Raw genomic sequence first — 1,059,684 nt, 5'->3', positions numbered from 1 at the left:
ATGGTGAAACCCCATCACTACTAAAAATACAAAAATTAGCTGGGCATGGTGGCATGCGCCTGTAGTCCCAGCTACTAGGGAGGCTGAGGCAGGAGAATCACTTGAACCCGGGAGGCGGAGGTTGCAGTGAGCCGAGATCACGCCACTACACTCCAGCCTGGCAACAGAGAGAGACTCCATCTCAAAAATAAATAAATAAATGAATAAGAATAGCACTGGGATTGATCTCGGTCTGCTTGAGTCCAAAGCCTCCATGTTTAATCACCACCTGTTATTTGGCAAACATTGTCTGTGGAGGGATGTGGCTCACGCCAAATTCCAAAGATTTATAGAGGTCACTGGTGCTCCCCACCTTTCAAGGAATTTGGCTACAAATTTTCAAATTTCATAGTTATATGATCTGGAGGAAAGAATATGAGTTTTGGAGCTAGATAGTCTTGAATTTGAATCCCACATAGTAGCTGTGTGATACAGGGCAAGTTGTTTAACTTCTCTGAGCCTCAGTTTCCTTTCCTATAAAAATGAAGATAATTCCTACCTTGCAGGGTTGTTCTGAGGATTAAATAAGCTAATAATAATATGAGGTATCTGACACTCAGTAGCTATTATTATCACAACTGTTTGCAGTGGTAGCAAAAGCAAGTAAAATACACACACACACACACACACACACACACACACACACACACAACCTCCCAGAGAGAGGAATTTGAGGAGGTGAGTTTAGGATATGTGGTGGTGAGAAATCTGGGCAGAAATCTCCAGTGGTAGACAGACAGAGATAAAAGGCAGGAACTCAGGTGAGAGGTCAGGGCTAGAGATATGGATTTGGGCGTTATCAGCATGGAGGTGAGGGTTGAAGCTGTGACAACTGTTTGGGTAGAACCAGGCAGAAAATAAAGAAATTAATCCAGTGCCTGAGCCTTGGGACGTCCATAATTAAGGCCAGCAGAAGGAATAGAAGGAATAAGAAGCAGTAAAGAGTATAGGGATAAGCATTTGGAGGGGTTGTGATGATATCAGAATAGTATTTAATTTTGAAAGCCAAGGGAGAGAGGATATTTAAGAAATGGATAAGGGACAGAGGAGAAAGTTGAGAAGGTTAGGTTGTAGAAAATTTTGCAATGATGAAAACTGAGAGTAGGCTATTACATTTGGAGGTCAGGAAGTCAACGGTGGCCTGACATGTTGAGCATCTCTCCAACCATCCATTCACTCATTCATCCATTTGTTTTTTCAGCATTCATTGAACATCTGCAGTGCATCTACAGGACGTTGTGCCAGGCTCCTGACAAATATCCAGGTAAGACATAATCCCTTGCTACACTGAGCATGACACAAAATGAAGGAAAGTTCAATGTTTTAAGGCCCCTTTTGTCTATGAATTGAGCCAGGCATGAGAAACTGGGCCCCATGGGACAATTGTGATGGAATGATCGTGCATTAACAAATCCAGGGGAAGCAGAAAGGCTTGTCAAAGGTTGGCTGAAAGAAGGCGGGAATTTATTTATTTATTTATTTTGAGACGGAGTCTTGCTCTGTCGCCCACCCAGGCTGTAGTGCAGTGGTGCTATCTCAGCTCACTGCAACCTCTGCCTCCCAAGTTCAAGCGTTTCTCCTGCCTCAGCCTCCTGAGTACCTGGGATTACAGACGCGCGCCACCACGGGCAGCTAACTTTCATATTTTTAGTAGAGACGGGGTTTCACCACGTTGGTCAGGCTGGTCTTCAACTCCTGACCTCATGATCCGCCTACCTCGGCCTCCCAAAGTGCTGGGATTACAGACGTGAGCCACCACGCCTGGCCGGGAATTTAATTTTAAAAGGAGGATTAAAGAGGAGGAAAAGAGAAGGCAGAAGCATTTCAGTTTACTTATTGGACACAAATGTCATCTGGAAGATTTTCTTTTTCTCATTGGTGTATGGTGGAGATGTCACTACATTGAGTCTACCAATTTTTGACACTTGGGGTGAATTTTTAAAGTTGACACTGCATTTTGATTCCATATATTAATAATTTATCAGCTGGATGCAGTGGCTCACACCTGTAATCCCATCATTTTGGAGGCCGAGGTAGGAGGATTGCTTTGAGTTCAAGACTAACCTGGACAACATAGTGAGACCTCATCCTTTCTAAAAATGAAAATAAAAAAATTAGCCAGGTGTGGTGACTCATGCCTGCAGTCCCAGCTACTTGGGAGGCTGAGGCAGGAGGATCACTTGAGCCCAGGAGCTCAAGGCTGCATTGAGCTATGATCATCCAGCCTGGACAACAGAATGAGATCCTGTTACAAAAAAAAGGAAAGAAAAAGAAAAAGAATTTCCCTTTTCTTCAAGGATCATCAAGGATACAAGTTCTCCTAGAACTTTGAGTAAAATGAATCCTTCAAGAAAATGCAATGTTTATCCTATAGTTCCAGTACCTTTTGACCCATTAGAGAAACTACAGACTCCTCCCCTTTCTTCATCCCCCAGCCTGCAGCCAAGGTACTCCTAGTTGAAGAAGCAAGTTAGAGAATGAGGATTTAGAATACCATGGCTTCACATTTGTAGCCATACTTTCTACTTACCATTAAAACAAATAGATCAAGAATAAAAATAAATTCAGGAGTTATGAATAGGAAATTAAAAATAAGCATAAAAGAAATGGGATTACTAAAATTAAGAAATAAAGCCAGGGCCAGGCGCAGTGGCTCACACCTGTAATCCCAGCACTTTGGGAGGCCGAGGCGGGTGCATCACGAGGTCAGGAGTTCAAGACCAGCCTGGTCAAGATGGTGAAACTCCATCTCTACTAAAAACTACAAAAATTAGCCAGGCGCAGTGGCAGGCGCATGTAATCCCAGCTACTTGGGAGGCTGAGTCAGGAGAATCACTTGAACCTAGAAGGCAGAGGTTGCAGTGAGCCAAGATTGCACCACTGCACTCCAGCCTGGGCAACAGAGTGAGACTCTGTCTCAAAAAAAATAAAAGAAAGAAAAAGAAAGAAAGCCAGAAGCCCAAAATTTAAAGGAGAAACTTATGACACATTAATATTAAAGAATAAAACAAATTAATATTGAAAAGGTTAAATAAAAAATTTAAGAAAGAAACTTTATATATATGTGTATATATATATATATATTTTTTTTTTTTTAGAGACAGGGTCTTGCTATGTTGCCCGGGCTGGTCTCGAACTCCTGGGCTCAACCAATCTTCCTGCCTTGCCCCCAAAGTGCTGGGATTACAGGCATGAGTCACCACAACCAGCCAAGAAAAAACTTTGAAGAAAAAAATATTGAGGCTGGCCCCAGTGGCTCATGCCTGTAATCCCAGCACTTTGGGAGGATGAGGTGGGTAGATCACAAGGTAAGGAGTTCGAGACCAGCCTGACCAACATGGTGAAGCCCTGTCTCTACTAAAAATACAAAAATTAGCTGGGCGTGGTGGCAGGTGCTCGTAATCCCAGCTACTCGGTAGGCTGAGGCAGGAGAATCACTTGAACCCAGGAGGCGGAAGTTTCACTGAGCCGAGATCACACCACTGCACTCCAGCCTGGGTGACAGAGTGAGACTCTGTCTCAAAAAAAATAAAAAAAAAAAAAGATTGAACTAAAACCACAAGAATCAAAAGATCACAAGCTAAAGTAACAATAAAATTTTTAAAACTGGATGCCAAGAAAATGTTAGTAACATTAAGATAAATAAAAAGATACTGTGGCTCATACCTATAATCCCAATGCTTTGGGAGGCCGAGGTGGGTGGGAGGATCACTTGAGGCCAGGAGTTTGAGACCAGCCTGGGCAACACAGTGAGACCCTGTCACTATAAAAAAAACTTTTAAGCCAGGCTCCGTGGCTCATGCCTGTAATCCTAGCACTTTGGGAGGTCGAGGCGGGCAGATCATTTGAGGTCAGGAGTTCGAGACTAGCCTGACCAACATGGGGAAACCCCGTCTCTACTGAAAATACAAAAAAAAAAAAATAGCTGGGTGTGGTGGCACATGCTTTTAATCCCAGCTACTCAGAAGGTTGAGGCAGGAGAATCGCTTGAACCCAGGAGGCAGAGGTTGCAATGAGCTGAGATTGTGCCACTGCGCTCCAGCCTGGGTGACAGTGAGTCTCAAAAATAAATAAATAAAACCTTTTAAAATAAGCTAGACATGGCGATGAGTGCCTGTAGTCCTAGCTGCTCAGGGGGCTGAGGTAGGAGGACTCTGTCTCTAAAAAAAATTAAAAATTTAAAAAAGATAAGTAAAAAGAAAGTAGAAGTAGATTTTAAAAAATCTAATCAAAAGATTAAAGGAATGAAACATGAAACAATAAAATAATAAGATAAAAGTGGAAAATAATAACAGTGCAAATAAATTAAAATAGCTAAGAATAAACCAGATTAAAAACCAAAAACTCAGATGTAAAAGAATAAAATTATATCAAAGCTAAAACAGGTAAAAATTAGTGAAACATTAAGAGAAATACAAATCGATTATAAAGTGCACTATAACACACAAATATAAACATGTTAAAGCTAAAGTGTTAAAAATGAATCTCTAGTACAATTAAACACCTATCTACAGAGACAAATTGACAGGTACTGTCCATTCCTAATGTGATCCTCCAGGTTCAATGAAGCTACACCCACCCAGGTCACCTAGGGGAGGGCAGAGCCAAGGAATCAAGCAGAGTGAGGTTCCTGTCCTCCATCTAGTTGGAAACACCATGCATGCCCAGGATGCCAAGCAAGCCCACCTGTTCCATGGGCAGCTGGGAGATGCCACGCTCCCCAGAGACTCCCTAGGCACGCACCACTGTTTCATTGTTGCTGCACACTGCAGAGCTCTTATAGGTGGTGACGTCATAGGACAACTGGCAGCCTATGAGGATTCTACAACTAGTCATCCTTTTCTCCCATACAAAAGGAGGTGTCCGTGAGGTTAGAGCTAGCTGCAAGTAATAGAGACCCAGAATAACAGCGGCTCAAACAAGCTAGAATGATGTTTATTTCTCATGTAACAATCAAAAAAGTAAGCCCAGACTGAGATGCTAGTCCTACTCTATAAAGTCCTCAGGGTCCCGGGCTCCTTCCAACTTTCTGCTCACCATTCCAAGGACCCTACACTTAGTTAGGCCTTGTTCTCATGGCCCATGATGAAGCGCCCGTCAGCTCTCTCCAGGAGCAAGGAAATAAGAAACTGTGAGGAGCAAACACCAGTTACCTCTTAAGAAAGATTTCCAGAAATGCCATCTGGCATTTCAACTTACATCCCTTTGGCTAGACTAAGTAACATTTAGCTGCAAGGGATGTTGGGAAATGTAGTTTTAATTCTGGGGCCATGTGCATAGCTGCAAATTCTGTTATGGTAGAAAGTGAGAACGGATATTGGGTGTCAGCTACTGGTCTCTGTTTTGGGAGGATGCAACATGAGCACTCTTCTCCCTCCCCCTCCTGGGGAATGCATCTTTATTTCAGGGGAGACCCAACTTTAAAAATCTTTTTCACCTTGGTCTAGGGGAGGAAAGAAAGCTCTAGTAAAACTACATAAAGAAATACTGGCATAAATATGAATGTTTGCACACATTTTGAGAGGGGTCATGATTTGATCAAAGACACCAACATCTCACTCTGGTCTAATGTATCAGGAATCTGTGAAAACTAAAGCAATTACAAAGTTGTGAAGACCCAGGTTTGCCTCTTCATATAAAGAAAGTCATTTGCTTTCTGGTTTGGCTTCTGTCTCCTATTGAGTTCCCTGAATATCTTGCCCACTGAATAATGGGGAGAAAGGTTACCCTATCCAGATACCCAATGGGGAAAAAGGTTACATATCCAGAATGGGGAAAATGGGAAAGGTTAACCTTTCTCCCCATCCTCCCCCATTCTCCCCATTTTCCTCTTTGGAATAGGCCTACTGGACCCAAAGAATTTACAGAGGAATTTAGAGAAATGTACAGGTCCCCATTATGTTTCTAGCAGTTTATTACTCACTAACAAGTATCAAAAAAGGAAAGGCCTTTGGACTAAGTGAAGAAAAGATACATTCATGGGACCTCAGTTTACCTCTGTGTAACAAAAGGACTGAATTAGATTTGATGGTTCTCAAACTATAGTCTGTATAAGCATCACACTAAGTAGCTGGTTAACAAAAATTCAGATTCCTAGTAGATAATATATCAATGTAATAATATAATAATGATATAGGCAATGATATAATCAATTATATGATTTCAGATTTCACATTGTAATTATCCTTTAAGAAATTGCTATTTATATAGTTTTGGTAAAATTGCAAAGAAAAAAATTCACAATGATCTGAAAATGCTATTAAAATACCCCTCTTTTGTTTTCAACTACATATCTATATGAGGTCAGACTTCGACCACACAACATAACAGATGCAATGCAGAAGCAGAAAAGAGCCCAGCTGTCCTCTGTTAATGTTAATATTATAAGATATTAAAGAGATTTGCAAAAATGTAAAGTGATACCACTATATGAAATGATAAAATGATAGCCAAATTGTAAAATAATATCCACTTTTTAAAATGTGGCTGCCAGAAGACTTTAAATTACATTATTTGTTGTTTGGGATGATATAATTTTTTTTTCATATGATATGCAATGTGCATTAACATAATGATTTTATTATTGCTTTTAAAAAATAAATAACTATTTTAAAAATTGTAAAAATGTAGATTCTAAGTTCCCTAAACTGCCACCCCCCCACCACCACCAGCACCAAGAATTCTGGTTCCATAGGAATGGGCTTGGGACTGGAAATGTTCATTTTGTATAATTCCTCCAGGTGATTATGATGCAAGCGGTCCTCAGCCTACCCTTCAGACAGGTGCTCTCTAAGGCCCCTCCCACTCCTAAACTGTAAACAGAAAGAAGGAAGAGAAATATATTATTTTAGGATCAATGGAGAGATTTAAAATGGTGTTTTGGTTTCCTCGGTGTAGATTTCAGGGCCAGTCATGTGACCTCACTGCAAACAAGTTTTTTTGTGTCAATGCCTCAAAGTGTCGTGGCTTCCTCACCTGTCCTTAACCCTGCCCTTCTGGCCAGTGCATTTAGCTATGTTTGAACTCGATGTTTCCTTTGGTAAAGCTTGTCCCCATTATAGTAATTTCTCAAAGAATTTATAACCTTCAAGGTAAAGGTCTCTGAAATAGGACTCTAAGGATGCTCCGCACCATTGACACATTAAGAGCACTTCAAGTACATTAATGTCCTAAGTCCCTGGATTTATTGCAACACAGTAAAGGCTCTTTTCAGAAAGCCTACTCTTAGTTCCATTTATTCAGCAGGCTTTTCCAGAAAGAGATTAGAAGTAAAATGATTTGAGATAGAATCAAAGAATTCCATCTTTTTAATTAGTGTGCTAAACACAGGAACACCTAATACAAATATTTGGCTATGTGGTCCAGCGTGGGCTCTAAGGTCACCGGAGAAAATTTACAGGGAACTCCAAAAGCCCTGCACAATAATTGTCTTGGGTTATGACTTTTCGAATTGCCTTCATTGTCGGTAGCACTACATTTGGAAATAAATAAAATTTGCTGAATTAGGGCACTCTTCGTGTTAAAATGTTTAATCTTCACTTTAATGAGTTTTGGTCATTGAAGCCTCTTTGTTTTGTGAAAGGGAGAACCTTTACACAAGGTTAGCTCTTTTTACACAGCCTAATGACTCACTAATTAAAAATCCTTTTTGGATAGATGCCAGGCTTGTCTGGTCAATGTGAGAGGGAAGGAAGCAGAAATCGATTTCAAAATATTTTAGGTTACTATAATTCTACATTGCATAATTTATTATTAAAGATATTCCATACATGACTTTATGAAATGCTGCAGTAGAGAAGAAGGTGCCAGTTCTGTACTCATATCCTGCTTTGCATGGTAACTTATCTCACAGATGAGATTTGACATTTGAGATTTCATTACATGATGTTTTATACCATGGGCTCTGGACCACCTGCCTCTGATGTGCCACATTTGTTCCTTGCCTGAAATGAGAAGAAGCTATACTGTGAGGTGAGAAGGGGTAAAGGAATCATCCACGGCCAGGACAGGCCATGAGAAACAAGGAGCAGGGTAGAGGGAAAAACCTTAGGAGCAGAGTGTGTGGCAGAGGAGTGTATGTTCCATTTTTGGAATATCTTTAAATGGACTTTTACCTTTTCACTAAGTTTTAACTTAGAGTGGTCTTTTTAATTTAGTTTAATTTGGCTGGGTGCAGTGGCTCACACCTGTAATCCCAGAACTTTCGGAGGCTGAGGAGGGTGGATCACCTGAGCTCAGGAGTTTGAGACCAGCCTGACTAATATGGTGAAACCCCATCTCTACTAAATACAAAAAAAAAAAATTAACTGCGCATGGTGGCACATGCCTGTAATCCCAGTTACCTGGGAGGCTGAGGCAGGCAATTCACTTGAACCCGGGAGGCAGAGGTTGCAGTGAGCCGAGATTGTGCCATTGCACTCCAGCCTGAGCAACAAGAGTGAAACTCTGTCTCAAATAATAATAATATAGTTTAATTTAATTTTTCAGATAGGATCTTGCTCTGTCACTTAGGCTGGAGTGCAGTGACACAATCGTAGGTCACTACAGCCTCAAACTCCTGGGTTCAACCAATACTACTGTCTCAGCCTCCCAAATAGCTGGGACTACAGGTGCATGCCACCACATCTGACCAACTTTTTCTTGTTGTTATTTTTTGTAGAGCTAGGGTCTCTCTATGTTGCCCAGACTGGTCTCAAACTCCTGGCCTCAAGCGATCCTATAGGCTTTTTTTTTCATTGGTTATTGGAGTACAGGTGGTATTTGGTTACATAAGTAAGTTATTTAGTGGTGATTTGTGAGATTTTGGTGCACCCACCACCCAAGCAGTATATACTGCACCCTATTTGTAGTCTTTTATCCCTCAACCCTCTTCCACCTTTCCCTCAAAGTCCCCAAAGTCCATCGTATCATCCTTATGCCTTTGCATTCTCACAGCTTAGCTCCCACATATCAGCGAGAACATATGATGTTTAGTTTTCCATTCCTGAGTTACTTCACTTAGAATAATAGTCTTCACTCTCATCCAGGTTGCTGCAAATTCCTTTTTATGGCTGAGTAGTATTCATATATATATATCAGTTTCTTTATCCACTTGCAGATTGACGGGCATTTGGGTTGGTTCCACAATTTTGCTATTGCGAATTGTGCTGTTATAAACATGCGTGTGCAAGTATCTTTTTCGTATAATGACTTCTTTTTCTATGGATAGATACCCAGTAGTGGAATTGCTGGATCAAATGGTAGTTCTACTTTTAGTTATTTAACGAATCTCCACACTGTTTTCTATAGTGGCTGTAATAGTTTACATTCCCACCAGCAGTGTAGAAGTGTTCCCTAATCACTGCGTTCACACCAATATCTACTGTTTTTTATTTTTTGATTATGGCCATTCTTGCAGAAGTAAGGTAGTATCATATTGTGGTTTTGATGTGCATTTCCCTGACCGTTAGTGATGCTGAGCATTTTTTCATAAGTTTGTTGGCCATTTCTATATCTTCTTTCGAGAATTGTCTATTCATGTCCTTAGCCCAATTCTTGATGGGATTGTGTTTTTTTCTTACTGATTTGTTTGAGTTTGTTGTAGATTCTGGATATTAGTCCTTTGTCAGATGTATAGATTGTGAAGATCTTCTCCGACTCTGTGGGTTGTCTGTTTACTCTGCTGACTGTTCCTTTTGCTGTGCAAAAGCTCTTTAGTTTAATTAAGTCTCAGCTATTTACCTTTGTTTTTACTGCATTTGCTTTTGGGTTCTTGGTCATGAAATCCTTGCCTAAGCCAATGTCTAGAAGGGTTTTTCCAATGTTAACTTCTAAATTTTTATAGTTTCAGGTCTTAGATTAAAGTCCTTAATCCATCTTGAGTTGATCTTTGTGTAAGGTGAGTGATAAGGATCCAGTTTCATTCTCCTACATGTGGCTAGCCAATTATCCCAGCACCATTTGTTGAAAACAGTGTCATTTCCCCCACTTTATGTTTTTGTTTGCTTTATCGAAGATCAGTTGGCTGTAAGTATTTGGGTTTATTTCTGGGTTCTCTATTCTGTTCCATTGGTCTATATGTCTACCTTTATACCAGTACCATGCTGTTTTGATGACTATGGCCTTATAGTATAGTTTGAAATCAGGTAGTGTGATGCCTCCAGATTTGGTCTTTTTGCTTAGTCTTGCTTTGGCTATGTGGGGTCTTTTTTGGTTCCATATGAATTTTAGAATGTTTTTTCTAATTCTGTGAAGAACGATGGTGGTATTTTGATGGGGATTGGGTTGAATTTGTAGATTGCTTTTGACAGTATGGTCATTTTCACAATATTGATTCTACCCATCCATGAGCATGAGATGTGTTTCCATTTGTTTGTGTCATCTATGATTTCTTTCAGCAGTGTTTCATAGTTTTCTTTGTAGAGGTCTTTCACCTCCTTGGTTAGGTATATTCCTAAGTATTTTATTTTTTTGCAGCTATTGTAAAAGGGGTTGAGTTCATTTATTTTGTTTTATTGTATTTTATTGTATTTTATTTTATTTTACTTTATTTTATTTTTTGAGACAGAGTCTTGCTCTGTCACCCAGGCTGGAGTGCAGTGGTGTGATCTCAGCTCACTGCAACCTCCACCTCCCAGGTTCAAGCAATTCTCCTGCCTCAGCCTCCCGAGTAGCTGGGATTACAGGCGCCTGCCACCATGTCTGGCTAATTTTTTGTATTTTAGTAGAGACGGGGTTTCACCGTGTTGCCCAGGCTGGTCTCGAACTCCTGAGCTCAGGCAATCCACCCGCCTTGGCCTCCCAAATTGCTAGGACTACACGTGTGAGCCACTGTGCCTGGCCAGGGGTTGCGTTCTTGATTTGATTCTCCACTTAGGTGCTGTTGGTATATAGAAGAGCTACTGATTTGTGTACATTTATCTTGTATCCAGAAACTTTGCTGAATGCTTTTATCAGTTATACGAGCTTTCTGGAGGAGTCTTTAGGGTTTTCGAGGTAAAAAATCATATCACCAGCAAAGAGTGACAATTTGACTTCCTCTTTACTGATTTGGATGCCCTTTATTTCTTTCTCTTGTCTGATTGCTCTCGCTAGGACTTCCAATACTATGTTGAAGAGAAGTGGTGAGAGTGGGCATTCTTGTCTTGTTCCAGTTCTCAGAGGGAATGCTTTCAACTTTTCCCCCTTCAATATTATGTTGGCTGTGAATTTCTCATAGATGGCTTTTATTACATTGAGGTATGTCCCTTGTATGCCGATTTTGCTGGGAGTTTTAATCATAAAGCGATGCTGGATTTTGTCTAATGCTTTTTCTACATCTATTGAGATGATCTCGCTGCTTGTTATTGGTCAGTTCAGGGTATCTAATTCTTCCTGATTTAAGCTAGGAGGTTGTATTTTCCAGGAATTTATCCATCTCTTCTAGGCTTTCTAGTTTATGTGCATGAAGGTGTTCACAGTAGCCTTGAATGATCTTTTGTATTTTAGTGGTGTCAGTTGTAATATCTCCTGTTTCATTTCTTAATGAGATTCTTTGGATTTTCTCTCTTCTTTTCTTGGTTAATCTTGCTAATGGTCTATCCATTGTATTTATCTTTTCAAAGAACCAGCTTTTTGTTTCACTTATCTTTTATATATTTTTTTTCAATTTCATTTAGTTCTGCTCTGATCTTGGTCCTTTTTTCTTGGACCTTGGACCTTGGACCTTCTTGATTTCTGCTGGGTTTGGTTTGTTCTTTTTTCTCTAGTTCCTTGAGGTGTCACCTTAGAATGTCAGTTTGTGCTCTTTAAATCTTTTTGATGTAGGCATTTAGGGCTATGAACTTTCCTCTTAGCACTACCTTTGCTGTATCCCAGAGGTTTTGATAGGTTGTGTCATTATTGTTCAGCCTGAAGAATTTTTTGATTTCCATTTTGATATTGTTTTTGACCCAATGATCATTTAGGAGCAGGTTATTTAATTTCCATGTATTTGCATAATTTTGAAAGTTCCTTTTGGAGTTGATTTCCAGTTTTATTTCACTGTGGTCTGAGAGAGCGCTTGATATAATTTCAATTTTCTTAAATTTATTGAGGCTCGTTTTGTGGCCTATCATGGAGAAAGTTCTATGTGCTGTTGAATAGAATGTGTATTCTGCAGTTGTTGGTGTTCCGTATATACCTGTTAAGTCCATTTTTTCCAAGGTATATTTTTAATCTATTGTTTCTTTGTTGACTTTCTGTCTTGATGACCTGCGTAGTGCTATCAGTGGAGTATTGAAGTCCACCACTATTATTGTGTTGCTGTCTATCTCATTTCTTAGTTCTATTAGTAATTGTTTTACAAATTTGGGAGCTCCAGTGTTAGGTGTACATATGTTTAGGATTGTGCTATTTTCCTGGTGGACAAGGCCTTTTCCCATTATATAATATCCCTCTTTGTCTCTTTTAACTGCTGTTGCTTTAAAATTTGTTTTGTCTGATATAAGAATAGCTACTCCTGCTCACTTTTGGTGTCCATTTGCATGAAATGCCTTTTTCCACCCCTTTACTTTAAGTTTATGTGAGTCCTTACATGTTAAGTGATAGCCTACAGGATGACCATGTTATTTTTGTATCCAGTGAAACTAAGCATCATATATGAAGGAAAGATAACAGTCTTTTTCAGATAAACAAATGCTGAGAGAATTCACTATTATCAAGCCACCACTATAAGAACTGCTAAAAGGAGCTCTAAATCTTGAAACAAATTCTGGAAACACATCAAAACATAACCTCTTTAAAGCATAAATCACACAGAACCTATAAAAGAAAAATACAACTTAAAAATCAAAAACAAAAAACAAAAAAACCAAGGTACACAAGCAACAAATAGCACAATGAACAGAATGGTACCTCACATCTCAATACTATCATTGAATGTAAATGGCCTAAATGCTCCACTTAAAAGATACATAACTGCAGAATGGATAAGAACTCACCAACCAACTATCTGCTGCCTTCAGGAGACTCACTTAACACACTGTAATCTCAGTGCTTTGGGAGGCCAAGTCAGGAGGATCTCTTGAGCCCAGCAGTTTAAGACCAGCCTGGACAACGTAGGGAGAACCTGGTTCTACAAAAAAATTTTAAATTAGCAGGGCATGGTGACTTGCTCCTGTAATACCAGCTACTTGGGAGGCTGAAGTGAGTAGATTGCTTGAGCCCAGAGGTTGAGGCTGCAGTGAGCCATGATCTCGCCACTGTACTCCAGCCTGGACAACAGAGCAAGACTCTGTCTCAAGTAAATAAATATTTCTTTGGGTAGATCCTGAAATGGTTTCTTTTTACAATATACTCCTCTCATACCACCCCAAAGATGACTGTCACTCCCAGCACGTACCTGAATGTCTTTATTTCCATTTGTAATACCCTCTAGGATACCACTCATAACATCACGGGCTGTCCTGCCTCTTTGCATCCCCAGGGCCTAGCCCGGGGAGATGTTAGATGTCATTAAATATTTGTTGAATGCATGGATAGATGGATATAGAGAATCATTAATTTAACACACAGTGTTCAAAGTACAGTCCTTCCTTATGATGGTTAGAGAAGTATTGATCATTGTCACTAACTTAATCATATTGGTTTCTCCCAGGAAGGATTAAAGTAAAGAGGAATTTTGGAGCATAGGGCACTAGCAGAGAAGAGACAAGGAGCCAGGACTGGGTCAGGACACCAGTGAGCAGCCAGGAAGAAACCTGAAGGATAGGGTGAGGGGATGAAGAGTCCCAGGTAATTTTCCAAACTGGGACCACATTATTCTTCTTGCTGAAGGCTTTCACATTCCTGGGATTGAAAAAAAAAAATTCTTTCTATTTATCCCTGAAAAGCCAAGCTGTCCTCTAACCAGAAAAAAAGGAAAAACAAAAACAAACAAACAAACAAACAAAAACACTTGCAAAGACTTATTTTGAGCATCTCAGGGGGAAATGGTATAGCTCAAAGAGAGGCATCAGCAATGGCCTCAGGCTATACAATTTGAACAATGTATTTATTTATTTATTTTTATTTTTATTTTTTTGAGGCAGAGTCCCACTGCATTGCCCAGGCTGGAGTGCAGTGGTGCAATCTCAGCTCACTGCAACCTCCACCTCCCAGGTTCAAGTGATTCTCCTGCCTCAGCCTCCCAAGAAGCTGGGATTACAGGCTTATGCCACCACGCCAGGCTAATTTTTGTATTTTTAGTTAGCGATGGGCTTTCACTATGTTGTCCAGGCTGGTCTCGAACTCCTGACCTCAAGTAATCCTCCCGCCTCTGCCTCCCAAAGTGCTGGGATTACAGGCGTGAGCTACCCACCTGGCTGAACAACGTATTTAATTTATCAGTCTCTGACGGACTTTCCATTCTCCTCTCTAACAATGTTGCTATTTTCACCATCAAAAACAGGCTGTCTTGTCCATTGCTGTTCTAAAAATAACAACAGTAAATTAGAAATAGCTTACATGTCCATCAACAGGGAAATGGTTAAACTACAGACTACTATGCAACAGTTTAAAAGAATGAGGGTGAAATTTCTACCAACATGAAGAGTTTTCAAAGTCCTATTGTTAAATGAGAAAAGCGAATTGAAAGAAATTATACTATGTCATCAAAAAAATATTTTTTTTGAAACAGGGTCTCACTCTGTCACCCAGCTAGAGTGCAGTGGTAAGGTCATAGCTCACTGCAGCCTTGAGCTCCTGGGCTCAAATGATCCCCCTGACTCAACCTCTCAAGTAGCTGGGACTACAGGCACATGCCACCACACTCAGCTCACCAAGCTTTTTTTTTTAAACACACACATCAGCGGGCCATGGTGGCTCATGCCTGTAATCCCAACACTTTGGGAGGTCAAGGTGGGCAGATCACCTGAGATCAGGAGTTCGAGACCAGCCTGGCCAACATGGTGAAACCCTGTCTCTACTAAAAATACAAAAATTAGCCATAATCCCAACTATTTTGGAGGCTGAGGCAGGAAAACTGCTTGAACCCAGGAGATGGAGGTTGCCATGAGCCGAGATTGCACCGCATCCTCCAGCCTGGGCAACAAGAGTGAAACTCCGTCTCAAAAAAAAAAAAATTAAAATTAAAAAAAAATTAAATGAAATAAAACACACATATCAAAGATATGCTTTACATATATGTAAAATCATACAAAATAGATCTAGAAACACCACACTGCTAACCGTGGCTACTTCTGGAGAGAGAATTAGGACCAGAGGCAAAGGGGTAAAAGGTTACTTTTGCTTTGTCTGTATTGAGAACAACAACAAAAACCCCTCAAATTATGGCCTTTTCTCTGGGAAAACAAAAAGGGAGACGCTCACCATTTATTAACTCACATTCTGGTGGATCTCTCATATTGTTGGCTTATGGGGTCATAACCTCCAAGGGTAGAACCAGTGCCTTTGTACTTTACATAATCTGTGTCTCTGTTGTCCAGTATGATTGCTACATGTGGTTACCGAGCACTTGAAGTGTGGCTAGGCTGAATTGAGATAGACTGTAGGTCTAAAAATACATGCCATAAATCAAAGATTTAACATGGAAAAAAGTAAACTATCTCATTAATAATTTTGTATCACATGTTATTACATGATATTATTATTTGTTGAAATGGCATATTAAATAGAATATACTATTAAAATTAATTTTACTTGTTTATTTTACTTTTTAAAATGTGGCTGCTGGAAGAGTTTAAATTACATATGTATAGGTGGCACACATTACATATTTATTGGACAGTGCTGGTCTAGGTGATAAAAATTTTAAACCTGCTAATTACCTGAATAATTGTATAAATTACTGTATTTGTATCGTAAACAAATTTTTCCATCTAAGAAAAGTTAGATGCATGTTTCCACAACTTTGGATCCGTTTTGGCTGGTTTACATTCAAAACGTACACTGATATTTCCAGGACTTTAAACTGAGCTTCTGTTTTCCCATCTGTAATATTACCCACCTTGTAGTATGTTACAGTGATGTTTACAAGGGATCATCTACTCAAGTTCTTTAGTCTACAATTGTCTAAATGTGAAGTCCTCTTTGGGCTGGAAGCCTAAAGTATATTATGGTTTTACCCCTCCTTGTCCTTCAATGGCCCTACAAAAGCCTAATAAATGTAAGTGTCCTCCTCCTTCCTCTATTCAGTTGTAAGAAAGCACTCATTCACCTATCAATTGTTTCACGTGGATTTTTTTTTTTTTTTTTTTTGAGACAGAGTCTCACTCTGTCGCCCAGGCTGGAGTACAGTAGCACCACTTTGGCTCACTGCAACCTCCACCTCCTGGGTTCAAGCGACTCTCGTGCCTCAGCCTCCCAAGTAGCTGGGATTAAAGGCGCATAGCACCATGACCGGTTTTTTGCTTGTTTGTTTGTTTGTTTTGTATTTTTAGTAGACAGGGGGTTTCACCATGTTGGCCAGGCTGGTCTGGAACTCCCGACCTCAGGTGATCCACCCGCCTTGGCCTCCCAAGGTGCTGGGATTACAGGCGTGAGCCACTGTGCCCGGCCCCACCTGGATTTTTTTAAATGACTTTTTCCAAGTTAACTCCACTTAATATATTATCTCCTTCTGTTCTTTTTTTTGTTTCCTTCTTTTGGATTTGTTCATCATATTCTTATAAAATTAACACTTCATTCTCAAAGCTCCTTGTTCTCTAAGAAACCACCACCAGGTACCCACCTCCTCCCCACTCCCTCCCACTGTGTCCCCTGCAAATACAGACTTCCTAGAAAACCATTTCCTACAGCCTCAGTGATTTGGACATAGCTGTTTGTTTGAAGCAACCATTTCCTTACATGCTCTAATTTCACTTTCAGGTTATACGTCCTTGGTTATTTGGTTCTCTAATTACAGATCCCCTTTTCTAGAAAGGAAGTACAAAATCATTTTACCGTATGTTGTAGCACTGAAATCTGTTTCCCAATCTTTTATTATAAAAGAAGTTGAACTTACACTGTTTAAGATCTATTAACTTTCCTGCAGGCAAACTATTCTTCAATGTTTAAAAAAGTAATTGAGCCAGTCTTTTTCTCTCTCTCTAAAGAAAAAAAATGTTTTGCTCTAGTTCTCAGTTGAAATTTCTAATAAGGGGTCTTAGTAGACAAAAGGGATAACAAAACCTGACATGTGTGAGTGCTTATTATAAATTAAACATTGTATATGTACTTGATAGTTAATATTTCCAACAATGATTCCTAAACACTGCCTAGGGAGAAATTGCTAGGTGCGTTCGTTACCCTGTCTTCTATTTGTCCTTTTTTTGTTGTGTGCTCAGGAAAACCTCAGGGCCCGGGCTTCCCAATACTGGTTTCGAATATTCACACCCGAAGTCACTAATCTTTCTTGTGAACACCTTGTAGTTTGGCCCTTGATTAATTCAATCAGTGATTAGCACTTCTACAACAAGTGTTAATCTCTCTTTTGAAATACCTCTCAAAGCCCAACCCTTTACTGAGGATTTCTGCCCCAGTCAGAGTATACTGGAGAGGATTTCCCTATTGTGAGCAATATCTACAAGGCATTTCCCCTGCACACCACCAGTTTGGGAAAGGCCTGCTTCAAAGTCCTGTTGCACAATTAAAGCACAGAATTATAGGCTCAGGTTTGCACCTACTGCATGCGGTAGACTCCAGCTGAGCATAGCTAGTGATCCTGTTAAAAGCAGGGGCCAGGCTGGGCATGGTGGTTCATGCCTGTAATCCCAGCACTTTGGGAGGCCGGGGTGGGCAGATGGCTTGAGGTTAGGAGTTCAAGACCAGCCTGGCCAACACGGTGAAACCCTGTCTCTACAAAAATGCAAAAATTAGCCGGGCATGGTGGCACACAACTGTAGTCTCAGCTACTCAAGAGGCTGAGGTGGGAGGATCACTTGAGCCCAGGAAGTCAAGGCTGCAGTAAGCCAAGATCGGGCCACTGCACTCCGGCCTGGGTAACCAGAGTGAGACCCTGCCTCAAAAAAAAAGAAAAAGAAAAAATATTTTTTTGTTTTTTAAAGCAGGGGGCAGATTCTTTTGCAAAGCTGGAGGCCTTAATCAATAAGAAATAAAAATAATTTTAAAAAAACAGAAGAAGAAGAAAAGGAGCCAGATTCTTCAACACCAGGAGACCAAAACGAATAAACCTCCAGAGGGCACCCCCAGCAGTTCAGTCTGGGATGAGGGGACTCGAGGCCGGACAGAGCCGAGCTAGGCACCGTTCTTGGGTTTCCAGCCACCCAGATGCTCAGTTGCTCAAGTGTGACAACTAGGGCCTTCTCAGAAGCAGCCGGTACAGCCTCAAACGCTTCAGCTGGCAGGTGTGAAGGCCTCCAGCTCTTCGAGAGCAGTTTTCTTCCTGACAATGGGTGTCTATCAACTAACAAATAAAATTTGAGATGGACCCTGCAATTGTCCTTCCCATTTTACAAGGGAGGATATGGGTTTGCCTTGACCACTGTCTAGGCTCACACTCCGCAAGTGGCAAGCCCTGAGAAGACACCCCACATGAAGAAAGACAAACACAACCAGCTAACTTCTCCTCTTGCATTTGAAAGAGAACAGCTTTGATCTTAGTTTCATGGTAGGTGGTCAGCTTTCATTGATTTCAACTTTTTTTTTTCTAAGTTTCCCATAAAGGAAAATTTCTCCATCCTCCCCACTACTTCCAGAATACTGGGGGATTTCTCTCAACATAAAAGAATGTTGGAGTCTTTTAATTTCTAAGGGATCATGGCAACCAATTTGAATATTTTTCTCTATAGCACAACAGTCATGTCACAATCTTACCTTTAGAATATGTTTTCATTCTTCCCACTCATCAACTCTTTGACATAGGTACAGAAAATATCTTCATCCTATTTTGCAGATCTGAAAGTAGAGGCCCAAAAAGATCCTGTGTCTGACTTAAACCACACAGCCATGTTACTGAGTGGGGCTGAGATTTAAACTCAGGTCCCTCCAACTTCCATGGCCAAGACCGTAACTACCATGCTCTTAGCCACCATAATCAGGAGCCCTGATTGGGCTTCTTCTCAATCAGTGGGATCAAAACTTGGTGTGAACTAATTCTTAGCAGCAGAGCAACGACTAGAAAACAATTGGCAGGCATCCACAGCTGCACCAGGCCAAAGAGAGTATGTATTTGTCCACAGCCAAGCCAAGGGAATGGAAGAGCCCCAGAGCCAGGCATGGTGGTAGCAGCCAGTTGTACAAAGACCCATGGAACTGGGGCCAAAAGGAGTGAGAATTCCAAAGGAAGTCAAGGGCAGCCATGAGTGAACATGTGCTTTCATTACGCTTCCCTTTCATACTCTCCTAGACCAGATGAACCTGGACCAATGAATGGTTCTTGAGCTTTATAGTAAGATCTCTGAGGAAGGGTTGGGGGTGCTTATTAAAACACAGATTTCTAAGTCCACCTTATTCCTATGAATCAAAATCCCCGAAAGTGAGACCCCAGAAGCTTGTGTAAACAAGCTTCCCAGGGATGCCGACCACACCTGGAGAAGCAAGGACCAGATGGCAGAGGCGGGTCTGCAGGTGTGTGTGGCTTCCTGCAGTAAAGACAGCTCTGCCTGCTCCTGCATTTAGTTAACAAAAGCAGATGAGCAGGAGAAAGTTTCTCATGTGCTGAAACAAGAAAAGAGAAAAGAGTTACTAAAAGACGTGTGAAAGCGACAGGAGCAAATGTCCCAACCTATCCCAGAGAGGGCTTCAGCAGCACGGAGGCACAGGTGTGGTGAGGTCAGAGGGAAGACGCCGCCACCTGGGCATTGTCTACCAAAACCAGGCAGTGCAGGTGACAGGTTCCTTGCTGCAACGGGAAGGGGAAGCAGATGAGAGAACAACAGCAAGGAAGAAGCTTGTAATACGTGTTTTACCTCAGCTGTCATTCTAACTGCTGCACACGCAGGCACACAAAACATTTTTTTAAGTTTTTGTTTGTTTGTTTGTTTTTGAGACAGCCTCACTCTGTCGCCCAGGTTGGAGTGCAGTGGTGCAGTCATGGCTCACTGCAGCCTCTATCTCCCAGACTCAAGCAATCCTCCCACCTCAGCCTCCCGAGTAGCTAGGACCACAAGTGCATGCCACCACGCCTGGCTAATTTTTAAATTACTTGCAGAGACAGGGTCTCCCTATGTTGCCCAGGCTGGTCTCAAACTCCTGGGCTTAAGCGATCCTCCCACCTCAGCCTCCCTAGTAGCTAGGACCATAGGTGCACGCCACCAGGCCTGGCTAATTTTAAATTTTTTTGTAGAGACAAGGCTTCCTGTGTTCCCCAAGCTGGTCTCAAACTCCTGGGCTCAAGCTATCCTCCCAACTCAGCCTCCCAAAGTGCTGGGATTACAGGCTTGAGCCTCTGTACCTGGCTTTAAGTTGTTTTAATAGCAGCAGTGGAAGCCTTCACACACTAGGAAAGAATAATCTGTGTTTGCTGAGATGGGTAGGCTATGGCAAGGCTCAGCCTTAGCCACTGAAAGAAGGCATTTTTCAAAGGCTGACTGGGGACATTAGGAATTATTTTGGAGAATTAACAGGAAGACAGGACTGCACTGATACTTTATATGCCCTCTTACTGTTGTCGTTGTTGTTGTTGTTGTTTTTCAGTCTCCCAATAGATAGAAAGTCCTCTTGTTATAGACTGAATTGTGTTCCCTGAAATTCATAGATTGAAGCCTTAACTCCCAATGTGACTGTATTTGGAGATTGGGCCTTTAAGGAGGTGATTAAGGTACATGAGGCTGAAGGGGTGGGGCCCTAATCCAATAGGATTGAAGTCCTTATAAAAAGAAGAAGAAACATCAGAGAACTGTCTCTCTCCATCCTGGCACAGATGAAAAGCCATTTGAGGACACAGCCAGAAGGCAGCTGTCCGCAAGCCAGGAAAAGAGGCCTCATCAGAAGCCAACCCTGGAGGCGCCTTAATCTTGGACCTCCAGCCTCCAGAACTGTGAGAAAAATAAATTCCTGTTGTTAAAGGCACCCAGTTTGTATCATTTCTTACGGCAGCCCTAGCAGAAAAATACACCTCTCTGAGCCTCAGATCCTTCATCTGCAAAATGGGGATAATCACATTACCTTTGCCATCGAGTTACTGAGAGAATTAAGTGAAATAATATGTGTAATAATGTGATATATGTAATAGGTTAACTGGCACACAATAAGTGCTAGTTATTATAGCCCATGTCATAGGATTGTTAATTGGACTAAGTGAGATAATCAATGTGATACTCTTGGTACAACAGCTGCACATAGTAGGTGCTTAATAAATTGTAACTATAAACACTGTTATAAACTTTTATTCATTTATTTATTTATTTATTTTTCAGACAGTCTTGCTTCATCGCCCAGGCTAGTCTTGAACTCCTGGCCTCAGGTGACCCACCCGCTTCGGCCTCCCAAATTGCTGGGATTACAGGTGTGAGCCACCATGGTCAGCCTATAAACTTTTAAATAACTTTAAATGCAATCATGTTGCTAAAACAACTTGCAATCAAATGCAGCCATGGTGCAGTCACAGCTCCCTGCAACCACTATCTCCCAGGCTCAGGTGATCCTCCCACCTTAGGCTCTTGAGCAGCTGGGACCACAGGTGCATGCCACCATACCCAGCTAATTTTTAAATTTTTTTTGTAGAGACAGTGTCTTCCTGTGTTGCCCAGGCAGGTCTCAAACTCCTGGGCTCAAGTAATCGTCCTGCCTCCGACATAAGTAAATGTCATGATTATTATATAACAGCTACCCTTCCAAAATGCTTTCAAATTCATACAAAAGGTTGAAAAAGAGCTACATGTTGACTATGTTATAAAGGAGAAATGAAGAAGACCAGTAAGCTTAATTTTGGTGCCCACGAAAATACAAGGGAAAAAATTAATACAACCAATTTTCAAACACCTCGAGAGATCAGAGTGCACAATACTAATTTTATTAAGAAAAACTCTGGTCAGGCTAAGAAGACGGATTATCCAGAGCAGAGCAGCAGCAGAGCAGAACCGACCTGGCTAACTGTAGTGAGACTTTTGTCCCACATCCTTGGGTTTTCTAAAAGGTCAGGAAACAGAAGTCCAGTGACATTGTTCTTGGCTGGAAAGGCAAAGATTCTCATTAAATCAAGGAACCGAGGAGAGTTTTGAGAGGTCAGTCCTGGGTCCAGTGCTATTTAAAGGGTCCATTAGGGAGGATTCAGGAGGAAAGAAGGGCACTGCCACGGCTGTGGAGAGGTCGGCGGGCAGGGGTTGCACTGACAGGCACCCCACCTTAGCAGGTGCCATCCCACCTCCCTCGGAGCTTCCCGCCAGCTGGGGAAATATTGGTGTGGAATTTCCAAGCTTGTTAAAGCAAGAGCCACAGGAGGCAGAAACAAAGACCAGATTTGTACTTCTTCCCTCGCTTCCTCGTTCACTCTTTCCTTCATCCACACGTTTGCAGAGCATCTCCTAAGTGCGAGGCTCTGTGCTAGGCAGGAAATAAAACCAAATCCTTGCTTTCAATGGAGGGAGAGGCGGACAATAAAATTATAAGTAGAGGCCAGGCATGGTGACTCACACCTGTAATCCCAGCATTTTGGGAAGCCAAGGTGAATGGATCACCTGAAGTCAGGAGTTCGAGACCAGCCTGACAAATAGGGTGAAACCCCGTCTCTACTAAAAATACAAAAATTACCTGGGCATGGTGGCACGTGACTGTAGTCCCAGCTACTTGGGAGGCTGAGGCAGAAGAATTGCTTGAACCTGGGAGGTGGAGGTTGCAGTGAGCTGAGATTGCATCACTGCACTCTAGCCTGGGTGACAGAGAGAGACTCTGTCTCAAAAAAAAATTATAACTAAATGTGTGATAAAATGTCAAGATACAGGCTCGGTGTAGTGGCTCACATAAGTAATCCCAACAACACTTTGTGAGGCCAAGGCAGCAGAATCGCTTGAGCCCAGGAGTTCAAGACCAGCCCGGGCAACATAGCAAAACCCTGTCTCTACACAAAAAAAAACCCACAAAAATTAGTTGGGCATGGTGGTGTGCACCTGTAGTCTCAGCTACTCGGGAGACTGAGGTGGGAGGATTGCTTGAGCCCAGATATAAAGGCTGCAGTGAGCCATAAGGGTGCCACTGCACTCTAGCCTGGATGACAGAGTGAGACCCTGTCTCAAAACAAAACAAAACAAAACAAAACAGTGGGGATATGGAAGGTGCTATGAAGAAAAATAAGACAGGTAAGGGAATAGAGAGGGATGGGGCAATGAGGTGCCATCTTAGATGAGTTGGTCAGAGAAGCCTTCTCTGAGGGAGTGAAGTTTGAGCAGAGACCTGACTGAAAGGACAGAGCAAGCCATGTAGATCTCTGAAGTAAGAGAACCACAGGTAAAGGGACCAGCAAGAGGCAATGCTCAGGAAAGGAAAGGAGTGTAGTACCGGGGAAACAGCGTGGAGGTGGGTATGACCAGAGTAGAAAGAGAGAAGGAGGTGGGTTGGAAGACCTATCTGGGGGCCAGATTATATATGAGAGCCTTTTAAGAGGGGCCTTATTCTACATGTGTTGGAGAGTTACTGGGAAGCAAGTGAAGAGGCTATTGAAGAATCCCAGGGAAAGATGATGAAAACCAAGACCAGGGTGGCAGAGGTCAAGGGAGGAAGAGCAGACTTGGAATATGGCTGTGATTGCCTAGCACATGACACAGACATTCATTTTAGAATAGAAGGATGTCTTTTCCCACAAAGCTATATGGATAATAAGTTAACAAGTTCTCTCTCTCTCTCTCTTCTTTTGAGACAAGGTCTTGCTCTGTCACCCAGGCTGGAGTGCAGTGGTGTGGTCATAGCTCACTGCAGCCTTAAACTCCTGGGCTCAAACTATCCTCCTGCCTTGGCCTTCCAAGTAGCTAGGATTACAGGTGTGTGACACCATGCCAGACTAATTTTCTTTGTTTTATTTGTAAAGATGGGGGTCTTGCTATGTTGTCCATGCTGGTCTCAAACTCCTGGCCTCAAGAGATCCTCCCACCTCAGCCTCCCAAAGTATGAGGATTGCAAGTATGAGCCACTACATCCAGCCACAAGTTCTCTTTTAATTATGTAAATCATTGTTCTAAAATTATTTTGGGAAAGAAAATTAAACTAACTGGCTGGGCATTGTGGCTCACACCTGTAAGTAATCCCAGCATTTTAGGAGGCTGAGGTGGGCAGATCATTTGAGGCCAGGAGTTTGAGACCAGCCTGGCCAACATGGTAAAACACTGTCTATTAAAAATACAAAAATTAGCCAGGTGTGGTGGCATACGCCTGTAGTCCCAGCTACTCAGGAGGCTGAGGCACAAGAATCACTTGAGCTTGGGAGGCAGAGCTTACAGTGAATCGAGATCATACCACTGCACTTCAGCCTGGGCAACAAACAGAGCAAGACTGTCTCAAAAATAAAATAGCCAATTTGTGACGTTCTGGTCAATAATAAATAGCTATCATTTTTTAAGCTGTTTAAAGTATGACAAGACACTGGGTTTAATAGTCTTGTGTATATTAATTATCCTGTTGAATTCTTACAAGAATCCCATGAAATTGACACTATAGTTAGTCTATATTTTACAGATGGGGAAAGTGAGGCTGACTTAAAGAGTTAAATACCTTCATAAAGGTCACACAACAGAGTGGGATTCAAACCCGTGTTTGTCTAACACCAAAACTCACCATCCTTCTACTTGTCATTTCCCTGTCTCCCCTGCCCCAACTTTTTGTTGTCATCTGGGCATCCCATTTCCACTGTTTCAGTGTAGTAATATTTGAGAATACATACATACCACCAGCAATAGCCAGGATGTGCCTATTGATGACATTACTGAATCTATTTCTTTAAAAGAGGGATTTATTTATTTATTTATTTATTTTTATTTATTTATTTATTTATTTATTAGATGAAGTCCAGCTGTGTCACCCAGGCTGGAGTGCAGTGGTATGATCTCGGCTCACTGCAACCTCCGCTTCCTGGATTCAAGCAATTCTCATGCCTCAGCCTCCTGAGTAGCTATGATTACAGGCACATGCCGCCACGCCTGGTTAATTTTTGTATTTTTAGTGAAGTCAGGGTTTCACCAGGTTGCCCAGGCTGGTCTCAAAGTCCTGACCTCAAGTGATCTGCCGGCCTCAGCCTCCCAGTGCTGGGATTACAAGTGTGAGCCACTGCGCCCACCCTAAAAGAAGGATTTTAACCTAGCATCCATGGATCCCTATGTTGGGGATGAGAGTGTCCATGGATTGTTTATCAAAATGTGTGTGAATCCCTAAAACTGTGTGCAAAATTTGGGGGATATAGTGTGCATTTTTGTGGAAAGAGAGTACCTAGCTTTGATTATGTTCTAAAAGTAGAACATGAAGCCAGCACTTAAGAGGTGATGACTTACAAACCACCATTTCCTAGTCTGTACTGTTTGGCTGCTTTTTCATTTCAGATTATTCTAGTTTTCTAGTCACAGGGCATTTTCTCAGAAAGAAGGAAATTTTTTAAATGAGCAAAAAATATTTAAAGGTCTCTTTTTCTCCTCACCATCTTACGAGTTTAAAGGCATTCTTTATTGGTGATAGTGTTGCCGTTCCTTCTTTTCACTTGCTAGAGCTGGAAAGTTAATGCTATTCACTTTGATATTCCTTAAAAGGTGCATCTTCTCCTGGCTTGACTTTTTTATTCTATACCTAAAAGACAGGGCTCCTTTGACATATTCTTTCTTACCTATACAGCCCAATTTCCATTTTGTCAGTGGAATTTTCTCTTATCACTGAAACGGGAAAGGTTCCCTTGTCCCCCAACTGGGTGTGTGGTGGGGGTGGGGGTCGCTTCTTCAGTGCCCTGCTGCTCAAACCTCTAGGGGAGCATACAGATGGGCAGGCTGTGGGGTTCCGACCCCATGGCAGTGTCTAGCGGCGAATGTTTACAGCTCCTTAAGCCCCAGTGGATGTGTGTTACAGGGTACTCTTAGTTTGCCATCTATGGGCGGCTTGTGTTAGCTTAATTAGACCCTCTACCTTGTTGCAAGGACAGAGGGCTTTCTGTACCCCGGGGTTTCTTGCCTTGGTGTACTGGAAGAATTGGACCATACCTAGGCTTGGAGAATGAGTGCAAAGATTTTTTTTTTTTTTTTTTTTTTTTTTTTTTTTTTTGAGATGGAGTCTCGCCCTGTTGCCAAGGCTGGAGGGCAGTGGTGCAATCTCAGCTCACTGCAATCTCCCCCTCCCAGGTTCAAGCGATTATCCTGCCTCAGCCTCCCAAGTAGCTGGGATGCACCACCATGTGCCACCAGGCCTGGCTGATTTTTGTATTTTTAGTAGAGACGGGGTTTCACCATGTTGGCCAGGCTGGTCTCAAACTCCCAACCTCAGGTGATCCTCCCACCTCAGCATCCCAAAGTGCTGGGGTTATAGGCATGAGCCACCGCACCCAGCCTCTTCTTATATGTTTAATAGCTATTTGTATTTCTCCTTCTGCTTATATATTTGCCTATTTTCTACTGGGTTTTTGTCTTTTTCCTATCTTTTTTTGAGACAGAATCTTGTTCTGTCACCTAGGCTGGAGTACAGTGGCATGATCATAGCTCATTGCAGTCTCAAACTTCTGGGCTCTAGCAATTCTCCTGCCTCAGCCTCCAAAGTAGCTGGGACTACAGGTGCATACCACCACACCAAGCTACTTTTTCAATTTTTTGTAGAAATGAGGTCTCACAGTGTTGCCTAGGCTAGGGATGGTCTTGAAATTCCTGGGCTCAAGCAATCCTCATTCCTCAGCCTCCCATAGTGCTGGGATTATAAGCATAAGCCACTATGCCCAGCCTCTTATTTTAGAAGTTCTTTAAGTATTCTAGGTGTCATTAATTTATTATTTATTGCATTGCAAATATCTTCTTCCAGTGTGATTTTTTTTACTTTGTTTTGGTATCTTTGGGCATGCAAAAGTTTTATATTTTAAAATAATCGTATTTGTCCATTGTTTTCCTTTATGGTTGATTTTTTTGAGTTTCACATTTAGATATCTTTAATCCACATGGAACTTATTGTTTGTGGTTATGTGGTAGGAGTCAAAAATGGTTTTTCTGTATTCTGTATGGATAAACAATTGGGTCATCATTTATTGACTGGTTCTTTCTTTTTCCTTACTGATTATAATGTCTCCTCTATCATATATCAGGTTTCTTTTACCTCTTTTTTTCTGGGAGACAGAGTCTAGCTCTGTTGCCTGGGCTGTAATGCAGTGGCACAATCATGGCTGACTGCAGCCTTAAACTCCTGGGCTCAAACGGCCTCCCACCTCAGCTTCCCAAAGTGCTGGGATTACAGCTGTGGGTCACCACACCTGGCCAGTATCTGGGACTACAGGCATGCACCCCTATGCCCAGCTAATTAAAAATTTTTTTTGTAGAGGCAAGGACTCACTATGTTGCCCAGGCTGGTCTAAACTCCTGGCCCCAAATGATTCTTCTACCTCAGCCTCCCAAAGTGCTATTATTACAGGATAGATATCTTTAGATATTTGGCTTTATTTCTGGGTTCTCAATTCCGTTCCATCTGTCTATTTGTCTCTCTCAAGGTAAAAATGATATTGTTTAACTACTGTAGCTTTATAACAAGTTTTCATGTCTAATAGGATGAGTACCACTATGTTATTTTTCAATATTGTCTTGATGAATCTTGGATATTTGCTCTTTCATATGAATTTCTGAGCTCCTCAAGATCTATGAAAAACTGTACAGGAATTTTTATTTTAATTGCATTAAATTTATAGATTAAATTAGAAAAACATGACGTTATTTTCATAATGAGTCTTCCCATTTATGAGTATGGCATATCTCACTTGATTTAGGTCTTCATCTCAGTCCATTTGTGCTTTTATAACAAAATATTTGAGACTGGGTAATTTATTAAAAAAACAGAAATGTATTTCCTCACAATTCTGGAGTCTGGGAAGTTTAAAATGAAGGTACAGGCAAGTTCAGTGTCTGGCGGGGGCTGGGTCTCTGCTTCCAGGATGGCACCTTGAATGCTGCGTCTTCACACGGAGGAAAAGGAGAAGAGATGGAAAGGTAAAAAGGTGCCTAAGCTAGTTTCCTCCGGCTCTTTAATAAGGCACTAATCCATTCATAAGGGCCAAGGCCTCACGATGTAATCACCTCCCAAAAAGACCCCACCTCTTAATACCACCACAATAAGGGTTAAGTTTCAACATGAATTTTGTAGGGGACACACATTCAAACCGTAGTATCTTTTGAGAAGGGTTCATAATTTTTGTCATAAGGGTCTTGCACGTTTTCTGTAAATTTTATTTGTAGATACTCTCTGTATCCTCATAAAGTTTTCTTGCGAAAAAGTAATGAGATATACCATGTAAAAAGAGCCTGGCACATAGTAGATAGTATATAAATATAAATTCCATTCCCTTACTTGCTCATATTTTGTCTTACATTACTAAAATCAAATAGAAAGGTCTAAAATTTGAATAATACCTTCCATAATGAAAATTTAAAGTATGCATGAGAGGAAAGAAAAAGGGAGTTACCCGGCTGTCTTCTAAATATAAAGTGCATCACAATGAGAGTTGGGACATTGGTTAAAGAGATGATATAAAGTGTGTACCCATGAACGGTGGAACTTCAATCCTTACGCCTAGAAATCACACTCTGAGTTTCACCACCCGTGCAATTGTTCATATTCATTTATTCATTCCCCATTAATTGGAGTCCTCCTATGGGCAAAGAACATGTACATGTAGCATACATTATTTTATATCTTCAAGAGCAATTTGATCACTGGTTCCACACGGGAAATTTATATTCCACACAGAACTATATAGCGGCTAGTAAATGGTGTATTTACTAGCCACTATATACACTTAATAAATAACACCTACTATAGAAATTCAAAAAGGTGAGGCAAAGTGTTTTGTTTTTTTTTAATTAACACCTACTAGATGCATGGTGTCAACTCCCACCCCCAGGAATGTAACTTTCATTCTCAGGTTGGAATTTTTGTCAGTTTTATCCACTGCTATATCCCCAGCATATAGAATAGTACTTGACATAAATGTTTGTTGAATGAGTCAATGAATCTTTTACCTCTGTAGAATTTCTATGGTAGGTAGACTTTCTTCCCATTTGAGTCTTCCTATTTCCCTAAACTTGTTGAAATCTGTTCATTGTCTGAGGTTCACATGAGGCTTAAAATTGTGAAATAAAGAGAAGGATGCCAGCTGAGTTTAGTCACCTTAAGACAAATGATAACACACAGAAAATGACGCTCAGGACATTTCAGTCTAGGTCATGTCAAATGGACCTGAACTAAAGTGTAATAATGTGACCAGGCACCATGCTAAGCACATTACATTCATAATCTCATGTACTCCCTCCAATAACCAAAAGAGAAAGGTATTATTACCCCTGTTTTATAGATGAGGAAATTAGGATTTAGAGAAGACAGTTTATCCAAGAATCAGTCACCCAAATAGTGAATAGTAGAGCCAGGATTCAAAATCAAGTCGTCCAACTCCTAAAAAAATGCTCTGAACCACTTTGTCACATTACCTTATCTGAGAGCCAAAGCCCCTGAATACGAAATAGACCAATACAGAGGGGTCTTGAGGTGCAGAACCAACCAAATCACCTAATCCTGGAGTCATCTTGATCCATATGTCAGAGATAGCCAAGGCCCAAAGCTCAGATTATCATTCATAGACATCCAACACCGCTGGTATCCGGCTCTCACCAGGAAAGGAACAGACCTTCCCCACTGACCAGCTATTACCTTTTTTTTTTTTTTTTTTTTTTTTTTTTGAGGCAGAGTCTCACTCTGTTGCCCAGGCTGGAGTGCAGTAGCATGATCTCTGCTCACTGCAACCTTCACCTCCCCAGTTCAAGCGATTCTCCTGCCTCAGCCTCCCAAGTAGCTGGGATTACAGGTGTGTACCACCATGCCTGACTAATTTTTGTTTTGTTTGTTTGTTTGTTTGTTTTTTAGTAGACATGAGGTTTCACCATGTTGGCCAGGCTAGTCTTGAACTCCTGACCTCAAGTGATCTGCCCACCTTGGCCTCCCAAAGTGCTAGGATTACAGGCATGAGCCACTGTGCTCAGCCCAGCTATTACTTATTTTCACTATCACCCCTGTGAATAGCTTCTATTCATGATATCATAGTAGGTCATTGGAGATCAATAATATTTGAAATCATGCTAGCCAGACATATTTTAATTTTTAAAAAGTTTTTATTATAGAAAATGTCAAACATATTGAAAAGGTGAGGGAAATACCTATCCCTCACTTTATGAATTTAGTCCATTCCTTATAATGTTTTCCCTAAGAGAATAAGGAAAACAAGTTTAGATAAGTATATTAGTTTGCTAGGGCTGCCATAACAAAGTACTACAGACTGGGTGGCTTAAACAACAGGAATTTATTTTCTCATAGTTTTGGAGGCTGAAAGTCCAAAATCAATGTGTTGGCAGGGTTGTTTTTTTCTGAGGCCTTTCTCCTTAGCTTCTAAGTGGCTGTCTTTTCCCTAGATCTTCACACTATCTTCCCTCTGTACATAAAGTGTTCAGATTTCCTCTTCTTATAAGGACACCACTCATATTGGATGTGGGTCCACCCTGATGACCTTATTTAACTTAATTACCTTCTTAAAGACTATCTCCAAATATAGTCACATTCTAAGGTTTGGGGTTAGATCTTTATCATATGAATTTGGGGAGGGACACAATTCAACCTCTAACTCTAAGTAATTAACGACAATTGGAAATAATAATAAACACCACTCATACGTAAACTGTAACATAATGGAAGTTCATTGTACTCACTCGAAGAGGAAGAAAAGACTTGATGGGGGTCATAAGGGGTGGAGAGAGGAGATAAGAAGTCTTTTTTATTGGAAGGGGCAGTTTCTGCACCATTTTTCTCCACTATTTTTTCAAACTTCGGGGTCATCTTACACTCAAGCTGCACTTAAAAATTAAGTTATGGCATAGAAAACCATGTTGAAAGCAAAGAAAAAGCAAAAAGCTAAAGCCAGAAAAGAGCACGTGTAAGAAACAGACCTAAGAGTGGTCAGTGGTCCTGCATCTTCACATCTTTCTTGACATCTACATGTAAACCAAAATGGTTTGGGTTCATCCTAAAATGGTAGGCAATGCAAATTTGTTGAGTAAATTGGTGAATGTGTCTTTACCTAAAACCATAATGTTGAAATAGCACTTCTTGTGATGTATTTACTTAGAGTATGATGGGCTGAAAAGTCATTACCAAAAGAAAGTGGGTCATTGCCCAAAAAGAGGTATAACTTTTCAAGAGCTGCTGTGGTAAAAAGTGATTAGTTGAGCAGTCATTATTTAAATCTGTACACTGAGCTCTCATGCTTTAATTCACCCAGCTACAATCATTAACTCATGGCCAATCTTGTCCCATGTACCCCCTCACCCAGATTTCCCTCCCTCAAATTATTTTGAAGCAAGTCTAGATCATATTTTATCTATAAATCAGAATATTTTTAGAAAAGAAAATTGCTAAGCTTTTAATAGATTACATGCAAACCACAGTGCGCTAAAAGTTCTACAAGTGTTGTCCAATATCATGTTAATCTCCTGGTAAAGAATCTTTTTAATGTTTATGATTTAGATATGGTTTCAAAGTTCAACTCTGTCATTTATTTGCTATATGATTTTGGCAAATAATGTAACTTCTCTGAGCCTCAGTTTCCTCATTCAAAAAATGAGGGCTGATAAATGTATTTCATAAAGTTGTATTGAGCAAACTAAATTATATATAATGCACTTACCACTGGCCTGACATCATGTATACATAATAAAGGCAGCTATTTTTTTCTTTCAGTGTCTGGTACAGAGTAGATGCTGAATAAAGTGTTGTTTACCATACAGTTATTCCATCCTTTTGAGAAGCTTCTGTGACATCTGATGAATTTTGCTGGTACAGTTACTGATGCCTGACTCTGCTAAGATTGCATGACTCTAAATCTAGAATCTTCTCCCAGGGTGAATTCTCCCTGGGTACAGCTCAACCGAGCAGTCAATTCCCTTTCCTTTATTCCCTCAAGGTAATTAAAAGTAGGTAGAGCACAAAACCTAGACCTCAAGTTGAAACTTGAAAGAAAGAAAAACAGGCAAAGTAGAAAGAATTCACCAAACTATAGCCTAGCAAATAGAAGGTCTGAAAATAGCTCCTTATATTAAGCATGAGCAAGATTTTCAAAAGCAGTATGGCAGCTATGCAAATATGCTGCAGCAAAGAAAGGAGAAAAAAAGAGTTCGAAGATACTATGATAATAGAATGAGATGAAATGAAATATAGAGGTTAAGGAAACAAATCAAAGGCCAAAGTAATATTACTGAAGAACTATTGAATAAACAGAATCTACTGGGAAAATAATATACATTTGCTTACAATTGAATTGTTATTATTATTATTATTATTATTATTTTGAGACAGAGTCTTGCTCTGTTGCCCTGACTGGAGTGCAGTGCTACAATCTTGGCTCACTGTAACCTCCACCTCCTGGGTTCAAGCAATTCTTGTGCCTTAGCCTTCCAAGAAGCTGGGATTACAGGCATGCACCACCACACTCAGCTAATTTTTGTATTTTTAGTAGAAATGGGGTTTCACCATGTCTGCCAGGCCAGTCTCGAACTGCTGGCCTCAACTGATCCACCCATCTTGGCCTCCCAAAGTGATGGGATTGCAGGCATGAGCCACAGTGCCCAGTCTAAAATGAAATTATTAATGCAAACAATGGGCTTCAGTTTTGCTTTTTAACAAATGCCAGGAAAAATGCAGAGACATTAAAGTAAATATAGAGAAAACAGAAATGGAAGACAGACAAAAACAAGCCAACAAAAGATAACTGATGTATAAGTTGCAAAGGAAAAAATGATATAGCACAAGCAACATTGAGATATATTCTGGTTGTAACTGAACCTTAAATATAAACAGTTCTTCACTAATACAAGCAAGAAAAACAAGCCATTTACAAGGATGTTTTGTTGTTTGTTTGTTTGTTTTAGAGATGAGGTCTTGCTATGTTATTCAGGCTGGACTCAACTCCCAGGCTCAAGTTATCCTCCTGGCTCATCCTCCCAAGCTGCTGTGACTACAGGCATGCATCACACCCAGCTTAGGATTTTTTTTTCTTGGTAGAGACAGTCTTGCTATGTTGCCCAGGCTGGTCTTGAACCCCTGGCCTCAAGCAATCCTCCCACCTAGCCTCCCAAAGTGCTGGGATTGCACACATGAACCACCATGCCCGACCTCAGTTGATTTTTTTTTTCTTTTTGTAAGCCACATTGGCTTCAAGCCCTCCCTGGTCTCATTCCATGTCAGAAGGAGTGGAACATGCTTATAAAGACAAGTTGTCATTCATGAATAAGAGAAACAAGCAAACATCTCAAATATGAAAATAGACAAGCTCAAGTCAAATAGCACACATAAACCCTTTGTGGAAAAAAAAATCCAATGATGACTCAAACTAACAAGAAGGCAGATAAAAAAGCCATGGTAAGAGACAAAGTTCAGCACCTTATGCCAAAAGACAATGGAGAAATAGCTACCAAATTCTGAGAGAAAGAAAGAGTGACTCAAGAATTTTGTATCCAGGCAGGCTACAAAGTAGTAAAGTAACAGAAAGACATTCTCAGGACTCTAAGTATTCAAGGACTACAACTTCTACAAGCTCTTCTTGTGTGTGTATGTTGGAGGTAGGGGAGTGGAGGATAGAAGGGGTAGTACTTGATGAGGAAATTGATACAAACCAGAGAGAAATTAAAGAACTCTAGAATGGAGAAGACATGAAAAGAGGCTGGTATAGAGCACTGAATCCACTTAAATTTAAAACAAAAGCTAACCAACTATGGAATCTATGGTTGCAAGACAGAATGTAAATATTAAAAACCTAACCACATAAAATGAAATGAACCATCTAAAATCAGCAGCAGATAGGGGAGATTGAGAATATTTAGTGTACTAACATCCTCAGCTCTCCTAGGAATGCATCAAAGATGCTCTCTAAAAGTGTAACATGAATGTGGCAAAAAAAACACATAATTCAAAACTCATATTGCTTATTATAATTTTTCTTAACTTTAGAATGTCTTTAAAGAACTAATGTTCCTTGTGATAAATATTTATTTCAAATGCAGTAATTCCTTCAGTTTCACTTTTGATACAGTATAACTTTGGTTTCTTTTTCTTTTGTCAAATTGAAATAAGATTAAGTGTAATATTGTTATTAAAATAGCATATCTGGAATGACCCCATTTCTGTCCAGTAGTCCTTTCTCTGTATGTGCATAAGATGCCTGAGCAATGTTCTCTATGAACAAGGATTAATGGGTAGGATTGGGAGTAATTTTTATAATTTTTTACTTCTTTTCCCCTACCTTTGCTATCTTCTCCTTCTTTTTCTTCCAGTGAACCTGCATTATCTTTATAAAGCAGCAATTGGTATTTTGAAAAATAAAAATGAGCATGGAAGAAAGATGGTCAATGCACAGATTTTTTGTCACAACTTACCTGGTTATAAACACAGAGACATGACCCTAACAATTCTTACTCACATAAGGATCTGTAAATAGAAAACACCAGTTGTACAGAAAATGCCAAGCAAGCTAATGGTAATGAAAATGATAATGGACAAGGAAATGAGAGGACAACCTGAAGAAGTGGTGCAAACTTTGGTTTGGGAGTCAAAAGACCTGAGCCCTTTTTCTGGTTTAGACACTTATTCTTGGTATCACTTTGGATAGATCATCGAATCTTTCTGATCACCAGGCCCAATACTGCAATATTTTCTCACTTTTCATGAAGGTCTGGAAAATATATACATATGTGTGTATATATATATGTGTGTGTGTGTATATATATATATATGTGTGTGTGGTGTGTGTATATATATATATATATTCTAGTCTCATTTTTCATGAAAATCTGGAAATATATATGATATTTAAACTCTGGCAACTAACCCAAAATATTTTAAACATTTATAGCCTGAACAGAGCACATCTGGATCCATATATAGCCTGTGGGCTTACCAGTTGGTGATCTACACGGAAGCTACAACTAATGGAAGCTCTTCAGTAGTCTACTGGAGCCAGCTCATACAGGCTTACAAGAGCCAATTGTATGTATTCTTCCCAGCTCTATGTCTAATGACACCACATTGATAGACTGAAATCAGCCACAATGGTAGTATTTATACCATGGAAATTAGTAAATACTACAAGCCAGTCCCTCACCCCCAACCCTCCATCCCTCCCCAGGCCCTTTTCCCATACAGCTGATTATAAAACATTTACCAGAATGCCACTGTAGCTATCTGTCCCAGCTGATCCTAAAGTCGTGGTACTGTATATCTGAACTAGAAGAGACCTAAGATATTCTGCCAGAAAAGGAAACTCAATTGAACTAGTTGGGGCCAAAAGAGGGGATATAATTGAGAAAGGGGTTGAACTTCCAAACCTTAAGAAAGCCAGGGATATGGTCTCCTGATTAATATAGGAGGAAACATCAGACCCAAATGTCACCCAGAAATCCTTCTCTCTCCATCACTAGTGTTGGCCTCTCTCTAGGTGTTAAAGCTTCATTCTCTCCTTTGGCTCCTCCCCTGTGGCAAGGATCAAGGCTGGGGACAGCAAAGAGAAGCCCTTGCTCCCTTGAGAACATGAGTCTGCTCCTGGCACATACGGCCCCTTCTTCCTCTCCGCTGAGTGTACAGCAGCTTGGTATGGGTCACAGGCTGGGTTTCAGCCCTCATTGACCCCCATGTGGCCTATGTGCCAGGCAGAAGTTGCACAGCCATACACAATGCTCCTATATGAGCACATTCTCCAAAGTGGTGCCTTTTCAATAAGCTTTAGCTGAGATGTTGATGTAATGGTGTTAAGAGTGTGATGAAAGGCAACAGGAAGCCGGGTGATGGCTCACGCCTGTAATCCCAGCAGTTTGGGAGGCCGAGGCGGGCAAATCTCCTGAGTTCAAGAGTTTGAGACCGGCCTGGGTAACATGGTAAAACCCTGTCTCTACTAAAAATACAAAAAAATTAGCCAATGTGGTGGCTCACATCTGTGGTCCCAGCTACTCAGGAGGCTGAGGTGGGAGGATCTGTTAAGCCTGGGACATGGAGGTTGCAGTGAACCAGGATTACACCACTGCACTCCAGCCTGGGTGACACAGCGGGACCCTGTCTCAAAAAAGAAAAGAAAAGAAAAAGAAGGGAGGGAGGAAGGAAGGAAGGAGGAGAGGGAAGGGGAAGGGAGGGGAGGGGAGGGGAGGGGAGGGGAGGGGAGAGGAGAGAAGAGGAGAGGGCAACAGGGAAGCCAGAGTCAGTTACTTCAAAATAGAGCTCAAACATCTGTGATTTAAATTGGAAATTTGAGAGAAGGAGCCTCTACTCCCCATCTGTCGCCCAGGCTGGAGAGCAGTGGTGTGATCTTGACTCACTGCAACCTCCACCTCCCAGGCTAGTTTTTGTATATTTAGTAGAGACGAGGTTTCACAATTTTGGCCAGGCTGGTCTCGAACTCCTGACCCCAGGTGATCCACCTGCCTCAGCCTCCCAAAGTGCTAGGATTACAGGCATGAGCCACTGCGCCTGACCCCATCTCCCTTTTTTAAAAATAAACTTTTTGTTTTAGGATAATTTTAGATTTAAGAAAAATCGCAAAGATAGTTTAGAGGGTTCCCACCCCTAGAAACAGAATGGCTGATGAAATATTTTTGTAACCTTAAAACTTAAAAAAGTATAAACAAATGATTTTACTTTGTATTTAGTTCATTAGTAGAAAAGACGGTGAAAGTCATCTTTAAAGTTTAGAGTCTTGTGCTAAGTTTGTTCAAATCTGTTTTGAAATATTCACCAAATTGATAATTCCCCACACCTACCTTCCTATAGTATCTTGTATTGAAAATAAAACCAAAGGAAGAAAAAGGCTGTTAATAATCATGACAATGGCCCGGCACGGTGGCTCGTGCCTGTAATACCAGCACTCTGGGAGGCCAAGGTGGGTGGATTGCTTGAGCTCAGGAGTTCAAGACCAGCCTGGGCAATATGGCAAGACCCCGTCACTACCAAAAGTACAAAATAATAGCCAAGCCTGGTGGTGTGCGCCTGTGGTCCCAGCTACTTGGGAAGCAGAGGCGGGAGGATTGGCTGAGTCCAGGGGCAGACGGTGCAGTGAGCTGAGATCACACCACTGTACTCCAGCCTGGGTGACAGAGCAAGACCCTGTCTCAAAAAAAAAAACCAAAAAATTATTTTAGAAAACAACAAAAATAAATAAATAAGTAAATAAAATAAAACTAATGGGAACTCATTAAAGGATTTTAAACAAGGGAGTGATTTAATCTTGCACATATATTTAAAGGAATATTCTGGTTGGAATGTAAAGAACTGAATGGGGAGAGAAGTCAAGGACCGGATGTGGTGAGAACAGTTAGAAGACAGCAGTTCAAGTGAGATGGGCTGGGCTTGGACCAGGTGGTTGGATGCTGAAATGCAGAGACATTTTATCATTTGGGATTTGGAGTAGCCATAACTGCAAACTCCAAATTACAGCGGCTTGGACAAATAGATATTTATTCCTCTGTCATATAATTGAAGCCTGTACATAGTCAGCCTAGAATCTGATTGGTGGCTCCACCGTTCTTAGGGACCAGATTCCTTCCATCTTATTTCTCAACATGTGACTTCCACCTCCCAGTCCAAGGTAGTTGCTCTAATTCCAGCCACCTTGTTTACAGTCCAGCCAACATGAATGAGGAAGGGAGGAGAAAAGGTATGTTTCTCTCTTTTTAAAAAAAAATCTTTTTTTTTTTTACTTCTTGCAGTGGTAGCATGACTGATGTCCCTCCCTTTAAGAGCATTTCTATAAATTATATGTGACACTTTTAGTTACAGCTTATCACACAGAACTTAGTCACATGGTGCCATCCAAATGCAAGGAAAGATGGAAAATAAAATGGTTACTCTAGGTTACTGCAGGTCTGGCTGAAAATCAGGAGTTCTACAACTAAGAATGAAAGGAACAACGAACATTGAGGAATGGCCAACATCTTCCGCAATAGAAGTAGACAAAGTTGAGATATGTTTCGCAGGTAAAATTAGCTGGATTTGATAGTTGATTTAATGGATGGGTGGGGGGTGAAGAAAAGAGAAGGAACAAACCTGATTCCTACTTTTCTGACATAATCAACTGAATAAGTGATAGTGCCTTAGGGAAATGGGTAAATAAAAGGAGAGGCAGATGTGAGGCACAGAACAAAAATTAACTGCTGAGAATGTGTCCACTCAGCCCTCAAACTTATAAGGGAAGCAATTTATCAGCTTTTTTGTGTACCCTTCCAGAGATATTCTATGCCCACACAGGCATGTGTTTGTATACATTTGTGTATGATCTATGTGTACATAGACACATTTTTTGCTTTTACAAAAACTGATAGTGTTTAATTACACCATTATACACCTTGACTTTTTCACTTTGTATGCCAACAATATAGATCAATAATTATTTTTTGGCATTTGTCTTTTAAATCATGTAGGAAATAAAAAGTGGAGATACAAACTAAAAATACATTAATACTGACTTTTATATTTACTTGCATACTTACCTTTACCAGAGATCGTTATTTCTATTTCTTAACAATTCTTGGTTCACAGGTATTTTTTTTTCTTTCAGTGCTTTAAATATATCTTCCCACCGCCTTCTGGCGTCCATGGTTTCTGATGAGAAATTGGCTATTAATCTTATTGAGAATCACTTGAATGTTTCTTCCCACTTGCTGCCTTCAGGATTTTCTCTCTCTCTCTCTCTCTCTCTCCCTCCCTGCCTCCCTCTCTCTCATCTCTCAGCAGTTTGATTTTAATATGTCTTGGTGTGGATTTCTTTGAGTTTACCACACTTGGAGTTTGTTGAATTTCTTGAATGTGTAGGTTCATGCTTTTTATCAAATGTGGAAAGTTTTTGGTTATTATTTCTTTAAGTAATCTTTGTATCCCTTTTTCTTTCTCTTCTCTTTGTGAGACTCCCAAAATGCAGATGTTGATCAGGTGGATGGTATCCCACAAGTCCCTTGGGCTCTGTTCACTTTTCTTTTCTTTTTTTTTTTTTCAATTCTACTGATCTGAATGAATCATTTCAGTTGTCTTACCTTCAAGTTCACTGATTCTTTCTTATGCCTGCTCAAATTTGCTATTGAGTTCCCTCTAGTGAATTTTTCACTTCAGTTGTTGTACTTTTCAGTTCTGGAATTTCTATTTGTTTCCTTTTTATAACTTCTCTTTATTGATATTCTTTTCGTATTCATGTATCATTTCCCTGGTTTCTCTAGTTTTTTGTACATGATTTCTTTTAGCTCTATGAGCATATTTAAGACCATCAATTTAAAGGCTTTGGCTACTAATTTTAATGTCTGGTCTTTTTCATGGATGGTTTCTGTCCATTTATTTGTTTCCTTTGAATAGGCCATACTTTCTCATTTTTTGTATGCTTTGTGATTTTTTTGTTGAAAATTGGACATTTGAATATTATAATGTGGTAACTCTAGAAATCAGATTCTCTTCCATCCAAGGGGTTTGCTCCTCTTGATTGTTGAAGGCTACAGTTATCCACTTGTTTAGCGACTTTTCCAAACACGTTTGCAAAAACTGTATTCTTATGTGTGGTCACCAAAATCTCTGCTCCTTTAGCTGTGTTCAGCTAGTGTTTTCAAAGAGATTCCCTTGATGCCAGGAGATTAAAAAACAACAACAACAACAACAAAGAAACACTTTTCCCATTCTTTGCAGGTTGGCCATATTGGGGCTCTCCTTCAACACTTAGCCAGCCTTCTTACAGCTCTGCCTTAGCCTTTATTTGTTGCCTGCGCTAAGTCTAGAAGGTGAAAGCATAGGTGTTTCTCAGGGCTTTTCTGAGCATGCGTCCTATCTTGGGCATGTGTGTGGCTTTCTAAATTCCCCAGTTTACACTGGCTCTTTTGAGCGCCTTAATTTTCTTAAGAAAGTCTCTCCCCAACTTTTCCTCCCAGGCTTGGGGCAGTGTATTGTGTATCTCAACCATAATCTTTTGTCCCAGGTGGCTGCAGGTTTTTTGTCTACCTTATAATGTGAGAGCAGTGCCTACTGCTTTTCTGCCCTAAGTTCTAAGTTCAGTGAAACAGAGACAAGCACCTCGCATCAGACCTTCATTCACATAGCCTCCAGACAGTGTAGAATAGATAGACACAAGAATTTGTGAAGAAGGTTTCTTCCTGCTTCCTCCAGAACCAGGGCCAGGGTCCCACACTGGGAGCTTGGGCTGCTGTCTTCCAAACAGCCATCTCTCCAGGGAGTGGGTGGGGTAAGTGCAAGTAAAAATGCCACAGATATTTCCTTTTTTTTTTTTTTTTTTTTTTTTTTAACAGGGCCTCTCTCTGTCATCCAAGCTAGAGTGCAGTGACAACCTCATAGCTCACTGTAACCTCAAACTCCTGGGCTAAATTGAGCTAGAACTACAGGAGCACCACCACACCCAGCTACTTTTTTTTTACTTTTTGTAGAGATGGGGTCACACTATGTTGCCCAGGCTGGTCTCAAACTCCTGGCCCCAGTCAATCCTCCCGCCTCAAGCTCTGAGATTATAGGCATGAGCCACCGCACGCACTCTTCTTACCATTTTTAAGTTGCCTTTCTCTTCATTCAGCATTCACTTGATTGCTTTGGATTTTTTTTCACTCTTTTCCAGAGTTCTGACAACATTGGTTTTGACAGTGTCTGGTTTTTAAAAAATGTTTCCTGGAGAGAGAGATGTTTGGAACTGCCTATACCATCATATTGATGATGTCACCTTTTTGTAAGCTTTTGAATTTGGATTTTTAAAATAATTTCAGGCTGTTATAAGGTTGGAAAAAACAGTACAAATCACTCCTGTATATGTTTCTGTAGTGTCCTAAATTTTCACATCTTTTTAAAAAATAATCTCAACTTTTATTTCATTTTATTAATTAATGTATTTATCTACTTTTGAGACAGAGTCTCTCTCTGTTGCCCAGGCTGGAGTGCAGTGTCATGATCTAGGCTCACTGCAACCTCTGCCTCCCGAGTTCCAGTGATTCTCCCACCTCAAACCTCACGAGTAGCTGTGACTACAGGCATATGACACCACACCCAGCTAATTATTGTATTTTTAGTAGAGGTGGGGTTTCACCATGTTGGCCAGGCTGGTCTCGAACTCCTGACCTCAGGTGATCCACCTGCCTCGGCCTCCTAAAATGTTGGGATTACAGGTGTGAGCCACGCGCCTGGCCCAAGAGGTCTTAAGATTTGCATTTGGGAAGCTGAAGGCCCAGTAGATCCCATGCTATCGGTTCCAGTCTAAGAACAAGTCTGAAGGCAGGAGAAGACCTATGTTCCAGCTTCAAGACAGTCAGTCAGAGAGAGGAAACTCTCCCTTACTCTGTCTTTTGTTCTATTTAGGCGTTCAACATATCAGATTAAGGTTACATATATTAGGAAGAACAACCTGCTTCACTCAGTCTACCAATTCAAATGTTAATCTCCTCCAGCAATTCCCTCACAGATACACCCAGAATAAGGTTTAATCAAATATCTAAGCACCCCTCGGACTAGTCAAGTTGACACATAAAATTAATCATCACATTTGGATTATCAGTTTTTCTACTAATGTTCTCTTTCTGTTCCAGGGAAGAATCCAGGATACCATATGACATTAGAGGTAGCTCTTCTTTTATGTGATTACTCCCCCACTAACCCATATCACAGGGAATCCCATACTTTTCCTCTCTACACTAGAGCCTCACTAAACTGGTGATATGGTTACCAGTGGCTACCAAGTTTCACTTCTCACATGTTCCCACCATAAGAGAAGAACTGCTCATATTCTCTGTGGTTCAAACTCAAAAATCCTAGAGAAGAGTTTTGATGGACTCGTCTTGTAACAAATGACTTCCACTAGATCAATCAGACATGGCTACTGGGGTGCCACGCTTGTGAAGCAAGCTGTTCCTGCAGAAAGGGGACTCGCTGTAAACTGGGCAGTGACTCCAGCTGAAGTCCACACTACTAGTGACCAGCTAGCCCATTTACCTCATTTCACAGATGAGAAAACTGAAGTCTAAAGAGGTAAGTTACTTCCAAAGACCCAGAACTAGTCTTTAATAAAATGAAGGCTAAATCCAGGCCTAATTCCTAGTCCTAGCACTTTCCTTTATGTCCCCAGCACTACATGATTTGGGTATTAATCCCAAGAATCAAAGAATCTGAAATTAGAAATAACCTCAAGGCTTATCTAGCGCCTACTGGTGCATGAATTTCCCAGTGTATCCAAGCAGATCCCAGAGAAATGGGAGCCTTTCCTGTTTATTTTTCTCCAATATTGGAATTTCAAAGTAACTCACACTCAGCAGGTTAAGATGAAAACTATTTTACTTAGCACAGAATTAGGGGGGAGGAAGAGGATGTCCATCAGTAGGTTTGTTTTTTGCTTGTTTGTTTGTTTCAGACAGGGTCTCACTCTGTTGCCCAAACTGGAGTGCAGTGGAGTGATCTCCACTCACCGCAACATCTGCCTCCCAGGCTGAAGCTATTCTCCTGACTCAGCCTCCCGAGTAGCTGGGATTACAGGCACGTGCCACTACCACCTGGCTAATTTTTGTACTTTTAGTAGAGACGTGGTTTTGCCATGTTGGTCAGGCTGATGTTGAACTCCTGACCTCAAATGATCCACCAGCCTCGGCCTCCCAAAGTTCCGGGATTACAGGCGTGAGCCACAGTGTCCGGCCAAGTAGGTTTATTAAACAACCTAAGGTATAATCATGTAATGAAACATTATACAATCCACTAAAGAGAATGAAGAGATATGTATGTATTGACAGAGGAAGATGTTTCATATATAGCATTAAGGGAAAAAAACAAACTGATGAAAAAGGTGTGAACAGTGTAACCTCTTTATGTGGGAGACAGCAGGAATAGCAACTCACACTACACTGTCAATAGTTGTCATCAGTGGTACGTGGGATTACAGAGTATTTTTCCTTTTCTTCATTATACTTTCCTGTAATGTTTGAATTTTTTAAATAATGAGCATGGACCTTAAAAACATTATGCTAAGAGAAAGAATCCAGACACAAAATGTCACATACTGTATGATTCCATTTATATAAAATATCCAGAATCGGCAAATACCCAGAAAGGGAAAGCAGATTTGGAGTTATCAGGAGCTGGGGGTGAGCGGGAATGGGGAATGACTACTGAATGAGTATAGGGCAATGAAAATGTTTGGGGACTAGATAAAGTTGATGGCTCCACAACACTGCCAACCACTAAATGCCACTGGACTGTACATTTTTAAATGGTTAATTTTATGGTATGTGAATTTCACCTCAATTTTAAAAAATTCTTTCCTGAAGCAAGAAAATCCCAGGACCACATATACTCTTCTGTGGGGTATGGGCAAATTGCTTATCTTTGCTACATCAGTTAGTTCATCTGCAGCTGGTCTCTAAAATACCTTCGGGCTCTGATGCTATGATTCTGGGCACATTCAACTATAATTCTAGACACATTCATCCCTTTGTCATTTAGGCTAAGATCACAGAAGCTTTTTTTTTTTTTTGGCAGATATATCACACTGATGACGTAATATTAAGAGGGAAGAAGAGGTAAACCATCTTTTTCAAAGATCGTAAATGTATGGCCTCATCCAAGCCTAATAATGAATGGCAAGTGACTAGAGAAAGAGAATAGGAGAAAGAAAATCAAAGGCATAAAGGCAATAATAATCAAAAGTAATACGTATTGAGTGACTTCCATGTCTGGAGTGTCTTCCAGACATTATTCTAGATGCCTAATAAATACTTATATTTTTAAAGGCAATCCTTAAAAGAGAAAATTAAAGCTCAAAAAGGGTAAGCAACTTGCCAAAGGACCCACAATCAATAACTAAAAAGCGTAGTGTTAAAATTCGGGCCGGGCACGGTGGCTCACACCTGTAATCCCAGCACTTTGGGAGGCCAAGGCAGGTAGATCACCTGAGGTCAGCAGTTAGAGACCAGCCTGACCGACATGGTGAAACCCTGTCTCTACTAAAAAATATATAAAAAATTAGCCAACCGTGGTGGTGCACGCCTGGTAATCCCAGCTACTCTGGAGGCTGAGGCAGGAGAATCTCTTGAACCCGGGAGGTGGAGGTTGCAGTGAGCCAAGATCACGCCACTGCACTCCAGCCTTGGCAACAGAGTGAGACTCCATCTAAAAAAAAAAAAAGAAGAAAGAAAGGAAAGAAGTTCAGGTATATTTATACTGTAGAGTTCATATTTTTCCACTTATCCATGCTGTTTTCCAAAAAGAAAAAGGAATCAAGGAAAACAACCTGGTGCTGAAGGCAAGGAAATACAAAAACAAACTGTAAAAAAAAAAAGTGAAAAAGGAACAACAAAAATCCAGGATTACCCTGTGCTTATAAGTGGCCCTCCCTGGGCACATTTTCATCCTGACCCTTGGGCATACCTTCTGTCTAGCTATGGTAAACTGTTCTTTCACTATAATCTGCTAAAAACAGTTCCACGGGCTTTAAATAATCTTACACCACTATTTCCATAAAGGAAACTAAGAATTATTACAGAGCTTGGATATTATTTTATCCTTTCATTTTAAAAATGAAAGGAGCTAAACAAAAAAGAAGTAATCTCCAAAGTAGATAAATGGAAAATAAAGAAAAATAATTACAGGACGGGCACCGTGGCTCACGCCTGTAATCCCAGAACTTTGGGAGGCCAAGGTGGGCGGATCACCTGAGGTCAGGAGTTTGAGACCAGCCTAGCCAACACGGCGAAACCCTGTCTCTACTAAAAATACAAAAATTAGCCAGGCCTGGTGGCCGGCACCTCTAATCCCAGCTACTCAAGAAGCTGAGGCAGGAGAATCACTTGAACCCAGGAGGCAGAGGTTGTAGTGAGCCAAGATGGTACCACTGCACTCCAGCATGGGCCACAGAGTAAGACTCCATCTCCCAAAAAAAAAAAAAAAAGAAAAGAAAGAAAAAAGAAAAGAAAAATAATTACAAAGAATAAGTGGTACTTAGAGCATAAAATATTTAAACAATGCAAGTGTACAAGTGGTTAAGATAAAGCAGCAAAGGTACCATCAAGCAATTTGAAGAAGTTGAAGCAGGAAGGGAGCAGTAGAGACCGACCGTGGTTTTTCCCAGCATGAGAAGCTACTTGATAAAGGAAATTTAAAGTTTTGGGCAGTGGGGGCAAAACAAGTCCCAGACCTTCATTTGGCAAGGACACCAGATCACTTGCTGGTGAACAGTTTCTTGGCACAAATCAGGGAACAGCCAGTGGACAGACTGGCTGGTGGATCTGGAGGGAATCATTCCAATGGCTTCATACAGAACCAAAGAAGAAAACGGAAAAGGTGAGGTGGTCAATGGCTTGGGAATGGCAGATTTGTCATTTAGCCAGAAGGAAAATGCCTTAGAAGTTAAGTAGACACTAAAAACTTTCTCTAAGTGAACCTGTTTTCAAATCAAACTCAAGTTAGGAAGGAAAGGCTCAGCTAGGAGGAATAAAAAGCACAAAAAGCATGCACAGAGCCAAAGAGCAAAAAAGACCACTGCTTGCACAAGGATTTCACTGTCTGAAGCAGCCCAGTCAAGGGGGTGAGCATATTCCAAATCGAAACCATGCGGCTACTCATCAAGTTAGCTGCCTGCCGCAGGCATCTTTCCATCCAAATTGGAAAGGAAAAAGTAAAAATGTCTCTGTTCAGAGTATGACTATGTACGCAGAAAAGTCTAAGGAATCTACACACACAAAAAGCTACTAAGACAAACAGCAGGATACAAAGTCAACACACAAAAATCAATTCTATTTCTAGATGCTAGCAACAAGAAATTGGAAAGGAAAAATTTTAAGTCCATATACAATAACACCCAGAAACGAAACAATTAGGAATACATCTGAAAAACAGCCGTCCAGGATTCTCTATTATTACAAATGAAAGCAAATACATTCCTCAGCCTAATAAACACCCAGCTTAGGTATCACTGTAACTGCTGTGTTCATCATGGGATAGGGAATAGGGGAAGGAGGGAAGTAGAGGGGAGTAACATTTACTTGAACTTTCATTTTGGAGTTGTAGAGAAAATAAGACTGGCTCAAGGGGCTGGGCGTGGTGGCTCATGCCTATAATCCCAGCACTTCAGGAGGCCAAGGCGGGTGGATCACCTGAGGTCAGGAATTCGAGACAAGCCTGGCCAACATAGCGAAACCCCGTCTCTACAAAAAATACAAAAATTAGCTGGGTGTGGTGGCAGGCGCCTGTAATCCCAGCTACTTGGGAGGCTGAGGCAGAAGAATTGCTTGAACCTGGGAGGCGGAGGTTGCAGTGAGCCGAGATCATGCCACTGCACTCCAGCCTGGATGACAGAGGAAAACTCCGTCTTAAAAAAAAAAAAAAAAAAAAAAAAAGCTCAAGGGAGAAGGATAAAGATCACCTAAATGATTCTGGAATGGACCTTCATGTCCATAGCCAAAATTGAGTGCCTTGGTACCCAGAAGATGCCAGCAAGACTCTGAAAGCAGAGAATGTGAACCTGAGGAGGTCTCTTAGTCTGATTAAAAGACATTTTGCTAGTTACAAAGGAGTAACTAAGATCCGTTTCTATTTCCTCTGACTGAGATTTGCTGACTCACAAGACATAAACAAAGCAAAAATACACTGTAACTGCCACCTCCCATTCTTACTCTGCCCAGTGAGAGAGAAGGGCACATCCTTGGCCCAGAAGAGATGAAGAGGGTTACAGTTTCTCATGTTTCCAGTCAGAACTCAGCATCTATCAAAAAAGGTAGATATTGTTACAGCCCTTAAGAAAACAATCTCCCTCATCTCATCTGGAGAAGTCTAGAAATTCCACCGGTGGACCCTGGCTGGCCTAACAGTGGCTACAAAGACCAGAGGCAATCCTTCTACCTTTGGCTGCCTGGAAAAGAAGGCCATGGAGCTATCCTACTTTTGGGAGCTGAGTGGTGGCATTATGACTTACTGAGAGTGGCCAGATATTATGGAGCTGGGATGCCCATGTTCAACTCATACATATAGCCTTTAAAGATACATCATTCAAAGCCAACAATCCTTATATTTTATTTTATTTTATTTTTTTGAGATGGAGTCTTGCTTTGTCACCCAGGCTGGAGTACAGTGGCACAATCTTGGCTTCCTGTAACCTCCATCTGCCGGGTTTAAGTGATTCTCCTCCCTCAACCGCCTGAGTAGCTGGGATTACAGACACATGCCATCACAGCTGGCTAATTTTTGTATTTTTATTAGAGATGGGGTTTCACTATGTTGATCAGGCTGGTCTCAAACTCCTGACCTCAAGTGATCCGCCTACCCCGGCCTCCCAGAATGCTGGGATTACAGGCATGAGCCACTGTGCCTGGCCCAATCCTTATATTTTAGGCACAGCATACAGCATTTGCCCCTAAATTCAAATTGTTGCATTACAATCAAAGTGCATGCGCCTGCTTCAACTAATTCAGGAGACGTGATAACTAAAGGGGAAATTTTTATTTAACATAGCAGATGCAGACCCAGGCACGGCGCCTCACACCTGTAATCCCAGCAATTTGAGAGGCCAAGGCAGGTGGATCACTTGAGTCCAGGAGTTCAAGACCAGCCTGGGCAACATAGCAAGACTCCTTCTCTATGAAAAATTAGCTGAGTGTGGTGGTGTGCCCCTGTGGTCCCAGCTACTTGGGAGGCTGAGGTGGGAGGATCACTAGAACCCAGGAGGTGGAAGTTGCAGTGAGCCAAGATCATGACACTGCACTCCAGCTTGGGCAACAGAGCAAGACCTTGTCTTAAAAAAAAAAAAAATAGCAGATGCATGGGCATCTTGGCTTAGAAAGGGACACGTGACCCAATCTTGGCCAATGAGACATGAGGGGCGGGGTGCTGATGTCTGCAAGGAAGCTGCTAGGAAGAATTTTACTCCATGATCAGAAGAGAAGCTTGAGAATTTGGGGGTTGGGGAATGGCTTTTTGGGTTTTGGAGGTGGTTGTTATGTGATGACTGGAACTATGGCAGCTGTCTTGAACCACAAGAGGACAAGTTGAGTAAAACATAGCAGAAAGAGTCTGTGTGCAAAATCAATAAGCCACTTCCCAGCCCTGGAATGCCCTACCTCCATCCAGACACTGTGTTTGGAATATAATAAGCAATAAATATAAGCCACCTTTTAGTAAGGATTCTGTATTTATAGGCCAAAACATCCTAACTGATGCTCAGGTCATTAAAAAGACAATTCAACTTTGTCCAACTTTTGTTCATTTGTCCAACTTTTCAATGGACAAACAATACAAACAGAAAACTCACAGAGGAGGAGATACAGGTAACTAAAACACATCTTTAAAAGATGTTCAGTTTTGTGAATAACAAAGGAAACACAAATGAAAACAAATTTTTTTGCCTATCAGCTCTATAAAATTTGCTAATACTAAGGCTGATACATGTTTGGGGAAACAAGACTTTTCTGACTTTTGGGTAGATTGCAAGCTGTTACACTGGTACTCAATTTAGCAATGCATGTTAAAATTTCAAGGGTATGTACCTTTAACCCAACAATTCTACAGAAATACACATAAGCACAAAAATGTTTGCACAAGGATGTTCAGTAGTACTGTACTGTTTGTTAAACCAAAAAAAAAAAAAAAGGCTGAAATAGTCCAAAGTCTACCAATAAGAAACTGAGTAAATAAATTATAGCACATTATTCTGTGGAATAGCCACAGCCGCTCAAAATAAGAAGGTAAATCTGTATATACTGACATTTAAATCTATACAACATATACTATGAAGGAAATCACGTAAGTTTCAGAAGAGTATGTGTACATCCCATTATCTTTTTCTTTTTTATGATGCTTTTATTGTACTGAAATAAATCTTAGAACAGCATACAACAAACAAATTATCATTAGTAGCCTTAATATGAAGGTCTGAAAATTTAAACTTTATACGTTTCTGTGCATAGGGGTGTGTGTATGTGTATGTGTAAAGAAAACACATTTATTGCTATTATAATTGGAAAAAAAGAAGTTTAATCTCATCAATCTAACAGAAAGTGCTGGTCTTCACTTAGCAGTCACAGTTATCCTAAGAGGGCTGTAGGCAAATGTCCCAATTCTATTCCTAGTCAAGGGGAAGCCCAGGATACCAGAGACACACAGGGAATCTGCGTCCTGCTTAGGATTTGAGGGTGAGGTGAAACTGACCCTGTGGCCATTAAGAGGAGTCTAAGAAACAGATCTGAGTGGCTGTGGCTATTCCACACTATCATGTGCTATTATACTAAGGGCAAAAGCTGAAAAGACAGCCTAAGAGCCCATGCCAGGGACAGAGAGGCAAAATCCAATGGATGGGAACCTGTGGCACCAACCCTAAGCCAGCAGCACTGAATGGAGGTGACTGGTGTCTCCAAAGTGATTCTCTAAACAGCTGAGGCAGAGTGTGGCTCACAGGACACCTGCCACCTCACGGTCTGGATCGGAGGAAGCTATGAAGATAGCAAGCTATCAGTGAATAACTGACGTATAAAGAAGCAATAAAGTCTCTCTGGCCAAGTGAGGCAAAAAAAAAACAGCAACAAACCCTTAGGCTGATTGCAATTTTCTATGCAAAATTGTTTCAGATTTTAAAAAAGAAAAAGAAAAACCATTTACCTTCTTAAAGCATACAATTTTTTAGGTGTAACTTAAATTTCTTTCCGGTCATAGGCCTGTGAAAGTTCGCATACTTCCTGATGCAAATCATTTTTTTAAGAGTGCCTCATTCTATTCCACTGGCTCAAAGAGATTGTACAGAATCAAGCTCTCTCCCTCTTCCTTTAACACCTGCTTTTGGTAAATGAGCATCATATGAGAGACTTGCCACAAAATGATACCCCAAACTCCTGAAGAATTGAGCTGAGAGGGAGAAGTCCGCTCCACCCTTTCTCTCTCCAGAAAACTGTCTGTCCAAAGCCTCTGGGGCAGCCAGCCATATCCTAGTGCAGCAGGGCTGGGTGAGAAGTCCTTTTTAGGCAAGGCATTAAAAAGAGTTGGCTGAGCAGATCTAAAAACCCTTGGTCAACAGGGCGGAGCCAGGCCTGAGGCAGAAGTATTACTTCACAGTTGCATTGGCTTCCTGTGGCCGCCAATAGAGGCAGCATCTGGCAGAAAGCCCACCACAGAGAAGAGGGAACTCCACGGAGAAGAAAATAGTAACGAGGCCCCAAAGGTGGAAGTACAGCCTGAGAAACTTTGCCCAGCCTGGGACTGGCTGCCCTGCCAGCTAGTCTTGCTGCTCTGCAGGGCCTGGGGCGTGGTATCCCCTCAGACTTTAAAATCCTGATATCCCTCCAATGGGGAGCACTTTTTATAAGCGCTCTTCATATATTCTTTAATCTGTGTCATTTATTCCATACCATGAAGCTATGAGGCAGGTGCTATTATTAACTTCATTTTTCAGATGGGAACACTGAAACGCAGAGGTGAAATAATTGCCCCAGGACACAGGGAAGTCAAGGTTTGAAACCCCCACATGGCCAGCCCTGAAGCCCAGACTACTGAGACCGCAGCAACTGAGTTCTCAAGTGAAAATCAAGAAGATGAGGTAAGGGTTAGTGCTACCTCCAACTGACACTGTGGATTGGGGCAATCTTGCCTCCTCCCTCATAGGTAATATTTTGGGTTTTCCTTCCTTGCACATAACCAGGCAAATGACTGCAATTCTAAAAAGATACAAATATAAAAACAAGAAGTGAAACAGTGCAGACACCTGAAACCCAAAACCCAACCATTTCTGAAAGCGCGAGCTAGCGGAGCTGCCGCACAACAGAAATAGTTGTGTCCTGTTTAGATAGGCTTTGTTTTGCTACATGGCTGCGTTTGCAGTGAAGTGATATCAAGTCCTGAGGGCCCACTCCTTTGATGAGTTAAACACACAAAGGCCTACATTTTGATGTAATCTGATAGCATGTAGCTAAGTCCTAGACAAACTGCAACTGTGAGGAAGTGATAAACCCAACTTCCTGCACAAAGCTGCCTGAGATAACACTTTCCATGGACTGGAAGGAAAAAAAAAGAGAGAGAGACATGATTGCTACAGAATTTTAAAGGAACTATTCCATTCTTAATAAATAACCTCTTTTTCATGTGGTCCCAGAAAAACGAAACAAAGCTGATTGTCATCCAATGACTCTGTCGTAATTCCACATATGATTTAATTCCGATTTTACTCAGGCAAAATCGGTCACTTGAGATTCACTTGCTTTTCTCTGTTAAGGATACTACAGTTCTAACTTGAAATCTCAGTTATCTTCTTAGCCAAGAGAATGTCTCTGAAATTTTACAAGAAGTCAGATTGAGAGAACTGAGGTTGCATTAACTGGCTCCTGGGGTTCTCACTGAGCCCCTAAAGAGGCCCATTCAGTTTGAATAAACACACATTGGAATCCTTGCCAACTTATCCAAGGGCCAATAGCTGTTTCTACAATACCAAAACAGGGTCAACGTGGCAATTTCACTAAGTGTTTATGTAGGTTGTGTCATATAGAAACAACCAATAAGAGCAGATTGTGCTGGGAATTTTCTGCGAATGCATTCATTCATTCATTTAGTAAATTTTTTTTTTTGTTTTTGAAATGAGTCTCACTTTATCACCCAGACTGGAGTACAGTGGTGCAGTCTCAGCTCACTGCAGCCTCCGCCTCCTGGGTTCAAGCTATGCTCCTCCATCTGCCTCCCAAGTAGCTGAGATTACAGGCGTCTGCCACCATGCCTGGCTAATTTTTGTATTTTTAGTAGAGACAGGGTTTCACCACGTTGGCCAGGCTGATCTCGAACTCTTGACCTCAAGTGATCTGCCTGCCTGGGCCTCCCAAAGTGCTGGGATTACAGGCGTGAGCCACCGCACCTGGCCAGTAAATATTGAGTGCTTACTACGTGCTAGGAAATGCAGTGGTAAACAAAAAAGAGATAGCCCCTGACCTCATGGACTTCCCAGTCTAGTTAGAGAAGCAGATATTAAACACGCAAATAATGTTAAGTGCTCTGAAGAGAAAGAATAGGGTGGTCCAATTTCCGTTTAGATGAGGTGGTCAGTGGAGGCCCAAATATTAATACCAGTGGAGGCCCAACTGATGATGTGGTATTCAGGCCTGAATCATCCAAACGACCAATGAATGAAGGAAGACAGCTCCAGTAGAGAAAACAGTCTATTCGCAAGTCCTGAGTTAGGAAAGAGTTTTGTGCCTTTGAGGAACTAAAGGAAAGCCTGTGTGTCCAAAATAAATTACATGAAGAGAGAGGATAGGATAGGAGGCTGGAAAGGAAGGCGGATCCAGAAAGTGCAGGGCCTGGTAGGCGTGAAGTGTGGCTTTAGACTGAGTGTGGTGGGGAAACATTGCACTAATACTGCTTGACAGGATGGGTGTGGTGGCTCACGCCTGTAATTCCAGCACTGTGGGAGGCCGAGGTGGGTGGATCATTTGAGATCAGGAGTTCGAGACCAGCCTGGCCAACATGGTGAAACCCTGTCTCTACTAAAAATACAAAAATTAGCCAAGTATGGTGGGACACGCCTGTAATCCCAGCTACTCAGGAGGCTGAGGCAGGAGAATCGCTTGAACCTGGGAGGCAGAGGTTGCAGTGAGCTGAGATCCCACCACTGCACTCCAGCCTGGGCAACAAAAGCAAGACTCTGTCTCAAAAAAAAAAAAAAAATGGCTGGGTGTGGTGGCTTACACCTGTAATCCCAGTACTTTGGGAGGCCGAGATGGGTGAATCATTTGAGGTCAGTAGTTCGAGATCAGCCTGGCCAACATAGAGAAACCCTGCCTCTACTAAAAATATAAAAATTGGCCAGGCGTGGTGGCAGGCCCCAGCTACTCGGGAGGCTGAGGCAGGAGAATTCCTTGAACCCGGGAGGCGGAGGCTGCAGTGAGCTGAGATCGTGCCACTGCACTCCAGCTTGGGCAACAGAGCGAGACTCCATCTTAATAAAAAAAAAAAAATGCTGTTGACCTCTCATCGTGTTCTGCTCCTAGATTGTTTTCTAGGCAAGGATCTCAAAAAGAATGCAGCAGTCCTAAAGGCCTTTGAGAAAAATTGTGAGATGAAATTCCTCCAGGTAATTTGGGACATCAAAGATATTCCCTTAAATTCAGTCAGTTCAGCCAAACCACACACCAGGATGGGGAAAAAAATCAGGACAATAAAAAAAATTAATCACTTGGATCACTTGTCATTTTACCATTTAAATATGATTCTAGAGTCACATGGTTCTTACATAGAGATAGGAAGTTAGCAGTCATGTGGACCAATTCTTTCTCATTTTACAAGGGAAGTAATTGAGGCCCAGAAAGCACATGGCCTTATCTCCTGGCTCCAGGCAATCTCCACCATATAAAGCTGCCTCTGAAGAACAGAAGTCAGGGCTGCCACACTTTCTTTCCCTTTCTCCTTCTCTGAGTGGGACCTAGAATTCAGAATCTGTTTCTAGATTGCTAAGTGATCTGTGGCATGCTACTTACCTCCAAGGCTTACTCTCTCTCTCTGATTCTTTATAATAATAATAATAATTATTATTATTATTATTATTTGTCTGGCGATGGGGGTCTCATTATGTTGACCAGGCTGGTCTCAAACTTCTGGCCTCAAGCAGTCCTCCTGCCTGGTCTGTGTATTGAGCTTCCACACTGGACTTCAGAGATTCCTTTGCTGAAGTTATTGGGATGGGAAAATCAACAGCTCAGTGTTCAGAATTGCACCAGCCAATCACTGAGGACAGAGGGCCTGGAAACCTGGGATTGGAAAGTGCAAAACTAATTTCAGGTTCTCCCCACTTTGAGTCTTCTCAATGTGTTGGTTTCATTCCACAATCAAATGTCCTAAAGGGCTTTAAGGTACAGGTTAATAAAATTTCTGTCCCCGCCTGTCATGTGTATTTCCAAGTCCTAACCCTTGTATCTCTGAGAACCTACTCTATGTAAGCCCCACTCATTACCCGGCCCTCAACTCTGGGGATTTTGAAGTGCTGGGTATGATTAGAAGTTTGCTTTTCATTCTTAAGCTCCTGATAAAAGATCCTACACTCCTTCAAGTGAAGGTGAAGAGCTTGCTGGTCTGAGATTGAATTGAGTCATTTAAAAATGTTGACACCTCCAGAACAAATCAGACTTTGCCTGTGCTATTCTGGTAGCTTTCCTCTTGGGGTTGACTGGACTCCTGCTTTATAGTCGCTGTCTGATCTTGGTAGGATTTCATTTAGTTGACCTCAGGCAAAATCCTTTACCTCTCTAGCCTCCACTCCCCTTTGGATGATGCCTTAGGCCCCGGCATTTCCAACATTCTACATGTTCAAGACAAATCAGGCCAGGCGCGGTGGCTCATGCCTGTAATCCCAGCACTTTGGGAGGCCGAGGCGGGCGGATCACAAGGTCAGGAGATCGAGACCATCCTGGCTAACATGGTGAAACCCCGTCTCTACTAAAAAATGCAAAAAAAAATTAGCCGGGCGTGGTGGCAGGCGCCTGTAGTCCCAGCTACTCGGGAGGCTGAGGCAGGAGAATGGCGTGAACCCGGGAGGCAGAGCTTGCAGTGAGCAGAGATCGCACCACTGTACTCCAGCCTGGGCAACACAGCAAGACTCCGTCTCAAAAAAAAAAAAAAAGACAAATCAAAAGGAGTTTCGAATCACAACAGACAGAGTCCTTAATACCTCACTTCCATTTTTTTTTTTCTTTTGAGATGGAGTCTCACTCTGTCATCCAGGCTGGAGTGCAGTGGCACGATCTGGGCTCACTGCAACCTCCACCTCCCAGGTTCAAGTGATTCTCCTGCCGCCTCAGCCTCCTGAGCAGCTGGGATTACAGGTGTGTGCCACCACACCCAGCTAATTTTTTTTACTATTAGTACAGGCGGGGTTTCATCATATTGGCCAGGCTGGTCTCGAACTCCTGACCTCAGGTGATCTGCCCGCTCCTGGCCTCCCAAAGTGCTGGGATTATCTTTATTTTTCACTTTTTATTTTTTATAGAGATGGGGTCTCGCTCTGTCATCCGGGCTGGAGTGCCATGGGCAATCATAGTTCTCCACAGCCTCGAACTTCCGGGTGATCCTCCTGCCTCAGCCCCCCAAGTAGCTGGGACTATTGGCATGTGCCACCAAGCCTGGCTAATTTTTAAATTTTTTATATAAAAAATTTGCTGTAGGGTCTTGCTATGTTGCCCAGACTGATCTCAAACTCCTGGCCTCAAGCAATCCTCCTACCTCGGCCTCCCAAAGTGTACAGATTACAGGTACTGGAAAATACCTCACTTTCTAGAATGGAAGAAAGAAAGGGAGGGAGACAGAGAGAGGAAAGAAAGTGGGGGAAGCTAGGGAGAGAGGGAGGGAAGGGAAAAAGAAGGAAGAGAGGGAAGAAGTGATCGGTGAACAAACTAAGGGAGGAGAAAGGGGGAGAAATCTGTGCTTTCCAAACCTCTCTGCAGCCTTCATACAAATATATCAGGCTTTTGTTGTGAATAAGTTAATGCTTATTTAGCTTTCAAAATACAGCTCAGTGGAGTATACCTAGGAGCCCTTTGCAGCCTTTGAATCTGGAAGGGAGGAAAGACATGTACGTCAGCAACTTCTGTTTAAGAAAGCAAATGAAACATCCAGAGAAAAATTGTTAGAGAGGACTGACAATGTTTTTATTTTACATTTGAAATACTTTCTATTTCATTGATTTTGTGAACTGTTGAAATTTATGAAAGGCATTTAGCCCAGTGCCTAGTACTTAGCAAGTGCTCAGTAAATGTTGACTATAATTTTTCCTAAAGCGGACTTTTGGTTCAGGCACCAGAAAGTGTGTATTCTAGACCTCTGAATAACCATGTGACCTTAAGTAAGTCTCTCTGCCTCTCTGGGTTTGTTTTCTAATTTGTGAGGCTGAACTGAACTAGAGGGTGAATAAGAGCTTTTTCAGCTGGTATTCCTCAATTCCATTTCTCCTACGTGGTGCCTCCATCGTATAATTCTCACATCGTATAATAAATCACTTACATAACTTGGAAGAACACTTCTTCCTTCTCAAAATTGGTGGGGTTTGGAGCATTAAAATTAGAAAGAAGTAAATGGGATTAACGTTCGCCTAAAGGACCAATTGTGAGGGCAAATTTTGAGCAACTAATTAAAATGTAAATCCTCGTAAATTTCAACATAGCGAGTCTGATTCTAACACTGCATTGTGGTATTTGGAGGACTGTCAGCGTTTCCCCAAGCTCTGCTGGCTCTTAACCCAAATCACATTGTCCACTGAAGACTTAGTACTTCCTATAACTGGGTTTCGAACATCCTTGGGAGAGTGTCATTTCCCTAAGGGCTTTTCTTCCAGTTAAATTGTTTTTGCTTTCCCAAACTGTGTCAACACATCTGTTCTTACCTATCTTAAAATCTTCATCCACCCAACAATTCTCCAAAAGGAAGAGAGAAAAAAAAAAGCTATTGTGCAATGAAAAAAAATTTGGCAAATCTCATGAAAACACATTCTTAAAACATCTCTCATTTCTGAGAAACAAAGTAAAATGTATGAATTTTTGTTGTTGTTGTTGTTTGTTTCATGACTAACAAAATGAATCATTGCTACCAATGTAGTATTCTGACCATATAAAACAAGTATGAAGGAATGTTCAATTCGAAAAATAAAAATAGGCTGGGCATAGTGGCTGACACCTCTCATCCCAGCACTTTGGGAGGCTGAGGCAGGCGGATCACCTGAGGTCAGAAGTTCAAGACCAGCCTGGCCAACATGGTGAAACCCCATCTCTACAAAAATACAAAAATTACCCAGGCATGGTAGTGGGTGCCTGTAATCCCAGCTACTTGGAGGCTGATGTGGGAGAATCACAGAGGTTGCAGTGAGCCTAGATCGCGACATTGCACTCCAGCCTGGACAACAGAGCGAGACTCCATCTCAAAAAAAAAAAAAGAGAAAAAGAGACGTGATGCTATTGAAGGATGTGGTGACTGGAAGGGGTGGGAGTCATAAACTGAAGCAAGCCTCCAGGGTGATCTCCCACCCTGGGGGAGCAAGGTGGGTGATGGGGCCAGTCTCTGAGACCAGAAACTCAGGAGAAGAAACATCTTTAAGGAAAAGATAAATTCAATCTGGAACATTACACAAAGGACTTGGCCAGGCACAGTGCCTCATTCCTATAATCCCAGCACTTTGGAAGGCTGAGGTAGGATGATTGCTTGAGCCCAGGAGATCAAGACTAGCCTGGACCACATAGAGAGACCCCCGTCTCTACAAAAATAAGAAAATCAGCTGGGCATGGTGGCACATGCCTGTAGTCCTAGCTACTTAGGAGGCTGAGGCAGGAGGATGGCTTGAGCTCAGGAATTTGAGGCTGCTGTGAACCATTATCTTACCACTGCACTCCAACCTGGGCAACAGAGTGAGATCCTGACTCAAAAATAAATAAATAAAGGGACCCATAAATACCCAAATATGACTGCTGGGTAATTGGATCTGTCTCTCCAGAACTCAGAGGGAGAGAACTGGGTTTGAGAAACACCCTGGGGTATCATCATTGTAAGGTGGTATGGTCATTAAAGCCATGAGTTTGAATAAAGTTTCTCGGGGGAGGAGGCTAAGAAAGTGGCCAAGGGAAAGCGATGTTTAAAGAGTGCTATAGATTGAATTGTGTTCCCCTAAATGTTATGTGTTGAAGTGCTAACCCCCAGCGCCTCAGAATGGGAGCTTACTTGGACATAGAGTCAATGTAGTTGTAATTAGCTAAGATGAGTGCTATGCTTTAAATGTTGGTCCCGTCCAAAACGCACAGTGAAACTTAATCCCCATGGTGGCAGTATTGAAAGACGAGGGCTTTAAAAGACGATTGGGATTGGGTCATGAGGGCTCTGCCCTCCTGAAGGGACACTCCACGCCCTCACCATGTGATACCCTGCGCTGCCTCAGGACTCTGCAGAGTCCCCACCAGCAAGAAGGACTCATCAGATGTGGCCCCTTGACCCTGCATTTCTCAGCATCTAGAACTGTAGGAAATAAATTCCTTTTCTTTATAAATTACCCAGTTTCGGCCAGGCATAGTGGCTCACACCTACAATCCCAGCACTTTGGGAGACTGAGGCGGGTGGATCACCTGAGGTCAGGAGTTCGACACCAGCCTGACCAACATGGCAAAACCCCATCTCTACTAAAAATACAAAAATTACCCGGGTGTGGTGGTGTGTGCCTGTAATCTCAGCTACTCAGGAGGCTGAGACAGGAGAATTGCTTGAACCTGGGAGGCAGAGGTTGCAGTGAGCCGAGATTGTGTCACTGTACTCAAGCCTGGGCAACAGAGTGAGACTCCTTCTCAAAATAAATAAATAAGTAAATACATTACCCAGTTTCAAGTATTCTGTTATAAGCAACAGAATGAAGTTATGGTAGAGGAGGGGAGCTAATATGATATGACCGGTGTCCTTACAAAAAGGAAAAATTTGAACATAGAGGCATGTAACAGGGAGAACACCATGAGAAGATGAAGGCACAAATCAGGGTGATGCTTTACAAGCCAAGGAACTAGTCCTGCCAACATATTAATCTCCAAATTGCAAGCTCCAGGACTATGAAACAATACATTTTTGTTGCTGAAGACACACAGTTTGTAGTACTTTGTTATAAGGAAAAGCCCACAAAGAATATCAAGATAATCAGGTCCAAGAAAGGAGGAAAGCCAGAAAAGCATGGCATCATCAAGCCGAGAACAGGAAAGAGTCTCAAAGGGAGGTCATAGTCAACAAGATCAAGTGTTCCCAAGAGGTTGAGGAGGACAGAAAAGTCAGCCTTGGTAAAGCAATGGAGAGGTCACTGGTGACCTTGGGAAGGGCAGTTACAGTGAATTAAAGAGGTGGAGGACAGATTGAAGTGAGGAAGAAAAATAAACTTTCCAGACATTTAAGGAAGGAAAGAAGATAGGAAGGAAGTTGAAGAAAGATCATTGGGTCATGTAGTTTTTCCTTTTTTGTTGTTTTTTGTTTGTTTGTTTTGTTTTTTGTTTTTAAGATGGAGTTTCACTCTTGTTGCCCAGGCTGGTGTGCAATGGCACTATCTCAGCTCACTGCAACCTCCGCCTCCCAGGTTCAAGCAATTCTCCTGCCTCAGCCTCCCCAGTCGCTGGGATTACAGGCATGTGTCACCACACCCAGCTAATTTTGTATTTTTAGTAGAGATGGGGTTTCTCCATGTTGGTCAGGCTGGTCTTGAACTCCTGACCTCAGGTGATCCACCTGCCTCAGCCTCCCAAAGTGCTGGAATTACAGGCGTGAGCCACCATGCCTGGCCTATTTCTTCCTTTAATGGGAAAAATTTGGTATAGCTAATGGATGAGGATAACTAGCCAGTGGAGGGAGAAAGTGTGAAGAAGCATAGAGAAAGAAATAGATGGGGGGGAAGGTGAGGAGGCAGAGGGAGAAGAGGGGGAAGGGGAAAGTAGAGGTGGAAAGGGAAGGAGAGGGGAAGCAGAGAAGAGGCTGAGAACCACAGAGAAGCCATTCTGGTGGCTGGGCTGACAGTGGTAGTGGTGACAGCCACACCCGTTTCCAGGCAACAGTGGCAACAAGGCCAAGGGCAGGGTCTGGGTTCTATGAGGGCAAACAGCAGAGGCATCCAGCGATCAATGGTGGCAGCAGCAGGCTGGATTTATGGCAGGATTTTGACTATGGCCCTGGCTACTGCCCTTATTTCTATCTATTCTCTGAGCTGCCTTTCTAGCCTCTTTGGGGATTCTGGAAGCTGCCCACTGGCTTTTTGATCCATTCTTTTTTCTATTTCAATCAACTTGAGTCAGTTTCTGTTGCTTACAGCTGAGAACTTTACCTGATTCAATCACGTACAATGCTGAGCATTTTAGAAGGAGTTTTAAAAATCCTCCCAGCAAATCTAAGAAGTAGACTTATATTATCATCTCCATCTTCCCAATGAGGAAGCTGAGAGATGAAGAGCTTAGGTAATATGTCCAACATCACAAAGCTAGTAGGTAGCACAGCCAGGCTCATACCCAGGCCTATTTGCCTCCAAAGCACTTAACCACCGCAATCTCCTGCCCCTTCCTTGGGCGAGCTCTGTCACCTCCTGCAAATGGCGTTAGCGCACAGTGAAACCGCCTCCCTGTGTCCCAGCACTGGGGAAACACAGTTCTGACTGCTCTGAGGAGCTTGTTTGGTGAGCCCATTGCGCTGTTCCTCTCCGTTCCTGGCGAGCCTTGACACCAGTACCCTCATCTACAATGACACCCAAACTTCCACCTTGGCCTACAGTATCATGTAAGCAATTTGGAAATTCCTTCCAAAATAAGTTTCTAAAGCCAAGATCCCCATCCAGCAGACAAGGTTCTAGTTCTCAAAGCCTGGGCTAGAAGATCTTAAAGACTTGCCCACTAGGTCTTCCGATGGATACTATGACCACATGGCCTCATTCCTCCTGTGTCATTCATGTCCTCCGGAATGCTAAGATAAAGCCAGGAGAGCAAGAGGCTCACTGGGGAGAGGGAGACACCCGTGGAAGATAAAGGAGGAGACAGCAGAACTGGGAAGGGAGAGCCTAGGATCACAAGACAGATGTGACAGAATCTCAGTCAACTCCACAGGGAGACTTGGAGCAAAGATTGCTCATTTGAGAAGTCCCACATTAGACAGAAATAGCTAGGCCTGCACTCACCATGCTCTGTCATTGGCTAGGGGCTGACCAGGAAGAGCACAGCTCCAGCTTGAAAACTATGGTGGATTCCAAAGGTGCTGTAGCCAGGTACAGTGGCACACACCTGTAATCCCAGCTACTTGAGAGGCTGAGGCAGGAGGATCACTTGAGGCTAGGAGTTTGAGGCTGTGGTGTGCTATGATCACGCCTGTGAATAGCCACTGCATTCTAGCCTGGGCAACATAGCAGGACCTCATCTCTAACAACAACAACAAAATGGTGCTGGAGCTCATTACACTCCTCCCCACTGAATGTCAAGTCCATGGCCACAGCACCTAACACCCACCTTCTTTTCTCTTGGAATACTTGGGATGTAAAGAACTGTATTAAAGAACCCCATTCTGCTCCCGCTCCACCATGGTTATATTCCACAGCGCCTGCTCTGACCTGAATCTATTTGATTTTTTTTTTTTTTTTTTTTTTTGAGACTAAATCTTGCTCTGTTGCCCAGGCTGGAGTGCAATGGCATGATGTCGGCTCACTGCAACCTCCAACTCCCGGGTTCAAGCAATTCTCTTGTCTCAGCCTCCCGAGTAGCTGGGATTACAGGCGCATGCCACCACTCCTGGCCAATTTTGTATTTTTAGTAGAGATGGCGTTTCACCATGTTGGCCAGGCTGGTCTCAAACTCCTGATCTCAAGTGATCCGCCTGCCTCAGCCTCCCAAAGTGCTGGGATTACAGGCGTGAGCCACCGCACCTTGCCCCATTTGATCTGATAGACACAAATGATCCCAAGTCTTCAGAGATATATTAAATATAAAAGATTTGTTCCTCAAAATAATAGTATCAATAATTTTGTTAGAAGCCCCTATTATAAATATTTAATAAAAATTCTAATTCGCTAGCAGAACTCAACTCTTACAAACCTCTGAGACCTCCTCTCTCTTCGGCTAGTTGTATGCCAACATCTAAAGGGATCTCAGCAGCCTATATTTGTGTTCTTGGCCTAGCGACTTCCCAAAATGGCCCCACTATTTCCTGATAGAACAACACATGGGAAGACACTCAAGCTGAATGAAGCCTGAAATGGCCATTCCTTGGTGTGACTGCCTGCCTTATAGTGACTGCCATGTTTCAGTGCCAGTGAATCAAGTTTAGGAGAGAGAACAACTGTTCCTTTTGCAAACCATTATTAAGCCCCTGCTATATGTCAGGCACCATAATAGGTGCTAAAGTTACGGTGGCTGTGGTGGTTTTAAAATACATCTGCAGCCAGGCACGGTGGCTCACATCTGTAATCCCAACACTTTGGGAGGCAGAGGCAGGAGGATCACTTGAGCCCAGGAATTCTAGACCAGCCTGGGCAACACAGTAAGACCCTGTCTCTACAAAAAATAAAAAAGTAGCTAGGCATGGTGGCACACACCTGTAGTTCCAGCTACTTGGGAAGCTGAGGTGGGAGGAATCCTTGAGCCTAGGAGGTTGAGGCTCACTGAGCTGTGTTTGCCCCACTGCACTCCAGCCTGGGCAAAACAGTGAAGCCTTGTCTCAAAAAAATAAAAAATACATCTACAAATTATTTTACAAGTTTCCCTTCAACGATGGAGCCTAATTCCTCTTTCCCTTGAGTATGGGACAGACATAATGACTTACTTCTAACAAATAGAATGTGGCAATAGTGATGATGTATGACCTCTGAGACTAGGTTATAAAAGGCGGTGTGTGTCGTCCTCCTTGCTCTCTCTTGGATCAATTGTTCTGGGGGAAACCAACTACCATATCGTGAGGACACTCAAGCAGCCCTATGGAAAGGTCCATGTCATAAGGAACTGAAGCCTCCTGCCAACAGCCATGTGAGTGTGCCATCTTGGAAGTGGATCCTCCAGCTGCATTCAAGCTTTCAGATGACTACAGCCCAACCAACATCTTGATTGCAACTTCATAAGAGACCCCAAACCACAGCCATCCAGACAAGCTACTTCCAAATCCCTAACTCACAGAAACTGTGAGATCATAAATGCCTACTGTTTTAAGCCACCAAGTTTTGGGGTAATTTGTTATACAGCAATAGACACAGCGGGAGACAAGACAAACACAGTTCCTGTCCTCATTCTTGCAGCAGATAATAACCTGTTATTAAACAAATGTGGAAACAATGTGAGTCAAGTTGTGCCCAGCAAATCTGTGCAAGTGCTAGACTTTCCCACCAACAGGAAATGTGATCAGGAGATTTGTTAGATTATTGCATTGATTGTGACTAGAATATCAGTTTGGTGTCACCAAAAGGTACAGCCTGTCTTTATGCTATGATCAGCAGAGAGACTGCAGTAAATGGTGGTGGGGTCTGATATAAGATCCAGTGGATCTGGGTCAGAATGGGTGCCATGGCAACCCAAACCTCCTGAAACCAGGTGAAGGGAAAGCAGCAGCCCAGGCCCTTACAGAGAAAGCTGGTCTGCAAAGAGTACAGGAGAGCTGAGAGAGGCAAATACAAGAGACCATGTGTGTGTCTCCAGGGAAACAGAGACAAACCACTGTCCATTTCCTGTGGGCTGACAGGACTTCCAGGGTTGTATTCTATGAGGTTTCCTAAACATATATATATTTTTTTCAATCAATCCCCTTTTTACTTGAGCTAACCAGCTGGGTTCAGTCATTACAGTAGAACAATCTCTGAGGTGCTCCACTCCAGCCTCGTAATGGGTCTCTCACCTCCAGTATCTGTCCTCTTCAGTGCACCCCACATGGGAATCCAGGAGTCTTCTTCAATCACTGCTTTAGTCAAGGCACCCTCCCCCTACTTCTCCTACAAACCTTAGTTAGGTCCCCACTCCTATAGGTCAAGCACCTCAGCCAGGTATTTACAGCCCTCCTCAACCTGGCTCCAACTCACCTTTTAAATGATTCCCCACGTATACCCTATCTCCAGATAAGCTAAACTCCCTGAAGTTTGCCATGGGTCTTGGTTTTTCAGCCTCATACCCTTCATCAAGTCACTCTTTCCACTTGGAAGCCCATCGCTACCCTCATCCACCTCACTTTATTCTAGCTATACAGCAAAGATCGTCTTAAGGCTGGGTGCAGTTGCTCATGCCTGTAACCCCAGCACTTTGGGAGGCCAAGGCAAGAGGATCACCTGAGTCAGGAGTTCAAGACCCTATCTCTACAATTTTCCCGGTTTGGTGGCACGCACCTGTAGTCCTAGCTACCTGGGAGGCTGAGGCAGGAAGATTTCTTGAGCCTAGGAGCTCAAGATTGCAGTGAGCCATGATCATGCCACTGTACTGCAGCCTGGGCGATAGAGTGAGACCCTGCCCCACCCCCACCAAAAAAAAAGATGGTCTTAAATGTGTCTCCATGAAGTTGTTGCTAATCCCTTCAGCTGGTATAATGTTTTCCTCCTCCGAATGCATCGTTTATGGTATTGGTAGAGTGTAAGTCCTTTTCTGACTATACTGTAATTACATATGTGCATAGCTCATCACCTCTACACAGCCATAAGCTTCTTGAGGGTGAAAACAAGGTTATTCATCTTGGTATCAGCTTGGTCCTAAGCCCGCTTCTCTGTTCACTCTCTTCTCTCCTTAAATGATCTCATGATTTATGACTTCATCCACTCCATCTAAATGCTGATGCTTCCAGCCCAGACCTCTCGGCTAAGCACCAGATCCTACTCACACCACCTACTCCCATAGCCCCGTGGGTGTCTCCAGGCTCCTCGTGCTCGGTGTGTTCAGTGGGAACTCACCGTGATGCCCCCCACCCAACTCAGGCCTCCTCCAGGTTTCCTTTCTTGGTAAATGCCACCCCCATCCCCTACTGGACATCCAGTTTTGCAAGCCAGAATCGAGGAGTCCTCTTGGAACTCCTCCACCCAGCAACATCTATGTCTACTCCATCACCAGGCCCTGTAAGTTTTACATTTTAAATGGTATTCAAATCCCATAACTTTTCTCCACCTCCACTACACCCCTTAATCCAAGCTGTCCTCATCTCTCACCTTGCCCACATCCTCTGCTGGTATCAAAATAGGCTCCCCACGTCACCTGCAGCCTCACATCTCCAGTCCTAGTTCATATGATTTGAATGTCACTTGTTTTGTTAAACTCAAATCTGGCCAAGTCACGCTACAGGTTTAGAATCTTCTGTGACTTCCCATTGATCTAGGATAAAGACCCAAATCCTTAATATAAACTGACCACAGGGCCCAGCATCATCTGGCCCCTGTTTATGTCTCCAGCCTAATTTTGTGCTACTTTCTTTTTTACTCTCAATATTTCAGTCACAGGGCACTACTTTCAGTTCCTCAAAAGCACTGTGCTCTCTACAGCCCTGGGGCCTTCATGCATGCTGCTGCTTCTCACTCTGGCCACCACCTTTGCCTAATAAACTCCTGTTCATCCTTCTAGTCTCAGAACAGATCTCAGCTCCTCAGAGAAGCCTCCCTGACCAGATCTGGTCACTCAATTACATATCCTCATTGTTCTCTGTATTTTCTTTTATTGTATTTAGATTGTTCCATAATTATAGATTTGTGTAATTATTTGAAGGTAGATGTGGCTATTTTGTTTCAGCACATAGATATAGAAAATTATATTAATGACCAGCTACATTTGGCTGCCAATATTGTCAAGATATGTCAAGTTTTTCCGGAGGCTTATAATTTTCACATTTTCCTCTATTTTCTAGTTGCATCAGTAAAAAAAAAAAAAAAAAATTTGAGACAGAGTCTCACTCTGTCTCACCCAGGCTGGAGTGCAGTGGTGCAATGTTGACTCACTGTAGCCTTCACCTCCCGGGTTCAAGCGATTCTCCTGTCTCAGCCCCCTGAGTAGCTGGGATTACAGGCACGTGCCACCATACCCAGCTAATTTCATATTTTTAGTAGAGATAGGGATTGATTCTTTCTTTCTTTCCTTCTTTCTTTCTTTCTCTCTCTTTCTTTCTTTCTTTCTTTTGAGATGGAGTTTCACTCTGTCACCCAGGCTGGAGTGCAGTGGTGCAATCTCGGCTCACTGCAACCTCTGCCTCCTGGGTTCAAGCGATTCTCCTGCCTCAGCCTCCCAAGTAGCTGGGATTACAGGTGCCTGCCACAATGCCAGCTAATTTTTTGTATTTTTAGTAGAGACAGGGTTTCACCATGTTGGCCAGGCTGATCTTGAACTCCTGACCTCAAGTCATCCACCTGCCTCAGCCTCCCAAAATGCTGGGATTACAGGTGTGAGCCACTGCGCCCGGCCTGCATCAGTTAAAATTTTACTTAGCTGCAAGTCACTGAACATAGTGCTTCACCAAATAGGGTTTTTTCTCTTTTTCTCACATTATAGAAGTCTTGAGGTAGGGCTGAGGCAGCTGCTTACAGAAAACAAGGTCCCAGCCTCCTTGTAACTTTTCTCCGCTACTCTTAATGCCTGACTTTCTTCCTCACAATGGAAAGCTGGGCTGCTGCCCCTCCAGCATGGTGTTCATACTCTACACAGAAAGAAGGGGAGGGGTCAAGGGCAAAACATGTGTACTGATTGGACTTGTCCCTTTTTCTCAGGAAAACAATAGGGCTTTCCTGAAAGCCCCACAGAGGAAGCTTCTACGGATATTTTTTGGCCAGACTTGGGTTGTAGACACTTCAGCTTCAAGGGGCTCTGGGGAGGTATGTGATCTTCCATGGGCAACCTGCTGCCCTAAGCCCAGCTGGAGCCCTGTTAGTGAGGAACAAGGAGAGATTGGAGACCTGGAGGCCAACCAGGGTATCTGCCGCTCTACTGCCACAAACAAGTAGATCAGCTGGGTTCCAAGGCTCTGACTCAGTCTCAGAAGCCTATATGAAAGTAATCCAGATGAGTAAACTTTTTGAGTTTGAAATTTTGAGCAGAGAGACTCAAGCTCTTTAAAGAGAGAGAGAGAGAGAGAGGAGAGGAGAGGACAAGACAGAAGAGGAGAGGAGAGAGAGACTGGGCACGGTGGCTCACATCTGTAATCCCAGCATTTTGGGAGGCTGAGGTAGGTGGATCACTTGAGGTCAGAAGTTCAAGACCAGCCTGGCCAACATGGTGAAACCCCGTTTCTACTGAAAAAAAAAAAAAAAGCAGGACATGGTGGTGGGTGCCTGTAATCCCAGCTACTTGGGAGGCTGAGGTAGGAGAATCGCTTGAACCCGCGAGGCGGAGGTTGCAGTGAGCCAAGATCATCCCACTGCACTCCAGCCTGGGCAACAGAGCGAGACTCCATCTAAAAAATAATAATAATAAAATGGTATTCATGCCTGTGGTAAGAAAGAAAGATTGGGCTCTGCATGTATAGTGCTAAGCCATGCAAGTGAAAAGTGAAGAAGTCCAACAAATACATGGTTGATTTATCTATATAATACTAAATAAATCTGCTTAAACCCAATATATGAAAGCATCCTTCCTCCTTGAAATATTCTTCTCACTGTACACTTCATTTTAAAGATCTACTTTTTTTTTTTTTTTGAGACAGAGTCTTGCTTTTTCACCCAGACTGGAGTGCAGTGGCATGATCACAGCTCAATGCAGCCTCAACCTCCCAGGTTCACGTGATCTCCCCACCTCAGCCTCCCGAGTAGCTGGGATTACAGGTGTGCGCCACTATGCCAAGCTAATTTTTTTTGTGTGTGTATTTTTAGTAGAGATGGAGTTGTGCCATGTCACAAGGCTGGTCTCAGATTCCTGGGCTCAAGAGATCCTCCTGCCTCAACCTCCCAAAATGCTGGGATTACGGGCATGAGCCACTGTACCTGGCCTAAAGATCAACTTTCAAGAAGTTAATTCATCATTAAAATTTGAGCCTACAATTAAGGCATGACATTACTAGACATTGCCCCCTCAGTCACACGGCTTCCTCCATACCCTTCATGCAGGCATGTGTTCAGTCTCTAGGAAGAGAGCAAGTGAGATGCTCTATCCATTCATCAAATGAAAAATGAAAAATAAGCACACCGCCAGTTCAGCCATACCTAAGAACAGGAAAGTCAGACGGCGAAGGAAGAATTAAGAATGCAAGGGATTCATAGAGAGATTGAGCCTATATTAGAGAGAGTTTAGAATGAGGGAAGCAAAGTGATTTGTGTGGGGAATGGCGGGGAGAGTTTTCTTCAACAAGGAGATGACAAGCTGGATAACTCAGGGTCAAGGCCACATGACCTATGGAGCACAGGCAACAAGATAGCAAGCAGGACATGCCCACATGGTGAGAATTTCTTTTTCAATTAGTACTACTGCCTTTAGTTAGTTCAAGTCAACAAGCTTTTTGTTTGTTTGTTTTTGTTTTTGTTTTTTGAGACATAGTCTCACTCTGTCTCCCAGGTTGGAGTGCAGCAATCACAGCTCACTGCAGCCTCGACCTCCTGGGCTCAAGCGATGCTCCCACCTGAGCCTCCTGAGCAGCTAGGACCCCAGGTGTGCACCAACATGCCCAGCTAATTTTTTGTTTATTTTTGTAGAGATGGGGTTTGCCATGTTGCCCAGGCTGGTCTCGAACTCCTGGACTCAAGCAACTTGCCTACCTTGACCTCCCAAAGTGCTGGGATTACAGGTTTGCACCACCACACCCAGCCAACAAGCATTTCTCAGCCATCATCTGTGTGCCAGAGGCTGGTACTGTCCTCTCTCTGCCTTGCAAGAAAGGAGAATAAATATTATCACTAGATGGAACTTTGGAGGACTCAACATTCATTTTAGAGATAAGGATATTAAATGACCCCATAGTCACCCCAGTTAATTAACAACAGAAAGCCATGACAAGATCCAGGGTCTTTCAGGCCTTGAATATTCACCCAAACAAAACCCTGAGGACCTGGATGCAGCCCATCTCTTCAACAGGGCAATTCCTCCGTTTCAGAGGAGATGGAGTTTTGCTGTTGCTGCTGTTGCTTTGTTTGTTTTTTTACAACTGACTTACCATGTACAAAGTCATGCCATTCAAAAATTATCCCTGATTCTCAAACTTACCCTGTTATTTTTCTCTGCTGTCATCAAGCATATATCAGCTGAAACCTGGCTGAAAATGCCTCCCATGAAGCCTGGTTCAACCTACCCAATATTCATTACTTCACTCTGCTCCCCAGCCCTTTTTCCCACATACATCATCCTCTGCCTTCCTTCCCCACTCTTGGGCACCTCCATGCACACCCACCAGATTGATCTGCACTTTTTAATTGATTGTTTCAAGGTGTTCTGATGTCATGTCAGAGGCTAGGTCTCCCAACTACCTTTGTAAAGGCAGGAAAACAAAGGCAATACTACACATCGGCTAATGGTTTGGAATGAGAAGACCTGGATTGCAATTTACTGTTTTGTTTTGATTTTTTTTTAAGACGGGGTTGACCAGGCATGGTGGCTCACACCTGTGATCCCAGATGTTAAACAGTAAATGGGCCAGGGGCGGTGGCTCACGCCTATAATCCCAGCACTTTGGGAGGCTGAGGTGGGCGGATCACTTGAGGTCAGGAGTTTGAGACCAATCTGCCAATATGGTGAAACCTCGTCTCTACTGAAAAAAAGACAAAAATTAGCCAGGCATGGTGGTAGGCACCTGTAATCCCAGCTACTCAGGAGGCTGAAGCAGAAGAATTGCTTGAACCTGGGAGGTGGAGGTTGTAGGTTGTAGTAAGCTGAGATCATGCCACTGCACTCCAGTCTGGGTGACAGAGAGAGACTCTGTCTCAAAAAAAAAAAAAAAAAAAAAAAAAAGATGGGATCTCACTCTGTCACCCAGGCTGGAGTACAGTGGTGCAATCTCAGCTCATTGCAACCTCCAGCTTCCAGTCTCAAGCAATCCTCCCACCTCAGCCTCCTGAGTAGCTGGGACTATAGTCATGCACCACCACACCTGGCTAATTTTTGTATTTTTGGTAGATACAGGGTTTCACTATGTTGGCCAGGGTGGTCTCGAACTCCTGAGTTCAAGTGATCCACCCACCGTGGCCTCTCAAAGTGCTGGGATTATAGGCGTGAGCCACCGCCCCGGCCCATTTACTGTTTAACATCATTGAGCCTCAGGTTCCTCACGTGTATAATGAGGATAACAATACCTGCTTTGTAAGGATGATGCAAAGACTCGATGAGGTAATGCTTCACAAGCACTGAGTGGTATAAAGTTTCATACTGGTATAAAGTCAGGGCTCAATATGTTTATTGTCATTATTTTATTTGTTCCCACTCTCCCATCTCTCCAAGGAAAACCTAACCCATGTCATTGGTCAGACCTGAGTTCAAATCCTAGTTCTTCCACTGACCAGCCATATACAATCTCGAGCAATTCCCATGACCTTCCTGAGCCTCCTGGAACAAAGTCTGGCTATGGGCTATACCCAATATTTGTTGACTGAATAAGATACAGTTTCCTTATGGATGAGACAGAGATAATAAATCTCATCTCACCTGATTGTTACAGCAGTTAAGTGAGATCATGTAAGCCAAGTACCTGCTATATTCTCCTTCTTTAACTCAATTGATGAACCAATTGCCAAGGAAGGCAGTGGATTCATTGGATGGGTTTTTTTTGTTGTTGGTTTTTTTTGTTTTTTGTTTTTTTGTTTTGTTTTGTTTTTGTTTTGAGATAGGGTCTTGCTCTGTAGCCCAGGCTGAAGTGCAATGGTGTGATCTTGGCTCACTGCAGCCTCGACATCCCAGGCTCAAGCAAACCTGCCTCCTCAGCCTCTTGAGTAGCTGAGACTACAGGTGCATGCCACATACCCGGCTAATATATTGTGTTTTTTGGTAGAACAGGGTCACTCTATGTTGTGCAGGCTGGTCTTGAACTCCCGGGCTCAAGCCATCTACCCGCCCAACCTCCCAAAGTATTGAGATTACAGGCATGAGCCAGTGTGCCCAGCCAATTCATTGGATGTTAGATCGAGTCTTTAATTCATATGATGTCTTGATACTTAACTACATTTCTTTATTTCTTTGTTTCTTTTTTATTTTTTTTTATTTTAAGACAGAGTCTCGCTCTGTCACCCAGGCTGGAGTGCAGTGACGCAATCTTGGCTCACTGCAACCTCCACCTCCCAGGTTCAAGCAACTCTCTGCCTCAGCCTCCCGAGTAGCTGGGATTACAGGCGCCTATCACCACGCTTGACTAATTTTTGTATTTTTAGTGGAGACGGGGTTTCACCATGTTGGCCAGGCTGGTCTCGAACTTCTGACCTCAGGTGATCCGCCTGCCTCGGCCTCCCAAAGTGCTGGGATTACAGGCGTGAGCCACTGCACCCGACCCACATTTTTTTCTTTATTTTCCACAATAGCTCTTGGGAGAGGGTGCAGTGAGGATACATAACACTCTCTTCTCCATCTGAGTTCTAGATCAACAGAGAAAGAAGACAAGAGAATAATCAAATAGGGGACAAATATCCCCTTTAATAAGCTGATTTGGAAACTGTGGCTTATATAGGGTCAAGGGTCTCCTCACATTAAACTCCAAAGATAGGCAGACTCACATACTCTGGAGCACTAGAACTCTGAAGGCCTCCCCCAACCTCACCCAACTAGGAAGACCTGCCCCTGGAGGAGCAGAACAAGATGTGTAGTTAAAAGACTAGGCCATGCCTGCCCTTTCTTCTCGCACTCAAGCAACTCGCTCATCTCCCCAGAGGGTGAGTAAAGGTGAGACAGAGGCCAGGGGTATTTGGGGGAAACCCCATCTTTGAAACAAAAAATGGACAAGAAGTATTCGCCATCTAACAACCTCTATATGCAGCATGGATTGAATAAGCACCCTGATTTCCCCACAAGAATTTAGAGGGTACATGAAATAGTGGTGACAAGCCCAACCTGGAGGCAGCTGCTCAGTTTTGAACTCAGGCTCTGCCACTTACTAGCTATGTGACCTTGAGCGAGTTATTTCTCCTTCCTGAGCCTCTGTCTTGTTTTTAAATTGTACATATTTAAGATGTGTAACACGTTTTGCTACACTTATCTTGAGGTACATATACATGCCAAGGTGATTACCATAGTCAAGCAAATTAACATGCCCATCACCTCACAGCTACATTTTTTACTTTTCTTTATTTTATTTTATTATTATTATTATTTTTAAGACAGGGTCTCACTCTGTCACCCAGGCTGGAGTGCAGTGGTACCTTGAACTCCTGGGCTCAAGCAATTCTCCCACCTCAGCCTCCCAAGTAGCTGGGAAGCTGGGACTACAGGCGTGTACCACTGCACCCAGATCTCTCTCTCTCTCTCTCTCTCTCTCTCTTTCTCTGTGTGTGTGTGTGTGTGTGTGTGTGTTTGTGTGTGTATTAAGAGTACCCAAAATCTGCCAGGCATGGTGGCTCATGTCTGTAAACCCAGCACTTTAGGAGGTCGAGGTGGGAGGCTCATTTAAGCCCAGGAAGTCTTGGCTGCGGTGAGCTGAGATTTCACCACTGCACTCCAGCCTGAGTGACAGAGGAAGACCCTGTCTAAAAAAAAAAAAAAAAAAAAAAAAAAAGTACCTAAAATCTTCTCTTTTGGCAAACACCAGTATAGAATACGGTATTATTAACTGTAGTTTTCATATTGTACATTAGCTCTCTACACTTGTTCAGCTTACACAGTCACAACTTCATACCCTTTGTGAGACTCCATCTTGTCATCTGTAAAATGCCAATAATGAATATGCCTCCTTCACAAAGTGGTTGTGAGGATTAAATAAAAGAATGTTTATAAACTACTTAAAGCATTATAAGGTAAGTACAAAACAAATGTGAGTTATTATTATCATGAGGTTGGTAACTTTGTCTTACAAAAACTATAAACTCTTCAATTTAAAAGGTGAAAGAAAATACCATGCTAGCCAAGAATTGCGTACCAATTCTCTCACTTGAACCCAAAACAAAAAATAATTATCGTCAACACCTGATCATACCTGTGATCTTAGGACCATAAAAACCATCTCTCAGTGCCAACACCTCCTGCCCCAACTTCCCACGAAAGACATTTTTCATCCTGTTAAACTGAAGTCTCTTTGATCCCCCCAAATCCCATTAATCAAAAAGACACGTCTTTTCGATTACTGTCCTCTCCTATGGACAGCTGTGGGGAGATTGTCAAAGAGAAAAATCCTTATAAGGTTTTTAAAATATTTTCTTATGTCAGTTTTCTGCTGAGCTATTGAGGTTGGCAGAAAAACCCTTACAAAGTTTTTTAATATACTTATAGCAGTGCTTCTACTGAGCCATGAGGTTGGCAGAGGTTAAAGACCTTGGCTGGGGTGTGGCTTGTGACATGAGTGTGAATTGTGATAATACTGAGAAAAAGTGGCCAGTTAGCTGCACTGCCCAAGAAGGATTCCTATTCATCAGTTATGCATGAAGGCAGTGGGTATTCAAGAAAAGAAAGCTAAAAAAGGTCCCAACTTGGAGGAAGTTGGATATGTTTGAACAGAAGTCTGAGATGTGTGTGGTAGGTCCCCCAGGCCAGGATAGAGACCTAACAGAACAGACTGTTCCCCCAAAACAGGCATGCGTGGTGGTTCCAGGTGTGGGTTTTGTTCTTTTTTTCTTTTTTCTTTTTTCTTTTTTTTTTGAGACACAGTCTTGCTCTGACACCCAGACTGGAGTGCAGCAGTGCAATCTTGGCTCACTGAACCTTGGCCTCCTGGGTTCAAGCGATTCTCCTGCCTCAGCCTCCCGAGTAGCTGGGATTACAGGTGCCTGCCACCATGCCCAGCTAATTTTTGTATTTTTAGTACAGATGGGGTTTCACCATGTTGGCCAGGCTGGTCTCGAACTCTTGACCTCAAGTGATCCACCCACCTTGGCCTCCCAAAGTGCTAGGTTACAGATGTGAGCCACTGCGCATGGCCAGGTGTGGGTTTTGAAGTCAAAAGGCAAGGGTTCAAGCCCTGCTGTACCACTTCTTTATTATATGACCTTGAGTAACTCAAATGTCAGTGTCCCCATGCATAAAACATAATCATACCTCCTTTATGGGGATATAAAGAGAATTCAATAAAGCAATGTAGGTGAAATTCTCAGTACAATGTCCTGCACGTATCTGTGCTTACTAAATGAAAGCTATTAATATTGCTATACACAATCAGAAAAACAATGAATGTACTCCCTGTGAAAAACCTCTTGGTTTATGCTGGAGAGGGCTGTGCAGGTGTTAGTATTCTCTTCGTCATTATGATGAGGTGATCTGCTTAGCTCTAGGAATTAAGTCTAGGAAATAAACCACCTGAAAATTGTTACCAATTCTTCCATTCTCTTCTATTGCTTGCTGGCAAGAAGTCTCTCAAGTCACATTATGTACCCTATAAAGTGTATGCTTTTAACCACCATGCCTTTTTCCTGTGTTGAACTGGCATTCTTACTGCCATCAAACCTGAAGGCACTTTGAATTCCATCCACTGAGTCCATGGGCGACATGGAGAGTACAAATGGTGAGTTTCACACATAATCCAAAATTTCAATTTGACCCAGCTGTTTCAATGATCTCCCTTTCCATTCTCTTTCTAGGTTGGCCAAGAGGGCTTCCTCAAGTTCATGGGATGCCTCTGTAGCTCATGGACCCGTGGCTCCTGGTGTCCACCATGGGAATCTTGGTAGGTAGAAAAAGAGGCCCTTCCTCAAGGCTGGTAGAGCCCCAGGTGGGGCCACCCCTTGGCAAATGGGGCACAAGCAGGATTTCAGCTCCAGCCAGCTCTTCAACCAGATGTCTTTGTGCAGTGCACAAATTGCACAACTGTACACAGAAGACCTGTGTAGCTATCAGAGTAATTTTGAATTACACATCTTGTCCCTTCCTTTGTCCAGTCAGAGATGAAAGCGGTACTGCTCCAGGGTAGTCAGGAAACAGAGGGCAAGGAAAAAAGTAGAGGGGAGTGTCAGAGAAGAAACCTCTAAATAGTGGAGGTGACTATTTTGAACCCTCAGCGTCAGCTGCTCCATCTTACTTTGCTCATTGTAAACCTATGGTCTCAGTTGGAAAGCCAAGAGGATGTTTATATAGGGTGGATCCAACCACAAACTATCTGAATTACTGTTGGAGAACCTGACTCTACTGTGCTCCATAAGAGTAGAGACAATATTTATTTCATTCACTGTTGTCTCCCCAGCTCTTAACATGGTGCTTGATAAATAAAAAAGGGTTCAATAAATGTTTATTGCCAAATTGATTTTTTATTAGGAGAATAATAAAGCCAATTGCTGTTCTTTTTTCACAGGCACTAGAGCACTTGCCCTACAGGTTAGGCACAATAAAAATGTTTCAAACATTTAGAAGTCTGTAGGTATGAAGAAGAAAGGGCAGGTGGGAGAGAAATGTGTTTGATTAAATCTATAAAGAGCAATGTTTGATAGTTCAGAACATGAACTTTGGAGTCCCAGATTTCCACCTACTAAAGTGGGAACACTGCATAAAGTGACTTACACTGTATCAGCGTCCACCTTTCTAAAATAGGGTTATAATACCCACAGCAGAGTTGTTGAGAAGATTAAATAACAACATGTGTAAGAAACATTTAGGCCAGGAGTGGTGGCTCATGCCTAGTAATCCCAGCACTTTGGTAGGCCGAGAGGTCAGGAGTTCGAGACCAGCCTGGCCAACATGGCGAAACCCCGTCTCTACTAAAAATACAAAAAAATTAGCCAGGCATGGTGGCAGGCACCTGTAATTCCAGCTACCCAGGAGGCTGAGGCAGGAGAATCACTTGAACCTGGCAGGCAGAGGTTGCAGTGAGCCGAGATCTCGCCACTGCACACCAGCCTGGGTGACAGAGCGAAACTCTGTCTCAAGAAAGAAAGAAGGAAAGAAAGAAAGAGAGAGAGAGAGAGAGAGAGAAAGAAAGAAAGAAAGAGAAAGAAAGAAAGAAAAAGAAAGAAAGAAACATGTAGCACATTTACTGGCACATAGTAAACACAATGAATGGTAGCTAATGTTTCTGTGCCTTTAGAAGGCTAGGGAAAATTTTAAGTTAAAAAAGGGAAAAAATCATGTAAATGTGGCAAAATCTTGACAATTGGTGAATCTAGGTGATGTGTATATAAAAGCTCGTTGTATTATTCTAATTTTATGTACATTTGAAAATTTTCACACATTTTTAAAGTTAAAAGGCAGGAAACACACAACTGCTTCCAAATCAACCAAATATTCAGTCTAGACTTCATGTATTCCCTCAACAAATATTTATAAAACACTGTGTGCCAGGCCATTGTGTGCCATTGCCATATGGAATGCTAAGTCCCTGTTCTCAGGGAACTTATAGTGTAGTTGGGAGACAAACATTAAGTTATGGAAAATTCTCCAAAAGAAGTGCTGAGAAGGCCAGGCATCATGGCTCACGCCTGTAATCCCAGCACTTTGGGAGGCTAAGGCAGGTAGGTCACTTGAGGACGGGAGTTTGAGACCAGCCTGGCCAACATGGTGAAACCCCGTCTCTACAAGAATACAAAAATTAGCTAGGCATGATGGCGTGTGCTACTTGGGAGGCTGAGGCAAAGAATCCCTTGAACCCAGGAGTTGGAGGTTTCAGCGAGCCAAGGTCACACCATTGCACTCCAGCCTGGGCAACAAAGTGAGACTGTGTTCCCTGCCTCCCCCAAAAAAAGAAGTGCTGAGAGAATAGTGAAGAAAGAAATCAGTTTAGAGAAGGAAGTCAGGAAGGCCCTCTGAGGAAGTGATATGTAAACAAAGACCTGAGGAGCTTACCTGGGCAAAGGAGTCAGCACCCATGTAAAGCAACCATCATGTGCAAAGGTCCTGAGGCAGGAATAGTGGAAAGGCCAGTATGGCTGCAACACAGTATGAAGAAAAGGTGGCTCAAGAGGAGGCTAGAGGCCAGGCATGGTGGCTCACGCCTGTAATCCCAGCACTTTGGGAGGCTGAGGCAGGTGAATCACTTGAGGAGAGGAGTTCAAGACCAGCCTGGCCAACATGGCAAAACTCCGTCTCTACTAAGAATACAAAAATTAGCCAGACATGATGGCTGTGCTACTTGGGAGGCTGAGGCAGGAGAATCTCTTGAACCCAGAGGCGGAGGTTGCAGCAGTGAGCCGAGCCACTGCACTCCAGCCTGGCAACAGAGTGAGACTCCATCTCAAAAAAACAAACACAGAAGAAGAAGAAGAAGAAAGAAGAAGAAGAAGAAGAAGAAGAAGAAGAAGAAGAAGAAGAAGAAGAAGAAGAAGAAGAAGAAGAAGAAGGAGGAGGAGGAGGAGGAGGAGGAGGAGGAGGAGGAGGAGGAGGAGGAGGAGGAGGAGGAAGGGAGGGGGAGGGAGAAGGAGAGGAAGAGGGAGAGGGAGAAGGAGAAGGAGAAGAGCAAAGGGAAATCTTTTTCAAATATTTTTCAATGTTTGCCACAATTTTGCCACCAAGAAATTGGAAACTACAACTTTGTGCTTTCGTATGAGAAATACAAAATGAGCAAAAAACGGGGCTTAGGACAGGTAAGGGATAGGTACTGCCAAGGCTTTGGATCTATGTCCACACATGTTTTTCTCCCACAGTCATCAAATGTCAAAGATTTAATTTATTTCGTGATTCTCCAGCCCTATATTCCCCACCCCCACCCCACTCCCCCAGCACCTGCTAGCTGAGGCACCCTCTTGAACCATATTCTTCACTTCAGCTGTCTTTATAAATTAACTTTCTAAACTGGGAAAGCAATACTCCACACCGCTAAGCAGGGCCAGTTTCACTAAGACAGATGGAAACAAAGAAATAGGACCACATTCACTTGCAGATTTGCATAGGTCCAGACACTGAAAGCTGGGGCCTCTAGAATTCAGACAAGTTGTTCTTACAGCTCCTGAAAAGTCATCCTGCCCTTGGTCCTCAGCCTTATTTGGTGACCTTCCACCCCTTTAGGACTTTAACTGTGTGAACAGGGGCTGAGGACCCACCCCAGGATCAAGCTGCCCAGGTTCAAATCCTCACACTGCCAGTTCGACTCTGGGAACTTGCACAAATTACTTCACTTCACTAAAACTCTATTTCCTCCTCTACAAAATGGGGATAATGTGTGAATTAAATGAGATAATGCATGTGGCATATAGTGGATTAAGTGCTTGCAGAGTGTGAGCTATTTTTAATTTCTGTAATTCTGCCACTTCTTCCTGCCACTTCTCACCTCAAATTTAAACTGCCCCCATTTAGACATGTATTTTTTACTTTCTCTCTCCCTCTCTCTCTCTTATTTTTCATAGAGACAGGGTCTCACTACATTGCCCAGGCTGGTCTTGAACTCTGTGTTTCAAGCAATCCTCCCTCCTTGGCCTCCCAATGTGTTGGGATTATAGGCACAAGCCACTGTGCCTGGCCTAAATGTCTGTGTTTTTTTTTTTCTGTTGTTTGTTTGTTTGTTTGTTTTTGAGACTGAGTCTAGCTCTGTTGACCAGGCTGCAGTGCAGTGGCTCTATCTCAGCTCACTGCAAACTCCGCCTCCCGGGTTCAAGCAATTCTCCTGTCTTAGCCTCCTGAGTAGCTGGGACTATAGGCACCCACCACCACACCCAGCTAATTTTTGTATTATTAGTGGAGACGGGGTTTCACCATGTTGGCCAGACTAGTCTCGAACTCTTGACCTCAGGTGATCCAGCCCCTCAGCCTCCCAAGGTGTTGGGATTACAGGCATGAGCCACTGTGCCCGGCCTAGACATCTGTTTTTAATCAGAGAATATTCATTTTATTTTTGGATAATTTGGGAAATTTTGTCTGGGTTGCCTCTGAGATAGATGTCTGTCACAAACATAAAGGAGAAATAATTCCCTGGTTAATTCACAAGTTGATATTGAACAGTTGCTCAGAACAGAGTTCTGTGGATGAAAAAACAAGAAGGGAGAAGAGGAAGAAGAGAAGGAAGGAGAAGATAGTATAGACCCAAGGTCTTAATGTAGGGAGGACAGATGACAAAGAAGTCAGTGAGGATGGGCCCCCTGGAAGAGCTATGTGTTGAATTGTGTCTTAAATGAGGTGATGGAAAAGAGATCAGCAGAGAGTCATAATAGGCTACTTAAGATTTGAATCTGTACATCCAGGACAGTGGTTCTCAACTGGGGGCAATTTTGTGCCCCAGGAGACATTTGGCAATGTCTACAGATCTTTTTGGTTATCACAATTGTGGGGGTGAGGGGTGCTGCTGGCACCTACTGGGAAAAGGCTACACATCCTACAGTGCACAGGACAGGCACCCCACAACAGAGCCTTATCCAGCCCAAAGTGCCAGTATTTCCAAGGTTGAGAAACCTTGATCTAGAACAAGCTTGTCCAACTCGCGGCCCATGTGCCACACGTGGCCCAGGATGGCTTTAAATGCAGCCCAATGCAAATTCATAAACTTTCTTATAACATTATGAGGTTTTTTTGCAATTTTTTTTTTTAGCTCATCACCTATCATTACTGTGAGTGTATTTTATGTGTGGCCCAAGACAATTTTTCTTCCATCATGGCCCAGGGAAGTGAAAAGATTGGACAACCCTAATCTAGAAGACTTCCACTCTTTGAGAGAACTATGTCCTCGCCATCCTTTGCTCTTTTTTAAAAGATGAGTATTCACTGAAGCCATTATTAGTGCTTTCAAATACTTTTACTCCTGGCAATAAAGATAGTGTTTTCAGGCTCAGCTAGTAATAGCATCCTCTTTTCCTGTCACTGCTGCTGGGTCTCATCCTTACTTCCCTAATACCCCCACCCCACAGACATGTCCTTCCTTTCAAGAAGAAAATCAAAATGCAGGAAAACAGTAGCCACATGTGTTAATGATTACATGATAGTACAGTAAAATCCCAGGCCCAGTAGCCTTCTCATCAGTGCTTCTTTAGATAAGTCAAGACATTTCACCTGAATGGGCTGCTGTCCAAGCAGATTAAATTAAAAGAGCTTGTAGCACACTACAAAAAAAACTTATCAACATAATTAATCAAAAAGAGTTTCCCTGGCTGTTTGTTAATGCATTGCCCCAATCGAACAGCTGAGGAATGTGACTGCTGGCTGTTGACCCTGGTAACCCAACACCACTGTGCTGTGTTGAATTGATAAACTAGTTTAAAAGAATGTTTACCTCCCTTTACTGTATGACCCTCTGCTTGGCATCCTTTTATAAGAGGATGAGCCCCGGTCCCAAGAGTCTAGTGTGTAAGGCAAAGACGGGCTGGAGAGGCTTGTACAAAGAAACTGATCTTACCATGGGAACTTAGTGCCTCATACTCAGGAGGAGACTCCAAAGCCTCTTGAGAGCAAATGGCCACAGTCCCTTGTAAAAACTGTCCCTCTACTTACGTCCACTAAGGGAGGATAACAAAAGCTGTCCACGAAGACATGAATCTCTCTGGTGGGAACAGTAGGACATGCTATCCAATCACACTCCCTTGCAGGACTCCTTGACTTCCGTAGCTACTCCAGGTCTGAGATACACCAAGCAAACACACATGGCATTCCAGACAATCAACCATCACTGACCAGGAGTTTGAGTAAACCAACAGCTTATTGGCATTTGTAAGAGCCAGTGAATGTGTGTAGCAAGGGCTAAGAGGTAGTTCAAGAACTGACTGAAAGAAGTTGACACTGGAGTCAGACTGGATGACTCCATGGCTAACAACGTGCTGCCGCTTATTGAGCATGTATTACGGCCATTGTGCAAGGCACTTTCTCTCCATTGGATCATTTAATCCTCGCAACAGTCTGTGAGGCCAGAATGATTAGACTTCGTTGATTTGCAGATGAGGAAATGGAGCCTCTGAGAGGCTAAGTGACACACTGTCAGCCTTCCTTGGAAGTCTTTGAGGCAGGGTTTAGGAAAAATGCTCACAAAATTAGCATCTATGTGGACCTGAATGAGTGGCAAGTGAGGTGAGGTACAAAGGCCTGAAGAGACTTGTAGAAGACGCTGGGAAAGAATGCAAGACTCCAAAGCTAACAAGGGAGTGGGTGGCTTGGGCATTCAAGGTATTAAGGCCAGAATAGAAGCAGGTAGTCTGATTGGAAGACAATTTGCAAGGATCCAGAGCTCCAAAGAGTGGGATGTGGCTACTTTTAGCATAAGGGATCATTGTAGGCATTAAATAACAATTACTTAAAGAGGTTATTAGCTTTTTTGGTTGCTTGGATTAAATGAAGGAGGAAAAATCTGAGTTTGGTGCTATATGTTTTTAAACTTTAACACTTGAGACTCCTTTTTTTTTTTTTTTTTTTTTTCCCGAGACAGAGTTTCACTCTGTCATCCAGGCTGGAGTGCAGTGGCATGATCTCGGCTCACCGCAACCTCTGCCTCCCAGGTTCAAGTGATTCCCCTGCCTCAGCCTCCCGAGTAGCTGAAACTACAGACATGCACCACCACGCTGAGGTAATTTTTGTATTTTTGGTACAGATGGGGTTTTGCCATGTTGGCCAGGCTGGTCTGGAACTCCTGACATCAAGTGATTCGCCCACCTCAGCCTCTCAAAGTGCTGGGATTACAGGCGTGAGCCACTGTGACCGGCCCCCCTTTATTTTTTTATTAACAAAGAGAAAGCAGGTCTTAGATCAAGATTCTTATTAGGGAATCCAGCTAGAATTTAGGAACACTGCTTTTTGTTTTCACTATGTTAATTTTTATGGTTACCCTCTATGTATGGTAATACTGGTTTTCCATTTATGGTAATAATGTTAAGTACTCTTTAAAAATGAATTTCTTTTCTTTTTTTTGTTTGTTTTTCAAGATGGAATTTCGCTCTTGTCACCCAGGCTGGAGTGCAATGGCGCGATCTTGGCTCACTGCAACCTCTCCCTCCTGGGTTCAAGCGATTCTCCTGCCTCAGTCCCCCAAGTAGCTGGGATTACGGGCATGTACCATCATGCCCGGCTAATTTTGTATTTTTAATAGAGATGGGGCTTCACCATGTTGGTCAGTCTGGTCTCAAACTCCTGACTTCAGGTGATCCAACGGCCTCGGCTTCCCAAAGTGCTGGGATTACAGGCGTGAGCCACCGTGCCTGGCAAAAATAAACTTATTTTCTAAGTGATTTTATGTAAAGAAAGCTGGTTCAATGATAGGAAGGGTGGTACATGGATATGGCAAAAACCAGGAGAGCCATATGGGAATGATTGAAGTTTGGGCAGCGCTGCAGGTATCCAAGAGAGAGAGGTGGCTCCTCAGGAGAAAACTAAGACACTAAGGAAATCAAAGCACATCTGGAGGACTGTGAAGGAAGAAGAGAAAGATTTGATATCAGGTTAGGTATTCACACCAGAGAAGGATAGTAACTAAAGGAAAATCTCACCTTGAATGTGTGCTTGTTTGACTGTGTGACATTGTGAAAAGCAACTTAGCAAAAGTTCTCTTTGTCTTTGCAATGATGACTGGTTAAAAAGTGAAAATCCCAGTCAATTAACTGGCTATTTTGTTTACATAAAGGCAACTCATCACTTTTTTTTTCAACCAACAAACTGACAGGTTAAACACACACACACACACACACACACACACACACACACAAGCCTGAATTGAGCAGTTGTTTTGGCACCATTCTGAATTGCTCTGAACAGAAACTGAACATTATAATGTTGAAATGGAGTTGACCTTTCCATGCAAAAAGGGAGCAGCTTTACACCTAGTAGTTTGCGAGGGTAGTGTACAACTTTCACCCTCCATCAAAATGTCCTCATCACTCACAGGCAGGGGTCTGACGTGTATGCCACTTGGTTTATGAGAAAAAGCAGAAATCGAAATTAAGCCACCATCAACTGTTAATACCTCCAATCAAACTAGCTCCAAGATGAGATCAGGAGCTCTGGAAGAACAGGTCCTTGAGGAAGGGAGGTCTTGGGTGGCTGAAGAACTTGGGAGGGACTGACAGGGGTCTCAAAGAGGGGAGTATAGTCACACAGCTGGAGGGTCCTGAAGGCCATTTTGCCTGCTTACCCATTTTGATCAAGGTCACACCAGCTGGGATTAACATGAACCAATCAGCTGGCATTTATGAATATTAGCTTAGTTTATTGTTGCTGTTGTTGTTATGAAATATTTCAAATATCAAGGAAATTGAAGGAATATCTTAATAGCCAGTTAAATACTCATCACCCAGATTGAATAATATTAACATTTTTTAGCCCTACTTTCATGAGTCATCTTTGTAAAATGTGTTACAAGTGCAGTTCCTTGGGGGCTCTGGAGCAAATCATCTAGCAAACAAGACCTTAGATGTTGTCCAGGGCTATCCCACTGTTACGGACTGAACAGAATTCATATGCTGAAATCTTTACCCCCAGTGTGACGGAATTAGGAGGCAGGGGCTTTGGGAGGTGATTAGATCATGAGAGTAGAGCCCTCAGAAATGGGATTCATGCTTTTCTAAGAAGAGACATGAGAGGTTGCTTCTTGTGTCTCTCTGCTCTCTGCCATGTGAGCACTCAGTGAGAAGACAGCCATCTATGAACCAGAAAGTGGGCCCGCTCCAGACACTGGATCTGTCGGTACCTTGACCTTGGACTTCCAGTCTCCAAAACTGTGTGAAAGAAATGCTTGTTGTTTAAGTACCCAGTCTGTTATATTTGTTCTAGCAGCCCAAACTAAGACACCCACCCTACAATAAGGAAGAGAACAACAGCCAGGAATGGCCAAGTGCTTCATTAGTTAATAATGGTTTTTGTTTGGGTTTTTCTTAAGAATTTAAAAATCTTTTCTTTTTAATTTTTTTTTTAAGAGATGAGGTCTCACCCTGTTGCCCAGGCTGGAGTGCAGTGGCACAATCATAGCTCACTGCAACCTCCAACTCCTGAGTTCAAGTGATTCTCTCTCCTCAGCCCCCTGAGTAGCTAGGACTAAAGGCATGCACCACCACACCTGGCTAATTTTTTCAGGTAGGTGTGTGTGTGTGTGTGTGTGTGTGTGTGTGTGTGTGTGTGTGTGTGTGTAGAAAAAGGATCTTGTTATGTTGCCCAGGCTGGTCTCGAACTCCTGGCCTCAAGCAATTCTTGCACCTCAACCTCCCAAAGTGCTGCGATTACAAGTGGGAACCACCGCACCTGGCCCTCCATAATAATGTTAACAACAACAATAATGACAATAACTGACATTTATTCAATGCTCACTCTGTGCCAGGCCCCCTGCTAAGTGCCTTATGGGCATCATCCATTTCACCCTCACATTGATACTATGGGGTTGTCAGTATGATTCCCATTTTAGAAATAAGCATCGAGGCTTTGAGATTTTAAGACACAACCATGGCACAGCTGGAATGAGCTGGGATGCCACATACTACTGACCCCACTGGAGCATGGGTGGAGCTGATGTGCTTCACCAGCCATTCTTCTCTTATCACTTCTATCTCCCCATGACCTAAACCAAAGGGATTCCCAAGCCTCGCTGTGCACGAGAACCACCTGGGGAGTTTGCTAAAAATAAGATGCTCAGGCCATTCACCTACTGAATCAGAGTGTTCTAAGCTACAGCCCACAAATCTGTACTTCAAACTACCTTTCCAAGTGCTGCTGGTGCGCAGCCGGCTTGGGAAACTGTCTAGAGCTATTGACTTTTCCAGCCACCTGGAGCCAAAGAATCTAGGCTTCAAGACCTCCTGCCCTTCTCCTCCCTTCACAGTGGGCTGCTCATGTAGCTTCGCTTTATATATATTCATCATGTCCTTTGATGAGAGCTAGGACACCGTGTCAGCCCAAGGATGCCTGGCTGTTTAAGAAAATTCAGACCTCTGGGCCCTCCTGCCACCCACCTCCTGTTCAAAAATAGAGTTGTTGCATGCAAGCAGAGGCCAGGTGACCAGGACACAGGGGAAGACATAGCCATCAGCAGCTGCCCCACCCCTCCTTTCCCTGTCCGGCAGCTGAGGAGAGGCAGTTCTTCCCTGTGTAGCCATCAACTCTCCTAGTCAGTTGGTGTCCAGCTGGGCCCTGGGTCAGGAAGTTCACAGCAGTTTAGTCAGTATCATTGAACTGACTTTACAGCATCCCCGGGAGGCAGAACCATGGAAGGTTAGCCAGAGGAGGGACTAAGAGGCCACCTGGTCATTTTACAGATGAGAAACTGAGGTCCAAAGAGGGAAAGGAAGGAGAGGTATCCATATTTTGATCCATATTTATCTGTAAGAAGATTCAAGCTCAAAGGGATGTTGAGGGGCTTACCCAAGTCAAATAGTGTTCAATAGGCAGTAGGTTAGTTAGTTGGTTATCCAGAACAAGGAACAGAATGGCCCACTGGAGTTACCAAATTAGCTCTCTGAACTGTGAGCAGATCTCTGTCTGGTACATATTGATTGGATGGGTTTGGAAATTATGACACCTGCATCAGTAGGTACACAATTATTTGGAAACTCATTCTCAGAAAGCAGTACACATATTGCCCAGGGGGCAGGAAAAGAGAAAGAAAGAAAAGAAAGCCATATGCATATTGCCCCAAAACTTTTTTTTTACAAAAAGCTCCTGCCCATATTCAAAACTAGAACTGATTGAACTGTCGACTCCAGACATGTGATGAGTTCAGGGCTTACCAATACCTTGGCCTGGCTCTTGGCCTTCTTAAATCATTTCTTTTTCCATAACCTTTCATGATTGGTCATTATTAAATGGTTCTTGCACGTTGTCAGTTCAGCTATTAATCAAATCAAATATTTCCTTTTTTTTTACGTTTTAAAATGGTAAACAACCAGTGCCACAAAGTTTCTTGCCTATGCTATAAAAATCTCCAAACATTTCTGGAAAATAATAGCCAAGGTTCAGTGAGCATTTTCTATGTACCAGGCACTATTCTAAGCACTATGTGTGCCTTCTCTTATTGGACTTCTGCAACAACCTTTTGCAGTAGATACTATTCCTATCCTTGCTTTATAACGGAAGGAATCTGAAACTCAGAGAAGCTCTGCAACTCTCCTAAGGTCATACAGCTAGGATTCAAACCCCGTCAGGCTTACTGCAAGACCTGCCCCCTTGACTGTACTGTTCTTCATAATTCTGGAAATAGGATATGAGATATTGAGAACCACCTATTTTATAAACATTTCAATGAACAGTTTTTTAACTCTTTTTGGAGACAGGTCTCACTCTGTCGCCCAGGCTGGAGTGCAGTGGTGCAATCATAGCTCACTACAGCCTCAACCTCCTGGACTCAAGCGATCCTCCCACCTCAGCCTCCTGAGTAGCTCAGACTACTGGTGCCCCCCACCACGCCTGGCTAATTTTTTTAAAAAAAGTTTTGGCTGGGTGCAGTGGCTCATGCCTGTAAGCCTAGCACTTTGAGAGGCTGAGGCGGGTGGATCACGAGGTCAGGAGATCGAGACCATCCTGGCCAACATGGTGAAACCCTGTCTCTACTAAAAATAGAAAAATTAGCCGGGCGTGGTGGCACGAGCTTGTAGTCTCAGCTACTTGGGAGGCTGAGGCAGGAGAATCACTTGAACCTGGGAGGCAGAGGTTGCGGTGAGCTGAGATTGCACCACTGCACTCCAGCCTGGCCACAGAGAGACTCTGTCTCAAAAAAAATTTTTTTTTGCAGAGATGAGATCTTGCTATGTTTCACAGGCTGGTCTCAAACTCCTGGCCTCAAGTGATCCTTCCACCTTGGCCACTGTAAGTACTGGGATTAGGAGTGTGAGCCACCATGCCCAGCCTCAATGAACATTTATCGAGTGCCTTTGATAGTGAAAGTCCTGCAGTATATACAAGGTCAATGTAAGAGATAGCCCTTTCTCTTATAAAGAGTCAGATAGGTATTAAATTAATGTACCAAAAGGCAGAATGTCCTAAGGACTACATTGGAAACAGATAAAGTACAATAAAAACACATAAGAAGGATGGTTAATAGTGAGCAATCAGCAATGACTTCCTGGAGGAGGTGGCATGTGTAAGCTCCTTGAATGACAAATAATGCACCACTGGTAGAGATATAGGAAGGGCAGCTCCCAGCTGCCAGACAGTGTGAAATAGTGAGTGGGGTCAAATCCAGGTTTCATCACTTCCTAGCTACACAGCTTCATCTCTAGCCCTCGGTTTCCTCATCTGGCCAAGTAGAGGGCAATTACATGAACCTGTTCAGGCTGTTGTGGGATAACATCTCTGACAGTTTCAAATAGCGCACAGTAGGGCTCCCTGATGCTCTGTTCCCTTTCAGGTTCACTGAGTCATTTCAGAATCCACTGCTCTAGGGCCACTGTCCAAAAAAGCTTCGTCTGTATTCCTCTGGGAAAACACTCTTGTCAAGGCTACACTTCAGTCAAATATTCAACAGCAGGCCACTTAAACTCACAACAGGATTTGTAAAGGAAATGAGCACTGAAGCTTAACTTCAGTAGTGTGACGAGGAGCTACTGTCATAGAACAAATGGGTTGTTTATCAGCTTTCTATCTGTCCCTAACAAAACCATGTGAAATGAGGCATTCAGCCCCTGTTTTTTTAAAAAGATGACAAACACTAGCTAATTTACTGGAGTAGAACATATTGAGCCAAATGTTTAGTTTTGCATTAAATCTATATCTAGCATTTTCATTAAAGGGGGCAAATTGTAGACTTTACTGATGCTTCAGTGCCCATTTCAGATTAATGCTTAACATTTAAAACTGTGCATGAAATTGCAAATGTATTGGCAAACACATAAGAAGGAGCAGACTAAGTGCTATGTGCTTATTCATAGCCAGCCATTTCTGAGGCTGCCAATGTGTTATTAAGGTGGTTATTTCCCTACACTTGCCTAGGCTGTGAATAGTTAGTACCCCTGATTACTTAGTTAAATACGCTTCTAGATGGAGAGAGGGAAGGCATGGAAGAAATGAGTGATTATCTAAATTTTGTGCAATGAACAATTAAGTCATAATATACTTCTTGATTCATGGTTGATATTTCCAGAGTAATTAGGTTAGTATCCTTCAGAAAAAGCTCTTCACTTCCATAATCATCATACATGGCCACATTTTAGCTGATGTAGTTGAGGAATAAAAAGGACTAAGGATCTTAGAGAAAAAATAATTTTTCAAACAGAACCTTAATTTTTTGCCACCATTAAAACTAGTAAGATGATACTTTTCCCTGTTGTGAGATGAGAACTTTGGTTTATTTTCTGTAATTTTAAACCTTGACTCAGATATTGTCTGACATGTGGTTATCCAAATGACTGGAGAGAAACTCTGTAGTGTATTTCACGATCTAGAGTATTAAAAATTAAATGCAATGAAAAGCAATGTAATTTGGTACCAAGAAGCAAGCTAGAGTAATTTTTATGAAAGTGGGTTTTGGAATCAGACCCTTTGGGTTTGAACCCCAGCTTTGGTCCCTACCAGCAATTATGGACGGGCAGACCCACCTGAATATGGGATGGAGGAGAGAGGTGGTGTCCCATGAGCAAAAATAAAAAGGGTGCAAGGAGCTGAAAACAACAGGTGTCTAGGCTACTTCAAGGGATGGTGATGGAACTGAGGGGCACAGAGCAGAGAGACCAAATGCCCACTCTCAAATCCCTGGGGTAGACCAGGGCCCAGAAGCCAAGGAGTTTTAATTTGAGGCTGAGAAATCATTTACAACTAGGATGAAGATCCACAAAACAGGTTGGCATCCAGCCCTACTATATCATAGCAGCTCCATATTCAGGGTCTGCCCCAACCACAGCAGGGTTGGTGAGCACCAGCCATCGGAGCAAGCCATATAAACACAGGGGCCAGGAAGAGATTTCTTATTGGTTTCAGAGAGTGAGATGGGTGTGTCAGAAAGGAGAGTCCATGGAATGATCTAGAGACTTCCAGACATTTTATTTTGACTTTGTGTCTCATTCATCCAGGTATCCTTTCTGAAGTCTTTTGTTGTTTTTGTTTTTGTTTGTGTTTTGAGATAGAATCTCACTCTGTTGTCCAGGCTGGAGTGCAGTGGTGCAATCTCTGCTCACTGCAACTTCTGCCTCCCGGGTTCAAGCAATTCTCCTGCCTCAGCCTCCCAAGTAGCTGGGATTACAGGTGCCTGCCACCACGCCCAGCTAATTTTTGGATTTTTAGTAGAGACGAGGTTTTGCTATGTTGGTCAGGCTGGTCTCAAACTCCTGACCACAAGTGATCCACCCGCCTCGGCCTCCCAAAGCACTGGGATTACAGGAGTGAGTGACCACACCCGGCCATCTCTGAAGTTATAGCATACAAGATGAAACACGGACTACTGACCAAGGCCGTTGCTGAGTGCCTCGGTATCACCCAGAACCTCCACCCAATCTCCAGGATGGCTTTTGGTTCTAGAAATACCCACAACAATTCTGTTACTATCTTTACGGATCCTGGCTTTCTATTTTGGTTCCAGGTTCCCAGACAATAAAACATCAACATCCAGCCTCTATTTTCCGAACGGTGTTCACAGAATATTAATTCTAAGGGAAATAATGAGTGCTACACAAGCAAAGGGTTCTATGATCAAACAAACTTTAGGGACACTTTGTTAAACAAAGTTAAATTTATTTCTCAAGGCCAAGTGTGGTGGCTCATGCCTGCAATCTCAACACTTTGGGTGGCCGAGGCTGGTGGATTGCCTAAGGTCAGGAGTTTGAGACAACCCTGACCAACATGGTGAAACCCCGTCTCTACTAAAACTACAAAATTAGCCAGGTGTGGTGGTGCACGCCTGTAATCTCAGCTACTTGACAGGCTGAGGCAGGAGAATTGCTTGAACCTGGGAGGCGGAGGTTGCAGTGAGCCGAGATTGTGCCATTGCACTCCAGCCTGGGCAACAAGAGCAAGACTCCATCTCAATATATATGTATTTCTCTATTTTGCAGGAATTCTCAGGGTCTTTAAGATATGAATGTGCCATGTAAATATCCAGAAGAGGATAAGACATGACAAATTTCTCAAGTTTATTCGACCCTAGGATCCTTTCTTTCTCATATCCCACACTCTGTGAGGCTGGCATACACAAGAGAAAAATGGATAACCAGCCGGGCGCGGTGGCTCACGCCTGTAATCCCAGCACTTTGAGAGGCCAAAGCGGGCAGATCACCTAAGGTCAGGAGGGAGCTCGAGACCAGCATGGCCAACATGGCAAAACCCCATCTCTACTAAAAATACAAAAATTATCTGGGCATAGTGGCGGGCACCTATAATCACAGCTACTCGGGAGGCTGAGGAAGGAGAATCGCTTGAACCCGGGAGGCAGAGGTTGGTTGCAGTGAGCCAAGATTGTGCCACTGTGCACCAGCCTGGGTAACAGAGTGAGTGAGACTCTGTCTCAAAAACAAAACAAAAAAAAACCCCGCAATGTGTCAAATAAATACATTAAAAAATGGATAACCTATAAGACATACAAAACCATAATTTTGTTTTAGTCCATCAGCGAATTGCGCTGTTATACAAAGCAATCAAGGGAACTGAATTCCTAAGGCTCACAAGTCCTTCCAAAAAGGGACAAGACACACCAGCTGTTTCCTCTTTTGGCAGAGAATGGGAAGAACAGACAATCATCAGAAAACTGGATAAGAAGAAAACAAATTCTTACCGGCAAAGGATAAGCTAGCATGGCAGTTTAGAAGCCCTGAGCACGCTGGACACAGAGAAATCCCCATCTGCTTGCCATCCTTTTCCACTGGCCTCTACTCGGCATGCATGAGAAAGACTGGAAACAGCACAGTAGGCCTGGGAGACCCTTCCCCCTTGGTGGTACAGCCCTACAGCACCTGCCAAGGTTTTAGGGTGGAGCAGGCATACCTAGGGAAGCCCATTCATGCTTTGAGCCTTGTCTGAGGACAAGGTAGTGCCTGTCTGCCCCTGGGGGAGGGGCAAGAAACACACTCTGATATAAATTAGCGGTCTACTATTGCCAGGTGAAGGACAGAAATCTCTCTTGGGCCCCAGACACTCCACCACTACAAAGTCAGAGTTCAGTAGCTACAGGAGAAAGGGGAGGAAACCTGCCTGTGCTCTAGATCCAGAACTCAGCAGGAAGCAGAGGTTATCCCTAGGAGAAGCCCTGAAATGTTAAAAAAAAAAAAAAAAAAAAAAAGTTACCACTCCAAGAAATTATGCATGTCAATGAAAGGGTCAAATCAAGGTAGACAGGGACAGACTGGCTGGTTGGGAGACTGGGGAGAAATACAAGGACAGTATAGTGGGCACTGATGTTAGCAGACCTGGCCCAGGATCCAGGGTCACCCCCTAATAGCTACATGACTTTTGCAATGTTATCCAAAGTCTCCAAGTCTTAGTTTCCTACATGTAAAAAGGGTGAGCCGGCCACGTTGGATCATGCCTGTAATCCCAGCACTTTGGGAGGCCGAGGTCGGCGGTCACTTCAAGTCAGGCGTTCAAGACCAGCCTGGCCAACATGGTGAAACCCTGTCTCTACTAAAAATACAAAAGTTAGCTGGGCATGATGGCAGACGCCTGTAATACCAGCTGCTCAGGAGGCTGAGGCAGGAGAATCGCTTGAACCTGGGAGGTGGAGGTTGCGGTGAGCAGAAATCATGCCACTGCACTCCAGCCTGGGTGACAGAGCGAGACTCCACCTCAAAAAAAAAAAAGAAAAAAAAAAGGTGAGAGTAATGGAATCTTCCCCAGAGGAATGCTGGGGAACTTGGAGCCATGTAAAACACGTGGCATAGTGCCTGGCACATAGAAAACAATCAATTGCTTTGATTCCAGCAGTTGTTGGAAACTGATAAGGAGCGGTTGCAAAAGGCACTTTCCTATTTGTAGAGGAAATTAGTTGTTTTTACCTGACAATCTTTCAGTTCCTCTTCTTCTGTTAACATCTCCCTAGTTTTCTTCCAGGAAGCCCCTTATCCACAATCAATTTACGTGATTCATGTGGCACTGACCCCTCCCCATCCCTACCTTTAGGAGTAGGGATATGACCACATCCTGGCCAACCATCATGTTCCATGTCTGGGCTGTAGCGATAAGTTCAAGGATGAACACGCATGTATGCCAAGGCAGCCCAATGAGAGACAGTCCTGAGACTTCTCATGAAACTATTCTATCTCCTAAAGTTGCTAAGCCTGAAGTTGTGAGGATTGGGAACAACTATAACTCTCAGGCATTGCTAGAGGGAATGCGACATGGTACAGCCACCAGGGTGGGCTGAATAAGTGTTCCCCCCAAAATTCATGTCCATCCTGAACCTAAAAATGTGACCTTACTTGAAAATAGAGTCTTTGCAGATATAATTAGTTAAAGTAAGATCATACTTGATAAGGGTGGGCTCTAAACCTAATGACTAGTGTCCTTAAAGGAAAAAACCGGTCGCTCACGCCTGTAATCCCAGCACTTTGGGAGGCCGAGGCAGGCAAATCACCAAGTCAGGAGATCAAGACCACGGTGAAACCCCGTCTCTACTAAAAATACAAAAAATTAGCCAGGCGCAGTGGCAGGCACCTGTAGTCCCAGCTACTCAGAGGCTGAGGCAGGAGAATGGCGTGAACCCGGGAGGCGGAGCTTGCAGTGAGCCGAGACTGAGCCACTGCACTCCAACCTGGGCGACAGAGCAAGACTCGGTCTCAAAAAAAAAAAAAAAAAAAGGGAAAAACACAGAAAGACACAGGAGAGAAGGCCATGTGCAGATAAAGGCAGAGATTGAGTAACACAGTTACAAACCAAGGAATTCCAAAGTTTGCAGGAGCTACCAGAAGGTGAGAAGAGGAAGGAAGGGTCAGGCTAGTGGCTCATGACTGTCATCCCAATGACGGCAGCTGACCATGGCCACAGACCCAGGCCTCCTGCTCTACTGAGCAGGCAGGGGCCCTGCCCCCCTGGGTGGGGATACGGGCACCCAAACTGCAGCTGTGGACGCAAGCCTCCCCTCACTCTTGAGGGTGGCCAGGAGCAGGCAGGATCTGCCCTCCTGGGTGCAACTGCAGCCCCTGGACCTGCAGCTGTAGACCTGGGCCTCCTGCTCCACAGAGCAGGCAGGAGCCAGGGACAAGCAGAGGAAGAGGCTTCCAAGTTGGAGGGGTGGTAGCTCCCAGAGTGCAGCTGCAGCTGCCCTCCCAGGCACAGGACCCAGGCATCTCTGCAGCCTGCACCCGCGGGGGCCCAAGAAGGCCCCTCCCCAAACATACCTGCAGGCCTGGGGTTGTCTGCTCCCATTGCCTGGCCTCTCCTCTCCCAGTGCCTGCTCCAATCTCCAAGCAGGGTTGGGGCTGAGCCCCGGGGTCATGAATGGCAGCAGAAGGCAGACAGATTCCTGGAGGGAAGGGAGCAGGTTCCAGTAAGGCCACACCTTCAGGCCAGAGAGGGCCTGAAGGCTGGGGGCTGGGCTGCCAGTCCCGCAGACTGGAGTGGGGACTTGTGCCTCCTCCAGGTCACCTATGGCTGCCCATGGACCAATCAACACATACTTCCTCCCCTCTGAGCCCTGGGATCAGCAAGAAGAGGGCAGAGGATGGAGAGACAATGGCAAGACTAGCTGCAGAGAAGAGCTACCCTCTCTGCTGAGAGCAGAGATGCTCTTAACAACCCGCCTGTGGAGAGGAGCTACCCTCTCCAGGGCCTCGTCTCTGCTGAGAGCTGAACACTCCATGGGACAACCTGCCTACAGAGAGGAGCTACCCACTGTGGGTCTCCTCTGAGCTGTGCTAACACTAAATAAAGCTCCCCTTTGACTTCTTCACCTTTCACTTGTCTGTGTACCTCATTCTTCCTGGACACAAGAAGTCAGGCAAAGGTGCCACCGGCCACAAAGGTTTACAGGAAGAAAATCGATACCCCAAAGATCCCAGTACTTTGGGAGGCCAAGGCGGGCAGATCACTTAAGGTCAGGTTAAGGTCAGAAGTTTGAGACCAGCCTGGCCAACACAGTGAAATGCTGTCTCTACTAAAAAGACAAAAATTAGCTGGGCAAGGTGGTGGGCACCTGTAATCCCAGCTACTTGGCAGCCTGGGGCAGGAGTATTGCTGGAACCCAGCAGAAAGAGGCTGCAGTGAGCTGAGATTGCCCCACTGTACTCCAGCCTAGGCAATAGAGCGGGTCTGTCTCAGGAAAAAAAAAAGGAAGGAAGAATTCTCTCCTAGAGCTTTCAGAGGGAGTATGGGCTGGCCAACATTTTGAATTTGGACTTCGAGCCTCACAGAACTATAAGGCAATAAAATTCTATTGTTTTAAGCCACTAAGACCATGGTAATTCATTATGGTGGCTCTACAAAACTGAAAATGTTTGGCGGTTTCTTATTAAATTAAACCTTCATTTATCCTATAATTCAGGAATCCTATTCCTAGATACCGACCCAAGAGAAATGAGAACATATGTTTACACAAATACATTTAAGTGAACTGTTTATAGCTGCTTTATTTGTAATCACCAACTGGAAACAATTCAAATGTTCTTCAAGTAGCAAATAAATAAACAAACTGAGCTACATCCATACTATGGAATACTACTCAGAAACAAAGGGACTATTAATAAGCATATGAACACAGATAAACCTCAAATGCATTGTGCTAAGTGAAAAATTAAAAAAAAAAACCTTCAAAAGGCATGACACCACAAACCTACAGCCATCTAATCTTCAGCAAAGTCAACAAAAATAAGCAATGGGGAAAGGACTCCCCTATTCAATAACTGGTGCTGGGATAGCTGGCTATCCATATGCAGAAGAACGAAACTGGATCCTTCCCTCTTACCATACATAAAAATTAACTCGAGATGGATTAAAAGATTTAAATGTTAGACCTCAAATTATAAAAATCCTAGAAGAAAATCTCGAAAACATCATTCTGAACATTGGCCTTGGGAAAGAATTTATGACTAAGTCCTCAAAAGCAATTGCAACAAAAACAAAAATTGACAAATGGAACCTAATTAAACTAAAGAGCCTGTGCACACAAAAGAAACTATCAACAGAGTAAATAGACAACCTACAGAATGGGAGAGAAAATACTCAGAAACTGCATCAGACAAAGGTCTAATATCCAAAATTATAAGAAACTTAAATAATGCAACAGGCAAAAAACAAATAACCACATTAAAAAGTGGACAAAAGACATAAGCAGACACTTCTCAAAAGAAGACACACAAGCAGGCAACAAATATATGAAAAAATGCTCAACATCACTAGTCATCAGAGAAATGCAAATCAAAACCACAGCGAGATACCATCTCACACTAGTCAGAACAGCTATTATTAAAAAGTCAAAAAACATCAGATGCTGGCGAGGCTGTGGAGAAAAGGGAACGCCTGTATACCACTGGTGGTAATTGAAATTAGTTCAGCCGCTGTGGGAAGCACTTTGGAGAAATCTCAGCTTGAGTTTCCCATCCAGTGTAGGAGACTGACAGGAGGTCACAGTATTGACAATGTGGAGAACTTCAACAGGAACTACTTTTGAGCTATTGTGATAATAAATCAGATTTGTATAGTTTTCTCAAAATAGAAAATAACCTCAAAACATCCATCTGAAGAAATAAGGTCATGAAAAGAGGAAGACAAAGGAGGATGCAAAACTGAGCAGTCACAAACTTGACAAAAATTAAGTACTACATGTGAACAAGAAAAATTGCTTTCAGTATATCTATCAACCTAACTGTGGGTTACCAATTCAGAAATGTTCACTAGTACAAACAGATTTTTAGTCTTTTTGTTTATCTAACCTTTTGTAAACCTAAAGTAAACAATGTATTAAGCACCAATTATCTCTCCTCTTTGACAGAGACAGTATGTAATTCTTAAGAAAATAAGCTCAGGGCCTGGCGCGATGGCTCACGCCTGCAATCCCAGAACTTTGGGAGGCTGAGGCGGGCAGATGACCTGAGGTCAGGAGATCGAGACCATCCTGGCTAACACAGTGAAACCCCGTCTCTACTAAAAAATACAAAATAATTAGTGGGGCATGGTGGCGGGCACCTGTAGTCCCAGCTACTCAGGAGGCTGAGGCAGGAGAATGGCATGAACCCGGGAGGTGGAGCTTGCAGTGAGCCAAGATCGCACCACTGCACTCCAGCCTGGGTGACAGAGCAAGACCCTGTCTCAAAAAAAAAAAAAAAAAACCACAAACACAAAAATTATCTGGGCGTGGTGGCGTGTACCTGTGGTCTCAGCTACTTGGGAAGCTAGGCATGAAAATCCCTTGAAGCCAGGAGGCGGAGGTTGCAGTGAGCTGAGATCACGTCACTGCACTCCAGCCTAGGCAACAGAGTGAGACTCCATTTCAAAAAAAATTAAAATAAAAAAAAAGAAAGTACAGAAATAAACCCATATGTCTATAGTTAATTGATCTTCAGCAGGGTGCTAAAACCATTCAATGGGAAAAGCATAATCTCTATAAGTGGTACTAGGACAATTGGATATCGGCTTGCAAAACAATGAAGCTTTGGGCGGGCATGATGGCTCACGCCTGTAATCCCAGCACTTTGGGAGGCCGAGGTGGGTGGATCACTTGAGGTCAGGAGTTCAAGACCAGCCTGGCCAACATGGTGAAACCTGTGTCTACTAAAAATACAAAAATTTGCCAGGCCTGGTGGCAGATGCCTGTAATCCCAGCTACTTGGGAGGCTGAGGCAGGAGAGTTGCTTGAACCCAGGAGGCCGAGGTTGCAGTGAGCCGAGATCACGCCACTGTACTCTAGCCTGGGCAACAGAGTGAGACTCTGTCTCAAAAAAAAAAAAAAACATTAAAAAAAAAAAGAATGAAGCTGCCTCATACCATATCCAAAAAGTAACTCAAAATGAATCAACAACTCAAATATAAGAGCTAAAATAATAAATCTCTTTGAAGAGATCATAGGATTAAATCTTTATGACCTTGGATTTGACAATTGATTCTTAACTATGACACCAAAAGCTTGAGCAACAAAAGAAAAATTGAGAAATGGAACTTCATCAAAATTAAAAACTTCTATGCAAAAAAGGACATTATCAAAAAAGTGAAAGAATGGTTATCAATAATTTATTGTATATTTCAAAGTAGCTAGAAGATGTGGAATGTTCTCAACAAAAAGAAATGATAAATGTTTGAGGTGATGGATGTTCCAGTTACCCTGATTTGATCATTACACATTGTATGCACATATCAAAATATCATGTGTACCCTCTAAATAAGTACAATTGTTGTGTATCAATTTTTAAAAAGTGAAAAGACAACCTACAGAATGGGAAAAAAATATTTGCAAATCATATATCTGATAATCGTTTAGTATCCAGAATATGTAACAAACTCCTACAACTCAACAACAAAAAAGACAAACAACACAATTTTTAAATGAGTAAAGAATTTGAAAAGACATTTCTCCAAAGAAGGTATACAGGCTGGTCTGAACATAGTGAGTTATCTCAGTTGATTGTTCAGTCAGTTATAGATCGAACTCCTTGTTCTACTCTTTCCCCCTTCTCACTACTGCACTTGACTACTCAAAAATAAAAAATAAAAAAGCAAAGAAGGTATACAAATGCAAATAGGCATATAAAAGGTGCCCAACATCATTAGTCATTAGAGAAATGCAAATCAAAACCACAATGATATACCACTTCATACCCATGAGCTTGCCTATAATTTTTCTATAAAAGGACAAGTATTGGTAAGGACGGAGAAACTGGAATCCTCAAACATTGCTGGTGGGAATGTAAAATGGCACAGTGATGATGGAAAATGGTTTAGAATTTCCTCAAAAAGTTAAATATACAATTGTCATATGGCCCAGCAATTTCACTCCTAGGCATATATCCCAAGTAATTGAAAATAGATACTCAAATAAGTACTTGGACACACATGTTCATAGCAGCACTACTCACAATTGCCAAAAGGTGGAAACAACCCAAATGTCCATCAACTAACAAATGGATAAATAAACTGTGTTTTATTTATACAATGAAATATTGTCCAGCCATAAAAAGGAATGAAGTACTGATACATGCTACAAGGTGGATGAGCCTCAAACACGTTATGCTAATGTTTTATAAATAAGACACGAAAGATCACATATTGTATTATTCCATTTGTGTGAAATATTTAGAATAAGTAAACCCATCCAGAAAGCAGATTGGTGGTTGCCAGAAAATGGGGAGAAGAGAGAATGGGGAGTGACTGCTTAATGGATACAGAGTTTTATTTTGGAAAGATGATAATGTTTTGGAACAGGCCGGGCATGGTGGCTCCCGCCTGTAATCCCTGAACTTTGGGAGGCCGAGGCAGGTAGATCACCTGAGGTCAGGAGTTCGAGACCATCCTGGCCAACATGGTGAAACCCCATCTCTACCAAAAATACAAAACCTTAGCCAGGTGTGGTGGCACTTGCCTGTAATCCCAGCTATTCAGGAGGCTAAGGCAGGAGAATCGCTTGAACCCAGCAGGTGGAGGTTGCAGTGAGCCAAGATCACACCACTGCACTCCAGCCTGAGCAACAAAAGCTAAATCAAAAAAAAAAAAAAAAGGAAAAGAAAAGAAAATCTTTTGGAACAAATAAAGGTGGTGTTTGCACAACATTTTGAATGTACTAAATGCCACTGAATTGTTCACTTTAAAATGGCTAATTTTATGTTATATTTCACCTCAATAAACTTGAAAATTTTTAATGAGTATGTATTAAATAAAGAAAATATTTAACTTTACTGAAGACATTCATAAAGATTTGAAAAAAATGCAAAAAATATAAGTCTCCAGTAAGTGTTAGCTATTTTTTAAATCTAAAGACTTTTTCTTTCTTTCTTTCTTTCTTTTTTTTTCTTTGAGATGGAGTCTCGCTCTGTCACCCAGGCTGGAGTGCAATGGCACGATCTCGGCTCACTGCAACCTCCACCTCGCAGGTTCAAGTGATTCTCCTGCCTCAGCCTCCCGAGTAGCTGGGATTACAGGCATGCGCCACCATGCCCGGCTAATTTTGTATTTTTAGTAGAGACGTGGTTTCTCCGTGTTGGTCAGGCTGGTCTCGAACTCCCTACTTCAGGTGATCTGCCTGCCTTGGCCTCCCAAAGTGCTGGTATTACAGGTATGAGTCACTGTGCCTGGCCATCTAAAGACTTTTTCTAATACACCACTGGAGTGGTACACTATAATTTAAAATAGAAATGGACTAGCAGGCAGGGCACTTGCTCCTCCATGCAGAGGATTCAGCCAATGATGCACATAAAGCTTCCTAAGTTCTGTTTCTTGAGTTTGGTGCTCTGTAGGTTCTGAGAGCACTTTCATCTGCAGTGCAAGAGTCATGAACAGAAGGCCAGGCACGGTGGCTCACGCCTGTAATCCCAGCACTCTAGGAGGCTGAGGCGAGTGGATCACCTGAGGTCAGGAGTTTGAGACCAGCCTGACCAATATGGTGAAACCGCATCTCTACTAAAAATACAAAAATTAGCCGGGCGTGGTGGCAGGCGCCTGTAATCCCAGCTACTCGGTAGGCTGAGACAGGAGAATCACTTGAATCCGGGAGACGGAGGTTGCAGTAAGCCGAGATGACGCCACTGCACTCCAGCCTGGGCAACAAAGAGAGGCTCAGTCTCACAAAAAAAAAAAAAAAAAAAAAAAAAAAAGTCATGCATAGGAAAACCCAGATATGGTAGACTCTGATGAGAAAGCTAGCTGTTGTTTGTTTCAAAAGCCAACTCAACCTTCGAAGAAGGAGAAATCTGATTATATGTAAGAATGAACAGAAGCTCTCATCCTTCTGCTACAGAAAACAAATTCTAGTCCTTAAGCCCAGCCACAGATATACAAAATACAAAAACAAAATTGAAAGAACATTGCAATTAGTCCAGAAACCAAGGTGTTTTTAGACATTTAATCCAGGAAAAGGGCAAAAAGGAATGATTATTGCATGAATGGAACACTTAGTTAGGTATTTAGGGGTAATTTTTTATTTTAGTTCTTCACCTGATATTGTGGAGCAAAATAAATTTCAGGTAGATTAAGCATTAAATGTAAAATAATGAGGGGTGGGGGAGAGATGAAAGAGTTTTAGGGGGAGGGTTTTTGTTTAATGTATGTGGATGTTCATTTGCTTTCTGAATGAGGGAATCTTTCTAAGCTTACGAGAAAAGAAAGAAATCATAAAAGAGATATTGTTACATTTGACTACACAAAAATGTTCCATTTTCCTAAATATCTTTTTAAATAACTGAGAAACATTTTTGCAATAAATAAGGCAAAAAGCTTATATCTTCCAACATAAAGAATTCAAATAAATCAGCTGGGCATGGTGGCTCCCGCCTGTAATCTCAGCACTTTGGGAGGCAGAGGCGGGTGGATCACCTGAGGTCAGGAGTTTGAGACCAGCCTGACCAAAATGGTGAAACCCCATCTCTACTAAAAATACAAAAAATTAGCCGGGCATGGGGGTGTACACCTGTGGTTCCAGCTACTTGGGAGACTGAGGCAGGAGAATCAGTTGAACCCGGGAGGTGGAGGTTGCAGTGAGCCGAGATGGCACCACTGCACTCCAGTCTGGGCAACAGACTGAACTGTCTCAAAAAATAATAAAAATAATAAAAAATAAAAGAATTCAAATAGAAAAAGAAATAAAAGGTTAGCATTTTTTTAAATTTATTTTTGAGACAGAATCTCGTTCTGTTGCCCAGGCTGGAGTGAAGTGGCGTGATCTTGGCTCACTGCAACCTCCACCTCCCGGGTTCAAGTGATTCTCCTCCCTCAGCCTCCGAAGTAGTTGGGACTACAGCCACGTGCCACCACACCTGGCTAATTTTTTGTATTTTTAGTAGAGATAGGGTTTCACTGTGTTAGCCAGGATGGTCTGGATCTCCTGACCTCGTGATCCTCCCGCCTCGGCCTCCCAAAGTGCTGGGATTTCAGGCGTGAGCCACAGCACCTGGCCAGCATATTTTTAAAATTCAACTTTGGGAATAATGAAAGGAATGAAATGTAAAATTAAAATACAGCATACTATTCTTCTCCTAAATAATTAAGAAAGATTAGAAAAACAGCACTTCCATTGGTGAAGATATGGAGAAATGATCCTTGTTCTCCACTGATATAAATTGACAAAACTTTCCCAGGAAGTATTTCACAATATTTATCAAATATTCATCCCTTTGGCTCAATGATTCATTTTCTATGAATATACTCTAGAAGGAATTAAACTGAAATGGAGGCAAAACATTCTCATTTTAGAAATTTTATAACAACAAAACAACATTAACCCAACAAGAGAATTAAGAAATTTTGCCATCTCTACCTAATAATACATTATGTGCCCAAAGGGTAGCTCATGCTTGTAATCCCAAGCATTTTGGGAGGCCAAGGCAGGAGGATTGCTTGAGGACGGGAGTTCGAGACCAGCCTGGACAACATAGAGATCTTACCTCTATAAATTTTTTTTTTTTAATTAGCCAAGTGTGGTAGCATGCACCTATAGTCCCAGCTACTTGTGGGCCTGAGGTGGAAGGATCCCTTGCACCCAAGAGTTGGAGGCTGCAGTGAGCTATGATTATGCCACTGTACTCCAGCCTGGGTGACAGAGCGAGACCTTGCCTCTAAAAATACATATACATATACTTTTATACATGTAAATATAGATATATATATAATGCAGACCTTGCCCAAGGTGGAGTTACCTGGAGAAAACCAGGGGAGATGGGCAGATTCACAGCCTCAATGCCACAGGAAGGAAATGTTGAGGGAGAGATGACAGTCCTGGGTGTGGGATGCCAGGTAATACCATCTGTTGGAGACATTTTATAGTTATTTAAACCACACTGTGTGGGAGGTGAAGTGGGCATTCACCCCAGGATGGAAATGAGGAGAGAAGAGGGCATTTGTGGGGACATGCTCTAAAAGGAGGTCCACTTAGTTTCTTATTTATGACTTTGGAATGCCCATGTGTTATTAAATATTTTGCTATGGGTTGTTTGGCAAAAGCTTTTGCAAGACAAACTCAAGAACTTAAACAGCATGGAATTATTATATAGCAAGCAAAATTATAATTATGCTTAGGGTGAAAATAGGTTCATCCTTGAATGTTGGAAATTAAAAGGATGTTTTCTCTGGTCTTCAAAGTCATCCTACTGAGCCTTATGCAAATTTATATCCCCAGTGCTTCCACGTGCCACATTGTAGGTGCTCAATAAATATTTTCTGAATGAATACTTGAATAATTTGATAGAAAACGTATAATCAACATTCGAGTTTACTTCAATACCCTATTATTTGTTTGAAAATATATGGACAGCTGGAAATATTAGAAATGCTTCCCTAAGAACACTTCCCTAGGGTGAGCTTTTATAGGCTTTGATAGAGACTGAGCCTTGATTTAACCTTAGAACTGAGCTTAAGTATAAGACAAGTCCTGCTCAGGGAGTGAACACCAGAAGACCGGTGAAATAAAAGATTCTTCATTCCTCTCAACACCTAAAACACATAGCCACTGAAGTTTAGGGGTGAATATGTTGCTTAGAAAGATATAGAACAGAAAAACATAGCGTCTTAGTGTTAAGTGCAACATTAAAAATGACCTAGGCTGGGCGCGGTGGCTCACGCCTGTAATCCCAGCACTTGGGAGGCCAAGGCAGGTGGATCATCTGAGGTCAGGAGTTTGAGACCAGCCTGGCCAACATGGTGAAACCTCATCTCTGCTAAAAAATACAAATATTAGCCAGGTGCGGTGGTGCGTGCCTGTAATCCCAGCTACTCCGGAGGCTGAGGCAGGAGAATCTCTTGAACCCGGGAGGTGGAGGTTGCAGTGAGCCGAGATCGCGCCACTACACTCCAGACTGGGTGACAGAGTGAGACTCCATCTCAAATAAAAAAAAATAAAAAAAAAAAAAAATCACCTGGTCCAAGAGCCTCATTTTATGATGAGGAAACAGAGAGGTAATTGATATCTCCAGAGTCACATTGCTACTTAACAGCAAATCTAGACATAAAATCCAGCACATCATCCCATAGCAGCTTTATAATTTTAAACATCAAAGTAACAGGAAAATGAAAGTGGAATAGAATGCAAACTAAATTCCTAAAACTACTGAAATAAAATACTGTAACTACAGGGAGACCTATGTCCAGAATTGAAGTTGTCTTTAGAAATTGTTTTTTTCTTTTTGGAGATGGATTCTTGCTTTGTTGCCCAGGCTGGAGTGCAGTGGCATGATCTCAGTTCACTGCAACCTCTGCCCTCCAGGTTCAAGCAATTCTCCTGCCTCAGCCTCCCGAGTAGCTGGGATTACAGGTACCTGCCACCATGCCTAGCTAATTTTTAGGGGTTTTGTTGTTGTTGTTATTGTTGTTGTTGTTTGGTAGTTTTAGTAGAGATGGGTGTCACCATGTTGGCCAGGCTGGTCTCGAACTCCTGACCTCAAGTGATCCAACTGCTTCAGCCTCCCAAAGTGCTGGGATCACAGGCATAAGCAACCGCACCCGGCCTCGGTGATTTTTTTCATTTAACCCACCTGAGTGGGAAAAATAAGTGAGATATTGGTTACTGATATTCCCAGCCCTTCTGATATGTGAAAGGTTGCAGTGATTTGTTTCTTGACAGCCTGATGCTCCTGCTCTTTCTGCTGTCTTTCTTTCTCTCCACCTAGGAGTCTTGGAGTCCAGTAAAATGTGAGCAGTGTCATTTTCAAATGTAAATTTTATGGCACAGTTTTTATATTTAGATGCATTATTTAAACTAACATGAAAATTCATACAATGGACCACTTTGCAGCACTGAGGATAAACAAACAACATCACACCATAACGTGGATGAATTTACCAGCAAAAAAAACTAAAGGAATGGGCAGCCGGGCACGGTGGCTTACTCCTGTAATCCCAGCACTTTGGGAGGCTGAGGCAGGTAGACCACTTGAGGTCAGGACTTCGAGACCAGCCTGCCCAACATGGTGAAACTCCATCTCTACTAAAAATACAAAAATTTGCCAGGTGTGGTGGCAGACGCCTGTAATCCCAGCTACTCGGGAGGCTGAGACAAGAGAACTGCTTGAACCTGGGAGGCGGAGGTTGCAGTGAGCCCAGATCACGCCACTGCACTCCAGCCTGGGTGACAGAGCAAGACTCCGTCTCCAAAAACAAAACAAAACAAAACAAAACCTGAAAACTAAAGGAATGGAGGAGGAATGGGAGATAAAAGAGAAAATACTGTGGGATTTTACTTTCATAAAGTTCAAAAATTGGCAAATGAATCTATGCCATTTGGAATCAGGTTAGTGGAGTCCCTTGGAGTGGGGTTGGGGATAGTGAACTAGAGGGGGCATAAAGAGAGCTCCTTGGGATCTGGTAATGTTCTATTTCAAGATATGGATTCCAGTTACATAGTGTAGTCATGTTGTAAGCTGTACGCCTATGATTTGTGAGCTTTTAAAATATATATATTATACTTTAATAAGTAGTTTCTTGAAAAAAATTGACAATCCATATCTCTTAACAAATTTTATTTGTAAAAAAAACTATCTTGTAAACATGATGCTTTAAAATACATTTGAAAAGTAAAACAAATATGAAATGTAAATATATACAAAATGTAAATATATTTTAGTGCCCCATGTTTATACAAGGTGGATAATACTGAATAATGGCTAAGATTCAGAATAATATATACTAGAAACTGCATGCATAAATTCCCTGGTCACCATTAACATTGTGTTTTTCTTAATGCCTGAAATAACATCTAAACAAGGGGCAGCTGCCTCAGGCAAATGGTACTTAGGTGATTTTAAAGACCTTAATGAGATCAGGTAATTGCTTGGTGAAGCTAAAAATTTTACCTTCAATTAACTGATCAACAGCACCATACATCATCATAACTTCTCACTCCCTTCCACCTCCGTACCATCAAGTCATTTCCTCTGGACGTCTGAACCTGCACTCAGGGTCCATTTTTTAAACATTTATTGAATTAGTCTGGTCTAATCTACAATTAATGGAAAGTCTGTAGTAATGCAGTTTCCATAAGCAGCTAAGGAAAGTTGAAACTTTGAAAGAGCATGTAAAGTAAACACTTTCTCTTCCTTCTACACTTCTTTGCAATTCATAAAATACTTTCAGAAATCATTTAAAAAATTTGGATTTCCTGCTTCCATTTTCTGAATAGATGATGCTGATAAAAATAGTAGTGATCACAGCCCATCCCAAATAGTGTCATTTTTTTTTTCAGTAAACTGGATATATTTTAAATAAAACTCTTGATTGAAATTGAGAAGTGTGAACTGGAAATTGAATGAAATTGCCAAGTCTGAAAGGGAAAAATGGCCAATAAAACCACAGAAGCACTTCCTCTTCAAATTTATGCTGGTAAAAAGATGGAAGAGAACATTTTCTTTTAGAGCTTTTTTAGGCTTAAACAGACCTAAATATGTCCTCGCCTCACCCGTGGCCCAAGTTGGCACCTGTCAAGTGTCTCTGTAGCACTTACAGCCCCTGCCCACTATGCTTTCTGCTGTGCTGCCAAAGCCATCCAGGCAAGCTATGTTTCTGGTGGCCAAGGAATAGGAAGTATAATGAGGGTGCGGGGCTTGGGGAGGGAGGGAAATGGCTCTCCTCTCCTTCAGGGAGGGCACATGGCTTTCACTTTCATTCTGTAGAACGATATTTATTAAAAGTTTACTGTAGGCCAAACATACTGCTGGATGCTGGGGACACAAATAGTAAGCTATCACACTGCTATGTTCAGAGTCCCTTGTGGAACATGCCTCAATGGGCCAGATGAGAAGCAAACTTTCATGTATATATATATATATATATATATATTTTTTTTTTTTTTTTTTTTTTTTTTCTTTTTTGAGATGGAGTCTCACTCTGTCACCAGGCTGGAGTGCAGTGGCGCCATCTCAGCTTACTGCAACCTCCGCCTCCCAGGTTCAAGCGATTCTCCTGCCTCAGCCTCCCGAGTAGCTGGGATTACAGGAGTACAACACCATGCTCGGCTAATTTTTGTATTTTTAGTGGAGATGAGATTTCACCATGTTGGCCAGGATGGTCTCGATCTCTTGATCTCATGATCTGCCTGCCTCGGCCTCCCAAAGTGCTGGGATTACAGACATGAGCCACCACACCTGGCCAACTTGTTTTTTTTAACGCTTTGAAAGATAGAAAGTGTATCTTATAATGCTCATTTCCCCAGAAAACTGAGAGGGAAATGGTACTTCACTCAGCTTATTAGTTTCCTAATGTAATAGAATAATATGTTACATACACAGAAATTGCTTATCCCTTATACTGTATCATAGTCCCTTCCAGATGTAATGCTAGATTTGAATCAAGGCAAAAGATTAGGTAAGATGAGCAAAAAACCTCAATTCTCTTCTTATAGCTAGAGTTAGACTTGATTTGATACCTTTTCAAGAATGCAACAGATTCAGTGAGGAAGTTCTCATTACAACATTGATCGGTATAGTAATTGAGGTTTTGGGCTTAATTTCTCGGTGACAGTTTCCTTATCTAGAAAATGGGGTTGATAACAGCCTCTACCTCATAGGGTCCTTGATGATTAAATGATATAAAGATATAAAGCAGGTGAAAGACTTACATAATATTTAGCAGCACATAGTACGTGCTCAGTAATTCACTAATTTAACATATGTTTAACAAGCACCTAATAGGTCAGGCTGAAGATACATAACAGTGAACATAACAGACAAAAATCCCTACCCTCATGATGTTCATATGTCAATAAGGAGAGACACATAATAAATAAGGCAGTAAAAATATTATATCCAATTGCATTAAGTGAAATAGAGAAAATTAAATTGTTGTTGGGGATAGGAAGAGGAGGTTGGCATTGTAAAAAGGTGGCAAGGGAAGGCCATGTCTGAAGGAGAGGAGGGAGCAAGCCATGAGGCTATATTTGGGGGAAAGAGAGTTCCAGAGAGAGGAAAGTGCCAATGCAAAAACAAAGAGACCTGTGTGGTGGGTAGAGAGAACACAGGTCCACAATCCCTCACTGAAAATTCTGAAATCCAAAATCTCTGGAGTCCAGTCATGCATACTCCCTGCCCTCTTTCACCTCCAGACCTGTGTACAGGATCATCCTTCTCCGTGGAACAGGCTTCCTTTTCCTTTTCTCTGGTTGGGAGTCCCTGGCAGACTCTGCCACAGCATCTGCTGTCCATCCCTTATTGCAGCATCTCTCTCTGTCAGCTCCATTACACTCCAGTGCTACTGAGCGCCTGGACCCTAGAGACACAGGGATTATTACTCTTCTATTTATGTTATTTTATTTTTTTATTTTTTATTTTTTATTTTTTTTGAGACGGAGTCCCACTTTGTCGCCCAGGCTGGAGTGCAGTGGCTCAAGTGATTCTCCTGCCTCAGCCTCCCGAGTAGCTGGGATTACAGGCGCCTGCCACCACACTCTGCCAGTTTTTGTATTTGTTTTAGCAGAGGCGGGGTTTCACCATTTTGGCCAGGCTGGTCTTGAACTCCTGACCTCAAACCATCTGCCTGCCTCGGCTTCCCAAAGTGCTGCGATTACAGGCATGAGCCACTGTACCTGGACTATGTTATTATTATTGCTTATCTTGGCTTAAAAAAAAAAAAAACTATCCCTGGCGGGATGGGAGCAACGCATTAGGACTCCAGCAACATTTCCCTCAAACAGGATTCTCACCTCAGCTAAAAGTTGAACATTTCTATAAATTTAAAGAAAATCTTGGCCCCAATAGTGACATCTAAAGAGTAGAGATTAGTCATTTTCTATTCTAAATGGGGAAGTAAACTGAATGAAGATGAGGAATCCTAAAAGGGAAAGGGGAAAAAAGAGAAAGGGAATGAATAAGGAAGGAAAAGTGGGGAGCAGAAGAAGGATGGAAGGGCATAAACCATGAAAGAAAAACATAAACAAGATTATGAGCATATCTTACTGCGAGCGTCTGCGAGCAGCAGGGGAGGGACCCTCTGCTGTTAACTGTTTCCCGTACTTGTTCATCTAAGAAGTTGTCTTCAGAGAGAATGAGATTTTTGAATACTTAAGGTTTTTCAAAGATACCAAATTCCCCCTCCAAAATAAAAGGGAGTCTAAGGAATGCTTAGAAAATACGTTTTAAACAAACGTTTTTTAAGTGGGAAGCGGCCTCATTGGCTTTCATGTGGAAAGTCGCCTGATATTGGCAGTGACTTTTTTTTTTTTTTTTTTTTAAAGCAGCGACGCAGGAAAGTGTTCGGCCGCTCGCGGCGACGGCCGGATGCTCCAAAGTCAAGATCCTCCGCAGACAGGAAATGTCTCTGCCAGCTCCAAGGTCCCCTCGCAGCAGCCCTCTGTGTTATCCAGAGAGATTTGTGTACATCCGACTGAAGAGGTTTCCCGCCTGCAACTGCGAACCCAAGAGCTGTCTCAAAAGAAGGGAATCACTCGGGGTGTCTAGCTTTTCTGACTGACACTCGGGGCCCACGGCGTGCCAGGGACGCCGCCTCCTCTCGGGGGAGCCACGCTCCGCTCTAGGAACTGAGGGACCGGAGGCTGAGGATGCGGGTGTCCCCCGGGGCCCCAGCCAGCAAGAGAGGGGTAGAGAGTTCCATCTCCCCTGCTGCTAGCCATGCTTGTATCCACAACGGGGTGATTCTGGTTTTCCTACAGCCACATGTGAAGGGGTAGCTGCTCCTCTGTAGACCTGGGGTCTCAGATCTTTGGGTGAGTGGGAGGAGTCTCCAAAGTGCTTCTTATTTGGAGTTATCAACAATACCAAAAAATACATATCAAGGGACAAAATTAGATTAGACATATACAGAGCCCAACTGGGACTTCCTAAAACCTCTATGGACTGAAAAATAAATGTCAGTACAACCTGATTACTTTGACCACAAAATACTGAACTCCTAATCATTTATTTTTTCTTTTTCTTTTTCTCTTTTTTTTTTTTTTTTTTTTTTTTGAGATGGAGCCTCGCTCTGTCGCCCAGCTGGAGTGCAGTGGTGCAATCTTGGCTCACTGCAAGCTCTGCCTCCCAGGTTCACACCATTCTGCCTCAGCCTCCCGAGTAGCTGGGACTACAGGCGCCCGCCACCATGCCCAGCTAATTTTTTGTATTTTTAGTAGAGACGGGGTTTCACCTTGTTAGCCAGGGTGGTCTTGATCTTCTGACCTCGTGATCCGCCCGGCTCGGCCTCCCAAAGTGCTGGGATTACAGGCATGAGCCACCACGCCCAGCCTTTTTTTCTTTTTTTGAGACACAGTCTCACGCTGTCGCCCAGGCTGGAGTGCAGTGCCATGATCTCCGCTCACTGCAACCTCCGCCTCCTGGGTTCAAGCGATTCTCCTGCCTCAGCCTACTGAGTAGCTGGGATTACGGGTACGTGCCACCACGCCCAGCTAATTTTGTAGTTTTAGTAGAGACAGGGTTTCACCATGTTGGCCAGGCTTGTCCCAAACTCCTGACCTCAGGTGATCTGCCCACCTTGGTCTCCCAAAGTGCCTGGCTTGAACTCCCAATCATTTAGAAGCATCCTGGGTGATTGTTTGGTATTCACATTCTGCCCCATATTGTAAGTAGTCACATAAGTATCTCCAATCACAGATTTAAAGGATCATTGATTATTAGATCTTGAAAAAAAATCAAAATCAGGAGCTTTTGGGTTCATCAGCTTCCACATGCCAATATATCTGGAGTGGGAATTTTAGTAAGTCTCTTCTGTCCCCAGCAAAATGCGTTTTCCCCAAGTCCAAATAAGTTTTCTTGAATCCCTGTCCTGCCCCCATTAACTAAGATGAATATTCACAGTAATGAAAACCACACACACACACAAAAGCTTGTCAGAAAAGTTGAAAGAGAAAAGGTACTTTCACTATCAGAGATGGTTTCCTCTTTTCCCACAAGATGTCTTATCAGCTTTCACCCTGAGAAAACCATAAAAAGTAAGAAAAAGAAATGTTATGCAATAGTTCTCTAAATAAAATACTACACAGTAGGCTAGTCATCTCTAAAAGTGATGTTGTTTAAAGAGTCAAAGTACATCATCCAACAAAATCAATATCATATTAAGTTAGAAAGGGTTCTGAATATCAAAGACCAATGAACTGAATAACTTAAAGTATAAGTACACGACCCAGGGGATTAATCACACACTGTCATGGTGAAATTAGGGCAATTCTTCAAATCATTAACGTTTTGCTTACAAAAATGTGCTTTTCTGTTTGTCTTTCTGCTAAATGATAACCGTTTTCAAGTTGAATCTCCTGATAAAAAGAGTTAAAAACAAGACAGGAGTTGTGCTGTAAAGGTCATACGTGCTGCTTCAACATGAAATAGCCAAAAGACAAACAAATGAAAAATGCCCGGATCGTAGGAGGAATTTCTAAATCTTCATTGGCAATTTGCAATGGGGTACTTCAGAAAAGTGAATGCCTACCTGTGTCCTGAGAATACTGCACCTCCTCCAGTTAACATGCTCTTGATTCTTAAGGACATGTTTAGATTCAGAATGGGAGCAACTTGGTGAGAGTTAGGATAAGCTTGAAATTGGAAAGCAGCCTGGTTTCAGGGAATTGTCAACTTTAAAACTAGATTTTACCCCTCAAGTTTTCTAGTGTGAATCAATACATTAGTCTGTATTTCTCTGCTGAATAGTCATGATACAGTTACTCTCAAGAATAAACATTAACTAGGGTTTATCTCCAGAAGCGAAACACACACACAGGTTTCAGGATTACTTTAATTCAATATTACATCCATAAGCCTCCCATTCTCCAAAAATCTGATATGGACAGTCCCATTTTCAGACGAGATGGATTATGACCTTTGAAACCTTGATGTAATCTTTTAGGCAGGGTCTGGAGCCTACAGCTGATGGGAAGGGAAACTCTCCCACTGGGTGGCCACTTTGGGTGCCAAGGCTGAGGAGACATGGGGAGTAGGGAGAACAATAAGGACGGCATGAACTGAGTTGGGAATTTGAGAGCTGGAAGGGGTTCATATGGTTCAACTAGACCATCTTCGTTCTACAAATGATTTGAGGCCAAGAACTAAAACACCAACCCAAATCTTCAAACTTCCAAGTCTATCCACACCTCTCTGCTTAAGGACTAGTACTGCTTTTCTCAGAAATCTTAATTCCCCTGCAATTCCAGGGGCCTTCTTAGAATCTAAGGAAGCCGGATGTGACAACTCCCTAACAGCAATGACTTTTTCACTGTCTTCATCTGAGTGTCCATATCTGGGGGCGCCACAGCCCTAGAAGCCAGGCCAGGGGTCGGGTCATTCCTTCACAGGTCCTTAGCCAGAAGTACCCAACTCTACAACTAGAGGCCTCCTCCATGGAGGCCAAGGCTAGAGAGAGATTTCCAGGCCTCTCCCCAACAGATCTCTGTCATGGTTTTCCTGGAATGTCAGAGACCTGATGGCTCAGCTAGGCAAGCAGCTGGCACAGACTAGCAATACCCTGAACAATCAGAAACCTGGGCCCCCACACCCACCTAACCTCAGCACCCCATTCTCCCTCCATTTCATGGTGCCCCTTCCTCCACCCTGCGCCCTCTGCTCAGCCATCAAACCTCACTCCCACTAGCCTGGATAAGCCCCTCGTTCCTCTGTTCCCCCTCGCCTTTCCCTCCTCTCAGCCCTCCGCCCCAGCCTCTTGCTGGCCAAAGTTACCCGGGAAAGCAGGTGGGAGGAGGAGTGCCGGTCCCACCTGCTTCTTCCGCACCCCGTGCGCTCACATCAGTGGTTCCCCAGGGGTGGTGTCCGGGCCCGCAGCTTTGGCGTCACCTCAGCTCTTGTTGGAAATACAAATTCCCGGTCCCAGCCCAGTCCAGTCCTAACAGATCAGAACTCCAGGAACAGGGCTGGGTTTCCACAAGCCCTGAAGGAGGTTCTGAAGTTCCCCGGGTTCGAGAACAGTTCTCAGCGCAAACCACCTCCCCGCTCCCCTCGGCCAGGGCCCCCCATCCCCCCACTCGGACTTCCCCACCCCGGGCCCCGCCGCGCGGAGCGGGTTCCCGAGCCCCGGCCGCCGAGGGATGACGCGGTGTTGACTCAGCCGGTCAAGGACGGCGAGGGCCAGCCCGGCTGCCGAGGAGAATCGATGGGGTCCGGACGGCCCCGCGCTTCACGGCGCAGCGGGCCTGGGCCTCGGCTCTTCCCGTCGCCTGGCGTGCCCGGGACTCGAACCCATCAGGCTCAGAATCCGCCGGCAGGAGCAGAGCCCCAAGGCAAACGGCCCGGGAGAGGCCCCAACCCACGTTCCAGGCACCCACCCGCGGTCCTGGGACTCGGAACGAGAGCCCCAGCAAGATCCAGCCCCAGTCACTTCCTGTCCCCAGAGCCCAGCACCGCGCCAAGCACCCAGGAGGTCAAGAAAAGGTGTGCAGACTTTTTAAAATCAAAGAATTAGACTTGCAACGAGGTCAGTCGTCCCACGGACGGCTTTATTTTATAGTCAAGTTACTTATTAAAAAAAAAACACATTTTGGCCATTTTTTTTACAGTGAACAATTCTATATACACATTATAAACATTGTTTGATATAAAACAGTATCTACAATCTACTTACATTTAATTAACCTGTGACTTCTAGTTCATCTGCGATTAACTTTAGTCAGGTCAGTTTCTCTGCTTGAATTGGGAGGTACTATCCCCTTAACACCTTGGTCAAACAGGTACTAAGTGATAGTGCAAAACAAGCATTTAAGATTCTCATCAACCATATCTCTGACAAAAAGAACACACATCTCTGAGACAAGAGCTCTGAAATGTTTTTGGATTTGAGACAGCAGTATAAGAATGTCATATAAAAGTAAAGAATGTTTTCCTTTTAAAATACTCCAAGGCTGCCTGAAATGTAGGCACCTCTGGATTTGGGGTACCCCTTTGCCTTTCCATTAAGTGGGAGATAAACAGATTACAGAAAAGTCGTTCAAGAAGGTCCTATTAAAACCTTTAAAGCTATAACTTAAAAATTTAACAAAAAGTTCAAAATTAATTTTTTATAAATAGTGAAAACCACTAACTGTTTTTTTAAAGGGGGAAGAATTTAATCACTATAATGTCACTTTATCAAAACAACCTAAGAGCAGTACATAAACTATTTGTTAAGTCAAAATTAAGGTCTCCATGTAGGTTTGTTAATTGAGCAGTGCACCAAATATTTTTAGGTTTCCAGAATACCAGAGAATTGATTCCCTTTCTTATATAGCCTTCCAGTTCTTCTATGAAGATTTTCTGTAGCAAAACATTATTCCTAAATCCAGTTTTCTGAACATGCCAATGCCAGTGGTCATCATCCAGCATTAAAATAGCTTTTATCGCCCTCAATGTCCACTTCCTGATCAGAATCCTCTGAAATCTCTGATTCAAGGTCTTCCTGGGAGGCAGGGGAGGGCGAACATTGAGAGCTATCCAAAGAAGCACCTTTATTCTGTTCACTGGGCAAATCTTGCCTCTGATCACAGGAACTGTCCAAACTTTCCAGTTCTTCTTTTTTATTGCTTTGAGGGTTCTCCTGAATAAAGGAAATGAAAATGGAGATTGGAAGGATCATAAAATATGGATAGGTGAGAGGAATAAATCAAAATGTCTCTTCATCCTATTCCATCTTTTAATTTTTAGTTTACTGAGTGTTTTCAGTTTATAATCTTATTCAGGAGATACATACTTGTGCTTTTTGCTCACTTTGGAAGAAAAGTTTCTGTCATATCAAAGATTATATGCTTAAAAGATGAGAACCAGTCATGAACATAAGGGCAGATACATTATACCAATTGAACACAAATTCTGGTTACTTAACACCAGCCCAGACCCATGGTTTCAATATTCTCAAAAGTTTAAGGGGGAAAGAAAATCAGATCACTACAGATACACCTTAACTTCATTCTTTAAATATTTAAACCTTGCCAATTAACAGTCTTTCAGACATTTTAAAAATAAGAATGCTAACTGGTGAATTAAGAATAAAGTTTCAATTATTAGACTGGATCTTTTTTCATTCATTTTCTGGAGTAAATTTATAAACATCTACATGTGTAAATGTTTAACAAGTTACAAAATCATGGCAAAGAAAAAAAATGTGGATCTGGAAGAATGCTGCCAACTGAGAAGGTAGACAATTAGCTACAATTTACTTAAAATCTGGGGCAAATTTCTGGGAAATATCCCCATATTACATAGAAACCACTATTTTTAAGGTCTCTGGTAAACTAGAGTCAAGCCTTTGACCAAGAACTATTAAGTATATAAGCTAGTGAATTTTTAATCCTATACTTGTCTAAAATGCATATAAATACTACATAGAAATATTACAACATCTATTTGTTATATAGTTGCAAGCCTTATAGTCTCAACAAATAGATGCACACGGTCAGAAATTGAGAGTGGATCTGCAAATATTTAAATCACATTACAGTAATGAAGTTATGGGAATTTTATTTTCTATTTCAAAATATTCTTTGGGACACTTTCTTTTTAATGAAAAAGTAATGATCAATAAATTTTAAAATCCACTTTGCTTTAAATTTCTCCACTCATTGTTTCAAAGTATTTATTATAAACCGTATATACAATGACAAGTGAACAATTCAGCAATTATCAGATAACTTTGGAGAGTATATCCAGATTAGGACATCAAAAATGAATGTTTAGCTTTAAGTCAATAGACCTTCTTTTAAAAACTAAATTAGCCTTTACTTTTTATCACATATTGCGAAACAAGGTCACTGGAAGAAAGACTGTCAGAAAGTTTAAGCTACTTTCCAAACAGGCTTGAATATTTTCTTACAAGTTTTATATTTCATTTTAAGAGCTGGCATTAGATAGAAAATAATTTTTAAACTCCCTGACATTTAATTCTTCTAAAAAACAGTGCAAACAAGACTTAAAGGTGTTTGTTTCTTTATATTTACCCTTGAGTTCTGCCTGGTTTTATTATGGCTGTGTAAATAAAAGAAACAATTTTCTCCCAAAGATAACTGCTTAAGTCATTTACTGTCAATTACTTTATCTTTCCTGCGTTAATTAGATAAACAACATATGGGATTTATAAAACAATTAGCTGGGAGTTTTACTAGCCAGTGTGTGAAAACCCAAGCATAATTGATATAGGAACCCCATTAGGTGCTTTTAGCATTACTGCCACCTGAGCAACTCATCCTGAATTTCAGCAGGACTATTTGTCTTTTTAATCAAGGTGAAGAGGTTAAATAGTCTCTTAAATGACTTTTGCATACAACCCATAACAGCCTTGCACTGAGATAACGTGATAAAAATATTTATTTCCATAGAAACAGAACCATGTCCATACCTGTTTTAGTCTCCTCCATTTAGCGCGTCGATTCTGAAACCAGGTTTTGACCTACAGGAAAGAGAGAAAGAAAACTTGCAACGAGCCCGCGTCGGGACGTGCCAGAGGGCAGGGTGGCTCCTCGCCTCTCTCTCGGTGGCCCGGCGACCCCTACCCCAGAAGCCTTCCCTTCCCCGGAGGCGGCCCCAGGCCCCCCGCGAGCTCACCTGTCTCTCGCTGAGCTGCAGCATCTTGGCCAGACGCTTCCTCTCGGGCGGAGAGAGATATTTCTGCGTCTCGAATTTCTTCTCCAGCTCGATGGTCTGGTCGTTGGAGAATCTCACCTGGCCGCCTTTCCTTTTATGCAGAGGCCTCTGCAAGAAGGGGCTCCAGAGTAGAGGTTTGCCTGCGAGCGGGAAGAGCGGCGCTCACCCACTGCCCTGGAGCGGCCTGGCCAGACCCCAGAGCTGTCGGGCCCCAGGGATGACAAAGGTAGGCCAGGAGGCCACCCAACCAGACACATTCACATACACCCACCGGCACGTGGACCTAACACGTTCCCACCGACACACAAACATACCCAAAGTCACACACTGACACCGCAGATGCACACAGCCTTGTACACACACAGACAGACACACAGCCGTCACACCTAGAACTAAATCCAGACATACCTTTAACCCCAAAAAGAATGGGCACTACCGGCTGGGCTTACAATACCACGACCCTCTTTCCCCAGTGGCTCTCGGATTTATACATAACTTTTTGCCCCCTTGGATCTCCCTTGGTGAGCCGCACTTGCGAACACCGGGTGTGTGCGTGTTGGGGAGGAGCGGGGCTGCTGCACCGACAAGGCCTGGCTGCGCGGGAAGCGCTCGGGCCCGGACACCCGCATTAGGTTGCGCGAGGAGCCTCCAATCCTGGCCGGGGGAGCCGCGGCCTCCTCTGATTTCACACCCAGCCCGCGGGGGCGGCCAGTTAAAGCCACCCCATGGGCTATGGCAACATTTCCGTCAATGTGTTTCCTGTTGGTCTAGCTCGAAAAACTCTTTGCTTCCTCCTGCGCGGTCCCAGCAGTAACCCAAGGAAACTCAGGGCGCACTGTGAAAACGTTAGCCCCCAGGCCCGGCCCGGCTGAGGGTCCCGCTCCAGCCCCGACAGGCGACCACAGCCAGGCTCGGGCCGCATCATCAAACCCTCGAGGCTGGAATCAGACAGACAGGATAACAACTCAAAAACATAAAAAGATGAACTAAAAATACAATCCCCCTCCCCTGTTAACGGTGAGAAGGTAAGGTAAAGGGCTGAGCTAGAGCCCGCGCCGTAATAATGGAGACATTAAAATGCTAATTAAGACGTTAATTGTTTTCAGGGTCCCTACTGAAGCTTCCAATAACAGAGTTCATTTAAAACTCTAGAGGCGCCCCGTTTCCTTATTTACCCTAGGGCTCCAGACCTCGAAGGCGCCAAGGGTCACCCACAGCGCGGACCACGGGCGGCTTATTTGTTAGGCCGCACATTGAGGGGACAAGCCCCGAAGTTCTGGAATATATGCCCTATGTGTCCCTGCTTCCCTTCCTAACTGGCGACCAGGAGCTGCTGCTTCCTACTCCCAAAGTAGTGTCGGTCGGTCCGTCCGTCCGTCTGCAGGCCTGCACCTCAACGCTTTGAAAGCTAGCATTGTTTTTTCGAGATTTTGCTTGCGTCAGGCTTCAGACTGGTGCAAAACAGCCTCGAAAAAAAATAGGAAGCAACTGGTTATTTTAGCTGCCATAAAGTCACATCCCACACAGAGGAAATGAACAATATCAGAAAAACGGATCCCGGCTATCAGAAGTCGAGTGTTTCCTGAATTTGTCTGTATTGAGGATGTCGATAAAATAATCAGCAGCGTGCACTACTCCGGGGGAAGGGTCTGCTTCATGCAGCCAGGAAAACACTTAACAGCTTCTGAAACCAGATTTACTCCTATCGAGAACTCAAGATTTCCTGTATGAACGGAAAGGGTCAGGCTCTTTCACTGCACAAGCCTGTTGAACCAGGTCCAGCCCCGTAGCCACCCGGGCCCGGCTGCGATCCCTGCCCCACGGGGGCCGGCCAGGGGCGCCTCGACGCCCCTTTCCCCGTCCCTCCCGCTAAGGGAGCCCCACCCCGGGTAACACGCGCGGTCCACGGCTGCCCTCGCCGCGAGGTCTACCGCCGGCCCGCGCGCCCCGACGCCTGCAAGGTGCAGGAAAACCAATCTGAGTCACGGTGCGGTCAGCCCCGGCCGCGCGCCTCCCGTCCCCGCGCGTGCCCGACAGCTGCTTTTCCATCGCTTTTGCCACAGCCGTCTACCGCCTGCCCCCTTCGCCCCCTCGGCCTCCCGGGCGCTGCCACCTGCCGGGTGGCGCTTCCTCGCCCCCACCCTCGCCCGGCCGCCTTACCCAGGGGGTCGTGGCGGAGCAGGGCGTGCGTGTAGTCGTTCACCGTCCGCGGGAAGGGGTACAGAGGGCCCCCGAAGCCGCCGGGTCCGTAGGCAGCGGCCAGCGCGGCGGCGGAGTGGTGCGAGAAGGCTGGATGGATCGGCGTGGGCTCGTACACCGGGGTCCGGTAGGGGGACACGAGGCTGGTGAAGGAGGAGTTGGGGGACGGCAGCGTGGGGGCGGGCGTGGGCGCGGCGGGCCCGCGGCCCAGGATGTCCTCGATGTAAAAGGGCGTCGGGTGTGCGGGTTGCAGCAGCGGCGTGGGCGCGTACAGCGGCACCCCCACGGCGCCCGCCGCCGGCCCGGGGTGCGGGTACTGCATGGCTCCGCCGCGCTCCGGCCCCTCGCAGAGCTGCTGGCCCGCGCCGCGGCGCTACATTTATCCGCGCTCCGCGCTCCCGGCGATAGGCTCCGCCGGCCGCGGGGTGGGGCCGCGCTCGCTGGCCCCTTCCTGCCGCCGGGCCCTGCGGCCAATGGCGCGGGGCCCCAAGAGCAGCCGCCCGCCCCCACCCCGGCCCGCCCCGCCGGCCAAGCTCCCCGCCCCCGGGACGCGCTTGCTACCAGGCTCCGGGGAACTGGCGCCCTGGTGCCCCGCCGCGGCTGTCGCCCCTGGGGACTCCAGGCACCCCGGCCGAGGACGCCCTCGAGGGAAGCCCTGGGCCGCGTCCGTCGGGGGAGGCGCGAGGAAGACCGCCTTCTGGAGTGCGGGCTCCAGCGGCCCTGTCCGCGGCCCCGAGGCACCTCTGCCGAAATTCGGGGGCGCCGTCCAGGCCTGGGCCCGGGGTGGCAGCAGCTGTTTCCAGGCGGGGAGCAGCGGGACTCGGCGGGAGCAGAGGCCGCTGGCCTAAGACGCCTCCTCGGTGGGTGCGCTCCCTGGATTAACAGTGGCGCTGGCTGTCACACCGGCCGTTTCCCGAGCTCAGAGCGGGACAGTGCCCTGGGTTCCTAGGGCTGCTCGGCGGCCCTTAGCTGCGGCCCGGCGGGATTCGGATGGCTGGAGTTCAGGTGCTGCGGACTCTTGGCCGCTCCACCTGGTTTCATTTGGAGGCCTCGGACTCAAGCCACTTCCGCGAGGATGCTGGCAGAAGCCGCTGCGAGCAGCAATCAAGGGGAGGCCCGGGTCCTACAGCGCCGGGCAGAGGCTGTGCAGTCTTCAATCCAGTGGGGGCCGCTCCGTGTCTTTTCTGCTGGCTCTTGAGGGTCGCAGCTGTGCGCAGTCTGGCTCTCTGGTTTTGCACGTGTTTTCTATTGAAGCAGTCCGTACTGCTGGCCCGTATGGCCTCGGCTCTGTGCGGCTCCACTCGCCTCCGGGGCAAGGGGGCATTTTCTTGATTGACGCCCTCCTGCGGTCGTCACACCTCGCGGTGAGCCGTTTCTGCTAAGGTCCTCCATTAATCATGGAAATGGAAAGACTTCCCTGCTTTTTCTATTGAGACTTCTCAGGTTTTAAAGTTTATAATTTGGAACTATTTGTCCAAACACAGCGGGACCACAGTAGGAAGAGGCGTGGACTGTGAGCCTGACCGCCTGTTCGAGTTTCACTTCGCACATTTTTGTTGAGCAACTACTGTGTGCCAGCAGTGAAAAGGACAGATGTAGTCCCTCTCCTCATGGAGACAGGAAACAAATTTTAATATATGTATGTGCTAGGAAGGAGATGTACATAATGGTCTAAAACCTGTAACAAGGGGACATCACCTATCTGGGGGACATTAAGGAAGGGAAAAGCTTCCCAAGAATTGATGTTTGAAAAGTGAGTGGGTGTCAGCAAGCCCAGGGTGCTTGGACATTCCAAGTCCGGAGAATAGCATGTGAGCGTTGTTAGTTAATGCAACTTCCGTCAAGTCACCATCCCTGAGTTTTTCTCATCTGAAACGTTTGAGACTTGGCCTAAAGGCTCCTGATCTTTTTAGGGTATTGTTAATAGGTATCTTTCAGAATCTAATGACAGACAAGAGCTACAAGCCCAGACAAACTCAGAAGTGTACTACACTATCATTCGAGTTAAAGCATGTTGGGGGTAGGTAAGAATATAATTGCTCTATTATACAGTACATATAAATCATAAATTTTTATATTACTCCATGATATAAACTATCTCTGGAAGGATAACGAACATTGGCTGACTATGAAGAAAGGGGTGGGATTGGAGGGGGCATGTATAGCTGTGAATATCTGGAGACTTGCACTAGATGGATGTATGACCTATTCGTCGTATAAGTAAGTCCTTGAAGAAGTGGCTGATTCTAGATCTAGGGCAAGAAAAGTACAAGGTAAGCTCAAAGACATCTTGTGTCAGAAACCGTGAAAAGAAAATAGGGACCACCTTGGAGTGGTTTCCATCGGCAAAATTTGGGGTGATTTAAGCTTTAAAAATACATTAGGGATTATACCACTTTGAATATAACAATTCGTGAGTCCATAGTGGTACTCAGAGAGAGAAAGGTGCAGTGGATGTGAAAGCTGGAAGAATGTCAGCTAACAGATGTAGAAAAATTGGTACAATCGAAAAACGTAATAATTCAAGAAGAATCATCATCAACTAACACGTGAAATGTTGAGGATGAGGATTTTCACAAGGCCTCATATCATCCCAATTAACTGGATTCTGGATTTTAAAAAACTATAAAGGAGCCGGGCGCGGTGGCTTACGCCTGTAATCCCAGCACTTTCGGAGGCAGAGGCGGACGGATCACGAGGTCAGGAGATCGAGACCATCCTGGCTAACACGGTGAAACCCCGTCTCTACTAAAAATACAAAAAATTAGCCAGGCGTGGTGGTGGGCGCCTGTAGTCTCAGCTACTCAGGAGGCTGAGGCAGGAGAATGGCGTGAACCCGGGAGGCGGAGCTTGCAGTGAGCCGAGATCGCCCCACTGCACTCTAGCCTGGGTGACAGAGCCAGACTCTGTCTCAAAAAAAAAAAAAAAAAAAAAACTATAAAAGACATTGCTTTTTATTGGGGGGGGGGATAATGGGGACAAACTATGAAGTATATGTTAGTTGACATTATTAATCTTTTAGATGTGATTGGTATTGCAGGTTACTTTGGAAAATGCGATCTTGGGAGTTGCAAGCTAAAGTCTTTAGGAGTGATGGGTCATATGTGCAGCTTACTTTTAAATACTTCAGTATATACATATATGTGCATACACATCTACATGTATATTTATACACACATATCTATGTATATGTTCATATATGTATATATAAAGAGGGATATATCACAGGTTCAGTTCTAGACCACTTCAATAAATAAACATAGCAATAAAGCAAGTCACATGAATTATTTGGTTTCCCAGTGCATGTAAAGGAGGTTATCTTTACACTTTACTACATTCAGTGTGCAATGGCATTATGTCTTAAAAAGCAACGTACATACCTTAATTTAAAAATACTTTGTTACTAAAAAATTGCTAACGATTGGCAGGGAGTGGTAGCTCATGCCTGTAATCCTAGCACTTTGGGAGGCCAAGGCTGGCGGATCACTTGAGGTCATGAGTTGAAGACCGGCCTGCCAATATGGTAAAACCCTGTATCTACTAAAAATACAAAAATTAGCTGGAAAGTGCTTGAACCCGGGAGGCAGAGGTTGCAGTGAGCTGAGATCATGCCACTACACTACCAGCCTGGGCAATAGAGTGAGACTCCATCTCAAAAAAAAAAAATTGCTGACAATCATCTGAGCCTTCAGCAAGTCATAATCTTTTTGCTTTTGAGGGGTGTTGCCTTGATGTGGATGAGTGCTAACTGATCAGGGTGGGAGGCACAGAAGGTTGGGGTGGCTGTGGCAATTCCTTAAAGACAACCATGAAGTTTGCCACATCTGTTGACCCCTCCGTTCATAAAAGATTTCTCTGTAGCATGTGGTGATGTTTGATAGCATTTTTATCCACAGTAGAACTTTCAAAATTGGAGTTCATTTTCTCAAACCCTGTGCTGCTCTATCAAGTATGGTTGTGTAATAGTCTCTCTTTTTTGTCCTTTTTTTTTTTTCTTTTTTCCTTTTTGTAGAGAATGGAGTCTCGCTCCATTCATTGCCCAGGCATGTCTCGATCTACCGGGCTCAAGCTATGCTCCTGCCTCTGCCTCCCTAAATGTTGGGATTACAGGCATGAGCCATTACATCCAGCTATGTAATATTCTAAATCCTTTGTTGTCATTTCAATAATGTTCACAGCATATTCACCAGAAGTAGATTCCATCTCAAAAAACCACTTTCTTTGCTCATCCATAAGAAGTAACTCCTCATCCATTCAAGTTGTATCATGAGATTGCAGCAATTCAGTCACATCTTCAGGCTCCACTTCTATTTCTCTTGCTGTTTCCAGCACATATGCAATTACTTTCTCCACTGAAATCTTGAACCCCTCAAAGTCATCTGTGAGGGCTGGAATCAACTTCTTCCAAACTTCTGTTAATGATATTTTTACCTCCTCCCATGAATCATGGCCTCTGGAATGGTGAATCCTTTCTGGAAGGGTTTTACTTGACTTTGCCCACAGAGGAATCACTATCTATGGCAGCTATAGCCTTACAAAATATATTTCTTAAATAATAAGATTTGAAAATCAAAATCACTCTTTGATTCATGGGCTGCAGAATGGATGTTGTGTTAGCAAGCATGAAAACAACATTCATCTCTTTGTATATCTCCATCATAGCTCTTGGGTGACCAGGTGCATTGTCAATGATCAGTAATAATTTGAAAGGCATATTTTTTTCCTGGGCAGTAGATCTCAACAGTAGGCTTAAAGTGTTCAGTAAACCACACAGTAAAATGATGTGCTGCCATCCAGGCTTTGTTATTTTATTTATAGGGCACAGGCAGAGTAGATGTAGCATAGTTCTTAAGGGCCCTAGGATTTTCAGAATGGCCAATAAGCATTGCTTTAAACTTAAATGTCAGCTGCATTAGCACCTAACAAGAGAGTCAGACTGTCCTTTGAAACTCTGAAGCCAGCATTGACTTCTCACTAGCTATGAAAGTCCTAGATGGCATCTTCTTCCAATAGAAGGCTTTTTGGTCTACGTGTAGAATCAGTTTAGTGTAGCTACGTTCATCAATGATCTTAGCTAGATCTTCTGGGTAACTTGCTGCACCTTTTCTATTAACATTTTCTGCTTCACTTTGCACTTATGGTGATGGCCTCCTTCCTTAAACCTCGTGAACCAACCTCATCTAACATCCACCGTTTCTTCTGCAGCTTCCTCACCTTTCTCAGCCTTCATAGAATTGAAGAGAGTTGGGGCCTTGCTCTGGATTAGGCTTTCGTGTAAGGGAATGTTGTGGCTGGTTAGATCTTCTATCCAGACCACTTGCACTTTCTCCAGATCATCAATAAGGCTGTTTCACTTTTTAGCATTCATTTGTTCATTGGAGTACCACCTTAAATTTCCTTCAAGAACTCTTCCTTTGTGTTCACAGCGCTGTCTAACTTTTAGTGGATCTTAACTTTCTACATGGCCTCCTTGCTGAGCTTAATCATTTCTGGCTTTTGATTGAAAGAGACATGCAATTCTTGCTTTTCCTTGAACACTTAGGGGCTGTTGTAGGGTTATTAATTTGCCCAATTTCAATATTGTTGTCTCTCAAGGAATAAGGAGGCCCAAGGAGAGAAGGAAAGAGACTGGGGAACAGCCTGTGAGTAGGACAGTCAGAACACACGACATTTATTAAGTTAGCTGTCTTATATGGGTGCAGTTTGTGGTGCCCCAAAACGATTACAATAGTAACATCAAAGACCACTGATCACAGATCATCATTACAGATATAACAATAAATATTATGAGAATTACCCAAATGTGACACAAAGACATGAAGTGGGCACATGTTCTTGGGAAAATGGTGCCAATAGACTTGCTTGATGCAGGGGCGTCACAAACCTTCAATTTGTAAAAACTGCAATATCTGCAAAGCACAATGAAGTGAAGCACAATAAAATGAGGTATGCCTGTATCGAAAATTATTAATTGGTGAATTTAGGTGAAGAGTATACAGGTGTTTGTTGTACTATAATTTCAGAGTATACAAGTATTTGTTGTACTCTAATTTTAGCTTTTTTATAATTACACATAGCAATTAAATTACCATAATTCCTGTAGATTTGAAAGTTTTCAATATAAAAATGAGAAAAAATGAAAACACTGTTTCTTTTTTTAATCTCAAATTCCTTTTTACCATACTTTTTTTGTGTGTGTGTGTGAGACGGATTCTTGCTCTGTCGCCCAGGCTGGAGTGCAGTGGCATGATCTTGGCTCATTGCAAGCTCCTCCTCCTGGATTCACGCCATTCTCCTGCCTCAGCCTCCCGAGTAGTTGGGACTACAGGCGCCTGCCACCACACCCGGCTAATTTTTTTGTATTTTTAGTAGACAGTGGTTTCACCATATTAGCCAGGATGGTCTCGATCTCCTGACCTTGTGATCTGCCCATCTTGGCCTCCCAAAGTGCTGGGATTACAGGCATGAGCCACCGCGCCCGGCCTACCATCCATTTTTTTTAAAGGCATAATGTTTTGAATGATTTCTGAAGATTGCATACAATTTCAGGTAGTGCCTTGCCCCTGGAAACTATCAGTGAAGGGTTATTTGGGAATCATTGATCCCTCTGTGGGTCAGCTCCAGTGTTGTGCCATCTCCACCGTCATCATTCTCATCCCATGGCCTGATGAATTCAATGTGCTCTTCTGTGTTCCAAGGACAGAGACAAGCTCTGGGGACAAAGAAAGAACAGTTATTATATGAAGTTCAAACCTACCTTCACAAGTTATGTTTGGGTCTTGAAAGATTGGGACCTCAGTAAACTAAGCAGAAAACTGTGCTAATTATTTTTCTCACAAAATGTTTCCCCTTTGTTTTCATTGTGCACCTTTTTCCTGCCCCTTCTACTCTGCGAGTAACAGATGATGACTCCAATTCATTTAGTGCTTTCACAGTAAATCACTAGCCAGCCTTTATTACCCATCTTCAGAAACAGTATTAGTTTATGGTACTGGTTTATTCTGTGCATGATTCAGCCACCAGCCAAAAGATCTAAATCTACAAATATTTTAAATATATATATTAAAATGCTAGGGAAATAATCACTAGCATAGAGTTATTAAATAATCACTAATAAAAGAAGCATCCTCTCTTTCTTTGATTTAGCCACAGATCCTGGGAAGTAGATGGAGATCTTAAAAGGCATTGGTAAAACATTCCAACTCAGCTACATAATCCTCACTGGCAAACTGAAGCACTTAATTCTGTTAAGCTATATAACACTACCTTTTCTACATCCAATCGTCAGATCCATGTTCACTTAGCTAAAGTTAAAAAAAAAAATTACAACCACATTTGTGAATGTCACATTTATTGAACTACATAATTTTTAATATCACTTGTGTACGTTTTATAGTTTGTTTTATTGTTTTAAAAGTCATTTGGGGCCCTAAAAGAACTAGATTTTTCCAAAGTTGTCCTTATGATTTTTTTTCGCACAGTCAGAACTAATAAAACAAAACTGTTGTAGCTATTTAATTCAAAATCTCTCGGAGTTTCAATATTTTTTCTCTGCTGGATACTAAAACCAATAAAGCTCCATGAGATTTTAATTATATTCTGAATTAAACAAGACTTTCTCCAAAAATTTGGCCCCATTTATTTTAGCCATTGCTGTTGTGCAAAAGACCAAATTTGTAAGAAGAGAAGGTAGTTCTCATTTGTAATTTATCTAGAAGGAATTTAGGTAAACTTTTTGCAACTTACTTTTAATAAATGTATGTAGAGGTAAAAATTCAAGTTAGCTATAGCTTGAAAGCATCAATGGATTTTATTATAACAACTTGGTTCTATTTATACTTACACTAAGTTTTATTGTCTTCAACTGTTGGGATGACTAAATCATTTATTAAATTTCATATCAAATCATATATTTTTCAAATATTTGAGAAAATCTAATTAGTGCTTTAGTGGTTTACTAACTTACAAAATACTAATCTGATCAAATAGAGATGCCTCATCCCCATCATAAATGGAATCAGAGCCCAGAAATACATAAGCAGTAGGCATCATGACATTGCTTCAGTGACGTTCTTTTTCCAAATTTTTTTTTTTTTTTTTTGAGATGGAGTCTTGCTGGAGTGCAATGGCGTGATCTCAGCTCACTGAAACCTCCACCTCCTGCATTCAAGCAATTCTCCTGCCTCAGCCTCCCAAGTAGCTGGGATTACAGGTACCTGCCACCACACCTGGCTAATTTTTGTATTTTTAGTAGAGACGGGGTTTCACCATGTTGGCCAGGCTAGTCTTGAACACCTGGCCTCAGGTGATCCACTGGCCTCAGCCTCCCAAAGTGCTGGAATTACCCACATGAGCCACCACACCTGGCCTTTTTCCACATTTTACATACTACAAGGTGCCTCACATACCACTGTCATGTGGGTGAATTTTACTGACCATGGAGCTTTAGGTAGAGCTTTAGGTAACTGCTCAATTTAAAAAGTGATGATGAATTCAATAATAAAAAGAGCACCCAATTCTTTAAATGAGCTAAAGGTCTGAATAGATATTTCTCCAAAGAAGTTATACAAATAGCCAATAAGCACATGAGAAGATGTTCAACATCATTAGTCATCAGGGAAATGCAAATCAAAACCACAATGAGATACCACTTCACACCCACTAGGATAGCTATAATAATTTTAAAAACACAAGTGTTGGTGAGGATGTGGAGATTTAGAACCCCCCCATGCTTTGCTAATCGCAATGTAAAATGAAGCGGCAGCTTTGAAAAGCAGTCTGGCAATGCCTGAAAAGTTTAAACAAAGTTACCACATGACCCAATGATTCTACCCTTGGGTATATTCCCACAAAATGAAAACATATGTCCACACAAAAACTTGTTCACAAATGTTCACAGCAGAATTATTTATGATAGCCAAAAAGTGGAAACAACCCAAATGTCCCTCAGATGATGAAGGGGTATGTTAAAAGTGGTATATCCATACAATGGAATATTATTTGGTAATAAAAAGATACATCTGATACATGGATGAACTTTGAAAACATTTATCTTCAAAAGAAGTCAGACGCAAAAGCCCACAGATTGTATGTATCTTTCAAGCTTGTCCAGCCCATGGCCATGGGTCTCATGTGGCCCAGGATGGCTTTGAATGTAGTCCATCACAGATTCGTAAACTTTCTTAAAACATTATGAGATTTTTTGTGATTTTTTTTTTTTTTAGCTCATTAGCAATCTTTAGTGTTAGTGTATTTTAGTGTGGCCCAAGACAGTTCTTCTTCCAGTGTGGCCCAGGGAAGCCAAAAGATTGGACACCCCTGCTGTATATGAAATGTCCAGAATAGGCAAATCTGTAGAAATGAAAAGTGGAATAGTAGTTGCCAAGGCTGGGGAACTTGGGGATAAATGAAGGGTGACTGCTGGTGGGTACAGGGTTTCTTTCTGGAGTGATGAAAATGTTCTAACAGTTATTGTGGTGGTTGTTACGCAACTTTGTGAATAGCTTTAAAAAAACTTTTTTTTTTTTTTGAGACAAGGCGGAGTTCACTCTATTACCCAGGCTGGAATGCAGTGGTGCGATCTTGGCTCACTGAAACCTCTACCTCCCAGATTCAAGTGATTCTCCTGCCTCAGCCTCCCAAGTAGCTGGGATTACTGGCGTGTGCTACCACACCCAACTAATTTTTATATTTTTAGTAGAGACGGGGTTTCACCATCTTGCCCAGGCTGGTCTCGAACTCCTAACCTCAGGTAATCCACCCACCTCGGCCTCCCAAAGTGCTGGGAGTACAGGTGTGAGCCACCACACCCGGCCAAAAAAAACTTTAAATGGGTAAATTTTATGATATGTGAATTACACCTCAATACAACTGTGTAGGTTTGGTTTTTTGGTTTTTTTTTTTGAGACGGAGTCTCGCTCTGTTGCCCATGCTGGAGTGCAGTGGCACGATCTCGGCTCACTGCAAGCTCCACCTCCCGGGTTCACGCCATTCTCCTGCCTCAGCCTCCCGAGTAGCTAGGACTACAGGCACCCGCCACCATGCCCGGCTAATTTTTTGTATTTTTAGTAGAGACGGAGTTTCACTGTATTAGCCAGGATGGTCTCGATCTCTTGACCTCGTAATCCGCCCGCCTCGGCCTCCCAAAGTGCTGGGATTACAGGCATGAGCCACCGCGCCCAGCCTGTTTTATTTTTTGAGACAGAATCTCTCTCTGTCACCCAGGCTGGAGTGCAGTGGCGTGATCTCAGCTCACTGCAACCTCCGCCTCCCGGGTTCGAGTGATTCTCCTGCCTCAGCCTCCAGAGTAGCTGGGATTACAGGTGCCCACCACCATGCCCGGCTAATTTTTGTATTTTTAGTAGAGATGGGGTTTCACCACATTGGCCAGGCTGGTCTCCAACTCCTGACCTCAGGTGATCCACCAGCCTCAGCCTCCCAAAGTGCTGGGATTACAAGCACAAGCCACCTTGCCCGGCCATTTTTTGTTTTTTGAGACAGGATCTCTCTCTGTTGCCCAGGCTGGAGTGCAGTGGTGTGATCTCGACTCACTGCAACCTCCGCCTCCTGGGTTCAAGCGATTCTCCTGCCTCAGCCTCCTGAGTAGCTGGGATTACAGGCACGTGCCACCACAGCCCGGCTAGTTTTTGTATTTTTAGTAGAGATGCGGTTTCACCATATTGGTCAGGCTGGTCTCGAACTCCCGACCTCAGGTGATCCGCCAGCTTCAGCCTCCCAAAGTGCTGGGATTAGAGGTGTGAGCCACCACACCTGGCCAGTACTATTAATCTCAATGATAAACCAGGACTCATGCTGTCTGGACCACGGACACCTCTATTCAAGAGGAGCAGCCTGTTCCTCTTGATCCTGTGCCTCTTAATTTGCATGTTTTTCACCAACCAGGTGCCCTTCTCATCAGCACCGAGAAAGTAGGGGAAGAGGGACTTACTGCCAGAGAACTCAAAGTCTATTGGAAAACCTGAAAGCCAGTCCAAATTCTGTCCCTGTTTTTAAAATTTTCACAACGTCCTCTCAGATCATATGGCCACAAAATTCCACCATCCTTCACTTTAAGGAGCACTGTAAAGATTCTATTTTGAGAGAAGGAAAAGGCAACAAAATGTTGTGATGCGACATTTTGAAGTCGCAAGACCTGTGTTCTGCAGGGCTGTCAGAGAGAGCTTGGTTCAGACAGAGGTGGAAGGGAAGTAGTGTGGACTTTCTAAGTGTGGGGATCTATGAGAGCTGAGGATGGCCGCCTCCTAGAGAAACAGAAGCTTCATGGTAAAGACATTGTGAATTAACCTACAGGAACTCACTCTCCCGTTCCACAAGGACTTCATCTCAGTTCAAACATAAGCTGGCTTCCTGAGGACACGTTTCCCCCAGACGTGAAATGGGCCTGAAACACTGAATTATTTAAGATTGGCTTATCGCTGGCTGGGCATGGTGGCTCATGCCTGTAATCCCAGCACTTTGGGAGGCTGAGGTGGGTGGATCACGAGGTCAGGAGTTCAGGACCAGCCTGGCCAACATGGTGGAACCCCATCTCTACTCAAAATAAAAAAATTAGCTGGGCATGGTGGCACGCACCTGTAATCCCAGCTACTTGGGAGGCTGAGGCAGGAGAATGTCTTGAAGCCGGGAGGTGGAGGTTGTGGTGAGCCGAGATCGTGCCACTGCACTCCAGCCTGGGTGATAGAGCGAGACTCCATCTCAAAAAAAAAAAAAATGCTTATTGAAGAAGTCTGAGGTCATTCGGAGAGGTGTGAGAGTGGTAGGAGAGATTGCCCACGCCAAGGTTTGACCCAAAAAAGAACTCCCTGACTGAAGTTACAGGCCTCACCAGAAACTGATAACATTGGTTGCTCAAAAGGGGGAAGCTAGTTGGTGGTGTAGACATAGTGGTGGAGAGGGGCAGGGGAGAATGAAATGGGAAGTGGCTTTATGCTGCCATTTTTGTACTTTTTGAATTTTGAACCCGGTTTCTAAAAAGTGTCTGGCATATAGTAGCTGCAATAGATATTTTTGAAAAGCTGAATGAATGGAGTCAAATAAACGTGATTGTTTAAAACTTTTAGTTTCAGAGGTACATGTACAGGTTGGTTCTATAGATAAATCACATGTTGCAGGGGTTTGGTGTACATATTATTTTGTCACCCAAGTAATAAGCATAGAACTCTTTTGGGAGTTTTTCAATCCTCACCCTCCTCCTACCCTCCACCTTCAATTAGGCCCTGGCATCTATTGCTCCCTTCTTTATCTCAATGTTCAGCTCCTACTGATAAGTGAAAACATGTGGTGTTTGCTTTTCTGATCCTGCATTAGTTTGCTTAGGGTAATGGCCTCCATCTCCATCCATGTTGCTGCAAAGAACATAATCTCATTCTTTTTTATGGCTGTGTACTATTCCATGGTGTATATGTACCACATTTTCTTTATCCAGTCTACTTAGGATGGACATTTGGATTGATTCCTTGTCTTTGCTATGGTGAATAGTGCTGCAACAAACATGCAAGTGCATGTGTCTTTATGGTAGAATGAGTTCTATTTATTTGAGTATATACCCAATAATGGGTCAAATGCAAACATGATTTTGAATTCAAGTCCCACCAATTTTACTGTGTGCTTTGATTAGTTTCCTCTTTTTTTTTTTTTTTTTTTGAGATAGAGTCTCACTCTGTCGCCCAGGCTGGAGTGCAGTGGTGTGATCTTGGCTCACTGAAACCTCTGCCTCCCAGGTTCAAGCGATTCTCCTGCCTCAGCCTCCCGAGTAGCTGGGACTACAGGCGTGTGCCAACACGCCCAGCCAATTTTTTGTATTTTTAGTAGAGACGAGGTTTCACCATATTGGTCAGGCTGGTCTTGAACTCCTGACCTTGAGATCTGCCCGCCTCACCCTCCCAAAGTGCTAGGATTACAAGTGTGAGCCACCAAGCCCGGCCTGATTAGTTTCTTAACTTCTTCGAGCCCCAGTGTCCTTTAAGTAGCATAGGGATGGTAATATCTTTCTCATAATAGTATTGTGATGATAAAATGAGTTGTTGCATGTCAATCACTGGCATAGAGTAAGCACTTAATAAATGGTGGTTGCCATGGTAATGATAATAATGATAATACCAATGACAACTACAATAATGATAATGGAGAAAAGTAGCTCAAGGGGCTCTTCTAATTCTTTTATGGTAAACTAGAGCATTTCTCTAGCAAATATTACTTGAAATAAATGTGCCTTGTCTGGATTTTGGAAATCTGTTATTATAGGGAGATTTTCAGTTAGAAATTTATCCAGGGTCTATCATACTAGATATAAATATCTAGTGGAGAATATAAATATTAATAGGACAAGGCTCCTGCCCTCAAAGAGCTTTGTTATAATGGTATTGGTAAATGAATGTCCTGAGAAGCTCCAGACTATCTGATTTTTGTTGTTGTTATTGTAGTGGATTTAATTATAATGAACATATAACATGAAGATTCAAGAGCTGGAAATTCAATGAATCTAATACTCTAGATTCTGTAGTCACTAGTGTGGCAATGCGCCAAATATCACATGGACAATATTCTCATCTTCTTACCTTTGCTTAGTATCTGAATTTTTTGTACAGTGTTTATATATATATTCCTTAGCATCTGAATTTTTTATACAGTGTTTATATATATATTCCTGAATATAGAAGGTAGTGTTACCCAGTAGTTAAAAGTATGGACTTTTCTCTAAACTTCCTAACTCTGTGATGTTGGGCAAGGCATTTACTCTTTCTCAGCATGTGTTGTTTTATTGTTTTGTTTTGAGTTTAGCCTTTTTAAAAAAAGGCCGGCTAATAATCACACTCATATCATATGGTTTTAAAATGTTTAGCACTATGCCTGACCCAGTAAGTTCTCTACTTCCTTCTGTTTGAGGAGAGTAGAATAAATTTTGCCTGGTTGCAGAAAAATAGCTGTAGAAAAAACTAGTTCAGGCCAGGCATGGTGGCTGATGCCTGTAATCCCAGCAATTTGGGAGGCTGAAGCAGGAGGATCTTTGGAGCTCAGAAGTTCAAGACTAGCCTGGGCAACATGGTGAAACCCCATCTCTACAAAAACAAAAACAAACAAAAAAAAACCGAAAACCTTAGTTCAGCCCATCTTTCCTTCTCCCATGTTTAAGGGGGAACAATTTTTTGGTTGATTGATTTTTTAACTTCATAAATTATGCAAATGCTATGAGTTGAATGTATCCCACAAAGTTTTGTGTTGTAAATGTAATCCCTAATGCAACAGTGTTGAGAGATGGGATGTGGGGCTGGAGGAGCGGACGGGCCCCGCGGGGCCCGAGGGCAAGGAGCAGCCGCCTGCCTTGGCCTCCCAAAGTGCCGAGATTGCAGCCTCTGCCCGGCTGCCACCCCGTCTGGGAAGTGAGGAGTGTCTCTGCCTGGCCGCCCATCGTCTGGGATGTGAGGAGCCCCTCTGCCTGGCTGCCCAGTCTGGAAAGTGAGGAGCGTCTCCGCCCGGCCGCCATCCCATCTAGGAAGTGAGGAGCGCCTCTTCCCAGCCGCCATCACATCTAGGAAGTGAGGAGCGTCTCTGCCCGGCCGCCCATCGTCTGAGATGTGGGGAGCGCCTCTGCCCCGCCGCCCCATCTGGGATGTGAGGAGCGCCTCTGCCCGGCCGAGACCCCGTCTGGGAGGTGAGGAGCGTCTCTGCCCGGCCGCCCCGTCTGAGAAGTGAGGAGACCCTCTGCCTGGCAACCGCCCCGTCTGAGAAGTGAGGAGCCTCTCCGCCCGGCAGCCACCCCATCTGGGAAGTGAGGAGCGTCTCCGCCGGGCAGCCACCCCGTCCGGGAGGGAGGTGGGGGGGGTCAGCCCCCCGCCCGGCCAGCCGCCCCATCCGGGAGGGAGGTGGGGGGTCAGCCCCCCCGCCCGGCCAGCCGTGCCGTCCGGGAGGGAGGTGGGGGGGTCAGCCCCCCGCCTGGCCAGCCGTGCCGTCTGGGAGGGAGGTGGGGGGGTCAGCCCCCCGCCCGGCCAGCCGCCCCGTCCGGGAGGTGAGGGGCGCCTCTGCCCGGCCGCCCCTACTGGGAAGTGAGGAGCCCCTCAGCCCGGCCAGCCACCCCGTCTGGGAGGGAGATGGGGGGGTCAGCCCCCCCACCCGGCCAGCCGCCCCGTCCGGGAGGGAGGTAGGGGGGTCAGCCCCCCGCCTGGCCAGCCGCCCCGTCCGGGAGGGAGGTGGGGGGGTCAGCCCTCCGCCCGGCCAGCCGCCCCGTCTGGGAGGTGAGGGGCGCCTCTGCCCAGCCGCCCCTACTGGGAAGTGAGGAGCCCCTCTGCCCGGCCAGCCGCCCCGTCCGGGAGGGAGGTGGGGGGTCAGCCCCCCGCCCGGCCAGCCGCCCTGTCCGGGAGGGAGGTGGGGGGGTCAGCCCTCCGCCCGGCCAGCCGCCCCGTCTGGGAGGTGAGGGGCGCCTCTGCCCGGCCACCCCTACTGGGAAGTGAGGAGCCCCTCTGCCCGGCCAGCTGCCCCGTCCGGGAGGGAGGTGGGGGGGTCGGCCCCCCGCCCGGCCAGCCGCCCCGTCCGGGAGGGAGGTGGGGGGGTCGGCCCCCCGCCCGGCCAGCCGCCCCGTCTGGGAGGGAGGTGGGGGGGTCGGCCCCCCGCCCGGCCAGCCGCCCCGTCCGGGAGGGAGGTGGGGGGGGTCAGCCCCCCGCCCGGCCAGCCGCCCCGTCCGGGAGGGAGGTGGGGGGGTCGGCCCCCCGCCCGGCCAGCCGCCCCGTCCGGGAGGGAGGTGGGGGGGGGGTCAGCCCCCCCGCCCAGCCAGCCGCCCTGTCCGGGAGGTGAGGGGCGCCTCTGCCCGGCCGCCCCTACTGGGAAGTGAGGAGCCCCTCTGCCCGGCCAGCCGCCCCGTCCGGGAGGGAGGTGGGGGGGTCAGCCCCCCGCCCGGCCAGCCGCCCCGTCCGGGAGGGAGGTGGGGGGGGTCGGCCCCCCTGCCTGGCCAGCCGCCCCGTCCGGGAGGTGAGGGGCGCCTCTGCCCGGCCGCCCCTACTGGGAAGTGAGGAGCCCCTCTGCCCGGCCACCACCCCGTCTGGGAGGTGTGCCCAACAGCTCATTGAGAACGGGCCAGGATGACAATGGCGGCTTTGTGGAATAGAAAGGCGGGAAAGGTGGGGAAAAGATTGAGAAATCGGATGGTTGCCGTGTCTGTGTAGAAAGAAGTAGACATGGGAGACTTTTCATTTTGTTCTGCACTAAGAAAAATTCCTCTGCCTTGGGATCCTGTTGATCTGTGACCTTACCCCCAACCCTGTGCTCTCTGAAACATGTGCTGTGTCCACTCAGGGTTAAATGGATTAAGGGCGGTGCAAGATGTGCTTTGTTAAACAGATGCTTGAAGGCAGCATGCTCGTTAAGAGTCATCACCAATCCCTAATCTCAAGTAATCAGGGACACAAACACTGCGGAAGGCCGCAGGGTCCTCTGCCTAGGAAAACCAGAGACCTTTGTTCACTTGTTTATCTGCTGACCTTCCCTCCACTATTGTCCCATGACCCTGCCAAATCCCCCTCTGTGAGAAACACCCAAGAATTATCAATAAAAAAATAAATTTAAAAAAAAATACAAAAAAAAAAAAAAAAAAAGAGAGATGGGATGTGTAAGAGGTGATTAGGTCATGAGTGATCTGCCTTCATGAATGGATTAAGGTTGTTATCACGGGAGTGGGTTCATCGTCAAGATAGTGGGTTTGTTATAAAATCGAGTTCAGCCTTCTCTCATCCTTTCCCACCCTCTCATTTTCCGCCATGGGATGATGTGGCAGGAAAGCCCTCATTAGATGCTGGCACCTTCATATTGGACTTTCCAGGCTCCAGAACTTGAAAGTTTGGGAGCTAAATACATTTTCTTCTTTATAAGTTACCTAGTCTTCAGATATTCTCTTATAGCAGCACAAAATGGACCAAGACAGAAAACTGGTACCAAGAAGCAGGGCTGATGCTATAACAAATGCCTGAAAATGTGGAAGCAACTTTGGAACTGGGTAATGCATAGAGGCTGGAAGAATTTAGAGGAGCGGGCTAGAAAACACCTAGACTGCCATGAATGAAGCACTAAGGGCAATTCTTAAGAAGGCTCAGAAGAAGAGAAAAGCTGTCAGCAAAGTTTGGACCTTCCTAGAGATTACTACAGTGATGTTTAGAATGTTCATAGAAATATGGACAGTAGGCCAGGCGCGGTGGCTCATGCCTGTGATCCCAGCACTTTGGGAGCCCAAGGTGGGTGAATCACCTGAGGTCAGAAGTTCGAGACCAGCCTTACCAATATGGTGAAACCTCGTCTCTACTAAAAATACAAAAATTAGCCGGGCATGGTGGCGCACGCCTGTAATCCCAGCTAATTGGGAGACTGAGGCAGGAAAATCGCTTGAACCCAGAAGGTGGAGCTTGCAGCGAGCCAAGACTGCACCATTGCACTCCAACCTGGGTGACAAGAGTGAAACTCCATCTCAAAAAAATAAACAATAATAAAAAATAAATAGAATATCTAGTGGAAAAAATCTCTAAGATGAAAAATATTGAAGGAGCTTCGTGGCTACTTTTAACTGCATGTAGTAAGATGTGAGAGGATAGAAAGAATTCTTTTACCCCTACCAAAGAACTGATGAGAAATAATTAATTGTATTTCTTTCTTTTTCTTTTTTGAGATGGAGTCTGGCTCTGTCGCTCAGGCTAGAGTGCTATGGCGCCATCTCAGTTCACTGCATGCTCCACCTCCCAGGTTCAAGTGATTCTCCTGCCTCAGCCTCCCTGGTAGCTGGGATTACTGGCGTGCAGCACCACGTCTGGCTGATTTTTGTATTTTTAGTAGAGACAGGGTTTCACCATGTTGGCCAGGATGGTCTCGAACTCCTGGCCTCAAGTGATCCACCTACCTCAGCCTCCCAAAGTGCTGGGATTACAGGCGTGAGCCACCGCACCAGGCCTGATGAGAAATAATTTAAAGATTGAATTTATCACTAAAAGGAAAGCAGAGCAGAAAGATTTAGAAAATTCACAGCCTGGCCTGGTAAAGAGTGAAAAGGCATCTTTAGGAGAGCAAACCAAGGCCATAGCCAAGCAAAAATTTGCTAAAGAGATTGTAGGAATAGAGGAAAGCCAGGTTCCATTTATTAAGGCAATGGAAGGATGATCCCAGAGGCATTTCAGAGCTCTTTAAGACAAGCCAGGGCCTTGAGGGCGAGGTTTCCAGAGAGGCCCCTGTGAAACCTCAACATTTGCTGCTCTGTACTGACTCCTGCCCAGGAGTTCGAGGCTGCAGTGAGCTGTAATCATACCACTGTACTCCAGCCTGGACAACAGAGCAAGATGCTTGTCTCAAAGGAAAAGAAACACCCTCTAGCAACCTAGCCGCCCACCACACTACTGAAAACCAAAGAGAAAGAGAAAATTTTGAAGACGACCAAAAACAGAAGACACATTAAATGCAGAGGAACGAAGATAAGAATTATACCAGGTTTTTCATTAGAAACTGTGCAAACCAGAAGACAATAAAGTGACATTTAAAAAATATTGAAAAAACCCACTTTTAACCAGAGTTCTATACTCAATGAAAATACTTTTCAAAAATGAAGGCAAAATGAATACTTCTTTAGAAAACAAACCTAACAATTTATTACCAACAGTCCTGTACTATAAGCAATATTGGCCAGGCACGGTGGCTCCCGCCTATAATCCCAGCACTTCGGGAGGCCGAGGTGAGCAGATCACCTGAGGTCGGGAGTTCAGGACCAGCCTGACCAACATGGAGAAGCCCCATCTCTACTAAAAATACAAAAATTAGCCAGGCGTGGTGGTACATGCCTATAACCCTAGCTACTCGGGAGGCTGAGGCAGGAGAATCGCTTGAACCCGGGAGGCAGAGGTTGTGGTGAGCCGAAATCACACTACTGCACTCCAGCCTGGGCAACAAGAGTGAAACTCCATCTCAAAAAAAAAAAAAGAAAGAAAGAAAGAAAAGAAATGTTAAAGAGAGTTCTTAGGCCAGGCGCGGTCGTTCACGTCTGTAATCCCAGCACTTTGGGAGGCCAAGGTGGATCACTTGAGCCCAGGAGTTTGAGACCAGCCTGGGCAATATAGTGAGACCTTGTCTCTACAGGAAAAAGAAAAGAATTAGCCAGGCATGGTGGTGCACACCTGTAGTCCCAGCTCCTTGGGAGGCTGGGGTGGGAGGACTGCTTGAGCCCAAGAGGTAGAGGCTGCAGTGAGCTGTGATCATGCCACTATGCTCTAGCCTGGGTGACAAAGCAAGAGCTTGTCTCAAAAAAAAAAAAAAAAAAAGTTCTTTAAGCAAGAGGAATATGATATCACAGAATCTGGTATTATACACAAAGCAAAGAAATCTACACACAAAAAATGAAGATTTCTGGAAATGACTAAAATTAAATATAAAAACTTTTTTACTTTTATTTTTGATCTCTATAAAAATTATTGACTTTCAAAAAGAAATATAGTGGAATGTATTATGGGTTTATTGCACATTTATAAATAAAAACAATCATAGAAAAGATTAAAGAGAAGAATTTAAAGTGTACTGTTACTAGGTTCTTCTTTTTTTTGAGACGAAGTTTCGCTCTTGTTGCCCAGGCTGAAGTGTAATAGGGCAATCTCAGCTCACTGCAACCTCCGCTACCCAGGTTCAAGCGATTCTCCTGCCTCAGCCTCCCGAGTAGCTGGGATTACAAGTGCCTGCCACCATGCCTGGCTAAATTTTTGTATTTTTAGTAGAGATGGGGTTTCACCACGTTGGCCAGGCTGGTCTCAAACTCTCGACCTCAGGTGATTGCCCGCCTTGGCCTCCCAAAGCGCTGGGATTACAGGCATGAGCCACTGCGCCCAGCCAATAGTCTTTTTTTTTTTAATTAAAATTTTTTAAAAAAGAAAATAAGTAAATAGTGTCCTATCATATATTAAAGAGGCATCAATATTGTTCGTAGAATTAATTAGCAGATATGAAAAAGTTCTTAAATGTTACAATTTTAAAAATATTGTGCACCCATAAAATATAGCTGTTTACACTCCTTAAAAAAAGAACCTGGTATACGGGCCGGGCGCAATGGCTCACGCCTGTAATCCCACCACTTTGGGAGGCCGAGGCGGGCGGATCACGAGGTCAGGAAATCGAGACCATCCTGGCTAACACGGCGAAACACTGTCTCTACTAAAAATACAAAAAATTAGCTGGGTGTGGTAGTAGACGCCTCTAGTCCTAGCTACTTTGGAGGCTGAGGCAGGAGAATCGCTTGAACCCAGGAGGCAGAGGTTGCAGTGAGCCGAGATCCTGCCATTGCACTCCAGCCTGGGCGACAGAGCAAGACTCCATATAAAAAAAAAAAAAAACAAAAAAAAAAACCCTGATATACAAGGAGATAGCCCTTGATCCAAAACCAAGAGAAAAGACAGACAATAGAAAGAAAGAAAAACAACAACAACAACAAAGCACCAGTGCGGTGGTGGGAGAGGTACCGGCAGGAGCAGCGCTGCAGCCGGGGTCTGGGGTTGACCCGTCTGACTTCCCGTCCGTGCCAAGCCCACTCAAGCCGCAGCCATGTCTGGGGACGAGATGATTTTTGATCCTACTGTGAGCAAAAAGAAAAAGAAGAAAAAGAAGCCTTTTATGTTAGATGAGGAAGCGGATACCCAAACAGAGATAACCCAGCCTTCAGAAACAAAAGAAGTGGGGCCAGAGCCAACTGAGGACAAAGATTTGGAAGCTGATGAAGAGGACACTAGGAAAAAAGATGCTGCTGGTGATCTAGATGACTTGAACTTCTTTAATCAAAAGAAAAAGAAAAAAAAAACTAAAAAGATATTTGATATTGATGAAGCTGAAGAAGGTGTAAAGGATCTTAAGATTGAAAGTGATGTTCAAGAACCAACTGAACCAGAGAATGACCTTGACATTATGCTTGGCAATAAAAAGAAGAAGAAGAAGGTCAAGTTCCCAGATGAGGATGAAATACTAGAGAAAGATGAAGTTCTAGAAGAGGAAGACAGCAAAAAAGATGATGGTATCTCATTCAGTAATCAGACAGGCCCTGCTTGGGCAGGCTCAGAAAGAGACTACACATATGAGGAGCTACTGAATCGAGTGTTCAACATCATGAGGGAAAAGAATCCAGGTATGGTTGCTGGGGACATAAGGAAATTTGTCATGAAACCTCCACAGGTCGTCCGAGTAGGAACCAAGAAAACGTCTTTTGTCAACTTTACACATATCTGTAAACTATTACATCATCAGCCCAAACATCTCCGTGCATTTTTGTTGGCTGAATTGGGTACAAGTGGTTCTATAGATGGTAATAACCAACTTGTAATCAAAGGAAGATTCCAACAGAAACAGATAGAAAATGTCTTGAGAAGATATATCAAGGAATATGTCACTTGTCACACGTGCCGATTACTGGACACAATCCTGCAGAAGGACATGCGAATCTATTTCCTACAGTGCGAAACTTGTCATTCTAGATGTTCTGTTGCCAGCATCAAAACCAGCTACCAGGCTGTAATGGGCAAGTGAGCACACCACCGTGCCAAAGCTAACTAATTTGCTAATCACTGATTTTGCAAAGCGTGTTGTGGAGATGTGGCTGGACAGGTTTGCCATCAGAGTGGATATACCGTTGTATTAAAAACAAGATAAAAAACCTGCCAAGATTTTTGGCGAGTGGTTGATTGGTCTGAAGTCCTTACAAGACGCTGATGCTCAAGCTGTTGACATACTCATTGCCTACTTTAACACCTGTCAGAGAAACATGATATGAGGTAAGGAGGTGCTTTTTAAAAATTGTTCATAGATTTCTGTAAAATGCAAGATAAATTAAAGTTATTATAACTGTGAAAAAAAAAAGCACCATACAGCTAATGGAGTTGCAAAACAAGATTTTGAGACAGGGTCTTGCTCTGTATCTAGGCTGGAGTGCAGTAGTGTGATTATATCTCACTGCAGCTTCAACTCCTGGGCTCAGGTGATCCTCCCACCTCAGCCTCCCAAGTAGCTAGGACTACAGGTGCATGCCACCATACTGGTGTAATTTTTTAATGTTTTGTAGAGACGGGGTCTCCCTATGTTGCCCAGGCTGGTCCTGAACTCCTGGCCTCAAGCAGTCCTTCCACCTCAGCCTCCCAAAGTGCAGGGATTATAGGCCACAGCCACCAGGCCCAGCCCAAGCAAGATTTTTAAAAATTGAATTTTCAAAAACTTTAAAGACAAGATGGAGTACTTTGGCTGGAAACTATAAAAAGTAATCGGATGGAAATTCTAGAATTGAAAAATGCAAAAAATTACAAACGAGATGGATTTACTTACTGGCTAGTCAGTTAAAAAGAGAAAAAGACTGGGTGATAGTTGTAAGAAAATAGTTACAGTTGACCCTTGAAAAACATGGGCTTGAACCGTGTGGATCCACTTATAGATTTTCTTCCACCTCTGCTGCTCCTGAGACAGCAAGACCAACCCTTCCTCCTCCTCCCCCCCTCTTCTTCCTCTTCCTCCTTTTCCTCCTCCTCAGCATGAAGACCATAAAGACAAATACCTTTATGATGATCCACATCCACTTAATAGTAAATATATTTTCCTTATGACTTTTTAAATAACATCTTATTCCCTGTAGCTTACTTATTGTAAGAATACAGTATATAATACATATACAAAATATGTGTTAATGGACTGTTTATGTTATCAGTAAGGCTTCCAGTCAATAGTAAGCTATTCATAGCTGAGCTCTGGGGGGAGTCAAAAGTTATACACGGCTGGGCACGGTAGCTCACGCCTGTAATCCCAGCTACTCGGGAGGCTGAGGCAGGAGAATCGCTTGAACCCTGAACCCAGGAGGCGGAGGTTGCAGTGAGCCAAGATCATCCCACTGCGCTCCAGCCTGGCAACAGAGCAAGACTCCATCTTAAAAAAAAAAAAAAGTTATATACAAATTTTCGACTGCATGGGGTGGGACAGCACCCTAACCCCTGCATTATTTAAGGGTCATCTGTTACTAAGGCATGGGTAGGCAAAAGGATGAGAAACATAAAGAGGTTATGGTAAAGAAGTCTAACATACATGTAACTGGCATCTCAGAAAAAAAGAATGGGACTGAAGCTCTATGTATTAGTCAGCTCATGCTGCCATAAAATACCATAGAATAGGTGGCTTTTTTTTTAGATGGAGTTGTGCTCAGTCTGGAGCAGAGTGGCGCAACCTCGGCTCACCGCAACCTCCGCCTCCCAGGTTCAAGCCATTCTCGTGCCTCAGCCTCCCTAGTAGCTGAGACTACAGATGCGTGCTATCATGCCTGGCTAATTTTTGTATTTTTAGTAGAGACGTAGTTTCACCATGTTAGCCAGACTGGTCTCGAACTCCTGACCTCAGGTGATCCTTCTGGCTTGGCCTCCCAAAGTTCTGGGATTACAGGTGTGAGCCACCATGCCCAGCCAGAATGGGTGGCTTGAACAGAAATGTTTTCAAATTGTGGAGGCTGGAAGTCTGGGATCAGGGTGCCAGCACAGTTGGGTTCTGGTGAGAGCTCACTTCCTGGGTTGCAGATGGTGCTTTTTCGCTGTGTTCTTACATGGCAGAGTGGGATGCGGGGTAAAGGGCGCTCTCTGGTATTTCTTTACAAGCACACATTCTGTAGTATCAGAACCCCACCCTCAAGACCTCATTAAACCTTAATTCACTCCTTATAGGGCCTATTTCCAAATACATTCACATTGAGAGTTAGGGCTTCAATATGTGGATTGGGGGGTGGGGAGACACAATTAGGTCTATAGCACTGTATAAACCCTAAGCAGGATACATACAAAGTCACACTGAGGTGTATCAGAGAAAAACTGCTAAAAACCAAAGATACAGAAATATCTTAAAACTAACCAAAGAGCAGAGGCAGGTAGATTGCTTTGAGCCCAGGAGTTCAAGACCAGCCTGGGCAATATAGCAAAACCCTGTCTCTACTAAAAATACAAAAACTAACTGGGCATGATGGTGCGTGCCTATATTCTTAGCTACTCAGGAGGCTGAGGTAGGAGGATGGCTTGAGCCTGGGAGATGGAGGTTGGAGTGAGCTGAAATCGTGCCATTGCATTCCAGACTGAGTGACAGAGCCAGACCCTGTCTCAAAGAAAAAAAAAAGTAACCAAGGAGAAAAAGATTATTTTCATAGGAACAATAATTAAACTGACTATGATTTTGCAACAGAAAAAATTGAAGCAGACAATGGCATGATGCCTTCAAATAACTGAATGAGGTGAGGTCAGTAGGAGTGGTGGCATAAGGGCCTCTAAAAACCTATTCCTCCATAAAAGCAATGAGAATATTGAGATAACTTGTAAAATAAAAATGTTCAGAATTCTGAAATTAACCAAAGCTTTGCAACAACCCAAGGAACTTTTTTTTTTAAGGCTGTATCTCAGTAAGAATGGTGAGCTTTGTGGTGTTTTAACTTGCCTTATTCTCAACACTCTCCTCAACTCCTCATTAGTCTTCAAAACCAACAGTTCTACAATCATAGTGAAGACCAGTAGCCTAGCAGCCACTTGCTAGGACCGAATGGGTTTGGAGATCCCCAAAATAGCATTATTTAAGAACTGTCCTTATTTGGCCTGTCTGACAATTGCCTGGAAACCCTCATTCACAAGACTTGCCTTGGCCAGCCACGGTGGCTCAGGCCTATAATCCCATTGCTTTGGGAGGCTGAGGTGGAAGGATTGTGTGAGGCTAGGCGTTCAAGACCAGCCTGGGCAACAGAGTGAGACACTGCCCCTACAACAAATAAAAAAAAATTAGGTGTGGTGGCACACACCTGTAGTCTCAGCGACTCAGGAGGCTGAAGCAGGAGAATTGCTTGAGCCCAGGAGTTCGAGGCTTCAGTGAGCTATGGTCACACCACCGCACTCCAACCTGGGTGATAGAGCAAGACCCTGTCTCGAAAAAAAAAAACAAACAAATGTTTGCCTTTATTTGACCCAACTCAGACCCCACTCGGTGAGAATAGCCTTTCACCTGGGACATTTGTTGAAAATAATCAGTAGCATGGCTAACATGCAGCTAACTAAGGTAGTGGTAACATTTGAGGCAAACAAGCTGCCCCCCAGCCAAAACAAACAAACAAACAAAAAACCATCGAAAGAAGAGCTGGGGAATGAGGTGTCCATAGGAGGCTTTCAAGACTGCTGACATGACTGGGTGCAGTGGCGCACAACTGTAATCCCAGCACTTTGGGAGGCTGAGACAGGCAGATCACCTGAGGTCAGGAGTTCGAGACCAGCCTGGCCAACATGGTGAAACCCCATCTCCACTAAAAATACAAAAATTAGGGGCTGGGTGCAGTGGCTTATGCCTGTAATCCAGCACTTTGGGAGGCCAGGGCTGGCGGATCACCTGAGGTCGGAAGTTCGAGACTAGCCTGACCAACATGGTGAAACCCTATCTCTACTAAAAATACAAAAATTATCCAGGCATGGTGGCGGGCGCCTGTAATCCCAGCTACTCGGGATGCTGAGGCAGGAGAATTGCTTGAACCCAGGAGGCAGAGGTTGCAGTGAGCCGAGATTGCGCCATTGCACTCCAGACAGGGCAACAAAAGCTAAGCTCCATCTCAAAAAAACAAAAAAACTGCTGACATATTCATGGGACTCTAGAAGGCCATGCACATACATGGGCTTATGTGCATGCTCAAATCTGTCCACATGCCAGGAAAGACCTAAGAAGGTCCTAAGTTCTAACACAACATCTGGCTGACCTTGAGGCACTGCAAAAAAATGATGAAAGCTAAGTCAGCATTTTTAAATGCCTGCCTGAGTGTGAAGGGTGCCCCAACACAAACATACACAGAGCCTCTTGGAAATGGCTGGGAGGGGAAATAGATTCAGTCATTTAAGTAACTATCTAATCACTAGCTGACCACTAAGCTAAGTGAGCAGAGAATTCAGTGACAAAGAAGACATACTTCACAGATTCATTTGGAAAAGCCACTAAAAAAAAACCCAACATCAACAACAACAAAAAAACAACATCAACAAGTCCTTAGAAGGGGAAATACTTTGATTTCCAGAGTAGTCACATTGTATTATTAGAAATGTCAGTTTTTGGCCTGGTATGGTAGTTCATGCCTGTAATCCCAGCACTTTGAGAGGCTGAGGCAGGTGGGTCATTTGAGGTCAGGAGGTTGAGACCAGCCTGGCCAACATGGTGAAACCTCATCTCTACTAAAAATACAAAAATTAGCCAGGCGTGGTGGCACATGCCTTTAGTCTCAGCTACTCAGGAAACTGAGGCATGAGAACTGCTTAAGTCCGGGAGGCAGAGGTTGCAGTGAGCTGAGATAGCAACAATGCACTCCAGCCTAGGCAACAGTGAGACTCTATCTCAAAAAACAACAACAAAAAAGAAATGTCAGGTTTCTGTATAAAATTATGAGACAAGCAAAGAAATAAAGTATTGTTCTTACACAGGAAAATAGCAATCTATAGAAACTATACTTGAAGATATTTTAAATGTGTTCAAAGCATTAAAGGAAATCATGTTTTTAACAATGTTAAAAAGTGCAATAGCTGAAATTAAAAATTCACTAGAGGGACTCACAAGCAAATGTGATTAAGTAAAAACCAAGACTCAGCAAAAGTCTTTTTTGATCCATTGGATCTCTAGGAAACACCAGAATTATCAGTGAAGAATATATTAAATGGCTCAAGGCCTACTGTCAGGCATATTTATATGGCTTGACAGTAAAACTCCTAGACCTGGTTCCTGTTTCTGCAACGAGGTGTTCCTTTAGAGTCAACAATAACTCACAAACAAAACCTACAAGTTCATGCAGGAGGCATCTTGAAGTTCTTAAAAAAGTCAGTTGAAGAAAAATTGAAGAAAAGTCAATTGTGATTGTCTAGTCTGAGGAACAGAAAGGAAGAAGGATAAATAAAAATGAATAGAACATCAGAGACCTGTGGGACATTATCAAGTATACCAACATACACATAATGAGAGTCCTAGTAGAAGAGAAAAGGACAGAAATAATATTTGAAGAAACAATTTGCTGAAAAACAAAATAAATTTGCTGAAAAACATTTATCTCCATATCCAAGAAGCTCAATGAACTCCAACTAGGACAAACTTAAAAAGATCCACACCTATACACATCATCATAATCAAACTGTCAAAATCCAAAGAAAAGAGTCTTGAAGAAAGAGAAATGCAATTAATCATTTAGAAGAGCTCCTTCACATGATTAACAGCTGACTTCTTATCAGTAACCATGGAGGCCAGAAAGCCATAGGATGACATTCAAAGTGCTGGAAAAAAGACTGTCAACCAAGAATTTTATGTCCAACAAAACCAACCTTCAAAGATGAAGCAAAATGTAAGTCATTCCCAGATAAACAAAACTGAGACAATTTGTCATTAGCAAACCTGTCACACAAGAAATACTAAAGGGAGTCCATCTTGAAATGAAGGAACACGAGACAGTAATTTGAGACCACATGAAGAAATAAAGAGCACTGGTAAAGGTAACTAAATAGATAAATATAAAAGACCATATGAATATATTTTTGCTTATAATTCTTTTTTTCTTTTAAATGATTTTAAAGACTACTGCATAAAGTTATAATTATAAACCTGTGCTGATGGGCACACAATGTATGAAGATGTAATTATGACAACATTGCAAAGAAGGGGAAAGGGAACAGAGCTACATAGGAGCTAGATTTTGTATACTATTGATATTAAGTTGGTAGTAACCTAAACTAGATTGTTAAATTAAGTTGTTAATTGTAATCTCCAAAACAACAAGGGAAATGACTCAAAAATATACATAGTAAAAAAAAAAAAATGACAAAGGAATTAAAATGGTATATTAGAAAATATCTATTTAATACAAAAGAGGACAATAATGGAAAATAGAAAGGAAAAATGACATAAGACATATAGAGAACATAGCAAAATGGCAGACATAATTCCTTCCTTAATAGTAATGACTTGAAATTGATTAAACACCCTAGTCAAAAGTAAGAGAATGGCAGAATGGATTTAAAAAATGATTCAACTATATGTTGTCTTACAAGTGACACACTAGATTCAAAGACATGAATATGTTGAAAGTAAAAGGTTGGCAGCCAGGCGTGGTGGCTTACGCCTGTAATCCCAGCACTTTGAGAGGCCAAGGCAGGTGGATCACGAGGTCAGGAGTTCGAGACCAGCTTGGCCAACATAGTGAACCCTGTCTCTACTAAAAATACAAAAATCAGCCAGGTATGGTGGCATGAGCCTGTAGTCCCAGCTACTCAGGTGGCTGAGGCAGGAGAATTGCTTGAACCTTGGAGGCGGAGGTTGCAATGAGCCGAGACCATGCCATTGCCCTCCAGCCTGGGTGACAAGTGAGACTCCATCTCAAAAAAAAAAAAAAAGATGGCAAAAGCTATACCATGCATACAGTAACTCAGAGAGAACTGCAGTGGCTATTCTAGTATCCCACAAAATAGATTTTAAGGCAAAAATTGTTACCAGTTATAAAAAGGGATATATTTTAATGATAAAATATCAATTTATTAGCAAGGCATAACTACAAACATATGTAATTAACAACAGAACCCCAAAATACATGAAACAAAAAAATAACAGAATTGAAGAGAGAAACAGACAATTAAAAAATAACAGTTGGAGACTTAAATATGCCACTTTTACTAATAAAACAAATAGGCGGAAGATCAAGAGGGTAATAAAAGACTTGAACAATACTATAATCCAATTAGACCTAACAGATTTTTATAGAACATTCTACCAAACAACAGTATAAGATACATTTTTCTCAAGTGGGAATGGAACATTTCCAGGATAGACCATATGTTAGGCCTATGACATATGAGACAAATCTCAATACATTTAAATTGACTGCAGTAATACCAAGTATTTTTCTCCAACTATAATGGAACAAAATTAGAAATAAACAACAGAAGGACATTTGAGAAGTTCACAGATATGAGGAAATTAGACAACACACTCCTAAATAACCCGTTGGTTAAAGAAAAAGTCACAAGGGATATTATAAAATACTATGAGAGGAATGAAACAAATATACAACACACCAAAATTTATGGGATGTAACTAAAGCAGTGCTGAGGAAGAAATTTATAGTTGTACATACCTATATATATTATATAACTACACCTACATACATATATGTATGTATGTATGCATATGTGTATCAAGTGATCCTCCTGCCTTAGCCTCAGCTGGGACTACAGGTGTGTGTCACCATACTCAGCTAATTTTTTTTTTTTGAAATGGGATCTCACTCCATCACTCAGGCCAAGATGCGGTGGCACAATCTCGGCTCACTGCCACCTCTGCCTCCTGGGCTCAAGCAATCCTCCCACCTCAGCCTCCCCAAGAAGCTGGGAATAGAGACATGCTCCACCACCCCCAGATAATTTTTTCTATTTTTGGTAGAGATGGGGGTCCCACCAGGTTGCCTAGGCTGGTCTTGAACTCCCATGCTCAAGTGATCTGCCTGCCTTTGACTCCCAAAGTGTTGGATGAAAGGCGTGAGCCACTGCACCCAGCCAAATTTTTAATTTTTTTGTTTTCTAGAGATGGGGTCTTGCTATGTTGCCCAGGCTGCTCTCACATTCCTGACCTCAAGTGATCCTCCTGCCTCAGCCTCCAGAGTAGCTGAGATTATAGGCACAAGCCACCGTTTAAATTTTTCTAGTTTTACATGTGATTTCCTCTTTGATGAGTAGGTTTAGAAGTGTGTTGTTTATCGTTTCTCGGCCTTTTGGCTAAGATCAAGTGTAGAAGTGTGTTGTTTAATTTCCAAATATTTGGACATATTTGGGGAATTAGACTTGACTTAAAATTGAGTTAAACTTGAAGTCAATAATACATAGTTGGAAAATCCCCAACTATGTATTATTGACTTCAAGTTGTATGACTTGTATTGACTTCAAGTTGTGTGTATTGTTGACTTCAAGTTGTATGTATTGACTTCATACTTGTATGATTTCAATTCTTTAAAACTTGTGGAGTTGTTTTTTAATGACCCAGAATATAGTTCATATTGTTTGAATGTTTCAAGCACTTCACAAATAATATATTCCCCTATTGTTGGGTATATTGTTCTATAAATATTCATTAGGTCAAGGTGGTTGACAGAGTTGTCAGGTCTTCAATATCTTTATTGATTTTCTTTCTAGTTCTGTTACTTAAAATGCTCAAGTCTCTAGCTATAACTGTGGATTTGTTTATTTCTCCTTTCAGTCCTGTCAGTTTCTAGCACCTCTGTTGTTAGGTACGTACATATGTAGAATTGTTATACCTCTTTGTGAATTAACATCTTTATCATTATGTAATGTTCCTTTTTATCCTTGGTGACATTCCTCATTCTAAAGTCAACTTTGGTAGTAATATAGACACTCTAGCTTTCTTTTGATGAGGGTTTGTGTATCTTTCCCATCCTTTTCTTGTTTATCTGTATATATCTTTTCTATTTGAAGTGGGCTTCTTGTAGATAGATTATAATTACTTTTTATCCAATCTGATGATCTATCTTTTAGTTTATTTAAACCGCTTACATTTAATGTTATTGGGCTTAAATATATCCATTTGCTACTTCTTTTCTGTTTATTTTCTTTGTTCTTTGTCCCCTTTTCCTCATTTTCTGTAATTCTAAAATTAACTGAGTACTTTTATGAATCTGTTTTATATCCATTAAAATTTTTGCCTAGTTATTGCCCAAAGGCTTACAATATACATCATGAATTAACCATGGTCTACTTTCAAAAATTATTATACTGATTCATATATAGTGTAAGAACCCTGGCCAGGTGCAGTGGCTCCTGCCTGTAATCCCAGCATTTTGGGAGGCCGAGGTGGGTGAATCATCTGAGGTCGGGAGTTCGAGACCAGCCTGACCAACATGGAGAAACCCTGTCTCTACTAAAAATACAAAAATCAGCTGAGCATATTGGCAGGCGCCTGTAATCCCAGCTACTCGGGAGGCTGAGGCAGGAGAATCGCTTGAACCTGGGAGGCGGAGGTTGCAGTGAGCCGAGATTGCGCCATTGCACTCCAGCCTGGGCAACAAGAACAAAACTCTGTCTCAAAAACAAACAAGAAAAAGAGTATCACTCTGTCACTCAGGCTGAAGTGCAGTGGTGCAATCTCGGCTCACTGTGACCTCTGCCTCCCAAGTTCAAGCGATTCTCCTGCCTCAGCCTCCCGAGTAGCTGGGATTACAGGCACCCGACACCACACCTGGCTATTTTTTGTATTTTTAGTAGAGACGGGGTTTCACAATGTTGCTCAAGCTGGTCTCAAACTGTTGACCTCAGGTAATCCGCCCTCCTTGGCCTCCCAAAGTGCTGGGATTACAGGCTAGTTCCAACATATTTCCAACACCCCAGAAGAAAATCCCATACCCATTAAGCAGTCACTCTGCATTCCCCTCACACCAGATTTAACCACCACCAGTCTGCTGACTCTATGAATTTACCTATTCTGGATATTTCATAAAACTGGAATCATAGAATATGTGAACTTTTGTGTCTTCTTTCACTTAGCATAATGTTTTTGAGGTTTATCCATATGGTAGCCTGTATCTGTACTTCATCTTTATGGCTGAGTAATGTATCATACGTATATAATCATTTTGTTTATCCATTCATATATTGATGGGTTGTTTACACCATTGGGTCATTGTGAATAGTGCTGCTATAGCATCTGTGTATAAATTTTTGTGGATGCATGTTTTCTTTTCTCTTGGGAAGACAGCTAGGAATGGAATTGCTGGGCTATATGGTAATTCTGTTTATCTTTTCAGGAACCACCAAACTCTTTGTCTACAGTGGCTGAACCATTTTACATTCCCATGAGCAATGTACAAGGTTCCCATTTTCAGGCTGGGCGGGGTGGCTCACGCCTGAAATCTTAGTACTTTGGGAGGCCAAGACAGGTGGATCACTTGAGATCAGGAGCTCAAGACTAACCTGGGCAACATGGCGAAACCCCATTTCTACTAAAAATATAAAAATTAGCCAGAAAAAAAATTAGCTGGGTGTGATGGTAAGCACCTGTAATCCCAGCTACTCCAGAGGCTGAGGCAGGAGAATCACTGGAACCCAAAAGGTGGAGGTTGCAGTGAGCTGAGATAGCACCACTGCACTCCAGCCTGGGTGACAGAACGACACTCCATCTCAGAAAACAAGAAGGCTCCCATTTTCCAGCATCCCCAACACCACTTTTTTTTTTCTGTATTTTTTGTTATAGCCATCCTTCTGGATGTGAAGTGGTATCTCACTGTGATTTGGATTTGCATTTCTCTGATTGCCACTGTCTTTCTGCTTCCAAGATCCTCTTTTCAGTTTTGGACAGTTTATATATGTCTCGACATGGATCTTTCCTGACTTATCCTATTTGGAGTTCTGCAAACTTCTTGGATGGGTACATTCAAGTGTTTTCACAAATTTGAGGTGTTTGGGGCCATTATTTCTTCAAATATTCTTTCTGCCCCTTTCTCTCTCCTCTCCTTCTGAAACTCCTATTTTGCAAAGGTTGGTATGCTTGGTGGTAATCCATAGCTTTCTTAAATTGCTTCTTTCCTTTGTTCTTCTGCTCCTCAGATGGATAATTTCAATTGATCTACCTTCAGCTTCACTGATTCTTTCTACTGTCTGGCCATATCTGCTATTAGAACCATTTTTTCCCCCTTTTTTTTATTGCACTTTTCAGCTAATTTTTATGGTTCCTTTTTATAATTTCTTTGACAATCTCTATGAGACATTGTTTCCCTGTATTCCCTTAGCTCTTTGAGCACTTTTGAGACAGTTGATTTACAAATTTTGTCTTAAAGTCCAATGTCTATGCTTCCTCAGATAGTTTATTCTAATTTTTTCTGAGTGGGCTATACTTTCTTTGCATGCTTCACAGTTTTTTGTTGAAAGCTGAATATTACTTTACTATTAACTCTGGAAACCAGATTCTTCACTCCTCAGGGTTTTTGTTACTTGCTGTGGGTTGTAGTGGTTTGTTTAGTGACTTGTATATATTTAGAGACAAAGTCTCACTCTGTTCCCGAGGCTGGAATGCAGTGGCGCAATCATAGCTGACTGTAGCCTCAAACCCCTGGGCTCAATCAATCCTTCCACCTCAGCCTCCCAAGTGGTTGGGACTATAGGCCTGTGCCACCATGCCCAACTAATTAAAAAAAATTTTTTTTTTATAGAGACGAGTTCTCACTATGTTGCCCGGGCAGGTCTCGAACTCCTGGGTTCAAGTGATCCTCCCACCTTGGCCTCCCAAAATACTGAAATTACAGGCATGAGCCACAGCACCCGGTCCTAGTGACTTTTCTGACCTGTTTTTGTAAAGTTTCTGTTCTTTGACTTACACGGTCTGTAAGGTGTCTTCCTTTTGCTAGCGTTCAGCCAGTGTGATGAGATTTCTTTGAAAACTGGTTGCCCCAAAAATTGACAAGGGAAGAAAAAAACCCTCAGTTTTTGCTGATTGGCTGTGTTGGGACACACCTTCAGTGCCTATCCGGCCCATCTGAAATTGGCCTTAGCCTTTACTTCCTGCTTGCACTGAGCCTACACATCAGCCAGACATGAAATCTTGGGGTCTTCTCAGGTTTGAATGTGCAGACTGACCTGGGACTGTGCATGGCTTTCTAAATCCCCCAATATACATGGGTGCTTTTGAATAACCTAATTTCCCTAAGAAATTCTGCTGCTTTCCTCTCAGGCTTTAGGCACTCCTTTGTTTACCTCAACGGTAACTTTTTGCCTCAGGCGGCAGCAGGTTGTTCATTTGCCTTACAATATTTAGAGACAAACATGCCAATTTCACACCATGACTGAGTTCTGAGTTACACGAAACAAATGCAGGTGCCTTTTGTCAGTCCTTGAGGCTGCCAGACAGGTCAGAACAAACATAATCTTTCAAGAATAAAATCTCTGGGGCTGGATGTGGTGGCTCATGCCTATAATCCAAGCACTTTGGGAGGCCGAAAAGGGTGGATCACCTGAGATCAGGAGTTTGAGACCAGCCTGGCCAACATGGTGAAACCCCGTCTCTACTAAAAATACAAAAATTAGCAGGTGTCGTGGTGTGTGCCTGTGGTCCCAGCTACTTGGGAGGCTGAGGCACAAATTGCTTGAACCCGGGAGGTTGCAGTGAGCCGAGATCATGCCAATGCACTCTGGCCTGGGTGGCAGGGTGAGACTGTCTCCAAAAAAAAAAAAAAAAATCTCTCTTCTCCCTAGAAACCCAAGACCAGGACTCCACGCTGAGAATGTGTTCTGTGTCTTCAAGACTGTTGCAGAGCTGAGAATGGGGAAAGGGCAAGTAAAACACTGCCAAGCTTTCCTTCTTTCTAGGTTGCCTTTTTCTTGATTCAGCAAATGCTTGGTGCTGTAAACTATTTTCCTGGGTTCTGACAAAGTTGTTTCTGAATGTTTTTGCTTGATTTTTCAATGTTTCTGTGGAGGAAAAGGTCCTTGAAGCTACCTACTTGGCCATTTTTGCTGATGCTACTCTTGGTTACATTCTGAGGGCCCGACATTGTGTATGAAAATTGGTAGAGCTAATTTATGGTTCTGGATGTTAAAATTATCTGGAGATTTATTTTTGCTTCTGTGAGGCAGTGAAATTAGTTGCATCAGCATTCTCAGATAACTTAAACAGTCATGGAATGAGATGACTTAAAGCTGGACTTCAGGCTGTGTGAGGGCCTACTTCTCACTAACCTTGCACCTAGGATAGCCCCTTGGAGTGCAACTAAAAGCCTGCAAGTTTACTAGGCTCCTTCTTCTTTGGTGGTACCTGCATAGTTTATTTTGGGAATGTGAATGCAGCTTGCCTAACCCTCTAAATATACCCATTGCCAGATAAGAAATTATGGAGCAAGCAGGTTAATGTAGAAACCACATTTATTAACCATGGATTTACTGAGGGCAGTTTATTAGGTATTATCCATCGCTTATGCTGACATCTGATTTTGCAGAGAAATTATAGCCATTATTTTATTAAGATAATTCTACGAGATCAATTTAGTTTCTTGAAGTAGCATATATTCAATTCTTCAATAGGGTTTGGTTTAATTTAGCTATCAAAGTCAGATGTCTCTAAACTTTACACACTAAACTCATCGTGAGCAGAAAATTTATTCTTTGTACATATTCCTTCTGTTTTGGTTCTTCAAGCTGAAACATCTCAACTTCCAGAAATATGGTTGCCAGATCAAAAATACCAGAGTCCTAAGGGTTAAGATTTGAATCGAGAAAAAGATACATGTACACATTGTATTATATACAAACAAGCAACAACAAAAAGTTTCATCATGTAAACAAAAGAATATAAATTATAGACATAATTGGAAGTTTCAAACAGTCCTTAAATCATTGTGAGCTTCTCTAAAAGGCACAGGTCTTGGAGTGTGGGCACAGAGCCATTAGTCAGATGTCTGGGTGGTCTCCCATAATAGCAATGTATACTCTTAAGTGGGCTTTTTGTGAACTCTGTCAGGGTGAATGAGTTAGGCCTCTTAAAGGAATGAAATGCTTTCACATTTGGGGCAACAAGTGAAAAATACTGAAAGGAGGGATACAACTAGGGTTAGATTTATTGTTGACAGTGATTTTAGAAATAACCACTAAAAAGGTGTTAAAAGATTTCTAGATAAAATTCTGACTACTGAAAATAAGAAAGGATACCTTTTGTAGCTCTACAAATGGTTTGGTGAAAAATAAAAAGGGAGAAAGTGAGCCGAGGAGAAAGCGAAATAGGGAAGTCTAGGGAGGATGCAAGAAAATACACAAGTCATAGCAAGAAAAAAAACATGAGATGGTCCTTTCTAAGGACAGATGTTGGTGATATTTACCTATGTAAGCTCAAGCTGAGAAGAGTACAGTTCTTATATATTCATTACTTAATAATATACAAGAAAAATACTTTTCATTTGTTATAAAAGAACTACTTTATATGAAAACTAGAAATACGTATTTACATTGCAAATCCCAAATGAAACCCAATTTAATACAAAGTGAACTATAGGGATGACAGAAAAATGGGTAGATATCAAAATTCAACTGAATTTACAGTACTGCCTTATATCTTTTTTAAATTTTGTTTTTGAGACCGAGTCTTGCTCTGTTGCCCAGGCTGGAGTGTAGTGGTGTACCTTTGGCTCACTGCAACCCCGCTTCCTGGGTTCAAGTGATTCTCGTGCCTCAGCCTCCCCAGTAGCTGGGATTACAGGAGTGTGCCACCACGCCCGGCTAATTTTTAACAGAGACGAGGTTTTGCCACGTTGGCCAGGCTGGTCTCAAACTCCTGGGCTCAAGCAATCCACCCGCCTCAGCCTCCCAAAGTGCTGGGATTACAGGCATGAGCCACCGCGCCCGGCTGATATATATATTCTTTTAAAATCTATACACAAGGCTCAAGTTCTGGGGTTTCAGGTTTTATTTTTAAGTTTTCTTTAAAAATAAAATTGCCAACCCCCAAGTGAATTAAAGGTTGATCTGGGCTCGCAGAGGTAATCTGCTCTTTGTAACCAAGTGCTCTGTAGTTTCTTCCACTTTAGACCTCTCCAGTGTGTTAATGCCTCTGTTTTCTTTGTCTTTTCCATGTGATTTTTTATGCTGTGGATTTAAGGCGGGAAAATTAAGTCAATACAAAGTAACATTAGATACACATTAACTACACTCTATTTTCAAAGTTCTCTGGGTTATAGGCAAAAAAACTTAAGTGTAGAAAACCAAAAAAGGTTCAGCACAAGTTTGAGCCAACAATTTGGCAAGTAGCGCCAAATGCCTTCTTTATTTGATCACTAATGGAAGGAGTAGAGTGAAAGAAATATTAATTTTCTGTGTTATTTTCTAAGACATAGTTATAGATTTTACTCCAGGGTAGTGGTTCTCATCAGGGAGTGATTCTGCTGCCACAGGGGACATTTGGCAATGCTGAGAGACTTTTTTGGTGTTACAATCAGGGAGTGCTACTGGCTTTGAGTGAGTATTCACATAGTACACTGTTTTTCTTGTGTACCAACATAGTACAGTCCACAGGAAAGCCCATCACAACAAAGAATTATCCAGTTTAAAATGCCAATAGCACTGCTGTCAAGAAACCCTGCTCTAAGGAAACAAAGATTTGCTGTCATGCAGAAAAGCCAATTCTGTTTTAAGCAGAGAAACTGGTATATGGGCCACCTTAAAAACACTTTTACTTGTTTTTTAAAATTGTATTTTATTTTATTTGTAAAACCTATTTCATATTCCTCATTTGGAAGTTCTATTTCATTGGAATCCTACTTACCCATACAGAACATTAATGGACTGGTGACATTCATTGTACACTCAGTCATCAATGCTGAGACAAATTGTAAACCAACTTTTAAAGTTTTAAACGCAGAGAAAATCCCCACATCACACTGCTACTAGGGAAAAGATCATTTCTGGACTTCAGCTGAAGGTCTAAAACCCCATCCCAAACCCTTTCTGGTACTGTAGGGACTTCCTTGCCATAGCTGAATCACTAAGCCTAATTCAAAATGCCACAGATAATAATAATAAAACGATTTCTGACCAGGGATTAAGTAGTCACCAGGTTCTCTTATCCTTCCCCCTTTCCTAACTTTATAAGATAGAAGAAAAGGATGAAAACTGAAAGAAACATATTTATAGTTCTCTAATAGTAAGGAATAAAGCAAAAGGTGGCAAGAATTTGGGAATAAAATTGCCCAGAGGAAGACAGGGAGGAATTTATGAGAATCTGAGTTGGAACTTTGTTAACTGTTGAAAGCAGGGATGGAGAATCTTTAGACCTTAAGGGAAGGAGCTGTAGATCTATTAAAAAACAGTTACAGGCCGAGCGCGGTGGCTCACGCTTGTAATCCCAGCACTTTGGGAGGCCGAGGCGGGCGGATCACCTGAGGTCGGGAGTTCAAGATTAGCCTGACCAACATGGAGAAACCCCTTCTCTACTAAAAATACAATATTAGCCAGGTGTGGTGGTGCATGCCTGTAATCCCAGCTACTCGGGAGGATGAGGCAAGAGAATCGCTAGAACCCGGGAGGCGGAGATTGTGGTGAGCCAAGATCAGGCAATTGCACTCTGGCCTGGGCAACAAGAGCAAAACTCCGTCTCAAAAACAAAAAAACAAAACAAGACATACACACAAAAAAGGTACAAGCAGCCAGGCGCAGTGGTTCATGCCTGTAATCCTAGCATTTTGGGAGGCTGAGGTAGGAGGGCTGCTTGAGGCCAAGAGTTCAAGACCAGTCTGGCCAACATAGCAAGACCCTCTCTCTATATATATTTAAAAAAAAAAAAAAAAAAAAAAGGTACAAGCATATGCATCTCAGAAGTAGAACTTCAACTGTAAATGTAGATACCAATGTCCTACGTAAGGAAATTTTTCCTTCACACACTCTGTCTAGGCTTGTACCCTCAAATTAGAGGAAAAGATACCAGCACTTTATAGAGCCTCACTTGGAAGTTGTATTTCATTGGAATCCTCCTACTTACCCATAGAGAACATTAAGGGACTGGTGACATTGATTGTGTACTCAGTCATCAATGCTGAGATGAATCATAAACCAACTATGTTCTCAACAGTGTTAAAAAGTGGGTAGGAGGGGCCGGGCCGGTGGCTCACACCTGTAATCCCAGCACTACGGGAGGCCGAGGCAGGCAGATCACCTGAAGTTGGGAGTTCGAGACCAGCCTGACCAACACAGAGAAACCCCCTCTACTAAAAAAAAAAAAAAAAAAAAAAAAAAAAAAAAAAAAAAAAACAAAATTAGCCAGGCATGGTGGCACATGCCTGTAATCCTGGCTACTCGGGAGGCTGAGGCAGGAGAATCACTTGAACCCAGGAGGTGGAAGTTGCGGTGAGCCAAGATCGTGCCATTGCACTCCAGCCTGGGAAACAAGAGCGAAGCTCCGTCTCAAAAGAAAAAAAAAAGTGGGTAGAGGGCTGGGCACAGTGGCTCACGCCTGTAATCCCAGCACTTTGGGAGGCCGAGGAGGGTAGATAACTTGAGGTCAGGAGTTTGAGACCAGCCTGGCCCACATAGTGAAACCCTGTCTCTACTAAAAATACAAAAAAATTAGCCAGGTGTGGTGGTGCATGCCTGTAATCCTAGCTACCCGGGAGGCTGAGTCAGGAGAATCACTTGAACTCAGGAGGCGGAGGTTAAGTGAGCCAAGATCGTGCCACTCCACTTCAGCCTGGGTGACTCAGTCTCAAAAAAAAAAGAAGAGTGGGTAGGAGAGGTCACAGGATTTAATTACACTGGATTAGAGCAGGCAAGGTGCTCAGGAAACATGGGGCAACAGTTTACAAGAGAAGAGCCTCAGGCAGGAGAAATCACTAATATAACCTAAGAGGCCTCCAGTCTCTCAATCTTTTCAATCACTTTGCCTTCAAAGTCTGATTATGGGCAGAGATAGGTTCCAAGACTTACATGTCAAAGGTAGAAGGAAGAGAAATGACTGCTCTCAGTGTCTGAGTATATAGCAAGCAGAAAAGGAATAAATACAATAGCTAAAGATTATCAGCTAAGGATGTAGATTAAGTCAAATTCTGCCTTCATTTATTCTACAGAAAACCCCTTATCAATATCAGATTTTTGTAAATAATTCAAATCATAAGCGTTAACAAGCCATCCTAAGGAATAATTGAAAGGTTTTTGTTGTTCTGCTCACCACGAACAATACCTTTATAATGAATAGTAAATGAATGACTTACATCAGATGTGGAAGGGTTATCTGATATGACATACCTGGAAAAATGGAACCCCGCCAATTGATGAACAATCCACACCAGCATCTACAGATGGCTCTTGACTTAGAGGTTCTTCAGTATACTGCCCCAGAACTGCCTCTTCTACATCCACATCCTAAAAGAAGAAACTGGATGAGTGACTAAGTCCAAGGGCTTAAAAGTCATCACAAGAGTAACAGCAGCTTTGAGTATAACACAATGCCCATGGTATAATATAAAAGTTAAACCTCAACAAAATTATTAGAAAGTCTACAAATTAATGAAAATAATTCCTAATATATTTTTATAGAGAGTAGAGGTTCCTATATAACAATGTTACTAAGCACAATATTAAGTATTGGCTATTATTATCTACTAGCATAATTTAAAAACTAGTAAGATTAAAAGAAACAAGCCTAAGGGCTAGGCCTATCATTAATGAGAGGCGGGGTAAGATTGAGGGGTAAACAGTAAAATTCTTCACATGAAGTCAGCCACATCAAGAGTTCATAAAAGAGTTCTATTATAAAATATGATCCTTTAAATTTACCGGAATTGTCTCTTCTTTGTTGTTTTCTGAACAGTTTAGCATCATTAACAGCTCAGGCTGTTTCCTTTTCAGCTGATCAAGGAGATGTTCACGTGGTTCAGTTCTTACCAGTGTTGATGGGTATAAATAACTTTTCCTCTGTGGTGTCGTACCTTTAACGGACATTAGATAAGAGGTAAAAATTAAAGTATGAGATGTAAATATTTTTAAAAAAACCTAAAACTTCCTAATTAATCTTGTCTTCTAAAAATATAAAAATATAATTGCCATATATGAGGATCAGTCTTGCTACCTGTCAGACATTGTTTGCAACTAACAATACTTTCTAATTTGATGACAGACTTTACTGTTTTCAAGATTCATCCTACTCTCTAAAACATGAAGTTTACCATCTCTGAGGATATATAAAAGATGTGTTATAAGCTCTAAAAGGAGTTATAGTGTTCTGAAAAAAATGGCAGCATTATTGGAATGAGTAGATTTCCCAACATGATTACTTTGATAGGAGTAATCATTTCACTATAAATGTGGTGTGGTGGTTAAATATTAACTAGTTATATACATATACTATGTTGCCCAGGCTGGTCTTGAACCCCTGGGCTCAAACGATCCTCCTGCCTTGCCTCCCGAAGTGCTGGGATTATAGGTGTGAGCCACCGCATCAGGCCCCCAGTTATATTTCTCTGTAATAAGCTCATGCTCTCATGATTTACAAAAGTACTTGCCTTTTCACTCAACATTTACATTCCTAACTTCATTGAAAAGTAGACAGTAAATCCTACAGGTCTCTTGGGGAATAAATAAACCAACATTCTATGTAGCACCATCCCCTTTTAACAATTGCTTTTTAAATTAAAAAAAAAAAAGAGTTTTGTGATATAATTTACATACCATAAAACACTCATTTTATGTGTACAATTCAGTGGATTTTAGTGAGTTTACAGGGTGTGCAACCATTACCATAATCCAATGAAGAACCCAATTATTCATGCTGTGTAAAACAGCTTGTTACATCTCTTCCATGAAGACCTCCCTGAATCATTACAGCCTATAATGATCTTTGCCATATGTGATCTCTCAAAATGTTGATTCCTAAATGCTAATGGTCCATGGTGATCCCTGATCTCTTAAAACAGGGATTCCTAAATGGCAATAGTCTATGACAAAATGAGAGGGACACAGAACAAAATGCACAATGTGGTAAACTTTGCATTAAACTAGATTTAGTCAGTTACATCTCTCCCATATTTGTGGTATTAAAATGTCCTTTTACAAACAGTGCTAGGTTTGTATTTGTTTTAAAAAATCCCCTATTAACAAAGTCAACTCCCTGAAAGTATGTGAAATTATACTGAATTGTGATACCACCTGTATCATGACACTTGATTAAAACTATTTTAAGGTTCCAGTTTTCCCATTTTGAGTTGATTACAGTGAGATGTTAAATTTCTGTCAGGCAATGGCAGGACCTAATTTTTCTGAACATCTGACACTACATAGAGTTGAATTCGACTTCAAAAAATTTAACAATTCTATTTCTCTTTTAAAGTACCTGTTGGGATATCCAGTTTCAGATCCTGTTCCAGAAAGCAATTAAGCTTAGTCAAACCAATTTTTATGGTTTCATTAAGTTCTAGATTTTGTGCTATCAATTTATCTTCATCAATAGTCATCTGATCAAGAAAAATGTTATGCTGTTTCTCATGAGCTGCCTTACGTCCATCTGATTTCTCAGTGATGTCTGAACTTGAAGCCTCACAACATTGGCTTACAACCTGTAAATGATGCAAATAAATATTTATTACTAAAATTAAAGTTGCCAGTGTTTTATTCAACATCATATTTTCCCTTACCTTTTCCATAATTTTTTTTTTTTTTGGAGACAAGTCTCACTCTGTTGCCCAGGCTGGAGTGCAGTGGCATGAGTAGTGCTCACTACAGCCTTGACCTCCCAGGCTCAAGCCATCCTCCCACCTCAGCCTCCCAGGTAGCTGGGACTACAGGCATGTACCACCATGCCTGGCTAATTTTTGTATTTTTTGAAGAGATGGCATTTCACCATGTTGCCCAAGCTGGTCTCAAACTCCTGGGCTCAAGCAATCTGCCCACCTTGACCTCCAAAGATTACAGGCATGAGCCACCACACCTGGCCTTCAGTAATAAAAGATTTAAAAACACATACAAAAGTAGAGAGAACAGTATAATTAACTCCCTTGTATTCATTACCCAGCTTCAACATTTACCAACAAGTGGAGTACAGACATTTACCAACAGGACTGGCCACTCAACTCCTCCATAAACCCAGGATTATTTTGAAACAAATCCTGTATCATTTCATCCATTTACTTCAGCATGTATCTCTAAGAGGTAAGAGCACTTTAAGACCACTATCACATCTAAAAAGGTTAACACTGATTCCTTCCTATCAAATGTCTAGTCCATGTTCAAACTTCACCAGTCGTCTCAAATGTGTGTCACAATTGCTTTGTTTGAACCAGAATTCACCACTAGATTTGGTTCATAGGTCTTAAGTCGGTGACTATATAATTTATCATCCAAATTGGGACACCTTTTGGAGTGAAAGGGCCCATTCTTAATAATCATTCTAATACAACAATATCAACAAGGACTGTCTCAGGCAAACTAAGACTTAAGGACCTCTAGTCTTAAGTCTCTTTTGATATACAGGTTATTGTTTCTCATATTTTTTCCCTTGAAAAAAAAAACTTGTTGCTGAAGACATGAGGTCTTTACCCCATTGAACATCTCAAATTCTGGATTTGGTCAACTGCATTTCTATGCTTTATTTTCTACAAACTGGTTAGACCTAAAGGCTTGATTTAATTCAGGTTTAATTTTTTAGCAAGAGTATTTCATAGGTAGTACTGCAAGCACAAAATGCTTTGCTGTGTCTCTCATGTTAAGATTTATCAGTGAGTTCAGGTATGGTTAGCCTATTAATTATAAAGTTCCCCAACAGCTTTTGATCAAATGGTTTAAGCCATCATTAACATCCACAGGGGTTATTTTATTAAGAGTTGCATACTGGTGATATATTAATTCTATCATTTCTTCTCCATTTTATTAGCTTAGAGTCTAATGAAACACTTTTCTTCATTACCCTGCTAAACCAAGATATGGTTCTTTTAGGAAAGACAGATGGATGCTAAATTTTTTCTTCTTCTTTACCCATTTTCAGGACAATGTGTTGCTTCCCTAGCATGATCCAAAGGAGACCTATGAAATTTTTATGAGTTCGTAAGTTTTAATATATTTGATATGTTTTAATCCATTATGGCCATTATTCTTTTTGATGCTCAAATTATGCCACCTTTGAAGATGGGGAGGTTGGCTACTAAGACCTTTTGACAACCTCAGAAATCTTTAACAGCTTCCTTACTCTCTGGTATGACAAGATCTCTAGGCTCATATATTATACATTTCCTATCACAAATCTGAAATTAGCTATTTGTATACAAACTCTAGTTCCTTTTAGTGAAAACAGCTTATATAGATTAAAAATTTTAATTCTTTGTACCTACTTCCTGAGAATGTTAGTAAAATCCTATTAATGCAAAGAAAGAAAAAACCAAGTTACAAAGGGCTCATGCAAGCGTTAAGTTCAAGCAAATCCATAAACCTATCAAGTATCCTTTAGTTACCAGAACAATAACCTAAATACTTAAAATAATAATAGGTTTGAATGTACTTGGAGAAAAGTAAAAAGCAAAGATAGGCCGGGCGCAGTGGCTCATGCCTGTAATCCCAGCACTTTGGGAGGCCGAGGCGGGTGGATCATGAGGTCAGGAGTTTGACACCAGCCTGGCCAATATAGTGAAACCCCATCTCTACTAAAAATACAAAAAAATTAGCCGGGTGTGGTGGCAGGTGCCTATAATCCCAACTACTCGAGAGGCTGAGGCAGGAGAATCGCTTGAACTTGGGAGGCGGAGGTTGCAGTGAGCTGAGATCGTGCCATTGCACTCCAGCCTGGGCAACAGAGTGAGACTCCATCTCAAAAAAAAAAAAAAAAAAAGCATATATAAGTGGAAGGTATTACATATCAAAAGACAGGGTGCCCTTCTTTGAAGAAACTACTAAGTCAGAAACCAAGGATAAATACAGGAAAGAAACTGTACAAATGTTAAATTAATTCCAAGATTGAGAAGACATATAACAAAGCACAAAACGAGATCATCTGTAAGCATACCAAATATTATACTTAAAAGTTTAAGTCATTATAGCTTAAAATATCATTTGTTTTGAAATCTATTCTTAGCCAAGAATATTTAACTTTCTGATTATTATTCTCCCCAAAGTAAGTTCCACTTACAAAGTTATTACCTCCAATAAGTTGTGAAGTTCCTGTTCCCTTTCATTTAAGGAAGATACCCACTGTTCAGAAAAATAAACTGTTCTTGTGTTCAGAGATTCACATCTCTGTTCAGTCTCTTGAGATATTTTTTCCAGGTTGCCATTGAGTTTATCAGAGTGTTTCACAGATTCTTCAACCAATTTTGTACCTTCTTGGTTAAAATTTCTGAGTTCCTGTGAGAAGCCATCAGAATCAGCACAAAATTTTTGACTGTGAAAAGTCATTTTGTTGACTATATCCTTAGATTTCCTATAGGAAAAGAGAATGACACTGTTGAAATGGGGAATTAAGACTCAAAGGATATATAACTTCCCAAGATCACTCAGCTCTTAAGTGGCAGATCTGAACGTGGACAGTCTGGCTCCAGGGCCCGTGATCTTAGTAAATCTTCTGCATTGAGAATGGATGCCTTGGCCACTGTCTTTTCACAGCATTGCCATTAAATGACCTTTGAAAGGATCATCTTTGCTCATGAAACCTTTCACAACCCTCCTCCAGTTATGATGCTTTCAAAATCTGTCTACTTGTTTTATTCCTCTTACTAGGCAATGTTACTTCAGGGCATCTACTACAGCCTCTTGTCTAGTCCCTAAATTGGACAATCAGTCATTTATTCTGTTATTAAGCAGTTTCCCTTGCCTAGTATGTAAAACAAATCATGAACATTACAAATGTTATGTTTAAATTAGCTATAAAGCTTTCTAATAATTAAAATTATATTGGGGTGTGACAAATTATACATATAGAACAATGTAACATAAACTTGATATAATATTAATGTTGGTTAGACATACATTTAAAATTCATTGATAATTTCCATCTCGGTAAGTTGCCCTATAATAGCATTCCAAGTTATCTTACAAGATTTAAACCTTGTGGAATGAAGTGACTCTCTATTACCACTAGATGGTACACCACGTGGGTAAACCAAGTGAGTCAGCAAAGATGTTAAAAACCAAACCTACACGTGAAAGTCACAATGACTGAAAAAAGGGCAAGGCATAGTGGCTCACACCTCTAATCCCAGCACTTTGGGAGGCCGAGGCAGGTGGATCACCTGAGGTCAGGAGTTAGAGACCAGTCCGGCCAATATGGTGAAGCCCTGTCTCTATTAAAAATACAATAAATTAGCCGGGCGTGGTGGTGGGTGCCTGTAATCTCAGCTACTTGGGAGAGAGTGAGGCAGGAGAATTGGTTGACCCTAGGAGGCAGAGGTTGCAGTGAGCTGAGATTGTGTCATTGTACTCCAGCCTGGGCGACAGAGCAAGACTCTGTCTCAAATAAAAAAAACAAAACAAAATCTCACAACTTAATGGGAAGACGAGATTGAGTTAAAAGTACTATAAGCCATGACAATAAATGCCAAACGCAGTTATGTGCAGTGTGTACATAAACATCACCTAGATTCCTGGGTGATGAATACAAAGTCCCTAGACCATACTGGGAAACTCTGGTGTAGACAATAAATGTCAGGAAAGCAGGAAAAATGATTTGCATGGGCCTTAAGAAAGTATATCATACTTCCCTTCCTACTTCAATCCTACTCTAGTATTTCCTCCACGGCTATGGAATGGCCTAGAAATCCATCAGTCTAGATACTAGGAATAAAAAGTAGGACATACTTTTTTGATTCAGCATATAGGAAGAGTTCACAATGGAACATGCTATACTTAACAGGATCAAAAACAGGGTTGAAAAACAAATGACAGAAGTTAGGTAGGGATATATAAATGATAGCTAGAGTTCCAGAACAGCACTGTTCAACAGAAGTATAATAGAAGCCACATATGCAATTAAAAATTTCTGAGGCGGGCAATCACAAGGTCAGGAGTTTGAGACTAGCCTGGCCAATATGGTGAAACCCCCGTCTCTACTAAAAATACAAAAATTAGCCGGGCATGGTGGTAGGTGCCTGTAATCCCAGCTACTTGGGAGGCTGAGGCAGGAGAATTGCTTGAACCTGGGAGGCAGAGGTTGCAGTGAGCCAAGATTGCACCACTGCACTCCAGCCTGGGTGACAGACCAAGACTCCCTCTCAAAAAAAAAAAAAAAAAAATCTAGTAGATACATTAAAAAAGAAAATAGATAAAGCAATTCAAGTAACAATGTATTAGGTGTTTATTGCACATATAAACACCTAAGTAAAACATATGAAAATAATGACAAACGGGAAAGAGGAAACAGGAATATACTATTATAATGTCCTTTCACTACACATGAAACAGCAAATTATTTGATAATGGATTCAAATTATCTTAAAATGTATACAAATTCAAATTATCTTAAAATGTATACTTTAAATCCTAGACATACTACTAAAAAGGGAATATTTAAAAAGTATAAATAAGTCAATGGAAGAGATAAAAACATAAAAAGTGCTCAATTTAAATGAGGAAAGGCAGCTGGGTGCAGTGCCTCACACCTATAATCCCAGCACTTTGGGAGGCCAGGGCAGGTAAATCACTTGAGGTCAGGAGTTCGAAACCAGCCTGGCCAACATGGTGAAACCCCATCTCTAGTAAAAATTTAAAAATTAGCTGGGCATGGTGGTGTGTGCCTGTAGCCCCAGCTACTCAGGAGGCTGAGGCAGGAGAATCACTTGAACCCGGGAGGCAGAGGTTGCAGTGAGCCAAGATTGCACCACTGTACTCCGGCCTGGGCCACAGAGCAAGACTCTGTCTCAAATAAATAAATAAAAATAAAACATCATAGATTATAAATTTGATGAAAAAGCAAGACCCAACTACATGCTGTCTATAAGAAACCCACTTTAAATATAAAGACTTAGACCAAAAGTAAAGAGATGGAGAAGGATACATCATACAAATAGCAATCAAAGGAAAGCTAGAAAACCTGTATTCATTTCAGACAAAACAGACTTCAGAACAAGAGCTTATCAGAAATAAAAGTGGATATTACATAATGATAAAGAGGTCAATTCTCCAAGGAGATATAATAATCCTAAATGTATATGCACCCAACAACAGAGTTTCAGATACACGAGGCAAAAACTGATAGAACTAATAAAAAAAATAGATAAATCTACAATTAGAGATTTCAATACTCCTCTCTAAGTCACTGATAGAACAAATAGGCAGAAACTCAGTAAGGCCGTGGATGACCTGAATAGCACTATCAATCAACTTGATCAAAGTGACACATACAGAACACTTCATGCAACAAAAGCAGAATACAAATTTTTCTCATGTGGGTAGCACACAAACAAAGCATTATCAGAATAACACTGCAAGGGCTCTAAAAACTAAATTGTCAGTGGAACCACAGCCCATAAAAGTGAGCCTGGATCTGTATGCTAAGCCTAAACAGGGTGAATGCCAGCTAAAAAATACTTAAATAGGATCCTGAATCTCCTAACATAATACCCAAAATCTTCAAGGTACAATAGGAAATCACTTATCATATATCAAGAACCACAAAAATCACAAGTTGAATGAGAAAAGACAATCAATAGATGGCAACAACAAGAAAACTCAGATGTTGGAATTGTCTGGCAAGGATTTTAAAGCAGCCATCAAAAAATGCTCCAAAAAGAAATTAAAATACTCCTGGAAAAGAAAAAAATCCTAGCTAAGAAACAAGGTATAAAAAAAGCAAATGAAAATTATAAAACTAAAAATAAAAAAGCAATAACTGAAAAAACACCTCATTGAATGGGTTTAACAGTAGGTTAGAGATGACAGAAGGAGACTCAGTGAATATGAAGACAGATCAATAGAATTTCCCCAATGTGAACAACAAAGAGAATATATGTATCTATAAGAAATATATTCTACATATCTCCTGAGGGACCAAAATAAAAGATCTAACATTTGTGTCATCAAAGTCATAGGGGCAGATGAAAAAGAGTATAGGGCTGAAAAATATTCAAAGAATTAATAGATGAAAATTTCCCAAGTTTTGGTGAAAGGCATAAGCCTACAGATTCAAGAAGCTAAACAAAACCCAAATAGAATAAACTCAACGAAATATAAGTAGACAAAATATAATCAAGTTTCTAAAGACAAAAAAGTTTTGAAAGCAGCTATAGGGAGACTGCCTATAAGGGAACAATTACTTGAATGGCAGTGGATTTCTCATTTCATAGAGGCCAGAAGAAAATGGAAATATTTCAAATGCTGGAAAAAAATAATTGTCAACCCTGAATTCCACAGCCAGTGAAAATACCTTTCAGGAATGAAGGGGAAATCAAGACATTCTTAGACAAAGAAAAACAATTTCTGTCCAGCAGACCCACCCTTAAAGACTACTTCCCACCAAAGAAAGCTTGAAACTTTAGGAAGTTTAATTTCAGAATTAAATGGGGAAAAATAGGGTAAATATAGTATCTTTCTCCTCATGAGTATAGAATACTCAATAGGCAAAAAACTGAAACTTGACAAATCTCCTATGTTTTATAAAAATTTTTAAATGGATCATGAATATAAATGTTAAACCATAAAGTTATAAAATTCCTAAAAGAAAACATAGGTCTGACTGTAGTGTATGTTAAGTATGCGGAACTGGCAAGCAATGAGGCTACAAAGCAACATTAAACTCTAATACAGGCTGGGAGCAGTGACTCACACCTGCAATCCCAGCACTTTGGGAGGCCGAGGTAGGAGGATCAGTTGAGACCAGGAGTTCAAGATCAGCCTGGCCAACGTGGCGAAACCCCATCTCTACTAAAAATACAAAAAATTAGCCAGGCATGGTGGTATGTGCCTGTAATCCCAGCTACTCGGGAGGCTGAGGCAGGAGAATCACTTGAACTCAGGAGGCAGAGGTTGCAGTGAGCCAAGATCACACCACTGCACTCGCGCCACTGTACTTCAGCCTGGGCTACAGAGCAGGCTGTTTGTTTTTGTCTGAAAAAACAAAACAGAGCCGGGCGTGGTGGCTCACGCCTGCAATCCCAGCACTTTGGGAGGCCGAGGCGGGCGGATCACGAGGTCAGGAGATCGAGACCATCCTGGCTAACATGGTGAAACCCCTCTCTACTAAAAATACAAAAAATTAGCCAAGCATGGTGGCGGGCATCTGTAGTCCCAGCTACTCGGGAGGCTGAGGCAGGAGAATGGCGTGAGCCTGGAAGGCGGAGCTTGCAGTGAGCTGAGATCACTCCACTGCACTCCAGCCTGGGTGACAGAGCAAGACTCCGTCGCAAAAACAAAAACAAAAACAAAAAACAAAACCCTAATACAGGAATCAGCAAACTTTTTCTTGAAAAGCCAGATAGCAAATATTTTAGGCTATTGTTCAATGACCTGGATGCAATGACTCAACTTTGCCACTGCAGTGCAAAGGCAGCCAAAGACAACATGTAAACAGTGTCCAATGAAATTATTTGCAATAACAGGCATCCAGCCTGCTAGCCACAGTTTGCCAAACCCTGCTCTAGTTAGTATATTTTTCATCAGTAATATAGGTTAGAAATTGTGAAATTACTTAGTGTGTTTTCTAAGATTGAGGAAATTCGAAAATATATTGTGGGTAACAGCCAGGTTTTTCAATGTCTTAAAAGAGAGCACAAATACGCAATGAAAAGACATTTATATGCATGTATATATATACATACACACATACATAATAAAATATTAACAAAAGAGAAATTTGAAAGTACACAGAGGAATTATTTGTACTATTTAAAGCTTTTTCTTCTTAAATAATTTCAGACTTACAGAAAAGTTTAAGAGAATTTAAAAATAGCTTACTGCTGTATATTTTCCTGGACACTACTAAGTGGTTTCTGTATATTTTCACACTTTTCCTCCAAAGCACAGAATCTCTCTGTCCAAAGATTCATTAACTTGCAAAGTTCCTGTAAGAAAGGTGTGGGAAGTGAAGAGACTTAAAATTATGACACTTGAACATTTTTTATGACTGATAACAAAACAAGAAGTATTGTCCATAGGTGAGAATTATATAAATTCTTGACAAGAGATAAAGTTAACTTTACCTTTCTTCTACAGAGGAAAGCAGTGGAAGTGATATTAAAATGTAGGATTTGTTTTTTTTTTTAGAGACAGGGTCTCACTCTGTTGTCCAAGCTGTAGTGCAGTGGCACAATCAAGGCTCACTGCAGCTTCAACCTCCTGGGCTCAAGGGATCCTCCTTCCTCAGCCTCCAAGTAGTTGGGACTACACAGGCATGAGCCACCATGCCTGGCTAATTTAAACAAATTTTTTTTGTAGAGACGTGATCTCGCTATGTTGACCAGGCTGGTCTTGAACTCCTAGCCTCAAGTGATCACCCTGCCTCAGCCTCTCAAAGTGCTGAGATTACAGACATGAGCCATCACATCCAGCCAGGATTTTTTAAAAAGTAAATAATTAGCAAACTTTACTATTTTAGCTGTAAGTAACAAATTACTTTCAGTGTACCTCAAAACTAATCAAACAACCCATATATCACATTATGTTTAAGACCCACTTTGACAGATATATATAGTTGCTTTTTAACTGATAACACTGCTAGAAGGGAAAATTAATGTGATATACTAACGGGTCAAGCAATCCAAAAATATTATCAATTACTGGAGCTAAAAAATGTTACAGAACCTAGTTGGATCATATTAACAAAATGTAAATAGTCTTATCTTTGCTCATATTTTACATCTTTGAAAACAAGCTCTTATAGGCATATAACATGCTACATTGCAAAATGAAGAAGCCATCCTAATGACCAAAGAAGAGCTGAAAATGCATCCAACATTCTTATTCACTCTTCAGTCTGCTGGTTGGCCAGTATCTCTGAATAACACATCAGTTGACAATACATATCTAACATTCTGATTATGAATAAAGTCTGTCAGTATTTTTACTAGTCTCAAAGGTATTATCAGATTAATAATTTGAATGCTAATGCAGGTATTATATTTATCTATATGTAAATGTGTTCAAAGTTTTACATAATTATTTTAGTAGTGCTCATTTCAAGTTCTGGAAAACCTAAGAAATAGCTCACATACTGAACTTGCTTCCTTAAAGCCAGGAAAGCCAAACCATTCATGCTAAGATACTTTTCAGATCAGATTTTTTTGTATTGTTTTTTTAAAGAGCTGTCTAACAATTTTAAGCATTTCAAAACAGCAAATTTATAAAAAGGGGATCAGCCTTAGAATATACACCTAAAAAGTTCTCAACGGGTTTAAGGGAAATACCCTATGTAGATGTATGAGAAAATGCTGCAGTTTTAAGTTGCCAAAAAACACACAAAAGAGCCACTCAAACATGGATGCTTTTCAGGTAGTATGATCACTACCACCTTCTGCAAGATGATCTACATACTATTAGATGCTCACAGGGTCTCAGTTTCCTCATTAAAAATCTGACTAGTAATAGAATTTATATCTATATTGATGGGAGGAATAAACACAGTGAATTGCTCAATAAATGTTAACTATTATAAGAGTTCTGTCATATTATAATAAGCTCATTTAATAAAACTTTAGACAGTCATTATTAAAGTCTTAAGAATACCAGAAGCTGTTTTTCAGATATCTGATATTTACAGATTATGGTTTGAAGGCTTGGTTTTGGTTTAAAGCCTCATATAATGAGGAACAGTTTACAGGGAAGATAAATCATGAATTACATTTATAATCAATAAGAATTAAAAGTTGTATCGATTTACTATGTTTTAAATGTCTATCAGTGAGACAGAAATAAGAGAAAGTAGGACTTGGTTTATGAAAGACAACTATCCATGCCATCCTAGAAACAACTTAGCAGGTTTTAATGTAGATACATTTTCACTTTAAATGTTATAACCATTCTTCTCTAAAGGTATGTTTTTCCAGATTCATCTTTCATCTTGATGTGAGAAAAGGACTGTTTTGTCATATTGTGGTTCTGCATGGGGTTCTAGATGTAGCAAAACTTCAAATATTAAGAGAAGTATTCTCAATTGTTCTACAATAATTACTGTTATAAGCAACAGTGGCTATGGTATTTTCAGGTTTCAGCTTTTACAGTATTCAGATTGTGTAACATAGATTAATTATCAAGTCATATCAAATCATCCTAAAACTCTCTTTCTGTACTCCCCAAGTCCGCTAAACAACATACCTGGGAATGGGTCTGCTTTATTGTCTTCAGGTCTTCAGTTAGGTTTCCACATTGCTTTTGTGACTCAACCAAGGAACAAATGGTATTTTCTTGTAGTTCATGTAGATTGTTACACAGTATACTGAGAAAGCCATCTAGTTCCTTTTTTTGATCTTCTATCTTTGAAGAAACAAAAATGAGTTTCCTTCTTAAACAACACATCAATTTTGAGATATTAAGAACATAGCATTTGTTACCTTATCGGCCACTGTCAATGAAGTCTTGAAAATATGCTTTAGTTGACTATTGATTTTCAGTATAGACACCACAGTTGGGGATAAAATCATTTCCAGTGAACTTAGAAGATCAGTCTTGAGTACATTCTGGTTTCAGAAATAAACAAATAGGTCTTTAAAAAGAATATTTCCACTTCTGTAAACCTTTCTAAATGATATCTTAAATACTTTGGTAGCTAAACATTCACATTAAAATTTACATTTCCATTCTCCATTCTTTTTTTTTTTTTTTTTTTTTGAGACGGAGTCTCATTCTGTCACCCAGGTTGGAGTACAGTGGCAACATCTTGGCTCACTGCAACCTCTGCCTCCTGGGTTCAAGTGATTCTCCTGCCTCAGCCTCCGGAGTAGCTGGGATTATAGGTGTGAGCCACCACACCCAGCTAATTTTTGTATTTTTAGTAGAGATGGGGTTTCGCCATGTTGGCCAGGCTGGTCTGGAACTCCTGACCTCAGGTGATCCGCCCCCCGTGGCCTCCCAAAGTGCTGAGATTACAGGCGTGAGCCACCGCGCCCGGCCCCATTCTCCATTTTTTATACTCTACATAGATAAATCAATACAATAATACAATAATTTATTATATTACAATAAATATAATAATTTCTCTTTTTTCAAGCCCAGTGAAAACACAGAATTTCTTTTTTTCTTTTTTTGAGATATAGTTTCACTCTCGTGGCCCAGGCTGGAGTGCAATGGCGTGATCTTGGCTCACTGCAACCTCCGCCTCCTGGGTTCAAGCGATTCACCTGCCTCAGCCTCCCAAGTAGCTGGGATTACAGGCACCTGCTACCACGCCTAGCTAATGTTTGTATTTCAGTAAAGACAGGGTTTCACCATGTTGGCCAGGCTGGTCTCGAACTCCTGACCTCAAGTGATCCACCCACCTTGGCCTCCCAAAGTGCTGAGATGAGCCACCGCACCCAGCCAGAACTATTTAATAGTTTAATGAAATAGAAGTCAGAAGAATTCAAAAGAGGAAAATGACAGTTAATAAGATTTCAGCACTCCAAACAAAATAAATTTTTAAAAACCTACAGGTATATTTTAAGAAAATAAATTTCAAACAAGTTTAGGTTACCAGTCAAAAAGGCTGAGACCAAGTAGTCATCAAGATTAGCCCTTGGGCTGGAAGTACTTAACTTTGAAGATCTGAGATGACTTACATCCTATTGTATCAGAAGAACTTGTGAAAGATGTTGTTCTTGTCAAGAAATAGGGAAATTAAGAATGTAGTATAGATTGGAAATATTTATAAAAAGAAAAAAAATCCTGATCTAATCTCCTTTTGGTAGGATAGGGCTGAGGAAGTATAACAGAAATACATTAGTAAATACTTATAGGTCTACTGACATTCTTTTGGAAAGAAGAGCTAGCATACCAATTTCAACTAATTTTGTGAGAGCAACATGCCTCTTTTCTTTTAATTCAAGCAAAAATTGTAACTTGGTAAGTAGAAATGTATCAATTCAGGCATAGCTTATTTTATTGTGCTTCACCTTACTATGTGTCACAGATACCAAATTTTTACAAATTGAAGGTTTGTGGCAACCCTACCTTGAGCACGTCTATCAGTGACTTTTTTCAAATATCATGTGCTCACTTTCTGTCTCTGCATCACATGTTGGTAACTACTACAGTATTTCTAACTTTTTCATTATACACTGTGATCAATGATCTTTGATGTTACTATTGTAATTGTCTTGGGGTACCATAAACTGTACCCCTATAAGACAGCAAATGTAACTGATAAACGTTGTGTTCTGATTGTCCCACCAGGCGTGTGCTGGAATTACAGGTGTGAGCCACTGCGCCTGGTCAACATAACCTTTATATGCACCGGGAAAGCAAAAAATTCATGACTTGCTTTATTGTAATATTCACTTTATTGCAGTGGTCTGGAAGCAAACCTGCAATATCTCTGAAGTATGCCTATATATATACAGACCACCATTTAATGAATGAATCAATATTTGAAAAGTTAGTACTGACAGGATATCTTTTAATTTTGTCAAATTTGGGTGATTGAGAAAACCTATCAAATAATGTCATCTAAGCACTGAATTGAGGCAGAGGGTCAGCTAACATTTGTAGTATTTACTTGGAAAATGTTTAATAAATATTGTTAAGCTGAAAAAGGGAGGCAAAGACTCTGCACAAAGAAAACAAATAAATTATATGGCTAAGAACTTCCTAGACCAACCATACAATTATAAAATAAAGACTATATATAAATCAAGTATGAAGGAGGTAATATTAAGTGCAATTAGATGAGTGACTTCCATAGAACTCTGGAGAAAAGATTTATAGTTATGGCCCAGAAGGGGCCACACAGATCTAACCCTAAGAAGTGATATGTGTCCCCAGAATTCTAAGATATTTTTCTTGCACCATTATTACTATCATATATTACTGTAGTTTTAAAATCAGCTACCCAATATCCCCTTCTGGTTGGGTCCAGGACCCCTGGGGAAAGAGTGACTTGCCAATTTCTGGGCCAACTAACAAGTCCCTTGATATCATGTGGTGCTAAACTTGCCCTTTAGTCATTAGAAGCCTCACTAATAACTGCTACTCCTAATGTTACAAGACATGAGTGAAAAAGGTTTCAAAAGTTAGTTCCATACATTTGAAAATAATCTTTCTGGGAGAGAATAAACAGTGGAGAGATCTGTCTTTAAAAATATAAACGTACTCTCGGCCGGGCACGGTGGCTCACGCCTGTAATCCCAGCGCTTTGGGAGGCCGAGGTGGGTGGATTGCTTGAGGTTAGGAGCTTGAGACCAGCCTGACCAACATGGTAAAACACCATCTCTACTAAAAAAAAATACGAAAATTAGCCAGGCGTGGTGGCACATGCCTATAATTCCATCTACCCGGGAGGCTGAGGCAAGAGAACTGCTTGAACCCAGGAGGCAGAGGTTGCAGTGAGCCGAGAAAAGGAGAGGCTGAAAAAAATAAATAAATACAAATAAAGAAAAGGAGAGGCTGGCTGGGCACGGTGGCTCATGCCTGTAATCCCAGCACTTTGGGAGGCCGAGGCGGGTGGATCACAAGGTCAGGAGATCAAGACCATCCTGGCTAACACGGTGAAACCCCATCTCTACTAAAAATACAAAAAATTAGCCGGGTGTGGTGGTGGGCGCCTGTAGTCCCAGCTACTCGGGAGGCTAAGGCAGGAGAATGGCATGAACCCGGGAGGTAGAGCTTGCAGTGAGCCGAGATCACGCCACTGCACTCCTGGACGACAGAGCGAGACTCCATCTCAAAACAAACAAACAAAACAAAACAAAACAAAATATATATATATGTAGTCTCTCACAGTGACGTGTCTATGACTGTGTCTAGTAAAGCTCAGGAAGAAAGAATAGCAGTTAACATTGTTTATAAAGACTTATCAAATGTAACCCTTCAAAATATTTTATCAAATACTTATCAAATGCAACCCTTCAAAAATATTTTAAAGGATGTACTAACAATCAATTCCTGTAGTACAGTTTTACTTTCTGCTGCTAATGATTGTTCTTTTAGTATCATATTAAAAATCTGAGAAACATGAGTAGACACATTTTCTGGAATAGATGTGAGAGATCCAAGTGCTACTGTAGTAATGGTATCTAATGCAGAGACACTGGAAGACAGCAGATTACCTATAACAAACAAAAACAGAAAGATGTAAACTTTGACATAAATATATTAAATACCGTTCAAACCATTTCAAAGAAGTTGACAAAAGTATACCCTTGTTGTAGAATTTGTAATAACGAGCTTAAAAGAACTGGCTCACTACAAAGCAAGGAAATATTTAAATATACATTACAATTTTCTATAGTGCTCTGTAAGCCCTTAACATATTTGTAAGTGTATCAGACCCATAACTATAATTCATAGTACACAAAGAATTAGAATATTCTACAATTAATCTCTAACTAAAAATAATATACAGAATTATGGTAAGTTTACAGAAGAAAAAAAAAACTGGAAATCAATACCAAAAAGTATAGTGCTTGGCTTAGTGAGACTAGAGTCTAGATGATTTTTTAAATTTTTATATTTCTGAATGTCCAAATTTTCCATAATGAGGATAGTATTTCACACTAAATAAACATACTTTTTTCTAAAGGGAGATAATAGTTAAAAACAATGAGACACAAACATATTCTGACAATATAGCAAACCATCAAGATATATATGCCCCCCCCAAAAAAAGTTGCAGAATGTTTATGCACAAAAAATTTCCAGAAAAAGGCCCAAGAAATTTAACAATAACACCTATGGTCAATGACCCAGGGTCAGGAGCCGGAGTCAGGGAAAAAGAGGACTTCTACTTCTAACGTTTATATACTTAGTTACTTAATAAATGTAACATTTTATAGAAAACAGAAGGGAGGGTGGGGAGGGAAAAAAGATTTGTTTTAATTCAAAGACAATAAAAGCATTAATCTTCACCCTGAACAAATAGTTTGTGCATGGTAGAGAGTATTGGTGACACCGTCATCTATGTTTCACAAAATTATCAGTTTTGAAATCAACATTACACTTAACACATCAAGACTAGAACAGAACAGCCTGAACTTACCAAATAAGGTCTTATGTACTTCTAGCATGGCCTTTTGCTTTGAGCTGCCATCCTTAATTAATTCTTCCATATTATTAAACAGACTATTCAGGTTTTTGCCAAAAATATCCTGAGCTTCTGCATTGTGTTGGTCAACTGCCTTCTTACGATCCAGTTTGGAATGGAGACCAGATACATCTTTTGTAGTTTCTTCAACTGTGTTAAGCAGCTATATTTTTAAAAATAAGTGTTAGACAAAATGGATACGGTGAAAGGAATCTGATGAAAGTATCTACACAAGGATTTATCTTGATAAGAACTAGTAAATTTTCCAGCCTGGCCAACATGGTGAAACCCCGTCTCTACTAAAAATACAAAAATTAGCTGGGTGTGGTGGTACATACTTGTAGTTCCAGCTACTCAAGAGGCTGAGGCAGGAGAATTGCTTGAACCTGGGAGGTGGAGGTTGCAGTGAGCCAGAGATTGTGCCACTGCCACTCCAGCCGGGGTGACAGAGAGAGACTCTGTCTCAAAAAAAAAAAGTCAATTTTAGACATTGTATCAGAAGAAATGCTTTAACTCATGCTAATTTATCCAGATGCCCAGTAATGTTTATTTCCCTTCCTGTAGCCATCTACACAAGCAAGGAAAACTGATTTTTTCAGTTATTGCAATAATTATGCTTCCTCAGAAATTTTTTTCCTTCTATGTTCTACTATTTCCTCAGAAGTACACCTAATGGCCGGACGTGGTGGCTTACACCTGTAATCCCAACGCTCTGGGAGGCCTAGGCAGGTGGATCACCTGAGGTCAGGAGTTTGAGACCAGCCTGGCCAACATGGTGAAACCCAGTCTCTACTAAAAATACAAAATTAGCTGGGTGTGGTGGCAGGCGCTTGTAATCCCAGCTACTTGGGAGGCTGAGGCGGGAGAATCGCTTGAACCCGGGAGGCAAAGGTTACAGTGAACTGAGATGATGCCACTGCACTCCAGCCTGGGCTACAAAGCAAGAGTCTGTCTCAAAAAAAAAAAGTACAACTAATAAAAAATTAAAGGCCGGGCGCGGTGGCTCACGCCTGTAATCCCAGCACTTTGGGAGGCCGAGGTGGGTGGATCATGAGGTCAGGAGATCGAGACCATCCTGGCTAACAAGGTGAAACCCCGTCTCTACTAAAAATACAAAAAATTAGCCGGGCGCGGTGGCGGGCGCCTGTAGTCCCAGCTACTCGGGAGGCTGAGGCAGGAGAATGGCGTGAACCCGGGAAGCGGAGCTTGCAGTGAGCCGAGATTGCGCCACTGCAGTCCGCAGTCCGGCCTGGGCGACAGAGCGAGACTCCGTCTCAAAAAAAAAAAAAAAAAATTAAATACTTTCAACATCTTTCATCATCAGAACATACTAAATTCTTTTTTTTTTTTTTTCTGAAACAGAGTCTTGCTCTGTTACCCAGGCTGGAGTGCAGTGGCATGATCTCGGTTCACTGCAACCTCTGCCTCCTGGGTTCAAGTGATTCTCTTGCCTCAGCCTCCTGAGTAGATGGGATTATAGGCATGTGCCACCACGCCTGGCTAATTTTTGTATTTTTTTTTTTTTAGTAGAGATGGGGTTTTACCATGTTGGTCAGGCTGGTCTCGAACTCCTAACCTCAAGCAATCCACCCACCTCGGCCTCCCAAAGTGCTGGGATTACAGGCGTGAGCCACCATGCCTGGACAGAACATACTAAATTCTTAATGACTAATTAGGTTCAATCATCCCCACAAAGAAAAAGCATCACAGCATCACTATTCTAAATGTCTACAAAATATATTATAAAGTTATGTTCTATTTTCTTTTTTTTTTTTTTTTTTGAGACGGAGTTTCGCTCTTGTTGCCCAGGCTGGAGTGCAATGGTGTGATTTCGGCTCACCGCAACCTCTGCCTCCCGGGTTCAAGTGATTCTTCCACCTCAGCCTTCCCGAGTAGCTGGGATTACAGGCATGCGCCACCACGCCCGGCTAATTTTGTATTTTTAGTAGAGACAGGTTTCTCCATGTTGGTCAGGCTGGTCTCGAACACCTGACCTCAGGTCATCCACCCACCTTGGCCTCCCAAAATGCTGGGATTATAGGCGTGAGCCACCACTCCCAGCTAAGTTATGTTCTATTTTCAAAACTCCAGGAGCAGGAGTAGTTTTTTCATAAGTCGACATCTCCAGTGAGAAAAACATGGATGAAATAGTAAAATAATGTTTTTTAAATGGACAGAAATACCATTTGGGGTGAATAAACAGAATATTTAATGCTTAAGCACAGAAAATTTTTTCTACCCATTCTCTACTTAATATGAGTACAAATCAACACAAGGGACAAACCTTGCTGGCAGCATCATGAAGTTTCTCCTCAGTACTTTCCAAAGCTGATGTGATATATTCTTCTTTAACAAGTTGTAATTTAGTTTCTTGCAAATGTTTTTGAGTGGTTTCAAGTTCTTGTGTTTTATTTTGCAGGTCAGATTTACACTGGTCAAGTTCATTTTTATTATCCATAAACAACTCTGTAACCTAAATATAAGAATTTAAAAAACGCTGAGCTGGCTGGTAGGATATCTAGCTAGTTCATAAGATTAGAAAAATGAAACAAATTATTTCCATGCAAAAGTTGTAAGAAGTTACCCGGTAGGTTAACACAAATATGTCATCCTGTTTCTTTCTGTAATCTTACTCAACACTTTGAGATTAAATAATAGGTCTGGTGTAGTACTATTAATTCTTCAGTTTCCTTCAACATTGTCAATGGATTTGAATATAACAGTGTTAATGTGGCCTGGCAAGGTGGTTCACACCTGTAACCCCAGCACTCTGGGAGGCCAAGGCAGGAGATCACTTGAGCCCCATAGTTTGAGACCAGCCTGGGCAACATAGCGAGACTGACTCCATCTCTACAAAAAAATAAAATAATTAGCCGGGCATGGTAGTGCATGCCTGAAGTCCAGCTACTCAGGAGGCTGAGGCAGGAGAGTTGCTTGAGACCAGAAGTTTGAGGCTGCAGTAAGATATGATTACACCACTGCACTGTAGCCTGGGCATCAAGCAAGACCCTGTCTCTAAAAAATAATTAAAAATAAATAAATAAAGGTATTAATATGAGGGTGGCCCTGAAAGGTCAGGCCTCTTGCCTACCCTAGTTATATTACTTTTATTTAACATCCAGTCTCTCCCAATATCTGTATTCCTTCATCTGATAAACATGTTAACAAAACTGCTTCAGCATTCACTATTTTGTAGTTTCAATAACAAAATCAAACAATTCAGTTAATTTCTTGTAATGTTTTATTAATATAAGCTGTCAGCTTTTTTGATGTGATTAATGATAGTAAAAAATCATGATATAACTTACTTTCAGTATAAGGGTCAGCAAAATAAAATCTTTTTTTTTTTTCCAAAAAAATCTGAAGGAGCTGGGTGCAGTGGCTCACGCCTGTCATCCCAGCATTTTGGGAGGCTGAGATGGGCAGATCATGAGGTCAGGAGTTCAAGACCAGCCTGGCCAGCATGGTGAAACCCTGTCTCTACTAAAAATACAAAAAAAATTAGCCAGGCATGGTGGTGCACACCTGTAATCCCAGCTACTCGGGAGGCTGAGGCAGGAGAATCGCTTGACCCTGGGAGGCAGAGGTTACAGTGAGCCGAGATCACGCTATTGCACTCCAGCCTGGGTGACAGAGCGAGACTCCGTCTAAAAAAAAAAAATCTTGAAGGAAAAAATATTAGATCTTTCATTCTAAAATTTTCTTTCAATATTTGCTTTTCACATAACAGTAAATATCATTTTAAGTGCTTACCCTATTCAGCTCCTCCTCAACAGCACCAATTTTTTCAATCAATTCTACAATCTGCTCTTCTTGAACAGTTAATTTTCCACTCATGACTCTAAAATAAAGTTTAATATGAGTTTAACAGTTAATATTTTTTTCTAACTCCTATAAAATGTATTCTAACACAATTGTGACAGCTACACAAACTCATTTCCAACATTTATCACCATCACTTGATACCCAAGTGTCACTTGATACCTGTGTCAATAAGCAATAAATACAAATTACAAAGAACAAATTATATTCCTTGTCTTTGTTTTATAAATGAAATATTTTTCCCTTGCCCTCAATTCTGAAACTAAGAATCCCTACCTATGAGGGGAAAAGCATGTGTGTTCCAGATTTGAGAAGCTAGAAAGCTAACAGAGGACGGACTATAACTCAAAGTAGAGAGAGGAGGGAATGCAACCTAAGTGTCTATAATCAGGGATACAGAATATAAATATGCCCCACAGAATGCTGGAAAAATGTGGGACTTGAAGGCATCAGGTATCTTAGAAGGAAGGGGTAAGATTAGGGGTTAAAAACTGAGACTTAAAGTATGTATACAGAGCAATTACACCCCCTGCTGCTGCAACACGCACAAACACCACTCTCACCCCACCGCATAACCCTCATGAGAACAAAGGATTACTCTCTAGAGCAGAGTTTCTCAGCCTCAGCACTAGTGGATCAAATAATTCTTCATTGTGGGGATGTCCTGTACATTTTAGGATGTTCAGTACCATCCAAGTCATGATGATAAAAAATGTCACTGGACTCTGCCAAATGTCCTCTGGGGGACAAAACCACCCACCACCACCAGTCCCCCAACACCACTTCCATTGACAGCCACTAGTCTATAGGAATTGCAGCAGAATTTCCAGGTTCACTTTCACTAGACATCATGGACTGTAGAAGGTTTAGGGACTAGAAATGAGCATTTAAGTGTAAATCTACATACAAAATGATGGAATCCTCAGCCCCCTATACCCACTCTAATCAAAAAATAGCAGCAGCTAGAAAAATCTCCAAGCAAACTGGGCAAATCTTCTCAGAAAAGACTGAGGGCTAGAACAAAAGAAAAAAAATCCAACAAAGAATGATATCTGATGGAAGCCCAGACTTAAGACTGAGATCACCACTTTTTCATCTATAGTGAACTTACAGGTCCATAATCCTCACCCATGTACAAAGCTTCTAATCCATCTTAATTGCCAGCCAAAAATCACTAGACATTTGAAGAAAATAAATACAAATGACAGATATCACAACAGGGAAAAAAAAGATCCCAAAGGAAAGAAAAACATAAAAGAAAACTTTAATAACATTAATAATGTTTCTGAGATAAGGAATAGATCTATAAAATAAAAGGATGCTATATTTTTCAAAAGGAGAGACAGGGATGGCAGAAAAGAGTTTTTAGAAACTAAAAATTTCTAAATTCAACAAAAATATCAGAAGATGAAGTCAAAGTCAAAAGAAGTCATAAAAAGTAAAATAGAGAATGCTTTTCTCAAGCGCAAAGCTCACAGGTCTTCCAAACCCACTTTAATGGGTCTCTGATTTCTTGAGTATTAGTCAGTTTCAGAAATGAATGCCTGTATTTGCTCATCTAATTCTTTGATAACAACCAACAATTTTCTATTTCACATTATGCTTAAATGACAAAGATTCTTCCGTGAATACAAATTCCCTTAACGTATTAGCTAGAGATATTGTTGACTAAAGGAAAAGCTAGAAAAGAGCTGTAAGAGAAGAGTTAATTCTAATAGTCTTTTGATGAAATATATTAGCTTTTTATTAAAAATGGATCTTCTACAGCCAGGCGCGGTGGCTCACGCCTGTAATCCTAGCACTTTGGGAGGCCGAGGCGGGAAGATCACGAAGTCAGCAGATCAAGACCATCCTGGCTAACATGGTGAAACCCTGTCTCTACTAAAATACAAAAACAAAATTAGCAGGGCGTGGTGGCGGGCACCTGTAGTCCCAGCTACTCAGGAGGCTGAGGCGAGAGAATGGCGTGAACCCAGGAGGCGGAGCTTGCAGTGAGCCAAGATGGCGCCACTGCACTCCAGCCTGGGTGACAGAGTGAGACTCTGTCTCAAAAATAAAAATAAAAATAAAATAAAATAAATAGAAATAGATCTTTTATGTAAAACGGGATTATTTGAAATGCTTTTTTATAGTGAATGCCAAGGGGTAATACAACATTGTTACTGTATGGATGAGATGATTTTGATATGGTTTTAAAATGTCTATTAAGCTTGGCTTAAATAAAGCATTATCCTGTTTTAAATGTTGGCTGTAGTTTTTGTGATTCTTCTCTGACTGACACTGTACTAATTCCAAAAGCGTTTTCAGACAAAACTATCTCAGATTATGCCTCATGTGTATTAGAGAACAAACACCTAGGTTTTTTACAAGGGTTTTTAGTTTTAGGTTTTACATTTAAGTTTTTAATCCATCTTGAGTTGATTTCTGTATATGGGCGTTAAGGAAGGGGTCCAGTTTCAATATTCTGCACATGGATAGGCAGTTATCCCAGCACCATTTATTGAACAGGCAGTTTTATCCCCATTGCATGTTCTGTCGAAGATCAGATGGCTGTAGGTGTGTGGCTTTATTTCTGGGCTCTCTATTCGGTTCCATTGGTCTGTGTCTGTTTTTGTACCAGTACCATGATGTTTTGGTTACTGTAGCCCTGTAGTATAGTTTGAAGTCAGGTAATGCGATGCCTCCAGCTTTGTTCTTTTTGCTTAGGACTGCTTTGGCTATTTGGGCTCTTTTCCAGTTCCACATGAATTTTACAATAGTTTTTTCTGTGAAGAATGTCATTGGTAGTTTGAGAGGAACAGCATTTAATCTGTAAATAGCTTTGGGTGGTATGGCCATTTTAACAATATTGATTCTTCTTATCCATGAGCATGGAAAGTTTTTCCATTTGTTAGTGTCAACTCTGATTTCTTTCAGCAGTGTTTTATAATTCTTACCGTAGAGATCCTTCACCTCTCTGGTTAGTTGTATTCCTAGGTATTTTACTGTTTTTGTGGCTATTGTGAATGGAATTGCATTCTTGTTTGGCACTCAGCTTGGACATTATTGGTATATAGGAATGCTACTGATTTTAGTACAATGATTGTGTATCCAGAAACTCTGCTTAAATTGTTGATCAGATCTAGGAGCTTATGGACAGAGACTATGGGGTTTTCTAAGTATAAAATCATATACACCCAGCGGGGCACGGTAGCTAACACCTGTAATCCCAGCAGTTTGGGAGGCGGAGGTGGGCAGATCACTTGAGGTCAGGAATTCAAGACCAGCCTGGCCAACATGGTGAAATCCCATCTCTACTAAAAATACAAAAATTAGCCGGGCATGGTGGCAGGCACCTGTAATCCCAGCTACTTCGGAGGCTGAGGCAGGAGAATCGCTTGAACCCAGGAGGTGGAGGTTGAAGTGAGCTGAGATCGTGCCACACTGCACTCCAGCCTGGGCAACAGTGAAACTGTGTCTCAAAAAAAAAAAAAAAAGTGGGCAAATGATGTGGACATTTTTCAAAAGAAGACATATATGTGGCTAAGAAGCATATGAAACTATGTTTAACACCATTAATTGTTAGAGAAATGCAAATCAAAACCACAATGAGAAACCATCTCACCAGTCAGAATGGCTATTATTAAAAAGTCAAAAAATAACACATGGTGATAAAGTTGTGGAGAAAAGGGAACGCTTATATGCTACTAATGAAAATTAGTTCAGCCATTATGGAAAGTAGTTTGGCGACTTCTCAAAGAACTTAAAACAGAAATACCGGCAGGGCATGGTGGCTCACACCTGTAATCCAGCACTTTGGGAGGCCGAGGTGGGCAGATCACTTGAGGTCAGGAGTTCGAGACCAGCCTGGCCAACATGGTGAAACCCCATCTCTACTAAAAATACAAAAATTAGCCAGGTGCGGTGGTGGGTGCCTATAATCCCAGATACTTGGGAGGCGGAGGTAGGAGACTTGCTTGAACCTGGGGGGCAGAGTTTGCAGTGAGCCGAGATTGTGCCACTGCAGTCCACCCTGGACAACAGAGCAAGACTCCATCTCAAAAAAAAAAAAAAACCACACACACACAGAAATACTATTTGAGCCAGCAATCCCATTACTGGGTATATACCCAAAGGAATATAAATTGTTCTACCATAAAGACACATGCACACATATGTTCATCATAGCACTATTCACAGCAGCAAAGACGTGGAATCAACCTAGCTATCCATCCACAGCAGACTGGATAAAGAAAATGTGGTACATATACACCATGGAATACTACACAGGCATAAAAAAGAGCAAGATGGCTGGGTGCAGTGGCACATGCCTGTAATCCCAGTACGCCAGGATACCAAGGTGAGTTGATCACTTGAGGCCAGGAATTCAAGACCAGCCTGGCCAACATGGTGCATGGTGAAACCCCATCTCTACTTAAAAAAAAAAAAATTTGCTGGGCATGGTGGCAGGTGCTTGTAATCCCAGCTACTCGGGCAGCTGGGGTAGGAGAATCACTTGAACCTGGGAGGCAGAGGTTGCAGTGAGCCGAGATCACACCACTATACTCCAGCCTGGGTGACAGAGCAAGACTGTCTCGAAAAAAAAAAAAAAAAAAAAAGAATGAGATCATGTTCTTTGCAGCAACATGGATGGAGCTGGATGCCATTGTCCTAAACAAACTAACATAGGAACAGAAAACCAAACACCAAACGTTCTCACTTATAAGTAGGAGCTAAACCCTGAGCAGACATGGACATGAGGAAGGGAACAATAGTCACCTGGGCCTCTTTGAGGGTGGAGGGTAAGAGGAGAGCAAGGATTGAAAAGCTATCCATCGGGTTCTATGGTTATTATCTGGGTGACAAAATAATATGTACACCAACTCCTGTTACATGCAATATATCTATAGAACAAATCTGCACATGTACTCCTGAAACTAAAATAAAAGTTAAAAAAAAAGAGAGCAAACACCATATTTTCAATCATGGGACTAAACAAATGAAAACCAAAGTTACTTCTTAAGTTCAAAAATAAAATCAGAAAGATGAAAGCCTCCAATAATCAATATCATTTCTAAAGACTACAGGCCAGGATTGAGTGCCTCACCAATTATTTTTTACTTCTAAAGCATCAAAAAAAGAACACCTCCATTAGTGATGGTAAACTGTTCACTAACCCACAATCTTACATTGTTCTGATTCTAGGGCATCTTACACATTCATGGAATACATTATGACAGTTGGAAGTAACACAGAAAAAACTAAGTTTATTAAATGATTTATATACTATTAGAGTGTTAACATCTACAAAAAAGTTCAGTAAAAGATTATACTAAAATGCTTCTGGTTATTATTAGGTCTAATATCTTTTATCACTATTAACTTTTAAAAAATGCTCTGTGAAAGTCTTGCTTCCTAATATCTTCAAGGATAAACACAATCAGGAATTTTCAAGTTATAGTCCTTAGCATCCCACTTGCCTTCTTCCCCTTGTTTTCTCTGTTATTATTGTTGTTTTATACAATGGGCCTCAATAAAAGCTTTCCTTTGAACAAATTACTCCAGGGCTTTAAAAAGTGAACAGATTAGTGGTTGCCAGGGGTTAGGAATCATGGAAAAGATGAGGTGAGTGTGACTACAGTGAATTAGCAAGAAAGATCCTTGTGATGATAGGATAGTTCTGTATCTTGATTGCAGTGGTGGTTACACAAATCTATACAAGTGACAAAATGGCATAGAACTACTATATACACATCTTGATATGGTCTGGTTCTCTGTCCCCACTGAAATCTCATGTTGAATTATAATCCCCACATGTTGGAGGAGGGACCTGATGGGAGATAACCGAGTGATAAAGATGGACTTCCCCCTTGCTGTTCTCATGATAGTGAATGAGTTCTCACAAGATCTGGTTGTTTAAAAGTGTGCAGTGCTTTCCTCTTCACTTTCTCTCTCCTGCCGCCATGTGAATATGTGCTTGCTTCTCCTTAGCTCTTCTACCAGGATTGTAAGTTTCCTGAAGCCTCCCCAGCCATGCCTCCTGTACAGCCTATGGAACTGTGAGCCAATTAAACCTCTTTTCTTTATAAATTACCCAGTCTCAGGTGGTTCTCTATAGTAGTATAAGAACAAACTAATACACATATTGTATCAAGGTCAACTTCCCAGCTTTGATATTGTACTATAATTATTTTTTATTTATTTTATTATTATTTTTTCCTTTTTCTTTTTTGAGATGAAGTCTCGCTCTTGTTCCCCAGGCTGGAGTGCAATGCTGCTATCTCAGCTCACTGCAACCTCTGCCTCCCAGGTTCAAGTGATTCTCCTGCCTCAGCCTCCCGAGTAGCTGGGATTACAAGCACCTGCCACCATGCCTGGCTAATTTTAGTATTTTTAGTAGAGACGGGGTTTCACCATGTTGGCCAGGCTGGTCTCGAACTCCTGACCTCAGGTGATCTGCCTGCCTCAGCCTCCCAAAGTGCTGGGATTACAGGCGTGAGCCACGGCGCCCAGCCTATTTTTTATTTATCGCGCCTATTTTTTATTTATCTATTATTTTATTTACTTATTTTTGAGACAGAGTTTCACTCTTGTTGCCCAGGCTGGAGTGCAATGGCGCGATCTTGGCTCACCACAACCTCCGCCTCCCAGCTTCAAGCAATTCTCCTGCCTCAGCCTCTGGAGTAGCTATGATTACGGGCATGTACCACCACACAGGGTAATTTTGTGTTTTTAGTAGTGATGGGGTTTCTCCATGTTGGTCAGACTAATCTCAAACTCCCAACCTCACGTGATCTGCCTGCCTTGGCCTCCCAAAGTGCTGGGATTCACAGGTGTGAGCCACCACATCCAGCCTTGTACTATAATTATTTAAGAGATAACCACTGAGGAAGACTGGGTGAAGAATACATGAAACCTCTCTTGTACTCTTCTTGAAACTTCACATGAATTAATGATTTAAAAATTAAAAGTTAGTAAAAGATTTTTAAAAAGTGTTTGATAGCTACTTGTTAATGTCAAAACAAAATAGAAGCCTAGGCAGCATGGTGAAACCCTGTCTCTACAAAAAAATGCAAAAATTAGCAGGGTGTGGTGGCTCATGCCTATAATCCCAGCTACTTGGGAGGCTGAGGCAGGAGGATCGCTTGAGCCCAGGAGACTGAGGACGTAGTGAGCCAAGATTGTGCCACTGTGCTCCAGTCTGGGTGACAGTGCGAGACCTTGTCTCAAAAGAAAACACACACACACACAAAATGAAGTATTTATCGGCACTGGATATAAAGATTTTACTTACTGCTACATAAGTTTTACTTCAAATAGCCTGTTATCAGAAATGCTTATTCTTGGAAATTAACTCCATAGCCAAGGGCTTACCTAAAATTTTCTTCAGAAATATACACTCCATTTTTCTCACGGGCTGCAGCAAGATCTCGTTTTAAACGTTCTATCTCCTCCGTATACTCCTACACAAGAGGAATGTTGTAGGTGTCAGTTTAGTACTTTTTTCATTCAGTTTGGGAAGGACATGCAACAAATAAAATGTAAAGTTAGCCTTTTTATGTCTTTTAAAACTTAAAGAAGTATGATAAAAAGTTATAACCATACTTTTTAATCAATATTAATTTGTTTAGAAATAAAGTCTTTCAAAGCTCCTTTTTAAATACACTCATTCTAGAAATATGGACTTCCCAAGAAAAACCACAACCTCCAGTACCCAGGTTGGTAGGAGTAATTCACACTAAAATGAACCAGGATTCCTTATAAAAGCATCTGATTCCAGGACTGAGGCAGAAAATATTCAAGATGAATACGGAACATCTTGTCAAATAAGACAAGGAAATAAGCTAAGCAAAGCCTACTAGGTTAATCAAAAGGACTCAGTAAGCCACTTGAAGATGTAACCCCTTAATATGGTTTGGCTCTGTGTCCCCACCTAAATCTCATCTTGTAGCTCCCATAATTCCCACGCGTTGCGGGAGGGACCTGGTGGGAGATGACTGAATCGTAGGGGCGGATCTTTTCCATGCTGTTCTCATTACAGGGAATGGGTCTCACGAGATCTGATGGTTTTACAAACAGGAGTTTCTCCACACAAGCTCTCTCTCTTTGCCTGCTGCCACCCACGTAAGATGTGACTTGCTCGTCCTTGCCTTCCGCCATGATTATGAGGCCTCCCCAGACATGTGGAACTATAAGTCCAATAAACCTCTTTCTTTTGTAAATTGCCCAGTCTCGGGTATGTCTTTATCAGCAGCATGAAAACAGACTAACATACCCCTGGCCTAAGATGAGCCAATCTGAGCATCGGTGAGGAGAACAACTACAATGGGTTAACACAAATAGTTTAAATCTAGGAGTTTATAATGACACTAAGAAACCTAGGAAACCAACTCATTATTCTCAAAATTGGCAAATAAAGGAAATTAATCAAGCATGTGTCCTGCCTTTCCTATAAGAACTATACCTCTGGCCGGACGCGGTGGCTCACGCCTGTAATCCCAGCACTTTGGGAGGCCGAGGCGGGCGGATCACAAGGTCAGGAGATCAAGACTATCCTGGCTAACATGGTGAAACCCTGTCTCTACTAAAAATACAAAAAATTAGCCGGGCGTGGTGACAGGCGCCTGTAGTCCCAGCTACTCAGGAGGCTAAGGCAGGAGAATGGTGTGAACCCAGGAGGTGAAGCTTGCAGTGAGCCGAGATGGCACCACTGCACTCTAGCCTGGGCAACAGAGCGAGACTCCGTCTCAAAAAAAAAAAAAAAAAAAAGACAAAGAACCAGACATTACATACTTCTAAATGGAAGAAGACACTACTGCTTATGAATTAGTTTTGCCAAAAATAAATAAGACAAAACTTGAATTTAATCAAGCCTCAAGATTCAGCTACCGATTTACAAAGAAAATACAAAGAACAGAGGAACACGTCAAAAGATACTATGGTAAAACTCTACAGGACAAATATACAGATATTTCCCCAAATAAATTATAATGGGAAATAAATATATATATACATGTATATGTTATATATAAATATGCAATATATGTATATGCTATATATACATAAATATATAAACATCAAATAAGCACATTAAAAAGACACTCAACATCATTAGCCTTTAGAAAAATTCAAGTTAAAAACCACAATGAGATATCTATCACCTACCACACCTATCAGAATGACTAAAATAAAAAAGTTACACCACCAAATGCTGGTGAGGATGTGAAGAAATCAGATCACTCATACACTGTAAAATGATACAGCCAATTTGAAAAACAGGCAGTTCCCTAAAATAATAAACATTCAATTATTATACAACCCAGCAATTGCACTCTTGGGCAATTATCCCAGAGAAATAAAAATTTATGTTTACATAAATACCTATAAATGAATGTCAATAGCAGTTTTGTTTGTAATAGCAGAAAAACTGAAATTAGCTCATATGTTATTCAATAAGTGAATGGTTACAAAAACTGTATGTATGGTACATACTCACCATGGACTACTACTTAGTACTAAAAAAGAAAGATCTGCTGGGTGCAGTGGCTCAAGCCTGTAATCCCAGCACTTTGGGAGGCCAAGGTGGGTGGATCACAAGGTCAAGAGTTTGAGACCCAGCCTGGCGAACATGGTGAAACCCCGTCTCTACTAAAAATACAAAAAATTATCTGGACATGGTGGCAAACACCTGTAATCCCAGCTACTTGGGAGAGTGAGGAAGGAGAATCGCTTGAACCCGGGAGGCGGAGGTTGCTGTGAGCTGAGATCGCACCACTGCACTCCAGCCTGGGCAACAGAGTGAGACTCCATCTCAAAATAAATAAATAAATAAATAAATAAGGCAATCTCAAACGTTTACATAATGTATGATTCCAATCAATAACAGTCTTGAAATGATAGAGGACAGGTTACTGGGTACCAGGAAAGGAAGGATATGGTGGGAAGAAAAGTGGTTACAAAAGAGCAATATGAAGGGTCCTCGTGGTGATGGAACTGTTCAGTATCTTGATTGTGGTGGTAAATACATGAACCTATACATGTGACAAAACTGTCTAGAATTAAATACACATACACATGTAAGGAAAATTGGGAAAGATTAGTGGATTGTTATTAATATCAATATCCCCGTGGTAATATTCTATAGTTCAACAAAATGTACAAAGGATTTCTCTGTATTATTACTTTTTTTCTTTTTTTTTTTTTTGAGACAGAGCCTCACTCTGTCTCCCAGGCTGTAGTACAGTGGCTCGATCTCAGCTCACTGCAACCTGTCTCCCGAGTTCAAGCAATTCTCCTGTCTCAGCCTCCTGAGTAACTGGGATTACAGGCACGTGCCACTACGCTCAGCTAATTTTTGTATTTTTAGTAGAGATGAGGGTTTCACTATGTTAGCCAGGCTGGTCTCGAACTCCTGATCTAAAGCAATCCGCCTACCTCGGCCTCCCAAAGTGCTGGGATTACAGGCATGAGCCACCGTGCCTGGCCTGTTTTCTCTGTATTATTTCTTATAACTGCATGTGAATCTATAATCATCTCAATACTAAAAACTTTATTTAAAAAAAAAAAAAACATCAAGGAAAGGAAAAAGTAAAGCCAGACTGGGAGGAAATATTTGCAAATCATATCTCATTAAGGGCTTGTATCTAGACTACATGAACTCCTTACAACTTAATAAGACAAACCAATTAAAATTGGGCAAAGCATTTGAATAGACATTTCACCAAAAAAGATAAACAAATAGATAATAAGCACAAGAAAAGATGTTCAACATCATTAGTCATTAGGGAAATGCTAATTAAAACCATATTGGGGCCAGGCGTATTGGCTCACGCCTGTGATCCCAGCATTTTGGGAGGCTGAGGCGGGCAGATTACGAGGTCAGGAGTTCAAGACCAGCCTGGCCAACATGGTGAAACCCCATCTCTACTAAAAGTACAAAAATTAGCTAGACGTGGTGGTGCACACCTGTAGTCCCAGCTACTCGGGAGACTGAGGTCGAAGAATCACTTGAACCTGGGAGGCGGAGGTTGCACTGAGTCAAGATCGTGCCACTGCACTCCAGCCTGGGTGAAAGAGCGAGACTTCATCTCAAAAAAAAAAACAAAAACAAAAACAAAAAAACCGTACTGAAGTACCATTTTATACTCCTTAGAATGGTTAAAATTAAAAAGACCGACCATAACAAGTGTTAAAGAGGAGGTGGAGAAATTGCAGACCTCATAAACTGCTGTAGGAAATACAAAGTGGTACAGCTACATGGAAAAGTTTCTTAGAGCATAAACTTACTATACAACCCAGAAATTAAATCCCTAGATATCTACCCAAAAGAAATGAAAACACATCAACACAAAGACATGTACAGAAATGTTCACAATGGCATTAGTGGAAATGATCCAAATGTCATATTATCAGCATATAATTGAATACTATTCAGCAATAAAAAGAAATAAACTACTGATACATGTTATAAGTGGAACCCCAAATGGTTATGCTAGGCAAAAGAAACTAGATGCAAAAGACCAAATATTACATGATTCCATTTATAGGAAACGTCCAGAAAAGGCAAATCTGTAGACAGAAAGCAGGTCAGTGGCCACATGATTGTAAAGGAGCAAAGGGAAACTGGATAGTGATAACAAATTTTCTAAAACTAGATCGTGGTTATACTCCACAACTCTGTAAATGCACTATAAATCATTGAATTGTATGCTTACATTAGGTGGATGTTATGGCATGTAAATTATACCTCAAAAATGCAAATAAATAAATTTTGTAAATGTAAATAAATGAAAATTTTGCTAAGAGTACCAACTCAGTTGATAAAGTTGGTAAAGTCAACATACTAGCATTAGAAAAAAATATGTTAACATGTAAGACATTTAGTTTAAATCACTATATAAAAAGCCTTCCATGGGCAATTTAACAAATCTTGTTTAACTATTATCTCCCACTTCAGTTTCTTATTTTCACATTTGTCAAACAAGATTACATTACTCTACAAAAATTCACAGTTACCTTAATAAGAGCTTTTTTGGTGAGTTTCTGATTCACTTCAGGCTTATTCAATATGTTCTTTGCTCTATGAGCATATTCCAATGTACTCAGAGTTTCCTGTCATGGAAAGGAAAGGTCAATTACTGAAGATATTGTGAGAATAATGTAGTTCTGTTATCTAAAATATGTTATATAATAACTTACAAGTAATATTTTATAGTTATATCTAATTTTAAAATCTAGTCATTAAGACCACTATGCCCAACCTTTAAAAAGGAAGTTGTTCAATCCTTTTTTCCCTTCTCTTCAATTTTCAGAGTCTCGACCCTTAGGATAATTTCCTTTAGACTATTCTTAAACTCAATGATGGCTCACATTTGTAATTCCAGCACTTTGGAGGCCAAGGCATGAGGGTCACTTGAGCCCAGGAATTCGAGACCAGCCTTGGCAACATAGGGAGATCCTGTTTCTACAATAAATAAATAAATATTAGCTGGGCATAGTAGTATGTGCCTATAGTCCCACCTACTTGGGAGTCTAAGGTGGGAGGATCACTTAAGGCCAGGAGGTTGAGGTTACAGTGAATGTGCCACTGCACTCCAGCCAACAGAGAGGGACCTTGTCTCAAAAAAAAAAAACAAAAAAACAAAACAAAACAAAAAAACCACAAAGCTCAATCAATCTACCAACTGATGAATAAACAAAATGTCCTATATCAGCCGGGCACAGTGGCTCACACCTGTAATCCCAGCACTTTGGAAGGCCGGGGCGGGTGAATCATGAGGTCAAGAGTTCGAGACCAGCCTGGCCAACATGGTGAAACCCTGTCTCCACCACAAATACAAAAATTAGCCAGGCATGGTGGTGGCGCCTGTAATCCCAGCTACTCAGGAGGCTGAGGCAGGAGAATCACTTGAACCCGGGTGGCGAAGACTGCAGTGAGTCAAAACCACACCATTGCACTCCAGCCTAGGCAACAGAGCGAGACTCCATCTCAAAAAAAAAAAAAAACAAAAAAATCCCATATCCATACTATAGAATAATATTCACCTGTAAAAAGGAATAAAGTATTGCTGGTACAACACAGATGAACCTTGAAAACATTATGCTAAGTGAAAGAAGCCAGTCACAAAAAACTACCTATTACGTAATTCCATTTATATGAAATACCCAGAATAGGCAAATATATAGATGCAAAAAGCAGTAGCGATGGGAGTGGGGCAAATGGAAAAGTAATTTCAATGGGTACAGGCTTTCTTTCTGAGGTTATGAAAATGTTCAAAACTTAGATTTTGGTGATGGTTGGACAACTCTGTAAATATACTAGAATTATTAAATTAATATACTTTAAATCAGTGAATTTTATGGTATGTGAATTAAATCTCAACAAAGATTTTTTTTTAATGAAGGGGCAGTTGGACACCTTAAAAAAGCTTTTTTGTTTTTTTGAGACAGAGTCTCACTCTGTCACCCAGGCTTGAGTGCAATGGCGCAATCTCGGCTCACTACAATCTCCACCTCCTGGGTTCAAGCAACTCTCCCGCCTCAGCCTCCTGAGTAGTTGGGATTACAGGCGCGCACCACCATGCCCAGCTAATTTTTTGTATTTTTTAGTAGAGATGGGGTTTCACCATGTTGCTCAGGCTGGTCTTGAACTCCTGAGCTCAGATGATCCACTCACCTCAGCCTCCCAAAGTGCTGGGATTACAGGCGTAAGCCACCGTGCCTGGCCTAAAAAAGCTTTTTAAAATCCATTTAGGTCAAGTGAGGTGGCTCATGCCTATAATCGCAGCATTTTGGGAGGCTGAGGTAGGAGGATCCCTTGAGCCCAGGAGTTCAAGACCAGCCTGGGCAACATAGTGAGACCTCTGTCTCTATTTAAAACAAAACAAAACAAAACTTAGCCAGGCCTGGTGGCTCACACTTGTAGTACTAGCTACTCAGGAGGAGGCTGTGGTTGGGGGAATCACTTGAGTCCAGGAATTTAAGTTGCAGTGAGCCATGATCATGCTACTGTACTGCGGCCTTGGCAACAGTATGAGACTCTACCTCTAAAAGTAAAAAAATTAATAAATAAATAAAATTTCCACTTAAGGCAGATGATAGCAATAAAATAAGCGTACATTTTACCATCTTTGTTACTTTTCTTGGTTTTCCTCTCTGTTCTCACACATCCAACGCCATCTTCAGTGTTCTCTAAGCAGCCTCTACCACACTAGCGAGCATTCACTTGGCCTGCTTCTAAGTCCTCAATTAAATCTCCATACACCACCCACTGCTAATGACCACAGCAATTTTCTTTGAAGACTGTGTGGAAAAAGCCATTAAGAAACTGGCTTTTTAAGGTTAAAAACTCTGCCAGGAAGGAAAAAGATAACTTCTTCAGGAGTGTCCTCCTGTATATATTCATATGCAATGTCCAGATTCTTTTACATTATAGCATAGAATGAACGAAGCTAGGCTGAGTAGTGGCACACGCGTGTAATCCTAGAACTTTGGGAGACAAAGGCGGGCGGCTCACCTGAGGTCAGGGGTTTGAGACCAGCCTGGCCAACAAGGTGAAACCACGTCTCTACTAAAAATACAAAAATTAGGTGGGCGTGGTGGCAGGTGCCTGTAATCCCAGCTACTTGGGAGGCTGAGGCAGGAGAATCGCTTGAACCTGGGAGGTGGAGGTTGCAGTGAGCCGAGATCGCGTCATCGCACTCCAGTCTGGGGGACAAGAGTGGGATTTGTCTCAAAAAAAAAAAAATGAAGCTACTAAATGAACTTTTTTTCCCTACTATATGTGTGTGTGTGTGTGTGTGTGTGTGTGTGTGTGTGTGTGTGTGTATACACATACTTTTCTTTTTTTTTATACACATACTTTTTTTTTTTTGAGATGGGGTCTCCCTCTGCCACCCAGGCTGGAGTGTAGTTGCATGATCTCAGCTTAATGCAACTTCTGCCTCCCAGGCTTAAGTGATCCTCCCACCTCAGCCCCCCAAGTAGCTGGGACCACAGTTGTACACCACCAAACCCAGCTAATTTTTTGTATTTTTGGTAGAGACAGGGTTTCGGCATGTTGCCCAGGCACTCCTAAGCTCAAGTGATCCGCCCACCTTGGACTTCCAAAGTGCTGGGTTTACAGGTGTGAGTCACTGTGTCCATCCTAGTAAATGAACTTTTAAAATATATAATAGCCAAATAAGAATTACAGCTACTACACTTGCAGCTTCCTTTCAAAGGGCTTACCTCAAGATTGAGAGATGCAGGAGAAATTGTTGCAATTATAGATGTTCTTGTACGCCCTCCAAGAGAATCCTGGAGGATTCTAGTTAGTTTAGATTCTCGATAAGGAACATGAGGTGTTCTTTCTACAAGGGCAGTAATGACCCTTCCCAAAGTCAACAGGGATTGATTTATATTTCCAGCTTCCCGAGCTCTCTTATCAACAGCTCCAGAACGGCCAATGTTTTCACTTCCTGCAAGATCAACCTTTAATTTTAAAAATAAAAATAAAAAGTGAGTCTATTGGATTTGGATTCAAAGACTTTCATTCTCACAGGATACATAATGTATTAAATCGCCAGCAAAATAATTTTTTCTGTAATTAACAAATTTCTTCTCCCACTACAAAGCTAATCACCCAGTGACCACAAAAATTTTGTCTCAAGGACAAAATTTCAAGCTGCTCTATAAGGTGTTTAAGAGTGAAACAGTAGTATTAAGGTGGATGCTTACCAAGTTCAACTTTCCGATTTTAACAAGCTCTTCTCCATCAATCGTAGTTTCTTTCATATGTATTGTAACAGAGAAAACTGAGTGGGAACGACTAGAAAACAATATCAAGTTGCCCAGTCATTATAATGTAAAATAGCATTTGCTGCTTCTGAAATACTGAAAACAGGAAAGAAGATCTAAATCCACATGAGTAGAGAAAGATAACATCAGACAGGAGATATCAAGAATATTTTGGAAGATAGGAGATAGATAGAACAGTGATTAGGATTTTGTTTTCTCATATCTACTGCCTGCAAAAGAGGCATCAATAAGAAGCTCTCTAAAAGACTTAGAATCCTGAGGCACCTCTGAAAGCTGGATGTGGGTGGGGTCGAAACAGTTGCCTGGTATGTCAAGAAGAGATGGCTTGTAATCATCTTCTATTCATAAGAACCATTTGAAATATGTCATTACCATAAATTCAAATGGTACCAGGTAAGGCATTAGTTTACTCTTCCACCTTCCCATCCATGTCAGCTGTTGTGTACATGCACAAGTACACTTCTCTGCTTTGAGACTGTCATCAGAAATAGATGACTCCTATCCCCTAACAGCAGAAATAGTAAACAGCATGATTACTAAAACACTACAAGATAATCACTGCTAGATTATAAAATGTTCAAAAGTCTACCTTATGCTAAATACTGATATTCAGGCCAGGGGTGGTAGCTCATGCCTGTAATCCCAACACTTTGGGAGGCCAAGGTAGGAGGGTCACTTTAACTCAGGAGTTCGAAACCAGCCTGGGCAACATAGTGGGACCATCATCTCTACAAAAAAATTTAAAAATTAGCTGGGCGTGGTGGCACGCTCCTACAGTTCCAGCTACCCTGGAGGCTCAGGTGGGAGGATCACTTTAGCCCAGGAGGTCAAGGCTGCAGTAAGCCATGATTGAGTTACTGCACTCCAGCCTGGGTGACAAAGTGAGACGCTGTCTCAAAAAAAAAAATCACAAAAAAACAAACAAGCAAACAAAAAAACAAAAAACAAAACAAATACTGTGCTTTTTATCTTAGGGGGAAAAAAAATTATACAGATGACCAAAGACATTCTTTCTGTATCCAATGGCATTTGGTGAACATTATTATGTTTGTTAATATCACTGACAATTGACAGAGAATCTGGTAAGTTTCAATTTTCTTCTTTGTACTTTCATGTTACTTAAAAAAAAAATTAAGTATCTTTTTTAATTATTTATTTATTTGAGACTTATTGCCCAGGCTAGAGTGCAATGGCATGATCTCAGCTCACTGAAACTTCTGCCTCCTGGGTTCAAGCAGTTCTCCTGCCTCAGCCTACCGAGTATCTGGGATTACAGGCACACGCCACCACACCAAGCTAATTTTTGTATTTTTAGTAGAGACGGGGTTTCACCACGTTGGCCAGGCTGGTCTTGAACTCCGGACCTCAAGTGATCCACCCACCTTGGCCTCCGAAAGTGCTGGGATTACAAGCGTCAGCCATCGCGCCCAGCCAAGTATCATTTTTATAAAATTATTTAAATTATTTAAAATTACAGAAAAGGAGGAAGACCTAAGGAAAAACATAAATGTAAACTATAGATCTGAATTATAATATTCATCTCCACCGGGCATGGTGCCTCACGCCTGTAATCACTTTGGGAAGCCGAGGTGGACGGATCACGAGGTCAGGAGATCGAGACCAACCTGGCTAACACAGTGAAACCCCGTCTCTACTAAAAATACAAAAAATTAGCCAGGCGTGGTGGTGGGCACCTGTAGTCCCAGCTACTCAGGAGGCTGAGGCAGGAGAATGGCGTGAACCCGGGAGGCAGAGCTTGCAGTGAGCCGAGATCGCATCACTTCACTCCAGCCTGGGGGACAGAGAGAGGCTCTGTCTCAAAAATAATAATAATAATAATAATACTATTCATCTCATGTTTTTCTACCATTATCTACCCATTCCTAATCCAGATTAGGCAATTAATACAAATAAGCATTGAAGTTAGCTCTAATTTGGGAAAACTGAATTAATTAGCTTCTCCTCTTTGTCACATACCTTCATAAAAAGTGACCTTTATACAAGTCTACATACAAGAAAAAAGGAAAAATAGAAATTTTATACTTTAGTGAAATGTACCTAAAGAAATTTTACCTAGTCTTTAGTTCAGTTCTCAAAATTCTACATGAAATTAAGTTATAATCAACCACAGAATAAAATTTCCATTTTATTGGAAAGCCATTAAGTGAAAATTTAATTAAAATTTTGAAATCATCCAAAATTCCATGATCTTAATCACTTTTATGTTATATTTTTCTTCTTTCTTTAAATGCAAACTTTTTTAGAGTTGCAACTGTAATTGTTATGGCATTTTATAGAAATTTTCAACTACAAGCCAGAAAAGAAATAAGACTTCTAATCCTAACAATAATTTTGTAGCTCAGAGAAACTGATAAGCAGATAAATTCACTTATTTACAAAAAGTCACATACTGAATTAACCGCGAAACTGAGACTACACGCAAATATCTAATTGCAATCCATTGCTTTTTCTATTACATTCTGAGGTTTAAAGACCACACACACACACAAAAAAACCACTTCTGTTTTAGTAAACTATATCTGTAGAATTTGGAATTTGTCCTGTACGGGTCTTTACAAGAAAAAAGGAGTTTCTAACTTACGTAAATTTATGACAGGGATTTTATATCTCAATGAATAGAGTGGTAAGAGAGGAAAATAAACAATTTTTTAAAAAGGAATTTTATATTTCGGTAAAAGATATTTAGAGCGAAAAAAATCATCCCTTTCACCCCATGAAAGCCAGTGTTAGTGACCATCTGTCTCCCACACTAAAATAAAGCCATTTTAAAAGACCTAACTTCTAATCCTTATTCAATGCAAGGGTTTTCAAACTATATTCTAATATCAGTAGGGGGCTCCACAAAAGTGCCTCAGGGACCCCTTCATAAGGCTAAGGAGGTAAGCCTCAGAGCGTCCCATTCCAAAATCAACTATAGCAGCCACATTTTATCCTGGGCTTCCATATATCATGTTACTAGAATAAAAGGATTCTTCTACTTTAAAAAAGTTTAGGCCGGGCGCCGTGGCTCACACGTGTAATCTCAGCACTTTGGGAGGCCAAGGCAGGTGGTTCACCTGAGGTCAGGAGTTCGAGACCAGCCTGGCCAACATGGTGAAACCACATCTCTACCAAAAATACAAAAATTAGCTGGGCGTAGTGGCAGACACCTGTAATCCCAGCTACTCAAGAGGCTGAGGCAGGAGAATTGCTTCAACCCGGTGGGCAGAGGTTGCAGTGAGTCAAGATCGCGCCACTGCACTCCAGCCTGGGTAACAAGAGCGAAAATTCGTCTCAAAAAAGAAAAAAAAGTTTAATACTTCAGCTATGGTTCAACTTATCTTTGTTCTCCTTTCAACATTCTTCCAATATTGGTTCCTTCCATATAAATCTCAAGCCAATTACCAATGACCCCTCCTTATAACACAAACTCTAGGTACGTGACCCACATACCCTGACCCACCCCAATTTGACTTTCTCCAAGTTCCTAATTCTTCTTAAAAGAAAATGGGGCTAGGGAAGAGACTATGGCTTTCTTACCTAGAGTATGCATTCATCAGAGTAGCTGCAGTTGTCCTTTTTGCTGCCCCCTTTTCTAAAATTTGATAGACTTCATCCTTGTTGTGTACTGTAATTTCTTCTAAACCTTTAATTATCACTCCTCTCTGACCAAAATACCAAAAGAACATCCATTAGATTGGTTAAAACACACACACACACACACACACACACACACACACACACACTCTCTCTCTCTCTCTCTCTCTCTCTCTCTCTCTCTCTGACTTCTCAAAGCCTCACACATTAAAATTCAGAGACATTTCATTCTCAAAGACTGAATTACCTTGTTACGGGGATCATCAAACATCTGTAGTCTCTCAGAAACATCAGATGATGGATTAAGAAGATCAAAAAGCTCTTCATTATAGATCTCCAACAGAGACACTTTGACTGAAAATTCAGTACCATTATCAGTAAGTTTCTCAAAAATTTGATGAAGGGTACGTGGAATTATACCAGCCAAGGGATCCTGAAATTATAATAAGGACTAATATAAAGGAAGAATGCCATTTACTGTGGCAGTTAAAATACATGGGCCTCCTTTATAATATATTTAAACATAAGTATGGCAAAGCAAGTTAAAACAAAACAAAAAAAGAAACAACTAACCTAATGTTAGAGAAGTCATTTACAACAGTCTGTTCTACAGTAGTCTTCACACCCTCCATAAACCTGTCACACTTCTTAGCCATCTTCATCCCTGAGCATTACATAGAAACCAATGGAACCTATCTACTTAAAAAGCCAAGTTCGGCCAGGCACGGTGGCTCACGCCTATAATCCCAGCACTTTGGGAGGTCAAGGCAGGTGGATCACAAGGTCAGGAGATCAAGACCATCCCGGCCAACACGGTGAAACCCCATCTCTACTAAAAATACAAAAATTAGCCGGACTTGGTGGTATGTACCTGTAGTCCCAGCTACTCAGGAGGCTGAGGCAGGAGAATCACTTGAACCCGGGAGGTGGAGGTTGCAGTGAGCCAAGATCGAGCCACTGTACTCCAGCCTGGGCGACAGAGCGAGACTCCGTCTCAAAAAAAAAACGCCAAGTTCAATAATTCTGCCCAGCGAAACTATGCTTTAAGCCTATTCCATATCTCCTATGGTAACAATTTCATAACTTTATTATCTATATATGTAAAGTAAGTTAATGACTCAATTATGTAACCACTAGAAGAAAGGTTCTACCCAACTGTCAATAATTTGGAAAATTAGCTGGGCAAGGTAGTATGTGCCTCTAATCCCAGCTACTCAGGAGGCTGAAGTGGGAGGACTCCTGAAGCCCAAGAGTTCAAGACTGGCCTGGGGAACACAGTGGGACCCCATCACTTTAAAATTTAAAAAAAAAAAAAAAAATTAAAAAAAATTCTTTTTTTTTTTAAATTAACTAGTTTTTTGGTTTTTTGTTTTTTTGTTTTTTTTTGAGACAGAGTCTCGTTCTCAGGTAGCTGGGATTACACGTATGCACCACCACACCCAGCTAATTTTTGTATTTTTAGTAGAGACCGGGTTTCACCATGTTGGCCAGGCTGGTCTCGAACTGCTGACCTCAGGTGATCTGCCCGCCTCAGCCTCCCAAAGTGCTAGGATTACAGGCATGAGCCACCGTGCCCGACCAATTAACTAGTTATTAAACTCATTTAAATTTAAACACATTACTAAATTTAAAACTAAACTTTTTTTTAAAAGTTTTAACACTTCAGCTCTAGTTCAACTTGTCTTGGTCTTCTTTCAACTTTCTTCCAGTATTGGTTCTCTCTCTTAGTTATTAAACTCACTTAAATTCATGGAAATCTTTGTAAAACATAGTATATGCTTTCTGCAATATTAAACAATACATTCATCTTAATTTCTTGAACACTTAGGATCATCATGAATAAAGTACTATACTTCCCCTGGCCATGCTAACTTTCTGAGACCCATTCCTTCAATACAAAGCCCTCCCTGCCTTCAAGCTTCACTCATATTCCAACTTTTCTACAATATTCTGCTCCAACCATTCTGTCATAAATAGACTCCTCTTTTATCATATAACTGTGCCATATATATTGGTCCTTCCTCTTCCATTGAGGCTGTTTCTTAAACAGGAGTCATACCATGCACTTTAATTTTACTGTAGTAGTGGTTTATCCTAAGTTCATTTTGACATAGGTACTCTGATCTCTATTCCAAGACAGAGGCCCTCAAACAAGTTTTATACAGTTAAATTTCAGTCACATTAGAGATAAAAGTATGTTATAAACAATAAATACCTCTTCCCAGGTATACTCTTCATTAGGTGACCTTTCACCTTCCATTGTAAAAGTTTTTCCAGTGCCAGTTTGGCCATACCTGTAAAGATTAACAAGTGTTAAATCAAAAAGAAACATGCACCCATATGACTCTTAGTGATAGACTAGAAAAACAAAAAACAAGCCAGGCACAGTGGCTCAAGCCTATAATCCCAACACTTTGGGAGGCCGAGGTGGGCGGATCACCTGAGGTCCGGAGTTCGAGACCAGCCTGGCCAACACAGTGAAACCACGTCTCTACTAAAAATACAAAAATTAGCGGGCATGGTGGCAGGCAGCTGTAATCCCAGCTACTTGGGAGGCTGAAACAGGAGAATTGCTTGAACCCAGGAGGCAGAGGCTGCAGTGAGCCGAGATCGCGCCATTGCACTCCAGCCTGGGCAACAAGAGTGAAACTCCGTCTCAAAAAACAAACAAACAACAACAAAAAACACAAGCATTTAAGCTTTTTCATAAATCAGAAAAAACACCCTTTTACTTACGCAAAGATAGTGCAATTATAGCCCATAATAACTTCATCCAGAATTGGACAAACAACACTTCGGTAAACATCAATCTGTTTAGTAGATGCTCCAAACACCTAACGAAAAAAATTAAAAAAAAAAAAATCAACCTCAAAATTACTCATTTTAATAATTTTGTTTTTCGTATGTTAACTAATTCATAATTCAGCCCACTAGAAGCCATCTGACAATTCAGAGACAACTGAAATTTCTAAGTATACACCATTTTCCAGGTAAAATATGTATATTAAAATTATTTTACATTAGTGGATAATAAAGAAATTGCACCATATGTTACCATATCAAAAGTGTATGTTTTCCTTGAGCTCTTGTCAGCCAATCCTCCAGTTCGTACACTAACTTCTTTTCGTACAGGATCACATTCTACTATTGAATGGGCGCTAGCTTTCCGCTCTGCCAAATTAAATGGTCTATAAAAAGAAATACACAAAGTCATTCAAGAGCTCTTAGTTCTCAGGTTATCAATGACATTTTCACTAACTACATTTGTCAAGAAAAATGCGAAATTTTGACCACATTGTTGGTGATGGAGATTAAATCAGGACTAAGTGATATTGCTAAAGCAGACAGTAAAATTATAAGTGTCTCAAGTTTCACAAATATAATTTTTTAAATGTTCAAAGATATGTTAAGACATTACAATTCTGGCAGCTTCTTAGAGCAGATACGAATAGATTTGTTTTGTTTTGATGGTAGAGATGGGGTCTTGCTGTGTTGCACAGGCTGGTCTCAAACTTCCGGGCTCAAGTGATTATCCCACCTCAGCTTCCCAAGGTGCTAGTATTACAGAAGTGAGACACTGTGCCCAGCCACTAACAGGTTTTAACTTGTAAAAATGCCAAACTTATTTTTCAGAATTCCATTTCTCCTATTCTTAAAATCTGATCAAGGCTGGGCGCAGTGGCTCACGCCTGTAATCCCAGCACTTTGGGAGGCCGAGGCAGGCGGATCACCTGAGGTCGGGAGTTCGAGACCAGCCTGACCAACATGCAGAAACTCTGTCTCTATTAAAAATACAAAAGTAGCTGGGCATGGTGGTGCATGCCTGTAATCCCTGCTACTCGGGAGGCTGAGGCAGGAGAATTGCTTGAACCTGGGAGGTGGAGGTTGCGGTGAGCCAAGATCGCGCCATTGCACTCCAGCCTGGGCAACAAGAGCGAAACTCCGTCTCAAAAAAAAAAAAAAAAAAAAATCCGATCAAATTAGGTTATGATGTAGTAGAAAAAAACATGTCAAATTTGTGTTCAAAATACTAATCTGCCAGTAGATACCTGGCACAAAATAAAAAGTACATAAAAATAATGACTAATAAGTTGAGTACTTACTATGTGCCAGGTACTTATTGTTTCAAGTGCTTTGCATTGTGCTCACTCAGTTTGTCCACACAACACTGTGAGGTTGGTAATATTATTAGCCCCATTTTTAAATGAGTGAATAGACACAGAAGGTCTACACTGCCGACTGGATCAAGAGTCCTCATTCTACGGAAATGCCTGAGTAGGTATTTAGTTGAAATGATTATTTCCTCAGGAAGTCCTTTCTATCCTATGTGCCTCCCCCACCTGCTCCAACCAAGACCACATTAAATGTCTGCTATATATTCCTACAGCACCCTTTATACACCTTTTCTAAACATCACCTCTCTTATCTTTTTTTTTTAATGTGTTACCCACTAAACCTCAGATCACTACAGAAAGAAATACTGTCTAGTTTACTGTTTCCCCAGCAACAACTACCATGCTTAGCACACAGTAGGTTCTTAAATATCTGTTAAACTACATTGCCTAATAAATGTCATCCTAAGAGGAATTATGGGAAAACTAATATCACAGTCCACAGAGTAGCATCAATAAGACAATTATATACTCAATACATGTCTGGGCCAAAGGGAGAGACATAATCTTGACCTGAGTTCATTTTTCCCATTGAGTATCATATATTTTGGAGAAAGTGCCAAACAGGAAATTATTTCCCCCTTATCACTAGATAAACCAAGTTGCTACTTATTTAAGAAGGATACCTCAACTTCCCCTGGCACAGCCCACTCTAAGTATACTTCCAAGTGATCAGAAGACCAAATCTGTGATCCTAGGAAACTTAACTCCCAGGTAGTATCTGGTAATGCTTTCATTTGCCAACTATACTAAAACTTACACAATGCATATAACCAACATGAATGTACAGTATTATTAAAACTTCAACAAAACTAAGGTAGAACCAACTTATACTGAGGTAGGCCAAGAGCATCAAGTGGAGTGAATTGCTCTCATGTGGCTAAAGCTTTTCCAATTAGTCTATTATTTTTGGCATCCCCTAAACTAGTATCTTGCCTGGACGTATAAAATTAAGTTACCAAATGAATACCATTCACATTGTCAGGACTAAGTGATAGGAAATTCATACAGATCACACATTCCTCAAAGTTATCAAAATTCTCAGAGAAGCTTTAGGGACTATGTGTACTCTAAGAAAGAGTACTGCCAAGTCATTAGTTTCCTACCCAGACTTCTCTAACTTATTAGAAATTGCAAAGTTTCGGCTGCTCACACTAACAAATCCATCAATTTGTTGGCTTCACCATAGTTATATAAAAATTCAAACAATCAAAATGGTGAGGGAAGGGAGATTGAGGATTAAAAAAACCTAAGTCCTATCCTGTGGAGAAGTGCTAAATTAACTCATTCCACAAATATTCATCAAGTACTTACTATGTGATAGGTAATTTTCTAGACACTGGAGATACAGCAATGAACAATACAAAGTTAAAGGAAAGAAAAAAACACCAAAATCCTGTGCTCAGGGAGCTTTTAACTTAGTTGAAGGAAGAGATGACTATAAAATGAATAAATATATTAGATGCTGATAAATTAGAAATGAAAATAAAGCAGGCCAGGCACAGTGGCTCACGCCTGTAATCTCAGCACTTTGGGAAGCTGAGGTGGGTGAATCACTTGAGGTCAGGAGTTTGAGATCAGCCTGGCCAACATAGTAAAAACCCATCACTATTAAAAATACAAAAATTAGGCCAGGCACAGTGGCTCACACCTGTAATCCTAGCACTTTGGGAGGCCAAGGTGGGCAGATCACTTGAGGTCAGAAGTTCGAAACTAGCCCTGGCCAATATGGTGAAACCTCATCTCTACTAAAAATACAAAAATTAGCCAGAAATCACTTGAACCTGGGAGATGGAGGCTGCAGTGAGCCGAGACTGTGCCACTACACTCCAGCCTGGGTGAAAGAGTGAGACTCCATCTCAAAAAAAAAAAAATTAGCCAGGCATGGTGGCAGCCACCTACAGTCCCAGCTACTTGGGAGGCTGAAGTGGAGGTTGCGGTGAGCCAAGAATGCGCCACTGCACTCCAGGCCTGGGCAACAGAGCGAGACTCTGTCTCAAAAAAAAAAAAAAAAAAAGAAAAGAAAAGAAAGCAGTTTAAGGGGGATAGGAAGTGTTGAGGGTGGAAGATAGTTGGTTGCTATTTTAGGGTAGTTAGGGAATGCTTCTACGCAGGTGATATTTAAGCAGAACCTAAAAAGCAAGGGAGCCAGGCCCTGTAGATATTTTGGTGGAAAAAATTTTCAGGCAGAGAGAACAGAAATTGCAAAGATTCTGAAGTAAAAGCAGGTAGATGTATTTTTTAAATGTGTGTGTGAAATTAGCCAGGCGTGGTGGCAGGCGCCTGTAATCCCAGCTACTCTGGAGGCTGAGACAGGAGAATCGCTTGAACCGGGAGGCAGAGGTTGCAGTGAGCCGAGATCGCGCCATTGCACCCCAGCCTGGGCAACAAGAGCGAAACTCAGTCTCAAAACAAACAAAAAACCACACACACACACACACACACACACACACACGTGTGTGTGTGTGTGTGTTTAAGTAACCAGGGTTCAAAGACATCACAAGGAAAATTAGAAAATTTTAGAGATTAATGAAAATGAAAATACAACATACCAAAACTTACGGGACACAGCAAAAGCAGTGCTAAGGGGGAAATTTATAGCTATGAATGCTTACATTAAAAAGCAAGAAAGATCTCATATCAACACCCTAACTTTACAACTTAAGGAACTGGAAACAAAAGAACTAGTTATTTGTGTCTTCTCTCTTATTGTTGAAAGAGTATTTTCAACAATTGTATGCCAACAAATCGGATAACCCAGCTGAACAAATTCCTAGAAACACAATACTTACAAAGACTAAATCACAAAGAAATGGAAATTCTGAATGGAGCTATAACCAGTAAAGAGATGGACTCACTAACCAAAAATCTCCTGACAAAGAAAAGCCCTAGATCTGATAGTTTCATAGGTGAATTCTATAAAACATTTCAAGAAGATCTAATACCAGTTCTTCTCAATCTTTTCCCAGAAAAAATCTGGCAAAGGAGAGAACACTTCCCAACTCATTTTGTGAGGCAAGCATTACCCTGATACCAAAGCCAGACAAAGGCAACTACAAGAAAACTACAGATCACTATCCCTTATGAACACTGATAAAAAAAAATCCTCAACAAAATACCAACACATTGAACTGAGCAGCACAAGGATTATACACCATGACCAAGTGGGATTTATTCCTGGAATACAGGGATGGTCCAACATGTAAAAATTGATCAATGTAATATACCACATTAACAGAATGAAGGAAACCACAGAATCATGTCAATCGATGCAGGAAAAGCATGTGACAAAATTCAAAACCCATTAGTCATAAAAATGCTCAACAAACTAGGAATAGAGTGAAACTACCTCAACAAAATAAAAGCAACATATGAAAAACCCACAGCAAACATAATTGATGGTCAAAGACTGAAGAATGTTCCTCTAAAAACAAGAACAGGGCCAGCACAGTGGTTCATGCCTGTAATCACAGCACTATGGGAGGGTAAGAGTAGAGGATCACCCGAAGCCAGGAGTTCAGGATCAGCATGGGAAACATAGCGAGACCCCATCTCTAAAAAAAAAAAAAAAATTATTTTTTTAATTAGCTGGGTGTAGTAGTGTGTCTATAGTCCCAGCTACTCAGGAAACTGAGGCAGGAGGATCTCAAACAAACTAACAAATAAAAGAACAGGAGCAAGACAAGGATGCCCAATGCCCACTTTTGCCACTTCCATTCGACATAATACTGTAAGTTCTAGCTAGAGTAATTAGGCAAGAAAGAAAAACAAGGGCCGGGCATGGTGGCTCACGCCTGTAATCCCAGCACTTTGGAAGGCTGAGGCAGGCGGATCGCGAGGTCAGGAGATCGAGACCAGCCTGGCTAAAACGGCGAAACCCCGTCTCTACTAAAAATACGAGAAAAAAAAAAAATTAGCTGTTTATGGTGGCACATGCCTGTAGTACAAGCTACTCGGAAGGCTGAGGCAGGAGAATCGTTTGAACCCAGGAGGCGTAGGTTGCAGTGAGCAGAGATTGCACCACTGCATTCCAGCCTGGGCAACAGAGCGAGACTCCATCTCAAAAAAAAAAGGAAGAAAAATAAAAATAAAAGGCATCCAAATTGAAAAGGAAAAGGTTGAGGGCCAAGAGCGGTGGCTCATGCCTGTAATCCCAGCACTTTGGGAGGCCAAGGCGGATGGATCACGAGGTCAGGAGTTCAAGACCAGCCTAGCCAAGATGATGAACTCCCATCTCTACTAAAAATACAAAAATTAGCTGGGCGTGGTGGCATGTGCATGTAATCCCAGCTACTTGGGAGGCTGAGGCAGAGAACTGCTTGAACCCAGGAGGCAGAGGTAACAGTAAGCAGAGATGGCGCCACCGCGCTCCAGCCTGGGCGACAGAGCGAGACTCCATCTCAAAAAAAGAAAAAAAGAAAGAAAAGGAAAAAGTAAAATTATCTGTCTGCAGATTATATGATCTTTTATATAGAAAATCTGGCCGGGCGTGGTGGCTCACACCTATAATCCCAGTACTTCAGGAACCCCAAGGGGACTTGAGGTCAGGAGTTTGAGACCAGCCTTGCCAACATAGTGAAACCCTGTCTCTACTAAAACTACAAAAACTTAGCTAGGCATGGGCGCATGCCTGTAGTCCCAGCTACTCGGGAGGCTGAGGCAGGAGAATCGCTTGAACCCAGGAGGCAGAGGTTGCAATGAGCCAAGATTGTGCCACTGCACTCCAGCCTGGTGACAGAGCGAGAGTCTGTCTCAAAAGAAAAAAAAATAGAAAAGAAAGAAAACCCTAAAATTCAGTGGGGCAAAAGGAGCTAGAGCATCAAGAAGAATAGCTAGTGGATGCTGGGCTTAATAGCTAGGTGATGGGTTGATCTGTGCAGCAAACTGTGATGGCACAGGTTTACCTATGTGATAAACCTGCACATCATGCACATGTACCCCAGAACTTAAAAGTTGATGAAAAAAATAATAAAAATAAGGCCAAGTGCAGTGGCTCACGCCTGTAATCCCAACACTTTGGGAGGCCGAAGCGGGCGGATCACGAGGTCAGGAGTTCAAGACCAGCCTGACCAACATGATGAAACCCTATCTCTACTAAAAATACAAAAATTGGCCGGGCATGGTGGCGAGCGCCTATAATCCCAGCTACTCCGGAGGCTGAGGCACAGAATTGCTTGAACCCGGGAGGCGGAGGTTGCAGTGAGCCGAGATCACACCACTGCACTCCCGCCTGGGCAACAGACCGAGATTTCATCTCAAAAAATAATAAATAAATAAATAATAATAATAATAATAAACAGAAGTTCAATAGTTAATTAAAAAAAAAAAAAAGCCAGGCACAGTGGCTCACGGCTGTAATCCCAGAACTTTGGGAGGCTGAGGCAGGTGGATCACGAGGTCAAGAGATCGAGACCATCCTGGCCAACATGGTGAAACCCCGTCTCTACTAAAAATACAAAAATTAGCTGGGCGTCGTAGCGTGTGCCTGTAGTCCCAGCTACTCGGGAGGCTGAGGCAGGAGAATTGCTTGAACCTGGGAGGTAGAGGTTGCAGTGAGCCGAGATCGCGCCACTGCACTCCAGCCTGGCAACAAAGCGAGACTCCATCTCAAAAAAAAAAAAAGAAAAGAAAACTCTAAAATTACACACACACAAAAAAAAACTGTTAGAACTAATAAGTGAATTCAGCAAAGTAGCTGGATAGAAAGTCAACAAGCAAAATCCAGCGACGTTTCTTTTTTCTTTTTTTTTTTTTTTGAGACAGAGTCTCACTCTGTTGCCCAGGCTGGAGTACAGTGGCACGATCTTGGCTCACCACAACCTCCACCTTCCAGGTTCAAGCGATTCTCCTGCCTCAGCCTCCTAAGTAGCTGGGACTACAGGCACGCGCCACGATGCATGGCTAATTTTTGTATTTTTAGTAGAGACAGGGTTTCACTATGTTGGCCAGGCTGGCCTTGAACTCCTGATCTCGTGATCAGGAGTTGGGAGGCCCACCTTGCCTCCCAAAGTGCTGGGATAACAGGTGAGAGCCACTGCGTCCAGCCTCCAGTTACATTTTTATACACTAAGAATGAACAATCTAAAAAGGAAATTACAAAAACAACTCAATTTAAAATAGCACCAAAAAGAATAAAATATTAGTAATTAATTTAACCAAGGAGGTGAAAGACTTATAAAATGAAAACTATAAAACACTGCTGAGGCCAGGCGCAGTGGCTCACGCCTATAATCCCAGCACTTTGGGAGGCCAAGGTGGGTGGATCACCTGAGGTCAAGAGTTCGTGACCAGCCTGACCAACATGGTGAAACTTTGTCTCTAGTAAAAATACAAAAATTAGCTGGTCGTGGTGCCACATACCTGTAATCCCAGCTACTCAGGAGGCTGAGGCAGGAGAATCACTTGAACTCGGGAGGTGGAGGTTGCAATGAGCTAAGATTGTGCCACTGCACTCCAGCCTGGACAACAAGAGCGAAACTCCATCTCAAAACAAAAACAAACAAAAAAAAACTGCTGGCAGAAATTAAGGGGCATAAATAAATGGAAACACATCCCTTGTTCATGAACTGAAAGACTTAATATTGTTAAGATGCCAATACTACCCAAAGTGATCTATAGATTCAATGTAATCCCTATTAAAATCCCAATGACGTGTTTTACAAAAATAGAAAAATTCATCCTCAAATTCATATGGAATCCCAAGGGAGTCCAGATAGCCAAAACAATCTTGAAAAAGAACAAAGCTGGAGGACTCACACTTCCTGATTTCAAAACTTACTACAAAGCTGCAATAATCAAAACCATGTGGTACTGACATAAAGACAGACTTATAGACCAATGGAACATAACAGCACTTAGAAATAAGCCCTCTTACATATGAGCAAATGATTTTTAATAAGGTTGCCAAGACCATTCAATCAGAAAAAGACAAGCTTTTCACCAAATGGTGCTGGGAAACTAAATATCCATATGCAAAAGAATGAGGTTGGACCCTTATCTAACACAATATACAAATATTAACTCAAAATGGATCAAAAATGTATGTAAGACCTAAAGCTATAAAACTCTTAGAAGAAAACATAAGGCAAAAGCTTCACAACAATGGATTTGGCAATGATTTCTTGGATATAACACCAAAGATACAGGGAACAAAAACAAAAAGACAAACTGGACTTCATAAAAATTTAAAATGTTTGTGTATCAAAAGACAGCATCCCTGTGATCCCAGCTACCTGGAAGGCTGAGGTAGGAGGACTATTTGAGTCCAGGAGTTCACAACAAGTCTGGGCAATAAAGCAAGATACTATATTTAAAGGGGAGAAAAAAAAAATAGCCCAGGCACGGGCTCACGCCTGTAATCCCAGTACTTTGGGAGGCCAGGGTGGACGGATCACCTGAGATCAGGAGATCAAGACCAGCCTGACCAACATGGTGAAACCCCATCTCTACTAAAAATACAAAATTAGCCAGGCGTGGTGGCGCATGCCTGTAATCCCAGCTACTCTAGAGGCTGAGGCAGGAAAATGGCTTGAACCCAGGAGGCGGAGGTTGCAGTAAGCCAAGATCGTACCAATGCACTCCAGCCTAGGCAACGAGAGCAAAATTCCGTCTCAAAAAACAAACAAACAAACAAACAAACAAACCCAAGGGAAAAAAAAAGACTTTATCTTCCTTTTCTCCATCATAGTGCAAGATCAAGGTAAAAAAAAGAGAACTCTGGCCAGATGAGGGCTCACACTCATAATCCCAGCACTTTGGGAGGCCAAAATGGGTGGATCACTTGAGGCCAGTAGTTCAAGACCAGCCTGGCCAACAAGGCGAAACCCCATCTCTACTAAAAATACAAAAAATTAGCCAGGCATGGTGGTGCACACCTGTAATCCCAGATACTTGGGAGGCTGAAGCATAAGAATTGCTTGAACCTGACAGGCAGAGGTTACAGTGAGCCGAGACTGTGCCACTGCACTCCAGCCTGGGTGACAGAACGATTTTCTGTCTCAACATCTGTATGGAGGAGACTGGAGATGACTGACCCCAGCAGCCAAGGTGTTGGAGCAGCTCATAGGCCAGACCCCTGTGTTCTCCAAAGTCAAATACATTGTCAGATCCTTTGGCATCAGGAGAAGTGAAGATTGCCACCCACTGCACAAAGGGCCAAAGCAGAAGAAACCCTGAAGAAAGGTCTAAAGATGCAGGAGTGTGAATCAAGAAAGAACAACTTCTCAGATACTGGAAACTTTGGTTTGGAGATCCAGGAACACACAGATTTGGGTATCAAATGTGACCCATGCATTGGTATCTACAGCCTGGACTTCTGTATGGTGCTGGGTAGGCCTGGTTTCAGCACTGCAGACACATAGCACAGAACAGGCTGCACTGGGGCCAAACACAGAATCAACAAAGAGGCCATGCACTGGTTCCAAAAAGAAAAAGAAAGGAAAAGACCACACGGTATCAATGAGTAAAAAGGCAAACCACAGTAATGGGGAAAAAATTTTTGCCGTTTATGTATCTGAAAATATCCAAAATATATAGAAAATTCCTAAAACTCAACAACAAAAAAGCAAACCAATTTAAAAATGGGCAAAGGACTTAAACAGACATTTCTCCAAAGATACACAAAATGGCCAGTAAACACATGAAAAGATGCTCAACATCATTAATCATTAGGGAAATACAAATCAAAACTACAATGAGATAGCACCTCACACCCAATGGATGGCTACTTGAAAAAAAAAAAAGAAACAGAAAATAAACGTTGGTGAGGATGTGGAGAAATTGGAACCCTTATGCACTGTTGGTAGGAATGTAAAATGGTCCAGCCACTGTGGAAAATAGTTTGTCGGTTCCTCAAAAACTTTAAAATAGAATTATCATATGATCCAGCAATTACAATTCTGGGTAAATACCCAAAAGAATTGAAAACCCATATTCATAGCAACATTATTCATAATAGCTAAAAGTAAGAAGTAACTCAAGGCCGGGCTCCGTAGCTCACGCCTGTAATCCCGGCTCTTAGGGAGGCCAAGGCGGGCAGATCACAAGGTCAGGAGATGGAGACCATCCTGGCTAATATGGTGAAACCCCGTCTCTACTAAAAATACAAAAAATTAGCCGGGAGAGATGGCAGGCGCCTGTAGTCCCAGCTCCTTGGGAGGCTGAGGCAGGAGAATGGCGTGAACCCGGGAGATGGAGCTTGCAGTGTGAGCCAAGACCGCGCCACTGCACTCCAGCCTGGGCAACAGAGCGAGACTCGGTCTCAAAAACAACAACAACAAAAAAAGAAGTAACTCAAGTATCCATTGACATATGAAGGGACAAGCAAAATGTGGTATATACATATAATAAATACTATGCAGCCTTAAAAAGGAAGAAAACCCTGACATTTGCTACAACATGGTCCAACCTGGAGGACATTATGCCTAAGTGGAATGAGCAAGTCACAAAAGGATAAATACTGTATTATGACTCCACTTTATGAAGTACTTAGAGTAGTCAAAATCATAAGACAGTCGAATGGTAGGTGTCGGGTTGATGGGAGAGGGAAATGGGGAGTTATTGTTTAATGTGTATAGAGTTTCAGTTTTTCATGATGAAAAGAGTTATGGAGATGGATGGTAGTAATTGTTGCAGAATATTATGTATTTAATATCACTGAACTGTACACTTAAAAGTGGTTAAGATGTTAAATTTTATATTATGTGTGTTTGAAAATGACTTTTTAAATTGGGAAAAAAATAGGGGATGGAATAGGAGGGACATAAGAAAGAGAACCAGTAGCGCATTATGTAGGGATCTGTAAACTTTAACCTGTGGGTCAAACCTGGCCCCTGCCCTGACAGATTTAAGAATGATTTTTACAGTTTTAAAGTGTTCTTAAAAAAAAAAAGATCAGAAAATAATGTGACAGAAACCACATGTAAAGGGGTACAGTAGCTCACGCCTATAATCCCAGCACTTTGGGAGGCCAAGGTGGGTGGATTCTCTGAGGTCAGGAGTTCGAGACCAGCCTGGCCAACATGGTGAAACCCCATCTCTACTAAAAATACAAAAATTAGCCAGGCATGGCGGTGTGCGCCTGTAATCCCAGCTACCTGAGAGGCTGAAGTGGGAAAATTGCTTGAATCCGGGAGGCGGAGGTTGCAGTGAGCTGAGATTGCACCACTGCACTACGGCCTAAGAGAGCGAGACTCCGTCTCAAAAAAAACTGATAAACCACATGTGATCTGCAAAGCCTAAAGTATTTAAATAAAATAAATATTTATTTCTCTGGGCCCTTTACAGAAAAGGCTTACCAACCCCTGAGGACCTCGCAACTCATAAGTTGCCTATTTACTAAAGCTTAATGCTTAATGACAGACGCACCAGGAAGGCTATTTGAAAGAAAAAGGCTAATCTGAAAAAAAAAATCTCTTTACACAAAAATTATTGTAAATATTAGACACAAGCAAAGAACTATTCTATTCATTGGTGATAAAGTAAATCTCTTCTAAGACTTGAAATGTATACGGATCATAAACATCAAGTTCAAGATAATGGTTAACAGTGGCTGGAGGAAAAGGGATGGAGAGGGAAAAGGGGGGCTCCAGCAATGATTGTTTTGTTTCTTAATCTGGGTGATGAATATACAAATGTTTATTACATTGTTCTTAATAACTTTTTGTAAGTCTGAAATATTTTGTAACTAACATTAAAAAAGAAATTAAATAAATGCATACGGAAAAGGTAATATTGCCTGGTTTTATTAAACAACCAAAATAATTTTAAAATTTGCACTTGTTATATGCACTGCATTTTTAAATAAAAATCTTCAAACAACTAACTACTAACAGAAGCCCCAGAGTACAACAACTAGTAAGTGTCACTGGCTAGACTTAAGATTGCCACCCAATTTCCTCTCTGACACCTTGTTTAGAAACCTAGTCATCACCTTCGATATCCACAATTCAAGTTACCAGGGCTGAGTAAACAATAGCCTAAGAAAGTTTGTTGATACAAGTTTTTCTAAAAAATAACCTTTTAATTTTAGAATACTTTGGGGTTTACAGAAAAGTTGCAACAGCAACTGTTAACAGCCACAAAAACGGACACACAAAACACACATACTCAGTAAACTGTGGAGAGCCTCTAAAAAGTTGAATAAATCAATTCTAACTAAGCAGCAGTTTCTAGCTTATTTTAAAATTGGGAAGTTATTTGGAAACCAGTCAGGGGAGGGCCGAACACCCCTCCACATCCCTTTATCTCGAAATATCCGTTTAGTTTGGTCTATGAACAAACACGCAGATGAAAGGGAAAACTGCAGCACAATCAGAAATTTACACTAGCTTAACTTGTCTTGATCTTTTAAAAAACATAAACTCACTTTATTAATTTTTAATGTTTAAAGACAGAGATGTTTACTTGTTTAGTAGGGATGCAGAAAATATTGCATCTAGAATAAAGAGAACAGTGATTGATTGCTTTTTAGAGGTAATAATACCAACGTAAGTGCTTAACCATCTGCAAAATAGGTATTCAGTCTTACTTCCAAACTGACAAACTACATGAAGTAGCATATAAAAGTGACACCTACATCTTTATTGACTATAGTTTAAACATAAGAACGCACTTTTCAGTATGGAACAGTGATCAAATCAAACATGTTATTTTCTCCTAAAAACCACATACACACAGCAACCGGGTGTCATTTTTATTGAACAGAACGCGGAGAACCAAGAAACTGGGACCCTCAGGAAATGCAAATAAAATCCCTCTCCCTGGACCGCGCAGTAGGGGGCCCAGCAGCGAAGCCGCAGCGCTCGGAATCCTGTCAGCCCTCTCCCTACCTGCATCTCACCACCACCTGGATGTTCTTCCCCTTCTCCTCTTTCTTCTTCGCAGACGAATTTGGCTGCGACGCCATGACGGTCCCCGCCAAAAAATCAAGGCCCGGCCGCGGACCTGGGCGCTGTGAGGGGCGGAGGGGCTTGGCGGCCGACAGGGGCCGGAGTCTCCCTGGTCCCTCTCGGGCGCTGGCGTGGCCTGGAGGACCGACGCACGCAGGTCGGCGTCCCCGCTCTCTACCCGGTACTCTGGCCGTGGCGTTTGTCCCGCGCCAGTCGGAGCCGCCAAATCACTAATCTCGTCTCCGCCCGAATCCCCAGAAACTAAGCAACGACTCGGCGCCTCAATTTGAAAAAGAGACAGAGTAGCCGGACCAATGGCTGCGCTGGCGCGCAAGGCACCATGGGATGCAGTATCCTCACTGGAGCCCCGCCCCCGGAGCGTGGCCTACGGGAACGTAAAGAGGTGGTCTGTCTGCTTGCTCCGGAACTTGGTAGTCCAGAGCCGAGACGCTAGAATTGAGTGTGGAACTTTTAGCGTAGCGTGGCTCAACTTACATAACGTCCCTAGCCCAAAATTCCCTCAGCTGCAGAGAGGAAATAATAGTAACCATCTCAGAGGGTTAGGGTGAGAATTAATGAGCTTGTGGAAGTAAATAGATTGGAATATATGGTAAGCACTCGCCATGATTATAATTATTAGAGAATTGTAAGAGAGGGCAGTAGAAGCACAGAAGAGAGGTCCAAAGCGAGCCGCCATCCCGGAGGCAGAGACCAGAATAGTCTTTGTGTGTGTGTGTGTGTGTGTGTGTGTGTGAGAGACGGAGTCTTGCTCTTGTCACCCAGGCTGGAGTGCAGTGGCGCGATCTCGGCTCATTGCAACCTCCGCCTCGCAGGTTCAAGCGATTCTGCTGCTTCAGCCCCCGAGTAGCTGGGATTACAGGTGCGTGCCACCACGCCCGGCTAATATTTGTATTTTCAGTAGAGATGTGGTTTCACCATGTTGGCCAGGCTGGTCTCGAACTCCTGACCTCAGATGATCCACCCGCCTCGGCCTCCCAAAGTGCTGGGATTACAGGCGTGAGCCACCGCGCCCGGTCCAGAATAGGCTTGAAGAATAATTAATGTTGGGGCCCGGTGGCTCAGGCCTGTAATCCCAACACTTTAACGGGCCGAGGTAGGACGATAACTTAAGTTCCAGGAGTTTGAGACCAGTCTGGGCGACATAGGGAGACCCCCCTCCCCGCGCCTCCCAACGGGTCTCAACAAAAAATAGAGGGGAAAAAATAGCCTGGTGTGGTGATGCGTGCCTTTTGGTCCCATCTACTCGGGATGCTGAGGAAGAAGGATCGCTGAACACGGGAGATAGAGGCTGCAGTGAGCCGGGATTATGTCGCTGGATTACTCCAGCATAGGCGACAGAGCAATGCCCTTTCTCAAAAAGAAAATAATAATAATAATAATTAGGAAGTGTTAAGCGATAAGGCTACTACAGGTTCCAAATCGTGATGAAATGGACACTGGACGCCATTTGGAGGACTCTGAATTTATCCTTTAGTCATCATCTCTAAGTGACTCCAGGCAAGAAAGCAGGGTCCGCCTCGATTTTAGAACGACTGCACTGACCGAGTGACGCAGGCCGCGGGTGCGCTGCGCTCCCCGTTTCTGCGCGGCGCAGCGGGCGGTGGCATCTCAAGGAAGCTGCGCAAACATCCGCCGCCCCGGCCTACGGATCCCAGCATGCAGCGCTCGCTGGGGCCTGCGCGCCGTCGGTCACCTCCGGCCTGCTGCGGGAGAACTTTTCGGCGTCTTGGCAGTGCCTGGCGTGACTCGACCGCTGTAGGTGTGGTACGCCGCACCAGGAAATACTGAAACAGGAGCCTATTGTTATGAATAACTTTTAAAATCTTAAGGAAATTGAACACTTGAACAAAGGATTTTTAGCAAAGCAATTTTATTTTTGCGCAGAGGGGTGCCTTTTTGGCCAGTCGCCTTGAGAGCACACCTGAACAAAGGGGCAGGAGTCTATTTTTGACGCAAGTCCTGCCCCTGTATCTTTTTCCCATTGGCTGGGGTCGGGTCGTATAATCTAAACTAATCCCGGTTGGCTAAACATTTGATTTTTTTTAGCTAAGGTGGGTACTTAAAAGAAAGCGGACAGGAAAGGGGAAGGGGTGTCTGTAATGAGCTAAAAAGTTAGTCCCTTCAAATAAGGAAAGGAATGTGAGCTGGTATTGATAAGGCCTAGTATTGTGGCGTGCCTGGGCATTTAACAAAAGCAAAAAAGGAGAAAAAGAGAAAAAAGGGAGGGTACTATGAATTAAAGAATAAAAGATTGATCGGGTTATTTGAAGAGAAACATCATATCCCACACTATGTTGTAGTCGGTTCCTGGAACTGCGCTTCTGGCCCACACAACCCATGGGAACCTAAATGTCGTGTTAGTCTATTAAGTAACAACCCGGTGTAGTGGAAAGCTCTGATGTCCTTTTTGTGTTCCTCCACTTGCTAATCCCCTACATGCGCCCCCCCGCACAACCCGCCCCAAGGAAATAACTGCATCTACAGCTCCTTCTGCTGGTCATCTCTATTTTGAGTAGCCAGCTGTCTATTGATATCTCCTCTTAGGTGGCTCGCTGGCATTTCAAAATGGGACCTATCTCCACCCTAATCTTTTCTCATCTGGATACTGGTGCTAACCAGAACCTTTGATTCCTCCACGTGTAGTGGAGTCCTGTTGATTTTATCTCCCCTCCGATGATCACCCTAGTACAAGGCTCTTATCTCTTCCCTGAACAAATGTCATCTACCTCCTTAACAAGTTTCTCTTCTGCCCTTTTCTCCTACCCCCAACTCCTCCACTACATTTACTCAGCAAGGGAAGTGTCTTTTAAGAAATAAGAAAATAAGATTATGCTCTTCATCTGCTTTTTAATCTTACATTACCTTCTCATTTGTATTTGGAATTAAATCCAAACTCATTACCATGCTCTGTAGGGTCCTCATGATCTGGCCCTTGTCCATACCACCAACTAAAGGCACTTTCCAAAAATCTCATTACCATGCTTCAGAGCTCCTAGCTTTTTCCTGTGGCCAGGCCCTTGTACCTGACGTACCCTCTGCCCTGAACTCTGTTTGGCTCTTTGCATGGCTTACCCATCTCATTCTTCAGCTCTCAGTTGAACTTTTTCTTTTAAAAACACCTCTTCTGACCACCCTATCTAAAGCACATTCTTCATAATTTTCTTTTTTTTTTTTTGAGACGGAGTCTTGTCCTGGTCCCCCATGCTGAAGTGCAGTGGCGGGATCTCGGCTCACCGCAACCTCCGCCTCCTGGGTTCAAGCAATTCTTGTGCCTCAGCCTCCTGAATAGGTGGGATTACAAGTGCCCCACCACGCCCGGCTAATTTTTTTTTATATTTTTAATAGAGACTCGGTTTCACCATGTTGGCCAGGCTAGTCTCGAACTCCTGGCCTCAAGTAATCTGCCCTCCTTGGCCTCCCAAAGTGCTGGAATTACAGATGTGAGCCACTGCACCTGGCCTTCCTCTTATAACCTTCTATCTCAGAACCCTGTCTATTTTCTTCATAACACTACAGGCAATATATTGTGTGTATTGACAATATATTATATTGTCAATATATTGTGTGTCTCCCTGGATAGAATGTAAGTTTCATTAGGGACCCTGTCTTTTTGTTCAGTATTATTTTCCCAGTGTCTTGAACAAGCCTTACACCAAAGTAAGGCTTTACTCAATAAATATATATTGAGTACCTGAAGGAAATTACTTCACCTCTATCAGCCTTGGTTTCCTTATCTGTAAAATGGAGATAATAATAATTACTATTATTGTGAGGATTAAAATAACATATAAAGTACCTGGGATACATATAAAGTACACTGGCTGGGCACGGTGGCTCATGCCTTTAATCCCAGCACTTTGGGAGGCCGAGATGGGCAGATCATAAGGTCAGGAATTCAAGACCAGTTTGGCCAATAAATATGGTAAAACCCCGTCTCTACTAAAAATACAAAAAAAATTAGCCAGGTGTGGTGGAGGGCGCCTATAGTCCCAGCTATTCAGGAGGCTGAAGCAGGAGAATCGCTTCAACCCAGGAGGTAGAGGTTGCAGTGAGCCGAGATGGCACCACTGGACTCCAGCCTGGGTGACAGAGCTAGACTCTGTCTCAAAAAAAAAAAAAATCCCCTTTTCTTTCTTTTTTTTTTTTTGAGTCAGGGTCTTGCTCTATCACCAAGGCTGGAGTACAATACACCATCACGGCTCACTGAAGCCTGGACCTCCTGGGCTCAAGGGATCCTCCCATCTCAGCCTCCTGAGTAGCTGGGACTATAGGCACAAGCCACCAGACCTGGCTAATTTTTTTTTCCTTTGGTAGATATGGGGGTCTCCCTATGCTGCCCAGGCTGGTCTTGAACTCCTGGTCTCAAGTAATCCTCCCACCTCAGCCTCCTAAACTGCTGGAATTATAGGCATAAGCTACCCTGCTGGGCCGTCTTTCCTTTCTCTTTAGCAAATATTCAAACAATATATATGTTAACAGTCACATGGGTTGACGCAAGAAATTCAAGAGTCTCCATTTGATAATAGATACAGCTACCATTTACCTAGGGTTTACTGTGAGTCAGACTCCATGCTAAAGGCTTTGTGTGTATCATCTCATTTAATCTTCAGAACAACTTTGTGAAGTAGGAACTATTATTTTCTACTATTTTATCAGTAAACTAGCCAAATAAGTTTGTCTGTAGTCATACAGCATATCACTGTACTTACACTTTAATCATAGTATAAGGTTAACTATTAGGGAAGGAACTTAGAATTCTTTCCCATTCCAACTCCCAGGTTCTTAACTACTGTCTTTCCCATTGAGTTTTTTTCATTTGCTAAGTGCACATGTATTCTTTTTTTTTTTTTTAATTGAGATGGAGTACTGCTGTGTCGCCAGGCTGGAGTACAGTGGCACAATCTTGGCTCACTGCAACCTCTGCCTCCCGGGTTCAAGCAATTCTCATGCCTCAGCCTCTGAATAGCTGGGTTTACAGGCACGCGCTACCACACCCAGCTAATTTTTGTATTTTTAGTAGAGACGAGGTTTCGCCATGTTGGCCAGGATGGTCTCGAACTCCTGACCTCGTGATCCACCCACCTCAGCCTCCCAAAGTGCTGAGATTACAGGCATGAGCCACCATGCCTGGTCACATCCACTTTTCTCATACTCTTCTTGAAATGCTTACTGTGGGCCTGGCAGTGAATATACAGGCTGAATTATTGTACTTGCCCTCAGGGCTAAGTCTAATAGAGATAGTTAGGGTCTAATGGCCCCATGTAAGTGTTTTGTTGCACTAAGCAGTCCCTGAAATGTCATTTTACATTGCCTTTGTTGAGTTCAAACTACTCAGCCTAATAATCAACATTTCTCGGCTGGGCACGGAGGCTTACGCCCGTAATCCCAGCACTTTGGGAGGCCAAGGCAGGTAGATCACCTGAGGTCAGGGGTTCGAGACCATCCTGGCCAACATGGCGAAACCCCATCTCTACTAAAAATACAAAAATTAGCTGGGTGTGATGGCACGTGACTGTAATCCCAGCTACTTGGGAGGCTGAGGCAGGAGAATCGCTTGAACCCTGGAGGTGGAGGTTGCAGTGAGCCAAGATCACACCATTGCACTCCAGCCTGGGCAACAGAGCGAGGTTCCATCTCAAAACAAACAAATTAGCTGGGGCCGGGTGTGGTGGCTCACACCTGTAATCCCAGCACTTTGGAAGGCCAAGATGGGCAGATCACCAGGTCAGGAGTTTGAGACCATCCTAGCCAATATGGTGAAACCTTGTCTCTACTAAAAATACAAAAAAAAAAAAAAAAAAATTTAGCATGGTGGCGTGTGCCAGTGGTCCCAGCTACTCGGGAGACTGAGGCAGGAGAATCACTTGAACTTGGGAGGCAGAGGCTGCAGTGAGCCGAGATCACGCCACTACACACCAGCCTGGCGACACAGCAAGACTCCGTCTCAATAATAATAATAATAATTTAAGTCTAGTTAAACTGAATTCTAACAATGCAACATCGTTGCCCACGTGTTTGCTCTGGCATTTCTCTTTCAGGAGTATATGTACTTCTCGAATAAACTATTTTAAATTGATTTTTATTTTTCTTAAAGAAAAACATGGAGGCTGGGCATGGCAGCTCATACCTGTAATACCAGGCAGGAGAACTGCCTGAACCTGGGAGGCAGAAGTTGCAGTGAGCCAAGAGCATGCCACTGCACTCCAGCCTGGGTGACAGAGTATGACTTTGTCTCAAAAAAAAAAAAAAGAAAGAAAGAAAGAAAGGAAAGAAAGGAAAAGAAAAGAAAAACGTGGAAATGTTTTATAAAGTTAAATAGTTCTAAAAGGCTTGTAACAACAACAACAAAAAAAGTATTTTCTCAGCCTTATTCCACACCAATGCCTCTAGACCTTTACCCCAGAAACAACCAACCACTTTAGTTGTTTTTGCTGGCATTTACACATTTCTATTTTCATAAGGAATTTGTATATACTGTTATTTGTATTTATTTATTTATTTATTATTTTTTTGAGACAGGGTCTCACTCTGTTGCCTAGGCTAGAGTGCAGTGGCTCTATCAGGTATCACTGCAGCCTCAACTGCTCCCATTGAAGCAATCCTATTGCCTCAGCCTCCTGAGTAGCTGGGGCCACAGGCACATGCCACTACACCTGGCAAATTTTTTTCTATTTTTTGTAGAGACAGGGTCTCACTTTGTTGTCCAGGCTGGTCTTGAACTCCTGGGCTCAAGTGATTCCCCCACCTTGGCCTCCCAAAGTGCTGGAATTACAGGCATGAGCCACCGCGCCTGGCCCTTGACCTCCTGGGTTCCAGCAGTCCACTTCCACCTCCTGAATAGCCTCAACTGCATCAGTTGAAGTGATCTTACTGCCTCAGCCTCATGAGTACCTGGGACTACAGGCACACACCACCACACCCAGTAATTTTTAAAGTTGTTCATAGACACAGGGTATTGCTTTGTTACCCAGGCTGGTCTCAAGCTGCTGGACTCAAGCAATCCTCCGCCTCAGCCTTCCAAAGTGCTAGGATTATAGGCATGAGCCACCCCTGTGCCAGACCTATACCGTTATCTTTTGATTAATCCATTTTAGACATTATTTATTGACATCTTATGGTAGGTGAGGTTTAGTTCTCAAACTTTACCATCCTCTCTGCATTTCCTTCTCTAATACCCAATATTACAATTTCTGGTTAAATCAATTATCTGTATTCAGGTCATTATGTCTGTTCATAGCTGAGCATTTCATTCTAGTGACTAGAAATTTTGCAATGAGGCGGGGTGTGGCGGCTCATGTCTGTAATCCCAGCACTTTGGGAGCCCGAGGCAGGTGGATCACCTGAAGTTGGGAGTTTGAGACCAGCCTGGCCAACATGGTGAAACCGTGTCTCTACTAAAAATATAAAAATTAGCTGGGCGTGGTGATGCACGTCTGTAATCCAAGCTACTTGGAGGCTGAGGCATGACAATCGCTTGAACCTGGGAGGTGGAGGTTACAGTGAGCCGAGATTGCACCACTGCACTCCAGCCTGGGTGACAGAGCAAGACTCCGTCTCAAAAAAAAAAAAAAAAAAAAAAAAAAAAAGAAAAGAAAAAAAGAAAGAAATCTTGCAGCTGGGCATGGTGGCTCACGCCTGTAATCCCAGCACTTTGGGAGGCTGAGGTGGGTGGATCACGAGGTCAGGAGTTCGAGACCAGCCTGGCCAATATGGTGAAACCCCATCTCTACTATAAATACAAAAATTAGCCGGGCATGGTGGCGCGTGCCTGTAGTCCCAGCTACTTGGGAGGCTGAGGCAGGAGAATCGCTTGAACCCGGGAGGTGGAGGTTGCAGTGAGCTGAGATCGTGCCACTGTACTCTAGCTGGGGCAACAGAGTGAGATGCTGTCTCAAAAAAAAACAAAAAACAAAAAAAAGAAATCTTGCAATGATGTGCCTTGGTGTGCATCTACTTTCTTTCTTTCTTTTTTTTTTTTTTGACACGGAGTCTCACACTGTCGCCCAGGCTGGGTGCAGTGGCGCAATCTTGGCTCACTGAAAGCTCCGCCTCCTGGGTTCACGCTATTCTCCTGCCTCAGCCTCCGGAGTAGCTGAGACTACAGGCGCCCGCCACCACGCCCGGCTAATTTTTTGTGTTTTTAGTAAAGACGGGGTTTCACCATGTTAACCAGGATGGTCTCGATCTCCTGACCTCATGGTCCGCCCGCCTTGGCCTCCCAAAGTGCTGGGATTACAGGTGTGAGCCACCATGCCCAGCCAATGTGTGCATCTACTTTCATTAATTGGGCTGAGCCACAGTCTGGCAAGTTGTTACCTTCAGTCTGGGAAATGTTTTTGAATTATTCATTGACTATTTCACTTGCCACGTCTGTTGTTTCTTTCTGGAACTCCTGTATAGAGATAGCAGATTTCTACCACCCAGCAATTACTACCATTAATATTTTGATGTATTTCTTTCCAGTTGTCTATTTGTATATTTTCAGTAATTGAGATCATAATTGAATATATAGGGTTTTTTTGGTCTTTCCCCCCCTTTTTATGGAGAACAGAGTCTCACTATGTTGCCCAGGCAGGTCTTGAACTCCTGGACTCAAACTATCGTGGACTCAAACTATCATTCTGCCTCTACCTCCTTAAGTGCTGGGATTACAGGGGTAAGCCACTATGCTCAACCTGGATATAGAATTTTGCATCCTGAATTTTTATTTAACGTAAGAATTCTTCCAAGACTCTCCAGACCTCATCTCTACAAAAAATGAAAATAGTCTCAGCCATGGTGGCACTCACCTGTGGTCCCAACTACTCGGGAGGCTGAGCTGGGAGGATCACTTGAGCCTGGGAGGTGAGGCTGCAGTGAGTCATTATCATACCAGTGCACTCCAGCCTGGGTGACAGAGCAAGATCTTATCTTGAAAAAAAAAATGGGGGCCAGGAGCGGTGGCTCGGGCCTGTAATCCCAGCACTTTGGGAGGCCGAGGCAGGTGGATCACGAGGTCAGGAGATCGAGACCATCCTGGCTAACACGGTGAAACCCCATCTCTACTAAAAGTACAAAAAAAATTAGCTGGGTGTGGTGGCGGGCGCCTGTAGTCCCAGCTACTTGGGAGGCTGAGGCAGGAGAATGGCATGAACCCGGGAGGCGGAGCTTGTAGTGAGCTGAGATTGCACCACTACACTCCAGCCTGGGTGACAGAGCAAGACTCCGTCTCAAAAAAAACAAAAAACAAAAACACCTTTAGCTGGTTTTAATTACTCAACAAATGTTTACTGAGCTTAGGTGCATACCCTGTGATAGTCACAAAAATGAATTTAAAAAGTCCTGCCCTGCCAGGCATGGTGGCTCACAGTTGTAATCCCAGCACTTTGGGAGGCCGAGGCTGGCAGATCGCCTGAGGTCGGGAGTTCAAGACCAGCCTGACCAACATGGAGAAACTCTGTCTCTACTAAAAATACAAAATTAACTGGGCATGGTGGCACATGCCTGTAATCTCAGTTACTTGGAAGGCTGAGGCGGGAGAACTGCTTGAATCTGGGAGGCAGAAGTTGCCGTGAGCCGAGATCATGGCATTGCACTCCAGCCTGGGCAACAAGAGCAAAACTCAGTCTCAGAAAAAACAAAAACAAAACAAACAAACAAAAAAACAGGCAGACAGGGTCTCACTCTGTCACCCAGGCTGGGGTGTAGTGGCATGATCTCGGCTCACTGCAGCCTTTGCCTCCCGGATTCAAGGGAGTCTTCTGCCTCAGTGTCCCAAGTAGCTAGGACTACAGGTGTGCACCACCAAACCCGGCTGCTTTTTGTATTTTTAGTTTTTTTTTTTTTTTTTTTTGAGACAGAGTTTTGCTCTTGTTGCCCAGGCTGGAGTGCAAGGGTGCAATCTCAGCTCACTGCAACCTCCACCTCCCAGGTTTAAGTGATTCTCCTGCCTCAGCCTTCCGAGTAGCTAGGATTACAGGCCTGCACCACCACACCCGGCTAATTTTGTATTTTTAGTAGAGACGGGGGTTTCTCCATGTTGGTCAGGCTGGTCTCGAACTCCTGATCTCAGGTGATCCGCCTGTCTCAGCTTCCCAAAGTGCTGGGATTACAGGTGTGAGCCACCGCGCCCAGCCGCTACTTTTTGTATTTTTAGTAGAGACGGGATTTTGCATTGTTGGCCAGTCTGGTCTCCAACTCCTGGCCTCAAGTGATCCAGCTGCCTCAGCCTCCCAAAGTGCTGGGATTACAGGTGTGAGCCACCACGCCTGGCCTTAACCTTTCATATTCATAATAAACAATAGATTAGGAGTGATGTCTTAGTCATTTTTGTATCCCACCTAGCAGCAAGCACAGTGCTTAGTAAACACTTCTCAAATGCATATTTGCTGAATCTGATCAAATCGGTGGATGTAACTACCATTTACAGGAAATATAAGAAACAAACATGTTAAGTCACATTGTAAGAATACAGTCAGCAGGCTGGGCACGCTGGCTCACGCCTGGAATCCCAGCACTTTGGGAGACTGAGGCGGGTGGATCGCTTGAGGTCAGGAGTTCAAGACCAGCCTGGGCAACGTGGTGAAACCCCGTCTCTACTAAAAAATACAAAAAAATTAGCCGAGCTTGGTGGTGCACGCCTGTAATCCCATCTACTCAGGAGGCTGAGGCAGGAGAATCACTTGAACCCAGGAGGCGGAGGTTATAGTGAGCCGAGGTCACTCCATTGCACTCCTCTTGTTGCTCCTGGGCAGCAAGAGCGAAACTCCATCTCAAAAAAATAAAAATAAAAAGAATACAGTCAGCAAAATTTAGAATGTTGGGAACACTATAGGATAAATGACTCAACTCCTTTGACAAATAAATTGCAAAATAAAAAAGAGGAGGGAGAGGCCAGGTGCAGTGGCTCACGCCTGTAATCCTAGCACTTTGGCAGGCCAAGGCAGATGGATCACCTGTCAGGAGTTTAAGACCAGCTTGACCAACATGGCGAAACCCCATCTCTACTAAAAAAATACAAAAATTGGCCAGGCGTGGTGGGTCATGCCTGTAATCCCAGCACTTTGGGAGGCCGAGCCGGATGGATTGTGTGGTCAGGAGATTGAGACCAGCCTGACCAATATGGTGAAACCCCATCTCTACTAAAAATACAAAAATTAGCCAGGCATAGTGGCATGCACTTGTAATCCCAGCTACTCAGGAGGCTGAGGCAGGAGAATCTCTTGAACACGGGAGGCAGAGGTTGCAGTGAGCCGACATTCTGCCACTGCACTCTAGCCTGGGTGACAGAGCAGGACTCCGTCTCAAACAAACAAACAAAATAAATAAATAAATAAATAAATAAATAAATAAAAGATTTAGAATTGACAAGCTATGGGCCAGGCACGGTGGCTCACGCCTATAATCCCAGCACTTTGGGAGGCCAAGGCAGGTGGATCACCTGAGGTCAGGAGATTGAGACCATCCTGGCTAACACAGTGAAAACCCCGTCTCTACTAAAAATACAAAAAATTAGCTGGGCATTGTGGCGCATGCCTGTAATCCCAGCTACTTGGGAGGTTGAGACAGAATTGCTTAAACCAGGGAATCGGAGGTTGCAGTGAGCCAAGATTGCACCACTGCACTCCAGCCTGCTGACAGAGTGAGACTTCATCTCAAAAAAAAAAGTAAACAAACAGGCCGGCGCGGTGGCTCATGTCTGTAATCCCAGAACTTTGGGAGGCTGAGGCAGGAGGATCATCTGAGGTCAGGAGTTCAAGACCAGCCTGACCAACATTGTGAAACCCGGTCTCTACTAAAAAAAAAAAAAAAAATTAGCAGGGCATGGTGGTGGGCCCCTGTAATCCAAGCTACTTGGGAGGCTGAGGCAGGAGAATCACTTAAACCTGAAAGGCAGAGGTTGCAGTGAGTTGAAATCACGCCACTGCACTCCAGCCTGGGCAACAGAGTGAGACTGTCTCAAAAAAAAAAAAAAAAAAAAAAAGAAAAGAAAGAAAAGAAAAGAAAGTGAACAAACAAAAATTATTCTAAAAAATATGGATAAATCTCACCAGATAGTTAAACAAAGCCAGACCCAAAAGAGTATATACTGTATGAGTGCATTTATATTAAACTGTAATCCAGGCAAAACTAATTTATTGTGTTAGAAGTCAGGTTAGTGTTTACCCTTGGGGTGACAGTGACTGAAACGGAGAATAAGGCAGAGCTTCTGGGTGTGTTTACAGGGATGTGTTCAGTTTTTGAAAATTCACTGAGCTGTACACTTATCACTTGTTTACTTTTCTGTTTGCAATACTTCAATAAACTCTTCAAAAAAGATCATCTTCAAAAGATACAAAACAAAATAAAAAAAGGAAACATATTAATTAAATGAAGTGTTTTGTTCTTGTTTGGATCCTGATTTGAACAAACCCATTGTGAAAAAGAAACATTTGAGGCAATCAGGAAAGTGGGAACACTCAGGAAAGTGGGAACACTGACTACATATTTGATTATATTAAATAATTATCTTAATGTTTTAAGTATGTTAGTGCCTGTGGATTTTCTTTAAGTCCTTTGAGACATATACTGAAATACTGAGATGAAATATTAATAATATGATGCCCGGTATTTGGTTCAGAATAATTTAGTGGAGGTTGAGGGAGTTGGAGGAAAAGATAGAACAATATTGGCCATGAACTGGTAATTATGGAAGCTGAATAATGAATGGATGCCTGGGGTATTTATTTATGGACATTGTTTGGCTGTGGAATTCTAAAATCGTATTTTTCAAAATGTTTTTATCCTAAATCACAAAATCTATGTTGACATTATTGGGCTATAGAATTCTAAAATCATATTTTGCCTGGAATAGTTATACTATTTTCTTTTATTTTGTTTATGTTTGACTACTTGTTCCATAATACAAAGTTTTCTCTTTTTTCTTTTTTTTTTTCTTTTTGAGACAGAGTTTCGCTCTTGTTGCTCAGGCTGGAGTGCAATGGCGCAATCTCAGCTCACTGCACTCTCCACCTCCCAGGTTTAAGCAATTCTCCTGCCTCAGCCTCCTGAGTAGCTGGGATTACAGGCATGCACCACCACACCTGGCTAATTTTGTGTTAATAGAGACGGGGCTTCTCCATGTTGGTCAGGCTGGTCTCCAACTCTCGACCTCAGGTGATCCACCTACCTCGGCCTCCCAAAGTGCTGGGATTACAGGCGTGAGCCACCATGCCCAGCTTTTTTTCTTTTTTTCTTTTTTTTAATGAGACAGAGTTTTGCTCTTGTTGCCCAGGCTGGAGTGCAATGGCATGATCTTGGCTCACTGCAACCTCTGCCTCCTGGGTTCAAGCAATTCTCCTGCCTCAGCCTCCTGGGTAGCTGGGACTACAAACGCCTGCCACTGTACCCGGCTAATTTTTTGTATTTTTAGTAGAGTCAGGGTTTCATCACATTGGCCAGGCTGGTCTCGAACTCCTGACCTTAGGTGAGCCATCCGCCTCAGCCTCCCCAAGTGCTGGGATTACAGGCGTGAGCCACCGTGCCCCTCCCAATAAAAAGTTTTAAAATGTATATTAGTTTTAAGTACAATACTATGGTAATAAAATACCTAAAAGCAACATGAATTTTTAAAAATGTTTTATAGATAAGTGATTAATTATAAATTTGTTTGTTAGGAGTTTTCCTAAATGACTCATCTTTGCTAGTCCTTAAAGGTAAATTTGAGTTACTTTATGGGCAGGATCTATAATTCGTATTTTCCACACACAGTTAAGACAACTCTTGATTTATGCATTCAACAAATATTATGGGCCCAGGGCTTGCTTTCAATGTTGAGGATACACCAGAGAAAAGAGCAACCAGGTTTCTATGCTTGTGGTATTTACATGTTAGTGAGAGAGATAAATGAGAAAATTAAGACACATAAAATAAGGCTGGGTGCGGTGGTTTTCATGCCTGTAATCCCAGCACTTTGGGAGGCCGAGGTGGGCAGATCACCTGAGGTCAGGGGTTCGAGACCAGCTTGGCCAACATGGTGAAACCCAGTCTCAACTAAAAATACAAAAAAATCAGCAGGGCGTGGTGGCTCATGCCTGTAGTCCTAGCTACTTGGGAGGCTGAGGCAGGAGAATCGCTTGAACCCGGGAGGCAGAGGTTGCAGTGAGCTGAGATCACTCCACTGCACTCCAGCCTGGGCCACAGAGGGAGACCCCGTTTTAAAAAGATAAAAAAGGCCGGGTGCAGTGGCTCATGCCTGTAACCCCAGCACTTCGGGAGGCTGCGGTGGGTGGATCACCTGAAGTCAGGAGTTTGAGACCAGCCTGGCCAACATGGTGAAACCCTGTCTCTACTAAAAATACAAAAATTAGCTGAGCGTGGTGGCAGGTGCCTATAATCCTAGCTACTCAGGAGGCTGAGGCAGGAGAATCGCTTGAACCTGGGAGGTAGAGGTTGCAGTGAGCCAAGACCACACCATTGCACTCCAGCCTGGGTGACAGAGTGAGACTCTGTCTCAATTAAAAAAAAAATGTCTTTTGAGACATTTTTCTTTTGAGAAAAAGAAAATTGATGGCTAAAACCAATGTTCCTCAGCTGTTCATTAAAGAATTGGCATTGCTCAAGAGCCTTAAAAAATAATACAAATAAAAATGATGTTTATGAAAAATGTTTAAGGTCTTGTAAGAATTGTTGTTTGAGACAGGGTCTGGCAGTCTTGCCCAGGCTGGAGTGCAGTGGCATGATTTTGGCTCACTGCAACTTCCACCTCCTGGGCTCAAGCCATCCTCACACCTCAACATCCAGAGTAGTTGGGACCGCAGGCATGCACCACCATGCCCGGCTAATTTTTTGTTTTGTTTTGATTTTATCTTTATTTTAAATAGAGATGAGGTCTATGTTGCCCAGGCTGGTCTCGAACTCCTAAGCTCAAGTGATCCTCCTGCTTTGGCCTCCCAAAGTGCTAGCATTACAGGCATGAGCTACTGCACCTGCTGCCTAATTTAGTTTTTATTTTTTTATATAGACAAGGCCTGACTATGTAGCCAAAGCTGGTCTTGAACTCCTGAGCTCAAGCACCCTCTCACCTCTGCCTCCCAAATTGTTGGGATTACAGGCATAAGCCACCGCGTCTGGCCCTAACTTTAAATTTTCCTTTGTTATTAACTACCTAGGTATGCTTTCTCTTTAGCTATTTGTACAAAATTTTGAGTTGGTGGATTCAGAATTCAGATTTTGATTTTGAATATATAACAATAGGCTAGATTAGTTCAAAAGACATTTTTTTTTTTTGAGATGGAGTTTCACTCGTTGTCCAGGCTGGAGTGCAATGGCTTCATCTCGGCTCACCGCAACCTCCGCCTCCCGGGTTCAAGCAATTCTCCCGCCTCAGCCTTCCGAGTGCTGGGATTACAGGCATGCGCCACCATGTCCAGTTAATTTTGTATTTTTAGTAGAGACGGGTTTTCTCCCTGTTGGTCAGGCTGGTCTCGAACTCCCAACCTCAGGTGATCCGCCCACTTTGGCCTCCCAAAGTGCTGGGATTACAGGCGTGAGTCACTGTGCCCAGTCTCAAAAGACATTTTAAGTTTTATTTTCGAGACAGGGTCTCACTCTGTAACCTAGGCCGGAGTGCAGTGGCACGATCTCAGCTCACTGCAACCTCTGCCTCCCAGGTTCAAGCGATTCTTGTGCCTCAGCCTCCCAAGTAGCTGGGACACAGGTGCACACCATCATGCCCAGCTAATTTTTTAATTTTTCTGTAGAGACAGGGTTTCACCATGTTAGCCAGGCTGGTCTCAAACTCCTCACCTCAAGTGATTCACCTGCCTCATCCTCCCAAAGAGCTGGGATTACAGGTGTGAGCCACTGCACCCGGCCTATTTAAAAAAAAAAAAAAAAAAAATTCTTGCCCGGGCGCGGTGGCTCACGCCTGTAATCCCAGCACTTTGGGAGGCCAAGACAGGCGGGTCACCTGAGGTTGGGAGTTGGAGACCAGCCTGATCAACATGGAGAAACCCGTCTCTACTAAAAACACAAAAATTAGCTGGGTGTGGTGGCGCATGCCTGTAATCCCAGCTACTTGGGAGGCTGAGGCAGGAGATTTGCTTGAACCTGGGAGGCGGAGGTTGCGCTGAGCCAAGATCATGCCATTGCACTCCAGCCTGGGTGACAAGAGCAAAACTTCGCCTCAAAAAAAAAAAAAAAATTCCTTTTCTTTCCTCTGCTAAAACATCTGGGGGGACAAAAGATATTATTTTTCTGAACATTACCAATTAGGAAATAAACGCCAATCTGTCACCACTGGGCTTCCTTTTTAAGTTTTTTTCTTTCAATCATTAGGAACTCCTGACTCAGCTCTATGGTGAACTCTATTCTATCTGGGCTAATGGAAGGAACTTACAGCACAGATAAACACTAATATTTGGCTTCCAGTATATCAGAATACTTATATTTGAATATGTGTCTAGTTTTCCTATCTAAGGCAAAGAATGACTTCAGCACATTACTTTTTCTGCTTCTAAAAAAGTTGTAGGCCGGGCATGGAGGCTCACGCCTATAATCCCAGCGCTTTGGGAAGCTGAGGTAGGGGGGATCATGAGGTCAAGAGATCGAGACCATCCTGGCCAGCATGGTGAAATCCCGTCTCTACTAAAAATACAAAAATTAGCTGGGCATGGTGGCGTGCGCCAGTAGTCCCAGCTACTCTGGAGGCTGAGGCAGGAGAATCACATGAATCCGGGAGGTGGAGGTTGCAGTGAGCCGAGATCGCGCCACTGCACTCCAGCCTGGTGACAGAGCGAGACTCCATCAAAAAAAAAAAAAGAAAGAAAAGAAAAAAAAGTTGTCTAGGTGGTTTACACCTTATACTTGTTTGAGTGAGAGTGGGAAAGATTACACCCTAGACCTTCACATTTCCTACTTTTTCTCATCATTCTGGGGTCTGCCTGAATGTCACTTCCTCAAAGAGGCCTTTCCTGACCACCTGTTCCTTCATATCACTTACTCACTTGATTATTATCTGTTTTTCCCACACAGCTAGAAGGTAATCTCCATCAAGACAGAAACTTTTGTCTTTTTTGTCCACTGCTGTATTCCCAGCACCTTTATAATACCTGGTATCTGTAAGGCATTCAACAAATATTTGTCAAGTCATAAATGAGATGAGCAAATCACAGGTTTTGGAATAAGACAGTCCTGGGTTCAAATTACAACTCCACTCTTTTTGTCCAATTGTTGGCAAGTTACTCAACCTCTCTCTGCCACAGCTTCCTCATCTCTGGTAGGTGAGGAAATATCCATTACAGAGGGTGGTCATGATGACTAATGAAGGAGCCATGTACAATGCCAGACACAGAGTAGACTCTCAAAATTGTTACTTTTCTTTCCATCCACCTCCTCTTTATTGAGATGATAGTTATGAGACTATATTAATATTAATCTTTCTTATCCAGGACATCTACTCCAACCAGAGGGAAATTTATCATGAAGCTAATGAAGTTTAAACTTCAGGGCTGCTCACTTGCACAGGCTCCAAACTGGGAGTTGTAGAGGGAAAGCCAGTTGTTGTCTGGAAGCATTTTTTTTTTTTTTGAGACATAGAGTCTCATTTTGTTGCCCAGGCTGGAGTGCAGTGGCGTGATCTTGGCTCACTGCAACCTCCGCCTCCAGGGTTCAAGTGATTCTCCTGCCTCAGCCTCCTCAGTAGCTGGGATTACAGACGCATGCCACCACGCCTGGCTAATTTTTGTATTTTTAGTAGACACGGGGTTTCACCATTTTGGTCAGGCTGGTCTCGAACTCCTGATCTCGTTATCCGCCCGGCTTGGCCTCCCAAAGTGCTGGGATTACAGGCATGAGCCACCACGCCCGGCCATCTGGAAGCATTTTTATGTAAGCATTTCTAATAAGTAGCCTAAAGAGATCTCAGGAAAAAAAAGGGTACTAATCTCCAAGTCTCGAGTATTTGTTGTGATGTATTTTCTCTCTATAGTAATCTTCTGATTGCTAATTTTGTATTTATAATTTGTATTTTATGTCTCAAAGAGGTCCCCCAAATTGTATATGTTTCAAGCCCTCCAAGTCTGAATCTACCCCAGCCCATTTATAGATTCCATTAATGGAGCATAAATGTATTCAGAAAGGCTGCATTAACACTCTCAGAGGAGCTGCTTCAAGGTGATTGACTACTCTGCATTGGGACTGGTAATTTAAAGGTTCTTAAAACCATGCACTTGCAAACACCACTAGGAGGCTTGCCATAATTTTTACCTGTTTTCATCCAAAGGTTTGCCTTTAGGTGAAACCGCACTGTTAAAAAGATCGTGGGTACGTCTTCGATAAAGCATCAACTTGATTAAGGAACCCTCCTACTGAATTCCCATTTAAAGCAATACTTGGACTAAGGACACCGTTTTTGGCTGCAGTCTTGATCGTCTGTCAATCAGAAACCTAAAAGTACTTAAGCTGGCAAGTCACCATCCCTAATAGCATTCTTCCTTAAAGACTCCCATAAGGTATTATGGAAAGTTAGATTCATAACAACTATTAAGTTGTTCGTGGGTGCAAAGCCCCATAAAGCCACTGGGGAGAAAATTCTTTGTTTAAAAAGTAACCACTGAAGCCGACTGACATTAGTAGTATTCCTAGTACGGAGTACTAACAAGAGTAGTAGTTTCTACTCTGGATTTGAAGCCTTGTTTTGCTGCGGCGCCCGTCCCATCCGCACCTTCCTCTTAAGAGAGCTGCTAACTTCCCCAAGGATGGAAACGTCCCCCTGGGTCCTGGCCTCTCTATCGCTGACCCCTGCGTCTGAATTTCCCCCACGCCGCACTCGAGCCTTGTCTCCAGCGCATCTGTGCCTTCGCGGTCCACGTCCCCACCGCGCTCTAGAGGGAGCCCGCGGGCCGCGCGCCGGCCGCGGATTCATTTTACGTGAGGCCGCCGCGACCACGAACCTTGTTCCAACACCTGCAGGGTCCGGCACGCTAGTCAGTGGGGGTGCCTCAGAAAACATAGCCCCGTGTGCCCTCACTGGATTTATGAGCGGCCCCTCGCCCCCTCACAGTCAGACACACGTCGCCACCCTCACAAGTGCGGCCGGTGGGATCTAGCTGGGACCCTCCCCGCCTGGGAAAGTCTGGGTGCTGGCTCCTAAAGCGCCCCGGCCAAACCCCTGTCCCTCCAGTCCGCCTGCTCAGGCCTCGGCTGTCCGCGGTCTTCACCGTCCTCGCCTGCGTCCTGGCCCCATCCGGCTCCAGGCAAAACCCGGAGCAGCTACCTCTCCGCAGCTCCCGGGAGACCGCGCGGCGCCGCGGCTAGAGCATGCGCAGTGCGCAGGGCCGGCTCGAAGCGCAAGCAGGAAGCGTTTGCGGTGATCCCGGCGACTGCGCTGGCTAATGCGGTACCGGCTAGCGTGGCTTCTGCACCCCGCACTGCCCAGCACCTTCCGCTCAGTCCTCGGCGCCCGCCTGCCGCCTCCGGAGCGCCTGTGTGGGTAAGCGGAATGGAGCGCCCGGGCCCTCGGGCCCCGTGGGTCACAGCGGTTTGGCGCTCGGGTTGCAAAGTGGTGATTCAGCACTTAAAGCCGCCACCGCTGCCCCTCACGCCGCCCGTCCCGCCGGCCTGGGGCCCGTACTGCCGCGCTGAGGCCGCCCCAGGGCCCGGAAGAGCGGCTCGCCAGGCGGGAGCCAGAGGCCTGGTCCAGAGTCGGGGACGTCCCTTGGGCTGGTGAGGGGCCGGGGCCGCTACCCGGGGCCACGGGGCGTGTGCCACTAGTGCGGGGGGCGCAGGGGCGGACAGAGTCACCCGGCCTGCACCTGGGAGCCGCGCCGCGTCACTCTCCCGGAGTCCGCCTGTGAGGGGGCCGGGAACCTGAGGCGGACTCGAGCCGTGGGGTAAAGGAATCCGGCGACTTCGGGGGGACCGCTTCTCACCTTGCCCTCAGCCCTGCCCTTTTCTCCGGGCACTGAGTTTCCAGGACCGTGTGGAATGCCCGCGCTGGGAAAAAAGTTTGCCTGCCTCCCGCCTTGGAAGACGAGTGTGGGGTTTCCTATCGGGGGACATTTAGGAGCCAAAAGATACCTCGGGATCCTCTACAGCAGCTCCCTTGTTTTACGTCGGAGACAACCGGAGCTCCGAGAGATGGCTTGATTTCCCAGCAACTGCCGAGATTGTGGCAAAACCAGGATTAGGACACAGGTTTTTTGCCATCCGGCGGCGTGCCCTCTCCACTGCACCGTTGATCTGCGTACGCTAGGCGTTTTCAGGCTTGTAGTGAACGCTGAATACTTTTTACTACGAATGGAAGAAGATAGGCAGTATTATCTTGCCCTCCCTAGAAACGTTATTTGAACCCCTGCTGGTTTTAATCAGTAATAGCCAGCACCTACTAAGTGCAGGGCACTGTGCTGGACCCTCTATGTAAAGTATGTGTCTGCCTTCCAAGGAACTTTGACTTGATTGGAGCGGATTGGGATGCCACGGGAATTGAGATAGCTACAAGGGTGTGTTGATGAGGGTCAGAAGATGGGTAGTATGGGTAGTGTGTGGGGCCAGAGATGGGGGGGTAGGCTGGCTTTGGAAGGAATGGCAGAAAGGTTGGAGTGAGGGCTGGCGTGGGCGTAATCCAGCCTAGATATGCGGGCAGTTTGTGTTGGGGGAGCAGTGAGCCGATTAGTCTGGTTGAAGCTTTATAGAATTTCCTTGGGGTAATTAGAAGGACACAAGTCCTGTATTATAACAGTAGGGTAATGCTGGCCTGGGTCTTGAATTTTAGTTGGGATTTTCCCAATGCGTAGTAGGTAGGGAGCCATTAAAGTTTTTGAGCTGGAAAGTTATCTGATGGAACTGGGGGTTTAGGAAAGTAGTTTGGTGGCTGTGTGCAGGATGTCAGGAAGTGGAGAGAGTCCTAAGGCAGAGAAACCTGTTGGGACTTAGTCTTTACTGCCTGTATTAGGATGGTAGCAGTGGGGCACTAAGATAAGCTAATACAAATGAAGACTCTATGGAACTTGTTCTCCTCTGTTTTCCACTACATCACAAAATCTCCTATAATGTGCAAAAGACCCCTGAACTTAGAGAATCAGGTGGTAAGCACAGGCAGGATGCCTCCTTTTGTCCTCTTTTGTGTCAGTCTGCTTTTGTTCTAAATTCATTACTGATAGGCTAGGCTTAGCTGTCTCCATACTGTCTCCAGCATATAGCATTTGTGATTTTTAAAGAAAGCACCAATTTTAAGTTTTGTATAACTAAGTGGTTTGTATGTTCTAGTTAAAATTACATTTTCTCTGTAGTTATAAAGTCCGGTCGACCATCCAGAGTTTTAAGATATGTTTTTCTCAAAGATGGAAATTTGAGAGATTCAAAGCATAATGAATGAGATGAGCCAGCTAGAAAGCTCTACCCTAAAATCAGTGAGTGAGGCTTTTGAGGAAAATACAGGTCCAACCAAAGGGATTAGGGCATAGTTTTAGGAAGGAAAGCACTAACATCTGAAGCTACCACATATTCTCATCTTAAGGAATGCAATCAGCCCTACTGTACATAGTCGGAAGAATGTCTTAACAGAGATAGCCACACAGCTATTTGCTGGAAGAGCTGGGATTTAACCCATGTCTATCTGGCATCGGAGCCTGAGCTCTTAACTGTTATGTATTTGCAAACACAAGTACTGCCTCTGCTGGTATTTGGGCATTCATTTTCTGGTCTAACCTCTTGAGACAGAGATGGTCTTAAAGCATTTATGTAAGATCAATCCATTTACAGAGTAACCTCCTTGTTCTGTGTTCAGCTGTATTTTATAACTTGGGACTGTGTGGAATTATCTGAACTACTGGGGCACCTGGAGATAATAGCCCATTCCCTGGCAACAACTTGAGCCACCTGGGCATCAGTCATCTCACTTTGCAGGCAGCCCTACTTTGCATTTCCCTGTTCCATAGGCTTAGGAAACAGTGGTATGTCAGTTGGGACTATCAACATTCAAGCTTTTAAACTACTGTCAATCAGAAAAATGCCTTTTAATAGTGTAAAAGAACAGGGTACCCCTGAAGTTTCTTTAACCTAATCCACACATTCTGCCTGTCTTGAAAGTTAGGGTTGAGGCCAGGTGGGGTGGCTCATGCCTGTAATCCCAACACTTTGACAGGGCGAGGTCGGGGGGATCACTTGAGGTCAGGAGTTCAAGACCAGCCTGGGCAACATGGTGAAACCCCATCTCTACTAAAAATACAAAAAAATTAGCCGGGCGTGGTGGTGGGCGCTTGTAATCCCAGCTACTCATGAGGCTGAGGCAGGAGAATCGCTTGAACCCGGGAGGCTGAGGCAGGAGAATCGCTTGAACCCAGGAGGCGGAGGTGCAGTGAGCTGAGATCGTGCCACTGCACTCCAGCCTGGGTGACTGAGCGAGACTGTGTCTTAAAAAAAAAGAAGTTAGGGTTGGGGACAGTCTCCCCAGGGTAGGGGAGAAAAAGTTCAGTATGTTTTCTTTTTTTTAAAGTTCGAGACAGGGTTTCACTCTGTCGCCCAGGCTGGAGTGCAGTGATGTGATCTCAGCTCACTGCAGCCTTCATCTCTTGGGTTCAAGTGATCCTCCCACCTCAGCCTCCTGAGTAGCTGGGACTGCAGGCTCATGCCACCACCCCACAACTAATTTTTGTATTTTTGGTAGAGATGGGGTTTTGTCATGTTGCCCAGGGTGGTCTCAAACTCCTGGGCTGAAGCAATCCCCCTGCCTCCCAAAGTGCTGGGGTTACAGGCATGAGCCACTGTGCCAGGCCCAGTATATGTTTCATAAACACTGGTTTCCTTTCTGTTTTTCTGTTGGTATTTTATATCTCCTAAACATGTAGCCAGAGGATCAGGCTACCTTTTAGCCAGGATGACAAGGCTAGAGCACTTTCCCTCCACAGGGGTAGATCCTCTATAGATATGTTAGGTTCTGGAGCCTTCTCATTTGGCTTGTCTTCAGTCTGTTTTCACTGTTCTGTTAGTTTAGACATTATTTGAATGTCTACTCTGTAGTGATCACACACTGTGTCCAGTACTATGTAAATGCAAAGATAACCATAAATCTTGTCCTCAAGGAGCTTTCAGTAATAAACAGTAAACTGCTTTACCTCTGACCTTTTACTAGACACCTCCACTTTTATGTTTTGTTGTTTCTTTCAATTAATTTTGAAAAACAACTTAGTATTTTATCACCATACTGATTACTTTTTTAAAAAGTGGGACTCACAAAATTATTTTATTCTTCTCAAAGAACTGTTTAGTTTCTTTTTGCCTATTAAAAGTGTAACTTTTTTTTTTTTTGAGACTGAGTCTTGTTCTGTTGCCCAGGCTGGAGAGTGACACGATCTTGGCTCACTGCAACTTCCACCTCCCGGGTTCAAGTGATTCTTCTGCCTCAGCCTCCAGAGTAGCTGGGATTACAGGTGTGTGCCACCACACACAACTAATTTTTGTATTTTTAGTAGAGCTGGGATTTCACCATGATGGCCAGGCTGGTCTTGAACTCCTGACTTCAGGTGATCTGCCCACCTTGGCCTCCCAAAGTGCTCGGATTACAGGCGTGAGCCACTGCGCTCGGAATAACTTTTTAAAGTAGGACTCACAATCTGCTTTCTGAAGGGAAGGCATCACACTCTGCCTGACACATAGTAGGTACTCAGTACATATTTACTGCATAACTTAATTGATTAATGGTCTTTTTTCAAAACAATTTTTTTCTGTAGAGTCCTTAGTTTTGCTATGTTGTTATCATTTTTTCAGTTTAGCTTGAAAATGAGAGTTTTCAGTTTAGCTTGAAAATCTTTGAATCTTTTTCCCTCATTGCCTATTCCCAAGACCCAATCCTCCTGAGTCTTTCATCCTAAAGATTCCTAAAGTTTCTTGGAGTGATCTTGACCCTCATCACCATCCTAGTTCAGGCCATGATCATCTTCGTAACATCTTACATCAGTGAGATTATCTCACCTGAACAGGTTTTAGAACTGACTTTTCCAGCCTTCTGTCTCCCTACTAGTTGATTCTTATCATCACATCAGATTAATAAACCACTTTTCCCAAGCTGTTGTCTCGCCTAAATATCACCAGTGGTTCTGTGCTATTTCAAGATCAAGTTCAAACTTCTTGACCCAGCATGTAAGCATTCTGTTGGCTGGCTTAGCCCAACTTTTCAGCCTAACTCTTCTCCAGTCAGACTTACCAATTTGCTGTCTCCTTTTACATGACCTATTCATTCCCAATTCCGAGATGCCCTTTCTGTCTTTTCTTTATATGACTAAATCCTTTATTCTTTTTAGGCCTTGTTATACAGGTCACACAATTACTCTTCCTTTTTCTCAACTTAATAATTTTTAAAAACATTGTGAAACATCTATTTGATGTTTATATATTGCCTCTTATTTTTTTACTCTCTTATTTAATATTGTACATGCCAGAGTATATAGGACAAAGAAGAAAAAAACACCTGTGTACCATCTACTTTAGGAAACAAACATTTCCAGCAACTTTGAACCTGTCTGTGCTCACCTGTCCAATTATAACTCTGCTCCTCCCCTGTAAAGGTATTGTTATTATTATTATTATTATTTTTTTTTTTGAGAAAGAGTCTGCCCTTGTTGCCCAGGCTAGAGTACAGTGGCGCAATCTCGGCTCACTGCAACCTCCATCTCCCAGCTTCAGGCGATTCTCCTGCCTCAGCCTCCCAAGTAGCTGGGACTACAGGCGCGTGCCACCACGCCCGGCTAATTTTTGTATTTTTAGTAGACATGGGGTTTCACCATGTTGCCCAGGCTGGTCTTAAACCCCTGACCTCAGGTGATCCACCCACCTCAGCCTCCCAAAGTGCTGGGATTACAGGCGTGGGCCACCGTGCCCGGCTGTATTATTCTATATTTGGATAACAATTTCCTTAGTTTTCTTTATAGTTTTATCACATTTGAATACTTCTTAAGCAGTATATTGTTTAGTTTTATTGTTTATTTTAGTTTTATAGCTTTTGACCTTTATTGCAAACTTTTCTGAGTTACTTTTTTTCATTTAACTTTCATTTAACATCATTCATAAAGATGTATGAGTTCACTGCTGAATGGCAGTCATGCAAGTATGCCCTGGTATCATATTGATCATTGCAAAAATTCTGTAAGATAGGCCTAATCTATATTCTGACAACTCCCAAATGTATTTCTCTAGCCAGAACCTCTCCCTCAAATTTCAGGTTTGAGTAATAAACTTCCTACTCAACAATGTGAGTCACACTGGTCTACTTGCTTGACTTGCTCTTACCTCAGATCATTTGCATTGTTTTCCCTCTGCTGAGAACACCCTGCTGCTAGTAAGAATGGCGAGAGCTTTGCAGAGAACATAGGATTTGAACAAGAGTCTTTGAAGGAAATATTGAATTGGATGAACAAAGAAGGAGAGTTGAGAAAATATTTTATTTTTTGGAGACAGGATCTCACTGTCACCCAGGCTGGAGTGCAGTGGCACGATCAAAACTCACTGCAGCCATGAACTCCTGGGCTCAAGTGATCCTCTCACCTCAGCCTCCTGTAGCTAGGACTACAGACTTGTGCCACCATGCCTGGCTAATTTTTAAAATTTTGTAGAGGCAGGATCTTGCTATGTTGTCCATACTGATCTCTAACTCCTGGCTTCAAGCAATCTTCCTGCCTCTGCCTCCCAAAGTGCTGTGATTACAGGCATAAGCCACCACAACCAGAAGAGAAAATATTTTAGATAGAAGGAATGGTATTAGCAAAGGTTCAAAAGTAGGGAAATTCACAATATCAGCAAAGGAAAGTGAAATTTTGTCTTATTGGATATAGAGAACCTCAGATGCTTTTTGAGCAATTCAGTGACATATGAAAGCTGTATTTTTGGCTAATTAATCTGGCTGTTTTTTGTAAGCACTGTTTGAAACGCAGGCAGAGACTGATGAGGGATAAAGAAGGTAGTACAAATGACAAGGAAAGAAGAGTGTCTGCAGAAGACATGTGCAAGAAGGATTCAGCAGAGTTTAGTTATTGATTGATGTAGGGACGATGTGGGAGTCAGAGAAGCCTGAGGTCTTGAGCGTGAGTGACTTTGAGTCTAGAATAGGAGGGGCCACCAGGGTAGGGAAAACTCTTGTCGGGGAGACCCAGCTCTGGGAAGAAGTTCAGCTAGGTGAGATGTTTGTCCTGCCTGGCAGGTGGCAGGTTTTCCAAAGGCATACCAAGAGAACGAACCACTGCTTGGGTACAGCAGTGGGCACAGTCTTGTAGGCACTTTTGGGCTGGCTGTTACCCTCAGGTCCCGTAGGGTAGTGGACAGGACTGAGCGGTCCTTAAATACCCAAGGGAATGAAATCTAGTTTGTAGATTGGTAGCTCAGGGACTAGTTCAATTGAAAGATCAGAACCACATTGATGAATACTGACCTACTACTGGGGTTTCTTATTTGTTTTGCTTAAGGATAGGAAATGGATCCAGAGCCTAGAACAAGTCTGACCTGTGCTGGGGTCTAAGTGGATTCAGCTGTAACGCTCTTGCTGCTGCTGACGATGTTAACCATAAAAGATTTAGTAGCTAATATTTATTGAATGCTTATTGTATGTTATGCTTTTTTGGGTGGGGGGTAGTCATCCCCTCAAGCATTTATTCTTTGTTACAAACAATCCAATTAAACTCTTTTAGTTATTTTGAAATGTGCAATTATTATTGATTATAGTCACCCTGTTGTGCTATCAAATCCTAGGTCTTTTTTTTTTTCTTTGGTACCCATTAACCATCCCCACCTGCCCTCAACCACCCACTACCCTTCCCAGCCTCTAGTAACCATCCTTCTACTCTCTATCTCCATGAATTCAATTGTTTTGATTTTTAGATCCCACAAATAAGTAAGAACATGTGATGTCTGTCATTCTGTGCCTGGCGTATTTCACTTATCATCATAACCTCCAGTTTATGCATTTTATTAGGAGCTTTGCCTATGTTGTGTGTGTGTGTGTGTGTGTGTGTGAGAGAGAGAGAGAGAGAGAGAGAGATAGAGTCTGACTCTGTCACTCCTAGGTGGAGTGCAGTGGCGTGATCAGGGCTCACTGCAGCCTTGACCTCTCTGGGCTCAGGTGATTCTCCTGCCATCTCAGTACTCCCCTGTTTCCTGGGTAGCTGGGGCTAGTAGCTGGAACTTGGCACATACCACCATACCTGGCTAATTTTTTGGAGTTTTTTTTTTTTTTTGTAGAGACAGGATTTCGTCATGTTGCCCAGACTGGTCTTAAACTCCTCGGTTCAAGCAGTCCACCTACCTTGGCCTCCCAAAGTACTGGGATTATAGGCGTGAGCCACTGCACCTGGCTACATATGTTGTCTTGTTTAATGGCCACGGTAATTATGTGGGAGAGTGGTGGTGGTAGTCTTTTTTTTTTTTCTTTCAGATAAGGATATTGAAGCTCAAAGAGGTTAACTTGCTCAAGGATACACAGCTAGTAAGTGGCTTAGCGAGATATGAATTCAACTGGGCTCACTCAAGAACCTCAGGGGTTGGCCATTATATTGTCTTCTTCCTAGAGGTAGCACGATATCTTTAGTAGAGATGGGGACGTTAAAACAGGGAGATTTTTTAGAAAGAATATACATGGTAGTTGATGATATTGAGTCTGAAGTGATTACTGGATAGCCAAGGGGAGATCTGCAGGAAGCATTTGAAATATGACTGGAACTTGGTAAGAAGGCCTGAGCTGATTTCCTAAATCTGAAGATAGAGTTGAAGACACGGACATGGATGGATATAGGAAAAATAATCTATGTTTAGATGCGGTGGGGGAGGGGGCAGCCTTGACAATGCTCACATTTAGGTATAAGAAGGAAACATAGTTGGAGAGGTTGGGAGTTAGAGAGGTGGAAGATGATATCGGAAGTGAAATAGTCTGAAGTTCTAGCCAAAGAGATTTTGGGGAGAATAGGGTCTTGAGAAAAGAACAAATACCATTTCTTTCTTTCTTTTCTTTTTTTTTTTTTTTTGAGATGGAGTCTCGCTGTGTTGCCCAGGCTGGAGTGCAGTGGTGCTCACTGCAACCTCTGTCTCCTGAGTTCAAGCAATTCTCATTCCTTAGCCTCCTGAGTAGCTGCAATTACAGGTGCCCACCACCATGCCCAGCTAATTTTTTCTTTTTTTTTTTTTTTTTCTGAGACAGAGTCTCGCTCTGTCACCCAGGCTGGAGTGCAGTGGCGAGATCTTGACCCACTGCAGCCTCCGCCTCCTGGGTTCAAGCAATTCTGTTTCATCCTCCTGAGTAGCTGGAATTACAGGCGCCCGCTACCACGCCGGCTAATTTTTTTATATTTTTAGTAGAGATGGGGTTTCACCATGTTGGCCAGGCTGGTCTCAAACTCCTGACCTCAGGTGATCAACCCACCTCAGCCTCCCAAAGTGCTGGGATTACAGGCATGAGCCAGCACACCTGGCTACTGTTATTTCTTGATCTCTTAATTTTAGAAATTTTCTGTTGCTTTGTTATGCCCAGCTATTTTATTTTTTTAGAGATGGGGTCTTACTGTGTTGCAGAGGTTGGTCTTGAACTCCTGGCCTCAAGTGATCGTTCTGCTTAGCCTCCCAAGTAGCAAGGATTACAGGTATGAGCCATCACACCCAACTGTTTACATATTTCTGATTCTTCCCACTTGATCTTATGGTCCTATGGACATTTAGTACAGTTTCAGTTTTTTTTTTTTTTTTTTTTTTTTTTTTTTTTTTTTTTTGAGACAGTCTCGCTTTATCGCCCAGGCTGGAATGCAGTGGCGCAGTCTCGGCTTACTGCAACCCCTGTCTCTCGTGTTCAAGCATTCTCCTGCCTCAGCCTCCTGAGTAGCTGGGACTACAGGCGTGTGCCACCATGCCCACTAATTTTTGTGTTTTTTTAGTAGAGAGACAGGGTTTCGTCATGTTGGCCAGGCTGGTCTCCAACTCCTGACCTCAAGTGATCTGCCGGCCTCTGCCTCCTAAAGTGCTGGGATTACAGGTGTAAGTTACCTTGCCCGGCCTAGTACAGTTTCTTATATGATCAAATCTATTAGATGATCTATTGGTTCCATATTTTCTCCTTGGAGACTATCCTTCAGGACACTTTTTCCTTCTTGCTGTAGTTTGAACTAGTTTTCTCCAGGCTTGCTACAGAATGGTTGCCTGGAATTTCCCTTTGCTTCTCTCCTCTAATGGATCTGTTTCCTGGTTCTCAAATTTTTTTCTTTCTTGGCTTGCTCCTTCATTCAAGAGTAGTTGTATATTGGAACAAGCTTTCATGTAAAGACTACATGGGAGATAACTTTTTGTAGATCTTCTGGTGATTTCCAAACAGAAAAGTATAGATCTGGGTCCTAGTGTGAATCTACACCTTTGTAGAATAAGACTACAAAAGTGAGAGAGATGACCTGAATGGCTTCCACTCCCTCCATCTAGCTCTAGAATTCTAGTATTGTAAGTACTTGGGAATTAAGTTATTTTACAGGTTATCTAGCATATGGTTAAAGCAGCAAGCTTTCAGGGATATCCTTTGTGAGACTTTGACAAAAAAGACATATGGCTTCTTTTTTCCCCTCCCTTTAAAATTGAACTTTAAGATTTTTTTAATTGAACTTAAAGATTTGCTTTTCTTTTCTTTTTTTCTTTCTTTTTTTTTTGAGACGGAGTCTTGCTCAGCTGCCCAGCTAGAGTGCAGTGGCGTGATCCCGGCTCACTGCAACCTCTGCCCCCTGCCCCAGGTTGAAGCGATTCTCTGCCTCAGCCTCCCAAGTAGTTGGGACTACAGGCGCGTGCCACCACACCCAGCTAATTTTTATATTTTTAGTAGAGATGGGGTTTCACCATGTTGGCCAGGATGGTCTCAATCTCTTGACCTTGTTATCTGCCCGCCTCAGCCTCCCAAAGTGCTGGAATTACAGGTTTGAGCCACCATGCCCAGCCTTTTTTTTTTTTTCTTTTTGAGACAGAGTCTCACTCTGTAGCCCAGGCTGGAGTGCAATGGTGCAATCTTGGCTCACTGCAAACTCCGCATCCCAGATTCAAGTGATTCTCCTGCTTCAGCCTCCTAAGGAGCTGGAACTACAGGCATGCACCCACACACCCAGCTAATTTTTGTATTTTTAGTAGAGATGGGGGTTTCACCATGGTTTTTTCCCCCCCGAGGTGGAGTTTTGCTCTTGTTGCCCAGGCTGGAGTGCAATGATGTGGTCTTGGCTCACTGCAACCTCCGCGTCCCGGGTTCAAGCAATTCTCCTGTCTCAGCCTCCCAAGTAGCTGGGATTACAGGCGCCTGCCACCACGCCCGGCTAATTTTTGTACTTTTAGTAGAGACGTGGTTTCACCATGTTGGCCAGGCTGGTCTCGAACGCCTGACTTCAGTTGATCTGTCCACCTCGGCCTCCCAAAGTGCTGGGATTACAGGCGTGAGCCACTGTGCCCAGCCAGGGTTTCACCATGTTGACCAGGCTGGTCTTGAACTCCTGACTTCAGATGATCCACCCGCCTTGGCCTCCCAAAGTGCTGGGATTACAGACGTGAGCCACCACACCCAGCCTGCTTTTCTTTTTATGGAGGAAGTAAATTTGAAATTTTGCTTTTAAAACAAGAAATAATGAAAACAAACATTAGTCACCTGATTTTCCTTCTTTTTTTTCTTTCTTGAGTTGGTGAAAGTTTCTCCCTTCCCATTGTTGGGCTACTCTGTGGTTTCTGTATGCTCTGCTGATGGCCAATATAGGCTGGGAGTGTTGGATAACATTTGGTCCAGGGTAAAATATTCTTGAATTCAGCTTCTGTTCCAGGAAGATATCAGTAAGATTGACACCTGTTCTAAGTTTGTACTCCAGACTACTTTAAACTGCCATCCAGTTGAAAAAAATGCCTTATTCTCTCTATAGTCTATCCATTTGGGAGCCAGTGTGATGTAGTGGAAAAGTCACTCTGACTTGACACTTGGTTATTCTTTTTATCTTGAATTGGTTAGTTTGCATGAGTCTTTTTCCTAGCCACCAGACTAAGTAGCTTCAAATATCTTTATTAATCCTACCAAGTTTTGGTTTCTGAACGTTGCCTTCTACAGGTGCATAGTTCTTTTTCCTTTCTTGTGCTTACATATCACTAACTCCTCACTTGATGTTGCTTTTATTTTAGAGAGTATGACCGACTATAAATGAGGTCACTGTAGACCAGTAGGCTGGGATGTGGCATGTGGATATGTTTTGCAGTTGTTATTTTTTAAATGGGAATCAACACTTAGAAATCCTGAGAGTTCAGTTCCTTTTGGGAAAAAGGGATAATCTGGTAACAGTGGGCCCACATTCCTGCCTGGCAGCAATTAGCTTGAGCTAGGGAAGATTTGTCTTTCAGAAGGGGCATGCATTCCTTCTTACAGCCTGCTTTGCTTATTTACATTACTTTTTTGGCCTTGTAAACATTATATTTGTGATCCGTTCTATACAGTGATTGGAGGAAGTTAGTCTTAGTAGTTTTCAGACATACTGGAGGTTTTTGTTAATAATAAAAATGAAACAAAATACACATGTAAATTGCTCCGAAAGTACAGAAATGATTGTGTAATCAGGACTACCCTTTGCCTCATTTAAAGTTTACGAAGATTATCACATCATCTTATTTTATTTTATTTTTTTTTGGTGACGGAGTCTCGCTCTGTCACCCAGGCTGGAGTGCAGTGGCGCGATCTCCGCTCACTGCAAGCTCCGCCTCCCGTGTTCAAGCCATTCTCCTGCCTCAGCCTCCCAAGTAGCTGGGACTACAGGCACCCACCACCACGCCCAGCTAATTTTTTTTTTTTTTTGTATTTTTATTAGAGATGGGGTTTCACCATGTTAGCCAGGATGGTCTTGAACTCCTGACCTCAGGTGATCCGCCCGCCTCGGCCTCCCAAAGGGCTGGGATTACAGGCGTGAGCTGCCACGCCCAGCTTACATCATCTTATTTGATCCTTGCAGGACTACCCTTTGCCTCATTTAAAGTTTACGAAGATTATCACATCATCTTATTTGATCCTTATGGCAACTATAGGAGGTTGACAGAGAAATGAAAAGTCCCACAGCTCTTAGGAAGTCTACTTTAGACAGCTGTGCTACTGCTGAGTTCGCCTTACTTATTTATTTATTTACTTATTTATTTTTTTTTTAGACGGAGTTTCACTCTTGTTGCCCAGGCTGGAGTGCAGTGGTGCCATCTCGGCTTACTGCAACCTCCGCCTCCCAGGTTGAAGTGATTCTCCTGCCTCAGCCTCCTGAATAGCTGGGATTACAGGCGCCCACCACCGTGCCCGCTAATGTTTGTATTTTTTTAGTAGAAAGACAGGGTTTCACCATGTTGGCCAAGCTGGTCTCGAACTCCTGACCTCAGGTGATCCATCCACCTTGGCCTCCCAAAGTTCTGGGATTACAGGTGTGAGCCACCACGCCCAGCCTGAGCCACCACACCCGGCCTGAGTTCGCCTTATTGTCTAGAACCCAGGTGAGGATGGAGTGAAGGTGGTGGGTGTGGAAGAGCATGTTAGCTTTGCTTCTAGGAAAGTAAGTGGAGCTATCAGCCTGAGCTCTGTGAGCATGCATAAAAGGAGTAACAAGTCACTTCTCTCAATCTTTTTTTTTTTTTGAGACGGAGTCTCGCTCTGTCGCCTAGGCTGGAGTGCAGTGGCTCCATCTTGGCTCACTGCAACCTCCGCCTCCTGGGTTCAAGTGATTCTTCTGCCTCAGCCTCCTGAGTAGCTGAGACTACAGGTGCGCACCACCATGCCTGGCTAATTTTTGTATTTTTAGTAGAGACGAGGTTTCCCCTTGTTGAACAGGCTCGTCTTGAACTCCTGTCCTCAGGTGATCCACGTGCTAGGGCCTCCCGAAGTGCTGGGATTACAGGTGTGAGCCACCATGCCCAGCTCACTTCTCTCAACCTTTGAGGCATCTCTTGAGTTGCTCACCAAGAAGAGAGGGAGAAAAGAGAGCAAACAGTGTACAGTAAGTCAAGAAGACGATGAGTGTAATGTAACAAGGTAGGGAAGACCAAGAACCTTTTGGAGCAAGATGGCTACATTAGGATTTCTGGTCAGTCAGGTCACATAAATAAGGCAGATAGGAACGTTGACACTGGGAAGACACCGTTCCCAGAAGCCAAATAGACAAGACTATCTGGCCAGTCAGATACACGGTTAAACTAACAGACTTTTAAGGAAAATGAATATGTTATTTGTACTTACAGTCAACCAGCCAAACTATTATCGATATTATTATATGGCAACAACATAGCATCTTTCTAGAAATATTAATGAACAAATTAGGAATTGTCATAAAACAGCAAAAGGGGCAGAGGAAATCAATGAAGCACACTAGAGTTTAACTCTTTCCCTTAAACAATTGAGTTTTTAAATAAGTAAATCCTGTGACTCCCAGACTGAGGCAGGAGGATTGCTTGAGTCCAAGAGTTGGAAACTAGCCTGTGCAACATAGTGGGACCCTATCTCTACAAAAAATAAAAAATTAGCCGAGTGTGGAGGCACGTGCCAGTAATCTCAACTATTCCAGAGGCTGAGGCGGGAGGATTGCTTGAGCCGGGGAAGTCAAAGCTGCAATGAGCCATGATTACACCATTGCACTCCAGCCTGGGTGACAGTGATACCCTGTCTCAAAAAAAAAAAAAAAAAAAATATACCATTCATGGGTTTTAGTGTATTTGCAGAGTTGTGCAACCATCACCACAATCATTTTAAAACATTTTCGTCACCTCAAAAAGAAACATTATACCCTTTGGCAGTTACACTCTATTCCACTCTTCCCTGAGCCCATGGCAGCCACTCATCTTTCTTTCTATGGATTTGCCTGTTCTGGACCATTCATACAAATGACATCAAACAATATGTGGTCTTTTGTGTCTGGCTTTCACTTAACATAATGTTTTCAAAGTTCATTCATATTGAGGTATGTGTCAGTACTTCATTCCTTTTTAGTACTCATAGTATTGCATTGTATGGATAGACCAGATTGTATTTATCCATTCATTAGTTGATGGACATTTGGATTATTTCCAGTCTTGAGATATAATGAATAATACTGCTTTGGGCATTCGTGTACAAGTTTTCATGTGAACACTTATTTTCGTTTCTCTTGGGGATATGCATAGGAGCGGAATTGCTAGGTCATATGCTAACTCTTGTGTTTAACCTTTTCAGGAACTACCAGGTTGTTTTTCAAAGCAGCGGCACTATTTTGCATTTCCACCAGCAGTGTGTGAAAATTCCAATTTCTCTATATCCTTGACAACACTTGCTATATGTACTTTTGTTATAAGCCATCCTGGTGGGTATGAAGTGGTGTCTCATTGGAATTTTGACTTTCATTTTCCTGATGACCAGTGAGTATATTTTCATATGCTTCTTGGCCATTTATATATCTTCTTTAGAGAAATGTCTACTCAGATCCTTTTTCTATTTGTTAATTGGGTTTTTTTTTTTTTTTATTAAAGTTGTAAGAGTTTTAAAATATATTCTCTAGGCCGGGCGTGTTGGCTCATGCCTGTAATCCCAGCACTTTGGGAGGATGAGGCAGGTGGATCACCTGCAGTCAGGAGTTCAGGACCAGCCTGACCAACAAGGTGAAACCCCATCTCTACTAATAATACAAAAATTAGCCGGGCATGGTGGTACACGCCTGTAACCCCAGCTACTCGGGAGACTGAGGCAGGAGAATCGCTTGAACCCTTGAGGCAGAGGTTGCAGTGAGGCAAGATCGTGCCACTGCACTCCAGCCTGGGTGACGAGAGTGAAACTCCATCTTCAAAAAAATACAAATGAAAAAATATATTCTCTATACAAGTCCCTTATCAGATATATGATTTACAAATATTTTATGCCATTCTATAGGTTGTCTTTTCACTTTCTTGATGGTGTTCTTTGAAGCAGAAAGTGTTAAATTTTGTTGAAGTCTAATTTGTCTTTTTAAAAAACTGGTTGTGCTTTTGATGTCATATCTAAGAAGCCACTGCCCAATCCAAGGTCACAAAGATTTAAGTTTTCTTTTAAGATTTGTATTATTGGCCAGGCATGGTGGCTCACACCTGTAATCCTAGCACTTTGGGAGGCCGAGGTGGGCGGATCACCTGAGGTCAGGAGTTTGAGACCAGCCTGGCTAACATGGTGAAACCCTGTCTGTACTAAAAATACCAAAAATTAGCCTGGCGTAGTGACAGGCACCTGTAATCCCAGCTACTCAGGAGACTGAGACAGGAGAATCGCTTGAACCCGGGAGGTGGACGTTGCGGTGAGCTGAGATCACGCCTTTGCACTCCAGCCTGGGCAACAAGAGCAAAACACTATCTCAAAAAAAAGGTTGTATTGTTTAATTATTTAGCTGTTACATGGAAGTCTTTGATCTATTTTGAATTAGTTTTTATGTATGGTGTGAGGTGAGAGTCCAACTTCATCTTTTTACATGTGGATATCCAGTACCATTTGTTGAAAAGACTAGTCCTTCCTCATTGAATTGTTTTGCATCCTTTTTTTTTTTTTTTTTTTGAGGTGGAATCTTGCTCTGTTGCCCAGGTTGTAGTGCAGTGACTGCAACCTCCGCCTCCCAGGTTTAAACAATTCTTATGCCTCAGCCTCCTGAGTAGCTGGGACTACAGGTGTTGGCCACCATGCCCAGATAATTTTTGTATTTTTAGTAGAAATGGTGTTTCACCATCTTCGCCAGGCTAGTCTCGAACTCCTGGCATCAAGTGATCTGCCTACCTTGGCCTCCCAAAGTGCTGGGATTACAACATGCCCGGCCATCATCCTTTTCAAAAATAAATTGATCAAAAGGTGAGGGTTTAACTCTGAGCTTTCTGTTCTGTTCCATTAATCTGTATGGTTTTTTTTGAGATGGAGTCTTTCTCCCAGGCTGGACTGCAGTGGCACTATCTTGGCTTACTGCAAGCTCCGCCTCTCAGGTTCACACCATTCTCCTGCCTCAGCCTCCTGAGTAGCTGGGACTACAGGCGCCCGCCACCAAGCCTGGCTAATTTTTTGTATTTTTAGTAGAGATGGGGTTGCACCATGTTATCCAGGTTGTTCTCGATCTCCTGACCTCGTGATCCACCCCCCTCGGCCTCCCAAAGTGCTGGGATTACAGGTGTGAGCCGCCGTGCCTGGCCCATTAATCTGTATGTTTATCCTGATGCCAGTACCACACTATTTTGCTTACAATTGTTTTGAAGTCAGGCAGTTTGAGTCTTCCAGCTTTGTTCTTCTTTCTCAAGACTTTTTTGACCATTCTGGGTCCTCTGCATTTCCAAACAAGTTTTAGGATCAATTTGTCAATTTCTGCAAAAAAGGAGGCTTAGGTGGGATTTTAATCTATTTGGGGATTACTGTTATCTTAAAAATACTGTCTTCCCATCCATGAACATGGGAGTCTTTCCATTTAAAGTTTAAGTTTTACATTTCTTTTGTTAAATTTATGCATAAGTTTTTTTTTTTTTTTTTTGAGGCGGAGTCTCACTCTGTAGCCCAGGTGGAGTGCAATGGCAAGATCTTGGCTCACTGCAACCTCCACCTCCCAGGTTCAAGCAATTCTCCTGTCTCAGCCTCCCTAGTAGCTGGGATTACAGGCGCCCACCACCGTGTTCAGCTAATTTTTGTTTTTGTTTTTGAGACAGACTTTCGCTCTGTTGCCCAGGCTGGAGTGCAGTGGCGCGATCTCAGCTCACTGCAACCTCCGCCTCCTGGGTCCAAGCGATTCTCCTGCCTCAGCCTCCCGAGTAGCTGGGATTACAGGTACCCACCACCACGCCCGGCTAATTTTTGTAGTTTTAGTAGAGACAGGGTTTCACCATGTTGGCCAGGCTGGTCTCGAACTCCTGACCTCAGGTGATCACCTGCCTTGGCCTCCCAAAGTGCTGGGATTATAGGGGTGAGCCACTGCACCCAGCCTGATTTTCGTATTTTTTGTAGAGACAGGGTTTCACCATGTTGGTTAGGCTGGTCTCGAACTCCTGACCTCAGGTCATCCACCCGCCTCAGCCTCTCAAAGTGCTAGGATTACAGGCATGAGCCACTGTGCCCACCCAGTATTTTATTTTTTGATGCTATTATTAATTGTTTTCTTATTTTTAGTTTGTTCATTGCTACTGTATGGAAATACAATTGATATTTTTATATTCAAGATCATGTCTTCTGCAAATGGAGCTAATTTTACTTTTTTCTTTCTTTTTTTTTTTTTTTTTTTTTGAGACGGAGTCTCGCTCTGTCACCCAGGCCGGACTGCGGACTGCAGTGGTGCAATCTCGGCTCACTGCAAGCTCTGCTTCCCGGGTTCACGCCATTCTCCTGCCTCAGCCTCCCGAGTAGCTGGGACTACAGGCGCCCGCCACCGCGCCCCGCTAATTTTTTGTATTTTTAGTAGAGACGGGGTTTCACCTTGTTAGCCAGGATGGTCTCGATCTCCTGACCTCGTGATCCACCCGCCTCGGCCTCCCAAAGTGCTGGGATTACAGGCGTGAGCCACCGCGCCCGGCCTACTTTTTTCTTTCTAATTTGTACGCCGTTTATTTCATTTTCTTGCCTAATTGGTCTGTTTAGAACTTCCAGGACAGTGTTGAATAGAAGTGGCAAGAGTGGAAATCCTTGTCATCTTCTTGATCTTAATGGTAAAAACATTATCTGTCACCATTAAGTACGATGCTAGCAGTAGCTTATTCATAGAGTCCCTTTTTCAGGTTGAGGAAATTCTCTTTTATTCCTAGTTTGATCAGCATTTTTGTCATGAAAGAGATATACTGTATTTTTGAAACAATCTCATACTGAAAAGTTTTTATTGTACAATATAGTGCAAATAATTTTTTTCCTGAACCAATTACAGTAATTTGACCATTGGATACTTTAGTGTGATTTTCTTTTTTTTTTTTTTTTTGAGACAAAGTTTTTTTCTTGTTGCCCAGGCTGGAGTGCAATGGCACTATCACGGCTCACCGCAACCTCCGCCTCCTGGGTTCAAGTGATTCTGCTGCCTCAGTTTCCCAAGTAGCTGGGATTACAGGTATGTGCCACCATGCCTGGCTAATTCTGTATTTTTAGTAGAGATGGGATTTCACCATGTTGGTCAGGCTGGTCTTGAACTCCTGGCCTCTGGTGATCCCCCCATCTCAGCTCCCAAAGTGTTGGGATTACAGGCGTGAGCCACTGTGCCCGGCCTCTTTAGTGTGATTTTCTATATCATCACAATACCATCAGAATCAGAAAATTATCATTGATGAATAGAAATGAGAGTGGGCATCCTTGTCATGCTTGTTCCTGATTATAGAGGAAAGGCTTTCAGCTTTTCACTGCTGAATACGTTCATTGTTTGCTTGTCTTCCATGGCTCTTATTGTACTGAAGTACACAATGGAGGTATTCCTTGTATACCTAATTTGTTGAGAGTTTTTACCGTGAAAGGCTGTTGAATTTTGTCAAATTATTTTTCTGCTCTATTTTTCCCCCCTTTTTTCACAGCTCCTGCATGTGGCATCTGAAAGCTATCTGTGAAGAGGTATTTTTCTGTTTGTTTTTTTTTTGAGATGGAATTTTGCTCTTGTTGCTCAGGCTAGAGTGCAAGAGTACAGTGGTGAGATCTTGGCTCACTGCAACCTCTGCCTCCCAGGTTCAAGCAATTCTTCTGCCTCAGCCTCCCGAGTAGCTGGGATTACAGGCATGTGCCACCACGCTTGGCTAATTTTGTATTTTTAGTAGAGACGGGGTTTTCCCATGTTGGTCAGACTGGTCTCGAACTCCTGACTTCAAGTGATCCGCCTGCCTTGGCCTCTCAAAGTGTTGGGATTACAGGCATGAGCCACTGCACCTGGCCATCTTTTTTTTTTTTTTTTTAAGACACTGTTGCATTCTTGTCAGCCTGATTGGAGTGCAGTGGTGCAATCATGGCTCACTGCAGACCTAAACTCTTGGGCTCAAGGGACCTTTCTACCTTAGCATCCCTGAGTACTTGGGAATATAGGCATGTGCCATCATGCCCAGCTGTTTTTGTAGAGACGGTATCTTGCTGTGTTGCCCAGGCTAGTCTTGAGCTCTTGAATTCAAGCCATCCTCCCACCCCAGCCTCCCAAAATGCTGGGATGACAGGCATGAGCCACTATACTTAGCCTTTTTTCTGCATCTATTGAGATGATTGTGTGGGGTTGTTCCCCCTTCATTCTGTTAATGTGGTATATCACATTTATTGATTTGCAATAAGTGTGTTGATGTTGAACCATCCTTGCATTGCCGGGATAAATCTCACTTGATCAAGGTGAATGATCCTTTTAACGTGCTGTTGAATTTGGTTTGCTAGTATTTTGTTGAGGGTATTTGCATCAATATTCATCAGTGATATTGGCCTGTAGTTTTCCTTTTTTGATGTGTCTTTGTGTAGTTTTGGTATCAGGGTAATACTGGCCTCATAGAATGAGTTTGGAGTTATTCCTTCCTTGTCTATTTTTTGGAATAATTTGAGTAGAATTGGTATTAGTTCTTTAAATATTTAGTAGAATTCAGCAGGAAAGCCATGGGTCCTGGGCTTTTCTTTGCTAGGAGACTTTTTATTATGGCTTCAATCTTGTTACTTGTTGGTGTGTTCAGGTTTTGGATTTCTTCATGGTTCAATCTTGGTAGGTTGTATGTGTCTAGGAATTTATCCATTTTTTCTAGATTTTTCAATTTATTGGCATATAGTTGCTCATAATAGCCACTAATGATCTTTTGAATTTTTGCGGTATCAGTTGTAATGTCTCCTTTTTCATCTCTGATTTTGTGTTGTCTCTCTTTTTTTCTTAGTCTGGCTAAATGTTTGTCTATATTCATCAAGGTTATTGGCCTGTAGTTTTCTTTTCTTGTAATGTCCTTGTCTGGCTTTAGTATCAGGGTAATACTGATTTCATAAAATGAGTTTGGAGGTATTCTCTCTTCTTTTTTGGAAGAATTTGAGAAAGATTGGTATTCTTTTTTTTTTTTTTTGAGACAGAGTCTCACTCTGTTGCCCAGGCTGGAGTGCAGTGGCATAGTCTTGGCTCACTGCAACCTCTGCCTCCCAAGTTCAAGCAATTCTCCTGCCTCAGCTTCCTGAGTACCTGGGACTACAGGCGTGTGCCACCACACCTGGCTAATTTTTGTATTTTTAATAGAGACAGGATTTCACCATGTTGGCCAACCTGGTCTAGAACTCCTGACTTCAGGTGATCCGCCTTCCTCAGCCTCCCAAAGTGCTGGGATTACAGGTGTGAGCCACCATGCCCAGCCTGCTTTTTCTTTTTCTTATTTATTTATATTGCTATGAACATACATTTATCTTAACTTACGGCTGAAAATTCAGTACTATCGTTCTTTGTTTTGTTGCTCAAATTATTATGGCTTGGACCCTTAGGAGTTTCTTCATTTTGGCTCCTGTGTATTTTGAATAAGCCCCATCTTTTTTAGAGTATTGTTTTACTTCTGTTCTAGACTCATATTTTTCTTGCCCTAGCCCTTGAATCAATCACTTAGTTCCTTTTATTGGAAAATAATTTTTTTTTTTTTTTTTTTTTGAGACTGAGTCTTACTCTGTCACCCAGGCTGGAGTACAATGGTGTGATCTCGGCTCATTGCAATCTCTGCCTCCCAGGTTCAAGCAATTCTCCTGCCTCAGCCTCCAGGTAGCTGGGATTACAGGCATGTGCCACCATGCCTGGCTAATTTTTGTATTTTTAGTAGAGATGGGAGTTCACCATGTTAGCCACACTGGTCTCAAACTCCTGACCTGAGGTGATCTGCTCGCCTCAGCCTCCCAAAGTCCTGGGATTACAGGCGTGAGCCAACTCACCTGAGCAGAAAATAATCTTCGCAGACCAAGATCTGGGCACTAGATGTGCTCATTGTTGCTGAGGTGTCATTGCTTCTAGTGGCCGGCCAGTCTAGTGCCTCTGGTGGACAGCCACATATACACGTTTTTATATTTCTATGTCTTTTTGTATATAATAAAAATATAAGTTTGTATTGATACCTTTGATTCCAACTTAGTACCACAATTGTAGCCTTCTCCCATTTCTTATTTATAACATCTTTTTCCAACAATGAGAACACTGGATTTCATTTTCTACAATTTACTTTCTTATTTCCTCAATTCTAGTGTACACATAGTTTCATAATTGCTAGCTCACCTGTGAGAAACATTTTTAAAATAGGTCACAATATTTGCATGTAGTTCTTTTTCTCTTAGGCTTTATTGTATCCAGTCAAAATCCAGCTTTCCATAGTTAAGTTCTTTTCTTTTACACTCCTTCAATGTGATTATGTTACTCATTTATAGTTGTTAGGTTAGTTTGTTAGAATATTGATTGTTTCTCACCCCACCCCCCCATCATGGTTGGTTTTATTATTGTGATAAAGAATATGTAACATAAAATTTATCATTTTGACCTTTTTGTGTGTGTGTATAGATGGGGTCTGACTATGTTGCCCAGACTGGTCTCAAACTCCTGGCCTCAAGTGATCTTCCTACCTTGGCTTTCCAAAGTACTGGGGTAACAAGCATGAGCCACTGCACCTGGCCCATTTTGAGCATTTTTAAGTGTATTGTTCGGTGGCAGTAAATACATCCACGTTGTTGTGTAACCATCACCATCATCCATCTCTAGAACTTTTTTCATCTCACCAAACTGAAACTCTGTACCCATCAAATAATAACTCACCATTTCCCCTCCCTTCAGACCCTTGCAACCACCTGTCTGTTTTCTGTCTGTGAATTTGACTACTCTAGGTACCTTATATAAGTGGAGTTGTGTAGTATTTGTCCTTTTGTGATTAGCTGATTTCTTTTCTTTTTTTTTTTTTTTTTTTGAGATGGAGTCTTGCTCTGTCACCAGGCTGGAGTGCAGTGGTGCAGTCTTGCCTAACTGCAACCTCTGCCTCCCGGGTTCAAGCAATTCTCCTGCCTCAGCCTCCTGAGTATCTGGGACTATAGGTGTGCACCACCACTCCCAGCTAATTTTTGTATTTTTAGTAGAGATGGGGTTTCACCGTGTTGGCCAGGATGGTCTCGATCTCTTGACCTCCTGATCCACCTGCCTTAGCCTCCCAAAGTGCTGGGATTGCAGGCATGAGCCACTGCACCCAGCCAGCTTATTTCATTTAGTATGTCTTCTAGGTTCATATGGTAGCATGTGCCAGAATTTTTTTCCTTTTTAAGGCTGAATAAATTTTATTGTATAAACTACGTTTTGTTTACTGATTCATCCATCAGTGGACACTGGCGTGACTTCCACCTTTTGGCTGTTGCCAGTACTGCTGCTATGAACATAGCTGTACAAATATCTGTTTGAGTCTTTGGTTTCATTTCTTTTGTATATGTATCCAGAAGTGGAATTGTTAGATCACATGGTAATTCTATTTCTAATTTTCTGAGGAACTGCCATACAGTTTTCCATACTGCTGTACCATTTTGTATTCCCACTAGCAAGTGTGCACAGGTTCCAGTTTTTCTACATCCTCACCTGCACTTATTATTTATTCTATTTTATTTTTTAATATTATTTTTTGAGACCGAGTCTCGCTCTGTTGCCAGGCTGGAGTGCAATGGCACGATCTCGGCTCACTGCAAGCTCTGCCTTCCAGGTTCATGCCATTCTCCTGCCTCAGCCTCCTGAGTAGCTGGGACTACAGGCGCATGCCACCACGCCCAGCTAATTTTTATATTTTTAGTAGAAACGGGGTTTCACCATGTTGGCCACGATTTTTTTTTTTTTTTTTTTTTTTTGAGACGGAGTCTAGCTCTGTTGCCCAGGCTGGAGTGTAGTGGCGCTATCTCTGCTCACTGCAAGCTCCGCCTCCTGGGTTCACACCATTCTCCTGTCTCAGCCTCCCGATTGGCTGGGACTACAGGCACCTGCCACCACACCCGGCTAATTTTTTGTATTCACAGTGTTTTTAAAATAATTATCCTAATTGGTATGAAGTGGTACTTCATTTTAGTTTTGATTTGTACTTTTCTAATGATTAGTGATGTTGAGCATCTTTTTATATGCTTATTGGCCATTTGTATATCTTCTTTGGAGAAGTGGCTTTTTAAGACCTTTGCCCATTTAGAAATTTTTTGTTGTTTTGTTGCAGATTTTAATATATTCTGGATATTAACCCCTTATCAGATATTTTTTCCCACTCCACAGGTTGCCTTTTCACTGTGTCCTTTGCACAGAAATTTTTTATTTTAATATAGGTCAGTTTATTTATTTATTTACTTATTTACTTAGTTTTTGAGATGGCCCAGGCTGACGTGCAATGGCGTGATCTCAGCTTGCTGCGACCTCCACTTCTCAGGTTCAAGAGATTCTCCTGCCTCAGCCTCCCGAGTAGCTGGGATTGCAGGTATGCGCCACCATGCCCAGCTAATTTTGTATTTTTAGTGGAGACGGGGTTTCTCCATGTTGTTCAGGCTGGTCTTGAACTCCTGACCTCAGGTGATCTGCCTGCCTCGGCCTCCCAAAGTGTTGAGATGAACTTTTAACTTGGTGGAGTGTTAAACAGCATGGTCATTTTGTGTCTAAAGACTTGGGTTTGAATCCTAGCTCTTCTATTTTATACCTATGTGGTTCCAACCAAATAACTTTTCTGAGCTTTAATTTCCCCATCCAGTAAAGAATGGGACTAATAGGATCTATATAAGGGGTTTATTGAATATATTATATATATGTATAATATATAATAGATTTATTCCCTAAACAAGTATATGTGCCACAAGATACTGACTGAGTATTCAGTAAGCATCTGTTCTGACATACTGGCTTTGCTTCTTTCTAAGCTTAACCCCTTCACTTACGTACTAGATTCCTTACTCTAGGACAAGGTTCCTGTAAAGTTTCCTTCTCTCTTTCTCTTTCATTATCAGTTTTTCTCCTCTCTTTATGTAAATCTTTTGTGGCTTAGATGTTGATTGATTGATTGATTGATTGAGAGATATGTAGATACATAGATGGGAGTTTAATTATAGAAGCGTTCTGTACTTTAATGAGGCTGTCTCTTGGATTTAAGTGGATAGAATTGGTTGCATTGATTTTCATCCATTATTTTGGGGGTAATAAAATCAGAACTATAAGCTAGGGTCTTTCATCCTTAGCACTATTGATATTTTGTGCCAAAATCTTTTTTTTTTTTAAGACACAGTCTCACTCTGTTGCCCAGGCTGGAGTGCAGTGGCACAGTCTTGGCTCACACAACATCCGCCTCCCAGATTCAACTGATTCTTGTGCCTCAGCCTCCCGAGTAGCTGGGATTACAGGTTTGTGCCACCATGCCCAGCTGATTTTTGTATTTTTAGTAGAGACAGTGTTTCAATATGTTGGCCAGGCTGGTTTCTAACTCCTGACCTCATGTGATCCGCCCGCCTCAGCCTCCCAAAGTGCTGGGATTACAGGTGTGGATCATATAATTCTTTCTTGTGGGAGATATCCCATACAGTGTAGGTTGCTTAGTGGCATCCCTGGCCTCTACTCACTATGTGCCATTAGCACCTTCAGTTGTGACAATAAAAAATGCCTCTAGTCATTGCCATATGTCCTCAGCGAGGGTTGGTGAGTGGGAATAGTCACCCATTGAGAACTACTTACTATAAACACTGGCTCATCTATAGCAATTATAAAGGGATAATTATTTACCTGGTTTCCTAATAGTCTTATAAAGTATAATCCTATTATCAGCCTACCTAATGAATGTTTTTGACCTCCAGAGATGACAAATAACATCTGGAATTCACATAAGTATGTGTTAAGAATGCTGGTAATAACATGGTGGTTATGGAGGTGGTTCATTTGCACCTTAGCCACTGCGACCATAATAATGATGATGATTTTATAATAATCAAGTTACCATTCATGGATGACTACTGTGTACCAGGAACTATGCCTTGGTGAAGTTTATATAAACATATTTTACAGGAGAAACTCTGTGAAAGGTTGTCTGAGTGTGATGCAACTATAGGTGCCCCTGTCAATTTAATGAGCCATGTATACATTTCATCTGACTCTTTTTTTTTTTTTTTTTTTTTTTTTTTTTGAGATGGAGTTTTGCTCTTGTTGCCCAGGTTGGAGTGCAGTGGCACAATCTTGGTTCACCGCAACCTCTGCCTCCTGGGTTCAAGCGATTCTCCTGCTCAGCCTCCCGAGTAGCTGGGATTACAGGAGTCTGACACCACGCCTGGCTAATTTTGGTGTTTTTAGTAGAGATGGAGTTTCTCGACGTTGGTCAGGCTGGTCTTGAACTCCCGACCTCAGGTGATCGGCCTGCCTTGGCCTCCCAAAGTGCTGGGATTACAGGCATGAGCCATCGCGCCTGGCCTCATCTGACTCTTGATTGTCAAAACTAGATGAGGCCAAGATGGGCACGATGGCACACCATCCTACTTGGGAGGCTGAGATGGGAGGATCGCTTGGGCCTGGGTGTTCAAGTTCAGCCTGCGCAACATAGGGAGAACTGTTTTTTAAAAAAACAAGCTAGATGAGGCCAGAAAGTCTGGTTTGACCAGAATAGTCCAGTAGTATCCAGTGCCTCAGGAGCAGAGAGGTCATCTGGTAAAGGTGAGGGTATGTAATTACCAAACACGGGCTGGAAGTGGTCAGTAGATCAGTGCAGACAGTGAAGAATCACACCTAAGGCAAAGTACAGGTCAAGTTTCCTGAGGCAGCATTCTCTGAGTTGGGCAGATCATCTTCTGTACATATGAGTGGAACTGAACTGTCTGTACAGAATACAGGTTGAGCATTCCAAATCTGAAAAATTCAAAATTCAAAATCAGAAATGCTCCAAAATTCTAAATTTTTTGAGCACCAACATGATGCTCAAAGTAGATGCTCTATCGGTAAATGTAATGCAAATATTTAAAAATCCAGGAAAATCTGAAATACATCTGATCCCAACCATTTTTGATAAGGGATATTTATGGTTTGCTTTTTTTAGAAGGCTATCTTGAGAGAATTACTTACAGGTCGATAACTCTTCCCAGCCTGTGATTTGAATTGATCTTTAGAAACCAGGCCAGGTGCAGTGGCTTATGCCTGTAATCCCAGCATTTTGGGAGGCCGAAGCGGGCAGATTGCTTGAGCCCAGGAGTTCGAGTCATCCTGGGAAACATGGTAAAACCCTGTCTCTACTAAAAAAAAAAAAAAATACAAAAAATTAGCCGGGCATGGTGGCGTATGCCTGTAGTCCCAGCTGCGCAGGAGGCTGAGGTGGGAGGATCACCTGAGCCCAGGAAGTCATGAGCCATGATAGTGCCACTGCACTCCAGCCTGGGCGCTGGGAGTGAGACCCTATCTTACAAAAAAGAAGAAGAAGAAGAAAACCATGACAGGTGTCTTTAAGCTGCCCTTGCTGTTCTGGGTTCATGAAGCATCTGTGGGAGGTTGCCCATATGTAAAATTAGTTGAGTTTGAAGAAATGTTAACGTTATATGGTATTCTTTTAATTTTGTTTTAAAAATAATTTTTCTCATTCAAATCCTGAATTAGAAGTTGTTTGGTATAAATATTGAAAATTGTTGAGGGGAGAATTTATTCAAAGTTTAATCATTTTGCTTTTATCTATGTTATACTTAGCTATTAGTTACTGGAAGTGTCAAGTTTTATTTTTAGATCTTAACTAGAGTCTAAAGTAATTACTAAAAGCTAGTTTTCAAATAATATGTAATGAGTAAAGTCCTGAGTTAAAAGATTTAGCATACTGAATTAACTTAGTTGACTGATGCTGTACTTACATGGGCCTCCTATTTCTTGTGGCCAAGATAGCATCAACAGAAATAATTGAAATAATTGTCTCGAGACACACCTGAGAAGGTTTAATTATGTTAATTGTACTACTGTTCCTTAGTGAGCCTTCTTAGTTTAGCACCTCTTTGGTATGGGTAGCTGCTTTCCAGTATTCAAGTGGTACTATTTCCAGGATGATTTTTGGCGGTTGATATTTGTAATATCAGTAATTCATGTATCTCCCCCTTCCTTTTATTTTACTGTGTTTTATGATATTTTGAAAAGCTCTATTTTTAAGAACTTTTAATTGAAAGATGGCAGTGTTCAACTTAATGCATTTTTACAAACTGAACGTACCTGTATAACCAGCACATGACCTGGAACCCCAAAGCCCCCTTCATTCTCCTTTCCAAATCCAATCACTACTCCCACTCCCAAGGGTAATGACTATCCTGGGATGAAAGCATAGCTTGATTTTACTTGCTCTTCTGCTTTGTATAAATGGAAGGTTACAGTATTTACTCTTTTGTGTCTAGCCTCTTTCACTCAACCCTATATTAGTGAGATTCATGTTTATTGTGCTTTGTTCTATATTATTCCTTTTTATTGCTGTATACTTTCCATTGTGTGCATGTACAATTTATCATTTCACTGTTGATTGTCATTTGATCATTTCTGGTTTGGGCTAGTTTGAATAGTGTTGCTATGAACATATAAATGCATTTATTTGGGTTATTTATCTGTTACTAGCATTGTTAGGTCATAGTGTGAGCTTTAGTGTATAGTGCCAGTTTTTGAAAATGGTTGTACCCATACCAAATTGCATGTCTGTAGCAGTGTGTGAGAGTTTGTTAACTTCTCTAACACTTGGTATTTGCCCTCTTTTTCTTTTTAGCCATTCTGGTAAATACATAGTAGTATCTCAGAAAATCTTCTGTTGGGAAAGTTAGTTGCAAATTTGGGACCTCCTGGGACTTTAATCTGTCACACCAACTTCATGCCACCACTGAAGCCTCAATAATACCTCTTCGTCCAGTACAGTCCCTTTGCTTAGGGCAAGCATGATCTTCAGTCTGCACTCAGAATTAGCAGATATTCCCAGATAAGAAAATGAATGATGATTATCAGCTCACCTCAGAGGTTGCTCACCTTTCTGGAACTAGTTTATCCAATCCTTGTTGCTTGCACAACTTTCCAACATCTTTGCAAATGTGATTTTTGTAATTTATCATGGCCTTTTCTAGTTGTTGAAGCTGAATTAGTTTGCCATGAGCTGCTATATCCTACCCAGAAGTGGAAGTTGTCAGTAGATTCTTGGGATTTTCTATATACATAATCATATTGCTTGAGAATCATGTTAATTTTTTTCCTCTTTCCTTTCCCATCTCTATGTGTTTTGTTTCTTTTTCTTGGTTTATTTGGACTGGTTAGAACTACCAATACAATGTTGAAATAGAAGAAGTGTTAGTGGCATCGTGTTGGTGGGGGAGGGCGGGAGATTGTTTACATTAATTGTAATGTAAACTATTGAGTATACCATTGAGTATGATAATTACCATAGTTTCTATGATATTCTTTTTAAAATGGATAAATTTAATTCCAGTTTGCTGACTTTAAAAAAATACGTGAATGGTTGTTGAATTTAAGTACTTTTCTGCAGCTACCAAGATGATTATGATTTTCTTCTCTTTTTTCTGATTATATGGTTTAATGTATACTTTTAAAAAATAGTATACTTAAACCCATTCATGTCTACTGTAGTACTTGTTTTTATGTTTCCTTTCATGCATGAGTCAGTTCTGTACATATACTCTCTTGCTTTAAACCTGTTATACATTTAATCCTGCCATGTATTATGGTTCTTAGCTAAGGGATTCCTTTGGTAGATTAGAAGCATTGCAGACTCCCCCTACTACCTGTGTTTTATATGCAGAAGAAGGAGTGAAAAACTGAAAACTTTCCTTGGAGCATTTATTTTGACCTAGTTTAATTTTTGTTTCCTGGCTTTTGTTATTTGGGATTGTAAGGGAAGAAGAATGGGGCTAGGGAAGGACTGTGAGGGTGATAAACAGGAGCTGGAGAATAAACCAGTGTATGATTTCCTTCAGCACCACCTCTGTCCCTCCCCTTCCCACGCTTCCTCTTTCTCTGTAGTTCCAGCTTTACCACAATCAGCTTGCCCTTGGGCAAGTCACTTAACCACTTATCTTTTCTTTTTTTTCTTTTTGGTTATACTTTAGTATGCAAGCACTGACTGAGCTTTTGTTTCTCATTTGGAGTTGAAGAGGATGACTGCGAACAGCTGTTACGACCCACCACTTAAGGAGAATGGAAGGATTAAATGAACAGTTTATAAAGCCTATGACACTTTAAAAAAATGAGAGTGATTGTTAGGATTAGATTTGTACAATGGTATTCTATCTTTTTTTTTTTTTTTTTGAGATGGTGTCTCGCTCTGTCACCCAGGCTGGAGTGCAGTGGCGCAATCTTGGCTCACTGCAACCTCCGCTTCCTGGGTTCAAGTGATTCTCCTGCCTCAGCCTCCCAAGTAGCTGGGATTACAGGCATGCGCCATCATGCTTGGCTAATTTTTGTATTTTCAGTAGAGACAGGGTTTCACCATGTTGGCCAGGCTGGTCTCAAACTCTTGACCTCAGGTGATCTGCCCACCTCGGCCTCCCAAAGTGTTGGGATTACAGGCGTGACCCACGGCACCCGGCCTATATCTTACATTTCCTAACAGCCCTGAAAACTCCATGTGGAAGAAGGATACTTGTGAAACACCCTTGGTACCCAAACTACAAGAAACTTTCTATAGTTACCTCTGTGGCACAAGGTCTAAAACAGAGGTTTTATTCACTTGCTTAAACTTTATAACGTTTCTATAAAGTGTTCTGTGTTAAGCTTGTCACTTTTGGAATGAACAACCATTGATAGGCATGCATCAAACTAAAACAACATTTGCAAAAGCACTTCTCTCTAGAATGATACTACTTTAGAATTTCTTTAAATTGCAACCACCCTACTTCATTTAAGGGTTTATTTGTTGATCATAAACTCCTTTCCAGAGGGCCAGGACATAGAGTTACGATAGCTGATATTCTGCCTGGCACAAAGGCAAAACATCAGGGGTGAATAAGTTTAACAGGATTTTATTTTGTACCCAACTTTATGATCTAGCTGGTGTATGAAGTTAGGTGTACCTGTTCCTATAACTGAAGAGCTTTGGGTAGGTGGTTCCCTAAGACATGTTGTTATTTTTTAGTTCATGTATTATTAATAGTACTTGGGGTATATGGTCTTAAGCATTAATATGTTGAGGCATCCTTGGGCTCATACCACCACTATCTTGTCACCCTCTGCTTATTTACCTCTACCTTCTGCAAGGAACTGGGAATGTTATGTGGTGTGGTTTTGATTCCATGCCTTTTCTCTCTGGGCTCCTCCTCCACATGCATGAGTGCTATAGGCCTTGACTTCCACCTATGGTTTTGGGAGTGGGTGGATGGATTCCACAGAAGGGAGGTTTTGGTTTGTAATTCACTATTAACGTGATCACTCACCTGTTCAGGTTTATAGGTCATTATTTCTAAATCAGGTCTGACTTTAAATTTGTGAGAGACCAATGGAGGTGAGTAGGAAGCAAAAAGCAAAGTAAAATTTCCCAATCTGCTACTATATTGATCATGAAACACTTTAAAGAGAGATGAGAAAGACTGAAAGGTCACCTGAATAAAAGATTCTTTGCAGAGTAAAATTTACTCTTGGTGTGGAATTTGGAAATGACCTTATATTTGGGGATTTGTTTTTGCAAACCTGAAATTTAGGCCTTTACATGTCTTAGTCCATGATCTTGACCTGGAGTTCCTGTTGTAGTTCATTAGCACCACGCTTCTTGTTTTTCCACTGTATTCCTCATGCTTTTTCCTCATTGTCAGGCTTCGCTCACGAATTCCCTTCTACTTTGATTGATTGTCCCCTTGCCTTTTATTTGGTGTGCTTCTACTCCCCCTCCTAGACAGGGTTACTCCCATAGTGCCCCAGGGAAAGTTTTGTCACCACACTTAAAAGATAATGACCTGGGCTGGGTGTAGTGTCTCATGCCTGTAATCCCAGCACTTTGGGAGGCCAAGGCGGCAGTCTCTTGCGCCCAGGAGTTTGAAAGACCAGCCTGGACAACATGGCAAAACCCCATCTCTACAAAAAAATTACCTAGAGACTAGGCACGGTGGCCCATGCCTGTAGTCCCAGAACTTTGGGAGGCCAAGGCGGGTGGATTGCTTGAAGCCAGGAGTTCGAGACCAGTCTGGCCAGCATGGCGAAACCCTGTCTATAAAACAAAACAAAAAATTAGCTGGGTACGGTGGTGAGTGCCTATAGTCCCAGCTACTGGGGAGGCTGAGGTGGGAGGATCACCTGAGCCCGGGATGTTGAGGCTATAGTGAACCAAGATTGTGCCTGGGTGACAGAGTGAAACCTTGTCTCAAAAAGTAGAAAAAAAAGATAATGACCTGTTTTTATATCTGACTTCATCACTAGTCTAGGTTCCTTCAAAACAAGGGCTCTGGTGTACTCATTTTTGTAACCATTTGCATAGTGTGATGCCTGGACCTTAATAGACTTCCTTAAGTGTTTGTTTGGATGTGGAGGGGAGGCTGGACACAGGACTGGGAGTTAAGACTGAGTTTGATTATAACTTTTTGTTGTATGATCTTGGGCAACTGATTTATTAAACTCCTTGAGGTTCAGTTTCCTTGTATGTAAGATGAGGGGATCTAGCCCACCTGGGGATCTTGTTAAAATGCAGATTATGGCTCAGTAGGTCTCTGGTGGGTTCTGATATTTTGCATTTTTAACAAGCTCCCAGGAGAAGCCAGTGTAGCCAGTCCCTGAACTGCAAAGGACTAGATAACATCTAGTGGCTCTTCCAGCTTTTATCTTCTGTGATTATAGTCATTGTTTTAAATTCTGAGCAGAATGACAAAATATATGTTGTAATTACTAAATATCTCTCCAGTTTATCAGAGTGCTGAAAAGACAGTTCTGTGCCTTATGAAGTTTCCAGTGTATGACAATGTCCCTAGAATTGAAAGTAATTTTATTGCTCCTAAAATTTTAACTTTAACAAGTTAAAAATATAAATGTCTGGGAAAGCATTTGAGTTAACACTAGCTCGTCATCTAAATTGTCAGTATGCTTGCTTATTGGAGAACATTTGCCATAAATAAAATTACTCTTGAAGGCTTTATGCTAATGATCTGAAGTAGATAGACAGGTGATCTTATGAGTATAAATACAGAGACAGGCAAGCTGTTGATGAATTCATCATCAGAGGAGGAAGAGTTCCCAGTCATTGTCTTCACTTCTCCAGAAGGTGAGAATCAAATCGTTGTAGGAAGTGTTTATAGATATGCTATAGGTAAACCCAGACTTTGTATTGAATAGGATTGCCAGGAATAGGTTTTGTTTGAAAATGTTGCTACTATTTCTTTTGGGTTTTACTTCCTCAAGAAGTCATGATATTTGATTAGGGAGTATTGCCACCTTGGAAATTTTTAGCTTTTCTTGATCCTTTGTACACTAGTAGTTGGACTAATTTTTATGTGTGACTTGTAGAATAAATCTATCTCTTTATTCTCAACCATATCAGGAATATTAATCCAGCACAACTTCAGCGTCCAAATAAGTTATATCCATGGCTGTGATGGATTCTGATCATTTGCAAATAGTTCTTACTGGGCTGGAACTGTTCTGTCTACCTACATCCTACTCTGTGTTTTACAATTTAAATTTTTTTTGTCTAAAAAAATTAAAATCCAGATAAGGGAAGTTGAAACCCTGAAAAAAAGTACAGAGTGTAGCTTATAGTTGAGGTGGTTATCTTTATATAGAGTTTTTAACCTCCCACATAGTAAGTTAATTTATACTTCCAAAGTGAGCTATATTTCATCTCCCCTCTACACAGTTGTGGTTTGGACAGAAGTTTTAGACCATCATCATCATCATCATTATTACATTTCAGTCATTTGTAATTTTTGGTTACCTAAGTCAAACTCACTAGGTCAAGCACCACAGAGGAAATTGAGTATAACTATCACCAGAAGACCAACCTCTTTTCTCCCTGGAGTAGATTCTTGCCTGGGGTAAGTTCAGGCATTCTCTTTGGTACACACGGAGGTTCTTATTAACACTGCCGTTTTAACACTGCCCTTCTTGCTGGGTGTCTTAATGGAGGCTGCCTTGTGGCTTATTTAGTGTTATGTCGCTGCTAAGTTGGATTCATTTTTAAAAATAGTTTAATTTATATTGAACTCAAATTAATGTTTTTGAAACAAACTGTGTACACACTGAAGGCATTTGCTGCAGTCTAAACAGATTGTCCTTTGCCAAATGTCTTAACCAGAACTGTTTTTTTTTTTTTTCTTTTGAGACGGAGTCTCGCTCTGTTGCGCCCAGGCTGGAGTGCAGTGGCATGATCTTGGCTCACTGCAGCCTCTGCCTCCCGGGTTCAAGCAATTCTGCTGCCTCAGTCTCCCAAATAGCTGGGATTACAGGCACCCGCCACCATGTCCAGCTAATTTCTTGTATTTTTAGTAAAGATGGGGTTTCACCATATTGACCAGGCTGGTCTCAGACTCCTGACCTCAGATGATCTGCCCGCCTCAGTCTCCCGAAGTGCTAGGATTACAGGCGTGAGTCACTGTGCCTGGCCTAGGACTGTTATCTGAGGTTCCTTGTACCCCTCTTTAGAGTCTAAAATAGACCATTTCCTGTCACCCTGAGAATTATTACTATTTTACCGCAAACACCATTTTTTAGACTTGGCACTCAGATATTTTCATCGTTCTTTGCCATTGAATTTTAGTGGCTTATGGCTAATGAGAAAGAAAATAATTTTTTTTTTTCTTTGAGACAGGATCTCACTCTGTCGCCAGGCTGGAGTGCAGTGGCTTGACCTCAGCTCACTGCAACCTTTGCCTCCCGGGTTGAAGCGATTCTCTTGCCTCAGCCTCCCAGGTAGCTGGGACTACAGGTGCACGCCACCACACCCATCTAATTTTTGTATTTTTAGTAGAGACAGGGTTTCACCATGTTGGCCAGGATGATCTTGATCTCCTGACCTTGTGATCCGCCCGTCTCAGCCTCCCAAAGTGCTGAGATTACAGGCGCGAGCCACCGTGCCTGGCTGAAAATAATTGTTAATAATGGCTTTTCAGTTTCAAGTTGCTTTTGAATTTTCCAACAGTGACCTACTAACATAGCCCCAATATGTTAGTATTATATTTTATGCTTTGTTTTTCAAGAAATGATTTTTACTATAAATAGGAGACCATTAGCACTATCTGTTGTAAAGTACTATGTGATTTTTAAAACCAGTATTATACATTTAGTGTGATATGTTGATCTTTAAAATTCCGTATCTCCTCTCCTCTAAAGAAGATCTATCAGCACTGTAAGAGAGGGCGAGAGAAAAAAAAAAAAGATCTAGGGGATCTAGGGGACAGTCTTAGTAGCAACAAACCCCTTTGATTTATCAATTGTTATGCAGATTGGAAGAATAGTTATAGGTGATTTCAGAGAGGAAAATATAATGGTGAAAGCAAACTAGATTTTTTTTCCTCTCTCAATCTCTAGAGATTTTAACACAGAAAAAACTTATCTAAAATAATTGTATGCCTATTTCTTCCCCCTCTTACTTACGTTTAAATCTAGCTGTCAGTCTTTAAGGAACAGTCAGATCTGTTTAGTTTTGTCTTGTAGGTAAGAAGCAGATGTGCTCATAGAGGGTTATTTTTCCTCTGTAGTTCCAGATATGTTTTTGGCTTTACTTAATTATATACTGGCAGTATATTAACCTGCCAGTAGTAGCAGTTTCAGTTTTTTTTTTTTTTTGTCTATTAAGCAATCTCCAGTATAGACAAAAGTTACATCTACCCTACTCTCAAAAAACATGCGTACCCCAGACTCTGGAAAGTCCCTTCACTGCACTAATTGCAACCAACATCCCTACATGATTCTGTGTACTGATAGTCCTTTCCCATCACTGTAATCTAGCCTTTGTAGAGAAGAAAGAAGACTGTCAGAGGAAGCCCTTTGCAAGAGAATTTTTCTGACATTTCTGTTAAGATTGCCAGACTTTTCCTGCTCTGGCATTCAGCTCTTCAGCAGGTTACAAAAATACTTGGGGTCCTTCCAACTTTTTGTTTGTTTGTTTTATGTCCTTGTTATTGCTGCCGTCATAGGACAGCACCGGTCTCTTATTTTATATTAGAACTTTACAGGATTGTTCCTCATTGGGGGTTGTTCCCTATGGGAGTTGTTCCCTATGTTCTGAGCATGTGTATGTCAGACCTGCGAGTTCCAGATCTACCCTATCTTTCAATATCATCAGTTTGAGCAGTGTTTGGGCTAACCCAGTAATAATTCTTACACAACATCTCACCTCACTTATTCTAGCAGATACCTCTGAAATAGTGTGAAATAAAACTCTATTCTAGGTCGGGGCGTAGTGGCTCACACTTGTAATCCTAGCACATTGGGAGGCTGAGGTGGACAGACGGCTTGAGCTCAGGAGTTCAAGACCAGCATGGGTAACAAGTTGAAATCCCATCTCTACAAAAAATGCAAAAAATTAACTGGGTGTGGTGTTGAGTGCCTGTGGTCCCAGCTGCTTGGGGGGACTGAGACAGGAGGATGAGGTCCACTTGAGCCCAGGAGGTTGAGGCCTGCAGTGAGCCAAAATCACGCTACTGCATACAAGCCTCGGTGACAAACTGAGACCCTGTCTCAAAAAAACAAAAACAAAACCAGCAAAAAAAACTCTATTCTAGTTCTGCATACAGGCCAACACATGGTCTAACCCACCCTATCTCAAATCCCTATCCATGTGCTCTTTCAGATACAAATATGGCTCCATGAAAACAATTTTGTTAGCATTTCTCAGAAAGAATGAGGGGTAAGAGGGAGGAAAGGAATGACTGCACCCTGTAGAGTGGCTATAAAAGGTTTCCTTCAGCATTTAGAAAAATCTGATGATGTATTATATGGGTTTACTTGACGTTATTGTTTGTCCTTAAATATAAAGTCACAAATCAACAATTAAAAATCTCTTTCTTTTCAGTTTCCAAAAAAAGACTTACAGCAAAATGAATAATCCAGCCATCAAGAGAATAGGAAATCACATTACCAAGTCTCCTGAAGACAAGCGAGAATATCGAGGGCTAGAGCTGGCCAATGGTATCAAAGTACTTCTTATCAGTGATCCCACCACGGATAAGTCATCAGCAGCACTTGATGTGCACATAGGTACAATTGAAAATTGTGAATTAAGCTTTGTTTTGTTTCATTGACCTAATGCTGACATTTATTAGAACTTTCCATACGTGTTTAAATACTCAATAGTTACCGGTTCCATGTACCTTATTTTATACCAGAACCCTCGTAAAGCTATTGGTAAACTGCAGTTGTTTCAGTCAAATAATCTTACATTTTCTAAGGACATCTTGTTAGGTTCCCACCTAAGGTGACCTAGCAGCAAAAATTCATTGCCATTCTTTACAGTAACAGTTATGATTTTTTTTTTTACCGTGGTACATTTAATATAACATTCCTTTTTCTTTTTCTTTTTTTTTTTTTGAGACAGAGTTTACTCTGTCGCCAGGCTGGAGTGCAGTGGCGCAATCTCGGCTCACTGCAACCTCTGCCTCCTGGGTTCAAGCAATTCACCTGCCTCAGCCTCCTGAGTAGCTGGGACTACAGGCATGGGCCTCCATGCCCAGCTAATTTTTGTATTTTTATTAGAGATGGGGTTTCACCATGTTGGCCAGGATGGTCTCGATCTCTTGACCTTGTGATCTGCCTGCCTTGGCCTCCCAAAGTGCTGGGATTACAGGCGTGAGCCACCGTGCCTGGCCTAATACCATATTTCATAGGTTCTTGTGTGCACATTTCTTTTTTCTTTTTTTTTTTTTCTGAGTGGGAGTTTTGCTCTTGTTGCCCAGGCTGGAGTGCAATGGTGTGATCTCGGCTCACTGCAACCTCCACCTCCCGGGTTCAAGCAATTCTCCTACCTCAGCCTCCCAAGTAGCTGGGATTACAGGCGCGTGCCACCACGCCCGCCTAATTCTGTATTTTTAGTAGAGATGGGGTTTCTCCATGTTGGTCAGGCTGGTCTTGAACTCCTGACCTCAGGTGATCTGCCCGCCTCGGCCTCCCAAAGTGCAGGGATTACAGGCGTGAGCCACTGCTCCCAGCCTTGTGTGCACATTTCTTTTTTTTTTTTTTTTTTGAGACGGAGTTTCACTGTTGTCGTCCGGGCTGGAGTGCAGTGGTGTGATCTCGGCTGACTGCAGCCTCCACCTCCCAGGTTCAAGCAATCTTCCTGCCTCACCCTCCTGAGTAGCTGGGATTACAGGCGTCCACCATCATGCCCAGTTAATTTGGGTATTTTTAGTAGAGATGAGGTTTCACCACGTTGGCCAGGCTGGTCTCGAACTCCTGACCTCAGGTGATCCACCCGCCTCAGCCTCCCAAAGTGTTGGGATTATAGGCGAGAGCCACCATGCCCTGCCATGGGCACATTTCTTACACATTTAATGTTGCTTTAATCAGGTTGCTTCTTTTTTTTTTTTTCTCTGAGACAGAGTCTCACTCTGTTGCCGAGGCTGGAGTGCAGTGGCGCAATCTCCGCTCACTGCAGCCCCCACCTTCAAGGTTCAAGCAATTTTCCTACCTCAGCCTCCCTAGTAGCTGGGATTATAGGCGCCCGCCACCACGCCCAGCTAATTTTTGTATTTTTATTAGAGACGAGGTTTTGCCATGTAGGCCAGGCTGATCTCAAACTCCCGACCTCAGATGATCTACCCACCTCGTCCTCCCAAAGTGCTGGGATTACGGGTGTGGGCCACTGTGCCTGGCCGAGTTGCTTTTTATGTATGTGTACAGTTAGTGGGACAGTGTTTCTTTTTGTCCTCTTTGAAAAACTTTTAACTCAGTGTCATTTTAGAACTGAAGAAATAAGGTAATATTGAACAAATAACTACTGCCTACCATAATGCCTTAGACTACCAGGGTGATTTGCATATGTCATCTAATTTGTACTCACACAGCCCTGTAAGATGGGTATATATTGAAGCGATTGAGTCAAGATAGGTACAGTATTGTGCTTACCGTTTCACAGCCAGTAGAGTGGTAACCCCCAAACGCATGCTGTTAACACTGTGCTGTATAGTCTCCTGCAATGAAATCATGACAAGAAAATTCTAGCTCTTGCTGGGTGTGGTGGCTCAAGCCTATAATCCCAGCACTTTGGGAGGCCGAGGCTGGCGGATCACGAGGTCAGGAGATCGAGACCATCCTGGCTAACACGGTGAAACCCCGCCTCTAATAAAAATACAAAGAATTAGCTGGGCGCGGTGGTGGGCGCCTGTAGTCCCAGCTACTCAGGAGGCTGAGGCAGGAGAATGGCGTGAACCCAGGAGGCGGAGCTTGCAGTGAGCCAAGATCTCGCCACTGCACTCCAGCCTGGGCGACAGAGCAAGACTCCGTCTCAAAAATAAATAAATAAATAAATAAAAAGAAAATTTTACCTCTTAAAACTGTGAATCCAGCTCTTTCTTCCTCTCCGGCATGTGGGGAAACTAATGTTCAGAGACACTAAGTAACCTGCCTGAGGTTACCAACTAATTAGCGTCAAGAGCAGGCACTAGAAACCAGTCTTCTGACTACTGATTTACTTTCTAAATAATATCATTTTAGGTAGCTTGTGCTTAACTTTCTCTGATTATATAGTTGGAGTTGTCATGCTAACAAGAACTACAAATCACCTGTACTTACTAACTTTCAGCATAGGACAATGATTTATTATATACGTGTTTTCTCTTTCAGGTTCATTGTCGGATCCTCCAAATATTGCTGGCTTAAGTCATTTTTGTGAACATATGCTTTTTTTGGGAACAAAGAAATACCCTAAAGAAAATGAATACAGCCAGTTTCTCAGTGAGCATGCAGGAAGTTCAAATGCCTTTACTAGTGGAGAGCATACCAATTACTATTTTGATGTTTCTCATGAACACCTAGAAGGTGCCCTAGACAGGTAATGCAGAATACCCTATGAATTATCCAACTTTGTGTACTTATCACATTAATAATAATAATTATTATTTCCACAGAGATGGCTTCATAATTTAACAAAAGGTATTTTAAACAGTGTTTTTCCCTGTGTTTTCTGAAAAAGAAAAAATGAGTGATGTCATATTTTAAATGAGCCTTCAGGCCTACAAAATATTTTATTGAGGTATAGAATTTTCAGCAGCCCTTTCCATTCTAACTGGTGTTACATATAAAGCATGTGATGAGGACTAACCTGTGATAATGTCATTGATCTCTTTTCAGACATACTTCTGTTCCAGAATGCTAAACCTTAAATATTCTCTCCTCGTTCATTTCCTTGCTTCTCAAGGATGCTTAGTAGATACAGAACGTTTTGACCTGCTGTTTCAACCGTGGGGATATTTTGAAAGTGTTTTCTGGAGCAAGCTCCATTAGGCCGATTTAATTTCTTGGTCAACCGTGGGGATATTTTGAATGTTTTCTGGAGCAAGCTCCATTAGGATGATTTAATTTCTTGGTCAATTTTTTTTTTTTTTTCAGACGGAGTTTCGCACTTGTTTCCCAGGCTGGAATGCAATGGTGCAGTCTTGGCTCACTGCAACCTTCGCCTTCCGGGTTCAAGCAATTCTTCTGCCTCAGCCTCCCGAGTAATTGGGATTACAGGCATGTGCCACCACGCCTGGCTAATTTTGTATTTTTAGTAGAGATGGGGTTTCACCATGTTGGTCAGGCTGGTCTCGAACTCCTGACTTCAGTTGATCCACCCACCTCAGCCTCCCAGAGTGCTGGGATTACAGGCATGAGCCACTGCGCCCAGCCTTGGTCAGCTTTTTTTTTTTTTTTTTGGTCAATTTTTTATACAGCTAACAATTTCTAATTTTTTTGTTGCATCAGTGATTTGATTCATTATTTGACTCAAATAATGGACTACACTCTGGTAGTCCAAAGCATTATGGTAGGCAGTAGTTATTTGTTTATCCTTGGTGAATATTTATAGTTTTCTGTGATGCCAAGGTGTAATTCTGCAACTTTTTGGATCTATAATGAAATTTGGCAGTTTTAGTCACTGTCGGCTTTATTTGCTTACTTTTAATAATAGTTATTATATTATTGAAAAAACATTATCAAGGCAAGGTTATGGGTTTATGAGATGTGCTGGGCCAAAGTAGTCTGTTTCCTACTTATTTTATTTTATGTTTCAGTCTTTAGGCAGCAGCTTTGAGGTGTAATCATCGCTAATATGTATTCCCAGAAGACTTCCATTAATTAGTTCCCTGGGATCATACACTGAATTTCATCTCTTGCTTTACAAATGCTGCAGCAGATGTTCATATAATAGATCTCTGTATGATGGGGGATGTCTGTTACTTGGCTCAAACTAAAAATCCACTTGTATAAGAGGATCATTTAAAAAACTTTATTATACTGTGTCATAACATGATCCTTTATCTGGGCCTATCCAGCTTTGGTATGTAGCTATTAGACATTTTTCCCAGCCTGGAAGTATTGAGGTGGGTAAAAGATGTTATGTGACCAGAAATCATCTGTTTTCATACATCTTTGATTATAGACTCCAGATAGATAGAGTTTCCCCTTGTGGTATATGTAAAGTACTTAGCATAGTATCATATTTTCTTATGCACTTAAAGTAAATAACAAGTAATGATAATGGCTTCTGTGACAGCTGGACTGTGAGGCGTAGTAACTGAGATGTTTATGGACCCAAGAGTTCCTTAGGCCCACTGAATAAAGTAGTCCTATTCAGAGCCTCTGCTCTTAGCTTCATCTGAATCAAGTCTTATTCTATAAAATGGGATGTAAAGTTTCTTAAGAATTACTACAGGAATCATGAGTTAAATTCAACCTGATATAGAAGAGTTAATTTATTAGCTGTAGGTATCTTAAAGTTAGGTATTATTATTAAGGAATAGCCTCAAGAAAGGCATATTGGTTACTTATGTTAAAGTTACATACCATGTTATTTATTGAATCACTGCTTATTAAAATTTTATGGACTTTTTCTCTTATGATTTCATAAACGCCCATAATCATGGCTTAGTCAAACTATGTCATACCTCAGGTTTTTTACTGCATTATGTTTTTTCCTACTAATTCAAGTTTGTTTTTCTACATAAGAAGAAAGAAATATTCAAATTGAGCCTGTTAAAAGTAGGTCACTTGTTTGTCCTAAGGTGCCTGAGTCTAAGTGAAATTGCACCTAAAACTGTAAATTTAAGATTGGCCTAAAAACTATGACCTGCCTTTTTCTTTCTTTCTCTTTTTTTTTTTTTTTGGAGCATTAGCCACATGTAACAAAGTTTTTATAGACGTACCAAATTAAAAATCTTAAATAGACTGCTATTGTCCATAATCTGCCTTTTTTGGTGTTAATTTTTTAAATTTTCACTGTTTATCATCTCTGGGGTAGATCAACTCCTCTGCATTTACCTCTGTTCAACATTAGATTTTTCTTCTGTTACATAGCACTTATTTTATACTCCTTTTTTCTTAGTAGCAATGGTAGTTTTGTTTCTGATTCTGCAAAATTTACATTTCCTATCTAATAAGTTCCAAAAATCTTTCTAAAAGGCTATTGTTTTAAAATGACATCTTTCAAGTTTTAATTATGTTTCGTACCCTTAGGTTTGCACAGTTTTTTCTGTGCCCCTTGTTCGATGAAAGTTGCAAAGACAGAGAGGTGAATGCAGTTGATTCAGAACATGAGAAGAATGTGATGAATGATGCCTGGAGACTCTTTCAATTGGAAAAAGCTACAGGGAATCCTAAACACCCCTTCAGTAAATTTGGGACAGGTTTGTCAACAGCTGCTTTCCTTGACCTCATTTAAACCCATGGCCACTGCATAGTATTATATTTTATGTATATATAAAATATATTTATGTATATATTTATGTATATAACCCATGGCATATACAGTTCATGGCATATTTTACAATTCAGGATAGATTTCAAAATTCCACATTTCTACTTACATCCTGTTCAAATAGGGTTCTAAACGTTTAAGGAGCAGAGCAGTTAGAGTTGTGAATAGATATTAACCAGCATTCCATATGGAGAAGATAATAGATTCTTTTATTCCAAAGCCTACCTTCCAAAGTACTTTTTTTTGTAAAGGCTCACTGTAGTATTGTTGAATCCACTTGTCCTCATTGCCTCTACTTCTGCTAATCCAGATGCATAGCGTCTGCTATGGGGTTAGCTCTGTGGGAGATAGGACACTGTAGAAGACACACAAGATCCCAGCTCTTAAAGTGCTACAATCTCCTAGAGGGAGATAAGAAATGGGGATAACAGGAAGTAGAATAAGATAAACGTGGAGACTCTTGACTTTATAATTGTACCTTTTTCTTCAATTTTTCATTAAAAAAGTACTTGTTTAAATATTTAAACAGTACAAAAGCATTTAGAGTAAAAATAAAAGCAGAAACACAAAGTCTGTCTATTCTTTATCTATTCCTGCCAGTCATGCTCACCAGAGGTAATCATTGTTAACAGATTGCTATACTTTTAAAATACTGTTTTGGGTATTATAAAAGTACATAAGAATAATGATAATATATTATTTAATGTACTTAGAAATTTATGCTTAAAAATTCACTTCTCTATTATGAGAACATGCTTATTTTATAAATTAGTTTTGGGAACTTTTTAAAACCATAAAGACAACTTTCTTTAAGTTTGGATATCATCCTAATGTATCCAACAGCAGTCAGAGAAATTAGCATAGCTTTACAGAATTAGGAGTTTTCAAAAATTATACTTTGAAGCAGTGATATTATATTCTTTAGAACCGTGGTACTTGGCACTCAATATTAACATAATTGCCAAGATGAATAGTGTGGTTCTTAGAATGTCTACATAATGCTGAATTTTTTAAAAAGTGATTTTTGTGGAGAACATCAGTATACATGGTATGTCAAGAATGGAATGTGAGTTTTAAAAAACAAATATCAGGCCAGGCATGGTGGCTCATGCCTGTAACTGCAACACTTTAGAAGACCAAGGTGGGAGGATTTCTTGAGTTCAGGAGTTTGAGACCAGCCTGGGCAACATAGTGAGACACTATCTTTACAAGAAAATAAAATAATTAGCCAGGCATGGTGGTGTGTGCCTGTAGTCCAAGCTACCTGGGAGGCTGAGGATGGCTTGAGCCAGTGAGTTCAACTGCAGTGAGCCACAATTGAGTCACTGCACTCCAGCCTGGGTGATAGTAAGACCCTGTCTCAAAAAAAAAACAACAACTTTTTTTTTGTTTTTTCAAAAGCATTACATTCAAATGGTTATTTATTTATTTATTTATTTATTTATTTATTGAGACGGAGTCTGGCTCTTATCACCCAGGCTGGAATGCAGTGGCCTGATTTCAGCTCGCTACAACCTCTGCCTCCTAGGTTCCAGCAATTCTCCTGCCTCAGCCTCCTGAGTACCTGGGATTACAGGCGCCCGCCACCATGCCCGGCTAATTTGTGTACTTTTAGTAGAGGCGGGGTTTCTCCATGTTGGTCAGGCTGGTCTCAAAATCCTGATCTCAGGTGATCCGCCTGCCTCGGCCTTCCAAAGTGCTGGGATTACAGGCGTGAGCCACTGCGCCTGGCGATTATTTAAAGTAGTCCTTTTGGTATGTTAGATACTTACACAAACAATGCTGCTATTTTGCAGAATATGTTGGAGCTCCTCTTTGGGAGTTGCCTTTTTTTAAATAGCTTCACTGGTGACAAATTATAATCAGCATAATCAGAAAGCAGTTACACATTTTCCAGAAATAAATCCAGTGAATAAGGTGAGTAGTGTTACTTCTGGTCACAAACAAGGAACATTTTTTTTTCCTGTAGAGGTGGGGTCTCACTATGTTGACCAGGCTGGTCTTGAACGCCTGGCCTCAAGTATTCTTCCTGCCTCGCCTCCCAAAGTGCTGAGATTACAGGCATGAGCCACCATGCCTGGCCACAAGAACAATCTTAAAATATTCTATAGAAGGGTTTCAGGAATGATGGGCAAAGAGATACATTGCATGGCATATCCATATGGGTGAAGTTTCAGGGCATATTTCTTTTTATAGCCTGAAAAGCTAGGCAGTTAGCAAAGTACAAGGTAATATAAACAGCTGAGAAACAAGTGAGCCAGACTCAATACACAGTACAGAAAATGTGATATAAGTAATGCAAATGTCAAGTTACCTTCTGATTTTAGAATTATAAACTTACGTTGAATTTTTTGGAGTAGAAGTTCTGTGTATTTTTAAGGTCACAGGTACATTTGAAAATTTGATGACAGTTGTATGCCCTTATCTCAGATATTATGCATATTGAAAACTTTGCAAAAGTGATCGTTGCAGTAGGTTCCTTGTCAGAAATTCATGCTAATTTATGTAGATTGCTTTGGCCTCAGATGTTTTTGTGAGTGTGGGCCACTTTGTTCATCAGGGGATTTTTTGTTTTGTTTTGTTTTTTTGTTTTGTTTTTTTTGAGACAGTCTTGCTCTGTCGTCCAGGCTGGAGTGCAGTATGGTGATCTTGGCTCACTGCAACCTCTGCCTCTCAGGTTCAAGCGATTCTCCTGCCTCAGCCTTCTGAGTAGCTGGGATTACGGGCACCCACCACCATGCCCAGCTAATTTTTGTATTTTTAGTAGAGATGGGGTTTCACCATGTTAGCCAGGCTGGTCTCGAACTCCTGACCTCAAGTGATCTGCCCGCCTCAGCCTTCCAAAGTGCTGGGATTACAGGCATGAGCCATCACGCCTGGTCTCATCAAGGGATTTTGATTTAAAATAATAATACCAGAAAAAGGTGTGTATTTTTGAATGAATAAAAACCACACATTGTATTATCTGTTTTAAGAAAACTTTACAGTAAGATGTTTGTCCCTAACAGTCGGTTTTCATGCTCAGAAATAGTATAGATTAGTGGCTTTCAAACTCTTTTTTGTATACAACTCATAGTAAGAAGCACATTTTATTTAGCAATTCAGAGTACATATATGTGTTTGTGTAAGCAGCTGAAACAAAATTTTGTCAAACACTATCTTACATCATGGGATGTAGTCTGGCACTTTCCCTTATATTCTGTTTTTTTTTTTTTCTAGAGAAACTCTGATCTGCTAATACTTTAAATGCATTTAATTACAATATAATGGGTCCTGACCCACAGTTTTAGTAGTCCAAAGTGATAGACAGTAGACTCTGAGCATTGGATAAAACACAGCACTCATCCATGAACAAAAATAAACCACAACAATAAAAAACTTTCAAGCTGATTAAAAGCTATTGTCAAACTTCATGATTAATGGAGGTTTCAAAGGATTTCTGTTGAAAAAATAAGGATGCCCACTATCACTTTTGTTTGGCTATACTTACAGGTATTAATCATTACAATAAATCAAGGGGGAAAATGTGATTATAAGAGATGGAAAGGAAGCACAACAAAACCTATTTCCTTATTTCCATATGATAGGATTGCCTCCATAAAAATACTGAAGAAAATCTTCAGATCAGTCATTAAAAATAATTCAGCAAGGTTGCCAGAAAGAAGACAAACACACTAAAATTGCGTTCTTTGGAGTACAGTGGCGTGACCTTGGCTCACTGCCACCTCCGCCTCCCAGGTTCAAACGATTCCCCTGTCTCAGCTCCCCAAGTAGTTGGGATTACAGGCACGTGCCACCACGCCCAGCTAATTTTTTGTATTTTTAGTAGAGATGGGGTTTCACCATGTTAGTCAGCATGGTCTCGATCTCCCAGCCTCGTGATCCACCCGCCTTGGCCTCTCAAAGTGTTAGGATTACAGGCATTAGCCACCGTGCCCGGCCATGTTCTTGTATCAATAATCAATTACAGGAAAATGCTGGGGTAAAAATTATTTCATTTGCAATATTTAACAAAGCTGTAAAATATTCAGAAATAAATCCAATGAAAGAGTTGCAAGAAATATGTAATGGATATAAAAGAATGCCTAAATGGGGAGGTATATCATGCACATGGATGGTTAAACTCTATATAACATAAATGTAAATATGCCCCAAATTTCTCTAAATTCAATGCAGTGCCAGTTGAAAGTCCTGTAAGTTTTTTTTTAGGAATTGTATAATCTCATTATAAAATTAATAAGAGAGTAAAAGGCCAAGAATAGCTAAGATAATTTTGAGGAACAAGGAAAGCTACTTCTACCAGGTACCAAGACTTATTATAAAGTTCTAGTTGTTACAGTAGTAGAATTGAAGCAGGGGTGCATGAAGATACAAGTAGAACAGATTATAGGCCCTGGAAACATCCACAAACATATGGAAACTTGATATAAGGCAGAGGTACATTACAAATGAAAAAAATATAGTTCTTTCTTAGGACTTTATGTAGACTTTCTATAGACTACAGACATGTGCCACTGAGTCTGGTTCGCTACAACTTTTAAAAGAAAATATATGAGAATTTTTTTTATCTTCAGATAGAGGAAATGTTCTTAAACACACAGAAAAACCCATGAAGATAGAGATGAACCATAGGTTTAGAGATAAACTTGACCTCATTGAAATTTAAAATCCTTGTTCAAAAGAGACACAAAAAGCTAGATGTGGTGGTATGCACCTGTAATCGCAGCTTCTCAGGAGGCTGAGGCAGGAGGATGGTTTGCACCCAGAAGTTCAAGACCAGTCTAGGCAACATAGTGAGACCCTGTCCTTTTTTTTTTTTTTTTTTTTTTTTGAGACAGGGCCTCACCCTGTTGCCCAGGCTGGAATGCAGTGGTGCAATCTTGGCACTCTGTAACCTCCTCCTCCTGGGCTCAAATGATCCTCCTACCCCAGCCTCCCAAGTAGCTGAGACTACACGCACACACTACCACACTCAGCTAATTATTTAATCTTTTGTAGAGATAGGGTCTCCCTATGTTGCCCAAGCTGGTCTCAAACTCCTAGGCTCAAGTGATCCTCCTGCCTCAGCTTCCCAAAGTGCTAGGGTTACAGGCATGAACCATCATGCCCAGCCTCTTAACTTCTCTAAGCCCCAGTTCCTTTCCACATCAGGTTGATGCCAATATTAAATGAGATTGTGCATATGAAGCCCATAATAATGTTAAATAAATCATATTAATAGTATAATACCTGATTGGTAGCTGTGAAAGGACAGTAGGATTCTGAAAAAGTCCTTGTCTTGATTCCATATAGATTTTAGGATTTTTTTTTCTATTTCTGTGAAGAATATCATTGGTATTTTGATAGGGGTTGCATTGAATCTGTAGATAGCTTTGGATAGTATGGACATTTTAACAATATTAGTTCTTCCAGTCCATGAACACAGGATGTCTTTCCTTTTTGTGTATGCCCTCCTTAATTTCTCTTATTAGTATTTTATAGTTTTCATTGTAGAGATCTTTTACTTTACTTTTTTTTTTTTTTTGAGACGGAGTCCCGCTCTTTCTCCCAGGCTGGAGTGCAGTGGCGCCATCTCAGCTCACTGCAACCTCCACCTCCTAGGTTCAAGTAATTCTGCCTCAGCCTCCCAAGTAGATGGGATTACAGGCTTGCACCACAACGCCCAGCTGATTTTTGTATTTTTAGTGGAGATGAAGTTTCGCATGTTGGCCAGGCTGGTCTCAAACTCCTGAGCTCGAGTGATCTGCCCACCTTGGCCTCCCAAAGTTCTGGGATTAGAGGTGTGAGCCACTGCGCCCAGCCTGAGATCTTTTACTTTTTTGGTTCAGTTTGTTCTTAGAGGGCTTTTTTGTTGTGTGTTTGTTTTTTGTTTTTTGTAGCTATTATAAATGGGATTGCTTTCTTGGTTTTTTTTTTTTTTTTTTCAGATTGTTCACTGTTGGCATATAGAAATGCTACTGATTTTGATATGCTGACTTTTGTATCCTGCAACTTTACTGAATTCATTTATCAGTTCTAACAGGTGTTTTTGATAGAGTCTTCAGGTTTTTCTAAATATAAGATTATGTTGTCTACGAACAATGACAGTTTGACTTCTTTCCATTTTGGATGCCCTTTATGTCTTGTCTAATGGCTCTGGCTAGGACTTCCAGTGCTATGCTGTATAAAGTGGTAAAAGTGGGGATGCTTGTCTTCTTCAGATCTTAGAGCAAAGGCTTTCACTTTTTCGCTGTTCCATATGATGTTAGCTCTGAGTTTGTCATATACAGCCTTTATTGTTTTGACATATGTTCCTTCTCTACCCAGTGTGTTGAGAACGTTTATCATGAAGTGATGTTGAATTTTATTGAATGCCTTTTTCAGCTTATGGTGTTTGTCCTTGATTCTGTTACTGTGATGTATCATGTTTTTGTTTTATTTTGTTTTGAGACAGTCTCACTCTGTTGCCCAGGCTGGAGGGCAATGGTGCAATCTCGGCTTACTGCAACCTCTGCCTCCCGGGTTCAAGTGATTCTCTTGCCTCAGCCTCCCCAGTAGCTGGGATTACAGGCACACGCCTGGCTAATTTTTGTATTTTTAGTAGAGACTGTGTTTTGCCATGTTGGCAAGGCTGGTCTTGAACTCCTGATCTCAAGTGATCCACCCACCTCGGCCTCCCAAAGTGCTGGGATTACAGGCATGAGCCATTACACCTGACCCTGTGATGTATCATGTTTATTGATTTGTATATATTTGTATATATTTTTGTTTGTTTGTTTGTTTGAGATGGAGTCTCACTCTTTCGCCCAGGCTGGAGTACAGTGGTGCCATCTCGGCTCACTGCAACTTCCGTGTTCAAGCAATTCTCCTGCCTCAGCCTTTCAAGAAGCTGGGATTGCAGCGCCCATTACCACATCTGGTTAATTTTTGTATTTTTAGTAGAGACGGGGTTTTGCTATATTGGCCAGGCTGATCTCAAACTTCTGACCTCAGGTGATCCACCCACCTCGGCCTCTCAAAGTGCTGGGATTACAGGCGTGAGCCACTGTGCCCAGCCTGATTTGTTTATGTTGAACCATCTTTGCATCCCTGAGATGAATCCCACTTGATCATGTTGAATGATATATATTATTATATATAAAATATATATATAATATAAAATATATTATAATATAATATATATTATATATTATATAAAATATATTATAATATAATATATATTATATATTATATAAAATATATAATATATAAAATATATTATATAAAATATATTATATATAATATAATATATATTATATATTATATAAAATATATTATATATAATATATATTATAATATAAAATATATTATATATAATATAATATATATAATAATATATTATATATATTTTTTTGAGATAGAGTCTCACTCTGTCACCAAGGCTGGAGTGCAGTGGCACAATCTCAGCTTACCGTAACCTCCACTTCCCGGGTTCAAGCAGTTCTGCCTCAGCCTCCCAAGTAGCTGGGATTACATGCCTGCCACCATGCCCAGCTAATTTGTGAATTGAATGATATTTTTAATATGTTATTGAATTTAGTTGGTATCCACTTTCACTTTTTCTCTTCATTATTCACATATGCCTTTAGTTTCATAGTTCCTGATAAACTAGAAACCATTTTTCTGCCCTATTTTGTTTTTTTGTTTGCCTCTCAATGGAATTAAAGTAGGAGCAGTTGAATGTTTACAAGCAGGTTTAGAATAGTAAAAGGAAAAACTTAGTTCTGGTTATTCCTTACTGATCTGTTTCTCCAAACATAACTCTACCGACACTGTGGGAGCAACTGGGTTTATTCAGCTGGGAGGGAAATAAAAGAAGGAGGTCAAAGAGTGAGTGGGAACAACAAAACAGGTACTCCTTCATGTATAGGTAGAATGAAAGGCACAGTTGAAGACAAGAATATAGAGGGTGGAGCTGTATTTTAGGTGTGCGTGACTTTTTTTTTTTTTTTTTTTTAAGACTGAGTCTTACTCTTGTCGCCCATGCTGAAGTGACATGGCATGATCTTGGCTCACTGCAACCTCCGCCTCCTAGGTTTAAGTGGTTATCATGTCTCAGCCACCCAAGTTGCTGGGATTATAGGCACATACCACAATGCCTAACTAATTTTTTTTTTTTTTTTTTTAAGTAGAGACCATGTTGGCCAGGCTGGTCTCGAATTCCTGACCTCAGGTCATTTGCCTGCCTTGGCCTCCCAGAGTGCTAGGATTATGGTGTGAGCCACTGTGCCCAGCAAGTGAAAAGAAAGAAAATTTCTTTCTTTTCTTTTCTTTCTTTGAGACAGGGTTTCCTTCTGTCATTCAGACTGGAGTGCGGTCGCATGATCTCGGCTCACTACAGCTTCCATCTCCTGGGTTCAAACGATTCTCCTGCCTCAGCCTCTGAAGTAGCTGGGATTAAAGGCAGGTGCCATCACACCTGGCTAGTTTTTGTATTTTTAGTAGAGACAGGGTTTCACCATGTCGCCCAGGCTAGTCTCGAACTTCTGAGCTCAGGTCATCTGCCTGACTCCGCTGCTATTTACTCTAGTATGCTTATTCCAAGTTCATAGGATTATAAATATAAATGAGCCCAAATTTTCTCTCTCTCAGTTAATAAGTAATTTTTTTAGTCCCCCTACATGTAAAGTGCATTAGAAAATGCAAAGAAGTGTAACTAGTGTCATTGCACTCAAGGTGCTGAAAGTTTAGTTGGGGAAGCAAGGCAAACCCAGGATTTCACTGAGTGTAATTTTAGCTTTGATTTTCCAGGATCATCATCTCTCCATTTTCTTCCTCCTTTTTCTTGCTAATTTTTATTGAGTGCTATGCTAAGCACTTTACGTGGATTATTTAATTTCTAATAATTCTCACAGTAACCCCAGTAGGTAGATGCTCATATTTCCATCTTACATGAGTAGATTAAGACTTAAGATAATTAAATTGCCTTGGGTCCCTCAGCTTTTAAGTGCTGGAGTCAGGATCTGTGCCCAGATTTGGAGCTTTTAAACACTATTCTATTTTGCATGTTTTAGTGTTGCCCAGAATTTATTTCTCCAGGATCTTAGCGGAGATGCAGTTTCACTTCTCCTGAAGTATAGATAAGATTTCCTTAAGCAGAAGGAAGAGCCATTCAAGGGGAAAAAGAAAAGGAACTAATATTTGTTGTATTTGACTAATGTTTTAGTCTTGCAGGGAGTACAGAGAGGAGAGAGATAGGGTGGTAGTGGAACTATCTGTATAGGTTATGGAATTCAATTATCAAGTCAGTCTGAACTCAAAGCCTATGTTCTTCATGATAGTAATTAAGTTGACCCCCAAAACCATGACATGAAGAAAAGACCAAGGAGTGAGCCTGGTTTCTTTTGGAGAACATGAGTTAGGATAGTTTGAGTATAACAAAGGATGCTTTTGCATAGAGAAGTAGGAAGGAATAGAATAGAAAAAGAGAACCCAATAAAATTGTGGAATATGAACCAGAGGGTAGTTCAGTGACTCCTGATCCTGTGGTAAACATAATAACACACCAAATCAGACTCTAATACAAGTTCAATTACTTTTTTCTCTCTTCCCTCCCACCCTTATTTCCTCTTTTCTTCCCTTCACCATTTTTTTTTTGTGAAGAATTTAAAACATACACAAAAGAACACAAAATACTATAATGACCCTATGTGTGCATCACCCTGCCCCTGGCCAATTCTGTACAATCCACATTTCCATTCACCCTTTTGTATTATTTTGAAGAGATTCTAGATATCATTTTGCTCATAAATATTTCAGTATATATCTCTAAAACATAGCAATTCATTTTTAAAAACATAAAAATACCATTATTGTTACCATTATTATCAAATATCCAGTTAGTGTTCAAATTTCTAGTGTTCTTATAAAAATCATTATTTTTAAAGTTTATTTGAATCAGAGTCCAAATAAGTATTACATATTAGTGATTGTTTGATATGTCTTTCATTATTATTATTATTATTATTTTAATTTTTGTAGAGACAGGATCTCACTATGTTGTCCAGGCTTGTCTTGAAATCCTAGTTTCAAGCGATTCTCCCACCTTGACCACCCAAAGTGCTAGGACCCCAAAGTGAGTCACCCAAAGTGAGCCACCACTCCAGTCTGATATGTCTTTTAAGTCTCTTTTTAGTTTAAGAGTTCATCCTTCATCTCTTCCTCTACTCCTTCCCCTCACTCCCCTCTTGGAATTTATTTATTGAATAATCAGGTTGTTTGTTTTATCGAACTTCTCATAGCCTAGATTTTTTTTTTTTTACTGCACCCCTAACAATGTAGTTTAACAAGTTCCTCTGTCTTCTGTATTTCTACAAATTGGCAGTTGGATATAGAGGCTTGATCAAATTTGTGTTTGACTTTTTGACAAGACATCTTCATAGGTGGTGATGTATTTTTCCATTGGGCATACAATGTCTGGTCATTTATGATGTTGCAAATATTGATTCTCAGTGCATCACCTCCCTAATTTTGGTTTTTCTAATGCTAATTCTATTATTCCATCTCTTTTGATTAACTTGAGTACTGCTGTAAAATCTCCTTTTCTACTATTTGGCTAGTCAGTGGTACAGTTACTGTGGGAAAGGCAGGATAAATGCTTTTATTCCATTCCATTTATTTACCAATTTTCAAAATAATGAATTGGTTCGTCAGCATCCTTCAGGGTGACTAATTTGTTTTTTGAGTATCACATAGACTCATGGATGTAAAAACATTTCATATATTTTAGTCCATGTAATCATTTATTGTTCCCTTAGCTTTTCCATGGATTTTGTTACTATCTTTTTTCTCGTTACTGGGATATGTGTCTGTGGAAAACTAGAAATTTACTGAAAACAAGAGCTGGACCAATCAAGTGTAGGAGTGTTTTCTGATGGCATTTAAGAGGTTTTCACTTAAAGTCCCCTTTTATAACTCATATCTTGTACTTGCATATACTTACTCAGCTGCAGAGGAATTGTCGGTTTAAATTTTGTGGGAAAATTCACATATATCAAAAGGCTTTAGTCTCTCACTTCCAGGATTTTTAGAAGATTGCTATAGCAAGAAGAAAGGGCTTTTTAAAAAGTTTATAATAATTCCAAGTAACTAGCTATAGGTATGTTAGCCTAACTTTCAGGATCTTGGGTTTTCAGAGAACATATAAAATTATAATGGGTTATAACTATCAAGTTGACCTTTCCCTGAGAACATACTATTGGAGAAACCTGTGGTTTCTAAGACGTTTCTAAAACTTAAAACTCATTCCTTCCCAGTATAAGAAATATATTGCTGGCTTCAGAATTTTCCAGGAAAATAAATTTTATTCCCTTGAAAATCAGTATTCATATACATTAGTGCTGAGTTTGTAAGCTTTATTTGTTCTAAACAGAATTTAAAATAGTTGTTAAAATGAAAATATAAAGTAGCACTTACTGGATTTTACAATTTACCAACCCCTCTTCGCATCCATTATTACATTTCTTAGGCTTCACAAAACCCCATGTTAATATTCAGTAATTATTGTCTGATAGATGCTATGCTGAGCCTTAACATGGATTATTTATTTATTTATGAGATGGAGTCTTGCTCTGTCACCCAGGCTGGAGTGCAGTGGCTTGATTTCGGCTTACTGCAACCTCCACCTCCCAGGTTCAAGCGATTCTCCTGCCTCGGCCTCCCCGAGTAGCTGGGACTACAGGTGACCACCACCATGCCTGGCTAATTTTTGTATTTTTAGTAGGACGGGGTTTTGCCATGTTGGCCAGGCTGGTCTCAAGCTCCTGACCTCAGGTGATCCGCCTGCCTCAGCCTCCTAAAGTGTTGTGATTACAGGTGTCAGCCACCGCGCCTGGCAGATTATTTATATTTTAATTCTCACAGCAATCCTGTGAGGTTGGTCCTCTTATTATGCCCATTTATGAATAAGTAAACTGAGGCGTAAGAGAGGTTAAGAAACCTGCCTGTGTCTCACAGCTAGGAAATGAAGGAGAGTCAGGGATTGAGCCTTTCCTTGCTTTTAGCACCTGGACATATATCCATATTATCCCTATTTTACAGATGAAATAAATGACCCCTTGGAGATATTTGGAGACTTTTCCAAGGTTGCTTAATTAGCACATGATGGAGTCAGGACAAGAATCCCTGAATTCCTAAATGCCAAGGCAGTGTTCTCTCCTAGCAGGCGTAGAGTGGAAGGGTCACAGTAGGTGAGCAACCCTGCTCCTCCATTCACTGCTGGAGCTCACCTGGATGCAACAGAGCCAGAAAGGTAGGATTCAAGATTTTAGTACAAGTAGCAGCATTTTAATTTGACATAAATGACCCAGCTGAATGAGCACAAAATTAGGACAGTATGTGTCTAGAGACTGAATTGGTATTTATTATCCCAGCCTTATTCACGTTGTTCTCCATACATGGTTTCTTAGGTGTTGGGGGGCAGTCATCTGGACCATTTACTCAGCTTCTAGCCACAATTTCTATTTTTTTCTCTGGGGAGTACATCTTTTTGTATAATGATTCACTCAGAAGCCAAGAGTCCTTCCTACAATTCAAATTGTAACAGCAGTAGCTACTGTTTGTTGTTTATTTTCCGTTGTTTATTTATTAAGTATTATGTTAAATACTTCAGTATTTTTACAGATTTATGATGTAGTTGTCATACAAAGAGGTAGGTACACAGACATTTGCCAGATCATTCTCTGTCACACTGCTTAAAGAAAGAGAACGTTACAAATGCACTTTGAGCATCCGGTGTACACTTCAGTTGCATTTTCCTTCCTGCTCCTGAGAGATAACCACTATCTTCTTTAATGATTATCATTTCCGTGTTTATAGTTTTATATGTTTTTAGGTTTCATGGAAATAGTATTTTATTGTGTGTAATCTCTGCCGCTTGTATTTTTTCATTCAACATTTTGTTTTGTAAGAGTTGTCCATATTGATGAGTATTCCTCTGATAATTTTTGTATTTTATTGCTCTTTGAAAAATTCATTGAATGACTGTACCACTATTTATTCATTTTCCTGTTAATGAAACAGTGTTACTATGGAATTGTTGTACATGTCTCCTTGTACACAGACTTCTCTGGATACATATATCCAGGAGTGGAATTACTATGTAGTAGGATATGGACATCTTCAGATTGACTAGGTTGTTTCCTGTAGCGGTTGATTCAAGATGCACTCCATCAGGCAGTGTCTGAGTTCTCATTCTCTGCATACTAAACAACAGTTGGTGTCGTAAGACTTTAACATTTTTGTTAAGTAATAGTCTTATACTTTTTTTACGTGTATTTTTCTCATTATGTACTGTAAGTCCACTAATGTCAGTTGAGGAGATTGAGCCACAGAGAAGTAAAGTAACTTGTTCAAGGCCATGCAGTCAGAAGATATCTGGCCCCAGGAGAATCAATTGAATCTTGGAGGTGGAGGTTGCAGTGAGCCGAGATGGCAGTGTAAAGCACTAAGGAGCTTAAGCAAAACTCCCTCTAGAACTGTGGCTTTTAGAATCTTCATTTAGTAGAAAAGAAAGGCTTCATCAATACTCAAATTTCACCTTGATACGAGAGAACTTCAAACATTCTCCAGCAAAAGGCCTTTTTTTTTCCCTAAGGAGTTAGGACTATGGGTATGCACCTAAGAGCATCTGGACCCCTCAGGTAGAGTGAGAGAATAGAGAATGTCTCAGGACCTCTCTGGGCAGTAAAGCAGAACTAGGTCTTATTTATTTATTTATATTATTTTATTTATCTATCAATCAATCAGACAGAGTCTCACTCTGTCACCCAGGCTGGAGTGCAGTGGTGTGATCTTGGCTCACTGCAGTCTCTGCCTCCTGGTTTCAAGTGATTCTCATGCCTCAGCCTCCTGAGTAGCTGGGATGATAGGCATGCCACCATGCTTGCCAGGCTGGTCTTGAACTCCTGGCCTCAAGTGATGCACCTGCCTTGGCCTCCCAAAGTGCTGGGATTACAGGCATGATCCACTGTGCCCAGCTTGAACTGGTCATTAGTGAGAAAATGAGAGAACTAATTAAGAACCTGGAACCAACCTGGGTAACATAGACCCTGGTTCTACCAAAAAAAATAAAAATAATTAAAAAAATAGCTGGACGTGATGGTAAATGCTTGTGGTCCCAGCTACTCTGGAGGCTGAGGTAGAAGGACTGCTTGAGCCCAGGAGATCGAGGCTGCAGTGAGCTGTGATTACACCACTGCAGTCTAGCCTGGGCAACAGAGTAAGACCCTATCTTAAACAAAAACAAGAACAACCTGGAAACTTGGGTGATAGGCTACTTCTAGTGAGTATGAATGCATATGATTACTTTGTGACTAGGAAAAGGTTAATGAGTTAAGGTTAAGGTTACTTGCTAGGCTGTTTCTTGCACATTCTGTCTTCACTGGATCTGTTAAGCATTCTGGGACAGGAATCTTAGTACTGTGCAGCACTACTGAGCTAAAGACTGAGTTTGAGAGCGCCATCTGGTGGCTTTCTGTAGACATCCAATTTCATGAAAGAGGGACTTTCCCAGTGCCCCTATATCAGATATTATAAAAACACAAGAAAAAAAAATTAAACCACTTCAAGAACATACTCTACCATAGTTTTATCTCTGCAGAAGAAAGACAGGATCTCACTTAGTAGTGTAAGTAGAACCAATAATAAAAGTTATTATGCCAGGATCTTAGGATATTTCCAGTCAAGATGCCATTTTGGAGAGACACCGATCATTGGAATTTCATCTCCCAGTCCCTAATTTGCAAGGTATTATTTAGAGAATTTGACTATTTGTTTTTGACTTACATATTTTACCCTACTTGAATTAGTTATTAAGATTTCATGAGAGCTGTTAGTGGTACACTACATACATCGCTGGAGAGTTATAAAAATAGCATTGCATCCTTTTTTTAACCAGTCTAGATCACATCTATGAGAATTCACATCACAAATTTAATGGTTTGGCCCAAAATAGTAAATTTCTTTCCACAAGTAACTTGGCAAGTTCTAAAAAAATCCCTCAGTGACTCTGTTCAATTAATTATGGAGTACATAGGGAATTGAAAATTAAAATAAGCATGAATGGAGGCCATGTGGATCTTATTTTGTCTTTTAAGCACTCATAATACCTACTATCTCATAGGGATTTTAAGAAGTGGAGATATAGATACAGATATAGACATATTTTTTTGAGACAGAGTCTCACTCTGTTGCCCAGGAGTGCAGTGGTACAATCTTGGCTCAATGCAACCTCTGCCTCCTGGGTTCAAGTGATTCTCATCCCTCAGCCTCCCGAGTAGCCGAGACTACAGGTGCCCACCACCATGCCTGGCTAATTTTTGTATTTTTAATAGAGAGGGGTTTTCACCACGTTGGCCAGGCTGGTCTTGAACTCCTCACCTCAGGTGATCCACCCATCTTGGCCTCCCAAAGTGCTGGGATTACAGATGTGAGCCACTGAGCCCAGCCAAGAAGTATAATTTTTTTTTTTTTTTGAGACGGAGTTTCCGTCTTGTTGCCCAGGCTAGAGTGCAATGGCACAATCTTGACTCGGCGTGATTTCGGCTCACCGCAACTTCTGCCTCCTGGGTTCAAGTGATTCTCCTGCCTCAACCTCCCAAGTAGCTGGGATTACAGGCATGTGCCACCACGCCTGGCTAATTTTGTATTTTTAGTAGAGACGGTGTTTCTCCATGTTTGTCAGGCTGGTCTTGAACTCCTGACCTCAGGTGATCTGCCTGCCTCGGCCTCCCAAAGTGCTTGGATTATAGGCGTGAGCCATGCACCCGGCCAAAAGTATAATTTTTATAAGACACTTTTAGGCCGGGCTTGGTGGCTCAGGCCTGTAATCCCAGCATTTTGGGAGGCCGAGGCAGGCAGATCACCTGAGGTCGGGAGTTCAAGACCAGCCTGACCAACATGGAGAAACCCCATCTCTACTAAAAATACAAAATTAGCCGGGCGTGGTGGCGCATGCCTGTAATCCAGCTACTAGAGAGGCAGAGGCAGGAGAATCACTTGAACCCGGGAGGCGGAGGTTGGGGTGAGCCGAGATCACGCCATTGCACTCCAGCCTGAGCAATAAAAGCGAAATTCCGTCTCAAAAAAAAAAAAAAAAAAGGCCGGGTGCGCGGTTGCTCATGCCTGTAATCCCAGCACTTTGGGAGGCTGAGGCGGGCGGATCACGAGGTCAGGAGATCGAGACCAGCCTGGCTAACACAGTGAAACCCCATCTCTACTAAAAATACAAAAAATTAGCCAGGTGTCGTGGTGGGCGCCTGTAGTCCCAGCTACTTGGGAGGCTGAGGCAGGAGAATGGCGTGAACCCGGGAGGCGGAGCTTGCAGTGAGCCGAGATCACACCACCGCACTCCAGCCTGGGCAACAGAGCAAGACTCCGTCTCAAAAAAAAAAAAAAAAGACACTTTTAATTCCGTAGAGACGACTATAGTTTAAAATGTTGCTGGTTTGTACTCTATTATCCTGTTTATTCACTTAACATTCAAATAAATTTGAGTTATTCTGTGTATTAGAACTTTATTTTTAAAGTTCATCTTAAGCAATATCAGTGATAATTACAAAACTTTAAAAGTCCACATATTTTGCTTTTTCTAAGAAATCCCTTTTCTTCCCTTCCAGGTAACAAATATACTCTGGAGACTAGACCAAACCAAGAAGGCATTGATGTAAGACAAGAGCTACTGAAATTCCATTCTGCTTACTATTCATCCAACTTAATGGCTGTTTGTGTTTTAGGTCGAGGTAAGAACCCTTACAATTTTTTATAGAATTGGATAATATAAGTTTTTAATGTTGGCTTTTTCACAGTGTTAGAAGATGGATATAAGATAGAGCTGCTTATTTGCTCAGCATCTTTTGAAAATGATCTACTTGTTAGAGAATACATAGGTGGGGATTTTTATGTTTAAATCATTGTGTTCCCAAAAGAAGTTTAAGTGGAGATCTGAAAAAAAATACAAATTACTACAGTAATAGGTGCTCTAAGCATATAAAAGCAAGGCAAGCCCAGCCTGGGCAACATAGTAAGATCCTGTCTCTACCAAAAAAAATTTTTTTAAATTAGTGGGATGTGGTAGTCTGCACCTGTAGTCCTAGCTGCTAGGGAGGCTGAAGATCGCTTGAGCCCAGGAGTTAAAGGCTGCAGTTAAAGGCTGTGATCACCACACCACTGCACTCCAGCCTGGGTGGCAGAGAGAGATCTCATATTAAAAAAAAACACACAAAAAGGACAAAGATTGGCAGATTTGACCTTATAACAATTCAAAAAACTGGAAAAAAAAAAAGCAGATGATGATAAACTTGGGAAACCATTTGGAATGTAAACAATGGTTTGATTTTTAAAATGCAGATTAACTACTAACATTGTTTCCTGCTGTTAAATTATCACAGTTTTGTTTTGAAGTAATACCCACTGCCGATGGTGTTGCTTTTTTATATTGGTAATGATGGTATCAATTGCTCTAGTCTTTCTGGAGGGCAGTTTAACAGTATCAGTCTTAAAAGTAAAGATGCATTTTTACTTTTAAAAATGCAATCTCAGGAAATAATCAGAGTTCAAATAGGAGATATAAAAGGATGTTTCTGTCAGTATAGTACATATTAGCGAAAATTTAGAAATCTAAATGTTAATAGGAGATTGGCTAAATACTGATTTTATAATTGCAAATAGAATATCTTATAGAAAAATAACATTTCCTATTCTACTTTCCATCTTACCTGCTTTTTCTTTATAGTATTAATACCTCAGGTATTAAATATTTGTGTGTTTTTGTTGTCCACCCTACCAAAGTGTAAATTACTTGAGAATAGAAACTTTGTTTTGTTCACTGCTTTATCCTCAGTACCTGGGCTCGTGCTTGGCACATCATAGGTAAATATATATTGAATGAATAAACAGTTTTATGACAGCATTTTAATACCATGGGAAGATATTCTTAATATATTCTCATATATATGAATATATGTTCTTATATGTGCATATATAACTAAACATTTTTAATTAATATATGTATATTATATATAAGAATATAATTTTTAAAATGTTCTTAATATATTAAAGAGAAAACAAAAGCTGTTTACAAAAACATGTGCTATATGGTCCCATTTTGGGATTTATTAAAAATTCCAAGACATATCCCCCCCACAAAATTTTTAAAAACTCTAATAGGGTCCAGGCACAGTGGCTCACACCTGTAATTCCAGCACTTCGGAAGGCCGAGGCAGGTGGATCACTTGTGGTCAGGAGTTTGAGACCAGCCCAGCCAACATGGCGAAACCCCATCTCTACTAAAAATATAAAAATTAACCGGGCATGGTGGCGGGCACCTGTAATCCCAGCTAGTTGGGAGGCTGAGGCAGGAGAATCACTTGAACCTGGGGGGTGGAGGCTGCAGTGAGCCAAGATTGTGCCACTGCACTCCAGCCTGGGCAACAGAGTGAGACTCCATCTCAAAAAACAAACGACAACAAAAAACACCAAAAACTCTAATATACCATATATGGTGTAGGTAAAAGACAAAATGGAAAAGCATGTACTAGAAATTTAATAATGTTGTATAGTAATTAAGAACTCACATTCTACAGTCCAACAACCTGGCTTTTCATTCCAAATATACCACTTACTTAGCTGTGTGGCTATGAGCTAACAAACTTACTTAGGTTTTTCAAACTTCAGTTTTCACATTTGTAAAGTGGTGGGTGGTACATTGTACCTGTTGTGAGGTTTAATTGAGATAATACAAAGTGTTTAGCAAGGTGCATGGCACATAGCAAATGCTCCATAAACAGTAGTAGCCACTCTAGCACCTTTATAATCATGAAATTATGGTAACTTTTGTTACCATAATTTAGCTTTTGTTTCTAAGTTTTCTGCTATTGGCAAATGTTACTTTTATAGTTAGAAAATAAACTATTTTTTAAGTTGGTAGCAAGAACCAGGGTGTAAAATGGATTCAGGGAGTGAGGACAGTAAAAAAAAAGCATACTCTGTAATGCTATGTGCTTGCTTCAGGTAGGTGGGTTTAGAATGTTAAAATATCACTTGCTGTTTAGAACCCAGTCCTGGGATTAGGTGCCAAAGCTGGGTGTTTTTTTTTTTTTTTAATCTATGTTGTATTTGAGATTAAACACATGATTTCAGTAAACATTTAATAGGCAAGTAACAATGGCAATAGATGAATCAAACCTGATCCCTGTCCTCAGAATGTTCTTGGTTTAGTGGAAATGACAGAATAAGAATCTAAAAAATAAAGTGTCTCAATTCTCTGATCCATACACATCACTCTCCCATTGTGACTGACTTCCTGTGCTGAACCAGAGAGAGATGTCTTTACAGTATAGAGGTATGAGGAGGAAACTGGATCTCTTGGAGGATTAAAAGATAATCCACTCCTTCTTTTGACGGGAGGAGAGAGGAAGAGTAACCATGTGGAAGGATCTCTGTCACAAGGGAACAAAAAGTTTTTCTGTTCTTGCCTGGAGCTGTCTCCCTAGTTGTGGAAGCACTAATTATCTGAACACTTGCCACATAGGTAATCATCAAGTACAGACACTGAGGTTGCCAAACCTTGATGATATGAAGGTGAGTGGGACTCAGTTCCCTGATGTCTGGGGAGCTCACAGTTTAGTGGGGTAGACAGACTGTGCAATAGTGTTTAGCTCCCTTACCTTTAAAAAGTGACACTGTGAATTTATGCTTTTAGGGTAGAAATACGCAAGAGGAAAGATACACCTGGTAGAACCTTGCTCAGGGTGTTGCTGTCACCAGTACTGCAGGCCCACAAACCTTTATTGACTGCTCACCTTGTTTCAAGTCATATGTCCCATCTGCAAAAAGATGTCTCTGACATCTCTTGCTACAATATTCCTTCTCCATTCCTAAATTCACTTGTCATATAATAGGCAGCCACTGATCTGCCTTTTATTTGGCTCTGGACATTTTGGAGTCCTTCATACATGTCAAAAAAATTGAGGCAAAAGTAGGTATATTTTATAAATAAAATGCAAATGCCTACACTTAAAGGCACAAAAGAGAATTTTACACCATATAAAGGCAGCTCTCAAATAGTCATTTAGTACTCTCGAGAATTCATGGAAAAGTTCCAAATGGGTCATAGAATATCAAGGCAAGAATCTTATTTGATTCAAATGCTTACTGACAGTAACAGGTTATGAATGTTTATACCATTTATAAATAACCTATTTTTGAGGAGACAGAATCAAGATGAGAGGTTATCTTGTTTATAAAAAGACAGGTTTTGGCCAGGCATGGTGGCTCACATCTGTAATTCCAGCACTTTGGGAGGCTGAGGTAGGCAGATCACTTGAGCTCAGGAGTTTGAGACCAGCCTGGGCAACATGGTGAAACCCTGTCTCTATTAAAAATACAAAAAACTAACAGGGTGTGGTGGCACACGCCTGTAATCCCAGCTACTGGGGAGGCTGAGACATGAGAATCACTTGAACCTGGGAGGCAGAGGTTGCAGTTAGCTGGGATTGTGCCACTGCACTCCAGCCTGTGCAACAGAGCAATACCTTGCTTCAAAAAAAAAAAAAAAAAGTTTTTTTTTTTTTTTTTAACACTGCTTTCTTTTTAGGATAATAGTAATTTGTACAAATGGAAAAAATTTAATTCCACACAGAAAGGTATAAAATAAAAAGCAAGCTGTTCTTTATTCCATCCTATGACTGCTGTGCCCTCTTCTCAAAGATCTAACTCATTTCTTGTTATACTTCCAAAAGTAGAATTTTGCTAATATCATATATATGATATATGTGATATATCATGTATGTGATATATATGTGATATATATCATATGTGTGATATGTATGTGCTATATATCATATATGTGATATGTATGTGCTATATATCATGTGAGATGTATGTGCTATATATCATATATGTGAGATGTATGTGCTATATTTCATACATGTGAGATGTATGTGATATATATCATATATGTGAGATGTATGTGATATATATCATATATGTGAGATGTATGTGATATATATCATATATGTGATATATATATACACACACACATATAAAATGTGCATTTTGGAGTCCTTCATACGTGTCAAAAAACTAAAGTAAAAATAGGCGTCTTTTATAAATAAAATGCAAATACATTTAAAGGCACAAAAGATAATTTTATACCATAGAAGGCAATTCTCTGTCTATGTATAAGGTGAACATTATACTCTATCTGCTAGTAGTTCAGTATATATGCCTGTTGGGAATCATAGTCATTTTTCCAAATGCAATTATTATTGTTTCTAATATTTGTTTTAATTTTATTATAATACTTGTGAAATAATATTTTGAATAATATTTGTGAATAATTTTTTAAAGTAGAAACAGATAGGTGTGAGGTGTAATCATTTTCACATTTTCCTTTCAGTAGTACTGAGACTTTTCAGGAGATCCTAAGATTTTAAGCACTCCCTGTTGGATGTTATGATTCGCTTAAGTTCTGTTTTCCTTGTCTGTTTTCTTGTAGAATCTTTAGATGACTTGACTAATCTGGTGGTAAAGTTATTTTCTGAAGTAGAGAACAAAAATGTTCCATTGCCAGAATTTCCTGAACACCCTTTCCAAGAAGAACATCTTAAAGTAAGTGCATAAATTTTGGTATTTTGTCTTCTTAATTTATGGACATAATATATACCTAGTTTACCATAGAACAGGTGAAAATTTTTGGAGGTTTCATTATTTATGTTGTGTTTTTTTTTTTTTTTTTTGGAAACAGAGTCTTGCATTGTCACCCAGGCTGGAATGCAGTGGTGCGATCATGGCTCACTGAAGCCTCAACTTCCCTGGCTGAATTGATCCTCCCACCTCAGCCTTCTGAGTAGTTGGGACTACAAGTACACACTACCACACCTGGCTAATTTTTGTATTTTTAGTAGACACAGGGTTTCACCATGTTGCCTTGACTGATCTCGAACTCCTGATCTCAAGTGGCCCACCTGTCTCAGCCTCCCAAAATGCTGGGATTACAGGCGTGAGCCACTGCACCCAGCCCCTATGTAGTGTTTTTTGTTTGTTTGTTTCTGTTTTTGGTTTTTTTGACATGGAGTCTCACTCTGTTGCCCAGGCTGGAGTGCAGCGGCGCGATCGTGGCTCCCTGCAACCTCTGCTTCCCAGGTTCAAGCAATTCTTCTGCCTCAGCCTCCTGAGTAGCTGGAACTATAGGTGCATGCCACTGTGCCTGGCTAATTTTTGTATTTTTAATAGAAATGGGGTTTCACCATGTTGGCCAGGCTGAGGTCGAACTCCTGACCTCAGGTGATCTGTCTCCCTCAGCCTCCCAAAGTGCGAGGATTATAGGTGTGAGCCACCGCACCCGGCCCCCATGTGGTTTTAAATATTTGTCGGGATAATAAAATCAATCTCACATTTATTAGGATCATGAATCACCAAAAACATATCAATATGTTCTGGTCTTTACATGCTAAAAGTAGTTTTGGTAGCTGTAGTCTTAATAGACTGTTGAAGCTGTTAACCTGTACCTGAAGATAAGCATTCAAAACCATTAATATTTAGCTGCATGGTTCAGGGGGTCAAACATGGACTATATACCGACTGTAATGAAATTCCACTAGGAGAGTGCTGAGTCATTTATTTCTTTGTGGTCAGTGTATCATTTTCTGTGGCAATTGATTTGCTCTTAAATTTGGGATTCTCCCATGAAAATCATTCTTCATAGTTTAGAAATATTTTCTTCAGTAGGAGTCGTATATAGCTAATCTCTGTGATTTGTTTTCTCCAGCAACTTTACAAAATAGTACCCATTAAAGATATTAGGAATCTCTATGTGACATTTCCCATACCTGACCTTCAGAAATACTACAAATCAAATCCTGGTCATTATCTTGGTCATCTCATTGGGCATGAAGGTCCTGGAAGTCTGTTATCAGAACTTAAGTCAAAGGGTAAGTCTCCTGGGCAGCATCTTCTGAGTGTCCACCACATCTTTTCACTCTGGCTCTCATTTTCTCCTGAATAGTGTCCTATGAAGGAACATTGTTAGATGTGACCATTTTGGGTTAGTGAGTGAGATGGTGGTTGTTGGCACGCTGTTGCCTTTTTTTTTTTTTTTTCTTTTTTAGATAGAGATGGGGTTTCGCCATTTTGCCTAGGCTAGTCTCAAACTCCTGGTCTCAAGCGATCCGCCCATCTTGGCCTCCTAAAGTGCTGGGATTAGAGGCATGAGCCACCGCGCCCAGCCAGTAGTCTACTCTTGACTGGGAATTGATTTGAGGAATCTTCAGGAAAGCCCCCACTTCTGCACCATCTTAAACTGCTTTTCTGAACTGATTTTTTTTTCCCAATCTTTTCGCAAGAGGTTCATTCTGATATCTTAGGAACATACAGTATGAATTTTTAAAATTTTTCTTATCTTCAAGGAAGCCACATATGCAATCAATCGTATTGATTTCCTTTGAATGTTGCAGGCTGGGTTAATACTCTTGTTGGTGGGCAGAAGGAAGGAGCCCGAGGTTTTATGTTTTTTATCATTAATGTGGACTTGACCGAGGAAGGATTATGTAAGTATTGATTCACCTTTTTACTTTTGAATGAAAATTTACTTTCTATGATGTTTTTTAACTTCTTCATGCTGTGGATCTGTTTTATGTTGAAAGCTACAACACTTTAATTCATACAACTTATCCATTGTATTTTTCATATGTAACTTGGCCTTTGTTTCATGGATGATTCTTCCCCCCTTAACAACTGATCATTATGTTGCACTTGTTAAATGTGGACTTGGCTTTTTATTTGCTCATTTACTGCCCCAACACCCTTTCTGTCACATATCTCTGAGCCCAGAGGGCCATGTATGTGGGACACGTAAAGCCAGTCTCAGGGAGGTGAGGACTGCATTTTCTAAGAGGGACCATCTTCCACTTATCTGACTTTACCTTAGGAGTGAGCTCACTGCTTTGAAGGATTCAAGGACTGAATGGTTTTTAAGTGTGCCCCTTTTTTCCAGTACATGTTGAAGATATAATTTTGCACATGTTTCAATACATTCAGAAGTTACGTGCAGAAGGACCTCAAGAATGGGTTTTCCAAGAGTGCAAGGTACTTTTGTTTCACCAAAATTTTTCTTAAGGAATCTGTTTTTCAAGAGCAAATACATGTGAATTAATTTAAATTTAAGGCCCAGTTAAACTTTTAAAGTTTTTTTCCTAACTGAAGTCTAAAATTTTGCAATGTATAATAGTATTAGTTAAGGCTTAGTTGTACTAGTCTGATTTGCTACTTGGGGCACAACTAAGGGGAAAGGCATCGTGTAGCCCTTTTTAGGATGGAAAAGGGAAGAAATCAAATGCTTTTCCATCACTCAGAAGAAAATCAGCAGTTTCTTGAGCTGGAATATGTCAGGGATTATGTTACTCCCTGCCTGAAGCTGCATGAGCTCTGTCGTTTTCAGATCTTTAAATCTGTAGCAAACTCTCAAAGAAGTAATGAATTGCTTTATGTATGATTGTGTTATTAAAAGTGATTTTATTATTGTATGTATGGGAAGAGGCTGGCTTTTTTTTTTGCGTAAAACAAATGGTGTTTGTCTTTCAAATTTTTAAAAGCCTTTTAAAAAAGGGTTTTTAAAAATACGTGCTTTAAAGCCTATCGAGATTCTCAAATGTATTTTAGTATGAGAAACATCCTTTTTAACTAGATAAAAGTTTAAAGGTATAATCTCTGCTTCTGAAAATTATGACAATAACTCCTAATCTGGGTGCTGTTCTCTGAATGAGTCACCAAAATCATCTATGGTGGAATTGTTGGATCTCACAAGGTTCTTTCACACAGTTTTTCTAAATTCTTTGGCTATTAGTTTCAACAACTTAGGCTATCGAGCCATATCCTGTATTTGTTATTTTCATTGAAAGTTGTTTACCTATTTTGCTTTTGGTTTTAAGCCTAGATTGATGGATTAAATTTTATACACATTAAGAAATTTTTAAAATATTCTATACATTTCTAAATCAAGCATAGCCATTTTTTCAGAAAGTGTGATAAAGTTAAATATGGAGTAGAAAGCTTATAGTGCAAGCCAAACACTTAAAAAAAAAAAAAAAGGTTTCTAAATAAGGGTGGCCGTATCTAATTGGATTAACTTTCTATTTTAGGACTTGAATGCTGTTGCTTTTAGGTTTAAAGACAAAGAGAGGCCACGGGGCTATACATCTAAGATTGCAGGAATATTGCATGTAAGTTTGTTGTTATTTTACTGTATACATTGCTGTGTGGAGTATTTCAGCAATCTTGCATATATTTTCAGTAATAAGTGAATGATTACAATTGAAGCTGAGGTATAAAGCTTTCAACTTTGTAGCAACAGGGCAAATGTTGATGTCAGGAGATGTTTAAAATCTTAATTTTCATCATCGTGAAATTTATTTTATGTAATATTTTTATTAAATATGCATTTTGCTTATTGGCTTTAAATATATTTCAGTTCTACAGCATATCAGGTGTTACTTATATGAAAGCTATTGATCATTTACTTTTTTAAAATTTCCATTGCTACCATCCTAGTCTGAGCTATCATCATTTCTTGCTTGGGCTACCATGATAGTCTTTTACCTGCGATCCCTATTTTCCTCTTGGTCCCCATTGTAGTTTATTTTTCCAGGCTCGTGATCTTTTGAAAACTAAAATCTGAATGTTTCACTCCTCTGTTTAAATTCCTTCAGTGGTTTCCCAACAGAGTTGGCATAAAATGCAAAATTTTCCTTGGCCTACAAGGTGATGTGGCCCCAGCCTATCTGGCCATCTTCTATACCACTGTCCAGCCCACCTCTCCCATTTGCATTCCACTCCAACTGTACTGGCTCTCTAATTTTCAAGCATTAAGTTTATTCCTCCCCCATTGCTATTTTCTCTACATGAAACACTGTTCTATCTGATCTTTGCCTGGCTAGGTTCTTATCATTTCAGTCTCCACTCAGAGTTCTTCTCCTCAGACCTTCTCTGACCTCCCAATCTAAAATAATGCCCCTGCCCCTTTTTTTATTGTTTTCATAGCATCTCTCACTAACATTACAATATTTGTTTGTTGTCTGCCTCCCTCCCAATTACAATGTCTGTGTGCTTCTTGGAGGACAAAGGATTTCATGTGTCTTACCTACTTTTGTATCCATAGTGTGTGGAACAGTGTCTGGCACATAGTAGATGTTCATTAAATATTTATTAGATGAATGAATCAGTCAGTGTGTCTCAGTATATTGGAAGTTGCTCTTACCAAAAAGCATCTTCTGCATTGTTTTTCTACACTGGCCAAAAATATAAGCCATTTTTTTTTCCACAGCCGCTTCCTAAATGTTTGTCTAATTTGTTTCATAGAAATTTAGGAGGAAATTCTGTTCATAAAAATGTGTGTACTTTATATTTTAAAAATCCTGTAGGTGTCAGCATTTTAATATCGAATTTTCTTCATTAACAAGTACTCAGTTTTTAACCAGAAACATTCGTGGTTTTCCCCGAAAGAAATGTGATTTTGCTCTCTACAATGGAAGTATGTTTGGGGATTAACAGTATATTTGGCAGAATCATCAAACAATATGAAACTGCTTAACAATGTGGTAGGAAAGAGACAACGATTTAGGGCTACAGAAAATTTTTCCAATGGAGTAAAATTTAACTGAAGAGAGAAAGGGTGTACAGTAATGAATTTAATGTGTTACAGATCTGCTTTAATAAACTATGTAGTAGCTTTGTATATTTTATTTATTTATATTTTCCTTTTTAAAAGTATTATCCCCTAGAAGAGGTGCTCACAGCGGAATATTTACTGGAAGAATTTAGACCTGACTTAATAGAGATGGTTCTCGATAAACTCAGACCAGAAAATGTCCGGTGAGTCACCATACAGATTTTACTATTATACACTAAATTTTCAATAATGATTAGAATCTGAAAAAATTTGAAATTGTGAATAAAATGCTTTTAAACATTTTATCAAGCATTACAAAAGTAGAGAATAGTATAATGAAGCAACACCAAGCTTCAACCATTGATACATGGCCAGTCTTTTTTAATCTATACCCATCCCTCTTCAGTCATCCCCCTTCCACCCTAAATTATTTTGAGGCAATATCTCTAAAAGATGAGGACATTTTTAAAAACAAATATAATTTTATTATCATAAATAAAATAGAATAATAACCTGTCTTAACCTGGCTTTATTCTAACTCAAACGCCCAAAGTATCAGCCCACCTATCTGACTCATATAAGCAAATGAAGGCACCCTCTTTTTCTTAAGCCACAGTAAAGATTACAATCTCAGAATCCTCCTGATTGACCAGTGGTTAACCTGGAAATCAAAAGTCCAAACTCTTATAGTAGCAGAGGTATTCTTGCTAGAGGAAAGTAGTCCTTAAAGTGCTTGTGAGCCACCACATGATATTCCTCCCATAAAACTGAATTTCATCTATGTTTTCTAAAGTCAAATGATAGAGGGAATATAATTGAATGACATGTTTTACATTTTTAATTTTTCTCCTCTGTTAGGGAAGTATTTTTGAAATTCTACTGGCAATTTGGTTATTGAGTAAGTTTTTTGGAACAGTTGTTTTATGAATAAGATCAACAATGTGATAGAACTTTTTGTAAAAAAAAAAAAATCTTTTTGGGCTGGGCGCGGTGGCTCCTGCCTGTAATCCCAGCACTTTGGGAGGCCAGGGCGGGCGGATCAGCTGAGGTCGGGAGTTCGAGACCAGCCTGACCAACATGGAGAAACCCCGTCTCTAATAAAAATACAAAATTAGCCAGGCATGGTGGCATGCATCTGTAATCCCAGCTACTCGGGAGGCTGCAACAGGAGAATCGCTTGAACCCAGGAGGTGGAGGTTGCTGTGAGCCGAGATCATGGCATTGCACTCCAGCCTAGGCAACAAGAGTGAAACTCCGTCTCAAAAAAAAAAAAAAAAGTCTTTTTGACAGAACTATCCTATCAGAATCTTTTCCTAGTTACCATTGTTTGAACTTTTCCAGACATATTATCAAAGCTTCATTAGCGATAATTGCATATATATGACTTGCACTATACTGTTTAGGTTGAGAACAATAATTAATGTCTTCTAATGTTCAGGTGGGCTTGGCCTATCTATTGTCACTCCTAGGTGGTTGGTGGACTCGGGTGACTTTCTTCTAGGAAATACTATTAGCCAGATTTTACCTGACCTCATGCTAGGATTCAGCTAAATATTCTATTTTTTGGGAAGCCAAGGCAGAGGAGGATCACTTGAGACTAGGAGTTTAAGACCAGCCTGAGCAGCATAGTGACACCCTATCTGTATTTAAAAAGTTTTAATGATTTTTTTATATTATGATACAGTGTTTGGATGAGTACAGATAATTATCTAGCTTCAAGAACAATTTTTTATAGAGATAGGGTCTCACTGTGTTGCCCAGGTGGATCTCAAACTCCTGGCCTCAAGCAGTCCGGCTTAGCCCCACAAAGTGCTGGGATTACAGCCGTCGTGAGCCACTGTGCCCAGTCTAGAATTTTCTTTTCTTTTTTCTTACTGAGCCTAGAATTTTTAAATTGGAATAAGATACCATGGTTTTGAGGTTTAAAAAATATATTAAGGGTCAAAATTTAGAAGTCTTTTTCAATGAAAATAACATGTGAAATTATTTAGAAATTAAATTTCTGGTTTGAGGTACCCAGTAGGTTACAATGTTTCCTACGCAGTTTCTTGCCAATATTTTAAGTCCCCATTTATTGCCTAATCCTTAATTACTCAAGAATTGATTATGATACAGAAAATCTTACTGAAAAACTAGACAAAGTTACTGACAGCTGTGAATTCATTAGAGATTGCTGAGTTGATCATTCTGCCTTTAACAGCAAATGCTCTTTTTCAACTCTAGATAATTTACTGAGGAATTGAAAAACGAAGAAATCTTTCCTTTTCCATTCAGTGAACAACAGAGAAAGTTGTAGATTAAATATTTGTATAACGTAATATGTTAAGTTATTCATGCCTGACGTAGTTTAGTGGGGGATGGCGAGATATAGTTCACATAATTTAAATGGTTTAAAGTGATATATGCACTGATACACATAATTGCATATGTAGAAAATCCTAAGGAATCTACTTTCCCCTTCAAAAATCTGGAACCAATAACTGAATTCAGCACAGTCACAGGTTGCAAGGTCAACATACAAAAATCAACTGCATATCTATATATAGCAACAAAAAAATAGAAAATTAAAAGAAGTATTTATAATAGCAACAAAAGCATAATATTACTAGGAATGAGTTTAACCAAAGATAAGCAAGACTTCTACATAAAAAACTAAAAACAGTAGAAGAGAGCAAATATTAGCCGAGAAAAATGAAAGAAGACCTAAATAAATGGAGAAGCATACTATAGTCATACATTAGGAGACTTGATATTATTAATATGTTAGTTCTCTCCAATCTGATTCATAGACTCAATGTAATCATAACCAAAATCCTGGTAGGCTGTTTTTCTTTTTCTTTTTATTCATTTATTTAGAGACAGGGTCTTGCATTGTCACCCAGGCTGGACTGTAGTGGCGGGATCATAGCTCACTGCAGCCTTGACCTCTTGGGCTTAAGTGATCTCCTGCGTCAGCTTCCTGAGTAGCTGGGATTATGGGTGCAAGCCACTATACCTGTTTGTTTATTATTATTTTTTTTTAGATGGAGTTTCATTCTTGTCACCCAGGCTGGAAGTGCAATGGTGCAATCTCGGCTTACTGCAACCTCCGCCTCCCAGGTTCAAGCAATTCTCTTACCTCAGCCTCCTGAGTAGCTGGGATTACAGGCACCCGCCACCACACCTGGCTAATTTTTTTATTTTTAGTAGAGATGGGGTTTCACCATGTTGACCAGGCTGGTCTCGAACTCCTGACCTCAGGTGATCCGCCCACCTCAGCCTCCCAAAGTGCTGGGATTACAGGCGTGAGTCACCGTTCCCGGCCTTTTTTCTTTTTTCTTTTTTTTTTTAGACGGAGTCTCGCTGTGTCACCAGGCTGGAGTGCAGTGGCGCAATCTCGGCTCACTGCAACCTCCACATCCCAGGATCAAGCTATTCTCCTGCCTCAGCCTCCCCAGTAGCTGTAACCACAGGCACGCGCCACCATGCCCAGCTAATTTTTGTATTTTTAGTAGAGACAGGGTTTCACCATGTTGGCCAGGATGGTCTCGATCTCTTGACTTTGTGATCTGCCTACCTTGGCTTCCCAAAGTGCTGGGATTACAGGCGTGAGCCAATGCACCGGCTTTTTTTTTTTTTTTTTTTTTTTTTTTTTAATGACAGAGTCTTGCTCTGTTGCCCGGGCTGGAGTGCACTAGTGTCATCTTGGCTCACTGCAACCTCCTCCTCCTGGGTTTAAGCAATTCTCATGCCTCAGCCTCCCAAGTAGGTGGGATTACAGGCATGTGCCACCAATGCCCAGCTAATTTTTTAATTTTTTTGTAGAGAGAGAGTCTCACTATGTTGCCCAGATTAGTCTCGAACTCCTGAGCTCAAATGATCCTCCCACCTCAGCCTCCCAAAGTGCTGGGATTACAGGCATGTGCCACTGCACCTGGCCTTTTTTTTCTTTTTTTCTTTTTCTTTTTTTTTTTTCTGAGACAGGATCTCACTCTGTCGCCCAGGCTGGAGTGCAGTGGTGCGATCTCAGCTCACTGCAACCTCTGCCTCCCAGGTTCAAGCGGTTCTCTTGCCTCAGCCTCCCAAGTAGCTGGGATTACAGGTGTATGCCACCACGCCCAGCTAATTTTTGTGTTTTCAGTAGAGATGGGGTTTCACCATGTTGGCCAGGCTGTTTTTCCTTTTTTCAGAAATTGGTTCCAAAATTTATATGGACATACAAAGGACCTAGATAAGTCAGAACACTCCGGAAAAAAAAAAAAATCACCAAATGTGGGAGGAATTAAACCACTAGATTTGAGGACATTAGTATAAAGCTTCAGTAATTAAGACACGGTAGTATTGACATCATATGGATAGACAAAGAAATCATTGGAAGAGAACAGAGTCCAGATATAGTTCCACACATACATGGTCAGTTGATTTTTTTGTTGTGATTAAAAAACAACTTCCCTTTTCTCTCTGCCTTCTGATAATCACTATTCTACATTCTGTTTCTATGGGTTTAACTACTTTCGATACCTAATGTAAGTAGAATCATACAACATACCTTTCTGTGCCTGGTTCATTTCACTTACTATAATGTCTTCAAGGTTCATCCATGTTGTAGCATATGACAGGATTCCCTTTCTTTTTAAGGCTAAATAGTGTTCCATTATATGTATATACCATATTTTCTTTATGCATTCATCTATCAGTCAGTTGGGGTTTTTTTTTTTTTGAGATGGAGTTTCACTCTTGTTGCCCAGGCTGGAATGCCATGGTGCGATCTCAGCTCACTGAAACCTCCATCTCCCGAGTTTAAGCGATTCTCTTGCCTCAGCCTCCCGAGTAGCTGGGATTACAGGCACGCACCACCATGTCTGGCTAATTTTGTATTTTTAATAGAGACGGGGTTTCTCCATGTTGGTCAGGCTGGTCTCGAACTCATGACCTCAGGTGATCCACCGTTCTCGGCCTCCCAAAGTGCTGGGATTACAGGCATGAGCCACTGCACCCGGCCAGTCAGTTGATTTTATTTTTGAGAAGAGCATCAACATAATTGAGAATGGAAAATCTTTTCAACAAATGGTGCTGTTCTACTAGCTGCGTATCTATATGAAAAATGATGAAACTTGACCTTTGCCTCATACTATTTATAAAATTTGAGATAGATCATAGACCTAAATATAAACACTAAATCTATAAAACTTCCAGAAAAAATAGAAAAATATCTTCAAAACCTTGCGATAGGCAAAGATTTCTCAGATAGAACATGAAAAGCAGTAACCACTAACGAAAACACATTGACCGTGCACAGTGGTTCACACCCATAATGCCAGCACTTTGGGAGGCATAGAGGGAGGATTGCTTGAGCTCAGGAGTTCGAGACCAGCCTGGGCAACATGATGAAACCCCATCTCTAAAAAAGTATGCAAATTAGCAGGGTGTGGTGGTACGTGCCTGTAGTCCCAGCTACTCAGGAGGCTGAGGCAGAAGGATCACTTGAGCCCAGGAGGTGGAGGTTGCAGTGAGCCATGATCATACCACTGCACTCCAGCCTGGGCAACAGGGTGAGACCCTGTCTTAAAGAAGGCTGGGTGCGGTGGCTCATGCCTATAATCCTAGCACTTTGGGAGACCAAAGTGGGTGGATCACCTGAGGTCAGGAGTTCAAGACCAGCCTGGCCAACATGGCAAAACCTCATCTCTACGGTAATTCCAGCTACTTGGGAGGCTGAGGCAGGAGAATCGCTTGAACCTGGGGGCCGGAGGTTGCAGTGAGCCAAGATCATGCCACTTGACTCCACCCTGGGCAAAAGAGCAAAACTCCATCTCAAAAAAAAAAGAAAAACCACCAATAAAATGGACTTCATCAATATTAAAAACCGCTCTTAAGTGATACATGCATTTACTTACATCATTAAAATACATTGAAGAAAAATACCCAGAACACACACTAATTTTTACTTTACTTGCCACACTGGTTTTAATTTACTTGCCTCATTTAGGCAAGTAAAACAGTTTAAATATTTGTATTTTCCTCAGTGTACCTATATTTCCAGGGGGGAAAAATCAGCCTAAATCCGGTTGAATTTTATCATATACCTTCTACAAATAAAACCTCTTACCAACATGAGGAGAAAGAGCTATAGATTTACTAATAGAACTTGTTAGACAATCTGTTTTCCAGGTTCAAGCAATTTTCTTGCCTCAGCCTCCCAGTAGCTGGGATAACATGCACCCGCCACCATGCCTGACTAATTTTTGTTTTTTGTTCTTTGAGATGGAGTTTCGCTCTTGTTGCCTAGGCTGGAGTGCAATGGCACGATCTTGGCTCACTGCACCTCCGCCTCCCGGGTTCAGACAATTCTCCTGCCTCAGCCTCCCGAGTAGCTGGGATTACAGGTGCCTGCCACCACGCCCAGCTAACTTTTTGTATTTTTAGTAGAGATGGGGTTTTGCTATGTTGGCCAAGCTGGTCTCGAACTCCTGACCTCAGGTGATCCACCTGCCTCGGCCTCCCAAAGTGCTGGGATTACAGGTGTGAGCCACCATGCCCGGCCTGTATTTTTTTTTAGTAGAGACAAGATTTCACCATGTTGGCCAGGCTGGTCTCAAACTCCTGACCTCAAGTGATCCACCCACCCCGTCCTCTCAAAGTGCTGGGATTATAGGTGTGAGCCCCCATACCCGGCCTCACTAGACAATCTTTAAGATTCCTTCCAGTTACTAATTTTGTGTGGTTTTGTCACCTACTACTAGTCATGAGATCTTGGATACATCATTTTTTTCTTTCAATGTTTATTGAATCACTTACGTGAAACCTCAGAGTTGACAGTCCTGAAAGGGGGACTTGTGAAAAGTTAACTTTATATAATGTCATGAATACTGGCTGTCATTTAATTTCCTTGAACCCTGCTCATCTGCAAAGTGGGGATAGTGCTTTATCTGTATGATGTAAAATGATTTAGCAAAGTCAAAAAGTGTTGTACAAACACAAGGTAATGCTATATTAAAGTTATACCATATAATAAGGATGTGCTTTTTCATTTTTGTAAGAAAAAACCATGATTTAAATTATAATTCTTGCTGCTCTAGAGCCAGTAATTGACCCAGCAACACTTCGTAGGAGTGCATTTGCTGGAGCATATGTTTTACTTTTGAAATTGCATATTTCTAAATTTGATATCTTATGCAATTAAATACCTCTTTTTACTCTCACATTTAAAGAGAAAGCACTTTTCCTCTACAGGATTGGTCTCTGTGACTGTTAACAGTTGTAACTGTAGTAGGTCAGTGATACATGGTGCAAAACAGCCTGGGATAATATTGCCAGCTGCCAGACCAGACTAGGGTGGCTCAAGGGTAAGATTACCTTCTTTAATACCCGCTGAGACAAGTTTAACATTGCAACCAGGTAGGGAAATAAACAGGAAACTCTTAAGAATGAAAGGAACCTTAGAGGCCATTTAATCCAACTCCTGTTAGGTATACACTTGGCCCTCCATATCCGCAGGGGATTGGTTCCAAGACCCCCATGGATATCAAAATCCAAGGTGCTCAAGTCCCTTATATTAAATGGTGTAGTATGGTACTGTGTATCTGTTCTGCAGTATCCCAGCTAAGTAGTTACCAGCTTCAGTTTAACTTCTTCCAAGGATGGGGAACTCATTAAATACCAAGGTAGCCAGTTTCATTTTTGCCAGTCCTAATTGTTAGACAATTATTTTGAATTTTGAGACTTGATTACCTGTTCAAAGGTGTTTACCTATTATTACTCAATGATCATTGTCACCCACCTCCCCTGATCCTATCATTTGGTGCCTGTTTTACCATATTAAATCTACAAAGACAGCTATAGAGTCTTTGTCATGTGCCTTCCTTTAGTCATAAATAATTCCATTTATTTGGGAGAAGTTATTCTTAATTAGTCCATGAAAGTCCTAGTGATAACGACGGTTTTCTTGTCTAAATGTCTGACAGTCTGACAGTTAACTGTAGAATTTTGTCAGGGATCAATTCCTAATTTACTGGCTTATGGTGTTCAGGCTTCACTCCTTTTTTCTTTTTGAAAGTTACAGCATTTGCCCATCTCCATCTCCAGTTTTCTGCCTCATCTCGTGTTCTCCAGCATTTCTAAAAGATGATGGACAATGATTCTGTTAGGATTTGGTAGTTGCCTAAGCATTAGAAATTGTGACTTATCTGTGTTTGGAGATGTGATTTCTCCTTTTTTATTTTTATATTTTTTGAGACAGAGTCTTGCTCTGTTGCCCAGGCTGGAGTGCAATGGCACAATCTCGGCTCACTGCAGCCTCGGCCTCCTGGGTTCAAAGGATTCTCCTGCCTCAGCCTCCCGAGTGGCTGGCATTACAGGTGCCCACTACCACACCTGGCTAATTTTTGTATTTTTAGTAGAGATAGGGTTTCACCATATTGGCCAGGCTGGTCTTGAACTCCTGACCTCAAGTGATCCACCGGCCTCAGCCTCCCAAATTGTTGAGATTACAGGCATGAGCCACCACACCTGGCTAGAGAGGTGGTTTCATACTTGGCTCATTCACCTATCTTCAACTCCTTTTTTCTGTGTTTGGTCCACCTTTACAGTTTAAAGAGCCATGTTTATTTCAAAGACCAGGTAAATAAGAGAGGAGTAGTCCTGCCATCTGTTAACATGAGATTAACTGATTACATTTTGCTATAGGTCATGTGTCCTATTAAATTATGAGTTTTTCCAAATAGGAACTATATTTTGTCTTTCCCAGAATTTGACCTGGTAAGAACTCAGTAAAAGTTGACTGAATTTTCTAAACTTTAAGCCTAATCTTTCTTGACTTTTTTCTTACTTTAAGAAACACTTTAGGCCAGGCGTGGTGGCTCACGCCTGTAATCCCAGCACTTTGAGAGGCTGAGGCAGGTGGATCACCTGAGGTTGGGTGTTCAAGACCAGCCTGACCAACATGGTGAAACCCCATCTCTACTAAAAATACAAAAATTAGCCGGGCATGGTGGCAGGCACCTGTAATCCCAGCTACTCAGAAGGCTGAGGCATGGAAATCGCTTGAACCCAGGGGGCGGAGGTTGCAGTGAGCCAAGATCATGCCACTGCACTCCAGCCTGGGGGATAGAGCAACCCTGTCTCAAAAAAAAAAAACACTTAAAAAATGGTTTTTAGCATTTTTCATGAGCCTCAATTCCTTTAGCACTTTAGCTTTCCTATCACTATTTAAGTATGATTTTTGAATCTCATCAATAGATTTTTTTTTCAACTTTCTGTCTTTTGTGTGTATCCTTTAAAACTCTAATTTGATATCATGATAGTGTAGAATTTTACTAGTGGAAGGAGAGGGTTCATCTAATTTGAATCCCTATTTAAAAATTATTGAGGCCGGGTGTGGTGGCTCACGCCTGTAGTCCCAGCACTTTAGGAGGCCAAGGTGGGTGGATCACCTGAGGTCAGGAGTTGGAGACCAGCCTGGCCAACATGGCGAAACCCCGTCTCTATTAAAAATACAAAAGACTGGGTGCAGTGGCTCATGCCTCTAATCCCAGCACTTTGGGAGGCCGAGGTGGGCGGATCACAAGGTCGGGAGTTTGAGACCAGCCTGGCCAACATAGTGAAACCCTGTCTCTACTAAAAATACAAAAATTAGCCAGGCATGGTGGCGTGTGCCTGTAGTCCCAGCTACTCAGGAGGCTGAGGCAGGAGAATCGCTTGAATCCAGGAGGCGGAGGTTGTGGTGAGCCAAGATCGCGCCACTGCACTCCAGCCTGGGCAACAGAGTGAGACGCCATCTTAAAAAAAAAAAAAAAAAAAAAAGCCGAGTGTGATGTAATCCTAGCTACTATGGAAGCCGAGGCAGGAGAATCGCTTGAACTCAGGAGGTGGAGGTTCCAGGGAGCCGAGATCATACCACTGCACTCCAGCCTGGGCGACAGAGCAAGACTCCGTCTCAAAAAAAAAAAAGAAAAATTAAAAATTAATGAAACTGAAGTTTAGAGAGGCTAAATGGCTTGTGCCTAACTTAGATCTGTGATTTTGGCAAGATTTCAAAGAAAGTGATTCAGAGTATCTGCCAGAATCTCAGTTTCTTATTGCCAGGTCTGTGCCCTTTCCACTAATTGTTTGAATTAATCACAATTACCTATGAAGCCTCTTCTCATTCTTTGGACATCTTTTCCCTATTCTGTGTTAGGCATCATTTGTAAAAATCTCAGGAGAGTTTATTCTTTGGGAACCATATTGCCTTTTCATGTCTGTAGTCAGGAGACCTTTTGTTTCCAGATGAGTTCCATCCAGCTTCGACAGCTGCATTCGCTCCAAACATTTTTAAATGTACTTGAAGTCAACAGCATTCATTCTAGCCCGCTGTTTCCTTTTCTTGCTGTTGTAAGTTTTAGTATGAAAAGGTTGTGTTTTCTCATGTTTCATTTTTTAATTTCTTTCTTTTTCTTTAAATAGAGACAGGATCTCACTGTATTGCCCAGGCTTGCCTTGAACTCAAGGGCTTAAGTGACCCACTCGCCTTGGCCTCCCAAAGTGTTGGGATTACAGGCTTGAGCCACTGTGCCTGGCCTGTTCTCTCATTTCTAAGGATCACATCATTACCATATTGGCAGCCTTTTCTTCCCCCACACTCTAGCCACATTAAAAAAAAAAAAAAAACTGGGCTGGGCATGGTAGCTCATGCCTGTAATCCTAGCACTCTGGGAGGCCAAGGTGGGAGGATTGTTTGAGCTCAGGAGTTTGAGACCAGCCTGGGCAACGTGGTGAGACCTCATTTCTACCAAAAAAAAAAAAAAAAAAATTGGCTGGGTATGGTGGTATATGCCTGTAGTCCCAGCTACTTGAGAGACTGAGGCAGGAGGATCACTTGAGCTCAGGAGTTCAAGGCTGCAGTAAGGTATGATCACACCACTGTACAAGACCCTGTCTCGAAAAAAGGAAACCTTATTTTTTGGTATAATTAGATTTTCGGCAGATGGTCTAAAATGCTACAATATTTGTACTAGTTTTTCTCAACTGTCTGCGGTTGTGTATACTATAGGTGTCTGTACTTCAATTATTGTGACCTTTTCTCCTAATTCAAGTGCTCTTCCCTGTACTTTCACACTCTGGTTCATAGGTATCTATATGGGTTTGATGTGTGTATACTCTGTCTGTACCGTTACTTTCTTCCCTGTCTTTATTTATTACCTCATACATACCCTTTCATTGTATATTTCAATCTGGAATTCCTTAATGATATACTAACTCTTGGTCTGCAAAGGTATCTCTTTTTGTTAGTCTGGTATTTGATCTGTGCCTAGTCTGAGGAACTGTGCTTGTCTGTTTCCTTATAATAACATTTCAAATGTTACCCATACACCTCACTTTGGTATATAGCTATCCAAATCCCTAAGGACTGTACTTGATGAGTCTGCCTTTTTCCCCTCCTTTTTTTTTTTTAACCTGAGCATTACTGCACAGCCTGAGTGTCTGCTTTCTGTGTCAGATAGTCATCTTCCAGAGCATCTGGCTTGGCAGCTTGTTTACTTTCTCTCTCAGAACTGAGTTTAAGGTTTTCTTGTTTCAGAGGGCAAGTCCACTCCACTCCAGCTTGGGTGTCAGAGTGAGACCCTGTCTCTAAAAAAAAAAAAAAAGAAATCAAGCGTTTCATGGAAGAGTAGATGGGAAGACCATCTGCCAGATTCTTCTACTTAGTATATTTTTTAGAAGTCTCCTTGAGAATCAATCCATTCATTTTCTGAGAAATCAACAAAAGTGGAAGCCCGAGTTCCTAGGCCTGAGTCTTCATAGGCTCTATCATGTATTGAATGCCCTTAAGAGATACCATACACCCTTCATATAGCTATATGATTTCTGTGAACTCTCTACACATACACCTCAAACGGGATTCTTGAACTACCAACATGCATCACTTCCTTCTGACGCAATAATAGAACTCTTTTATCTGTCAAATCCTCTGATTCCTCTGTATCTTTCTCTGGAACGTATTTCTTATTTAGCATGTTTTCTAGAACTGGTAGTGGTTAGTGACAGATAGGCCAGATCAGGAACACCTACAGCTGGAAGATTAGTCGGTCATACTGACAGGTGAGTCATCTTGCTTTAGGATATCTACCGAAAAGCAGATGACAAGACCAAGTCCAGTCAGCCAGGTAGAGTATTTTGTCTAGAATGAATAAAAAATAGACAGTAGTTCAGACTACTAGCGTTGAAGTTGGGGAGGTTCAACAAGGGGCAGGTATTTGGAACAGAGATTGGGATTCTCAAAATGAATGAGTATCATCAGAGGGGAGTTTTGATTGCAAGTACTAGGCTTTCAGCTGTGAGGCCAACATTCAGAGGCTAGAATCAAACCTCTGGGGGTAGGTGAGAACAAGCAGGAACAGATATTATTTGAATTGGGACCTAATTATTTGAATTGGGAATTGGGACTTAAGGGAGAAGTGGAACCAATAGCAGGACTGACTTTACACCAAGTTGCCCAAGCTAATTGGCTAGAATTCCTTGACCCACAAGATTCAAAATAGGATTGGTCCCAGCCTGTGGTTGAGTCCACTGGTGAGGGTGTAGTGATTCCAACTTCAATGATTAAAAGGCAGTAGAGGCGGAGTGTCCCTGATAGTGCTACACAGGGATGGCTTAGAGTTCCACTTGTTCAGAACTTCTTTTGCTCCTCTAGTCTTGTCATTTTTTGTTCACTTATCTTTTGACATCACTTTACTTCTGCCTTCCCTCCTTGAACACTTTTTTCTTTTCTTTTTTTTTTTGAGACAGAGTCTTGCTCTGTCTCCCAGGCTGGAGTGTAGTGGTGCAGTCTCGGCTCACTGCATGCTCCGCCTTCCGGGTTCACGCCATTCTCCTGCCTCAGCCTCCCAAGTAGCTGGTACTATAGGCACCCGCCACCACACCCGGCTAATTTTTTGTATTTTTAGTAGAGACGGGATTTCACCATGTTAGCCAGGATGATCTCGATCTCTTGACCTCGTGATCTTCCCGCCTTGGCCTCCCAAAGTGCTGGGATTACAGGCATGAGTCACCATGCCCATCCTTGAACACTTTTTTCCATCTGACTTCTCTTCTGGGCTGTTTCTACTGTCGCATCAAAAAAAGCTTTTAGGCTGGGCACAGTGGCTGACACCTGTAATCCCAGCACTTTGGGAGGCTGAGGCAGGCGGATCACCTGAGGTCAGGAGTTCAAGACCAGCCTGGCCAACATGGTGAAACCCTGTCTCTACTAACAATACAAAAATTAGCTGGGCAAGGTGGTAGGCACCTGTAATCCCAGCTACTTGGGAGGCTGAGGCCGGAGAATTGCTTGAACCCAGGAGGCAGAGGTTGCAGTGAGCCAAGATCGCACCATTGCACTCCAGCCTGGGTGGCAAGAGCAAAACTCCAACTCAAAAAAAAAAAACAAAAACAAAAATTAGCCAGGCGTGGTGGCGGGTGCCTGTAATCCCAGCTACTTGGGAGGCTGAGGCAGGAGAGTTCTTGAACCCGGGAGGCAGAGGTTACAGTGGTAGACATTTTTTGGTCTTGTCCCTTTCTCCCCTAGTAGCAGGAAGGCCTGTGTATTTGTAGTAGACATATTTGATGCTAGTCTCTGGCAGGGAAAAAAACATAGAGCACAAATGTAGCAAGCAATAATAAAAGTTTCTTGGGTATGTGTGTCACGTTTTTAAAATCTCTGGATGAGCCAGCAGGTTTTATTAGTCATTCCTGTTAATTCTGCACCTGAGATACTCCTAGGAAGGAGTACTTTTTTTGCCTTTTTGGTTTTTTTTTTTTTAAAGAGACAAGGTTTTGATTTGTCACCCATGCTAGAGTGCAGTGGTGTGATTCTAGCCTACTGCAGCCTCAAACTCCTGGGCTCAAGCAATCCTCCCACCTCAGTTTTCCAAGTAGCTGGAACTATAGCTGCGTGCCACCCCACCTGGTTAATTATTACAATTTTTTGTAGAGACGGGTCCCACTATTTTGCCCAGATTGCTCTTGAACTCCTGGGCTCAAGTGAGCATCCTGCCTCAGCCTCCTAAAGTGCTGGGATTTCAGGCATAAGCCACTACATCCGCAACTTCTTTGCTTTTTTTAGGACTGTTTTTTAACTGACTGTTTTTAACTGACCTTGTTACATTTTTTTCCCCTAGCTACTCTTCTTTTTAAATTTTAGTCAGTAGCAACCTAGAGGAATCTCTCCTGCGAGCACTTTTTCATACTAAAAATAATGGACTGTAACTAAAGGATAACAGGGACTATGATCAGAAACCTCTATTCATGTATTGCTTGTTTGGACTAAGCCTTACAGGATTTGCTGGGTCTTAAGAGGCCCAGCACATTCTTGGATATTGTTTATATTGTCCTGAGTCAGGTTCTTTAAATTCATATATACAGTATGAGTTTACAGGGTTTTTTTGTTTGTTTTTTCTATCTCTAGGGTTGCCATAGTTTCTAAATCTTTTGAAGGAAAAACTGATCGCACAGAAGAGTGGTATGGAACCCAGTACAAACAAGAAGCTATACCGGATGAAGTCATCAAGGTAGGGTTAACTCATCTATGAATAAGCCTGACATGTGAGGAATCACAAGAACATTGCTCCCTAGATCCACCAACTAAGGCCCCAGAGTGTGGAAGACTGATGACCTAGTGTTATCTGTACCATCCTAAGAGAAATCAACAAGTAGATAGGGAGCTGGAGTTTAGCCTTTTCATGAAGACATGGTACTCTAGCCACCTTCTCATGTGTCTATCAAACCACCAGGGTTGTGCCTCATGCCATAAAATGTAACTAAAGTGCAGAGTACATGGGCACAGGCACCAGAAAGGCAAGAAGCGATGGAAGTAGGAAGCATGAGAAACCAATGCAAGGGCTCCAAAGAGCTCACAGTCTTGCTGTGAACACAGGCTGAGAGCAGGCTCTAGGATTCATACCATCTTCACTTCAGGAGGTGCTATGTTTTATGCCTCATGTTATAGCACCGTTCTTTTTGTCAACATAGGAGAATTATGATTTTCAGAAAAGGTATGTTAAAACAATATTTTGTCCCATTCATCAGTAGTCAGGATTTTGCTTGTGAATGTTACCTACTTATCTAGTACTTTTTCTTTCTTTCTCTTTTGGTTCTCATTGGCTATGTGCCTTTGAGACTGCGTCCCTTATTCCTGGGAAAAGACCAGAAAACTTTACTCAGGCTAGATTCTAGTTAAACTCAAGTAATGGACATTTTAAAAATGTACCTGTGTAATGACATACAAAAAAAGGAATTAGTTTAAGAAAGAAGATCATCACTGGTACTTCACAGATCTCTGACATATTCATGATACAGAAGATCATTGAAGCCCTCCAGTGTGTGAAAATGTCCATCTCTCTAAACTGAGAGGAAAGCTGATCTTCCATGAATTAGTGCTGGGTCTGAAATAGTCCTAAAAGAAGAAAGAATCCCCCTGTTCACTGGACTCTGACCATAACCAACCTGCCCTGAATGGGAATTTTATTTTTTTTTTTGAGATGGAATCTCGCTGTGTCACCATGCTGGAGTACAGTGGCATAATCTTGGCTCACTGCAACCTCCACCTAGCTCAGCCTCCCGAGTAGCTGGGACTATAGGCGCATGCCACCACGCCCAGCTAATTTTTGTATTTTTAGTAGAGACAGGGTTTCACCATGTTGGCCAGGATGGTCTTGATCTCTTGACCTTGTGATCCGCCTGCCTCAGCCTCCCAAAGTGCTGGGATTACAGCTGTGAGCCACCACACCCGGCTGGGAATTTTTTAAGAACACATCTATCTGGGAACTCAGTAGTGAAATTACTTACTAAGTGTTTCCTAGTCCCTAGTATTCAGCTGTTCTGGAAACCTAAGATACCACTTAAGAAATATGGCCAACGTCCCCAGTGCCGAAAGTCACAAATGCAGGAACTAAGAACCGTAAAATCTGCAAGGCTGTGCCACACCAGCTAGAGATCAAATTACTGAATCCAGAAATCCAGAATTATTGACAATTGGTTTTTTTTTTTAAATAGACAGGGCCTTGCTCTGTTGTCCAGGCTGGTTGCTTTTTACTCCTGGCCAGTTGCTTTTTTTTTTTTTTTTTTTTTTTAAATAATGAAAAGCCTTATAAATTAGGTTCAACAATCAGTGGCCTGTGATCTGTCCCACTTAGCTTTTGGAACTAGAACAGGAAACAGATCCAGTCTACTACAGGTTGTGTGAATCCCAACCTAAATCTCAACTTTGTTTTTTCTTTTTTTTTTTTTAGACAGAGTCTCGTACTGTTGCCTGGGCTGGAGTGCAATGGCGCCATCTTGGCTCACTGCAACCTCTGCCTTCCAGGTTCACATGATTCTCCTGCCTCAGCCTCCCAAGTAGCTGAGATTACAGGTGCACACCACCATACCCGGCTAATTTTTTGTATTTTTAATAGATATGAGGTTTCACAATGTTGGCCAGACTGGTCTCGAACTCCTGACCTCGTGATCTGCACATCTTGGCCTCCCAAAGTGCTGGGATTACAGGCGTGAGCCACCGCGCCTGGCCTCAACTTTGTTCTTAACCTTGTGCTTGAACTACTGGTTCACTTAAAAGTTCACATGATCATCTGGGAGAGGTGTGGGCCAGTTCTTAAGAAGTACTGAAAGCCGAGCGTGGTGGCTGATGTCTGTAATCCTAGCACTTTAGGAGGCTGAGGTGGGCAGATTGAGGGGAGTTTGACACCAGCGTGGGCAATACAGTGAAACCCCATCTCTAATAAAATACAGAAATTAGCTGAGTGTGGTGGTACACGCCTGTAATCCCAGCTACTCAGGAGGCTGAGGCACAAGAATCGTTTGAACCTGGGAGGTAGAGGATGCAGTGAGTGGAGATCACGCTGCTGCATTCCAGCCTGGGCAACAGAGTGAGATTCTGTCTGAAAAAGAAAAAAAGAAGTACTGAAGTGAGGCCGGGCATGGTGGCTCACACCTGTAATCCCAGCACTTTGGGAGGCTGAAGTGGGTGGATCAGTTGAGGCCAGGAGTTCAAGACCAGCCTGGGCAACAGTGAAACCCAATCTCTACTAAAAATACGAAAATTAGTCGGGTGTGGTGGCACACACCTGTAGTCCCAGCTACTTGGGAGGCTGAGGCACAAGAATCACTTGAACGCAGGAGGTGGAGGTTGCAGTGAGTTGAGATCATGCCACTGCACTCCAGCCTGGGCGGCAGAGCAAGACTGTCTCAGGAAGAAAAAAAAGAGAGAAGTACTAAAGTGAAAGACACCTCCTTTAGCCTGGCTTTCAGGCCATTCATGGATATAACTTAGTATAGCTGAAAGTATGGCTCTTATATAAATGACCTATTGTCTAGCAGTTGTGGGAATATATTCCTGAGCAGATTATTCTCCATTCTTTAAAGAGCTAGAATAAACATGATCTGCATATGGACCAGTCAGCTTTTCTGTGTTCCATAGTCTCAATTGTTCCTCAGCTGGTCATTTTGGAGATGTGGAGAGGAAGAGTAGATATATGAGTGCAAAATCTTTGCTAGTACTAGAAAGACTAACTCAGGTTTCAGGAAAACCCATCGATAGATTTGGTAGTACCTCTTTTATATATGATGGAAAACAATGCTGTGTGACATTTGTGCACTTAATATTTGCCCATATATTGAGCAGAGATACTATTTTAAACTCTTAAATCAGACTCTTACTGCATTTGTGTGTTTCATTATTCATCCAGAAATGGCAAAATGCTGACCTGAATGGGAAATTTAAACTTCCTACAAAGAATGAATTTATTCCTACGAATTTTGAGATTTTACCGTTAGAAAAAGAGGCGACACCATACCCTGCTCTTATTAAGGTAATGTGTTTGAATCAGTGATTTTAAATTTGGGGGACAGACCTAATACATGGGGGACTGGGTAAATGATTTCTTACATTTGGTACTATGTTGATTTGGGGAGGCTCACATCCTAATAGGTGACAAAAAAGCTGCAGAAAGAATAACTACAAAAAATATTAGAAGGTTAAAAATATTAAAGCAAGCAAACAAAACTAAACAGTGTAGAATCTAGGGAATCACTTTCTTTGTAGGAGAAAAAAGTAAGTCTGAGCTGTAACCACAAGTCTGTGGAAAGGTCTGTTCCTCTTTTCCATGTCTGCTGAAGACCCAATAAGGAAGTAGGTTTATGCTGCATCATGGACATTAAAGATAAGAAAGGATCTCTAAAGCCTGAAAGAGAGCAAGTCCAGGGGGAGCTGTTGGATTTCCTGCCCTTAAAAACATTCATTATGACATAGTGACTATCTCAAATTAATGGAATGATAAACTAGTGCAAAGGGCTGTTGAGAAGTAGGGTTCCCTCCCCATCTTTTTCAGAATGTCCTTTTCATGCTATTATTTCAGAACTTGAGTAAAGTATGTAAAAAATTGTATCAAATTATTACAGCACATTCTCCCTTCTAAACGTATTTCTTCTCCCTTCTAAACGTATTTCTTCTCCCTTCTAAACTGTTTCTAAACTCATGACTGTAGGCACACACACACAGATGTTTCTTTTTATCTTCTTCAGATGACCTAACATTTGGAAGAATTTAGATGAGTTCAATGAGATAACAATTAGTGTTTAGGAACACTAAAATTTGTCTTAAGCAACTAGATTATTAATGAGACAACCATTTTTCTTTATTTTCTTTTCTTTTTTTGAGACAGAGTCTTGTTCTTGTTGCCCAGGCTGGAGTATAATGGCATGATCTCGGCTCACTGTAACTTCCGCCTCCCAAGTTCAAGTGATTCTCCTGCCTTAGCCTCCCAAGTAGCTGGGATTACAGGCACCCGCCACCACATCCAGCTGATTTTTTGTATTTTTAGTAGAGACAGGGTTTCACCATGTTAGCCAGGCTGGCCTCGAACTCTTGACCTCAGGGGAGCCACCTGCCTCGGCCTCCCAAAGTGCTGGGATTAGAGGCATGAGCCACCACGCCGGACCCGTTTTTCTTTAAAAATGACATTTTAAAGAGTTTTATATTAGCTTATGCAAAGAGAAAGTTCATTTACCTCAGCTGTTTTTTATGTATTGTTTATCTTATCTTATCTTATTTATTTATTTATTTATGGAGACAGGGTCTCTCTGTTGCCCAGGCTGGAGTGCAGTGGTGGGATCATAGCTCACTGCAGCCTCAAACTCCTGGGTTCAAACCATCTTCTGGCCTCAGCCTCCTAAGTAGCTGGATTACAGACGCACACCACACCCAGCTAGTTTGTTTTTAATTTTTTGTAGAGATGGGATCTTGCTATGTTGCCTGGGCTGGTCTAGAACTCCTGGCCTCAAGTGATCCTCCCCCTTCAGCCTCTCAAGTAGCTGGAATTATAGGTGTGAGCTACCATATCCGACTTTTGCTGTTTGTTTTAAATAGGCCTTCCCAGAGCAAACTAACGAGAACATTAAACCATTTATATCTCTTCCCAGAGTTTCAAGGTAGTTTCAAGTGACTAAAGCCATTCTTAGCATAGCATGAGTGAAGTGGAGAGGCAAGATAAGTAGCTTATTTGTTCATCCTTGGCCATGTTGGTTATCCATGGTTGCATATTAAATTATTCCAAAATTTAGCAGCTTAAAACCACAACATTTAAGTTAGGCCAGATGCAGTGGCTCACGCCTGTAATCCCAGCACTTTGGGAGGCTGAGGCGAGTGGATCATGAGGTCAGGAGTTCGAGACCAGCCTGACCAAAATGGTGAAGCCCCGTCTCTACTAAAAAAAATTAGCTGGGCGTGGTGGCGCGTGCCTTATCCCAGCTACTCAGGAGGCTGAGGCAGGAGAATCGCTTGAACCCAGGAGGTGGAGATTGTGGTGAGCCGAGATCACGCCATTGCACTCCAGCCTGGGTAACAAGAGCGAAACTCTGTCACAAAAAAAAAAAAAAAAAAAGAAAGAAAGAAAGAAAGAAAAAGAAACAACCCACAACAATTATTATCTCACACAGTTTTTTTTCCTTTTTTTAAAAGACTCGCATTCCATTGCCCAGGCTGGGGTGAAGTGGTGCAGTCATGGCTCACTGTAGCCTTGGCCTCCTGGGCTAAAGTGATCCACCCACCTCAGCCTCTTGTGTACGTAGGACTACAAGCACCCACCACCACGCCCAGCTAATTGTTCAATATTTTTGTAGAGGTGGGATCTCACTATGTTGCCCAGGCCGATCTCAAACTCCTAGGCTCAAGCGATCCTGCCTCAGCCTTCCAAATTTCTGGGATTATAGGCATGAACCATCATGCCTGGTTTCTCACACACAGTTTCTTTTTTTCTTTCTTTCTTTTTTTTTTTGAGACAGAGTCTCTCTCCGTTGCCTAGGCTGGAATGCAGTGGTGCAATCTCAGCTCACTGCAACCTCTGCCTCCCAGGTTCAAGCTATTCTCATGCCTCAGCCTCCTAAGTAACTGGGATTATAGGCATGTGCCACCATGCCCAACTAATTTTTGTATTTTTAATAGAGACAGGGTTTTGCTGTTTTGGCCAGGCTGATCTCGAACTCCTGGCCTCAAGTCATCTGCCTGCCTTGGCCTCCCAAAGTGCTGGGATTACAGGTGTGAGCTGCTGCACCGTATCTCACACACAGTTTCTTTGTTTTGTTTTGTTTTTTGAGATGGAGTCTTGCTCTGTTGCCCAGGCTGGAGTGCAGTGGCATGATCTCGGCTCACTGCAACCTCTGCCTCCCGAGTCCTGGTTCAAACTATTCTCCTGCCTCAGTCTCCTGAGTAGCTGGGACTACAGGCACGAGCCACCACACCCTGCTCATTTTTGTATGATTAGTAGAGACGGGGTTTCACCATGTTGGCCAGGATGGTCTCGAACTCCCGGCCTCATGATCCACCCACCTCGGCATCCCAAAGTGCTGGGATTATAGGAGTGAAGCCACCGCGCCTGGCCCTCACACAGTTTCTGAGGAGGGTCAGGAATCCAGCAGTGACTTAGTTGGGTAGTTCTGGCTCAGGGCTTGTCGTGAGGTTATAGTCAAGCTGTTGGCCAAGGTTTCAGTCATCTGAAGGTTCAGCCAGGGCTGGAGAATTCTCTTCCAAGTTCAGTTATGTGGTTGTTGGCCAGCCTTAATTTTTCACCACATGGACCTCTCTGTAGAGTTGCTTGACATGGCAGCAGGCTTCCCCCAAAGTGAGTGATCCAGGAGGGAAAGTGAGTGATCAGGATGCAAGCCGCGGTGTCTTTTATAATGCAGTCTCAGAGGTATACCATTAATTCTGTCATATTTTGTTAGTAAGGCAGACCAACCCTGGTGTAGTGTGGGAGGGGACCACCCAAGGCTGTGAATCTCAGCAGGCAAGGATTGTTGTGGGCCACCCTGGAAGCTGGCTGCCATACGCTTGCAAGGGACTTCTGCCTCTGCCTTCCTCCTAGTGTCCAGAAAGACGAAGACAGGACAGTTGGTATTGGCTTCTCTGATCTGTCTCTTCCTTCACTGTACCCCCATCTCCCTAATACAGGGGAAATAGAAGGCAGATTTCACTCTGCTACAGGAGTCTGCAGTCTTTGTCTCCAGCTTCCTACCTGCTGACTCTTGAGTATGCTTCAAGGCCCATGGGACAGCAACTCCAGAACAAAACTCTAACTATTGCTTCTGTCCTCCTCCTCTTGAAGAGTGATTTGATTGAACATTTTTGCTGAATGCGCCTCTATTTCCCTAACCAAATTGTTTCTCCATCACAGGATACAGCTATGAGCAAACTTTGGTTCAAACAAGATGATAAGTTTTTTTTGCCGAAGGCTTGTCTCAACTTTGAATTTTTCAGGTATGTAAGATGAATCTAGCTTATAAAGCTTATAAAAATCAACAATTACGTTTCCAGGAGTTGTCTGTTCTTCTTAAACATCCATGTCTAGAAATAAAAGGAATTAGAGTTATTTCACCTAGAAAAGGAGAGGCTGAAAAAAATAAATAAATAAAAGTAAAGAAAAGGAGAGGTTGGCCGGGCACGGTGGCTCACGCCTGTAATCCCAGCACTTTGGGAGGCTGAGGCGGGCGGATCATGAGGTCAGGAGAGTGAGACCATCCTGGCTAACACGGTGAAACCCCGTCTCTACTAAAAATACAAAAAATTAGCCGGGCATGGTGGTGGGTGCCTGTAGTCCCAGCTACTCAGGAGGCTGAGGCAGGAGGATGCAGTCAGCTGAGATCGCACCGCTGCACTCCAGCCTGGGCGACAGAGCCAGACTCTGTCTCAAAAAAAAAAGAAAAGAAAAAAAAGGAGAGCTGTTGCTGTTAAGAGGTATTTTAAAAACCAGTGTTGTTAATTCTTTTTTTTTTTCTTTCCCCATTAATGAGTATGCCCTTTAGCTGAAATGATTTATGTTAGCTATTGTTAGGATGACCTTCTTAGCCTTCAGGGTTTTGGATTCTGAGGAGGCCGTAGATTTACCCAGAAGAAGACTCATTGAAGAAAGAATAAATAATTTGGGGTGTTTTTATTGCTTTGGCTTTGTATTCCTGGAACTTGTCTAGAAGAGGAGGTACTAGTTACTAAATGATCCTGAGTCTTGTTTTGTCCTTTGTCTGGAACCCTTAGATACTGCTTCCTCTATTTCTGGCTTGATTACTTAAACATTACTAATAAAAAGGGAGAAGATGTTTAGTAAAATTTATGAATAATGCTATTGCAGTAATTTCTCAGTGCACCTTCAATTCATCTTTGTCTTCCTTTACTTATTTGTGTGTTAATCACCTGTTTCAGATTTTACTTTGTGAGTTTATACTTCATAATTTTATATTTCTAAAATTCAGTGGTTTGTAAGATAAGCCTATCATGGTTTATTTGTTCAGTAATGTTCAATATGATAATCAGCTTTTTCATTAATTTTTATTCAGTTGGCTTGACATGAAATTAGAGGTAGATAAGGTTTAAATGCTTTGGAAAGAGGGAAAGGAATTTGATTTTCCATCAACAAATATGTTGAGATTATAGTGATTATAAATATTGTGGTTTTATTGCATGAGATTCACAGATTATCTAGAACTGTGCAGAGATTTTTTATTGTTTACACCAAAGATGGGCTGTCAGGTTGTGGCTTATTATTGGTAAAGGGCATTACAAAGCTGCTTTTTATTTTTTGATATTTGAGAGTGATATTTTTAACACTCTAAGCAGCTTGTCACCACTTTTCCATTTGGCCTCTATGATGATGAATTTCTTTAGACTACCCTTTGAGAGACCATTTTACATTTTTGTGTTCTCTAAACTGCCTAGCGCATTTCCTAGAACTGAAAATGTCTGCCTCCCACACAAATCCCTCCCTCTGGTCTGTCTTCCTAGAGGTAACCACTGTTCTGTTTCTTGTACATTTTAATTGAAATTTTCATGTGTGTGTCTATATCCTTTCCATCTTTTCAGAAATAAGATTATATTATGTGTAGTTAGCTATGGTTTTTAAAACCCTGTGATCCATATTTAAGCATATAGTATCTGGTTACAAAATAACGTATTTTTAAAATTAACACATGAACCAGAATTTAGGTATCCCAGTTGAATCCTATTCTCTTTTAAAAGTTAGTTTAGGGTCTTCTCCACTTCACCAGCACAGCTGCTGTGGATACAGCTGTTTTTGTTGTTCTCTTTTTTTAGGAGACAGAGTCTTCCTCTGTCACCCAAGGCTGGAGTGCAGTTACTGCAGCCTCAAATTCTTGGGCTCAAGTGATCCTCCCACCTCAGCCTCCTGAGTAGCTGGGACTACAGGCGTATGCCACCTTGCCAGGCTGGATGTAGCATTTTAGGACACTCCTTGGAATTATTTTCTGAGCCTGAGCCATAGTGCTTTGAGACCCAAAACTTGGATTTTCTGGCTTTTCACTTCCACCTGAGAAAGGTGCATAGTTGCCTGTGGGGCCGACCTCTGTGATATCCTCTCTTTTGTTTTGATGATTTTGTTTTTGTGAATTGTGCCTTAAGTTTTTGAGCTGCTATTTGCCAAAAGAAGGAAATCTGTCATCATGTATCATACCTTAAAAAATTTAATGGCAGAACATTTATTCAGATTTTCCAGTTGGAGAATATTTGGATAGCTGTAGAACTTTGTCTTTGATTTTAATTCTCTAAGTGACTACACATTTTATCCCTATTTTTGCTTTTTTATCAGCTTTGATAAAATTGTTGGCTTTTGGCTGGGTGCGATAGCTCACACCTGTAATCCTAACATTTTGGGAAGCCGAGGCAGGAAGATCGCTTGAGCCTAGGAGTTCGAGACCAGCCTGGACAACACAGTGAGACCTTGACTCAACTTTAAAAAACAAAATGTTGACTTTGTTATCAGTACATTAGTTATATTTACTGTGCTACAAGTAGAGTGAAACTTTTAATTTGCTGCCAAACAAGCCAAGCAGGCACCTGCCTCAGGCCTTTAGCAGTAGCTATTTCTTCAGCCTGGGAAGTTCTCCACTCCACCCCTTAGATATCCCCAGGGCTCACTCCCTTGCCTCCTTCAGGTCTGAGTCCAGATGTCACATTGTAAGAGTGGCCTTGACTGGCCATCTTATGTAAAGCAGCAGTCTTTCTTCCCTGCTGCCATCACCCCATCATTCCCTATTCCCCTTACCCTGCTTAATTTTACCCCATAGCACTGTCACCAACTAATATGTCAAATTTAAATTTATTATTATGTGTCCCCTCTAGCTAGATTATCAACTCTGAGGTCAGGGAATTTGCCTGATTTGTTCACTCTTTATTTCCAGTGCCTAGAGAAGAGCCTGGCACTGTAGTAAGCATATAATACATATTTGTTGAATGAGTGAGACCTTTACTTTCTTCTGATAAAAGGTAAGCAAGGTTGTATAGTCAAAGGAGCAGGTCATTTAACTTGCATTTGAATCCCAGCTCTGCTGCCACGAACTCAGGGGACCTGAAGAAAATTATGTTTCTTATCTGGGAAATGAAGTTTAGTTGATCACTGTGGTGGTTTAGTTCTTGTACTCTATAATTCTTTCTTCTTTGTTCTTTCTCATTAAAATATTTTTCTATTTTATTTTTCCCTAGTTTTGGCTGCTGTTATATGATAGAAATTATCAATTATTTTACTGACAGTTCTCTAGCTTTACTGTTTTGGGGAAAACTCAGGGATAAGCTAACATTTTCACAGGTCTCAATTTTTCTAAGTTCATGTAATTACCACAGACACATTTCCCAGTCCTTTATTCCTGTCCACCAAGGATGTGACTTTATTGGAGAGAGAGGGAAGACATGCAAATGCTGTATCTGTTCTGTCGGCCGTGCTCCTCCCATTAGCCTAAGCACAGCCATGCATTTTGGCCCGTTCCCACTGCTCACATACCCTGCATTTCTAACTTGTCAGTTCTGCCACACCATCTGGGGTAGGCAGTTCCTTCTCCTTCTTCACTACTACCAGTGCGCACGCACACACGCACGCATGCACACACACACACACACACTCACACACACTTCAGGCTTCTTTTTCAGACATCTTCTTTTTTTTCCTCATAAGAAATAGCCTCAAGAATTCAACCATATCCTCAGGAAATCATATTAACCGGTGTTCAATATCTTGATCCATCTCAAAAGGCCATATCACATTGAGAAGTAATAAAATCAGCTATTTTACTGTCAACATTTTCTTCCAGCCCATTTGCTTATGTGGACCCCTTGCACTGTAACATGGCCTATTTGTACCTTGAGCTCCTCAAAGACTCACTCAACGAGTATGCATATGCAGCAGAGCTAGCAGGCTTGAGCTATGATCTCCAAAATACCATCTATGGGATGTATGTAAGTACCCACGCCTTAGAGCCTTCCACTCATCAACATTTTTTATATTGATTTGATGGAAGCATTTTTTGATTGAGGGTGTGAGTTTAATTTCTTTTTTTTTTAATCTTTATGGCTAATCATATTTTCTCATTTAATTTTTAAGTTAGCTTTTATTCTAAGTGTTCAACTACATACCATTCATATTATGCAAATTTTCCTTGATTTCTTTTTTTTTAAACGTCTTTCATCAGAATGTCATATTTTTCTACTCAAACAAAATTGGACCCTGATTTAGGTTTAGCTCTTACCCATTCTGTATTTGAAATCTTGGTCTTTGGCAAAGGAAAATGAAGTCTTCCTTTTGTAAAACCTAAGGTTGGCATATACTATTTCCCTAGAAATCCAGATCATGAGGCTGCATATCCATACTCTTCGGTCATGTTTCTTCATTACCATGCCACTGCTTGAGGTATCAAAGCATTTCTTTTGTTTTTCTTTTTGTTAGTCGCTACATTTATGCTGATCCTCTCCATTGCAACATGACATACCTGTTTATCAGGTTATTGAAGGATGATTTAAAAGAGTATACATATGCAGCACGCCTCTCAGGTTTGAGCTATGGCATTGCATCAGGAATGAATGCAATACTTGTAAGTAAAATGAAAACCAAAGAAAAGGCACCACCCCGTTTAAGCATTATGTTGAGCTTGGGAAAACTATTAACTTCGCATTTTTAAACAAGAAAGTTAATGGTTTTTTTCCTTGCATCTTTTTGATGATCAAAGAACTCAAATTAGTGTTAGTTCCACTAATGAATGATTTAATAAAGTTTAGTGCATCTTGTGAACATGTATGTGTGCTACGTTTATTTGCATGCTCTTCTGCCTGAGATGTTTAACATATTAATCCTGAAAGCATATTGTTCTTTCTATATAATTGAGTATATTAACATCCGTAAGTAGAAGATATCCATAGTTGTTGTGGTGATTGAATTTTACTTATAAATAGGCACCCTTTATTTCTGCAGACAGTAGTATAAAGTTTCTATGTTCAGATACATCTGACATTTTAATTTAAAACTTATTTTGTAGCATGCACCATTACCTACTTTATGTGTGTTTTAAAATAAGCATTTATTAAATCCATCTAAGAAATAACTAGATCCTTTCTTTGGAATGTGTTTCCAAGCTTGCTTATATCTCAATTCCGAGTTAACATCCCTTTTATGGCACACATTCATCTTCACTTTTCTTGAAAATATATTGCATATTTTAGTAAAAATGAAAACAAGAGCATTTTGGGGTACTCGTTGTTTAAATTCTTACACAAAAGATTGTAGGAATTTTAAATTTTATTTATTTTCCAGTGACTTTTTTTTCTTCACATAAATAAATTCTCTGGTAGCTTTTGTTTAATGTATAAGAATGTTTATTAATCTAACCATTCCCAGAGTCCACAGAAGTTTGAAGCTCAGAGATCAAAATTAGCTCCAAATAGAAAAGTAATCATCTGTTTTCTCTTTTTTCTGTTGATTTTTAGTAGCATATTACCATCAAAACACATAATTTTTATTTATGACAAAATGGGTTTTCTGCTAATTGTCAGTCTAGTTCCTACAGTAGGAAAAATGATGTGCTTGCCGTGGCCAGTGGCCTTCCCTCCTGCTGAGGTTCTTGCCTATCATCCTGTACAGCGTAGAGACTTTCATGATATTCTAGCTGCAGTGATATCCCCTACTGCTTTGCGTGCCACCATGTGGAAATATCATGATAGAAATTCTCCATTCCCCACTTTTCAAAATGTTAGGCATTTAGAGACAAAGTAAATTTTGCTAAGTTGGCTGGGCACGGTGGCTCACGCCTGTAATCCCAGCACTTTGGGAGGCCAAGGCAGGCAGATTGCTTTGAGCTCAGGAGTTCGAGACCAGCCTCCTGGGCAACATGGCAAGACCCTGTCTCTACAAAAAATACAAAAAATTAGCCAGACATGGTGGTGTGTACCTGTAGTCCAGCTACTCCAGAGGCTGAGGTGGGAGGATCGCTTGAGCCTGCGGAGCAGAAGTTGCAGTCAGCCGAGATTGTACCACTGCACTCCAGCCTGGGTGGCAGAGCCAGACCCTGTCTCAGAAAAAAAAAAATGTGCTAAGCCAAGGTCCTGATGATACATACAGTGTATCCTTTTTACACATTTGTTTTGCCATTAGCTTTTGGAACACCAACAGAACTTACCAAATAAGCAAGTGGTTAGAATTGTGGATCCTGCCTGGCACGGTGGCTCATGCCTGTAATCCCAGCACTTTGGGAGGCCGAGGCAGGTGGATCACCTGAGGTCAGGAGTCTAACTATGTTGCCCAGGTTGGTCTTAAACTCTTGGGCTAAAGCAAGCCTTCCATCTCAGCTTTCCAAGTAGCTGGGACGACTTGTACGTGCCACTATGCCCTGTGATTTTTATCTTCTTACCTCACCTGTAGAAACCTTAAGTCTGCCTTTCATTAGATATTCTTTTTGAAGAAAAAACTTAGCCACATTCTACAATTAATTTTATAAAAAGAATTTGAGTTTTGATGATATAGTATATGCCACCATAGTTCGGTGTCAGGTGAGTTTACTTACTGTTGGTTTTGTTTCAGAAAAGTAAAATTATGCTTTTGGGTATAGAGATTGTTAATGGCCAGGCACTGTGGCTCACACATATAGTTCCAGCTACTTGGGAGACTGAGGCAGGAGGTTCACTTGAGCTCAGGAGTTTGAGTCTAGCCTGGGTACCCTAGCAAGACCCTGTCTCGAATAAATAAATATATTTTTTAAAAAAGATGGTTAAGGCTGGGCATGGTGGCTCACACCTGTAATCCCAGCATTTTGGAAGGCCGAGGCGGATGGATCACCTGAGGTCAGGAGTTCAAGACCAGCCTGACTAACATGGTGAAACGCCATCTCTACTAAAAATACAAAATATTAACCAGGCGTAGTGGGGCACGTCTGTAATCCCAGCTACTCTGGAGGCTGAGACAGGAGAATTGCCTGAACCTGGGAGGCTGAGGTTGCAGTGAACTGAAATCGTGCCGTTGCACTCCAGCCTGGGCAACAAGAGCGAAACTCTGTCTCAAAAAAAAAAAAAAAGATGGTTAATGTTATCTTCCTAAGTGTTACACTATATATATTTATGACACATTAAATTGAATTTGTTTCATTTTTTACATGTCTGTTTTGGGATTTTCTACATGTTTAAAAATCAAGTCGTTTATTTGGAAGTTGTTTTGTGATATTTTTAGACTTTTAATACCCTGAATTCTTTCTGTAGCTTTCAGTGAAAGGTTACAATGACAAGCAGCCAATTTTACTAAAGAAGATTATTGAGAAAATGGCTACCTTTGAGATTGATGAAAAAAGATTTGAAATTATCAAAGAAGCAGTAAGTTTTCTGAACCCTGCTTTTTTATTCATAAGATAATATTGCTATATTATAAAAAGTTTTCATAATAGTTTTTATAATATAAAAGAAGCAAGGAGGAAAAGAAGAATTCATAACCCTGTGGCATTCATCTCACCTTGTCATTGCAAAATCCTATACTCCATCCAGAAAGAAATCCTAGTAGACTCTGGTGGACACCTGGCCTCTTCTCTGTGGGTGCCAAGAGCTCACTGCAATTCAGAGTTGCAGCTCTGAATTTCAAAGAGAAGCACTTAGTGGCTGTCAGGGCCTCCTTGAATGTTCCATCCCAACCTCTAGTTCAGAAGAACACGCAATTCAGCAGACTGAGGTCTGCTTTACCTCAAGACCTTGTCACATTAGAGCACACTATTTGGGTTTGACATATCTTCCACTTACATTCAATTCATGTTTGGCCCAGTAATGGAAGTATGGGATGAACAGCTGCTTCTGAAGCTAAACTATGACCTTTCCTTGTATACTAGAAGAAACTACCATCAGTTTTCAAATAAAGATTCCATATTTTATATGGCTACCTATTTATGTTGCTTGCTTATGGAGACTTTGGGGATGGCTTTATAGCGTAGAACCTAAAGATTCCAAAAGACTTCCCTGAAAACTAGGGATAACTTTCTGAGGGACTAAAGATATCCCATAGTGAAGGCACTTATAGTCCATGTCAGATGCTGAACAAATGTAGCTTGGACAAAGAAAAAGCATGCACTTTTATGTAAAGATCGGAGAGGAATAAACCCCATTCTTAATTATATAACTTCAGAAAGGGGAAAGAAGGGAATATCCTAGTAATACAGTTTATAGAGAATTGAAATTTGATTATAACTGGACTTTTGAAATGATTTTTAAAAGATTTATAAAATTAATGAACGCATGTCTCTTTCACTAGTATATGCGATCTCTTAACAATTTCCGGGCTGAACAGCCTCACCAGCATGCCATGTACTACCTCCGCTTGCTGATGACTGAAGTGGCCTGGACTAAAGATGAGTTAAAAGAAGCTCTGGATGGTGAGACTTTCTACTTAAAGCTTAATGCTTTCTTCATTTTTTTCCTAAATTCATTTTGGTTTATTCTGATATTGACTGTTTATACTTTTAAATAACTTGTAGTTCTATTAAAGCTGGCTGTGTATATGTTTTATAAAAACAGTGGTGGGCAGGATGGCTATAGTTAACAGTAACATATACTTTTAAATAGGTAGAAGGAAGATATTGAACATTCCCAACCCAAACAAATGATAAATAAACTTGAGATGATGGATATGCTTAGTACCCTGATGTGATCACTATACATTATATGTATATATAATAACATTATATACTCTATGAATATCTACAATTATTATTTGTCAATTAAAAATAAAATGTAAAAAAACAGTGGTGGCTTTGAAGTGGTTTTTGCATTCAGGCAGGTTAGCCACATTTACTGTTTTCAATCTGGACCTACACCAGTTAATTATTACTACTTTTAGATTTCTGCAGAAGGGCTGGGTTGCACATACCTGTAATCCTAGTACTTTTGGGAGGCGGAGAAAGGAGGATCGCTTGATCCCAGGAGTTTGAGACCACCCTGGGCAATATAGTGAGACTCTGTCTCTACAAAAAATAATAAAACTATTAGCTGGATATGGTGGCTTACACCTGTGGTCCCACTTACTCAAGAGGCTGTGGTTGAGAGGATTGCTTGAGCCCGGGAAGTTGAGGCTGCAGTGAGCCATGATTACGCCACTGTGCTCCAGCTTGGATGACAGAGCAAGACTCTGTCTCTGCCTCCAAAAAAAAATTTTTTTTTCTGCAGACTAAATGCTCTGACCCAAGTACTAACCTTGTTAATATTGAAGGATTTTTATTTGGTGTTTTTTTTTTTAAAGACGGAGTCTGCTCTGTTGCCCAGGCTGGAGTGCAGTGGTGCAATCTCAGCTCATTGCAACCTCCACCTCCCAGGTTCAAGCAGTTTTCCTGCCTCAGCCTCCCGAGTAGCTGGGATTACAGGTGTATACCACCACACCTGGCAAACTTTTTGTATTTTTAGTAGGGACAGGGTTTCACCATGTTGGCCAGGCTGGTCTTGAACTCCTGACCTCCGGTGATCCGCCTGCCTTGGCCTCCCAGCATGCTGGGATTACAGGCATGAGCCACCGCGACCGGCCAATATTGAAGTTTTAAGAAAAAGTTAGCTGAACTTCAAAGTCTTAACACACAATGTTCAGGTTTTTTTTTTTTTCCTGCTTTAGCATCCTTAGATCAGTTCAGTTAAAAATTGGAAAATGTGAAAGCCTAAAGAGTCATCTTTTGTTGTTTTTTTCCCTAGAATCTTAAGTCTAATTTTCAGGAGTTTGGCTTGAAAATCCAAAATTCCTTAAGAGCAGTGATTATACCTGCCTTCCATACCCCTTTACTTAGTATCTAGTATAATATTATGCCCTCAGTGTGTATCTAATGAATGCCTATTGAATGTAAAGAAATTACTTTCAGGATTTCTTTACTGGAAAAAAATGTAGATTGGTATCACCCTTTATTATTGTTTTAGATTTTTTACTTCTCAACATTACCTCGCCAATTAATCTTTCTTCCTATGTGCTCAGCCATAAGCATTAAAATGCAATAAAAAGAATTTTGGGCCGGGTGCCGTGGCTCACACCTGTAATCCCAGCACTTTAGGAGGCCGAGGCAGGCGGATCACGAGGTCAGGAGATGGAGACCATGGTGAATCCCCGTCTGTACTAAAAATACAAAAAATTAGCCGGGCGTGGTGGCGGGTGCCTGTAGTCCCAGCTACTCGGGAGGCTGAGGCAGGAGAATGTCGTGAACCTGGGAGGCGGAGCTTACAGTGAGCCGAGATAATGCCACTGCACTCCAGCCTGGGCGACAGAGTGAGACTCTTGTCTAAAAAAAAAAAAAAAAAAATTCTGGGCTGGGCATGGTGGCTCACGCCTGTAATCTCAGCAACTTTGGGAGGCCGAGGCGGGCGGATCACAAGGTCAAGAGATCGAGACCATTCTGGCCAACATGGTGAAACCCACGTCTACAAAAAATACAAAAATTAGCTGGGCATGGTGGCGTTCACCTGTAGTCCCAGCTACTTGGTAGGCTGAGGCAGGAGAATCGCTTGAACCCAGGAGGCAGAGGTTGCAGTGAGCCGAGATCGTGCCACTGCACTCCAGCCTGGCAACAGAGATTCCATCTCAAAAAAAAAAAAAAAAAAAGAATTCTGTTGAATGTTTTAATAACCTTTTGTGACAAGTTCTTATACTTACGTAACACTATGCTTTTGATGTCATCAGTGACACAAATCGAGCAAAGTACTGAAAGTCATTATTTTGTTGATTGCCTCAGGCATTGGATAGGAGACTAGATTATAAAAATCACTTACTAGAACAGGTACATTTTTTTATCAGGACAGTTAATATGCTTTTCTTTGCAAAATGATTATGGTCATATGCAATTAATAGCAAGAATTATACCTTTTAAAAATACCACACAATTAATTTTAAATGTTTTCCAAAACGAAGCCTACTTTTATAATGATCAAAAAGCAAAGGTTTGAGGGTTTTATTCACCCTTCGTTAGAATCTAGGTCAGATGGCATGTTAATTTTAAGCAGAATAAGCTCTATAGTATCTCAGAGGGATATGAAGGCTTCCTAAAATGGATTTTGTAAAGAGAATAGTCAGTTCTTTTTTTATTTAAATTTTCTGCTCAAGTAAATAATTATTCCATTTTGATATATATACTCCTACAATAATCCAAAATGCCAGAATGGCTTAATTTGGAAACAACTCAGTGTGAGAGGCTGCCTCTTCAGTGACTCTAAATCATTCAGCTATCCAGGTGCCAGGGTAGCAAGAACTTCAGGGTTCAGTGTGGTCCAGCAGCATTTACTGACTGCCTGCCATGCACCCAGCCCAAGACTGCAGGTGCTTGAGATTAAAAAATGATCAATTAAACATGGCAAAACCCCATCTCTACAAAAAATACAAAAATTAGCCAGGCGTGGTGGTGCATGCCTGCATTCCTAGCTACTCAAGAGGCTAAGGCAGGAGAATCGCTTGAACCCAGGAGGCGGAGGTTGCACCACTGCACTTCAGCCTGGGTGACAGAGCAAGACTCTGTCTCAAAAATAAATAAATAAAAATTTAAAATGATCAATTAGATGGGGTTTCTTTGATCAAGGAGCTCCAGTCTGGTGGTGAAGCATAAATGTAAGTAGATCATTTTAATAGAGAGAGACAAGGGGGTAAGTATTGTGGTGGAAAGCTGCAGAGAGTGCCGAGGGAGCCTAGTGAAGAGGACCCCTAAGGCAGTACAGTGGAATAGAATGAACATCCACTTTGGAATTGACCAAGGATCAAATCCCAGCTCTGCAATTTACTAGCTTAATGACTTTGAACAACAAACTTAAATTTTCTTAACTTCATTTTCCTATCTTTAAAGTGGGGATAATAGTAGCTACTTTATAGTGTGAAAGATAACATCTGTAAAATTCCTGATCTGTGGTAAGCACTTGTTATTTGCATTCCCATGTTTCTCCTTAAATGTCTATCACTGATTTTAGCATCCATTGGTAGATCTTGCATGTAGCAGTTATTACTATGGTGTCCTAATGGAGAAGGGACAGCTCTTCCTTACAGAAGGATTAAATTAATATATGTAAAAAGAAAGAGGGAAATAGAAAAATTGCCATTAGAACTCCATAGTAATAATTGCTACAGGCAATAACTACCAATGGATGCTAAAATTAGTGGGTCAAATTTAAAGAAAAAGAAAATATTTGTATAATCTCATTTACTTTTCCCAAAATAAATATTTAGTAATTACAAAGGGAAAAATAGGTGTAGATGGGCAAGTGGGCTTTTCCAAATTGCATATAGAGCACATATGAGTTATTAAATTATAAATAAAAGAATAAAATAATACATTTACAGTGAGGACATCTGGCAGACACCACCTTAACCAAGTGATCAGTTTTAACATCACTAGTACTACAACATATCAACTTCATGAGTCCCCTGATAGAATGCAGTGAGAAAGGCGCATTACCTTTGTGGTATTCTTTGTGGTAATACAGACATGAAATCTAATTGTGAGAAAACACCAGACAAACCCAAATGTGGGACTTCTATAAAATAACTGAACAGTACTCTTCAAAAGTCTTAAGATCATGAAATATATGGAAGGACTGAGAAACTGTCAGAGATTAGAGGGAACTAAAGACATATGACAGCTAAATGTAATGGAGGGTTGTGGATCAAATCCTGGAATAAAAAAAAAGATAAAAATGGGAAAAATCCAAATAAAGTCTGTACTTTAGTTAATAGTATTATACCAATGTTAATTTCTTAGTTTTGATGGTTATGAAAGATGTTAACATTAGGGAAAACTAGGTGAAGTGTTTACAGGAGCTCTGTGTACTATTTTTGCAAGTCTTCTGTAAGTCTCAAATTATCTCAAACAAAAAATCCCTCATAGGTAGCGCTCACTATGTCTTCTTACACCTTTGCAGATGTAACCCTTCCTCGCCTTAAGGCCTTCATACCTCAGCTCCTGTCACGGCTGCACATTGAAGCCCTTCTCCATGGAAACATAACAAAGCAGGTGGGTGGTTGAGGTTTTAGCAATCTTTTGTGGATCATTGCAAGATATTTTTTCCCTCTAGTCTTTCTCAAGATTGTTAACCAGCATGGTGTGATAAGGAACACATTAGAGTTTACTCAACCCTCTTGCTCTGTGGAGGAAGGTAGAGGGCACAGGGAAAGTAGAATGATGGTGATTAACTGAGGACCTAACTTTCATGGCTGCCTCCTCTGCTGTTTTCTACCTTGTGCAATCATAGGAGGAAATGGGAGTAATTATCCCTACTCTGTATAGGGTGGCATAATTGTATAGTAGATAAGAGCACGTGCTGTAGAATTAGACAGCCTGGATTCAAATCCTGGCTCTGCTATATACTAGATCTGTAATCTTTTGAAAATGTCTTAACTCTGTGCTTATCTGTTTTCTTTTCTGTAAAATTAGAGTTACAGTAGCACCTACGTCATGTGTGGTAAGGATTAAATAGTACATGCTAAGTACTTAGCACATGGAAAGCACTACAAAATTTCCGTGGCAGTCTGTCTCAAGATCCCTCAGTCTCGGCCGGGTGCAGTGGCTCACGCCTATCATCTCAGTACTTTGGAGGCTGAGGCAGGAGGATTACTTGAACCCAAGAGTTCGAGAGCAGCCTGGGCAACATAACTCTACAAAAAATTGAAAAACAGCCAGGTGTGGTAGTGCATGCCTGTAGTCCTAGCTACTCAGGAGGCTGAGGCAAGAGGATCTCTTGAGCCTAGGAGGTTGAGGCTGCAGTGAGTTATGATTGTGCCACTGCACTCCAGCCTGGGTAACAGAACGAAACCCTGTCTCAAAAAAAAAAAAGAAAAGATCCCTTGGTCTCTACCACTCTGCTATACCCCCTCCAGAACAATATGCCCAAGGTCAGATGCTAATAAGTGGCAGAAGCAAGATTCTTACCAAGGTCATTTTACCTACAATAAAGCCTATGTTTGCCTCCCTTGCTTTTCTGTGACCCCAGGTGTCTGTAGTCAGGATCATTTCACTTGAGACCATCTTTGGCAGTGCCTTTTTTCCAGCATCAGCATCAGTGTTGATGATTGTTTGGGTGTCTGTTTCTTTCACCACTACCATATTGACTCTATTGCAAAATGACCATACTGACAAATTCAATTTTTATCCATTTGAATAGGATCAAATATATTTAAGGTTTTAGAATCCACTTTTATGATAAACAAAGCCAGTTTATTTCACAAACAAGATATGTTTATGTTTTTGTAATATGCTGGGACATATCTTTTTCCATAGGCTGCATTAGGAATTATGCAGATGGTTGAAGACACCCTCATTGAACATGCTCATACCAAACCTCTCCTTCCAAGTCAGCTGGTTCGGTATAGAGAAGTTCAGCTCCCTGACAGTAAGTAGAGATGTTGTAACTTTGGGAATGGACTATTTTGACATAACAGTGTGGGTGATTACAGGTGGGCTGAATTTGGTATAGTTTTACGCCAAAGATTTACTTGGGAACCTCTCCTATTTACAGAATTATGATTAGAGATAGGTAATTCTGCCAAAAAAATTTTTGGTAGGAGGGCCAAATAAGTAAAATTGGAGATAGGCAATAATTTTGAAGAGAATGATACTGGAATTGACGGGTACTTGAATGAAGGGGAATTAGGAAGTAAAAATATCACAAAGGTATTGACTATGAGTCATGAAATAAAATACATTTATAAAAATGGAAACTGGAATTATAATATTTAATTGGAAACCCATAGGATTCTTTGGCAGAAATAGTTTTAGGAAACCCACAGGTGCAGATAACATGTAATCATTACAAGTATATTTTTATAAGGGATTAACAAAGACTTTTATTGAATTTATATATTGGGGTTTACAATGTTGGGTTACTTTTACATTAACAGTGGCTTCTTCTGATAAAAACTCATTAAGCATTATTGTCAATATTGCTCAAAACTGTGTAATAGAAGGTATATTAAATGAAGGAAGAGAAGCTTTTTTTGGCCAAGCTTGATTGTTTGGTTGTTCCCTATGCATGAACCATCTGTGCTGCCTTTTCCCCCCAGCTATTTTATCCTCCCAAAATGGTGTTCTCCTTTCCCCCTTCTTCTTCATGGGCCAGTGCCTACATCCTACTTCTCCTTCCAGGCCTATTTTATAAGCTACTTATTCCACTAAACTTTTTCTAAAACTCCCAGCTAGAAATAATCACATCTACCTCTGGACTTGCAGCACAATTTTTCTGAACCTCCCTATTCAAGCTACTTAGCACTTCTCTTGTGTTGGGATTGAAGTGCATCTCCATCTTCTTGTTAGACTGTACATTCCTTAAAGCCAAAGTCTGTGTCTAGTTCATTTGAGTAGCTTCTAAAGCAACTGGAACATATTATTACTTCAGGATACCTTTGTTGAATGCTTAGAGATACGTTGAGCCCAGCTCTGCTGTTGTGCATGACCAGTCATCACAGATCTGGTAGTGGTTTATTTCCAACTTTTGCCAGTTTATTCCTCAGTCACTAAAACCAGGACAAGACTCAGGATGTGCTGATCCCACTACAATTAGAGAAAGACTCAGGATATTCTATGCAAGAGCCATAACAGTTGACTTCAAAGTGAGGCCAGTGTAGAAACAATATTTCAAAGTGCAATTCATCCTTCTTACTTCTTTTGACTCTACTTCCCTCTTTCTGTCTCCTTTCCTAGGATCTTAATCTCTTTTGCCTCCTAAGTACCCTCCCAAATTTCTCCATGTTCAAAAATAGCCCAGTTCACATCTCATTCTCAAAATGCTAAGTGGTAGGAAATCATGCTGAATTAGCCAGCTGATCAGATGTGAATCTTTAAATAGTTCTTCACTTAACTCTCCATGGAAAGGCACTTAGTATTTAAAAGTAAAATATTCAGGCCTGGGTGGTGGCTCATTCCTATAATCCCAGCACTTTGGGAGGCCAAGGTAAAAAGATTGCTTGAAGCCAGGAATTTGAGATTAGGCTGGGTAAAATAGAACTTGTTTCTACAAAAAATTTAAAATAAAAAAAATTAGCTGGGCATAGTGGCGCACACCTGTAGCTACTTAGGAGGCTGAGGTGGGATGATCGCTTGAGCCCAGGAGGTTGAGGCTGCAATGAGCCATGATTGTGCCACTGCACTCCAGTCTGGGTGCCAGAGTGACAGACTGTCTCAAGTGAAAAGGAAAATTTTCAAGCATTATAAAGGAGATGTTTTATTTATCTTTATTTTTGTTATTATTTTTTGAGACGGAGTCTTACTCTGTCACCCAGGCTGGAGTATAGTGGCACAATATCAGCTCACTGCAACCGAGAAGATGTTTTAGAATATATATGAAAAGGGCCAGGCAGCCGGGTGCAGTGGCTCACACCTGTAATCCCAGCACTTTGGGAGGCTGAGGTGGGTGGATCACCTGAGGTCAGGAGTTTGAGACCAGCCTGGCCAACATGGTGAAACCCCGTCTCTACTAAAAATACAAAAATTAGCTGGGCATAGTGGCAGGCACCTGTAATCCCGGCTACTTGGGAGGCTGAGGTAGGAGAGTTGCTTGAACCCAGGAGATGGAGGTTGCAGTGAGCCGAGATTGCACCACTGCACTCCAGCCTGGGTGACAGAGCCAGACTCCGTCTCAAAAAAAAAAAAAGAAAAGGGCCAGGCGTGGTGGCCTACATCTGTAATCCCAGCATTTTGGGAGGCCAAAGCAGGCGGATCACCTGAGGTCAGGAATTCAAGACCAGCGTGGCCAACATGGCAAAACCCCGTATCTACCAAAAATAGAAAAATTAGCCAGGTGTGGGGGCACATGCCTATAGTCCCAGCTACTCAGGAGGCTGAGGCAAGAGAATTGCTTGAACCCAGTAGGCGGAGGTTGCAGTGAGCTGAGATGGCACCACTTCACTCCAGCCTGGGTGACAGAACAAGACTTTGTCTCAAAAAAAAAAGTACAAAAAGGCTAGAAGGATGTGAGGTGGGTGAGGGAGAGAGGCTTACAGGCCACGTTCCTCTCTCTCTGCTTTTTTTTTTTTTTTTTTTTTTGAGACAGGGTCTCACTCTGTGTCTTGGTCTGGAGTGCAGTGGTATACTCACAGCTCACTGCAGCCTCAAACTCCTGGGGTCAAGTGATCCTCCCGCCTCAGCCTCCCAAGTAGCTGGGACTATAAATGTGAGCCATGGCACTGGCTCCCCTCCTTCTGATGAGAGGGAACTTAGTGCTGCCAATTTATAATTAGTAAGTTTGACTGTTGGTCAAAGTTGGACATGATCAGAAAAGTGAAATCAATGAAATACAACTCCAGGCTTCTCTACCTCCCTTTTCTATTAATGTCTAAATTATCATCTGTAAGTGTGGGCAGACATAGCATTGACTTTATTAAACCCCAAATAAGTTTTTGAACTTGCTGCTGTCTTTTTGAAACTTCCTAGGAGGATGGTTTGTTTATCAGCAGAGAAATGAAGTTCACAATAACTGTGGCATCGAGATATACTACCAAACAGACATGCAAAGCACCTCAGAGAATATGTTTCTGGAGCTCTTCTGTCAGATTATCTCGGAACCTTGCTTCAACACCCTGCGCACCAAGGAGCAGTTGGGTGAGAGGAAAGTGGGGAAATAGCAGGGTACTGTAGACTTTGATGAATTATTTTCCCTGTAAAACATTTTCCACATTTTCACCTAACACTGTATATCAGGCATGGTCTACTTAGAGAGACTTGAGAAAACCTTATTACAGAGAATCCACTTCTAAAAGATAAGCAATCACTATCTTATGGACATTAAAGCAATTATTTATGAGATGATACTGCATATTACATACATGTCAATAAAGAGGGCATTTTAGGTGGGGGAAAAGGATACTAAGGACAAGCTTATGGGTAGCAAGATGAGAAATGAGCCATCCAGAGGAGCTTAGATTCACTAAAGCCTGAGTTCCTTGAGGGCAGGTATTATCTCTCATTCGTCTTTATATCCCAAGCCTGGGACATACAGAAGGCACAGCAAGTGTTCCCAGTTTTAGATACTGTTAAAAGTCTTGAGGTACTGGCAGATTTGATCAATGAGGAAAGAAGCTCAAAGAAGCCCCAGTAATGACAGAAAGGAACCAGTGAAAAAAGGATGAGTCTCTCCAAGTACCCATCATTGTTTAAATACCCATTGTGCTAGGTGCTGGACATGGAAAATGGATGCTCTGGATGGTCCTTCCTTTCGAGGAGCTCACAGTCAAATCAGGATGGCAGGCCTGTAAAGGAATAATTTTAGTACAGCATGGTAAATGTTATTATAAGAGCTCAAACTATTGGCCGGGCACGGTGGCTCACGCCTATAATCCCAGCACTTTGGGAGGCTGCGGCGGGTGGATCACCTGAGGTCAGGAGTTCAAGACCAGACTGGCCAACATGGTGAGACCCCATCTTTACTAAAAATACAAAGATTAGCTGGGCGTGGTGGTGCATGCCTGTAATCCCAGCTACTCAGGAGGCTGAGGCAGAGAATCACTTGAACCCGGGAGGCAGAGTTTGCAGTGAGCGGAGATCGTGCCACTTGACTCCAGCTTGGGTGACAGAGCGAGACTCCATCTCAAAGAAAATCAAACTGTGAATGGCTATGTTGAAGATAGAAACTTCCTCAGAAGTGAGACCCAGAGGCACCACAGCTGTTGGAGGTGGTAGATCAGGGCAGGGCAGCTGAAGGAGATAAGCCAAGAGCTTGGTTTTGAAAAGGTGTTGAAGGAAGGTAGTGCATGTCCTCATGAGATAACATGGAAGTATGACTTTTAGTTAGCTTGATCTCTAGAGAGTTGCATTCTGAATTAATTGGTTCAGGAATGGATTATCTAACAAGAAATACAGTAGGAGAGCCGTGTTCATATGCGGAACTTGGATGTTAAAGGAAACACAGCTAGGACTGTCACTAAGGGATGAAAATGAGTCCAGCATTTTATATTCTGGGAGTAACTTTAGCATAGATTGAAGAGGATTAACTCACAGAGAGTGAGGAGTGACAAGATGGGAGTTTGAATAATGAATAGGATTTTTTTCCTAAGAAGAAGAAAAAGTCATCTCCAACTTTGTAATTCTTCAGAGAGCTCTTCTGCTCTGTCCTTAGGAACTGAAACCATCTTAAGTGCTCATATTTCTTTAAGAGGTGAATACTCTAAAACCTTAAACTAGATTTTATTTGCTCAGACAGGTTAGTTTTTGAAGGATTAAAAATGACCCAGGTCTCAAATGCCACGGTCATGACTGGCTGATGTCTGTGTTTCAGGCTATATCGTCTTCAGCGGGCCACGTCGAGCTAATGGCATACAGGGCTTGAGATTCATCATCCAGTCAGAAAAGCCACCTCACTACCTAGAAAGCAGAGTGGAAGCTTTCTTAATTACCATGGAAAAGTCCATAGAGGACATGACAGAAGAGGCCTTCCAAAAACACATTCAGGCATTAGCAATTCGTCGACTAGACAAACCAAAGAAGCTATCTGCTGAGTGTGCTAAATACTGGGGAGAAATCATCTCCCAGCAATATAATTTTGACAGAGGTAAGGTAAAATTAGGGCTCCAACATTTATGGCATTCAAGTAACATTTGATTAAGGCCATTCTACAAAATGGTATTCATTTTGTAGGTGATATTCCGTTACCTATTTGGGGAGTTGGGGTGGGGGGATGGCTGGCACTTCCAAAGAACTGTTACTTAATTTAACCCCAGTTTTCTGTTAGAAACCTTATCTCTTTTTTTTCCCTCCAAACCTAGACCTGGATCTACCCATATCTCACAATAAAGTATTAATAATTCAATTTCACATTTTTGTTTCATCAGTGTATCCTGAGATTCTGATCACAGATACCTAAGTATCTATTTCCCATAATACTAAAAAAATGAGATAATACCAGATTGAACCCCTTTGAGGCAAATGCTGCCCTTGAGGCACAGGAGTTCAAACATTTGCCTGTAGGGATCTCCAAAGATTTTTCACTCCTTTCAGATTTGGGAGAGCTGTGATTCTTGAAGTCTCTTGTCTTGAATCAGCTTCCTTTCACCTTGCTTCTAGAGCATAGATTAACAACGGATTGTGCTAAGCTGTACTAGAAGTCAGAGGATGTGGGTTGTGTTCTTACTCTGACACCAACAAGCTAAAAATCTTGGTCAAGACACCTTTTTTGGACCTCAGTTTCCTTACCCATAATTTTTATTTTTGTTTTGTTCTTTCAGAGAGTATCTCACTCTGTCAGCCAGGCTTGAGTACAGTGTGTCATCATAGCTCACTGTAGCCTTGAATTCCTAGGCTCAAGCGATTCTCCTGCCTCAGGCTCCCAAAGTGCTGGGATTACAGGCGTGAGCCACCACGTCCAGCCTACTTATAATTTATCTAGCAGTTGGATTCACTATTAATGATAATACTGTCTCTCATTTATTGAGCATTTGCCGTGTACCTAGCAGTGTTATTGTCATGTATCTTTTTCCTAATTCTCACTGCAGCCCTTATTAAGTAGTTATTATCCCCAATTTCCAGATGAGGAAACTGAGGCTTAGAAAAGTTGAGGTGACTGGCCAAGATCCAAAAGCTCATAACCAGAGAGCCAGGATGTGAATCCAGGCTGGCCTGGCTCCTGAGCCAAGGCTCTTACCCATTGCACTACATCCACTTATTATTTTTTTTTTAAGATGGAGTTTCGCTCTTGTTGCCCAGGCTGGAGTGCAATGGCACGATCTCCGGCTCACCGCAACCTCCACCTCCCGGGTTCAAGCAATTCTGCCTCAGCCTCCCAAGTAGCTGGGATTACAGGCATGTGCCACCACTTTGTATTTTTAGTAGAGATGGGGTTTCTCCATGTTGGTCAGGGTGGTCTCGAACTCCCAACCTTAGGTGATCCCCCTGCCTCGGCCTCCCAAAATGCTGGGATTACAGGTGTGAGCCACTGCACCTGGCCTTTTTTTTTTTTTTTTTTTTTATGAGACAGTTTTGCTCTGTCGCCCAGGCTGTAGTATAGTGATGTGATCTTGGCTCACTGCAACCTCTGCTTCCCAGGTTCAGGTGATTCTCATGTCTCAGCCTCTCCCGAGTAGCTAGGTCTACAGGCATACTCCACTATGCCTGGCTAATTTTTATATTTTTAGTAGAGATGGGGTTTCACCATGTTGGCCAGGCTGGTCTCAAACTTCTGGCCTCGAGTGATCCACCTACCTTGGCCTCCCAAAGTGCTGGGATTATAGGCATGAGCCACTGTGCCCAGCCAACATCCACTTACTTTTATTTGAAATCAAAGCAAATGGTCACGTAAAAATGTGGATGCTTGGCTAGGCACAGTGGCTCACGCCTGTAATCCCAACATTTTGGGAGTGCGAGGCGGGCGGATCACGAGTTAGGAGATCGAGACCATCCTGGCTAACACGGTGAAACCCCGTATCTACTAAGAATATAAAAAAGAAAAAAAAAATTAGCTGGGCATGGTGGCGGGCGCCTGTAGTCCCAGCTACTTGGGAGACTGAGGCAGGAGAATGGCATGAACCCGGGAGGCAGAGCTTACAGTGAGCTGAGATCGCACCACTGCACAACAGCCTGGGTGAGAGAGCAAGACTCCATCTCAAAAAAAAAAAAAAATTGTGAATACTTGGCCAGACGCGATGGCTCACGCCTATAATCCCGGCACTTTGGGAGGCTGAGGTGGACAGATCACTTGAGGTCAGGAGTTCAAGACCAGCCTAGCCAACATGGCGAAACCCCATCTCTGCTGAAAATATAAAAATTACCCAGACGTGTTGGCTTGTGCCTGTAATCCCAACTACTCAGGAGGCTTAAGGCAGGTGAATCACTTGAACCCAGGAGGCAGAGGTTGCAGTGAGCCGAGATCGAGCCACTGCACTCCAGCGTGGGTGACAGAGTGAAACTCTGTCTCAAAAAAAAATATATATGGATACTTAAGAGTCTTGGAGTGAAGTATATTGTCATTTAGTGTACTGTTCTGGGCTGCTTCATATGAAAATGTTAGTAAAATATTGTTTGATTACTTTTTCAGATAACACTGAGGTTGCATATTTAAAGACACTTACCAAGGAAGATATCATCAAATTCTACAAGGTAAGTCAAATTCATATATTTAGATTTTGACTGATATGAAAGTATTATAGGGCTGGGTATGGCGGCCTACACCTGTAATCCCAGCACTTTGGGAGGCCAAGGTGGAAGGATCACTTGAGGTCAGGAGTTAAAGACCAGCCTGGCCAACATGGTGAAACCCCATTTATACTAAAAATACAAAAATTAGCTGGGCGTAGTGGCATACGCCTGTAATCCCAGCTACTCAGGAGGCTGAAGCATGAGAATCGCTTGAACCTGGGAGGCAGAGGTTGCAGTGAGTGGAGATCATGCCACTGCACTCCTGTCTGGGTGACAGAGCGAAACTGTGCCTCAAAAAAACCAAAACACCTATTGTATGTGCTATATTGTGTGTTGCTGCTTTGAAGCCATTCAGGCTGGATTTATGAAGGTGTTTTTGTGGATTTGAGTTTTTTGACACAAACGCTTAATGACTTTTAGAATAAAGATAGTTTTTATTGAACCAAGTACTGTTTTCCTCTCCCTCTAAACCAAGTTTGCTGAACCTGCAGCCTGCGGGCCATGTACAGCCCACATTATGAGATATTTTGCAAATTTTTTTTCTTTTAGCTTATCAGCTATTGTTAGTGTATTTTATGTGTGGCCCATGACAATTCTTCTTCTTCCAGTGTGGCCCAAGGAAGCCAAAAGATTGACCCATGCTCTAAACCAAGGACTGTGACAGCCCTTCCTGACTTCCAGATCTACCTTTTTAGGCACCCTTTCAGTTTCTTCTCTCTGTTCTCCACCCTACTCTGCAAAGAATATTGCTGAGCTTGTTTGGTGGGAAGGAAGAACAAAGAAAACAAAAGAACTTGAGAATCAGATTATTTTCCAAGCTCTGACAACTATAAATTATCTTCACCCATTTAGGTGCCACTGTGGCTGCTTTTTAAAATAAATGATTACTCACCTTTGAATTGTGGTCAGAGATATTATAAGTTTTACATGCTTGCGCTCACTTAGGAAGTCTATCAAAAAGAAAGGGAGGCACCACCATTAAAGTCTTCCCAGCAAGCTTTAAGAGATTCACACCGGCTGGGCGTGGTGGCTCACGCCTGTAATCCCAGCACTTTGGGAGGCCAAGGTGGGTGAATCACGAGGTCAGGAGTTCAAGATCAGCCTGGCCAACATAGTGAAACCCTGTCTCTACTAAAAATAATAATAATAAAAAAATTAGCTGGGCATGGTGGCGGGTGCCTGTAATCCCAGCTACTCAGGAGGCTGAGGCAGAAGAATCACTTGAACCCGGGAGGCGGAGGTTGCAGTGAGCTGAGATCGCACCACTGCACACCAGCCCGGGCGACAGTGCGAGACTCTGTCTCAAAAAAAAAAAAAAAAAAAAAAAGAGGTTCACACCATCTAAATCTTCCCCTATATAAAAATTCTAAGAAGGATAGCAAAATTTCCATTAGGTAGGTATATGAATGTGTAATAAGTATGCTAAATGCAAAAACTCAAAATTTGTGCTGCAATGGAATTGCACCTAAAGTGTTACATATGTTTTTTGTAATATATTGGGGCCTCTAGTTTGTGTAAAATACTCATATGCCTATTTTTCAAAATAAGGAGCAAAATTATACTCTGTGATTACCATAGTACCTTAGAATTGTCCCTTAATGTTCTAGCCATTTCTGGTTTGTATCTGTCATTATGTTGTTTGGACGGGGACTCAGTCCTGCCCTGTGCCCACATCCTTTTAGAGAGATACTCTACAGTATTTTTTTCTAGGGATGTACTATAGCTACCAGCATAGGAGTCAGTGCTTACAGTTCTCATTAGAATGACTTTGTGAAGTTAGTGGTACAATGAGGCTTGATCACATTTTCTCCTGTACTAGGGTTTCTAATGTTTATTTAATTCACCACTCCTAGTGCTGAGTGAGAGGGTAAGGAAAAAGTAACAGTCTTTGACCCAAAGGTGCTGATAGTTTCTTTGAGGAAAATGGTGATTTTGTATCATCCATGAGTTGCTTACACCTCTCCCAGCAACTCTTCTGCAAAATTATTAAGGCTGTATGCAAACAAGTATTAATATAGCTGATATCACCTTAACAATAAGAAAAGGAGACTATAGTTTCAGAACTGAGCAGCAGAAGCCAGTATTTTGAAAGCACCTTTTTCAGCAATGAGATTTGACCCATTTTGGCTACAAAAATGGATGGCTGGACAAGTGATTTTCTTTACCTCATGGCTTCCTTTGCATTGTATAGAGGAAAAGAAGTGTCTCATCTAAATTACTCTTGTTCTTTTGCAATAATAGCCTGTAGTCCCAGCTGCTGGGGAGGCTGAGACAGGAAGATCGCTAGAGCCCAGGAGTTCAAGACCAACCTTGGAAACATAGCTAGACCCTGTTTCAAAAAAAAGAGAGAGGGGCTGGGCGTGGTGGTTCACACCTGTAATCCCAGCACTTTGGGAGGCCGAGGTGGGCAGATCACGAGGTCAGGAGTTCGAGACCAGCCTGACCAACATGGTGAAACCCCGTCTCTACTAAAAATACAAAAATTAGCCAGGCGTGGTGGTGCACGCCTGTAATCCCAGCTACTCAGGAGGCTGAGGCAGGAGAATCACTTGAACCCAGAAGGTGGAGGTTGCAGTGAGCCAAGATAGCACCACTGCACTCCAGCCTGGGCGACAGAGCGAGACTCCATCTCAAAAAAAAAAAAAAAAAAAAAAAAAAAAACAGAGAGAGTATTTATAACCAGGCCTAAGCTAAGTCTGGAACAGCATTTCCCTAGCTGTGTTCCATGGTATGCAAGATATTAATAGGGGTACCTAGGAAAAGGGTTTCATGACCATACAAGTTTGGGAAAGACTATTCGCATTCTTAGAGAATCAGAGTGTATTGGTATTTTAGAAATTATAAGAAGTCCCACAGTAAAGACTTTAGCCTGCATTTATTTAATTTTGACTAACATTTTCTAAACTGATTTCACCATGCATCCTTTTTTACACAGAATACCTATAAATATCTCCCAGGACTGTAGTGTTCCTTAGAACATATTAATAGTTTGCAAGAAGGTGCAGTTGTTTGTTTTTAGAAAAATGAGGATTGTCCAGAGTTGGTCAGAAAATCGGGAACAATCTGAAACTGGAGAAGGTGTTCTGCTGTCTGCTGATGTGGGTAGACAAGGGGGTAATGAAGGTTTGGGTGACAAGAGATGGAGAAGAGATCTTTGGAAGCAAACTTTTTACTCCAGTAAGATGAAGTTCTTAGATGAGGTACTACATGTTAATAGAGGCAGACCTGGGCTGAGTTCCTGGAAAGAGGCTGGAGAGGTCAGAGCAGGCCTGTGAGAATCTGGGCTGTTTTGCCTGCTGGCAGGGAGTAGAGTGGGGAGCCACGGGCAGGATTGCTGTGCAACATCAACAGGGCTTCCTTGCAGTCACATAGGACCAGGCTTATTAGTAACTGCCCAGTTACTAGTAACTAGTAACAGTTATTAGTAAATAACTGTTGAGTGGATTTGGTTTGGCTGATGATTTCTTTCCTCTAAGGATATGAAACGTTGCTTGTGGCTAAGGAATAAGAGGAACTTTGTCACAATTTTGTACCCCTTTAGAAAAGACAGTAGAAGTCTGCTGTTAAGGGAAAGGTTGGGACATACTTCCCCACAGGATCCACCTGCCAACTTAGCACTGCTGGCATTCATGGTAGTAACTAAGGGGAATCCCTCCAAGCAGCATGGTGGAATGGAGAGAGCAAGCAGACTCTAGCTTCTGACACCATCACCTATGAACTGTGTGACCCATGTAATTCATGTAAGCTGCTGTGTCTTAGAGTCCATGCCTCTAAAGTAAGAATCATCATGATGCTTAGTTCACAGAGAATTAAGTGAGCTGACATAGGAGAGTGCCTGATATAACGCAGGACTCAGTAATTGTTAGTTTCCTTTCTCTTTTGGTAGATGAACCACAGTTTACAAGCAGAGTCTGAGAAGGTTCTTAGAGGAGCAGGCACTCGTGCTTGTCCCTGACTAAGCTCAGACCATTGTCTCTGTAGACACTAAAGATCACCAAGTGCAGCCCTGCACAGCCCATCCCAGTGAGTACTAGGCTAGGTTTTTAATCCTAGCTCAGGCACTTATTAGCTGTAGGAGTTTGAGCAGTTTTTTAATCTCCTTGGATTCAGTTTTCTCATCTGTAAAATTGGGTTAAGGATAATTCTTTCCTTAGAGTAAGAAAAGGAAAGGAAAAAAAAAGAATAATTCTTGCGTGCCTTGCTAAATCTTTCTAGAGCTTAAATAAAATAATGTAAGTGAGGGGAAAGAAAGGGAAGTATCTTTTCTTTTTCTTTTTCTTTTTTTTTTTTTTTTTTTTTTTTTTTTTGAGACAGAGTCTTGCTCTGTCACCCAGGCTGGAGTGCAGTGGCGTGATCTCGGCTCATGGCACATGGCAAACTTGCTTCCTCGTGTCAGGCAATCCTCCCACCTCAGCCTCCCAAGTATCTGGGATTACAAGCATGTGCCACCACATTTGGCTAATTGTTGTATTTTTGGTAAAGACAGGGTTTCACTATGTTGGCCAGGCTGGTCTCGAACTCCTGACCTCAAGTGATCCACCTGCCTCGGCCTCCCAAAGTGCTGGGATTACAGGCATGAGCCACTGCACCCGGCCAGAAAGGGAAGCATCTTTTCTATATCTGACTGTGTGATAGCTGATTCTTCATAGTCTTCAGAGAACACCTCATTGTAAGTTCTTTAGTGGAGCAAAAGGGTGACCCTGCTCTTCTTTGTGCCTAGGAAATGTTGGCAGTAGATGCTCCAAGGAGACATAAGGTATCCGTCCATGTTCTTGCCAGGGAAATGGATTCTTGTAAGTATCAAATGTTGCCTTTTTAGGCTCATGTTGAGCCATCTGATGGTTGGCCTTTGTCATAGCTACATGCCTTATAGAACACCAGAAAGTAAAAGAGGTAGAGAACGGAAACTGGAGATAAGGTCTGCAGATATAAGGGGAAAAGAGAAATGAGGTAGTGAAGGAGAGAGGCAATACCAGGTGATAGAATGCCGAGCTAGCCACAGCATCACAGGAAAACACAGCTGCTTGCTGTTGGGGTGTCTCCAAACAGGCTGCATGAACCACTGCATGTGGGGAGTATGGGTAAGCAAGTTAACTTCCCAGTCCTTTCGTTTCCTGGCTTTTACTGGCCAAAGTTTGTCCTGTGGCCATTAACTCCCTTGCTTTCTGGGCAGTTTAGTAAAACTAGTAAGTTTACTAACAGTTTAGAAACCTAGCAAGGTCCTTCTGGGTGGACAGAAAGTCACATTAGACCTGGGCCCTAAAACTGCTGTGGCCAAAGTTTTATGACCTCAGGAATATCATGAGCCATCACTGGGTGGCTCTGGATAGAAGGCAGGACAAGTACTTAAGGCCTTGGGTAGCAGGCAACCTTTAGAGGATCTGAGAAGTACATGAACGGGGCTGGTGCGGTGTTTTTAATTAACTGAGTCTGGTTTAGTTTTTTTTTTTTGTTCTTTTGTGATAGTATCAATAAGTACAAAGTATTAAACCTTTTATTTTCTTATAGGTCCTGTTGTTGGAGAGTTCCCATGTCAAAATGACATAAATTTGTCACAAGCACCAGCCTTGCCACAAGTAAGAAATATAACGTTATGTTAGATTGTACTGACAGAGGACTTTCTATTTAGAAGAAGCAGCTTGGTTTTTTTTGTTTTTTGTTTTTTGTTTTTGAAATGGAGTCTCACTCAGTCACCCAGGCTGGAGTGCAGTGGTGCGATCTCAGCTCAGCTCACTACAACCTCCACTTCTTGGGTTCAAGCAATTATCCTGCCTCAGCCTCTTGAGTAGCTGGGATTACAGGCACACGCCACCATGCCCAGCTAGTTTTTGTATTTTTAGTGGAGATGGGGTTTCACCATGTTGGCCAGGCTGGTCTCAAACTACTGACCTCAAGTGATCCACCTGCGTCGGCCTCCCAGAGTGCTGGGATTACAGGCACGAGACACTGTGCCCGGCCAGAAGAAACTTGTTCATTGGGAACTAAAAGTGATGAACTAAAAGTTTCAGGTCACCAGGTGTTGGAGCTTCTACTTTAGTTCTTCCCTGAACATCTAGTCACTCAGCCTCTACCCTTGTCTGCCTTTGCCTCCTGTTTGAACAGTTGTGTTATTTTGCAATGGATCATTTCTGGCCACATCTGTTCCCAGCACTGAATACTGGAGAGAGACTTCTTAGTCTCTCCCATGTTACCTGCGTATTTTAATCATCTAGAAGGATTGACATTAGCTTGCAAGAGGAGGAAACTGGCAGTGTAACTAGGCTTTTTGTGGGTGGGCACACCAGCCTCTGCTACTCTGCTGAAGCCTTGATGCGAAGCCTCTAAGTCCTTGGTGAGCCAGCCCTTGTTTGCCCAGAGGAAAACCAAAAGGACTAAGGACACTTACCATAGGTTTGTACAGACCAATTCACGACCCTCCAGACATACTGATCCAGAAGAAAGGTCAGCAGATCAAGATACATGGGTTATTAGGTAGAGCGGCCTCAAGCCAAAACAAAAAAACAGTATATTAAGTAGAACTGAGGTATGCTCCCAGTGTCCGCCAAAAAAAGTTGATGTCCTTATTCTGATGTTTAGGTTAAATACACTAAAAGGAAACTTTTTTCTTTGCAGCCTGAAGTGATTCAGAACATGACCGAATTCAAGCGTGGTCTGCCACTGTTTCCCCTTGTGAAACCACATATTAACTTCATGGCTGCAAAACTCTGAAGATTCCCCATGCATGGGAAAGTGCAAGTGGATGCATTCCTGAGTCTTCCAGAGCCTAAGAAAATCATCTTGGCCACTTTAATAGTTTCTGATTCACTATTAGAGAAACAAACAAAAAATTGTCAAATGTCATTATGTAGAAATATTATAAATCCAAAGTAAATTACAAAATCTTATAGATGTAGAATATTTTTTAAATACATGCCTCTTAAATATTTTAAAATTTTTCTTTTGATTACTGAGAGAAATTTCCCCAATATAACAATGCTTAAAATGAATGATATTCCTATAGAATCTTCCTTCCCTATTCTGTAAAATAGTCACTTGTCCGAAGAAAGTTAAAAGTTAGCTCTTTTCTAAAAGCCTCCTAGCTTGACATAGAAGGCTTCACAACATTTAGAAAGGTAATAACTTTTTAAAAATTGATCCTCAAATTTGCTTTCTACTTGATGGTTTCATGTAAATCAGTGGAAAACATTACATTTGGCAGATGATAAAGCAATGTCATCTTTTATTAGTGAAATGCTGGTTATATAAGGCATGGTTTTAATCTTTTTATAAAATTTGAACATGTTTTTTATGCCAACTCGTAAAATGCTAGAAAACCCTACTTATTTACAATGCTAGAAATACAGACTTACCTTACATCAATTTTGTCCTAAACCGAATTTCTCAGGATTACTGTGGTTTCTTTCATTCTGATTGAATTATATTGACCTACTTCTTCATAGTTGGTTTGCAGTGTTCCATGAGTTTTACTTTTCCTCATCAACATATTGCTTTAACACAACATATTTATTTAACACGTACAAATAGGGTCAACTTCAGATCCTACTGAGTGTGTGACATGCTTTTCCAACATCAGCTTTTTGTAACCACCTGTATAACTTTTTATTACAGTGAAATTGCAGTCAGTATGTGAACCAAAATATCTTGCCCCTTTATGAATTTAAAAGGCAGCCAATACAAAGCCACCTTTTTGGAAATATAAAAAGTAAAGCCTTGCATTCTTATATAGCAGGTCTTCATAAAACTCTAAAATCCCTTGTTGCTACCAGTCTAATCTTGCCTTAAATGTTAAGTTATTTTTTGAATATATAAATATAAACATATAAACACAGATGATGACTGGAGTAGACTTTTAAAAAAATATTTTTTTCATGAGATACTATTTTAGGTGAAATTGTTACTGTAGATTTAACAGCTGTTTTGAAATATTTACTGTTATTAAAACTTGCTTCAAGAGAAATTGTGAATATATTTCCATATACAAGCACTAGTAACAGTAAGTGGCCCTGTCATCCACTAACTCAGGCAAAGTAAAGAATGGCATTTTTGAAGGACATTTTACCTCCCCATATGATTTGATTGGCTAGGACTTTCTTCTGTAAAGTCATACCTTTTCACATCTTAAGTTTTTACATTTGCCATTTTCCAAATCTCAATTTTGGGCAAGAACGATATAGTCACAACTATGGGGCTGCTTTCAAAAGCGGGGCTCCATTTCTACTGTCAGATCAATGTGGTGCTGTAACCATCTTTTTATCCCTACCTTCAAGAACCTCCTTATATGAAGCCTGTCTTTATCCATCAGAAGGTGTGTGAAATCATCACTTCCTTCTGGTTTTATGTATTTGTAGACTATGCAGCTTTTCATTAAACTGCAAGTATATACAAGACAGATCTGAAATTAGGCCTGAGTGTTCCGATCCACCACTGTACTAGTAAATAAAAATCCACCTACCTTTTATGTGGAAAATTATGTGCTATTGAGTAACTTTTAGCTCTTTTTTAAAAAATGGGTGAAATTTAAGTGTCTTTTTTATGAGAATGACACATGAAGAGATCTGAGAGCAATCTCATGTAGTCTTCCATGAACCTGCAATTGTTTGGTATGCGTCAGCATTTTCCAATTTCCAGGTTGGATCTAGAGCTGCTGTTGATCACTCAGGCATACTAATGGATTCATTTAGATGGGTCCAAGCTGCAGTCCATGAGCAATAACAGACTACCCCAGATACTGCAGTTTACGCAGTGCTTAGTAAATGAGATTTGTGGAACTAAGTTATTAGTTACCTGAGGCTTCTTAAGAAAGTCTTCTTTTTTGACCAGTTGATGTGAAAGAGGGAGCATGTGACACAGCCAGTATGGTGGAGTGCTAGGGTTATCCTGTTTACAATAAATCGCCTGAATTTCACCTCTGGAGTCTGCATTTGTATTATTTTTCCAGTTTTAGTGAAATAGTACAGTGGCCAGTCCTCAGCCTACCTCTCAACATCCCAGTTTGACCAGATTTCTTGCTTTCATTGTTCATAATGCAGAAAGCAGTGAATTATATTAACATTTTAAAAGTGTTTCTGGGTAACAATGATTTTTGTCAAATAGAAGACTCAATTTCACAACCTTAAGAATAGATCACTTTTGTAAAACAAGAATCTCAGTATTTGATGTTGGACTCCTTGCTGTGAGTATTGTCACTGACTCCAAACCCAGAAAGATTTGTTCCTGCCCTTACAGGGATGAAAATAAAAAGGATAGAAAAAATATTTCTCTCCTCTACAATGAGTCCTTACATCTTCTTGCCACATCTCCAGCTGCAGTTTAGGCAGATATCTTGTTCAATCTCTGTCTTCTTGATCCCTGTCAAAATAATTTTTCTACTCATATAGTGGCCAGTTGGCTCAGGCAGGCATTTCAAGAGGAATCTGCTTGTTCCTCACTTTTCCAGCATAGGACAGTGGTCCAGCCCGCACAGTCAGCATTGTTCTCAGGGACGATGTGGCAGCCCCACACAGAGGCCAAGAGCAACAGAGCAACTCCAGGATTTATGAGTTGGGACAGTCGTCCTCTCATTCATGATACATGGAGGGACTCAGGGGACTCAGCAGGTCCCCCTGTTGTTTTTTAGGGTTTTTGTTTTTGTTTTTTTTTGAGACAGAGTCTCGCTCTGTCAGCCAGGCTACAGTGCAGTCGTGCGATCTTGGCTCACTGCAACCCCCGCCTCCTGGGTTCCAGCGATTCTCCTGCCTCAGCCTCTGGAGTAGCTGGGATTACCTGTGCGCGCCACTGCGCTCTACTAATTTTTTGTATTTTTAGTAGAGATGGAGTTTTGCCATGTTGGCCAGGCTGGTCTCAAACTCCTGACCTCAGGTGATCCACCCGCCTTGGCCTCCTAAAGTGCTGGGATTACAGGCATGAGCCACTGCACCCAGCCCACAGTCTTTCAACAGGGAGGATAGTGATAAAAAATTTCATCATCCCAGATTTTCAGAGGTGGAAATAGGCTCAGAAAGGCTGAATAGTTTGCCCAGGATCATCCAGGAAGCAGATTCAAACCTCCACTCAGCTCTTTGGACTTTAGATCTCATTGTACCATGTGGATTTCCTGTAGTAATAGCTTCCAAGCCGATGAACATCCTTGTAAAACAAATAGACAGTTGCTTTTACATGTGTATATAACTTTACCTTTTTCTCATTTACTGTCTTACTTGATCTCTTAACCTTGCCTATTTTGGGGGGCATGAGACCAGATCTCACAGTCTTACACAGTCCACTTCGCCAGGCTACTTTGAGACCAGTTGTCACTACTGCCTGCAGAATCTCCTTCCCTTCCTTTTGGGGGTAATCCAGGTCTTAAACCAGTGTAAGCTCTTTTTCCTATTGCTCTGGAGTGATAGTTTCTAGGATCTTTCAAGAAGTTTGGAAGAGGCCAGGCATGGTGGCTCATGCTTGTAATCCCAGCACTTTGGGAGGCTGAGGTGGGTGGATCACTCACCCACCTGGTCAGGAGTTCAAGACCAGCCTGGCCAACATGGTGAAACCCCATCTCTACTAAAAATACAAAGTTAGCCGGGTGTGGTGGCAGGCTACTCAGGAGGCTGAGGCAAGAGAATCGCTTGAACCTGGGAGGCGGAGGTTGCAGAGAGCGGAGGTTGCAGTGAGCTGAGATCGTGGCACTGCACTCCAGCCTGGGTGACAGAGTGAGACTCTGTCTTAAAAAAAAAAAAAAAAAAAGTTTGGAAGAGGAGTGTGAGGAAGAGTCATTTTCACTTGTGACACCACCACAGAGACAGCCACTGCTTGCATGGTGTTTCTCTGCAGTCTTCTTCCTGTGCATATAGGAAGGGGTCACGTACTCAGTGTGGGAACTCTTCCCCTCAGTAGCCTATTTATACTGAGCATTTTCCACATGGATACCCTTGAAAAAAGTATGTCTTTTGTTGTTGTTGTTGTTGTTGTTGTTGTTGTCGTTGTCGGCGGCGGCTCTTTGGTATCGTATTGTTTGTTTATTGAATCCTCTGTGGGGGTTTTACGGTGTTTTCAAGTTCTGATCTGTGATAAACTTTCTTGTGCAGAGTATGTGTGTGATTTTCTGATTATTCCCTTAAATTGCCAGGTTATGGAATATGAATATATTATTTAACTTTATATATTGAAAAGTGTTTAATCTACAGAAAAGTTGTTGAAATAGTCCAGTGAATTCCCATATACCCTTCCCCCTGTATTGACCAATGTTGTTTGTTTCATATCCTGTCCGTTCTCTCTCTTATGTGTGTATGTGTGCGTGCGCACGTGTGTGTTTTGCCAAATCATTTGAGAGTAAGTTGCAGATGTTATGACTCCTTACCCCTAAATACTGCATCAAGTGTCTTCTAATAACAAGGTCAGTATGTGATAAGGAATTTTCCGTCACTCAGAGGGAAGTCTGGCCTTTGTCTTCTTTCTCTTTGCTATAGACAACTATATACCAGTAAATCTGACAACTTAGATGAGATGGACACGTTCCTTGAAAGACACAAATTGCCAAAAGAGACATGAAAAGAAATAGAAGATTTGAATATTTCCTTACCTGTTAAAGAAAGTGAGTCATAATTGAAACCCTTCCCATAAAGAAACTTCCAGGCCCACATGACTTCACTAATGAATTCTATTCAACATTTAAGGAAGGAATTATACCAATCTTACATAACACTTTAGAAAACAGGGAAGCCCTTCCCAACTCACTTCACGAGGCTAGTATTACCCCTATACCAAATCAAAGATATTTCAAGAAAAGAAAGCTCCAAGCCCTTAAAAACAATTCCAAAAGTCTTTAACAAAATATTAGCAATTTGAATCCAGCAATATATAAAAATGAATTTTTTATATAATTGATTTTCAAATATTATAACAACCTTACATGATGACCAAGTGGAATTTTCCCAGGAATTCAAGATTGCTATATTATTTGAAAATCAGGGCTGGGTGCGGTGGCTCACGCCTGTAGTCTCAGCACTTTGGGAGGCTGAGGTGGGCGGATCACAAGGTCAGGAGTTCAAGACCAACCTGGCCAACATGGTGAAACCCTGTCTCTACTAAAAAAATAACAAAAATTAGCCGGGCATGGTGGTGTGTGCCTGTAATCCCAGCTACTTGGGAGGCTGAGGTGAGAGAATTGCTTGAACCTGGGAGGCGGAGGTTGCAGTGAGCCAAGATGGCGCCACTGCACTCCAGCCTGGATGACAGAGCAAGACTCCATCTCAAAAAAAAAAAAAAAAAAAAAATCAGGCAGGGTCCGGTGGCTCACACCTGTCCAGCACTTTGGGAAGTCAAGGCCAGCGGATCACCTGAGGTCAGGAGTTTGAGACCAGCCTGGCCAACATGGTAAAACCCTGTCTCTACTAAAAATTCAAAAACTAGCTGGACATGATGGCACACACCAGAAATCCCAGGTACTCAGGAGGCTGAGGCAGGAGAATCGCTTGAACCCGGGAGGTGGAGGTTGCAGTGAGCTGAGATCACGCCACTGTACTCCAGCCTAGGCGACAGAGCAAGACTTAGTCTCAGAAAAAAAAAAAAGAAAAGAAAAAATCAATTATTGTTATTATGGTAACAGAAATAAAACACATTATGGATTATTTCAATAGATACAGTAAGTATTTTAGAAAGTTCATGATAAAAGCTTAAAGAGTACAAGGTAACTTTCTCAACGTAATAAAGGGAATTTACAAAACATCTACAGGTAACTTTTTTTCTTTCCTTTTTTTGAGATGGAGTCTCATTTTATCGCCCAGGCTGGAGTGCAGTGGCACAATATTGGCTCACTGCAACCTCCACCTCCCAGGTTCAAGCGATTCTCCTGCCTCAGCCTCCCGAGTCGCCGGGATTATAAGCATCTGCCACCACGCCCGGCTAATTTTTGTATTTTTAGTGGAGATGGGGTTTCACCATGTTGGCCTGGCTGGGCTCGAACTCCTGACCTCAGGTGATCCACCCCACCTCAGCCTCCCAAAGTGCCGGGATTACAGGCGTCAGCCACCACGCCCGGCCTACAGGTAACATTTAATGATAAAATATTGAACACTTTCCCCCTTAGATCTGCACCAAGATACCACTTCTCTTCAAGTAGTAAGGCATAAACATTGGAAAGGATGAAGTAAAACTGTTCACGGACTACATGATCACATACGTAGAGAATACTAAAAATCCTACCACTAATAACAATGAACAAGGTGCAGGATATAACTCAACATTAACAATTCAATTGTCTATATACTAGCAACAAAATTAAAATAGAATTTTTGATCACATCAAAATATAAGGAATTTAGGGGTAAATTTCTAAAAATGTGTGAAACCTGTACACTGAAAACTTCAAAGCATTGCTAAGAGAAAAATTTAAAGATCTAAGAGGATGTTTGCTCACATTTATGGATTGGAAGGTGATGGACAGGAGGAAAAATATTTATTTCTCACTTGTCTTGGGATCGTAACTGAGGTCCTATGATACTGTAATGTAATAAGATATGCCAGGCTCAGTGGCTCATGCCTTTAATCCTAGCATTTTGAGAGGCCAAGGTGGGAGGATCACTTGAAGCCAGGAATTTGAGACCAGCCTGGGCAACATAGCGAGACCCCCACTGCCATCACTACAAAAAAATAAAATTTAGCCAGGCCTGGTGGTGCAAACCTGTAGTCCTAGCTAATTGGGAGGCTGAGGCAGGAGGATCCCTTGAGCCCAGGAATTCAGGGTTAAAGTGAGCTATGATCACACCACTGCACTCTAGCCTGGACGACAGACCGAGACCCTGTCTCAAAAATAAAATCAACTGGGCACATTGACTCATGCCTGTAATCTCAACACTGGGAGGCTAAGGTGGTTGAATTGCTTGAGTCCAGGAGTTTCAGACCAGCCTGGGCAACATGGTGAAACCCCATCTCTACAAAAAATACAAAAATTAGCCAGGTGTGGTCGTGTGTGCTTGTAGTCCCATCTACTTGGGAGGCTGAGGTGGGAGAATCGCTTGAGCCCAGGAGGTCAAGGCTACAGTGAGCCATGATCGTACCACTGCACCCTAGCCTGGGCGACAGAGCAAGACCCTGTCTCAAAAATAAATAAAATGTACATGGACATGAAAAGAATCCTGAATAGCTAAGTTAATTTTGAAAAAAAAGGACAAAGTTATCCATCCTGATAGCAAAGCTTATAGAAAACTGTAGTAATCAAGACAGTGTGGTATTCCCCTAAGGAAAGGCATGTAGATAAAGGAAATAGAATTGAGAGTCTAGAAATAGATCCACACATTGGTTTCAGTTGTTTTTGACAAAAGTGTCATGGTAATTCAATGAATGAAAAATAGTCTTTCAACAAATCATTCAAGAATAACTGGATGGGCTGGGCGCGGTGGCTCACGCCTGTAATCCCAGCACTTTGGGAGGCCGATGCGGGCAGATCACCTGAAGTCAGGAGTTTGAGACCAGCCTGGCCAACATGGCAAAACCCCATCTCTACTAAAAAATACAAAAATTAGCCAGGTGTGGTGGGGGCACTTGTAATCCCAGCGACTCGAGAGGCTGAGGCAGGAGAATCGCTTGAACCAGGGAGGTGGAGGTTGCAGTGAGCTGAGATTGTGCCACTGCACTCCATCCTGGGCAACAGAGTGAGACTCTGTCACAGTAAATAAATAAATAAATAACTGGATGTCCTTTGGGTAAACAATTTAACCTTAACCCTTACTTCATAGTATATATAAAATTAACACAAAAAGGGCCAGGCTTAGTGGCTCACGTCTATAATCCTAGCACTTTGGGAGGCCAAGGCGGGTGAATCACCTGAGGTCAGGAGTTTGAGACCAGCCTGGCCAACATGGTGAAACCCCGTCGCTACCAAAAATACAAAAAAAATTAGCCAGGTATGGTGGTACGCACCTATAGTCCCAGCTACTCGGGAGGCTGAGGCAGGAGAATCACTTGAACCTGGGAGGCGGAGGTTGCAGTGAGCCGAGATTGTGCCACTGACTCCAGCCTGGGCGACAGAGCGAGACTCCATCTCAAAAAAAAAGTAGCCAGGCGTGGTGGCGCACACCTGTAATCTCAGCTATGTGGGAAGTCTGAGGCAGGAAAATCGCTTAAACCCAGGAGGCAGAGATTACAGTGAGCCAAGATCACTCCATTGCACTCCAGCCTGGGCAACAGAACGAGACTCCATCTCCAAATAATAAATTATTGGAAAATAAATAATAAAAAAAGTTAACACAAAAAGGACTACAGCCAGGCGCAGTGACTCACACCTATAATCCCAGTACTTTGGGAGGCTAAGGTGGGAGGATTGCTTGAGCCAGCCTAGGCAACATAATGTGACCCCACCTCTATAAAAAATTAGCCAGGTGTGGTGGCGCATGTCTGAGGTCCCAGTTACTGGAGAGGCTGAGGTGGATCTCTTGAGCCTAGGTTGTACTCCAGCCTGGGTGACAGAGCAAGACTGTCTCAAAAAATAAGTAAATAGTACTACAGATTTAAACAAAAACTAAAACTATGAAACTACAAGGAAATGGGAAATCTTTTTGGAAAAGATTGACAAATTGAAGTTTTTTAATTTTAAAAATGTCTTCTCTCCTTTATATGTTTTTTGTTGTTTGTTTGTTTGTAAATAGAGATGGTCTTGCTCTGTCACCCAGGCTGGAATGCAGTGGTGCAATCATAGCTCACTGCAGCCTCAAACTCCTGGGCTCAAGAGCTAGGTGCAGCTCAGCATTCCTGAGTAGCTGGAACTACAGGTGCACACCGCCACACCTGGCTAATTTTTAAAAATACATATTTTTTAGGCCGGGCATAGTGGCTCACACCTGTAATCCCAGCACTTTGGGAGACCGAGGCGGGTGGATCACCTGAGGTCAGGAGTTCAAGACCACCCTGGCCAACACGGCGATGGAGACCACCCTGGCCAACATGGCAAAACCCCGTCTCTACTAAAAACAACAAAAATTAGCTGGGCGTGGTGGTGGGCGCCTGTAATCCCAGCAACTCAGGAGGCCAAGGCAGGAGAATCACTTGAATCCAGGAGGCGGAAGTTGCAGTGAGCCGAGATGGCGCCATTGCACTCCAGCCTAGGCAACAAGAGAGAAACTCCATCTCAAAAAAAAAAAAATATATATATATATATATATATATATATATATACATATATTTATATATATTATATATACACACAGGGTCTCACTATGTTGCCCAAGCTGGTCTCAAACTCCTGGCCTCAAGTGATCCTCCCACCCGAGCCTCCAGAGTAACTGGGACAACAGGGGTAAGCCACTGCACCTCGCTAAAAATATCTTCTCTTCAAAAGATACCATTAAGAAAATAAGGCAGGCTGCTAACTGGGAAGATGTTTTTGCAATACATAAAGCAAACAAAGGACTTATATAAGAACATATAAGAAACTCTTAGAATTCTAAGACAACAATAAAAATCTGGTAAAGAATAGATGCTTCACTAAAGAAGATATAGGCAGCGGTCAATATGCCTATGAAAAAATCCTCAAGGTCATTGACTATCAGGGAAATGCAAAGTAAAGCCACAATGAAAGGCAAAACTATAATGAGAGAAGATCAGTGATTGCCTGGAATCTGGAACCAGGACATAGGATGAAAGGAGTTGAGGAAACTTTACAATGGAAATGTTCTTTTTTGTTTGTTTGTTTTGTTTTTTGTTTTTTGAGACAGAGTTTCACTCTTGTTGCCGAGGCTGGAGTGCAATGGTGCGATCTCGGCTCACCGCAACCTTAGCCTCCCGGGTTCAAGTGATTCTCCTGCCACAGCCTCCCGAGTAGCTGGGATTACAGGCATGCACCACCATGCCTGGCTAATTTTGTATTTTTAGTAGAGACGGGGTTTCTCCATGTTGGTCAGGCTGGTCTGGAACTCCTGACTTCAGGTGATCCACCCGCCTTGGCCTCCCAAAGTGCTGGGATTACATGCGTAAGCCACCGCGCCCAGACAGAAATGTTCTGTAGCAACTAAAAAGCTGGGGAAAAGTTGTTTGATATAAATTGATTATTTTACTATTTATTTTCTATTTTTTAAATCTGTTTTTATTGTTTTTAAATGTTTTCTTTTGGTTTGAGTTTTTTTACATGATTTTATTTTGTCTCCTTTGCTGGTGAAAAAAGTATTTTTTAAAAAACAAAATGAGATACCATTCCATGCAGACTGGCATAGCTAAAATTAGATGTACTGATAATGCCAAGTGAAAGCTTCTACCACATATTTAGAAAAATAGTTTTCAAAGTTTCTATTTCTGCTGTAGAGTAGACACACTTGTTCTTTTTCCTTTTTTTTTTTGGCGGGGGTACGGAGTCTCACTCTGTCGCCCAGGCTGGAGTGCAGTGGTGCGATCTCGGCTCACTGCAAGCTCTGCCTCCCGGGTTCACGCCATTCTCCTGCCTCCGCCTCCCGAGTAGCTGAGACTACAGGCGCCCGCCACCACGCACGGCTAATTTTTTTTGTATTTTTAGTAGAGACGGCGTTTCATCGTGTTAGCCAGGATGGTCTCGATCTCCTGACCTCGTGATCCGCCCGTCTCGGCCTCCCAAAGTGCTGGGATTTCAGGCATGAGCCACCGCGCCCAGCCTCTTTCCTTTTCTTTCTGTTTTTTTTTGTATTTTTTAGAGCTGGGGTCTCATTCCAGGCTGGAGTGCAGTAGCACCATCGTAGCTCATTGACAGCCTCGGACTCCCAGGCTCAGGCAATCCCCCTGCCTCAGCCTCCGAGTAGCTGGGACTACAGGTGCACGCCACCACACCTGGCTAATTTTTTAATTTTTTGTGGAGACAGGAATATCGCCATTTTGCCCAGGCTGGTCTCAAACTCTCCTGGGCTCAAGCAATCGTCCCTCCCTGGCCTCCCAAAGTGCTGGGATTACATGCATGAGTCACAGTGCCCAGCCACACTTGTTCTTTATTGTAGCAAAAGATATTTTGGGAAGTGTTTCAGAGGAATCTTTCCACAACTATAAGGTAGGGTGAGTTAGAAATATAAAATTACCCCGGGTTCATTGGCTGCCGCCTGTAATCCTAGCACTTTGGGAGGCCAAGGCAGGCAGATCACCTGAGGTCAGGAGTTCGAGACCAGCCTGGCCAACATGGTGAAACCCCGTCTCTACTAAAAATACAAAAGTTAGCCAGGCATGGTGGTGTGCGCCTGTAGTCCCAACTACTCGGGAGGCTGAGACAGGAGAATTGCTTGAATCTGGGAGGCGGCTGTTGCAGTGAGCCAAGATTGCACCACTGCACTCCAGCCTGAGCGACAGAGTGAGACTCCGTCTCAAGAAAAAAAAATTAAGATGTAATTATGAGAACACTGCTTCTGTCTCCTAGTCTTTGTGGGAGGATAGAATCCTAACTTCCATAATTGCCGGCTTGGTGTGGCCGGGCATGGTGGCTTATGCCTGTAATCCCAGCACTTTGGGAGGCCAAGGCGGAGGGGATTGCTTGAGCTCAGGAGTTCAAGACCAGCCTGGGCAACGTGGCAAGACCCTGTCTCTACTAAAAATACAAAAAATTAGCCAGACAATCCTCCCACCTCAGCCTCCAGCTACTCAGAAGGCTGAGGTGGGAAGATCACTTGAGCCTAGGGGTACAGTGAGCCAAGATCATGCCACTATACTCCAGCCTGGGTGACAGAGTGACACACTGTCTCAAAACAAACAAAAAACATAATTCCCAGCTTGCAGACACAGTCTATTCACATTTACACCGACCAACCCTTTGTAATGTTTCACTTGCGTTCCCTGTCGCTCCCCCTTCCTACACCCTCATTCTCCCTTTAAAACACCCAGGCACCTTGTATAAATTAGAATGGAGTTCAGCTGTTTCCACTACTGTCAATAGTTACTGAATAACATCAGTTGTCACCACTTCAATTAAAGTCCAGCTTTGTTTATCTTTGATAGCCTGGGTTAAATTTATAGGAGGCCATTATTTTGGACTGAGCTCCTACACTAAGCCCCAGCAGACCAAACCAAAATGGAATCACTCATGCTAAAGTGCCAGACAATCAAATTGAAACTTTTTTTTTTTTTTGAGACGGAGTTTCGCTCTTGTTGCCGCAATCTCGGCTCACAGCAACCTCTGCCTCCCGGGTTCAAGCGATTCTCCTGCCTCAGCCTCCCAAGTAGCTGGGATTACAGGCATGAATCACCACACCTGGCTAATTTTATATTTTTAGTAGAGACGGGGTTTCTCCACGTTAGTCAGGCTGGTCTCAAACTCCCGACCTCAGGTGATCCGCTTGCCTCGGCCTCCCAAAGTGTTGGGATTACAGGCGTGAGCCACCACACCCAACCTAAACTTTTTTCTTTTTTTTTTTTTTTTTGAGACAGAATCTCTCTCTGTCACCCGGGCTGGAGTGCAGTGGTGCAATCTCAACTTGCTGCAGCCTCTGTCTCCCGGATTCAAGCAATTCTCCTGCCTCAGCCTCCCAAATAGCTGGGACTACAGGTGTGCACCACCACACCCAGCTAATTTTTTGTATTTTTAGTAGAGATGGGGTTTTGCCTTGTTGCCCAGGCTGGTCTCAAACTCCTGAGCTCAGGCAATCTGCCCACCTCAGCCTCTCAAAAGTGCTAGGATTACAGGGGTAAGCCACCACGCCCAGCCTCCAACTGAAACTTTAAGGAAGCAGGAAAACCCCAAGTAGACCATTTTTCCTAAAAACATGTGATTGCAGCAACCAATCAGAAGGAGCCCAGTCAGGCCGGGCACGGTGGCTAACACCTGTAATCCCAGCCCTTTGGGAGGCCAAGTGAGCGGATCACCTGAGGTCAGGAGTTTGAGACCAGCCTGACCAACATGGTGAAACACTGTCTCTACTAAAAATACAAAAATTAGCCAGGCGTGGTGGCGGGCGCCTGTGATCCCAACTACTCAGGTGGCTGAGGCAGGAGAATCGCTTGAACCCAGGAGGCAGAGGTTGCAGTGAGCTGAGATTGTGCCACTGCACTCCAGCCTGGGAGACAGAGCGAGACTCTGTCTAAAAAAAAAGAAAACAAACTATAGGCCAGGTGCAATGGCTCATGTCTGTAATCCCAGCACTCTGGGAGGCCGAGGTGGGCAGATCACCTGAGGTCAGGAGTTCAAGACCAGCCTGGCCAACATGGTAAAACTCTGTCTCTACTAAAAATACAAAAATCAGCCAGGCATGGTGGTGCATGCCTGTAATCCCAGCTACTCCAGAGGCTGAGAGAGGAGAATCACCTGAACCCAGGGGTAGAGGCTGCAGTGAGCCGAGATCACACCACTGCACTCCAGCCTGGGCAACAAACAGAGCGAGACTCCATCAGAAAAAAGACAAAAAAAGAAAGAAAAGAAAAGAAAGAGAGAGAGAGAAAGAGAAAGAGAGAAGGAAGGAAGGAAAGAGAGAGAAAGAACGAAAGAAGAAAGAACGAACGAATGAAAGAAAGAAAGGAAGAAAGAAAGAAAGGAAAAGAAAGAAAGAAACCAAACTATAGATTTATAACATTTTCTCAGGTAAAATGTATGCAAATTTTAAAACAAGACACATATCATTGACTAAAGATTCAATAGGCCACAGGTTGGAAACTATGGCCTGCCATGTTTTTTGTCAATGAAGTTTTTTGGACCACAGTTATGCTCATTCTTTTACATATTTATGCTTTCATGCTATAATGGCAGAGCTTAGTAGTTATGATACAGACCCTATGATCTGTGTAGGGGTGAAAAGGGTGTGATACCTTTTCTTCCCATCATAAGGGTCGCAGCAGACACTTCTATAACAAAAGAGACGGTTAACAAGAGAAAAGTGTAACAAGTTTATTTAATCATGGTTTTACATGACATGGGAGCCTTCAAAATGAAGACCCAGAGATATAGGAAAAACTGTCCATTTGTATGCTTCGATGCAATGAAGAGTGGACAGTCATGTACAACTGTGGCAAAGGGTGTGATCTAATGTAGTAGACCGAGAGGAGGAAGCCCAGCAAGACCTGTCTGTTGAGGTTCTTCTTGGTGTCTCTGTTGTAGCATTTCTTCCTCTCAGGTATGGAACAGGATCCTGGAATGGGGGTCTTATGACCTACTGTCAAGCCAGATAGGTCAGGGAATTTCTTTATGACCATCTCTAGACAGAAAGGTGGGGAGAGGTTAGAGTAATGTTTTTAGGCTTTATAACCCACTGTGGAGAAGAAGGATTCTAGTTTCCGTGGCATGCCCTGGGGGAGAAAGCGGGGAAGAGACAGGAGGGCAGGAGGAGGTCAGAGAGAGCTGCTTCTGAGGCTTTCGCTTTGAGGTAGCATTTCCTGAGTCTCAATATCCAGAAAGCCTAAATATTTACCACCTAGTGTTTTACAGAAGTTTTCCAGCCCCATCAATAGACAATCCATCACAGAGATGCCAATTGCTAAGTGCTGCTTTTCCAGCGAAGTGTCAGAGAGCTCATGTTCATCATGGGATGACCTTTCCTGCCACTTCCAGGCATATTCTTCTGGATTAAATTAGGTAGTGTCACAGTACCTGGCACATAGTTGTTTACTGAGCTTTATGTTTATGAGGTTATTATTCTCTGCTATGGCACACTGACTTTTAAAAACAAATTCTTACAAAATAAGAGTAACCTGAAAATTATATATATATATATATATATATATAGAGAGAGAGAGAGAGAGAGAGAGAGAGAGAGAGAGAGAGAGTGTGTGTGTGTGTGTGTGCGCGTTTAAGACAGAGTCGGGCTCTGTTGCCCAGGCTGGAGTGCAGTGACGCGATCTTGGCCCCCTGCAACCTCTGCCTCCCAGGCTCAAGCCAGCCTCCCACTTCGTCTCTCCAGTAGTTGGGACTACAGGCATGCACCACCACATCCAGCTAATTTTTGAATTTTTTGTAGAGATGGGGTCTCATTTTGTTGCCCAGGCTAGTCTCAAACTCCTGAGTTCAAGTGATCCTCCTGCCTCGGCCTCCCAAAGTATGGGGATTATAGGCATGAGCCACTGTACCCAGCCAGTATTATGTTTTTAAAGTAAATTTTTATTATATTTTAGTAATTTAATAATGTCAACACTTTGCAAAACGTTACTGTTGGTGGAACATAGTTTGGGAAGCGCCCTAGGTCCTTGCTAGTCAAAGCATGCTCGGTGGACCAGTGTGGGCATCAACTGGAGCTTGCCGCAGACTACTGGATAAAATCTACCTTTTAACAAGATCTCCAGGTGAGTCAAACATACAGTAAAGTTTGAGGAGCACTTCCAGGTACATCTCAATAATTTTATTTTATTTATTTATTTATTTTTTAGACGGAGTCTCGCTGTGTCACCCAGGCTGGAGTGCAGTGGCGCCATCTTGGCCTGCGCCCAGCCTATTTTTAAACATTTTAAAACATGTCTTTGATGCCAGGCACAGTGGCTCATGCCTGTAATCCCAGCACTTTGGGAGGCTGAGGTGGGCGGATCACCTGAGGTTGGGAGTTTGAAACCAGCCTGACCAAAGTGGAGAAATCCCATCTCTACTAAAAATGCAAAATTAGCTGGGCATGGTGGTGCATGTCTGTAATCCCAGCTACTCGGGAGGCTGAGGCAGGAGAATCGCTTAAACCTGGGTGGCGGAGGTTGTGGTGAGCCCAGATCCCACCATTGCACTCCAGACTGGGCAACAAAAGCGAAATTCTGTCTCAAAAACAACAACAACAAAAACATGTCTTTGGTACGTATCTGCATCTATTTCTGTAACAGGTGAAATTGCAAAGTCATAGGATACATGTGTGTGAGCAACTTTAGCAGATACAACTAAACAGTTTTCCAAAGTGACTATGCGAATTTACACTCTCACAGCAGGGTATGAGAGTTTCAGCTGTTTACCATCACTTGGTATTGTTAGTCTTTTTATTTTTATTTATTATTTATTTATTTATATTTATTTATTTATTTATTTTTGAGACGCAGTCTTGCTCTGTCCCCCAGGCTGGAGTGCAGTGGCGCAATCTCAGCTCACTGCAAGCTCTGCCTCGTGAGTTCATGCCATTCTCCTGCCTCAGCCTCCCGAGTAGCTGGGACTACAGGCGCCCACCACCACGCCCGGCTAATTTTTTGTATTTTCAGTAGAGACGGGATTTCACCATGTTAGCCAGGATGGTCTCGATCTCCTGACCTCGTGATCCGCCTGCCTCAGCCTCCCAAAGTGCTGGGATTACAGGCGTGAGCCACTGCACCTGGCCAGTATTTTTATTTTTTATTTTCTTTATTTTTTGGAGTCAAGCATGGTTGTAGAGGGAGACAATATTAATCAGCTTAACAACCCACAACTCTTGGACCAACTGTTAGTCTTTTAAATTTTGGCCATTCTCATGGGTGTAGTAGGTATATACACTGTGGTTTTAATTAGCATTTCTTTGCATATAATGAGCTTAAGAAACTTTTCATGTGTATTGACTTTTCAGTGTTCCCTTTTGTGAAGTCTTTCACCAATTTTTTTTTGAGACAGGGTCTCTTTCTGTCACCCAGGCTAGAGTGCAGTGATGCAGTCATAGCTCACTGCAGCCTCAAAATCCTGGGCTAAAACAATCCTCCCACCTCAGCCTTCCAAGTAGCTAGGACTACAGGTGTGTGCCATCATGCCCAGCTTATTTTATTTTATTTTTTGAGATGGAGTTTCACTCTTACTGCCCAGGCTGGAGTGCAATGGCACGATCTCGGCTCACTGCAACCTCCGTCTCCCGGGTTCAAGCGATTCTCCTGCCTCAAACTCCCGAATACCTGGGATTATAGGCATGCGCCACCACCCCCGGTGAACTTTGTATTTTCAGTAGAGATGAGGTTTCTCCATGTTGGTCAGGCTGGTCTCGAACTCCTGACCTCAGGTGATCCGCCCACCTCGGCCTCCCAAAGTGCTAGGATTACAGGCATGAGCCACTGCACCCGGCCTTTTTCTTTTCTTTTCTTTTCTTTTTTTTTTTTTTTGAGACAGAGTCTTGCTCTGTCGCCCAGGCTGGGGTGCAGTGGTGCCATTTCGGCTCACTGCAACCTCCGCCTCCCGGGTTCAAATGATTCTCCTGCCTCAGCGTCCCGAGGCAATCTCTGTAGGTAAATTATATAATCTTCCAAAGGCCCTCTTACAACTTGCAGAGAGGAAATCAAGGAGTTGCTAGCAATATGAGAAAAGTTAACACCTTGTCAACTTTTCGTATTTTTAGTAAAGATGGGGTTTCACCATGTTGGTCAGGCTGGCCTTGAACTCCTGACCTCAGATGATCCACCCGCCTCAGCCCCGCAAAGTGCTGGGATTACAGGCGTGAGCCACTGTGCCCAACCATGCCCAGCTGATTTTTTAATTTTTTTGTAGAGACAGGGGTCTTGCTATGTTGCCCAGTCTAATTTTGAACTCCTGGTCTCAAGTGATTTTGCTTGGCCTCCCAAAACGCTGGGATTACAGGCATGAGGCACTGTGCCTGGCCTCTCAGCCATTTTTTAATTGTGTTGTCAATCCTTAGTGATTTGTAGGAGTCCCATATATTTTGGGTCTGAGCTCTTTTGTTATTTTTATTATTTATCACTCTTTGGCTTGTCTTTTCACTCTTAATGGTATATATTGTACATCTTTTCTAGTTTGTTTTCAGTGAGAGGTTTCAGCACCATCTAGTCAACCACTGCCAGAGCAGAACTTGGTCTCCTATTTTAATGACTAAATTTTATTCCAGGCTGGGCATGGTGGCTCACGCCTGTAATCACAGCACTTTGGGAGGCTGAGGCAGGCAGATCACCTGAGGTCAGGAGTTCGAGACCAGCCTGACCACAATGGTGAAACCCCATTTCTACTTTTAAAAATACAAAATTTAGCCGGGCGTGATAGTGGGCTCCTGTGATCCCAGCTACTTAGGAGGCTGAGGCAGGAGAATCACTTGAACCGGGAAGCAAAAGATTGCAGTGAGCTTAGATTGCACCACTGCATTCCAGCCTGGGCAACAGAGGGAGACTTCATCTCAAAAAAAAAAAAAAAAAAAAAATTCCAATAATGCCTGCATTATGATGAAGACTGACCCATTGTCATTGGGAATTAGTTTGAGAAGCTTTTTAAGAAGATAATGAGCTGAGAAAGAATCAGATCCCGGCAAGGTAAGTTTTAATAAACGAAAAGATGGAGGGAAAAGCAAGATCTGGGTGGGCACCTGAGGCCTTCCAGGGCCCTGTGCCCTCAGGCAAATATTGGCATTCATGAGAAGAACCAGAATTAAACAAGGATATACGCAAGAAAGCAGCCAGGAAACATATATGATACCAAAAGCAGGTGGAAACCACTTCACAGTTTGGCCCAGGGACAAGTCTGATGGTGTGTGTATTTGCATGTCTCTTTGCTCAGCACATTTCTGCCTCATCATAGGGAGAGTTGCACAGAAAGCAATTTGGATTTGGGTTTAGATTTCTCATATTGCTAGCAACTCCTTGATTTCCTCTCTGCAAGTTGTAAAAGGGCCTTTGGAAGATTGTATAATTTACCTACAGAGATTGTTCTTTTTACTTTATGGCAGTCTTATAGAAGGAATGATTGTTCCAGTATTCATAACTGACTTAGAGTTTCTTCTAACTTATTGGTTTTTAACCCTAATTGCATATGAAAGTTGGCTACAGATCTTTTTTTTCCTGCTTCCTATCGCCCAGCTACAGATCATATATATATATATATATATATATATATATATATACACACACACACACACACATATATACACACATATATATACATATATACACATATATATACACATATATACATATATACACATATATACACACACACATATATATACACACACACATATATACACACACACACACACATATATATATATAAAATATATATCTACACTAACTGAGTTGGTGGGGATGGGGTAGAGAGGACTGGATATTGGATTGTTTGCAAGTCCTCCTCGTGATCCTTATGTGTGTTTAAGGCCAGAGAACCACTGCTGACATTGCAAAGATAAGGTTGTCCACAAGATGGAGATAAAGCACTTCTCAGTGAAAAATGCTCCACACACTCAAAACCCATTCTCTGGCTTTATGTCTACACCAACTCCAATTTATGGTTTCTTCTTTTAATTTTTTTTTTTAGACGGAGTCTTATTCTGTCACCCAGGCTGGAGTGCAATGGCGTGGTCTCGGCTCACTGCAACCTCCTCCTCCTGGGTTCAAGCGATTCTCCTGCCTCAGACTCCCAAGTAGCTGGGACTACAGGTGCCTGCCACCACACCCAGCTAATTTTTGTATTTTTAGTAGAGACGGGTTTTCACTATGTTGGCCAGGCTGGTCTCAAACTCCTGACCTCGTGATCCGCCCACCTCGGTCTCCCAAAGTGCTGGGATTACAGGCGTGAGCCACTGTGCCCAGCCCTTAATTTTTTTTTTTTTTTTTAGAGACAAGATCTTTTTCTGTCTCCCAGGATGGAGTGCAGTGGTTCCATCATAGCTCACTGCAGCCTGGAACTCCTGGGCTCAAGTGATCCTCCAGGCTCAGCTTCTCGAGTAGCTAGGACTATAGGTGCTCACCACCTTGCCTAATTTTTTATTTTTTGTAGAGGCGGGGTCTCACTATGTTGCCCAGGCTGGTTTTGAACTCCTGTCCTCAAGCCATCCTCCCATCCTGGCCTCCCAAATTGCTGGGATTATAGGCATGAGCCATGGAACCTGGCTGACTCCAATTTATGTAATGTGCCAAGCGGGGACAAACGTGGGAAGATAGGTAACATTACCTTTGGTGCTGTTGCTTGCCAGTCAAAGAAATTTTTGCCACCTCAGAGGAAAAGACCAGGAACTAACTTTAAAAATGACAGCCAGGGCTGGATATGGTGGCTCATGCCTGAAATCCCAGCACTTTGGGAGACTGAAACAGAAGGCTCGCTCGAGCCCAGGAGTCCAAGACCAGCCTGGACGACATAGGGAGACCTCATTTCTATAAAAAATAAAAATAAAAAAATTAGCCAGGCATGATGGCTCTTACCTGTAGTCCCAGCTACTCTGGAGGCTGAGGTGGGAGGATCACTTGAGCCCAGGAGGTCAAGGCTGCAGTGAGCCATGATCATGTCACTGCACTCCAGCCTGGGCGACAGGCAGACGGAGATCCTGTTTCTAAATAAATAAATAAATAAAATAATAAAGTAAAATAAAAATGACAGCCAGGTGTGGTGGCTCATGCCTGTAATACCAGCAACTCAAGAGGCTGAGGCAGGAAGACTGCTTGAGCCCAGGAATTTGAGGTTGCTGTGAGCTATAATTGTGCCTCTGTACTCCAGACTGGGCAACAGAGCAATACCCCATCTCATAAAAAAAAAAAAAAAAGAAAGAAAGAAAAATGACACATGGCTAAAAATATCTCTTATTTGGCTGGGCGTGGTGGCTCACACCTGTAATCCTAGCACTTTGGGAGGCCGAGGTGGGCAGATCACTTGAGGTCAGGAGTTCAAAACCAGCTTGGCCATCATCGTGAAACCCCATCTCTACTAAAAATACAAAAATTATCTGGGCGTGGTGGTGCGTGCCGGTAATCCCAGCTACTTGAGAGGCTGAGGCAGGAAAATCGCTTGAACCCGGGAGGCAGAGGTTGCAGTGAGCTGAGATTGTGCCACCGCACTCCAGCCTGGGTGACCGAGCGAGACTCCATCTCAAAAAAGAAAAAAAAAAAACTCTTATTCACCCAATTACCTGAATTAGAATCTAGAAATATTTTCAATCCTTTTCCTAGTTCACTTTGATAAAATAGACCATATAAACTGACACCAAAACTGAAAATAAGAAAGGAGTGTAATATTGTTCATATTTTATGGAGTGGAAATTTTTGAAATGAGATCATTCTGTAAATTATGTAGATAGAAATCAACATCTGCACAAGTAAATTAGCGTAAGATGTGTTGCTCACAGGATTTTAGGAAATATGCAGATGCAATAATGTGATTTCTATTTTTTTCTTAAGTCTGAAGTACTTGATTGGTAGCTCCCAATCATTTCTCCCATCTCACTTGTCTAGCTCTGTCACAGAAGCTGTAAAAGCTACAAACTCCGTCTCTCTGTTCCCTTGTAGGGAGAGATGGTCAATGAGATCTAAGTGAAATCACTAAGGAGGGCTTCCCTTCCTGAATAAAATGACAATACCTCAGTACAAGAAGTGTCTTTTTCCCTTGTCCCTCCACCCCCGAATTCTTGCTACCATCTTCCTGGGGACATGAAACTTAGAAGTGGAGCAGCCACCACTGGCCATGAGATGACAAGTGTGAGGACAAAAGCCACTGTAACTAAGAAGGACAGAATGGACAGGTGAGAGCAGCCCGGATCCCTCCCTGATGGCGACTATGGGCAGCTTTTATGCTGATCAGCCTCCCGAGTAGCTGGGACTACAGGGGACTGCCTATCCCTGCACTTGCTATGAGGGGAAAAGCCACTGTTGATCAGGCTTCCTGTTGTTCTCCGATGTTGTTAGGGCAGGAACACTTGGCAGATTTCCTGGTATTTACAATTAGACACTTAATAAATGGAGGAATTTATCCCTTACTGAACATCACTGAGAAGTTGCTATGTTGGCATATAGAACATAAATATATTTACTTATTTATTTTTATTTATTTTTGCGGGAGACCGGAGTTTTATTACTCAAACCAGTCTCCCATAAATATATTTATAATGTTGATTTTAGACATTATCCTTTCTAAAGAGACCCTGTGGGCTTTAGACAAAGCTAAGACTTGAGAAGCTCAAGTTCCTTTGTTGTTGTTGTTATTTCTAAAAAGTATGTATTAAATGCCTAATTGTAAATACCAAGAAATCTGCCAAGTGTTCCTGCCCTAACAACATTTTCTGAGCCAAAATGCACAGTTTGGGTTTGGCATGGTCGCTCACACCTGTAATTCCAGCACTTTGGGAGGCCAAGGTGGGAAGCCAGGAGTTCAAAACCAGCCTGGGCAGCATAGTGAGACCCTGATTCTATATAAAACAAAGAAAAAGAAAACAAAATGCATAGTTTGACATATCAAATGAATATTTTCAACAGAACTGTGCTAGATAATCCAGACTGTCCATGGCTCTACCTGACACAGCCTATGATTTCTTCAGGGTAAGCACCAGATCAGGACACATACATCACTGCTATGGCCGAACACACAGACAATGACACAGAAACAATAAACCAAATAGCAACAGACAACAAGGTGTTTGCATCAAGATAAGCCTAATTTGGGTAAGGCATGGTGGTTCACACCTGTAATCCCAGCACTTTGGAAGGCTGAGGTAGTCAGATGGTTTGAGCCCAGAAGGTCAAGACCAGCCTGGGCAACATGGCAAGGCCCTGTCTGTACAAAAAATATAAACATTAGCCGGGCATGGTGGCACGTGTCTGTTGTCCCAGCTACTTGAGAGGCTGAGATGGGAGGATTGATTCAGTCTGGTAAGTCAAGGCTGCAGTGAGCCATGATCTTGCCACTGCACTCCAGCCTGGGCGACAGAGTGAGAACTGGTTTCAAAAATAAATAAATAGGCCGGGCGTGGTGGCTCATGTCTATAATCCCAGCACTTTGGGAGGCTGAGGAGGGCAGATTACGAGGTCAGGCATTCCAGACCAGCCTGGCCAACATGGTAAAACCCCGTCTCTACTAAAAATACAAAAATTAGCCAGGTGTGGTGGTGCGTGCCTGTAATCCCAGCTACTCAGGAGGCTGAGGCAGGAGAATCACTTGAACCCAGGAGGTGGAGGTTGCAGTGAGCCGAGATCGTGCCACTGCACTCCAGCCTGGGTGACAGAGCGAGACTTCATCTCAAAAAAGAAAGAAAGATGAAAGAAAAAGAGAAAAGAAAGAAGGAAGGAAGGGAGGGAGGGAAGAAAGGGAGGGAAGGGAAGGAAGGGAAGGAGAGGAAGGAAGGGGAGGAAGGAAGGGAAGGAAAGGAAAGGAAGGAAAGGAAGAAAGGAAAAAGAGGAAAGAAAGGAAAGAGACCTAAGTTGATTTTAAGAGTAAACAACAAGGCATCTAATTGGAAAAAGAACTGGGAACGAGTAAGAGTTCCACATTTTGATTCAGCAGAGTGGTAATTTGCTATTCAGGGGTCAGAATATTCAGGATAGTTGCTATTCTGTGGTCTGCAGCAAAAGGATTTAATGGAAGAGGATTTCCGTGAATTCACTGGCTGTTTAAGGAATTGGAGAAAACTGAGTTGGCAAATGGAGAAAAGATATTATAGGCACATGATGTCACCTTGGAAAAGGTCATGAAGGCAAAGGCAGGCCCTCCCTGGAGCACAACATAGTAATGTGTCCCCTGGGGCTGTGTCATATGCCATCCCTGTAAGCAGCGCAGGGGAAAGTGAAGTGCACTTGGATAAGGCAGAGGTGATTGACTAAGAAGTAGGAGGAAGTAAATGACATTAAATGTTGAACTTCATTGGGGTCTGCTCCTACACATTTCTTTCTTGCTTTTATTTTATGACATGCTGTTAACTCTCAACTTTCTTTTTTTTTTTCTTTTTTTTTTTAAGTTGGAGTTTCGCTCTTGTTGCCCAGGCTGGAGTGCAATGGTGCAATCTCGGCTTACCCCACAACCTCCGCCTCCAGGGTTCAAGCAATTCTCCTGCCTCAGCCTCCCGAGTAGATGGGATTACAGGCATGCACCACCATGCCTGCTAATTTTGTATTTTTAGTAGAGATGTGGTTTCTCCATGTTAGCCTGTTCTCAAACTCCCAACCTCAGGTGATCGCCAGTCTCAGCCTCCCAAATTGCTGGAATTACAGGCGTCAGCCACCATGCCTGGCCTTAACTCTCCACTTTCTATCTCCAAACCTAATCTCTCCCTGAATCTCAAATTCATTTCCAGCTGCCTCCTGGCTATCTCCACCTGGACTTTTGCACAGTCATTTCAAACTCACCATGTCCAAAAAGGAACTTCCTTTTTTTTTTCCTGGGACAGAGTCTTCGCTCTGTCGCCCAGGCTGGAGTGCAGTGGCTCGATCTCTAGCTCATTGCAACCTCTGCCTCCTGGGTTCAAGTGATTCTCCTGCCTCAGCCTCCCAAGTAGCTGGGATCACAGGAGCATGCCACCATGCCCCGCTAATTTTTGTATTTTTAGTAGAGACGGGGTTTCACCATGTTAGTCAGGCTGGTCTTGAACTCCTGACCTCATGATCCGCCCACCTCAACCTCCAAAAGTGCTGGGATTACAGGCGTGAGCCACCACACCCGGCTCCAAAAAGGAACTTCTTAAACTGTCTTTTCTTTCTGTATGCTCATTTTCTCAGTCCATTTTTAATTTTTTTCCCCGATTTATTGAGGTATAATTGACACAGTCTATATTTGTTGACAACTATTTATCAGGTGCCTACTCTGTGCCACTCACTGTGCTAGGGCTGGGATAGAAGGATGAACAAGACCAGACATGGTTCCACCCCACTGCCTTTTCAATCTAGAGAAGCAGACTGCCACCAAACAAATAAGCCTGGCCCAGCACGGTGGCTCAGGCCTGCAATCCCAGCACTTTGGGAGGCCAAGGTGGGAGGATTGCTTGAGCCTGGGAGTTTGAGACCAGCCTGGGCAACATAGTGAGACCCTGGGACTACAAAAAAATTAAAAATTCCCTGGGTGTGGTGCTCGTGCCTGTAGTCCCAGCTACTTGGGAGGCTGACATGGGAGGATTGCTAGAAGCCCAGGAGGTTGAGCCTGCAGTAAGCTGCGAAGGTGCCACTGCACTCCAGCCTGGGTAACAGAGCAACACCCTGTGTCAAAACAAATGAACAAAGAAACCCACAATTACATATTTCCATCTATGATGATAGAGGAATGGAGGTGAGTGCCATCCGAGAGTACAAAAGGGGTACTTGAGATCTAATTAAGTAGAATTTTACCCACCCCATCACCTATGCTAGAAAACTGGATGTCATTCTTTTCCTTTCCCTCTCTTACTGTACAAATAAAACCAATCACCTCATCTTGCCTATTTGACCCCCTAAGTATTTCTCAAGCCTGCTTCCTATTTCCCTTCTTCATTATTCTAGCGGAGACTGTCACCTTCTTCTACTTGGACCGTGCATTACTCTTTGATGCCAGGCTTTGTACGCTTTCCCCTTCTGCTTCACTCTACCACCCCACCATGGCTTTTCATACTGCCTCCAGGCAGCTTTATTCAAGACCTATATCTGACCATGTGGCTTTCCTGCCTAAAGCCTTTCCCATTTTGTGTTAAAAAGTCAACTTCACTTTTAAGTAAATTAATAGATTTTATGGGGGAGGAGTATAGTTTTAGGTTTACAGAAAAATTGAACAGAATGTACAGAGAGTTTCAGAATACCCGCCCTTTTTTTTTTTTTTTTTTTTTTTTTTTGAGACTGGATCTTGCTAGGTCACCCAAGCTGGATTGCAGTGGAGCTATCTTGGCTCACTGTGACCTCCACCTCCCAGGTTCAAGCAATTCTCCTGCCTCAGCCTCCCAAAGTGCTAGGATTACAGGTGCCCGCCACCACGCCTGGCTAATTTTTGTATTTTTAGTAGAGGTGGGGTTTCACTGTATTGGCCAGGCTGGTCTCAAACTCCTGACCTCAAGTGATCAGACTGCCTCAGCCTCCCGAAGTGCTGCGATTACAGACCTGAGGCGCCTGGCAATATCCCTATTATTAACATCTTGGATTAGTGTGGCACATTTGTTATAATTGATAAATCAGTATTGATATATTATTGTTAACTAGAGTCCATAGTTTACTTTAGAGGTCAGTCTTTGTGCCATTTTTTTTCTTCTATAATTTTACTCTTTTTTGTTTGTTTGTTTGTTTTGAGACAGAGTTTCACTCTTGTCATCCAGGCTGGAGTGCAATGGCACGATCTCGGCTCACTGCAACGTCCGCCTCCCGAGTTCAAGTGATTCTCCTGCCTCAGCCTTGCAAGTAGCTGGGATTACAGGTGCCCACCATCACGCCCAGCTAATTTTTGTATTTTTAGTAGAGATGAGGTTTCACCATGTTGGCCAGATTGGTCTCGAACTCCTGACCTCAGGTAATCATGAGCCACCATGCCTGGTTAATTTTCCTCTTTTCAATGTCATCAATTTTTGCAGTAATTTTTTTTCTTCTGCTTGTTTTAGAGATGGCATCTCACTATGTTGCCCAGGCTGGAGTGCAGTGGTGCAATCAAACTCCTGGGCTCAAGCCATCCTTCCACCTCAGCCTCCTGAGTAGCTGGGACTACAGGTGTGCACCACCAGCCTGGCTAATTAAAAAAAAAAATTTTTTTTAAAGACAGGGTCCCACTATGTTGCCCAGGCTGGTCTCGAACTCCTTAGCTCACTTGTTTGGATTTTGATTGGGATTGCATTGAGTCTATAGATCAAGTTGGGAAGAAATGACATCTTAACAATATGAGTCATCCTGTCCATGAATATGAAATATCTCCTCATTTATTAATATTTAGATCTTCTTGATTTTGTCATCACAGTTTTGTAGTTTTCCTCATGTATATCTTTTATACATTTGGTATAATCTGTATAATCCAACCATATGTTGTCTATAATAGAGTCACTTTGGATACTAAGACACAAGGAAGTTGAAAGTAAAATAATGGAAAAGATACTTTATGCAAATAGTAACAAAAATAGAGATGAGGTGGCTATATAATTATATAATTATCAGATATATAGATTATTGCCAAGCATGGTGGCATGCACCTGTAGTCCCAGCTACTCCGGAGGCTGAGGCAGAAGGATCACTTGAGCCCAGGAGTTAGAGGTTGCAGTGCACTGCTCTCCAGTCTGGGCAACACTGTGAGATGCTGTCTCTAAAACAAACAAATAAACAAACATTATAAGTGTAAAGTTACAAGAGATAACAAAGGATATTACATTTTGATAAAACTTTTTAAGAATATGTAACAATTGTAAACATATACACATCTAATAACATAACTCCAAAATATATTAAGCAAAAGCTGACAGAATCAAAGAGAGAAATACAATAATGGAAGGATATATATATATATATATATATATATATATATATATATATATATTTTTTTTTTTTTTTTTTTTGAGATGGAGTTTCGCTCTTGTTGCCCAGGCTGGAGTGCAATGGAGTGATCTTGGCTCACTGCAACCTCTGCCTCCTGGGTTCAAGTGATTCTCCTGCCTCAGCCTCCCGAGTAGCTAGGATTACAGGCATGCGCCACCGTGCCTGGCTAATTTTGTATTTTTAGTAGAGATGGGGTTTCTCCGTGTTGGTCAGGCTGGTCTGGAACTCCCCACCTCAGGTGATCCACCCACCTCCACCTCCCAAAGTGCTGGGATTACGGGCGTGAGCCACCGTGCCCGGCCTGGAGGGATACATTAAAGGGAGTTCTCCAATACAATAAAGGGAATTCTACAATAATGGTTAGAGACTTCAATAACCCACATTCAATAATGAATAGAACAACCAGACAGAAGAGTAATTAGGAAAGAGAAGACTTGAACAACCCTATATGCTAGTGAGACCCAACAGACATATACAGAACACTGTACTCAAGAGCAGAATACACACTCTTCTCAATGCAAATGGAATATTCTCCAAGAGAGACCATATATTAGGCCACAAACCAAATTTTAATAAATTTTAAAAGATTGGACCAGGTGCAGTGGCTCACATCTGTAATCCCAGCACTTTGGGAGGCCAAGGCAGGTTGAGCTCAGGAGTTTGAGGCTAACCGGGGCAACATAATGAGACCCCATCTCTATTTTTTAAAATAAAATAAAATATTGTATCATATTGTATTCTATCATACCATCTTTTCCACTTACAATGAAATGAAACTAGAAATCAATAACAGAAAGAGGCCAGCCACGTTGGTTCATGCCTGTAATCCCAGGACTTTGGGAGGCAGAGGCAGATGGATCACCTGAGGTCAAGAGTTTGAGACCGGCCTGGCCAACATGGTGAAACCCTATCTCTACTAAAACTACAAAAATTAGCTGGGCGTGGTGGTGGGTACCTGTAATCCCAGCTACTTGGGAGGCTGAGGCAGGAGAATCACTTGAACCCAGGAGGCAGAGGTTGCAGTGAGCTGAGATCGCACCACTGCACTCCAGCCTGGGTGACAGAGCGAGACTCCGTCTCAAAAACAAAAACAATTAAAGAAGGAAACTGAAAAGCTAACAAATATGTACAATAACACATGCTGAAACAACCAACGTGTCAAAGAAGAAGTCACAGGGGAAATAAGGACAGATATATAAATAAATGGAGAATGGAATAGAATTGAGAGCCCAGAAGGAAACCTTCCTATATATGACCAATTACTTTTTGACAAGGGTGCCAAGACCATTCAGTTTGGTACATACAATCTTTTCAACAAATGTTGATGGGTATCCAAATGCCAAGAATGAAGTTAGACCCTTACCTTATACGATATACAAAAATTAACTCAGAATGGACCAAACACCTAAACTTAATAGCTAAAATTATAAAACCGTTAGAAGGAAACAAAAGGGAAAATCTTTATGACATTAATTTGGCAATGATAGCTTGGATATAACATTAAGAGCTCAGGCAACAAAAGAAAAAATAAACTGGGCTTCAAATAAAAACCTTCAGTTCAAGGCCGGGTGCGGTGGCTCATGCCTGTAATCCCAGCACTTTGGGAGGCCAAGGCGGGTGGATCACCTGAGGTCGGGAGTTCAAGACCAGCCTGACCAACATGGAGAAACCCCGCCTCTACTAAAAATACAAAATTAAAATTAGCTGGGCATGGGGGCGCATGCCTGTAATCCCAGCTCCTCGGGAGGCTGAGGCAGGAGAGTCATTTAAACCCAGGAGGCAGAGGTTGCAGTGAGCTGAGATCGCACCATTGCACTCCAGCCTGGGCAACAAAAGCGAAAACTCCGTCTAAAAAAAAAAAAAAAAACCTTTAGTTCATCATAGGACACTATCAAGACAGTGAACAGACAACTCACAGAATGGGAGAAAATACTTGCAAGCCATATATCTGATAAAGGATTAAAATCCGGAATATATAAAGAACACCTGGCCGGGCACAGTAGCTCACACCTGTAATCCCAGCACTTTGGGAGGCTGAGGTGGGTGGATCGCTTGGGTCAGGAGTTCGAGACCAGCCTGGCCAACATGGCAAAACCCCGTCTTTACTAAAAATATAAAAATTAGCTGGGCGTGGTGGTGGGCGCCTGTAATCCCAGCTACTCAGGAGGCTGAGGCAGGGGAATCGCTTGAACCCAGGAGGCGAAGGTTGCAGTAAGCCGAGATCGTGCCACCGCACTCCAGCCTGGGCAACAGAGCGAGACTCTGTCTCAAAAATAAATAAATAAAAATAACAAATGTTCACTATAATGTGGAAAAATTAGAACGCTATGCATTGTTATTGGGAATGTAAAATGTTGCAGCTACTCTGGAAAATAATTTGGCCATTTCTCATAAAATTAAACATAGCATCACCATAACATCCAGTGAATCCACTCTTAGGTCTATTCCTTAAAGAACTGAAAGCAGGGACTCAAACAGATCCTTGTATGACAATGTTCATAGTGGCATTATTCATAATAGCCAAGAGGTGAACACAACCCAAATGACCTTCAATGGATAAACCAATCAACAAAATGTGGAAATAACTGGAATGGAAACAATGGAATATTATTCAGCCATAAAAAGAAATGAAGTTCTGATACATGCCAAAACACTGATGAATCCTGAAAACATTATGTGAAATGAAATAAGAAAGACACAAAAGGACATATATTATGTGATTCCACTCATATAAGATACCTAGAAGAGGCATATTCATGGAGACAGAAAGTAGAATAGAGGTCAGCAGGGACTTGGAGGAAGGAGAATGAGAAGTTATTGTTCAGTAAGTACAGAGTTTCTGTCTGGGATGATGAATTTCTGGAAATAGTAGTGATGGTTACCGAACATTGTGAATGTACTTAATGAAATGCCACTGAATTATATTAATACACTTAAAAATTATTAAAATTGTAAATTTTGTGTTATGTATATCTCACCAGAATTTTTTTAACTTCCAATTATCTATTCCTAATTTATAGGAAAGCAATTGACTTTTGTATGTTAACCTACCTGCAACCTTCTTATGATCACTTTTTGTTGGTTCTTTGGGATTTCTTTATATAAATAATTATGTCATCTGTGAACAAAGACAGTTTTATTTCGTCCTTCCCAATCTGGATGCCTTTTCTTTTCTTGTCATATTGTATTAGCTAGAACCTCCTGCAATGTTGACTAGAAGTAGTGAGAGGAGACATTCTTGTTTCTGATCCGAGGGGGAAAGCATATAGTTTCTCACCATTAATTATGATGTTGGTTATAGGTTTTTTGCAAATATTCTTTATCCAGTTGAGGATATTCCCCTCTATTCCTAGTTTGCTGTGAGTTTTTATGGTGAATGGATGATTGATTTTGTGAAATACTTTTTCTGCATCTATTGAGTGAAATACTTTTTCTGCATTGATATGATTTTTCTTAGTTAGTCTATTGATGTAATGGACTATAGTGACTGATTTTCCTGTCAAACCAGCCTTGCATACCTGGGATAAATCTCACTTTGTCATAGCATGTAATTCTTTTTATACATTGTTGAATTCTGTTTAAGTTCATATGTGCTGCTATAACAAAATACTTGAGACTGGGTAATATAAAAGAACAGAAATGTGTTCACAGCTCTGGAGCTAGGTAGTCCAAGATCAAGGCACCAGCAGGTTCAGTTTTCTGGTGAGGGCTACTTTCCGCTTCCGAGATGGTGTTTCATTGCCTCAACCTTCAGAGGGGAAGAACACTGTGTCCTTACATGGCTGAAGGGGCAGAACGGAACAACGCTGAAGGCTGCAAAACCCCCACCTCTTAATACTCTTGCATTGGACATTTCAACATGAATTTTGGACAGTAACATTCAAACCACAGCAGATTTCGTGTGCTAATATGTTGTCCAGAATTTTTATATCTCCAATACAAAAGATAGAAAAAAGATACATTTTGTACATGGTAGATATATTGGTCTGTAGTTTTCCCCTCTTGTAGTATCTTTTGTTTCTGTATTAGAATAATGCTGGTTTCACAGAACTAAGGAAATATTCCCTCCGCTTCTATTTTCTGGAAGAGATTGTAGAGAAGTGGTATTAGTTCTTAGAATTCGCCAGTGAAAACACTTGGGCTTGATGCTTTCTTTTTTGGAAGATTATTGATTCAATTTTAAAAGTAGATATAGGTCTATTAAGATTATCTTTCTCTTTTGGTGAGTTTTGGTAGATTGTCTCTCTCAAGGAATTGGTCTATTTCATCTAAGTTATCAAATTTGTGGGCATAAAACTTTTTTTTTTTTTTGAGACGGAGTCTTGCTCTGTCACCAGACTGGAATGCAGTGGCACAGTCTTGGCTCACTGCAACCTCCGCCTCCTGGGTTCAAGCGATTCTCCTGCCTCAGCCTCCAGAGTAGCTGGGACTACAGGTGCATGACACCACGCCCAGCTAATTTTTGTATTTGTAGTAGAGATGGGGTTTCACCATGTTGGTCAGGATGGTCTCGATCTCCTGACCTCGTGATCTGCCCACGTTGGCCTCCCAAAGTGCTGGGATTACAGGCGTTAGCCACCACGCCCAGCCTTTTTTTTTTTTTTCTTTTTTTTTGAGATGGAGTCTAGCTCTGTTGCCCAGGCTGGAGTGCAGTGGCGTAATCTCAGCTCACTGCAACCTCCGCCTCCTGGGTTCAAGCCATTCTCGTGCCTCAGTCTCCCCAGTAGCTGGGATTACAGGCAACCGCCACCACGCCCAGCTAATTTTTTATTTATAGTGAGACAGGCTTTTGCCATGTTGGCCAGGCTGGTCTTGAACTCCTGTCCTCAGGTGATCCGCCCACCTTGGCCTCCCAAAGTGCTGGGATTACAGGCATGAGCCACCGTGCCCGGCCGACTTTTTTCTTCTTACATGGCTGTCATAGAACCTCTATTAGACTTTTAATGTCTGTGGGATTAGTAAACTCTTTTTTATTTCTGATATTAGTAATTTGTGTTTTCTCTTTTTCTTGGCTAGCCAGTCCAGAAGTTTATCAATTTTACTTATTGTTTCAAAGATTTAGCTTTTGGTTTCAGCTTTTATGTTTTGATTTTCTCTATAATTTTCCTCTTTTTAATGTCATCCATTTTTTTTCTAATTTTTTTTCTTCTGTTTTAGGTTTATGTAATTCTTCTTTCTCTAGTTTCCTAAGGTGGAAGCTTAGATTTTTAATTTTACATATTTCTTCTTTTCTAATATATTCATTCAATACTATAAATTTTCCTCTAGCACTGCTTTTGCTGCATCCCATACATTTTGATAAGCCATATTTTCATTTTTATTTAGTTCAAAATATTTTTTAAAATTTATCTTGAGACTTCTTTGACCCATGTGTTGTTTGGAAGTATGTTGTCTAATGACCAAATGTGGGTATGCTGCAACCCACAAATTTTGATGAGTCATATTTTCATTTTCATTTAGTTCAAAACATTTTTTAACATTTCTCTTGAGAATTCTTTGGCCTATGTGTTATTTGGGACCATGTTGTCTAATGACCAAATATTTGGTGGCTTTCCAACTGTCTTTCTGTTACTAATTTCCAGTTTAATTCCATTGTGATGTGAGTATACTTTGTAAGATTTTTACTCTTTCAAATTTGTTAGAAGTGTGTTTTATGCCCCAGACCATGGTCTATCTTGGCGAATATTTCATCTGAGTTTGAGAAGAGTGTATATTTGTACTCGTTGGATGAAGTAGTCTATACATATCAACAGGTCCAGCTGATTGACGATGCCCTTCAGCTCAGCTATGTCCTGAGTCCATCAATTATTAGTAGATAGGTGTTGAGATATCCAACTATAACAGTGGATCTGTCTGGTTTTTCTTGCAATTCTCCCCTTTGATGGATTCCATATTTTGAGGCTCTGTTGTTAGGTCCCTACATATTAAAGACTGCTATGTCTTTCTGGAGAATTGACCCCTAGTCATTATGAAATGCCCCTCTTGCTCCTGGAAGTTGTGGTTGGCCACTTCGGACTCGGCCTCTGAAGCCTCCTCATGCCTGCGTGAAGGAGGTGGACGGCCCCTGGTTTTGTGAGGTTGGCTTACATGAGCTGCTGTTATCCACAGAGCAGCAGCCAGGGACTAGTGATGAAGTACTTAGTGTCTGGTCAGAGCTCTGGGCCTTATCTGTCTCCACGTCGACTCCCGCGATCGTTTTTGCCTTCGCTTAGTTTGTCGTCGAATCCACCTCGATGAAACCGTTTGCTTTTTCCTGTAAATGCTTCCCATTTTAGCAACGGCCGCTTGCAGTTTGGCCACAGAATCTAAACTCTTCCCAGGCAATTTGCATATGGTTTTTTCGTAGTGCAAAACCCTCTCCTGGGGCTTCCACGCCTCCCGCAGCTCGGCCCAGCTCCTCCTGAGTCCCGGGATCTGGGGCTGAGCCCCCGCCGCGAAAACCTCCCGAGCCCAGGAGATGAGCGGTGGACGCTCGGGCCCGGAGCCCCTCGGCGCCCCGAGCTCGCGCTCCAGCCGCGGCCGTTAAGGGTTTTGATCCGTTACCCAACGGCTGTCGAAAGAGGAGCACGACGTGAACTTCCACCGACAATCGTTTAAATACTGCAGGCGAAGGACGGGTTCTTATTGTGAGCACCTACTGAGCTCTGTTTAATATTTGGGAGAGGGCGAGGGTAATTTTTTGTTGTTTGGGGGGTTTTTTGTTTTTTATTTTTATTTTTCGTTTTTTTTTCTGTACCAAAAAGTGACTCTAATTTCTAATTGTGAATCGTGTCCTCCTCCGTCTTTGCTTTCAGGTTCCTTCAGGCAAACCGGCAGCTGAGTCCAGCTTGTGAACTTGAACTTGAACTTGCTGAAGAAGCTCCCGGCGGCCCTCTGCTGGCCGCCGCCTTTGCCAGAGGGAGAGGCTGGAGTCACCCTGTTGGAACCCATTTCTGGGGCTGGCACCTGTTGGGCTGCCCGGCCGCGCGTACCTGGTCCCATCGGGGGCTCTGCCCACTCCGCTGATGACGCGGGTAGAAGGGAGGCCGCAGGGACACTCTGGGGGGACTGTGCCGGGCGGGCACCCCCCAGCTGCTCACTGTGGGGTGCGGCACCGAGGCCTGGTTGGGCTGCAAGGAGACCGACTGGGATTCCCGGGCTGGTGGCCGGGGAGACGGGGTAGAGGTGAGAAGCAAGAGCTCAGGAGGCCTCAGGCCCCAGCGCTGTGGGGCTGCCGTTGTCGTTCTGGGTGGAGGTCTGGCCAAACCGGCTTTTGCCCCGAGTGAGGAATTCCTGCTCATTTTGGTGTTAGTGGAGAGGTCGCTGTTCACAGCGGGGGTGGGGTTCGTCCCCTCCAGGCTAGTAGGGAGCTGGCTGGTGCATTGCTGTGTTGCTGCCCTTCTGCCCTGTCTCCTGATCCTGTTCAGACTCTGGGTGGCTCCTTTGAGTCTTCTCAGGCCGTGAAAGATGGGAAAGGCAGGTTGTTGAAACCACTGCTGCTCCGGGCTGGCAGAGACCCTGAGCTGTACCTCCTGGGATGAAAGGAGAACCCAGGAGCAGGCAGGTGACCACTGCTTCCTCATACTCCTCAGCAAGTCCTGGATCTCTTCCTGTCTGTAACCCACGGATACCATGAACTTAGTTTGCAGGGGGTCCTCCCAGTGGGAGAGTGGCTGCACACAGCGCTTAAGTTCCTCACCTTCATGACTCGCATTCATCCATGGACCCCTCACAGTGTGCTCTGAAGGGCCTCTCTTCCTGCAATTGACAATGAGAAATTTCTTCAGCAAGTTTTCACTCTCCGGGGACATGGGGGAGGGAATGGAATACATCCTGCTCAGTACCTGCTCCTATAGCTCCTTGAAGTTCTGTCCATCGAAAAATAAGGATCCATTTACCAGTATATAGAGGATAACTCGCAGACGCCATACATCCACCAGCTCATATTTGTGGCCCTAGAAGAATTCCAGGGCAGCCTAAGGGGACTGCCACAAAAGGTATCCAGCTTGTTGCGAAAGGCGAATTTATTCCTGAACCCAATCTGTGATGTTCATGTTAACATGGACAATACATTTCTGGTGACAATACACAATATCTGTGGACAATGCACTTCTGGTAACAGCTTGCATAGCAGACACTTTTGGTGGAATTTGCTTCAGGCCTCTTTCCTGCTGCTGTGAGCAGGTATTCACAAACTTCTCGCTAGCGTGCTTTGTGATGAGGCAGAGATTCCTCACTATCGATCACAGCAAATACTTCACTATGTTGGGGTGATCTGAGCCTTCATGATTCCTACTTTGTGGATGGTGTCTGGAGGCTGGAGGAGATCTGCTGAGTCTCATCAATGAACTTCACGGCGGCTGCTTTCCCAGTCAGGATGTCCCAGGCCAACCCCACCTTAGCCAGGTTGTCCTTGACGATGGTCTCAAGGATCCTCGCTGCCAATAAGGATCCCTCCTCAGCAGAGATGGCTGAGAGGCCCTGCGGCGTGTGGGACTTACTACTGGGCTTGGAGTCAAGGTGTCCCAGGTCGGCTTAATTTTGGGAAAAGCTGGTGAGAAGCTTGGTCCAAATCACCTGAAAAGAAAATCACTTGCATAGTTTACCTGAAGAACGGATTTCTATAATGGAATCAAAACACAATACTGGACAAAAATCAAATAAGCAAAAGCAACAAACTGAAAAGGAAATGCTGAGTAAAAAAGAACTTAAAAATTAGAAAAATAAGAGAAAAAAGAACAAGAAGAACCAGTAACCTCAGCCAAGCCAGGGACTTACATACGTGCTTGGAATTCCAAAGCAGCAGTTCCTTATGAGGAAGAACTAAGCCTAGTAACAAGGCTGAGGATAATCTATGTGGCTTTCTCATGCTTTGGTCTCAAGAACTCTTTACTCTTAAAGAAAATATATTGAGGACCACAAAGAGGATTTTTTATTGATATGGGTTACAGTTATGAATATTTACCTTATTAGAAATTAAAACCTCTAGGATGCTTCAATGGCCTTTTCTAGTTTGAAAAGATAACAGGCTGGGTGTGGTGGCTCACGCCTGTAATTCCAGCACTTTGGGAGGCCGAGGTGGGCAAATCACCTGAGCTCGGGAGTTCGAGAAAAGGTATAAAAATGTTTGGCTTTTAAAGAGCCCACAATATCTACACTTAAAATATTTCATTTTTTTCTTTAAACTCTAAATGATTGGTTTCAAAATGATGCCACAACTTAGCTGGCATTATGATAGTGTATAAGTATGTTCTGTTGTGTACGACACAATGAGCTTCATTATTACCATCTGCGACACTGAGGGGAAGATAGCTTTCATCATATTTTCTCATTTAAAGTTTTGCCCAGTTTCATTTGCATAGATTCCCTTTTTCCATGAGCTGCTATGTCAGTCTCAGCATCTTTCAATGTAGAGTTTGCAGCTATGAGTTGAGAAAGCACATTTTCTACTCTTTTTAAGTGAATAATCCACTGTGCCTGGTGTACCTCTCCTTCAGCATAGGATAGGGACATCCAGGTACTGGACCCGTCACTGGCACCTCAGTGGGGAGAACCCAGATGCCCCTACATGATGTTTAAAGATGCTTTATATACATAAAAGTGCACAAATCATCAGCCCACAGCTTGGTGACTGTTCACATATTGAACTCATCTATTTATCTAGTATCCAGGTCAAGAAACAGCCATTACAGCCCCCCAAGATCCCACACCCCTTTTCCAGTCACTTTCTCTGCAGTGATAACCACTCTTCTGTATTTTGACAGCATAGATTCATTTTGCTTATTTTTGAACTTTACATACATGGATTCATACAGTATTGGATCCTTTGTGTCTGCTTCCTTTGCTTAATTTGTTTTTGTTTGTTTGTTTGTTTGTTTGTTTTTCTTGAGACAGAGTCTTGCTCTTGTTGCCCAGGCTGGAGTGCAATGGCACGATCTCAGATCACTGCAACCTCCACCTCCTGGGTTCAAGCAATTCTCCTGCCTCAGCCTCCCAAGTAGCTGGGATTATAGGAGCTTGCCACCATGCCTGGCTAATTTTTGTATTTTTAGTTGAGACGGGGTTTCACCATGTTGGCCAGGCTGGTCTCGAACTCCTTACCTCATGTTCCGCCTGCCTCAGCCTCCCAAAGTGCTGGAATTACAGGCATGAACAACCACGCCTGGTCCTTTGCTCAATATTTTTGTGAGATCCATCCATATTGTTTATTATTCTAAATGCTCATTGTGTGACTGTAACACAATTTGTTAATTTGTTTATTCATTTTACTGTTACTGGGCAGTTGAGTAGTTCTCAGTTTTCAGATGCTATAGTGCTGCCATAAACATTCTTGTTCAGGTTTTTGGGGGACATATATATGGCTTTCTGTTGGATATATATAAATATATTAAGGGTGTGGCTGAACAACCATTTGACAGTTTATGCTAACAAGGTGACTCGTGGTAGGCCCCTTAGGCCAGGTGATATCAGCCTGACCTCCAGAGAGTGGGGTGGGGGCTGGAGACTGAGTTCAACCACATGGACAATAAGTCTATCATGTAATGAAGCCCCAGTAAAAACTCTGGATGCTGAAGCTCAGGTGAGTGTCCCTGATTGGCAGTACTCTATATGTGTTGTCTCACACATCCAAATCAGCAGGGTAATGCATTCTGAGGACCCCAGAGGCTTCACATTTGGAACCCTCTCAGACTCTGCTCTATCAATCTCTTTCTTTGGCTAATTTTGATCTCTATCCTTTCCCTGAAATAAACTGTAACTGTGAGTATAACAGCTTTCAAAGAGTTCTGTGATTCTTTTTAGTGAATTTTTGAACCTGAAGGTCGTTTTGGAAACTTCCTGAACTTGCAGTTAGGTCAGAGGTGACAGAAGTCCTAAAACCATGCCCCCTAACCTTGTGGGACCTCCTTGCAGGGAGTATCAGAGGCTTGGGCAAACTTTGCAGTCTGGGAGACTGTGCTCTCAAACCTTGAAGTCTGGCTCACTTCAGATAGTGTAAAGACAAATGGCATCCATTAGAACAATGCTGACTCCTGAAATGTGGCTTGGCAAGAGGGCAGGGAATGAAAGACCTTTGATTCTGGATAACCATGGAGTCTCCCATGGTATGAAATGGCAGCTTTGTTGTGATCAGTTACTAGAGGTAAAAGTGTTTATCTTTTTTTTTTTTCTTTTTTTGAGATGGGCTCTCACTGTGTTGCCCAGGCTGGTCTTGAACTCCAAGGCTCAAGCAGTCCTCCTACCTCATCCTCCCAAGTAGCTGGGACTATAGGCCTGTGCTGCCATGCACAGAGAGGTAAAAGTTATCAATGGAATTTAGAAATGATGACTCCAACTTACCAACTACATAAGGAAATGCAAAGAAACACAAAGCAAAATATATAATTTCTAGTTACATATAATAGCTCAAATAAAATAAGGGAGGCTGGGCGCAGTGGTTCATGCCTATAATCCCAGCAATTTGGGAGGCTGAAGGGGGGGGGTGGATCACCTGAGGTCAGGAGTTCAAGACCAGCCTGACCAACATAGTGAAACCCCACCTCTACTAAAAATACAAAATTAGCCAGGCGTAGTGGCAGGTGCCTGTAATCCCAGCTACTTGGGAGGCTGAGGCAGGAGACTTGCTTGAACCTGGGAGGCAGGGGTTGCAGTGAGTGGAGATCATGCCATGGCACTCCAGCCTGGGCAACAGAGTAAAACTCTGTCTCAAAAAAAAAAAAAGAAAAGTCTTAATGCAGCACTCTCAGAAGCTGGGTGAATGGATAGGACCCCCTACTGGTTCTCCCAACAAGGGCCCAAAACAAATCTGCTTTATCCACCATAATCTGGAAGAATTTGGAAAGCCTCAAGGCAAAGATAACAATTATAAACCTGAACTTTAATAACCTGGAGTGATGGTCCCAAGTCTAATCAAGATAAGAACTAACAAAAGTATCTGGGTCCATGGCCAGGTGTGGGGGCTCCCTCCTGTAATCCCAGCACTTTGGGAGGCCAAGGCGGGTGGATCACTTGAGGTCAGGAGTTCGAGACCATCCTGACCAACATGGAGAAACCCCATCTCTACTAAAAATACAAAATTAGCCGGGTGTGGTGGCACATGCACCTGTAATCCCAGTTACTCGAGAGGCTGAGGCAAGAGAATCTCTTGAACCTGGCAGGCGGAGGTTGCGGTGAGCCGAGATCATACCACTGCACTCCAACCTGGGCAACAAAAGCGAAACTCCATCTCAAAAAAAAAAAAGAAAAATTATTTGGGTATGGTGGCAGGCAGCTGTAGTCCCAGCTACTCAACCTGTAGTCCCAGCTACTTGGGAGGCTGAGGCAGGAGAATCACTTGAACCCAGAGGCAGAGGTTGCAGTGAGCCAAGATCGCCCCACTGCACTCCAGCCTGGGTGACAGCGAGGCTCCTTCTAAAAAAAACACACACACACATACATACAATCTGGGTCTCTTGGCTTGACTCCCTGCTACAGTCCCAAGGCCATATGCACATGATGGGTAAAATGGTCAGGGGGTGGCATTTCTGGGACTCCTTGACATGTAAGCACTCATGCACTGTGATTCTGAAACCTATTGGTAAAGTCCTAATCAGGGCTATAGTTAAATTGGGAGGACGTAGGAATATAGGGTTGATTAAAGTGAAAGTTTGAATGATTAGTAATATGTTTGAACTGGCTTTATGGGAAGTGGTTGTGTCTCACTTACTTGAAGTTTTAACGGGAATGGATATTATATCTGACTGGAGAACACTTCCCCCACCTAGTATTGTAAAACAAGGCATGGAAACCTACCATTGTGCCCATACTGCTTGGACATCCAAATGAGAACCAATAAGATTGCATGAGCCCACAGAGCCCACACGTGTTGTTACTTTCAAGCAGTACAGAGTAGAAGCAGATGTGATGGTATGGACAAATTATCTGTACAATAGCCGTGGATGAAATACAGACTGAGGTTTATGGCAAAAGCCTATGAGCATCAGCCGGTAATGACTGCTGGGTTTTGGACAAGAACATTTCCATAAAGACTAGCTAGTTATTGGGCACTAATATTTTATGTCCTTTCATCACAGGAGTAGTCAGACTACTACTACTTCAGACTACTCCTCCGACTGAAGGATATCAAGTAATACTGAAACCTAAAACACCCATGATGTATTGGGTGGCATTGGCAAAATGCTCTAATGGGGAAGACAGTGCTCAGAAGTGTGCCATAATAAAATGGAAATGGTTTTACAGGAACCTGTTACCAGGGATGTGCAAAAAGTATTCACAAGCAGGGAGCCTCTTTTTCCCTAGGGCTGACCTTAAGACCACCTGAAGACCCTTTAGGCCCTATTGTCACTTGGGTGGTACCCTAATAATAGCTGTTGATTGACCAAAAAGAACTATCCGGATGTAGCTCTTGTATGGATGGCAGTTCTAAGGCAAATGGACCGCATCCTGTTTGGAAGGTTGCCACGCTGAAAAAAGTGGAAAGAACTCAGCTCAGTTGGCTGAACTGTATGCTGTCTGCCCCATGTTCAGGTTTTTACTGACTCAGGAGAGGTGCCAATACCCTGGTCATATGGTCAGTCAGAGTGATATAGGAGTTAAAAAGAAATTACTTAGGCAGATAGTGAGGGTACAGAAGTCCTCGATAAGGTTTTCCTTTTATGAAAAGCAGCCCCCAAATATTTTCTTTTCTAACAAAGAGCAGCCGGTAAAATCGAGCTGCAGACATAAAAAAGCAAGCTAGAATCTTGCACAGGTGAATGCCAGCAATTGCGCCAATAGGAAAAAAATGCTACCTGGGACTAGGCGTTATCAAAATGGTGGCTCCATCTTCTCTTTGCCAGCTGCCTGTACAGTAAGGAGCAGACGAGATGGCGCTGGCCAAGTGGAAAGAGCATAATCTTATTATGCAAATGGTTGCATAATAAGATTAGCGTGGGGCAACCATCCTTCCCCACGCACTATGTAAATGTAGACGTCACACCTGATCGAACCAATCTGTGAGCCCTACCTAAGTCAGACACTGCCTCCTCAAGCCTGCCTATAAAATCTGCTGCGGTTGGCTACCTTTCCCTATTTTTAGACGTCTCTCTCTCACAAGAGAGCTGGTCTCCTCTCTCCTCTCTTTTGTCTATTAAGCTTTTCCCTCCTTAATCCACTCCAATATGTGTGTTTCCTCCTCATTAATCTTCTCGGCACCAGATGACGACCCTAGGGCATTTACCCCAGACAATGATCCTGCTTCAAGAAGGCAATGGAAAACTGGTCTATTAAAGGGATGCTAGGCCGGTCACGGTGGCTCAGGCCTGTAATCCCAGCACTTTGGGAGGCTGAGGCAGGCAGATCACCTGAGGTCCGAAGTTCAAGACCAGCCTGACCAACATGGAGAAACCCGTCTCTACTAAAAATACAAAATTAGTCGGGCGTGGTGGCGCATGCCTGTAATCCCAGCTACTCGGGAGGCTGAGGCAGGAGAATCGGTTGAACCCAGGAGGTGGAAGTTGTGGTGAGCCGAGATCGTGCCACACTGCAGCCTGGGCAACAAGAGTGAAACTCCATCTCAAAAAAAAAAAAAAAAAAAGATGCTATAAGGGCACAGCCCTGTGGAAGTTACTATAAAAATCGAAGGGGTGCATTAAAGTAGGACATGCCAATGTCCATCAGAAGAACCCCCTTTCAGAATTGGAAGTTGCTCAGAGATGGCGAATGGATATCCTGGTGTGTTCACTTGAAATGCCCACCTTGATCCATGAAATGAGTGGATATGTGGGTACTGCAGCAATGCAGAGATGGGCTGAATCTAGACATGTTCTTTCACCCTCTGAAGTGCAAAATGCCAACAAAAGGCAGAGCCTGCAGATTGCTATGGGGGCAGATTCCCCGGTGGAGAGGCATTGCACATAGCTGGCAAGTTGGGAAGATGCCAGTATTCCCTGCAGGTTACGTATGGAGCCTGATGGAAATAGACACTCTGGTCCAGGTTTTGCATACTTGGTGATAGATGCAAATCCCCAAAATACTATGAAGGGACCAGAACAGAATATAGTGTGCCAATTTGGACCATTGAGTCATTTCTTCAGACCAAGGAACACACTTTACAGCTCATAATGTCTGGCAATGAGCAAAGAGATATCCTTGCCGGGTGCAGTGGCTCACGCCTGTAATCCCAGCACTTTGGGAGGCCAAGGCAGGTGGATCACCTGAGGTCAAGAATTCGAGACCAGCCTGACCAATATGGAGAAAACCCATCTCTACTAAAAATACAAAATTAGCCAGGCGTCGTGGCACGTGCCTGTAATCCCAGCTACTCAGGAGGCTGAGGCAGGAGAATCACTTCAACCCAGGAGGCGGAGGTTGTGGTGAGCCGAGACTGCGCCATTGCACTCTAGCCTGGGCAACAAGAGCGAAACTCTATCTCAAAACAAAAACGAAAACACAAAGTAGGGAAATAAAAGAATAAGTTCAGGGATTCAAATTCCCAGCTCAAGCACCATGTAAGTGGCCTGAAAATTTCTTTGTGTGTTCTGAAGAAGATACTTATCTCCCGTGACCACAGGGCTGAGAGTGATTAAAATCTAACCAAGAACTTCATCCTGATACTGGCTGAGTTGAACTTCCAGCCTTGCAGCATTTCTACTGTTTTTTTTTTTGTTGTTGTTGTTTTGTTTTTTGAGACGGAGTCTTGCTCTGCCACCCAGGCTGGAGTGCAATGGCGTGATCTCAGCTCACTGCAACCTCCGCCTCTTAGGTTCAAGCGATTCTCCTGCCTCATCCTTAAGAGTAGCTGGGACTATAGGCGCGTGCCACCACACCTGGCTAATTTTTGTATTTTTCATAGAGACAGGGTTTTGCCATGTTGGCTAGGCTGGTCTCGAACTTCTGACCTCAGGTGATCCACTGCCTCAGCCTCCCACAGTGTTGGGATTACAGGTGTGAGCCACCATGCCCAGCCCGTTTCTACTGTTAAAGTGAGGACATTGATTGGGAAGGAATGGGATCCTGAAAGTTGAACAAGGACATGCAGGAAGACCCTGATGAAGGGGTCATGAAACCCCTAAATTCTGATGAGTCTTCTTTGTCATTGGAGGAGACCTCCTCATCCCCAGTTATCGATGCGACTTGTCGTTCCCCAGTAGAAGCTGCCTTTCTACCCCTATTACAGGGGATTAACCCTGCATTGCCCAAGGAAACTGTAGTGGCCTCCCCTGAGGCAGTTGTTGTGCAAGACAACACCTGAGTCTCCCATCCCCACTACCTCTCTTTACTTCTAGACCTGTAATTTCAAGTCCCAGCAAGCCCCTAAAGGTAAGATAAAAAGTGTGATTGAAGGATCACATTACCCTCCGAAGGATCACACTACCCTCTGAAAGAACTACTTGAGTTTTCCAACTTACACACACAGACATCTGGGGAATGGATAGCAAGGGTATGGCTCAACAACCATTTGATAAAGAGATCATGGGTGCCACTCATGGCCTTAATCAGCCACATCAGCAGAAGCCAGGAAGAGAGATGAGATTATACCAGCAGAAACACTACTAGCCAGGGTTAAAGGGGACAGAAAAAATGAGATGAAATGAAGGTATGCTGTTGGACTCCTTAGATCCCTACAGGACCAGACCGTAGAGCTATTTGACTGTGAATATGCATTATTCTTCAAGAATAGAGAAAAATTAGCCCAAAGGCAATTCAGAGATCACCAGGACTGCCTCCTCAGTTCAAAGAGTGAGGCTATTGCCTTGATTCCAACAGGCAGGATGGCCCTTGCCTGAAGCTTTAGGGGTGAGACCACCATGCAGAGCCATGGGGGGTGGGACCCTCACCCAGCATAGCCTCATGGGTGGAAGTGCTGCCCCAGTTGGTCTAGAAGGAAGGCATGGAGCCAAAAAGATATTCTTGGGCCTAAGATATTGTGGAGGCCAGGCGCGGTGGCTCACGCCTGTAATCCCAGCACTTTGGAGGCTGAGGTGGGTGGATCACCTGAAGTGAGGAGTTCGAGAGCAGCCTGGCCAACATGGTGAAACCCTGTCTCTACTAAAAACACACAAAAAACTAGCTGGGCGTGGTGCTGTGTGCCTGTAATCCCAGCTGTTCGGGAGGCTGAGACAGGAGAATCACTTGAACCTGGGAGGTGGAGGTTGCAGTGAGCCAAGATCACACCACTACACTCCAACCTGGGCAACAGAGCAAGATTCCGTCTCAAAAAAAAAAAAAGATCTCATGGAATTTGCCTCACTAAGTTTTGGGCTTACTTAGGAACCATCGCCTTTTCCTTCATTCCTATTTCTCCCCTTTGAAATGAGAATGTCTGTCTTGTTTTCCCACTATTGCACTTGGAAGCACATAACTTCTCTGGTTTTCCAGGTTCGCAGCTGAAGAGAAATTTTCCCTCAGTATGAATCATATGAATTTTACTGATATCTGACCTAGATGATATTTATTTATTTATGTAAATTTTCTTTCTTTCTTTTTTTTTTGAGATGGAGTCTCGCTCTGTGGCCCAGACTGAAGTGCAGTGGCGTGATCTCAGCTCACTGCAACCTCTGCCTCCCTGGTTCAAGCAATTCTGCCTCAGCCTCCCAAGTAGCTGGGACTACAGGCGTGTGCCACCACACCTGGCTAATTTTTTGTATTTTTAAGTAGAGACGGAGTTTCACCGTGTTAGCCCTCGTCTCCTGACCTCATGATCTGCCTGCCTCGGCCTCCCAAAGTGCTGGGATTATAGGCATGAGCCACCGCACCTGGCCTCTTTTTCTTTCTTTCTTTCTTTTTTTAAGAGATGGTGTCTTGCTATGTTGCCTAGTCTGGTCTCAAACTCCTGGGCTCAAGCAATCCTCCTGCCTCAGCCTCCCAAAGTGCTGGGATTATAGACGTGAGCCACCATGCACAGCCTTAGGTGATATTTAGATGTAATTTTGGATTTAGAGTTTAGAGTTGATGCTGGATTGAATTGAGACTTTTAGGGTGGTTGGGAAGAAATGAATGTATTTTGCATGTGGTAAGGACTTGAGGTTTGGGGAGCCAAGACTAATTCTATGGACTGAATTACGTCCCTTCAAAAGTCATATATTGATGCCCTAACCCCTAATGTGACTGTATCTAAAGATAAGGTCTTTAGGAGATAATTAAGATTAAATGAGGTCACAAGAATGAGGCCCTAATCCCATAGGACTGTGGCCTTAGAAGAGGAAGAGACCTGCCCCCTCCTCCCATATGAGGACACAATGAGAAGGTGACTGTCTACAAGCCAAGAAGAGAGTCCTCACCAGAACCTGACCACGCCAGCACCTCAATTTCAAACTTCCAGCCTTCAAAACTGTGAGAAAATAAATTCTGTTGTATAAGCCACCCAGGATATGGTATTTGTAATGGCAGCCCAAACCAACTAATACAGGTATAAATGGAGAGAAGGACTGCCAGCTGGCGGTAAAGGAATTAGTAAGAGAGTTATGCAATGAGGGAACTCCAATATTAAACATACTGTTACACTGGTACCTCATGAAAGGTTCAGAGCAAGAGATGATATTATCTCTTAGCTCAATTATACTGAAACTGCCATTGCAAAATTATAACCGAGACAGTGAAAGATAATCTGACCTAACCAACATCACCTTGCTTCTAACCTCCAACCTGTCCTTGTTCATTCCTAGGCATAGGCTGAACTAATTTTGGGAGGAACTTAGTTTATAGTTTAAAACAGATTTGAGCCGGGTGCGGTGGCTCATGCCTATAATCCCAGCAATTTGGAAGGCTGAGGCAGGCAGATCACTTGAAGTCAGGAGTTTGAGACCAGCCTGGCCAACATGGAGAACCCAATACAAAAATTAGACAGGTGTGGTGGCAGGTGCCTGTAATCTCAGCTACTTGAGAGGCTGAGGCGGCGGATAGCTCGGAACCAGGAGGTGAAGGTTGCAGTGAGCCAAGATCACACCACTGCACTCCAGCCTAGGTGACAGAGTGAGATACCATCTAAAAAAAAAAAAAAAAAAAAAAACAAGCAAACAAAAAACCAAAGACAATAACAGCCCTCTCCCAAAACAAAACCCCTTCTTGCCTTAGGGACTAGACTGCCTTTGCAGAACTAATCAATTAGTCACAAGATTTAAAATTGTGGTCTAGGAGTCATGCAGCTGGAGGCTATGAAATTCTGACCCTCCTCAAATTGCTCCTGGGGACAACATCACTGTTGTAAAGCCCAAGATCAGTGCTTGAGATATTCTGCAGATCCTGCACTTAATGGATCAGCTGACACCACCCAGACCCATAAACTGGCTCATCTGATCTTGTGATCCCCACCCAGGAACTGACTCAGCGCAAGAGTACAGCTTCGACTCCCTATGATTTCGTCTCTGACCTGACCAGCCAACACTCCCAACTCCCTGGCCCCCCACCCACCAAATTACCCTTAAAAACTCTGATCCCCACCAGGTGTGGTGGCTCATGCTTGTAGCTTTGGGAGGCCAAGGCGGGCAAATCACTTGAGGTCAGGAGTTTGAGACCAGCCTGGCCAACATGACAAAACCCTGTCTCCAAAATTAGCCAGGCATGGAGGCACATGTGTGTAATCCCAGTTACTCCAGAGGCTGAGGCAGGAGAATCCCTTGAACCTGGGAGGCGGGAGGCAGAGATTGCAGTGAGCAGAGATTGCACCACTGCAACTCCAGCCTGGGCGATAGAGCAAGACTTTGTCTCAAAAAAAGAAAAACAAAAACAAAAAAACCTTTGTTCCCCAAATGCCTGGGGAGACTGACTGAGTAATAATAAAACTGTAGGGGGCACAGCCAGCTCTGCATGAATTACTCTTTCTCTATTGCACTTCCCCTGTCTTGATGAATTGGCTCTGGCTAGATAGCGGGCGAGGTGAACCCCTCAGGCGGTTACACAGGTACTGTATGAGGCTCCCATCCCCTCCAGACTTTGTCTTGACCTGTTGTAAAATCCAACTGCATGTATTTACTGTCCCTCCTATAGGAAGCATCTCTGAGATCTGAGTTAGGTAGCATTTGCTTTCAGCAAGAGAGCAAGGAGGGGGCAAAACCCAAACTTACACCTAGCTCCTTCTCTCCTCCATATCTAAGTGCCCACAGCCTTCACTGGTGAGGAGGCCTGCCTTCCCCAGCACAGCTCTGTGCACCAAGCTACCCTGTCATTTGGCAAGAGCAGATCAGGAAGTGCTGACCTCTTGGCTCAGTCTCCTGTGAGCCATTCCTGGGCTTGAATGAGATCTCTAGTTTAGAGAGGCAGCACAGAGGAACCTCCAGGTAATAATAAGAACCTGATACCGGCCAGGTGCGGTGGCTCACGCCTGTAATCCCAGCACTTTGGGAGGTTGAGGCGGGGGATCACGAGGTCAGGAGTTCAAGACCAGCCTGGCCAAAATGGTGAACCCCCGTCTCTACTAAATATACAAAAATTAGCCAGGTGTGGTGGCAGTTGCCTGTAATCCCAGCTACTCGGGAGGCTGAGGCAGGAGAATCACTTGAACCCGGGAGGCAGAGGTTGCAATGAGCTGATATTATGCCACTGCACTCCAGCCTAGGTGACAGAGTGAGACTCCGTCTTAAAAAAAAAAAAAAAAGAACCAGATACCAAAGAAAACACAGGACACCTGGCATCTGGTCCAGCCTCACTAACTGGCCATGTGAACCTGGATGAACCATTTGGGCTCAGTTTGCCTGTCTGTGAAATGAGGAAGGTTTTTTATTTTTTGTAGAGAAAGGGTTTCATTATGTTGCCTAGGCTGGTCTTGAACTCCTGGGCTCAAGTGATGTCTTGCCTCAGCCTCCCAAAGAGATGGGATTACAGATATGAGCCACCGTGCCTGGCCTAAGCCACTGAATTTTGAGGTGATTTATTATATTGCAATAACTAACTGAAACATGAGGAGAACCTGGTCACAAAATCCATCACATCCTTAGAGAAGTTAGAAAAAACATCTAAAATTCTTAGTTCTGGGCCAGGTGAGGTGGCTTATGCCTGTAATCCCAGCACTTTGGGAGGCTGAGGCAGGTTGATCACAAGTTAAGGAGTTTGAGACAAGCCTGGCCAACATGGTGAAACCCCGTCTCTACTAAAAATACAAAAATTAGCCGGGCGTGGTGGCGCACACCTGTAATCCCAGCTACTCAGGAGGCTGAGGCAGGAGAATTGCTTGAACCTGGGAAGCGGAGGTTGCAGTGAGCTGAGATCATGCCACTGCACTCCAGCCTGGGTGACAGAGCAAGACTCCGTCTTGAAAAAATAAAATTAAAAAAGTTCTTAGTACCTCTGGTTTCTTCTCTGGGTTCTTAATATTCTTCTTCCCTGTATTCCGGACACCATCTCTCCCCCAGCTCCAAGGTTACTGCGCCCCTGCCAGCCTTGAGATGAAGGTTCTGGGCTGTCTGTGCTCTGTGGCTCAAGCTGTGTTCTTCCCGATGCTGCTGTTGCTCTCCTCTCACCTGCACTTGGTGCAGGAGGAGCCAGTCCTTACCATGCAACCTTATGCCAAGGGCTTTGATTCAGCTGCTGCCTTGTAGGCTGTCATGAGGCCAGTTTCCCTTTCTCTTTCCCTTGGGGGTAGGGAGACAAGGGTGGCCCCTGGGGAGGATACTGGACTCCCAGGAGCAGATGCTGAGGAGAAAGGTAAGCCCTGATCTCACCCTCAGCCTGGGAACCTGGGCCATGCTTCTACTCTCTTCCTCGGGAGGCCTGCTAGAGACCCATGCTGCTCCAAGGGCCCTGGAAGCAGCCTGCGCCTCTGGAAGCTCGGCTCCCAAATCCAACTTCCTCCTTGTAAATTTCAGTCTCTCCCAGCCCTCTTGGGTCAGGATACCACGATTGCTGCAGGATCTGCCCTGGCTGAAGGTTTAAGAACTGCCAAACTTTTCATTAGAGAGCTTTAAAGAGGAGCAGAAAGGGATTGCACATTTTAGTAGGATCACTGTGGCTGCTGAGTGAAAAAGAGACTGCGAGGCAGCCCAGGCAGAACAGGAGGCTGGGCGGGAGGTGAAAGATGAGAGGGGTTTAGACTGTGGCTGGAGCCAGACAGGAGCCTGCAGTGTGTTGACATGGGGTTGGATTCCACGTGTATATTGAGGGTAGAGGCAGCAGCATTTGCTGATGGATTAGATGTGAGGAGCAAAAGAAAAAGCTTCAAGATTTAGGGACTGAGCAACCGGAAGGGTGAAGATGAACTGAGGTGAGGAAGGATGGGAAGAACAAGCTGGGATGCACAGGGGAAGAGAAAGAGCTCGGGATGCTGGATTGGGAATCCAGGAATCAAAGCCCTAATATCATGTCTGCCGCACGCTAATAACAACACTTAACTAATCACTTACATAGGCCAGGCCCTCTTCCAAGCACTTTCCATACATCATCTCCATCTCCTCATGATGGCCCTACAAGGTAGATTTCATCATCCTCATTTCACAGAGAGGAAACAGGGAGGCTAAGGGATTTGCTGCACAGGGACACAGCAGCAGAGCTGGGCTCGTAAGCAGGCAGAAAACTGCCTCCTGTTGTACATATATCCATTTCACTTGCTGAGCTTGTTTCCTCCTCTGAAAATCAAGAGGTTGGAGTGCAGATCTCTAAGTCCTGACACCGTAAATGGGCCCAGTGTAGGCTGTGGCTCTTTCTGGCAGAGGACATTTCATGCCAACACTTAGCACGTGGGCTTTCACTGCTGCAGTGAAAAGCAGTACAAAGAAAATACCCAATGACCCACATTCTGGTTTTGAGAATATTGTGATGTATTATGAATGGATCCTTCCGAAGTGTGGTTTGAACACCTAGTTAAATAATAATTCATTCCTGGATATGAGACATTTTGAAGGATAGGCTCTAATGGAATAATATTATGAATTGTGAATTGGAACATTAAATTAAATATGAAGTTACATTCTTTTCTGTCACCTCCAGCTTTCTTCTTGGGGGAATCAATGAATTTCTATAGAAAGCAGAGCTTCCTGAGCCCCTCACATGTATTTTTGTGTGTCTGTGTTTTTTTGTGTGTCTCATTAATGAGCCAATTAGTGGGAATAGGAGGAGAAACACAATCTCGTTGCAGGATTTTTTACTCACATAGTCCTCCGTAGCCTCCACAGGTGTTACACTCTGTTCAGGCGACTACAACAAAAATACCATAGACTGGGTGGCTTACAACAACAACATTTATTTATTTATTTAGAGATGCGATCTCTGTCACTCAGGCTGGAGTGCAGTGGGGCAATCATGGCTCACTGCAGCCTCAATCTTTCTGGCTCAACCAATTCTCCTACCTCAGCCTCCAGAGTAGGTGGGACCACAAGTGCACACCACCATACCCCACTAATTGTTTTTTTAATTTCTGTACAGGTGGGGTCTTGACTTGTTGCCCAGGCTGGTCTTGAACTCCTGGGCTCAAGCAATTCTCCTGCCTCAGACTCCCAAAGTGCTGGGATTACAAGCATGAGCCTGGTAAGTCCAAGATCAAGGTGGCAGCAGATCTGGTGTCTGCAGAGTATCCGCTTTCTGGTGTGCAGGTGACCATCTTCTCATTGTACTGAAGCAGCGTCATTGTCTGGGGTAAATACCCAAGGTTTGTTGTCTCTTGCCAAGGGAATGGAGGACATGGACACACAAGGAGTGAGTTTAAGAGCGGAGGTTTATTGGCCGAGTGCGGTGGCTCATGCCTGTAATCCCAGCACTTTGGGAGGCTGAAGTGGGTGGATCACTTGAGGTCAGGAATTCAAGACCAGCCTGGCCAACATGGTGAAACCCTGTCTCTACAAATATACAAAAATTAGTCCAGCGTCATGGTGCACGCCCGTGATCCCAGCTACTCGGGAGACTGAGGCTGGAGAATTGCTTGAGCCCAAGAGGCAGAGGTTGCAGTGAGCCAAAATCGAGCCACTGCCCTCCAGCCTGGGTGACAGAGTGAGACTCCATCTCAGAAAAAAAGGAAAAAAAAAAAGAGCAGAGGTTTAATAGGCAAAAGAGAAAAGAGAATAGCTCTCTCTCTCCTGCAGAAAGAAAGGGGTGCCTGAGTGGGTCTTCTGGTTTTGTGGTGAAATGCACTGGTTTTTATAGGAAAGCTGGAGGAGGGAGTGTCTCTGATTTACACAGGGCCCAAGAGATTGGTCAGACCAGGTGTGACATTTGGATAGCAGGTAAGAAGCTGGCCATCCCACCCTAATCTTTTATTGTGCAGATGGGGTCTCTAACTGGCTGGCACCATGTTGTCTGTTCCTTACTGTACACGTGGTTGACAAAGAAAAGGGAAGATGGAGCCGCCATGTTGAACATGCCTGGCCCCCGGGTAGCCTTTTCCTATTGACGCAGCTGCCAGCATTCACCCATGCAAACTTCCAGCTTACTTATCTATGTCTGCAGCTCAATTTTACAGGCTGCTCTTTGTTAGAAAAGAAATTATTTTAGGGCTGCTTTCCATTAACAGAAAAACCTTACTGAGGACTTTCTTACCCTCACTATCTGCCTAAACAATTTCTGAACTCCTATATCAGTATCGTCACATGGTGGAGAGCAGAGAGAGGAAGCAACTTCTGTGACTCTTCTCACAAGGGCACTGATCCCATTCATGAGGGGGTAACCACCCAGTCGGTTCACCTTGCCCGCTGCCTAGACAGAGCAGATTTATCAAGACAGGGGAACTGCGATAGAGAAAGAGTAATTCATGCAGAGCCAGCTGTGCAGGAGACTGGAGTTTTCTTATTACTCAAATCAGTCTCCCTGAGCATTTGGGGATCAGAGTTTTTAAGGACAACTTGGTGGGTGGGGGGAGGCCAGTGAGCCAGGAGTACTGATTGGTCGGAGATGAAATCATAGTGAGTCAAAGCTGTCTTCTTGCGCTGAGCCAGTTCCTGGGTGGGGGCCACAAGATCAGATGAGCCAGTTTATCAATCTGGGTGGTGCCAGGGTCTGCAAGTACAGGGTCTGAAAAATATCTCAAGCACTGATCTTAGGAGAAGTTTAGGGAGGGTCAGAATCTTGTAGCCTGCTGCATGACCCCTAAACCATAATTTCTAATCTTGTGGCTAATGTTAGTTCTACAAAGGCAATCTAGTCCCCAGGCAAGAAGGAGGTCTGCTTTGGGAAAGGGCTGTTGAGGTCTTTGTTTTAGACTTAAGTTTCTCCCAAAGTTAGTTCAGCCTATGCCCAAGAATGGAAAAGGACAGCTTGGAAGTTAGGGCCGGGCACGGTGGCTCACGCCTGTAATACCAGCACTTTGGGAGGTCGAGGCGGGCGGATCACGAGGTCAGGAGATCAAGACCATCCTGGCTAACACGGTGAAACCCCATCTCTACTAAAAATACAAAAAATTAGCCCGGCGTGGTGGCGGGTGCCTGTGGTCCCAGCTACTCGGGAGGCTGAGGCAGGAGAATGATGTGAACCCGAGAGGCAGAGCTTGCGGTGAGTCAAGATCGCGCCACTGCACTCCAGTCTAGGCGACAGAGCAAGACTCCGTCTCAAAAAAAAAAAAAAAAAAAAAAAAGAAAGAAAGAAAGGACAGCTTGGAAGTTTGGAAGTTAGAAGCAAGATGGGGTCGATTAAGTCAGCTCTCTTCCACTGTCTCAGTCATCATTGTGCAAAGGTGGTTTCAAGGGCTCCACCCTCATGACCTAATTACTTCCCAAAGGCCCCCACCTTCTAATACCATCACACTGGGGATCAGGAGGCCATCCTCAGAATTTTGGGGGAACATGAACATTCAGTTCATAGCTGCAGGGAAGTAAGTGTTCAAAGTGTTATTCACTGGGCTGGGCAGACCTCTGTGTGAGTCCCAGATCAGCTGCTTACCAGCCAAGAGGAGTTACTTAACCTTGTTAAGACTACAAGACTGCTATACAGTGACCTTTCAGAAAACTTTTCTCTTGTGATTTCTTCTTTAAACCTGGGGTTATTTAAAAGTATGTTGTTATCTGTCTCTAAAAAAATTTTAAAAATTAGCTGGTGACACATGCCTATAGTCCCAGCTACTTGGGAGACTGAGGCAGGAGGATTGCTTGAGCTCAGGAGGCTGAGGCTGCAGTAAGTCATGATCACATTACTGCACTTCAGCTTGGGTGACAAAGGGAGACCCTTTCTCAGGAAAAACAAAAAAACAAAAAAAACCTGTGTTGTTTAGTTTCCAAATATTTGTGGAATTCCTAAATTTCCTATCACTTTTTCTTTTTCTTTTTTTTTTTGAGGTGGAGTCTGGCTCTGTAGCCCAGGCTGGAGTGCAGTGGCATGATCTCGGCTCACTGCAAGCTCTGCCTCCCGGGTTCACACGGTTCTCCTGCCTCAGCCTCCCGAGTAGCTGGGACTACAGGCGCCCTCCACCATGCCTAATTTTTCTGTATTTTGAGTAGAGAGGGGGTTTCACCATGTTAGCCAGGATGTTCTTGATCTCCTGACCTCGTGATCCACCCGCCTCGGCCTCCCAAAGTGCTAGGATTACAGGCGTGAGCCACTGTGCCTGGCCCATTTTTGATTTTTCATATAATTTCATTATGGCCAGTAAACACACTTTGTGTGATTTCCACCCTTTTATAGTTATTGAGACTTGCTTTTTATCCTAGAGAATGTTCTAAGTGGGCCTGAAAAGAATGTATATTCTGCTACCATTGAGTGGAGTGCTCTATAATGATGAGTTAGGTCAAATAGGAGGATGTGTATCTCTACTTATTTTCGTTGAGTTCTATTTCTCATTTTAACTCTTATTTTTTTCATATATTTTGATTATCTATTGATTGATACATATATAATTATAATTGTTACAACTTCACATATTGACCCTTTTAAATATTCTTTTTCTTTTTTTTCAATAGAGATGGGGTCTCGCTATGTTGGCCAGCCTGGTTTTGAATTCCTGGTCTGAAGCAATCCTCCCACCTCAGCTTCCCAAAGTGCTGAGATTACAGGAGTGAGCCACTGTGCCCAGACAATTCACCCTTTTATTCTTGTGAAATGTCCCTCTTTTTTTTTTTTTTTTTTTTTTTTTGAGACAGAGTTTTCACTCTTGTTGCCCAGGCTAGAGTGCAATGGTGTGATCTCAGCTCACTGCAACCTCTGCCTCCTGGGTTCAAGCGATTCTCCTGTCTCAACCTCCCAAGTAGCTGGGATTACAGGTGCATGCCACCACACCTGGCTAATTTTTGTATTGTTAGTAGAGATGGGGTTTCATCATATTGGCCAGGCTGGTCTCGAACTCCTGACCTCAGGTGATCCGCCCACCTCGGCCTCCCAAAGTGCTGGGATCACAGGCATGAACCACCGTGTCCAGCCAAAATGTCCCTTTTTGTTTCTAGTATTGTTGCTTGGCTTAAAGTCTATTTTGTCTAATATGAATATAGCCACTCCAGCTCTCTTTTGGTTATTGTTTGCATGGTATATCTTCTTTCATCCTTTTACTTTCTGAGAAATTCTTTATTTCTCCTTTGCTTTAAGGATTATTTCACAGAATACAGAATTGTAAGTTGGTGGGGTTTTTTTCTCTCAATACTTTTTTTTTTGTTTGAGACGGAGTCTTGCTCTGGTGCCCAGGTTGGAGTGCAGTGGTGCGATCTCCGCTCACTGCAAGCTCTGCCTCCCGGGTTCACGCCATTCTCCTGCATCAGCCTCCCGAGTAGCTGGAGGCTACAGGTGCCTGCCACCACGCCCTGCTAATTTTTTTTTTGTATTTTTAGTAGAGACAGGGTTTCACCGTGTTAGCCAGGATGGTCTCAATCTCCTGACCTCGTGATCCGCCCGCCTCGGCCTCCCAAAGTGCTGGGATTACAAGCGTGAGCCACCCAGCCTGGCCCTCTCAATTTCACTTCACCCACTTTTTGCTTGCATGGCTTCTGATGAAAAGTTGGATGTAATTCTTTTCTTTGCTCCCCTACAGGTAAGGTGTTCCCTGCCCCCTCCCCTGATTTCTTTCAGTATTTTTCTTTTTTCTTTTTCTTTGAGATAGGATCTCACTGTGTTGCCCAGGCTGGTCTCAAACTCCTGGGCTCAAGCAATTCTCCCCACTCAGCCTCCCAAGTAGCTGGGATTACAGGTGTGAGCCACCACACCTGCTAGTATTTCTCTTTATCTTTGATTTTCTGTCATTTGGCAATGATATGCCTCAGTATAGTTTTTCTGGCATTTATCCTGCTTGTGTTCTCTGAGCTTCCTAGATCTGTGGTTTTGAATCTAACATTAATTTGGGAAATTCCCAGTAATTATTGTTTCAAATATTTCTTCTGATCATTTTTCTCTTTTTTTCCCCTGGTATTCCCATTATGTGTATAATTCTCCCACAGTTCTTGAATATTCTGGGGTTGGCTTTTTAGTCTTTTTTCTCTTTGCTTTTCAACTTTGGGGATTTTTTACTGAGCTATCCTCAAATGCAGAGATTCCTCAGCTGTGTCTAGTTTACTAATAAGTCCATTAAAGGCGTTCTTCATTTCTGTTACATAGCATTTATTTTTGATCATTTCTTAGAATTTCCATTTCTCTGCCTACATTGCACACCTGCTCTTGCATGCCTGTCTACTTTATCCATTGGATCCCTTAGAATATTAATCAGAGTTGTTTTAAATTCCTAGTCTGACAGTTCCAACATCCTTGCCATCTCAGCCTGATTTTGATACTTGCTCTGTCTCTTCAAACTGTGTTTTTGCCTTGTAGTATGTCTTGTGATTTTTTTTTTTTTTTTTTTTTTTTTTTTTTTTGAGACGGAGTCTCGCTCTGTCACCCAGGCTGGAGTGCAGTGGCGGGATCTCGGCTCACTGCAAGCTCCGCCTCCCGGGTTCACGCCATTCTCCTGCCTCAGCCTCCCAAGTAGCTGGGACTACAGGCGCCCGCCACTACGCCCGGCTAATTTTTTGTATTTTTAGTAGAGACGGGGTTTCACCGTTTTAGCCGGGATGGTCTCGATCTCCTGACCTCGTGATCCGCCCGCCTCGGCCTCCCAAAGTGCTGGGATTACAGGCGTGAGCCACCGCGCCCGGCCCTCTTGTGATTTTTTTCTTGCTAGCCAAACATGATATACTGGGTAAAAGGAACAGCTGTACATCGGCCTTGAGTGATGTGGTGGTGAGGTGTGGGGGAGGGGGAGTATTCTATGTTCCCATGATTAGGTGTCAGCCTTGCAGTGAGCCTGTGCCTCTGGCCTGTGAACTTTACACATGTTTCTTGGTTCACCTGCCTTCCCATTTAGTGAGACAGGCTGGCTAGAATGGGCTGGGGTTGGGTATTTCCCATGCTCCGTGTTGAAGGCTAGAGCCAGCAAGTTGGATATTTACTCTTTTCCCAGGTCAGTCAGGCTCTGATAAAACCCCAGCAGGTTAGACCCTAGTTAATTAGTTTCCCCTAAGGGTAGACCTCGTTAAGAAAAACCAAATGCTCTGTTTACAGTCATGCCTTGATTAACGATGGGGATACATTCTGAGAAATGTATCGTTAGGTGATTTCATCATCGTGGAATCATCATAGAGTGAACTTCCACAAACCGAGATGGTATCGCCTACTACACAGCTGTATGGTATATGGTATAGCCTGTTGCTCCTGGGCTACGAACCTCACAGCATGTTACTGTATTGAATGCCATAGGCAATTGTAAGACAATGGTGAGTATTTATGCATCTAAACATAGAAAAGGTACAGTGAGGCCGGGCACAGTGGCTTATGCCTGTAATCCCAGCACTTTGGGAGGCCGAGGAGAGTGGATCATCAGAGGTCAGGAGTTCGAGACCAGCCTGGCCAACATGATGAAACCCTATCTCTACTAAAAATACAAAAATTAGCTGGGCATGGTGGCAGGCGCCTGTAATCCCAGCTACTCAGGAGGCTGAGGCAGGAGAATTGCTTGAACCCAGGAGGCGGAGGTTGCAGTGAGCCGAGATCACGCCATTGTACTCCAGCCTAGATGATAAGAGTGAAACTTCGTCTAAAAAATAATAATAAAGTAAAAATACAATATTAGCATCTTTTATTTTCTAATTTTTATTTTTATTTTTGAGAGATGAGGGTCTCACTATGTTGGCCTTGAACTCCTGGCTTCAAGCAATCCTCCTGCCTCAGCCTTCTGAAGTGCTAGGATTACAGGTGTGAGCCACCATGCCCAGCCAATATTAGCATCTCATGGGACCACCACCATATATGCCCAAAATGGTATGTGGTACGTTACTGTGTTTCAAAATGGTTCCTTTCCCCCTCCCCCTGCAGGAAGCATGAGGGGATTTTTCTCTAATATTTACTGTAGAACCTGGTTGAGCTCCCAGAGGTAAAACTCACAAAAATAAGGGAGCCCCCACTCCATGACTGGAACCCACTGGAGTTTTTGGGATTTTTTTGTGTTTTATTTGTTTGTTTGTTTTTCAGAGACAGGGTCTTGCTCTGCTGCCCAGGCTGGAGTGCTGCGATGCGATCATAGCTCACTGCAACCTCAAACTCCTGGGCTCCAGCAATCCTCAGCCTCCACCTCCCTCCTCAGTAGCTAGGACTACAGGCACGTGCCACCACTCCTGGCTAGTTTAATTTTCAGTAGAGACAAGGTCTTGCTATGTTGCCCAGCTTGGTCTCAAACTTCTACTCCTGGGCTCAAGTGATCCTCCTACCTTGGCCTCCCAAAGTGTTGGGATTATAGGCGTGAACGACCGTGCCCGGCCCCCTGGAGGTTTTGACTTTCAGGCTCCTGCACACTGACCATCCCGCAGCTCATTACTTACAATTTAGGTTTCCCTTCCTGGGTGCTGGTTCCTGTGGCCATTTCAGCTCATGGGTTGCTGCTCCGGTAAGTTGTGATTCTCTGTATTCGCCTGCCCATCTCTCCAAGTGTGGGGGCAGCGATTTGCCCTGTGACCTCACTTCTCTTATGCATCTAAGAAGAGTTGATTTTTCAGTTTGTTCAGCTTTTTACTTGTTGTTAGTATAGAGTGGCGACTGCCGAGCTCCTTGCGTGCCAGACCAGAAACCTGACACCCTCTGTTCAGCTTTTTATTCTTAGTGCGGTGCTGTCTTTTTTTTTTTTTTTTTTTTTTTTGAGACGGAGTTTCGCTCTTGTTGCCCAGGCTGGAGTGCAATGGCGCGATCTCAGCTCACTGCAACCTCCGCCTCCCAGGTTTACGTGATTCTCCTCCCTCAGCCTCCCAAGTAGGTGGGATTACAGGTGTTAGTCATCACGCCTGGCTAATTTTTGGATTTTTAGTAGAGATGGGGTTTCACCACATTGGCCAGGCTGGTCTCAAACTCCTGACCTCAGGTGATCCACCTGCCTTGGCTTCCCAAAGTGCTAGGATTACAGGCATGAGCCACCGCGCCCAGCTATTTTTAGTCTGACTTCTAAGAGACACCCCTGTGTCTGCATTGCTTAGTGGTCAGCCATTGATTAAGGCAGAAGTTGAGCCCATAAGACCTCATCTTTCACTGACGGGGCTGTGTGTGATGGGCAGGGCATCCAAAGTTCAGGCCGTTCTCTAGCCTGCCTCTGATTTCACGTTTCTCCAGGCCCACTTGTTTCTCCCTGCATGTGTGTGTAGTTTCCCAGTCACCCAGACACAGCTGGAGAGCTTAGTTAGGCCTTCTCTTGCTCTATCATTTCCAGAGTCTTCCTATTGAAATTCTGGCCACTCACCCCAACTGGAGCCACAGGCTCAGGCTAGCAGAGCCGCAGGTTCCCATGTTCGTTTTCTACTGAGGTTGCTGCTTCACTGACAATGCTGTCAAGCATGACTTTTCCTCTCTGTTCCAAACCAAGTGTGCTCTTTCTTGCAGCCAAGCAGCTTTTCTAGTCCTGGCCTGCCATGGTGCAGTGACTGCAGCTGTCCAGCTTGGCAGGGAGCTGATGGAAGCAGGTCTTCTGCAAAAGACTGCGGACTCCTATTCCTACCTAAGGTTCCAGTAGTTCTTCCTGAATGCCTCTTTTCTTTTCTTTTTCTTTTTTTTTGAAATGGAATCTCACTGTGTTGCCCAGGCTGGAGTGCAGTGGTGTGATCTCGGCTCACTCCCAGGTTCCAGCGAGTCTCCTGCCTCAGCCTCCCAAGTAGCTGGGATCACAGGCACCTATCACCACGCCTGGCTAATTTTTGTATTTTTAGTAGATACAGGGTTTCACCATGTTGGCCAGGCTGGTGTCGAACTCCTGACCTAAAGTGATCCACCTGCCTCAGCCTCCCGAAGTGCTGGGCTTACAGCCATGAGCCACTGTGCCTGGCATGAATGTCTCTCAATGTGTTGTTTGCCTTTGGTTGATCTCCAGGGCCCTCAAATGGTTGTTTTTGATAATTTTGTTCTGATCTTTTTGGGAGAGAAGATTTGCCTACCTCTTCATAAAGCCGTACCTGGAAGTTGCACATTGGCAAATTTTGGTTTTGTTTGTTGTTGTTTTTTTTTAAATTTAAAAAAATAATAAATAGAGACAGGGTCTCAATATGTTACCCAGGTTGGTCTCAAACTCTGGGCTCAAGCAATCTTCCTACCTCAGCCTCCCAAAGTGCTGGGATTTACAAGCATGAGCCGCCACACCCAGTTCAAATTTTGGTTTGTTGTTGTTGTTGTTGTTGTTTGAGATGGAGTCTCACTCTGTCGCCCAGGCTGGAGTGCAGTGGCGCAGTCCTGGCTCACTGCAACCTCTGCCTCATGGGTTTAAGTGATTCTCCTGCCTCAGCCTCCCGAGTAGCTGGGACCACAGGCATGCACCACCATGCCTGGGTAATTTTTGTATTTTTAGTAGAGACAGGGTTTCACCGTGTTGGCCAGGATGGTCTCAAACTCCTGACCTCATGATCCACCAGCCTTGGCCTCCCAAAGTGCTGGGATTACAAGCGTTAGCCACCGTGCCCAGCCAAATTTTTGATAATTTTAATACCAGCCATCAAACGTCTTTCAAAAAGTCTTCACTCCCACCAGCAAGATTTATTTATTTATTTTTTAAACTGGGAGCTGCCCTATGAACTGATCACCAGCAAGATTTAAAAGCACAAGGAGGCCAGGCGCGGTGGCTCACGCCTGTAATCCCAGCACTTTGGTGGGCTGAGGCGAGTGGATCATGAGGTCAGGAGTTTGAGACCAGCCTGGTCAATATGGTGAAACCCGTCTCTACTAAAAATATAAAAAATTAGCCGGGCATGGTGGCACACGCCTGTAGTCCTAGCTACTCGGGAGGCTGAGGCAGGAGAATCGCTTCAACCCAGGAGGCGGACATTGCAGTGAGCCAAGGCCATTGCACTCCAGCCTAGGTGACAAAGTGAGACTATGTCTTGAATGAAAAAAAAAAAGGACAAAGAGGCTGGGTGCAGTGGCTTATGCCTGTAATCCCAGCACTTTGGAAGTCTGAGGCAGGTGGATCACTTGAGGTCAGGAGTTCGAGCCCAGCCTGGCCAACATGGCAAAACCCTGTCTCTACTAAAAATATAAAACTTAGCCGGATGTGGTGGCATGCGACTGTAATCCCAGCTACTCAGGAGGCTGAGACATGAGAATCGCTTGAACCCGAGAGGAAGAGGTTGCAGTGAGCTGAGACTATGCCACTGCACTCTAGCCTGGCAACAGAGCTAGACTCAGTCTCAAAATAAATAAATATAAATAAAAATAACAAAATACATGTATGGTATTTTAAAAATCTCAAACAATACCAAAAACTGTGTATGATAAGGAGTAATTTTTCTGCCAAGCCTTACTATCAAGTTCCTAGTTCCCTGCCCCAGTGGCGATCACCATAACCAATTGCTTGCATTTTATTCAAGGGATATTCCATGTAGATTCACTCATGTGTCTGTGAGCATGTATATGTGTGTATGTGTATGTGTGTGTGTATGTGTGTATGTATGTGTATGTGTGTGTATGTGTGTGTGTATGTGTTGTGTGTATGTGTGTGTATGTGTTGTGTGTATGTGTGTGTATGTGTGTGTGTCTATGTGTTGTGTGTATGTATGTGTATGTGTGTGTATGTATGTGTATGTGTGTGTATGTGTGTGTATGTGTTGTGTGTATGTGTGTGTATGTGTGTGTGTTGTGTGTATGTGTGTGTATGTGTGTGTGTCTATGTGTTGTGTGTATGTATGTGTATGTATGTGTGTGTGTGTGTATGTGTTGTGTGCACATATCACTCCTTTTTGTACAAAGGATAATATCCTGCCACACGTAGCTTTTCCTCTTGCATTTTCACTCAACAATGTATTTTGGAGATTATTCCATATCAGTACTGATGAGCTGTCTCATTTTTTAAGCCTGATAATTTTGAATTTTGAAATAATACCAGGCCGTGTGTGGTGGCTCACACCTGTAATGCCAGCACTTTGGGAGGCTGAGGTGGGCGATCACTTGAAACCAGCCTGGCCAACACGGAGAAACCCCATCTCTATCAAAAAATGCAAAAATTAGCTGTGAGTGGTGATGTGCACCTGTAGTCCCAGCTACTTGGGAGGCTGAGGCATGAGAATTGCTTGAACCTGTGAGGTGGAGGTTGCAGTGAGCCAAGATCATGCACTGCACTCCAGCCTGGGTGACAGAGTAAGACCCTGTCTCAAAAAAAAAAAAAAGGGCCGCGAGTGGTGGCTCATGCCCATAATCCCAGCACTTTGGGAGGCCAAGGCAGGTGGATCACCTGAGGTCAGGAGTTCGAGGCCTACTTGGTAAAACCCCATCTCTAATAAAAATACAAAAAATTGGCCAAGCATGGTGGCTCACGCCTGTAATCCCAGCACTTTGGGAGGCTGAGGCGGGTGGATCACCTGAGGTCAGGAGTTTGAGACCAGCCTGACCAACATGACAAAACCCCATCTCTACTAAAAATACAAAATTACCCAGGTGTGGTGGTACATGCCTGTAATCTCAGCTACTCGGGAGGCTGAGGCAGGAGAATTGCTTGAACCTGGGAGGCGGAGGTTGCGGTGAGCCAACATCGCACCGCTGCACTTCAGCCCAGGCAACAAGAGCGAAACTCCATCCCCAGCCCCCCCCGAAAAAATACAAAAAATTAGCCGGACATGGTGGCAGATGCCTGTGATTCCAGCTACTTGGGAGGCTGAGGCAGGAGAATTGCTTGAACCTGGAAGACAGAGGTTGCAGTGAGCCAATATCGCGCCACTGCATTCCAGCCTGGGCAACAGAGCAAGACTCTGTCTCCAAAAAAAAGGGGGAAAAAAAGAAAAAAAGAAATAATACCAGGCTTAAAAGTAAAGTTGCACAATTAGTACAAAGAATTCCTGTATACCTCTCTATAGCTTCTCCAACATGCTCATATCATAGATAACCATAGGACAAGGATCAAAACAAGGAAATTGGCATCGACACAGTACTGTTCAGCAATCTACTGACCCTATTCAAATATTTCCAGTTATCTCACTAGTGTTCTTTTTTTTTCTCTTTTTTTTTTTTTTTCCGAGATGGAGTCTCGCTCCATTGCCCAGGCTGGAGTGCCGTGGCACAATCTTGGCTCACTGCAACCTCCTTCTCCTGGGTTCAAGCGATTCTTCTGCCTCAGCCTCCCAAGTACCTGGGACAACAGACGCACACCACCACACCCGGCTAATTTTTGTATTTTTAGTAGAGAGGGGGTTTCACCATATTGGCCAGGCTGGTCTCGAACTCCTGACCTTGTGATCTGCCCACCTTGGCCTCCCAAAGTGCTGGGATTGCAGGTGTGAGCCACCACACTCAGCCACTAATGATCTTTTTCTGGTCCAGGATCAAATCCAGGATCATATATTGCATTTAGTTTTCCAATTTCCTTAGATTTCTCCAGTCTGGAAGACTTCCTCTGTCTTTTTTTTTTTCATTCATGATCTTGACATTTTTGAAGAGCATTGTTTCATAATTTATAGACTGTCTCTCAGTTTGCGTTTGTGTTTCCTCATGGTTAAATTCAGGTTGTGTGTGTGTGTGTGTGTGTGTGTGTGTTTTAGAGTTGGAGTCTCTTCACAGTGTCATCCAGGCTGAAATGCAGTAAGACTCGGTCTCAATAAATCAATAAATAAAAGCATCTTGAGAGATTGTAAATATCCTGTTTCTATCATGCATTTACCCACTAATTATAGCATCCATTGATAATCTTTTCCTTTACTCTGTTTGGGCTGCTCTGGCAAAATACCATAAATTGCATGGCTTATGAACAAAACTTATTTCTCACAGTTCTGGAGGCTGGGAAGTCCAAGATCAGATTCAGTGTCTAGTTTATAGATGGCACCTTCTAGCTGTGTCCTCACGTGGCCTAAGGAGTAAGGCAGATCTCTGGGGTCTCTTTTTTTTTTTTTGATACGGGGTTTTGCTCTTGTCACCTAGGCTGGGTGCAGTGGCATAATCTTGGCTCGCTGCAACATCCATCTCCCAGGTTCAAGTGATTCTTCTGCCTCAACCTCTGAAGTAGCTGAGATTATAGGTGCCTGCCACCACGCCCAGCTAATTTTTGTGTTTGTAGTAGAGATGGGGGTTTCACCATGTTGGTCAGGTTGGTCTTGAACCCCAACCTCAGGTGATCCACCCACCTTGGCCTCCCAAAGTGCTGGGATTACAGGTGTGAGCCACCAAGCCCGGCCTGGGGTCTCTTTTGTAAGAGCACTAATCTCATTCACAAGGGCTCCACTCTCATGACCTAATTGCCTCCCAAAGACCCCATCTTCTAATACCATCTTATTGATATTGGTGATTAGGTTTCAAAGTATGAATTTTGGAGGGACACAAACATTCAGAGCATTCTGTTTTCTTTCTTTCTTTTTTTTTTTTTTAGACAATGTCATGCTCTGTCACCCAGGCTGGAGTGCAGTGGTGCGACCTCAGCTCACTGCAACCTCTGCTTTCCAGGTTCAAGTGATTCTTGTGCCTCAGCCTCCCAGATAGCTGGGATTACAGGTGCGTGCCACCACACCTGGCTAATTTTTTTTATTTTTAGTAGAGATGGGGTTTCCTCACATTGGCCAGGCTGGTCTCGAACTCCTGACCTCAACTGATCCTCTGGCCTTGGCCTCCCAAAGTGCTGAGATTACAAGCATGAGCCACTGCGCCTGGCATAAGAAATAATTAAAAGTGAGCTCTCTTGTAATCATTTTCCAGGCAAAAAATCCGATCAAAACCAGCCTCCAGAATTCACCGTGTGCTTTCTCCCTCCTCTTGACTTTGAGCTACGACATCTTGAAAGGTCAATGTAATATGATGTTCATGATCTAATGACTGCGCCACATTAGAGGGACAACATTTGTCCAAAGAGGCACAAATCATTTTCCTGAGCTCAGAGGCAACTCCCTCACTTCCAAGTTTGATAAAAATTGCACGTCTCCTGACAGTCATTCAAACACCATAATGTTGCCCTAACTCTCTTTTGCTTTCCAGCCTTTTCTAATGACTATTTTCAGATGCCTAGATCCGCTTGTCCTACAATCTGATTTCACATCCCTAAAAATAGCTTTCTTTTATGTTTTATCCTGGCTTTTCAGATCTCCCCAGTGGTCTCTCATCTGAGCTCTCGCCTTCTGCCTAATTACCTCTGCCCTGGAACCTCTTCCAGGTGATTCTCTCTTCTCTCATAGTGCAAACGTTGACCCACTTCAATGCCCATGAATACCTTTTGCCTACTCTGGCCAGACAGAGATACTCTCAAAACCATATGGAAGTGGTTATAGGCATTTTTGTCATGCTTCCCTACTCCCAAATGTACCTCCTACTCAGAGAAATGCTGTCCTAGAATTACACCATTGAGGGTTATTCTCTTCAGTCCTGAAGACCTTTTGACCTTTCTGTGTTTTGGTTATAGGTCTCATACACCTGAGAGTGTAAAGATCATGCCTGTAACCGAGCACTTTGGGAGGCTGAGGCAGGTGGATTACCTGAGTTCGGGAGTTCGAGACCAGCCTGACCAACATGGAGAAACCCCATCTCTACTAAAAACATACAAAATATGCCAGGTATGGTGGCACATGCCTGTAATCTCAGCTACTCAGGAGGCTGAGGCAGGAGAATTGCTTGAACCCTGGAGGCGGAGGTTGCGGTGAGCAGAGATTGCACCCTTGCGCTCCAGCCTGGGCAACAAGAGCAAAACTCCATCTCAGTCTAAAAAAAAAACAAAAAACGATGTGCCCACCCCACAGTGCCATAGGAGGGAGTGAACCTTGAGCTCAGCGTGCTGATGGGTTTGTAAGCCCCAACTCCTCGGAGAGAACAAGCATTGTAAGTGTAAGAAACAAAGTTGCAGTGACCTCAGCCATGGAAACCATGTAGCATAAATCAAAGAGACCCAGGACAGAGTAAAAGTAGCAACATTTTCATTGAGATACAAAAAAAAAATCTGGCAGTGTTCCCCAGTAGTCCCAGCTACTTGGAAGGGTGAGGTAGGAGGATCACTTGGGCCCAGAAGTTTGAGTCTGCAATGAGCCAAGATGTCACCACTGCACTCCAGCCTGGGTGACAGAGTGAGACTTTGTCTCCCTCCACCCCCTTTCCCAAAAATCTGTTAGCACTTTGGTGACACTCAACCTAGGACCCCTCTGCTTGTGGTGTAACAACCTCTCTAGGCCCAGACATGGTTTTTGGTTTTGTTTTCTTTTAGAGACAGGGTCTTACTCTGTCACCCAGGCTGGAGTGCAGTGGCATAATCATACCTCACTGCAGCTTTGAACTCCTGGATTCAAGCAATCCTCCCACCTCAGCCACCTGAGTAGCTAGGACTACAGGTGCTCACCACCACACCTGGCCAATTAAAAAAAAAATTTTTTTTTTTTTTTTTTCCTGAGACAGAGTTTCGCTCTGTCGCCCAGGCTGGAGTGAAGTGGCACCATCTCAGCTCACTGCAACCTCCACATCTCAGGTTCAAGCAATTCTCCTGCCTCAGCCTCCAGAGTATCTGGGATTATAGGTGCCTGCCACCACACCTGGCTAATTTTTGTATTTTTAGTAGAGACGGGGTTTCACCATGTTGGACAGGCTGGTCTTGAACTCCTGACCTCAGGTGATCTGCCTGTCTCGGCCTCCCAAAGTGCTGGGATTACAGGCGTGAGCCATATGCCTGGCCTTACAATTTTTTATAGAGAAGAGTCTCACTATGTTATGCAGCCTGGTCTCGAATTCCTGGTCTTGAGTGATCGTCCTGCCTCAGCCTCTCACCGTGTTAGGATTACAGATATGAGACACTGTGCCCAGTCATCCAGCTATGTTTTTCTTCTCCTTCACTCAAATGGTTTTTTTTTTTTTTTTTTTTTTTTTTTTTCTGAGACTGAGTCTCACTCAGTTGCCCAGGCTGGAGTGCAGTGGCACGATCTCGGCTCACTGCAAGCTCTGCCTCCCGGGTTCGAGCGATTCTCCTGTCTCAGCCTCCTGAGTAATTGGGATTACAGGCGCCTGCCAGCATGCCTGGCTAATTTTTATTTTTAGTAGAGATGGAGTTTCACCTTGTTGGTCAGGCTGGTCTCGAACTCCTGACCTCAGGTGATCCACCCGCCTCGGCCTCCCAAAGTGCTGGATTACAGGAGTGAGCCACCGCATCCAGCATGCCTGACCAATTTTTTATATTTTTTGTAGAGACAGGGTCTCACTATGTTGCTCAGACTGGTTATTCTCCTGCCTTGACCTCCCAAAGTGCTGGGACTACAAGCATGAAGCACTGTGCCTGCCCTGGGATTTTTTTTTGTTTTTTAATGCAGAAACCAACCAAGTCAGAGTACCTGGGATGTGGGACTTTGCAGTCAGTGCTTTTATCGTGCTTTCCCATTGATTCCGATTGGCAGCCATGTTGTAAACTACTGCCCTAACTCTAATGACGTTTCAGGACCAAGGATAGCGGTCTACATGTCCCACTCCTCTGACAGATGGTGTGTGGGCGTGGCTAGGCAAGAAGGAGGGGCCTGAGTGGAAAGAGGCAGGGCTCCAGGAGAGGGAGAAAATTTCCAAAGAGGGCCTTCCCTGTAAAACCCCTTGTCAAGGTAATGCCGGATGAAGGAAAGTGAAGCTGCCTTTCTTTGCCATTCCACTGTTCGTGGGTCCCTTTTTCCATTCTGGATCCTTTGTGGTGGCAAAGCCAGGTGCTTCCTTTGTCCCCAACACCTGGATACAAGGCCTTGCAAAACTTTCATCTTCATCATCCCCTTAAAATAGCAGTAAATCTATAGCTGGTTCCTGGGAAAGAGGCAGCACTGAGAAAAAGGGATGCAGCTGCTAGCTTCACATCCCACCATTGTTCAAAAAGTTGTGTAAGAGGGGAGAAAAGGGTTTTAATGTTCAGCAGTTGAAAGAGATCAAGGATTTTACAGCTGAGTCCTCTCTCAGATCTTCAAGATGTCAGCAACCCTTGAGAAATTCAACCTAGAGTGAAAAAAACCTGTCTGAGAGCTAACAGGAAATGTCTATCCACACGCTGTGTGGGCTGCCAGGAGAAGGCAGTCTGGGGGAGACTAGCCTGTTCTGGAATCCCAGGGAGTGCCTTTTATGGGGTATCCTAAAGTCCATTCCTCTTCCTGAAACCACTTTGCAGAATTATAAATAATGAGAAAAACCTACATGACTGACTCCATCTTGCTTCGAAACTCACAGGCTAAATTATTTCTTATTTTTGTCTTTTGCTTATTGTATCACAGAGGCCAAGAAAACAATGAGAGGAATTTAGTTTATAGTTAAACTTTGAGAATCTGGGCGCGGTGGCTCACACCTGTAATCCCAGCACTTTGGGAGGCCAAGGGGGGCAGATTGCCTGAGGTCAGGAGTTCAAGAGCAGCCTGGCCAACATGGTGAAACCTTGTCTCTACTAATAATACAAAATTAGCCAGGTGTAGTGGTGCACGCCTGTAGTCCCAGCTACTTGGGAGGCTGAGGCATGAGAATCGCTTGAACCCAGGAGGTGGAGATTTCAGTGAGCCAAGATTGCGCCATTGCACTCCAACCTGGGGAATAGAGTAAGACTGTCTCCAAAAAAAAAAAAATTAGCTGGATGTGGTGATGGGTGCCTGTAGTCCCAGCTACTTGGCAGGCTGAGGCATGAGAATCACTTGAACCCAGGGGGTGAGGTTGCAGAGAGCCAAGATCGCCCCACTGCACTCCAGCCTGGGTGACAGAGCAAGACTTCATCTCAAAAAAAAAAAAAAAAAAAAAAACCTTTGAGGTAAGGGAAACCGATGCCCCTCCTTGTTGAGAGATTGAAGCCACATTCATAAGCCAAGGTTAGAATTATGGTAGGGGATTGGACTTTGCTAAAGAATAAGCAGAGTTCACTAATGACCTGCCATTGCTTAGCGTGTTTTCCTGTAAGTTGTTGACTTCCCCAGAGTCAAATAACTGGGGGTTGCAAGATTTATAACTTCCCCAACTACTCCTATAGATAACATCACTATTGTGAAACCTGAAAACTGGTCTTTGAAATATTTTTCAGATTTCAAATTTTGGCAGACCAAGAGATGCCACCTTGTCCTGATACCCTCACCCCAACCTTGGCCCCCACCTCCTGAGGACTGACTCAGCTGTGTGAAAACAGTTTTAGATGCCTCTGTGATTTCATCCCCAGTCACTCAATTGTTCCCATTCCCCAGCCCCCTGCCCACCAAAGTACTCTTAAAAATCCAGGCCTCCGAATTCTCAGGGAGATGGGTTTGAGAAATTTCTCCCTGTTCTCATTTGGTTGCCCTGCAATTATTAAATTCTTTCTTTGCTGCAACACCTGCCATTCTCATTGGTTTAGAAGGGGCAGTGGGCAAAAAGAACCTGTCAGGCTGTGACATTCCTTCTAGGAGCAGCACCACAAATTTCCTGTTGAGGAATCAACATCTCTTTGCCCATGGGGAAGTTGATCAGGCACAAAGTATTCATTAGGGGCTCTTCCCAGTGCGTCCCAAATTGTAACATGCACAGATCTGAGGGCGCTGTTAAGATGCAGGCTCTGGCTGGGTGTGGTGGCTCATGCCTGTAATCCCAGCACTTTGGGAGGCCAAGGTGGGCGGATCACTTGAGGTCAGGAGTTCGAGACCAGCCTGGCCAATATGGTGAAACCCCATTGCTACTAAAAATACAAAAATTAGCTGGGAGTGGTGGTGCACGCCTGAAGGCCCAGCTACTCGGGAGGCTGAGGCACGAGAAACGCTTGAACCCAGGAGGCAGAGGTTGCAGTGAGCTGAGATGGCACTGCAGCACTCCAGCCCAAGAAAGACCTTGTCTCAAAAAAATAAATACATAAAATTAAAAAAGATGCATGTCGTGACTCAGTAAGTCCAGGGTGGAGCCTGAGATTCTGTACTGCTAACAAGTTCCCAGGTGATGATGCTGGCTGGTGTGTCCATTCTCAAGCACTTGGCAGTTGGACACTTCCTCCCTGAAATTAGAATCTAAATAAGAGTGTTGAAAAACCTGGCAGAGCTCAGACCAGATTTTCCTGCTCTTCGGCTGGGTTCCTGTCTTTGCCCCTGTGCACCTGTGGAATCCTGCCTGTTTCTGGTCCAAGCTGTCTAGCCACCCCTCCCACCCTGTGATCTCCCAACATCCTTGCCTAAGCCTTCTCCTCTTCACTTCAATCAGTCTGTCTTGGTTTCTGAGGATGCAAACCAGAGCCCTAAACAACATGGTTTCTGAGCCTCAGTTTCCCAAGCTATAAAAGCGAGACAGTTGTCCCTAGTGGAGATTCATGACATTAAATGGTACCCACGATATTAAAGTGAGCGAGGCTGGGCACAGTGGCTCACACCTGTATTCCAGCACTTTGGGAGGCCAAGGCAGGTGGATAGCTTGAGGTCAGGAGTTCAAGACCAGCCTGGCCAACATGGCAAAAACCCATCTCTACCAAAAATACAAAAGTTAGCCAGGTATGGTGGCGTGCACCTGTAATCCCAGCTACTCGGGAAGCTGAGGCAGGATAATCGCTTGAACCCGGGAGGCAGAGGTTGCAGTGGGCCAAGATTGTACCACTGCACTCCAGCCTGGGTGGCAGAGTGAGACTCTGTCCCCAAAAAATTAATAAATAAATAAACAAAGTGAGCAAGACGGGGGCCTGTACTGAGGTGCTGCCAGTTCCTACACAGTCCTAAATTAATTTGCTAGAGTGGCTCACAGAACCCTCCTTGCCCCTCCCTTCCTCTGGCCTCTGCTTATGACCAGGTAAAATGTTGGGATACAAGAGCAAATGAAGCTGTTAAAACTTTCAGCTAAGAGATTGATTTTTCTAATTACCACTTAATGTCTTCCCTTCTGGGCCTTGGAAGGCCTGTTCTCTGTTATTTAGGATGCAAATTATTTGGATTTTCTAATGCAACTAGCTTAATGTAAAATTCTTCACATACTAAAATAAATTTTCCTTAACTAACCTGTCTGGTGGAATAATTGGCTATAAGTGGTAATGATATCATTACTCTTAACTAATTACTGCTCTCTGAATTTACCCTGTTTTTGCTTTCTTGAGAAGTGACGATTATAATAATGTTTATTAATCTTACTGATACTAATAAATATTAAGAACCAATATTTAATGAGTACTTAGATGTTCTAGGCAATGATCTAAGCTTTTTATATATTCTATGTCATTTAATTCTTACATACATTCTATGATATAAGAACTGTTATGATTCATACTTTACTGATGGGGAAATTGAGGTACAAAGGAGGTCTGGTAACTTGCCCAAGATTATAGAGTGGTGAAGTTGGAGCTAGTATTTTCAACCCAGACAGTTTAACTCCAGAGTCCATTCTGATGACCACTATACTAGGCTTGAGAAATGCTTGCACATGTGTGTAAGGTACTATAAGAGGCCAGGCACAGTGGCTCACGCCTGTAATCCCTGCACTTTGAGAGGTCAAGGCAGGCAAATCACTTGAGCTCAGGAGTTCAAGACCAGCCTGGGCAACATGGCGAGATCCCTGTCTCTATATAAAAAAAATATATATATATATATATTCTTTAAAAGGTACTATAGGCCGAAGCTGGGCACGGTGGCTCATGCCTGTAATCCTAGCACTTTGGGAGGCTGAGGTGGGCGGATCACCTAAGGTCAGGAGTTTGAGACCAGCCTGGCCAACATGGTGAAACCCCGTATCTACTAAAAATAAAAAAAATTAACTGGGCGTGGTGGCGGGTGCCTGTAATCCCAGCTACTCGGGGTCTGAGGTAGGAGAATTGCTTGAACCCGGGAGGCAGAGGCTGCAGTGCAGTGAGCCGAGATCACGCCACTGAACTCCAGCCTGGGAGATAGAGCCAGACTCCATGAAAAAAAAAAAGAAAAAAGAAAAGGGTCTGGAAAGGAAGGTATACACCAAACTGACTCTAAGAAAGAATGTGGAAGGGGAAGAATTTCACTTTAAATTTTGATATGCTTCTGTGATACTGTGAAATATATATTTGGTCTTTGCAGGTTTCCTGGCATACAACTCCTAAAATGCTTGGAATCTTCAAAGTGATGTGTGTCTTTTTATATGCTAATAACTTGACTGATGGCTGACAGCCTCTAGGTAGCATCAGCGGTAGAAGTGGCTCCACAGAAAGATTAAGGCAGGCTTATCAGCTGCACCTCCCAACCTTTGGGGAGAGGAGAAGGGCTGAAGATTGAGTTGATTATCAATGGCCAATGATTTAATCAGTCACACCTGTGTAATGAAGTCTCCATAAGAACTCAAAAGGACTGGGTTCAGAGAGCTTCCGGGGAGCTGAACATGTGGAGATTCCCCGCGAGAACCTCCCCCTTCTCCCATACCTTGCTCTATACATCCCTTCATCTATATCCTTTGTAATATCCTTTTTTTGTTGTTTTATTTTGATTTTTTGAGACAGAGTTTCACTCCTGTTGCCCAGGCTGGAGTGCAATGGTGCAATCTTCACTCACTGCAACCTCCACCCCCTGGGTTCAAGTGATTCTCCTGCCTTAGCCTCCCGAGTAGCTGGTATTACAGGCACGTGCCACCACGCCCAGCTAAGTTTGTATTTTTAGTAGAGACAGGGTTTCACCATGTTGGCCAGGCTGGTTTTGAACCCCCAACCTCAGGTAATCCACCCGCCTCAGCCTCTCAAAGTGCTGAGATTACAGGCGTGGGTCACCGCGTCCAGCTTGTAATATCCTTTATAATAAACCAGTAAACACAATTAAGTGTTTTCTGTGAGTTCTGTTAGCCACTCTAGCAAATTAACGGAACCCAAGGAGGTAGGTTGGTGGGTCAGAAGCACAGGCAAAATAACCTGGGAGTTGCAATTGGCATCACAAGTGGAGCTGAGTCTTGTGGGACTGAGTCCTCAGCCTGTGTGATCTGATGCTATTGAGATGGAACAGAGACCCCTCCTCCCCCCAACACCCACTTAGGTGCCTGTTGAGCACCCCACTCCTAAGCATGGAAATCAAGAAAAATCTTGAGTTCCTTTAAGAGAATTTCCAGGCGCCCAGCAAGCCCTGAGAAGTTGATAAGCAAGGAGATAATAGTAGCCTAAAACAATAGCCCAGAACACCAGAATTTTAGGATGTTTGGTTTCCTTAGAAACTAATGATAATATCTTAACACATGTCTCTGTGTTGTTTTTGAGAAATGTGGACTCCCACGGAATGGATCTGCCAGCATGCAGACATCAGACAATGGGGAGCTGAGGACTGAATTCTGACCACTGTTCTTTGTTATAAATTTATTCCCGAGGGGCCTAGAGGGAGTCACACCCGTGAGCCAGAGCTAACATTCTTTTCTCCTGACCCCGGTTTTTTTTTCTTTTTTTCATGTGGCAGCTCACTGTCACCCAGGTTGGAGTGCAGTGGCATGATCTCAGTTCACTGCAACCTCCGCTTCCCAGACTCAAGCGATCCTCCCACCTCAGCCTCCTGAGTAGCTGGAACCACAGGCACATGCCAGCACGCCTGGCTAATTTTTTGGATTTTTGGTAGAAATGGGGTTTTGTCATGTTGCTCAGGCTGGCCTCGAACTCCTGAGCTCAGGCGATTCACTCGCGTTGGCCTCCCAAAGTGCTGGGATTACAGTTATGAGCCGCTGCGCCCAGTCTGACCCCAAATTTTTAAACAAAGCTTCTCTTCCTTAACTAATTGCAAATCAGAAAATCTTTGAGTCTGTCTATGACTTGTAAGCCCCTGCTGCAAGCTATCCCACCCTTTCAGGCCAAAACCCATGTGTAGCCTCCATGCATTGATTTATGATTTTACCTGTAACTTCTGCTTTCTTAAAATTTACCCCTGCCAGATGGGCATGGTGGCTCACGCCTATAATCCCAGCACTTTGGGAGGCTGAGTTGGGTGGATCACCTGAGATCCGGAGTTCGAGACCAGCCTGACCAACATGGTGAAACCCCGTCTCTACTAAAAATACAAAAATTAGCCGGGCGTGAGGGTGTGAGCCTGTAGTCCCAGCTACTCAGGAGGCTGAGGCAGGAGACTCGCTAGAACCCGGGAGGCGGAGGTTGCAGTGAGCCGAGATCGTGCCACTGCACTCCAGCCTGGGACACAGAGGGAGACTCCATCTCAAAAAACAAACAAAACAAAAACCCTTACCTGCAAGCCATTGGGGAGGTGAGGACTTAAGCATGAGCTACCTGATTTCCTTGCTTGTTGCCTGCAAATAAACGCCTTCCTTTCTCTCACTGCAAACCTCGGTGTGACTATTTGGTCTTACTGTGCCAGGAGATTGGACCCCAGTTAGGTTTGATAACACTGTCTTGAGGTAGGTAGGGTCAGAATTGACTTGAATTAGAGGACAGCCAGCTGGTGTTCACTGCAGAATGCATGGCTGGTGAAATCCCCACACATCTGGTCACAGAAATCTTTTGTGATTGTTAAGCAAGAGGATATAAAAAACACTTTTTTTCCCCTGCATTCTCAGAGCTTCTGTATCAGTTGAAGTTTTTGCAACAAGCACATACCATTTAGGAAATTAAGAAAAACAACAAAAATTTTGCTCTATAGAGAAAAACCAGAAGAATATTCTTCAAGCTATTAACAGTTGTCATTTCTGCAGATCTAGGGAGTGGGTGGAATAGAGGAATGTATGAATTTTATAAGGAGACAGCCACAATAAATATACGTTGTACAAAAGTTATTCTGCCTTGGTAAGGAGAGTTGATGAGAAATCTATAGAATCTTGTCTTGAGAATCCTATCCTAATTTCATTTTTTCCTGCAACATTAATTCTTATTCCCTGTACACTGTTATTCAAATGAAGGTGATATTTCATTGCCAAAAACCACCCTACAGTGGGGATAAACTGTGTTAGGGATGCAGGGACTGAGCATTTCTTCAACTAGAATCCTTTTGGGGGGCCTGGACTCCAGAGCACAACCAAAACAAAACAGAAATCCCCTAAGGCTGAAGGGAAGCATAGCCCTTGCTGGCTCACATAGTTAGCAGTACCTGAAGAATGCCCAACAAAACCTAGTTATTAATCCTGGTACAAGACAAAATTCCAACAAATTTAGTTATAGATTTAATTGGCTTTTATTTGTCATTCATGAGTCAGGGCAGCCTCCATTCTACAAAATAAAATCAAAGCTCTCACTTGGGCAGTAGCAGAACAGTGGGTTTTGTAAGGTGGGAACATGGAAACAGAACAATAGAAAAAATAAATTGATGCAGTGGGGACTTCTTCATTATGTTGACTAAGGCAGACCGGGATCTCTTGTTTCCAGAAAAACTGGTCTGTATCGGGATCTATCTGCTACCTTAAAGTTTCAGTTTGATTATGTGGCATTTAGCATGAGTGACTCCATTTTGGTTTGATCTGGTCTGCTTGGGACTAGTGCTCAGTACAATATAATGACTTCTCATAATTTTTGTTTAACAATCCCAAAGACTTCTGTGATTTACTTTTTTTTTTTTAAGAGATAGGGTCTCACTATGTTGCCCAGGCTGGAGTGCAATGGCTATTCGCAGGCGCAGTCATAGCTCACTGCAGCCTTGAACTCCTGGGCTTAAGCAATCCTCTTGCCTCATCCTCCCAAGTAGCAGGGACTACATATGCACCACCATGCCCAGCTGTTAGTCATTTTTAAAAGAGATGATGGAAATATTAAAAAATGAATAGAGGTGATTTACATGTGGGAAATGGGACTGAAGATATGCTTATGTATCAATTGAAGTTTTTTTTTTGTTTGTTTTTGTTTTTGTTTTTGTTTGTTTTTTTAGAGGGAGTCTTGCTCTGTTGCCCAGGCTGGAGTGCAGTGGCACGATCTCGGCTCACGGCAACCTCCGCCTCCAAGGTTCAAGCAATTCTCCTGTTTCAGCCTCCCAAGTAGCTGGGATTACAGGCACCCACCACCACGCCCGGCTAATTTTTGTATTTTTAGTAGAGACAGGGTTTCACCATGTTGGCCAGGCTGGTCTCGAACTCCTGACCTTAGGTGATCTGCCCTCCTGGGCTTCTCAAAGTGCTGGGATTACAGGCATGAGCCACCGAGCCCGGCCTCAGTTGAAGTTTTTACAGCAAGCACATCAAATTAAAGAGAGACTAGAGCAGGGCAGACTTTAAAAAATTTTCTTCTGTTCTGTTTGAATTTTTAAAATCATAGCACATAATACTGTTATAATAATTTGGTTTTATGAAAAATAGATGATATATTGTACACGTGGGTGGTTTTTGAATCCATGGTATTTTGGGGACTTTCTTAGACTATTTCTGAGTTGCCAAAGTGAAAAGTTACATGGAATTTGGCCATTTCTACAATCTTCCACATTTGTCGACAATGATTACATTCTGGAGAAAGGGTGAGGTTTGTCAGTGTCCAAAGAAAGCCAAATGCTAGGAGTAGAGGGTATGGCACAGAAGATCTTCCTCTCTTGGCACCACTATGTTCAGGACATGGAAAATCTAGAATAAAGCCTAGTAAGCATGGCACGCTAGTGAGTACATTCTCCAAATGATACTTTTGGTAGAATGTGCAACAACCTAAAGAAAAGGGGCCGAGCATGTTGGCTTATGCCTGTAATCCCAACACTCTGGGAGGCTTGAGCCTAGGAGTTCTAGACCAGCCTCGGTAACACAGAGAGACCCCAACTCTCCAAAAAATTTAAAAATCAGCCGAGCATGGTGGTGCATGCCTGTAGTCCCAGCTTCTTGAGAGGCTGAAGTGGGAGGATTGCTTAGTCCAGGAGGTCGAGGTTGCAGTGAGCTGTGATCACATCACTGTGTTCCAGCATGGGCAGCACAGCAACACTGTATCTCAAAAAAAAAAAAGAAAAAAAAAAGTGCCCATTAGCAATTTCACACCTCGAGAAGCTGTGAAAGAGGCTCACAGGCCAGGCTGTCGTCCTATTTCCCTCATTAATTAGTTGCTGGGCCTTGGGACAGCCCATAAAATCCACTTTAACTCATACCCTAGTTGAACCATTGAAGGATTAAAAATCCTCCTAGAGACTCTAAGGAGAAACCAGTTGTTGTTAAATTGTATTTGGTAAAAATGAAAAATGTGGCACTATTAAGTAATGTAGGCAGGAAGAAAAACTTTTTTTTTTTTTTTTTTTTTTTTTTTTTTTTTTGTAAAGGACATATCATATTTATTCATACACATGCTGGAATTATTGGTGCAGACATTTAAATACATTTTCTTTGAGAAAGTCCTTTTTTTTTTTTTTTTTTTTTGATGGAGTTTCCCTCTTGTTGCCCAGGCTGGAGTGCAATGGTGCAATCTCAGCTCACAACAACCTCTGCCTCCTGGGTTCAAGCAATTCTCCTGCCTCAGCCTCCCAAGTAGCTGGGATTACAGGCATGCACCACCACGCCCAGCTAATTTTTTTTATTTTTAGTAGAGACGGGGTTTCTCCGTGTTGGTCAGGCTGGTCTTGAACTCCTGATCTCAGGTGATCTGCCCGCCTTGGCCTGCCACAGTGCTGGGATTACAGTCGTGAGCCACCACAGCTGGCCTGGGAAAGTCCATTCTTTTTTTTTTTTTTTTTTTTTTTTTAATTTATTTTTTTATTGATAATTCTTGGGTGTTTCTCACAGAGGGGGATTTGGCAGGGTCATGGGACAATAGTGGAGGGAAGGTCAGCAGATAAACAAGTGAACAAAGGTCTCTGGTTTTCCTAGGCAGAGGACCCTGCGGCCTTCCGCAGTGTTTGTGTCCCTGATTACTTGAGATTAGGGATTGGTGATGACTCTTAACGAGCATGCTGCCTTCAAGCATCTGTTTAACAAAGCACATCTTGCACCGCCCTTAATCCATTTAACCCTGAGTGGACACAGCACATGTTTCAGAGAGCACAGGGTTGGGGGTAAGGTCACAGATCAACAGGATCCCAAGGCAGAGGAATTTTTCTTAGTGCAGAACAAAATGAAAAGTCTCCCATGTCTACTTCTTTCTACACAGACACGGCAACCATCCGATTTCTCAATCTTTTCCCCACCTTTCCCGCCTTTCTATTCCACAAAGCCGCCATTGTCATCCTGGCCCGTTCTCAATGAGCTGTTGGGCACACCTCCCAGACGGGGTGGTGGCCGGGCAGAGGGGCTCCTCACTTCCCAGTAGGGGCGGCCGGGCAGAGGCGCCCCTCACCTCCCGGACGGGGCGGCTGGCCGGGCAGGGGGGCTGACCCCCCCCACCTCCCTCCCGGACGGGGCGGCTGGCCGGGCGGGGGGCTGACCCCCCAACCTCCCTCCCGGACGGGGCGGCTGACCCCCCCACCTCCCTCCCGGACGGGGCGGCTGGCCGGGCAGAGGGGCTCCTCACTTCCCAGTAGGGGCGGCCGGGCAGAGGCGCCCCTCACCTCCCGGACGGGGCGGCTGGCCGGGCAGGGGCCGACCCCCCCACCTCCCTCCCGGACGGGGCGGCTGGCCGGGCGGGGGGCCGACCCCCCCACCTCCCTCCCGGACGGGGCGGCTGGCCGGGCGGGGGGCCGACCCCCCCACCTCCCTCCGGGACGGGGCGGCTGGCCGGGCAGAGGGGCTCCTCACTTCCCAGTAGGGGCGGCCGGGCAGAGGCGCCCCTCACCTCCCGGACAGGGCGGCTGGCTGGGCGGGGGGGCTGACCCCCCCCCAACCTCCCTCCCGGACGGGGCGGCTGGCCGGGCGGGGGGCTGACCCCCCCACCTCCCTCCCGGACGGGGCGGCTGGCCGGGCAGAGGGGCTCCTCACTTCCCAGTAGGGGCGGCCGGGCAGAGGCGCTCCTCACCTCCCGGACGGGGCGGCTGGCCGGGCAGGGGGGCCGACCCCCCCCCACCTCCCTCCCGGACGGGGCGGCTGGCCGGGCGGGGGGCCGACCCCCCCACCTCCCTCCCGGACGGGGCGGCTGGCCGGGCAGAGGTGCTCCTCACTTCCCAGTAGGGGCGGCCGGGCAGAGGCGCCCCTCACCTCCCGGACAGGGCGGCTGGCTGGGCGGGGGGGCTGACCCCCCCCTCAACCTCCCTCCCGGACGGGGCGGCTGGCCGGGCGGGGGGCTGACCCCCCCACCTCCCTCCCGGACGGGGCGGCTGGCCGGGCAGAGGGGCTCCTCACTTCCCAGTAGGGGCGGCCGGGCAGAGGCGCCCCTCACCTCCCGGACGGGGCGGCTGGCCGGGCAGGGGGGCCGACCCCCCCCCACCTCCCTCCCGGACGGGGCGGCTGGCCGGGCGGGGGGCCGACCCCCCCACCTCCCTCCCGGACGGGGCGGCTGGCCGGGCGGGGGGCCGACCCCCCCACCTCCCTCCCGGACGGGGCGGCTGGCCGGGCGGGGGGCCGACCCCCCCACCTCCCTCCCGGACGGGGCGGCTGGCCGGGCAGAGGGGCTCCTCACTTCCCAGTAGGGGCGGCCGGGCAGAGGCGCCCCTCACCTCCCAGACGGGGCGGCTGGCCGGGCGGAGGGCTGACCCCTCCACCTCCCTCCCGGACAGGGCGGCTGGCCGGGCGGGGGGCTGACCCCCCCACCTCCCTCCCGGACGGGGCGGCTGGCCGGGCAGAGGGGCTCCTCACTTCCCAGTAGGGGCGGCTGGGCAGAGGCGCCCCTCACCTCCCAGACGGGGCGGCTGGCCGGGCGGAGGGCTGACCCCCCCACCTCCCTCCCGGACGGGGCGGCTGGCCGGGCTGAGGGGCTCCTCACTTCCCAGTAGGGGCGGCCGGGCAGAGGCGCCCCTCACCTCCCGGACGGGGCGGCTGGCCGGGCGGGGGGCTGACCCCCCCACCTCCCTCCCGGATGGCACGGCTGGCCAGGCGGGGGGCTGACCCCCCCACCTCCCTCCCGGATGGCACGGCTGGCCGGGCGGGGGGGCTGACCCCCCCACCTCCCTCCCGGATGGGGCGGCTGGCCGGGCGGGGGGCTGACCCCCCCCCACCTCCCTCCCGGACGGGGTGGCTGCCGGGCGGAGACGCTCCTCACTTCCCAGATAGGGTGGCTGCCGGGCGGAGAGGCTCCTCACTTCTCAGACGGGGCAGCTGCCGGGCGGAGGGGCTCCTCACTTCTCAGACGGGGTGGTTGCCAGGCAGAGGGTCTCCTCACTTCTCAGACGGGGCGGCCAGGCAGAGACGCTCCTCACCTCCCAGACGGGGTCTCGGCCGGGCAGAGGCGCTCCTCACATCCCAGATGGGGTTAGGTGGGCTCAGTATATAATCCCAGCACTTTGGGAGGCTGAGGCAGGTGGATCACAAGTTCGGGAGTTCAAGACCAGTCAGGCCAAGATGGTGAAACCCCATCTCTACTAAAAATACACAGACGGGCGTGGTGGTACATGCCTGTAATCCCAGCTACTCAGGAGGCTGAGGCAGAGAATTGCTTGAACCTGGGAGGTGGTGGTTGCTGTGAGCCGAGATCATGCCACTGTACTCCAGCCTGGGCAACAGAGGGAGACTCCATCTAAAAAAAAAAAGTCTTTTTAGGACATTAAGAACCCATGTTGGGTGGATACACATGGACATAAAGATAGGAACAATAGACATTGGGGACTCCAAAAGGAGGGAGGGGAGGGTGGGAAAGGGTCAAAAAACTATGTATTGGGTACTAAGTTCAGTATTTGGGTGATGGGTTCTATTGAAGCCCAAACCCCAGCATCATGCAATATATCCATGTAACAAACCTGCACATGCATACCCTGAATTTAAAATTAAAAAAATTAAAAAGACATGGTGGATGTCTGGGTGCAGTGGCTCACGTCTGTAATCCCAGCACTTTGGGAGGCCAAGGCAGGCTGATCATTTTGAGGCCAGGAGTTCAAGACCAGCCTGGCCAATATGGTGAAACCCCATCTCTACTAAAAATACAAAAATTAGCCGGGCATGATGGTGTGTTCCTGTAGTTCTAGCTACTTGGGAGGCTGAGGCAGGAGAATCGCTTGAACTCAGGATTAGGAGGTTGCAGTGAGCTGAGTTCGCACCACTGCACTCCAGCCTGGGTGACAGAATGAGACCCTGTCTTGGGAAAAAAAAAAAAAAAAGAGAGAGAGAGAATGGGAAGAGAGAAAGTGGAGAAATATACTTTTCTGGGGAGCTTTGCAGAAAGAAGAGCAGAGAAATAAGACTATCTGGAGGGGGAGGTGGGTTAAATTTTAAAGATGGAAAGTGTGTGTGTGTGTGTGTGTGTGTGTGTGTGTGTGTGTGTGTGTGTGTGTTATTAGAAAGCAAAAAAATGTCTGATGCAGGAGAAAAGGGAGAATCTTTGGAGCAGATGGCTTTGGATAGGAACACCAACAATTTGGGTAATATAAGAGGAGTAAAGTCATGTTATATATGGATATAGATGTAGGTAGTTTTGAGGGACTGGGGGAGTTTATGGGTTTTCTGCTTTTAACTTCTCAGTGAAGTAGGAGATAAGAGGCAACGTCATTAGTTGAGAGTGAAGACCAGCAAGAAGTTGTGGAGATTTGAGGACGGAGGAGAAAGTGTGAAGAAGTCATCTACAAGATGTGAGATGCTGAATAGACAGGCAGTATAGGAGAGTCCCTGTTTCCTTACATCCTAACCCACTCAGTTGGCTATCAAACTTTGTGAAATGACTCATGTTGTGAATTTAGAAGGTGTATTAGTCAGGGTTCTCTAGAGGAGCAGAACTAATAGGATATATATATACATAGAGAGAGAGAGAGAGAGGAGTTTTGTTGTTGTTGTTGTTTTTGTTTGTTTGTTTTGCTTGCTCTGTCACCCAGGCTGGAGTGCAGTGGTGCGATCTCGGCTCAGTGCAACCTGCAACCTCTGCCTCCCGGGTTCAAGCAATTCTCCTGCCTCAGCCTCCCGAGTACCTGGGATTACAGGTACCTGCCACCGCGCCTGGCTATTTTTTGTATTTTTAGTAGAGATGGGGTTTCACCTTCTTGGCCAGGCTAGTCTCGAACTCCTGACCTCGTGATCCACCTGCCTCGGCCTCCCAAAGGGGAATTTATTAAGTATTAACTCACACAATCACAAGGCCCCACAATAGGCTGTCTGCAAGCTGAGGAGCAAGTAGAGCCAGTCCGAGTCTCAAACTGAAGAACTTGGAGTCCGATGTTCAAGGGCAGGAAGCGTCCAGCACCAGAGAAAGATGTAGGCCGGGAGGCTAAGGCAGTCTCTCCTTTTCACGTTTTTCTGTCTGCTTTATATTTGCTGGAAGCTGATTAGATGGTGCCCACCAGATGAAGGGTGGATCTGCCTTCCCCAGCCCACTGACTCAAATGGTAATCTCCTTTGGCAACACGCTCATAGACACACCCAGGATTAGTACTTTGTATCCTTCAATCCAATCAAGTTGACACTCAGTATTAACTATCACAGAAGGGTTAATACACAGAAACAATTTTGAACACCATTTGGCATAGAGGAAGTCTCACTGTGTTGCCTAGGCTGGTTTCAAACTCAGGGGCTTAACGATCCTCCTGCCTCAACCTCTTGAGTAGCTGGGATCACAGGCGTGTGCCATAGGGTAGGTGCTTTAATATTTCTTACTATATGCTAATATGATAGGTGAAAATAGTCTTTCATTGTAGTTTTAATTGGATATTTTGTCTGGGCACTGTGGCTCACGCCTGTAATCCCAGCATTTTGGGAGGCTGAGGCAGGCAAATCATGAGGTCAGGAGTTCGAGACCAGCCTGGCCAACATGGTGAAACCCCATCTCTACTAAAAATACAAAAAATTAGCTGTATGTGGTGGTGGGCGCCTGTAATCCCAGCTACTTGGGAGGCTGAGGCAGGAAAATCACTTGAACCTGGGAGGCGGAGGTTGCAATGAGCCGAGATTGCACCACTGCACTCCAACCCGGGAGATAGTGCAAGACTCTGTCTCAAAAAAAAAAAAAAAGGATATTTCTTATTATTAATAAGGTTAAATATATTTTTGTATGATTCAGTGCTGGTTTTTTGTTTGTTTGTTTGTTTTTTTGCAAACATCATATTCTTTGAGTATTTAAAATGTTGTTTTTTGGTCTTTTATTCATTTAAAGAGATTTTTATATATAAAGGAAATTATCTGTGCATGAGTTGTGACTTTTTCCATTTTGCTGTTATTTTAACTTATGTCATTTTATGCTGTTTTTTTTTTTTTTTTTTTTTTTTTCTAGAAACAGGGTCTTGCTATGTTGCTAAGACTGGTCTCAAACTCTTGGGCCCAAGCAATTCTCTTGTCTCTTGTCTCAGCCTCTGAAGTAGTTGGGACCCCAGGCATGTGCCACCATGCTTAGCTTAGCTCTGTCACCCAGGCTGGGGTGCAGTGGTGCGATCTCGGTTCAGTGTAACCTTTTGCCTCTGGGGTTCAAGCGATTCTCCTGCCTCAGCCTCCCAGGTAGCTGGGATTACAGGCATGTGCCACCACACCTGGCTAATTTTGTATTTTTAGCAGAGATGGGGTTTCATCATGTTGGCCAGGCTGGTCTTGAACTCCTAGCCTCAAGTGATCCACCTACCTCAGCCTCCCAAAGTGCTGGGATTACAGGCATGAGCCACTGTGCCCGGCCTTTTATCAGTTTTTAATGTAAAAATGGCAAACTCTTCCATATTTTCTGTAGTATTTAATTTTTTTTTTTTTGAGACAGAGTTTCGCCCTTTTGCCTAGGCTGGAGTGCGGTGGTGCAATCTCGGCTCACTGCAACCTCTGCCTTCCAGTTTCAAGCAATTCTCTTGCCTCAGCCTCCCGAGTAGCTGGGATTCAGGCATGTGCCACCATGCCCGACTAATTTTGTGTTTTTAGTAGAGACAGGGTTTCACCTTGTTAGTCAGGTTGATCTCAAACTCCCGACCTTACAGGCATGAGCCACTGCGCCTGGCGAGATCCTTTTATTGTCTGCATAGTTTTGTCTTTTCCAGAATGTTATATAGTTGGAATCATACAGCCTTTTCAGACTTGCTTTTTTTACTTGGCAATGTGTATTTAGGGTTTTTCCATCTCTTTCTATGGGCCAATAATTCTTTTTTTTTTTTAAATATTCTTTACATTTATTTATTTATTTAGAGATAGAGTCTCGCTTTGTTGCCAGGCTGGTGTGCACTGGCATGATCTTGGCTCACTGCAACCTCCACCTCCAGGGTTCAACAATTCTCCTGGGTAAGCCTCCCTGAGTAGCTGGGACTACGGGCATGTGCCACCATGCCCTGCTAAGTTTCGTATTTTTAGTAGAGACAGGGTTTTGCCATGTTGGCCAGGCTGGTCTCGATCTCCTCGCCTCAGGTGATCTGCTTGCCTTGGCCTTCCAAAGTGCTGGGATTACAGGGATGAGCCACCGCGCCCGGCCTCATTTCTTTTTTTTTTTTTTCCTAAATAATAATCCATTATATAGATGTATTCACCTTGACTGCTTCTAGTTTTTGGCAATTATAAATAAAGCTTCTATAAACACTCAAACTCCTGGGCTCAGGTGAACCTTTCACATCAGCTTCCTAAGTAGCTGGGATTACAGGTGTGTGCCGCTGAGACTGGCTCATCACTGTTGTTTATTCTCTAATGATATATGATGTTGAACATCTTTTCATATGGTTACTTGCCATTGTATAACTTCTTTGGTGAGGTTTCTGTTCAGATCTTTGGCCCATTTTTCTGGTGGGCGCAGTGGCTCACACCTACAATCCCAGCATTTTGGAAGCCTGAGGTGGGTGGATCACCAGAAGTCAAGAGTTCAAGACCAGCCTGACCAACATGGTGAAACTCTGTCTCTGCTACAAGAAATACAAAATTAGCTCAGTGTGGTGGCACATGCCTGTAATCCCAGTTACTTGGGAGGCTGAGGCAGGAGGATCATTTGAACCCGGGAGGTGGAGGTTGCAGTGAGCTGAGATGATGCCATTGCTTTCCAGCCTGGGCAACGGGAGCAAAACCCCATCTCAAAAAAAAAGAAAAACCTTTTGCCCACTTTTTTTTTTTTTTTGAGATGGGAGTCTCGCACTGTCACCTAGGCTGGAGTGCAATGGCAGGATATTGGCTCACTGCAACCTCCACCTCCCAGGTTCAAGTGATTTTCCTGCCTCAGCCTCCCGAGTAGTTGGGATAACAGGTGCCTACCACCACGATGGGCTAATTTTCTGTATTTTTAGTAGAGACGGGGTTTCACTATGTTGGCCAGGCTGTTCTTGAACCCCTGACCTTGTGATCCACCTGCCTTGGCCTCCCAAAGTGTTGGGATTACAGGCGTGAGCCACCTCGTCCAGCCTTGCCCACTTTTTAATTGGGTTCTTTTCTTTTTCTTTCTTTCTTTTTTTTTTTTTGAGATGGAGTCTCGCTCTGTCACCTAGGCTGGAATGCAGTGGCATGATCTTGGCTCACTGTAACCTCCACCTCCCAGGTTCAAGTGATTCTCCTGCCTCAGTTTCCCAAGTAGCTGGGATTGCAGGTGGGTGCCACCATGCTTGGCTAATTTTTGTATTTTTAGTAGAGATGGGGTTTCACCATGTTGGCCAGGCTGGTCTCGAACTCCTGACCTCGTGATCTGCCTGCCTCAGCCTCACAAAGTGCCGGGATTACAGGTGTGAGCCACCGTGTCTGGCCCCCCTTTTTTCTTTTCTTTTCTTTTTAACTATTTAAAAATTTTTACAAGGGGTCTTGCTCTGTTGCACAGGCTTGACCTCCTAGGCTCAAGCAATCCTCCCAACTCAGTTTCCTGAACAGCTGGGACTACAGACATGCACCACCACACCTGGCTAATTTTTTTGATTTTTTTTGTAGAGATGAGGTCTCATTATGTTTCCCAGGCTGGTCTCAAACTCCTGCGCTCAAGTGATCCTCCTGCCTTGATCTCCCAAAATGCTGGGTTTATAGGCATGAGCCACTGTGCCCAGCCCAGCGAGGTCAAGGTTGTAGTGAGCTGTGATGTTGCCACTGTACTCCAGCCTGGGTGACAGAGCAAGACTCTGTCTCAAAAAAAAAAAAAAAAAGAAAAAAAAAAGATATATATATATTTCATTTCTTACAGCTGCATAGTATTTCATTATGGATGTACCATAATTTATTTAACCAATTCCCCACTGATATTTAGTTGGATTCCAATCTCTTGTTATTATATATACTGCAGCAACAAATAACCTTATCGATGTATTGCTCTGCTCATTGTAAGATAGACTCCTAGAACTGGAACTGTTGAGACAAAGTTACATTTGTAATTTTGACAAATACTGTAAAGTTGCTCTCCATACCGATTTACACATCAGCCATAAACGGATAAGAATGCCAGCTTCTTGGCCAGGCTCAGTGGCTCACGCCTGTAATCCCGATGCCTTGAGATCAGAGGTGGGAGGATCCTTGAGTCCGAGACTCGCCTGGGTAACATAGCAAGATTATGTCTCTACAAAAAATTAAGAAATAAAATAGGCCCGGCGCGGTGGCTCACGCCTGTAATCCCAGCACTTTGGGCGGCCGAGGCGGGTGGATCACGAGGTCAGGAGATCGGGAACATCCTGGCTAACACGGTGAAACTCCGTCTCTATTAAAAATACAAAAAAAAAGAAAAAAATTAGCCGGGGCGTGGTGGTGGGTGCCTGTAGTGCCAGCTACTCGGGAGGCTGAGGCAGGAGAATGGCGTGAACCCGGGAGGTGGAGCTTGCAGTGAGCCGAGATCGTGCCACTGCACTCCAGCCTGTGTGACAGAGCAAGACTCCGTCTCAAAAAAAAAAAAAAAAAAAAAAGTAAATAAATACATAAAATTTAAAAAATAATTAAAAAGCCTGTTTCTAAACACCCATGTCAACCCAGTGGGTTTAATAAACCAGTTGCTGAACTTTAGCTCAGCAGGGGAGAAGGACTCTCCTAGTTCTTAGTTCTTTTATTTACTACTCTCCCTCAGCCTAGAGGTAGTACCGATTATTTGACTCCCTGCTACTTTCCTTTAGAGTCCTCTTCTACTCCTGTTAGCAGTTAACTACTTCCTATCAGTTAATAATTTGTTACACTATATTTTTTGTGTTCAAATAATTGGTGTGATTTCTATCTCCTGACTGAAGCCCGTGATCATTTTGTAAAAATTCGCTATGATTTATACTTAAAAGTTGTGCACGGCCGGGCACGGTGGTTCATGCCTGTCATTCCAGCACTCTGGGAGGCCAAGGCCGACGGATCACCTGAGGTCAGGAGTTCGAGACCAGCCTGACCAACATGGTGAAAGCCTGTGTCTACTAAAAATACAAAAATTAGCCAAGCGTGGTGACTAACGCCTGTAATCCCAACTACTTGGGAGGCTGAGGCAGGAGAATTGCTTGAACCCGGGAGGCGGAGGTTGTAGTGAGCTGAGATCGTGCCATTGCACTCCAGCCTGGGCGATAGAGTGAGACTCCGTCTCAAAAAAAAAAAAAAAAAAAAAAAAAAAAAAGTTGTGCATTTTGGGCCAGGCGTGGTGGCTCACGTCTGTAATCCCAGCACTTTGGGAGGCCGAGGCAGGTGGATCACCTGAGGTCAGGAGTTTGAGACCAACCTGGCAAACATGGCAAAACCTCATCTCTACTAAAAATACAAAAATTAGCCAGACATGATGGTGGATACCTGTAATCCCAGCTACTTGGGAGGCTGAGGCAGGAGAATTACTTGAACCCAGGAGGCGGAGGTTGCAGTGAGCTGAGATCATGCCACTGCACTCCAGCCTGGGCAACAGAGCGAGACTCCATCTCAAAAAAAAAAAAAAAAAAAAAAAAAAAGTTGTTCACTTTAGGGTGTTTTATTTTTGGTGTACAATTTATTTTGATAATTGTCAATACAATACAATGATAAAAATGATAAATATGTATTATTAAAAGATCTTGAACATGTTACTTCTCAGTTCCTGTACAGGTTGTATCTTGCAAATTTTAAGGTAGAGACACATTGATTTAAGCAGGGCACCCATGTTCAATGTATATCACAATGGCCCATGAATGCTGTTAAGTTGCATAAGTCTATTAAAAATCAACACTCAGTAATATTTTAGGAATTAGAAAATATCTTTTAGTATATGTTTCAAGTGCTGTAGTATGGTATACATAGTTGGCATTTTTTGGAATGCCTGTCCTAACTCAGAGGCTCTCTATAGAAGAATGAGTTCTGCTATTTAGCTTCTGTCTATACCAAGGGATTCCTCTTAAAAACAAAACAAAACAGCTTTATGACTGTCAAGTCCTAGGGCCTTAAGAAAACAGGCAGTGGCCAGGTAGTGATTACAGTGGGCCTTGGGCGAGACTCAGTGCTGTGCTAGCTTCAGGTCTGATCCAGTGCAGTCACAGTGGTAGTGGCTACAAGGGTTCTTATGCCGTTCCATCCCCAGCCCCAGGTGTCTCTGCACACACAGAGAAAGACTCCATTTGTTTTGGAGAAAGTAAGGAAAGATAACAAGAGTCTCTGGTAATCTGGATAATTCTTCCGGATCTCATGAAGATCCCCAAGTCTTGCAGATTCGTAGAGTCTGAAAGAACCACAGCATTACTGGGCTTGGGGTGCCATCTAATGCAGACATGGCTTAGATCACAACACTGAAATCCTTTTGAATACCTGAAAAGCTTTCCCAAGAAGGATGGATACAATCTAGTCCAGACTGCAAAGACTACAATAAATACCTAACTCTTCAATGCCTAGGCACCAACGAACATCAAAAGACCACCCAGGAAAATATGACCTCACCAAATGAACAAAATAAGGCACTAGAGACCAATCCTGGAGAAATAGAGATATGTGACTTTTCAGACACAGGAGTCAAAATAGTTATTTTGAGGAATCCCAGAGAAATTCAAGATAACACAGAGAAGGAATTCAGTATTCACTGGATACATTCAACATAGAGATTGAAATACTTAAAAAGAATTAAGGAGAAATTCTACAGTTGAAAAACGCATTTGACACACTGAAGAAGGCATCAGAATCCTTTAGTAGCAGAATTATCAAGCAGAATAAAAAGTTAATGAGCTTGAAGGCAGGCTATTTGAAAATACAGAGTCAGAGGAGATGAAAAAAGAATAAAGAAGAATGGACAGAGTGCGGTGGCTCACGCCTGTAATCCCAGCACTTTGGGAGGCCAAGGCAGGTGGATCATCTGAAGTCAGGAGTTTGAGACCAGCCTGGGCACATGGTGAAACCCCATCTCTACTAAAACTACAAAATTAGCTGGGCGTAGTGGCACATGCCTGTAACCCCAGCTACTTGGGGGGCTGAGGCAGGAGAATCGTTTGAACCCAGGAGGCAGAGGTGGCAGTCAGCCGAGATCGCACCACTGGACTCCAGCCTGGATGACAAGAGCGAAACTCCATCTCAAAAAAAAAAGAATAATAATGAAGCCTATCTACAAAATCTAATAGCCTCAAAAGGGCAAATCTTTTTTTTTTCTTTTTTTTTTTGAGACAAAGTCTTTCTCTTGTCCCCAAGGCTAGAGTACAATGGCATGACCTCGGCTCACTGCAACCTCTGTCTCCTGGGTTCAAGCGATTCTCCTGCCTCAGCCTCCCGAGTAGCTGGGATTACAGGAGCCTGCCACCACGCCTAGCTAATTTTTGTATTTTTAGTAGAGACGGGGTTTCACCATGTTGGTCAGGCTGGTCTCAAACTCCTGACCTCAGGTGATCCACCCGCCTCGGCCTCCCAAAGTGCTGGGATTACAGGAGTGAGTCACGGTGCCCGGCCTCAAAAGGGCAAATCTAAGAGTTATTAGCCTTAAAAAGGAGGTAGAGAAAAAGATAGGAGTAGAAAGCTTATTCAAAGGAATAACAGAGAACGTCCCAAACCTTGAGAAAGGTATCAATATCCAAGTACAAGAAGGTTATAGAACACCAAGCAGATTTAACCCAAAGAAGACTACCTCAAGGCATTTAATAATCAAACTCCCAAAGGTCAAGGATAAAGAAAGGACCCTAAAAGCAGCAAGAGAAAAGAAACAAAACACACAATGGAGCTCCAATACGTCTGGCAGCAGACTTTTCAGTGGAAACCTTACAAATCAGGAGATAGTGGCTGAAGAAAAAAACCTTTTATCCTAGAATAGTATATCCGGTGAAAATATCCTTCAAACATGAAGGAGAAATATGGATTTTCCGAGACAAACAAAAGCTGAGGGATTTAATTAACACCAGACCTGTCCTGTGAAAAATGCTAAAGGGAGTCCTTCAATCAGAAAGAGCAACAGGAGTGAAACTCCATCTCAGAAAAAAAAAAAAAAAAAGAAAGAAAGAAAGAATAAGGTAGACCCACCAGGCATGGTGGCTCACTCCTGTAATCCCAGCACTTTGGGAGGCCAAGGTGGATGGATCACGAGGTCAGGAGTTCGAGACCAGCCTGGCCAATATGGTGAAACCCCATCTCTACTAAAAATACAAAAATGATCTGGGAGTGGTGGCACACGCCTGTAGTCCCAGCTCCTTGGGAGGCTGAGGCAGAAGAATCCCTTGAACCCAGGAGGCAGAGGCTGCAGTGAGCCAAGATCACACCACTGCACTCCAAGCATGGCGACAGAGTGAGATTCCATCTCAAAAAAAAAAGAAAGAGGTAGACCCCAATATAATAATAGCTAGAGACTTCAATACCCCACTTTCAGCATTGGATAGATCTTCCAGACAAAAAATGAAGAAATAGAAGACTGAATCTGCACTGTAGATCAAATGGACCTAATAGATATCTGCAGAACATTTTCATCCAGCAGCTGAATACACATTCTATCCCTCAGCACATGGATTATTCTCAAGGACAGACCGTATTTTATATCACAAACAGGTTTCTTTTTTTTTTTTTTTGAGACAGTCTTGCTCTGGCGCCCGGGGTGGAGTACAGTGGCACAATCTTGGCTCACTGCAATCTCTGCCTCCTGAGCTCAAGTGATTCTCTCATCTCAGCCTCCTGAGTAGTTGGACCTACAGGCATGTGCCACCACACCTGGCTAATATTTGTATTTTTTTTTGTAGAGATGGGGTTTTGCGAGGTTGCCCAGGCTGGTCTCAGAACTCCTGGCCTCAAGCAATCTGCCTGCCCCGGCCTCCCAAAGTGTGGAGATTACAGGTGTGAGCCACTGCACCCGGCCCTTTAGGTTCAGGGATACACGTGCAGGCTTGTTATATAAGTAAATTTTGTGTTGTGGGCATTTGGTTTACAGATTTTGTCCCCCAGGCAAAATACCGGGTACTATGGTACCCAATAAGTAGTTTTTGATCCTCACACTCCTCTCACCCTCCACCTTCAGGTAGGCCCCAGTGCTGTTGTTCCCTTCTTTGTGTCCATATGTATTCAGTGTTTCGCTCCCACTTATAAGTGAAAATTCAGTTTTCTATTCCTATGTTAGTTTGCTTAGGATAATATACTCCAGCTCCATCCATGGTGCTGCAAAGAACATGATCTCATTCGCTTTTCAAGGCTGCATAGTATTCCATTGTGTATATGTACTGTATTTTTAAAAATTCAGTCTACAGTTGATGGGTATTTAGGTTGATTCCATGTCTTTGCTGTTGTGAACAGTGTGGCAATGAACATATGTGTGTGTGTGTGTGTGTGTGTGTGCCCTTATGGTAGAACGATTCATATTCCTTTGCATATATACCCAGTAATGGGATCGCTGGGTAGAATGGCAATTCCATTTTAAGTTGTCTGAGAAATTACCAAACTGCTTTCCACAATGGCTGAACTAATTTCCATTCCCACCAGCAATGTATAAGTGTTCCCTTTTCTCTACCACCTTGCCAGCATCTTTTATTTTTTGACTTTTTAACAATGGCCAGTCTGACTGGTATGAAAGGATTTCTTATTGTGGTTTTGATTTGCATTTCTCTAATGATTAGTGATGTTGTGCATTTTTCCATATGCTTGTTGGCCATGCATATGTCTTCTTTTGAAAATTGTCTGTTTGCATCTTTTGCCCACTTTTTTTTTTTTTTTTGAGACAGGATCTCGCTGTCTCCCAGGCTGCAGTGCAGTGGCACGATCTCAGCTCACCACAACCTCAGCCTCCTGAGCTCAAGTGATCCTCCCACCTCAGCCTCCTGAGTAGCTGGGACTACAGGTGTGTGCCACCATGTCCAGCTAATTTTTTTTGGCATTTTTTGTATAGATGGGGTTTCACCATGTTGCCCAAATTTTTTGCCCACTTTTTAATGGAGTTGTTTGGTTTTTGTTTGTAAATTTGTTTAAGTTCCTTATAGATTCTGAATATTAGACCTTTGCTGGATGCACAGTTTGCAAACATTTTCTCCCATTCTGTAGGTTTGTCTGACAAAATACATCTTAAAGCATTAAAAAAAGTTGAAATAGTATCAGTCATCTCCCCTGACCACAATGGGATAAAATTAAAAATCAACAACAAGAAGAACTTTGGAAACTATACAAACATATGGAAATTAAACAATATGCTCCTGAATAACCAGTGGGTCAGTGAAGAAATTATGAAGAAAATTGAAAAATTTCTTGAAACAAATGGAAATATGACATACTAAAACCTATGGGATACAGTGAAAGCAATACTAAGAGGGAAGTTTATAGCTATAAGTGCCTATATCAAAAAATTTTTTTAAAGGGCCAGGTGCAGTGGCTCACGCCTGTAATCCCAGCACTTTGGGAGGCTGAGGTGGGTGGATCATGAGGTCAGGAGTTCGAGACCAGCCTGGCTAACATGGTGAAACCCTGTCTCTACTAAAAATACAAAAATTAGCCAAGGACGGTGGCACGCACCTGTAATCCTAGCTACTCAGGAGGCTGAGGCAGGAGAATTGCTTGAACCCATGAGGCAGAGGTTGCTGTGAACCGAGATCGTGCTGCTGCACCCCAGCCTAGGTGACAGAGCAAGACTGTCTCAAAAAAAAAAAAAAAAAAAAAAGCCCGGATGCAGTGGCTCATGACTATAATCTCAGCACTTTGGGAGGCTGAGGCAGGTGGATCACTTGAGCTCAGGAGTTTGAAGCCAGCCTGGGCAACATGGTGAAGCCCATTCTCTACAAAAAATAGGACAGGCGTGGTGGCTCATGCCTGTAATCCCAGCACTTTGGGAGGCCAAGGCAGGCAGATCACCTGAGATCAGGAGGTGGAGACCAGCCTAGCCAACATGGTGAAACCCTGTCTTTACCAAAAAATACAAAAGTTAGCCAGGCATGGTGGTACACGTCTGTAATCCCAGCTACTTGGGAGGCTGAGGCAGGATAATCACTTGAACCTGGAAGCTGGAGGTTGCAGTGAGCTGAGATCACGCCACTGCCTTCCAGCCTGGGCGACAGAGCAAGACTCTGTCTCAAAAGAACACCAAAAAACAAAAAAGATACAAAAGTTAGTTGGGTGTGGTGGTACAAGACTGTAGTCCCAGCTACTTGGAAGTCTACTTGGGAGGACTGATTGTGTCCAGGAGATCGAGGATGCAGTTAGCCATGTTCATGCCACTGCACTCCATCCTGGGCAACAAAGTGAGACCTCGTCTCAAAAATAAAAACAAAACAAAACAAAACAAAAACTTCAAATAAATGACCTAATGATGCATGTTAAAGGACTGGAAAAGCGAGAGCAAACCAAACACAAAGTTAGAAGGCAAGAAATAAAGATCAAAGCAGTGATAAATGAAATTGAAGAAAACAGTACAAAATATCAACAAAACAAAAAGTTGGCTTTTTGAAAGGAAAAAAAAGGACAAACCTTTTGCCAGACTAACTAGGAAAAAAGAGAGGAGACACAAATAAATAAAACGAGAGATGAAAAAGGAGACATTACAACTGATACTGTAAAAATTCAAAGGATCATTAGTGGCTAGTATGAGCAACTATATGCCAATAAATTGGAAAATCTAGAAGAAATGGATAAATTCCTAGATGCATACAACCTACCAAGATTGAACCATGAAGAAATCCAAAACCTGAATGGACCAATAAGTAACAAGATTGAAGACATAAAAAGACTTCCAGCAAAGAAAAGCCCAGGACCACATGACTTCACTGCTAAATTCTACTAAACATTTAAAGAAGAAATAATACCAATTCTAGTCGAACTATTCTGAAAAACAGAGGAGGAGGGAATACTTATAAACTTATTCTATGAGGCCAGTATTACCCTGATACCAAAACCAGACAAAGACACATCAAAAAAAGAAAACTATAGGCCAATATCACTGATGAATATTGATGCAAAAATCCTCAACAAAATACTAGCAAACTGAATTCAACAACACTTTAAAAAGATCATTCATCATGACCAAGTGGGATTTATCCCAGGGATGCAAGGATGGTTCAACATATGGAAATCAATCAATGTGATACATCATATCAACAGAATGAAGGACAAAAACCATTTGATCATTTCAACTGATGCTGAAAAAGCATGTGATAAAATTCAACATCCCTTCATGATAAAAAAACTCTCAAAAAACTGAGTATAGAAGGAACATACCCCAACACAGTAACAGCCAGGTATGACAGACCCATAGCTAGTATCATACTGAATGGGGAAAAACTAAAAGCCTTTCCTTTAAAATCTGGAACATGACAAGGATGCCCACTGTTTTTTTTTTGTTTGTTTTTTTTGTTCTTTTGGGACGGAGTTTCACTCTTGTTGCCCAGGCTGCAGTTCAATGATGCGATCTTGGCTCACCGCAACCTCCACCTCCTGGGTTCAAGTGATTTCTCCTGCCTCAGCCTCCTGAGTAGCTGGGATTACAGGAATGCACCACCACACCCAGCTAATTTTGTGTTTTTAGTAGAGACAGGGTTTCTCTATTTGGTCAGGCTGGTCTCGAACTGCCGACCTCAGTGATCCTCCCACCTTGGCCTCCCAAAGTGCTGGGATTACAGGTGTGAGCCACCGTGCCTGGCCAGGATGCCTACTTTTACCACTGTTATTCAACATAGTACTGGAAGTCCTACCTAGAGCAATCAAGATATGAAGGGCATCCAAATTGGAAAGGAAGAAGTCAAGTTATCCTTGTTTGCAGATGATATGATCTTATAGTTGGAAAAACCTAAAGACTCCATAAGAAAACTATTAGAACTAGTAAATTCAGTAAAGTTGCAGGATACAAAATCAACATACAAAAATCAGTAGCATTTCTATACGGCAACAGTGAACAATCTGAAAAAGAATTCAAGAAAGTAATCCCATTAACAACAGCTACGAATACAATTAAATACCTAGGAGTTAACTTATCAAAGAAGTGAAAGATCTCTGCAATGAAAACTGTAAAATACTTTGGCTGAGCATGGTGGAGCATGCCTGTAGTCCCAGTTACTTGGGAGGCTGAGGCAGGAGGATCATCTGGACTCAGGAGGTAGAGGTTGCAGTGAGCTGAGATTGCACCACTGTACTCCAGCCTGGGAGACAGAGTGAAACCCTGTTTGAAAAAAGAAAAAAAAAAAAAAAAGAAAACTATAAAACACTGATGCAAGATATTGAAGAGGACACACACAAAAAATGGAAAGATATCCCATGTTCATGGATTAAAAGAATCAATACTGTTAAAATGTCCATACTACCCAAAGTAATCTACAGATTCAATGCAATCCCTATCAAAATACTAATGACTTTCTTCACAGACATAGATAAAACAATCTTAAAATGTTTATGGAACCTCAACAGATCCAGAATAGCCAAAGCTATCCTAAGCAAAAAGAACAAAACTGGAGGAATCACATTAGCTGACTTCAAATTATATTACAAAGCTATAGTAACAAAAATGGCATGATACTGGCATAAAGACAGATACATAGACCAGTGGAACAGAATAGAGAACCCAGAAATAAATCCATACATCTGTGGTGAACTCATTTCTAACAAATGTGCCAAAAACATACACTGGGGGAAGGAAAGTTTCCTTAATAAATGGTGCTGGGAGACTGGATATCTATATGCAGAAGAATGAAACTAGACCCCTATGTCTTGCCATATGCAAAAATCAAGTCAAAATGTATTAAAGACCTAAATCTAATAACTCAAACTATGAAACTGCTACAAGAAAACAATGGGGAAACTTGACTGGGCAAGGTGGCTCATGCTTGTCATCCCAGCACTTTGGGAGGCTGAGGTGGGTGGATCACTTGAGGTCAAGTGTTCAAGACCAGACTGGCCAACAAAGTGAAACCCCATCTTTACTAAAAATACAAAAATTAGCCAGGCATGATGATGCATGCCTGTAGTCTCAACTACTTGTGGGGGGCTGAGGTGGGACAATCACTTCAGCCCAGTAGGCAGAGGTTGCAGTGAGCCACGATTGCACCACTGCACTCCATCCTGGGCAACAGAATGAGACTCTGTCTCCAAAAAATAAAAAAATAAAAAAATAAGAAAAAAAAGAAAGAAAGGAAAGCATTGGGGAAACTCTTTAGCATATTGGAGTGGGCAAAGATCTCTTGAGTAATACCTCAGAAGCACAGGGAACCAAAGTGAGAAGGGACAAATGGGATCACATCAAGTTAAAAAGCTTCTGCACAGCAAAAGATACAATCAATAAAATAAAGAGACAACCTATAACGTGATAAAATATTTGCAAACTACCCATCTGACAAGGGATTAAAAACCAGTATATAGGCGCAGTGGCTCATGCCTCTAATCCCAGCATTTTGGGAGGCCAAGATGGGTGGATCACTTTAGGTCAGGGGTTCGAGACCAGCCTGGCCAACATACAAAACCTCGTCTCTACTAAAAATACAAAAATTAACTGGGCTTGGTGGTACTGTAATCCCAGCTACTCGGGAGGCTGAGGCAGGAGAATCACTTGAACCCGGGAGGCAGAGGTTGCAGTGAGCTGAGATCATGCCACTGCACTCCAGCCTGGGCAGCAGAGTGAAGGCTCTGTCTAAAAAAAGAAAAAAGAAAAAACCCAGAATATATAAGGAACTCAAACAACTCTATAGGAAAAAATATAATAATCTGATTTTTAAATGGGCAAAATGTCTGAAGACATTTCTCAAAAGAAGACATACAAATGGCAAAGAGATATATGAAAAGGTGCTCAGCATCACTGATCATCAGAGAAGTAGAAATCAAAGCTATGAGATATCACCTCACCTCAGTTAAAATGGCTTTTATTTATCCAAAACACAGGCAACAACAAATGCTTGTGGGGATGTGGTAAAAAGGGAAATCTCATACAGTGTTGGTGGGAATCTAAATTAGTACAACTGCTATGGACAACAGTTTGGAATCTCCTCAAAAAACTAAAAATAGAGCTACCATACAATATAGCAATCCCATTCCTAGGTATATACTCAAAAGAAAGAAAATCAGTATATCAAAGAGGTATCTGCACTCCCATGTTTATTGCAGCACCATTCAAAATAGCCAAGATTTGGAAGCAACCTAAGTTTCATCAACAGATGACTGGATAAAGAAAATGTGGTACTTATACACAATGGAGTACTATTCAGCTATAAAAAGGATATCCTGTCATTTGCAACAACACACATGAAACTGGAGGTCATTAAGTTAGTGAATTTATAAGCCAGGCACAGAAAGATAAGCTTTGCATGTTCTTATTTGTGGGAGCTAAAAATTAAAACACAATTGAACTCATGGAGATGCAGAGTAGAAAGATGGTTACCAGAGGCTGGGAAGGGTAGTGGCAGGGGGTGTGGGGAGAAGTGGGGATGGTTAATGGGCACAAAAAATAGAATAAATAAGACCTAGTATTTGGTAGCACAACAGGGTGATTATAGTCAATAACTGTACATTAAAAAATAATGAAAAGAGTATAATTGGATTGGTTTGTAACACAAATAGATGATAAATGCTTGATGTGATGGATACACCATTTACCCTGATATGATTTTGATGCATTGCACAGCCGTATCAAAATATCTCATGCAACCCATAAATATATATATACTTAGGTACCCACAAACATTAAAAATTTAAAAAACAATCTTTACTGAGAAATAATTCATTTACCATAAAGTTCACCTTTTAATTGAAGTGTACAATCCAGAGGTTTTTAGTGTATTCACAGAGTTGCACAATCAATACTACTAATTTCAGACCATTTTCAACGTCCCCAGAAGAAACCTTGTACCCATTAGCAGTCATTCCCCATTTTTCCCTCCCTCCAGCTCCTGGAAACTATTAATTTACTTTGTCTCCTGGATTTGTTTATTCTGGATTTTTCATATACATGGAATCATATCTGTAGTCTTTTGTGTCTGGTTCCTTTCACTTACGATGTTTTCAAGGCTCATTTACGTTGCAGCACGTATCAGTACTTCATTCCTTTTTATGCTTGAATAATATTCCATTGTATAGATAAGCCATATTTTGTTTATCCACTTATCAGTTGATGCACATTTGTATTGTTCCCACTTTTTGGCTATTGTGAATAGTACTGCTATGAGCTTCACATATAATTGTGCATGTATATATATTTCAACTTACAAAAAGCTTACTTTAAAAAATGTACTTCATTACTTATGTCATGTTGCAGAGGTCCTGTTGAGCATCTGTAGTGTGGGCTCTGGAAATCTGAAAGTATACAAATGAGTGTATGGCCAAGTGGTCAGGGTTCTAATGATGGAAATAGTAAAATGTCCACACAGTTGTGGTCTTTCCTTTTGAATAAGATAATGGTGGGTTTGAATTTGTTTGAGGAAAAAATCCTCTTTCATTTTCCTATTTGACTTTAGCAGGCATATTACCCTGAGGGACAGGTATTCAGAGTCCATGCGCTTTTTGAGGTGGCAACATATTTCAAAAGTTGGAACGGAAGCCCTACTATTGTTCAATAAATTCTTGTCTGTGTGTGAAGGAGCTCACCGAAGTGAAGATGACATTGCTGAAAGATTTCTATTATGGTGTGCACTCTTCACTGGAAGACAGCGATTGGCTTAAACATTAAGCCCTTCAACCACAGCATGCCCAAATTCCTGACATTCACACTGGTCTGTGAGCTACCAAGTAGATCCCAATGAATAAATTGATTTCTCTACATGAATGAACCATAAGGGCAGCAAAGTGTGACAGTGCCTCATTTTCTCTTAGGTGACTTTTATTAAAGGTGTCCTAGTGGCTCCCGGAAGACAAGCTAGTGCGCAGGTACTCGTTTGCTGTTTTTGCTGATTCCAGGTGTTAAAGGTGAGAAACTAACATTCTGAAGGGGTCAGGTCAATGCTGTTCCTTCTTAGGTAGTCTTGCTGATTAGTGTTGTACCCTTCATAATTACCTGACTTAAAGTGGTTTTATATCTTTTGTTTTTTTTTTTTTTTTGAGTCAGGGTCTCACTCTGTTCCCGGGCTGGAGTACAGTGGCGCTATCTTCGCTCACTGCAACCTCCGCCTCCCGGATTCAAGCAATTCTCCTGCCTCAGCCTCTCAAGTAACTCGGATTACAGGAACTCACCACCATGCCCGGCTAATTTTTGTATTTTTAGTACAGATGGGGTTTCACCATGTTGGTCAGGCTGGTCTCAAACTCCTGACCTTGTGATCCACCCACCTCAGCCTCCCAAAGTGCTGGGATTACAGGTGTGAGCCACCACGCCTGGCCATCTTTTCGAGACATGAACTCGTTTTGTCGCTGAGGCTCGAGTGGAGTGATGTGATCATGGTTCACTGCAGCTTCTACCTCCTGAGCTCAAGCTATTCTCCTGCCTCTCTCTTAAGTAGTTAGGACCTCAGGTGTATATGCCACCACACTCAGCTTTTTTTTTTTTTTTTTTCGTAGGGACAGGGTCTCATAATGTTGCCCAGGTTGGTCTTGAACTCCTGGGCTCCAGTCATCCTCCTGCCTCGGCCTGCTGAAGTGCTGGGATTACAGGCAGTTTTATGCCTTTTCAAAGTTGCTTTCTTGCCAAAAAAAAAAAAAAAAAAAAAAGTGGCAGAAAGAGGTTAACTATATTTAAATTTTTAGAAACTCAGGAGACCAAAAGAACTAGGATCAAGATAAGTGTTTTGATCTTAAAAAGGAGTGTTTTCCCAAATTCATAAAATGTTCAATCATGCTCCTACCATGTGCGGGTGCTGTTCTAGTGTGGGAAGTGTAAAGAAAACTAAACAAAAAGCATTTTAACCTTATGGATCTTATGTTCTTATGACAGTAATATCATAGTAAGATCTGTTATGCAGTTTAGGACTCTATCTCAAAGCAGGCTTATTCACTATTTAAAACCCCAGGACTGAGCACAATATCTAGCCACATACATAGGTCAACAAATATCTACTTGAGTTGTGTATGTTGTTGGCATACAGTAACCCTGGCCTAGCTATTTTCAGAAAAATGCTTAAATTCACTCGGGATTGACCAGAATGATGGTCTAGCCTCTGTTGCTTGTCCGTAAGGCTTCTGCGGGTATTCAGATGCAAACCCCTCCTTTATTCTCCTTGCTCAGGATCCTTGTTTCAGGAAGGCAATTGTTAAACAAGACACTCCATCACTCTTACCATTTCTAATGGGCACGTTGGGTGGCAAGTAGCACATAAACAGCAACCTTGACTCCAGTGGACCAAAAAAGGCTGTAGGCAAAACCTCTACTATGCACTTAAATTGAGATTTAGTTTCCTTATGTATCAAACTGTCCTAGAATGTTACCTCAATCCTCACAATAACCCAGGAGATGGACTTTATAATCTTCATTTTACTGATGAGGAAATTGAAGATCTGAGAGGTAAAGTAACTTGCCCTACAGCTAATCAAGTGTCAGCTAGCATATGCATCCAGGACTGTTCAATTCTATGCCCTTTCTCCTCTTAGCATCTGTCTCTCAGATGGGGTAATGAAATGACTTAAAACCAATATAATCCCCAAATGGATGCAAGGAAAAGACCTTTAACTCATTCTAGAGGATTCTAATCTTCTACTTCAGAAATTTAAGTTCTTAATATCTCAGAAGCAGTTTGTGTTCCCAACTCACTCGAATACACTTTAAGACATCATGGCATGAGACCACCCACAGATCTTGTCTAGTTGCTTAATTATACTCAGTGCAAGAGGCTTTGAGGGTGGGTGAGTGGGGATGTAGTTTAGTCATTAGAACATACTTAGAATATAGGCTAGCCTGTTTACAAAATTAGGACAAATTCTTCCATACAGTTTTTTTTTTAAATTCAGATTACTTTTACTTACAAAAACTAGTATCTCGATAACTGTGATTAAAAAAAATTATGTATGTACAGAATGTTTTGAGATTTAACAAAGTACACCTAGAGAACATAAAAATTCTTTATTTAACCTAATCCAGCCAGTATTGAGATAGTTTGCTATATTAAAAACAAGACGTTTAAAAAAATTACAGCAAAGTTAGCAAGGCAGTGACTAATTAAGTCACTAAGTTTAATTTTATATTCTTCACAGTCATTTCATAATCATGTAATGGTAAACAATATTTTCAGCCACTTTGGAGATAAGTTAACTTTTGAAAAGAATTCTAGTAGTCGTCATTGAATTTTATAAAAGAGGTTTAAAACATTAAAGTTTCCAGAAATAACACAGTAAAGAAATATGAAAATAAACTGGAAAATAAAATATACCCACCCATCCGAAAAATCTACATCATCTCTTTCATTTGTCCCCAATGCCTTTCTTTTACCTCTCCATTTACTTTTCCTAGAGTGCAAACAGATTACTTAGCAATTAAGAAACAACTACTGCTTTGTAGGGGCGATTTTGAGCCTAAGTGCTGCTGTTCCTTTAATCTCTCAGTTAATCCTAGAAATAGTCTTCTGAGATAAACATTATTTGCATTTCAAAGATTAAGAAAACTGCAGTTGAGAGAAAGTCAAATCCTTTAGCCAAAATCATACATACAGTTATTGAAAGCTGAACTATGATTTGAACCCAGGTCTATCCAACTTTAAGTCTGCCTATGCTCTTTTGTTGCTTCATGGTCAGGCAGGTCACCTTCCTGGGAAGACTGGCATGTGGTATTTCTCGAGCTAATAATAATAAGGCTCTTTAGGTTTAAAAGTGTTCAATTCGGGGCTAGAGGCCACTCTGGTCCTCAGGCACTTGCAGTTCCCTCCCCGCAACCCTAAAAAAACCCTCCCTCCTGCCCCAAAAGGATTAGAGTTGTTCCCCGGCCTTCATGAGCCCTAATACCTATAAAACCAAGCAGCTACTCCCTGTCAAGGGCATTAATGTAGTAAATGGGGAACTGTGTGTTTGCATAACTTTAGTAAAGGCTGCCTAAAAACTGTTCTATACAACAAAATTTTGCAAGATATGTGTCCATTTAATGTATCTTTCACATTGAAAACAAAAGCCAATATATTTTATAATTACAGCCTATAATCTAAGTTTTTAAAATATATAACCATAGATGTTATATTTCCCCTTCAGAACTGTAGTAGTGTTCTTAATAAGGCTCACTGTTAGTCAAATCTTCATCTCCAAATAATACAAATTTGAATGTTCAACAGTCATTCAAATAAACATCATATAACTCAAAATTAAGACATTCATACTATAGAAACCAGTCTTTAATTACTAAAGTTAACATATATTATTGCAAACTAACATAGCTCAATCTATATTTGCTACACTCCTAAAGTGGCCGCTTATCAGTAAGGGGAAACATTTATTATTGACATGCATTACTGTGAACAAGAAAATAAATAGGGTTTTGAAAATATCTCTTAAAAATTTAATTTTAATTAACAAAAATAACCATTCAGGTTGCTGAACATTAAAATGGCCAATCTATTGAAAATGGCTTCAATAATTGCTTTTAAAAATGAATACAAAACTAAACAGTGATTAAGGTGCTAGCCTCATCAATAGGACAATTAAAATCTAAAAACATTAGTGTTGATTTTCTATAATAAACTTAAGCCAAAAACAATGACCTCAATATTTACTTAAGACTTCTTGTTTTCATACTTTTCTCCTCATTAATATAAAAACAAAGAGCTCAAGGCCTCACCTTGGTTTATTCACTGCTGGTTTTCTATGTGCTGAAACTAGACTGTCAACTCTGTAAGAGCTTGGACCAAGTCTGTCTTGTTCACCACTATGTCCTACAGCACTCTGCACAGTGCCTGGGAAATAGGAGGTGATCAACGAATATCTCAATAACTGAATCAATGCAAGAGGAGAGTAAAATAACTTTATTTTTATTTTTGCAAATCATCCTCTGCTCAAACTACTATAAACTGGCAGCTGTAATTTCTAGAAATATGGGTTGAAAAAACTCCCAGAGATGGAAGGACCTGATGAAACACTGAAACACACAAATACACACACACACACACACACACACACACACACACACACGACTGCATGAGTCAAAATTACTTCATGAAGTATGAGATGTCAACATTATGTAAATAAAATTTAATATTGAAAAAGTGATCTGGAAGCCCTGTGAATTTTTACCCTACACATTTTGGAGGACATCACATGGGTTAAAGAAAACACCACAAAATCTCATTTGTTCAGATAATCATTTGAATGTTTACATACATTTTTGGTTATTTATTTATAACTAATTTAATTTACATTTCCTCATATTAACATATCCTCTTATTTAGTATGTAATCAAATTATGTCAGTGAGAAAAATCCTCATAGTACCTTGAGTTGCTGATTCTGAGAAAACACTAAACATGAACATGTACAAAAGAGGCATTTGAATAAAACAGCATGTGCATTTTTTTAATATTTGCACAGTTTGATCTTTGCATTTCTGTCTGGAGAAAATATGAACAAAACCCAGGTTTACCATGCTAAGATAATGGTTCATATGACTGCCATAAAAGTAGTACATACAAACAATGAAAACAAATCACATCCTTAGGTTCCATGATTACCGAGATGATTTCCCCTGCCCTAAGTGCTTTATTATATTTCTTAAAAAATATAGGAGCAGCAGCTTATCACAAGTCTCCACAAGTGCATTAATGATGGAATCAAAACAACACAACAGATTCATAAGGATGAGAGAACTGCAGAACAACCAGAAGTCAGTTTTATGCTTCTTCTTGTTCTGGATAATTCAGAATTTTGCGGTGTGCCTGTCGTAAATATTGCTGCTGTTTGAAGTAAACTTTAAATGCTCCTTTTATGGCAACAAACGCAATTCCACCCTAAAATAAAAAGGAAAATTAGCTTTTTATAATGCAGATTTAGAGAAACAGAGTAATAAAAATAATTTTATTTAGATCACAAAAGACGTAGGCTTTGATGCTAAACTAATTCAGATGACTGCAAATGAAACAGTTTTCTTTTTCTACTAGGAGATGAGATAGGGAGAGAGACAGACTATACGCTGTTACTACAGGTAACAGGGGACACAGATGCCTTCTCCATTATCCTTTCTGACTAGTCTTTCTTCCATGTAGTTCTACATATACTCTGATATACAAAGAAGAATGCTAGGGCACTATGTGCAGACTGCCACTGTTGGGAGCAAGAAAGGCCAAAGGGATCGTGACCAACTCAGCATTCCACTGGAGGCTATATGACCAAACAGCAAACTGTTTATCATGAATGCAGGATGTGAGTAAACTCACACTGAGCCTGCCACCAAAGGGTTTGCTGGGGGCCATCACTCCCTGGTGCAGGGCTCCTTGAACTTATCTACTGGGAAATCTAGCGCCTACTGTTCAAATGATGCAGTCTCGCAAGCCTGCTGTGAACCAAACTGCCAAATGGACTGACAATTACCCGACAATCACCCCTGCTTCTCACTATCTCTTTTGCCTAATAAATACAGAGGGCTGTGTAAAGCTCAGGGCCCTTGTCCACTAGAGGCAAGGTGCCCCCTGACCCCTTCTTCCAAATATACTCTCTTGTCTTTGTCTTTTATTCCCACGTTTGCCCCCTTTGTTCAGTCCTCCAAGGTCCGTGCAGGTTACATGCCACCAGAGGGGAGAAGTGGGAGTAACAATAATAGCAAACAACATGAGTGCTTACTATGTGCTAGTACTTATACAATCCTCACAATAATCCTGATTATTACCATCACCATACTACAGGAACAAAAAGTCCAGACATTTGATTTAGATTTCACAGCAAGACAATTTCTGTGATGGGATTTGAACCAGGTGGTCTGATCGTAAAGTACTGTAATCCCACTGGCAAGAGGGACAGGTGTGATGATTCATGCATATGCCAGGAGAGAAAGCACCTACAACATAGTTCCAAAAGGCCAGAACTGCTGCAGTGGTTTCTCCTCTTTTTATTTCCACTCAAGCTATTGAATGATAGTGAGGCTCAAATAGAGGCTTAATGCATAGGAGCCACAGACCGAATATTTATACAGTTCCCCACCTTTTAAAAACAAATACACTTCATTCTCTTTTGCAAGGTAATATAAGTAATGTTAAAGCCGTCTTACCAAGATTGTCCTTTGTAAATTAGAGTTAACACTACTGAACATCAATTTACCAACTATTGTAGCAATAGTAGGAAAGACAAGGGCTCCACACAAGATTCGAGTAGCAGAGACATGATCTGCTAAAGGATTGGCCTCAGCTGGAATTCGAGGAACAGGACAACCTATCCCTAGAGGAAAAAAATGCAGTGCGTTAGTGCTAATAAATCAGAAGAGTTAGACTACCTTCAAACATGGCTAAAAAAGCATGTTATTGTTCTTCAAGATCAATTTGGTATGCACTTTACAACCACAGTTCAGTGCCTTACCTGGAAATATACTATTTAAAATTTGTAGTTTATTCGAGTATTTGCGCCACAGTCTAAGCACATAGTCCTCCCAGCGAATCATCTTGCCTAATATCAGCATGACAGGAATAGTAGGAAGTCCAATTAAAAGGAATAAAGGATCAGCTCTCTCCATAACATCCAGACCTTCTTTATGACCTACAACCTGTGAAACAGATAGCATATATTAGAATTACTTCTTTTTCAAATGAGGTGTTGCATGTTAAGCTCTATTTTTTTAATAGAAAATGCTTAATTTCAAAAGAATACACAGAAATAAAAAGTTTAAAAAATAAGCTGGAAAGCTATCAGTCCTGATTTATTTATAAGAAATGTCTCATTCAAGGGAAAAACAAAGTTCCCAAGCCATTTCATACCACACAGGAATAAAAATTAAAATGGCTGACCCAGACTGATTACATTACAATAGAGGGGCGGGGACCTCTGATTGTTGCTTCTATTCCTTTATTTGATTTGGTTAGACTGGGCTACGGAACTGGGATATAATTCTAAGTCCTATTTGTCTTCCAGCAAAACAACTGTTTTCCTGATCTTCCTTCTAGGAGATTAAGCATAGCCAGCCAAGAGGTAGGACCGGCCTTCAAGAGATGGCCTGAAAGCTCATTTCTCTTTGGCTCTTTCTCCTTACTTAGTGGTGTGTAAGATAGGGTGTGATGTCTCTGGCTGGCTAAGTGTCTACCCTACAGACCTAACCCTCCTTAAGTGCACTTCCAAGGTCTAGAATTGAGGGACTGTAGTAGGAGGTCCAGTTTTGGTTACAGATCCCAGGCATTTTTCCCAATTCAGGAACTCTAGGGTACCCTATCTATGGGGGTAATGAAGCTAATACAATCTTTTCCTTACCCTATCCTAGTCTTGGGGCTATTTCTAAATTGGTGTAGATCCCAGAAGGCGAGAAATACAAAATTGGCATTTGTGAACTTCTACCTTTTCCCTCTCTCCAAAATCCTTTTCACTTCCACATCAATCTTGGCCTTAAATTTACCTCTTTTTGTTGTTGTTTTTGAGATGGAGTCTCGCTGTGTTGCCCAGGCTGGAGTGCAGTGGTGTGATCTTGGCTCACTGCAACCTCCGGCTCCTGGATTCAAGCGATTCTTCTGCCTTAGCCTCCCGAGTAGCTGGGATTACAGGGGCATGCCACCATGCCCAGCTAATTTGTGTATTTTTAGTAGAGACGAGGTTTCATCATGTTGGCCAGGTTGGTCTCGAACTCCTGACCTCAGGTGATCAGCCTGCCTCGGCCTCTCAAAGTGCTGGGATTACAGGCGCGAGCCACCGTGCCTGGCCAAAAATTTTTTTTTTTTTTTTGAGACGGAATTTTTTGCTCTTGTTGCCCAGGCTGGAGTGCAATGGCACGATCTTGGCTCACTGCAACCTCTGCCTCCCAGGTTCAAGCAATTCTCCTGCCTCAGCCTTTCGAGTAGCTGGGATTACAGGTGTGCACCTCCACGCCCAGCTAATTTTTGTATTTTTAGTAGAGACGGGGTTTCTCCACATTGGTCAGGCTGATCTCGAACTCCTGACCTCAGGTGATCCACCCGCCTCGGCCTCCGACAGTGCTGGGATTACAGGCGTGAGCCACTGCGCCCGGCCCCAGAAATGTTTTATGAAAGTGTGTGGAGAGGACCAAATTTGAGCTATGGATATAGTCCAGATTTCCACTTGGTTAATTTATCTAATTAAGATGTAATATTAAAGGGCAGGAGGCTAGCCTCTTCCTAATGGTCAATAATGTCATCGAATTTGATATTCTTCTGTGTCTCCAGGTAGAACTTAACAACTTCCTATCTTGCATGTGGAAGGTGATCCTTTTGAGTTGCCCTAAAGTGAAATGGTCTGGTTTATGATATTTCATAAACCCCAATTCCATAATGGTAGCAAAAGTTAGCTGGCCATGACTGTTTTACCTATAATGATTTCCCAGGAAATTTCTTTATCTATCTATCTATCTATCTATCTATATATCTATCATCTATCTATCTATCTATCTATCTATCTATCTATCTATCTATCTATCTATCTATCTATCTGAGACGGAGTTTCAGTCTTGGCATGATCTTGGCTCACTGCAACCTCCACCTCCTGAGTTCAAGCTATTCTTCTGCCTCAACCTCCTGAGTAGATGGGATTACAGGCACATGGCACAACACCTGGCTACTTTTTTGTATTTTTAGTAGAAATGGGGTTTCACCACGTTAGCCAGGTTGGTCTCGAATTCCTGACCTCAGGTGATCCGCCTGCCTTGGCCCCCCAAAGTGCTGGGATTATAGGCGTGACCCACCACGCCCGGCCAGGAAATTCCTTTAAAGAAAAAAAAAGACAGGGTCTTGCTACGTTTCCCAGGTTGGCTTTGTACTCCTGGGCTCAAGCAATCTTCCCACCTCACCCTCCTGAGTAGCTGGAACTACAGATGAGTGCCACCACGTCTGGCTAAGAAATTCTATTTTTATATCATTAAAAATTTCAATATAATGATCACTCTAACATTATAACTAAATATGATTAAATATTCTCAAAGTGTTAGCAAATAAATTCAGAATATTTGAAAAAATCCTTTGTCGGGTTATGTGTCCTTTTTTTGGGTTTAGAAATATAAAGAAGAGTGAATATTCAGGTATAGACTAGAGCGAACAAGAGGAAGTTTGTTTCTCATGGGTAGCAGTAAAAACCTTATAAGGTGTTTAAGAATAAGGAAACAAAAAGGAAGTAGGGGTTGGGCACTGTGACTCACAATTGTAATCCTAGCACTTTGGGAGGCTGAGGCAGGCGGATCACCTGAGGTCAGGAGTTTGAGACCAGCCTGACCAACATGGTGGAACCCCGTTTCTATTAAAAATACAAGCCAGGCGTGGTGGTGGTCATCTGTAATCCCAACTACTCGGGAGGCTGAAGCAGGAGAATCGCTTGAACCCAAGAGGTGGAGGTTGCAGTGAGCCGAGATTGCACCAGCCTGAGCAACAAGAGTGAAACTCCATCTCAAAAAAAAAAAAAAAAAAAAAAAGAAGGAAATAGGGCAAAGAATGAGCAAAGGCCCAGTATTTCACTTGTTACAACTAAAGTGAAGAGAGATGCCCCATGCTCAAGCAAGTTAGAAGTGGGATGAGGCTCATCATTCACACATGCATTCATTCATTCACTGAATAATGATTTTGTGCTGGGGCTAAAATGGCAGGTTAAACAGATGTCTTTTGAAAGTGAGAGAAAATCAAACCAAACAAGTGTGCAAATATATACACTGTGAAGAAATAAGGTAGTATAACACCTGCAGTACACCACTTGCTAAAACAGTCATACTCAGGGGCAATAAATGAAAGGTGATTAAGCAATAGGCCTGATTTAATTTTGGCCAATACAAAGTCAGTGAACCTGTGTGTAATCACATACATTCTGCTTTCTTGTCCCAAGATTTAAAAACATTATTTTTAAGACTTCGATTTTGGGGTAAGCTCCAGGAATTATATAGAATGTCTAAGAATTTGTTATCTATGTATAAAATAAAGGCCTGGCTGGGCACAGTGGCTCACGCCTGTAATCCAAGCACTTTGGGAGGCTGAGGTAGGTGGGTAACTTGAGTCTAGGAGTTTGAGACTGGGCAACATGGTGAAACCCTGTCTCTACAAAAAATACAAAAATTAGCAGGGCGTGGTGGCATGTGTATGTAGTCCCAGCTGTGCAGGAGGCTGAGGTGGGAGGATCACCTGAGCCCAGGGAGTTCGAGGATGCAGTGAGCCGTGACTGCGCCACTGCATTCCAGCCTGGGTAACAGAATGAGACTCTGTCTCAAAAAAAAAAAAAAGAAAAAAAAAAAAGAGAAAAACAAAAGACCTATAGAATTGCAGGTTTAGAGAAAAATAATTTTTTGTTTTTCCTGCAGAAGGGCTAAAAGCTAGATTTTCATATCTAGGTAGGCCTGCAGTTCATTGCTGCTGAAAGGCTAACAGTTTTAATTAAGGTCTGAGCTTTTAAATTATTATTAGAATTCTACATTAATTAATTAGAGACAGAGTCTTGCTCTGTCGCCCAGGCTGGAGTGCAATCTTGGCTCACTACAACCTCTGCCTCCCAGGTTCAAGCGATTCTCACGCCTCAGCATCCGGAGTAGCTGGGAATACAGCCACTATGCCTAATTTTTTCTTTGTATTTTTGGTAGAGATGGGGTTTCATCATGTTGACCAGGCTGGTCTCCAACTCCTGGCCTCAAGGGTTCTGCCTGCCTCAGCTTCCCAACGTGCTGGGATTACAGGCATGAGCTACAGCACCTGGCCAGAATCCTAACAAGAGGATGAAACAGTGATGAAATAACAGGGTTTTTTTTTTTTTAACTCAGAATCAAGGATAAGTAAGTACTGTAATTAAGAATGGGCAATGCTAATGGGGGCTGTCTTTGCACTAGAGGCAAAAATGGGAACTAGGCTAAACATATTAAGGTTCCACTGTTCCAGGATAAAATGTTCCAGCTGCCTCTGGGACCAGGCTTCACTTAAGGAGCCAAGGGACAGGAGTCCTAATGCTTCTCTGCTGTGTGGCACTGGACCTGTAAACTCTCTAAACCAGTAAACTAGGAATAATTTATAACAATAATCTATGTCATAAAATTGTTGCAAGGGTTAAATGCATCAGTGCTAGGTGTTCAATACAGTGCCGAGAAAAAAAAATTATTGTGTTGTCTTTTCAATAAAAATGCAAGAGGAAGGTCCTATTCAAGTTCCCCACAACTAAAAAGTATTGATTCTATGACAGGTCCATGGAGAAGGAAAGAAAATAAATGGGAAAATAACAGTGATCTGATTCCTTGATTTGGTTTACTTGTACTGCAGGGTTGTTAAGGAATCAGAGAAAAACAATCAAGTGTTAGAAGGCAAACCCTAAATACTACTGATGGTGTAGAGGGGCACATTCTCTATCATATGTGCTCAGGAAGGTAAAAGTCATCTTCCCAATACTCTTAAATCACACAACACTATCCACCTACTGTCATAGCTAGTCTCATTTCTGGGCTAAAAAAAAAAAATCTTTTCAAGTGAGACATTACATGTGAAGGTTATTTCTAAATGGTAACACATATGTGTACTATAGTTTTTGCTTCCTTGCTTATTTCATTCTACCAATTCAAATTATTTCCTTTAAGGGTTAGCTCAAGACTTTTCTCATAATTTCAAATCAAATTATCTTTCACTTTTACTGAATTAAAATATTGTTTATATAGTCTTCTGCCCTCTTATCACATTTATCTATCTAACCTGTAACTGTTCTCCAGTGGTTTCATTTATGAACGTCTTGTCTTGGACTATATCCCTTGATGCTGGGGATCAGAGTTTTCAATTTATTTGTGTTTTAACAAGTGCCCCATTAATTATCAAAATTCTTTTAACATTGTGCCAGCCTAAAAATCTTTCTTAAAAAAGAGCCATCTCACTTCTTATGGTCAATAAAGTCTTAAGAAAATAACTCAATCTCATTTGCAAAATATATATATCTATATAATGTATTTGTACATTAAATAATGTATAATCTGCTCTAAGTTTCTATGTCTTTCTCAGTCTTAGTAAATCATCCTGATCCTCCCTCCTCAGGTGATGTACTAATACTCATTATTTGAAGTGGTCACATAAAAAACATAAAGACTGCCGGGTGCAGTGGCTCACACCTGTAATCCCAGCACTTTGGGAAGCAGAGGCAGGCAGATCATCTAAGGTCAGGAGTTCCAGACCAGCCTGACCAACATGGTGAAACCCCATCTCTACTAAAAAGACAAAATTAGCTGGGCGTGGTGGCACATGCCTGTAATCCCAGCTACTCGGGAGGCTGAGGCAGGAGAATCGCTTGAACCCGGAAAGCGGAGGTTGCGGTGAGCTGAGATCACGCCACCGTACTCCAGCCTGGACAACAAGAGCGAAACTCTGTCTCAAACAAAAAAACAAAAAACAAAACCACAAAGATTTATGAAACCCTTTAATGTGTTAGTTTCTATGTAGATGCTGTAACAGGGAATACAGAAGCATAAAATGGACTCTGCTTTCAAGGAAATTACCTCCTAACAGGAAAAATAAGGCCTAAAAACAAGAAAAGTTAAACAGATAATCTATATAAGAAATGTCACTTCATCAGGGCAGGACTAGCTGCCATTTGAGGAATAAAAATGTCATGAATGTGGGGGAAGAAGGAATCACAGCAGGCAGGAGTTGCCTGTAAGTTCTATGGAGGAAAGCTAGCTAAGCCTGGAAGGAGGGTTTAGATTTGGATAAGTACACAGAAGACTAGAAGGGCAGGTATTAGGTTGGGAAGGTGACGTAAGCCAAAGGACAGAGGTGAAAAACTACACAACATAAGGATGGGTTGGAGGAGACAGCCCAACAGCCTTAAAGCAGAACGAAGTACGATTACAGAGGACCCTGTGTATCAAATCATGCTAAAGTTCAAGTCAGTGGTTCTCAAACTTTATTCACTACACTCATGTCAGATATGTTTCACTGTTTGTGATTCATTTAACTGTATCCATATTTTTGGGATGTCATCATCATTTTATAAGGAAGTCTCATAATACTCTGTCTCACCATGACCATTAATGGAGCAAGCCATAAAGGTTTGACCCTGGCATAGATACATATGCAGTTCCTGGAATATTAGGTAAAATTCCAAGCATTCCTTTTTTGTTCATGTAAATTCTAATTTATATTAAAGAAAAGCAAATTATATCATCTACAAACCTAAGTGTGTTCACTACTACAGAGTTACTTAGGAAACACTTAACCAATCTAGATGCTGCTCTTGAAGACTACTACTTAAGGCAATGGAGATGTTAAGCTGGGGAGTAAGATTTTGAAGGTACTATTTTAAGAGGATTCATTTGGAAGGATGGATTGACAGAAGAACATGAAGTCAGATAAACCAAGAAGGTCCTTTAGCCATCCAGGTATGATGAAGTGACAAGAAGTCAGGTGGTAAAGACTGTGGAAAGGAAGCCACAGACACAAGACACATCAAAGTGGAAAAACTGCTTGTATTTGGTCAGTGGACTGAATAGAAGGCTATAAAATAGAAAGACTAGGCCAGATGGGCTCACTAGGCTTGTGATCCCAGCACTTTGGGAAGCTGAGGTGGGAGGATCACTTGAGGCCAGGAGGTTGAGACCAGTCTGTACAACACAGCAAGACCCCATCTCTACAAAAAATAAAAAATTAGCTGGGCATAGTGGTGTGTGCCTGTAGTCCCAGCTACTTGGGAGGTTGAGGCAGGAGGATCGTTTGAGCCCAGGAGTAAGGCTGCAGTGACCCTTGATTGCGCCACTGTACTCCAGCCTTGGTGACAGAGTAAGACTTTGTTTTGTCGGGGGGCGGTTTGTGGGGAGTATTGAGGGGGGTGAAGAGTCAAACGTAATTCTAAAAATATAGGATGGGCTGGGTGCAGTGGCTTACACCCGTACCTCCAGCACTTTGGGACACTTTGGGAGGCTGAAGTGGGAGGATCACTTGAGCCCAGGAGTTTGAGATCAGCCTTGGTAACATAGTGAGACCCCTCCCACCATCCTTAGAAAAAAGTAGCTAGGCATGGAGGCACACACCCATAGTTCCAGCTACTATGGAGGCTAAGGTGGACAGATGACTGAGCCCAGGAAGTTGAGGCTGCAGTGAGCCATGACTGTGCCACCACATGCCCAATCTGGGCTATGCAGAGCAAGACCTTGTCTCAAAAAAAAAAAAAAAAAAAAAAAAAGGATGTAAACTATAGATGGGAAAATAGAAACAGAAACAAAGGAACGATGACGGAGAATAAATTTAGGTTTCAAATGGAAGAAGTGACAAGTTTGATTTCAATAATTTTGAGTATGAAGTCACAAGAGATCATTGCAGCACTGGATTTGAGAAAAGAACAGGACAAAAGACCTGAACACACAAAAAAACTAAGTTGATAGCTGGAAATCTTTAAGAAGAAGGTATAAAAAGAAGAGTCAACGGCTTGGGACTAAATTTTGAAATTTATGTCTCTCTAATATTCAGCAGCAGTTACTGATTGTAGCACTGTTTTTCTTTCCTTTTTTTTAATTTTTATTTTTGACCACTTATCCAAGTTCTATGTAGCACTGTTTTTTTTGAGATGGAGTCTCGCTCTGTCGCCTGTGCTGGAGTGCAGTGGTGTGATCTTGGCTCACTGCAACCTCCGGCTCCTGGGTTCAAGCAATTCTCCTGCCTCAGCCTCCTGAGTAGCTGGGATTACAGGAACCTGCCACCACTCCCAGCTAATTTTTGTATTTTTAGTAGAGATGGGGTTTCACCATGTTTGCCAGGCTGGTCTCGAACTCCTGACCTCAGGTGATCCACCTGCCTCGGCCTCCTGAAGTGCTGGGATTGCAAGCTATGCAGCACTGTTTTTATAGCAAAACATTGGACTAACTAAACGTCTATCCACAAGAGACAAGTTGGTTAGTAAATGGCTGTAATTCTATAGATAGAACGTTATGCAGATTTCTGCATACTTATATGAAATGATCTCTAAGATTCACTATGAAAAAAGGGAGATACAGCTATAATATGCTCCTTTTTGGGTAAAGAAAAAGTAGGGGAAATAACATTTAGAAAGAACATGAGAATGTTATTTCTTATTCAAAATAATACACTTTTAAATGTCTAACAAAAAATGTTTTAATAGATCTTCACACCAAGTAATATCACTATATAGGTAAAATAGTGAACCTGCATCACTGTCACTGCTCCATAAGTCACAGCTGTCCAATAGATAGAGCCGACCATTATTCCTGCTGCAGCAAATGGACAGGCTTTTGAGATCAGTCTATCTGCAAGATCCAAGACGTAAACCACTGGACCTATAACACACAGAAAAGAAGTAAAGGTTCAACACAGGGTGAACTTTTAAAATGACTTGTTTGATATTTTCTATAGATCTAAAATACCTTCCCCCCAACAAGACACAGGGTCTCACTTTGTCATCCAGATTATAGTGCAGTGGCATGATCATAGCTCACTACAGCCTCAAACTTCTGGGTTCAAGTGATCCTCTTGCCTTGGTCTCCCAAAATGTTGGGATTACAGGCATGAGCTACTACACTCAGCCTAAAATACTTTCATGAAGTTGGATGTTTTGATGCTTTAGAAATAACTGTTATAAATTTGATGGGAACCTAGACTAGAATAGTTGAGAATTTCTCAGTCATTTGCACGAATAGCTAAATATTACTTCATAAATTCTCGTAAACAGCCTCCTCAAATTATCTTTATTATTGAACCTAAAATTAGAGTCTCAAATATAGTTACTTCTTATAAAGGAAATAGTCCTCTCACTTTCATCTCTTAATCATACTGGCCACGGTAGAGTGAAATGGTCATTTCAGCTTGCTTTTTCCATCAAATTCCTGGCAACAATTAGATTCTCGTATTTAGTAAGAATATCATTTCTCTGACTTCACTCACTGTATACCTTGATACAGTACATAAAGGTAACCAGGGCCATTTTCTTGTATTTACATAATGTCAATTTATCTCTCTTTGATTTTCAATATGCTGTATTTAATTGAATATTATTCTCTAACAAATTTCTTTTTATGATTATGAAGCCAGTTTTTATAGCATTCCAACAGCTCTATGTACCAATTATGTTCTATTATTATATGCTTACTCTGAAATCTGACTACTACTTCCTTCTGAAAGTTATTTGGAAAAGCAGCATTTGGAGGTATTCTGACTGCCACTAAGCCCAGTATAATTTAGCTCCAGAATTTTCCAGAAGAATGGAAGGGTCTCAGCCCTGATTTAAAGGCCAAATATAACTGAATATCTAAGTTTATTTATTTATTATTTTTATTTTTTTTTGAGATGGAGTCTCGCTCTGTCGCCCAGGTTGGAGTGCAATGGTGCGATCATGGCTCACTGCAACCTCCGCCTCTTGGGTTCAAGCAATTTTCCTGCCTCAGCGTCCTGAGTAGCTAGGATTACAGGCGTCTGCCACCATGCCCAGCTAATTTTTGTATTTTTAGTAGAGACGGGGTTTCACCATGTTAGTCAGGTTGGTCTCGAACTCTTGACCTCAGGTGATCCACCCGCCTCAGCCTCCCAAAGTGCTGGGATTACAGGTGTGAGCCACCGCACCCAGCCAGCTATTTATTTATTTTTGAGACAGAGTCTCACTGTGTCACCCAGTCTGGGGTGCAATGGTGGGATCTTGGTTCACTGCACCCTCCGCCTCCTGGGCTCAAGTGATCCTCCTGCTTCAGCCTCCCAGGTAGCTGGGATTACAGGCATGTGCCACCACGCCCAACTAATTTTTGTATTTTTAGTAGAGATGGGGTTTCACCCTGTTGGCCAGGTTGGTCTTGAGCTCCCGACCTCAGGTGATCCACCCACCTCGGCCTCCAAAAGTGCTGGGATTACAGGCATGAGCCACTGCATCTGGCCCTAAGTTTATTTTTTTAATTTAATTTTTAATTTTTTTTTTTTTGAGACAGAGTTTTGCTTTGTTGCCCAGGCTGGAGTGCAGTGGCACAATCTCGGCTCACTACAACCTCCGCCTCCTGGGTTCAAGTGATTCTCCTGCCTCAGCCTCCCGAGTAACTGAGATTACAGGTGTGTGTGAGCTACCAAAAAAATATGAAAACTTCTTAGAAATGTGTAAGAATTATTACCTACCTTCTGGGAGCTTATAATCTAAAGGCAGATGCTATACACAAAAACTGTTTATTTTCCCTATACAAATAAATTAACATAGGATTCTGATGATAAAATAATGAAACATGTAAGAACAAAGCATCCATCTATGGAGCCTCTGATCAAGACTCCCTGCTGATCACTGGAGCCAATAATATCGCTATGTCACTGTATGAAGACAGACTATACATTGTAAAGTAGAGAGAACATTAGAAGAGATGTCAAAGGACTGTCATTTATAATATGTATAGCATATTTACTTATTACTGTCAAGCTCTAACTTACATAACATTTAAAACAATGATAAGGTATCTTCTGGGACCAGAGAGATGAAATAAGTCTAATTTAGTGCACACCAACTCTATATCCTCTAATAAATAGTTAGCATTTCTTGAGGGTCTATAAGAGACTGTGTGCTGTGCCAAAGGCATTATTACATGCATCATTATTTAATCTCAGAATATAGTGCTGAATTCTCAAGACATACAAATTTGCTGGGTTAAGTTTATAACTCCTTCAGAAAGCACAATAAAAGTCATCTTAGTCACCAAAGATCCCTCAAATGCTAGTAGTAGAAGTTAAAGACCGTAAGTATATATAAAACCTCAGCACTTCAACCTTCGTATGGTTGATAATTCGATTTTTTTTTTGAGACAGGGTCTTGCTCTGTCACCCACACTAGAGTACAGTGGCATGATTATGGCTCACTGCAGCCTTGACCTCCCCAGCTCAAGCGAGCCTCCCACCTCAGCCCCCAAGTAGCTGGGACCACAGATGTGCGCCACCATGCTTGGCTAATTTTCTTTATTTAAATTTTTTTTTTTTTTTGTAGAGATGGGGTCTCCCTGTGTTGCCCAGGCTGGTCTGGAACTCCTAGGCTCAAGCAATCCTCCCACTTCAGTTTCCCAAAGTGCTAGGATTACAGGCATGTACCACCATGCCTGGCCTGGTAATTTTTTAATCAGAAAACTGAAGCCATAAGAGAACATTTATCGACGCTCTCCAGCACATGTACTCATCAACCAATATTCCACCCATCTGAAGTCAATCCCCTCACTTATGCACTAGATGATCCTATCCCCTCACCAACTCAAGGCCACAGCTCCAGCAATTATCTCCCACTATCCTACATAATTTCTCCCTACTCTTTACTGGATCCTCATCAAACAAACATGCTATTATTTCTTCAGTGTTAAAAAAAAAAATTAAAACCAAATTATTTTCTTGAGCCTTTTTGCCCCACTGCTTCATTTCATTGCTCCCTTTGCAACAAAATTCCCCAGAAGAACTGTATATGTTTTATTTATTTTTATTTTTTTTGAGACGGAGTTTTGCTCTTGTTGCCCAGGGTGGAATGCAATGGCACGATCTCGGCTCACTGCTGCAACCTCTTGCCTCCTGGGTTCAAGCGATTCTCCTGCCTCAGCCTCCTGAGTGGCTGGGATTACAGTTATGTGCCACCACGCCCGGCTAATTTTGTAGTTTTAGTAGAGACAGGGTTTCTCCATGTTTGTCAGATTGGTCTTGAACTCCGACTTCAGGTGATCCGCCCACCTCAGCCTCCCGAAGTGTTGGGATTACAGGTGTGAGCCACTGCGCCCGGCCCTCTATCTCTCTCCTTAGTTTTGAACCCACTCCACCAAAACTGCTTATCAAGGTCACTAGCAACCTCCATTTAGCCAAATCTAATCTCAGTTTTCCTCTTTTTTTTTTTTTTGAGACAGAGTCTCACTCTGTCACCCAGGCGGAAGTGCAATGGCGTCATCTTGGCTCACTGTAATTTCCGCCTCCTGGGCTCAAGCAGTCCTCTGCTTCAGCCTCCCAAGTAGCTGGGACTACAGGTGTGCACCACCACGCCTGGCTAACCTTTGTATTTTTTGCAGAGATGAGGTTTTGCCACGTTGCCTAGGCTGGTCTCAAATTCTTAGGCTCAAGCGATCTGCCCACCTTGGCCTTCCAAAGTGCTGGGATTACAGCAGTGAGCCACTGGGCCAATCCCAGAACATCTCTCGTTTTTCTTTCTATTTCACTACTCAATTTTCAGTCTCCTTTGCTGGTTCTTTCTCTTTTTAGACATGGAGTCTCACTATTATATTGCCCAGGCTGGCTTAACCCCTGGCTGAAGTGATCCTCCCATCTAAGCCTCTTGAGTAGCTGAGACTACAGGTGTGTGCCACCATGCCCCTTCCTCTTCTTCTTGACCTCAATGAAGCCCACCCTACGAACCCCTACTTCATCACACTCCCCATTTGATTACCTTGCTCTATTTTTCTTTTTCCTAAAGCACTTATCACATAACATACCCTAATTTACATATTAATTATGTTTCCACTTACTGTAACAGAGGTTGGGAAACTAGGGCCTGTATGCTAAATTCAGACATCTGCCTGTTTTTGTAAATTAAGTTTTATTGGAACATGGGCACATGCAAAGTCTAAAATATTTACTATCTGGTTCTTTACAGAAAGGTTTGCTGATTTTTGCATCGGAAAATAAGCTCCAGGCCGGGCATGGTGGCTCCCACCTGTAATCCCAGCACTTTGGGAGGCCAAGGTGGGCGGATCACCTGAGGTCAGGAGTTTGAGACCAGCATGGCTAACATGGTGAAACCCCGTTTCTACTAAAAATACAAACAATTAGCCGGGCGTGGTGGTGTGTGCTTGTAATCCCAGCTACTCAGGAGGCTGAGGCAGAAGAATCGCTCGAACCTGGGAGGCAGAGGTTGCAGTGAGCTGAGATGGCACCATTGCATTCCAGCCTGGGCAACAAGAGCGAAACTCCGTCTCAGAAAAAACCAAAAAAACAAAAACAAACCTCCAAAGGGAAAATGATCTTTGTTTTCATCATTGATTTACCCCAAGTTCCTACTACTCTCAATCATTTGTTGAACTGAATTGTCTTGTACTTGGAACTACCTACTGATGGAGTAAAGCAATATAATTCCTTAAAACAAAATTCAAATATTTGAATGAAAGCATAATTCCTAAAATATAACCCATCACTATTACTTTTATCTATCATGAACAGTGACAGCCTACAGATGTTTGAATTGTTTTTCTTGTTTTTCCTTGGAAGATCTCAGAAGCTTCTAACAAGCTCAATTTTCTTCCTGAATCATTGGGTGTGAATTCTTTTGAATAAGAAAAAAAAGTCTTCATATTTCCTCTTTGGAAATTTTCTACTCATCTCTTGTGTTATAGGCAAAAGATGTACCAGATAAAATGGAGGCAAAGGTTGCATTTTATAGCACCTAATTCTAGTTTTTCTGACAAAATTCTGTCTTGGCTTTTCTCTTAAGTTTACTTTGTCTAAATCTCTTAAGGCTTTTCCAGACACTAGTCTAAGATTAGCTTAATACTTAAAAGAAAAGATAAATGCCTAGTGCTAAGCATACCATTAGAATAATAAACTGCCACCCAGGGGAGGTATTTCTGAGAGCTAAAGATTATCTGGCAAGCTATTTGGTGAGTAAGAACAATCACTGAAATCTTTTGGAGGACAGTCTCTAATTCATACTCTTCCTATGAAGTTTATGTGCTACTATCTCATGATTTGGGGCCAGGGGTTGTAAACTTAGGAAAAAAGCAACATTTATTAGATTCTTATTGCTGTCAGATTACACCACAAAAAGTTATGGGAAGTAGAAAAAGGCAAGACAGCAGCCTTTGAAAACCTTAATTCTGGTGGAGAGGAAGAACTATAATAAATGTACCTTACAAGTTAAATATATAGGGGCTTGAGAAAGTTTCAATATTTTCAAAAGGTATTATTGAATTTTTAATGCCTTAGTGGGCCTCAACACTTATGTTTCTAATAGCACTGTATTTACATAACGAATGGCAACTGAAGCTTTGTATAAATATTAAGTTTTGAAAATCTATTAATTTAAAGGGCACCAGAGAAGCTTGGAATTAGCAGGGAAACTATTACTTCTTTTGTATAATAAAGAAGCTTTTGTAAAGAGAACAACTACACCCTAATATTCTGGGTAAATTCAAGTTTTCACGTTTCAGACATGAATGACATAAAAAAGTGAGCTGAGAACTACTGGGGCTTGTAAGTCAATGTCTACTAAAAAAGAAGTAATCAGTTTTGTCTGGCAGACATAGCAAACAAAAGTAGATTTTTGCTGCCACTGTAATATAAATTAAAATTTATATTTTGGCTGCTAAAGGTACACCTTGGAAGTTCAGAAGTCAATGACTGAAGGGCAGGTAGGTAATACTTAATGTTCAGCATTTGCTGGCATTGCTTATAATAACACCCAGAACTCCTAGAGGCTAGTCAAGTGAAGCTGTTGGAGTGGAGAAGAAACAAAGAAATATGTAACTGGTTGTGATCAATTAGTTGTAAATACCAATGCACTTGGACTGGCAGAGAAACATAATTCTATACTTTGTTGTGCGAAAGTTTCTAACACAGAACATGATTTAATGAGCATAAACAGGTACTTTACAAGACAACCTGGTATAAGTTTCTGAGACGATAAGTTCCTTCTGTTAAGTGGCCAATAATTTATAAAAGAGATTCAACAAGCAAGACAGACTGCTCACAGAAGCCACTCAAGTTCCCATGTTTTTTCTGTTTGCTTTTTGCTTTGCATTGAACTGATTTCGACCTAGACCAAACTCAAATGCCAACTTTCTTCCGAGACAGAGTCTCGCTCTATAGCCCAGGCTGGAGTGCACTGGCGCAATGTCAGCTCACAGCAACCTCTGCCTCCCGGGTTCAAGCGATTCTCCCACCTCAGCCTCCCAAGTAGCTAAGATTACAGGTACATGCCACCACACCTAGCTAATTTTTTTATTTTTAGCGGAGATGGGGTTTTGCCATGTCACCCAGGCTGGTCTAGAACTTCTGGTCTCAAATGATCCACCCGCCTCGGCCTCCCAAAGTGATGGGATTACAGGCGTGAGGCACTGCACCCGGCCCTCAAATGGCAACTTTCTAAAGCTAAGACACCAACCCCATTTTCAGAGCCACCCAGAAGTACAGATTTTTGAGGCCACTGACAGTTTAACAATATAAACTTTCATCCTTGCTCCAAGTCTTTTTGCTACATGTCTGGAATGTCCTGTCCTTACTTTGATTAAATCTGTATAAAAATCCAACTTCTCAGCAAAGACTAACTTAACTTGATAGAGGCTGACTACCCCACCCTGTCCATGTCCCATGAGGCTTCCTTTACATACTACCCCACAAAATACACTTACCCCTTTGCTTGTGCATAATGTTAGTACTTTATGTTCTTGTTCAATGTTTGTTCAGTTGTCTCAATATCCTTTATGTCTGTCCATGTCAGCATCATCTTAGACTGAAAACTCCCAGGGGGCAAGGGCCATGTCTGTTTAACTCGTTTTGTACAGTGCCTAGGACAGAACCATGTACAGATCGGTGCTTAAAAAATGCTTTTTAATGATGATTGGCATCACTCTCAAGGACCCTCTGGGCCACAGCTATCTCAGCACATGGTACTTGGCAGTATGGGGCACTTTGGCCTTTTCTACAAGGCACTGGAATATAATGGCACAGGACCTAGCCACAGTACTCTGTGGCCAGTACTTGACTCAATCTGTTGTTAAATGGACATTTTAAGGGAAAAAAAAAAAAGTATTAATTATATGGTCCCAAGCCAACAAACGTGAATTTTTTTTTTCTTTTTTTTTTTTTCTTTTGGCAAGACGGAGATTTACTCTTGTTGCCCAGGCTGGAGTGCAATGGTGCGATCTTGGCTCACCGCATCCTCCGCCTCCCAGGTTCAAGCGATTCTCCTGCCTCAGCCTCCCGAGTAGCTGGGATTACAGTCATGTGTCACCATGCCTGGCTAATTTTGTATTTTTAGTAGAGACGTGGTTTCACATGCCCAGGCTGATCTCGAACTCCTGACCTCAGGTAATCCGCCCGCCTTGCCCTCCCAAAGTGCTGGGATTACAGGCGTGAGCCACCGCACCCGGCCAACAAATGTGAATTTTATTGAAGATATCAAGTAATACAACAAACTTGATTAAAAGTATGTGGGAGGCTGGGTGCGGTGGCTCACACCTGTAATCCCAGAACTTTGGGAGGCTGAGGCAGGTGGATCTCAAAGTCAAGAGATTGAGACCATCCTGGCCAACATGGGGAAACCCTGTCTCTACTAAAAATACAAAAATTAGCTGGGCATGGTGGCGTGCGCCTGTAATCCCAGCTACTTGGGAGGCTGAGGTAGGAGAATCACTTGAACCCAGGAGGTGGAGGTTGTAGTGAGCCAAGATTGCGCCATTGCACTCTAGCCTGGGCAACAAGAGCCAAACTCCGTCTCAAAAAAAAAAAAAAAAAAAAAAGGATGGGGAATCCTAATGCGATAGTAAAGAGTTTTACCTCTTTCTCTAGCATTCCCCACTGTTTTAAACACTACACTTTGGAGGCTAGGTCCAAGAGCCCCAGAAAAGTCGCTTATGTAAGTTTCATCTCTGATTGACTGCTCTGCTGGTAGTTTGAGATTTCACCATCTTTATGTAAGAACAAACATCCTGCAAACTTACGCTGTAAGTTACTTTGCTTAATAACAAAAGGTTAATCATTAGATTGTAAAGAAGGGATATGTTCTTGGACAACTTTTTAGATAACTAAGTTAATTATATATATTTTATTGTAGAAATGGTATCTTGCTATGTTGCCCCAGCTGGTCTCAACCTCTTGGCTTCAAGTGACTGGCATCCCAAAGTGCTGGGATTATAGACATGAGACACTATGCCTGGTCCAAAATAGTATCTGACCAAAAAAAGAAAAAAAAAAGGACCCACAAACAAACCAACTAACCCAAACAACCCTGAAGAATAAAAGACTTCAGGTCAAAGCAGATGAGTGATTATATATATACATATATATATACGATTATATATATACATATATATACGATTATATATACATATATATGATTATATATACATATATATGATTATATATACATATATATGATTATATATAAAAACATATATATGATTATATATGAAAATATATATGGTACATAGTTATATATGCTATATCTATAAATTCATATATTGCATTTCCATGATTAATCACTGAAGATCACCACAGTAGTTCCTTATGATTATATAATTTATGCCAAGGGAAATTTTAAATTTATACTCATAAAATAATAGGCTACAGAATACTTGTGAGCTGTAAGGTCAACTACTAAGTACTTATTAAGCATCTATTGTAAACACATTTTACTACGTATTAAAATAAATGTAAATTATATTTAACACACTAGCTGCTGCCCCCTAGGAGTCTACAATCTAGTTAGGGACAAACAATATACATAAAACAACTGAAAACTTCCAATGCAAAATTAATAAAGATATGATAGTATGGTACAAACTATACAGATGTTAAGAAAATTTTAGGTAAAGATTATGGGGGGGGAGGAGGTAAGGATACAAACAGTTTTTAAAAATTGCTGTTTGTTTTGTTTGTTTTTTTAAATAAATGAATCTTGACCTAAACTTGAAGTCTCTGATGTGAAAAGAAGGCCAATTCCAAGTGAAGAAGAAAAAGCACAACTGAATCAAGGTAAAACCAAGCAGGGCATGCTAAGAAGAGCCTTCTAACTGGAAGTGAAAAACTTTGCTGAAAAAAGTCACCACCACCAATCATCCTTTATTAACACATAAAAACAGCTGGCAGCACTAATTATGCACATACTACATATATGCCAGTTAACTGTATAACACAGTCTTTTTTTCTTTAAACATATGTGTATATTTTTCACATTTTCCATGATGATAATATAATTGTTCTTATTAATAAGAAAAACTGTATTTTAGAAAAGAACAATGAGTTATAAACTTCAGGTAACCATTACCCTGAGGAAGGTAACCTGACATTACCACTGAATTTTCTTCTTCCCTGTATATGAGAAGGTTGTGTATTAGGCTCATTAGGCTGTAACAAAACAAGGTGGGTAAGGATTAGGTTGGGTCTGCTGTGTGAATTGGGACAAAGTGCCATCTCTGGGCCTGAATTTCTGCATCTGTACAATGAAGGTGTTATGTATATCAGAGTTTTTGTAAAAATTAAAATAATTCATATGAAGCTCTTAGTACTTAATGTTACGTAGTAACGATCTTGTGTCAGCTATTATTTCTTCCAGTTCTAAACTATATGGTCACCCCAAAAGGGCAAACGATGTTAAACATTATAGGACAGTGGAGTAGAAGGCATAATCAAAGACAGCAGGTGTCTGAGAAAAAACTTGTGGTATATAGCTCTGGAATACAAATAAGACAATTTCAGGAAATCCTCAGGTGAGAAATAAAGAATAGGTGCCCTTTTCCTTAAAGATCCAGGACAAGGAGCAAAGGAAGGAGTCAAAGGAGCCAAGAAATCTGGCAATGTAAAGGGAAAATGAAGACATCAAGAGAATTTAGATTCTCTTGATAAAGAGCAGTTATCCTCCCCTCCTTTTAAAAAAAGATTGTATAGTTATGTTTTGGACCTGTAATTCAGCTACTTTTATTCATATACAGTGTGTACCCAGAAAGTCTCACACTGTTGAAAGATACTTCTTAAAACTAATCTACTTTTAAGACTTAGGGAGCAAGACCAAACATGATCCAGCAGTAAACAAAAGGAACTCTTATTCTGAAGGTATCCTAGTCATTTGCCTCACAAGAAGGTAACCAATGAGGGCTACAAAAGACTAAATGAAGGGCCAGGCATGGTGGCTCATGCCTGTAATCCCAGCACTTTTGGAGGCCAAGGCGGGTGAATCACCTGAGGTCAGGAGTTTAAGACCAGCCTGGCCAACCTGGTGAAACCCCGTCTCTAATAAAAATACAAAAGTTAGTTGGGCGTGGTGGTAGGAGCCTGTAATTCCAGCTACTCGGGAGGCTGAGGCAGAACTGCTTGAACCCGGGAGGCGGAGGTTACAGTGAGCCAAGATTGTGCCATTGCACTCCAGCCTGGGCAACAAGAGCAAATCTCTGTCTCAAAAAAGACTAAATGAGTTCTCTAACTATAAACTTTGACAACAAAGATTATTCAAAGACTAAATCACTATGGAATAGGACTTAGGTTTTTAAATTTTTCTTTATTTTGATCATACATAGGAACTTCTATATAGCAAAGTAAAAAGAAAACATTTCTCTGAAGGCTAAGTGTAAATATTACTAGAAACTTTTATTAATATGAAGAGAGTACTTGAGTTCTTAAGTCCATATTTGTTTTTTAGGTAGTGAAATAAACCAATGATATATTTTATGAGCAGGCAGAAAAGAAATAGGTTGAGTTCATGTGAGTGACAGAAGGCCATGTGGCTAGAGGAAAAACAATGGGGAGTATTTTTATGGAGTAACTGATACCTTGGGATTTATCAGTCAAAAATATAAAACCCCCATAAAATTGAAGCCATGAAGTTTTAAGTTTGGGGAAAATATATTTCTTACTCTATAGTACCCTTTTACAATCTAAGTATTCTTACTTTAAAATGGTTTAGCCTCCTCACTGATAAAGAAATGTGTATTAAAACTACAATAAGTTATCTTTTCTTAACAGACTGGCTAAAATCTCAGTTTGCTAACACATCCTACTGGCAAAGCATGAGGAAATAGGCACACTCACATATTGCAGGTGAATACACAAAATGATTCAGCACCTGTGGCAGGAAATTTGGCAATACCCAGCAAAATTCTATGTTCAATTTACCCTCTGACTCAGCAATCTCTTCTTGATTGATAACATAAATTTTCTAAGCCAATAAATGAAGAAAGAATGAAAACATTAGAGTGACAATGTTTTGTATTACTTAATGAAACAATGGACCTAGAGGCAATGAAAAATAAATTATCAATCTCTGCTAAAACTAGGTGGAAATGAATAGGCAACTTTACTGAATGGATCAGGCTGATAACACCTATACACACTGATCGGTCTTATCATAAAAAGAACAACTACACATTATGTGCCTTGTGATGTGATGCAATAAGAAGCACACAAACTATCTATCAGATATTCCTGTAAAAAAAAAAAAAATATATATATATATATATATAATAACCTCACTGACAAGATCTAAACACCAGTTTACACAAAATGCAGAGGATAGGGCAACATATTAAACAGCCAAGTGTTCGTAGTGTATCAGCATAACAAAGCCCAGGAAATGAAAAATTCTATCATAACAAAAAAAGGAAAAATGTCTAATATAACTCTACTCAGAGTTCTACAAAATGAGAATGGAAAGAATGGGGGAAAAGCAATATCTGAAGTGATAAAAGCCAAGACTTTTCAAGAATAACCACTTAGGTAGAGAAATAAAGCATAAAACTTAAAGGAAAAAGTAGGACAAATAGAATGCACAAAATCTGATGATAAAAATCCAGCTATATCAGTATCACAATAAATGTAAAAAAGAACCCAAAAGAATTAAAAATAAAAGGATGAGAAGAGATAAACAGGGCAAAATCAACACCACCATTGAAAAAGCTGGCAAAAAAGGGCAAAAAAAAAAAAAAAAGTAACTTTACAGTGGAGAAATGTGGCAAACACTACAACAGCCAAATAATCAAGGTCATAGCCAAGAGGAGTGTAAGGAGACATGACTAAATGTAATGTGGTATCTTGGATAAGATTCTGGAACAGAATAAAGACATGTGAATTACATTTAGTCATGTCTCCTTACACTCCTCTTGGCTATGACAGTTTCTCAGACTTCTTTGCTTTTGATGACCTTGACAATCTTGAGGAGTACTGACCAGGTATTTTGTATAATATCCCTCAACTGGAATTTGTCTGGTGTTTTTCTCATTATCTCTTGGAGTTAGGAGTTTCAGGGAAGAAGACCAGAGAGGCAAAGTGCAATTCTCATTGCATCAGATCAAATGTACATAATACCTACATGAATCATTACTGGTGATAATGACCTTGATTATTTGGCTGTTGTAGTGTTTGCCACATTTCTCCACTGTAAACTTACTTTTTTTTTCCCTTTTATGCTAGCTTTTTCAAGGGTGTTGTTGACTTCGCCCTGTTTATCTCTTCTCACATGAAACTGCGATATATTCCTTTTCCACAAATGAAATATTTCATAATAAAAGAGAAAAAAAATACCTGAGTGAGCATTCTGCTGAGCTTTGGTCAATGCTAAGGCAGCAGATATAACTAGTTCTGTGTATTGATAGCAGCATGTTGGCAAAGGCAATGGGGAAGCAGGCACTCCAATACACCGTTGGGAGATTAAATGGGTGTAATCTCTACAAAAGCCAATTATAGGATATCCATTATGTTATAAATGCACATACCTTTGACCCAGTAATTCTATTTCTAGTCATTTATCTTACAGATGTATTTGCACACATGCATAAAATTACTTCCCAAAGTTGTTTATGAAAGTACTGTCTATAACAGTAAAAGATTGGAAACAAGCCTGTATGTCCATCAATGGAGGAAGACTGATTATATAAGTAATCATACATCTATGTATGAACACAGTTTTTTTTTTTAAAAAGCTCTTTATCCAGGCTACTTTTAATAGAAAAAAAAAAAAGCTCTTCATATATGAATACAAAATGGTATCTACGATATACTGCTAAGAAAAAAAAAAAGTTTAGGCAACCTTGCCCTCTAGTTTCTGATGTGTTCAAATGATAGGAGAGACCAGAACATCAGAGAGTGGTAAAAGTGTTAAAGTTTTTTTCCCTGGTTCCCTCATTGCAAGTAGCTTGCAAGTAGCTTGCTAAACCCTGGGTACTTCCCTCTCCCTTGATGTTCCTTTAACTCTTACGTTTGTAGATTCTGTGTAAGTGTAGGGAGAGAGGGAGAGGAGAAGAATGAAGGAGAGAGAAGAAAAAGAGAAACAAACTGCAATGAAATACCAGAAATTTATAACGATAGTTATAATTTATAACCAAGTAAGAAAACTTACTTGGCACCATGGCTGGCAGACATAGTAGAAAGACTTTTCATTAAATATCCTACTGTACCTCGTGTCTTTGAATTTTTGACTGTGTCAATGCATTACCTGGGGGAAAAATATAAACTTAAACATCAAATGAGTTAAAAAAAAAAAAAACTGCTTATGAGATATTGCAGTTGCTCCATCTTCTCTTTGATGTATTTGCTATTCCTTTCCATTTCTAGCAAAGCAAATATCAAGAAAGAAAAGAGAACAGGCAATTTGTTAGTGCAGGCACCTAGCTATCATTTTGTTTTTTGGCAATACACTTGTCTTTCAATTCTAGTGGTACCAACTCATAAAATTTTTGTTACTTACACATCATTTGTGTAATTTATTAACAGTCTCTCAAATTAATTCAAATTCACATTATCTCTATTAGTTCTTATGGTACTAGAAACTACTTATCCATATGTGGCCTATTAGCTGACTCACTGAGTGACAGTAACAAGAAATTTGCCAGTGTAAAATTCTGGCTCCTTGCTTTATTTGCTGGAAGCCCATGGGCTTCCATTACATAAATTTGCTGAGTCTACTTCTTATCTACAAACTGAGGACAATATCTATTATGCAGAGCTTTCGAGAGGTTTAAATAATATAGGCAAAGTGATCGACATAGTGCCTAGAATGAAACAGAGAATGGAAGAATAGGCAATAGGGGCCTATTAGCAAATGATAGCTATTGATATTTATTGTAAAATAAAATAAAATAGTTACAACTATTAATTTTATATCCTAGATTCTCTAGGAAGGTTTCTCCCAGGAATTGGTCCTATTCATCCCTAGTGAAAATCTTTCCCTTCTAAGCATTTACACTCCACTTAACATTTGACAACCACTTTTTGAGGATGGTTACTGGTAAAATTCTATATAAGAAGTTTCAATTAATGTTTAGTTATAAGAGCAACAATAAAATAAGAGTAGCTGGGCACGGTGGCTCATGCCTGTAATCCCAGAACTTTGGGAGGCCAAGGCAGGCGGATCACTGGAGATCAGGAGTTTGAGACCAGCCTGGCCAACATGGTGAAACCTCATCTCTATTCAAAATACAAAAAATTAGCCAGGTGTGGTGGTGCACACCTGTAATCCCAGCTACTCGGGAGGCTGAGGCAGGAGAATTGCTTGAACCTGGGAGGCAGAGGTTGCAGAGAGCCAAGATCGTGCAGCTGCACTCCAGCCTGTGCGACACAGCAAGACTCCATCTCAAATAAATAATACATAAATAATAAAATAAAGATGACAAAAATTTAACTTGAAAACTAAGAATTTACTCTTAATGAGATATAAGAGAGCTGAAATAGCTATACAAATATTGGTCAAGGGATTTTTATGACAAAATTGCTATTAGAAACAAAAAAGGATATTTTATAATGGTAAAGGGACAATCCATCAGGACGACGTAACAATTATAAATATGTGCACTTGACCTAACAATTATAAATATGTGCACTTAACAGAGCGCCAAAATAAATTAAGCAAAGACGTATGGAACCAGAGGAACAGGCAATTTAACAGTAATTGGAGACTTCTATGCCCCACTCTCTCTCTTTTTATTTAAGACATAAGGTTTTACTCTGTTGCCCAGGCTGGAGTGCAGCAGTGCAATAACAGCTCGTTGCAGTCTGGAACTCTTGGGCTCAGGCAATCCTCCTGCTTCAGCCTCCTGAGCTAGCAGAGACCACAGGCATGTGCCACCATGCCTGGCTAAAGTTTTTCTTTTTCTTTTTTTTTGTAGAGACAGGGTCTCACTATGTTGCTCAGGCTGGTCTTTAACTTCTAGGCGCAAATGATCCCCCCGCCTCGACCTTCCAAAGTGCTGGGATTATAGGCACAAGCCACCACTCACCACTCTATTTTAAATAATAAACAGGTAAAAGATAACAAGGAAATGGAAAACTTGAAAATACCAGAATCAACTAGACATTTATAGACTACTCCAACAGCAGCAGAATACATGTTTTTCTCAAGTGCACATGGAACATTCTCCAGGATAAACCTACGTTAGGCCATTAAAAAAAGTTTTAATATAGTTAAAAAATCAGACAGAGTATGCTCTCTGATCACAATGAAATAAAAAAAAAATCAGTAACAGAAGGACATCTGGGAAATTTACAAATATGTGAAAATTAAACACTACATTCCTAAATAATCAGTGAGTCAAAGAAGAAATCACAAGAAAAATTAGAAAATATTTTGAGATAAATGAAAACCCAACAAAAATTATGATATACAGCTAAAGCAGTGCTTAGAGGAAAACTTCTAGTTGTAAATGACATTAGAAAATGAGAGGCCGGGTGCGGCATGAGGTCAGGAGATCAAGACCATCCTAGCTAACACAGTGAAACCCTGTCTCTACTAAAAATACAAAAAAATTAGCCGGGCGTGGTAGCAGGCGCCTGTAGTCCCAGCTATTCGGGGGGCTGAGGCAGGAGAATGGCATGAACCCAGGAGGCAGAGCTTGCAGTGAGCCAAGACTGTGCCACTGCACTCTAGCCTGGGCAACAGAGTGAGACTCCGTCTCATAAATAGATAAATAAATAGAAAGAAAGAAAGAAAGAAAAGGAGAAAGATTAAGAGAATGAGAAGACAACCAAGGAGAAAAGATCTGCCCAAGACATCTGACAAAGAACTTTTATCCAAAATATCCAAAGAACTCTTAAAGGTCAACAATGAGAAAACTATCACTCTGATTTTAAAGTGTACACCTCATCAAAGAAGATATACAGATGGCATATAAACAAATGCAAAGATGTTTCACATCATATGTCATTAGAAAATTTCAAATTAAAATGAGATACCTCTATACATCTATCAGAATGACCCAAATCAAAAACACTGGCAAGGATGTGGAGCAACAGGAACTCCCATCCATTGCTGGTGAAAATGCAAAATGGTACATGGTACAGCCACTTTGGAGGATAGTTTCAAGGCTTCTTACAAAACTAAACATACTTGTATCATACAATCCAGCAATCATGCTCCTTGGTATTTACCCCAATGAGTTGAAAATTTATGTCCACACAAAATTCTGTACATGGATGTGTACAGCTTTATTCATAATAGCCAAAACTTGAAAGCAACCAAGATGTCTTTCAGTACATGAATGGATAAACTGTGGGACATCCAGACAATGTAAGAGTATTCAGTACTAAAATGAAATGATCTACCAAGCTACAAAAAGACACAGAGGAAATTAAATGCATGTTACTAAATGAAAGACAATCTGAAAAGGCTACATACTGTACGAGTCCAACTATATGACCTTGTGGAAAAGGGAAAACCATGGAGAAAAAAAAAGATGTATGGTGGCCAGGAGCTCGGGGAGGGATGAACAGATGGAGCATAGAGGATTTTTAGGTCAGTGAAACTATTCTGTATAATACTATAATGGTGGATACATGTTATTATACAGTTGTCAAAACCCTGAATCAACCCTTTATACATTATAAATTATACAGTTGTCAAAACCAAGAGTGAACCCTAATGTAAACTATGGACACTCTGGGTGGTAATGATGTGTCAACTTAAGTTCGCTGACTGTAAAAAATGTAACACTCTGGTACAAGATGTTGATAGTGGGGAAAGTAGTCAGCACTCTGTGTGTGTGTGGTCAGGGGTGGAGGCTGGCATATGGTTTACTGTGAACCTAAAAAGGCTCTAAAATCTATTTAAAAATAACAGAAACAGAAAGAGGGGCTGGGTGCAGTGGCATACACCTGTACTCCCAGCTAACCAGGATACTGACGCAGGAAGATCACTTGAGCCCATGAGTTCAAGGCTGCAGTGTACTATGACTGCACCTGTTAACAGCTACTGCACTCCAGCCTGAGCAACATGGCAAGACTGAAAAAGAATAAAGAAGGTGGCTGGGGACCGGTGGCTCACGCCTGTAATCCCAGCACTTTGGGAGGCCAAGGTGGGTGGATCACGAGGTCAAGAGATCAAGACCATCCTGGCCAACATGGTGAAACCCCGTCTCTACTAAAAATATAAAAATTAGCTGGGCGTGGTGGTGCACGCCTATAGTCCCAGCTACTCAGGAGGCTGAGGCAGGAGAATTGCTTGAACCCAGGAGGCGGAGGTTGCAGTGAGCTGAGATCATGCCACTGCACTCCAGCCTGGCGACAGGGCGACACTCCATCTCAAAAACAAAGAAAGAAAAAAAAAAGGGCTAGATGTGATGGTGCACTTTGGGAGGCCTAGCTGGGCTGATTACTTGAGCTCAGGAGTATGAGACCAGCCTGGACAACATGGCAAAACCCTGTCACTATAAAAAAAAAAAAAAATACAAAAACTAGCTGGGTATGGTGATGAGCACCTGCAGTCCCAGCTACTTGGGAGGCTGAGGTGGGAGGATCACTTGAGCCCAGGAAGTCAAGGTTACAGCAAGCTGAGATTGTGCCACTGCATCCCAGCATGTTTGACAGAGTGAGGCCCTGTCTCAAAAAAAAAAAAAAAAAAGGACAAAAAGAAAGATCCCAAGTCAACTAATCTTCTACCTTAAGAAACTAAAAGGAGAAAAGCAAACTAAACCCAAATCAAGCAGAAGGAAGAAAGGACATAAATATTAGGGTGGATAAAAATGAAACAGAGAATGCAAGAATAGAAAGAAAAAACTCTGACAAATCTTTTTTTTTTTTTTTTTTTTTTTTTTTTGAGACGGAGTTTCGCTCTTGTTGCCCAGGCTGGAGTGCAGTGGTGTGATCTCGGCTCACTGAAACCTTCGCCTCCTGGGTTCAAGTGATTCTGCTGCTTCAGCCTCCCAAGTAGCTGGGATTATAGGTGCCCGCCACCATGCCCGGCTAATTTTATATTTTTAGTAGAGACGGGGTTTTTCCATGTTGGTCAGGCTGGTCTTGAACTCCCGACCTCAGGTGATCCGCCCGCCTCGGCCTCCCAAAGTGCTGGGATTACAGGCATGAGCCACCACGCCTGGCCAACCCTGACAAATCTTTAGCTAGACTGACCAGAAAAAAAGAGAAGATTCAAATGACTAAAATCATGAATTAAGGAAGGGGCATTACTACCAATCTTACAGAAATGAAAAGGATTATTAAAAAATACTATAAATAACTATATGCCAACAAATTAGATAATATACATGAAATGGACAAATTTGTATGATACAAACTATCAAAACTAATTCAAGAAGAAATAGAAAATCTGAATAGACCTGTAAGTAATGAGATTGAATTAGTAATTAAAACATTTTCCATGAAGAAAAGCCCAGGACCAAATGGCTTCACTGCTCCCAAACATTTAAAACACCAATCCTTCACAAACTCTTTTAAAAAACATAAAGGAGGGATCACTTCCCAACTTATCCTATGAGCCAGTATGATTCCAGCACCAAAACCAAAGATGTCACAAAAGAACTACAGACCAATACCCATTATGAGTACAGACACAAAAGTTCCCAACAAAGTACTAGCAAACATGACCAAGTAGAACTTATCCCAGGAACCCCAGGCGAGTCTAATATGAAAATCAACCAATATGCCATATTATTAGAATACAGAACAATACTCACATGATTATCAATAGACAGAGAAACAGCATTTGACAAAACCCAACACTTTTTCATGACAAAAGCCCTCAACAAACTACAAATAGATGGGACATCCTCAACCTGATAAAGGCCATCTCTGAAAAACCCAGTTAACATACACTCACGTGTTACTCAATGATGGGTATCCACACACAGGGATAAATGTGTCCTTAGGCCATTTTGTAGTTTTGTGCACATCACAGAGTCGGTATGGTGTAGCCTATTTACACACCTAGGCTATATGGTATAGCCTACTGCTCTTAGCCTACAAACCTGCACAGCATGTTACTGTATTGAATACTGTAGGCAAATACAATGGTATTTGCGTTCCTAAACATAGGAAAGGTACAGTAAAAATATGGTATAAAAGATAAAAGATGGTATACCTGTATAGAACACTTAATCATGAATGGAGCTTCCAAGGCTGGAAGTCTGGAAGTTGCTCTGGGTGATTCAGTGAATGGGTGATGAGTGAATGTGAAGGCCTAAGACATTACTATACACTATTATAGACTTTATACACATTGTACACTTATTACACTGAATTTATAATTTTTAATAATAAATTAACCTTAGCTTACTGTAACTTTTAAACTCTATACACTTTTAACTTTAACTTTGACTCTTTTGTATTAACAGCTTAAAACACATATTGTACAGTTGTGCGAAAAATTTTTTATCCTTATTTTATAAGCTTTTTTCTATTTTTAAAATTTATTATTCTTACTTTTTAAACTTTTTTGTTAAAAACTAAGACACAAATACACACATTAGCCTAGGCCTACACAGGGTCAGGATCATCAATTAATATCATTGTCTTCCATCTCTACATCTTGTCCCACTAGAAGGTCTTCAGGGGCAAAAACAAACATGAAGCTACTATCTCCTATGAGAATAATGCCTTCTTCTGAAACACCTCCTGAAGGATATGCCTGAGGCTGTTTTACAGTTACTTTTTAAGTAAAAGAAGTATACTCTAAAATAATGATAACAAGTGGTTGGGTATGGTGGATCATGCCTGTAATCACAGTGCTTTGGGAGGCCAAGGAAGGAAGGCCCCTGTAAGTCAGAAGAGAGAAATCAGCCTGGGCAACAAAGCACGACCTTGTCTCTACAAAAAATAAAAAAAAAATTAGCCAGGTTTGGTGGCATGCACCTGTAGTCCCAGCTATTTGGGAGGCTGAAGCAGGAGGATCCCTTGAGCCCAGGAGTTCAAGATTACAATGAGCTATGATCATGACACTGCACTCCAGCCTGGGTGACACAGTAAGACCCTGTCTCTATATTAAAAAAATTTTTTTTGCAGTAAGCTGAGATTGCACCACTGCACTCCAGCCTGGGCAACAGAGTGAGACTCTGTCTCAAAAAAAAAAAAAAGAAAAGAAATTTTTTTTTTTTTTTGGCCAGGTGCAGTGGCTCACGCCTGTAATCCCAGCACTTTGGGAGGCCAAGACGGGCAGATCATGAGGTCAGAAGCTCGAGACCAGCCTGATCAACATGGTGAAACCCTGTCTATACTGAAATACAAAAATTAGCTGGGCACGGTGGCAGGTGCCTGTAATCCCAGCTACTCAGGAGGCTGAGGCAGGAGAATTGCTTCAACCTGGGAGGCGGAGGTTGCAGTGAGCCGAGATTGCGCCACTGCACTCCAACCTGGGCAACAGAGTAAGACTCCCTCTCAGAAAAAAAAACAAAAAACAAAAAAACAAAAAACAAACACACAAAATTTTTTAAAAGTAATGATAAAAAGTAAAGTAGAGGCCGGGCGCGGTGGCTCACGCCTGTAATCCCAGCACTTTGGGAGGCCGAGACAGGCAGATCACGAGGTCAGGAGATCGAGACCATCCTGGCTAACACGGTGAAACCCCGTCTCTACTAAAAATACAAAAATTAGCCGGGCATGGTGGCGTGCGCCTGTAGTCCCAGCTACACGGGAGGCTGAGGCAGGAGAATGGCGTGAACCCGGGAGGCGGAGCTTGCAGTGAGTCGAGATCGCGCCACTGCACTCCAGCCTGGGCGACAAGAGCGAAACTCCGTCTCAAAAAAAAAAAAAAAGTAAAGTAGATACATAAACCAGTAACACAGTCATTTATTACCAAGCATTATGTACTGTATAAAACTGTTACATGTTATATTTTTATATGACTGCTAGTACAGGTTTGTTTATACCTTCATCACCACAATCAGGTGAATGATGCATTGCACTACTATGTTACCACAGCTACAATGCCACAAGGTGATGGGAATTTTTCGACTCAATTATAATCTTAGGGGACCACCACTGTGGTTGTTATTGACCTAAACATTAAGTACAGTGTAGTACGGCTATAGTTAACGGTGAAAAGTCGTCAGGCACAGCGGCTCACGCCTGTAATCCCAGCACTTTAGGAGGCCGAGGCGGGTGGATCACCTGAGGTCAGGAGTTTGAGACCAGCCTGGCCAACATGGTGAAACCCCAACTCTACTAAAAATACAAAAATTAGCCAGGCTTGGTGGTGGGTGCCTGTAATTCCAGCTACTTGGGAGGCCGAGGCAGGAGAATCACGTGTACCAACCTCTGCAGTAGGCAGAGGTTGCAGTGAGCCGAGATTGTGCCACTGCACTCCAGCCTGGGAGACAAGAGTGAGATTCCATCTTAGAAAAAAAAGAAAAGATTGGATGATTTCCCCCTAAGAACAAGAACAAGATAAGGATGTCTGTTTTTTTTTTTTCCGTTCTTTCTCTCTCCCTTTATTGTTTGTAGCTGCGACCCCAGGTGCACACCACCATACCTGGCTAATTTTCTGTATTTTTTTGTGGAGACTGGGTTTTGCCATGTTCCCCAGGCTGGTCTCGAACTCCTGGGCTCAAGCAATCTGCCTGCCTTGTCCTCCCAAAATGCTGGGATTACAGTTGTGGGCCCCTAGCCATTTTTTTTTTTTTTTTTGAGACAGGGTCTCACTCCAGTTGCCCAGGCTGGAGTCCAGTGGCATTCTCTTGATACACTGAAACCTCCGCCTCTCGGGTTCAAGTGATTCTAGCGCCTCAGCCTCCTGAGTAGCTGGGACTATAGGTGTGCTCTTAGACCTGGCTAATTTTTTGTATTTTTAGTAGAGATGGAGTTTTGCTATGTTGCCGAGGCTGGTTTCAAACTCCTGCACTCAAGCAATCTGCCTGCCTCAGCCTCCCAAAGTGCTGGGATTACAGGTATGAGCCACGGCTCCCAGCCAAGGATATCTGCTTTCATCACTTCTATTTAATACTGCACTAAAGGTTATAACCAGGGCAATTAGCCAAGAAAATGAAATAAATGATTCACATTGGGCCAGGCATGGTGGCTCACACCTGTAATCCCAGCACTTTGGGAGGCTTAGGCGGGTGGATCACCTGAGGTCAGGAGTTCTAGACCAGCCTGGCCAACATGGTGAAACACTGTCTCTACTAAAACTACAAAACTTAGCTGGGCATGGTGGCGTGTGCCTGTAATCCCAGCTACTGGAGAGGGTGAGACAGGAGAACTGACAGAACCCAGGAGGCAGAGGTTGCAGTGAGCTGAGATCATGGCGCTGTACTCCAGCCTGGGCAACAGAGCGAGACTGTGCCTCAAAAAAAAAAAAAAAAGCATTCAGATTGGGAAACAAAAAGTAAAACTATTTCTGTTCAACAATGACATGATCTTATATTAGAAAATCCTAAGGAATCCATCAAGAAGTATCCAAATTATTAAGCAAGTTCAGCAAGGTCACAGGATACAAGGTCAATTTACAAAAATCAATTGTTGCTGATTGTGTTCCAAGACAGAAAACAAAAATTGTATTCTACATACTTAAACAATCTAAAAACAAAGTTAAGAAAACAATTCCATTTACACAATGTATCAAAAAGAACAAAATATTTAGAAACAAATTTAAAAACTAAAAAAAAAATCTAAAAACTATAAAACAATGTTGAGAGAAGTTAAAGAAAATAAATCTTGCCTGGGCGTGGTGGCTCACACCTGCAATCCCAGGATTTTGGGAGGCCAAGGTGGGTGGATCACCTGAGGTCAGGAATTTGAGACCAGCCTGGGCAACGTGGTGAAACCCTGTCTCTACAAAAAATACAAAAATTAGTCAGGCGTGCTGGCGCATGTCTGTAATCCCAGGGAGGCCGAGGCAGGAGAAACTGCTTGAACCCAGGAGGCAGAGGTTGCAGTGAGCCAACTTCGCACCACTGCACTCTAGCCTAGATGACAGTGCGAGATCCGTCTCAAAAAATAATAATAATAAAAGAAAATAAATCTAGTGTGAATCAGTCCCTTGGGAGTCAAGATCTCTCTACCTTTGAGATGCTCTCCTCTGAATTCTTCTGCCTGAACAAGGTTATTACCAGGTCTCAAAGTTTATGGACAGGTTTTATTTATAAAACAAACTTTTTTCAGTTGGTATTCCTTTCATGTTTTAAAGCAATGGTTTTTAAATTTAATGTGCATAGAAATCACTCAATTATCTCATTAAAATGCACATTTCAGCTGGGTGTGGTGGTTCTTGCCTACATTCTCAGTACTTTGGAAGGCCAACGGGGTTTGGGAGGGGGATCCCTTGAGGCCAGGAAGTTTGAGACTGGGCAACATAGTGATCCCCCTCTCTAAAAAGAAAAAAAAAATTAGCTGGGTGTGGTGGCACGTGCCTGTAACCCCATCTACTTGGAAGGCTGAGGCAAGAAGACTGCTTGAGCCCAGGAGTCTGAGGCTGCAGTGAGCTATGATCATGCTGCTGTACTCCAGCGTAGGCAACAAAGCAAAACACTGTCTTTAAAAAATAAAAATTAAAAAAAGCAGACTTCTATTCAGTAAAAGTGGGGTGGAGGAAGGGGGTGGTGTTCTGCATTCCTAATAACTGCCAGACAATGCTAATGTTGCTGGTCCTCAGATCATACTTTGAGTAGCAAGGTTTTAAGTAGGTACATACATACAACTGGCTTGGCTCACCAGAAAAAAAGAAAAAAGCAAACTGTAACATGGGTGGCAAACAGTGAGAAGGATAAAACTCTGACGAATCCTCTTAAGTTTTTCACAACTGAGTACAATAAGTAACTCCCTATTAACAATGAAGAACATACACTTATATTACCTCTTCATTCCTGCCATGACTAAGTACCAGAAAAGATGCAGAATTGGCCAGCTAGCATCATCCAGACTGGGGCTAAATTCATTTGAAAAGTTAAAAAAAAAACACAAAATCTGCTGCATAGAGATCATCCCATAGAATATTAACCATCATCACCTTTCCCTCTCTGTATCTTCTTTTATTCCTTCTTCTAGTCAGTGTTTATCAAGTGTCTTTGGGGACCAATGGCAGTCCCTGGCAATCTATTTGGTCTACAGACAGTTTGAGAAAAAAGTGATAAAAGTTTTGATCACAAATATTTCACAAATTTGAGGAGATTATGACTTTCACAGAAATCCTTTTAGGTTCTTTATTGCTGTTACATTCTAAGGATCACCCAAGCTCTACTAGGGTAAGTTAAGAAAACACTATCATAATAAGGAAAATGAAAAGGAAAGGGCTAACATACTTCCACATCATGTGAGTTGTTTACATTGGTTAAATATGTATTTTATTGTTACTATCATATTGTGTTAAATCCCAAATTTAGGGAAATGAATCAATGGTTCAAAAGAGTAAAAGTGAAAAATACATTTAACTCAGAATGCCATAAATGATAATAGTATGATTTTATAGTGAAGACTGATCTTAGAATGAGCTGTGACCAGTGAACTAGGAGTGATAACACTGTACTAGGAGACATCCTTGTTCCCACCGTATTGTGATACATTATTAAATAGGGACAAGAAGCCACTGAAGTGTTCATATCATTTTCAACAACTCCAGTAAACCAACCAAAGCCTCCACTATGAATTCTGTCATTAAAAGATCAAAATAATAGTCAAAGGTACTTCTTTTAACAAAACAGATTCAACTACTGTCAGCTGCAAAATTAATGACAAATGTGCTCAGACAGAAACAAAACAATCTACTGGCAAAATTCTATCATCAGATGACACTATCGGACATTACGTGCTACGTGTGTTATACAGAGAGGAAGAACAATTATTATCACAGATGCAGGCTCTTAAGTATTTTGTTTAATGGCTGCATGAAGCCACTAGCGTACAGAGTACGAATCAACTCTTAGTATATACGAATGTAACATGTTAATCAAGAAATACAAGCAACTTTTTAAAAGTTTTAGAAGAAGATATTTTCTTTTAACCAACAATTATTTTTGAAACTTGAATTGAAAAGTTGTGCTGGAATCAGCATAGCTAGAGCACTAGCTTTGTGTGCAGCAATGAAGAGCCCACCACCTGAAAGCCAATTCACACATGGCTTCATTTACAGACAACAGCTGGCTTGAGTCATTGTTAATAACTGCATGGAAAATTGTGAATATAATTAAAATTGCAGCCCTTGAATAGGTATCTTCAGCATGTTAAGAATGCAGCGGCAGGCTGGGCACACAGTGGCTCATGCCTGTGATCCTAGCACTTTGGGAGGCCAAGGTAGGTGGATTGCTTGAGCCCAGGAGTTTGAGACAAGCCTGGACAACATAGCAAGACCCAACCTCTATTGGCGGGGGGGGGCGGGGGGAAGCAGCAGCAGCAAATACTCTGTTTTTCTGTTTTGTCAAGAGGAAATATGCTAACAATACCTACTCAAATGAAGGATATACTTTTTTTTTTCTTTTTTTGAGACAGAGTCTTGCTCTGTCGCCCAGGCTGGAGTGCAATGGTGTGAGCTTGGCTCACAGCAACCTCTGCCTCCCAGGTTCACGTGATTGTCCTACCTCAGCCTCCCAAGTAGCTGGGATTACAGGCGCCTGCCACCACGCCTGGCTAATTTTTGTATTTTTAGTAGACACAAGGTTTCACCATGTTGGCCAAGCTGGTCTTGAACTCCTGATATCAGGTGATCCGCCTGCCTTGGCCTCCCAGTGTTGGGATTACAGGCGTGAGCCACCGTGCCCAGCGGATATTCATTTTTTTTTATAACACTGATGTCATTAAAACATATCTATGATTTTAAGCGGCTAACTCAAGTGCCATACCTCTATGACAGACAGTATAGTGACCAGCTTGAACATATCATTTGAGAGTAAAATTATAATTCTCTCTTTTATTTAAGATTGGTTTCACTCTGTCACCCAGGCTAGAGGGTAGTGGCGCAATCATAGCTCAATGCAGCCCCAAACTCCTGGGCTCAAGTGATCCTCCCAGCTGAGCCTCCCGAGTAGCTAGGACTTACAACAGGTGTGCTCCATCACACTTGGCTAATTTTTTTTCTTTTTCTTTTTCTTTTTTGTAGAGAGACAAGGTTTTGCTATGTTGCCTAGGCTGATCCTGACCTCGTAACCACAAGCAATCCACCCACCTGAGCCTCAAAAGTGCTGGGATTACAGATGTGAGCTACCATGACTGGCCACAATTCTTTTTTGTTGTTCAGACAGGGTCTCACTCTGTCTCCCAAGCTGGAGTACAGTGGCGCAATCACAGCTCACTGTGGCCTCCACCTCACAGGCTAAGGCAATCCTCCCACCTCAGCCTCCTGAGTAGCTGGGACTACAGGTGTGTGCCACCATGCCCAGCTAATTTTTTTTTGTTATTTTTGGTAGAGATGGAGTTTCACCCTGTTGCCCAGGCTGGTCTCAAGCAATCTACTCGCCCCAGCTTCCCAAAGTGTTGGGATTACAGGTGTGAGCCACTGTGACCCGCCACAATTTTTTTTTTTAGCACGGCGTCTCGCTCTATCTCCCAGGCTGGAGTGCTGTGGCGCTATCTTGGCTCACTGCAAGCTCTGCCTCCCGGGTTTACGCCATTCTCCTGCCTCAGCCTCCCGAGTAGCTGGAACTAGAGGCACCTGCCACCAAGGCTGGCTAATTTTTTTGTATTTTTAGTAGAGATGGGGTTTCACTGTGTTAGCCAGGATGGTCTCGATCTCCTGACCTCGTGATCTGCCAGCCTTGGCCTCCCAAAGTGCTGGGATTACAGGTGTGAGCCACCGCGCCCGGCCCGGCCACAATTCTTAGTAACAAAATATGCAGACTAAATAATGATACAAATGGCTTAACCAAAGAGTTTTACTCTTTTCTTTTTTCTTTGAGATGGAGTCTCGGCTCTGTCGCCCAGGCTTGTGTGCAGTGGCACGATCTTGGCTCACTGCAACCTTTGCCTCCTGGGTTCAAGCAACTCTTCTGCCTCAGCCTCCTGAGTAGCTGGGACTACAGGCACACGCCACCATGTCCAGCTAACTTTTGTATTTTTAGTAAAGACATAGTTTCACCATATTGGCCGGGTTGGTCTCGAACTCCTGACCTCGTGATCTGCCCGCCTCTGCCTCCCAAAGTGCTGGGATTACAGGCGTGAGCCGCCACGCCCAGCCAAGATTTACTCTTTTCTAACAACTAGGTAGACTTAAAACCATATTCAATTACTGCACTAAACCTGAAAACATATTTCCTAGAACTGAATTCAACCAAAAGGACAGATCTACACATTGCCATCTCCAAAATTAAAATACTCAACTTTGCTTTCGAGTGCCATACACTTGTCAACTTGATGTAGTTTTCAGTGAGAATTCTTGTAATAATTTTTGTGTCCATTTGAATATCTAAAACATCTAATAGAAATATTTAATTGTTGCTCTTCCCAACTCTATAATTCAAAGGTGGGGCTATCTAATTTAGTACAACTAAGAGCAAGAAAAGAAATCAGTTAAATATGAAACCTTAACTTGGACTTTAGTGAGTCTTTCACCATTCATGTGGTGGTACAATAATGTGAACAATCATTGCTTTTCCTGATACTGATTTAAAAATACTTCTTTGATCTTACAATAAAAACATTTTGAATTATTCTTTTGTGTTTATCTAAAATCAGTGGTATGCACTGAAGACCCATCACATGGTCCACAAATTCCAAATGTTTGAAAACACTACTTTCTCTACTACACTACTTCCCCTTCAAAGGAAGCTATCATTTCTTCCTGTGCATGTTAGAGAAAAACAGAGAACCAAGGACATTTTGTTTGCCCTTATTATTAATCTTCTCATATTAGAAAAGCACTTCATTATCTGCATTTATGTTGCCACATTTTCAAAAACATTGGTCTGATTTCAGTATGAATAGCACTTATAAAAAACAATATATATAATAATTATTTCCAATTTTTCCTGAATTCCCTCTGCCCCCAAAGACATTCTTTCCTTATGACCTTCCCAGAACCCAAGCTGCCTTCCTATACCTCTTGGTTACAGTCAAGGGTTATAAAAAAATGTTTAACAACTGGCATGGTATAAACACCAAACCAAGAGATTGACACCAATTTATAACTGTATGGCTGTAATGGAACAGGCTCACTAAATATCAGCCTTAGTTATACTGCTGCTAAAGAAGCAGCCTTAGAATGCTTCTTGTAAGCAGTCTGCTATACTTTTTTTCCATGCTAGGCCTGTTCTCAAAGATCTTTGGTTATTTCTTACCTGCCACTTCACAGAAAAGGGATAGCAGGGTTCATGAAAGAAACCACATAAATTGGATTCCAAAGATGAGTTTAACGTCACATCTTATTAAATATTTAATTTCTCTACTTTTATTCCTTAAAAGGAAGAATTAAGGAGAAGTATTAGAACATACTACTGCTTTCTTTCTCTTACACCGTCTCCAGATAATTAAGCTAAGTTAGTTTTTTTTTTAAAAGTCAGCTTTTTATTAGAGCTTTGTTATTCAATTATATCCACACAGGTATGCAAGTTCTTTCTCCTTTCTATCAAACAGACAGTTAATACACAGGCAAATGGATAAATTTGGGGATATATTAAGGATACTGTAAACTGTTAGCAAAAGAAATAAATGTCTGACATTCAGAGAGGAAACAAGAGAAAGGGAATATAGAAATTCACACCCTAAAAAAAAGAGGTGGTTCATTTTAAAATGAACTTATAAAGTTATATATAATAACATCAACTATATCTGTGTTGTTTTTAAAGATATTCTTACCCAATTTTGGAAAAACTATTAGGTATTCAGCATTGCACTGAGGACATGCCACTCTGGCTGTACTGTTTCCTCTTTGCTTTTCATCCACCCAGCGTTGTAGACAGGCCTGGTGAACCCATTTTGTAGATCCTCTGCACCTGCATGGTCTCACCCATTCAGCTGTTCTATCATCTTCATCAGTAGCAAAACAAACCCAGCAACTTCTGTAAATTAAAAGAGAAAAGGATGACATTTATATCTTTAGGACTCCAGCCTCCTCTATACTGCAGCTCTTACTTAATGGGATGAGCCTGCTATGTTATATTACAGAATCTCTGTCCTATATTAAAAGACTAAGGAGACAAAACAACCAATACATTCCCACTAGAGCAGTTTCTACTTTTTCTGTTTTTCCTTGTCTTCCTCTACAGAACTTATGTTTTCTGAACTTTGTTTTTATGTAATCTCCTCTATCTTTTCAGTAATTCTTCACCTTCTCTAATGAACCAGAGTGCAAGGAGACAAACCTCAAGTTGTTTTTGTTATAAGACCTAATAATTCTTTGAGGAATAGTAAGCACAGTAATATATTAAATTCAGTGTTCTCCCCAGTTCACCACCACCAATCCCTTGAACTTGGAAAAACAAAGTATTACACGAGTGATTTCACATACAGTCTCATTCCATTTTTCAGCTGAGGAAAAAAAAACCCATTTTTCTTTCCGGTAAAGTATAAACATGAGAGAAAACAATATTACATTTTCAAAAAAGCACAAAGGAGATAAATATATCAAGATTTTTTTTTTTAGAATAGCAATATGATAAATTTGGGCGTGTATGCTTGAAATCTGAAATCTAGAAGTATCAAGTCTGGGGTGCTTATATTAATAAAAATAAAATTCTATTGAGATCGGTAATTTTAAAACATTTTCCCACTTTGCTTTTAAGGGTACTTCATGAATTGTAATTTTTTCTTGTGGAATTAGGTTGTAATTCCTCAGTTTTTCTCCCAATTAACACAAGTTTTGACATCGATTTCCATCAGGGCAAATACAGTTCAATTCAATGAGACCCTTCGCTCCTCCCCTCCATTAGAACTTGTACAAGTGGAAACAACTGCTAATTAAAGCATGTTACCTACTGTGCACTTTTTAATTAATTGGATAAGTGGCTTCTGTCAGAACAACTAGCTTAACTATGCTCAGTGGGAAAGACTATATACTCAGGTATTATAGATGGGTGAGGTTCTCCAGTCCTTGTGGAACAACATGAATTTCAATTGTGTGCTCCAATTACAATTTTTCAATTAGAACAGAAAAAAAGTTGAACTGAATCCAGGGCATCAATATCCAAAATAGTTGTTTTATTCAGCTTTCAAATTCAGTCAGGTTTCATAAGATCTAAGTAAAATTAGAACGTAGGTAGCATTTGTTTAGCATTCTGACCCTTTTGACCCACTTTAGCTAAGCTGTCTGGGCCTTCACATTGTCTTATGGTTGTCCAAAAATACTTTGTTCTTTTTTAAAAAATTTTATCGTCAAATAGACATAGCATAAAATCTACCATTTTAGCCATTTTTTAGGTGTATAATTCAGTGGCAGTAAGTATATTCATACTGTTGTGCAACCACCAAGACTACCCATAGTAGGACTGGGTTCTAACCTATGATTTTTGCATAAAATTTCAATTGGTAAGTATACTAGCACACAGGCTGGTTAAGATGTTGTTAGTATATATTTTTCCCCACAACTGAGGTAATTTTGTGGACATATTTGTATACATCTAGGAAATGGAATGTATCATTTTAGCAACAAAATACTGGCAGAATATTTAGAGACTCTTTAGTCTCATACTTTCTTAACACAAACGTAAATAAGAATAGCTACATCAGCATAATTAATCAGTATTATGGTGAATCACATTTTAAATTAATCCAATTTCAGTCATCAGAAAAATAAAATACAATGTTAGGACTAGGTTGAACCAACTGAAATAGTCTACATTAATCTGTTTCTGACTTACAGAAAAGATAGGTCAAATTTCATATTTTGATCTAATGAGAATACTTGTGTAGCTATTATATTCCTTATAAATTCTAGATAAGGTTTATTTTTCCCAAACATTTTATTATGAAAAATTTCAAACTTTCCAAAAAAAGTTAAAAACTGTTCAGTGACTACCCATATACCCAACATTTAGATTCTATAATTCTTATTCTGCTATATTTGCTTTCTCACACATCCATTCATTATTCTTATTTTTTGCTGCATTTCAAAGTTGCAGGCATCAGTATATTTCAGTCCTAAATACTTGTACAGATTTACTTTTTAGAACTGACATTTAAAGCATGCACTTGGCCGGGTGCCGTGGCTTAAGCCTGTAATCCCAGCACTTTGGGAGGCTGAAGCGGGCGGATCACAAGGTCAGGAGATTGAGACCATCCTGGCTAACACGGTGAAACCCTGTCTCTACTAAAAATACAAAAAAATTAGTTGGGCATGGTGGCGGGTGTCTGCAGTCCCAGCTACTCAGGAGGCTGAGACAGGAGAATGGCGTGAACCCGGGAGGCGGAGCTTGCAGTGAGCCAAGATCGCGCCACTGCACTCCAGCCTGGGCAACAGAGCAAGACTCCGTCTCAAAAAAAAAAAAAAACAAAAAACAAACAACGCACGCACTTATGCACTTTCAGTTTTTTTTCTAATTAATTTCACAACTATGGTAAATAAGATAGCTGAATGATGATTCAGAGTGCGTACTTATCAGGAGTTAGGCTTTCAGTTGAAATAGCAGTATTAGAGGCATGTGAACCAGAGCAACTCCGTCTTGATTGAATAGGAGCTGGGTAAAATGAGGCTGAAACCTACTGGGCTGCATTCCCAGATGGTTAAGGCATTCTAAGTCACAAGATGATATATGAGGTCAGCACAAAATACAGGTCATAAAGATACTGCTGATAAAACAGGTTGCAGTAAAGCCAGCTAAAACCCACCATAACCAAGATGCTCACGAGTGACCCCTGGTCGTCCTCACTGCTACACTCCCACCAGCACCATGACAGTTTACAAATGCCACGGCAACGTCACGAAGTTACCCTATATGATCTAGAAAGGGGAAGCATAGGCTGGGCGCGGTGGCTCATGCCTATAATCCCAGCACTTTGGGAGGCTGAGGAGGGCGGATTATGAGGTCAGGAGATCGAGACCATCCTGGCTAATATGGTGAAACTCCGTCTCTACTAAAAATACAAAAAAATTAGCCAGGCGTGGTGGCAGGTGCCTGTAGTCCCAGCTACTCGGGAGGCTGAGGCAGGAGAATGGTGTGAACCCAGGAGGCAGAGCTTGCAGTAAGCTGAGATCGTGCCACTGCACTCCAGCCTGGGTGACAGAGTGAGACTCCATCTCAAAAAAAAAAAAAAGGGGGGAAGCATAAATAATCCTCTCCTTGTTTAGCATATCATCAAGAAATAACCATAAAAATGGGCAACCAGCAGCCCAAAGTCTTGCTCTGTTGCCCAGGCTGGAGTGCAGTGGTGGTCTCGGCTCACTGCAACCTCCGCCTCCCGGTTCAAGCGATTCTCATGCCTCCGCCTCCCAAGTAGTAGGATTACAGGGTGCCCGCCACCATGCCCAGCTAGTTTTTGTATTTTTAGTAGAGATAGGGTTTCACCATGCTGGCTAGGCTGGTCTTGAACTCCTTACCTCAAGTGATCTGCCCACCTCAGGCTCCCAAATGCTGGGATTACAGGCATGACCCACTGCGCCTGGCCACACACAGCTAATTAAAAAAAAATTTTTTTTTTAGAGACAGGATCTCCTTATGTTGCCTAGACCAGTCTCAAACTCCTGGGCTCAAGCAATTCTCCTGCCTTGGATTCCCAAAGTTTTGGGCGTGAGCCACTGTGCCTGGCCAAATATGTTAAGTTCTAAAGAATTTATTAACTGATTTGCTATCTTACTAGTTGTTTAAATTTAATCTACCTAGTATGGAAAGAATAGCAGTCTATGAAATGAGGACTGGGCAAAGGGGAAATTAAAGCATGTAAAAATGGTCACACAAATGTCTTTAGGCCGATATCAGCATATAAGAGTGTGACTAGTCTTAAGGGCTAAAAAAAAGGAGGGGAGGGCACGTGCGTGCATGCACGCGCACACACACACACACACACACACACACACACACACACAGATGTTTTCTTTCCTTATTTTATGAGATGGGTCTGGCTCTGTTGTCCAGGCTAGACTCCAACTGAAATCCTGGGCTCAGGTGATCCTCCTGCCTCAGTGTCCTGATTACCTAGGACTGCAGGCATATAGTCTAGCTTCCTGCCCCCTCCCCTGCCCTTTTTTGAGACTGAGTCTCACTCTGCCACCTAGGCTGGAGTGCAGTGGTGCAATCTTGACTCACTGCAACCTCTGCCTCCTGGGTTCAAGTGATTCTCCTGCCTCAGCCTCCCTAGTAACTGGGACTACAGGCATCCACCACCACGCCTGGCTCATTTTTGTATTTTTAGTAGAGATGGGGTTTCACCACCTTGGCCAGGCTCGTCTTAAACTCCTGACCTCAAGTAATCCACCTGCCTCGGCCTCCCAAAGTGCTGAGATTACAGTCATGAGCCACTGCGCCTGCCCATCCGACTGACCAGGAACATCACCTGGGAAGGTCTTATAATTATGCTTTCCCTTTTTGCTTCTCCATACCCTACCCCTCCCACTCTATGTAATTAATCTACTTCAACGATTTATTCCCCAATTCTCTACCCCCTTCCTTTTAAGATGGAGAAGAGCTATTTGAAAATGATTCATTTATAATTTCTCAACATCTTGGAATGGAGGGGACAGTAGAAATTTGATGTTTAATGTACATACAACACAAGTCCTTCTACCTTCTAGGAGTAAATAGTATCCCATGCTTTCTATGGAAAATCGCTCTTCCCTCCAACATTAGCCGTGTGTGTGGTTTAGGCAGTGAATACCATAACCAACCCCAGAAACACTCAGATTGGCCGCTGTAGCCTATCTTCCAGACTACATCATTGGGAGGCTGGGTCCATAAAGCTGGTCTTAGTGAACCTCAGAACTTTTGCTGGGAAAAGTGGTATACAGACTTTCTCTCTTCTTCTGGGCTTAGAAGCAGAGAATGTGAGGCTATTGCTGACAGGAGAGCCACCAACTAAGTGGAGCCTTAAGAATCCAGAAGAAGTGAAGGTGGAAACTGACGGCATTGAGACATGGATCAAGATGTGCTGTGCCTAAAGCTAAATATATTCTTGTACTGTTAACTCACATAAAGCAGTAGATTTTTGGGTTTTTGACTTAACCAATTCGCATTGCATCATGTGCAACCAAAATGATCTTGTTACTGTGTTGGGTACTAAGAGATGGCCTCAGTACAATCATAGAATGTAAACTCTAAAGAGTTTTTATTATTTTTGAGACAGGGTCTCACTCTGTTGCTCAGGTGAGACTGCAGTGGCACAATCACGGCTCACTGCAGCCTGGACCTCCTGGGCTCCAGTGATCCTCCCACCTCCGCCTCCTGAGTAGATGGGACTAGTTTTTGGTTTTGTCTTTTGAAATGGAAAATAGCCAATTAATTATTAGTCAAAACCAAAACACTCAAAGTCCATACCCAAGGAAAAAGGAAGTTGTAATTTCTGACCAAACTAAGAGTTTCTCCTTACATCTATTTTTCCTCTTGTTTTCTCCAATCCTCTGACTCTCTCAGAACTCAGTCCTCAGTGTGATGCATAAGCATCACCTGGGGACTCATTAGAAATGCAAATCTTTAGGCCTTGCCCCAGACCTACAGAATCAGAAACTCTGGGGGTACCCAGCACTTTGTTTCAATAAGCCCATCAGGTGATCATGATCCCGAAAGTTTGAAAACTTCTGCTCTAGCCATTCTTCCTTCCTTTTTTCTGATTTTTCCTTTGTAAATATTCTTTTTTTTTTTGGAGACGGAGTCTCGCTCTGTTGTCCAGGCTGGAGTACAGTGGTGCGATCTCAGCTCACTGCAACCTCTGCCTTCCAGGTTCAAGCAAATCTCCTGTCTCACCCTCCCGAGTAGCTGGGACTACAGGCACGTGCCACCACGTCTGGCTAATTTTTTGTATTTTCAGAAGAGACGGGGTTTCACTTGTTAGCCAGGATGGTCTCCATCTCCTGACCTTGTGATCTGCCTGCTTAGGCCTCCCAAAGTGCTGGGATTACCGGTGTGAGCCATCGTGCCTGGCCCTGTAAATATTCTTAACTCACCGTAACATAGAAATCAAATTGTTTTATGCTCACTGTAAACATTTTTAAATTATTTGGTTTTTAATTTTAAACAATAAGTAAAATGCTTAAGGTATTTTTTCCTAAGGAAACAAGGTTAAATTAATTTGGGGAAAAAGATAATGCGAATTCAGGATATTCTAGCTGGTTAAAGAACCTGGACTTTGGAGCCAGATTGTCTGGGTTCAAACCCCTGCTAACTACATAGGTTTAATGATAGAATCTCTTTCACAGAGTTGTTGCAAAGCAGGGGTTCTTAATCTGGGGTCCATGAAAAACTTAGGGGGTGGGGATCGGTAAATCTGAATGAGGGGAGAAAAACCATCACGTTTATTTTTGCTAAGCTCTAAATAAAATGTAGCTTTTCTTCAATAATGAGTGCAAGCAAACCACAGTAATATTAGCAGCACAGCAATTAGAAATGAGTATAGCAACCAGAAATTTTCATATTACTTTACAGCTGTAGAGATCCCGAAATAACTAATTTCAAATTACAATGAGCTAAATGTTATCAGGCCAACTGATAAATCTTGTATTTTAATGTGTTAAAGTTCATATTACTATTTTAGGCTTTTAATATTTTGATAGCTGTACTTCAATATAATTGGTTTCATTTCTAATCCTATATATTTTGTTTTATTCTTTCAAAAACATTCTGAGAAGGAACCCATAGGCTTAACCAGACCACCAAAGGAGTTTTAGCATAAAAAATGTTTTATGTTAAGGTCCCCTATTGTAAAAGATTAAACATGTGATTAAGAAACTGCTTAAAAATTGCCTAGCACATATATAACCTCCATATGACCACTAGCAATAACAACATTGACAATGATGACAGTGATGGTGTCAGCTTTCCATTCAAGTTCCTAAAATTTATGGATGCAGTTTTCTTACCATTAGCACATAAAGCAATTCTACTTGGCACCCTGGCATTCAGTGGAAAATGTTCTGGATTCCTAGTCATTTCCCCAATTTTTCAACAGGCCACGCCACTACTTAAGATCTTAAGATTCATTTAAACCCTTTCAATTCATTTTCTTTCACCCTTATTACCCTTCTGGTAGCTTTTCTAAATGCCACCTACTTGCTGATGTTACTCCTACACCATCCTATTCACCAAGTTGGGGCATATTCATTTACAAAGCAAAAGGAGATCTGGGAAGTATCATGATTGGTTCAGGGAACAAAGAACAAATCACTGTCATTATATGAAGACAACAGAAGAGAACTAAACTAGACAAATCTAAGGACTATTACTTATTCCTAAGAACAGATGTATAGTCTTACTGGTATGGGTAATATAATTCCATGTGATTTTAAAATTATGATGGTTTTTGCCAGTTATATAGTAAACTAATAAAGAGTAAACAGTAAAATTTATAAACAGTTTAAGGAATATACATGACAAAATTGCCCTAAATCTAACATTATTCAAGATCTCCTCCTAAATCCACTTGAGTACCTAATAAGTACATTCATTATTTGATGCCACAAGGAACTACATGTAAGGAACTTCCAGTCTAGTTAACGAACAAACATGCATACGAGGATCACAAAAAAACCACTATACCAAGCATTAAGTGCCAAGAAAAGTTGTTAGAAACCTTAATACAGAAATGTGATGAGAGACCAAGAAACAGGATGAAACAGCTGAGGTTTCAAGAAAAGGAAATAACTACAGATGAGAATTCAAGTTAGAGTGGAAAGAAAAGGTATTTGAAGAAAAACAGAGTAAGCAAGCTTAGAGATGGAAATGAACATATATTCATAGACCAATGTGGTTGGAGCAGAAAGATTTTAAGATGAAGCTAGATATTACAAACCAGTTGGGAAAGGATGAATAACAAAGACAATCTCACTTCACAGGGTTCATTTGTGACTAATTTACAGTCTATCTGATCAAACAGGTTAATTATTTTTAAAGTATGTAGAAAAAAGTGAGGGGGGCTTTATTTATCAAAAAGATAGTTTCTCACTGGCACTAAATTAAGCAAGATAGGTACAGTAACTTAAAAAACAGCTGGTAGTAAAGCCTTTGCAGACTCAAACTGCAGGTGTTTCTTTTGGATTCTTAGGAAATTCTGGGAAATCAGACTCCTGCCTGAGAAATCACTGTGATGAAAATTGGAATGTAGCAGAATAGAAGAGTGAGAATATAGAAAGCAAGCGTGGAATAAGCTTTAAATTGCTGCTGTTGTATTATATATGGTGCCATAATAGTGTATTTACATGACTGCTCTAAGGAAAGAGAACAAGCACTCCTCAATTTAGAACAAGTTTGGAGATTCATACTGTGGTTAATGTAAGGAGGGCTCTATTTGACAAAGAAAAAGACTACATGTTAGGCCGGGCACGGTGGCTCACGCCTATAATCCCAGCACTTTGGGAGGCCGAGGTGGGTGGATCACCTGAGGTCAGGAGTTGGACACCAGCCTGACCAACATAGAGAAACCCCGTCTCTACTAAAAATACAAAATTAGCCGGGTGTGGTGGTGCATGCCTGTAATCCCAGCTACTCAGGAGGCTGAGGCAGGAAAATCGCTTGAACTCGGGAGGCGGAGGTTGCAGTGAGCCGAGATCGTGCCATTGCACTCCAGCCTGGGCAACAAGAGCAAAACTCCGTCTCAAAAAAAAAAAAAGAAAAAAAAAGAAAAAAGAAAACTACGTGTTGCTTATTTTGTCTCAGGATTAAAAGTGTCACACCCAAGAATTGTGAAACAGAAAGCACACTATTAGGGAGACTAATATGTCCGTTCATCCTAGTGGAATGGAAGTTAAAGTACCTGGATCTATCAAAGACATATAACCACAATCATGACACATTACCAAAAAGAAAAGGTGAGAATACAGTCAGCCCTCCAACTGAGGGTTCTGCATCTGTTCATTCAACTAATCTCAGGTAAAATACATTTGGAAAAAAAAGAGTCTGTACTGAACATGGAGGGACTTTTCCTTGTTATTATTTCATAACAATACAGTATAACAACTATTTGCATAGCATTTACACTGCATTAGGTATTTTTTTTTTGAGACAGAGTCTTGCTTGTCACCCAGGCTGGAGTGCAATGGCGTGGTCTCAGCTCACCGCAATCTCTGCCTCCCGGGTTCAAGCGATCCTCCTGCCTCAGCCTCCCAAGTAGCTGGGATTGCAGGTGTGTGCCACCATGCCCAGCTAATTTTTTTGTATTTTTAGTAGAGATGGGGTTTCACCATGTTGGCCAGGCTGGTCTCAAACTCCTGACCTCAGATGATCCGCCTGCCTCAGGCTCCCAAAGTGCTGGGATTACAGGCGTGAGCCCCTGCACCCGGCCTGTATTAGGTATTATATGTAATCTAGAGAGAACGTAAAGTGTACAGGAGGATGTGCATAGGTTATATGCAAATACTACACCATTTTATATCAGGGACTTGAGCATCTACAGAGTTTGGCATCCTTGGGAGGTCCCAGAACCAATTCCCCACGAATACTGAGCAATCATTTATTGAGTATAGTATATTCATGCCGTGCCTTTTGTCTTTGATGTTCATAAACTCTGAAAGCACAATTAATCCCATCTTAAACAAGAACCAAAAGCCCAGAAAGGTTAAGTGATCTGGCCAAGGCCACACAGTAAGCAGAGAGGCATGGATGCAACCTGGGCCATGACTCCAAATCATCAGCTTTTTTCACTGCACCATGCTGCCCTATGTATAGTGTATTCAGAGAAAAATTCACATTTACATTTCCCATTTCTTAGAAAATTACAGCAGTACAAAAAATACGTGTTTCATTTTACTAAGGTACTTTAAAGCAGCCATAATGTGCTTCCTCCAGAGAGGCAAATCCCTTTCAGTTTACTCCAATGGGCCATATAAATATTGTCATCTATGTGAACTACGGCATGTAAAGAATTAGGAGGCAGGTCAGGCGTGGTGGCTCATGCCTGTAATCCCAGCACTTTGGGAGGCTGAGTGGGGAGGACTGCTTGAGACCAGGAGTTCAAGGCCAGCCTGGCCAAAACAGTGAAACCCTGTTTCTACTAAAAATACAAAAAATTAGCTGAGCATGATGGCACACACCTGTAATCCCAGCTACTTGGGAGGCTGAAGCATGAGAATCGCTTGAACCCGGAGGCTGCAGTGAGCCAAGGTTGCACTACTGCATTCCAGCTTGGGCAACAGAGTGAAGGCTCTGCCTCAAAAAAAAAAAAAAAAAAGAATTAGGAGGCACTGAAGATGAACTGCTACATGAGTCTGGAGAAGAAGAGAAAAATATTTCTGCAGACATGGTCAGAAGAGCATTATAAACAAGGCAGAACCTAACTAGGTCTTGAAAAATGGGTAGAGCTTTGAAAGAAAAGATGCCAAACAAAACCCAAAAACAAAAACCACCTTATGTTTGGAAGAAAGTGCGCAAGCCAGTTTGGCTTGGGCAAAAGACTTGGGTACTTATACACTTATTCATAAAGAGAAGAAAGGCTTTAAAAAGGCAGTTGGTGCCAGCTATGTACGGCATATCTTAAACATAATAGGGAGCATAATAAATGGTCTGTGAATAATGGTGAGTGTCCTGAAGGACAGGCTAAAGAATATGATCTCTTTTTTTTTTTTGAGACAGGGTCTTGCTCTGTGGCCCAGGCTGGAGTGCAGTGGCATGGTGCAATCTCAGCTCACTGCAACCTCCATAACCTGGGCTCAGGTGATCCTCCCATCTCAGCCTCCCCAGCAGCTGCAATTACAGGTGTGGGCCACCACACCCAGCTATTTTTTCTTTCTTTCTTTTTTTTTTTAAGTAGACACAGGGTTTCTCCATGTTGCCCACGCTGGTCTCAAACTCTTGGGCTCAAGCAATCTGCTCCTCTCGGCCTCCCAAAGTGCTGGGATTACAGGCATGAGCCACTGAGCCCGGCCAGATCTTTTTTTCTTTTCTTTTCTTTTTTTTTTTTGAGACAAGGTCTTGCTTTGTTATACCCAGGCTGGAGTGCAGTGATGTGATAATGGCTTGCTGCAGCCTCAATCTCCCAGGCTCAAGTGAACCTCCCGCTTCAGCCTCCTGAGTAGCTGGGAGTATAGGCATGCACCACTACACTGGTTACTTTTTTATTTTTTGTAGAGACGGGGGTCTTAGTATTTTGCTCAGGTGGGTCTCAAACTCCTGAGATCAGGCGATCCTCCTGCCTCAGCCTCCCAAAGTGCCCAGCCCTGAACTTAATCTCAATAAGCAGTAAGAAAATACAAGTTTTGAGCAAATGAGGCAATTTAAAAAAATGGTGCTTCTGCATGATTATTCTAAGCACTGATATGTCACAAAGAATGAAAAGAAAGACATCATGATACAAAAGAGGGTCTCCTATGCACTAAGGCCCTTGTGGGAAAATAGGATAGGGAATACAGGCAGTTTCTGTTCTCAGTGAACTTCCAGATGAATATGTGTGTGTGTGGGAAGCTCTGAGACATGGGACAAGTATATTAAAAAATTTACAGTACAATGTGATACACTATAATAAATGCAACAAGGTTCTATTGAAACACAGAAAGGAGTTATTAACTCTGTTTGGGGGAGCTGTGCAAGGTGTCACTGTGGTATTTCAGCTGAATTCAATATGGGTAAGACTTCACCAGGTGTTAGGAGGGAGGAAGGCACCTAAAGCAAAAATAAAGAAATGAAAGAGCAGGATATGTTCAGGGGTCAATGAAGGGGAGTGCAGGAAAGGATGGTTAAGGTAGGTTGGGGCTGGATTATAGTAACAGATCAAAGCACGTTACCCCGTTGAAAGTTTACGTTTTATCCTTTTACGTGACACAGAGACTGGCAGATTTTTAAGTATAGAAATCGCATGATTATAATTGTGCCTTCGCTAATTCTAGTGCCACTCTGTAGGCCAAACTGGACCAAGTGAAAAATTGAAGCTAGAAAAAGGAAAATCAACAATATGTGATGAACAAGTGGATCTGGAAGGAAAGAAGGCAGCAAAAAAATGTAAATAGGCCGGGCAAGGTAGCTCATACCTGTAGTCCTAACACTTTGGGAGGCCAAGGTAGGATTGGTGGAGAACAGGAGTTTGAGACAGCCTGGGCAACATAGTGAGACCCGTCTCTATCCCCCTCCCCACCAAAAAAAAAAAAGTTTAAAAAAAATTAGCTGGGCATGCTGGCTTGCCCTGTGCTCCTAGCTACTTGGGAGGCTTGAGCCTGGGAGTGCAAGACCCTGTTTCTTTAACAAAAACAAAGAAAACAAGAAAAACTTATGTTTTGGCTAGCTTCATGCCTGTAATCCCAGCACTATGGGAGGCTGAGGCAGGAGGGTCACTTAAGCTCAGGAGTTTGAGACCAGCCTGGGCAACACGGCGAAAGCCCGTCTCTACTAAAAATACAAAAATTAGCTGGACATGCAGTCCCAGCTAGTCAGGAGGGTGAGGTGGGAGGATATTTTGAGCCGGAGGGTGGGGGATGGAGGTTGCAGTAAGCCGAGATGGGCCACTGCACTCCAGCCTGGGCGACAGAGCCAGACCCTGTCTCAAAAACAAACAAACAAATAAAATTTATGTTTTATAGCTGGTGGACAAGAAGACTGGTAATATCAAAGACCAAAAATTGAGAAGTCAAGATAAGTAGCTTAGTTTTAGATTGATTGGCAATACTGTATACACACAAATGGAAATGTCCACTGGGCAGGTAGAAATTAGGTGCTAAAGGAAATGAGGAAAAGAGGTCAGGAATAAAGACACAGATCTGGGAGTTGTTTGAATAAACAGGAAAGAGAGTGAGTAAGTGTACTTTCTCAAAATAGTAAATGCTGAGAATTGAACCATACATAGAAATTGAAGGAAGAAAAAGGTAACGTGATTCTGAAGGATAAAAAGTCCTGAAGAAAATGTCATTATATTTACTAAGAAATTATTGGTGACCTTTAGTATACATATACATATATAGAGAGAGAGATCGTGCAGTGGCACGATCTCAGCTCACTGCAACCTTTGCCTCCCAGGTTCAAGCGATTCTTGTGCCTCAGCCTCCCGAGTAGCTGAGATTACAGGTATGTGCCACTATGCCCTACTAATGTTTGTATTTTTTGTAGAGATGGGGATTCGCCATGTTGGCCAGGCTGGTCTTGAACTCCTGAGCTCAAGTGATTGGCCTGCCTCGGTCTTCCAAAGTGCTGGGATTACAGGTGTGAGCCACTGCACCCAGCCCTTCAGTACACTTTCAGTAGAGCTAATGACAAGAAAGGGGAATGAAAGTCAAATTATCAGGAAAAATAATAAAGAGAAAATAAGAATCTAAATGTCATAAACGAGACTGGATTAAAAAAGAAAAAAGGCCAGGTGTGGCGGCTCATGCCTGAAATCCCAGCACTTTGGGAGGCCGAGGCAGGTGGATCACGAGGTCGGGAGTTTGAACCAGTCTGGCCAACACAGTGAAACCCTGTCTCTACTAAAAATACAAAAAATTAGCTGGGTGTGGTGGCACGTGCTTGTAGTCCCAGCCACTTGGGAGGTTGAGGTGGGAGAATCAATTGAACTCAGGAGGTGGAGGTTGCAACAGTGAGCCGAGACCACGCCATTGCACTCCAGCTTGGGTGGCAGGGTGAGACTCTGTCTCAAAAAAAAAAAAAAAAAAAAAAAGTTGAAAGCTGGATGTGGTGGAACACACCTGTAGTCCCCCACTTTGGGAGCTTTGGGAGGCCGAGGCGAGCGGATCACTTGAGCCCAGGAGTTTGAGACCAGCCTGGGCAACGTGGTGAAACTCCATCTCCACAAAAAAAATACAAAAAATCAGCTAGGTGTGGTGGTGCACACCAGTAGTCCCAGCTACTCTGGAAGCTGAGGTGGGAGGATCACTTGAGCCTGGGAGGTTGAGGCTGTAGTGAGCCGTGACTGTGACCCTCCACTCCAGCCTGAGCAATGGAGTAAGACCCTGACTCAAAAAAAAAAAAAAAAAAGTAGTCTATTAATATACTTTTCTATATAAAAGCATTAAACCAAGAAGGATGGAAGAATATAAACCCATTTTATGATAGTGGAGTGGGGATGAGAAGATATGCCATTGGGGATGGTGGTCAAAGGGGATTTAATTTTATCTATGATGTTTCCATTTTTTACATATATCTGGAAATAAATATAATTGATGATGATTTTTAATTCTGGGCATTGGTCTGTAATTGTCAACATGGTGATGTGATTGAGAAAAAGAGGTCAACTGACAAAGAAAATGTGAAATTGTTTATACAGCATGCTCCTATCAGAGTATAGCTTCCTTGGTCTTCAAAGGGGTATACATCTGTGGATAACACTCTCACAGAGGCAGAATTCTAATTCACTATACCATTGTGGGAGGGGGCTGGAAGAATAGACCACTCTCTCTGCTCTTTCTGCCATCTGACCATTCTGGGGACATTCTGGCTACACTCCTTGCCTATTTACTAGATGCAAGTAAGTGATGCAAAACAACCTCAACAAATTAATGCGTGTTTATTTTAAGACGGGGGAAGCAGAAGTAGTTTCCAAAAGCATTTCTCAGTAGGTCCAGGCTTCAAATCAGAGGTCCATTCCTGCAGTTTGTTATAATATTCTTTGCATTGTTCTCTGTAAATTCACTCCTAACTTTGAGAAGTTTTAGAGAAAAATGAGAATGTCGGTGGTCAAAGAGAAAGTAATATATAACAACTTCTTATTAAAGAATTGAAGCAATGAAAGACAGAAGAGCTAACTAAGGTTCAAAAGGCCTGACATAAAGGGTTTGGGCTTATGAATGGTTATCATTTCAGGGAAATGATATTTGTGACACTGAAACATTCACGACACTAGAAAAATCACCCCCCTTTCCACCATTCTTGTTTCCCCACAACAACTTAAAAGGTTCAAATAATAAATTTACATAAAACACTTATAGTTTATAAAAACGAAAGGCAATCCAAAGAATATATATCCATATGGTCAGGAGTGGTGGCTCACCCCTGTAATCCCAGCACTTTGGGAAGCAGAGGTAGGTGGATCACCTGAGGTCAGGAGCTCGAGACCAGCCTGACCAACATAGAGATACCCAGTCTCTACTAAAAATACAAAATTAGCCAGGCGTGGTGGCACATGCCTGTAATCCCAGCTACTCCGGAAGCTAAGGCAGGAGAATCACGCGAACCCGAGAGGCGGAGGTTGTGGTGAACCGAGATCGCGCCACTGCCCTCCAGCAGCCTGGGCAACAAGAGCGAAATTCCATGAAAAAAAAAAAAATTCCATATATATATGTATGTATGTATATATATACGTATGTATATGTATTCTTTCCACCTACAAATATTACAGTAATCAAAGTTACCAATATAAACAAATAATAGCTAAACTAAAGTGAGTTATTTGCAAAGGACAAGGGAATTCAACTTCAGCTATTAAGAAGTTGCCACAGGCCAGGCACGGTGGCTCACGCCTGTAATCCCAGCACTGTGGGAGGTCAATTCCGGCAGATTACGACGTCAGGAGATCGAGACCATCCTGGCTAACACGGTGAAACCCCGTCTCTACTAAAAATACAAAAAAATTAGCTGGCCTTAGTGGCGGGTGCCTGTAGTCCCAGCCACTCGGGAGGCTGAGGCAGGAGAATGGCGTGAACCCAAGAGGCACAGTTTGCAGCGAGCCAAGATTGCGCCACTGCACTCCAGCCTGGGCGACTGAGCGAGACTCTGTCTCAAAAAAAAAAATAAAAAATAAATAAATAAATAAATAAAAGAAGTTGTCACCAGTTGGCCCAAGTGACAGAGTGAGACTTCGCCTCAAAAAAAAAAAAAAAAAAAAAAAAAGAAAAGTTGCCTCTAGTTTAAAAACCCTGAAAGATTAAATGGTATAAATTGAACATACCATTCATATTACAATTAAAATAGTCTTCACTTTGACAGTTTAGACAACACAAACACCCCTGGAATTGAAGCTCCATAAGGGCATTTTTGTTATGTTCAATTCACCACTATATACCAAGGGCCTAGAATAGTACTGGGCATATGAAGACACTCAGTATTTGTTAAATAAATTCAATAAGTGTAAATGTTTAATAATTGATTTACTGAAAAATAACATTTTTTTTTAAGACAGGGTCTTGCTCTGTTACCTGGGCTGTAGTACCCAGGGGCACAAACACAGCTCACTACAGCCACGACCCCCAAGGAATCCTTCCACCTCAGCTTCCTGAATATTTGGGACCACAGGCATGTGCCACCAGGCCTGGCCTAATTTTTAACATTTTTGTAAAGACTGAGTCTTGCCATGTTGCCCACACTGGTGTCTAACTCCTGGGCTCAAGCAATCCTCTCATCTCGGCCTCCCAAAGTGCTGGGATTACAGGCATGAGCTACTGTGCCTGGCCTAAATAAAATACGTAACTTAACCTAAAAGCAACAGAACAATATGTAACACACAGTTCCTTAGTCTTCACGAAGATAAAACCTGCATTAAAGAAATAAACAAATGAACAGTTATCTGAGCTAAATTCTGTCCCTCAAAAATTGCCACCAAAAACCAGGTTGGGGAGAAGCCAAATTCATGAAAAGAATTCTGGGTCCTAATAGGCTGACATATTTTAGTCTCTTGGCCCTGTTGGTATTCCTCAAGTGAACCATGTTGAGTATCTTTGTGTTCAACTTGCAGTAGGGCCAGCCCAGGTGAAGAAAGCTGTAAACATAAAGTAGATGGGGGAAAAATGGCCAAACTGGTTTACATTAGTCTTAAGTGCCTTCTATTTGGCTAACATAGAGTGTTTTGCTGTTTTATAGAGATGTATGTTTCATTTGCTGTAGCCCTGTGAAGTAGGGTTCTCATTTTATAAATGATAATATACATAGTGTCAGAATCTAAGTTCAAAGTCACATAGCTAGTAAGTGGCAAAATTCGAATTTCATACTTTCTATCTCTGAGCCCAAGCTTTACTCACTATACCCTACTATCTCTTATCATGAAAGATATCACTGACTTAGGACTTAGGGCAGTAGGTTTCTGCCATATCTAAAACATTTAAAAAGCTTTAAAATATAGATGCCCAGGCTCTACCCTACAGAAATTTTTGATCTTATTGGTCTTACAGTCCAGCATCCATGCATATTCTGAAATGCTCCCCAGGTAATTCTAACATGGAAGTAGGTTGCCAACTACTAATCTAGACAATAACGGTCTTTGAAAGTCATGTTAAAAATCTACCTTAAGGTATGTCAAAAGAGTACAAAGATGAGAGTAGTACAAAGATGAGAGTAAGCCAGTGTCATAGTCACCTACTTCAGTAAATGGCAGCCAGAATCTTCGCATTTCTGTTAATAAGTTTTAAATGCCTCACTAGCTTTTTTTTTTGAGATGGAGTTCCACTCTGTCACTCAGGCTGGAGTACAATGGTGCGATCTCAGCTCACTGCAACCTCCGTCTCCCAGGTTCAAGCAATTCTCATGCCTCAGCCTCCCGAGAGTTGGAACTACAGGCCCACGCCACTACGCCTGCCTAATTTTTGTATTTTTTTTTTTTTTTTTAGTAGAGACAGGGTTTCACCATGTTGGCTAGGCTGGTCTCAAAGGCCTGAGCTCTAGTGATCTGCCTGCCTTGGCCTCCCAAAGTGCTGGGATTACAAGGGTGAGCCACCGTGCCCAGGCTCACTCTTTGGCTTCTTACTTTTATGGAAATATCCAAAGAGCATATGAAAAGTTAGGTCAGCTTTTGGACATAAGAACTTTTCTAGGCTGGGCACGATGGCTCATGCCTGACAATCCAGCACTTTGGGAGGCTAGGCGGGAGGATCACTTGAGCCCAGGAGTTTGAGACCAGCACAGGCAACATGGCAAAACTCTGGCTCTATAAAAATACAAAAAATTAGCTGGGCATGGTGGTATGTGTTGTGGTCCCAGCTACTAGGGAGGCTGAGGTAGGAGGATCACCTGAGCCTGGGAGGCGGGGGTTGCAGTGAGTTGAGATCATGCCAATGCCACTGCCACTGCCACTGCATTCCAGTCTGGGCAACAGAGACCCTGTCTCAAAAAAAGAAGAAAAAAAGTCACTATGTAAAAATGAAAAGCAGGAGGCCCTCAAAGGAAAAAAATTAACTACAAAATACCCCACATCAGAACAGGGTCTCAACAGAATAGAACTGGCAGTGGCAGGTGGTTTCCTCTGGGCATATTTTAATTTGCCACAATTTGCCAATTTACAATGAAAGGAAAACCTGGTAAATTATCAGACCCCCTAGACAACTGGGGAAACTGACAAATAAGTTTGTGCATTAGTTCATACAACAAATACTTACTGATTACCTACTGAGTACCAGGCTCTGTTCTGGGATTCAAGATAAACAATAGTAAGTTTCTGCTTCCAAGAGCTTATAAACCACACACATATCACACACATATATATATAAAGCAGTCAATACAATTGTCAGGATGTTGACCTGAAACAAGGGCTGGATGAATCACCAGTTATCTCAACTGAAAAAAATCAGTGACATAATTCCTATTAACTGAGATGGCTCAAAATTCTAAGCTCCAAAAAAATGTCTGTCACTCTGGAAGGATGTGTACCCTTGGGTCATTTGTGTTCTGGGTGTGGCAGGCCCAAAAGCATTTAACTGGGTATAAACTCAATTAAGGGAGGGCCTTCATTTAACACCTTACAGTTGGAATTTTACTGAGTACAAAGAGTTGGTACCACCTGCTGAAATGGGTGGCAAGTGGTGTCTATTGAGAATTGTAAGCAACCACAAACATCATGAATTAGCTTGTACAACTTGCTATGCCAGGAAGTAAGACTTGGCTCGGGGGAAATGTGGATCTAGAGTCTCCAAAAACTCATGGTAGGACCCACGGACCAGAATTTCAACAGCAGAGGGCGGTGCACCCGACTTCACAAAGAGTTTTACCGACTGGGGCCCCCCAAGAATGGGCAACTGGACTCCTGTACGAGCTGAAACGTCTTCAATGAACTCAACGATCGTCAAGTACACTAAATGTTCAGCGTTGGACTCATTTGGCTGTTTTCCATAACCTCTACTCTGGTCTGACCGTTAAATCTCCCTTGCGGATACTCTGACCTTACAGTTCGGAGGTGGGGACGGGATGGGGCGGGGGGGACGGGGGGTGCGGGTTCAGGGAAAGTGGGAGAATGAAATCAGCCTATCAGGCTTTCCAAAAGAATGCTTATCATTGGTTCTCAGACAGAGACTTAAAATTATAAGGGGGTCATTCCCCTGAAAGATAACCCGGTTCTTGCCAGTGACATCGCTGACAAACACTTCACAAGTTGGGGAGGGGGAAGGGGGAGGGGAAGAGGGTAAGGAAAACTAATTTTGTGGATTAACAGGAGTCCCTCTCAGGTCAAAACGGGGTTCCAAGGAAACCAGACGCCACTCCTTAGCTAAGTTTCACCCAAAGTCTACGACCCAGGCCGCTCGCTCTGTCCTCCCCCAGGTCTAGACTCCAAACTTTTTGCCCCTCTCACGGCCCCCTGGCCGTGGAACTCCTCCCGGCACGCCGGGTTCTGCTCACCAAGAGCCTCGAGGGCGGGCGCGGGCAGGGCCAGAGCGAGGGTCGGCGGCTCCCGGTCCCCCCCACAGCTGCCCGTACCTGTCCAGCATCTGCTGTAGGGCTTGGTCCGGCATCTTCCGCGGAGCCGGCGCACACGGCCTTCCCCAGTGGACCCGCTCAAGGCCAGGCCCAGGGACAATAGCACTGAGAGGCGGCGGAGTAGGCCGCAGTCCGGCGGCAGCCGCGAACCCGTCACCCAGCTTCCCGGGGCAGCTCCGCTAGCCTGGCGGCGGCGGTGCAGGGCCTGCGGGAGTCCGGCGGAGGCGGCGGAGAGCGAGGAGGAGGAGCCTGAGGCGGGGAGGCGGCGATCGCGGCCCGGGTTCCCGTCCGTCGGCCCGAGGTTCCGGTCCATGGACCGCGGGCGCCGAGTTGCTGCCGGCGGAGGAGCTACCTTTGTGAGGTAAGAGTCGCCGCCTCCGTGCGCGCCAGGGTTACGACGCAGGGCGGCCCAGAGCAGCCTGGGAGATGTAGTCTTCGGACCGTCTCCACTAGAGGCTGCACAGCCCGCCCGGACCAACGCCTCCGCGCCTGCCGCCGTCTGGCCGGCGCCCTCCCGTTTCCTTCCTCCAGGGGGAAAAAATGTCTTTCGGGCCGCTTTCCAGGAAGCAGCAGGATGCGCCGCTCCACTGTCGGTAGCAACAAGGTCAGCCCTCCCTGCCTGTTTGTTTTTGCCTCCGCTCTTGCCCTCAGGTGGGACCGAGCCAGGTGAGGGGAGGGGGCTGAAGGGCCATTTCTTATCAGGGTCCCCGGCCCCGGCCGTGGCGTCGGGGCGGTCAGTGGCGGCAGTGGGGGTGGCAGAAACTCCTTCCGAAGCCCCCGGCGCTGGAGCCAGCCTCTCCTGCGGCAGAGCCCATTTTGGGGGAATTACACCACCTCCGCGAGGGGTCGGTTGGTTTGGTGCGTGAGGTTCTTCTTGAGGGGGCGGGCAAATAGGGACTGCCTGGACCAGACAGCTTCCACCCGAGTCTCTCTGTGTGTTTGGGGCTGGGGAGTTGGGGGAAGGAAAGATGATTCTCTCCCTCTCCAGGAACCTTCTCAAATGTGCCTGGGCTTTCCAGGGCTCGCCGACAGTCTCCAAATGGAACACGTTGGTGAATAAACAGCTCTTGCTTACTCAGCTGTGGGTTGTCAGGGATGTTTGTTTCTCTCTCTGCTGCTGGTCACTGTTAACCGTTTCTAGTCGCGTTGACACCTTCAAGCAGGTGGATTGGGAGTGGCGGGGGTGGGGAATCAAAAAGGAGAAATCATCAGTCACTCCTTGGGTCAGCTTCTGACGTTCGAGGGATAGCTTTGGCGGGAGGAAAGAGCTGTCGGCTCAAACGAATGCGTTTTTTGGACGACCTGTGGCGTTTTCTCTAGGGCTGTGATTGGTAGGACGCTGGTAGTTTTCCCTTGATTATGTCTAATATCTGCTACAAGGTGTTTGATTTTTTAAAAAATGAAAATGTGTTTTTAAAGCTCTTTTTATATGTAGAATTTTACAATCAACTTTTCATTATCTGTTCAAAATTTGCGAAGTATATTTGAACTAGAGTGTTCATTGCTGGGAAAAAACAACAAACCCAAAAAATGTGACCAGAAGCTTACTTGGCCTCCAATTTTTGAAATATGTTTTTGAGAAACAGCACCCACCCCCCCCCACCACACACATACACACACACTCCTCCTAGGGAAAGAAAATGAGTATTTAGTTTAATCGGGGTGTCTAATATTTTATATATATTTGTATTATATATAATATATATGTATTATATAATATATAATACATTTATAATATATAATACATATATACATTTATAATATATAATACATATATATATATATATATATATATATTTTTTTTTTTTTTTGGTAGAGACGCGGTCTCGCCATGTTGCCCAGGCTGGTCTTGCAACTCCTGGGCTCAAGCGAGCCACCCGCATTGGTCTCCCAAAGTGTTGGGATTACAGATGTGAGTCACCGCATGTGACCAGTGTCTAATATTTTATTTAATTAATTCATTTATTTAATTAATTCATTGATTTTGAGAGATGGAGTCTTGCTCTGTTGCCCAGGCTGGAGTGCAGTGGCGCTGTCTTGACTCACTGCAAGCTCCACTTCCTGACTTCAAGTGATCCTTCTAGCCTCAGCTTCCCAAGTAGCTGGGACTACAGGTGTGTGCCACCACACCCAGCTAATTTTTGTGTTTTTTAGTAGAGATGGGGTTTCACTATATGTTGACCAGGCTGGTCTCGAACTTCTGACCTCAGGCGATCAGCCCGTCTCGGCCTCCCAAAGTGCTGGGATTACAGGGGCGAGCCACCGCGCCTGGTCTATTTTATTTTTTTGAGACGGAGTCTCGCTGTGTTGCTCAGGATGGAGTGCAGTGGCACTATCTTGGCTCACTGCAGTCTCCTCCTCCGGGTTCAGGTGATTATCGTGCCTCAGCCTCCGGAGTAGCTGGGATTACAGGCTCGCACCACCATGCCTGGCTAACTTTTGTATTTTTGGCAGAGGCAGGGTCTCACCATGTTGACCAGGCTGATCTTGAACTGATCTCAGGTGATCTGCCTGCCTCGGCCTCCCATAGGGCTGGGATCATAGATGTGAGCCACCGTGCACAGCCCGGTGTCTTAACATTTTAAATTATTATTTTTTGCTCCTTGTGCTGTGTCAGTCTAACCTTATTGTGTACTTATTTCTTAAGCAGTTGTCAGCCATGGGAGTTGGATATATACTTCCTGCTTAAAAACAGAATTTTATCCCAGCATATGGATTAAGTACACTAGTACAAACTCCAAGATTCTAAGATCTTAACCAATGTTAGAATGTCTGTTTCAACTGAAATTGGAAAATATGATACCTTTTGTTGATAGCAAAGACTTGTGCACCTTGACCTTATTATACCAACAAATGGATTTTATGTTTGCATTTTTATGAAAAATCAGCTTTCTGGCTGTGTCAAAAACCTTTTAAAGTAGAAAAAAATCCTGTTACTGGTCTAAAGAGTGATTAGCATGTGACCCAGTAATTCCACTTCTAGGTATTTTCAAGAGAAATGAAAACATGTCTACACAAAATCTTGTTTGTGAATGTTCATAGCAGCATTATTCTGGGTTTTTTTTTTTTTTTTTTGAGACAGAGTCTCGCTTTGTCATCCAGGCTGGAGTGCAGTGGCGCCAGCTCACTGCATCCTCAGCCTCAGGGGCTCAAGCACTCCCCCTGCCTCAGCCCCCCAAGTAGCTAGGACTACAGGGGCGCACCACCATGTCTGGCTTAAAAAAATTTTTTTTGTAGAGATGGTGTTTTGCCATGTTGCCCAGGCTGGTTTCGAACTCATGAGCACAAATGATCCTCCCACCTCGGCCTCCCAAAATGCTAGGATTACAGGCATGAGCCACAGCACCTGGCCTACAGCATTATTCTTGATAGCCAAAAAGTGGAAACCCAAATATCCACCAGTTGATGAATGGATAAACCACATGTGGTGTATCATACAATAGAATATTATTAGGAGAAAACAAGGAATAAAGTTATGATACATGCTATAACATGAAAGAACCTTGAAAACATTATACCAAGTGAGAGGAGCCAGTCACAAAGACCACATATTGTATGATTCTGTTTGCATGAAAAGTCAAGAATAGGCAACTCCATAGAGACGGAAAGTAGACTAGTGATTGCATAGGGCTGAAGGAGTTGGGGAGAAATGGGGAGTGACTGCTAATGAGTATGAGGTTCCTTATTAGAGGGATGAAAGTATTCTAGAATTAGATAATGGTTCTGGTTATATAATTTTGTGAATTATATCACAAATAAGATAAAATTAGATTATGGTAATAGTGGCAAAACTGTAAATATACTCAAAAACCCATTGTACACTTAAAAGGGGTGAATTTTAATGTTACATAAATTACATCTCAATAAAGCTTTTAAAAGAGTAATTAGCTCCACAGAAAATGTTCATAAGGGTATCTGAAAAGAAGCATATAAACAGATAACTGATAATTCTTTATTATCAACTTTGTTTCTTATTAGTATGGGCAAAAATAGTGATTGATAAAACTCAGAAAATAAATTAATCCTAACATTTGAAATGGGTGACACATATTGTGTGAATTTCAATATTGTTTGTCAGCTTTGTTTTTTGTGGTCTTACATTTTCCAATAAGACTCAGAATAATTGGAATTACAATATATTCTCTGATTTTGAAGGAAAAAAGTCTAGATTATTAAGACCTTAATCTGACCAAAACCACATTGAAATGCACTCCTGCATTTATATGTAGGGTTGAAAATCTATGATAGTGGCGCATACCTGTAGTCCCAGCTACTCAGGAGGCTGAGATAGGAGAATCGCTTGAACCTGGGAGGCGGAGGTTGCAATGAGCTGAGATCGCACCACTGCACTCCAGCCTGGCAACAGAGTGAGACTCCGTCTCAAAAAAAAAAAAAAGTCTATGATAAATGATATTCAGCCAAGAGAGTAACCAGCATGACTATAGACAAAAACAACTTTTTCCTCAGAGATATATTTTGAAATAGAAATTAACCTACAGAAAATATTTAAAGATTCTCCCAAGTTCAGAGGACAAGAACAAAGCTTGATGATGTAGAGTTCTAAAGAGTTGGGATTATAGGCGCACACCACTATTTTAATAATTCTGTAATGGATTTAGAGATAACTGAGTATGAGCTGCTCTAAATATGTCAGAAAATTTAAAATAATATACCACTCTAATGTTCTTCCATCATACTTGTTTTGAACTGTCTACCATAAAGGGGCCTGGAGTATTCGTTACAGAAATGGTATAATATTTTTAGGTGCCTTCTAAGGAGAACTGTCAATTGCCAAATTTGGTGATAAACTGCAGGCTGAGTCCTCATTCCAAGCTACAGAAAGTTTTTTTTTCATTAATTCCTTCAGCAGGTGTTTCCAGAAAATATATGCATAGGTATGCTAGTAGCAAATTATAACTATACCTATGTTTTTTTTTTTTTTTTTTAGATAGAGTCTTGCTCTGCTGCCCAGGCTGGAGTGCAGTGGTGCCATCTCAGCTCACTGCAACCTCCCACTCCCAGGTTCAAGAGATTCTCATGCCTCAGCCACCTGAGTAGGTGGGATCACAGGCATGCATCACCACGCCCAGCTAATTTTTGTATTTTTAGTAGAGATGAGGTTTCTCCATGTTGCCCAGGCTGGTCTTGAACTCCTGACCTCAAGTGATCCACTTGCCTTGGCCTCCCAAAGTGCTGAGATTGCAGGCATGAGCCACTGTGCCTGGCCTATAGCTACCCTTCAGAGGCATACAATCTACATACCTAAATATGTTTATATTTAGAAAAATAAAAGCAGGCTGGGTGTGGTAGCTCACGCCTGTAATCCCAGCACTTTGGGAGGCCGAGGTGGGCAGATCACAAGGTCAGGAGATCGAAACCATCCTGGCTAACACAGTGAAACCCTGTCTCTACTAAAAATACAAAAAATTAGCCGGGCATGGTGGCGGGCGCCTGTAGTCCCAGCTACTCGGGAGGCCAAGGCTGGAGAATGGCGTGAATCCATGAGGCGGAGCTTGCAGTGAGCCGAGATTGTACCACTGCACTCCAGCCTGGGGACAGACTCCCTCTCAAAAAAAAAAAAAGAAAAAAGCAAATAAAACAGAGTATAATAATGAAATATTGTATAATGATAACATGATAGCATTTGAGGAAGTGTCAAATAAACAGCATAGAAATTTAGAGTGATGTAGAAGTTCCACTGGAAACTGTTGTGGACTGGTGTGTTAAAGAGAGCTTTGTAAAACCAATTTAGGCTCTACTTTGTAGCAAGAGGAGTAATTAATGTAGGTGAAGAGGTAAAGAAGGATCTTGGGTCTGGGTAAGAATGAAAGGATGTAAAGAAAGAAGTTATCCTTTATAACTTGAACTATAGATCTGTTATGTAAGCGGAAAATATGAAGGGCTGGTGCTGTGGTTTGAATGTGTCCCCCAATGTTCATATGTTAGAAACTTAAATTCTGGCTGAGCACGGTGGCTCATGCCTGTAATCCCAGCACTTTGGGATGCCGAGGCGGGCAAATCACTTGAGGTCAGGAGTTCGAGACCAGCCTGGCCAACATGGTGAAACTCCATCTCTACTAAAAATACAAACATTAACCAGGCATGGTGGTGTGTGCCTATAATCCCAGCTACTCGGGAGGCTGAGGCAGGAGAATCACTTGAACCCAGGAGGCGGAGGTTGCAGTGAGCTGAGATTGTGCCGCTACACTCCAGCCTGGGCAACCGAGTGACACTGTGTCTCAAAAAATAAAAATAAGAAAGAAAGAAAGAAAGAAACTTTAATGCAGCAGTCTTGAGAGATGGGATTATTAAGAGGTGATGAGGTTGTGAGGGCTCTGCCCTCATGAATGGATTAATATAGTTATCAAGGGAATGAGTTCATTATCTTGAGAGCAGGTTTGTTATAAAAGTGAGTTTGGTCTTCTCTTGCTCTCTGTCTTGCACTTTCACCATGTGATTCCTTCTGCCATATTATGGTGCAGCAGGAAGGCTCTTACCAGTTTATGCCCCTTGATCTTGGACTTCCCAGCCTCCAGAACTGTGAACCAAGTAAATTTCTTTTCTTTATAAATTACCTATTCTCAGGTGTTCTGTTATAGAAGCATAAAATGGACGAAGACAACTGGTTAAATCGGGAGAATAGTTAAAAAACCTTGAATCTATTAATTCATTTAAAAAATATTGATTGTATGTGACAGGCGCTAAGCTAGGGACTGAAGATACAATGATGAGCAAAAACAAGCACAGTTTTTACCTTGTTTGTGGGGTTTATAGTTTATTATGAGAAGGATTATCACATAAATAAATGTATCAAATTGCAAATGTGGTACATAGTGTTGTGAGAGATTATAACTAGGATTTGACTTAGACCAGGAGGTCATGGAAAGTTTCTCTGAGGTAGTGTCTGTTATACCGAGGCCCCAAGAAAAGCAGGCATTAACTAGATAAAGGGAAGAGGGAAGAACATTCCAGGCCAAAGAACAGCGTGTACAAATGCCTTGTGAAGGAAATGATGAATAGAAGAAACTGAAACAGAAAGGAGATCTTGAGGCAAGAGAAAACCAAAAATATCAGTGAGTGAAAGGCTGTGAAACAAAGAGCTTTGTAGGCCAGTTTAAGGAATTTTGCCCTACCCTAGGAGAGGAGGAAGCTGCTTGTGGGAGGGTTTAGGCGTAAGAAATAGACCCCATTCTGGCCGGGCGTGGTGGCTCATGCATGTAATCCCAGCACTTTGGGAGGCTGAGGCGGGCGGATGACGAGGTCAAGAGATGGAGACCATCCTGGCCAAAATGGTGAAACTCCGTCTCTACTAAAAATACAAAAATTAGCTGGGTGTGGTGGTGTGTGCCTGTAGTCCCAGCTAGTCAAGAGGCTAAGGCAGGAGAATTGCTTGAACCCTGGAGGCGGAGGTTGCAGTGAGCCGAGATTGCACCACTGCACTCCAGCCTGGTGACAGAGTGAGACTCTGTCTCAGGAAAAAAAAAAAAAAGAGACCCCATTCTGGGCCGGGCACAGTGGCTCACACCTGTAATCCCAGCACTTGGGAGGCTGAGGCAGGTGGATCACCTGAGGTCAGGAGTTCGCGACCACCCTGGACAACATGGTGAAACCCCGTCTCTACTAAAAATACAAAAAAATAGCCAGGTGTGGTGGCGAGGACCTGTAATCCCAGCTACTCGGGAGGCTGAGGCAGGAGAATTGCTTGAACTGGGGAGGCAGAGGTTGCAGTGAGCCGAGATTGCACCACTGCACTCCAGCCTGGGCCACAGAGTGAGACCTTGTCTCAAAAAAAAAAAAAAAAAAAAAAGAAAGAAAAAGAAAAAAGAAATAGACCCCATTCTGTAGGAACTGGGAAGTTAACTTGTAGTGGTTCCTAAACCTGCTATGAGTCAGAGAACTGCCCTGGAAATTTTGATCTGTGTGCCCTGCAGTGGTGCCTAATTAGCTGTCTTTTTAACAAGTTCTCTAAGTGATTATTAATGTTAGAGAATCTCTGCAAAGATAACATAGGTTTGAGTCTTAACATTGATACTCAGAAGCTTGGTGATTTGATTTGGGCAGGTTACAGAATCTCTTTTAGTCAGATTCTTCATCTCCAGCGGAAGTGGGGAGAATTATAGATCCTCCCTTTTTGAATTCCTGGGAGGAATAAATGAGAAAATTCATTTAAATTGTTCAGTACAAGGCCAGACATGTGGTTAAGGGCTCTTAATAATTATTACTGAAAGTTCTTCAGTAAAGGTGAGGGTGATTTAGGGGATTTTTATTTTTATTTTTATTTTTGAGAGAGTCTCACTGTCACCCAGGCTGGAGTGCAGTGGTGAAATCATGGCTCACTGTGGCCTTGCCTACCGGGCTCAGGTGATCCTCCCACCTCAGCCTCCTGAGTAGCTAGGACTACAGGCACACGCCACCATGCCCAGATAATATTTTGTATTTTTTGTAGAGACAGGGTTTCGCCATGTTGCCCAAACTGTCCTCAAATTCCTCAGCTGAAGTGATCCACCTGCCTTGGCCTCCCAAAGTTCTGGGATTACAGGCATGAACCACTGTGCCTGGCTGATTTAGGGGATTAATCTTGGAGTGGTATGTATGGTGGGTTGGAAACAGAAATAAGTTAAGCCTCGGCTAGGTCTCAGTAACTTGACCATGGTCTGTAAGCATTTTCAGAAGTTTGCTTTAACATGGCTATTAGTTTTTGATGATCCTTATATAGGTTAAGTAGTTGAAGTAGATAATGTCCCTGTTGCTCTCTAAAGGACATTAAGAGGAGACTTTGGTCCCCAGAATATGTTTTACTGGTTTAACATCTACGGTATTATGTTTTTTTCTTTCTTTTTTTTTTGAGATGGGATCTTGCTCTGTCACCCAGGCTGGAGTACAGTGGTGCAGTCTTGGCTCACTGCAATGTCCATCTCCCTGTTCAAGCAATTCTCCTGCTTCAGCCTCCTGAGTTTGGGATTACAGGCACGCGCCACCACACCTGGCTAATTTTTGTATTTTTAGTAGAGATGGGGTTTTACCATGTTGGTCAGGCTGGTCTCAAACTCCTGACCTAGTGATCCACCTGCCTTGGCCTCCCAAAGTGCTGGGATTACAGGCGTGAGCCACTGCACCTGGCCTACAGTGTTACTTTGATTTGACTTTAGTTTCTTAGTTCTAGAGAGAGGCTTCACTTGCTACTTATAGAGGACTGTTTGAAACCTATCTTCATTTGCTACCCAGAGAATAGAATCTTATCTGCATATATTCACTGTAATGGGGTAGATATTTACAAAATTTCATAAATCAATATCATCTGTCAATTTTGCTTTCTCCTTATAAATATGGTGGGAGACCCATTACTTTTCATTATCCTTGCTTACATTCCTCTCTTTGGCTTATGTATCCCTGGGCCATGCAATGGTCGAGGGCAGAGAAACTTTCTGTAGCTTGTTCCTGAAGTATCAATTTTATAAGAAAATGTATATGTAAAGAATTATTTTGCTTTTTAAACAAGCATGGATTTCATAGAGCAGCAGTTCTCAAAGTATGGCCTTGCAGACCCCAGGGTTCTCTGAGACCCTTTCCACGGAACATGTGAAGTCAAGACTATTTCATAATAGTAGTAAAACATTATTTGCATTTTTCACTGCGTTAGCATTTACACTGATGGCACCGGCAACAGTAGATAAAACTCTGCACCTTAGCACCATTCAAGACATTGGAACCAATAGTAGTAATGATCATAGTTTTCATTACCATGTGCATGCAAAAAGAAAACAAAACAAAACTAGTTTCACTTAATGTCCATGATTAAACAGTAGAAGATACTCATTTTATTAACCTTGACTTTTAGATACACATATTTTTAACAATCTATATGATAAAGTGGGCAGTATGCATACTTCTGTATCCAAAGTATGATAATAGATACAATTAAGATGCAAACTGAACTGGTTGCTTTTTTGTGGCACACTATTTTTACCTGAAAGAGAGACTGACAATCAAAATTCAAAATATTTGTGCTGCGAAGGATACCATCGTAGTGAAACAGCAACCCACAGAAAGGGAGAAAATGTTTAGAAATCCTGTATCTGAAAAGGGACTTATATTTAGAATATATAAAAATTTATTACAACTGAACAATTTTAAAAAGGCCAGCGTGGTGGCTCACGCCTGTAGTCCCTGCACTTTGGGAGGCAAGATGGGAGAATCAGTTGAGGCAAGGAGTTCAAAACCAGCCTGGGCAACATAGAGAGATTGTGTCTCTACCAACCCCTCCTGCACCCCCGCCCAAAAACCAAACCCAAAAAAAGCCCAATTTAAAAACAGACAAAGGACCTAAAAAGACATTTCTTCCCCAAAAAATTATTTGAAGAAATGTCTTTTAAGGTCCTTTGTCCGTCTTTAAATTGGGGAAAAAGAAATTGGAAAAGACATTTCTCCAAAGATAAGCAAATAGTAAGCACATGAAAAGATGCTCACCATCGCCGGGCGTGGTGGTTCATGCCTGTAATCCCAGCACTTTGGGAGGCTGAGGCAGGTGGATCACCTGAGATCAGGAGTTCGAGACCAGTCTGACCAACATGGTGAAACCCTGTCTCTACTAATAATGCAAAAATTAGCCGGGCGTGGTGGCACACACCTGTAATCCCAGCTACTCAGGAGGCTGAGGCAGGAGAATTGCTTGAACCCAGGAGGCGGGGGTTACAGTGAGCTGAAATCCCGCCACTGTACTCCAGCCTGGGCGACGAGAGCAAAACTCCGTCTCCAAAAAAAAAAAAAAAAAAAAAAGAATAGATGCTCACCGTCTATTAGCCTGTATGTATATAGATCAGGGATTTATTTATTTATATTTGTGTTTTTGTTTGTTTGGTTTTTTTTTTTTTTTTTCACTCTCGGCCCACTGAAACCACCGCATCCTCTGCCTCCCAAGTGGCTGGGACTACGGGCATGTACCGCCATGCTTGGCTAATTTATATACTTTTTGTAGAGACGAGGGTTTTGCCACATTGCCCAGGCTGGTCTTGAACTCCTGGGCTCAAGTGTTCTACCTGCCTCAGCCTCCCAAAGTATTGGGATTATAGGCATGAGTCGCTATGCCTGGACAGGAATTTTTAAAACCTGAAATCCCTGGACCCCTTAGGGATCTAGTTTTTTTTCTTTCTCTCTCTCTCTCTTTTTTTTTTTTTTTTTTTTTTTTTGAGATGGAGTTTTGCTCTTGTTGCCCAGGCTGTAGTGCAGTGGCACAATCTCGGTTCACTGCAACCTCTGCCCTGGGTTCAAGTGATTCTCCTGCCTTACCTCCTGAGTAGCTGGGATTATAGGTGTGTGCCATCACACCCAGCTAATTTGTTTTGTATTTCTAATAGAGACCGGGTTTCATCATGTTGGCCAGGCTTGTCTCGAACTCTTGACAACAGGTGATCCACCTGCCTTGGCCTCCCAAAGTGCAGGGATTACAGGTGTGAGCCACCACGCCTGGCCTCTCTCTCTCTGTCTCTTTCTCTCTCTCTTTCTCTCTTTCTTTCTTTTTTGAGACCAGGTCTCACTCTGTCACTCAGGTTGGAGTGCAGTGGCATGATCTTAGCTCATTGCAGTCTCTGTCTCCCAGGTTCAAGTGACTTTCATGCCTCAACCTCCCCAGTTAGCTGGGATTACAGGCACGCGCCACCATGCCCAGCTAATTTTTGTATTTTTAGTAGAGACGGGGTTTCGCCATGTTGTCCAGGCTGGTCTCAAACTCCTGGGTTCAAGAGATCGAGCGATCCACCCATCTTGGCCTCCCTAGTTTTTATTTTTATTGATACCTTTGCCTGTTTTTTTGCTTTTTATTTTTTTTCACTCCTGGCAAGGTTCTTTACCCCAAACTGATTAATAGCTGTTGCTCCTAAAACTTGACTTTAAAAGTTTCCTATTATCCCAAACCTCTGTTGATCTCAAGCCTTTACAGAAATTAGTAGTGGCCCCTGCTCACAATAGCAGATCTTCTGTTGGAAGGAATAAAGATGACAATGAACGTGAAGTATGAAGTGCTATAAATAGACATATGCTGGAGTACTGTGAAGGAAAAATGAAAGTGGATTATCAAGGGGGGACGATATTGCTTTGGAAAAACACAGACTGCAGCCATTGTGAGTTACCCAGAACTCAAACAAATAGGAATATAATTTACTGAAAAATAAGAAAAATCAAGCAACATTTTGGGAACGTGTCAGAAAGCAAGTATTAAACATTTTGGGCCCTGAAGCAAAAGCCAGGGTGTTCACTGATCTGTTATTTCCAATTGCAGCTTGCTTGTAAGAGGAAGAGAAAAAGACCACTCAGGAATAGAAGGGAACTTCCTCAACTTGATAAAGTGCATCTACAAAAAAATCTGTAGCCAACATCTTGCCTGATGGTGAAAGACTGAATGCTTTCCCCCTATGATCAGGAACAAGGCAAGAATATGTCCTCTTACATCCTCTATTCAACGTTGTACTGGAGGTTCTAGCCAGGTCAATTAGTCAAGAAAAAGAAATAAAAGGCAGCCATATTGGAAAGGAAGAAATAAAACTATCTCTATTTGTAGATGAAATGATCTTGTATTTAGAAAATTCCAAGAATAAAAAAAAAAATAATAAAAACACCTGTTAGAACCAATACATGAGGCTGGGCGTGGTGGCTCATGCCTGTAATCCCAGCACTTTGGGAGGCCGAGGCAGGCAGATCACGAGGTCAGGAGATCGAGACCATCCTGGCCAACATGGTGAAATCCTGTCTCTACTAAAAATATAAAAATTAGCTGGGCGTGGTGGTGGGCGCCTGTAATCCCAGCTACTTAGGAGGCTGAGCCAGGAGAATGGCTTGAACCCGGGAGGTGGAGGTTACAGTGAGCCAAGATCATGCCACTGCACTCCAGCCTGGTAACAGAGGAAGACTCTGTCTCAAAAAAAAAAAAAAAAAAGAACCAGTCAATGAGTTCAGCAAAGTTGTAGGATATAAGCTCAATGTGCAAAAAGGTATTGTGTTTATGTAAATTAGCAATGAACAATCCAGATATGAAAGGAAAACAATTTGATTTATAAAGGCATCGCAAAGAATAAAATGTTTAGGAATAAATTTAACAAAAGAAGTATATAACATCTGAAAAGTAAAAGACATTATTGTAAGAAATTAAAGATATAATTAGAAAGAATCTCATGTTCATTAGAAGATTTAACATTTTTAAGATGGCAGTACTCCTCAAACTGATCTACAGATTCAGTGCAATCCCTATCAAAATTCCATCTGACTTCTTTATAGAAAATGACAATCTAATCCTAAAATTTGTATGGAAATTAAGGTGGCCCAGAATAGCCAAAATAATTTTTTTTTTTTTTTTGAGATGGAGCCTTGCTCTGTCGCCCAGGCTGGAGTGCAGTGGCGCAATCTCGGCTCACTGCAACCTCCTCTTCCTGGGTTCAAGCAGTTCTCTGCCTCAGCTTCCGGAGTAACTGGGATTACAGGCACCCGCCACCATGCCCAGCTAATTTTTTTTGTATTTTTAGTAGAGATGGGGTTTCACCATCTTGGCCAGGCTGGTCTTGAACTCCTGACCTCATGATCCACCCACCTTGGCCTCCCAAAGTGCTGGGATTACAGGCATGAGCCACTGCACCCGGCCTTTTTGTTTTTTAAGACAGAGTCTTGCTCTGTCCCCCAGGCTGGAGTACAGTGGCGCGATCTCAACTCACTGCAACCTCCACCTCCCGCGTTCAAGCGATTCTCCTGCCTCAGCCTCCCGAGTAGCTGGGACTACATGCACCTGCCACCATGCCCGGCTGATTTTTGTATTTTTAGTAGAGGTGGGGTTTCACCATGTTGGCCACGCTGGTCTCGAACTCCTGACCTCAAATGATCCACCAACCTTGACCTCCCAACGTGCTCGGATTACGGGCATGAGCCACTGTGCCCAGCCACCAAAAGAATCTTAGAAGAACAAAATTTGAAGACTCACACGTCCTGATTTTAAAACTTACTATTAAGCTACAATAATCAAGACAGTGTGGTGGTGGCATAAGAATAGAATTTAGATCAGTGGAACAGGATGAGGAGTCCAGAAATAAGCCCTTACTTTTATAGTCAATAGATTTTGACAAGGATGCCAAAACAATCTAATGGAGGAAAGAATAGTATTTCTAACAAATAAAGCTGGCACAGCTGGATATCCACTTGTGAAGGAATGGTGTTGCATCCCTACCCACATCAGAAACAAAAATTAATTCAAAATGGATGAAATTCCAAAATGTAAGATCTCACACTATATAACTCTTAGAAGTAAACATAGGCATAAATCTACATGACCAGGGATTAGACTGTGTTTTCTTAGATTAATAACAAAAGCATAAGCAACAAAAGAAAGAATAGATAAATTGGACTTAGTCAAAACTTTTTTTGCTGGAAAGGATAATACTAAGAAGTGGAAAGACATAGAATGGGAACAAATGTTTGGAAATCATATCTGAACGGGAATATATAAAAAAATCTCTTCAACTCAATAATATAAAGATAATTAAAGGATCTGAATGGATATATCTCCAAAGAAGGTATATAAATGGCCAATAAGCATGTGAAAAGATGCTCACCATCATTAATCAGAGAAATGTAAATCAAAACCAAAATGAGATACCACTTCACTCTCACCAGGATGACTAGCCATCATAGGATAGCTAATAACAAGAATTGGCAAGAATGTGAAGAAATTGGAACCCTCATGTACTATTAGTGGGAGGTTAAAATGGTGCAGTTGCTTTGGAAAACAGTCTGGCATTTTCTCAAAATGTTAAACATAGAGTTACCATATAGCCCAGCAATTCTATTTACAGCTATATACCCGAGAAATGAAAACATATGCCTACACAAACACTTGTACATGAATGTTTTTACTTTTTCTTGTTATTTTACAAGAAAACCAAAGAAGTCACATGAATGTTAATAGCAGCAGTATGGGCCAGGCATGGTGGCTCACGCCTGTAATTCCAGCACTTTGGGAGGCCAAGGCAGGTGGATCACTTGAGGTCAGGAGTTCAAGACCAGCCTGGCCAACATGGCGAAACCTCATCTCTACTAAAAATATAAAAATTAGCCAGGCATGGTGGCAGGTGCCTGTAATCCCAGCTACTCAGGAGGCTGAGGCAGGAGAATAGCTTGAAACTGGGAGGTGGAGGTTGCAGTGACCCGAGATCGTGCCATTGCACTCCAACCTGGGCAACAAGAGCAAAACTCCATCTCAAAAAAAAAAAAAAAAAAGAAAAGAAAAAAAAGCAGCATTATTCATAATAGCCAAAAGTGGAAACAACCCAATTGTCCATCAACTGATGAATGGATAAAATGTGGAATGTCCATACAACGGAATATTTGATAATGAAAAAGAATGAAATGCCGGGCGTGGTGGCTCACACCTGTAATCCCAGCACTTTGGGAGGTCGAGGCGGGTGGATCACGAGGTCAGGAGATTGAGACCATCCTGGCTAACACAGTGAAACCCCATCTCTACTAAAAATACAAAAAATTAGGCAGGCATGGTGGCGGGTGCCAGTAGTCCCAGCTACTTGGGAGGCTGAGGCAGGAGAATGGCGTGAACCCAGGAGGCGGAGCTTGCAGTGAGCCAAGATCGCGACACTGCACCCCAGCCTGGGTGACAGAGCAAGACTTCGTCTCAAAAAAAAAAAAAAAAAAAAAGAAAAGAATGAAGTACTGATACATGCTATAACATGGATGAACCTTGAAAACATTTTGCTATGTGACAGGAGCTGGTCACAAAATATCACATATTCTATAATTCCTAGGCATATCTACAAAGAAAGTAGATTAATGATTGCTTAGGGCTGGAGAAGTTGGAGATTTGGAGTTGACAACTAAGTTGTGTTGGGGTTTCTTTTTGGGTTGATGAAAATGGTCTAAAATTGATTATAGTGATTGTTGCACAACTCTGAATATACTAAAAGCCACTGAATTGTACACTTTAAGTGAGTGAATTATAGCTCCATAAAGCTGTTATTTAATAATAACACCAGATGCAACCTTAAAATCTGTTAGTAGACTTACTACTCAATAATTTATGACATACCCATATAACATGAGCTAGTAAACAAATGAGATATTTCTGTATAGGCCAGTAATGAAAAGTTGCCCAGAATGTAGTATCCATCATTTAGGATTTTTTGTTTCACAGAAATCAAGTCTAGCTAATTGAGTCCTGACTTGGGGTTGTTTGGTAATGTCTGGAGACATTTCGATTGTTACACTGAGGGATGTTACAGGCGTCTGATGGGTAGAGACCAAGGATACTGCTAAACATGCTATAGTGCACAGGAGAGCCACTCACAACAAAGAGTTATGTAGCCTAAAATATCAGTAATGCTGAGGTTGAGAAACCCAGAGCTAACTTAAGCAAAAAGGAAATTCATTGGAAGGACATGGGTGAGCTCACAGGATTGAAGGTAAGGCATGAGAATCAACCTGGGAACAGTCAAGTAGTGGCTGTCCCAGAGAATTGTGGTAGCAGGAACATTCCATGCTCTCATGGGTTCGGCCCTGTTTTTATTCTGCTCACAGTTCAAAATCTGAGGAGGGAACACCTCATCAATCTTGAACATCTCATCAATCTTCCTTGCCATTTAGCTAAATGAGGACAGTATACCTTAAATAAAGGCAACTCCTCAGAAGGAACTACATTTATTTTATTTTATTATTATTTTTTGAGATAGAGTCTCCCTCTGTTGCCCAGGCTGGAGAGCAGTGACGCAGCCTCGACTCACTCGATTCAAGCAATTCTCCTGCCTCAGCCTCCTGAGTAGCTGGGATTATAGGCGTGCACCACCACACCCAGCTAATTTTTGCATTTTTAGTAGAGATGGGGTTTCACCATGTTGGAGAGGCTGGTCTTGAACTCCTGACCTCAAATGATCCACCCGCCTGGGCCTCCCGAAGTCCTGGAATTACAGGCATGAGCCACCATGCCTGGCCCCAGAACGACATTTGTTATCCAGTACTTGTTGACCATATACTTATATTCCAGGTACTATTTAGGTGATGAGGATAGCATAGAGCAAAATACAAAAATACCCTTGTAGAGCTTGTATTCATATGATGCTAAATTGGGGCAAATCTTTAAGTAATAACTTAAAGTGGGCAAGATAGTAACCAAGATGAAGTATAAATAAATAAAATATCAAGAGCAGCCATGTGTGAGGCAGTTTTTGAGATGCCATAACTGGGAGGAGATTGACATTTGAGAAAAGATGACAGCTGCACTCAGGGAGCACTTGTTTGGCATCTACTTACTGAACATCTGCAATGGGCATGTGTTGGGCCCTTCACATGCATTATCTCAGATCGTGACGACAACCCTTTCAGGTTGGTGGATATGTCTTTCATTTCATAGATGAGAAAATCGAACATTGGAAAAATGAAATCATAGCAAGTAAGTGGCATGGCTGACATTTGAATCAGCTGACGTCAGAAAGTATAAGAGTATGTGAATAGTTAACAGTAAAAGTGATTTATTACAGGAGCAATCATAGGACTACCAATGATTAATTTCTGAAGAATTTTATAGATAGGTACCCTAGGAGCTCAGGGAAGGGAAAAGAAGTTGCTGCATGTTAGAGTGGTCTGGGAAGATGTCCTAGTAGAAGATGGTTTGACCTGGATCTTGAAGGAGGAGTATATGTAAAAGAGCAAGGAAAAGTGTCAGCCTTTCCTGAATGACTGCTTGGGACCAGAAACATCTCACCTAGGCATGATAGCTCCATTTAAGAGATGAGGAAACAGAGGCCTTTCCTTACCCTCACCCTCTGCTGGGAATAAGCAATTAATAGGTATTAATTTTTGTCAATCTGATAGGTGTGAAGTGAAATTTTATTGTTATAGTCAAATGTTTACCTCCATTTTATGACATCTGGGTTTTAAATCTTGGGTAGGATGAATGAATTGATAGAAGAGAAAGTATACATAATAAACTGATAGACCAAGACACACCTTTTTTAGAGAATGGGTATTCAGCATAAGTAGTCTTCCTCTACTTAAGGAGTTTTAGGCCTTTGTGAGGGTATTATATCTAATTTTGGACCTTATGATAGCTAAAATCTTATTAAGTCTGAAGACAATCGACTATTCAATTAATCATTTATTCAGCATCATTTATTGAGCTTCAACTATATACCAGATATTGTAGGAGATACTGGGGATACAAAAATGTTAACAATAATAAACTTATTATCAGTAGTTATACAGTTGTTATACAGTTTAACAGAAGAGACAAGTATGTAGTAGTCACATATTTACAATATATGGATCTAGACAAAGGGCATAGATGGGAAAAAATAAAAGAATAAAATATAATATATGAAAATCTGAGCCAATATATTTACACACTCCCAGAATCCTAGGAGTTCTCCTGGAGTCATCCTTCTCTCTTACCACATTCCCCTACCCATCAGTCAGTCACCAAGTCTGGTTCGTTTATCTCCTAAATATCTCTCAAATCCACCTATTGTTTTCTTTTCCCTTTCCTTTACCCTTGTCCAGTTGACCAGCATCTCTTACCTTGAAGTACTTACCAGTGTCATATTTGGCCTCCCCACATTGACCTTCACCTCTTTCCGACTGATTTGGCAATTGGCCTCTCCAGTCCACTCTGCTCCATTGACTACCCAATAGAATGACCTTTTAAGTAATGAACTCCTGATCACGTTACTCACCTGATTAAAATCTTTCTGTGACCTGTTTAAATCCTGGTGAGCTGGTAGAAAGCATAAATTTAACAATTTTGGAGAAAAGGAAAGTAATCCATAAATTGATCTTTGCTAGAATCTAAGCTTCATGAAGGCAAGGGTGAGACTATACCTGTTTTGTCCTCTACTGTATCCCCAGTGCCTAGTACAGAGCCTGGCCCATGGAGGGTGTTCACTAAATATTTGGTGAAATAAATAAAAGACACTTATAAGGATAGAATGAACTCTGTGATGTTGGATTAGAATTGAAGATATCAATACACACTCTTGAGTTTATAGATAGATACCCACATAGAGATGTGTGCCTATATATGGTTTCTAACTCTATCTAATGAGAGGGCATTAGGCAGTGACACCCTAGAACCAATGAATATGCCTAGTGTTATCTCCAATAAAGGGAAACAGAGATCTTTGGAGAAATTTGCGATTACAGACTGTGGCAGGAAAGGTACCTGAGCCTGGAACATCTGCAGTGCCAGAAAAGGAAGTGCTAAAAAAATGATGAGATAGAATAGAATAATGAACAAAAAATGATGAGAGTCTGTCCAAAGTTAGTGAGTTATCTGAGTTCACAATCAGTTACAGATCAATCTCATTGTTCTACTATTTCTGCCCCCTCACTATCACACTTGACTAGTCTTAAAAAAAATTATGGGGCCATGCTTAACCCAGGAGCAACTGGAAGGGACACCAATGACCAAGTCAGATATTTTGAACAACAAAATAATAATAGTAATGAATTATAACGAATAGAATAAATATGAATCCATTATGGACCCATAGAAATAAATATGAATTATTTATATCTACTGATAAAAATAAATGAATAAATTAGGGGAGGAGGAAAAACCCTTCCTTATAGTAGCATTCCAATTAAGGTAGAAGGGTTGATAAAAATACGAAATCACCATTTGCAAACACCACAAGAATAAATGATGCGGGTAAGAATCATTAATGGATGCTAAAATTAGTGGGTGAATGTTAAGAGGATATTTACATAGAAAGTGTCTCCCTAAAGATATTTAAGTAAAAGGGGTAATACAGTAGCTGTTTTACAATGGCCGAATCTGGTAGACACTATTTTAACCAAGTGATCAAAGTTAAATAGCCGCTGTGGGTTAAATCCACACCATGTTCCTTCTGATATGATGCTCTGAGAAGGACGCAACATCACTTATGTGATATTATTGAAAAATATATGTATGACCTAAGTTCGATCATGAGGAAACATCAGGTAAACCAAAATTGAGGGTCATTCTACCAAATAACTGGCCAGTGCTCTTCAAAAGTGTCAAGGTCATGAAAGAAAGACTGAGGAACTGTCCCAGATTAAAAGAGACTACAGAGACTTGACAAGTAAATGGAATGTGTGATTCTGAATTGGATTCTTGGGTGGGACATTAGTGTGTCAATTGTTAAAATAAGCTCATGATAATAATATTGAATCAATTTTAATTTCCTGATTTTGATAATTATACCATGATAATATAAGATTTGTTAACATTTGGAGAATATGGGGCAAAAAGTGTAGAGTAATATGTTTTTGAAACATTTTTGTAATTCTGAAATTATTTCAAAATGAAAAGGTGTTTGTTTGTTTGTTTTTTGAGACAGAGTCTCGCTCCATCACCCAGGCTGGAATGCGGTGGTGCGATCTCGGCTCACTGCAACCTCCGCCTCTCAGGTTCAAGCGATTCTCCTGCCTCGGCCTCCTGAGTGACTGGGGCTGGGACTACAGGTGCCTGCCACCATGCCCGGCTAATTTTTGTATTTTTAGTAGAGACGAGGTTTCACCATGTTGACTAGGCTGGTCTCAAACTCCTGACCTCAGGGGATCCACCCGCCTTGGCCTCCCCAAGTTCTGGGATTACAGGCGTGAACCATCATGCCTGGCCAAAAGTTTTTTAAAAAGTAAAATAGGGTCAGACCCGGTGGTGCACGCCTGTAATCCCAGTACCTTGGAAGGCCAAGATGGGCGAATCACTTGAGCTCAGGAGTTTGAGATGAGCCTGGGCAACCTGGCGAAACCCCATCTCTACAAAAAAAAAGCACCCCAGAAATTAGCTGGGCATGGTGGTGCGCACTTGTAGTCCCAGCTACTTGGGAGGCTGAAGTGGGAGGATTGCTTGAGCCCGGGAGGTTGAGGCTGCAGTGAGCCCAGATCACACCACTGCACTCTAGCCTGGGCAACAGAGTGAGAACCTGTGTCAAAAAAAAAAAAAAAAAAAAAGTAATATAAAACCTCACTTCTAATGGCCTTGTATTGCCCTTGCTTACCTACTAGCTTCTTTTTCTCTTCTACCCACTCCTGTTTCCCAGTTGAACTCTGAGTTCTAGCACCTGGCTACTGACTTTCTTTAGTTTCATGAATGTATCACCTCCTTCTCCTTCAGATCCTAATGGTAGGAAGAAGCATGGTATTCCCTTTGCATGGAATGTACTTCCTTTGCACTTTATCTGTTTGTTCTTTAAGGCTGACGTTACTCCAGAAAACCCTTTCTGACCCCCTAAACCAGGGGTTTCATATGTCTGCTACTTTTTCATAGCATTTTAATCACAACTGCCGTGAAGTTATTCATCATGGAATTGATTGAAGTCTCTCTTATTCACTTGAAATTAATGTCCATAAGAGATAGAGGAAATTTATCTTCTTGCTCAGTACTGTTTCCCTACTACCTTGCATAGGCTCTCAGTGACTGTTTGAGGAATTAATGCAAGGGATGCCATGAGCATCCTCTTACCTTCCCCCCCACCCCCCATAACAACTTGATAAAATTGGAGACAGGAGAATTTTAAGTTTGAGAAGATGAAGGTGGGGACCAGAATTGGTGACAGTGACAGAAAAGGATAGATGAATCCTTTTCTGTCGTATCACCGAAGGAGACCTAGGATTTGATAAGGGAGGAGGAAGAATAAAAAATAACTCAGGTTTGGCTGTGTGTGGTGGCTCATGCCTATAATCCCAGCACTTTGGGATGCTGAGGTGGGCGGATCACCTGAGGTCAGGAGTTCAAGACTAGCCTGGCCAACATGATGAAACCCCATCTCCACTAAAAATACAAAAAGTACCCGGGCACAGTGGTGCATGCCTGTAATCCCAGCTACTCGGGAGGCTGAGGCAGGAGAATCACTTGAACCTGGGAGGCAGAGGTTGTGGTGAGCCGAGATTGCGCCATTGCACTCCAGCCTGGGTGACAGAACGAGACTCCATCACAAACAAACAAACAATTCAGGTTTAATCATCAGCTGGGTCAAGATGCACAGTTGAAATGACACTTGAGTCACTTTTCCAGCAACATGTATAAAAAAGTGTTCCCAAATATTTGAACATGAAGATTGTTTATTTTTAATAAAAATACTCTATATTCATGGTGAAATGCTATATTCCATGGTAAAAATTAGTATTTTAATAAAAATACTAATTGGTATGCTAATTAGCATATTTGGTATACTAAAACTTCCTATAGTATTTTAATAAAAATACTATTTGCCCATGGTAAAACACTTTGCCATGATAGTAGATACTGTGGTGTTTCAGCCCAAATCCCGTCTTCATGGGTGATGATCCCTTAGCTGCTGGGAATTTTAGCTGTTGATATCTTGAAGCCTTTTTTTTTTTCCTGGGCATTGCCTTAGGATATGGAAAACTGTCTTGCCCAAGGTTGTGCTCCCAAGGAGCCCACAGCCAGTGATTGGCTGATGCAGGGTACAAAGATCCAGCTTCCTTACTCATTTGAGGATGTGACTGAGGGATCATTCCAGTTCCAGAGCTCATCACAGAATCAACTGAGGACTTAATTGCAGCTATAGTAGGGGTCAGTGTCTCCCTCTGACTAATCCTGACTTCCCCATTTCATTGCAAGTGTATTTGCCAATTGTGCCCTCCTGAAATTTCTTGCATGCAAATCTTGGTTTCGTAGTGTTTCCAAGGAACTCAACCTATGAAACTCCCCAGTTAATCTCCCCACCCCAATGGTTGCCATCATGGAAACCTCTTTCTGTGTCTGTAACGTTTTGTTCTGCCACCCCCTCCCAAATGTTTAATAAGTTTTAATAAATATACAAAAATGTACCCAAATTAAATGTACACTCAATGAAATTTCAAAAATGTTCAGTAGTGTTTTTATCAACAGAAGAAGAAGAAAGTGAGTTCAAGTTGTGTGAGACCAACTTATGTTTACAACCTCCTTATGGTGAAAACTTTGAGAGAGAAGGGTGTGTTGCCAAGGGAAGTTGGAAGTTTCTCAGATTTTAAAATAGCAGTTTTCTTTTGGGTGACTGCAGTACACTCTAAAATTAGAGAAACATTTTATTTTATTTATTTACTAGAGATGGAGTCTTGCTACATTGGCCAGGCTGGTCTTGAACTCTTGGACTCAAGCAATCTTCCTGCCCCGGCCTCCCAAAGTGCTGAGATTACAGGTGTGAGCCACATCACCCAGACTAGAGGAACATTTTAAGTATACTTTTTCATGCATTTAGGTGAAGAAGGGAAAGTAATGAATATCAGGAACAGGTAATATTCTCAGAAAAACTGTGAATCATTTCACTAGGAAGAGAGGAAAAAATATCTGTCAAAAGTTCAAATATCTATAAATCAAACATGTCAAAATGTTGCAGAAAATTTGATTAACCAAGATTTTTCTATCCATCAAACTTAATAAAATTTATAGGTCGGCCGGTCGCGGTGGCTGGCCTGTAATCCCAGCACTTTGGGAGGCTGAGGCAAGTGGATCACGAGGTCAAGAGATCGAGACCATCCTGGCCGACGTGGTGAAACCCGTCTCTAATAAAAATACAAAAATTAGCTGGGCATTGTGGTGCGTGCCTGTAGTCCCAGCTACTCGGGAGGAGGAGGCAGGAGAATTGCTTGAACCCGGGAGGCGGAGGCGGCAGTGAGCCGAGATCGTGCCACTGCAGTCCATCCTGGCAACAGAGCGAGACTACATCTCTAAATAAATAAATACATTTTATAGGTCAACACAAGCTCTTTTGATTTTAAACGAAAATTTCAAGAATCCTTCCATGATTTTGTTAATCAATAATAAACATGGCTTTCATTGGAGGTGTTCAGTTCACTTCCTGTTCAGTCCTTTCCATCTCTGCCACCATCATCACACTCATCCTTACCTGCCTGGATAATATAATAACCAATCTCCTAATCTGTTTCTGTTTCTACTCTTAACTCTGCCACAGTCTGTTCTTCACACACAGCCAAGGTGACCTTTTTAAAGCATGTCACAGCTCTGCTTACAACTCTCCAGGGGATTCCCATCACACTTAAAAAAATTCTTAACTTAGTCTAAAAGGTCTCCTCTATGATCTGGCTGCTGACTGCCTTTCACACCTCATCTTGTGTTGCTTTCCTTCTGGTCCACTTACCCTCTAGCTCCAATAGATTGTGTGTTCCTCTAAAGCAGGAGTCTTGGCAGAGGTCAAATTTTTCTGGAGACCTGTTTTTATACTGCCAAAACTAAGAATGGTTTTTATATTTTTAAAGGGTTGTAAAACAACAAGAACAAGAAGAGTATGTAACAAGAGACTTTCTGTGACTTAACAAAGCCTAAAATATTTACTATGTGGTGCTACAGAAAAAATTTGCCAACCCCAGCTTGAAAGCCTTACTCCTGCATTAGGATTTTCACATTAATTGTTCCCTCTGCATCCTCTACCACCAGCCATATGGATGGCTCCTTCTTTTAATTCACGTTTCATCTAGTCAAGGAGGCCTTTAATGAGCATCTTTTTTTTTTTGGAGATGAAGTCTTGCTCTTGTCCCCCAGGCTGGAGTGTGATGGCGCAATCTTGGCTCACTGCAACCTCCGCCTCCTGGGTTCAAGTGATTCTCCTGCCTTAGCCTCCCAAGTAGCTGGGATTACAGGTGCCTGCCACCACGCCCGGCTAATTTTTGTATTTTTAGTAGAGATGGGGTTTCACCATGTTGGCCAGGCTCGTCTCGAACTCCTGACCTCAGGTGATCTGCCCACCTCAGCCTCCCAAAGTGCTGGGATTACAGGCGTGAGCCACCGTGCCCAGCCATGACCATCTAAGCTAAATATTCTACCAGATCTGTCAGTCACATCACCCTTTTGTTCTTTCTAGCGCTTTTATACCCATCTGATTTTTTTTTAATTTTTGTTTTTAGTAGCCATCCTTTTCCTTCCCCCTCCCGCTTCCCATTGTAGGATAAGCTTGTCTTTTTGGTTTACTACTTTTGAGTACTCTTGATCATGCATGTAGACGGAAAGAGGAATAGTGAGTGTTGGGAGCCCACCATATAATAGGTGCTCAGTAAATGTATTGAATTAATGAATTTGAAGATGATTTCTGCATATGAAGCTTAGGGCTTGTGCTTTCTTTTTTGTTCTAAGAGGACCAACCGTGCAAACTGCAGTGACTTTAGAAAGAAGCCTCTTTAGAAAGGAGAGGCAAAACAATACCTTTCCCTTAAGAGAACAGATAAACTTCTCTTTTCCTCCTCCTGCCTCTTCTGGGAAAGGCTGGGGTTGTTTAGAGTGGGATGTTTCAAAGGAATGCTTTATGGGCTGTCTTAGTCTGTTTTCTGTCGCTTATGACAGAATATTGGAAAGTGGGTAATTTATAAAGAAAATAAATTTATTTCTTACAGTTATGTAGGCTGAGAAGTCTAAGGCTGAGGTGCTGTATCTGCCACATCTGTTGAGGCCCTTCTTGCTGGTGGAGACTGCAGAGTCCCAAGGCTGTGTAGGGCATCACATGTCGAGGGCACTAAGCTCAGGTTTCTCTTCCTCTTCTTGTAAAGCTAACAGTCCCACCTTTATCATAATCCATTAATTCATTAACCCATTAATCCATGAGTGGATTAATCCATTCATGAGGGCAGAGCCCACATAATCTAGTTACCTCCTCAAGGCTCCACCTCTCAACACTGCCACACTGGGGATTAAGTTTCAAAATGACTTTTGGAGGACACAAACATTCAAACTGTAGCAAGAGTTTCTATTTGAAAAAAAAAAAAAAGAAAACTTTTTTCATCTTTTTCTTTCTTTCTTTTTTTTTTTTGAGATGGAGTTTTGCTCTTGTTGCCCAGGCTGAGTGCAATGGCATGATCTTGGCTAACTACACCTTCTGCCTCCTGGGTTCAAGCGATTCTCCTGCCTCAGCCTCCCGAGTTGCTGGGATTACAGGTCACTATGCCTGGCTAATTTTGTTATTTTTAGTAGATGGGGTTTCACCATGTTGGCCGGGCTGGTCTCAAACTCCTGACCTCAGGTGATCCACCTGCCTCGGCCTCCCAAAGTGCTGGGATTACAGGCATGAGCCACCGTGCCCGCCCTGTCTTTTTCTTTTGGGAGAGACATTTTTCATAAGGCTAAGACTAATTGAAGTCTCTGTCACTAAGAAGCTCTGAGGCTTTTAGGTGAAGAGTTTAGGTGGAGGCTTCTGCCTGGGAGATGGGTTTAACTCTGGAACACTAAGAGGAGCTAGGCTTGGTCTCAAAAGAGAAGCTGAGAACAATCTGAATAGGGCTTGTTCTAGGTGATTAGGTCTTGGGGAGAAAGGTAAAAGGCCCAACAACCACAAGTCTTGGATTTTTCTGAAATTTATTTCAAATTCTCAGACCATATGCTTTGACTTTATTTTTTTTTTTGAGGCGGAGTCTCGCTGTGTTGCCCAGGCTGGAGTGCAGTGTCAGGATCGGCTCACTGCAACCTCCGCCTCCTGGGTTCAAGTGATTCTCCTGCCTCAGCCTCCCAAGAAGCTGGGACCACAGGCGCACACCATCACACCTAATTTTTGTATTTCTAGTGGAGATGGAGTTTCACCATGTTGGCCAGGCTGGTCTCAAACTCCTGACCTCAGGTGATCCGCCCACCTTGGCCTCCCAAAGTGCTAGGATTACAGGATTGAGCCACATGCCCGACCTTAAATTTTTTTTATAGACAAGAGTCTATGTTGTGCAACCTGGTCTCAGTGATCGTCGTCCTGCCTCGGCCTCCCATTGTGTTGGGATTACAGGTATGAAACATTGTGCCCGGCCATCCAGCTGTGTTTTTATATTCCTTCAGTCAAATGATTTTTTTTTTTTTTTTTTGAGACGGAGTCTCGCTCTGTCACCCAGGCTGGAGTGCAGTGGCGTGATCTCGGCTCACTGCAACCTCTGCCTCCCGGGTTCAAGCAATTCTTGTGCCTCAGCCTTCTGAGTAGCTGAGATTACAGGCTTGCGCCACCATGCCAGGCTAAGCCTGACTTTTGATTGAGAAAAAACATGATTACCAAAGGAAGAAACACCTGAAGGCAGAGGCCTGATTGTATGCAAAGAAAATGTAGACACTGATGTTATTCCTAGTTATGCCTGGGTGTGGCAGTTGGTGAGGGATAACAGTTAAGCCTTGGAATAAAAATAGACCTGAGCTTATTCACCTACTAGTTATGTCACCTTGGGTAAATTATTGATCATTTCTTTTCTTTTTTTTTTTTTTGAGATGGAGTCTCACTCTGTCCCCCAGGCTGGAGTGCAGTGGCATGATCTCAGCTTACTGCAACCTCCACCTCCCAGGTTCAAGTGATTCTCCCACCTCAGCCTCCCAAGTAGTTGGGATTGCAGGCATGCACCACCATGCCCAGCTAATTTTTATATTTTTGTAGAGACAGGGTTTTACCATGTTGTCCAGGCTGGTCTTGAACTCCTGACCTCAGGTGATCTGCCTGCCTCGGCATCCCAAAGTGCTGGGATTATAGGCGTGAGTCACTGCAACCAGCCATTATTGATTATTTCTAAGTTTCCTTATCTGAAAAATGAGAAGAATGATAGCTTCCATCTTTTAGGGTTATTATGAGGATTAACTGATAAGACATATAAAATTCTTATCTAGATGCCTACATAGACTAAATGATCAGGGAATGCTAGTTAGTATAAACATCATCACCAGATGATGAGGAAATTCTCTCAATACACAAATTTTTAAAACTAATTTTAAAATCTGGCTAGGTGCAGTGGCTCATGCATGTAATTCTTGTGCTTTGGGAGACCAACAGGGAGGATCCCTTAAGACCAGGAGTTTGAGACCAGCCTGGGCAACATAACAAGACCCCATCTCTACAAAATATTTTTTTAAAAATTGACATCCTGTGGCTGTGTAAGAATATGTCCCACTGTATATTTTGCTTCCATAAGCAGGAAACAGGATATAGGAAGAGGTAGGACAAGAAATACCTGCATAGCAAGATTATTGTTTTTCTAGAAGCATGGGCTTAACACAACTAATTTGACTCCTGATATTAAGTGGGAAGGAGAGAAGAAAATCTACACTTAAGTATAGATTCTAGACCATCCCATCCACTGGACGATCTCATCCACATGTCAGTATTAGCTTTGGCTTTCATACATTGACCTTTACTGCTTTACGGTTTATTAAAAATGCTTTATTGGGCTGGGCACAGTGGCTCACGAGGCCCGTAATCCCAACACTTTGGGAGGCCAAGTTGGGCGGATCACTTGAGGCCAGGAGTTCGAGACTGGCCTGGCCAACATGGCGAAACCCCATCTCTACTAAAAATACAAAAATTTGCCAGGTGTGGTGGTGCATGCCTGTAATCCCAGCTACTCCTGGGGCTGAGGCGTGAGAATTGCTTGAACCTGGGAGGCGGAGGTTGCAGTGAGCCGAGATCCAGCCATTGCATTCTAGCCTGGGCTGTGGAGTGAGAGACTGTCTCCAACAACAACAAAAAAATGCTTTCGGCCGAGTGCTATGGCTCACGCCTACAGTCCCAGCACTTTGAGAGGCTGAGGCGGGAGGACTGCTTGAGCCCAGGAATTTGAGACCAGCCTGGGCAACCTAGTGAGACCTCGTCTCTACAAACAAAAAAGAGGCAGGAGGATTTTTTTTCTTGAGCCTTGGAGTCAAGACTGCAGTGAGCCACAATCACGCTGCTGTGCTCCCCGCTGGGATACAGGAGTAAGAAGACACTGTCTCAAAAAAAAGATGCTTTAATGCACACTTTTATGATTCTAATTATTTAGGCAGCTGTTAATATTATCTCCATTTTATTCCAGAGGAAACAAAGACTGAGAAATTGAGAACATGGGGTTGTTTATTTATTTATTTATTTTTTAAAAATTTAAAAAAGAGACAAGATCTCTGTATGTTGCCCAGGCTGGTCTTGAACTCCTGGGCTCAAGCAATCCTCCCCCCTCAGCCTCCCAAAGTGCTGGGATTATAGGCGTGAGCTACCTTGCCTTGCCAAAGACATGGGTTTTAGAGCTAGATTGCCTGGGTTGGAATCCTGGCTTCTCTACTTGCCAACATTATAACCCAGGACAAGTTACTTTAGCCTCAGAGTCCTCATCTGTGAAATGGGGATAATGAAGGTACTTAACTCTTAGAGTTGTACAAAATTATTCTTCATGTAAATAAAGTACATATCATTGCAAGTAATATGAGTTCAATAAATATTTGTTGTTATTATCACCTAGGGACAGGCAGCTAGTAAGTGGTAGTGCTAGTATCTGCATTTAGATAATTAGATTTTATATCCCATGTTCTTTTTACACATCATCTCCATAATATAATGTTGATACCCTGTTACTGTGATGATATCGTGATCTGTTAGCAGCATTAGGGCAGGTGGTCTAATTTCTTTTTCAAAAGTGGTAGATTCATCTAAAGTATCTCTCTTAGGACATTTGGTGCATATATCTATTTCTCAGCTTCCTCAAGAAGAGAACAGATATGACTTCAGATTACAGCTATGCCAAAAACCTATAGATATTGCTTCAGTTGGTTAGAGCAAGGGGCTGAGGATACCAGTCTGCAACATGACAAGACAGAAATAACACATATTAAATTGAACCATTGGGAGACTTGTAGTATAGTTGAAAAGGCTTGCTTACTAATGAATTGGAAGACTTGAATTCTAATCTTGGACTCACCACTTATTAGTTGTGTCTTGTAACATATCTGAGCCTGGATTTTCACATCTTTAAGGTGGGGATCCCAACAGTCATCCTAAGTGCTGTTGCCTGCTCACATAGTCCCTTTGTAGAAATTCAGAAAAAAGAGGCTAGGTGTGGTGGCTCATGCCTGTAATCCCACCACTTTAGGAGGCCGAGGTGGGTGGATCACCTGAGGTCAGGAGTTCGAGACCAGCCTGACCAACATGGTGAAACCTTGCCTCTACTAAAAATACAAAAAATTTGCCAGACATTGTGGTGGGCGCCTGTAATCCCAGCTACTTGGGAGGCTGAGGCAGAAGAATTCCTTGAACCCAGGAGGTAGAGGTTGCAGTGAGCTGAGATCACGCCATTGCACTCCAGCCTGGGCACAAAGTGAGACTGTGTCTCAAAAAAACAAAACAAAACAAAACAAAACAGAAAAAGGGACCCCTTCCTTTGGACAGATGCAGCTTTACAGTAAGGTTTATAAGCTTGGTGAGAAGAGCATGGTCTAAATTTCAGTCTTCACTAGCCTTCTTGGCTAGCCTTCTGGCACACTGAACAGTCTGCAGAAGTGAATGAATGTGAGGATCCTGTCTATACTGTCTTTCACTGCACAGGGCTGTTAACATCAAGTGAGATAATAAAGGTGAAGGAGTTAGATAAAGTCTAATGCCTTTGTGAATGTAAGACACTGATATTACACAAATACTACTTGGTTTCAAATACTAGAATCCAAGGGCTACCTGTGTAGACATATTGACTATTGCCCTTTTTTTTTTCCCCTGATGATCCCTGTGACTCATCAGCTTGTACAGAACCTACTAGCTACTGGCTGTTAAGGCAGAGGTTGTAGCAAACAAAGGTTTTTTTCATTACTTCAGGCCTGGACCAGCCTTGCTCACTGGATCTCTGAAGACTAAAATTAGTACTTTCGATGAATAATCATCTTAAAAACAGTCAATTGGCCAGGCGCAGTGGCTCACGCCTGTAATCCCAGCACTTTGGGAGGCCGAGGCAGGTGGATCACCTGAGGTCAGGAGTTCGAGACCAGCCTGGCCAACATGGCGAAACCCCGTCTCTACTAAAAATACAAAAATTAGCTGGGTATGGTGGTGTGCGCCTGTAATCCCAGCTACTCGGGAGGCTGAAGCAGGATAATTGCTTGAGCCCAGGAGGTGGAATAGGTGGAATGAGCTGAGATGGTGCACTATTGCACTCCAGCTTGGGCAACAGAGCAGGACTCAGCCTCAAAAAGAAGAAGAATAAAACAAACAGTCAAAAAATTATCTTGAAGACAAATGATTTTTTTTTTTTTTTTTTGAGAAGGAGTTTTGCTCTTGTTGCCCAGGCTGGAGTGCAGTGGTGTGGTCCCGGCTCACTGAAACCTCTGCTTCCTGGGTTCAAGTGATTCTCCTGTCTCAGCCTCCCGAGTAGCTGGGATTACAGGCGCATGCCACCACACCTGGCTAATTTTTGTATTTTTAGTAGAGATGGGGTTTCATCATATTGGTCAGGCTGTTCTCAAGCTCCTGACCTCAGGTGATCTGCCCGCCTCTGCCTCCCAAAGTGCTGGGATTACAGGCATGAGCCACCACGCCCAGCCAGAAGACATGATTTTAGGATACCCTGCAGTAAGACTGGGTCTTGCCCATCAATGATATTCAGAATTATTTGGTTAGAGCTTATCTCTGGTTTTCAGGGAAAGGTCATTACATAAAAGCTTTGTGTCAGTGGGAGAAAGAAAAGTTGCTGAACCACAATTTGCCCTCTTAACAACTGTGAAGTCCAAGCTATCTCCTGGTCTTCATGGATCAAGTAGGACAAAAGGACTTGCTTGTGTGAGGAGCCAAAAGACAGCTGTAGAGTCAAGCAGAACTGAAATTAGGTCCTAGTTCTGCCACGAGTTTTGTGACAGTGTGCAGGTAAGTCACCTAAGTTTATGTTTTGTCATCTGCAACTAGGGACAAGAACAGTATTTACCTCATAGATTTATTGTATGGGTTAAATGAATTAATGTGTGGAAGTACCTAGCATTGTATCAAGCACACAGTATTTGCCACATAAACGTTAGCTGCAATTGTTACTAAGCTCTATGCAAGATATTATACTGGCTCTGAGAAAGAAAAAAAGATAAGTTGCAGTGCCTGGCCTCAAGAAGCTTAGAGTTCTAGTTTGGTAATTAACATAATTATATGCCAGAAGAGGTAAACAGAAATGCAAATGCAAAGCAATAAAAATGTGGTACAGATAGATGATTTTTTTTTTTTTTTGAGATGGAATTTTGCTCTTGTTTCCCAGGCTGGAGTGCAGTGGCACGATCTCGGCTCACTGCAACTTCCGCCTCCCGGGTTCAAGAGATTCTCCTGCCTCAGCCTCCCTAGTAGCTGGGATTATAGGCATGTGCCACCACGCCCGGCTAATTTTGTATTTTTAGTAGAGACGGGATTTCTCCATGTTGGTCAGGCTTATCTCGAACTCCTGACCTCAGGTGATCTGCCCACCTCGGCTTCCCAAAGTGCTGGGATTACAGGCATGAGCCATCGCACCCGGCCATAGATGATATTGTTAGGAGGTAGGGTTTGAGCAGGGCTCTAAAGAAAGGACAGAATGGCTGGGTGTGGCGGCTCATACCTGTAATCCCAGTACTTTGGGAGGCTGAGGTGGGTGGATCACCTGAGGTCAGGAGTTTGAGACCAGCCTGGCCAACATGGTGAAACCCCATCTCTACTAAAAATACAAAAATTAGCCAGGCATGATGGCGTGTACCTGTAATCCCTGCTACTCAGGAGTCTGAGGCAGGAGAATTGCTTGAACCCGGGAGGTGGAGATTGCAGTGAGCTGAGATTGCACCACTGCATTCCAGCCTGGGCAACGGAGTGAGACTGTCTCAAAGAAAAAAAAGAAAGAAAGAAAGGGCCAGGCGTGGTGGCTCGTGCCTGTAATCCCAGCACTTTGGGAGGCTGAGGCAGGCGAATCATGAGGTCAAGAGATGGAGACCATCCTGGCTAATATGGTGAAAACCCCATCTCTACTAAAAATACAAAAAAATTACTCAGCGTGGTGGTGGGTGCCTGTAGTTCCAGCTACTCAGGAAGCTGAGTCAAGAGACTCTGTTTAAAAAAGAAAAAATTTATATAAAAATATCTGATCTAGTGAACATTTTTTGACCTAAGATGAACACAAATACATGAAATATATATATATATATATATATATATATATATATATATATATATATATATATATTCAAAAAATATAATTGAAGTCTGGAAACTGAACATAGATGAAGGCTACTCATCTTTTTCTCCTATTCCTATGGAATATGCACACATGTATACTTGTGTCATAATCTGAAAAGGAATCTCCAGCTAATAAACATCAGCTATAAGTATTTAATTTATCTGCACTATTTCATTATCATATGATGGTATGATGAAGAAGAATGACAAAGTATTAAATATATTAGGATGTTGGCCAGGCACGGTGGCTCACGCCTATAATCTCAGCACTTTGGGAGGCTGAGGAGGGTGGATCACCTGAGGTCAGGAGTTCAAGACCAGCCTGGCCAACATGTCAAAATCCTGTCTCTACTAAAAATACAAAAATTAGCCAGGTGTGGTGGCGGGTGCCTTTAATCCCAGCTACTCAGGAGGCTGAGGCAGGATAATTGCATGAACCCGGGAGGTGGAGGTTGCAGTGAGCCGAGATGGTACACCATTGCACTCCAGCCTGGGTGACAGAGCGAGACTTGGTTTCAGAAAAAAAAAAAGGAAAGAAAAAAATACATATATTAGGATGTTAAAAGGGACTTAATATTATTTGGCATATTGAAAGAGTTGAGAGGCCGGGCACGATAACTCACGCTTGTAATCCCAGCACTTTGGTAGGCTGAGGTTGGCGAATCATCTGAGGTCAGGAGTGTGAGACCAGCCTGGCCAACATGGCGAAACCCCATCTCTATCAAAAATACAAAAATTAGCTGGGCATGGTGGTGGGCGCCTGTGATCCCAGCTACTCAGGGGGCTGAGGCAGGAGAATCGCTTGAACCTAGGAGGCAGAGGTTGCAGTGAGCTGAGATTGTGCCACTGCACTCCATCCTGGGTGACAAGAGTGAAACTCCATCTCAAAAAAAAAAAAAAAAAAGAGTTGAGGTCCTTTTCTACATTATTACATTATCAGGAACCGGATTCTGTTTTTTTATACTATTTATACATTGTTTTTATGTAGAAGCTAATTTCTAGTGGAAGTATACACTGCTGCAAGCTTTCTAAAGCAATTTGTTGGCAAGGTGGTTCACCCCTGTAATCCTAGCACTTGGGAGGCCAAGGCAGGAGGATTGCCTGAGCCCAGGAGTTTGAAACCAGCCTGGGCAACATGGCAAAACTCTATCTATACTAAAAATACAAAAAATTAGCTGGGTGTGGTGGCCCAAGCCTGTAATCCCAGCTACTTGGGGGACTGAGGCAGGAGGATCACTTGAGCCTGCGAGGTTGAGGCTGCAGTGAGCTCTGATGGTACCACTGCACTCCAACCTGGGAGACAGAGGCCCTGCCTTAAAAAAAAAATAAAATAAATAATTTGTTAATATGTATCAAAATCAATGTTATGCCTTCCAATTGAGCAATTTCTTCTTTAGAAATAAGGCTCAAGGAAACAGTCAGTTTGGAAAATAGTGAAAACTTGGAAACAAATCAAATATCCTCCAACAGGAGAAAGGTAAATTATACTGAATTTCAATATGGAATGTCTTCATAAACATTAAACTTTGTATTATTAAGCATAGGGTTTTGGAACACATTCTATGGCAATAGAATCCATAGAACTTCTCTTTGTCTAATGTTAAAGAAGTGCTTTACATTTCAACAAATTGGGATAAAAGGTATCTGTTCTTTGATTTGATAAACAAACTTTTATCCAGTATCTCTATGTTTTAGGCCCAGTACCTGGGTTACAAAGATGAATATAGTCCCAAACCTGGAGGTCTTCTAGGAAAGGCAGATGTGTAAACAAATAATTACACTGAAATATGAAGAATAAATACTGTAATAGAGATATATGTGTCTTACAAAGTTGTATAAAGGAAGGAATCAGCAATTCTGCTTACATGGTCAAGGAAAGCTTCAAATAATGGACATTTGAGTTAGGTTGGCATGGCTGGGAAGAGTACGTGTAGAAGAGTTAAGTTTGGGCTGGGCACAGTGGCTCATGCCTGTAATCCCAGTACTTTGAGAGGCTGAGGCGGGCGGATCACGAGGTCAAGAGATCGAGACCATCCTGGCCAACATGGTGAAACCCCATCTACTAAAAATACAAAAATTAGCTGGGTGTGGTGGCACGTGCCTGTAGTCCCAGCTACTCAGGAGGCTGAGGCAGGAGAATTGCTTGAACCCAGGAGGCGGAGGTTGCAGTGAGCCAAGATGCGCCACCGCACTCTAGCTGGGCAACAGAGTGAGACTCTGTTTCAAAAAAAAAAAAAAAGAAAAAAGGTTTGTATTTTATCCTCATGGCAAGGGAAAAGTTATTGGAGAGTTTTAGGAAGGGGCATAACATGGTAAAACTATGTTCGAATGATTACTCAGGATTTAGTATGGAGGCCACATTTGGAAGAATACTAGATGAGAGACATTAGGAGATCACTGCTGTAGTTCAGGTACAGTATTATACTGGTTGTGAATGGAGACGATAGGATGTCAGTCAGAAATTTAGGAGGCAGGATTAATAAGTTTTATCAACCAGTTGGACTTGTCTCTCAGGGAAAAGGGGAAGAATCATGTCCAGGTTCCTAACTTGTGTGACTACACTGATGGTGGTGCCATTAAATAGGATAAGTTAACCAAATATAAATGCACAAGCAAATTTATGGGAGAAGAGGTGCTAATAGGATCTTCTGATAGAGAAATAGTTAAAAGCAGTCTGTAGCTTAAAAACATTTCATCCGGAGACCTAAACAGTGGTGAACTTTATGAATATAACATTGATTAGGGAGAGTATGCAGAATTAGGAGAACCCTGGGGGAGACTGTATTTAGGGGCAGAAGATTGAGAAGAAACATTAAGAGATAAGTAAAGATACAGGAGAGCAGTATCTTAAATGAAAATGGAATAGTGTTGTATTAGTTTGCTACTGTTGTGTAACAAATCATCACAAGCTTAATGGCTTAAAACAACATTTATTAACTAACAGTTCCATAGGTCAGAAGTGTGGTGCACCACGGTTAGGTTCTTTGTTCAGGGTGTTAATAGACTGAAATCAAGATGGTGGCCCTGCGGAGTTCTCATCTAGAAGCTCTTGGGAGAAATCCATCTTCAAGTGCCTTCTTGTTGGAAGAATTGCAGTTATAGGATGTGGGTTCTTTTTTAGCTTCTAGCCTGGAATCTTGGGAAGGCATCTTAAATTCTTATCAGAAGTGTTTTATGAAGAATGCACAAAGAAAATAGGACTTGAAAAGTGTTAGTTGGTCATTGGTGACTTTGGTAATGTCAGTACCAAGAGCAATTTTTGTAGAATGGTAGGGGCAGAAGCCAGACTGCAGTAAGTTGGGGAGTTAACTGGAAGTAAGGAAGTTAACTAAGATCTAGAGTTTCTTTCAAATAGCCTGCCAGGAATGGGAATGAGAGAGCTGAGAATAATTAAATTAATGAGCTAGGTCTCAAGGAAACTAGAAGGAATGGGTTCTAGACCACAGAAGGAGGGATTAATTGTGGTCTTGTAGGGAGACTCAGCTTCCTCTGAGAAAGGAGGAAAGGGAATATGAAAGGGAATACAGGTAAGTTTGTAAGGGAGGGCTTGTTGGTGGGCAGTAGGGAAATTGGAGACATTACTACCTAATAGCCTCAGTATTCTCTTAGGAGTTACAGACAAGAGAACTGGGTGCAGCAGCTCATGCCTGTAATCCCAACACTTTGCGAGGCCAAGGCGGGAGAATAACTGGAGGCCCGGCATTTGAAACTAGCCTGGGTGATGTGGCAGCACTCCATCGCCAGAAAAAAAAATAAAAATAAAAATAAAAAATAAAAAAATAAGGAAAAGGGAAAAGGAAAGAAAAATTAGCTGGGTGTGGTGGTATATGCCGGTAGTCCTAGGTACTTGGGAGACTGAGGTGGGAGGATCTCTTGAGCCAAGGAGATCAAGGCTACAGTGAGAGGTATGATCATGCCACTGAACTCTGGCTTGGGTGACTGAGCGAGCAAGACTCTGTCTGTATAAAAAGAAAAATGTTAGAGACAAGGTCTATAAAAAAGGGAGGTAAAATTGGAATTGCTACTTTGTGGCCAGGAGGCCCTTCATAAAATTATGGAATGAATGAAACGAATTAACCCAAGACTAACAAACAGAGAGTGAGAAACATAAAAAAACCCAAGGTGCTCTCCAGATTGTCCACTAAGCTACATCTAGCTCACCTGGCTACCTTTTTGCTCCCTTTTCTCTTATTCTGTTCTCAAACTTAGTCATGTCTAGAATTACTTAACAGATCATCACTCAGAAGATGTGGACTTCCTGCATGTAAATTGCCTTAGCTTTTAACATTTTTAAAAGCTTTCTAGGTTACCTAGGGAATATTGAATAATTGACCAAAATTATTATTTCTTTTCTTAGACTGTGAGCTCTTTGAAGTCAAGGAACTTTGCATTTTTTTTTTTTTAAAGGCAGGGTCTCACTCTGTTGCCCAGGCTGAGGTGCATTGACACAATCATGGCTCACTGCAGCCTCAACTTCCTGGGATCAAGCAGTCCTCCCACCTCAGCCTCCTGAGTACCTGGGACCACAGGTGCACATCACCATGCTCAGCTAATTTTTAAATATTTTGTAGAGATAAGGTCTCACTATATTGCCTAAGGTGGTCTCAAACTCTTGGGCTCAAGTGATTCTCCTAGTTCAGCCTCCCAAAGTTCTGGGATTACAGGCATGAGCTACCATGCCTGGCCACAGAATTTTGAGTCTTTACAAACTCAAATCTTTACATTTGGTGCCTCTAGTACAGCCTGGCACATAGGGAACCCCTAGTTTATTTCTTTAGCTTAAATGACACAGACCTAAGGCTCCCCCTCCTATTTGGCCAGATCATACTATTTTTTTCTCTTTACCTTTACAAATATATTGTGTGTTTTGTAAACTTTAATAAATTTTTTTGAGGCAGAGTCTCACTGTCACCCAGGCTGTAGTGCAGTGGCACAATCACAGCTCACTGCAGCCTCAAACTCCCTGGGCTTTGGTGATGATTCCACCTCAGCCTCTCAAGTAGCTGGGACTATAGGCACATGCCACCATGCCTGGCTAATTTTTCTATTTGTATTTTTGTAAACTTTATGGAAGTACTGTATAACATGTACAGAAAATTACACAAAAAATAAATGTTTAGTTTTCTGAATTTTCTTTTCTTTCTTTTCTTTTTTTTTTTTTTTTTTTTTGTTTTGAGACAGAGTCTTGCTCTGTTGTCAGGCTGGAGTGCGGTGGTGCGATCTCGGCTCACTGCAACCTCCACCTCTCGGGTTCAAGTGATTCTCCTGCCTCAGCCTCCCGAGTAGCTGGGACAACAGGCGTGTGCCACCACACCTGGCTAATTTTTGTATATTTAGTAGAGATGGCATTTCACCATGTTGGCCAGGATGGTCTTAATCTCTTGACCTTGTGATCCGCCTGCCTCGGCCTCCCAAAGTGCTGGGATTACAGGCGTGAGCTACCGTGCCCAGCCTAGTTTTCTGAATTTTCAAAGTGAACACCCAGTTCAACAAACAGAATAAGTATGTCACCAGCATCACTGAAGTCCCCTTTTATGTTCCCTAGCAATCATTATTTCCCTGTAAAGGCAATTACTATCTTGACTTCTAATACTGTAAATTAGTTTTATTATAACTTTAAGTTGGAGGTTGCAGTGAGCTGTCATCACACCACTTCACTCCAGCCTAGGCAACAGAGCGAGACCCTGTCTCAAAAAAAAAAGGAACTTTAAGTGGAATCATATAGCATATAGTATATACTTTTTTGCATCAGACATTTCACTTAGCATTGCATTCATGCAATTTATGTATGCTGTTTTATACAGTTGGAGTCAGGCCAGGCACAGTGGCTCACACATGTAATCTCAGCACTTTGGGAGGCCGAGGTGGGAGGATCACTTGAACTCAGGAATTTGAGATGAGCCTGGGCAACACGGCAAAACCCTCATCTCTACAAAAACATACAAAAATTAGCCAGGCATGGTGGCAGGCACCTGTAGTCCCAGCTACAAAAAATAAAAATTAAAAAAAAAAAGTTGGCATCTATTCATTATCTTTGCCTTATCATATTCCATTATATGAGTCCCTCACAAATTTATTTATCCATTCTATTACAGATGGATATTTGGGTTGTTTTCAGGTTTGGCTATTATGAATAATGCTGCTTCGAACATATCTTGGTGAACATGTCTGCATTTCTATTGGGTGTATAGCTAGAGGCTAAATTGCTGGGTCATAAGGTTTGTGAATGTTTAGCTTTAATAGACACTGCTAAATGATTTTGCATTGTGGTTGTATAGTTATACCGAACTATACTTTCACCAGCATTGTTTGAAAAATGGGTTGCTTAAAAAAAGGAGGGGTTGCTCCCATCCTTGCTAATGCTTGGTATTGTCTGCCTTTTCCAGTTCTAGCCATTCTGATTTTATTCTGCCTTTTTTTGTTTCTGTTGATTAGTGAGGTAGAGCACCTTTTCATATGCTTTTTGGTCATTTGAATATCTTTCGGTGAAATCTTTTGCCTATTCTTGGGGGGATATTTACTCTTATTGATTTGTAGGAGTCCTTTATATATTCTGGTTACAAGTCTTTTGTTGAAAAAAAATATATATAGAGAGAGAGAGCATATATTCTCCCATTCTGTGAGTTTTTATTCGAATACTGTCTTACTTATGGTTACTGGTTTTGTGACTTCTTTTTTTTTTTTTTCTTTTTGAGATGGAGTCTTGCTGTGACACCCAGGCTGGAGTGCAGTGGCGTGATCTCGGCTCACTGCAACCTCTCCCTCCTGGGTTCAAACTATTCTCATGCCTCAGTCTCCCGAGTAGCTGGGATTACAGGCACCCATCACCACATCCGACCTTTTTTTCTTTCTGTTGGTGTCCCCTTCCAGGATGGGACCTGTTTAATAAATTGTTGATTCTCCCAGGTTTTCTTTTAAGGGCTTTTTTGTTTATATTTTACAATTAGGCCTACAATCCATCTGGAATTGATTTTTGAATATAGTGTTGTAAGTATAAAGGTCTCTTTTTTGCCATATGGATATTCAGTTGACTCGAATACCCTTTATTGAAAAGACCATCTTTTCATTACTGCTTCGTCTTTTCATTACTGTTACTGTTTTTGGAATTCTGGGGATCATACATAGATCCACCTATTTCTAGACTTTTTAATTTTGTTCTGTTTATTTGCTTATCCTGTTCCAATAACTTTAAATCTCAGTATTTAAAGTCAGTTAGCAAAGAAGAGAGAGAGAGAGAGAGAGAAGAGGAGAGAAGAGAGAAGAGAGAATACAATCCCACATGTTAGAAAACTAAGAAAGGACAGCATGAAGGAAGGAGGAAAAGGGAAGAAGGTACAGTCATGTGTTGCTTACCAACAAAGGGGATACTTTCTGAGAAATGCATCGTTAGGTGATTTTTTTGTGTCAGTTGTCATAAAGTGTACTTACACAAACCTAGATGGTAGAGCCTACTACCCACATAGGCTGTATAGTACAGCCTTTTGCTTCTAGCTTACAAACGTGTACAGCATGTTACCCCACAGAATGTTGTAGGCAGTTGTAACACAATGGTAGGTATTTGTATATCTAAACTTCAGAAGGGTACAGTAAAAATACAGTATAGGCTGGGCATGGTGGCTCATGCCTGTAATCCTAGCACTTTGGGAGGCTGAGGTGGGCGGATTGCCTGAGCTCAGGAGTTCAAGACCAGCCTGGGCAACGAAAGTTTCCCAAGAGATGGGAGTGAAACTCCATCTCTATTAAAGATACAAAAAAAAAAAAAAAAAAAAAAAAATTAACTGTGTGTGTGGTGGCAGGCGCCTGTAGTCCCAGCTACTTGGGATGCTAAGCCATGAGAATTGCTTGAACCTGGGAGGTGGAGGTTGCAGTGAGCCGCAATTATGCCACTGCACTCCAGCCTGGGCAACAGAGTGAGACTCTGTCTCAAAACAAACAAACAAAAAATGGTATAAAGGATACATATATTAAAAAAGGTACACATGTATAGGGCACTTACCATGAATTGAGCTTGCAGGAATGGAAGTTGTTCTAGTGTGAGTCAGTGAGTGAGCAGTAAATGAATGTGAAGGCGTAGGATTTTACTATATACTACTGTAGACTTTATAAACATTGTACACTTAGGCCACACTAAATTTATAAAAAGAACTTTTCTTCAATAATAAATTGACCCCCCTCCAAGAAAATTGACCTTAGCTTATTGCAATATTTTAACTTTTTAAACTTTTAAATTTTTTTTTTAAAAATTGGCCGGGTACAGTGGCTCACGCCTATAAATCCCAGCACTTTGGGAGGCTGAGGGTGGGCGGATCACGAGGTCAGGAGATGGAGACCATCCTGGCTAACACGGTGAAACCCCGTCACTACTAAAAATACAAAAATTAGCCGGGTGTGGTGGAGTGCGCCTGTAGTCCCAGCTACTCGGGAGGCTGAGGCAGGAGAATGGCGTGAACCCAGGAGGCCGAGCTGGCAGTGAGCTCAGATCGCGCCACTGCACTCTAGCCTGGGCGACAGAGCAAGACTCTGTCTCAAAAGAAAAAAAATTGACACTTGTAATAACAGCTTAAAATAAAAATATATTGTATAGCTATATAACATATATATATATATATATGAGATGGAGTCTCACTCTGTTGTCCAGGCTGGAGTGCAGTGGTGTGATCTGGGCTCACTGCAACCTCCGACTCCCAAGTTCAAGCGATTCTCCTGCCTCAGCCTCTGAAGTAGCTGGGACTACAGGTGCCTGCCACCACGCCCAGCTATTTTTTTGTATTTTTAGTAGAGACAGGGTTTCACCATGTTGACCAAGGCTGGTTTCAAACTCCTTACCTCAAGTAATCTTCCTGCTTCGGCCTCCCAAAGTGCTGGGAATACAGGCATGAGCCACCGCTCCTGGCCCAAAAATATTTTTTATACCCTTATTCTATAAACTTTTTTCAACTTTTAAAATTTCTAATTTTTTTTTACTTTTTTATTTTTTATTTTTATTTTTGAGAGTCTCACTCTGTTGCCCAGGCTGGAGTGCAATGGTGTGATCTCAGCTCACTGCAACCTCCACTTCCCAAGTTCAAGTGATTCTCCTGCCTCAACCTCCCGAGTAGTTGCGATTACAGGCATGCACCACCTTTCTACTAAAGAGTACACTGTAAAATAATGATAAAAAGTAAATACATGAACCAACAACAGTAATTTATTATAATTATCAAGTATTTTGTACTGTACATAATTGTATGTGCTATAATTTTTTTTTTTTTTTTTGAGACGGAGTCTCGCTCTGTCACCAGACTGGAGTGCAGTGGCACGATCTTGGCTCACTGCAACCTCTGCCTTCAGGATTCAAGAGATTCTCCGGCCTCAGCCTCCTGAGTAGCTGGGACTACAGGCACGTGCCACCATGCCCTGCTAATTTTTTTGTGTTTTTAGTAGAGATGGGGTTTCACCATGTTGGCCAGGATGGTCTCAATCTCCTGACCTCGTGATCCGCCTGCCTTGGCCTCCCAAAGTGCTAGAATTACAGGCATGAGCCACCATGCCCGGCCTTATGTGCTATAATTTTATAAAACTGGCAGCACAGTGGCTTTGTTTACACCAGTATCACAACAAATACATGAGTGATGCTTTTGCACTATGACATTGACAGCTACAAAGTGAGGAGGTGATTGGAATTTTTCAGCTTCATTATAATCTTTGGGACCATCATTGTGTATGTGGTTTGACTGGAATATTGTTAATGCTATGCATGACTGTATATCCAGAAAGAGTGGTCAGTTATGTCAATGTTGCTGCAAGGTCAAGCAAGATAGACTGACAAACATCCATTGGACTTAGCTCAGGGCGTCTATTATAATCTTGGAGAAACAATTTCTGTGGAAGGGCGGGGTGTGTGTCTGTTACTTCATGATGGTAATCAAATAGTCTGCATACTACTGAACATCATAAAAGCCAAAATGGTTTTCTATTTTATACCACTCCCCTTCCCATCCTTGCAGCTAAGGGAAAATTAATTGCTCTTCTAAATGAATTTAATACTTAACTTGAACCTGGCTGTTTTAAGTAATAGAAAAACTATGCTTTATTCATCCATCCATTTATCCGTATATTTAGCAAGCATGTATAGTGCACCTACCAACTACCCAGGACATATAAGCATTGTGCTAGGGATGTAAGTAGGGAAGGAAAAGAAGGAAGGAAGCTCAAAATGATGTATTTGACCCATGTACAGTTGTCCTTTCTTATCTGTGGGTTCCATATCCACATATTCTTTGATTCAACCAACCACAGATCAAAAATATTTGGAAAAAAAAGTGAATGCTTGCATTTGTACTGAACACGTACAAACTTTTTTTGTCATTATTCCCTAAACAATATAGTATAACAACTATTTACATAACACTTACATTGTATTAGGTATTATAAGTAACCTAGAGATGATTTAAAGTATACAGGAGGATGTGCATAGGTTGTATGCAAATACTATGCCATTTTACATAAGGAACTTACTTGAGCATCCATGGATTTTGATATTTGGTGGGGTAGGGGGTTTGGAACTACGCCCACAAGATACCGAGGAATAACTATGTATCTCAGTGAGTTAATTCTGTGAAGTATTTTTATAGCCTTTAATGGCTACTCCAAAGGGGTTTATGCTGTGAGGCAGAGGTTGCAGTGAGCCAAGATCACACCACTGCACTCCAGCCTAGATGACAGAGCAAGACTCTGTCTCAAAGAAAAACAAAAACAAAAACAAAACAAAGGATGGGGGGCAGTGGTTTAAGGTGAAGTTCTGTGATCTCAAGATAAAATTTCAGAAAGTGCCTCTTTTTTGGCTAGGTGCGTTGGCTCACACCTGTAATCCCAGCCTTTGGGAAGCTGAGGCAGGTGGATCTCTTGAGGTCAAGAGTTCGAGACCAGCCTGGTGAACAAGGTGAAACCCCGTCTCTACTTAAAATATAAAAATTAGCCTGTAATCCCAGAACTTTGGGAGGCCAAGGTGGGTGGATCACCTGAGGTCGGGAGCTCGACACCAGCCTGACCAACACGGAGAAACCCCATCTCTACTAAAAATACAAAATTAGCTGGGCATGGTGGCACATGCCTGTAATCCCAGCTACTCGGGAGGCTGAGGCAGGAGAATCGCTTGACCTGGGGAGGCAAAGGTCATGGTGAGCTGAGATCGCGCCACTGCACTCCAGCCTGGGCAACAAGAGTGAAACTCCATCTCAAAACAAATAATAAAATAAAATAAAATAAAATAATTAGGCTTGGTGGTGCGTGCCTGTAGTCCCAACTACTCAAGATGCTGAGGCAGGAGAATTGCTTGAACCTGGGAGGTGGAGGTTGCAGTTAGCTGAGGTTGTGCCACTGCACTCCAGCTTGGGCGACACAGCAAGACTCTGTCTCAGAAAAAACAATAAAAAAATAAAGAAGGTACCTCTTTTATGGTTAAGTAAAAAAACAACATTTCAGTAGAGAAGGGCTTTGTTCTTGTGGAGGGTTCTCTGATAATTTTTTCTTTTCTTCGTCTGTATTTATACCTTGGTGCTTATGTTCGAGTCATTTTCTTTTTAGATTTGAGGCTCATTTTAGGGGAAAAAAAGCAGAGATTAGTGTGTTTTTCAATACAATACAATCCCATTAAGTATGGGCAGTGTTAATTATGGTTTAACAAGGGTTAGAGCCAAAGTTTATTTTTGTCCATTGTGCATATTAATAGACCTGCACTTGGAGTTAGGTGGATTAACAAATGCCCAGAGAAACCATTTCAAGTCATAACTTTGAAAGGAATAACTTAAAAATTTCTATGTTACTGATTACAAGTTGACATCCTAGGCCGGGCGTGGTGGCTTATGCCTGTAATCCCAGCACTTTGGGAGGCCGAGGCGGGTGGATCATGAGGTAAGGAGATCAAGACACTCCTGGCTGACACGGTGAAACCCCGTCTCTACTAAAAGTACAAAAAATTAGCTGGGCGTGGTGGTGGGTGCCTGAAACCCCAGCTACTTGGGAGGCTGAGGCAGGAGAATCGCTTGGACCCAGGAGGCGGAGGTTGCAGTGAGCCCGAGATTGTGCCACTGCACTCCAGCCTGGGCAACAGAGTGAGACTCTGTCTCAAAAAAAAAAAAAAGTTGACATCCTAATTTCAAATAATTTAAAAAATCTATTTCTTAAAGCTGTAAGGATGTTATGAAGGATTATTTTACTTTGGAGTACTTGAAAATCCATTTCTTAAAGCTATAAGGACGTTATGAAGGGTATTTTTATTTTATTTTATTTTTTTGTTTTTCGTTTTTTTTTTTGTTTTTGAGACGGAGTCTCGCTCTGTCTCCCAGGCTGGAGTGCAGTGGCGCGATCTTGGCTCACTGCAAGCTCCGCCTCCCGGGTTCACGCCATTTTCCTGCCTCAGCCTCCCGAGTAGCCAGGACTACAGGCGCCTGCCACCATGCCCGACTAATTTTTGTATTTTTAGTAGAGACGGGGTTTCACCGTGTTAGCCAGGATGGTCTTGATCTGCTGACCTCGTGATCCGCCTGCCTTGGCCTCCCAAAGTGCTGGGATTACAGGCTTGAGCCACCGCGCCTGGCCTATTTTATTTATTTTTGAGATGGAGTCTTGCTCTGTCTCCCAGGCTGGAGTGCAATGGTGCGGTCTTGGCTCACTGCAACCCCCACCTCCCAGGTTCTAGTGATTCTCCTGCCTCAGCCTCCTGAGTAGATGGGATTACAGGCGCCTGCCACCACATCTGGCTAATTTTTTATAGTTTTAGTAGAGACGAGGTTTCACCGTGTTGGTCAGGCTGGTTTCAAACTCCTGAACTCAGGTGATCCAGCCGCCTCGGCCTCCCAAAATGCTGGGATTACAGGCATGAGCCACCGTGCCCGGCTATTTTATTTTAGTTAGAATACTTGAAAATGTGGCAAAAGTTTGGTAGGTTAGCAAAGTCTTCAGGAATAACATTAACCTTGGGTTGATCCTTGCAAATTTTGGAATCCAAATAGTGACCACAGCACCTTGGCAAAAGTGGAGCTTTCTTTAGGAGGCTAGAGGAAGAGAAAAAATGGGAAATATAAGCTAAGGTCACATTACAGTAGGAATAAGTAAACATTTAGTTGTTTTACGTAGATCTTTTGGTGGATTCATTCAAACTGATTCTTTTCTTGCAGACTTAGGCTAGAATCTTAGGGGGTCAAAAAATAGATTCTTGGCCAGGCACGGTGGCTCATGTCTGTAATCCCATCACTTTGGGAGGCCGAGGTGGGCAAATCACGAGGTCAGGAGTTTGAGACCAGCCTGACCACTGTTGTGAAACCTTGTCTCTACTAAAAATACAAAAATTAGCTGGGCATGGTGGCATGCGCCTGTAATCCCAGCTACTCAAGAGGCTGAGGTAGGAGAATCACTTGAACCTGGGAGGTGGAGGTTGCAGTGAGCCGAGATCACACCACTGCACTCCAGCCTGGGTGACAGAGCGAGACTCAGTCTCAAAAAAAAAAAAAAAAAAAAAAGACTCTTTTCTTAGGTTTTTGTTTGTTTTAAGAAATAACTAGAAACAAAGATTACAGTATGCTGCAAATCAGTGGTTTCTGGTAATACTTCAGTTCTGATTGGTGAAGAAGGGAAATAGAAAATTAAGACAATTTTAAATGATGACATTTTCAGTTACAAGTTCAATCAGCATAGTCATCAACTGACATTTATTGCTAACCCCTTGGGTGAGTAGCACTGAACCAAATCCCACAAGAAATATCTTCTGCCTACGTGAACAAACCGGTTCTTGAACTATTGCTTTCAGAAGCTATAGATAATAGCAGTTGATTTTAATATGTTGTGAGATTCCAGCCTTGGAATCATGAGGTTAAAATAGGAAAAACCATACCAAAAAACAGTTTTTAATAGAAACTTGGCCAGGTGCGGTGGCTCATGCCTGTAATCCCAGTACTTTGGGAGGCAGAGGCGGGCGGATCACGAGGTCAGGAGATCGAGACCATCCTGGCTAACACAGTGAAAACCCTTTTCTACTAAAAATACAAAAAATGAGCCGGGCGTGGTGGCATGCCCCTGTAGTCCCAGCTACTTGGGAGGCTGAGGCAGGAGAATCGCTTGAACCCAGGAGGCAGAGGTTGCAATGAGCTGAGATCGCACCACTGTACTCCAGCCTAGGCAACAGAGAGAGACTCCATCTCAAAAAAAAAGAAAACTGTATCTACTGTTTGTCTTAAAGAAAGAAGTCATTGTCTTATGCAATGTAACACTAAACATGTACAATTGTTATTATTATTAGTTTTTTTTTTTGAGACAGGGTCTTACTCTGTCACCCAGGCTGGAGTGCAGTGGCCTAATCTCAGCTCACTGCAACCTCTACCTCCCAGGTTCAAGCGATTCTCCTGCCTCAGCCTCCCGAGTAGCTGGGATTACAGGCTCCTGCCACCATGCTCAGCTAATTTTTGTATTTTTAGTAGAGATGGGGTTTCACCATGTGGGCCAGGCTGGTCTCGAACTCCTGACCTCAGGTGATCTGCCCTCCTCGGCCTCCCAAAGCGCTGGGATTACAGGCATGAGCCACCCTGCCCGGCAACATATACAATTGTTTTTAAATAATTCACCAAATATTATTTTAGTATAAGAGTTGAATTTTATTTGAGTAATCCTTTGTATGAATAATGCAAGGTGAACTTTTATTTTGACAAGTAAAAATAAGGAGGTGAGTTGGTTCAGAGCTTATCAGGTACAATCTTAAAATAAGTGATTTGTTCCTGCATTGAAAACTAAAATACAAGAAATCTGGTGGATGTCAAAAATTTATGACTAAAATCTATTTTTACCTGACCTCTAAGGTTGATATCACATTTAACATTAAGGTGTTTTTTATTCTAAACTAAAAGTGATTCTTTTATGCCATCTCTGCTGAAAAATTTAAAAAATTATTTAAGTGTTTAAGTATGGTCAGATTTTAAGTATCTAACATTCTCCAGTAGTTCCCCCTCCCTTGCCTATTCCTCTCCACCCCAGTCTCTTTCTAGTAGGATTCCTATTGCTAGCTACCCAGTCATTACCATTCTAACCATTTAAGGTAGCTCTGCTTGGTTTATTTATTCTGAATACTACAATTCAGTTTCCCTTTATCCTGGCTTCCTATGGCAAGTTGACAAACCAGTTTATTTTTTTCCCTTTTATTTCAACAACTCGTGATTTAGATTGGTTAGGAGGATATAATGTAATCAGGACACAACCTTTTCCCCTCAGAATCTGTATTTGTGAGACTTCCTCCTTTCCCGGCTGAACGTGCTGAAGTCAGATCGAGTACCTTGTGAAGGACTTCAGCCCCCACAGTTCCCTGTGTGCGCATGCCCTCTCATCTTACAGTTGTCAAAGTGCTTTTGCCAGAGCGGTCACATAATCAACCTGAAAGAAGAAAATAAATACTGTATACTTTTAAATTTTATCGATTCTTAAAAACTGGACACTCAAAGGTAACTGCTACTAAGATTTTGTTACTTGAAATTGGGTTATTGCATGTAAAAGAATATCTATTGTGTGTGGTGGGGGAGGGGAAGGAGGTATCTATTTCTCACTTTGCTGTAAATAAGCAAAAACAAAAACAAAAACAAAAAACCCAAAAAAACAAAAAACAACCCCAAGAACACAAAACAAACTATACAGGCAGTTGCTGAGAGACGTTGAATACTACCTTTGCAAATTTTATGTTAATCTATTGCTTACCTTTTGTTTGAAAAGGTCTTATTTATTAAAGGTGGGTCTTGACCTTGACAGAGTGAATTTATGCAGAAAGCAAAATTTATATTTTTAAGGAGTGTTGAGAAGAGAAATGGGTGTTCCTGGTATAAAATTTTTAAAATTCAATGAATATGTTAACATTGATTACAGCTACTATAAAATGTTCTGAGTCCAGCTTACTTTTTGGCTTTTTTGCTGAGGTACAGCATTAATTTTTCCATGAAGAGCATGTAGTTTAAACTGAAGGCATTAACAGCAAGCATTGATACAAGCAACCGGAAAAGCAGAGTGATATTAAAATTATAATCAAATGCCTATTTCAGCCATGATGATATGGCTATTATAAAGACAATTCTAGCTCACTGGAAGTGACTCAAATCTCAGATTATAATGGTTTACTGCAGCACCGTTTAAACCAAGTATGAAAATGTCTCTTTCTGTGACCATCTTCTGTGGCAGCAATAGAACTTTGTGCTGTCTAAATCAAAGCTTCATTTGCCTCTTTGTATTGTATTTTGCAATACTGATCAAAGCCATTGTTTTAGACCAAGGGAACTGAGGAACATAAAAGCAATCTTAAATAGATTTTATTGGTAGTAGCCGGCAATCTGTGTTGTATATTATATTGAGTTGGGTTTTTTTCCCTGGGGGGGTTGAAGGGAGGAAAGGCAGGGGAATGAGGAATAGAAGGGAGAGCAAGGTGGCTGCGAAGCATTTCCTTTAGCCCACCACTATTTTGTGTATGAAACTTTGAAATAAAAGATACTAATGAACCATTTTAATGATAGTCTCTAATAAAATAATAGAACTACTTTTAATCCCATTTGTCTGATATATTTTGCATAATAGTTAATATTTTCATTTTCTGATATGTTGATTTTAACAATAATTATTATCATGAGGATGTCTAGAGGCAGAGCTTCTGTGTGTATCTGAATGCCTTTTCACAAGTGTCCTGAGAAAGATTCCTCTCCAAGTATCTGGGTTAATTAAGTAACTGCATTAAATTTATTAATAACTTTGTTGCAATTGTACTGAATCATCATCTAAAAATAATTATATGTTTGGTCATATGCCCCTTTAACATTTCAAAATATTTGTTTTTAGGGTCTCAGCACTGTAATATTTATATATTTAAAGCAATTAACATGTTCTAAGGACAAGCTAACTACATGTATGGCAGTCTCCGGGTTTTGAGTGATTAGTAATTTTCATCCTTGAATAAGAAAACAGGCTGTATGGTAGAGGTGAATATAGCCCTTCTCTGTGAGATGGAAAATACCATACACTCCTTATATGGCTAAATGAAGCAGTGATGGCAATGCACTATAATTACAATGTATGAAAATTTGAGACTTTGTACTCCTCTATTTTTAACACTTTTGCTAGCATATGGTAATTCAGGGTCTTCAAACCATAGTGTTTCGCTGCTAATACTAGTGATAAGAGAATGGATTCTAAATTTGCCAAAGTCTTGTGACCAAGACAGCAGCAGGAGGATTCAAAATTGAAAATCTGACAACCCCAGAATTATCTTGACTGTCTACTTAAATCTCTGAGGGTTTTTTTTAAAGCCCCACCCCCACCCTATCTCACAGGCGCTCGCTCGCTCGCGCGCACTCTCTGACCTTAAATCCAACCAGAAGCATTTCTCCACTCTGCAGAGAAATTCTTAGGCTCCTGTTGAGACCTGAAGCACTGCGATGCCAAGAAATCTCTTGTGCGGCAGAATTGGAGACAAGAAAATTGGGGAATAAGCAGAAAAACCATAATCCTTAGAGTAACAAGAAGCAAGCACTTCCAAACGTTTCAGTAGGTTTTTACTTCTTTAAAAACGTTTTTTTTAAAATTAACTGTCTCCTAACAAAATGGAGTAGCTGCAGCTACTGGGAGGCCAGAGAATGATTGTGCAGCTGAGTCCTTCTAACAAATGCCAAGGATTCCTCCCTCGTGGTTCGCTGCAGCTAAATGAAACAATTACCAACGCAAGAAGGCAGTTTGCTAATCAAGAGGGCTAATACTGGTTTTTTTGTTTTGTTTTTTTAAAAAGTGTTCGAGCTGGGGAAGGGAGAAGAAAGGGTCGTGTGTGCGGTGTCTTTTTAACCTTGCTGAAGGACGCAGCAGTATTTATTGACGTATGCAAATAAGTGGGGGAGGGTGGTGCTTGGGAAAAAACAGGAACCAGAATCAGTTTCTCATTGCAGGGCGAACGCTCTGAGTTCCGGTGAAGGGAAAAGAGACGTGGCGAAATTGCTGTCTTTTCTGTCTTATAAGCACATCTCTCACTAATACAGAAAAGGAACCAAGACATCTGAAAGGTTGAAGACGCTCTCACAGTATTTTTAGAGACCTTGCTCGACACCTTCCCTATTCCCCACCCAACAGCCTGACCTGTTCTTCTAAATGGGAGATTATGGATTTGCATTGCAATTGGCTAGTAGCGGTGGCGATGGATTTTCGCAAGTGAAACACCCGCCCGCTTCAGCGAGGGACATTCATGATCACATTGACAATAACGCGTCTCTCTTTTTTCCCGTTTCAGCTGCGCAAACCATGCAGGATGATTTACTGATGGACAAAAGCAAAACCCAGCCCCAGCCCCAGCAGCAGCAGCGGCAGCAGCAGCAGCCCCAACCTGAGTCCAGCGTATCCGAAGCCCCGTCCACGCCCCTCTCCTCAGAGACCCCCAAGCCGGAGGAAAACAGCGCAGTGCCGGCCCTCAGCCCAGCCGCTGCCCCCCCGGCCCCCAACGGCCCGGACAAGATGCAGATGGAATCACCGCTCCTGCCAGGCTTGAGTTTCCATCAGCCTCCTCAGCAGCCGCCGCCGCCTCAGGAGCCCGCGGCACCGGGCGCGTCGCTGTCGCCGTCCTTCGGCAGCACCTGGTCCACGGGCACCACCAACGCGGTAGAGGACAGCTTCTTCCAGGGGATCACCCCAGTCAACGGGACCATGCTCTTCCAGAACTTCCCGCACCATGTCAACCCAGTCTTCGGAGGCACTTTCTCCCCGCAGATCGGCCTGGCGCAGACCCAGCACCACCAGCAGCCGCCGCCGCCTGCGCCCGCGCCGCAGCCGGCACAGCCAGCGCAGCCACCACAGGCGCAGCCCCCGCAGCAGCGCCGCTCACCCGCCAGCCCCAGCCAGGCGCCCTACGCGCAGAGGAGCGCCGCCGCGGCGTACGGCCACCAGCCCATCATGACCAGCAAGCCGTCCTCGTCTTCGGCGGTTGCAGCCGCTGCTGCCGCAGCCGCCGCCTCGTCGGCCTCGTCCAGCTGGAACACGCACCAAAGCGTGAATGCAGCCTGGAGCGCACCGTCCAACCCCTGGGGCGGCCTGCAGGCGGGCCGGGACCCTCGCCGGGCGGTCGGTGTGGGCGTGGGTGTGGGTGTCGGGGTGCCTTCCCCGCTCAACCCCATCTCGCCGCTCAAAAAGCCCTTCTCCAGCAACGTGATCGCGCCGCCCAAGTTCCCTCGCGCGGCCCCTCTCACTTCCAAGTCCTGGATGGAGGATAACGCTTTCCGGACCGATAATGGTAACAATCTGTTGCCATTTCAGGTAATACTCTGCTGCACCTACACACTCCTTCCCTCTGCCCCGCTCCTTTTGCCACTTCTCTGACTTTTAATCATCCACCCGCTTATATTTAAAAAGGGCAGCAATGTCCAGCTCCTCTTTCCCCTTCCGAAGCCTCCAGTTCTTTAGGGCTGTTCCATTATCAGAGGATGAGGTTGGGAGAACATTGTGATTACTGGAGGAATCGTATTCGTCCCTTCAGGGTAGAAGAAGCCTTTTTCTTTTAGTTTATTTTCTCCTTCATGGTGTTTGTACCTCTTATTTTGACTTCCTTTGACAAGTAAAGCTGCAAGTGTGTGGCAAGGTGCCGGCATAGTCCCAGGATGAGTAGGCTGAGATTCCTATCATTTTGAGTAGCTACACATTTCAGGTTATGCAATCCTGAGCTCAGGGTGCCGCCTGCAAGCGGTCCACACCCAAACCACCCTGACTTTACTCTTAAAGAGGTTAACAACCCTTGAGTGGTGCTATTTCAGACGGTTGCGTATGCTCAGTTAAACTAATGTGAACACATGTGTTTATGTCTCGCTAAGGTGCTAGAATCATTAATAACAATCAGCATATTGCCCCTGCTGGGAAAATTATGAGTGTGAGATCCTAATAAACACTCACTACTGTGTAAGGGAAGGAGGTGGAAGAGTGGAAATTCTAAGGGCAACCCTCTCCATGTTACCTAGAAGAAGGATTTTTTTTTTTTTTTTCGGAGGTAAGAGACAATAGGACGTGACCTTCAGAGCCATATTGCAATGGAGTCTATTTGCTAGCTAGCACTGAAATATTTAAAGCTGCAGTGTCCTTCATCAGTTGGGTTAAGAAAATACAGATCAATTACATCATTTGAAACTGGGCAAAGTGAAAGTCTTGCAACTTTAATGAAAAATGAGTCCTGTGTCTTGGTGTTAAATGCCAATGAAAAACTCAGGATGTGCCCCAGACAAAAAGGTTGAAATGAAGAGTGTCCTTATTTCTGTTCTTGCTTTCTGATCTAGTCCACAGCCATAGCAATTGGCAGTGTCCTGGGCATCTTGGGTTGGAAAGGCGTAGTGCGGGTGTGTGTTCACAGGCGGCTTTTGCTCCCAGGCAAACACTTATCCTTCACTTAGAAGTTGATTTGGCTGTAAGCTTCTAGGCTCAGTTAAAGAAAAAGGGGAGAGGGGAAGGCCTCCAACAAGACCCAATTTGGATGGTCAAGGAAATGAAGCAGAAATCCTTTGAGGAGTGCTTGGTAGAGCTGACAGTTTGAGAGAGGTATAGTGTCAGGTGCAGATGCAGTCTTCATCTCTTTACATTACAGATGTTTGGAGTGGCTCCCATTCATGAAGGAAGAGATGAGGTTATTGAGAAGGACATGACTCTCTAGGCTAGAGTAATGATTTTTAACTTTGATGACAGAGGATCTTCACAAGGAATTTTCACAAGGATCCTTCAGGAATGGACGATTTCAATATTAAGTTATATTTTTTTCCCATTCTAAAGTTTGTTTATTTTAATAAAATGAGATGTTGCAAGGTGGGATTCATTTCATAGAGAAAAGGAGGAATTTGCTTTCTGGAATTTATGTGCTTATTTTTGGAGGGGGTAGAGCAGGGAGGCTGCATTTGGTAGGAAAGGCCCTCTTTTTCTAACATTCCCTCTCTTTATTCTCATGCTCCGTACCTGAGTTCAGTCTTAGAGGATAACCTAAAATCTTATAGGGAGTTTTGGGAGCTGATAATATAGACAGATCTTGTTATCTTTTTCTGGGAGTTGACTCTGAATACAACTAGCTATTGGTGAATTATCTCCTGGCATGGGGATTAGGGAGAGATTAAATCCACATAGTTTCGTCAAACCTGATATTGACGAGGAGTATAGGGATTGCCAGTTGTTACACAGCAAACCATTCACCAATGATGCTAATAAGAGCCAAATGGACTGGATTCAGTATAGTCTCATCTTTCCATCCCTGGTGATGCTATTGGATAGGCAAAAATGGCCAAAAGATTTGTAGGAGGACAGATTTGATTGAAAATTGAGCATTATTTATTTGGCCTTGGGAAGAATTACATATACATTATGTCTCATTTCTTTTTCATAAAACAGAGCTTAGGGTTTTGGAGCAATTTTAGGATCAGAGGAGGAAGTTGGTTGTGCTTTGGCTGGGATATTAGACTTGATTTCTGTTGATAACCGTACCAAGTTTGTGTTAGAAACAAAGAACACCTGAGTCTTGTGTGCAGAATTTTGTGTATGTGCATTTATTGAAATAATTTTTCTAAAAAAGGAAGAAAATATCTTAAGTGGTTTCGATGATTTTTTCAAAATATTTATTCTGGCAAATGTGATTTTATTTAAATCAGAGTTTATTTTATAGAATAGCAACTTTATTTTTTATTTAACAGATTTTTGAGCTATTAATAAAAGAGTCTTTCTGCAGTGATCTACTCTAATGTATGTTAAAATTTTTAAAGAAACCCATTCTACCCTGCACTGCTTCTTTTTTGCCAGTTTCTGCCAACACAATAGATTTTGAGTAGCTTTACTTACATGGCTTATATTGCAAAAGCAATCACTGTATTTTATGTGTGTGTGTGTGTGTGTGACAATGTTTCACTTTTGTTGCTCAGGGTGGAGTGCAGTGGCATGATCTCGGCTCACTGCAACCTCTGCCTCCCGGTTTCAAGCAATTCTCCTGCCTCAGCCTCCCGAGTAGCTGGGATTACAGGCGTCCGCCACCACGCCCGGCTAATTTTTTATATTTTTAGTAGAAGCAGGGTTTCACCATATTGACCAGGCTGGTCTTGAACTCCTGACCTCAGGTGATCCACCTGCCTCGGCCTCCCAAAGTGCTGGGATTACAGGCATGAGCCACCATGCCCGGCCTAGCAATCACTGTATTTGAATGTTGTTTTACAAACTATAATACTTCTTTATTCTAATAAAGTTTATTGGTTTCTCTGGGTTTTGGTGGCTGCTTTCTTAGGGATTACTTTTATCTAAAAGTCACTTCATTTCTATAAATAGGGAGACTGAGATCCTGAGAGGTAGAGTGACTGAACTCAGGTCCTACAGTTCTAGCTAATTTTGTTGTATGTGTCCTTAACGTCCATGTAGTGCAGGTGCTGTCAGGTAGAATTCATTTTAAGTAAGATTCTCTTTGGACTCCATTCAGAGGGACTTAGTGAAGTTTTCTATTAGGCTAATGCATCTTGGTGATGTACCTCTCAGCAACAGAGCTCAAGAACAGAGAGGCACTCCACTGGGGGGAATTATATATGTGAATCTTTCTATATTTCTACAAGTCAAGGAAGCCTAGATATGTATTAGTTTGGTGCATAAGTAATTGTGGGTTTTACCATTATGGCAAAAAAGTAATGGCAAAACCCACAAATTACTTATGCATCAATTTAATAAAAGGACTAGAGCTATTTTCTTTATGTTGTAAATTTGGGTTTAAATAGCATTGCTGTCAAGAAAAGTTTAGGAGGGACTTTTGAGAGCACCTATTCTAGACTACTATGCTCATTTTACAGAGGATAAAATCAAAGTCCCAACATGTGAGGTGACGTACCCAGGTTCAGGTTGATAATTTCTGTCATAAGCAAGCTTTGACAGCAGATTGCCTGGATTTAAGTCTCCACTTTGCAAGTTATTGGCTTTGTAATCATAAACAAATTATATAAACGTGCTGGTTCTCAATTTCTTCACCTGTAAAATGGGAATAATATTAGTTTTTGGCCTTGTATGAGTTAAAATGTGAAACTAAATATAAAGTGCGTAGCACAGTGCCTGGCCCATAGTAAAGTATCCCATAAACGTAGGGTTATGATTATTCTTACTGTAATGGTGACCATAGGCTTTGCATGATCTTGTCATAATACGGATTACTGATTTTTTTTTTTTTGAGACAATGTCTCACCCTGTCACCCAGGCTGGAGTGCAGTGTGTTATGTTGGCTCACTGCAGCCTCCACCTCCCGGGTTCAAGTGATTCTCCTGCCTCAGCTTCCCAAGTAGCTGGAATTACAGGTGCCCGCCACCACACCTGGCTAATTTTTGTATTTTTAGTAGAGATGGAATTTCGCCCTATTAGTCAGGCTGGTCTTGAACTCCTGACCTCAAGTGATCTGCCTGCCTTGGCCTACCAAAGTGAATTGCCGATTTTTCATACAGTGCATTCTAAATATCCCCAAACTTCAGTGTAATGCCATTTGTTCTTTTTTCCTGTCTGATGGTACCTTCATGATCAGAGCCTTTGACCATTGTAGTAATGTGAGGATCCAGCATTTACCTATGGGCCAGGCCCTGTGCCAAGCACTTTACATATAGTTTCTCACTGGAACTCCTTTGAGATAGGAACTCCTTTGACATAGGAGGACTATTGTCATTCTTGCTTATTTTTTTGTTTTGTTTTTGTTTTTTCGGGGGATGGAGTCGTGCTCTGTCGCCCAGATTGGAATGCAGTGGCGTGATCTCGGCTCACTGCAAACTCTGCCTCCCCGGTTCAAGAGATTCTCCTGCCTCAGCCTCGTGAGTAGCTGGGATTACAGGTGCGTGCTACCATGCCCAGCTAATTTTTATATTTTTAGTAGAGACGGGGTTTACCATATTGGTCAGGCTGGTCTTGAACTCTTGACCTCGTGATCTGCCACCTCGCCCTCCCAAAGTGCTGGGATTACAGGCATGAGCCACTGTGCCCGGCCTATTATCCTTGTTATATTGACAAATAAATTGAGGTTCAGTGCATTTACACTGTTTGCTTAAGATCACAGCCAGTAATTGGCAAAGTTGCCTCCAGAGCCCATGGCTCCTACTCCCTTGACTATTCTGTCTCTAGGACATCGCTTAATAGTGCAGTGTAGATGTAAGAAGCTGGACTGAATCTGTACTTGACCCTATGAGATACCCTGGAAGCTGTGTTTTTAAAAAATTTTGTATTTGTAGAAATGCAGAAAGAAAAAAATACAGTGACTGTAAGTATGCCACCATGAAGATTCATCGGTTATAATTTTTTCTGTTTTTTACTTTACATATTTTACTTTACATATTTTTTAATATTATGAAATCAAAGTCCCAAAATAGGAAGTGACTTACCCAGGTTCTGGTTGATAATTTGTCACAGAAGCAGGCTTTAGCAGCAGATTGCCTGGATTCAAATTTAATTTGGAAAAAAAAATCAAATTATTCCATACTTTCTGTCTGTATCTCTGCCTTTATCCTTCTCCTTTTTTTTTTTTTTTTTTTGAGACAAAGTCTCACTCTGTTCCCCAAGCTGGAGTACAGTGGTATGATCTCGGCTTACTGCAACCTCCATCTCTGGGTTCAAGCGATTCTCCTGCCTCAGCCTCCCAAGTAGCTGGGACTACAGGCACGTGCCACCATGCCTGGCTGATTTTTGTATTTTTAATAGAGACGGGGTTTCACTATGTTGGCCAGGCTGGTCCTGAACTCCTGACTTTGGATCTGCCCGCATCTGCCTCCCAAAGTGCTGGGATTACCGGCATGAGCCACCGCACCCTGCGTATCCCTCTCCTTTTCCTTCTATTCCCAAGTTAAAGGTGATTGCAAGGAGTTTTATATTTTATGACATGTCTAGGTAATTATAACTTAGTATTAATTTTGCTGGTGGGTTATCAATAACTGAGGAAGAAGTTTCTTACATGAATTCATGGGAATACAAATGATATTAAAAACAAATATGCCTACTCATAATAAATTTTTAGGAAATACCAATATTTTTCAAGTAGTTTGTGTTCCTTTTCCTTTTTTTTTTCCAAGTAGTTTGTGTTCTGTCCATTTCCTTTTTTTTTTTTTTTTTAAAGACAGAATCTGTCGCCCAAGCTGGAGTGCAGTGGCATGATCTTGGCTCACTGCAACATCTGCCTTCCCTGTTCAAGCAATTCTCATTCCTCAACCTCCCTGGTAGCTGGGATTACAGGTGTGCACCACCATGCCCCACTAGTTTTTGTATTTTTAGTAGAGACAGGGTGACGGGGTTTCACCATGTTGGCTAGGCTAGTTTTGAACTCCTGACCTCGAGTTCTCTGCCAGCCTGGGCCTCCCAAAGTGCTGAGATTAGAGGTGTGAGCCACCGCATCTGGCCCCCACTTTCTTTTTTTTAAGACCATCTTTTCAGGAGGTAATATAAATTGTCTTGTTTGTGCTTGCTTTTGAATAAGGATAGTATGACCTAGATTTAAGACTCTTCTCTAGTTGGTTTCTTAACTACTATTTCAATGCAAAACCACTTTAAGGTCTACTCATCCCCACAAACTGTTTCAGAACCTGTTATGACATGGTTGATATGAATGCCAGCAAAACCACATTATCTATTTTCTATTTAAAAGAGGGATTGGTTAGGAAATATTAGGTTTTTGTGCTACTAGAAACGTTAATATAAAACTATATACTTCAAAATTGCATGTTGAAAAGTGGTTAGCCTTGTTTAAACTCTTTATGACCTTGTCGTGAGTTAGTACAAAAGAACCCTCTTAGAAATGTAATTTAGATATCCTCTGACAAAGAAACAAATTTCTACTTACATAGCTTTCTCTATTGGTTAGCCAATTTGATGTATTTTTTTTTTTTTTTTGAGATGGAGTTTCCCACTGTCACCCAGGCTGGAATGCAGTGGCACGGTCTCTGCTCACTGCAACCTCTGCCTCCCGGGTTCAAGTGATTCTCCTGCCTCAGCTTCCCGAGTAGCTGGGATTACAGGCGCCTGCCACCATGCCCGGCTAATTTTTTGTATTTTTGGTAGAGACGGGGTTTCACTATGTTGGCCAGGCTGGTCCTGAACTCCTGACCTTGTGATCCACCTGCCTCAGCCTTCCAAAGTGCTGGGATTACAGGTGTGAGCCACCATGTCTGGCCCAATTTGATGTATTTCAAGGGCTGTATAAGGTGTAATGCCATCCAGTTGGAACTGGTTTTCATTGCTAAGTTGATTTTTTATAGTGTTTTGATCTGCAGGTATCAAAAGATTATGCTTTGTTGCTCAGGCACGGTGGCTCACGCCTGTAATCCCAGCACTTTGGGAGGCCGAGGTGGGTGTATCACCTGAGGTCAGGAGTTCGAGACCAACCTGGCCAACATGGTGAAACCCTGTCTCTACTAAAAAACTACAAATATTAGCTGGGTGTGGTGGTGGGTGCCTGTAATCCCAGCTACTCGGGAGGTTGAGGCAGGAAAATTGCTTGAGCCTGGGAGCTGGAGGTTGCAGTGAGCTGAGATCATGCTATTGCCCTCCAGCCTGGATGACAAGAGTGAAACTCCCTCTCAAAAAAAAAAAAAAAATTATGCTTTGTTTACTGCAATATGAAAAGTTTGAGGCTGGGAGTGGTGGCTCACACCTATAATTCCAGCACTTTGGGAGGCTGAGGCAGATGGATCACCTGAGGTCAGGAGTTCGAGACCAGCCTGGCCAACCTGGTGAAACCCTGTCTCTACTAAAAATACAAAAATTTGCTGGGCGTGGTGGCGGGCTCTTGTAATTGCAGCTACTTGGGAGGCTGAGGCAGGAGAATCACTTGAACCCGGGAGGCGGAGGTTGCAGTGAGCCGAGATCGCGCCATTGCACTCCAGCCTGGGTGACAGAGCAAGACTCTGTCTTAAAAAGAAAAGAAAAGAAAAGAAAAGTTGATTAAGCTGTGTGGGTTTTACTGAGGAAAGAGAATTAGATGGAGGGGAGCATACAGTAGTGGACAACCTATGAAACTTGGAATAAGGAAGACATTGGTTAAAGCCTTGGCTCTGTCACTAGTGATGAGGTCAAGTCACTTATCCAGTGATTCTTTTTCTCAGTCTGCGAAAATGGAGGGATGGAGTGGGAGAGAGAGAGTGGACAGAAGGGAAAAGGAGGAGGTGGGAGGGGAGAGGGAGCCTAGCTTCAGGGTTTGGTTTGTGAGAGAATGTGTACAAAGTGTTCTGAAAATTATATACTGTTAGAGGAATACTGTTGTGGCTTTTGGATGTTTGCCTAACTTCTGTAATTGTAGTCAGAATTAGAGTTTAAAAGAGGAAATATTGTTGATATTCAGTAGTCCAAAGTTAAACACTAGCTGATGGCATGTAGTGGAGGGGGCTAGAAGGAGGCATGGAAGAACATCAAAAGGCACTTTGTATATTAGGGTGACTGCCTATTCTAGAAAGCTAGTCATGGTGGTCCGAAGACTAGGGAGTATATATAGACATGTCACACTAATGGTGGAGATGTGTGACTATCTGCTTGTGCTTATGGCTGACTCACCAATGTAAGTGTAAGGGTTTTCCTGGATCCATGAACATTTTAATTGGTGATGGGAGAAATGCTTAAACTCTTAATTTTCTGACTGCTATAAGGGTTGGGTTGATTTTGTTGGTTCTGGAGATATCAAAGGTCTAATTTGAATCTCCTTACCACCATTTCCCTGTAGGCCATGCCTGACCCTCTTTAGGGGCCAGTGTGGTTGTCAGAGTTAGAATTCAGGATGGAGCCTCAAGTTTTGATCTTGAGAGTTGAGGTAATATAGCCATAACTTATAGGAGGCTTTCCTGGGAAGGTTGCTGTACTTGCAGTAGAAACCAGCTTCACAAGGAATTTTCTACAGCTGGTCCTTATACCTTGTGGGTAGCTGCTCCTGTGAGGGTTCAAATGCTGCATTTCACCTATTATACTTCAGTTCTGCTACATTTAGTTTTCACACCCTTTAGTGTTCTTTGTGGTGCTGGGCATTTAAACTTCTTAATGTGAAACCATTCCAATATTTGCATTTTGTGAACTTGAAATAGGAAAGTACTAGTGAATTAAAGTACTACAGTAACTTAGCATCTTGGAATAAAGCCTACTTTTCTCTCCTAAGAAGCACTATTATATAATTCTCAGAAATAATAAATATTATTATATAAATGCTTGTTGGCAGGCCTCAGAGGAGAGAAACAGAAATGGGCACAAAACAGCCTTTATATTATTTGAAGTGATCATAGAATTAATACACACAAAGGGAAGGAAACATTGTGTACTGATTATGTATGCATAGGACTATTGTGTGGCCAAATAGCTTTATTCCTCAAGCATTCAAACTCATTTCAAGGTCAAGATCAAAAACAAGTAACTCCCTGTCTGCAGTAACTCAGTGCAACTAATTAAATGGTCAATGCCATGAAATAAATCAGTGCCTGGAAGTGCCTGACACTTAGTAGGTATTCATTAAATGAATGAATGAACATTTAAACCAAGTTATAATTTTGTCCTTTATCTTTACATGTGGTATATTTAACATTTTTGTGACGGATTCTCCATTCTAGTATTTCTTTTTTTTTTTTTAGACGGAGTTTCGCTCTCGTTGCCTAGGCTGGAGTGCAATGGTGCGATCTCGGCTCACCGCAACCTCCGCCTCCTGGGTTCAAGCAATTCTCCTGCCTCAGCCTCCCAAGTAGCTGGGATTATAGGCATGCGCCACCATGCCCTGCTAATTTTGTGTTATTTTAGTAGAGATGGGGTTTCTCCATGTTGGTCAGGCTGGTCCCGACCTCTCGACCTCAGGTGATCTCCCTGCCTTGGCCTCCCAAAGTGTTGGGATTATAGGCGTAAGCCACTGCGCCTGGCCCGTTCTAGTATTTCTATACAAGATATCTGTAGAATATGGAAACACAGGTGTATGTACATAATATTATAAAGGACATCTTCAATTTGTAAAAATATAAAATATATGTTTCCCAGACTTTATGGACACCCCATAGTTCTGGCCTGTGACTTCATATGTGTAGATTTGGTATGCCAAGAAGTAAGCAGAGTTCTTGCTTTGACATAAAAGGTTTATGACAGCCAATAAATGGGAACACTAGCTTATATCTTAAGAGTTAGATTTTTCTTTATCGCTTCATCATTGATCAACTCATTCTTTTGGAGTTAATTTATCTTGTTAATGGTGATTTGGTTTGTTTCTGACTTGTCATGTCGAGTTATTAACAATAGAACTGACTAGAATGAGAGTCAGGATAATTTTGACAATAACACTTAGAAATATTAAGGAGAAGGCTGGGTGTGGCTGCTGAAGACTGTATTTGTAGCACTTTGCGGGGCCAAGGTGGGAGGACTGCTTGAGCCCAGGTGTTCGAAACCAGCTTGGGCAACATAGTGAGACCCTGTCTCTATAAAAAAATTAAAAATTTTTTAAAATTAGCTGGGCCTGATGTCATATGCTTGTAGTTCTAGCTACTCAGGAGGCTGAGGCAGGAGGATTGCTTGAGCCCAGGAGTTTGAGGTTATAGTGAGCCATGATTGTGCCACTGCATTCCAGCCTAGGTGACAGAGTGAGACCCTGTCTCTAAAAAAATTAAAATATTTTTTAAAAAATTGGCTGGGTGAGGTGGCTCACGTCTGTAATCCCAGCACTTTGGGAGGCCAAGGTGGGCGGATCACGAGGTCAGGAGTTCAAGACCAGCCTGACCAACATGATGAAACCCCGTCTCTACTAAAAATACAAAAATTAGCCAGGCATGGTGGCATGCACCTGTAATCCCAGCTACTCAGGAGGCTGAGGCAGGAGAATTGCTTGAACCCAGGAGGTGGAGGTTGCAGTGAGCCGAGATTGCACCACTGCACTCCAGCCTGGGCAACAGAGCGAGCCACTGTCTCAAAAAAAAAAAAATGTATATATATATATAAATTCGACAAAGAACAGGTTATATAGTATGCCCATTCAGGTAGTCATTAATTCCAGGCATGTGAGATTAGAAAGCAGAGATATAAAAGGCAAATAATTTTCTACCTTAAAGATGCGGTAGGGTTTTTGAGGGCTGATTAAGGATGGGAGGGAATATTTCAGAGGAAACATCTTAGTGATCTGACAATCGAACCCCCTACTCAAACTCCAGGAGTCGTAGTTCTTAGGTTTCAGATAAGCAGCAACTAAAGGAGACGAGAGGTAAATGTATCTAGAAGCACCTCTCTTTTGCAATCTGGAATGGAAAATTTATTTTCCTTTTTTGGACCAGAGAAATATAACCTAGATAAGCAGAGAATTAAAAATAGTGAAAACCAGTAAAGTTTATGAGTTTATGGAGGAAAGGCTGAGAGATAATGTTTGGATCATTTGTTATAAATCTGTTTCTGTGTTTGCATTTGATTTTGTGGGTAGACTGTTCAACTCTTTGCCACATCATTATTTAAAGCAATTATAGGCTGGGTGCAGTGGCTCACGCATGTAATCTCAGCACTTTGGGAGGCCAAGATGGGCAGATCACCTGAGGTCAGGAGTTTGAGACCAGGCTGGCAAACATGGTGAGAGCCTGTCTCTACTAAAAATACAAAAAATTAGCCAGGTGTGGTGGTGCACGTCTGTAGTCCCAGCTACTCAGAGGCTAAGGCAGGAGAATAGCTTGAATCCGGGAGGTGGAGGTTGCAGTGAGCTAAGATTGCCCCACTGTATCCAGCCTGGGCGACAGAGTGAGATTTCATCTCAAAAAAGAAAAAAATAGGCCGGGCGCGGTGGCTCACGCCTGTAATCCCAGCACTTTGGGAGGCCAAGGCGGGTGGATCACGAGGTCAGGAGATCGAGACCATCCTGGCTAACACAGTGAAACCCCGTCTCTACTAAAAATACAAAAAATTAGCCGGGCGAGGTAGCGGGCACCTGTAGTCCCAGCTACTCGGGAGGCTGAGGCAGGAGAATGGCGTGAACCCCGGGGGGCGGAGCCTGCAGTGAGCCGAGATCGCGCCACTGCACTCCAGCCTGGGCGACAGGGAGACTCCGTCTCAAAAAAAAAAAAAGAAAAAAATAAAATAAGTAAATAAAGATGTTGTAACCAGTAGTAGAATCCTGAGGTCAGATAAACAGTTAAGAAGGTTGGCATTAGGTAGTATTTTTGTTACCCATATAGCTATTAAGGAATTCCCTGATCAAAGGGATGGGATTTACATTGTTAAGTTTCTTTTGGCACCTGTGTTCAAAATCATAATCCATGTGCTCCAGCTTTTGGGTGTTGTATTATTTTGATGTCCTCCTCTAAATAGATACTACTAACACAAATATAGGGGACCAGAATGCCAGCACTGGCATCATACTTTCCACATAAATAATTTTATGTAATCCTTACACGTTCTTGTGAATTAGGGATTATTATCCTATTTGAGACTCAGAGAATATTACCTAACTGGTAGTAAGAACTCTCCTCCGCTCTCCCTACCTCAGACCACAGAGGTAACCAAGAGGGGAGTGCAGTCTCCCTGACCTTTTGTTTTGGAATCTCACAAACACACAGCACTCTAGAGGAGGGGCCTATTAGTTTTCATTTTATAAAAATAGGACAAAGTGCCCATACTGTGCAACAACCTTGCTTTTCAGATGAACAAAGTATTATTTATGCTTCCTTTCTGTGCATATACCATATACAGATTTTGACAAAATTGGGGCTCAGTCAGGAGGCGCTGCAGTTCTGAAGGGGGAGGGGGCGGACATCTGGGTTCGCTCCCCCCTCCCTGTTCCCTCCATCCCTTCCCCTCCTTCCAGGCCCCCACCCCCACAGGCCCCTTCTCCCAGCTCCTGGCCCCTCCTGCAGGTCTCCTCCCTGAGCCCCCACTCTGCCCAGGTCAGCCCTCTCTCTTGCCCCTCCCTCAATATGCCTTTGATGTTCTGTTCTTTCCCCACATCTTCCCTAATTCCTCTTATGCTACATTGTCTTACAGTATTCATCACTCTCTGTAATGAGCTGGTTTATTTTGTTTTGTTCTTCCACAGTAGAATGTAGGCTCCACAAGGGCAAGGACCTTTTCACTGAAGTGTCTCCAGGGGCTGTGATAGTACCAGGGATATTTTGGGCACATGGTAAATATTTTTTGAGTGTGTTTATGATCTACATTTACAAATGACTGATTAGGCATTTATTGGTCATTTACATGTAGCTACCAGTGTGAGTAATTAAAACGTTTAGCTGGTTTCTACCAGGTGTAAGGCTGATAGGAATTAAAGTTGAACCATACATTTCCCGTTTTAGGACAACTCCTTGACAAACATGTATTAAAATATAGAATGATAAGGTCTAAAACAAGAGTGTGTTGTGTGCAACAAAGAAGAGTTTGTACTTGAATCAGACAAAGGAATGATTAAATTTGTGTGTGGTTGGGAAGCCTCTAGGAAAGTCTTCAATAGTTTAAGATATTTTCGGAGTTTTTCCGATTTTGAAAGTAATACCTGTTAACTATTTAAAACTTGAGAGGGAAAAAACACAGATAAAAAACCCCAGTTGCCTGTAATTATTATTATTTTTTTTTTGAGATGGAGCCTCGCTCCGTTGCCCAGGCTGGAGTGCATTGGTGCAATCTCGGCTCACTGCAACCTCCGCCTCCTGGGTTCAAGCAATTCTCCTGCCTCAGCCTCCTGAGTAGCTTGGATTACAGGTGCTTGCCACCACGCCCGGCTAATTTTTGTATTTTCAGTAGGGATTGGATTTCACCATGTAGGTCAGGCTGGTCTCCAACTCCTGACCTCGTGATCTGCCTGCCTCGGCCTCCCAAAGTGCTGGGATTACAGGCGTGAGCCACTGCACCCGGCCAATTGCCCATAATTCTATTAATCAGATTCAAATACTCTTAATGTTTTGGTATATTTTCTGTTAATTATTTCTTTTTTGTGTCTGTGTAATGTAATTTACATAGTGGAGATCATTCTGTTTATGCAGTTTTACAGTTTTATAGCCATATTTTTAACATTTTATATAATTTATAAACATTTTGATGATTGCATAATATTCCATTATGGGAATCCATTATAACAAAATGTTAACAATCCATTATACAAAATGTTTTCATATTTGGGGGATTTAGATAGATTGTTTTGTTGTTTTTTTTGTTTTGTTTTGTTTCATTTGAGATGGAGTCTTGCATTGTTGCCCAGGCTGGACTCCAACTGGGTTCAAGAGATCCTCCCACCTCAGCCTTTCAAGTAGCTGGGACTATAAGCATGTGCTACCATACTCAGCTGTTTTCAGTTTTCGAATATTGAACATGATGCTGTCATGAACATCGTTGGGCATCATAATACTTTATTTAGAGGTGAGTGGGCAGAGTTTGACAGGCAGATCAGAAAATGGGGTAGGAGGCTGGGCGCGGTGGCTCACGCCTGTAATCCCAGCACTTTGGGAGGCTGAGGTGGGCAGATCACGAGGTCAAGAGATTGAGGCCATCCTGGCCAACATTGTGCAACCCCATCTCTACTAAAAATACAAAAATTAGCTGGGTGTGGTGGCACACACCTGTAGTCCCAGCTACTCAGGAGGGTAAGGCAGGAGAATTGCTTGAACCCAGGAGGTGGAGGTTGCAGTGAGCCGAGATTGCATCATTGCATTCCAGCCTGGCGACAGAGTGTGACTCCACCTCAAAAAATAAAAAAAAAAAAGAAAGAAAATGGGGTAGGGTTCATTTTTTTAAATTTATATATAATATGTAAATTATTAAATATATAAAATATATATATTTTTAAATTTATATATATATAAAGTTATATATATATAGTTTTTTTTAAGAAGTCAGGTGGTCTTGCTCTGTCACTCAGGCCAGAGCACAGTGGCATGATCATAGCTCACTGCAACCTCAGACCCCTGGACTCAAGCGATCCTCCTGCCTCAGCCTTCCTGGTAGCTAGGACTACAGGCGCATACCACCATGCCCAGCTAATTTTTAAATTTTTTGTAGAGACAGGATCTTGAACTCCTGGGCTCAAGCAATCCTTTCACCTCAGCCTCGCAAAGTGCTGGGATTACAGGCATGAGACACCATGCTCAGCCAGGGTTGTTGTTGTTGTTTTTTTTTCAGCAGAGGGACTAGGTTGTGTACAGGCAAGAAACAACATGGTGTGCTGAGAGAGCAAGAGATTTAGGGTAGGGGTTAGGCAAGAGAGAGATGAGGCTGGAGAAGTAGATAAGTGCCACCAGATCACCAAGAGTATTCTAGCATTCTGTGTCTTCAGCTTTCTCAAGTGAGGAACATTGAAGGATTTTTAAGCTGAGAAACATAGCTATTGTAAGGCTTTTTTAAGTTGGTGAGTGAAGTGATCACATTTTTGTTTTAGAATGATTACTCTAGGATATCTTTGTCAGGAACCAAACTCGGGAAACCAGTTAACGTGGGAGAACCTAAAGTGATTAAAAGGAAGGGACAGATTTAAGCAACAATCAGGGGCACGGTGGCTCACGCCTGTAATCCCAGCACTTTGGGAGGCTGTGGTGGGTGGAACACTTGAGGTCAGGAATTTGAGACCAGCTTGGCCAACATGGTGAAACCCCATCTCTACTAAAAATACAAAATTAGGCTAGGCATGGTGGTTTACACCTGTAATCCCAGCACTTTGGGAGGCCAAGGTGGATGGATCACAAGGTCAGGAGTTGGAGACCAACCTGGCCAAAGAGACCAACCTAGCCAACATGGTGAAACCCCGTCTCTACTAAAAATACAAAAATTAGCCGGGTGTGGTGGCAGGCGCCTGTAATCCCAGCTACTCAGGAGGCTGAGGCAGGAGAATTGCTTGAATCCGGGAGTTGGAGGTTGCAGTGAGCCGAGATCACATCATTGCACTCCAGCCTGGGCGAGAGAGTGAGACTCTGACTCAAAAAAAAAAAAAAAAATTACAAAAATTAACCAGGCGTGGTGACAGGTGCCTGTAATCCCAGCTGCTTGAGGGGCTGAGGCAGGAGAATAGCTTGAACCCAGAAGGCGGAGGTTGCGGTGATCCGAGATTGTGCCATTGCACTCCAGCCTGCGTGACAGCGAGACTCTGTCTCAAAAAAAAAAAAAAAAAAAAAAAAAAGAAATAATTAGGAGCTCACCTGGAAGGACTTGGTGATTACTTGCATGTAGGAAATAAAAGAGAAGGAGGAGTCTAGAATGACTGCCAGGTTTTTGGTTTAGGCAGCTGGGGAAAATCATTTAGAGGTGGAAATGGTTAATAGTGGCAGATTAGAATTTTCATGACTCGTAAATCAGGTGGGTTTTAGAGTGGAGGAATTTTAGAAAGGAAAGCCATGTGTTGGGTATATTTGAACAAGTGATTTGACATTTCTTACCCACCCATGCTTTTGTGTGATTCCTAATGTGTGGAAAGGAAAACCTTATTAGGATAGATTACTTTGTGGACTACTTATTAGAACACTACATCTTAGAGAAGGAACAACTACCATTCTAAGTCAAGAGCTTTTTCTGACTCTAGCCTGATTTTCCTAAATTGTACCCTGAGAATTAGAGGATGTATTAGTTGATTAGTCATGTTGTTTGTGGGTTATAGCCTGGCTTTGCAAAGGACAGTAAGGAATTCCTAACCAATTAATCATGTGGGAGGATTATACGCAATAAAAGAAATGAAACCTGCCATCCTTTTATTTAAGTTGAATAAAATCACTGATAAATCAGTGCATGTTATTATATTAGCCAGTCTGAGATATCATTAATAAGGTCTTAGCAAAGTTGAAATTAGACCTTATGGAATTTAGTTCTGCTGTTCTAATACAAGGCATAGTTTTCTAAATGGGTATAAAGGTGATGAAATGCTTTGCAGCTTGGGGTGTGTAGAGTCATAGGTTGATGAGCTTTGAGGCAGAGGTGGGTAAAAGGGTACAGGAGCCATCAGAACTGCATTTTATGTCTCCATTTGTATTTCCAGGGAGAGAAGTGAGCTGTAACATTCATTAAATTTTCAAAGGGGTCCATAACTTAAAAATGGTTAAGAATTACAGATACAGAGTAAAAGCACTGCTACATGGCACCCAACAACATGGCACCCAATGCAAAGTTTTAAGATTTTAAAACATAGACATCTCTTAAAATTTCTCTTTTTCCCTCTTCAGAGCTGAGAGAATTCCTGCTGAACTTTGATAACGTTTTGAATAAATGAAACCTGATTGCTGTTGTATCTAGCTTTTTCTAAATTCAAATCTAGCAAATTCAAATTGCTTTTCATCAAATAATTTTTTGGCATTCATTTCATTGGTTTGCATATATTTAAGTCACATAATTACAATAATACTGACATTAAAAAGGTTTAGAACTGAGTGCAGTGGCTCATACCTGTAATCCCAGCACTTTGGGAGGCTGAGGTGGGTGGATTGCTTGAACTCGGTAGTTCGAGACCAGCCTGGGCAACATAAGAAGATCCCATCTCTATGAAAAATTAAAAAAAAAAAAAAAGAGGTTTGGAGACAAACCTTTACCATCTCTAGGTAAGCTTGCAATTCATCTGTTGGACAGAAATTTATGGTCTTATTGGTCACGGCTGTTGAATGTGCTGTGGATATTTTTTATAGGGAAGATAAAACACAGAGATTAATCTGGAAAGTCAGGTAAGTGAACGTCTTCGATGGGGTAATTTATAAATAATAGAAATTTTAATACTTCTCACAATTATAGAGGCTAGAAAGTCCAAGATAAAGGCACTAGCTGATTCATTGTCTGGTAAAGGCTCGTTCTCTGCTTCATGAATGGTGCCTCTTTCTGTGTCCTCACATGGCAGAAGGGGCAAACACACACCCTTCAATCAATGTCTCTCTCTCTCTCTCCCTCTTTTAAGAGATGGGGTCTCATTGTACTGCCCATTCTGGACTTGAACTCCTGGGCTCAAGCTATCCTCCTGCCTCAGCCTTCTGTGTAGCTGGGACTACAAGCCTCTCTTTCTTATAAAAGCTCTAACCCCATTAATGAGGGCAGAGCCTCCATGACTTAATTACTTCCTCGAAGGCCCCACCTCTTAATACTATCACAATGGGGAGTAAATTTCAACATGTGCATTTTGGGGGTATACCACATTCAGACCACAGCAGCAAAGCTTCAGCTGTAGTAGATGCTTATTATATATTTGAATAAATAAATGAATTTGAGAGTTTTTATTTTTTTGAGATGGAGTCTTGCTCTGTTGTCCAGGCTGGAGTGCACTGGCGTGATCTCGTCTCACTGCAGGCTTTGCCTCTCGGGCTCAAGAGATTCTCCTGTCTCAGCCTCCCGAGTAGCTGGGATTACAGGCACCTGCCACCATGCCCAGCTATTTTTTGTATTTTTAGTACAGATGGGGTTTCATCATATTGTCCAGGGTGGTCTCGAACTCCTGACCTCAAGTGATCCACCTGCCATGGCCTCCCAAAATGCTGGGATTACAGGCACAAGTCACCACACCTGGCCTGAAAGTTTTGATTCAAGAGTGAGATGTTGTTACATTTCTGGTACAGGAGTTATAACTCAGAAATATTAACTTGACAGGTATTGCTGTTTGTTCAAATGACCTCCTCTCTTTAGGGGAACATTTCTACTCTGCATTCACTTATTTGGTGGTGTTATGACCTAAGGTCTGTTCCTACTATTGTAACCTAATGAAAGGAGTGGAAAATAGAGCTGGGGAAAGTAGTAGGAGTTGGTGATTTCTGGAGCAGAGGGGCATCTGTGAGAGGCCTAGTTCCTGGGTCTCACTGGTAGACTTTCAACTCAGAGAAGCATGCTAGACTTGTAGATTATGTACGGTTTTCTGTGTCTTTGTTTAGCTTTGTAACCAATTATCTACTACTTACAGGCTAGAATGGAAACCTAACCATCATCTGTTACTTTGTTTCTATTGGTAAACAGCCAGTTTAACAAAAGAGCATTTCGGAATGCAATTTGTTTAAGATGTTTAACATCAAGGCCTGGTAAGAACAATTGACTAGACTTTTGCCAGCTCTAAACTCTTTTTCAGCATGATGGTCTATGTATATGTAAATGAAAACAAAAGGATCCTGTCTTGTTTACTTGTTTTGGAAGGAGGTTTTTTTTTTTTTTTAACATGGCAGTTTAAGGTGTAGGTTTACCAGGTACTTCATTGCCATAGTGCTCATTTAAAAGGAAAAAAGTTATCTGGGTGGGATGGGGGTGGGGTGGGGAAGGCTTTACTATTAATGCCATCTATGGAATGGCATTATCAAAATAGTTGAATCTAGTTAAAAATCGTTGGCTCTTATGCTGCAGAAACACAATCTAAGTAATTTCAATGATTTTACAATGCTGATGAAACATTATTTTGAATATTTGCCAAATTAAACTTTGTGTTAATTTTAGACAGAACAAAGACAGATTAATTGTGCTAATACTTCAGGTGGTTACAAACTAAGACTTTTAGTGAATGGAAAGTTTTAAATTTTACTTTCATACGCATTACAAATTTAACATTTTAGAAGATTTGGGGCTGGGTGGGAGATTGATTTTTTTTTTTGAGACGGAATCTTTATTGCCTAGTCTGGAGTGCAGTGGCCCAATCTCCGCTCACCGCAACCTCCACCTCCTGGGTTCAAACATTTCTGGCTCAGCCTCCGGAGTAGCTGGGACGACAGGCATGCGCCACCACACTTGGCTAATTTTTGTATTTTTAGCAGAGATGGGGTTTTGCCACATTGGCCAGGCTGGTATCGAACTCCTGACCTCAGGTGATCTGCCCACTTCAGCCTCCCAAAGTGTTGGGATTACAGGCGTGAGCCACCATGCCCGGCCTGGAGATTGACTTTTATCATATTTTGATCTAGAATTTCTCAACATTTCAAAGATATGAGCTCATCAGAAGGTAATAAAATTATTTAGTTAACATTTTAGAGCTTACTGCCTGTTTTCTGCTTATTTGCCAGTGTAGATGATTCATTTTACCTATTAACTCTGGTGTGATCTAGAATATGAAATGTTATTCCAGAGTAGCTATTTTAAGGTAGGTGAATCATGCAGGTATAACACAAGGTTTTCATTTTAAAATGTAACGGGATATCTGATATTCTGCGTTAGGCTGAGATTCGTTATATGTGAAAAGTAGAAAACAGCTTTTAGGAAATTATAGCTTAAGGTCAAAAATTCAAGGCCTGTGGTTAGGATTAAAGGCAGAAAAATCTCTTGATAGTGAATTTATTCCTTCACATTGTGAGGTATAATGGAAGGTTGAAGCATACAAGGGGGTTGAGGTGACATATTCTGTTAGTGGGACATAAATAATAGAGAATGTATTGAATACTGAGACATCAAAGGACACTGAAAGACAGTGAAGATTTCAGCAAAGAGGACAAAGCTGGGTAAAAGGATGCTTCAGCTTTTGTTACAATAATTAAATATTTAAAAGGGCAGCCATTTTATACAGTCCAAGAAGTTAAGCAATTGCCCATTTTATATTCCAGTTTTATTCAAGCAAGCCATAGGCAAGCAAGCTGATATTAGGAATTTATATTAAGAATTTTCTTCTAGGGGTGTCATAAGCAAGTTCAAAACCGAATCTTTTAATCTCTTGGGGCATGATCATAATATTCATGATGCCCCGAAGACACTTCGTTTGTTCTAAACCATCAAAGAAAGTGTGTTCAACATAATTTGCATTGCACATATTATTAATAATCTGGACTGATGGCTTTTTACAGTAGTCAGTATTATAAAAAGATATATAGAAAAGTTATGCACTATAGGTCTATGTTCACCTGAGCCTTAGGAAGTCGAGGCTGCAGCGAGCTGTGATCATACCACTGCGCTCCAGCCTGGGTGGCAGATTTGAGACCCTGTCTGAAAAGAGAAAAAAAAAAAGAAAAGGTGGGGAAGTGGAACTGCTGTGAGGTCAGGACCTGGAGTGAATGAGAGCATCTCTTCATGCTATAGAGCACCCTATGACAATCTCTATTGTTCTTACTCTATAGGTTTCACAAAAGGTCTTTGTTTGACAGTTTATGTTGGCCTACTGTGGGTAGTTCACTTGTGGGTAGGCTGGAGAACAGGATCTATGCTTGTAATGGTTTTCATTAAAACACAGACCCATGTCTCAATTTTTTATATACCTAGGCATACACATATGCACATATATCCATGCATCCTGTAAGATTGAGTAGGAGACATTTTCAATTGGCCATGTAATGGCAAAGTCGTATCAGTGATCTAAAAGTCAAAATTTCTCTTTGATTTTGTTTTTGGTGTTTGTTTGTCTGTTTGTTTGTTTTGAGATGGAATCTTGCTCTGTAGCACAGGCTGGAGTGCAGTGGCGCGATCTCAGCTCACTGCGACCTCCACCTCCCAGGTTCAGGCGATTCTCCTGCCTTAGCTTCCCAAGTAGCTGGGATTACAGGTGTGTGCCGCCACTCTGGGCTAATTTTTGTATTTTTAGTAGAGACGAGGTTTCACCATGTTGGTCAGGCTGGTCTCAAACTCCTGACCTCGTGATCTGCCCACCTCGGCCTCCCAAAGTGCTGGGATTACAGGTGTGAGCCACTGTGCCCGGCCTTGTTGTTGTTTTTTGAGATAGGGTCTCACTCTTTTACCCAGGCTGCAGCGTACTGATGTGTAATCACAGCTCAGTGAAGCCTTGCCTTCTTGGGATCAGGCGATCCTCCCATCTCAGCCTCCTGTGTAGCTAGGACTACAGGTGTGGACCATCATGCCCAGATAATTTTTTGTAGAAACGGGGTTTTGCCATGTTGGCCAGGCTGGTCTTGAACTCCTGGGCTCAAGCTGTTTTACTGCCTCAGTTTCACAAAGTCCTGGAATTACAGGCCTGACCTCTTTGATTTTGAAATACTGTTTTGTCAGTGGTCATTTATAATCATTTGTTGTTAAAATGAATTTATTTTTTTTTTATTATTTTTTTGAGGCGCAGTTTTGCGCTTGTTGCCCAGGCTGGAGTGCAATGGCACGATCTTGGCTCACCGCAACCTGTGCCTCCCAGGTTCAAGTGATTCTCCTGCCTCAGCCTCCTGAGTAGCTGGGATTACAGGCATGTGCCACCACGCCCAGCTAATTTTTGTATTTTTAGTAGAGACGGGGTTCCTCCATGTTGGTCATGCTGGTCTCGAACTCCTGACCTCAGGTGATCCACCCACCTTGGCCTCCCAAAGTGTTGGGATTACAGGCATGAGCCACCACGCCCAGCTTGTTAATATGAATTTAATTTGATTTCTTGAGTATTCATTGATGGTAGAGACTTGAAAAGCATGCTGGGAGTCAAAGTTGCAGAATTTATTGTGAATCATCATATTGATAAATCAATTAAATATGTTAAATTTAGATGCCACCATAGTGGTTTATATCATTAGTGCATGGCTCTCAAGTTGGGAATTTTATTCTGTGCATATATATATGTGTGTGTGTGTGTGTGTGTGTGTATATATATATATAATTTTTTTTTTTTTTTTTTTTTTTTTTTTGAGGCAGAGTCTCGCTGTGTCGCCAGGCTGGAGTGCAGTGGCATGATCTTGGCTGACCGTAACCTCCGCCTCCCAGGTTCAAGTGATTCTCTTGCCTCAGCCTCCCGAATAGCTCGGACTACAGGCGCATACCACTATGCCCAGCCAATTTTTTTTTTTTTTTTTTTAGTCTTAGCATTTACTTTCTCCACCCTACATTCTTGGAACAGCCTTTAGTTCTACAGGAAATGGCACTGATGGACAGAAGACTAGCATTACCTTCATGAAAGGGCTGTTAGAGCTGCCTGGTAAGAAGGCGTGCCTTGGGGAACTGGGAAGATGCCGTCAGTGTGGGTGGGCAGGAGGACAGCCAGTCGTCCTGCCGTCAGCCCAGTAGCTTCCAGCGGCAGGTGCCCAGGTGCTACCGGAGCTCCTCATAGGGGTAGGGGCAGGGACTGCACCTCCTCCAGGCACTCGTCGTAAGCCTCCTGGTACTCCTCGTGGGGCTTGACCATTATCACACAGGTGGGGCGCTTGGAGCCTGTGGCTGCACCCAGGTCCGTCTTAGAGGGGATATAGACATAGGGCAGATTTCGGTCCTCACACCTAACTGGGAGATGGCAGTATACCTCAATGGGCAGTGTGTCTCCTGCCAAAACCATGATCCCTTTTTCTCCTTTGTTGACAAATTTCTGAACCTCTTTCACCCCGCGCCGAATCTGCTTCTGCTTCACCGCTTTCTTAATGCATTTGTAGAGCTTCCGCTTGAGGCGGCGAGAAGCCAGGAGCTGCGCGATGGGGTTCTGGTTGACCAGCAGCTCCTGGTAGGTGCGCTCCCCGGAACACACCTCCGCCTGAGCCTCGGGCCCTTCGGGATCTGCCTTTATTTTGGTCATCGCAGCGGCCGCTGAAACCTAGTCCCAGGGAGGCTGCCCAGCCAAATTTTATGTTTTTAGTAGAGATGGGGTTTCACCATGTTGGCCAGTATGATCTTGATCTCTTGACCTTGTGATCCGTGCTCCTCGGCCTCCCAAAGTGCTGGGATTACAGGCGTGAGCCACTGCACCCAGCCATCAAAATATATATATATTTAAATGATTTTAATTCTGATGTTCTAGTTCAGGTTTCATAGGATTTAGAGAGTATCTGATATCTTCGCTTATTAAAAAAAAAAAAAATGAGCTGGGCGCGGTGGCTCAGGCCTGTAATCCCAACACTTTGGGAGGCCGAGGCAGGTGGATCATGAGGTCAGGAGATGGAGACCATCCTGGCCAACATGGTGAAACCCTGTCTCTGCTAAAAATACAAAAATTAGCTGCATGTGGTGGCACGCACCTGTAGTTCCAGCCTACTCGGGAGGCTGAGGCAAGAGAATCGCTTGAACCTGGGAGGTGGAAGTTGCAGTGAGCCGAGATCGTGCCACTGCACTCCAGCCTGGTGACAGAGTGAGACTTGTTCTCAAAAAAAAGAAAAAAAAAAAAAAAAAAAGCCAGGCGCCATGGCTCATGCCTGTAATTCCAGCACTTTGGGAGACCGAGGCAGACAGATCATGAGGTCAGGAGTTTGAGACCAGCCTGGCCAACACAGTGAAACCCCATCTCTACTAAAAATACAGATAATTAGCTGGGCGTAGTGGTGGGCGCCTGTAATCCCAGCTACTCAGGAGGCAGAGGCAGGAAAATCGCTTGAACCCGGGAGGTGGAGGTTGCAGTGAGTCAAGATCACACCACTGCACTGCAGCCTGGTGACAGAGTGAGACTCCGTCTAAAAAAAAAAAGCCAGGTGCAGTGACTCATGCCTGTAATCCCAGCACTTTGGGAGGCTGTGGTGGGCGGATCAGGAGATCAGGAGTTCAAGACCAGCCTGGCCAACATGGTGAAACCCCATCTCTACTAAAAATGCGAAAAATTAGCTGGGTGTAGTGGTGGGCGCCTGTAATCCCAGCTACTTAGGAGGCAGAGGCAGGAGAATCGATTGAACCCAGGAGGTTGAAGTTGCAGTGAGCTGAGATTGCACTACTGCACTCTAGCCCGGGCAACAGAGTGAGACTCCGTCTCAAAAAAAAAAAAAAAAAAATCTTGGCTTGGCACTGTGGCTCACGTCTGTGATGCCAGCACTTTGGGTGGCCAAGGTGGGTGGATCACTTGAGGTCAGGAGTTTGAGACTAGCCTGGCCAACATGGCAAAACCCCGCCTCCACTAAAAATACAAAAATTAGCCAGATATGGTGGCATATGCCTGTAATTCCAGCTACTTGGGAGGCTGAGGCATGCGAATCACTTGAACCCAGGAAGCAGAGGCTGCAGTGAGCCAAGATTGCACCACTGCACTCCAGCTGGGTGACAGAGTGAGACTCTGTCTCAAAAAAAAGAAATAACAAAAAACTTTTACTGATGTTAGGAATGCTGGGAAAGTTGAAAAAAAAATTGTTAAAATAAATTTGAGCCAGGCATAGTGGCTCATGCATGTAATCCCAGCACTTTGAGAGGCCGAGGTGGGCGGATCACGTGAGGTCAGGAGTTTGAGACCAGCCTGGCCAATATGGTGAAACCTCATCTCTAGTAAAAATACAAAAAAAATTAGCCAGATGTCGTGGTGCATGCCTGTAATCCCAGCTACTTGGGGGACTGAGGCAGGAGAATCGCTTGAACCTGGGAGGCGGAGGTTACAGTGAGTTGAGATCACGCCACTGCACTCCAGCCTGCGGGACAGAGTGAGACTTCATCTTAAAAAAAAAAAATTGAGTGGTATCTTAGTTCATTTGTGTTGCTGTAACAAAAATACCACAGTTTGGGTAATTACAAAGAACAGAAATTTATTTCCTCACAGTTCTGGAGGCTGGGAAGTCCAAGATCAAAGTTGCCAGTGGGTTTGATGTCTGGTGAGGGCTCCTCTCTGCTTCCAAGATAGTGCCTTGTTGGTGCATTCTCCAAAGAGCATGCTGAGTCTTCACATGACAGAGGGATGGAAAGTCAAAAAGGGTCTAAGCTGGTTCCCTCTAACCCTTTTATAAGGCACTAATCCATGCATGAGGGTGGAGCCCTCATGACTTAATCACTTCCCAAAAGGCCCCCCACCTCTTAATATCACCACAATGGAGATTAAGTTCAAGTCATGAATTTTGGGGGACATTCAGTCCATAGCAGGTGGGATGGGTGACTATTTGGTGGAAAATGAAAATGGTTGTGTGTTACTTGAGATTAATATGTGTGCAATGGTAAAAAGTTGAAAGTTGAGTCATATGTATGGTTTTCTGTTTGGTGATTTTGGGGATAAATTTGGCTTTTTAGAAGTATGGCTTATATTTCTGTAATTCTGGAGTTTAAATGTGACCATGAATTGCAGTCAAAATGGCAGGGTATAATTCACTTTGTGCTGGGGAGATTTGGTGGACTTCAACTAATTTGCCATATTATAATTAGCTCTAGACTAGGAGATTTACCCTAGTTGTTGGGCTTTAACATAGTGTTCTACTGAGTCCTGAGACTGTTGGAAAAAGTAGTGGAGATGGCCATGTTTGTTTTGTGTTTCATTTAAAATCTGCTTTAAAGACCCAGTCAGGAGTTAAGTGTCAAATCATAAAAATAGTAAGGTTCTACAAAGTCTAAAAATTTAGGACATGTTTATAGCCTGTTCTTAAGATTCCAGCTTCAATGAAATTGATATATTATGCCTGTTGTTTCTACATTAATCTTATGTTCTCCTACTCTACCATTCCAGGAACCGAAATAAGGTAGATTGCTACAAGTATGGATTTTAATTTTGGTAATTTAAATCATTAGACAGAACAACTTATTTATAAATTACCCTTTTCAAACCGATCATCATTGTTTCTGTTTGTTAAACTTAATGAATCTCCAACACAACTTATTTCACTTTACAATTCTTATTCATTGACTTTTGTTAAAGCCCCATGTAAACACCACTAGGGAAATCTGTTAATTATATGAAACTGAGTTTCCTAAACTTGCTGAGCAAGCACTACCTTGACAGAGCCTCAGGAGTATCTTAGAAGAAGGAGTGTCTTAGGATGGGAGAAGTTAGGGTACTTAATAAGGTTTTGGGGCCTGGGGTTACTCATAATGTGGTTTTAGGGCAGAAGTAAACAAGATTTGGGTGGGGATTGGTAAAATGTATAAACTGGCCTAGTTGCTGAAACTTCGGAATGCAGGAATTTAAGCAGAGTTACCATGAACTCTGTCTATAGCAGTGCTGTCCAAAGAAATAGACTGCAAGCTACATAGATCATTTTAAATTTTCTAGTGGCACATTTGAAAAGTAAAAAGAAACACTTGAAATTTTTTAAATTTTATTTATTTTTTGTAGAGATGGGGTCTTGCTATGTTGCCCAGGCTGGTCTGGAACTTCTGGCTTTAAGTGATCATCTCACCTTGGCCTCCCAAAGTGCTGGGATTATAGGTGTGAGCCACCATGCTTGGCTGAAATTAATTTTACTAATATATTTTATTTAACCTCTATATGTGAAATGTTATTTCAACACATGATCAATACAAAAATTATTAATGAGATGTTTTACTTTTTTTTGTACTAAGTCTTTGAAATCCGGTGGGTACTTTACAAATACAGCACATCTCAGTTTATTCTAGCGACATTTCAAGTGCTCAATAGCCACATGTGGTTAGTGGCTACTATATTGGACAATGAGGATATATTGTTTTAGGCTGGGCAAAGTGGCTCACACCTGTAATCCCAGCACTTTGGGAGACCGAGGTGAGTGGATCACCTGAGGTCAGGAGTTTGAGACCAGCCTGGCCAACATGGTGAAACCCCATCTCTATTAAAAACACAAAAATTAGCTGGGCAGTGGTGAGTGCCTGTAATCCCAGCTACTTGGGAGGCTGAGGCAGGAGAATTGGTTGAACCTGGGAAGTGGAGGTTGCAGTGAGCTGAAGTTGCACCACTGTACAACTGTCTTGTTGTACACTGTCTTGTTGTACCACTGTCTTGTTGCCTGGGCAACAAGAGTGAAACTCCATCTCAAAAAAAAAAAAAAAAAAGAATTTATTGTCTTAAAACATATATGTTGGAGCTGGGCACGGTGGCTCCTGCCTATAATCCTGGCACTTTGGGAGGCCAAGGTGAGCACATCACTTGAGGTCAGGAGTTCAAAACCAGCCTGGCCAACATAGTGAAACCCCGTCTCTACTAAAAGTACAAAAAATAAAAATAAAAAATTAACCAGGAGTGGTGGCGGGTGCCTGTAATCCCAGCTTCTTGGAAGGCTGAGGCAGGAGAATTGCTTGAACCCTGGAGGTGGAGGTTGCAGTGAGTCGAGATGGCACCACTGCACTCCAGCCTGGGCAACAAAGTGAAACTCCGTCTCAAAAAAAGAAAAAGATATATGATCTTAGAACATATATGTTTGAGCTGGGCGCAGTGGCTCATGCCCATAATTCTAGCACTTTGGGAGGCTGAGGTGGGCGGATCACTTGAGGTCAGGAGTTCAAAACCAGCCTAGCCAACATAGTGAAACCCGGTCTCTACTAAAAATACACACAAAAAAATTAACCTGGTGTGGTGGCGGGCTCCTGTAATCCCAGCTACTTGGGAGGCTGAGGCAGGAGAATTGCTTGAACCTGAGAGGCAGAGGTTGCAGTGAGCCAAGATCGCGCCACTGCACGCCAGCCTGGGCAACAGAGCGAGACTCTGTCTCAAAAAAAAAAAAAAAAAATTATGATATATGTTTGAATGAGCTGTTGTTTAAAACAATTTGAGCTTAGATAGTTTGTGTTCCGTGTCATGATTTGGCACAGTTTATCTGTTCTGAGTCATAGTTTCTGTTTCTATGTGGTTTCTGTTTCATTTCTCACTTTCATGCATAAATCTGTGATCTTCCATTAGCATGCCATTATTAATACACATATACAGAGATATAATCTATAATTTACAAAGACAATGTAAGAGTTTTCTTGGATACTTGATAAATTATCTACCAGACTAAGCCTTCACTTCCAGTAGGTATTGTTTCATCAAATTTTCTAAACAAAAATTGTCTAAAAGTGGCTGAATGCTTATATTGTTCCACCAGTTTTTATTTTATGTGGTGCTTTCTTTATAGCTGACAAAAGCATTTTACATATATTCTCACTTATAAGATATTTCATGGTATTTTCTTTGAGCTTTCATGTTTATAGCTTTTATTTATTGATTTATTTTTTGAGATGGAGTCTCACTCTGTTGCCCAGGCTGGAGTGCAGTGATGTGATCTCAGCTCACTGCAACCTCTGCCTGTATTTATATATGTACCAGGCTCAAGCGATTCTCCTGCCTCAGCCTCCTGAGTAGTGGGATTACAGGCATGTGCCACCACGCCTGGCTAATTTTTGTATTTTTATACAGACTGGGTTTCATCATCTTGGCCAGGCTGGTCTCGAACTCCTGACCTCAAGTAATCCGCCCGCCTTGGCCTCCCAAAGTGCTGGGATTACAGGCATGAGCCACCACGCCTGGCCATATTTATAGCTTTAAATGAAATTGTTTTTATTTAGTATAGATGTTATCAACACAATTATAACATTATTCAAATGAAGAGTAGTTGTTAAAGTCATCATATATCCATTGGAATTGAATTATACCCTCAGTTTTTCCAAGAGACTACAGATTGTTCAATAGTTTATGTATTACCCCTTAAAGTGTGTATGTGTGCGTGTATGTTTATATTTTTCTTCCTTTCTTTTGGTTTCCAGCAACTTTCCTATCCTGCATTATTTCAAAATAATTGCTATTAATTTTTTATACACATTCAGTTCCACTTAGTTGAATGGAATATATTTGCCACTTTCCTTTTTCACAGTTTCATAGTTTGCTGCCTGTAAATCATGCCTGATTTTACTTTGGTTCATTATTACTCCTTCATGAAGACAGAATTGAGGTCCCTTCTGCTTCCATACCATAGTTGATGACCACCTTCATTTGTATCTTTATAGCATCCAGGTGAGGTAGGCATTATTGTTATCCACATTTCTCAAATGAGGAAACTCATACACAGGGAGATTAAATAACTTATTCAATTCTATTGAAATTTGAGTGCTTACAGTGTGCTGTGATTTAAATCTTTTTATTTTTATCTAACTGCAGAGCGGCAGAGCATTATAATTCTGGCTACTACAGGTCATCCCAATGAAAGACTGATTATTTTGGGTATATAATTATATAAATAGTGAGTTCTGTCTGCTTTTTCCTTTTCATTTCTTCTTGGCTTCTCTCTCCTTTTTCCTTCCTGAAATTGTTCCTTGAAATTCCACTTTTTTTTTTTTTTTTTTTTTTGAGACAGAGCCTAGCTCTGTCGCCCAGGCTGGAATGCAGTGGCAAGATCTCAGCTTGGCTCACTGCAGCCTCCGCCTCTCGGGTACAAGTGATTCTCCTGCCTCAGCCTCCTGAGTAGCTGGGATTACAGGCGCCTGCTACCACGCCCAGCTAATTTTTGTATTTTTAGTTGAGATGGGGTTTCACTGTGTTGGCCAGGCTGGTTTTGAACTCCTCATATTGTGATCTGCCTGTCTGCCTCCCAAAGTGCTGGGATTACAAGCGTGAGCTGCTGAAATTCCACTTTTGAGTCCTTGCATTTGGAATATTGTATATACCTGATAGTCTCATTGAAGGAAGATAATCATACTACCAGTCTTCTTGCTTATTGTTTCGGCCTCTAAAAAGTCTTTTTTGTTTGTTTTTTTGTTTTTTGACACAGAGTTTCTGTCTCTTGTTGCCCAGGCTGGAGTGCAATGGCACGATCTTGGCTCACTGCAACCTCTCCCTCCTGGGTTCAAGCGATTCTCATGCCTCAGCCTCCCAAGTAGGTGGGATTACAGGCATGTGCCACCACGCCCAGCTAATTTTTGTATTTTTGGTAGAAATGGAGTTTCACCATGTTGGCCAGGCTGGTCTCAAATTCCTGACCTCAGGTGATCTGCCTGCATCGGCCTCCCAGAATGCTGGGATTATAGGCGTGAGCCATTGTGCCTGGCCTAATATGCAGTAAATTAAGACGGTTCAGTCAGAATTTCCAAAATGTCTACATCACAGAATTTTTTTTTAAATAACAGCTTTATTACTGTCAAACGTTAGTGCTAACAAAATTTTTCCAAGTATGCTCAGGGCTGTTTCACTCTTTCTTCACTTGTTCAACATGTTTACTGGGAACTTTAATATGCCAAGAATTAAAGATAAAAAGATTAAGTGAGGCATAGTCTCTGACTACAAGAAGCTAGTGATCTACTTAATAGATGATGATTATATAATGAGGTAAATGCAATGACAGAGCCATATGCTAGGAATTATGGGAGGACAAACAAAGGAGGAGTCAAAAAAAGCTCTCAGGCTGGCAGTGGCTCCTGCCCTGTAATCTCAGCACTTTAGAAGGCTGAGGCTGGTGAATCATTTGGGGTCAGGAGTTCGAGACCAGCCTGGCCAACGTGGTGAAACCCCGTCTCTACTGAAAATACAAAAAATTAGCCAGGCATGATGGTGTGCACCTGTGGTCTCAGCTACTTGGGAGGCTGAGGCATGAGAATGGCTTGAACCTGGGAGGTGAAGGTTACAGTGAGCTCAGATCCCCCAACTGCACTCCAGCCTGGGCAACAGAGTGAGACTCTGCCTTAAAAAAAAAAAAGAAAGAAAAAAAAAAAGGGCTTTCAGAAAAGGGAGGCCAGACACATTGCCCAACTTCCTTAAAATTTGGAAAGACCCAAGAAGAGATTCCTCAAAGGACACACAGGCTATAGGGCTGCAAATAGCTAAGATTTATTTGTAAATAGCAAGTTTCTTCTACATAAATACTTATCAGATTCTTGAAAACTATTAACATTAAGGATGTAGCTTGGTAAACCCTTTCTCCAGGACAGCATCTGGTTAATTTGTGTATGAATATGCAGAAGTTCAAAATGGCATTCTACCACAAAGGAGTCTGACTTTAAAGACTTGTAAAATGTGTAGCCTTGAATCTTTACCCTGGTATTCAACTTGGGGGATTTGTAGGGAAATATTACCATTATCTGTTGAGCTAGACAAGCAAATATTCACTTTCTAGCATACTCAGGCTACAAAATAATCTAATTTCTTCCTATTACCATTTATTTATAGAATACTTATACAGCTCATAAAGCATTTTTCCCACATATTTTTGCTCATCAGAACCTCACCAAGGTGTTCTTTTGAGCCTTGCTTAGGATACCCTATCCTACTTCAACATATCCCAGGTCCTTTCTCCTCTTGTTAAGCCAACAACAGGACTATCAAATATTTTTGGAAGTAAATAATAGCAGAACATTAATGACCAATATTGGCTATGTGCCCAGTACTGTTTTAAGCACTTAACATGTTTTTTTGTTGTTGTTTGTTTTGAGACAGAGTCTCGCTCTATCGCTCAGGCTGGAGTGTAGTGGTGTGATCTCGGCTGACTTCAACCTCTGCCTCCTGGGTTCAAGCAATTCTCCTGCCTCAGCCTTGTGAGTAGCTGGGACTACAGGCATGTGCCACCACACCCAGCTAATGTTTGTATTTTTAGTAGAGATGGAGTTTCACCATGTTGGCCAGAGTGGTCTGGATCTCTTGACCTCGTGACCTGCCAGCCTCGGCCTCCCAAAGTGCTGGTATTACAGGCGTGAGCCACTGTGCCTGGCTGCGTGGTGATTAAACATAGATTAACATGTTTTATCTCATTTCTTCCTCGCAAAAGCCTATAAAAGTAAATACGATTATTATCCCATTTACAAATGAGAAAACTGAGGCACAAAGATATCACATACAAAGTGTCTGAGTCAAAATTAAAGTGCAGGCAATTCAGAGCCTTAAAACCATTCTGTCTTTCTGTCTCCAGGTTGAGAATTATTCCTAGTTAGCAATTCTCATTTCTCCTATTGTCTTACCATTATCTTATCTTTCTACTCAGCCTAGTATGTGGTGTGTGTATGTACATGAAAGAAAAATGGGCTGGGTATGGTGGTGCATGCCTGTAATTCCAGCACTTTGGGAGGCCGATGGGGGCAGATTGCTTGAGCCCAGGAGATTTAGACCAGCCTGAGCAACATGGCAAAACCCTGTCTCTACAAAAAATACCAAAATTAGCAGGGCATGGTGGCATATGCCTGTGGTCCCAGCTACTCAGGAGGCTGAGGTAGGAGGATCACTTGAGCCTGGAAGGTCCAGACTATTAGCCAAGATCGTGCCACTGTACTCCAGCCTGGGTGACAGAGTGAGACCCTGTCTCAAAACAAAAAAAAAGGAAAAAAGAAGTGTACCTTCTCATATTGTTTCTTATTCATTAAGCTGAATTCCACAATAACAAAGGAAAGCAAAAACATGAATAATTCCAAAGCACTTTTTTAGTCTATAATTTTAAATAACTCTCCCAGACCTATTAAAGGACTCAAAAAATCTGTTTTACTTCAGTTTGTTTCCATATTTTGGGGAAACGGTTTACTTAAGTGAAAAACTTGAATAATTTGCCTAGAAAAGTAATTAAAGTATGACCTTTAAGTATAGCTATCTGAAGGTTATTAAATGGACTCAATATGCAAAAATTAATTATATTCCCCAAGTTTCATAGAAACATTTATTGCCTACAAAATAAGATATGAACATAAATAAATATATAAACATAAATACAAGTTTAAGAATTAAAAAAAGAAAATAGCCAGGTGTGTTGGCATGTGCCTTAAGTCCTAGTATTTGAGAGGATGTGGTAGGAGGATCGCTTGAACCCAGGAGCTGGAGGCTACAGATGTACTCCAGCCTGAGTGACAAAGTGAGACCCTGTCTCAAAACGAAAGGGAAAAAGAGTACATAGAGATTACTTTTTCTGGACCCAACTATCACCAGAATATATTAAGACTTTCTGAGGCCGGGTGTGGTGGCTCATGCCTGTAGTCCCAGCACTTTGGGAGGCTGAGGAGGGTGGATCACCAGAGGTTGGGAGTTCGAGACCAGCCTGACCAACATGCCGAAATCCCGTTTCTGCTAAAAATACAAAAAATTAGCCGGGCGTGGTGGCGCGTGCCTGTAATCCCAGCTACTTGGGAGGCTGAGGCAGGAGAATCTCTTGAACCCGGGAGGTGGAGGTTATGGTGAGCCGAGATTGCGCCATTGCACTCCAGCTTGGACCAGCGAAACTCTGTCTCCAAAAAAAAAAAAAAAAGTATTTACTGGACTTGACTTTATGACATTTAAAGTACCCTAAAGTATCATTATTAGAATGGTACTGGCTTTATTTTAAAGTAAAATTTTTTAACCTTCTAAATACCAAATATTTTAATAAATGTGGATGCTTTCCATTTTAGATGCTTTATTAACATGTTCACCTCTTAAATGGGGTAACATTTAAATGGAAGATTAGGTTAAAGACTTAGGTTCTTTTCTCCCTGGAATGCTTACATAACACATAATTTGTGTGTAGTTGGCCTTCTTCAAGGATACTTGATTTGTATTAACTGAATTTAGGCTGGGCGCAGTGGCTCACACCTGTAATCCTAGCACTTTGGGAGGCTGAGGTGGGAAGATCACTTGAGTCAGGAGTTCGAGACCAGCCTGGCCAATGTGGTGAAATCCTGTCTCTACTAAAAATACAAAAATTAGCTGGGCATCATGGCGCACACCCATAATCCCAGCTACTCAGGAGGCTGAGGCAGGAGAATTGCTTGAACCTGGGAGGCAGAGGTTGCAGTAAGCTAAGATCACGCCACTGCACTCCAGCCTGGGTGACAGAGTGAGACTCCGTCTCAAAAAAAAAAAAAAAAAAAAAAAAGGACTGAATTTAATATTTAGTTTCCTCATCTGTAAAAAAAGATATTGTAATATCTACTTCATAGGACAGTTATAAAAATTAAATGAGGTAATCCAATGAGATACTCATCAGCACAGGGTCTGGCACATATTAATTATCTATTATATGGTAGCTATGACTTAATCAGTTCTACGAGGCTTGTTATGAAAAACAGTATACACATCCATTTTCCTCTCCCCAGAGGCAGATTGGCTGCTTTTGAAAAATAAACCAGCATTACTTTGTCAGGGATAGGTTTAGCATGAAAGCAGTTTGGGCGTAAGCCTGTTCAAATTAAAAAATGATAAAGCTTTAAAAGTGGTTAAGACAGCTGCACCTGTAATCCCAGCACTTTGGGAGGCCAAGGTGGGTGGATCCTGAGGTCAGGAGTTCAAGACCAGCTTGGCCAAGATGGTGAAACCCCATCTCTACTAAAAATACAAAAATTCGCTGGACATCGTGGCAGGTACCTGTAATCCCAGCTACTCGGGAGGCTGAGGCAAAGAATTGCTTGAACCTGGGAGGCACAGGTTGCAGTGAGCCATTATAGTACCACTTTACTCCAGCCTGGGTGACAGATCAAGACTCTGTCTCAAAAAAAAAAAAAAAAAAAAAAGTGGTTAAGATAGTTTTGGCTTTTGAATACAATATTCTATTATGTTTATTTTGGTTATTTAATCCAATTTTATTATTTGTCTCATTTTAATTTAAGTCTCTTTTTATCTGGAATTAGAGTTGTACAATAAACTTGAGATTCAAGGGGTTTTTTGTTTTTGTTTTACCATTTTCCTTCCACTAGAAGAGAGGGGTTTGGAAACTAAGATAATGAGCTTCTATTTCTCTGGTCCCAGACCATGAACTTGGAGTGAATTTCTTTGGTACTTACCAGGTTCCCTGTTTTAAAATATACGAACATGTACATTGGTGACCTTTCCAGTGATGGCCAGGGAGTGACAATGAAGAGCTATAGTCTGTAGCTCTTAATCTGTGTGTACACTGGGCAGGGCATCATCTGTTGGTTTCTGAAAGGAGGAGGAGCCCTAGAAAGCTGCTAGCCCAAATTGACACAGCTGTTGTTTTATTGCTTTTATTGCTATAGGATGATTTGCATAAAAGCTGCTGCTTAGTTCCTAAATTCAAGGATCAAGGGGATAACAGGGGGCCACAGCAGAAGCGTTCACGTCGCAGCCCCTGTCAGATTCTGGTGAATCTGCGAATTCTGCTGTATATCTCCTTACCCAACCACCCAAGTCAAACAGCAATTGAAATGAACAGCTTATAGGTATCTTTTACGGCCCAGTGATGCTTCTAGGGAGATGCTGTAGCATGTCATTCTTAAAATGTGCCCTGGTCATAAATGGGGTCAGCTGGGCCTCTGAAGAACACAGTATATCACTGTAAGACAGGAATCCATGGGATTAAAAAAACAACTCATCAGAAGCAGTGGGAGACAGGAGAAGATGCTGTTTGTGGGTAATATGGTTAATAATTGCTTATAGGTTCCTGGAGAAATATTAAAGACATCTTTAGAAATGTAAAAGGTGCATGTTGTGATGATAGATGGCATTAGTTATTTGACTGGCAGTAGGGTTACCTTGGGAGTTTTACTACTGTCTCGTTTAGGTTTAATTCCTGGGTTCCTTCATTGGCTCCTGAATGGAGCAGCTGAAGTCAAGCCGCAGTCAGTGGAGCAGCTGAAGTCAAGACTTTGCCTTCCTTCAGCTCAAAAAATCGAGGACGTGGTGGCTCATGTCTGCAATCCCAGCACTTTGGGAGGCCAAGCACTTTGGGTGAATCACCTGAGTTCAGGAGTTCAAGACCAGCCTGGCCAACATGGTGAAACCTCGTCTGTACTAAAAATACAAAAATTAGCCAGGCATGGTGGCAGGCTCCTGTAATCCCAGCTACACCTCTAAAAAAAAAATATATATATATATATATATACACACACATATATATACACATATACACACATATATATACACATATACATATATACGTATATATATACATATACATATATACGTATATATATACATATACATATATATACGTATATATATACACATACATATATACATATATACATATATATACATATATATATATATATATCATCTCTTATGTCTTGTACCTAAAGTTAGATGATTTACCGGAAGTGTCATAGTTCTGTTAAAGTCTTAGAAATGCCTTTTAAAAATAACAGCTTAAAGGCTGGGCGCGGTGGCTCACGCCTGTAATGTCAGCCCTTTGGGAGGCCGAAGTGGGTAGATCATGAGGTCCGGAGATCAAGACCATTCTGGCTAACACGGTGAAACCCTGTCTCTACTAAAAATACAAAAAATTAGCCGGGCTTTGTGGCACGTGCCTGTAATCCCAGCTACTGGGGAGGCTGAGGCAGGAGAATTGCTTGAACCTGGGAGGCAGAGGTTGCAGTGAGCCAAGATGGCGCCACTGCACTCCAGCCTGGGCGACAGAGCTAGACTCCATCTCAAAAAAAAAAAAGCTTAAAAATAAAAAATTTAAACAAGATAAGAAAAAATAAAAATAATAGATTTATTGAGATATAATTCACATATCATGAAGTTCACTCTTAAAATATACAATGTAGCGGTTTTTAGTATAATGACTAAATTGTGTGTCAGTCATTATGATCTAATTCTAGAACATTTTTATCACCCCAAAAAGAAAAAAAATCAAACTCACTAGCAGTCAATCTGCATTTTGCCCTGATTTCCCAGCCTTAGGCAATGACCAATCTACTTCCTATTTCTATAGATAATATGTCTGTTCTGGACCTTACATATAAATGAAATATCATATGTAATTTTTTGTGATTGTCTTCTTTCTCTTAGTGTTTTAAGGTTCATCCATGTTGTAGCATGTATCAATACTTCATTTAACTTTTAAAATTTTTATATTTTTAATTTTATAATTTATAATTTTTGTGGGTGCATACTAGATATATTTATTTATAGTACTTCATTTATTTTTACTGCTGAATGTTATTGCATTATATGCATGTGCCAAAATTTGTTTATCCATTTACCAGTTGATAGGCATTTGGGTAGTTTCCAGTTTGGGGAAATTATAAATAACATTGTTTTATAAAGTTGTTATAAACATCAGTGTATATGGATCCATAGGTTTTTGTGTGGACATATGTTTTTATTTATCTTGGGTAAATACTTGGGAGTGGAACTGCTGGTTGTGTGCTTAAGTATATGTTTAACTTTATAAGAAACAGCCAAACTGTTTTTCCAAAGTGGCTGTGCCATTTTGCATTCCTACTAGGAATTTATGAGAATTCTGGTTGTTCTGCATCCTAGTCAGCATTTGGAGTTGTCAGGGTGTGTGTTTGTTTTTTTTATCCATTCTAGTAAATGAGTAGTTCTTTCTTAGTTTAAAGTAAAAGTCTTGCAAGATGAATTCATCAAAAGAACAATTTAAATGTGAGGTAAGCATTTACTGAATGTCTGTTGTATGCCAGGCCCTCTGCTCGATAATGGGAATGCAGAGAAATAAGACACATTTCTGCTCCCATGAGACTTACAGTTTATTGAGAGTGACAGGCATGTAAAGAAGTAATTACAATATACTTAGTTCTAATTACCTAGAATCAGTCTGGGATGGGGAAGGAGAGTTGATACCTGGAAGAAGAAAATAATATTAGGAGCTACATGTACTTCTGCATAAAGTTCTAAGATAGGTTTTGATAGCAAAGGTTAAGCTCCCCCTTTATTGTTATACCTAATAAATCAATGCCCAGTAAACTTCTTGAGATAATATTCTGCTGGCTAACAACCCAATGATTTGGGGTGACATCAACTAATCACTTTCAAAAGTCACATATGCACACTAACCAGGGAAAGGGGCAACTTTAATTTTTGTTGGTTTTTGTTTGTTTGTTTGTTTGTTTGTTTCTGAGACAGTGTCTTGTTCTGTTGCCCAGACTGGAGTGCGGTGGCACCACCTTGACTCACTGTAGCGTCTGCCTCCCGGGTTCCAGTGATTCTCCTGCCTCAGCCTCCCAGGTAGCTGGGCTTACAGGCACATGCCACTATGCCCGGCTAATTTTTATATTGTTAGTAGAGACGGGGTTTCACCATGTTGGCCAGGCTGGTCTCGAACTGCTGACCTCAGGTGATCCGCCCGCCTCGGCCTCCCAAAGTGCTAGGATTACAGGTGTGAGCCACCGTGCCCGGCCTAATTTTTGTACTTTTTTGATGCCTTCTCTTCTGACCGTCATAGTCATTGCTTTCCCTTTCTGTATCCTTCCTGGGTTGGCCTCATTTCTGCCTTTTCCCTAGCACACTGCTAAGCTGTATAATCACTCCTTTTTATTTTCAATATTTTCTTTTAGTCAGACACCATTGACTGGAAAAATCACTCCTTTTTAAATTGCATATGTACTTAACTATGAACTGTTTACCACAGTCAGCAATGGCAGCAGGTGGCATTTGTACTTTTTATACAGTTGACCACTGTAGCATTTACCCTGCTGAATCCAGCCTCAAAATGTAGGGTCATGTCAGGTAATTCCGAGAGCCATGTTTCTCTGTGTATGATATACTAAGCCTCTTATCTGACCTGCCTGGCTAAAACCAGAAGAGCTGTGAAGAAACATTAGGAATAGGGAGAACATGAAAAGACTTGGCAAAAATGTGCTTCAAGTTGAGTCATGTTTATCTAATTTTTGAGCATCCTTCAGAGCAGGTGATACTATCCTTGGTTTTTTTTTTAACTTCTCCAGAACCTTAGCTTGGTTTCCTGTTACACAGCAAGTAAAAACACAATCTGATAAAAAGCTTTAAGTAAGTGGAATTAGTCATCCTCAGGAAGAAAAAGATGAGGAATCTATAATTTCTCTGTATGCCCTAATCTTTTTTTTTTTTTTTTTTTTTTTTGAGACGGAGTTTCACTCTTGTCACCCAGGCTGGAGTGCAGTGGTGTGATCTCGGCTCACCTCAACCTCTGCCTCCCGGGTTTAAGCAATTCTCCTGCCTCAGCCTCCCAAGTAGCTGGGATTACAGGCATGCGCCACCACGCCCGGCTAATTTTGTATTTCTTAGTAGAGACAGGGTTTCTCCATGTTGGTCAGGCTGGTCTCGAACTCCCGACCTCAGGTGATCCGCCCACCTCGGCCTCCCAAAGTGCTGGGATTACAGGCGTGAGCCACCGTGCCCGGCCTGTATGCCCTAATCTTATACTGGGCTATTTTGAGGGTTCTTGAGAATTTATTGCATGGAAGACTGTTTAACAACAATTTTAAAGAATATTAAAATTCACAGTAGATGCTGATAATTTTCCCCCAAGGACAGAAAAGGGAGAAAAGTTTCAACTTCATTAGGACTTTAGGTTAGATATAAGGAGCATTTGCTTGCCATTGAGTGACTGAAGGAGAATATAGAATTAGGTTTTCCAGAGGGCTACAAATATAATAGTCTCATTTGGGATGGGTAAAATATACCATTGAATGAAGACAGTGAGTGGAGGCAGGATTGGAGATGTTGGCATTTTAAAATAATTCTCTCTCTCTCTCTCTCTCTCTCTCTCTGTGTGTTTGGAGAAAAATAGGTTCGTATATTATGTAATGAATATCTATTTAAAAACAGATAAGGCATTTTCATTGCTCTTAAACTGTTTATAGTGCAGAAGGGACCTGACATATTTCCCAATAACATATACTGAGTAGAAAATAAGAGCAGTAGGATGGAAATTTAGAAGCAGCTAGTTTTGTGAGTTTGTCCTTTTTTTTTTTTTTTTTTTTTTTGAGATGGAGTCTCTGTCACCCAGGCTGGAGTACGGTGGCGTGATCTCGGTTCACTGCAACCGCCGCCTCCCAGGTTCAAGCGATTCTCCTGCTTCAGCCTCCCGAGTAGTTGGGACTACAGGCGCGTGCCACCACACCCAGCTAATTTTTTAGTATAGACGGGGTTTCACCGTGTTAGCCAGGATGGTCTCGAACTCCTGACCTCTTGATCTACTTGATCCAGCCTGCCAAAGTGCTGGGATTATAGGCATGAGCCACCGCGCCTGGCCTTTTTTTTTTTTTTTTTTTGAGACAGAGTTTCACTTTTGTTGCCCAGGCTGGAGTGCAATGGCATGATCTCGGCTCACCGCAACCTCCACCTCCTGGGTTCAAGAGATTCTCCTGCCTCAGCCTCCTGAGTAGCTGGGATTACAGGCATGCGCCACCATGCCTGACTAATTTTGGATTTTTTGTAGAGATGAGGTTTCTCCATGTTGGTCAGGCTGGTCTCGAACTCCCGACCTCAGGTGATCCGCCTGCCTCAGCCTCCCAAAGTGCTGGGATTACAGGCGTGAGCCACTGCGCCCTGCCAGTTAATCGTTTCTTATGTGTTAGATGCATTTAACTTCGGAATGTTTTATCCATGTATATGTTGCAGTCATGTGATAAATAGAAAACTCTTCCTTAGGAATTCCTCTAAAAAGTTTTTCTGTTTTCAATGACCACATTTATCTTTTCCTAGCTCTTTCAGACATCTACCATCCTTTTGATTTTTGGTCCTGTCTGTGTCCCTTTCTTCCCAACTAAGCCTCCATTGTTCATGGATCACACTGCAGCTAGTTAGTGTAGAAGCATTAGAACATTACTGGTATGGACTTGAGAGTCACAGACCTAGTTTTATGTCCTTATTTCTGATCAGCTCTGTGACTGAGCAGTTACATAAACCTTTGTGAGCCTCAGTTTTCCTCAGTGAAATGGAGATAATACCTACTCTGCAGCGTTGTAGTGAGGAGGGAGATAGAACTTTAAACCATTTAGTCCAGTGCCTAGCACATGGTTAATTTTATCATTTGGTTCCAGAGCTACTTTTATCCCCAGATGCTGTTGGCCCTTTCAGCCTTCCACTTTGTATGTCTAGCAGAGGAAATGTCTAGGTATAAGCTAGAAAGAGTAGCAAGGGGTTCTGGATTCCTCTTCCAAGAAAAGGGCAGGTGAATGGGTTAGGGCTGTTAGAGGCGGACCTGGGATTGTATAGAGGTAGATCAAACTACTTCTTGAGGTTAATTAGTTGTCAGTTGAGCAAAGGTCATTGACCAAGGGCAAGTGAGGGTCAAGTTGCTTGTGTTGCAGGGTGGGGTCAAAGAAACCTGTCTCTGGATTGTGACAGATTAAGTTAAAGGGAGTGTTTGTAAAAAGGATGTAAGGCTAGAGAGAATAGGAGGAAGTCAAGGAAGCAGTACAATGAGAATCCTTAAGAGCACGGTCTGGATTTGACTGGGTTTGAGCCCTGGCTCTGCCACTCACCATCCCCATAACCTTGAGCCAGTTATTTATTCTCTCCAAGACTTAATTTTTATTTTATTTTTATTTTATTTGAGATGGAGTCTCACTGTGTCACCCAGGGTGGAGTGCAATGGCGTGATCTCGGCTCACTGCAGCCTCCGCCTCCTGGGTTCAAGCGATTCTCCTGCTTCAGCCTCCCAAGTAGCTGGGGCTACAGGCATGTGCCACCACACCGGCTAATTTTTGTAGTTTTAGTAGAGATGGTGTTTCACTATGTTGGCCAGGCTGGTCTCGAACTCCCGACGTTGCAATCTGCCCACCTCGGCCTCCCAAAGTGCTGGGATTACAGGAGTGAGCCACTGCGCCCAGCGACTTGTTTAATTTATAAAATGGGACAAAAGCTACCTACTTAATAGGGCTGTGAGATAATGCATATAGCATACTTAGAACAGTGACAGGCACATGTTAAATACTTGAAAAATTTATTACTATTAAATCCAGCTGAGGGAAGAAAGAGAGGACTAATGCAGTGGAGGTGAGCTGTTCTGTGTACAGCTAACTGACAACATCTTCACTGGTTATCTTCAAAGAAAAAGAGTCAATAATGGGCTGCATTATTTATAGATGTTCTAATACTTCTTGGTGTGTTTGCTTGTAAAAACAAATAATGATGCTTTCCTGTTTCTCTGTATTGGGAAACAAAACTTATAAAAAAAGGTCTAACAGGTTAGTTGCCACTTGCAACTTTTGTCATTGAATGATAAATTGTGGCCTGGTTTTCTGTATACATAATTTCTGTTGATGAATTCCACTGTAGATTTTTCTGTTTTTTTCTATCCTTTTTGTTCTGTTTTTGCAGACTTCCTGGTTAATCACTTATTTCAGCAACGTTTACTACTTCTAAAACAAAAAGGATGAATGGTATGCATCAAATATAAGTTGATGAGGCATGGATGGAATTAATTTTAATGAGAACTCTCAGAGGCCTGAAGTTTGTTTAATTAAGCCTGTACAAATTCTATCATGCCATTCACATGTCATATGTTTTCATCTCTTGAGCATTAAGTGAACCCTGTTAGGTTAGTATCTGTGAACTGCTAGGTTTAAAAATTTATTTTTCAGTACTCTTGAGATAGCATCACAGAAATCTTTTTGTGTTCTCCCTAATATTATGGTAGCCACCATGGTACAGATGCCTATATGTTCTGTATTTAGTACTGAAGAAACCATGAAGAGAGAATTATCCCCTACCCTTTTTTTTTTTTTGAGATGGGGTCTCACTCTGTTGCCCAGGCTGTAGTGCAGTGGTGTGATCTAGGCTCACTGCAACCTCCACCTCCCAGGTTCAAGTGATTCTCCTGCCTCAGCCTCTGAAGTAGCTGGGATTACAGGCACCTGCCACAATGCCTGGCTAATTTTTTTTTTTTTTTTGAGACGGAGTCTTGCTCTGTCGCCCAGGCTGAGTGCAGTGCCATGAGCTCGGCTCACTGCAACCTCCGCCTCCCCAGTTCAAGCGATTCTCCTGCCTCAGCCTCCCGAGTAGTTGGGACTACAGGCGCGTGTCACCATGCCTGGCTGATTTTTTGTATTTTTAGTAGAGACGGGGTTTCACTATGTTAGCCAGGATGGTCTCGATCTCCTGACCTCGTGATCCACCCGCCTTGACCTCCTGAAGTGTTGGGATTACAGGCGTGAGCCACTGCACCTGGAAAATTATCCCATTTTATAGATGAAGATAACCAAGGCTTAGAAGCATGTTCAAAGTGACATGCCAGTAAGTGGGAGAGCCAAAATTTGAAAATTGGATTTTGATTTTAAAATCTGTGCTTTTAAAAACTAGGCCACCAACTGTTTCTCTAATACTCAGTAAATCAGAAGACTGCAAAACTGACCCTCTGCAAGGTAGCCAGGCTTGTTTATTGCCTGCTGCTCACACTAGTCCCTGCCCTCACTTTACTGTCTAATTTTACTGAACAGAATCATGGGTGTAAAGGCTTAACTTGAATCATCCAATTTAGTGGCTCTAGCCAGTTACAGAATTTATTTTGTTTTAAATTATGATTAAGTAGGTTTGAGCTGGAACCCAGGAATCTATGTTTTAATCGGCTCTACATGTGATTTTTGACAGTCTGACAGGTTTGGGAACCATTTCAATTTAGTTACATGAATCCCTCCTCCCAAAATCCTGTTTTATTTTCCTGACAGGTAGTCATCTAATGTCAGATATCCATTTGTGATAGGAACTGACTGTTACATTAAAACATTGTAATGTGCAGTTAGTTACAGTGCTGTTTTTCTATAGAAGTAACCATGGATTTAAATAATTTCTTTGGCCAGATTTTTATACTCCTTAGGTTTTGGCATTGAGGGCTCTTGAATCTTCTCTGAACCTTGCCTTCTTCATGTGTAAAATGGGTATATTGTTATCTACCTTGAGGGATTATCAATAATTAAATGAAAAAATAAACTGTCCTGTCTGGAAAGATTCTTGAATGCCTTCAAATAGCGTTTTCTTATAGTTCCCTTACCATGTCAGTCTATTCTGAAACACTCTCATGTCTTCAGAGTTCTAGTTAGAAGTGTGGATGTGATAGAGGGCTCCTAGATAATTCATTTTGGGATTGTTAGTGCCAGAAATAGGTTATCATTTTGCCTCCTCATCAGCATACTTCTTTACCTCTGGCTTTTTCTTTGGACAAAGTATATGATAGACACCTCTTATGGGTACAGATAAGCCTGCATTTCTGGAAATTCAGCTTTACTCCTTAGAGTTTCCACTAATAACTTGAACCAAAACAAAACAAATGATCTGCAGGAAGACTTTAAAAGAAAAAACCTTCTTAGATTGTATAGAGACCAAAGTAGACAACCAAAGAAAATATTCCATGTCTCTTTCCTATCCAAGGGGAGAGATAGGTAATGGGTGAGTGTTGTCCATAGAAGAGGATAAATGATCAAGTGCAAGGCTGGAAAAGACTGCTCAAGACCCTGAAAATAATCTCTCATCACTGTAGTTTGACTTGGTTTGGTTGTTGAGTTGTATGCTTATCTTGCTTTTCTTAACCAAAGCAAACTTGATCTGTTCTTTAGTATTAACTTAGTTTTTTTTTTGTACGTGTGTGTGTGTGTGTGTGTGTGTGTGTGTGTGTGTTTTTTGAGACAGTCTCGCTCTGTCGCCCAGGCTGGAGTGCAGTGGCGCGATCTCGGCTCACTGCAAGCTCCACCTCCCAGGTTCACGCCATTCTCCTGCCTTAGCCTCCCTAGTAGTTGGGACTACAGGTGCCCACCACCATGCCTGGCTAATTTTTTGTATATTTTTTAGTAGAGACGGAGTTTCACCATGTTAGCCAGGATGGTCTCGATCTCCTGACCTCGTGATCCGCCCGCCTCAGCCTCCCAAAGTGCTGGGATTACAGGCGTGAGCCACCGTGCCTGGCTCTTTAGTATTAACTTAGAACATGAGCTGTGTTTCCCTTGAGGCTCAGAGTACTAAGAAGAGTTTGTAGGTGATAGTTTCCTGAAGGCTTGAGTGAAATGTGGTGAAATAATACTTTTTTCTTTACTTAGTTTGTGTTAGAGTTCTAGTTTCAAAATGTTTTTGAATCTAACATCTTGAAAATACTCCTTTGGGTTAAGGTTTCTTCGTGTCAGTGCTTTTCAAAAGGTAATTTTCGTACTTTGGACACATTAAAAATTTTTTTTCCTTTTTGCCATTATCTTCATGAATACAACTTAGAACACATTTTTATTTTTAAATTTTGAGATGGAGTCTTGCTATGTCGCCAGGCTGGAGTGCAGTGGCGTGATCTCAGCTCACGGCAACCTCTGCCTCCCGGGTCCAAGCAATTCGCTGCCTCAGCTTCCTGAGTAGCTGGGATTACAGGCACGCACCAGCATGCCCAGCTAATTTTTGTATTTTCGGTAGAGACAGGGTTTCACCTTGTTGGCTAGGATGATCTCAGTCTCCTGACCTCATGATCTGCCTACCTCGGCCTCCCAAAGTACTGGGATTACAGGTGTGAGCCACTGCGCCTGGCCACATTTTTATTTTTAAAAAGTGTATCCAATATATGTAACTTACTGGTCAGAAATGTTAAAGGTAGGCCGGGCGCGGTGTCTCACGCCTGTAATCCCTGTACTTTGGGAGGCCGAGGCCGGTGGATCACGAGGTCAGGAGATCAAGATCATCCTGTCTAACACGGTGAAACCCCATTTCTACTAAAAATACAAAAAATTAGCTGGGCATGGTGGCGGGTGCCTGTAGTCCTAGCTACTCGGAAGGCTGAGGCAGGAGAATGGCGTGAACCCAGGAGGCGGAGCTTGCAGTGAGCCAAGATTGCGCCACTGCACTCCAGCCTGGGCAACAGAGCCAGACTCTGTCTTAAAAAAAAGAAAAAAAAAAAAGAAATGTTAAAGATATCCAATACATTTTCATTGAAATTATAGTCACCCTTTGGTTTTTCAGGAAAATGATTCCGTTTGAGTTCTTAACTGTGGTCTTTATCGTTTGCACTCAGGAATTCCAGACCAGCCTGGGCAACATAGTGAGACCCCATCTCTTAAAAAAAAATTTTTTTTAATTAGCTGGGCATGGTGGCAAGTGTCCTAGCTACTAGGGAGGCTGAGGTGGGAGGATTGCTTGAGCTCAGGAGGTCGGGACTGAAGTGAGCCATGATTGCACCACTGTACTTCAACCTCGGCAACAAAGCAAGACCTTGTCTCAAAAAAAAAAATTGTGGTCTTTCTCTGGGGTGGGGTGGGGGGAACATCTCTGTTCGTTTGACAATAAGGTTATTGGGTGGAGGGTAGAGAGCAAAACCAATTAACTTGACTCGTCCTTTTAAATTTACTATTTTAGTTCCTTTGCGAGAAAGTCACTCTGCAATTACATTGCATTATAGAGTATTAGGGAAAATGATGCAATTTAATTAATTATGGAGACTTGTATTAAACTTAATGTTACCAAGTCATTGTTCTTTTTTTTTTGAGATGGAGTCTTGCTCTGTCATCCAGGCTGGAATGCAGTGGTGTGACCTCAGCTCACTGCAACCTCTGCCTTCCAGGTTCAAGTGATTCTCCTGCCTCAGCCTCCCAAGTAGCTGGGATTACAGGTGCACACCACCATACCTGGCTAATTTTTGTATTTTTAGTAGAGGCGAGGTTCCACCCTGTTGGCCAGGCTGGTCTCAAACTCCTGACTTCAAGTGATCTGCCCACCTTGGCCTCTCAAAGTGCTGGGATTACAGGTGTGACAAGTCATTATTCTTAATGAAAAGAGCAGGATCAGCGCGGTAGCTCACGTCTGTAATCCCAGCACTTTGGTAGGCCAAGGCAAGAGGATTGCTTGAGCCTAGACATTCGAGACCAGCCTGGGAAACATAGCGAGACCCCATCTCTACAAAGTAAATAAATAAATAAACAAATAAAAAGAAGGACTGTATGCTGTTGGGGCTCTCTGTAACTTTCATTCATGTCATCAATCCACAGCAGGAAGCAAATGATATGGTGTTAATTTTATGAAGTAATTTTATGTATTGTCTTGTTTTTGTTTTTATTCTTAGGACCGGAGTAGGCCCTATGATACTTTTAACTTGCACTCGTTGGAGAACTCCTTAATGGATATGATAAGGACTGATCATGAACCTCTGAAAGGTAAACACTACCCTCCCAGTGGCCCACCAATGAGTTTCGCTGATATAATGTGGAGGAATCATTTTGCAGGTTAGGAATATTCATATGTCCATTTCTTGCTTGGTGTTTTAAGCAAAAATCAGCTTTTTAATAATTTTGATTTTTCTGGTTTGTTTTTTGTTTGCTTGTTTTTGTTTTGCTTCTGTAAAGCATTGTGGAATGTATTTAAAGTTGATTTTTTTTAACCTGGGTTCAGCTACCTATAATAATCAAGGTGGATTGTTATCAGTCATGTCTGGCAGGAGCATGAATTGGGTAGCTGAGGTTAGTCACATTATGAGTTAATAGCGTGAGACCAGCAGCCAGGTTTTCTGGGCTTTGTGCATTTGGAATCCTCAGCTGAACCGGGATAATTCATTTAAGTCCATGTATATATACTGCAAGGAGCTGTGAGAGTTAGTAAAGCAGTCTTCAAAAATTGCTTCAGAAAACTGCATATAAAGGACTTCTATTTTATTACAGCATAATCCCCTTCCTAGTATAGGAAGTATCACCACACAGGCTTAGGGGCAGCTAGTGACCCTTTGCAGTCTCTGAGGCCAAATCACAAGAAAAATATCTTAAAGTACATAAATGTTTTGGGTTAAATATAAGGCAGAAAGTCTCAAAGTTAGCAATATTAGGACTTCCTGTTTTTACAGCCTGTGTAAATTCAGGATAGATGTTGGTATTTAATTCATAATTACAGATAGTTCTTTTTATGGGTTATAGGACTTTTTAGATACCTTAAGATATTTAAAAATACTGTAATGCAAATTACCTATGGAAATATCCATTATACTTGGGTTAAGATCTAAATTTCCGAAAACTGTGAAGAGGTAGCCATGGGGATGCCCATCTTGTATGAACCATTATGTCTTTCAAAATTGTGAGAAATTCAATCCCCTCCGGTTCTCTCTAGGCCCATATTATAGTGTGAATGACTGTGAACACCTGATGCTCATTTCCTCAAGCCACACCAGAAATCTCTTTCATCATTTTCTTGTCACACTCATGATTTTCTTCTGCTTTCCTCATTTTCCAGTGAAAAGAAAGTAGTCAATAGGTTATAAAGAAAAGAAGGGGTTTTTGGGGAAAGTGAGTTTATTTTTTTTTTATTTTTTATTTTTTTTATTTTTTATTTTTTTGAGACAGTGGAGTGCAGTGGCACAATCTTGGCTCACTGAAACTTCCTCCTCCTAGGTTCAAATGATTATTCTGCCTCAGCCTTCCAAGTAGCTGGGATTACAGGTGCCCGCCACCTCGCCCTGCTGGTTTTTGTATTTTTAATAGAGATGGGATTTCATCATGTTGGCCAGGCTGTTCTCAGACTCCTGACCTCTAGTGATCTGCCCACCTCGGCCTCCCAAAGTGCTGGGAGTGCCACCGCACCCGGCTGATACTTGCATTTTAAGGAAAATATTAAAAAAAAGTTTTTGACTTTAAAAAGTGGAGAAAATTAGAAGAACAAAAAGGTAACTAAAAAATAAAGATTGTGATGGTGTATTATTCGTCTAATTCTCATATGATAAGCATTATCCATGCTTCTATCAGATCTTTGTAATTTATTGCTAGGCCTTGACTTTAGACTCTTAGGTTGTTTCCAGTTTTTCCTCCATTATTAGGTAATGCTGCCATGGATGAGTTCTTGCACATAGCTTTTCCTTAAGGTAAATTAACAGTGAGAGTCTTTGGGTCAAAAGAGATAAACATTTAGGTGGATTGAGCTTTAAGAGAAGGATGGTAGGCTAGAGGACCTGCCATGTGGCTTCTGTATGAGTCTGTTCGGAAGCACTTCCCTCTACTATCTGGTTTTTCCTCCTCCTTTTTTTTTTTTTTTTTTTTTTTTTTTTTTTTTTTTTGAGATGGAGTTTCGCTCTTGTTGCCCAGGCTGGAGTGCAATGGCGTGATCTTGGCTTACCACAACGTGTGCCTCATGGGTTCAAGCGATTCTCCTGCCTCAGCTTCCTGAGTAGCTGGGTTTACAGGCATGTGCCACTACACCCAGCTAATTTTGTATTTTTAGTAGAGACAGAATTTCTCCATGTTGGTCACGCTGGTCTCAAACTCCTGACCTTAGGTGATCCACCTGCCTCGGCCTCCCAAAGTGCTGAGATTACAGGTGTGAGCCACTGCGCCCAGCCTCCTCCTACTTTCAATATCCTTTACTCCCACTTGAACATGGGGAACACTATTTTGAGGGTCTCAAAACTCAAGTACAGGGTAACTGGATTTTTGTTGGTTTTTTTGAGACAAAGTCTTGCTCTTGTCGCCCAGGCTGGAGTGCAATGGCGTGATGTTGGCTCACTGCAACCTCTGCCTCCCAGATTCAAGTGATTCTCCTGCCTCAGCCTCCTGAGCAGCTGGGATTACAGGCACCTGCCACCACTACCAGCTAATTTTTGTATTTTTAGTAGAGACGGGGTGTCACCATGTTGGCCAGGCTGGTCTCGAACTTCTGACCTCAGGTGATTGCCCGCCTTGGCCTCCTAAAGTGCTGGGATTACAGGCCTGTGCCACCCTGCCTGGCCCCAGAGTAACTGGTTTTTGTATGTTTGTTTGTTTTGGTGTTTTTTTTTCCTAGAGCTTAATTTCCTTTGTTTTTCAGAAAAAAATACATTTTTACTCATTATAAGAAATCCAAATAGTATGTAAAAGGACGAAAAGGAAAGTAAAAAAGAAAAAAAAAAAATCACTGGAGGCAGGGCGTGGTGATTGCTTGAACCAGGGAGTTGGAGGTTGCAGTGACCGAGATTGCGCCACTGTACTGCAGCCTGGCGACAGAGCGAGAGACTCTGTCTCAAAAAAAAAAAAAAAAAAAAAAAAAAATCACTAGAGACTCTCTACCTAGAGGTAACAAAGGTTATTATTTTTATTAACATCCTTCCAGATATTTTATATTCTCCATATAGGAGATGAAATTTCAACTCAGTCTTTCTGACTTTGCAGTCAGTGAAACCTGGGTGTGAATTCTGTCTCTGCCTCTGGCTGCCTATTAATCTGGATAAATTAACCTCTTCAAAGCCTCAGTGTTCTTATTGTTAAAATAAATTCCCTACTTCATAGAGTGAGTGCGAAGATCAAATAAAGTCCCTGGCACTAGAAACTGCTCAAATGTTATCCACAATTTTTTGCTGGAAGTAGTATGGTATCCTTACAGTACTGACTTCTTTCCAACTAGACTTCAGCTAAATGTTGAAATTTTTCAGGTGCAAGTTGTCAAAATTTTATATTTTTCATAAGTAGTGATTATTGAAGGATAAACGTCTTACCATTTTCAAAGCCACTTAAAGGAGAAAGGAAAATAATTTTTTGGTTATTTTGGTTTTCCAATTGTAAATCTGAATGATGTAAAAAATATATAATAAAATAGGATATCTAGTACTTTAAGATGTACTTGAAGAACATGGTAAAAATATGTTCACAATAATATTTTATCTTAGAAATGTATTCAGTAAAAAATCTCTTTATTCAACTATCCTCTTGATTCAGGGGAAAAAAGGATTAGCATGGGAGATAACAGAATAGGAAGTTTAGGAGATAATGAGACTTCTGTTTTAGTAAAGTAAATAAGCTTTAATAGTTTTTTGGTCATGTATTCAGTTTACCAGCCTTGAAGATATTTGTAGGAAATTTTAAAAGTTTCTCTATTTCATCCCCCATGATAAAAATTATATAGAATAAAAGCTGAATTGAACTTTCTTCACAGCACACTGAAAAATATCTTCTATAGCATTAATCAGATCACAGAATGCATATTTAAACAAAAATTTGACTAATTTATTTTTTATTTATTTATTTTTTTTCTGAGACGGAGTCTGGCTCTGTCGCCCAGGCTGGAGTGCAGTGGCGGGATCTCAGCTCATTGCAACCTCCGCCTCCCTGGTTCAAGCAATTCTCCTGCCTCAGCCTCCTGAGTAGCTAGGATTACAGGCATGTACCATCACACCCGGCTAATTTTTGTATTTTTAAATAGAGACGGGTTTCACCATGTTGTCCAGGCTGGTCTCGAACTCCTGACCTTGTCATCTGCCAGGCTTAGCCTCCCAAAGTGCTGGGATTACAGGCATGAGCCACTGCGCCCAGCCGGACTAATTTATTTATTTATTTTTTGCTTTTTAAAGATCCCAAACTACGTGCTTGGCTGTAACGGAATAAGGTAATAATCTCCTGGGTTTTTTTTTTTTTTTTTTTTTTTTTTTTTTTTACTATGTCTTACATATACTTTTCTTTTCGTTTGAGAGAATGCCTCAGAGATGAGAAAGGAGGCTTTTGAAGAGGGTAATACTCTAATGACAGCTGTTTCTTATTTTATTTATTTATTTATTTTTTGAGACAGGTTCTTGCTCTTTCACCCAGGCTGGAGTGCAGTGGCACAATCTTGGCTCACTGCAGCCTTGACCTCCCAGGCTCAAGCAGTCTTCCTGCCTCAGCTCCCTAAGTAGCTGGTACTAGAGGCACAGGCACCATGCCTGGCTGATTTTTTCTATTTGCTGTAGAGACAAGGTTTCACCATGTTGCCCAGGCTGGTCTTGAACTCCTGAGCTCAAGCAATCCTTCCACCTCAGTCTCCCAAAGTGCTAAGATTATAGGCATGAGCCACTGGCCCTGGCCCTGTTTCTTATTTCTTTTTCGAAGTACAGAAATCCTTGGGTTGGCAGATGTAGTAGGAGGGAGCAACTGTTCTCTGTTCTCATTTCTAGTGGATTGAAGGAAAATGCAACTCTCTTCATAACTATGAGGATTAAGGGGATTAATCGTGTTGAGAGAGGTGGGGTAAGAGATAACGAAAAAGATTCATCCCTATTGTCTTCTTTATAGCTGTTCCTTGACTTTCTACCTATGATGCAGGTTCACTAAGCTCCTATGGAACCACTCTGAAAACTCATGGTCGTCAGGTCAGGTTTGATTAATCATATTCTCCCAACTCTAGAAGGATAGTAAGGAAATACCAACTATAGCACATTGAGCAGAGAAGTAAGATCGTATACCCTAACTGGGGAAGCCCAGTATAGCAGGCATCTTGGCAAAAACAGGGAGGAGTTACTTTTTCTTCATCCCATGCAATTTCCCTCTTACAGCAGAAAAATAGTCCTGGCTGACTATCTGGGGTTCGTGCCTAGTAAAACATTTTTATGTATTTGAATTTTCTCTTCCCTCACCATTCATGGAACTGAGATTTGAAAAGTGAAAAGAACAGGTGTCAGTTGAGAACTGTTATTGAAAGCTTTGCTTTTCGAAAGTATGCTGAGAGTGTCTAGAGAAAAATAGCTTATCTTTCAGTAATAGTGCTTTAAAACAGATAATGCCACCCCTTTGGTGTTAAAATGGAAGAGATAATGCCACCCCTTTGGTGTTATAGAGGCATTTTTCTTTATTCATCACAATTTAAATTTAGTATTGTAGAGCCTTTCACAAAATTTGTCCCCTCTTACGGAATTTTGAGGTCTTCTTATTTTAGAAAAATATGCCTTCATTACATTTTATTTGCTTGTTTGTTCCAGAAAAATATACTGTCTCTTTATTTACTTCTGTGGCTTGAATTATTGCTCAGTTCTATTTTTGTGTTATTTCCCTTGATAGCCCATATCTGTTTATCTTGTTTGAAAGTTAGCAGATTACACAAACTGTTAGGGGGCAGGTTCTAAGTCAGCAAGAAGTGATGGTTCTTGTTTTGTACATTCTTGGGGGCAGAGACAGTAAGTAGAAACTGAGTGATTTGTATAAGTACCCTCCCATTAATTTGCGTAATCATCCTTTAAGCATAGCATTTAAATTACCTGAGTTTTTAGCGGCCAGGCATGGTGGCTCACGCCTATAATCCCAGCACTTTGGGAGGCTGAGGCGGGCAGATCGCTTGAGGTCAGGACTTCAAGACCAGCCTGGCCTACATGGTGAAACCCTGCCTCTACTAAAAATACGAAAATTAGCCAGGTGTGGTGGCAGGCGCCTGTAGTCCCAGCTACTCAGGAGGCTGAGGCAGGAGAATCGCTTGAACCCACGAGGTGGAGCTTGCTTTGAGCCAAGATTGTGCCACTGCACTCCAGCCTGGGTGACAGAGCGAGACTCCATCTAAAAAAAAAAAAAAAAATCACCTGAGTTTTAAAAGATAAAGATGATGATGATTATTATTATTTTGAGACAGGGTCTCGCTGTGTAACCCAGGCTGGAATGCAGTGGTGCGATCTCAGCTCACTGCAGTCGTCACCTCCCGGGCTCAAGCTCTCCTCCCACCTCAGCCTCGTGAGTAGCTGGAACTGTAGGTGCATGCCACCATACCCACCTAATTTTTTTTTTTTTTTGTATTTTTTTTTTTTTTGTGGAGACAGGGTTTCGCCATGTTGCTCAGGCTGGTCTCTAACTCCTGAGCTCAAGCGATCTGCCCACCTCTGCCTCCCAAAGTGCCTGGATTACAGGTGTGAACCAGTGCACACCAGGCTGGGAATTGTGATTTAATTGTTCTCGAGTACAGTCTTTATTAAATGAGGAAACAGAGGCACAAAATATTTAACAACTTGCCAAAAATTACCCGCTATTAGTATGTGAATAAACTAGGATTTGACCTCAGGTCTAAGCTCACAGGTTTTGATTATTGGTTATTTGGAACATATTTAGAATATTTTAGTATCAAAGTTTTATCATTTCCTTAAAACAGATTTAAAAAACAGTTTACTATATTTTTACATATCACAGTATTACATTTTTAAGATACTTTTCTAAAGCAATGTCTCTCTAACTTTATAGAGAAAGTTAGTGGGAAATAAAACCCAGTAGAATATGCATTTTACCTGGTAAGTCTTTCTGAAACGTGGCACTAACATTCTGTTACATGAAGCTTTCTGATGTACTTGCCTTTTTCGAGCAAAGGGAGTGATTAGAGGAAGGTACAGCAGTTGTTCCCTATCTCATAACATATTGTAGAAGTAAAGAGATGACTTTCGTAATCAATTATGAATTAATGAAAATTTCAGTTTTTATTTTGAACTCATAAAAGCATGAGTTTAGTTGGATTCTGAAACTTTGAATCATGATAGACATAGTTTTTTTTTTATAACTAGTGTTTTAAATATGAATGTGAATTGAGCTTATGGGACTGTGATTTTAACAGAACGAATAACCATATGTAACCCTATTCTCTAACCTCTCCCTTCATCCCCTCTCACCCCTATTTATCAGATCCTGTGCAGTGGGGAAAGTGGGACACAGTCTCAGATTTCCACAGCATCATTTAACTTAGTAAAACCAAGTATGCCTTCCAGTTTTTGAAATCTTACATTTTACACTATACTTAAAAGATAGCTAGCTGACAAGAACAATTTAAAAATAGCAGACCATGGACAGGTGACGAAATGTCACGCTGGCAACACCAGACTACATTATACAAAAATCATCAGATGTCACGCACTTGATTCTATTTTCACAGCTGATTAAACAGCAGTATTTGTTGGACAAAAGGAAGAAAAAAGAAATGGCCTCTTCTGAATTTGGAATCAGTTTTTCTTTTGCTGTTATATATTTTATTTTCCTCCAAAATTCCTTAATAACTGTAAAACTTAAGATATACAATGTATTAAGTTAAAAAATTATGAAATAATTTCAATTTTAGAAAAGAAACCTTTACACATATACACTCCCTAACGTGGAAAACTGTAAATCAAAATGTTAACAGTGCTTATCCTTGGTGAGCTTGTTTTCTCCATTTTTTTGCATTATGTGATTTTTCTCCAATGAAAATATATTGCATTTTATAATCTAAAAATTACTTTTGGAAGAGGTAAAGAAACCAGCTTAAAGATGCTGTGAATGATTTTACTTTAAAAAATTACATTATTAGTTGGGGGAAAAATTAGATTATATTTAGATAATTGATTCTGATGGATGTGGCCTTCTCGACCCAGAGTGTCTTTTCTTTTCTTTTCTTTTTGAGACAGAGTCTTGCTCTATCTCCAGGCTGGGGTGCTGTGACACGATCTCGGCTCACTGCAACCTCCACCTCCCAGGTTTAAGCGATTCTCCTGCCTTAGCCTCCCGAGTAGCGGGGACTACAGGTGCATGCCACCACACCCAGCTAATTTTTTTGTATTTTTAGTAGAGATGGGGTTTCACCACGTTGGCCAGGATGGTCTTTATCTCTTGACCTCTTGATCCGACTGCCTCGGCCTCCCAAAGTGTTGGGATTACAGGCGTGAGCCACGGTGCCCAGCCTGGAGTTTCTTATAAAATCTTTTGTTGCTCACTTTCATCCAGAGACCTGCTGAAGTCAAAGAGGTCAAAGAATTAGAGAGAATACCAAGAAAGGTAAAAAGTGTTCTGCTTTTCACCAATTAGTGATACTTTCAATCTGCAAAACACTGCCTAAGGCTCTTGTTTTACTGCATCATAAGGAAGTTTAGGTTGGAAGTAATCAGCGTACGATAGAGAATAATAATTTGAAAACTACCAAGCTTCCTTTCAGTTTCATCTTTCCAAGCTGAAAAGTTCTAGGAGCTTATGGAAAGGGTCAAAAAGGATCCATGTAGGTATGTTTAACTTCTGGAGGACAAAAAGGGTACCCCTTTACATTTGGGAAACTAAGTAGTTATAGGAACATGTAAAAACTTTATTTGATATAGTGGTTGTAAACTACATAATTCTTTACCGTAAATGGTAGACACAGGAAAGAAAAGAAGTCAAATAAGGATCAGCTAAATTTGGGTTTGCATGATTTCCTTGATAACCCTTTATTATTATTCTAGAAATATTTAGGGAATATTGCTAACTTTTTAGATAGCACACCCTCCTCTAAATATTCCTTGGTTAAAGTTTGAAAAGATCCTCCATATATGCGATTTCCTTAAGTTCTGATGGGCAGTGATTTTGAAGTCTTGATGGGCTTTTAGGTAGACTTTCCAGTGACTGGCTAATCATTGTTATATTTGAATACCCCAGAAAAGGATGAAAGCTGGTTTAGAGTAAATCACATATAGTTTTCATAGATATTAATATTTTTTGATAATGAATCCAAATAAGGTCTTGATTATCCAAAAACGATGGTGAGAACATTGAGATAGCTAGTTGAAATGAGAATATACTTTCTCCCTACTGAGTGAAAGCCTTGTTCTGGTGACAGTTTTTCCTATTATAGGTTCTGATCAAGGTGGTGGTAGGAGATAACACTTGTTGCCAACTATAATTTTCAGGGACTCTAAAATGACTTAGGAACTGAAAAAACGTAAGGCACGTAGAACAATTATATATAGATACAGTACATGTATCTTTTAACAATGGGGTAGTTTTTGAAATTCCTAATAATTAGCTTCTAGTAAATATGAAAACGTTTATGAAATCTATAAAAAATAGATGGTTCTTTTAGATTTTACTCATATGGCTTTTTAATAGAAAACATGATCTAATCTAAGAAAATAATTTTACTATATTACAAATGCTAGCAAAATTGTCTCTGCAAAACCAGAGAGAGATGAAACATTTTTTTCCTAATAAGGTTTGAAACGATAAAAACTAAAAATTTTCATTGAAAGCTCTATAATGCTTCATGATAAAGTTAGAACAGTTTTATCAGAATCCATCAAATTCTAGTGGATTTTCTTATTTATGGATGTATTTAAGATTTTCTCATTCAATACATACATACACACCAATATAAGTGATGCTTCACTTGCGAGGGTTTTGTTTTTCCCTGCCTCTTTTTTTTTTTTTTTTTTTGAGACGGAGTCTTGCTCTGTCGCCCTGGCTGGAGTACAGTGGCGCAATCTCGGCTCACTGCAACCTCCACATTCCGAGTTCAAGTGATTCTCCTGCCTCAGCCTCCCAAGTAGCTGGGATTATGGGCATCCACCACCACACCCAGCTAATTTTTGTATTTTTAGTAGAGATGGGGTTTCACCATGTTGGCCAGGCTGGTCTCTAACTCATGACCTCAGATGATCTGCCCTCCTCGGCTTCCCAAAGTGCTGGGATTATAGGCATGAACCACTGCGCCCGGCCTTCCCTACCTCTTAATATGAAATGACCTTTTACAAATTATCGTAGCCTGGGGAGCAATAAGAAATCAGGATGGTCCTGTCTAGGCAAAAACTTCATTTGCTTAGGAATTCATGATTCTCCCTTTTTATTTAAGGCAAATGCCCTGCTTTGTCTACTGTGATGCTTTCCTTTTGGGCAAAAAGAACTTAATAATGCTATTTGCCTCCAGTCCCCTGTAACGGAGTTTACCATCAAATGATCACTGACTCTTTTGCAATTATGTAATATAAAACTGTGTATGTTGTAAAAATCAATCATTTTAACCTTATCTCCAGCTTTTTCTGTATACTTTCTCCGCAAAATACTGTTGACATTTATTTAAACAATGGTAGTGAAATAAGATTAACATTTTTTGAGAATTTCATGATAACCCTTGACATAATTGAACATTAAAACCTTGCAGAGCCAAGTTTATAGATATTAGCTTTACACAAAAGCATTGTTTCAATAACTATTTTGTTGAAGGAATTTGGTCAAGAAAGCTTTCTAAGTACATTTTTTTTTTTTCATATAAGACTCTCTCAAATTTTCCTTTTGGTACATCTACCTCCTTGTCCCAAATAATTAATGAAGAAAACATAACAAAAATGTCTGCATCTTCCATTCTTGCCCCTAGGGGCCATTAGTTGAAGCATCTGTTTCTGACTTAACATCTTATAGACCAGGGGTTGGCAAACTTTGTGAAGTGCTAAAGAGTAAATATTTTAGGCTTTACGGGCCACATGGTCTCTGTCACATATTGTTCTTTGTTTTATTTTTGGTTTGGTTGTGTTTACAAGCCTTTCTAAATGTAAAAATGATGCTTAACTCAGAGGCATACAAAAACAGGAAGCCAGCTGTGTCAGCAGACGTTTGCAACTCCTGTTATAGACTTAAGGATGAACATGTGGAGATTAGCATTATATTCAAGGTCATATCACTAGTTAGTGTTAGGGAGAGCCACCAGAACCCTAGATTTTTAGGCCAATCATTTTCCCCCATTCTGTCTCTTTTATGAATTTTACCGTCTTCCTTCTGGTTGCCATTCTGATTATTATATTGCATTTTTGAGCCACTATGAAACCTCTCTTTTTATTCTCTCTAAGCTTCAAATTTATATACTTGTTTGAATCTATTTTTTTTTTTTTTTTTTTTTTTGCTGCTTGAATGGAAGGACAGTATAAATGGTTGTTTAAATAAAATGTTTAATCCAAGGAGTTGGCATGTTTAAATTGGAATGCAGGAGATGTGTTAAATTTCAGACTATTATAACAGAAGCTTCTTTTTTTGTTTTTTTTTATTTATTTGTTGTTGAAACTTTGGCTTTAAGACTTTTCATGTGTATGTTTTATGACTTAATTTTTAAAACTGTTGTAACTGCTTTGGCCTTTGATAGCATTGTTATAGATTAATCTGTTTTAGATTTTTGTAATGTTTATATTTTAAGATGTGTTTGAAATGATTACATTAAACATTCTTTTTGCTTAAAATTATTTTATTTTTTAGGACGCATGGGGATAAATTTCCATCATCCAGGAACAGATAATATTATGGCACTTAACAGTAAGTCTTCATATGAAATATTCTATTAAATTAGCAGTCAAGTTTGCAGCATGTAGTTTCTACATTCTTGATTGTTGGTTACATTTTAACCTTCCGCTGAAAGGAGTATAGACCATTGTTCTGTACTAGTGGTTCTCAAAGTGTGGTCCCTGGACCAGCAGCATCAGCATTGCTTGGGAGCTTATTAAAATCTCAGGCCCCATGACAGGGCTATTGAATCAGACACTTAAGGATGAGGCCCGGAGGTCTGTATTTTAACAAGCCTGTATGTGATTGTGATTCAGGCTAAAGTTTGAAAATTGCTGCTTCAAACCAGGGTTGGCAAACTATAGCTCTGCAAGCTGGATCTGTTTTTGTAAATGAAGTTTTATTGGAATATAGCCACACCCATTCATTTATGGATTGTCTGTGGCTACTTTTGTGCTACAAAGGCAGAGCCACAAAGGCCAAACTATTTACCATCTGACCCTTTACAGAAAATGTTTGCCAACTCCTGCTGTATACCATTGGGTTGGAGGAATGAAGGAGGTAGGTGAAGGGAGAGAGGAAGTGGGGTAGAGAATATAATGTGAATGAATAAATCAACTTATTTATACATAACTCAGAATTTTTTCATGGTGGTAGATAGCCAGGTATTTCAAGCTGGACATCCAGGGGTCTCCCATTAATGGAATTTGCATGGTATATATGTCAGCAGCTTTATAGGTTTGAAACAGTTTTGTCAGTATAATTGTTTGATCAAGTTCTAAAGCAGCAAAAACTTACTAACTGGAAAGTCATTATATTAATTAACACCAGAAGAAATAATCTGGGTGGCATCAGCTCTCCTTCCTAGTGTCAATGGATCAGATACCTTTGCAGAAGAACAGTCTCTAAATGGAAATTGTTCATTTTCAGAAGGACCTGTATAAGCCATTGAATCTTTTAGACTTTAAGTTTTCTCCTCTAGTAAATGAGTGATATCAGATTGTCCCCTCTCATCTTCCCAGATATACAAGCTGACTCTCAATACACATGGGAGACATACTGGATAAATCTAGGGTTGTGTACAATATTATTTCTTTCCCTCTTGCTTGAGTAGGTATGTTGAATGTCATTGGAGTTCTTTAGAACAGATTTTAGGTTATCTCTAAAATATATATTTCACATCTCCTTGGTCTGACATGCAACCAATGAGTACTGCTGAGAACCACTGGCAGTGCTTGATGATGCAGGTCCTAAGCCTCTCCATGCATATTTTTTTCTAGATTGCTAGTATCCCTGCCTTTTGGCAGGGTTAGGGAGATGGTCTTAGAGACAATAAGAATTCCAAAGTATCTACCTCTAATTTTCTAACTTCTAAATGAAAGGTCACTTTAAATTTAGATTATGCTGCCTCTAACTTTTTTTCTAGTCGATGGGAATTAATAAACATGCTTAACTTGCTGAACTTGAGCAATAATTAATTGTGAAAAGACTTCAGTTAGATTATGGGATTTAAAGTTGAATGTAAAAGAAAAGAACAGTATGGTAGTGTGTCTGCCTGAAGGAATGAGTGTGTATCTCAGAAAAGACCTAATTGACATGATGTGAATCCTCTTCTGCAAGAGGGAGAGGATATAGTTTGTGATTTTTTGTGGGAAAAAAATGGAGCTAAAAGACATTTTTCTTTTTAAAAACTTTTTATTCTCTTTGGTTTGATTTTCTTTAATTCTCTGCTTTTAAATCCAAGATTTCATTTATGCTCTTTCCATTTTGTTCATGTTGTGTAATCCCCTGTTTAGCTTCAATTTCTCCAATCCTTGAGAGAAGGGGGGTGATTAGGTAATCTTAATGATTGTTTTCAGCATGAAGATACTGTTATTCTGTAATTTTTTTAAAGTACCAAAACGGCCATTTTGCTGATACCTATAACAAATGTTGATGAGTTACACATAGTTGCAACAGATATCAGAGTGCATCAATCTTTGAATGTCTCTGTGGTTGCTGCCCAAAGTCAAAGAACCTTGTTGTCTCCTTAAAATAAACCATACGAACAACCAGAGTTTGATGTTTACATTACCTACCATCAGTTTTCTTTCAAAGTTGACTCCAGCTTGAGATGATCAGAACAAAAATATCCTCCATAGTAGGTACTTGTGGGACCTGCCAGCTTCGACAAATTTGCTGGGATAAACCTTGTTTTCCTTTTTGTACAGTTGATCCCAGCCCATCTGGTGACTTACATATGTAGCATATGCACAAACACACACCTATCTATTATTTTTGTCTTCTTTTTTAAAATATGTATGTATTTTTTATATTTTATAGAGATAAAGTGTTGCTATGTTGCCCAGGCTGGTCTTGAACTCCTTGCTGCAAGCAATCCTCCCACCTCGACTTCCCAAAGTGCTGGGATTAAAGGTGTGAGCCACCACACCTGGTCTTTCTTTTTATGCCTACCATTTGTTGCCCTAACACTTTTTGTCCGTGACTGGTCTATCCTTCTTCCTTTCTGTCAACCTTCATGTAGGAATAATTGAGATCGCTGGGCGTGGTGCCTCACATCTGTAATCTTAGCACTTTGAGAGGCCGAGGTGGGCAGATCACTTGAGGTCAGGAGCTCAAGACCAGCCTGGCCAACGTGGAGAAACCCCGTCTCTACTAAAAATACAAAAATTAGCTGGGTGTGGTGGCGCATGCCTGTGATCCCAGATGCTCAGGAGGCTGAGGCAGGAGAATCGCCTGAACCCAGGAGGCAGAGGTTGCAGTGAGCCGAGATCACGCCACTGCACTCCAGCCCGGGTGACAGAGTGAGACTCCATCTAAAAAAAAAAAAAAAAGGAATAATTGAGAAGAAGTAACAAATCCTGAAACATTGTTAATTCAGAATTGTGATTATCGAAGGGACTAGGTTGAAGTTGAGCTGTATTTTCGGAAAAGAAGGGATTGGCTAAGAAAATTATAGCAAATTGAGACAGTTTAAATTTTTTTAAAAAAGAAAATGCGAGTCAGTTGTAGTTCTTTCTTTCTTACCCTTTTTTGCTATGTGAAATTTGTGCTTCCTAGGTCTCTATGGAAAGCTGCCAATCATTATGTTTCCCAAAAAATCTTCCATCCTTTTTTTACTTTCTTGACCTCACCAAAACCTGTCTCCTAAAGATATGGCCTCAGTTCTCCTGACTTTATGGGAAAGATAGATGTCATAATATACATTCTTCTCAGTACTACTTTCCAGCTTTGAATTGGCCAAGTTCCCATTTTTTGGTGTTCCTAGTGCATGCCCTCCAGTTATACCTTCCTCCAAGAATCACCACTGCTGACATAATCTAGAAGACAGAAAATGAAGCTTAGAAGACAAAGATAGGATACCACTATGGAAGACAAATAAGAGTTACCAGTAAACCTTCAGACATTTAGGGTGTGGAAAAATTGGCGAGGTTTGTGTAAACCAAAGAGTCTACTGATTTTTCCTGTTCAAGACCATGAATCTATTAATAGTAAGAATTGGCAGGCCAGCCTTTATGGAGGAACCCAAGAGGCACATTCCAAATTTTGGCCTTTCTCAAAATATTAGGTCCTCAAGTATTACAGAATATAGAAGGGGAGGTAGGGGGAAGAAACTCCAATCCATCAGTAAGACCTGCCACTTGTCCAATATTTCCAAAATAAAGTTAGTTCTGAGGCAATATACCCCTTCTACTTAATCAGGTAATATATTTTTTCCTAACTGTTTAATAATTCTGCCCATTTTATTTTAATCTTCCTTACTTTTAAACAAAAACACTCGACGTTTGCATAATGTATTTTAATTTTTCCCATTGGAGAAGGAGGCTGCTAAGAGTTCTTCTAGCTACATATGTGGTAGTAGTTCTACCATCCGTATTTTTCTAATACTAATAGTAGCTTGTGTTTCCTTTTTCTTTTTCTTTTTTACATTCTAGGTCAGGGATGTCCAACCTTGTGGCTTCCCTGGGCCACATTGGAAGAATAATTGTCCTGGGCCACAAATAAAATACACTAACTCATATTGTTTTAAATTTGTCTTAAAACAAATCTCATAATGTTTTAAGAAAGTTTACAGATTTGTTTGGGCCACATTCAAAGCCGTCTTGGGCCACATGTGGCTTGCGGGACGCAGGTTCGACAAGTTTGTTCTAGGTGTAGAGTTGGTTTAGCATTCGTGGTCTTGTGTAGGATTGATGCCTAACTTGGTGACTTTTCCTCTATTATGCTGATCCTTAGAAAAGGATACTGGTGCCTCCATGATTCATCACATAAACCAAATTTATGTTCAAATTAATGTTCAAAATCAGCATGCCTGGTCTTTACTCCATTTGACTGGTCAGTTCCTCTTTTTCCAAGTAGAAAATGGGCTTGGGAAAACAGATAAATATCGGAAAGTTGCTTGATAGGTACAAAAGCAGAAACTGGGAATAGTGTTTCTTAAGGAATAGTATCATTCAGTTCTAGGAAGATGTCTTTGAAGCAGGCTGGAAGGCATGTGAAACTTGAAGATGCAGCAATGAATTAGCAAAGCCAAAGGCATCATCTGGAGTTAGGTAGATCCCATTCCCTCTTTACAAGCTATATGGCCTTGAGGCCACATTCTTAACTCCTCTTTGCCTCGATTTCTTCACCTGTAAAATGGAGATAGCAATCAGGAAAGTGGTTATATATATATTTTTATAAAGCTTAGCATAGTGCCTGATTTGTAGATAATGCTCATATGAGCTGCTATTGTGAATGTTTGCAACAGGCTTATTATTACCTTTAAAGATCTTTCTTTCTTTACATATTAGTTTCAAAAATATAAGTTTATCTCACATTGTTTACATTTAGGTAGATGCTTTCCTGATAGAATTTAAGACAGCACACCTGTAAGTCATTTGGTTACATTTATTTACTTATTTGGAGACAGAATCTCACTCTGTTGCCTAGGCTGGAGTACAGTGGTGTAATCTCGGCTCATTGCAACCTCTGCCTCTTGGGCTCAAGCGATTCTCCTGAATCTGCCTCCCGAGTAGCTGGGACTACAGGCACACGCCACTATGCCTGGCTAATTTTTTGTATTTTTAGTAGAGATGGGGTTTTGCCATGTTGCCCAGGCTGGTCTCGAACTCTTGAGCTCAGGCAATCCGTCTGCCATGGCCTCTCAAAGTGCTAGGATTACAGCTGTGAGCCACCACACCCGGCCACGTTTAGATAGGTGCTTTCCTGATGGAATTGAAGACAGCACACCTGTAAGTCATCACATAAGCTAGCATAGCTGTATTGAGATGTGGTTCCATTTGTTTTTGTGTGAATCTTTTTCTCTGGATGAAATACTTTCTATTACTTGACTTTGGAACATGCAAATGTGCACTGTCTTTGGATCCTACTGGCCTTTCTCAGTTGTTAAATATCTTGTGATGTTGGCACTTTAAAAAGTGTCACACGCTGCTGTTTGGAATGTATTAATAAAATGATACGGCCACTTTGGAAAACAATTTGACAGTTTCTTGCAAAGTTAAACATACAACTATCATATGATGCGGGAGTTCTCCTGGGAATTTACCCAAGAGAAAAAATGAAAACGTATGTCCACACAAAGACATATGTGCGAATATTCAAAGCAGCATTGTGGATAAACAAATTGTGGTACATCCATACAATGGAATACTACTCGGCAAATAAATAGGAATGAACTATTAATACATGCAGCAACATAAATGACTGTCAAAATAATTATGCTAAGTTAAAAAGCTAACAAAAGAATACATACTAGATGATCCTGTTAATATAAAATTCTGGAAAATGTAAACTAATCTATTGTGACAAAATACCACAACTTCAAGAAAGGAATTTTTGTAGTAACATTGTCTTCTTTTTTCAGAGGACAAAATTGAGGGCTTAGATCTTGGAGAAGTCATGTGTAATGATGGCATCTAGTTGAGCAAGTTTCTGAATCTCCTTAAGCCTTTGCTTGAAAACCTGTAAGTGGGCAGTTAGGATATTTACTCTACCTCATTGTTTTTGTGAGATTCAGATGAAGTAAGGCACACGTACAAATAGGGTATTATTACTGCTACATTTGGGAAGTAGGAAGCATAGTCTTACCCAGAGAAGATACTTCTAAAGAGTTAATTTTTCTTTTTTTGAAGATCATAGCTTTGTAATATAACAGAGATTCAATATTGTTTAAATTAAAAGTTTTCCTGCCATTCCTTTTCCGAGATCTTTGATGTAATTAGAGTCTGTTACAAGTTATAAGGAGATAAATTAGAATTCTGAAGTACCACTTCCCTTCTGACAAGGAAAGATGATTGTTTACCCTCACTCTTCCTTATCAAAGTTTGTAACTTTGCAAAATTGAAGATTCCTAGAATAAAACCTAAGTAGTTTGAAGACTTAAACTTTTGATATCTTTCTTCTTTATTTTTTCTGTATCTCATGAATTGATATATAAACATTTTGATATCTTAAGCCAAAAAAAGACACTCACCTCTTTAGAAGCTCTGAGGTCATTGATTGTTAAACAATGTATACATAGCTGATACACCAAGAAACTTGGAACTTTAGGTTATTCTGTTTTCTACATTTTCCTCTTATTAATGCCTTGAAAACATTTTAGAAGGTTTTGCTTATATTTCTATTTGAACTGAGGGCTGCCAGTGCATTTGTGGAATCAAAAGAGGCAATGTGAAAGGGCATTGACATGAACATTTGTGTTGGGCAGAGACCCCTGTGTGGCTGCAGAGCCTCCTCTTCCCCCTCCCTTTTATCCTCTGCTGGGAGTGAACTCCTTGGGGAGAGGCTCAGCTGAGAGGAAGTGGCAGAGAGGGAGCTGAGCACCTGATGCCAGAATGGGAATAAAGCCAGCTTTGCTAGAATTCCAAATGGCATTTTCCAAAATTTGAAGAACACATTGTTGTTTCTGTTCACTGTGAGTGGATATAAGTAAATAATTTCTTGGTAGCATAAAAAAGTATAGTAAAGGAATTATCTTGAGATTCTCAGATTAAAGACATTTTGTCTGAGAATTTTTAACTTTTTGAAGACAAGATTCAGATTTTCTCTTTCTGTCTGAACAGGTTTCTATCTGAACAGGTTTAGAAATAAAACTAATATATGGTTGTGCTATGAATACATTGTAAAGGATGGCTAATTTAGAAATGAAAAAATTAGAAGAATAAGTAATGTTCCATGACTTCCAAGTACTCAAATTTCAAACCATTCTAGTTGGATGCTGCACATGAACATGGTAAGGGACCTAAGAGATGGTTTTGTTTTGACTTTCTCATTTTACAGACTGGAAAGCTGAGATTCAAAAGGCTGTAAGAATTGGCCAGGGTGATATGGAGCTAGGAGCAGAGCCTCTTGCCTCCTGGTTGAGGGTGGTACCTTTTGCTTTAGAAACTTAATTGTTAAGAGTAGTTACATTATTATTATTATTATTTACTACCTTAACACAAACATGCAAATTCGGTGTCTTTGGGAAAATAGTTTCTCTATTATTATTATTTGTCACCTTGTTTATGCTCTGAATGCTTAGTAAATTCTCTTTTCCTGAAAAATAGAATGGTAAACCTAGTTTACATGGCCTGATATTGAATATTGTCAATAAGTGAAGTCTGAAATGTTCTTGACTGACTTTATTGCATTTTGGAAGAAGTTCTTTGTATTTGTGAATGTGTCTAAAGTGACAGTATTGGGTAGTTCTAACCAAATAAGGAAGATGCAGAAAACTGAAAATTTACTTACTCTTCCCGGTGGACTTCCCTGTTTTCTCCACTTGTATAGGCAGTGGAAACTGGACTTCACATTTACAGCATTCACCCCACTTGTAATTAACTATTTAATGTTGGTGTTTTTCTTTAATGTGTATGTTTCAAGAGGGCAGAGACTAGCTTTTATTCACAGTTGGTCCCTGGCTTGAAGTATAATGCCTGGCCTGTTGAATACGCACTCAATATGGGTGATCAGAAGAGAGAGAAGGAGGACTGGGAAAACATCTCAGTGTGACTGTGAAAAGCACAGTCTAACAGTCTTAGAGAATATCCAGTCCACCTTAATTTCTTCCTAAAAGATGTGCTTTAATTCTTCCTTTTGAAAGATGGTTATAACACATATAGATCTAGCAATGAGCAGTTTACGAAGTGGTCTCACAGACCTCTGTGCTTTTGTAATGCTTACTATGGTTTTTCCAGAACATGGAAAAAAATCCACTTTTCTTGAGCACCAACTTTACCCCAGGACTATTTTCTTATCCAGACAAAACATGGCCATATGATAGAGTAGTGTGTGAAACTGAAATGCAGTTTTTTTCCCCCTTTCAACTTTTAGGTTCAGGGGGTACATATGCAGGTTTGTTACATGGGTAAATTGCATGTCAGCATGTTGCTAATGTCATACAGCCAGCAAATAGCTGTATAAGGTTTAGACACACAGATTATTCTGCCAACCAGTTCCTAATCCCGTGTGATTTTTACTCTTTTGGATTTTCCCAAAAGGTCACTTGGGTTTCATTTAACTCCTTTATAACTATTAAATAAATGATACTTTATTGATTGTGGAGAGTCAGTATACTTCCACACATGTTCAGTGTTACTTTCAGAACATAGTCTCCTTCAATAGCAGCAGGAATTTTAAATGCCTTCTTTTCTTCATTACCCTCCACACACATACACTCTTGTTATATGAATAAAGTTTTGTGTTTTTTTTGTTGTTGTTGTCTTGTTTTTTCAGCTGAATATAGTAGAAACAGTGCAGTTTGAGGTAGGGAGGCAGACAGATCTGAGTTTAAACCCCAAATCCATCACTTATTTGCCATGTGACCTTGTGGCAAGTTACCTGTGTCTTTTATTTTTTATTTTATTTTTAAAATTTTTTTGTAGAGACAGGGTCTTGTTATATTGCCTAGGCTGGTGTTGAACTCCTAGGCTCATAGGATCCTCCTGCCTTGGCCTCTCAAAGTGCTGTGATTACAAATGTGAGCTACTGCACCGAGCCTGTGTCTTTTATTTTAAATGGACACTTTAACCCCTCTTTACAAATGGTAAGGTTGTGTAGTGCTCCTAATACCATATCTGGCAAGAAATATACACCAAGGCTGGGTGCGGTGGCTCACGCCTGTACTTCCCAGCACTTTGGGAGGCTGAGGCGGGTGGATCACCTGAGGTCAGGAGTTCAAGACCAGCCTGGCCACCATGGTGAAACCCCATCTCTAGTAAAAATACAAAAATTAGTCAGGCATGGTGGTGCATTCCTGTAATCCCAGCTACTTGGGAGGCTGAGGCAGGAGAATCGCTTGAACCCAGGAGGAGGAGGTTGCAGTGAGCCGAGATCACACCACTGCAGTCCAGCCTGGGCAACAGAGTGAGACTCTCTCTGGGGAAAAAAAAGGAGTACATACCAAACAAATGTTAGTCTTTGTTTCTTCCCTATTCTACCCCCCTTCCTTTGTTTCCTTTTGAGTTCACACTAATTCTCAACTCTAGTTATACAATCAAAACAGGAGCCAAAATAGAAAACACCCATGTCTGAGAGACTGTAATTTCATTGGCGTAGGGTGAAATCTGGTTGGGGGTGGAGGGTGGGCAAGGGATACGGAAAGGACCAAAATTAGATGTGTGTCTATCTTTATTTGAGGATGAACGAATCAAGTAGTATCGGGACTATGCTGTGCATATCGTAGTGTTCTTTCTTTTCCCTCAAGACTTGGTCTGCTTTTATTGTTCCCTGAAGTTTTCCCAAGTCCAGATCAGAAGAGGAAGGTGTTTTTGAAGGATCAGGGCAGGGCTGATATGAATGAGCAGCTTCTCCATGCTACTGCAGCCCTTCCGAAATGTCCAGGTCAATTCCTTGTCATAACTTTCTTCTGTGAAGGAACTCTCCTTCCCACATGAGAGGAGCCTTGTTGATAGAGAGAAGACAACACTGACCAACGGGCCCAGCCTTTGGTTCAGCTTAGGCTCCTGAACACACCAGCACCCATTTTGTTTACCTTCTCTTCTTTCTGTATTATTCCTTATGTTATTTGGGAGTTCAGAAATGTAGAACTAGCAAGTATTGGCTGTCCTGAACAGTGTAGGAATTGAGTCTTTATATACAGTTGTAGAAATCTCATGAGATTTTTGGCATAGTGGTGGTTCAAAGAAGATGGTTTGTTGAAAACAGATGCCAGATATTTGAGTGTATACCACTGTAGTAAGCAATTTCAGACCTGAATTGGACAGATTGATCAGTATAAAATACAAAATACTCTGTTATGTGATTACAATTCTTAGAACTTTCTTCTTTCTTTCTCTCTCTTCCTCCTTCCCACCCTCTCTTTCTTCCTCTCTCCCTCCCTCCCTTCCTTCCTTTCATTCTCCATCTTTCTCTTTTTTTCCTTCCTTCTTTTCTCTTTCTTTCATCAGTTATTGTTTCATTTAGCAATGTGCTACTGAAATAAAAGCAAGGTGGTTATTAATTATTCTTAGTGGAATGCTGTCAGGTCACAAGTATGAGGGTGCATAAACATCACCTGATGTAAGTGGGTGTGGATGCCCACTCTCTCCAGTAAGGTATAGCAGTATTATGCAGAGGAATTCTTTACCGAGGTTTGTTTCCAGAGATGTCTTGCCTGATATATACATTTTTAATTATCTTTTTCTGTTTTGATGAGGAATTTAGGAAATGAACTTGGAAATTCTAGAGTGATTACTTTGATAACATGTTATATATTGAGAAGTTGTATTAGTATCTTATATGTTAAATGTAATTTAGAAAGTAAATTAATACTAAGTATGTGGGGACACTGAAATGTGGTATAGCAAATCCTTGAGCTTGCATTTTGTACAAGACAGGAAGAAGAATAATAGAGGAAATGGACAATGTGGACTAGGGGTTTCCTAGGGAGTAGAAGAGACTAGATGTCAAGGCATGCAGGTATCAAGATTTTTATTCTCTCTGAATAGGTGCTTACTTGTAATGATAATACTGGAAGAGTAGGTTGAATTGGGATTACTGGAATGTATGGGTCTGTTATATGGAATAGTGAGAATGAGGATCTGAAAGATGGTTGGGGCCAAATAATGAAGGGCTTTGGATGCTTCATGAGAAGCTTAGACAGACTAGTATTGTCTTAGTGGAAATTAGGTTTATCCAAAGGAGAATATTCAGTCTGATATGGAATATGGAAAATGATTTCTTACGAAGAATATTGAATTGACTAAAAAGAGTGAATAAAAAAGATAAAACCAAAAGGTGCTAAAGTAATGGCCCCCCAGTAAAAGTGGGATTAGGCTGGGGTCTGTGGGTAAGAACAACAGGAGAGTGTAAAAAAGAACTTTGTAACAATAAGAATGGTCCTACCATGGAATATACAGATCTTTGGTTTTCTAGTTGTGTTCTATGGAATGCCAACATCCAAGAAGGTACTTTAAGTGCCACTGTGGGAGAAGGATACCCAACATTTGGGGCCATGGGTCCTTGCCATGCTTGAACTTGAACAGCCTTGCTTTAATACATTGTCTTTACTGGGGGAGAGAAGGCTCTGCTACTGTATTCACCCATTCTCACACTGCTATAAAGAACTGCTTGAGGTCAGGTGCAGTGGCTCACGCCTGTAATCCCAGCACTTTGGGAGGCCAAGGCGGGTGGATCACCTGAGGTCAGGAGCTCGAGACCAGCTTGGCCAACATGACGAAACCCTGTCTTTACTAAAAATACAAAAATTAGCTGGGCATGGTGGCAGGCATCTGTAATCCCAGCTACTTGGGAGGCCAAGACAGGAGAATCGCTTGAACCTGGGAGGTGGAGGTTGCAGTGAGCCGAGACTGCACCATTGCACTCTAGCCTGTGCAATAAGAGCAAAACTCCATCTCAAAAAAAAAAACAACAAAACCTGCTCAAGACTCAGTAATTTATAAAGGAAAGAGGTTTAGGCCAGGCACGGTTAGCTCACGCCTGTGATCTCAGTACTTTGGGAGGCTGAGGCAGGTGGATCACCTGAGGTGAGGAGTTTGAGACCAGCCTGACCAATATGATGAAACCCCATCTCTACTAAAAATACAAAAATTAGCTGGGCATAGTGGCATGCACCTGTAATCCCAGCTGTGTGGGAGGCTGAGACAAGAGAATCGCTTGAACCTGGGAGGCAGAGGTTGCAGTGAGCTGAGATCGCACCATTGCACTCCAGCCTGGGCAACAAGAGCAAAACTCCATCTCAAAAAAAAAAAAAAAAAAAAAGGGCAAGAGGTTTAATTGACTCACAGCTCTGCATGGCTGAGGAGGCCTCAGGAAACTTACAATCATGGCAGAAGGGGAAGCAAACACATCCTTCTTCACATGACAGCAGGAGAGAGAAGTGCCAAGCAAAGAGGGGAAAGCTACTTATAAAACCATCAGATCTCGTGAGAACTCACTTCACTATCACGAGAACAGCAGCATGGGGGTAACCAATCCCATGATTCAATTACCTCCCACCGGGTTTCTCCTATGGCACATGGGGATTATGGGAACTACAATTCAAGATGAGATTTGGGTGGGGACATAGTCAAACCATATCAGCTATTTAGAAAGAAGTTTGAAAAAAACACACTAGAATAGGCTGAGAGACTTGAAGCAAGCCTCTTTATTCTTTTATCTCATACTTTTTATCTCATAATATCTTTATTAAGGTATTCTAGCAGAACCAGGTAAAAACACTTTTCTATTAGCTCCAGAAATAAATCCTGTTTTGCTTAAGATACCTGTAGGTTTCTCTGTAAGATATTGAAAGCAGTGAAACAGAATGTTGCAAAAGTTCAGTTGGTGAGAATACAGGATATATTTTCTTATGTTTCTAATAACAACTAAATTTTCTGACCAATCCACAAAAGTACCTATAGGCATGTATCATTTTATTGTGCTTCACTGTATCATGCTTCATAGAATTATGTTTTTTATAAATTCCAAGTTTGTGGCAACAGTTGTGCTGTTTTTCTAACAGCATATGCTCACTTTTTTTCTGTATATCATGTTTTGTTAATTCTCACAATATTTTAACCTTTTTTGTTATTACTATATCTGTTATGGTGATTTGTGATCAGTGATCTTTAATGTTACTATTTTATTTTATTTTATTTTTTTTGAGACAGAGTCTCACTCTGCCTGCCCAGGCTGGAGTGCAGTGGTGCAGTCTCAGCTTACTGCAACCTCTGCCTCCCGGGTTTAAGCAATTCTCATGTCTCAGTCTCCCGAGTAGCTGGGACTACAGGTGTGCGCCACCACACCTGGCTAATTTTTATATTTTTTAGTAGAGACAGTGTTTCACTATGTTGGCCAGGCTGGTCTCAAACTCCTGACCTCAGGTGATTCACCTGCTTCGGCTTCCCAAAGTGCTGGGATTACAGGCCTGAGCCACTGTGCCCACCTTGATGTAACTATTGTAATAGTTTTGGGATGCCATGAACTGCACTTGTAGGAGATACAAACTTAATTGATAAATGTTGTGTTCTGTCTGCTCCACCAGCTGGCCATTCTACTGTTTCTCTCCCTCTCCTTGGGCCTTCCCATTTTCTGAGACACAACATTGAAATTAGGTCAATTAATAATCCTAAAATGGCCTCAAAATGTTCAAGTGAAAGAAAGAGTTGCACACCTCTCACTTTTAATCAAAAACTAGAAATGATTAAGCTTAATGAAGAAGGCATGTTGAAAGCTGAGACAGGCTAAAAGCTAGGCCTCTTGTGCTAGTTAGCCAAGTTGTGAATGCAAATGGAAAGGTTCTTGAAGGAAATTAAAAGTGTTATTCCAATGAACACACTAATGGTAAGAAAGCGAAATAGTCTTATTGTTGCTGTGGAGAAAGTTTTAGTGGCCTGAGTAAAAGAACAAACCAGCCACAACATTCCCTTATGCCAAAGCCTAGTCCAGAGCAAGGCCCTAACTCTTTTGCATTCTGTTAAGGCTAAGAGAGGTTAAGAAGCTGCAGAAGAAAAGCTAGAAGCTGGCAAACATTGGTTCCTGAGGTTTAAGGGAAAAAGCCGTCTCCATAACATAAAAGTGCAAGGTGAAGCAACAAGTACTGATGGAGAACTACAGCAAGTTACTTACCCAGATTTAGTTAAGATAGTTGGTGAAGGTGACTACCCTAAACAGCAGATTTTCAGTGTAGGTGAAACAGCCATCTATTGGAAGAAGATGCCATCTAGGACTTTCATAACGAGAGAGGAGAAGTCAGTGCCTGGCTTCAAAGGATAGGCTGACTCTCTTGTTAGGGGCTAATACAGCTGGTGACTTTGAGTTTAAGCCAATGCTTATTGACCATTGTAAAAATCCTAAGGGCCTTAAGAATTATACTAAATCTACTTTGCCTGTTCTCCACAAATAGAACAACAAAGCCTGTATGACAGCACATCTGTTTAACAGCATGGTTTACTGAATATTTTAAAACCACTGTTGAGACCTGCTGCTCAGAAGAAAAATACTCCTTTCAAAATATTACTGTTCATTGACAGTGCACTTGATGGAGATGAACCGGACAGTAATGTTGTTTTCATGACTGCTAATACGTCATCCATTCTACAGCCCATGGATCAAGGTATAATTTATACTTCCAAGCCATCTTGTTGAAGAAATACATTTTGTAGGCCAGGTGTGGTGGCTCATGCCTGTAATCCCAGCACTTTGGGAGGTCGAGGAGGGTGGATCACCTGAGGTCGAGAGTTTGAGACCAGCCTGGTCAACATGGTGAAACCTCATCTCTACTAAAAATACAAAAATTAGCCGTGCATGGTGGTGCACGCCTGTAATCCCAGCTACTTGGGAGGCTGAGGCAGGAGAATCACTTGAACCCGGGAGACGGAAGTGGCAGTGAGCCGAGATCACGCCACTGCACTCTAGCCTGGGCGACAGAGTGAAACTCTGTCTCAAAAAAAAAAAAAAGAAAAAGAAATACATTTTGTAAGGCAATACTTGCCATAGATTGTGCTTCCTCTGATGAACCTAGGCAAAGTTGAAAACCTTCTAGAAAGGATTCTTTATTTTAGATGCCATTTAGAACTTTTGTGATTCATTGGACGAGGTCAAAATATCAACACTGACAGGAATTTGAAGAGGTCAGTTCCATTCCTCATGGACAACTTTGAGGGGTTCAAAACGTCAGTAGAGAAAGTCACTGCAGATACAGTGTAAATAGCAAGAGAACTAGAAGTGGAGTCTAAAGATGTGACCAAATTGTTATAATCTCATGATGAAACCTGATGGATGAAAAATTGCTTCTTATGTACAAGCAAAGAAAGTGGTTTCTTAAGGTAGAGTCTACTTGATGAAGATGCTGTGAACATTGTTGAAATGACAGCAAAGTATTTAGAATATTACATACATTTAGTTGATAAAGCTGTTGCAGGGTTTGAAAGGATCGAATCCAGTTTTGAAAGATATTCTACTATGGGTAAAATGCTCTTAAACATTGCATGCTACAGAGAAATATTTTGTGAAAAGAAGAGTCAATCGATGTGGCAAACTTCACTGATCTCTTTTTTTTAAGATATTGCCTCAGCCACCCCAACCTTCAGCAACCACCACTCTGATCAGTTAGCAACAATCCACATGGAGGGAAGACCTTCCACCAGCCAAAAAAAAAAAAAAAAAAGAAGAAAAAAGTGACAACTTGCTGAATGCACAGATGATCGTTGAGATTTTTAGCAATAAAGTATTGTTTTTTATTTTATTTTTAATTTTTTCGAGATAGGGTCCTGCTGTGTCACCCAGGCTGGAGTGCAGTGGCATGATCATGGCTCACTGTAGCACTCAGCTCCTGGCCTCAAACAGTCCTCCCACCTCAGCCTCTTAAGTAGCTGGGGCTACAGGTATGAGCCACTGTGCTAGGCAACAATAAAGTATTTTTTAAATTAAGTTATATATATTGTTTTTTAAGACATAATGCTACTGTGCACTTAATAGACTACAGTATAATATAAACATAACTTGTATGCGCTAGGAAATAAAAAAATTGTGTGACTTGCTTTACTGTGATATTTGCTGTATTACAGTGGTTAGGAACCATAAGGCTGTAATATCTCTGAAGTATCCCTGTATTTTAATTCATAATCTAACAGTTCTAAGTGTAATAATTAGTAGAAAACAATAGTGTTGTGTTAGTAATAATGAAATAAAATTTAAAAAAGAAAATTGGGGTGAGAAGTTTATTTTCTTAAATTTTGGATTGTGCTGCTGAAAAACAGGATAATGGAGGCTGTGAAAATTCTGAAGAGAATTTCTGGGTACTTTCAAGGTCTTTATAGATTTGAAATACTGATTCTTCAAACTTAGTGGTTAAGAGTAAGGGTTTTTCAAATGTTTACCGACTGGTGAATGGATAAATTGTAGTTTGTCCATACTATGAAATACTACTCAGCAATAAAAATAAACAAAATACTTATACATGTAACAACATGAATTAATCTCAAAAACATGCTAAGTGAAGGAAGTCAAACATATTGGTTTCATTAATATGAAATCATAGAAAAGGCAAACAAAACTATGGCGAGAAGGGAGATTAATGCTTGCCAGGAACCATGAGTTAGGGGAGGGGATCAACTGCAAAAGCACACAAAGAAATTTTCAAAGGTGTTGAACTGTCATATCTTGATTAGAATGGTGGTGGTTATATGTTTATATATAATTATCAAAATTAATCAGATCGTATACTTAAAGTGGATAAATTTTATTGACTGTAAATAATACCTTGAGTTAAAGTAGGTGCTTTAGAGCCAGACTAAACCTGGATTCAGTCCCAGCTCTGCTGCTTAGTAGCTGTATAACTTTGGGCCAGTCATCTTCTCTGGACCTTGGTTTGCCCATCTGGAAATGTGTATAATGATAGCTGCCTTGGGGATTAGAAGACGTACAAGTACTTAGCATATGCCTGGAACATGATAAATTATCAGTAGGTTATTATTTTACTTTATGATCGTCATTCTCCTTTATAAAATATCCCAGTAATGCTAGTATTTTGCTTATCAGTCATTAGTATTACTTTTTAGGTTTGCAAATACAATGGAAAGAAGATTTTTCTGAGAAGAATGTGTAAGAGTAAAAGAGAAGGGAAGGAAGGAGTTTTAAGACATCCAAATGCTTAATGTATACAAAACAAAAACAAAAATAAAAACAAATACTTAATGTGAATGTAGCAGATGAATATATATCCTTCCCCTTCAAGCATCTTTTTTACCTGCTACTTTCATATTGTTCATGGAGAAATTGATCTTTTCAATTATAACTTGCCTAGTTTGAGAAATGCTATCAAACATCAAACATTGGGTTAAAAGTATCTTATCTGCCATTATAAGTCAAAGATATAGGAGGAGCATTTAAAGACAAACCCCAGCACTCCTGCTGTTTAAGAATTTATAGTCTAATGAGGGAAAGGGGGACATTTTGATTCAAACTTTAAGGTCTTAACCCATCTTAAGTGAAATTTTTTCTATGACTAATACTCCAAGGGAAGCTGAAAGGGAACATTAGATGTTTGAATAATTTTATGATGCCTACTGAAATGGTGATTCAAAAAATAAGTTGCAAGGTGTTTCTTAAAAACTGATTTTATCACAAGGAAAGTAATTTTTTTTTTTTGCTCTTGTTGCCCAGGCTGGGGTGCAATGGCTCAATCTTGGCTCACTGCAACCTCCGCCTCCCGGGTTCAAGCGATTCTCCTGCCTCAGCCTCCCGAGTAGCTGGGATTACAGGCATGTGCCACCATGCCCGGCTAATTTTGTATTTTTAGTAGAGACAAGGTTTCACCGTGTTGCCCAGTCTGGTCTTGAACTCCTGACCTCAGGTGATCCACCCGCCTTGGCCTCCCAGAGTGCTGGGATTACAGGTGTGAGCCACTGTGCCTTGCGGAGCACAGGGGATTTTTAAGGCAGTGAAACTATTCTATATGATACTGTAACGGTGGATACATGTTACACATTCATCAAAACCCATGGAATGTACACCAAGAGTGAACCCTAATGTAAACTGTAGACTTTGGATGATTATGATGTGTCAGAATAGGTTCATCAGTTTTTACAAATATACTATGGTGGGGGATGTTGATAATTGGGGAAGCTATGCAAGTGTGGGGCTAGGGGGCGTACACGAAATCTCTGGGTCTTTCTTTTTTGCTGTGAACCTAAAAAGGTTCTAAAAATATAAAGTCTCTAAAAAACAAACAGCAGAGCATAACATGCCCTTCCCTTGGGGAGTCACATGTATAAGAATGCAACCATTAAAACTTAGTGCAGGCCAAGTCATAAGGAATAACAGATGATCTATTTTAGTGTTGCCTCATGTGCCCAGCAAAGTACCATGCCATTAACATGAGAGTGCTGTTGACAGTGTACTTGTCACTGACCATACAAATCCACTTTTGGAATAATTCTTGTATTTCCCCCTGTAAAATACATGTACCATTTAATTTTTATTCTGATGGATTGGAAATAAGCATTTTTTTCAATTTTTAATTATTCAGGTTTATGATTTAAAAGCTACAAAAATATTAGCACTGTGGATTTTCTGCACTATTTTTATAACCAATGAACTAATCTAAAATATTTGTAATGTTTCATTTTTAACTATTCAAATACAAACAGTACACAAATCATAGATACATAATATATGTATCTATGATTTAATAAATATATTGCTCAATGTAGTATCACAAATTGAGCTCACCCATGTAACTAGTACCTGGATCAAGACCAAAACATTACTAATACCCCAAACTAAACCCTTAGGCTCCTCTCTGGTTACTATCGCTAGCCAAGGGTAACACTACTCTGATTTCTAAAAATTAGAGGTAATTCGTATGGGCTCTAAATTGCTTAATATATATGAAACAGTAAAAAGATTCTTTCTCTTAAAAAAAAAAAGAATTCTATCTCTAAGGCTGGTAATAGTTGATAATTGAGAATTAAAGTTCTTAGAGGGAGTAGATAGACCTTTGAAAGAATATTGTATCTTGTTATATCTGGTATAAATCCATCTTAGCATAGATAGGATATTAGAAAGATGAAATAAGTCACATTACTCCCTTTTTAAAAATGTGGAGTCAGCCGGGCGCAGTGGCTCATGCCTGTAATCCCAGCACTTTGGGAGGCCACGGCAGGTGGATCACAAGGTCAGGAGTTCGAGACCAGCCTGGCCAATATGATGAAACCCCATCTCTATTGAAAATACAAAAATTAGCCGGCGTGGTGGTGCACGCCTATAGTCCTAGTTACTCAGGAGGCTGAGACAGAAGAATCGCTTGTACCGGGAGGTGGAGGTTGTAGTGAACCAAGATCATGCCACTGCACTCCAGCCTGGGCGATACATGTGAAGTATTTTGAACTGTTCCCGGCACATAGGAAGCACTCATTAGCTGCTATGATAATCACTATAACAGGACCAAGGTAGTACATAATAAATTCCACAATGAATGATAAAAACAAATCTAAGCCACTGGGCGCGGTGGCTCATGCCTGTAATTCCAATACTTTGGGAGGCCAACGTGGGTGGATCACCTGAGGTCAGGAGTTCGAGACCAGCCTGGCCAACATGGTGAAATCGTGTCTCTACTAAAAATACAAAAAATTAGCTGGGCAAGGTGGCAGGCACCTGTAATCCCAGCTAGTCAAGGGGCTGAGGCAGGAGAATCGGTTGAATCCAGGAGGCAGAGGTTGCAGTGAGCCGAGATCATGTCATTGCACTCCAGCCTGGGCAACAAGGGCGAAACTCTGTCTCAAAAAAAAGCCAAACCAAAACAAAATGAAACAAAAAAAAATCTAAGCATCTCAGATAGATCACTACTTGATATTGGCTACCTATCCCATATGCCATCCTGTCTCTCTGATATCAGAGTTCCCAACCATCATGAACCAATTTACAGTCCCAGCACTTTGGGAGGCCAAGGTGGGCAGATCCCTTGAAGTCCAGGAGACCAGCTTGGGTGACATGGTGAAACCCTGTCTCTACAAAAGATACAGAAATTATCTGGGTGTGGTGATCCCAGCTGCTCAGGAGGCTGAGGTGGGAGAATCGCTTGAGCCCATGAGGCAGAGGTTGCGGTGAGCAGAGATCTTGCCACTGCACTCCAGCTTTTGTGCCAGAGTGAGACCCCGTCTCAAAAAAACAAACCAACAAAACTCCCAGGTAGGTCTTTTGTAACTCTTCCTCTGTCCCCAATTCAACATGCTGCCCTCCACCCCTAAGCCTGTCTAGATCTACTAACTTCATCTATATTACTTGGATGTTTAGTGGTTGAAGACTTGTGTGAACAACATTCTCCTTTATCCTTTATGGGTGTTAATGTCCAATTAGTCATTTGTACCTTAGTATTGCAATCAGATTTGTTTTCATTGGGTATCTGGCCAGAAATCAGATATAAGGGGAAAAAAATGAATTTGTTGTTTGGGAGAGAAATAAGTAATTTTAAAATATGGAGTATTTCCTTTCTCAATAAAGATTTTTCATTGGGTTGTCAGGCAGCATAACATCATTGGGGATGGGAAGAAGGGACAAAGAGACAAGTGATAGGATGTCAAAATTTATTTCATCTTTTTTGAAGTGTTATATTAATCCATCCATATAATTATGGATGAAGCAAATTTGGGGGAGGGATCAAGGTAGGAAGCTACCTACCATTTATTATACTTTTTGTAACAAGAGGAATTCAAGGTGCCAAATAATAAACAGTATAAAAGTCCCTTAAATTGTTTTTGGAATGCATCCCCTTTCGTAAGTTATGTAAACAGTAATAGCTATGTAAATTCAGAAGAGATTTTTTTCAGCTGGGCGCGGTGGCTCACCCCTGTAATCCCAGCACTTTGGGAGGCCGAGGTGGGGATCACTTGAGGTCAGGAATTCGAGACCAGCCTGGCCAACATGGCAAAACTCCATCTCTACTAAAAATACAAAAATTAGCCAGGCGTGGTGACCAGCACCTGTAATTCTAGTTACTTGGGAGGCTGACGCAGGAGAATCGCTTGAACCTGGGAGGTGGAGGTTGCAATGAGCCGAGATCGTGCCACTGCACTCCAGCCTGGGTGACAGAGTGAACGAGACTCCATCTCAGAAAAAAAAAAAAAAGATTTTTTTCATTGAGGTTTGTAGTACAGGAGGAATCAGGGAAAAAAATAGAGCTTGAGCTGGATAATCCTTTCTAATATTTGAGTAGTGGGAAAGTGAAGAAGTTAAAGGTGTGGAGTGAGGGCAAGTCTGATGCCTGAGGAAAAGTGGAAAGTAGTAGAAAATGAGATTGGCCTAGTGGTATTTCAACTATCCGGCTGAAAAGTCTGAATTATTTTCCTATGGAATAAATAGTTTTTTTGTTTGTTTGTTTTTTGTTTTCTGTTTTTTTTTGAGACGGAGTCTCGCTCTGTCACCCAGGCTGGAGTGCAGTGGCATGATCTCGGCTCACTGCAACCTCCACCTCCTGGGTTCAAGCAATTCTCCTGCCTCAGTTTCCTGAGTAGCTGGGACTACAGGTGCCCTCCATCACGCCTGGCTAATTTTTGTATTTTTAGTAGAGATGGGGTTTCACCATGTTGGCCAGGATGGTCTCAAACTCCTGACCTCAGATGATCTGCCCACCTTGGCCTCCCAAAGTGCTGGGATTACAAACGTGAGCCACTGCACCCAGTCAGAAATAGTTTTCTTTAATGCTTAATGTAATACACTGTAAATGTAACTCCAAATTATCTTCCTTTTTCAGTATAAGCTAGTTGTGTGACATTTCACAGTTTTATTTATTTTTTTACTTATTTATTTTGAGACAGAGTCTTGCTCTGTCGCCCAGGCTGGAGTGCAGTGGCGTGATCTCAGCTCACTGCAACCTCTACCTCCAAGGTTGAAGCAATTCTTCTGTCTCAGCCTTTCAAAGTGCTGGGATTACAGGTGTGAGCCACCGCGCCCGGCCAATTTTTTGTATTTTTAATAGAGATGAGGTTTCACCATGTTGGCCAGGCTGGTCTCAAACTCCTGACCTCAAATGATCCTCCTGCCCTGGCCTCCCAAAGTGCTGGGATTACAGGTGTGAGCCACCACACCCAGCCTGTTACACTTTTAAGAAATGGATTAAGCTCTAAATCATTTTTTAAAATAGAACCTGAGGTTTCAAATTTGAGAAACTTTCCACTCTGAAAATCATTCCGCTTGACAGGATCTTTTAGTGATACATGATACCACAGTCTAGCTCTATTAAACAATGTAACAATACATTCTATAGGGCTGGAGTTTTAAAGAGGAAGAAAACCTTTAAAGCACTGTATTATTAAGCATGGCCTGAGGTGGACCCAGTGCCTTAGTCTCATTTTACTTTTGCAGTTCATTTTATAGATCAAAAAGATATTACATTCCCCCATCTGTAATACTGAGTGGAAAGTAAATGGAGAGAGTAAGAGAAGCTTTACTGAAAATTGTGCAGAAACACATTCTGTAAAGTAACAGCTAGTTGTATATAAAATTTCTATACATTTTTCAGGGGAATCTATGAAGAGAGAGAGTGTGTGTGTGTTTGGGGGCAATGTGTGTATAGTAAGAAATTCAGAGTGACCACCGCATGGTACAGTTTTTAGTTATTTAGAATGAATAATTTTTTCTTATCTGGTGGTAAGATAAAGTACAAATGAAGATTTATAAATCAGTTTTTTAAAGTACTCTATGTCTGATATAGATAATAGGCTCCAATATAAACCCTCATAAGACTTCTGAAACATCCATTGTATCTGTTCCAGTGGCTGCCACATCCAGTTAAATTTCTTTTTAAGATTGTGATTTAGCCTGTACTTCATAAAGGTTTTTTAAAAAAATATAGTGTCTGCAGTCAAGTTGAACAGTATCTTCATATCAATTGAATAGTTCCAAGAATACATAGAAAAGCTTTGTGTGAATTTTTTTTTCATTTCTAAATTCACCATTTTGATACAAATACCCATGGTTTTCTTCTATGTTTACATGCAGCCAGGAGCTATGGGCGGAGACGAGGTAAATTTTTTTTTTTTAAATGAGATCTTTTGCTTGCCAAATTGTGAGTAAATATGAGTGTGTTTATGTGTGTGTGTATTTATACCTGTGTGTGTGTAAAACAATAATTATCATATGGTGTGATGTTCTATCTTAATTATTTTAGCAAAATAATTTATCACTTTCATTAAAATTATTTTTTTGTTGTTGGTAATTTGTTCTTTTAATTATAAAAAAGATATAGCAAAGACTATTTCTCCTTAAAGTTTTTTGTTATATGGTTTATTGTGAATAAACATGAGGAAATAAAGGCCAAACATATATATTTTTCTGCCCTGTATTCATTGTGTTCTTTTCATACAACTTAGAAGGCAGAACTTGGGTTTTGGAGGGCAATTCTTGATCTTATTAGGTTGGCTGGTGATTTTTTTCTGTTATATTCAGAGTCAGATTTACCCCGGAAGTAAATGAAGCTTAAGTTTCAGAGCCTCTCACTTGCTTGGACCCCTTCCAAAGTCTACGTAATTTTTGTGTTCTTTTGCTTAAAGAGGGTCCCCAAAATAGGCTTTAGTCCCCATAAAACTTGCATTCTCTCCTGGTCACACCCAAACAAAATAATACAACTTTCATTTGTGTAATGCTGTAACTGTTCTAAAGCATTTCCCATATCTGTAGTTTTTTCAAATAATTTTACGAAGTAGCTAGGAGAAGCCGGATGTCGTAGAAAGCATATGGGACTTAGGGTCAGACACGTAGGTTGTAATCACTGACTTATCATTTAGATTTGGTATGCTCATCTGTAAATTATGAGGTAATAAAACCAGTCTTGTCCTACTTCAGAGTATTAGTAAAGTTCTAGTTAAAAAAACAGGGAAGTGAAAAGCTATCCATGTAAATTAAAAGTATTCCACAAATATAAGTTACTTTGGTGCTCATTTGCAGAAGCTGAAGGAGGAGTCGTAATTTACTTGCTGTGTGACCAAGTTAAAGCCAGAGTCAAGATCACAATCTGTGTCTTTTGGCTCTTTATTTGCTAATGTTTACCATTCATCAGGCTGTCTCTGACTTTGTAGTTGAGTCATGAAGAGAAGATAATGATGCTAAATTCGTAGTATTTTATTATGTTTTAAAAAATATTAAAAATATTTTCTGCCTATGCTTACCCAAACAATACTTTTATCATTTATTTCACAGCAAATATTTGTTGAATGAGTGACTACTGGCAGAAGCTAATATATATGTACAGTGGATCATACAGTCCTTTTGCTTTTCATCATCATCATGTGTAAAAACGTTTGTGTAAATGATTATTTTCTATCCTTGGAAATAAATATCATTAAATTTTATTGCCTTATTTTTAAATTTAAAAAAGTTAAAGCCTATAAATAATGTTATTAAGACATATTTTGTACCATACTTGTTTCATGTTGCTAGAAAAATGATCACTGTCAGGAAAGAAAAGGAAATGGACTGTTTTATGTAGAAAATAGACACCATCTGGAGAATAGACAGCAGGGCCTGGCTTTTCCTCTTCTCACGTACTAATCAGTCACCAGATCTTGTCAAGATTTTCCCTCTAGTTTTCTCAGGCCTTGTCCTTCTCATTTCTGCTATTTTTATTTCTCCTGTTCCATTTCTACAACTTCATCTTTCTGAAACACCGCTTTGTGTCATCCCCATTCTCAATTCAGGGTCCCCATGATCTGGCTTCTGCCTCTTTCACCAACATCATTATCTTCATTTTTCCCACTTCATCTTCCCCTGACCAATCTATTTGCTTTCCCACTCTCTGGCCATACAGGTCACCCTTCCTCTCATCTATGTATCTAAGAACTATCCTTATTTTACTAGTTCAAACCTTACCCTTTCCAGGAAGCCTTCTCCAGTGGCCTTGCAGACAGTGTTTTCCTCTGATTCTGCTGTCTTGCATTCTTCCTGCCTTTTCTGTATGCCCTGATTCTTCATCTGGGATAAGTTCTTTGAGGATAGTTGTCTCTAGTGCCTAACACTGGGCCCTACGTAGCGTTAGCCCTTATTAAGTGCTTATTGATAAGGATTATTTTGAAATAACACCCTACATTTATGCAGAGCAGAGTTTGCCATCATATTTTTAAAAATTATCTTATTTTTATAAATAATAGCATATTAATACTATACATCAAGAATATAAAGTCGCCTATAGTTTCTAAGCTTCTGAAAAAAATACTCATCCTTTTTTCATTTTACTTTCTCCATATCTATTTGTGAGGTTGATTTTATTGTTCTCAAAAGTCACGATCTTCTTTGTATGAGGTGCTACACTAAATATTTCCTAGAATGACTTGGTCCCTGCTCTTGGTCTGCAGTTTGATAGGTGTAAATGAAGAAGAGAATGATGAGAGAGAGAGGAAGAGAGACAGAGAGAAGTGCAAATGCTAAAAGACTGAATGTTGCCTTTCTGTAATGAAAAAAGAACGGACAGAAAATGTTTTGTCCATGCTTTCAATAAGTCTTTCATTTCCAAAGCTGAAAAAGAAGTCATCTTCCTTAAATGTAATGATATAACCATATGGGATGAAGCATGTCTAGATCGCATATCTAGAACACTTATTCTCTGAGATGTATTCATTTGAGCCAACTCTGCATAGTATACTTCTGATGAATTGGCAGACTTCCTCATGCTTATTTTTTCATGTGAACAGGGATTAAATTAATGTTTGATCCCTTTCCTCTAATTAACATTTAGACTTGCCCAAAAAGAATAAAAATTAAGCTTGCTGATGTATGTTACTTCCCTCTACCTATGATTAAGGATAGAACTGGAGTTATAACTTATTTTCTATGTGTTACATAAACATGTTGGTAAACTTTTTTCTTTTTTTGAGACAGAGTCTCACTTTGTCGCCCAGGCTGGAGTACAGTGGCATAATCTTGGCTCACTGCAACCTCCGCCTCACGGGTTCAAGTGATTCTCCTGCCTCAGCCTCCCAAATAGCTGGGACTACAAGCATGCACCGCCATACCCGGCTAATTTTTGTATTTTTAGTAGACATGGGGTTTCACCATATTGGCTAGGCTGGTCCTGAACTCCTGGCCTCAAGCCATCTGCCCATCTCCCAACGTGCTGGGATTACAGGCATGAGCCACCACATCTGGCCATGTTGGTAAATTTTCTAGGAACAGAAATAAAGGGAATGTAATATATGTGAAAGTTTTTAGTTCTGTCAGCAAGAATTTGGCCAGTGGACTTTTACACCTCTCCTGATAAGTGTTGAAAAGTTTCCTGGGATGAGTAGAATTTCAGGACCTATTTGGATAATGGAATAGGAATGGGAAGCAAGACATTCTAGTATGTGTTTCTCCTTAGAAGAAGGCTTAAAGATGAGATTGCCATGACCAGAGGCTTGGAGTACATATCTCTGAGTGTATGCTGTGGGACCAGCTGGAGAGGAGAAGCTGGTAGTAGGACGATCTATGCTGCCTTAATGAATGTTTTTGAAACAGGCGGTGAAACTCCTGGACACAGATATTGTCAGGCTTTAGAAAGAGGGTTTTATGATAAAGTAATGAAAGCAGGGGATAACTTGAACATCAGCTCAAGGCTTGGATGAGGACATTGAAGGTAGACTCTTAGCAAACCAAGTGCTTCTAGTAATGTAGTTGAAGCAGTAATAATGAGAAATGAGAAGAATGACATGAAAGAATAAGATTGAAAATAAATATCAATTACATATAGTTTAAAAATACCCAATTATATTTCCCATTTATATCTATTTTGAATTTGTTCCAGTAGACAAACCTTGATTTCATTTGTGGAATAAGAATCACACCAAAGAATCTTACCATTTTTCTTTGGGAGTGTTCTGCCTTTGATAAGCTTTAATATGTGTCCTCCTATACAACTGCAACCCCTGTTAGAAACTAGTCTACCAGGTAGTGTCATTTAAGACTTTTGCCTACACATTTAATATATGCTGTGCTTTTCATTTCACATGAGAATGAGTTTTTATGCTCTCCATGAAACTATTGTCCATAAGTAGACATGTTGGCTATGCCAGTATTTTTGATGTTTAGCAGAATTTCTTAGTTATAGAGCAGTAAGGAGAATATGAAAAGTCCTTTTAACAATGCAAATGAGAAAATACAACTAGTCTACCAGGTAGTGTCATTTTGGATTTTTGCCTACACATTTAATATATATTGTGCTTTTCATTTACATGAGTATGAGTTTTTATGGTCTCTGTGAAACTCTTGTCCATAAGTAGACATGTTGGCTATGCCAATATTTTTGTTTTTGTTTTTTGCTTTTTGAGATGGAGTCTCACTCCATCGCCCAGGCTTGAGTGCAGTGGTGCAATCTTGGCTCACTGCAGCCTCCGCCTCCCAAGTTCAAGCAATTCGCCTGCCTCAGCCCCCCAAGTAGCTGGGATTACAGGCACGCACCACCATGCCCGGCTAGTTTTTGTATTTTTAGTAGAGATGGGGTTTCTCCATGTTGGCCAGGCTGGTCTCGAACTCCTGACCCCAGGGGATCGCCTCGGCCTCCCAAAGTGCTGGGATTATAGGCATGAGCCACTGCACCCAGCCCATGCTAGTATTTTTGATGTTTAACAGAATTTCCTAGTTATAGAGCAGTAAGGAGAATATAAAAGGTCCTTTTAACAATGCAAATGAAAAAATACAAAGAATGATTAGAGTTACTGTTATAAATGTACTCCTGCATATATTTAGTTCATAAAAAATATATTGATATTAATGGGTTGCATAATTGATAACAAAAGTTCTAAAATCCAATCAAACAAACTCGTGTGCTGAGTTAAAGTTGAGTATTTCTGTCAAAAGCCTGCTCGAGGGAAGAGAGATCAGCTATTCCAGGGAGACCATGCTAGAAGCACGCCATCCTGCTAATTCAAACCCAGTTGTATGAGCTTGCTTGTTTAAAGGTATGGATGATTCTAGAATAAAACATGGACGTGAATCGGAGAATTTTCTGAATGTTCATGGTTGTAATATCTGAAAATGTTACTGCTCATAGTAATAGGAAAATTTGAGCACAGATGATAGTGAGGGGAAGATGACTAGTTTTTCACTGTCTTGGGAATTTAATCTGGGAGGGGCCAAAAGAAAGACTGAAGGAGGGATTTTCTGGGCCTTCCACCCAAATTTTACTCATTAAGTGTCTGCATACCTATACTGTACTAGACTCCAGATGTGGTCTCTGACACTGTTCAGTGGTCACTCTTGTAGGGAGAGAGACAATAAATAAGTGAAACGAATATATTTATTCTTAACAGTTGTGATAAATACTAGGCAGAAAAGAATAGGGGAGGTCACCTCTGAAGAGGTGATATTTAAACAAACTGAAAGGATGGAGAGATAGCTATCTAAAACTTTTTGGTATTAAGGAATTTTTAAATATATACAAATGTAGACTAGTTTAATGAACACCAATATATCCATCATCAGCTTCAATTATTATCAGCATTTTTGCCAGTTTTGTTTCATATATTCTCTTCCCTTTTTCCCTGGGAATATTTTAAAGGGAATTTCAGATATTATAAGACAGATAGCTAGTTTAAAAGGGGAAGGTGGAAGGAACTGCATTTGTAAAAGGCTTGAAGCAAAGTACAGATACATGCTACAACATAAACCTCGAAAACATTACACTAAGTGAAAGAAGCCAATCTCAAGAGTCACGTATTTGTATGATACCATTTATATGAAGTGTCCAGAATAGACAAATCTATTGAGACAAAACGGAGATTAGTGGTCGCCTAGGGCTGAGAGGTTGGGGGAAAACCAAGAGTGACTGCTAATGGATTAAATGGATCAATTGTGTGATATGAGAATTATATTTCAAAAAAGTCGTGTTTCTTTAAAAAAAGGCTTGAGGCAAGAAAAGGCTTACTTTGAGGAAGCCTAGAATGACTGATGCTTGGTAGGTGATGGAGGAGTATGTCTTAAGATGAGTTTGGAGGAAGGAAAGAGAATCTGATCTTGCTGGACATTAGCTCCTGGTAAGGATTTTGAACTTGGTCCAAGTACAAGAGGAAATCTTTGAAGCTTTAAAGCAAGGTCAAATGATTGGATTTATGTTTTTAAAAGAGCACGTCTGGTTGCTGTTTGGAGTGAAGTGAAAAGAGAATTGGGTTGCCTTGTTAGGAGGTGATGTCAGGCATGAGATGAGGATAGTTAGGATAGGGTGATGGCAGTGGAGTTGGAGAGAAGTGAACAAATTAAAGATAGATCTTGGAGAATGGGATCAACAGTAGTGTTTAACAGATGGTGTCAGGTTGCTGAATTAACCTTGGAGGGTAAATAAGAAGGAAGACTCAAAAATGATTTTGAGATTCTGGCTGAAGTGATTGGGTGAATTGTAATGCCACATATTGAAATGGGACTGGGAGAGAATAAGTTTAAGGTAGATATCAAAAGTTCACTTGTAAACACATTAAGTTTGTGATGCCTAAGAAATACCAGATATTAATATGAAGTAAATCTATTTTTAGGTAAGATTTCTGTGTAATAAAAGGGATTCTCCTGTTCCTGGGGATCTGAAATCCTGCCATCTAGTTAAACTCTCTCATTATGCAAATGAGACCATAAGTGAAATGTTTTTTGTTCAAAGTCACCTACTGGACACTAGGCTGGAACCTATCTTGACTTCTAGGGAATATGTATGTATTTTATGAGGGAGTCATGCCTCATAATTCCTTTTTCTTAAACCCCCAAAGTGACTGATTGCTGAGCTACTTACAAGACTAAAATGAAAAGAGTCAGGCTTGGAGTAGAAGTGCTGGGCCAGAGGTACCCTGGAGCTGCTGGAGTGATGGCAGAGGCCTTGGTGGGAGCTCAGAGGTGAGGTCCCAGCAGCTTTCACAGCATAGCTTGGCCAATGGGCTTTTGTTTTTCCATCATTTGCTGAAGGAAAGGGAGCCTTCTGGGGAGGAATTATCTTGGACAAGCCTTCCATGCTTAACTAATGCTTTGCAAGTCTTCTATTTGGCACTTTTCCTGCAAGCTTGTTTGGTTTTAAGCCATCTCCACATTCAGAGATGATTTGTCCAATTACTGGACCAAAAACTAATTATAGATAGTAATTGAAATAGATATCAGAGAACCAGACCATTGGTTGAAAGCCAAATGGCCAACTTGCAGCATTTGAGAAACCTTTCTCCTGCTTTTATTGAAATATTGAATATACATATTTTATGTGGCAGTATCATGGTGTTCTAAAGCAGGTTTATATCCTCCTCACATAGAAATATATTTTTTGATAAGTAATGTGGCTTGCTTAACACATTTTGGTCTTGGAAATATTTCCCTTAAAAAAAAGAAATATGTTAGAGAGATGCTAGTTAGTGAAGCAAGACTTCTCCTGGGGCACAATTTAGGTGCAGCCTCTTAAATTTTCAGTTTCTAGTAACACATGTCCAGGAAATAAAATTTTACTGACTTCTCAGGGATGATTTGTTTTGGAGATGGATTTATGCCAATCAAATGAATGCATGAATACCATCCTCACAAGGGATTACTGGACAAATCAGAATACCACTGTTTTCTCATGGAGCTGGTTGCATATGGAAATAAAATTTCAGTAGCTGACTGTCTACTAGCTCAAGAGTCACCCCTTCACAATTGCAGAGTCCTGAATTTATTAACGGAATAGTCCTTCAGGAGCTTATAATAAGAGCAGAGGGGCCAGAAGCAGTGGCTCATGCCTGTAATCCCAGCACTTTGGGAGGCTGAGGCAGGAAGATCACTAGAGCCCAGGAGTTCAAGACCAACCTGGGCAACCTAGTGAGACCCCATCTCTATATTAAAAAAAAAAAAAGAGAGAGAGAGAGCAGAGGGAAATAGATTATTTTCAAGCTCTGGAAATACCACGTGAACCATTCTGTCCCCTGGAGGAATAATCCTACGTAGTATGATAAAGTCCTCATATCGCCTGTCGGTCTGCGCTGGGTAAATACTACAAGCTCTTACTCTACCATTCTGTCTTTTAAATCCTTTCTGCAGACTTTTTGTTCTGCCAGCACTTCAGGCAGTCATGTTACAGTAAGGATGATTAGGTTATAGATTTTGCATTCCAGTGTTGAGAATATACTTTCCTTAACTTGATTGAACTTGGATATTTCCCAGGGCTGCATATACTTCACACAAAATATCTCTTTCAGTGGCTGCCTGTAGCAGACAAATAATCTTCACATCAGTGATTCTTAAACTTGAGCATAGGAATCACTGGGGAAATTTGTGCAAATACAGATTTTCAAGCCTGACCCCCACAGATTCAGATTAGTAGATCTGGGGGTTGGGTTCTCAGACCTATATTCTTAATTATTACCCACAGTTAGAGAAATATCATTTATGTGTTAGTTCTTAGCAGTTTCATTTCCAAGGCCAACTTTATTTTATTGCTAACGTCTATCGTACTCTAAATACTAATAATAAGACAGAGGTTTGGTTTTAAAACCTTGGGAAATTTCTTAATTACCCATAACCACTTAATAAAACTGTCCAAATTTTTACAACTCTTGATTTTGTTTTCTTTGCCAAAGTACTCTGAGCTGTGGTTATGTTGGCCATGCAGAAAATTCTTTTTGTGCCAGAATGTCTTCCACATCTGCTTCTTCACTCTTTCACTGCTCTCGTTCAAGACTTCCTCATGTCTCATCTGGACAGTCACAGATTTCTTCAGACTCTCACCTCATCCACCCTCTCCCTGAGTTCAAAATGTTGGAAGTAATAGAAGTTATGGTAGGATTTTGGTTAGAGGACAACATGGTCATAGGTATCTTAGAGAAGTCATTCTGACAGGACAGAAGATGGATTATGTGAGAATATCATGGTCTCTATGGAGTTAGTGTCGTTCAAAATAAGCCAGTATTAGAGCTGGGCACAGTGGCTCACACCTATAATCCCAACATGTTGGGAGGCCGAGACAGGCAGATCACTTGAGGTCAGGAGTTCAAGACCAGCCTGGCCAACACGGCGAAACCTTGTCTCTACTAAAAATAGAAAAATAAGCCAGGTGTGGTGGCACATGCCTATAATCCCAGCTACTGGGGAGGTTGAGGCAAGAGAATCCTTTGAACCTGGGAGGCAGAGGTTGCAGTGAGCCAAGATTGTGCCACTGCGCTTCAGCTTGGGTGACAGAGCGAGACTCTGTCTCAAAAAAAAAAAAAAAAGCCAGTATTAGAATAAATATTAAATTCAAAAAATGGGAAAATAATTTTCCATTTTGTAATATAGAACATTAATGCCTGACCAAATAAAAGCAATAGGAAAAGTCTCAATTTTCTAGGACATGGTTACATCTCTGCCATTCTCACACCTGTGTATTGTGTTTCATCATAGATTTGCAGCCACATGCCTTTTCACTTACTGTTTTCCTTCCCTGGATGCTGCCTCACATTTAACATTTTTGGTGTGCCTTTTATGTGACCTAATTAGGGCAGGAAGATACAGTGGTGAACAAGATTAAATTGGTCCCATCCTAATAGAGTTTACAATTTAATAGGGTTAGGGAAAGAGATACTCAATAAAAACGCACCCAAATGGTATAATGGTCCTTGGGGAAAGTGTTAGGAAGGAAGAATACAGGGGGCTGTGTGTGGATAGAAAAGGGAATCTAACCTAATCTAAAGGCTTAGGAAAGTTCAACCTGAGGAAGACTTTTCAGCTGAGACCTGAAGAATTAATAGGAATTAATTAGGAAATTGGAGAGTTGAAAAGGGTATGTTTGTTTTAGGTAGAGGGAACACATTGTCCTTATGGCTAGCAGCAAGGAGGAATAATCGAAAATACGAAGGAGGTCTGTGTGATTGGCAGTTAGTGAGCAAGAAGGAGAGGCAGCAACTGTGACGTAGAAGGGGTGTGCAGAGGCCTTGCAGTTCACAGTTATGTTTTTGTACTTTATCCAAAAAGTAATGGGAAATCATTGAGGGCTTTCAAGGATGGGGTGAGGAGTGTGCTTACATGTTCAAATTAATGTTTGAAAATGGTACCTTTGGCTGTTTTGTGGAGAAAGCATTGTGGGGTACGAGGTAGAAGTCAGTAGACTAAACAGACTATTTACTCTGCTTGAATTGGCAGGATTTAGTGAGAGATGGATTTGACGTGGAGTATAAGAGAAAGGGAGATGTCAAGGATGATTTCTAGGTTTCTGGATTGAATCCAGTGTGGATAATCAGCATTTTTATTGAGATTTTAGGGAATATTAGAGAAGGAGCAATTTTGGAGGGAAAGATCAAGAGCTGTTTTGACAGTACTTGCTCTGTGGCTTCTTGTTCCTTTACTTCAGAAACTCCCACTCTGACAAGATTCTGCTCAAAATTGCCCTCCTGTGAAAATACTCTAAAAATCTCTCCCCGCCAATCTCCAGGAGGGCAGTAAGTTGTGTTCTTGTGTCACTTGGTAAAGTCTTCTCTTAGCACATCTCTGTTTTATAATTATTTATGTACTTGCCTGTCTCCCCCACCAGACTGTGATTCCTTTGGCAAGGAAGTATCTTATTTGTTCGGTGTCACTGAAATATGGGTGAATATTTCCTCAAGTGTTTTCCACTGAGTTTTGTATGGTAAAGGGTTCCTTTAACATCTGGGTAATGCTGGAGTAAGTTAATGTTTTTTTTTTGAGACAGGGCCTCACTCTGTCACCCAGGCTGGTGTGCACTGATGTGGTCTCAGCTCACTGCAACCTCTACCTCCTGGACTCAAGCGATCCTCCCACCTCAGCTTCCCCAGTAGCTGGAACTACAGATGTGCATCACCATGCCCGGCTAATTTTTGTATTTTTTGTAGAGACAGAGTTTCACCATGTTTCCCAGGCTGGTCTTGAACTCCTGGACTCAAGTGATCCACCTGCCTCGGCCTCCCAAAGTGCTGGGACTATGGGCATGAGCCACCATGCCTGGCCAGTTAATGTTTCTTTACTGTAGAACTTTTCGTAGCCTTTTATTTTCTGAGGTGGAAAAGCATAACGTACGCATTATTTTCCCAGATTATTTCATTTCCCCTTCCCCAGCTCTCGTTTTCTGAGTATCTAATGTTACTAGTGTTGAAGGTAAGAGGTGGGTTTGGGAACACTCACTGGGAAATGCTGATTTGCGCATGTGCCTGACACTGAGTAGGCATGTAATTCACTGAGTGTGGGCTATGGAATAAAGCAAACCTGTCAGCTCTAGGAGAACGTCACTGGATGTCTTTGGAAAGCTCTTTTTGCCTATAGTTGCTGCAAATCTATTTCTTTCACCCCCAGTGATCAAAACAAACATCAAGGGATGAGAATTTACTGTCTATTGTTTGTTGCTGCCAGGCTAAAAAAGATGGGTGGCATGAGATGACAGATTTTGTTCTGTTTCTTTATAGCTAAGCTGGGGAAAACTGAACAAAAAATTATTTGGTCTTCTTATTTAACTCCTAGCATTAAAACAGTGTCTTTTTTACACTACCTGGGTTGTTCACAAAATAACCAGAGTTATATTAATAACTTTAACTTTTTTGTAAAAGAAATACATGTTCAGTATTTTTCTAAGGGCTATTTATATTCTGTTTTAGAGTTGGCTGTTGTGACACAAAAACCTAGGTTTCAGGGAAATAAAGATAGTATAGACTAAATGGGGAAGACACTGCTCTTTTTTTTTTTTAAGAGTATATTAATTTATTTTAGAGGGGAATTTTCCTTTTTTCCCCCAAAAGTTAGAGTACTCTAATGGTTCATTTTTAGAGTGGAACCTAGTGGAAAGTTTTGCTAGGAAGTCACTGACTCAAACAGGAAATATATTTGATTTTAAATTTAGATTTTATTTTGTAATGCCAAATGACATTATTGTGTTATATTTACTGCTGGTAAATTTACTGCTGACTCTAACTGCTGGTATCTTTCTTATAGTCATGTGGATTGGGTAGATACTTTTGCTCTACAAACTTTATTTGGCTATAGAATTAATGAAAATAATTCTTTTTTCATTTCTTTTCGTATATTTTTTGAGTGATATAAAATGTAGCCTAGATTAGTAGGGTTAAGGGTTTCATAACCACATCCACATTTATACTCCCACATCTTAAGTTATGTGTTTTCATTTACTTACCCTGTCCTTTATTATTGCGTATGTTTATTTCCAAATTAGAGTAGCTTGGAATGACAAGGAAAACTTGATGATCTTTAGTTCCACTATTAGAAAAGAAGTTATCAGCCTCTGTCACCAGTTTTGTATTCCCTTGGCTATCAGGACCACTCTTTAGAACTAAACCTCTGAGATTACCATAAAGAGCAGATAAAAATCTGTGGATAGAGATTACTTTGTCCATTTATTTTAAGAAATGACTAAAGAAAGAAAAAAACATAGCTGCTGAATATACTCCTAGTAGCTATGATAGAGACTGAATGAGTAAAATGCAGTGATTTTTTAGCAAGGAAACCACTGAAATTTTGATGCTTTTTTTTTTTTTTTTGAGACTGAGTTTTACTCTTGTTGCTCAGGCTGGAGTGCAATGGCACGATCTTGGCTCACTGCATCCTCCACCTCCCGGGTTCGGGTTCAAGCGATTCTCCTGCCTCAGCCTCCTGAGTAGCTGGGATTACATGCATGCACCACCATGTCCGGCTAATTTTTGTATTTTTAGTAGAGACGGGGTTTTGCCATGTTAGCCAGGCTGGCCTCGAACTCCTGACCTCAGGTGATGCGCCCACCTCAGCCTCCCAAAGTGCTGGGATTACAGGCATGAGCCTCCATGCCCACCTGGATGATTCTTTTTCTTTAGTTAGCAATCTGGTCATCCCAAGGCTGTGCCTACCCTTACACAAAAATGATGATAAAAAGTTATCTGGTAATATTCAGTCCTGTTAATCTTGGAAAAGCCACAGCTCAGGACACCTTTTTTTTTGTATGCTTCTCTCTGCACTTCGGGCTTCTAATAGAGCATTTATTGTCCTAGAAAATCATTTTAATTATAGAAACTCCCACATTTGTTTCAGGTCGATCTTCTCTCTTTCCCTTTGAAGATGCCTTCCTGGATGATAGCCATGGTGATCAAGCCTTGTCATCTGGCTTAAGTTCTCCCACTCGCTGTCAAAATGGGGAACGAGTAGAACGCTACTCTAGAAAGGTGTTTGTTGGAGGACTTCCTCCTGATATTGATGAAGGTACTATGCATTCATTAATGATTTTGCAAAGGCTGAGTTTGTTATTTGTGTGTTCTGACCCTGCCTCTCCTCTCCAAGTCAACTTTAGGACATCTATATCTTAGTGCATAGGAGGTGAGACTATTTGGTGGATTAGAAAGTGGTAGTCTATTATTGTACTAAGTACTTCATGTTACATTATCTCATTTAATCCTCATAGCTATCTAATAAGGATATCCTAGCATCTCCATTTTATAGATAAGGAAACTGAGGATCAGAGAGAAATAATTTGTTCAGGGTTATATAGCTGATGGTGCAGTTGCAACTCAAATTCAATTAGATTCCAGAGCTTCTGCTCATGTGCATCACACCAAACCATCTCACATTTTAATATAAATACTGGCCAGTGCAGTGGTTCACACCCGTAATCCCAGTACTTTGGGAGGCCAAGATGGGAGGATTACTTGAGCCCAGGGGTTCAAGACCAGCCTGGGCAACATAGCAAGACCCTGTCTCTACAAAACAAGATTAGCCGGGTATGGTGGTATGTGCCTGTACTCCCAGCTACTTGGGAGGCTGAGGTGGGAGATCACTTGAGCCCAGGAGTTTGAGGTTACAGTGAGCTATGATCATACCACTGAACTCCAGCCTGGATGACAGAGTGAGACCCTGTCTCATAAGTAAATAAATAAATAAAAACAAATACCTATTAACAAAAAGCATAATCCACCTCTTTAAAAGAATGAAGATGAATTAGAATTTTTCTTAATAATAGTTTTGAGATGCTATCAGTCCAAAAGTGAGTGTTCACTTATGCCTAAAGCCAGTTTATTTTAGCACACGGTAAGTTGTCAATAAATATTTGTTGAAAGGATGAATGAAATAAAATTGTGACAAAGTTAACTTAAGCAAAAAACAACTCTAGTTCCAGTAGGCTTTGGGTCTGATATAAAAATACTGTCTGATATTCTAACAGTCTTGTTTTTCTAGCATTTTTCTAGCTATGACACACTTCAAATTTATCATGATTTCCTTTTTTCATGGTGACAGGAGAAAAGTCTCAAAAAGTGGTTTTATTTTAGACTAACTACATTAAAGTTATACATAGCTGAATGCTTATTTTCCTCCAAATTGTTCTTGTATTCATGTTAATCTCATCTATTGATTAGATTATCTTCAAGACAATTTTTAAGATCATGGCTGAGAGAGTGGTACCCTAAACCTGAGTAGGAGCCAGGTTATAACCTCTGCTTTGAGTCATATGTCAGAGGGAAAATATAAATGTATTGATCTATAATTTTTGATATATTTTCTATATAGGGTACGTAATATGTAGTTATTAAAGAGAACATTGGCCATCAACATTTTCTTATCACCCAATAGAATTACCTACTTATTGCCCCTACTCCTTACCAAAAGAATCGTATCTATTTCTTAAATAATCTTAGAGGTTCCTACAAGTGAAACCATATTTTAAATATTTTCTGTACCTTACTTTCTTACTAAAATCAGAGAACATTCCTATTTTTAGAATCTTTCTATTTGACATAGAAGTCACCTTAGTTTAATATGAGATACTTTTCTTCCAAATTCTTTATGTCAAGTTTATTGGCAGTGAAAGGAAATGAATTATAGTTAGAAACACACTTTGCATGATTAAAAGTGAATAACCAAATGTACACCCAAGCAATGGTATTTCACTTAGTAGGTTTCACTTCCGTAAAGATGCTATAGAAAACAACCCTCAAAACATTTTTTTAAACTAAAAAGACATGTTTTGTGCTCTTCTGGTTTTCTGATTGCAATATTTTTTTCTCTTTTGCTAAGATTCTTTCTTTGTTTTGTAGATGAGATCACTGCCAGCTTTCGCAGGTTTGGACCTCTCGTAGTAGACTGGCCTCACAAAGCTGAAAGCAAGTCTTATTTTCCTCCTAAAGGTAATGCTCTTAAAATGTTTCCACTGCTTGCCTGTTGGAGAGATAGCATGACAGTTCAATAAAAGGCAGCCTTTTAACTCTTGAAATAGCTGTTGAATTTTTTCCCCCAATTAGGAAAACATTTTAATGTTGATCATCCTTTTGTGTATTATGTTTCCACTTAGAGACTCTTCCCCTGAAGCACACTGATTGTTTCATGGCACCGATTTTATTGACAGTGAGACCCTGGAAGTCTGTTGTGGATGAGCCTCCTGCTAATTTTCATTATTTTGAAAGGAAAGATCTAGGGTTTTGAGGAATGTCAGCAATGGTAAAGGAAAAGATTATTTAGGGTCAGATTTTATTTGTATTCCATAGCCCTGTGGTTTTATAGATCTTGTAAACCCCAAACCTGGGAAACCTAGTGGCTAAAGAATGGCATTGTACAAAATTATCTTTATCCACATCTGTATATTAAGTGACTTAGCCTGTTTGGGAGCAGAGGGCAAACTAGCAAAAGACACTCCATATGACCTTGCTTCCCTGATTTTTGGGGAGGCTCATTTGATAATTTATGAGTGCATGAAAATATATTGCTTTGTTCATAGTTTGTCATTTCTGCAGAATCTAGGGAACTTTACTGGTGATATTCATTTGGGTGTGTTCCTAGATTTATATAGAAGAATGTTTTGGGTTAAAGGTTTTGTTTGTGTTACATTCTGTAGATATGCTTCAAGGATACATTTCATTTCAGAAAAATGGCTTTTTGATACGTATTATTGTGTAATATTACTCAGCACAAAAAGATGAAGTGAAAATACTTGTCCTTCCTGTGCCTCATAAATGAATCAAATTATAGCTTAACCTGAGGAAGGCAAGTGGCTTCCTTTTATGTCCGGTTTGTTAGGTTTCATTGTCAGTTGTACTTCTCCAATTCTCACTCTCTTCATAACCCACAAAAATAAGTTAATATAGAGGGCTGTTGCTTGTTCTTTGTTTTTTTTTTTTTTGTTTTTATTTGTTTTTTTTTTTGAGACGGAGTCTCACTCTGTCGCCCAGGCTGGAGTGCAGTGGCGTGATCTCGGCTCACTGCAAGCTCCGCCTCCTGGATTCACGCCATTCTCCTGCCTCAGCCTCCCGAGTAGCTGGGACTACAGGCTCCTGCCGCCACGCCCGGCTCATTTTTTGTATTTTTAGTAGAGACAGGGTTTCACCGTGTTAGCCAGGATGGTCTCGCTCTCCTGACCTCGTGATCCGCCTGCCTTGGCCTCCCAAAGTGCTGGGATTACAGGCGTGAGCCACCATGCCCGGCCTTTTTTTTTTTGGTATGTTTTCTTATCAATTATTTATTATAACCATATGAATAATTCCAGTTATTATTTTTATTTCAATAACTATTATTATTATTTTTTATTATTATTATACTTTAAGTTTTAGGGTACATGTGCACAATGTGCAGGTTAGTTACATATGTATACATGTGCCATGCTGGTGTGCTGCACCCATTAACTCATCATTTAGCAATAGGTATATCTCCTAATGCTATCCCTCCCCCATCCCCCCACCCCACAACAGTCCCCAGAGTGTGATGTTCCCCTTCCTGTGTCCATGTGTTCTCATTGTTCAATTCCCACCTATGAGTGAGAACATGCAGTGTTTGGTTTTTTGTCCTTGTGATAGTTTGCTGAGAATGATGATTTCCAATTTCATCCATGTCCCTACAAAGGACATGAACTCATCCTTTTTTATGGCTGCATAGTATTCCATGGTGTATATGTGCCACATTTTCTTAATCCAGTCTATCATTGTCGGACATTTGGGTTGGTTCCAAGTCTTTGCTATTGTGAATAGTGCCGCAATAAACATACGTGTGCATGTGTCTTTATAGCAGCATGATTTATAGTCCTTTGGGTATATACCCAGTAATGGGATGGCTGGGTCAAATGGTATTTCTAGTTCTAGATCCCTGAGGAATCGCCACACTGACTTCCACAATGGTTGAACTAGTTTACAGTCCCACCAACAGTGTAAAAGTGTTCCTATTTCTCCACATCCTCTCCAGCACCTGTTGTTTCCTGACTTTTTAATGATTGCCATTCTAACTGGTGTGAGATGGTATCTCATTGTGGTTTTGATTTGCATTTCTCTGATGGCCAGTGATGGTGAGCATTTTTTCATGTGTTTTTTGGCTGCATAAATGTCTTCTTTTGAGAAGTGTCTGTTCATGTCCTTCGCCCACTTTTTGATGGGGTTGTTTGTTTTTTTCTTGTAAATTTGTTTGAGTTCATTGTAGATTCTGGATATTAGCCCTTTGTCAGATGAGTAGGTTGCAAAAATTTTCTCCCATTTTGTAGGTTGCCTGTTCACTCTGATGGTAGTTTCTTTTGCTGTGCAGAAGCTCTTTAGTTTAATTAGATCCCATTTGTCAATTTTGGCTTTTGTTGCCATTGCTTTTGCTGTTTTAGACATGAAGTCCTTGCCCATGCCTATGTCCTGAATGGTAATGCCTAGGTTTTCTTCTAGGGTTTTTATGGTTTTAGGTCTGATGTTTAAGTCTTTAATCCATCTTGAATTAATTTTTGTATAAGGTGTAAGGAAGGGATCCAGTTTCAGCTTTCTACATATGGCTAGCCAGTTTTCCCAGCACCATTTATTAAATAGGGAATCCTTTCCCCCTTGCTTGTTTTTGTCAGGTTTGTAAGATCAGATAGTTGTAGATATGCGGCATTATTTCTGAGGCCTCTGTTCTGTTCCATTGATCTATATCTCTGTTTTGGTCCCAGTACCATGCTGTTTTGGTTACTGTAGCCTTGTAGTATAGTTTGAAGTCAGGTAGTGTGATGCCTCCAGCTTTGTTCTTTTGGCTTTGGATTGACTTGGCGATGTGGGCTCTTTTTTGGTTCCATATGAACTTTAAAGTAGTTTTTTCCAATTCTGTGAAGAAAGTCATTGGTAGCTTGATTTTTTTTTTTTTTTTTGAGACAGAGTCTCACTCTGTTGCCCAGGCTGGAGTGCAATGGTGTGATCTCGGCTTCTGCAACCTCCACCTCCCGGGTTCAAGCAATTCTCCTGCCTCAGCCTCCTGAGTAGCTGGGACTACAGGCTTGTGCCACCATACCCGGCTAATTTTTGTAATTTTAGTAGAGACAGGTTTTCACCATATTGGCCAGGCTGGTCTTGAACTCCTGACCTCATGATCCTCCTGCCTTGGCCTCCCAAAGTGCTGGGATTACAGGTGTGAGCCACCATGCCCAGCTGAGATATTTTGATATAGGCATACAGTATGTAATAATCACATCAGGGTAAATGGGGTATTCATCACCTCAAGCATTTATCATTTCTTTGTGTTATAAACATTCCAATTATACTTTAGTTATTTAAAAATATACAGTAGATTATTGTTGATTGTAGTCACCCTGTTGTACTATCAAAGACAAGATCTTATTCATTCCATCTAATTATGTTTTTGTACCTATTAACCATGCCCACTTTTACCCACCCACCCCCACCTTCTTTCCAGCCTCTGGTAACTTACATCATTCTATTTTCTGTCATCATGAGTTCAATTGTTTGGATTTTTAGTTCTCACAAATGCATGAGACAATGGGAAGTTTGTCTTTCTGTGCCTGGCTTATTTTTCTTATCATAATGTCCTCCAGTTCCATCCATGTTGTTGCAGATGACAGGACTCTTTTTTTTCGTGGCTGAATACTACTCCACTGTGTATATGTACCACATATTCTTTTTTTTTTTTTTTTTTATGTGTGTGTGTGAGATGGAGTTTCACTCTTGTTGTCTAAGCTGGAGTGCAATGGCACAATCTTGGCTCACTTCAACCTCCACCTCTGGGATTCAAGAGATTCTCCTGCCTCAGCCTCCCGAGTAGCTGGGATTACAGGCCTGTGCCATCATGCCTGGCTAATTTTGCATTTTTAGTAGAGATGGGGTTTCTTCATGTTGGTCAGGCTGGTCTCGAACTCCCAACCTCAGGTGATCCACCTGCCTCGGCCTCCCAGAGTGCTGGAATTACAGGCGTGAGCCACCGTGCCTGGTCACATACCACATATTCTTTATCCATTCGTCTGTTGATGAATGGATAAAGGTTGTTTCCAAATCCTGGCTATTGTGAATAGTGCTGCAACAAACATGGGAGTACAGGTATCTCTTTGATATACTGATTTCCTTTCTTTTGGTTATATATACCTAGCAGTATGATTGATGGATCATATGGTAGCTCTATTTTTAGTTTTTTGAGGAACCTCCATGCTGTTCTCCATAGTGGCTATACTAATTTATATTCTCACCAACAGCGTACAAGTGTTCCCTTTTCTCCACATCCTCACCAGCATTTCTTATAGCCTGTCTTTTGGATAAAAACCATTTTAACTGTGGTGAGATGATATCACATTGTAGTTTTGATTTGCCTTTCGCTGACAATCAGTAATATTGAGCACCTTTTCATATATCTGTTTGCCATTTGTATATTGTCTTTTGAGAAATGCCTATTCAGATCTTTCACCCTCCCTTTTTTTTTTTTTTTTGCCTCAAAAAGTGACGTTTATTCAAGGAAAAAAATTACAAGATGTCCATCCCTTGGCTCTCTTTCCTTCCGCCTCCTGCTGCTCCTCAGTTTCCCAAGAATGAATCCTGGCTGGGGCTAGGTAGCAGGATAGCCCCTCAGATGAGGTCAGCAACATTGAGGGCCATCACCTCAATGGAGGTGTTGTATAAGGTCTCAGTTTCTTAAAGAGTCCTCTTGTCTTCTTCTGTTACCATGTTAATAGCCACACCCTTATGGCCAAACCATCCACCTCGACCAATTCTGTGGATACAGGTGGGAAGGTCACAGTTGATAACTGAAGAAACCTGCTGCACATGAATGCCTCTGGCTGCGGGTCAGTGGTAATCAATACTCTGTGAGAGCCAGAACAAAACTCCCTCATGATCACATTTCATTCTTTTGTTCCATATCTCCATGCATGGCAGAGACAGTGAAGTCCCAAGCATGCATCTTCTCAGTGAGCCAATCCACTTTCTTCTTTTTTTTTTTGAGACAGAGTCTTGCTCTGTCACCCAGGCTGGAGTGCAGTTGTGCGATCTCGGCTCACTGCAAGCTCCTCCTCCCGGGTTCATGCCATTCTCCTGCCTCAGCCTCCCAGTAGCTGGGACTACAGGCACTTGCCACCATGCCCGGCTAATTTCTTTTTGTATTTTTAGTAGAGATGGGGTTTCACCATGTAAGCCAGGATGGTCTGGCTCTCCTGACCTTGTGATCCGCCCACCTTGGCCTCCCAAAGTGCTGGGATTACAGGCGTGAGCCACTGCACCCAGCCGAGCCAATCCACCTTCTTTCCAGTATTGATGAAGATGACTGCCTAGGGTGACAATCAGGGTTTCATACAAGCCACACAGTGTGCTCAGTTTCCACTCCTCATGTTCCACATTGATGTAGAATTGGTGGACCCCCTCCAGGGTCAACTCTTCCTTCTTGACAGGAATCCAAATGGGGTCCCTTATGAACTTCTTGGTCACCTCAAGCACATCAGAAGGCCTTGTGGCTGATAGCAAAACCACCTGGGTGTTGCTGTTGAGCTTTTGGAATATGTCATAGATTGAGTCCTTGAATCCATGGCTTAACATTTCATCAGCTTCGTCCAGTACAAACATCTTGATGTATTTGGGAGACAGGTATCTCTGGTTAAGCATATCAGATATATGGCCAGGGGTACCCACGATGATATGGGGAACTTCCATCTGTAGTTTCTGCACCTCAGCATGCACGTTGGTGCCCCCAATACAGCCATGACAGGAGGCACCCATGTAGTCTCCTAGTGTCATGACCACCTTTTCTATCTTTTGAGCCAATTATCAAGTGGATGCTGGGACCAAGGTGTGGGTAGCCTTTAGATCTAATTCAATCTACTGCAGAATTGATATGGCAAAAGTGGCCATTTTCCCAGTCCCAGATAGGGCTTGAGTGATCACATCATAATCCTTGATACAAGAAGAATGGCTCGCTGCTGGATGGCAGAGGACTTCTCAAAACCATAGGCATAGATGCCATGGAGGAGGGATTCCAAGAGGTTCATATCATCAAAACTGTCAACAATCTCATTTCAGTTTCTCTCAATGATGCCTTCAGGCTCCATCTCATCGGGACCATTGTCTCTGGATCAGAAATACTCACTCTTGGCCGGGCGCGGTGGCTCACGCTTATAATCCCAGCACTTTGAGAGGCTGAGGCGGGCAGATCACGAGGTCAGGAGTTCGAGACCAGCCTGGCCAACATGGTGAAACCCCATCTCTACTAAAAATACAAAAATTAGCTGGGCGTGGTAGCCCATGCCTGTAATCCCAGCTACTCAGGAGGCTGAGGCAGGAGAATCACTTGAATCTGGGGGGCAGAGTTTACAGTGAGCCGAGATCATGCCACTGCACTCCAGCCTGGGTGACAGAGCAAGACTCCGCCTTAGAAAAAAAAAGAAGAAATACTCACTCTCAGACATGATCCTTAGAAACTCTCTTTTGCCCGTTTTTAAATCAGATTATTAGTTTTTTTTCCTATTGAGTTGTTTGAGCTCTTTATATATTGTTATTAATCCCTTGTTAGATTGACAGTTTGTAACTATTTTCTCCCATTCTGTGGGTTGTCTCTTCACTTTGTTGACTGTTTCCTTTGCTGTGCAGAAGCTTTTTAACTTGATGTGATCCCATTTGTCCATTTTGCTTTGGTTGCCTTTGCTTGTGGGGTATTACTCAAGAAATCTTTGTGCCCAGACCAATGTCTTGGAGATTTTCCCCAGTGTTTTTGTTTGTTTGTTTGTTTGTCTTAGTATTTCTTTTAGTAGTTTCATAGTTTGAGGTCTTAATTTGAAGTTTTTTTTTTATTATTATACTTTAAGTTCTAGGGTACATGTGCATAATGTGAAGGTTTGTTACATAGGTATACATGTGCCATGTTGGTTTGCTGCACCCATTAACTCATCATTTACAATAGGTATTTCTCCTAATGCTATCCCTCCCCCTGCCCCCCACCCCATGACAGGCCCCTGGATGTGATGTTCCCTGCCCTGTGTCCAAGTGTTCTCATTGTTCAATTCCCACCTATGAGTGAGAACATGCAGTGTTTGGTTTTCTATCCTCGTGATAGTTTGCTCAGAATGATGGTTTCCAGCTGCATCCATGTCCCTACAAAGGACATGAACTCATCCTTTTTTATGGCTACATAGTATTCCATGGTGTATATGTGCCACATTTTCTTAATCCAGTCTATCATTGATGGACATTTTGGTTGGCTCCAAGTCTTTGCTATTGTGAATAGTGCCACAATAAACATACGTATGCATGTGTCTTTATAGTAGCATGATTTATAATCCTTTGGGCATTTATCTAGTAATGGGATCACTGGGTCAAATGGTATTTCTAGTTCTAGATCCTTGAGGAATTGCCACACTGTCTTCCACAATGGTTGAACTAGTTTACACTCCCACTAACAGTATAAAAGCATTCCTATTTCTCCACATCCTCTCCAGCATCTGTTGTTTCCTGACATTTTAATGATTGCCATTCTAACTGGCGTGAGATGGTATCTCATTGTGGTTTTGATTTGCATTTCTCTGATGACCAGCGATGATGAGCATTTTTTCATGTGTCTGTTGGCTGCATAAATGTCTTCTTTTGAGAAGTGCGTATTCATATCCTTTGCCCACTTTTTATTGGGGTTGTTTTTCTCTTGTAAATTTGTTTAAGTTCTTTGTAGATTCTGGATATGAGCCCTTTGTCAGATGGACAGATTGCAAAAATTTTCTCCTATTCTGTAGGTTACCTGCTCACTCTGATGGTAGTTTCTTTTGCTGTGCAGAAGCTCTTTAGTTTAATTAGATCTGATTTGTCTATTTTGGCTTTTGTTGCCATTGCTTTTGGTGTTTTAGTCATGACGTCCTTGCCCATGCCTATGTCCTGAATGGTATTTCCTAGGTTTTCTCCTAGGGTTTTTATGGTTTTAGGTCTAACATTTAAGTCTTTAATCCATCTTGAATTAATTTTTGTATAAGTTGTAAGGAAGGGATCCAGTTTCAGCTTTCTACATATGGCTAGCCAGTTTTCCCAGCACCATTTATTAAATAGGGAATCCTTTCCCCATTTTTTGTTTTTGTCAGGTTTGTCAAAGATCAGATGGTTGTAGATGTGTGGTGTTGTTTCTGAGGCCTCTGTTCTATTCCATTGGTCTATATATCTGTTTTGGTCCCAGTACCATGCTGTTTTGGTTACTGTAGCCTTGTAGTATAGTTTGAAGTCAGGTAGCATGATGCCTCCAGCTTTGTTCTTGTTGCCTAGAATTGTCTTGGCAATGCGGGCTCTTTTTTGTTTCCATATGAACTTTAAAGTAGTTTTTTCCAATTCTGTGAAGAAAGTCATTGGTAGCTTGATGGGGATGGCACTGAATCTATAAATTACCTTGGGCAGTATGGCCATTTTCACAATATTGATTCTTCCTATCCATGAGTATGGAATGTTCTTCCATTTGTTTGTATCCTCTTTTATTTCATTGAGCAGTGGTTTGTAGTTCTCCTTGAAGAGGTCCTTCACATCCCTTGTAAGTTGGATTCCTAGGTATTTTATTCTCTTTGAAGCAGTTGTGAATGGGAGTTCACTCATGATTTGGCTGTTTGTCTGATATTGGTATATAGGAACGCTTGTGATTTTTGCATATTGATTTTGTATCCTGAGACTTTGCTGAAGTTGCTTATCAGCTTAAGGAGATTTTGGGCTGAGATGATGGGGTTTTCTAAATATACAATGATGTCATCTGCAAACAGGGACAATTTGACTTCCTCTTTTCCTAATTGAATACCCTTTATTTCTTTCTCTTGCCTGATTGCCCTGGCCAGAACTTCTAACACTATGTTGAATAGGAGTGGTGAGAGAGGGCATTCTTGTCTTGTGCCAGTTTTCAAAGGGAATGCTTCCAGTTTTTCCCATTCAGTATGATATTGGCTGTGGGTTTGTCGTAAATAGCTCTTATTATTTTGAGATATGTTCCATCAATACCTAATTTATTGAGAGTTTTTAGCATGAAGGGCTGCTGAATTTTGTCAAAGGCCTTTCCTGCATCTATTGAGATAATCGTGGTTTTTTTGTTGTTGTTGGTTCTGTTTATGTGATGGATTATGTTTATTGATTTGCAATGTTGAACCAGCTTTGCATCCCAGGGATGAAGCCAACTTGATCATGGTGGATAAGCTTTTTCATGTGCTGCTGGATTCAGTTTGCCAGTATTTTATTGAGGATTTTCGCATCCATATTCGTCAGGGATATTGGTCTAAAATTCTCTTTTTTTGTTGTGTCTCTGCCAGGCTTTGGTATCAGGATGATGCTGTCCTCATAAAATGAGTTAGGGAGGATTCCCTCTTTTTCTATTGATTGGAATCGTTTTAGAAGGAATGGTACCAGCTCTTCTTTGTACCTCTGGTAGAATTTGGCTGTGAATCCATCTGGTCCTGGACTTTTTTTGGTAGGCTATTAATTATTGCCTCAATTTCAGAGCCTGTTATTGGTGTATTCAGAGATTCAGCTTCTTCCTGGTTTAGTCTTGGGAGGGTGTATGTGTCCAGGAATTTACCCATTTCTTCTACATTTTCTAGTTTATTTGTGTAGAGGTGTTTATAGTATTCTTTGATGGTAGTTTGTATTTCTGTGGGATCGGTGGTGATATCCCCTTTATCATTTTTTATTGCGTCTATTTGATTCTTCTCTCTTTTCTTCTTTATTAGTCTTGCTAGCAGTCTATCAATTTTGTTGATCTTTTCAGAAAACCAGCTCCTGGATTCATTGATTTTTTTGAAGGGTTTTTTGTGTCTCTATCTCCTTTAGTTCTGCTCTGATCTTAGTTATTTCTTGCCTTCTGCTAGCTTTTGAATTTGTTTGCTCTTGCTTCTCTAGTTCTTTTAATTGTGATGTTAGGGTGTTGATTTTAGATCTTTCCTGCTTTCTCTTGGGGGCATTTAGTGCTACAAATTTCCCTCTACAGACTGCTTTAAATGTGTCCCAGAGATTCTGGTACATTGTGTCTTTGTTCTCATTGGTTTCAAAGAACGTCTTTATTTCTGCCTTCATTTCGTTATTTACCCAATAGTCATTCAGGAGCAGGTTGTTCAGTTTTCATGTAGTTGTGTGGTTTTGAGTGAGTTTCTTAATCCTGAGTTCTAATTTGATTGCACTGTGGTCTGAGAGACAGTTTATTGTGATTTCTGTTCTTTCACATTTGCTGAGGAGTGCTTTACTTCCAACTATGTTGTCAATTTTGGAATGAGTGTGATGTGGCGCTGACAAGAACGTATGTTCTGTTGATTTGGGGTGGAGAGTTCTGTAGACGTCTATTAGTTCTGCTTGGTGCAGAGCCGAGTTTAAGTCCTGGATATCCTTGTTAACCTTCTTAACCTTCCCCCATTTGTCATTTACTTTTTGACCCTCTTTAATGTTTTTTTGTAGTACTAACATAAATTTTTATATAGGTAAATTTATTAATGTCTTCTTTGTGTTTTCTGAATATTTATGACATGCCTTAAAAGATTTTTCCCGCTGCAAGACAATAAGAAAATACTACACATGTTGTTTTCTTTTTGTTGTTGTTGCTTGTATTACTTTACTTTTGACATTGACATCTTGTTTTGGTCTGGAATTTATATTGGAGTAAGGCATGAGAAAGGATCCAGCTTTATTTTTTCAGGTAGCTTGACAGATCCCCCAGTTTTGTTTATAGGCTGGCTAGTCCAATTTTTTCCTCATCGATTTGCGTTCTTAGAATTGAATATTGATTGGGAGGTCATCTCTTCTGTTTCTCAAGAAATGCACAGTTTATCTAGAACTACTTGCTGCAGTATGTAGCTAATGAGCACTTGAAATGTGACTAGTTTGACTTGAGATATGGTTTTACGTGTAAATATACACTGCATTTTAAAGGCTTAGTTTTGTTTTAAATGTAGAGAATCTCATTAATAATTTTGTTTGCATGTTAAAATAACTTTATGGAGATATTGGATTAAATAAGATATTAAAATTAACTTCACTTGTTTCTTTTTACCTTTTAAAATACAGATACTGGAAAAATTTTAATTACATATGTGAGTCATATTACATTTCTGTTAGACAGTGCTTCTCTAGAACAAGGGTCAACAAACTACCTGTTTTTGTATGACCTGTGAGCTTAAGGATTTTTTTTACATCTTTAAGGAATTATATGTGGCACACACATCTCTTTACAGAAAACGTATGTTGACTCCTGCTCCAAAATGGCCCACAGAATTGCTCATTTTGCTTTGAGACATCCGGTGACAAGGGAGGCAGTTTATTTCAGAAGTCTTTATATTTGTAGCCCTAGTTAGTTATTACATGTTTCCCTCTATTGTGTCAAATGCTTCCCTGCAATCTTTACTCCTTAGTCAACGATGTCTTATAAAGTAAGACAGAATAAGTCATCATTGTGACATCTAACTCTAGGTACTTAAAGGACTATCAGTTTCTCTTTCCAAGCTAAATATTTTTATTTTCTCACTTATATGTTATGTCTAATAGTTGCTGGATCAGCATTCTTCTTTTCTGCCTTCTTCGTGTATATGCCATATTTTACAACATCCTACTTAAATTGTTAACTGAGAATTGAAGAGAATGTTAGGGTTGGTCAGAGCAGTACGGAGTTTAGCACCTCTACAGCCTCCATAGATAGCTCTTGGTACACTCCAAAATAACAGCATTAAATATAGAACTATAGTACATTAGTGCTGGTGCCCTCATTTTATAGCTGAGGTTAGGTGTTGAGATGGACCAGTGAGAGCTATGCCAAGAAGAGAATCTAATCTCCTGATTCTGGTCCTCAGGCTTGCATCCTCAGAGAGCAGATTGCCTTCTTGGTGATTGGGGTCAGGGAAGAGAAATAATTATTAGACTATTGGCTCCTGTTGTGTTTTGCTCTCAGCTAAAGTCTGAAGGTTGATGACCTATTTGGGCAGAGCCTAAAGATATTTGATGTTATTCCAATGTTAAGAATATCTACATTGTTCACCTCAAACTGTTCAATGCCTTCTTAATAATACCCCCTCTTGCTGATAATAATTTTTCTTAGGTCACCTCACATTGGCCATTAGGTAAAGTTTGTTTAGCTGTATTAGGCTTGTGTGTAACTAGAAAGGAAAACATGAACCATCCACTATTCAGCCCTTTAGCCTTTCTCAGATAGTGTATACATAGTGAAATAGAATCATCTGTTCATGCAGCAAGTTTACCTTGGTGCAGATTTGAAGTAGGGTTTGTAAAAGCATGACCATTTTCAGTGGATTGTTAAGAGCTTAAAATCCACATAGATAGACCTCAGTTGGTGGCAAAAAAAAAAAAAAAAGCCACATAGGGAAAGAATGGCCAGGTGGCCAGATACATGGACTGTCTCGTTGCATGTTTTTGAGCTAGCAGAGTGGGAGGCCATGCAGACTTCAGCTCTTTCAGCACAAGGGCCATTAAGACATTTAATGACCCATTGAGGATATACAGAGCCTTATGGATCAGTTTGTCTGTGGACCACAAGTAAGGAAATGGTTGCCCTTAGAACACCACTGAGACCATGGAAGGCGAAGGAAGGCATAAAAGTCACAATGTTTGTTTTCATGACTTGGTCCTGGACCTCACAAACTTATAGTCCTATGGGGGAGATAAGAAATTAATCAGATAGTCACAAAAGTAAACATGATTACAAACTGATAAGTTCTCTGAAGGAAAAATAGAGTGCAGTAGAGACTCTAAAAAGGGGGCATCAGTTTAGATTGGGAGTATGGAGAGAGCTTGTTTGAGAAAATGGCATTTAAGCAGACCTGAAAATTGAGGAGTTAGCTAGAACATGTAGGGAAGCAAATTCCAAGCAGAGGACTATCATGCAGGGAGAACTAAGTATGAAAAAAAGGCTTCAGTGCCTTTGGAGAAATGAAGGAAGTGTGGCTGTAATTTGTTTTTTGTTTGTTTGTTTGGAGACAGGGCCACACTCTGTCACCCAGGCTAGAGTGCAGTAGTACAATCATGGCTCACTGCAGCCTTGACTTCCAGGGCTCAAGCAGTCCTCCTGCCTTAGCCTCCTAAGTAGCTGCACTCACTACCATGCCTGGCTTATTTTTTATTTTTATTTTTTGTGGAGACAGAGTCTTGCTCTGTTGCCTGGGCTGTTCTCAAACTCCTGGGCTCAAGCGATGCTCTCACTTCAGCCTCCCAAAGTGTTGGGATTACAGGCGTGAGCTACCATGCGCAACAGGGATGTTGTGAGGTAGAAGAAAAATGAAAGAGCCTTGAAGGATTTTTTTTCTCCTAAATTGATCTAGTCTCCCAGAGAGAGTAGATATGAAGGCCCTCTTGTCAGTTATATGATCCCAGTATTTTCTATTGTTATTCTAATTGTAGACCTTGGTATTATAATGAAGTAGTAGAACCAGAACAAAGCAATCTGGTTCTCTTTGAACATGTTATTTTATAAACAATAAGAATAATCCCAACAGAACAGCAGAACCATCCCAGCAGAACCAACCATCATTTTTCTATCTCCTTCCAGTCTTTTTGTTATGTAGGTCATAGGGGTTTGTTATACAGATTATTTGGTCACCCAGGTATTAAGCCTAGTGCCCATTAGTTATTTTTCCTGATCCTCTCCCTCCTCCCACCCTCCACCCTCCGATAGGCCCCAGTGTCTATTGTGTCTGTTGTTCCCCTCTATGTGTCCATGTGTTCTCATCATTTAGCTCCCATGTATAAGTGAGAACATGTGGTATTTGGTTTTCTGTTCACTACTTTGCTAAGGATAATAGCCTCCAGCTCCATCTGTGTTCCTGCAAAGGACATAATCTTGTTCTTTTTAATGATTGCGTACTATTCCATGGTATATATGTACCACGTTTTCTTTATCCAGTCTACCATTGATAGGCATTTAGGTTGATTCCATGTCTTTGCTATTGTGAATAGTGCTGCAGTGAACACACATGTGCATGTGTCTTTATGATAGAACGATTTATGTTCCTTTGAGTATATACCCAGTAATGGGTTTGCTGGCTCAAATGGTAGTTGTTTTTAGGTCTTTGAGGAATTGCCACACTGTTTTCCACAATGGCTGAACTAATTTACACTCCCACCAGCAGTGTATAAGCGTTCCTTTTTCTGTGCAACCTCACCAGCACCTGTTATTTTTTGACTTTTTAGTAAGCCATTCTGACTAGTGTGAGGTGGTATCTTATTGTGATTTTGATTTGCATTTCTCTAATGATCAGCGATATTGAGCTTTTTTTCATGTTTGTTGGCTGCATGTGTGTCTTATGAAAAGTGTCTGTTCATGTCCTTTGCCCACTTTTTAATGAAACTATTTATTTTTTTCTTATAAATTTGTTGAAGTTCCTTACAGATGCTGGATATTAGACCTTTGTCAAATGCATAGTTTGCAAAAATTTTCTCTCACTCTGTAGGTTGTCTGTTCACTCTTTTGATAGTTTCTTTTGCTATGCAGAAGCTCTTCAGTTTAATTAGTTACCAATTTTCATATTTTTAAAGAGGCCACCTTTCAAGGAGTTTGTACCATAACTGACTTGCTTTTTGGTCATCTAGGCCAAGCTTATCCAATCTGTTGCCCACAGGCCACATGCAGCTCAGGAAAAATTTGTATACTTTCTTAAAACATTATGTTTTTTATTTTTGCCATTTCTTTTTAGCCTATCAGCTATCAGTGTTACTATACTGTATGTGTGGCCCAAGACAATTCTTCTTCAAGTGTGGCCCAGGGAAGCCAAAAGATTGGATACTTCTGAAGGGTTATTAGAAGTAATGCTTCTCTTGGTATATTTTTGTACATGGCCTTCTCTTTCAGATTATTTTCTGTAGGATAAATTTTGTGAAGGTTACTTAACCACAGTTAAAATAAATGAAAATATTAATGACTCCAGATTTGCTATTATATGGCTTCCCAAAGCAATTTTCTGTATGAAGTTTTAGCTAATTTGGACATCTGTATCAAATGTTGTGCTTAGTTTCAAGTCAGATAAATGGTACATTGTGGTTGTGAACTTACCTTTTTGCTTCTGTGTTTGGTGTATAGTGCACCCCTGAAGAACCCAGGGGCCACATTGGTATGAGTCTTGTACTTGAAGTGTTTTAAGTCTTTTCCTCTTAGGTCTCATCTGTTGAATTTTGGGTGTTTTCTAACATTAGCTCCTATCATTCTCTCCCTTACCCACTATGGCCACACTGACTACTTTGCTATTCTTTGGACAAGACAACTGAGGCCTCTGGGGGGCCTTAGTACTTCCTTTTTTCTGAAGCCCTCTTCCCCCATTTCTTTTTTGTTTGTTCATTTTGAGACAGAGTCTCGCTTTGTTGCCCAGGCTGGAGTGCAATGGCACAGTCTTGGCCTACTGCAACCTCCACCTCCTAGGCTCAAGCTATTCTCATGCCTCAGCCTCCCAAGTAGCTGGGATTACAGCTGTGTGCTACCACACCTGGCTGATTTTTAGGATTTTTTAGTAGAGATGGGGGTCTCACCATATTGCCCAGGCTGGTCGTGAACTCTTGACCTCAGGTGATCCACCTGCCTCGGTCTCCCAAAGTGCTAGATTTACAGTCGTGAGCCACCACACCAGGCCTTCCCCCACATTTCTAAATGGAGCACTTTCTCACTTAGACACTGCTCAAATGTCTAGCCCCTGTATCCTCTTTTTCTGTATTCCTCTTACTCGCATTTTCTGTCTACTTACTTATTTAGTTAGTAGAGATGGGGTCCAGGCTGGTCTTGAACTCTTGGCTTCAAGCAATCCTCCTGCCTTGGCCTCCCAAAATGCTGGGATTACAGATGTAAGTCACCGTGCCTGGCCAATTTATTTCTTTTTTACCCTCATTTTATTTTTCTTTAAAATGCTTATTATGACCTGAAAAATTAGATGTGTTTTTCTGACTTTTTTTCCAGACTGCAATGTAAGTTTTATGAGTGCAGGGAATTTTTTTATATTTTGTTCACTGCTCAATACCAAGTACTTTGCATACTTGGCTCAATGACCTTCAGGTATCTATTAGATGAATGAATTGTATCCTGGCAAATGATGAGTTCATTACTTGATCAGAGAATAGAACCCACCACATTTTAGAGGTGGAAAGTTCCTTAAAGATTATCTCATTCTAGTGCAACCTTTATTTTAAACTGAGACTGAAAGAGGTGAAGTATCTTTTCATAAGAACACACAGCTTTTGTTAGACAGACTTGAACCTGACAGACCAATAGTTTATACTATTTTACCTGGTGGATAATAAAGTTATTTTTATTTGTTTTGCTCCTCTGTATGATTGGTGGAAAAGGAGGACAGGTTTAAGCTATATAATCTGATAGATAATGCTGTTATTTACAAGGCTGGATTTTATATTAAAATTAGCATCTTAAGCTATATGACCCAAGGTACATTTTAACATTTGAAAACGAAAGTGGTCCTTGGCTTTTTCCTGAGCCTTTGTATTCTGTTTGTCATACTCACATAGCTGGAGTATTTCCAAAGAGGTGGTTTAGACTGGGGCTGTAGGTCTGAGCTGCCCTTTAGCCATAACTTAACCATGGAATTCTGCCTCGTGGATGATGCCACACTATTTCTGGACATGGGTGAACTGCTTGGTAGTTGAGTTATTTGACTGCAAGGATAAGTTCTTTTGTGCTACCTCAAATCAGGGGTGTGGTTATGAGTAACAAGGGGAGTCCAAGAACAGGAGCTATAATATAACCAGGTATCATGGAGGCTGTACTAGGGTGTGTGGCAAGCTGCAGGGATTTGAACAGTGGAAGTTACTAATTATCCATTGTAATCTCCCACCATTGTCATGACTCAGTTTGTATAGTTTTCATATTTCTAGTTGAATTCCAGAGAGAGGGAATTTGATTGACCCAGTTCATTTTTTAACACCTAGCTGTGACATAGGTCATCCTAATGATAGGGCCCTAGAATCCTTGACTACTTAGTAAAAGAAGTTCTAGGGCCAGGTGTGGTGGTTCATGCCTGTAATCTAAGTACTTTTGGAGGCCGAGGCAGGTAGAACACTTGAGCCCAGGAGTTCAAGACCAGTCTGGGCAACATGGTGAAACGCCATCTCTGCAAAAAATACAAAAATTAGCTGGGCATGGTGACATATGCCTGTAGTCCCAGCTACTTGGGAGGCTGCGGTGGGAGGATCACCTGAGCCTGGGGAGGTAAAGGCTGCAGTAAGCCGAGATTGTGCCACACTACACTCCAGCCTGGGCAACCGAGTGAGACCCTGTCTTAAAAAAAAAAAAAAGTCTGTTTCCTTTAGCATGTAGCTGTGAATGTGGCCACTAGGAAGATAAGATGGACATGACAAGCTTGATGATAGATAGCATAACCTCCCTCATTGCCCACTGGGAAAATATTCCATCTCCAAAGTTGCTGTCACTGGAGCTACCAAAAAATGCCTGTCCACCCTGAGCCTTCTACCCCTTGTTCTGCACTAACAGCTGATCCTGATACTGCAATAGCCTCACCTCTCATAGTGGGACAGAGAATATGGGCCCAGGGAAAGGAGCTGGCATCTGCTGTGCAATGAGCACAGCTGTGCTACCACTGTTGAGGCCTCTTGGGCAAAGGCAATGATGGCAGCCAGCTACAGATGTTGTACATGAGTTTGGCCATCTGGCTCTGAAACTGATTTCAGAAGCCAATGATGCTGGCAGTGGAATGGAGGAAGCTGTCATTCTCAGCTTACTTGGGCAGCTTACAGTGTCAGCTTCAGCAGTCTAGGGGCACAGGGTCCAGGTGAACAGAAATAGTAATAGGCACACAGCTTTATACAAGAGTGACCAAACCCTTGTGCACTAATGATTCCCACCCACTTTTAGAAAAGTTTGTATTCCTGGATGGCTATTTCTGCTGGTGATTCTATACGTCCTCTGCACTGGCTAGGCTGGCTTGCCCTCTGGTGCTCTTAACCAAGGTCATGTAGTTGTGGAAGTTTATGCAATACCAGCATGGTTTGTGAACCTGGCACAAGCCAGGCCACATACTATTCAGTTTGAACACAAGCCAGCTAGCTAAGGAGATCCTGCTTGAGGAACAAGGAAGAGGAATCTACTTTGAGTGGGCAAAAACAGGCCATTGTGGAGCTGCAGTGGGCTGCAGTGTAGCATTTATTTCTTTTTCCTTCAACTTGTCTAAATCTGGCTTTGGAAAGGAAAGTTTTCAAACTTCACATTTTTTCCCTTGTAGCATAACTTGAATGGAAATAAGTCAGTGTTATTTTAGGCCAGATTCCAAGTTTTTCCACCTTCTGAGTTACGTAAACTGATCAAGTTGGGAAGCCAAGGGTTTTAGCCTGTATTTAACCTTTTGCAGTTCGTCATCTTTTGAGTAACATTCTGTCTTCCTTTAAGAAAAAAAAAAATCAGGTCCTGGCTTATAGTGCTCACACTGTTTGGTGATTTATGAACCCTATATTTTAATATTTTACTTGATTGTGATTTTCATACCCAGGAAGGATTTTCTTGTAAAAACATGGAAACTGCATTGTGTGATAGCAAGGGTGGGCTTTTTGTTTTGTTTTGTTCTGTTTTGACAGATGGAGTCCATCTATCTTTGCTTTTAAAAGCTTAGCACACTCTCAGTTTACACTTTTATAAACACTTGTCTCTTCAGCATTGTATTGAAGATGAACTATAAAGTTAGTCTTTGCTTTCAAAGCATTTACAGTTTGAGGGACTGTACAGAAAGAAGTCATTAGGAATATATAGTCCACAGGACAAAGCTTGAGCAGCCACGTAAATAACAGAAACATCTTGTTCAAGGTCACCTAAGTACACACTGTGCTATGACCAGGCAGAGGTGATGGGATGGGGGGAAATGCTTGTTTAGTTCAGAGAAGTCATAACTCCTCCTGATGAGAACTTTTATTGAGGAAAAAATAGACTTTAGGAACTGAAATGGAAGGTGGAAATTTGGCAGACTGAGGCAGAGAGGATGTTTTAGAAGAGGATATAGCTTGGGTTGGGACTTGCTGACAGTAGTTAGATAGGGCTAAGGCTGTGAGCAGGTGAGACCAACAGAGGATATGTTAATTGCAGAGTTAGGAATGGGAAGCCAGCTAGGAGGGTCTGGTGAAATTTTTTGAAAACTGAGAGCAAAGACCTGGGTTGTCTTTCAAAGGAGAATGGACCCACTTCAGTCTTGAGAAGACTGGCACAGAAAAAAACTCATTTGAAACAGCATTAAGAACTGATCAGAGGAATGTTAAAGTCCAGGGAGGCGAAGAAATTAAGACTATCAAAGCTCAGGCAGTATATGCACAAGGCCAGACTAAAGCTTCATCTGTCTGTAGGAGAGCATCACCTGGATTGAAACAGAGTTCCCCAGTTGTTTGCTGACTGAGGGAGTGTAACAGGCAGTGGGGCATAAGCTAGGTTTGTGGACTCAGATGTGGGCATCAGCATTTACTAGCTATATGACATTGAGCAAGTAATTTAACCTTTAAGCCTCAGTTTACTTATCTGAGTTAATACTACTCGTTGGGTTGTTAAGAGGATTATGTGAGGCAGTGTGTGAAAGCACTAACACAATACTTAGGCTTATTAGGTGTTGAATAATCTTAGCGTCCTTGGTCCTTGCCTGTGACTTAAATGTAATGCTCAGTAATCATAAAATTACCCAACGAGTTTGACCAGTTCTCTCCCACACCCCCAGTCTGGTCTCAGTTTCCTTGGTCAGGTGCTTGTTTGAACTGACTGTGACTAGAACTGACAGATTGGCAGACTTCACAAGGACCTCTTTATATAGGGAATGTGTGATTATGTAAACAGCAGATTTTAAGTCCAAATGCCCCAGGTCACTGCCCTGGACTGCAAGACTTTGCTAAGAACACAGGAAGTAGATTACCAATTTTGAACTCTGAGGTGGTTCTACGCTGCCGGCTTGTTTTCTTGTCCATTCCCAACTATTCCCACCCCTGCTGCCAAGCAACCAACCCACAAAGAAAGTTGGTAGTGTCGTAGAAAACACAAAACAGGCTAGAATCAAGTCTCAGCCTCACACAGTAAATATTGTTAAAGAAATATGTTTAGTTCTGAATCTAAGCAGAGTGTTTAGGAATCCGTGCACTTAGGCAGTATCTATCTGCAGAGCTACCTCTACATTTTAACTTAGGTTAGTTGTTTCCCTTGGAATGTCTTCTCCGTGTTTTCAATGTTTTCACCTATGTTGTACCATTAAGGTCTGGCCCCTGTGCCACCACCTACAGAAAGCCTTTCCTGATTTCTCTATTCATGTCTTCTCTGAAAGTGATCTTTCTTCTTTCTGTGAAGTCCAACTTTTAAAAATATGTTTACAAAAATACTTCTTAGGATCATTAATGCATTGTTCCTAAGTCAGAGTTCTCTGTGAATTTATTCTATACAATCTTCTAGTGCTAGTATATAAACTCCTTAAGAACAAGAATTTGCTCATGATAGTAGTCCCCTGCAGTGTGTAGATTACATAAGTGTTGAGTAAATCTTGGAGATCAGGTATCCTCATTCAAGAGGAAAATGAATAAGAGATCCAGTTCAGAGACCTACAGTGAGTGCTCTCCGCTGCAGGCAGGGATTGATGAGCTGCTTCAACTCTTACCACCCACCACTCTCAATCCTATACTCTAACTAATGAACTCTGCTCACCGTTGTCCAAGTGAGTTGACCCTTTGGCCTTTCCATGCCGTGGCCTGTGCACCTTCCTGAACTTGGAATGCCTTTACTCTCTGGAAAAGTAATCAGCCTCTGGGTCAGATATGGCCTTTGCTCTTTGGTGTTCCCTGATGTTTGGACAAATCTGCTCCCTTTTTTTCTCCCCAGTGTCCTGTAGGAGATACCTCCAACATAGTGCTTTTAATGTTGCTTATTAGTTATTGACAGTCTGATTTTTTCTGGATCAGGGTTCTTCTTTGGCTTGTTCATCTTTGCAACCTCAGTACTTAGCATCATACCTGGCATCTCCTAGATGTTTTTGGTACCCTTGAATTGAATCCAAAAAAAGTCTCCTGAGGCAAACCAGATAAGTCCTCTGACCTGAAAGCCAAAGTCAGAGAGAATGTTTGGGACAGACTGCCTGTACCAAAAAAAGTCTGAACTCAGGCAGCTCTGGCTAGAGCAGTGCCCTTTAGGTTTCTCTAGGAAGGTCACTGGTAATAGGAAGCTTGATTTTGTGAGAGGAGAGAGCTGCCTGTCTGTCCAGGCCATGGACCTTTCCTTCTAGGGTTGGTCTCAATCCAAAACCAGCCATTCCTTGGTCTGCCATTTTATGAATGCTGCAGTGGTTCAGGATACAGCTCCACAAGCTGAATTTTTTTTTTTCCATTTGTAGTTGGTACTTGAAACAAATACATCACTAATAGTATTAGTTGATTTTAAGAACTGTTGATTCCTTAAAAAAAAAAATACACATCTCTTTTTAGAATGGGAGACCTTGTAGTTTTTTTTCCACAAATTTTTATTTAAAAAAAGTCAAACCTACAAAAAAGCTCTAAGAATAATACAGTGAACACCTATATAGCTTTCTTCTAGATTCACCAATTGTTAGCATTTTGCCACATTTTTGCGTGCATGCTCGCTCACGCGCTGTCTCTCTATTATATATATATAATATATTATATATAAAATATATTTTATATATATATATGTGTGTGTATTTCCCCAATAGCCATTTAAGAGTAAGTTGTAGACCGGGCGTGGTGGCTCACGCCTGTAATCCCAGCACTTTGGGAGGCCGAGGCGGATGGATCACCATGTCAAGAAATCAAGACCATCCTGGTCAACATGGTGAAACCTCGTCTCTACTAAAAATACAAAAAATTAGCTGGGTGTGGTGGCACGTGCCTGTAGTCCCAGCTAATCGGGAGGCTGAGGCAGGAGAATCTCTTGAACCCAGGAGGTGGAGGTTGCAATGAGCTGAGATTGTGCCACTGCACTCCAGCCTGGGTGACAGAGCAAGACTCCATCTCAAAAAGAAAAAAAAAAGTAAGTTGTAGGCTGGGCACAGTGGCTCATGCCTGTAATCCCAGCACTTTGGGAGGCTGAGGTGGGTGGATCACCTGAGGTCAGGAGTTTGAGACCAGTCTGGCCAACATGGCAAAACCCCGTCTCTACTAAAAATATAAAAATTAGCCAGATGTGGTGGAACTTGCCTGTAATCCCAGCTACTTGGGAGGCTGAGGCAGGAGTATCACTTGAACCCAGGCGGCAGAGGTTGCAGTGAGCCGAGATCATGCCACTGCACTGCAACCTGGGCAACAGAGTAAGACTCTGTCTCAAAAAAAAAAGAATTGTAGACTCTCATTCCTAAATATTTCAGCACATATCTCCTGAGAACAAGAAATATCCAGATTGTTTCAGTAATGTCCTTTACAGCAGTTTGTTTTCTTTTGTTTTTTGTTTTTTGTTTTTTTTGAGACAGTCTCGCTCTGTCACCCAGGGTGGAGTGCAGTGGTGCAGTCTCGGCTCACTGCAAGCTCCGCCTCCTGGGTTCTGGCCATTCTCCTGCCTCAGCCTCCCAAGTAGCTGGGACTATAGGCGCCCGCCACCACACCCAGCTAATTTTTTGTATTTCTAGTAGAGACAGGGTTTCTCCGTGTTAGCCAGGATGGTCTCAATCTCCTGACCTCGTGATCCTCCTTCCTCGGCCTCCCAAAGTGCTGGGATTACAGGTGTGAGCCACCGTGCCCGGCCTAGCAATTTGGTTTTTTGTTTGTTTGTTTGTTTGTTTGTTTGTTTTTGTATTTTTAGTAGAGACAGGGTTTAACCGTGTTAGCCAGGATGGTCTCAATCTCCTGACCTCGTGATCTGCCCTCCTCGGCCTCACCAAAGTGCTAGGGTTACAGGTGTGAGCCACCGCACCCGGCGTAGCAATTTGGTTTTTTTTTTTTTTTTTTTGTATTTTTAGTAGAGACAGGGTTTCACTGTGTTAGCCAGGATGGTCTCCATCTCCTGACCTCGTGATCCGCCCGCCTCAGCCTCCCAAAGTGCTGGGATTACAGGCGTGAGCCACCGCGCCTGGCGCAATTTGTTTTTTTTTTAAATCCAAGATCCACTCAAGGGATACAACAACTTGCACTTAGATTTTTTTCTTTAATGAGTATTTTAATTTAGTTTCAGAAAAAAATGGTGCATGACTTCGATGAGAAAGCATAAAATTAAGAGGGTTTTCTGGAAATGCAAGAAAAATAAGTAACCTTTAATATGTTCAATGATAATTTTCTGGATCTTCCTCTTGTGTCAATAGCTATATATATTTCTTCCTCAAAGCAGCTGCTCTAAGAACTAACTAGCCCTCTTTATCTCCCTCTAGCTGGGATAGACTAATTCCCCTCCACCCTCACCTCTCTTCTTTGAATAACACTGCATAGGTGTTAATGGCCTGGGCTCTCACCAGTGAACAGAATTGTCCTTTAAGCCAGCAACCCACAGGCAGTGGGACCCAAACCCTCACCCCCAGTCCCCAGGGCAGAAGCCACAGAGCTGGTATTGTTTCTACTGTCTCAGGAAGAAGGAACCAAAAGCTGACCTTTGGCACAAATCAAAGCCCAATATGGAAAGAGAATAACTGCTTCTAGTCCCAGAGTAGGCAAGTTGTGGGCAAAAAATGGGAATTTTTGCAGCCACCCCATCTTTAGAAACAAGGGGAAAACTAGACCCTTTTCCACTCTTATGTTCTACAAGGTACTCTACTGCTCCAAGGGGATCTGAAAGTGCAAAAGGATCTAAACAAATAAGGAGAACTTTTCCCAGGCTGGAGATAAGAGTGACAAACAGAAAGATGGGTGAATGTAATAATGTGTAGGAATATGATGCTGGGAACCTCCGTTCTTCATATGGCTGCCGGCCCTACAGAGGACAACACAGTAAGAACCAGGACAGCCACTCCAGACTGGTATAGCTGGGGAATCTTCAGGCCTTTTCCTAGGTCTCACATCAAGTGTCAGACCCCATTCCAGGTATGATACATGAGAGGGAAGACGAGTGCAAACTTAGCTGTGTGGATCAGTGCTGGCCCCAGACACAGGGACTTCACCAGCTCCAAATAAGACTCAAAGTTCCCAGGGAGTAACAGGGCTGACATGCCAAAAAGAGAGGCCCCTGCCCTCAAAGCAGTACCAGTGTCATGGTGGCAGATGGCCATTGCCATGGGAAGAGACCAACTGTAGATAGTGACGTGGGGAGATACAGGACGGTTTAAACCTGTGTTCTTATTCCAGAACCGCTCCATCTCTTGTTTGCCTGTGGTTCCCAAAGGAACAGCATTTCTGATACAGAGCTGAGGGCTAAAGTGGGCTCGGAGGCAATGTCGACCAACATGTCTCAGCAAGAGTGCAGCCATCTTGGGTTCCACATTCAGTTGTTACATCTCTTTAATCTCCTTTAATTTAGACAGTTCCCTAGGCTTTTTGTCTTTTATATCATTAGAAGAGTTCATGCCCATTGTTTTATAGAATATCCTTTAATATAGTTTTTGTGGGCTTTGTAGCAATTATATCTACATAGGCCTTAAATTATAGGACTAAAGCACAGGGTGACCACTTACTGCTATTAAAACAATGTCAGGCCGGGCACGGTGGCTCACACCTGTAATCCCAGCACTTTGGGAGGCTGGGGCGGGTGGATCACCTGAGGTCAGGAGTTCGATACCAGCCTGACCAACATGGTGAAACCCCGTTTTTACTAAAAATGCAAAAATTAGCCAGGTGTGGTGGTGCATGCCTGTAATCCCAGCTACTTGGTAGGCTGAGGCAGGAGAATCACCTGAACCCCGGAGGCAGAGGTTGCAGTGAGCCAAGATCACACCATTGCACTCCAGCCTGGGCAACAAGAGCGAAACTCCATCTTGAAACAAAACAAAACAAAACAAAACTGTCAAATGGTCACTGTCATAAGGACATTTTAAAGGCAAGTTCTGTATTAGGGATATTTAAAAGTTTATCTTGCCATTTTTAGATGAGGTAGTATAAATTAATGGGCTCTGGAAACTGATCTGGTTTAATTCCAGATTTCATTCCTGGGTTTTAATTTGAGAATTCCCTTAACCTCTCCAAGCTTCATTTTCCTCATCTGTAAAATGGTAATAATAACAACTGTATTTACCTCATAGAGTTACTGTGAGGATAAAATGAGCTAACATGTAAAATATTTATTAGCAAAGTGCCTAGAACATTGTGAGCATTTAGTACCTGATAGTTGTGGTAGTAGAGTTGTTGATAATTTGTACTAGGTATCAAATATTAAAAAAAAAACATGAAAAATTATGTATTTAAGAGATCAGGAAGCTTTGTTTTTGAAAGGTAGCCAAGAACATTTTGGAGGTTGTTATACTTAATGTGTTCTCAGGTATTAAAAGAAAAAAATCACTACTGGGCACGGTGGCTCACACCTGTAATCCCAGCACTTTGGGAGGCTGAGGTGGGCGGATCATGAGGTCAGGAGATCGAGACCACCCTGGCTAACACCGTGAAACCCCGTCTCTACTAAAAATACAAAAAAATTAGCCGGGTGTGGTGGCAGGCACCTGTAGTCCCAGCTACTCGGGAGGCTGAGGCAGGAGAATGGCTTGAACCTGGGAGGCGGAGCTTGCAGTGAGCCAAGATCACACCACTGCACTCCAGCATGGGCAACAGAGCGAGACTCCTTCTCAAAAAAAAAAAAAAAAAAAAAAAGTCAGCCAGGCATGGTGGCTCATGCCTGTAATCCCAGCACTTTGGGAGGCTGAGGTGGGTGGATCATGAGGTCAGGAGTTCAAGACCAGCCTGGCCAAGATGGTGAAACCCCGTCTCTACTAAAAATACAAAAATTTGCCAGGTATGGTGGCGGGCACCTGTAATCCCAGCTACTTGGGAGGCTGAGGCAGAGAATTGCTTGAACCTGGGAGGCGGAGGTTGCAGTGAGCTGAGATCGCACCACTGCACTCCAGCCTGGGCGACAGAGCGAGACTCTGTCTCAAAAAAACAAAAAGAAAAAAATATTTTAATTAAATTTACACTTCACACACCTGGCCAATGAAATGGAATTATCCTAATTAAGTTCCTTCCCAAACCTTGGTGTTCCTTTTTCTCCCAGAAAATTGCATTGATCAATTTAGGATTGTTGAAAAAAATCCCTCAGTGTTCTACCCTTCTTCCCCAACCTGTTTGGCATCAGTGGGAAAGCAAGGAATTTTCGGCCATCCATTCTACCTGTAACTCAGGGTTGTGTTGGTGACAGTGACTAGGAACTGTTCCTGTTCCCTCCAGAGCCCTGTCTGCTTTCATAGACTGGCTTGGAGCTGAGGGCCTCTCATAGCTTGCCACATCACTGAAGCCCCCACATACTCCTCAGGTTACCATTTCTGAAACTGGAAGAGTTTTATAATCATATTATCTGTTACTGGGTCCGAGGGCAAGAGAGAGCAGAGGAAGTTGATAATTTTTTGGCCAAGTTTTTTTTTTTAATACCTTTCAAACTAATAGAGAAGCTCTGTTTATAGGCATAATTGGTTTTTACTTTAAAATATATTAAAATCAGAAAATAATACTACATCTGACATTCTTGTGGGGGAAATGGCTAATCATATATGAAAGCAGATATTCAGTCACTTTATTGTTTGTTTGCAGTAATATTCAGCCTGTCATTCAAGTAACTTTAATTAGGGCTTTTCTTCAGTATCTAGGTTACTTCTCTTTATTCACCAAATGCTTGCAAATGCAAAATAGAAAGTGCATATTATTATTATTATTATTTTTTTTTTTTTTTACTGGAAGGTGTGTTTAATAACTTAAAATCTTCATCATTATAGTGATTACTTCCTGTGGCATTTTCCTTATTGAATATTAACATAAGTACACACTGTGAGACTCTGCTACAGGGCCTTGTTCCTTATGCCTTGGACATACAGTGGGGGGCAGAGGCAAAGCCCCTACTCCTACTCTCCTAAGTTTGAATTTCCTTTGCCTCCTCAATTAACCCATCTGATTTATTGGGACATCACTGATCTCAGATACAAGAAAACTGATACTGTTGTGGAAGAAAAGCAAATCGTGACGAGAAAATGGCTCTGTTATCACAGGTCTGCACGTTTACATAACAGAAAAAGCAAGGGACAGAATTATATTTGGACCAAATCCAAATCACTGAGTGATTCTACTAAATGATGATCGCATACTAAATTTTTTTTTGTTTTTTCACATACATTTTAAAGTGAGAGATATTATTTTAAATTTTAGAGGGTGAGCATCAAATAACATTGTGGTTTCTGTAATCAGTATAAATTACGCAACAATCAGTTTAAATGGGATCATTTACAACTGCTCACATAGCTCTTGAGTTTATATTAACAATGTAGAATTTAACGCAGGATAGTCTATTCCTCAAAGAAACAGGAATAATGAACACAATTAAATGTTTCACTTTGACCCAGACTATTTTTCAGAACATAAAGTCATCAACATTCATATTACAGCAATGCTTTTTCTTTTCCGCCCAATTAGCACCAATATAAATCGTTCATTCCATCTAAGGCCCTGTATTACTTCAGGGAATATAAATCTAAGTCCCGGCCAGGTGCAGTGGCTTACGCCTGTAATCCCAGCACTGTGGGAGGCTGAGGCTGAAGGATCACAAGGTCAGGTGTTTGAGACCATCCTGACCAACGTGGTGAAACCCCATCTCTACTGGGAATACAAAAATTAGTCGGGTGTGGTGTCACACGCCTGTAGTCACAGCTGCTCGGGAGGCTGAGGCAGGAGAATCACTTGAATCCGGGAGGCGGAGGTTGCAGGGATCCGAGATCGCCTCACTGCACTCCCGCCTGGGCAAGAGACCGAGACTCCCTTCTCCAGGGACGCGTCCATGGCTGAGGCGGTCGGTGGTGGCCCGGCGGTCCCGGGCTCTACTTCCTCCTCCCGCGCCCCGCAGCTCTTTCCACACTGGCAGCGCTGACGTCCCCCGCGCCCGCGGCCGCCGGGGCGGAGAAGAGGAGGAGCTGCCAGGCGGCTCTGCCGGCTGAAAGTGCATATTATTAATTTGAATTCTAATGTTTGTAATGAGACCATATGCAAAAACTCAACTTTAATTTTATCTATTACAGAAATAATTGAAAATGCAGTAAAAGAAAAATCAATACTCACATGACTTCCTAGTTTATGAAACACCTTTTTATACGTTATCTTACAACCTACATCTCTGTAAGGTAATTGGGACAAATATTTGGTTTCTTCATTTGACAGAGAAGAGAGCCAGGATTCAGAAATGTTAATATTCAAGTTCATGGTTCCACCACTTACTGGGTGATCTTGAACAAGTCGCTTAATCACTCTGTGTAATTTCCTTAAATATAAAGCAGAATTCAAAATAGGGCTTACCACATAGGGTGTGTGTGAAGATGAAATGAGTTAATGTCCACAAGGCACTTAGAACAGTGTCTGGTGCATAGTAAATCTCAACAAATGTTAGCTATTAGCTGTTATTATCACATAGCTACTAAATGTTAGGACTTGTACCCGAATCTAGACCTTCTGTCTCCTAGTCCAGAACACTTCCTAGTACCATGTGCAATTTACCTTTTAGTAAATCATTGATTGGATTTCCGCCTCACATTGACCTTGTTATTCTTGAAGGGATCTTTTTCTACTTTGTTTACTTTGACTTTAAATTTTTCAAGATCAAAAGGGAAATATGTTCGAAAGATTCTTCCTGATTTTAAAAAATCCTCTGATTTCTGTTGTCATCTGGGTTTGCTTGACCTTGAAGTATCAGAAGGTGTTTTAGCAGGTGAAGATATCATAAAGTTGTTTTCAAGAGTGATTTTGGGTGTTTCCGGTGAATTCTGTTTTGGTTGGAAGGCCTAAAGTGGGAAGTAGAGTTAGAAGAAATTGTTGAACTACAGCCCAGATTTTGGGGGGTTGGGGGGAGTTTAGCCATGTCTCTTATCTACAGTGCTGAGAGAATATTGCCATTACAGAAAATGGCAGCTTGGTGACCTCAGAGTAAAGATAATTGTTTTGACACAGGATTATTTATAGTAAAAGAGCCATCCTAAAGAAATTGGTAAACTGTTATGGACCATTTCCTGGGAAAGGAGAAATTGTTTATAGATATTTCTCTTGATAATAGTATTTGTAGCAGGCTTTTACTTGTGACTCCCAGTTGTTTTTACTCTATCTACTGCCAGTGTAGATATTTTATGGCTGTGAGATGGGCCTAAGTGAAAATCTGCGTGCTTTTGTGGGAGCTGCTCAGCTGCTATAGGGAGACAACCGCCTTTTCTTTGGATGCCCAAGGTCAATGCAAAACTGGATTTGATGTTGAAGATTGCAGAGGGTGGGCAGTGATGTGAAGGAAAAATGGAGTCAGCCAGGAGGCCTTCTTGAGGCAAGGAATAAGAGAAAGCCCCAACTCACTGGGCATTCCCTATCACCAGGCCTTTTTGATGTGTACATAATACAATATATACATAGATGGAGTACTCTGACTGCAGGGTGTTCAATATGCTTATGATCTTTGTGGATATCTGTACCAGTATTTAACTTGGTAAGAGAGGAGGTTTGAAAGAACCTGCTGAGACCTCCTCTTTGTGATATTTGGACTTTTTAACCCACCTTATCTCTAATATTATCTTTAGTAAGTAGAATTAATGTTCTCATATTAAGTGAAAACACTGAATTTTTAAGATTCCCTGGCACCTGGTGATAGTTCAATACTGTTTGCAAAAGAGGATATGAAGAAATGATGTATGTATTGTCTTTTCTAGTTTTGCAGTCAGGTTTTATTTTTCCTGACTAGCCATCAACAGAATCTTCTGACCTATGCAGCATGAGACCAAAGCCCAGAAAACAGCTCTTGGTCCTAAAACCTTGGCAGTCTCTCTCTTGCAACTACATGGCTGCCCATTCAATTTGGTGCCTTTTCCTGTGTGTTAGTTTCTGCCTGCTATGCTAGGGAGTGGCTGGTCTTTTTTTCTGCTATATTTGCCTGGATGCTCTGTATAGTAGATGGGGAGTTGGAGAAAAGGCTAAAAACGAATAGCCATTATCCATTGCCACTGTCATTACATGTTGCCCAGGACTCCAGAGAGCTTTGCTTCTTAGCCAGTTGATTATGAATTAAACACCTCTGATGTGTGAGAATCTTCTGTATGTGGGGATTCTTATCCTTCTCTGCCATTTACATTCTTCTGATATGCAATGTACCAGAGAAGAACTGTGTTGATGATGGTTTCCTTTGAGGTTAGTAGCAGAGTTGGGAGTTGAGGAATGACAGCTGAGAGATTTAGCAAAGCTAGCAGGGTTGTAGAGAAGTTGAAAGCTTAGACTAGTTCATGACGGGCCTTTGCTCTGTCATCATTTATGAATGCCAGTGTGGCCACAAGTGCCACAGGTGGCCCCTTGAATATCTGTTGCTCTCTTTAAAGTCTTTGCTGATTCTCCCAAGTTGGGCCTTTGCTCCTTGTGATTTCAGTGACACATTTTGTCCCCACTTATCTCCCTCAGCTTTGTAGTGAGTAGTTAATTGTCTAAATGTTTGTTTCATCTACTTCATAAGTTTCTTTACAAGAGGAACCTGGGGCCGGGCGTGGTGGCTCACACCTGTAATCCCAGCACTTTGGGAGGCCGAGGCAGATGGATCACTTGAAGTCAGGAGTGTGAGACCAGCCTGGCCAACATGGTGAAACCCTGTCTCTACTAAAAATACAAAAATTAGACGGATGTGGTGGCGGGCGCCTGTAATCCCAGCTACTTGGGAGGCTGAGGCACACGAACTGCTTGAACCCGGGAGGCAGAAGTTGCAGTGAGCCGAGATCATACCACAGAGATTGTGCCACTGCACTGAGATTGGGTGACAGAGCAAGACTGCATCTCAAAAAAAAAAAAAAAAAAAAAAAGGAACGTGGTCTTGCTTATTTTAGTATTCTCATAAACCATGGATATGTCCCACTTGTATCAGTTACTCGGTAAATCTTATGGAATTAAACTGAAAAAAACTGGCTGTGTCTATGGAAATCCTGCAGCTAATGTCCATTTTTCTAGACCTACTGTACTCTGCCAAGAGGGTATCTCTTAGAGAAGCAGAGCACCATCATCAGAAATAGCAGGCAAAAGCACACCAGCTTATTGTTGGCCTTTTTAAAAACTTTTTTGAAGCTTTTTGTGTGTGTGTGTTTGTGTGTCAACAAAGCTTTGTTAAAATATCATTCACATACCATACAACTCACCAATGTGACATGTGCATGTCAGTGGTTTTCAGCATGTTTACAGAGTTGTGCAATCATCAGCACAATCAATTTTAGAAAATTTATCATCCCAAAAAGAAACTCAGTGCCTATTCCCTCCAGCTTCCCCATCCTAGGCAGCCACTAATCTATTTTTTGTCTTGATAGATTTGCTGGTTCTGGACATATTTTGTCTGGCTTCTTTCACTTAGCATAATATTTTCAAGGTTTATCCCTGTGGCATGTGGCCAGCCTAGAGCTTTGTAGAAATTGGAAAGCAGGTGGTGCTTGTTTCCTGGCTACTTGTTAGTTGTGGCTAAGGCCAATGGTGAGTCCACTTGCCCTCATTAAGGATAACCAGATGTATTTAGTGGAAATTCCATAGATGTGTTCTAAACTTGCTTCTGTGAGTAATTGTAAAAATTAAACAAGGTAATATCAATGAGCACCTAACTTAGTTCCTGGACAAAGTCCCTTTGTCCCACTTGAACTTCTTAGATTTTAGTAAGAATTTGCCAAAATGAAACAACAGATAATTTGTAATTGGTACTTTGAGTTTAATGTACTGATTCTTCCTCTACCCTTTTGTTTTTGCTCTCCCCAAGGCTATGCCTTTCTGCTGTTCCAAGAGGAAAGCTCAGTACAAGCTTTGATAGATGCCTGCCTAGAAGAAGATGGGAAACTCTACCTGTGTGTGTCAAGCCCCACCATCAAGGACAAGCCAGTAAGTAATACATGGCCAGCTGTTGCTTTTCCAGAGCACATATGCTATTGGAATAGCTGACCTCCTCTTTCTGATAATGGAAATGCTGGTAACTAGGATCCTCTTACCCAGCTTGGCCTTGCTATGCAGTAGAGTTGGACTTTCGTTGGTGATGGGAAACTAACAACAAATTACTCAGTATTCATTTTATACCTTTGGGACTGTGTGTAAACAAATATGTCCTTGTCTTTCACTTACAGCTCTTTTAAGCTAATTCCTATTCAGAAATTCTGAATCGAGGTAAATAATGCTCTTAGCGGTTTTGGCAGCTGGTTTCCGTCATTATTTCAGATCAAGAACGGAGTTATTTATTTTTGAAAAAGGTCATAATTGTTGATGTTTATGTGCCTCTGAATGCAAGGCATTGTGCTGGGTGGTACCCACAGCTAGTTAAATAGAGCCTTCTGGGTCAGGAGCTTACACTCTAAAATGGATAGTTTCAACAGAGCAGGAGAGGAGAAGGGCAGAGAACGTGGAGCTAAAACCATAATACAGAGTTTGTGGTTAAGAGTTTGTGGCTTCTGAGCCAGAGTATGAATGAGTAAGTCACTGGATAAGGGAGGAAGATTGTGTCCTTCCTCTGGCAGAAGAGCTATCAGTGGAGAAGGGGCAAGATCATGTTCAGAGCAGAATAAACGAACTTCATTTATGTGACAGAAGTAGGGATCTGTGGGAAGTTGGCAGGGGTAGGGTGAGGTGAGTTTGTGTGTCAAGGCTTGGTGCTAGATGTGGCAAATAGAGTAAAAATATGACACAGAGTGGGCAAGAGACCAGAGCTGTATATACCACAGGGCCTGCAGCGGCCTTTGTATGACTAGCACTGGAAATGTAGGGCCTACTTAGCAGCTAGGTTTATTTTCAGAAATGTGCATGGGGAAATAGTTGGATTGAATATAGAAGTTTGAGTGTTGACTCTTGTATTTAAATATCTGCTTGGCTTTGAATAAATCATCTAATCCTTGCTGAACTGTGGTTTCCTCACCTGGAAGATGGGAAGAATAATCATTCTTCCCTGGGTTGTTGAGAGGCTCAGATAAGAGGAAAATGAATGTGAAAGCATTTGGTAGAGGTCAGATACTTGTACAAATTTAACTGGCTAATGTTGTCAGTCCTACATAGGATTCAATAGAGCAAGATTAGAACTCAGCTATATGGCAATATCTGTTGAGAAGGATGATGACATCTTTAACAGGGTTTACAACTGTTTGCTAAAAAATGATGTTGAGACTTGGCCACCTATAAAGGGGAGAGTGCAGCACTTAAAGCAGAAGAAAGAACTACTAAAGAATGGGGATATTGAGAGTATTCATTGGAGAGTAAGCAAATGATGTGGAAAAAGAGGCAAGGATTTTAGCCAGTATAAAAGTGCCACTGTAATTTTCAAATTTGGAGGCTGTTGCCAAATTTTGGAGTAGTATGAGTTTGGAAAGTCTGTACCCAAAGAAGAAACAAGTCCCCCTCCACACACACAAAAAATCTGTACCTGGCCAGGTACAGTAGCTCACGCCTGTAATCCCAGCACTTTGGGAGGCCAAGGTGGGTGGATCACGAGGTCAGGAGATCAAGACCATCCTGGCTAACACGGTGAAACCCCTTCTCTACTAAAAATACAAAAAAATAGCTGGGGGTGGTGGCACGTGCCTGTAATCCCAGCTACTTGGGAGGCTGAGGCAGTAGAATCGCTTGAACCCAGGAGGCGGAGGTTGCAGTGAGCCGAGATCGCGTCATTGCATTCCAACCTGGGCGACAGAGTGAGACTGTCTCAAAAAAAAAAAAAAAATCTGTACCCAATTTGGTAGGATCAGATATCTGAGAGGTAAATTCTCAACCTCCAGAGAGCCTCTGCTACTGGCATGCCAGTTGGAGAGAAGCTGGAGTGAGCTGGGAAGGTTTAAGGTCACACACTGTAGGAGAGGATTAGAAATAAATTTTTCTACATAAAAAGGCAGAGGGATAGTAGTACATGTTGAAATAGTTATGTCCATGCAGGTTAAGAAGCTAGAGATGAACACGCAGAGTTTATATACTTTGGAAGAATCGTGTCACTGGCTCTGTAGGGAAGGAGAATAATATGCCTTGTGGGACAAGCCTTCAGCTGGACAGGATGTCTCTTGAGCAGGGAGTGAGCAGCAGTAGGGGTCAGATGGAGGTGTTGTGGTGACAATGCCATTACTCTTGAGTGTTTTCAGTAGAAACACATGTATTATCCTTGGATTGAAGGACTTTTGAAAATAATTAGTAGAATTAATCTGTTTTGGAAATGTTTATGGGGAAACTAGCTTTCACTGTTTGTGTTTTGGCAAATTCTGCCTTATTACAGTTTTCATTTTCTGAGCTCAAGTGCAGCAGTTTTATTGTAGCTTGGTGAATTCTGAATGGCGACTGCCAATCACACATTTCTTTGACCCAGGCATACTCAGAATTTCCAGCATAAACAGTTTTAGTAAAACTTAGGATAGGAAACTTAAAAGTCCCCAAACACCTGCAATTTTAATGAACTGGATCCTATTTTGGGTTCTACTCTTTTGGCTCTATTTTTGAAAACTTCTCTTACTTGGTTTTAGCTCCACATCTACCACCCCACCACCACCCCCTGCCTCATTTATGCATATGTCCCTACCTAGGTTCTGGTACATTCCACCTCATTGTGCATGCTCCCATGAGGGGAAAAAAAGTAAGAACTGTGTTGAACCTTTGGAAGTAAATGAGGACCTTGGCAGTAGCTCAAGGCAAAGTCAACCTTTGGTGCTCACTCACCAAACTTTTTTTGAGCCATGGTGCTTCCTTGCTCCCAGCTTTTGGCTTGGCTAGCCTTTATTTTCTACCTTTCAGGATCCCAGTGCCCTTGTTCTGTTGTTTCATTTTTTCTGACCCTCCCTGGATTTCTTCTTGGAAATACACCATGTTCTAAAATGACCTTGCAGATTTTCTACCCTTTATCTTTCTTTCTCATCGTTTCCCCTCAAACTCCTGTTCCCTTTGGAACAGATTAATCAGATTGTTTTTCTAATGCAGAACCTGATAGTGAGGTCTCCTTTCACCCATCTTGTCCAGGATCATACTTGCTTTTTTTAACTCAAATGAATTCCAAATTTGTGGATTTCAGGTTGTGTTAGGGAGATATTTTTCATCAGTGACTACTTCTTATTAAATTACTCAACTCAGACTATTCTGTGTATAGGTCTGGTCCTGAAAGATTGCAGAAGGAACTGTATTTATGGCCTAATTAGTTGACTTCCTCAGTTCCAAAGAATGGGAAGACAAATTGGCAAGAGCAAGAGGAGGTATTGAGGAGCTTCTAGATCTATGATTTTTTTTTTCCTTCTCCAGTAAGAGGAGTTTCATAGCTCAGGTATCCCAGGCATATCAGAAGACAGCTGTGTCCATGTGCAAGGGTTCCAGTGAAGCAGGCAGACATTGTGCACAGTGGTCCCTCTCATCAAAGTGACTCTATTTTTTGACTATATTAATAGATTGAACCTGAAGGTTCAAGACAGCAAGCTAATAGAGCAAGGGACCTAGAAGGTCTAGCAGAGATAGGGGCTGAAAAAGAGTAATCTTGAAAAGAAGGTGGAGAAGGAGCTATTTAAGGTTCTAGAACATGTTGGCCAGAGATGTGGGATAGCAAACACCTTGAAAGGATTATCAGAGGAGTTTCCTGCTTCCTGCTCCTTATGATTTATTTATAGCACGACTACAATTTCTCTATATCCTGAAATACAACAGAGTGATTTTGCTATAAATTTAAAAACCATATTACCAAACTAAAGTATGCTTATGTGGGGATCCATTCTTTACGTTATTGCTCAGGTAATGTGGTCATCCACTTAAAACTTGAAAAATGAAAATCGAAAAGAATGGTAAGAATAAGGAATCTGGAAATAAAGGCCAATTTAATTCTTCAGTTTTTAATTCTGTCCCATGTGTCTGTCATTCTGGTGTTTCCTCCTCCCCCTGTTTGTATATGAGTGGGATCTGTAGCACTTTTCATTCACACCTCTTTGGTTACAAAAGCAGTCCAGATCCTTTTCCCAGCTATTTAAGACCTTCCCAATCTGGCTTCAATTTTTTCCAACTTTGCTTTTTTCTGCTTTCCTTCTGAACCCCATATTTTAACCAAACAGAAATATCTATGCTCTCATCTTGATTCCTTTCTTCCTTCCTTCCTTTTTCTTTTTTTCTTTTTTCTTTCTTTCTTTTTTTTTTTTTTTTTTTTTTTTTTGAGACAGAGTCTTGCTCTTTTGCCTAGGCTGGAGTGCAGTGGTGCGATCTCAGCACACTGCAACCTCTGCCTTCTGAGTTCAAGTGATTCACCTGCCTTAGTCTCCCAGGTAGCTGGGATTACAGGCATGTGTCACCACACCTGGCTAATTTTTGTATTTTTAGTAGAGACGGGGTTTCACCATGTTGGCCAGGCTGGTCTCGAACTCCTCACCTCAGGTGATCCACCCGCCTTGGACTCCCAAAGTGCTAGGATTACAAGCGTGAGCCACCGCACCTGGCCTCCCATCTCAATTTCTAATTCCTACCCTTAAAGACTCCTTACAAATGCCATCTCTTTCATGAATCCTTCCCTGATCACCACATCATGTATCGTGAATGTTACCTATTATCGTAGCTATCTCCATCCCTATCTAGAGCCATCTTTTTAAAATGGTGTGCCTTCCTTCAGACCATGTTTGAGTACCTGCCGTGGTCAAGGCACAGTACTGGTTACTGTGAACCAGAACGTACTGTGAGTTGATATAAAATCTTGTGTCCAAAAGTTAATTAAATGGTAATGAGGGAATAGCCAAAAAAAAAAAAAAAGGTTAATAGTATAATGCATAGATAAAATAAGTATAGGCTGGGTGCAGTGGCTCATGCCTGTAATCCCAGCACTTTGGGAGGCTGAGCTGGGTGGATCACTTGAGGTCAGGAGTTCGAGACCAGCCTGGCCAACATGGTAAAATCCTGTCTCTATTAAAAATACAAAAATTAGCCGGATATGGTGGTGGGCGCCTCTAATTCCAGCTACTCGGGATGTTGAGGCACAAGAATCGCTTGAACCCAGGAGGCAGAGGTTGCAGTGAGCCGACATTGCGCCATCGCACTCTAGCCTGGGTGGCAGAGTGAGACTCCATCTCATAAATAAATAAAATAAAAATACAAAAATTAGCCAGGCATGGTGGCGGACGCCTGTAATCCCAGCTACTGGTGGGCTGTGGCAGAATTGCTTGAACCCGGGAGGCAGAGGTTGCAGTGAGCTGATATTGGGCTGCTGCACTCCAGCCTGGGAGACAGAGCAGGACTCAGTCTCAGAAAAAAAAAAAAAAAAAAAACCCACAAAACAAGTATATAAATACACAGTATCTATAGAACCTAGCACATAAAAGGTTCCCAAATATTTGCCAAAGTAACAAAGATAAAACAAAAGAATAAGATACAGATTATGTACTTTGGAGAGTTCATCTATACCTAGAATGATGAAAGAAAACTTCCTGGATGAAGTGTCATTTGAATTAGGCTTGAAGGATGAGGAGAATGTGGAGTTGGCCAAGAGAAGGGTGGAAGTATAGGGAATAAAAATTTCAGAGAAAGGCAAAAACATGAACACAAAAATGGGAAATGGTGTGACATGAATGGAGAATATTTAGGTTGGTTAGATGGAGCACAAATATGTGAAAGGGAATAGAGAGAAATTAAATTGGGCAAAATAGATAGAGACTAAGTTATAGAACACCTTGATTGTCTCAGTCCTTCATTTGTGATGTGTTTACTACAGGTATTTCATTCTTTGCTTAGTACCTCTTAACACATAACTATAATTTTATCTTGGCCCATTCGAATCTGGTTTTGTATGTCCACATCTTAGAATTCACGGCTAAGCCATATCAGCATGTGTGTCATATCCCACCTCGGAAATCTTTAGCATTTCTGATCTTGATTTATTTATTTGTTTCTTGAATTCTTGGTCTAAATTGTGGTTTGGGGCTGGGCACGGTGGCTCTTGCCTGTAATCTCAGCATTTTGGGAGGCTGAGGCAGGAGGATTGCTTGAGGTCAGGAGTCCGAGGCTGCAGTGAGCTGTGATCACACCAGTGCACTCCAGCATAGGCAACAGCGAGACCCCTGTCTCTCTAAAAAAAAGAAAAGAAAAGAAATCATGGTTCGGACACCTTCCATCATAGGAATTTCTTCAAAGAAGGAATTTCTTTTCCAAAGTGAGAGACATATCTCCTATTCATTATACATTTGATTTTTTTTTTGCCCTGGGTGTCTGAATCTGCAAATTGGTCCAGAATTTCTTAGTGCTTGAATCTTTGGAAGCTGTATTTTCTTTTCAGGGAGGTCTAAAAAACGTTGCATTTCCAGCCGGGCGTGGTGCCTCACGACTATAATCCCAGCATTTTGGGAGCCAAGGCGGGCGGATTATGAGGTCAGGAGATCGAGACCGTCCTGGCTAACACGGTGAAACCCCGTCTCTACTAGAAATACAAAAAAATTAGCTGGGCGTGGTGGCAGGTGCCTGTAGTCCCAGCTACTCAGGAGGCTGAGGCAGGAGAATGGTGTGAACCTGGGAGGTGGGGCTTGCAGTGAGCCGAGATCGTGCCAGCCACTGCACTCCAGCCTGGGTGACAGAATAAGACTCCGTCTCAAAAAAAAAAAAAAAAAAAAAGTTGCATTTCCATTGTACTAAATGGTAGCTAGTGGACAAAATAGCCAACGCCACCCCTTAAGGGATAATGTTCAGTGTTTTCCAGAGTGTGTTCTGAAGAATACTTGTCCCATCAAAGACTAATCTCTTGAGAGGATCTTCGACAAAAGGTTTCCTCATAATGGTAATAGGTGTCATTTTTTGAGCACTTACTTTGTGCATTGTATATCCATTTTGTCTTTTAATTAAAGTTTCCTTAGCCAAAATCATTTGAGAAACATTGATATATTAAGGTTCTGAGAAGTCTTACAATATATACATTTGTGTAAAATTGTTTAATCCAGCATTTTACATTCCTGCTTTGGGGATGATACTCGTGCAGATTCCTGTGGAATTAGTATTCCATGAAGCTCATTCAAAGAATAGGCATCTTCCCAGGAAAAACTTAGGTAACCTGAACTTTTATGTGTACATTCCTCTCAAGAGTTTTAGTAATCAGCATGCCAGTAACAACATCCTTGTCCTAGTACCATGGAGCTGAAAGTTCACATTTATATAGACATTGGACAAAGTTGTCTGGCTGGAGTACAAGATTGCCTGAGACTGTGAACCTGAAAGTTAAAATAGCTGGATACAGTGCTAGTTTCACTGCTAACTCATTTTTCTCAAGCTTTGCTAACTGCTAGTTTTGTTAGTAGGTCCAACAAATGTCCATTGGTCATTTCTTGATGCATTGCAAACAGGCATAAAGAGTGGAGAAAAAAGAGTGGTTAGTCACTCACTAGTAAAAATTCATGTTGACTTGTTCAGGAGCCTATCTGGAAGCTGTGACTGGTGGCCAGTAGCCTGGAGGACAGGGAGCCTTGTAGGCACACAACATGATTGTAGTAGAAAGAGTACGTGTAGACTGTTTTATAAACCTGGAGTTCAGTTCCAAGATGACTTCACTCTTCTGATCCTTAGCTTCCTTAGCTCTAAAGTAGGGATAATTTTTAGAGCATATGGTGTGGTGCTGTTTAAGTGTGACTGTAAAATGCCTAGCACAGTAGTGCAATATAAGTGCTCAAAAGTGCTTTTTCTTTCAAAAGGGAATCAGCTATTATGTTTATGCTTTCTGAGTGACGAAGCAGCATCAACAGTCATGATGAACACTAGATAATTCTGATCATTGAGTGGGTCTCACCTAGTGGCATCAGAAATTTGCATTCATTAAGCCCAAGACCTTGGGCATCCACTGGTGACCAAAATATACCCTATTTTCCTACCCCTGGAAGGTAACTTTCAGTGGAGTGAGGAGAGTGATCTGGGAGCTGTAGAAGAGCAGCTGCTGGACATGTTTTGTGACACCAGTGTCAGCACCTCAGGAAAACATTTGTTTACACACCAAACGTGCACAGAGCACTCACTAATGGTTAGGCACTGTGCTGGGCAGTTGGGATCCACACAAATATATGGTTTCAGCCTTAGAGGATCTTAGAGTCCAATAGAGGGAAATAGACATATGACCAGTAAATGACCTAAGGAGCCACAGATGCTCTGAAAACCTGAAAGTTAAAATAGCTGGATAGAAGTATTAGAGGGAGTAGTTGTGACGGGGAGAGCGCTCAAAGGGCAGAGTACGCAGATGTTTCTGAGGCAGTCAGAAAAGCCTTTAGAGAGGTGTTGACTTGAGTCTTCTGAGCATAATATTTAATTGATAATGGCTTTATTAAATCAAATATAGTGCAAAGATATACATAACCATTTTCATGGGGCAGTTTATGCATGCTGTATTTCTGCACTGAGTGCCCTTATGAAACAGTATACCGAATTGTTCGAATTGTTCATCAGTAACTGAAGTTCCCAAAGGAGTTGTAAAGCCTGTAGCTTCCTTGCATCAGATAATAGGCTCTGCAGCCTGGTGATGGGGGCAGGAGTTTCCTTTTTGTACCTGGACTGTTTCCTAAACCTGAGGGTGGACTTGGAGCATCCAAGGAGGATGTGAAAGAATTTCCTAGGGTTACTTTTGGCTCCCTGTCTAGGAAGAATCCTGGCTATTTTGATGAAGATTTTCTATTTCTACTTGGAGACTACTTGTATCTAGGGAATGGGAGGAATAGTCTGAATGTGAGAGTTACAGCTTTTTGCCTTGAGGCCTGACGGAGGTCTGACTGAAGCCCCCAGAGCTACCCAGGATATAGTCTTACTAAGGCTAAAGACTCCTTTCTCTCCACTACCCCCAGAAGATGCAGGGAAGGCATCTCTTCCTCTTCAGCACTTGAGAATAATAGATAGCATCTAAACTCCTGAAACTGGCTGACCTATTTGTTAGGGAGCTATGTGGTCAAAATTACGTTGAAATGAGATGCCAATATCAGTGTGCTGTAAAGAGTCTAAACCACAATTATTGTTGTGGCTCTTAGTTTTGGTGATTAATAATAAACCAACTCCTTATGCCATGGAAGAGATAAAGATGCCTCACAAACCACAAACTAGTTTGTTTGTTTATTTATTGAGACAGAGTCTCTCTCTGTCACCCAGGCTGGAATGCAGTGGCATAATCTCGGCTCACTGCAACCTCTGCCTTCCAGGTTCAAGCGATTCTCCTGCCTCAGCATCCTAAGTAGCTGGGATTTCAGGCACATACCACCACGCCCAGCTAATTTTTGTATTTTTAGTAGAGATGGGGGTTTCACCAAGTTGGCCAGGCTGGTCTCGAACTCCTGACCTCAAGTGATCTGCCTGCCTTGGCCTCCCAAAGTGCTGGGATTACAGGTGTGAGCCATCACACCCGGCCACAAACTAGTTTATTTCTGATATTGCTGGGGCAATCCAGTCATTTTGTGAAGTCTGTGATGCTTAAAATAGAATTGCTGACAGCTGGGGTGGGTCTGAGTTCATCACCACTACAACTGAGCTGTTGCAGCTGTATGTCAGCAGACCTAGGTTTAGCTGACTCATCCTGGCTATTAGGATGAGCTGGGGTGCTGCTTCTTGTTGGGGAGAGCAGTCCTGATGGTTCTGCAGTATTGTTTTTCCAATTTATGTAGACTAAAAGGATTGTAGGATTGGGGAGAGAAAAATGGAGACTTTTTTCCTAAAGAGCTTGAGTTTGAACGGTACTGAAAAGAGGAAAAGGAAAAAAGAAATCAGAGTATGGGGGAAGTAGCTGAGCTCTGAACCAGGTCCTTTTTGGGAAAAAGAACATACGGCTTTGAGGGGGTCTTTGGTCAGATGGTTTCCCGAGCTGGCCACCTGATTGCACTGTTGACACCGAATGGTTTGCCATTTGGAACTGCCTTGAGATGAACAGATGAAAATGAAATCCTATGCAGTAGGATGTTCATGTGATGGGTGTTGTAACCTAAAGAAGGGACCATACAGAGTGAGATGTTAAAAATGAGCTTGACGATATGTATAGGTAGATGAATATCTAAATACTAAATTGTAACTGAGAGAACTCTAGCTGTAGGGATATGTGGTTATGTTGAGAAATTTGAAGTCTTGAGGTTTGTGTTAAAAACTGTTCTTGGCCGGGCACGGTGGCTCACGCCTGTAATCCCAGCACTTTGGGAAGCCGAGGCGGGTGGATCACGAGGTTAGGAGATCGAGACCATCCTGGCTAACAGGGAGAAACCCCTTCTCTACTAAAAATACAAAAAATTAGCTGGGCGTGGTGGCGGGCACCTGTAGTCCCAGCTACTTGGGAGGCTGAGGCAGGAGAATGGTGTGAACCCGGGAGGCGAAGCTTGCAGTGAGCCGAGATCGTGCCACTGCACTCTAGCCTGGGCTACAGAGCGAGACTCTGTCTCAAAACAAAACAAAAAAACAAAAACCATTCTTATTGGCTGGGCGTGGTGGCTCATGCCTGTAATCCCAGCACTTTGTGAGGCTGAGGTGGGCGGATCACCTGAGGTCAGGAGTTCGAGACCAGCCTGACCAACATGGAGAAACCCAGTCTCTACTAAAAATACAAAAAAATTAGTGGGGCGTGGTGGCGCATGCCGGTAATCTCAGCTACTTGAGAGACTGAGGCACGAGAATCACTTGAACCTGGGAGGCAGAGGTTGCAGTGAGCAGAGATCGTGCCATTGCACTCCAGCCTGGGCAACAAGAGTGAAACTCTGTCTCAAAAAACAAACAAACAAAAAAAAACCTATGTTTTCTCCTTGCTGCTGGGGGGAAACAAATATGTTTTCTCCCTGTGGCAAGGGGGGAAAACAAAAACAAAAAATTGTGTTTTCTCTTATCCTGTAATTAAATTAGATACAACAAAAATGTTTTCCTGAGACAAGGGCTGGTTCTGTCGCCCAGGCTGGAGTGCAGTGGCTTAATCATAGCTCGCTGCAACCTCAAACTCCTGGGCCTAAACGATCTTCCCACCTTAGCCACCACATCTAGCTAATTTTGAAAAGGTTTTCATAGAGACAGGGTCTCACTATGCTGCCCAGGCTGGTCTCGAACTCTTGGCCTCAAGTAGTCCTTCAGCCTTGGCCTTCCAAAATGCTGAGATTATATAGGCATGAGCCACCATGCCTGGCCAGAAATGCTTCTTTTTTTTTTGAGACGGAGTTTCACTGCCCAGGCTGGAGTGCAATGGCGTGATCTCAGTTCCCTGCAACCTCTGCCTCCCAGATTCAGGCAATTCTCCTGCCTCAGCCTCCCGAGAAGCTGGGATTTTAGGCACCTGCCACCACATCCAGCTAATTTTTTGTATTTTTTTTTTTTTTAGTAGAAATGGGGTTTCACCATGTTGGCTAGACTGGTCTGGAACTCCTGACCTCAGGTGATCCACCTGCCTTGGCCTCCCAAAGTGCTGAGATTACAGGCATGAGCCACCACGCCTGGCCAAAAATGCATTTTATATTTAATTTTAACTAAGAGGTTCTGGTCAATTGTCAATGAAATTTTCATTTTAGGAAATGATGTTATCATATAGCATTCTGTTTAAAGAAATAATGCATAGTAGAGGTCAGGCACGGTGGCTCATGCCTATAATCCTAGCACTTTGGGAGGCTGAGGTGGGCAGATTGCTTGGGCCCCTAAGTTCAAGATCAGCCTGGGCAACATGGCAAAACCCTGTCTCTACAAAAAATACAAAAATTAACTGGGCATGGTGGCGCATGCCTGTACTCCATGTACTACTGTACTCTAGCCTGGGTGACAGACTGAGACCCTGTCTCAAAAAAAAAAAAAAAGACGAAAAGACCCATATTGCATGTCTTGTTTTTCCTAGCCCTTGACCTAATCGTATCCCTATTAATGACCTTTAGTTTTAAGTAGGATGAAACTTTAGTTTTTATATGGAGCTATAATTATTTTGCTCTTTATTGATAAAAATTTCAAACTGGGCTAGGCATGGTGGCTCACGCCTGTAATCCCAGCACTTTGGGAGGCTGAGGCGGGCAGATCACTTGAGGTTAGGAGTCTGAGACCAGCCTGGCCAACATGGTGAAACCCTGTCTCTACTAAAAATACAAAAATTAACTGGGCATTGGGGCAGGCGCCTGTAATCCCAGCTACTCGGGAGACCAAGGCAGGAGAATTGCTTGAACCCGGGAGATGGAGGTTGCAGTGAGCTGAGATTGCACCACTGCACTCCAGCCTGCTTGACAGAGCCAGACTCCATCTCAAAAAAAAAAAAAAAAAAAGAAAAAAAGAAAAATAGTTAAACTGGTTTGGTAACATATCTTTTATACAGTTTAGCCAGAAAACTTTCAGTTCTTTGAACAGCTATCTAATGTTTCAGTTTAGTATACTCTTAATCATTTAAAGTTAAACTCTATAGAAGCGAACTTTTCAGAGCAATAGCAAGAAATAAGTGAGGAAAAGGCCTGGGATGGAGTGAAGTTTCTGAAAACTTCACACTGAGGTGGTTGAATCACCTGATTTTGAGACCATCCCGACCAACATGGAGAAACCCCGTCTCTACTAAAAATACAAAATTAGCCAGGCGTGGTGGTGCATGCCTTGTAATCCCAGCTACTTGGGAGGCTGAGGCAGGAGAATCTCTTGAACCTGGGAGGCAGAGGTTGTGGTGAGCCAAGATCGTGCCTTTGCACTCCAGCCTGGGCAACAAGAGCGAAACTCCGTCTCAAAAAAAGAGTAAGGTATAGTAGGGCAGAATTATTGGAAGTGTAGGTATTAATAGGTGTCATGCAAAAAATGGGGTCTATGGAAATAATTTTAGAAATGCTGTGAGTTAAACAACATTGAACAGATTTTTTTTTTTTTTTTTTTTTTTTTTTTTTTTTTTTTTTTAGGCAGAGTGTCACTCTTGTTGCCCAGGATGGAGTGCAATGGCGCGATCTTGGCTCACCGTAGCATCCACTTCCTGGGTTCAAGCGATTCTCCTGCCTCAGCCTCCCAAGTAGCTGGGATTACAGGCATGCACCACCATGCCTGACTGATTCTGTATTTTTAGTAGATACGGGGTTTCACCATATTGGTCAGGCTGGTCTCAAACTCCTGACCTCAGGTGATCCACCCACCTCGGCCTCCCAAAGTGCTGGGATTACAGGTGTGAGCCACTGTGCCTGGCTGAACAGATTTCTATAGAATTTCTTAGAGCCTTTAATTAAGTACGCTAATGGGTGCCATGAAACTCCAAGAAGGAGAAGATAATCTATAGTTTTTCCCCAACACTGCTTATCTGGCAGACCAACCCTAGGGACCCATGTTCCACAGAACACACTTTGGGAAACCTTGAAAAGGAATATTAGTGATTTCACTACTAACTGTTGATATTATTAATGTTAAGTTCTTTTAGATTTCTTGAAGGCTGATGTTAAAGTCACTATATGGTATAAATTATTATATTTATACCACTCAGCACTGTGTTTGGTTTTTGTCTTTATTCCTAAAAAGATTTTGCCTTTGGAGATAAGCAGTTATATGAAACAGAAGATAAGAATTTAGAAGATATGTAATTCAGCCAAAAGTAGTCCTCAGGAGAGCTTCCATAGGAATACGTGCTTTAGAGAGAAACTAAAGAAAAATGATTTTTGTATTTTCTCTCATATGTGCTAATGGAACAAAACATTCCATCACTGTAAGCTGTGTGGTAACTAAACTCTTCAAGCCAAAGATCATGGACTGGGTGGGGCCCATGGCATAGATCTGGTCCGCAGATAATTTTATTTAGCCTGTATAGTGACTTTTAACATTTGAATTAGTTCCTATTTTAGAATATTGAAGTTTCACTTAAAAATCTGAATTTCTAGCCACTCTTGAAAAATGGAAAAAGTCTGACAATACTTAGGCAAGTGGTAACTACTTGCTGGAGCTGAGAAGTAGTTTACTCCAGTGTGTTACTGCCTGCCTGCTAACCCAAATGTGGCTTGACATTTGCACTACCTGTCTGACCCTATGGTCATTTGAGTTTGTGTGACCCCTACCATAAGGACATGGCATGGCCCAAAAGCTGGTGCTTCCCAAAGGATACTGCAGCCCCTTTTTAAATTTTTATTTTATTTTGAGACAGGGTCTCACTCTGTCACCCAGGCTGGAGTACAGTGGCACGATCTTTGCTCACTGCAACCTCTGCCTCCCAGATTCAAGTGATTATTCTCCTGCCTCAGCTTCCTGAGTAGCTGGGATTACCGGTGCCTGCCACCACGCCCAGCTAACTTTTGTATTTTTAGTAGAGACAGGTTTTACCGTGTTGGCCAAGCTGGTGTCGAACTCCTGACCTCAAATGATCTGCCCACCTTGGCCTCCCAAAGTGCTGGGATTACAGAAATGAGCGACTGCACCTGGCCAGCAACCTTTTTTTAGAGTCACCTTTACCAGAAAATGTGGTCAGGCTGCTCCAGGAAGAAGTGCTGGAATCATGTCAGGATAATTTCAGGGAATCTTCACTATTTCTGGGTGGCATCCTTATACTTGTCCTCAGGATGCTGAGGCTTTTACTGCCCCTATAGTGCCTACTTGACAACATACTGGAAGAATTGTTTCACTCACACACCTTCTTTCTCACACACAGTCACAGAGTTAGCCCTATACAGTTGTTCCTAGGTTTGCATAAGGGATTGGTTCTAGGACCCCCCTCAGATACCAAAATCCATGGATGCTCAAGTCCCTTACATAAAATGACGTAACCTATGTGCATCCTCCCATATACTTTGAATTGTCTCTAGATTACTTATAATACCTAATACAATGTAAATGCTATATAAATAGTCGTTCTACTATAGTTTTAAAATTTGTATTATTGTTACTGTTATTTTTGTTTTAAAATATATTCTAGGCTGGGCATGGTGGCTCACGCCTGTAATCCCAGCACTTTGGGAGGCCGAGGCAGGTAGATCACCTGAGGTCAAGTTTGAGACCAGCCTGGCCAACGTGGTGAAACCCCATCTCTACTAAAAAAAAAAAAAAAAAAAAAAATCAGCCAGGTGTGGTGGCACACTCTAGCTACTCAGGAGGCTGAGGCAGGAAAATTGCTTGAACCTGGGAGGTGGAGGTTTCAGTGGACTGAGATTGTGCCACTGCACTCCAGCCTGGGCGACAGAGCAAGACTCCATCTCAAAAAAAAAAGTTTTCTATTTGAGATTGGCTGACCCTGCCTTGCAGACTCAGAACCCACAGATACGGAGGACCAGTTTTGTATATAGAGAGGAAATTTATTGAATTAGGACAGAATTCTAATTTCATCTATTCTCAAAAATAATTATTAAAGAAACAAAGATAATTAAAAAGTGGTTATTTTATTTATACTCTCCACAAAATATTTGAATTAGCTTATAAAGTATGATATTACAATGAAGTATATATATTATATATATACGCAATATATATATACACAATGAAAAAAAAAAAATATATATATATATATATAAATCAGGACCAGAAAATATATCCAAACAAAGAGTAAGTCCAGAAGGATAGAACATGGATATCAGGACCTGAGGTCTGGAGAAACAGGCCTTGTGTGAGAATGGGCTTAGATTTAAGAGAGAAACCAGAGTGTGAGTGCAACTTTTCATACAGATAGTACCACAATATTATTTTTTGCTTAGTATATAGAGTGTGTTGATATTGTTCTATGTTGATTAATTCTGCATCTATGTTGATTAATTCTGCAGAGGTGACAGCTCTGAGCAACTGTTTTCTGGTGGCAGCTGGGAAATGTAGGTTTCGTGAATAGGGTTAATCAGCACTGTGTCTTGAGCCCTCTTCCTATATTTTTACCTAATCTGCAATGCCAAGAATAAAGGAATGGGTTGTGTGCAATGTGATGAAGTGAGATCGGGGGTTGGGGAGTGGGCAGAAAAGGCAGTAGGCAGTAATGAAAGCTCTCAGCAGGAAGGTTTGAGATCTTTTGCAGAGTTCTTTTGAGCAGTGGTAACCTACAGCTATTGATAAAAGGCTGTATTTCCTGTCTCAATTAATTGAACATGAAAGCAGACCATTGGATACTACACAAGAATAGTTTTCATTTTTAAAATAAAGTGATCTATGATCAAACGCAATTAACATAAAGTGATTGGAATTACCTTACCAGGTCCCGAAGCTGCCTTAACTGCTTTATTAGGAATGAGATTAGAAGAGAGATTATGTGTAGAAAAAGATACATCTCTGTGTGTGTGTGTGTGTGTGTGTGTGTGTGTGTCATTAGAATCTTTGTTCTCACAGTGTCAGGAAATTATTGTGTATTAAATGAAAAAATTAGTAAAAGGCAGTAGGTCCTCATGAAGGCATTTAAAAGTAATGCTTTATGGTATTAGTGAATCTGCCTTTGTAGTAAATGTCAAGGGAATGATAATTTAGTCAAACAGACCAAAATTTACATGGAAAGAACTGCATTTTTTTTTTTTTTGAAAGGGAGTTTCGCTCTACCGCCCAGGCTGGAGTGCAGTGACGTGATCTTGGCACACTGCAAGCTCCGCCTCCCAGGTTCACACCATTCTCCTGCCTCAGCCTCCTGAGTAGCTGGGACCACAGGCGCCCGCTACCACGCCCGGCTAATTTTTCGTATCTTTAGTAGAAACGGGGTTTCACCATGTTAGCCAGGATGGTCTCGATCTCCTGACCTCGTGATCCGCCTGCCTCGGCCTCCCAAAGTGCTGGGATTATAGGCTTGAGCCACAGCGCCCAGCCAGAACTGCATTTTTTTTCATGCAATAAAGGTGGAGCGAATGTCTACATGTGAACAATATTGTAAACAGGTCCAAGTTTTCAGGGTCTGGGGAAGAAATGGAGATTTTGTGATTTTGTGTCTCCTGGCTAACTGGTGAGGGCAACAGTGTCATAAAAGGCGAAAAGTGGCCGGGCACAGTGGCTCGCTCCCGTAATCCCAGCACTTTGGGAGGCCGAGGTGGGCGGATCCCTTGAGGTCAAGAGTTTGAGACCACCCTGGCCAACATGGCGAAGCCCCGTCTCTGCTAAAAATACAAAAATTACCCAGGTGTGGTGGCAGGTGCCGGTAATTCCAACTACTCAGGAGGCTGAGGCACGAGAATCACTTGAACCCAGGAGACGGAGGTTGCAGTGAGCCGAGATCATGCCACTGTACTCCAGCCTGGGCAATAAAGCAACACTCTGTCTCAAATAATAATAATAAAGGCAAAAAGTTAGGTGAGGGTGAAATTTGTAGCAGTCTTAAAGAATGTATAGACTGGCCAGGCGCGGTGGCTCGTGCCTATCATCCTAACACTTTGGGAGGCTGAAGTGGGTAGATCCCCTCAGGTCAAGAGTTTGAGACCAGCTGGCCAACATGGTGAAACCTTGTCTCTACTAAAAATACAAAAATTAACCGGGCATGATGGCGGGCACCTGTAATCCCAGCTACTTGGGAGGCCAAGGCAAGAGAATTCTCTTGAACCTGGGGGGTGGAGGTTGCATGAGCCGAGATTGTGCCACTTCACTCCAGCCTGGGCAAAAAGGGGAAACTCCATCTCCCAAAAAAAAAAAAGTGTAGACTGTTTCTAACTGAGCAATTCCAGTTTTAAAGTTAATTCAAAATGTTTTGAAAGTATAATTGCCACAGGTGCTACCTTTCAAGTGGAAGTACTCCTGGGTATAAGCCAAGCCACATAAGAAATTATCACATATGTTTCTTCGCATTAAGTATTGATTTCTGAGCAAGGGGGAAATGAACAATTCCATTAATACTAAGGAAATGAAAAGTCAACTTTTTTGTTTTCTATCTTAGTCATTCATTGGTGGAGGGGAGGGGGAATGGCATGTTCCTTGAGGACAGATACCAGGTTCCCTTTCTGCACCCAGCCCGCTTCTCAGAGCATATTGGCTACCTGCGTAACTGGTTGGTTTTGAGACCGTGCAAAATTTGCCTTCTGGTGTGGGAGGATGTTTTTGTGTTTTTGTTTTGTTTAAGCTATTCTTTGATAATATGTTTTAAGGTTTTGTATATAAAACCATGTACATAAAGGCTCATGTTTTAAGGTTAAAATTCTAAAGAAATACCTTATTTTTTGCTTGTGATAAAATAGTACAAACTATGGGCACTAAGTCAGAGTCCCAGTTAAGAAAAATGACCAAATAGAAATATGCCATAAAGATTTCTTTTTCTGCTTTTAAAAAAATTTACTTAAACTTTGAAGCTTGCCTTTATTTAACCAGCCTCATTTGTCAAAATCAGATAAATCCAAAAGAGGTAATTCTCTCTCTTTTTTTTTTTTCCTGAGACAGTCTTGCTCTGTCACCAGGCTGCAGTGCAGTGGCGTGATCTCGGCTCACTGCAACCTCTACCTGCTGGGTTCAAGCGATTCTCATGCCTCAGCCTCCTGAGTAGCTGGGACTACAGGCGTGAGCCACTACACCCAGCTAATTTTTGTATTTTCAGTAGAGACAGGGTTTCACCATGTTGGCCAGGCTGATCTCGAACTCCTGACCTTAAGGGATCCACCTGCCTCAGCCTCCCAAAGTGCTGGAATTACAGGTGTGAGCCACCATGCCCAGCCAGAGAGTACTCTTTGTGCTTTATTGTTATCTTTGGTAATTCTATGCTAACTTGCTGCATGTTCGTCTGTATTAAATCATATTGCTGAAAGATATGTTTGAATTTTGGAGGGTGATGAGAATTAAAAAGTCAGACATGGAGAATTTTTAGAAAATACTCCTGATGTACTTTAGATGAACTCTTAAAACAAAGTGGTGTACTGTGACACGTTGTAAACAGTCTCTATCATGTGTTAAGATGAATCTGATTCAAAATGCAGACTCTGTCTCTAAAAGCCTGCCTTAAAATAAAAAAACCACAGGCAGAGGTGGTTTCTGATGGTTTCATGGTATATGTCATATGTCTAGAGTGCTGAGTACAGTACCTGTAAGTAGATTCCCCAAGAGTTCTATTGAAAGGTACTTAATGCAGATTACGTTAACTAATTAACTGGATTTTGTTTGGGTCATGTTCATTGTGAAATGCACAAATCAGTGGGTTTGTCTTTAGTCATCTTATTCTCATTTGGGGTTGATGGAAATGAAGTAAGGACCAAGTAAACAACTTTTTTTCAGGTGCAAATTCGACCATGGAACCTAAGTGACAGTGACTTTGTAATGGATGGTTCTCAGCCTTTGGACCCCAGAAAAACTATCTTTGTTGGGGGAGTTCCACGACCCCTTCGAGCTGGTGAGTGGAAATAGTAATACCACAACAACAAAACCAACAACAACAAAATCCCCAATGCCTTTAGTCTTAAATATTTTCTAGGTTTCCAGTCAGCTATACATAGTCTCCAAAAAGAAGGCTGTCATCATTTTCACTGAGCTTTTTCAGGATTAAAGGTTTTCTCCCAAAATGCTCTATTTTGTTATGGTGCAAAAGTGAATTTCATTAAACAGTTATGTTGACAAAATGAATTCTATTTAGTGCTTTCCTATTTAATTGCTTATATAAAAAATAATAACACATTTGGCAATGTGCATTCTTATGCCAGTCAGCATTGTTATGTATGACAGAAATCTTTTTTAAAGCTTCCCTGTTGGTTTTTTTTTTTAAGTTCCTTTCCAGTGATGAAATAATTGTGCTGCTGGATTTGAGCAGAATCATAATTGACTGGAGAGTTTGAAGTGTTGTTGAACTGATGGCTTCAATACATATTTAAATCCAAAGACAAATCCAATCAGCTGTACATCAGCCTCCTAATAACCACTATTAATGCCAGTGGAGTATAACAAAATCATTTCTAAGATCTAAGTTTTTGAAGCACTTAGAATAATTAAGTTTATTTTTTTAAAGTAAGACAAAAAAAGTTACTGTTGCCACTGTGAAAGTACATTTCTTTTGTGTTATTTATATGCACATAGACTTAGTTCTACCTAAAATTAAAACAAAAAGCAGAGATCATTAAAATCATGTTGTGAAATGGAATTATAAAATGTAACCTAACGTTATTTAGCTGTATTACTTTCAAAACTTAATTCTGAAAGTTCCTCAACATTTGTAACATACTCATCCAAATCCCAACTCCAGCCTACACCTAAAAGATAACTTTAGACCTATATAAAGACACTCATAATTTCATTTTGAAGAACTTTTAAACATATTTGTTCTGATTGGGTCTTATTTTCTTCATTCGAATGGAAAACTGTCAAATGAAAGATAGAAAGCAAAACAGCAGAGATGCTCCCCTTTTATCTGCAGTCGGAGAATAAAGTCTAAGAAGGGCTAATTCAAACGTGAAAAGCATTATGAGATGGGGGCAAATGCAGCCCTTTGTAAACTGTGCTTTAAAAAAAATGGTGGAGGTGTTGTGAAATATTTCTGACTTTTTCTAACTAGTGTTATATTTAGGAGTGGAGAGGGACAGAAATCCTTTTCCTTATTTTACAAATGGACAATCATTGCTAGTATTCTAGCTATTCCTTTTGCAACTAACTGCAAGCACAAATTAGTTTTTTTGTTTGTTTGTTTGTTTGAGATGGAGTCTCGCTCTGTTGCCCAGGCTGGAGTGCAGTGGCATGATCTCGGCTCACTGCAACCTCCGCCTCCTGGGTTCAAGTGATTCTCCAGCCTCAGTCCCCCAAGTAGTTGGGACTACAGGTGTGTGCCACCACACCTGGCTAATTTTTGTATTTCTAGTAGAAACAGGGTTTTGCCATGTTGGCCAGGTTGGTCTTGAACTCCTGACCTCAGGTGATCCACCCACCTCAGCCTCCCAAAGTAGTTGGGATTACAGGCGTGAGCCACCACGCCCAGCCACAAATTAGTTTTTATGTTCTAGCCCCTTTCCTTTTTTTCCTAGATAGGAATCTGAAAAAATATTCTGAAAAAGCCCTATAGTTATAAAAATAACAGAATTGGCTGTAACTTCTTATGTCTATCTAAGTCACAGACATACAAGTTTATACATTAAACTTCAATTTGTATTATTCACTCTTTATTCTTCCTGTTTTAATGATTTGGAAGGATAGGTAAGGGCCTATGTATCATTTTTCTTCTGTAAATCCTGTGAAGATACCTTTTCCAAAAGGTTGCTGTATGATCACACCAACACTGCAAGAAGTGAACCCCTGGGCATGAAATTATATTCTTTAACATTTGGTATCTGCAAGATGCCACAAATTCTAGGATTAAACAAGAATTATATTTAGTTGTCTAGTAAGAAATGGGATTTTGTGTTCCCTGACTAGATACTATATTATACCTTTCATAATTTGAAGTTCCTTTTTTTTTTGAGACGGAGTCTCACTCTGTCACCTGGGCTGGAGTGCAATGGCCCGATCTCAGCTCACTGCAACCTCCACCTCCCGGGTTCAAGAGATTCTCCTGCCTCAGCTTCACGAGTAGTTGGGACTACAGGCGCACACCACCATGCCTGGCTGTTTTGTATTTTTGGTAGAGACAGTGTTTCACCATGTTGGCCAGGCTGGTTTCAAACTCCTGACCTCATGATTCACCCGCCTCGGCCTCCCAAAGTGCTGGGATTACAGGTGTGAGCCACCGTGCCCAGCCGAAGTTCTCTTTTTTTTCAACTAAGCTAAAATTTTTTGTTTTAAAATGTTTTGTTTTTATAGTTATGTGGATAGTAATCTAAAATCACTTGAATTATTGATAGGGTTCCTCCCATGCCAACACTTCCCTTAAGCATAGCTAGTTTCTAGGTGGCAAAGTAATCTATATTATTGTCTTAGAATTTTACCATTCATCCCAAGACTTCTAGTTTAGAGGGCCATGTTATCAAGACAAAAAGTTAACATCTGCAACTTTTATGTATAATCCTAGGGATTGGGTTTCTTTGAAACACACTGAGCTTTGGGAACTGATGTATACCTTGGAATAGAAGACGTTTTTTAAAGGAATTCATTGTGACTTTGCTAGACAAGCTGAAGTTGAATACAGTACAGTTCACTTGAATGATAAACATTTATTGAGCATCTACTGTATTACTGGCACTGAGAAAATATGTGTCATGCAAAACTGAATATCCCACTATCATGTTAAAGAGGTAATCATTTACAGACAGTCAAAAGATTTCAGAAGAAAACAAATGTGTTTATAGAATGTGAACTCAGAATTAACTGGAGACCAGATTATATTCTTTAACATGATTTTCAAATTTGGTTTTGAAATGCTTTAGAGCATTTTTTATTATTTCCAAGGGATATTCTAGTTATGGAATTTTGGAAAGTCTAAAACTATTTTAAGCATTTTATGTAGACTGATCCTGGACTAGATATGGGTGTCCCTACTCAACAGGTGTGATTTTAGATGTCCAGGTGGATTTTTACCTTATTCAGGGCCAAAAAGTATCCCTTAATATGTCACAGTGACTAAAATGTTATCACTGAAGTGTTATTCCTTTGGATCTTGTGAGTTTTTTTTTTTTAATCTTTGATATTTCCTCATTGTAAGACAAGGACCAATATCACTGATAGTTATTCTGAATACAGGCCTTATCCCTTTAAACAGAAATATACAAACACCTCTTAAAGAAAAAAGGCAACCTATTTTAAGCAGTATTGTCCTGAGTTTCTGGTTCTTTGATAAACCTTCCTTTTAAAAACTCAGGTTGGACCAGCCTGGGCAACATGGTGAAACCCTGTCTCTACAATAAATACAAAAATTAGCCAGGCATGATGGCACACTCCTGTAGTTCCAGCTACTTGGGGGGCTGAGGCAGGAGAACCACTTGAGCCCAGGGAGCTCGGGGCTGCAGTGAGCTGAGATTGCATCAGTGCACTCCAGCCTGGGTGACAGTAAGACCTTATCTCAAAAAAAAAAAAAAAAAAAATTAGGTTGGAAAAAAATCACAGTCCTAGAAAGGAAAAGAAAAGCAAAGCTGAAAATGGGAAAATATCAGTGGAAAATTTAGATGAGCTTACTCATTGCCTGATTGTGGGTTTTTCTATGTCAAATAATACACATTATTACTGTCTCTTCCTTTCATCATTCCCATCGGTGACAATAGCAAGCCAACGATGGTTTGCCTGAAGTCTCCTGGTGTTTATCAGATCTTGTTTTCTTTCTACTCCCCACCTCACCCTGCCCTCACATTAGGAAAGCCTGTAAGTAGACTCACCGTGCCACCATGTGGCTAAAGCTCGCATATTCTTTAGAGTCAGTACAGGGTAATAATGGGCAGTTTGATTCTCCTCCTGCTGCCACCTGGAAGTACAACACGTTGCCACTCTGCTTCATTCACGTAATGTGAATCTCCATACAGAAATAGCCCTGTTGCATATCTCTGTGGCATTAGGACCTCTCCAGAATGCATATCTCTTCACTCTGACAGAAAATAAGTGCCAGACTTGGGGGTTATGATATCACCAGGAAAAAGTAGAGAGTGAGGTATGTGGTCTCTGTACTCTTCCCCAGTTGATTAACATGAGTATTCCTCTGATCCCAAATTTCTTGGTTTTGGCATCTGATGGGAGGACTGCCCCAGTGACCAAGCTTTTGGATCCATTCATTCCCAACCTTGATCAGGCTGGAAAAACTTTCAGTCTTTCTCATTAGAAGCATATAAACTGTTCTTGACTTCATGACTTCCTTAGGCCCTGCAAACAGATCAATCTTGAGAGAGTGCTCATCTGAATCCCCACAACCTACTGTTTTCTCGTTCATCTTTTGGTTCTATCTTTCCTAACAATTGCTGTGATAATTCCTTCCTTTCTTTTTTTCCCCTACCAATATTCTGTGGTGAATCCTGAAATTTCTTTCTCTGCCTTCCCCACCTGCCCTGACTGTTGTGAGGATGGTTTTTCTGTGGGAGGTAAAAATTTGTGAAGTAAATATTCAGAGATATGTGGCATATATCTAGAGAACATATATCCTGAATTTTTCTAAGATCATTTATTTCAGACATTTTATATAAACATTTGATAGTTCACATGTATTAGAAACCATGTCCTGATTTGTGACTTAGGAAACAGGAGTATATTATAACCCTATCCTTTATTGTTGTTTTATGATATGGTTGCAGGCAGAAACCATCCTGTATCAAGTTTTTCAACAGTAGAAGCTTTTTCACCATGTCCTAAGTTCAGTATGGGTTGTCCCGGATAAACTCCAGATTTGGCATACTGACTTGATTAACTGTATTACCTTTAGGGATAAGGGTTTTCCTAATGTTAGTATGTGTTTGTGTCCTCCCTCTGCACCAAAAGCAAACCCTCATCCAAAGCTGATGTCAAACTTTGCCATATCAGTGGCAGGCTGTGTGATATTAGCATAAAACCAAAATAACACTGCAATGAATTGATACTTATAGAGCATAAAACCAGGCCAACTTAAATGTTAAGCAGAGATTCACAGGGTGGGAGAGGGGCAAGAACCCTGGACAAAACTAAACATTTGAATACCACTCTGTCCTCAGCAGTGTGCCCAGAGCTCTCATGGATGTTTAATTCTCACAATGACCCTGTGAGATTGTAAGTGGTAGACTGCGCTTTCGAGATGATGAAGCAGAGTTCAGATAGAGTAACTGGTCTTTCTCAGGTCGAAAGAAAGATACTTTATTAAGCTGAGATCTGAGATGTTGTCTCAGTAACAGTAGTAACAGTCTACTTGGTACCAGTGTACTCTGTCTGATTTAATTCATTGTTCATACCATCTATTTGAAAATATTCTTAACTTCCCAACATATCTGATGCAGAGCAGAAGCTTATGAGCACATTTCTTCCACTTGAAGTGTGTGAATTGCCCTTGAACCAACTTGACAATTGTGGTAAACCTAGAAAGTCCTCCTCAAGTTTAATCTTCCTTTCTTTCAGAAGTCAAGACCTCTTTGATATCTTAAGGTGCCCTATGCCTCTTGCCTATCTGTTTTGTCCTTATTTCCAAAGAGAAGAAATATGGATTATAGATTCGCAGTTTAGAATCTGTAGAGACGAATGTGTTATTTTCCTCTGGAATCCTCATTTCTACTCTATCTCGTTTGGCTCTCCAGTATCTCAGACTCACATGTTGCCTTAGCTGGCTTTGAAATGTATTATAATTAAATGATATAAATAGGGCCCTAAGGTGAACCCATGAAGAAGGAGTCATCATGGGTTTCCTCTCTGGTGAACTAAAGACCCTTTCACATCTTTGTAAAGAATTGGGAGCAGGCCAAGCACGGTGGCTCACGCCTGTAATCCCAGCACTTTGGGAGGCCAAGGCAGGTGGATTACCTGATGTCAGGAGTTCAAGACCAGCCTGGCCAATATGGCAAAACCCCATCTCTACTAAAAATATAAAAATGAGTTGGGCGTGGTGACTGCACTCCTATAATCCCAGCTACTTGGGAGGCGGAGGCAGGAGAATCGCTTGAACCCTGGAGGCGGAGGTTGCAGTGAGCCGAGATCGTGTCACTGCACTCCAGCCTGAGCGATAGAGCGAGATTCCATCTCAAAAAAAGAAAAAGAAAAAAGAAAAAAGAATCAGGAGCAAATCCAAGGAACCATAATTGAAGCTTATATTCAGATTCAGAGATGTAGTCATCACAATCCAAAGGAATCCATGGGGATGCTATGCTCCATATTGCTGCAGTATTCTAGTTTGCCCCTCCAGTCTGTGGCACAGTGACGCTCATCACAAGAGCCAGCATGTGGATTAGACTCATTGTGTTGCTGCTACCATGGAAGTTGTTCATGAGACAACTTAAGTTGTCTTAGGATCACAGAGCATCTTGTCCAAAGTATGGTATACCCTTGAACCATAGCTATTAGACCGCCATCTTCCCACCATGACCAGACAGACCAATGAGCACTGTCTGGATGGGAAAGAAAATAAAAAGTAGTTTGGAAAGTCTCGACTTCCTCGTGAACTATATACCTATTTTCACCTCTGTGTGAACTCTGGATTCCTTCGCCTCTATGCCCTGCTCTGCTACCCTCATTTTCCTCAGGTTAAATGTTAAGAACATCCTCCTGGGAGCTACTTTGTCTCTGCCCTCTGCAGAGGATGGTTTCAAATGAGGACTAGAAATTCTGTTTAGTACTTAAATGAGTTCATTTAAGTATGCTTAATAAAGTATGCTGAATGAAGACTCACTGGTTGAGCAAAAGACCAAATATGAACAGCAGTTGTTTGACTATTGTTTACTTCCCTTCAAGGGTGGTCATAGTATTAGACTTTCTGTAGTTAAAATACAGATGAGGCCGGGCACGGTGGCTCACACCTGTAATCTCAGCACTTTGGGAGGCCGAGGCAGGCGGATCATGAGGTCAGGAGATCGAGACCATCCTGACTAACACGGTGAAACCCAGTCTCTACTAAAAATACAAAAAATTAGCCAGGCGTGGTGGCGGGCGCCTGTAGTCCCAGCTGCTCGGGAGGCTGAGGCAGAAGAATGGTGTGAACCCAGGAGGCAGAGCTTGCAGTGAGCCAAGATTGCACCACTGCACTCCAGCCTGGGCAACAGAGTGAGACTCCGTCTCAAAAATAAGTAAATAAATAAATAAATAATAAAATACAGATGAGGGTAGAGAGGGAGATGGGAAATTTTCATACTCTTCTCCCAAAAACCTCTTCTTAAGTCACCTTGGTTTCTTCTAGCTTCTCAACAAATTGCCCTTCACTTAAGTGAGACCTAATCAACTCAAATGTCTGCAGACTTTTTGGTGGCCAAAAAAGCAACTACATATAAGTTCATAAATGGAAATTATTTATTTATAATTGGTTGTCATAAGAGCATAAGCAGATGAGGGTTTCTGTTTCCTATCAAAAGTACTTAACTGCCAGCAACATCAGTCACGATCTAATCCTTGGAATGTGCAGATGATTTCAAGCAGATAGATTCACAAAGTAATGGAATGTTTGTGCTTCTCTGGCATCAGGAGATCCTGAAGATTTTTTTTTTTTTTTTTTTTTGAGACAGAGTCTTGCTCTTTCGCCTGTGCTGGAGTGCAGTGGCGTGATCTCGGCTCACTGCAAGGTCCAGCTCCCAGGTTCATGCCATTCTCTTCCCTCAGCCTCCCGGCGTCTGCCACCACGCCCGGCTAATTTTTTGTATTTTAGTAGAGACGGGGTTTCACCGTGTTAGCCAGGATGGTCTCCATCTCCTGACCTCAAGATCCGCCCACCTTGGCCTCCCAAAGTGCTGGGATTATAGCCGTGAGCCACCGTGCCCGGCGATCCTGAAGATTTTTTGGAGACCACTGTGGTGTAGAAAAATCTGTGGTTACAGTAACTCTCCTGCTTAGCTGGAGTTTCAAGCTTACCACTCATGTGCCTTCTTTCTAAATCAGGCACTTTATTGAGTCCTTCCTATCGTGGAAGACAAGTGCCATTCAATTCCTTGCCAGCATTCTTTTCCTGGCCATTCACCAGGCTTAGAGATTGTTCCCTCTCTTATTTCACTACAGAGGAAGCCTTGTCTTTTGAAAATTAGTATTTAATTTACAGGGTCCTGAGGTTACTTATTTCATTAAACCCATTCAACCAATAAGGGAAATTCATTAATGACTGCAATTAACAATTAATTTTGCCTTCAGTTTCTTGATCTCTGTTACTGCAGTAACATTAGCCGTATGAGGAGATTCTCAAACCATCAGAGGTTGTTGGGATGAAGTATAAGGACCTCTAATATTTAGGGTTATGCACACAATTCCTGTTACATTGTTTGAATGAATGTGATTCCTGGATCCTGCCCCAAGACTGCAGTCAGCATCAACTTGGCTTTAACGGACAATTCTCCCTTGGCTGATATGGCTTAGTAATTCTGACCATAGTGGTATAATTGAGATAACTTTTTGCTGCTCTGTCTTTAATAGCACTTACTCTTAGGCTTACTTATTACTAGCTTATTTTCTCACCTTCTGAAAATTACTAGTTGGTTGTAGGTTGTCCTTCCTGTTAAAAATAGGCACTTAGAAAACAGTCACCAATAGGCAATCTGGTATGTAAAGAACTTTTGGAGAAGTGTAAACATAGCCTCTCTGATGTAGCAACACAGTTTTTCTTACTGCCTCAGCAGTTTCATAGTACAGAAACCAGTAATGCTTGGCTTTCCTTTTGTTCATAGACATCTAGTGGAGTTCTTATACTATTCAGCCCTTCACCCTTTGTACATTCTGCAGAACTCTTCTCCTAGAAGAGAAGAGTTGTGCTGCTCTCCATCTCCCCAGATACTGATTCCTGTGGAGATCTACTATGTGATGATCTTTGCACATTGGCTGTGGCCCAGGTCATTGTCTGTCTTCCCTGTCTTCTCCTTTCCAAATACTATATATAGGTGTTGAAACAGGTTCTTGGGTCACTTCCCAGGGGTAGTGCTGAGTCTTTTGGACTTATATTATGTGAGTAGCCTAAAAGGAATGGTCATACCTGGAGAAGGTGCTGTCCACTATCAAGTAAACAATTACCTTCAGACAATCTGGTATGCAGGTAAGTGCTACATGTTTTTCTAATGGTACCTTTATTGTTTTGTAACTATACCAATATAAAGGCATACTTAGGCCAGGCATGGTGGCTCATGCCTGTAATCCCAGCACTTTGGGAGGCCAAGGCTGGAGGATCACTTGAGGTCAGGAGTTCAAGACCAGCCTGGCCAACATGGTGAAACCCCATCTCTACTAAAAATACAAAAAATTAGCCAAGTGTGGTGGTGCATGCCTGTAATCCCAGCTACTCGGGAGGCTGAGGCAGGAGAATCACTTGAACCGGGGAGGTTGTAGTGAGCTGAGATCACACCACTGCACTCCAGCCTGGGCAACAGAGCGAGACTCTGTCTCAGTAAACAAACAAACAAACAAACAAACAAACAAACAAAGGCATATTTAGAAGAAATGTGACAAGGAGTACAGGCCAGACCTCTGGATCTGTAGCAAGGTACAACATGGGTATGTTTTTACTATTTGTGTGGCACCTTAGTGCTCTGTGGTAGGTTGTAAGTGCTCAGTAAATGTTTATTGTGGCTATTATCATTACTAGTATTATTTAGAATTCAATGGGAAAGGTTAGTATGGAGAGTTCACAGTTGGGTTAGAATATACTCTAAAATCTTTATTTTTTTAAATTGTGGAGATTTACTTTAAGGCTATAAACAAATTGTCTCTAGTTAAAACAAGCAGTTAGTTAATCCTTTCTATAGCTTAGTCCTAATATAGTAGTGTGACACTAGTAATTGCTTTTAGTCTTAGAGGTTAGTAAGTAGGACTGTTTCTTATTAACTTGTTAGGGCAGCATGAAATGCCTTGCCTACCCAGGGTGCATTCCATTGGACTAAGCAATTAGAAATTAGAACAGGATTACTGGTAGTTCATTTCTTCTATACTACTGCTAAAGTTCTGATTATATAAATTCTTGTGTGTATGTTGTAAATTCCTAATTTTTTTTCCATTTTATTTCAAAACACCCAGTGAGGACCTTCCCTACTTGAGTTGTAAGACTGGTGTGGACATTCTTCATGATACTTAACATGGGTTTTCCTTTTCTTAATTACATTGCATGATCTCTAAATAATTCTTCCTTCTCCTGGGCAAGAGTACCTCCCAGATATTTATACACATCCATGTTTTGTTTTTTTTTTGCAGTTGAACTGGCAATGATCATGGACCGTTTGTACGGTGGTGTCTGCTATGCTGGCATTGATACGGACCCAGAGCTGAAGTACCCCAAAGGTGCTGGCCGCGTGGCATTCTCCAATCAGCAGAGTTACATTGCAGCCATCAGCGCTCGTTTTGTGCAGCTTCAGCACAATGACATTGACAAACGGGTAAGCACCTACTTAGGGTGAAACTGCTATGGGAGAGAAAAGAAGTTTGTTCTGTAGTTTCCTGGGAAGAAAGGCACCTTATGATCATAAGTGACCAGCTCTACCTTGCATGGCATTAGTCCATGAATTCATCTAGGCTGCCTGAAAAAGAGAGCACTGTTGATATTTAAGGCATTAAGGAATCTTCTGCCTCACCCATCCCCAGAGTGATGTTACACTTATGAAAATAATCCTGCAAAATTTAGCATACCAAACTAGTGCTGTTCAGAAGATGACACTGACAGTATGTTAGCAGAGGTGGAGAGCTAGTGACCTGCTTGACCTACACAGTGCTCTTAAACAACAAAGAAACTTAGATTAACATTTAAACATTCAGGAGTATGTATGAGATGTTGAACTTCTGGTTTGAAAATTGCCAAATGACCGGGCGCGGTGGCTCACACCTGTAATCCCAGCACTCTGGGAGGCCGAGGCGGGTGGATCATGAATCAGGAGATCGAGACCAAACCATCCTGGCTAACACGGTGAAACCCCGTCTCTACTAAAAACACAAAAAAAATTAGCTGGGAGTAGTGGCAGACACCTGTAGTCCCAGCTACTCAGGAGGCTGAGGCAGGAGAATGGCGTGAACCTGGGAGGTGGAGCTTGGAGTGAGCCGAGATCGTGCTACTGCACTCCAGCCTGGGCGACAGAGCGAGGCTCCGTCTAAAAAAAAAAAAAGAAAATTGCAAGATCATACATTGTGGCAATCATTGGAGTCAAATAGCTGCTTTTCCCTTCAGTCTCCTCTTCAACTCATTCTGTTTCTCCTGCTTCCACCATATATGCACATGCCTTACCTGCCACACTGTTCATTGGTGTTACCTGCCTGCCCTCTAGAGACATTAAGAGTGCTACCTCTGATGTAAAGAGGGGGCATGAAGTAGAGTTTTAGGCAGTTGGTGTACTTAATAGTTTTGCAGATTGGCATGAGTTTAAATTCCTTGAATCCCAGCTTTGCCACTGTTTGCAATCTTAGGGGTATGGAAGGCAGTAAGAGCCAATCTGGACCCTGTATTAATAAATGAAAAGAGCATGTAGGAGAATAGCACCAAGTCTTTTTTTTTTTTTTTTGAGACGGAGTCTTGCTCAGTCACCCAGGCTGGAGTGCAGTGGCGCAATCTTGGCTCACTGCAACCTCCGCCTCCCGGGTTCACGCCATTCTCCTGCCTCAGCCTCCCGAGTAACTGGGACTACAGACGCCCGCCATGATGCCCGGCTAATTTTTTTTTTTTTGTATTTTTAGTAGAGACGGGGTTTCACCATGTTAGCCAGGATGGTCTCGATCTCCTGACCTCGTGATCCACCTGCCTCGGCCTCCCAAAGTGCTGGGATTACAGGCATGAGCCACCGCGCCTGGCCGAGCACCAAGTCTTGAACACCTGCCTGTGCAACTGTGCAGTGACTATTAATTCTTCTAGTAAAGAATGTTCTTGGGGCATCACTGGACTATAATTAATAAAGTAGTAAATCTGTTCTATATGAAGTTTCACTAAATATCCTCTACAGTCAACTTTGACTAATTTTGTGTAGCAGGCAAGTTTCTTAGGTAAAAATTTTAACTGGTGATGGATTTTTCATATTCAGGATTATATTTTGTTAAGACATGTATCCGATCAAAAACTACAAGAGCCAGGGCTTAGAATAAATATTCTATTTGCTACTTCACTGAGCTTCTTAAGAGTAAGTGGTAGTGGTTTGCTTTTTAATTAAAATGAATAAAATAATTTAGAATTTTGAAACATTCTTTAAATTCATGGAGATTCAAAAGTGTAATAAAGATTCAACTCCATTCCTGGTTTTTAAGTACCCATAGCAATCTGAGCATGGGTACCAAACTGAACTCCATGCATTTTTAAGTATCCATAGCAATCTGAGCATGCCCTTTTGTAACTGTAAACCCCCACAAGACTGTAAGCTCCACAAAGATGGGCATGCTGTCTCATTCTCTGCCTGATCTCCAGTATTTACCCATTGCTCGATTTAGTCATTGATGCTTGATAAACCTTTGTTGAATTAACACATGGTGCTACTTGGAGGGTTCTTTTAACTTCTGCTGCTGTTGCTGGTAGACGTGCTTGTGCCTGTACATTTGCGAGTCATATACCAGATTCCATTACATCGAGACCTCTATCGCAACCATCACTGGCGAACCTAGGCAATGAACTTAACCTGAAGAGCTTTGGGTTCTTATTTATATGGAAGTAGCTTTCTTTTTTCTCCTCTAAAGCCAGAACTAGTGACTGTACAGGAAGTAGGTCCTGGAAATAATAAAACCTGGAGGAGGCCTCCATTTCTCCATGTTTCTACCTTCCCTTTGCCTCCATTCTACGGACCTCCTGGCCTATTTCTTAGTAGAGGGAGATATGCTTGCCCCAGGGATTTATAGTAGTCATTGAGCCCCTGTAAGAATCATAATAAATTCAGATATATTTGTTTTGTTGCCTACCGCTATTCTCACAGCTACTGCGAGGCTCAGGTCCTCAGTATTTCTTCCCACAAGATTAGAACTAAGTTAAAAAGGAGAGAAATGGCTTTGCTTTTGTTAGCATGATTGTAGAACATGCTATGAAAATGTGTTTGGAACATCAGACTTCTCAGGGCTCAGGAAAGCCATTGACTTTTCTGCTTGCTATAATTGGGTTAACCATATACTGTTTATATCTCAGAGTAGTCCTTGGTAAACATTTAAGGTAGCAGCCAGTTGTAGTGGAAAGAGTAGGGAATTTGGAGCAAGAACAGATTCCAATACATTTAAACCTTTGCTGCTTCAATCAGTCACTGTCAAGTCCAAGCAAGTTACTTAAGGCCAGAAGCCTCAGGTCCTCATCTGTAACTCCTTCCTGGGGATGGTCTGAAGATTAAATGAAATTTTACTTCTCTTAAGGCAGGTCGAAAGGTATTTAACCAGCAAGTATTCATCTTGCTACAAATGTACTTAATATTTATTTTTGTTAATATTATATAGCTTGAGTTTTAAAAGTTGCTCTGTTGAAGAAGTAGCAAAAAGGTACACTGGTTAGTGAAAACAGCACTGGTCCCGAGTCAGATGGCCTGGGTCTAGATCTGGTCTTGTTCTCCTTGGGGTTATATGACCTTGGGCGGGTCACTTAAATTCTGAGCTTCGGTGTACAGTGAAGGCAATAGTAATAGCCTTGGGCATCCCATGAGATTGGTGAGAAGCCTGGAAGAGAGATTATTCAAGAAAGCAGTATGTACACTGTGTATGTGTATGGTGGGACTGTTGCAGTGGGCACAAGAATGCTACTTCCATGTGATATTGGAAAAGGACCCAACAGTTTCTTCAGTGCCCTGGGGTGAGAGTCATCTGAGTGGGAATACTGGAAGTCATTGAAAGTGGCAAAGTCCCTACTCTCCCTTTTTCCCCTCAGGGACCAGCTCCATCTTCTTCGTTTGCCCTGACCAATATGGAGATCTTTTCCCCTCCCCTTCACTCCCCTCCCCTCTCCTCCCATTTTCTTCCCCTCCTCTCCCCTCCCTTCTCCTCCCATCCTCTCTCCTCTTCTTCCCTTTTCTTCTCTTTTTGTGACAGGGTCTCACCCTGTCACCCAGGCTGGAGTGCAGCTTCAACCTCCTGGGCTCAAGTGATTTTCCCACCTCAACCACTCCAATAGCTGGGATCACAGGTGCATACCACCATGCATGGCTAATTTTTTTGTATTTTTGGTAGAAATAAGGTTTCACCATATTGCCCAGGCTGGGCTCAAATTCCTGGGCTTAAGTGATCTACCTGCCTCAGCCTCCCAAAGTGCTGGAATTACAGGCTTGAACCACTGTGCTCGGCCCAACATCCTTTCTTTATTATGAGAGACGCAAGCCAACTTCCATCTTGAGTTGGGCTCTTTTTCACTGTTCATCTGTGAACATTACATTCCCTTCCCCAGAACTGTTACTCTGTCCCCTTCGTTTTCTTCTTGCTTAGAATATAGCCAGTAGTACTTTATTTTATTGCCTCTGGCATTTTGAGCTTCTGTTAACTACACCTTTCATAGGTACATTTTTAGGTTCATTCATGGTTTTATTTTTATTCATCTTTCTCCTAAAGCTTACATTTAAGCTTTCCAGAGAGCTCCCATTTCATATAAGCACTTTTGTATTTCCTTAGGTAATGCCCTTTTTCTTTTTCAGAAAAAATGATCATCCATGATTGTCTACAGAGAATTTCTATCACTAGGCAAACCTTGTTTCCTGAATAACCTCTCCAAGTTTTTAGTAGTAGTCTCATATCTCATAGAAAGGTTCTGAAACTTGCAGTGCTAAAAGTCAGGAGCACATGTCCACCTGTGTAAACAGTCCCTTTTCCTTGCTATTACAGATTCCAAGGTGCCACAGTCATTTCCTTCCTCCCTCCCTTCTTCCTTCCTTCCTCTTCCTTCCTTTCCCTTCCCCCTTTCCTCCTCCTCCTTTCTTCTCTCTCTTTCTTTCCTCCTCCTCCTCTTTCTCCCCTCCTCCTCCTCTTTCTCCTTCTTTTTCTTCCTTCCTCCTTCTTCTTCCTTCTTCTACTTTGAAACCTTTATTTACTTTCCCATATCAACAAACATGAGTAGGCCAGGCACAGTGGCTCATGTGTATAATCCAAGCATTTTGGGAGGCCAAAGTGGGAGGAGCACTTGAGCCCAGAAGTTCGAGACCAACCTGGGCAACATACGGAGACCCCATCTCTACACACACAGAGTTTTTTTAAATTAGCCAAGTATGGTGGCACATGCCTGTGTGATTCCAGCTATAGGGAGAGGCTGAGGAGGGAGGATTGCTTGAGCCCAAGAGGTCAAAGCTACAATGAGCTTTGATCATGCCACTGTACTCCAGCCTGGGCAACAGAACAAGACCTTGTCTCAAAAAAATAATAATAATAAATCATGGATTATTATGTGATGATTATGTAGTGGCTAAGTCTTATATCTCCTCAGGAAAATACAGTACTATTGAGTGCTGTGGACTCTATAGAGAACTTCAGTCTTTGGTCATAGCATTCATCTCCTTCCTTCTGATGGGAGCCCAGAGTTGGCTTTAAACCAATACCTTGACTATTTTAAGTAGCATCAACCTTTATTACCTTTTTACTCAAAGCATCTCCTTTGCTGTCTGCATCATTATAAATATAGATGCAGTGAATTTTTAAAACTAGAGATGGCATTTAAGGGTCACTTACTTCCTGTTTGCAGCCCTTATCCCTTAAGGAGAGTGGGAGTGGGCCACCTGCAGAGCAGCAATGCCTGACCATCAAGTGAGACAATTCATTAAGTGTTGGAACAATGAAAGCAGTAGGGCCATATGAGGTGTGTCCCCTCAGGTTGCAACTTTCTTGTGTACAGTGTGGAAGGTACATGAAGAAGAAATTAACTGGTATATCTCCTTTATCTCTTTTATATCCAACCAACTTTTTCCAAAAAAGATATCTCTTTTGAGAGTTTATATGTTTATTATTGTTGTTGTTGATCTTTGGCGAAGCTTTTATATGGAGTGTTTCATGGGAGAAATACAAGCTTTATAGATTTGATTTCTTCTCACCATCTTAGAGACTTTTTGGCTTGCTTGTGAATAGAAAATATGTCAGTAGGCAACATTTATATTATTTAATTTATCTTTGTTATCCTGTAGATTTGGTACTTTTATCTCTGCTGTCATTTCACTCATCCATAATCTCATGGTCTTTAAGGAAGAGGTGTTTTTGTTGTTGTTTGTAACAGCTTTATTGAGCTGTTTTATGCTATTCACATAGCATACAATTCACCCAGTTAAAGTGTACAATTACATGTTTTTTCGTATATTTACATAACTGTGTAGCCATCACTATCTGTTTTAGAACACAGAGGTATTTTTTTAATCATCCCGTATTTCATGTCTTAAGAAACATAGAGGTGTTTTAATGTACAGCCTTTAAGTCTGCAATAAGATCAACTGCATAATAACAATAGCGGAATGGTGGTAGGGGATACACTTTATTCTCTGTAATTATTCAGCTCATAATATAGAGAGGATCCTACTTATTTAACCTGTGCTCTTCAAAGTTACAGGAACAAAGTAGCCCAGGCTCTTGGGGGAAACTTCTGAACCCTGCTATTACTGTGATTAGAGTCCCTCTTGTTGGAGTAAGTTGATAAATCTACACATCAGCAACGTTTTGCTGTGGCATGTCCAGCCACGGGAGGACTAAGAGAAGTGGAAGAGGCTTCTTCTACTAGGAGTTCCTCACAGAGCTGCTATGATCTTAATTCTGTCACTTTTGCTCAGGAGTCTGAATGGAAGTGCTTGGCACACAGCAGGCACTCACTAATGTGCAGAATCAAGTAGGAGGATATATAGGAGGGTAAGGACTGGAAGCAGCCATGGAAGCCTGGATACTAGACATCTAGAGTCATCTCTCAACTGGACATCTAGCATATCTTCCCCTATGGCTCCCCAATTCACTTTTATCCCATCTCCAAGTCATTTTTTACACAGCAACGAGAGCGAGCTTTTTATACTCATAATTTAATCATGTCTTTTCACTCCTTTAAACCTTTTGATTATGTTCCACTGCCCTTGGGATAAAGGTCAAAGTCCTTAAAATTGCCTAAATGACCCTTCATGTACTATGTACTTCTGCCTTACCACTCACTTCTCCCTTCCTTATCTTGAGCCAGCCACAGCTGGCCTTTTCCCCTATTTCTCAGGGTCATTATACATACGTTGCCTGGCTAATACCCACTTTTCCTTCAGGTCTCAGCTGAATTGTGATATTTTTAAGAATCCTTTCTTCATTGGAGCTTATACGTCCCCAATAGATTGTTGTCATAATACATGTCTACCATTCATTTGTAGCATTAAATGCCAGTATAATGAAATAATGCTTTGTTTAGTGTCCATCTACTCTGTTAGATGATACAAATTCAGGAGGGTAATAACTGTCTTTCAGTGTAACTACAGTATACACAATGCCTGACACCTAGTGGACACACATTAATTATTTTTGAATTAATGCGTGAATGAGTTATTATAGTGAATGAATGAAGATTGAGAGGTGACCCAAGAGGCCAGACACAGTGGCTCATGCCTGTAATCCCAGAACTTTGGAAGGCTGAGCTGGGAGGACTGCTTGAGGCCAGGAGTTTGAGACCAGCCTGGGCAATGTAGCGAGATCTCATTCTCTTAAAAAAAAACCATTTTTTTAATTAAAAAAAAATAGTTAAAAAGAGAGGTGGCTCAGATGGGAAGACCTTTTAAACCATTCTTTCACATATCCAACTGTCCACCAGAGAGCACTTTGCACAGCTTTCTTTTTCTACTTAGTTAAGGACACTCTAAAGAAATTTAGATTTCGCTGTTCAGAATATCAAAAGTGTTTTTTGGCACTTATAATACACCCAAGTTGGACTTAACTTTAGGCATGACCTGGTCCAACCCTCTTTGTTTTGCACACAGGAGAATCTAAGAGAGGTTTGGAAACTTTCTCAAGATCCTTGACAACTGAGGGCAGAGCTGTCTTTTTTGGACGCCCTTCCTGAGCCTTGCTGCTCATCCAGGGCCTCGCACCTATAATCCTAATGTTTTGGGAGGCTGAGGTAGGAGGATAGCTTGAGGCCAGGAGTTCAGCTTGAGGCCAGGTGTTCAAGACCAGCCTGGGCAACATAACAAGACCCTCATCTCGCCAAAAAAAAATTTTTTTTTTAAATTAGCCAGGTGTGGTGACACATGCCAGTAGTCCTAGCTACTTGGGAGGCTGAGGCAGGAGGATCTATTAAGCCCAGGAGCTTGAGGCTACAGTGAGCTATGACTGCACCACTGAACTCCAACCTGGGTTTTGCCACGTTGGCCAGGCTGGTCTCAAACTCCTAACCCTAGGTGATCCACCCACCTTGGCCTCCCAAAGTGCTGGGATTATAGGCATGAGTCACTGTGCCTGGCCTCTGAAACATTTTGTTGTAAATGACACAGATACGGCCAGGCGCACTGGCTCACACCTGTAATCTCAGAACTTTGGGAGGCCAAGGTGGAAGGATCACTTGAGGCCAGGAGTTCAAGACCAGCCTGGACAATATAGTGAGGCCCAGTCTCTACAAAAAATAAAAAAAATTAGCAGTGCATAGTGGCACATGCCTGTAGTCACAGCTACCCGGGAGACTGGGATGGGAGGATTCCTTGAGCCCAGGAGTTTGAGGCTGCAGTGAGCTACGATTGTACCTGCCTGGGTGACACAGTGAGACCCTATCTCAAAAAAAAAAAAAAAAAAAAAAAAAAAGACAGAGATTCATGCCTTAGTTTTTACTTCTAAGGAAAAAAGTCATTAGCATCTTGAAATAAATAAATAAAGGCTTACCTTATGGCTCATGTTTACTAGTTATTGGCTGATTGGTAATTTGTCCCTGTGTTGACAATGTCAATGTTGTATGATACTCAGCACATAATTCTCAGCATTTCTTCTGCCTCCGCATACTTGAGGTGTATGTTACACTCGTGCGTAACAGAGGCTCCCTAGAACTCTAATAGAGTGGGGCAGTCACAGGCATGATCATTAGTATGTAAGTGGGGGATACATCCCATACTCAACTCTGTCCCCACCTCCTAGAGAACCATTGCTGTAGTTGAACAAAACAAAACAAACAAACAAACAAAAGTACTGGCTTAGGAATTCAGAGATCTGGGTCTATTCCTAGCTTTTTCCAATCGTGGTATGATCTTGGGCAAACTGCTTAACCTTTAGAGGCTTGATTTCATTATCCTGAGGTAATAAGAACACCAGCCTAACTACCTCACACTTTATTGCGCAGATAAACCATGACAGTTGAAGAAATGCTCTGGGAAGTTACTAGGCTGAACAGGCAGATGTTGATTTGTATTATTGCTGAGCCTGGCCTATTTAAATTGTGCTATGGCCTAATCATACGTCCAAAGGCTAATTGTTGGCTCTTTTTTTTTTCCTTTTAAAGTATTTATTCAGTTCCATTAAGTATCCTTGATATAAGGAAAATGAAATAGTTGAAGTTGATACTTTAAAAAAGGTTAACATAGGTGCCAATCTGTCAACATTCTGGTTGGATGTTAGTCAAGACATGCATGTAAAGACTTAAGTTCCTTTTATAGATGTAGACAACTGGGTATGTTTTTTCATTTAAAGGATCGAAGGCTTTTTTCATTTCAGTCTTGAAAGTGGTATTTTTACCAGTATCTTTTCGATACTGAAAAGATTTTGAACCTGAAATGAAATACAGGTTAGGATTAAATTTTGCTTATATTCCTTTGAATGGTGTTTCTATAAAAAACTGAGTTTAAAGTATTTAAACACAATAAGAGCCAAAGATGGCACCTGTACACATTCTTTCTGTTCTAGTGGTATTTTTAGAAGTGATGCCAAATGAACTCTTAAGATGTAAAAGCTTTGCTAAATCCAGTTTTTTAAATGTAATGGAAATCTAGGTCATTTACATATGAAAGATTTTTGTAGTATGAAAATGAGATCATTGAAAATGGGTAATTCTTTTATGTGGCTGGTTTTGTATTGTCTACTCTGTGTGGTCATGAGAAAAAAATTTTTTTTTTTTTTTTGAGATGGAGTCTTACTCTGTTGCCCAGGCTGGAGTGCAGTGGTGCGATCTTGGCTCACTGCAACCTCTGCTGCCTGGGTTCAAGCGATTCTCTTGCCTCAGCCTCCCGAGTAGCTGGGATTACAGGCGCCTGCCACCGTGCCCAGCTAATTTTTTTTTGTAGTTCTTAGTAGAGATGGAGTTTCACCATCTTGGCCAGGCTGGTTTTGAACTCCTGACCTCGTGATCCACCTGCCTCTGCCTCCCAAAGTGCTGGGATTACAGGTGTGAGCCACCGCTCCCGGACAGTCATGAGAAAATTTTTAAAGTGTAGAATCAGTTGAATATCCCTTAGCCTAGCAAAAACATATGACTTGATAGATATGAAAAATTTGTTTATAAAAATCTGGGGCAACTCCTGCTGCCCCCCAACACAACCATTGTCTAGCTCAGCTTGGTCATGTTGTCCGCTAGAAATTTGTAAATCAGATCTTTACAACTTTAAATGCATCATGCAGTAGACATTGGTTATAGTTTCCCAATACATCCCATAGAAATATTTTTACTAGTAGAAAGGATACTAGACTAGAATCAGCCAATCTGGGGTTTTAGTCTTGACTGTATCACTTATTATATAGCTTGAAGGAAGTGTGTGTGTGTGTGTGTGTGTGTGTGTGTGTGTGTGTAAATGAAAGTGTTTTTGAAAACTGTAAAGCACTCTGTCAATATACGATAGCACTGATAACACATTATGTCAAACCATGGATGACTAATATTTGAACTCTTCTGGAAGATGCTTATTAAAAACAATCTAATTGGAATTTCAGGTGATAAAGGGAGTTAAATATTTCAGGCAAAATCGGGGTAAAGTTGGTTGATTATTTGAGTTTTTTTTTTTTTTTTAAACCTGTCACTGACTTGAAGCTTATATATGAGTTTTTTATTTTTATTTTTATTTTTGTTGTTGCTCTTGTTGTTTTGAGATGGAATCTCATTTTGTTGTCCAGGCTGGAGTACAGTGGCACAATCTTGGCTCACTGCAATCTCCACCTCCTGGGTTCAAGTGATTCTCCCACCTCAGCCTCCGGAGTAGCTGGGATTACAGGCACCCACCACCAAGCCCAGCTAATTTTTGTATTTTTAATGGAGACAGGGTTTCTCCATGTTGACCAGGCTGTCCTTGAACTCCTGATCCCAGGTAATCCACCCTCCTAGGCCTCCCAAAGTGCTGGGATTACAGGTGTGAGCCACTGTGTCCGGCCATATCTGAATTTTTTAAACAGAGGAAGAGATCTCAGCAGGCAGGTCTTCTCTACCCATATTCTAGGGAAAAAGTCCCTACAATTAGTTCCTCTGTGTTTCTTAAAGTATGCTCCATAAAACATGAGTCTCCTGGGATTTTATTATCTATTTTATTTAAAAAATTTTGCTGAGTCAAATGAGTTTGGAAATGCTTGTTTAAAGAAAGGCTGGTTTATTCTATGACATATTATAATCTTTCATATACTAATCTTCATTGTGAAGACCCAAGAAGGAGGCAATATGCAGTTTTTCACAAATTTGTTTCGATCATGGAAAAATGTGTCATTTCTTGGAAATAATGTTTTAGAGAACCCAGTTGAGAAAAACACTGTGTTTGCAGCTTCTTTCCTTCTTTCATGCTCAAATGCAGAAGCTTAATAAGCAGTTGATTGTTTTTCCCTTTCTCTTAGTCCCTTTTTTTCCAAATGTGTCCCATCTACCATGTATTTTATATCTACAGAGGGTTTCGGACAGGGCAAGGAAATAGCAACTGCATGTCCATGTAGTAGTGGGGCATTGACATTGTGGTTGATATTCCCTTTAGTATTTGTAATTCTTTATCTTTTGATTATTTGAGATTATCTGTCATATCTAAAATGTCTCCATATAAGAAGGAAAAATCGTTGTTGAAATCAGTATACCATTGACAAAGTGTTCCCGTGACTCTATTTTAGCTTCATGTTGGGAACCAGAGCGACTTTTAGTTTGCCAATTTTGGACTTTCTAATACTTTTTATTTAAAGAACATTGTAGCTGGCACAGTGGCTCATGCCTGTAATCCCAGCACTTTGGGAGGCCAAGGCGGGTGGATCATTTGAGGTCAGGAGTTCGAGACCAGCCTGGCCAACATGGTGAAACCTCATCTCTACTAAAAGTACAAAAATTAGCTGGACGGTAGTGGTACGTGCCTATAATGCTAACTACTCAGGAGGCTACGGCAGGAGAATCACTTGAGCCTGGGAAGCGGAGGTTGCAGTGAGCCGAGATCACACCATTGCACTCCAGCCTGCGTGACAGAGTGAGACCCTGTCTCAAAAAAGGCATTGTGATAGCTAAGCACAAAATATTTGCTTTGAGTAGCATGTTCTTTAGAATAGTCAATTTTTTATTTAATGACCTTTTATCCATTGTACCATTCTTTGCAAGTACCTTAAGTACTTAATATATTTAATCTTTTTTTCTCTCTCTGTTTAGTTGACACATGTTGGGCATTTACTAGACTACCAAAGGGTGTATATTTTTAGCCTACACGAAGACTAATATGACCCATATTTCCATTAGGAACCATACTAACAGAAATGCTGATAATACTGTACTTTGTTCCTGACCACAGCAGGAATATATACAATGACTCAATAGCAAAAGAAGTAAGGATGAGATGACCTGTTCTCAGACTATTTCTACTCCTATCCTTAGTTGGGATTCATACAACCCAGCCTTTATCTTGCTGCTCTTAGTGGTCCCTGCCTGACCTGGCTTGAAAGCTTCCTAGCTGTGTCTATAGCTATGTTTGACTTGACCCTAGAGGAAACAACACTCAGAAGTGAGTTCAAGTATCATCTGAACTAATCCTACCTGGGCTTATTTTGAAGTACTGGGAGTCCCAGAGCCCTTGACTAGAAATAGTTTTTTAAAGGGAGTTTGGGTTATCTAAAGGAAGGTAAAGATCTTTGAATGGAATAGAACCTTTTGTCCATGCTCTCCTTCCACGTCCTGACTTCTGACTCTCCTGTCCTCCTCTGTTCTTTCATGTCTCCTCCCTTGGACTTGTGATCATTTTTAATATGAAAACTCTTTACAGTGATTTAAATATTCATCTTTCCTGCTCATAGTTGAGTGTAGAGGTTGTTTATGAGATAAAGAATTGGAAAAAAGTCCATTGCCTTTTTTCTAAATACTTATCTCAGTAGAACATTCAGATTCAACTCTAGAAGTCAGGTGTTAGAAGTAAGTTAGCAGTCTTTTGGTGAGTGCTTATTCCTACTTGTTGAAACCCCTCATAGGCTAGGGGAAACAGAGGCCCGTGAGGTTGTGTTATAGCCAGGGTGCTCTGCATCTCTATACCCTGAGGGGGTGATACCATGATAGTTACTCATTTCACATTTTTAACGATTTTCTTGCCCTTTGTTCACTATATGACACTAGCACTTGGTTTTGGACTGATTTATACCCATACCTCCAGCCCCATTTCCAAGCAGCATAGCAGGAAACCAGACTGTGCCAGATACTGTCAGCCCACCCCTCTGTGTTTCATGAAAACATTATCTTAAGGCTAAACAGAGCAGCCCTCATAGAACTCTTTGCACTCCATAAACATATGGCAGAGGCATTGACACAGAAGCCCTGCTATGGGAAAATAAGTAAGTTCTTAAACTGTGGGAAGGGCACAAAGGTAATTTTAAAATCTTTCATAACCCTAGCACTTGAGAATGTGAAAAATGGTAAGTCTCATCCTTTGTAAGGTAAAAACAAAATAAAATCCCAACTGTTTCCCCTCTGATTTTTAAAAATCTACCCTAGATTGCTTCTAAAATTAATAACTGTGGGTTTGCTATATCTGAGACATTTGTTGGTGTGGAAAAGCTGTTTTCACATTGCCACTTTAATTTTATCTATTTTTATTTATTTATTTTTTCGAGATGGAGTTTTGCTCTTGTTGCCCAGGCTGGAGTGCAATGGTGTGATCTTGGCTCACCGCAACCTCCGCCTCCCAGGTTCAAGCAGTTCTCCTGCCTCAGCCTCCTGAGTAGCTGGGATTACAGGCACGTGCCACCACGCCCAGCTAATTTTGTATTTTTAGTAGAGACGGGGTTTCTCCGTGTTGGTCAGGCTGGTCTTGAACTCCTGACCTCAGGTGATCCGCCTGCCTCGGCCTCCCAAAGTGCAGGGATTACAGGCATGCGCCACTGCGCCCAGCCTGCCACTTTAATTTTCTTTCTTTTTTTTATTTCTTTGAGACGGAGTTTCACTCTTGTTGCCTGGGCTGGAGTGCAGTGGTGCTATCTTGGCTCACTGCAACCTCCGCCTCCCAGGTTCAAGAGATTCTCCTGCCTCAGCCTCCCAAGTAGCTGGGACTACAGGCATGCGCCACCATGCCTGGCTAATTTTGTATTTTTAGTAGAGATGGGGTTTCTCCATGTTGGTCAGGCTGGTCTCGAACTCCTGACCTCAGGTGATCCACCCACCTCGGCCTCTCAAAGTGCTGTGATTACAGGCGTGTGCCACTGCGCCTGGCCACCACTTTAATTTTCTAGGCATCTGTCATCTGCTTTCTAAACAACAGCATTCCAGCTCATAGTTGAAAAACTAAAAATTTATTTATTATTTTTAGTTTTTTTATTAATAAAATATTTTTATTTATAAAAAAATAAATTTATTTATTATTTTTATTTTTATTTATTTTTTGAGATGGAGTCTCGGCTGTGTCACCCAGGCTGGAGTGCAGTGGCGTGATCTCGACTCACTGCAATCTCCACCTCCCAGGTTCAAGCAATTCTCCTGCCTCAGCCTCCCAAGTAGCTGGGATTACAGGCACCTACCATCATGCCCGGCTAATGTTTTTTTGTATTTTTAGTATAGATGGGGTTTCACCATGTTGGCCAGGCTGGTTTCTAACTACTGACTTCAAGTGATCCGCCCGCTTCGGCCTCCCAAAGTGCTAGAATTACAGGTGTGAGCTATCGCGCCCAGCCAAAATTTATGTTTAGACATTCTTTGTATTGTCTGTTGGTGGAGGCCCTGCTTTAGCGACCAGAAAGACACCATATTTAGTGGGAATATTAATGAGGTTACGGTGGTTTTTAGGCCTGGCTAGATGTACTGTATGACACATGCCAAGAAGATTATGATCACATTATGTTTAAAACCTTTTAGCACACCAGATAAATGGGCTTTCCAAGAAGCTATGTTGCTCCAGATGTTAGGAAATGGCCTAAGTCAGCCAGGGCCCTTTCATGGGGTGCCCAGGTTCACATTAAGGCCAGATCTGAAAACAGGGACATTTATACTCAACCCTTAATTTTATTTATTTACTTATTTATTTATCTATCTATCTGTCTATCTATTTATTTTTGGAGATGCTGTTCAGGCTAGACTTGAACTCCTGGGCTCAAGTGCATCAGCCTCCCAAGTAGCTGGGATTACAGGCACACCTCACCATACCCAGACAACCCTTAATTTTTTAAACATTTTTCCCTTAAATAGTTCTAAAACCAAGTTTTTAGTGCTGCTCTTTTCCTAGCCATTGCATAGTATATTTTTTAAAAAGGAGAACTTTGATACATTATTACTGATCTCTGCTTGATTTGACTCTAAAGAGTCATAGTTTCAGGATTTTGGCTGAGCTGACTTTTTTTTTTGAGACGAGGTCTCACTCTGTCACCCAGTTTGGAGTGCAGTGGTGCAGTCTTAGCTCACAGCAACTCCTGCCTTCCAGACTCAAGTGATTCTCACACCTCAGCCTCCCGAGTAGCTGGAACCACAGGAGTGCACCACCACGCCTGGCCAATTTTTTGTGTTTTTGATAGAGAGGGGGGGTCTCAGCATGTTGCCCAGGCTGGTCTCGAGCTCCTGAGCTCAAATGATCTCTGCGCCTCAGCCTCCCAATGTGCTGGAATTATAGGTGTGAGCCACTGCACCTGGCCGAGCTGACTTTTTAAAGGACAGGCAAAACCCAGGTGTGAGTTCAAATTATGACTTGAACTGATTCTAAAAGGGCTCATGTTAAAGCACTGAGTCCCAGATGTACTCTTTAAATGAAGCTATTGTAGTTTAAATGTAATTTATTAAACTTATTTGAGGTGCTATGTTCCCTTAGATTTTCTCAGACCTCAGGAATGTGTCTAAAAAAAACAGTGAACTGGGGTTGAAATTTTCCTGGGGTTGAAATTTTCCTCTATCGGTCAGAAATAATACTCATTTTAGAAATGCTCTTTAGCCAGGTGTGGTGGCTCATGCCTGTAATCCTAGCACTTTGGGAGGCCAAAGCGGGCAGATCACTTGAGGCCAGGAGTTCAAGAACAGCCTGGCCAACATGGTGAAACCCCATCTCTACTAAAAATACAAAAATTAGCCAGGCATGGTGGCACATGCCTGTAATTCCAGCTACTCGGGCGGCTGATGCACGAGAATCACTTGAATCCAGGAGATGGAGGTTGCAGTGAGCCAAGATCATGCCACTGCACTCCAACCTGGGTGACAGAGCGAGTGACCCTGTCTCAAAAGTAAAATTAAAAATTAAAAAGTAAAGAAATTCTCTTCTCTTGATTGAGTCATATATTTGCAACCTTCTTAACTAATACATTGATTACCCAATATGGGGGACATTATCTATCATGGCAGTGAGCTCTGGTTATCTTGTGTCTAGACTTAGCTCTGTTGTGTTGCCTTTAACAATTGAAAATGTTGTATCAACAGCTTGCTTATGTTATCAGTTGATTTCTCACTTCTCTTTATCATTGATAACTACTTTGTATGGTCTGATTTCTCGAAGTAACCTAGTGAGTTAAAAAAGAAAAGTTCAAAGAAACTAAATTCCTCATTACTGAGGTATACCTCTTTAATGAATATAATTCATTCCTAAGAGGTATCAGAGTATTTCTGAAACACACGGTATATTGAGCTCACATTAAACAGTGACCACGGGACAGCCTCTAGTTGGTGGAGTTTCTACTTCTGATCCTGGAAATGCTGTGGATGTCTATGGCCATATTATAGATGTCTCTATTGTGAATCATGGCCTCCTTTCAGCCAGCATAGTGTAGGATCTCCAAGTGAGTCAGGTCCTTCTGACAATGTCATGTCCTTCTAAAGTGAGGTGCTCAAAATGGAAAGCCAGAGTTGAGGTTTCTTACCCAGAGTACAGCTGGCTATTCCTTTCAGTGGTCTAAATATTTTGCCTCTGTTGATAAAGCCTGACAATGCAATGGCCCCTTGTAGCATTTGGCCTAAATCTCTGGGTAGTCTGGAGAGAGACAGAAGGTACTCACTCAAGTCCCTGTGTCCAGTAGTTTACCCCAACAATGTGATTATGAGAGCCTCTCCTTTGAAGCCAGAAGAGGAACCCAACCTCAGAGCTAATGTTTTCCATTCAAGTAGCCCCCATACTACTTCTCACCTACTCTATCTTCTGGGTTCTCTGAAATCACCACTGGAGCCAGTATTCTCTGGATTGACCTCTGTTTGCTAGATTTCTCTTAAGCACAGAGGTGCTCATGTCATTATCTCTTTCCTCTGATATAGTATGGCAACTCTACACATCTCTTCTGCCCTTCACACCCATGACCTCAAGTTCATTGTTTTCCTTCTTATGACCTGCAACAGATCCTTAGATTAGGTTTGTTCTGTTGTCAGCCTCTTCATATTCCTGATTCTTTGAGTTAAAGCCTTGCTTGATGTGCTGCTTAACTACATCTTCTTTACACTTTGACTTACCAATTTTTTGCCAATTTTTTTCTTTCTTTCTTTTTTTGACCCAATACTACACTTTGGCTGTGTGCTGCCAATTTTTCTGACTAGATACCAGCCTTAGATTTATTCCTATTAAATTATATCGCTTCACTGCTTCTTTTTCCAGCTTGTCTACTTTGATTCTGTTATCTGAAATCCTTGTTTCTACTTGCCTTCTAGTCACTCATAAGCATGCTTTACGTGCCTTAGGATAACTAGATATCTGACTGATTTTTTTTTTTTTGGATACTGAGTCTCGCTCTGTCACCAGGCTGGAGTGCAGTGGTGTGATCTTGGCTCACTGCAACCTCTGCCTCCTGGGTTCAAGCTATTCTCCTGCCTCAGTCTCCCAAGTAGCTGAGACTATAGGTGCGCGCCACCACACCTGGCTAATTTTTGTATTTTTAGTAGAGACGGGGGTTTCACCATGTTGGCCAGGATGGTCTCAATCTCTTGACCTCATGATCTGCCTGCCTTGGCCTCCCAAAGTGCTGGGATTACAGGCGTGAGCCACTGGGCCCGGCTGGTGTCTGACTGATTTATTTGGTTGTTCCCACCACCAAAGACAGACTGTAACAGAGGCCAGTCTTTGGCTGTCCTTAATAGAACTTTTAGTACATAACTCAAACTTAGCCTGACCTTGGCCAATGCCTCCTTTCTATTACTACAGCTTTTGAGGTCTGAGAAGGAATTCTGCACCTGCGAATAGTTTACGGTCTCCCTAGTGTCTATTCTCTGCCACTAAGAGTTGTTTAGCCATTGCTTTATTTACTTCAGGAGGTCAGTTTTTTGAGTAATAACAAAATGACTGCAGACGGAAATATTTTCTCTAGCTTGTTAGAAACAAAGCAATTAAGCATTGAGATCAGTTTGTTAAAAAGTATGGCTTTCTCTTTGTCTGTAGCATTCTAAATATATTATTCCCTTTACCAACTTCTCTAGCCACTCATCTAAGGCTCCATATCAATCCATCTTATCCTTAGTGGTTACAAGCTCATCAGTAAATTACATGTATTCTTCAGCATCTTTGGGTATAGTCATCTCCATTAGGCTTATGAGTAGGAATCTAAATGTCTCTCCATAGGTAGTTCTCATCTCCTTTGCCTGCAAGGCCCTTTGAAACAGAGGTTCAGCTTAACGATCTGATCAGCTCTGCATGGGACTCTAATATTTGAGCTTTAATGGTAATATAGATCAGTAACGTGATCTCACCAGACTGGTATGTCCAAAGTATCATAGGTTAATGATATTCCAGGTAATCGTAGTGGTTAACAGATAAGCCGGTTTTTATTTTGTTATATATTTGTTTGTTGGGAAAAATAGAGTTAATTTGGATAATCTACTAAAATATTAGGTAATAGTATAGATGGGACTGGGATATGGCAAAAACCACAAATGGTTTGGGAATGCTTTTCAGAAACTGTTTTATAGAGCATAAGTTATTTTAGGAAAGAACTTTGTATTGGTCTACAATTCATTTCAGTTTTAATAAGGTGGCTGACAAGGAACAGGCACTCCATAAATACTAGTCATGTGGGTGAATCCACTTGACCCAAAATAATCACCCTTCAATACGAGCCAACCTAAACACCCATCTCCTTCATGCAGCTACTTCTCTTTTGTTTTTTTGTTTGTTTGTTTTTGGTTCCTTATGTCCTTTTATTCTTTAACAATTTATTTTATTTTCTATTTTTGTTGGCAATTTTAGCTGGGATTATAGGTGTGTGCCACCATGCCTGGCTAATTTTTTTTTTTTTTTTTTTGAGACAGGGTCTCACTCTGTTGCTCAGGCTGGAGTGCAGTGGTGTGATCTCAGCTCACTGCAACCTCTGCTTCCCAGGTTCAAGTGATTTTCTTGCCTCACTCAGCCTCTGGAGTAGCTGGAATTACAGGCGCCACCACCACACCTGGCTAATTTTTGTATTTTCAGTAGAGATTGGGTTTCACCATGTTAACCAGACTGGTCTCAAACTCCTGACCTCAAGTGATCCACCTGCTTCCACTTCCCAAAGTGTTGGGATTACAGATGTGCACCACTGTGCCAAGCCAAATTTTTATACATAGTGGGTGTAGATAGTAGATATTTTGATATAGGTATGCAATGTGAAATAAGCACATCATGGAGAATGGGGTATCCATCCCCTCAAACATTTATCCTTTGACTTACAAACAATCCAATTACACTCCTTATTTTAATATACAATTAAGTTATTATTGACTATAGTCACCCTGTTGTGATATGAAATAGTAGGTCTTATTCATTCTTTCTGATTTTTTTGTACCCATTATCCATCTCCATCTCCTGCCCCACCATAGCTTCCCACTACGTTTCCCAGCCTATCCTTCTACTCTCTATGTACATGAGTTCAATTGTTTTGATTTTTAGATCCCACAAATAAGTGAGAACATGTGATGTTTGTCTTTCTGTGTCTAGCTTATTTCACTTAACATAGTGATCTCCAGTTCTATCCATGTTGTTGCAAATGGCTGGATCTTATTCTTTTTTATGGCTGAATGGAACTCCATTGTGTATATGTTCCACATTTGCTTTATCTATTCATATGTTTTTTTTTTTTTTTTTTTTTTTTGAGACAGAATTTCGCTCTTTTCACCCAGGCTGGAGTGCAGTGGCGCGATCTTGGCTCACTGCAACCTCCACCTCCCGGGTTCAAGCGATTCTTCTGCCTCAGTGTCCCTAGTAGTTGGGATTACAGGCACCCGCCACCACACCCAGCTAATTTTTGTATTTTTAGTAGAAACAGGGTTTTACCATGTTGTCTAGGCTGATCTCAAACTCCTGACCTCAGGTGATCCACTTGCCCTGGCCTCCCAAAGTGCTGGGATTACAGGTATGAGCCATCGTACTCGGCCCATTCATCTGTTGATGGACACTTAGGTTGCTTCCAAATTTTAGCTATTGTGAACAGTGCTGCAACAAACATAGGAGTGCAGATATCTCTTCGATAGACTGATGTCCTTTCTTTTGGGTATATACCCAGCAGTGGGATTGCTGAATCATATGGTAGCTCAATTTTTACTTTTCTAAGGAAACTCCAAACTGTTCTCCGTGGTGGTTGTACTAATTTTCATTCCAACCAACAGTGTACAAGGGTTCCCTTTTCTCTACATCCTTACCAGCATTTGCTATTGCCTGTCTTTTGGATATAAACCATTTTAACTGAGGTGAGATGATATCTCATTGTGGTTTTGATTTGCATTGCCCTGATGATCAGTGATGTTGAGCACCTTTTCATATTCCGTTTGCCATCTGTATGTCTTCTTTTGAGAAATGTCTGTTCAAATCTTTTGCCCATATCTGATTGGTTTATTAGATTTTTTTCCTATAGAGTTGTTTGAGCTCCTTACATATTCTGGTTATGAATCCCTTGTCAGATGGGTAGTTTGCAAATATTTTCTCCCATTCAGTGGGTTGTCTCTTTGTTGATTTTATCCTTTGCTGTGCAGAAGTTTTTTAACTTGATGTGATCCTATTTGTCCATTTTTGCTTTGGTTGTCTGTTTGTTGGGGGGTTTTGCTCAAGAAATTTTTGCCAAGACCAATGTCCTAAAGATTTTTCCCAGTGTTTTCCTTTAGTAGCTTCATAGTTTGAGGTCTTAGATTTAAGATTTTAATCTATTTTGATTTATATATATATTTTTAGACAAGGTCTTCCTCTGTCACCCAGGCTAGAGTGCGGTGGCATGATCTTGGCTCACTGCAACCTCCACCTCCTGGATTCTCATGCCTCAGTCTCCCAAGTAGCTGGGGTTACAGGTGTGCGCCACCACACCTGGCTAATTTTTTTATATTTTTGGTAGAGATGGGGTTTCACCATGTTGACCAGGCTGGTCTCAAATTCCTGACCTCAAGTGATTCACCCACCTCGGCCTCCCAAAGTGCTAGGATTACAGGAGTGAGCCACTGCATTCAGCTGAGGGTTTTTATCATGAAGGGATTTTGAATTTTATCAAATACTTTTTCTGCATCAATTAAAATGATAATATGGTTTTTATCCTCCATTCTGTTGATATGATTGATTTTTTTTTTTTTTTTTTGAGGAGTCTCGCTCTGTCGCCAGGCTGGATTACAGTGGCGCGATCTTGGCTCACTGCAACCTCCGCCTCCCGGGTTCAACTGATTCTCCTGCCTCAGACTCCCCAGTAGCTGGGAGTACAGGCGCATGCCACTATGCCCAGCTAATTTTTGTATTTTTAGTAGAGACAGGGTTTCACCATGTGGGTCAGGCTGGTCTCAAGTTCCTGACCTTGTGATTTCTGATTTTATTTATTTGAATCTTTTCTTTTTCTTAGTCTGGCTAAAAGTTTGTCAGTTTTGTTTAACTTTTCTATTGTCTTTTTCATTTCAATTGCATTTTATTTCTACTCTGATCTTTATTATTTCTTCTATTAATTTTGGGTTTCGTTCTCCCTTGTGTTTCTAGTTGTTTCATCATTAGATTGTTTTTTTGAAGTTTTTTCCCCGTTTTGATGTAGGCTTACACTATAAACTTTCCTCTTAGTACTGCTTTTGCTGTATCCATAGGTTTTGGTATGTTGTGTTTTCATTATCATTTGTTTCAAGAAAATTTTCAGTTTCCTTCTTAATTTCTTCATTGACCCACTGGTCATTCAGGAGCATGTTGCTTAATTTCCTTGTATTTGCTTTTTCTTTGTTTTTTTTTTGACAGAGTTTCACTTTTGTCACCCAGGCTGGAGTGCAATGGCGCAATATCTCGGCTCACTGTAACCTCCACCTCCCAGGTTCAAGCGATTCTCCTGCCTTAGCTTCCAGGTAGCTGGGATTACAGGCATGTGCTACCATGCCTGGCTAATTTTGTATTTTTAGTAGAGACGGGGTTTCACCATGTTAGTCAGGCTGGTCTCAAACTCCTGACCTCAAGCGATCCACCTGCCTTGGCCTCCCAAAGTGCTGGGATTACAGGCATGAGCCACTGTGCCCCACTCATGTATTTGTATAGTTTCCAAAATTCCTTTTGTTATTAATTTCCAGTTTTATTCCATTGTGGTTACAGAAGATGCTTGATATTATTTCAATTTTTTTGAATGTTTTAAGACTTACTTTGTGACCTAACATATGATCTATCCTTGAGGATGATCCATGTGCTGAGGAAAAGAACGTGTATTCTGTAGCTTTTGGATGAAATGTTCTATAAATATCTGTTAGATCCCTTTGTTCAATAGTGTAGATTAAATCTGCATCTTTCATCAATAAAGATGTTTCTTTATTGATTTTTGGTCTAGAAGATCTAGCCAGTGATGAAAGTAGGGTGTTAAAGTCTCCAGCTATTATTGTATCGGAGCCTATCTTTCTCTTTAGCACTAATATTTGCCTTCTATATCTGGGTGCTCCAGTGTTGGGTGTATATATATAATTAATTTATATATATATATATATGTATGTATGTATGTATGTATGTATGTATGTATGTATGTATTTTTGAGATGGAGTCTTGTTCTGTCGCCCAGGCCAGAGTGCAGTGGCACGATCTCAGCTCACTGCAACCTCCACCTCTGGGGTTTAAGTGATTTTCCTGCCTCAGCCTCCTGGGTAGCTGGGATTACAGTTACTTGCCACCATGCCTGCTAATTTTTTTTGTATTTTTTAGTAGAGACAGGGTTTTGCCATGTTGGCCAGGCTAGTCTCAAACTCCTGACCTCAGGTGATCCACCCACCTTGGCCTCCCAAAGTGCAGGTATTACAGGCGTGAGCCACTGTGCCCGGCCCGAATATATATTTAAAATTGTGATATCCTTTTGTTGAAGTGAGCCCTTTATCATTATATAGTGACCTTTGTCTCTTCTTTGAGTTTCCTCAGCACAACTATTTTGAATTCTCTGTCTGAAAGGTCACATATCTCTTTTTCTCCAGGATTGGTCCCTGGTGCCTTATTTAGTTTATTTGGTGAGGTCATGTTTTCCTGGATGGTGTTGATGCTAGTAAATGTTCTTTGGTGTCTGGGCATTGAAGAATTAGATATTCGTTGTAGTCTTCACTGTCTGGGCTTATTTATACCTGTCCTTCTTGGGAAGGTTTTCCAGATATGTGAAAGGACTTGGGTGTTGTATTCTAAGCTGTTTCTGCTTTAGGGGTCACCCATGCCCAGTAATGCTGTGGTTCCTGCAGACTCATAGACGTGCTGCCTTGATGGTCTTGGGCAAGATCTGGGAGAATTCTCTGCATTACCAGGCAGAGATTCTTGTTCTCTTCCCTTACTTTCCCAAACGAACAGTCTCTCTGTTCTCAGCCACCTAAAGCTGGGGGTGGAGTGACACAAGCACCCCTGTGGCCACCACCACTCTGACTGTGCTGTGTCCGACCTGAAGCCGGCACAGTACTGGCTTTTGCCTAAGACCTGCCATAACCACGCCCTGGTTACTGCCTGTGTTCGCTCAGGGCCCTGGGGCACTACTATCAGCAGGTGGCAAAGCCAGCCAGGCTTGTGGCTTTCCCTTTAGGGCAGCGAGATTCCCCAAGCCTCTGGGCAGACTCAGAGGTGCTCTCCGGGCATCATGTACTTAAGTGGAAAACCTTAGAAGTCTACCTGGTATTCTATTGTATTGTGACTGAGCTGGTACTCAAACCACAATTGCAGTCTTTCCCACTCTTCCCTCCCCTTTCCAAAGGCAGAGGAGTCTTACTTTTCAGCCACCGCCACCCCAAGCCATGAGAAGTACTGCCAGGCCGTTAAGGCCCTAGGGCTCTTAAGTCAGCTCGTGGTAAGTACTGCCTGGCCTGCAACCCATATTTCAGGGCACTAGGCTCCCCTCTGGCCCAGGGCAGGTCCAGAAATGCCATTCAAGAGTCAAGTCCTAGAGTTGGGGACCCCAGGAGGCTGCCCAGTGCTCTACCCAACTGTGGCCGTACTGGTACCTGAAGCCAGCAAGTCTCAGAGGCTCACCCAAGGTCCTGGGTGTCACTGCTGGCTATTCAGGGCCCAAGGGCTCTTCAGCTAGCAGGTAATGAATGCTGCCAGGACTGGGTCCTTCCTTCAAGGCAGCAGGTTCCCTTCTGGCCCAAGGTGTGTCTAGAAATGTCACCTGGGAGGTAGGGCCTGGAAAAGGGACTTCACAACTCTGACTGAGCCCTATCCTTCTGTGGCTGAGCTGGTATCCAAGATGCAAGACGAAGCTCTTCCCACTTTTTCTTCTCCTCTCTTCAAACTGAAGGAAGAGGTCTCTTTTGGAGCCATGAGCTGTGCAGCCTGGGGTTAGGGCAGGGGTGATGCCACCACTCCCTTGGCTGATGTCTCAGTAGTCCACGTGCCCCCCGAATCCACTGTCTCTGGGCCTAGTTCAGCACTAGGACTCACCTAAGTGTTGCAGTCCTTATGGCCTAGACGGACTTTCAAGCTGATTTAAAGACACAGAGCACTGTAGCCCACAGTGGCGAGGTTTGGGGGAACTCAATTTCCCACTGCTGGAATCAGAGATTCCCCTCAGGCTTGGGCTGGTTTAAATGTGTGGTGATTCGGGACTATTCTTCTGACTCCTCAGTGCTTCTTTCAGCAATATGAAGATAAAACCAGGTACTACGAGGGCCTACCTGATTTTTGGCTCTTCTAAAGGTATTTTTTTCTGTGTAGATAGTTATTAACTTCCTGTTCTTGTGGGGCATGGGTCGGGTGGAGGTTGATGGGTGGAGACTTCTATTCTTCCATCTTGCTCTGCCTGTCTTCTGTTGATTTCAGTCCAGAAATACTGTTTGACTGTTGCTGTTTGAGAGGTCGTAGTAGCTAACTTGCACATCTGTGTTTGTGGAGCATCGTGGTGTGTGTCTTGTTTTTGGGCAAGCCTCTGCTCTTCAGACAACACCTCATGAACAGGTGCAGGAGCAGCTCTGCAGGGACAGCACCCTCGCTCATCTGGAAGACTGCCCTCTGGAAGCTTTCAGGAAAGGCCTCTGAGAGCACAGTCACAATCCAAAAGCCACGTTCTTTGTTTATTTTTACTATTATTACATATATATTTTTGAGACAGGGTCTCACTGTGTCACCCAGGCTGGAGTACAATGACACAATCTTGGCTCACTGCAGCTTCTATCTCTTGGGCTCAAGGGATCTTCCCGCCTCAGCCTCCCAAGTAGCTGGGACTACAGGTGCATACCACAACACATGGCTAATTTTTTTGTTGTTGTTGCCCAGGCTAGTCTCGAACTCCTGGGCTCAAAGGATCCTCCTGCCTCACCCTTCCAAGGTGTTGGGATTACAGGTATGAGCCACTGCACCCAGCCTAATTTTTTTTTCACCATATTAAGAGTCATATCTATTGGCATTTAATGTTCAGCTCTTCACAAACTTGATTTTTCTAGCTTTCTAGGCAAAACGAAAATGATGGGAAATTGCAAACTTAAAAGAGGTGTTTGGAAGGTGTTTTAGATATGATAGCAGACCACCAGCTTTTGAAGGGGGCCGACAGAAAAAGTGAAAACTCTCTACTGCATTGTATTACTTGGCATTCCTTATGAAGAATGTTCGTAATGTCTCCTGCTTAAGAGGGGGTGGGGGACTAGTACATTTTAGCAAGATTTTCATCAAAAAACATCAACATTCAAGATATGTTGGCACCAAAAAGGAGAAGTGCCTGGTTTCTGGAAGAATAACTTGAGGTATATGTTATTCCCTAAGAAAGCTGGTAAATAAGGCATCACTTTGTGCCTCTGGCCTCGAGGCAGTTATGAAAACCTTCATGACACATCTGAAATACTGTGTAGACTAGATCCCTCAAAACCCTTCAGGCAGTAAGGAGCATTGTTACCAAGCTTAGTTGGAAGCCCAAATAGACAGAAGGTGCTGTTTTATTAATACTGCATTTTCAAATATCAGCACAAATGTATTACATGACCTTACATATGTTTGTTAAGCATTTTACAGCTTGCAGTAGGTATTTGTATCCATCATTCCACTTGGTCCTAATATCCCTGTGTAATGGAAATCTTTTCTCATCAACTGATGGAGCACTAATTAAGTCTTTTTCATGGCTGCATGATATTCCATGGGAATAGATAACCCACATTTTATTCAAGTGTTTCCCTGTAGGTAGACATTTACTTTGCTTCTGATTTTTTGCCATTGTGGACAAGTCTTGCAATGGATATACTTTACATAGGTCCTCACATCTGGTGGCTATATTTCCAAGCATTGGGATTACAGCAGGAACAATATCCAACTGTGGGATTCTTGGGTCAAAGGGTATACATATTTTTAATTTGAATAATTTGCTAGTTTGCTTTTCAAAAATGTTGTAGCAGGCCAGGTGTGGTGGCTCACTCCTGTAATCCCAGCACTTTGAGAGGCCAAGGCAGGTGGATCACCTGAGGTCAGGAATTTGAGACCAGCCTGGCCAACACGGTGAAACCCCATCTCTACTAAAAATATAAAAATTATATTTGGGTGTGGTGATGGGCGCCTGTAATCCCAGCTACTTGGGAGGCGGAGGCAGGGGAATCGCTTGAACCTGGGAGGTGGAGGTTGTGGGAGGTGGAGGTTGCAGTGAGCTGAGATTGCGCCATTGCACTCCAGCCTGGGCAACAAGAGTGAGACGCCGTCTCAAAAAAAAAAAGATGTAGCAATTCATATTTCTATCAGCAAATGATGAGAAATAGTTATCAGTCTTTTAAATGTTTGCCAGTCTGATGAGAATAAAATGGCATCAGTTTTTCTCCTGACTACGAGTAAATATGAACATCTTTTTTTTTTTCTTTAAGAGCCAGGGAAACAGTATGCTGCTCAGGCCAGGCTTGAACTCCTGGGCTCAAGTGATCCTCTCACCTCAGCCTCCTGAGTAGCTGGGATTGCAGCTGCTTCCCACCACAACCAGCTAATACAAATATTTTTATGTGAATTGTCTGTGAATTCTTATGTGAATTATTCTCTATGCATTTCCCCATTGAGTTGTATATCTCCAAAGAAGATATACAAATGGACAACAAGCACATGAAAAAAATGCTAAACATTGTCAGTCATTAGAAAAATGCAAATCAAAACCACAATAAGATACTATTTCGACCAGGCATGGTGGCTTACGCCTGTAATCCCAGTACTTTGGGAGGCTGAGGCAGGCAGATCACCTGAGGTCAGGAGTTTGAGACCAGCCTGGCTAACATGGTGAAACCCCGTTTCTACTAAAAATACAAAAAATAAGTCGAGTGTGCCAGGCATGGTGGCTCACGCCTGTAATCCCAGCACTTTGGGAGGCCGAGGCGGGTGGATCACGAGGTCAGGGGATCGAGACCATCCTGGCTAACACAGTGAAACCCCGTCTCTACTAAAAATACAAAAAATTAGCCAGGCGTGGTGGCGGGTGCCTGTAGTCCCAGCTACTCAGGAGGCTAAGGCAGGAGAATGGCGTGAACCTGGGAGGCGGAGCTTGCAGTGAGCCGAGATCGTGCCACTGCACTCCAGCCTGGGCGACAGAGCAAGACTCCATCTCAAAAAAAAAAAAAAAGAAAAAGAAAAAAATTAGCCGAGCGTGGTGGCGCACTCCTGTAATCCCAGCTACTCGCGAGGCTGAGGCAGGAGAATCACTTGAACCTGGGAGGCAGAGTTTGCAGTGAGCCGAGATCGCACCACTGCACTCCAGCCTGGCGACAGAGTGAGACTCCATCTCAAAAAATAATAATTAAAAAAAAAAATGATAAAGTTAATGATGTTTCTTTTCTAAAGTTTTAGGAAAGGAAAGTGGGTGAGAACGTGGTAACTTTTTTCTTTTTTTGGTTTTCAGTCATGCAGCTTTGCTTCGTTTAGATTTAAAAAGGTTCCCTAAAGGGCTATGATGAAAAGTTGTCGTCTATTGAAGTTTCCAGTGTTGGGGGGAGATTAAGTCAACAGAGAAAGTTCCAAAAATAAAAAAGCCCCAATTATTATAGTAGCTTCTTAACACCTCAGCTGTGAGTCCCTTTTCCTCTCCAGTCCATGGTATGCAATGTTGGGGTGTTAGTCTCAGGGAGCTGTGTCATTACGACACTGAGGTGCACAGCCTCACAGCAGCATCTCCCTTCAGCTCCTCCCATATTCATTGTGCCTCTTGCCCTCGGGCCTGGCTTCAGCTACAGCATCTCCCAAGGATGTGCCTGCCTCCTCCTGCTTATGGCCTTTGTCCTGGCTGCTTCCTCTCCCTGCAATGTTCTTCTTTGCCTGCATTGTCAGATGCTGCCCGGCTTTCAGGATTCAGCTCATGCGCTTTGACGTGCACAGCCCCTCTTAATCCTCCCCAGCACCCTTTGATGTAAACACTGTTATACCCATTTACAGATTACACAAATGTGTGTGTGTAATGTGTTTATGTGTGTGTAAACATACCCATTTTACAGATACAGTGATAGAGCAAACAGAGGCACAGAGATTTTAAGAATTTGTCTAATATCACGCAAGATGTAAATCAAGGAGCTTATTCCAAAGCCCATGCTCTCAACCACCATCCAGTATCAGCAGAGTTGAAAGCAGCGTCTGATTGAGACATACGTTGAAGCTATAGTGTAAACTCTCAAAAGCAAGACATGTAAGGAAGCTTTGCTAAATCATTTTTCTCTGTCTTTCCTCTTTGGGTCCAGGTTGAAGTAAAGCCATATGTGCTGGATGATCAGATGTGTGATGAGTGCCAGGGCACACGCTGTGGTGGGAAGTTTGCCCCGTTCTTCTGTGCCAACGTCACCTGTCTGCAGTATTACTGTGAATACTGCTGGGCGAGCATACATTCCCGAGCCGGGCGGGAGTTCCACAAACCGCTGGTGAAGGAGGGAGGCGACCGCCCTCGTCACGTCCCGTTCCGCTGGAGCTGAGCCACGGGCCGACCCAGCCACAAGTACTGGAGTAGATAACAAGGAGGGAAAAGAGAGGGCACTGCCTCAGGGCTTACAGTGTTCTGGAAATCTGTGCATTCGTTCTCGATTTTTAAAGAAGAATTGGGTCTTTTTATTATTATTATTATTATTTACAGTCATATTACTGAACTCAGTGTCCAGTATAATGCAGAATTGCAGAGTGTAGAATGGTACTGATTTGCACTTTGATTCACACCTTTGTCTGCTTGGTACCTTAATTTTTTATACCTGATTTGTCACTCGTGACAGTATGTAGACTGCCATTCTCATCAGCGGCCGTCAGGCTACTGTCTGTGATTCTTTTGTTTGTTGTTGTGGTGTTGTTCTGATTGTTTTGAACTGGAGCATGCACTTATTTTCAGAAACTTAGAGAGTTGCCCCTAGGACAAGACTTACCAAAGGTAATACTCGTGAGTAGGTGGCAGATGTAGCAAAAACTTCACAACAATTCAGCAATCATTAGCTCGGGTCACTTAGAGTAAGGATAACCCTTCATGAAAATAAGCCTTTAGTTGCTCTCTATTTTGACTTGTAAGGATACCTCATAAGCTGGATCTTTTATTTTTCCTTCATGTTTGATTTTTGTTTTGCCGAGGATTTTGGTTAGATCTTTTAGTATTATGTAAATTTATGCTGCAATAGCTTTTGCTGCTATTAAAATGGTATTATTAATACCATAATACTCTATTCAGGCTAGGATATCAATTAAACACAAAAACCCAACAACACACTTTTGTGATTTTAGGGATAGAGTCAGCTGCCGAACGGAGATCAGAATAGACTTCAGAAAGCTTCGGTGGAAGGTCACTATTTCTGACTGCATGTTTACTTAATCAGGTTGCTGCATGCAATAAATTTTATATCCAATGTCTAGTATAAAACGTTCCCACAATGCACAAATTAAGAATCTATATAAGCTATAAAAATACTCATTTTTTAAAAAAAGTTTTTTTCATTCAAAGAATTGGTAATTGACCGGAGGAAGGCATGCCTCAATAAATGGAATGCTCTGAATGGGAAGAGCCCATAACAGAATGACCTATATTACAACCGATATAAAACCTAGGTGTAGGATATTCTTCAAGCAAATTTGTGGATGGTAGATGAAGTACTTTGCGGTGCTCTGTTATATATTGTGAAATTTATTTTATATAGTAAAGTGATTATGTCTAACTGTGATCAAACTTAACTGTTTAAAGCCTCTGTCAGACATTAATGAACTTGACAGTTCATAACTGATATATTATAAACTAACACATGAGCTCTTAGTTACAATCTCTTAGTGCTTGCACCATTTTACATAGCTTCAGACCTTGTCCAGAAAACCAAAGAGCTCATCTTAGCTTACAAACACTAAGAATATATACAGGATATAGAGATAAGTTGTCAGATTGACAAACTAGGCACATTTTTAAGAAAGTTGTGTAATGGTGATGCTAAAGAAATGTCTGTACAAAATAAGATGGCCTGGGCAGAGTTGGTTGTCTGAGTGAGAAACTAACTACTTAATTCCCTGGATTTATCCTGTTAAGCTTGAGTAGAATGAAGGCCTGCTAGCACTAGCGTGGTCTAGAATGAAGGCCTGCTAGCACTAGCGTGGACATTTTTCTAGCATTCACCCTTGGGCTGCAGATAGTAATATATAAACACACACAATGATTGCAAGACTATGTAAATCTTTTTTTAATCTTCTTCCTATGTTTTGGAATTCTGGGGACAATCTGACTGGATATGACACTGCAGAATAGATTTAAGTCGCTGTGTTTTCTGTGCTGTGATGTCCTTGTACTGTCTTAAGTTAGTGTTGCTTGTTTTTGTTTTGTTCTCCCATGTTTAGTTGCAATTACTGGCTCTCAAGCTATAGTTTGTTTTCAAAAAGGAAAAACAAAATAGTTTTTTACTGGATTAAAAATGCTTATTTTAGAATCCTCCCCTTTTTGAGGCTTTTTGGTAATAATTGCTTTTTTCCAGCCCAGGTGTGGTTTTGTTTGTTTTTTTCTATGTTTGTGGGTTTTTTTTCATCTGTACAAGAAATTTTGTTATGCACTACTACTTTTTGTATTCTAGACAGTTTTCAAAAGTTGGCAGATTTTTTTTTTTGTTTTTAAGGAAAAAGGCATGCTTTCTGACTGACATGATCTTTTGCAATACCTCAATTTTGAAATATAGGAAAGAAAATGATATTTTCTAAGTAAGTTTATTCAGAAAAATATATATTAATTTAATTCTGCAAGAAAATGATTTAACAGATGGGTAACTTTATTTTTTTCATGCTTATTTGTGTTTTTTGAAAATGAAGAAGTTAGAGCTTTATAACTATAATATTAAAGATCATATCTAACCTACAGAAATCTACCTAATTATGTGAAAGAAGCAAAACTTTTTGAAGAAGCACCCCTCTTTCATGTATTAAAATAACACTGAGATTTTTTTAAAAGCTGGAAGATTGTACAGCATAAAGCTAAAGTGAAGGCAAAAAACATTGTCCTGAAGAATAGGTTACAAAAAATAAACTCCATTTGGTGCTGAAAGTTGTGAATAGATGGTGGAAACTACTTTCCCTTAATTTGTATATTTCTAATCAAGTGTTGATTGTGCGCGACTGACCAGGATTGTGAAAGAGTTCTTCTGTTTGTATTTTTTTAAAGAGAACTTTTTTAGTTTATTAAATTATAACATGTTCCCTTTTGTTTTGTAAATAAATGTGCCCCCAAGTTGTTAATGTTATATTAAAAGAGAGGGTCCTTCAAAAAAATTATTTTTTAAAACACAGAGGTGTTCTGACCTGCAACTTGACTGGGAAGCCCCTGGGTAACACAGGTCCTGCTGTGGCCTTTCCTTGGTGTGACACTTGAACTAGTCGATTTTTTGAAGGCTATAACCTAACCTCGACTATTTGTTGTTATGTGCAATACTGTTTGTACTGTTTGTATAAAAAATAGAAAAAAAAAAGAAAAGAAAAAAGGCATAAATCTTTATTGCAGATTTATTTTCATTGCAAACTTTAGACATTGTGATTCACTGAAATCATTTTTCTACTGTCAAATATGTACCTTTTCTTCATGCTGGTATTTTTTCAATAGTAATGTAGCCTTTGTACTGAGACAAATTTTCATTGTTATTTTTAGAAAGATTTTTTGCTAAGAAAAAAATTAAACATATTTACATATTTTTCATTTTATTTCGTATTTTCTTTAAGGAGTGCTTTCTCAATCATTAATAGAGTTGTTTCTGGGAGGGACTTTCATATCTGGTCAATGTCATAATATTATTTTGTATTTTTATTGGAATAAATTAATTTTATGATGCTAATTCTTTAAAAGTTTATTTTTTTCATTTTCAGTTATTTTTGAAGCTAAAACCTTTGTAATATTGTTACTAAAGTGTCTAGTTTTTTGAAATGCAAAGCTTTATGTATTAACTTGCTGATGTGGTTTACAATAGTGTGACAACGATGAAAATGCTTGGTTATGTAAAGTGATTGGAAATGTAATGGATAATTGGGTAATAAAATGACAGAATGAGCAGAACATGTGAGATTTTGAGAAGCCTTTTCCTTTATCACAGTGGTTTAGTGTAAGACTAGGGATGTCACAGTGCAGTTCTCTAGGGATGTCACGGTGGATTTATACAACACCAGGTGCAGCCAAACCTGTGGCCCTGAGAATGAAGTCACCCAACCGAAGTACCACTGGGTTTAAAATCTGGCTAAGTCAACAGAATGTTTCATTGCTTTTTCCCCTCTAACTCGTCATTATGTCGTGTGTGTGTGTGTGTGTGTGAGAGAGAGAGAGAGAGAGAGAGAGAAAAACTGCCACCAACTGCTGTCCTTGTGTGAGACAGTGCCTTTCTCCCAGGCCGAATCTTTTATGTGCACTGACAGTGGTGATATCGGAGTCATACAGGAAGTTGCTAAGAGGACACGGCTTTCGTGGTGTACTGCAGACCTCACCTGCAGGGTCTCACTCATGCTGCCTCCCTGTAAGGCTCAGTTGGTGGCACTGAGGAAGCACACTCGGATGTCACCACTGTCTGTGGACCCTGACTATGTGTCGGGTTGCATCTTCCTCCACACCCATGCCTGCTTCCTGTTCTGGTGCCCCTTGCCTTTCATTGTGGCAACTGCGTGCATGATCTGTCTGCCTTTCTGCTGCTGCTTTTCCAACACCCTCCTCACCTGGAAGCTGGGCAGTTAAGGCACAGTCATTAATGTGTCATTGCAATAGCACCTACAGTCAAAGCAAAAACTACAACTGCAAAACTGGTGTTGCGTAAACAGAACAGCCAATGACTTGATCCAGATAGATGATATGTTTCTACTAGTGGTTGATGGCCTCTTTCAGCTCCATCGCTATGGAGGCGAGGTTCATCAATAACTCAGAGAAACTTGTGTCCAGAGTTGGTCTTGGGTATGCTCTATGTATTCAGTTTTGTAAATAATATATAGATTAGATCAAGTTGTGATGTAAAATTTTAACTCAAATTGGGTACTACTGGTTGGAATTTTACATTAACTACAAATAAATGATTAGGAACAGAAGAAAAGTGGAAAATTCTTGCTTAGTGGTATAAAGATTATGCTTAGATTTCTGCCTATATCTTGTGTTTTATAGCTTGTTAGTGAGGCATGGGCTAATGCAGAATGTACTGCATTTATGCAATTAGCAAATAACTGCTAGTTTTCATTTTATCTATTATATTAGCAACAAAAATGGCATTTAACTGGGTAAAGCTCCTACCTAAATATTTGAGTATTGTGACATCTCTACTTGCAAGGTTTGAGTGAAAGATTAGTCACAGATTAGTGAAAAAAATGTATCTTTTTGTTAAAACTGGCTTATTTGAATGGATTGTTGCTTTTCACTAGCTTGTATGGTATGTCAGCTAACATTTGTTTTTTTTTTTCTTTTATAATAACCAAACTTCTCTATCTCAGCTGCAATAGTGTTCCATCTTACCACAGAGTGTTTTATAATTAATGCTGTTGACTTTATACCCCAAAATGGGTCAAGAAGTGGCTACATGATTAGGGGATGTTTAAATTTGTATGACGACAAAGTTAATTGCAACAAGTAGAAAACTTGGGTGCTAACACAGGATAACTTCTGCTCTTTTTCTTTCCTGGATATAGTTCTGTTGGGGTATAAAGTATTAGGTATTTGTATTTTTTGCTGTCAAAATAATGGACTTAACTTTTAGAGTGTTCACAGCTAGGATCTCTGTATTTGTTTTTCAACTAACAACTAATTTTAAATGTATTGTATCTTTTATTACCTGTTCTCTTAGATTGTTTTTTGCTAGTAACCCTTACTCAGCTTCTGCCTTTGGGGCTTGGACTAATATTGCTTGTATGGAACTACAGTACTGTGACTAAACATGGAGCTCAATGCAGCTACTGCTTACAACTGCTTAAACTTTGTAGTTTGGACTTCATTTTTTTCTGTAATAACAACTTATTAAATCTAGTTGTATGAAGTACTGACACTTGTCATCCGTTGCATTTGCTGAGGAATAACTTGGAGTATATGGTTCACATCTGGGAACATTGGTGCATTCCAATTTGCTTAACTCTTTTTTTTGACAAATCCCTTTAAAGCAGACTAAGTACAGCAGAATTCACCCTTTCTCTGACACAAGTAACACTCGTTTATGAAAAACATGCAAGTATATTTGCAACAAAGTATTTGTTGACACATGTGAACACACCTTTTTAGAGGTGCAGTTGGGTTTTTATGCCAGACTTGCTACATGAAACCAATTCTCAAAATCGCAACCAAAACAGTGGAAAGGTAGGTGTGCCACTTCGCTTTATCTTTCACACCTGGCTCTCCGATTTTTCAGAAAATGCGTCTTTTAAAAATCCCTATCGATTTTGGGTGTGCTAGAAGCCATGTACTGACTAATCCATTTAGAAAACGGATCACAAGTGGCTGCACCAGCGAATCCCCTGCGGGGCCTTCAGAACAAGCAGGGACCAGCGTCCCCCCAGCCCGGTCCCCGAGACAGATTCACTTGGGTTAGGCTGGGGTCTGGCCACAGGTATTTTTCAACTCCCCGGCGATCACCCCCATGATAGGAAACCGCTGTGTCGGTGCCTCAGGCCCATGCAGCGCCTTCCTACGGCGGTCGAGGCCAGGCGCGCCCAGTACGCCTGGAAGAGGACGGGGCCGCTGGAGAGCCGCTCTGCAGAGCGACGTGGAGCGGCTGGGGGCGTCGGGTCTTGTCTCAGGCTCCCTCCCAGGCCGCCCCACCCATAGTCTCCCGCCCGCACCCTTTCGGTCCCCGCTCCAGGTCCCACGTTCTGCCCCTCCCGCACCCAGGGGCCCTGGCCTGGGCGGTGGCGCATTTCCTCCTGGCCGCAGCCCTGCAGGTAAGCTCACCCGGGCCGGTGACCCGCGCCCCTCCGTGCCACCGGGCCTGAAGGGCAGCTCAGGGCCCACCCTGGGGGAGTCGCTCCTGGCTCTGCGCGAGGCTCAGCTTTGCACGTTGCTCTATTCAGCACCAGCTTTCACCTGGCAGGGAGCAGGTGCCCCCTATTCACCTAGGGAAACCAGGAGGCTCAGCCCTTGTGCCGCTGGGATCGGATGGAACGTTTGGAGCTCTCTGGTCCCTTTGGTCCCCCTCCCCTGGCCCAAATGGAGAGAAAAATGTGTTTGAGCCCCTTTTAAGTCTGCTTTTATTAGAAATAATAACATACATTAAGGCCACAATTGGAATCCTACTTTCAGACGGCCGGTCTGACTAGGAGCACACATTTGTCCCTTGATTTAAAAAAAAAAAGAAAAAAGGTTCCGATGTCCTAACTGTTGGTGTGAAGACGGACTAGGTAAGTAAATAGTGCCATTATGACTACTAGTGTTTATTTCTAGCGGGGAAAATCAGTCGGTAGTCCTGGCGTTCCCTGTGCCTGAAGTCTGCAGCAGCCCCGCTTGCTAATTGCATGGCTGTGCGCGACAGGCCCCATGAGGTGGCCAGAGGTTATGTCTAAGGTCCCGGCTTTACCAAAAAGAAAACTCATCACCAGCAGCGCGGATGGACATTAAGCTTTAACACTGGGCCGTGGTGATGTTTCACTAGACCTTTGGCACATGTATGTGAAGCGATATTCACATAAGCACTCTCACGCTGGAGTCAAATTTTAAATATATGATTTTAAAAATATTTTAACGAGAACTGTTCTATAAAGGGTATTGATTAACGGGGTGAGGAAAGCCCAAATTGGTGGGTCCTACTGCCATTCAAAGGATTGTCAGGAGGAAAAACTCTTTCCTCTACCAGCTAAGTTTGATTGGAGGTCTGCTAATTAACTAAAAATTAACAAAAGACGAAGTTGATCCATACGCACATGGAAGTGCACAAAAGTGGCTTCTTCCTCCATAATTAGAGATAGGGGTTTATATAACCAACAATAAGGGAAAGAGGGGGAGCTCTCTCATAGAAAAGGGCATCTATGGGAAGATCAAGTGGTTTCTTTAGGAAATACAAATGAGTTTTAGGAGATACGAAAGTTTCTGGCGATGTTTGTTTATGCAGTTGCCAATGGTCTCCATCCCTTTTCTGCCCACTAAAGCTCCCTGGGAGGGGATTTACGGCAGCTTCTCTCTCAGAAGTTTCTGCCTTTATTCAGATAAAGGAAGCTCTGAAAAAGCTCACTTTTGCATCTGTTGAATCTCAAATGTCTTTAGTTTAAAATAATCTTTGGCCGGTGCTGTGGCTCATGCCTGTAATCCCAGCACTTTGGAAGGCCGAGATGGGTGGATCACTTGAGGACGGGAGTTCAAGACCAGCCTGACCAACATGGTGAAACCCCGTCTCTACTAAAAATACAAAATTAGCTGGGCGTGGTGGCAGGCGCCTGTAATCCCAGCTACTTGGGAGGCTGAGACAGGAGAATTGCTTGAACCCGGAAGGCGAAGGTTGCAGTGAGCCAAGATGGCGCCATTGCACTACAGCCTGGGCAACAAGAGCTAAACTCCGTCTTCATCATCATCATCATCATCATCATCTTCATCTTCATATCAAGTCTGGGGTTCCAAGTGGGTCCCCACAAGCTGGAGTGCTGCTGGTCACTGAAACGTAACTGAAATTTATCTATATTCAGTCCCATTACATAGTAGTATGAAGGGAATAAAATTGAGGTTTGGGCATTGTTTGTATTTAGATAAAGAGGACTTTGCTGTAACTGCAAAAGCACTCATCTCAACATTTAATTCTGGCCCTCACGGGTCAGCCCAAGTCATGTCATTTTCTTCTTTGCTGTTACTGGTCAAACCTTTGGGTAAGCTGGTTTGGGCTCAGCTGTTAAGTTTGTTTGTTTGTTTTTTGAGATGAAGTCTCACTCTGTTGCCCAGGCTGGAGGCTGGAGTGCAGTGGCATGACCTTGAGTCACTCCAACCTCTGCCTCCAGGGTTCAAGCGATTCTCCTGCCTCAGCCTCCCAAGTAGCTGGGACTACAGGCACCCACCGCCATGCCCAGTTAGTTTTTGTATTTTTAGTAGAGACAGGGTTTCACCATGTTGGCCAGGCTGGCCTTGAACTCCTGACCTCAGGTAATCCACCCACCTCGGCCTCCCAAAGTGCTGGGATTACAGGTGTGAGCCACCGCACCTGGTCTCAACTGTTAAGCTTAAGGGAAACATTCAACTTGTCACCTTCAGTGCAGGCCTAAACCAAATGACTCCCTTTGTAAGTGGAAGAAAAACTCCCTTGGCAAGTCTTAGACCCTAAGGTGATGAGTTGTGCACCTGGTCTCTTTTTAAACAGACAGGGTCATTTTGCTCAATTTCATTACTTATCATTAAAACCAAAGTGCAGCCAGGCATGGTGGCTCACGCCTGTAATCCCAGCACTTTGGGAGGCAGAGGTGGGCAGATCACCTAAGGTCAGGAGTTCGAGACCAGCCTGACCAACATGGTGAAACCCCCTCTCTACTAAAAATACAAAAAAATTAGCTGGGTGTGGTGGCGCATGCCTGTGATCCTAGCTACTCGGGAGGCTGAGGCACAAGAATTGTTTGAACCCGGGAGGCAGAGGTTGCAGTGAGCCAAGATCGCGCCACTGCACTCCAGCCTGGACAGGAGCAAAACTCTGTCTCTAAATAAATAAATAAACCAAAGTGCAATTCCAGTACATCCCCCACTAGAATGACTAACATTTAAAAGACACAAAATGCCACGTGGTAGGGAGGATCTAGATAAGTACTGGTAAAAGTGGAAGGTGATATGTTTAGTCCATTTTCTGCTGCTGTAACAGAATACCAGAGACTGGGTAATTTATAAAGAAAATTGTTTCTCGCCGTTCTGGAGGTCAAAAAATCCAAGAGCATGGCCTTCTTTCTGTGTCATAACGTGGCAGAAGGGCAACTGAGCACTCGAGACAGGGAGAGGTACCAGCGGCCAGACTTGCTTTGTAACAACCCACTATCATGATAACTAAGCCACTCTCTAGATAACAACACTAATCCCTTTATGAGGGCTCTGCCCTCACAACCTCATCACCTCTTAGGTCCCATCTCCCAACACTGTTGCATTGGGGATTAAGTTTCCAACACATGAACTTCTGTGGGCACACATTCAAACCACAGCATGGTACAGCCATTTTGGAAAACATTTATAAAAACTGAATTTGTCTATATCCTGTGACCCACTTTTTCACTCATTGGTGTATGCCCACCAAAAATATGTAGTATGTTCAAAAGACATGTACGAGAATAATCACAGCAGCAGTATTTGTACAGCCCCAAACTGAACGCCATCCAAATGGCCTACAGTATTAGAATGGATACATTATAGCATATCCACATATGGAATCCTACCCAACAGGGAGAATGAAGATCTACAACATGCCACATTACAGAAAGATCTCACACATTTAATGTTGGTCAAAATAAGCCAGACACAAAAAGAGTACACAGTGTATGATTCCATTTATATAAATGTGCAAAGGAGTAACTGCGAGGGGGCTTGAAAGCAGCATCTAGAGTGCTGGTGAATTTCTTGATTTGGGTGTTGGATATACAAAGTGTGTTCACTTTGTGAATATTCATTGAGTTGTACACTATGATCTGTGTACTTGTCTGTAAGTTTCAATGGAGCACTAAAACCAAACAAAACAGGAGCCCTGTGAAAGTTAAAAGCAGATATTGGACAAAATGGAATTTTCTTCCAAGCAACCTTCATATAATTCACTTTTTATACTCCTGAAAACCAGATTTCCTTTCTGGCTTGTCATTGCCACCAGATGCCCACCCAGGCTGGCCTGTTTTCCCAATCACCCCAACTTCAATTTCCTTGCTCCCAGTTTTATTCTCTCCCCACCTTCAGGTTCCTTTCTGTTCTTCCTTAAGCCTACCAACATCCTAGAGGGGTTTTTGAAAAAAAAGTTTAGACAATCTGGGAGAAGGCATGGAGTAAAGAAATAAAGTTAAAAATTTCATCCATTAATCTCTGCAGTTGATTCTTGAGTAGTGAGCATCAAACACTGAAAGCTAATGACTCCTGCAGTACGTATACTGATTTGCCTACACAGCATTTTTTTTTTTTTTTTTGAGATGGAGTCTTGCACTTTCGCCCAGGATGGAGTGCAATGGTGTGATCTCGGCTCACTGCAACCTCTGCTACCTGCCCCCGCTCCCACCCCCTACCAAGGTTCAAGCCATTCTCCTGCCTCAGCCTCCCGAGTAGCTAGGATTATAGGTGCCCACCACCGTGCCTGGCTAATTTTTGTATTTTTAGTAGAGACAGGGTTTTGCCGTGTTGGTCAGGTTGGTCTTGAACTCCTGACCTCAGGTGATCCACCTGCCTCGGCCTCTCAAAGTGCTAGGATTACAGGCATGAGCTACCATGCCCAGCCTATACAGCCTTATTTAACATCCAAGATCTATGGGCCCCACTTCTACATTATAGTCTGAGTAAACATTAATTTTGAAATAGATTCATATACAGTTGTAAGAAATAAGAGCGATCCCATGTATTCTTTACCCAGTTTCCTTCTAAAACTTGCAAAACTGTATTACAGGATCACAACCAGAATATTAACATGGATCCAGTAAAGATACAGAACATTTTCATCACCTCAAGGAACACTCAGGTTTCCCTTTTACAGTTACACCCACTTCCCTCCCATTGCACCCTTCTTTACCCCCGGCAACCACGAATCTATTCTCCAGTTCTGTAACTTCCTTATTTCAAGAATATTAAATAAATGGAAATAGCAATATATAACCTTTTGGGACTTTCATTTTTGGGCATAATTATCTGGAGATTCATCCCATTTGTATGTATCAATAGTTCATCCCTTTTTTATTGCCAAGTGGTAGTCTGTGGTATGGATGCACCAGTTTGTTTAACGATTTACTTGCTGAAGGACATCTGGATTGTTTCTAGTTTTGGGCTATTAAATAAAGCTGCTATAAACTGTCATGTACAGGTGGTTGAGTGAACATCTCTTCATTTTTTTCTGGGATAAATGCCCAGGAGGGCAACTGCAGGGTCATATGGTAGTCTGAAGTTTAAGAAAGTACAAAACTCTTTTCTAGAGCAAATCTACCATTTCACACATCCACCAAAATATGAGTGATGCAGTTTCTCTGAGTCCTCATGATTTGGTATTGTCACTACTTTTTATTTTGGTCATTCTGATAGGTGTGTGGTAATATCCCAATGTGGTTTTAGCTTCTATTTCCCTAATGGCTAATACTGTGGAACATTTTTTCATGTGCATATCTGCCATTTTTTATATCCTCTTCAGCAAAATGTCTCTATATCTATTTTCTGACTGGATTGTTTTTATCATGTGTCTTTTTTTTTTTTTTTTTTTTTTTTGAGACTGTCGCTCAGGCTGGAGTGCAGTGGCATAATCTTGGCTCACTGCAACCTCACCTCCCGGGTTCAAGTGATTCTCCCACCCCAGCCTCCCCAGTAGCTGGGATTACGGGTCTGTGCCACAACACCCAACTAATTTTTTCTATTTTTAGTAGATACAGGGTTTCACCGAGTTGGCCAGGCTGGTCTCGAACTCCTGGCCTCAAGTGACCCACCTGCTTCAGCCTCCCAAAGTGCTGGGATTACAGGTATGAGCCACCGCGTCAGCCCCTGTGGCTATTCTTTTTTTGTTGGTTTTTTTTTTGAGACGGAGTCTCGCTCTGTCGCCCAGGCTGGAGTGCAGTGGCACGCACCCACTACCACGCCCGGCTAATTTTTTGTATTTTTAGTAGAGACGGGGTTTCACCGTGTTAGCCAGGATGGTCTCGATCTTCTGACCTCGTGATCCGCCTGCCTTGGCCTCCCAAAGTGCTGGGATTATAGGCGTGAGCCACTGCGCCCGGCCAATTCTTAAGTTATTTTACAGAGCAATTTAAAAGTGCTCAAATGGTACCGAAAATTGATCAGATAGTACAGAGTTCCCCCAGAGCCTCTCAACATCCTTCCCCCAGTTTCTCCTATTATTAACATCTTCTTGCGTTAGTGTGGTCTTTTTTTTTTTTTAAATATAGCTGTGCTTGGAAAAGTAACAGCTAAAATGTGGTACATTTTTAAGGATCAGCAATTGTTTCATATGGATACATTATTATTAACATCCACAGTTTACATTAGGGTTCACTCTTTGTGCTGTACATTGTTGAGTTTTGACAAATGCATAATTTAACCACCATTATATAGTGTCACACAGAAGAATTTAACTGCCCTGAAAACCCCATGTGTTCTAGCTGTTCATCCCTTCTCTCTCCTCTGGACCCCTGGACTTTTGACTGTCACTATAGTTTCAGCCTTTTCCAAAATGTCATGTAGTTGGAATCACACAATATGCAGCCTTTTCAAACTGGCTTCTTTCACACAGCAGATGCATGTAGGGTTCCTCCGTGTGTTTTCCTAGATTCATTACTCATTTCTTTTTAATCACTGTATAATATTTCATTATATGAATGTACCTTTTTTAAAAATCCATTTACCTACTGAAAGACATCTTGGTTGCTTCTTGTTTGGTGCAATTATGAATAAAGCTGCTATAAATAGCCATGTGCTCAAGTTCTTATGCTCTGACAAATATCCATGTGCAGGATTTTGTGTGGTTCTTCTGCTCTGACAAAATAAATATCCATGTGTAGGATTTTGTGTGGACATAAGTTTTCAATTCATTTGGGTAAATATCTATGAGTATGAGTGCTTGACTGTATAGTAAGACCTTGTATTGCTTTGTAAGAAACTGCCAAACTCTTCCAAAGTGGCTGTACCATTTTGCATGTTTCTACCAGCAATGGGTTCCTGTTGTTCTGTATCCTTTTCAGCATTTGGTATTGTGTTTTGCATTTTCACTGTTCTAAGAGGTGTTTAGTGGTATCTGGTGGTTTTAATTTGCAATTCCTTAATGATATGTGACATATAGCATCTTTTCATATGCTTATTTGCCATCTGTGTATCTTATTGGGTGAGGTGTCTGTTCAGACCTACTGCCAATTTTTTAACTGGGTTAATAGTTTTCTTTAGTTTTAAGACTAAACTCAAATTTTTGCAAAATTCGGATACAAGTCCTTTATGTGTTTTACAGATAGTTTTCTGTTTGTGGCTTTTCTTCTCATTCTAGTGACAGATTTTTTTTTTTTTTTTTTTGAGACGTAGTCTTGCTCTGTCGCCCAGGCTGGAGTGCAGTGGCATGATCATGGCTCACTGCAACCTCTACCTCCCGAGTAGCTGGGACTACAGGCATGTGCCACCATGCTCGCCTAATTTTTTTATTTTTTACTTTGTAGAGATGGGGTTTTGCCATGTTGGCCAGGTTGGTCTTGAACTCCTGCCCTCAAGTGATCCACCTGCCTTGGCCTTCCAAAGTGATGAGATTACAGACGTGAGCCACGGCACCCAGCTTAGCATCTTTCACTTAACAGTTATTTTCTTTCACAGATGGTGTCTTTGGTGTTGTATCTAAAAAGTCATCACTAAATTCTAGGTCATCTAGATTTTCTTGTATGTTATTTTCTGGAAGTTCTATAGTGAGGATTTTTGCATTTATGTTCATGAGAGATATTGGTGCATATTTTTCTTGTAATGTCTTTATCTGGTTTTATATTAGAGTACAGTAGTTCACAATAGTCCCCCCGCTTATCGGTGGTGAATATGTTGACCCCCAGTGGATGCCTGAAATCACATAATACTGAACCCTATATATACTATGTTTTCTCCTATACATACATGCCTATGATAAAGTTTTTTAATTAGGCACAGTAAGAGCTTAACAACTACTGATAAAATAGAAGAATTATATTGTTATGCAAATGTGGTCTCTCTCTAAATCTTTGCCATACCCACCCTTCTTGTGATGATGCAATGATAAAATTCAATGAGGGGAAGTGAGGTGAATGGTGTGGGCACTGTGATGTATGTAGCCTTAGGCCACTTTAACCTGATGATATTAATACCTCAGGGGGATCATCTGCTTCAGGTGATCCTGGATCGTCAAGCTGTAATGGTGTTGATGGCTGGATGTCAGGAGCAGACAATATCAGCCACCATGGGTGGTAATGTATACAGGTTATGAATATCCTAGACAGGATTATTCACACCCGGGTGAAATGGAGCAGGATGGCAAGAGATTTCATGAAGTTACCCAGGATGGTGCTTAAACTTACAAATTGTTTATTTCTGCAACTTTCTATTTAATACTTTCAGACCACAATTGACCACAGGTAACTGAACAAGAGGAGGCCAGGCACAGTGGCTCATGCCTGTAAACCCAGCACTTTGGGAGGCCGAGGCAGGTGGGTCACCTGAGGTCAGGAGTTTGAGACCAGCCTAGCCGACATGGTGAAACCCTGTCACTTCAAAAATTAAAAATACAAAATTAAAAAATACAGAAATTAGCTGGGCATGGTGGCACGCACCTGTAATCCCAGGTACTTGGGGGGCTGAGGCAGGAGAATCACTTGAACCCAGGAGGCGGAGGTTGCAGTGAGCCAAGATTGTGCCACTGCACTCCAGCCTGGGTGACAGAACGAGACTGTCTCAAAAAAAAAAAAAAAAAAAGAAGGAAAGAGCAACCATGGATTGGTGGTGAGGGAGATGCTTCTGTAATGCTGTTCTCATACAACGAGCAGGAAAGAATTCCTTTGGCGTCTATCTTCTGGAAGACACTATAGAGAATTGATATCATTTCTTCTTTAGATGTTTGGTAGAATTCATCTCAGTCTGGAGCTTTCTGTTTCAGAAAATTGATTCAATTTCTTTAGTATATATGGGCTCAGATTATCTATTTCTCCTTGTGTGGATTTTAGTAGATTGTGCCTTTCAAGGAACTGATCCGTTTCATCTGTTGTCAAATTTGTGGGCAGAGTTGTTAATCCTATTCCTTTATTATCTTTTGAATACCCATGTTCTCAATAGGGATGGCCTCTCTGATATGAGCAATGTCTTCTTTTTTCTTTGTTAGCCTGGTCGGAGATTTATCCTTTATTGATTTTTCTTTTTCCTATTTTCAACATCATTTTTTTTTGCTCTAATTTTTATTTTTCTCCTGTTTGCATTAGTTTTATATTACTCTTCTTTCTCTAATTTCCTAAAGTGAAAGCTTAGGTTTTAGATCTTTCTTCATTACTAACTGCATTCAATGCTATACATTTCTCTCAAGTGCTTTTACCACATCCCATCAAGTTGTATTTTCACTGTCTTCAAAATATTTTTAATTTCTCTTGAGATTTCTTCTTTGACCCACATGTTAAACCCCCAAATATTTGGAGATTATCCGGCTATCTTTCTGTTAACTGATTTGTAGTTTAATCCCATTGTGTCTAAGAGCATACTTAAGTTTGTTGAGGTGTGATGGACCAGAATATGGTCTACCTTGGTCAGTGCTCCATGTCAGCTTAAGAAGTATGTTTACTCTTCTGTTGACTATTGTTCAGAAAATCCTAAGGATTTTCTGCCTGTTAGATCTGTCAATTATTGAGAGAAATGTGTGAAGCCTCTAACAGCAGATTTATTTCTCCTTGCAGTTCTGTCCATTTTTGCCCCCACATATTTGGATGCTCTGTTAGGTGTGTACACATTAAAAATTGTTATTTTCATGGAGAATTGGTCCCTTTATTATATAATGCCCCTCTTTATCTCTAATAATTTTGTTATTAATTCTTTGAGCTATCCCAGCTTTCTTTTTGTTAGCAGTTTTCTCGATCTCTTTAATTTTTTAATTGAAGTAAAAAAAAAAAAATTACCTTAACCACTTCTAAGTGTTCCATGAACATGGTACATCTATTTTTGAAGGTCTTTTTGATTTATCTGTTGTATAGTTTTCAGCAGACCTTTTACATATTTTGTAAAACTTTTATCTACTTCCTGGATTTTGTTGCTTGCTAAATCACTTAATTCTAGAAGCTTTTTTGGTAGATTCTTTGGGATTTTCCACCCGGTCATGTTGTTTGTGAATAAAGCAAGCTTGCTTTCTTTCTAATCTGTATTGTCTTCATATTTTTACTGTTACCATACTGGCTAGGATCTAAGGTATATTGTCGGAGCACAGAAAGAGGACAGTATGTATGATTTCAATTTCTTGAAATTTGCCAGAAGTTATGGCTCAGCATAATGGTCACTTTGGGTCCATGTTGCCCATGAGCTTCCAAAGAATGTAGAATGTATTCTGAAGTTGTTAAGTTTCTCTCAGCTAGGTGCAATGGCTCACACCTGTAATCCCAGCACTTTGGGAGGCCGAGGCAAGTGGATCACCTGAGGTCAGGAGTTCAAGACCAGACTGACCAACACGGTGAAACCCCGTCTCTACTAAATACAAAAAATTAGCCAGGCATGGGGGTGCAAGCTTGTAATCCCAGCTACTTGGGAGGCTGAGGCAGGAGAATCTCTTGAACCCAGGAGATGGAGGTAGCAGTAAGCCAAGATTGCACCATTGCACTCCAGCCTGGGCAACAAGAGCAAAACTCCATCTCAAAAAAAAAAAAAAAAGTCTCTCTCTCTGTCTCTATACACACACACACGCACATATATACACACCTATATATGTGAGTATAGATATGAGTCAATTAAATCACACTTGTTCACTGTACTAAAATTGTCTATATCTTTTTGCATGTTTTCTTCTGGTCCACTTGTTTTATTGAGAGAGGTGTGTTAAAATCCCACTATGACCTTGGACTTGTCCATTTCTTTTTGTAGTTTTGTCCATGTTTTTGAAGTGCGTATTAATTTAGAATTGCTTTATTCTCCTGGTTAACTGAATCTGTTTTTTTTTTGGATGTATGTTTTTTGTTGTTGTTGTTTCTGAGACTGATTCTCACTCTGTCGCCCAGGCTGGAGTGCAGTGGCGTGATCTTGGCTCACTGCAGCCTCCGCCTTCCAGGTTCAAGCGATTCTCCTGTCTCAGCCTCTCAAGTGGCTGGGGACTACAGGTTTGCAGCACCATGCCCAGCTAATTTTTTGTATTTTCAGTAGAGACGGGGTTTCGTCATGTTGGCCAGGCCATTCTCAAACTCCTGACCTCAGGTGATCTGCTGGCCTTGGCCTCCCAAAGTGCTGGGATTACAGGTGTGAGCCACCACGTCTGTGCCTGAATCTGTTATCTTTAGGAGATACCCTCTACTCCAAGTAATACTTTTTGCCCGAAGGCTACTTTTTCTAAAATTAATGTAACAATGCCAACTGTTGGCTGCAGTATCCTCCTTCCTCACTCGTCTTTGAGTTTCTCCCACTGTGTCTAGTACATAGTAGGAAACAATCAGTAAATGTTCATATGACTGACAATTTTTATTCTTAAAATGTGAAATAACCATATGTGTGATTGTTTTTGTACAGCCATAAACAATATTTTGTTTTTGATCTTCATCTAAATGGACTCAAAGTATACTTTTTAAAAACTCACTGCTGTTTTGAGATTCAACAATGTTTTATTAGTTACTCATTGACTCTTACTGCTCTATAGGATTCCCATTATATAAGTAAACCCCAGGAGCTCTCATGCAGTCCCATACCTTAAAATACTGTCTTCTAAATTTCTCTCTCTAGTCTTGACCTTTTCTTTGAGTTCCAGACTCCTATATCTGCCTACCTACTCTGTATCCTTACTTTGATGCATCTAACAGGCACCTCATATTTAACATGAACAAAACAGAATTCTTGACTTCCTACTTTCCACCTCCACCCATCCCCTAATACTCCCTTTTCAGTCTTCCCCATCTCTCCCATAATACATATACCATTTACCCAGCTGTACCAGAACCAAAACTAAGATGGAAACACATGTGGTTTTATGTTGAGGCACAGCAAGGAGGACATACTGACTTGATTGGAGGTAAACATAGTGGGATATGACAAGAGACAAAGTCAGAGGGATGGGCAAGGGCCACAACTTGTAGGGCTTATAGTAAGGAATTTTGATTTGGTCTGAAGATGACAGGACGACACTGGTGGATTCGGCAAGTAAGAAGACCAGTAAGATGACAGTAGTCTAGGAGAGGCAAGGTGGTGGTGGGAAAAGTTGTAACCAAGCGAGTCATAGAGAAACGCCACACTTTGAGACTAATTCAGGAGTCCTTTATTAGCCGGCGACCGAGAGACAGGCTAGCGCTCAAAATTCTCTCGGCCCCGAAGAAGGGGCTAGATTTTCTTTTATACTTTGGTTTAGAGAGGGGAGGGGGACCCTAGCTGTAGCAATCTTACAGAAGTAAAACAGGCAAAAAAGTTAAAAAGACAAACGGTTACAGGAAAACAAACAGTTCCAGGTGCAGGGGCTTTAAATTCATCACAAGGTGATAGGTGTGGGGGCTCTGGGTGATATCTGCTGGACACAAACGCGGGGGCTTTAGAGTACTATCACCTGAGCAAATTCCTGGGCACTGTGGACATAGCTTGCTTGCCACAGTACCTTATCAGTTAATTGCACTCTTTGATGTGCTGGGAGTCAGCTTGCACAAGTTAAGTCCTTGAGGAAGGGGGTGGGTAAGGAGCCCTTAATGTCTTGCAAATGAAGGAGCCAAATGGAATCCATCTGGCTTTCTCAGCTAAGAGAGAGTCAATCAGGTTAATACAAGTTACGGTATCACAGAACTACAGTAGTAGCAGTGGAGATGAAGACAGGTGAAGAGATTTGAAATATATTTTGTAGCTAGAGATGGTAGAAACTGTTGATGGATTAGATGCAGGGACATATAGAAAATAGTCCTAAGAGTGACTTGTCTCTGTTCCCATGATCTCCCTTTCCTTCTGGACCTCCTAACAAGATTCTCTTGTTCAACATTCCAGTTCACAAATTCTCTCTTCAAATGTGTGTAAAATGCATTGAGAACTGTTTCTCATTTATTGGTTTTCAAATGTCTAATCTTTCATAGTATTTTCCTATCTGTTTTATGATTTATTTTATTTGTACTTCTTAAAGAATTCTACTTTTATCTGCTGGCTTTTCCTCCTGTAGATGGTATGTATGTAGGCTTAATCTTTCCTTCTATGATAATCCTATGGGACCCTATTAGAAACTCTCCCTAAAGGGCAGTTTTTGTATTTGTTTCTGCTGGGGTGCCAGAATTGATTTTATTTTCTTGACTTGTGGTTCTTACAGTATAAAACACTTAGCATAAACCCAGACCTTACACTTACACCCATGGTAAAGGCCTGGGATTCTGATTTCATATAGATAACTTTGTGTGTGTGCTCACGGATCTAGTCCTACTTGAATATGTGATCTCTTTGCAGGTTTATGGAGGGGACTAATTCTCCTTGTCTCTACATGGAAATTAGGATCTCAGCCCCTATATTTAATGGAACTTCACTGGTTTTAGTGGATTTATTATAGATTCATAGGAACCCTTTCTTGAAGCAGGAGGTACTTTGTATCTCTTTACAGATGGTGGTTGAAAGTGCTGTGTATAGGCTGGGCACAGTGGCTCACGCCTGTAATCCCAACACTGGGAGGCCGAGGCAGGTGGATCACCTGAGGTCAGGAGTTCAACCAGCCTGGCCAACATGGCAAAACCCTGTCTTTACTAAAAATACAAAAATCAGCTGGGCATGGTGGCAGGTGCCTGTAGTCCCAGCTACTCAGGAGGGCTGGGGCAGGAGAATGGCTTCAACCCTGAAGGCAGAGGTTGCAGTGAGCCAAGATGGCACCACTGCACTCCAGCCTGGGCGACAAGAGTGAAATGCCATCGCAAAAAAAAAAAAAAAAAAAAAAGAAGAAAATGCTGTGTATAAAGAGGAAACATTTTCTATTAATTGATATAACTCAAGTTTTTGTTTTATTGATTCACTTGATGATTCACTTGAGTCCTCTAGCATCTGATAACAGGTGTACCTGCAATCAAGTTCACATTATTATTATTATTTTTGAGACAGGGTCTTGCCCTGTCACCCAGCTAGAGCACAGTGGTGAAGTCGTAGCTCACTGCGACCTCAAACTCACCTCAGCTTCCTGAGTAGCTGGGACAAGAAAAGCATGCCACTGTGCCTGGCTAATTTTTGTATTTTTTTTGTAGAGACAGGATCTCCCTATGTTGCCCAGGTTGGTCTTGAACTCCTGGGCTCAAGTGCTCCTCCTGCCTTGGCCTCTCATAGGCATAAGCCACCGTGCCCAGCCCAATTTCACTTTAGACTCCACTGGTGCCAGCATGGGAGGTCTGCAGGACATAGAAGATTCTATTAGGATTAAATATTTAGAACAGATGTGTGATGGAGTGCTTGTTACTTTTGTATAATTTCTATTATGTTCGAATTCCACTTTTGTCTATAAGTGATCACATTCTCAAATAGCTTCAGTGGAATATTTACTTTTGAATAAGTAAGTTCATATAAACCATCCAGAAGGAATAAGGCTATACCAGTTCAATCAGTCCCAACATCAAAGACTTTTACCCTTTCACTAGAATACTTTTTGGAGAAATGTTTGTAGAATAAATAAGCATATACAATAAGCATATATATGAGTGAATATATGAAACAAAAATTATACCCAGGCCCCCAAATGTTAAGATTTTCCTACAAGAAACCCAAATGATAAGACTAATAATCTCTGAATCTATATTTTTAACAGTTTGCTATTTCCTATCATAAAGACACAAAAACCAAGGGAAGTAGTACAATGGATATCTATGAACCCAATTCCCAGTTTAAAATAGTTAACATTCTATCATGCTTGTTTGACTTCCCACACCCATACATTGAAAAAACTACCAAATCATCACATCCATGAAATTGACAGCAGTTCTTTAATATCATTCATTACTCAGTTCAATTCTCCACATCTCTTCATTATTCTTAAGATGTACTACAATGACTGGGTCATTTAATTAAGAATACTTAGTTCTTACCTGTTTACATGTTTTCCTTTCTATGGAAAAGTTGGAATGTGTGATTTACTATTTTACAACTCAAAAGATTATTTTAAAAATGTTATAGCCACTCTAAGTTTTCCTGTCAGCTCTGACTCCTGTTTCCCATTCAGAAGCAACCACACATCATTTTTCTAGTCATCCTTCTAGAAATACACACCTTTTGATTAAACTCTCAGAAAGTTTAAACAGCCTAAATATCTGACTTCTAGCTCTATCTGACATTTCAGATTGGGAAAAAGTACTAACTTTTATGGTGTGATTTCTTTTGCCCCTTCATAGCCCTTTAATGATATATTGCTCTGTACTTATTCTAAGAAAATATCAATTACTATAAGCTATGTTAAAGAGCTGGTTTATGGAACTAGCAAATAAATAGTTAATAAAAAAATATTCAACTCAAATATACTGAAATGTTCTACATAAAGTTTTGAGTTAAAATCCTAAACAATGAAAAAAAACCTGTATACCTGAATAATCTTTTGCTCTTTCTAGTGACCATTTCCTACAAATAACACACAGTTGCATATATTTTACAGTTTCAATCTTATATTTATTCTCTTGTGGAATGCTAGGTTTAATGTTACAGTATGGTTGTCAAAGCTAATGAAATGTGACAAATGTCTAAATGCTGCAGAACAGTATAATTTTAATTAAACAAAACACCTGTTATTGTACAGCTGAGGTCTGATGGTTGTTAAACTGATGCCTATGTGTATGGCCAGCCACAAACCTTGGGGATGTTTATTACCTGTACATATATATACAAATATATCCCATACATATGTATGCACACAGGCATGTATTAATTTATGCGTGAAACTTATAAAATTATATATACAAACACATACATGCACATCTATCTACATATACCTACCCTCACCATTGAGTAATCAGCCTCATGCCCAATTATTATTGCTGCCCAGTATAACTACATGATTTTAGTGCCAATACCAGGCACCTTTTTGGGTGCAGGATAGGTACATCTATGCATATAGATATGCATATTCATGTATGTTTGTGTATATAAAGAAATTCTCTCTCCCTTTTATGCTTCAGCCATGCATTACTACAATAAACAGTCTTTCCACTGTAGGTGTTGGAATTCTAAACAGTGTAAAATCTATTTCTGGAAAACTGTGTATGTTCATAGTTACAAAAAATATATTATATATATGATTGAAACCTATTGAGTACATATGTTATTTGAATCTGGCTATATCGTAGCCATTAGATAAATTAAAAAAAACCACCCTCTAAATAGGATGTTATGGTAGCCTTAAATATACCATTACCTGTATTTAGAATAGTTGATATTATATCTTAAAAGTTGAAAAAATGATGTTAAAGATTTGAAAAACACTATGCATCTGCATTAAATATATAAATGTTTCCACCAAGGGCCCGATTAAATTCATTGTCTGACATTTTCATGTTCTAAGACTGACCAATATCATAGTCATTATTCTTATATTCTTAAAATTATGGCTCATTAAGGCTTTTATAGAAAAAAAGCCCTATTTTAAATCAATTATAAAAACAAGTTCTATTTAAAAGAAAAAACATATACAAACACTAAAGTACTCATGGATATCATCCTGTACAAAGTGACTAAAGATAGGAGGCCTGTTCCCATTAAGAACACCTCCTGGTAGCACAAATAAACCTGGTTTGGTTCCTCTGCTCTGCAGCTTTTCAGCATGTAAAATTTAAACCATTTCACATTAACATTTAAATTTAATACAGTGCAAATATTTGAGAATAACTTGTTTCCCCCAGTGAAACAAGAGCCAGCATTATGCTGAATATTCTCCAGATCTATTTACACATTGAGTTAAAAGTTCACCATAAACTTAGAAATTTGCTGAATATCAGCAGAAATGTAACTGAACTAGCAGCAATTGCATTTACAATATTTGATAGTTACTTGAGAGAATGCATAAAATTTTCCAGGCTGTACTCTGAATCATACTGCTCTTGATCCCAAAGATCACTCAGGTTTTCAAGAATTGATTTCATACTTGCTTTCCCAGAAGTAGAGGTGTCAGCTTTTTCTGCTTTGCCATCCTTAAGAAAAATTGGCAAAAAAAAAAAAAATAAAATGAGAGGTTAACTTCACAAATTGTATTTTCCTTTAAAATCACACTTGTTTCTAATACAATTATTCAACAGAATTGAGTACTTCAAGTGATGGGGAAATTCATGATCTCCAAATACATTTATTTGTCAGTTTTTTATTTGGAAAGAACTTCAAAATTATGGAAGAATTATAAGAACATAACAAAGAACTTATTTGCTTTATCATTCTCTCTCCCCATTTATATATGTGTATGTATATATGGATGTCAGAAATATAGTTAGATATCAGTTTTTTCTCTGAACAATTTGAAAGAAAGTTGTAGACATCATGTCCTTTTATCCTTTGAGAGGAATCAGCATGTATTCCTAAGAACAAGAATATTCTCTTACATAACCATATAAAGATCAGATTAAGGAAATCTAACACTGATATTAAAATGTTCTAATATACAGTCTGTTTTCAAATTCTGCCAATTGTCTAAATAGTGCCTTTTATGGCAATAGGCCATTTCCCTAAAATATCCCTCTGAGCCCAGTTCTGGTCACTGAAAGTCACCCATAAGAATATTCCTTCAAACAGAATAAAAGCTATTTGAAGACGGCTATGCATGTTTCTTTGAGCCTTCTTTTTTCTATGTTAAACATGTCTCATTCTTTCAACTTTATCTTGACTTTCAATATGACATGATTGAAGAACCTGCCTCCATTCTGGCCACCAGGGACTTAATTTGTTACCATTTAAAATGTAGCTCCCCAAACTAGACATATTTCAAATGTGGTTTAACATACACATAGTATGGCAGAACGATTTTCTCTTACTTGAAAGTACACTTCTGTTATTACAGCTAGTTTTAATCATCATATACCCCACCATAATTTATACTAAGTATGCAGTGGATTTTCTGAACCTATGTAGGACTTTAAATCCAACTATATTGGTTTTACAATATTAGACTCACTAATATTTCCAAGTGGTGCATCCTTTTGATTATAGATTGTTATCTGATGTATTAGTTCCATCATCTGCAATAACAATGGCTACTATTTATTGAGAATCTACACTAGATATCCTTTCTGACTGCTTACATATATAATCTTACATCACAACCATGTAGTAAAATAGGTATAGAAGCTCAGAGAGATAATCTGCCTAAGGTAACCAGTTAACAGGAGGCAGGGCCAAGAACTCTCACCCATGAGTCTTACTGACTCCAGTGATAAGCTGTGCTTTAGCAGAAAAGGACTAAGGAAAGAAACCTTGTGGCAAGACACTGAAGACATCAATGAAAAAAAAAAATCAAAACTTCACACATCCCCTAGTATGCTGCAGAATTTATCTAGGCACCAAAAATTCCCTCCAGTGGTGATCTCATGGATACTAAAGTAAACGCATTTTGCTGCTCCTTTAATACTTTCAACTTAGCAGTCACAGGAAGCCTGTGACTCAAAGATACAACAAATTGTGTAAGTTCTTTACCTTATCAAGAGTAAACAGATCAAGAAGCTGATCAGTCCCCATGCTCTGCAAACTAGAATTCTCTTGGCTAATAACAGTATTCGCTATGTTCATCTTGAATTTCTGCAACCCCATTATTTTTTCTTCCAATGTTCCTCTGGTTATCAATCGGTATACGTTAACCACACGTTTCTGGATAAGAAAAACAGTTAAGCAACCGTAACACATATTATGCTTTGAGGTTCCAACGAGTCAGAGGGCTTGTAGACTTGTACTATTTTATACTACCTAATTAGGGTTGGATTTTTATTTTGTCTGGCCACATGAGCTCAAAATGTGTGCAGCAATCACAGAATATTAGGGATGAACAGTGATCCAGGTTTTCCTAAGTGCTAGCACCTCATTTAATGCATGAGGAAGTGATACCACAGAAGAGTTAAGTGATCTGTCCAAGGTCATAACACATGTATGTTAACACCAGAGCAAGAACTAAACCAAGGTTTCCTATCTTTCTGGGGGAGTATATTTTCATGCACAGGTTAACATCTGTGAGGTAAAATTGACTTTTACCTGCCCAATGCGATGGGCCCGGTCCATGGCTTGTAGATCTCGCATAGGATTCCAGTCATGCTCCACAAATACTACTGTGTCAGCGCCTGTCAAATTAAGTCCCAGGCCACCAACGTGAGTGGTAAGTAACAGAACGTCTATAGATGGATCATTATTAAACCTAAAAGTAGATAACAAAAATAAAATTAGTCCATTCTTAAGTCCTATAACAGAAACTGTTAATAAAAATTAAAGAGCACAAATGAAAATGCTGCTTTAAAAATCCACAATAGGGATACTTACATGATCATCTGAGAAAAATATCCTCTCAATATGTATAACGTTTTTAGTAAAAGAGGGCATTCCAAAGCTATTCAGGAATTTCATAAATACAAAATAAGGCAAACTGCATTGAATTTAGTAACATCAGGTAAGGACTAACTTGCAAAAATATAATTAAATGCTAATTATAATTAAGATAAACCCAACTATGAACCTTTAAAGTATGGGGACAGAGAAGTGTGAGAACAGGCTAGACTTTCATTCAGGGACGACAGAAGGTGAGAGTGTTAGGGTTGCTACTACTGTACTAGTCCTAGAAGACACTGACAAAGGATATCTAGTAACTTCTAGGAAAAAGAAAAAACTAACATTAAAAATAGCAGCTACCAAGCTACGATTTATTATCCTTACTACAAGTCAAGCAATAGTCTTTGTACTTTATATGCATTATTTTATTTAATTGTTACAATAGCTCTATAAGGGTATTATTACCAATATCCCTATTTTAGAGAGACTGAGGCTGTGTGAATGATAAACAGGCTCAAGAGAACACTGCTTAAATAGCAGAGCCAGGAGTCAAACCTGAGCCTGTCGGCTTCCAAAGTCCCTCCCCGGGTCTCTAACTTTATTGTGCCTAATGATCTCTTAGGGATGCTTGTTTTTTTTTTTTTTTTTTTTTTGAGACAGAGTCTTGCTCTGTTGCTCAGGCTGAAGTGCAGTGGCCCAATCCAATCTCTGCTCACTGCAACTCTGCCTCTCGGGTTCAAGTCATTTTCCTGCCTCAGCCTCCAGAGTAGCTGGGATTACAGGCATGTGCCACCACATCCAGCTAATTTTTATATTTTTAGTAGAGACAGGGTTTCACCATGTTGGCCAGGCTGGTCTTGAACTCCTGACCTCAAGTAATCCACCCACCTTGGCCTCCCAAAGTGCTGGGATTACAGGCATGAGTCACCGCGCTCAGCTGGGATGCTTGTTAAAAATGGCTACTCTTGAAGTCAGCAGCTTTGGGACTAAGCAGAACCTAGGAATCTGCATTTTTTTTTTAAAAAAAAAAGCAACCACTGAGATTTTAAAAGTAGAGGCTGCAGACCACATGTGAACACTGCACTCACCAGTTCTGCTTCCTAGCTGGGCCAGATTCCAACTTGTTCTCAGTGCACAAACAGGGATTAGGATGGAGATTTTAGCTAAGCCACTTGTTTGGTTCCTCTCACCCTAATTCTCCCAAAAAGGTAAGGGGGAAAGTAGTTATCCTTACTGTTGGTTGATGCCTTAAATTTCTTTCATGCTCTTCAGAGTGCTTTTCTATTACAGTCACACCCTTTTCATATGCTAAGCAAATAATCTATTCGATTATATTTATGTAGTTCTATAGTTAAAAAGGGGTTTATTTGGGGTGAATTACACAATTAAAAAAATGCATTTGCAGATATTTAGCCAATGAAAATATTTCATGGGGCAAACTTCTATGTAAGTAATAATATATTTATTTATGAATAAGAGTCTTAGAAGCCACTTACCGGGAAACAATGGAATGCCTCTGACCAGGAGGTATGCTGCCATCTAATCTCAAATAAGTGACAGAGGGCAAGTGAGGTTTGAGGAGATCATGCTCTACTATATCAAGCATGCTTTTCAGCTGACAGAATATCAGTATCCTGTGCTGGGCCACAACAGACTCTGTGCCACTCTCGGAAGTGCTGCCATTTCCCAAACCGCAGTCCAACAGCAACTTAGGAAGAAAAAAAAAAAAAACTACATAAGCGTTCAATAAAAGCAGAAAACTAATCTCACTGTGACATTCCTCTCTGTGGCAAGAAAAGGTTAAATGTACCTGAAATCTGGAAAGCAGATTAGCACTTTGGGCTGCAATCTGTCACCCTGCAGCACACTGAACTAGTTTTTGAGGTGCTCAGGCTTAGAGCTCCCTGATCACCTCTTCAGAAGTTTTCATTTAATTTTTTTTATAGACTCAAGATCTCACTATGTTGCTCAGGCTGGTCTTGAACTCCTGAGCTCAAGTGACCCTCCTGCCTCGGCCTCCCAAAGTGCAAGGATTATAGGCATGAGCCACCACACCCGGCCCAGAAGTTTATCTAATAACAAACCTACCTTCCTTTTCCTCAATCCTTGAGACTAAAGCCTCAATAAATGTTTATTGAAAGTAATGACAAAGAAGATGCCGCAGACAAACTGGTTCCTAAAGGGTTATTCAATAATGTATGAAGAAAACAATGGAGCAGCCACATTTGGTAGAAAAAATTATAGAAAAGAAGCATTTAGCTAGATGTGGATTCTTGACAAGACAGCTTATTACTCTATCTGTAGACCAAGATCTTTAATGGCAGAAACCACATTTTGCTATAGATCATTTATACTTATTCCTAAAGTGGTTCGGTGCCTTGCACACAGCAAGTGCAATTAATAAATGAGCGAATAAAATCCAAGAGAATCATGTTTAGATCAATTTGACAAACAGTATACCCAATAGTACTCTTCTTCATCCATAGTATTTGAGCTATTACTGAACTCTGTTCAAAATCTAAGAGCTGGGCCGGCAGTGGGGGCTTATACACCTGTAATCCCAGCACTTTGGGAGGCCAAGGCAGGCAGATCACTTGAGGTCAAGAGTTCGAGACCAGCCGGGCCAACATGGCGAAATCCTGTCTCTACTAAAAATGCAAAACAGCCAGGTGTAGTGGCATGCACCTGTAGTCCCAGCTACTTGAGAGGCTGAGACAGGAGAATTGCTGGAACCCTGAAGGCGGAGGTTGCAAAAACAAAATCTAAGATCTTTTTTTTTAGAGACAGAGTCTCCCTCTATCACCCAGGCTGGAGTGCAGTGGCGTGATCTTGGCTCACTGCAACCTCCAACTCCTAGGTTCGAGATATTCTCCTGCTTCAGCCTCCTGAGTAGCTGGGATTACAGGTGCCTGCCATCACGCCCAGTGAATTTTTGTAATTTTAGTAGAGATGGGGTTTCGCCATGTTGGCCAGGTTGGTTTCGAACTCCTGACCTTAGGTGATCTGCCTCAGTCTCCCAAAGTGCTGGGATTACAGGCGTGAGCCACTGTACCGGGCCAATCTAAGATCTTCATGCAGGATGATTTCTCCTTTCTACTAACAGAAGTTACTCAAAACACCAAAAGCTCTGATAGGAAAGATAACCAAAAGGCCATCCAGGCAAACTCCAAACTCAATGTAAAACACTTAGGATGTTGTATAGAAAAGGACACTGTTTTCCTCAGAAAGTCCTCTTCGTAAGGTTGAAATTTGGAACCTGGATTTTAGGAGTCTTCCCATCAGTCCCTAACTGGTAATGATAGTTTACTGTGCCTAAACTACTGTGCAAATAATATGATTTAGGCTGAAACCTGCCTTCTGAGGGTCTGGAATTTTGATCCATGCTAGGCAAAGGGAGTATATGTGACCAGCCCCCAGTAAAAACTTTGGGTACTGAATCTCTAATAATCTTCCCTGGTAGACAACATTTCACATCTATTGTCACAATTCAATGCTTGAGGAAGAACACATGTTCTCATTCTTCTACCTAACAGCCCTTAAAGTTTGAGATTTTTATTATATAGTAGAATATGGTATACTAGGGAGACATTCCTCCAAATAAACAAGTCTGATCGATGTAATTACCCCTACATCTTGCCTTAAATCTGCGATCAAATTACTATTCAGCTGTTTCTTTTAAAAAGTCCTATCTAAGGTGTCTCAGGAGAGACGTGACTATGTGGTACGCAGTATAAATAATGTATATTGGCTGGGCATAGTGACTCATGCCTATAATCCCAGCACTGTGGGATGCTAATGTGGGAAGACTGCTTGAGGCCAGGAGTTCCAGACCAGCCTAGCCAACATAGGAAGATCCCATCTCTAAAAAACAAAACAAAATTAGCCAGGTGTGGTAGCGCACACCTGTAGTCCTAGTTACTTGGGAGGCTGAGGTGAAAGGATTGCTTGAGCCCAAGAGTTTGAGGTTGGAGTTATGACCACACCACTGTACTCCAGCCTGAGTGACAGGGTAAGACCCTCTCTCTAGGAGAAGAAAAAAAAAGTGTTATAAGTGTGACATCCTATACAGATCCCATAAGAGTTCCAGAGAGTGAAATTTTATCAGAATGTCTGTGTCATGCACACTCAATTATCTCAGTTCCATAGGCAGCAATGTCAAAACCTTAAAGATAACCAGTTATATTAAGAATATCCAACTAGGACTTCTCCAAGACCATACTTACCAGACATTCTTCCTAATGTAATCTTTCCCTGGTGCAGCTATCCTACTGAATATGTGGACATATCATTTGACGTAAGTATCTCTGTCTGGTAGCAGAATTGATACTCTGGTATTCTCACTAATCTATAACCCAAGTCTGCTCTGAGAGACTGATCGAGTTCAGGGCCTTGAAAAGTTGATTACTAGACTCTAGCAAATATTTACCAAGGCCATCTAATAATGGGTGTTTGAGAGGTCAGCTGACACCCCAGAGAGCATTTCAATTTTATCTTGCCCTAACTTCAGCATAGGCTAAATTACCCGTTTTTTCAATCATTCCTCATATTAAATGGCTTCTAGATGTTTTACCATTTTGATCTTCCACTTGTAGTGGTCAAAACTATAAAACTCAAAATTTGGGCCAGACACGGTGGCTCACACCTGTAATCCCAGCACTTTAGGAGGCCCAGGCAGGCGGATCATGAGGTCAGGAGAGCGAGACCATCCTGGCTAACACGGTGAAACCCTGTCTCTACTAAAAATACAAAAAAAAATTAGCCGGGCGTGGTGGTGGGCATCTACAGTCCCAGCTACTTGGGAGGCTGAGGCAAGAGAATGGCGTGAACCCAGGAGGCAGAGCTTGCAGTGAGCCAAGATCGCGCCACTGCATTCCAGCCTGGGCGACAGAGCAAGACTCTGTCTCAAAAAGAAAAAGAAAAAAAAAAACAACTCAATATTTGTTCTGACTAGTATGAAATACAGTGAAACTATGATGCCCCCATTTTGGCCGTTATATAGTTATTAATCCCAGCCAAGATCCTATTAGTTTTATTTACTGGCAACTAATTCACACCGTTCTTATAGTGAATTTGCCATCAAATCAAACTCAACTTTGCCTCATATAAAATATTTGCTAAGTCTCACATAGTCAAAATACACCTAAGTGTTTTCTTTTAAAACTGACTCTGCTTATCTCCATTAATTTCACCTACAGTTTTAGTTCTTCATTACAGCCTCCTGGAATTTTTCATTCTAGCTTTGGCAATATTAGATACTTCTCCCAGCACTACTTGCTGATAAACATGTTTCTACCAACAGATTTTTAGAAAGCAAGTAAGACTTCTCCTCTAACTTCACAGCATATACATATTTAGATTTAAAAAATAAATTTATCCTTCCTGAGACAGAACCTTCACTCTGGCTGAAAAGAACCAAGAAAATGGATAAGAAGGCTACTAGAAAAGTCTTCCGTGAGGACAGCCAGAAAAAATCTGGGCCTCTTTAAGTTGCAGACTTCCTAAGCATCTTAATTCGAGATGTGTCAGGGTGACAAGAAGCACACTCTAAAATAAGAGATCAATGTAATTAGCAACTGCTGGGAAAAAAAAAATCTGTAAGAACCTATGTAAAATTCAAATATGGATGAAATTCAATTTTTATTTTGAAAATAGATCTAATTAGAGGATTCCTTGACTAAGTATATCTTACAGCTTTACCTAATATACTAGCTATGTTAGGAAAACCATGAACATTCTATATAAAGACCTACAGCAAGGTTTGGTCAAACAAGAAAACCATTCCATATATCTAAAGGTAACAATCATTCTTCAGTTTTACAGTGTGAAAGTTCATAGTCCATTTTACGTTTAGTGATGTAAGGATACATATTTGGATATATATGCCAGATACACTATTAGATAACATTTTCCACACTAACCTATGTGGAATCTAAAATCTTCATTCATTAGTTGTTCTCAATGAGCTTTAGGCCAGAATAACTACTGACCACAAGCTAAAACAATTACTAAAGTCTAGATTTTACAATAAAATCTTCGTTTATAAGGGTAGTTAGAACTAAATGGCATAGTGCTAACATTTTGGTGCTTGAAATTGTTTCCCTTAATCTTTTGAAATCCTAGAATTTTTAAAAATTAATTTTTAAAAGCAACACCAAGAGGGTGACATCAGCAAAATGATAGAGTATGCAGTTCCAAGTAAAATAAAGAAATCCACATCGACATGAATTATAAACTGTTTAAAGACAAAGAACCTTGAAAGCAGCAAGAAAAAAGCAAATGGTCATGTAAAAGGGATCTTCAATAAGATTAACACCTGATTTCTCATCAGAAACCATGGAAGACATTATCAAGAAGTAAAAAGATAACCTATAGAATGGGAGAAAATATCTGCAAATCATATGTCTGATAAGGGTTTAATATCCAGAATTATAAAGAATTTCTCGGCAGGGTGTGGTAGCTCATGCCTATAATCCCAGGGCTTTGGCAGGCCCAGGTGGGAGGATCGTTTGAGGCCAGGAGTTCAAGACCAGCCTGGGCAACACAGTGAGACCCCCATTAAAAAAAAAAAAAAACAGCAACAACAAAACAAAACTTTCACAACTCAACAAGGTGAAATAAGCCAATCAAAATGGGTAAAGAACTTGACTAGACATTTTTCTAAAGAAGATATGGAAATGTCCAATAAGCACATGAAAAGATGCTCAACATCATCAGTCATTAGGGAATAGCAAATCAAATCCACAAGGAGTTATCACTTCATACCTAGTAGGATGACTATAATTAAAAGAAATCAACAAGTGTTGGCAAGGATATGAAGAAACTGGAACCCTGGTACATTGCTGGTGGGAGTGTAAAATGGTGTAGTCATCGTGAAAAAGTTTGGCAGTTCCCGAAAATGTTAAACATAGAAATGCTGTATGACCTACCTATTCCACTCCTTAGTCTCTAGCCAAAAGAACTAAAAAGAGTAACTCAGATAGATACTTGTAAGCCAATGTTCACTGCAGCATTATTCATAATAGCCAAAAGGTGAAAACAACCCAAGTGTCCACTGACACAGAAATGGATGAATGAAATGTGCTATATCCATAAAACTGACTAATGAATAAGCCACAAATGACAAATATTTTATGATTCCACTTAAATGAAATATTTAGAACAGGCAAATTCATAGAGAAAGTAGATTAGAGATTACCAGGGGCTAGAACAAGGGAGAATGAAGAATTATTGCTTGATGAATATAGAGTTTCTGTTTGGGTGGTGGAAATATTTTAGCAGTAAGATAATGCTGATGGTTGTACAACATTGTAAATATAATGCCTCAGATTTACACACTTAAAATGGTTAAAATGGCATATTTTGTGCTGTATATATTTTAACCACATTTTTACAAAAAGCTGTATCAAAAATTTAACCAAATTTAAAAATAAATGGTAAACACAGTAGTAATCTTTAAGAAAAGCAAATTTACCAAGAATTTATATTCCTGGGGTACAACACACATTTAACACTTAAAAGACATACATACTTGTTTCAAAGCTGAGAGCTTAGGGGCATGTTGAATATCATGTAGAGAAGAATTCTGAACTGCCAGTTTTTCGGCAGTGGTCTTGAATTCTGGATGTTGAGGTGTTAAGACTAATGCTGGATGGTTGCACAGTTTACGTAAGTACTGTAATGCCTTCAAGAGGAAAAAAAAAGTATATATGAGTCAATTTCGCATATCACAAATATTTTTATCTCTGTATCTTTCCCTATGCTATTTCCTATGCTGTTTAGAATGCCTTTCTCCCTCTTCTTGCTCGGCAAACTTCTACTCATTCTTCAAGAACCAGTTCAAATGTCTCATTTGAGATTCTTGTGCAGTTTCTATGCGGACATTTACAACGCGTATAAATTGTACTGTTTATATCTGTCTCCCCCACCAGACAATGAGCTTCCCATGGCAAATTGAGCGTCTTAGTTGTTTTCTTTAAAACCCTTTCCCACTCAAAGTACCTGGTAATGCAGACAGATGCTTCTGGAACCAGGGATCATTTTGGATACAAAAGTTGCTCAAACTTCAGTGAGTGTAAAAATTTCTGGCCGGGCATGGTGCCTCACCCCTGTAATCCCAACAGTTTGGGAGGCCGAGGTGGGTGGATCCTGAGGTCAGGAGTTCAAGACCAGCTGGCCAACATGGTGAAACCTTGTCTCTACTAAAAATACAAAAATTAGCCAGGCATGGTGGCATGTGCCTGTAATCCCAGCAACTCGGGAGGCTGAGGCAGGAAAATTGCTTGAACCCTGGAGGTGGAGGTTGCAGTAAGCCAAGATCATGCCACTGCACTCCATCCTGGGTGACAGAGCGAGACTCAGTCTTTAAAAAAAAAATTCTTGAGGACCTTATAAACCTGAAATTCTCTCCCTTCTACACATTATTCTGATTCAGTAGATGAGAGGAGGGGAGCAAGGAAGGGGACTGTCTCAAGTGGTTGTGTTTGTGAAACAGAACCTTATATGGTCTCTTCTCTGATTCAGCCACACTTTCTCTTCTGCCTCTTACTTGGCTTAAGATTTGGGTCTCAGCCTTGGCACACAGATGTTTTATTAGTAAGCTCCATTGGCAAGGCTCAAGACAGTGCTGAGCACTAGGATTAAAACTTGTGGGAGAGGCCAGGTGCAGTGGTTTGCACCTATAATCCCAGCTACTTAGGAGGCTGAAGAGGGAGGATCACTTGAGGCCAAAAGTTCAAGACCAGCCTGGGCAACATGGTGAGACCTTATCACTAAAAAAATTTTTAAAAATTAGCCAGGTGTGGTGGTGTGCACCTGTAGTCCTACCTACTTAGGAAGCTGAGGCTGAGGATCGCTTGAGCCCTGGAATTTGAGGTTGCAGTAAGCTATGATCCCACCACTCCAGCCTGGGCAACAAAACATGACCCCTTCTCTTAAAAAAACAAAACAAAACAAAACAAAAACTAGATCTTCACAACTATCTTTTCCTTCTTATATCTTTAAAAATGCTACAGTACTTAATCTATTAGCAGGAGGTTTTCTGTGGTGGACTATTCAAGAGGGAAAGATAAAGTGACACTTGCCACCTCTTTTTGCTATTCTCTCAAGCATATGAGGCATGATCTGACTTGAGACTTCTGTACTTTTTGTATCCTCTGCCTGGAATCACTTCCCCCCATACACCTGCATGACTTAATCCTCCTTCAGATCTTTGCTCAAATGTCACCTTCTCAGTGAGGCAGTCCCTAGCCCCTCGATTAAGAAACCACAACCTACCCTGGACTCTGATACACTATAACCACATTATTGGCTTTGTCTTACACATAATATATACCTAAGTATTTTTCATCTCTACAAGGGAAGGAGTCTGTTTTATCTGCTGTTTTAAGTAATCCCAGAGCTTTGAAAAATTACTGCCATGTAGTAGGTGTTCTAATATTTTTTGAATAAAAAAGCAAAAGATTCTCTATTCTAAAGCCCTTCTTTTCATGTAATATACAAACATATATTGCATTTTATACATTTAATTTTAATATTAAAGTGCTTATTAAGATATATTAAATAGGTATTTTAACTTATTTTCAAGAATGTATACATAATATTGAAACAAATATACATAGATCCGTATTTTATTATTCCATATAAAAAGTGCCTCATTAAAAATCATTATTCAACATTTAAAAAGTGGGATGGGCCAGACGTGGTGGCTCATGCCTGAATCCTAGCACTTTAGGAGGCCAAGACAGGTGAATCACTTGAGGTCAGGAGTTTGAGATCAACCTGGCCAACATGGCGAAACTCCATCTCTACTAGAAATACAAAAATTATCCAGGCATGGTGGCGCACACCTCTACTCCCAGCTACTCAGGAGTCTGAGGCATGATAGCTTGAACCCAGGAGGCAGAGGTTGCAGTGAGCCGAGATCATGCCACTGCACTCTAGCCTAGATGACAGAGTGAAATTCCATCTCAAAAAAAAAAAAAGTAGAATGTAATCTATACCTGGAATACGTGGCCTGTAGCTTTAAGCTTTGGTTTTTCAGTTTCTTCAGAAAGTGTAGCTGAAGAAACTGTTTCATCAACATCACACTTGGCACGAGACTTAGCAAAATCTTCATAGAGCTGAACCTGTAAAATGGCCCCCGTGGGAGAAGCTTTAAGTATATTTATTTTCAATTGTTCAAAACACATAACCAGCAAAGGCCAATAACAGCAGTAATTTAAATCAGCCCTCATTAATGAAAACAAATTGTGATATCTCTAATTCACTACAGGAATTACAGGTTATCCACTCCATCTTGGTAAATTCCTTTAAAATTACATTTAGAAAACAAGTATGAACACATTAAGTTCGGCTGCCAAAATATGAAAAATACAAGTCAAATAGTCCAAGACTCAATTTTTCTACTGTTCAGGAAAATAAATACATTACCAGTAAAAGAAAATCTTAGAAAAATTGAGTCTTAAAAAAGAAAAAAAGAAACTCTTAGAAGTAAATGAGAAAAATCTTCCTTAAATGAAGTTACATGATCAAGACCCTGTATGTATGTTTCAAGACACCAAATTTTACAAGAATGTTACTGCTAGCCTAAAAGGGGAACATATGTCAAGTTTTAAAGTACTACGCTGGGGTCTGGGTTCCTATCTTGTACAAGCTAAAATAATGTGAAAGAAAAGAAAATCTAGAGAGCTAAAGGACAGAAATCAGAGAATAAAAAATCTGTGAATGCTAAACAAAGCCAAAATGCCATTTCTCTTTGGAGCTCGCTTTCTCTAGATTGATTACTTAAATGCATTTTATGCCTATGTTACAGCACCACAACCAGTAAATCACCACAGATTTTTTTCACATGACATCTTTTCCTTATTGTACCTACTTTAAGAAGTCTTCATTTCATTACTTCAAAAATGTATTCCTTTCAAGAAATATTAATTTTTGCAAATGAAGGAAGAGGGACCTGAGAGATGAGGCAGATAGTACAGAAGAATCAAAGAACTCTCAACTTCTTATCCTGCCCAAGTTGAATAGATGAATACCTGTTAACAGGTTAACCATCTATACAATGGAGGGGGGAAAAGTAAGTTTCTGGGTATGTATATCTCTTATTCATTTGACCGTAGTGAATCAAATCCTAATAGTAAGATAGACTGACACATACAAACCTAGAACATAAAAAAATTTTCAAAGAGAAAATTCTGACCCAGAGGCCATGTCTTACTAAGACAAGGAACAGTTTCCATTTAATTCTTAGAAAAGTACAAGGAAAGGCTCACAATAAATTCCTTTAATAATGGTCTTTATGTACAAAATCAGAACTGTGCACAAGGCAAAATTTATTTTGAACATTTTTAGGTAATGAAATAATACTTCAAAGGGAATGAGTGAGGTCCCACTGACCAAGGTTTAAAACTCAGCTCTGATACATAGTCATGCACTGCACAAGGACATTGAGGTCAACAATGGACTACATATAAAATGGTCATCCCATAAGATACAATATTGTGTTTTTACCATACCTTTTCTATGCTTAGATATACAAATATAATTGTGTTGCAACTGCCTACAGTACTCAGTACAGTAACATGCTGTACAGGTTTGTAGCCTTGGAACAATTGGCTATACCATCTAGGTGTGTGTAAGTACACTCTATGATGTTTGCACAATGACAAAATCACCTAATGATGCGTTTCTGAGAAATCACCCAAGCCATTAGCACTGCACAATTGTGTATTAGCTCTATGACCATAGCCAAGCTATGTAACTTTTCTGAATGTCACTTTATTTGCAAAAATGGGGATTAATAATACCTATAATGTTGTGAGGACAGCATGACAACATTCAGAAGCAGATTTTTGGCCTTTATAAACATTGGCTTATTTCCTTAGCAATTTAATACCTTGCAATCTTTTCAATTAACTAGACACAAAAGAAAGCAACTGTAGGCTGGGACGGTGGCTCACACCTATAATCCCAGCACTTTGGAAGGCCAAGGTGGGAGGACTGCTTGACCCTGGGAGTTTGAGACCACCCTGGGCAACACAGCAAGACCCAGTCTCTACAAAACTTAAAAAATTAGCCGGGCATGGTGATATGTGCCTGCAGTCCCAGCTACTTGGGGGACTGAGGCTGGAGAATCACTTGAACCCGGAGGTCGAGGCTGCAGTGAGCCATGACTGTGCTCCTGCACTCCAGCTTGGGTGACAGAGTAAGACCCTGTCTCTTAAAAAAAAAAACTTAAAAAGCAACTATGATACTGAATTTTGTTTTAATGCTATATTCAAAATGCATACACTCAAACTTACATCCACATCATTTAGGCTTTATCTGCATCTGATAAAGCCAAAGGCTAAGCCCCTTTATTCAATAGTTTTGTGGCTCATACAAAACAATCTGCTAATAAACATACCACTAACAATGATAAACACGAGATTCCTAACCTGGAGAGGACTAAGAGTACAATAATAGTCTTGAATAATTTTAGGTGGAAGATCCTGCAAAACATCTTCTTTCATTCTTCTCAAAAGAAACGGTAGTACTTGGCGGTGCAGCGCATCCATAGCAAGAACACCTGTTAATAGTTAAAGAGAAAATGGCTTCAAAAAAGTTAAGAATAAATTATATTCACTTACACAGGGTTATAATTATATCTCTTTCATACCTGCTTCTTGCTCTCGACTGGAGCTTCGAGCATCCCTACTTGCTAATATAGGTTTACCATATCGAGCAGCAAACTGGCGTTCAGTACCCAAAAATCCTGGCATGAGGAAATCAAATAATGACCACAGCTCCAAAACGTTGTTCTGTAAACAGGAACACCAATTATCTTTTGTACTGGGATTATTTCCTTACAACTAAAAAAGTAACATTAATGAAAGCCCATTATTATAATCATATAGATGAGAGATTATCACTATATTTTTAGACATATGGTGTAAGTCTTTATTTTAGTGTGTAAAATTCAGGTCAGTATCCTTGGAGAGAATATTGTATCCTATCTGGGGGAAATCCTCAAGTCTCCTTCCCTAGAATAAGCCTTGGTCCACAGTGTTACAATTTACTGTTGGCATTTATGAAGTACTAAATAGAAGAGCAGAAAGATAACTTTCTGATTATTTTGACACTCAACAGCAAGATTTAAGGAATGTGGCCAATATCACCATTTCATCATCAACAACAACAACAACCTATTAGAATTTGGTTATAAGTCAAGCCCACTCAGTATTTATGGGCCACAATGCAAAGACACAGATTCTTTCCAATTCTACCATCGAAGTTTCATGGAAAAAAAGAAAAAGAAACCAGCACTTTTTCATTTCAGACGCTTTCCTGATAGGTGCAGGTCCTAAGGTACCCTTTTACCCACCTTCCCCTTTAAGAATCCCTCCTCACCCTGCTCAGTGGCTATCCTCTCATTTGGACACACTTCTAATCCTACTCAGGGCCTCTGCCCCCTGACTCTGGGCCACCATGGCTTTTGTAAGGAAGAGGAAAAGAAAGGGCCTTTAAAAAGCAAACAACTAAAAACCAAAAAACTTCTTCCGATGTCTGAACCAAGTAAAAGCAATAACATACTTTAAATTACTATGATGTTTCCATATAACTTCAAATTGAAGCACAATAAATCTTGATAATTCAGCCTAAAGAGGCTTTTTTCCCTTTTAATTATATTTTTAAGCTTTTTTTTTTTTTTTTTTTTGAGACAGAGTCTCACTCTGTCACCCAGGCTGCAGTGCAATGGCACGATCATGGCTCACTGCAACCTCCACCTCACGGGTTCAAGTGATTCTCTTGCCTCAGCCTCCTGAGTAGCTGGGAGTACAGGCGTGCGTCACCATGCCTGGCTAATTTTTGTATTTTTAGTAGAGATGGGGTTTTGCCACACTGGCCAGGCTGGTCTCAAACTCCTGACCTCAATTGATCCACCCGCCTCAACCTCCCAATGTGCCGAGATTACAGGCATGAGCCACCGTGCCCAGCCTTACATTTTTAAACTTTTGATAAATTTAGAAAGGCTTGTAATTATCTCTTGCGGTTATTAGAATCTGCAGTGTTTACTTAATGAACAGAACACTAACACTTGTGGCCCCAGCTACTTGGGAGGCTGAGGTGGGAGGATTGCTTGAGCCCAGGAGGTGGAGGTTGCAGTGAGCTGAAATCACACCACTGTACTCCAGCCTGGGTGACAGTGAGGCCCTAGGAGGGGAGGGGAGGGGAGGGGAGGGGGGGAGGGGAGGGGAGGGGAGGGGAGGAGGGGAGGGGAGGGGAGGGGAGAAGGGGAGGGGAGGGGGGAGGGGAGGAGGAGAGGGGAGGAGAGCAGGGGAGGGGAGGAGGGGATGGGAGAGAGGGGGGACAGGAGGGGAGGGAGGGGGAGGGGAGGGAGGGAGGGAAGGAGGGAGAGAGAGAAAGAGTAGGTAAGTACATAAAGAATCATCAGTTTTTAAAGTTGGAAGGAATCTTAGAGGTCACACGGTGTCTACTTCTCTACTGAGAATGATTCAAGGTCTTCCCACCAAAGTTTGCTATCCAAGCTAGATGTGAACATTTGCAACCAATTCTTCTGGAGGACAAGATAATTTCTCAAAAGTATCTAAAGATACATACATACCTATCTCCTTCCTTTTACAAAATAAACTTCTACAATCGCTTGCCTTCAATTTCCTCCTGACATCAGGTATTCACACTTCTACTATATGATGATTCACCTCTGACTCAGCTCTAGCTTTTCAATGCTAAATCAGATTGCAGTGTACTACTATGGAAGGAGAATGGCCAGTGTGGAGTAGAGTCTGATTTTTATGTCTTTCATACTTTTGACACAAGATTTCTATTTATATAGTCTAAAATTACATTTTAAAAATGACTTTTAAAACCTGGTTTGTTTACCAATGAACCATTAAGCAGGCAATAATTATATACTGGAAAATTATCATTACTATAACAACAATAAAAAATCTTCTTTAATTCACCGCCAAATACCAAGCCTACCCTCCACCTGGCAAACATGAAAAATAAAAATAAAAATAATTAAAAAAAATAATAATAAATAATTACCTGGATTGGTGTTCCAGAAAGAATAATCCTATAATTAGCAGTCAGTTGTTTTACTGCTTTTGACAACTTTGTTTTTCCATTTTTGATGACATGGCCTTCATCAAGAATGCAGTAGTTAAATTTAATATTTCTAAGGGAGAATAAATAGAAAATTTTACAACTTTTGCTGTATGTCAGGAACTATATGAAGAATCTTTAAAGTGGGAAAATATTAAGAGTCTTCAAATTTGATATTAATTTTTCTAAAAAAAAAATTAATTCTTACCTAAAGAAATCTATGTCATTCCTCACAACATCATATGAAGCCACTATTAGATTGTGCCTTTTTACTTGGTGCTGTAACCTTTATTTAGAAATGAATAAAATTAGAAAACAGAGACCCTGAAAAGTTCTTAATAGCTACCATTTGTATAAAGTGCTTTCAATCTGCCCACTAAGCCCAGCATTCCCTTCTGCTTACTCTACATACATGACCCTGAAGGGCTACTCTTCTGATGATCTGGCTGTGTTGCCCTACTCAGTCTGATTAGAAAAGAGATGAACATCAGACTGAAAATATGGTGGACATTTCAACTTTATTTGCCAACATCTCTTCCTTAGGGGCACTATTCCTTTCTCACTCCATGTTGTTCTAGGTGATGTGGGGGAACTACCAATCATGTGTCCCCATAATCACCAAGGAAATGAAGCATTTGAACCAGGTTAAGCTATTCACAATACTTAATCCCCTAACCACAAAGGTTGTTTTGGGAGCATGACCCAAACAAGGCCAGTCAGTCATCTCCAGTACTGATATATTCATGAGAGAGAGGGAAGATCTGTTTACTACAGTTGCCAAGCTAAGAGAATATGGGCCAGAGACTGCCCATTGTCATCTTATCTACCAACTGTAGACTGAAGCCCAATAGTAACAATAAGTTATGTAAGGGGAGGAAGAGTGAATGAGAGTAATCTAGATGGGCCTGAAGCAACAATCTGCCCCTGAAATTCTCAAGTTAGTGAATTAATGAATTTTCTGTTTGCTTAAGCTAACAGAATTGAATATTGAGAACTGAATATTGAAACTGAGAATTGAGTTGAATTTCTATCACTTACAAATGAATGAATTCTATCAAAGAGGCACTATAGTAAACTGCTCAAGAGTGCAAGTTTTTGAGCTGACTGTATTCAAAGCCTCACTCTGTCCACTTAATTAGCTGAGTGACCTTGGACCCAGACCCCATGCCTTAGACTCCTTATTTGCAAATTGGAACAACAGTATTCCTACCTCATAAAGTGACTGTGAGAATACATAATGCACAATTTTTTGTTTAGTTTTTTTTTCAGTCCTGCTCCTTCTATACATAATACACAATTTTACATAAAAGAAAAGCTGCTTAGAATAGTGCCTGGCCAGTAAGTGCTCAAGATAAAAACTAAAAATTTTAATAACAACATTATTTAATAATAATATTTGCTATTATTAACACAGGAGTACAGCAAATCTATGGACTAATCTGCAACTATGACTATCCAACCTTTAAAAAATCAATGAGCTGAAATCAATGAGCTTCCACTTGAAAAAATTTACAGTTAGGAACATAAGAGATGTACTAGTTAATAGGGAAGGGGTAAAGCTGAAACAATGCTAAAATTTAGTGCAGCCATGACTGCAGCGGCAGCTAAAGCAGCCATAGTGGAACAAAAGTACTTCTGTGGAGAGGGAAGGAAAGGGAACAAAGCAAAGGGGAACTCTTTTTTATTTAAGAGAGGGGAACTCACTATGTTGCCCAGGCTGGCCTTGAACTCCTGGGCTAAAGCAATCCTCCTGCCTCAGCCTCCTGAACAGTTAGGACTACAGGAATATTCCCCTGCACATGGCTCAAAGGAGAGCTCTCAGGAAAGTGGGTAGAAAATGAGAATAAAACAGAAGCACCAAAAAGATGCTATGGTCACAGACTCCCAAAAGGGGCATACAAAATGGCTTTGGTTCCTGATAGTTCTCCAGCTCTAGGAAAGCTCAACTTATTGTACAATGGTTAAAATTCCTCAATTTTGATGAGCCTCACTGATTATATCTTCCCAAAGTACATTCACTTTTCATAAGTGAAGTTTCTATGTCATACAACCAAAAGAGCTAATTAGAATTCACTTTAATAAATGTTACTGTTCCTTATCTTAATTATGACAACAGATGAAATATTTTGTTATTGTCATACAACTCTTACCTTATTCTTTCAGTGGGAGGTCCAGTGTAATGCAACGGGTTGAGATATTCTCTAGAGCAAAATTTACCTACTTCATCCACCCAATGGCCTGTTAATGTTGGCGGACAAACCACTAAGGAAGGAAGTGGCATACATTCTGCTAATTTTGATCTTGCATATTCCTGGGCCCTTTACAATAGCAAAACACAATAAATTAACCAGCTTGTTTACATTTCTCCAAATCCGGAAACCTTATTTTAAAATAACATCTTAAATTACCTATGACAATGATCTCCTGCTAGAATGCAGATGGACTGTAAAGTTTTTCCTAAACCCATGTCATCACACAGAATTCCATGAAGTTTATACTTATTAAGAAATGCTAACCAGTTCACACCATCCTGATAGAGAGAAAAATCATAAATGTGAATACATCATAAATTTATTTTTTCTTATAAAAACATTTTCTTATAAACAACGTTTGCACAAAACAAAAATATTTCTATATGCAAAAGAGAAATAAATGGGTATAAGACACTAAACACAAGATTTTACTAAATCGATTTTACAAAATGCTTTAAGGCCAGGTATGGTGGCTCACATCTCTAATCCCAGCACTTTGGGGGGCCAAGGTGGGAGGATCACTTGAAGCCAGGAGTTCAAGACCAGCATGGGCAACAAAATGAGAACGCTGCCTCTACCAAAAAAAAAAAAAAAAACTAGCTGGCCATAGTGGTGCACATGTATAGTCCCAGCTACTTGGGAGGCTGAGGTGGGAAGATGGCCTGAGTCCAGGAGTTTGAGGCTGCAGTGAACCATGATTCTGCCACTGCACCCCAGCCTGGGCAACAGAGCAAGACTCTGTCTCAAAAAAGAAACAAAAGCCCCCCCCAACAAACCCACAACGCTTCAAGGTTCATTTGAAAGGAAAACTCACTATTGTATAAAACTTACCTGCTGATATTTTCTGAGTTCAGCATTGATTGGTACTGGAATTTTATAATTTTCCAATTTTTTCCCATCTAACAATTGCTCCAAAAAGTGTCGCTCCTTGGCTTTCAATTGGATTAATTCTGCTGACATGTTTGGAGGGTCTGGAATGCCTGCCTAAAATGATTTTTTTAAAGTTATTAAAAACTACGTACTCACAGTTTTCATTCTTAGATCAAATAAACACAAAACAAACACACAGAAAAAAGAATTCTGAAAATTGTACAAAGACTTGAAGACAAATCAGGTTAAAGAAATTGACAAGCATTAAAGGTGCTACAATTAGTCTACTAGTAAATACATATGGAATATCTGAAAGACCATAATCTACAACTTCATTTTCCCACACTATGCATTATTTGATAAAGAGGCATATAAAGTTGCATAGTTTAATTTTGAATTAAATGCCATTACTGGCACTTCTCAATTTTAGTGTTCTGATACCCTAGGGTATTAGCTCTCAAAATGTGGTCTGCGCGACCCCTATGGATCTCTAAGACCTTTTCAACTATTTCATAATAAAAGAAAAACATTATTTGCTTTTAATCACCATGTTGATATCTGCGTAGATGTTACAAAAGTTACCATGGAGAAAACTGCGTGTACCTCTGAAAGAATCAAGGCAATGGCACCAAAATGTGCTAGTAGTCATATTTCTTAGAACTATACATTAGCATTTTTTCAAATAGCCAGTGTTACTTAAAAATGTCCTTGATAAGCGAGGCATGGTGGCTCGCACCAGTAATCCCAGCCCCAGGACTGCAGGAGGCTGAGGCAGGCGGCTCACTTGAGGTCAGGAGTTCAAGACCAGCCTGGCCAACATGGTGAAACCCTGTCTCTCTACTAAAAATACAAAAATTAGCTGGGCGTGGTGGTGTGCACCTGTAGTCCTAGCTACCCCACGCTGGCAGGAGAATCGCTTGAACCTGGGAGGTAGATGTTGCAGTGAGCTGAGATTGTGCCACGGCACTCCAGCCTGGGTGACACAGCGAGACTCCATCTCAAAAAAAAAAAAAAAAAAAAAAAAAAGACAAAAAATACCTTGATAGAGCAGTAAAAATGATCGATTTTAATAAATCTCAACCCTTTAATGCATGTCTTTTTTAACATTCTGTGAGGAAAAAAACTGTGAATTCTGCTGCTTATCAAAGTACAATCTGTTGAGGAGCTGAACTAGCCATTTTAAAAAAAAAAACCCAAATATGAAGTCTTTAATACTCCAAGAATTTCCTTGACAAACTCAGTAGTGTTTATATTATATATCCATCCTGGATGTACTAACTGTATGTTCTGTTTGTGGTTGATGTTTCATATTCTTAAAATAAAGATTTATGGGTATTAAACTTGGAAACACCAGAAAATAATTATTACTTTTCTTTAGACAAACTGTGCCCAGGAGAAAGAAAGTATATTAACATAGCCATTTTTTAATGGAACAACATTTTACTTGAAAGGACTGATAAACTGTGGGTATTCCGACTTTGGTATTTGGCTGACATTTTCTCAAAAATGAACTTGTCACTTAAAGGAAAACAACTCACATTAACTTGTTGTCACTGATAAAATTCATATTTTCAAGAGAAGCTGACAGTTTCCAATAAAAACAATTTTATGCTGTTGATAATAAACATGATTTTTAAAATATTATATAATGAATTGTGTCCACCTGTGGAAGATTTACGTAACTCAATGAACCAATATTTTCCAAATGACTGACGCATGATGTTACAAAACATGTATGGGTAATAAAAGATCCATTCAAAAGTATAAGACATACTTACCTGGCAGGGGAGATACCATGATCACAAAAGTGTAAGACAACCAATGAATTTCAATGTAAGAGAGTATGAAACATTCATTGATAGGATTTAGATTCTATATTGCACATAACACTTAACAAACTTTCTCTTTTTGAGTTCTGGTATGCTATCAGATAAAATAATATCCACAATTATTTGAGAAGGCTGTCAAAATATTGCTCCCTTTTCTAACTATCTCTGTGAGGCTGGACTTCCTTTATATATCCCTGAGCCAAAACAACATATTGCAACAGACTGAATGGCCAAGCAAACATGAGAATCCAGTTATCTACCATTAAACCAGAAATACTGGCCGGGTGTGGTGGAGGATTGAGCCCAGGAGTTTGAGACCAGCCTGGGTAACATAGCAAGACCCCATCTCTACAAAAAATTTTAAAAAATAGCCAGGTGTGGTGACATGGGACTGTAGTCCCAGCTTCTTGGGAGGTTAAGGCAGGAGGATCGCTTGAGTCCAGGAGAGGCTGAGGCTGCAGTGAGCTGTGATTGTGCTGCTGTCCTCCAGCCTGGGTGACAGAGTGAAACCCTGTTTCAAGGAAAAAAAAAAAACCCAAAAAACAAAAACATAAACCAGACATAAAAAAGATCTGCAATAGTATAATGCAATGTCACTCTTCTCACTAACACATTGTTTTAGAAAAGTTATTTTCATCAAAAAAGTTAATTATGTTAACATGTAGGTTTGTTATTTAAATGAATTATTTAAAAATTTCCCAGTTTTAGTATCTATTACAGAAAATATAATAAACAACAGCTCTTTGGTGTCTTCAATTTTTAAGAGTGTAACAAGGTCCTGACACAACAATCTATGTGAAAAAAGAAATCAAGAAAACAATCCCATTTACAATAGCAACAAAAAATAAAATAGGAATAAATGTAAGGAGGTGAAAGATCTATACACTGAAAGCTATAGAACATTAATGAAAGAAACTGCTGGGGACACAAATAAATGGACATAAATATGGAAAATAAATGTTCTTGGACTGGAAGAATTAATATTGTTAAAATGTCCATACTACCCAAAACTATCTATAGATGTGATGCAATCCCTAAATTGCAGAGGATCCCTAATCCCCAAAATTCCAGTGGCATTTTTTACAGAAATAGAAAAAGCAATCCTAAAACTCATATGGTTCTCTATTATCCCTCTGAATAAGCTTTCTATAAAAACAAACAAACAAAAAAACTCATGTGGAACCACAAAAACCCCAGATAGCCAAAGCAATCTTGAGCAAAAGGAACAAAGCTGGAGGGATCACGCTACCTGATTTCAAAATATACTACAAAGGTATAATAATCAAAACTGTATGATGTTGGCATAAAAACAGCAAAGACCAATGGAACAGACTAGAGAGCCTAGAAATAAATGCATGCATTTACAGTTAATCTTTGACAAAAGAACACACAAGGGGAAAGGACAGCCTCTTCAATAAATGGTGTTGGGAAAACTGGATATTCACATGCAGAAGAATGAAACTGGACCTTTGTATCTTACACCAAGTTCAAAACTCAGGTCACGATCAAAAAATTAAATGTAAGACTGGAAACTATAAAATTACTGGAAAAAAATAAGAAAAAAGCCTTTTTGACACTGGTCTGGACAAATTTTTTGGATATGACTCCAAAAGCACAGGAAACAAAATCAAAATACAGGCCAGTCATGGTGGTTCACCCCTGTAATCCCAGCACTTTGGGAGACTGAGGCAGGAGGACTGCTTGAGCCCAGGAGTTTAAGACCAGCCCGGGGTAAACAGAGGGAGATCCCATCTCCACACAAAATAAATAAAGTTAGCTGGGCATGGTGGCACACACCTGTAGTCCCATCTACTTGGGAGGCTGGGGTGGAAAGATCACTTGAGCCCAGGAGGTCGAAGCTGCAGTGAGCCATGATCATACAACTGCACTCCAGCCTGGGCAACAGAGTGAGACCTTTTCTCAAAAACAAAAACCCAAAACAATCAAAACATAGGTTGAGCATCCCAAATCCAAATATCTAAAACATTGTTATTTCCAGCATTACAAATGAAGGAAATGCTCAATGGTGCATTTCAGATTTCAGATTTTCAGATTAGGGATGCTCAACTGGTAAGTATAATGCAAACATTCAAAAATCTGAAATCTTAAATACTTCTAGTCACAAGCATTTCAGATAAAGGATACTCAACATATATAGACAAATAGGACTGCATCAAACTAAAAAGCTTTCTGTATAGCACAGGAGACAATCAACGGACTGAAGAGACAACCAACAGAATGGGAAAAATTATTTGCGAACCATAAATCTTGATAAGAGGTTAGTATCTAAAATATAAAAGGAACTCAACTCAACAGAAAGAAAATAAGATGTAAAAATGGGCAGAGGACCTGAATAGGTATTTCTTAAAAAAAAAATACAAATGGCCAGCAGATAAATGAAAAAATGCTCAACATAAATCATCAGGGAAACACAAATTAAAACTGGTATGAGATATTACCTCAGAACTGTTAGAATAGCTATTATTAAAAAGACAAAACGTGTGGAGGAAGATGTGGAGAAACAGGAACCCTTGCGTATTGTTGGTGGGAATGTAAATTAGTACAGCATTATGGAAAACAGTATGGATGTTACTCAAAAAATTAAAAATAAAACTACCATATAATCTAGCAATCCCACTTTTGGTTATATATCCAAAGGAAATGAAATCAGTACATTGAAGAGATATCTGTATTTCTGTGTTCATTGCAGCATTATTCACAATAGCTGAGATTTGGAATCAACCCAAGTGTTCGTCTATGTGATGAATGGATAAAGAAACTGTAGTGTATCTATATATAACTGGATACTATTCAGCCTCTAAGAAGGTAATTTTGTCATTTGTGACAACATGAATAAACCTGGATGACATTATGCTAAAGGAAACCAGCCAGGCACAGAAAGACAAATATGTGATCTCACTTATATGTGGAAATCTAAAATGTCAAACTCATGGAAGCAGAGTAGAATAGTGGTTACTAGGTGCTTAGTGCGTGGAAGGGAGAGGACTGAGGGGAAATGGATAGATGCTGGTTAAAGGGTACAAAGTTTACATAGAATGAATACATTCTGTAGATCTGTACAGCATGGTGACTACAGTTAATGATAAATACACTTGAAAGCTGCTAAAAGATTAAAACTTAATTAAATGGGTTTTCACCAAAAAAATGATGACTGTATGAACTAAGGTATATTAATTGGTCTGATACGTTTCAAAACATCATGTTGGACGCCGTAACTTTTTTTTTTTTTTTGAGACGGAGTCTCACTCTGTCGCCCAAGCTGGAGTGCAGTGGCCCCATCTCAACTCACTGCAACCTCCGCCTCCCAGGTTCAAGCGATTCTCCTGCCTAGCCTCCTGAGTAGCTGGGATTACAGGTGCGTGCCACCATGCCCAGCTAACTTTTGTATTTTCAGTAGAGATGGGGTTTCACCAGTTGGTCAGGCTGGTCTTGAACTCCTGACCTCGTGATCCACCCACCTCGGCCTCCCAAAGTGCTGGGATTACAGGCGTGAGCCACCATGCTCAGCCACATTTTTTTTATTAATAAAAAATGAAAGACTAAAAAAGTAATGAGACCAAAAAATTTGAGAACTACTGTCCTATGATGTCTCTCAACTTAAGAAATTTAAAATTCTGGAAACAGAATTTCAATTAAATCTAATTAAAATATATATTCCACACAACACTAAAAATAGCATTAGGGCAGTGAGGTATGTAGATTGAGTCTATTTTCAAAGGTATTGGAATTAACTTTATCTGCTAAGAGAAAAACTAACATTTCAGAACATCTAACAACATAATGATAATCATTAAAATAAAGTCTTTCTGCACAACGCTTTACAAATACCAAAATCTTCATATATTTATCCTCATGGAAATTTTAAGAAATGACAAGACACAGGGCCATATAACTAGGTCCATTCCCTAACAATGAAACCCTAAACCCAAGTGTTACGAATATTGTTTCAGTGCCAGCAACCCCTCGTGAGTGTCCTTCTCACTCCAATGTCCATAAAAATCAGCAAAAGTTACTAACAGTGCAGGGAATTAGAGCCTCTATAAAAATCACTGGTTGACATTCCAAGATTCTTTGACAACATGCATTTCAGAAAAGTAGATGATTTTTTCTATGAAGACTTAACAGAGAGAATCAAAATAAAGAGGAACAGGAATGAACTTAAACGACATCATTCTTGTTTCTATTGCTATGTATCTTCAAATTCACTAATATTTTCTTCCACAGTGTCTAACCTGCTATTAATGCAATCCAGTGTGTTTTTATTTATAACTGCATTTTTCATCTCTAGAAGTTCAATTTGGGTCATTCTTATATTTTTCATTGTGCTCGTCATCACACTCATGCTTTCCTCCTCTACCTTGAATATATGGAGTGTGTGTGTGTGTGTGTGTGTGTGTGTGTATATATATATATATATGGTTTTTTTTTTTTTTTTTTTTTGAGACAGGGTTTCACCATGTTGTCCAGGGTGGTTTCAAACTCCTAAGCTCAAGGAATCCGCCTGCCTTGGCCTCCCAAAGTGCTGGTGTTACAGAGGTGAACTACTGCACTCAGCCTTGGAGTATATTTTAATGTCCTTATCTATTATCTGGGTCTCTTCAGGGACTGTTTCTGTTGACTGTATTTTCCCCCAGTTACTGGACATATTTTTGGGCGTGGTAATTTTTTGGTGAATGTCAAACATCTGAAGTTTTATGTTGTTGGGTGCTGTATTTTTTTTAAATTATTCCTTTAAATATGTTGAGGCTTTTTTTTCTGGGAACTATTTAGTTTAGCTGAAATTAATTAGAACCCGTTAAGGCTTGCTTTTAAGCTTTATCAAGGAAGATCCAAATCAGCCTTTTGTCAAGGGCTAACTTGGCTCTATTACTGAGGCAATATGCTTCTAAGGACTTGATGCTCAGTATGGTAGAAGGTCTTGTTACTCTTACTCTGCTTAGTGGAAATACAAACTATTCCCAGCCCTGTGTGAGGTCTGGAAATTGCTCCACCTACTCCTTTCCACAGTGACTCTTTCCCCAGTCTCAAAGATGTCACAGTACATGCAGATGAATACTCAGCCAAAGGCTTGGGAGAACCCCCCTGTGGACCTCTGGAGCTTTCTCTCTGTGCAGCTACCTCCTGTCTGTGCAGTACCTACCTTCAGGTACTCTGTTTTGCTAATTCTGTCTTAACTCTTCAGCTCAGCAAGACTACTGGGCTCTCTTTGGGTTTCCCTTCTCTGTGCTATGCCTCCAGACAATAAGCTAGGGCACTTCATTTGTTTCGTTTCTCTCATGGTTCACTATCCAGTGCTGCCTGTTGTCCAATGCCTGAAAACCACTGTTTGGTACATTTTGTCTGGTTTTCTAGTTAAGGCAGGAGGATAAATCTGTTGCCTGTTTTTCCATCATGGCCAGAAGCAAAATCTGTATCATGTTCTAGTAATTTTCACAACTATCAAAGTGAGTCTTACTAATCTTTTCTCAATACCTAAAGTTCAAAATCTCTTTTGTCAATCTGTTATCAAGTACTGTTATTTTTCCTTAAGAACAAACAAACCGGGTGGCTCATGCCTGTAATCCCAGCACTTTGAGAGGCTGAGGTGGGCGGATCACCTAAGGCCAGCAGTTCGAGACCAGCCTGGCCAACATGGTGAAACCCCGTCTCTACTAAAAATACAAAAAATTAGCATGGTGGCCAGCACCTGTAATCTCAGCTACTAGGGAGGCTGAGGCAGGAGAATTGCTTGAACCCAGGAGGCAAAGGTTGCAGGAGCCAAGATCACACCATTGCACTCCAGCCTGGGTGACAAGAGCAAAACTCCAACTCAAACAAACAACCAAACAAAAAACAACCAAGAAAACCCCAAAAGACTACTGCTAAGCATTAGAGTTTAGACCCTTTATCACCTCACAGTGGATGTGAGCTCTATTTTGGCGCACTTTCAATTCTAATCCATATTCAAATGGCTATTAAACTGATTTTCCTAAAATACTACTTTCAGCTGTTAGACTAATTTTCCTTAAAAACAAACAAAAACTGCGGTCATCATCTCCTTTGTTTAAAGAACACATAATAGCTTCCCACTGCTCACTTATTCCAAAGCTAAGAAAGGGCCAAGGAGACTAAGTACAACCCATTTGGTTTAAAGGTGGGATGAAGATCTTGGAGTTGAAAGAATCTGAGTTAAAATCTAGGAAGCAGAGGATGAAAACAATTCTGGAAATGACACCTAGGTATTTTGATACTGTGGTCTAGTATCTTTGTTGTTGCAGTGGTAATTTTTTTTCACACTTTTTTTAGTGTGAGGTAAAATATACATATAGAGAAATAATCTAAGAAACAGTTTAGTAAATTATAAAACAAACATCTATACAACCAGATCAAGAAAAATACCCCTGCAGTCACCCTAGAAGATCCCATATGCTCCTTCCCAATCATAACCTTCTCTCTCCTTTCCTCAAGAGGTAATGATTTCACTGACTTTTATGGTAATTTCTTTATTTTTCTTTATACCTTTATCACCAAGTTTCTTTTGCCTGTTTTTGAATTTAATAAAAAAGGAATCCTATGTTAAAGATTTATGAATATTACTGTATGTGTCTGTGGTTTGTCTTCTTGCAGTATAACAGTACATGATTTACATATCTACTATCCATGATTATGTGGGTGATTTTCAGTTTCAGACTACTATAAATGATGTTATATTCTTCGCCAGGTGTGGTGGCTCACGTCTGTAATCCCAGCACTTTGGGAGGCCAAGGCGGGAGGATCACCTGAGGTTGGGAGTTTAGACCAGCCTGATCAAAAAGGAGAAATCCCGTCTCTACTAAAAATACAAAATTAGCAGGGCGCAGTGGCGCATGCCTGTAATCCCAGCTACTAAGGAGGCTGAGGCAGGAGAATCGCTTGAACCCGGGAGGCAGAGGTTGCAGTGAGCTGAGGTCGCGCCATTGCACTCCAGCCTGGTTGCAACAAGAGCAAAAGTCCGTCTCAAAAAAAAAAAGTCTTGAAAATGTGTTGAATTCTCTAGGTGTACATGTAGGATGAATTTTTCAGGTCATTAGGCTGGGTAGCTTCAATTTTACCAGATATAACCAAACTGTTTTTCAAAGAGGCTATCCTATTTATAACTCATTATTTTGCTGGTAGGAATGTCAAATGATACAGTTACTTTGGAAAACAATAAGGCAGTTTTATAAAAAAAATTAAACTTACCATATGATCCAGCATTTCATTCTTAAGTATTTACTCAAAAGAAATAAAAACACACATCCACGCAAAGACTTATAAATGCAGAGCAGCATTATTCATAATAACTTAATTTTTTTTTTTTTTTTTTGAAAGGAAGTCTCACTTTGTCATCCAGGCTGGAGTGCAGTGGCACCATCTTGGTTCACTGCAACCTCTGTCTCCCAGGTTCAAGCGATTCTCCTGCATCAGCCTCCTGAGTAGCTGGGATTACAGGTGTGTGCCACCACGCCCCACAAATTTTTGTATTTTTAGTAGAGACGAGGTTTCACCATTTTGTATTTTCAGTTGGTCAGGCTAATTTCGAACTCCTGACCTCAAGTGATCCACCCACTGTGGCCTCCCAAAGTGCTGGGATTACAGGCATGAGCCACCTCACCCAGCCCATAATAACTATTAATAAAAGCTGGTAACAATCCAAATATCCATCAACTGGTGACAGGATAAACAAAATGCAGTATGTCCATACAATGGAATACAATTCAGCAATAAAAAGGAAGTACTTATACATGTTAACAACATGGATGACATGCCATACCTACTATTTCCTGAATTATTCCTGGCTCTTTCTGTGTTTCAAGCCACTTCAGTTTCCTGCATTGGCCACACATTATTTGTGCCCCCATGAATGTACTCCGAAATACTCCAACATGATCCTTCTAGTCTTCTTTTTCATACTCCCACAGAGACCTCATTTGCTTTTTACAGTCTTAATTACCATCTCTCAAATTTATCTTTTGCCTAAACTTTAGCCCACAGTCTACACCTAGATGTTACCAGAAAAACTTAGGAACAATTCTATTTCTAGAAAAGCATTAGTAAATTTTTTTTAGGAATCATAGTGTCTGATTTCTTGTTTTACTTAAATTAAAACTCTGTGTGTTAAAGGAAAAAAGTACCAATTAAAAGCCTAAAAATCTTAATTATTGTAATATAAACATTTTTGAAATAATGCCTTCTTTTTTTAGCCTGACATGTTCTTTAACAAGTGTTACTTTTCTTTTCTTTTCTTTTTTTTTTTTTTTTGAGATGGAGTCTCGCTGTCGCCCAGGATACATACAGTGCAGTGGCACGATCTCAGCTCACTGCAACTTCTGCCTCCAGGTTCCAACAATTCTTGTGTCTCAGCATCCCGAGTAGCTGAGACTACAGGCACACACCACCATGCCCAGCTAACTGTTTTTGTCTTTTTTTTGTATTTTTTTTAGTAGAGACAGGGTTTCACCCATGTTGGCCAGGCTGGACTCAAACTCCTGACCTCAGATGATCCACCCACCTCAGCCTCAGAAAGTGCTGGGATTACAGGCATGAGCCTTTGTACCTGGCCCTAAAAAGGGTTACAATTATTATGGATCAAGTTATAGAAAACATTATGTCTTTAAAGCAAGTATCTTTGACTTACCTCAAGTGGCATGAGTCTAATTAGCGTTGCAAAGCACTGCGTGGCCATGAATCTCACACTGTCTGTCTGATCACTCATTCTTCCTAATACAGGAACAACTAAAAGGACAATATATGGAACAATACCAACATCTAGTTGTTCCATTACACCTGAGTAAGTGATTAAGGAAATTTTGAAATGGTTCCAAGACAGATGTTTTCACAAACAAACTGATACCAAGATTTTAACTTTTTAAAAGGCTCACCATTTTCTCATCTGTATTATGAGGGAAAAGACTGACCCTCCAGGCCTATGATTCAATTATAAAAGTATCTGCCCATTTTGTTGCTCCTTGGAAAATATTATGTAACTTTCTCATGATTAGGAATATAAAATTATGTTTTTCTTCTGAGGAAGGCTGGAGAAAGCTTTACCAATAAGATTTTTTTCATAGAGAAATTGCTACAAGCGTCTGGAATTCCAATGTCAAAATAAAATAAGTCACATTGTAAGTAAAGGAATATAACTGAGTGTCACTCAAAGATTAATTCCAAATTTCCCACCAGGATCTTGACAATCACCAGCAGGATATAGTGAGCCTAGTAAGCGCAGTTCTCCTGTAATCTTCAGTATTTTTGAACCAGAGTTTCTACTGATTTGATCTTCATCCATCTTTTGAGCTCTGTGAAATATCTTTCAGATACTTTGAGTTAAAGAATGTTAGCTGCTGCCATACCCTTAGCAAAGGGCTTGCCTGTATATTTCTAATTATCTAGTATAATATGGTCATTTGTAAACCCAAGTAATGAACAAACTTTAAAAACATAAAATGTTTATAACATAGGGACTACCTATAGAATACCTGATTAATAAGACACTGATTATAAACAAATAAATCACTTACTAGACATATAGTTCATAAAGTACATAAAACTATTTTGCCTATTAAAAAGATGTTTTAAAATCAATAGCAATTTTCCAAACTTTCCACATGAAAATTTTTATCATAAAATGCAAATCAGTTTGTAACACATTTGTAATAAAATACAAAAATATTTCAAAATAAGATGTAAAAAGAATAGGTATTTTTTGGAACAAGGCAGGTTATTTATGTGCATATTAGAACACATCAATTTCATTTTAATTATCCTTAAGTGAAATGAATATAATTCCTGAACAGTTTGTCAAATGAAAAAGGATACAGGCAAGTGCTTCAATTGCACCCTCTTGTTTGACACTGTCATCAATTGCTCCCAGCCACGGAAGAACCTTCTCCAAAAAAATATTCATTGTTTCCATGGTAGCTATTTTGCTCATGACACCTACACAACGAGCAGCCATGTGCCTCACTGCAGTACTGGGGTATTGAAGGCACATATAAAGATGTGGCAAATGCTGGACCAACTAAAAACAAAAAGTTAATGGCAATTAGAATTATTAGGAAATACTGTTTAATATGTAACTATAATAGCCCATACTCAGGAAAGTTTTCAATATTCTAAGTGACTCTAAAAATATCTCCAAATACTTCAAAACATTACTGCCAAAACATTCTCAATAGAAAACTAATCCAAATACAAATTAATGTATTACAACTCTTTCAAAAAGAAGGGAAAAAAAGGTATAGAACCTCTGCTCTGCTCATATCATCTCTTAGGCATATAGGAACACTCAATTCTTTCCAAAATTAACAGGAAACAAACCAAAAAGTACTTGGCAAGATTCTCCTACTGAAGCTGGAAAACAGCACCACACATCACCAGCTCCCTCCAAATTTGGTAGCACTAATTTAGATTTAGGTACATAATTTTTATTCAGTGGCTTGAGTGTTCCTGATTTTATTCTAGCACCATACTTTGGTAGGTATCGTCCACTGTAGCTTCCTGGCTTACCATAGGTGTTATAATCACAACAGCATCACAACAGCACCTTACTAAATGTCTGCTACAAGGAACACCAGAATTAATGCTGATGAGAGCCAGGTATCTGTTCAACAGTTTGATGTGCCTTACAGTTCAGCTGAATGCATGTTGCTAATTATGAAGATTAAGAGCGTACAGATGGACTCTACTTTTTTTTTTCCTTCTTTTTTTTTTTGAGACTGAGTCTCGCTCTGTCGCCTAGGCTAGAGTGCAGTGGCGCGATCTTGGCTCACTGCAACCTCTGCCTCCCGGGTTCCAGTGATTCTCCTGCCTCAGCCTCCCAAGTACCTGGGACTACAGGCATGTCCCATCACGCCCGGCTAATTTTTGTATTTTTAGTAGAGATGGGGGTTTCACCATATTGGCCAGGCTGGTCTTGAACTCCTGACCTCGTGATTCACCCACCTCGGCCTCCCAAAGTGCTGGGATTACAGGTGTAAGCCACCACGCCCGGCCTACTTTTCTTTACTAACAGTAAATCAGCAAAACTTTTAACAAGTAAAAGGACATACTTTATTACTATGTACAAAAAAAAAAATCCATTCTTCTCCACCCTCTCATAGATTCTCCCTTTTGTGTTAAATAACAATAGAGAACTGGGCTAATACCCTTCAAAATGGGGTAAATTGCAGACAGCTTCCTATTGCAGAGATATGAAAAGAATAATATTCTTCTATGAAAAAAACCAGATAATTCTCTATTTTCCTCCTCCCTCTGTCCTAATTCTTTTGTAAGAAACATTTTAATAGTTTTTTAAAAAAATCCCAAACCAGTGTTCTATCTTTGCCACTGACCAGCTTCACCTTAGGCAGGTGACTCCTTTCACCTTTGTACTTATCTAGGAAACAGATTTCATTATATATGCTTTTCCTTTCTTGGAGCTGTATTATTAGGATCATCTGGATGAACAGGGCTGCAGTTTTCTTTCCTATTTACATCTGGCTCCTGTGTCATCAGAGTCCTTTCCTCAATGCCCCCACATTCTAAGCTTCCAGGTTGGGTTTTCTATTAAATTCAAGCAGCCTGGTCTACATCAAAGCCCACAGGAGTTGCACTGTTAGTAAAGGAGGAATCTAGTTATACCACAGCAAAGAAAAATGCAATTAATAAGGATGACATCAAAGCTGTACCTTTCAAACCTTAAGACTTTTTAATAAGACCACTTGTTTTATTTGAAGAAATATTACACTTGCATTAGTTAGTTACCAAGGGATGAAGCTCAGAATCCATTGAAGCTGCTGCTGTTTCAAAAACCTGCAGAGAATTCACCAATTCTTGAGCAGGGCTATCTCCCTTATCCAGGAGGGATTTTCCATCTGTTAAAATATATTGTCTGTATTATCTGGCAAATAATTTTTCAAAATCTAGAGCACACAAAAACTTTTAGCACTTTTTCAGCTAGCATAGGAGAGTCAATTTTGCTTCTTAGTGTTAAAATTAAATGCCATGACCTTAATTTAAGTGCTGGGGTACTACATGTAGAGCAACCAAAGAACTTAAACATAGTGATCCATTTCAAGTATCTCTTTAAAAACAATTTTTTTTTTTTTTGAGACAGAGTCTCGCTCTGTCATCCAGGCTGCAGTGCAGTGGCATAATCTCGGCTCACTGCAACCTCCACCCCCAGGGTTCAAGCAATCCTCCTGCCTCAGCCTCCAGAGTAGCTGGGACTACACGCCCAGCTAATTTTTGTATTTTTGCTAGAGATGGGGTTTTGCCATGTTGGCCAGGTTGGTCTCAAACTCCTGACCTCAAGTGATCTGCCCACCTGGGCCTCCCAAAGTGCTGGGATTACAGGCATGAGCCACCATGCCCAACCCAAATATCTCTTTTATAAAATAAAGGTGTGTGTTTTTTTTAAACCAAGTTTCCATTTTAAAACTTACCAGCTGGTCTGGAATAAACAGGTAGAGGCATAGAGGCATTTTTATTTTATAAGGATATATTCAATTAATAGACATTAAAATTTGTTAAAAACTGGACTCATAAAAATATGTGTATACCAAAATTATTTATGTCGATTGTATTCCTCAATGGGCCAACCATAGCATCCCAGAGATGTGGCAACTTCACTGCCATTTCACCACCAAAATGCTTTACTATAGTTGTCAAAGCAAATTCAGCTCCTCTCCGTTGTACCAGGTAAGGCTTCTGGGCCTTAAAATTAAATGTTAGATAAAAACAGAATTTCAGAAAAAATCATAATACATTTAAAATTTTAACAAAAGAATTTAAAAGTCACCATCTAAGAATTCATAATGTTATCATTAACCAAGTAAGCAATTATTAGACATGTTTGTCTCAATTATAAACATTTCCCAATAATTAAATTTACAGGGGCCTACAACACCTAACTAGATTTTTGTGACCAAAGTAAAACACTTTTTTGGGGTTGAGGATAAGGAACAGACGGATATGTGCTGTTTCTAGAGATAGTCCTAAGTGACATTTTTTTTCCTCCTTCTCTCTACCTCAAAGAAACTTGTCAGCTAGAGAGAAGATAGATGAAGTGATGTGTCCTTATTTACATTCACTTAAGGGATAGTACAAGATCATCTGTTTAAGCTAACCCCAAGATTAATAATTCTTATTCAGCAGTAATTACGGTCCATAAATCTGTCCCCCCAAAAAGATATTTATATTTTTAAAATTATGTTTAATTGGAGGAATAACTATGCAAACTAGAGATATAAATATCAAAATCACAGTAAAATTTTTATTACAATTATTATAGGGAAATATTGTCAATGAAAAAGACTTTACAGAATGTTTTAAGGGAAATATAGATAAGCTGTTGATTTTAAAAAGAAACTTAAAAGGGGTTTATATTTTACAGAAACATGTCTTTTAGTATTGATGGTTTACTGCTGAACTGAGGTACATTCCTATGCCTTGCATTCCAAAGAACTAACTAGAGCATTCATTCTATTGCTAATAATGTGACTGTCAGATTTTCAAAACAAAACACTTTTTAAAAACCACTGCTTGTTAAGACTGTACGGTGTAACAGGTGGACCAATGGGAGATAATGGAAAGCCTGAATAGACCCTCACACATATGAAGCCATTAACAGAGGTGCCATTATAAATCAGAGAGGAAAGGATTCAATAGTGGGATAACTGGCTGTTCATATGAAAAATAAATTTAGAACCCTACCTCACACTAAGCATTTAATAAATATCAAATTGACTAAAAAAGTCAGGTGGGTTGCAATTATATGACATTTGTGCATTGAAAGGACAGAGAAAAGTTAGCTTTCACTATTATTGAGCACCTTCTCTACAGTCACTGCTATAGGACTGAATTAGTTTACAAGGCTGTCTTGCCTAGGAAGATAAAGTTAAGCTGGTAAAAATTACAAGAGACATGAGATATTTGAAGTTTGCCGTTTTTCTGGATCATATTGTTGGAGTACTCCAAAAATTAATCCCATTTCTTTACTTAAAAACAACTCTGGAAGCTAATACAACTTAGTTCTCAATTTGTAAGTCAGATATTTGTTTAAAAATCAAAGCATTAAAAAAAAAAAAAAACTACTTACCTCATCAAGTTCAACAAGAATATTTCCACTACTTCCTGCAGGAAGATCTGCTATTTGAGCTTTTACTGCTTTGGGGGTAGGACCTCGCCTACTTGTGATAGCAAAGGCAGCTTTCTGGTGCCTGTAGAGTGTAATTATACCTCTGTGCTTGGTGACAGTATGGTGCATTCCATCTTTTTCTGAGGTGGATCCTAATAAGAAAAAAGTTAAACAACCTTTTAATCATAATATTGGTGATACCAAATGTTTTCAGCTCCATAAGAGATAAAACATTTTTAAACTATGTCTTTTAGGCCTCAACTTTTATAGGCCAATGACATTTTCCTTAGACAATGAAATGGCAATAAAATAGTCTATTTGCATAGGATTTATACCTAATACAATCCAGGTTGCAGAGCCATCTGAACAATGAGAAACAGCACATGAAAAAATTATTGTGACTTCAGTTAATGTGTTTGTGTGTGTATATATGTGTGTATATATATATATATATATATATATATATATATATACACACACACACACACACACACATATATATAATTTTTTTTTTCTGAGACAGGGTCTTTCTCTGTTGCCCAGGCTGGAGTGCAGTACCACCGTCTCAGCTCACTGCAACCTCCACCTCCTGGGCTCAAGAGATCCAATCCTCCCACCTCAGCCTCCTGAGGAGTTAGGACTACAGGCACACACCACCACACCCAGCTAATTTTATATTTTTTGAAGAGATAGGGTTTCACCATGTTGCCCAGGCTGGTCTCAAACTCCTGAGCTCATTCCATCTGCCCGCCTCGGCCTCCCAAAATGCTGGGATTATAGGCATGAGCCACCATGCCCAGCCTATTAATTTTTTGTTGTTATTTTTGAGATGGAGTCTCACTCTGCCACCTAGGCTGGGGTGCAGTGGTGCAATCTTGGCTTACTGCAACCTCCACTTCCCAGGTTCAAGGGGACTCTCATGCCTCAGCCTCCTGAGTAGCTAGGATTACAGACGCACGCCACCACGTCCGGATAATTTATATATATATATATATATATTTATATTTATATTTATATATTTTTTTGAGACGGAGTCTCGCCCTGTCGCCCAGGCTGGAGTGCAGCAGTGCGATCTCGGCTCACTGCAAGCTCAGCCTCCCAGGTTCACGCCAGTCTCCTGCCTCAGCCTCCTGAGTAGCTGGGACTACAGGTGCCTGCCACCATGCCCGGCTGATTTTTTGTATTTTTAGTACAGACGGGGTTTCACCATGCTAGTCAGGATGGTCTCGAACTTCTGACCTCGTGATCCACCCGCCTCGGCCTCCCAAAGTGCTGGGATTACAGGCGTGAGCCACTGCACCCAGCCTAATTTTTATATATTTTTTTAGTAGAGATGGGGTTTCACCATGTTGACCAGCCTGGTCTTGAACTCCTGGCCTCAAGTTATCTGCTCACCTCGACCTCCTAAAGTGCTGGGATTACAGGCATGAGCCACTGCCTGGTCCCTGGCCTATTAATTAATTAATTATTATTTTTTGAGACGGAGTTTCACTCTTGTTGCCCAGGCTGGAATACAATGGCGCGATCTCAGCTCACCGCAACCTCCGCCTCCCAGGTTGAGGCCATTCTCTTGCCTCAGCCTCCCGAGTAGCTGGGATACAGGCATGCACCACCATGCCCAGCTAATTATATATTTTTAGTTGAGATGGGATTTCTCCATTTTGGTCAGGCTGGTCTTGAACTCCCGACCTCAGGTGATCCGCCTGCCTCGGCCTCCCAAAGTGCTGGGATTACAGGCGTGAGCCGCCGTGCCTGGCCTGGCCTATTACTTTTTAAAAAATTATTGTGCCTAAGCATAACGAGAAATATTAAAAAATATCTCAAGCAAGTTCTCTTTAAAAGCAGAGTCACCATGAATTAAAAAAAAAAAATTGGTCACTGCAAAATGATGCTGCCTTATATAGCAATGGACCAGGGGGGTAAGAGGGGGGAGAATGACCCCAATGTATTTTTAAGATGTTAATATTCAAAATGTCCACCTTTCTTCTTCTAGTTCATAAACATATTTTTCAAGATCTATGCTGCACCAAAGCTGTAAGTCTACTACATTTCAAATAATTTGTTTTCCCAAAATCTTGTTAACAATCACACATACAAAAAGCACATAGGACTGAGTCATATGAATAAAACACTGGTCTTTAAGACCTGCCTACAGAGGGCAGTTCTCATTTTCCATACAAATTCTCCAAGTGAAAACAAAAAAGTTGGTTAAGTATTATTTACTAAAAGTACTAAAAGTTCACTAATCTCATAAAACATGCACTAAATTAGGGAAACGAGAGATTTTATAATGACTTTTTCAGTCAATAGGGTTGCTCCTTTGGTTAAGGAAAAAAAATTCATTAAATAACATTTGATACAATTACCTTTTCTAGCTTGATACAGTAAACCATATAATGATGGTTTTGAAGGCAAAGGTAAGGGTGAACACCTGTCTTACAGATTTCAGTCACCTTATATCAGCTATCAGATCTTCCATGAATGGCTTTTTTGAACTTACAGGGTTGTGACTGGTAAGTATTATGTGCAAATTCATGTAACAAAGAGTTTTGTTATAATCAAGCCTTTTCTCTCAGAATGGGAAAAAACACTAACATGAACTGGATTTGTGCTTAAATTATACCCATAAGTAAACAAAAACAAATTTAAAAGGTTATTTCTCTACCCCAAATAAAAGTTTAGGTATATACCTTTAGAATTTTCCTGGCCACTTTGTGTTGGTACTGGACATGTGACACAAGGAGTTAGATATGGGTCCACACAAAGTGAGCTACAGAGGTTTTTAATAATTTTTGAATTGGGACAGGGCGTCCTTGTTGTGCACTGCTGAAGGAGTTTAGCTATGCACTGAGCTGCATAGTTTTGCACTAGTGTATTCTCTTCTTTTTTAATTGTCTCCATTAATGGTTTTATGATAGGATTTAATTTCTCCGGAAGCTGCTGCAAGCTCACAACTGCACAGGCAGCAAAAGTATGCACTCTCAACTGCAACACTTGCCACTCCTGGTTGGTCTCTGTAACTGTCATTTGGACCTGCTGTCGTTTACTATCTAACTGTTGTAACACTTGAGGATTTAAATCGAAAGATGATGTGGCTTCATTAAAAACAGTAGTGACCTATTAAAAAAAAAAGAAATTAAAAATCATTAATCATATCAACCCCAAATAGACTGTAAGCTCCTAAAGGGTAGACAGCAAGCTTTCTGTTTCAATTTTGGTTTCCACAATATGTAATATTGTTTTAGTACTCAGTAAACTAATGTCTAAAACTTCCCAACTAAATTTTATTTTAATCTGACTAAAATTTAACATTAGCATTATATTCTTTAAGAAAGACATTCTCTTGAGAAGAATAAAATTATCTAACCTTTAAATATGTCTAAATGACTTTGAGGAAAATCACATTTAACACCCGCAGAATACTCTGGTGAAACAAGAAAGCTACAGGCAAATATAAACTAACTGTTCATGAAGGAATTCCAAAACTCACAAACTTCTTTTTGGGAAAAATATTCTTTTCAACTCTAAAACTCGTGAAAACTTAAGAGTGGCTGTTTACTAAGTGGCTAAGTGTTGCTAACTGAATCATTCTCTTTCTTTCTTTAACCTCCCTTCTGGTGGAAATGCCCAGGCAATGGAAGAAGGAAAAGAAACAAAACAAAACAAAACAGAACAGAACAAAATGGTGCAGTTATCATTCACTTAATTACCAAGAGCTATCTAAGGCTACAGGACTGTTGTACCAGACTACTTTGCAAGCCCCATTGAAAGACTGTTCAGTCAGTCTTTTTTTTAACAACTTTATTCAGATATAATTTGCATACCATAAAAACTACCCATTTGAAATGTACAATGTATAAGATTTATTTGAAACAGGGTTACAATGCTAAAAGTTTAAAAACATTGTCCTAAATCCACTATGCTCATGTCACTTTTCAATGACTGTAGACAACTGAGGAAAAGCCTCAGTTACCCCCAAATTAATTCAATCATTCAACCAATATTTATTAAAAGATAAATAAGATATAATGTCTTAATATGCTCAAAAAATGCAGAGACTAATGTGGGAGAGATATAAATAATTAAGAAAATGTAACATATAACTGAGGTAAGTGCAAGTTGCTGTGGGAATACAGAGCACTCCTTATTCCTTCTTAGAAGAAGAGATTAGTGGGAGACTTGTCAGAGGAGGATAACACTTATGCTTGGTTTTTAAAGAACAGGCCAATCAGGGATTATAGGGACATCTTGGCAAACAAAGTGAGGTAGGGAGTGGAAAACAGGACACTGTCTGTGGAATTGAAGTTTATCATAGCTTGAGCACAACACACAGAAAAAGAGATGAACTCTGGATAAGCACAGAGGGTTAGGGATGGGGAATTCCTGGCAAAGGAAATAGAAGCTCGGGCCCAGAAGTGAGAATGAGCAGAAGTGAATAAGTGTAGCGTACTTGCGCAAGAAGAAAGCTAACTGGGCGTGAGTGGAGAAAGTTTGAGAAATAATGAGGAGATAAGAGATAGAGCATTTAGAAGAAAGTGATGAAAAGAAGAAAGATAAAAATGAAAAAGCAAGGAAAAGGAAAATAATGTTTTTAAGCAGGAGAGGGATGTTCAGGGTGGCACAAAAAGAGCATTGCTAGTCTAGCACAACATGCAGAATGAAATGGACCAGAGGCTGCCTGGAGCCCTAGAGATGAGTCAGGACCTAGATATAAAGTACTAAGATCTGACTGGGCTCTGATAATGGAAATAGAGAAGAGATTAAACATGAGACTTTCTTTTTTTTTTTGAGACCAAGTCTCACTCTGTCACCCAGGCTGGAGCGCAGTGGCGTGATCTTGGTTCACTGCAAGCTCCGCCTCCTGGGTTCACGCCATTCTCCTGCTTCAGCCTCCCGAGTAGCTGGGACTACAGGCACCCACCACCACGCCCGGCTAATTTTTTGTATTTTTAACAGAGATGGGGTTTCACCATGTTAGCCAGGATGGTCTTGATCTCCTGACCTCATGATCCACCCACCTCGGCCTCCCAAAGTGCTGGGATTACAGGCGTGAGCCACTGCGCCCGGCCTAAACACATGAGACTTTCTGAAAGAAAATGCTGACAAGATTTGTGACTGGAATAAAAAGAGTATCTTTGTCAAAAAAAAAAAAAAAAAAGCCAGTTTTTGTTGTGTTCAGTGTGAAGTGACAGTGAGATATTTAAGTAAAAATGCCTAAAAGAAGAACGTAAGAAAGACTGAGAGTAGACAGCACACAGTACCTGGGTAGGAACTAAATCATGAGAATGGTGCAAGAGACAAAGATCGCAGGGAAATGTCTATATTTGGCAGGTAACAGGAAAACAGGGATTCAATGAAGATACAAAAGGCAGTGGCTCCTTTGAAAACTGCCCTTCCCTCAAAAGTCCCTTACAGAAAAAAAAAAGAAAAAAAGTCTCTCCCAGAGATTCTGATATTTATGCTTATCTTCTAGCCCAAGTCAAAACAACTGAAGAGTAAAAGATCTGAATAAGCAAATCTTAAAGAAGGGGCCATTTGATGAGCTTAAAAAAGGAAAGTTCCCAGAAATAGTAGGCAGGGAACCTAGACTATAAAGAAAATTTGAGATTTAATTCCAGACAGGCAAAAAAGTAGGGAGAGGAGGCAAAAAGGAAAACTTACAGAATAACAACACTCGGGAAAATAACTTTATAAAAGAAGAGAACCCAGGGGGAAAAAAAACAGCAATTTTAGCTTTCTCTCCACAGGTGAGAACAAAAAAATTCAACTATATTATTTTTCAACTAGAAATGGGGATAAGAAATGAAGATTACTATTTTCATGGGGACCAACACAAATGAAGTGACTCAATTTCTGATCCTATAACTCAAAAAAGGAAGAACTCATATATACTACACCTAATCTCATGCACTTACTAAGTACAAAGCTGCTGTAATGAAGCATGGATGCTGGCATAAGGAAAGACAAATACATTGAACAAATGGCCCAGATACACAGCATACTTATATAACTTCAGTTGGTTTTTGACAAAGGTGCCAGAACAATCCAATAGGGAAATGAAAGTATTTTCAATAAATAATGCTGGAAAAATTAGATATCTGTAAGAAAAACAAACCTCAACCTCTACTTCATACTATACACAAACATTAATTCCAAATGAATGATAAATCATAAAAACTAAATGACAAAACTTCAAAAGAAAACATATGTGAATACCTTTGCCACTTGGAAAGTTAAAAAAAAAAAAATTACTGAAGTCACACAACATAATAGCCATGAAAGAAAACAACTGATAAATTAGAATTCACCAAAATTTAAAATATCTGCTCATCCAAAGACAGCATTAAGAGAATCAAAAGGCAAACCACTCACTGCCAGAAAATATTCAGAAAGCATCTACTTGACAAAGGATTGGAATCCAGGATACATAAAGAACTCCCACAACTCAATAACAAACAAACAACCTAATTCAAAGTAGACAAGATTTTGAAAAGATATTTCAGAAAGGAAAATATACAAATGATCAATAAAAAATTAGAAAGTATTCAACATATTAGTCATCAAGGAAATGGAAATTAAAACCACAATAACACTATCAGACAATCACTAAAAGAACTGACCACATCAAATATTGATGATGTGGAGTAACCAGAACTCTCACATACTGATGGTCAGAGGGTAAAATGATACAATCTCTTTGGGGAAAAGTCTGTAGTTTTTTCTAAAACTAAACCTACACCTATCTTATGATTTAGCAATTCCACTCCTACATATTTACCCAAGAAAAATGAAAGCAGATGTCCACAAAGACTTGCAGAAGAACGTTTATAGTGACTTTTTTCACAACAGACAAAAAGTGGTAACAGCCAAAGTGTCCATAAACGGGAGAATGGCTTAAACTAGTTGTGGTATAATAATACAATGAAATAAAACTCAAGCAATAAAAAAAATAAGTTATTGATATATATATATATAACACAGATTAGTTTCAAAAATACCATTCTAAGAAAAATCCTTACACCAAAGAGCACAGTGTATGATTTCATTTACATGAAATTCTAGAACAGGCAAAAGTAATGTATCTTCGGGGGGGAATTAGAATAATGGTTACTCGGTGGCAGGGAGAGGCAGAGATTACTGGGAAGTGGTGATGATAATGTTCTGTATCTTGACAGTGGTTCAGGTTTCATAGGCATATGCATCTGTCAAAATTCACCAAATGGTCCACCTAAGATTTGTGTGCTTTAGCACATAAATTTTTCCTCAGAACAGCAAAAAAAAATAAACAAATACTGAATTTTAGTTAATTATATAAAATCCTGAAGTATACTGATATCTGAAACTTACTTAGAAACGCATTTAAAAAAACTGCCCTGGATGGATTCATGGTTGGATAGAGAGGTAGGCAGGTGAATACGTATGTGATAAAGTAAATTAGGTAAAATGTTAACTATAAAATCTAGCTGTTAAGTATGAGTGTTATGTAATTTCATCACTTTTTCTATATGTTTGAATATTTTCATTATAGGCTGAGAGCAGGAAGAAGTACTCAGGAACTTGTAGAAGCAGTTTTTTCTATACTCTGCAGTGTTAAGCAAAACTGAAATGACAAAATATAATAGCTTTTTCTAATAAAGGTGCATTGATTTATCAGAATTTTGGTTTAAAAAAAATTCTTTGTTATTCTCTTATTTCAAGAAAAGCCTATACAATGAAATAACCTTTCTCAAGGGTAGAGATGACAGGCTACCAAGCCACATACAGACTCAACAAACTAATGTGTTTTTGTGATAAACATGTCATGACAAATTTCTAACCTATATTTCATGTTCTATCTCTAATTAAGAAAGTTATTTCTTTACTCACCAAGTCACTAGCTTGATCTATTGTTAAAACATTGTTGTTTACTCGATTACCAACTTCAATATGTACATCAGCTAATGATGATATAAGTTGTTTACATTCATTCTGCATTCGTGTGAATGGAACGGCAATTTCGTCATAATATAAATGTTCTGAAAGGATATCAAGTAAACGCGGCTGCACAGCTAAGGTAACAGCTTTACACTCCTAAAATACAACAGAAAACAAATAGGGTAACTGTATGAACATTAACTTTATAGATACAGAAATCGTCATTTGTAGACTACCAAGTTCTAAATTCTTACTTGTACTGAATCTATATTCTGTTACTTCTCCAAACAACAGTTAATTGCACAGAAAAAAAGGTATTACATCCAAATTATTGTAAAATTTTAACATGAATGACTACAGAACATGCACACAGAACTATTACAACTTCATTTTCTACCTATCCAAAGTTTACACGTGTATATATATCACAGATTTTAAAGTGTATTATGGTAAAAAAAAAAAAAATCAGAAAAGAAATCTATCAAGCACTAATTAAAAATGTTATTTAAAAACTCATTATTAGATAACAGTTGAACCCTAAGCTTCACATGCCATACTGTAAAAGTGGATATAAATTTTAAAAGCTACTTATCTATCCCCAAATTTAACTAACCCTTCCCACTCTCTCTGGTTGTTGCCTGCCCCAAACCAACAGGAAATGGCCTCAGTGGTGAGCCATGAGGGGTTCTGTGGCATCTCAGTTATCAGCCTGGGCTTCACAGAGTAAGTCCATGAAGCTCTGTGAGTGTCCAGAAACCTAACTGTCAACACTTGCTGCTAAGTCTGAGAGGCACAAAAACATAGCATCACTGCCTCTCCAGCACACCAACTCCTGCCTAAAAACAGATGAGCTTTGCTTCTTTCCAGAGGCCAAGCAGGGGTGTCAGCTGCAATGGAGCATGGCTCAATTACTTTTAGATACAGCTTTGACAAACTGCTAACAGGCAGTAACAAGTAACTCTCACAGCAAGTGCAGACAGTTAAATTTCCAGAATTCCAGTCAATGGAATAAACAAAGCCAGTAGAAAGTTTCTTTGATTTACAGAAGTATGTCTTATACAAAATCATACATCTCCCTAGAAGTTAACGGTTAAAGAGGCTGGAAGGGAATGGTTTATTTGGAAACATGAAGATTTTGGTTTAAATACAGAGATGTTATTCTTCCTGTGACCAAAAATTCTGCCTTTGCTACTACCCACACAGATGGATGTCTAATACTCAAAGCCTCATCCTTTGTAGTTTTCAGTGATACCTGAGTGACATATAGAGGAATGGATGACCAATAGTTTCTGGACTACTTTCACATATACGCGGTTTTTAATAGGGATATTTCTTAACAGACTGTACAGTCAACAGCAAATATTAAGTATGAGCATAACTAGTAGTTGGAAGTATGAGTAGGGGTTCTAAGACAAAAGTCCAGAGTTAAAAGTAAATGGGAGAGAAATAATCTTCAATATAATTTGGACACTTTTCTGTAACTCTTGGATTTTTATACATCGAAAATTTTCACTTTTCTGTTGTAAATAATCCTAACAGCTAATGGAAATTGGTTTACTTAATTTGTCTTTATTACTTTTGGGGCAAAATCTTACCTTTTGTAAAGCAGCCCATTCACAGATTACCAAAGCTACACTAATCCTCTGTAAAGCAGACTTGGAGTTCAAATGGAAGAGTAGTAACTGGCCCAGGGATTCAGCTGGTTTAATTTCTTGAGTTACCACATTTACACCTGGATCACAAATACAGCAACAAAGTGCTCCTAACAACCTAAGAGGGAGAAAAAGGAAGTTACTATAAGAAATTACTTGAAGTAAAGTTTCCCCATACTTCGGGAAATTTTTTCAATTTCCTATAATTACTTGAAGCAAAATTTGGCTTTTTGAAGCCATAACTTTTCCCACAGAAGGTATAATGACTATCTTGTCTTCATAAGAAGATATAAATCCTATTTTAAAGCTTTAAAATAATTAGAAGTATTTGCTTACTCTAATTTTTCCTTAGGCTATAATTAGTGTGATGAAGGAAGGAAGGACTGATGGAGACAGCAGAGGAATCTTCTGTTGGTTAAATAACCTTTGAAAGCCAGACTTGTAAATGTATGACTACCTGACACTTAATGTACACTCACTTGGCTGCCATCATTCTGGCCCGCATAACTACAAAATCCCTGGTGGCTGGGTCTTCCATGATGGTGTCGGCACCTGCAATATACTCCTGAAGTACTTCTTTATTCTGGCTTTGGCCTTGGCGCACCTTACCACCTGTTTTTTCCTACAGAGGGAGGGGAAAAAAAAACAATAAAGATTAACCATTAAAACTGAATAGGCAACAACAAAAATATGATATTTTTAAAATAATCCCAGTAAAATACAGTTCTTTTCACAAAATTTTAATGGATAAACATTACTATTCATTTTGTCAGGGTCCTAATAAAATAACGGTTTCTCCTTACTTATGTTAATTAAATCACACTTAAGGCAATACAGATTTTTAAAAATATGGTTACTGTATTAATAATTAGATGATGAACACACAAATACACTATGTCCCTCTACACTTACCTTGGCTCTAGCTTTTACTTCTAGCAACATATTTAAATCGATAGGTAAATGAGAAGGCTGCATCATCAAGCAAAGCCAAGCACCCATCCATGGGCAAGCAGCTGCTACCACATACTGAACTGAAGCCTTACTCAACAGTTCCATCCAAACCTGCAGGGTAAAAGGGGGACATGAAAGTGAATTTTTTCTAATAAAAATAAACTCTAACACTTATCTTTAGGAATACTGAGGTTTTTTTAAGTAGGAAATAGCACAGAGATTAATTTAGAAATTCAATATAGAGGCTTATTTTGAAATACAGTACTGTTTTCTAATAGGTTTGTGCACTAAAAAAAAAGTCATGCAAAGGAAAGTTTTTTTTTAAAAAAAGAACACAATTCTCTTTTTAAAAAAACATGCCTATAAAAGTAATACAAAATTGTCAAAATCTCAGTAAGTCACTGAAATAAATCCTTTGCATATATCATAAGACTCAATATTAATGCAGTCCTATATTCAACACACATTTAAAAATAGCTCCTAATATTCTCTGCTAAACTCAAAGGTGGTAATAACCTAGTATAAATTTAAAACAGTATAAGTTTTGATTCATGATCTTACTTAATAAGGATAAGGTACCTTTCCTGATGCCTAACATTTAATGGGCTAGGACTAGCCTATGGCAAGATCACCACTGTTAATCCAAGGTTGTTAACAAGGAGTCACTTTAGAGGCCAACAATTCAAGAGTAATTTAACAGATTATAAAGGTACAAAAGTGCCATTTCCCCCCATAAATGCTATTAAATATATCAAACGGCTCCTCCTTTAATGATTCTAACACATATGATCACTCTAAGTAGGGAAAAAAGTACAAGTTTCAACAATAATTAGACTCTATATTACCAACAGATCCTAAAAGATACTTTGCAGGATCTATAAGCATATTGATAAACAGCAAGATGAGGGCTAGAGAAAAGCAATCTTTTCCTCATTTCATTTTCTGTATTGAGGCTATCAGAAAGTGCTTAAAACACCTGTGTAAGTCACATAATAAGAGGAAGAAGCATGGCCAATCAAAACTTAACTATTACATGCTACATGTAAGAAGCCTAGTTCTCTGTCTCATTATGCAGATCTCCAGACTTTTCAAATCTCCATGAGATATGAATGACCAACAGAACAGCAATTATGAAAAATTTTAAAAATCTACAAAAGTTACTAGGAAAAGGAACACAAATACATTTGCTGTGTACCTTGTGAATAAGGTCCAGAATTTCCTGGCTGCTTTCCAAAACACAGAACTGAAAAATGTGTCGGAGCATATCAGGCAGTATAGGTATAAGCCAAGATGAAGAGTTCTGAAAACAAAAACAGAATTAAAAGCTGTAGCATATAATTCTTGGATGTTAGCTTACCTGAAGAATTATATGTCAAATAACAAAAGTACTACCATGAAAAGACTGCATGGTTTCATTAAAAAGGCTAAACAGGTGATAAACTTTGACAAGATTTTGAGGCAACAACACCATATTTATTATACCAATGGTCTGAAGAAATAACAACATATAATCACTGGGAAGCTGGAAAAAGTCTGATTATCATTAACAACAATTTTTCCTCAAAGTTGAAATCATCCTCCATATGGAACCATCCTCTAACCAGCAACATCTCTCTGGTTATACCATACATCACTGCTTTGTCAAGAAAATCTATAAAATAATCAGGTTACTGCTGTTGTGCTAGATGATCAGAGTTTAAGTTCTATATGCTCACCAATAATCCAAGTAATGAATTATACTATAATATCCAACCTAGAAACTTCTACTTGGAGTTCACTACAAAATTAAGGTAAAAGTTCTTAATCTATTTTGGGTCAGGGACCCTTTAAAACTCTGATGAAAACTATGTACACTATGTTATCAGAAAAACATATAATTACTAACAATATTTTGCTTCCAAGGTTCAGGGATCTCCTAAAGCCTGGGTTACAAACCTCAATTTAAGGAACTTCCTAACAATTCAAAGGCCCACCCAAATCAAGCAACCAAATAGTGCTTCACCAAATATCTAATGTGTGTCCAGAAATCCCAGAATAAGGAATCCCAAACTGTCTATTGCTATTCAAACAATTACAAGCTCACTGGATAGAAATGTCCATCAGAGAAATTCTACTAACTAGCTCAAAGTACCTAACAGCCCCTGCCCTCCACATGACTTTTTTTAAGCACTAAATACAGTGTTTTTAAGAGAAATTTGGAAATTTTAACTGAAATTGCAGAAATCCACAGGTTCTAGGGATAATAAATGTTTAAGTTAGAAAGCTACCTATAATTTGTAGCCAATGGAAAACTAATGACAAAGGTAGGACCAGGGTTTTATGTTCTCAACATGGTTTGAAACAAGTTTTAAAAGGGCCACATGACTCCTCAAAGAGGTAAAAACAGAACTGCCATTTGACCTAGCAATTTCTTTACTGGGTATATACCTAAAGGAATATAAATCATTATATCATAAAGACATATGCATGAATATGTTCACTGCAACACTATTCACAAGAGCAAAGACACGGAATCAACCTAAATGCCCATCAACAGTAGTCTGGATAAAGAAAATGTGGTACACATACACCATGGAATACTATGCAGTCTTAAAAAAGAATAAGCTCATGTTCTTTGCAGGAACATGGATGGAGCGGGAGGCCATTATCCTTAGCAAACTAACACAGGAACAGAGAAGTACATATTCTCACCTGTAAGTGGGAGCTAGCTGATGAGAACACAAGGACACAAAGAGAGGAACAAAAGACACTGGGGCCTACTTGAGGGTGGGAAGGAGGGAAAGGATCAGAAAAAATAACTACTGGTTATTAAGCTTTAGTACCTAGGTGGCAAAATAATCTTACAACAAACCCCCGTGACATAAGTTTACCTACATAGCAAACCTGTACATGTACCCATGAACCTAAAATGAAAGTGAAAAAAAAAAAAAAAAAAAAAACAAGCCATAAATCATCCATTGGAGGAGCATTCTCACTACTTCACTGTCTTAACTCTACTTTTCTGATAACACAGGACATTTCATTGGATAGAAATGTCCATCAGAGAAATTCTACTAACTAGCTCAAAGTACCTATCAGCCCCTGCCCTCCACATGACTTTTTTAAAGCACTAAATACAGTGTTTTTAAGAGAAATTTGGAAATTTTAACTGAAATTGCAGAAATCCACAAGTTCTAGGGATAATAAATGTTTAAGTTCTAGACAAAGAGAAAGAGAAAGGGAAGCTGGGAAGAAAAAAGTTCTTATTTTCTCACTGGAGGGAATTAGGGACAATCTTAACAGAATTAGGAAAGCTATAACAGCAATAAGCAAATAATTTGGTGTTACTCTTCCATAATGTCTCTTAATTTCTGATTTTCCCCCCAAAATATTTACCAACTCTGTTCCCCGACCCTCAACCCCAACACTGGCAATCCAAGCAGTTGCCTGTAGGTCCCCAAAAGTCACATCTATAGAGGAAGATTTTCCCCCTATATTTATGACCAATACATGTAATATAAACTGTAGTTGTCTTCTCAGGCTACAAACATCGTTACTCTACTAAATTCTACTTTATAATTATTAAAAACAGCCAGAGAAGGAAAGGATACATGGGTAGAACACAGGATTTTTAGGGCAGTTAAACTATTCTGTGTGATACTGTAATTGTGGATACATGACATCATGTTTGTCAAGCCAATAGAATGTATACTACTGAGGGTGAACCCTAAAGTAAATTATGGACTTTGGTTGATAATAATGTGTCAATGCAGGTTCGCTGATTGTAACAAATTAGTACTAGTCTGGTATGGAATACTGATGGTGGGGGAGGCAGTGTTGAGGATGGGGGATGGGATATATGGAAACTGTACTTTTCCCTTCAATTTTGCTATGAACCTAAACTGCTCTGAAAAATAAAGTCTAGGCAAATAAGCATATGAAAAGATGGCCCACATCGTATGTTGCCAGGAAAATACAAATTAAAACAACGATGAGATACCACTCTATACCTGTTAGCATGGCCAAAATCCAGAACACTGACAACAACAAATGCTGGCCAGGATATGAATCAACAGGAACTCTCACTCATTGCTGGTAGAAATGCAAAATGGGGCAGCTATTTTGGAAGTTTCTCACAAAAATTAAAAATACTCTTACCATCCAGCAATTGTGCTTCTTGATATTACCCAAAGGAGGCAAAAAAGTCCACACAAAAATCTGCACAAGATGTTTATAGCAGCTTTATTCATAACTGCCAAAACTTGGAAGCAGGCAAGATGTCTTCGGTAGGTGAATGGATAAACAAACTGGTACAACTAGACAATGGAGTATTATTCACTAAAAAGAAAATGAACTATCAAGTCATGAAAAGACACAGAGAAATCTTAAATGCATATTACTAAGTGAAAAAAGCCAATCTGAAAAGGCTCCATACTATATGATTCCAACTATATGACATTCTGGAAAAGGCAAAACTATGGAAATGGCGTTTCTTCCTCTGATCTGCCTTCCGGAGACTCAGAATAAGGAGAGTTGATGACAAACAGAAATAAGACTATGGACATTTCACTGTACCTGAAAATGAAGGTTAAACTTCTAACTATCTATACCCCCCTTCCATGTTGCCCTCCACCAAACCAACTTCCTGTCACTTATTTAGTGCCATTCTGCTCTCTCCTGCCTCCAGAGTTACACATACTATTCCCTCCTCTGACTCTTACCCTTATTTTCCCCTGGCTAAATTCCACTTACCCTTCAGGTTTCAGCTTAAACTTCACTTCTAACATGATGCCTTCCCTGTCCATCACCCATCTCATTTAGGATCCAATAGTGTCTTCTACCTCCCATATCAGAGTTACCTCATTAAGTTATTCTTGTTTAATTATTTGTCTTCTCCTGTCTAGTCTCCTATTTTAAGCACTACAGGAGAGCAAAGGCCTTGTCTCTTACCACTATCTAGAAAATTGTTCGAGCCCATAGCAGGCACTTAAATAGTTGTTGAAATCCATCCTGGCCACTGGAAATAATCCAAATTCGTATCGTAAGGAATAGTTGCCAATATGCAAAATTTCCCAAAATTGTGATACTGTAATATAAGAAATTTTTTTTCAGCATTTTGTCCAGGGTCTTAAAAAGAAACGTATTTGATCTTCATCCCCAGCTCCTGGCACAGAGCTCCTAAAACCCAAAGAACTTCCTGAGTGATAGGGATTATTCATAACCATAATCTAGTTTGTGCTAACGAAGTGACTCTTGGGAGGCCCCAAGATAGCTTCAGAAGGGGGCTGGTTGCCAGAGGAACTAACTATGTGATTAGAGGGCTAAAAAATTTCAGACTGCCTCCTGCTCCCCACCTCCAGAGCTAGAGGGGTTGGAGATTAAGTTAATCACCTCACTAATGGCTAATAATTCAATCAATCATGACTACATAATAGAGTCTCCATAAAACACCTACATTTATGGGTTTATGGGTTGGTGAGTGCACAGAGGTGCTGAGGGTGGCATGCCTAAAGAAGACATGGAAGCTCCACGTACCTCATCCCCATACCTTGCCTTGTGCATCTCCTTCCATCTGGCTGTTCCTAAGTTGTGTCCTTTATAGAAAACCGGCAATTGTAATTACCAGTTTAACAGCCTTTCTGAGTTCTGTGAAGCATTCTAACAAGTTATCAAACCTGAGGAGAGGGTCAGGGGAACCCAGTTTACAGATGGTAGGTCAGAAGTACGGAAGGTCCAACACTTGCAACTGCTATCTGTTGTGCGACTGAGCTCTCTAACTTGTGGGAGCTGACACTAATTCCAGGTAGACTGTCAGAACTGAACTGAATTGTATGATACCAAGTTGGCAACCAGGGAGTTGGATAATTGGTTGGTGTAAGGAAAAAACCCACACGTTTGGTGTCAGGAATGTTGTATTGTAAAAATGGCTCAGCCATAGATCCCTAACTGGCAGATTTGGCATCTCAGGTGGGATAAGATCTTGTCTGTACCCTTTTGTTACGGTCCCTCTTTTATCTTCCCACAAAATGGGTACACTCAGAAAAAAGGAGCAATCTGAGCATTACCACAAACACCTGATTCTTGCCTGCAGGCCAATTCATCATTTCTACCAGCATATCAAATGCTCTCAGACTGCAGGGAAGAAGATCAGGAGAGAACCTGTAAGTTGGTGATGAATCACACTGGGTTCTTTCACTAATTTTACTAATTTGCTCTGAAACCCTATTGTGATCCACAGCCAAAGGAAAAGAAAATTTCCATATCAGACAGTTTATAATGCCTTGTTCTATTCATTTCTCCAACCAACATTTATTGAAGGTCAGCTAAATATTTCAACTTTGCTCTCTCCTTTTCATATTTTTATAAAATCTGGCAATACCCAAATATGCTAGCATTCTCTAAGGCCAAAGTCTTAGTTCAGGCTATTCTTTTGGTCTTTGTTTCCTACTTATTTGTGTATGTTAAATTTTCTAACATTCGAAATTATGCTTCAGATTCCAACTCAATCTCATGTATATCTTCATGTAATAACTAAGCTTGCCTTTCAAACAAAAGTTAATGTATTGGTAACTGAAATTTTGGAATGACTCACAAAGTGACTGAGATGCAATGGAATGGAAAAGTTGACCCAGTCAGTAAAGAAGGCAAAATAGGAGATTCATGTCTAGGAGTTTGTCTGGCAACAACAGTTACCAGTTACTAACACTAGTTAATCTGGATATTTCAGTAGTTCACTGATAGATATATATATTAATAGGTGTACTCTAGCACGTACAAACACACTGGCTAAAGAGACAATATAGAAAGGACAAACAAATGGTAAATTCCTTCACTTTGATTACCAAGCTGCTAGTTTAGCAAAAAAAAGTTATACCTTGATTGTAAATCATTATGAAATAAAACTAGTTGTTTTTTGTTTTTGAGACGGAGTTTCACTCTGTCACCTAGGCTGGAGTGCAGTGGTGCAATCTCTCGGCTCATTGCAACCTCTGCCTCCCGGGCTCAAGTGATTCTCCTGTCTCAACCTCCCGAATAGCAGGGATGACAGGCACCCACCACGACTCCTGGCTAATTTTTGTATTTTTAGTAAAGACAGGGTTTCACTGTGTCAGCCAGGCTGGTCTCAAACTCCTGACCTCAAGTGATCTGCCTGCACTGGCCTCCCAAAGTCCTGGGGTTACAGGAGTGAGCCACTGTGCCTGGCCATGGTTTTTCTTAAGAGTACCTACTTCATGCTCCTCAAGATGCCAAGCTTGCCAATTCTTTCACATGTTAACATCACAGAAGAAGGCACACTGATTAAACAATATATTTTCACAAATGCCATGGTATGCCACAGGGAAGTATAAAGGAAATAATGTTTCAGAGACAACTGCATTAACTGTAGTTTTATTTAAGGACATTTTAGAGATGTGCATGCCAGCACACATACTTATAATGGATACCTTTTAAAAATAAGGACATCTCCCTTATAAAATCTACTGATTTTACAAAGCAAAACAAAACCAAAAAATTACTAAAGATAACCAGGATAATTTCAAGGAAACAGAAGCATCAATCTTTACAACGCAGTGACACACTGAGCTATAGCCAAGTCTGACCTTGAAAAATTACTTTAGAATTATTGAGGTATAGCTTGAGAAGTTAGAAACTGAAACCAGGACACAGCTACTAGTAATTCAGGTGAGTTTCCTTTTCTCACTTTGTAGTTAAAATGACTCCATAAGCAGAAGTGGGAAAGCAATTAGACACATAATTATTTTGTCCCCGTATAAAATTTAGTTAAAAGCTGAAAGCCAGAATAAGATCTGAAACTGAAGTGAGCTGCTTATATGAGCTTGGGAAAGTTTCTTTTTTTTTTTTTTTTTTTTGAGACGGAGTCTCGCTCTGTCGCCCAGGCTGGAGTGCAGTGGCGGGATCTCAGCTCACTGCAAGCTCCGCCTCCCGGGTTCACGCCATTCTCCTGCCTCAGCCTCCCAAGTAGCTGGGACTACAGGCGCCCGCCACTACGCCCGGCTAATTTTTTGTATTTTTAGTAGAGACGGGGTTTCACCGTTTTAGCCGGGATGGTCTCGATCTCCTGACCTCGTGATCCGCCCGCCTCGGCCTCCCAAAGTGCTGGGATTACAGGCGTGAGCCACCGCGCCCGGCCGGGAAAGTTTCTTAATCTTTGATTATCAGTTCTCTCATCTGCAAAACAGGAATGGCAGTAGCCACCTCATGTAAACTGCTTAGCACAGTTCCTAGCATAAAGTAAGCCCTCAACAGCTTAGATTATTATTATCACAATTAAATATCATTCCTATACCCCAGAATAAGGAAAGAATGCTCAGAATGGAACTACTAATTATTCTTTTAGTATCTGTACTATTATTTATACTTGTATAGCATTAACATTTTCAAAGCACTTTCATACACATTATCTCACTTGATCCATGTAACTCTGACAGAGGCTAGAGATAATCACCAGAGAGGGTTAGACAAATCTGACAAAGGTCATAAATTAGCAAATGATAGAGCCAAAGTTAGAACTCAGATCCTGTCTATTTAAGGGATCTTTTCATTTTACCATTGAAGGGGTAACAACAGTGATAAAAAGCTCTATTTAACGGCTCTTTACATTATGATTGCTTCCATAAAGGATTGCTGACTAATTAGGAATACTTAACAACACTAAGAAATCAAAGGCAAGGAAGCAGCTCAGAAAAAGGAACACAAATTAAAAGTGAGAGTGGATTTTTATTATCACAATAGGTCAATGATCTTTCATCCAAATTCCCTGGAGCCAGAAGTGTTTTGAAACTCAGAAATTTTTCAAATTTTAGAATAATGAATTGTATACAGTGTATATTATATAATATCTCCAATACAATACCAGTAGCACCTGAATAAAATATATTAATATTTCTGCAGCAAAATGTGTGAATAGGCACATTAAGTGGGATAAAGACTAAACAGTTTCTCTTCAGAATGGTCAGGTTTTGCCACCAAATTAGTAGTTTTATAAATTGACCCAATTCACAATAAGCTTTGGCTTTCAAAGTTGCAGGAAAGGAATCATGGAACTGCACCACAAAGAGTTTGCACACAGCTATAAATTAATCAATAAGTAACTTTCAGGCAATTTGTGGAGAGGAATACAATAACAGATAAAAGCATCAGAGATGGTTTATTCGTACAGCTTTTCAGAAAGCAAATAATGGGATCACAAGATTAACAATAAAAATTAAATGAGTTTTCATTGCATAATGACGACTTTAAACAATGATTTAGATAAAACAAGTTACAGAAGTTGGAAATGCTTTGTCGCACTAGAGATTTGATTTGTCTCATGAGAGAAAAGGTACAGAGAGGAAGAAACGGAGCTAAAATTTAGGAAGGTGAGAGTGGGAGGGAGTGGGGGTAGGGGAGCAGGGAGCAAGGAGCCATGTCCAAAGATACTTTGGTCAAATGAACATGATTACACTTAGGATACAGGAGTGGATTTAGAAAATGTTCTTGACTCCAGAGTATACATTAGGAAATATTAGGGGAAAATGTTGACAAGAGCCAAGTATTAGAAAACCAAGAAAGACAGGAATTTAATTCTAATATAGTGGTAGGCGATTACAAATTACTAACCAGTTTGTGAGTAACTGAGGCTATGGTCCCCCAAATCCTTCTGAAACTTAAATTCTTTCCTTTTAGAAATGCTATGACCATGTAGAAACGAAAATTCCAAACTTTAAGGAGCATACTGGAGAAAGGATGATAATTTTTATGAATACACAGAAGGCAGAAGTAGGTAAATTAGAAGATAGGATTATAACTTAAATTTTTTATGACAAAAACTTGAAACAAGACAAAATTATAAGAAATGTCAATTATGGATGGTGTAAACATAAATGAATGCTGTTTCATACAATTCCCTGCTCTTTTCTCCATTAAAAAAAAAAATCCCAAAATTTAAAAAAAGGAAATAGGTGGTAGTATTAAGAAAAGCTTCCTGAAAGGTTTGGCTTTGGGCTGGGCACGGTGGCTCATGCCTGTAATCCCAGCACTTTGGGAGGCCGAGGCAGGTGGATCACCTGAGGTCAGGAGTTCAAGACTAGCCTGACCAACATGGCGAAACCCTGTCTCTACTAAAAATACAAAAATTAGTCAGGCGTGGTGGCGCATGCCTGTAATCCCAGCTACTCAGGAGGCTGAGGAAGGAAATCGTTTGAACCCGGGAGGCAGCGGTTGCAGGGAGCCAAGATCATGCCGTTGCACTCCAGCCTGGGCAACAAGAGCAAAACTCCATCTCAAAAAAAAAAAAAAAAAAAAGTTTGGCTTTATACCATTATTTGAAAACACAGAATGAAATAGCCAATAAAAATAGTAAAGCATGTATGTGGGGACCAAAATCAGAGACTGCTAAGAATCAGTGATTAGTGCCATAGCCATAGTCTTTGGTGGTGAAGATAATAAACAGCAAGGATCAGGGCAGTGACAAAGCACAAAATCTGGAAGCACCAATATTAAGTTTCACAGACAGCATCTCTTTCAGTAAAGAGATACGCTGAAGATAAAGGCTAAACACAAGTGAAATTTCATGAATGATGCCATTGAAAAGTTATGAAAAATAATAGAAAAAGAAGCTAAAAGCATAATCAACACAAAAGGATACAGGAAACACAATAAACATTAAGACTCCAACAAAAAAGGACCACAAACATGTCAGAATAACTGGAAGAAAAATATGGAAGCAGAATGTTTTAAAAGTCTAAAGGGAACAGACTAGAAAAGCACTTTTGTTCAAAACACATTCTGTATGCTTGTCTAACTTGAAATTGACATATTCAGTAAAACGTCTGTGAAAGTACATATCAAAGATACTAAATATGAATCAAAAAGAAGTGAGGGAATACTAGTTTTTTTAACCACATCACCTAATCTTCCTGATCTTTCAGCTTAGTTTGTCTTTTAATGCTGCTGTCTGACATCTCTCACATACTGGTCTTCTGTTATTTAACTCTTTGTAGAGGTTATTAAACTTACCATGTAATATAATAGTCTTATAGCAACCATACTGTAAACTTTTCCAAGGTAAGAAACATGTAGGATGATATGGTTTGGCTCTGTGTCCCCATCCAAATCTCATCTTGTAGCTCCCATAATTCCCATGTGTTGTTATAGGGACCCAGTGGGAGATAAGTGAATCACGGAGTGGGTCTTTCCTGTGCTGTTCTCATGACAGCGAATAATTCTTACAAGATCTGACAATTTTAAAAACAGGAGTTTCCCTGCACAAGCTCTGTCTTTGCCTGCTGCCATCCACATGGACGTGACTTGCTCCTCCTTGCCTTCCACCATGATTGTGAGGCTTCCCCAACCATGTGGAACTAAGTCCAATTAAACCTCTTTCTTTTGTAAATTGCCCAGTCTCAGGTATGTCTTTATCAGGAGTGTGAAAAAAGGCTAATACACAGGATTTCTTTTTTTTATTTCCCAGGAAACCCAGCACAGAATCTCACACTAATTTACTTAACAAACATTGAGGGCCCATGCTTAAAAGGTGGCTAACATGCCACAAATTACATACAAAGACAATGGCATTCTGGTATAGGAAATGATAAAGAGTCATATTAAATGATAAAGAAATGAAGGCTAGTACCAAAGCCTTCATTTATGAGCCAGCAAGGGCAAATTCAAAAGGAAAAAAAAAAAATCCCTGGACAAGAAAATCAACATCAAAGAACACAGAGATGTTTTCACAACCAGGAAATTTTAAAAGCCAATATCCATAATCATTGAGGGACTAAAAATTGGAAGGCGAATTTTTTTTTTTTTTCTGAGACAGGGTCTTGCTCTGTTATCCAGGCTTGGCAGTGGTGCAATCTCGGCTCACTGCAGCCTCTGCCTCCCAGGTTCAAGCAATTCTTGTGCCTCAGCCTCCCGAGTAGCTACGATTACAGGCAGACACCATCATGCCCAGCTAATTTTGGTATTTTTAGTAGAGACAGGGTTTCACCATGTTGCCCACGTTGGTCTGGAACTCCTGGCCTGAAGTGATCCGCCCGCCTCAGCCTCCCAAAGTGCTGGGATCACAGGCCTGAGCCACCACGCTGGGCCCGACGGGGATTTATAACAATCTTGGGATCTTATTTATAGCAAAAATTTTAGAACAAGGGAGGAGGTATTACAAGACTAACAAAAGTGAGAAATCACAATTGACAGCAGAGAGGAGATAAAAATTAGGCAACAGCAAACCGAAAAAGAACAGTTCAATTACTGCAAACAGTGACTCATGTATCTCAATATTCCCACAGTATGCTATAATAAACAGTATAAAAACTAATAACCAACAAATAATATTGGTGACTGACTCACCAAAAAAAAGTTAGCTTATGTTTAATATACTTTAAAATGATGATCTACTGTGGCAGTCATTTTAATAGCTAACTTTTTTTTTGTGGCAAAAAAAGTATATTTCAGTTATTTGAAAATTTCATTTATACAGAATACCTTATTTTCTAGTAATGTAAAGTTGGTATTACTAATAATAAAGTCACAAGTTAAAAATAGCCTGCAGGTGGCTTGATCACCTAATAAGGAATAAAAGGGCTTTAAAAAACAATATGAAACTGTATCTAAAATATACAAAGAACTCTTAAAATTCAACAATAAGAAAACAACCCAATATTAAAATAGGCAAAAGACTAGCTTGGGTAACCTAGCAAGACCTCATCTCTAACAAAAAAAAAAAAAAAAAATTTTTTTTTTTAATTAGCCAGACATGGTGGTGCGTGCTTGTAGTCTCAGCTACTCAGGAGGCTGAAATGGGAAGATCACTTGAGCCCACGAGTTCAGGATTGCAGTAAGCTATGATCACACCCATGCAACAGTGTGAGACCTTGTCTCAAAAATAAAATAAATAAATAAAAATAGGCAAAAGCTGAACAGACACCTCACCGAAGATGAGAGGTAGATGGCGAATAAACATATGAAAAGATGCTTAACATCATGTATCACTAGGAAACTGCAAATTAAAACAACAATGAAATACTACTACACACTTATAAGAATGGCTAAAACCCAAAACACTGACAAAAAATGCTGGCCAGAATGTAAAGCAATAGGAACCCTCACTCATTGCTGGTAGAAACACAAAATGGTACAGCCACTTGGAAGACAGTTGGCAGTTTCTTACAAAAGTCAACATACCCTTACCATACAATTCAGCAGATACGCTCCTTGGTATTTACTCAAGTGAGTTGAAAACTTAATGCCCACATAAGAACCTGCACGTGAATGTTTGTAACAATTTTATTCATAATTGCCAAAAACTGGAAGCAATTAAGATGTCCTTAGAAGGCAAATGAATAAACTGGTACAGACAATGGAGTATCATTCCGTGATAAAAAGAAATGGGCTACCATGACATGAAAAGACATGGAGAAACCTTAATTTCATATTGCTAAGTGAAAGAAGCCAATTTGAAAAGGCAGCATACTATATGATTCCACTATGTGATATTTTGGAAAAGACAAAATTAAGGAGACAGTAAGAAAGATCAGTGGCTGTTAAGGGTTGAGGGACAGGGAAGGAAGGATGAATAGGTGGAACACAGGGGATTTTGGGGATAGTTAAACTACTCTGTATGATACTGTAATGGTGGGTACATATTATTGTACATTTGTAAATGTACAATATGTACAAAATGTACAGAAGAGTGAACGAACCCTACTGTAAAGTGTGGACTTTAATGTATCAATATTGGCTCATCAGTTTTAATAAATGTACCACACTAATGCAAGATGTTAACAATAAGGGGAACTATGTGTGGGTAGTAGGAGGGATAAAAGGGTATTCAGGAACTTTCTGTACTTTTCCTTCATTTTTTCTGTAAATCTAAAACTGCTATTAAAAATAAAGTCCATATATACAAAAAGAATGATATGAAGATAAAAAATTTGGTAACTTCAAAGGGTCTACATAAAATGAATTTAAGAATTCACAAACATTTAGGCAAAAAGCATAAAAATAAAGCAAAAATGAAATGAAAATTAAGAACAACCCATGCCAGCTGTCATATCAGCCCATGCTTGATCAACTGAGAACTGTAAAACAAACCTGACAGTTGTTCTCAGAGATTTGGATCAGACAAAATCAAAATGATAATGCCAAACAAAATTTACAGATGTTTATTTACAGAAGTTCAACAGAGTATCATGCTGCACACTAAGGCAAGTCTACACAAAATGTTCCTAATTCACATGAGAATCCAGTTAGTGAACACAAAAGAGGCACTTATTCACTACTTAGTCACTATTTTTAAAAAATGATTGGCCCAAACTGTAGTACCTATTAACTGCACACTAGAAAACTAAATTTCTTATTGATAATCCCCTAAATCTAGGTACTTTGTTTGACCTATAAGGTTATTTTAAAAATGGGAATGTGAAGCCTTTTATAAACAGGGCAAGGACTCCTAAGCTTACCACAGGCTCCATTTACACACTGATATTATCTGAATGATCTCTGTAGACATTTCAACGTGACTCCTGAAGTATACTATCCTTGAAAATAGCATGCTCTTAAGATTGAAAAATCTTTAAATAAAGGCAAGAGCCTGGGAATTCCTTGGTAAGTCTTTTAAGAGTTGTACTCTAGACCTTCAAATGTAGCCTTCTCACCTGGGCCATGGGTTCTGCCAGCCACCCAACTGTCAGCCACACAGACAAAGAGCATGCAAAGACTATATAACAGGTCTCTGACAGGAAGAGACTATTCAATCAATCACTCATTCAACAAACATTTACTGAGGACTTCCTATGTGTTAAGCATGATTTCAAGTGGTGAGAATACAATCTAGAACAAAATATTAAAATATTTCTGCTCTTACAGTGATTATATTCATCTACATGGTTACCATACCACTAGGCCCAACATTGTCCTGATCTTTGGATATACAGCAAGGGTAAGCTAAAGACCAGGTTTATTTTATAAAATTAATTTATATAAGTTTCAAGACTGCTATAGTTATCAGTTCTTACCTGGTCCTGTGTTGATAATAACGTAAACAGAGTTTCCAATGCTGCTCTTCGAACTGATGATATAGTGTGATGCAAAAAAGGCCAGACACGTGGAACTAAAACTGTCAGTGACTGCTGAATACTAATAAAGAAGACACAAATTAATCTTACTTATTCTAAGTTGTAACTCTGTAGATACATTATCTAAATATTCTCATGGGATCTAGTGATGCTGACACCATGTGACTTTTTTGATGAATAAATTCTTAAAAGATAATACAGTTTTCATATGAACATTCATGTAACAATGTCATTCACAACTGTTATCGTAGCAACAGAAGAGCCAGAGCAAATGCAGTCAAAAAGAAGGGTAGAAATACTAACATCAGGTTCTTCTATGGCACTAATGCTATGAGTCACCTTTATCAAGTTAGGACTTTCCAATGTAATTGTTCTTAGGAAAATGGGACATGTATCCTAGCTGGTAGTCAGCCTACATGATCAGGATTGCTAATCCTTACTTCTTCCCCATGGCTAACCCCAACGGGTAGATACACATAATTTCCATCTCCCTTTGGTGCCATCTCTGTCACATATCAAATGAGCAAGTGGTGGTATGGTAGCAACTTTGACATTTATTATCCTGGTGTAGCATTACTAAGTTAGGAAAACTCAAATTTCTTCCTTCTCATAGATTAAGTTTTAAATGGGGAAGCAAACAAAGCCAAGTCTAGACTAACTTGGGCCACAGGATTCCTGTCACATTCGTAAGTCATTTGTAAAAGTTACCTGGAACTAGGAAATAATTCATAAGCAGCATTTGAAATATATGGCTCCACAGAAAAAGACATAAGCAAAAAATAATATGCCACTGTATTTGGTCTTTTGTGGTTCCTCCCAGGAGGCCTATCTTTTAACACTATTTTCATTACTTGCAGGTTTGTATGAACACTACCTTCTTGTATTTATTTTCATATTTAGCAAATTTATTTATAAAATTCTAACTTAAACACAGGTACACATAGACATAAAAAAGACACAAAACACATAAAAGCATTATAACAAAGTCTTGTTAAATGTCTAACTGTTCATGCTCCAAATAACATGCTACATTTCTTCTTACATAAACTAGAAGAAAGTATCTGCCAAGTATCACAATATATGAAGCAAATTTGAAACAAAAAAGACGGAAAACTACATTATTTCACATTGAATTAATAGAATTTTCACTATATTCTTTTTTATATTATCCAGTTTTTCTGACACCATCCACTAAGGCCCATAGGCCAAATCCATTCCACCCATTTTTTTTTAAGTAGAAGTTTTATGTGTACACAGGCACGTTCATTCTCTTATGTATTACCCATGTACAGCTGTTTTCACACTACAGTGACAGCTTAGTAGTTTTGACAGACAGACTGGCTCACAAAACAAAAATACTCACTATTTGGGCCTTTGCAGAAAAAGATTACCAATCCTTGATTTACAGTAATGAAAAACCCCTTCATCTTGCAGCTTAAAGAGGGCTTTCACATAGATTAACTCATTTAGTTTGTACAGCTTTCATTAGTAATAGAAACATCAAAAATTAGGAAACCCCATAAATGTACTACCACTTCAATTTTTCTCTTCTTTTGCTTTTATAGGCACTTATTTTGCTATTCCTACTTATAGGCTATCCAACTAATCTAAACTTAGCATTAAAGTACTTCCAGTAGGTCAGTATTATTTGAAATATTTTCTACTTTTTTTATACATCTATGGGTTTCATGGGAAATACTCATAGAGCCAGAAACCACATATAAGCATTTATATGAACATTCACTGAACGCCCTCACTAGGACAAGAAGAGTAATTTTCTCATCTGTGAATTTTTTAAAGTTGCATAATAATTTTTTCTTCTCTGTCTCTAAGGACACTATTCTCTATCTCTAAGGACACTTATCTCTAACAATATTCAAGGGCCAGTCTAAAAGGTAGGGAATATGTTAATTCGCTGAGCTGAGATTCATATATCAGGACAGGAAAATTGGTGACACTAAATTTTTGATGTATGTTTTTGGCTTCATTTGATCTCTGCCTTTGGACATTATATTACATTATTATGTATTTCCTTCATGATAAGTAATTACTGAAATCAAGAACAAGAGTTGAAGACATGAACATTACAAAAAAAAAGTTCACAGAGGGGCAAGTTTTAGAAAATTTAAAGCTGATGTTCGATGATAATTCTGTTAACTAAATGTTACTAAATAAAGCTAAAATTCTACGTTCTAGGACTAGAACTGGAAATACTATTCAATGATTATATTTCTAAGTAAACAATTATAAGACGAACAAGACGATGAATTATATAACTGAAATATCTCAAGGGTAAAAAAAAAATGATCTTTGTAAGCTGCTGCCCGAATGGCTAGAGTAAAAAAGACAAGGCCTTCTGAAAACGGTAGTCTTTGGCATCTCCAGCTTAAATAATATTATTCTTAAAGGTGCTAAAATATTGTTATGTTTAGGCTGAATTATCTCGAAAGGTATGTAAAGACTTTTTACTTTATTCCACTAATTAGAAATAATTACCTGCATTGTTGGACCTGAGGGTAAGTTAACAAGGATGAAAGGAGAGTCATAATACTATTTGTTGAAGCTGTTAGATCATCTAATTCCAGAAGAGCATCCCACAATGTATTTATAATGAAGGGCACCTATAAGATCAGTTTTCAAGAAAAGTTATCAATTTTGCACAAAATACTCACAAACCCTGCCAAATGGTATCCCAGGGGTCACTACTGATTCAACAACACATGCAATTCCAATGACCTTGGACGGTGTCAATTTTGAGTAAAGTTAAGGAGGTCACACTATTTGCCTTTAACAATTCTCTATTCCTTCTTTTTAATGCCATTCAACTCTACTTTGATACTTCCCTGCCTGACCAGACTCATAATGGGTAGAATTCAGAAAATAAAAGAGCCACAACTATTTTATGTAAAAAACTTAACAGTGAAAACAACAGAGCATCGAGACACAAGACATGTTCTTCTATGTAATTTTACTGCATTTAAAATGGTACTAATCATCATAAAAAAAATTTAGTTTTTAAGCTCTTAAAATACTGCTTACTGTACTTCTAACTTTGTGTTCTGATTTTGATAATAAGGTGGAAAGTCAGCCAGATCTTTAAAAAAGTCATTTCAAAAAATGAGACTAGAGGGGTGGGTGTGATGAGTCACACCAGTAACCCCAGCACTCTGGAAGGCCAAGACTGGGAAGATCTCTTGAGCTTAGGAGTTTGAGACCAGCCTCGGCAACATAGGGGGACTCCCCCATCACTACAAAAAATAATTTTTTTTTTTTTTTTTTGAGACGGAGTCTCGCTCTGTCGTCCAGGCTGGAGTGCAGTGGCGCGATCTTGGCTCACTGCAAGCTCTGCCTCCCGGGTTCACGCCATTCTCCTACCTCAGCCTCCTGAGTAGCTGGGACTACAGGCGCCCGCCACCATGCCTTTTAAAAAATCAGCCAAGGCACAGTGGCATGTGTCTGTAGTCCCAGCTACTTAGGAGGCTGAGGCAGGAAGGACTGCTTGAGCCCAGGAGAGTGGGGCTACATGTCATCCACTGCACTCTGGCCTGGGTGACAGAGTGAGACCCAAGAAAAGAAAGAAAATGTTATGTGTATATATAGATTACACAGCACTTATTAGTTAATAATTAATACTAATTAATAATTAATAATGAGAGGAGGAGAGGAGAGACAGGGAGGGGAGGGGAGACTAGATTTAAAAAAACAATCCAAAAACTAAAATCAAAACAAACAAAAATCCAATATATCTAAAAACCAGGAGTAAAATTAGGAAGAAATGGCTGCATTCTTCTCAAGGAAGTTCCCTATATATTATGTACATGAAGGGAAAGTAGACAAATGGATCCAATTCACTCTTCCAAAGTACAATATATAATCAAGATTGCATGCATCAGAGGGCTGTTGTTAAAAAAAAAAATTGAAGATGAAGGAGAAAAATGTACACAATGTATTTTCTAATACTCCATATCCCAAATGAAAACAAGCTCTATAGTAAGAAACTGTAAAAATATTTAATTTACCTTTTGTGTCTGAAGATAGACAAGGCTTTCTACTACAGGCACTAATGATGCTGCAGCAACAGCTCTGACATCATCATCAAGATCCTGGAGTCCTTCAATTATTCTAGTTAAAACTTTAGGCAATAAAGTATTAATTACATCCTGTAAAACAGTACATGAAAATAAATTAATTTTCTATTCTACAGTTACTGTGCTTAAACATTTTAAAATTTAAATTTGCCACATGACAGCTAAATTCCAATATTTATAGTCATGCACTGCTTAACAATGGATACATTCTGAGAAATACATCAGGCAATTCTGTCATTCTGTGAACATTATAGAGTGTACTTACACAAACCTAAACAGTATAGCCTATACCACGCCTAACTATGTGTGTGACACAGCCTATTGCTTCTAGGCTACAAACCTGCACAGCATGTTACTGAACTGAATACCATAGGCAGCTACTAACAAAATGATAAATATTGGTATATTTAAATACAGAAAAGGTACAATCAAAGTACAGTATTATAATCTTATGGGACCACCATCATATATGTGGCCCATCATTGACTGAAACATCATTATGACTGTACCTACTAAAAAACAATCACATAAACAAAAATGTAACATCAATAGAAGCCTAAGTAATCCCATTTGAAAAAGACAAGGGCATCAAGTACTTTATTCAATGAGACATAAAACATCAAAACATGTTTTATACGTAAGACTATGAATTCTCTGTGTGAATACACACACACACAAACCCCTCTGCCAGAATCCTAGCCTCCATATCTCATTCAATGCCACCGACAACCAAAAGGAAAATGAGAGAAGAGTGAAAGAAAAGCCATACCTTCCCACTTCTCATTATTCCAATTTAATGTCTTTTCATTTCCCCCAACAGACCAGGCCCCAGACATTACTCCTGTGATCATATACTAGGAATCTCACTGAGAACTGGTTTCACTACGAAATAGGGATAATATTTCAAAAACAAATAAGGTGCTTTCCATTTCCATATAAGTCTACTGTTATCTACAGAGGCTAGAGTGCAGAACACAGAAAAAAAGGTTTTGTTTATGGGGGTAAGAGGGTGGCTGCCAAGGGGAGAAGAGCACTAAAAGGGGCAGGAAAAGCAAGGAAGGGAGCAGAGGGAGAAAAGAGTTGGACAGAGAGTTCAGGTCTCTCAGCAGAATCACGAATGCTTTGTTATTGGCAGTTAAAGAAGGGAAAAAAAAAAAAAGACAATCTTAGAAAACTTCAAAAGGCCTTTGAGCTTGCTTTTTGAGACAGAAAGGGAGGTTCCAATCTGTTATACAGTGAGCATGGGAAGAGAAGAAAAGCTGGCACAAAGCATTAAGTAGCCATAATGGATAGTGAAATGCCTATATAGGCCAATGCCTAACACCCTGACAATGCTGATCCTAACTGGAAAGTATTACGGGAAATTAAACTGGTAAGAAAAGGTCCTGGTCTCTCTCTAGCTCCTCATTCATAATCTCTCCTTTACTTCCACGTCTCTTCTTTTTCGTCAATACTCACTCTTTGCTGACCCATTATGTTCAGAGTCAAGACAACTATTTGTGGAAGTCCCTAATTCTGTCACTAGATCTATGGTGGAGAAGCAGGGAGAAGGAGAAAAGAGATGTTTTACTGGCATCTCATATTGGAAATCAGAATCAATTTTTCCACAAAAATATTATGTGTATATATAGATTACACAGCACTTATTAGTTTAGTAAAGGACTTTAGATATATTTATATATGAAATAGGCTTTTGTGGGCCAATCTAAGAACTGAAGTCCTAGCCAGAATATATCAGAGTTTTTAATAACCCACTAAGGGAACATAAATGTTCCTGAGTAGGGGACTATCTGCATATGCAGGTATTTTCATCCTAGATGATGTATAACATTACACTAAACACTGTTCTATAAGACATGCCATTTAGTTTCTAGTTCTAGTACTAACTAACCTTAACTAGTTTTGTGACCATCAGCAAGGCATCTAATTTTTCAGAACTTATTTCCCTATATGAAAATAATAAGACTACATGCATTTTCTTCTTCTAAGCTTTGTCATAAAGGATTAAAAAAAAAAAAAAAACACTGACAGTTTATGTAAAAAGTACATGACCATACAGATTGTCTGCTTTACACTTTGATGTCTACTCCTGTATGTATACTGCATAACTTGGCACCATGTTGTATAGCCCTCAGAGCATGTATTCAATATTTAAATGAGTTAAAACAGTAAAACCAAATCATGAAGAGCACTGAATTAACTGTAGCAATGGATTAAAAAGGAAAAATAATCTTTGAACTTAAAGAGCAAACAATGTAACTAACCATCTTTTGATTTATACTTAAATTCTTATGAGCGCCACCTATCTCTATGACACTCTCTCAAGACGGCAAATCTTGGAAGACTGGCTTCTCTGTAACAGTAAGAATCTACGGCCATTTCGTCTAATTAGTGAAAATAAACTATAAGGGGGAAAAAACTCTCCCACATAAGCTTCAAAACTTGAAATATTTACCTGACGGACTGCCAAAGCATATTTTATTCCCAGCAGACCACCATGTCTAACTTCCCATTGTTCTTGTGTAAGTAATTTTAGCAGCACATCCACAGTCTTATGAACTCCTGTTTCGTTCATGTGTTTTAAAACCACACCTAATGTTTGAGCACAAGTTTCACGAACTGGTGCCACAACCTACAGACGAAAAAGGAAGAAAACTCATATTTGCAAAAAACGTATTTTGTAGAATTTGAAATTTGATTGGGCAAAGCCTCCCTTAAATGATACTTACTTCATCAGAAACAAAGTCTCCAAATCTGTCTAATGCAAAAACACAAAGGAGTCTAATAACCAAGTCTTCCAACCACTCTTGATGCTGCTGAATCATCTGTTAAAATATAATATATATATATATATATATATATATATATACACACACACACACACACACACATTTTTTTAACATAATTTTTTTAAAAACAAAGATCATACTTTGTACTGGGGACTTGGGGGACACCTTAGGTCCAAAATCAAAAATAAAAAATGGGGACAGATTTTAGCTGTAGGAACAACAACCAAAAAGTAGAATAGTCCCAATTAATGTCTTTAATATTAAACATATCTCATATCCCCTTTGATCATTAATTCAATTCAGATATACTATATCACAATTCTTAAAATTCATGGATTGTATTATGTTACTCGCACTCCAAGAGAAATTAAGAAACTAATTACTTAAGGTTGTTCTCATATCAAGCACACCGGTCATATATCTATTATTTATACTATTACCAGTGTCTCCAGGCAATACCAATTATGTTGCTCACTGACCTCTCAACTAGCCTCTTATTCATCTTACTCTACTTTTCAATCCATTGTATGATATTTACCTTTTCATATCTCTTCCTCTTATTTACCTCTCATTCCTACTTCACGGCACATACTCGTTACTTCCCTACATTGGAAAAAGATGCCAACTATTAATACTTGGTGATAATTGTTGCATTAATACACTTACCTCTTCTAAAGTGCTGTCACCCATTTTACCACCACTTTTCCCATGAGCTTTAAGAATTTCCCTAAGTCCAGTGCCTGCACCATGTCGAACCTGAAAAGAACAAAGAAGCAAATGTCAGATGTTAAATGTTTAAGAAACAAAGTTTGATTTTTCTTCTATACGAAATAGGGATACTGGATTTTTAAGAAATTAGAATAAACTAAGTGGAACTTTACAAGAATGTATTTTTCTTCAACTATCTAAGAAGAATTACACATATACATTTCAGACTGCTTTTGGTTATATGGAATTTTTTAAAAATCAAGCAAGAAAACAGCTATTCTAAAATCCTTTTGAGATATAAATCCACATTGCTTTCACTCCCTTATCCTCTACCTTCATTCAGCACTATCCACAGCAAGAGAGAGGAAAGAAAGTATCGTATAGTGTTTTTGTTTGTTTGTTTGTTTTTCGAGATGGAGTCTCACTCTGTTGCCCAGGCTTGAGGGCAGTGGTGCAATCTTGGCTCACCGCAACCTCCGCCTCCCGGGTTCAAGCGATTCTCCTGCCTCAAGCCCCCCAAGTAGCTGGGATTTCAGGCGCCCGCCACCACGCCCGGCTAGTTTTTCTATTTTTAGTAGAGACAGGGTTTCTCCATGTTGGCCAGGCTGGTCTCAAACTCCTGACCTGAAGCGATCTGTCCGCCTCAGCCTCCCAAAGTGCTAGGATTACAGGCATGAGCCACCACGCCCAGCCCAAGGTGTTCTTTATAATCCCAACACATGTATTTTCAAAATATGTGCATCAAAACTAAGCTCCAGGCTGGGCGAGGTGGCTCACACTTGTAATCCCAGCACTTTGGAAGGCCCAGGTGGGCAGATCACTTGAGCTCAGGAGTTCAAGCAAGACCAGCCTGGCCAAAATGATGAAGCCCCATCTCTAATAAAAATATTTTTAAAAGTAGCCGGGTGTGGTGGCACGCACCTGTAGTCCCAGCTACTCAGGAGGCTAAGCCAGGAGAATCGCCTGAACCTGGGTGGCGGAGGTTGCAGAGAGTCAAGATCGTGCCACTGCACTTCAGCCTGGGAGACAGAGTGAGACTCCATCTCAAAAAAATCAAAAAGTGAAAAACCTAAGCTCCAAAGCTACCAATGATAAGTGAGTGCCAAAAGAAGACAATACAAATAAAATGTCTTATGATTAATGCATCACTATACCCCTGGGGATAAATCACCTTTCTGTGAGAAGGTGAGGCTACTTTCTGCAGTGTCATCAGGAAAGGAAAAGAACAAGCTATTGACACTGTGCCCACTTCTTAACACCCCATGAGTTATGACTTGAGTAACTTTAAATAGAATTACACCAAGGAAAGGCAACTAAAAGGTATTCTAAATAAATGTTTTTTAAATTACACAGAGGCCAACAGAAGGGAGAAACAATGGTTTGAAACTACCAATCCTCAACTTCAAGCAGAGGAACTTCACTCTTCTCTTCTACACATTGGGAACTGTTCAAGATGTTCTCTAAAGATTTCTGAGGCTAAAAAGCTGGCTTGGAAACTACTGCTCTTGATCAATCAAAATTGTCCACTTCCAAAGGAAAGGAAGTATTTTTTTTACTGCCTGGGAGAGATATGCAAGCCTTTGGATTATAATTTAAAGAACGAAAAGAAATAAACAATTCACTAAAGAATATGACTGAAGGATATGAAAGGTGAAAATCAATTTATAGTTTTCTATTTAGGTCAATGATATGACGTGCCCTGAGTCCTGAGACAAACAGAGAAGAATAGGGACTCTGACAAAGTATATTGCTCTTGACATTGTTCCCTTCATTAGCACAGAAAATAGAGCTGAGAAAAACTGTAATGAAGAAATCTTACCTCCCAGGAGGGATTAAAAAGGTCATTGCAAAGTTCTTCACAAAAGCTTTCCAAAGGCCATTCATTTGTCTGAATAAGAAAAACAGAATTACTACTAGTTCAAAAGGTCTATTTTATGCTAACAATTTAAGTAACTTAATAAATTTTATTTCTAGGTCTAGTAGTAGCAATCAGGCTTTTAAAAATTTAATTTTTTTAACTAATTAAGATATATTTTTACTGATAAAATTTCTCTCAATAGATTATTCAATACTTTCAATGATATATTAGTTTGAAAAAGATTTATAAGCAATTTTTTTTTTTTGAGACAGAGACTCGCCCTGTAGGCCAGGCTAGAGTGCGGTGGTGCAATCTCAAGTCACTGCAACCTCGGCCTCCCGGGTTCAAGCGATTCTCCTACCTCAGCCTCCCAAGTAGCTGGGATTACAGGCACGTGCCACCACGTCTGGCTAATTTTTTATATCTTTAGTAGAGACAGGGTTTCACCATGTTGGCCAGGCTGGTCTCAAGCTCCTGACCTCGTGATAACGCCCGCCTCGACCTCCCAAAGTGCTGGGATTACAGGAGTGAGCCACCGCTGCTGGCCCAAAGATTATAAGCAATTTTAATGGATACTTTAGAGTCTTTCAAGAGTACCTCTTCAATTAAGGAAGAGCTGTCTGGAATATTATCAATCAAGACTTTGGAATCATTTGCAGACTGATTAATAACAACATTTGCTATTTTCCGTCTCTTTTCTTCTGGCTCCCCATCAGTGCTATCATTGCTAAAAAATAAAAGTCACCATTTAGAAAATGAATAAAGCGTAATGTGAACCACAATGAATGAAATGAATAAAAGATAATGTGAATCACAATGAATTTAAGATAATCCATCATTTAAACAAATGTTTTACACCATATTCTGCTTATATGATTTACTTAAAATCCCATGTATCAAACGACTAACTGCTTAAAATTTTTTGAGCAAAATATATTCTAACTACACTATAGGTTGGTGAATTCTTTTTTTCAAATTGGATCTTGAATTTAATAGGCCATTTTTCCCTCCTCTCTACAATCAGCTCATCATCTTTTTTATAACCTGCATATAACCTGCATCTGGTCCAGCATAACATTAACGTTTTTAGGCTTTTATATACTAGAGAAAACTAATATACTGAGCAATACAGTATAATCTTACCAGTTCTTGAAAAATATGGAGATAAACAATTGACCAATGAAAAAAGGATATAGAAAATTTGAGGAAATGTTCTATTATGACTTAAAGACCAAAAATTTTGAGGCTAGCCTAATACTGGAAAGGAGAGGACAAGTCAAACTACTTTCATTCAGCATTTAGAAAAGAAAAACTTAGCACATTTTAAAGCATATACAGCATTATTTTCTATAAATACTTCTCCCCTCTCTCCATCTTAATAGTGAAATTTATTTGGCCAACCATTTTTTCTATAAGGTGATAAAAGAAATCTGAGCCTCCCTCTCATTTCCTATTACTCTTCCCTTAATTATCTCCACATCTAGCCACATTAGTAGGTCACCTTAAGTCCCTGAACTTGTTAGGCATGTTTCCCCTTGCAGGCATTTGTCCTTGTAATTCCCTCTATTTGGAAAGCATAACATTTTCTTAAACTATTTAAAACTATTGAAACTTTTCCTAGATATTCACAGGACTAGCACTCTCATTTCTTTCAGATTGTTACTCAAAAGTCACCTCTAGGAAGCCCTCCTAGACCTTCCTATCTAAAATTTCAAACTCTATACCCCAAAAATATTTCACATGTTCCTTCCCTGTTTTATCTTCTTTTCCTTAACGCTTAACATTATCTGTATTTTATATATATACACACATATATACACACACACTGTATTTTACTTATTTATTTCCCATCTTTCTTTCCCTCCAGACTATAACCTCCGAAGGCAGGAATTCTTCTCTATTTTATTCACACATGTCCTCAGGGCCTAGAACAATACCTGGCAAATAGAAGGTATTTAATAAATGTTTGTGAATGACTCATGAACTCTGAAAAATAAAGTCGAATATTTCCAACATTCAAATCTTTGGCTAAAAGTGCTTGTATGAATAAAAACCAGTAGAAAAACTTATTAGGTTACTATATGATCTTAATGAGCTGTTAACTTTTAAAAAATCTTGTCATTAACAAGCTGAATAAAAAGTTTGCAGTTAAAGATTTACCCTCAAGTATAAATTTCTACCAAGTATATGTTTATTATTTATCCCCCTTTGTGCCTAGCTTTTAAACACTAAACACTTTTTAGCTTTATGTGAATACATATAACAAAAAGTTCTGTCATTTGCAAATCCTATTTTCCGAGGCTTTTTATTAATTCAGCATTTATGCAAACATTTCCTGAGCACCACTAAAGATTCTTATTTAACAGATCTGAGTGGGACCCAAGAATATACATTTTTGGCCAGGTGTGATGGCTCAAGCCTATAATCCCGACACTTTGGGAGGCCGAGGAAGGAGGACCACTTGAGCCAAGGAGTTAGAGACCAGCCTAGGCAACATAGGAAGACCTTATGTCTACAAAAAATTTAAAAATTAGCCACACATGGTGGTTCACACCTGTAGTCCCAGCTACTTGGGAGGCTGAGGCAGGAGGATTGCTTGAGCCTGGGAGTTTGAGGCTGTAGTGAGCTACGATCGAGCCACTGCACTCCAGCCTGGGCGACAGAGACTGCATCATAAAAACAAAAACAAACAAAAAAAAAACAGCATTTTTTTTTTACAAGGTCCTCGAAGAGCACCTGAAGGAAATAGTTTTGAACCACCCTTTGAGAAATGCTGCTCCAAGCCATGCATAGATGATCACTTTTAGTAACTTATGAAGAAACAGAGGACAGTGACTTTACCCACACAGTTCTTTTCTTCAACAGGACTACATAAACTAGCCTAGATTATCATTGGCTATTTAGCATAGCCCCAGCTTAAGGCACAGGTGAGGTAATATCGTGACAATACCTCCCACTTTACTAAGGGAGTATTCTTAACTTGTGGTCCTTAGACACCTCTCTGATTTCATTCTCTATCACTCTCCTGTGCACTCATCCCAGTATAGAAGGCCATACTGCCCTTCTATTTGTTTCTTGATTATTCCATGTTTAAGGCATTTAAACTTGTTTCTTCTGCCTGGAATGCTCTCCCCTTTGGAGATCCTCAGCCCTCATTCAAAACTGATAATTAGTAGGAAAAAAGTCTGTACATGTGGATTTTTCTGGGGAAGTGGTCTCAGTTCCTAGTACAATGAATACTCTCTGACAATTGAGTAAGAGAATCCAAACAGTACTCCCCAGCTAAATATGTCAGCAGAATGTTTCTATAAATCAAGCAGACACAGATTAAAGCCACAGAGCCCTCTTGTTTTAAGTGAATAGGCAAAAAAAGATTACTACCTCTTCTCATTAGTTTCCACTGCATCCCTGGATCTCTGTTTTGCAAATAACTTGGCCATTCTTTTAGCTTTGTTCTTTTGTCTATTGCTCATTCCTGCTCGAAACTCTGAGTCAATCAATTCAGCTGCCTGAAGAGTCTAAAAGAATAAAAGAATGCTGAGTTGGAACTTTTGAAATTAAAATAAGTACCTATAGTCTCAGCCTCAGAAGAAGACCAAGTCTATAAATTTCAGTATATATACATCGATCACATTCTTTTTTGACAGGTTCACACTCTTTTGTTGTATGACTGTACCATAATTTCAGTCTTTTCCTCCCTTTTCTCTGTTATTCCAACTCCCAACAGATACACATATGCTTCTTAACTTTTTTTATGCTACATTATGAGGCACAAATGTATGATCCTAACCCATAGAGAAGGCCTTGAAGAGGTAAGACTTCAAAATAAAAATAATATCACCAAAAAGTTATGAGAATAAATGTCAATAGAAGAAACTGATCATCACCATCTGCTGAAAAAAATAAATAAATAAATTATAGCCTTAAGTGATTGGTCCAGCATGCTATAGTCCAACTTAGCTCATATGCCCCTTTCCTCTTAACTACTTACTGTCTACTCTTTTTGCTCTTTTCCATTCACAGAAGACACTATAAAGTCTGTGCGTTAGATTTTTAAGCTCAAGCCTAAAAATCCCTTCTGTGCCTAACCAAAAGATTCAACTGAAATTTATACTTCCACAAACAGTTAAGGTCACTGGTGTGGATGTTCTGCTGCAGTCTTGATCAAGAACCATGGGCACATATATAAGCAATGCAGCTGTAATGACCTATGGCAACGATGAACCTCAAGCAACTTCCCCCAAAGGTCCATGATATATAAATCTGGATTTTGCAAACCCCAAATTAGTGTTGCCTATCCCGCACCCAATTAATCTGATCTGTATAGCCCACTTTCTAATACACCTGCCCATTCATTTTCTTACACCATGTTCAATTACCCATACTGTGATCATATTATTGCATTTTTATTCTATTATCCTCTTTATCTTCTAGTTACATCTTACACTTTCCTTTCTACCCCATTTCCTTCTGTTCCTTTCAGGGTGTTGCTGTATTCTGGCCTCTTCATACTCTCTCTTTTTTCTCTCCTAGTATCTGCCTTTCTACCCCCTTGTCTGCAGAAGTTACTCATCATCACTCACACCCCCAACCCTAAAAAATACACTTTACAAATTCTAATGGTTTAAAGTGCCATTCGTATAAAGGCAAATAGAACCATTCTCCACTGAAGCAAAGGAAAAGACCAGGGGAATGACAAGACAGGAGATTCATAATTGCAAAGCAGGAATTGTTAATGCAGCCCATGGACCCCTAAAAGAATACTGGGGGTCAGGTAAAAGAGTACTGAACCGCTTGAGATGTAATATCTCACATGTGCATTTTTCCGAAGAGAGCCACAGCTTTTACTAGAGCTTCAAAAGAGTCTGTGGCATAAAAAAAGTTAAGAAGCACAAATGTATCCACTGGGAACTGGAATAGAGGAAGAGGAAGAAAAGAGTGAAATTATGGTACAGCCACAAAACAAAACAGCATGAAGCTGTCCAAAAAGAATGCGGTCAATCTGAATATACTGACACATTAAGCTGTATGAAGTGAGAAAAGGTAAACATGGCTTAAAAGGAATATATATATACACACACACACACACACACAAACACACACACACACATATACATATATACACACACACAAACACATGCACTTGGTACACACAAGTTTCAGAAATGATGCACAAGTAACTTGAAAATGGTTGTCTATGGGGCATGGAAATGTCTGTGTCCTGTTGGCAAAAAACTTCCTTTTACTTCATATTATATACCCTTTCTCGGTTGTCTTATTTCTCACTTAAAAAAAAAAGAATAAATCATAACACTAAACACTTCTACTATCATATCTGACTATAATAGCCCTTACTATCTCTCACTCTCCCAAAAAATTACTTTTCCCTACATCAAAGAACATACCAAAAAAAGAGCAATTGCAGCAATTAGAATCTTTCAATACCAGTAGTGCCTAAAAGGTCTACTACAACTTAACAGTCCAGTGTCTGGGAGGTAGGTTGAGCTTCTAACTCTATAGAATCTGTCATCAGAAATCCAGTTAAAAAAAGATGCTAAATTATGGTGGCACTAAGCAGCAATGAACAGAGCTAAGTATAACATTTTCTTAAACTATAATTACATAAACAAAATGAAGCAAACCCTTTGTATTATTACTTGCAATCAAATAACCAAACGTTTTACCTACAGGTTGTTTGTTAACAAAGGATGCTGAAGTTGGGGTATAATCCAAATCCTCATCATTGAAAAGTTCTTCAGTACTCATTCCAATTGCTTCTCCCATATTAAGGCCAAGTTTCTTCTGTAATAATTTTCGTTGGCGTGCTATCCTCTCTTTAGGATCCACTTCACCTTTCAACAGAAAAGAAATACGTTTTCTCCAAATCAGTTAAGAAGTTTTCTAATACGTGCACATCAAACTCTATCAAAATAAAAAAATACACAAAGCATCCCTTCTGCCAATAAAACCAACCATATTCATTCATGATCATCTCATAAACTCTGTTACCTAATCACATTGGAAAATACTGGTCTAGTTAACAAAACATTCTGGGAGTTTTCACTGAGATTCCCGCATTCCCCAACTGTTAATTAGTAAATATATATAAAATAATAAGATTCATTCCTGGGCCAGGTGCAGTGGCTCACACCTGTAATCCCAGCACTTTGGGTGGCCGAGGTGGGAGGATCACTTGAGCCCAGGAGTTTGAGACCAGTCTGGACAACGTAGGGAGACCCCATCTCTATAAAAAATAATTAGCAGGGCATGATGGTACACACCTGTAGTCCCAGCTACTCCAGGGGCTGAAGGCGAGAGGCTTGCTTCAGCCCAGGTCAAGGCTGCAGTGAGCTGTGATCAAAACACTGCAGTCCAGCCTGGGAAACAGAGTGAGACCCTGTCTCAAAAAAAAAAAAAAAAAATACATCTCTATGGAAACAAATCAATTTTATTTTATAGCTACACCTGTACCTCCTACGAAAGCTCTCACTGGGCTAAAAAAACATCTAGATTTTGTTCAACAGTAAAAGGGCTCAACAAACAAATGCTTACTCCAAGTGTAGCCTTTATGTATTCTGAGCTGATACAGCCCTAATATCCCAAATAATAAAGAGAATAAAAGTAGACAGGTTTTTAAATGTCTCAAGTAAAACCCTCAATCCTTCGGTGCAAAACAGACAAAACAGAACATACCAAAGGGCATTTAAAAATAAAAATTTGCCCTTAAAACAGCTAAGCTGTAAAAGACAGTTATACCTTACTGAAAAAAATTTGATATTTTAAAAACAATAACGATCTGCTTCTAATAATGGCTGAGTTAGTTCCTATTGGACTAACCCTCTGCACCTAACAAACTGGCAAAAACAGAAAAAACAAACTACCTAAAGGCACCAGGAAAAAAAAAAAAAGGCATTTACTTAGGGGAATTGTCAGTACTTAAAAAGATGGGAATAGCACTAAAAGCTAAAAGCTACAAAAGCGAAAAGCTACAAAAAACAAAAGTTTCCCCTTTTTGTAGCTTTTAGCCTGAAGATAGAGCCAGTACATGAAATGCGTGGCAGCTAAAATCTGAATTAAAAACCTAGTCTTCTTTCCCGCCCCCCCCCACAAAGGACAAGGTCTCTCACTCTGATACCCACGCTGGAGTGCAGTAGGTACAATCATAGCTCACTGCAGCCTCAAACTCCTGGACTTAAGGAGTCCTCCTGCCTCAGCCTTCTGAGTAGCTAGGACCATATGCATGTGTCACCATTCCTGGCTAATTTTTTTTTAATTTTTAATTTTAGAGATGGGGTTTATTATGTTTGCCCAGGCTGGTTTTGAACTCCTGGCCTCAAGCAGTCCTCCTGCCTTGGCCTACCAAAGCGCTGGGATTACAAGCGTGAGCCACTGCACCTGGCCAAAACCCACAGTCTTTCTGGCTTGGCTTGAAGAATGAGAAGAGAGTTAGGGGCCATTACAATCCCAGGAAGTTAGAAAGGGAAAACCCCAAAAGAAAGAGAGCCAGAGAGAAGAGGGCCAAAATTCTCTGTAAACTCAGCCCAAATCTCTGGTTGACCTATGAACTATGCATGCCCAGAGCAGACTCCAGACAATGCAGCTAAAGCTAAAATCTAAAAAGCTAAAATCTAAAAAGCTAAAATTGAGATTTGAGCTATTGTCCAGAGCAAAGAAGAATGAGTTTGAAATTTTGAGTTCCACCAAAGTAAATGTCTGCTAAAACAAGCAAGCAAAAACAAGCAAAACAATCTTTGGAAGAATGTAACAGAATCTAGTCTACACCGCATAACGTTCATAATGTGCAGAATAACTGACAAAATTAAAAGCAAAGAAAAGAAAATGTAACCCATTTTTAAAAGAAAGATAATTAATGGATACCAACTCTGAGATGTCTCAGATGTTAGAATTAAAAGGTTTTATTTAGGGTTTCTGTTTGTTTTTTGAGACAGGCTCTTGCTCTGCTACTCACGCTGGACTGCAGTAGCATGATGACAGCTCACTGGAGCCTTGTCCACCTAGACTCAAGCAATTCTCCCACCTCAGCGTCCTGAGTAGCTGGGACCACAGGCATGCACCACCAAACCCAGTTAATTTTTTATTTTTTGTGGAGGTGGGGTCTTCTCTCTAGACTGCCCAGGCTGGTCTCAAACTCCTGGGCTCAAGACATCTTCCCACTTCGGCCTCCCAAAGTGCTAGGATTACAGGCCTGAGTTACTGCACCCAACCAGAATGCAAGATTCGTAAGCAACTAATATAACAACGCTCAATGTAAAAGAAGATACTGTCACAATGAATGAAAGATAGGATACCTTGGTAGAGAATCAGAAACTATAAAAAAGAACCAGACTGGGTACAGTGGCTCACATCTGTAATCCCAACCGTCTGGGAGGCCGAGGCAGGAGGATTGCTTCAGCCCAGGAGTTCAAGACCAGCCTGGGCAACATGGCAAAATCCCATCTGGACAAAAAATTTTAAAAATATATAGAATTGTACACTTTAAAAAGGTGAATTAAATAATGTGCAAAATATGCCAATATAACTTTTTTTTTTTTTTTAATAAAAAAGAAGTTCTGGGGCAGGCATAGTGGCTCACACCTGTAATCCCAGCACTTTGGGAGGCCAAGGTGGGAGAATCGCTTGAGGCCAGGAATTTGGGACCAGCCTGGGTAACATAGCAAGACCCCCATCTCTACAGAAAAAAAAATAAAAAATTAGCCAGGCGTGGTGGCACGTGCCTGTGGTCCTAGCAAGATGGGAGGATTGCTTGAGCCCAGGAGTTCAAGGGTGCACTGAGCTACGATCATATCACTGAACTCCAGCCTGGGCAACAGAGTGAGATCCTGTCTCTAAATAAATAAATAAATAAATAAATAAATAAATAAATAGTTCTAAAACTGAAAAATATAGTATCTGAAAAAAAAATTTTAAACCACTGGATAGACTTAACAGCTTAATGGAAGATAACAGGACAAAATGCAAGTGAACTTAAAGATAAAGCAATACTGTTCTCACTCATAGGTGGGAACTGAACAATGAGAACACTTGGACACAGGGGGAGGAACGTCGCACACCGGGGCCTGTCGTGGGGTGGGGGGATGGGGGAGGGATAGCATTAGGAGAAATACTTAATGTAAATGACGAGTTAATGCGTGCAGCAAACCAACACGGCACATGTATACATATGTGACAAACCTGCACGTTGTGCACATGTACCCTAGAACTTAAAGTATAATAATAAAAAAAAGATAAAGCAATACAAAGTACCCAATCTAAAGAACAAAGAGAAAAAAGATATAAAGAAACAAAAGCCCAAATATGAAATTAAGAAAACAATTCTATTTACGATAGCAACTTGTATTCTGTCAAGTATAAAATGAAAAAAATTAAAAACTAAATGAAAATGTTCATGCATCATAAGAGTAAATATTGTTAAAACACTAATATTTCCCAAATGTATACAGAGATTCAACAAAATTGCTATCAAAATCCCAGCTGGCTTTTTTTTTTTTTTTTTTTTTTGCAAACATTGACAGACTGGTCCTAAAATTCATATGGAAATGCAAGAGACTCAGAATAACCAAAACAATCTTGAAAAACAGGAACAAAGTTGGAGGCTCATGCATCTTGATTTCAGAACTTACTACAATGCAACAATAATTTAGACAATGTGGTACTCGCGTAAGAATAGACATCAATGGAATAGAATTAAGAGTCCTGAAATAAACCTATGTGTCTGATGGTCAATTGATTTTTGACAAGAGTTCCAGAGCAATTCAATGAGAAAGAGAACAGTATATTCTACAAATAGTGTTGAGACAACAGGATAGCCACATGCAAAAGAATGAAGTTGGACCCTTAACCTCAAAACATATACAAAAAAAACTCAAAATCGATAAAATAACTAAAAACTAAAGCTATAAAACTCTCAGAAGAAAACAGAGGTAAATGAGCTTGAATTTGGCAAGTTTCTTACATATAATACCAAAAACTTGAGAAACAAACAAAACAATACAAAAAAATTGGACTTCATAAAAATTTAAAACTTTTATGCTTCTTACCACAGAGGAAATGAAAAGATAACCTATAGAGCAGTAGAAAATATGTGTAAATCAGGCTGGGGGTGATGGCTCATGCCTGTAATCCCAGCACTTTGGGAAGCCAAGGCCGGTGGTTCACCTGAGGTCAGGAGTTCAAGACCAGCCTGGCCACAACAGTGAAACCCTATCTCTACTAAAAATTAAAAAATTAGCTGGGTGTGGGGCAGGCACCAGTAATCCCAGCTACTGCAGGAAGAAGCCAAGGCAGGAGAATCATTTGAACTCAGGAGGTGGAGGTTGCAGTGAGCAGAGATCACACCACTGCACTACAGCCTGGGTAATGGAGTGAGACTCTGTCTCAAAAAAAAAAAAGAAAAGAAAAAGAAAAAAAGGAAATGCATAAATCACATATCTGGTAAGAAGCTTGTATTGAGAACATATACTCTTACAACTTATAATAAAAGGACAAATAACCCAATGAAAAACGTGCAAGTTATATGAATTGACATTTCTCTAAGGAAGGTATACAAATGGTCAATACATGAAATGAAGTTCAACATTATTGGACATCAGGGAAATGCAAATCAAAATCACAATGAGATATCACTTCACACCATTAGTACAGCTATAATCAAAACATCAGATAATAAGTGTTAGGAAAAGATGTTGAGAAATTGAATGTAAAATAGCAGAGCCACTTTGGAAAACTCTGGCAGTTTCTCAAATGGTAAAATACAGTTACCATATGAGCCAGTAATTCCACTCCTAGGTATCTACCTGAGGGAAATTAAAACATATGTCCAAACAAAAACTTGTACATGAATTTTTACAGCAGTATTTTTCTTTCTTTCTTTTTTTTAGACAGAGTTTCACTCTTGTTGCCCAGGCTGAAGTGCAATGGCGCGATCTTGGGTCACCGCAATCTCTGCCTCCCAGGTTGAAGCGATTCTCCTGCCTCAGCCTCCCAAGTAGCTGGGATTACAGGCATGCGTCACCACGCCTGGCTAATTTTTGTATTTTTAGTAGAAATGGGGTTTCTCCATGTTGGTCAGGCTGGTCTCAAACTCCTGACCTCAGGTGATCACCCGCCTTTGCCTCCCAGCAGTATTTTTCAAAACAGATAAAAGGTAGAAACAACCCAAATGTCCATCAACTAATGAAAGGCTTTTACAAATTGTGGTATTCATACAATGGAATATTATTTGGCCATAAAATGAAATACTACCACATCATATCCATTAGGATGGCAACTATCAAAAAACAGAAAATAACAAGAGTTGGCAAGGATGTAGAGAAATTGGAACCCTTGTGTACTGTTGGTAGAAATGTAAAATGATGCAGCTGTTAGGGAAAACTGAATGGCAGCTCCTCAAAAAATTAAAAATAGAATGACCATCTGATCCAGCCATTTACTTCTGGGTATATACCCCAAAGAACTGAAAGCAGTAACTCAAACAGATATCTGTACATCCATGTTCACAGTAGCATTATTCACAACAGTCAAAATGTGGAATAAGCCTGTGTCCACTGATGGATGAATGGATAAACAAAATTTATATACATACAATGGACTATTATTCAGCCTTAAAAAGAAAGGAAATTCTGTCCCATACTACAACACAGATGAACCTTGAGGACATCAAGTTAAGTGAAATAAGCCCATCACAAGAAGACAAACACTGTAGGATTCACTTACATGAGGCATCTAGAGTAGTCAAATTCATGGAGACAGAAAGAATGGTGGTTGCCAGGGGCTGGGGAAAGGGGGAAATGGGGATTTGACGTTTAATAGGTAGTTTCAGTTTTGCATGATGAAGACTTCTGGAGACTGGCTGCACAACAATGTGACTGTACTTAACATTACTAAACTTAAGTTTTAAAAACGGTTAAGGATGGTAAATTTTTTGTTATATATATTTTACCACAATTTAAAAAACCTGATACATCCCTTAACAGTAATAAAATTTAGAAAAGAAAAAAAAGTACTGATATACGCTGTCATATAGATGAACCTTGAAAATATTCTCTTAGGTAAAAAAAAAACCACCACAAAAGACCACATATTGTATGATTCAATTTACCAGCCACATGCCATTTAATGATGAGTACATTCCGAGAAATGTGTCATTCAGTGATTTTGTGGTTGTTGTCAACATCACAGTGTGCTTACAGAAACCTAGATCATAAAGCCTACAACACAGCTACACTGTATGGTATAGCCTGTTGCTCCTAGGCTACAAACCTGTATAGCATGTTACTAAATACTGTAGGCAACTGTAACGCAATGGTAAGTATTCATATATCTAAACATAGAAAAGGTACAGTAAAAATACAGTAATATAATTTTATGGGACCACAACTGTATATGCAGTCCTAGTCTGTTGCTGACTTAAATGCTGTTATGTGGTATGTGACCAAATATAAAATGTTGAGAATAAGCAAATCTAAAGAGACCAAAAGTAGACTCATGGTTGCTGGGAAGAGGAGGGAAGGAAGTAAGAGGATAAAAGGGTGATAGCTAAGGATATGGGGTTTCTTCTTAAAGTGACGAAAATGTTCTAAAATTGTGGTGATAGTTACACATACCTGTGAGTATACTAAAAACCACTGAATTGTATACTTTAAATGATGAATTGTATAATGTATAAATTATATCTCAATAAAGCTGCTTGAAAATTTTTTTAAAGATTGGTCTACCCAGGAGGGAAAAACACTAGGCATCCAAAAGACTGCTTGATCACAACCCCAATACACTTACACAGAGCCTAAAATTGGTCCTCTCATTCCAGGCGAAGCCCTATTGGGGGAAATAATCTACACAACCAGCTGCAAAGGAAACCCAGACCAGTATGTATACTAATCATATATGGTGTCATTAATATATATGAGGGGACAAACACAGATCAACATTTAAAGAAAACCTAACTACAGGGTTTTAAACAAGCACTGTTCAGCAAGCTGTGACTTACTAGCACTAAAAAACTGAGTTCCCAAGAAACTGCAGTTCCCAATCCTGGTTACATATCAGAATCACCTATAGGACTTTTCTTTTTTTTTTTTATTTGGAGACAGAGTTTCACTCTTGTCACCCAGGCTGGAGTGCAATGGCCACGATCGCAGCTCACTGCAACCTCCGCCTCCCGGGTTCAAGCCATTCTCCTGTCTCAGCCTCCAGAGTAGCTGGGATTACAGGCACCCGCCTCCACACCCAGCTAATTTTCATATTTTTAGTACAGACAGGGTTTCACCATGTTGGCCAGGCTGGTCTCGACCTCCCGATCTCAGGTGAACTGCCCGTCTCGTCCTCCCAAAGTGCTGGGATTACAGGTGTGACCCACCACGCTGAGCCAGGCTTTTCTTTGAAATACAATTACCTAGACTTCTTCATAGATCTATGAAATAAGAATATGGCAAAACCAAAATATATATAATTTTGATCTCTGATAATGTCCATGAATACACTAGTAAAGTTAGTAAACTTACTATTTAGTGATATAAATGAAAAGATTTTGAAGAGTTTTACCTCCATTATTAGAAAAACTATGCTTTTCCAAAACTTAAGCAAATTATCCTCTTAATTCTCTGCAAAAATAACTAGATCTTTTAATAGAAACCATACTAAACAAGATGAAATGAGTATTTGACATTTTTTATGATAAAAAAGTGAATATATTAATAAGCCTCTAAATGACGATTAATTAGCAACAGAGTGTTATTCTGTTTTGTTTTTTACTCAAAAATGCAAATTATTTACTTACAAAAATCCATTTAAAACATCAAGGTTTTTTCCCCACTCCAGGCCATTATCTTGAATCGCCAAAACAGTAATTTTATATTCAGATAGATTCTGTAAGTTTAAAAATATTAGGACAATACCTATCCGGTATTTTTTTCTTCTTATTTTGAGACAGAGTCTACCTCTGTTGCCCAGGCTGGAGTGCAGTGGTGTGATCTCGGCTCACTGCAACCTCCGCCTCCCAAGTTCAAGCAATTCTCCTGCCTCAGCCTCACGGGTAGCTGGCATTACAGGCGCTCGCCACCATGCCCGGCTAATTTTTGTATTTTTAGTAGAGACAGGGTTTCGCCATGTTGGTTAGGCTGCTCTCGAACTCCTGACCTCAGGTGATCCACCCACCTTGGCCTCTCAAAGTGCTGGGATTACAGGTGTGAATACCTATCCAAGTCTTATTTTTCACTCTTAGTTTTTGCGTTGGACACCAGCATGAGTAAACCCAATAATATCAGAAATATGTGATAAAAACAAAACAATCAATCTCTCAAATTTCCAGAATTGTGAAAACACTACCACGATCTATACTAATCCTGATTTTATAATATATTAAACTGGGGCTCTTGGGGAACACTTTATAATTTCCATACTACATAATAAAATTGTTGCTGAAATATTAATATGTATCAACTAATGATGCACATATTCACTTAAAGGAGAAAAAATACTCATATTGTAGCTTTAAACCAAATACTGCTGGGTTACCTCCCATTCATAGCATCCCCCGCCACCTGCAAACTTCAGTTAATTTACATTTCATGACATGTTAGTTTACGTGTGACTAATGAACAGCATACCACAGTGACAAATTAGTCTGAAAAAACAAATTTTAGACTTTCTTCTCAGAACCACTACAGACCTGATTTTTCATCTTGGACTTCAAATTCGGCACCAGCAGATCCCAGGAGTGATGCACCATGTTGTAACAATCTACATATATCAAATCTGTCAAAATTCAATCGCTCTGTAGTAGGTGAATCTTCCATAGAACTTTCGGAAGTAGGTTCTACATGAGGTTTAAAAATATTAATTTGACCATATAGCCAAAGTGTGGAATGAAAGAAAATAGCATATCATTACTTGGGTTGCATGGGTTACACACACACACACACACACACACACACACACAAACTTTTTTTTTTAAGAAGTGAGGTCTTGCTCTGTTGCCCAGGCTGCAATGTAGTGGCATAATCACAGCTCACTGTATCCTCAAACTCCTGGGATCAAGGACTTCTTCTGCCTCAGCCTCCAGAGTAGCTAGGACTACAGGTGCACACAACCATGCCTAGCTAAGTGTTTTTTATTTATTTTTGTAGAGACAAGGGTCTCACCATCTTGCCCCAGGCTGGTCTCAAACTCTGGGGCTCAGGCAATCCCCTCCTGCCTCAACTTCCCAAAGTGCTGGAATTTACAGGCGTAAGCCACTGTACCCGGATAGTAATATTTTGAGAAAAGTAAAAGTGTAGTAAGTAGAAAAGCTACTGTGGGTTTATGATCAGTTCTTAGTTATCTGTGAATAAGTTGGTGGTTCCTTTTCCACAGACCATCAGATGTTAGTGAGTATATGTGTAACTGTGTCCAACCACAAAAGCAAAATGTTATTTATATAAAGAAATTGCATTCCCATGTTAAAATGTATATGTTAAATATCATGCTGTCTCTACTTACTGTTAAGAGTTTAAAAATACTAAGGTAACAGCATGAGTTTATTACAGTGCTCAGTTAGAAGACAAAAATATTCGCAGAATGTATTCATGAATAAGGCTAATAAGAATCATCCCTCCCCATACCTGAGGAACAGGCTGAGCCACAAAGCAACTATGCACTCAACAGGACTCAGTTCTCATACTCTGGGCAAATAAGAATCTCCTGGTAACTTGCTAAAATCACATATCCATGTGAGGTCTAAAAACATCTATAAAATGTTCTGTATTCCTTCCTCAAAAAGCTGTAAGTTATACATGTTAAAATATAATTACTTACTGACTTAATAGTTTGTTTAGCTGGCATCTGCATGAAATTCATCTGTAAACTAAAGTATAACTGCTTAACTTAAAAGGAATTTCTATTAGTATTTTAAGTTTTCTAGTGATGATAAGCAAATTCATTTAGTAAAAATTTTAAAGCTAGTTAAAAATTTAATGCTAGCTTAATGCGAGTTTTTTAAAAAAATTAAGTCTTTTAAAAACGGAACTAAGTTGTACCATCTTTACATACCAAACTAAGTGGGGATAACAAGCTGAAAAGGAAAAGGCTCTTTTCTAAAACAAGTTATAACTTCTCTAGTCACACATTTCATTTAATGAGAGAAGACAAATTAACAAAATAACTCAAAATAACAGGTATCAGCAAATATAAAGCAACAGTATTAGGCAAGCTAAGACTTATGATAAAAGTGATGTTATTAAAGGGAGTTGAGGCCGGGCACAGTGGCTCATGCCTCTAATCCCAGCACTTTGGGAGGCTGACGTGGGCCTCAGCTTGAGGCTAAATCATGCTTGAGGCCAGGGATTCAAACCCCACCCCCCCGAGCCTGGCCAACAAAGCAAAACCCAATCTGTACTAAAAATACAAAATTAGCTGAGCATGGTGGTGCACAACTGTAATCGCAGCTACTTGGGAGGTTGAGGCACAAGAATTGCTTGAACCCAGGAGGCGGAAGCTGCAGTGAGCCAAAACTGCACCACTGCACTCCAGCCTGGGTGACACAGTGAGACTCTGTCTCGAAAAAATAAAATAAAATAAAATAAATAAAATAAAACAAAATAATAAAATAAAATAAAAGTCAGTTGAAAACGAATCTAGTTGTACCATTAAATTTTGATTTAATTAAAATGTGCAGCTTTCCAGCTTTTCAAAAGCATGTAATTTGTTTTTAAATGTCATTACAGGCAATCAGAACACATTTTTTCCCACTACAAAAAATCCAAAAAAGGGCACATAAAAAACAAGACTTCACATTCCAAATATCCATATATAATTGTGCTTAAATGTAGAAAATAACTACCCTATACTATTCTCCCAGCAACAAGAAAAAAAGACTTTCAAATATTTACACTGTACTGATTTAACTTTTTTTAGAATGTCAATTACTTGAAGGGAAGTAATAACCCTTGTAAATCAAGCATACTGTAGAATTTGTAATTTAAAATGTATACAAAAACATTTTCTATATCCAGTAGTTTTTTTTTTTTAATGTGGTGAAAAATCACCTTATTCAGTATCATTTCCTGACAAAGCTGTACCTAAAAGCATGGAAATTAAGACTTTAAAATTGAAATTATTAAAATACAAAACGCATATTATAATTAATTCTACAGTTAGGTTTTTACTTAAAACTACTTTCTCCACTTAAAAGCACCTTGTCTGGTTCTCGGCACTGGATTCCACTCAGGTACATTTTTCACTATAGCTTCAACAGCTTGTCCTGCTGCAATCCGGGTATCCCAATTTGCACTCCTTAAATATATCAACACCTTAAAAATTATAAAATAAAAGTTACGTATACAAAAATATTGTTTGCGCAAGGTAGCCAGAACAGAGAAATACAAATTTACTTGTTATTAATGTGTAATTTGGCAGCCATCCAAATACATATAAAACACCTTAGAATTATTAAATTCATTTACAAGATTCTATCATTCAGAGAAAAATCACTACCACCTTAAAAAGGGGATTTAAGAAACCTGTGGCCAGGCACAGTGGCTCACACCTATAATCCCAGCACTTTGGGAGACCGAGGTGGGCAGACCACCTGAGGTCAGGAGTTCAAGACCAGCTTGGCCAACATGGTGAAACTCCATCTCTACAAAAAATACAAAATTAGCCAGGCATGGTGGCACACACCTGTCATCCCGACTACTTGGGAGGCTGAGACAGGAGAATCACTTGAACCCGGGAGGCAGAGGTTGCAGTGAGCCGAGATGGCGCCACTGCACTCCAATCTGGGCAACAAGAGCAAAACTCTGTCTCAAAAAGAAAAGAAACTTGTAATAAAAGAATGTTTAAGTGCATTTTAAAAATAACACCCATTTTACATACTAAAAAGCAAAATACATATTATTCATTAAGTCCCATTACTTAATACAAAGAATTGAAAGTTATAAAATCTCAAGTTTAGTATGGTTGTAAGATATAAGATCAATACACAAAATCAATTGTATTTCCACACATTAAACAATCTGAAAATGAAATTAAGAAAACCATGCCATTTACAGTAGCATCAGAATGTAGAAAATACTTAAGAATAAATTTATCAGAAGCAGTGTATGACTTGTACAATGAAAGCTAAAAAACACTAAAAATATTGTTGAAGAAATTAAAGATCTAAATAGACACCTTGTGTTCATGGATTCAAAGACTTCAGATTGTTACAACAGTAATATACTATAAATTAATCAAGAGATTCAACACAATTCCTATCAAAATCCCCCCCCCCTTTTTTTTTTTTTTGCAGAAATGGAAAAGCTGATCCTAAAATGTATATGCAAATGCAAGGGACTCAGAATTACCAAAGCAATCTTGAAAAAAAAATTTAGTAGACTCACACTTTTTTTATTTTTATTTTTTAGAGATGGGGTCTCAGTGTTACCCAGACTGAAATGCAGTGTCTTAGTCACAGGTGCAATCATAGCACACTGCAGCCTCAAACTCCTGCCCTCAGACAATTCTCCTGTCTCAGTCTCTTGAGTAGCTGTGCCTATGGGCATGTACCACCATACTTGGCAACATACACTTCTTGACTTCAAAACTTTCTACAAAGCAACAGTAATCAAGACAGTGTGGTACTGGCAAAATGATAGACATACGAATCAGTGGCACAGAATTAAGAGTTCATAAATAACCTGTGTCTATGGTCAACTGATTTTCAACAAAGGTGTTGAGACAATTCAATGGAGAAATAATAGTCTTTTCAACAAACGGTGGTGGGATAACTGGAAAGCCACATGTAAAAGAATGATGTTGAACACCCAGCTCATTAACATACACAAAAATTAACTAAAAAACTGACCACAGAACCCAAAAGTAAGAGCTAAAACTATAAAACTCTTAGAGGAGAACTTAGGGGTAAATCTTTGTCACCTTGGATTAGGCAATGGTTTCTTAGATATGACACCAAAAGCAGAAGTGATGTTCAAGAAAGTAAAAAGACAGCTCATAGAAGAGTATATTTCCAAATCAAATATCTATTTCCTAATCATATACCTTTGTATAGTTTGGATACCTTGTATATGAAGAACTATACCATATGAAGAACTTTCGCAACTCATAATAAAATGATAACCCAATTTTAAAATGGGCAAGGGATCTGAGTAGACATTTCTCCAAAGAAGATATACAAATGTATTGCTTCTCTGCTTTTTGGCTAAGATCAAGTGAAGACATACAAATGAATAATAAATACATATGCCTGATATCATTAGTCATCAGGGAAATGCAAATCAAACCCCTTCATATCCAGCAGGATGGCTATAATCAAAGTCAGTCAAGAAGTATTGACAAGGATGTGGACAATCTAAGTTCTCATACACTACTGTTGAAAACGTAAATAATGGGACCATTTTGGAAAATAGTTTGGCAGTTCCTCATAAAGTTACCATATGGTACAGTAATTCTACTCTCAGGTATATATATACTCTGGAGAATGGAAAAAAAACCTCCAAAATTTTGTACACAAATTTTCATAGCAGCATTTTTCATAATACAGTAGCCAAAAAGTGAAAACAACCCAAATATTCATCAACCAAAAAATCAGTAAGATGTACACATGTATATCCACACAATGGAATATTATTTGGCAATAAGAATGAATATACATGCTACAATATAAAAACATTATTTTGAGCAAAAGAAATCGATCACAATAGATTACAATTCATTTTATATAAAATGTTCAGGATAGGCAAATCTTCCTATAAAGTTAGTTTAGTGGTTGTCGAGGATCTGGGCATGAGTGAAGGAGTATTGAAGAGTGACTGCTAGTAGGTATGAGGTTTCTTTTTGTGGTGATAAAATGTTTTAAAATTAGAGTACGGTGATGGCTGCTGTACACCATGTTAATATACTAAATACCACTAAATTGAAACTCATGGTATGTAAATTATATTTTAATAAAGCTGTTTAAGAAACAAAACCGGCCAGGAGCGGTGGTTCACGCCTGCAATCCCAGCACTTTGGGAGGCCAAGGTGGGAGGATCACGAGGTCCAGAGATCAAGACCATCCTAGCCAACATGGTGAAACCCCCTCTCCACTAAAAATACAAAAATTAGCTGGGCATGGTGGTGCACGCCTGTAGTCTCAGCTACTCGGGAGGCTAAGGCAGGAGAATCGCCTGAACCCAGGAGGCAGAGGTTGCAGTAAGCCGAGATCGCGCCACTGCACTCCAGCCTGAGACTGTCTCAAAAAAAAAAAAAAGAAAACAAAACCAATGGGCAACAGGAAAACGCTGACAGCCGAGGAAAAAGGAAAGACGGTGAGACAGTGCTAAAGGCAAACTTCGCCTCTTTGGGAATGATTTGATGGTAGCCAATATGCTGAGGTCTGAGTGAAGAAGACCAGAACTCACTGGGAAGGCTGGAAAACTTTTCTCAGTTCAGCACAGATGAGGCCTGTTCATTGTTTCACAGTTTCAGGTCATTCAGTCCTCCATTTCTTCCCCTGGGCTAAGGAGAAGAAAGGTGTTGCCTCTCTCTGTCACCAACTTACACACGAATACTGCCTAATATGCATCCTTCTTCATTCTAAGAACGTGGAGCCTGTAGGTATCAAATCACTGTCTCTCCATCTACATCCTAGTTAGAAAGTTCTGATAATATCTAAGTGGGAATTATGTTGGAAAGAGAGTCACTGTTAGTCCTTGTGGTAGCAACCACACAGTACAGATGTGTATGCTGAGAAAGGGCTTAGAACTCCCACTCATACTCAACAGAGATGGGCAGATGAGAATGAAAAAAGGGGGTCAAACTGAAAAGAGAGAGAGATCCTGAGGCTCCCTATATCTGGGCAATCATATTGCTCCCCTACCCTATCCTGTATCTACCTCCCCAACTCCCCTCCTCCTATACAAAGCACTCCTGCTTTACTCTGCACATCAGGAAATTAAATGTGTAGAATTTGCCACTTATTACCATACAGGTACACTTCAATACGCATACAGAGTTTAGTAAAAATACAGCAGTTGCTTAAGGGAAGAAAATGGACTAGGATTATGAAAACACTGATACACCAAAGCAGAAAGCCTCCATTTTCAAACAGCTGATAACTTAGAATGTAACAAGACTCCAGCTTCTCATGTATTTCAATCATTGCCCATGAGTACTCATCCATTTGAAGACTACCAACTATGATATAATTATTAGTCATTAAGAACAAGTTAGACTACTAACAAACCAGATAAACAACTTAGTTTATTACCAAACTGGGACAGATTCAAATTTGTGCCACAGGCAAAACGATCTATACTCAAATCCCTTAAGCTACTAAACTTGATTAAAAAAAAAAAAAGTTTAAGTCTTGTGACCAGAAAAAAAAAAGAAATAGCAAAAATGTTTAAAAATTAAGATGATGTTTACCTTTATTTTTGTGTTCCTATCCATGAATAAGTCTCTACAATTGTATTATGCTAAAAGAAAAAAAAAAGTTCTTACTTTAGACAGGAGATTATTTAGTTCATGGGGATGAAGCTTCACCACTTCTCCAAGTTGCTGTGCAGCAGCTTTTCTTGTAACAGGAGTAGTGCCAGTATCCAGTAAAATAAAAAGGCGATCTAGCCTGAAATAACAAAAATACAATGGTTATTCTCAAATGCTTTTCCTCGTATGTACAAGTTTAAGTCAATAAACGTACTGAGCAGATGCTATGAATGAAGACCTACGCTAACATAAATGAGCCCCGGAAAGACATTATGGTGAAATAAGCCAGACACAGAAAGATAAATGCCGCATATTCTCACTCATAAATGGAAGCTAAAAAGTCGATCTCAGAGAAGTCAAGAGTAGAATAAGTGGTTACTAGCAGCTGGGAAGGGTAGGAAAAGCAAGAGGGATGGGGGAGGCTGGTTAACCGTCTATTTACAGCTAAATAGAAGAAACAAGTTCTAGTGTTCTGTGGCACTGCAGAGTGACTAAACAACAATTTACCGTATATTTTCAAATAGCCAGAAGAGAGGCATTTTGAATGTTCCCAACACAAAGAAATGATAAATGTTTAAGGTGAATAATATGCTAATATGATCATTACATTGTATATGTGTATGAAAATATCACACTACTCCCATAATAATGTACATTTATCTGTCAATTAAAATAATACTTTTTCTAAAATTGCAAAAATAAAAATAAAAGTGACCTATGCTAGGACTACAAGAGATGCCTAATCTCTACTCTTAAGGAACTTGCTACTGGGGTTGAAGGGAGCAGGTAAGTCAAGTACAATAAGATACATGGCAGGAAAAAAAGTACAAAGTGCTTTGAGGATTATGAAAGAAAGGAGCGAATATTATATCCCCAACTATGTAATACTGAAAAGGCTTCATAAAATAAATGGTGTATGAGATGGATCTTAGTGGTAGAAAATAATTTTAACACTGGTGGAGATTAGGTGGTGAAAGGGAAAGGGGAAGAAATACCCGGAAGAAGGAAAACAAGAACACAACAATAAGAGAAGGGAGAGTATATTTAGGGAAATGAATAACAGTTTGGTTGCAATTCAGGGTACACTTAAGAGAAGAGTGGGAGATACAGCTACAGAAGTAGCTGGAACCCTACCGTGGAGACCTTTTAATGAACTTGCAACCATGAAGGTCTTGGGTCAAGAAACTAATGGAACTGAAACTATGCTTTAGGAAGATTAATCTGGCAGCAGTGTGATACATGAAGTAAAATGGGAGGAAACTCAGCTGGGCGTGGTCATGTCTGTAATCCCAGCACTTTGGGAGGTGGAGGTGGGAGGATCACTTGAGGTCAGGAGTTCGAGACCAGCCTGGCCATCATGGTTAAACCCCATCTCTACTAAAAATACAAAAATCAGCCAGGTGTAGTGGCATCCACCTGTAGTCCCGGCTACTAGGGAGGCTGAGGCAGGATAATTGCTTCTGAATCCGGGAGGCAGAGGTTGTAATGAGCTGAGATTGTACCACTGCACTCCAGCTTGGGTGACAGAGTGAGACTGTGTCTTAAAAAAAAAAAATTAAATCAAAATAGATTAAAGTCTTAAATCTAAGACCTCAAACTATGAAGCTAGTCATACAAAGAGAGTAATACAACACAGTTAATTTCTAATGACATTCTAAAATTAATTTACTTTACACATACACTATACACAGACATATCCAATCTTTTGACACCATATTTCTCCTTCCTCATTCAAGGCTATCTAAACACTTGCCTTTACCCATTCATTCACTGGCTTTTGCTATAGGATTGGTGAACAGTCAGTCAGACAGATAGTAGGACCAAGAAAGGGGAAAAAATGGTTTCTTGACCTACTTTTGTCTTGATACCATCCCCCTTCTATCCTTATTCAATCATCCTTTCTCCAATATCTCAAATCAGTGTTACTAATCCATTCCCTTCTTCCAATATGCAGAGCTCTCTCTCTACTGAGAAAATAAACTGCTTGATCTCCACTCTCTAGAACACTTTAACTGCCAAGCATCTTGAACAAGTGTTTAAAATATTATTTCCTCATCATACACAATTTAATCCATATAAATCAAGGTTCCATCTTTCTACACCAAAATACCACACCTGAAGGTCACCAATGAACTCTTAGGCTCCAAATCCAATAGTTTTTTACAAGGTCAATTTTTCTTGACTCTTCTTTGACAGCTGCGACCAGCAAGCACCCCATTCTTACAATACTTTCCTTCCTAAGTTGCACATTATATTACCCTGTTCTCCAAACTCTTCTTTCCTTAGTTCTCCTATTCTTAATACTCTTAATATGAATATCGGGAGAATACTCATATTCAATCCTTGACTGCTCAACTCTCATCAGTTTCTCCCTGAGGAAACTGTATACTGTTATTTGTTTAAATTATATCCAGAACAAATATTCCCCAAATCCAGGCCATCTGAGAGTGCCAGTTTCACACTCCCAACTGCCTTGTCATCCTGTTGCCAGATTAACTTCCTAAAACGCCCCCGAATAAATCACTACCTTACTTTAAAACTTTCAATGGCTCACACTTACCTACCAGAAAGTAATCCAAAACAAAAAGTATCTCCCAAATGTGGGTATTTTTGGTTTCCACAATTTTACCTATACTGTTTCCTCCACTCAGAATGTCTCTCACACCCCTTCAAGCTAGGGTTACAGTGGCTCACCCCTCCTCAAGGGGGTGGTTTCCTGGCCAGTTTCTGCCAGATCCCCAGAATGGTCACTGGTTGGGGTTGCAGTGGGTATGTACTCTGCCTCACTGCAACAGCAGGCAGCTGTGCAGATATAATGGCCCCATGTGTGAGACTGGGAACTGTTGGTGGGAGGCACAGCTGAGAATATGGGTATATCACCTGGAATTTAACCAGATACACCACTAGAGGTGATCTTCGGGTGTGCCTGAGCTTGCTTCTCTAACAAGAGAATAAAATGTGCTACAGCAAACAAATAAAGTATTTTTCTCTTTGTTCAACTGTTCAGCTAGCTCCCATCCAACAGGATTCAGCTGAAGTTCTTCACCTTCTTGAAACCATTTCAAACTACTATGCAACAGAGATTACTTCCTTTTCTGAAATCCACATGAATTCTCATCTTGAACAGCTACTTAAGTATTTATTATATTTTTTTGTGGCATCTCTCACATTAATTTGTCACATGAGGTCTAATTTTCCTCATTAGGCTTCATCTCCTTCAATCATTCTTTTTGTCTCGCACAACACTTTGCACAGTATTCAAATATTTGTTATGTAGTTGACATTTACTGTAACTAAAACTATACTTAAGGAAAAGTTCAAGTTTCTTGGGGACAAGTTTAAGAACCAACTTTAAGGAAAGAAAAAATATTTTATATTACCTTTTTTTTTCCTGCTTCCTTTGAGAAACATCCTTAATCTGTGACAGCAGTTTTACATAAAAAATCAGTTGGTAATGTAATGTTTCAGTAACTGAAAAGATCAGCACAGCAGTACTTCAGCCTTCTGAATGAGGCAGTTACGCTTGTCCCAAATAGCAAGCTGAAAAATGCCATGCAATAGGCACTGTATTCCTTCAATAATTTCCATCCTTCTTAAACTTTTCCTTTGGTCCTCTGCTACCCAGCTTCACTTAGAACTCCTGCCCAAAGACCTTAGACTCCTCTCTAACCTAATTGCTGATACTGTCCCACAGACACACAGTTCCTCTTGATTCTCCTTTTTGCAGATCCTTTTATCCCAATGCTATGTCAGGTCACCTCTGCTCTCCCACCAGCCAAATGCCCTGAGGGTAGCAGATCAGCTCATTCTCTCATCCATTCCAAGCCTGTTTATCCTTACTTCTTCCACTTTGGATGGTAACCAAAATTGCCTCCCTGAATAGAGGAATGGAGACACAAGAATGCTTCTTTGATTCTCTTGATTTAAAGCCACTTTCGTAGTTCTCCATTCCTCTCTTCAGGACAGCAGATTGGACACCACATAAAAGGAAGAACAAAGAGATGAGCAGACAAAGATCTGACAAGAGGGCAGTCTGACCTGTTATCTCAGGATAGCCAGCTATGAGGCAAGCAGGGTAAGCATCAGGGCCAGGCCACGGTGGAAAAGGCTGGTACAGTGAACTTGTGGGGAAGAGGAAAAGAACGTGAGACAGAGTCAGTATTATGTTGGAGGGTAGACAGGGCCCTTGGTGAGGGAGAGGTCTGAAGGAAGCTAGATGGTCAGAAGAGAAGGGAAAGTTAAAAGGAGGGCTGACTGAGGGAACACAGTACTTACTCCCATACTACTTTTGGCTAAAACTTCTGTTGCACACAGCTAGCAGGAAAAAGTAACATTCTTCATTCTCTGAAGGATAGACAGACAGATGGAGGAGACACAGGTAACAGATGTCAAGTTGCATGGAAGGTACCAAAGACTATAGAAGATAAGTAAAACATAAGAAAATTATATTTTGTAATATCCACTGGTTATAAATTTATTGAGAATAAGAAATCTGGCCCATTTTCAATCTGGATGTCAATTCCGAGAATTAGCTAAACAAGATATGATTCATGTAACCTGTGATTTCAGGCAACTGTTCTAAAGACTGCCTAGAAAAAGGAAAGAGTACATAGTAGTAGAGGTTATGCTAGCAGTTGCAATCTAACCCCTCTCCTCTCCAGATGTTTGCATTATGTTAATTCATAACAGTAAAGCCATAAAAATAAACAGAAAGAAATGTCATGCATTTTAAACAATAAAACATGTCCTAGATTACTACGTCATAGTTAATAAACAAATACATACTGTATTTCCACTCTAAAACATCTCGGGAGGGGAGGGGCAAAAAGCCTCACTGATATTTTCAAAATATATTTAACCTCTCTGATAAATTAGGAAAGGTCAACTGACAGAATACCTCAAAAAGACAGCTTTGTGGCCTTAACTAAAAAAGCATGACCAGTCAAGAGTAGCCATTTAGTTATACATTTTTTACACGTGGCAAAAGTACAGTAAAATTTTAAATATAGATGATTTGAATGTTTACTTTTCTGTGTTACTCAGGAAGTAAGGAAAGATAATGACCATTACTTAGTATAGTGTACAGTGTGTACTTAATACGTGGAACTTAGTACAGTGCACATATTATCATTAAGGTCAAAAGAAACAACTTCCAACAAATTCTCTAGTGTTTTTAAACATATACTTTCTAGGTCATGTTGTGGGTAATTTGAAACTATGTTAATGTTATGTTGTTTTAAACATAAAGATATCACACAGAACACTAAGAATCAATATGAAGGTGTGAAACCATACCAAAGCCAGGTGTAAGGGCAGGTGCTTGCTAGATAAGTTACCCCACTCTACCCTGGACCATAAACTCCATGAGAATGGAGAGTACAGTTTTTTTCTCTGCTATACCTCTAGCACCTATAACATAGAAAGCACTCAGTAAATATTGGTTAAATGAAGAATGGTGAAAATGTACAACCAAGCTATGCTATTTCCTTCAAGACATTTTTTTCTACCCTCCATCCCTGATCGAACAACCTATAGCCTCTTGCATGACTTTATCTTAATGACAAAACATAGTACATACTAATCTAGGTTCTTTAGCAGCAGTATGGGTGGTTTTAAAACTTCTTATTAATACATATTATGTATTAATATGTAAAATTCATAATACATTTTAAAGTGTATTTTTAAATGGTTAGAACAGTCTATTTTTATGTGTGTCACAATTAAAAAATTTTTAAAATAATAATTCAAACTAGTACCTTGAGAAATACGCCAAAGAAATAAGGAGGAATTTACCATTGGGATTGAAATGGAAAAGCTTTGATTAATGCCTCTTCTACTTTTTCTAGTTTATCTCTAAATTTTTAAAGTATGAGATATTTGATGAATTATAATTTACAATAGTTCCTTCTGTCATCTTATAATGGATTGAAATTAACAATAAGGGCCAGGTGAGGTGGCTCATGCTTGTAATCCCAGCATTTGGGAGGCCAATGCGGGAGGAATGCTTGAGGCAAGAGTTTAAGACCACCCTGGCCAACACAGAGAGACCTCATCTCTATTAAAAAAAAATTATTAAAAATAAATTAACAGGGAGGAATAGGCCTGGAAAACCTGTGTTGTCCTTTATTGGTAATTAAGGTAGTTTTTTCTACATTAACATTTTCCTGTCCAGGACCCACTGAACGTCCCCTACATCAAGAAACTTCCTTTTATTTGACAGAATAGGCCTGTTGAAACAATGTTGCTCTGAAGTATCAACAGTGCAAAGAGAAAATTAACAAAATTGAGCAAAGGTCTGCTATATGTAGCAATTTGTTTCTTCCACAAGAGGATGTGTTTTTGTTTTTTCTGAACCCTTTCTGAACACTGTAACATTTTCAAATGCAAAGATATGTGAGAAATCTAAGGTATGGCTTTTAAAACAGTCATATTATAAGTACTGTCTAGACATTTTAGACATGACCTTTACAGCACAGATCGCTGAGGGAAAACTATATATTTCTGAAACTTTCTCTAGCTGATTAAGGAAAAACTATGTTCCTATTAACTAGCCAATATACAATGATCAGTTCCATTAATTGTGGCATAAACAGGCAAAGGTAGCAAAAACAAGCTGTTTAAAAAATTGTATTAAGTCATGGTTCCCAACACAGCTACAGATTCCCCACCAATGAATAAACCTAAACCAGGCGCAGTGGCTCACACCAGTAATCCCAGCACTTTAGGGGCAAAGCCACGTGGATCACTGGAGCCCAGGAGTTTGCAACCAGCCTGGGCAACATGATGAAACCCCACTTCTACAAAATATACAAAAAAAATTAGCCAGGCATGGTGGTATGCATCTGTGGTCCTAGCAACTGGGGAGGCTGAGGTGGGAGGATCACTTGAGGCCGTGATTGTGCCACTGCACTCCAGCTTTCCAGCTTGGAGGACAGAGTGAGACTCTGCCTCCAAAAACAAACAAACAAACAAACAACAAAAATGCCAAAGAAATCCATCTCAGGTTGCTTTTTTTGGGGGGCGGGGGGGGGGGGGATGGATTCTTGCTCTGTTGCCCAGGCTGGAGTGCAGTGCTGCGATCGCAAAGGTTGCTTTTACCGTTGGTGGCAAAATCCCAACTAAGTAACACATGATAATGAGAAAAAGCCCCATAAAGCAAAATAATGGTGTTCAAAAATATAACACTTATTATTTAAATTATTCACAAGAAACACTGAAAGCCTGTAACATACACTAATTTGTTTTTTGCTGAGGTTGACTTTGTGGAAGCAAGTCAAGTAGCTAGTGAATGACTAGCTGACTTTCCGGCATCCGCATCTTAAGGACAACATTGTTCTCTACTCCTACATTTGGATTTTGGGTCTTTTACTAAGGGTTTAAAAGAGTCATATCATTTTCCAGTGATATTTCACTGGATTTGACAGAGAACTTCAAATGCTATGATTGTATTTACAATTTTAGAGAGTAACAAAGTTATTTTTGCAAGATGTAATTCAGCTACAGATCAAGAGTTGGCCATGCATTTCATAATCTGCCACATTCTTACAACTGAAAGTACAGTAAAACCAAGCCTATTAAGCAGGGTCTAAAAAATTTGACCACATAAAATACATCATATCAATTTTGCATTATAAATGGCCATGCTATCACAGAATTTACTATATTATAAACTTCAAAAATTATTCTAATTGCCTTCCTATAGGAGATAGCTTTAAAAAGAAAAAAATATTCCGATGATTGTTAAAATTAGAAAATGGCCAATATTAAAAAGCTATAGTGAAAGTTTTCCTTACTGCAAAAAAAAAAAAAAAAAAAGAAAAAAGGCAGTTAAACTCAAAAGTACTCACTGAAAAACACTGGAAATAGTCTACTATGCACAAATTACGGTAAAATCATACTCCTACAAATGTAGGAGTAGAGAACAATGTTGTCCCTAAGATGCGGATGCTGGAAAGTCAGCTAGTCATTCACTAGTTACTTGACTTGCTTCCACAAAGTCAACCTCAGCAAAAAACAAATTAGTATATGTTACAGGCTTTCAGTGTTTCTTGTGAATAATTTAAATAATAATTGTTATATCTTTGAATACCATTATTTTGCTTTATGAGGCAACTCATATGGCAACTCAAAAGGTACCAAAGCAAGAAGCAAAATCATTCATTCATTTTTTTTTTAAATGTACTGAACACCCACTAGGAGCCAGGCATTCTGAGCATGGAAAAATCAAAGACACATTTCCTTCTCTCAGAGTTTATGTTAATCCAGCAAGTAAGAGAACAATTAACCAATTACAAAATATAAATATTATGACTGATAGGAATATGTATTGGTGCAAATAGCTCAGATGAAGTAAAACCAGAGAAAATGTCCTGAACAAGGTAATATATAAGCTTAGATCAAAAAATTGAGGCAGGTGGATCGCCTGAAGTCAGGAGTTCGAGGCCAGCCTGACCAACATGGAGAAACCCCATCTCTACTAAAAATACAAAATTAGCCGGGTGTGGTGGTGCATGCCTGTAATCCCAGCTACTCGGGAGGCTGAGGCAGGAGAATCGTTTGAACCCGGGAGGTGGAGGTTATGGTGAGTCAAGAACGCACCATTGCACTCCAGCGTGGGCAACAAGAGCAAAACTCTGTCTCAAAAAAAAAAAAAATCAAACAAAAAAACACACTAAGGTCAGAACTAGCCATACCTGAGATGGGGCTAAGAAGTGTTCCAAAGATAAACAGTAGGGGGTAACAAAATGAATTCTGGGGAGGGTGGAGGATAGAAGAGAGAAGAAGGTGAAGGGGAAGTACAGAGAAGTTGACACAAGATGAATCTAAAAAGATGACACAGGAACCAGATCACAAAGGACTTGGTAAGATATGTTTGTTTGAGAATGTGGACTTTATCCTAAGGCAATAGGAAACAACTAAAGGTATTAATTAGAAAGATTACCATGTTCATGTTCAAATCTTCAAATCAGTAAATAATATGACTGAAGCGAAGAACAGATTGAAATGAGATGCCATGGAAGGCAGGAAAAGGAGAGAGGCTCCTGTCTTGTACTAAACATGTCCAAATACCAAATACATTGATACATAAACTTACTATGAGACTTATCAGGTGATACAATGTTCAAGGAGATGAGTACTTCCTTTCCTAGGGTTGAGTGTGTATTTTCAAAAGATTGGATGTAGCTTTACAGTGACAAAAGGGAAGCGTCTCTCTAAAGGTGTCTTGGACTAGAGATGGTGGCATGTTCTAGGATTGTGGTAACTGGTATAGAAAGAAAAATGATCAGCTGGAGAAAGATTAGAAAGGCAGAATATACAGGATTGGATTTGGTAACTGGCTGGACATGGGGTGTGGGAGGAAAAGGGAAGTCAAAGAACATTCTCAAATTTCTTGACCAGACAATTGAGGGAATAATGGTACTAACTTACTATTTCCCATCTGTTGGAAATTCTGGTGGAAATGTCCTAAAAATATTACAGTTTCTCTTCAGTTATGCATATGAAATAAACAGTGCAAAAAATATTTTAGATTTGATTTTAGCATATGATTTTTATCTCCTGGGCTATTTTCCACCTATTTTACGTAAAATAGTATTAAAATGAGTCTGCACCAACAGGAGAGAAAGGAAGTTTAGTTAGCACAGAACTGTGCTTCGTGCATGGAGAAGGCCAGCTTGAAACTAAAATTTGCCATTCAAAGAAATCCACAGGTGAAAAAGTCAAGAATTGACACTATCCCCAAAACACACAAGTGTCTCAAAATGTTTTCCTTGGGCTTACTACTGAGCCCAAGGAAACTAAGCACAGAAATAGCTCTTCCATAAAAACATGACAGGCTTTTAAAAAAGTGAACGAGAAAAAAATCCACAGAAAAAGAGTGCTACTCTTTGAAACACAACATCCAGAACAAAAGACAGTACCTTCAAAACCCACTCAGTCATTGAGAAATATTAACTGTCCTAAAATTCCGTAAAGAGATTAGTGTTGGCTGGGCGCGGTGGCTCACGCCTGTAATCCCAGCACTTTGGGAGGCCAAGGCCGGCGGATCACGAGGTAAGGAGATCGAGACCATCCTGGCTAACACGGTGAAACCCGTCTCTACTAAAAATACAAAAAACTAGCCAGGTGTGGTGGCGGGTGCCTGTGGTCCCAGCTACTTGGGAGGCTGAGGCAGGAGGATGGCCTGAACCCGGGATGCGGAGCTTGCAGTGAGCCGAGATCTCGCCACTGCACTCCAGCCTGGGCTACAGAGCCAGATTCCTTCTCAAAAAAAAAAAAAGAGATTAGCGTTGCCCGAAAATTAGGTTCTTTTTAAACACTTTCATTTTGTCTTTATAAAGCTACATCCAATCCTGTGAAAATGCACAGGTTGCTCTAAGAAAAGAAGTACTCATCTCCTTAAACACTATTACCTGATAAATGTTATATTAAGTTTACATATCAATGCATTTACAATGTATATATTCATGCATTTATATGGGAGGTAACAAATTAGAAGATACACCTTTCTATATTTGCAAAAATGTAAAATGTCACTTGTATTCTCTCAAGGCAGTTTTATTTAAAAAAAAATTTCCTCACATTGAATAGATTATAAAATAAAAATCAGATGCCCCATACTACGGTACCTAGCAACCCCCTTCACCCAACTCCCATGGGCTTCTCCCACACACTATTTCATCAGTCATCTAGGGAGTCTGTAAGGAATGGGTTATCCTTTCCCTTGCAAAACAGATAAAACTTGTGCACTTAATACGCTCAAAGAATGTGTTCAGTTAATTATAAAAAAATGAAAACTATTTGTTTTCATCATTTATTCCTTCAGTCTATATGGTAAAAGAATCCAATTCTCATTAAAAGTTACCATATCAACTCTAAGGAACTTGGTGAATCCATCCGATCACTATCACAGAGGAACTATCCCTTAATTACATGTACAGAGGGTCACCAAATTCCGCTTACAAAAGCTTTCCAACCATTCTATCATACCGGAGGAAAAAGTAATGTTTCTCCTATAGCTATACAAATAAATGTCGTTAGTTTTTCTATAGTTTTCCTGGGCTTTCCTGTTGACAGGCAATATTTCAAAAGAATATAAGATCTGTGATTTATCTTCCACGCCTTAGTTACGGAAAATGATGCTAATACGATAATTGGCTTAAGGTTACAACGCTGACGTTGGAATGTTTACTGCCAAACAAAAGGAGAAATTATACTTAATTTTAAAAAACATCTCAGGAAAGAACATACCCCTAAAAACGTAAATTAAAACTGGTAACATAATTAGACGGTCTCTTAGATAATAGTAATTCAGGTTTCCCCTCCATCGACAGTAACTACCAAGTTTTCCCATGAAATGGAGGTTAGGGACCAGCCTTAGAATACTGAGAAAGATAAGAGACTCCCCTAGAATCGAAAGAGGGAAGAGAAACCAGAGAACAGAAACATGGTGAGGAAAGAGAAAAAACAGCTCTAACGTGCCAAGGGGTCTATTAACAAGAAAAAGGCATTATTGAACCGATTTACCCAGGAGTAACCCGAGCCCAAACCCCCGCCGACCACGGGGCGAACTCCGAAGTCTACTGAAGAAAGCTCCAGAGCCCAGTGACAATGAGAACCGCTCTTCTCTAGGAGTGGGGGCTCTAAGAGGAGACCATGCCTTCCCTGAATCGCCTTCCAGTTTGCTCGTCAGGAGCAAGACCCACCTGGAGACCGCCATGGCCGGGCGCCGGCGGTTCGGAGCTCCCCGCGACCTACGCGCCGCGCAGCTGAGGCGCTAGTTTCCAGAGAGCTGAGCGGCGCAGGCCCAGGCCGCGGAGCACAGGGGAGCGGCCGGTGCGGCGTGGGGCGTTCCAGCGCAGGCCCTCGGGCATCTGCCCTGCCGCCTACCCGAGCTCGTCCCCGCGGCGGCCGGTAAGCAGGGGTCCAAGACGGTAGCGGAGGCGGCAGTCCTCCGACCCGCACGACTTCAAACCGGGTACCCTCAGCTCCGCTCTTTGCTGACGCGGGCGTCGGCACGCACAACTGAGCGTCAGCGCGCCGGAAGTGACGTAAGCTCACCGACAGGAGCTTAGCTCGGCGCGAGCGCCTTTGGTTTGGCGGCACGCGCCTAAATAAAAGCGCTTTGTGCTGATGTGGAGAGGGTGTCTAGTCTTAAAACTAGGGAAGGAGGTGAAGTAAGGGTCCCCTTATTTGACAGAGAAGGAAAAAGGCGATTTAGTCCAAGTCCTGGAACTTCGAAAGCTTGGTTTCTAATTCCACACTACCCAGATTCTGCTTCCCACCGTACTGCATCTAGGAAGCAAGATCAGAAGGACCTTAACATGCTCTTGTCCAGGTGGTGAAGCCAGTGGGAGGAGTGAAAGCAAAAAGTCGCTATGACACTGAAGAAATGGCTCAGATGTTTGTCATTATTTGCCAGAAGTTCTGCCTAGGTATTGGAGAGAAGGTCTTCTGACCAACGATTTTGCCAAGTTTGATTTCTCAATTGTTTATGTTGTTTGTACCATCATTTTCTCAGCCAGCCAGATTTGAAAACTACCATTTTTAAATTTTTGTTCCTTTGGGGGACTTATCTGGCTTTTCAATATTTTTAAGTTCATTAGGCTTTTAAACACTTCTGCCAGGCCCTTATCATCTTACACTTGATTTTTTTTTTTTGACCGAGTTTCGCTCTGTCGCCCAGGCTGGAGTGCAGTGGCGCGATCTCGGCTCACTGCCAACCTGCGCTTACCGGGTTCAAGCGATTCTAAATGTGCCTCAACCTCCCGAGTAGCTGGGAGGCACACGAGCCCCACGCCGGGCCAATTTTTTGTATTTTTTAGTAGAGACGGGGTTTCGCCATGTAGGCCAGGCTTGTCTCCTGCTCCTGGCCTCAAGTGATCTGCCCGCCTCGGCCTCCCAAAGTGCTGGGATTACAGGTGTGAGCCACTGCGCCCGGCCCTTAAACTTGATTTTTATGCTAGTAGTCAAAATAATATTTCTCCAATTTTCAGTTCAGCCCATTTTATAGGCCAACAGATTAATCTTCAAAAAACCTCACTGCTTTTTATCATGTCGCTCCTATGCTTATAAAGCATGTCCATTGGCTTCTCATTACCTGAAGAGGCTATGTCTCAATCCTTGAGTCTGTTTTTCATCTGTAAAATGAGGCTAATGAGAAGTACTGCAGAAGATTGTGGGAATAAAATGAGGTCATGAATCTAGAAGAGCTTACAAGAACTTTGTAAACCATAAAGTAGTATATATGTATGTAAAGAGAAAGAAACTAACAAGTACCTGCTGTGTGCTGGGCACATGACATGCATTATCCATATAATTTGTAGGGAAGCCTTGAAAAGTTAGTTTTAATCTTCGTAGACAAGGAAACTAAGCTCAGAAAGGTTAAGTAATTTGCCTCAAGATTCAAGCTAGTAATAATATTTATTGTCCAGTCATTCAACAAATGTTTGTCACCTCTCTGTATCAGAAACTCTGCTTGGCGGTGTTCATGCTATTAAAATCTAATCAAGTTGATGTTCAAGATATCTTTACATTTTCACTTTAGTCACCTACTTGCCTCATCAGTTTATCTCCCACCATTCAATAACAAGCAGATACTTTTTACTGATCGTGTACAGCAATCATTTAGCCAAAATTAAGCACCTACCATATGAGAGACTGGAACTTCTGAAGAAACCAGAACAGACAAGGTGCCTACTCTGGTTGAATTTACATTAAAAGGAAAGGAAAAAGAAAATAGATAAACATTGAAAATATATTTATGTGCTATGTAAAGAGAATGATGGAATTAATGGTATGATTAAAGACCTACTCTTACTGGGTAAATCAGGGAAAAACAGGATTAGCTTAAGCTGAGCCCTAAATGACAAGAGGTAGCTAAATGTGTGACAATCTGGGAGCCTTCCAGGAAGAGGGTATACGTAGTGCAAAGGCGTAAGAGAAGTCTGCTCTGTTGGGAAATGAGATGGGAGAAGTAGAAAGGGATCATCGTAAGGAATTTGGACTTTGCTCCATATGAAGTAGAAAGTCATAGAGTTTTAAGCAAGTGAGTAAAATGATCTTAGTTATATTTTTTAAATCTTTTTATTATCAGATAATTGGGTATATAGTCTAAATGGCATTAGAAGAGAGGAAAGGACTGGTGGTGTAGATTTGTAAAGGATAGTGTAATAATCAAATATATTGATATTGGACCGGCTTGTTTTTAAATCCTTTCTCACCACACTGAATCGCAGTGTCTCCAGGGGGAATTTTAGAACCTCTCTAAGCTTCATCTGGGAAATGAGGATAATAATAGTACTCATAGGGTTGCGGTGATGATTAAATTAATGCACATAAAACATTTAACCAAGTGACTGCCACGAGAAGCCCTCAAAAATATTATTAACTACATTGCTTACTGTTTTTGTTAACAATGGAAACTTGAGTAAGTGGCAATTTCTAGTCTCAATTTATTCAGCTGTGAAACGGGGATAATAATAGTACCAGTTCACCACCGTTATCTATACCAGTTCATCACCCCTGCCAGATGGTTTTCTGAGTTAAGAATTATTTAGGTTTTGAAAAGAAATCCAATGAATATACCTTGTATTATGCAGCATCCCAACAGCTTGTAGGGCAGTACTCTATAATCAAATATATTTATAGAGCTGCAGCAAAATGTATGACTAACCATACTAAGAGGAATAAGTAAAAGACTATAGATAGGCATATGCCAGTTCAGGCCAGGATTTGCTGCCAAATATATATATTTTGAGATGGCATTTTGCTGTTTCCAAGGCTGGTCTTGAACTCCTGGGCTCAAGCAGTCCTCCCATCTCAGCCTCATGAGTAGCTGGGACTATAGGTGAGTTTTTAAAAGTGTGGTTTTCAGACCATTTTCAATTTCAGAATTGTAAATAATAGATCATGAACCTGTACTTATAGAATTGTCATAAGGAAGAAATGAGTTCATACATGACACACTTAGAAAATACTAAGTATTAGCCAGGTGTGATAGTTCATGCCTGTCATCCCAGCACGTTGAGAGGCTGATGTGGGAGGATCGCTTGAGCCCAGGAATTCGAGACCAACCTGGGCAACATAGGGAGACCTCATGTCTACAAAAAAAATTTTTTTTAATTAGGCTGGGTGCGGTGGCTCATGCCTGTAATCCCAGCACTTTGGGAGGCCAAGGCAGGCAGATCATGAGGTCAGGAGATGGAGACCATCCTGGCTAACACAGTGAAACCCAGTCTCTATGAAAAATACAAAAAATTAACCGGGCATGGTGGCGGGCACCTGTAGTCCCAGCTACGCGGGAGGCTGAGGCAGGAGAATGGCATGAACCTGGGAGGCAGAGCTTGCAGTGAGCCAAGATCACGCCACTGCACTCCAGCCTGGGTGATGGAGCAAGATTCCGTCTCAAAAAAAAAAAAAAAAAAAAAGCCAGCTGTTGGTGGCATGTGCCTATAATCTTGGCTACTCAGGAGGCTAAGGTGGGAGGATCCCTTGAGCCCAGGAACTTGAGGCAACAGTAAGCCATGATCATGCTACTCTACTCTAGCCTGGGTGACAGAAGGAGACCCTGTTTCAATGAAAAGAAAAGACTAAGTATTAAATAAATATTAACTATTATGATTAACTATTTTAGTTATTATTATTTATAATAACTAAATGTACACCATTAAGTGAACAAATATTCACATTATAGGAGTTAAGGAAGGAGAAGTGATAACGAAAAAGCTTATTTAGTGAAATTATTGCTAAAAAAACCTTTCAAGTCTTGGGACAGATATAGAGGGGCAGATTCATAAAACTGAAAGATCCCCCAATAAATACAGCCCAAAGACATCCTCACCAAGGCACATAATAATCAAACTGTCAAAATTTAAAGAAAAATAAAGAATTTTAAAAGCAGCAAGAGAAAAGTGTCAAGTCACATATACGGGAATCTCCATTAGACTACCAATAGATTTCTCAGGAGAAACCTTATAGGCCAGGAAAGAATAAGATTATATATTCAAAGTGCTGAAAGGAATGAAGAAATGAAGAAGAAATAAAGTTTTTCCCAAACAAGCAAAAGCTGAAGAAACTCATCACTACTAGGTCTGCCCTACAAGAAATGCCTAATGGAAGTTTCTTTCTTTCCTTTTTTTTTTCCTTCGAAGTCTTGCTCTTGTCCCCCAGGCTGGAGTGCAATGGCACAATCTTGGCTCACTGCAACCTCCGCCTCCTGGGTTCAAGCAATTCTCCTGCCTCAGCCTCCCGAGTAGCTGGGATTACAGGCAACTGCCACCACACCTGGCTAATTTTTGCATTTTTAGTAGAGACGGGGTTTCACCATGTTGCCCAGGCTGGTCTCAAACTCCTGACTCCAGGTGATCCACCTGCCTCGGCCTCCCAAAGTGCTAGGCTTTCTTGCTTTCTTCCTTTCTTCCTTCCCTTCCTTCCTTCCTTCCTTCCTTCCATCCTTCCTTCCTTCTTTTCTTTCTTTCTTTTTTTGACAGGGTCTTGCTTTGTTGCTGGAATTCAGTGGCACAATCATGATTCACTGCCACTTTGAATTCCTCCCAAGTAGATGGAACTATAGGCATGTACCACTGTGCCCAGCTAATATTTATTTATGTATTTATTTACTATAGAGATGGAGTCTTGCCATCTTGCTTAGGCTGGTCTCAAACTCCTGGACTCCAGTGATCCTCCTGTCTTGGCCTCCCAAAGTGTTGAGATTATAGGTATGAGCCACCATGCACAGCCATGGAGTTCTAGTATAAACAAAATGATGATAATAATTATTATGAATACAAATGAAAATATAAAACTCACTAGTAGAGATAAATATATAGATAAACCTAGAATACTCCAGTACTGTACTGGTGATATGTAAAGCATACATATCTCTAGTATAAAGGTCAAATGTCAAAATGGTCAAAAAAATAACAAAAGCTACAATAAGTTGTTAAATAATATACAATATAAAAAGGTGTAAATTGTGACATCAAAAACACAAATTGTGTAGCTGGGCATGGCATATGCCTGTAAACTCAGCTACTCAGGAGGCTGTGGTGGGAGGATCACTTGAGCCTAGAAGTTCAAGGTCAGTCTAGACAATGTAGCAAGACCTTGTCTCTTAAAAAAAAAAAGAAAGAAAGAAAAAAAAAACAGTATGTAGAGGAGAAAAGTCTAGAGTTTTTGCACGTAACAGATGTTATCAGCTAAAAACAGTTGACTATAACTATAAGATGTTTTACGTAAGCCACATGATAACCATAGCAGTTATGCAAACAATAAAGAGAAAGAAAACAAAGCTTAGTACTACAGAGGATTATCAAATTTTTTTAATTAAAAAACAAATAAAGGTGCTACAAAACAACCAGAGATAAACAAAGATGCTAAAAAACAACCAGATATAAAATAACAAAGTAAAAATAGTAAGTCCTTCCTTTAATAATAATCTTGAATGTAATTGGACTAAATTCCCCAGTCAAAAGACATCGAGTTGCTAAATAGATTTTTAAAACAAGACCCAACTATATGCTATCTACAGGAGACGAATTAAGCTTTAAGGATACCCACAGGCTGAAAGTAGAGATGAAAGAAGGTATTATATGCAAATGGTAACCAAAAGACAGCAGGGAGGCCAGGCATGGTGGCTCACACCTGCAATCCCAGCATTTTGGAAGGCCAAGGTGGGAGGCTCGCTTGAGCCCAGGAGTTGGAGACCAGCCTGGGCAATGTAGGGAGACCTCATTGCTACACAAAAATTTAAAAATTAGCCAAGCATGGTGGCATGCACCTGTAGTTCCAGCTACTCAGGTGGCTGAGGCAGGGGGATTACTTGAGCCCAAGAGGTCAAGGCTGTGGTAAGCAATGTTTGTGCCACTGCACTCCAGCCTGGAAAATGGAATGAGACCCTGTGTCAAAAAAAAAAAAAAAAAAAAAAAAAAAAAGCAGAGCTTGCTATACTTACATCTGATAAAATAGACTTTGAGTCAAATCCTGTCACAAGAGACAAAGATGTTCATTATTTAATGATAAACAGGTCAATCCATCAAGAGGACACAATGAGCGTAAATATATATGAACCTAACATTGGAATACTTAAATACATAAAACAAATATTAATGAACATAAAGGGTGAAACAGACAGCAATACAATAATAGTAGGAGACTTCGATATCCCACTTTCAACAACTGATAGAGCAACTGAACAGAAAATTAATAAGGAAATACTGGACTTGAATTGCACTTTTGGCCAAATGAACCTAACAGATATACAGAGAACTTTCCACCCAACAGCAGCAGAATACACATTTTTTCTCTAGTGTACATGGAACATTCTCCAGGATAGAGCATATGTTAAGCCACAAAACTAGTCTTAACAAGCTTATAAGGTCATATCTAGTATTTTTTCAGACCATAGAGGTATTAAACTAGAAATCAATAACAGAAGGAATCTTTAAAAATTCACAAGTATGTAGAAATTAAGCAACATGCTCTTGAACAATCGATGGATCAAAGAAGAAATCAAAAGGTAAATTCACAAAAATCTTGAGGCAAATAACAATGGAAACATAACACATCTGCAGCAAAAGCAGTTCTGAGAGAAGTTTATAACAACAAATGCCTGCATTAAAAAAGAAAATCCCATATAGTTTAACATTATGCCTCAAGGAACTAGAAAAAGAAGCATAAACTAAACCCAAAATTAACAGAAGGGAGGAAACAATGAAAATCAGAACCGAAATAAAACAAATAGAGAACAGAAAAACCGTAGAAAGAATAGAACTAAGAGTTGGTTTTTTGAACAAATAAATAAAATTGATAAATCATGTAAGAGATAAAGAGAAGACTCAAAAAATCAAAGTGAAGAAATTAAAACAGATGTCTTAGAAATAAAAAACAAGATTATAAGGGACTATTATGAACAAGTATATGCCAATAAATTGGATAACCTAGAAAAAATGGATAAATTCCTAGAAAAATACAACCTACCAAGATTGAGTCAGGAAGAAATAGAAGGCATGAGCCGACTAATAACAAATAAAGAGATTGAAGTAGTAATAAAAAACTGGGAGCAGTGGCTCATGCCTGTAATCCCAACACTCTGGGAGGCCAAGGCGGGCAGATCACCTGAGGTGAGGAATTTGAGACCAGCCTGGCCAACATGATGAAACCCCATCTCTACTAAAAATACAAAAATTAGCTGGGCCTGGTGGTGGGTGCCTGTAATTCCAGCTACTTAGGAGGCTGAGGCACAAGAATTGCTTGAACCTGGGAAGCGGAGTTTGCAGTGAGCCAAATGAGCCAATGCAGTGAGCCAGTGCACTACGGCCTGGACGACAGAGCAAGACTCCATCTGAAAAAAACCAAGAAACGCCGGGCACGGTTGCTCATGCCTGTAATTCCAGCACTTTGGGAAGCCAAGGCGGGTGGATTACCTGAGGTCGGGACTTCAAGACCAGTCTGATCAACATGGAGAAACCCCATCTCTACTAAAAATACAAAATTAGCCGGGGTGGTGGCGCATGCCTGTAATCCCAGCTACTCGGGAGGCTGAGGCAGGAGAATCGCTTGAACCTGGGAGGCGGAGGTTGCAGTGAGCCGAGATTGCGCCATTGCACTCCAGCCTGAGCAACAACAGCGAAACTCTGTCTCAAAAAAAAAAAAACAAAAAAACAAAAAACCAACAAAAAAACAAAAAACTGCCCAACAAAGAAAAGCCAAGCCCAGGACCAGATGGCTTCACACTGAATTCTACCAAACTTTCAAAGAAGAATTAATACCAATGCTTCTTAATACAACTCTTCCAAAAAATAAAGCTAGAGGGAGTATTTCCAAATAAACTTTATGAGGCCATCTTCACTTTGATACCTAAGTGAAAGATATCACAAGAAAAGAAAACTATAGGACAATCTCTCTGATGAATATTAATGCAAAAATTCTCAATATGATATTAGCAAGCTGAATTTAACAATACATAAAAAAGATCATACATCATGACCAAATGAGAATTATCCTAGCCATGCAAGTCTGGCTAGGATAAGTGTAACATATGCATATCAATCGATGTGATAGATTTAACAGAATGAAAGATTAAAAACCACATGATCATCTCAATTGATTTGGGAAAAGCATTCAATAAAGTCCAACATTTTTTCTTGATAAAAACTCACAATAATTTAGGTATAGAAGGAAAGGTCCTCAACATATTAAAAGCCATTTATGAAAAACCCACAGCTAACATATAATATTAGTTCCTCATATAATCAATGGGGAAATACTGAAAGCTTTTCCCCTAAGATGTAGTAAAAGACAAAGGCAAGGATGCCCAGTCTCACCACTTCTATGTAACACGGTACTAGAAGTACTACCAAGAGCAATCAGACAAGAAAAATAAGAAGCGTCCAAATTATAAAAGAAGTAAAATTATCTCTATTACAGATGACATTATCTTATTTTTAAAAACTTTAAAGATTTCACAAAAACCTATTAGAACCACTAAATGAATTGAGTTTCAGGATACAAAATGAACATACCAAAATCAGTAGCATTTTTATACACATAATGACCTAACAGAAAAAGAATGCAAGAAAACAATCCCATTTATGATAGGATGAAAAAGTAAAATAAAATCAAATACTTATGAATAAATTTAACTGACTGAGGTGTAAAAATTACACTGAAAACTGTAAAACATTCATGAAAGAAATTGAAGAAGACACAAATAAATGGAAAGCTACCCCATGCTCATGTATTAGAAACATTAATATTGTTAAAATATCCATACTACCCAAAGCAGTATGCAGATTCAACACAATCCCTACAAAAATCCCAGTGCCATTCTTCACAGAAATGGAAAAAGCAATCCTAAAATTTGTATGGAAACATAAAAGACCATGAATTACCAAAACAATTCTGAGAAAGTAAAACAAAGTTGGAGGCATTACACTTCCTGATTTTAAATTATATTGAAGCCTATAATCCCAGCACTTTTGGAGGCTGAGGCAGGAGGATTGCTTTAGCCCAGGAATTTGAGACAAGCCTGGGCAACATAGTGACACTGTGTCTCTATGAAAAGTAGAAAAAATTATCCAGGTCTGGTGGCACATGTCTGTAGTCCCAGCTACTCAGGAGGCTGATGTGGGAGGATTGCTTGAGCCTAGAGTTTGAGGCTGCAGTGAGCCATGATCATGCCACTGCCTTCCAGCCTGGGCAACAGAGCGAGACCCTGTCTCAAAAAAAATTATATTATAAAGCTTTAGTAATCAAAACAGTAATGGTACTGGCATAAAAACGGACACATAGAACAATGGAACAGAATAGAGAAGAAATAAATTCAAACATATATGGTCAACTAATTTTTGATAAGAGACACAATGGGATAAGGGTAGTCTCAATAGTGCTGGGAAAACTGGATTTCCGTATGCAAAAGAATGAAATTTGATCATTATCTTACACTATACAAAAACATCAACTCAAAATGGATAAAGAACCTAATTGTAAGACCAGGAACTATCAAACTCCCAGAAGAGAACATAGGGGAAAATCCCCTGGATATGGACCTTGGCAATGAGTTTTGGACATCACACCAAAAGCTCAAGCCACAAAAGCGACAATAAATAAATGGTACTACATGAAACTAAAAAGCTTCTGCACAGCCAAGGAAACAATCAACAAATAAGTGGCAGCTACAGATTGGGAAAAAATATCTGTGAACCATATATCAAATAAGGGGTTACTGTCCAAAATTTATAAAGCACTCATACAACTCAATGGTAGAAAAACAAATAACCTGATTTAAAAATGGGCAAAAAGACCTGAATACACATTTTTCCAAAGAAAACATGAAAATCACCAACAGGTATATGAAAGGGTGCTCAACACCATTAATCATCAGGGAATTGTAAATCAAAACCACTATGAGATACTACCTCACACCCGTTAGGATGGCTATTACCAAAAAGTCAAAAGATAAATGTTGGCAAGGATGTGGGGAAAAGGTTGTACACTCTTGGTGAGAATGTAGATTGGTACAGCCATTATGGAAAACAGTATGGAGATTTGTAAAGAAATTAAAAATCAACTACTATGTGACCCAGCAATTCCTCTTCTGGGCATATATCCAAAGAAAATGAAATGATCACCTCATAAAGATATCTGCACTTTCATGTTAATTGCAGCATTATTTACAATAGCCAAGGTATGGAAACAACCTAAATGGGTAAACAAAATGTGGTATATACATACAATGGAATATTATTCAGACTTAAAAATGAAATAAATTCAGATACATGCTATAACACAGATAAACCTTGAAGACATTGTGTTAAGTGAAATAAGCCAATCACAAAGGACAAATACTGTAGGATTACACTTACCATAAGATATCTAGAGTGGTCAAATTCACAGAGACAGAAAGTAGAATGATGGTTGCCAGGGGCTGGGGGAAGGGAGGAATGGGTACAGAGTTTCAGTTTTGGAGGACGAAAGAAAGTTCTGGAGATGGATAGCTATAATGGTTGCAGAACAGTGTGAATCTTTTTAATGTCACTGAAGAGTACACCTAAAAATAGTTAAAACAACAAATTTTATGTTATGCATATTATGCCACAGTTTTTTAAAAAATAACTCCCCTTTTCTGATATTGCATAATATGTCTATGTGCCCTTACTTTTTACTCTGGGAACAGTGTTTGTGACAGCGAAGCATGGTCTCTGGAGTATCTCTTAATTACAGCTTTCAGATAATAAATTTTTTTATTGCAATTAGAGCATTATGCCACAAGATGTCATTCTTTCATTAAAAATGGTACCAATTCGGTTCAGTAGTTGTTAACAAAAAGTAATGCCAAGGCAACAGACAAAAGCCTGGGATTACTCATCCATGCTTCACATATACAAAGACAGTTTTCTGGGAAAGAAAGGGCTTCCAAGTGTGAAATGTATTAATTAGCTACTCTTATTTTTGAAACTTGTTAATGTTTCTAATCTTCATAGGTACAAATTGGTTTTCATTATAAGTTGAATTGGTGTAATTTTTTTTTTTATTTTTATGTTTTTTGTTTTTTTGAGAAAGAGTCTTGCTCTGTTGCCCAGGCTGGAGTGCAGTGGTGTGACCTCGGCTCACTGCAATCTCTGCCTCCCGGATTCAAGTGATTCTCCTGCCTCAGCCTCCCGAGTAGCTGGGATTACAGGCGTGCACTACCATGCCCAGCTACTTTTTGTATTTTTAGTAGAGATGGGGTTTTGCCATGTTGGCCAGGCTGGTCTCGAACTCCTGACCTCAGGTGATCCACCCGCCTTGGCTTCCCAAAGTGCTGGGATTACAGATGTGAGCCACCATGCCCAGCCTGAATTGGTATAATTAAAACATAACTAATAGTAAAATACAAAGACAAAACATAAAGATCACTGATCACTGAAAGATGTAAGTGGTTTTATCACTAAATGATGTGTGAACCTGGACAAGTTATCTAGTTTCTCTGATTTTACCAGAGTGTTAAAAACTTCCTTTCTGAAGTCAATATACATTGCTATATATTTAATATATACTACTATATATTTAAACATATTCTTCTAATTCTAAAGTATTTTGGTTTTTATAGTAGTAACCAAACTATAATTGTTCAAATATAATACTAACAGGAGTTCAGTAATAGAAAATGCTATATGCAAGAGGACATTAGGAAATATAATAAGAATTCCTGATATCTTGAGGAAGTATTTAAGTAAAATATTTACTTGTGTAAAAAAATTACAGTCAGAGGTATAAACTTCTGCAATTAAAAAAAATCACATTTATTAATGAGAACATTTTTAAAAGATGATGGAATATTCTGAAGTTTTAAAACAGCTTTGCTAAGGGTCATTTCTGTGTGTCACTTTATTTCTTTTTATATAGCTATAGTATATTTAAACAATAATGCTGTCTTTTATAAGGGTTTGTCTATTTACCTATTCTTTACTCAGACATTGATGTAGACCTTGTCAGATTATTCTGAGTATTGTTAACAGTGCCTTTTTGATGGAATTCACACTTTTTGGCTGTCAACTTGTGCCATATACACACAAAATTTTGTGGAAGGCAGTTTTAATTTTTTGAAGAACATCTGTCAAAATTTAAGAAAACAAATGTATAAAATTCCATTTTTTCCAGTGTTTAGCATTTCTAGTAAGCAGTGAGGTTTTTTGTTTGACATACAGTGATGATGGCATTATTGACAAGCTATACATGAGACTGCAGATTATACTGAATCATGTTAAATGTACAGAAATAAAATATTAGATTTATATCAAACTTTCGCATTTGAACCAGTGGGGAAAACCCCACAGAAATCAGTAAGTTAACATTTCAATGTCTTTCTTATTTGACTAAGTGGAAAGAGAGTCTTTAAAATGTATAACCTGCCATTATGTAATTTGGTTTCATTTTATTCTACCTGTTGTGTGAGTTTAGTATATTTAATTTACTTTGTGTTACTCTACATACTGTTTATTTTTGTTACAGTTTTTAATTGAAGATGGACTCTGAAAGTGGTATAGGACCAGTGTCTTATTAATATCATTAATATATTAAGAGGAGCCACACAAAACCCATGACAAAATGAATGGAAATATTCTTTCTAAAAATTTAGAAAATTTTATACTTTTGCATTTATTATGTAAAATTATTTGTTTTACAATATCAAAATTTTTCGTTTAAAGAAAAAAATGCCATGAAACATTTGAACTGATGAGCCACAGAACTTCAGTTGAAATTTTTTTCACTTTTTAGCATGCTAAATATACATCTCAGTTTAAATATTCTGTTTAATGGCCATTTATAAATTCAAGCACTACCACTGGTCAGTTTTGTGTGATAGAATAAAAATATGTTACCTGCAGTGTAAGTATAGCACACTGTCAAATTCTTTTCCTTAAGGTGCACAGTAAATGTACAGATAGTTATAGGCCACTGTTTTTGCAATGTAGTACATTTCTAATCTATTATTCCTAACCTATTATAACTGTTTGCAGAGAGAAAATAATTGAATTTTTCTAATAATCTGTAAAATTATGCTAACTTCTACAAGTAGGCTTCTAAATAAAAATTTTAAAAAGAGCAAAAAAAAAAAAAAAGAAAGAAAAAACAGCTTTGCTTGGTCAGCACTTTGAGAGGCTGAGGCAGGTGGCTCATCTCAGGTCAGGAGTTCGATACCAGACTGGGCAACATGGTGAAACCCCTTCTCCACTAAAAATTAGCTGGGTGTTGTGGCAGGCACCTGTAATTCCAGCTACTGGGGAGGCTGAGGCAGGTGAATCGCTTGAACCGGGAAGGCAGAGGTTGCAGTGAGCCGAGATAGCACCACTGCGCTCCAGCCTGGGTGACAGAGTGAGCTCCCGTCTCAAAACAAACAAACAAACAAACAAACAAACAAACCCCCGCACACACACACAATCCCCCCCTCCAGAAAAAGCAGCTTTGCTTAAATGTAACATTTTCAAGATTCAAGAACACATTCATTCTCTCTCTCTTTTTTTTTTTTTTTGAGAGGCAGTCTCGCCCTGTCCCGGGTTCAAGTGATTCTCCTGCCTCAGCCTCCTGAGTAGCTGGGATTACAGGCATCTGCCACCACGCCTGGCTAATTTTTGTATTTTTAGTAGAGACGGGATTTCACCAGGCCAGGCTGGTCTCACATTCTTAACTATTATACCATTTCAATTGGTAATCTTACCGTTCAACTACTATAATACAAATAATTTTTTTAAACTTCTAATTTTTGGAGGACCCTTATAACTGATTTCTAATACCTAAAAATAATAAAAAGCCCAAATGTCCACTCCTGGGTGAACTGCTGGGCACTATTGTATGTTAATAAACTAGGATATTATATTTTTATTAGTAGTAACAATTATTAAGATTGAGAGTCTTAAGAAAGGCTATTGGAAATAATAGGTAAAAATGTAGAACTCAGAATATGAGAAATAGAATGTAAATGATATAATTGTGTAAAAAATGCCTAGTTTAGAATACTGAAGTTTGTTTTGTTTCATTTTATTTAACTTTTAAAACTTAGATCTTTTGTTTAATTTTTATTTTTTGGATGGTTAAGTACATGAAAGAAGAAAAACTTGGTTAATTTTGCCTGATTATTTTAAACATTGGAAGCAAAATACAAGATTTGTATTTCATACTACAGGACCGCTTCCATCATCCATCTGGAGAGACAGAGAGAGAGAGGGAGAGAGAGAGAGAAGCGCGGCGGTGATAAGTCTCCCAGTGTGAGAGAAATCGGGGAGGGGCGAAGAAGGGTAGGCCTCTTCTGTTCCATTGATACCACGTTCATTCACAGGGAGCCGGCTAAAACAGACTACTCCCCCGTGCAGTCGTTCCCTCTACCCTAATAAGGCTTTGGCGCCTCTCCCAGAACTCGGTAAGTTCAAAGTGTAGTAAAGTGCATGTTTCCAAGGAATCATCTGAAATGATTTTGTAGATAGTTTATTGCAGGTTGGAGAAGGGAGAAAATGAAGGAAGGGGTAGAGGGGGCAATTATCACGCATCGTTTTGCTATCGTATTTGCAAGGGGAAGAAAATCTCAATGCATACATGGTTCGAAAGTGATTATTTAGACAGTAAGCAGTTTCCCCAGGAAAGCTCCTCAGAGGGTCTCCTCGCAGGCTGCAGATTCTAGAAAGTCTGCGGAAGAGTAGTTCGCAGGTGCATGTGTCTGGGCGAAGCGCTGCGTGTGGCTCAGTTGGTGGCAGTCTCTGCCTCTGTCCGCAGGTCCTGGGGAATGCTCTTTGCCTGGTCCAGCCCCGACAAACGTGGTCTGAGAACAGCGGAGCGCGGAAACCGCGGAGCATGACTCCTCCGAAGCTGCGAGCGTCGCTGTCGCCGTCGCTGCTGCTGCTGCTGAGTGGTTGCCTCCTCGCGGCTGCTCGGAGGGAGAAAGGGGCGGCTAGCAACGTGGCGGAGCCGGTCCCCGGGCCCACTGGCGGCTCCTCGGGTCGCTTCCTCAGCCCCGAGCAGCACGCGTGCAGCTGGCAGCTCCTGCTGCCCGCCCCGGAGGCCGCAGCGGGCAGCGAGCTGGCGCTGCGCTGCCAGAGCCCGGACGGGGCGCGCCACCAGTGCGCCTACCGCGGGCATCCGGAGCGCTGCGCAGCCTACGCCGCTCGCCGCGCGCACTTCTGGAAGCAGGTGCTGGGAGGGCTGCGCAAGAAGCGGAGGCCCTGTCACGACCCCGCGCCGCTCCAGGCCCGCTTGTGCGCGGGCAAGAAGGGCCACGGCGCCGAGCTGCGGCTAGTGCCCCGCGCGTCCCCGCCCGCACGCCCCACCGTCGCGGGATTCGCGGGGGAGTCCAAGCCCCGGGCCCGGAACCGGGGGCGGACCCGGGAGCGTGCGTCCGGCCCAGCCGCTGGGACCCCGCCTCCCCAAAGCGCACCGCCCAAAGAAAACCCCTCAGAGAGGAAGACCAACGAGGGCAAGAGGAAGGCGGCCTTGGTCCCCAACGAGGAGCGACCCATGGGGACCGGGCCCGACCCCGACGGGCTGGACGGGAACGCGGAGCTCACGGAGACCTACTGCGCTGAGAAGTGGCACTCCCTCTGCAACTTCTTTGTCAATTTCTGGAACGGCTGAGACTGCCTGCCGGCTTAGGGAGGGTTGATGGGGGAGGCGTGGGGAAGGGAAAGCTAAGGGCGTCTTAGACCGGGGGGTACTGTGATAGAGATTGGGGAGAAGTCCAGGTTCTCGAATGGGGGTGGGGGCAAGGGTAAGGGTGAGATGCTTGGGATGAGAGTGTAAGGGGTATGGAGAATCTCTGGGATAGCAGAGAAGTTAAAAATTTTGAAAAGTCTCAGTCCTGATTAAGAGCAGGAAAAATAATGGAAACAGAAATAGGCGTACTTTAAATGTGCAAAAACTGGAGACTGGGGAGAGAAATCGATGCAGAGGGAGGCTGAGAATAAGGGGGAGATAGAGTGACTAAAGTGATGTGAGTCCCATGTGGGGAGGGGGATGCAATGTTTATTGTTTAACATTTCTATTAAATGCAGCCATGAGCAATTGCCAACCTGAGCCAGGTTGAATCAATGTCTTCTCACTTAATCAGCTAACAAGACTGCAGACTTTTTTTCCGTTTCTGAATTGGTATAAACTTGGATGCGGCGTGGTGGGTGTCATAGATAACCTCTATAGGGACAGAAGCCTCACAGGTCAAAACTGGCTCCAAGGAAAGTTTTGCAGAATGATTTCCTTTCCATTCTTTTAGAAGAGCTACCTTTTTTTTTTTTTTTCCCTGACAGGGTCTGGCTTGCCCAGGCTGGAGTGCGGTGGCTAGTCACAGGTGTAATAATAGGCACTGCAGTCTCCAACTCCTGGCCTCAAGGGATCCTCACATCTTAGCCTCCAGAATAGCTAGGAGTAGGAGTAGCTGGGACTACAAGCATGCACAGCTGCACTTGGCTTAGAAGTGCTACTTTATTTTTATTTTTGAGACAGGGTCTTGTGTCATCCAGACTGGAGCAGTGGTGCAATTATGGCTCACTGCGGCCTCGACATTCCAGTCTCAAGTGATCCTCTGCCTCAGCCTCCGGAGTAGCCAGGACTACAGGGGTGTGCCACTAGAAGTGCTACTTTTTAACGAAATGGTGACTAATGTTCTGGAACTTTCCCATTAACCTTCTGCATTTAGAAGGAATTATAGATGTTGAGTGCTCCAGTAAACAGTGATTCTCTTTATATCTGATTTTTTTTTTTAAACAGCTAAAATGTAAGTATGTATCTCAGAGTCATTTTGACCATTATGGAAGTTGTATCTCTCTGTTTCATGTAACTAATTATTAATATATTTCATTTTTAGTGTGATGTAATGAGAGACTGTGTGTGTATGTTAGGTGCTCAATAAAAACTGTATGGTTAGATTTAAAGAAGTGGCAAGGCAATGGAAATTCTACCTGCATTTGATCTACTTCCAAGTACACCTTGAATTAAGTTCTTAAACACATCTTGAATTGCTGGGAAAAGACAGAAACTAAGAAGTTGACATAAAGCAAGAGTCACAAACTGGCAGCCACCTGGCCTTATCATTGTTCTATTTGATTTGCACCCTGGTTCTCTTTCTTTTTCCCTTCCTCCCCACCTTCCTCCCATCCATTGTTGAATCTGTGGATGCAGAGCCCACGGATGTGGAGGGGCAACTATATATATGTTTTTCCATTATATATATAAATGTGTGTGTGTGTATATATGTGTGTGTGTGTTGCAACCACTTATTTGGGAACTTGAAGTTAAATCCTCATGGTCATTCCCTTAACAAGGTGAGATCGCTTTATTCTGAATATTTTGGTCCTCCATTTGAAGCATACCATTGCATACTATATTAAAACAACAACTTCATAGTCCTTGCACCCTAAACACCTATGATCTCAACACAAAATTTGTTCATAATCAGTTAAATTCTAATTCTTCAAATAAGAGTAAATCATTACTTTATTATTCTCAACTCTACAAGTTACATATGGTGGCAGACTATAAGTATATAATATAGTTACTTACATGATCCCTACCTCCTGGTATTCTCACCTCTGTGTATTCCCCTTTCTTTGATTATGCGCAGGGCCTGTGAATTGCTTGTAAGCATGGTGGGTACACTATCATCTGAAAGATGTATCTTAGTTTTCCACATTCTGCTGATTGAAAGAAAACCCTGGGTAAGTTCCAATCTTGCTATTCAACAGGACAAGGTTCAAGGCCAAAACAAGAGTCCCAGAAAAGGTCAAGCTAGAAGCAGCAGGGAGTCAGGCCAACCTGAGTAGAAATGAACAATGGAGGCTCTAGGGAAGAATCAATTTCCTTGCCCTTTCCAGCTTCTAGAGCTGTCCACATTCCTTGGCCCTTGGTTTTCTTCCATCTTCGAAGCCAACTATCATCTCATTCCAACCTCTGTTTTTTTTTTTTTTTTTTTGAGACGGAGTTTTGCTCAGTCGCCCAGGCTGGAGTACAGTGGCGCGATCTCGGCTCACTGCAAGCTCCACCTCCCGGGTTCATGCCATTCTCCTGTTTCAGCCTCCCGAGTAGCTGGGACTACAGGCACCCGCCACCACGCCCGGCTAATTTTTTGTATTTTTTTTTTTTTTAGTAGAGACAAGGTTTCACCATGTTAGCCAGGATGGTCTCGATCTCCTGACCTCGTGATCCGCCCGCCTTGGCCTCCCAAAGTGCTGGGATTACAGGCGTCAGCCACCGCGCCCGGCTCCAACCTCTGCTTTTATCATCACATCTCCTTCTCTGACTCCCTCTTTCTTGCCTCGCTCTTTTTTTTACTTAAAAAGACGCTTACAAATACACGGGGCCCATTCAAATAATCCAGGATAATTTTTCAATCTCAAGATCAGTTGGTTAGCCGACTTAATTCTATCTGTAACCTTAATTTCCCATTGAAATCTAATGCAATTTATCCCAATATATTCACAGGTTCTGGGGATTAAGATGTCAACACGGGGCAGGGGTGGGAGAAGTGGGGGCGGCGGGGGGGAAGTGGGAGCATTATTCTGCTTACCACAAGTGGCTACATCCAACAACGTAAACTCCAAAACAAAGGAAAAGGATAAAGAGGGACATTATATAACGAGAGAAGGATCAACTCACAAAAAAGACAACAATCCTAAATGTGAGTGTACCTAACAGTGCAACAAAATACATGAAGCAAAAACCAATAGAATCGAAAGGAGGAATAGATAAATTCGCTATTTTATGTGGAGACTTCAACGTTTCTCTTTCAGTAATAAATAGAAAAAGAAGATAGAAAATCGGTAAGAATATAAAAGACCTGAACAATACTATCAACAAACTTGACCTAATTGACCTTTCTGGAATACTGTATCCTATAACAGCAGAACAGCAGACTACACATTTTCAAATATGCACGGGACATTCACCAATATAGGCCATATTCTGGACCATAAAATGAATTGCAACATATTTAAAATAATTTAAATAATACAAAGTATGTTCTCTGACCATAAAGGATTTAAGTTAGGAATCAATGAAAGAAAGAGATTTGGAAGTTTTCCAAATATTTAGAAATCAACATACTTCTAGATAACCCATGGGTCAGAGAGGAAGTCATAAGGGAAATCAGAAAATATTTTGCACTGAAAAATTATTCTTCTGCCTAGAAGTTTTAAGATTCTCTTTTTTAGGTAGGATTTCATTGTTTTCTATGAGATGCCACTTTTCTTTGAAATACTATAGTGTTTTCACAATGAGATGCCCAGCCAATGAGGTCATGAAATCCATTTAGTGCATTAAAAAAAAAAAAAAAAGGACAAAAGAAAATAGAATACAGGCCGGGTGCACTGGCTCGTGCCTGTACTCTCAGCACTTTGGGAGGCCAAGGCGGGCAGATCATGAGGTCAGGAGTTCGAGACCAGCCTGACCAACATGGTGAAACCCCATCTCTACTAAAAATACAAAAATTAGCCAGGCATGGTGGCACGTGCCCGTAATCCCAGCTACTCAGGAGGCTGAGCCAGGAGAATAGCTTGAACTGGGGAGGCGGAGGTTGCAGTGAACCAAGATGGCACCACTACACTCCAGCCTGGGCAACAGAGGAGACTTCGTCTCAAAAAAAAAAAAAAAAGAAAAGAAAAGAAAATAGAATATAAAATGTCGGGCCGGGTGCGGTGGCTCACACCTGTAATCCCAGCCTTTGGGAAGCTGAGGCAGGCGGATCTCTTGAGGACAAGAGTTTGAGACCAGCCTGGCCAACAAGGTGAAACCCTGTCTGTACTTAAAATATAAAAATTCGCCTGTAATCCCAGCACTTTGGGAGGCTGAGGCAGGCGAATCACCTGAGGTCAGAAGTTCTAAACCAGCGTGACCAACATGGAGAAACCCCAACTTTACCAAAAATACAAAATTAGCTGGGCATGGTGGTGTATGCCTGTAATCCCAGCTACTCGGGAGGCTGAGGCAGGAGAATCACTTGAACCTGGGAGGCAGAGGTTGTGGTGAGCCAAGATCACGCCATTGCATTCCAGCCTGGGCAACAGAGCGAGACTGCAACAACAACAACAAAAAAAGTGGCCGGGCACGGTGGCTCATGGCTCACGCCTGTAATCCCACCACTTTGGGAGGCCGAGACGGGCAGATCACCTGAGCTCAGGAGTTTGAGACCAGCCTGGCCAAGTGGTGAAATCCCGTCTCTACCAAAAATATAAAAATTAGCTGGGCGTGGTGATGGGGGCTTGTAGTCCCAGCTACTCAGGAGGCTGAGGCAGGAGAATCACTTGAACTGGGGAGGTGGAGGTTGCAGTGAGCTGAGATAGTGCCACTGCACTCCAGCCTGGGCGACAAGAGTGAAACTCCGTTTCAAAAAAAAAAAAAAAAAAAAGAATATAAAATGTTGGCCTGGCACGGTGGCTCATGTCTGTAATTCCAGCACTTTGGAAGGCCAGGGCGGGCAGATCGCTTGAGCCCGGGAATTCGAGACCAGCCTAGACAACACGGCAAAACCCTGTATCTACAAAAAATTTAAGAAAAAAAAAAAAAAAAACTTTTGCCAGGCGCGGTGGCTCACGCCTGTAATCCCAGCACTTTGGGAGGCCGAGGCTGGCGGATCACGAGGTCAGGAGATCGAGACCATCCTGGCTAACACGGTGAAACCCCATCTCTACTAACAATACAAAAAATTAGCCAGGCTTGGTGGCGGGCGCCTGTAGTCCCAGTTTCTCAGGAGGCTGAGGCAGGAGAATGGCATGAACCTGGGAGGCGGAGCTTGCAGTGAGCCGAGATCACGCCACTGTGCTCCAGCCTGGGTGAAAGAGCAAGACTCCGTCTCAAAAAGAAAAAAAAAAGGAAAAAAAAACACTTTTGCACTAAAGGAACATAGGACATATCAAAATTTGTCTATTGTAGCTAAAGCATTACTTAGAGATAAATATAGAGCATTAAATGCACATATTAGAGAAGGTAGTGGCAGAGCTAGAACAGAAGCCAGCTCTCCCCAGGCTTTCTACGATACAGCATTGCAGGCGTTTCAGGATGAGAGTTTCTTCACGGCTCTTGGTGGTAAACTGCCAGTTATTCACCCCAAATCTAGTCTCACCTTTTTTTCCCTGAGTGCATGCCACCTAGCCAGATACATTTTCTAGCCTTTCTTGCAGAGAGGTGTGATAAAAATGACCAAATTTTTTCCAAATGCAACTTCAATTTCAATGTGCTTTAAAAGATATTGCTTGCCTTGAACTTTCCTTTCTCCTCTCTAAGAGGTGGGACTTAGATGCTCTTGCAATTCAACTTTAACCATGCAGAGGAATACATTACCCTAGAGGATGACAGTGTAACAAGATGGAAGGAATCTGAGTTCCTGAACAACCTGGTGGAAAACTGCCTCACCACTCTGCATAGGCTAGACCTTTATATGAGAGAAAAACAAAATGTACAATAAATACTCATTATTTGTGGATTCTGTATTTGTGATTTTCCCTACTTGCTAAAATTTATTGGTAACTCCAAAAGCAATACTCATTGTGCCTTTGCAATCATTGGTGGATACACACCTGCAGAGAGTGGTGAAAAATTTGTCATCCAACATGCTTGTTCCCAGCTGAGGTCAAAGAAGGCATCACTCTGCCTTTTTGCTTCAGTTCTAATACTGTAAATAAGTCTCTTTATCATGGTTTATTTAGAGCCACATTTTTTGCACTTTTGTGCTCTTTGTTAGTAATTTCTCAGTTTAAAATGGCCCCCAAACACAGTGCTAAAGTGTTATCTTGTGTTCCTAAGCACAGGAAACTGTGATGTGCTTTAAAGAGAAAATACATGTGTTGCTAAACTTCCTTCAGGCATGAGTCACAGGCATGAGTCACAGTGTTCAACGTTAACGAGTCAACAGTATATATTAAGTAAGGTGTCCTTAAACAGAAAAACCCATAAAACAAATTGTGATTGAATGGTTGATGAAAAATGTTGTGACCAAAGGCTCATAGGAACCTAATCTTCTATATTCCCCAGGAGCAGTGGTTCTGTATTTGCTAAGTCAGTGTTCACACTGACTTTACAGAACATCACTACTGCAAATAGTGAGATTCAACTGTATTTCTTATTTAAGCCCCTGTATTCTGAGATTATCATTTACCTTAACTAATATAAGATTCTAGTGCAGTTCCTGTTAGTCAAAAATACTGTATTTATTGATTCTAAGGTATACTTTGTATCATCAGTGTCCCCATACTGCACACTCAGAAGGGGGTAACTGGAGTTTAATGAAGAAACTATTTACAAGAGTATAGAATAAGGGACTGTACTGGGGTGAATAGGCCTCCAAAGATCCACATCCTTCTCAGAACCCCAAAATGTGACCTTATATTGAAATAGGGTCTTTGTAATTAATTAAGATCAGGTCATACTAAAGCAGGGTAAGCCCCAAATCCATTTTTGACTGGAGTCCTTATAAGAAGAGAAAAGACACAGAGGGGGAAGGCCACGTGAAGAAGGAGGCAGATACTGCAATTATGTATCTACAAGCTGATTAATGCCACAAATTGCCAGCAACCACCAGGACCAGAATAGTCTTAGGAAGGAGTCTTCCCTAGTCTTCATGCAGAGAGAGCATGGCCTTGCTGGCAGCTTGATTCCAGGCTTCTAACCTCCAGAACTGTGAGAGGATAAATTTCCCTTGGTTTAAGCCATGTGGATTGTGGTACTTTGTTAAGGCAGCCCTAGGAAACTAATTCAGGGGCTAATAAGTCACAGTGGGACACCTCGGACTGTAATAGGGAGATGATATTATCAGCCCTGGACCCAAAGCGGGAAGGGCAGGAGTGGCTTCCAGAACCCAGAGAAAGAGAGAGAGATCAAACTCAGAACTGTGGGGGAAAGGGTCTCTCAACAGGAACTATAGTCTTAGGTACCTAAAATGTAACCATTGTCAAAACCTTGGTCTATAGGGAGGGACCCAAGAGAATAAATACCTTAAGCTCTCTCTCCAGCTACCCTCCGACCTTCTGTTTCCCCTTTCCATGGACTGAACCTGATTAGAAGCCAGAGACAAGGGCATCTGGGTGCTACAGTGCTTAGTGGTCAACCTTCTGGGCCCAGAGCAGGGTAGATGGAGAAGGGTGGAGAGTGCATCTGTAGGAACAAAGACTATTCGGCACATGTTTTCTCCCTCACATTTACATCTGAGGTCATCTTATAATCAATGGCATGTCATCGTTTAATTGGTAGTATCTTTGTTTTTTGTTTTGATACAGAGTCTCACTTGCTCACCCAGGCTGGAGTGCAATGGCGCAATCTCGACTCACTGCAACCTCGGCCTCCCGGGTTCAAGCGATTCTTGTGCCTTAGCCTCCCAAGTAGCTGGGACTTCAGGCATACGCCACCATGCTCGGTTAATTTTTGTATTTTTAGGAGAGATGGGATTTTGCCATGTTGGCCAGGCTGGTCTTAAACTCCTGACCTCAAGTGATCTGCCTGCCTTGGCCTCCCAAAGTGCTGGGATTACAGGTGTGAGCCACCACACTCGGCCAATATCTTTTTACTTCTTAGTGCTACATTAAAAATGGCATGTATTATAACTGATAGAGTCTCAGGCTCAATAAAATACATTAATAAAAGTAATGTTGGTTATTCAGGATTGACAGAAATATAGACATATGAGACCCTGTTCTTTGTGTCCTGTCCAGGGAAGGGAACAGGAGTAATAAGTGAAGAATATTAACAGTGCAACTCAGATGACAAATGAATACTTTACAACTGAGTATGTACAGGTTTGGCTGATCTGTTGAGGACTGGACCAGAGGGTGTGCCCATGGCCCATAGCATGAATATGACACTGGACCAGTATCACTGCTGCTCATTTCTGGTCAGACTATAGCATTATGTCCCATTCTAGGGCAAAGAGAAATATAGAAACTCTGAAGAGTATTCATAGGAAAGCCACAAAGATGTAATGTCTTTGAGGAAAGGTATATCGCAGTGGGCCCTCTAGGAATCAGCTGGCAGGAGGTACAGGGGGAAATGAATGTAGGGGGGAAAGGGAAGAGGGAGAGAACCTGAGTCAGGTGCAGGGCAAGTAGGAGGAAGGAGGATAGGGTAGGAAGAAACTTAGCTCTGTGCAGCTCAGAAAATCTCAGCTGTGCTAGTGGGGACACCCAGAACAGAGACTGCTCATTGGAGGAGGCTCACATTGGACAGGCCTCATTGGACAGGAATGACCTGGTTCTAGATCTCCCATGAGCACAGTCATTGGCTGGGAGTGTCCCAAAGAGACTATGCTCTTGGTGAGAATACTGTGGTGGATTCTGAAGTTGCTGCTGCCGGACATGGTCAGCTAGCTACACTCCTCACAGAGGCACTCGCTCAAAGGGAGATTTGAGCAGTGTACTCCCCAGCGCACTCCCCATAGCTACCACAAATTATTAAAAACAGACTAAAGCTTTGGTTTGGCTGGGGCATTATTTGGGTGTTTTTTCCTCCCATTATCATAAAAATGATTATAGGCAAATTCTACTAAGAGTATGCGTGATGGAGACCAACATGCCTGAGTTCAAATCTTGGTATTACCACTACCCAGCTCTGTGACCTTGGACAATTCATTTCATCTTTTTGAGCCTCAGTTTTCTTATCTGTAACGTAGAGTTGTTGAGAGGATTAAAAGAGATGCTCATGTAAAGCTCAATGTCTGGCATGTTGTAAGCATGTAATAAATACATCGTTAGGGCTCCAATTTCCTTTAGTATACCAATAAAGACATCTAAAGGTAATTTTCAGTCTTAAAGAGCACATATGCAAAATGGTGATCAGCAACTCTCCATCTCAGCTGGGGGCAGCATAAAAAGAAAGAAGCAGCTGGGTGCGGTGGCTCAAGCCTGTAATCCCAGCACTTTGGGAGACCGAGGCGGGCAGATCATGAGGTCAGGAGATCAAGACCATCCTGGCTAACACGGTGAAACCCCATCTCTACTAAAAATATAAAAAATTAGCCTGGCGTGGTGGCGGACACCTGTACTCCCAGCTACGTGGGAGGATGAGGTGGGAGAATGACATGAACTCGGGAGGTGGAGCTTGCAGTGAGCCAAGATCACGCCACTGCACTCCAGCCTGGGTGAAAAAAAAAAAAAAAAAAAGAAGCAAGAAATCTGTAGTTACAGAAGAGAGAATTGTCTGATGATGAGAGCTATACACAGTACTCCTATCCCTAATGTGGAAGCATGTGGGCTTGTAAGACCTCCTTCCATGTGTAGGACTTGAAAGGAGATGAGACTGCATCTGTCCAGGAGTTCATATGTGGTCTCGCAGGCGAGGGGACCACAGCTGACCTCCCAGGTCCATGGCTTTCTTATAACTTCAAAGAACAATTTTCTTTCGTTCCTGGCTAAAGAAGCTGTAATGCTTACAGCTGCAGGGCTTTGGTGAACTTACCCCGAGTTTTGTCCCTCTTGTGACCTCTGGTTCACCACATTCAAACTTTTCCCCATTACAAAATTTAAAAGCAGCCATGAAAGCAGGCCACAGTCCTCCTCTCCCTTTTAAAGCAAGATGCCTACTTTGGCCATATTAAAATTACTGAGCGGTTGTCATATACAGACAAGTAGTTTAAAATATAATGAAATATATCATTAATAATAGCCACACAAGGTAAAATATACTGAATCACTCAACAAGAAATATGCATGAGGTATATGAAGAACACAGAAATACTTCTGAGAGCAGAAAAAAAGATTCAAATAAATGAAAACATGGATTTATTATGATTATTAGATAAGAAACCTTAGTGTTTAAATAAGTGTCAATTCCCTCTGGATGAATGTATACAATTAAATATGGTTACAATAAAACAATAGCAATAGGATTTTGAGAGTGTGAGAACTAGGCAACCTGACTCTAACGTTCCAATGGAAAACCTAGGTAAATTGGGGGGCTGGAGGGATGCAAAGTTGTATGTTTCAGAGACAGAGAGGAAAAAAAGAATGCTTTCATTAAGGCGTACAACATAAAATGGCTAAGTACAGACTCTCCCAAAGAAACATTGACAATACAGTGAAAAACAACGTAAATGGCCTTGGGGGGCTCTTTCTAGGTAGCCACGGGGACTCTCTGTAAAAGACCGGAAGCTTGGAAACAACACTTCAGTTGATAGTTGCTGCCTTTGAGCTGGGTGGTCATGTGATCGTGGTAGGGCTGAAGACCCCAAACCTTTGATCCGTATGTTCTTTGTTCCCGTGCACAATGATTACAATGAGAAAGATTATCCTCCGAATCAAGACAGGGATAAGGCCCTTGTGCCTTGATTTTAAGATGTGCAGAGAGAGATGAAAGAAACACTGCCAGTGTGGAATCCCCACAAGGGTGAGATGTCAAAGTTGATGCTTAACGATGGGTAGGTATTCCTTGGCTATTTTACAGGATAAAAATAGTTATCAGCATTTAGAGGCAGCTATTTACTCTCCTTTCTCCTCCTCCTCCTCCTCCTTCTTCTTTTTTTTTCTTTTCTTTTTTTTTTTTTGAAATGGAATCTTGCTCTGTCGCCCAGGCTGGAGTGCAGTGGCACAATCTCTGCTCACTGCAAGCTTCTGTATTAGTCTGTTTTCATGCTGCTGATAAAGACATACCAGAGACTGGGAAGAAAAAGAGGTTTAATTGGACTTACAGTTCCATATGGCTGCCGAGGCCTCAGAATCATGGCGGGAGGCAAAAGGCACTTCTTACATGGCAGCAGCAAGAGAAAATGAGGAAGATCCAAAAGCGGAAACCCCTGATAAACCCATCAGATCTCGTGAGACTTATTCGCTACCACAAGAACAATAGGGGAAACTGCCTCCATGATTCAAATTATCTCTCACCAGGTCCCTCCCACAACAAGTGGGAATTAGAGGAGTACAGTTCAAGATGAGATTTGGATGAGAACACAGAGCCAAATCGTATCAGCTTCCCACTGCAGGACTGGCATCAATATCTGGCTCCTTCACCGGTGATGATAGTGGGCACAACTCTCTTCATTGGTCAGAATCTCCTTTGCCTTCTGCGGTTTCTGAACAGTCTCCATTGCTTTGGAATTTTCAGATGCTTGTTGGGGTGGCATTCCACAGCTCTGAACTTAAATTCTGCCAGGATTTGTTCAACAGTTCTGGTGGCTGGGAAGTCCAAGATCAAGGCACTGGCAGATTCAGTGTCTCGTGAGGGCCTGCATCCTTATAGATGGCTCTCTTCTCATTGTAACTTCACAAGGCGGAAGGGGTGCTTTAGCAGCATTTAAAAGGCACTAATGTTGTGTGCATGAAAGTGGCTGTAAGGTCAGTTTTGATACATATTTCATCAAGATGTGACATCCCCAGCCAGATCCAGAAAATATTGCATGCAACCTTTGAATTATTCCAAAGAATTGCATGGCTATTGACACAGCTGAGGCCATGTCTCCTGAAATAAATTCAAACTATGCACTGTGCTGTCCAATAGGGCAGCCACTAGACACATGAGGTATTGAGCATTGGAAATGTGGATAGTATGAAACGAGATGTGCTGCAAACATAAAATACACACTAGGTTTCAAAAGAGGAATGTAAACTATCTCATTAAATAAAAAATATTAAAATATATGTATATATATGTATGCTCTTATATATATGTGTGTGTATATATGTGTATATATATATCTCTCTTAAGATGGAGTCTCACTCTGTTGCCCAGGCTGTCGTGCAATGGTGCAATCTCAGCTCACTGCAACCTCTGCCTCCCAGCTTCAAGCGATTCTCCTGCCTCTAGCCTCCCGAGTAACTGGGATTATAGGCACGATCCACCACGCCCAGCTAACTTTTGTATTTTTAGTAGAGATGAGGTTTCACCGTGATGGTCAGGCTAGTCTCAAACTCCTGACCTCAAGTGATCTGTCCACCTCGGCCTCCCAAAGTGCTGGGATTACAGGCGTGAGCCACTACGTGCCGCCAAAAATTTAAAAATATTGATTGCATGTTGAAGTGGTAATATTTTAGATATATTAGATTTAATAAAATAAATTGTTAATCTCACCTGTTTATGTGTTTTTAGTGTAACTACTTGAAAATTTAAGGTTGGGTGCGGTGACCCATGCCTGTAATCCTAGCACTTTAGGAGGCAAGATGGGTGGATTGCTTGAGCCCAGGAGTTTGAGACCAGCCTGGCCAACATGATAAAATCCTATCTCTACAAAAAATACAAAAATTAGCTGGGCATGGCCGTTCATGCCTGTAGCCTCAGCTACTTGAGAGGCCAAGGTGGGAGGATCACCTAATCCAGGTAGGTTGAGGTTGCAGTGAGCCATGATCAAGCCACTGTACTCCAATGAGATCCTGTTTCAAAAAAAAAAAGAAAAGAAAATTTAAAATTACATGTGTGGCTTGCATTATATTTCTGTTGGACAGTGCTAGTGTAGAGCACAAAGAATGCTTCTGGATTTTTGGCCAAAAGTCTGGATGTACATTTTTCTCTTTACCAAAGGTGTTAGCACCATTATAAGCCTGCCCTCAGCAATGTTCTAAATCAGTGCCTACAACTAAAAGGTTTGCTTCTTTTTTCAATTCTTTAGGCAACAGGTTTTGAGTTAAAACCTGTACTTTTTACCATAGGCATGAAACTAATGAAACACCAATTTTGATTTTCTTGTTTTCTTCTGCCAGTTCAACATACAAAGAATAAGTGTTAGTTGTTCAACATGCCTTTTGTTCTTGTTACAAACTAGTTGAACTATCACTTTCTAAAATTATATGTATGATTTTCAACCTAAATGCCCATCAATGACAGATTAAACAAAGAAAATGTGGTACATATACACCATGGAATACTATACAGCCATAAAAAGAATGAGATCATGTCTTTTTCAGGGACATGGATGGAGCTGGAGGCCATTATTCTAGTGAACTAACGCAGGAACTGTAGCGTCCAGCTCTATGGGGCTCAGCAGGTGTTCTCCCCGTGTGCAGAGACGAGAGATTGTAATAAATAAAGACATAAGACAAAGAGATAAAGAGAAAACAGCTGGGCCCCGGGGACCACTACCACCAAGATGTGGAGACCGGTAGTGGCCCCGAACGGCTGGGCGCGCTGATATTTATTGTATATAAGACAAAGGGGGCAGCGTAAGGAGGACTAATCTTATAAGTGATTGAGAAGGTGAAGCAAGTCACATGATCATAGGACAGGGGTGCTTTCCCTTTTATGTAGCTGAAGGAGAGAGAGAAGGCAGCATACGTCAGCATTTTCTTCTATGCACTTATAAGAAAGATCAAAGACTTTAAGACTTTCACTATTTCTTCGACCGCCATCTACTACGAACTTCAAAGAGGAACCGGGAGTACAGGAGGAACATGAAAGTGGACCAGGAGCGTGCGCATTGAAGCACAGCACCACAGGGAGGGGTTTAGGCCTCCGGATGACTGCGGGCAGGCCTGGATAATATTCAGCCTTCCACAAGAAGCGGGTGGAGCAGAATGTTCCCTGACTCCTCCAAGGAAACGAGACTCCCTTTCGCGGTCGCCTAAGTAATGGGTGTCTTCCCAGACACTGGCATTACCACTTGACCAAGGAGCCTTCAAGCGGCCCTTATGCGGGTGTGACAGAGGGCTAACCTCTTGCCTTCTAGGTCACTTCTCACGATGTCCCTTCAGCACCTGACCCTACACCCGCCGGTTATTCCTAGGTTATATTAGTAATACAACAAAGAGTAATATTAAGAACTAATGATTAATAATGCTTATAATAATGATTGATAATTATCCATGATCATCTCTATATCTAATTTGTATTATGACTATTTTTATTCTAACTATTTTCTTTATTATACTGAAACAGTTTGTGCCTTCAGTCTTTTGCCTCGGCACCTAGGTAATCTTTCGCCCACAAGGAACAGAAAAGCAAAACTACATGTTCTCACTTATAAATGGGAGCTGAGCGATGAGAACACATGAACACAAATAGGGGAACAACAGAAACTGAGGCCTTTTTGAGGGTGGAGAGTGGGAGGAGGAAGGGGAGCAGAACTATTGGGTACTAGGCTTAGCACCTGGGTGACTAAATAATCCACACAACAAGCCCTTATGACACAAGTTTACCTATATAACGAACCTGCACATGTACCGGCAAACCTAAAATAAAAGTTAAACAAAAATAAATAAAATTATATGTTTTTTTCTCCTACTTTATTGTCCATTAAATTAATAGTTTCATTTTGACTTCTTCATCCACATGGTAATCTTTTATTATTTCTTAACTATCTTCCATGTTTGGCTGTTCTAGTTTTAGCTTTTGAAACCATTTTTACTAAATCTAGAAATTTCCCATTATTTCTGTAAATATTGTGCTGTTAATACCATGAAAAGTGCCATTGTGTTTGGCTAAGTATTGAACATTTATTATTATTTTAGGAATATTATATCAATGTTTTTTATATTGGCTTTTAGTTGTTATTGTGGAATACTGTCAATTGCTGTTTATTCAGCTTTTTTTTTTTTTTTTTTTTGCAGTTCCAGTGATTCATGTGATCCTTTTATGCACAAGTGATAGTCATTTTCCTTTAATAGAGAACCTAAATGTGTCCTTTCACAAGTCTCTTCACTGGCCAAAGCTAATCATGAAGATAGTTGTGAAACATGAGAGTAGCTGCAGAACTTTGGCTTTGTGCTTAGCATATAAAAATGTCTAGTTTCTCCATCTGAAGGAATTTTGATGGAAAATGAAATATTAAACTTTCTGCCAAGCTGGGTGCGATGGTTCACACCTGTAATCCCAGCACTTTGGGAGGCCGAGGCAGGTGGATCACTTGAGGTCTGGAGTTCAAGACCAGCTTGGCCAACACGGTGAAACCTCGTCTCTACTAAAAATATAAAAATTGGCCGGGTGCAGTGGCTCACACCTGTAATCCCAGCATTTTGGGAGGCTGAGGCCGGCAGATCACGAGGTCAGGAGATCGAGACCATCCTGGCTAACATGGTGAAATCCCGTCTCTACTAAAAATACAAAAACAAAATTAGCCGGGCGTGGTGGTGGGTGCCTGTAATCCCAGCTACTCGGGAGGCTGAGGCAGGAGAACGGCGTGAACCCGGGAGGCGGAGCTTGCAGTGAGCCGAGATCATGCCACTGCACTCCAGCCTGGGCGAGAGAGGGAGACTCTGTCTCAAAAAAAAATATATATATATACGTAGATATATGTATATATTATATATACATGTATATATGTATATATTATATGTACATGTATATATGTATATATTATACGTACATATATGTATATATATTACATACATATATACGTATATATGTATATATGTGTATATATATGTATATATGTGTGTGTATATATATATGTGTGTGTGTGTATGTATATATATATATATATATATACACACATATATATATATAAATTAGCCAGGCATGGGGGCACGCACCTGTAATCCCAGCTACTTGGGAGGCTGAGGCAGGAGAATCACTTGAATCCTGGAGGCAGAGGTTGCAGTCAGCCAAGATGGCACCACTGCACTCCAGCCTGGGCCACAGAATGAGACTCCATCTCAAAAAATAAAAAAATAATAAAAGTCGTAATGCAAGAATCTACTGCATTCCTAGTATCAGAGAGGAAGGACATGACAAGTTTACCCTTTCTCATTCCCAAGGATTTCTGCCGACCAAGTTCATCATGCTCTGGAGTAATTCAGTTGCCAACATCGGGAGCAGTCACCTGCAGTCCCTTTTGTTTTGAGAACATTGGACAAGAAATATGGAGAAGAATTTCCCTGGGGACTAAACAGTATGGCCAGGTCGTGTTGTACTGGCAGACCCAAGCCCTCCCAAATGATGGACGAACTTTTGTGCTCTTTAATATTTTTTTTGTAAATGTGTTTGTGATATGCAGGACCCTCTCCAGAGCAGGCTTAGGCAGTGGCCCTTCTCATCTGGCCATAAGGGTAGTACTGCTCCTCTTAAAAGCTTGTGCTACTGTCATGAGCATGAAGGATGCACACACACTGACTCATTACCCTTGTGCAAGGTCACCTCTGACCTTTACTGCAGCCTTTTCCCAGGCACCAACCCCTTAGATAGGGCCAGGAAGCCTGGAACTGGCACTGACTTAAAACAGAGAGGAGCTGTATTCTACCCACATGCCTAAGAATGAAATCTCCAAAGGCCACTGCTTTGTTTTCCAACTTGTATGAAATCTAAATAGTGCTCCAAAATGAAATCCTTGTGCCTCCAGAATTGTAACACATATACTTGTTTTAAAGTCTTTATCATAAAAGCAAAACAAAACAAAACAGAACAAAACAAACAAAACAGAACAAAACAAACAAGGAAGAAACAGCCAGGCATGGTGACTCACACCTGTAATCCCTGCACTTTGGGAGGCCAAGGAGTGGAGGATCACTTGAGGCCAGGAGTTCAAGACCAGCTTGGGCAACATAGGAAGATCCTGTCTCTAAAGAAATAAAAAAAATTTTAAAAATTAGCCAAGTGTAGTGACATGTGCCTGTAGTCATAGCTACTTGGCAGGATCACTTGAGCCTAAGAGTTAAAGGCTGAAGTGAACTATGATCATGCCACTGAACATCAGCCTAGGTGACAGAGCCAGATGCTGTCTTGAAAAAACAAAAAAACAAAACAACTCAACAATAATAATTCTTATCATTTTTTTTAATTTACAAAGCATTTTTTGTACATCCTCTTCTTATCTACCTCATCTGATGGCATTTTGTGAATGAGAAAAGAGGTTCGGAGACATTCAGTGACTTCTCCAAGGACACAAAACAGAGCTGAAACTTGAACCAAGGTCTTTCCAATACAGCATAGCTGTCTCATCATCAGGCCATAGACCTTGAACATCCTCCACCAAATACTTCAGTCCTTTAGTCTCTGTTAATCCGTTGTTTCTGCTCAGCCAGAATGCCTTTCTACCAGTCCCAAATTCATAGCCTTCCACATGCATCAGAGCTTCTGCCTTAATGAGGAGGAGCCACTTTCCATGCTTTTGTTAGACAGAGGGGCCTAATCCCTTCCATCTTTGCCTGCAGACTCCATCACGGTAACTCTGGCTAACATAAAGATGTGCCTGATGAATCATCACCTTCTTTGTAAGATGATGGTGCCAGCCTCTATGGGCAGACCCAAAGTCAGTTCATGATGATGCTTAGACCTGTCTACCACAAAATGAGAAAAACAAGGACAATATAGTGAATTTTGGTAGCACTGAATTGATCAGATTAAGGATTATTCTTTATTCTGTGATTATGTCCTTTTTTTTTTTTTTTGCAGGGGTGGAGGCAGGTGGGTTTAAAATATCCTTTTTTTTTTTTAATAAAATGATGATGCTAGTATTATAGATGGTAGTTTGAAAAGTTTAATGTCTTCACTTGGCAAAGTATCAAAGTGGCAACCTTATGTCTTTCCCCAAAATGTCTTAGAAGGTTTTATTAGTCTTGGAATTCTAGACATCTGAGAACTACTGGCTTGGGGGATGATTTAATATTTTCTGACTCCCTAGAGTGTCACCAGTGGTGTTCTATGCCTCAGTGAGGTAGTAGCTGATATGGGTTTCCTAAATGACATTTAGTGAAAATATTGGCCTCGTGCTTAATATAGGCACATGAGTGTCACCACTTTCTACCAAACGACTTATGAAAATAGTGGCACAGTAAAGTAATCTGATGTATGGAAATACCTCCCAATTTTACAGGCTCTTCACGTATTAAATAAAGGGAGGGCTCTGGAGAAGCTAAAAGTCTCAAAGGTAGTATGTCGTACTGAGCAGGGATCCCCAACCTCCGGGTTGAGCTTGGCCTGTTAGGAACTGGGCCGCACAGCAGGAGGTGAGTGGCCAGCGAGTGGGCATTACCGCCTGAGCTCCACCTCCTGTCAGAGCAGCGGAGGCTTAGATTCTCATAGGAATGAGAACTATTGTGAACTGTGCATGCGAGGGATCTAGGCTGAGTGCTCCTTATGAGAAATTAACTAGTGCTTGATGATCTGAGATGGGACAGTTAGTTTCATTGTCTTCCACAAAACCGGTCCCTGGTGCCAATAAGGTTGGGGACCACTGAGAATGTAGACTATGGAGTCAGATAACCAACGTTCAAGACCCAGTGATGTCTTGCCATGTCACACTTAGGAGACAAATTACTTATCCTAAGTCTCAATTTTCTCATCTTTAAAATGGAAGTAATACTAATGATGCTAACTTTATAAGACTGTTCTGAGGATGACATATGTATAAAGCACTTAATATAGTGTTTGCTGTATAGCTAGCACTTGATAGACATTTGTTATAGATAGGCGTGGAGAAAAAGGCAATGGGGTTAGAGGGAAAGAATTCCGAGGTCCACATATGGGATAAGAAGAGCAACAGGGCTTGTGAAGATTTAAATTTTTTTTATTTTTATTTTTGAGAGGGAGTCCCGCTCTGTTGCCCAGGCTGGAGTGCTGTGGTGCAATCTCAGCTCACCACAACATTCGCCTCCTGGGTTCAAGTGTCCCCTGCCTCAGCCTCCCAAGTAGATGGGATTACAGGCACCCACCACCACGCCCGGCTAATTTTTGTATTTTTAGTAGAGATGGAGTTTCACCATGTTGCCAGGCTGGTTTCAAACTCCTGACCTCAAGTGATCCACCCACCTCGGCCTCCCAAAGTGCTGAGATTACAGCGTGAGCTACCACACCCAACCTAAAAATGTTTTTAATTGTCATCTAACAAGAGAAAAGAGAATGGTTAGGCTGGGTGCGGTGGCTCATGCCTGTAATCCCAGCACTTTGGGAGGCCGAGGCTGGCGGATCATGAGGTCAGGAGATCGAGACCATCCTGGCTAACACGGTGAAACCCCATCTCTACTAAAAATACAAAAATTAGCCGGGCTTGGTGGCGGGTGCACCTGTAGGCCCAGCTACTCGGGAGGCTGAGGCAGGAGAATTGCTTGAACCTGGGAGGCGGAGGTTGCAGTGAGCTGAGATTGCGCCACTGCACTCCAGCCTGGGCGACAGAGCGAGACTCCATCTCAAAAAAAAAAAAAAAAAAAAAAAGAAGAAGAAAAGAGAGTGTTTTAATTTGGGTTTGGGCAGGGCTGTTGTAAAGCAGCAGAAAATCATCAAGATCTAAACGGGAGGTAAGAAAAAATGAAAAGACTAAATGTCTTTATTTATGGGACATTTGACTCTGGAAGAGAAATCCTGGGAAAGGGGGTTTTATTGCATCAGACCCCCGACCAGGGAAGCAAATGTGGTCTGCTTAGGAAACCTCCCTTTTTTTGTGTGTACCAGAAGCTCAGCAACAAATAATTTCCCTCAAAAGCCTGGTTTTTAAATGTGCTAACTAGACACAGTTCTAGAATAACTACAGCCCCCAAATTTAAATTCCAGAAATATGCTATACAGGCTGAAAATAATTAAAATTTAAAACAAAATTATCATAAAAAGCAAATAACATAACGAAATGCAATGCATGAATCTTTAACATATTCTGGATTTAAAAAAAATTTTAGTTAAAAGGCATTTTGGGAAAAATAAGAAAATTTAAATGAGGACTATATTTTAGGAGATATTAAATTAGCGTTGATTTTCTTAGGTGTGATAAATGGTGTTGTTGGTACATAAGAAAATGTACTTATTCCTAGTTGCTGCATGTGAATTATTTTGGGGCAAATTGTCATGAGGTCTGCAATTTCCTTTCAAATAATGCAGGAGAGAGGAATCTCTCTATACAGACAAAGGATAGAGCGAGTAGGGCAAAATGCTAAGAAGTGAATTTAGGTGAAGAATCTACAGGTGTTAATTGTATTACTGCACTACACGTTCAACTTTTTTGTAGATTTGCATATTTTCTACATTAAAAGTTTGGAGAAAAGCTAACTGGATCGCGCCTCCACTTACAAATATAAAAAAGTCTTAGCGAAGGGAAGAAAAGTGAAAGAGACAGGGTTCTGCTTCGGTTTCCCCACGTGCAAAGGTGTGGAGGAGGCTGCAGTTTTAAGCGCTTGCCTGGGCGCTGGCTACCTTCTTCTGGCCTCGGTGCGGTGACTTCCAGCAAGGGAAGCCACCTACGTTGCACTGGCTTCGTGGGCTCCACGATTATCTTAAAATGTTTTCTAAATTATTTGAATTGCGATGAGACTATGTGGTTCTGGGGAAGGTAAACATGGCGATTAAATAGTGAGATTTTTAAAAATAACACCAAAAGAGTCACGCGTGCACGTGGAGGAATGTGAACGTGGCGAGTGGCAGCACCGCCCGCGGGGAGATAGATGCTCCGGGCACCGGTGGAGCTGTGAGGGCCCCGGGCTCCGGGCGCTGCGCGATGCTGCGATGCTCCGGGCGAAGCTCCCGGCGCGCACAGGGTTAACGCCGGGCGAGGGGACCGCGCGTCCTCTGCCCGCCCACATTCCTCCGCTGAATGGAGGCGGTGGTCTGATGCCGGTGGGGTGATTTCGCCCCTCGGCGTCCGACCTTCCCACTGGCCAGGCCCGCGCCCCTCCCGGGCCGGCCCTGAGCTCCGCAGTCACGTTACCTTCCCCGCTATTCACGCGGCCCTGGGGTGTTACAAAGAGAGACATTAAGAAGTCTGTGGGCATCGCAGGGGCCCGGAACGTGGGGACAATTACCGTGGCTCTGAAGGCCCCTGTCTCCCAGCCTTGTAATCTGACCCCTGCGATGATGTTACAGGGGCCCCTCTGTTTGCAGATTTGTTTCTTTGTCTTAATTTTGGCAATAAAGTGAGCTACAACTTCAGAAATGTGTGTGTGCCCTTTCATTAAATCCGCATTAACCAAACAAAAAGGAGACACTTTCATTGATTTGCCTTTGTCTAATTTATGAAGCATATTTTACAAAATATAAACCTTTTTAATAATAGGGAGAAAATCAGGTTTTAGGTCTATGGAGACCTAAATGAAAATACATGTTTTCACAAATAATGCTCCAGAACGAAGTCTAATCATTTAACCTTCTCTTGAGATTAACCACATTGTGGGATTTTTTATTTGACAGCTTCAGCTGGCACTGTTTTTAAAAAATCTTATAAAATATATAAAAAATAAAAAAGAGGCCAGGTGCGGTGGCTCACCTGTCATCCCAGCACTTTGGGAGGCCGAGGCGGGCGGATCACTGAGGCGGGCGGATTAGGTGGGCGAGACCAGCCTGACCAGTGTGATGAAACCCCATCTCTACTAAAAATACAAAAATTAGCTGGGTGTGGTGGCATGCCCCTGTAACCCCGGCTACTCAGGAGGCTGACGCAGGAGAATCGCTTGAACCTGGGAGGCAGAGATTGCACTGAGTAGAGATGGTGCCATTGCACTCTAGCCTGGTAACCAGAGCGAAACTCCATCTCAAAATAAATAAATAAATAAATAAATAAATAAATAAAATAAATATAGTAAAGCATAAAAGAGGCCAGGGGCAGTGGCTGACGCCTGTAATCCCAGCACTTTGGGAGGCCAGGTGGATAGATGGTTTGAGGTCAGGAGGTCTAGACCAGCCTGGCCAATATGGGAAAACCCTGTCTCTACTAAAAATACAAAAATTAGCTCAGTGTGGTGGCGCTCACCTGTAATTCTAGCTACTGAGGAGGATGAGGAATGAGAATCGTTTGTGCCTAGGAGGTGGAGGTTGCAGTAAGCTGAGATTGCCCCACTGCACTCCAGCCTGGGCAACAGAGCAAGACTCTGTTTCAAAAGAATAAATACATTAAATTAAAAGAGTGTAAATGCTTCACTTTTATTACATGACTCAATGACCATAAAAATTAGAGACAGTGTGATTAAGTGGGCGTCAGTCCATTTTATGTTGCTATAACAGAAAACCCAAGACTGGGTAATTTATAAAGAACAGAGATTTATTTCCTACAGTTCTGGAGGCTGAAAAGACCAAGATCTGGCAACTGCGTCTGGTTGGCTTCCAGTGCGGGTCCCATGCGGCAACATCACATGGCATAAGGCATCATAGGGCAAGGGGGGTGGGGGTGCACTGAGACCCAAACTGGCTTTCATAACAGACTTACTCTCATGATAACTAACCCACTCCTGTGATAACCCACTAAGCTATTCATCCATCAATGGATTAATCCATTCATGAGGGCAGAGCGCTTCTGACCCTAATCCACCTCTTAATATGGTTATATTGGGGATTAAGTTTTAACATGAATTTCAGAGGGGACAAACATTCAAACCATAGCAGCATGCAAAACAAAATGACATTTATTATTACTAGAGAAAGTAAATTAGCATGCACAGAAAGAGTGAAAGGAAATGTCCAAGGAGAATGTGAATTTACTCCTTCAATTAGTACTTCAAGGGCTCATGATGAGCCAGGCTCTGGAGAATGAGCGGGCCATTGGTCCTGCCTTCAGGGATGTCCCATTCAACCAGAGGAAGAGTGTTGAATCAAGTGGTCCATATCACCAAGGCCAAGTACCAGGTGCTGCAGGAGCCCCTCAAGGAGCGATACTCCACGGGTTCGGGGTCACAGCTGTGTGAAGACGGGGGAAGAAGGAGAATTCCGGCAGGTTTCCTGAAGGAAGAAATGCTAAACTGAAACCTGAAGAAAGAGCGGAAGTTAGGCCAGTGGGTCTCCAACACTGCTGGACGTTGGAATCACCTGGGGAGCTTTAAAAAACTCCCCACAATCAAATCATAATGTCTAGCGTGAGAGTCTGGGATCAGAATTTTCCAAAAAACATTCCAGGTGATTCCAATGAACAGCAAAGTTTGGGGAATTACTAAGGCAAAGGGAGGGAAGCTAAGGTTTTTAGGTTTTCTCAAGGAAAACACTTGGCCAGCAGGCATGGTGCAGGTGCTAGGATATAATTGTTCTTTGATTCGTCCTTCTGCTTCTCACTGCCCTGCCTCTAGTAAGCACTCAGGAATGTTTACTGATACTGGAACAAAAGCTAATAAAAATTTAGATGTATCCAAAAACCAGTCCTTCCTCAAGAATGTCTTTTAGCACTCACTGTTGATGAGTTAGGGTCTAAAATGTATAATGGCAGGCTCTCACAGAAGGACATAAAATCCAGCATTTTGGCAGCTAGGGGAAAAAAATCCCTCTTCTCTCAATTCCTGTTCTCCATCTTCAGTCATTGCTATAATTGTAACTTCACAGGCAACCATCCAAGCAATTTTGTTTCTATCTTCAAATGGCTTCCCCCTCTTTATTAAAAAAAAGCGCAAGGCCTGCCAAAATTCAGAGTATTTTAATTATGAAAGGTCAAGAACAGCCTAAACAAGAGGCCACAAAAGAAAGAATATTCCTGCTGGTGAAGGGAGACAAGGTATGGGGGCTGGAAGCAAGGGCCCTCCCTCTACCCGGGGGCCACATTTTATGCCTGCTGCTCTCAGAGAGCAGGATTTGCCCATCACTGTCTCCTGGCTAAGCACACTTTGACATTCTGCTCTGTAATGTACCTTGGCATGAAATGGCCTCTGGCAATTTATCTCCTGCTTTAAATGGTAATTTCAAGCCTACAGGGTCTTTAAATGGGAAACGGGAAAGAAAACCTCTTTTAATCCAGGCTGAGGCAGCCTGCATTTTCATTAGCTCACAGACCACAGGGTAGGAACTCCTTTTCTAGGAGAAGACGGGTCTCTGACATTCTAAGAGATCTATTGAAGCTCAGACTAAGAACATGATGTCACACCACTCAAGCAGCGCCCCAGGGAGCAACATCCCCACGTTGGCTCTATCTTATTATATTCACCTCTAGGGACCTTTACATCTCTCCGTAGGAAAGCAGGAAGGGAAATGCAAAATGGATTCTGTCTTATTGGTCCTCCCCTGAAGCACTAGGTCCAACTGTGACCCCATGGGATTAGCAGGGGGAGTTTTGTGACTTAGATTCAAGCCACAAAAGCTCTCTCAAATGCCGGAGACTCCACGGGGACCAGGCAGGGAACGGGGTGTGGCCGGAGAGGACTTTTTTCATTAGTCCTGGATCACACACAGGCGGTAAGGTGTCTGTGCCTCTGAAGCCAACCCGTAATGCATGATCAGCACAAAGCCCTGAGCAGTGGAAGCTGACCTAACATGACGCAAAGCCTGTTGACAAGGAAGCAGAGCGTGTTTCGTGGAATGTAAGTGTGGGTTTTGAAGCAGGCTGTCCAAGTCTCGCTAGGAGCTGTCGCCGAGCCCTGAAAATCAGTCAGGCTTTTCCAAATATCTTTCCTCTTGGGCACAGTGAGGTCACGCCTCCTCACATTTATATGCCGTTTCTAGTCTGCCAAATGTTTTCACAGACATTACCTCATCTGAGCCTCTTAGCCCCTCTTCCAGTCGCCAGGGCATATGTGATTATTCTCCCTCTTTTAGCAGCATGGGAAACTGAGGCTCAGAGGGAGTAAATGACATGGGGGGAAAGAGCTGCCCTCTTGAGCCCAGAGCTGACTCTAAAGTGCTTTCTATCCACTGGAATTCTTCAAGTCTGGGCTGAATGTTACTTGTATCTGAACCACCAAGGAAGTTCAGGAAAAATATAGATTTCTGGGCCCCACTCTGACCTTCTGAAACTGACCCTCTGGGCAACACTCAGGAACCTTTTTTTTTTTAGAGATAGGGTCTCACTCTGCCACTTGGGCAGGAATGCAGTGGCAGGATCATAGCTCACTGCAGTCTTGAACTCCTGGCCTAAAGCAACACTCCGGCCTTAGCCTCCCGAGTAGCTGGGACTAAAGGAGCAGGCCACTGCCCCCGGCTTATTAAAAAAATATATATATATATATATTTTGTGGTACAGATGGAGTTTCACTAGTTGCCCTGGCTGCAGAAGACTATTTTTAACCTGAAGATTCCCCAGCCGATTCTGGTAAGAATCACTTTTGGTAACTAAAATATATAAGTCAACTTTATATATAAGCCAAAAGCCAGCCTCATGCTTAAGGGAAGAACACTAGAAACATTTCTTTAAAGTCAAGAACCAGATAAGACTGCCCACCATCACTATTTAACATTGTTCTGCAAATAGTAGCTGATGTTATTAGTCAAGAGAAAAAAAAAGTTTAAAAAATTTAAAGGATAAAGTAAAATTATTTTTACTTCCAATTCAGATATTATCTGAACCCAAGAAAATCAACTGAAAAACCATCTCAAACAATAAAAAAATTCAGTAAGATGGGTGCACATAAAATTAATAAATAAAAATTAATAGCTTTCCTATTTATACATAAAAAGCAGTTATAAGATGTAATGGAAGAAAATATTCCATTTATATAATAACAAAAAATATATACCTAAGAATAAATGTAACAATGAGAAGAATTGTTACTTAGAGACACTATTATTATTATTATTATTATTTTGAGACAGGATCTCACTCTGTTGCCCAGGCTGGAGTACAGTGGTGAGATCTCGGCTCATTGCAACCTCCACCTCCTGGGCTCAAGCAATCCTCTCACCTCAGCCTCCTCAGTAGCTGGGACTATAGGTGCATGCCACTACACTTGGTTAATTTTTGTTTAAAAATTTTTTGTAGAGACCAGGTCTCACTGTGTTCCCCAGTCTGCTTATATACTATTCTTGTACAGAAAGATTCAATAATATAACTTAATTTCTTCCTAAATTAATATACAAAATTTTCATGACCTAATAACATGTCAACCTATTTGAGGGATGAAGTGTGAAATTTTACAAACTGATTCTAAAGCCACTATGGAAAAATACATGTGTAAGGATTCTTTTTTTTGTTTGTTTTTTTTTTGAGACAGAGTCTCACTTTGTTGCCTAGGCTGGAGTGCAGTGGCACAATCTCAGCTCACTGCAACCTCTGCCTCCCAGGTTCAAGTGATTCTTCTGCCTCAGCCTCCGGAGTAGCTGGGACTACAGGCGCTCTACCCATCAATGTGATGGTATTTGGAGATGGGGCCTTTAGGAGGTAATTAGATTTAGATAAAGTCATAAGGGTGGGGCCCTCATGATGGGATTAGTGACCTTGAAAACAAGACAACAAGTTTAAGATCAGGGTGCCAGCATGACCGAGGTCTGGTGAGGACTTTTTCCTGGCTTGCAGACAACTGCTTCTCACTGTGCCCCTTGACATAGACGAGGAATTAATTTTTCTTTCTTTCAATCATGAGGGGTGGACCCCCCTCACAACATGTTAGGGCATAGTGAGAAGGCAGCTGTCTGCAAGCGGGAAAGAGGATCCAGAGTGATCCTGTTGAAGCTTAAGTCAAACCATGCCACTGCTTTTGCTCACAACCCTGCAGTGGCTCCCCATTTCACTTAGAGTAAAAAGCTAAAGTGCTAAAAATGCCTAGCTTGATCCTGGGTGACCCACCTTTGCATCTGTGACACGATTTCCCACTCTATCCCACTCCAGCCTTCTCCAAGCACACAGGCAGGATCCCCTGAGGGCTTCTGCAGTTGCTGTTCTGTGCGTAGAATGCTTTTCCCCCAACACTCCCCACGGCCTACTCCTCCACTTCCTTTACAGTTGTTCAGATGCCACCTTCTCAGTGAGGCCTTCCAAACCACCTCATGTTAAATTCCGCTGCACCAGCCCCTTCTCTCACAGCTCACTCCCAATCCTCCCCACCCTGCTCTATTTTCCCCTATATCACTAATCACATTCTAAATTCAATATAATTTACTTACTTGTTTTTATTGTCAGTCTTCCCCCAACTAAAAGGTAAACTTCACAAGGATGGATTCCACTGATGTAGCCCCAGTGTCTAGAATAATGCCTGGCAAATAGAAGGTGTTCAATAAAACACCCGCCAGGTGAGTGAATGGGCTTATATGGTCTTTACTCAGTTCTTTTAAAGTCTGTTCATCATTATATGGAGACAGCAATAGCTAACAGTGCACTACCAGCAATAATGATAACCACAACATAGTTATTTATCAAATGCACTATCAGCAACAACAATAATATCAATAATCATAGTTATTTTTGAAATTTACCACCACTAATAATAGTATCAATAACAGTTATTTTTCAAACTACACTATCAAAAATCGTAATTGGCATGTATCACATCCCTGTACTATGAGCCAGATAATCCCACATAGAAAATATTATTAAATCCATTTTCCAGATGAGGACACTAGAGCTCAAGGGTTAAAGAAACTTGCCCAAGGCCCAAGGCCAGTAAGTGGAGGATCTTTTCTGATTCCTTTTTCCACTGTGTTTGGAAACTCCTAAATGTGCTGGGCTCCTGGCATGCAGTAAGTCCGCCCTGAGGAAATAGGAGTCTTTGCTCACACTCTGTGGGAATGTCATTGGTTGCCTGTACAGAACTGCAGAATGGGTGGGTCTTTCTTCAGTTTTTCTGGTACTTCCAGTCTTGGACCATGTGGAATCACCACTCCCTCCCCACCCCTGCCAGCCTGCAGATTCGGTCAGAGGAGATTTCTGTCCCTAGAGGCAGAAAACTGCTGCAACTTGCCCTCCAAGAGGTGTGGACCAAAGAGGAAGCTGATGAAAATCTAACTGCCTGCCTCAATGTCTCTTGAAATGGATGCTCCAAAGGATGTTTTTACTTAGAATCCCTAATCAGCCGATTTTTAAACAGATTGATTTGAGGAACAGATGGACTCTGGATGAAGCTGTAATCCGGAGGTTGCCACTGATTTCTGTTGACAGTTTTAAACCCCACCTATTTGTCAACAGTGGGAACTCTTCTGGGGGAATGCTCTGTTCCTGAAAGAGAAGAATGTTTCCATTCTGACCACCGAATAAAGAGAGAATGGATCTAGGCAGGAGTGATTTGACTGAAGTTAAATAGGTTTTAATATAAAAAGGCTAGCAGATTCCAATGGAAGTGAATACAGTTGGTCTGTATTTACACACAGGGATTAAGCAAACTAATCCGATGGGAGTCTGTGCCGGCGATTGTTTGGGAGCAAGATAGATCCATCTGCGTGTAAAGAATTGTGAATGAATGAGGATCTATGGCTCAGTGGGCAGGGGGGGCATGGGGGAGACCACCAGTCTGACTAATCAGACATTCACATTTCCCACTGTTTTGTTCTATTGTATCCAAATGTGAGAAGCTGCTCTCCAGTCCCCCACATACAAAGCTCTTTATTGGACTTTACTGTGGCATGATCCCGGCTGCTTTACTCCAACTGCCAGCCTCAGAAGGAGTTTTGCTTGATGGTGTCTGGCAGCTTGGCTTTGCTTCAGTAGATTTATGAGCTGTGAAAGATGGTCAAATTAACACCCTAAGCGTTCCTGATAGGATTAGAGGCCTGCATTAGCATACCACCCTGAAGTACCACACTATCTCTGTGTCTTCCCAGCCCTTCTGGGTGGGGTTTGGAGAGGGTAAGTGGGAGGTGATGCCACACACCCCTCTCCCAGCTGGCAACACAAAGGGTCACCATGTGATTCCAGATGATGTTATTTGGCATTTAATATCTAATGGCAGTGTCTCCCAATCAAAAGAACTGAACTGAAGTGGTGAATGCATCCCTTTTCAGGGCTGGATGCCCATCCTTGCTCTCATGGAGAGAAAGAGCCGTCTCGTCTTTGGGGTGAGATTGACAATCCAACCACCCTAACCAGGACTGGAGTGGACCTTAAAATATCCATTTAAGTCATAATGATTACTGATTGTTCTGATTATAATGGTAACACATATTTATTGTAGAAAATTTGGAAAATGATGAAAAATACAGCAAAGTAAAAATCACCCATCATCCCATTACTTAGAGATAGCTTGCCATTAACATTTTGGTGTATTAATTTATTGATAATCTGTTTTCTATGCATGTAGACAGGTGATTTGTTATTTTTGCTTTAACAAAGTGGGATCATATTGTTTATCCTAAATCTTTTAATATTATATCCAATACATTTTAATAAATTTCTTCTGCTGGGCGCGGTAATCCCAGCACTTTGGGAGGCCAAGGCAGGTGGATCATCTGAAGTCGGGAGTTTGAGACCAGCCTGGCCAACATGGTGAAACCTTGTCTCTACTAAAAATACAAAAATTAGCTGGGCATGGTGACGCATGTCTGTAATACCAGCTACTTGGGAGGCTGAGGCAAGAGAATCACTTGAACCTGGGAGGCAGAAGTTGCAGTGAGCTGAGATCCAGCCACTGCACTCCAGCCTGGGTGACAGAGCGAGACTCAAAAAAAAACAAAAAACTTATTTGGAAAAGGTTATACAATTAATATATATTATATTACTGTATATTATATATTTACTATATATTATATAATGTATATTATATATATATATTTCTTTTTTTCTTCTTGAGACAATGTCTCCCTCTGTCACTCAGGCTGGAGTGCAGTGGCATTATCATGGTTTACTGCAACCTCTGCCCCCCAGGCTCAAGAAATTCTCTCACCTCAGCCTTCTGAGTGCTGGGACCTGAGGCACACACCACCATGCCTGGCTAATTTTTATATTTTTTGGTAGAGATGGGGTCTTGCCATGTTGCCCAGGCTGGTCTCTAACTCTTTGACTCAAGTGATCCACCCTCCTTGGCCTCCCAAAATCTATTTGGAATTTATTTTAGAATATGAGTGAAGTAAGGATTTGACTTAAATCACACCTGGAATTACAGATGTGAGCCACTGCGCCTGGCCTATATTTCTTTTTATAATAGAGATAAGGTCTTGCCATGTTACCCAGGCTGGTCTTGAACTCCTCCTGGGCTCAAGCCACCCTCCCACCTCAGCCTCCCAAAGTTCTGGGATTACAGATGTGAGCCACCATGCCTAGCGTTTTTTTTTTTTTTTTTAAAGGGTCAGGGTCTGGCTCTGTCTCGCAGGCTGGAGTATGGTAGTGCGATCATAGCTCACTATAGCCTCAAACTCCTGGCCTTAAAGTGTCCTCCTGCTTCAGCCTCCTGAGTAGCTGGGACTATAGACAGAGCATCATCAGCATGCCTGACTAATTTTTTGTTTGTTGCTAGAGACAGGGTCTGGTTATGTTGCCCAGGCTTGTCTAGAACTCCTGGCCTCAAGCTTTCCTTCTGCCTTGGCCTCCCAAAGTCCTGGGATTACAGGTGTGAGCTACCATGCCTGGCCTAGGGAAGGTTATTTTTAATGGGTGCATAGTGTTCCATCATATAGAATAAAATATCTCAATTTAGGTTGCATTAGCCAAAGTAATGGGTTTCACTTTAGGGGACAACAGGCATAAAAAGTGTGTACCACGTAAACAAGATGCAGTGTTAAGACTCCTTCCCTGAATTTGCATTACAGGTGATGCTCTGTCTGCAGTCCCAGCTACTCAGGAGGCTGAAGCAGGAGGATCCTTTATATATTATTAAGTTATAATAATAATTAAAATATGTGTTATTATTACAAGAAGAAACAGTGACAATTATTGGAACAATAAAAAATGGTATTTCAAATCAATGGGAGAAGAATAAATAATATAATAAGTGGTTCTAATACAAAAGATTTAGGGAAAAATTAAAATTAAGTCAAATCTTTACTTCACTCATATTCTAAAATAAATTCCAAATAGATCTAGGAGTCAAATATTTAAAGAAAAATAGAGCTAGGGTATGATGAAGATGAATATTTATATGATCTCAAGATGAGGACATATAGAAGAACATGAAAATTAAGAGATATGATTAAATAAAAAATTTTAATTTGATATGTAAAAAATACATAAATACGGCCAAGTGCAGTGGCTCACGCTTGTAGTCCCAGTACTTTGGGAGGCTGAGTCAGTGGATCACAAGGTCAGGAGTTCGAGACCAGCCTGGCCAATATAGTGAAACCCTGTCTCTACTAAAAATATAAAAAATTAGCCAGGCGGGGTGGCGTGCACCTGTAGTCCCAGCTACTAGGGAGGCTGAGGCAGAAGAATCGCTTGAACCCGGGAGGCGGAGGTTGCAGTGAGCCAAGATCGCGCCACTGCACTCCAGCCTGGGCAACAGAGAGAGACTCCATCTAAAAAACAAACAAACAAACAAAAAAACCATAAATACAAAATAGACCAAAATTATGACAATAAAGATATTCGACCTTAGAATTAATGAAATTAATGAAGGTTAAAACAACTTAGTATCAATTTTATCTGTCAAATTAACAATTTTTTTTTTGAGGCGGAGTTTCTCTCTTGTCGCCAAGGCTGGAGTGCAATGGCATGATGTTGGCTCACTGCAACCTCTGCCTCACAAGTTCAAGCGATTCTCCTGCCTCAGCCTTCCGAGTAGCTGGGATTACAGGTGCCCGCCACCACGCCCGGCTAATATTTGTATTTTTAGTAGAGACGGGGTTTTACCACGTTGTCCAGGCTGGTCTCGAACTCCCGACCTCAGGTGATCCACTGGCCTCGGCCTCCCAAAGTGCTGGGATTACAGGCATGAGCCGCCACTCCTGGCCAACAATTTTTTTTTTTAAAGAATGATACTCTGTTGGAGGTGCTAAAAAATTGTACTCTTATATACTACTGGTGGGAGTGTAAATTGAATTCCTCTGTAGGGGCAACTTGTAAATCTACAAATCATAAAATCATAAAGCAGCATTTCCCAGCCCTCCTTTTTAGATATTAAAATAAATAAATAATATTAAATATTGTCTATCGTGTAGTATTGTAGATCAATTTATCCAAGGATCACCATTAATTTTCATAGCAAACCTATGTTTTATATACATAAATCTATAATGATGCCCATTTTACAGATGAGGAAATGGGGGGCTAAATATTTGCAAGTTTTATGAATTTCATTGTCCTGACGCTGTTTCCTATCTGTTTTTCTCATTCGGTTTGATTTGGCCCAAATGGAGATAATGTTAATAGCATTAACACTGCCCCACTCACAAATAAGGCTTAGAGAAAAATCTCTTGCAGCTGCCTTTTCAAATCTTCAGTGACAACCAGAGAGAGTGTGGAAGGAGTGACACTCTGTACTGGGAGGCCCATTGACTGAGTCACATCATCACACCACATACTCTTGGGTCCTGTTAAATGAAGTAACACCCCAGTATAGGGGCAAGGGATGACTGGGGTGGTAGAAGGTTCTATATGTAGTTGAAATTTCATAGAACCTCTAAGGGATGGAGTGAAGCCAAGAAATCCAAAACCCAGTGTGTGAAATAGGTTGGAAAATACCTTCTTATTCTCTAGGAATCTTACCATCAAGGTAGTTCATCCTGTCTCATGGACTATGCCATGTTCTAATATTGGCAGGAATGTATTCCTGCCACTGGATATTTCTTAAAGTATGTATTTGGGTTTGTCATCTTTTACTTTCAAGGTTAAATTTTTGTCTTTGTTGTTTGTGGTATGAAATGGGTTTTCAGTACCCTAGTTCCTAGCCTTATACTCATAGGAAATAAATTCAATTTTTATGATTCAATTAAGGACTATTGCCCAGGAATCATTTAGATTGTATCATTAAATAGGAGGTTGCCTGTAAATCCATTCTCTTAAAGATTCTAATGACAGCCAGCCATTAGAATTTAAAAAATACTGTTGCTTGGGCCTCACTCCCAGAGATTTTGATTCAATCAGTCCAGCATGGACTTAGAGTATTCCCAAGAATTTCTAATATGCGGCCAGAGTTGAGAGCCGCAGTATTTGACTCCTTGTTGCCTTCTCTCTAAGGCTGCTGGCCCATGCAGACAGGAACCATGTTGTCAGTCTTGTTCATGACTGTCTTCCCAGCATTCAGCCTAATGCCAGGGACATTTGTATTAAATGAATCCAATAATGCCCTTGGAGTTCATTGATTAAAGCAGTGAATGGCAGCCTGTTTAGATCCACTACTAGGTTTCAGGGGGGACTAGAGGCCCTGAGAACTGGTTTGAGCCAAGCTTGAGAGTAACTGGAGGAGACAAGATAAACACGTGATGAGCAACCAGGGGATTTTAGCAAGGGTTGGGGGCAGACTCAGCTGGCCTTGAGTGTGAGAAGACAGAGTCCATGTGAAAGGCAATTCTTTATCCCCTGAAGGATGCTGGAATGTCAATTGTATGAGGAAAGTGAGAGGTGAGGCCAATTAAGAGCTTGCAATAGAGGCAGAAGTTGGTTAAGGCTGAGGTGCCATTGGGACACCCATGTTCAGAGCTGTGCTTTTGTTTTTCTATAATTCTAAGCACAACATTGTGCTATAAATCAGAGAGTTCTGGTGGCTACGGTAGTGTTTAAAGAGGAGGCCCAGGGAAGATTAACGAGAACTGGGAAAAAGGAGTAGGTAGGGGAGAGGGGAATAAAAAGTTAGCATGCAACAGTTCTGAAGCCAGAGGGGAGAAATGTTGCTGAATTGGAATTTCTGCAAGTCACTATTTGAAAGGACAAAGGGAGGCCCAAGGGCTGGTTTCTTTAGAAGAGTGTTTGTTTTGTTTTGTTTTTCTGGTCCTGAAGCAAAATCCTAATGGCAGTGCTTGGTGGGAGGGGAAGCCAAAGTGTAATTTTAATGTATTTGTTGGTTTTAAAATATAAATTATTTAATTTTTGAATACGTATTGCTTTCATAGTTCAAAAATATTAAAGTATAAACAGGTATTCAGTAAAGTCTCTCTTCTATCCCTATTCCCCATTTACACCCAATTTTCCAACATTTAATAAATACTGTCGTTTGTTTCTAGTATATCCTGCCAGAAATTTTAATACATATATGAGCACATATAATTATATGTATATATTTTAACCTCACCTTTAAAATTCATATTATATCCACCATCTGCATCTTCTATTTTCTTTTCTTTCTTTTTTTTTTGAGACAGAGTCTCACTCTCTTGCCCAGGCTAAAGTGCAGTGGTGTGATCATAGCTTGCTGCAGCCTCAAACTCCTGAGTACAAGTGATCCTCCCACCTCAGCCTCCTGAGCAGATGGGACTATAGGTGCCTGCCACCATATCCAGCTAATTAAAACAATTTTTTTTTTTGAGACAGGGTCTCCCTATGTTGGCTAGGCTGGTCTTGACTCCTGACTTCAAACAATCCTCCCACATTGGCCTCCCAAAGTGCTGGGATTACAGGCATGAGCCACCATGCTGGGCCATCTCCCTTTCACTCAATGTATCTTGCGGATCTTTTCACACTAGTACATAGAACACATCCTCAGCCTTCTTTACAACTTTACAAATGCAAGGAATTCCATCTTGTGAATGTGTCACCTTCTATTTTACCAGTATCCTATTGATTAACATTGACAATGTTTCAAACATTACCAAAAAAAAAAAAAAGAAAGAAAAATTAAAAAATGTTTCAGCGAACAACTATATGATCATGTAATATTTCTGTGTGAGCAAATATGTAGGATCAATTCCCAGAAGTGAAATTGCTGGTCAAAGGGAATGAAGGGGGAAACCAAAGTGTAATTTTAAAAAGTGAAATGCACACAGTACAGAATTCAAAAGGCAATAGAGTGAAAAGCAAGCCTCCCTTCCATCCCATCCCCTGCCATGCCGTTTCCTTCATAGAAGCAACCAGATTATCAGTTTCCTGTGTATTTTCTCAGAGATTCTTTTTTTTTTTTTTTTTTGAGGTGGAGTCTCACTGTGTCACCCAGGCTGGAGTGCAGTGGTGCAATCTCGGCTCACTGCAACCTCCACCTCCTGGGTTCAAGCAATTCTTCTGCCTCTCAGCCTCCCGAGTAGCTGGGAATACAGGTGCGCACCATCACACCCAGCTAATTTTTGTATTTTTAGTAGAGATGGGGTTTCACCATATTGGCCAAGCTGGTCTCGAACTCCTGACCTCGTGATCCACCCGCCTTGGCCTTCCAAAAGTGCTGGGATTACAGGTGTGAGCCACCGTGCCTGGCCTTTTCTCAGAGATTCTATGCATAATCAAATATACATGAGTTTTTTTTTTCTTCTTCTTTTTCTTTGAGACAGGGTGTTGCTCTGTTGCCCAGGCTGGAATGCAGTGGTGTGGTCACAGCTCACTGTAGCCTTGACCTTCAGGGCTCAAGTGACCCTCTCACCTCAGGCCCACCTCTAGTAGCTGAGGCTACAGGTGAACACCACCATGCCTGGCTAATTTTTGTTTTAAATTTTTTGTAGAGATGGAGTCTCATTTATGTTGCCCAGGCCGATCTTGAACTCCTGGGCTCATGTGATCCTCCTGCCTTGGTTTTCCAAAGTGTTGGGATTATAGGAATGAGCCACTGCCCTGGCCCTTTCTCTTCTTGTTCTGTTCCTTCTTTTTTCTTCTTTCCTCCTCTTCCTCCTCCTCCTCTCCTTCTCCCTTCTCCCCCCTCCCCCTTCCCTCCCCCTCCCCTCCTCCTCCTCCTCTTCTTTTTCTTACAAATGGTAGTATACAAGACATTTTGCTTTATTTTTCTCTTGACAATATATCTTAAAGATACTTGCAGGTCAGTATAGTGTTACTTCAATCTAAAGGGGAATTTTCTAATCATACTCTAGTGTGGTACAGTTGTAATCATTCTTTTTTTTTTTTTTTTTTTGAGACAGAGTCTCGCTCTGTCGCCCAGGCTGGAGTGCAGCGGCGCGATCTCGATCTCGGCTCACTGCAAGCTCCGCCTCCCGGGTTCATGCCATTCTCTTGCCTCAGCCTCCCGGTAGCTGGGACTACAGGTGCCCGCCACCACACCCGGCTAATTTTTTGTATTGTAATCATTCTTTTAAATTTGTTATCATCCAGCTAGAAAACAATTTAACGTCAGTCTGGGATTCTCGTAAACTCACAGACTGAGAGTTGGAAGAACTTGTAGAGGTCACATCTGTTTCTATGATGTGTATAATTTTGGGGTTTGCAATTTTTATTTGCACTTCCTCTCTTGAACTATGATATGGGGAGAAGAAAGATAAATCAAGAAGGTAGAAATTGAAATGAAGCCTCATGTGCTCTGCACAATCTGACTTGCTAAGTCCTGGTGGATTCCTGGAATCTGTCACTGGGCTCCTCACAGCTCTCCTATCCTTTTCAGCCTTCACCTATTTTACACGTTGGTTTTCAGCATAAGATTTTGTTAGGAATAAGGACTTGGGTCAGCTATACTCCCTTGGATTTCAGAAGAGGGTAGTGATGGCCAGAAAAGTTGAGCAACTTGTTCAATTCACCCAACTGCTAGAAGCAAGACCAGAACCTGAGTCTACCAAGCAATTCCCACATCTTTGTCTTCTCACGCCAGGGTTTTTCTCCATTCAAGTTTGCCTGACAGGTGCTCCACCTTCTTAGGACAGTTAACGGAGGGTTTAACGAGCCCCTCTAGATGACATCTGTGCATGTTATCACCACCTGAACCCAAAGAACTGCTTAAAAAGTGGACATTCTGGGCACTCTGGCAGAACCACTGGGAGAGTGTTAGGGGAAGGAGGCAACAGGTAGACATCTGTCTTTTCCAGCAGCACAAAGGTCCAATTGGTACAAGGCCAAGAAAATACCAGATCAAAGAGCTCACAAGAATGGTGAATCAAAACAAAATGCTCCTTGTCTAGGTGTGTTGCATGGTAAAGTTTGTTCCTGACTTAACAATGTTTAGACTTAATGATTTTTCTTCTTTACTGATGGGTTTACTGGGATGTAACCCTATTATAAGTCAAAGAGCTCCTTACCACTTACAATGGGATTACGATTTCTACTAAATCATTAATCCTAACTCATTATAATTTCTATTGAATAATGCTTTTGTGCCATTCTTAAGTCAAAAAATTCTAAGATGAACCATCATATCACTAGCATTAAATGCATGTTTGACATACAATATTTTCGATTCACAATGGATTATTTGGACCTAGCCCCATGGTAAATCAAGGAGCAACTGTATAAATATTACGTCTGGAAGTATCTATTTTGTGTGTGTGTATATATATATATTCTTGTATACACACACAGACTCACACACACACTATATATAGAGTACACACACACTATATATATACACACACACACACACATATATATATAAGCACACACATATATATATATCAAATTTAGATGCCTTTATCAAATGCCTTTCAGAATTCAGGGGGATTGTTGTCTAATTTTTGCCCTGTCAGCTACTGATAAGGTGAATTATATTATTTTCTTTTTTTTTTTTGAGACAGAGTCTCACTCTGTCACCCAGGTTGAAGTGCAATGGCGCAATCTCGGCTCACTGCAACCTCCGCCACCTGAGTTCAAGTGATTCTTCTGCCTCAGCCTCCCAAGTAGCTGGGATTACAGGCATGCGCCACCATGTCTGGCTAATTTTTTTTTAATTTTTAGTAGAAATGGGGTTTCACCATGTTGGCCAGGCTGGTCTTGAACTCCTGACCTTGTGGTCCACCCACCTCAGCCTCCCAAAGTGCTGGGATTACAGGCGTGAGTCGCTGTGCCCGGCCTATATTATTTTCTAGGGGTGAACCAGCCTTGCATTTTTGGTATAAAGTCCAACTGGTCATTATGTATTAGTTTTAAAAAACAGCTTTAACATTTCCATCACCCGAAAGCTCACTCATATCCATTTGCAGTTTATCTATATTCCTACTGGTATTATTCTGTTAATGTTGTGCTAGATTTTGCTTGCAATTAACATTTTGTGCATTAATGTCCACTCCTTTTTCTCTCACCTTGTTGAAGCTTGATATTAATTCTATATGTATTTATTAAAAAATTGGAAACTGTCTACACTCTTAGAACAGTTTAAATAACATTGGAGTTATCTATTCCTTAATGTTTTGTAAGACTCTACCATGAAACTCCCTGGGTCTGGGAATTGTTTGGGGATAGCTCTTTGACAGAATTCTTTCTTTCTTTTTTGGCATCTGGTTTGTTTAGACTTGCTCTCTTTTCTTGGGTTAGTTTTAGTCATTTGTGTTTTACTAGAATATTACCCTAGGTGTTATCTCAGTTCCCAAATTTATTTGTATGGAGTTGAGCAAAGCGGTCTTTAAAATTTTTAAACATTTTTCTTTGTATTTGTGGCTACTTCTCTATCAAAACTTTTTTATATTGTAGATTTCTGATTTTTCTTGATTACCTTACCTATTTTATTCCCTTAAATCGCTAGTTTTTACATTGACTGCTTTTACCTCCAAAGTTGTGTAAGAAGGAAGGCCACTCTGTAAGGAGGGGTGACCTTTTAGTGAAGGGGACAGCTAACCCAGGGATTCTCACCCAGGGCGATTTTGTCCTCCAGGGGACATTTGGCAATGTCTGGGATACTTTTGGTTGTCACAAGGGGCAGCTGTACTATTTGCATTTAGTGATTAGAGATCAGAGATGCCACTAAACATCCGACAATGCACAGAATAGCCCCAACAAGTAATTATCTTCCCAAAACGTCAATAGTGCCAAGGTTGTCCTGAGACTGATCAGGATGGGAGCTGGGAAATAGATGTTTGAATTTCACTCTCTTCCTAATCACCCTCCAACATCCGGCTGATACTCCCCTTGGGTTAAAAGGGGAAAGCCAGAGAACAGGGAATCTGTCCATGTAGCCCATCAAGATTAGATTTCTGGGGCAAAAAGGAGGCTGGAGAACTGTGAAGAGTGGAAAGAGAAGATAGTCATTATATAAACATTGTGATCAGTGTTGTGTTCCTTCGTATGACTCGTGAAGCCGCTGAGCAAGGGTTTCTCTCCACACCTAGATGTCGGAGGAATTTCTCATTTTACCAGTAATGCCAAATGGATTTCAAAAGCACTCACACCAACAGCAATGTATGGGATCCAGATCCGAACACCTGCATTGCTAAGTTTTTTACTTTTGTCAGTTCTGGCAGGTATAAAATGGTACCTTATGGTACCTAGTTTGAATTTCCTTGATTACTAATGAGGCTAAGCGTTTTTTGATGTTTATTGAGTTTCCCATTTTGAGAAACGCTTGTTCACACGCGCCCCCCGCCCCGCGTTTTTCATTTTTTTCTTGTAGTTTTTAGTATATCCTGAATATAAATTATTTGCCCTTTATGTGCTGCAAATATTTTCTCACACTTTATGACTTGTCTCTTTACTTTCTTCTTAGTGGCCTTTGGATTAACAGATGCTTTTAAACTTAATACAGTCAAATTTACCAACCTTTTAGGGTCAGTGTTGTTTGAAGGTCACTTAAAAAGTTCCTCCTTGAATGGCGTGAACCTAGGAGGTGGAGCTTGCAGTGAGCCGAGATCGCGTCACTACACTCCAGCCTGGGCGACAGAGCGAGACTCCGTCTCAAAAAAAGAAAAAAAAGTTCTTCCTTATCTCAAAGTCATTAACAGTTTCTTATATTTTCTTTTAAACCTTTAAAATATTTTGCTATTCACATATGTCCTATATAAAATCTATGTGAAATTTATTTTTGTGTATATATCCAGATATGTATTTTTCCATGTGGATTACCAGCTGTCCCATTACAATTTATTGAATAGTTCCTCCTTTCCTCAGGATCTATAGTGCTACTCTGGTATATAAAAAGCCCTTATAAACTCTGTTCAACTGGTCAAAGACTCTACACCTATATCAATATCACACTATCTCAGTTACGACAGCATTAATTCTATTCTTCATCTCTGGTTCTCCTGCTTTATTTTTCTTCTTCAGGTGCGTCCAGGATACTCTTAACCTTTTACAGATATTTCCTGTTCACCTGATTCTTTGACATATTTTTTGGGGAAAAAAGTGCACGAGTCACCTGTTATTCTTATTTTTATTCGACTGGTTCATTTGTATTACCTTTCTTCAATCTTTACACTTCGATTTCTACTCTTTTAGTGATTATCTTTGAAAATTTAATATGCATACTTGACTTAAAGTCTAAATTTCATCAGCATCTTAAAGCTTCTATTTCCCATACTATTGTCAACTAGTACTTTCATTCCACCTTGTTTTAAAAATCTCAAATCTATTACTTGTGTATTGCAGACAATGCTTATTATAGTGCTTTAAATAGTCCTGTTATAAAATTCAAAAGGAATAAAAGGATATACAGTTTAGTCTTTCACATCTGATCCCAGTGGCACTGAGGTTTCCTTCCAACAGTTCACGTGTATCCTGAAGGAATTTTATTCATAAACAAGCAAATGCATGTTGTACTTTTTCCTACGTATACAAATAGTAGCAAATCATACAGATTGGTCTTGAATATTATTCCTTATCAGTTATATTATTTCAGCCTTTTTACTGACATGTTTGCCGATTTCTTTGTGCACTATGCTTCTTGCATCCTGCTCTTTTGGATTCAACTGCTTTCTTTGCTAAAGAACAATCTACTAGATCTCTCAGCAAAAGAGCAGATGCATTTTTCATCCTCTTTTTTAAGTACTAGTTTATCTGTGTATAGAATTCTAGGCTAACAGTAGTTTCCTCAGCACTTCTAAGTTATTTTGTCTTCTGGCTTCTGTTGCTGCCACTGATCTGCTGTCAGTGTATTAATCCTTTGTCTTTTCTAGTAAGTATTTTTTTTCTTGTCTTTTGATGCTCTGCAGTTTCACTATGTCTAGTAGCAGACTTGCTTTTATTCATCCTCCTAGGTGTTTCTTAAGCTGCTGCTTCTTTAAAGATTCATATTCTCTATGAATTCTTGGGTATTTTTCAAGTCTCTTCCCTCCCCTATTCTTTATGTTGTATCTCCTCATTCTATTCTGTCTCCTAGCCCTCTGTATTTCCCATCTCTTCTCTCTGTGCTACAATCTGTGTTTTCCACTGTATCTTCTAGTTCCCCAATTCTATCTTCAGATATGCCCAGTCTGTAATCTGTTTGAGTTTTTAATTTCTAATTACATATAGTTCTAAAGACTTACTTTTTCGAAGACTTTGCCTTCTTCACAGCGTCATCTTAATGGTTTTAATGATTTCTTTTATTCCCACCCTCAACCCAATCATTTTAAACAATATTTACTTCACTACTTTGTGGGAGGTGCTAATCCTCCAAGATTGTCTCTACTGATTTGTGCTTACAATACACTGTTTTGGATTTTTGATGAGTTCATCTGAGTGAGGCTTTTTTCTAGACAAATATGATGCAGACTGGATTATGGGTATGTCTGTCTGTGTGCTCATATCAGTAATTTTAAAACAGATTCCTGTGGGTTAGGGATTTATATACTTTATATTTTGAGCTTCTTAAGATTTCATTAGAATAAAGGAATTAGTGGCTAATACATCTTGCAGTTTTAAAATTCTATGCTCTATGTTTCCGTGACAAGTGGGAAAACTCAAGCCATTAATTCTGGAATATTCAGGGAAATATTAATTATAATAACCAGTTACTGGCAAGTACAATGCTTAGTAGCACAGACAGAAAATCATTTATTACTTTCTACAACCTTATAAAGTGTTATAAAAATCTTAAAAGGTACATAATTTGTTCAAGATCACAACGATGGTGAGGGGTAGAATAAAAATTAAAATCCATATACATCTGACCTTACAGCCCAATCACTTAATCACTATTTATTCACCCAACGAAAAATTTACTGAGGAACCCTATGTGCCAGATATGCTAGGTGCTAAGTCTACTGGTATACAAAGCAGATGTGAAACCTTTCAAATTATCTGTGAAGGATCAGTTTCTTTCTAAGTTTCCAATCCATTGCAGGCCAATATTTCAATTAAAAATAAGAAAAATAAATTACAGCAATGTCTTGCTATAAAAGTTTTTAAAAGTTTACCCTTACTTTTTGTATTCATATCTCCATGGGCTGGTAACAATATCAGTTCGCAGACCAATCCCATCGGCAGATCACACCTTTGTATAGTGCTGCTTTGTAGTATGTGGGCATACTGCTTTGAGGGGCTCTGTATATATTTGTGTTACGGAAATGACAGCTGTGGGTGGGTGACAAGGTGGAGACATCACTTCTAATAATAATGGCTTTATGTGAAGAGCAGTAATTAAGTATTTTAGGTCATAGCCTGTCTAAACTAGTCAGCACAAAAGGGCAGGAGGTGTGGAGACACAGGAGACAGGGAAAGGCATATTACAATTTAATTTTATAGAAGTCTGACAGTTCTCCTGGTGAAAAATGAGTACCACCACTACTTGCTTCCTTTGTCACTCTAGTCCTGTAATAGGACAGCAGGTAAAGGCACAGTCAGGAGTACTGACTATAAGAGCTCTGGGAAATCTGCATGCTTTCTTGCCTCATCAACCTGCAAACAACTGGATCACAATAAACACCCGAGACTGGCATGCATACTTGAAATAGCAGCAAATACTTCCATATTACCCTAAATGAAGCAGGAACACAGAGCTGCTGAAATGTATTTCAAAGCCAAAAGACTTAAGAATTATTTGCACCATCATTCTCTTATTATGGAAATCAGGGAATTGCTCACACACAAGGAAACTTAACATACTGAAGTCTAATATACATATGCGATTACTCTTTCTTTTAATAGCAATAAATACCACTAACTTTGAGATTTGGAAACTTATTAAGAATGTTTTCATATGACACAGAAATAAAAATATATTCCTTTTTATAAGTTAAGAAGATTAATTTCCCAGGAATGAGCTTTAAGGTTTACCAGTTGTGCTGAATAGACTAAATGTTGAAAGCATCTCACAGCTACTTTCATTTTAATGAGCAAGTACAGCTACAATATTCAATATTTCAAACTTCAAACTGCATTCTTTATCACTATTAGACTCAGAACTACATTGTTTTCCTGCAATTGTGGTTTATTGTAATCTTAATTCATTTTCTCAAAGACCATTCAACACATTTATACTATTCCAGTAATTACCATGCTACCCAGAAAAACAAGTGAACAGTTTTATTAAGAATTAAATGAGGGTATGGAATGTGATACAGTACAAGTAAGACACTGAAGATGGGTATAATAGTACTACTTGCACAAAAAGTTAAATTTCACTTCAAAAAAAAAAATCACAAGACAAAAGAAAAAGCAATTCCATCATTATAAAGTAAGCTATTTCATGCAACGTACTAATACTCCCCCTCCCCCCAAAACCCCAACTTCCCAACAAACAAAAAGCTATCTGAAAATGCTGCCATGCTAACATATGAACCACGGTATATTCATTCATGGAAAAACACACTCATTAAGCAATGGATTAGATAAAATAACACAGTTTGCAGTATTGTAAACTCATAGACCACAATGATTTCACATGAAAAGCAATTCCAGATTCACTCATAGGGTGAGTAATATGGGCTACATAGTTGAGAGATAATGTAAATATAAACCCCATTAATTCTCTCATTATCTTCTAATTATAAAACCTGGAAGCTTAGATAATCTGAAAAATTCATATAAAATTTGGCATACTCCACTTGTGTTCCAAGAAATGACTTTCGGATATTTGTAATTATTAGAGAGCTGTATAAAAAGCACTTCAAGATCAGGATTTGACTTCTTAAATAATGATCATAATTTACATCACAGAAACAACTCCAGAAATGCATTTACTCTGATTAACTCTTACTCAGGACAAGGAACATGATTTTCTAGCACTTTATGTACAAGTTACTGCAAAGGGCCAGTTAATTTACAGACTGAATAAAACGTAAAATAAAGGTGAACTGGTACAGACAGTGATGGGGAATGTCCTCATTAAGTGAGTAAAGATCTTTCCTCGACTTTGAAGGGAGCTAGAGTCAACAAATAAAAGAGATTGCCAAGCCATAATGGATGTATGTCTCTGTAACAAGATGCTTAAGCATGCTTCCTGGAAAAGAGTTTTATATTAGAAAATAGGAATGGCATTTTATGGGACAGCATTTCCTTCTATAGCTGCCAAACTGAGCACAGGCGTGGTCACCATATGGTGCACAAACTGACAGCATATTTCCAATTGGGCATAACATCATGGAGAGAAAACCCAGGAGCAAGAAGCACCTGTTTCACTGCACTTGCCCATTCAGGAGGCCTGGAGGGGACTGAGACAACTACATTTTATAGTTCTGGGTTAAGTTTACCCATGATGTATAGATTGGCTATAAATACAGCAATAAAACCAAGTAAAAAGAACAGGAAAAAATATACTTAGGATAAAAAACTACCCAGTCCTGTTTGTGATTTTTTTTTTCCCCTTTAGATTTAAGGTAATTAGAATAGATTGGGAAATGATTTAGGATTACCCTTCCCACCCTGGAAATGTAACATCCTACTTATGTTCCATGAAAAGAACACAATAATTGTTCAACAGCAAGATTTAGTTTCTCTAAAAAACAGGAGCACTTTGCTCTAATTTTCACAGAAGGACTGCAGAAAATTTTCCAACATGAAAGCTAGAAATTGAGGCCAGTAAAGAAGCTTCTTTAGTAATCAGGACCTATCATAGTTAGAGCTCTTTGGAATGTGTCTCATACATACAAAGGTATCACAAATTAAATCTTCAGCATATTCATAAGTTCTTAAATGAGAAAGATTTCTAATGACAGATAAAGGCTCCCATCGGCAAATTAAATCTGATAACTCAATCTTTCCCAACTAACAACTGAACATAGCCTCTGGAATCAAATGTAAAGATCACTCAATCATGACGATGTAAGATGAAGTATAGATGAACAATACATATGAAAAAATTTTGTAAACCGCTGCAGTTCTAAAACAGATTTATATTACAAAGCAATGTAAATAAATACTGGGCTAGTACAAAAGCTCTTATTTACAGTTTTACAAATGAAATTGTATTCAGTGTAAATGCTGTGTTTTAAAGAACACAGTATTGTATTAGTAAAATTAGTTCTGTTGAGGGCATTACAGTTTGTTAGAATCAATGCATAACATATAAAAGGTTCAAGTTAACTCTGTTTATAATTTAGTACAGACAACCCAGTTTAACCTGGAATGGCATCTGTTAAAGTGCTGAAAAAACAGGAAATATTTAGAAAACACTGTACATTATTAAAGCTTTATCAAGTCAGAATGTTAAACTTCGTTCACATTTTTATCCTTTTGCCACAGGCCTGTGGGCAAGATGATTTTTTTTCAGCAAAGGAGTAAAACGTAGAGGCCACTGCTGCTTTGATGATTTTAGGTTCAGTGGAATTAGTTTCTTAAAATAACTATTTATCCATCGACCATACCTTCAGGCCTCATAATCTGGTAAGTAATTAAATACTCAGGATAAGCCTGGAAGAGAAAGATAAATTCAAATAATGGTACAAAAATTTTCTTGAAAGATAAACAGACTTTCCGGAAGTATTCCTAATCTTAGGGAGGAGGTTCTAAATTACTGTTGTAGATCAGAATCATCTAGGGACATTTTCTCAAAACATCTTTACCCTGAGTACAGTTCTTCAGATTTTCAATCAGCAAGTCTAAGATGAATACTAAGTTCATAAGTATCAGATAAGACTAAAATCATGTCTGATTTTAGTAACTGCGGTGATTCCGATACCTACTCCCAGTTCACAACACTGCTCTAGAACTACTTTTGGCTCTCACTGAGAGCAAAACACAGTTATATACTTCTTTGCTATGGACAGGCTGTTAAATACAAGATTTCAATTATTTATAAGAGCTAAGAAAAATCCGGAACGACTGGCGAAATTTGAATAAAATCTTCTTGTTTTTAGGAAATTTACAATTGAAATAGTTAATGGTAAAGGGACATGCCCTGCAACTTACTCTCAAACAGTTCACAAAAAAATAGGTACACACACAAGGAAAGAAGGAGAGAATGGTAAGAGTAAAAAAGAGAACAAAATATTAACATTTAGGAAATCTAGGTAAAGGTTATAAGAAAATTCTCTTTACTATTTTTGTAACTTTCCAAATCTGAAATTATCTCCAAATAAAATTTTTAAAAAATCCAGTTAAGGCAATATGTCTTGTCAATTCAAGAGATTAATAAAAAGTTAAAGTATGCCTCCCTAGCATTTTTGAAGATGAACAAATAAAACTACATTACCTGTTCTCCTCTGTAAATAACATATTCAGCTAATGCTAGGCCATTTACACTGGGCCTACCAGTGACTGAGTGATGACCTGGAGGAGAATGTGCCATTTTCATTGCACTGAACTGCAGGAAAGACTTTCCCAAGGTTACCCGGCAAAAGAGCAGCTGCCTATAAAACGAAAAGGAAAAGATCACCCTGAAGTCAAATTTGATACATAAATATGACAATGTGTGGACACGGCATAAGTTTTAAAAAATTATTTATACATAAATACTTATAATTGTTTTTATCATTTCACCCCTAAAAGAACTTTTTAAGAATGTCTTCTATTACTCTTATTAATGAAATAATTTGTCAATTTAGTTAGTCCTTATTTTAACTATAAAATCTGAAAAATGTAATAACCTTATAGAGATACAGACTCTACCACCTTGTTTGTATCTCAGCAAAAAACAAAAGTCACTGGCCAAGTGGGAAGGAGAAGGTTTAGTGGACTTCCATTAAGTGGCTTGCAAAGTTGGACACATATCTAATTAACTCCAGTTGATTTTACCTTCAAAATATATTTGAAATCCATTTACTTTTCTTAATTCTACTGTCACTATTAAGTCAAATCACTGAAATATTCACCTGGACTATCACACAATGGCTTTCTAAACCAGTCTTCCTGTTTCTTCTGTAATTCCTGTCCAAACCTTTCCCATCCAACTAATTAAAACAAACAAAAATTAGATCAAGTCACTTTTCTGCTTAAAACCTTTTAGAGGCTGTCACTGTACTTGGGAGAAAATCCAAATTCTGTACAATGGCTCCAATTTCTTGAATCTCATTTTATGTTCATTATGCCCCATGCACATTAGTTTTCTTTTCTTCACAAAGGCCAAACTTGCTTTATTAATGGTCCCCATCCACAGAATTTTCTCCACCATTGGAATGTTATCTATTTTACCACTCTTCCACTGGCTGATACCCACTCAATTTTCAGACTTCAGCTGAAATGTTACTTCCTTAGATAGGAAGTAAACTGGTAGTCTCCCCTCACCACCAGTTTCAGTAGATTACCCTCTCACTCCTCTCAGGCATGTGACTAGCCTTTCTTAGTTTCAAACAACCTTTTAGTATTAACGTCATTGTTTCTTTTTAGAAGATAACAGGAGATTTCTGTAGACCAGTTGATGGTTCTATCTTCCAAAGAAGAGGGAGGTATTAGAATGCTGCTTATTACTAATAATCAGAACTATTTAGCCTTCAGACCATATATGACAAATAAAAACAGCAGTGTTCAATTTACAGGAAATTACATGCCTCCTAACCACTCCAATTTATGATCTAAAATAGAAGTGAGTGGGACGTCATACATAGGAGGGCCTACTGTGTACTACCTATGCAGGCCTAAATTTAGAGGGGTAACAGTAAGAACAAAACAAACACAAAGAAAGAACCTGTTTCCCTCCATGACTGCAATTCTTCAGCTCGGAAGCCCTTTGAAATCAACTGGGAAGCTTTTAAAAATTCTAATATCCAGATCATGCCCCAGACCAATTAAAAGAGATTCTGTGAGGGTGGGACACAGGCATTAATAGTTTTTTAATATTCCCTGGGTGATTCCAATGTGCTGCCAAAGTGCAAAGTACTGCTCTAGGGGTTTTTTTCTAGATCAGTGGTCAGAAATACAGTGTCACATCTGGGAACTTGGTAGAAACTCAAATTCTAGAGTCTCATCCCAGATCTACTAAATCAGCAACTGAGAAGGTGGAGCCTAAGAATCTGTGATTTAAACAAGCCATCTAGGTGACTCTAATGCATGCTAATGCTTGATAAACTACTGCTCTGTATATTCAATAAGCAGTGCCCTAACTGTCGAATAAATCTCAGGAATTAATCTTACTGGATTTTTCAAGTGGCATTACTTTTTGCCTATAAGGATTTTATAAGTTAGGGACAAGTTACTTAAATGATTTTTAACAAGTGAGTTAGAACAGGTAATTAAAAGTGGAAAAAAAAAGTGCAAAGTAGTTATTTGATTATTATTTCCTTTCAAAAAGGATCAATGTTTTAATTTCAAGTTCTTATAGTAATATTGCAAATTGAGGATTAGGATCGTATCACAGTGGAAGAGAGGCTCAGGCACTGCCATCAAATAATTAGATTTGACAAATAATGCCATTTTAGCATTTGAATACTAGATTTTTAGAGTCCACAGAGTCCTACAATACTCAAGGGCTACAATAAAGCCTCTTTCATGCCTAATGTTACTTTCTACTCAGTATGCTTTAAGGCACCAGATATTCTAATGATTAAATTAGCCAAACAGGTCAAGTGCTTAAATTATAATTGGCCCATACGGATCATTTAATAAATATTAGCTATTATTACAATTGGTGAGAGGGCCAAAAGCAATCTAAAACATGCCTAGCTTGCATTCCTAAGACTGTCCAACATAATGCTTTGCCCTCAAAAATGCAACTAGTTCTTATCTGATTACCACCAAAATAAATGAGAACAAGTGATCTCTTACCTGTGGCAAATGTAACAAGATCTGTCTTTGTGAACTGGACACCCAGTACCTCCTCCAATTCCATATACATATTGATTGCTTTTGGAAGAGTTTTCAGCAAAATAAATGCCAGCTCCAAACATACCACCTATGTACGCATGCCTTTCATCAAAGCCTTTGTGGATAATTGCATTCACAAAAGGAGACCCTGAAACACATATAGATGGGTAACAATAATTTAAAATTTATCTTAGAATAAAAAGTAAAAAACTAGTTTCTTAGAAACTGAATTCTTAAATATATAGCCCAACCATAATAAAGCCAAAACGAAAAAGGGTAACAAGTTAACTGTCAGCCAGCTATTTTAGAATAAAGAACTGCTAACATCAACTAATGTTTCTAACAGAGTGCTGGTTTATGTGCTAAAATAAGGACACAGATTGAACTAGAAAAACAGAGTACTTGAAATATCAGTGTAAGAGTTACCAAATGCCAGACTGCAAATCCATAAAAATCTAAAACCAAGAGGCTCATAATTCACTTTAGATAGCAAAGCTAAATGCAATTAGGTCTTAGAATGATGCCTATGCCTGTGTGCTTTTTTGAAGATACCAAGTGGCCCAAGTAGACTTTCACATTCTTTTTTTTTTTAAATTTTTTTGAGATGTAGTCTCGCTCTGTGGCCCAGGCTGGAGTGCAGTGGCATGATCTTGGCTCACTGCAACCTCTGCCTCCCGGGTTCAAGCAATTCTCCTGTCTCAGCCTCCTGAGTAGCTGGGACTATAGGTGCACACCACCATGCCTGGCTAACTTTTGTATTTTTAGTAGAGACAGGGTTTCAACATATTGGTCAGGCTGGTCTCAAACTCCTGACCTCAGGTGATCCACTCACCTTGGCCTCCCAAAGTGTTGGGATTACAGGCGTGAGCCACCGCACCCGGCCCAACTTTCACATTCTTATTCTCTTTCTTATACCTCTTCTCTTCTATCCTTCCACTTCTGCCTTTCATTAATTACGATACAAGATTCTATCTGCAAATGTGGTGCTTTCCCTCACCCCCTGCACATTGACTTCTCTCTCCTCTTTCCTTGGGAGTGGAGTAGAGTGGGGGATGGAAAAAGTCAAAAAACCACAGCTAATTCATTTATCAAGATCACATTCCCTTTCCACAGACAGACAGGAAAATATACTGAATTCTACTTTACAGAAATACAGATGAATAGAATCATTTTTTGAATTAACTTGGGAAAACCAAAATTATTTATATTACAAATTAGAAAAACCATATTATAACCATCAATTAACAGATAAATAAATATGCTCTGTGTCAAGAGATTATCATGATAATTATTTAGGGTTTTGGAATAAGGAGTGCAACATGTTTAGATTCTGCACATGAATCCATTCTGTTACAGCCATTCTCCCAGGGTATTATGAAATTTACTGTGTTTTAGAGAACTTTACAGGTCTCTAAAATTTTTCTGCAATCAAGGACAAATGAAGAAACAGACTGGAACTACTATGGGTAATGTACTTGAAGCCCTCATAAATACTACATTAATATGTTTAACTTTGCTAAAATTTGAAAGACTAATCAACACCTGCCAGCTTATAATACAAAAAAAGTAGAAAATTCCAAGAAGAATAAGTAATTGTGCTTTCAATTCAATTCTATGGTTTCAATTCTACAGTCATCAGAAACCTCTACAGGTTCAATAACAATGGCTCTTTTCAAATTGTGTGGGTTTGATACTTAGAATCAAAATCAGAATAGGATGTACACCTTCTTCTGAGGTGATTCCCAGGTCTTATTTTTAATTCAATCAACTAGTTAAATGGAAAACACAAAATTTCCTAGAGTGACCATAAGCAAAATTTACTATTTAAAGAAAAAAGGAAAAGATAGTCAACACTCTCATTTCTATTTTTATTGTGGTAATCTTATTTAAAAACAATCCATTATAAAATACACAAATTCAAAAGAAGTTGAAAATATAAATGTGAAAGTTACAGAAATAGTAGGTTTATCTTAAAATACTGACATAAAGAATATACAGGCTTATTATTATTTCATATCTGAACAAAAAAACTATCCTAATGTGGAAGACAGTGGTAGAGTTGGTGGGGAGGAATCTTACCATGAAATAGCATTCGTTCATTGGCATGGTTGTGGTTTTCTTCAGAAACTTCTTTTCTCCGGTGAGTGTATCTTTCCCATAGTTTCTTGTTACAAACCTTCTGAATCTATAAAAAATAAACCAGAAAAATCAAATCTTTAGGAATTACTTACTGACTTCTTCATCTAAACCAAACATGGGACATACATTTAGCTAGAAGGTAGGCAAAACTGTACTCTGAAATATAAAATGTGTTATTTTAATCAACTAAAAATACTTTGTCCCAACCATAAAATTGGAAGTATAGCTACATTTTGGAGATTAAAAAAATTCAAAGAAAAAAAGGCCATATGTGAAGGTCAGGAATACTGTTAATTTATTAAAACACTTCCATTCTCATTAACTTAAAACTATTACAAAAACACCTCCAAATCAGACATGCCGAGTTTTTTCTGTATAAAGTACTAGAAAGAGAAGAATATCCTTTTTCCCCAATGTATTTGTCTGAGTTCCATATTAATCTGTTTTAAATTAAGAATATTTGAAATAGCGTCCCCCACCCCTCAACACATACACAATTACTCCCTCGACCTTCTGATTCAGAAAATTTTTGTCCGCAGAAGATTTTAAGGTGGATATCAGTCTCATTAGGAGTATTTCTAGGAACAAAATTCACAATACTAGTGTTGTTTCTTAGCTGTGTTTAAAGGTGCTACAGCCCCCTGCTGGTTCCTAGAGCACACCTGGAAGCTGATGGTTTTAGTCTTGGCTCAAATAATGCAAAATATTGCCACAGATGTAATCAAGGATCGTAACTGTCACAAATAGATCTCATTTATGCATTAAAAAGGAACAACAACAACAAAAAAAACCCGTTTCATCACTGAAAAAATTTTTATTACACAACGCATGAAAATACCTTTATTAGAGGAAGAAAACTGTATCTTTCTCAAATCCAACTACTTTAGAAATCAAACACACAACCTCTCTCCTGCTCTCACTCCTAACAAAACTCCACACATTTTGTTAATGCTTGTAGACAAAGTGGACTTGACTGAAATGTACCTGTAGTAGGCATGTATTTGCCTGATTACATATTATACTCATAGTATGTTATGAAACAGTAATACAATACAGCTGAAAGATTTGATACTGTTCAGAGTTTAGCATTTGTGTATTAGAAAGGCATTTGTCACATATTAATTCTGTCTTATTTTTACAATTATTAGGAATATACTGCATCAATGTAGTTAATACGAATTCATTATGCATCAAGTATGGTGTGCAGTTTTGATTACTATAGTTCAAGAAAAACATAATGTTGAAAAAGTTCCTAAGAAGAGTAACTGAAATCAGTAAGACAGCAGTCACTAAATGACTCAAAACATTTTTAAAATATATTTTTCTGGAAAAGATGAAGAGAGTACTATTAAAGTTTATAAAAAGATAATATATTTGGGGACTTTCAGAAACCTGTAGTCAATCAGGATAAAAAAATAAGCATTGTATGACTATAAAGATGGTATCCGCCACAAAAAAAATTCAGCTTTGTTACAATAGAGTACTTTAACAGTACTTTATATAAAGTATTGAACCTATAGTATTTAGCATTACCCCAAGATAAAGCATAACCCATAAACTTGAATATGTTCAACAAGAATTGAATTATTATCCTTTATTAAAAATAGCACAGGGATTTGGAGAATATTAACCTTCCAAGGGTATCCTCTTTCCCAAAATAGTCTCTGATGCCAAGTCAAGGACTTACCAGGCTAGACAGATTAGATTCTTATGAAAGTTACTTATGGCTTCAGGCTTTGAAAACGACAGTCTCAGAAAACTTTACTTTCACTAATTTATTACCTTGAGAATATTGTATCTGTTGAAGATTCCACCTGCATGACCTCCATCTCTGTGCTCTCGAACTGTACTTTGCATCTGTCAGAAAAATGGTTTGAAATATATGTGCATTAGCATTTGTGTTATTTTCTGATTTGGGGAACATGGTTCTTGACTCGTCTGATTCTATTTTTGAGAATACAAAACAGGTTTTAATATTTTTGTTATTCAAAGAATATGAGGGCTGGGCATGGTGCCCCACTTTGGGAGGCCGAGGCAGGTGGACTGCCTGAGCTCAGGAGTTCAAGACCAGCCTGGGCAACATGGCGAAACCCCATCTCTACTAAAACAAAAACAAAAACAAAAACAAAAACAAACACAAAAAACAAAGAATATGAGTCTTATAAATTCATGAGTAATATTTTCTAGAGTAATATTACTCTAGTAATATTAGATAATCAGCTTGAAAACAGATTTTATAGGTGAAAATTATATAATGCAAACTAAAGGAAGAAAAAGAAACAAGAGGATACAAAGTGAACTAAATATATACGGCAAACCTACTATTGAAGTTATATGAACATACCTCTTCCTCCACAGACTGAAACTCTTTATCATCAGGAGACAGATCTATAAGAATTGTTCCACTACCAGAGGTGTTCAAAGTTAAATATGGGTTAAGACCTATGAAACAAAATTTGAAGGTAGAAAAATAAATTGCCAATAAACAATGAACATCAAAACCAAAAATAACCACCTAATTTTTCTGATTCTTACTACCAATTTTTTTTTTTAAACTTTTTTTTTTTTTTTTGAGACAGAGTTTCACTCTTGTTGCCCAGGCTAGGCTGGTGTGATCTTGGCTCACCACAACCTCCGCGTCCTGGGTTCAAGCGATTCTCCTGCCTTAGCATCCCGGGTACCTGAGATTACAGGCATTCGCTACCACGACTGGCTAATTTTGTATTTTTAGTAGAGACGGAGTTTCTCCATGTTGGTCAGGCTGGTCTCGAACTCCCGACCTCAGGTGATCCACCTGCCTTAGCCTCCCAAAGTGCTGGGATTACAGGTGTGAGCCACTGCACCTGGCCGCTTACTATCAATTTTAAAAACATTTCATAGTGTGATAATTTAGATATTTAGAAAGGATGAAAGTACAGAGTTCCTATGTACCCTTCACCCACTTTCCCCTAATGTTACCATTTTATATAACCATAGCACATTTGTCAAAACTTATTAACTAAATTATAGATGTCATTTTTTCACTAGTTTCCCCACTTATGTCCTTTTTTTTGTTCTAGGATCAAAACCAGTACACATACCACATTGCATTTAGACTATTACTTTTTGACCTGACAAGTTATAAGGGGTTTTATGGAAATATTTCAGAAAATCTTTCTCTTATCTCCTATTCTTAATGAGTTTGTAACACATTTTCTTCTTCAAATTACTTTCTTTACTAACTACGCAGCCCTTTCAACATTTAATCTCTTTCTTCTTTGTAAATATGAGGAAGAATTATGACAGAAACTTGCATAGCCTCAGGTAATTTTAAATCACCCTAGAATGAGAAATCCACAGTTTACCACCTATTGAATGTATATTCTGTCCCATAATAGATTGTTTACCTCAGCAATGAATTTGTGTGTTTTCCAAATGTCAATGATCAAGATAATCATATCTATTTTTCTATCTTTATTCTTATAAAAGCTTTTTAAATGGAATTTTAAACAGAATTTTCTAATTCCTTTGGTGTATTTGTAGCACAACTCTCTCCTTTAATCTCTACAACAATATCTCCAACACTGCTGTTTTCCCATGTAGGGGCCAAATCCTTTACTGCTGGGTTAGTGCATGGAAGTTTGTCTCTGGAGATGAAGAGCACTATTCTGGTTCAAAGCTATGGTCTGAAGAACAGGACTACTACCAACATGCCAATGCTAATAAACACTTACAGAAGTGGCTGAACTGCAATAATCTTTAAGGATTATGAAGAGCATATGGAGAGTGTTTTACAGAATAAAGACTGTGACAAATGCTTGACTGAGGCATCTGCAACATATACAAGATGATATTTATCAATACTGAAAGATCAGTATGGTACTAGTCATCTATTGACTTGATGCATTGAATGATAGGTAAGGCTGTTAAGTCAGCATGATAGATTGTTAGAAGATCATCACAGGCAGCTACCAGTTCCACTTTGCAAATCAGGTGTAAGTACAGAATCCCTGTTGGTTGACTAACATCAGGTTGGGGGAAAAAAAGAGTATTGGCTTTGAATGAACATAAAGAAGATGGTAACTTTATGTAGTAAAGTAACCCTGATATGCTAGATCAGACACAGCATTTTGTCTCATGACGTTTCTTCTTCATATAGGAATGAATGTTCCTATCCAAGTGGAGCTGGATGTATCAGAGTGACTACAGGACCAGAGGTGGCATGGAAGTACCTCTGCCATTTGGAGGCAATGTATCCATTTCTGTCATTGAGCCTTTCAGCTTTTCAGTGCAGTCCTAATAGCTATGATATGTTTAATACACAAATACTGCCTGCTTTCCTTTTCTACTCTGCCTCTTTCCTAAAAGACTCTTGTTATCCTGGTACTCCAACATAATTGTTATCATACCAGATCAGTATTATTCCAGTAGAGTTACAACGATGGTCTACAACTGAGGGTTCTAGTTTCTCATTTTTAGTGCTAATTATATTGTATACTAATATTTCAGGAAATCATGGACTTTCCCTCCTCTTTATCTTACAAAAATTTGTCCTCTATACTAGAAACAGCCAAGAGCATATTGCACTTTAAATTTCTTATCCTAGTCCTTATCAGGCAGTAAAATACATCTACCTTTAATTGAGCTTATTCTAAAATACCAGTTTAAAGTATTCCTTAGCTTGAATCATCTACATTTTTAGAGGTGCTCTTATTTCTTCAGAGGTGGACCCCATCCTGGCTAGCATACATTCTTCCCTGAAAATACCTTCATTTTTACTGATGGAGGTTTCTCTTTAACCCCAGGTGTACAGCCAGGACGTTCAATTATTGGATATTTTTGACCCCAAGATAAATCACTCCCTCAGTTGAACAATAAAGTTAAATGTGGTTTTGACACTTAAAACAATTCACCTTTTTATTTTTATTTTTTGAGACGGAGTCTCGCTCTGTCAACCAGGCTGCAGTGCAGTGGCGTGATCTCAACTCACTGCAAGTTCCGCCTCCCGGGTTCACGCCATTCTCCTGCCTCGGCCTCCCGAGTAAGTGGGACTACAGGTGCCCGCCACCACGCCTGGCTAATTTTTTTTTGTATTTTTAGTACAGATGGGGTTTCACCATGTTAGCCAGGATGTTCTCAATCTCCTGACCTCGTGATCTGCCCACCTCGGCCTCCCAAAGTGCTGGGATTACAGACATGAGCCACTGAGCCTAGCCAAAACAATTAACCTTTTTATTTTTTTATATTATTTATTTATTTTTTTTGAGATGGAGTCTCGCTCTGTCGCCCAGGCTGGAGTGCAGTGGTGTGATCTCCACTCACTGCAAGCTCCGCTTCCCGGGTTCACGCCATTCTCCTGCCTCAGCCTCCTGAATAGCTGGGACTACAGGTGCCCACCACCACGCCCGGCTAATTTTTTGTATTTTTAGTAGAGATGGGGTTTCACCATGTTAGCCAGGATGGTCTGGATCTCCTGACCTCGTGATCCACCTGCATCGGCCTCCCAAAGTGCTGGAATTACAGGCGTGAGCCACCGCGTTTGGCCACAATTCACCTTTTTATACCCAGACCTGGTATAAAGTGTTAACATCTGCTGAATAAATGCAATTTGCATTTTCCTTAAGCACCAACATTAAGGAGAAATAAAAATATTATTCAACTTTGTTTTGTTCAATTTCCTCAGTTGCAACATTATTGCTTTCCAGTATTTTCATCCCAAGCGCTTAAAATTTTATCTACATAAGAGATCTACTATAGTACTTTAAGGGTTAGCCTGAACACTTAGTTATTATCTATTATATTACCATAAGAAATGTGATACCTAAGTTTCAGACCTTTAAAATAATACAATTTAAGAGCTAGAATAACTTCAGAAAATAATCTCAAACTAACTTCCTTATTTTCAGGAGCTAAAACAATTCCCAAATTTCTGAATGGTCCAGAAATTTTACTTAGGTTCACATCGTTAACAGCAGCAGCTCAGTAAGTTTAAGTCAGTAGCACAGCTAAGACTTAATCCCAGTTTCCTGAATCCTAAATTAGTATTCTTCCTATTAAACAGATTCTCTCATATTTTTAAATTATAACTTAGTACACTGAGGGTTGCCTTTATGCAAACTGTTAAACTGACAACAGCAATTATTAAAATAAAATACCTTGTTGTCCGGAGATAAGTCTCTCGACTCCTTTAATTAGTTTGTGCCTATGTCCATAAGCATTGATTCCAATCTCCTTCAGCTCCTTGTGCCCCATCTCAACTAATACATCCAAAGTGATCTTACAAAAGAGGAGGAAACTACTTAGAATGCTTACTTATTTGGTGGACATTCATATATTGGTGTTTTCATAATATGTAAGATTCACACATTTACTCCAGATTATTTTAAACATTTCTAAAAATATTATTTCCATTTAGCATAAGAACCTGAGCAGAACTAAAACGCAAAACAAAAAGGCACTTTCAAATTAACCACATTCAGGTATTCTATTTTATCTTTTCCATAATACTTTTCTACCATCACTCTACATCCAACCCTATTTATATAATGTCTTTCAATGGTTCCTGCTGAGTCTGGACTATGCCAAGTGGTACTTCTGCATCACTGTTCAAAGTAACCCTTTTACCTTTAATACAGTAATACACTATGGCTTCATGAAATTGAAGCCATTCTTTAAAATCCTGTTTTACTTACACACGTTCCATGAAGCATTCCCTGATGAGCCTAGCTCACGGTAATCCTTTCCTTCTTCAAATTTCTGTTTTTTTATTTTTGAGACGGAGTTTCACTCTCGTTGCCAAGGCTGGAGTGCAAAAGTGCAATCTCAGCTCACTGCAACCTCTGCCTCCCGGGTTCAAGCGATTCTCCTGCCTCAGCCTCCTGAGTAGCTGGGATTACAGGTGCCCGCCACCACGCCCAGCTAATTTTTTGTATTTTTAGTAGGGAAGAGTTTCACTATATTGGCCAGGCTGGTCTTGAACTCCTGACCTCAGGTGATCCACCCGCCTCAGCCTCCCAAAGTGCTGGGATTACAGGCATGAGCCACCGTGCCTGGCTCCCTTCTACAAATTTCTAAAATCTATGCTAAAACTTGAATTTTCATATGTTCTTTTTTTTTTTTTTTTTGAGACCGAGTCTTGCTCTGTTGCCGAGGCTGGAGTGCAGTGGTGTGATCTTGGCTCACTGCAACCTCTGCTTCCCGGGTTCAAGCAATTCTTTGCCTCAGCCTCCCGAGTAGGTGGGATTATAGGTGCCTGCCACCATGCCTGGCTAATTTCTTTGTATTTTTAGTAGAGACGGGGGTTTCACCATCTTGGCCAGGCTGGTCTTGAACTCCTGACCTCAAGTGATCCACCCACCTCGGCCTCCCAAAGTGCTGGGATTACAGGCGTGAGCCACTGCACCCGGCCATATGTTCTTATTCTAATTCCATAACTACAATGAAAGTCCCTTAGAGTGCAAATCTACAGTAACATTATTTTCTGAACAACAACAAAAATCAGTAAATGTATTCTGACAGAGTACTTTAAACTGAGACTGCTTAGAAAAGCCCAGATATGGCTGGCATATTCATATACCTTCCCATAGCAGCTAGAAAAGTGTCAGGCTTGAGAGAGAACTGAATAGACAGTGCTCAAGGATAACTTACTTCAAGAACTGAATAAGCTAAACTTTCCATTCAAGAAAGCTACTTTACCATTACTACTCGAGTCAACTGTGTGCGAATAAACTAAATGGAAGTTTCAAGGTCAAGCCAAATTAGAAGGCTGACTGATGTCATTTCTTAAAAAACATTCTCCCCCAATAGCTTACATGGTTCAGCTCATTTCAAGTATGTTCCAAATTTTCCTTGAGTTTCCATAAAACACTAATCCAAACAATATGATTTATCTACTCACCTGTTCTCTCTCAAATATATCCATTAGGTGCTCAAGTCCAAGATTCCTTACGAATTGAGTTATGCTAAAATCTACTCCTGGAACTGGGAAATAAAAAAATCCAAAACAAATGGAATTTCACATCAGAATAATGTATTTCATCACTATAACAGTAAAGTCTTGTAATGTTACTATATATGAAGAAAATAATATTAATAGCCACTTAGGATATAATACTGAACAAGAGAAAGCTACAAAATTTCAACATTAGAAAAAAGCTAATCAATGGGGCAGTCTCAGTACTCTCATTTTTATTTTAAACTTTGTTTTTAATTGCATCTATATTTTTAAAACCAGTTTTCCTATCTTTCAGGATGTAAGCTACTTCACAAAAAAGTTTATGAAAACAAGCTCCACACTGTTGCATAAGGTGGGATGAATTTTAACAGAAAAGGTTTACATCTAAAGAGCAGATTAAGGGCGGGGGGCGGTGGCTCACGCCTATAATCCCAGCACTTTGGGAGGCCGAGGCGGGTGGATCACCTGAGGTCAGGAGTTCAAGACCAGTCTGGCCAAAATGGTGAAATCCCATCTCTACTAAAACTACAAAAATTAGCCGGGCATGGTGGTGGGTGCCTGCAATTTCAGCTACTCGGGAGGCTGAGGCAGGAGCATTGCTTAAACCCTTGAGGCAGAGGTTGCAGTGAGCCGAGATCGCGCCACTGCACTCCAGTCTGGGCGACAAAAGCAGAACTCCATCTCAAAAATAAATAAATAAATAGTAGGTTAGTAGCACAAGACTCTTCAACTGTCAACTTGGAAGGAAGAAAGTAATACAAGGTTAAACCTTTTTAAGGCTATGTTAACTAATTTTATACTAATACCTTGTATTTAAGGTTAAAAATGACTTTTTAGCATCCCAAATGACAAATACGGGGCTACAATACCAGTTAGAAAGTTATTTTTGTAGAACGTCTCACCCTCCTTTTTCTCCAAACTGGAAGCACCCTCTGTTCCACTTGAACTAACTACTGAAGACAGTTCTGAAAAACTCCCAGATAAGTTGTCAAGACTGCTGGCTGCAGAAAGGCTTGATGGGCTAGATGGACCTGAAGAGAGAGCATCTGCAGTGGCTCCTGGGCTTCTCACACCATTGAGCACTTGAGGCTTGTAACAAGAGGGCAGAGCAGATGGGGGCATGGCTGCTGTCAGAAGAGCGCTGACATCATCCGCCTAGGGTACGTGTCAGAGACAACATCTGCCATAAGCAAGTTTTAAAATGCTATTATACCTAATAAAATATATTTAAAAATATGAGAAAACCCAGCAATTTGTGCCAGTACTATCACAATGGAGGATTATTCATTTTAAAAAGTGAAGCAAACAGGTTAATACAGGTCAAACATCCCAAATCTGAAAATTTTAAAATGTTGACGTGAAGCTCAAAGGAAATGTTTATTGGAGCATTTTGGATTTCAGATTTGGGGATCGGGGATGCTCAACAGTAAGTATAATGCTTGAGTATAATATTTCAAAATCTGAAAAAAATATCCAAAAGCCGAAAACACATCTGGTTCTAAGCATTTCCGATAAGGGATATTCAACCTGTATCCAGCTAAACTGTTATTAAAATATAAGACATAACTGAGAACATCTCTTCCAAAACACATATTGTCAAAATATAATTTAAATATGGCAAAGCATGAACAAAACCCTAATTCTGATACTGTGACTGAGAAGCACAACGAATTACAGAAATATCAATTTTAAAAGGTAAGAGATTTTAGTCCTATTGTAGTTACTCTGAAAGAAGTAATTCAACCTACACAGAACTTTAGCAAACTGAATTGTTTGTATTTCCTGGAAAATATTCAGCAATGTATTTGTTCCTTAAAACTGAAAGTTTTTTGGAGAGGAGGTGGGTAGAAAAGATAATCATTTTAATCAAATCTGCTAGAATGGGGCCAGGTGCAGTGGCTTATGCCTGTAATCCCAGCACTTTGGGAGGCCGAGGTGGGTCGATCACTTGAGGTCAGCCTGGCCAACATGGTGAAACCCCATTTCTACTGAAAATACAAAAATTATTAGCTGGGTGTGGTGGCGCATGCCTGTAATTCCAGCTACTCGGGAGGCTGAGGCAGCAGAATCATTTGAACCTGGGAGGCGGAGGTTGCAGTGAGCCCAGATTGTGCCACTGCACTACAGTCTGGGTGACAGAGTGAGACTTCCATCTCAAAAAAATAATAATAAATAAAAATTAAAAAAAATCTGCTAGAATGGAAAAAAGTCCTCACATTTATTGGTACATTAATTTGTTTAATTTGTAATATGTACTCTTCTTTCACAACGTTCAACTAATGTTCAGCAAGGAATAAATTAGTACTTGTTTCATAGTCATTTGTTCTGACTATTCCAGTCATCACCTTTCTCTTCCCCCAGTCTATGCATTCCCATTGCACTCACAATTTGTAAATGACATTTGTTTATAATAATAGTACCATTTATTGAGTGCTTTTTATGTACCTGATACCATGCCAAAGACTTTAAGTAAATTACCCCATTTAATTCTCATACTAACCAGATATATTTTACCTCTATCTATAGATGAGGTAACTAAGGTTTAGAGGTTAGGCAGTTCATAAGATTGTACAACTTAAATCGTGCAGCTGGAATTCTAGGCCCAGTCTGTCTGACTCTAAAGCCCCTGTATGTTCTCTACAGCATTTTGCTTCATTGTAACTTAATTGTATCTGGTCAACTAACATATGGGTGGAATGAATTCCAAATGTTCACTTTTAAGGTAACTTGGAACTAGAAAGATATTTCCCTGAAGAGATAATGTTGTAAATATGGCTGGGTTGTTAGCTGACTGAGAAAAACCTACTTAAGCACCAATGCAGCTGAACTACCTCAGTTTCTTATTGTAATGTGGAACAATGTAATCTTTCTCAGTAGAAAGCAGTCTGCAGAAAAGATTCCCCTTCCTTCTCATCTCAAAAAGAATTCCTTCCTCCTTTCTTTCCACTGCTCTAGTCAATGTCCTCAGTGGTAGAGGCAAGAGAGGCATCTGCTTCAGTGCCCAAAGCAGAGGTGGAAGGTTCAGTGGAAGCTCCTACACCTGCTCCATGCTCTGGAGAGAGGGGAAGGAAAACAGGACCTCCACAGGAAAGTGGATAATAGACTTGTTTCATGAACAGTTAAGGTAGGGTGAGCAACAAGAACTCTGGGATGAGGCAGTGTGGGAGGAAAAGGAATCTCTACTGGCAGCAGGGTTTGTGGCTGCACCTTGGGGGGCAATGTTCCCAGTTGGGGCCGTGTGTAAGACCCATGGTCTGTACCATCTGCGCTGTATGCACTATAAGTAACAGCATTTTCTGAGGGCCTGGGTCTGTTTAGTTTCCTAACTAACGTAAGCAGTTATATCATGTACTTCTTTTTCCTATTTCCAAAATACTCAGTATATAATAACTGATTGATAATTCTATTCTACAGAAGGATAATTATATTACTTTATAATTCTATTATATTTTAATACTAAAGAACTCTTACATTAAAATCAGGCTAAAACCCAGATTTTGCCATTCACATTGACTATAAAGACATTTTATAATAACATCAAGTGAATTTTAACAAGTCAGAAAAGCACTGAGATTTTTCAAAAAGCCCATCACTTACTGAAACTAAATCTAAAGGTGTTTGTCCTTCCTGATTTTTAAGAGTCGGGTCAGCTCCATGGGCTAGCAACAAAGCACAAAGCTGTGTTCGTCCCTTTTGGGCTGCTTCGTGCAAAGGTGTGAAAGCCCATTTGTCCGTGGCATTGACACATGCATTATACTTTATTAGTAGAGCTGCTACATCTACATGCTGTAAAAGAAAATACCCGTTACAGTCTGAAATATTATTTTGTCACACTTTACTTTCTTAAAATGAAACTAGTTACGTACCTACTTCCACATTTTCAAACTTATTCTGGAAATGAAAAGAAAAACTCTTTCTCCCCAACATCACAACTTATGAGTAGCTGATTAAAAATTACAGTGGACATTTCAATAACTTGAGAAACTATCTAGAAAAGAGTTAAGAATTCTATTTAGCAGGAAACTAGACTAATATGACTTCAATAATTTCTAATTTATTCAAATGTTATAACTACTAAATGTCAATTTATAAAGCAGCAATCTTCCTCAATTATTCAAACTATACCATTGAAGATGGTCAATTTTGAATGTCACATTGGACTATGATAAGTCAGGAACAATGCATCTGAATCTGTACAGATTCCATCTACCCCGTTGGTGCCCCAGTGGATTTTCTGGGTACCAACAAATAAACACAATCACCAACATCTCACTGAAAATAAGAGACAGGTGTTAAGGCAGATAATAAAACAAACAACAATACACCGCATATCACACAGCAAGCTTAGAACAGATTCAGAACCGAAATTTGGAAGTTATTTAACTTCTTTAGCTCTGCCACTTACTTCTCTGTAAAATGAGAACATCAAACTACATTCCATTTGAGCTGCAATACTGACTTTCACTTTAAAATTCCACAAATTTTTAAAGGTAACACGGAAGAACTTACCCCGTAAGATGCTGCATTATGTAAAGGAATAAGTCCTCCTTTGTCTTGGGCATTCACATCAGCTCCGTGTTGTAACAAATACTCTGCAACTTCTAAATTATTATAACCAGCTAATTTAGAAAAGAAGTAAAATTACTTTACTTGTTTTTTCTTTTTTAGTCCTATGTCATAATACTTCCACTTGTTAACATAAAAAAGTCATTACATGTATACATATATATATGTATTTATAAGGCATAGACATTACTGAAAACATAAAAAAAGAGATTTTGTATAAATCTGAAATAGCTCATTGGACTCTATTAACAATTTACCTTCTGGAAAACATTTCCCCCTTGCCTCAAGTTGGAAGCTTTTTGTGTTATCAATTAGCTTTGTAGATTCCCAAAATTATATTGACTGATTTGCTTGTATCTTTCCTATGAAAACCTTCCTACCAAAGTCTCTGCCTTCATGGGTGTTACATACCACTTCTTGAACTCAGGTACATGGGTCTCAGAGGCTGCAAGTCAAAGGTCTGCAATCACATACAAGTCAAACCAGAGTGGGCCTCAGAGTCCTCTTCCCCAGAAGGCCACAAGAGCATGCTTTTTTGCTAGAGAGAACTCAGAGGTACACATCTCTGCAAGTCTAGTAGAGGAACTTAGGTGCTGTTAAAGCCATGAAATAAAACTTATTTCTATTATAGTTTTTATCCTTTTGCTAAAGGATTTAAAGCAAAAGAATTTAAAAAGATCAAGTAAAGAAGAATACAATTATAAAACTACCATAAAATATTACATTAATCTAAAAGTCTTTCTAGGTCTCAAGGTATGGTATTTAACGCTGCAGAAGTGGACAGAAATATTTTATGCATACAAATTATTTGTGACTTACAAAGACAACTTGGACACAGTAATGTTAAGTGTTCTAGATAGGCTACAAGAAAGATATAAAAGCTAACATAAATATGCACAGCACAACTTCCAATCAAAGGTCAAGTCATATTTTGTCTTGCATGGACTAGAAACTCCTGATAGCCAGTGGAAGTAAAGCTTTTTCTCACCATGTTAGCATTTGTGGCTTATCACTTCCAAAATACTTGAAAGACACATAGAGTAATTGGTTTCTTTGGACAGTGAGGTCTCAACTTACATGGAGTGAGAATTTAAAGGTAAAAATCATGTATAACACCAAGTTATAATACAAGACTGAAATGAACATCATACATTTCCATCTCCCACATTACACGAAATGGCAGAAATTTTGCATTATTTTTTCTTGCTTTTTATACCATGTTTAAATCATGTATATTTAGACAAACTTGTATGAGTCCGCTGTGTCTATGATGGAACTCCACTGAGGTATTAGCTATAGCTCAGTGATTTTAATGATTTCCTAACATCTGTAATGCAGCTGAAAAAGCTGTACTGAAACCACAATATATTGTATATTTGCACTGAAAACAAAGGTACACTGTGCCAGTTTTATGAGTGAAACCTTAAAACAAATGTCACGAAATGAATTGTACCCTGCAAAATTCTTATGTTGAAGCCCTAACCCCAGTACCTTAGAATATGACTCTATTTGGAGACAGAGCCTTTAAAGAGCTAAAAAAGTTAAAATGAGCCCATTAGGGTGGGCTCTAATCTAATTTGACTGGTTTCCTTAAAAGTAGAGACTAGGACATATAGAAAGAGACACCATGTTCCAATGGAGGACACACTGAGAAGGTAGACAGCTGCAAGCCAAGAGGGGGTTTCAGAAGAAACCAACTCTGCCAACACCTTGAACTTGGACTCCTAGCCTCCAGAACTGTGAGAAAACAAATTTCTGTTGTTTAAGCCACCTGGTCTTTGGTATTTTGTTATGAGAACTCTCACAAACCAAAACAACAGATAACTTTGGTGAGAGGCTTATGTAACTTCTGAGAGTTTTGAGATTTTTTTTTTTTCCTGCTTGTGCTTAGCAGCTACCATCAGGAAAAATAGAAAGCTTTAGCTTCCTATAAGGAAGGCTGGCTCAAGTAGGCATATTTTTCAAAACTTGTTTACCAAAGGTGATACCAATAAAATGATTACCTGGAATAATGATTCCCAAAGCACATGGGGACTGGCAGAGCCTACTTCAATTGTTCTTACTGAATGTAACATACTAGTAATAAAGTGAACTCGAACTCAGCTAATAGCTTCAAGTACGGTCGTCCTGTACAAATACACTGAAGAGTATAATGGTGGCATTAGAAGATACTTGATTTGAATTTTTATTTATTTTTTTTATTTTTTGAGACAGGGTCTCACTTTGTTTCTGGAGTACAGTGGCACAATCAAGGCTTATTGCATCCGTGACCTCCTGGGCTCAATCTTCCCACCTCAGCCTCCTGAATAGCTGGGACTACAGGTGCACACCACCACTCCTGGCTAATTTTTGTAATTTTTTATAGAGGTGTGGTTTTGCCATGTTGCCCAGGCTGCTCTCAAATTCCTGGGCTCAAGCAATCCTCCTGCCTTAGCCTCATAAAGTGTTGGGATTACAAGTGTGAGCCACCATGCTTGGCCTGATTTGAATTTTTAAAGTTTAGTTACAGAAAATATTTTACCTGGGTAAAATGAATCTCAGATATTACCAGCCTAAATCTGTGAAACTTCATTCACTTACCTGCTAAATGTAAAGGTGTTGAATGTCTGCCTTGGGTATCGCGGCAATTTACATTATCAGGAGAAGACAACTTCTTCACTCTGGCTAAACAACCCTTCTTGGCAGCATCTAGCAAAGCTGCATCTCCCCTAAGCAGATCTTGAATATCTGTATCTCCATCTTTAACAAGATCCAAAGGAGTATTTCCATCCCTGTTTTTTTTTGTAGGGTCTGCACCATGCTAGGCATGTGAAAAACAGAAAAAAAGGGGGAAATGGCTTAAATGTGCCTTTGGTCAATGAGAAAATAGTCAGTGTTAACTATACCAAAGAAAAACTAAATTTATATTGAGACTCTACTTTGAAGGTTAACATCACTGTTACTAATGTTTATACAAAGAATTATTATAAAAAGAATACAGAGGCAGTTAAATATTACTGGATTTTTTAATGCATTAATGTAGTCAAAATTTTAAACTACATTCAAAATAAAGTCATATTTCATTAAAAATTAACTTTCATGTTATACTATTTTTACTTTTCATGAACATTTAAATAAAGTATAAATCTCTGTATTCTTGTTATTGTAAAATATCCACTGGTATCTGTACTGAACCAGTATCATCCATTTTATCAATGCTAAATAAATCTGGCTTGTAAGTAAATAATTCATCAAATATTTTTATATTTGATGAATATAAAAGTACCAAAGAGAAAAACTAAAAATAATAAGAGAACTATCACATGATAGTTGGCTCTAGACAAAAATAACTCTAGGTGCTAGTAAACATACTTGTGGATTAAAATATAAAATGTTTATTATATTTATTCTAAAATCTAGGTACAGAATTAGGTAACATTGCTTCCCATTGCTTACTAGTTTAACTTTATACTAGAATTATTTAGAAAACCATAAACATATGCTATGTAATTCATACTCTTTACAGTTAAGTATTTAAATATACCTGGAGCAGAAGTTTGCAAATTTCATATTTTCCTTTTGCTGCTGCTTCATGTAAAGGTGTAAATTTCCATAAATCAGCTACATTAACTACTGCTCCATGTTTAACAAGAAGTTCTGCAACTTCATAATGTCCATAAGAACATGCATTGTGCAAAGGTACAAGGCCTCTGAAAAGTAATAAATGAACAATAATGCCACAGAAGAACATGTTTTAATTTAAATAATTACATATAACTGATGAAAGATAATTCTTGAACTACATAAGGAATTATACTGATTATACTTTGTAGAACCTAAATCTATTTAAGGCAGAAATAAGTTCTTTTTGGTGAGTCAGGGGAGAACATTTAAAAAATGTTTTAAATGCAGAGACTATAACATTCATCCATATATGCAACGTCTAGAATTGTATATTTTTAATAAAAAATAACTTCAAGATAAACTGGAAGAATTAAAAAACCCTCCATGGAAACTGAAAAATTTACTACATTAAAAGTCAATATCACACTAATGTTATAATCTCCTTGGCCATTATAAAATTCTCAGGCATTATGCCAATAAAGTCTTTATATGAATGCTAACCATATAAAATCTTAATTGAAATTAAGAAGCTCTATTTAATATTTAGGCCAATGTTAGGAAACAGGCTTTCTTGAAAAATAAAACATATTATATTTCCAGGTTTTCCTAAAAAGGTCAAGTAAAAGTAAGGAAGAGAGTCCATAACAATCATTGGCATTTACCCTTTATCTTTAGCATGCACATCAGCTCCATGCTGTAGCAGATATTCCACCACGGACACTCTGTTATACCCAGCTGCAAAATGAAGTGGTGTAGACTGACGCCCTTCAATGTCTCTGCAGTTGACACTCTGAACAGTACACAGTTTCTGAAGGACAAAACACAACATACATGATACTACATCTACATATTGTTATTTCTTGTTTCAAGTCATTTAGTAGGAATTTTCAAAGTGTCTGACTTATTTTCTTGTCTCATTAAATCAGTATTCTCAGAAACTATTTAGTATTCTTATTTCACCTTGTCATTTACTGGGAATCCCTCTGGTCCTCTCATCCATGCCCTTTTTTTTTGTCTTATTATTTTTTTGAGACAGAGTCTAGCTCTCTTACCCAGGCTGGGGTGCAGTGGCGCAATCTCAGTTCACTGCAACCTCTGTTTCCTGGGTTCAAGCAATTCTCCTGCCTCAGCCTCCCGAGCAGCAGGGACTACAGGCACATGCCAGGACACCTGGCTAATTTTTATATTTTTAGTAGAGGCGGGGTTTCACCATGTTGGCCAGGATGGTCTTGAACTCCTGGCCTCAAGGGATCCTCCCACCTTGGCCTTCCAAATGCTAGGATTACAAGTGTGAGCCACCGTGCCTGGTCTCACGTATGCCTTTATATTCTACTTTTTCTAACGCTCAAGGGTAAATTTTATCATTACCGCTACTATATATATATACAGGTAAACTAAGTGCCAATCATCAGCAAGTGTAACTTGCATTTTGTGGCAAATATACATAGAGGTACATGAGATTACGGTAGTACCAGCATTACCAAGGAGCTTATTAAGAATTCAGAATCTCAGATCTCTATCTACTGAGTCAGAATTTGCCCTTTAACAAGATCCCTAGGTAATATGGAAACACATTAAAGTTTGAAAAGTACTCCTTTAGAGCAGTGGTTCTCAAACTTTAATGTGCATTGGGTCCAACCCTCAAATTTTCAGTGTAACTGGTGTGGAGCCTAAAAATCTCCACTTCTAACAAGTTCTTGGGTGATGCTGATGCTGGTGGTTCAGTAACCATACCACTCCATGTGGAATGAAATAACTAATAGAATGCTGATGGTTAGGCTGAACGTGGTGGCTCATGCCTGTAATCACAGCACTTTGGGAGGCTGAGGCGGGCAGATCACTTGAGGTCAGGAGTTTGAGACCATCCTGGCCAACATGGCAAAACCCTGTCTCTACTACTTGGGAGGGTCAAGCAGGAGAATCGCTTGAACCTGGGAGGCAGACGTTGCAGTGAGTTGAGATCGTGCCATCACACTCCAGCGTGGGTGACCAACCCAGACTCCATCTCCAAAAAAGAAAAAAGGAAAAAAAAATGCTGATGGTTTATACAGTCCTGGGGAGAATTAAGAAAACAGTCAATTTTCTGTGCTCTTTGGTTCAGAGGAGGAAGTGTAGTTATGAAAAGTATGAAAGTTTGGGGAAGAAAAGCAACATAGATAATAAATCAGAGTGCTTAAAGAGTCAAAAGAATATATCTATCTTAGGCCGGGCACGGTGGCTCACGCCTGTAATCCCAGCACGTTGGGAGGCCAGGCGGGTGGATCACCTGAGGTCAGGAGTTCGAGACCAGCCTGGCCAACATGGTGAAACCGTCTCTACTAAAAATACAAAAAATTATCTGGGCGTGGTGGCGGGCGCCTGTAATGCCAGCTACTCGGGAGGCTGAGGAAAGAGAATTGCTTGAACCCGGGAGGTGGAGGTTGCTGTGAGCCGAGATCGTGCAATTGCACTCCAGCCTGGGCAACAAGAGTGAAACTCCATCTCAAACAAACAAACAAACAAAAAGAATATATCCATATTAGTAAAAACTCTTTCCCCCTTTTTACTAACCTACTCCCAAAACAGGGATAACCTAAGCTCAATAAAATAAAGGAGCCTACTATCAGTGGGTTTACCTCAAGGGGTTTAATCATTGTCCTGGTAAAAAGCTCTTCTGTGCTTCCCAAATAAGATCTGGCTAGATATACAGATTCAGGGCCCCATTCAAGAGATGGTATTTCAGTGGGTCTCAAGTCAGGTTCCTAGAAATGACTATTTTTAACACGTGTACCAGGTGCTGCTTGGTTTGGTAGTTATCACAGGCCATTCTACTCTTTACCTGTCAGTTTAATTTTGTCCACTCTGAGATAGGTTTTCTAATAGCATGTGTCGAATAAAGTATCCAGCCTGGTGGATTATCAGTGAACAAACACAACTGAGCACAATAGTTAAGTGTTCATTAGGTAATACGCAGATGTTCTTGTCCCAGTGATTCGTACAGAGCCATCTGTCTGGAGGTAGATAAGAAGAATGGCTGATGGAGATAAATGTCCATCAAGTGATTTTAAAAGCAGAGGGGAGGGAAGAAAGCCTGATGCCTAGCACAGGTTTTCCTGAATCCAATGGCATTACTGTGTTCCCTAAGTCCATTTCCTGCCCCCCAACTTCATCTCCTCTTTATCTATCCCCTCCTCTGGACTCCCTCTATCTTTATAAAAACAAAGTTTAGTCTTTAACATGTTTACTAAATATAGTTTTATGTTCTTTAATATATGTAAGAGAATGAGCATTTACAATTCTGTATCTCTCCCTTCCCACAAACAGCAAAAAAAAAAAAAAAAAAAAAAAAAAAATCAGCTAATTGCTTTCAACTCAATTTTCATGTTTCCTGAAAAAAAAATCAGTTCACAACCTTTTAACTGAAGTAATTTGTATTTCCACAAGTCAGTAGTAATAGAAACAAAATCCTCCTTTCGATATCCTATTAGCCTCCTACTTAAGGGAATGAGAATAATGAGGATCAAAATAAAAACATGTCAAATAATAAAACTGCATGATAGTTGCATTTTTCTGTGAGAAATGAATTTAGAAAACAAATCTGAAGTTATCTGAGATGTCTATACTGTCTCAGCCTCCCAAGTACCTGGGATTACAGGTGCATCCCACTACGCCCAGCTAATTTTTGTGTCTTTAGTAGAGACGGGGTTTCGCCATGTTGGCCAGGCTGGTCTGAAACTCCTAACCTCAGGTGATCCACCCGCCTCAGCCTCACGAAGTGCTGGGATTACCGACAGGTGTGAGCCACTGGGCCCAGTTTTACATACATATTTCTACAGCAAGAGTCAAAACAGTAAGAAGGGTTACTCTGGGGAAGACTCTTGTCGGAGAAACAGGTAAGACCTGAAGTTGCAAGCCCTGGGAAAGAGAAGTGGCAACATTGTATTTATTATTATACTAAGCCCTGGATCCCTAGAGGTAGATGGGGTGAAGAAATGAAGAAATCAGAAGAAATCTATAGACAGAAGTGATACACTGTTTTTCCCCTTTCTTGTTTTATGTGTCATACGTAAACAGTAATATAAAATAATTTGATAAACTTTATTCTGTTAAAGGGACAAATGAATAGGTTCTTCAAGCAAAACCCATTTGGTATTACCCGAATTTATTTATATTTGTGAATGTAATATTCACTGGGATGCAGGTGAAAGTGAAGTCTTTCTCTTTCATTACTTAAAGCTACTCATTTGTAGAGAACAATTAAGATTGTATTATTGACCTTTTAAGGCAAGGCCCATACAAATAAACCAGGCTCTTCATTGTAACAGTACAGATTAAATAACAATGTCAAAATAAAAACCCAAAGTTAACAGAAACGTAACACTGTATCTTACTTTTACAGTTTCGACATCTCCAGCCTTTGCAGCTTCCAGCAATTGTCTGTCTGCCTCTGAATTACCTAATGAGATACCCTCTAAAAAAGAGAGAGAGAGAGAAGAGTGACTAACCTCTATTTGGAAGATGGAACCAAGCTTTATGGAAGGCATCTCATCAGAAAGCAAAGTTCTTTTACAATTTGGTAGATTATGTACGAGATCTCCATGGTAGTAAGGGGGGTGAGGGTTGGGGAGTGAAAAATAAGATTCTCTTAAAACTCTTTGAAATACAACACATATAAGCAAAATATGTAAATGTGTATAATGATTATAAAATGTGATGTAAGCAATATAAAGGAACATAAAGGAGATGACTAAAGATGGCCTGCTCTATAAGCAAGCCATTGGAATGGTGCAAAAGTATTAAATTAAGAGAGCAAACAGAAATCTAACTGTGGTTCTGTCATTAATTAGCTATCTGAACTGGAACAAGTCACTGGAACTTCCTGGTTCTCAGATTTTTTCAGTTCTAAAGACATAAGGTAGACTAGTAGAAATGTAACATCATTTCCAGGTCTGAAATTCTAAGTTTACAGCTCATTTAAAGTGTCAGAAAAGGAAAACATCTACCTTGCACCTTAGAACAAAGTAAACTCCAGATGGATTAAAGATGTAAGTATGAAAAATTAAACCCTAAAAATACTAGAAGAAAACGGGGGAATATTTTCATAACATGGAATAAAAAAGCTTCTTTGAACAGTACATCAAAAGCAGCATCAAAAAAAGAAAATTGGCATTTGGAAAAATATGTCAGGTAATAACAGCATTAAACAAGAACAAAATGGGAAAAAACCAAACTGTAACATGCATCTTTTAAGAGAATATATTTGAGGCTACAGTGAGCCAAGATAACGCCATTGCACCCTAGCCTGGGCAACAAGAGTGAAACTTCGTCTCAAAAAAAAAAAAAAAAAAAAAAAAATTACACACACACACACACACACACACACACACACGGTATTCTTATGAAAGGAGTACTTTGAAACACTTCAACAAATGAGCTAAAGACATGAACAAGAAATTCACACATACAAAAAAGAGACATGGTTGGCTGGGCGTGGTGGCTCATGCCTGTAATCCCAGCACTTTGGGAGGCCGAGGCAGACAGATTACTTGAGGTCAGGAGTTGGAGACCAGACTCGGCAACATGGTAAAACCCCGTAACTACTAAAAATACAAAAGTTAGGCGCACTCTCAGCTACTCAGGAGGGTGAGGCACGAGAATCACTTGAACCTGGGAGGCAGAGGTTGCAGTGAGCCAAGATCGCAGCACTGTACTCCAGCCTGGGTGACAAGAGTGAAACTCCATCTCAAAAATAAATAAATAAAATAAAAGAAAAATTAAAAAAAAAAAAAAAAAAAAAGAAAGGCCGGGCATGGTGGCTCATGCCTGTAATCCCAGCACTTTGGGAGGCCAAGGCAGGGGGATCACAAGGTCAGGAGTTTGAGACCAGTCTGGCCAACATAGTGAAACTCTGTCTCTACTAAAAATACAGAAAGTTAGCCGGGTGTGGTGGTGTGCACCTGTAATCCCAGCTACTTGGGAGGCTGAGGCAGGAGAACCATGTGAACCCAGGAGGCAGAGGTTGCAGTGAGCTGAGATTGCACCATTGCACTCCAGCCCGGGCGACAGTGCGAGACCCTGCTTGGAAAAAAAAAGAAAAAAAAAAAGAAAAAAAAGAGAAATGGGCAATAAACACATTAAAATTATGTTCAAACTTACTCATAATCAGAAATGCAGATTAAATATCATTTTTTTTCCATCTGCTAGTAGGCAGAGAGGAAATGGAGAGCTACACTGATGAGACTTTTATAGTTAGCATTAAAATCTATTACTTCTGTAATTCACACATGCATATTCACTCAAGGAAAATATTAAGAATTGTAACATCTAGTGCTGACAGAAAACAGGTGCTTTCATATATTCTGACTGTAAAATGCTAAATACCAGCTTTCTATTAACAGAAGATAATTTGACAATTATATGCTACCCTTTGACCTGGAAATTCCACTTCAATAATTTATTGTAAGAAACTAGTTGGAAAGGCAAGTAAAAAGCTATATGTAATGGTACTTAGCATAAAACTGACAAGACTTTACATTCTATCACTAGCCAACTGAATAGGACCAGTGTTATTATCCCAAAAACTGACAATGAAATGAATGTGTGATGTATGGGGGAAGTAATGGGGATCTTCAAAACAGTCTTGTAAGTTCACAGTTTTGGTAGATTCCAGGAGGTTGTATCAATCTGCTTTCATCTGTTCAAGCAGTGTTTCTCAAAACGTGGTTCCCAGAACAAAGGCATAAAGATCATCAAGGATTTACTGTTAAAGACAGAAAAGCTTAATCTATTACATTTTTCTCATCTGAGCTTTCAGATGTCAAAGCTACTGCATCAAATTCTAATAAAAGTAGAGATGTAGACAAAAATACTTTAAAATTTATGGGACCAGATATCTGGGCTGAGATGTTTCATCTATGCCAAGTGTGTAGATATTTGATCTAAATCTTTTAAGACGTAATGAATATGAGTGTATTCAGTTGCTAAATGTTTCAATAAGCCAAATAGTTGGCTACCTTATACAAATTCTACCTGCCTTGAATATGTAGGATCTAAAAATTCCTTTCTTTAAAAATAAATAGCAACCATTTTATCTTACTCTCAAAACTTTCTCGATAAAAACTTGAAAGCCATCTATTTAACTTAAGAAACTGGGCAGAAAATGCTACTGGAACAAAAATCATAATTATCACTTAATGACATTTGGGAACTGAGGATATTCAGCTGATTAAAAGTATAATAACCTAAGAAGAAATAAACAAAAATTCTCAATTTTTCTTATTACCAACTCCTACCTATAATACCTGATATGTGAAAAATTTTTAAAGGTTAATTTAAAAAAATCAATTTCATTGAAGCATGTAATACCTTGGAGGAGTTGCTGTACATTTTCATTTCCCATCTGTAAAGCAGTAAAGCCCTGAAGGGATATAATGTTAGGATCACACCCATAGCTCAGGAGTAGGCGGCAGGTTTGTAGATGACCACAATATGCAGCTCTGTGTAGAGAAGTCTGACCAAGATTATCCAGAGCATTAACCTTAACAAAGCAGAAAAAATTGAAATTAGCCCGCAATGCAAAATTTAAAACCATACAATCATGTATTTAACACTTTTTACTACTTTTAAGTCTCAATTCTTTTATGAGGCCTATTATCCAATGCCAAAGCAAGTATTTTTGCTCAAATCTAGAGAATAAATTTACCAAGTCATGAAGGCTACCATCAGAAGGAAGACTCAATTTTGGGTTAAATGCGAGATGCTGAATAGTAATTGTGTTTATCATTAAAGCATTCACAGATATTTAGAGCTAGACACTGCCTAAGAAAGTTGAACTCATCTATTTTTATGGATCTCTAAAGTGTAGAAATGTAAAGCTTAACCCCGAGATAGACAATAGTAACAAAGCCAGAGATAAATTAGCATTAAAATGCTTATTTCTATAGGCTTAATCTTCTCCCTTATTTATTACCTAAAATATATAGATACACATACTATGGAATAGTCACATAGTGGAATACTCAGCAATAAAAAGGAACAAACTACTGATACATGGATGAATCTCTAAAACATTATACAATGTGGGAAAAGCCTTACACAAAAGCGTACATTTTGTATGATTCCATGTATGTCAAGGCCTAGAACGCACTTTTATGTCAGAAAAAATAAAATGGTTATCTGTCAAAGTGGAGACGGCCTGGGACTGTGCACTACTTCTGCCATGAGATAATGTTCTATATCTCTACAGGAGTTTTGGTTACATAGGTGTATATACTAGTCAAAATTCAGCAAATATCCATTTAAGATCTCTGCATTTCACTGCACATTTTACATCTAAAGAAAAACTGTAAACAAAGATTAAACTCTAGTTGATGTGCATGTGGAAGTATTTAGGAGGAATAGTCTGCAGATTACTTTGAAATGTGTGAAAAAATAAGATATATTGGTGGATGGAGGAAAAAATGGAAAGATATGTAATAAAACACTAGAGTAAAATGTTAGTAATAGTATCTAAGTGGTAGGCAGGTATTTTCTGCAAAATTCTTTCTACTTGGTTATATCTTTGAAATTTTTCACAATAAAAAAAAAATCACCTGTAAGACTCCACCAACGTTATCCCTACCTCCCTGCTATGGAAATAATTATTCAACATAGCTAAGAAATTAAGTTCCTCAGTAATCAATCCTGCGGACACTAGTGTGTTTTGAGACACTGACCAATTCATATTCATGGAATCGGATAATATGTGAATGTGAATATAATCAAGACCTCAATGAACCTAAAACTAGAGTATGAATAGCTAGTCTCCATGCTTACAGGGCCTGAAAAATGGATTTAAAATGCTTAGGACAATCAAACTATTTATTCACATACCCTAACTCGCTGAAATGTGAAAAATACCCACTTAAAAAAAAAAAAACTATTTGGGTACCACTTTGTGTTAGGATTAGGGTGACCACTTGTTCTGGTTTGCCTAGGACTTTCCTGGTTTTAGCACTGAAAGTCCTGTGTTCCCAAAAAACGTGAAGTCCTGGACAAAACTGAATGGTTGGTCACCCTAGTCAAGATTGTTTCATTGAGTGTCACAACTCTAATTCAATATGTATCCAGATATTCTTCAAGTAATGTACCACAAGTATGAAAACAGCAATCAACAAACAGATATAGAACAGAGAGACAAGATATGCCAAGCAGTCAAGCAGAAATAAACTTTATTTTATTCAATAATTTACAATAGGAAAGATCAAGATTATACATTATCAAGAATTCCCCCAAATCAAAGAGAAATTAAGACACAGAGAGGCAACACAAAAAGAAATTGGAGAACTCTAAATCGTTCCTTGAATGAATGGAAACTCAAGAAAGGATAGGTAAGAATAAACTATTCTGCAAATTTCATTTATGGAAGCGTTTCAGGGGCCATCCAAGGAGAAGAGCGTCTATTCCTCTCCCTTCATCTACAGCACATCTATTCTTTCTCTGTTATAGAGTATACTGAATTTCAACTAAAGATTTTGTTTGAAGGAGGCAAGGATCTGTGGCTAAAAACTGTAAAAACTGCTGAATTAGGTGACTACTGTCATCTCTTCCAATCTGAGATGCTATGTATATCTTTTACTGAGTAGTACTTTTAAAAGTTTCTGGGTAAGAGATGATTTCTAGCCTTGATGAAAGCATATTTGGTGAATAAAATGCTTTGTGCACAAATGCCAACTAAAGAACAGTAACTTACCAACATGGGGAGCTATTATGTTTTTAGTCAAATTATTTAAATAATATATTTCCTTCCGTTCAAGTCCTTTGGCTTAGTTACAGAAATAAGAGGGTAAAACAGAAACAAAAACGGTGGTTGGGGTAAATAACAGAAGTTATCATGACAACCAAGAATTAGAAGATATGGGTGAGAAAAGACGATTAGAAAAGATGATAGGTCAGAAAAGTCCTTAAGAATAACTTTAACCTGTGGGCTGTGGTTAAAAGGAATGGAGGAGGGAGGACATACAGGAATGTGTATCTGAATAAACCCATAGATGTTCTAGCAAAAATTAGATATAGAAAAGGTTACCTGCAGGACAATTCTTAAGCATAGATTATAAGGAAAAAAAAGTAATACTTATGAGAAAGTAAATAGTTTAGGAAGTCAGGCATTTCACCTGCTAAATAAAAAATAACTCATTGGATTACCAAAGATTACCAAAAAGGAAGTATACCTTTGCTTCATGTTTCACCACTACTTCAACAACATCATTATGAGCTTTCTCAGATGCCACGTGCAGAGGAGTCAAGAATCTTAGAGAGAAAAAATCAGCCAGACAGTGAATATATTTTCCAAAAGAGTAAAATCTCAATGATATTTAATCATTAAATGTATACTTACTCTTTAGTCTTTTCATTGATGTTTGCTCCTTTTCTTAGCAACAGTTCACATATTTGCTTTCTTTTGGGATATGGAGATGCAGCAGCACAATGCTAAATAATTTAAATTGCAGCATTAATCAAGGACTATACATAACTGATTTTAAGAACATTCGTGTTTCCAATCAAGAACAATCAAGTAGTTATTTAATCTTTTTGTTTTACTTTTGACGCAACTTTGCTCTTGACTTTTGATTGAATTACAACAATTACCAAATTCTGACAGAACCTGAAAATCCTACCTATCAGATAATATCTATTATTACATATTCCAATCAAACTTTACAGTTGTCCTGTATCTTTGAAAAAGCTAGCACTGGTGTGATGAAAACCTTAATGTGACCAATATCCTTTTCAAAACTGTTTCCAAGTAGCATTGTGTTCATGCAATATTTTAAAGGTTAAGAAAACACCCTTGCAAAGGTTGAGGTTTCTTTACATGAAGAAATAACAGAATATAGCCGGGCACAGTGGCTCAGGCCTGTAATCCCAGCACTTTGGGAGGCCGAGGCAGGCGGGTCACCTGAGGTCAGGAGTTCAAGACCAGCCTGGCCAACATGGTGAAACCCCCTCTCTAATAAAAATACAAAAATTAGCCAGTCGTGGTGGCACGTGCCTGTAATCCCAGCTACTCGGGAGGCTGAGACAGGAGAATCACTTGAACCTGGGAGGTGGAGGTTGCAGTGAGCTGAGATCATGCCACTGCACTCTAGCGTGGGCGACAGAGCAAGACTCCATCTCAAAAAACAAAAAAAGGGAAATAACAGAACACTCATCAGCTCTGGATTCTGTTTGGTAATAGCACTGATACAGCTGATCAGCTGAGCAGTATTTATATCTCTCTCAACTAGTTGCTTCGGCAGAATAAGGAGCATGCATTACCTCTGCAAAATCAGTGGTGGAAAATGATATAATCTGGAGTTTCAGGCTGCAGCATCTCTATCTATGATGTATCCAGGAGGAAAGGAGACAGGAAGTAGAGATTTGCCAGTTATAAGCCTAAGCCTAATATCTGCACAATAGGTGTTCAATAATGTCTGAATGATACATGACTAAATCAATGTATATATGTTAAATTAAAACTGAAACCTGAAAACCTATAGAATAAAAGTTCTGGGTAATTTTTCAGCTAAGTTGCTCTATACATCTAAAAACACAGTACACATGAAATCTGTTCTTTGATTTTAACCTGTTGTTAATCAATCATAAAGCTTATCAGATCCTCATGACTTTGCTGCAGATCCATTCTTTGATGTTGCTGTCACCAAAATCATTCCTTTACTCTAAATAAAACCAATTCTAATTGGAGAACATAGTTCCTTTGGTAGGTTAAGGGTAATCATCCCAGGACACCTATCATGAGAGCGCAGAGACCAGACATGGTTTTTTAAAGACTTTTTTTAAAAATCACATCCACCTCAAATTACACCCTACTCCTCTGCACCATCTTGGAGCAGGGCCTGTAAATCTCTGGGAACCTGTAAGAAACTGCTACTGCACCATAACTACTCACCAACACAACTCCTAGTGTGTTTTAAGGTTAATTACAAAAACGAGTTGCTTCACAGTAGTTATGACCAGAATTTTCCATGTCAGTCTTTCCATGTTTCTTTGTACAGTTTTAATGCTGTTGTGGTTTTAATTTTGTACTAGCATTTCTTATTAGTCTACAGCTTTGCTATTTTTTTTTTTTAAATTTAGAAGTTTCTTACAAGCAGTAAAAAGGTCCAAAATGCTTTATAGGTAGGTTTCTACATAAATTTCATAGTTTACATTATGGCATAAGGCAAAAAACTTCTCATAAAAGATATTAGGTAAGTAAGGCTACCATCAGTTAAATCTGCTTCTACACACATTAACTTACTTATCTTCTCTCACCTGAAGCACATTCTGCAACTCACGCAACAGGATTTACTTTCTTCCTTTTAAATTTCTACCTTTAAGTTTCTTTTTTTCTACCTTTCAATTTTAAGGTAGCCCCTGATTTTACCATTCCCTCTCTTATCTTTTATCATGTATCCCTATTAGCTTCCATTCTTTTCTGTTTTTCGTTAGACTTCTCTACTCACATCTACTTTGTCATAGTTCCACAGTTATTATTACCCCTATCAGGGAAGTAACCTCTAAAATACTTTATTCACATTCTAGATCTAATTTTGAAGAAGGAAGGGACTACACCAAGTGTTTTCATCTGGATGGTGGTATTTATTTTATTTTTCATTATTTTCATTGGGTTCCAAATTTTCTAACCTAAGCATTCATTTTTATAACCCCTAAAAAGGCAAACTATATGTATCACTTATGATAATAAAAGCATTACATATAATACATGTCAGAATATGAATAATTTTTTTTTTCTGAGGATTCTCGAACTGATAATAGCATTGGCTTCTGCAGGGTGAGGTTGTCTATTTTTTGGTACTGTTTAAATTTTTAAAAAATATTTGCATAGGCAGTAATTTTTTAAAACTATAGACTCAAAAAAATGCTAGTTCTAAAAGTAGGATATTATGATTAGTTTAGCACGTTCTTCGTTATTGTATTTTAAAAACTTAAATCTGAAACATTACCAATGCTGTTTCATGTGTTTGAGGATGCTTGAAATTCACCATTTCCAGAGAGAGATGTTTTTTGATTCGAGTAACATCAGCTTCTCGTGCAGCTTGCAGCAACGAGTGGCCTTTAAATTCATCTAGATGAAGAAAAAGCATTTACATGTATAACGAGTTCAAATTGAAAAGCCTTATCTAAAAGACATCTAGTATTTTCCTTGAAATTATTTTCAAAATAATCTTCCAAAATAGCCAGATTGAGGCTCTAAAGATATTCTCCAAATTTAACCCCTGAAAACAGACAGTGGTACTCCAGTTCCCCTAAGTTACGGTGCAACTGTATAGACATATGGCCTCAAGAGTATACACAGGTTTAGCCCACGGCAGATTCATGGTCTGTTTTAATTCGTAATTCATTTTGGGATATCTGGAGTACTACAATATCTTCCTAGACTGGAGAGGTTTTAGAATATTTCAAGCACAAAAATTTTTCTCTGTAAAGAAATAGTGATCTCTACACTGACATCATGGCTATAGCAGACAGCTTTGCTCAAACCATCAGGGAACTGGGAACTAGACAAGTTGGATATTTGCAAAAGCCACCTATGATGATGAAAAAATAAAAGAGGTTTTCCTTAAGATTCTCTTTTACTCATCAGACTTGTGGAACTACCAATCATTCTTTATTATTCCAGGATAATATAAATCCAATATAAGTTGCTTACTTGTATGCACTAATACCATATCCAAACTAGGTGGTTATTTCTCACTACATCTACTTCAGCTATAGACAGAAAACCGAACTTGGCCCAGGTGCCAACAATATCAGATGTTAAGATCTGGAGACTGTTTACAAGATGGCAATCTTATGAAGCTTTAACTTCACAAATTCATAAGCTTCATAGATTAAACAGAAAAATCATATCAAAGATGAAAGCAAAACAAATGCTTTCATTTCAAAGGCATACCATCTAATAAGTCTAATACAGCACATATAAAAAGCATATAACTTGACTTGAAAAAATTAATACAAACATATTTTCTTTTCATAGCATCTTAAGTAGAAACTTCCAAATTATTAAATATGCTAAACAACAGTGGATGCCCATGGCTAAGAAAAATATTCTATTATTTAAACATTTCTAAAAACAAACAGGAAAGAAAAAATGTTCAGTTTATTGATATAATATCCTACCTGAACATTCATAATTTTATACTCACATGCTAATCTTTCTTTTAACTGTGGTGTGGGAGCCAAGTCTATAGCACTTTTATTGTGACAATTGAGCAGTGTTGGGTCTGCACCATAACTTAAGAGAAGAGAACATACTTCAACCCTGTTCTTAGAAGCTGCCTCATGAAGAGGAGTGAATTGCCACAAGTCCATTGCATTTACACAGGCACCATGCTGGAGAGCAAAAAGCATATATTTAATGTTCAATTTTTAAAAGAATTCAGAATTATTCGTACTGTGTAATTTAACATCATACAGGCTAAAACAGGTTATGTTCCCAAAGTTCACTTTTTGAGCCAATTATTTCAGAATGAGTATACATTTTTCCCAATGGAAAAAACAGTAGCTGATTGCTAGCCCTACCAACAAGGGTCTACTTAACTTTTCTACTTTTAAGAACAGTTAAGAACGAAGCTTTAGATTTAACCTGCATCTCTTCCAAGAATGAATGCTCCTCTTGCGGTATAGCTGACATACAGTGAAACATACAACTTTGATGAATTCTGACAAATGTATATATCTGTGATACCATCACCCAAATCAAGATACAAGACACTTTCATTACCCCAGAATGTTTCCTCATGCTCCTTTTATAGACAATTCCTGCCCCGATTCTGGCCACATATTAGATATATCTGTTCTTCAATTTCATAAAAATAGAAGAATATAAATTTCTAACGTATGTACTTCGTCTAGATTCTTTCATACATATAATGTTGCTGAGATTCATTCATGTTGTTGCACAAGTAGTTCATTTTCATTGTTGAGGAGTATTTCACAGTATACATATATCATAATTTGCTTATTTATCATCCTGTTAATGCAGATTTGGACTGTTTCTAGTTGGCTGGTTGAGTATCTCTCATCTGAAAACCTGAAATGCAAAATACTCCAAAATCCAAAACTTTTGAATACCGACATGACGACACAAGTGGAAAATTCCACACCTAACCTTATGCACACAAACTTAATTCGTGCACAAAATTATTAAAAATGTTATATAAAATTATCTTCAGGCTATGTGTATAAGGTGTATATGAAACGTAAGTGAATTTCATGTGCAGACTTGGGTTCCATCCTCAAGATTTCTCATTATGTAGTATATATGCAAATATTCTCAAATCCAAAAAATATCTGAAATCTAAAACACTTCTGGTCCCAAGCATTTCAGATAATGGATACTCAACCTGTGTTACAAATCAGCTATCATAAACATTTCTTTATGCACATATGCTGTCATGGTAGATATATGTTTAACTTTATTAGAAAATGTCAAAGAGTCTTCTAATGTGGCTATCGCACTTTATGCAGCCAGCCACCAGCAACATTTGAGTTCCACTGCTACGTGGCAACGTTTGAGTTCCAGTTGCTACATATCCTTGCTAACACTTTGTATTGTTAGGCTTTTTAATTTTAGCCATTTCCAAGTACTGGAGTTGGCTAAGTATGGACCACTGAAGTCAAACTAGTTTAACCAATCAAACACAAATTTCCTTCTACAGCATTCAACTAAGGTGAACCAGCTTCTTACTCTTTCAGTATTTTTGACAATGGGGAGCTAATTTGCAGTAACATGGCTTTTTATAATTACTAGAGAACTTCTGTTGTTACAAAGCTTTCTTCTATATTAAGTTAAAATATGCACTTTTAACTTTCATCTATTTGCCTTTGGAGCAAAAGACATCATAAAGGGCACTCATCTTTCATATCAGATGGTTTCCACTTATTATCATGGTGGCCCTCAACTAAATATACTTTAGTTTAAAAAATTCATTAAAAAATAATTGAGGCCAGAGGCAGTGGCTTATGCCTATAATTCCAGCACTTTGGGAGGCTGAGGTGGGTGGATCGCTTGAGCTTAGGAGTTCAAGACCAAACTGGGCAACATGGTGAAACCCTATCTCTACAAAAAATAAAAAGATTAACATGTGTGGTGGCACCACACCTGTAATTTTAGCTACTTGGGAGGCTGAGGTGGGAGGATCACCTGAGCCCGGGAAGGTTGCGGCTGCAATGAGCCATGATTGTGCCACTGCACTCCAACCTGGGTGGCAGAGTGAGACCCTCTCCCCTCGACCAAAACAAAACAAAACAAAAAAAACCAAACCAAACCAAACCAAACCGAGAGCCTAAAATCACAGATTCCAGTGTGGTTTGGGTGTGCAGAGTACAGTGCATCCATGATTATATTGCTTGCAATACTATTCTACTATTGGCCCAAAATTATGACAGCTTAAGTTGTCACATTATAATTTATACTTAAAATTGAGTTAATGGGTCATTTAAAAACTCTGTATTATTGTTTAAACAAGAAGTAAACACCAAAGTATTTTCTCCTCTCCCATCTTTTTCTTGTGCGACTTATTTCGTGAACTTAAGTGTCCTTGCTGAGCCCCATTAATCTTACTGGCTTCACCCAGAGCTTAGAGCCTGGTGAGATGGTTTTGAGCCTTGATTCTATCAACTTGAATATTAGTTATCCTTCCCAGCTTCATGTTAATCTGCAAACTGGATAAGCATTCCTTCTAATTTTTTATCAAGTCAACCATAGAAGTGTGCACCACAATAAAGATAAAGATAGAAACTTCAGGCCCTACTGGAGGTTCCAACAGTCCCTTCCAAGCAAAGAAATATCAGTCAACACTCTGCACAGTGGTTCAATTAATTATGAATCTATCTGACATAATTTTTCCCTCCATTCTAGCCAGATCTGTCTACTTGCTTCCTAGTATTCAGAGATTATGAGGAAGAATGTTAAGAGAATTCCCTGTTATTCTTGTGCCTGTTAGAGCCAGACCTTCATTATTTGAATGCTTTGTCCAGGGATCGTGTCTTAGTGCCTTCCATGGCTAGCAAATGCCCTGGTCATGGAAAGCAGTCACTGGGTGTTTGCTGTTAAATGCCAGCTTCTGGTAGCCAAACTATTTAGGCAAGTGTTGCCAATTGACTCAGCACTGCTCAGAATCTGCATTCTCAATCCCTATCTACTTGCTTTCTCCTGACTTTGCTTAACTTTACTATCCTGGTAACTACTTACACCCTCACATTAGCTAACTCCCTCTGTAGGTATGACCTCTAGTCAGCCTTTCATTCTTATTTAGTAAAATACTAGGTCTTAGGAAAGTACCACTCAGTTGTCTTTAAGTCCAAGTGCAATCTGTTTGATGTTTCATTCTTATCCATAGCAACTTTCAAATGTTCTGCTGGAGTCAAGATTCAGTTTTACAAGAAGCAAAAGCATTACTGTTACAAATGTATAACATTACAGCCACATTATAAGTTTAATATGCTACTCAGAGTATCTAATTATTATTATAAAGTTGTTTCTATGGGAAAACGTATTTCATAAGACTCAGGCCCGAAAGGAACCAAAGAGGCACTGGAAACAAGTGTCCTCTTTCTCTTCCCGTAACAGCTGCTGAAAGTGGGGAAAAGTGCTGAAGGAGTAGAATGGGTGCAGGGTAACAGAAGTTAAAAGGTATAGGTAACATCCTGGGATCCACTTCCAAAGATAATATATATCTTCTACTCTCATCTAAAAGGGATCAAAATGGGAAGTTTTGGACTGGGTGTGGTGGCTCACGTCTGTTAATCTCAGCACTTTGGGAGGCTGAGGCAGGCAGATCACTTGAGGTCTGGAGTTCAAGACCAGCCTGGCCAACATGGTGAAACTCTGTATCTACTAAAAATAGAAAATTAGCTGGGCATGGTGGCACATACCTGTAATCCCAGGTACTTGGGAGGCTGAGGCAGGAGAATCGCTTGAACCCAGGAGGCGGAGCTTGCAGTGAGCCGAGATTGCGCCACTGCACTCCAGCCTGGGCGACAGAGCGAGACTCCGTCTCAAAAAAAAAAAAAAAAAAAAAAAAACCAAAAAACCAAAAAAACAACAAAAAAAGTTTCTTGCTAGTCTTGGGAACCTGTTTGTTAAACAGCTGTTGAGCATACTGGAAGAAGTGAACCTTACCAAATCGGCCAGCTCCAACTCGAAGTACAACTGGCAAATCTTGCTATTATATCTGGTGGTTTTAACAAAATATGATTCACTAAAAACTGCTTCTTAGAGTTTTGAAACTTCACCTTTAGCTATAAATTATGGAATCACTTTATCTGCTATTCTACATTATTTTTTTTTTTTTTGAGACAAGGTCTCACTCTTGCCTGCGCTGGAGTGCAGTGGTGCAATCTTGGCTCACTGTAACCTCCATCTCCAGGGTTCAAACGATTCTCCTGCCACAGCCTCCTGAGTAGATGGGATTTCAGATGATGCGTCACAAGATGATGTGTAGCAAGATGACAGTGCTACTTTATATTTAAAAACATATGGTATCCAGGCTGGGCATGGTGGCTCATGGCTGTAATCCCAGCACTTTGGGAGGCCGAGGCAGGTGGATCACTTGAGGTCAGGAGTTCAAGACCAGCCTGGCCAACATGGTGAAACTCCATCTCTAACAAAACTTAGCTGGGCGTGATGGCGCCTGTCTGAAATCCCATCTACTCAGGAGGCTGTGGCAGGAGAATCCTTTGAACCCTGGAGGTGGAGGGTGCAGTGAGCCAAGATTGCACCACTGCACTCCGGCCTGGGCAAGAGTGAGACCTTGTCTCAAAAAAACAAAACAAAACAAAACAAAACATATGGTATCTCAAAAATCTCAAAGCAGTCAAATGCTGAGCTATCAGTCACCTATATTTTATAATGCTTATAAATACTTCTACTTTTTTAAGCACTAAGAACACAGAAAATAAAAAGAAACCCAGACATACTAATGTATTTCAAGTTATTTTATATAACTCTAGAAAGTAATTAGGAGAGTACAAGAGCACTAACCTTGACCAAAAGTTCAGTTACTTCATAATGACCATAAGAACAGGCATTGTGTAATGGTACCAGATCACTACAATGAGAAGGGGGGGAAAATCCTGTTTCAGTATAGATTTCTTAGGCCTAGGGAAATTTATAAATTAAAATTTATTTAATTACTTATACTTAAATAGCAAATGGATTATGTGATGTTCTAATAAAAATGTTCAAAATTTAGTAACATCCATTTGAACCCTAAGTCCTAAGAATTTGAACTCCCAAGTCTCTTTCAAATCCATGTTCCTTTATACTTCACTGCTACTGCCACTGCCTTAGTTTGGGTCTATGTTATTTCTCCCCTGCATTATTGAAATAGCTCCCACCCCACTTTATGCTCCAAGCTGAGGCAGATTTTTCTAAAAGGTAAGTCTAAAAGGCAGATTTTTCTAAAAGGTAAGTTTCACCATTAACTCTGTGCTTTCAAGAGATGGTTCCAACTTATTAACGTGGCACACGCAATTATCTGGCTCCCTCTCTAGGCTTACCCTTCAATAATGGTATATTAAACTTATAATTCCCTGTATGCCTCTACACATACTGTTCCCTGGGTATAGATTTCCCTCCCTCCTTTGTTCTGGCTCATTTCTACATGTCTTTTCCAGACTTAGCTCAAATACTGGCTCATTTTTAAAACTTTTTTGAGATCCTTAATAAGCTGAAACCCAATTCTTCCATGATGGGAATGGAGGAAGAACTTTCTCTATGGGAAGATACGGTGAAACTTTAAAATCTTGACTTCTATCTTGAAGCTTTTCCTTCTCGTTTGGGATCACTCACTAATATGCTGCCATAGCCACCATCATGCCAAACTCTGGTAAGGGATGGTCACCTGTGATTTAGTCTTTAGTTCTATGAGTCCTCTCTTTAAAGGTTCATGGCTTTCCTTACTATTTTTGAATATATGATTCTTCACTTGCCTGAGCACCAATTTTGTTCCTAACTACCTACTAGATGCTACCACTATGTTCCTGTATCACCCCATTAAACTGAGAGTTCTAGGCCAGGCGTGGTGGCTCATGCCTGTAATCTGAGCACTTTGGGAGGCCGAGCCAGGTGATCACCTGAGGTCAGGAGTTTGAGCCTGGCCAACACGGCAAAACCTTGTCTCTACTAAAAATATGAAAATTAGCCAGGCGTGGTGGTGTGCACCTGTAATCCCAGCTACTCAGAAGCCTGAGGCAGGAGAATCACTTGAACCCGGGAGGTGGAGGTTGCAGTGAACCACGATCGCGCCACTGCACTCCAGCCTGGGCGACAGAGCAAGACTCCGTCTAAAAAAAATAAAATAAAATAAAAAATACAACAAACAAATAAAAAAACTAAGAGTTCTAGAAGTCAATTCAACATTTTCCCTCCAAACAATTTTGCCTCCTGTATTTCGTATGTGTATCACTGGATCTAACTCATTCAGAACTTGAAATGTAGTTTTCCTTTTATTCCTCGCTCATTGTATCCATTCAACAAATCTTACCCATTCTTACACTGCAATATCTCTTGCATCTATGCCTTCATTTTCATTTCTTCTGCCACCATTATTATGGATCCTGATTATGCTTAAACCTCTAGAATGCTCACTTTCCTAATTGCTGCTTTTGCTTCTAGTCTCCTCTCTCTCCAATTTAGCCAACACATTGCTTTCAAACGCACCTCCTAAAACTTCTTTTAGAATAATCATCCCCTTTGTTTCAGATCACAGGGTGAACTTTGAATTACTTAGGCTAAATACCCAGTCCTCCAAAACCTGGTTCTTACCTATTTCTCTAATCCTAAACTTCATTTGTCTCCTGTGTGAATCATCTGCTCCAGCAAAGCTAGTCTAGTCACTGTTTTTTAAATGTGCTTTAACGTTTGCTGTAGCAGCCCCCACTTATCCCAATTGTCTTACAGACTAATGTCCCGCAAACTCTGCTTTCTTGAATTGAGACTTGACTTTACAGTCCAGGTCAAGTCACACCTCATTCTGAGGGATTTCCCAACCACTCCAGTCAACCATCACTGAGAGTTCCTTCCTGGGAACTCCTGCAGTGCTATCCCTCTCTATGACTCAACACTTGGTAGAGACCTCATTGTATTCTTAGGTATCTTTTCATGCCCTCTGAAGTGTAATGTAAACCTTCTATGAGCTGTGGGCTTAAGGTTTTATAATTTCCTGCGCCCTCAGAGCAACCTGTACATTGTAAAAGCTCAATATATATTAATGTTATTTAGTAAAAAATATTATTTTTCTAAGGTTACAAAGATTGTTTTAAGAAGAGGGTAACATTTAAAAAGTCCTTGTTTTTGTTCAAATGCTTACCCTTTATCTTTAGCATGGACATCAGCTCCATGTTGCAGTAACAGCTGTACAATCTTTACTCTGTTATATCCTGCTGCCAAATGTAATGGAGTTGACTGAAATATTAATCAAATATATTAATGAAATTCAAATAATGGTTGAATAAAATGTGTGAGAGGGAAAAAACCCAAATATAAAACCAGAAAATCCAATTATAACTTCGCTAAGTAGTTATCAATTTGGTTTTACAAAATCCAACATACATATTGAAGGCATAGTATACAAGTTTATAAATTCACTATTGCATATAGGAAGCAAATAACTGTTTATCATCAATAAAGTTTTACTAGGCTTAAGAATTTGAAATACTGAAAATACTGAAACACTTAAAACATCAGCACTCTCTTCAAATATGTTTCAATTTATCATAAGATAAACACATCTTTATCTTCATGTTACCAGGAGATAAGCACAAACTCAGTTGCAAAAGGAAGTACCTTTCTGCCATCACTTGCGTGGCAGTTGACATTTAATGGTGTGAGTAGAGCCATCATTTTTTCTTCATTGCCACTCCTAGAATACAAAAAAAGTATTAGTAATTTGCATTCTTCATCAGATGTTCCTCAAGATAAGTACTGTAACCATTAAAAAAAAATTCTTTTTAAAGTTTGCTTACTGTAAAAAAAAAAAAAAAGAAAAAGTTAATGGTGAAGTATTCCTGTCACATATTTATAACATTAGTACGTACCTGGCACTTTCTAAGAGTTCATCTTTCTTATATTCACCTGTGAATTAGAAAAAAAAAAAAGTATAGAAATTAAAAAGAAAAATTAATGAGTTTTATGCAAAAAGATGCCCAATGAATTATAAAGTAGATAAATTTGGAAACAAATTTCCAATAAATGGAAAATAGTTCATTAACAGAATATTGTGTAGTTTAAAAATATTTGCATGAAGAGCAAACATGAAATACCTTTGCTATGGGATTAAAAAAAAAGATTCTATTTTATATAATGAAAGGCAACCTCAACTATATAAAATCAATATGCTCAGGAAAAGGAAAGCCCAAAAGAAAATATACCAAAATATTAACAAAGTTTATCTTGGGTCATAGGTTATTGGTGACCTTTCCCTTTTTCCCTTCAAATTTCCTAAAATGAGTATGTTATTTTTATAACAGAGAAACAAAATGTATCTACAACTTTGTTCCAAACCTAAAAATGTCCGGGTGTATTGGCTCATGTCTGTAATCCCAGCACTTTGGGAGGCTGAGGTGGGTGGATCGCTTGAGCCCAAGAGTTAGAGACTAGCCTGGGGAACATGGTGAAACCCTCTCTCTACAAAAAATACAAAAATTGGCTGGGTGTGGTGAGGCACGCCTGCAATCCCAGCTACTTAGGAGACTGAGGTTGGAGGATCACCTGAGCCTGGATAGGTTGAGGCTGCAGTAAGCTGTGACTGTGCCACTGCACTCCAGCCTGGGCGACAGAGTGAGGCCTTGATACACACACATGCACACACATACACACCCCAAAAGCAAACTCCTAAACAAAACAAACAAAACTCAATATACCAACATTATAGAAATGACAAAAGAATCTATAGCATCACTGATTAAACATAATCATTAACATCTTTATGAACCTAGATTTTTTGACACTAATATCATGTTTATTTAATGCTACTTTAAATATATACAAATATAAAAAAGGATTAACTATGAACTCTTTTATTTCTTTTCTTTATTAAAGGCTTTACTTTTACAAATGAATACAAACAAAACTATAAAACCAACAAAATTTAAATTAATATGATTTGCTGAATGACATCCAAACCCACAATGTGAACTGCATACTGACTGCCAAGGCAATGCTTCTTTTGAGGCCCAAGATTTAAAAAACAAAAATAAAAGCATGGAATAACATGGACTAGTGAAGGAGAAAATGAACACTGATTGATAGTCACAATAACAGTGCACACTTCTAGAAGTCTTTTCATGAAGAAGTCTTCTCATGAAGAAGTCTAAATTTTCTCAGCAATGGTAGAAGAAATATCACAAAATCCAGGCACAAAGCTCACAGCAAAGCCCCTTTGGCTCTTGACTTTAGATTAGGTATGATTCTAGTCATCACAAGGTAGGTAAGAATCTGGTAAACAACATGGCTGAGTTGCTAAGAGGAAAGCACATTAACAAGGGAGATAATATGTGAAGTGGATACAACTCAGGAAAGCTTGTCAATCTAAACTATAGCCTTATGCATAGCAATAGGTTCCAAGGACATAAATATGTTACAGCAGAGTACAACTAGCATGGTACTGAAATGAGTGTGCCTAGAATCCTCTTCTGAAAAGTTAACGGAATGGCCAGTGTTTTTTGAAAGCATTCCATCAAAATTAAAATACATTAAAAAAAATAGTACAGCTTGAATATCCCTTATCTGAAATGCTTAAGACCAGAAGTGTTTTGAAGTTTGGGTTAGAAATACTCAACCTGCATGTAAAGGGCAGGCATAAGTTATCTGAAAAACTCAGGGGTATTTAAAAAATGTCCTGAATATACTAAAGCAACATACAATTATCTATCACCCTCACCCCCAATAAGGCAACAATGACATACTTAAACAGCAATTAGAAAATAAAAAGAAAGCTTTATTTTTCTTAGAGGAGAATAAAATGTCAGCTATCTAGACGTAGAAAAGGATAGCTACTGAACTGACACTATTTTAAAAATCTAGCTGAAGTCATTAATCATAGGAGGCAAATTTCCTACCTGGCAAGGTTGTTCTTTACAGGCTTCCTGGAATAACCAGAGTATACAGACTTACCAGTAAGCACTGCTTTGGCAGATGGATCTGCTAAATCCAATGCTGTCCTTCCATCTGTATTTCGGATGGTTGGCTCAGCTCCATGCTGTAACAGCACTGCAAAATAGCAACACTATTTTGAAGTTCAATGGTAATCTTAACAACTTGATTTTAGTAAATCATTTTCTCAAGAAGTCTGGTCCAGCAAAGTCTCAAAGTTGTTTAAAGACCTTTCATATCTTGTCAGAATGGGAATGTTACATTTTAAATATAAAAATAATACATAAAGTATTCTATTACTTAATGCATTAAAGACACATTAAATAAGTTCCCCCTCAGTTCAATGCAGATTTTCCTTTGCTATTTATATAGCTGGTGACAAGTGACTAAGGATAGATAAGAGTGTGTAAGGGAAAAGGCAAGTGTGCTTAAAAGCTTGTTTTCTCATTCCAAAAGAACACTGCTTATGCTAGAAAGACTGTTCATCATGACAGAAATAAAATGTCTAAAGCTATAGATAGCCTGGGAACAGAGATATGTAGGATTTTTAAGAAAAAAAAAAAAGAAAATCACACAGGTAAATTCTTTTTTAAAAAACACAAAAAACTGAATAGCTTCCTTATGCTTTCAATAAATTCTGTAAGGTCATCAGTCATTATCTTTCTATTCTTCAGGAAAGCTGAATAATTAACAGGAGCCTGCTTGTATTTGTCCACTATTGATACCATAATACAATGCACTTGTAAGGTGCAAGGTAAAGAGTCTAAGGAGTGGAGTAGGTACATTGAAACCGAGGTGCAAATTACTCCTTACAAGGACAATTTTTCTTTGGAAAAATCTTAACTGAGGGATATATAAATAAGGGTTGCTAGCTGAGTAGTTAGGTTTTTCAGGTTAATTACACGGAATTTTAAGTTAAAATCCAAATACCCTTAGTAGGGCCAACCTACCCCAAATCAAAACTACTACATTATAATTCAAGGCACATAAAAAGGGAAGTCTTGGCTGGGTGTGGTGGCTCACGCCTGTAATCTCAGCACTTTGGGAGGCCGAGGCGGGCAGATCATGAGGTCAGGAGATCGAGACCATCCTGGCTAACATGGTGAAACCCCCTCTCTACTAAAAATACAAAAAACTAGCTGGGCATGGTGGCGGGCGCCTGTAGTCCTAGCTACTCGAGAGGCTGAGGCAGTAGAATGGCGTGAACCCGGGAGGCGGAGCTTGCAGTGAGCGGAGATCACGCCACTGCACTCCAGCCTAGGCGACAGTGCAAGACTCCGTCTCAAAAAAAAAAAAAAAAAAGAGAAAGTCTTGTGTTTTGCTCTGTGCTGTATTATTATTTGTATTATTATGAAGCTATTCCAGTATACTCTCTAAATAAGGAGCTGGAGGAAGACAGGCAAATATGTGCAGAAAGGAAGCTCAGCTCCTGTTCTTTGATAGGGTGAATTTCCATTCTGCTCTACTCCTATATATACCAGTGCTGTTCAACAGAAATAAAATGTGAGCCACATAAATAATTTAACATTTTCTAGTAACTACATGAAAAAAAGAAACAGTTCAAATTAATTTGAACAGATTTCACCTAATACATCCAAAAATTCAATATTTACATTTATATTATAATCAATATAAAATTAGATATTTTACATTTTTTTTTGTACTAAGTCTCTGAAATGTGGCATGCTTTTTCCCCTTAGAGTACCTCTCAATTCAGACATTGCAAGCCCTTAGCTACCATATTGGATAGTGCAGATTATAACTGGAAAACTCTACATTATTAAAACTAATTAATTATATGTCTAAGATTCTGAGGTACCAGAGTTGGGTTATGTGGTAAAAATGATGTATTTGAATGTAGGGCAGGAACAATTTAAGACAACATACAGAAAAGGAGAATTGGGCAGAGGTAACTAGGAAATCCATTTCACATCTTTATAAATGACCTCATTTCAACTAAGCTGGTGAAGTTGACATAAATAGTGATTTGGGATGCTGGGGACCATGAGGTCCAACTTAAGTCTAGCATAGAACACCTGGACTTTCTCTAGTGCACTGAACTGGCTTTCTATCTGTTAAGGATTTCAACTGTCCCTGTTTTACATCAGGAAATAATGGAGTTAAGGTGGCAATGAGTCCAAAATCCTTGAATCTGTCTCACAAAAGTAAATACCAGGTTAATACAAATTCTCAAAAAGCCTTCTCACATACTGTATATTTTTCTTACTTATCCTGCCATTTCTCTCCTATAACCCTATAATTCAGTAGCATCATTTCTCACCTGGGTTACTTTACAGTTTCCTAACTGGTATCCTTGATGCCATCCATCCTACCCAGTCCCCTACCAGATTACTCTTCATAAAATACAGTCATGTGTCACTTAATGACAGGGATATACTCTGAGAAATGCATTGGTAGGTGAGTCCGTCATTGTGCCAACACCAGAGTATGCTTACACAAACCTAGCTGGTACAGTCTACCAAACACCTAGGCTACATGGTATAGCCTACTCCTCCTAGGCTACAAACCTGAACAGCATGTTACTGTACCGAATACTGCAGGCAACTGTAATACAATGGTAAGTACATCTGTAACTAAGTATGTCTAAATATAGTATAAAAGATAAGAAATGGTATATCTGTATAGGACATTTACCATGAATGGAGCTTGCAGGATTGGAAGTTTCCCTGAGTGAGTCAGTGAGTGAGTGATGAGTGAATGTGAAGGCCTAGTATATTATAATACATTACTGTAGACTCTACATAAACACTGCACACTTAGCTATGTAAGTTTATTTTTAAAATATTTTTCTTTCTTCAATAATTAACTTTAGCTTACTGTAACCTTTTCACATTAGAAATTTTTAAATTTTTAAAGGCTTTTTGACTTTTGTAATAACAGCTTAAAACACAAACACTATGTACAGCTATACAAAAATATTTTATGTCTTTATTCTATAAGCTTTTCTCTATTCAAAAAAATTTTTTTTTACAACTTTTCTGTTAAAAACTAAGATATAGACACACATATTAGCTAGGCCTACATAGGCTCAAGATCATCAATATCACTGTCTTCCACCTCCATATCTTCTCCCACTGGAAGGTCTTTAGGGGCAATAACATACAGGGAGCTGTCATCTCCTATAATAATGTCTTCTTCTGGAACACGTCCTAAAGAACCTGCCTGAGGCTGTTTTACAGTTAACTTTTTTTTTTAATTGCTGAGTATACTCTAAAATCACAATAAAAAGTATAGTAAATATATAAACCAGTAACAAAGTTGGTTATTATCAAGTATCATGTAGTGTACATAATTTTATATGCTATACGTTTATATGACTGGCAGTACACTAGGTTAACCCAGCATCACCATAAACACCTGAGTAATGCCTCGTGCTATGAAGTTAGGACTGCTACAAAGTCAGTAGGTGACAGGAATTTTTCAGCTCCATTATCATCTTATGGACCACCCTTATGTATGTCATCCATTTTGAAATGGAGTTACGTGGAGCATGACTGCATACTATGTACTCTTATCACAGTGTTCCCTTCCTCAAAAAATATTAAATATTCTACACTGCCTGCACGTACTAATATTAAGCTCCTTAACCTGGTATTTAAAGCTTTTTATAGAGAAATCCCCACCTACCTTTTTAACCCTTTCCCCACTGGAAAGACTTTCCCTTTCTCACGGAAAGACTCCAGGAAGTAGGGCCTTGACTTGATCCTGCCAAGTCACTGTGCTCATTATCCTCTTAACACTCTCTGTTCCCTTCCACCATGCCTTTATCTGGCTCTTTGTATATTTTCTCTCCCAAGAGAATGCAAGTATAATAGGCACTTTGTAGTCCATTCTCCAAAGAAATTTAGGCTCAGTACTACACACAAAAAGACACTCAGTAAATAGTAGTTAGATTAAATCATGGGATGTTCTTAAATATTTAAATTCAGCTTGACATAATTTGATGATATGAACAGATTAATTCAGTTCAGATTCAGAATAGTTACAACATTAGTAAAAGTCGGAAAAGTAAACAGTCTTACCAATGCAAACATCAATCTTTCCTTTAATTGCAGCTTCATGGAGAGGAGTATAATTCCAATTATCTCGAGCATTGGGGTCTGCACCATGTCGCAAAAGGAGATTGACTACTTCAGCATGACCAAAAGAGCATGCATTATGAAGAGGAATAAGGCCCCCATCATCACGTGCTTGGACATTTGCACCATTCTGAAGCAAATATTCAACTACGTCTTTCCGCCCAAAACCTAGATGAAAACAAATTGTCCACACGTAAGTTCAACAAGGAAAAGATATCAAATTAGATAAGTACCATCCATACTAAAATGTTTCAGGTTGAAAATTAATAACAGACTCAACAATTCAAGAACTAATTAATGGAAAGGTGATCAGAAATATATCAATAACTAACCTTAATGATAAAGCCAGAGGGACTCTCCACTAAGCAGCAGTGGTACCTAAGCAGTGCCTTGGGTGGTACTACTACTGCTAACCTCAAAGAAAGAATACAAAATAAGTGACTGAAAGCTCAAAGTTCAAATGTTTCTCACTCTACAATAGAGTTCTGCGTATTTAGTATGTATACATTTTCAGATGTTCAAAGTATAAAACTTAAATATGTAAATCACAACCTTATGATACAGTGACAAAACTCTTGCTAGAATTCCTTTCCCACATCTATCTCACAGAATGTTTCTGCTAAACTGGGGGACTACAAGAAGCAACAAAAAAAGATCTGCTCACAGCTAATATTTGTCTATGTAGTGAGACACAGAGAGATAACCCCAGGCAAAAGTATGAAATCCAGTGTCTTCAAAGGAGTCCCTACTTTGCCACTTGCAAAACGCATATATAACTTCTTTCCATGTAGGAGGCCTCCTTTAGGTACCAACATTCCACAGTTCTGCTCAACTGCCCCCAAATCAAATAAAACAAAAAAAGTCTGGTAATTTATTTATACTGGTTTACAGATCTAGCACCAATGAGTTTCAATCTCTTATCATTCCCATATATTAGTACTTAAAACCTTTTTACACCTAGCTTTGAAATGATAAGGCTTTCAGGCATATGTTAAAGCAGATGGAGTGGTCTACAATGTGTTTGGGTAGAGAGAAAGGAACTGCTCACTCTTCTGAAATTTTCTCCGTTCTATTCTTTTTTTTTTTTTTTTTGAGACGGAGTGTCGCTCTGTCGCCCAGGCTGGAGTGCGTGGCACGATCTCGGCTCACTGCAAGCTCCGCCTCCCGGGTTCATGCCATTCTCCTGCCTCAGCCTCCAGAGTAGCTGGGACTACAGGCACCCGCCACCATGCTTGGCTAATTTTTTGTATTTTTTAGTAGAGATGGGATTTCACCATGTTAGCCAGGATGGTCTCGATCTCCTGACCTCATGATCCACCCGCCTTGGTCTCCCAAAGTGCTGGGATTACAGGCGTGAGCCACTGCGCCCAGCCCTCCATTCTATTCTTAAAGCCACCAAGTCTGACTGTAGTTCTTCCAAGATGACCAGCAATGAGAACAGATAAGAAAGTAATGGTACAGTCTTTCTAAGGTCGATGCCTGGGGTTGGCCTGGTTGCAGCTGATGGAAGAGCTAAAGATAGTTGAAAAGATTAACTGTTTTTGTTTTGTTTTAACATTGCTGGGCTCTGTGGTCACAAAGATGAGTATCTTTGTATCTTTGATTCTTCCTCCTCTCAAAGAGCTCATAATTTAAGATATGAAGATTTTAAATTTCAATACAATATAATTGCTATGTATATATAAAGTGCTACTAGAGCTCAAAGAAGGGAACTCCTAAACTAGGGGAAAGCAGAGAACGGAAAAGACTTACCTAAGGCAATTCCAGTGATGACACCTGAGCTGAAAGCATACAGAAAAATAAGGGATGATTAGGAAAATGAGGAGGGAGAGGTGAGGGAAAGGAGATGAGCAAGGAAGGGTCCTGCAGTCCAAGCAGAAGAAACAAAACGTACACAGACATGGAGGTATGAAAGAATAAATGCTTGGGCTGGGCGCAGTGGCTCACGCCAGTAATCCCAGCACTTTGGGAGGCCCAGGTGGGCAGATCACGAGGTCAGGAGTTCGAGACCAGCCTGGCCAGCATGGTGAAACCCAGTCTCTACTAAAAATACAAAAAATTAGCTGGGCGTGGTGGCGCGTGCCTGTAATCCCAGCTACATGGGAAGCTGAGACAGAATTGCTTGAACCCGGCAGGTATAGGTTGCAGTGAGCCGAGATCACGTCACTGCACTCCAGCCTGGGGGTGACAGAGTGAGACTCCATCTCAAAAAAAAAAAAAAAAAAAAAAAGAAAAGAAAAGAGAGAAAGAAAAGAAAAAAGAAAAGAATAAACAAATGCTCCATAACAGCCAGGACACAGAATGCCAAAGTGGGCAGATGCTAGATCAGGAGTATGTCAGGCTGGCTGGGTGCGGTGGCTCATGCCTGTAATCCCAGCACTTTGGGAGGCCGAGGCGGGTGGATCACGAGGTCAGGAGATTGAGACCATCCTGGCTGACATGGTGAAACCCTGTCTCTACTAAAAATACAAAAAAAAAAAATTAGCTGGGCGTTGTGGCAGGTGCCTGTAGTCCCAGCTACTTGGGTGGTTGAGGCAGGAGAATGGCATGAACCTGGGAGGCAGAGCTTGCACTGAGCCAAGACCGGGCCACTGCACTCCAGCCTGGGAGACAGAGTGAGACTCCGTCTCAAAAAAACAAAACAAAACAAAACAACAACAATGAAAGGAGTATGTTAGGCTAAGGCAGCACCTGGCCTTTGTCCCATAAATTAGTGTTTTTCAAACTGTTTTCAGATAGCAGGGTTTTTTTTGTTGTTGTTGTTTTGTTTTTTGAGACAGAGTCTCACTCTGTCACCCAGGCTGGAGTGCAATGGCGTGATCTCGGCTCACTGCAACCTCTGCCTCCCAGGCTTAAGCGATTCTCCTGCCTTAGCTTCCTGAGTAGCTGGGACTACAGGTGTGCACCACCATGCCTGGCTAATTTTTTTGTATTTTTAGTAGACATGGGGTATTGCCATGTTGGCCAGGCTGGTCTCGAACTTCTGACCTCAAGTAATCCTCAGCCTCCCAAAGTGTGGGGATTACAGGCACAAGCCACCGCACTGGGCCCAGTCAGATTTCAATTAGATCTTATTTAAGATTATAATAAGTGCAGGTCATGTTTACTGCTAAATACCCAATGCCTAGTACATAGTTGGCATTCATAGAACTGCAAATTAATTGAATAAAATAAAAACTATTCTGGTTGAATCCTCCTTCTTCCCCTCACAAAGACCCAAAAGAAAATATTCCTGTATCCCTGAGCACCTCTTAGAAACAGTTTGAAAAATACTGCTACAACACATCATTAGTTACAGAATGATGTGTTTAGGGCAGTGACTATTTGCCTTTTTTTTTCTTTAAAGAAAGATCACCTTGGCAATTGCGTGAATAAATGAATCAAATGCAGAGACAGGCAGTAGATAGGTCCTTAAGGTTTTAGAATGCTATGTGCCATAGTCTAGGTGACAGATGATAAGGGCTAAGATTTTTTTTTTTTTTTTTGAGACAGAGTCCCGCTGTTTAGCCCAGGCCGGATTGCAGTGGCGCAATCTCGGCTCACTGCAAGCTCCGCCTCCCAGGTTCACGCCATTCTCCTGCCTCAGCCTCCCGAGTAGCTGGGACTACAGGCGCCCGCCACCACGCCCAGCTAATTTTTTGTATTTTTAGTAGAGACGGGGTTTCACCGTGTTAGCCAAGATGGTCTCGATCTCCTGACCTTGTGATCCGCCCGCCTCGGCCTCCCAAAGTGCTGGGATTACAGGCGTGAGCCACCGCGCCCAGCCCAGATGATAAGGGCTAAGATTAAGACTGATTTGGTTAGGATAGTATACCCACATGGTTCATGTGAACACCATAGGTAATACTCACATGGCTGGTGAAGCCTTCCTCCCACCCCTATTCCCAGCTTCCCAGTTCCCTTCCTTCTGGTTACCACTTTTTTTCACATACGTTGAAGTTATTTTATATACATGCAAGCAAACATCTGCTAATATATATCTTTAAAGATAGTGTTTACATCTTCCTTTCTTAAAAAACATCTATTATTAATAATATCCCAGAAATCAACTCCTATCAGTATTTTATATATTTTCTTGATTGGGAGTATCAAAATGTAACTAGTTCCATTCTCATACATAGTTAGGTTGTTTCCAATCTTACTACTATACACACTACTGCCAAGGTTTTTGGCCTCAGTAATGGAAGAGTGAAGTTGCCATCAACAGCAATGGGGGCAAGGCTGCAGATGAAAATAGGTTTGTGGCAGAAGATGAAGAGTCCAAGTTTTAGACATGTCATATCTCACTGAGGGCTTATTGCTTCCTCTACCTAATTTCTAAATATTGGGATTCCTCAAGACTCAGTTCTCTAACCTCTTTTTAGATAATCTTATCTGATCCCATGGCTTTAAATACCACCTAGATACACAACCCTCAGATTTAAATCTCCAGTCTACACTTTTCACCCAAATTCCAGAATGTTTGCTTAACATATTTCCTTCTGGATATTTTAAAGGTATCTCAAACTCAACACGTTTCCAACTTCTATTTCCACTGACATTACCTTACTCCAACCACTATCACCTCCAGCATAAGCTCCTGCAATGTCTCCCCTAAATAGGTCTCTCATTTCCACTTGTCTCTAGTGACCTTTTAAAAATAATAATATCACAGCCCTGTTTAAAATAATTCCTTGGCTTCCCACTGATGCTCTCAGAATAAAATTCAAACACTCTACTATGGCCTTAAAAGCTCCTTCATGAACTGGCCCTCAACTTCTTCTCTAATTTCATTTCACACGATTCTTCCCTTTCCCAACTATAATATACTTTCAGTTTGTCAAGTATGTCAGCGACTTGGTACATGCCACCCTTCTGCTTGGAATGCTCTTCCCTTGCACAAAGCATCCTCACTTCTACTCATTACCTGGTTTGTTTAAATGTCACCTCCTTAAGAAGGCTATCCCTGACCATCCCATCTAAAATAGTCCCTTCTGCCCATCCACATTTTTTCCTATCTTCACACCATTTAGTTGGTCTATCTCCCACCTCCTTCACTAGAATGCAAGCTCCATACAACAGGGATTTTTGTCTTTGCTGTTCATAGCAGTATTTGTCACTTATTAAAATTTGTAATTACTGCCTTATTTTCTAGACTCTTTTTTTTTTTTTTTTTGAGACAGAGTCTCGCTCTGTCCCCCAGGCTGAAGTGCAGTGGCCCAATCTCAGCTCACTGCAAGCTCTGCCTCCCGGGTTCATGCCATTCTCCTGCTTCAGCCTCCAGAGTAGCTGGGGCTACAGGTGCCCGCCACCACGCCTGGCTAATTTTTTTTGTATTTTTAGTAAAGGGGGGGTTTCACCATGTTAGCCAGGATGGTCTCGATCTCCTGACCTCGTGAGCCGCTCGCCTCGGCCTCCCGAAGTGCTGGGATTACAGGCATGAGCCACTGCGCCCGGCATTTTCTAGACTCTTAGTTCCATGAAGGACAAGAGCCATGTGCATCTTAATTCATCACTACTTCCCCAGCATCCTTTAGAGTACATGGTACAGAGCAATTTGTTGACATTTGCTGAATTAAGGTATCACAGTATATGAAAAGGAGTCTGAGAAGTAAAGCTAAGAAAGAATGGCATTGCAGGACTCGCGTCGGTTGGCGACTCCCGGACGTAGGTAGTTTGTTGGGCCGGGTTCTGAGGCCTTGCTTCTCTTTACTTTTCCACTCTAGGCCACGATGCCGCAGTACCAGACCTGGGAGGAGTTCAGCCGCGCTGCCGAGAAGCTTTACCTCGCTGACCCTATGAAGGCACGTGTGGTTCTCAAATATAGGCATTCTGATGGGAACTTGTGTGTTAAAGTAACAGATGATTTAGTTTGTTTGGTGTATAAAACAGACCAAGCTCAAGATGTAAAGAAGATTGAGAAATTCCACAGTCAACTAATGCGACTTATGGTAGCCAAGGAAGCCCGCAATGTTACCATGGAAACTGAGTGAATGGTTTGAAATGAAGACTTTGTCGTGTACTTAGGAAGTAAATATCTTTTGAATTAGAGAAAGTGTTGGGACAGAAAGTACTTTATGTAACTAAGTGGACTGTTCAGAAGCTTAGAGGTCATTTTTTGTAATTTTCTTTTTAATGTTTACTTTAGAGAGCTAGGGATGCAAATGTTTTCAGTTAGAAAGCCTTTATTTACTTTTGGAAACTGAACAAGAAATGCATCTGTCTTAGAAACTGGAGATTATTTGATGTTAGGTAAAACATGTAATTGTTTCTCTGGCAAATTTGTATCAGTAATTTGAAAATGAGATATTAGGAAAAACCAATTCTTCTTAAATTTAGTTCATCTTTCCTTAAAAGAACATTAAATGTAACCATTTTGTCAGATCCATGTATTTTGGAGCATAAAATGTATGCTGTTGTGACCAATAAATATAAAATATGGTAATTGGAATTAACCCCACACCATAGTATGCATTGTTATACATACTGTGTACCTAATTATGTATAGCAGTGTAGTCTCAATTATATCTAAAAGTAATTGTGACTAACAAGTATGCTTTGCCTTATTTCCACATTTAAAGTACCTGTTAATATAAGGGATTTGTAGTATCAGCTTGTTGAGCAATGACTTTGAATCTAGTTTTCAGTGATCAGAAGCAGCATTTATTTGAGTGTATGAATGGAATGATGATCACTGTGCTATAATGTACTGAAACCACCATATTACAGAAATATTTACTACATATTTTCCATCTGTAGTTTCTCAGAAGGGCTATGGATTAGTTTGAACTGTCAAATCCTTGCATACTTCTGTGACACCCCTGCCCATTTTCTGTCTTTAATTAACCAAGGTGTTAGGTGTTACTGTCACAACTGTTATGTTTTCCAGTAAACTAGAAGTACGATATTTGATAATTATATTTGTATCCTAAATTTCACCACCTAAATGTAATGTTGATTCCTCAAGAATGAAATGAAGGCACTACATTGAAATATGTTTTGTATAAATTTGTCATGTTGAACAACATTTTAGCATGGTAAGTTCCCTTAGCTATATGAATTTTGGCATGTTTCAGAGAGATCAGTAAATAAAATATTAGATAAAATATAAAAAAAAAAAAAAAAAAAAGAGAAAGAATGGCATTGCAGAAGCCAAGTAGGAAAATGTCAGAGGGGAAGGTCAGCTCTTGCTGTCATTAGCCCTGACTTCAGCCTTCCTTCCTGATCACTTCCTGGGCATTGCTGATCACACTGTCCTCCCCAAGTAGGTTATCTACAGTTGCCCTAATCTATGGTTCTGCTATCCCAACCACTTAGCACCCACCTGCAGGAAGTGCTTTTAGAAAAAGGCTTCTTAAATTGGAGAGTAAGAGAAAAAGAATCAAAATAAAGAAAAACCTGTAAAGCTACCTCTATAAAGTTATTTGATGTACCCAAGCATTTTAGAATAAGGATTACTATTCTTCAGCAGTAATAAGCATATCTGAAGTAATCAAAATGGTGACTCACAGGTTAACTCCCCCAGAAAGGAGAGTTAGATGTGCACAGAAATAGCTGGAGTAAAATAACTAGCTGTTATGAGAGACAGTGTCAACTGGGAAGATATCTGTCCCAAAGGATTGGTGATCTAAAGGAAGGTCAAGTAGTAGCCTTCTGTCAAAATAAGGCTGGAAAGAGAAGAGGGTTGCATGAAATCAGAGTTAAAGAGAAAGACATAACTGAAACTGAAGTTTTAGCTGAGGCGATCGATATGGGTAGAATGGGTAAAGTGATTATATCCACATAGTTACCAACATTCCAAGACACAGACTTCTGTGTCAATGTCTGTATCAACATGATTCCCTAGTCATTAAGATGTCTGAAACCAGTCTGGTGACTGATAGTAGAGGTATGATTTTACAGTCACACTGTAAGGACTACAATATGTGAGTGAATGTAATCTGCTATGCTGAGACAGTAGATTAATAGTCTGAGATTTTAATGTTTGAAGCCACATCTTGGGCACTTAAAGGAAATTATTTGGAGGCAGTCAATAGGTAGCTATGTTTAAAAAAAAAAAAAAAAGTTGCTTGGAGTTTGGCGAAATCTTTAGATTGAAGATACTTCCTGGCTGGGCACTGTGGCTCACACCTGTAATCCCAGCACTTTGGGAGACAGAGGTGGGTGGATCACCTGAGGTCAGGAATTCGAGACCACCATAGCCAACATGGTGAAACCCTGTTTCTACTAAAAATATAAAAATTAGCCAGGCGTGGTGGTACATACCTGTAATCCCAGCTACTCGGGAGGCTGAAGCAGGAGGCAGGAGAATTGCTTGAACCTGGGAGGTGGAGGTTGAAGTGAGCCAAGATCGCACCACTGCACTCCAGCCTGGGCGACAAGAGTGAAACTCTGTGCCTCACCCCCACAACCCCCAAAAAACCATACTTCCCAAACTGAGGAGTAATCCTTGATAAAATCTCTATTGTTATGGTCTCAAGAATAGTTCAAAGTACTTCTGTTAAGCACCAATTTCTGGAAGAAAAAATGCTCTGCAGGGTATATTCTGATCATGTTCTCACTGGCCAGGTAGAACATGAATAGGCATATCATCAGAGTCAATGTAAATCTCCATATTCTAAGGATCTCTTTATGAGGAACCAGAAGCCTAAATAAAGTTGGTAGTCATGGCTGCTCAGGACACACTGTAGTTTATTTTGTAATTATGGAACAGCACTCAACTTCAAACACTGTTCTACTTGTGAAAATTCTGATGAAACCATACACAGAGTATGAATCTACTATATAGTACTTACAGTGAAGCAAAGCAGGCCTATCTGTAAAGTATACTTGTTGACCACATTAACCATGTGTCAGTTAATGGCAGGTATTGTGTCCTGTTCATTTCAGTTTACTCAGGGACAAGGTCAGTGTCTGGCATATAGCAGGACTTGACAAACATTTGTTTAATGCATGTCTAATACTCTGCTGGAATAGGAAAGGATCCTCACAAAGAATATGGTGTTAATGATTTGTGAAAACAGAGAAAAGCAGCCTCTTGTCAAATTTATTACTTATCTAGATGCCATCAGTTTCAGCAACTCCAGGTACTGCTTGCTAACTATGACTATTGTTAATAATATCACATTTTGCTGCTACACTGGAAACATGCTTTCATCTGAATGGTTTCCCAAAAGCTGTGAGGCAGTCAAGTTCCTACAGAGAAACCAACTTAGACTCTTAGGAAGTTTAACTAAATGCTATCCCCCTCCTGTCTTTCATAGTCCAAAGGTGGGATTAATCACTGATAACACAATTGGTCCCATATGAGATGGTGATGTCTTGCAATATCTAAAGGTAGGCTATCACACAGGGTTTTGTCCAAAGGCAAAGTTCTGGAAAAATGTCAACAAATGCCACAAAACAAAGCTCCTGTAGTCTGGGAGATTGGAAGGTATAATCAAACAGCCTTCAGCTTTCAAGCAACCTTTAGCCAGGACTCTCAGTGACACATTTTTTCTGAGGAATGTCATTTTAAACTTCTCATTTACTATTTTGTGTTACAAGGTTTCCCTCTGTTGCCCAGCCTAGAGTGCAATGGCGCAATCTCGGCTCACTGCAGCCTTGGCTCAAGTAATCCTCTAACCTTAGCCTCCCAAGTAGCTAGGACTACAGGCCTGCACCACCATGCCTGGCTACTTTTTCTATTTTTTTGTAGAGATGGGGTTTCGCCATGTTGCCCAGGCTGCTCTTGAACTCTTAAGCTCAAGTGATACTCCTGTCTTTGCCTCCCAGAGTGTCAGTTCTGTGCCACCATGCCCGGCTCATTTTTCTATTTTCTTGTAGAGATGAGGTGTCACCATTGTTGCCCAGGCTGGTCTTGAACTCTTGAGTTCAGGTGATACTCCTGCCTTTGCCTCCCAGAGTGCTGGGATTATAGCCTGTGGCACTGTGCCCGGGCCTCATTTACTATTAACTTTAGTTTGCTAAGATCCAGAAAATTATTTCCCACATATACTTCTTAAGAACGAAGAATACAAGGGAGAGGACTTTGCCCATCTCAACTTGGGATAGACATACTGTCTGGCCAGATTAGTAGAAACTTGGAAAAGAACGCCATGGCCTCTACGGTGATGAAATTTTGACCATCTGAATGGGGGTACACTGAAAGGAGTACTCCAAACTCTTGTTATTGAAGTCAACTGTCTACCTCCAAATCCAGCAAGCGCTGAGGGCAAAGGTATAGCTCAAAGTCTTGATAATACATTGGGAGATTTGATAAGTCAAGAAAGATGATGAATTCCTAAATAGACTGATCTTTATTTGACACTAGGGTTTCCTGCTGATGTATGATTTATCTCCCATAGCAAAAACCAATCCTGAAAACAACAATCTATAACTGTAGTTCTAGGTGAAGAGTGTTGGATAAATTTTGTGCATCTCTTGTAACTATGATGTTGGCCTACAGCCAAAGAAGAAAATGTTACTGAGAGGTTATTGGAGGTCTCCAATGGTTATCATTTTGGGAAAAGATATGAATGGCAATCACAAAAGCTAGTATATCTTTGGTAGCTGAGCAGCTAAAGCCTTCAATTGGAGGAATCATCCCACTTTCTTGTACTAGTGAGATTATAACCTGTTGGTCGAACTAGGCTGAAATCCTCTCTACAACATCTCTGAAAAATGCCAATCCAGCCACTGCTTGGATACTTCCAGACAGTTCGATCGCTGAATATTGTTAAAGGTTGTCTGACCCCTTGTAACCTTCCACCTGCTGGCCTTAGTTTTGACTCCCAAAGCCACACAAGTAATATCCACTCACTCTTTGTGATTCTTCCACATATGTGAAGACGATAACATGGTATAGTCTTCTTTCATCTCTAGAATAAGCAGCACTAATTTTCGTATCTATGCTTGTGCAATAAATTCTGGATGCTCTGATTCCACTTTCCTCCTCTGAATAAAAAAATCCCCTCTTATATTTGATTCACACAATTGAATATAATAATCCAAGTCCGGTCTAACTGGTCCTATGTATGTGGTTCAGTAGCATACTCATACTAACAGTAACATAACATACTATAAATATAAAATAAGTGTTACCTTGTTTAGCTAGGACTCTACAATGCAAGCTCCTACCCCTACTCCAAGAGTTCTAAGATTGTAAGGAATGCCACATATTTCTTTCATTTCTATGATGGGCATCAAGATAACTTTCTCCCCAAGTTTGTGTCACCTCTTCTTTACTTTTTAGAAATAAGTTCACAGAAGCAGAGTCTTCTTTACTGAAATTTGCTGTTTTCTAGGGCATTAACTGTCAAGAATTTCAGATACTTTTGCTTTTAGTAAAATTAGAGCAACAGCCACCCTACCACCAACTTGCCTCTACAAATTCTGTTGTGTTGGAAAAAAATCATTCCTGGCCGGGCGCAGTGGCTCACGCCTGTAATCCCAGCACTTTGGGAGGCCGAGGCAGGCGGATCACGAGATCAGGAGTTTGAGACCAGCCTGACCAACATGTTGAAACCCTGTCTCTACTAAAAATACAAAAATTTGCCGGGCGTGGCAGTGCGCACCTGTAATCCCAGCTACTTAGGAGGCTGAGACAGGAGAATCGGTCGAACCCGGAAGGTGGGGGTTGCAGTGAGCTGAGATCGTGACGCTGCACTCCAGCCTGGGAGACAGAACTAGACTCCATCTCAAAAAAAAAAAGAAAAATTCCTGTCTTGTGTATATCTGCGTATGGTCGGGGGCAGTGGCAGGCGGACTGAAAAGGAAACAATTTACAGAGTCATTTTTCTCCTAAGGAATTACTTCTTAAATAATATTTATCTAGAAGAAAAGTATGCAATCTAGTTCAGTAATAAAAAAACACCTAGTAGAAGGAAAATTCCTGTTTATGTTGACTATCTTCTTCATTAACAGAATTTAACTCTCTTGGTGCTAGCAACGGATTATTCTTTTAATTGAACTAACTTTTGGGGATGAAATTAAAGCAAATGTTTTCTAAACTAATTTTCATTTTCTGTGGTCTGCACGAATCTCTCAGTCCTAATATTACTTGGGAATCAAAACAAAAAGACAAAAACATGCCTCCCCCAGTAAAATCTCCAAACTTTAATCAGCTAAAAAAATTTTAAAATAATGATGTCCCCCATCACCTCCAATAGCTCACTCTATGACTGAAGTACAAACACAAGAAACTGCTTGATCAGGCAGTTACATAATACCACCACCTGTGTTGAACTTCCAACAGTATGCTTGCAGGCACATTAACATGACTGATAACTCACTACCTACAACAGATTATAAAGTATATTCTCCATATATTAAGTGAAAAGGTAGCTGGATGCACTTAAAAAGCTTCTCTCTGATGAACCTAAAATTCAGATTAAATTTACAAACCCAATTTTTAAAAAAGTTTCTTATATGATTGAAGTGCAGGACTTCAAAAGCTCTGGTTGAATGAAGAACCCCCACTTCATAATTTTTATTACTCCCTTTTTATACCTTTAACTCTTAATCTGATAACCTATACCTGATAATTTGGGTAAGTTGTGAGGGGTGGGTTGGTTTCCAAAATATTAAGTCTTCCAAACTTGAACAAAATGAAACCTATGTAAAAAATATGCTTTGAAACGTTGGGACAGAACTGAAGGTGGGAAGGCAGAGAAGGAACAAGGTCACTGAGGATCTAATAACATAATCTTACACCTCTAAATATTACTATTTTCAGATATGAACTCACTAATACACCAAATTCTTGAAAGGTAGCAACTAAGATCTTTCTTGGTTATTTTTATCCCACAGATCAAGTGAACAGAATCTAAGTAACCCTACCCTTTGGCTTATGTATCAGTTGATCGTGACAGTTTGCCAAATGAGTTGTTTAAATGTTGACTACATGGTCAAACAGGACAACCTAAATTAGCTGAAGAACGGCAGCACTTACCACCGAAATTTCGGGCAAAAAGGCTAACTAGGTGTGTTTGACTTAAGTATTCTTCCTTCTCTTTCCATTGCCCACAAACCGTTTCTAGTTCTCCCACCTAGGTTCCCTAAACTTTCTTCTTTTTAAAAGACTCCCCAATGGAAATCCAACAAAGGTGCAATTGATCAAAAAAGCATACCTCCTGGTAGTATTTACATTTAAAATCTGGAACAGGTTAAAGCGAACAAATCTCCAATTGGTAGAAAGTGTAAAAGTAATATCTGTGAAAGAGGAAATATTTCTCACTGCTCCTTTTCTCTTCATCAATCTAGCCCCAAAAGAACAGGAGTACTTTAAAAGGTATTCCCCGATTTTTCAAAAAATTGTTTTAAACAATCATGAAATACACAAAACAAAAAACCAGGATTGTCAGAGGTAAGAGGAGGTACTCCCATTTTCAATCACGCATGACTCACCTGAAGTTAGAAACAGTCATCATCTTTCCTACAAGTGAACAGCATGCATGCTTTATGGGAATAAGCTGAATATCCCATCTATGGCTCTTTTAAATTTTTCGACTAAATTTAATATGCTTAAATCATAAAGTGAACCTAATAAATATTAAAATAATGTAATTCAAACGATCTAAATTTCAGAATGAAGCAAGGTTAGTCCCAACTTAAATTCTAGATTCAAGCTAAAGTACTTGCACTATCTTTTCTCTTATACTACCACTTTCCGCCCAACTTGTATGTGTGTGTGTCTAAGGCTTCCCGCACCCAGCCTAAGTCAGGTTTCAGTTCTCCCAAACTTGCCTATTTCCCGTTCTAGTCACTCCAGAAACTTGGTAATGATTGGCTATTCTGATAAACCAATTAACGCTAATGTGTCAACGTCCTATTAAGCTACTCCTCCTAAATTACATCCTTGTATTTTACAAAGTCCTTCAAGACCTTAACCCAAATGGAACTTGCAAGAACGAAAAATTTTGGAGGTAACTGACCTTTTAAATCATAAGGTCTATCAACTACGTCCCCTACTCTTTCTTGTGTGTAGAGGCCTTCTAGGGTAACAAGACCGGAAGTTGGTACAGGTATTGTTGATACTGTAAAACAAAACAAAGCCAAAACCCCAAACCACCCCCAACACCTGGCAAAAAAACCAAACCAAGACAAAACAAAAAACTTCCAGCGAGTGTGGCACGCTCACCCTACCCCTAATCTCCTTAGTCCCCACTGGAAGAGAGCGAGATCACCAGGACCAGAGTCCTGGAGAAAGGTCGGGAGGCGGAGGAGCACTGGTTTCAGACCTGTGGGCCCCGGCTGCGCAGGTGGGGTCTGGAGCGAGGCGAGGGGACGCTGGCCCCGGTTACCTGCGGCGAAGTGCAGCGGGGTGGATTTCCTGCCCGCCGTGTCGCGGCTGTTCACCTTCTCAGGCGTCACCAGCCTCTTGACTCGTTCCACGTCCCCGTTGCGGCACGCCTCGAACAGCTCTCGGGCGGCCGGCTCCACGGCCTCGGCCGCGGCGCTCGCGCAGGCCGCTCCCCCGCCGGCGCAGCGGCGACCCGACATGATCCTGGCCGCCGCCACAGCCAGCAACAGCGCCAGCAACCGGAGCAGGAGCCCCGGCCCCGCGAGCAGGAGGGCGAGGCCCCCCGGAGAAGACGCGCTCAGGGCCCGGGCCGCTTGGCTCCCTGCTGTCACCGGATCCGGCGCAGTCCCATGGCCGCGCCCACGCGCGCCCCTCGCTGGGCTCCCTGCCCCCCGGCTGCCCCGCGGCGGCGGAGGCAGCGCGAATCCGCCGTCCGGGTCCTGAAACGACGCGGCGGCGGAAGCTGGCAAGGCCCCTCCTGCCAGCTCCGTCCAGCCCCGGGAGCGCACGTGACGTCGTCCCGCGCGTGCGCAGTGGCCGGGCACCGGCTGGGCAGGTTTCGGCTAGCGAGGCGGCGCGAAGGGTTTGTGGGAAATGTGAGGCGAGAGGCTTCGGCGGCGGGAGAAGGGGCTTCGTCCCACCGCCATCTTTGCGGTGGGTTCTGCTGAAGCCGAACGATCCTGCATATTGTGTTTTTTGTTGTTGTTGTTTTAAGCCCTGGGCTTTCCAGGCTGAACTTTCTCACTACCATTACACTGAAAAAGAGCCCTTGAAAGTTTTGCTCGGATCTTGCACATTCTTTTGGAAGTCTTACTGTGGAAATTGTCCGTGTTTTCAGCTTCCACATCCCTTTCTCCTGGGAGATTTCTTTTCCGTTTTTTTTACTTTGTCTCTTTTCTTTCCTCCGCAACTGCTTTGTTGTTGTTGTTGTTGTTTCTTGTAAACCACTTCTCAAAAGTGAACTAGTTGCCGTTTAATAGAAGTTTGGATGAACTGCCCCCAAAATAAAGGAAATCCGAACAGTCATGGAAGTTGACTCCAATTGGAGGGATGGCTCTGATCAATTACTCTTTCCACAGTAAGTTATTAGCTCAGGATTGATTAGAGGAACTTTTTGTAAATCAATATTGTACCTGACATGCCTAAAGTTTGGATACACTGAGCATACGCATCTCCAAGAAAGTTTTCTGAGTTATAATCTTTTTCTTTGACCAACAAACAAAAGAAAAGCATATAATTGATTTTCATGCTTAAGATACTGGTGTAGTTTTACACGATAATTCCCCACTACACCCCCTTGTCTTAAACTGAAAGAAAGGTATGCCTATACATACATTTTACTTACAGAAGATGATACATGTTGACCTTTGCCATTCTGAAAAGCATCCCCCCCCCAACCTCCTACCTTAACCTGTTTTTCAGGAAATCCAGTTTTTGTTGGGGAATGTTGACTCACTACAGTGCTAAAAGAGGATGTACACTTTTTTGAGCATTTTTATACATATGAAATTGAAGTTATGGTGCTTATCAATAACATGAACATGCATGAACGAACCTAGGACTAGAACACTACCAATATGATTGCGTTTATCATTTTTCTTCCCATAAATCTGCTATGGTGATCTATGATCAGTGATAAGTTGAAATCACTGTTGTAATTGTTTTGAGGCACCACAAACCACACCCATAGAAGACAGCAATCAATCAATAAATGTGTATGTTCTGACTGCCCCACTGACAGGCTACTCTGCCATCTCTCTCCCTCTCCTGGGGCCTATCTGTTCCCTTAAACACAATAATATTGAAATTAGGCCAATTAAGAACTCTGCAATGGTTTTCTAGGTGTTCAAGTGAAAGGAAAAGTTGCGTATCTCTCACTTTAAATCAAAAGCTAGAAATGATTCATCTTAGTGCAGAAGGCATGTTGAAAGCTGAGATAGGCCCCCTTGCACCAAACAGCCAAGTTGTGAATGCAAATGAGAAGTTTTTGAAGGAAATTAAAAGTGCTACTCCAGTGAACACATGAATGATAAGAAAGTGAAACAGACTTACTGCTGATACGAAGAACGTTTGAGTGGTCTGGATAGAAGGTCAAACCAGCCACAAGATTTCCTTAAGCCAAAGCTGAATCCAGAGCAAAGCCCTAACTGCCTTCAATTTTGTGAAGGCTGAGAGACCTGAGGAAGTTGCAGAAGACAAGTTAAAAGCTAGCAGAGGTTGGTTCATGAAGTTTAAGGAAAGAAGCTGTCTTCATAATATAGAAGTGTAAGGTGAAGCAGCAAATACTGATGTAGGAGCTGCAGCAAGTTAACTAGAACAGGGGTCCCCAACCCCCGGCCCTTGGACCGGTACTGGTCCCTAGCCTGTAAGGAACAAGGACGCACAGCGTGAGGTGAGCAGAGAAGGTGCAGGGCGGGGGATGGAGGCAGGGTGGGGATGGGCGGGGAGTGAGCATTACCGCCTGAGCTCCACCTCCTGTCAGATCAGCAGCAGCATTAGATTTTCACAGGAGCGCAAACCCTATTGTGAACTGCACATGTGAGGGATCTAGGAATTTGAGGCTATGGTGAGCTGTGATCATGTCACTGCACTCCTCTACAGCTTGGGTGACAGAGACCCTGTCTCTGAAAACAAACAGAAAAACCAGCTTGAATGGATGAGGAGTTACTTCTTATGGAGCAAAAAAAAATTTTTTTCAGATGGAACCTACTCCTGGTGAAGATGCTGTAAAAATTTTTGAAATGACAACAAAGAATTTAGAATGTTACTTAAACATAGGTGATAAAGCAGGAGCAGAGCTTGAGAGATAGGCTCTATTTTTTTGTTTGTTTTGCCATTAAGTTTCAACACCCAAATAGACTCTAATTTTGAAAGCTCTGTGGGTAAAATGCTATCAAACAGCATTGTATGCTACAGAGAAATCTTTTGTGAAAGGAACAGTCAATCGATGTGGCAAATTTCATTTTAGCTTCTCTTAAGAAATTGCTACAGCCACCCCAACCTTCAGCAACCATTATCAGTTAGCAGCCCTCGATATCATTGCGGCAAGACCCTCCAACTGCAAAAAGATGACAAGTTGCTGAAGGTTCAGATGACTGTTAGCATTTTTTAGCAACAAAATATCTATTTTTAATTTTTAAAATTGTTTGAATTTTTAATTTTTTGGGTACATCACAGGTGTATATATTTATTGGGTATATGAGATATTTTGATACTATCACTCAATGCCTAATAATCATATCAGGGTAAATGGGGTATCAGTCATTTCAAACATTTATCTTTTGCATTACAATCAATTATACTATTTTAGTTATTTTTAAATGTACAATTAGATTATTATTGACTATAGTCACTGTGTTGTGTTATCAAATAATAGGTTTTATTCATTCTTTCTAATTATTTTTTGTACCCATTAAACATCCCCCACCCACTTCACTTCTCAGCCTCTGGTAACCATCATTCTACTATCTCCATGTGTTCAATTGTTTTAATTTTTAGCTCCCACATAAGTGAGAATATGAAAAGTTTGTCTTTTTCTGCCTGGTTTATTTCACTTAACATAATGATCTCCATTTCCATCTATGTTATTGCAAATGATAAGCTCTCATACATTTTTATGGCTGAATAGTACTCCATTGTGTATATGCACCATGTTTTCTTTATCCATTCATCTGCTGATGTACACTTAGGTTGTTTCCAAATTTTGGCTATTGTGGACAGTGCTGCAATAAGCATGGGAGTGCAGATATCTCCTCAATATACTGATTTGCTTTCATTAGGGTATATACCTAGCAGTGGGATTGCTGGATCATATGACAACTCTATTTTTAGTTCTTTGAGGAACCTTCAAACTGTTCTTCATAGGGGTTGTACTAATTTACATTCCCACTAAAAGTGTACAAGGGTTCCCTTTTCTCCATATCCTTGTTGGCATTTGTTATTGCCTGTCTTTTGGATAAAAGCCAGTTTAGCTGAGATGAGATGATATCTCACTGTAGTTTTGGATGAGCAAAGAAAATGTTTTTTACATTTCTCTGATGATCAATGATGTCAAGAACCTTTTCACATGTCTATTTGCCATTTGGGTTTTTTGTTGTTGTTGTTTTTTGTTTTTTTGAGATAGAGTCTCACTCTGTCGCCCAGGATGGAGTGCAATGGCACGATCCCGGCTCCCTGCAACCTCTGCCTCCCGGGTTCAAGCGATTCTCGTGTCTCAGCCTCCCGAGAAGCTGGGATTACAGGCACCTGCCAGCATGACTGGCTAATTTTTGTATTTTTAGTAGAGATGGGGTTTCACCATGTTGGCCAGTCTGGTCTTGAACTCGTGACCTCAAGTGTTGTGCCCACCTCAGCCTCCCAAAGTGCTGGGATTACAGGCATGACCCACCGCGCCCTCTTCTATTTGCCATTTGTATGTCTTCTTTTGAGAAATGTCTATTCAGATCTTTCACCCATTTTTAAATCAGATTATTAGACTTTTTTTTTTTCCTTTTGAGTTGTTTGAGCTCTTTATATATTCTGGTTATTAATCTTTTGTCAGATGAATAGTTTGTAAATATTTTCTCCCATTCTGTGGATTGTCTTTACACATTGTTGATTGTTTCCTTTGTTGTGCAGAAGCTTTTTAACTTGATGTGATCCCATTTGTCCATTTTTTGCTTGGGCTGTTTGTGCTTCTGGGGTATTACTCAAGAAATCTTTGCCCAGTCCAATGACCTGGAGAGTTTCTCCAGTGTTTTCTTTTAGTAGTTTGATAGTTTCAGGTGTTAGATTTAAATCTTTAATCCATTTTGACTTGACTTTTGTATATGGTGAGAGATAGGGGTCTAGTTTCACTCTTCTGCATATGGATATTCAGTTTTCCTAGCACATTTATTGAAGATGGTGTCCTTTCCTCAATATGTGTTCTTGGCACCTTAGTCAAAAATGAGTTCACTATAGATGTATGGATTTATTTCTGGGTTCTTTATTCTGTTCCATAGGTCTGTCTGTTTTTATACCACTACCATGCTGTTTTGATAAGTCAGGTAATGTGATTTCTCCAGTCTTATTCTTTTTGCTCAGGATAGCTTTGGCTATTATGGGTATTTTGTGGATCTGTATAAATTTGAAAATTGTTTTTTTCATCAATGTTTTTTAGTTTTCATTGTAGAGATCTTTCACTTCTTTGGTTAATTCCTAGGTATTTAATTTTATTTGTAGCTATTATAAATGGGTTAATGGGATTACTTTCTTGAATTCTTTTTCAGATTGTTCACTGCTGGCATATATAAATGCTTCTGATTTTTGTATGTTGATTTTGTATCCTGTAACTTTACTGAGTTTTGTTTTGTTTTTTTTGAAACAGGGTCTAACTGTGTCATCCAGGCTGTAGCGCAGTGGTGTGATCAGGGCTCACTGCAGCCTCAATCTCCTGGGCCGAAGCAATCCTTCCACCTCAGCCTCCTGAGTAGCTGGGACCACAGGCATGCACCATCATGCCCAGCTATTTTTTTTTTTTTTTTTTTTTTTTTTGAGATGGAGTCTCCCTATGCTGATCCTGAACTCCTGGGCTCAAGCAATCCTTCTGTTTTGGCCTCTAAAATGTTCAGATTATAGACATGAGCAACTGCAGCCAGCCAACATTACTGAATTTGTTTATATGTTCTAAAAGCTTTTTGGTAGTCTTTAGAGTTTTCAAAATATAAGATCATATAATCTGTAAACAAGGATTATTTGACTTCTTCTATTCCAGTTTGGATACTCTTTATTTCTTTCTCTTGTCTTATTGTTCTACCTAGGACTTCCAGTACTATGTTGAATAACAGTGGTGAAAGTGGACATCTTTGCAGTGTTCCAGATCTTAGAGGAAGGTCTCTCAGTTTTTCCCTATTCACTATGATGTCAGCTGTGGGTCTGTTGTATATGGCTTTTATTATGTTGAGGTATGTAACTTCTATGTCCAGTTTTTTGATGGTTTTTATCATAAAAGGATGTTGAATGTTACCAAATGCTTTTTCAGCATCAGTTGAAATGATCATATGCTTTTTGTCCTTCATTCTGTTGATATGATGTATCACATTGATTTGTGTATGTTGAACCATTCTTTCATCCCTGGGATAAATCCCACTTGGTCATGATGAATGAGCTTTTAACGTCTTGTTGAATTCGGTTTACTAGTAATTTTGTTGAGGATTTTTGCATCAATGTTCATCAGGGATATTGGTCTGTAGTTTTCTTTTTTTGATGTGTTTTTCTTTTTGGTATCAGGATAATACTGGCCTTGTAGAATGAGTTCGAAAGTATTCCCTTCTCTGTTTTTTGGAATAGTTTGAGTAGGATTGGGATCAGTTCTTCTTTAAATGTTTGGTAAAATTTAGCAGTGAAGCCACCAGATCCCAGGCTTTTCTTTGCTGGAGGATTTTTTATTATGGCTTTGATTTCATTACTTGTTATTGTTCTGTTCAGGTTTTGGATTTCTTTATGATTCAAGATTGATAGGTTTTATGTGTTTAGAAATTTATCCATTTCTTCTAGGTTTTCCAATATATTGGCATATAGTTGCTCATAGTAGCCTTTAATGTTCCTTTGAATTTCTTTTTTTTTTTTTTAATTTTTTTTTTTTTGAGATGGAGTTTCACTCTGTTGCCAGGCTGGAGTGTAGTGGTGCGAACTCAGCTCACTGCAAGCTCCGTCTCCCCGGGTTCACGCCATTCTCCTGTCTCAGCCTCCTGAGTAGCTGGGACTACAGGCGCCCACCACCACGTCTGGCTAATTTTTGTATTTTTAGTAGAGACGGGGTTTCACCGTGTTGGCCAGGATGGTCTCGATCTCCTGACCACGTGATCCACCCGCCTCGGCCTCCCAAAGTGCTGGGATTACAGGTGTGAGCCACCGCACCTGGCTGTGATCCTTTGAATTTCTGTGGTATTAATTGTAATGTCTCATTTTTCACTGCTGATTTTATTTGAATCTTCTCTCTTTTTTTCTTAGTCGGCTAAAGATTTGTCAATTTTGTTTATCTTTTCAAAAAAATCAACATTTTGTTTCATTGATCTTTTGTGTTGCTTTCTTCATTTCAATTTCACTTAGTGCTGCTCTGATCTTTATTGTTTCTTTTCTTCTTCTAACTTCAGGTTTGGTTTGCCCTTGCTTTTATAGTTCTTTAAGACGCATCATTAAGTTGTTTATTGGAAGTTTTTCTACTTTTTTGATGTAGGTGCTTACAGGTTTATATTTTTCTTAATACTGCTTTTGTTTTATTCCATTATTTTTGGTATGTTGTATTTCCATTATCATTTGTTGCAAGACATTTTTCAATTTCCTTCCTAATCTCATTGGCCCACTGTTCATTCAGTTGCATAGTGTTCAATTTCCATGTGTTTGTATAGTTTCCAAAATTCCTCTTGTTACTGATTTCTAGTTTTATTCCGTTGTGGTTAGAGAAGACAGTTGCTATTATTTCAATTTCTGAATGTTTTAAGACTTGTTTTGTGGCCTAAGATATGGTCTATCCTTTAGAATGACCCATTTGCTGAGGAAAAGAATGTATATTCTGCAGCCATTAGATAAAATGTTCTGTCAATGCATATTAGTTCCATTTGGTCTATAGTGCACATTATGTCTGATATTTCTTTGTTGATTTTCTGTTTGGATGATCTATGCAGTGCTGAAAGTGGGGTGTTGAAGTCTTCAGCTATTATTGTATTGGTATCTATCTTTCTAATATCTGCTTTGTATATCTGGGTGTTCCAGTGTTGGATGCACATATATTTACAACTGTTATATCCTCTTGATGAATTGACCCCTTTATTGTTATAAAATGACCTTCTTTATCTCTTTTTATAGTTTTTGTCTTGAAAACTATCTTTCAGTCTGTATGTGTCTTTATATGTGAAGTGTGTTTCTTATAGGCAAATTGTTGAATTTTGTTTTTTAAATCCATTCAACCACTCTATGTTTTTTGATTGGAGAGTTTAGTCCATTTGCTATCAATGTCATTGACAAGTAAGGACTTACTCCTGCCATTTTGTTATTTGTTTTCTGGTCTTTTCCTCCTTTTTTTCCCTTCTTCCTATCTTGCTTTTAGTGAAGCTGATTTTCTCTGGTGGTATGATTTAATTTCTTGCTTTTCACTTTTTGTGTATTCATTGTATGTTTTTTGACTTAAGGTTACCATGAGGCGTGCAAATAATATCTTATAACCCATTATTTTAAACTGATGATAACTTAACATGGATTGCATAAACAAACAAAACTAAGAAAAACGCCACACTTTAACTTTGTTCCTCCTTTTAAAAAAATTTTTTGTTGTTCCTATTTATACCTCATTGTACTGTCTTGTAAAGTTGTTGTAGTTATTATTTTTGATCAGTTCATCTTTTAGTCTTTCTACTTAAGATATGAGTATTTATACATCACAATGACCCTGTTATAATATTCTGTGTTTTTCTGTGTACTTACTATTACCAGTGAGTTTTGTACTTCGGACGATTTCTTTTTTTTTTTTTCAGACGAAGTCTCGCTCTTGTCCCCCAGGCTGGAGTGCAATGGCGCGATCTTGGCTCACTGCAACCTCTGCCTCCCAGGTTCAAGGAATTCTCCTGCCTCAGCCTCCCGAGTAGCTGGGATTACAGGCGCCTGCCACCACGCCTGGCTAATTTTTGTATTTTAAGTAGAGATGGGGTTTCACCATGTTGGCCAGGCTGGTCTCGAACTCCTGACCTCAGGTGATCCACTCACCTCGGTCTCCCAAAGTGCTGGGATTACAGGTGTGAGCCACCGTGTGCGGCCTCAGGTAATTTCTTATTGCTCATTTTGCTCATTAACATCCTTTTTTTTTTTTTTTTTCAAATTGAGGAACTTTCTTTAGCATTTCTTGTAGGACAAGTCTGTTGTTGATGAAATCCCTCAGCTTTAGTTTGTCTAAGAAAGTCTTTATTTCTCCTTCATGTTTGAAGGATATTTTTGCCAGATACGCTAATCTAGAGTAAATGGTTTTTTTCCTTCACCACCTTAAATATGTCGTACCACTTTCTGCTGGCCTATAGGGTTTCCACTGAACAGTCTGCTGCCAGGAATATTAGAACTCTTTCTTTTCTTTTCTTTCTTTCTCTTTTTTCTTCTGCTTTTAGGATACTTTCTTTATCCTTGTCCTTTGGGAGTTTGATTATTAAATCCTTTTAGGAGTCTTCTTTGTGTTAAATCTGCTTGTTGTTCTATAATCATCTTATACTTGAATATTGATATGTTTTTCTAGGTTTGGAAAGTCCTCTGCTATTATTCCTTTGAAAAAACTTTCTAGCCTTATTTCTGTCTCTACCTCCTCTTTAAATTCAGTAACTCTTTGATTTGCCCTGTTAAGGCTATGTCCTAGGTCTTGTAGGTGTGCTTCATCCTTTTTTATTCTTTTCTTTTTTGTCTCTTTTGGCTGTGCATTTTCAAATAACCTGTCTCCAAGCTCACTAGTTCTTCCTTCTGCTTGATCAGTTCTGCTGTTAAGAGACTCTGATTCATTCTACAATATGTCAATTGCATTTTTCAACTCTAGAATTTCTGCTTGATTCTTTTTAATTATTTAAATTTATTTGTTAATTTTATCTGATAGGATTCTGAATTCCTTCTGTTGAATTTATCTTGAATTTCTTTGTTTCTTCAACACACTATTTTGAATTCTCTGTCTGAAGGATTACATATCTCTGTCTTTCCAGGATTGGACCCTGGTGCCTTATTTAGTTTGTTTGGTGAGGCCATGTTTTCCTTGATTCTTGTGAATGTTTGTCGGTTTCTGAGCATTGAAGAGTTAGGTATTTATTGTAGTCTTTGCAGTGTAGGCTTGTTTGTACCTATCCCTGGAAGGGTTTCCAGGTATTCAAAGAGACTCGAGTATTGTGATCTAAGTTTTTGGTCACTGCAGCCATATCTGCATTAGGGGGGACCGCAAGCCCAGTAACACTGTGGTTCTTGCATATTCACAGAGGGACAATGTTGGTGGTCTCGGATAAAATCTGGAAGAATTCTCTGGATTATCACGCAGACACTCTTGTTTTTTTACTTCCTCCCAAACAAACACAGTTGCTGTATCTGTGCTGAGCTGCCTGGAGCTGGGGGAGGGGTGACACAAGCACCACTGTGATCACCACCGCTGGGACTGCACTAGGTCAGACCTGAAGCCAACATAGCACTGGATCTCACCCAAGGCCTGCTGTATCTACTCCGTGGCTATTGCCTATGTTTGCTCAAGGCCCTAGGGCTCTATAGTCAGCAGGTGGCAAAGCCAGTTAGGTTTGTGTCCCTCCCTTCAGGGCAACGAGTTCCCTTGGACCCTAGGTGGGTCCAGAAATGCTGTCTAAGAGCCAGGGTCTGGGGTTGGAAACCTGAGATATGTACCTGGTGCTCTATTCTACTGCAGCTGAGCTGGCACCCAAACCACAAGACATAGTCTTTCCCACTCTTCCCTCTCCTTTCCCCAGGCACAGGAGTCTCTCCCCTCAGTCACCACCAGCACAGGCCCATGAGGAGTACTCCCACACTACCACTGATGCTCCCTTAAGGCCTAAAGGCTCTTCAGTCAGCTATAGTGAATGCTGCCAGGCCTGGGACTCACCCTTCAGGGAAGTGGGTTCCCTTCTGTCCCAGGGTAGGTCTAAAAATACCTGCCAAGAACCAAGGCCTGGAATCAGGAATCCCATGGGCCTACTACCTGGTGCTCTACCCCACTGTGGTTGAGCTGGTATCTAAGCTGCAAGACAAAGTCCCTGTTACTCTTCCCTCTGCTTTTCGCAGGCAGAAGCAGTCTCTCCTTTTTGTCATCACAGCTGTGAATGTGCTGGGTCACACTGCAGGCCAGCACATCTGAGAGTCTCACCCAAGGCCCATGGTGTGTTCTACCTGGTTACCGCTGCTGATTATTCAGGGCCCAAAGGCTCTTTAGTCAGCAGGTGGTGAATCATGCCAGGCCTGAGTCCTTCTCTTCAAGGCAGTGGGTTCCCTTCTTCCCAGGGTGTGTCTAGAAATGCTGTCTGGGAGCTAGATGTGTTAGGACTCTGCCTGGTACCCTATCTTACTAAGACTGAGCTGGTATCCAAGTCACAAGACAAAGTTGTCTTTACTGTTTCCTCTCCTCTCCTCAAACAGAAGGAAGGGGTCACTTCTGAAACTGCAAACTATGCTGCTTGGGATAGGGGGAGTGGTGGTGCAAGCATTCCCTTAGCTACCTTGGCTGTGCCTCACTAGGTGCATGTCCCTCCATGTCCACTGGCTCCAAGCCCAGCACAGCACTATGACTTGCCTAGGAGTTGCAGTCCTTGTCGCCTAGACTGCCTTTCAAGTTTCCTTAGAACCCCAGGGCACTTTAGCCCATGGAGGTGAGGCTTGCAGAAACTCAGGTTCCGACCCCTGGGATGGGTGATTTCCCTCTGGCTAGGGCTCATCTCAGTGCTGCCTCTGTGGGTGTCAGCTGAGTTCTGCACAGTGTTGGCAGCACTAGTTCCAATACAACATCCTACAATTGCTGTGCTCTTCCTGACCCCCAAGCACACAGATTCTCTCTCTGTGCAAGAGATGGGGAAGGGGTGGTGTCAGCAATTTAAGACTGTCTTTCCTACCCTCTTCAGTGCCTCTTTCAGAGATGTGGAGTTAAAAACCAGGCACTGTGATCACTCACCTGATTTTTGGTTCTTAACGGAGGTGCTTTCTTCTGTAAATAGTTGTTGAATTTGGTGTTTTTGTGGGGAGAATGATCAGTGGAAGCATCTATTCAGTTATCTTGTCTTGCCTCCTCCAAAATATTTTTAAATTAAAGTATGCACATTGGTTTTTTTTAGACATAATGCTATTGCACAGTTAATAGACTGCAGTATAATGTAAACATAACTTTTATGTGCACTGGGAAACCAAAAAATTCATGTGATTTCCCTTTATTGTAATATTTGCTCTATTGTGGTGATCTGGAACCAAACTTATAATATCTCTGAGGCATGCCTGTACTTAAAAATGGTTAATACAGAGCCTGGGCGAGATAGTCTTTACAAAAAATATAAACATCACCCAAGTGGGGTGGTGTGTGCCTATAGTCCTAGCTACTCAGGAGGCTGAGATGGGAGGATCTTCTGAGCCCAGGAGTTTGAGGCTGCAGTGAGCCATGATGTCACCACTACACTCCAGCCTGGGTGACAGAGTGAGATCTCTGTCTCAAAAAAAAGAAAAAAAAAAGAATATGGTTTAAAAAGGAAAGCAAATAAAGTCAAGTATATTAGCCTGTTTGTGCTGCTATAACAAAATCCCTGAGAGACTGGGCAATTTATAAACAATAGAAATTTATTTCCCACAGTTCTTGTACTTGGCTGGGAAGTCCAAAAAGATGTTGGCAAGATTGGTATTTGGTGGAGGGAGGGGAGTTGGGGGAGGAGAGAGGGATGGTTGGTTAATGAGTACAGAAAAAAAGAATGAATAAGGTCTAGTATTTGGTAGCACAGCAGGGTGACTATAGTTAATAATAATTTAATTGTACATTTAAAAATAACTAAAAGTATAATTGGATTGTTTGTAACACAAAGGATAAATGCTTGAGAGGTTAGATACCCCATTTTCTATGATGTGATTATTACGCATTGCATGCCTGTATCAAAATATCTCATGTATCTCATAAATATATACACCTACTATGTATCCACAAAAACTAAAAATAAGAAAATAAAAAGATTGATGTCTGTTGAGGGCTGCTTTATGCTTCCAATATGGTGCCTTGTTGCTGCATCCTCTGGAGGAGAGGAGCACTGTGTGAAGGTGGAAAGGCAGAACAGTCCCTTCAATCTTGAGCTCTTTAATAAGGTGCTAATACCATTCAAGAGGTTAAGATCATGACTTAATCACCTCCCAAATGCCACACCTCTTAATATTGCAGCATTAGGGATTAAGTTTCAACATGAATTTTGAATGAGATAACATCATTCAAAACGCAGCAATATCTTTTCTTATGTTTATGGTCTATTTGTATTTCCTTGCAGTAAAATGCTTATTTTTCTTTTGCCCATTTTTGTGTTATGTTGTTTATCTTTTGCTACTGATTTGTAGGCATTTTGTATCTATTTTGGATATTAATCTTGTATCAGTTGTATGTGTTGAAAAATATCTTCCCCAAGTTTATAGTTTGTTTTTTCACTTCCCCAGTGAAAAGATGTCTGAATTATAATATAGCTAAATTTGTACATCCTTTAATCAAGTTTATTTATGAATTCTCCCTTACCTCAAGGTTGTAAAGATATTATATTTTCTTCTAAAAGTTCAAATTTTTGCTTTTAACATTTAAGTTTTTAATCTTTATGGACTTGATTTTGGGTTATAGTGTGATATTCAATTTCTTTTATTTTTTCCCCAGGAGAATAACAGATAGTCCTCATAGCATCTAGTAAGTGTTTTCTCATTTAAGAAGGAAGCTGCAGTGCCACATCAAGCTTCCATATAGACTCTATTTCATTCCACTGATTGATCTATAGATTCTTCCTCCTACACCATACTATCTTAATATTACTTTATAATAAGTTTTCTTACCTGTTAGGGTAAATCTTCCACTATATTCTTCTTTGCTTTTCTTGAGATTTTGATCTCCCATATAAATTTTGGAATCAGAGGCTCAAGTTCTTTGAAAACCCCATTTGAATGCTGATGAGACTTGCACTGAATTTATAGTTCACTATTGTGATTTTAAAGATATTGAGTCCTCTCATCATTGAACATGGTATATCTCTTCATTTATTTTCTTCTTTAAAGAATTTCAGTAAAGTTTTACAGTTTCCTTCATATAGGTCTCACACATCCTTGTTTTATTGCTATAATAGTAAAAAAAAAAAGTATGGCTTATCAAACCAGTGTAAAAAGATATTTTTGAAGCACTTTGATACATTTTAATTTGTACTGGATATTAGATGATATTAAGGTGTTAGCATTAATTGGATTAGGTTATATGCTAAAATCATGTTCATTATGATAAAAATAAAAGGCCTTTATTAGAAACTCATATGCATTTACTGGTAAGGTGACATGACATTTGTTTAAAATAGTTCATATGACATAATGTCACTATTTTTAGTTTTAAGTAGTTCATTAAAAAAGTTAAGGGAGGTGAAAGAAGAATGGCCAAGTGTTGATAATTGTTGAAATGAAGCTGGGTAATGGGTATGTGAGAGTTCATTACGCTATTCTCCCAATTTTTGTGTATATTTGAAAAGTTGTGTAATAAAGACTTTAATATTATATTTTTGAGTTATTTTTGCTGAGGTGTAGAGATTATATATATGGAAGGGAAGGGATTGTTTTATTGATATATACATATATATATATAGAGAGAGAGAGAGAGAAAGAACCATTTTGCCAAACTCTCTCATTGTTTCCAATAATTTGTCTATTGTTTTGGGTGTTCTAGATAGTCTTATCATCTGTGAATGTGAATATGTGGAAAAAATTTATCCTTTTCCAACCCTAGGCCTTGCTGGGTTGGCTAAGACCTGAAATATAATATTGAGTAAAAGTATTAATGTTGGGCATGCTTGTCATGTTCTGGTTTTTTAAAAGACAGCTAAGTTTCACTACTAAGAATGATGTTTTTCTTTTTTTTTTTTTTTCTGTTTTCTTTTTGCTATACCGAGACCCTTACTCTGTTGCCCAAGCTGGAGTGTAGTGGTGCTATCATAGCTCACTGCAGCTTTGAACTCCTGGGCTTAAGTGATCCTTCTATTTCAGCCTCCCTAGCAGCTGGGACTACAGGCATGTGCCACTATGCCCGGGTATGATGTTTTAAAAAAAATTAGCTTTGGTAATGTTTTAGTAGTTATGAAAAGATGTTGAAGCATAATCAGATGTTGAATTTTATTACATGCTTTTCTTCTTTTTCTTGTTTTTGTTTGTTTGTTTGTGTTTTTTTACGATGGATTCTTGCTCTGTCACCCAGGCTGGAGAGAGCAGTGGCGCCATCTTGGCCCACTGCAACCTCCGCCTCCTGGGTTCAAGCAATTCTCCCCTGCCTCAGCCTTCTGAGTAGCTGGGATTACAGGTGTGTGCCACCATGCCTGGCTAATTTTTGTATTTTTAGTAGAGATGAGGTTTAACCATGTTGGTCAGGCTGCTCTTGAACTCCTGACCTTGCGGTCTGCCCGCCTTGGCCTCCCAGAGTGCTGGGATTACAGGCGTGAGCCATCGTGTCCAGCCTAAATGCTTTTTTCTACACTTATTGAGATGTGTTTTTTTTTTGTTCTGTTCACATAATCAATTATGTTTACGGATTTTCTAATGTCAAACCAATCAATAATTTAAACTTTTTCCACAAAGTAAACAATGCGCCCAAAGAATCGTTCAGAAAAATTTTACCAAACTGTCATTGAATAGATTATTCCAATCTTGTTCAAACTTCCAGAGACTAGAAAAAGAGGAAATACTCCCTAAGTCTTTGAAGTTAGTATAACCAAAGCAGACAAAGAAAGAAACAAGAAAGAGAAATTACAGGCCAATTTCACTCATGAACATAGGTGTAAAATTCCTGAATAGAATACTAGCTAACAGAATCCAGAAAAGATTGTGTGGAACCAGTGGGTGCTTGCAGCAAACACCCCAAACAAACAAACATACAACAAATAACTCCAGGGGTACTTATACATATAATTAAAGCAACTATAGGACTGACTCTGACAAGTAGTTTTCTTAACTTTAAACAGAATACTTTCCCTTGGCAACATTTATTTTTCTCTTCATTATAAAGGGAATTGAACAGCTTGGACTTGGAGACAGTGAGTTAAAACAGAAATAAGAAGGCGGCAGAAAAAGACTACCAGATTGAAATGTGTTGGATATTCATATCCACCCAGCACCTCAGAATGTGGCCATGGAGGATGGAGACAGAGATTGGAGTGATGCATCTTCAAGCCTAGGAACACTAAGGATTGCTGGTAATCACCAGAAGCTGGAAGAGGCAAGAAAGTGTCCTTTCCTAGAGCCTTCAGAGAGAGCGCAGCCCTGCCAACACCTTGATTATATGCTTCAAGCTTCTAGAATTGTGAGAGAATAAATTTCTGTTGTTATAAGCCACCTAGTTTGTGGTCTTTTGTTATGGCAGCCCTGGGAAACTAATAAACATAATAGTACTGGGAAGTGAGATGCTGCTGTAGCAAATACCTAAAAATGTGGAAGTGGCTTTGGAACTGGGTAGTGGGTAGAGGCTGGGAGAATTTTTAGGTGCATGCCAGAAAAAGCCTGGGTTGCCTTGAAGAGACTGTTGGTAGAAATACTGAAGTTTAAGGGGCTTCTAGTTAGGGCTCAGAAAGAAGGAAGGAGAGCTATGGAGAGAGCTTCTATTGTGTTAAGGCACATATATATATTACCACTAAAAGAATGTTTCTAGAAATATGAGCAATAAAGGTGCTTCTGGTGAAGTCCCAGATATAAATGGGGAACATATTCTTGGCCACTAGAGAAAAGGCAATCCTTGTCATAGAGTGGCAGAAAACTTGGCTGAATTATGCTCTACTGTTCGGTGAAAAGTAGAACTTGTAAAAGAACTTGGTTATTTGGATTAGGAGATTTCCAGGCAAAGTATGAAAGGTGCAGCCAGATTTCTCTTTGCTGCTGACAGTAAAATGAGAGAAGAAAGAGATACATTGAGAAATGCACTGTTAAGGAAAAAGAAACCAAGAGTTGATCATTTGGAAGATTCTTATGCTATCCAAATAGCATGCTATGAAAAAAGGGCTAAGGTGTAGCTGGACAGCTGTTTGCGATAGACATTAGGTGTGTGATTTAGGGATCCAGTCAACCATCTCAGTAACAGCCTGCAATAAAGATGGGGTTATCCAGGAAGGACCCATGGAGCACCTTCATGTCTAACAATGTAAGACTCCTTGACATTCATAAAAGACTTACAAGGTTTTTGAGAATTTTATACCAGCAGAAACACTGCCAGCCTGGACTGAAAGGGACAGAGACAAGACAAAATGAAGGAGGAATGACTTTTGAGGGCAGAGCCATGAAGCAGAGGTCAGAGAGAAAGGAGTTCCTACCTCAGAGGGCCCAGAGGACATAGCATCAAGCCACAGAGGATTACTCTTAGGCTTTGAAACCTGAGGGAATTTGCACTGCTGCATTGTGAACTTGCTATAGACAAGTAAGTCCTTCATTTCTTCCAATTTTTTAGTTTAGGAATGGGAATGCCTGGCCTATGCCTGTTCCATCAGTGTATTTTGGAAGCAGGGAACTTGTTTTCTAGTTTCACAAATCTGTGGATGGAGAATAATTTTGCCCTGGGATGGACCATACCCAGAGTTTCACCCATACTTGGTTTAGATTATATAGCTGATGATATTTGGAACTTTACTGGTGGATGTTTAGGGGAGATTTTGAATTTAGAGCTAATCCTGGAATAGGTTAAGACTTTTGAGGATATGGGGATGGGGTGAATGTATTTTGTGCATGGGATGGGTGTGAGTTTTGGGGAAGCAGAGGGCAAACTTTACTGGGTTGAATGGCGTCCCTCCCAAATTCATATCCACCTGGAACCTCAGAATGGGACCTTATTTGCAAATCAGATCTTTGCAAACGTAATTAAGATGTATATTAAGATGAAGTCATATCAGATTAGGGTGGGCCCTAAATGTAATCACTGCATTTAGTGATTACATTAAAGGAAGAGGAGAGGGCACACAGGGAGAAACTCATGTGAGGATTGCTGGCAACCAGTAGAAGCTAGAATAGGCAAGGAAGAATTCTGCCATAAAGTGTTTCAGACAGAGCATGGCCCTGCTGACACCTTGATTGGAACTTTTCATTGCCATAAATGTGAGAGAATAAATTTCTGTTGTTATAAACCACCAGGTTTATGGCACTTTGTTACAGCAGCCTTGGGAAGCTAATAACACAGTTAGTTGTAGGAAACACTTGTCAAACATAGGAACCTGTAGGTTTGAAAGCTCATCAAAGGCTCACAAGAAAACAACAGTCTAGGCAAGTGGATTAAATGAACAAGTATTAAGGGAATTAAAGAGGTTTCTAAGTGACTTCTACTCATGTGTGATGTTGTAGGAGTTTGGAAATAACACAACTGTACAACTGATTTAATGAGGAAGCTTTGGTTTGGCATTTAACTTGCTACCTAATGGGAACTGATTACATGTCTATTTATTTTTTCATCATTTGTATTCCTTTAAGTTTTCTTGATAAACAAGGATGATATCTTTTATTTTCAATGGCTAGGGTACTTTCAGCTATTTTATGTTCTTGGAAGAAATTCTAGCATGTTTTGTTATTGCTAAAGCTGATATAGAAATACATTCTGATGATACTTTGTAAAACTTTCATATTTATTTATTTTCACAAAATGTTGCTATAAACTTGAAAAATAGAGGTGAGCAGAAGGGAAATATAGAGCAACAAAGGTTAAGATACACGAACATACATTAACGTTTGTGTCACAGCATGTTGCTTCAGGAAGAAGAGGTGGAGATACAGTTGAAGAAGAGATGGAGACTAGTGTGCAGGCCATTTATTAGGCAGTGGTCTTGGGATCAGCACTTGTGGAAGGGAGGGAACGAAAGCAGAATTGGGTAGAGGGAGAAGTTGAAATGTAATCAATTAATCAACCTGATGACAAGCTCTGGATCTGGGATGGCCCTTCAAAATTGTCCCTAGCTGAAGCAAGAACAGGCACCTCTCAATCATTGTATATGAGCTACTCTTGGAAGGAGGTATCATCTTGGACCTCCAGTTTTCTTTTGCCACAGCAATCCCCAAAGAGGACTGAGAGCTGAGGAGTGTCTTCCTGCAGCACTTTAGCAGCTGGGGGAACAAATCTTCCATTCCTGAAGAAGAAATCTGGGTGGCATATTGCAGCATCTATCACATGTAGATACAGAAAATTGAGTCAATCATAGCCCTCAATTGATGGCACTTTATCACTATTGTTTCTGCAATATCCCCTTTCTTTTCTTTTTTTTCCCCATTCAATTGACTCCCAGACCCATTCTTCTTCCCTGACATGTTTGGTATATACCCTTGGATATGTGTGTATCTTTGAAAAATATATAATACTGTTTTGTGTATTTATGTGTTTAAATTTACATCAGTGGTATTGTGCTATAGTTTTTTTCCCCATTTTATTTCAAAATTACATCAATGATATTGTACTACTGCTATCTGTAATTCTGCTCGTTGCTTTTTTCGATCAACACTATGTTCTTGAGGTTTATCCGTCTCATTGTACATTCATCTAGTACATTGCTTCCAGATGCTTCATTTTTATTTACCTATCTTTTTGTTTTGTTTTGTTTTTGTTTTTTTCCTAGGCTCTGGGGTGTTTTTATATTTACCTATCTTTTTAAGTGACGAATACCAAAGTTAACCCCAACTACCATAACCAATGTTTGTACATGTTCCCTCTAGGTGAAAAGCTTTTAAAAACTGGTATTTCTGGTTTAAAGTGTATTCATGTATTAAGCTAACTGCTATAACTCCTGAAATATCAGTGGCTTAACATAATAACAATTTCCCACTCACATAAAGTCCAACTGTCAGCAGGGGCTGGGGCACACTCCATGCAGTCATTCAGGAACCTAGGCTGGTGGAAGCTCTGCCATCTTTTGCTGTGGTTTTAGGTGTCACTATCCAGCCAACTATGAGGAGAGAAAGTGAAGGAATGATTGGTGGATTTTTACAAGCCAAGCCTGAAAGTGGTGTATAATCATCACTCTTTCCACATTCCATAGGCTGAAAGTCATATAATTGCACCTCACCAAAACAGAGGCTGGGAAATATGGTCTAGCTGAGAGTCTAGGAGAAAAAAAATAGGTTTGCTGAATGTCTGGCCAATTTCTGCCATAGTTCACTCTTCTGGTAAATAGCATCTGTTTTACTCTTCTTCCCACACATAAGATACACCTTATCTTAAGAGTGACTGCTCAAAGTATCAGTCAGTGCATCCAATTCAAGTTCTAGGATTTCCTAGTGATACACAGTTATTTCAGTCATAGAAGTGGCTTCTTGTGGTCAAGCCACCCATGAACTAAAGAGATAAATTATTTGCACCTATTCTCATTCTTACTCCCACATACCTAATACATTCATTAGGGACAGGGCTAGATGGCTACAATTAAGAATTCTTAACTTGAAAAGAAAAATAATGGGAGACACATAGTAACTGCTGGTTCATTACAATGATAAAATCCTCTGAGGCATGCATTGTGAATTCCTCTTAACTGGGGTGTGGGCTAATTTGTAATTAGAGCTGGGTTCTACTCCCTTTGAGGCATTCCCTTATCCACTGTTTTTCATGGTTCTTGGGTTTTTCCTGCCGGATGTTCTTCCTTGTCTATTTTTCATGGCCATACCTGAAGAGGTTGTTGAGGAATATGTCCTTGGAGACTGCACAGCTTTCTGAGCCTGCTTTCAGCTATGCAAATTTCAGAACCTGACTTTTTTGTTTTGTTTTGTTTTTTGAGACAGAGTTTCCCTCTGTCACCCAGGCTGGAGTGCAGTGGTGTGATCTTGGCTCACTGCAACCTCCGCCTCTGGGGCTCAACCGGATTTTGTGCCTCAGCCTCCCAAGTAGCTGGGATTACAGGCATGTGCCACCATGGCCAGCTAATTTTTGTATTTTTAGTATAGATGGGGTTTTGCCATGTTGGCCAGGCTGGTCTCAAACTCCTGGCCTGAAGTGATCCGCCCGCCTTGGCCTCCCAAAGTGCTGGGATTACAGACATAAGCCACCATGCCTGGCCTGTGTTTTTTGTTGTTGTTGTTGTTTGCTTTTTTGTGACAGGGTCTCACTATGTTGACCAGGTTGGTCTTGAACTCTTGGCTTTAAGCAATTCTTCTACCTCTTTCTCCCAAAGTGTTAGGATTACAAGAAGTTCATTTTAAGACTAGACTAGTCAAAAAAATTTTTTTAGTCCAGATTCTGTTGTTGACTCCATTTGTTAGTTTTTGTTTTTGGCAAAATAATTCCTTCAAAACCTTAATAGAGTTCTGATCAATTTACTTCTAGTCAATTCCATATGTCTGTAACCACACCTAAATTATTTGATAAATGTAATTCTAAAACCTGATTCATTTTTGCTTTCTTGCCACCATGCTTTTCTCAATGGCAGCTTCTGATCGTTGCATTATATTCGATCATATGCTTATATAGTTTCCTTATCCATTACTTTATAAAAGGACATGTAAGTTTTCTCCAACTCTTAGTTACCACAAACAACTGCAATGAATATCTTGTGTATGTCTCCTTGTATATCTCTACAACTGTTCTTTGGGGTAAAAACTCATTAGAGGAAGTGCTACATCATAACATTTACACGTATTTAATGCTACTAAAAACTGCCTATTTAATGTTATTAAATACTGCCATACTGTTCTCCAAAATGGCAGCACCATTCCATCCAACCATAAGACAGTTTTCTAGTATCCTCACCTGCACTTAGTATTATTTAATAACATAGTAAGTGTAAGATGGTCTCTTATTGTCTTAAATCACTGTGTGGATATGTCAGTCCTCCCCTGACTAATCAATAAAAGCAATTCTAATTAAAATTTTAGAATTTTTGAGGAAATCAAACTTTTTCTAATATTTATATAGAATAATTAAGGAGTAAAAATTAGGAAAGTCAATTTTATAAAAAAGGGCAGAGAAAGGAGCCTAATCTACAAGACATGAAAGTATATTATGGAGTTATAATAATTAAAACTTATGTTTTTGTCAGAGGAACAGGAAACTAGACCGTTGGAACAGAATTTACTTATTTATTTTTTTGAGACAGGATCTCACTGTGTTGCTAAGGCTTGAGTGCAGTGATGCGAACTTGGCTCACTGTAGCTTCAACCTCCTAGGCTCAAGTGGTCTCCCACTTCAGCCTCCCAAGTAGCTGGGACTATAGGCACGTGCCACCATGCCTGTCTAATTTTTTTGTGGAGATAAGGTCTCACTATGTTGCCCAGGCTGGTCTCGAACTGCTTAGCTCAAGCTATCCTCCTGCCTAGTTCTCCCAAAGTGGTGGGATTACAGGCGTGAGCCACTGAGCCCAACCCTGGAACAGAATTTAAAACTCAAATAGACCCACGGGTGTATGAAAATTTTGTAAATAATAACAATAATAATGTGGAAGGTAATATTATTTGTTTACAATCTTCCTTCCTGGCCCCTGCCATAGTTTCATTATGGACAAGCTTCCTGGACCTAAATGTTTATCTCTCCCTCCCCACTCACTCTATACAAAAATAAACTCAAATGGATCAAAGACTGTATGGCAGGTACACCTGGCAGCAATAACTTAAGCATACCTTAAGAATAACCCTATGGTTTAAGAATGTATGTTCAGACTTCTGAGCTAAGGAACCTGGGAACAGCCAACCCACAGATTCATTCCTTATCTGTGAGGAACATCTGAACCCTCTGGGATATCCTGTGGAACTCAGGTAGCGTAGGGGATCAAGGTACTTTGTTTTGGGTTAAATGAAGGTTGCCAGGTGGAGATTGCTAGGGGAAGGGTGCTACGTGAAAATGCTATATACACTGCATGCTTTTTATAAGCAGTTGTGGTTCTCCTGCCCAGTCCATGGCCACCGGACTGCCCTGTATATAAGTCTTCTCAATAAGCCCTATGTCTTGTTCACTGGCTCTGGGCCTCTTCTTCAGTCTCTGTTGACTGAAGTCAGTAAGGGTCTGGCATGACAAAGACTTAAATATGAGACCAAAACTATAAAACTAGCTAGATAAAAGGAAAAAGTTCTAGTGTTCTATGGTATTGTAGGATGACTATAGTTAACAATAATGTATTACATAGTTTCAAATATCTAGAAGAAGGATCTTGAATGTTCCCAGCACAAAGAAATGATAAATGTTTGGAATGAAGGATATGCTAATTACCCTGATCTGATCACTATACTTTGTATGTATCAAAACATCACTGTAGGCTGAGGTGGACGGATTGCTTCAGCCCAGGAATTTGAGACCAGCCTGGGCAACATGGTGAAACTCCATCTCTATTAAAACTGCAAAAATTAGCCAGGTGTGGTGACACGTGCATGTAGTCCCAACTACTTAGTCCCAACTACTCCAGAGGCTGAGGTAGGAGGATGGCTTAAGCCTGGGAGGCAGAGGTTGCAATGGGCCAAGATCATGCCACTGCACTCCAGCCTGGGGGATAGAGCCAGACCTTGTGCTGAAAACAAACAAACAAATAAACAAACAATCACTATATACCCCATAAATATGTATAATGATTATGTATCAATTAAAATACATAAAAGATAGAGCTTATGAAAGGAAATTGAATTGAGAACTAGGGATTTGAGATTAAGGAAAAAGCTAATAATTACATTAAAAAATTTAAAAAGTGGGGTTTAACATGGATAAATGATGATAGCTTGCTAAGAAATTAATATTATCAACTCAATTCTGTACATCTGAGGTAAAAAAAGCCTCTGCTAGTAATTCACTGAACTATACCACTTTTGGAAAGAATTCCACTTTTATTTTATAGTTTGATTAAGTTGTCTATACCAACATAAAATAAATTTAACATTTTTGCTTCAATCTTGAATAAAATTTGTTTTCAATGTATTTTATTAATTGTACGTTTTGTTTTTTATTTTGCATATTTATTTTTCTCATTCATTTCTTGATAAAGTAGTCCAATGACATATTCTTTTGTTAATTTAAATTCATGTTTTCCCATAGGGCACACTAATTACTATACAGTTTGGATTTAAAGTCCATGATATACCTGATGAGAAAAACGAGAAACTCTCTTATTTAGCAGTCTAACTTCCTGAACATAATCAATAGCTTCATCGAAAGGGAAGATCTAAACTCTGTGGTTAGGACTTCTACTTTTAGCCAGGCAGAGTAACTTACGGCAGAAAAATGCACCCTTTAAGAAAAAGTATAAAAATTGGATTTAAAAAAACCCAAAAGCTCTTTATGGGTATTGGGAAGCTGCTAAGGCAATGCAGAACTTGAGAGGTCAAGATTCTGGAGAGATGAGAACCATGGAGAGCTGAAAGGACATTCTGCAACAATGTTTTACCATGGGGAGTTTCACAATTCTGGGCTCAAGGAATGTCGCTGAAAACCCAGTAAAGGGCCTGGGGAAAGGGCTTTTGCTGGAAGGCAGAGTAGCCATCAGAGCATTTGTCAATCCTGTGGGTGTGAAGAAATACATATTGTAGACTGGAGGGACAGAAAGCTGGGCCCAGCAATTGACCATTTTTTTTGTTTGTTTTTTGAGACAGGGTTTCCCTGTTGCCCAGGGTGGAGTGCACTGACACAATCACAGCTCACTGCAGCCTCAATCTCCGGACTCAAGTGATCCTCCCAATTCAGCCTCCTAAGTAGCTGGGACTACAGGCACATGTCACCATGCCTGAATAATTGTTTTATTATCATTATTATTTTTTGTAGAGACGGGGTCTCCTTATGTTGCCCAGGCTGGTCTCAAACTCCTGAGTTCAAGAAATCGTCACACTTTATGCTGGGATTACAGGATTGAGCCACCATGCCCAGCAAGGTGGTTTTGTTTTGTTTGTTTTTGTTTTTTTTCCATTTTGCTGAATTCTGAAGCTGTAAAATTCAGGAACCTAAGAAGCCAGGCAAAGCAGAATGGAGTTCCTGGCAGTTGCACATGGCTGAGGAGTCAAGGATTAGAGTTCAGAACGTGACATGGGGGCTGGAACCTGGAGAAGTCCCAGGCTTTTAGTTGGAACTTAAGCAGCTAAGCTCTAGAGTGGTAGTAATACAAAGGTAGAAAGAGGCTGTGTGCAGTGGCTCACACCTGTAATTCCAGCAATTTGGGAGGCTGAGGTGCTTGAGGCCAGGAGTTTGAGACCAGTCTGGGCAATGAAGTGAGACCCTGTCTCTACAAAATATGCATAAAAAAATTTAGCTGGACATGGTGGCATGCACCTGTAGTCCTAGCCGCTTGGGAACCTGAAGTGGGAGGATTGCTTGAGCCCAGGAGTCTGAGCCTTCAGTGAGCTAGGATTGTGCCACCGCACTCCAGCTTGGGCAACAGAGTGTCTCTAAAATAAATAAATAAATAAATAAAGAGGTGGAAAAAGCCTTAGTAAAACTGCAGCCTAACTTTGAGTTAGCTCAGTTCCTGATTGAATTGAAGTGGCCGGTTCTAATTCTACCTACCTATCAGAGGAAAGGGTGAGCCCTCTCTGGAGATTCCTTCATCATCCAAAACTTCTGTAATTTTTCAGAGAGTATCTGACTGTCAATCAAAAAGTATCAGGCATACCAAGAAATAGGACAAAATGACAGAGAAAGAGAGGCAGAGAGCAAGAGAGAGGGGGAGAGAAATCAGACAGGTGATCCAGAATTATAGCTGTCAACAAATATTTTAATATGACTATAATAAATGTATTCAAGAAAATAGAGAAAAATATGGAGAAAATAGATTAAGAAAAAAAAAAGAATTTCACCAGGGACAAATGGGACATAATGAACAGGTCTGACATATATGTAACTGGAGTCCCAGCAGACTAGGAAAAACTGGGAAAGAAAATGTTCTAAGATGGAAAAAGAAAGTGCAAAAAAAAAAAAATGAAGAGTAATGAAAGAGTTAAATATATGGGTATATATGAATGTATTTTGACTGTATAAAGCAACAATAGTAATGCTGTTTAAAATTTAAAACATACAGAATTTCACCAGGTCTGGTGGCTTATGCTTGTAATCCCAGCACTTTGGGAGGATGAGGTGAGATGATCTCTCAAGGCCAGTTCCAAACCCGCCTGGGCAACATAGTGAGACCCATCTCTACAAAAATTAATTGGGCATGGTGGTGTATGCCTGTAGTTCTAGCTACTCAGGAGGCTGAGTTGGAAGGATCACTTGAGCCCAGGAGTTTGAGGCTGCAGTGATTCATGATCATGCCACTGCACTCCAGCAGCCTGGGCAACAGAGCAAGACACTGTCTCAAAAAAAGGAAAACAAAAGGAAAAATTAAAAAAATGTAAAATATATAAAATTGAATATACAATAACAACAAAACAAAAGACAAGATATGGTAAATGAAGTTAAAGTGTTCTAAAGTACTAGCATTGTCAGGGAAGTGGTAAAAAAAAATTTTTAGGCTGTGTTATGGTTAAATTGTGTCCTCCCCAAAAGGTATGTTGAAGTCCTAACCCCAGTACTTCAGAATGTGACCTTATTTGGAAACAGGGTCATTTCCAATGTAATTAAACTAGAGATGAGGGCATACTGGAGTAGAATGACACCATAGAGTAGAAAACAGCCATGTGAGGACAAGAGATACAGAGAGAATACCATGGGAAGATGGAGGCAGAGATTAGATTGGAGTGATGCACCTACAAGTCAAGTGTATTAGTCAGGGTTCTCTAGCGGGACAGAACTAATAGGATAGATGTATATATAAAAAGGAGTATATTAAGGAGTATTAACTCACACGATCACAAGGTCCCACAATAGGCTGTCTGCAAGCTGAGGAGAAAGGAAGCCAGTCTGAGTTCCAAAGCTCAAGAACCTGGAGCCTGATGTTTGAGGGCAGGAAGCATCCAGCACAGGAGAAAGATGTAGGCTGGGAGGCTAAGCCAGTCTAATCTCTCTACATTCTTCTGCCTGCTTTTTATTCTGGCCACACTGGCAGCTGATTAGATTGTGCCTGCCCAGATTAAGGGTGGGTCTGCCTTTCCCAGTCCACTGACTCAAATGTTAATCTCCTTTGGCAACACCCACACAGACACACCAGGAGCAGTATTTTGCATCCTTTAATCCAATCGAGTTGACACTCATTATTAACCATCACACCAAGGAATGCCAAAGATTGCTGGCTGTCATCAGAAGCTAGGAGAGAAGCATGGAACAGGCTGTTTCTCAGAGCCCTCAGAAGGAACTAAACCTGCTCACATCTTGATTTTGGACTTCTGGTCTCCAGAACTTTAACATTTTTGTTGTTATAAGCCACTTAGTTTGAGGTAATTTGTTATGACAGCCCTAGAAAAATAATATAGACTGTAATAAATTGCAATATTTAGGCTAATCACCAAAAGAACAACTAAAAAAGTAAAAGGAATTAATAGATGAAAAATAGAATAATATTGCATTATTTAATTAAATCCAAAGGAAAGTAAGAAATGAGAGAAAAAAACTCAGTTGGGTGAGATATATAACAAGTAGTAAAATGGTAGACATATTAGTAATGATATTTTATATTTCTTATTATATTGTATTAAATGTAAATGGACTGAACAATCCAATTAAAAGATTGTCAGAAATTGGATAGAAAACAAAACTCTGCTATAGCTGCTTGTAAGAAACATAGCTTGATATAAGAACGTAGACAGTATAAAGTAAATGGATTAAAAAGTATATCATGCAAATTCCAGTCAAAAGAAAATGAATGTAGCTATATCAATATAAACAAGAACATTTTAAGGCAGGAAATATTACTAGAAATAGAGAAACATTTAATGATTTTGAACAGGTGTGCTATAGATTGGATGTTTCTGTTCCTCCCTCAAATTCCTCTATCGAAGCCCTAATCCCCATTGTGATGGTATATGGAAGTGGGGCCTTTGGGAGGTAGTTCATGAGGTTGGAAAGTGGAGTCTCATGATGGGATTAGTGCACTTATAATAAGAGACATGAGAGAGATGATCTCTGTCTCTGCCATGTGAGGATAAAAAAAAAATGCAGCCATATGCAAATAAGAAAGAAGGCCTTCACAGACAATGAATGTGCTGGTACCTTGATCTTGGATCTCCTAACATCCAAAGCTGTGAGAAATAAATGTTGAATGTTTAAGTCATTCAGTCTAGGGTATTTTGTTATAGCTGCCCAAACTGAGTAAGACAGGGTGAATCCTTTAGAAAGATATAACAATTTTATACCTATATACACCCAGTAAATGGTTTTAAAGTATATGAAGCAAAAATCTTACAGAACCAGGAGAAACAGGAAAATCCACAGTCATTGTGGGATGCTTTCACATAGCTCTCTCAAAAGCTGGTAGAACAAGCAGACAAAACATTAGCAAGTATATAGAAGATCTGAACAATATGATTAACAAAATTTAACCTAACACACTATGTAGAACATTACAGCCAACAACAACAGAATATGCATTCAATTCAAGTGTACGTGGAACATTTATTAAAATTGACCATATGCTGAGCCATAAAGTATACATAAAGTTTTCAAAGGTTTAAAACCATACAGATTGTGTTCTCTGAAACAGTGAAATCCAGCTAGACATCAATGACAGTTAACTGGAAATCCCTCAACTGTTATTAAATTAAGCAATATAATTCTAAATACATTAGAGCTCAAATAAGAACTTGGAAACTAGATAGTATTTTGAATTGAATAATAACGAAAATATAACATTAAAATGCATAGCTTCTACTAAAGCTGTGCTTATAGAGAATTTTACAGTTTTGAAATGCATACTATTAGAAAATAAGGAAGGTTGGCCGGGCGCGGTGGCTCACGCCTGTAATCCCAGCTCTTTGGGAGGCCGAGGTGGTTAGATCACGAGGTCAGGAGATTGAGACCATCCTGGCTAACACGGTGAAACCCCGTCTCCACTAAAAAATACAAAAAAATTAGCAGGGCTTGGTGGCGGGTGCCTGTAGTCCCAGCTAGTCGGGAGGCTGAGGCAGGAGAATGGCGTGAACCTGGGAGGCAGAGCTTGCAGTGAGCTGACATCACACCACTGCACTCCAGCCTGCGCAACAGAGCGAGACCCTGTCTCAAAAAAAAAAAAAAAAAAAAAAAAAGAGAAAGAAAAAAAAAGGAAAAAGAAAAAGAAAAAAAGAAAAAAAAATTTATCTAAAAAAAACCTAGAAAAAACCCAGCAAAATAAATCTACAAAAGTAGAAGGAAGTAAATAATAAATGTAAGAAAAGAAATTAATTCAATAGCAAACAAGTGCACAATAGAGAGAACCAACACAACCAAAAGTGGGATCTTGGAAAATAATAATAAATTTGACAGGCCTCTAGCAAATAAATCAAAGGGAAAGAGAGAAAGAGGGAGATAGCATGAGCAAATGAGAGCAAGCAAGCACACAATTCCAACATCAGAAATGAAAAATGGACATTTCTACAGATTTCGTAGGCATGAGAAATATAAAAAGATGATATTAAACACAACCTGCCAATGTTGTATAGACTCAAAGCTACTAAATAAGTTGCTTCTGTAATTTAAAACCTTCCCATAAAGAAGTATTCAGGCCCAGATAACCTTATGGGTGAATTCTTTCAAATATTTAAGGAAGAGGCAACACTAATCTTACACAACTTCCTTAGAGAATATAAAAAGGTAAAATACTCCCAACTAATTTTAAGAGGCTAGCATTACCTTAGGTCCAAAGTTTGAAAATGACATTTAAGAAATGAAAATTATACGCCAATCTCTTTCAAAACCAGAAATGGAAGAATTCTAAACAAAATGTTAGCAAATTGAATTTATCAATGTATAAAAATACAATAATCATGACCAAATTGGCTTCTGTTGAGGTTGGTTTGACATTTGAAAATTAATCAGTGTAAATCATCACATTAACAGAAAAAATGAGAAAATCATATGACCTACTTATTGGATACAGAAAAAGCATTTGATGAGGCAAAGAATAGTTGTGATAAAAACTCTTAGCAAACTAAGAATGGAAAGAATTTCTTTTATCTGAGAAGGAGTATTTACAGAAAAACCTAAAGAAAATATAATAGTGAAGAGTAAAGTATTTAAAGACATCCCTTTGAGATGGGCAATGAGACAAAGTTCTCTTCTATCATCATTTCTACTCAACATTTTATTGGAGGTCCTATCCAGTCCAAAAAGGCAAGAAAAGGAAGAAGGAAGCTCACATCAGCTCAGATGACATGAGTGTGTATGTAGAAAATCAAAAGAGTTCATGAGCTATTAAAATTAATAACTGACTTTAAGCAAGGCTGCGAGATACGTGATCAAAATAAAAAAAGTAATTTGTATTTTATATACCAGAAACAAACATTTGCAAGTGAAAATTAAAAAGATAAAATTTACAATTGCATCAAAAACATCAAATAACTAGGAATAAATATAATAAAACATGGGCAAGATCACGTCAAAAAATTACAAATTATTATTGAGAGAAATTAAAGATAACCAAATTAGTAGAGGGATATAGCAAGAATTGGAAAACCCAGTATTGTAAAGATGTTTGTATCAGTCAGGTTTCAATCAGAGAGGCAGAACCACTAAGATAAGATAAACAAATAAATACACTTACGCATCTCATAACAAAGTTTTGGTCAATGACAGACTGCATATACAATGTTATAATGGAGCTGAAAACTTTATGCTGCCTAGTGATGCTGTAGCAGTGGTAATAGCGTAGAGCAAGCATATGCTCTTTAAATATGTTTAGATACACAAATATCATTGTGTTACCAATTCCCTGGAGTATTCAGTACAGTAACATACTGTACAGCTTTGTCGCCTAGGAGCAATAGGCTATACCATATAACCTAGCTGTGGAGTAGGCTGTACCATCTAGGTTTGCGTAAGTACACTCTATGATATTTATACAATGATGAAATTGCTTAATGACACATTTCTTAGAATGTATCGTCATCATTAAGCAACTCATGACTGTACACACATAAATGCAATGTGCACACACACACACTATATATATATATACATAAATATAAACACATGCATATGTATGTATGATTTGTTATAGGAATTTAACCTTGCACAATATAGGAGCTGGTAAAACAGCCTCTATAAGGCTGTTGTCTCTGTGTCCAATGCTGGACCTTGAAATCTGTATGACAGACAATTGAGAAGGAAAGAAGGATATTAGGGGGTAGAACAGAGGCAGAACCTGGATCAGCTTAAGTCTCATTGCCTCTAACCTTGGTGATGTGGGTGTCCAGCAGGAGAAACTAGTGCCACTTGCTAAGGAGTTGGAGGGGTTGAAAGAGGATTCAGAGTAATTTGGAGCAATTACAACCTGACTGTTGTTTCCACACCAACAAAGGTGAGCCAAGAGATTAGCTACAATGTACATGAGCTATAACAACGCCTGCTCTGACATGTGAACATAAAAATTATAGCTGCTACTTTACTTCTGCTCTCCAAATCTCTTGCAAGAAAGGCCTCCTATGGTCCACCCTAACCAAAAACCATCAGGGAAAAGAATTCTGGGAGATATAGTATTGCCTAGCTAAATCAATCCATCACAAAACAATTTTTTCCAAATGAATTTATTGGTTAATTCAATTTTAGTTAACAGTCCCAGTAGCTGTTTTTGTTCCTCCTGTGGAAATTTACAAATTTATCCTAAAATTCATCTAGAAATGCAAAGAACCAAGAACAGTCAAGACAATTCTGAAGAAGGCTGAGGACTTAGACTACCAGATATCGTGACTTGTTATATTGCTAAAATAACAAAGCTCATGGGCCTGAGGATAGACAAATAGACCAATGCAACAGAATAGAAAATCCAAAAACAAACCCACAATATATGCAGTTATCTGATTAATGACAAATATGAAACTGTAGTATAGTAATGAAATGAAAGTCTTCAATAAGTGGTGATGGGACAATTTGATATCCATATGAAAATGAATTTTTACCCTGCTCTCACTCAAAAGCAATTGCAGACATATTAGATATAGATATAAAAGGTTAAGTAATAAAACTCTGCAGGAGCATAGAGGCGATGTCTGAGAAGCAGGATCTAACACAGGAACAGACAGAGAAGCTGCTGCAGTTTTAGGATCTAACTGGCATAGAATCTATGGATCAGCATCACCAGACCTTGGAACAGCATAACTGGAACATACAGGTTGCTGAACAGGACAGCTTGAATGAGCGAGATGGTGTATGGAGTGTTTTCAACCCGCCTCCGTCCCCACCCCTGCAGGTTAATACAGCTGACCACAGGATCTACAGCTATGTTGTCTCAAGACCACAACCGAGGGGTCTGCTTGGATGGGGTTATTACTTGATAATGCTTCCATTCCAGTCTACCTATTACACAATACTTGATATATTTAGGTTTGCCCTTTGTTTTATATGGCTTGACCTTCGCAGCCAGATCACTGACCCTGTTGGGTACATTGTTTCATTTATGCTAGCGTTTGAATAGAAATATGGGAGGGCACACCTTGTCTTCTAGCCCAGAACACACAGCCAGGCACTTAATGATGCCAAGCTGGAGCTTCGCTCTTTGGTTTATCTTCTTGGAGATGATCAACAGGTCTCTGATAAGTTTTGTTGCAACACACTCTGTGAACCCAAAGTTATTTCACTAAAATTCTTTCTCTAGGATGCTCTTCTGGGCATGCTCTACAAACAAATCTGAGGGATACAGGATCTTGCGGGCGTTATGAGAGAACACCTATCCATTCCTGGCCATGGTGATGCTGAAGGATCAGCGGATGACTGTGGTGGGATGGCTAGAAGGCCTCCTTCAACTGGATGACCTCATTAACCAACTGACATCTATCATGGATACAAACCAGACTTACCTGGTGTCAGAATGCCTGGAAAGGGAAGAAAGAAACCAGACCCAGGTGTTGAGACAAAAGCAGGATGAGGCCTACCTGGCTTCTCCCAGGGCTGACCAGGAGAAAGAAATGAAGAAATGGGAGGAGTGGGAGCTTAAGCAGCAGAAGGAGGAGGAGGTGCAAGAGCAAAAGCTGGCAGAGAAGAGATGGTAGCAGAATTTACATGAGGAAAAGGAAAGGAAGTTGGAATGCCTGCCCCTGAAATTTCCCCGATGACCCTGAAAATGTCAAGATTATCTTCAAATTACACAGTGATTCTCAAGTAGAGAGATGATTCCACTTTTCATAGTCTCTAACAATAATCCATGACTTCTTATTCTCCTTGAAAAAAAGCCCTGAAAAGCTTCCAATTGAAGCCAATTTTTCCAGGCAAGTGCTGCCCAATTTCCCTATGCTGCAGGAGGTTGGACTCAGCCATACAGGAGTTCTGTTTGTTCAGGATCTAATAGACAAATGACATTTTTTCTTCCCCTCCCCTCCTACTCCCATCCCTAAACGAAACAGAAAAACACACAAACAAACAAAACAGAAAAAAAAACAACCAAGAGAGAGAAATTCATATTATTATTATACAATATATTTTTTAAAAGACTACTGCATCCAAAGGAAGGATCAGAAGCCATGTTGCCTGCAAGACATCACAACCTGTTTGTGCGTACACAAGGTTAGCAATGAACGTACCCACTCAGCAAGCTCAGCTTTTCTCGATGGCCTCTGCACATGCACCATCCAGTAAACAGAGACTCTTCCCCTTCAACTCATACATTGTCCCAACTGGGGAAGGGGACATTCCCACAAATTCTCATTGATTCTTGGTTTTATGGAAAATAAAGTGAAAAACTTCCATCAACCAGCTACTTGCAGCATCTTCTGAGGACTTGCTTCTCCCACCTCTGGAGAGGAGAGGGAAGAGAAAGTACACAGCAGAGATGTTCCTTGAACTGCCACAATTTATGAATAATTTTGTTTCTGTTTTGCAATGACCAAGGGGGCTGAAAAAAAAATTCCAAGAAGAAGGCACAGATGAATATATTCATGAAATTGGAATAGGCAATGATTTTCTAAAATTATTTCCATAGATTTAGGGGGTATAAGTGCAGTTTTGTAACATGGATATATTGTGTAGTGGTGAACTTTAGGCTTTTAGTGTACCCATGACCTGAATAGTGAACATTGTACCCAGTAGGTAATTTTTCAACCTTTACCCCCTCTGCCACTCTCTCACCTTTAAAAAAATTTATTTATTTATTTATTTTGAGACAAGAGTCTTACTCTGTCGCCCAGGCTGGAGTGCAATGGCATGATCTTGGCTCATTACAACCTTTGCCTCCTGGGGTCAAGTGATTCTCTGCCTCAGCCTCCCAAGAAGCTGGGATTATAGGCATCTGCCACCATGCCCAGCTAATTTTTGTATTTTTAGTAGAGGTGGGGTTTCACCATGTTGGCCAGGCTGGTCTCAAACTACTGGCCTCAAGCAATCTGACCGCCTTGGCCTCCCAAAGTGCTGGGATTATAGGCGTGAGCCACCGCACCTGGCCCCTCTCACCCTTTGGAGTCTCCAATGTCTATTATTGCCCTCTGATGTCCATGTATACCTTCTGTTTAACTCCCACTTAGACGTGAGAACATGCTATATTTGACTTTCTGTTTCTGAGTTATTTTATTTAGAATAATGGCCTCCAGCTCCATCCATGTTGATGCAAAATACATGATTTCATTATTTTTATGGTTGCATAGTATTCCATGGTATATATATGTCACATTTTCTTTATCCAATCATCTATTGGTGAACACTTAGACTTATTTCATGACTTTGTTATTGTGAATGGTGCTGCAGTAAACATATGAGTGCAGGTGTCTTTTTGATATAATGATTTCTTTTCATTTGGGTAGACATCTAGTGGTATTGCTGGTTTGAATGGTAGTTCTATTTTCAGTTTTATTTGAGAAATCTCCATACTGTTTTCCATAGAGATTGTACCAATTTACATTCTCACCAACAATGTATATGCATTCCCTTTTTGTCACATTCTCACTGATATCTGTTTTTTGACTCTTTAATAATAACTATTCTGACTGATGTAAGATGGTATCTCATTGTAGTTTTAATTTGCATTTCAATGATGACTAGTGATGTTGAGCTTTTTTACCTGTTTGTGGGCTGCTTGTAAATCTTCTTTTGAAAAATATCTGTTCATGTCTTTTGCCCATTTTTAATGGGGTTATCTATTTTTTTCTTGTTGAGTTTGATTTCCTTGTAGATTCTAGATATTAGCCCTTCGTCAGATGCATAGTTTACAAACATTTTTTTTCCCATTGTGTAGGTTGCCTGTTTACTCTGTTAATTATTTCTTTTGCTATATGGAAGCTTTTAGTTCAATTAAGTCCCATGTGTCTATATCTGTTTTTGTTGTATTTGTTTTTGATGACAGTCAGAAATTCTTTGCCTAGGCCAACATTTAGAAGAGTTTTTCTGAGGTGTTCTTCTAGGATTTTTATAGTTTCAGGTCTTATATTTAAGTCTTTAATCTATCTTGAGTTAATTTTTACATATGGTGAGAGATATGAGTCCAGTTTCCTTCTTCTGCATATGGTTATTCAATGTTCCCAGAATCATTTATTGAAAAGTGTGTCTTTTTCGCAGTGCATGTTTTTGTTGACTTTGTCTGTTGTAGATGTCGTTTATTCCTGGTCTCTGTTCTGTTCCATTGATCTATGTGTCTATTTTATACCAGTGTCATGGTGTTTTGGTTAATATAGCGTCGTAGTATAATTTCAAGTCAGGTAAGGTGATGCTTTATTCTAGCTTTGTTCTCTTTGCTTAGGATTTCTTTGGCTATTCAGGCTCTTTTTGCATTCCATTGGAATTTTAGGATTTTTTTTCCCCTAATTCCATGACAAATGACATTGGTAATTTGATAGGAATTGCATTTAATATGTAGATTGTTTTGGATAGTATGATCATTTTAACAATATTGATTTTTCCAATTCACAAGCATGGGATGTTTTTCCATTTGTTTGTGTCACCTACAATTTCTTTCATCAGTGTTTTGTAGTTCTTCTCATAAAGATCTTTTACCCCCTTGGTTAAATGTATTTCTAGGTATTTTATTTTATTTTTCTAGCTACTGTAAAAGGGATTGAGTTCTTAATTTGGTTCTCAGCTTGATTTTATTGGTGGATAGACATGCTGCTGATTTTTGTATCTTGATTTTGTATCCTGAAATTTGACTGAAGTCATTAATCAAATTTAAAACTCTTTGGAGGAGTGTTAGGATTTTTCTAGAGATAAGATCATATCATCAGTGAACAGAGATACTTTGACTTCCTCTTTCTAATTTGGATGCCTTTTATTTCTTTCCGTAGGTAGGATTCCACTACCATGTTGAATAGGAGTGGTAAAAGTGGGCATCCTTGTCTTGTTCCAGTTCTTAGGGAGAATGCTTTTAGCTTTTCTATATTCAGTGTGATGTTGGCTGTGGGTTTGTCATATACGGCTTTTATTATTTTGATATATGTTCCTTTGATGCCTAGTTTGTTGAGGGCTTTTATCATGAAGAAATAATGAATTTTATCAAATGCTTTTTCTGCATCTGTTGAGATGATCATGTGATTTTTGTTTTTAATTCTGTTAGTGTGGTGTATCCCATTTATTGATTTGTGTATGTTGAACCATCCTTGCATCCTTGGAATAAAACCCATCATGATGTTCTTTTTGATGTGCTGTTGGTTTGCTAGTATTTTGTTGAGGATTTTGCGTCTATGTTTATCAGGGATATTGGCCTATAGTTTTCTTTTTTTGTTGTGTCCTTGCCTGGCTTTGTTATCAGGGTGATACTGGCTTTGTAGAATGAGTAAGGGAGGATTCCCTCCTCAGCATTTGGAACAGTTTCAGTAGGATTGGTACTACTTCTTTGTACATCTGGCAAAATTTGGCTGTGAATCCCTCTTGTCCTGGATTTTTGTTATTGTTGTCAGGAGATTTTTAAAAAATTACTGATTCAGTTTAACTACTTGCCATTTGTCTGCTCAAGATTTCTATGTCTTCCTGGTTCAATCTTGAGAAGTTGTATGTTTACAGGAATTTGTCTGTTTTCTCTAGGTTTTCTAGTTTGTGCACATAGGGGTGCTAATAATAGTCTCTGATGATCTTCTGTATTTCTGTATTGTCCATTGTAATGTCTCCTTTATAATTTCTGATTGTGCTTATTTGAATCTTCTCTATTTTTTTCTTGATTAACCTAGCAAGGAGTATATCAGCCTGTTTACCTTTTCAAATAACCAACTTTTTGTTGATCCTTTGTTTCTTTTTTTGATCTCAATTTCTCTGATCTTTGTTATTTCTTTTCTTAGGCTAGATTTCGGTGTGGTTTGTTCTTGTTTTTCTAGTTCCTTGAGTTGCAACATTTGGTTGTTAATTTGAGATCTTCCTGTCTTTTTGATGTAGGCAAGCTACAAACTTCCTTGTCAGTGCTGTCAGTGGGGTGTTGAAATTCCCCATTATTATTGTATTGCTGTCTATCTCTTTTCTTATGTCTAGTAGTATTTGTTTTATGAATCTAGGTACTTTGGTGTTGGGTGCATATATATTTAGAATTGTTACATTTTCTTGTTGAATTCTTTTATCATTTTATAATGACCTTCTTTGTCTTTTTTTCCTGTTGTTGGTTTAAAGTCTGTTTTATCTGATGTGAGTATAGCCACTACTGCTTTCTTTGTTTTCTGTTTGTGTGGAATGTCTTTTTCCACTCCTTTACTTTGAGTTTGTAAATATCTTTACCCATTAGGTGGGTTTCTTGTAAGCAGTATTTGGTTGGATTTTATTTTTTATCCACTCTTCCAGTGTATGTCTTTTAAGTGGAGCATTTAGTCCATTTACATTCAAGGTTAATATTGATATATGAATTTTTTTCCCATTATGATGTTAATTGTTACCTAGTTGCTTTGTAGTCTCAATTGTGAAATTGCTTTATAAGACCTGTGAGCTTTATACGTTTGTGTGCTTTTATGATGATGAGTATTGCCTTTTCATTTCCATGTTTAGAACTCCTTTGAACATTTTTTGTACAACTGGTCTAGTGTTGATGGATTTCCTTAGCATTGACTTGTCTGGGAAATACTTTAGTTATTCTTTATTTATAAAGCTTAGTTTAGTAGGATAAAAAATTCTTGGCCAGCAGTTCCTTTTTTTGGAGATGGAGTCTTACTCTGTCGCCCAGGCTGGAGTGCAGTGGTGTGATCTTGGCTCACTGCAATCTCCGCCTCCTGGGCTCAAGCAAGTCTCCTGCCTCAGCCTCTCAAGTAGCTGGGATTATGGGTGCACACCACCATGCCTGGCTAATTGCCAGCAGTTCTTTTCTTTAAGAGAACTGAAAATAGGACCCTAATCTCTTCTAGCTTATAAGATTTCTGCTGAGAAGTTGCTAGTCTGATGAGATTTTCTTTTTTTTTTTGAGATGGAGTCTTGCTCTGTAGCCCAGACTGCAGTGGTGTGATCTCGGCTCACTGCAACCTTCACCTCCTGAGTTCAAGTAATTCTCCTGCCTCAGCCTCCCTAGTAGCTAGGATTACAGGCCGCACCACCATGCCTGGCTAATTTTTGTATTTTTAGTAGAGATGGAGTTTCACCATGTTGGCCAGGCTGCTCTCGAACTCCTGACCTCAGGTGATCCACCTGCCTCCGCCTGCGTCTGCCTCCCAAAGTGTTGGGATTACAGGTGTGAGCCACCTCACCCAGCCAGGATTTTCTTTATAGGTGATTAGTTGCCTCTCTCTTGCTGCTTTTAGAATTTGTTCCTTCACACTGACTTTGGATAGTCTGATGACTATCTGGGCAAAGATTTTAAAAAGAGGACCTAAAGAATGTGCTAACCATAAAAGATAAAATTAATAAACTGAACTTTACTCATCAAAGATAATGTTAAGACCATAACTGGTCAAGCCCCAGAGTAGAAGATAATTATAATATATTTATATCTTACCACTGACTCACACAAATTAATAAAGAAAAGATAGAAAATATGTGTTTTTTTTTGGAAACAGGGTCTTGCCCTATGGCCCAGGCTGGAGGGAAGTGGTGCAATTATAGCTCACTTCAGCCTCAAACTCCTGAGCTCAAGCAATCCTCTCAGCTTGGTCTCCCAAAGTGTTGGGATTACAGGCATGAGCCATTGTACCTAGCCTGAAAATATTATACAAAATGAAGAAAAGATTGGAACATTCTTAACCAATAAGCATATAAACAATTTCATTAGTTTTCAGGGAAAAGCAATTTAAAACTATAATGAGATATCACTATATACCCACCAGAATGGCTACTGTTTAAAGGACTGACAATACCAAGTGCTGAGGAGGAAATGGAATAGTGGAGTTCGTATCCTGCTTGTGGGAGTGTGGATTGGTACAACTACTTCAGAAAATTGGCAGTATTTACTAAAGCTGAACATATGCAAATGTCATGACTCAGCAATTCCACTTCTAAGTATATGCTCACTCAAAGAAATGCATACACATATTGATTCAGTGTATATATAGAAACTTCATAACAGCACTATTCATAATAGCTCCAAACTGGACACCACACAAATGATCATGAATAAGTAAGTTGTGATGCATAGCAGTGAAAACAAAGTAGATGATTCTCATCAACACAATGAAAAGCCAAACAAGTGGGATGAGTCATATAAACTTCAAAACAGGCGAAAGCCATCTCTGTGGTATTAGATGTCAGAATAATGGTCACCACTTCGGTGAGGTGATTAGGAACGTCTGGGCGGCTGGTAGTGTTCTAGTTCTTGATCTAGGTGCTGGTTATTTGGATGTAACTAAACAAATAGCAAATAAAATTTAAAAAGGTAAAATATACAATTGCACAAAAACGTTTATGTTAATTTCACTTTGCGAACATCAGTCAAGCTATATGCTTACAATTTGTGCACTTTTCTTTAGTTTTGTTATACCTCAATAAAAAGTTTACTGAAAAACAACCAACCACCCAACCAATCCTCTCTGCACTTGGTGCTGAATTTTTGTACTAATCAAATAACAAGGAATCAAATACTAAGGAAATAACAAAACATGTGAGTGGAAGAAACAATTTCCTTGATACAGTAGAAATTGTAGCTTATAACAAATTCTATTCAATGTATCATATTTTAACTTTAAAATACCTTTATGACCTAGAGAAAGGTGTGAAACAAATTCCAAATATAAGTAGTGATAGCCAATCTCTTTTCTTAAATATTAAAGAACACAATTTTTATAACCAACAAGTAACTTTTGATCTGACAATATAAACAATTACACTGAGATAATTTTTATATATGTCTTTCAGTCTCCAGGGCAAAATTCCTTACATGTTTTAGAAAATTTTCAGCCTGAAACAAATAAAATTTCTCTCATTATTTTCTAGAACACATTACATTTTTATCATATTGACTTTTTGCAATGCGGGGGTGAACAAATAAAGTAATACATGAACATTTTGTAGGAGTGAGCCTATTAAATGGCTGCATATATGCTTGCCTCTGTAAAAGGTAAGCTTTAAAACTTGAAAACTGCTGCAAGTTGGCATAGCTCTTACAGTTCTTGGTAAAGACAGCCATCTAGTGGAAATAGTTCTATTGACTTTTGAAGGCTGGCAAATAGAATGAATATGAACCCTCAGTTCAACTTAAACTTCAATGTTGGTTTAAGGCTTAAGAAGAGGTAATCCATCTTAACAGGACATTTATAAAGTTTGGGGCATTTTTGGGGCAAATCATAATTTGCATTTGGAAAGTATTTTAATAATGTTCACAAGGTAAAATTCATTCATTTTCGTGAACTAATTATGGACAACATGTTAATAAAATTTCAACTAATTCTAAAAAAAAAAAAAAAAAAAGGAGAGGTATTAAAAAAAAGATCCAGTATTTGGATGCTCCTTATCTTGTGTCCAGGTCTGGAACTGGGGAGGGAGTGTAGGTTGTGGGGTAGGGAAAAAAATTGGTACTTTGGTCTAGGGAGGAATAGAGTGCCATTAGAATAAAGAGAGCGCTGGACTCAAAGATGCCTTGCTTTGGACTGTATTGAATGCTCTCTCTAGGTGGCAGAAAGAAGACAATTTGGTAGGATAGCAGGAAGTTGGTTTTGTTTTTTTTTTTAATGTAAGCTGAACAACCATGCCTAGTTGTGGTGTAGGAAGTTTAGTTAGTTGGTAGCCATCAGCTCAGTAAGAGTTCTAGAATAAGTATTCCTTTAAGTTGATGGTTTAAATAACTAGAGCCTTGCAATAGATCAAAAGCACACTACAGGCTCTGATTATGAGAAGGAATGGTATGAAGCAAAGAGTCTGAATTAGAACTGTGAAGACGTGAGTTAGGTATGCTTCTGGTGTGTATAATCTTATGACTTTGCTTATTTTACTTACCCGAATTACACTTTTCTTATTTATAAAAACTGTAGAGTAACAAAATCCACTCCAATGACTTGTGCCCAGGGAGAGAGCAACTCTCTTTTTTTGGTTTGTTGGAGTCAGTTGTGATTTAGTGATACCCAGAGACACCTAGTAAAATTCTCTCATTATGGCTTATCATTAATGTGTTTCTCTAACTTTTAACAGGTTTGATGATGGATGCCCTGAACTGTAGGTCAGGTTTTAAATGCAGGCTTTTTCTTACCTTTTATGTTCTTCTAAATTAGAAAATGCTAATTCATAATTGTAAGTCATTAAAAGAGCAAATATTTGAAGGCTTTGTCAGATAGTTTTGGACTTTTGAGTTGCATATTAATCCAGAAATTGTGGAGAGATTTTTCTCTGAGCAGCACATTTGGTTCTCTTCTTGTTCAGATGCCGATATTTCAAATGTTTCAAATATTTGAATGTCTAATAACACTCTGCTTGTGTGTGCGTCTAAGAAATATTTCTTGATATTCTGTTGCAGTGTTTGGTTGTAGTTTTAAAATATGCTTTTGCTCTATCCATAGCTAGTATTCTATCACTACCAAATTATTGATACAGTTTCCATTTCACATCACAGATGGACACAAAATAGATGTTAAACATGTTCTCTTCCTCTGTAGCATGCATTTTCAGTGGTAAACACATAAAGTCATGAGGTCCTTCCTATATCAGGGTCCCCAATCTCTATGCTGTGGAATGGTACAAGTCAGTGGTCTGTTAGGAACTGGGTTGCACAACAGGAGGTGAGCAGCTGGTAAGTGAGCATTACCAGTTGAGATTTGCTTCCTTTCAGATCATTGGCAGCATCAGATTCTCACAGGAGTGCGAACCCTATTGCGAACGGTGCATGCAAGGGATCTAGGTTGCATGCTCCTTATGAGAATCTAATGCCTGATGATCTGAGGTGGAAGAGTTTCATCCCGAAACCATCCCCCCATCCCCATCTGTGGAAAAATTGTCTTCCGTGAAACTGACCCCTGGTGCCAAAAAGGTTGGGGGCCATTAATCTATATAATATATATAATGTTAAGAGGTTGCCATGGCTTGAATATTTGTCACTTCCAAAACTCATGTTGAAATTTAATCCCCAATGTGGCAGTATTGAGAGGTAGGATATTTAAGGGGTGATTGAACCTTGAGGGCTCTGCTCTTATGAATGGATTAATCCATTTATGGATTAATGGATTAGAGGGTTAATGGATTAATAGGTTATCATGGGAATGGAACTGGTGGCTTTATAAAAAGAGGAAGAGAGACCTGAGTATAGCGCATTAACATGTTCAGTCTCCTTACCATGTGATCTCCTGTACCACCACTGGGCTCTGTACAGGATTCCCACCAGCAAGAAAGCTCTCACCAGATGTGGCCCCTTGACCTTGGACTTCTCAGCCTCCAGAACTTAAGAAACAAATTCCTTTTCTCTACAAATTACCCCGTTTCAAGTATTTTGTTATAAGCACAGAAAATGAACTAAGACAGAGGTGACTCATCATTTCAGTGGTTTTGAGCAACTATGTAGAATGAAGTACATTCTAGCACAGATATGTGATAGTAATTACCTTCCATATAGCTATATTTCAGATACTCAGAGTTCAATAGTGTTATCTGACAAATTTTGCTAATAGCTCATTATGCTTTCTAGAAGAAAAACATCAATTTCATTGATTATGGCTATTACTACAAACTTCTTACCAATACTATAACTTATACCTGTTTTTACTGTAAGGAATGAAACTTTGAATGATGTTTCTGTAATTCGGTCTCTTTTGTGCCTTTTGTAATCAAGATTCCTCAATTTAAGACTGGAAAGCATTATCTTGTGCATATTTGGTTACTGGAGAGATCATGGTGCTTTAACTGAAAATGACCCTAATATTTCAAAGTCATAAACCAGTTGATGAATTTTCATAAGAGATAATGTTCTGGAGACTAAGAGCAAATGGCTCATCAGTTCTCAAAAATTCTATCTTCAGATGCCAATCATCATACTTAGTGGAACTTGTCTTTTAAAGCTTCTGTATGGAAAAATTACACTCAGATGTACCTGAACCAATTCTAGTTCTGTATTCACACTATAGATTTGTGATACAATTCATAATGGTAATATTTTTGTTATAATTTTAATCACTATTTTTATACCTTAGTGAACCATTGTTGAGCTTCAATGTATGTTTTCAAATCAGGGATATTACTCAATATAATAGAAAAAACTGCACATTTTACAAACATAAAAATTAATGCCATATCATGTTTAAAAAGTTAGTTTTTTTAAAATTTATTATTATTATACTTTAAGTTTTAGGGTACATGTGCACAATGTGCAGGTTAGTTACATATGTATACATGTGCCATGCTGGTGCGCTGCACCCACTAACTCGTCATCTAGCATTAGGTATATCTCCCAGTGCTATCCCTACCCCCTCCCCCCACCCCACAACAGTCCCCAGAGTGTGATGTTCCCCTTCCTGTGTCCATGTGTTGTTCTCATTGTTCAATTCCCACCTATGAGTGAGAATATGCGGTGTTTGGTTTTTTGTTCTTGTGATAGTTTACTGAGAATGATGATTTCCAATTTCATCCATGTCCCTACAAAGGACGTGAACTCATCATTTTTTATGGCTGCATAGTATTCCATGGTGTATATGTGCCACATTTTCTTAATCCAGTCTATCATTGTTGGATATTTGGGTTGGTTCCAAGTCTTTGCTATTGTGAATAATGCCGCAATAAATATACATGTGCATGTGTCTTTATAGCAGCATGATTTATAGTCCATTGGGTATATACCCAGTAATGGGATGGCTGGGTCAAATGGTATTTCTAGTTCTAGATCCCTGAGGAATCGCCACACTGACTTCCACAATGGTTGAACTAGTTTACAGTCCCACCAACAGTGTAAAAGTGTTCCTATTTCTCCACATCCTCTCCAGCACCTGTTGTTTCCCGACTTTTTAATGATTGCCATTCTAACTGGTGTGAGATGGTATCTCACTGTGGTTTTGATTTGCATTTCTCTGATGGCCAGTGATGGTGAGCATTTTTTCATGTGTTTTTTGGCTGCATAAATGTCTTCTTTTGAGAAGTGTCTGTTCACGTCCTTCACCCACTTTTTGATGGGGTTGTTTGTTTTTTTCTTGTAAATTTGTTTGAGTTCATTGTAGATTCTGGATATTAGCCCTTTGTCAGATGAGTAGGTTGCAAAAATTTTCTCCCATTTTGTAGGTTGCCTGTTCACTCTGATGGTAGTTTCTTTTGCTGTGCAGAAGCTCTTTAGTTTAATTAGATCCCATTTGTCAATTTTGTCTTTTGTTGCCATTGCTTTTGGTGTTTTAGACATGAAGTCCTTGCCCATGCCTATGTCCTGAATGGTAATGCCTAGGTTTTCTTCTAGGGTTTTTATGGTTTTAGGTCTAATGTTTAAGTCTTTAATCCATCTTGAATTGATTTTTGTATAAGGTGTAAGGAAGGGATCAGTTTCAGCTTTCTACATTTGGCTAGCCAGTTTTCCCAGCACCATTTATTAAATAGGGAATCCTTTCCCCATTGCTTGTTTTTCTCAGGTTTGTCAAAGATCAGATAGTTGTACATATGCGGTGTTATTTCTGAGGCCTCTGTTCTGTTCCATTGATCTATATCATCTATATCTCTGCTTTGGTACCAGTACCATGCTGTGTTGGTTACTGTAGCCTTGTAGTATAGTTTGAAGTCAGGTAGTGTGATGCCTCCAGCTTCGATCTTTTGGCTTAGGATTGACTTGGTGATGCGGGCTCTTTTTTGGTTCCGTATGAACTTTAAAGTAGTTTTTTCCAATTCTGTGAAGAAAGTCATTGGTAGCTTGATGGGGATGGCATTGAATCTGTAAATTACCTTGGGCAGTATGGCCATTTTCACGATATTGATTCTTCCTACCCATGAGCATGGAATGTTCTTCCATTTGTTTGTATCCTCTTTTATTTCGTTGAGCAGTGGTTTGTAGTTCTCCTTGAAGAGGTCCTTCACGTCCCTTGTAAGTTGGATTCCTAGGTATTTTATTCTCTTTGAAGCAATTGTGAATGGGAGTTTACTCATGATTTGGCTCTCTGTCTGTTGTTGGTGTATAAGAATGCTTGTGACTTTTGTACATTGATTTTGTATCCTGAGACTTTGCTGAAATTGCTTATCAGCTTAAGGAGATTTTGGGCTGAGATGATGGGGTTTTCTAGATATACAATCATGTCATCTGCAAACAGGGACAATTTGACTTCCTCTTTTCCTAATTGAATACCCTTTATTTCCTTCTCCTGCCTAATTGCCCTAGCCAGAACTTCCAACACTATGTTGAATAGGAGTGGTGAGAGAGGGCATCCCTGTCTTGTGCCAGTTTTCAAAGGGAATGCTTCCAGTTTTTGCCCATTCAGTATGATATTGGCTGTAGGTTTGTCATAGATAGCTCTTATTATTTTGAAATACATCCCATCAATACCTAATTTATTGAGAGTTTTTAGCATGAAGGCTTGTTGAATTTTGTCAAAGGCCTTTTCTGCATCTATTGAGATAATCATGTGGTTTTTGTCTTTGGTTCTGTTTATATGCTGGATTACATTTATTGATTTGCGTATATTGAACCAGCCTTGCATCCCAGGGATGAAGCCCACTTGATCATGGTGGAGAAGCTTTTTGATGTGCTGCTGGATTCGGTTTGCCAGTATTTTATTGAGGATTTTTGCATCGATGTTCATCAAGGATATTGGTCTAAAATTCTCTTTTTTGGTTGTGTCTCTGCCCGGCTTTGGCATCAGGATGAAGCTGGCCTCATCAAATGAGTTAGGGAGGATTCCCTCTTTTTCTATTCATTGGAATAGTTTCAGAAGGAATGGTACCAGTTCCTCCTTGTACCTCTGGTAGAATTCAGCTGTGAATCCATCTGGTCCTGGACTCTTTTTGGTTGGTAAGCTATTGATTATTGCCACAATTTCAGATCCTGTTATTGGTCTATTCAGAGATTCAACTTCTTCCTGGTTTAGTCTGGGGAGAGTGTATGTGTCGAGGAATTTATCCATTTCTTCTAGATTTTCTAGTTTATTTGCGTAGAGGTGTTTGTAGTATTCTCTGATGGTAGTTTGTATTTCTGTGGGATCAGTGGTGATATCCCCTTTATCATTTTTTATTGCATCTATTTGATTCTTCTCTCTTTTTTTCTTTATTAGTCTTGCCAGCGGTCTATCAATTTTGTTGATCCTTTCAAAAAACCAGCTCCTGGATTCATTAATTTTTTGAAGGGTTTTTTGTGTCTCTATTTCCTTCAGTTCTGCTCTGATTTTAGTTATTTCTTGCCTTCTGCTAGCTTTTGAATGTGTTTGCTCTTGCTTTTCTAGTTCTTTTAATTGTGATGTTAGGGTGTCAATTTTGGATCTTTCCTGCTTTCTCTTGTGGGCATTTAGTGCTATAAATTTCCCTCTACACACTGCTTTGAATGCGTCCCAGAGATTCTGGTATGTTGTGTCTTTGTTCTCGTTGGTTTCAAAGAACATCTTTATTTCTGCCTTCATTTCGTTATGTACCCAGTAGTCATTCAGGAGCAGGTTGTTCAGTTTCCATGTAGTTGAGTGGTTTTGAGTGAGATTCTTAATCCTGAGTTCTAGTTTGATTGCACTGTGGTCTGAGAGACAGTTTGTTATAATTTCTGTTCTTTTACATTTGCTGAGGAGAGCTTTACTTCCAAGTATGTGGTCAATTTTGGAATAGGTGTGGCGTGGTGCTGAAAAAAATGTATATTCTGTTGATTTGGGGTGGAGAGTTCTGTAGATGTCTATTAGGTCCGCTTGGCGCAGAGCTGAGTTCAATTCCTGGGTATCCTTGTTGACTTTCTGTCTCGTTGATCTGTCTAATGTTGACAGTGGGGTGTTAAAGTCTCCCATTGTTATTGTGTGGGAATCTAAGTCTCTTTGTAGGTCACTCAGGACTTGCTTTGTGAATCTGGATGCTCCTGTATTGGGTGCATATATATTTAGGATAGTTAGCTCTTCTTGTTGAATTGATCCCTTTACCATTATGTAATGGCCTTGTCTCTTTTGATCTTTGTTGGTTTAAAGTCTGTTTTACCAGAGACTAGGATTGCAACCCCTGCCTTTTTTTGTTTTCCATTTGCTTGGTAGATCTTCCTCCATCTTTTCATTTTGAGCCTATGTGTGTCTCTGCATGTGAGATGGGTTTCCTGAATACAGCACACTGATGGGTCTTGACTCTTTATCCCAGTCTGTGTCTTTTAATTGGAGCATTTAGTCTATTTACATTTAAAGTTAATATTTTTATGTGTGAATTTGATCCTGTCATTATGATGTTAGCTGGTTATTTTGCTCGTTAGTTGATGCAGTTTCTTCCTAGTTTTGATGGTCTTTACATTTTGGCATGATTTTGCAGCAGCTGGTACTGGTTGTGCCTTTCCATGTTTAGTGCTTCCTGCAGGAGCTCTTTTAGGGCAGGCCTGGTGGTGACAATATCTCTCAGCATTTGCTTGTCTGTAAAATATTTTATTTCTCCTTCACTTAGGAAGCTTAGTTTGGCTGGATATGAAATTCTGGGTTGAAAATTCTTTTCTTTAAGAATGTTGAATATTGGCCCCCACTCTCTTCTGGCTTGTAGAGTTTCTGCCGAGAGATCTGCTGTTAGTCTGATGGGCTTCCCTTTGTGGGTAACCCGACCTTTCTCTGGCTGCCCTTAACATTTTTTCCTTCATTTCAACTTTGGTCAATCTGACAATTATGTGTCTTGGAGTTGCTCTTCTCGAGGAGTATCTTTGTGGCGTTCTCTGTATTTCCTGAATCTGAATGTTGGCCTGCCTTGCTAGACTGGGGAAGTTCTCCTGGATAATATCCTGCAGAGTGTTTTCCAACTTGGTTCCATTCTCCCCGTCGCTTTCAGGTACACCAATCAGACGTAGATTTGGTCTTTTCACATAGTCCCATATTTCTTGGAGGCTTTGCTCGTTTCTTTTTATTCTTTTTTCTCTAAACTTCCCTTCTCGCTTCATTTCATTCATTTCATCTTTCATCGCTGGTACCCTTTCTTCCAGTTGATTGCATTGGCTCCTGAAGCTTCTGCATTCTTCACGTAGTTCTCGAGCCTTGGTTTTCAGCTCCATCAGCTCCTTTAAGTACTTCTCTGTATTGGTTATTGTAGTTATACATTCTTCTAAATTTTTTTCAAAGTTTTCAACTTCTTTGCCTTTGGTTTGAATGTCCTCCTGTAGCTCAGAGTAATTTGATCTTCTGAAGCCTTCTTCTCTCAGCTCGTCAAAGTCATTCCCTGTCCAGCTTTGTTCCGTTGCTGGTGAGGAACTGCCTTCCTTTGGAGGAGGAGAGGTGCTCTGCTTTTTAGAGTTTCCAGTTTTTCTGCTCTGTTTTTTCCCCATCTTTGTGGTTTTATCTACTTTTGGTCTTTGATGATGGTGATGTACAGATGGGTTTTTGGTGTGGATGTCCTTTCTGTTTGTTAGTTTTCCTTCTAACAGACAGGACCCTCAACTGCAGGTCTGTTGGAGTACCCGGCCGTGTGAGGTGTCAGTCTGCCCCTGCTGGGGGGTGCCTCCCAGTTAGGCTGCTCGGGGGTCAGGGGTCAGGGACCCATTTGAGGAGGCAGTCTGCCCGTTCTCAGATCTCCAGCTGGGTGCTGGGAGAACCACTGCTCTCTTCAAAGCTGTCAGACAGGGACATTTAAGTCTGCAGAGGTTACTGCTGTCTTTTTGTTTGTCTGTGCCCTGCCCCCAGAGGTGGAGCCTACAGAGGCAGGCAGGCCTCCTTGAGCTGTGGTGGGCTCCACCCAGTTCGAGCTTCCCGGCTGCTTTGTTTACCTAAGCAAGCCTGGGCAATGGCGGGCGCCCCTCCCCCAGCCTCGCTGCCGCCTTGCAGTTTGATCTCAGACTGCCGTGCTAGCAATCAGTGAGACTCCATGGGCGTAGGACCCTGCGAGCCAGGTGCAGGATATAATCTCCTAGCGCACCATTTTTTAAGCCTGTTGGAAAAGCGCAGTATTCGGGTGGGAGTGACCCGATTTTCCAGGTGCCGTCTGTCACCCCTTTCTTTGACTAGGAAAGGGAACTCCCTGGCCCCTTGCACTTCCCGAGTGAGGCAATGCCTCACCCTGCTTCGGCTCGCGCACGGTGCGCGCACCCACTGGCCTGCGCCCACTGTCTGGCACTCCCTAGTGAGATGAACCCAGTACCTCAGATGGAAATGCAGAAATCACCTGTCTTCTGCGTCGCTCATGCTGGGAGCTGTAGATCGGAGCTGTTCCTATTCGGCCATCTTGGCTCCGCCCTCCAAAAAGTTAGTTTTGATAAACTTCATTTACTTAATTTTTATCTAAGATTAGTATAGTCCTTGTAGCATATATGAAAACTTAAAAAAAAAACAGATTGGCCTTTAAAACTGTAGTGGGATTTCTGTGAAAAGAATAAACCAAACTTCAAATTTGTCAAATGTATGTAAACAAAATACTTTTAGCATTTTTTCCCTCTGAAATTGCCGAACTGCCTCTAGACTACTTGAATGCTAGTTTGAAAATTTTTTTCATAGATTCTGGGAATTTTAACCCCATTGATTTTGGATAGAAGAATATAAAGAGCATTGGCTTTTGAAGACAACAGGAATACATTGTGAATGGGAATCTTTGACACTGAGATGTTGAATTCTTGGTGATAATTCCCTTGAAGCAATTCAATTGCTTTTCTTTGAGAAAGATTAGACATCAGTTATATTGGAAGCCCAAGTATCTACTTTTACTTTTATATAAAGAAAATAGTTTTAAAAAATCTTACCGCTTCTTCAAAAGGAAATCCTCAGGATGGATATGTGTGTGTTTGTATGTGTGCATGTGTTCAGGCACAAATGTATGTTTAAATTTTTTTCAGTTCTTTATTGAGGCTTAGTTTATATAAAAGTAAAATGCACCAATCTTAAGTGTACAGTTTGATGAGTCTACCTCTATATATCCCTGTGTGAACACCACCCAAATTAAGATAAAAACATTTCTATTATCCTAGAAAATTCTCTCATACCTCTTCTCAGTTAATCTCCCTGCTGTCCCCAACCCAAGGTAACCACCATAGATTTCTTTTGCCTATTCCTGAATTTCAAATAAATATATAACATGTACTTTTCTGTGCCTGGCTTCTTTTTTTCACTGTTGTTTTTGAGACAGGGCCTCACTTTGTCATACAGGCTGAGTGCAGTGGCACAAAAATGGCTCACTGCAGCCTCGACTTTCTGGGCTCAAGTGATTCTCCCTCCTTAGCCTCCCAAGTATCTGGGACTACAGGTGTCCAGCTAATTTTATATTTTTTGTAGTGATGAGGTCCAGCTAATTTTATATGTATATTTTTTGTAGAGATGAGGTCTTGTTATGTTGCCCAGGCTGGTCTCGAACTCCTGAACTCAAGTAATCTGCCCACCTTGGCCTCCCAAAGTGCTAGGATTTCACGTGTGAACCACTGTACCAAGCAATTGTGTCTGGCTTCTTTTGACATTCACAGCAAAATGTCTGTGAGATTCATCCATGTTGTGAGCATCGGTAGTTCATTCTTTTTCTTGCTAAGTGGTAGTCCACTGTATTTACATGGAATAGCAATCATCATCTCCACAAAAAAAATAAAATTAGCTGGACACCTGTAGTCCCAGCTACTTGAGGGGCCAAGGAGGAAGGATCACTTGAGCCATTGTATTTACATGGCATACTACCATGGAATACCACTCAGCAAGAAAAAGGAATGAACTACTGATACTCACAACATGGAGGAATCTCACAGACATTATGCTGGGCAAAATTTGTTTATCCATCCTCCTGTGGATCAAAATGTGGGTTGTGTCCAGTTTTTGCTATTATAAATAAAACTCCTATGAAGATTTGTGCGCAAGTCTTCATATAGACCTATATTTTCATTTTTCTTGGATAGATGCCTAAAAGTAGAATTGCTGCGTTGTAGGGTTAATACTATCAGAAACTGCCAGTTTTTCAAAGTGGTTGTACCATTATATGTCTCTTTTCTTTTTTTTTTTTTTTGAGACGGAGTCTCCCTCTTCCGCCGGGTCTGGAGTGCAGTGGCGCGATCTCGGCTCACTGCAAGCTCCGCCTCCCGGGTTC

At 40.9% G+C, this 1,059,684-nt stretch overlaps 8 protein-coding genes, 6 long non-coding RNA genes and 11 pseudogenes across 84 annotated transcripts, besides 58 other annotated features; 9 read left to right on the top strand and 16 right to left on the bottom strand.

The window, feature by feature from the left end:
• Positions 49,249-53,242: an enhancer, noted in NCBI's record as "VISTA enhancer hs1866". NCBI's record gives its function as "enhancer in: blood vessels[5/5]" and the evidence as "EXISTENCE:transgenic organism evidence [ECO:0001131][PMID:17130149]".
• Positions 49,942-50,434: a transcriptional cis regulatory region, noted in NCBI's record as "candidate enhancer chr10.3365 targeted for multiplex CRISPR interference". NCBI's record gives its function as "positively regulates HHEX gene expression with high confidence in K562 cells {active_cell/tissue: K562}" and the evidence as "EXISTENCE:mutant phenotype evidence [ECO:0000015][PMID:30612741]".
• Positions 50,258-50,457: an enhancer, noted in NCBI's record as "active region_3779". NCBI's record gives its function as "activates an Ori minimal core promoter by ATAC-STARR-seq in GM12878 lymphoblastoid cells {active_cell/tissue: GM12878}" and the evidence as "EXISTENCE:reporter gene assay evidence [ECO:0000049][PMID:35858748]".
• Positions 50,597-51,278: a transcriptional cis regulatory region, noted in NCBI's record as "candidate enhancer chr10.3364 targeted for multiplex CRISPR interference". NCBI's record gives its function as "positively regulates HHEX gene expression with high confidence in K562 cells {active_cell/tissue: K562}" and the evidence as "EXISTENCE:mutant phenotype evidence [ECO:0000015][PMID:30612741]".
• Positions 50,999-51,143: an enhancer, noted in NCBI's record as "145 bp enhancer 133 fragment used in the MPRA reporter construct; PK_construct_4067". NCBI's record gives its function as "activates an SV40 promoter by MPRA in K562 cells {active_cell/tissue: K562}" and the evidence as "EXISTENCE:reporter gene assay evidence [ECO:0000049][PMID:23512712]".
• Positions 51,063-51,080: a transcriptional cis regulatory region, noted in NCBI's record as "GATA motif; MPRA enhancer 133 activity is reduced when this motif is scrambled". NCBI's record gives its function as "necessary for full MPRA enhancer 133 activity {active_cell/tissue: K562}" and the evidence as "EXISTENCE:site-directed mutagenesis evidence [ECO:0005528][PMID:23512712]".
• Positions 64,674-65,013: an enhancer, noted in NCBI's record as "active region_3778". NCBI's record gives its function as "activates an Ori minimal core promoter by ATAC-STARR-seq in GM12878 lymphoblastoid cells {active_cell/tissue: GM12878}" and the evidence as "EXISTENCE:reporter gene assay evidence [ECO:0000049][PMID:35858748]".
• Positions 77,242-77,291: a silencer, noted in NCBI's record as "silent region_2624". NCBI's record gives its function as "represses an Ori minimal core promoter by ATAC-STARR-seq in GM12878 lymphoblastoid cells {active_cell/tissue: GM12878}" and the evidence as "EXISTENCE:reporter gene assay evidence [ECO:0000049][PMID:35858748]".
• Positions 77,502-77,601: an enhancer, noted in NCBI's record as "active region_3777". NCBI's record gives its function as "activates an Ori minimal core promoter by ATAC-STARR-seq in GM12878 lymphoblastoid cells {active_cell/tissue: GM12878}" and the evidence as "EXISTENCE:reporter gene assay evidence [ECO:0000049][PMID:35858748]".
• Positions 79,717-80,219: an enhancer, noted in NCBI's record as "NANOG-H3K27ac-H3K4me1 hESC enhancer chr10:94487019-94487521 (GRCh37/hg19 assembly coordinates)". NCBI's record gives its function as "activates a minimal SCP1, AML or CMV promoter by ChIP-STARR-seq in naive H9 embryonic stem cells {active_cell/tissue: H9 hESC(naive)}" and the evidence as "EXISTENCE:reporter gene assay evidence [ECO:0000049][PMID:30033119]".
• Positions 86,650-87,205: an enhancer, noted in NCBI's record as "NANOG hESC enhancer chr10:94480033-94480588 (GRCh37/hg19 assembly coordinates)". NCBI's record gives its function as "activates a minimal SCP1, AML or CMV promoter by ChIP-STARR-seq in naive H9 embryonic stem cells {active_cell/tissue: H9 hESC(naive)}" and the evidence as "EXISTENCE:reporter gene assay evidence [ECO:0000049][PMID:30033119]".
• Positions 94,765-94,964: an enhancer, noted in NCBI's record as "active region_3776". NCBI's record gives its function as "activates an Ori minimal core promoter by ATAC-STARR-seq in GM12878 lymphoblastoid cells {active_cell/tissue: GM12878}" and the evidence as "EXISTENCE:reporter gene assay evidence [ECO:0000049][PMID:35858748]".
• Positions 95,025-95,104: an enhancer, noted in NCBI's record as "active region_3775". NCBI's record gives its function as "activates an Ori minimal core promoter by ATAC-STARR-seq in GM12878 lymphoblastoid cells {active_cell/tissue: GM12878}" and the evidence as "EXISTENCE:reporter gene assay evidence [ECO:0000049][PMID:35858748]".
• Positions 111,834-117,526, bottom strand: HHEX (hematopoietically expressed homeobox). Its single transcript, NM_002729.5, has 4 exons — positions 117,134-117,526; positions 114,935-115,113; positions 114,729-114,779; positions 111,834-112,934 (listed from the first exon to the last, which is right to left on the bottom strand). Exons 1-4 carry the CDS (start codon positions 117,492-117,494, stop codon positions 112,713-112,715), a joined length of 813 nt encoding a protein of 270 aa, NP_002720.1. The 5' UTR covers positions 117,495-117,526; the 3' UTR covers positions 111,834-112,712.
• Positions 115,089-115,090: a mitotic recombination region, noted in NCBI's record as "NUP98-HHEX recombination region recombines with sequences within the NUP98 intron 13 (HHEX) recombination sub-region within the nucleoporin 98kDa recombination region". NCBI's record gives the evidence for it as "EXISTENCE:nucleotide sequencing assay evidence [ECO:0000219][PMID:18388181]".
• Positions 115,408-116,215: an enhancer, noted in NCBI's record as "H3K4me1 hESC enhancer chr10:94451023-94451830 (GRCh37/hg19 assembly coordinates)". NCBI's record gives its function as "activates a minimal SCP1, AML or CMV promoter by ChIP-STARR-seq in primed H9 embryonic stem cells {active_cell/tissue: H9 hESC(primed)}" and the evidence as "EXISTENCE:reporter gene assay evidence [ECO:0000049][PMID:30033119]".
• Positions 116,746-116,895: a silencer, noted in NCBI's record as "silent region_2623". NCBI's record gives its function as "represses an Ori minimal core promoter by ATAC-STARR-seq in GM12878 lymphoblastoid cells {active_cell/tissue: GM12878}" and the evidence as "EXISTENCE:reporter gene assay evidence [ECO:0000049][PMID:35858748]".
• Positions 116,906-116,985: a silencer, noted in NCBI's record as "silent region_2622". NCBI's record gives its function as "represses an Ori minimal core promoter by ATAC-STARR-seq in GM12878 lymphoblastoid cells {active_cell/tissue: GM12878}" and the evidence as "EXISTENCE:reporter gene assay evidence [ECO:0000049][PMID:35858748]".
• Positions 117,406-117,725: a silencer, noted in NCBI's record as "silent region_2621". NCBI's record gives its function as "represses an Ori minimal core promoter by ATAC-STARR-seq in GM12878 lymphoblastoid cells {active_cell/tissue: GM12878}" and the evidence as "EXISTENCE:reporter gene assay evidence [ECO:0000049][PMID:35858748]".
• Positions 117,796-118,035: a silencer, noted in NCBI's record as "silent region_2620". NCBI's record gives its function as "represses an Ori minimal core promoter by ATAC-STARR-seq in GM12878 lymphoblastoid cells {active_cell/tissue: GM12878}" and the evidence as "EXISTENCE:reporter gene assay evidence [ECO:0000049][PMID:35858748]".
• On the top strand, positions 137,634-139,030 carry EIF2S2P3 (eukaryotic translation initiation factor 2 subunit 2 beta pseudogene 3; annotated as a pseudogene).
• Positions 146,939-147,098, top strand: LOC124902594 (uncharacterized; annotated as a pseudogene).
• On the bottom strand, positions 148,179-148,437 carry RN7SL644P (RNA, 7SL, cytoplasmic 644, pseudogene; annotated as a pseudogene).
• Positions 152,086-214,351, bottom strand: KIF11 (kinesin family member 11). The gene is made up of 22 exons (NM_004523.4): positions 214,029-214,351; positions 201,084-201,216; positions 200,765-200,862; positions 200,244-200,322; positions 198,276-198,461; positions 197,972-198,096; positions 194,351-194,441; positions 193,862-194,104; positions 190,649-190,744; positions 186,008-186,096; positions 178,586-178,673; positions 177,117-177,305; positions 174,788-174,995; positions 173,686-173,858; positions 170,172-170,297; positions 169,936-170,094; positions 167,581-167,687; positions 161,839-162,118; positions 159,047-159,269; positions 157,495-157,646; positions 156,964-157,080; positions 152,086-153,816 (listed from the first exon to the last, which is right to left on the bottom strand). The coding sequence occupies exons 1-22, from the start codon at positions 214,103-214,105 to the stop codon at positions 153,685-153,687; spliced, it is 3,171 nt and encodes a 1,056-aa protein (NP_004514.2). The 5' UTR covers positions 214,106-214,351; the 3' UTR covers positions 152,086-153,684.
• Positions 209,516-210,031: an enhancer, noted in NCBI's record as "H3K27ac-H3K4me1 hESC enhancer chr10:94357207-94357722 (GRCh37/hg19 assembly coordinates)". NCBI's record gives its function as "activates a minimal SCP1, AML or CMV promoter by ChIP-STARR-seq in primed H9 embryonic stem cells {active_cell/tissue: H9 hESC(primed)}" and the evidence as "EXISTENCE:reporter gene assay evidence [ECO:0000049][PMID:30033119]".
• On the top strand, positions 210,192-210,622 carry RPL11P4 (ribosomal protein L11 pseudogene 4; annotated as a pseudogene).
• Positions 213,614-214,365: an enhancer, noted in NCBI's record as "NANOG-H3K27ac-H3K4me1 hESC enhancer chr10:94352873-94353624 (GRCh37/hg19 assembly coordinates)". NCBI's record gives its function as "activates a minimal SCP1, AML or CMV promoter by ChIP-STARR-seq in naive H9 embryonic stem cells {active_cell/tissue: H9 hESC(naive)}" and the evidence as "EXISTENCE:reporter gene assay evidence [ECO:0000049][PMID:30033119]".
• Positions 213,947-214,016: a silencer, noted in NCBI's record as "silent region_2619". NCBI's record gives its function as "represses an Ori minimal core promoter by ATAC-STARR-seq in GM12878 lymphoblastoid cells {active_cell/tissue: GM12878}" and the evidence as "EXISTENCE:reporter gene assay evidence [ECO:0000049][PMID:35858748]".
• Positions 214,097-214,146: a silencer, noted in NCBI's record as "silent region_2618". NCBI's record gives its function as "represses an Ori minimal core promoter by ATAC-STARR-seq in GM12878 lymphoblastoid cells {active_cell/tissue: GM12878}" and the evidence as "EXISTENCE:reporter gene assay evidence [ECO:0000049][PMID:35858748]".
• Positions 214,467-214,516: an enhancer, noted in NCBI's record as "active region_3774". NCBI's record gives its function as "activates an Ori minimal core promoter by ATAC-STARR-seq in GM12878 lymphoblastoid cells {active_cell/tissue: GM12878}" and the evidence as "EXISTENCE:reporter gene assay evidence [ECO:0000049][PMID:35858748]".
• Positions 214,547-214,736: an enhancer, noted in NCBI's record as "active region_3773". NCBI's record gives its function as "activates an Ori minimal core promoter by ATAC-STARR-seq in GM12878 lymphoblastoid cells {active_cell/tissue: GM12878}" and the evidence as "EXISTENCE:reporter gene assay evidence [ECO:0000049][PMID:35858748]".
• Positions 215,547-215,636: an enhancer, noted in NCBI's record as "active region_3772". NCBI's record gives its function as "activates an Ori minimal core promoter by ATAC-STARR-seq in GM12878 lymphoblastoid cells {active_cell/tissue: GM12878}" and the evidence as "EXISTENCE:reporter gene assay evidence [ECO:0000049][PMID:35858748]".
• Positions 232,729-232,968: an enhancer, noted in NCBI's record as "active region_3771". NCBI's record gives its function as "activates an Ori minimal core promoter by ATAC-STARR-seq in GM12878 lymphoblastoid cells {active_cell/tissue: GM12878}" and the evidence as "EXISTENCE:reporter gene assay evidence [ECO:0000049][PMID:35858748]".
• Positions 232,979-233,038: an enhancer, noted in NCBI's record as "active region_3770". NCBI's record gives its function as "activates an Ori minimal core promoter by ATAC-STARR-seq in GM12878 lymphoblastoid cells {active_cell/tissue: GM12878}" and the evidence as "EXISTENCE:reporter gene assay evidence [ECO:0000049][PMID:35858748]".
• IDE (insulin degrading enzyme) lies at positions 233,388-355,797 on the top strand. 18 transcript variants are annotated; one of them, XM_047425171.1, is made up of 27 exons: positions 233,388-233,559; positions 248,266-248,447; positions 252,564-252,600; positions 269,931-270,115; positions 272,696-272,903; positions 275,564-275,733; positions 292,439-292,561; positions 297,319-297,431; positions 298,591-298,753; positions 299,276-299,368; positions 299,815-299,906; positions 300,959-301,039; positions 302,584-302,687; positions 316,886-316,988; positions 320,163-320,285; positions 324,144-324,226; positions 328,060-328,204; positions 331,487-331,597; positions 332,520-332,640; positions 337,136-337,227; positions 338,491-338,602; positions 341,638-341,805; positions 343,478-343,750; positions 346,229-346,290; positions 351,050-351,122; positions 351,838-351,905; positions 352,942-355,797. In XM_047425171.1, exons 4-27 carry the CDS (start codon positions 269,956-269,958, stop codon positions 353,035-353,037), a joined length of 2,937 nt encoding a protein of 978 aa, XP_047281127.1. In that variant the 5' UTR covers positions 233,388-233,559; positions 248,266-248,447; positions 252,564-252,600; positions 269,931-269,955; the 3' UTR covers positions 353,038-355,797. The 18 variants fall into 18 exon arrangements, 17 of the variants coding, with proteins under 17 accessions (XP_047281127.1, NP_001397903.1, NP_001309724.1 ...); NR_136399.2 differs by lacking the exons at positions 248,266-248,447; positions 252,564-252,600 and adding an exon at positions 326,565-326,688; NM_001410974.1 differs by lacking the exons at positions 252,564-252,600; positions 328,060-328,204 and adding an exon at positions 328,692-328,836.
• Positions 233,539-233,988: a silencer, noted in NCBI's record as "silent region_2617". NCBI's record gives its function as "represses an Ori minimal core promoter by ATAC-STARR-seq in GM12878 lymphoblastoid cells {active_cell/tissue: GM12878}" and the evidence as "EXISTENCE:reporter gene assay evidence [ECO:0000049][PMID:35858748]".
• Positions 379,858-384,471, bottom strand: LOC124902484 (uncharacterized). Its single transcript, XR_007062248.1, has 2 exons — positions 383,358-384,471; positions 379,858-380,076 (listed from the first exon to the last, which is right to left on the bottom strand). It is a non-coding gene; the product is annotated as an uncharacterized LOC124902484 (long non-coding RNA).
• Positions 384,472-387,874: 3,403 nt separating this feature from the next.
• MARK2P9 (MARK2 pseudogene 9) lies at positions 387,875-388,820 on the bottom strand (annotated as a pseudogene). Its single transcript, NR_038243.2, has one exon. The product of NR_038243.2 is annotated as an MARK2 pseudogene 9 (transcript).
• Positions 400,094-400,143: a silencer, noted in NCBI's record as "silent region_2616". NCBI's record gives its function as "represses an Ori minimal core promoter by ATAC-STARR-seq in GM12878 lymphoblastoid cells {active_cell/tissue: GM12878}" and the evidence as "EXISTENCE:reporter gene assay evidence [ECO:0000049][PMID:35858748]".
• MARCHF5 (membrane associated ring-CH-type finger 5) lies at positions 453,517-516,314 on the bottom strand. 2 transcript variants are annotated; one of them, NM_017824.5, is made up of 6 exons: positions 515,952-516,314; positions 496,144-496,346; positions 466,678-466,808; positions 457,949-458,132; positions 457,644-457,810; positions 453,517-456,390 (listed from the first exon to the last, which is right to left on the bottom strand). In NM_017824.5, exons 1-6 carry the CDS (start codon positions 515,984-515,986, stop codon positions 456,274-456,276), a joined length of 837 nt encoding a protein of 278 aa, NP_060294.1. In that variant the 5' UTR covers positions 515,987-516,314; the 3' UTR covers positions 453,517-456,273. The 2 variants fall into 2 exon arrangements, with proteins under 2 accessions (NP_060294.1, XP_047281338.1); XM_047425382.1 differs by lacking the exon at positions 515,952-516,314 and adding an exon at positions 473,856-474,011 and having other exon boundaries at positions 496,144-496,226.
• Positions 456,677-457,195: an enhancer, noted in NCBI's record as "NANOG hESC enhancer chr10:94110043-94110561 (GRCh37/hg19 assembly coordinates)". NCBI's record gives its function as "activates a minimal SCP1, AML or CMV promoter by ChIP-STARR-seq in primed H9 embryonic stem cells {active_cell/tissue: H9 hESC(primed)}" and the evidence as "EXISTENCE:reporter gene assay evidence [ECO:0000049][PMID:30033119]".
• Positions 458,758-459,257: an enhancer, noted in NCBI's record as "H3K4me1 hESC enhancer chr10:94107981-94108480 (GRCh37/hg19 assembly coordinates)". NCBI's record gives its function as "activates a minimal SCP1, AML or CMV promoter by ChIP-STARR-seq in naive H9 embryonic stem cells {active_cell/tissue: H9 hESC(naive)}" and the evidence as "EXISTENCE:reporter gene assay evidence [ECO:0000049][PMID:30033119]".
• RNY3P12 (RNY3 pseudogene 12) lies at positions 472,920-473,013 on the bottom strand (annotated as a pseudogene).
• Positions 493,968-494,469: an enhancer, noted in NCBI's record as "H3K27ac hESC enhancer chr10:94072769-94073270 (GRCh37/hg19 assembly coordinates)". NCBI's record gives its function as "activates a minimal SCP1, AML or CMV promoter by ChIP-STARR-seq in naive H9 embryonic stem cells {active_cell/tissue: H9 hESC(naive)}" and the evidence as "EXISTENCE:reporter gene assay evidence [ECO:0000049][PMID:30033119]".
• Positions 499,916-500,627: an enhancer, noted in NCBI's record as "H3K27ac-H3K4me1 hESC enhancer chr10:94066611-94067322 (GRCh37/hg19 assembly coordinates)". NCBI's record gives its function as "activates a minimal SCP1, AML or CMV promoter by ChIP-STARR-seq in primed H9 embryonic stem cells {active_cell/tissue: H9 hESC(primed)}" and the evidence as "EXISTENCE:reporter gene assay evidence [ECO:0000049][PMID:30033119]".
• Positions 500,628-501,339: an enhancer, noted in NCBI's record as "H3K27ac-H3K4me1 hESC enhancer chr10:94065899-94066610 (GRCh37/hg19 assembly coordinates)". NCBI's record gives its function as "activates a minimal SCP1, AML or CMV promoter by ChIP-STARR-seq in primed H9 embryonic stem cells {active_cell/tissue: H9 hESC(primed)}" and the evidence as "EXISTENCE:reporter gene assay evidence [ECO:0000049][PMID:30033119]".
• Positions 515,374-515,952: an enhancer, noted in NCBI's record as "H3K27ac hESC enhancer chr10:94051286-94051864 (GRCh37/hg19 assembly coordinates)". NCBI's record gives its function as "activates a minimal SCP1, AML or CMV promoter by ChIP-STARR-seq in primed H9 embryonic stem cells {active_cell/tissue: H9 hESC(primed)}" and the evidence as "EXISTENCE:reporter gene assay evidence [ECO:0000049][PMID:30033119]".
• Positions 516,090-516,339: a silencer, noted in NCBI's record as "silent region_2615". NCBI's record gives its function as "represses an Ori minimal core promoter by ATAC-STARR-seq in GM12878 lymphoblastoid cells {active_cell/tissue: GM12878}" and the evidence as "EXISTENCE:reporter gene assay evidence [ECO:0000049][PMID:35858748]".
• CPEB3 (cytoplasmic polyadenylation element binding protein 3) lies at positions 516,248-760,789 on the top strand. 26 transcript variants are annotated; one of them, XM_047424812.1, is made up of 12 exons: positions 516,403-516,555; positions 564,086-564,312; positions 567,120-568,135; positions 614,845-614,935; positions 626,462-626,518; positions 649,409-649,432; positions 662,369-662,536; positions 664,363-664,452; positions 696,287-696,405; positions 715,537-715,651; positions 725,980-726,161; positions 755,042-760,789. In XM_047424812.1, the coding sequence occupies exons 3-12, from the start codon at positions 567,131-567,133 to the stop codon at positions 755,267-755,269; spliced, it is 2,079 nt and encodes a 692-aa protein (XP_047280768.1). In that variant the 5' UTR covers positions 516,403-516,555; positions 564,086-564,312; positions 567,120-567,130; the 3' UTR covers positions 755,270-760,789. The 26 variants fall into 26 exon arrangements, with proteins under 26 accessions (XP_024303663.1, XP_047280766.1, XP_047280768.1 ...); XM_047424807.1 differs by having other exon boundaries at positions 614,845-615,004; XM_024447895.2 differs by lacking the exons at positions 516,403-516,555; positions 564,086-564,312 and adding an exon at positions 516,248-516,312 and having other exon boundaries at positions 614,845-615,004.
• Positions 516,900-517,109: an enhancer, noted in NCBI's record as "active region_3769". NCBI's record gives its function as "activates an Ori minimal core promoter by ATAC-STARR-seq in GM12878 lymphoblastoid cells {active_cell/tissue: GM12878}" and the evidence as "EXISTENCE:reporter gene assay evidence [ECO:0000049][PMID:35858748]".
• On the bottom strand, positions 563,455-566,292 carry LOC124902483 (uncharacterized). The gene is made up of 2 exons (XR_007062247.1): positions 566,206-566,292; positions 563,455-564,244 (listed from the first exon to the last, which is right to left on the bottom strand). It is a non-coding gene; the product is annotated as an uncharacterized LOC124902483 (long non-coding RNA).
• Positions 566,664-566,833: a silencer, noted in NCBI's record as "silent region_2614". NCBI's record gives its function as "represses an Ori minimal core promoter by ATAC-STARR-seq in GM12878 lymphoblastoid cells {active_cell/tissue: GM12878}" and the evidence as "EXISTENCE:reporter gene assay evidence [ECO:0000049][PMID:35858748]".
• Positions 566,844-566,893: a silencer, noted in NCBI's record as "silent region_2613". NCBI's record gives its function as "represses an Ori minimal core promoter by ATAC-STARR-seq in GM12878 lymphoblastoid cells {active_cell/tissue: GM12878}" and the evidence as "EXISTENCE:reporter gene assay evidence [ECO:0000049][PMID:35858748]".
• Positions 567,654-567,793: a silencer, noted in NCBI's record as "silent region_2612". NCBI's record gives its function as "represses an Ori minimal core promoter by ATAC-STARR-seq in GM12878 lymphoblastoid cells {active_cell/tissue: GM12878}" and the evidence as "EXISTENCE:reporter gene assay evidence [ECO:0000049][PMID:35858748]".
• On the bottom strand, positions 590,438-591,189 carry NHP2P1 (NHP2 ribonucleoprotein pseudogene 1; annotated as a pseudogene).
• Positions 595,980-596,149: an enhancer, noted in NCBI's record as "active region_3768". NCBI's record gives its function as "activates an Ori minimal core promoter by ATAC-STARR-seq in GM12878 lymphoblastoid cells {active_cell/tissue: GM12878}" and the evidence as "EXISTENCE:reporter gene assay evidence [ECO:0000049][PMID:35858748]".
• On the bottom strand, positions 668,966-670,620 carry EIF4A1P8 (eukaryotic translation initiation factor 4A1 pseudogene 8; annotated as a pseudogene).
• SDHCP2 (SDHC pseudogene 2) lies at positions 687,580-688,836 on the bottom strand (annotated as a pseudogene).
• Positions 691,953-695,098, bottom strand: LOC107984254 (uncharacterized). Its single transcript, XR_001747551.3, has 2 exons — positions 692,602-695,098; positions 691,953-692,476 (listed from the first exon to the last, which is right to left on the bottom strand). It is a non-coding gene; the product is annotated as an uncharacterized LOC107984254 (long non-coding RNA).
• Positions 705,781-706,080: an enhancer, noted in NCBI's record as "active region_3767". NCBI's record gives its function as "activates an Ori minimal core promoter by ATAC-STARR-seq in GM12878 lymphoblastoid cells {active_cell/tissue: GM12878}" and the evidence as "EXISTENCE:reporter gene assay evidence [ECO:0000049][PMID:35858748]".
• Positions 731,149-731,810: an enhancer, noted in NCBI's record as "OCT4-NANOG hESC enhancer chr10:93835428-93836089 (GRCh37/hg19 assembly coordinates)". NCBI's record gives its function as "activates a minimal SCP1, AML or CMV promoter by ChIP-STARR-seq in naive and primed H9 embryonic stem cells {active_cell/tissue: H9 hESC(naive and primed)}" and the evidence as "EXISTENCE:reporter gene assay evidence [ECO:0000049][PMID:30033119]".
• Positions 749,896-750,397: an enhancer, noted in NCBI's record as "NANOG-H3K4me1 hESC enhancer chr10:93816841-93817342 (GRCh37/hg19 assembly coordinates)". NCBI's record gives its function as "activates a minimal SCP1, AML or CMV promoter by ChIP-STARR-seq in naive H9 embryonic stem cells {active_cell/tissue: H9 hESC(naive)}" and the evidence as "EXISTENCE:reporter gene assay evidence [ECO:0000049][PMID:30033119]".
• Positions 760,851-761,527: an enhancer, noted in NCBI's record as "H3K4me1 hESC enhancer chr10:93805711-93806387 (GRCh37/hg19 assembly coordinates)". NCBI's record gives its function as "activates a minimal SCP1, AML or CMV promoter by ChIP-STARR-seq in naive H9 embryonic stem cells {active_cell/tissue: H9 hESC(naive)}" and the evidence as "EXISTENCE:reporter gene assay evidence [ECO:0000049][PMID:30033119]".
• Positions 776,044-883,711, bottom strand: BTAF1 (B-TFIID TATA-box binding protein associated factor 1). Of its 20 annotated transcripts, NR_165093.1 has the most exons (41): positions 883,391-883,711; positions 875,961-876,099; positions 871,701-871,824; positions 867,415-867,529; positions 864,913-865,059; positions 855,915-856,078; positions 853,608-853,744; positions 852,049-852,163; positions 850,824-850,953; positions 850,188-850,256; positions 848,199-848,416; positions 847,601-847,696; positions 847,327-847,503; positions 844,803-844,943; positions 843,280-843,404; positions 840,724-840,844; positions 826,923-827,027; positions 825,689-825,838; positions 825,256-825,398; positions 824,720-824,894; positions 823,077-823,280; positions 817,901-818,327; positions 815,172-815,362; positions 813,634-813,787; positions 812,837-812,946; positions 810,911-811,112; positions 810,301-810,401; positions 809,730-809,882; positions 799,206-799,358; positions 798,531-798,652; positions 798,273-798,440; positions 796,331-796,408; positions 796,066-796,195; positions 793,673-793,814; positions 793,452-793,582; positions 791,016-791,141; positions 788,546-788,698; positions 782,514-782,725; positions 780,730-780,889; positions 780,181-780,351; positions 776,044-778,691 (listed from the first exon to the last, which is right to left on the bottom strand). NR_165093.1 is itself a non-coding variant. In NM_003972.3 (38 exons), exons 1-38 carry the CDS (start codon positions 883,402-883,404, stop codon positions 778,548-778,550), a joined length of 5,550 nt encoding a protein of 1,849 aa, NP_003963.1. In that variant the 5' UTR covers positions 883,405-883,711; the 3' UTR covers positions 776,044-778,547. The 20 variants fall into 20 exon arrangements, 6 of the variants coding, with proteins under 6 accessions (NP_003963.1, XP_011538628.1, XP_016872366.1 ...); NR_165097.1 differs by lacking the exons at positions 810,301-810,401; positions 852,049-852,163 and having other exon boundaries at positions 809,730-809,878; NR_165099.1 differs by lacking the exons at positions 810,301-810,401; positions 852,049-852,163 and having other exon boundaries at positions 809,730-809,878; positions 812,824-812,946; positions 875,961-876,029.
• Positions 883,169-883,368: an enhancer, noted in NCBI's record as "active region_3766". NCBI's record gives its function as "activates an Ori minimal core promoter by ATAC-STARR-seq in GM12878 lymphoblastoid cells {active_cell/tissue: GM12878}" and the evidence as "EXISTENCE:reporter gene assay evidence [ECO:0000049][PMID:35858748]".
• Positions 883,429-883,728: a silencer, noted in NCBI's record as "silent region_2611". NCBI's record gives its function as "represses an Ori minimal core promoter by ATAC-STARR-seq in GM12878 lymphoblastoid cells {active_cell/tissue: GM12878}" and the evidence as "EXISTENCE:reporter gene assay evidence [ECO:0000049][PMID:35858748]".
• Positions 883,979-884,088: an enhancer, noted in NCBI's record as "active region_3765". NCBI's record gives its function as "activates an Ori minimal core promoter by ATAC-STARR-seq in GM12878 lymphoblastoid cells {active_cell/tissue: GM12878}" and the evidence as "EXISTENCE:reporter gene assay evidence [ECO:0000049][PMID:35858748]".
• Positions 884,436-884,969: an enhancer, noted in NCBI's record as "H3K27ac-H3K4me1 hESC enhancer chr10:93682269-93682802 (GRCh37/hg19 assembly coordinates)". NCBI's record gives its function as "activates a minimal SCP1, AML or CMV promoter by ChIP-STARR-seq in naive H9 embryonic stem cells {active_cell/tissue: H9 hESC(naive)}" and the evidence as "EXISTENCE:reporter gene assay evidence [ECO:0000049][PMID:30033119]".
• Positions 897,995-900,897, top strand: FGFBP3 (fibroblast growth factor binding protein 3). Its single transcript, NM_152429.5, has 2 exons — positions 897,995-898,083; positions 898,434-900,897. The coding sequence occupies exon 2, from the start codon at positions 898,512-898,514 to the stop codon at positions 899,286-899,288; it is 777 nt and encodes a 258-aa protein (NP_689642.3). The 5' UTR covers positions 897,995-898,083; positions 898,434-898,511; the 3' UTR covers positions 899,289-900,897.
• FGFBP3-AS1 (FGFBP3 antisense RNA 1) lies at positions 898,133-899,352 on the bottom strand. The gene is made up of 2 exons (NR_199602.1): positions 899,232-899,352; positions 898,133-898,584 (listed from the first exon to the last, which is right to left on the bottom strand). It is a non-coding gene; the product is annotated as an FGFBP3 antisense RNA 1 (long non-coding RNA).
• Positions 898,355-898,649: an enhancer, noted in NCBI's record as "tiled region #9903; HepG2 Activating DNase matched - State 1:Tss, and K562 Activating DNase unmatched - State 1:Tss". NCBI's record gives its function as "activates a minimal TATA promoter and a strong SV40 promoter by Sharpr-MPRA in HepG2 cells, with weaker activation in K562 cells {active_cell/tissue: HepG2 | K562}" and the evidence as "EXISTENCE:reporter gene assay evidence [ECO:0000049][PMID:27701403]".
• Positions 898,355-899,122: a biological region, named in NCBI's record as "Sharpr-MPRA regulatory region 9903".
• Positions 898,553-899,122: a silencer, noted in NCBI's record as "silent region_2610". NCBI's record gives its function as "represses an Ori minimal core promoter by ATAC-STARR-seq in GM12878 lymphoblastoid cells {active_cell/tissue: GM12878}" and the evidence as "EXISTENCE:reporter gene assay evidence [ECO:0000049][PMID:35858748]".
• Positions 925,368-925,867: an enhancer, noted in NCBI's record as "H3K27ac hESC enhancer chr10:93641371-93641870 (GRCh37/hg19 assembly coordinates)". NCBI's record gives its function as "activates a minimal SCP1, AML or CMV promoter by ChIP-STARR-seq in naive H9 embryonic stem cells {active_cell/tissue: H9 hESC(naive)}" and the evidence as "EXISTENCE:reporter gene assay evidence [ECO:0000049][PMID:30033119]".
• Positions 925,868-926,369: an enhancer, noted in NCBI's record as "H3K27ac hESC enhancer chr10:93640869-93641370 (GRCh37/hg19 assembly coordinates)". NCBI's record gives its function as "activates a minimal SCP1, AML or CMV promoter by ChIP-STARR-seq in naive H9 embryonic stem cells {active_cell/tissue: H9 hESC(naive)}" and the evidence as "EXISTENCE:reporter gene assay evidence [ECO:0000049][PMID:30033119]".
• TNKS2 (tankyrase 2) lies at positions 942,006-1,009,055 on the bottom strand. Of its 6 annotated transcripts, none has more exons than XM_011540213.2 (27): positions 1,008,529-1,009,055; positions 994,274-994,498; positions 990,252-990,347; positions 988,175-988,211; positions 987,924-987,999; positions 987,448-987,542; positions 985,119-985,185; positions 980,278-980,464; positions 979,075-979,196; positions 976,467-976,558; positions 976,300-976,378; positions 973,457-973,628; positions 970,483-970,562; positions 966,775-966,920; positions 966,033-966,198; positions 965,090-965,309; positions 962,453-962,562; positions 961,541-961,729; positions 958,846-959,098; positions 957,887-957,969; positions 956,145-956,265; positions 952,355-952,452; positions 951,793-951,867; positions 949,951-950,056; positions 947,833-948,019; positions 945,326-945,482; positions 942,006-944,544 (listed from the first exon to the last, which is right to left on the bottom strand). In XM_011540213.2, exons 1-27 carry the CDS (start codon positions 1,008,788-1,008,790, stop codon positions 944,482-944,484), a joined length of 3,564 nt encoding a protein of 1,187 aa, XP_011538515.1. In that variant the 5' UTR covers positions 1,008,791-1,009,055; the 3' UTR covers positions 942,006-944,481. The 6 variants fall into 6 exon arrangements, with proteins under 6 accessions (XP_011538515.1, NP_079511.1, XP_016872188.1 ...); NM_025235.4 differs by having other exon boundaries at positions 1,008,592-1,009,055; XM_017016699.2 differs by lacking the exon at positions 1,008,529-1,009,055 and having other exon boundaries at positions 990,252-990,363.
• Positions 986,654-987,155: an enhancer, noted in NCBI's record as "NANOG hESC enhancer chr10:93580083-93580584 (GRCh37/hg19 assembly coordinates)". NCBI's record gives its function as "activates a minimal SCP1, AML or CMV promoter by ChIP-STARR-seq in naive H9 embryonic stem cells {active_cell/tissue: H9 hESC(naive)}" and the evidence as "EXISTENCE:reporter gene assay evidence [ECO:0000049][PMID:30033119]".
• Positions 999,948-1,001,417, top strand: SRP9P1 (signal recognition particle 9 pseudogene 1; annotated as a pseudogene).
• Positions 1,008,687-1,009,096: a silencer, noted in NCBI's record as "silent region_2609". NCBI's record gives its function as "represses an Ori minimal core promoter by ATAC-STARR-seq in GM12878 lymphoblastoid cells {active_cell/tissue: GM12878}" and the evidence as "EXISTENCE:reporter gene assay evidence [ECO:0000049][PMID:35858748]".
• Positions 1,009,177-1,009,346: an enhancer, noted in NCBI's record as "active region_3764". NCBI's record gives its function as "activates an Ori minimal core promoter by ATAC-STARR-seq in GM12878 lymphoblastoid cells {active_cell/tissue: GM12878}" and the evidence as "EXISTENCE:reporter gene assay evidence [ECO:0000049][PMID:35858748]".
• On the top strand, positions 1,009,190-1,024,642 carry TNKS2-DT (TNKS2 divergent transcript). 2 transcript variants are annotated; one of them, NR_108071.1, is made up of 2 exons: positions 1,009,190-1,009,244; positions 1,024,321-1,024,642. It is a non-coding gene; the product is annotated as a TNKS2 divergent transcript (long non-coding RNA). The 2 variants fall into 2 exon arrangements; NR_108070.1 differs by lacking the exon at positions 1,009,190-1,009,244 and adding an exon at positions 1,009,285-1,009,668.
• A 2,247-nt stretch (positions 1,024,643-1,026,889) lies between these two features.
• On the bottom strand, positions 1,026,890-1,035,226 carry LOC124902482 (uncharacterized). 2 transcript variants are annotated; one of them, XR_007062246.1, is made up of 3 exons: positions 1,035,011-1,035,226; positions 1,028,103-1,028,218; positions 1,026,890-1,027,442 (listed from the first exon to the last, which is right to left on the bottom strand). It is a non-coding gene; the product is annotated as an uncharacterized LOC124902482 (long non-coding RNA). The 2 variants fall into 2 exon arrangements; XR_007062245.1 differs by lacking the exon at positions 1,035,011-1,035,226 and having other exon boundaries at positions 1,028,103-1,031,155.
• Positions 1,040,261-1,041,779, top strand: FAF2P1 (Fas associated factor family member 2 pseudogene 1; annotated as a pseudogene).
• Positions 1,041,780-1,059,684: the final 17,905 nt, after the last annotated feature.

The sequence above is a fragment of the Homo sapiens genome, chromosome 10 (assembly GCF_000001405.40).
Source record: "Homo sapiens chromosome 10, GRCh38.p14 Primary Assembly".
Lineage (NCBI taxonomy): Eukaryota > Metazoa > Chordata > Mammalia > Primates > Hominidae > Homo > Homo sapiens.
This window is presented reverse-complemented; position numbering and strand designations above follow the sequence as displayed.

What these genes read in the sequence shown, in the direction of transcription:
- HHEX (NM_002729.5), bottom strand. Translation starts at nt 117,494, where the DNA reads ATGCAGTACCCGCACCCCGGGCCGGCGGCGGGCGCCGTGGGGGTGCCG. An exon ending in GCTCCGCCACGACCCCCTGG is followed by an intron (nt 115,114 to 117,133) that starts GTAAGGCGGCCG and finishes TCCCGCTCGCAG; the next exon opens with GCAAACCTCTACTCTGGAGC. An exon ending in TGCAGCTCAGCGAGAGACAG is followed by an intron (nt 114,780 to 114,934) that starts GTGAGCTCGCGG and finishes TCTTTCCTGTAG; the next exon opens with GTCAAAACCTGGTTTCAGAA.
- KIF11 (NM_004523.4), bottom strand. Translation starts at nt 214,105, where the DNA reads ATGGCGTCGCAGCCAAATTCGTCTGCGAAGAAGAAAGAGGAGAAGGGG. An exon ending in AAATCGGAAAGTTGAACTTG is followed by an intron (nt 194,105 to 194,350) that starts GTAAGCATCCAC and finishes TTAAAATTAAAG; the next exon opens with GTTGATCTTGCAGGAAGTGA. An exon ending in TAAAGCAGACCCATTCCCAG is followed by an intron (nt 167,688 to 169,935) that starts GTATGTTGTTTA and finishes CCTTTCTTACAG; the next exon opens with GAACTTTGCAAGTTAATGAA.
- IDE (XM_017016190.2), top strand. Translation starts at nt 233,569, where the DNA reads ATGGAGCGCCCGGGCCCTCGGGCCCCGTGGGTCACAGCGGTTTGGCGC. An exon ending in CTTGACCGAGGAAGGATTAT is followed by an intron (nt 299,369 to 299,814) that starts GTAAGTATTGAT and finishes CCTTTTTTCCAG; the next exon opens with TACATGTTGAAGATATAATT. An exon ending in GGGTTTTCCAAGAGTGCAAG is followed by an intron (nt 299,907 to 300,958) that starts GTACTTTTGTTT and finishes TTTCTATTTTAG; the next exon opens with GACTTGAATGCTGTTGCTTT.
- MARCHF5 (NM_017824.5), bottom strand. Translation starts at nt 515,986, where the DNA reads ATGCCGGACCAAGCCCTACAGCAGATGCTGGACAG. An exon ending in TTTAAATAGTATATTTCCAG is followed by an intron (nt 457,811 to 457,948) that starts GTAAGGCACTGA and finishes TTTTTCCTCTAG; the next exon opens with GGATAGGTTGTCCTGTTCCT. An exon ending in ATTTACAAAGGACAATCTTG is followed by an intron (nt 456,391 to 457,643) that starts GTAAGACGGCTT and finishes TTTTTATTTTAG; the next exon opens with GGTGGAATTGCGTTTGTTGC.
- CPEB3 (XM_024447895.2), top strand. Translation starts at nt 567,131, where the DNA reads ATGCAGGATGATTTACTGATGGACAAAAGCAAAACCCAGCCCCAGCCC. An exon ending in TCCACGACCCCTTCGAGCTG is followed by an intron (nt 715,652 to 725,979) that starts GTGAGTGGAAAT and finishes TTTTTTTTGCAG; the next exon opens with TTGAACTGGCAATGATCATG. An exon ending in ACAATGACATTGACAAACGG is followed by an intron (nt 726,162 to 755,041) that starts GTAAGCACCTAC and finishes CTTTGGGTCCAG; the next exon opens with GTTGAAGTAAAGCCATATGT.
- BTAF1 (NM_003972.3), bottom strand. An exon ending in AGTCCAAGATGAAAAATCAG is followed by an intron (nt 856,079 to 864,912) that starts GTCTGTAGTGGT and finishes TTCTGTTGAAAG; the next exon opens with GTGAAGTGGATCCTAAAGAG. An exon ending in TTTCTGGAACACCAATCCAG is followed by an intron (nt 793,815 to 796,065) that starts GTAATTATTTAT and finishes TCCTGTTTACAG; the next exon opens with AACAACGTTTTGGAGCTGTG.
- FGFBP3 (NM_152429.5), top strand. Translation starts at nt 898,512, where the DNA reads ATGACTCCTCCGAAGCTGCGAGCGTCGCTGTCGCCGTCGCTGCTGCTG.
- TNKS2 (XM_011540213.2), bottom strand. Translation starts at nt 1,008,790, where the DNA reads ATGTCGGGTCGCCGCTGCGCCGGCGGGGGAGCGGCCTGCGCGAGCGCC. An exon ending in TGCCAAAGCAGTGCTTACTG is followed by an intron (nt 988,212 to 990,251) that starts GTAAGTCTGTAT and finishes TCTAATTCACAG; the next exon opens with GTGAATATAAGAAAGATGAA. An exon ending in ATCAATGAAAAGACTAAAGA is followed by an intron (nt 976,379 to 976,466) that starts GTAAGTATACAT and finishes TTTCTCTCTAAG; the next exon opens with ATTCTTGACTCCTCTGCACG.